General features: G+C 43.3%; 6 protein-coding genes, 1 non-coding gene and 2 pseudogenes across 53 annotated transcripts; 6 read left to right on the forward strand and 3 right to left on the reverse strand.

Moving 5' to 3' along the window:
• The first annotated feature begins 6,030 nt into the window (after nucleotides 1–6,030).
• Nucleotides 6,031–86,210, forward strand: Adipor2 (adiponectin receptor 2). 5 transcript variants are annotated; one of them, XM_058584154.1, is made up of 9 exons: nucleotides 6,035–6,210; nucleotides 27,563–27,682; nucleotides 50,520–50,777; nucleotides 70,262–70,381; nucleotides 74,469–74,640; nucleotides 77,813–77,999; nucleotides 78,230–78,417; nucleotides 81,314–81,507; nucleotides 83,452–86,210. In XM_058584154.1, exons 3-9 carry the CDS (start codon nucleotides 50,607–50,609, stop codon nucleotides 83,578–83,580), a joined length of 1,161 nt encoding a protein of 386 aa, XP_058440137.1. In that variant the 5' UTR covers nucleotides 6,035–6,210; nucleotides 27,563–27,682; nucleotides 50,520–50,606; the 3' UTR covers nucleotides 83,581–86,210. The 5 variants fall into 5 exon arrangements, with proteins under 5 accessions (XP_046315783.1, XP_058440137.1, XP_046315779.1 ...); XM_046459823.2 differs by lacking the exon at nucleotides 27,563–27,682 and having other exon boundaries at nucleotides 6,036–6,277; XM_046459824.2 differs by lacking the exon at nucleotides 27,563–27,682 and having other exon boundaries at nucleotides 6,036–6,210.
• Nucleotides 13,900–14,054, reverse strand: LOC124103288 (small ribosomal subunit protein uS14-like; annotated as a pseudogene).
• A 4,671-nt stretch (nucleotides 86,211–90,881) lies between the features above and the next one.
• On the reverse strand, nucleotides 90,882–199,311 carry Cacna2d4 (calcium voltage-gated channel auxiliary subunit alpha2delta 4). Its single transcript, XM_046459834.2, has 38 exons — nucleotides 199,027–199,311; nucleotides 195,681–195,762; nucleotides 194,007–194,123; nucleotides 193,431–193,490; nucleotides 192,076–192,238; nucleotides 190,992–191,123; nucleotides 179,000–179,060; nucleotides 178,310–178,460; nucleotides 176,666–176,740; nucleotides 175,753–175,842; nucleotides 175,526–175,639; nucleotides 174,848–174,926; nucleotides 173,673–173,806; nucleotides 173,183–173,260; nucleotides 172,396–172,476; nucleotides 171,240–171,314; nucleotides 167,098–167,184; nucleotides 166,539–166,610; nucleotides 157,305–157,366; nucleotides 156,197–156,264; nucleotides 154,233–154,278; nucleotides 154,061–154,158; nucleotides 152,476–152,569; nucleotides 142,906–143,001; nucleotides 140,682–140,809; nucleotides 136,886–136,966; nucleotides 109,100–109,161; nucleotides 106,505–106,549; nucleotides 106,206–106,268; nucleotides 98,381–98,451; nucleotides 97,870–97,945; nucleotides 97,300–97,352; nucleotides 97,007–97,059; nucleotides 96,679–96,699; nucleotides 94,107–94,224; nucleotides 92,568–92,680; nucleotides 92,302–92,384; nucleotides 90,882–91,528 (listed from the first exon to the last, which is right to left on the reverse strand). Exons 1-38 carry the CDS (start codon nucleotides 199,254–199,256, stop codon nucleotides 91,424–91,426), a joined length of 3,417 nt encoding a protein of 1,138 aa, XP_046315790.2. The 5' UTR covers nucleotides 199,257–199,311; the 3' UTR covers nucleotides 90,882–91,423.
• Lrtm2 (leucine rich repeats and transmembrane domains 2) lies at nucleotides 116,510–133,282 on the forward strand. 5 transcript variants are annotated; one of them, XM_046459850.2, is made up of 6 exons: nucleotides 116,740–117,191; nucleotides 123,582–123,851; nucleotides 123,962–124,074; nucleotides 124,393–124,533; nucleotides 127,132–127,722; nucleotides 130,721–133,282. In XM_046459850.2, exons 4-6 carry the CDS (start codon nucleotides 124,467–124,469, stop codon nucleotides 131,173–131,175), a joined length of 1,113 nt encoding a protein of 370 aa, XP_046315806.1. In that variant the 5' UTR covers nucleotides 116,740–117,191; nucleotides 123,582–123,851; nucleotides 123,962–124,074; nucleotides 124,393–124,466; the 3' UTR covers nucleotides 131,176–133,282. The 5 variants fall into 5 exon arrangements, with proteins under 5 accessions (XP_046315802.1, XP_046315806.1, XP_058440138.1 ...); XM_046459846.2 differs by lacking the exons at nucleotides 116,740–117,191; nucleotides 123,962–124,074 and adding an exon at nucleotides 116,510–116,698 and having other exon boundaries at nucleotides 124,374–124,533; XM_058584155.1 differs by lacking the exon at nucleotides 123,962–124,074 and having other exon boundaries at nucleotides 124,374–124,533.
• Nucleotides 199,312–209,744: 10,433 nt separating the features above from the next.
• Dcp1b (decapping mRNA 1B) lies at nucleotides 209,745–276,649 on the reverse strand. Of its 5 annotated transcripts, none has more exons than XR_009228277.1 (13): nucleotides 271,302–275,927; nucleotides 270,584–270,624; nucleotides 266,023–266,150; nucleotides 244,806–244,872; nucleotides 242,382–242,517; nucleotides 234,424–234,552; nucleotides 231,616–232,503; nucleotides 229,183–229,434; nucleotides 227,275–227,372; nucleotides 226,246–226,432; nucleotides 222,141–222,302; nucleotides 221,542–221,662; nucleotides 209,745–210,646 (listed from the first exon to the last, which is right to left on the reverse strand). XR_009228277.1 is itself a non-coding variant. In XM_058584183.1 (10 exons), coding segments are annotated over exons 1-10 (1,890 nt in total). In that variant the 5' UTR covers nucleotides 276,609–276,649; the 3' UTR covers nucleotides 226,207–226,431. The 5 variants fall into 5 exon arrangements, 2 of the variants coding, with proteins under 2 accessions (XP_058440166.1, XP_046315822.1); XR_009228276.1 differs by lacking the exon at nucleotides 271,302–275,927 and adding an exon at nucleotides 276,459–276,649 and having other exon boundaries at nucleotides 209,749–210,646; XR_006855164.2 differs by lacking the exons at nucleotides 227,275–227,372; nucleotides 271,302–275,927 and adding an exon at nucleotides 276,459–276,646 and having other exon boundaries at nucleotides 209,763–210,646.
• Nucleotides 248,784–948,737, forward strand: Cacna1c (calcium voltage-gated channel subunit alpha1 C). Of its 35 annotated transcripts, XM_058584176.1 has the most exons (49): nucleotides 327,936–328,549; nucleotides 387,832–388,147; nucleotides 392,355–392,460; nucleotides 713,758–713,897; nucleotides 722,162–722,301; nucleotides 751,179–751,337; nucleotides 758,035–758,231; nucleotides 769,477–769,580; nucleotides 777,411–777,583; nucleotides 808,614–808,704; nucleotides 816,041–816,067; nucleotides 824,434–824,594; nucleotides 825,530–825,755; nucleotides 840,469–840,676; nucleotides 841,743–841,863; nucleotides 843,762–843,876; nucleotides 844,631–844,751; nucleotides 845,078–845,147; nucleotides 854,084–854,216; nucleotides 857,105–857,234; nucleotides 858,353–858,412; nucleotides 858,560–858,619; nucleotides 862,841–862,947; nucleotides 865,255–865,342; nucleotides 865,908–866,015; nucleotides 866,813–866,865; nucleotides 867,165–867,311; nucleotides 868,729–868,930; nucleotides 870,517–870,675; nucleotides 871,290–871,400; nucleotides 890,942–891,025; nucleotides 891,627–891,710; nucleotides 905,261–905,293; nucleotides 908,482–908,610; nucleotides 910,850–910,915; nucleotides 911,949–912,040; nucleotides 921,795–921,960; nucleotides 922,525–922,652; nucleotides 923,367–923,463; nucleotides 925,650–925,752; nucleotides 930,268–930,369; nucleotides 932,301–932,428; nucleotides 932,892–933,026; nucleotides 934,039–934,391; nucleotides 936,459–936,587; nucleotides 939,035–939,141; nucleotides 940,050–940,153; nucleotides 941,984–942,319; nucleotides 943,000–948,737. In XM_058584176.1, the coding sequence occupies exons 1-49, from the start codon at nucleotides 328,501–328,503 to the stop codon at nucleotides 943,300–943,302; spliced, it is 6,561 nt and encodes a 2,186-aa protein (XP_058440159.1). In that variant the 5' UTR covers nucleotides 327,936–328,500; the 3' UTR covers nucleotides 943,303–948,737. The 35 variants fall into 35 exon arrangements, with proteins under 35 accessions (XP_058440140.1, XP_058440143.1, XP_058440142.1 ...); XM_058584157.1 differs by lacking the exons at nucleotides 327,936–328,549; nucleotides 858,560–858,619; nucleotides 890,942–891,025 and adding exons at nucleotides 248,784–249,401; nucleotides 806,281–806,355 and having other exon boundaries at nucleotides 905,189–905,293; XM_058584160.1 differs by lacking the exons at nucleotides 327,936–328,549; nucleotides 858,560–858,619; nucleotides 890,942–891,025 and adding exons at nucleotides 248,785–249,401; nucleotides 806,281–806,355.
• Trnat-agu (transfer RNA threonine (anticodon AGU)) lies at nucleotides 294,100–294,171 on the forward strand. The gene has a single exon. It is a non-coding gene; the product is annotated as a tRNA-Thr (tRNA).
• A 71,224-nt stretch (nucleotides 948,738–1,019,961) lies between the features above and the next one.
• LOC124103298 (interleukin-17 receptor A-like) lies at nucleotides 1,019,962–1,042,244 on the forward strand. Its single transcript, XM_058584185.1, is given in 15 exon segments — nucleotides 1,019,962–1,020,446; nucleotides 1,027,215–1,027,239; nucleotides 1,028,165–1,028,311; nucleotides 1,029,064–1,029,173; nucleotides 1,031,313–1,031,439; nucleotides 1,033,555–1,033,602; nucleotides 1,033,712–1,033,875; nucleotides 1,034,708–1,034,791; nucleotides 1,035,309–1,035,393; nucleotides 1,035,771–1,035,989; nucleotides 1,036,139–1,036,150; nucleotides 1,036,343–1,036,438; nucleotides 1,036,524–1,036,569; nucleotides 1,040,215–1,040,419; nucleotides 1,040,422–1,042,244. Coding segments are annotated over 15 exon segments (2,706 nt in total). The 5' UTR covers nucleotides 1,019,962–1,020,299; the 3' UTR covers nucleotides 1,041,613–1,042,244.
• Nucleotides 1,042,245–1,075,665: 33,421 nt separating this feature from the next.
• Nucleotides 1,075,666–1,077,047, forward strand: LOC124103261 (chorion-specific transcription factor GCMa-like; annotated as a pseudogene).
• The last annotated feature ends 76,386 nt before the right edge of the window (nucleotides 1,077,048–1,153,433 follow it).

The raw sequence follows: 1,153,433 nt of genomic DNA on the forward strand, positions 1-1,153,433 counted from the left end.
GGCTGGGGATGTGGCTCAAGCGGTAGCGCGCTCGCCTGGCATGCGTGCGGCCCGGGTTCGATCCTCAGCACCACATACAAACAAAGATGTTGTGTCCGCCGAAAACTAAGAAATAAATAAATATTAAAAATTCAAAAAAAAAAAAAAAAAAAAAAAAGTAACATCTACTTTTCTAGACTTATTTTCCACCCTTTTCCCACAGGCAAATTCATTCATAAAGTTTGTGTATCTTTTTTGTTTACTAAACATTCTTTTTTTTTCTAAACATCTATTTCTTTCTTTCCTTTTTCTTCTTTTAATTTTTGTAGTTGTAGACGGACAGAATGGCATTATTTTGTTTGTTTATTTTTATGTGGTGGTAAGGGTCCAACCTAGTGTCTCACACATACTAAGCAAGCGTTCTGCTGCTGAGTTACAGCCTCAGCCCTAAAACATGCATTCTTAAGAATACATAACAATGAATCCCACTATTATGTATAATTATAATACACCAATAAAATTTTTTAAAAAACTGCATTTGGCTGGGGGTTTAGCTCAGTGTTAGAGTGTTTTCCCAGTATATATGAGGTCATGAGTGTAATCCCTAGTATGGCAAAAAAACAAACAAACAAACAAACAAAAAAACCAACAACCATGTATTCAGAGACATCTTAATTTTATTTGACAAGGATATCAAAGCTTAACAAGAGCAAATGCACAGGACATAGTTAAACAATGAGTCAGTTGGCAGCATAGCTAGTAATGATGTTCTGACTTCTGCTCCTTCCCCAGGGCTATGTTACCCAACTTGTGTTTGAGGAGTTGCTAATGTAATTTATGTAATTATGAGGGTGTTTATATTGCTCTTTATTCTCAGTTTTAAACATGACTGCAATTTGGCACAAATGGGAACTTAGTGTGTTATGAAGTTTCTACAAGAGCTTAGAACTCCCTGCTTGTAAATTTTTTTTTTTTTTTTTTTTTTGGCATCAGGGATTGCACTCAGGGGCATTCGACCACTGAACCACATCCCCAGCCCTATTTTGCATTTTATTTAGAGATAGTATCTCACTGAGTTACTTAGTGCCTCACTTTTGCTGAGACTGGCTTGAACTTGGGATCCTCCTGCTTCAGCCTCCCAAGCCACTGGGATTACAGGCGTGCACTACCGCACCCAGCCCTGCTTGTAAACTTTCAAATCTAAGATTAATGTGATTTTAAACAATAGAACTCTTTGATATCAGTGATATCTTTAATTATAATTAAGATGGAATATATATATATTTATATATTTCCTTCTAATTTTGCCATATAGATTACTATTTTCAAGGTAGCTAACACCATGGAAGCCAAATTAGCTGACTGGATTTATATATATTTTTATATATATATATATGTATATATATATACACACACACACACACACACATATATATGTATGTATATATACACACATACATACATATATACACACATATATGCATGTTTTTCATTTTCTATATATGTACATGTATGCGTATAAAATATATACACACGTGTATATGTATGTATATGTTTGACAATCACAGGAAATGATCTGACATTCCTTATTCTTTTGGTTTGTTATGTTTTATTGTCCATTTTCTATATTATTCACATTTTTTCTTCAGTTCTAATGTTTTTACACACACACACACACACACACACCACACAATTTTTTTTTTTTTTTTCCTGGTGCTAGGGATCAATCCTAGGGCCTGGAGCATGATAAGCAAACACTCTACCTGTTAGCACAAAAAGACTGGACAGGAAGCAAACTTCACAGATCAGCTCAGCTCTTTTATTCAGGAACAAAATTTCATGCAGGAATGAGGTAAGCAGGAACAGTGTGACAGGTCTCTGAGGGCCCCACTTTCCTGGTGGAAAATGAGCCACTGGCTAAAGGAGGAGTTTGGGCTTATATAGGTTATACTAAGGTGTTTCAGTGAGCATGTCAGTTTGGAATTTGGGTTTTTGGGTTGGGGGTTGTTGGTCAGCACCTGGAGAGGATTTATCTTGGAAAAGATCAATGTTTCCCAGATATTATCATTTTAGATTTGATGAAACACTTTGTCCCCACCTGTGGCCAGTATCTGAAAAGGATTTATCTTTAAAGAGATGAAAGCTATCAATGTATGACTTTCTTTTTCACTCCCTTTTTCTAGGTCTATCTTGGGGTTTTTCATTTTCTATAGCTAATACTACCATTAAGCTACATCCCCAGCCTAATGTTTACATCTTGAAAGCTGATAGATATTGGAGGAAAAACTAAGAGTTTAGGTTAGTTTTAAGTGTTTTTGTAATGATGAAACTGTTCATTTCCCTTTAAAAAATTTTTAAAAACTCAAAGATAGGTCTTTCAAATTTTGGTTTTCACTAGCAGAATAATATATTTTTCCTCAAAACAGTAATTGTTTCTGAATGGGAAAAATACAATTATTTCTCTTTTTTTACAGGAGAAGCAACAAAATCCAATTATAAAATCAAATTTAAATTCACAATGATATGTAGACTGTTTTGATTTGAAAACTGCATTTTTTTTTTGGTCGCTTTAGATACATCTCAAATTCTCATTGGCTATTGCTTTGCATATCATAATGGAGGTTAAGTCTTGTATCATGTCAGTAACACTGTAGTGTCACTGAGGCCACACTGGATTATGAATGTTACTCACCCAAATGTATCCTTCATGTCAACATCTGGTAATTGCTGAGATGACTGCATCAGACAAGCTGTGCCACAAGGAACTGTTGCCTCACTGGTGACTAGCATGGGGGAAGGGTGGAAAGACATGTCTTTTTGGTGCTGCAGAAGATGGACACCACTTTCCTATTCAGAAGTCTGACACCATAAAAAAATGGAGAGAATAGTAGTTCTTAAGATCCCTTGATTTTCGGACAGCTAATTAGAAGACCATGTATAAAGACTGGTAACTGAAGTATGGTCAGGGAGGGAGGCCTGAAAAATCTGCTTTGGAATGCTGACATCTAGGTAAGAGAGAAATGTGAAGTCATCCATGGACATGGGACTTAGGGGAGTGTCCCTCAGCTCAGGGAGGGTGGCAATATCCTTGTTAGCTAAGAAGGTGTGAGTGTTTTGAAGAAATAATGTGGTTTGTTTCATCATTATAGGAGCATTAGGAATTGCCAGTAGTAACTTGGGAATGGGATCAAAGTGACAGAGAACAAGATGAGGTGTAAGAAAATAAGATTCTTTTAAAGCTGTTTCAGCACCGGGGACTTTTTCCTTTATAGACTAAAACAGACTCATAAAGAGGAAGGAATGTAGGAAAGCTTTTAGATTTTTTTTTTCTTTCTTTCTTGGGGTGCTGGGAATTGAACCCTGGGCCTTGCACATAAGAGGCAAGCACTCTACCAACTGAGGTATATCCCCAGCCCAAACTTTGAGATCTTGAAGAATCTGTTTTGTGTGTCTTTTTTTTTTTTCCTATAGCTCTTTCACTTTTAGTAGACCCTTCTTAAGCCTGAAATCTTGTTCTTCTTTGATCTATGTGAGTTGGAATAATGGGTCAAATTTATAATCCTCAAATGCCTGCATTTTGTTTCTGATGGGTTGTGGAAGTGTGAAATTGTTTTCCTTGATTTAATCTTGAAGCTTTGTCTTTACCTGGAACAGGGAAATCATTATTGCTATGTCTTTCACAAATTATGTAAACTTAAAAAAAGATAACTTAATTTCCAATGTAAACTATTCTTTAAAGAGAATTAGTTCCCTTAAATTTAGTTCCTTTAATTTTATTTCTACTAATTTTACCTCTTCAAGCTTAAGCAAGTGGGCCTTAGATGGCATTAAGGCCATCTTAGTCATGCTTTGTGATTTTAGTAACTAGTTAAATTACTTAAAATTTACATTCTAGGCTGAAGAGTTCTCTATTTTTTTTTTCTTTCCTTATATATCAGACTCCAGCTTATTGGATGTGAGTCCCATAAAACTATTTCCAGCATCCTTTATTTTCCCTTATTGTGGTCCAATAGGAAGGACAATAAGCTGTGGGCATTGGCTTGCTCTAAAGCTCATGGATTTCCTTCAACCAATATCATGAGTTTTTAATAGTTAGACATTTATTTATCCTAAAGAGAGTGAAAATTCCTCCTACGACTGAATGTGAAGGAACTGTTTTTCATCTGCAAATCAACTCTTGTACTTCATTTTCTTACAGAATAGGTACCTATACCACTTCCTGATTTCAAAGAAGTTGAGCAGAATTTAAAGCTCACTTGTGGGAGGCAGAGGCAGGAGAATATAAGTTCAAGGTCAGTCTCAAAAACTTAGCAAGGCCCTAAGCAACTTAGTGAGACTCTGTTTCAAAAATTAAAAAGGACTGGGAAACAGCTTATATAGCTTATCTGGGTTCAATCCCCAGTATAAAACAAAAACTCACTTGTAGAAAATCACTTGTCATGAGTATGCTGTCATTAATGTAGAGGAAACACGTTTGTGTTTTTCTACTGTCTTTCTACCATTCATCGAATAACAATAAATTCACAGGTTACACCATTTTCATTAGTGGCAGTTCACTGAGTACTTGTGGGTCACCTTATTGTCATAAGCTGGAAAATCACAGATTCTTTTATTCCAATCTTAATTTCTAATATCTATAACACTCAAATCATACATCCTTCACAATGATATATAAACAGGACACAGAAAGGGTTAAAGCAGCTGCAGGTTTAAAGGATGCTGTGCCAAGAGCACAGGAAGACAGATATGAATGCAGAGTCAAAGGGTCACTGTAGGTGGTCAGATGAGGATATTAATGAACTAACCAGAGCAGAGTTGTGATAGCAGAGGGGCCAGAAGGACAGCAGTTTCAGTTTCAGAATGTCAGCTTGGAGAGGGCCACGCATGGTCATCATAGGCAGGAGAACCCATACTTTGCTAAATAAAGCATAATGGACCTTCATCGCTGTGGCGATTTACCTGGGCAAGACCCTTGATGAGAAACCAGGTGATGGGGGTCAAGGTGCTTCGATATCCAGTCTTGGGGGTGGGGTGAGGAGTGCTCTCTTTTACTGGGTCTTGAGTGTGGAGTTCTCACCTGGAGAGGTTGAAAAGCTCCTGTGTCTGGGTGCTCCACATATGATGTGGGATGTCTGCATGTCCAGATACTCCTTAATTTAGTTTGGTAAGTTGGTACATTTATTTATGAATTTGTGCCTTATGATGGTGCCCAGCAGAGGATAGTTGTTTACTTGTACAAATAAGGTGTGGAGTCATTCTACCTTGACACCTGTACTCAAACTGGAGTAACTTATGGCAAACTAGTGCTTTACAAAATGGAGTATCTCAAGGTTAGGCACATCCTAAAAACTGATGTTCTATACATCAAAGAGTAATTCAGAGCAGGACACGGCCTGCTCTCCACATCAAATGGCCACAGACCATACTGCTTGAGCAGTTTCTGATTGACCATTACATAAAAAAACATTAAAAAAATCATTCTATGAATTTTAAGTACTAGTGGGTTCATAAATATATACTTAATAAGTACTAGGGCAAAAATCATTATATGTTAATAAAGTAATGAAAGGTAAACGCTACTGTTTGGGGCAAGAGTTGACTAACGCTTTCGGAATTCGGAAACCTTCACAAGCCGACGCCTAGGCTTACACTGCCCACTGGCACAACACACGCTCCAGCCTAAATCCCTAAGTTGTGGCTTCTGCCCAAGAGGTGTATCCCGTAACCACAGTGACCGGGAAAAGCGTTTGATAGCCGGGGTGGCCTCTTGCTCCTTACTCTCAACTGCTTCCCTTTTCCGTGACAGGAAAAAATGAAGAGTTGTGTATACGCTGGCGGAGCGCTCTTCCTCGGTCCCTTGACGCCCAACACTGTTTACGTTGAGTTCCTGACTGAACCACAACTCCCAAGATGCACTGAGGTTTTAGAGCAGTCAGAGGGGCAGCTTCCGGTTTGGCCCAGCGCGGCTGCGCACGGAATATAGCCTTATTGGCTCGAACTTCCTCGTGCGATTCGCGTCACGGCGACGTGCGGCCGTGGGGGCGGAGAGACGCGGCTGCGGCGGTCGCGGCGGCGCAAGCACGATCTCAGACACGGTATCGCGGCGGCGGCAGTGGCGGTGGCCACACCGGGTCGGGCCCCCTCCCTCCTCTGTTCCCCCCTCCTTCCCCTTCCCCTCAGCGGTGGTTTGCGAGGAGTCCAAGACGTGCGGCGTGGCGGCGACGACCTCCGGTGAGGCTCTCTGGAGTGCGAGTGCCGTTTCCCCGGCGCAGAGGGGGAGCTCCGTGTCTGGGAGGAGGTGAGGGCTGAGGGGGCAAGTGTGCCCGGAGCGGGCTGGAGGGTGCGCGCTGCTTCCCAGCCTTCAACTTGGACCCCGTAGTTGTGACCTCTGCCCTACACAGCGTGCGATAGCTGGAGGGGCGACCGTGAGGGGCCTGGGTCTGCTCTCCTTGCAACTACTGTCACAGTTGCCCGGCGCCCACCTCCGGCTCGCCCCTCTGGGCAAAGGGTCATAAATCCCTTGCCCCCCTGAGCTGTCGTCGCCTTTGGATGCAGTTGCTCTTCTATACTGCCCGCTGAGAGAATCTGCTTGCTCTTCCTTCTTTTATCACTTCTAGGAATTTCTTTGGTGGCGGGCTTTGCGTGGGTTCTGCTCCGCATTACTTTTACCACGACTGGAATAGGAAGATTTTCCTTACCTTTTCTTAGATGGCGCTTCAGATCGCCTGCTTGGGATAGTACCTCGGATCCTGTTCTCTCAAACTCCCTTTGGTTTATCTGTCAATGAAATTGAAATTGCTGATAACAGGATTACTAGTTAGTTTTTAGGGTCCTATTGAAAAAGTTTGAGTTGGAAACGGATATATATATTTTTTCTTCTTTCGGCTTTTAACCTTGATTTAAACTTTGAACTCCGGAGCTTGACAACTTCATGAGATAGTCCAACGGCGAATTTTGGTAAAAACATTACATGACCAACTGGGATTTTGTAGGGTACAGTGCTTCTTTGCAGGTTGTTGGGTCTGTCTTTTTTTAGTAGAATGATCTCTTGGTCTTTAAGTTTTTGGACTTTGGCTTTCTCAGCCTATTATCCCCACTATAATCTTCCAAAAACGGACCTCCCCCGCCCCCTTCCTGAAGAAACCATTGAAGACGCCAAGAAATCTCTCATAACATTTAAAATTATTTGATCAGAAGAATTTCCTTAGTGAAATGTTAAAATAAATAACTTCAACTTAAAAACTTTATTGAAAATATAGGGATTGAACTCAGGACCCTTGCACATGATAAGAAAGTGTGCTCTACTTACCCGAGCAGCACCTATAGCTATATTTTTTATTTTAAAAAAATTTTTTTTTGTAGTTGTAGATGGACAGAATGCTTTTATATATTTTTATGTGGTGCTAAGGATCGAACTTGTGCCTCACACATGCTAGCCAAGGGTTCTGCCACTGAGCTACAGCCTCAACCCTCTATTTTTTATTTTGAGACCAAGAGTTTTGCAAAGTTTCTCTGGTTGGCCTGGGACTTGTGATCCTTCAGCCTCAGACTCCCAAATAGCTAGGATCCTCGGCAGGGGTCACTGCCCCTGCTCCAAGCTTCATTTTTTTTTTTTTTTTTTTTTAATTTTAATATTTATTTTTTAGTTTTTGGCGGACACAACATCTTCGTTTGTATGTGGTGCTGAGGATCGAACCTGGGCCGCACGCATGCCAGGCGAGCGCGCTACCGCTTGAGCCACATCCCCAGCCCCAAGCTTCATTTTTTTTGAGGGGAGATTTTAAACCTTGTCATTTCTGAAGTTCTAAATGTCCTTTTGTATCTAAGGCCACCTTAATTTGTCCTTTCACCACTCTTTGACTCTCACACTCAGAAGATAATTCCTGGATGTTTTCATTCTTTTTTACAAATTTGTCAGAGTGATGTTCTGTAAAGTCAAATTATTTTATCAGGAGTTGAGACTTTCATAGTGGTGGCAACTGGTGGAAATTTGAAAAAAATTTCAAAGTAAATATGAAAGGTGTCTTTATTTTAGTTTCTACTTGTTACTGCTCAACCACAAGTATATAGTTCTAGCTAGACTTTTGGCTACTTAGTAGCAGATTTCATTTTCTTCCTGGGTGCTAGGAATGAGAGTAGGATTTCCAGAACTTAAAGAGATTTTCAGGCCCTAGGCTCATTGTATGAATTAATACATTAATTCCATTAATAGTATTGAACCCAGGGGCACTCTACCATTGAGTGACATCCCCAGCCCTTTTTATTTTTTTATTTTAAGACAAGTCTTGCTCAGTTGCCAAGAGTGGTCTCTGTGATCCTCATACTTCAGTCTCCCAAGTTGCTGGGAATATTTTATTTATTTCAGAGGAAGGTCAGTTTTATATCTTGCAAGCTAATTCCTTTGTGCTGTCTTTTGTTGTAAATAAGTTTTTGGTTTTTTTCCCCCAAAGAACTAACCCATATCTAGTAGTTTTAGATATTTTTGTGGTTGTGGTAGTAATCAATATGGCCTATAAGACCCAAAATTCTTACTATCTAGCCTTTAGTAGAAAAAATTTGTCAAACTGTGAAAATGATGCTTATTCAGCACAGAAAATTAAAATAAGCCAGGAGTATAAAGGAGGAAGTAAAAATTATTCAGAGGATTTTTGGTGAGTGTGATTATCTTTACAGAATCTCTTGTGATTTTTATGTAAATGGGCTCATATTGTTAAATGTTGGTTTGTAATATGCTTTCTTAAAAAAGATAACTTAAGATTATTTATATTTGGCTTTTGATTGCTTTTATATTTTCAGCACTGAAGATTTTGCTAGAAAGGATCTTCATGAATCAAATTTTCCTCATCTGTTTTACCAATCAGGATATAAAAAGACTACTCAGGGATAATAATGCTTGCTCCTGATGATAATGATTAACATTTGTTGAGCACTTATTACGTACCAGTTTTCTACCATTTTGCATGTACTGTCATTTAATTTCCCCAAAAGCTTGTGAGGACATACTATTATTCCTATTATACAGGCTAGGAAACTGAGGCAATGAAGAATTTGAGTAAGTGTCAAAGTTTATTAGCTAGGTAAATCATGGAGCTGAAATTTGAGTCCATGTAGTCTGATTCAGAATCCAAGCTGCTAAATATGCTGCAGTGCTTCTCTTTATATTAATGTTCAATGTAGAAAGTTGAGTCAGTGCTGAGGGATGTGTTCTTTTCAGTATCATTCTTTGTAGGTGACCACTGGAAGCATATGTAGATTTTTCTAGCTTTTTGTCTGCTATATAGTAGTTAACTTGCAAATCTGTCTCCATATGGGGAATTTAAAGGAATTTACATATTTTATTTTTTAGATTTACAGGAATTTGAGCTGATAGTATGGAAATTCCTATATTCCCCATCCTATTTCCTGTATTCTTTACATTTTACATTACTGCGGCATATATATAGCTCAGTTGAATACCAATACCAATCTATTGTTATTAATTAGTCCACAGTTAATATCATGACTCACTTTGTGTTGCAGAATTTTTTTTTTTAATGGGATTAAACTGGTCATTGCTCAGCAGTGTGAGCTTTTTTTCTTCAAAATATAGTGTTTCCAGACTATTATTATTATCATTATTTTAAGGTACAGAGGATTGAACCCAGAACCTTGCATATGCCAGTCAAGCTCTCTACCACTGAGCTACATCACCAGCCCTTTATTTTATTTGAGACAAGGTCTTGCCAAGTTATGAAGGCTGCCTTCTTCCTCAGTTTCTATGTAACTGGGATTGTAGATGTGTGCCATTGTACGTGGCTACTCCTGGGGGATGGATGGAGATATATATATATATATATATTTATTTATTTTGGTACTGAGGTTTGAACCCAGAAGGTCTTCACCACTGAACTACATCCTCATCCCTTTTTATTTTGAGACATGATCTCCCTGAGTTGCTCAGTTGCTGAGGCTGGCTTTGAATTTGTGATCCTCCTGCTTCAGCTTCCCAAGTTGCTGGGATTATAGACCACCATGCCCAGCTTCCTCCTGGATTTTATTTCTTTTGTTTTTTTTTGGTGTGTGTGGGGGTACTGGGAACTGAAGTCAGGGACACTACACCATTGAGCCACATCCCCAGCCCTATTTTGTATTATATTTAGAGACAGGGTCTCATTGAGTTGCTTAGTGCCTCGGTGTTGCTGAGGCTGGCTCTGAAAAATGTCATAGTGCCAGCTGTTTTTCTTCAAAGGAATGTGCTTTTTTTGTACTGGGAATTAAACCCAGGGGCTCTTAACCACTGAGTCATATCCCCAGCCCTTTTAATTTTTTAATGTTTAAGATTTTTCGGGGGGGGGGGCAGTATTGGGGACTGAACTCAGGGGAACTCGCCCGCTGAGCCACATCCCCAGCCTTATTTTGTATTTTAATTGTTGCTTAGTGCCTCACTTTTGCTGAGGCTGGCTTTGAACTAGCAATCCCCTCCTGCCTCAGCCTCCTGAGCCACTGAGATTATAGGTGTGGGTTACTGTGCCTGGCATGTTTAAAAATTAAAAAAATTTTTTTAATTGTAGTTGGACAGAATACCTTAATTTATGTATGTATGTAAGTATGTATGTGTGGTGCTGAGGATCGAACCCAGGGCCTCACACATGCTAGGCGAGCACTCTGCTGCTGAGCCACAACCTCAGCCCATGTTTTAAAATTTTGAGACAGGGTCTCACTAGGTTGCTGGGGAGGGCCTTGAAGTTGCAATCCCCCTGCCTTAGCCTTGCAAGTCACTCGGGATTAAAAGTGTGTGCCACCATGCCCAGCGGGATACTTATCTTTTGACCAAACATCTTGGCGATTCTATATCATCATTAAGGAACCTGTTTTTTTTGGGGGGGTGGGGAGGAGGAAAGGGCGCTATTTTCTGAATTTGGAAAATGGATTCATTTGGTATTCTTACTCAAATTCTTTTTGATTCATCATTCCAGCCATTTTATTTGCTAGTCTTTATCATACCTTTATTTTGTTTTTATTTTTTTTAATGTGGTGCCAGGGATTAAACCCAATGTGTCATGCATGCTAGGCAAGTGCTCTACCACTGAGTCACAACCCCGGTCTTACCTAGTCTTTAATTTTTTGTCAGACTTTGGCTTTAAAGAAATCATTTTTTTGAGACAGGGTCTTAATATGTTGCTCAGACTGACTTCAAACTTCTGGGATCAATTAACCCTTCTGCCTCAGCTTCCCAAGTAGCTTGAATTACAGGTGTGTGCCCCAGATTTTGGCTTTATTATGATGACTGTAGGTTCCAAAAAGTAATTTGGTCTTCATCATTATCTTTTCAATATATTTCCATTTTTGGACTTTGCCTGGGGTCAGCAGTGAATTTTTTCCTTAGTTGGGCCATGTAGATTTTCTGAAAGTCATCCTGCAGCTTTGATGCTCTGCTTATGGACACGCTGTTCAACTTCTTGGAGATTTCTTGCTGTTCTTCATTGAAACAGTGGTGCACATTAACTCATTTACTGTCAGCATCTTCTTCCCTGAGGCTAGTGTTTCCCCATCCATCCTTATTATTTTTGGCATTCTCCTCTTTCACAACTTTCATTCATGGAATGTAATCTTTAGCATCTAATTCTCCATATTCTTGCACTTTTGATTTTATTGAGGCCTCTGTGGGTTTACCCTGAAATTTCTTTGCAACATCTGAGGATTTGGAAGAATGGAATCAAAGTTCCATCAGATATCATCACTTTCTTATCTTTGTGTTTTTATTGGACAAGGTCATAAGGAAGCTCTTCGAGTCATGGCTAGAGGACACTGAGTTATCTTTTTTACAGCATTGGTTCTTTTTTTTTTTTTTTTTTTTTTTTTTAAGAGAGAGTGAGAGAGATAGAGGTAGAGAGAGAGAGAATTTTTTAATATTTATTTTTTTAGTATTTGGCGGACACAACATCTTTGTATGTGGTGCTGAGGATCGAACCCGGGCCGCACGCATGCCAGGCGAGCGCGCTACCGCTTGAGCCACATCCCAGCCCCCAGCATTGGTTCTTACTGTTATGACCTCCCCAGAATGGTTGGTTATAGTCATAAGCAATGACTGAAGGATCTCTGAGACTACTGGGTGATAAGATTCTTGTTCAGCAAACAGAAAGATTCTTCTTATTATTTTTTTTGGTGTGCTTGCAGAAACTTTTGCCCAAAGGCATAAAAGCCAGAAAACTCATGAATTTCTACCAACTTGGAGATAAGATTCTCAAGCATTGTCTTCATTTCCTATTTTGCCAGGTTTGGCGCATGCCTGTAATCCCAGCCACTCCAAGGCTGAGACGGGGATCTCGAGTTCAAAGCCAGCCTCAGCAACAGGGAAGTGCTAAGCAACTCAGTGAGACCCTGTCTCTAAATAAAATATAATATAGGGCTGGGGATGTGGCTCAGTGGTCAAGTTTCCCTGAGTTCAATCCCTAGTACCCCCCCCCCCCCACAAAAAAAATCCTATTTCTCGCTGCTTCAATGTCTTGTGTAAAACGTTGGGGAACATGAATCAAGCAAATAGCTGAAAGTTTTCAAGTGAACAGGAGAAAGTTAACACCTGGGTTTTTTTTTTTTTTTTTTTTTAAATATTTTTCAGTGTTGATGGACCTTTATTTTATTCATTTTTTTATATGTGGTGCTGAGAATTGAACCCAGTGCCTCACACATGTGAGGCAAGCGCTCCACCACTGAGCCACAACCCCAGCCCCTATACCTGGGTTTTAATCTTTTGTTTCTTTGACATTTTCTTCTTCTTTGGTATTGGGGATTGAACCCTGGGATACTTTACTACTGAGCTACTTCTGCAGCCTTTTAATTTTCATTTTGAGACAAGGTTTTGCTAAGTTGAGAGGCTGGCCTCGAACTTGTGATCCTCCTGACTTAGCCTCCCAAGTTCCTGGGATTAAAGGTGTATACCACCATGCCTGGCTTTTTTTGGGGGGGGGGTGACTGGGAATTGAACTCAGGGGCATTCGACCACTAAGCCGTATTCCCAGCCCAGCCCTATTTTGTATTTTATTTAGAGACAGGGTCTCACTGAGTTGCTTAATGCCTCGCTGTTGCTCAGGCTGGCTTTGAATTCGCGATCCTCCTGCTGGGATTACAGGTGTGCCCCACTCATGCCTGGCTTTTAAAGGGTTTTTATTTTTGATTTTTGGTATGGGGGATTGAAGTCAGGGGTACTCTACAAGGCTGGGGGCTCTGGGAAACTGAGGCAGGGCGAAGGCTCCTCTTTAAACCCAGATTAAAAAAAAATTTTAAATTTATTCTTTTTAGTTATATATGACAGTAGAATTATTTTTATTTTATTTTAAGTTGGACACAATACCTTTATTCTATTTATTTTTATGTGGTGCTGGGGATCGAACATAGTGCTTCCCACTTGCTAGGCGAGTGCTCTACCGCTGAGCCACAATGCCAGCCCCAGTAGAATATATATATATACACATATATATATATGTAAATTCTTTTAGATGTTGATGGACCTTTATTTTATTCATTTATTTATAAGCGGTGCTGAGAATCGAATCCAGTGCCTCGCACATGCTAGGCAAGTGCTCTGCCACTGAATCACAGCCCCAGCCCCCCAGTAGAATATATTTTGACATACATACCAAACCCTGATTCTTGTTGAGTCAAAAAAATTTCAGACACGCTGTTCAAGAGTTATAGGCATGAGTTTATTAGAAGGAATAAGGAAGGAGAAAGGGGACACTTTTAAGGGAGAGAGTGTCCTCTTGGAGAGGAGAGACAATGCACACTCTCCTGCCTCCAGTTTTATTGGAGGGTTCCAGAGTCTTGCTCAGGTCCATCTGTTAACTTTTTTTTTTTTTTTTTGGAAATTTTTTAGAACTTTATTTTATGTTCAAAGAATTAGCATGTTCTCCTTCACTGGGTAATCCATTCGAGGAAGATCACTTAGTCCAACTTAATGAAGCCTATATCCTTCGAGTTCTGACGGAAATACTGCCGGCACACGTTAAGGCCATATTTCCGTTTGAACACACGCAGCAAGAGCAAGAACCCTTGCCAGATTTTTGCAGGTGGCTCCAGTAGAACTGTTGGTGATCCATCTTTCTTTCAAGGGTGCTGCCTTTTTTTTTTTTAATAAGCTTTGGGGGTACTTTATTTATTGGTAGAGGGGATTGAACCCAGGGGTACTTTACCACTGAGCTACATTCCCAGTGTTTTTATTTTTTATTTTGAGACAGGGTCTTGGTAAGTGCTGAGCTGGTTTTGAACTTGGCATCCTCCTTTCTCAGTCTTTGGAGTGCTGGGATTGTAGGTGTGCACCACTGTGCCCAGCTCACCTTTTGACTTTTGACTGGCAGCAGGATGACATCAGTCTTTCAAGTCCACTCTGCCATGACCACTTTGGCCTATGCTGACCTGTTATAATTGGAACCTGTTCTTTCAGACTTTATGGTTGAGGGTAATTATCATTGTCTCACTGAGTTCTGAGATTTGGTCTTTGTAAAGGTCACAAAGCCCTGGTCCTTCAAGTGGCTTATGTTCTTATCAGCATTTCCAGCCTGCATTTCTCCTGCAGATAACAGGTATTTTTCTGAAGAATGCAACATATTCTGTCTACTTAAGCAAAGTGGGGTTGCAGGTAAATCACTTTTTAAAAGTGAAAGCATGTGGGGATCAGCACATTGGGATCAATTTATAGATTTATTCCTTTAATGTCATGTTTCCACCACTCATGTCTGTCTGTCCCTATTACTACTTCTGAGTAGTAGCCCATCCCTTTTTATTTAAAAATTTTTTGAGATAGGGTCTCACTGAGTTGCCCATTCAAGGATGACTTTGAATTTGCGATTTTCCTACCTCAGTCATAGAGTCACTGGGATTACAGGTGTATGCCACCACACACCCAGTTCTTTGGCAGTTTTATACCTTTTCACAGTCTTTTGTGTTTGGCACCTCTCTTCTGCATGGTATATTGGCCTAGTAGTTCTCTTCCTGTTGTTAGCCTTTATCTTCAGATTATTATTATTTTTTTCTCCCAGTACTGGACATTAAATCCAGGGGCATTCTAACATCCCCAGGCCTTTTTATGTGACAGTGTCTTGTTAAGTTGCCCAGGCTGGCCTTGAACTTGTGATCCTCCTGCTTCAACCTTCCCAGTGGCTAGGGTTACAGGGATGTGCCACAAAGTCCAGCTCCTCAGATTCTGAGCTTGTGTTCTGTTTGTTTCTTTTTCATTTTATCCTAGGAAGAATATCAAGGCACAACCAAAATCTTGGTGACCTTATTGAAACATGCAGTTGTGGTAACATAAGACAGTTTTGGCATATCCCAGATGTGTCTTCTGTAGAGGTCAGATATCTCATATCTTAGTTGCACAGTTGCATTATTGTCTCTTGACATGATGTACATGAAATCATGATATTTTATGATATCTTCTTTGTTCTTGTGTTTTGCACTTATATATTTTCCCCTTATCTTGGGGATCTGATATATTCTTAGTGATGATATGAGCATGTAAAGTGTCAGAAACTTATGGCAAGAGAAGTTCAAAGAGGAGCTCTTGCAAGCTTGATGCATTGATGGGATTCTCATTTCTCCGTGAGATCATAGCTTTGCAAAATATTATTAGAAGGTCTAGATTCCAGGCATGCCAATTGTAGGAGAGTAGATACTTCAGCTCTTGAGGAAAGTTATCTAAATGTTCTGGGCAGCAGTGACCAATCTGGGCTATCAGTATCATCAGTTCTTTCAATTCTTTCCTGGGTTTATTTGATTGTAATTTGAAAATCTTCATATTGGATTTGTAGTGAATATTATATGCTGTAGAAACACTTTAGGCCAGCAAATCTACTTTTATTAGACTCTAACTGCTGAAGGTGGCAGGGTGGCTAGTTTTTGTTTCTGCTGGACATGTTGGTTGCCAACTGGCTGCTGGAAGTTGCTGGGTGGCTAGTTTTAGTTTTTGCTGGACTTGTTGGTTGCCAGCTGAATCTGCAGAGAGAGAACACTTCTCAAGAAAACTCACACCTCTGACACTTGCCAACACTTTTCAGTTATGGCATGAGCTGTGCTTCTGGATGTGACCAGAAACAGTACTGGGGAGCTTGGCAGGTGGTCTCATCTTGGCTCATAGTAGTTGTGTTTTTAAAAATCAATATTCATGGGTAACTTTCCAGTTAGTAAATCTGCATAGATTCTTCTTTTCTTTTGTGTGTGTATGTATTTTCTTTTGGTGGTACTGAGAATGGAATAATTCAGGGCCTTGTGTGTGCTAAGCATGTACTTTACCACTGAGCTACATCCCCAGCCCTTACTCTTATAGTTGGATTTTGTTGAATGGATGTGTTGTAATTTACTAGTGTTCTTATTGGATATCTAGATTGTTTAAATGTGTCATATATTGTCCTTATTCATTATAGATACAATTATTGCATGCTAATTTCCTCTTTATGGTCATTTTCTAATAGGCTAATTACTGGATCAAAATACACGTTCATCTTATATTACCAGATGGCCACCCAGAAAGGTGATAGCTGTGTACACTCTTAATAGAAATGTGGGTGATATCTAGTTTTTCCATGCCATTTCTAGTTTTTTTTTTCTTTTAAAATCTGATAGGCAGTGAAAATTTGTATCATACTCTAACTGGGAGATAGACCTTTTTCTTTTTTGTGATATTGGGGGTTGGACCCAAAGGGCATTCTCCCCCTGAGCTATATCCTCAGCCCTTTTTTAAACTTTCGTTTTGAGACACATCTTGTTAAATTGCCCAGGCTGACCTCCAACTTGGATTTTCCTGCCTTAGCCTCAGTAGTGGCTGTAATTACAGGGGTGCACCATCATACCTGGCTTCCCCCCTCCACTCCAAATATAAGGGTTTGAACTCAGGGGTGCTTTACTGCTGAGCTATACCCCCAGCCTTATTTTTTGAGATAGGATCTTGCTGAGTTGCTTGGGTCCTCACTAAGTTGTTCAGGCTGACCTTGAACTTGTGATTCTCCTACCTGAGCCTCCTGAATTTCTGGGATTTCAGGCATGTGCCACCAACTGAAGGACTTTTAGATGAAGCTACTCCACCTTTTTGTGTTCACTTGGCTCTTGAAAGCACGTAATGCCACCCCTGATAAAAAAGAATTTGGGTGTCTGCCTACTAGACTAAACAGTCACATGCTACTAAATGATAGAGATGTGTTCTGAGATATGTGTCTTGAGGTGATTCGTTGTCTGAACATCATAGAGTATACTCACAAACCAAATGGTACAGGTCAATCACTTGACATGGCCTCTTGATGTAGTTAAGTGATTCAGTAAATACAAACTATATGAGGCTGCTGCTGGTGTAATATGGTATATTGTTTTACAGTAAAAATAAGTAGGAATATATTCTAAAATGAGAAAAAGAACAGTAAATACATTAATGCAAGACCTCATGAGTACTAGGCAAACATTCTACCACTGAACTACACCCCCCCAGCCCTGTGCTTTAAACTGCATGTTGTGATTCAGGGGGTTGTGAAATCATTTTAGGGATTAAAATAGAAAAGATAAGTATCAGATTTATTGCAGACAATAAAGATAAATTGTGAAATTTTTATTAACAGTACCTGCATTTATCTGTGCTTATTAAGTTTGAAATCAAATTCTCTAGAGTAAATTACCTGGAAGTGCAGTTATTGATTAGGCTGAAGGTTTTGGCAACTGTGGGAATTTTTAACTGTGTTGGTGGGGACAAGTGCGTGGAGTACTGCATACATGGCATACGTTACGGGCGTCTGAGTGGCAGACCACTCCACAGTACTCCATGCACTTGTCCCTGCAGTGTTGGATATTGTTAGATTGCTTTCCAAATTCATATTATTTTGCATTTAAAAAATGCACCAGAATATGAGGTTTTCCAGAACCTTGTGATTCATGGCATGGTCAAATTTTTTTTAAATGTTTAAATCAGATGAGAATGAATTGGTATTACATTGTCTTAATTTTTATTTTTCTTGATTAATTATGAGATTGAGCAGTTTTCAGATGTGTGACTATTCAGTTTTTTGTTTTTTCAAATTGGATGCTCTTTTCATAGCCAGTTGGATTGTCCTTTTAAATTGATTTTAATTTATTACATATTCTGATAATATCTGTTAATTGAATTGCAGATATCTTCTTTTGTCTGTGGCTTATTAACTTTTTATGTGTGATTTACTTTGTTGAATAGAAATGATCATCAGATTTCTCACTTTTTCCTTATTGGTTTGTATCCTTTGTGTTTTATTTATTTATTTTTTGGTCCCGGCATTGAACCCCCAGGGGTGCTTAACTACTGAGCTGCATACCCCGCCCTTTTTTATTTTTTATTTTTTATTTTGAGACAGTAAGTTGCTGAGACTGGCTTTGAATTTGGCAATCCTTTCTCTCTCAGCCTCCCAGGTTGCTGAGATTACAGGTGTGTTTTATGTTTTGAGATCTTTTTCGTATTCCATTGTCACTGTTTCTGGCATATTTTTAAAAACATTTTTTATAGTTGTAGATGGACATCATACCTTTATTTTGTTTATTTATGTTATGTGGTGCTAAGGATCGAACCAGTGCTTCACACATGCAAGGCAAGCACACTACCACGGAGCTGTGACCCCAGCCCCTTTCCCATATATATATATATATTTTTTTTTTTTTTAAAGAGAGAGAGAGAAAGAGAGAATTTTTATTTATTTAGTTTTCGGCGGACACAACATCTTTGTTTGTATGTGGTGCTGAGGATCTAACCCTGGCCTCACACAGACAGGCGAGCGAGCTACTGCTTGAGCTACGTCCCCATCCCCCCTTTCCCATATTTTTTAAAAGAAGTTTTAGAAATTTGTTTTTTATATTTAGGTCTTAAGTCTGCTTGAAAAAATTACCTTTGATATATAATGTGAGATAGGGATCTAATCTGAATTTTTTAAAAGAATATTTTATTAATTGTTGATGGACCTTTATTTATTTATATGTGGTGCTGAGAATTGAACCCAGTGCCTCACACATGCTAGGCAAGTGCTCTACCACTCAGCCCCAGCCCCAGCCCCTCTAATCTGATTTTTTTGTGCATATCCAATTAGCCACAACATGTTAACAGAGTGTTTTAAATATTTGAATTGTAATTCTTTTAAGCAGGACATGGTTTTTGTTCAGTACAATTAATAGCTTTTTTTGTTTTTTTTTACCAGGCTGCTTCTTGTGTTCAAGTTTGACCTTTGGGTTAGAAAATGTGATTGGTAGATTACTTAATCCAGAAGTAGAACCTAGAGGAATAAATAAATATAGAGCATGTTTTGTATATCTCCTCCAAATGTCATTTCTCTTAACTACTTTTTTTAAAAAAAGAAATTGGTTTGCTAATAGTTTTGATGAGGAAACAAGATTGCTTGGTCATTGGTATTACTAGTTACTATTCATAGACCTTGGGAACTGGGTAAGCAGTTGGTCAGTTTATATCTTGATCTAACACTTGCATATATTTAGTCACTCAGTGCTGTTATCACATGTATATTATGAAGTTTGTGGCTTTAAATTTTTACTTTAGGTTAATTATTTGAGTTATTTTTCTGAGGTATCTGATAGGAAGCACTATAAATCAGTTTGGGGCTGGAGGTATAGCTCAGTGATAAAGCATTTGTCTAGCATATGCAAGGTTCCCAGTACCATGCAAACACACAAAAATAAATAAAAAAATGTAAATAACTTAGTTTCAGAGTGAACTTTTTAAAAATATTTTTAAACTATTCTTTAGTTGTAGACAGACACAATAACTTTATTTTACTTATTTATTTTTTATGCGGTGCTGAGAATTGAACCTGAGTAGTGTTCACTATGGTATGTCTATACCATAGTTTGTATTTACCTGATGTTTGGATTTCCTGGTGCTTTAGCTATTATAATTAAAGCTGCTGTCAGCATTCATGTACAAATCTTTCTGTGGATTTTGGTTTTTAATTCTCCTGGTTAAATACTGAGGAGTAGGATAACTGAGTTATGTCATATGTTTTTCAGTTTCTTAAAAAATTAAACAATTTTTCAAAATGGCTGTACTCTTTTATCTTCCCATCATAAAAGTACTAGTTTTCATTTAGTGTTTGGTGTTGCATTTTTTTTTTTTTTAGTTATTTTTTTCAGAGTGAAGTGCTATCTCATTGTGGTTTTAATTTGCAGTTTTCTGTTGGCTAATGATGTTTAACATCTGTGTGCTTACTGCACATTTGTATACCTCCCCTTTTTTGGGGGGTACTAGGGATTGAACTCAGGGGCACTCAACCACTGAGCCACATCTCCAGACCTATTTTGTATTTGAGACAGGGTCTCATTGAGTTGCTTAGCACTTCACTGTTGCTGAGGCTGGCTTTGAACTCTCAGTCCTCCTGCCTCAGCCTCCCTGGTCGCTGAGATTATAGGCGTGTACCATTGCACCTGGCTTTGTATACCCTTTTATTAGGTGAAGTCTGTCCAGTTTTCACATCCATTTTAAAAATTAAGTTGTTTTCTTATTATTGAATTGCAAAACTTCATAAATTCTGAATACAAGTACTTTGTTAGACATGAATTTTGAATGTATTCTTTTATGGGTTATCTTGCCTTTTAGGTGGTTTGTCTGTTTAGTGATTTGCCTTTCACCTTAAGAGTTATAACAGACATTTCTTAATTTTGTTAAGGCCAATTTATGTTTTTTCCTGTGTTTTGTGTTTATTGCTTTTTGTTTTCTAAGAAGTACCTAAGGATCCAAGGTGGTGAAGACTTTTACTTTGTATTTATTTTGAAAATCCTATACTTTTCTTTCTTTTTTTTTTTTTTTTAATATTTATTTTTCAATTCTCGGCGGACACAACATCTTTGTTGGTATGTGGTGCTGAGGATCGAACCCGGGCCGCACGCATGCCGGGCGAGCGCACTACGGCTTGAGCCACATCCCCAGCCCAAAAAAAATCCTATACTTTTTCAATGCATTCAGTTCTGTGATCTATTTCAAGTTCATTTTTGGGTTAAATGTAAGTTAAAAGTTGAGATTCGGGCTGGGATTGGGGCTCAGCAGAAGAATGCTCGCCTGGCATGGGCGGGACCCAGGTTCGATCCTCAGCACCACATAAAAATAAAGGCATTGTGTTGTGTCTGTCTACACCTAAAAAATAAATATTTAAATAAAAAAGAAGGAAAGAAAAAAAGTTCAGATTCTCCCCAACCTCCCCAATTCCATGTGGATATCCATGTGGATATATTATTAAGCTCTTTTTGGTAAAAAGACCATCCTCCTCATTGAATTTCTTTGCATCTTTGTCAGTAATCAATTTCTTATATATGAATGGATTCTTTTCTGGACTCTGTTATATTGCATTGACCTATATATACTTATGTCAGTATTATCCTTCTGGATTACTGTAGCTTTGATAGTAAATTTTGGGTATTCTATGTCCTTTACATTTCCATAAATTTTAGTCTTTGTGTTAATTTCTACCACAAAGCCTGCCAGAAGTTCATTTGGGATTGTATTGACTATATAGATAGATTGGGGGATAATTGCCATCTTAACAATATTGAGCCTTCTGGTTTTTAAATACTGTATATCTTTCTATTTTCTAGGTTCTTTAGTCTCTCTCAGTGGTTTGTAATTTTCTGGGTAGTAGCATTGGACATCTTATAGATTTATTCCTAATTATTTTAGATATTGTAGTAAGTGGGAATTAAAAAAAAATTTTTAGTTATTTGTTTCTCGAATGTAGATTATAATTGATTGATGGTCTATCTAGCATGCAGAAATCCTTTAATGTGTAGTCAGATAAATTTATTCTCATCTAACTCTTGGGCTCTTGGAAAAAGAACCATATAAAATAACAAACAATTACTTCTGAATTTTAATGGGTTTCAATTAATCTACATGACTTACTAAATTTCCTTAAATTTGAAACATAAAAGTATGTTTGGACTTTATGGAAAAATGTGTAGTAATGGATATGAATGGAGACTATGGAGATCTTTCAACAATTTGAGAGAATGTAGTTGCAGAAAAACAAAGTTGAAAAATTTTAATTAACGTGTATTTATTTATTTATACATGCCTTACATATATACATACATACCAGGGATTGAACCCCCGGGGTGCTTTACCACTTTGAGTCACATCCCCAGCCCTTTTTATTTTGAGACAGGGTCTTACAAAGTTGCTTAGGGTCTCGCAAAGTTGCTGAGGCTGGCTTTGAACTTGGAATCCTCCTGCCTCATCCTCCCATGATGCTGGGATTACAGGAGTGGGCCATCACATCCAGCTGAAATTTTAAAATGGTAAAATAATATTCATTATTTATACTAAATGTAATAACTTTTTAATATTTTGAAAAATACTTGATTAATATAATTTTAAAAGGAACCTTGAGCCAGGTGTTGGTGGTACATGCTTATAGTTCCAGCTACTGGAGAGACTGAGGTAGGAGGATTGTAAGTTCAAGGACAGCCTCGGCAAATAATGAGACCCTCTCTTCATATAAAAATAAGAAGGACTGGAAATAGAGCTCAGTGATAGAGTGCTTCCCTAGCATGCTCAAGGCCCTGAGTTCAATCCCCAGTAGAGTTAAAGAAAAGGTGTGTGTGTGTGTGACTTGTTTTGACTTTTCAGTATGTCTATTACTGATTTAACTATTTTACTTTGTGTGTACAATTAGATGATGTGCCATTTCCCAGCCCAGCCTGGTATATGGGCCTAATATAGGTATCTTGTCTCTTTCAAGCTATACCCTTGGTACTGTTTGTATTTAGTCTGCCCAGAAGATTGTTGGTGTTTTCACACAGTTTATGATAGTTGGTGCCAAAACATGGTATAATCGTAAGGGACTACTGTCTTCTAGACTTTGGAGATTTGACTATGGTGTAATTCTGATGATACTTACAGGCATTTGTCTATTAAGAAATGGGATGAAGTTGAAACTTGGCTTAATGCCTTTTTGCATCATCATTTAGATTAAAACTGAAGACAAACCTTAAGAATGTTTATAGTTGTTAATGTGACTGGAGACTGGAACTGTTTCAGTTTGACCTGGGAGAGAATGATACTTCTCTTAGACTTTATGTAGGAGATGTTTGAATTTAAACTTTGAGCCTTTGTAGTGTGTCATTCCTAACTTTTCTGATTGAAAGGGTAAATAAAATATATTAGCACTCGCAATTACATTAAAGAAATGATGAAATTTCAACTTTAGAAAATCATAAATTTTAGAAAATTGCCCTGCTCTAACTTTTTTCCCCCAATACCTTCAGTACTTGAGTGACACATTTAGAAGATGCATCTGGGTTGGCTAAACGTTGTACTGCACTTGAATTATGTTACCAGTATTTATGAAGTAATTTCCTAAAGATTAATTTTCTTTAATCTCAGTAATTTTTTCTTCAAACCTTTCCCAGGTTACCATTATTTGCATATTTGATTTTTATGACAAACCATATCCAATAAACTTAAGTCTTTCTTTACCAGAGGATATGTTGAAAAGTACTTTAATTGATGCTTGACCAAACTCAGCAAGTAAACCTTAAGCAGGTGACAAAAGTTAAGGTGGTAATATTCTCACTTTGTATGCAAACATTCAAATATAAGCTCTGCTGTTGGAGAGAAAGAAATAAAATTAGTTTTAAGTTGAAATGAGTCAACTTGTTAATCATCTGCCTAGTCTGCTGTGGTAGATCAATAAGTTGTATTTCTAAAGAGGGCATAATATTTGGAATAAGGAATTTTAAAATTTAAAAATCCCAAAAATCTCAAGAGAAATTACAACATCTTTTCTATAAACCCTTAAAACAAAACAACCTCCAACAACTTTAGAATTGTCTTTTGGTGATGTGATGAAACAAATTCAGATTTTTTTTTTTAAACTGAGGATTTAAAAACAATTGTGATGTTTATGGTATTCTCTTTTTAAAAGAGCCAGGTTTATTGAGGTATAGTTTGTACTTAGTAAGACCCACCCTTTTTAGATGAATAGTTCCATGAATTTTGACAAACATGGCTAAAGTGAACTGCTCTCTAATGGGAAATCCTAAAGTAGCGCAGTAAATAATTCTGTTGTGTTGTTGTTCTTTTTTAATATTTTTTAATTTTAGATGGACATAATATCTTTATTTATTTTTATGTGGTGCTGAGGATCAAACCCAGTGCTTCACACAGGTGTTAGGCAAGCACTGTAGCACCAAGCCACAACCCCAGCTCAGTAAATAATTCTTATTGCTTTGTTTTCATTTTGGATTTGCAGTGCTGGGAATCAAACTCAGGGCTTCATGTAACAAGCACTCTACCACTGAGGTCTATCTCCAACCACTTTGGAAATCCTTACAGGAAGATTCTTATTGGGTATTTTCTTGTAGATACATTGAGAGAATGGCAGCATGGTAGACTTTCAGTGTCTTTTCCTCCAATTTTACTTAACCTAATGACAAGATTTGCCTGTTTTCTTTTCAGGAAATTTTGCCAGTAGGTTAGGGTAGTAGGCCAGAACAGGTTCCCCAATTTTGTTTGATAGGTTGTTCTACTTAATCCTAGGGGAAATAAAGTAAAATAAATGATGTGAAGTGTTGCTGATCTGTATATCTTCAAAACAGTCTTTTAAAGAAAACCATGAAACTGCTGTTGATTTGAAATGTTTATTTATAGCAGTTAAGATTTTATGAACACCAGGGCTATGAGATGCCTGTCTTCAAAGTTTAGGTGCCAGCATTGGATGTATAGCTTAGTGGTGAAGTACTTGTCTAGCATGTGCAAGGTTCTAGGCTTGATTTCTCACTGCAAAGGCCAAGGTGCTCCTCAGTTTTCAGCTCTTTTTTTTAAGGACCAGATTAGTGGTATATGTTGGGAACTCTCCCCATTTTATTAGTTAGGTTTTTTTTTTTTTCCTTTATTTCAGTTAACAAGCTGTGTGTTACGGGCATTTCTCAGAAATGTTCTAAGTACTTGGGAAGAACTCCAGTTTCAATTGATCTTTTAACTGTTTCTGGTATATAACAAGCTTCATGTCCTTCTCAGTTCTTGACTTGAATATTGTTGTAATATGTTAACCTTAACTCATGTTTGGGGCATTTGAGAATAGCTTATGGCTCATTCATACAGAGGATTGTGAATAAGAGCATTGACTTAGGCCTCAGGCCTAATAGATTGAATCCTCACTCTGGCACTTATTAACTGTATGAACCTCAGATGTGTTAATTATAACCTCTCTAGCTATTTTGCCATCTGCCAAATGGGGAAAATAATCATATCCTATCTCCCAGGATTATTGTAAGGTCTAAAGAGATAATCCATGGGAAATGTTTTTTGTATGTCAAGCACTGTATGGTAGCTGCTCCAATCATTGTCATTGTTGTCGTCGTCATCATCATCTTCATCATCATCCAGCAAATATTTTTGAGCTCCTATTTTGCATCTCAAACCATGCTTGGTGTGGTAGATACAAAAATGTATTCTGAGGAAGGCTAAGGATTTCCACAGTTCAAAAGGGGAAGACAGGAATGTAAACAGATAAATGCAATTAATTGTGAACAGGTATAATGACAAGTGAAAAAAATAAGGGACTTAGTGTCATAAGCCTGGGAAGATCAGGGAAATAAATTTCTAATTCTTGAATTTATTCTTAAAGTGGAGTAGTAATTTCCTACTCATGTATTTGGCAAATGTTTACAGAATAGACCAACTGTGTGCCAGTTGCTAATTTAGATGCTAGAAATATAAATGTAGAGAAGGCACATAGTGTCTCTGTTCCTCAGTTAGTTTCAGTTTCATGGGAAAAGATCAGTGGTAAAAAAGAAATAAAAATACCAGACAGGTGCTATTAAAAGGTGGTATAATAAAAAGTGACACTGTGGTTGCTTTAGATGGTGTGGCCAGGAAAGAGTTAAATAATCTTTAGGTTAAAATCTTCATGTCAGAAAGGAGCTGGGAGCCATGGGTAGGGTAGGGGATGAGCATTCCAGGCATGGAGAGCTAGGTTATACAAAGCTCTTTGAACTTTTGGAGTATTTGAGAAATATATATAAGGCCATTGTGGATAGAAAGGTAAAGGTAAGGGGGAGGTTGGTACAAAAAGAGATGAGAGATAGGGTCAAAGTCATTTAAGGCTTTGTAAGCCAGGGTAAGTTGTTTATAGCTGTATGAGAAAGCATTTTATAAGCCAGGTGTGGTGGTGCATACCTGTAATTCCAGTGGCTTTGGAGGTTGAGGCAGGAGGATCGAAAGTTCAAAGCCAGCCTCAGCCACTTCATGAGGCCCTAAGCAACTTAGTGTGATCCTGTCTCAAATTTAAAAATAAAAAGGATTGGGTATGTGGCTCAGTGGTTAAGCGCCCCCGAGTTCAATCTCTGGTAACAACAAGAACAGCATTTTATAAGCTGTATAAGAAAGCCATTGGAGGACTGTAAGTAAGGATGTGCCTTTTGAAAAAGAGTAGTCACTGCTTTGTAAGGAATGGATTCTGAGGGTTTGGTAACAGGGTTAGAGCCTAGGAGACCTTTTGGAGGCTGTTATGTTAGTAAAGATGAGAGATGGTGAATAAATGGCAGAGAAAAATGGGTAAGTTTGGGCTGTACTGAATCAGCAGGACTTGGTGACTGCATAAGACCCAAGCCAAATCTTAGAACTTGAGCAGTTAGATTGGTAATGCCACTTATTGAACTGGACAAGGGGTGAGAAGCTATTTTGTGAGATAATATTTTATATATATATATATATATGTGTGTGTGTGTGTGTGTGTGTGTGTAATTTGGGGGGGTACTAGGAATTGAACCCTGGAGTACTTCAACACTGAGCTACATCCCCAGCCTTTTTATTTTTTATTTTGAGATAGGGTCTTGCTAAGTTGCCTAAGGCCTTGCTAAGTTGCTGAAACTGGCTTTGAACTCATGATCCTCCTGCCTCGGCCTCCTCTGAGTTGCTAGGATTACAAGTGTGCACCACTGCACCTGGGATGAGATAACTAATTTTGGAGTATGAGTTAGACATCTGTATGAAGAATTTACATTTGGTAGAAGGTTTTAATAGTACTTTGGTATTCATTAAGAGGTTAGGACCAGGGGGAAATATTTGGGAGTAATCGACATGTATCTGTTAGATTTGGTAATGAGGAGTCTTGGGGTCTTGTCAAGTCTGGTCTCAGTGGGGATATAAGCTAGACTGTAGAGAAAGATTGGGTGAGAAATTAATGAGAATGTGAGGTGGGTTTTGGATACTCTTGGGAAATTTTTTTGGGTGTGTTTAAAAAGGGAAATAGAAAAATAGTTGTGTCTACAAGTGAGACCTAGATTTGAGTAATATCTTTACATTTGCTTGAGTGCAGGTCTTGAGTGTATATGAAAGTTTAAGGTATTTATTTGCCTCATACAATCCTATACTACATTGAGGTAGATGGTGTTTTTTCTTCAGTATACATAAGAAAGTTTAGAAAGTCAAATGACAGTCCAAGGTCATTAGAACTTACAGTCAATAGAACCTGTACTTTTACTCAGTTTGGTACCAGATAGTACCTTTCACTATAGCAAAATGCCCCTTAGATCTTTTATGACCTTGAAAAAGACAAGTTCCATTTACTTCAGAGCTTTTTACTTTTTCTTTCATTTTTTGAGACAGATCTTGCTGTGTGCCCAGGCTGGCCTCAAATCTCGATCCTCCTGCCTCAGCCTCCTGCCTCAACCTTCTGAATAGCCGGAATTACAGGTGTACATCACCATGCTTTTGAAAGGATTAAAAGTGAGAGATGTAAAAAAAAATTTGTAAGCTGTAAATTGTCACAGAGATATAGAAATTTCTTACTTTAAAATGCTATATTTTAGGCATTTTAGGACAGAGTAGGCAATGGCCTTTAAGTTCATTTTTGAGTCTTAGTCTTTATCAGTAGTGCTTTGAAAATGTAAGGAGATTGTTAAAACCTAGAACCTGTCAAAGATATTTATAGCTTATGATTTGAACCTGGACATCCTTACTATGGTTTGATGATCTTGTCTTCTGTGCATGTTCTGCAAGGTCTCATTAATTCTCCCCAAAGGAGCTTTTTCCTGAAAGAATTCTTTCTAAAGCATGGAGATTTACCAGCTCGTTTTCTCTTCTCCCTTTTAATATTCATTCATTCATTTGACAGATATTGATTGAACATTTCTTATGTTATTAGATATTAGCTATCATGACATGTTTGAGTATGTCATTGTTCTGCCAGAAAAAAGGCCTAGTTTTGGTTTTTACTTGGAATTGTGAAACTTTGTCATGAAGTTTAGCTATAGCTAAAAATTCAGGTGGAAAGCATTATTAGCATTTAAAGTCTTATCAATTATTTTGTGAATCTTCTCCAGCAAAGAGTTACAGATGAAGGGGCCATCTGACGGACAGATGGTACCAGCTTTGCCTGGAGCAGGACTTACTGCTTTGCTTTTGTGGCCTCAGAAACTAGTAAGCCAATCAGTAAAGGTCATTCTGAAGCTGTGTGTGGTAGTGTTTACCTGTAATCCCAGCTACTTGGGAGGCTAAGGCAGGAAGATGGCCACAAAAAAGTCATCTAGAGCATTTGTGGGAATTTTAGGGGAGAAAAGTATGCAAATGGTACAGAAGAGAGCTGGGCATTTGTAAGTAGTCTCTTTTTAAAAACTTCAAACTTAGTATTTTACTTAAAGATGCAAATATCAATATATTAAATACACTTAATAACTTAGGTTCTTTTTTTTGGTTCTTATCAATGTTTATGAATGATGTTTAATTTTATATCTTAACATAAATGAAAAAATTTGACTTACATGTTTTCACCTTTACAAGTACATTTCAGCTAATTTGAAGCTTGAAAAAGAAATGTCTTAGATGGTCTGTTTTATTTTGAATAAAGTTTAGTACTATGAATTATAAACCTTGACCTGATCATCAAAATCACCTGGACAGTTTAAAAAAACAGATTCCCAATTTTCCATTCATCTCTAAAAGAATAAACAAACCCAAAAATCTTAAGTGGATCAGACTTTTTGAGGATGAGATTTGGGAATTTGTATTTTTTTTAAAAGATCCTTGGATAATTGTCGATTGTTGCAGCTTCCCGAGTTGCTGGGATTACAGGCATGTGCCACCACATCTGGCATCACTTTCAGTTCTAAATTTGGATTACTTAATGGTGGAGAATAGGCTGCAAAATATGTATTGTGGTTTTGTTGGCCTGTCATAACTAAGATGAAAGGAGCTGATTTCAAAGTGACTTAAAAGGTGTATCCTGGAATCCTTACCTATCATTCTGTAATAAGTATATGTAAGACTATACTTTCAGGGATCATTTCTATAGTTCGTTACAAGTATATGTTTAAGATTTCTAGTATCAAGTAGATGGTTTGATTTGATTGGGAACCCAAATGGTATAAATTGTTGTGCATGGAAGTATCAGTATGTTGTATCTCTCATTACCTCTTCATTCAGACTTCAGTGAATTAAAATATAGTGGAGACAAATCTGAATCTACTAATTAATGGAATGAGATTATTTTTTAGAATGGAATTATTTACTTGAGCAATAGGAAGAGTAATTATGTTAGTCAGTTTTTTATCATAGTGACCAAAATACCTGAGGAGGATAAGTTTGTTTTGGACTCAACCGTTTCAGAGGTTCAGTCCATGGTTGGCGCTCCACTGTACTGGGCCTGAGGGGAGGCAGAACACCACAGCAGAAGGGCATTCTGAGGAAAGGTGCTTAGCTCATGGCAGGCAGGAAGTGCAGAGAGAGTGAGGAGCCAGGGAGAAGATACGATCCCCAAGGGCATGCCCTCAACAATTTACTTCCTCCAGCTCTACCCCACTTACAGTTATCACCCTGTAGTCCATTCAGATTTTTAATTCATTGGGTTAATCTATTGATGAAGTCGCTGCTCTAATCTAATCTTTTCATTCTGAACATGGTTGCATTGTCTAACAAATGAGTTCTTTGGGGGACTTATTTATTTATTTATTTGGAAATACTGGGAATTAATGGAACCCAAGGGTGCTTTACTACTGAGCTACACCCACAGACCTTTTTATTTTATTTTGAGACAGTGTCTTGCTAAGTTGCCTAGGCTGGCCTCAAACTTGGGTTCCTTCTGCCTCAATTTCCTGAATTGCTGGGGTAACAGGTGTGTGGGGGACATATTTAGATTCAAACTGTAGCAGATAGGAAAGGTATCATATTTTCTATTGAAAGACACACCCCCCACCCCACCCCTCCACCCCCCGCTTTTTTAGGTGATGCTGGGGATTGAACCCAGGGCCTTGTGCATGCTAGATAAGCACTCTACCAACTGAGCTATATCCCCAGCCCCACACAGATCATTCTTTTTTTTTTTTTTAATTAAGGCATTTTTCTTTTCTTTCTTTTTTTTTTTTTTAAGAGAGAGAGGAGAGAGAGAGAGAATTTTAATATTTATTTTTTAGTTTTTTTTGGCAGACACAACATCTTTCTTTGTATGTGGTGCCAGGCAAGCGCGCTACCGCTTGAGCCACATCCCCAGCCCCAGATCATTCCTTTTTTAACAACTGAATAATATTCCATTTTATGTTTATACTACATTTTGTTAGTTTATTCATTCACTTATGTACAGTTATTTCTACCTTTTGGCTATTTTGAATAATGAGGCTATGCACATTGCCTTACAAGTATCTGTTTTAGTCCTTGCTTTTAGTTTTTTGAATATATACCTAGGAGTGGAATTACTGAGTCATATGGTAGTTCTGTTTAACTTTAAAAAAATTTTTTAAAGATGTTGATGGACTTTTATTTTATTCATTTATTTCTTTGTGGTGCTGGGAATCGAACCCAGTGCCTCATATATGCTAGGCAAGCTACTACTGAGCCACAACCCCAGCTCCTGTGTGTTTAATTTTTTTTTTTTTGAGGCAGGGGAATACCGAGGATTGAATTCTGGGGCATTCGGCCGCTGAGCCATATCCCCTGCCCTATTTTGTGTTTTATTTCAAGACAGGGTCTCACTGAGTTGCTTAGTGCCTCACTGTTGCTGGGGCTGCCTTTGAACTTGTGATCCTCCTCCTGTCTCAAGTCTCCCGAGTCACTGGGATTATAGGTGTGTACCACCATGCCCAGCTATGTTTAACTTTTTGAGAAATCTATCTATTACTGTATTTTTTATCATCATTTGGTGAAATGAAGTTTTGTGCAAATTGGTTTTGGTATCCAGTTGCCCTTAGCATTTATGTTATGTTTGTTTTACTGGTAAATTATGTGCATGATTTTCTACTTCTTGCATTGAAATTTCTAGTGTGGAGTATTGTATGTAATACTGTGGACTGGTCATTCCTGCCCCCCTTTTTTTAATATTTATTTTTTAGTTGTAGTTGGACACAATACCTTTATTTATTTTTATGTGGTGCTAAGGATTGAAGCCAGAGCCTCAACACATGCTAGACGAGTACTCTACCACAACCCCAGTCCTCTTTTTTTTAATAAAACCTTAAATTTGAGGTAATTGTTGATTCATGCAAATGTAATAAATAATACAGGGATACCCCATTTCCTTTGGCACATTTTCCTAATGGTAAAATTTGGAAAAATGTAGTTAATATTACTACTGTGATACTGATGTTGATGCAGTCAAGATAAGACTATTTCTATCACTCCAAGGATCCCTCATGACAATTACACCCAGTTCCCTCATGCATCTATCCCATCTGTACCTCCTTAAACTACCCTTTCTATAATTCTGTGATTTCTAGAATACCATATAATCCATAGTGTATTTGGCAGCTTTCCATTGCTGTGACAAAATAACTGAGGAAAAATACTTGAAAAACATTCTTTTTTTCTCATGGTTTCTATCTGTGTTCAGCTTGCTCCATTATTTCTGGACCAGGGGTGAGACAGAAAGTACATCATGATAGAAGGGTGTAGTAGAGCATAGTTGCTCACCTCATGGAGGTTGTGAAGGAGAGAGAAAAATAAGCGTGCACATGCATGTGGTACACATCAGGATACGGGAACAAAATATACCCTTTGAAGGCACACTCCAGTGACCCACCTCATCCAATTAGCTTCGTCTTCTGAGATTTCCACCTCTAAATACTGCCACCAACTGAGAACCAAGTCTTTTACACATAAGCCTTTAGGAGATATTCCAGATCTAAACTATTATGTTCTGCCCCAGCTCCCAAAGAATAATACTCATCTCACAATGCAAAAAACATTCAATCCATTTCCAAGAATTATCATAGCCTTAAGAATTCCAGCTTTATTCAAGAGTCCAAGTCCAAAGTCTTCTATAAGATTCAAGACAGATATTTAGCTGTGAGCCCCTATAAAATAAAAAAACAGAATATATACTTCCAACACACAGGGTAAACAGTCCCATTCCAAAGTGGAGCAGTGGCGGAAGGGGGGGGGGGGCACAGAAAGGAGAGATAAGACCTAAGCAGGACTGAAACCTAGCAGTGCAAATAACATTTTTAGCCCTGTGTCCAGCATGTGAAGCACCTGGTGGGATATGGACCCCAAAGGGGTTAGGCAGCCCAGCCCCTGTGATCTTGCCAGCTGCAGTCCACATGGCCACTCTCTTGGCCTAGCTGTGCTCACTGTCTGCAGCTTTCCTTGGCAGAATTCCACATTCCTGGCATTTCTGTGTTCTTGGGGTCTCCACTAAACCTTCAGCTTTACTCTCACAGCTTCATGCATAGCCCTCGCAGGGGCTGCCTGTAGGAATTCTGAACCTAACCGCGTACTACTGATTGGACTCTCAGGCTTTTCTTTAGAATCTGGGTGGAAACCTTGGGGAACCTCTAGCATTTTTTTTTTTTTTTGGTGGGAGGGGGTACCAGGGATTAAACTCAGGAGCACTCCGCTACTGAGACACATCCCCAGCCCTATTTTGTATTTTATTTAGAGAAAGAGGCGCACTAAGTTGCTTAGCGTCTTGCCATTGCTGAGGCTGGCTTTGAACTCATGATCTTCCTGTCTCAGCCTTCCTTCCAAACCACTGGGATCACAGGCATGTGCCACTGCGCCTGGCGCCTCTAGTATTCTTTTTTTTTTTTTAAAGAAAGAGTGAGAGAGAGAGAGAGAGAGTTTTTTAATATTTATTTTCTAGTTTTCAGCGGACACAACATCTTTGTATGTGGTGCTGAGGATCGAACCTGGGCTGCACGCGTGCCAGGCAAGCGCGCTACCGCTTGAGCCACATCCCCAGCCCTCTAGCATTCTTTATACCTTCAAAACCAACATAAATGGATGATGCTAATGTCTGCTGCTTGTGGGAGCAATACCTGGGGATGCTTGCATCATGGGTTGAATGACTTCTGAGTGCCTGAGTGGCAGAATATGATAAAATGATTCCTAGGGAAGTAATTTCCTAGTCAGCTCAGTAGGAGCAGGGCACCCTGGTTCTCTCTTCTCAAAACAAAGCCTTTTCAAAGGAGTTTGTCCTTAAGCTTGCTATGGATGGGGGTCTGGCTAATTTCTGACATGCCTTCAAAACATCTTTCCTATTGTCCCTATGCAAAGTACTTGACTTTTTAAAAAGTGTCACTCTTCAGTAAGCATATCTTCCTTAGTCCCAATTTTTACACATGCTTCTTTCCCGGCCAAACTGCAGGTTTTTCACATTTTTCTGCTCTGCTCTTTTCTCTCATTTCTCACAGTAAACCTGGTTTAAAGCAGCCAGCAATACTCATGCCACATGAATGCTCTTCTGTCTTGAAATTTCCTCCACCAGATAAAGTAGTATATTATTTTTTTACTCAACCTCATACAGAATCTTAAGGCATGGCCCAGTGTAACTGAGTTTTTTGCCAGAATATAACATGAATGGCCTCTCTTTAATCCAATTCCCAATGGATTCTTCATTCCCACCTGAAACCTCGAGCACAGTGTTCAGTGTTTTCATTCCTGTCAGCATCCTGGTCTACTAAGCTCCCAACATTATTGTCCATTAAATTCTGTTTAAAACATTCTAGGACTTCTTTACCCTCTGTCTCCAAATCTTTCTAAGCTCCTCCTTAAGCCCACTCTCAACCTTCTGACCTATGTGGTCCCTAGTACCCCCCCTAAATTGAGGACTCCAAACTATTCCTTTCCTTTGTGGGAGACATTTGTGCAAGACACACATACACATTGCTACCATATTCAAAATTAAAAAAAATTAAAGATAATAAATTTGTTACATATTAATACAAATAGCATTTTAGAAAAAGTAACTATTTTCCAAAATAAAAAAATTAGAAAGTTTTGCAGATTTTTCTAACATTTGGGTTAATTGAAGGTAACTGCATTCTCATATCTATTTCTGCATTAAAACTTGAGTTATTACGTATCACATAATCTCTGGGTAACTCCATTGTTCACTTGTGAAAGAATAGAGGCAATAAAGTTAATGTCAGTATTACTAATTTTGACCTGTTAAGACTTCCTAAAAGGTCTTTAAAGATCTTGGAGGTCTTTAAACCCCACTTTGAAAATCAGTGTCTGGGCTGGGGATGTGGCTCAAGCGGTAGCGCACTCGCCTGGCATGTGTGCGGCCGGGTTCGATCCTCAGCACCACATACAAACAAAAGATGTTGTGTCTGCCGATAACTAAAAAAAAATAAATATTAAAATTCTCTCTCTCTCTCTCTCACTCTCTCTTAAAAAAAAAAAAAAAGAAAATCAGTGTCTTAGCCAGTGACTAATCAGCTTTCTTAAATTTTGCTCTTTAAACCTAGCATCGATACGTGAACTCGTCCATTACTTTATATCTGTCTTTATTGTGATTGTTAGCGTGTGTGTGTGTGTGTTTGCTTGTTTGTTTGTTTATTTATTTATTTTTTTTTTCCCACTAGAGAAGACCATACATAGACAGTGGGAATAAGAAAAACACAGTTGTTATTAACATGTTGCCTCATTAAGTTGGTGTTTAGATAGTTTTTTAGATTGGACTCAGGTTATACAATGATTTGAAGAGGGAAGGTAATATAAAGAAATAATAACTTTTAACAGAGAATTTGGATAAGGAGGAGTTGCCTAGAAAGAAACAAAAAGAATGTTAATGAGTATAGGAATAGTAGCAGTTACAGGGATAACCACTATCCTTAAGTTTGGGATGAGTACTTAAGGAAGAGAGCCTTCCACTGTTACCCTTGCCTGAAATCTAGATCTTGGAGAGGGCATGACTACGGTTCAGAAAACAGTGGAGACGTTTGTTGTGGTCCTGAGCTAACAGGACTTGATGGAGAGAATACCCTCTGGAATTTGCTGGAAATTTACTCTTCACTAGAAAACAAAGCCCTATTCTGTGTATCTTTGTTGGCAGTTCCCTCTACTGATAAAATTTAACATCATGCCATCTGGCAAAGGAAAAATATTTGAAGGTACCAGGTGATTTTCCTAGTGCAGACAAAAAATGTGAATTCGAAATGGAGATACAAAGTTGGTAACAGGCATAATCCACCCCTTTCATAGTCCAGCTTCTATTAAACTCATGTACAGAAGTCAAAAGGTAATTAAGAAGGACATACATATTTGTCATTTTTTCCAAAGATGGGAACCTTAAAAAGCCAGTATATTGGGAGGCATATTATTAACAATATGATGTCATTTCAATTTTTGTTTGTGGGTATTATTTATATGTAACTTGATAGATTGGAGATCCCTTTCCAGACTATAAACTTGGAACAGATTTTGCAAAGTATTTCTGTATTGGTTTACTTGAGGAATCTTGTATTTTTCAAATTCCTTTTCAGTTGGCAGCAAAAATTCACAGCTAAGGATAATTTTTTCATGTCTTTAGGTTCTAGATTTTTGTTAGGAAGTAAGATGAAGCAGACTTTGAAAAAAATTATACTGCGTAGTTACCAAGTGAATTAGAAAAATATTTTTAGTTCAACTTCAAGGTTTGTTTATATACTCATTTCCTGTTTGCTATAGTAACATATCACCACAAATTTTAGAGACTTAAAATAATGCTTTATCTTGCAGTTCTGTAGCTAAAAGATCTGACAGAATTTCATTGGCTGAAGCCAAAGTGTCATTAGGGCTGAGTCCTGTTGTAGAGGTTTTGCAGGGAAATCTCTCCCTGTGCTTTTTCCAGATTTTAGAGACTTCGTTCCTTTAGCGGTATTGCAGTTCTCTTTTCTTTTTGGAGTCATGTCTTTCTGACTCTAAACTCTTCAGTTTATCTCCTCCACTTTTAAAGACCCTGATGATTATAGTAGGCCCACTGGATAATCCAGTATATTTTCCCTGTTCACCTGATTCGCAAGATTAATTACGCCTCCATTCCTGGTTCTTCTTTGTTTCGTAACCTAACATATTTGTAAGACATTCACAAGTTCTAGGGATTAGCATGCGAACCATTTTTGGTGGACCATTATTTGACATGTTACAATTTACTTACTTTACAGTTCTTCTAAAAGGTGGGAACATTTAGATATTATGTTCCAGGTGTGATTTTGCTTAGGGGGAAAAACAAACTGAGCAGCTATTTTTTACTTCCAGGTAGAAAATTTTGTTGTGTAAAATACCCTTAAAGTTTTAAAAAGGATCTACTTTAAGTCTCATACCCATATGTCAATGACTACTCACTGGAGGATGATTCTTCAAAATGTCTTTCGTATTAGTCTTTTACCTTAGTTTGAGAATGGGCAAAAAAGAGAAATACCCACACACACATACATACACACACACACATACATATACACAGAGATAGATTTTTTAAAGAATTAAGATAAGTTGGGCATGGTGGCACACACTTGTAATCCTGCCTCCCAAAGGATCATGGCTGTTTTACAGTGCAAAAATGCATGGTGGCACACACTTATAATCCCAGGAGCTAAGGAAGCTGAGGCAGGAGGTTTGCAAGTTCAAGGCTAGCCTCAGCAACTTTGCACAACACTGTCTCAGAATAAAAAATAAGAAGGGCTGGAGGTGTGGCTGAGTGGTAGAGCACTCCTGAATTCAGTTCCCAGTACTGGAGGGGGGGGGGGAAGGTTTTACTGGAATGTAAGCACAGTGTTTAGATATCACTCAGCTCATGGCAGCCAGGAAGGGGCAAGAGAGAAGGGTGAGTGGGGTGGGAGTGGGGAGAAACAAGAAATGAGCTTTTAGTACGCATCATCTGACCTCCAACCATGCCCCAACACCTACAGTTTCTACTACCTTCTATTAATCTAGTGAGCTATCAATAGATTAATGTACTGATGAGGTCAGGAGTCCTTTTTGCCCAATAGTCCAGCCTCTGAACATTGTGCACTGGGAACCAGGTCTTCAACATATGAGACTTTGGGAGACATTCCATATCCAAACTGTAAAATTAGCTCCTGCCTCCCAAAGGATCATGGCTGTTTTACAGTGCAAAATGCATTCATTTCATCTCTGCAAATCCCCATAGTCGTGAATTCCAGTGTTTCTCAAAAGTCTGTGTCTCTTAAGAGATCAAAGGCAAACTCTTAGCTTTGAGTCCCTATAAAAATAAAAAAGCAAGATACATACCACCAACAGAGAGTGGTGCAGAATAAATGTTTCTATTCCAAAAGTGAGGAATAGGAAAGATGAGGGGTGGCTGTGGCTCAGTGGTAGCGCACTTGCCTGGCATGTGTGAGACACTGGGTTTGATTTTTAGTAAAGAATAAATCCAAGTGGACAGCTTTTTGTTTCACTATTTACATAGATTTGTAGGCAGAGGTATATACTTGCATTCTAGATATTGGGATGCTACATTAATTATTGCTATGTAGGGAAACCTCAAAATTTCTTTCTCTGATATGGCAGTGATAAAGTTGTTGCTATAACTCTGGGTTGGCAAACTGTAGCCAACCCTAGTGTCCTGCCTGAGTTTTGAATGAGCTGATTGCTTTTTTACATTTAAAAAGTAGTTTTAAAAATAATGCTTTGTGATATTGGAATGAAAATTAAATGAATTGTGAATTTTAGTGCTCATAAATAAGGTTTTATTGGAATATAAGCACAGTTGTTATTTACATGTTGTCTCTGGCTACTTGTGTGTTCCAGTGGCAGAATTGTGTAGTTTGCAGAAGAGACCTTTTGTGGCTTACACAACCTAAAATATTTACTATTTGGTCTTTTTTCCTTTTTTAAATATAATGTTATTGTATTTTTTATACCTTTATTTTGTTTATTTATTTTTATGTGGTGCTGAGGATAGAACCTGGTGTCTTACACATGCTAGGCAAGCACTCTATTTGGCCTTTTTAACAAGAAGTTTGTTGACCTTGCTTTAGAGTGTTATGAGCACTGTTATTATCTTGCTCACACATGCTCTTGAAGTAGCTTCTTCAAATTGCTTATTAGATGATTAAAATGTAAGGGTAACCCTACATAAAGGGTTATGATGATGTTTTTTACTGGTAGAAAATGTTGAGAAGTTACTGTGTGTTTTTTTTTAAATTTCTGTAGAAAAATGTTAAAACAGGGCTGGGGTTGTGGCTCAGTGGTAGAGTGCTTGTCTCAAATATGTGAGGCGCTGGGTTTGATTCTCAGCACTGCATAATAAATAAAAAAATAAAGGCCCAGTGACAAGTAAAATAAATAAATGTTAAAATGGCGTGTAGTTCTGTCAAAAGCTAAATATGTTATTTGTTAGGGCTGCCCATGAAGTACCATAGACTGGTTTTAACAACAAACTTATTTTCTCACAGTTTTGGAGGCTAGACTTCTAAGAATAAGCTATTAATAGGTTTGCTTTCTCCTAAAGCCTCTATTTGAATTGCAGGGTTTTTTAGTCCTGGTATGCGTTCCTGGTGTTTATTTTTTCTCTTACAGGGCCATTATTCATATTGGTTTTTCTCCTACAGGGCCATTATTCATATTGGTTAGGGCCCCATCTTTATAACTTCATTTAATTATCTCTTTAAAGTTCCTGTCTCCAAATATAATTGCAGTCTGAGGTACTAGGGGCTAGGGCTTTAACATATGAATTTTGGAGGGATCAAGTTCATTCCACACCACCAATAAATTTCTTTTGGAAATTTTCATTTATTCATTAAGCATATCTTGAGGATGACAGTGTTCAAGATATAGATGGTGAACAAAACAGGTCTGACATTTAAGGAGCTTATGGTTTAGTGGGGGAAGACAGAAAATAAAAAGGAAAACAATTTCAGAGAGTGGTACGGGCTACAAAGGAAATTAAACAATATTATGAGTAACTAGTATAGTGGGGTAATGTTAGGGTTGCCTCAAAAACGTGACTTTCACCTGAGAAGTAAATAATGAGGAATAGCTAACTAGTTAAGTACCCAGACCTGTTTCTGGGTTCTGATACTGTTCAACATTGGCGTGGAAAAGGATCAAATGGATAGTGAAAAGATTTAAATTTTATAAGTTGTGATTTGAAAGGTAGGCAGGGTTGAAGTCAGGAATGATTTTTTGGACATTATTGTAAGGATTTTGGTTATCCTCTGCACAAAGAAAATCTGGAGGGATTTTAATAGGGGAGTGACATGATTTTTCTGTTTGAAAGACTATTTGGCTGTTGAATAAATAAAGGAGACTGCAGGTACAAAAGTGGAAGATAGGGAGATCACTTAGGGAACCCATATATTCTAGGATGGAAGTATTTTGGCCTGTGGTAGTTCCAGGGAGGAGGAAAAGAAATGGAAAGAATTTGAGAGTGATTTTGGAGGTCAAATCCATAGTATTTACTAATGGATTGTGTGTGGGAATTTGGGAAAAGAGAAAAATATCTTTGACAATAATGTTATAGAATACTGTCCTCTGTGGCAGGTAAACCCTATAGTGTTAAAAGATTAGGTTATTCCTATAGCAGCAAGTTGCAGAATATAATTGGAAAGGTAAAGCTTTCAGTTATGAAATAGGCAAACATAAGGCAAGCACACAGGCTATAATTTAATTCAGTGTCCTAATGACAGGCTTATAACTTCTAGAAAGCCTGTAGGGAATTCATAGTTTGTCAGAAAGTATGCCTTTGGGAATAATAACCTGTTTGGAACCAAAAAGACCCAGAGAATATTATAGTGAATGTCAGGTTTGATGGCATGGCTATGCATGCAATTAAGTGATTTTCTTTCTAGAGTTCTTTACTCCAAGATAAATGTTTTTAAAGAGAACCAGCCTTTTGGTGAAAGTGGACAGGATATATGAATTAATGGTAGATAAAAATGAATGAAATAGGTCAAGGCTTTCTTCCTCAAAATTTGAACTTTCTCTGTCAAGAAGAATTTTAAGGTTGTTAAACTGTTAGTGTGAACCCAGAGAGTTGTGAGACTTGGGTCTTATTTTGACACCCCTAGTTCTGAATCTTAGGGTCCTCATCCATAAGACAGGTCTCTTTGAGATGGGTGATTTTAGAAGGGAAAAAGTATGTATTATTCCAGATTTCTGAACGGAACATACAGAAGTAAGACAATTGATAGTAACCTTCATTTCAGAATTACCAGGTGTCGGCCCCTATTTTGTTTTTTTCTTCTGAAGAAACAGGGATTGATGAGTTTAGTCATGTTACTTTTATTAAGGGAGAAGATAGCAATCCTTATAGTGTTTGCAAAATATACCTCTTTGAGAAGCATATTTAAAAATTTCCTTATGTAGGGATTTTTTAAAAATATTTTTTAGTTGTAGTTGGATACGACACCTTTATTTCACTTGTTTATTTTTGTATGTGGTGCTGAGGATCGAACCCAGGGTTTTGCATGTGTGAGGTGAGCGCTATACCGCTGAGTCACAACCCCAGCCCTTATGTAGAAATTTTATGATAGTACTAAATTGTATGGAGTGGTTTTGGCAGACAGTGATTCAAACTCTGTAAAACATGTAACTCAGATTTCCAGGAACTAGTTTTAATGACTTTTTCTCAAACTTAGAATGGAACTGTATGTGATGAATAGGCTTTTATATGCTACATACAAGAGTAAGACTGTGAGGGTTGTCATTTCCTGGTCAGCCTTTATTTTTCCTTGTTTTTCAGACTACCATTACAGGTGTGTGCTCCACCCAAGGAATTCTATCACTAGTTGTTTTTAAGCTGTTAATGATGATAGAGGTTATGAAAATAGTCTATATCTAACTGCAGAAAACAGCTCTTACTTTACTGTTAATTTTTAAAAATATATTTATTTTTTAGTTGTAGGTGGACACAATACCTTTATTTATTTATTTTTTAAAATTTTTATGTGGTGCTGAGGATCGAACCCAGTGAGTGCCTCATACATGGTAGGTGAGCGCTGTACACACTCTGAGCCTCAACCCCAGCCCCTACTGTTAAATTTTATATGAAATAAAGTGCTGAAAAATTCTTAAAAGATACTTATAATTAATGTTTGTAGAATTATGAACACTATTTTTGGTGCTCAAAGCTATTTTCATTATTCACTTAATTAAAATATAATTATTAGAATAAATATATGCAGTATAAAATTCAAAAGCTACTAAGTGATATACAACAAAATATTCTTTTTCCTATATTTTCACTTATCCACTTTCCTTTCTCAACTTCCTAAGATTTTATACAAACACACTAACTTGCCTTTTTTGCATAAAAATATTGGAAATATTTATGTAAAAGGGTGTTTTAAAATCGTTCTTACACATAAAAGATTAAGCCCTTTAGTAAATTATAGATTATTTCTAATTGTTAAATATACCATGAGAAAATAATTTATTTCAAAATAGTTGAATTTATGAGTCTTCTTTTTAATATTTATTTTTTGGTTGTAGTTGGACCCAATACCTTTATTTATTTATTTTTATGTGGTGCTGAGGATCAAACCTAGGGCCCCTGCATGTGCTAGGAGAGCGCTCTGCCACTGAGCTACTGAGCCCCTTATGAGTCTTACATGTTCTGGGTTTTGTCTCTTAAAAAGTACTTTGAATCTTGGGAAAAAAATCTTTCTATGGTTTGTTTTAGTTCTTAGATGTCTCATTCATTCATTTATTCATTCATTCATTCATATGTTTATTTAGCCTGGACCTTATTGTGTTTTACAGGCCAGCCTCAAACTTGAATTCTTTTTTCTTAGCCTCCTTGAGATCACAAATATGTACCATCATAGGTAGATTTATTTATTTTTATTTTTTGGTATTTGAGATTGAACCCAGAGGTACTTAACCACTGAGCCATATCCTCAGCTGTTTTTATTTTTTATTTAGAGACAGGGTCTCACTGAGTGGCTTAGGGCCTCACTAAATTGCTGAGGCTGGCTTTGAACTTGTGATCCTCCTGCCTCAGTTTCCTGAGCCACTGGGATTTTAGGCACGCACCACCATGCCTGACTATATTTCTTTATTTTATTTTATTTATTTATTTTTTTTTAGAGAGAGAGAGAGAGAGAGAGAATTTTTTTATTATTTATTTTTTAGTTTTCGGCGGACACAACATCTTTGTTTGTATGTGGTGCTGAGGATTGAACCCGGGCCGCACGCATGCCAGTCGAGCGCGCTACCGCTTGAGCCACATCCCCAGCCCTATTTCTTTATTTTTAAGGTTTATATCTTTGAGTGATTTGTACTTTATTTTGGCATAGAGTTTGAATTAGGAATCCAATTTTATTCTTTCCTGGATGATTATCCAGTTAGTTCTATGCCACAATTAAGCCATCTTTTTTTTTTAACATTAAATATATATATATGTATGTATTTTTGGTCTATTTTCAGACCACTAGTTGATTCATTGATTTGTTTGCTAGTACACACTTTTTTGTACTTTTATTTAAACATTTATTTATTTATTTTGCAGTTGTAGATGGACAGCATATCTTTGGTGCTAAGGATCGAACCCAGTGCCTCATGTGTGTCAGGCAAGCGCTCTACCACTGAGCTGTAGCCCCAGCCTAGTACATGCTTTTAATTGTTATCGCTTTAAAATGTCTTTATATCTAGCAGGAAAGTTTCTTAATCCTTACCCCTCAATTAGTGTCCCTTTTTTTCAGAAAAATTTTGGCTTTATATTTGTTACTTTTTCCATTTAGCTTTTAAGTCCCTTTGTTAAGGATATAAAAATAGCAAATTCGGAAGCTCCAGGCTTTCGTTGATTCAAGGAGACATAATCACATCACCCCTAAAACAAAAACCACTACAGAAGAAATATCCTGGAGACTGGCTGAAATGATTTCCATAACCTCTGGAAAACAGTGAAAGGTATATAGCAACTTAGTATGAATACTCAACCAAGAAAAGGTCACATTTTAAATGGTAGAAAATTTGGACATGTTTTTGTTTGTTCTTGTTCCACTTTTCCCAGTGTAGTAGTCGTCTGGGTGTAAAGGAGTCTGAGATCCCATTTCCTTCCTTCAAACCAGAGGATCAGAGTAGATCTTATTGAAAAATTCCTTTGCCAGGGTATTGCCTGCAGAAGTGGTCCCTGCTTTGTGTAGTTTGGAGCTGAGGTAGGGAAAGGCAACACAGTTTGACTCTCAGAATGGGACAAAAGGCAGAAACCTACAAATGCCTGGGTGGAGGTGCAAGAGATTTGAGGTGGTTGCATATAGTGGATCATGTAAGCCATAAGAGGAATTAAGGTGAGGCTTTTTCAGAATAAGACATTCAAATGCAATGTCAGTATGGGGATTCATAAACCTACCTACAGACCCAAGCAAGACATATTCTCAAAAAAAGACCTCAGAAGGTCTTCAAGCCTTCACCTTCATCTGAGGGCTCAAAACATGTCCTTTTGATAAGTAGAGGACTGCCCTATCACAGAGCTAGACTTCAAAGCTGAAAAGGGTGGCTGGTTTTTTGAATTTTGGTTCTGGGGATTGACAGTAGGCCCTTTCACACATGCTAGGCAAACACTCTACTACTGAGCTACACCTTTAGCCCTGTTTGTTTTTTCAAATGCCAAATTTTCAACAGAAAATCTCACAAGGTGTATAATGAAACAGGAAACCCTGATTCAAAGGAACAATAAATTTCCAGAAACTGCCCCAGAAGAAATACTGATCTGGACTTAACTAGACAAAAAGATTTTAAAATTACTGTCTTAAATTTGGTTAAATTGCTGAATGAAGGAATACACAGAGAAAGAATTAAAGGGAATTATGGAAGAGATTCATAAACAACCTGATTTTTAATTTTGGTGGGGAGGCACTACTGAAATTGAACTTGGGGATGCTCTTTTACTGGGTTACACTCCCAACTCTTTTAAGACATGGTCTTAACTACGTTGCTGAGCTTGACCTTGACTTTGGACCCAGCTACAAGATATTTTTGGCAAAGAAAGATTAAAAAAGGAGGGGCTGGGATTGTGGCTCAGTGGTAGAGCACTTGCCTATCACGGGCGGTACCCGGTTCGATCCTCAGCACCACATAAAAATAAAAGCATTGTGTTGTGTCCATCTACACCTAAAAAATAAATATTTTTTTTTTTAAAAAGGAAACAGATTCTGAGGTTGAACAATATAAAAATTGAAAATTCATTAGAAGAGTTTAAAAGCAGGTTTGAACAGATAGAAGAATCAGTGAGTCTGGGAACAAAGAAGACAAAAATGGAGAATAGTCAATAGAGCCTAAAGAACTTAAGAAACACCATCAAGCAACCCAATATATAAGTTATGTTAGTTCCAGAAGAAAGAGATAAAGAAAAGAGCAGATATTATTTTAATAACTAATAGCCAAAAATATCCTTTTTTTTTTTTTTTTTGAGGAGGAGAGTGTATTGGGGATTGTTTTCAGGGGCACTTGATCACTGAGCCATATCCCCAGCCCTGTTTTGTATTTTATTGAAAGAGTCTCACTGAGTTGCTTAGCACTTTGCTTTTGCTGAGACTGGCTTTGAATTCTTGATCTGCATGCCTCAGCCTCCTGAGCTGCTGGAATTACAGACAAAAACATCCTTCCTAAATTTGACAAAAAACCTGAATCTAGAAATCCAGGAAGCTCAATGAGTTCTAAGTTACATGAATTCAAGGAGTTCATACCAAGACACATTATAACCAAACTTGAAATCAAAAGGAGTCTTAAGCAGCAAGAGGAGGATGACTTGTTACACACACAGTGTCACCAGTAAAATTATCAGCAGATTACTCAACAGAAACCTGGGAGGCCAGAATGTAATGGGATATAGTATATTTAAACTTCTGTGAGGGGGGCCAGGGGAGCTAGCCATGAATTCTGTATCCAGCAAAATTGTCCATCAAAAATTGGAGAGAAGTAAAGGCATTCCCAGGTAAACAAATGCTAAGGGAGTTGGTTATTAGTAGAACTGCTCTATAAGAAATGTAAAGGGAGTTCAAGTTGAAATGATAGTTACTAGAATGTTAACTTTGTACCACATAAAAAGATATTAAGGAACTCTGTGAAAGGTAAATAGATGAGTATGTTAAATCAAGCATTATAGAAATCTATACATTATAGAAATGTTATAAGTCAACATTTCTATGGGTTTTACAGGGCAAATGAGTAAAAAAAGAGTACATTTGTGTTAATGCATGTACAGCATATAAAAATAATTTATGACTTGTATTCAAAAGTAAAGTGAGGTGAGCTATATGGGAGTAATGTTTCTTCTCTGCAGTTATTGCTTTTATTTGTTTTGAGCTGTTGTAACAAAATACCTCCAAGTAAGTAATTTTGCAAAGAATAGAATTTATTTTCTCATGGTTCTAGTCAAGGCACTGACAGCTTTGGCATCTGGTGAGGGCTACTCTCTGCAGATAGCACCTTATGGGTGCGTTCTCTGGAAAGTGTGTGCATACACCTAGTGTATGGACTATACTTTTCTATTTCTTTATATGCCTTTTAGTTTTTTTGTTTGTTTTGTTGTTTTTGTTAACTGGGCATGTTAGATATCATATTTTAGCAGTTCTTGGTACTAATTCCCCCTTCCTTCAGGTCTTGACATTGTTACTTGGTTATTTGATTAGTAGCTGAGTGGTTTATTTTAGTGAAGTATGTTTCCCTTCTTAGTGTTCAGCCTCTGATAACTGTTCCTCGGGGGGTATAGTTTTTGATATGCTCTTAGTCACCCTGAGATCTTAGTACTTTTTTGGGGGAGGATATAGAGGATTGAATTCAGAGGTACTCAACCGCTGAGCCACATCCCTAGCCCTATTTTGTATTTTATTTAGAGACAGGACTCACTGAGTTGTTTAGCACCTCGCTTTTGCTGAGGCTGACTTTGAACCCGCCATCCTCCTAACTCAGCCACCTGGGCTACTGGGGTTACAGGTGTGTGCCACCATTTCTGCCTATAATGCTTTATTTTATTTATTCTTATTGTATTTGTAAATTTAGAAAACATTGTTGGTAGGAATGCATATTGATTTCAGGGCTTTCCTGGAAATTGATTTTCTTTTTTTTTTTTTTTTGTCTCTTACTTTAATTTTATATATATAAATAATATGTTATATATCTAATTTGTTATGTATGACAGCATAATGCAATTCAGTTTATATTACACATATAGAGCACAGTTTTTCATGTCTCTGGTTGTACACAAAGTAGATTCACACCATTTGTTTTCATACATTACTTAGGGTAATGATGTTCATCTCATTCCACCATCTTTCCTACCCCTGTGCCCCCCCTCTTCCCCTTCCTCTCCTTTAACCTATCTAAAGTCCATTTCTCCCATGTCCCCACCCCATCCTCATTATGAGTCAGCATCCTCATGTCAGAGAAAACATTTGAAATTTGGTTTTTTGGGATTGGCTAACTTAGTGTAGTTCTCCAACTCCATCCAGGTACCTGCAAATGCCATAATTTTGTTTTCTTTTAATGCTGAGTAATATTTCATTGTGTATATATATATGCCACATTTTCCCTATCCATTCATCTACTTAATAGCCTTTGGGTTGGTTCCACAATAGCTATTGTGAATTGTGCTGCTATAAACATTGATGTGGCTATGTCCCTATAGTGTGCTTTTTTTTTTTTTTTTTTTGTATAAACCAAAGAGTGGGATAGCTGGGTCAAATGGTGGTTCCATTTCTAGTTTTCCAAGGAATCTCCATACTGCTTTCCAGATTGGCTGCACCAATTTGCAGTCCTACCAGCAATATAAGAGTGTGCCTTTTCCCCCATATCCTCCCCCAAATTATTGTTGTTTGTATTCTTAATGGCTGCCTTTCTGGAGTGAGATGAAATCTTTGTAGTTTTGATTTGCATTTCTCTATTTGTTTGAGATGTTGAACTTTTTTTATATATATTTGTTGATCGACTATCCTCTTAGAAGTGGCTGTTCAGTTCCTTGGCCTATTTATTGATTTTTTTTTTGGTGTGTGTGTGTGTGTAAGTGTATGTGAAGATTTTTGAGTGCTTTATATATCCTAGAGATTAATGCTCTATCTGATGTGCATGTGGTAAAAATTTGCTCCCATTCTGTAGGATCTATTCACCTCACTGATTGTTTCTTTTGCTGAGAAGAAGCTTTTTAGTTTAAATCCATCCCTGGAAATTTATTTTCTTATTTATTTATTTAGAATTCTTAAATTCTTTGGGAAAACATTTCATTTGCTTTCTTTTTTTTAGATCAAGGGCTACAAAATGATTATAATTAAGTGTGTTATTCTGTTTACATTTTTACAAGTGAGCAGCACTTTTCTATATAGCTCCTGCTATGAGAAATTTGTGGTTTTATTTCAAGGATACTTTTAAGAAACTTAATTCTACTTGCTACAATTTAAGAATGAAGATTCTGATTCTGTAGTTTACTTGTGTTATAAACCATCTAACCTTAGGGTTCAGGTTCTTATCTTGAGTCCTCTGCCTAAATCTTAATTTTGTTGACCAGTAGAAAGTACATGAGCTTCGTGAAGTTTCAAAAATGGCTTAGAATAAATCCTGGTGGTTCTTTTTTGTATCCTAACAACCTTGAATAAGTTACTTAACCTTCCATTCTCAGTTTCCACATTTATTAATTAGGCAATAATAATATTTCAGAGGACTATATTTAGGAATTAGATGAGATAGTATCACTGGAAACCTAGGCCAGAGACTGATTTTGGGGGTTTCCAACAAATCAGGTACAGCTACTTGCCCCCAAAACCAAGTGGAAAAAGTAAGTAGTGGTGCAAAGTAGAAAAGAAGCTTTCATTTGTAGCTAGCTGGGAAATCAAGGGGACCTACATTCTTAGCGCTGTCTTTGGGGCTACTGACAGGAGCTTCCAGATTATATAGACAAGGGAGACCAGAAATATGCATAGTCAAGCAGTCTTGGGCAAACTGTTTTGGTTGATCAGTTAAGATTGGTGGTGGTGGGGTGCTTATTTTAGATAGCTGCAGCTTCCTGGGGGTATTCTTTGGATTCATCACAATATATTATATATGAGACACCATGTTCTTGGAATCCAAGGTGACTGAGAGAAAAGGAGACCAGATGCAAATTGTAGGCACAGGTGCCAGTTTTTGTTTTTTTTTTTTTTATCCTTTTAGTTCCCTGTTGCATGCTCAAATGAAGAATCTTAGATTCTTGTCACAATACAACATATACATTCTCTGGTACAGTGTTTATCCTAGTTAATAAATGTTAGCTGTCTTTTCCCTTAAAATGGTAGCCCTGAAATAACTTTGTAAGCTATAACCAATTAAATAAGTATATACCATTAGCATTGTTTCTGTGAGGAAAGATGTGAATGAAAGAACTAAAGAGAGGAGAGGCTGCTCAACAGTAACACAGGTTTATTTGGGACAAATATGAGGTGGGGGCCCACTGGTGACTGAGACCTGTGTTCCATTTACAGGTAGATACAGGGGAGTGATGAATGGAGAGATTTTTGCAGTTGTTAGGGGATTGTGAAGAAAAATTTCTTGTTAGGGAGAGGGTCCTTGTGCTGTCACCTTCCTAAGGAACCTGGTGTTCTTCCAGATTTCAGTCCTAGATAACAGTTTCCTTTCTTACGATTATAGAGTATTATTTGAGATTTCTTTGCATAATGGAGTACTGTCTTCTGTCTCTGGTTTAGGTCAGGCTGAGCCAGAGTGACCTTGAGGCGACTCTTATTCTAAGATGGTAGGATATGTTTCAAAATGGCATTGCCTATGTCAGATTCCTCCTAACAATTTCCTCTTCAAAAATGGTCATTAATAGCCTGGTTATAAACTTCTTAGGCTTGCTTAAGCCCCTAAGTAATAGATGCATGCTCAACTTTGGTGATCCTTATAGATTTGTGTTTGTTCTTACCATAAACTTTTTAGAAAGCCCATAAAGAAATGCTGCAGTAAACTCAAGTGACTTATAAAACTGACTGTTGGCTAATTTTTAATATAATTTCAGTTTTTTTTTTAAGTTTTTTAGTTGTTGACAGACCTTTATTTTATTCATTTATTTATATGCGGTGCTGAGATTCAAAACCCAATGCCTCACATATGCAAGGCAAGTGTTCTACCACTGAGTGAGCCACAACTCCAGCTCCATTTAGAAAGAACTTTTGAATCGCATGGGATTTATAAGTTTGGCATGTATGCTGAGCTCATCTTGTTTTGGTATTTTTAATTGGATTGGCTGTGGTAGTCTCCTAATTTGGATATTTAACAAATTGTCCAAAATAAGCTTGTGTACTGAGTGCCAAGGACTTGAAAAAAGACTTGAACCTCTAAGAAACTAAATTACTGCAGTCCAGTTTAGAGAGAGATTGATTATTTCTGAAAGTGTCTTTGCCACTCAAGAACATTGAAATGTCATCTAGATCAAATATTCATTAAACATTTATATACATAGCACTTTCTGGGAACTAAGATGGAATAAAAGGAGTGTGTTCTGGTTCTTTCTTTCTTTCTTCCAAGGTAGTCTACTCAGAGGTCAGAACAACTAAAAATTGTTGAAATGTCAAACATGAAGCATTTTGAATGTTAAACATTACCAGTAAAAACCAGGTATGTTGGTATACAGCCAATATCCCAGGAGGCTGAGTGAGGTAGGAGGATTGCAAGTTCAAAGCCAGCCTGGGCCTTGACTAGTTAGTGAGACCCTGTCTCAAAAATAAAATAAAGAGAGCTAGGGATATCGCTCAGTGGTAGAAGAATTTTTTAGCATATGCCAGGCCTTGGGTTTAGTCCCCAGCGTTGCATTCATAAATGAATGAATGAATGACTGATATTCAGTTCCCAGCAAATATATAAATAAATACTACATAAATTCAAAGTCCCTGAACTTTGTCTTATTTATTTCATGCAAAATTTGGTGAAGTAGAAATAAAAACACCTTATACTAGTATCATTCTGATGTTTTGAGATTGGATATGTAAAACTCAGCTGTAATGTAAAAGCCTACATCTATTCTTTGAACAGTTAGGTATGTTTTTATTTGGAAAAATAAATGACACATGGTAGGAAGAAAATCAGGCACAGCAAGGTGAAAAGTCTTCTCACTCTATAGACTTCACATGTACTTCTTTGCCAAGAACATAGTTTTGAATGCTTTCTAGTCATTCTGTGTATAGGTATACTTTATATAGCTAGACATTTTGGTAACATGTAAGTGGGAACACATTAAATAAACATTTTGCATTGTGTCTTGTTTTTTATTTTTTAAAAAGGTCTTGGTAATCTTTCCTATCAGCAAATACAGATTTTTATACATTCTTTTATTGTTCTTAATGATTGCTGAATTTTTTGTTTCAATGTGTAATATAACTGATATGTTCCACTCAGCATTCACATGTTTATTTTAAAAAATACTTAAGCAAAATTTTTCTCTTTTTAGGATCAACTCCCTATCCTGAAAAAGCCATTCTCCCAAGAAGAAGGGATCGAAAGAAAGACTACTTTGTAAGAAAGGATTGGGTATCCCATGAACGAGCCAGCAGAAAAACGATTGGGGTGCAACAGGACTCCAGAGCCAGATTTAAGGCTCAGAAAAGGGCACCAACTTGATGATACAAGGGGAGGCGATAATGACATCCACCAAGGAGATTTGGAACCCATTTTAGAGGCGTCTGTTTGTTCTTCCCATCATAAAACGGTAAGTAAAAGTTGAAATTACATGAACAAAGCAAAAATTTATGGGGGTGTAGTGGGGAGGGGGAGGGAGGATACTTTAAAAAAAAATAGACACAGTGCTATTGCTGGAAAGAGGGAGAGGGAGGAGTATTGACTTGTATTTTTTAATTCACAATAACTTGAAATCTTTTAAATTTAACTCTGGTATTTGATTTTATATTTTACTCTTCCACTGACACTTAAAATAATGTTTAATCTGCTTTCTCTTGTTTAAGGGAGAAGAAATGCTCTTTTGTATTACCATATAACCTTTCTTATTTGACCCATGTTTCGTTATGATGTTATCAGTGATGTTTTTGGAGAAATTCTAATTGTATGCTGAAACAGCTTCTCCAGAAACTGTTTATCTTCAGTTTATACCTTGGGGGTTGGTAGAATTTTGAAAACAGAAGGTAGATTTTAATTTTTCCTTTCACTTCTCAAAGGAAAGACCAGTCTTTTAATTAGCAGCTGCCCTGAGAGAGCAGAGGTATAAATTTTTGTGAAGAACAACATTAGAAAGTCATTACAGACATTTTGCTATGGGTTTTGGAAATGTTGCATTATGTAGTATATGTTTAATGTTGCAGCACTAGGTAGTACACTGTTTCTAGACTGTAATGTGTGCTCGTTAGTAGCTTGTGAATTAATGTTAGTATTACATTAGTATTTAAAAGTAGGGGCTGGGCCTGTAGCTCAGTGGTAAAGCACTTGCCTTGCATGTGTGAGGCACTGGGTTTAATCCTTAGCGCCACATAAAAATAAATAGAGATACCGTGTGTTCATCTACAACTTAAAAAAAAAGTAGAACACAGACTCTGGGGATGTAGCTCGGTGGGTGAAGCACAGCATATGGGAGGACCTGGGACCCCAGCACTACAAATAACAAAATTGAACAATAAAAAGTAGGATGAAAATGCTGAGTGCATATGTAGTAAGTAATGTACATTTAAACTACATGAAAACTACATTAAATTTGATGAAAATTTTTAGTTTTTGTAGTTGGATATATGTGTATAAATATGATTGACATGAAATACATTTCTCACTGAGTTTTGGTAATGAAAATGTTTTGAAATCTTTGGTTGGAATAGCAGTTTCACCATCCTAAAATATATGCTTATTGGTAGCAGTGTTATTGGGTTGAACTACAGAGTCTTGTCCTTTCAAATCTTTTATAATAGTGAAATTTGTTGTTCCTGGTAACACTTTATAAGACCAACTTTATAATTTTGGCTAGATTTTTTTTAGAATAAAAGATTATATATGTGCATATTTGTGTGCTTACATACGTATCAACAGATAGTCTGATTTTTTTTCCCCCCACTCCTCTTTGTTGGTATTGGAGGTTGAACCAGGGCCTTGCAAACCCTGTACCTCTGAGCTATGCCCCTCCTTCCCCAGTTTTTCCTTTTGGACGTTATTTATTTAATTCTTAATTTTAACTGGATTCAGATTAGAAGCAAAAGCTTTTGTAGAGGACAGACTGTGTCTCTTGGCAATCTGTTCTAGCATTTCTCTGTTTCTTCTTTGATTCTCTTGGCCAAAAGTTTAGCATATTCTGCAGTCATTTCGTTAATCTTTGTAGACTTTTTCTCCAGAACAATATGCCCATGTTGATGTGGCGTAATGAGACACTAATCTTGGTGCTTTGGTTCTGGGTTTTTTATCTTCCTTTTTTAAGGGTTTTCTGACAATGTATTTGTGAGATTGAAAAGTTTGCGTGTTTTGCCAGCTCTTTTGGGCCCCAGGTGATGAGGCACAGTAGTATTTGTAAGTCCAGGAATATCTTTTTTTTTTTTTTTTTTAAACAATAACCAAGTTGAGAATGCTCAGGTTGTCATCCATACTTGATGCAGTTGATTGCCTACAAGGCACTGTGAAAAGAGAACTCCAGCCCTTTAAAAAAAAGAGACAGGGTCTTTCTAACTTGTGTAGCAGACTAGCCTTGGACTTGTGATCCTTCTGCTTCATCCTCCCAGTAACTGTAATTAACAGGTGTGTGCCATTGTGCCTAGCCAGTTTATGGGATTTTAAAAGAAGGTTAAGAGTATGTATAGTATGGGGTTGGGATTGTGGCTCAGCGACAGAGTGCTCGCCTAGCACATGCGAGGCACTGGGTTCGATCCTCAGCACCACATAAAATAAATTAAATAAAGGCATTATGTCCAACTACAGCTTAAAAAAAAAAAGAATATGTATAGTAAATATGGCCTTTAAACCAACGTTATTTGTTTAAAAAGAAGTTTGACAGATACTGGTGGTAAGAGTTTTCTTCTATATTTGAGACTTTATTTCATGTTACTGTTTTTAGTGTAGCATATTAGCAGTTTAAACTTCCCTAATTAGGCTGAGCAACTTAAGTTTTCCTGAGTTGCTGTGAGGCCTAAGTACTTAGGCCTAAGTAGTTACTCTTTAATAAGAGCTATTACTAGGTGTGGGTGAGTAACTGGGATTTATCATTTTTGTTGTTTTTTCTTTTAATTGTAATTTAAAAGACCACGTAACATGACATGTACCTTTAACAGTTTTTAAATATATTATACAGTATTGTTAGTTAGCTATATATACAGTGCTAAACAGAGGACCTCTAGAACTTTTTTTTATCTTGCATTATGGAAATTATGTACACCCCCATTGAACAGCAATTTCCCATTTCCCCTCCCCCATGATGACAATCATTTTACTTTGTTTTTATGAATTTTACTATTTTAAATACTTCAGATAGATAAAATCATGCAGTATTTTTCCTTCTGTCATTGGTTTACTACTTAATTTAGCGTATAACGTCCTCAGGTTTCATTTATGAAGCATAGCATCAGGATTTTCTTCTCTTTTTTTCTCTCTCTATTTATTTTGGTACCAGGTATTGAACCCAGAGGTGCTTGATTTCTGAGCCACATCCTAGCCCTTTTTATTTGTAATTTTGAGTACAGGGTCTTTGTAATTTGCTTAGAGCCTTGCTAAGTTGCTAAGGCTGGCTTTGAACCTGCAATCCTCCTGCCTCAGTCTCCCACACTGCTGAGATTCTAGGCATGCACCACTGTGCCCGCTGATTTCCTTCTTTTTTAAGGCTGAATAATATTCATTGTATCTATATGCCACATTTTCTTTATGTATTCACCCACTGATAGACGTTTAGGTTGTTTTCATCTCTTTGCTAGCATAAGTAATGGAACAGGGAGCATAGGAGTGCATATCTCTCTAAGATGCTGTTTTCAATATTTTGGAAAAATAAAAGGGAGATCGTTGAATCACAGTCATTACATTTTAAAGTTTTAGAGAAACTGCCATACTGATTTCCTTAGCATTTGTATCATATTATCTTGCATAGCTGTTATGCCATTTTATATTCCCACTAGCAGTACAAAAGTTTCTGTTTTTTTTCACATCCTGGTGATCATGGCCATCCTAACAGATATGAGGCCATACTAATATAGAGTAGCTCATGATGGTTTTCATATATAGTATAAGAGTCAAGTTTCATTTTTTTTCATGTGGTTGTACAGTTTCCCCAATATGTATATGTATTTTTGAAGTCACATTCCTTTTCCTGTTGTGTAGTCTTGGCATCCTTGGCAGAGATTATTTGATTCTATATGCGTATGCTTATTTCTGGGCTGTCTAGTCTGTCTGTACTATTGGTCTATATGTCTGTCTTTATGCCAGAACCATAACTGTTTTGATGACTGTAACTTTATAATATGTTAAAGCTAGGACATAGAAGGCTTCCACCTTATTTCTTTGCAAAGTTATTGTGGCTGTTTGGGTTTCAAAGTTACTGTGGCTTTGTGGTTACATGTGAATTTTAGAATTTTTTTCCTATAACTGGGATTATCTTAAAGGAAGTTAAAATGTAATAATAATCAGAATAGAGGGTTGACCAAAATATTAAACACAGATTAGAAGACTTAAAATTTGCTTAAAAACAGAACAGGCAAATTATTTGATCTCTCTATTTTTTGTTACATCTAATATGGGAACAATAGATGATCTCTGTATTCCTAACTACAGTAGGATTCTATAATTTTATTAACAATATTAAGAAGTCGTCAAGTTTGGGGAGCCGCTCTGAATGACCACACCTTCCAGTCCTGATGTATGAGGTATATTTCTTAGTGACTTGGGAGTTGTCCCAGCTTTAATAGCAAGCCGTGGTTCTAGAAGTTAAGTGTCACCTGGTGGGGTAGAGTTGCACTCTCCAATTCCTTTGTAATCCTACCCCTTGCCTCATTCGAATGGCTTCTCCCCAATAAAAGGGTTTAGCATGTGCTCCTCGCTCCTCTTTCCATGGACCCCTGAGGTCAGAGGAGCCTTCACAGGACCCAAAGTAAAAGGTATTTCTATGTCTCTATGTGATTATTTCGTGCTAGCCCAGTTCACCTGGATTGACCTTAAGTGTTTTGAATGTGCACTTTGAACTATTGTGAAATATGCTTATATTGAACTTAAAAATACCAGTGTTGATGAAGAAAATAATTCCTCTGGTAACTTCTAGAGATACTGAATAGTAAAGGATGTAAGTGGGCTAAGAGGAAAGGAGGGAATTTATGTAGGGCCTTTCAAGCAACAGGAACAATGTGTGCAAAGTCCTGAGTCTAAAATGAGTTTGCTATTCTTGAGGACTGTTGGGAAAGGAGAGAGGGAGTGTAGTATTAGTCAATAAAAAAAAAAAAAAGAATAGGAAAGAACTCTTGTAGGTGATAATATGGAAAAATGGTGTTGGAAGCTATTGGAAAGTTTTAAGCAAGGAAACGGTGACAACTTATGTAGATTTTGAAAAGGTCACTCTTTAGCTCCTGTGTAGAAAACTTAGAAGTGAGTTAAGCGATTACTATAGAAATTTATGGAAAAAAAAAAAAACTTGATAGCTTATTTGGGGTCTGATGATAGTGGAGTTGTCAAGAAGTAGATAAATTTGAGCTATGGTTTGGAGGTTGAGTTGAAAGGATTTGCTGTTAGATGGGATGAAATAGATTTAAGGAGGAGACCTGGTGTAATGTGAATAACTGAATTGATGGGGATATGATACCGTATTCTGAAAGTGAAAAAACTAGAGGATGAGTTTGGAATTGAAGGTTTAGGTTGGTGGATCAAGAGTTTGCTTTTGGCTATGTTAAATATGATCCATCTTAGTGGATTTGTTATGGTTAGTTGAGTATGAGTTTGGAATTCCCTAGGGGTTTGTGTTGGAGATAATATTGAGGAAGTAGCAGTATATAAATAATATTTAAAATTATTAACATAGTTTAGGTTGCTCAAAAGGAAGAGAGTGAAGATAGGAAAAGATGAGGGCTCCTAGGACCCAGCCTGAAGAATACCACTTAACATTTGAGGTGGTAAGACAGTGCAGTCAGTGAGAAGAGGAAAGTATAAAATGAAAAAAACCAAGAGAGTGTTTCTAGAAGGAGAGGAGGCAGGAATGAGTCGGTTATTGTTAGTCCTGCTAGAGAGATCAAGGATGACTACAATAGAAAAGTTAGCATTGGAGGGCTGGGGTTTTGGCTCAGCGGTAGAGCGCTTGCCTTGCATGTTCAAGATCCTGGGTTTGATTCTCAGCATCACATAAAAATAAATAAGTGAAATAAAAGTATTGTGTCCAACTACAACTTAAATAAATATTTTTTAAAAAGTTAGCATTGGTTCTGGCAACATGGTGTTCATTGTGAACTTGAGAAACCGTTTTAGTGGAGAAGTGGGAACATAAGGCACACTTTGGAATAGGCCTTTATTTTTGGCTTATTTTCTTCTTAAATAAATACATTTTCCAGTTCACATTTGATAGCAAGTGTGTAGATGTAGGTATTGTTTTTTAAGATATTTTTTGGACCATAAAAGGAATGTTCTTTAAGACTTTTTTTATTTTTTAGCCAAGATGTTGTGGCACATGCCTGTAATGTGAGTGATTCAAGAGGTTGAGAAAGGAGGATTGCAAGTTGGAGGCCAGTCTCAGCAACTTAGCAAGACTGTGTCTCCAAAAAAAAAAAAAAAGATAAATAAATAAATGAAAAGGGCTGGGGATATAACTTGAGGCAGTGTACCTCTGGGTTCAATCTCTAGTAAGGGGAGAGCAGGTGGGCTGGGAGAGAAGTGGAAGATATCAAGGTGTTCTACATTCTAACACTCTGTTTCAGATGTTTCCTGGATTCTGTCAACTTGTATTTGTAATCCATGCTATTCTTACTTTGTACTTGGTATTTTAAATATCACAATGTGGATTATGAATTGTAAAACAACTCTTCAGTGAAAATACTGAGGATAGTAATTTTTTTATTCTAACAATGTTTGTAATTGCATATTCATGTTGAATGGAAAAAAGCAGAGGAAAATATTTTACATGCTTGCAATTTATAAATTCATATACCCTGAAATTTAGAGTTACATAAACATTTAATGTCAGTGTGCCAGAAAAACTTATTTATTCCTATATTAGTCAGCTTTTGCTGCAGAAACTAAACACTCAGAGGCTAGTGATTTAGAGCAGTAAGTACACATTTTATGAAGGCTACTGTCAAGTATGACTGTTCTAGATTGCTAGTCTGCTGAGGTCAGCTCCACATTTTCTCATGTGAGACATGGTAGATTGCAAATTCCCATAGACCAAGTCAGATCACCCATTTGCGTTTAAAGTTTCTGCTCATATGTGGTATATGTTTATCTATTAATATTCTATTGGACAAAGCAGTTATGTGGCCAGGTTCAAAGATGGGGCATATTCCTCTGTGGAGAGAAGTATATTACATTGCTACAGTACTTCTATTACTAAAAAAGTTTAAGAATTCTAGATATACAACGTGCTCTCTATATATTCCTCATGCTATATGTGAGAACCATAATATGTGAGGACCATATTATAAAATCTGTCACAGTTTTCCATTCCAGGATCTTTATACAGGTTAGGTTATTGTACTTAGAGTATTAATTAATTCTCAGTGATGAATCTGATAGATTGTTTTTTCTTTTTTAAATATTTTTTTAGTTATACATGGACACAATATCTTTATTTTGTTTATTTTTATGTGGTGCTGAGGATCGAACCCAGGGTCTCTCACTTGCGAGGCGAGCGCTCTGTCACTGAGCCACAACCCCAGCCCCAGATTGTTTTTTCTTATATCACAAAACTGGGCTGAAAGATGGAAGATCTTCTGTTTATCAAGTTTCAGATTATTACTTTATAAAGCTACATTAGTTTCTCTGCAAAAGAGTAAAAATGCTATGTAATATCTTATATATGGATATTTTAATGTGAGGATTTATTTTCATTTTTGTTAGATTATGCTTATGGTTGTTTATATTGATTGACTAGAATTTTAATAATGAGCATTGGGTTATAAAACAAAAGCAGTTATATATCCAATGGTTTCTTCAGATTATAAAATACTGTGTCTAGTTAAAATGACTATACTGTGGTATGTTAAACCCTGTGTGTTAGAGATGAGAAAAAAAGAAAAAGTTTAAGGGACCTAGAGCCCATTAATAAATAAAGCAACTGAGATATAGATATTATGACTGTATTTATTGTTATTTTCAACATATTCCAGTGTTGGATAATTTGGAGCAGTTGTCATACACAGAAGACATTTGGCAGGGTCTGGAGACATTTTGATTGTTATAACAATGGGATTGTGCTACTTTTATCTAGTGAGTAGAGGTCTCAGGAGTGCTGCTAAATATTCTACAGTACATAGCTCCCACAACAAAGAATTATCTAGCTAATAATACCAGTAGTGCTGAGATTGATAAGCCTGATGTATTCTGCCTCAGGAGCATGTTATATATCTAGAATTCTTAAACATTTTAGTAATAGAAGTATTGTAGTAATGTAATTTTCAGGCCCAGGCTGAAATTTGTCAACAAATTGTAATCTGTGTAAACAGCCCATCTTAAAATTGTGCTGTGTGTGGCCTACAAGGTGAAACCACATGGCCCTTTTGATCTACTCTGGATCAGGTACCTTTGTAATTGCTAGGTATATAGTGATTCTTGGTGCATGGCTAAAGTGCAGAAGTGGAAAATACACAATCTGTAAATCCCTTAAAGAATAAATAAGATAATTACTGTCAGTGATAAGTCCTTTAATTTACATATAAGAAGTTTTTTTTAAACATTTTTTTCTAGTCAATTTGTGTGAAGTACTGGCTATTGCTGCCAGTTTCAGGTTCAGTTGTATAGTAAACATGGGAGCAAGAAAAGAAGGAGTAGTTAACAGAATATTGTTTAATTTTGAGACTGAGATTAAGGCAAAATATTGACTTAATATCTCCAAGTGATTTGAAGAGTTCCATATATTGATATTTGTTTTTGGAGAAAAATTCATTTCTCGTTATTTTCACTTTCGAAGTTGAAGTATCTAAACCATTAGCAGTAGTGTGTGTATCTTTCTTGATAATTCTAATAATGCCCTTAATTTGTAGATAGTACTTTTTACAGACATTCTGAAATAGGAAGAACAAATAAAATCTCTTTTTGAAAAAGTATAAAAGTAAGATTCAGGAAGGTTTGAGTCATTTGCTGAAGGTCCCATGCTTAAATGAGAGCCTGTGCCAAGTCTTCTGACTTCTCTTTCTGCTAAACAAAGCTGCCTTTATGAAAATTGACACCAGATTAACTTAATGTTTCTGAATTCCAAACCCTGCCCCTGAGTTGATCCCAGAGGTTAGATTCAGAACTTGATTTTTTTTTTCTGGCAGAATTGTTTCATGTGTGTTTTCTGTTAGACCAATATAATTTTGCTTCTCAGGTGTGTTCTTTTTAACGAGTTTTCTCTTTATTTTGAAAATAAATTGATATGTACCATAGTGCAGTATTTCACGTTTAGAACAATTTTGCCTCATTTTCTTTTTGAAAAATTTTTTTGCATCATTTTTGAGCATTTTTTTTTCTGCTCTGTTTTAAAATGTAGAAGCTAAGTAGATTATTTAGACTTCTTTCAAAAGAGCCCTCAGGCTCACTGTGTCAAATACCAATCATGTATTTGACAAGGATAAAACCGTAATTGCAAGGCAATAAGGGTGTCTTTTTTCTTTAGGAAGTTAAGTGAAATTCTGAATTAATAAAATAAGATTTAGGATAGTCATAAACATTGCAGAATGATGTATCTTCTTATGTAGTGTTTATTTATCACTAGGTTTAAATCAGTGAATTTATTAAGACTGCTCATTTGAAAAGAAAATAAATGCAAATTGCCACAATATTATTCCAGACCTACTGAATAGAGGGGTTGGGGAGAGACACAGACACAGACAGAGAGATAAGTAACAAAGATGCTTATGCTTACTAATATTTAAAAGTTAGTACCAATTTTATTTCTGTGTCCTGCATTTGCTTTACATTAAAATGAGATGTTGAACTAGGTAATAGGTACCTAAGATTTTCTCATTCTCAATTTCTGTGGTCTTTTTCACAATAGTTTTAATACTTCTTTCTTTCCTTCCTTTTTTTTTTTTTTGGTTAGAGGATAGAAGATGAGATTTCCCCCCAGAAATCAGTCTTATTAGGTATCTTTGCTTAAGCAGTCCTATTTAATGGGTTCTTTCATACTTTTTATTGAGTTTTGTTTAGTGAAACCATTTCTGTATACCAGTAGATAAATCTCAAAGCGGGGGAAAAAAGCAAGGTTCAGTCTTCAGAGTCCTGAATTTGAATCCCTGATTGCTTTTACAGTATTGTTAACCCAGCCTTTTTGATTAAGAGAACCCTTTAAAGGAAAAACAACAAAAACCTTATAGAAGTGCAATAAATAAAGTTAATAAAGTTTGAGACATTTTTTATAAACTGGACACAAGTGTGTAAATCTGTACTCCTAGAAATCCCCTTAATAATGACTGTATTTCCTTCCTCCAGAGGTAACTATAATGTCATAGATTAATTTTCTTGTTTTTGTACTTTATATCACTGTAATCATTCCAGGTATGTATGTCTAGTTTCTTTTTCTTAGAATCATGTTTTCAATATTTATCTTGTGTTTTCTGGGTGTAGTTGTAGGTTGTTGCATTTTATTGCTTCATGGTATTTCATTGTGTTACTATACAACATTTTATTTACTTATACTATTGTTGAAGGCAGTCTGTGTTGTTTCCAGTTTGGGGCTATTATAAATAAAATTGCTATGAACATTCTATTTTTTGTTTATTTGATATATATGCATTTCTGTTAGCTACATACCCAGGAGTGGAATTATTGAGTCAGGATTATGATCCCATGTCCCCTTTAAATACTAAAAACAATAACAGACCTCTTTATAATAGTCACATTTTAAAAGTTTGAATAACCATTTGATAGAAATTGTCTTTGAATTTGAAATGTTCATTTCAAAAGTCAGTTTGTATTTTGTAAATCACTATAGTACCTACTTGTATGTGAAAAATAATAGTATCTACTACTGTATTATGAGATATTCAGTTCAAACACAGTATTTAATGAGCCTAATAGACTTGTATAGTTATTGAAGTGATTGTTCAAGATAATGTCATTAGATGGAGATTCAAGGTACTACTTAGAGCTGTGTAACTTCTCTTAGCTTCTGTTTCTTTATTTACCATGCTCGACCTAGACTTCCGTATTACAAAATGGAAATGGAAATACTCAGAAAATTATTGTGAGGATTTAATTTGCAAAAATGCACCTATCAGAGTGTCTGGCATGTAGTTAGTGAACAATAAATAATTGTTGTCCTGTTCTTCCTTTGTAAGGGTACTCCGCTGATAAAATTGGTAAACACATCCTGCACATATAGCCTGATCCACCCCCAACAGTTCTTCCATAAAGGTGATTTGTAAGTCAATTGGACTTTTCATCTTGGACTTTTCACTGTTTTAGATTGAGCTAATTTAACTTAACTTCTCCCCCACCAGCCTTTTCTTCTGATGTCTTAATGTTTATTAAATAGTATTGGCTTGCTTTCAAGTACCCACTGATTCCTAGAGTGTCAGAATGGGAAGGAGCCCAGAAGAAATTGGGCATGTGTGCCTTTAATTGTTTTTCAGATGTTTTTAGTTTCTCTACCATGTGACGGCACTTTGGGCATACAAAGATAAGACATGATTTCTGCCCATAAGTAGCTTACAATATAGTTGGAGAGAAAGATAAATACATTTGTGGTGAGTGCATTGTGACTGCATGCATAGGATACTATGGTAGCAACTCCAGCTGCAGGTGGGGATCAGAAGAGATGAAACATGAGTTTCAGAGGTAGCTAGGAAAAAGGACTGAAGGGCATTCTAGGCAGAGAGAAGAATAGTGGATGCAAAGGCTGAAATGCAAGAAATAGTATGATGCTTTTAGGGAATAGTATTGAGAGCTAACATTTATTGAGTATATACTGGTGCATATATACTGGCATTTTTCTGATTCTGAAAAGAATTCGGTGTCCCTGGAATGAAGAGTCAATGTTATACAGTGGAGGATACAGTAAGTTTAATCACCTAGGGTATACAATCTAGATCTTTTGGTTTCTGGTCCTGTATTCTTTCATCTTCTAAAATTGTTTTTGAAATGTATAATGTTGTATATTGGTTGAAGTGAGTAGGCCAGTGTCTCTGGGCCTTGACCCTAAAGCCTATACTCTTTTAACTATGTTTGTTTAAGTTATAGAAGCATTTTGTGAGCATTGAGACAGGAATACAAGAGAAATTTCAAACTAGGTTGCCTTGATCTATAATTTTATGGCTTTTCCCCCATATCTTTGAATTTTCAAGGTATTAGGTTGAATAAAGAGATCAGCTTTTATGGTTGTCCTACTTTTCCTCTGTTCCAGATTCTTCTTCATAAATTGGGATATTAGGAACTACTTTTTATTTATTTAGCCTAGAATTTATTCCATTAAACTGGTTTACTTTAATCAAAATAAGGAGTACCACTGTATTTTAGTTTATTAAGGGAAAGCTAACTTATAAATAGACTCTTTTCTGTTGGTCACATAATTTTGTTTTCATGAAGAAATCTACTTAGACCTTGATTTATTTGATAAGTAACAAGATTTGCCCAGTTGAACAATTTATTGTCCTAATGATCTGGTTGAGCAGTTTATTATTCAGTTAAATGAATTTTTAAGATATTCCTTAAGCTAATTGTGAAGTTATTTACAGGTTTGCACCTTTACTTTCTGAAGTAAGAATCTTCTGAAACAAATAATAAAGTTACACTAACATAGGGACCTTGATTTTAGTCCTCATAACATAGAGGGTCTCAGTTCTCAGTAATGTCTATAAAGGAAGACAAATTTTAATCAAAGATGTGCTTTCCCTAGTCCTGTGTATTTTATTTCATGACCCTTTTCTTTTAATTGTGGGTGATGGATGGTAGTATGGTTGTGACACTTTGTGTACTAACTTCAGCTAGTGTTTTGGTATATCATTTATGTTTCGCTGTTCCTCCCATTGCATCTGAAGCTTCTTTCTCAAGTGGTACTTTTGCTTTTTCTGTCTTTGAACTAGCTATGTCTTATTTCTCTGATAGCCATTTACATAGCTAATTCAGCCTGTTTTTAGAATGAGCCCCATGGAAGGTAAAGGCTACATTTTATCCCCCCCTCCCCTTTTTTGGAGACAGAGTTTCTTTAAATTGCCCAGGTTAATGTTGAACTTGTGGTCCTCCTGCCTAAGCCTCCCAAGTTGCTAAGATTACAGGTGTGCACAACCACACCTGGCTATTCATCTAATATTTGTTAAACTGAGTTGGGCTCAAACAGATAAATGCTCAATAGGTTTGTAAGTACCTATTGAGCATTTATCTGCTTGATATTTTTATCAATAAATGTTATCAATGATTATATCTCTAGTGGTCCAATGTATGAAATAAAACAATATAAAACTGGTGATCAGACATAAACGTTTCAATAAAGACAAAGTTTCACACATTCCAACATGTCAGCAAAATTTCAGAATTTTTATAAGAGAATATTTCTTTTTTGGGGGCAGGGGGATACCAGAAATTGAACTCCAGGGGCACTCAACCACTGAGCCACATCCCCAGCCCAGCTTGAAGACCTTTCTTCTTTATCAGTATGGTTCTCTGTATGATTTTTTTTTTTAATTGGACAGTTCCATCAAACTTTGGTAGTAATCATACTCTAGAAAATTATTAAAGTTGTATGAATCATCAGAGTCAGATCTTTTCACAGATGGACTTCATTGAATGTAGGAGGGGAAGTATTAAATATTAAAATGTCTTTATATGGTAAGTCAGCATTGACTTCCTCAAGATGCCCATTGGGAGGCTGAGTCAGGAAGATTGAGAGTCCAAAGCAAAAGTGAGGCACTAAGCAACTCAGTAAGACCCTGTCTCTAAATAAAATCAAAATAGGGCTGGGGATGTGGCTCAGAGGTTGAGTGCCCCTTGAGTTCAATTTCTGGTATCCCCTGCCCCCCAAAAAGAAACATTCTCTTATAAAAATTCTGAAATTTTGTTGACATGTGGAATGTGTGAAACTTTGTCTTTATTGAAACGTTTGTGTCTGATCACCAGTTTTATTTCATACATAGGACCACTAGAGATATAATCATTGATAACATTTATTGATAAAAATACTGATAAGCATAGTTACAGCTTAGAAATATAATTCATGGGTAAATTCTTATTCTTGACACAGATTGGCATTCTGTTGAATTCAGATTAGCTTTTGTAGAAGTATGATTAGGAATAGAAAGTTGCAGTTGTAATAGATGAAAGAAGAACATGCATGCATATAGGCAGCCCATGCTTTGCAAAGTTTTAATATGCATGAGTTTCTGTTATGGTTTGGCTCGTCAGCATGGTTCAACTTTCAGTTATCATGGTATATTTAATATGAATAGCTGCATAAAATACAAAACTTTTCAGTTGGCTTTTCAATCTGCAGGTTGCTATGCAGGTAATAGGTACACATCCTGATCAGGTACCAATCATGTCACTTCTTTCCAAGTTTGTCATTGACTGGTTATTGCATATCTGAAAATGCAGTTACTGCACAGATAACAAAGTATATTATTGTATTGCTTCCTTGTCTCTCAATAATAAACTCAAATGGCTTCATAAACAAAAATGAATAGTAAAAGGAGGGAATTGGCCCACAAATGTAAAAGTGAAGTACAGAAGTCAAAGTGATAATACTGAGAAGGAAGCTAAATCAAACATAATGGAGCTACAGAACATCTAGGGGCCTGTGGGAATGTTGACTTGGCTGTCATTTAAGAAATCTAGATAAGCAGACAGAAGAATTTAATGAAGGCAAGCTTGCCAACATAAATGAGTAAAATGTTTGCTGGCAAAAACAAGTCACATTAAAGAAATCTCTAAAGATATTTTGTGCCTTGAAAGTGCAAATAGTAAAATTACCTAAACCTAGAAAGGAGTGTAACAGTTTGCCAAGGGGTAGAAAAGATGTTCACTTAAAATCATAGATTATATGAGAAGGCAAGCATTGTTCAAACTATTCCTGATAATTTTTTTTAAGAGAGAGAAGAAAGAATTTTTTAATATTTATTTTTCTGTTTTTGGTGGACACAGCATCTTTTTTATTTTATTTTATGGTGCTGAGGATCGAACCCAGCGCCCCGCGTATGTCAGGCAAGTGCGTTATCACTTAAGCCACATCCCCAGCCCATTCCTGATAATTTTTATAGAACCCCCATAAATAGTTTTACTGTTTTTTTTTTCCCATTACCTTGTAGATTTGAAACTGACAGTTTTTCAAGTTCTGGCAAAACTTTTAAGGTCATGAGATAGTAGTTTTTCATTGATTATTAAGAGTGCTTTGCATGTTTTTTGTTTTTTCCCCTCACGATTGATTAATTTTACTATCCTACACTAAAATACCAAGCAAGCAAGGCCTGCCTATGTGTGTTGGTCAAATATTAGTTACCCTCTGGCCATCCAATTGGGCAGTTTCATAGCTAGGAAATGGTGCGAAAACTGGAATTGCATATATGGACATGAATTTAAACATAAAATTCTGTTATTTTCTAAGTGTCTGACTTTAAACAGATCATTTAACCTCAGGGTCATTTTATCTTTAACACAGTACCTGCTTAATGAATACTTTCTAAATATGTTGAACAAATGCAATACTTTTTTTTTTTCTGATGTGAACACATAATGTTGTGCTGTGGCATATATAATTCATGGTATATAGAACTCTCTTTCAGATTAGGGATTCTCAACTACTGTTGACTTTTTGACCGGATAGTTTTTTACTGCACGGAGCTCTCCATCCTGTACATTGTAGGATGTTTATCAGTGTCCTGGACTTTACCCACTAGATGCTTGCCAGCCAGCCATCCTTCCTGTTTAACCCAGGGATGCTTTGTCACTGAGCTACATCCTCAGCCCTTTTTCTTTTTTCTTTTTAGATGGGTTCTTGCTTAGTTGTTGAGACTGGCCTTGAAACTGCGATCCTCTTTCTTCAGTCTCCCAAGTTGCTAGGATTACAGACTGGGCTAAATTCACTCTTAATCCATTATTGCAAGTCATTTTATGCTTTTTGGCGGGGGATTACTGGGAATTAAACCCAGAGGCACTTAACCACGAGCTACATCCTCAATCTCTTTTTATTTTAAGACAGGTTCTCTGTAAATTGCTTTTTGCTTTGCTAAGTGGCTGAGGCTGGCCGCAAACTTGTGATCCTCCTACTTCAGCTTCTGGGGCCACTGGAATTACAGGCAAGTGCCATTATGCCTGGCTAAAACTTTCTTTTTTTTTTTTTTTAAAGAGAGAGTGAGAGGGAAAGAATTTTTTTTTTTAATATTTATTTTTTTTTTAGTTTTCGGCAGACACAACATCTTTGCTTGTATGTGGGGCTGAGGATCGAACCCGGGCCGCATGCATGCCAGGCGAGCGAGCGCGCTACCGCTCGAGCCACATCCCCAGCCCCTAAACTTTCTTAATAAACAGTGTTCATCCCAGATAATACATCCTGCATTCTTAATATAATTTTATTTACTTTCAACAAAAATTTATTAGCACCACTAAGGACACAAAAGTTGTTTCTTCCTTAGTAGTAATGTCATGATTCCTCTTCTCTTCCTATCACTTTGGTTGATCTATTAATCAATCTCTCTTTGTAGAGAGTACTGTTTAAAAAGGTGCTCATAACAGCCCAGAGTGATGTGCACACCTGTAATCCCAGAGGCTCAGGAGGCTGAGAGAGGAGGATTGTGAGTTCAAAGCCAGCCTCAGCAAAAAGTGAGGCACCAAGCAACTCAGTGAGACCTTGTCAAAAATAGGCCTTGGGGGGGGGGGAAATAGGCCTGGGGATGTGGCTCAGTGGTCGAGTGCCCCTGAGTTCAGTTTTGGTTCCTTCTGCCCCCAAGTGCCCAATCTGCAAGTTTTCTTCATCCAAGTCTGTAAGGGAAGATTGTGTGTGTGAATTGTTCTTTCTCTTGCCAGTGAGGCTAGTTTATTTTTTCCTATCAGTAATCCTCTGTTGATCCAATTGCACATATCCTGATCTCAGAATTACTAAGTTTAAGCAGTGCCACTGACATTTAAGACTCTTTGCAGTCTCACCAGATTTTACAAATAAGGGAAACATTGAACTATGATTGTATCTTATGTGCTCATTTATAGTTTAGTTTTGTTTTGGTACTGTAAATTGAACCCAGGGGTACTCTACAACTGACCTACATCCTCAGTCCTTTTTTAAATTTCAAGATAAGGTCTCACTAAATTGCTGAGGTTAGCCTCGAATTTGCAATCCTCTTGTCTCACACACTCCAGTAGCTGGGATTACAGGAACACCAAATTGTGCCTGGTTTATTTATGGCTTTGAAACTGCTGACACAATTTATTTGCATGGCAATAAAAATCGAATCCTTGTTTGTTATACATGTTGAGTACACATACATATTTGAGCTATTTTATATATTATATAATTTTATATTTTAGAATTAATCTGATTATTTCAGGCTGTTGCCTATTTTCGTATAATTCATGTTTTAATGGAACTTCATCATTTTACATTTAATTAGGCACATTCTTTAAAGCATTCATTAATTAAACCACCATATATGGGGAAGAAGATAAGCAGACACCTAGACCTAATTTTGGTCTAAAAAAGTAAAATCTTATCCAATGTTAAATAAAATAGTAGAAGTTAACAACAACAAAAAAAAGAGTCTAATTAGATAGATACTCATTAATTGGCCAGTGAAAGACACAGACTTATACGTGCTGAGGAAATTTAGAAGAGGAGACAGTTCCTATGGGTTAGGTAGGGTGTGCATTGTCTGAAAATTGGTCCTTGGTCCGAGGAAGAGTGAAAAACTATTAAATATTACAAGGAATTTAGTCCTCCACAGGACTACCATGTACAGATAAGTGTTTGTGTTTAAAGTGTCATGGGAATAGGATAGGGGGGAAAATCTAAAAATGTTCCTGGGGTGGGGGAAGTGGTAATGAAAGAAAGGTTGAGAAATACCAGGTGAAAGGAAGTTAGGGAAGCATTTAAAACAGGAAGTATAAAGGATAGTTGGGCACATTTTAGGTAATCAAAGACAGTGTGTGTTTTATTAGAGAATATACTCTTTTCCTAAAGTCAAAGTTTGGGCGTGTAAATCTAACATGCTATGTAATAGCCTCAAGCTTATATTTTACAAAGTGAAGAAAGGAATAAAATATTAAAAAAAAAAATAGGTTCAAATTCAAGTGCTGTGGTAGATTCCCTATTGCTTCTGTGTGTTTATTCTTAATAGTTTTCTGATCAGGGATAGAAGATAATTTTCTTAATTGCCAATGGACCTTTATATGTGTGTGTGTGTGTGTGTGTGTGTGTGTATAAATAAACTTATGTGGCGGTGAGAATTGAACCCAGTGCCTCACACATACTAGGCAAGTACTCTACCACTGAACTACAACCCAGGTGCACCCCCCACCCCAACTTTCTTCATGTAATCATGTTAGCAGCACTGTTTATCTAGCAGAGTCTTTGGTTAGATATGGAATTCCAGTTCTTACACTATCATTATTCATTGAATTATAATATCAGAATTTGAGAGATGTAGGAGGCTATATAAGTGAGAAACTTGAGGCTTAGAAAGTTTGAGTGACTTCTAATAAAAATCCTTCATGTTTGTGGTTAGAAGTTGCCTGGCTTTTTGTCCATTTCCCTTTTTATTGTTCTATCTAAACTATAAGCTTGGTCTAGAAACAGAAATCTTCATTTTAGTGATTTAAATCGTTATTAGATTGTTACTTTTTGCTCCATGTTCCTGGACAAAATTTTCTTTAGAATGTGGAAAGACACTGGGGTTTTGGATTTTTTTTTTTTTTTTAACTTTTCTACTTGACTAGCTTTAACCTTGGACAACTTATTTAACCTCTTTCTCTAAAGTTCTTATGCATGGTTTGTGTTTTGGAGGGGAGGAGAGGTACTGTGGATTGAACCCTGGGGCTCTTTACCTTTGAGCTAAATCCTCAGCCCTTTTATCTTGAGACAGGATCTCCCTAAATTACTTATGTCCTTCCTAAATTGCTGAGGCTGGCTTTGAATTCATGATCCTCATACCTGAGCCCCCTGAGTCTCTCAGATTACAGGTGTATGCCACTGTGCCTGACTAAGGTTATATGTTAAATGGGGATAAGAATACTTAAGTAATAAAAAGATGGTTATGAGAATTAAGTTTGATGACCTTTATGGAGCCCTTTCTTCTGTTTTGGGCATTTATTTGGCATTTGGGATTGTAGCTGAGTGGTAGAGTGCCTACTACTTATTTTAGATGTACCAGGTGGGAGTCTTGATTTTCTTCTTAGTATAATATTATGTGGTCTGTGAAAATCTTAAAACCAAAAAAGAATCCAGTAAATCTCCTCCAAGAATTTGATACTGAAACAAACAGGGATGATGATGTAGTAGATAAGTTCACTTATCTGTCAGAAAATTTGATACTGTTCTTTTTTTTAATATATATTTTTTTAGTTGTACATGGACAAATACCTTCATTTTATTTATTTTTAAATATTTATTTATTTATTTATTTTAATATTTATTTTTTAGTTTTCGGCGGACACAACATCTTTCTTTGTATGTGGTGCTGAGGATCGAACCCGGGCCGCACTCATGCCAGGCGAGCGCGCTACCGCTTGAGCCACATCCCCAGCCCTTTTAAATATTTTTTAATACTTATTTTTTAGTTGTAGTTGGACATAGAACTTTCATTTGTTTTTATATGGTGCTGGGGATCAAACCGAGGGCCTCGAACATGCTAGGCGAGCGTTCTACCACTGAGCCACAACCCCATCCCATTATTTATTTATTTTCATGTGGTGCTTAGAATTGAACCTAGTGCCTCATTCGTTCGAGGCAAGTGCTCTGCCACTGAGCCACAGTCCTAGCCCGGATACTGTTTATTTTTAGTACTGATGATGCTATAATAAACTGACTTTACTTACTGTTCTTAAATTTTTTTAAAATCTTAATTTGAAAAGCAAACTGTGTTGTGCCATTTGGCTCTTAAGTCTCTTGTTTACTTTTTTTTCCCTGTGATTGCCTTGCAGAGCTCTGAGGAACAAGAGTGCAATGATGACACTTCTCAGGAGGATGAAGGGTTTATGGGCATGTCCCCTCTTTTGCAAGCCCATCATGCTATGGAAAGAATGGAAGAGTTTGTTTGTAAGGTAAGATTGTGGTTTCTTATCATTTTCTATGCTCTTTATCACCACCCCCCCCCCCAAAAAAAAAAAAAAACCCAAAGGGGGTAGTACTTTGACCTTTGGTTTACTTTGGAAAAAATCTCTGGTAAGATAAGGATTGGAGGCTGTCTCTTAACTTTAACCCTGTTCAAGGCACAATGCATTTGTTTGCCAATAGCAGCCTTGATAAAAGTTCTGATAAAACTAGAATATCCATTTGGGAAACAAACTTTTCCTGATAAGAGTTTAGCAAAGTAAAGGTCTTGTTGATTAGATAAGATTAAACCAAGTTGAAAGTGGTAGATATTCAAATGCTGTATTAAAATAAATGTACTCTGCTGTTAGGATAGGAAACCTATTTTTCTTTCTAGGGATTTGATGGGCAATCAGACTACTTTTGAGATGGAAATTTTCCAGTTTTCAGCTGGCATATTTTCTGTCTCTGTGGCCTCTTTCAATCCATTGGCTGACTCTGTTAGGAATAATTTGTTTTGTTTTGTTTCCCTAAAATGGTAACTAGAATTGCGGTTGCTTCCTTAGAGAAATAGGGACACTGGTGAATGAATAGGTACTTGATTAATCAGTAAGGGCCTTGGCAGGTGTATGGGTATGTATGTATAAATCCACTTATTAAACATTTAAAGATAACTTTTAATTATTCAGAGAGAAAATTTTATGAAGTGTAACTTTTCATGGGTTTTATGAACCACAACTTTTTTTCTTTTATTAGTGCATTATAATTGTATATAATAATAGTTGGGTTCATTTTGACAAAGTCATGGAATTTAATTTACTCCATTTCAATCCCTGGCTCCCCTATTTTCCCTTCCCTGAAACCATAACTTTTTTTGGGGTTGGAGGAAGACACTGGGGATTGAACCCAGGGATGCTTTACCAATGAGCCACATCCCAGCCCTTTAAAAATTTTTTATATTGAGACAAGGTCTCACTAAGTTGCTTAGGGCCTTGCTAAATTGCTGAGGCTGGCTTTGAGTTTATGACCCTCCTGTCCTGGCCTCCTGAGCCACTGGGATTACAGGCAGATTAGATTAGATTCTGAAAACTAAATTTAGATTTTCCTGCATTCACAGTGATGCTGAAAATAATTGAGACCCGGTTGACTTAGAATACTATATATTGGGCTAGGGATAAGAAGAGAATGTTATGATTTTAACATAGATAACCCTTCCAGATTAAGTGCTGGGGGCGGGGCGTTGAGGGTAAATATAAACATTTGTAGGTTTCATAGAACCCTGCACATTTTAGTCAGTGTTTAAAAACTGATGACAGAAAAAGCCAAGCAAAACAATAAATTCATTGTGATCACTGTCTCAGGATAATTAACACAAAGAATAAAATAGGTACATTTTGTTTTTCAAAAGATGATTCTGATGTGAAGAAATCTCTTCAAGTCATATAGTTAGTGTCTTAGCCATTGGGGAGTTTTAATATTTATAGACTAGTTGGGATACCTGACTGCCATTTGTTCTCTTTCTGAACTGAACAAAGGATAAAGCAAATAAAACTTAAAAATTTAATAGTTAATGGGAGAATAGATAGGATGGGCATTTGCATGCTACATATGAGTTACTGAAGAAAAATGTTTGGGTATAAAAACTTTTTCCATTCCCTTATCTTCTACCAATCTGTTTGTGAGAACAGTCAGGAGGCATCCTGTTACATGGTGTTCCAGTGTCACTGTACCTTGCTGTGGCAGGGCAACTGACCAGGCTTGAAAACTGGCCATGTCTACCGACAGTAAGATTCTGTTTCTTGAACTGGAAGCAAGTAAACAGAGACAGTTTAAAATGAGGTGTGCTTTGGCTTTGCTGGTGTTACCTTCCCTTTTGGGGGAAGTAAGTAATTTTGTCTTTAAAGTTTCCAAGTTTGATCCGATCTCTTTTTGCAGACTTTGATTTTTGCTATTTTACCAGCATAGCCGGGTTTGTGTGGGAATAGGAGGTGTGCCATAGGTAGTGGAAAAAAATTGGTGTATATATGCATGTATGTTTTAGGGTCAAGTATAAACCCAGTGGACCATTGCTGAGATGTTTGATAGAGGCAGTATCTTGTCAAGCTTATAGATAAATCTTTTGTCTATTGTTTTGTTTCAGGGAGTAAAGGTTGCCTATTTGTGTTGGCAGTATATGATTTTAAGTTGAGAGTGAGGGTACATAGTATCTGTTAAATATGTCACCAAATAAAATATAATTAAGGAAGTAGTATTGCTCTTTGGCTCAGTGTTTAGACCACTAGAATATTAGAAACAATGGGACAAATCACTCTGGCATTAAATGCATATGTGACTAATAAACAATATAAAATAAAATTTGCTGAAACTAAAATAAGGAGCAAAATTTTATAAGGTTAATGTTTACAATAATTATTTTTCCCAAGTTCAGAATAGGTATTAAAAATTCATTGTCTTGATCTTTGTCTCTTCCTGTGGAAGATCTCATAATACAGCCACTTTTACAAGTGGTAGTGCAACCAACCCTCTTTATCCATGGGTTTCATGTCCATGGATTCAACCAGCTGTGGATTGAAAATATCTAGGGGAGAGCAAAGTGTGGTGGTGCCTGTCATCTCAGCTTCTTGGGAGGCCAAGTCGGGAAGATCACTTGAGCCTGTGAATTTGAAATAGACATTTATTTATTTATTTGTGGTACTAAGAATTGAACCCAACTAAAGTGTGTGTGTGTGTGTGTGTGTGTGTGTATTTAAAAAGAAAAAGGAGGGTCATATTTGTTCTTAAGTTGGCAGTTCTCATTTTCTTTGGAGTCAGAGGAGGTGTTGCATAGTCAGTTCTTTTGTAGATCTTAATAAGGTAAGAGCAAAGAACAGGAAACAGCTGTGGGCACAGCGGCTGGGTGGCAATCTTTCTGCATAGTAGAGAGAAGGAAAGCCAACTTTCTGTGGCTTGGCTATGTTGTTTTGTACAAGACCCCCAGAGATAAGAAGTGGTAGTCTTTGGAGGTGAGCTCTGCTCATTTGTAGTCTGGATTATTGCTTTAAGGTAGTAATCTGGAAGCACTGCTGAGCCCACATTAACTGTAAGGTAAACCACATGCCTGGCATTTTCATTACATCTTTCTGGCTAGCAGAAGCAACTTAGTTCTGGATAAGTGATCGTTGTGATATGAGCTCTGTGACCTGAGAGACAATGTAAAGAAACAACTACAGAAATTGATAGACATTCTAAGGAGGAATGACTCCATCCCTCTGTCTGTCAGGGAGAGGGACAACAGGAAAAGGAAGAAAAGGGGGGCTGTGGGAATTGAAGGGCCGTTAAAGTGGAGCTTCTTTGCTGTCTCTCTAGCAGGAGCAAGGGGGACTAGTCACTAATTCTTAAACAGGTAATAGCTTCTGGGGATAATTAAGGACTAGGGATTGCTAATTTATTTATGAAGTTTTTGTATCATTTTTGTTTGATCCTCATGATTTCCTTCTTATGTGGTGAAACACTGTTTTCCTCAATATATAAATGAGGAAAATGAAGTTTGGAGATTTTATATTTGATTAAAGCTCATATAGTTTAGTTAATACTCGAGACCCAAGATTTTCTGACCCCTGTGCTCTGTTTCTTTTCTACTTCATCATATTTGATATGGTGGAGAGAGAAGAAAGAGTAAAGGGAAGTGGGGGCCAGGGGAGAGTTTAGCAAAAGGCACAAAAGCATAATTCTATGCAATTCTTTTTTTCCCAACAGATAAATATAAAAAGTCATATTTAATGTCACAGGAATTTTTCAGAAGTCTGTTATGGGGGATGAAGGAAGGTCTTTATGGGTGGAACTTTAGACTCCTCATCCGTTCTTCACTCGGACTGAAGTAAAGCTGTTTTAGGGCATGTTGTATAATTTTTTTTTACTCCTTCCTTTTCCTAAGGAAAAAAAAAATTTGTCAGTCTTAAGAATTCAGGATATGACATTATACATTTCGCATATATTTGCCTTTTTAAAAATTTTTTTTTTCCATCGTACAACAATGCGGTAAAAGAGACAGTTGTTTGGGATTGTTGTTGCTAGTAGGACAACTAAAATCACAAAGATGTTCAATAACTCTTCTTCCAGGTATGGGAAGGTCGATGGCGAGTAATCCCTCATGATGTGCTTCCAGACTGGCTCAAGGATAATGACTTCCTTTTACATGGACATCGGCCTCCTATGCCTTCTTTTCGGGCCTGTTTTAAGAGCATTTTCAGAATACACACTGAGACAGGCAACATCTGGACACATCTCTTAGGTATGAAATATCAGTGGTAGATGAATTAGTGATTCACTTGATTATCTTGTATTTGAGGGTAAGGATAGAACTTAAAAATGTATTGTCACTGAGGATTGAACTATGTCCAGAGGCATACTGTGATTTTATTACAACTAAGTCACATTATTCTCTCCTAGATCTTTAGAACATTATCAATATTTTTCAATAAGTAGAGATGAAGGTGATTTTTCAGTCATTACTTATTCACTATTAAATTTAATTTGGCTTAAAATAGAAAATGAAATATTTTTTCATTTTTTCATGTTTTCCCTGTCATGATTGTATATTAAATGCAAGGGCGGGGAGGAGGGAGAAGAATAGTCCTAAACAGATGTTGCTAGGATAGCTAAATAGCCATGTATAAAATAAGTTGGACCCTAACCTCACACCATAAATAAAAATGAACAAAGACCTAAACACAGAGCTAAAACTATAAAACTTGGGGAAAAACATAGACATAAATCTTTGTGACCTTGGATTAGACAAATTTCTTAGCATTGACAAAGCACAGAGAAAGAAAAAAACAGATAATTTAAACTTCATCAAAATAAAAAAATTGGTTTATGTCAAAGAACATGATTGAGAAGTTGGACCTGGTTACATATAACTGTTAATCCCGATCAATTGGGAGGCTGAAGCAGAAGGATTCAAGCTTAAGGTCAGCCTTGGTAATTTAGAAAGACCCTTTCTTAAAAACAACAACAACAAAACAGTTATGGAGATATAATTCAGGGGCATAGTGCCTCTGGGCATAGTTCAGTCCCCAGTTTGGAGAGGAAAAAGTAAAAAGACAACCCTCAGAGTGGGAGAGAATATTTGCAGATCATGTCTGGTAAGAGTCTAGTAAAGAACTGTTAAAGAACAGTCAGTTTGTCTTTATTGGTAAAACTCAAGAGAGACATCATTTTTATAAAGACATACAAATCAGATGTATTGAGAAATGTGTTGAGGGACTGGTTCACTCCTACCAGGATAGCTGTAATTGAGAAAAAGAAAAATAATCCCAGTGGCTTCGGAGGCTGAGGCAGGAGGATAAAAAAGGGCTAGCGATGTAGCTGAGTGGTTAAGCACCCTTGAGTTCAATCCCTGGTTTAAAAAAAAAGAAGAAATGCAATAAAAGTTTGATGGGGAATATGGAGAGATTGGAATATTTGTATATTGCCAGTAAGATGTAAAATGGGGCAGCCCTATGGAAAATAGTTTGTTGGTTCTTCAAAAAGTTAAAGACAGTTACCAGACATTGCACTCCTAGGTATTAAAATCACATTGACAGAAAAACATGTGCATGAAGTTGATAGCATCATGATTCATGACAGCTAAAAAGTAGAAGCAACTCAGATATCTACCAGCTGATGACTGGATAAACAAAATGTGGTATATAATACAGTGGAATATTTTTTTTGAACTTAAAAAAGGGATGAGACACAGATTATATTACAAGAGTGAGCCTTGTAAACATTTGCTAAGTAAATGAAACCAGCCACCAAAGGCCACATAATTTTATGATTCCATGTACATGAAATGTCCAGAGCGGGCAAATCCATAGAAGCAGAAAGTAGATTAATGGTTATCTAGGGTAGGGTTGAGGGAGACTAGAGAGTAGGGAATGACAGCAGGTACAGGCCTTCTGTTTTGGAATATATATAACAAGTGTTTTTTAAATACATATAGTAATAACATTTTATTTTTCTTTTTAGTTATACATGATAGCAGAATCTGTTTTGATATATAAACATGGAATATATCTTATCTAATTAGGATCCTAGTCTTGTGGATGTACACAATGTTGTGATTCACTGTACTTAGGAAAGTTACATCAGATTCTTTCCACTGTCTTTTCTATCCTCCCTCCCTTGCCTTTATTCCTCTTTGTCTAATCCAATGAACTTCTGTTCTCCCCACCCCCCACCAGTTGTTGTGGGTTAGCTGCCACCTATCAGAGAAAACATTTGGGGGACTGGCTTATTTCGCTTAGCATAATAGTCTCCAAGTCCATCCATTGAATGTCACGAAGTCATTATTCTTTAAGGCTGAGTAATGTTCTTTTGTGTATATATACCACAATACCTTTATCCATTCATCTGTTGAAAGGCACCTAGGTTGGTTCCACAGCTTAGCTACTCTGAATTGAGCTGCTATAAACATTGATGTGGCTGCATCACCGTAGTATGCTGATTTTAAGTCCTTTGGATATATATATCAAGGTATGGTATAACTGACTCAAATGGTGGTTCCATTCCTAGTGTTTTGAGAATCTTCATACTGCTTAACAGAATGGTTGCACCAGTTTGCTGTCCCACCAACAATGTATGAGTGTATCCTTTTCCCATCTGTTTTGGAATTAATGATGGTAGTTATAGATTATCATTAATGTAATAATATAGTTTCTGGCTTTACTCCATTTGACTTGTATTTCTTATCACACATTTGATTTCTTCTGTGCCTCTGAGTTCTTGCCTGCAAGAATAGTGAAAGTAAACTAGAGAAAAAATCCAATTAAATCTGTTGGACATATCTAAGTCAGAAGTAATTTTTAGGTTAAAATGATAAAACAGGATCACTTAGTAAATGTTTGACTTCTAAATATCTGACCTTCTTTGTGGTAAGTGGTCTAAGCAGTAAGAACATGGTATCTTGCTGTGGAGAACAGTTCAAGAACTGGTTATGAAATGCCCTGAGTAGGTACTTTGCTGTCCCTACTGGACCATGCTGTAAGGACCAGAGAAGCAGCATGGTGCTTCTTGACAGCTATTGGTATAGGAAAGCTATTATTTTCTGTCAGGATTTGGAGGTGTTGGAATTCAAAGTGAAAACAAAAAGGGCCTTTCATAGCTGGGCTGTATGTATATACCAAAAATTTCATAAATGAAATTTCATGCCAGTTCTAAGAAGTAACAGCATTATCTGATTTCCTTTTGGATTATGCTGTTAGATTAAGTTATTATGTTCTGTAATGCCCAATTTGTGAAGCTAAATTTTATATGATATCAACAGTATTTAAAGTAAATTTTGGATGAACTTGGAAAAAAAAATTATGGAACTTTTGATACAGGTATCATTGCTGCTGAGAACGATTATAAGCAGAATTAATGTAGAACACTGTCTCTTCAGAAGAATAATATTTTCTTCGTCTCCTTCACTCTTTTCCTAGGTTGTGTATTCTTCCTGTGCCTGGGGATCTTTTATATGTTTCGCCCAAATATCTCCTTTGTAGCCCCTCTGCAAGAGAAGGTGGTCTTTGGGTTATTTTTCTTGGGAGCCATTCTCTGCCTTTCGTTTTCATGGCTCTTCCACACAGTGTACTGCCACTCAGAAGGGGTCTCCCGGCTCTTCTCTAAGTAAGTATCTGTACGGTCCATAGTTTGATCAGTGATTTAGAGTCAGTGTAAGGTTAGGAGAAGATATCCGTTTTTGATACCATCTGATGAGAACTTTTTTTTTTTTTTTTTTTAATTAAAGCAAGCAACTTGCCTTCAGTTGTAGATAGCTCATGTTATGGGGGATTAATTGGGACCTATAACAGGCAGTAATTTTTAGCATTAAATAATTTTTTTTTTTTTAATTCTAGACTGGATTATTCTGGTATTGCTCTTCTAATTATGGGAAGTTTTGTTCCTTGGCTTTATTATTCTTTCTACTGTAACCCACAACCTTGCTTCATCTACTTGATTGTCATCTGTGTGCTGGGCATTGCAGCCATCATTGTTTCCCAGTGGGACATGTTTGCCACCCCTCAGTATCGGGGAGTAAGAGCAGGTAAGTCCATGTGGAGGTTTTACATTGGACATTCATTCACCAGTCATTGATTAAAGCTCTGCCTTTAGCCAGGTGTGGTAGCACACGCCTGTAATCCCAGTGGCTCAGGAGGCTGGGAGTTCAGAGGAGGATCATGAGTTCACAGCCAGCCCCAGCGACGGCAACTCAATGAAACCCTGTCTCTAATTAAAATACAAAATAGGGCTGGGGATGTGGCTCAGTGGTTCAGTGCTCCTGAGTTCAATCCCTGGTACATCCCCCACCCCCCTGAAAAAAACCATCACACACAAAACTCTGCCATTACACACAAAACTCTGCCATTACACGAGCCTTATACTTTGTTTATGATGAAAGAAGAATAAATATTAGTTCCTGTTGTTGAAGAACTTTTAATATAGTAGTCATGGTTGTTTTCAGGGTCACTGGTTTTCTTAAGGCACAGGGTAGAGGGCAGTGGTGAGCTGGGTGAGGTCCTCTGTTTCAGGCGTTGTTTACTTGAGGCCAAACACTTTTCATAAGGTGGTTTGAAGGCTCTGCAGCCTTTATGAAGTAATGATTTCTTTTATTCTTTCAATTTAGTGTACTTTTTAAGTGACTAATTGTTATTGTGTTTTTCGTTTTTTGTTTTGTTGTATATTTTTATTTTAAAATATTTTGTAAGCTATTGAGATAAATCAGGTTTCACCTATACAGCTCATGTTATTGTGAAAGTAAGCACCACCCATCTCTTCTGATATGGATAAAGGAGCTTTTAATATTTAGGATAATGCCTGTTTAATTGGCATCAGATGAAGTTCAAAAGCCTCTTAGCATCTTGATTGCTAACTCCATACTCCAACAAGAAGATTCAGAGAGGTTTTTGTTTCCCATTGAACTGGGCCTCCTTGTAGCCATGGATGTGTCTTCAATTTTGTAAAACCCAGTGCCTCTTGAGTTTGAATGAACAGTATTATTACAAGCAGTATTTTTTCTTTCAATCTTTCCTTTTTTTTCTTTTCTTTTAACCATTTAGTAATAAAATTCAAGCTCTGGTAGATGCCTTAAGATAGTAGAATAGAAATCAACCTCATATTAATGACCATTGTCACCACACTTTGCCTTTTTTTTTTTTCTCCTTAAAGCGAGTGCTTCTATGAGCAGATAAACAGTGGTCAGGGTTGGCCTTCAGTAGCCCTTCAGTAGTTCTGCAGTGTTAAGCCTGCTGAGCACATAAGATAAGAACTTCTTTGCTGAGTAGAGCTGAGCATTCTGCTATTTATATACGTCAAAAGAACCAAGTTCCTTTGGCTTTGCCTCAAAGAATGAAAGGTCATTAGCAGCCTGTGCTTAGTATGTAGAGAAAGAACTGGATCATGGTACTGTTTCTATATAAGAATAGTAGAGGTAGGAAATAGTTTTAATTTAGGTCTCTTTGGTTCCTGTATTTTGTGAGATCAGCATTATTATTTTCCTCCTCACTTAGATGCCCATTTTATTTATGCGTATGCATCCTATATATACACCTACATGTATTATTGTACCTCAGCAGTTTATTTGGTAACATCCAAATTAAGTAATGGGCTTCTTGTCTGTTGAAAGCTTACCAATGACAGCTTATGTTGTAAAGGTCATTCTTAAGTCTGCCTGTCAAAATGTAGGAGCAGTTGCTGCCGGAGTGACTGTTGCTTTTGTTGACACACAGGTTTCAGACTGGTTTTAGATGAGTAGAATTGAAACTTTTTTTGATCATGACATTTTCTGTTACAACCCTAAATGTGTATATATGTATGTATTTGTGTGTGTGTGTGTACTTACTTGATCTTAGGACTTAGGTCATACCTAGAAGTTTGAAAAGTGCTACTTTATATTATTATTATTATTTTTAAAAAATATTTATTTTTTAATTGTAGTTGGACACAATACCTTTATTTTAATGTGGTGCTGATGATGAAACTCAGGGCCTCACACGTGCTAGGTGAATGCTCTACCACTGAGCCACAAAACCAGCCCCCAAAAGTGCTACTTTTGATAAATGATTTTGAAGCTAGTAGGCTGTGCTGAGTAATTCTGACAAAAGTGTATGGGAGTGAACCCAGGGCCTTGCACATGCTAGGGAAGTATGATACTGAACCACACCCTAGCCATTCTGACAGAGTGATGTACTTGTTTGGGAGCTTGGGAGCTCTCAGAAGTATATATCTTTCTTTCTTTAATCTGTCATCTTACTTGTTAACATATTAGACCATTTGTTCAGGGCATTTTAAAAAATGTTAAATACCTATTTTTAGATTGTAAATTTAGATTACTAATACAAGTATTTTAGCTTTATGATATCACCTCACCAGGTTATTTGATCATTCATTGCCTCCCCACCCTAAAAATGTGTGTTATTTGTTGCTTCTGCTCCTCCTCCTCTTTTTTTTTTTTTTTTTTTGTGTGTGTGTGAGATATACACACACACACTGGGGTTGAACCCAGTGCTAGGTAAGCACTTTCAACACAGAGCTACATCCCCAGTCCCAGAATGTCTGTTGCTTCTAAGAGAAAATAATGCTCTATATTTAAGCTGTGTTTATAAAATGGCAGCATTTAGAGAAATTTAAACAAACTCTCAGAGCTATCCCTTTCTAAAGCACATAGTAACGTGATTCTAAACCCTTGTTCTCTGCTCACTTACTAAGCTAAACCTCACTTAGCAGGAGGCTACTTACATTTGTAAGTATATCTTTAGCACATAGCTATGTTATCTGTGTGATGGTGTTCCAGAGTTTGAAGAACCTTCCTTTTCCTTTAAAATAGGAAGCTAATGTTGCATTCTACCTTGGAATTTTCAGTTTTACAGATGGTACTGTGCTGAAATATTGACTCTTCCTTCTTATCTCCCCCCACCCCCCCGCCCCCTTCTCATGATTCCTAGGAGTGTTTTTGGGCTTAGGCTTGAGTGGAATCATTCCCACCTTACACTATGTCATCTCAGAAGGATTCCTGAGGGCTGCCACCATAGGGCAGATAGGCTGGCTAATGCTCATGGCCAGCCTCTACATTACAGGAGCTGCCCTCTATGCTGCCCGGATCCCTGAACGCTTCTTTCCAGGCAAATGTGACATCTGGGTAAGTGTAATCAGGGGTAATCAAGCATGTGTACCTCTTAGTGGATCGTTGGCAGACTGGGAAGTGATAAAATCAAAAAAGTTTCAGACTCAAAATTGAGACTTTTATTCTGGTCCTAACTCTGTCCCTCATTAGTTGTTTCTCTGGAGAGCAAAAGTAACAACAATTCCTATTTATTTCGTGTCCAGTACTGTACTAAGTACTGTGTTTGGGTTACTTATTTAATACATTAGCTCTATAACTGTTATTTATAGTTTCATTTTGCAGATTAGGAAATTAAGACTTATCTAAGGCATATGGCTGTTAAGTGGTAGAATTAGGCTAGTTCTAATCAATCCTGTTAACTACTCTGTAATGAAAAATCATTTAACCATTTTTTAATCTCATTTTCCTCATTAGTGAAACAAGGTTATGGACCAGATTTTTGCCAAAGACTTTTTTGGGGACCAGATGTACTAACTAAGGTCCTTTTTAATATCAAAGGCCGGTGATTTGTAAGAGGAGATTGTGTGTATGAATTGTTGGAGGAAGAGGAAGAGTTAGTTATTTGGACTGTTGTTAGTAAGATAGTAGAAAAGAGGAGAAAAGAAAATATATAAGGGACTGGTATTGATGGGAAATTAACAGAAGAGGGCCTGCAACATTTCAAATGTGGAATTGGAGTGTTGTTTAATATGAAATCTGACCTTTAGAATTCTGTGGCTTAGCTGTTGTTGATTTTTATAGACTAAGCTGATTAAACTGTAAAGTTTAGTTTAGCTGTCTATAAAATGAAGGTGATCCTGAACACAAGCAGTCTTTTGACCTTCAAATTAGCTCATTTATCCCTTTTGTCTCATTATGATTTTGAGATTGATATGGAATAATTTTTATTTCTTCCTGCCTTTTTGGGAAAATTAATCTTCTTTGGTTTCTAGGAAACATCTCTTGGGATATGACTTTTTTAAAGTTTATATATATATATATATATATATATATATATTTATTTCTCAAATCAGTGTCTTTCCCTTCGTAAATACTGCCTTACCACTGGGCTTTTTCATTTTGAGACTATAATGAGAGAATAGTATAGGTTTTGAAGTGATGCTTATCGAGCACATGGAGCTTGAGATGTGAAATAGCATTCAACAGAACAGGTAAAATTTAAATAGTATCACGTGTTTATAGACCAGCTTCTGACTTGATAGGAAAGTAAGAGGCTCTCTTTACTTAGTCTTTTTTTGGGCGGGAGGGGGCAGGGGTAGCAGGGATTGAACTCGGGGGGCACTCAACCACAGCCACATCCCCAGCCCTATTTTGTAGAGACAGGGTCTCACTGAGTTGCACCTCATTTTTACTAAGGCTGGCTTTGAACTTGTGATCCTCCTGTCTTGGCCTCCTGAGCCACTGGGATTACAGGTATATGCCACCATACCCAGCTTACCCAATCTTTTGATATATATGTTGTTTGTATAGTTCTAGAATCTTACTACTGAAGTAATAAACTCTAGGGACTTTTTTTTTTTTTTTTTTTTTTTACTTTTCTACTAGATCCTGGTAGTTTTCTTTAGTTTCTCTAACAGAGAGCATTTAAATGACCACAGCTCTAATATTCTTGTCCATGAACAAAAGTATTTGGTCATATTCTGCTGCTGGATATCAAAGAATCCTTAGGAACCTTGTGGTCTTATTGCAAGACATTCTGTATGTTGTTTGCTCCCAAGTTCACCAGTACTCTAACATGCAGATTTTCATGTCTAGAGCTTAGTGGAAGAACCTGAATTTCTTTGGGGAGAGCTGGCTTTCAACTCAGCAGAATGTGATATACCTAATGGTATATCAGGATCTGTGGACTCCTTGAATTTGAGCTCAGTCATGTCCATTCCCTATCTTCTGCTTAGCATAAGCCAGGATTAAATGATCCTAAGAATTTTTTACCACTCCTCTTTTTTTTTCTCTCTCCAGTTTCACTCTCATCAACTCTTTCACATCTTTGTGGTTGCCGGAGCTTTTGTTCACTTCCATGGCGTCTCAAACCTGCAAGAATTCCGGTTCATGATCGGCGGAGGCTGTACTGAAGAGGAGGAACTGTGATAACCTACCAGTAGCCAGGGACTGTTACCCTGAACCCAGGCCTGCAGCATCTGCAGGCCTCCCTACTGGCCATTTATGCCAGTACCAGAGGAGCCCCAAAACCTTGATAGCCTCATGGGCTTTGTGACGGCCCAAGGGCTCTGCGTGGTACACGACTGAGAAGAGAAAAACAAAAATAAATCATACCTCAAAGGATGGAGTGCATCAATTTGGAGAAAAGGAGGAATGGCCCATACCCTGACTTATTCTTGGGATCTACGGATTGAGGGCTTTGCAAGACCCTTGGCAAACTGGCTTCTGATCCGTATCATAATTTATTTGTAGAAGATGGGGAAACAGTTTAGCTGGTGATTCTCTCTTTTCCCTTTCTCTTTAAAACAATAGTACAGTCCAATTTAGGTGAACATTTATATCCAATTAAGGGGTGGGAGTGTGATTTTAGATGCTCTTTTGGGAGAACAAAGACATTAATGTAAATAAGATTTCTAACTTACTGTTTAAAGAATTTATATAAATGTTTAAAACATAAGGGTTAGGGAGGGAGGGAGAATTTTTGTATAGAACGAAACATGCAAGTACCACACACTGTTTCAATTTTGCACAAAGTGAGGGAAGATCAGGTGGTAGCCCCAGAATGTGCAGCAGTCTTGGTGCACCAGGGTGCCTTCTAAAGGCCAACATGCACACCTTGGACCCTAGCAGGGCAGAGATATTAGCCAAGCCCAGTGATCACTTGATCACTCTCAATTCCAATAGCCTTTGGGCATCCTGAATTAGAGATAGGAGGAAGTGGTGTGTGTTTCTTCAGTGGAAGCAGCACATAAGTGACTGACAAGATGTGTTTAGGTAAAAGGCAGTCATTTGAAAAGCTGTCTTGTAGGCCGATAGTGACCCTTTCTAAAGAGAAGAGCCAGCTAGTCCTGCTCTTGATACTGGTGGAGACAGTGGAGGAACCCTGGGAACGTTAGCACAGGGGCTCATCTGATCACTTACTGGCATCCCGTTCAACTTGGTGGTAGTTTTGGTCTGACTTGAGAGCTGTGGCAGTTGCTATTGGAGCTCTGAACCACCCTGTAAATTTCTATTAAAAATCATTCTATTAAAAATCCTGCAAATAAAAATTGCCTATTCCCTGGCATCATAGTTCTGGTGTGGAGCCAGCCACAGATGAGATTCTGATTTGTGTAGAAAAAGAAACCTGTCTTTAGACCAGAAAAAAGTTGAGTTTTGCCTCTGGTGTGTGGTCTTGGTAAACCTGGTGTGACGGACACCGTGGTTGTCTTTGAAGAAAGCCTGCAGAAGCCTCCAGCGCCCACTGTGGCATTTTCAGCTTCACTGAGCCCCATGTTGCTGGGGGACATGTTTAGAAGGCAATGGCATGTTATTGCTAGTGAGTCTGGTAGAATCCTTAAGTCCGTGTTTTTGAATTGCTACTAGAAGTGAAAAACTATTGCTCCCAGGGCTGCCTTGTTATGGTGTCAGGAGAGTGGTGGCAGGGAAGGATCCGGTTCTTAGACAAGATGTGTTCTGATCTTGGCTCACAGGTGAACCTCTAAAATAGCACTCAAGTCTCGGGTTACTGCCATCCAGGACTTCAAGAGGGTGTGTTACATCCTGGGGGTGGTAGGTATTAGAACTGCCACTTAGGTCCTAAGGCAGAGGGGCTGGCATTGTCAAAGGGGTGTCTAGAAGTATGAGAAGGACATCTGGTTTGTTCAGTAGGGTTTTGTTATTGTCCCCACCCTGTCTTCCTTTCCCTGTGAATCTCCAGCTACAGCTGGGTTCCAGGAAGAAAGAATCAGTGCAGAAACTTGGGAAGAACATAGGAGTGTTTTGGTTCTGGATAAGGTCACTGCCCTAGGTGGCCCAAGCAAAAGACTCAGTGGATGAAGGGCCTGACAGAACAAACAGTATTTGTTTCTTTAGAAAATAGTCCAACAGGACAGTGGCCAACTGGAAGGAAGCTCACTTAGTTTCCTGGGAGCAACAGCACATATCAGAAGCCAGACTTGCTCTTTGGTCATGCACTTTGGGGTATGGGGGTATGAGATGCAGCCCTGTAACAACACCCAGAGAAGTAGCAGTCTTTGGGCCCAGTCACCCCACACCCCAAAGCAGGAAGATTCTGGTTCAACATAGCACAAACCCTTAGGGAACATGAAACCAACACCACCAATGTGTAATCCAGTCAACTCTCCCTCTTTTGGGTGTGTATGTGTGTGGGTATGTGTATGCCCACGTGTGTGTGTGTGTGTCCACGTGCAGCTCACTACCAATAGCCTCTATGTGCACTTGACCTACAGTGCCCGCTGAGAACTCACCAGGTTGGCGCCTGAATGCCTTACTCTCAGCAGTCAGAGGCTGGCTTGTTCTGTGCAGATTTTTAATTTTCTTTTTTGGCCCTGGGCTGTTTAGGACCTCTACAGCTTCATTCTTTCACCATTAAATAGTGGCCTTTTTCAGTATTTTCCCCTCCCCTTACAAATCGCTGAAGCCACAAAGCACATTTTTGGGGATCATAGAAGGTTGGGGTTCCAGAAAGGTATCTGTGATGGTTCCACTCACCATGGGATTTCCCTACTTGCTGTATTCTCAATTTCTCTAATAAAAAGAGCCAAATGGAAAATGAACTTTTGTTGTATTTTTGTTGCTATTTTTTCATCTTATTTCCTTTAGCTCTTGGCATATCCTTGAAGCCTTAATTCAGACACTGAAGTTTCGGAAGTTTTAGAAACTTCCCATCGTAAATACACAAATGAGTGTGCTTGTGCCCTGCTTGCTTTTCCTGACTTTCATCTAACTCGGACCAGGTTTAGAACAGAGAGGAAGGCTAACTCTAAGAAGCAGTTCTTAATTTATTGTTGGAAGTTTATAAAAACAATACCCTAGGGGCTTGGGATGTAATTCAGTCATGGACCATGTTAACTAGCATGAATGTGGCCCTGGGTTTGAACTACAGCACTACCCAAGATAAAAGCAACAAGAACCTAATATAATGAACACTAGGCCATGAGTTGTGTTAAAGAACTTTCTCATAATCTCAACCTGTATCTCATCCTATAACTGTCAGCTTTTGGTTGCTGTGACAAAATATCTGAGAAAGTCAAAGGAAAAAAAGATTTATTTTGGCTCACTGAGAGGTTTCAATTTGTGGTCTCTTGGCTCTGTTGTCTCTTGGTCTGTGGTGAGGCAGAGCATCCTGGTGGGGAGGTGTAGTGAAACAAAGCAGAGAGGGACAGAATATACCCTTCAGAGACGCACCTCTTCCAACTAGGCCCCATTTTTATTTTCTACCATCCCTGGAGACCAAGTCTAGCAATCGACCTTTGGGGGCCCTTTTCAATCTAAACCCTCTAACAACCCTATGGGCTAGTCATGCTCATTTTATACTTGAGGAACCTGAAACCTACGAAGTTTTTCTGACTGATGCCAGAAGTGTTCACCAGAGAAAAAGTGAAGGAAAATTTTAAGGAGAAAATTGTCTCTTGTCTGCAGTTGAATCTGTTATATCAGACAAACTGTTAAAACAGGTATATTGAAGGTTTGGGGGTTGGTTAACCTGATCTCATTTAAGGTTAGGAAATCTCAACCTTCTTGCCTTAGGTAAATTAGTATTTGTTGGAGAATTTCCAGTACTTGGTTATTTTCATGTTGAATTCTCACTTATAGAGTCTAGTTACAACTTAAGGTTTTCCCGTGTGTTATCCAGATGTAGGTCGGGACTGTGTTCGATTCCTGACAAAAACTAAACAGGCCCACAGAAAGCCTGCTTTGGTTTTTCCTGGTCTCTGGCTGTCTGTGTGCTTTCCATTTCTCAGGTGATGTCCTGTGCATTTGTAGATAGATGAGGACAAATCTGAATTTTGATTTGATGGAGTGCCAGGGCTCTGAGTGCCCGAGAGAAGCCCGTGGGCAATGTTCCTTCAAACTTACCCTGGAAACATCCTTTTCTTAAATACTTTGCACCGTTTTATGCAGTATATTGCATTTCCTTATTCCCACATGGGGCACAAGGGGCATAGGCTGTTCACTCACCACTTCCATGCCTTCAACTGTTTTTTTCTATTTTTTATTGGTGCATCATGATTGTACATAATGATGGCATTCATTGTTACACTCCGTACATGCAGACATAGCGCTAGAATTTAGCCAATATTGTTACCTGATATTTCCCCTTTACAAGCCCTTATCCTTCCCTGGTCCCTTTCTTCTACTGATATCTGTTCAATTTTCATGAGAAACTTTTTCGCCACACCCCTGCCCCCTTCTTTTTCTTTGCCCTAACTTATGCGTGAGCAAAATCATGTTAGCACTTGATCTTCTGAGCTTTCTGCCCTTAACTGTTTGGCTTGAAAACAAGGCTAGTGTGGTTCATTCTTTGCTGCTGCTTGGCATGGTCTGGATCTGGGAGTGGGAATCATGGGGCTGGGAATTAGACTGCATGCTCAAGTAGCTTTGGACTGTACCCTGCCATTGCCCCATCATGCTAGCCTAGGGATGAACAGTGGCAGGCTTAGTCCCTGTTCTGCCATTTGCCATGTCTCGTGGGCAAGAAGTCTTTACTTCCCTAGCCTCTGTTTTCTCACCTTTCAAGAGAACTGATGATGTATCCTTTGCATCCTTCACTGAGATGCTGCTGCTCTTAGTGATAACATTCATTCCCCACGGTGATTCTGCCAAACCCTTGCTCCAATCCTTCCTTTTGTGGTCTTTGAGCCCCAGCCACCCCCATACTTATATGTCCGTACATGCATACACAGTGCTAGAATTTTCTTGACCTAAAGATATGCCACTCCCTTAACCTTCCCGAATCAAAACTTCACTTGGCATCCCAAAGTGGTTGTTGAAGTGTTTTATTGAAAGCCCTGTTATTAAAACACACACACACACACACACACACACTTGTTAGGTGGATTTAGTAGTCAGTGTATTTGTGGTACTGAGGAAGGGGAGTCTGACAGCAGCCTTGAGCTCTTCTCAGCCGAACAAAGGTGTACAGCACTGACAAGAGATGCCAAGATTTTGTACCCCTGTTTACTAAATGACTGAGGTGCCAACTTTGCTCCTCTGAAGTCAAGTTGATGGTTCTGCTGTGTGAGCCAGACTGCCACCTGCTGTCCCTTCATGGTTCTGTTAAATGTGGAAAGAGGAAGAATAGCCCTGACCTTCAGAGGCGTCTATAGAAGAGCAGTGCTGGTTAATCAGAAATGATTTCACGGGTTCGGAGAGGGTTCCAGATCTCACAGGCCACCCTTGGCTGTATAGAGACGAGGGACCCCGAGGAAGGCCAGCACTCCTTCTGCTTGCGTTTTTCACTCTGTTGCCAAGATAGTTGATAAATTTGCCTGAAAATACTTTCCCTGGTTGGGTGGGAAGACAAGCCCTTCTGAAGACAGCACTGGACAACACTGTCCTGGAGAGAGGCTGGAGGCGGTGTCTGTGGTCATGGGCCACAGCAGGGAGTGGCTGGCACAGAAGTCAGGAGATGCTCATCCTGCCACGCCTGCCACAGTTAGGTCTTCATGATGTAGGGAGGCACTCAGCTATGGCATCGCCATGGTGGGGGAGAGGGCTCCCTGCTGTTCCTAGCCCACATGGGCCAGGTGGGCACCTATGACCTTTGGCCATTATTCCTGGTTTCCAGGATGTAATTTCTTTGTCCCCACCTCCAAGAAAAACGTAGTTGATAATCATAGTTAACTGCCTAGGCAATTTTAGGCAAATTACATGAGTGTATTACATTTGATCTTCCAATAATTTGGAGCCAGTTTTCAGCTCTCTAAACCCCAGTTCCTCGTCTATAAGATGGGGTAAACATATTACCGACTTCAAAGGGTTGCTGCAAGGAGTATATGAGTAAATGCATGTTATTTTCCTGGTACATGTAAATTGTAACCATTGCTAATACTTTCCTGCCACTTAAACTGTCTTCTGCAAACGTCAGTGTCTTTAGCTATAAATGGGAAATTGATCCCTTCCTCACAGGATTGGTGTGACTTAAATGGCAGAGTAACACTGTGACAGTCTATAATGTAAGGCACTTTCAAATGTTCTAATGAACACATGGAGTTGGCCTGCCTTAGAGGGAAATTGGAGCTGTTTGCTGGTGGGAAACTGGGCCAGCAGAGGGTTGTGTAGGATAGAGAAGAAGTGACCTCTGAGTTCCTGTGTGTAAGCCACACCAATTCTTGTGGGGCTGGGCCGGGCCTTCTCATCTGAGATTGTTTTAACTTCAAGGATCTGAGGCACCCCAGAATTTCTACATGGGTTCTGCTCATATTATTGCTCCTATAACAAAGTCTGCTGCCTTGGGCTGGGGTTGTGGCTCAGCAGCAGAGCACTTGCCTCACACGTACGGGGCACTGGGTTCAATCCTCAGCACCACATAAAAGTAAATAAATAAAATAAAAGTGTTGTGTCCATTTACAACTAAAAAATATTAAAACAACAACAACAACAAAGTCTGCTGCCTCTTGGGATTCAGATTTGGAGTAGAGGAAGCTCCAAGATGTCGGGACCCTGGGGAGATGTGTGTATAACTGTGTGTGAGGGGTGTTTCCAGATGCAGCTGCCTTACCAGTGGACTCTGCTTTGTACACTGAAATGTTCCCCAAAGTTCCACCTTCAAGGATTTGGGACAAAATCAAGTAATTTTTTTTTTTTTTTGTAGATCCCTGGCCAGCAGATGCCCATGACCAGGACCTGGACCTCTTGGGGAGTCTGGAGTTGATGCTCAGGAGATATCTCACCATGCCTCTGTGAAGGTCTGTGGGTCACACTGAGACCTCAGTTTGGTGGCCCCAATTCCTGCCTCCACACCTGCAAGTACATAATTGTCCCATGCAGCAGCTGCAGAGCTCAGCCTGTTTTATTTTACTTTATTTGTACCTGGAATTGAATACAGGGGCACTTTACCACAGAATCACATCCCCAACCCCTTTTTAAATGTTTTATTTTGAGGCAGAGTCTCTCTGAGTCTTTAGGGCCTTGCTAAGTTGCTGAGTTTGGTCTCGAGTTTGCAATCCTCCTGCCTCATCCTCCCAAGCTGCTAGGATTACAGGCATGTGGCTCTGCGTCCAGCCTGACTTTTTATTAGATGCAAAATTTCCTTTAGCTAGGAATTTTTAAAAAGAAACAAACAAGCAAACAAATTTTTCAGAAGTTCTTCAGCAGCAACAGTCTGAAGACATCACACACAGGCATGTTGATAGTTTCCTAAAAGGGTTTGATACATATTCCTATCCTGTTCTTGGTCTTTCTTTTTACTATTTCTCTCTCTCTCTCTCTCTCTCTCTCTCTCTCTCTCTCTCTCTCTCTCTCTCTCCCTCCCTCACACACACACACACACACACACACACACACACACACACACCCTAGCAGCATCTAGGAAATGCTCCATCCTCCTGTTTCAGCCAGGCATGCTCTTGCCTCAGTCTCCTCCCTGCCCTTGGCCTTACTCGGCTCCTCCTGCTCAGCACCTGTAGGTCCGTGGGTTCTGAAGATCAGCCTGCTTCATTAGAAACAGGTCTGATCTGCAGAATAGGTGGAACTAACTCTTTTGTCTTGGTCTAAGTCTGGCTCATGCTGGACTCCTGAAGAGAAGAGACGAAGCATAGCAGGATGTCCACAGAGCCTGGGTGAACGGTACCAGGCACCCTGGAGGGTCTTTGGAAAATGGCATCTGGGGCTTTGTTCTCTTGTTCTTCCAGCAATCTCTGGAAGCAGGGACCATTAGCCCAGGATGAGCACAGGCCCCGGAGGTAATCCATCTGTAGTGAACTGCATCCCACACCAGAGGCTAACTTCTTAGAATGTCTCTGGAAGGTTCCCCTTGCAGTGAGTGTCACCGCAGAAGCTGAAGTGGCAGCACCCAGGCACCCAGAGGCAGCAGGAGCAGGGGGAGCCAGGCTGACGTGTCCGAGGCGCCGCCACAGTCCTGAGCGTTCTCCTGTGAACCCAGAGCAGAGGTGAAAGGGCGGTATCTACAGCAGAGGCACCTTCCCATCCAGAGGGGCAAGGGTGGGCAGGGGTCTCTGGGACGAAAGGGACTCAAATCCTGAGAGAGAAGGAAGTTTCAGAAAGTAAAGCCGCCATCTTTCTTAGACCTTTCAGGGGAAAAGTAGAGGCTGCACACTCACTGGAAGCTGAGATCAGGTCTCCCGACCCTGTTGCTTAGGGGTTTCATGGTGGGTTCCTTATGTAGCATAATCGATGAAGTCATTGGCCACTGGTGGCAACTCCATCTCCAATCCCCATCCCTTGCCCAGAAGTCAGGGGATGCGGCTGAAGTCCCAACTCTCTAATATGCCTTGGTCTTTCTGGTGACCAGGCCCCATGCAGGACCTACGGGTCCCAGACACCAGTCATCTCATTAGAACACAAATCACTCTTATTCCAAAGGTCTTAGAAGCATTGTGTCAGGAACCCAGGGACTTAGGCCAAGTGTGGTAACAAAAGATGTCCTTCTCACTCATGTCACCCAGGAAGTTACAGGGGTTTTAGGAGTTCTGTGCCAGGAACTGTACAAAGACCCCTTGTTGTGTCCCCATTTCACATGATATAAATATGAATGCACAGGTATGAACACTTCCCAGTGAGATGCACGTGTACGGTTGTATTCATCAGTGTCCAGATATGCTGGCATCTACAAGAGCACACACACTTGGCAGAGAATGTGGGACAAAGACCAAAACCCATGCCACAGCCCACCCAGCCTCGCACCTCTGGATGAAAGGCATGGCAGGAATCTGGTCTCCGGCGGGGCTTCTGAGAGCGCATCCTGTTACACTTGACAGAGGCATTATGTATAGAACTCACAAGGTCAAGGTCAACCACTCTGAACCCCTAGAAAAACCTGCCCCTGGTGGGCCCAGCTTCCAAGGATAGGGGAGGAAGGAAGGCTGGCCTCAGCCCTCAAAATCTGAGCCCTCAGTGACATCTGAGCCCACCCTCCCCATCCCACGTATCCTGGAGAATGGGAAGGATATATTTGACTTCTGTGGCCTTCTGCAGGACTGGTGGGAAGACACTGCAGTCACAGGTGGGATCTGTCACCAGCAGGAGCAGGTTGGTCTTGGGAATCTGCTGCATCACAAATATCCTGCAGCAAAGAGGGGGCGGAGGTCAAGGGCTTCCCCAGGCAGGCACGGCAGCCACCATGAGAAGGTCTCTGAGGAGAGAACTGGAGGCTCGGAGTGTGAAAGTAGGGGCACAGGGGAAGGGGCAGAAACGCATGTTGGATCCTGGGCGGAATAGCCCGGGACCAATGACCCAGCCCTACTGACTTACTTTACCATAGCTTTCAAAGTTACATCTGTCCTTTCCTAGAAGATGGAGAAGGTGAGGAAGGAGTTGTTAATGTTTGCAGGGACACTAGGATGCTCCTGAACAGATTGGGCTGTAGGGCTACTCTTGCTTGGGGTATATGGGGAAGTGCAGTGCAAGGATGGGCCACTAGGTGGCACAATGCCACCGCACAGCTCAGGAGGTCTGAGGACAGAGGGGAATGACTGGGAAAGCCAGGTAGGCACAAGGTCCCAGGGCGTTACATAACAAGGACAACTGCCATTCACTGAGCGTTTCCTAGGGGCCGGTGATGTCATACAGACACATCTGTATGCGTATATACACATATGTATACGCTTAGCCTTCACAGCACTCTGTGAGGTTTATATGGCCCTGTGTGGTAGAGGACAAAATGGAGCCTAGGAGAAGTGATTTTCCCAAGGTTTCACAGCGAGGGTGTAGCAGAGCCAGTTTTTAAACTCAAGTCTGTCTACTGGAAAGCACTTGCTTTACATATCCCCATCGACTCTGTCCCTACAGCAAAGCTTTGAGATAAATGCACAAAACAGAAATTGTTCCAAGAAAACTGCTTTGTGTGGTCAAAATCTTGCCTAACATTACGTAGTAGGAAGAGATGGAAACTGAAGTTGTCAGAGGCCAACATACGAGGCTTTACACTACAATAGTTAGCTTGGGTCTGGCTGTCTAAGGGACAGCTGGGCGGTCCCTGGGGAACAGGAAGTCTAGCTTTCACAGCCTGGAGGAGGCCATTCCTCTGGCCCAGGGCAGAAATCCCTGGGGGTGTGTGGGGGTGTCCTCTGAGGTTTGGGAACAGAAAACCCACCCTCTGGTGGCCTCCCTGCCTTCTTGGGCCAGGGCTGGTGGGATCTAGGGGTCTTGACCCTGGAGCAAGACTGAGGGGCTCCTGCCCGGAGGCTCTGGCCTGGGGGTAGGACACACCACAGACAGGGACAGCAGTGGGAAGGCCGGTCTAGGACCCTCTTCTCTGCAAAGACATATTCTAGGGCAGACCTAGGTTTATTTGTGTTGCTTCTTTTTTCAGATCTGTGGCGTTGAGTGCATGGCCCCGCTGTGGGCTGACCTGTGCCTCAGCGTAAGGGATGAAGATTGCAGAGGTCACTGAGGGAGGCTGTGGAATCCTGGCTGTGGGGCCTCAGGCTGGGGGCTATCTTGCCAGGAGTGGGAGCTGGGGACAGGTCAAGCTGCCCAGGGGGTCTTACTTCTGGCAGGCCCCACACTGGATGATGCCGTTGGTCTCCTGGATGGCTGTCTGGTGCACAAACACGGGGTACTCTGTGTCGCAGGGATGCAGCAGCTCCTGCTTCTTATGCTTGTGGGCTGCAGTGGACAGAGGTGCCTCTGTGAGGAAGGGCCCCACAGCCTCCTGAGGGCCTTAACACCTCATGGGTGGCTGCAGAGGCCTCAACACTTCAACCACGGTGAGCCCCTACTCCTGGTCCATTGCAGATGCTCTCTTGATAGAAAGGTCTTGGGACTGTGCAGGACGGGGAGGTGGGGAGAACGGAGAATAATTGAAGCAGCCTGGGTGTCGGGGACCGTGGAACTCGGGTATGAGTGTCACACTAGCTCCTGACCTTGAGGAAGCCATATTCTCTCTTTGGAGGCCTACATCCTCATCATAAGCTGGGGGTGAGAAGTGCCCCATCTCAAAGGTTCCTGAGAGGGACCTGGTGCACCCCTGTTTTGCATCCTCTCCCCTCCAGGCACCGTCCCTCGTCCCTGCTGGAGGGCCCTGGGTGAGCAGAGGTCCTGCTAGGAGCAGCCTTAGTGAGGGGATGCCATACACACCCGGGGCCCACCCTCCTTCACGAGGCGAGGTGAAGCAGGAGGGGTGGCTTGGTGGGTGGATTGTGGTCCCTTCATTCTGAGACCTGACCCCTCCCTTGTGGACACACCTGTGTCCAACTCTCAGGTAGCTAAAACGCCATGCAAGGACAGCCCCTAGACAGGCCAGGCCCTGCCGGCCCACCCCTGCTACCAGGCCCCAGCTCCTGCTACTGAGCAGTAAAGGGAGGGACAGATCTCTGCACCCAAGGCCACCTGAGCCTGGAGGCCCAGCTCCTGGATATTGGGGCTCCTTGGTGGATATCAGTTGAGTGTGAAGCCCCTTAGTTCACTAAGACAAGACAGGGGCCCTGGAGACTAGGCAGCTCCTGCAGAGGAGGGGAGAGCACAGCAGGCCTGCGCAGGCCCAGAGCTGGAAGCAGCACTCCTATTTCTCTGTCACAGGCATTTCCTTTGCTTCTCAGACTAGGGGTGAAATAGGTGGGGCAGGTGGGTGGACACAGGTGGAGCTGGGACAGGGGCTCCTACTAAGGGTTAGCAGGAGGGCCGTTGGTCTCCCTAACTCCTGGACCCAGAAGTTTCCTCCAGACTTTGAAGCCAGTCGGCAAGGAGAAGAGTCCTCAGGGACCGGAAACATCCGCTCAGGCTCCTTTCTGAGCTGAACCTCCAAGGAGGGAGCTGGGTGGCCCTGGAAGTCTCTGGACCTGACTCTTCTCCTCCTGTGGGGTACTGACTCAGCGCTGGGCCTGTCTGCCTGTCACCTGAGCCACTTTGGTGGGTGAAGCGTGTCAGTGATAACACTGCTCACAGCCACAACAATAATAGGACGGGGCGGCTTCCCCAAGGTCACATTACTCCGGGCTGGGGCCTTAGGTTCCAGGAAAAGCTGTCCTGAAGAAGTGAAGCTCTGAGCAAGCAAAGGAAGGGACCGTCCTCAGCTTGCCAGATGACAGAGGTTGCATCCCCACCCCATAATGAGGTCCTCTGTTCTTGGCAGAGAGAAGAGGGAGCCGTTTCTAAATGGGCTGTGATACATGGTTCCTGGCTCCTGTCACCAATGTCAAGTGACTGTCCCCAGAGCAGTCCTGTTATGAGTGTGCCTGAGGCCTCCTAAAGCGGCCTGGAAACATGGCAGGGAACGTGGAAATGTGACCCCAGGTCAGAGGTCATCTCCTGGGCCAGAGGCAGCCAGCCCCAGCGGGCAGCAGGAAAGGGAGAGGGAGGAGCAAACCAGAGAGGACAGCCACGGACACTGTTCCTTATCACGAAGCTTAACGTTGAGAAACAGACGGGGCCGGGCTGAGGAGCTGCCCAGGCAACAGGGAAGTTCCAGAGCCCCCTGGAAAAGGTCCTTTTAACATGGACAAGTGGAGCGAATCCTGCTAACAGGAGGTGGCCTTGTGTGGTCGGGGGAGCTCTGAGCCCCCCGAGGGACAGCACATCTGTCTGCTCTCACATTCAAGCTGGGCTCCTCCTCTCCTGGGCCGTGGTGAGCGAGCCTCACACCAGGTGAGAGAAGCTCTTCCTCACTCTGTCAGGACCCTCTCACCATGCCACTGCCTCTGGGGGACTCTGTCCTCAGACACAAGGTCATGGGAAGGGTGTCATCCTCAGGGCCTCCTGGTGACCACTCTCTGGAACCCAGAGCACTGCTGAGGCTGATGGACCCTGGGCTGGAGTGCCTGGGGAGACCTGGTGGCCACCCAGCTGCACTTGGTCAGGGCCACTGGACCACACCCTCTTCTCCTCCTGGAGTCTCTTATGTTCCCTGCAGCAGGACCATGCTCTGTGGGATGAGATCTGGGTCCCCAGGAATGGTGCCTGAAACTGGATAAGGGACTTGGGGTCCCCGAGTCAGGGGTGTCCCAGGATGAAGAGCACTCAGCCCTTCTTGGGATGGTTCCTGGGGTGTAGGGTTGAGGGCAGGCCCTTCTCCGCTCCCCAGCCCAAGTGGCCGCCAGGATCTGCCCAGATGATGCTACTTACAGTGATGGAAGACAGTTTTGGCTGTCCAGGGTATGGGCCCGGCACAGGGTGGACATGGCACAGCACATGGCATGACGTCACACGAGGGCAGGATATCACAGGGTGGTGTGATGTCACATGGAGGGGTGGTGTCCCAAGATGATGTGGTGTCCCACAGAGAGGTGAGGGACCCAGGAGTGAGGGGAGACGATGAGAGAAGGCCAGGCAAGATGAAATGATGAATGACGAATGCCTTAGAGCCGCGCCGCCCTCTCACCCACCCACGGCCAAAGGCGTCCAATGAGCTGACCAAAACCCACCTGCTACGCCGTCCTGTCCCGGTACTCACCCTCTGCCACTCTGTCATGCCAGGAGCCCCAGGCACTCCACTCCAGCAGGAGCCTGCCAGACACAAAACTGAGTCTTGGGGACCTACCCACCCTCCCCTCCTGGTCCCTAAGAGGGCTGGAGCTCTCTGGGTGAACAGAGGTCCTGCTAGGAGCAGCCTTAGTGAGGGGATGCCATACACACCCGGGGCCCCGCCCTCCTTCACCTCCTCAGCAGCCTCTTGCTCAAAGGATTCCCACATGAGCTACACGCACATGAAGGCCTCTCCCAGCCCCCACCTCAAGCCCCACTCACAGCAAGAGCTCACTCATCAGCCACTTGGTTGCCATCAGCAGGGCAGAGATTGGCTGGAGTCGGGGAGAGAAAGGACACACCTTTTGCAGCAGGTCCAAGGGGAGAGCACTTGCTCCTCTCAGCTGCCCTTGGACCAGATCGGCGGCTGCCTCAGCACCCTCCTGACCGACACCCCCTCCCCTCCTTGCAGAGGAAGCATCACAAAGCTGACTTAGGTGGGCATTGCCTTTGTGGGTCAGACATCTCTGGCAGGGTTAGAAGTGGCTTTCCATAAGGCTGGTCAAGTCTCACCCTGATGGGCTTGTTCACCAAGGATCCCTGAAGATTTTTGTGGAGCACTGGGCATTGAGGTGGGGGACAGACACTGTCTCTAAATAAAATATATAAAAAAGGCTGGGGACGTAGCTCAGTGGGTAAGGACCCTTGGGTCCAATCCCTGGTAGCAAAAGGGGGAAAAATAAAGAGTTAGCCCTGGGGCCTGATGGCTTGCAGCTGGGTGGGAAGTGTCCAGGTGACCTCTTTGGAGGACAAGGCAGAGGATGTACATGTGGGGGAGAGAAGGTCACTCACGCTGACCAGGGGCTGGGCTGCGCTGTGGTGGTGATCCGGAAGCTTGCACATGGCCTGGTAGTCATACATAGTCACCCTGAAAATCAGAACCAAGGTGGACTGAGGCCAAGAACCCCTGCCACGCCCTGCCCCTGCTGGGGGTGGGGTGGGATGGGCATCGTCGTAGAAGAGCTTGCGTTCACCAGGATCCATGACGGTGCCTGAGTTAGGACAGCAGACATGGACTGGGCATGTTCTGAAACGCTGCCTTTGCACTTTAAATGGCTGCAAGAAAAGAGCAGCCCGTGGCTTGCTCCTTTAGCTGGATGGCTTTCCCTCTAGTGCTGAGCTGGGGATGGAGGGTCCCTCCTAGGAATGTCCACGTGGCCATATCCCCCTCTCTGCCTCATGTTGAGCCCCTGGATCCTGAAAAATTCCTTCTGGGACTCTTTGGAGCTGTCACTGAGGGTTTTGGAGTTCAGGTGCCGAGATCTGGCTGGTTTGCTGAATATCGGCTCTGTGCCCCACTTACTGGTTGAACACCCCCATGTTGAGCAGCTGGGTCATGACAGCGCCGTCCACCTCCCCCAGAAATCTTCCCGTCTGTGAGGGAGAGAGAGAGAGAGAGAGAGAGAGAGAGGAGAGAAAGAGAGCAAGCAGATGAGCAAGCCCACTGAGCCACATCCCCAGCCCTAGTTTGTATTTTATTTATTTAGAGACAGGGCCTCACTGAATTGCCTAGTGCATCGCTGTTGCTGAGGCTGGCTTTGAACTCAGGATCCTCCTGCCTCAGCCTCCCAAGCTGCTGGGATTACAGGAATCTGCCACCGGACCCAGCTTGTCATTCATTTCTGGACTCCATAGACACAGCCTACCCTGACCCTGGTCCTCTCAGAGCTGCCCCCTTTACCCTGACTGTGCCCTCTCCCAGTCCCCAGTGTGCTGCCAGAACAGTCTCCTCAGACACAACCTGGGTTTTGTCACACTCTCCATTATCTAGGAAGGAAAGAAGGGAGGGAGGGATCCTCCCCTCTCCTCTCCCTCTCTCCTTTCAAATCAACCGTGTCTGGGGGGCACCCATGATGGTGGCCCCGCAGCACCCCCCAGGGCAGCAAAGCCCCGGGGCTTTAGTTGAGAAGCCAGGCTTGCCCCTGACCTCCAAACCCACCCCCAGTGCCTGGCTCCAGCCTTCTCTGGCCTCTGGATTCTGCTCTTCTCAGCATGGCAGGGTGGAAAGAGCTTGGTGGCTGGCCTTGGATTTGATTGGAATTCAGGTTTAGACTGGGAATAATGTGTGCCATACGGTGGCTCACAGTGAGTGGCAGCTGTCATTACATGAACGTGGGTGTGCCCAATGGGCCGTTCGTTGTCTCTGCCTCAATTACCCTTTCTCAGTCCTCTTATCAAGGAATTTTCCTTCTCTTCCTCCTCTGAGAAGCACTTCAGCAACATGTGGCTGCATGTCCTAGTTCTGTTGTCACCCTGCCTGGGGTATATCCGGTCGTCTTAGGCCTCCATTGCATGGAAAACTGTTCGGGGTCAGGGTCCATGTCTCTCAGTTCCCCACGGTGCCTGGTACCTGGGCACAGTGTGGAACTTGGGCAGGGAAGGGAGGTGGGAGCCTGAGCCCATGGCCACATCAGGTTCTTGGCAGAGTGCTTTCTTGGCTCATGGGCCTGGCTGGCCTTCCCAGGCCTTTGTGAGGGGAGCACTTCCATGGGGTCACACTTTGGCTGGAGGTGACAGGAGATGGCTTGGAGGAGAAAACTGGGTCAACTGAAGGAGGGGCGAGAAGTGAGGAGGAGAGCAGGCCAGGCCGTGGCAGGACCCCCTTCACACCTAGAGTCCCTGCTTCTGTGGAATTTCCTCCATAGCCAGCACACTCTATGAAACACCTAGAACAGTGACAGGTGTTATGGCTTCCGATACCAGGAAACTCCACCCTGGCACAGATGGAGGGGCTCGGGCCTGGCTGACCTCAAGGAGAGCCAGTACTGTCCAGGAACCCAGGCAGGGCCTGCGCTGCATAGCTGGGGAGCCTCCGGTAACCCTTCTTAAGGAACAAGATTAATTGGAAACAAAGGTCAGTGGGAATGCAGGGCTCCTGTGCACCAGCTCAGCAGAGAAATTCTCTTCCAAATAAGAGTTGCTGCTGCCATATTGGATGACAACCTCAGGGATGCTCCCTTAATGTTTAGCCTGCAAATGGGCCCACTTTGAAAACTGGGATAAGGTCAGGGAATGTCATTTTGTAAATTGGAAATAAATAAGAAAATATAGCCCTTGCATCCTACAGCCAGCCAGCCTGCTTGCCTGCCTTTCTTCCTTCCTTCCCTCCTTCCTTCCTTTCTTCTTCCCCTCTTTTTCTTTATTCTCTTTATTTTCTTTCTTTTTCTTTTTTTGGTACTGGGTATTGAAGCCAGGGTGCTCTCCCACTGAGCTACTGTTCCAGCCATTTAATTTTTTTTTTTTTTAAATTTTGGGACAGGGTCTCATTAAGTTACCCTGGCTGGTCTTGAACTTGCAATCCTCCTGCCTCAGCCTCCCAAATTGGGGAGACTACAGGTATGTGCTGCCATACCCAGTTTCTATGGTATTCTTTGTTTGGAAATAACTCACTTATAAAATTAACATGTAATGATACAAGCCACTAAAAATGAATGCCAAAATCATGATCTCAGAAACTGACAGGTTAATGACAGAAGCAAACAGGAGAAAAACTAGAGCTGGAGGCAAAGACTTGCCTGAGCTCTGCTGTCTCTTGGCCTGAATGCCTGACCACCTTTCAGTCACAAGATGCTTACTCATTAGGAGGGTACAATGCAAAAATGAAAGAAATGGACAATAACCAAGAGCACAGACCAGTTTGGACAGACAAGGGCACATTCGCTGTCATAGAGTACAGCTGATGACCAGTGCCTCTGGTGGTGGTATAAACAAGTGAGTGTCCTTTTGTTCAGATTAGGAAGCCTGACGGGGACAGGCATCACTGAAGAGGAAGTGGATAAAGCAGGGGACAGCAGAGAGGAATCAAGGGAGTTCCAGGCCAGGGACAAACACATGGGAAGGCAAGAGGCATCCAAATCCTGCTGCTCTTCAAGATCCAGCAGTAAGGCCAGCTGAAGTTCTTCCTGATCCCTCCAGCTTGAGTGTCCTCTCAGCTGGGTTTGCTCTTTTCTACTCTAGTTATTGTGTATGCATCGAACCTCCATCACTGGACAGCAAGATCCTAGGGGCAGAGACCCACCTCTGACCTCCCTCCCCAGCCTGCAGGGGCTTTATGTTTATTATCCATATTTGCTGAAGGAATGAGAGGGAATGAATGAATGACCTGAGTCTCCTGCTTCCTGGGACAGGGTAGTGGGGTGGAGACCAGGCTCCTGATGAGGCTGGCCAAAATTACTACAAGCCTATCTTAGTCTCTTTCCTAATTCTAGCCTTATTCATCAGTAACCAGTTGTTCAAACATTTTTTTCTGAGAAGCCAGGTCTCTGACCAATGTATCCTGGACATTGGAAAAAATGTATCCACCTCTGCAAATAAACAATTCTGTTTCCCAGAATATGTCATTCAGCAGAAGGTGTCCATTTTCTTCTCCTTATTTAGTAAGGTAGCCTGACTTTCAATGCTAGCTATGTGCTCAGCTAAAAGAACTACATTTCCCAGAAGCCCCTGCACTGAGGTCTGGCCAATGGAACATGAGCAGTCACAAGAAGGACTTCCGGAATCCACTTAAAGGGAGAGGACTCCGCAGAGAGGCACCGCCCCCCCACTGACCCAACCCCCCAGTTATACTCCCCTTTGTCTGGGAAATGGACTAGAAGACAGTACCTTCCCTAGCAATGTTGTCCTCTTGAGGGTGGGGACAGCTGGGGACTCCAGGAAGCCATGCTAGGAGCTTCATTGAGTCTTCTGAGAAGAATCAACCAGTGCTTTGCCTAAGCCACTGCAGTGGGGACGCTATTCTTGACTGCGGAACACACTTCCTAACTGGTGGTCTCTTTTCATTTTTGTTGGAGTGAATTAGTGCCACTTCAACTTTGGGTACCTTGCAATTCAGGACTTTGGGTGGAATATGGAGCTGCACCCACAGCACAACCCTGTAGAGGGGTCTGGCTGCCCAGTGGTGTCTCTTTCCCGGGGGGTAACACATGCATAAGTCATAGTCCACGGGCTGATGCATCTAAAGGGCCTGGGGCTCCCTGAGTTTAAGTCTGCAGTGAGTCTGGGAGGGAGGCTGGGAGGGAGGTGAGGTCCTTTGAGGTACCACCCAGGAACCTGGAGCAGGAAGCAGATGGACTCTAGGCAGCAAAGAAGCAGAACTAATTAGATTCCTGCTGGTTGGGTGGTTGCCCCTGGACCTGGGCTAATCTCCCTGTCGTGTGAGGCTGTTGCTCATATGTCCCCTGTCCCCAGGGAGAAAGGGTAGTCTCAACTCTAGTGATAGAATGGAAAAAATGCCACATGTCCTCCTTATACCCAGGACAGCCTCAGTTTCTTCTTCAAAAATGGGGACAAGTATCCTCTTAAGGGGTGTGAGGGTCAGATGTGTCACCGCATGTGAAACTACTGTGCCTGGCTTCCACAGGGATTATTGTCCTTCACTCCCTTCCTCACCTGGCAGCTGAGCTGAGCTTTAGAGTCCCTTGATAACTGCCTTGGGTCACCAGAGAGCCTGCCTCTGCCTAGTCGGGAGGTTGCAGGGTTTTACTTCTGAAGCACTCAGTGGGGCAGGGCCATTTGGGAAGCTGGGGGTAGGGGGGCGTGTGGGGGCTGGTGCTGAGTACAGGGGAGCCCCAAAGACTCAGAGGCGGTGGGGGGGGACTGTGGAACAGGGAAGGAGAGGGGGAGCCCAGGCCCAGGACAGGCACATCTGTGGTGGCAGAAGGTGCCAGGGAGGGAAGGAGGACAGCACAGTGCCTCTGAGAATTCAGGTCCCTCAGAGGAAGGTGCTGGAATGAAGCATCCCATTGTCTAGACTTTGTTGCCCTGTGAGGACCATTTTGAAAGCTCTGTGGATGAGTGTTGTTCGCAAACAAATGATAGGAATCTGAGTCTCCAGGCCCCGGTGACAGATCGCTGGAAGCATCATGATGCTTCACAGAGCCCCTGGCACTCCCCTGGCCCAGTCATGTGCCTCTGTCTCTAGACTCCAAATTGAGGGCTATAATCCTGTCAGTCCTGGTCCTTTAAAAAAAGAATGAGCCCTGAGCCTGGAGAGGCCTACTGATAGCTGGCCTGGAACTCCACCAGGAACAGGAGAGAGCCTCAAGTCACTCCCCTGGGCTGGTCGGCAGACTGCAGATGGCTGCCCTGGGATAGGAGCACCCAGGATGAGGAAGGGCTAGGCAGGACTTTAGGAAGGACTTTTGCGCCTAACGCAGCAACAGGCTTAGCTCCCCAAGCCCTTGATGCACCTTGGCAGGGACAAGGAGCAGCCTGAAACTCCTGGCACATTACCCAGCCAGGAAGGCAGGAGCAGCCAGCCGAAAAGCCCCAGCCACAGCAGCTCGCAGCTGCCTGGGCACTGCTTCTGAAATCTAATCCCGCTCCGAATCACTCCCTGGTGAGCTCCTTAAAGCACAGATTGCCTGAACAAGTCCCTGGGTCTGGGGTGGGGCCCTCAGGCAAGCTCCCAGCCACTGATGCACTGTCTTCCAACCGTGCTCAGAGTTCCAGGGATAAGCGGGGAGGAATGGGGAGGAGGGGGTGAATTGAGGAGGGGCTTGTTTGTGTTTGGGGGTAGGGGCAGGTTTGGTAGGGGGTAGGAGTCTGTGGTGGAAGATTCTGAAATGGTTCACAGTGACCCCAGCTTCCTGGTAGTCGCGCCTGTACATGAGGTTCAGTGTACCCTGGACTTAGCAACTGACTTCTAGCTAATGGAAGATGGGAAAGTGATGAGATGTCATCTCTGAGATCATGTTTCAAAGGCCAGTGGCTCCTCTGTTGCAACCCCCCCCCCCCATCAGGCTCATCCACTCGCTGCTCTGAATAAAGGGGCTGCTCTGTGGTGTAAGCTGCCCTGTGGAGGGACTTGCATGGCCCGGAGCTGAGAGGGCTTCAGGCTAACAACCTTGGGGGAACAGCAGCTGTGCAAGTGAGCTGAGGTGTCTCTGCCCCTGCCAGCGTCTCTTGAGGTGGGCCCCAGGGTTGGGCAGTGTCCTCTTCAGAGCCGAGCTGGGAGGTCCCTGCAGCCTTTAGATCCGGGGTTGGCCTATGAGGGCCCAAGGGGCAAACTTGGCTCACTGCTGGCTTATGTGGGTCCTTGATCTAAGAATGGTTTATTTTCAATGGTTCTTAAAAAATCAAAAGATTAATAACATTTCATGACACATGGAAATTATGTGAAATTTGAATTTCAGTGTCTAGGATAAGATTTTATTGGAACAACGCCACATTCATTTGTTACGTGCCGCCTGTGGCTGCTGTCTCCCTGCACAAGCGGAGCTAAGTGGTCCCCAAACGTGAACGATCTGTCCCTTTACAGAGAACATCGCTGGTCGAGCACAGTCTCTGTGACGTGGCCCTCCTCTCCTTGCCACCCTTCCATCCCAATGTCCCAGCTTGGCTTCACCCTCTGAAACTCTTTAGGCCCAGGCTTGATCCTCGGGCCCTCGAAAGCCAGTACCACAGAACCTACACGGCCGCTCTGGATTGCCCAGGCAGCAGGGAGCAGAACATGAATGACTGAGGGCATCAGATGGTCCCAAGCCTTGTTCTAACCACTTGGTTTCGACTTCTGTCACCACCCATTTTTCTGTCAGAGCAAGTGGGAAATACTAAGATGGACTGGTGCTCAGGCTAGGGAAGAGCCCCGTGGCCAAAAAGAGGCATGAAAAAGAAAAGGGGAAAGAAGGGCAGGCAGAGGGGTGGCCAGGGGACCTCAGTGGCTAATGAGCAGCAGGGGTCCTGCGAAGCATCCCTATCATGGGCCCAGCCCCACCCCAGCCAGGGGAAAGCCAAGGAAACCACATTTCTCTCTACTACTCTTGCTGCTGAAGGCCATTTAAAAACTATCCTTAAGGAATCAGATTCCACGACCCTTGGGCTTCTCCTCTTCCTCAGTTGCCACTTTTCTCAGTCTCCTTCGGATGTTCTGGCTCTGGTTCCTGCCATATCCTGACACCTTCTTTGGGCTTAAGCCCCCTTCCAGTGGGGCCAGACCGCTGCCTCGAGGGGCAGAGAGATGGCCTCAGCCCTAACCCGGGTCAGCAACATCTCCAATTCCTGCAGCTCTGCCAGTACCCAGCACCCAGAGTCAGGCTCAAGAGGACCATAGTCATTACCCTGATTTTTCTGAGGGGGAAACTGAGGCACAGATAATGGAAGTTGCTTGCCCAAATCATGTTTTGAATAAGTGGCAAACCCCGTGCTGAACCAAACACCATATCCCTTCCACTGAGGTTCAGTTAGAGGCCATTTGGATACTTCTGGGCTTGGTACAAGGAAATACTTCAGGTGAATATATTCAGATTTGGTTCAGGTTTGAATAGGCTTCTTTTTCAGTTTGATTCCTGAATAAATAAATATTTAATATGGGGACCCAATTTGGGGCTCAGCAAATATGCCTTTGTGAACGCATGCAGGGTCCAGGGAGTGGTCCACGGCCACAGGGAGGATTGAGGGGTGCAAGACAGGCTGTTGGGCAAGAAAAGATCACGCCCATTTCCTTGCTTCCCCTGTAACAAATTAAGGGTCGGTTTGATGTCTAGAATAGAATTTTCTAGAAAGGAAGTCCAGAAAGGAGAAGAATGCAGGGTGGGGAGGCCCAGTCCTTCTGGGGCCATGGTGGTGGAAAGGGTGGAGGAGGGATGGGGGATTGAGATGGTGAGCAGAGGGCTGCTTAGAACTGTGGATGGATGACCCTCAGAAAACACGGTGCATGGGCTGGGGTGTGGGTCCGTGGTCGAGCGCTCACCTAGCACGTGTGAGGCCCTGGGTTTGATCCTCATCGCCTCATAAAAAATAAACAAATAAAATAAAGATACTGTGTCCATCTACAACTAAAAAAAGAAAACATGGTGCAGTGCCGCCCGGCAGGCCCCGAGGGGTTTATTTATGAGCTGTCTCATCCCTGTGTGGTGGCAACACTTTCCCTCCTAACCAATGGAGGCCAGGTAAGCTACAGATGAAATAAAGAAGTAATATTTGCTCTGACCACCTGAGTGGGAAGTGTTCCAAGGGTTGTAATCTCACTGTGTTGACTCTGGGCTCAGGAGAACCGTGCCCTTCAGACCCTACACCCCAGTTCCCTCAGAGGCAGGGTCCATAGCCCTCTCTTGGGCTGAGGCGACTACTCGTGGTCTTGATTCTTCCTCCTGCCCTTTCTCCCCAGGTCTAGCTCCCCAGCAACCCACCTCCTGCGACCTCTCCGAGATCAGAATGAAGCCATTGTTGTCCACGACGAAGCAGTCCAGGTCCTGGGGGCAGTCCGGAAGGGAGGTCATGGCCGACCCTGCCACAGACCTCCTCCTCCTGCCCGTCCTTCGGGTTTGGGAAGGCTGGCTTTGGTGTTGGATGAAAAGATTACCCCTTTGAAGCCCAGCACTGCCGGGAAGGAAGGAGGGCACTCGGGACCGAGGGAAGCCAGCCCATGGAGGGCACCTGGGGAGGGCCACAGCTCCCACCCCACCCTCTTCACCTGGGAAGAACTTACACTGTCCCTGCAGCTCTTTGGGCATGGCTCACCCATAGCACTGCACTGGAAGGAAGAAGAGAAACTGCGAGTGGCAAACAGCTGTGTGTGTGTGTGTGTGTGTGTGTGTGTGTTGTACATATGTGGTGGGTGTGCGTGTGTGTGTGCATGGTAGGTATGTTTGTGAATATTGTATATGGTTCATTTGTGGTGTGTGGCTATATGGGGAGAGGTAGAAGTGTCTAAAGGATACTTGTGTGTGTGTGCATGTGTGTGTGCATGTCTATGTATGGTGTTTATTGTGAGGTGTGTGTATACAGTACGTGTGTTATGTGGAGGGTCTACGTGTGTGTGTGTATATGAGCATGCTGTGTGTGGTATACGTGTGCTATGTATGCATCGTATGTGTGTCTGTACAATACCGTGTGTGTGTGTGTGGCATGTGTGTTGTATATGGAGGGTGTACGTTTGGCATGTGTGGGGTGTGTGAGAGCATGCATGTGTGGTATACATGTGGTGCATGCTGTGTGTGGTGTGTTTATTGCATGTAGAGGGTCTACGAGTGGTGTGTGTGTGGTGCGTAGGACGGTGTGTGTGTGGTAAGTGTGTGTGTGGTAGGTGTGTGTGAGGTAGGTGTGTGTGTGTGGTAGGTGTGTGTGTGTGGTGCGTAGGATGGTGTGTGTGTGGTAGGTGTGTGTGTGTGGTAGGTGTGTGTGTGTGGTTGGTGTGTGTGTGGTAGGTGTGTGTGGTAGGTGTGTGTGTGTGGTCGGTGTGTGTGTGGTAGGTGTGTGTGTGTGGTAGGTGTGTGTGTGTTTGGTAGGTGTGTGTGCGTTGTAGGTGTGTGTGTGGTAGGTGTGTGTGTGGTAGGTGTGTGTGTGTGGTAGGTGTGTGTGTGTTTGGTAGGTGTGTGTGCGTGGTAGGTGTGTGTGTGGTAGGTGTGTGTGAGGTAGGTGTGTGTGTGTGGTAGGTGTGTGTGGTAGGTGTGTGTGTGTGGTAGGTGTGTGTGTGTGGTCGGTGTGTGTGTGGTAGGTGTGTGTGTGTGGTAGGTGTGTGTGTGTGGTAGGTGTGTGTGTGTGGTCGGTGTGTGTGTGGTAGGTGTGTGTGTGTAGTAGGTGTGTGTGTGTTTGGTAGGTGTGTGTGCGTTGTAGGTGTGTGTGTGGTAGGTGTGTGTGTGGTAGGTGTGTGTGTGTGGTAGGTGTGTGTGTGTTTGGTAGGTGTGTGTGCGTGGTAGGTGTGTGTGTGGTAGGTGTGTGTGAGGTAGGTGTGTGTGTGTGGTAGGTGTGTGTGTGTGGTGCGTAGGATGGTGTGTGTGTGGTAGGTGTGTGTGTGTGGTAGGTGTGTGTGTGTGGTCGGTGTGTGTGTGGTAGGTGTGTGTGTGTGGTAGGTGTGTGTGTGTTTGGTAGGTGTGTGTGCGTGGTAGGTGTGTGTGTGGTAGGTGTGTGTGTGGTAGGTGCGTGTGTGTGGTAGGTGTGTGTGTGTTTGGTAGGTATGTGTGTGTGGTAGGTGTGTGTGTGGTAGGTGTGTGTGTGTGTGGTGGTGTGTGTGGTGGTGTGTGCGTGGTAGGTGTGTGTGTGGTAGGTGTGTGTGTGGTAGGTGTGTGTGTGTGGTAGGTGTGTGTGTGTGGTAGGTGTGTGTGTGTTTGGTAGGTGTGTGTGCGTGGTAGGTGTGTGTGTGGTAGGTGTGTGTGCGTGGTAGGTGTGTGTGTGGTAGGTGTGTGTGTGGTAGGTGTGTGTGTGGTAGGTGTGTGTGTGTGGTAGGTGTGTGTGTGTTTGGTAGGTGTGTGTGTGGTAGGTGTGTGTGTGTGGTAGGTGTGTGTGTGTTTGGTAGGTGTGTGTGCGTGGTAGGTGTGTGTGTGGTAGGTGTGTGTGTGGTAGGTGTGTGTGTGTGGTAGGTGTGTGTGTGTTTGGTAGGTGTGTGTGTGTGGTAGGTGTGTGTGTGGTAGGTGTGTGGCACTGAGAAGCAGACCCTTGCTGGCTGGCAGCTGCCCAGGCCAGCGGGCAGGCTCTTCTAAGGTGGCCTTGGCCCCTGCAGCCCACAGGCCTCCTGTGCTTGGTGAGGGGAGAGGGTTGGTGGCATTGCTGGAAGCCTCCTGGGATGGCTCCATGTGGCCCTGGGTCCCTGGGTGGCTCTCCCCAAACTTGCCCAAGGTGGGCCACAGTAGCCAGTAAGTGGGGAGAAGAGGAGCCTCACACAGGAGGAATGGGTAAAGGCCGACTGGGGAGCCCAGAGAGGCTGAGGCCAGGTGCTCTGTGGGGCAGAGGGGAGGGCAGGTGGAGAGCAAGGCCAGCAGGCATCTGGCTTCTCAGGGGCCTAGACAGCAGTGGTTCTGGGCCTTGGAAGGGAGGAGGACAGCGCAGGGTGGGCAGGGCTGTGAGGCTCTGGGGCAGCAGAGGTGCCATGGTCTGCACTGGGAGAGAGCACTGGGGTGAGGAGGGACCAGAGGTGGAGGCCTGGCCTGCACATGGGGGAGCCACAGGGAGCAGAGAAGGAAGTATCCAGGAGACACCCCATGGTGGCTGAGGAAGGGTCCAGGTGGCAGGTGAGAAGCAGAGCCCTGCCTCACGGGAAAGCTTGTTGTGTCTTCTGTCCCTGACCTGGCCAGGAGCGGTCACCTACCTGCTCTGTGGCTGCCCAGAACTGGCGCTGGAGGAATTCCACCTTCATTTGGATTCCCACCGCTGCAGGGAGGCAGGAAGAAGGAGGGCAAGGCCAGGGGGTTGTTTTTGGGGAGGGGGTGTTGGGAGGGAAGAGAGAGTGAGAGAAAAAAATAGAATCAAGTTAGAGAAGACGCATCAGCAGGAACTGAGGGGGGGGGGGGATAGCACCCGGGCAGGCAGGGAACGGATGGAGGGCTGAGTCAGACGGCAGAGTGTGAATCTGAGGCTCTTGGGGAGTGGGAGGGGTGGGGGGAGAAAAGAAGACAGGCTGGCAGTGTCTATCTTCCCATGGGAAGAACAATACCAGAATATGTCCCAAGAGGAGAGAGACGAGGCTCCAAGAGACCAGAGAACAGTAGGGACAGACTTGTCCTCACGTCCCTGGGAACTTTACCCCCCCCTTCTCACAGATGGAACAACGGAGGCCAGAGAGACCAAGCCCATTGTGCAAGATCAGGAGACCCAATGCGGCAAAGTGAGACTAGAATTCACGTCCATTCTATGTTGGGCACCTGACAAGGTTACTTAGATCTTACTCCTGGTTTGACAACCTCTTACATCTAATTCCTGCTCAGAATTTTCACCATATTGGATAAAAACTCTCCTTGCAGAAAATCCTGATCAGATTTACCCAGATCTGCAGGCAGTTCCCAGGAAACCAGAGATGCTGTCAGTGCACAAATATTACTCCTTTGATGACACCTTGTACTGGGGCCACCCCTGTCTCTTTGATTCCCAAGCAGGCTTGGAGAACCCAAGCAGCTGCTCACACAGTCAGAGAAATCCAGGACAAAGAGCTCCAGGAAAACTTGGGGCCAAAGAATAGACAGAAAAGTCAGGTTCTACTGAACAGAAAAAGAATTTAAAAAGTAGGACAACTTCTTGGTGTCTGGCATAACAATATAAAAATGACTTGGGTGCTTAGGATGCGTCAGACACTTTACAGGCATAAGCTTCTTTAATCCCTCCAGCAGACCTGGACTGTTACTCTGACTTTCCAAGCAGAGGAAACAGAGGTTTTTGCAGCAGTTATATCACTTGCCTGGGTCACCCAGCTAGAAAAGGACAGAACCAGGGCTCTAACCTGGGTCTGTCTCTAAGTTGGTTTTTTTTTTTTTTTTTTTTGATATCAGGGATTGAACCCAGGGACACTTAACTACTGAGTCATATCCCCAGCCTTTTAAAAATATTTTATTTAGAGACAGGGTCTCACTAAATTGCTTAGGGCCTTGCTCAGTTGCTGAGGCTGGCCTCAAACTCACAATCAGCCTCCCAAGCTGCTGGAATTACAGGCGGGCACCACCGTGCCCAGCTGTCCCTCGGGTTCTTGACCTCCCTACTCTCAGCACCTGGATTCCAGTCCTGAAGACCGGGCTGCAGAGAACAGGCAAGCCTCTCTTCCACTCTGAGCTTTGTATTTCTCCTTTGTAAAGTGCACACGGATCTGGGTTCTCAACCATTATGCCACAAGCATGAGAAATTCTCAAGTGAACCCGGTGGCCATGGGAGAGATTTTCCATCACCATCACCCTGAGTTCCTCAGTACCCAGGTGGCTCTTCCACAATGCACTAGAGTTCCAGTACTGCACAAGGTGCAGAGTTGCCTCAGTTTGATCTTCAGTCTGGAAAGAGTCCAGAGGAATATGATGATGGGGTGGGGGAGAGGCCAGGGAAAGGTCAAGGGGCCAGAGTTCTAGGCTGAATTTTCCAGGCTTGTGATCTCTGGATTTGTTTCTCCAGGTGTAAAATGAGTCATGATTATTGTTACCCTAGAAAAGCAGAATGAGATCAAGAGAGATGATGGGTGAGTCCTCTATTCCAGACTGGAGCCTCGTTCTTCAAACTTCAGTGTGCATCAGAATCACCTGGAAGGTTTGCCATGCCCCATCTCAGAGTTGTCATTTGGGAGGTCTGGGGTCAGGGGGCGCTTGAGAATTTGCATTTCTAGAGTGTTCCCAGGTGATGCGGCACTGCAGCTCCTGCGACTATATTTTGGGAACTATATTTTGTTCAGAAGCATCCTTGTGTAATGGGGCTTTCTAAGATGATGGAGGTGCTGTCCCAAACGGGAGACAAGCTGCATTCCTAAGAACTTGAAATGTGTCTAGTGAGACCGAGGACGTGAATTTTTAAAATGTTATTTAATTTTAATTTATGTCTATGTAAGAAGCCACATGAAGTTGATGGCCATCTTGTTGGACAATGTGGTGCCAGAGCTAATCTGAATTTGCAGATGAAGAAACCAATGTCCCGAGAGGCCCCTCTGCTCCCTTGAATCCCAGGCAGTCTTGTGGCCGCTCCTGGCTAGCCAACTTGGACGGGTCCTGTGATGTGGGAGCATCTGAGTTCTTTAGGGACTTCTTTGTTGCTTCAAGGTCCAGGTGGCTGACAGGACTGGGCATGAAGGGATGGGGGACCCACTTGTTGGCTCATGGCAATGACAAAGGACGCAGATGGGGTACACCCCAGCAGGTGAGGGATGCTTGGGCCCTCCTGCCACTCACATGTCTCCCTAAGGCTGCAGCCCTCCCTCTCCTCTTGATGTTCGTTTGCACAGATTTCTTTCTCCTGTAGAAACAGGCTGAGTGAAAGATGATGACCCTTCCACACGTTGTCAGAGGGGAATTGTACCAATGCTTAAAACAAGGAAGCATATTTGACCCCATCCTTGACTCCGTGGTCAAAGAGGTCGCGGATTATTCCTGGAATGAGACTCTGCCTTTATCCCCAGGTGGCTCAGGGCCAAGTCTTGCGGAATCACGAGGTTTCTGAGCTGAAAGAAGTTGTATGACTTTAACACAAGGAGCCTGGAGAAGGTGGGGGCCAATTCTTCCCAAATGAAGGTCAGGTTTTGAGGGTTCATGGGCAGAAATGTGGGGAATGGAGCACAGAGCAGGTTCTCCCCACCAGGTTCCATCTCCTGAGCCGGACCATCAGCTCCAAAGCAAGCTCTGTGTCCTTGGCACCTGGGAAACCTTCACAAAATTCAGGACATTCCAACTGCCTCCTGACATGTTGTCTCCCCCCGGGTCACCCATGGGCATTTCAACCTTGACATGCTCAGAAACAAACTCCGGGCTTTCCTTCCAAGCCCTGGTCCTCCTTGGGACTTTGCCATTTCAAAACACATTCTCAACCTAATCGTTTTCCCTCAGTTTACCCAAGTTCAGCTGACTGTGGTTCCAGAACCCTGTGTCCACCTCTCCCTACCTCCACTGTTACCACTGTTGGCCAAGCCAATCTCTCTCCTGCTTGGATTAATGCAATAGGCTTTTAAGAAGTCTCCCTGCTTCCCACTCTGGCCTCTCCATGATCCACTCTCCACCTAGCCATGAGAGTGATCTTTCTGAAGATCAAATTGCACCACTCCTTTGCTTAAATGGCTTCCGTTGTCCCTAAAACAAATCTAAACTACTGTGTAATGTGGTCTACAAGATCCTACATGCGCCAGCCTTGCCAGGGGGTGGGGGGTGTCTCTGATTTCAGCCTGAATCACTTTCTTCCTCAAACATGTTGACATTATTCCCACGCCAGGGCATTTGCATCAGCTCTTCCTTTTCCTTGGAATGCCATTCCCCTTGAACTCTACATGGCTGGCTTCTTATCATCAGATCTGAGCTCAAACGTCATCTCCCGGCATAGCCCTCCCTGACCTCAGATAGAGCAGTACTTCCCTTCACCATTCATCCTCTGTCTTGTCATTCTTTTTATTTCTCAATGGCATAATTTATCTGTTTTTGTCTGTCTCACCTCCCATTGGAATGGAGCACACAGCAGGCAAAAAGGATCGAGTTCCTTCTGAGCACCTAGTATAACACCTGTCACATAGTGGGGATCCATATATATTTCTTGGGCTAAATACATAAATCAAATTGAGTCACCTGCTTGACTGGAAGCAAAATTCTACTAGACTCACTGTCCCTTATCTCTGAGGTTCAGGACCTCCTTCCTCCCTGCTGAGCCCTGCCCTGTTGCTGATAATGGACTTGTCATCTTGAAGATTTAGCTGTGCTCAGAATTTCTTCTTGGAGGCAATCCACTATGAAATGGGAGATTTAAGTGAGACATGAAGAACAACTTCCTCCTGGTAAGAACTATAAGATGCTGAAAACAGGACTTGGTATAGAGGAGAGAAGATAGGGAAGATAATGATTAGGGAACATGGAAATCTCTTTGGCAATGGATCAGCTCTGCCATGCCTACGGGCGTGCACGCCTTCCCTTTAATGATTTCAAATTCTTCTTCTTTTTTTTTGTACTAGAGATTGAATCCAAGGGCACTTAACCATCTACACCTCTTTTAACTTTTTGTCTTGAGGTAGGTTCTTGCTAAATTGCTTAGGGCCTTAAATTGCAGGAGCTGACCTCAAACCTTCCATCCTCCTGCCTCAGCCTCTAGTCATTTCAAATCCTTCTGTTCCAACCCTGCTTCACACCACATGGTGCTTTTCCTTCCCAGGCCCAGAGAGAGCTCAGTCCTCTGTCCTTGCTGAAGCCTCACCCGGGAAGAAGACCACCCTAGGAGCCTCCCGCTAGCCTGCAGGAGTTGGGCTGTTCCTGTGTTTGCAGAGGAGTGCAGAACTCTTGGTGAGGGAAAACAGGGAGTTCTAGACCTTTCCAGGTGGCTTCCCCCAGGGTGGTAGGAAGAGACCTTCTCTGAGCCTGTGCCTGGTGGCTCCTGTTTTAGACCTTGACCTTGACCTTGGTTCTCAGGGAATTGGCCATAGCCTGATAGAGGACAGATCCCAGCCTCCTGCCCCAGTCTGCCTGGATCCCCTCCCCGCCCAGCCTCCTGCCTTCCCTCTCTTGCTGTCTCTCCACGGTGCTGCTCTTGAACCTCAGCCCTGCTTGCAACCTAGCAAATCACCTCAATAAGGCCATCGGCGGCAGACGACCTGTCAAGCTGTGCGTCTTTGCTCCACGTCCTGGCTGGCACTCAGTGCTTCTTCATCATGAGGACAGGAGAACAAAACAGCCCTACCCACACATGGGCATGACCCACACATGACCACACACGTGTATGCAGACATGACCACACACTGGTGCATACATGGTTCACGCGTGCAGAATGACCCTTGTGGAGGGCCATGGTCTCCAAAAGTCAGAGACTTGCCCTCTTCCCTCCTGGCTCTTGCATCTGCTCTGAGCTTCATCCTCTTAACCCAGCCTGTGGGGTCAACTAGACCTGGGTGGTGGGGTGGGAGGGGCTCGCCTTCTATAACCCTGAGCCAGCAGGTGCACAGTGAATACCTGTGTCACAGAGTGCAGGGGCAGGGGCAGACCGAAGACCTCAGTCCACCTGCTCATTCCATAGGACAGGAATGAGAAGACCCAGGGCTGCGGAGCCAATCACCTAGTCAACAGCTACTGGACATTAAGAGCAGTTGATAAGGAGGTGCTGGCATGGACATGGACTGGGGGAGGCAGGGTCCCTCTTCTGGAACAGGACACAATACAGGAAGGAGAAGAAACCACCCACAGAAAGCCACCTCACAACTTCCTCTCGATAACGTGGAAGCGGACCACAGTAAGGGGGGGAGAGGGGAAGAGAGATGTTCAGTAGGTTGGACAAAGGGAAATGAAGGGAAGGGAGGGGAGAGAGGGAAATGGAAGGCAGGGGGATGAATGTGAAGGTATTTTCTTGTGACTTATATGAATACACCATAGTGACTCCCACCATCACATATATCCACAAAAATGGGGTCCTAATTAGAATAAGATGTATTCCATGCTTGGATAATTATATCAGAGTGAATTCTACTGCATGTATAACTAAAAAGAACCCCAAAGAAAAAGAACAAAAGAGAAGGGTGGCCCGGAGAAAATGCCATAGATGAGAGAAGAAGGTTGAGACCTGTGAAATCAGCAGGGACACTTGGTAGCAGAGGTGACATTCTGGTTGAGGTTTTAAGAAAGGAGCTGCCCCTGGGCAGGAAGAGCACTGTAGCTCAGTGCTTTCCTGAGGTGGGGAGTTGGGGGCTGTTTGGGGGAGATGGGAGCCTGCCTTGCTTGAAAGGCAGGATGCCTGGGACACCTGTGCAGGGTGAGAGGCAGGGACTTCCCAGGAAGTGAAGGAGGTTCTCCACTCCTCCAGGGATAGTAGCCCTGCCTCTGCTTCCTGGAGTTACCTGGCAGAGGGGACAGAAAAAAAGGTGTAGGAGCATTGTGTGCGGCATCCTGAGTTAAGGAGGGTCTTTGACCCATAGCCCCAGTCCTAATGGTGAAACAAAAGAAGAGTATGGGGATACTCATATGCCCCATGCTGAGCCATCTGCTGGCCAGAAGGCTCTCAGAGAACTGGCAAGGTGTCACATGGGGGGTCCATGCTCCAGCTGGGAAGTAGGTCTTGGCTCCTCTTCTGGTTTAGTCCCTGCCTTACTTTGCCTTTAGATCAGCCGCCTTCCTCTTCTTGGAATATCAGTTTCTCTGACTTGCTTTGTCCTGATTGGTTAGGAGAGAGGCCTCTGAGCTCTTGAATTACCATCTATTCCCTTTGCAGGCCTCCCCCTTTTTGGATAAGAGCAAGAACTAGCTTCCACATATTGGAGAAAACATTCCACCGTTGGCTTTTTGAGTCTGGCTTAGTCCACTTAGCATGAAGCTAGCCCAAAATAAGGAGGAGAAAGAGAGAGAGAGAGAGGTTGGGGCGGGGGGAGAGAAAGGGTAAAGGGCAGGGGTGGGGGTTTCATCAAAAAAGAAGGAAGACCAGTGGACTAGATGAAGGGGACTGAGATTGGATAAGGAAAGAACAGAGGAATGAATCTCACTAACTTTCCTATGCACATACATGAATACACCACAGTGAATCTCACCATCATGTATATCCACAAGACACCAACCAAAAAGAAATAAATAAATCTAAAAGTAAATAGCAGAAAGATCAGTGGGAAAGGAACAGGGTAAGGAGGAGGGAGAGGAAAGGGGAAATACTGGGGACTGAATTTGGTCAAATTATATTCCATGCTTTTTAAATTCTGTCAAAATGAATCTGATTGTTAGGTATAGCCAGAAAGAAACAATAAAAAATATTAAAGAAATAAAGAGCAAGGACCCTTGAGGAGCAAGGTAAAAGGCCAGGGACTAAACTTGCCTCTGGTTCCCTGAATGCTCTGTCCAGCCAGTCCCCAAGGTCCCCAGCCTGCCTGCTCTGGTGTAGTCCTGGCCTGGGTGGGCAGAGCTTTGAAACTCTCTGACCTCTGTGTGGTCATATGACCTCTGGCTTTGTGGGGCTCAGCAGCCCACTGTGGAAGGCCCTCTGGTGCCTCAGAATCCCGGGGTACCCTCAGTGGTCCTCGCAGAATGAATCAGTCTTTGAGCGAAGGGGTGGGTTTTTCCTTCTCCCACAGGCAGATGGGAGACACTGCCCTGTTTGACTTTGAAACAGGAGACAGAACCAGCTTCGTAGGAGGCCTCAGGGACCAAAGTCAATCCACTGGTTCTGTCGTCTGGGTCTTGCCCCTCTTTCGCCAAATCAAAGGGGAAAGAGGAGGGACAGACAGAAGAAAGGAGCATCCAGGGACGAGGGACAGCCAGGAGGAGCCCTGGGAAGGAAAATGGAGGTACATGATAAAACAGCTTTCCTCCTCCCGGGAGTTGGAAACGATTAATCCACAGGCGCTTTTTTTTCCACTGAAATGTGAGCATTGCAAGGGTGAGCGCTGCCCTCGCGGCCGTGAGCGCCTGGGCGCGCGCGCCTGTGTGTGCCTCTGCCGCTGTCATCACAGATGTACCCCCAGCTGTCACTCCATTGCTCCGGCTCTCTGCTCTGCGCACACGCGCGCGCTCTCCTCCCTCTCCCCTCACTTCCCCCTCTCTTATCTGTCTTCCTCCGTCCCTCCGTCTTTCCTTCTCAGTTTGTTATTGACCCAACAGCCCCATCCCCTCTCAACGCAGTGCGACCGGCACTCCGCCGCCGGTGCTGGGTGCTGCGTGCCAGCTTCTGGCTCCCGGACTCCGGGACTCTGCATCCGGAGCCCACCAGGCTCTGCTTGGCGCTCGTGTCTGGATTTAGAGCTACCTGATCTAAGGGGCTTAGGGTCCCAGTGAGGAAAGGTGAGTGGTGGGAAGGAATGGGGGTCATGGGGGGTGCATGTTGGTTGGGCATGCGAACTGGGGACCACCTTTGCTGGGTCTCTTGGCTCTGCACAATTAGCAGCGGGTGCCTCCTGCCTGGGGCACTTGCTGGGGCTGGGGAAGCTGCTCAGAACCAGACACCTAGGCATCCCAAAGGTACAGAACACTGGGAACTCTGACCCCACAGTGTTGGGGACTTGAGCTGTGCATTCTTCCAGAAAAGGGGGCAGGGGGGAAGGGAAAGGGGGAGGAGGGCAGTGCTAGTGCCAGATGACAACCCTGGGTGGCATAGAAACCGGTCCCTGCAGCACGAGGAGCAGCAGCCAAGAGCCTTGTGCTGTCTGCATGCCCGGTTCCTTACCGGCAGCCCCAAGGAACTTGAGTGCTATGGGAAGAGGGGTGGGACGGCAGTTAGGTGCTGGTGGCAGGCTGGTAGAGGAAGTGGAGGGTAGCAGGGTGGAGGGCCACTCTGAGTGAGGCATGGGAATAGACCGCAGGACCAGTGCCCCTTTACAGGTTGCCTTGAGCCTTGGGTTTCTGGCCTTCAGGTGGCTGTCCTTGGACAAGGGTGCAAAGGGGGACTTCCCCAACTGGACACTAGTCCACGTAGGCATGGGTGAGGCCTCGCTGGTGGGGGTGTGGCTGGAAGTGGACAAGGGGGAGTGATCTTACAGCCCTTCCTTGCAAGCTTGGGTACTGCCTCTATCTCACCTGAGCGTCAGACAGGGAGCTGGGCTGTGAGAACCCACCTGGAGTCCCATGGCTGCACGCCTGCCTTTTGTTGCAGAAAGATCAGGTGCCTTAGGAGGACTGTGTGCAGTCAGGCTGTGTCTACCTGGCTGCCTGGTTCTCAGAGGCATGGACACTCAGACTTGGAGCAGGACAGCGGTTCTCAGTACCCCTGAGGCCCATTTCAATACTGCTGGCTTCTGACCAGAAATCCGCAGTTCAAATCCCCGCACGGCAGATCTGGGGTTGGGTTCCAATTGGCTGCTCTGCCCCTCACCCCCAGCTGTCTGCATTTCTAGGGGTGGCAGTGGTGATGTTGGCACCAGGCTGTCAGGGCTTGTTGGGCATTGCCTCGTGTGACTCAGATTGACAGGGCTGCAGCTTAGATAACTACAGCAGGTGGGGGAGGGGAGGGAGCGGAACACGTGGTGAGGGGCGGGGGAAGTCCAGCTGGTAGGGAAACCCAACAGCAGCTTAGGTGCCGCCAAGAAGAGCCCAGCTCTTCCCACCCCCACCTCTCCACTGGCAGAAAGTCTCTGGCACCGCCAAAAGAGGGAGCCCAGGAAAGCCAGGCCTGGGGGCGGCAAGAGAAGGAGGGAGGTTTCTTAAGCAACCGATCTGGTTTCTTTGGGGTTTGGCTGGAAGCAGGGTCTGGGGCCCAGGGCAAGCCAACCCTGTTCCCATTTCCCAGGCACCAGGGCCAAGAGGCCACATGGGGGGCGGTGCTGTGGAGGAAGGGGTGGAGGAGAGGTGTTTATGCAATGACTGGGGGTGTTGGGGAGCTCTGTGGGTGGGGAGAGGAGGGGTCTGGTCAGAGGCAGTGTGTCCCCTCTATGGGTCTCCCTCCTTCTAACCCCAGGTCATATTTCCCCTGCCCCCTGCTTGGGGCCGCAGGCAGCCAATGGCAGGAGCTGGCTCTAGGGCTTCAATAGACTCCAGCTCATTCATCAGAGAGGAGAGGGGTGACTCAGGGGGCTTCCCGTTCCACTCCCCAGGGTGCCCTTTTGGGATAGAGAATTTTGACAAGGAAATGCTGGTGCAGGAAGCTGGGAGTGAGAAGGGGGCAGGTGTTCTGAAATGAACTAGGAAGGTTTGTATCTGTTCCAACTACAAATATAGAGATTGTTTTAGAACCAGCTTCCTTGCTGCCTGGGCAGTGTGTGTTAGGGGGTGATGGGCATGGAAGAGATCTGGAATGTTTCCTAGAAGGGCCTGATGGCCGGACAGGTGGCAGCAGCCTAAATGACACTTGCAGCTTCCCTACTGTCCCAACCATAGAGAAACACATGCCATCTCTGCACAGGGCTCAAGCCTGCTGCTCAGGCTCCCTTGCAGCCCTCTGGGGGATGGGCAGGACTGCCCTTACAGGCTCATGGCCCTCTGCCTCTCACGAGCTCTGGAACCTCTGCCTCTGCAGAACAAAGGGTGTGGTGGAGGAGACTCTGAAGACCCTTTTTGCTCCTGAGTTCAGTGGGTCCCTTATTCTGAGGGGGTGCATAGGTCTTGTCCCAAGTCTTTGACATTTGACCCCTGATCTAGTGGCGATATCAGGGGAGGGAGGACACAGCAAGGCCCACACACTTCCCACTTCCCAAGAGACCCGAGGGATGATGACAGAGATGCTCAGAGAAAGGGCAAGGACACAAGGCCTGGGGTGAGTTGGTTGGTTTCTAGCTGTCTGAGCCAACCCCACCTGGAGGGTTACTTTTCATGTGTAGGAGAAATGAAAGGGGCTGGTGCACCCCTGCCACCCTAACCCTGTCCCTCTGCAGTGAATGAGTGCTGGCAGACTGCTCCAAGCTGGGGGAGGGGCAGTGGTGGTGGCTGAGGCAGGTGCTCCAGGGGGAAGCAGCTCCCGCCCTCCAAGTCTCCGGGATGCAGCAGCCCACTCAATCGGCTGGAGCACGTGGAGCCTTCTGCTTCTCCTGCTGCCTCACTACCTCCCCCAGCGCTGGCGTCCCCCGAGCTTCCAGCCCACCCCCCACCCCCCACCTCAGCACCCAACCCTGGCCAGAAAGATCTTGGGCTCCCAGGACTTGTCACCACACCTGTGTCACTACTGAAAGAGGGGAGGTTGGCAGAGGAGATGCGGCTTGCTTCTCAGTCCAGCAAGTCACAGAGCTTGTTTCTCCATGGAGAGGATGGGGACCCATTCAGCTCCACTGAGACAGAGGATAAGGAAATGCCAGGTAAACGGTAAAGTTCTGCACACATTTCCCTGTTCCTGTCTCTACCTTTCTCCACCAGAAGCCTCCACATGTGAGAGGTTGAAGAACAGGATGAACGTAGGAGCTTATAAGGGCAACTGAGTCAGTAACTTTGTCACCAGATGGCTCAGGCACGGAGCGGTATTCTCCCATTTACCTAAGCTTAGGTAAATGTTTCCTCACACCTATCATGGGCTCAAGTCCACTTAATTTCCTGTGCCTCACTTTTCCCTATCTACAAAATGGTGTTAATGATAATAACCAGAGTTGTAAGAGCATTAAGAACTCTAGGTAGGTGTTTGACTGTGGCCACTGTCTCTCTCTGGGCAAAGGCTTCTTGGAAGAGATACAAAAGTAAGAGCCCTGGCCCTGGCCCAGGCCTGGTGGGTCCTCCAAGCTCACTAAGGCCCATGCTATTCCTGGCTGGTATCTGGCCCCAGTGACAGATCAGCATTATTTCCCAGGTGGCTGTTTGTCCCTGTCTGGGAGGTACCAGCCTAATACTCCTCAAACTTAAATATGCATACAAATTGCCTGGGATCTTGTTAAAATGCAGATTCTCATTCCATCTGCCTGGGTGGGATCTGAGATTCTGTATTTCTAGACTTCCAGGCTAGACTAATGCTGTAGATCCATGGAGCACACATTGAGTAGCAAGAGGTTAGAGCCAAAGCCCCATGTTTCTTGGGGGATTTTGGGGTTTTCAGCCCCATATTCTCAAATCAGGAGCCTAGTGAGGGAGTCCCAGGGACCCTCCTGGGTCCCAGCCCCTTCCTTCTGGTCTGTCCCTGAGACAAAACCCAGGCGAGCAGTCAGAACAGGTCTAGTGAAACTGAAAGAAGGGGTCTTTCTGGCAGGACCCTAGTGCTTTTCTGTCCTCCATTCCCCACCCCAGGTTGGGACTCCCCTCAAAGGATGTTAATTTATTCCAGCAGTCGGCCAGCACCTCCTGCTACAGCTGTTCTCCAGCCTTGCAATGTAGGTCACCCCTTTCCCGAGGAGACTCTGATCTTCTGGGGGCAGAAAGGGGTTCTTTGCTTGGAGGTGTGTGGGTGGGCAGAGGATTAAGGGTCTAGGAAATGCTAGTTCCCCCCATATTTCCCTGTGGGTTAGGAAGGCTCTGAAGCCCAGAAAAAAAGCTCAGGGACCCCAAAAGCAGGATCGACTACCTGGAGAGCACAGTGTGTGTCCTCATAGATCAGGGAGCTTGTTTAGATCACATTTCTCCAAAGCACACAGAGTGTCCTGCCACCTTGCCAGGCAGTGACAAGGGTCTGTGTTGTGAGACTTGCTTACCCTGGTTTGTGCATGGGCAACTGTTCAAGGCTGGGGATGGGGCATCAGACCCTGTACTTAAGGGCCCTTCTCCACTGAATGCCTCTTTGCAGGTCAACCCCAGGGCTCATTGGTTGGGGTGACCCTAAGTGGAGTCAGGTGGGGAAGAGGAGCCTGCTGGGGGAGGGCAGGAGCCTCAGGCAGAATCAGGACTGAGTGTATCGGGAGACTTTTCTCCACAGCCTGTTTCCCTCAGGAAATCAGAAGAAGGGGGACAGAAGCTGGACTGGGTCTCCAGCCCCCCATAAGGGGCTGTGCATGGAGAATGTCCTGGGTTAGGAACTGTCCTGGGCGGGGGAGGGGGTCTCTCCAGATCTTGCTTCCAGGCTGGCAGTGTCCCTGTACATCTGCCTGCTGAGGGCACTCAGGGAGGCATCTTGCTCTGCTGCCCAAGTGTTGGCATGAGGAGATGTGCTGGAACAGTGCCAGCCAGGCCTGCATATGTGTATGTGCGTGCACCTGTGCAGGCATGCGTGTTAACACATGCCCAACCTCACTCTCTGTGTGTGTTTGCACCACGTGCTGTGGACGGAGCCTCAAACACGTGTCTGAGAGGCCTGTGGGTGCGCGGCCCACTCTGTGCACACATAAGCATCTCCCCGTGAGGGCCATTGCTGGGTGACAGTCACCAGGGAGTGGTTGAGCAGCCTGACTCAGAAGCCTGCAATCCAGTTCCTGACATACTATGTGACCTTGGGCAAGTTGGTCATCATGTCTGTACCTCAAGTGGCCACTGACCTGCCTACTATTTCACAGATGCTGCAAGGTTCTGCAAGGTTGAGTAGCAACCTTGAGGTGTTCTGAAGGGCAGGGCTTGAGGGACACAGTGGGGATGGGTGCTGCCACCTGTGAAGGCAGGTCTGTGGTGTGAGCCTGCCACACATTCAGCATCACGTGACAGCGCACAGCCCCAGGACAAGCTCAGGCGCCCCATGCTTAGGAATAAGAAATAACTCAGAGTGTGAGGTTACTGGGACCAGGGAAGAGAGGTGTCCTGTGGACCTGCTGCTGACCCCTCCCAAAGAGGAAGTCATGTTTCCTCACACCCATCATGGCTCCAGTCCAAGGTGTTGTGTACTTAGTGTGTGTTAACTCTTAAATTCTACCCACTAAGTGTCATGGTCGTGGCTTTTAGAGTTAAGGAAACAGAGATGTGTAGAGTGTAAGCAGTTTGTTTGAGGGAGTAGCCAGACGGGATTCACAGAGCCTCGGCACTTGTGCAACTGAGCCAGGAGCCTACAGGCACCTGCCCTGAGAGAGAGCAGCTGGAGAATGACAACCTGGCTGCTCTGCCTGTTGAGTGCACAGGACCCACCCAAAGAGCAGTGTGAGGACGAGCTGTCCCCACAGCCCACAGCAAGCTATAGGTGAGCCACTCTGCCAGCCTCTGCCCAGCCCTTCACAAACTGGTCCTCACTATATGGAGGAAGTGGGGGCAAAGACAAAGCCCAGACTGACACGAGGGCTGCTAATTCCTGAGAAGCTGCCACGCCGCCAGGCCACACAAGCCACAGGCTATTCCGGAGGCCTCCTGAGGACCACCAGAGGGGGAAAGAGAGTTAGGGGACAGGGTGGGGGGCAGGGAAAGGCAATAGGAGCCTCAGTGAGATCCTAATGCCTGAGGGGAACCCTCAGCATGCTTCCAAGTTGAGCACGGCAAGCCAGCATCCTGACGGCTCCTTCCACCTCCTCAGCTATCATCTCCTCTGCCATTGGTTCTCAGGCTCCCAGAATTAACCCAGCCTACGGGAGGCGGGAGGGGGAGGCTGCAAACAGGAATTACCAAAGACGCTGAATTTGGCAAACAAGGAAGGTCAAACTTTGGGAGCCTGACACAACTGTGCCCTTTGGGCACCCAGAGGGGACTGGGGTGTTGGCACAGTCTTCACAGCCAAGCCCCATCCTGGTCCCTACCACTAGTTGGGAGATGTTCCTTCTGATGGGGCTAGCAGGGTGGAGGCTCTGGCCTCCCTTGTAACAGCTCTTGGCCACATCCAGAAGGAAGTGGGAATGCAGAGGAGGCCTGTGTTCCATTTAGGAGACACAGGGTTGGGGCAGACCCTAGAAAGGGTGACTGAGTGCCTCCTTTTCCCCCTAGAAGAGCAAGCTGCTCTCTGCACACCTGGCCTCTTCCCAGCCCTTGGTGATCTCACCCTCTCCTCCGTGGCCCTGTCTCTCCTGCGCCAGCAGCTGTTGCAGCATGAACCCCTGAGCTGATGAGTCTTATTATAGACTGGCTGGCAGAAGAGGGAGCATTGCAATTCCCCCTAAGGCGACTGTGGAAGCGGAAACAGGGCCACCCAACGGCTCTCACCTGACCTGCCAGCAGACACTGCAAAGGATCTGGCCTCTATCTCCCTGAGCCATGGTAAGTAGAGGTGGGGTGGGGTGGGGGCACTGGTGAGACCCGGACTGGGGGGAGGGAAGCAAGCAGCGTAGGTGGGCACTGTACCCTGAAACCTCACTCTGCTCACCTAGGAGAGATGGGCCTCAGTTTCCCTACCTGTGATGTGGGAAAGCCCAGACAGAGGAGACCATATTGTAATGAAAACATCTTAGAGGTCACCATTCCAGAGAGGCATCAAGAAGAGGCAAGGAGAAGCTGGGTGGGGACATTGGGGAGGGAGTTCAGGTGGCAATTTCTGCATCCTGCAACCTGGAGCCAGGTCTGAGGGCTCTTAGGCAAGCCTAAGGCTGCCCTGCCCATCCCCCCAGGGAGTCGAACATTTCCTGCCTTCTCTCTTTCTGCTCCCCCTGTTCCTCTTCTTCCCCGCACCCAGGGAATCATAGCTAAGGGAACAGGAGAGGGAATGAGGAATGTAAAGAGACACCTGGGCCCTCTTCCTAACCTCTGGGTTGGAACGGGGCCTCAAACACCTGCCCCGCCCAGCTCTCTTTCTTTCTCTCAGGACTGACAGGCAGAGCACCCCGAGGGCTCCTCTCTCCCCAGAGCTGCAGGGCCTGGAGAGCCGTGGGGTTCACCATGCTGGCACCGGGTAATGGCTCTGAGCAGAGGACCAGGCTTGCCCTGCAGTGGAGGCAGGTCTCCTGTGAGTATGCCCCTGGCCACAGGGTGAGGGAACAATTGGGGCCGGGTGGGGGCTCAGCACAGCATGGAGGGAGACTTCTCAGGCTGCAGGGAGGTTGTAGACATACTTTCCCATGATGTCCAAGGCTCTGCACTGGGAAACCAGGCTCAGGCCTGTGATAATGGCATCTGGGGAAGTCAAGAAAAGAGCCACTCTGAGAGCTTTTGTGGCTGGACTAGGAGCTGGAGGCCATAACAGTTGGTCTTGTCTCCCTAGTTAGGTCTGTTGAATCCTTCCCAATGCTTTGGGTTCTCTGAGAGTAAATAAGAAAAGAGCTCTGTTGGAGAATGGTCAGGCTTTCTGAATTTTAAATAGCATGGATGGTGCCTGAGTGTGTCCAGACTGTGCCTGGAGTGGGAGTCTGCCCTAGCCCACCCCGAAGTCCCAACTCAGGCTGGGTCGTGATGTTTAATGGGGAACTGCTCTCCATAGTCACCAGCTGGATGGAGCTGGGGACACCTCTTAGGCTCTTTATGCCTCACTCAGTCCTTCCAACTCTAAATAGAGCAACTCCTGGGCTCTTGGGGTATGGTGTTGGAGGGGACCTTGGGGACTGGATCCATTATCCTGCACATAGGCACATTGAGGTGTAAATGTTAATGACAGCAATGCTCACAGGTTGTCAGGGGAAAAGAAAACCTGAGCATTTCTCTTCATCTGAGGGAAAGGGACAAGGTCAACAAGGCCTGGTTTGCCCCAGGCTACATGGTAAGAGGTAAGAAATGTCCCTGAGTGACATTATTCTGCCTGGCTTCTCCCTGCCTCAGTCAGCCTGTGATCCAGCTGCCCCACGACATGAGCAACCTGAATTATTCACCAGGCGAGAGTGGCTGATCCCTGAGCAACTCAGATCCCTTTTCAGCCTCGCTCTAGGGTCACTCAGCACCTCGCAATACAGGATTATGTTTTCTTGACATTAGAGCTTCTATGAGTTTCTGGGGTGGGGGTGGGGAAGGAAAGGAGCCGCTCTTTTCGAAACATTCCCACCTCGTCCTCCTGGTCCCTTCTCCGGGAGGGGGATCCTTATGTTCATCCGTCTGAGAGGGGAGCTTGAGGGGTTGAATATTTTTCCTCTGGGGAAACTAAAGTCTGAAGAGCGCTGATGTTCAAATGACATGGAGGGGGTGGGGTGCCGCAGGCTGACCTGGCCGCAGATGGGTTCAGAGAGGTGACAGGTGGGCAGTGACCTCATGTAGCTGACAGAGGTCTTCAGTTGGCTTCTGTGACCAAGCCAGGGCCCATTTCTCATCAAGAACAAAGAGGCTCAGGTGTCAGTCTTACAGAACGTCTCTGGGCTGTCACTGATCCTCAGTGGGGGACAGGCACATCCTGTTCCTTCAAGCTCTGCCCTTTGGGACACTGGGTGACCTACCAGACAGAGACTCAAGACTGTCCCACCCAGGCACCCAGCTTGTGTGGCTGTTAGCTGTCTGGGTGGCACTGACCAGGCTACACACTAGGCCTGCACCTTGCCAGTTCTCTAGCTGGGGTCTTTCCTCTGGGCTCGGTGGAGCTGACCTCATGCAGCTGAACTATTTTGAGCTCATCCTTTTTTCCCTTCACTGTGAGCATATTTCTCTGATATTCAGGAGGACAGCTGGGGAGGTTTCAAGGTCACTGTTAGAAAGGACCGGCTCCACAATGGAATGGGATGTTCTGTTGGATTGTTCTCTGAGGATTGTTTCTCCCTGCTCTTCCACAAACCAGACCCCATACTTGCTACTCAAAGGCATCTTGGGCAAAAGATGGGATCATGAAAGGAATTCTGTCAATTGATCCATCATGCAGAAATGCTGCCCTGAGGCTGCTTGGAACAGAAACCCAGGCTAAGAGCATGGGTGGCTCTAGTATAAAAATAAGTCGTGGAACCTGTCCTGGGTCCCATGACTTGTCAATGTTGCAGGGGGGTTGCACATCTTATCCTTGCCATTCCCACAATGCTCTCCAGAACAGGGACCTAGGTGGGCCTGGGTTCTAATCCTCCTACTGGCCCCATCTTGGTGTGTGATTCTGATAAATGGGAGAGCATTTGGGAAGTTGTAGGGGGCAGAGTTAGGAGTGCCCTCTTATTACCTGCCTTTCCATGCACAGAATATCTTAGCCTCCCTCATGCATTTCCAGGTTGGGGTGAAGTGCAGAGGAAAATGACCCAGCATGACTCTTGTCTTTTGGAAAGAGGGGAACAAAGGAGCAGGCTTCTCTGATATCCTCATATCTCTGCTCCCAAGGAAGTCAATCACTGTGGACCAGCATGGCTTGTCCTCTGGGCTCAGGCCTGTGAGTCGGCAGCATCACACTCCACTGAAGTGGCTTTTGTCTGATGTGCGGTGAGGCAAAGACCTGCTGGCACGGTGTGATGTCCATTAGCATACAAGTGTCTCTGGATTTGTTAATTAGCTTTTTGTGTGGTTAATAAATGTTTGCGCTTTGGTTTTGGTTTGTGCCAAGGGAGATACAGCCAAGAGGCCATTATGATATGAACCAGGAAGGAGGGAACAGGAGCTGGAATCAACTCCTAGCCTGTTGCTTTTTCCCACCTGTCTGTTCTCCTCCCCAAAGGGATCACCTGCTGGATCGCCCTATATGCTGTGGAGGCCCTCCCCACCTGCCCTTTCTCCTGTAAGTGTGACAGCCGTAGCTTGGAGGTGGATTGCAGCGGCCTGGGTCTCACTGCTGTGCCTCCGGATGTGCCCGCTGCCACCCGAACCCTCCTGCTCTTGAACAATAAGCTGAGCGCCCTGCCAAGCTGGGCTTTTGCCAACCTGTCCAGCCTGCAGCGGTTGGACCTGTCCAACAACTTCCTGGACCAGCTGCCCCGCTCCATTTTTGAAGACCTGACGAATCTGACCGAGCTGCAGCTGCGCAATAACAGCATCAGGACCCTGGACAGGGATCTGCTGCAGCATTCCCCACTGCTGCGCCACCTGGACCTGTCCATCAACGGCCTGGCCCAGCTGCCCCCGGGGCTTTTTGATGGACTCCCGGCTCTGCGCTCCCTCTCCCTCCGCTCCAACCGCCTGCAGAACTTGGACCGACTGACGTTTGAGCCCCTGGCGAACCTGCAACTGCTGCAGGTTGGGGACAACCCCTGGGAGTGTGACTGTAACCTTCGAGAATTCAAACACTGGATGGAATGGTTCTCTTACCGAGGTGAGTGCAGCCCTCCCTGCTTGGGCAGGAGAGGCTCAAGGAAATCACCCCTGGCAGAGAGTCTTTCCTGGTGGCTGGGACGAGGTCTGGGGAAAGAACAGAGTGACCCTACCTCTCTGCCAGATAGGCTAGTCACAAGCATCACCTCCCATGTGCAAAGCCATTCCTCTCCCTACTGGTAAGTACGGGCTGCTGATCCCCCTCCCCCACTGCACCCCTTTCTTCTCTATGTCCCTCTGTGCTTCTGACCTTCATTTTTTTTTCTCACCATAATTGATCTCACTTTTGTAGGGTTAGTAAGGAAACTTTAAGACACAGGACACTTTCTGGGGGGCTCTATATCCCACCAGGTACGCGTCTGGGTTTCCTGGATGTGCTAAAAGGAACACAAAAACCTGCCCTTCTTTCCAATAACACCACTGCCTCTGCAGTATCCACCTTTTACAGAAAGGTGAAATGTAACAAGCCTACAGACACAGCCAAATTGTCCTCTGGATGATGATGCAAGCTTCCTCTCCCATGAAATTTTGTTATCAAAACTGTTAATAAGAAGCCAAGTGGGAGCTCGGGTGTAGCTCAGTATAGAGCACCTGCCGAGCATGTGTGAGGCTCTGGGTTCCATCCCTAGCATGCGGGAAAAAGCCGCATGGTTTTACTTTTTTTCCCTTCCACCTTTCTTTCTTTCTTCTCTTTGGAGGGGGTGGAGTACTGGGGATTGAACTCAGGGGCACTTGACCACTGAGCCACATCCCCAGCCCTATTTTTATTTTATTTAGAGACAGGGTCTCATTGAGTTGTTGAGCACCTCGCCATTGCGAGGCTGGCTTTGAACCCACAAATCTCCTGTCTCAACCTCTGGAGCCACTAGGATCACAGGCATGCGCCAGCGTGCCCAGCCCTTCCGTCTTTCTTTAATCTGGGAAAATTTTGCAATGACCTACGAAATGATCAAATGAAATAATAAAATAAAAGGGAAAGGGGGGGGGGGCAAATAAGTAAGCACAATGGTTAAAGTGCCAGGCCTGGGTTTGAATTTTGACCCTGTCACCACGACCTGTGTGACCTTGAGAAAGTTGATTAATATCTCTGTGGCAGTGTATCATCTGTAACATGAGGAGAAAAGCAGTACCTATTTTATGGAATCATTGTGAAAAATTTAAAAAAGCAATGCATACAAAATGTCTTTAAAAGTGCCCAGCATACTCTCATTTATTTGCTCATTTGCTACTAGTACTGGTAAGATGCAATTTGGTACCCAGCTCAAAGTAGATGCTCAATGAATGTTTGCTGAATGAATCAACATTGAATTGTGTGAAAAGAATGCTAATGCTTTTCACCAGCCTTACTATTTGTATTTCCTATCCAGCCACTAACTCAATTATTCCTAAGCAGTTCTGACATGTTGGTTAATTAAAAACATTTTACAAACTATGGAGTGCAGTGAAATGTTAGTCACTATGATAATTTCTCCTGTTTTCATTAGTGGAGAAATAATGATTAATACTGTTGTATAGTTTCCAGTTTACAAATGTTTTTTTCATGTCCCTTATCTATCTTAATCTCTCTAGCAGCTTGAGATGGGTTCTTATTTTATAGCTAAGAAAATGAAAACTCAGATGTAATTAAGTTAAGCAATTTTCACAAGATGCAGCCAAGTTCCAACCTCAGGTCTCCTGAGCAGGAGAAAGAGGTGGCTCTACTCTTAGTCATCAGTTCATGTGCAGAGGTAGCACTCTATGCACATTCACTGGACTTGAGTGACCCAGGGGATTGGTGGCACGAAGGAGCTAGGTATCTGCACATCCAGACCAAGGTGCCATCCTTAGGAAATGTCCTTGCCCTTTCACAAAGAAATCAGGAAGGGAATTCTCTGCACAAAAGGGCCTGGAATAGGAATGCACATTTTTCAGAATTTTTCAATAATTGAATTGTTTTCAACCTTGCACTCCTTCAAAAAATAAAAATAAATAAAGTAAAAATCCTGGGAAGTTTTCATCAGGGTCCTGGGGTAAGACTGATGTCTACGGAATAAGGAGACTTGTGGTGGTTGGGCTAGGAGAGGGAGCTGGCAGTGAGGGAGTGGCTGGAGCCCAAGCCCATTCAGCAGTCAGCAGGGTGTCTATTGCCTGCATCTAGATTTCACTGGAAGCTGAAAAGAGGCCAAAATCCAAGTTTCACTTCCCAGGGGACATCCAGGCAGCTTCATCTCCTTAGCTACTGTCCCTCGCATCTCACCCCGGCTCTGCGTTTACATTCCCTGTGGTCCTCTCTGCCTTCACTGCCCATCACCACCCACACAGCCTCATCAGCACCAGTCTCCCATCCCTGGGATTCCCTCCCAAGATGCTCTTGCACCAGAGTCACCGTGGGGGAACACTGGACTGTTCCTAACAAGGAACAGGGAAAACTTTCTTGCTCCCCATTTTTCTCCCTGCTCTCAGGAGGTAGTCTCCTGCATAGAGAATCAGGGGCTAAGGCTTTTGATTCTTGTCCCTTTTGTGAGAGGGAGGAACCCCCTGGAGGGATAAGATACTGTGTTGTGGGTTCCCAGATAGGCATGAGCAGGCAGATTCAGGGCTAGAGAAAGCAGAGCTGGGGTCTGGCTGGGACACTGACTCTCTTTCACTGACACTTCTTTCCTGAGCATCTTCCCCAGTGGGCACTTTCTCCTATGGGTCAGGTTGACCCAGGAGAGGGCAGGCTTGAGGGAACTGGCTGTGAGCTTCTCTATAAAATGGGAATAATGATAATATCCATTTCCTGTGGCTTCTGCGGGGATGAGATGGCATGATATCTCTAACTCATCCACCGTGCTGCCTGGCTTGGTCAATGCTGATTTCTCTCCTCGCCTTCCTCTTCTATAGACAGTGATTCCAGGATTGACTGCTTTGCCTGAACTATAATCTGGGCCTTCCATATTGGGGTCCTGGGGATGGAGAGAGGGAGCCCAGGTTCCTAATATCTACTCAGACCTTCCTTTCTTCTCCACTGGATGCAGGGGGGCGCCTGGACCAGCTGGCCTGCACCCTACCCAAGGAACTGAGGGGGAAGGACATGCGTATGGTCCCCATGGAGATGTTCAACTACTGCTCCCAGCTGGAGGACGAGAACAGCTCAGCTGGGCTGGATGTTCCTGGGCCACCCTGCACTAAGGCCAGCCCAGAACCCGCTAAGCCCAAGCCTGGGGCTGAGCCTGAGCCAGAACCCAGTACAGCCTGCCCCCAGAAGCAGAGGTACCGGCCAGTGAGTGTGAGGCGAGCCATCGGCACAGTGATCATAGCGGGAGTCGTCTGCGGCATCGTCTGCATCATGATGGTGGTGGCTGCTGCCTATGGCTGCATCTACGCCTCCCTCATGGCCAAGTACCACCGGGAGCTCAAGAAGCGCCAGCCCCTGATGGGGGACCCTGAGGGCGAGCACGAAGACCAGAAGCAGATCTCTTCTGTGGCCTGAGAGCCCCCCACCTAGCCCAGGTAGGAAGGGCACGGAGAGCTCACCGGAGATGGCTCTGGAAAGGGCTGGCTCTTCCTCCCATCACAGTCCCTGCCTTGGCCTGACAATGGCCACTGCTTCCCCAGTGATATTCTCCTCTCCAGCCCTCCAGCAGCGCAGCCATGGGGTGGCCATCTCCATGATCTTCCAGGTCTCCTGGAAGCTGACATTGTGCTGAAGTCTCCTGTGCGTGCTCCTCTTAAGGCCACCGAATCTTTGGAATACTTGGGGGTGCTCCTTAAGCTTCTGGCCACGGGAAGAAAGAACATGTGTGCAAGAGGAGCCTTCTGGACTGAGCACGCCCGTCGCCCCTCCTGCCCTGGGGGTGGTCGCAGCTGGGTGACTCTCCTATCTCTTGCTCACTCCCACATCATCTGCACTTAGCGGGCAGGGAGGGAGTGATTTGGGAGCTAGGGGTAGATTTCTGTGACTCTTTTCTAATCCAGAAAGGTATTCTTAGCCCCTCTACAGTGTGAAAGCTGAGTCCTGCCTTCAGTGGCTAGTACTAACGTGCCGAGACACCAACCCTGTGATCTGGACACATCACTTAAACACATAACGCTGTGATTACAGCATCCTGCCCCAGCAGATGCCAATCTGTCCCTGTATCTGCTACAGATCACTCTGACCACCCTGCTCCAGGATTCACTGAAATTCCCTCACACACATTCACAGCATCACCAGCACAGTCTCGTGTATTGAAATCACACACACACACACACACACACACACACAGTCACATGAAGACAGAGGCCATACCAGCTCAGGTGGCAGAGATAGGCTTCCCCCTCGGGTCTCTAACCCTGGGACCACAGAACTGCTGCTGGCCGCAGTCTTCTCAAATCAACGGGAGTGGGGGGAGGAACCCAAACCAATGACACAGGATTCCTTTGAGATCCCCTAAAGTGGGCCAAAGTGGTGCTGCTGAAGGAGCCTGCCGTCACCATGGTAACCTGCTCACACCTCTCCTGCTGGGTTTTCCAGGGACAAGGCCGAGAGGCCTGGAAGCTGCTGCATGTATGGACGGCAGCCTCCTGAGAGCCCAGCCACACACTGGGTGTTCCCTCACGAACTGTGAGTGCAGCCTCACTGCCAGGCCGGTGGGGACACCCACCAGTTCCATGCCTGCAGCCTCAGCACTGCTACTCCGCACCTCCCACCTGCTCCATCTCCAGCATCTTCCACCTGTGACCATGGGGCTGGGACTGGGCTGTGTTCTAGGATTGGTGGCCCCCCCTTAGGGAAAGCAGGTGGCAGGTAGACGGCACACAGACGGCATACTGGTCCTCTCTGAGGCTTGGCGACTGCCAACACCTCCCTGTAAGACTCCAGGACAAGGGACAGAATAGCCCTATTCTGTTCGGATCCCTCAAAGCGGGCTTCCTGTCTCAGGGGTTTGTCTATTCAGTCTGGCTCCTCAGAGCTTCGGATTGCCCCTAGACTAGGGTCTGAACTAGAGAGTGTGCCCGGGGTCCTGTCTGGGACAGACACACCTATTTCTGGGGCTGTGCAGGTTTTCAGGGTCTTTGTCCCCTGTTTGAGGCTTCCCTGTCCTTGGGAGGCTGGTGTGTGGTGAGTACCTAGGTCTCCCTCTACTGGACTCTGGCTTCCTCTTGCTCAAAGAGGACCAAGAAATGCCACGCTGGCTCCCGGCTCTACGATGGGGGTCCTGGTGTTGGCACTGGGGGAGGACAGCCCTGAAGGAAGGGTCCATGGAGGGTATCAGGGCAGGCCCAGCTTGCCTCCCGTTCCTCCTTACTCTAAGAGTGGGTGGGGGGTGTGGAGAGCCTTCGAGAAGGTCGTTCTCCAGCAGGTGGACAGAGAACACCTCAGCACGGGCATGGGCTGCTTATCAGATCACATGCCCACCCTGGCTGGGGGCACAGTCTTCCTTCCTCTCTTGACTTGCAGACTGACACCAGAGCTGGGGATTTTCTAAGGGAATGGGGGAGGGGAGGGCATTGTCAGTGGTGGTATCTTTAGCCTGAGACAGAAGATTTTTAAAGGCAAAATTATATTTCTGGTTTGTTGTTTCAGAAGACCAATAAAGACTGTATTTTCCTATGTACTTCCTGGTTTCATTGGGTGGGAAGGGGAGATGGGTGCTGGGAGACTTGCACCCTGCCCCCTCACCTCCCCAGGCAGTGGAACACAATGTTGAAGGACATCACCCTGATGCACAGGGCTCTAGGTGACAGATGGGTACCTCCCGCCCAGGGCCCAGGGCCCGGGGCCTCACGGCTTCACTGGGAGTCAAGCGGAGGCAGCATCTTGGGTTAGGAGGCGGCTGAGGGCGGCTAGCTCCCGGCAAGGCTGAGCTGGGATTTTAAGTCCGACCCCGCTCTGGCCTGAAGATCTGGCCGCAAGAGCCTCGGGGTAGCTTCACCGGGCAGCACCACAGCTTGTGGAGTGAAGAAGGTAAGCTGGAGACCCTGCAGTGGCTCTGTGCCCTGTGGGTGCTCATCCACCCTGGCTTGATGGAATTCGTCCTGGCAGTCAAGGTCAGATGGGCCTGTGTGGCAAGAGGCTTGTTTTTGCCCAGAGGATCCCGCTGTGTACCAGGAGGTGGGGAGGGCTCCTTTCAGGGACTTCTCTGCTGACTGGGTTTTATTTATTTTTATTTTTTTTGGTATCAGGGATTGAACCCAGGGGCGCTTACCACTGAGCCACATCCCCATCCCTTTTTTATATTTTATTTAGAGACAGGGTCTCGCTGAGTTGCTTAGGGACTCAGTAAGTTGCTGAGGCTGGCTTTGAACTCATGATCCTCCTACCTCAGCCTCTCGAGTTGCTGGCATTACAGGCATGAGCAACTGCGCCTGGCTGGATGATGGGGTTTTGTTAACTCACTGAGATTGACAGGATTTGCAGAAGCCCTGCTTAACCTGTTACCACCGTCTTGGCTTTCTAGGAGTGAATTAAGCACTTATCAGATCACATGCCCACCCTGGCTGGGGGCACATCACACTCCAGACTTACAAGCATGGATCCTCCAGGGGACACAGCAGGTGGGGGTCAGAATTAGGCCTGGAAGGTTAGAGGCAGGGGACTGAGGAGAGGGCAAGAGTGGAAGAACAAGGCCTCTGGGATTGTTACTTGGCCAGTCAACTTCCTGGCTGCACTGGCCTCTGGCTGAGTGGGTCTGGGCTATATGGCACATCGGTCTTCAAAGACTAAGAGGGAATTTCCTCCTTCTGGGAACTTTCCTTGGATGGCAAGCCAGCAAGCTAGGAGCAAACCCCAGACAGAAGTGAACCATCAGGATCCCCTTCCCCGAAGTTCAGCTCTACTCTATGGCAGAACCGGGTGGCCCACCTTCCCTAGGAAGTGGTCAATGTGGGATGTTGCCCTCATCTAGCCCTAATCATTGTAGTGGACCTGAGACAGGTCTTCCCCTGTCCCGAGGAGAGGGCAAGGCTCCCAGGAGCCTTGCACATGTCTTTGTGATGCATGTTATTAAAATGTTGGAGTTTCCGGGGGTCTGAAGGCTAAGTCCATACTGAGGCCAAAGGACCCCTAAGGAAGGAGACATTGTGCATCTCCAGATAGCAGGAAAGGCCTCTGCACAGTATGTCTTGCAGGACACATTGGAAACCCAGCAGCAAGAAAAACACATTCTATATATCATGGCACCACTGTTGCTGTTATGACGCTTGACCATGTTCCTCAACTGGGGCTTCGAGGATGGGGGAGTGGAAAATGGAGACTTACCGAAAGCTGTCTTTTTAGAAATTTTGTATGAGCTGCAGATAAATCACTTGCTTAGGGATACAAGGACCCCCTTCATCCACCTGCCCTCCTGTATAGGCCCATGGCTTCATGAACGCCTTTCTCCTGTCTTCTCCCCCTGCTCAGTGCACAGATACCACAACGCAGCCCCCATTGCAGACACTGTGGTCACCCACTCCTGGAGTTCACATGCACTCAGGGCCACCAGCTTCTAGGGACAATGAATAAACCCTCTACCCCTCCTTGAGCAACAGGAACCAGCTGGCCCCGGGATCAGGGAGGCTGAGCCACACAGGTCAGGAGAGGAAATTACAAAATGAAATTTAAAAATATATATAACAAAACAAAACAAAAAAACCTGCAGTGTCAGTTCACCAGTGCCTCAGCCTTTCCCCATCACATCCGTGCAACCCAGAGCGTCAGAGCGATTGTCTGCAGCGAGTTAAACTAGAGGCACTGGGACACGGTTTCTATGGCAACCCCTCACGGCTCTAATTCAGCCCTGAGTTAAAAATGATATCAAATAATTGGAGAATGCAGGAAAGCACAGCCAGCAGCCAGGCCCCATGCCCTTTCTCCTTTCTAGGTCATTAGGGGTGGAGGAGCTGAGAAGGCCACATGTGTGGGGGAGTGCAGACACAAGCCCTGCTGGGGCCACAGGATGGTCTTTAGGGAGAAAAGTTTAGGTTTAACATTTGGTCTGGAAGTGGGTCTGGGACTTGTGTACCAGGGGCTACAGAAAGAAAGGTGCTGGACTGTCCTGAGTCCCTTCTGAGAGCCACAGTCAGGGACATGTCACAGACTACCAGTGATGCATGAATTTCCTTGTGACAACATGGAGCAATGTCAGAGTGAGCCTTTCTCTCCCTACCTCCTAGTCCAGAGTGGCAAGCAGCCTAGGACCTGACTCAGGACAGCCTTGCACCCTATGTGAGGCAGGAGGATGGATCCCAGTCTGCCCCTTGTGCTTTCTGCCCTGAACTCAGCCTGAGGACCAAATACACCAGCCCTACCTGCCCAGCCCCAGCCCCAGCCCCAGCGCTACCACAGGGGGCCTCCCACCTGGCCAGGTCAGACACTCAGCATCCAGGCTGATGGAGCCTTGGTCGTCAATGCCAAAAGCACCGAGTGACCAATGGATCACACAACTTTTCAGAATACAGCTGAGTCAGGGACATGGGAGCTGAAACCATGGTCAGGAGGGTTTCATCACAGAGGCCAGATAATTCTAGATGAGGCAGAGACACCAAAGACTGTTTTAAACACCGGAAACAGCAGAGTCAGGAGAAGCTTGTCAAAGTCATTGGGTGCTCTCGTTCTATAAGTTGGGACAAATTCAGCATCACATAGTGATCTTGATCTTTAAAGACAGGCAGTCTGAGTTCAGATTCTAGCTTCATTAATTCTTAGCTGTGGGACTTTGGGCAAATAACTTTCTGTATCTCAGTTTCCTCATCTGTAAAATGGAGCCAAAAACATTGCTGTCATGAAGTCATCCTGAGGACTAAATGAGAAAGTGCTTGGGAGGAGGTTTCCATGGTGTCTGGTACGGATTGAGCATAACATTGAGCTTTGGGGATCTATTTCAAAAGCCCAGTCTTGGAACCCAAGGCATTGGAAGAGGGAAGCAACCTGTGAAATGTGAGAAGGAGGTCAGTGTTGCAGTCTCTGTGCTGTGTGACCTTCAGCACATCTCTTCACCTCTCTGGGCTTCATTTTACTTGCTTCATGAATTCTTTGAGGTCTCGTTTTATGGTTTTATAAACAAATGACTTAGGAAGATTCCATTTTCATCTTTCTCACATTTCACCTGGAAAAACTTACAGCTGGAGCCTGGTGCCCCGGCAGATCACACACAGGGTCTTCCTGCCATCACTGTGTAAATATTTCTTGCATTGTCACACAAATTTCTGGCCTCAGTGGCACCAAGGGCAGCTCTTACCTGCTGCAATGGCTGTCTTCTTGTCCACCGTCACAGTTACAGCGGTGCTGGCCGTAACTGCCACTGGTTCACCGGGGCCCTCTGGGGAAATGAAAATCAGCGAGTCATTTTCTTGGCACTCAGGGAGGAGCAGTGGGGTAGGCTGATCCCTTACCCTGACTTGGGTAGAAGAAAAATATACACACTCTGCTAGGACATTGCGTGAATAATGGAGGCGGGGGTAGGGGGTGGGGGGTGGAGGGCTCCTGTGGTCTCTTGCTGTGACGGGAGATTGCCATTCACCACCTGTCTCTGCAGGGTACCTCCAAGGGTCACCTGTGAGCAGATCTGAACTTGCCAGATCAACATGTGGCCTCTGGCTGCCTGAATGATGGCATGCTATTGGTGTCACTATGACACAGTGGTATTTGCTCTGTCTCTGGCTGCTCGCTGCCCTCCTAAGCTCTGGGTAGCACCTGCTTAGGAACCCTGCCATGGCCCCTCCTCTCAGCACGTGTCCTCCTTGGAAGGCTTGACTTGCATCCAATGCTCCTTCTGAGTGAAGGGACAGGCTGTATTCTGGGACTGAGTGCTTGGTGATCCTGGGTTGTCCCTATGAGTCACCATGAGTCAGAGGTGATGCTGACAGTCCCGTTCAGGAGGCACAGTGCCTGGGATGAGCGACACAGATGGCGTCTGGCACGTGTGAGGTGCTCTGTAAATCTTGGTTAGTGGTGACCAAGCTGCCACAACCATTCCCTGTCTTGTTACTGCATTTCTGGAACATTCTGCCAGTCTCTTGAAGGCAAGAGAGCTTTCCCTGTGTTGCTTTACCCACTTCTTTTAGAAGGCCACCACAGGTGTGGAATTTAGAGAGCAGCACCAGTTCTATATTAAAATAGAGCTTTCTGGCTCTGGGATGGGGGCAGCCACTATATGACTTTGGGCTTCTTAATTTTATCTGTCCACAACTCTGGACTGGCTTTCCAAAGCACTCTTTTTCTACAGGTTAAATTGCATTATTAAGAGTTCCAAGAACAGGCAAAATTTTATCACATGCTATCCTATTTTGTCAGAATGTCTTGGTAGCAAACACTGCCTCAAACAAACAGCTCCTGGGAGCCTCGGTGGAGGCTGTTACTGCAGCAGCGTCAGTTGTAATGGGACTTAACCACTGGTTTCTCGTATCTGCTATATTGTTACAATTACCCATCACACCTCTCTGTCACCAAATATCTCACAGAAATCTAAAATTATACTCTAATTCTAGGAACTTACAATACGCAAAGCTGTTCCTGATTCTGGAAATTGGCCATAACACAGTCAGAAGGATCCCAATAGACACAGAAGCCGCCTTCCTCATCTTGCTTCTAGAAACATCTAGAAGACGCCAATATGCCTGACCCCCTACAGTATTCCCTGGGCTCTGCAGCTGGTTTTCTAGGAGAGAGTTTCTATTGAAATACACTCTAGCCAGTATATGCTTGTAGGAAACACCCAGGTATGGGTGTGGTGGCCCTCACGACCCAGTCTCTGGGGACATCAGGAATATCATTGCCTGGGTCACAGTGGCTACCTGGTCTGTGCCTGGGTGAATAAGCAGGGTACCAAGTGCGGTGGGGTACCTGAGGCTGGCTCAGGGAGAGGTGGAACGTGGAAAGGGGGAGTACCAGGCCTGAGCTACCTGGGCACTGGTGGGACTGCTGGGGCCGGCAGCTTCTGCAGGCACTGGCTGCCAAAGGCAGCTCAATGTGGGCAGAGCTTAGCCCACCAGGCCCTGGGCAAAGAGTACCAGTGCCATCCTGGAGAGACAGGGAGCCTCTACTGCCCCTAAGCCAGCTCTTTCCTTCTCCTCTGCCTCCTCAGGGTTTCCCAACCCCGTTAGAATGAAATTGTTTTCTTTCTTTTGAGGGTGGATGGGCATGTGCAGAGGTGTCCGTGTGCATGAGCCTGGCAAGTACACAAGGGTGTGAAGAGGGAGGGAGCTCCTCCTCACCTGTCAGCAGTCTCCCTTTTTGGGTTGCCAGCTTCCCTCTTCTTATGGCTCAGCTCCCCACCCACCCACCCACCCACCCTCCTACCTCACCAACACATAAAGTTCCCTGATCAGCCAGCAGTCATAGTCACCTGGTGACAATGCAGGCAGGAGGGAGCCAGTCACCATGGCTAGGGGCAGGGCTCAGGGCCTCAATGAGAACCTCTCCTAGGGGAGCCCTTTGTGCAGGGCAGGGAGCTTTTCTCTGCTTTGGGGTGGGCACTGTGGAAAGGGGAACTTCACCTTGGCTTTGAGAACCTCCCTTAGGGGCTTGCACTGGGAAAAAAAAAAATTCCATGCCCTCTCTGCTCCCTGCCTTATATTCATTATGGTTAAAAGGCCTGGACTTTAGAGAGGCAGACCTGGGTTCTAGTCTGCTCTGTGGCTTCCTTGCTGTGTAATCTGGGGGTGATCACAGGGACCAGATTCTTTCCAAGTAAGACAAGGGATAATAGCAGCTCTTATTTCAAGGAGTTATACAGTTTGGATGAGTTGTGTGGGAAAGTGTTTTGTAAAGCACATTAGTTGCTGGTACATGGGTAGAGACAGCAGGCACAGGATGGAGAGGCAGGCACAGTGCAGGGTGAGGAGGCCTTCCGCACAGAGGCAGACTCCTTACTGGCCCCCTTCCCAATCTGCATCCCCCAGGAGAAGCCCCTGGGAACTTGGGCCTCCCTAGCCCTCAGCCCCAGGGCAGCTCTCATCATGAGGCCTGAGGATGGTTTTGGCAGGAGGGTGGTTGGAAGACCTTTGGTAAAAGGGTATCCTTGAGGGGAGATATGACACAGCTTTCTGAGGTGACTCCCAGTCCATCATCTCTTTCCATCTCCCTCTGCCTCCTACTCACCCCATCAGCACTGTGGAGAATTGCAGGCCCCTGGCTCCACTGTGCTGGGCTCAGCTTCTTAGCTGAACCAGGTGGAGAGCTTCTTCTGCCACAAACATGTAGGCTCCTGGACAAGCCCTTCAATCCCTTCCCCTCACTCCAGCCACACAATTTCTTCAAGTGACAATCAAAAGACTAAGGCAAGGCAGACTGTAAGGTCCTTCTTGGTTCTAAATATTTTGTGATTTTCTTAGTGTTTTGTGAAAGTCACTTAATTTTTCTCTTCTTGACCATTTTCCACAGGGGGCAGGGATGAGAGTTGGATATCAGCAGCTCTTAGACTCCACTTGGTCCTTGTAGAGACTTGTGACTTACTCTGTGAAGACCTGTCCTGGCTATTTTCCTTACATCCTGGGCACCTGCCTTGCTGCTCCTGGGTGATCCCAAGGGATAGACATCCAGTTGCTTCTTGTTTGTTTAGAAGGAGTTATGGTGGCCCTGTAGACTTGCTAAGTACAGCTGCTCTCCAACGAGACAAAGGCTGGCACTTTCATTTGAGTAGTCTGAGGAACTTTCAAAGGCACTCAGATTTTTAGAAATAGAAGAATCTTAGTGATCAACCCTTTTGATCTCATATTTGGAATTTGGGTTAGAATCCAACTCTCTTGACTTTTGGGTTAAATCTTTTTCTTTATTCCATGCTGGAGTTTTAAATGACCACTTTGACTCCTAGCCTGGGAATGACCAGCCCTACATTCTACACAGGGACCAAAGCAAGGGAAGACTCAGAGAGTTTTCTCAAGTTGTTAATGTGGGTCAGGAGGGAAGGTAGGAAGGAAACCCTGGTGATCTGGATGTTCTGTCCCATATTTCATTCCCATTTTCCACTAAGGGCACAGCAGAAGAAAAACATCCCCATCTTGGTCACAGCTCCAAAGCACACGGGTGTGGATTACCTGGTCCCTCTGCCCAGCGCAGATTGAAGACAAAGCTACCAGCAGGCTGCTCGGAGGCCTGGCGATACCACAGAGGGAAGTTGTTCATCGTGAACACACTGGTCTCATCATCAGGCATCAGGAACATCCTGTAAAGAGGAAGATTTGGCACTTCCTCCAAATCTGGGAATATATTTATCCCTCTTTCCTTTTTCCATACAAGGTCATCTTGGCTGAGCCAAGATAGCAATTCCTCTCTGTTTTGGCAGAGTTGCAGGTAGACGGAGTGCAGTAGCCCCTAAATTGTATTGCTCCAGATACTATTCCCCAGCAAACCTGTCAGGAAGTAAAAACAATATCACATCTGATGGTCCATCAGTAACTAGAAGAAGCATGGGTTCTGTCCTAGGAGGACATATGCAGACTGTTTTGCCTGCAGGGTTTATTTCTTTTGAATACAGCTTAACTTCTTTTTCACTAACATGGCTGTACTGTCAACCATACAGTCAGTTCTATCACAGCACTAATAAGAGGGGCATACGTTACCCAAAAATGGTTACTTCAAAAGTTATTGCCTCTAGGTTTTTCAGAATGCTTTGGTTTCCTTTTTCTGAGCAGCTTTACCTTGCTAATTATGGCTTTGCATTCCCTGGACGCTCAGCAGCCTACAGAAGGGAGTGTTGGTCTAGAGCAGACTGGGAGGCTGGGAGAGGCTGGGTGGGGGTGGGAGATTCAAGTGGTTCTGGCTGATCCACAAGGTGGGGTATTGATATTTGATTTTGAGAATGACGGCTTTGTATATTCCAGAAGCAGATCTGCTTGGTTGCACGGTTCCTGGGCTGCCAATCACACCACGGTCTAGGTCTAAGTGAAGGGAGTCCTTTAGGGATCGTGCAGTGCACCTGCAGCCCTTCGTGGTGATTGTGTCTGCAGGAGGCAAAGGTATTCTGCCACCTGGGGAAATCCTGTCTGTATTGAGAGCTCCTTTTTCCATTCTTAGATGCCCTTTAGAGGGGTGCCGGGAGTCATTGAGACAGCCAGCCGTTTTCCTCTTTCCAACTCGCTCAGAATGAGGGGAGTGGGAAGAGAAGGAAGGAGGAATGGAGAGGGAAGAGCAACTTAATTTGTTTTCCTAGAAAGCTTCAGCTTTGCTTAGCAAGTGTGGATTTGTCACAGAGTCCTGGAAGAAGCTCAAAGATGGCGCTTGGTGCCTGAGTATGCTTGGAATTAGCAGGAGGAGCAGGGAGTGGGTGGGAAGCCGGATGAGGAGGTCAGGTTTCTGCGGTTCTCCGGGTACCTGGTGGCCCTCACCTGTCTGAGTCTCCTGGTTTGCAGAGCAGTAGGTGGCGCTGCTCCTTCACCTCCACTCCCACCCCTGCTCTGGGCTCCCACCCTCCTGGCGGTACCTGGGCCCCTGCAGACAAGGTTCTCCCAGAATCTGTCTTTTTTAGAGCAGAGTTTCTCAACCTTGGCACAGCTGACATTGGGAACCAGATAATTGTTGTAGGGGCCATCCTGTGCATTGCAGAATAATTAGCAGCATTTCTGGCTTCTACCTGGTAGGTGCTAGTAGCAAAATCCCTACCTCTCCCAGTTATGACAACCAAAAATATCTCCAGACATTGCTGAATGCCCCCTGCAGTGGGGGCAAAATCACACCCCCCAGCCCCCTATTGAAAATTACTGGCTTAGAATCTTAGCCTTCCATGACCCCCAGGGGTTCCATCTGGAAGTCCATCAGATTAGAGTTAGAATCTAATGATTTACTAAAAAAGTGGGCGGGGGGCATAGATTGTTCAGAAAAGTGCCATAGTGAAGCACCATACATACTGGGCCCCAGGAACAGCCCCTCTCCCCTTAGGTGGGAAAAATGTTTACAAAGGAGGGGACACAGCCAGTGACTGTGTCCATCACACAGAGACTGGTCCTAGAGAGGAAAACAATTTTGGGTTTCCCTCTGAGTGAAATCTCTGTTCAACTTTCCCAAGTTCAAGGGCATGGCTGCTTTCCTCCCTGACTGGACCACTTCTGTCCTCCAGGTGTGTCCAAGCTGGGGTAGAATAGTAACTCTTCATATTTTCTCAATGTGTAAATCTAACCCTCCTGCCCTTCCTGGACTCCCAGCTCCCAGCATATCGAAACCAAGTCTCTCCTCTGTCCAGCCATGTGCCATGGAACACCCTTGAATGTTGTCCTTTCCCACCCTGCAGGGATCATGTTCACTGGGGTGGCCAGCAGGACTCACCTGTCGGAGACCTTTTCGGAACCCACGAATAAGCTGCTTCTGAGGAGGCCAGCCCGGGTGCCCAGGAAGGCCACGTCCACTCCTTGCTCTGACTCACTGTGAGGCAAGCAAAGCAAGAGGAATGACCATGTAGATGCTGCTATAGTAGGTCCCCAAGAAGGTCACAGAGAGCTCAGGGAAGACCTTCAGGACTTTCTGGGCCTCTCCTAGCTTGTGCCCTGCTTGGCTTAGGGGGAACTTTGTAGGAAGGCTAAGTTCTTGGGGAGTTGCATGAGATGCCCTCGACCCTTGTCCCCCTGTTATATCAGGTCCCCCAGCTTCTAGGCAGCGTTGTTCCTCTTTCGGTATTCCTTCTGAGCCTATCTCGGCTCTGCCAAATCTGGCTCCTCTAGCTTTAGGAGAGTTGGGCCTGGAAAGCAGAGGAACCCGAAAGACAGATTTCATCTTGGGACCTATGGAATGGTAACTTCTCATGAGCAGCACATCCATAGCTTCTCTCAATTGAAAAGCCATTTCCACTTATTACCCATGAGATTGGAATATGAGGGAAGGAGGAGCAGGCACTGTCTCTATCTGCAAGAAGTCCCAGTAGACTTTCTAACGTGGCAATAGAATATTAAGCCACAAAGAAAAATGAAATCATGGCAATGGCTGGTAAATAGGTAGAACTGGAGACTATATGCTAAGTAAAATAAGCCTATGTCAAAAAACCAAAGGTCCAATGTTCTCTGTGATATGTGGATGCTAACACACAATAAGATGGGGGAGGGGAGGGAAGAATAGAAGTTCACTGGATTAGACAAAGGAGAATGAAGGGAAGGGAGGAGAAATGGGAAAAGGAGAGACAGTGGAACGAATCAGACATAACTTTCCTATATTCACATATGAACACACCAACCAGTGAAACTCCACAACATGTACAACTACATGCATGGGAAGTTGTACTCCATGTATATATAATATGTCAAAATGCATTCTACTGTAATGTGTAACTAAAAAGAACAAATAAAAAAAAATCAAGGAAGAAAAGATTGGAAAAAAGAATGATCCATAAGGTGGCTCAATGGGATTGTTTTCACAGTCTCAACACCATCAGGCAAAGAATGACAGCAGGAGCTTGAAAGGGAATGACCCAGGGTGGAGGCCATCACTTCTGACTTGGTCAATATTCTTGTTCTAAGCCCAACTTCTGGGCAGTGGTGACCCCATTTCTCTCTGGTGCCTGGATCTGTGGACTTCCTGAGCATCAAGGTGAACAATGCCAAAGCATCGCCAAGGGCAGCACTTTTCCTCGAGGCTAGGAGGTCGTGGGAAGAGGTGGCACCATGCAGTGTCCATGGATGGTAGGTATTTAGAACTGGATGGTCTCAAGTGTGGAAAGTCACTGAGTAGAAGGGTCTGGAAACTCCTCTCCCCGACCTCAGCGCTGCAGAGAAGGGCTCCTGCAGGTTTTTCCTGGGCATTTTGTGGGTCTTAAGCATCACAGATACCAGTGTCTGGCAATAGACCCACTGAGTCAGGCCCTTGGGGTGTCTCCAGAAAGCATCCGGATGGCAGTCTCTATTCAAAAGTCTAATGAGCTCTTCACCCACAATTCAGTCTCAACAGTAATCAAGCCACGTTTCTTGTTTCATCTATAGCCCCTCCAACTGATGACATTATTTTGAGGAAAATCCCAGATATTTCATCAGTATTTTAATTTCTATCATTAAAATAAAAGACATTTTGAAAAAAACCTTCAATGTCATTATCATACCTTTTAAAAAATCCTATAATTTCTTTTCTTTTCTTTCTTCTTCTTCTTTTTTTTTTCTGGTAATGGGAATTGAACCCAGGGGCACTTCCCCACTGAGTCACATCCCCAGCCATTTTTGTTTTATTTACAGACAGGGTCTTGCTAAGTTGCTTAGGGCTTCACTAAGTTGCTGAGGTGACCTTGAATTTGCAATTCTCCTGCCTCAGCCTCCCAAGCCACTGAGATTACAAATGTGGGCCACCATGCCTGGCTCTGTAGCTTCTCAATATCATCAGATAATCCAATTGAAGTTTGGTTGAACCAGATTCTGACTATTGGTTGATCTCTCTCTTTAGTCATCAGTCTGTCTTTATTGAGATCTAATTCACATACCATACAATTTACCTAGTTCAAGTGTACAATTGAGTGCTTATGAAACCATTGCTGCTGTGAATTTTACAACATTTTCATCACCCCAAAAAGAAACTCCACACCCATTAGCAGTCCTCACTGTCTTTTAACCTGATTCCCTTTCTCTCTCCTTTCTCATTCTCTGCTTCTCTTTTCCTTGCAATTTCTTTTCTGAACAAACAAGGTCATTGTCTTGTGGAGTTTCTCACACTGTGGATTTGGCTGTGATGCTTTGGTGTTATTTAGCATGCTCTTCTGAACCTTGTACATCTTATAAGCTGGCACTTAGACTTGGGGTCCTGCTTAGATTCAGGTTTGAGCTTTTACAAGTTGCTATGGTTTGGAGAATGACCCTCAAAGGTCAAGATATTAAAGCCTTGATGCCCAGGGTGGCACTACTGGGAGGTTCTGTGGACCTTTAGGAGGTGGGATCTAGTGGGAGGACAGTTAGTCATTGGGGGTGTGTCTTTGAGGGGATTGGGGGGACCCTGTGTCTCTCTCTTTCTGCTTTCTGGCTCATTATATAAGAAGTTTGCTCTGCTATGATGTGCTGCCCTCACCAGAGGCCTAAAGCAATGGAGCTGCCTGATGAACTGGAACCCACCAAACCAAGAGCTAAATAAACCTTTTCTCTTTTAAATTAATTGGCTTGGGCATTTAATTATGGTAAGGGGAAGCGGATTCATACAAGTGGTGCACTCCCCATCCAGAGACACATATTATCTGATTGATAAAGGGTTGTATAATAGGTATACATCTTTATTTTTTCTATATTTTAGAAAAACTTCCCCTCATCAATGTTTGGTTGTCCTGCAGTACAATTTGTGTAGAGGCATAATAAATAATTGCTACTTTTTGTTTATTTACCAGTTTTTAAATGAGTTGTTTTCCTAACATCTTTCAAAGCTGACCTATGAGGTTCCTTTTCTTTCCCAGTATGATTATGAACACAAGGATCTGAACATATTCAATGTGTTTTAACCTACTATGGTTGCTCCTTTTGCTGCTCTCACTATCCCAATCTTAGCCTGTGAGGCCTCTTCACGTTGGCTCTGAGATCTTTTGGGGACAATCTCATTAGTCTTTGGTAATGGTTTACTTCTTAGCATGACAAGATGTTCTGGGTTCATTTATCTACTTAACTTCCCCTGTCCTGGAATCAGACATTTCTCCAAGGACTCATCTTTTTTTTTTTTTTTAAATGTTTTTTATTCCAAAACGCTCAGTTTTTAATCTTTGCAGAAGGAACTTCACTTTTATTTATTTTTTAAAGTTTCTTTTTAAAATTTGTTTTAATTAGTTATATATGACAGTAGAGTGCACTTTTATACTTTGATGTATCAATCATAGATGGGATATAATTTCTCATTTTTCTGAGTATACATATTGTAGTATATCACATTGGTCATACAGTCACATACATACATACAGTAATAATGTCTGTTTCATTCTACTATTTTTCTTATCTCCACATCCCCTGCCTTCTCTCCAAGACTCATCTTAATGAGGTTCATCTTAATGAGGATTAGTGTTGAATCTAGTTTGGGGTTGGGGGCATTCACTGAGGCTAGTCCTTTCAGTGGAGAGACCTTTAGCAAGCATTTCAGGTAAAAGACAGAGATATTCTTTCTAATTCTCTAAGAGAAAACATGTCATGGGTTCAAATTGATATTTCCAATTCATATTTAACATTATATAAAACTTCTTTAATTTTAAAAATTTGCATCTCTTAAAGATAGCCTCTTCAACAAATGGTATTGGGAGAACTGGAAATCCATGTGCAGCAAAATGAAACTAAACCTGTCTCTCACCATGCACAAAACTCAAAGCAAAGTGGATCAAGGACCTAAGAATTAGACCAGAGTCCCTGCGCCTATTAGAGGAAAAAGTAGGCCCAAATCTTCATCACGTAGGATTAGGCCTCAACTTCCTCAACAAGACTCCTAAAGCACAAGAAATAAAATCAAGAATTAATAAATGGGATGGATTAAAACTAAAAAGCTTCTTCTCAGCAAAAGAAACAATTGATGAGATGAAGAGAGAGCCTACAGAGTGGGAGCAAATTTTTGCCACATGCACATCAGAGAGCGCACTAATCTCCTGGACATATAAGGAACTCAAAAACCTTAACACCAAAAAAACAAACAACCCAATCAATAAATGACTAAGGAGCTGAACAGATACTCTCAGAAGAAGATATTCAATCGATCAACAAATATATGAAAAAATGTTCAACATCTCTAGTAATTAGAGAAATGCAAATCAAGAATGGCAGTTATCAAGAATACAACAACAATAAGTGTTGGCGAGGATGTGGGGGAAAAGGCACACTGGTACATTGCTGATGGGACTACAAATTGGTGCAACCAATCTGGAAAGAGTATGGAGAAAACTTGAAATGGAACCACCATTTGACCCAGCTATCCTACGCCTCAGTCTATACCCAAAGGACTTAAAATCAGCATACTATAGTAATGCAGCCACATCAATGTTCATAGCAGCTCAATTCCACAATAGCTAAACTATGGAAGCAACCTAGATGCCCTTCAATAGATGAATAATGAAACTGTTGTGTGTGTGTGTGTGTGTGTGTGTATATATATATATATATATATATATATATATATACACACACACAATGGAATGTGTATATATATATATACTATCGAATATTATTCAGCATTGAAAGAGAATAAAATTATGGCATTTGCAGGTAAATGGTTGGAGTTGGAGAATATCATGTTAAGTGAAGTAAGCCAATCCTCCAAAACCAAAGACCCAATGTTCTCTCTGATAAGTGGATGCTGATCCATAATGGGGGCTGGGGCATGGGAAAAATGGAGGAACTTTGAGCAAAGGGAAGGGAGGGGAAGGGAGGGGGTATAGGGGCAGGAAAGATGGTGGAATGAGATGGATATTATTCCCCTAGGTACATGTAAGACTGCACATATGGTGCGATGCTACATCAAGTACAACCAAAGGAAAAAAACTTGTGCTGCAATTGTGTACGATGAATGAAAATGCATTCTGCTATCATGTATAACTAATTAAAATTAATTAATTAATTTAAAATTTGCATATCTTTTTTATTTTGCTGAAATTTTTCTAATGACAGCAATATAATAAAATTTGTCATACCCCCTATTTTGAATAACAATGCCAATACAATTTCTAACAATGTAATTACTTAACATAGTTTAAGATTTCATTTATTTAGTGTTTATAGTTCTAATGCCCCTTGAAAGACTTTCCCTGTGTAGTTATTTCATGAGCTTGATACATAATTAGGTTTATTAGTTTTATTTGATTTTTATTTTTTAGATTATTTTTTAAAATACTTTTTGTTGTTGACAGACTTTTATTTTATTTATTTACATGTGGTGCTGAGAATTGAACCTAGTGCCTCACACACACCAGGTGAGCACTCTACCGCTGAGGCACAGCCTCAACCCCTAGATTAATTTTTAAATTTTAATGTTTTATAATTATATAAAGCTTTGCAGGGTTCCAAAGTCCAGATTAAAAATAAGACATATGCAGAGAAAATGTTCTATATATCTGTCCCCATGTTCTTTCACTCTTCCTATAGTAACATCTTGGTTGTTGTTGTTTTTTTTTTTTTTTTTTTTTGGTACCAGGGATTGAACCCAGGGGTACTTAACCACTGATCACATTTCCAGCCCTTTTTCAAATTTTATTAAAGACAGGGTCTCACTGAGTTGCTTAAGGCCTCACTATGTTGCTGAGGCTGGCTTTGAACTTACAATCCTCCTGCCCCAGCCTCCTGAGTCGCTGGGATTACACCACTGCACCCGACTTTCTACTTGGTTTTCCATTTCATTAAAAAATATGTTTGTGAAGAGTAGAGTGGTGGTTACCAAAGCCAGGGAGAGTTGTGGGGAAAGATGGGGAGAGGTTGGTCAGTGGGTATGAAGTTATAGTTAAGAGCACAAAGTTTTGGTGTACAATGGAGCAGTGGAGTGGCTACAGAAAACAGCAATGTGCTGTCCATTTCAAAAGTTAGAAGAAATGATTTTGAATATTTTAACCATAAGGCAAAGATAAGTATTTGAAGCAATGGATATTCAAACATTATGCAATGTATGTGTTTCAAAACATCACATGTTATTCCATAAATCTACAGTTTTTCTGTGTCAGTTCAAAAATAAATTTATCTGTGTGTGGTGGTGCGCACCTGTAATCCCAGTGATGTGGGAGACTGAACTAAAGAATCACAAGTTCAAGGCCAGCCTTAGCACCTTCGTGAAGCACTAAGCAAATTAGCAAGCAAGACCCTATCTCAAAATCAAAAATAAATAGGTCTGAGGATGTAGCTCAGTGGTAAAATGCCTCAGGGTTCAATCCCTAGTACAAAAAAATTAAATTTAAAAGTTTGAAAAAACAAATAAAACACAAACAAAAAATGAATATGTATATACCTACATGTCTATGTATACCTGTGTAGGTAATTCTGAAAAAATATTTTTATTTTTTCTCTTTAGATAAATGTTGGGGGGGATTAAGCACACCTTTTTCCTATCGCTAGAAATAATTCCATACAGCATATGGACAAATGTATCATTTCTTATAGTTGCATAGTAAGTATTCCATTGTGTGGATCTACCATAGTTTATTTAACTAGTGTTAAATAAACTGGTGTGCATTTAGGTTGTTTCCAATCTCTTATTCTATAAGTGGTACTTATGTGTACAACTTCTCATCTCTTTCAGTGTATTTTTGAGATAACTTCCTGTGTCTTTGGGATTGCTGGGTTATAAGCTAAATGTATACATAATTTTGCTAATTATCTCACACACAGTACATGCTGACAATCTTAGATGGTTATCTATTTAATGGATGAGAAGTACCACCTTGGTACAGGTTGAGTATTGTTCATTTATGTAAGGAATAAGTGCATTTTTTCTCTATGAACCATTCGTATGTCTTGACCACTTTTCCTATGCAATAGTTGGTCTTTCACTTCTCTATTTTTGAAGTTCTTTATTTATCATGAATATATAACATAACCAACACGTTATCTGTTTCATAATTGTAAATATTTTCCAGTTTGTCATTTCTCTTTTTACCTTGCTTATGTTTTTATTTTTGCCATACAAACATTTTTATGTTGTTAAATTTATTAGTCATTCCTTTATTGCTTCTGAATTTTGAGTCATTGATGGGAAAGATTTCCCCACTCCTAGGTTTTAGAGCAACTAGTTCATGTTTTCTTTTAGTACTTATATAGTTTCATTTTTTTATTTTTTACATTTAAATCTCTGAGTCACTTGGACTTCATCCAGGTGTATGGTACAAGAAAAGAACACAATTTTATCATTCTCCATATGGCTTTCAAACCAGTTATGAAAAAAAACCCCATCTTCCCCTCACTGATTTGACGTGATGCTTTGTCATAGACTAAATTTCCACATGCATGCAGACGAATTTCTGAATTTTCTATTCTGTCCCCTGGGTCTGCCTGACGTTTTGCATGCCAGTACCACACTTCATACCCGTAGAGGCTTTGTAATATGTCTTAGTACCTTGGCAGGGCTGTTCTGGCTTCATTGCTTTATATTTTCCAGAGATTTTTTGCCTATTCTTGACCATTCTTCTAAATGAACTTTATAATCCATTTATCTGGATGCAGAAAAATATTGATGGCATTTCTATTGGGATTGCATTAAGTTTATAAATTAACTTGGGAGGATTAACATCTTTCTAATGTTGTGTCCTCCTATTCAAAAACACCGTATGTCTTTCCATGTGTTCAAGTCTACTTTTGTGTCTTTCAGGAGTGTTTCATAATTTTCTTTATATAGGTTTTTGGACAGTTCTTATAGTATATGCCTTATATATTCTTATACTCTTATAAATTTATTACATTTTATTTCTTGCTCTTTTAAATAAATTTGTCTTTGCACATTATGTCTTCTTTCATTTTTGAATGTTGATATTATAACCTGCTACTTTACTAAATTCTTTTGTTGGCCATGGTAGTTTTCCTGTTAACCCTTTTGGAGTTTCCAAGTGTATGATTTTGTTATCTTTATTGATTTTGCAGTGATGGGGACAGAACCCAGGGACCCGTGCATATTAAGTAAGCACTCTACCACTGAGCTACATCTCCAGTCCTAATCGTATCATCTTTAAATAGAGATGATTCTACCTCTTCCTTTCTAGCCCTCATTGCCTCTAAGTGCTTTCTCTTGTCTGATGGCACCTTCTGACCTTGTGGCTCGGGGTGGGGGAAGGCCTCCTTTCTCTTGTTTTCCTCTTCAGTGAGAGAGCCTCAAGCCCTATTAACATTCTGACTTTAATCGTAGGCCCACTTTGTTTTTATCAAGTATTTTTTGAAACCATGAATGGATACTATTACTTGTTCAAATCCCTTTCCTGCATCTACAGAGGCAGTTGTATCATCTTTCTCCTTAGCTTTATATTATTTTATATTCATTTCCCAGGTCATCTTTCCTAACGCACAACCTGGCTAAGAACATTTGCTCCTCAATGTTTCTCAATGTTAAAAAATATCTGTGATTCATCTCTGAACTTGGAAAGAGGAAGATCATGCTCCTCCTCTCCAAACGTAGGGGTCCAGCCTTTTGCAGAAGGGCCTGGTTGCTGGATTCCCGCTGGGTTGTTTATGAGGTGTAATACCCTGGGTAAGCTGCTCAGTATGACCATGCCTGTGAAATGAGAGTAATGATAGCAGCTATATCACAGGCTTGCTGTGAGGAGCAAATGGATTCATAAACAGGAAGTTCTTAGTGCTTGGGCTACTGAATTCTTTTTCTTTATCTATTTCAGGTTTAATTTTGTATAGAACTTATATCTACATGATTCAAAATTATACCCAAAAAGTTATAGAGTCACAAGTGCTCTTTCCAACCATGTTTTACTTACCTATTTGTAATCAGACACCGAAGGATCTAGGAAACACTGAGGTCAAGTTCATGGATGCTGTGACCTTACTTACTGGAAACAAAGCTCCGACCCATTTGAACTGCTCTTACCAGGGCACTTTAGCTAATGAGGTCTGATGGCTAGACTCCAATCTAGAGAGAGGGGTTCTTGGAATGGGGGCTGTCCTGGGGTAGGGATACCAATCTGTGCCTCGAGGGACCTGAACTCAGTGTTTTTTCAAAGTTAGGAGCAGGCAGCAGCGTGGGCTGTGCGTGGAAGCTGTGCCGAGCCCCTGCCTTCCTGAGGCTGTGCGAAGGTCGTTCTCACCCCACACCCCTCCCCACATGTCCCTGTCCTCATCATCGTTCATGTTCATCTTGGGCCAGAGGGTGTGGGTGCTCCTGAGCTGCCAGCCAGGTGGTAGGAGGGGCCCTGACTCAGCCAAGGGAAAGATGGGGGCCTGCAACAGGCCTGGCTGTGTTTCCTCCTGCGAACTGTCAGCCTCTCCTGGTACCTACTCAGAGATGTTGAGAGCCAACGCTGTCCAGTAGGCTTCCATGGGGGCTGTCACCACCGCGTCAAACAGCACCTCCCGCACCAGCTCTTCATCACCTGGGGGCAAAGCCAAAGGAAACCAAGCCACTTGAGGCCCCCTGATTACGACCTCAGCTCACATGCCCTTCTAAAGTTCAGGGAGCAAGATGTACCTCGTGAACACGCATCTGGGATGCATGAGTTTGAGGAAGTGAAATCACCTCTTTCAGCTTTCTAGTCTTCAACTCCAAAACAGATGTTAGCAGAACAGAATAATGTCGAAGGTTCTTTCTAATATGGACATTCTATGAAGTTAGGAGACTCTCTCAATGACATCAGGTTGGTATCTGACCCCTGTCCCCTCCCATCCCCCATCCTCCATCTGCTCCTTGACTGGAAGGACACCTTGGCCTTTTATCAGTCTGTGAACTTGACCTTGCCAAGCTCTTTCCTGTCTAAGCACCTCTGTATATTCTGTTCCCTTGGCCTGACTCTGCATGGGCTGCTCTTTCTTTTCCTCTCTTTTAAAATGTTATTTTTATTGACATGAAATTCACATAGTGCAAAACTAACCAATTGATAGTGTGTGATCCAGTGGTGTTCAGTACATCCACAATGTTGTACAACCACCATCTCTATCTAGTTCCATATATTTTTGTCACCCCCAAAGGAACTCCTACTAAGATACTCAGGGGCTCTTTTTCATTCTTAGCCTAAGTGACACTGCCTGACAAGGTGGTCTGCCTTGCCTGTCCATTTAAACAGGCCCTGTTTCTCTCCATGCAATACCCTATTCAAGGTGCTTATCATGATTCTAACAACTTAAATTCTACATACGTGTGCCTAGTAGTTTAATGTCTGGTTTTGCCACTAGATTAAGCTCTGTGACAGCAGTGGCCTTGCCTGGGTTGTCTCTGTAACTTTAACACCTCCCTCGGAGCCTGACACAAGGTGCAGGCTCCATTCAGATTTCTTTAATGGAATGAGTGAATGAGCAAATAAAGAAACTGGTGGGCTGGCTTGAGAGGCAGATGGGGAGACACCTAGGTAGCAGAATGACCAGGCAAGAGGACGGAGGAGCCTGCTGAAAGTGTGGCCCAGTGAGCTCTCCAGCTGCCTTTGTGCAGGGGAACTTCAGGTTGGTCCTCAGACTTAGAGGCTCAGAAAACGCCTGTGGGCCATGGGCTTTATGCACCCACCATCTGGCCAAATGTTCTTCTCTACAGAGCTGAGGACTTCACTTGCTGGGGCGCACTGTTAGGTGGCAGTGGGGACAGATCTGTCAGGTGGGGGGTGCCCTTAACAATGTTCAGTTGATAGAGGCTTAAAAGGATCCCAGCCCATGACATGGGGATACCCTGAGGTCACCACAGTCCCCAGAGCTTGGCCCTATGGTTAAGATGGTTGTGCCCCTTTCTTTGGGAGTCTCCCTAAGTCCTCCATGTGCTCAGGAATAGGGCCGAGTGGCAGCCTCCTCTCCCCCTTCACTCCTTCCCTTCCCTTCAGCCCTGAGCTGTGGGATCCCAGAGGCCTAGCTGACCTCCATGGGCACGGGCAGGCCCTACTCACACTCCAGGTCTGGATCCTCCCCCGTCAAGAAGCGGACCATGGCCTCCAGCTGGCTGAGCTTCCGGTGGTCTGGGTCAATATCTGTGATGCAGTAGATCCTGGAACCCCAGAGAGTCTGTTACCTCAATATAAAATCTCCCCTCTTCCCTCCCATCCTCTACTCCCTGCTTACCAGTCGTTGGCCACGGTCAGATCTGGGTGAAGCAGGTCGTGCAGGCCTGAAACCAGAGTGCACGTTCAGGATGATGCTGCTGTACAGGCTGTGCACACGGAGTGTGTGGAAGGGACTGGCCCATGTGCTTCTGAAGGCAGGACTGGGCTCTGGTCTTTCTCATTCTTAGCCCAGAGGAGGGGCTCACTCAGGGGAACAGGCTGGGTCTGCACAGGCATGCCTTTGCCCATGTGGGCCCAGCTCCCTGGAAAGCTTTTTCTACCCATGGCCTCACGTCTGAATCCTACCTATTTTTCAACGTTCAAGATGAATATCACGTCTTCATGAGCCACCCGGCCAGCCAGAGGCCACCTTTTCCTTCTCCTTCAGCTTTTACATCACTCTGCCCTTTCCAGGTGGAATCTTAGTTATTTTAGACAAGTCCTAATGCTTCCCCTAGACAGCAGCTCCTTGAGGAGGCCATATCTATCTCTCTTAGCATCTCCCTCCAAGGCGCTAATATTTTGAAACCAGTGATTTGGCCTTCATTGGCTCCATTGGAATTGACCAAGCTCAGTGGCCAGCAGACAGGAGCCCAGAAGTGGGCCATGTCTGTCTTGTGTGCTCCCAGGAGCCTCTTGCCTAGCTCAGCACCTGAGCTCAGTCCATGCTTTTGAATGAACAAATGAGCAAATGCCCTCCTGACACCTGCCAGTGCTTGGTCATAAATAGGTGCTCAATAAGGATTTTTAAAAAATTTTATTTTAGGAAAGGAATATAGAAAGGCCAATAGGGCGTGTGGGAGACCTTTGAAGGGGTACTGAACAGACACAGACCACAAACAGCTGCAAATATTTAAAGAGGGGAACTCCTTCACCCACAGAGGCCCAACTGACTCCAGGGCTCTAAGCCCCTGGACCAGAAGTGGGTGAGGGACGGCTCTCTGTCTCCTGGAGCAATGTAACCTGGGAGTATCTAGGTAGAGGAAAATGAGCATAGGGAAGAAGAAGGCACAGTGAAGGCTGGGGACCTTGATGGCTGGGGGGACTGTGGAATACAGACAAGGAGGGCTTTCCAACATCACAGAGCTCCAGGTAAGCACAGAGCGGAAACCTCACCCAGGCTGGGGGAGGGGCAGGGTAGCACCCAGAAAAGTGTCATCTGAAGTGAGCTGGGGGTAAAGAGTGGGGTCAGAGAGGAGAGGCTTCCAGGGGAAAGCCAGCACACAGGAAGAACTAGGAGCTTGGTGAAGGGGGAGTGAGAATTCAGAGGTGGTTAGAAGGGACGCTGTCAGATTTGGTATTTCTAGAAAGATCCCTTGGGAAGAAGTTCAGAGAAAGAAAGAGGCAGGAAGACCAGTTAGAGGCTGCTGTGGTTGTCCAGGGGAGAGCGGACAATGACTGGGGTGGTGGTAGAATGATGAAGCGATGGATGCATTAAAGGGCTCAGCAGGAAGAAAGTACAGAATGTGGGTGCTAAACAGCATCATGCCCACGCCTTCCCAGGACTCCCTGAGACCCTGCTCCAGGATATAGGTTTTGTTTTCTCAAGGGGCCCAGGCAGCTGCAGGTCATGGGCAGGTTGAGTTCCTCCAGTCTCAGCCTCCCTGGTAGCTGGGGGCACAGGTGAGCACCACCACACTCAGCTTGCTCCCACATTCTTCCCAGCCTCCTTTGCCACCCGCTGCTCAGCCCTTCTGATGGGTAAAATGCATTCCCTGGGCGGCCCCTCCTCCTCCTCTGGTCCAGCAAGGCCTCCCTGACCTGACCATGCACAGGTGGTAAGCCTGGCTTTGACCGTTTGACAGCTGACTGGCAGATCCTGTGTGTCCTGGGCATCAGGGACACACATGTCCTCCCTACCTGGTGGCACTACCCCTAGGGGCTGCTCTCAAGCAGGAGGATGGGGAAGTGGTCAAACTGGCTCCACCCTGGGAGAGTCCATTTTTCCCACTTTCCTGTCCGTTGGTCCTTGACCTGACCCACCTTCTTCCACAGATGTGTTCCCCAGGAGGACATATTCCCCATGGCCCTGAGACAGCACCACTCCCAAGCTGCAGACAGAAGAGAAGACACACAGAAGCATGTGCCCGACAATATCCCACTGCACCCACTGGTTCTTAGCTCAGGTTAGGAGCTTTTGGCCCCAACAAGGAGCATGCAAGTCAAACCCCCTTCTTCAGCCTTGGCCTCACAAGTTGTCCCCTCTAGAACTGAGACAGCACCACTACTTTTAAATTGGGCTTTCCTCCTGAGAAAGCCCTGGAAGTTTCAGACCAGGAGCCCCTCAGATCCCATTTTAAGCCAGGCACATTGTGAACCTCACAGTCCCCCCCACCCCTGACCCAGAAATGTGGAAAGGTTTGTATGTCTCACTAGAAGATTCCTTTCCCACCTGGTGAGTCCTACCATGCCCACCTCTCCTGGTAGAAGTCAGATCTGAATCTTGGGAGCTTTAAAAGACATAATGACTTTTAAAGAGGCTTGAGCATTGGCCATTTTGCAAAATTCCTTGGGTATTCTAATATTCTAAAATTCTGCAGTCAGGGCATGGTGACAGGAATTTATTGGGAAAGGAAGCAATTCAGAGATAAGGATCATTTGTTTACCAATTTGTATAATGCTTGGAGTCAAATATTTGTACAGTGGGAGGGAACCTAGGAGATATTTCAAATAGATCCTTTCATCTTACAAGAAGTTACTGCTTTGATCTTCTAAGTAGATCATGTCATTTCATCCTCACAACACTGCCAAGAAGTAGCTATTATTATTACCCTCATGTCACAGATGAGCAATCTAAGACACAGAGAGGTTAAATAAGATGATTAAGGTCACACAGCTTATAAGTGATAGAGTTGGGATTCAAACCAAGAATTTGAGTGCAGAACCAGCACATTTGGCTACAAGGGCAAAGCAGGTCTAGACCTTTCCCTGAATGCTGACCTGGGTCTTTTGCTGTTACCACAAAACTGCCAACTCAATATGAGAAAACCCATCCCTCAGTTCTGGAAGTTCTACCCTGAGCTGTTGGTATTTGTGTTCCACCCTGCCCACCCCACCTCCACCCCTGCTAATAAGGCGTGGGGTCCCTCACCTGAAAGGCGTGTCACTGATGTCTGTGAAGAAGTAGTCATTGGTCAGGAAAAGAACTCGCTTCTGAAAAGAGCAGAAAGGAGAAGGTGCTTGCTGGAGAGGAGAGTGGCCTCTGGGACCACTTAGCCCCTTGCCTGACACCCTTGGGTTTGAGTCACCTCTGTACACTCCCCTCATTCCCCATACTGCTTCCCTGACAACCACCACACGCCCCATCATGTTGACATCCATAGGAAAAATCATCTCAGGGTCCAGCAGTTTGTGCCTCTTGGGGTGGACCTGGACCTACCCCGTCCATCACAGCTGCCTGTGGCTATGGAGCGCTTGAAATGTGCAACTGTCGAATGGAATACTCCAATTTTAGTTAACCTTAATTAACACAGGTTTAAATTTAGAAGTCCAGTCTGGCTATTGGCTGCCATATTGGGCAATGCAGACAGATGGTGACTCTGGGGTTCCTACGGGATCAGAGAGGAGCTGGCTGTCCACGCAGAAAACTTCTGGAGCTCATAAATAGACAGTCCGCTTACGACCCTCCTTCTCTCTCCATATAACCATGGAAGAAAGAAGAGGGACACCCACCCCTCCCCACTGTGCCCCCGGTCCCCGGCCACATCACCCTCTTCCAACTTCTCTTTCCTGCTAAGCTGCTGTGTTCTAAGTTGCAGTTTAATTTGTACCATTAGGTTGTGTGCATACAGTGGCCAAGGGCACGGGCTGGGCTGAAACAAATCTGGATTTGAGCCCAGCTTGGCCAAGCTGTGTGTTCCTGGGAAAATCACTTCACTGCTCAAAGCATCAGTGTTCTCATTTATAAATCATGACTCATGTTCATATCTCTTGCGTGAGATTGCTGTGAAGTTGCCTGCTGGGCTCTGGAGCTCTGTGGATTGTCCTGCCCATGGACAGAGGTTTATGTCGGGAAAGCTGCATTCTGAAGATGGCTCAGGATTTGTTCTATTCCTTTCACTCCTGACTTTTCTTCTTTCACTTTGGAAATTGGAGTGAGATGTTGGAAGGAATGTAGAGGAAGACGGACACCAAAAAAAAAAAAAACAAAAAAGGTTTGCTTTGGTAGGAAACTGGCTTTATACCAAACCAGAGGAGTGGTTCTCTAGCCCTGGACTCACTGACCAGAGAGTCTCTCTGCCTCCTCTGTATCAGAGTGCTCCTCCCTTAGGGTCCCTTCAACAGAGCAGTCATGGGGATGTCCTGGGGAATCAGGAACCAGCACAGGTGATGATGGGCTCAGGAGCTCTGTGCTCCGAGGTGGGCTGACTTGAGTGTTGGAATTGGAGATCACTTTTTAAATTTTTCCTTCTTTTTTGCAGGGAGAGTAGGGTGGGTAGCGGGGATTGAACTCAGGGTCACTCAACCACTGAGCCACATCCCCAGCCCTATTTTATATTTTATTTAGCCACAGGGTCTCACTGAGTTGCTTAGCACCTTGCAGTTGCTGAAGATGGCTTTGAACTCATGATCCTCCTGCCTCAGCCTCCTGAGCTGCAGGGATTACAGACGTGTGCCACCACACCTGGGATCCTTCTTTTTCATTTTTAAAAAAATTTAGCCATTATGGAGGGTACGAAATAGAATCTCGAAGTTTTAATTAGCATTTCTCTGATGGCTTATAATGTTAAGCAGCTTTTTAAGTGATTATTGGCCATGTGTATATCTTCCTTTTTGATGTGTCTACTCAATTACTTTGACAATTTTTTTTTTTTTTTTTTTTTACTGCATTGTGAGTCTTCTTGTTATTGCTTGGTAGGAATTATTTACATATTGTGGATACGATCTTTGCTTGTTTTTGAATTTCTTGTGTTTGTCTTTTTTTTAATATTTGTCTTTTAGTTGTAGGTGGACACAATAACCTTTATTTTATTTTTATGTGGTGCCGAGGATGGAATCCAGTGTCTCATGTGCACTAGGCGAGTTCTCTACCACTGAGCTACAACCCCAGGCCCCTTATGATTGTCTTTTGATGAGCAGAACTTTTTGCTTTGATGAAGTGCAGTTTCTCAAATTTGATTTTCTAGTATTTTTGCCTAAGAAATCTGCATACTATCATGTTGAGAAGACCTTTTTAAAAAAACATTTTCTTGTTAAAAACTTTATAGTCTTAGCTTTGACATTGAGGACTAGACTTCATCTTAAATTAATTTTTGTGTGAGGTCTGAGATATAGCTTAGTAAACTATATCTCAGACCTCACACAAAAATTATCCCATTTATTCAGTTGTAGTAGCAACATTTGTTGAAAAGACATTCCTTTCTCTACTGATTTGCCAAAGTATTTTTATTGAAAATTAATTTACAGTATGTGTGTGGCACTATTTCTGGATTCTCCATTGATCCATTCATCCATTCTTTTGTCAATACTACCCTGTTTGGCAACTGTAGCATCAGAAATTTATAGTAATTTCTGAAGCTAGGTTGTAGGAATCATTCAAATTTGTTGTTTTATCTCAAGATAGTTTGGCTATTCTAGATCTTTTGCATTTTATCACATCAATTTTAGAATCACCTTGTCTATTTCTAGAAGTCTGGTAAAATTTTGATTGGGATTATGTTGAATCTGTAGGCCAATTTGGGAAAAACAAACATCTGTCTTAACAATTTTGATCTTACAACTCATAAACAAGGTTATAGTTTTCTATTTATCTAATTTTTATTTGATATTCTTTCAGCAATGTTTGGTAGTTTTCAGTGTAGAGGTAGGACATTATAAACTTTTTTTTTTACATTTATCCCCAAGTATTTTATAATATTTGATGCTACTAGAACTTAAAAATAATTTAATTTTCCAAGTATTTACTGCTAACTATAAAATAAAATAGATTTTTATAATGTTGGCCTTGTGCCCTGTAAACATCCTAAAGTTATCTACCCGTTGTAGAAGTCATTTTGTAGATTATTGAGATTTTCTAGGTACACAATAATCTTGTCTGTTAATGAGGATAATTTTACTTTTTTTCTAGTGTTTGCATTTATTTTGTTTTCTTGCTCATTTCACAGGCTTGGATCTATGGGACAATGTTGAATGGAAGAGGCAAGCAGATATCCTTGCTGGGCTCTCAGTTTTAGGGAGAAGGTATTCAGCATTTCATCATTAAAATTAGCTTTAGGTTTTTCATAGGTGCTTTTTTGTCAGATTGAGGAAATTTCTTTTTGTTCCCAATTGAATTTTGTTAAGTGCTCTTTTGTTATCTCTTGAGATGATCATATGACTTTTCTCCTTTATTCCGTCAATGTGATGAGTGACATTGCTTGGTTAGTTTTTTCTATGTCAGATTAACCTTACTTTGTTGGGATTACCACACTATGTACATTTCCATGTGTATTATTCCATTATTTGCTTTTAATAGTCAATTGGCTTTTTGAGAAATTAAGAGAATAAATAACAGATAGCCTCATATTAAGCTACATTATTTGCTCTTTCCAGTGTGGTTCATTCTCTTCTGTAGGTCTCAGTTTACATTTGGTTTCATTTTTCTTCAGCCTGAGGAATATCCTTAGGGATTTCTTGTAGTACAGGTCTCATAGTGATGAAGCCTCTGTTTCCTTTATCTGAAAAGTTCTTTATTTCACCTTATTTTTGGAGGTTCTATTCTCTACATATAGAAATTTGGATTGGCAGAATATTTTCCCTTCCAGCACTTTAAAGGTGTATTTCATTGTTTCTGAATGAGAAGTTGGCATCATTATTTTTGTTTCTTCTATAGGATGCATCTTTTTTTTTCCTTGTAGCTTCTTTGAAAATTGTCTCTTAGCTTTGATTTTCCATAGCTGGACTATGATGTGCCCACATATAGTTTTCCTTTTCTCCTGCATAGGGTTTGTGGATACTATTGGATCCATAGGTTGATATTTTCACCAAATTTAGGACATTTTTGGGTATTTGTTTTTCAAGTTCTGTTTTCTGCTCCATCTGTCTCTTTTCCTTCTGGGACAACAGGAACATATATCACTTTTATTGTCCCATGGCCACTAAGTGTCTTCCCTCATTTCCTTTCTTCTTTTCTTTCAATTTCCCTCCTGTTCTTCAAACTGAGGAATTTCAATTAATCCATATCCAAGTTGACTGTCCTTTCCCTCCCACTCTGCTGGTAAGCCCATTTAGTAAAATTTCATTTTGGTGATTGTATTTTGTGATTTCAAAACTTCCATCTGGAAGCACAAGCCACAAAAGCAAACATAAACAAGTGGTACTACATCAAACTAAAAGGCTTCTGCACATCCAAGGAAACCATCAACAAATAAAGAGGTAACCCACAGCTTAGAGAGAGTGTTTGCAAGCCAGATATTTGATAAGGGGGAAATATGTAAAGAATTCACACAATTCAATAACAAAAGGCCAAACAACCCAGTTTAAAAATAGGCCAAGGACCTGAATAGACATTTATCAAAAGAAGACATGAAAATGCCAATATGCATAGGAAAAGGTGCTCACCATCACTAATCATCAGGGAAATGCAAATGAAAATGACAGTGAGCTGTCATCTCACACTTATTGGGATGAGTTTTGTGGGGTGGGTACTGAGGATTGAATTCAGGGGCACTCGACCACTGAGCCACATCCCTACCCCTATTTTTTATTTTATTTAGAGACAGGGTCTCGCTGAGTTGCTTAGTGCTCGCCATTGCTGAGGCTGGCTTTGAATTCTCCATCCTCCTGCCTCAGCCCCCAAGCTGCTGGGATTATAGGCATGTGCCACTGTGCCTGGCTGGAATATCAAAGAAGACAAGAGATGACAAGTATTGGTGAGGATGTGGAAAAAAGGAACCTTTGAGCACTTTTGGTAGGAATGTAGACTGGTGCAGTCACTGTGGAAAACAGCATGGAGGTTCCTAAAAGAATAAAAAATAGAACTACCGTATGACCTTGCAAACCCTCTGCTGTATATATTTTCAGAAGAAATCAGCACCTTGCAAAATTATCTGAAAACTCATGTTCACTGCTCTATTATTCACCATAGCCAAGATATGGAAACAACCAAAGTGCCTGTTGATGGATGAATAGATAAAGAAATTGTGAGAATGTGTATTCTTACATATACAATGGAATATTATTCAGCCTTTAAAAAGGATATCCTGCCATTTGCAATGACATGGAAGAAACTAGAGGGTATTATGCTGAGTGAAATAAGCTGGACACAGAAAGACAAATACTGCATGATCTCAATGGAATCATGTGGAATCCTATAACAAAAGGTCAGATACACAGAAACAGAGTAAAAGAGTGGTTACTAGCAGCTGAGGGATGGGTGGGTAGAAAATAAGGAGATGTAGGTCAAAAGCTACAAAGTGGCGCATGCCTGTAATCCCAGTGGCTTGGGAGGCTGAAGTAGGAGGACCACAAGTTCAAAGCCAGCCTCAACAATTTAGTGAGGCCCTAAGCAACTCAGTGAGACCCTGTCTCTAAATAAAATATAAAAAAGGGCTGGGAATGTGGCTCAGTAGTTAAGTGCCCTTGAGTTCAATCTCTGGTACCAAAAAAAAAAAAAAAAAAAAAAAGCCACAAAGTACAAGTTTGGAAGGATGAATAAGTCTAGAGATCTATAGTTAATATTATACTTATTATGGTTTGGATGTGAGGTATCCCCCAAAAGATCATGTATGAGACAATGAATGCAAGAAGGTTTAGAGGAAGAGATGATTGGGTCATGAGAAATGTTAATCCCGATGGAATTAACTGAGCGGTAACTGAAGGTGGGTAGGGTGTGGCAGGAGGAGGTGGGTCATTGGAGGCGTGGCTTTGGGGTATACCTTTTGTATCTGGCCAGTGGAGGTCTCTGCTCCCTGATCATTATGTGAGCTGCTTCCCTCTGCCACACTCTTTTTCCATGATGACCTGCCTCACCTGGAGCCCCCAAGGGGTGGAGCTGGCTGTCTCTAGAGTGAGACCTCTGAAACCTTGTGCCTCCAGATAAACTTTTCCTCCTTTACTATTATTCTGGTCCAATCTTTTAGTCACAGCAGTGAAAAAGCTGACTGAAACAATACTGTACCCCAGTGATTATCCAGGAGAGTAGAGTTCCATAGGAAAAGCTGATAAAAAGGAAAGGTAGCTGTATATGAGATGATGGGCACAGTCATCATGCTTGACTGTAGTAATCTCTTTGCTACGCATGTGTATTAAGGCATTATATGTACATCTTAAATATACAAACAATAGGTCTAATGTTAAAAGAAAAAGTTTCCATTTGGTTCTTGTAGAGAATTTGTACTGTGTCAAATAGCTGAGCTGGAACTACATTTCCCCAAACTAAATTCCCTGCATGGCTCAAAGTTTGGGGTTGGCCAAAGTGAAGTCTGCATGAGACTTGGGGACAGAGGCCAAGTGGCAGCTGTTGCACACACTGATGGCAGGTACAGTCCACCAGCACTGTGCAGTTTGCTCTGATCTGGAAGCGCCTGCTGCTGCCTTGTTATGTGTGTGGGCACCCAGGTCAACAGGGTCAAGAATTTGGAAGAACCCAAGAGCTAGCTTATGCCTGCCTCTCTCCTTCCCTCATTGCTAATTGTTTGTTCCAAATGATCGACACTGTGAAATGACTAAAAGGCTCCTAGGTTACGTGCACTAGGTTAGATACGCTTGGATACTTTTGCTTTTCTGGATTATTCTTTTAAACATGTCTAAGGATACCTGGCCAGGATGCTGCTGATAGGTCAAAGGTACGACACCTGTTATTGGTCTACATTTTGGAGAAAAAGGCATACAGGCTGAAGCTGGACCCTCACAAGTTTGATATCCTGGATCTTGTCCCAGGCTGTGCTTTTAACATTTTTGGAATTAGCTAGACATATTTCAAATTCCATTTTTGACTATGTCCTTTAGACAGCACGTATCTCTCCAGTTTGCCCTAGCCCCAGCACCCCAGCCCTGAAACCTCTGTGCTTCTCTCATTCACATTTCTTAACCTGACCTATTTGGCCCTGCAGGTTTTTAAGTTTGCAAGTCCTGCTCTTGATCACGCTGTGGTTTCTACTACTGTTCTTGGGGATGCCACCATGGCTGCACATCTGCAGATGGGGAAAGGTCTGAATTGATCTGTGGGATGTAAGGATGTTTATAAAGTCTGAAGGAGAAAACAACAGAGCCAGTGACCACGTGCCAGGACGTGGCTTGAGTCATAATAGATATTCCCCCAATGCTTTAAGAAAGCTTTCCTTGGCTGAGACCTGGACCTGAAGATTGTTTCTATGGAGGAACAATCTTGTAAATTGAGACACACCACGGAGCTGGGAGAGAGGGCTGGGATTGACTAGCAGCAAGAAAATAATGACACTGTCTGCTGACTGTTAGAGAAGACGTGGGGGAGACAAAGCAGTTGGTGGTGAACACAATGTAGCAATACCCGGGAAAAGTGGCATCATAATAGATCAGAGTAGTCAAAGGCTGGCTGCCACTGTGCTGGCCGCATACCAGCAAAATGTCCCCCACAGTGTAGGCTCGGGAGTTTCCGGGGGTGAAGTGAAGAGAGAAAATGTTAAAGAGAACTGAGTGAGATCTGATGGGGCAGAGGGAGACGGGACAGTGAATTGTCTTGCTTCAGCATTGAGAATTGACCCTGGACTCTCACACAGCAGGCGAGTGCTCTTCCACTGAGTCACAGCCCAGCCCCTAGGACAGTGGATTTTAAAGATGGAATAAAAATGCTAATTCCAAAGAGGCTATGGGGAAACCTTTAAGGCTGGAGAGTTGAGAACTCAGGCCAGTCCTTCAGGAAGGCCCTCTGCAGCAGTGGTTTGGGGGTGCGTTCTAGAATTTTCAATTTATCATGTAGGTGACCCAGGCAAGTTTTTGGCCTTCTAGGATAGTATTAAATGAGTGCTCAGTCCAGTTCCTAATAAATGTGGTTTACCATTAGTAGTCACAGTAGTAGAGTAGCAAGACACGCACGTCTACGTGCTATGAAATATCCATCGTCGTCCTTGTCGTCGCAGTCATCCTACTTTATGTCAAAGTATCCATATGTCATGAAGATGGTTAAATTGCAAATATGTAGCCTGGATGGTTTATTAGCAGCAATGAACAAATTTCAAAGGGATGGAGCAGTGGTTTCAGGAGAAGTTTGGGCTGCTGGGTCTGGTTAGGCCTCTGCCTTGGTGTCTTGGAGAAGTGTTTGGCAGCTCTACACCCATTGCAGAAATCGCTGTACGCTGGGTATAGCATAACCAGACTCAAGTCTCTCTCTAAGTTGCCTTGTGCCATGTGCATATTGAAATTTTCATTATTGGTGAGATACTCTGACAGGCTTGAGTTAAGTGAGAGCCTGGGTGTGTGTGAGGGGGAGTCTGTTTGGGATAAGGATGAGGGTGCATGAAATAAACCTCAATGTCTAGGGGGACAGCTCTCACAGGTAGCCTGACATCAGGGTTACTGCCTTGTCTGCTGGAAGGAGGCCCTTCTCAGCTCAGAGTTTATAAAAATCCAGACAGATGTCACAGAAATTAAATAGTCCCAGTGAAAATCAGTGCATGACCTAAAAGGGACACTTGAATTGCTTGCCCTTCCAATGCTTTCTTGTTTGGCCTCCACAGAGGTCTGCATTTGTGGAAGAACTTGGGTCTAATTGTTGCAGACAGATGCTGTGTTCTCTCAGCTGAGGCAGATGGGCAGCAGGAGGAGGAGGTGGGGGTGGCTGTGTGGGAGGAGGTGACATTTGTAAATATGTCAAGGGACAATGAGAATTCAGTGGATGCTTCGGAACCTTCTACGTGAGAAAATGAAATGGTCTTTTCTAGATGATGTGCAGTCTGTAAAAACGGTAATGGTACCAATGAAGGTATCGGTCCTTGATTCTCTGTGGTGAGAGTCGATGGAAATCAGCTACAAGAAGTAGCGATGGTTTTCAACCTCTTCCCACAAAATGTGTTGTAGCAGAGCTGCTGACAATTTGCAAAATGGACTGTCACATTTCCCTTTCTGTCATAAACAACCAAGGGGCCCAATAGCAGGCAGCCTGCGGAGGAAGAAGAGCTGCGACTGGGGCTAACCCACCCAACTCGGCAGCTTCCAAAGAGCCAAGCGTGGGTGCCAGCAGCAGTGCAGGCCTTGGCCAGGCATGTGCCCCTGGGGCTGCGGGCCTTGGATGGGCCCCTAAGCAAGTCCTCCAGGCTGCAGAGAGCACCCACTTCCCAAGATCTAATTAAGCTAAGTCCAAGGCAAACCTCAGTGAAATGCCAAGAAGCCACCCTCCTTGCCCATCCTGGCTCCGTCTCCAGCTCCTTACCCCTTTGTCCAGCGGAGCCTTCACGTCCATAGTGAAAGAACCTGTCTCCCTATTGATCATGGCTGTTCTCAGCTTGGAGAGGAAAGACAGTGGCATTAGTTCCTTGGCACACAGTGGGGTGATCAGACAACAGGGGATCCCCTGGGACACTGGCTTCTTCCAGGTGTCCTCTGAACAGAATACCAGTGGGGAGACCCGATTCTGGGAGTCCTTAAGCTTGTCACTTTGAGTGGGCACCAAGGCTCGAAGCAGATGGAGGCATCGGGGGACACTGGTGTCATGCTGCTGAGACATAATTTCCTCTGGGATGAGACCAAAAGCCAGGCTAAAACAAACTCGGTCGCTGATAGATATGCTTTTGCTCCACCTCCCTAATCCGTGTTACTCAGGAAGACAGTGTTATGTTTTCATAGTCGTTCAAGGAAGTGCCCCTTATGGGAATTGCCTCCGGCTTGGTCTTGGAAAGGCTCTGGGACCCAACTGCTCTGTGTGCACGGAACACTGACCCCCAAACTCATAGCCTCTCACAAGTTTCTCCTTCCCCAGTGTTCCCACTCACGATTTCAGCCTTGTCTTCCCACTCCACTTCAGACAGATCCACGCTATTGTAGTTGGGTTTGGGTTTCAATTTCTTCCCCTCTCTGTACTGGAGTAGGCCGGTCAGGAAGGAAAGCACGAGGTTAGCTCAACAAATCCAAGAATCTCAGCGATTTCTTAAGTTTTATTTCTACTTCTACCCAGGGTAGAGCTACCCCTGCTGACATTTGCCACAGATGGGCTCATGGCCTCTGGGTGAATATGTCCCAGGATGAGGCCTTCCCTACTTCGTGAGCCGGCTTGGACAGCTCTAATTGTTAGAAGGTTCTTCCTCCTGAGGAGCTGAAATCTGTCTCCCTGCAACTTTTACCCATTGATCTCAGTTCTCTCCCCTGGAGCCACACAGATGTGTTCCTCCTGGCAACCCTTGAGATTTTATAAGCACTCGTCACTCCCGAGATGTCTCCAAGCTGAACATTCCCAGTTGGCAGACGAGTTAGCTGCCTCTGAATAGGCTTTACTGTCAGTGTCACTCCCATAGTGGAACCCCAAGACAAAAGTCATTATTCCACCTAGGATCTGGCCAATGCGGTGGGGTGTGGTCTGAACTAGCACAAGGCTGCTCTGACCCCCTGCCTAGGATTCTGCTGGGCTTCCTGACAGCAACGCCACCTTGGCAGCTCAGAGGGCGACTTCAGTCAGTCAAACCTTGTTGGGCTTCCCTATGTGATATACTATTAACTTACACCTTCACGGCCTTTTTTTTTTTTAATATTTTATTAGTTGTTGTTGGACCTTTATTTATTTTTATGCAGTGCTGAGAATCGAACCCAGTGCCTCACACATGCTAGGCAAGTGCTCTACCACTGAGCCACAACCCTGGTCAACGTTCTTCTTTTTTTTATTTTTCTTTTTTTGAAACCAGGGGCACTTAACTGAGCCCCATCCCCAGTCCTTTTTTATTATTATTTTTTCTTTTGAGACAGGGTCTCACTAAATTGCTGAGGCTAGCCTTGAACTCTCCATCCTCCTGTTTCAGCCTCCTGAGTTGCTGGGATTACAGGTGTGGGCCGCCACACCCAGTACCTTTATGGTCTTTCACAGAGCTTTCCTTTGCATCCCTAATATATTTAATCTCATGACTTTCAGCCCTTTGTTTGAGAAGAATGCCTTCTGAGTACTGATTTTCTCACTTACTGTATTAGCCAGACCTTCCAGATTTGATGGCATCTGCCTCCTGCATTTTCATCTTGTTGATAGGATTTTGAATGCTACAGAGATCTGCAGTGCTTAATAACGACCTCTCTCCAACTTGACATCATGCCATTAATCAACACTCTGAGTGTCATTATTTTCTAGCATCGACACCTCTGTCTCCCTCTCTGTCAAGACAGATATTGTCAAGTTTTCTGCAATTAGGTCTGTAACGCTTCCCCGGTTTAGTTTAGTAATCCCATCAAATAAAGGAGAGAGGCTAGTTTGTCATCAGGGTAAATTAAAAAATAGAGTGTCTACTTCAGTAGGATGAGGCCCCCAGCAGATGCTTGGGTGGCTGAAGTCCTTGTCATTGTGTATCTTGCTTCTGCCAAACTTTTTTTTTTTTTTTTTTTTTTAATCATTCACTCAGTTTCTTCAGGAAATCATCATTCTTATTTCTTGTCTCTCTGGTAGGTCTGTGGTCTCACTGTCACAGTGGTGTCCCCCTTCCATTCTCCTTTTCTCCTCACCCTGTCCTGCACAATGCTCCTGTTCTTGGCTTCGTTGATGTCCAAACTCATTAAACTGCACTGTCCCCACATCTCCTCCAAGGGATCTCTTTCTTTGGCAATAGTCCACTGCCATTTCCTAAATCCTGATGGCACCTGAAAGATTGCCTTCAATCCTTTATTTTAAAACCATGATTCCACTTTCTTAGGGGCACTGATATAGAATGATTTCAGGTCCACAGAATGGCTTTTGACTTCCTTGACTGTGGGAGACCAACCTTGAATGTGACTGAGTCACACTCCCCCGCTGGGTGCTGAGGTGCTCAGTCACAGAAATGTGGCAGAGCTTTCCCCACCCTTCTTGGGTTCAAAGATCAGTGTCTGTGCATGGGTGTGTCCTGCTACAGCCCCATGGGTGAAGCTATGCTCACCTGTTCCTTTGTAATATAACCCTTTGCCCTGTTTAGGATAGAATCTTCCATGGAAGTGCCTTGTGTGTGTCCCCTTCTCTTATTGTGCCCTTGGGTGTGGCCTCCCAGATGTCAATCAACCTTCTGACAGTGGACATCATGAACGTAGACTCAGCCCCCTGAAACCTGACCCCTTGCCTCATTTGAATAGCTTCTCCTCAATAAAAGGGGTCAGCACGTGCTCTCACTCTCTCTCTTCCTGCGGACCCTTAAGGTGAGAGGAGCTGTCACAACGACCCCAAAGAAAAAGGTATTTGTGTCTCTTGTGTGGTTATTTTGCACAGCCCAGTTAGCCCAGTTCAACTGGAGTAACCCCTGAGCCTTTTAGTTGTGAACAGAAACCTGGCACTTGACTACATTACTAGCCATATCCTTCATGACTTTCCTGAGAGTGTCTTCCAAGAGATCTCAAGACACTGGCTTCACCATATACATCTTTTGTTGTGTAATTGAGTCCCATGTGCTATCATCCTCTATTTGTTTCATTATGCACATCTTATTTCCTTAATTGGATATACATTTCTGGTTCTAGAATTCTTCAAAGCATCATAAGGCCAGACACACAGTAGGCCCACAGTATGAACTGATTGGTGGAAGACTGATATTCATCTTGATTCCATAGGTGGTGATAGGTGGGTTTCTCATCAGGGCCCCTTAATTCTACAAGTCAGTGCCAGGATCAACATATGTGTCCCCCACCCCCAATAATTCATTTGCTAGCACTTGGGATTGTCCCCTGCAGAACTTACTGGTCCAAGATGGCGACATGCCATGGGTTCAGATGCTTGCCCCTCAGAACTGAATTGTGAAGACAGAGGGGACATGGTGGTCTCCAGTGTGTCCTGATGTCTCTCTACCTAAACCCTTAAGTATCTGGTCAGTCACCTCATGGACACTCAGAATCCATTTGAACCAAATGGAATGGAGCATGGCTTAGAGAGGTCTCTCCAAATGACACCGGGGCAGAGGAGCCCCTTGGTAGGTTCTCCTGCTGTTGGTTGCCCCGAGATGCAGCCCCTCCTCCGTAGAAGACTGGAAGGGGGCGAGGCTAAGATTTCCTTAGGACTTTGACTCTCCTACCCACAACCACTGCACCGAGAGGTGTGGCCATCATTGCTGTGGCTTGTGCCCAGTGCCATGACCAGAGGCAGCAGGGAGCCCTTGTCCCTGGAGGTAGAGATTTCAGATACAGCCATGCAGCTTTCTCTCTCAGCCACCAGTTGCTCAGTTGAACCCATGTGAGAACTCCCTCAGCTTCTTTATCAGGGTGAGGAGAACTAGGAAGAGGACGGGGTACTCAGGAATAGCCTGAGAAAAACTTAGGGGGACCTGCAACCTCCCCCGGTTCACTCCCCATTTGGTGGGGCCCTGGTGCTCTGCTCATGTGTCTGTCACACTGCAAGACACTGCGGCAGTGAGGGGACCATGGACTTAACAGGCCCACGTGGTAAAGGCTTGGTCCAGGTATGGCACTGGCTGGGAGGGGGTGGAGCCTTTAGAGGTGGAGGTTCCTGGGGGTGTGTTCTCAAAGGGAATTTATGGAACCCTGGATTCTTCTCTCTGTCTCTTCCTTCACAACCATGAAGTGAACCGGTTTGGTCCACCATGATGTGCTGCCCTCATTCACCAGAGGCCTAACCTCCAAAACCAAGGAAAAATAAATCTTTCCTCTTTATAATTTCATTATCTCAGGAATTTTGTTATAGTAATGAAAAGCTGATGTCCTACAGGACTCGTTGCCCTCAGAACTGCAGCCTTCATCACATGCTCTTTGGACCACACATCACCACTTCACATATTTTTGCCTTGTCTCTCTTGCTAGATTGCAAACACTTTGAAAGCAAAGACAAAAATGTCTATATATTTTCTCTCCTATGACCCTCTAGGATCTTAAGTGGAGCCCAATATACATGCATTGTTCTACATTTATAAACTATCCACAAATCCCATATCATTAGGATCCCAAGGCAAATAAGATCTGTACCTACCAGGGGTCGGAGGTCAGGATGTGAGAGGATGTAGCCATTGTTAGTGTTCATAAAGGCATATCCGTGTACCCCAAGCTGCCAAAGTCAGGGAAGAAAGGGCATGAGACTGCTGCTGTGTTGGACAAGTACAGGGGTTGGATCTGCAGGATGGCTGGGATGGCCGCTCACAGGAGTTTTTCAAATAGGAACAGCAATGTACCAATAGCATGCTGACCACTGGTCATGACGTCCCTTCCAGCTTCTGCTGTTTGCAACAACCATGATAACGCACATATCTCCTGACTCTTCCACCACGGCCTCTAGGTGCTTTTTTTTTTTTTTTAAATATTTATTTTTTAGTTGTAGTTGGACATAATACCCTTATTTTATTAATTTATTTTTATGTGGTGCTGAGGATCAAACCCAGGGCCTCACACATTTGAGGCGAGCGCTCTACCCATGAGCCACAACCGCAGCCCGTTCTAGGTGCTTTGATGACGTCTCTCATTCATTCTCATAGCAGGACTGTGTGGCATGGAGGAGCAGATTGGGAAAACCAGGGAGGGAAAGAACTTGCTGAAGGCCATAGAATAAGTCGTAGCTAGTGGTGACAAAGGGCTCCTGAGGACAAGCTGCTGTCACCATGCTCAATGCCTGTACCTGTCTGGGGATTAAGTAGGGGGGCCCATCCTACTCTAGGCTTGGCTGCCATGGCCTGGACAGAGGCTCTTGGGCCTGGGTGGGGCAGCTCCAGGGGAACCTGTACCTGCCCCATTACAGTTGGATCTTAAATGTCTCACAAAGGCCCATCTGTTGAAGGGTTTTGTTGCTAGCCTGTGGCAATTTTAGGAAGTTAGTGGAACATTCAGGAGATGGAGCCTAGTGGGAGGGAGTTAGGTTATTGGGGTGTGCCCTCAAAGGGGATATTGGGACCGTGGTCACTTCTAGTCTTTCTTTTCTTCCCAGCTACCATGAAGTAAACATTTTTTATCCGCCATGCACTTCCACCATGATGTACAACCTTGGCAAAGCAATAAGGCCAAATGACCATAGACTAACACTTTTGAAACCATAAACCTAGATAGACCTTTCCTCCTTATAAGTTGATTTTCTCAGGTAATTTGTCACAGCAATGGAAATTTAACACATTCCCCTCAGAGACTTGATCCATGCTCACCTTGTACCTGGGTGCCAGCTTCATCAGCTCTCTCAGGGTTACATCAGAGCCCACCACACCCAGGAGAATGCCATGGGATCTCTAGAAGGAAAAACAGGAGGATTAAGGAGACTTCTCATAAATGAGGCCAGACCAGACCCTAGGCTTCTCCAGAGCTCCAGAGAGGAAGCCATTTAGGCCTTAAATGAATCTTCCTCTGCAGTTAGATTTTAGACTGAGCTCTTTGGAATAAAAATTTAGAATCCATCAGAAAAAGCCCCAGGAGTAATCTTAGCTGCTGTGAAGATTAATGCCCAGTATTAATATTTAAGTGGTAATATTTAGATGAAATCCAAAGTTGAATGAAATATTAATCTTCACAGAAGAGGCTGAAGTACTGGGATCCTGGGGACCATAACTTACAGGTGCTCTGAGCACAGGGGACCTGTAAGAAAGTATTTCCTGGCCAGACAGAGAAGGGAAGTCTCCAGAAATCCCCCCACCCCGAGACTTAAACACAAGTCAGAGTTTTTCCAACATGGTAGGATGTGTGTTTTTGCTGGAAGGCTTGCAGAAGACCCCTCTAACTTTGTATCCCCAATGCAGGGGGTCCTCAGGGCAGAGAGGGAGCTTTGAGAAGGACAGACTCCGGGCCCCACTCTGACCAAGAGGCCTGGGCGTAGCCACTCTTGGACAAAGCATGGGAATCTGCATTTGAACGCTCCCAGCGTGAGTGACCCTCGTGGACCCGCTGGTCTAAAGGTGCCAGGTTCTGATCCCAGCTGCCTCACGGGGAGATGCCACTCACTGTTTCGTTCTTTTTGCTGAAGACAGGCATGGCCACGGTAGTGAGGAGCATCAGGCTCTGTGACTTCGAGGTAAAGAGCTGCCGGGGGAAAGATAGAGGTCAGTGGGGAGGCTGGGGACCCACTGGTTTGCACCACTGAAAGCAAGTGGGGAATCACAGTCGTGGAGGCCAACAACTCAGAATCACCTTCCAACAGGAAGCGAGAGACCTTAGGTGAGGTGTCCCCTCTGTGCAAAAAGGGGAGCTGGCAGGAATACTGGGCGAGCGGTGGCTGGAGAGGAGGACTAGGCCCGTGTCCTGAGCCCCCAGCCTAGCTCCCGCGCGTGTTCACTAAGCTGTCTCATCCCGGCCAGGCCAAGGATGAGCATGAACACGGGAAACAGGCCAGGAGCAAAGAATCTTGGGATAGCATGAGTTTTCCCAGAAACCTCTGATATGAACTTGAGGTTGCTACAAACCATAGCCTTGCTCTCCTCTCCTCAGGACCCACCTTGCTGTCCATGTAGGCCTCCGTCCAGATGATGTCATGGTCATGGTTAATGACCATGGGGCGGCTCAGCACATGCAGATATTCCATCACGTTCTCCTGGGCGTCGGCCAGCGTGGAGATCTGCGTGTAGTAGCCTGGTGGCGGGCGGGGGGGAGCGGGGGGAGGTTCCATGGTTGCAGAATGAGGAATGACATTCCCCAATGTCATTCAGAGTTTCTGGGCAGGGCCCACAGGACCTCCTGGCTCACAGCTGGGCCCCTTTTGGGACAGCCCAGGCCATGGGAAACTGTTTCTCCAAGGTTATACCCTGTCCACCAGGGGCAGCTGGAGGCCAGAGGGAGACAAAGGCCCACACTGCCTCCACTGGGGACATCTCAGAGGGGTCTCCAAGCTCCACAGGAGTAGCAGGGGCCTTGGTTTCAATGACAGTACTCTCCATTAAATATTCTATCTTGTCACTCCATTGTAGGGTGTATTTTCAGGGCCACAATCAAAGCCAGTGATTCTTGTCTTCCTCTACTACACAGCCTCTTAGTTTCCTGGATCACCATCCTTTCTCAGGTCTCTGGGGTTACAGGGTGAGTTCCTATAGCCTCTTCTCTGTAGCAACCATAGTGTGATATTTAAAAGAGCACATGGCTCATAAGGCTACAAATGGTTTAGTGCATGTTTACCTCTCTGGTCTCATTGCTCATTACTTTGCACAAAACATTCATTCTTCATGCCAATAAAAAGGAACAGCTCTTAGGTCCCAGTATGCCTCTTGTCTCAGACCCTGTGAGCATGCTATTCCCTCCATCTGGAATACCTTTCCTTTCCATCTCCCAAACCTGGGGAAGTGTCTCTTCCTTTGCACCCGTAGAACAGACCAGCCAGTCTGTGCCCTTCCACCATTACAGCACATTTTAGATTATATCAGATTCTAAATCTATTCTAATCACTCCTGATTCCCTAGCACCTGGAAACAGTATTGGGTACACAGTAGATGCTCAATGAATTTTTGTTAAATTAACAGAGCTTAAGGTGACACCGAAAAACCCAGGTCTTGGGTTCTGGTCAGAGATACAGAACTGCTTGCACACAAAACATTATCCCCAAGAAAACGGTGACCCTCTGTTTTTTCCTTTAGAGTTAATGGCTTAATTTGCATGTATGAAGCAAGGCGCTTTGCTCACCTTTATTGTTGCAGGCGATCCACTTCAAGCGGTCAGCAAAGGACACTTCTCTCCCAATAAGGTAAGTGAAAACTCGGACCTAATCCATAAGACAGGATGGGCTCAGCAGACACAAATAGTGTTATCTTCACTTTTGTGAGGCTTAGATGTTGGGGCAAGCCACTCTCAATTTGGGGTTCTCCAGTCACACCCACTTTTGGTCAGAGAAGATCCTGAGGCCAAGGCAGCAAAGTGGCTTTCCCTGGGCCACGGTGAATATGGAGTAGGTTCAAGGGCAAACAGTTTGGCTGTTCTTATGTCTCAAAACCGTGTTCTGGGGCGGGGTTGTGGCTCAATGGTAGAGTGCTTGCCTCACATGTGTGAGGCACTGGGTTTGATTCTTAGCACCACATATAAATAAATGAATAAAATAAGGTCCATCAACAACTAAAAAATAATTTTTTTAAAATTAAAAAAAAAAAAACCCACGAAAACATATTTTGGTCTCTGAAGTCCTTACACCAGTCCTTGGGGCCCAGAGTGACCCTATTTTGGAACTTCCAATTAGGACATACCTGAATTTATGAATGAATCTAATGGGAAAGAACACTGAACTTGAGGCTCTTCTGCCATTGTCCTCTCCATGGAGGTAGTGGGACAAGCACCCTCCTTCCCCATGACCTCCCACAGAACAATCACCTTGCGGTCCGGCCAGTTATACTTCTTGAATATTGGCTCATAGCCCTCCACGGCCCCATCAGTGATCAACATGATGGCTTGGTTGCAGACACTTCCTTGCCGGGCCTCTTGGAACTGTGTAGGGCAGGAGGAGTTCAGTCACCAAGTAGGCAATAGGACTATCCCACCTCTGTCTCCAAGCTCCCTCCTAATCCCCTGGCTCTCCAGGCCTCACAGCCTGCAGGTACCTTCTTCAGGATCTGGAAGGCCTCATTCAGGGCCTGGTCCACGACCCCCACACCTTTGACCACCAGCTCTTCCACCAGCTGTTTGAAATGCTGTCAGGGTAAACAGTAGAGGGGGTTCAGTGGATTGAGCATTCTAGGGAACCTTCGTCTCTGGTCTGAATTGAGGAGGCTACTTGGAACTATTGCCAGAAGGGCATGGTTGCGGGGTCCTAGCTGGATGATATGGCTAATCACATGGGGGGGACCCCTACAACAGACGTTTCTCAAATGCCCCCAAGATAATGAGAATGAATGGCATGGCACAGATCCATCCTCCCACTGGAAGGAAGTGCAAACACGAGGCCAACCAGATGGAGGAGGATAGTCCAGGGCTGGAGGCAATGAATGACCTCAGCATCAAGCCCTTGACTCAGTCACAAGCACGTCACAGGAAGACTGTGGGGGTGCCAGGGACTGAGGCCAAGATTCGAGAGGACACTAAACCCAGACTCCCTGCAGACGGACATGAAAATGCTCCCTTTTAAAAATTGTTGCCATGTCCTCTTATCTTTTTCCTTTTATCAGAGGAAATGACTCAACCCTATGCATTGGAATTTGTCCTCCCTTCAGGGAAACTGTCATGGAGACTGACATGGAGAAAGGCCCACACAGGAAGTGAAGGGGGAAACTGAGCCCTGGATCCTCACAGAGAGAGACTCACTTCCCCAAGGAAGGGAGACCCTTTGGACGTGAGGTCTGCTTGCTCACACTTTGATCTGATTAGCAGCAACACATCGATCAGGGTGATTTCCGGGGTGTCTATGAACAGGGTCTGCCATCCTGCTTTCCAAGTAGGCAAAAGGAGCCACAAAGCAGTCTTCACAGACCCTGGTTCTGTCCTGACAAGGGCACAGGGCCACGCGTGGACACTCACCTCCCGGTTGTCTCGATCCGCCTGGACCAGGATCCCTTTAAAACAGGGCTCAATATAATGGACGTAGTCATTGTACTGCAGTCGAGGTGAGGAGGGAGGAGAGAACAGACGGGTCAGGGTGGGAGTCAGGGCCCAGCAACAAGGCTCAGGAAGTCCCAGCTGCTCAGGAGTAGGGTTCACGTGGGCACCTGCGTAGTGTCTCAGGGTGCTCTGTGCTTTTTGCGGTTTGTCTGACCAGAGTAACAACAGAGCCTTTGCTTTAAACATTCTCCCTCAAACCTGGCCCTGGTACGCTTCCTCAGTTGGCTGCCTCAGTGACACCTTCCTGAGCCTACAGAGAGACCCTGAAGTTACCAAAAGAATCTCTTTGTTCTCTGCCTCCAAAACCAAATGAGGTGCTGGTCTTGCACCAGAATCCCACATGTGGGTCCCTCCTTAAGGGGCCTGAGTAGGAGATTAAAAGATGTGCTGTTTTATCTTTGCCCTGCCCTGCATTTATGCAGAGGGTCCTTTAACTATCAGCAGTGGGAGGAGTAAGGAGAAAAATGAATCATCACTGCTCCCCTTTTCTTAATTACCCCACTCCTCACAATTGGAATACAAAATTTCAAGGTGTCCCTAATCCACCTTCTGCTTAAGTAAGGGACTGTGATGACATCACAGCAGAGCTGCATGGGTTCTGGGGACTCTGGGGTGATGCTTCCCTCTTTAGTTACTTCATGGCAGCTGGGGAAGCAGGACAGGAGGTGGGAGAAAAGGACTGGGCAGGCTGTGAGAGACGAGGGTGCTGTCCCTCTCCTGTGGAATGTGGAACCTATATTCTGTGGTCCTCCTGTCACTGCTACAGGTCTGGGGTCAGGGAGGAGAGAAGGGGGCTAGGAGTGATGCAGGTGGGTAAGCTGAGGCCTCGGGGAGCAACTCAGGGACTGGGGGGCATCCTCACACCCCAACATGGTCATTGAGAAGTTAGACAACTTTTTCTTGACATTTCTTTACTAAGTCAACTCTAGTAAAGAAGAGAAATGCCAGTAATGTGGTAGACTGGCAGAGGAGGTTTTTGGATCATGTAGCCCTCAAAAGAATACCCCACGGTGGACAGTCTACTGTGCGTCTGTTGAAGGCTGAGCTGGCCAACCCCTTTCATTGGATTTTTAAATCATTTGCCTCACTTATGTCTCTCCTCTTCTTTTCCCCACTGTGTCTGGATTTGGTGGGATAAAGGAAGTGGGAGAACTGGAATTGTCAAAGAGGAAGAACCAGGGATCATTTGTCCTCCAGCAGCATGGGAGGCTGTTCAGGGACAGGCATTATTCAAGAGCACGTGGATGTGAATAAAGTAGGTCTAACTTGGCCAGTGCTTCTTAACCAGTATTGGATCTAGAGTCCTCTGAAAAACTAACAAAAGATATGGACTCAGAAAACCAGATGTGTACATTTTACATAAGATTTTAGAAACTTCCCGGACTTCCTGAAGCCCATCCTTAGGCGAACCATGCACCTTATGTTGGGGGCCCCAGTTACAGAGGAAATAATTTTTGCCTGATAAGAGGCATCCACTGGCTGTAAGTTAAAGTCCTGACACAGATGGAGGAAAGTTTTCCTAGAGCAAGTGAGAGCTACCCCAGCACAGGGAGGCACATTTACCGCAATGATATTAACAAAGTCATTCTCTCCCAGGGTGTCCAAGATGGTGATGATGGTGTGCTTGGCAATAGCCATCCTCAGCCCCTTCATGCTGCCGCTTATGTCCACCAAGATCACTATGTCCTTGGGAGAAGTAGCAGCTTGTATGTACCTTTAGCAGAAAGAAAGGGACAGGTCAGAAAAAACACTTGACCAAGGGCCTATTTAGATTCTGCCCCAAGGTCAGTCCATGTCCCCTCAGTGACAGGTTTTATCATGCCCCATAATCACTGGACTCTGAAGCCATTCAGGGAAGTGAAATGTGTCCACTTGATGGGACTGGCCAAGTCCCTCATCCTTTTTGACTTAGACCAGCGAGGACCCCTGAGAGGCTGGCAGCAGGAAAGGGAGAAGTAGATTCCAGCCTGGGGTAGGTTACAGATCTGCCGGAAAGAGGGTGTTGAGAGAGAGGAGAACGTAACACAGGGTAGAGTTGGGACAGCCCAGTGTCCTGGAAGGGGGTCTGGTTTGGAGAGACACTACAATCCATGCTGGAGCACACATGGCTGTGGACGGAGGAGTCCAGCTACCCTAACTCTTCCTGCTCTTGTGTGGAATTAGGCTTCTACATACCCAAGGCCTTGGGTGGTGCTGGGGAGGGTGGGGACCATGAGTGGAGCAAAACCAAAGCACTTCCCTGTGAGCTCTTACCAACCACGGTTTCGACAGTCGAAGGTAATGACTCCATTCTCATCCGGTGTCCATTTTATACCTGGGGAAATCAAGGCTGGTTCTTTCACTAGCTCAATGAGGTCACCCCAGAGCCCCTGGCTGCGTGCTAAGTCCCAGGACAGTTAGGATTCCCAGGGAAGGACCTGCTTTGGACATGGGCAGGAGGACAAGGAGCACCTGACCACATCCTACAAACTGAGGCAGCTGGAAAGGAGATACCACCCAAAATTCAAAGGGCCAAAATTGGGAATAAGTTCACAGACAGAAAGGACCCCTATATGTGGGGCCTTGGGATTTTTGTGAGGCTCAGTGTCCTATCAAATAGTGGAAGGGGAAGCTCTGGAATGGTGTGATTTTAACATCCATTACCATCTAGCAAAGTATGGACAAAGAGAAGAAAGAGCCAGGCGCTTTGGCTTCTGCTCTGTATTCAGGTTAAGCTCATTAGCACTCCTCCCTGGACTGGGAGAAATGATGTGACTGCACGATTATAAGCTACTTGAAGTCAGGGATTCCTGGACCAAGCAGAGTTCATAATGTCTGTCACCTGAATGAAAGAATGAATGGATGGCCAGCCATCAAAGACGTTGCTTTGACCACTAGTAGAGAACCTGGGATGAATTTGTTCTATTCATCTAACCCAACATTTAGATAAAGACACACAAAGCACAGAAAACACTAATGTGATCCACAATAAAAATCTCTCTTTGGAGTGACTTTCACAATTTGGAACACAGGGTTCAAAATAAGATTTAAAAATTATAATTATTGAAATTGTAATATATTGTGCTTGCACTAGAAAAGAAAATGTGGTGGTATCATGACTATCTAGAAGCTTCAAGGGATCTTCTAATTTCACAGTAGTTTTACTTTAGATATGATGTGCCCTTTCAGACACTGCTGGATTACAAGGGAAGAAAGAGGATTCACGGCCCTTTGAGTGAGAGGCAGCAAAACTACGAGCCCAGGAATTACAGAAGTCGAAACCACCAAATACAAAATAAAGGATAGGTGTGTTTGAGAAATCACAAAGAATGTTCAATAAGAGAAGATCAGTAATGAAGAAATAGTCTTAAAAATATAGAACTTTGAGAAATGAAGAAAATATTTAGGTAAAAAAAAATTAAGTGGCTAGCGAATTATTCATAGGTAAAGAGAAAATTCACTCAGTTAAAGGAGTTATCCAGAATTGTATACAGGGTAGAATGAAAAGGTCTAATACATGTCTGATTGGAGACACAGAAAGAGGAAAGTTTGAGAAGGATAACTTTAAAGAAATTATGTTGGCAAATGTTCTAGAGCTGATAAAACACAACTCCTCAGACCAGGGACCACAAAAGATCCCAAGCAGGATGAATAAAAAGACAATATTACTCAGCCATAAAGTATGAAATGAAATTATGGCATTTGCCAGAAAATGGATGGAACTGGAGACTATCATGTTAAGTGGAATAAGCCAAATGTTCTCTCTGATATGTGGCCAAATGTTCTCTCTGATATGGGATGCTAACACACAATAAGAGAGGAGAGGGAAGAATAGAAGTTCATTAGACAAAAGGGAACGAAGGGAAGGAAGTGGGGATGGGAATGAGAAAGACAGAAGAATGAATCGGACATAACTTTTCTATGCTCATATATGAATACACGACCAGCATAACTCCATATCATGTAACCACAAAAATGTGAAGTTATATTCCATGTTCGTATGCCATGTCAAAATACGTCCTACTGTCATGTACAACTAGAAAGAAGAAATAAATAATCTAGTTAATAAAAAACAAACAAGACACTCACACACACTTAGTGAAACTGCAGAACTTCAAAAGCAAATAAATACATATCTTGAAAAAAGCCACAAAGACCAAAACACTAAAAAACAAATGCCAAATGTCTTCTTTGATATAAGGAGAGTAACTAAGAACAGAGTAGGGACGAAGAGCAGGAGAAGAAGATTAACATTAAATAGGGATGAGAGGTGGGAGGGAAAGGGAGAGAGAAGGGAAATTGCATGGAAATGGAAGGAGACCCTCAGGGTTATACAAAAGTACATACAAGAGGAAGTGAGGGGAAAGGGAAAAATAATACAAGGGGGAGAAATGAATGACAGTAGAGGGGGTAGAGAGAGAAGAGGGGAGGGGAGGGGAGGGGAGGGGGGATAGTAGAGGATAGGAAAGGCAGCGGAGCACAACAGACACTAGTATGGCAATATGTAAATCAATGGATGTGTAACTGATGTGATTCTGCAATCTGTATATGGGGTAAAAATGGGAGTTCAAAACCCACTTGAACCAAAGTGTGAAATATGATATATCAAGAAATTTGTAATGTTTTGAACAACCAACAATAAAAAAATTAAAAAAAAAAAAGACCAAAACACTCAACCCTGGTGGAAGCCACAAGCCAGAAGCAAACAAACAAAAAAACCAAACAAATAAAAAAGAAACCCATCACCACCACCCCAAACAACAAAAGCCAGTCTTAAATGTTGAGAGAAAAGAAGTTAATTTAGAATTGCACTCCCAGCAAAAACATCATTCAAGAATGAGGACGAGGGTCTGGGGCTGGGGCTCAGAGGTAGAGGGCTCACCTTGCACGTGGGAGGTGCTGAGTTCGATCCTCAGCACCACATAAAAATAAATAAATAAAATAAAGGTACTGTGTCCAACTACAACTAAAAATATATTTTAAAAAGAATGAGGAGAAAAAAAGCATCCGTAGGTAAACACAATGGGCAGAGCATGCTGGGTCAGCTCTGTGAACATCAGACAAAGGAGATTTACAATGAAACGTGTCACAAGTGCTAATGAGATGAAGCAGACCAAAAAATGAACAGAGACAGAAAATTTAGTCAGTACTATTTCAGTCGGTGACCAAAATACCCAACCAGAACAACTTAGAAAAGTTGATTTCGACTCCTGGTTTCAGAAATTCAGTCCATGGTTGGCTGACTGCTGTGCTCTGAGCCTGAAGTAAGGCAGAACATTATCACAGAGCAGAGTGGGGAGGGGGATCGAGGCACCAGAAACGAAATATAAACCCCAAAGGAATGTCTCCAGAGGCTCACTTCCTCTAGTCATACCCTACTTGCCACTCAGTACAGAAGACCAAAGTGGAGTGACAGTTGCCAGAGGCTGAGGGGAAGAAATAACAGAGAGTCAAGATTCAATAAGAACTAAAGCTTTGCAGAATGAAAAGGGTTCTGGAGATGGATGGTGTTGATGGTTGTACAGTGACAGCACACTCAACCCCAGTATGTGCTTAAAAATGTACTCAAAGATGAAAGATATAGAACATTTTATGTTATGTATATTTTTCCTCAATTTAAAAATTAAAAAAATCACAAACTCTATACCGATCAAAACTTGTGAAAGCAGCAAAAGTAGAGCTTCGGGTGGTGGGGTACAACCTTAATACTTATTTTAGAAACACAGAAAGGCCAAAAATTTAACTAGGTGTCCATTTAAGAGGTTAGGAGGAAGAACAGCTGAATAAATCCAAAGAAAGGGAAAGCAGAAAAAAATTTAGATCAGAAAGTTAGAGCCAAAATAGATCAAATATGAAACAAAGAACTAATAGAGAACAACCAACAAAAACAAAAGATGATTCCTGAAAAGACTAACAAATAGAGAAACCAATGGAAAATTATGAAAAATACATATAATTATACAAAAAAGATACACAATAATAGATATAGCAGAGATTTAAAAGAGAATAATAGATTCATATGAATAAATCTGAAAACTCAGATGAAATGAATGGATTCTGAATAAAAGTATTTCATTAAATTTTAGGAAGAAATAGAAAGTCATATTAATGTTTCAAGCATTAACTAAATTGAAGTGATAATTTTATATCCCCATATAGAAAACTTCAGGCCAATGTGGTTTTATAGATAACTTCTATGAAACTTTCAAGGAAGAGATCTTATTCAAATTCTTCCCAAAGCCAGAAAAAAGAGAGAATGCACTCCAATTTATTTTACAAAGCTAGTATAACTTTGAAAATCCAACATGTACAGAAAGAAAAATTAGAAGACCATTTCACTTGTAAATATAGACACAAAAATCCTCTCCTTTTTTTTTTTTTTTTTAATGAAGCTGGGAATTGAAGCCAGGGTCTTGTGCATGACGGACAAGTGCTCTACCATTGAGCTATGCCCCCAGCCCTAGATGCAAAAAACCTAAACAAAATATTAATAAACTGCCAGGCACTGAGGCACACGCCTGTAATTCCAGTGGCCTGGGAGGCTGAGGCAGGAGTATCATGAGTTCAAAGCCAGCCTCAGCAAAAGTGAGGCACTAAGCAACTCAGTGAGACCCTGTCTCTAAATAAAATACAAAATAGGGCTGGGGTTGTGGCTCAGTGGTTGAATGCCCCTGAGTTCAGTCCCTGGGACCTAATAATAATAATAATAATAATAATAATAATAACAACAACAACAACAATAATAAACACAACCAATGTATAAAAGGATTTACTATAATCAAGTTAGGGTAGTCATAGGAAGGCAAGGATAGATTCACATGAGAAAATTCAATAGTTAAGTGGGCAAAATATAATATGTATTTCACAGAAGAGGAAGAACAAGGAGCTAATAACATAAAATGGTGCTCTACTTCATGAGTGACCAGGGAAATGCAAAGTCAAACCACAGTGAAATGCCATTTTTTTTTTGACTAAAAATTCATCAACAAAAATTTTAAAATTTAATGATATCCAGAATTAAAGAAGATGTGGATCTCTTAGTCATTGCTTATTGGAATGTAATTGGTACAAGTTTCTGAAACACAATTTGAAATTTTTTGTCAAAGGTGAACATTCATATATCTTAAAACTTAGCAAGGAGCTGGGGTTGTGGCTCAGTGGTAGGGCGTTTGCCTAGCATGTGTGAGGCACTGGGTTTGGTTCTCATCCCCACATATAAACAAATTAATTAAATAAAGGTCCATTAATAAAAAAAACTTAGCAATTTTATTCCTAGGTATAAAACTAAGGGAAACTCTTATATCTCAGGATATAATATACCTCAGGAGACAAGAGTCTTTATAACAATATTGCTTATAAAAATGAAAAACAAAGATGGGAAGCAATTCATATAGGATCAAAAGGATGGATAAACTGTGACAAAGAAGATGTGACAATACAGATGAAGAAGCAAGCTCCAAATATCCATATACTAAACTAGTTTTATGTATTTCAAAGAACAAGCAAAGCAGAAAGAGGATTCTGGAAGATGGCAGAGTAGGCAGCACCAGAAATCCATCTCCCTATCTAGGGAAGAATCTGTGCTGGTAGAATCTGTCGTAACTATTTTGGAACTTTGGTGTCTATTAAAGGCTTGCAACTTGTAGGGGAAGTCTTTGATAGTATATTGCAGTTAATTTCTCTCAATTTTAGCTCCTAGCATAATAGCAGCTATCCACCCCCAACAACCCATCTCCTGGCTCTGTGGCAGGCAGCTGTGCATGTGTTCTCAGGGCAGCTTGTACACAGCTTGCAGGAGCCACCATGGGCAAAAATGGACCCTGTTGTATATGGACCCTGCATATATGAAGTTCCTCCTTATCAGCAAATACTTTAAATATATGCATATATGAAGAAAATTATTCCTGACCATGCCTGCCCAGGAAAATGCTCAGAAGAGACTGAGAAGACCTTAAATTTACACCCCAGGCTGATCTTCATCCCAGAGAACCTACCAAAAAATGAACAAACAACAAGCACACAATCAAACAAGCCAAAAACCATCACTAAAACAATAGTAAAACCCTGGATAAGGGAGAGAGTCTAGTTTTCAGGATTATCACACTGTTAGATTTAAATGTTCATTTTTCAATTAAAAAAAAATCACTGGGTATACAAAGAAATAAGAAAGTGTGGCTCAGTCAAGGGGAAAAAACTGTCTGAAAAATATCCAATGCAAATCTATTAGACAAAGACTTTACAACTATCTTCAAGATGCTCAAAGAACTAAAAGAAGATGGGGAGAAAGTCAAGAGACAATATATAAACAAAATGGAAGTATCGGTAAAGAGAGAGAAAATCTAAAGAAAAATTTAAAAAAAGAAATTCTAGAACTGAGACTGTAATAACTGAAATGAAAAATTCGCTAGAAGGATTTAAAGGAAATTTTGAGCAGGAAGAAAATAAAACTAGTGAAATTAAGATGGGACAATGAAAATCATTGAGCCTAAGGGACAGATAGAAAAAAAGGTTGAATAAAAATGAACAGAGTCTCAGGACTCTGTTCAAGTTGGGACTCCATCAAGTTGACCAACATCACTGGGGAGTATCCCAAAAGTAGAAGAGTAAGAGAGCAGGTAAAAGAGAGTACTTGAAGAAACAACAGTTGAACACTTTCCAAATTGGATGAAAGACATGAATATAAACATCCAGGAAGTTCAACAAACTAAGTAAGATGAATTCAAAGAGATCTATATTAAGACACGTTATAATCTAGTTTTCAAAAAGCAAAGAAAAAGAGAGAATCTTAAAAGCAGCAGAGAAATTAAGACATTCCCATAACTGAGGGAGCTGGTCATTACTAGACATCCCCTGCAAGAAATGCTCCATGGAGTCCTGCAAAGTGAAATGAAAGGGCACTAGACAGGACTTGCAGCCATTTGGATAAAGACCTCAATAAAAGTAAAGACAAAGGCAACCATAAAACTAGTACTTAACACTAGTTTGAACTCTACTCTTTGTTTTCTGCATGATTTAAAAGCCCAATAAAATTTTAAAAAAATTATTAGTCTAAAACAAGTATTATTATGACTTTGGCAATTCCACATTGGGTTTTCTACATAATTTAAGAGACTAATTCCTTTAAAAGAATTATTGATTTATTTTGAGGCACATGATGTATAAAGATGTAATTTTGTGGCATCACCCACCAAAGGGGTGGAAAGGGAGCTATAAATGATCAGGGTTTTGTATGTTATTGAAGTTCATCTGGTATAAATTTAAATTGGAATATTATAAACTTGGGGTGTTAACTGTAATCCCACTTGTAACCACCAACAAAATGGTTATAGAATATGTACAAAAGAAAATGAAAACAGAATTTAAAAGATCAACTAAACATAAAACAAGACAGTAATGCAGGAAATGAGGACAAAAAATTATAAGGGATATAGAAAACAAATAGAAAAAAGATAAGGATATAGCAAAATGATAAAATTTCCTCCTTATTAGCAAATATTTAAATGTAAATGGATTAAACTCACCAACCAAAAGATGGAGGTTAACAGCTTGGATAAAAACATGATCCAACTATTTGCTGCCTATAAGAGACTTCAGATCCAAAGACACAAATAGGTGAAAGTGAAAGAATGAAAAGAGAGTCACAAAAATAGTATCCAAAAATGATCAAGATTGGTATATAGTATTAAACAAAAATAATTTAAACTAAAAAGTTTATGAGACAGAGAATAATAATATATATTAATAAAAGGTTTAGTACAGCAAGAAGATACAACAGTTGTAAATATGCACCTAATAGATCATTAAAGCACATGAAGCAGACACTGACAGAATTGAAGGGAGACGTAGACAGCTCAACAGAGACTTCAATACTCAACCACACAGAAGGTAAAAGGAAAATAGAGGACTTACACAACATAATAACTCAGCTGAGTCTAACACACATATACAGAACATTCTACCACCAACATACTCTTCTCAAGTGCACCTGGGACACTTTCTAAGATAGACTATATGTTGTTAGGTCATAAGTTTAGTCTCAGTAGATTTTAAAAAATAGCTAATATACAAGGTATTTTTTTTAACCACAATGGAATGAAGTTAGAAATCAATAACAAAAATTAACTAGAAAAATCACAAGTTTGTGGAAATGAAATAATACACTCTTAAAGAACAAATGGGTCAAAAAATTAGAATAAAACAAAAGAATGAAAATGAAAACAGCAATTAGAGCTTATGGGTTAAAGTGAAGGCAATGCTAAATGGGAAATTTATAGCTATTAGGAAATAAGTGAACTAAAAAGTGGATTCTTTGTAAGATCAACAAAACTGACAAAGCTTTATTTAATGAGAGGACTAAGAAAAAGAAGACTCAAGATATTAAAATTAGAAATGAAAGTGGGGATTTTATTACCAATTCTATAGAAATAAAATGATTGTAAGAGGAGGTTATGCACAATTGTTTACCAACAAATTGGATAGCTTAGATGAAATGGACAAATTCCTAGAAACAGAAAACCGACTAAGACTAAATTATGAAGAAGTGTGAAATATGACCCAACCTATAACTAATAAGGGGATTTAATAAAAAATTAAAAATCTCCCCACAAAGTAAAGCTCTGGACCTGATGGCTTCACTGGTAAATACAGCCACATGCAAAAAACCCATACCAATACACAAAAAAACTTTGAAAAATTGAAAAGAAGAAAATACTTTTTAACTTTTCTGTAAGGCCAAAATTACCTTAATCCAAAGTCAGAAAAGATATCATGAGAAAAGAAATCTACAGAGCAATATTCTTTAACATTGATGTAAAACTCATCAATAAAATACTAGGAAAGAACCAAATAAACAACAAAACAAAACAAATTCAGCAGCACATTAAGAGTTTGTGCCAAGGATTCATTTCTGAGATGCAAAGATTTTTCAACATACAATAATTGACCACTGTAATATACCACATTAACAGAATGAAGAAAAAAAATCCACAAGATCATCTCAATTAATGCAGAGAAAGCGTTTGACAAAACCCAACACCCTTTTATCATAAGAAAGACTCAGTAACTAGCAATAGAAGGAAACTACTTCAACATAATAAAAGCCATATATGAAAAAAGCCACACAGTCAACAGCACACTTGGTGAAAAATTGAAAGCTTTTTCTCTAAGATCAGATATAAAACAAATAATTCTGATTTTTCCATTTCTGTTCAACACAGTACTGGAAGCTCTAACCAAAATAAGTAGGCAAGAAAAAGAAGCAAAAAAAAAAAAAAACATACAAGGCAGAAAAATAAAATTATCTCTTTTCACAGACTGTATGATCGTATATGTAGAAAGCCCTAAAGGTTCCCTCTCTCTCTCTCTCTCTCTCTCTCTCTCTCTCACACACACACACACACACACACAGTTAGACTGAATAAATAAATTCGGAAAATTGCGGGATACAAAGTCAGTTGAATTTCTATTAATTAATAATGAACAATCTGGAAAGAAAGTTACCAAAATGTTTATATTTACAATAGCATCAAAAAGAATAAAATAGGAATTAACCAATAAGGTGAAAGATTCATTTTGTACAATGAAAACTGCAAATATTTCTGAAATAAATTAAAGACAGGGATGGGAATAGGAAAGACAGAATGAATTGGACATAACTTTCCCATATTTATATATGAATACATGACCAATGAAACTCCATATCATGTACCACCACAAGAATTGGATCCTAATTAGAATAAGTTATATACTCCATGTATGTATAATATGTCAAAACATACTATACTGTCATGTATATCTAAAAAGAACAAATATTTTAAAACTCAAAAAAAATTTTTAAAAAGAAATTAAAGACAGAGATAAATGGAAACACACGCCCTCTTCATGGACTGGAATATTAAGATGTCAACACTACCCAATCTCCTGATTCAGTGCAGTCTCCCTCAAAATCTCAATGACATTTTTTTTGCAGAAATTGAAAAACCCAATTTAAAATCAGCATACTATAGTGTTGCAGCCACATCAATGTGGCTAAATTCACAATAGCCAAACTATGGAACCAACATAGATGTCCTTCAACAGATGAATGGATAAAGAAAATGTGGCATATATTCACAGTGGAATATTACTTAGCCTTAAAGAAGAGTGAAATGATGGCATTTGCAGGTAAATGGATGGAGCTGGAGAATATCATGCTAAGTGAAATAAGCCAATCCAAAAAACCAAAGACTGAATTTTTTCTCTGATATATGGATGTTAATTCACACTAATTGGGGGTGGCTAGGGAAAAATAGAGGTACTTTGGATTAGGTAGAGAGGAGTGAAGGGAGGGGAGGGGACATGGGGGTAGCAAGGATGGTAGAATGAAACATACATTATTATCCTATGTGCATATATGACTATAGACTGGTGTGATTCAACGTCATGTACAAGCAGAAGAATGAGAAGTTACACTCCATTTATGTATGATGTATCAAAATGTATTCTATGGTCATGTATAACTAATTAGAACAAATTAAAAAATCTAAAAAAAATCCCATCCTAAAATTCATAAGGAATCTCAAGGGATTTCAAATAACTGAAATAATCTTGAAGAACAAACTGAAAGAGTCACATTTCCTGGTTTTTGAAACTTCCTACAAGGTCACAGTAATCAAAACTGCATGTTATTGGCAAACAGCTATGAAATGGAATAGAAAGCCCAGAAATAAACCCTTTTCGTATGATTAAATCATTTTGATCAAGGCACTAAGACCATGCAATGAGGGAAGGGCATTCTTTTCAACAAATGGTTTGGGCAAACTGTATATCCACATGCAGAGGAATGAAGCTGGACCCTTATCCAACATCATCAACACAAATTATTTCTAAATGGGTAAAACACTTAAGTATAAACCTACAACTATAAAATTCTCAGTGTGGGGGCTGGGGATGTGGCTCAAGTGGTAACACGCTTGCCTGGCATGTGTAGGGCACTGGGTTCCATCCTCAGCACCACATAAAAATAAAATAAAGATGTTGTGTCCTCCAAAAACTAAAAAATAAACATTAAAAAATTCTCTCTCTCTCTCTCTCTTTAAAAAAAATTTCTCAGTGTGGCTTTGTTGTGCCTTGGTAATTTCTTTCTATTGTTTTCTATTGCTTGGTAGAAAACAGAGGAAAATCTTCATTACATTGGCCTCAGCAATGATATTTTGGGTATGACACCAAAGGCGAGACAAAAAGAAAAAAACAGACAAATTGGACTTTGTGAAAGATTTTTAAATTTGTCCATCAAAAGACTCTCTCAACAGGTTAGAAAGCAACCCACAAAATGAGGGAGAATGTTTGCAAACCACATGTCTGATCAGGGATTAGTATTTCAAATGTATAGAGAACCCCTAAAACTCAACAACAACAGCAAACAATCCAATTGAAAAATGGATAAAGCATTTGAATAGACATTTATCTAAAGGAAGAAGATATACAAATGACTAATAAGCACATTAAAAATGCTTGAAATCATTAATCATTAAGGAACTGCAAATCAAAACCACAATGAGATACCATATCACGTCTATTACCCCTGCCATCCTGATACAGGTGACAAATGTTAGCATGAAGGTGGAGAAATGACCACCCTGTCACTCTCGATGGGAATGGAAAACAGTACAGCCTTATAGAAAAAGTATGATGGTTCCTCAAAAAATTTAAAAAAGAATTACCATATGACCCAGCAATTTCACTTCTGGAGCTACATCCCCAGTCCTTTCTGTTTGAGTTTATACCCCAAAGAATCGAAATTAGCATCTCAAAGAGATATCTGTACACCACTTTCTTATCAGCATTAGTCACATAGCCGGAAGGTGGAAGGAGCCCAAGTGTGCATTGAAGGATGAATGGATACACAAATATATCACATATGGACAATGGAAAGTTATTCAGCTTTAAAAAGGAAAGGAATTCTGACACATACTACAACACAGATAAATCTTAGGGGCATTAGGCTGAGCAAAGTAAGTCAAGCATGAAAAGACAAATGCTATGTGATTTCATTTCTGTGAGGCACCTAGAGTAGTCCAAATCATACAGAGAGACTGTAGAGTGATGGTAGCCGGTGGCTGGGGTGCAAAGGGGAGAATGAGGAGTTACTGGTATTGGGAGTACAGTTTCTGTTTATAAGATGGAGAGAGCTGGTGATGGCTGCACAACCCAATTTACTGAGGGGCTAAGCCCCAGGGTTCCAGAGAACAAGCCCAGAAGATCATGGAAATGCCACCAATGTCCTCACCTGGATAGATCCTGAAGAATCCAGTTGCGCTGCCAAAATACTGCCAGGTCAATGTAGGGTCTCTCTGAAAATTCTCCACAAAAACAGGGTTCAGGGCTTCAGACATGTAGACTCCATTTAAAATATCTGGATCTGAAGGGCAAGATGATAGAAAGAACTTCAGGGGTGACTAAGGTGCAAGCAGAAGTAGCCAAATCCTCACATGCTAAATGGACATGCGCATGCACACACACACACACACACACACACACACCCTCTAGTCCAGAGACTGAGTTCTTTCCCTACTATGGTACTATGGTTTGGATGTATTTGAGGGTGTCCTCAAAGGTTCATATGCTACAAGTTTGGCCTCCAATGCAGCAATTTGAGAGGTGGTGGAGTTTGGTGGGAAGCAATTGAGTTACTGAGGGCACTGCCTTGGGAAGGAATTTTTGTAGTTCTTATATGGCCCTGGTTGGTTCTTAAAGGGGATTTTTATAAAAGAACAAGATTGGCTCCTCCCTACTCTTTTTTTTTTTGGTACTGGGATGCTCTACCACTGAGATACACCCCCAGGTCTTTTTATTTTTTATTTTGAGACAGGGTCTTGCTAAGTTGCTTAGGGCTTCACTAAGTTGCTGAGACTGGTCTTAAACTTGTGATCCTCCCAAGTCTCTGGGATTACAGGCAAGCACCACCATGACCAGCTCCTCCCCACTCTTTGACTTCCAGTCTCATGGGCACTTCCACCATGATGCCATCCACCATGATATGACACACTCTGGCCCCCCGCCCAGTGCCAGTACTATGTTGTTTGGACTTTTAGCTTTCAAAAATGTGAGCTAAGTAAACTTCTTTTCTTTATAAGTTACTCGGTCTCAGATATCTTGTTCTACCAATGAAAACAGACCAATACACCATACTGTGTAGAATAATTTCTTTACTCATCCTTAGTTAAGGAGATTGGAGAGACAATTTATAGCCTGCAGTGCTACTCAGGCAAAGGAGGCAAATTCGTTGATAACACCAGTATCACCACCCCCACCCTCACAACTACCAAAATAGTTCCAAGAGAGTGATAGCCCATGGGAGCTGTGGTGGCAACCTTTGTTGTACACGTTGGTGGGCAGCTGCACATTGCTGATGGAGGTGTTCACACGCAGATTGCTGAAGTGTGCGTTGGACTCCAGGACAAACTCGGCTCCCAGCTCCACATAGTTGCCATTCTCATCCTTCTCATTGATCAAGACTGAGTTGTAGTAGTCAAACTAGGGACAGAGGGGCATCAACCCAAGAGAAACAGAAGACACGGGGGACACTGAGTCAGAGAGAAGGAAATGACTAAGTCAGAAGGATGTGAAAGAGAACTGGACAAACTGGTGGCCAAGTTCAGGGTGATGTGGGGACGACACATGTCCAGATAACTGGAGCTGAGGACACTTCAGAGTAGTTTTTGGTGTAACTTGTCCTGATTATTGCCAGGTTGTCTGCTTGGTTTAGTGTGGGTCAGAGACAGAGTCAGAGGCAGGCAGATAGAGATTCAAGGAGAGACAGAGACAAAGAGCCTCATCAACACCATTAGTTTTCTTCAGGGTGGGAAGGGTGCTGGAGACCAGAATGGTGCCCAGGTGGCCCTGTGCCCTCAGCCTGTGGTTCCCATGTACCTCTCTGAGGGACAGTGGTCTTATTTCTGTCTCTTCCACAAAGTGTGGGAGGGTCCACTTGGATTAGTACCCATAGATCCATAACCAGCCTGGCCTCCCATTTCCTCCATACTACAGGGTCACACCCCTGTGGGGTGTGCAACACCCCACACCCCTCCAAGCTCCAGCTCCCAACGCTGCAGCCAGCATTAACTTTCTAAAGCCCATGTCCAGTCATGTCTCCCCTAGCTCCCTCCCTCCAGGCTTACCATTCCTTGCAGAAGGAAAACCAGATCCTGAGCCTGGCATTCAAGGTTCCTACCATATCTCCCATCACCTCTCCAAGGCCATGTTCTGAGTCGCCTTTCTCTGGACACAAAGCGGGCTACCCACTGCTTCCTTTCTGTCTTCTCTTTTCCCTTAGCCTAACAACTCTCCTCCAGGCCTTGCCTGCCCAAATCCACACAACCTGTGGCCCAGGCCTTGTGCAGCTGCCTGCAGGAGTTTCTGGTGGCCCTCCCTCATCTAGTCCTCATTCTCCTATTGCCTGGTTGACCTATCCTTGTGGACTGGTCACATGCCTTCCATGAGGGCAATGTGAACTATGAGCTTCCTGAGGTCAAGACTATGCCCACTCTTGAGCTCAGGGCTTGGCTTTGCCCATGGGGGCGTACAGTATGTTTTACAAAATGAGTGGATCACCACTGTATACTCCACCCTTGTATCCAGTATCAGGCAGCTGGATCTAGTCACCCTTGGTGGCCACTGGGCGTGTGGTTGTTAAACCCTCCAGCGCCAGTTCTGGCAGAGGACTTACCACCAGAGATGCGTTGAACTCATGGTTCAGGTCTGCCTCCTCAGCAGCCTCCACCAGACTCTAAGGGACGGGAAGGCAAAGGGGACAGAGAATGGGTAAAGGGGGTCATGGGTCCCTAATAGGTTAACCATAGGATCACCATGTACCCCAACAATTCCATTCCTAGCTGCTACCTGAAGCCAAGCACCCTTGCTCTCCTCCTCTCCTCTCTCATTCCTTTGGCCATGAGGAACCACTTTCATGGTCCCCAAGTGATCTGGGGAGCAGAGGTACTTATACTGATGGGCCCTGTGCTAAGGAGACTTTGTCACCAGAATTCCACCAAGCTTAGCCGGGCCAGGTAGGAACAGAATGTCTCCAACCCTGGCATGAAGTGTCCACTTAAGGAATCCTGGTTGGTGTGAACCAACAGATACAGCAGAGCTTGAGAGGCACAGGCCCACACTCCTCTGCGCAGGAATCAGACCATCCCAAACCAGTGCGGTCTCTGAAAGGACTGATAAGACCAGCCACATCCTCTGGGAAGCCCTGAGAACAAAGAGAGAAGAAATGGGGCTGGGAGGTGGGCTGGCAAACCTTGACAGCTTCGACCTTCCTGCGTAGCATGTTCTCCATGTCCTCCGAGAACTTCCTCACCAGCTCCAGGCCATCCACCTCCTCGATCTGCAGACTGGACTCCACATCCTTGTATTTCTGTTCAGGGCAAAGTGGGAGCAATGGGCACACTTTGTTCTGTATGGGGATGCTTGTGCCTGACTACATGTGGCCTCCACCCTCTAGGCAAGTGTATTCCACATGCAAAGCCTGGTTCACTCAGCTGGAGGGAAGGTCAGGACCTCTCTTCTTTGCATAATAGCACCAATAATAATAATAGCTGCCTCTTTTCAAATGCCCTCGGTCAATGAACTTGACCAAGGTCAATAGCCATTGAGCAGGGCAGCCTGGATGGGACCAAGGCTCCCAGAATTCCATGCCCACTGGAATGGGCATTGAGGATCACTGCCTGACAAACTGTCAGTGAGCCCAGGAGAGCCTGGAGAACTGGGTTCAAATTCACTTTCTGGGCCCAGGAGAGACCATTTCCCACTGAGTATTCATGAATGCCTGTTTAACTAGCTCTTCAGTCTGTTGGCCCTGTGACTTTAGGCAAATCACTCAGTTTCCTCGCCTGTAAGACTGATGTTTCCATGCCTTAGAGAAGGCTCTAGAACGTGGAGACTCTAAAAAATGTTTTTACCTAAAACTGCCACACAATTACTGCTCTGTCTTCCTCACCTGGGGCTGGAGGGTGCAAATGAGAAAATCAAATGAGTTGGTGTTTGCCACATAGGTATTATGAGGGGAAGCTGGGGTCTTAGCTGTCATTGTGGGGGTGGCAAGTGGTGGGGGGTCCAAGGACTGTAGGGAAGGGGAGATAAGAGAGCGAGGACTGCAGTGTGGACACGGGCAGGCATGGAAGCTGCGATTCGGCCTCACTTATGAGATGTGAAGATGCCTCATGGAACTGTGGTGAGAAATCCATTGTGAACATAAAGCTCTGACTGCATGGGAATGATAGAGAAGGTGAGCTATTATTAAAACTGCTCTGGGAGTTTTAACTCCTAGAGAAAATGAAGTTTCTTATTATCTGGCACAAGGACAGGCTAGCCATACATCTGCACAAAAAGAACTGAACAGATAAAGGATGGAGGTGCTGCAGCCCTGTCTCCTCCACGAGGGCTTTCTGCCTGTGGGCTCAGACCACTGCTAGGGCACCACGTGGGCACTCCAGCTCCTGGACATGGCTGTGGGCCTGAGGGCAGGAGGTAAGGACCACTCTTTCTGCCCACCCACTTCTACCTAGGGCCCTTGCACTGTCCTTTGAGGCTCCGCTGCCCCCTCCTCCTGCCTGCCTCCCTCTATCATGTGTTAGACCTGCACCCAAGTCTGCCCACACACTGCTCCCCTTAGTTTTGAGCAGCCTTTCTGCCCACCCAATGAGGCTCTTGCGGGTCTAGTTCCATGTTGACATCAGCTTCCCAAGGAGCTAACTGACCATGCCACCATACTGTCCCCGTTGACTGGCTCTGGAGTTGAGCAAATTATTCACCTCCCTGGGCCTTGGTTTCCTTATCTGAAAATGAGGAATTTGGACTAGATGGTCTCCAAGACCCTTCAAAGTACTGACATTTGAGGACTCTGCTTCTCTACCAGGGAGGAGACCTGACTGACTGCCCTCTGACCTTGACCACCCCATGATCAGTTACTGACCTTCTGCAGCAAGAGGGAGCCGGAGTATCTGGTCACGGTGTCATACAGGCCCCGGCCAAAGGTTTCTGCCCACAGCTTCACTCTGCCAGGGATGAAAGTCAGTGTGTGTACGCGCACACAGAGACACAGGCCTCCAGGTGCACGCATGTGCAAAGCAAGTGTCTCACACAGACACACACGGGCACAAGCACACAGAAATACACATGATACACACAGAAATCCATGCACAGGTATGGGTATACACACACACACACACTAACACACACTCAGAAACACACACACACAGAGAGCTCTTGTCCCTCTTCCTGGCCCTGAAGCTGTAGCCCTGGCCAAGGCAGAAGACTGGAGAACCCATCAGGGCCAGCAGCTGCACCAGGGTTCAGTGACTCCCGCTGCCTGGCTGGTTCTCCTGTTGAAGATCACAGGACAAATGAGTCTACAACCAAGTTTGACCCCAAGGCCTCTGGAGCTGGTTTTTTTTTTTTTGAGTAGAAAAAGGGGAGGAGAGGAAGGGAAGAGGTGATGCACAGGTTCAGGCAGGGTGGGGAAGACCCCAAGAACAAAACTGGAACTTCCTGGGCACAGCTGCGAGTCTCGATGAGCCATTTATACTTGTGTTTACTTACTCAAGGTCACTGGGGACCACTGAGCCTTCCTCAGAGATAGCATGAGGAGAGGGGCCAGGGGGAAAGGCTCCAAGTGGCTTTCCTGAGGCCCAGGGCAGGGCAGGCTGGAAGGGTGAAAGGAGGCCACACCTAGGTCTTGGGTAGGCTGCTGGTAGGGAAATCCTGACCTCTTCTCCACTCCCCAGAAGTACACTGAGATCCTGATATCTGGGAAGGTCCAGGGGTCCTGAGGTTCTCCAGATGGAGCAAATGGGATTGGTCTGTGTGATCATTCCAAGATCAGCATTTAATCAGTGACTCAACCAAAATTTATCGAGGTCTTATTATGTGCACAGCCTAGGGTGACACCACAGTGCAAAACCTTCACTCGGGAAACAGCCCTTCCCATATAGATAGCATAATATAAATCTGAAGGGGGTCCCATGGAGCTGGGGGAGTGGCAGTTATGGTAAGGGAAGATTTCCTGCGGGGGGGGGGGTATCTGAGGTCAGCGTTATGAGCTTTGGTAAAGCTTAGCCTGGCAAAGAGATTTGGAAGAGGATTCTAGGTAGAGAGTACAGAAGAGCTTGGAAGAATAAAAGGTGATTCCAAGTTTCCAGCTTGGGTTGTTGAGCTCATAGTGGTATCACCAAATAAAAATAAAAAACATCAGGAAGATCAGGAGCACGTTGGGAAGGCGGATGGTGTGACTTGGGTTACAGGGCTGTGGAGCGCCAATGGGTAAATTGTGCACTGCCCAACTCCAGACAGCACCAATCCCGTTGTATATTGAAAGACATGAACTTGAGGTTTAAAACCTCACGTGATATTCAGAAAGAGATGTGCACAGGCATTGGAAATGTGAGTTTCAAGAGACAGGATTGTGAGCCAGTCAGTACATGAGCAGAAATTGCATTCTGAGGGTAGAGGAGTTTTCGCAAGGAGAATGTATAGCATAAGAAGATCCGTGAAAGACGCCAAATGTTGGGGAGTGCCAACAATTTCAGGGGCATGAAGAAGGAAAGGGGCACTTTAAGAAGACAACAAGTAACTCAGAAGCCCCCAGGAAACCAGGAGAGTGTGACAATATGGAAGTTGGGACTTTGGGGTTCAATAAAAGTGGGTAGCATCTAAAGCAACGGGGTCCTGGCAAAACTTAGATTTGGGAGGGCGGGCGGTGAAGACTGGAGGCTGAGCGGAGCTTGACATGAGCGGGGTGAAGGGTCTTTGGGGTGGGAAAGACTGAAAAGAAGAACTCAGCAGGAGAGAGAGGGAAGACACAGGGGGAGAGGAGGGTGGGGAGAAGGCTGGGAGGAGGATGTTTGCAGGCTGCCATCTCAGCCTGCTGTTGAGTTTCCTACATAGACTGCCTGCCCTTGGGTTCTCCTCTGCAGAGAACTGGATTCCGGCCATCTGGACTTGGCCCTCAGCCTGTTCCTGGAGTTTGCCTTCTACTATTAATTGGTGTGCATTCTGGGGATGTAAAGTATTAACAGCTCCCCCAGCAACATCAAAGTATTAACATCTTCCTCAGCAACGCGCACCGTTGTAGAGCCGGCAGTGGGTGTCATGGTAAAAAGCAAACCCAGGCTGAGTTCAAATTCTGGCACTTGCATTTACTGGACTTGCAAACTTACAAGAGTATCTAACCTCTCTGAGCCTCTGTACCCTCAAAAGCAAACTAGAAATTATATCACTCATCTCACTGAATTGCGGAAAGGGTTACAGGAGTCATGGGTGAAGCACCTAGCACAGTGCTGGGCCGAGAACAAGGAGGGGGATACCACTTGAGGGAAACCAAATCCACTGCTACTCAAGATCAAGTACAAACTCTGTGCATTGTTTGGGCTCCCCCATCCCCACCTCTGTTCAGGCATGTATTTGGTAACTGGATGTACTGATAGCCTGGCTGTCATGCTGGGCTCAGGTGGCTGGACTTAGATGTGGACTGGGAAGTCAACACGTTTAGTCTAGAATGTTCTACTCCCCACATGTAGTGGGAATTCCTAGGACTAAAAAATAAACACTCCAGGGATATCACACAGTAATTTATACCAAGGTATGAATGACTGACACTAGAGTCTTACCTGGAGCTGGTCTTAATGGTGGGGTATAGAATTAAGGCCTGGAAGGAAGCAAAAAGTCATAGAAAGGGAAGAAGGAGGCCACAGGGACAGGAGTGTGAGTCAGCACACGAACATAAATTGACATTCTGAAGGCAGAGGGACTCTCTCAAGGAGAATGTCTAGCATAAAAAGATCTTTGAGAGATGCCTGATCCTGAACACGCCACCTTCTGTTCGCATGAGCCATTCTGTCAGTTTAGAACTGCCTTCCCCTTTCAGGATGTCACATTACAAGTTTCCCAACAAATCCTCTGGGCAGCCATGACCATCTCTTTAAGGGTCTACACAACACCCCTCCGCGCAGCCTCGTTAGGCAGCCATCCTGGAAAGGGCATCAGCCCTGCAGGGGCTGGACCTGCAACTTGCCATGCTAACAAGGTCAGAGCGGGAAGATCAGTTCTACTTAAAGCCATCAGACAGACTCTGGGGACTCCAAAATCAGCAGAGATTTGGGGAGGAGAGGAGGGCAGGGAAGAAAAGGCCTTGAGAGCAAGACAGTGGGCAGGAGCAGCCCCCAGGAGAGTGGAGAGGGAAGGGAGTAGAGGATGGAGGGGTGCTGTGGGAAGGAAGGGAAGCATAAGGGGTTTTCTGGGGGGAGGCTGAACTTCATGCTTACGTTTCCAGAGGAATCTTGGTCTGACCCCATGTGGGGGCCAGAGAAGTGCTGGACAGCAGCAGCCACAGGATGACTGTGGTCTTCTGCAGGAAGGCCCAGGCTCCTGGCTGCTGATGGCAGGGGGCCCAGTTGTATGTGAAGCCAGGGTTTGGGTAGAACCTGGGTAGCCCAGGCATGGTGATCCTGCTGGGGTCAGGATAGGGGGAGAGGAAAGAGCAGCCCCAGCCCATCAGCTCTCTGGCCTGCCTCCCAGATCCCTGGGAGGTCCAGAGCCTTCGGACTGCAGGACCCTGCAAGCCTAGAGGGCTCAGCCTCTCAGCTGGATCCTGGTAGGGGAGGTCTGCCCCACGGCTGCAGAGGAGCACACCTGACCAGCAGGCCTCCTGGAGAGGTTGTGACAAAATGGGCCTCTCTAATCCTCTGGCCTCTCCTCTAATCCCTGTCTGACAGCAGAGAGGGGGGTGAGCAGAAGGTGTGGGCAGTGACCTCAGCAGGATTACCCTGATCTCAGCTCATTCCATTAGGGGCTGCAGCATATCCTTCTGCTTTAAAGAGGCAGACCTGTACCAACAGAAGAGCTTCTGGACCCAAGAGGACCAGGATGCTATGAACCCAGCTAGGGGACAAAGGAAGGGCAGCTGGGTTTGTACAGTGGTCTGATTGACCAAGACTGTAGCAAACCTTCTCTTTGACTTCAGAGCAATCCTAGGAGGACAGAAGCATCAGCCCTGCTTGGCTGGGCCTCCAGAGGCTCTGGGAGCCTGAGATAGGGGTCGGCTCATGTTTCCAAGCCTGCTCCCTTTGGGCTAGGTCACATATAAGGTAATCTATGGGCCCCCACGCCCCACACCTTACTTGCTCATGGCTCTGGGAAAGGGACAGGTTTACTGTGAAGTTGATAGTGTTTTAGGTCCTCCCTCTTGCATGGACTCCTCCCTTTCCAGGGAGTTCCTACAGTCAAGTGTTTTTGTAAAATTTACAAAAGTCAGATAGTTTAATCACAATGAGTGAAGTCCCCTGTCTCTGCTTGCTGACTTCTTTGATTGTCCTTTAGTTGGGTTATGTTTGTTTGAATGACTGTGGGCATTTGCACTATCCAGCTCCGTGAAAGTTGAGTTGAGGAAACACTTAATTTGGGCTTAGTGGAATGTAGTTCGGTCACTCACAGTCACTTCCTTGAATAGACAAGTCATCTGCAATCACCCAGGACCATGCCCCCACCCCCAGGTCAAGTTGTATTGCCATGTGAATATGTACTACAGCGCCTACTGCTGGCTATATGTGGTAGGTCAGGGGAAAATAAGGCTCCAGGCCCAGAGCAGAAGCTCATCCAAAGAATCTGGTTCTCCTATAGGCCTAACCAAAACAAGAATTCTCTCCCATTAGGAAAAAGGTTGAGATTGATGGACATAATTGCAATCACACCGTACATTGATTTCTTTTCTGATGGCAATTATGTAAAACAGAATTGATCAACATTTTCATGTTTGTGAAATTGGTGGTGGTACAGTGTGAAGTGAAGCCACACACTATGCATCCCATGTGCTGGACTGCAGCTTCTTCTTAGAGTGACTGATTTGTCTTTCTTGAGGAAATCTGGTGGTTCCAGCAAAATGGTACGCAAAATTGCCACCAACGCAGTAAAATGCTTGAAGAAGCAAGTGTTCTAGTGACAAAACTCCTACACATATTCATCAATAAGTCAATGTTGTAGTATCAGAGGAATCTGGTTACACAGTTATGTGGCTCAATACAATGTGGCAGTGATTTTAAAAATGCATTTGAATTGTTCCTATGAACGCCTTCATTTCAGATTAATGTTGTATAACATTAACATGTCTCAGGACTACAAATCATACATATTTAGTATAAATACTACAGAGGTGTGTTGGGCGGTTTGTACATAAAAGAATATGTACTGTTTCTAGGCTTTGTGAGTTTTGTGGACTTCTTCAGCTTCTCAAAATTTGTAATTGGGAATGATTTTTTTAATTATAAATAAATTTTCACCCTTTCAATTTATTTTTTATGACAAAATTATATAACATAAAATTTGTAATTATTAATCATTATAAGGGTGTAACACAGTATTATTAAACACATTCACATTAGTGTGCAACAATCACCACCATCCATTTCCAAACTCTTTCATCTTATAGAACTGAAACTATGTGTCTGCATGTATACATATTGTGTGTGTGTGTCTGTGTGTGTGTCTGGTACTAGGGATTGAACCCAGGGGCAATTTACCACTGAGCTACATCCCAGCCCTTTTTATGGTTTTGAGACAGTGTCTCATTCAGTTGCTTAGGGCCTTAATAAGTTTCTGAGGCTGGCCTTGAACTTGCATCCTCTTTCCTCAACCTCCCAAGATTTTTGGATTACAAATGTACACCACCAGGCCCAGCTATATCTTTTTTTTTTTTTAAGAGACAGGGTCTTTCTCTGTTGCCCATTCTGGAGTACAGGGACTTTGCAGGCTATTCTCACTACTGATCTGTATATGAATTTTGACCTGCTCCATATGGAACTGCAACACTATACCTCTAAATAAGAGCTCCTTATACCCTGCTAGCCCCTGGAAATCACCAAATCACATTCTATTTTTGTGTGTGTGTGTGTGTGTGTATGTGTGTGGGTACCAGGGATTGAACCCAGGGCCACTTAACCACTGAGACATATCCCCAGCCTTTTCCAATATTTTATTTATAGACAGGTTCTCACTGAGTTGCTTAGGGCCTCACTAAATCACTGAGGCTGGCTTTGAAATCACCATCCTCCTGCCTTAGCCTCCTGAGCCACTGGGATTACAGGAGTGTGCCACCATACCTGACACATCATTCTACTTTCTGTCTCTATGATTCTGACTACTCAATCTCATATAATAAGTGAAATCAGGCTGGGCACACTGGCACACGCCCAAGTGGGGACATGCTAAACATAAGGGGTAACTTTTTCTTCTAACAACCCACTCTTAGGTAATCCAGTCCTGTAAGAATGAGATCTCCCACCTGAGAACTGGCAGAACCCATTCCCCTGACCCAAGCACCTCCCACAGGCTCTACCTCCCAAACCTGGCCTCAACTTGAGTTTTGATAGGGACAAAACCATGGCTGAATCACTGCAAGAAGAGATGGCAAACTTGTATAGGGTAACTTGTTAGGAGTTTAAAAGAACGACTATTTACTATTTACTAAATCCTAGTGACTCAGGAGGCTGAGTCAGGAGGATCACAAGTTCAAGACCAGCCTCTACAACTTATCGAGATGCTAAGCAACTTAGTGAGCCCCTGTCTCTAAATAAAAAATAAAAAGGGCTGGGGATGTGGTTCAGTGGTTAAGTGCCCATGGGTTCGATCCCCAGTCCCCCTCTCCCTGCAAAATACTACTGAACTATACACATAAATCTTACATTATATGAATTTTGTGCTGTATGCATTTTACCTCAACTTTTGAAAAGAAGCAGGGAGTGGGGGTGGAGGTACAGCTGCCCAGTCTGGACCCCTGCTTTGTCTTCCAAAGCCTGCTTCCCATTTTTCAAACATCGATCACAACAAAACCCTAGCTCTGTCTGTATTCTAGCACAGCTTTTGAAAGGGAAAGCACATTTTCAGATTCCTAATGCCTTTAAATCATGACTCAGCCAATTTTTACTATTAACAAAGGAGGAAGCAGGAGCAAATAAGGCCATTAAGCAAAACACTGCGGTCTAGCTTGAACACGGGCCTCCTGCGCGCGTGCCTCCCAACCGATCACAAAGGAGCACAGCCTGGATTCAGGTGATAAACAAGCACATCAGCCTGGCATCAACCTAGATTTGCAGATGCAGGGGGCTGCAGTGCAGCGGGCGGTGGGACATAAGCCTCCTTCTGCCTGGAGAGTCTGGGGCACATCAAAGTCCTGGGAGCAGAGGGCAGGGGGTTAATTAGAGGTGGGCCAGGCAGGCAGCAGCTGCGCGCACAGACTGTCTGCCTAGGAGAGGCTTCCCGGGGGACCTGCCGGATCTATAAATACACGGAAGTAACCCCTCAGAGCAAGAGGGGCGCGCATGCGCTCATGGGAAGGAATATCAGAGGAAAGACTGAGGCCGGAAGCCACTCAAAGAGGGGGATGCTGAGGGGATGTAGGTTGTAGGGGAGGACCTGGAGGTGCAAAGGAGCTGGTGAATTTCCACAGCTCTCTGCATGTCTTCCACTTCCCAGCCCAGCAGTAGCGCAGGGAGAATTCCTGAAGAGGCTTCCAGGAGCAGGCTTTGAGGGCGAAGACCAGAGATGCCAAGGGGTACTGGCCACAAACCAGTAGCTCCCTATTTGACCCACAAGTGAGCCCTGACCCAACTCCAGGTCCTGACCTGCTGTGGGTGGGCCTGTGCAGACAGGGAGTGGAGGCCATGTGGCAACGTGACAATGTCCATATCAGAGACAGACCCGCAGCTCCACTGTGGGACACTGTGAGGACTGGGAAGGCTGGGACCCAAGCCCAGGTCCCAAGGCCAGTCTGACCCAGTGGGCTTGGAGTTGTAGCACAGGGAAGACAGAGCCCTCGCCTTGGGAAGCTGCTGCTCCCTTAATTCTAGTGTGCCTTTGGGCAGAGTGCAGCCCTCCCTGGGCCTCAGTTTCCTGATCTGTAGGTTGGAGGGGCTTGTGTGCTTGAGTCCTCCACAGGTGGCCTTGACCTCCCTGCCCTGCTACACATGGCCCTGTATCTGAGGAAGGTTTACATTTGCTCAGTTCTGGTGAGTCACAAACCTTCTCAGGAAGGGCTATCCAAGTGATGGTGGCCAGAGAGAGGTCACCAGCAGTACTGAGAGCGAGGGCCACTGTGCTTAATATAATATGAAGATGAGATTCATCTGTTATTAATTAGCCTTTTAACTAGGATAAACATTCTCCTTGAAGTCTTATTCATATTTATTATTTGCTTCACAAACTATGGAAAACACGGGAACTTGGGGGCTCTGGCTTCAGGGGATCTGGTTTGAACACCAGCACTGTTCTTTCCTAACTCTGTCATTGAAGACATCTCATTTTTCTTACTTGTAAAACAGAGATGGTTCAACCTGTCTGCATTAGGCATCAATGTATTCCGCTTCAAATAACAGAAAACCCAACTAACTTACAGGGATTTGTTAAAACTAAGCAAGAAATCTGAATAGGCAGTTCCAGCACAGCTCATTTGGTTCAGCTGCTCTGGGATGCGTGCAGACCTTCTTTCTACCTTTCCTTCATTTGTGTTCTGACTTTCATCCTCATGTTTGCCACCTCATTATCACAAAATGGATGCTGCTATTCTAACCATTACATTCAAGTTCTCCGTGGGAGGCAGAAGAGCCATGCCTCACCCGCTGCACCAGCATATGTATGTTTCTGAGCCACTGGCCAGAAGTGGGCTATATGGTCACCATGAGCTGCAAGGTAGGCTGGAAAGACAGGAATGGGTTTACCCTAACTGCTTGGGGTCGGGTATTGTTATCAAGGAAGAACAGAGTGATGGATATTATGTTGCCAACTATGTCTACCTCACTCTCAAAGCTCTTAGCACTGGGTCTGGCATTAATGCATTCCCTATTATCATTCACATTTAAGTTCTCGTCCTATATAAGGACTAATGGGCAAACCTTTATTCCAAGGGCACTTTAAAGGGAGCTGGTAAAGGGTATCCCCCTCTTTTCAGAGAAAAAATCAAAGTTATGCAAGAAAGGGCAGAGACCAGGGCAACGACTCTGCTGCAGAGTGCAGGGGCCTACTGGAGCCAGGACTTGCATGGCCTTTTTGGTTTGTTGCCATGGAAGACCTGATTGCTAGTCCACACTGTGATACTAACCACCTGTGTGACTTTGGCCTTTCATCTCTTAATCTTGTCATCTATGTACAAGAAATGGTCGAGAGGATGGTCTGAGTGGTAGATGTGAGCTCCAGTGCTCTATGAAAATCAGGACATTTGAGTCTCAGGAAACAGAGTGGGCTTAGTGACTGGGAGTAGGCAGTAAGCGAGTACACACAACAGATACACATGGGCACACCCATGCACACACACCACACGGTGCCACTTCAGACACGTGTATGCAACACACAGAGGTAGATGCAAATTCCATGCATGTTAAGCCGTCTGCCAAGAAGGGCCCCAGTGACACAGCATAAGAAGCTTGTCGAAGGAGAGAGAAGGATGAAGGACAGGCTGGGGCTGAGATCTGCTGGCCTTGGTGGCACCTGTCACATCAGGCCGACAGGCAGAGTTCCCAGGGTCCTCCCTGCATATGGTACAGAAAAGTGTGACTACATCCATGCTCCTTGGAAACTACCTTCTAGGTCACGTCACTGGAAAGTCCAAGCTACTTGCACTTGCTGTATTTCCATTCCAGATGGAGGTCAGATGGCCCAGAGGAGGAAAAGCAGAGAGGCTTGGGAAGCCCTCTGGGAGAGACCCCTGGGCACCCCAGCAGGGGGGGAGGGGGAAGGAATCCCAGGAGTGTCGCTTCAAAATCAGAGTCCCGCCAGCCTCGCCTTCACTCCCTACCTTCTCTTGAACTTGCACTTCTGTAGCCACAAATGATCAGAGCCCTGAAGAGGTGGGGGCACCCTGCAGGTGACAGTGCACATCAAGGACGTTGCAATGAGTACTTGGCCAGGTGGACAAGAATGCAGTGGAAATAAATCCCGCAGGCCACCCCACTACCTGGGCGGAAAAATGGCATGAACTTAAATTTAGAATCACTAAGTATCCTGGCAGTGCAATTCTCAAAATCGCACTGTTGTTCAAAATGTTGGGGCCCCAGGGCTGGGGTTGTGGGTCAGCGGTAGAGCGCTCGATCCTCAGCACTACATAAACAACAAACGAACAAATAAATAAATAAAGGGTGTTGTGTCCACTACAACTTAAGAAAAAAAAATGCTGGGGCCTGTGCCAGTGAGAGCAAGGCTCTGGAAACAGGTGCTGAACATGGTGGTGACAGGCCACAGAGGCCGGAGGGTAGAACCAGAAGCGATTGCTTGTGGAGAGGGGCTGGCTCTGGCAAGGAGCAGGCATTTTCCCTGTAGACCCAGCCAGGTCCTGTGAAGGAAGCCTGGTCCAGGCGGCTGCTTGCACAGAAGTTGCTGTTCTGAGCTTCCCAAGGACAGCATCCCTGAAAGGCCAAAATGGGCACTTGTCTAATTGTGGGAAATGTCCAGGGTTAGCATCATCCAGGGCCAACAAATTAAGACAAGCTGGGAGCCCAGGGATGCCGTCTGGGTTTTTCTTAAAGCAACTTTGTCTTAAAAACAGTAAGACAGAGGTTGAAAGAAATCCTGTGGCCTTTAGGAAGGGTTCATCTTCTTCATCCAGAAGGGAGAATGTTCCAGAATATTGTAGAGGTTTTCCAGTAAAGAAATTGCCTGTAATCCCAGTAGCTCAGGAGGCCGAGACAGGAGGATCGCAAGTTCAAAACCAGCCTCAGCAAAAGCGAGGCCCTAAGCAACTCACTGAGATCCTGTCTTTAAGTAAATAAAATAAAAAATAGGGCTGAGGATGTGGCTCAGGGGTCGAGTGCCTCCGAGTTCAATCCCTGGTACCTCCCCACCAAAAACTTGCATTAAAGGAAGTCAACATTTTGTCATAGTATTGTCTTCAAGTGACCTTGTGTACACTGGCCTGCCCTCCCCGGTGGAACAGCCCTGTGGCATGCCTTGGTTGGGCTCAATGTTCCCGTTCAGAGAACCCTTGGCCGTACCATGGAGGACTGGTAAAGAAGCTCCTGGCTTGCCTCAGGAACACAGTGGCAGAAGGAGAAGCAGCAAATGGGAGTTGGAGCCTCTGATGATCATGCGCAATGGGGCTTCTGGGGACTTCTGAGTCCAGCCTTCTTTTTTTTTTTTCCTGAAACATCACTGGAACCGGGAGAGAAGGGGCTTCCTCTGTGTTGTGCCTAAGATGTGCCCTGTTTCAGGGAGTGTGGAGGGAACAAGATGGGCATGCTCATAACTGTGGATCTGTTCTGGTCACCTGTCTGTGACCAGTGGCCTCTGGGTCCCTTGAGCCTCCACCCCTCTGTTTTATATCTCCTTGTCTTCCTTCATGGGGACTCCATTGGTGCCCCAAGGAAGGCACACTCCACACTTCTCTGTAAAGCGCCCTCTGGAATCCACTCCTCATGCTCTCCTCTTTCCCATCTCTAACTGTGGTCACTTTGCTTTGAAAATAGCCCTTGCTGTCCTGCCACGGCAACTCATTTTTAAGTGGACATGTTTCTTTCTCTTCCTCTCTCCCTGCTCCTCCCTAATCTCTCCCCTCCCTAATCTCAGGGGAAACAGGATTGCCTTTCCTATTCATTTAGGCAGATTTATCTGTCCTTGAGCATACAGCCACCCGAGGAAGGAAGTAATCCAGACTTTGGGGATGATACCAGAAGACCTCAGAGAGGATTGTCTCCCAAATTAACAAGTGAATTTCAACTCCAACAGAGAACAGAGAATGTAGCCTTTGAATCACCTCCTTAAAAGCCCCCTGTTCCTTCTGATGAGCAGAATCACAGTCTTTGGGACAGGAGTCCCCCGTGTTTCTCCTTTGCTAGCAAAGCAATAAACCTTTTTCCTTTTTCTCAACACCATCTCCTCGTTATCTGGTTGGCATGGGGATACGGACTGAGCTTCTGTGACACGTTCACTTCCCTTCCTCCCCTTCCTCTCTGGTTTCTCTGCAGCCCACACCCCACCAACCTTTGTTTGGTGCCCACTGTGTACCTGGAACCGCGAAGGGTCATACAGACTCAGTGGAGGACACTAAGGAGCTCACAGGCTACTGAGAAGACAGACACAGGGACACTCCTATCCAAAAGGCCAGAGGGGGAGCAGCTCCCTCTCTGGATCTTCACAAAACTTGCCTGTGCTCCTGTAGAGGCGGGTTAAGTCTGATAGTAAGCCCAAGTACATTGCAGGGCCCACCAAGTCTTAAGAATAGTGTAGACTCTGGGGAACCATCCCAAGAATTTCCCAAACACATCAAGCATGTGAGGTCAGGCTCTGGCTGAAAGTAACAGAAAACCCTACTCAATTGATTTAAAAATAAGAACAATTTAGCTGGGCATGATGGGAGGCTGAGACTGGAGGATCACAAAAGTGAAGCCAGTCTCAGCAATTTGGTGAGGTCCTCAGCAGCTTTGTGAGACCCTGCTTCAAAAAATAAAAAGGACTGGCGATGTAGCTCAGAGGTAAATGCAACATTGGGGTAAATTCTCAGTACAAATAATAGTAATAATAATAATAATTTAATATCTCATAAGAGAGCTAGAGGTAGGTGATCCTAGAGTTAGTTAATGCAGCAAAAGATGTCACTGAAGATTCAAGTTCCTTCCATTTTTCTTTCCTGACATACTCAGTATTTTGGACTGTCCTCAAGCCAGCTCCCTTCCTGGTCACAGGATGGCTGCCACTGTTTCAGACATTACATCTAGACATAATATCATCTTGATGGGGAAGAGAGATTGATTTTTTCTATATCTCTCTCATTTTATCTGTGAAAAGCATCTGTTGCAGAAGCCTCCCAGCAGACTTCCTTTTACTTATCAATGACCACGCCTAACGGAGGCGAGGCGGAGGCATGTGAATGGGGACAGTCATAACTAGCTCAAACCAACTGTGACTCTCTTTCAGGCTGGGACTGGGGCCTACATCCCCAAATAAATGTGGTCACGCCAAATAAATGTGGTCACGCAAAGGACACCTGAAAACCCAAGGGCTGATGGAATGGAGGAAGGGGAGTGGTGGGTGGTTGTGGAATGCCCTGGGTTGGGGGGTGCCTGTAACACGTGCATGGAGGCCTGTCTCCAGTCAGTGGGTTCTGCCTGCACAGCAGGCGGGGGGGGGGGGGGGCGTGTATTTGGGGATTTTTTTTCCAGAGCCAGCGATGCCCATGCAAGGATAGAGGAAGGGAAAGCAGCAGCCTCCTCTGCCTGGAATGCCCTTCCCACATACTCACAGGGCCCCTCCTGAAGCCCCTTCAGCTCTTTTTCACTTGTTCCCTTCCCAGGGAGACCTTCCCCTGGACCCTGTCCAACCTGCCATCTGTGCTGGGCACCTCCTTTCCCTCCCTGCTCATTCCCCTCCTTGGCATTTTCTTCTCTAGCTTCCCACATATTTTGTCCCTCTTTTTCTTTTTTTTTTTTTTTTTTTGGTATCGGGGGATGAACTCGGGCCCTCAACGACTGAGCCACATCCCCAGCCCTATATTGTATTTTATTTAGAGATAGGGCCTCACTGAGTTGCTTAGGGTCTCACTTTTGCTGAGGCTGGCTTTGAACTCGTGATCCTCCTGCCTCAGCCTCCTGAGCCGCTGGGATTACAGGCATGCTCCCCTGCACCTGGTGATTTCGTCCCTCTTGCTTAGTGTCCAAGTTCTTCTTCTCAGGGCTGGAGTACTTGCTTTGTTCACTGCATTTCCAGTGCCTAGATCCGTTCTTGGCATGGTGTAAGAGCTCAGCGCTTACTAAATAAATGAAACCTGGTTGTTCACAAACTGTAATAAGAAATATATATTTGGGGAGATGGGGTTGTGGCTCAGTGCTGACCTAGCACATGTGAGGCCCTGGGTTCGATCCTCAGCACCATATAAAAATAAGTAAATAAAATAAAGATATTTTAAAAATTATATCTAAAAAAAAAAAAAAGAAATGTATTTGGAGTCCATCCCCAGCTCCTGGCTCTGAGCTCCTAAAACCCTGGGACTTTCCTAGAGATGCAGCTCTAAGAGCATCATTTGTTCTGATGTTGCCTCTGACCTCAGGTCCTGCCACAGATCTCACAGATGCCTTGGAATTCCCTGGGAGCATCTTCTGTGGCAATAAGGCAACTGTTAGTGGGGTCCTGGAAAGTCACAGGAAGACCAAGCCAGGAGTGGGAGCTTGAAACGTCCAGCCCCATCCCCCATCCTCAGGGAGCAAAGAGGGAGGGGCTGAAGATTGAGTTCATGATCCATTATGCCCATGGGATGAAGTTTCCATAAAAATTCCTAAGTACAAGGTTCGAAGAGCTTCTAGGTTAGTGAATACATCCATGTGCCCAGGAGGGTGGTGGGCCCCGATCCCATGCAGATAAAAGCTCCTAAGTTTGGGACCCTCCCAAATTTCACTCTATGTACCTCTGTGTTAAGTGTCCATCTACGTCCTTTCTCATAGCACATGTGTTTTCCTGAGTTCCAGAAGGTGTCGTGGAAAATTATGGAACCCAAAGAAATGGTCATAGGAATCTCTGATTTGTAGCCAGGTCAGACAGAAGTGTGGAAGTGTAGGTAACCTGAGGGCCCACTGCTTATGATTGGCATCTGAGGTGGGGCAGTCTCTGTAGGACTGGGTCTGCGTCACTCCAGATAGTCGGCGTCATAATTAAATAGCAGCGTGCTCTCTGTTGGTGTCCCGAAAGTAGAAATGATGGGTGTGGAAAACCACCCACATCTGGTGTCAGAAGCGAGGTGTTCTGAAAATACTGAAAGTAATATGAGTGTCCTGGGGAAGGGTTGCCTTTTCCCATACACCTACCTGGGGAGTTTGTGGAAGCTCACATCCCTAGGCCTTGGCCCCAGGTCTTCTCGGGTGACCCTGGTCCTGGCTCCCTGTGCAGATACAAGAATGTTCTGCCTTGAATCAGAGACACCTAGGAGAAGCAAAAAGAAGGGGTGAAAGCTGCCACATCCAGGAGCTAGCAACCGTGGGTGACTGTATAAACCGTCAATTGGGATATGATCCAATGTGAGGACAAAGCTTTTTTAAAGTTCATGGGTTTGTTGGATTGTGCATTTTCCCACCCCCAGGGCAACACAGGGTGACACAGGGTGACACAGGGAGAGAGTGTAGCAAAAGGACAGTCACTGTGGAGGCAGGCAGGGCCAGGAAGGGAATTCGTGTGCCTGTCCTGAGAGGAGCAGGTCGATGCAGCGTGGAGTATTACACAGGGATGAGAAATGGCTGGCTAGATATCTGCATGGCAACCAGGATGAAAAGTAACAGTGCAGCATTTGGTGAAGGAAAAAACAGAATCAGATTCCTAACACAATATCATTAACATAACTGTAAAATGCATGCTTGAGGCTAGGCAATGATGTCTTAAAATGCAAAAATTACTAATAATAAGAGAAAAAATAACTGCATTAAAACGAAGAACACTTGGGATGGTGTCAGAAGAGACCATTAAGAGAGTGAAAAGGCCGACAATATACAGGAAGTATTTATCCCTGTATCCAACAGATGATTCATAGGAGAACACAAAAATAACTAAGACAAATCGACATAGAAAAGCAAATAGCTCAGTATAAAAATGGGCCAAAAAACTTGATTGAACGTCTCACAGAAGACCAGATACAAATAAGTCACATATACATGGACAGGCTGTGTGCTCAGCACCATAGTTATCTGGGAAATGCAGGCTAAAGACTTAACAGGAAACCACACTCCTGCCAGCAGAATGGTTGAAAACTAAGACTGACAGTGTCTCACTTAGGCTACGTATGTTGCTGGAGGAAGTGTCAAAGGGCGCTGAGGAGGCATGATAGGGAGGGGAAGTATCTGCTTCTCTATGACCCATGGTGCTTCCCCTGTACATACCCCAGGGAGATAAGCTCCATGGCCACCACAGACATGCACCAGAAAATGTTCATCGACACTTCATTCATCAGAGTTGAAGGATATGGAATAACAACCCCCGGGGAGAAAGAAGGCAAATGATGGGTTTTGGTCTCTAGACTTTCATCCCAGTCTCAATGGGTTTCCAACTCTTGCAACTGTTTCCCTGATTTACACTTTGAACCTGCACAACTAGTTTCCTCATGGCTCAACTGGCGCATCCTACGTCTCTAATACTTAAGTCACACTAAACATTCTGCTATCGTTAATTCTCCTTAAGACCTATAAAAAACAGACCCCACTGGGCGCGGTGGCACATGCCTGTAATCCCAGCAGCTCAGGAGGATCGTGAGTTCAAAGCCAGCCTCAGCAACAGCAAGGTGCGATGCAATTCAGTGAGACCCTGTCTCTAAATAAAATACAAAATAGGGCTCAGCGGTCGAGTGCCCCTGAGTTCAATCCCTGATACCCAACCCCTCAAAAAAAACAGACCCCTCTTGTAATCAGTAGCCATTTTCTCCCCTGAAAATGTGCCATTTCACTGCTACTTAACAAAAACAGCTTGCTGATCGGAGGTCTGCTCCCGTTCTCAGTTATCTTTGCCTACAAGAGTCAAAAGCTGGGAGCTGGGGTTCTGGCTCATTGGTAGAGTGCTTGCCTAGCATGCGTGAGGCACTGGGTTCAATCCCCAGCACCACATTAAAAAAAAAAAAAACTGAATAAACAAAAGAAAGGTATTGTGTCCATCTATAACCAAAAAAAAGAAAAGTCAAACACTTGGAAAAATCCAACAATTCAAAGTTAATAAAACTTTGAATACTGCACAGCAATAAAAAAGACATAATGATTAGTGAAAGAGAAGACTATGTAACTCCATTATGTGAACTTCAAGAAAGTCCCATCTGTCTAGATGGTAAGAATTGGAATAGTGATATCTGGGGATTGGCTTTGACCAGGAAGGATCAGAATGGACCTACCAGAAGGCTGGAGGTATTCTATATGTTCATCTGAGTGATGAGTTAACATAGGTACCCCGACATTCGTACCCAGCTACTAATAAAATTCATTGAATTGTACACTGTTATGGTTTGGATGTGAGTTGTGCCCCAGAAGCTCATGTGTGAGACAATGTAAGAAGGATCAGAGGAGAAATGATTGGGTTGTGAGAGTTTTAACCCAATCAGTGAGTTAATCGTAACTGAAGGCAGGTAGGGTGTGGCTGGAGGAGGTGGGCATTGGGGGCGTGGCTTTGGGTATATATTTGTATCTGGTGACTGGGGACCTCTTTCTCTACTTTCTGATCATCTTGTGAGCTGCTTCCCTCTGCCACACTCTTCTGCCATGATGCTCTACTTCACCTCGAGTCCTGAGGAATGGAACCAGCCTTTTGAGACCATGAAACTATGAGTCCTCAATAAACCTTTCCTCCTCTACAGTTGTTCTGGTTGAGTCATTTAGTCACAGCAGTGAAAAAAAGCTGACTAAAACATACATTTAGGATTATGTATACTTTACTGTGTATGTGTTTTACCTCCATTAAAATTGAAACAAATTCTTGCATAGAAATCAATATGCATTTTGTAAGAATACCTGGAAATAGGAAGGAATACAATGAACAGATGAGCAATCATGGGAGTTTGTTGGGGATTGGGAGGGGATAGACCTAACAGCGAAGACATGAAGAAATGCAAAAAGGAGCCTTGTCCAAAATAATGATGAAAGTTTGTATAAACTAAGGAGTGTGATTAATTCAATTTTCTGTGAACTCAAGGTACAAAAGCAATAGCAGCAGAATAGGGGAAGTAGAAGTTAAGGCAGAAAGCACAGGGCTTTAGAAACTTGAGCTGAACGAACACTAAGAGAACTGTGGGATCGTTGTAATCCAGTGTCTCTTCTTCCCTTGCTCATGTATTAGTCAGTTTTACATCATTATAACAAAATGCCTGACATGGGCTACTTATAAAGTAAAGAGGTTTATTTTGGCTATGGTTCTGGAGCTTCAGGTCCAAGATTGGATGGCCCCATTGGTTTGGATCTCTGGCCAGGGTGGCATGCCCTGTCAAGAGCACATGTCAGAGCAAATTCTTACATCAGGAGCCAGGAAGCAGAGACTGAGAGCTCAGGGCCCCATGGTCCCCTTTGAGGCACACCACTAGACCTTTGGACTTCCCATGAGATACTACCTTTTTTCTTTTTTTTAATACTTTATTTTTTAGTTATAGTTGGACATGATACCTTTATTTTAAATATCTATTTTTATGTGGTGCTGAGGATTGAACCCAGGGCCTCACACATGCTAGGTGAGTGCTCTACTGCTGAGCCCCAGCCCCAGCCCAAAGAGATCCCACCTCTTAAAGGTCCAAAGTGTCTCCCACTACTGCCACCTTGGGCCCAAGATTTTACAAATAAACCTTTGAGGACACCCATATAAACTATAGCAGCCCATTATCAAGAGCAGCCCACCCTGGTCTGCTCAGTGTCATGATGGGATCCAAGACAGTGACAAACCTAAACAAGACAAAGTTCTTGAGTTGGATCATTCAGGGCCAAAGCTTCCCACGTTGGTGACAACCTGGCACTTAAGCCAGACTACACCTGTGTCCGTCCACATGTTTATCAGTTGGTACACCACCTTGTCAAGCCCAGTTTGGAGGAAACTCACCCATAGCAAACTTTGAGTAAGGTTTAGGTTCTCCTGCTAAGAAACCATCACCCTGGTTCATAGGCCATAATCCTGGTGTCTCATTGGAAACATTTTTGTGTGACACCAGTGACAGCTGCTGGTGGGACAACCATTGGATCAAGAAGAATCCCCACTTTAAAGAATTTCAGTAACAATATTGTTTTGAGTTGAATTCTTATGTCCCTCCCAAATTCCTATGTTGAAGTCTTAACCTCTAGTACCCCAGCCCGTGACCTTGTTTGGAAATGGGTTATTATATGTTATTACTAAGCAGAGCAGGCCCCTAATCCAACAAGACTGGTGTTCTTACAGAAAGGGAAACTTGAACACAGAGGGAGAGCAACATGTGGTGATGAAGGTGGAGATCAAAAGTGAAGCTTTGTCAGGCCAAGGAACACCAAAAATTGCCAGCAAACCACCAGCAGCGGGGAGAGAGACCTGGAACAAATTCTTCCTCATTGGCCTCAAATGGACCCAACCCTGCTGACACCCTGGATTTCCGGCCTCTAGAACTATGAAGTGCTGTTTAAGGCCCCCTGCCAGTGGCCCTTTGTTAACAGCCCTAGGAAATGGAGGCTGTGGTCTGAAGCAGATCCTGAACTGCCTTCCTCCTTGTTCCCAGCCCTCTCTTAGGAGTCCCTCTCCACTCTAACAAGAGAAAAAAGGATTTCTTCTCTGCAGCATGGAAATGACTTCCAGTGAACATTCAGAACATTTGAGATTGTTTTTAGAGGTGGAGAGGAGTGCATGGGGGTGAGGGTCATGTGAGGTGTCATGAAGAGGTCCTGCAGAGCAGCCACTGGGCACTGCTGGTGAGAGCCAAACCTCAGGGGATCAGGCTCAGAGATGCTCAGGATGGAGTTGGCAGAGGTTTGTTGTGGAGGATGTGAGAAGACTGCTGGGAACAGCTGGGGAGTGTGTGTTTGTGTGTTGTTAGTGCATGCATACGCAGGTGCATGTGTGAGTACATGCATGAGTTTATGTGTGCAAATGTGCCTGAATTTGTGTGTGCATGTATGTATTTGTGCTCTAAATAGATTGAGAAATTAAAGTACAAATCAGTGGAGGCACCCAGCAGGAGTAACTGGTCCTTTAATGAATCCCCCCAAACTCCTCCTTCTTTCCCTCCTGGGCTTGCTATGAACCTTCCTTAATTAATGCCTGCAGAAGGCTTTCAGATGCTAGAAGCAGCAGCAGCAGCAGCAGCTTTATAAATAAACACAGACTTCTAAAGGTTGACTAATGCCTTTACCCCTTAGGAGGGAGACAAGAGCTGTGCTGTGTTGGGGGCAGGGGCCTCCAAGTCAAAGGAGGCAAAGACAGTGGCAGCAACAAGGTTTGGAGCCCAGTTCCACCATTAAATAGTTGCTTCTCCTTGGGAAGGTTACACCCCTCCCTGGGCTTGGTGAGCTGCAAGTGTTGGACTGTGACCTCACCAGATCCTTTCTCATGCTCACATTTTATATAGTGCTTTTGGCCAAGGCCACAGAGTTGTGTCAAGCTGAGTACAAAAGGGTATTCAAGAGAAGCAGGGAGGGGCCATGTGGCTGCTCCTTGCCAGATGGGCTTCCCTGGCCTGGAATCACCCACACAGTGACCTGTTTACGGAAGACCAGTACTAGGCTCTCTCAGGGAGGCTTAGGAAGGGTACCTAACTAAAATCTGGCTGATGGCAGCCACAGAGGGACTGCAAAGTCATTCTCCTATGCTGTGAGTGAGGCACCCTGCCCTGGCCCTGGAGGGGCCTGTCTCCTGGTGATGGAGACAAAGAAAGTCGTGACCATTTTCTACTTGAGGCTGATGGCTACCTTTGACAGTGGCCTCCCCTGATCTTACATCCTAACTCAAAAGGAAAGACCCCAAAAGATAAAGGGGGCTGAATGTTGAGATGGAAAATAACCACATCTGGTTCATCCTTTCATTTGGCAGAGGAAGCTGTGGCTTTGAATGTTCATATGAGGGGGGTTTTGTCACATGCAGCAATGACAGAGGTTAACCCAGAATGCAGGCTCCTGCCTCTAGGGTAGCTACTTGTCTGCGGCCTGATTTCTTTTAGGTGTTTATTCTAAGCTGGTACATTAATTGGACAGCTGAACAAAGGGGATCCCTGGGGTCGGATGTTTGGCTAGCCATCTACAGTGATATATATGGTGACCATTTGGCCCATTTTCCAATGACAGTCTAAGTTTATGCCTATTGTCTGGTGGAATTATTAATAGTTCACATTCAGAAGTATCCTATTTAGGATGAATTATGTGGTCATCCTACTGATAAACAACAGGATGACACCAAATAAGAAAGAGGACTTAAATCCCCAGTATCTTTGACTTATAGAACAGAAAAGAGGTACAAAATCCCTCCAAAATTGTTCTGCAGTTTTCAGCTTAAGTTGTGTAATGGAAAATCATTCTGTATTTTCCTCCATTAGGTGGTGTGATGGAAAGTATTTGAGCTGGAAAATATTCCCCAAGATCTTCAAATTAGGGCCACCCCCACTGGACCAGTAGCTGTCTAAGGTTGTCACACATGAAATGCCAAGTAGTTCCCAATTCCAGGGTCACTGAGTCTGAAGTTATAATGAGACTTTATTTAAAAAAAATTTTTTTTTAGTTGTAGATAGACACAATACCTTTACTTTGTTTGTTTATGTGGTGCTGAGGATAGAACCCAGTGCTAGGCAAGCTCTAGCTCACACATGCTAGGCAAGCGCTCTACCACTGAACTACAACCCCAGGCTTGAGACTTTATTTTTATTATCAAGTTCTACCACCTTTTTCTATAAATAGAGGAACTGACATCCAGAGAGAGGAGAATGGGGAGGAGGGGAGATCATATAACAGATCATTGGGTCTTGCTCTTTCTTCTGCAGGAGACTGACTCCATGTGTCTGGCTGTTTACATGCAGAAAGGGGAGAAGAGGGGAGCAATCCCTGGCTCTCAGTACTTCCCCTCCCTGTCCTGTGTCCCTCCAGTTAGCCAAGAGAACACCTGCAGATCCCCCTGCAAAGGAGAACAGAGCATGAGATCTGGAGCAGGTGGAGGGGTTGAGGGCTCTTGGGGTAACTATCTGGAAAACATGGGCAGACACACAGCCCCACCCACCCAAGGAGACAGAGAGAGTCTAGGAGAGGTTTTGCTGAGAGCCACAGGCCATCGGGGAGCTGTGGGACCCTTAGTTGACGCCTTGTGTTCAGTGTTGGATCAGACAGTGTAATGTTGTACCTGGGCCCATGGGACCCAGACCCCCTCATTCCTGTGATGGACCCTGTCCTGTTATCATCAGCTCCAGGTGAGGATTTGGGTTTTGGGAAGTACTTGATGTAGGTTCTTCTTTTCTAAGTCTATGTGAGCCTGCAACCTTGGCCATTCTGCCTCTTGTTTCCCCTCCCAGGGTGCAACACAGGTCAGTAGAAGCAAACTCTACAGGCACTGAGTGAAATGGTGAAATTAAGAAATCGACTTCTGGCTGGGTGTGGTGGTGCATGCTTGTAATCCCAGCAACTCAGGGGCTGAGGCAGGAGGATTACAAGTTTGAGGCCAGGCTTGGCAACTTAGTAAGGCCCCAAGCAACGTAGAGAGAAGGGCTGGGAATGTAGCTCAGTGGTAAAGCATCCCTAGGTTCAATTCCCAGTACAAGACAGAAAGAAAGAAAGAAAGAAAATAGACTTTTTTTTGAATTTCAGATCACTCAGCTATAAAATGAGAGAAATAAAATATGCCTTGCAGGGTTTTAGTAAGGGACAAAGGAAAGAATAAAGTCTGATAATAGGGTGTCTGTACAAATGATTGATAGGTATATCTGTTATAATTATTGTTATTGCTGCTATTATTATTATTATTATCTCTAGTCTGCATGTTCTTATTTAATCTTATCATCATGAACCTAGTCAACCAGGCAAAAAAACATGGTGATCACCCTTGACTTTTCCCTTACCATGCACAGATGATTCATAATGAAATCTTACCAATTTTGATTACTAAACCTTTTTAAAAATCTGGACCTTTTTTTGTTTGGTTTGGTTTGGTTTTGTAATCACCCTTGGATCAGGCCATCATCCTTCCTGACCACGGGCCCAGACCCCAGTGGTGTCTCTGTTGCTGTTATAGCTTGGATCTTGACTATCTCCCAAAGGCCCTGTGTTGAGGTGTGGTTTCCAGCCTGCACACAAATGGGAGGTGGTGGAACCTTTAAGAGGTGGGCCCAATAGAAGAAAGTTAGGACACTGGAGGTGTGCCCTTAAAGGGGACACGGGGATCCCAGCCCCTTCCTGTTCCTCTCTTTGCTTCCTGGCTGCCATGAGGTGAAGAGTTTCTTCCGCCACATGCTCCCGCCATGATGCACTGCCTTACCACAGGCCTAGAGACAAAGAGCCAACTGACTATGGACTGAAACCTCTGAAATCATGAACCAATGGGAACCTTTCCATGATAAGTTGATTTTATCAGGTGTTTTGTGGTGATGACAGAAAGCCAACACAACTGCCCATCCTCTCTTATATTCCCCCCCTTTACTGAGCTGCCAGAGACCTATAAAAAAAAAGAAGATCTGACTATATCCCTTTGATTAAATCCATTAATGATTCCCCTGTGACTACCAGGTCTAGATTATGCTTTTTCCAGCTACATCTCCACCAGTCTCTTAATTCCAGCACAATGAATGGCTTATATTCTGGTCTAATTTCCATACAGTTTCTCCCCACCTATTCCACACACACCAAGGCTCACTGTTTCTTGTCTTTCTATCTTTGCTTATGCTATTTTCCCCCCCTTGAACACATGCCTCCCCCATTTTGTCATAGGTTCTCAGTCATCGCTCCATTTTGGAAGACTTCTCTGGGCCCTGTAATATTCTAAGCCTATCAATTATCACCCTATAATGTTGTCTTATGATCAATCTACCTCCGAGCTGGACTGTAAGATTCTAGGGGCAGGGACCAGTTCTTATTCATGTTGGTGGCTCCAGTGCCATCCATGTCCTACGTACACAGGGCTTAATGCATGTTTACTCAATCAATGAATGAAGTGACTCCAAACTTAGCATGTGGTAAAGAGCTTGGGGAAAGGTAACTCATTTCCAATGAATGGAAAATATAGACACACTTTTTGGACATATGAAATTGAACAAAGCATGCTTCTCTGACATCTTCAGAATGAAGGATGGCAAAGAGGGTTGGGAAAAGCACTGAGGAGGATAAAAAGCTTCCAGGAACCCAAAGCTAGGGGTAGCTCCCTCTCAGCTCACATTACTGAGTTTGACCTAGGTAAGGCCCCAGCATCTGACAGGATATGGACATTGGCACAGATGGCACATTTTGCTGCAGAGCAGAGTCCCTCATCCTTCTGGGGGTTCATTCTTGATGGAATGTCTGTCGTCACAATTTCTTAGCCTCTGGAAATACAGGGGGAACTACTGTTTCCACAGTGCATAATCAAACTTAAGGAACTCATGACCCTGGAAAAGCGGCATGAGCAGAAAACATGGAAGCATCAAAAGTTATTCCAGACAAAATGTGACAGAGCAATAAAGAAAAGCTGGAGCCAGGTATGGTGGCACACACCTGTAATCCCAGTGACTTGAGAGGCTGAGGCAGGAGGATCACTAGTTTAAAGTGCCTTAGAGAGGCCCTGAACAACTTAGCAAGACCCTGTCTCAAAATTTAAAAACAATGTTTTAGTCGTTTTTTTGTTTGTTTGTTTTGTTTTTTCACTGCTGTGACTAAATAATCTTACTGGAACAACTGTAAGGGGGAAAAGTTTATTTGAGGGCTCACAGTTTCAGATGTCTTCTTTTGAAGGCCAGCTCCATTCCTTGGGGCTTGAGGTGAGGCTGAACATCATGGCCAGAGAGTGTGGCAGAGGGAAGCAGCTCACATCAGGAAGCAGAGCAGGAGACTCCACTCTCCAGATATAAATATATACACCAAAGCCTCGCCCCAATTCCCACCTCCGTTAGCCACACTCTACCACCTTAGTTAATCCCATCTGCATTGTCTCACATGTGAGCTTTAGGGGGACACCATATCTAAAACATAACAAATAATAATAATAAAAGGGTTGGGGATGTGGCTTACTGGTTTAGTGCCCCTGGGTTCAATCCCCAGTACCTAATCATCATCATCATCATCATCATCATCATCAAAAGAAAGAGGAAAAGAAAAGCTGGTTACAGCTACTCTTTGAGGCTGAGTACTGCACATTCCACTGGACAGCTGTCCATAGAGAAACACCACTGGGAGCATGTCTGGTTCTGAGCCAAGTGACAATTTCTAAGCTCCTATGAAAAACACTACAGAGAAAAAAAATTCCTTTGATTCATGGTAGAGAAAGAGACAGGAGAGGGTGGGATTAGAATCCAGATCTTTGTAACTATACTTAAGGACAGTGTTCTTTGTACTTCTGCACATGGGATAAGGAGCTCATGGCAGCCTACATCCTGGGACTGCTGTCTTGGTCTTCTGAGCCCTTAAATGATGTAGGTACTAGATGTGTTGTAAACAGACAAGCCTACTACTACCTGTCAGACAGCTGGTGGGAAGTGGGAGTGAATCTCTGGGAGGAGCTAAGTTTGGACAGGTCTGGCAGGTTCCATCTTGAGACCCACTGAGAATGTCTAGATTGCGGTTGGTTGGCATCTCTAAAGCACCCATTTCAGAGCCAGCCCACCTCAGTGGGATGTTCTACCTTGACTTTTCTCCAGGTACTTGGTGCCTTTCTTCAGTCTGAAAGTTCTCAGACTTCCAGGGAGATTTGTAAGTTTGGGCTCACAACTCTAGGGTCTCCCACACTTTCTTTTGTCTGTTTTGAACATCTTCTGCTTCCTATTGTGTCCTCAGTTAACCTTTCATGGTTTGGATTTCTTGCATTTCCCTTCTTCAGCAATTCTGGGGGCTTGGTCCAAGCCGTGTGGATTGCTGGCTCAGAGCCTCTGAGCTTTCTGCAGCACCCAGCCCTGGAGAATATTAGCTACCAACAGTGATCTGCTTTTCACCACCCCTCTGATGTTTTAAGACTGCAGTCTGCACACGCAGTTTTTATTTGTGTACTTTTCTCAAAGCTCTTAGCTGTTGGGAGGCATTACTCATAATTCAATTTGGTGAAAATCTATCTGGATACCCAAGTTTGAGTTAAATATACCAAGGATTTGTATCTGCCTCCCTCACTCCCCTAATTGTAAGAGGGAGTAGGGAGCATAGCATTTGGAATCTGAAAATCAAGTATTCAGCAAAACACTGGGGAGGGAGGCTCACCAATATGTGCAGCCAGCCAACTTGACATGACGAAGCGTTGCTACAACCTGCTGGCTGCAAATGATAAATTTAACCTTAAAGATGACTTGACGTTCCAAAGCTGGGAAGCAAGCTGATTTCTCTGAAAAGACAGAAAGAGGCAATATCTGGGTAGAGCAGGTATTGTTTGCAAAAAGGATTCCTCCCTCTAAGAAGGAGTGAGCAGCCACTTTGTCTATAGGATCTGGAGAACTAATTCCTAAAACTCTCTCCTATACCTCTACCCCTGCCTGTCCCACCCCTACAAACAAAGAACTGTCATTACAATTCTGAGCTCTTCACCTTCTCCGCATCTGCACTGACATATGGTTGAACCCAAGCAAAGACTGGTGGTCAGAGCACTCTTTTATTTTTTTACAGTCTATTTTTACACACACACACAACACATTTCTTTTTCTTTTTAATCTCTGTTTTTTATTTCTTTTTTTATGTGGTGCTGAGGATCGAACTCAGTGCCTCACACATGCAAGACAAGCACTCAACCACTGAGCCACAACCCCATCCCAGAGCACTCATTTTTGATGTGACACCCAACCCCCCATCCTCAGTATCACACTCACCAGGGAAATAGGATTTCATGGTTAGGAACTGTTGGTTTTCTCTGTAACACCCAAGAGAATGGAAGAGAGCTGGTGTATTCAATAGCTGGGATTTCTTTAGGGGGATTTCTTTCTTCTCTGATTTGCATCTTTATCATTCAAGAGAAGAAAGCAGAATCCTGTCTGGTATGTGAGATGAAAAAAAAAGGATTTGAAGTTTGAAGAAACTTACCAGATGCCAACAATCTGTGCCTTCATGGGGGATCCTTTGGTCTGATAATATTTTATCCTAGGCCTACCTTTTGAAAGATCTGGAAGAAGCCAGTTGTAGGTGGTTTTATACCAATAGGCTGGGTATACACACCAGGAAGTTCTTGCAGATGCTAACAAAGGTTTCTCACACTGAAATTATTACCATGCTTGGCCTGCTAAATGCAGAGACTAAGCAGTGTCAGTGTGTCTTCAGATTATTGTTATTGAATAACATTGCCTTCTTTGGCTTTGCAAGTAAACCACTGCTTGGTAGAGTTTAGATCTTAAGTGTCCCCAAAGGCCCATGTGCTAAAGGCTGGATCCCCAGCCTGTGGTGGGGATCCAGCTGGTGGAACCTTTAGGAGGTGGGGCCTAGTGGAAGGAAGTTAGGTCTTGGGGGTGTGCCCTTGAAGGGATAGTGGGACACCAGCCCCTTTCTGTCTCTTTCTTTACTTTCTACCACCACGAGGTGAGCAGCTTTGCTCCACCATGTATTCCCACCACTGTGTACTGTGATGCAACAGGGCTAAGTGATCATGGATTGAGACCTCCCAAATCAAGAGCCAAAATAAACATTTCCTCTTTTAGGGTGATTTATCTCAGGTATTTTGTTACAGCAATAGAAACTTAACTGAGCTTTACCCATAAATGCATGGGCAGTAACCAGCAATCCTATCTTGGGTTATGCTGACAACTTTGTCTTAAAAGAGCTCATGACATTTCCTTTGTTGGGAAGGGACAAGTGTTACTGTTTTCTTTTTATTGATGAAGGGGAAAAGATAGTGTGTTAGTTAGCTTTCTGTTGCTGTGACAAAATACCTGAGGAAAACAGCTTAAAAGGTTTTGGCTACGGTTTCAGAGATTTCAGTCCATGGTTGATTGACTCCAATTGTTTCTGGGCCTGTGGGAAGGCAAAACATCATGCCAGAAGGGCATGGTGGAGCAAAGCTGCTCAACTCATGATAGCTGGGAAGCAGAGAGAGAGAGAGTATACAAGATAAACCCTTCTGAGGCATGCCCCCAGTGACCCACTTCCTCCTACTAGGTCTCAACTTCCTAAAGTTTCTACCATCTCCCAGTAGTCTCTTCAATTATGAACCCTCAATGGATTAACCAGCTAATGAGATCAGGATACTCATGAGCTAATCACTTCCCCAAAGCCCTGTCTCTGAACACTGTTGCAGCTGGGACCAAGTTTTCAACACATGAGCCTTTGGGAAACATTCCAGATCCAAACTGTAACAATGATATAGCAAAGTGGCCCCGGATATATAAGTGCCAACATCATACTGAACACTCAGGTCATGGTAGATGTTAAAGTGCCTCTCGCAGGGGGAGCCCACAGCTCCAGAGTGCCTGGTATGGAGGACCTGTTTGACATATATTGCTCCTATTTAGTCTTACAGACCCTGTGAGGGTCTTATGTTTCATAAACAAGAAACAACGTCTCAGGATGTCCACTTGTCCAGGAACTGAAGGCAGATCTGGGACTTCAAGTTTAAGTGCTCTGACCTTTACTCTAGACAGCTTGACTTTTGCAACTGCAGGGTGGACATCACTGCACTGGACAATGCTACCTTTACGGACAAGTATCTCAGGGCTCCACCTGAAACTGAGTTAGGTTAAAACTGATGCTTGGGAGCCAGAGACACCTAGGAGTAGCATCCAGGAGGGTCTCTGAATTCGGGATGGGAGTGGGAAGAAAAGTTAATTTAGATATGAAATCTAATTTTGGGTGCCTCAGATAACCCTTTTGATCTATTTTCTTGAACTCTATAGAGAAAGCTCTTTGTACAAAGACTCTCTCATCTGCTTTGTGGTATAGAAGAAATAAGCATTCCATCCCCAAATGCCCTTTAAAAGGGTGACTTAGTCTTTGGTCTAGATGAATTGGGGCTGTCACTTTTAAAGTGATTCATTCCAGTCAAGGATGGAGAACGTTTTATTTTTCAAAACAGACCACTGTGGTGTTGACCTAAAAAGGCCCAAGTGAAGCCTGCATGTGTCTGAGCACACTGGGCTTGGGCTCATTCCTCTCTCACATCAGCACATGGGCGCTGTTTCACAAGAGATGCTGCAACTGCTATTTCTTTTTATTTTATTCAGTGCCGAAGTAGAAGAAATATTTCATGAAATTTGCCATTCTCCACTGCAAATATATTAGAAACCTTGAGAATGAAATTAATCTCTTTCTACCTAGAGAAGTTATTTTAAACATGTCATTGCCATCAAAAAGAATTTTTAAAAATTTTTATTACTTTTATTTTTATTTCATTAACTTATTTTTCCAGTATTGGGGATGGAACCCAGAACCTCATGCATGCTAAGCAGGCACTCTACCATTGAGCTACATACTCAGTCCTCAAACAAATTATTTTTAAAGATTGGCCAGCAGGTAAGCATATCATTGATTTTGTTCCAATTTCAGTAGATATGTTGCCAAAGCAACACTGTTAGCATTGATTTTGGGATAATTGATCAATATATGCCTCTATCCTTGCCTTAGTCTCCTATGAGAATATTATATAAATGCAATTATTAATTTCAAGTATTTTAAGAGAGCTTCACATGGATTTATCACTATGTCAGACAATGTAAGAGACATCAAAGAAACAAAGAACCCATCTCTTCCTGATGCTGGAAGGTAACACAGTAGACTCCTCAAAGCACAGTGTGGAACAAGGGTTCAGTAAAAGTCAACTCCTTCTCCACCCACCTTTTCTCCTTAGAAGAAAAGTTCTCTCATGCAGGAGAGTGGGGGAGGTGTTGTTCTAATATAACTTTTGCCTAATGTTTGGCAGAACAAAGGTCTAAAGCTTCAAGTTCAAATAGGTATCAGAACCTGCAAGGAAACCTATTTTCTTCCTAGGCCTCTATTTATGATCTACAAAATGAGAATAAAACCTGTCTGCTGAGCAGTAATCTAAAGATCTTTTATGATCCAAGAATAAAAAGGACTATAGAAATGCAAAGCTTTATTTATTGCTAATACTCAGCAGGGACTAATTCCCATGTGGACCCTATTGGGCCTGAACAGCTTGGCAAGGGCTCTTCTGCCTCCTTCCAAGATTAAGCTCCTTGTCTCTGTGAACACAGAAATCAATCTGCTGCAGAGCTTGAAGAATCCTTATAGTTATGCCCCTGTACATTTACCACCTATTCTTCAAGGCTAAGAAAGGCTTTGCAATCTTCCATGACCTCTCCATCAGCATTTTTTTGCTGAAAATGATAGAATGTTTCTTTGGAAGCACAGGCAGGCATATCCTGCTGCTTGGGCCCCCAAGAAACAACATGAGCTGGGTTAAATGAAGTGTTGCTGGGAATCTGGGCCATTTGTTGTCTCCTAGAACAGCCATCCTCTAGAAACTAGCTATAAATACCTTCAGAAATAATTTCCCTTTAAAGTCCTGGGTAACACATGCTAACTGGATTTCTGCAAATGAAAGGGGACTTTGGTAAAAGAAAACAATCATTACTTCCAAAGGCTCATGAACAGCTTTGTAGGTTAACTTGTGGGAGGATACTGCCACCTGGTGGTCAGCAGTATTACTTTTATTTTTATAAAATAATGTTGAGCAAAAAGAGCTCAACATTAGGAAATGGCGCTCTGAATAACCAGACCTGTTAATAACAAAGAAACAGCCCAGCGAACAGCCCTTCCCAAACAGAGCCAGATTCTTAAAATGGCCCCATAAATGTAAGGAAAAAGAAAAGGCTTGGCATTTTCTGTGTGATCTGAACGAAGACATTTTCTATCCACTCAATTCTTAGTACCAGGTATACTGAAGGATGTGATTCTTAAAAAAAAAAAAAAAAAAGCAAAATGAAAACACACTTAACTATACAAAAACATTTTACTTCATATTACACGTACTTTTTAAAAAAGGCAGAAACATTTTAGTTTATACCACTTCACACAAAAGAACCTTGTGCTGGAATTCTAGAAGGACCTTGGAAATCAGTTTTAAAATGATTTGCTTTCACATAGTCTTTTTCAGGGCTGCTTGTGTCATGCTGAAGAGATAGGCTTCATAGATTATATTTAAGAAGTTGTCGTCATTCTGAAAAACAAAATCAAAAGGCACAGGAAATGTAATTGGGTGGCAGAAACCAAGGCTACCTATCTTGGAGCAGAACTGGCATCAGATACTAAGATGCTCACCTCTGCTTGTTCACTTGAACAGCGGGCAGGGTTTAACCGTAAGTGAGGCCGTCAAATGAAGCTGAAGGCAAGGCGGGGATGGGGCTGCTGGCTTTCAACTCAGTGTCTGAGGTAGCAAGTGCTCTTGGGCAACAGAGCCACATGGCATCATGGAACAAGGTTTACTCATGAAAAGCCAGAGTCTGCTGCATGAAAAGATGCATTTCAGCCAGACTGGTAGCATTTGCCTGTAATCTCAACTACTCAAGAGGCTGAGGCAGGAAGATTGCAAATTCAAAGGCTCTCCTGGGCTAATGAGACCCTGTCTCATTTTTTTTCTTTTCTTAAAGAACTGGAAGTATAGCTAGTGGTAAGTGCTTGCCTAGCATGTTGAGGTCCTGGGTTCACTACCCAATAAACCTCCCCAGACCCCCCCCCCCCCAAAAAAAAAAAACAGGTCTCCAATGGATGAGTTGAAAGGAAATGATTTAGGTTACTTAGCCACATCCCCAGTCCTTTTTATTTTTTATTTTGAGACAGGGTCTCACTAAGTTGCTTAGGGCATTGCTAAGTTGCTGAGGCTGGCTTTGAACATAGGATCCTCCTGCCTTAGCCTCCCGAGTTGCTGGGATTACTGGTGTGTACCACCACTCCCAGCTGCAGATAGTCCTTAAAGGTTCTCCAAGTTGCCCACAATATGTATGCTTTGTTTTGGGGCAATAATTAGCATGTTATCTGCAATATGCTTCATTGGTCTCTTACCAAAGCCAAAATAAATCTTCCCATGAGTGGTGGAAAACTTCTGGCCTTGGCAAGTGGGCAGCAGTTAGACTGATAAGTCTCTGGATTCTTTTGCCAGGCTACAGGGTGAGAGAGAACCACAGGTCTAATTGGTGGTTTTCTTGATTTTTAATGCTAGAAACATCTCCCTCCCACTCAAACCCTTTAAAGCTTTAGCAACTCACACACATTTCATATCTTCCCTCTACCCCCTGCTCCCACCACACACATAGACAGCATTATTCTCATGAAATGAAGGCAGTAATGTTATTCCTGTTTTTCCTTCAAAAATAAAGTCCTATGTATGAGATTGTGTCCTAATAAATGAGACTAAAACCACAATGCCTGAGTGACTTCTAGCGGTGCATCAGGAAGGTGATATCTAGAACACAGAAAGAAGTGAAATAGGCCTGGGGTTGTGGCTCAATGGTAGCGTGCTTGTCTAGCATGTATGAGGCACTGGGTTCAATTCTCAGCACCACATTTAAGTAAATGAATAAAATAAAGGAGGAAGGAACAGGAACAGAATTTCTAAGTAGCAATGTATAGAGTCTTGGGACAATGTGATATAATGAAATGAGCCAGAAAAGTACAGATCTTTAAAATTCAAACTTAAATTTATTTTTCTTTATTGTTCACAGTAAAGAAGTTTATTCTCTCTAAACTCTCATGAACTTGTCATGGATAGTTTAAAAACATGGAAAATATTCTTATTCTGATATTTATGAATTAGCAAGCCTCAATCATTTGTTATTGATCTTATTTTATATCAGTTTGCTATTAGGTTTTTGCACTCAGATGCTGATTTCTAGCCCCATTCTTTTCATTCTTTCTAAAATGTGTTCTTTTTAAAAAATGCTTTTACTAATAAGAGACTCTTGTCTCTTTAAGTAGAATGAGACAACTGCAAAAGCCCTAGCCTACTCTTTTGAAAAGACATCTGGTGCTTAAACAAAGTACCACAAACATTTTTCTTAAAGACCATTCAACACAAAGATACCTAAGTACATTAAAGACATGAATTGAAATGTCTGAAGACTGTCTGGATGAAAGCATACCCCCCTTTCCAAGTCCTATCCTTTACTCTGTGTGTGCTTTGCTAGGTAGGGCACTAAATGCTCTTCTAGAGACTGGTCCCTTACAACACTTGTGTTATTAACATGCCCATGACATAACACAGGGGCATGGGGCACTAGGAGACAGATAAGGTATAATCCCAGTTCTGCTTATTTACTGTCTATGTGACCTCAGGCCAGTCACTTACCTCAATTTTCTTGTTTGTAAAATTGGGACAAATAATAAGGTTTTGTATAGGATTAAATGAATTTATATATGTAAACAGTGCCCTGCACAAAGCTGTATATGAGTTTCAACTATTATTCTTATTGTGAGACAAGGAGTCCCATCATACCACCCTGTCCTAATTAGCAGGTCTCAAAGCCATTTGTAAAATGTGCCTGAAGCAGTCACAGCCAGTACTTGCTTCCCTGCCTGTTCCTTACATGTTTGATAGTCTGCTGGACTCAAGACTACGACTTCCAAGATGGGCCTTACGTCTGTTTCCCACAGTGAACTCTCTGGGCACCCTGCAGTGCCCAGAGTCCCCTCAGTGTTGGCCTTCTTTTCTGACAGGTGACAGCTTGGAGGCCTTAAGTCAATTCTCCAAGTCACAAATCCCTTGAAGGGTACAGACATCCAATGCTACAATTAGTATTCTAAACATTGTCCAGCTAGCTGAGTTCAGAAGCCGTTGGGGTGCACGCTGAGTTGTTACAGGCTCCCTTCTTGTTCTTGGGAGGACTAAATAGGCATCCGCTTATATCTCATGGCCACAACCAGTAGGTCCACAGGTTGGGTAAGGAGGGAAGGGAGATGACAGGGCCCTCTTACCTGAACCAGATATAGCAGTGCTTCTTGGAGCTGCAGCCTGGTGAGTGGGCTGCCAGCTACCACAGAGGGCTCCGGGTTCTGCAGGGGCAGGAGGAGGCTGGTAGGGGCAGCAGGCGATTTCTGGCCTCCCAGGAATAAGAGCCCATTATCCCTCTCCCTCGGTGGGGTGCCGGAGGAGGCTTTTGTGAACACCATGGGGGACATGAGCAGAGAAGGAGCCACTGTAGCAGGAGTGCGCTGAGGTGAGATGACCTGCTCACAACAAAGACATACACACAGGCAGGATTAAGGAGGAGCCCACTGAAACTCAAGATGCAGAGGCCCCTTGTGTACAATGGTGGATATCAGTGAATCTCAGTATTAATTGTTCACAGCTCCACCAGGTGGGAAAAACTTATGAGATAACTGATGTCTGCTCAATTCTTTAAGTGTTTTCCTTTGGCATCACTAAGCAGCTCTGGAACAGTCACTCTGCCAGCTGTTGTATTCCCACTGCATATAAAGCTTGGCTTTTGGATAATATGCATTTAGGAATGCTGGTCTTCCTCAAGGATGCTGTCCATTGCCCCAACCTAAAAATCCAAGCAACCATGCGAGTTGCTGCATGTATTTATTTGGGGCACTTCTCCTGCTCCTCTGCTGCCTCACTCATTTGTTACAAGGAGGGACCATGATTTGTGGGGTTTACTCTCGGGTCCCTTCCTGATAGGACCTGCCTGCTTGTGGAGTGTTTTCTGTTTCTCCAGGCTGACATGCTGGCAGCACTGCTGGTGACCTGTCTGTCTGGGTAAGTGTGTCTAACTCACTTGGCTATAGACCTAAAACCAAGTTCCAAGTTTCCCAATGGCTTTTCCAGTTATGCAAGTGACATTCTGATCCCTGTCTGACTAACTCCTACAGTTATCATGTGTTTTTAACTCAGGTAAGAAAAAGGGATGTTATTTCTCAGCTTCCAAATACCCTCAAAGAGGTCATGAGAAGAGGTAGAGAAGCCATCGATATAGAAATTGCTGTAATTTTATAATCATTCCCTTGGCATCTTTTTTTAGCAGAAACTGGCCTAGAGGAAGATGGGCTGTTTGTTTCTTTTAACTTGTCCCTATTTGATATTTTGAGGAGAGGTGCTGAGAACTGATGCTCCCCAGGGGAGGAGTCGCAGCATTAGGAAGAGCACAGCGTGGGTTGCCAGAATGTACACTTTCCTTACTTGGCTCTTGACATTTGTGAGTACTGAAGAGAGAATTATATATGCAGAAATCTAAATCAGACTATTAATCCCACTTTTCTAATTCTAAGTCATCAAAGAGAAAAAAAAAAGACATTTTAAAAGGGGGACAATATCATGCTGAAATGAGGGTGAAGGTGAGTTATAAACGTCATTCTACAGTTAGAAGGCACTCAGATTTGGGATTTTAATTTAAAAAAAAAGGGAAAAGATTTGGACACAGTATTTCATGTACACAGAGTTATGGCACACAGCCAACATCTTTGTTTTCAAAAAAGCAAAAGCTTTCTGAGGAACTGTTTTAAGTTACATTACACAACATGTCAAAAAGACCAGTGGTAATATGTGTAATGAGTAGGGGGAACTTTTGATTTTTAAACCACTATATTTTCAGTGATTTTGTGGCCATCCAAAGAGAACATTATCCCAAGCCAGATCTCCAGATATCACCACAGGCAGATGAACCAGCAGCTTCTGGTTTTCTCACAATTCCCAGTTATTGATGGATATACAGAACCATCTCCCCAGAAGGTTAGAATATTTCTAAAAATTCTAAGATTCTTCCCTCTGTGGCAGCTTGTGTATGGAGAGCAGAGGTAGGTGGCACACTTAACCCTTCCCTGATCTTCATTAAGCTATGATGATTTAGAGGTGGATAAAATAGGTTGTTACTTTTATGAGGTGTTTTCTGCTTACTTAAGGAACTACATGACTGTGGGCTCTGTAGGGGTAGGAAGTTAGCTCTCTCCTGTTGTAGAGCACAATGCCCAACATGAAGGAAGTGCTCAAAATCATTTACTAAATCGATGGACAAGCAATAACTGTAGAGAGAAAAACAAGAAGTCAGATGTTTGATATTTCAGAGTGATTTTAAACCAGGCCATTTGAAGTTTCCATAGGTAAAGATATGTTCTTTTCTATGTCTGTGCTGGTCTTTAGACCTTATAGCTTTATGAGGATTTGACTTTACAAATAAACAAGTGCTAAAGTGTGGGGGTTGGGGGAGCTTCCACACTGCTAAGCAAAGGAAAGTTTCTCCTTCCAGGCAGAGAGGTAAGGCCAACAAGATGCATAGGGGTGGCTTTAAACAGAAATGTGTATGATACCTGGCTCCTACGGCAGGAGAAGATTGCAAATTTCACTGCATCATAGTGATAAGATATCTGGTAGCGGGTGGTGGTGGTGGTGGGGTGGCAGTCGATACTTACCTGCAAAAGAGGAGCATGCTTCTCTGTGCTGGATGTCCTGTTGATCCATGGCTCCAAGGGTTTGCCTGTCCTAGAACTCTGGGTCACCACAGGGAACTTGGCTGCCAAGGCTGGACGGTGAGAGGTCTGTAGCTGCTGCTCCTGTTGTACAACCTGGAGCTTTCTCAGTAACTCCTTGGGGGAGATCACTCCAGGGCTGCTCGTCTGACTGTCAGAGACAGGGAGCATTTGTCTTGGCAGGGTGGACTGTCCCTTTCCATGAGCCTGATGTCCTAGCATCTGAGGTGGAAGGGAGCCATTGAAATACACCATTTGTGGCTGGGCCAGATCCTTGGCTGGAGTCACAGGAGTGGCAGCAGAGAAGGTTCTGCTGCTGTTGGGGGCAGCTGGGCTCACAGGGCCTGGTGTACTAAGGTCATACGTGTTCACTGCCCCTGGGGTACTCTGGAGCTTCTCTAACAGGTTGTGCGTTCTGGAAGTGCTGTGCCCAGCATGTGAAGTCCTGACGTTATGGGGAGACCCTGGCTGGAGAGGTCCAGGAATAATTTCCCTGGCAGAATAGGAGCTTCCATTCTCACAGGGCCTCTGTTCAGGCAGCTCTGACAGTGGGTGCAGGTCCGTGTTTCTGATCATGAGTTTTTGAATGGCTGGACAAAGCTGCTTCTCCATGAGAGGTGACTGCCTTCTGGGCTCCTCATAGGACAGGGAGCGTACAACTCCCTGCCTAACTGGAAATTTCTCTTGCTGCTGCTGCTGCTGTTGCTGCTGCTGCTGCTGCTGTTGTTGCTGGGGAGTTTGGGGGAGTGCTACAGTTTCTGGACAGATAGCTTTGTCCTGCTTCCCAAACAGAGCTGTCAAGGATAAGTGTTGGGGTTCAGGGTCTAAGGTCTGGAAAAAATAAAGATATCTGAAAATGGGTTCACACACAATTTGGTTATGGAAGAGGGCTACAAAACATAACTTACCTAACTGATGATTTATTCTATTTAAAAGGATCAATTAGAGAGAATGAAAAAATTATAAACTTGAAAATTTTGAGACTTTCTTTTTAATGTCAAATACTTTCATACCCTCTTACCCCTAAGATAGTCATTATATTTTCATGTCTGCTGATTGAAAAAGTAGACATGAGATCCTCGAGGGGCCTGGGGTTGGAAACTACTATGGGGCAAAATTACATATACTAACAGATAAACACTCTCTACAACAGGAAGTCCACCTAAGCCTGTAGAGTACAAAGGTATTGAGAATACACAGAAATAGGAGGAGTTTAGGTTCCTGATAGCTTTTCACAGAATTACAGAAATCTAGAGCTGGAAAGAAACATAAGTCATTTACTACAACTTGATCTTTTCAACTATATCCCAGTGGCTTTTTAAAGAACAGTTATCAGATATGTACACTGTGTCTAGGCCAGCCAGCTAGAGAGCTCCTCTCTTCCTCTCTGGATCAACTCCACCTCTTTTGGCCACCTTCTGCACTGTTGCATTAAGAAAACATGAGCTCCATTCTAAAGTCAATATATTCTGGTTTCTCTATTAAAATACAATAAAAATTTCCATGGAAAGCAATAAAAAGAAAGCTAAAAGAAATGAGAAAAGACTTCTTAGTCTTCATCTTTGGCTCCCTGTTCATTTTCAGAATTTTGATTTAAACTAATTCCTTGAAGAAAAACCTTTAATCAGGAATAACCATAATTAAATGACAGACACTATATTTGCAATAAATGAGACTTTCAGATTAGCAAGTTTTGTTATTGCTGTACTATTCTGAAATATATGTATATATATACACATACACACACATATATATAATACATAAACATACATTGACAAAAAATCTGCTATTTTTTATGTTTTAAATTGCATATAAAGCTGCCACATTTATGTTTTAAATTGCAAATACAGTGACAAGTCATCAGGTCTACAGGGGATTTTTATTTTAAAATTTTTTATTGGTGCATTGTAATTATATATAATGTTGGGATTCATTATACCATATTCATACATGCACATAACTTTATCATCTCACTCCTTTTTCATTTCCTCCCTTTTCCCTCCCCTCCTCCCTCTACAGGAGGTTTTTAAATCACTCCTTTAAACACTGAGCTCATCGAGAACAAATACCCCATTCTCTTCACATAGTTCCTACCTAGCCCTATGCTTGGCATAAGGAAGTGCTCAGAAATATTAACTTCACTGCCGGGTATGGTGGTGCACACCTGTAATCCTAGCGGCTTGGGAGGCTGAGGCAAGAGGATTGCAAGTTCAAAGCCAGCCTCAGCAAAAAAGCGAGGCTGTAAGCAACTTGGTGAGACCCTGTCTCTAAATAAAATAAAAAAATAGGGCTGGGGATATGGCTTAGTGGCCGAGCACCCCTGAGTTCAATCCCTCACACCCCCTCCAAAAAAAGAAATATTAAATTCAGTTTTGTAGCTTTGGTGGTTGTTCTTTCAGTGACCTTGGAAACCACCTACCCCAGAAAGAATATAGAACCAGTGGGAAATGTTTCTGTTGCCTCAGACAACATGTTATTGGTCATCTGATGATGGTTTTTAAAACAAGTATCTTCTAAGGCATTCAAGTCCACAAGACATGAGCACAGAAGGTGGTAAATACACAAAGTAAAAACTTTAACCTCTGTCTAGGAAAAATAAATCATTAATAATAAAAAATTTTAACTTGAAATTTTTCCTAGATTGACCTTCAGCATTCTTCAATGGCACCAGGCCCTCCGCTGATACACTCTGGGTAAAAGTTCTGTAAGAATTCCACAGAGAGGCTGAGATTAAAGAAGCAGAGAACTTACCTGGCTGGGCTGAGGTATGAGCTGCTGCTGGTTGTCACTGGGTTTTACTGGGATTGGTTTGATGAGATTAGGGTTATCATAGATGGCAGATGAACTCCTTATCTGTTTTGGCTCAGAACAGGTTTTATACTGAAATGGAAAAAACAAACACCTCAATCTTTGGTGTAAAAGATTGCCTTAGTGTTTTTTTTTTTTTTTTTTAAACACCTTCTGTTTCTTATTTAATTGGTAGGTGATTTTTTTTTCCCCCCTTTTATAGGTCTCATGCACAAGGGATAATTTCTTAAATTTCTGTGGTTTGAGCTATATTTGGGTATAAATCAAATTTTAATTTTAATTTTTCTTAGTTGTACAATTCAGTGCCCTAAACTATTGCCAACAACATCAGCCTGAGGGTCTAGAGTTCTCAAATCCTTGTATAATTGAAAGGCTATCTATTTGTTTAAGTAGTAGTCTTAAAAGATATGCTCTAATGCTTTTCAATGATAAACAGTTACAGAAACTATTCCTTAAATAACATGTCTGGAATAGAATAGAGGATTTTCCCTCCATTTGTGGGAGAGTTACTGAATATATTACATCAAAGCAACTAAACCTTTTTGGTCTACAAACCAAGAATAAGAGCTGACTCAAACCACTGATTTAAAAATTACTAATATCATCTTTATCTAATAAATAGCTTCTTGCATAAACACAATAATTCAAATCTGAGTGTTCTGAGCCACTCACTACAAATTAGATTTTCATAGAGAAAGAGACAAGAGACAAGCCTTATCATTTCAAATGCTGACTCATTAACATCCATTAATCTAACCAACCATGCAATTGCTAACACAGTGGGATTCATAACAAAAGGAGAACAGCAATGATGTTGGTGTCTACTTTGCTAAAGCATCAAATAAAACACTATAAAAACACTACCTTCTGTACTATAGATTCTCTACAGCATCATTAGTTTCAACTGTATAGTCCAGGCCTCAGGCTACAAGACATTTCACACTGTACCTGATATAGAACGAGCTATAAACACAATCTTATCCCTCAGGAACCCAAGGTTCCCAATGTGTTTTCCAGTTATTGGGGTACATTTTTAAATTCAAGGATATGGGAGCATGGGATATATTACTACTGAGTGTACTTAAGATTTATAAGGTTAACCATACAACATTCTATATTCTTTCAAGAATTCTGTCAATCATTTGGGTGTGTGGCCCTAGTATTAAATGGGATGCTAAATCACTTTATGAGTCATAAAAGTGTTATTTCTTATTCTTAGGTGAATGATGATGGTGATGGTATGGCTGATGGCCAGCTGCCCTAACTATCCTACGACATGGATAACCAACAAGGCAAGACAAGAATACTACTGAGATATCGTCACTTAAAAGATTTTCGTGTGAAATACCTTTCATTTTTGCTTTCTATTTGCAATAAAGTAGATATTTACTTTCACTAATTTTCTATGAACTAAATTTCAAGCAAAGAAAACATATTTTTCCCACCTTCCCCATGCTGATATCCAGATGGGCCAAAAGGCTGTTTGCCTCTCTTTATGCTCCTAGGTAGCTTTTTCCACTTACTGTGTCTCTAGAAACTATCTTCTATGTTACTACAACTGTCTATTTCTCTGAGAGGCATTGCTTTATAAAAATTGCTCCCTATCAAATTGCTCAGAATTAAACATTATTCACCTCAGTACTTTGTAGCTAATTTTCCAGTTGTTTAATTTTCTAGGCTTCCTTTAATCCAAATAATTTTAAAATACTTGGGAAAAAACACAGCTTTTGAAAACATATGTAATGGATTCTTCATGGAGAACCTGAAGCATTTCTTTAAAACCTAAAAAACTATGTCCCATTTTATCAATCACACATACACAAATATGTGTCTGGGCCAAGAGAAATGTCTGAAAAAAATAAAATAAAAGTGCCAAAAGCAGACATTTTGGGTTATGGATTATAGGTGCTTTCTCTTTTATTAACTAAAAATTTAAAAGTTGATACATAACAATTATGCATACCTATGAGGTACAATGTAATGCTTCTATACAATATATATTGTTTAATGATCAAATCAGGTTTATTAGTACATCTATCCCTCATAGATTTACCATTTCCTTGTGTCAATAACATACAAAAACCTCCCTTCTAGCTATTTCAAAATGTTCATTATTGTTCACTACAGTCACCTCACTGTATCACAGGACCCTAGAACTGATTTCTCTGAACCGTAACACCGTACCCATTGACCAATCTCTTCCCATCCTCAACCTCCCTCTCCTCCTCAGTCTCTGATAACCACTATTATATTTTCTGAGGTTACCTTTAGATTCCAAATGAGATCATGTAGTATTTGTTTTTCTGTGTCTGGCTTATTTCACTTAATGTAATATCTTTCAGATCCATCCACAAAAGGATGTCATCTAAATTTATGGCTGAATAGTATTCCATTATGTATATGTATCTTTTCCTTTTATTTTTCACATTTTAGAATTTCCTCATTGAACATCAAAAGAGACAATTAAATAAATCACAATTCTATCTAAAAATGAGGGACTCTTGTCTTAAGTCAACAAAAACAGTCCACTACTAAATATCCAGAACCTCACTGTGCAACCCACACATCACTGCTGAAGCTGGTTCTTTTTCTTACTGAACTTTTTAAACGTTATTTTACTATTTGCTTTAATTTCAACTACAAGTTAAATAAGGAAGAGGTAAAGGGAGATGGCACACAAATTAATATTGTCCTTTAAAGCAGATTCATAGAAAGTTGTTTCTAAAGAAGCATAAAATATTAGCAAAAATTAAATGTTTATATTGTTTTATTAGCTTTCTGTAAAAAGTTGTGTTACTAGGCTTTAGTTTACCAATATCATATACCTAAATATAGCTCAAAACTTTTCCTCTTTTACTTCTTGGGATTTTCATGAGGAATTCTACAGAGACTTAAGTTTAAAACTTAAAACTGCAAAAATACTAGAAAAAAATATATGGAAAAAGGTTTACGACATCAGTCTGGGCAATTATTTATTTATTTGTTTGTTTATTTATTTATTTATTCTTTTTGGCTATGACCCCAAAGGACAGGCAACAAAACCAAAAATAGACAAATGGGATTATATAAAATTATAAAGCTTCTGTACAGCAATGAAACAACAGAGTAAAGACATAACCTATGGAATGGAAGAAAATATTCTGCAAACTATACATGTGCTAAGGGCTTAATATACAAAATACGTTAGGAACTCAAACAACTCAAAAGTAAGAAAACATAACCTGATTTTAAAAAATGGGCAAAGGACCCGAAGGAACATTTTTCAAAAGAAGATATACAAATGGCCAACAAGCATATTTTAAAAATGCTCAGGTTGGGGTGTAGCTCAGTGGTAAAACTTTGCCCAGCATAGGTGGAAATGCAAATCAAAACCACAATATCATCTCACTCCAGTTAAAATGGCTGTTATAAAAAAAAAAACAAAATATAACAAGTGTTGGTAAAGATGTGAAGAAAAGGGAACCCTTACATTGTTGGTTGGAATGTAAATTAGTACAACTATTATGGAAAACAATATGGAGGTTCCTCAAAAAATTAAATATAGAACTACCATAAGATCCAGCTATCCCACTTCTGGGTATATATCCAGAGAATACGAAATCAATATGTGAAAGAGATAACTTCACTCCCAAGTTCATCGCAGCGTTATTCACAATACCAAGATAAGGAATCAACCTAAGTGTCCATCAACAGACAAATAGAGAAAATGTGGTATATATTCATAATGAGATATTATTCAGCCTTTTAAAGAAAGGAAATCCTGTCATTTGTGAAAACATGAATGAATCCTGAGATCTTATATCAAAGGAAATCAACCAGGCAAGAGAGACAAAGGCCACATGATCTCACTTTTATGTGGCATTTAAAAAAATAAAACTCACAGAAGCAGAGAGTAGAATGGTGGCTATCAGAGGCTGATGGTGGGGGGCCTGGGGAGATGTTGGTTAAAGGATACAAAATCAGAAAGGAGGAAATAAACTTAAGAGATCTAGTGTGATTCATGGTGACTATAATTAATAACAATATATTGTATACTTGAAAGTTGCAAAAAGAGTAGCTTTTAAGTGTTCACAAAAAATATTACATATATGGGGTAATGCATGTTAATTAAGCTTGATTAACCATTCCATAATGTATACATGTATAAAATCATGAGATATACAATAACATATGTAATTTTACTTTTCAAAAAATAAAAAATAATTTAAAAAATAAAACTGACCAAAAAAATTCTAGAATTGAAAAGGATCTCAGAAGTCTTAGTTTAACAGTTTCCTAGAAAAGTGAAATTCTTTTATAACATTCCCAATAGATAATCTTTCCATCTCTTCTTAGACACTTCCAATAATGGGGACTCACTTCTCCACAAGAATTCTGAGGAAAATCTTATTTTCTTTCTCTCTTTACCCTCTTTCCATTTCCCACCTTTCTTTATACCTATTTATGATCTTATTTTCCTGAAATGCTGTGTGTGGTAGAGGGGACAACCAGATGGAAGAACGGTTACCTCGACATTGGAAGTTAATAGGGGACACACACCTCTAGTTGTTTAGGTCAGGTTAAATGACAGAGAAAGAACACTTGAAATGGGCCTTGAAATGTTGATCGTATGTGACTGGGTGAAGAAAGGGAGGGGACAGCATGAGAAAAGACAAGAAGGCACTTCCAGAAAGCAAAATTGCTATTCTGCTTGGCAGGAGTTTCAAATATTTGTAGAAGATAGTGGGGTTAAGAATAACCCGAGGCCATGTTGTCAAAGGCCTAAAGAGCCAAGGGTTCATTCACCACCCAGTGAAAAACTAAGCATTTAGACCCCTACATGATTATGCAGGTGCTTCTAGAAAGTTACATTGTATCATATGGCTGCTAATGGAGAAAGGAATAATTTCTTCTATTATTTGTCTCATAGTGGGAGCAACTGACATTATGTATTTGATTTATTGATTTATTGATTTATATTTCTTACATACATGACAATAGTGTATTTGATTTTTATAGAAAAACAGTCTGTACTCTAATTAAACATCTGCATTTCATGTCAACATTTTATAACAACAAAACTATGGGGACATAAAGATAAATATAATGTTATTTTGATCTCAATGAATTGATAGTGTTGTGGGAGAAGTTGACTTAAATGTAATAAATGAGAAAAAACAAAATAAGTTCTACAGAGACGTAGACTGTGTGGGGGAGAGAGAACAACACAGATGGAAGAAAGGTTTACCGGGAAGGTAATTTGTAGAAATGTGGAAAAATTCCATGTAAAAAGTGGCCTGGAAGGATATGTGGATTCTGAAAGGCAAATAAAATGAGGGAGAAAATAGTCCAAACCACAGGTATAATATAAAGTGATTTGTGGCTTTACTATCCCAGACCTGCAATTTGAAATTTCTCCAAAGACCCCAGATACCTTTTAGGGGAAAATAATACTTAGAAATAACAATCTGGATGATAGAAGTGTTTAGTGCTCTATCTAGAGTTCATTTAGGGGTATGGTGGAATGAGATGGTCATCATCACCCTAAGTACATGTATGAAGACACGAATGGTGTGACTTTACTTTGTGTACAACCAGAGATATGAAAATTTATGTTCTATATGTATAATATGAATTGTAATGCATTCTGCTGCCATACATAACAAATTAGAATTTTAAAAAAAATCATGTGAGTAAAAGCATTGGAAACTATTTAAAAAAAAAAAAAAAGGACAATCTATTACAGAATCTCCTCTAAGGAAGAATCCTGAGAAGTTGTTCTCCTGGATTATCACAAATCCTTGCCAGATTCTACGTAGACTAACACATTTCTCTCATTGCATTTTCTGTATTGTTATTAAGGTATGATTATTGTCCCACTCAACTGTAAAGTTCTGAAAGGCAGGAGGTTGTGTCATCCGCTCCTGGATTCCCAGCTCTAGCACTCCTTACATCTGTGGGCATCCAACATGCTGTCAAGTGAGTCCAAGAGTAAGGGCAGATACTGAGTTTCTTTGCTCCTTAGATACTTAATCACGGGTATGACATAGATATGAATTGTTGAATAAGATATTTTAATGATAAAAACTCTCTAAGATAAAAATGAAACCAAATTTTCACTGTGGGACAAAAAATACTTATTGCTACTGAGTTGTCATGTATTTCTAGATCTTTTCAGGGGATTCAGTATTCTTTGTTTCTATACTTAAGAAACAAAATGTGAACTAATAATATTTAACATTATACAGTTTTAACTTAATTTATTTGATTTCTTTTTTTTTCACTCTTACACTGAGGATTTGGCTCCAGACACATTAATGTAATTTCTTATTTATTATATCCATGACAATTGAGAAATTATAATTCTAATATTCCTACTAACAATAAAACCACTTAAGTTCATAATTTCTTTGTAATTCTTTTTCCCTTAAAATATAACCCACTAACACTATTTTGAAGTTATTCTTATTTTTCCAAGTAATTATGTTATAATATGATATTGATATTCAGTTACATATACTTATTTTAGCTACTTTAATAAAAATTCTAAGATTTTTCTTTTCTTTCTTCTTAATTTTATTTTTGTCCATTTTTCTAGAGAGGGTTAATCTTTTACTTCTCAATTTTTGGTAGCTCTTTATAAAATAGGGAAATTAGCCCACTTCCTATTTTTTAGGTGCAAATTTTTTTTTCTCTGTTGTTTTTATAATTTTTCACTTTGCTTCTTTTTTAAAACTTTGAAAAAATATTCACTGTTTATTTTTATGTAGTTGAAATTAATTGCTTTTAAGGCACAGTTAGGAAGATTTCTCTATTCCTAGATTGCAAAGAAATCCTTATAAGTTTTCTTTTGTTATATGAATTTCTAATACATTTGAAATGTACCCCAGCATATGGTATAAAGTATAGATTCAATTTTGTACTCTTCTAAATAATACAAGTTGCCTAAACAACTTGTTTATTTAAAAATCCATTTAAGTAACTGAAATAGTTACCTTTATTAGATCCTAAATTTCTCATATACTTGGGTCTAATTCTGGACCTTCTCATCTATTCCATTGGTCCATCTGGCTGTTTGTGTATCAATACCATCAATTCATATTGTTTTAAAAGTTTAGAACTCAATTTTTAATATCAAATTTTAATATCGGGTAGAGCTTGTTCTGCCCCTGCCTCCCACCCCTATCCCTTTATGTCCCTTTATCCCCACCCTTGCCAATATTGTTGTTCTTTGCTAGGGATTTTCCAGTTATTATTCCCTGTATATTTCTTTACATGAACCTTATGGTCAACTTGTCTAGCTCTACAAGGAGGAGGAAAAAAAGGAGGAGGAGGAAGAGGAGAAAAGAAACCAGTGGTACTTGCTTAGGGGTTACTTCAAATTTATGGACTTAAGGAGAACTTTATGTTGAATTTTCTCATCTGAAAACAGGGCATATAATTATATTTGTTCAAGTCTATTTTTATGCTTTCCAAAAATTATTAAGTTTTTCTCTTCAGGTTTTGTCCATTTTTTGGATGAATTTTATTACAAAGGATTTTATGCAATTTGTCACTACTATTTAAAAAAATTTTTTTAGTTGTTGATAGACCTTTATTTTATTTATTTATATGTGGTGCTGAGAATCAAACCCAGTGCCTCACACATGCCAGGCAAGTGCCCACAGCCCCTTGTTACCCTATTATTGGTGTCTTCTTTCCTAGTGCATCTTCTAACTGGATGCTGTTTTTTTATATAAAGACTATTGATTTCTCAAGCTACCTTTTAATTCACTTAAAAGCAGTTTCCATTAACCTCCTAAAAGCAAATAAACATTTTGTTTTCCATGCAATTTTACTTGGAATAGTGACCCGTCTTTCTTAATGATAATATTCCCATAATGGAATTGAAGTATGTATCACAAGAAAGGGTAAAAGCTCACCTTTGTGTATTCATCTTTGGCTTTGGTAAGCATTCGTAAGATATCTACTTCTTTGCCCTCTCCAGAATTGGGCATCACTGGGGAAATTCCTGCTGCAGCTTCCTGATGGGCTTTCAACTGTTCATACTGAGTTAGGCTAGAAAAACAGAGGGAAAGAGCCACATAAGGAAAACTGATTTAACACAAATGGCTTTAAAAACCATCCCAGTTCTTACCCAGTTGTTTTCATCCTCTTACAACCATATTAGAAATAACACTTCAGGAATTCAAAGAAGAAAAACGAGAGGTGAGGTCTTAATTGACTACATTATGAATATTGAGTAGGGGTCAGCAAACTATAACCAGCAGGTCAAATTCAGTGCCCCACCCATTTTTGTAAAGAAAGTTAGAAACACAGCCCTGCTCATTTGTTTCTGCATTGTGTAAGGCTGCTTTCCTAGTACTGTAGCAGAGCTGAGTAGCTGCAACAGAGATCATATGGCCTGAAAAGCTTAAAATATTCACTATCTGCTCTCTTTCAGAAGTTAGTTTGCCAGCTCCTAGTTTAGAGCACTTGAAAGGACTCTGTCATTCACTGCTAAGAAAGCCCTATTTAGAGTTTTCAAGTAGTGAGGAAACTGCACAACAAAGAGAATTTTTTTTCCCCTTTCTTGTCCCAGAGTGCCTTGAAGCCAAAGCAAGTTTGAGTGTAGCGGCTCAAATCCTATACTTCCTTGGCAGTAGAGACACAGTGCAGAATCCATCCCAATTTTGAAAAGAGGAGCATTTTAAAAGGCGCTTACGGCAATGAAATGAAGAGTGTATTTTGTTGCCCTGAAAACAACACAGAGGGAGACCAGATTGCTCCTACATGTTGCAAGGTAATGTTGAGAAAAATGCCTTTCACTTTGTGTGCTTTGACTTTCAGCTCAAATTCTTTTATTATTGTCATGAAGTTTACAGTAAAAAGAGATCTGAGAATTTATTGAGAGATTTAATTCTAACTGGGACAGGGGTCTGTTCCCACAAGTTGGCTGCTTATTGCTAGTAAATAATCAATTTCCTGACCGAGCTGTTAAGCAATTACTGCAGAATGCTGACAATTTTACCATGGCCTCTTGGCTGAGTTACAGGGTATTTTTTAATCTATATGAAAAATCCTGCTATTATTATCCACTGCACGATTTACAATAACATGAATGTTCTAGGAACTCATTGTTATGGTGTTAAATACCAGTTTGAACACACTTAATCACCATCTGCAACTTGAGCTAGTTATCTAAAATTAGCTCTTGCAAGCTAGATTTTCAGGAATCAATTTTTTTATTAAAAAAGTGTTCCCCATTTTTCATTTTCTTGGGGTCACTTTTTAATAATTTTCTGCCTCAGGATTTTAAAATGGAAATTGGTTCTTTTGCAGACAAAGCTGCAGCATCACATGCACGTGGGCAGCAGCTGTCCTATGTGCTTGACTTAGTCCAGTCCCAGGCTGAGAGCCAGCACTGTAGGAAACAATATTTCATTCTGAGTCTCTTACCCATCCTCATAAATATCAGGGAAATAACTGCCTCACAATGAGCAGCCCTAGGGCTCAGGAACTGATCAAAGTAAACTAATCAGAGCAGACAGCATGCTTACTTGGGCTCTCCTTTCTTTCTTTTTTTAAAATTATACTGGGAATCTAACCCAAGAACACTTTACCACTGAGCTACATCCCAGCCCTTTTTTATTTGTTTATTTTGAGACAGGGTCTCACTGAGTTGCTGAGGGTCTCACTAAGTGGCTGGAGCTGGCCTCGAACTTGGAATCTCAGCCTTCCAAATTGCTGGGATTACAGGTCTACACCACCGTGCCCAGCTACCTGGGCTTTCCTTTCAATGCAATCAGGGAAGCTAAGAGTGGGAAGACAGGCAGTAATGTAAACCGTTTTCCAGAGATAGAACAGGAAGACTATCTTAAGTACTTGGTGTTTGACACTTGAGACATGGGAGGATATTCAGAGCTCCTACAAACATGGACATATAGTTAAAGCAAGTATTTAGGAAAGAAAGGAAATGGAAAATGTTAGAGGATCTGGAGCAGCCTTTTAGGATGGCTCTGAATGTTCTTTTTACTGATAACTTTTCAAAGCAAAAAAAAAAAATGCAAATTTACAAATGAAAATATTAAGGAAAACTGCCATCTGGAACAACTTATATTTCATGTATTTCACATAGGCAGAACAAAATGAGTTGAGTCACTCTAGATGATAAATCTAGTGAAATGTAGCAAATCATTTCCTATGTCTACTTTTCATTCATTAAGTAGTAATAAATGTTTTCTTGATCACTGTGAAATGATTGCTATAAGAGATGCATCCTGTTAAGATTATGGCACAGTTATAGACACTTAGAAATACAACAAAAGCATTAGGTCCTGAAAAATATTTAGCTTTTCAACACTTACTTTTTCATAAGCTCTGCAATTCTTTGGCATTCTTCCTTATCGTAAAACCAAATTCCATAAATGGACACTGCAAAAAACACATTGAACAAAGTATGAGCATCCTCAAAACCACAAAATAGAAAAAAAATTTCCTTTTCATCTTAAAATACCTAATAATTTATGTATTAAATTAATTTATTCAATAATTATGAAATAAATGAAGCCAATATTGGAGTGAAGCTTAAAAATCTAGCACTAGAAGTCATCACAATACCTGACTACAAATGATACTATAGAGCTACAGTAACAAAAAATGCATAATACTGGCATAAAAACAGACACATAGACCAATGGAACAGAATAGAAGACAGAGACAAATCTACACATCTACAGTCATCAGATCCTTGACAAAGGTGCCAAAAACATACATTGAAGAAAACACAGACTGTTTAAAAAATGGTGCTGGAAAAACTGGTTATCCTTATGTAGAAGAATGAAACTAGACCCTATTTCTCACCCTGCACAAAAACCAACTCAAAATGGAACAAACCTTGGAATTAGATCAGAAACTACAAAGCTCCTAGAAGAAAATCTAGGGTCAACATTAGGACATAGGCACAGTCAACAACTTTCTCAATAGGATCCCTAAAGCTCGGGAAATAATGCCAAAAATTAGTAAGTGGGACGACATCAAATTAAAAACCTTCTGCACAGCAAAGGAAACAATTAGGAATGTGAAGAAAGAGCCTACAGAATGGGAGAACAATCTTTGCTAGCTACTTTTCTGACATAGGATTAATATCTAGAATATATAAAGAGTTCAAAAAACTATACCAAAAATAACCCAATTAATAAATGGGCAAATGAACTAAACAGACACTTCTCAAAAGAAAATGGCCAATAAATATATGAAAAACTGTGCAACATTTTTAGAAAGTAGGGAAATGCAAATCAAAACTACACTGGGATTTCATTTCATATATCAGTCAGAATGGCCGTCATCAAGAATACAAACAATAATAAATGCTGGAGAGGAAGTGGAGAAAAAGAAACATTTTTACATTGTTGGTGGGATGGTAAATTAGTATAACCACTTGCAAATCAGTATGGAGGTTTCTCAAAAAGACAAGGCATGGAATCACCATAAAACCTAGCTATATCACTCCTTGGTATTTATCCTAAAGAATTAAAGTCATCATAACATAGGGACATATGCGTACCCAAGTTTCTAGCAGCACAATTCACAATAGCCAAACTATGGAACCAGCCTAGGTGTCCATCAATAGATGAAAGGATAAAGAAAATGTGTTATATGTGCACAACAGAATTTTATTCAGCCATAAATAAAATGTAATCATGTCATTTGCAGGAAAATGAATGGAACTTGAGACCATTAAGTTAAGCAAGATAAGCCAAACTCAGAAGGTCAAGGTTTGTATGTTTTCTTTCATATGTAGAAGAAGCTAGAGAAGAAAAAGTAAAAGAAAGGTGCAGAGATCAGGGGAAATCTCATGAAAGTCAAAGGGAAATCACTAGAGGGATTTATTTTGTTTATTGGAATTCTTTAAGTCCATACAGCCATGTGTAGTAGTCCTGTTCCTGCGCGCACGCGCACACACACACACACACACACACATACACAGTCTAAATAAAGTTATTTCCTTGAAAATATAGCACCTTAACACAATAGGCATTTGGTAAATGCTTCTTACACAAATGAATATAGATTGAAAATGAAATTAGGATTTCTAAACTTCCTGGCTTCAAGACATCATTGTTTCTGTCCTCCATTTGCATATTTCATAAACACATTTCATTTTTATTTTTAAATATTCAGAAACCTGATGCTCAGATTATGCCTAGAAACTTCCCTCCCTTCCCCTTCTCCCAGAAATATGTTAACTAAAAAACTGGCTTTATGAGCTTTAGGATAGGGCACTTGAAAAAATAAAACTTAATAACAAATCTAAAATGTCTGTACAGTAAATTTAAAATTGTTGAAAGATTAGATATGACTATAATTTAATCATTTAGTACTGAAAGAATGTATAATATAGTCACTAGACTCCTTCAATAATTTTTCAAAATGAGTTATACAGTAAATTTAGTATATGCCTATCTCCATCATCTTTATAGTAAAGGTTAAAACAGTTCCAAAATACATTTATAAATATCTAGTTGAGAATCTGGTGGTATTAATCATGTATTAACTATACATGCATTTTTGAAATCTTCATTGAAAACAGAAACAATATTATGATAGAACAATAAAGGCCAACAAAATAAAAATTTTAAAGGAAAACATTTTTAAAATAAAAAAATTCAAAACATTTATTTATATTAATATTATTTTGTCATTAAAACAGCTGGGATATTTTAACTCTACCGTTTCCCCCCCTCCTTTCCTGGTCAATGCCAAGGTATGAAACTTCTGCTTCTTGACAGTAAAAACTCAGAGAGCAAAAGTTATGAAAATGTTTTGTGAGTGCTATTTTAAGCAGGGATCTTAAAGAGGAACCTTACGAATCTGAATTATTAACTTGCCAAGAGTTGGCAATGAGGTTTTAAACTTTGTGTAATTCTCAGTGTATGAGGAATCTTTATTTTATCCACCTATATTTGAAGGGGATAAAAGTGGACACAAAATCCCAGCTTTTTCTTGATGCATGTTAACCTTTTAGATAAAAATCAGACTAAAATTAAAGCCACCAAAACACAAAACTAATTCCAACTTATTAAGTGGTTGAACATCAATGTGTTCCTCCTTAGGACACTGACAATCTTTTAAGGAAAACAAGAACATCTGAGTTCTGAAGTTGCTGTGTTCCCTTCCCCCACCCCCCTTTGGTACTGGGAATTGAACCCAGGGGTGCTTAAGTGAGCTATATTCTCAGCCCTTCTATATTTTATTTAGAGACAGGGTCTCGCTGAATTGCTGAGTCTCACTTTGAACTTATGATCCTCCTGCCTCAGCCTCCTGAGCCACTGGGATTATAGGTATGTGCCACAATGTGATGTGTTCTTTATGATAGTTTTTGTATCAAGATAAAATTCTTTCATCTTAGGATCTTTAAATGCGTATCTGGAAACTTCACATTCAAAGTTGTTTCCAGTCCACAGCACTCATTCCCTACAAAGATTCCTACACACCAACCTTCCTACTCTCCTATTCTTGTAGGTAAAAGCAGATTGGATTATTGATGTTCAACCACTAAATAAATTGGAATTAGTTTATGTGTTTTGGTGGCTTTAATTTTAGTTACAATCCTAGAAGCCTGCTCTGTTCTTTTTTTGGCTCCAGGGAAAACATTCTTTCCTTGGATACTGAGTTTCCCAAAACTATCAAAGGACAAAGGTGATAGAAAGGGAGAAAAACACAGTATAAAACAAGAAACAGAAGGCCCAATGGCAGAGGAAAAGCCAGCTATCGGTGTTGTTAACTCCATTAGTAGAAACATTTTGGGTGTCATTCTTCTCAATATTAGACACTTATGGCATTAGACATAAGGAACTAGATTTTCACAAGGGTAGGATGCCAAGGAAACTGTTGATACAACAGAAAAGCAGCTTGACTTGACATTGACACTACCATGAGATAACTGGAATACAGATTTATGGAGAGAAAATGCTAGAAAAACATCTTTCAAATGTCAACTCAGAGTGAAAAAAAGAATGGGTTTGTAGTAATTATTTAAGACACCAGGGAGACTGCTTTAGGGCCTGAACATTTATCTTTAAAGCAACATGGTTTTAAAATGGGATCATTTTGAAATAATTTTCTCATCCCAGTTAGGATTTAGTTCGAACATAAAGTTTAAATAGCTCGTGTGCGTGTCGGTGGGGTGGGGTGGATTGAAAAATAGGTTTATCAACTGTCCTGGCCACTGAAAGGTGGCACCAAGATAAAATTTAGAACTGGTTCTAAATTTTTTTTTCCTACCTAAAATAGTTTTGCAACTTGAGAGGCATTCCACTGGGAAAGGGGCTGTGAATTCCATTAAAGTGCACATTCCAACTGAAGTTTTCTGCCCAAGGTCTACCAACCTCTGTACAAACCTATCACTCTTCTACACAAGAGGGCATATCAGAACAGCTCGTGGTGATATACAAAAACCAGAGTTCATCATGCCTTCTGGAGGTGATGAACTGACAGGCTGACAGAAACCATTAACTTCACATTTCAATCCAAGGTTTCCTGTAAAGCCACTGGGTGAGAGGCCTGTCCAGACACTGGCAGTGAGCACAGCAGGGAAGGTAGGAAAAGACAAGAAACAAGAAAGGTGTGCTTTTAGAATTCTAAAACTTAAAAGTAGTCTAAATTTGCAGCCATTGTATGGACCCTGTAAACTTTTGTGATTCCAAAATGTCCCTTCAGGAATAGTTTCTGAGTTTTAAAAAATTACAAGGAGAAAAGATCAAAAGCAGGATATTTGTTTAGTTTTAAAATTAACCTATTAGTACACATCTGGAAATTTGCAATGCTCCGAGCATTTGTTCAGCCCTCTACACCTGCATATCAGCCGCTTTCCAGTCACCTGTCTGCCGAAACAGAGGTAAAGTTCAAGGGTACATTGGTGCATGAAGCTCAACTCAACTGTTTCTACATCTCTCCTGGAGGTAAGAAACCAAAAGTGAAGTGAAGAATAGGAAGAACATGTTTACAAATTTACTCTTTACAGCCTAATGATACCTAGTCACATTCTGATGGCTTTCCACTCTAAGGACTCATCTCTTCAGCAGTCCTCTTTTATTTAATGGGGACTTTAGCAGCACAGTTGTGAAATTTTGCCTAAAATTGCACAATCCTGGTTAATGCTATTCTTTGAAAATTTTCAACTGAAAAGATGATATATCAGGTAACAAGGAATGCAACACTGCCTTTATATAGTAAAACATCTATCTTCTACTTTCCTTTTAATTCTGTGAGAAAGATCAGGGAGAAGAAAATTTCTATGTTAGATTTCATGTCTGAACTTTGTGTGTACACACAGATAAGACAGAGAGCAAGCTGATTATATTCAATAAAGGAATTTTCTTCTTTTAAGTTTCTTTAGTGGAAAAATAGCAAGCTAATCAAATTTTAAGAGGAGAGTTAGAGGTCATTACAGCCAACATCAAATATCACTTAAATGCACATTTTCATTTGGAACCCTTTGATTCTCATTAGCATGGTGCATTAGTTCATTTCAGATTTACCCCATTCTGTCTATGTTTCTAACAAATATTTCTATTCAATCTGCCCAAGATATTTAGCATTTGTTTTATATTTTACCCCAAATACCTTTCCACTCCAAATCATAAATGGTAGCTTGTAATCATTTAACAAGGATTCGGGCTAATATTTGTGTAAATTTTAAAAAGAAGGCATGTTATCGTTAGTTTAAATGATGCCTGGTAAAGTTTAAATAGTCAGGCTGTCTGCTTTGGTGGGGCTTGGGCTCACTGTTTCTCTCCGTTCTTGCTTCCTTCCCTCCCTTCACTTATTCCTGTCAAAAGGAAAGGGAAATGTGTTTTTCTTGGAAGGCTGACAGGTCCTCTCTTTTACTAGCAAAAGCCATGGAAACATGGTAGTGACGAGTTACACAAATCTCTTTTGGGCATTTTGGAATAGAGCAAAATTCTAAGAAAATTTCTTCAGACTCCATTCTTTTCAAGAAGTCTTTCTCAAATGACTAGAATAATAATCTCAATGTAAAGATGAAGGCATCTAATCATATATTTGGTATGAATGCCTGTTTTAGAAACTTTGTTTAAATACAGTATTTCTTGATTAACTGCACCATTTATTTTGTTCAAGCTTTTACAAGTTGGACGATACTGATGACTAGGACTTGGTGGTAAGCAGCAGGCACATGCAGTCTCACCCTTTGGAAGACTGAAAGATACTTTAACAGTTAGGAAGCTATAACCGTGAAATTTCAGACCTACAAGTCAACTAAGAAGTGTGCAGTTCAGTAACCTATTTTGCTAAGGAAGAACCTGTGATCTAACAAGGCTCGAAGGGTTAGCCAGTCATTTTCTTGATTCTGTTTTCTCTAAAATATGTGCCCCTTCCAGCCTCCCAGGAGAAAGAAATGAAGTAGTAAAAAAAAATCATTTTAATATTTGATTGATTTCTAGGTTTGGCTATAAGATTGGAAAAGTCTTCTTTAGACCAAGGTTCATGTGGACTCTCAAAAGGAAAAAAGGAAGGATAGAAGAAAGGAAATGAATGAGGAAAGAAAAAGATGGGAGAAGAAGGAAGGAAAAAGAAAAAGCAGGGGAATGGAGGTTTCTAGTAGGGGCAGTATTTTTACAGCAGTAAGTGTCGGAACAGCAATTTCGTTGCCTATGTAACTGGCATCCATAGATGGGAAACAGGCCATGCTTGGCTGGCTCTGGGCTGATTCTGTGCTTCTACCCAGTTTGGAATGTCTGCGCTAAAAAAATGCTTTCCTTTGGTGTGTTCTTTAATGCCTTTAAAGTAATGTTCTTTCATTCACCTTCTGCTTTGGCTTTACTAACCAAACACGGACACATCTTGTAAAACAAAATCTTCACCGGCCACGGAGAGTCTACATAGCACTGTTATCTTTGGTTCTGGGTCTGGTTCTTTTCATGTGACATAGTTTTACTGCACCTCACAAATCAGGGATCCCATGATGTTGGGATATTGGAAGGTTCACAGCAGATGAGAAGCAGTTTCTATTTTATGGGTGACTAATACTCATGAGCATTAGGGGGGAAACAGTAGAAAACCTGAACAGTAAAAACAACCCTCCCCTTTCTAAATAAACTTCATTAGAAAGTTAAGACCATTAAAAACAAACAGGTAAACAAAAAACCTGTAACTAAAGTATTATGCTAATGTGGATTAAATTAATATGTACTAGTACACTATAAGTATACTAGTAAAAGATGGATTTATCTTTCAGAAAGTTTTCCTTTATAACAAATGCATGCTAGGTCATTAGATCTTCTAATCCACGCAGAAGCCATACCCTCCCCAATTGAGAATGTTGACTTTTGCTATTACCTTCAGGGTCACAAAAAGTCAGGTGGAATCTTCTACCCTGTGTACTGATTCCTAATTTTATTTCAGGGGAAATCTCTAAGAGATTTAAGAGAGTCAAGAAACTTCTGAAAAAATTAGGAAGTAGGAAAACCCACACTTAATAATAAATAGAAATATCAACAACTTAATCTGCTTTTTTGGCCACATAAATTTATATTTTCACTTTGTTTATAACCTTGATGGTTAATTTCAAAATTTCCTAGGCCACAAATTCCAAACAGGGATTTCCTTAAACATCTTCCTTTCTTTGAACCCCTATTCATCCTTGAAGACCCAGTATTTTCACTCTTCTAACTCCCAATTTTTACTCTGTTCCCATAGCTTCTTTTGTACATTTGTGTGCTTTTGTGTGTGTGTGTGTGTGTGTGTGTATATATGTATTTATATATCTGTTCCCTTCACTAGGCTATAAACTCCTGAAGGGTAGGGCTATGTTAATGTATCCAGCACAGCAACTAGTGTGGAACAGAGTTATTTGTTCAAATAACTGCTGAGTTAAACTGAAAGTGAAGACTTAAAGCTCAAATCATGGGCAATCCTTGCTAATATCAATTCTGGCTTCATTAAGCATTGTGGCCTACATGTGTTAGACACCTCTACCATTCAATGACACCTTCTACCAGAGATTACAGAATGAGGATTCAACTAATAATGTCCCTTCTATTTTCCTTGTAACTTCACTATGGGTTTCTTTTGCCTCAAATACTTCACATCTGTAGGCATAAGTAATGTTGATGGGATTTTGCCATTAGGATATGAGTGCAGACACTAATATACTCATTGTATGTGTGTTTATTATTACAACAATTCTAACACATATCATTCTTCTGAACTACTTGTCAGGCACTAGCAAGGAAGAGCTCAAAGTATACAACAAATCTGCAAAGTCAAACACATTTCTCTTCATTATGGAAGAACACAGAACAAAGTAACCAACAGTAACTTGGTCTAGAAGAAAACTACTATATTTATATTCCAGTCATGTCAGATAATAGTAATCTCAAGTTTACATTACAAGTACCTAAATTATCTTACAAATATAAGATTTATATGCAATGTCAATTATTCCAGCAACACACTGAAAATTCTTTAAGTGAATCTTAATGTAGGGAAATAAATCCAGTTTTACATAATTGTAGTTTGTCAGAAAAGTATGTTTAAACTAAATATAAAACAGAGAGTATTTCTACAGGTAAAAGATATATTACAATGAAGAACAGACGTCCTCATATTTGAATCAGATGATTTAATCGAGTGTTTAACAATGACAGAAACAGCTTTGCTGAAAATAGCCTAACTATAAAACACATGGTCACTGAAAAATTTCTAAGATTTTACATAGCACTGGTTTAATCAGAAGACTTTATTGCTACTTTCTAATACAAGAAAAGTGACTCAAGAGTTTCTGTACTTTTAAAATTTTGACTTTAATCCATGAGTATGGATATAGGACATACCACTTTTCCAAGTCTTTTTAGTTGTAAGCAGTTAAGTCATGTTTTGGTTCTACTCTGAAATAAAAGCCCTTAGGTTGTATATAGAATAATTCTAACATCAGTTCTTGGTCAAAATAGCTTTTCTTCCTCCAAAACTGATAAGAATGTGGAACAATTATAAATTTTCCTTCTGTGGGTTTAAGAAGTAAATTAAACTTGATTCCTGAATTAGATTATTCGAAACCATTTTCTAAATAAGTTCTGGACAAAACCCAGTAACAAAAAACAGAATGTAAAAGAATACACATGAACAACTCAATACAGCCATAATGACCACTTACAATATGCAAAGTACTGTGTTAGGGCACACAGACTAAAGATGCTTCACTCACTAAGCATTGAAGAAATGTTTTGGAATTCAAACTGTCTCTGCCAAGATTTAAACTTCTTCTAGGCCTCAAACTGGGCTTTCTCAAACAAAAATATAAAATATCATACAACTCTAAGCCTCAACTGCAGTGTATGAATCCAAATAGCATTACTACATGGATGGTTCCTTGGTAAAGCCAAGAATCTTAAATATTCATGGTTCAGGGACTCTACTTTGATTATATTCTCACATAGTAGCTATATGTCACTTATATAATTTTGCCACATGGGTTCTTCTTCATCAAAGCATGCCAGGTTGTTAAGTTAAATAAGTGTGTGTGTGTGTGTGTGTGTGTGTGTATGTATATATATATATATATATATATATATATATATATATATATATATATATTTTTTTTTTTTTTTTTTCCCACTAAGGTGACTGTCCTATATGTGAGTCCCTACTCGTTTATGATGGAAGTGTAGAAGTTGTAGAAGTTGTGTGGTCTGGATGAAAAGAAGTATGGTTTACCCATTATCATACACATGCTTGTGTGTGTGTGTTTCAAGGAGTTATCAGATATCACCACTCAACACATGGAAAAACAAACTATGAAATCCAGATACCAAGGCTCAAAAGTGAAATTTTACTTGAAGTCTTTAAGAGCATTTTTTTTGGGGGGGGGCAGGTACTGGGGATTGAACCCAAGGGTATTTTACCACTGAGCTATATCCCAGGCCCTTTTTTTTTTTTTTAAATATATTTATTTTTTAGTTGTAGTTGGACACAATACCTTTATTTATTTATATATTTATTATTTTTTATGTGGTGCTGAAGATAGAACCCAGGGCCCCTCATGTGCTAGACGAGCACTCTACGGCTGAGCCAAAACCCCAGCCCTATTTTTTTGGAGACAGGGTTTTGCTAAGTTGCTGAGGCTGGTCTCAAACTTGTTATCCTCCTGCCTGAGCCCCCAAGTCACTGGGATTTACAGGGATGTGTCACTATGCCCAACAGAGACTTCTTTAATTGACAGAATGGCAGTTCTTTAGATAAATTGTCTCCTTCAGAGTTTAGATCCCTTCTTTTCAGCATGAGTGGAGTACTGACAGAGAAGAAAAAGTTAATTCTGGATTTAAGGTCAGAGTGACAAGTTCCATCACTCAAGTCATAGTAGATGTGTAACCCTTAATCATATATTAAAACACACTAGCTCTCTATGCAATGGGGCATAATAAATAGGTCAATTTTTCAGTTAGAATGGTAAAGGAAGATTAAAGACACAAAGTGAATTCAGTGATCACATTATAATTTTTAAATTTCAGTGGCTTTCTTTTCTTTCTCATTAAGAAGTACAGACTTAAAGTTCTTGAAGGTTACCTGGGGCAACCAACAACTCCTCTCACATGCAGTAAAAAAACTTCAAGATTGTATAGGTTGTCTAGTCTGGATATGACGTAGCAAATTCCTTGTCTCCCATTCCACATTATTCATAATTTGAATGAGTTTACTTTGAAGATCTATATTGCTGGGTAATCCTAAAAAGAAAGGCATTCTATTGTTATTCCTGCAAATACTAAGTTTCTGCCTGGCAAGAATGTCAAGTATTTTTAGCTGTAAATTATATTTAAGATGTTTCTTGACCCTAGAGCATTTCAGAAGTTCAATAATATCCCTAAAATTATCTGTTAAATGGTATGTATATATGCAAATAGGTATTTCAGAGGATGGAGAGGTACAAAGCATAGGCCTCCTGGAACAATATCTGGTACATGGTAGGCTATTAAAAAATATTTGAGGAAGGGAAGACAAGAAGGAGAGAGGGAGGAAGGAAAAAAAGAAGGGAGGGGGGCTGGGGATGTGGCTCAAGCAGTAGCGAGCTTGCCTGGCATGCGTGTGGCCCGGGTTTGATCCTCAGCACCACATACAAACAAAGATGTTGTGTCCGCCGATAACTAAAAAATAAATATTAAAATTCTGTCTCTCTCTCTCTTTAAAAAAAAAAAGAAGGGAGGGAGGGAGGGAGGGAGGGGAGGAAAAAAAGAGGTGGGAAGGAAGGGGGAGAGAGGAAAAAAATTTATCAGATTCTCAAAGGCTTTTATGACCTAATGAAGATTAAGAACTATTTGAGGCTATCAATATATGATAAATATCTTCAAATGGAAAAATAAACTATCAATTATTTATGGGCAGATCATGTGGCTTTCATTTTCTTAGTAATAAATTTACACATGGTTCACTATTAACCTTACAAATTGCTTCTGTAATAACTGTTTAAATTGATTCCAAGATTAAGAAAAGAGTGATAAAATCTCAGAGTCTTAGAATTTGTTAAATTGGAAGATTTTTTTTTTCTCCCATGTAGCCTGAAATCTAGAAGACTTAAAAAGCATGGATTTGTCAGTATCCTCAGCCACAGAAAGGGCAAAGTACACAGTTCAGTTTTAATTACTGCTTGGTAATAGTTTAAGAAATGGTATTTTCAATCTCTACCATTAAGTGGGGAATAGGAAGGAATTTTTGAAAGCTGGGCAAATGTTTAGCTCTTTTGAATCAATCACTCCAAGCAGAATATTTTCAAAGCTTTATCTTAAGCATACTGATGCTTCAAAATGCTAGACAAAATCATCAGTCATATATACATAAGTAACATTTCTAGAATTAATGTAAATGATTTGTGAATTACCTTAAGTCCATTGTACATGTCTCTCTCATATCCAGATCTATTTGTTTTCTGTGTTCATTTGGTATCAGAGAATATAAATAAAATATAAGCTATGGTCTCAGTCCATAGGGGCCTATAATTTATTAATCATGCTTACATAATCAGTAACCAATTAATTAATGATATATAATGGCAGAGAAAAGATTTCATAAAATGCATTCTAAGTACAGTGAACAATGTTGCTTCCCAATTATGACCTATCATTGCAAATTTGACTCTCTCATTGGTATTATTTATTAAGGGTGTATACAGGTACATTTTAACTGGAGCTGTGGAAGAAATTAATGTTTACACTTTATAACTTATTTAAAATTAATTTATGATTGTCAAGAAAATACCTACAATTACATTTTAAAAGTTTATTAATCATTTGTTATACATTTGCTTTAGGGAAAGGATTGAAATCTAGATGCTACAAATCTGACTTTTTGAAAAACTGACTCTTAAGACCAAAATAGAAGATCAATTCCTTCTATTCAGGAAAAAGTTTAAGTTGTATTGGTTTTCATATTTTCTACAAACAGAAGACTTTTTTTTTCTCTGACCCTGTGAAGACAGAAGATGTCTCAAGCTAAGGCCAGGGGGTATATATTAAGTGATCTGGAAATGAGAAATGCAAACTAAACTATGTCTATTACCCCACATTAGCTCAAACTTTCAGTTGAGGTCAAGCTACATCAAAGGCTTTTGGTATCATACTGGTTGAAAGTACTGTGGATATGTTTTAGAACAAGGATTGCTATATTCCCAGGTTGAGGAAGCCAAGATGCAACTCCAGGAAAGTTAGTGTAATATCCTAATCAACCTATGAGAGATCAGGGTTAGATGAAATAGTGGTTAACGAATGTCAGGATAAAAAAAGAAAGGCAAGGGCTGGGGGTGTAGTTCTTGCCTATCACGTAGGAGGCCCTGGGTTCCATCTCCCCATGGCAAAAGGAAAAGAAAGATAACAAGCTATACTTGAGTATTCGTTTCTTTAAAATCTCATTTTATAAGGTTCAATTATTTCTACTTTTTAAAACTGGGAAATAATTTATATACAATAAAATATAGATTCTAAAATGTTCTCTGTTCAGTGAGTTTTGAGAATAGCACACTCTCATGTAACTACAACCCAAAACAAGATCTAAAACATTCTTATCATCCTTTTCCAGTCAACACCTACAACCCTCACTTCTGCTACCAACCCCAGAGGGAACCATTTTCTGACTTTTATCACCACAGATTAGTTTTGCCTATTCTTAGACTTCATATAAATGGAATCATGTAGTATATACTTCTTTGAAGATGGCTTCTTTTGTTCAACATGTTTTTGAAATTCATCTGTGTTGTTGAATACATCAATAGTTCAATTATTTTTATTGCTGAGTAGTATTCCATTATATTAGTGCACCACAATTTGTTTATCCACTTATTGATAGCCATCTGGGTTACTCCCTTTCGCTATTATGGACAAAACTGCCATGAACATTTGTGTAGGAGTCTGTGGATATAGTTTTCATTTCATTTCTCTTCAGTAAATACCTATGAGTGGCAGTTGGCTGGATCACATGGTAATTATATGCTTAAATATATAAGAAATTGATGACTCCAAAGTGGTTGTAGCATTTTACTCTCTCTCCAGTGATGTGTGAGTTTCACTTGCTCTTCATCCCCATTAACACATAGCAATATCAGTCTTTTAAATTTTAGATATTCAGGAGGTATTCCTGAATAGCTTTAATCTTTAATCTACAATCCAGCTTTAATCTGCATATCCAAATTTAGTATTTGATATTACTACCTGTTTATAATAAAAAGTTATATATTTAATTGTTTTTATAATGTCCAAGAAGCATAAAAGAAATGCTCAACATGATCAGTTATGTAAAAATGCAAAATAAAACCATAATAAGCTATCATGCCAGAATTCCCAAGAAAGCTAAATTAAAAGAACCAATAATATCAAGTTTTAAAAGGATATGGAACAACTAGAACTCTTACACATTGTTGGTGAGAATATAAGTAGGCACACAACTTTAGAAAACCATTTGGCACTATCTGCTAAAGATAAACAAATCCCTACACTATGACTCCACCAATTCCACTCCTAGGTAGAAACCCAAGAGATATCAGCACCTAAAAAACATAAACAAGAATGTTCATGGAAATTTTATTCAAAACAGCTCAATATAAGTGCTATGTAAGCTGTATGCATTCCCAATACTTTTTCCCAGTCTGTGTTTTACCTTTTCATTTTTTAAAAAGGTGTACTGAGAAGAATAGAAGTTTTTAATTTCATGAAATTGTTACTTTTGATAAGGTACCATTTATTTTTTCTTTTATAATAAATGCTCACAAGATTCTATTTAAACTGAGTGTTTGCTAATATTACCTCTTTTTAAATAAAGAGCTACATATTTGGTTGTTTCTATAAGAAACAAAAAATTATCTTATTTCATTTGCAGATAAAATATCTTTAACATAAGCCTTACTATTTGAACTTCATTGCCATGGTTTAACAGAGCCATGGGAATACAAGGATATGACTTGTTTTCATGTATGATAATTAAAATATCAAGTTTGTAGTGAATAAACGTCTTAAATCATAATATTTCAATGAGAGTCTAATAATTTTAAGGCTACATCCCTAGAGATTTTAGAACCTAAATAAAATTTCATAAAGAACACATATTACATATATATGATATATATATATATATATATACACACACACACACATATATATGCATTGTGCATTATTTTATTCACACAGATGAATCAAACATTTTCCCACCTTATATTTCATCCTAGAACTATCAGATATCTCACATCTATCTAATAGGATAGATGGCATTCTCATAACTCACAATTATTTCCAGCAACTTTTGGCTGTTACTACTATCTATGTGAAATTAACCTTAAGGAGCAGATTAGTTCCTGTGTAAAGTGCTAAAATTATTTAGTGCTTTGAGTTTCTATACAGGAACCACACAGGATTTTTTAAAAATTTATATATGACAGAGGAATGCATATTCTTAATAGACATAGAGAGCACAATTTTTCATATCTCTGGTTGTATACAAAGTATATTCATACCAATTCCTGTCTTCATACATGTATTTTGGATAATAATGACCATCACATCCCACCAACATTTCTAAGCCCATTCTTCCTCCTTTCCCCTTCCAACCCTCTTCCCTATCTAGAATTTGTCTATTCCTCCCATATTCCCCTTCCACCCACTATGAATCAGCCTCCTTAAATCAGAGAAAACATGTGGCATTTGGCTAACTTCACTTAGCATTATCTTCTCTAACTCCATCCATTTACCTGCAAATGCCATGATTTTATTCTCTTTTATTGCTGAGTAATATTTCATTGCCACACAGGATTTTAAGGTTGCTTAATGCCTGCTGATAATGTCCGATAAGAAAAAGACTACAGAAATAGTTGTGAAATTTTTGGTTAAGATTTATTAGTTGTCTTGATAAAGAAATCCAATAAAAACAACTCAGCACTAATTGCCAGTATTTAATTATGCACACTTAATGCAAGAAATTAAGTGCTAGAGGTGAATACAGAGATATCTGGTCCTGAAGGTGTTTGTACTCTTAATAAAAAAAAAAACTAGGACTAATGTTATATATAAGGTAAAATAGAAGTACAACTAGTAAGTACCTTTTATTTATTTCTGGGTAAGCATTTAAAATGTTATTTGAAACACTTATGTTTATATGCCTGTCTTTTGTGTGAGGATGCTAAACTTGGAGGAAGGGACTTATCTTATTCATTCTTGAACTTCCAGGCTCTGGCATAGAATCAGTACCAATAGGCAAGTGTAGAATAAATGCTTGGGAAAGTTAAGAGATGTACAGTACAAGGATGAAGGTAGAGCTCATTGGTAGAGCTCTTGTCTGGCACACACAGGTCCTGGGGTCAATCCCCAGTACTGCAAAATATATAAATAATAAATAACAATGTGGGGGATCGGGGCAGGGGGTAGAGAGAGAAGGTATATGTTGTAAAGAGATAACCCAGTTAGATAACCAGATAGTGAAATTACAAAAACATTCAGGAGAGGGAAAATTTAGTTAGATTCTGAAATGTAAGTCCAATTTATCTGGTAAAGATTGGTCAGGAGGAAGGGGAGAATTCAAGGAAGAAAAAAGAAGACATGTAAAAGCATGGAGAGAAAAGCATTCTGGAAAGCCTCAGTTGTGCTAGAGCATCACACAAATATGCAAGAGGGGTAGTAGACTTGGTCAGAAAAGTAAACTGTGACCCAACTATAGCAAGCTTTGAGTGTCAGGTGAAAAAGTTTACTTGGTAGATTGAAGATTTTCAGAAGGAAAATGACTTGATTAGGTATGTGCTTTAAAAAAGTAAATCTAGTGGTGATTTTGTATGGAGGAGCTAAATTATAGCAAATTATAAGGTCCATAATATATCCTCTTTATGAGGTACTGGATTCAGCGTACTGGTACAGGACCTGCAGGTAATCCTTTCATTTTTGATGCTGTTTATCTGCAGAATCCTCTCTCTCTCTGTCTCTCTCTCTCTCTCCCCCCCATTTTTCCTTGAGCAAACTTGCCAGGGGCTTATTGCATTGGTTTTATTGGCTACTTTCAAAGAAATCAAGCATCTAAAAACTTCATCTTTATCTGAAATGCTTGGGACCAGAAGTGTTTCAGATTTTGGAACTTTTTTGAATTGGGAATATTTGCATAAACTTCACCAGTTGCATATCTCTGACCTAAAAATCTAAATCTAAAATACTCCGAAATTTGAAACAGTGTCACAGTAGTGCTTAAAAAGTTTTGGATTTCAGGGTATTGTAGATTTTGGGATTAGGAATGCTCTATCTGTTCTTTTTCCTATTTTATTGTGGTAAAATATTTAAAAACATAAAATTTACTGTTTTAAAGTGTACCAGTTCAGTGACTAAGTGCATTCACAATAGCTGGAATTACACGTGTGCCACCATGCCCACATTCCTTCACAAAACTTATTCCTCATCCAAACTAAAATTCTATACCCATTAAATGAGGACTTCCCATTCTCCCCTTCTTCATAACCCTCATAACCACCCGTTCTACTTTTGACTCCTATGAATTTGAATACTCTAAGTGTCTAATAAAAGTGAAGTCATACAATACTTTTTGTACCTTATTTACTTTTATTTACTTAATTATTTATTAAATATTTTTTTTAGCTGTAGATGGACACAATATCTTTATTTTTATTTATTTATTTTTCTGTGGTGCTGAGGATTGAACCCAGTACTTCACGCGTGTGAGGCAAGAACTCTACCACTGAACTACAACCCTAGCCCCTGGCTTATTTCACTTCACTGTTCATCCAATGTTGTAGCATTATAATTTTGTTTCTTCTTAAGGTCAAATACATTATTTGAATGTATCACATTTTTTTTTACATTGATAGACATTGGGTATTTCCCACCATTTGGCTATACTGAATGCCACTGTTACAAACATTGTTTTGCTCACATTGTGTTGAGTATATTTGTATTTATATTCAAAGGGGATATTAGTCCATAATTTTCTTTTCTTGTAATGTCTTCATCTTGTTTTGATAGCATGGTAATGCTACCCTTATGAAATGAACTGGGAACCATTCCCTTCTCTTCTATTTTCTGAATGAGATTGTTCAGAATTGGTATTATTCCTTCCTTGAAGGATTGGTAGAATTCACCAATGAAAGTATCTGAGTCTAGAATTTTCTTTTTCACAAGTTTTTTTTTTTTCTTCACAAATTCAGGTTCCTTAATAGATATAGAACTGTTCATGTTGACTAATTCTGAGTGAATTTTATGATTTTTATCTTGCAATCATAAATCAGTTCATCTAAGTTGCTGAATCTATGTGCACAGAATAGTTCATAGCACTTCCTTATTATCCTTTGACAGATAATCCTTTCATTCCTGCTGTTAATTCGCAGAGTCCTCTCTCTCTTTCTCCCTTTTTTCCTTGATAAGTCTCACCAGGGGCTTATTAATTTTATTGACTACTTACTTTCAAAGAATCAGCTTTTGGTTTCACTAATTTTCTTTATTATTTTTCTGTTTATTTCATTGACTTCTGCTCTTATTTTTATTTCATTTCTTCTGCTCCTTTGGGGTTTAATTTTTTTTATCTTTCTATTTTCTTAAGGTAGAAGCTTGTATTAGTGGTTAGAGAACTTTCTTCTTTCTAATAAGAATTTGATGTTATAATGTTATAACATATTCTTCGGCTGCATCTTAAATATTCTATTTATGTCAACTATTTCTAATTTCCTTTCCTAATTTGAAATCTGTCATTTCTCTCCACAAGTAGTTCAATATATTTGACAAAATATACCTCTAAAATATATATCCACATATTATAATTTTATTTAATTGTGAAAAGGAAAACACAGTAAATACTTATGCTAGGAGAATAATATAAAAGACATGGTCAAATTCAGCTTTGTTAAATTATTTTTTATTTGAGAGTCTCCTCAGGCATAAGGGTCTTTTTTTTTTTTTTTTTTGAGAAAGGGTCCCATGTTGCCTAATCTGACCTTGAACTCATGATGGTCCTGCCTCAGCCTCCCAAGTAGCTGGGATTACACATGTATGCCACGATGCCCAGCTGAGCCCGGGATCTTGAAGTTGATTTTTCCCCATTCAAATGATGTTTCCATCTCAAAATATCATGGGTCATGGTATACTACCTAATCTCTTTAACCTCATTATCCTTAGTTATAAAACAGGAATAACACTATTTCCAAGAAAAAGTTATGAGAATTAAATGAGTTAAACCCATATAATGTAATATAATACCTGGCAGACAGTAAAAGGTTCAGTAAATGTTTGTTGAATGAGTGAATGAAAGTTCATCCTAACTTTAATGAATTTTCACCCTATTTCTTTTACTCTTCCTCTGTTTAGTTCAAATCTCATTACAGTAAAGTTTAAAGACTTTTTCCTAAAATAAAATAATCTACTTTGTGTTTGATCAAAACTCAAAATTTCTTTACTCATCAAATATTTATTGTTTTGTCTAATTAAATGAGGAGAATTTGGGATTTTTGAAACCTTCTTTATTTTGCTTTTCTAAATTCATCCAATTCAAGAGGATAGCCATAGCTTTAGACACTGATTTATTTTCCCATCTAAAAAACTGAGAAAACTCACTATGAACCTGTTATCAACTTCACTACTGTTTACCTGAAATGCCTAAATATGGTCTATGATATACACAGAACAAAGTGAAATGCCAGGACACCAACGTGAGATTCTTGACTATACAGAGCTTGAGGGGATAGAGTCTTCTTGAAAGACCAAGAGAGCCATGTACCATGAAGCTTTCCTATAATCCCACCTACTAAGGAGGGTGAGGTAGGAGGATCACAAATCCAAGCCCAGCCTGGGTAACTTAGCAAGACCCTGTCTTTAAAAAAAGAAAAGAATATGTCATCAGAGAATATGAAAACTATATGCAATTTATGCAATTATTATATAAAATATTTGAATTATAAAAACATCTAAGAGGCATCTGAGACCTTGACAGCACCTGTGGATACCTTTCTGTGTACCTGTGATGCCAGAGACTGAAAAGACTTTTACAAATAAATAAAAACTAAAACCAAATGACTATAGATACAAAGGCAATCACTATTGGCTATTAAGTGTCGGGGGGTGGGGGGGAAATGAACACAGAAGATTAAGTAGATCCATTCCCTTCTATTCTGTGTTCAACTGATTTCAATTCTTTTATATAAAAATTATTAGAAACAATTAAATCCCAAAAGCTGCCTTCAATTTGCATTCATGTTTAATAGTAGAGGGAGCAGTACAGGGGGTATAGAAAAAGCAAAGAAAAGGAAATCAGAATTTGTAGGTTTGTATATGGGTCTGTCACTTCATTAAGTCTCAGTTTTCCCAACTATAAAATGGCAGTGAAAATGTCTACCCTATAAAGTTGTGATTATTAATCTGAAAAAATAAATGAAAATATGAAAAAATGAATAAATGGAAATAAAACAGTACTATTTGATAGAAATGTAAGGTGAACCACAAATGCGAGCCACAAATGTAATCTTAAATTAAAAAATACAAAGAAGCAGGTGAAAGTAAGTTTAACAATATATTTTATTTAACCCAATATATCCAAAATATTATCATTTCAACATGTTGATCAATATAAAATTAATGAGATTTTGTTACATTCCTTTTTTTTGTGCCAAATCTCTGAAAAATGATGTATATTTTACATGCACAGCACAGCTCAATAATATTAGGCACATATCAAGAGCTCAACAGCTACAGACTACTATAGCAGATAGCAAATATTTAGAACCAAGGTGAGGCTTAATATATGTTTATTAGATTCAAATAGTATTTCCTATCAGATAATCCCTGTGGGACTAATGAAAATTATTTTAAAAATTGATATATTAAAGAGATTTTGTATTTTTATATTTTTGGTATAGTATGTGATATGCTATAAAATAAGAATTTAAAATATGATCTATAATGACTAGACCAAGTATTTATACAAAATAAAAGAACAAAATGATTTTGATAGGTCACTAGTATTTATAATTCTATAATTTTGTGTTTTTTTTAAGGATTTGAATCATACATTAATTTGACACAAAATCTAATAATGTCAAAAAAGAAAACCTGACATAACCGTAAGCACATAAACAATTCAAACTATATGCTATGATTAATAAAGTATACCAGCTGACAAAGAAACAGCAACAGAAAATATAATATTTCAGAATGTTTCTCTATAGTGCAAAACTTTTCACTCTATAGGACCTTTCATTGGTAGGCCATATCAACAGTATTTTTTCAATCATAAATTACATTGAATAGTACATAGTAGGCAGATTTTTATATAATAAACTTAAAGCAGGATGGAAAACATATAGAAGACATTTCTTAACTTCAAGACCTTTTTGAAAGCTATCTACAAAGCCCAAGTGCATGTGTGTATACATACTCACACCCATATATATTTATATACTGAGTAGTATGTTCTTGTTTTCTAAGTAAGGAGATGCCCCTGAAATTGATATAGTTCCATCAATCTTTCTCTGGCCCAACACAAGTGGTCAGATAAGACGTAAGAGTAAAATGAGGATACAATATTAGACAGATGATTGCTACCTCATTTCAAATCTGACAAGGACGTTTTGATTACCTAGTATAATTTCAACATAACAGGATTATGAAATTCTTAAGAACTGAACTCTTTGGACTTCAATTTTTCACTTACTATTTATTAAAGACAGCCCTTCTAGAATACAGGCCCTCTCCCTTAAACATTTTATCAGTGTGCTCAGTTAGAGGTAATACATGAGGAGATTAAGTACCACTGGCTGAACTGTTAATTCTATGTTTGGTGGCTCCTACTATGTGTCACTCTGCAGTCTTCTGACTAAGCATTCATCTCCCCTAGCCCGGCTTAGCCTTAAGATCAGTAATAAGTTCACATTACAAACAAGACAGGGTTGACAGACTCATTATTTAAACTTCTCCCAGGAAAAATGTGGCACCCGTTCCCTTCTAACCCCTAGAGTCACTGATACTAAACAAAAACACAAAGGATACTTTGTACAATTTTAAACATTTGGCCAAACTTCAGAAGTAAAACTACCCAATGTATTAAGAAACTCACATCTGGCATTTCTGTAGAGGAGGAAAGGGTCCTGGAGTTGGAAATCCAGGTCTTTAGTAATGGGTTCTGTTCTATTTTCCATGCTCAGCCTATTCATAATGGTGAATCCATGCTTTGGAGAAGCAGACCTGAAAATCACAAAGAGTGTGTGTGTAGAGGGGAGCCAAAACACAAGTTTCTTAGCATATTACACTTGTGGTGTAACTACATTCTGATGTCTCTTTGTATATACACATAAACAAAAGATTATGAAATTCTTAAGAACTGAAACTCTTTGGACTTTAATTTTTCACTTACTATGTATTCAAAAGACAGCCCTTCTAGAATATAGGCCCTCCTCCCTTAAACACTTTATCAGTGTGCTCAAAGGTAATACACGAGGAGATAAAGTACCTCTGGCTGAATATATATACACAAGCAGACTGTATCCATACAAAGTAACACTTCTTTATAATTGGCATCATTATGTATTAATTCATATGTAAGACATCACAACTGTCACAATCAGTTCTTGGTAAAATAATTGTTCTGTGTGTGTGTGTGTGTGTGTGTGTGTGTGTATCTTGCCTGTCGATATATATATCTTGTCCCTGACCTATGTTGTAATTCCTTTAAGACACAGATGATAACTTTTAAAACCTTATAGACAGATGCTTTGAAAGGATCTTAGTAGTTCATATAGAGTATACCTCACAAGTACATAAAGAAATTTTTCATAGAAAATATTAGTGTTGGTCTGAAATTGAGAGCTGCAAAATCTGTTAGAGAAATGAAGCAACTCTGGTCAATGAACTTGTGAGGAGATGTAGTACCAACTAAAAATTTATGTACTGTTCTAAAGGGTAGATATTTTGTTTTCTTCCACCTAAAGCAAACAGTTTCATGGATAAACTACAAGTTTTTCTCAATAAAAATGTGGCATTTAGTGACTTGTTATTTTTCATTTCATTCAATAAATCTTGAATGCCTACTTTATCGGGCAGAACTCAAATTATACAGAGTATAAACACTAACAACTACATGTGCAATTGTTTACCCTTGGGTGACAGCCATATAGTAATTCAACTGTGCAACTTCTGGTGACAAATGAAATGCCACATACTTACACAATGAAACGGAAGCAAGCAGAATTCATTTATTTACTTTAAACTACAGTTCTAGGGTTGTTATTAACAAACCCACAGAAACGTTATGAGCAACAGGAAGAAAAAAATGTTTATATCTTAGCTTCATTTCACTTCCAATCATTTGATGCTGATAAAGAAATAAAACACAGCTATGTTACCACTTTCAGGATTTTCTTTAAAACCTCCAATTTAAAAATTGATGGAAGGCAATCTTTTCCCAGCTTATTTTAAAAAGAGGTAAAGTGGTGGTAAGTATATACTCAATACCAGAAATAATCATGATAATCATTTAGACTTAGATTCAGAAGGATGAAAATGTACTTCTTAAGAATTATGACTGAGGATCATCTAGAAAGTTAACTCCAGAAATCACCAGTGGGTCTCTATGAACTGTTATTACAGGTAGGAAGACATGAGAGGACATGAAGAAATCATTCTTCAACGGAGATTAGGAGTTTCTATAGAAGAATTAGAATTTGATTTTTCATGTATTTCATTATTACAGAAAGGATCTCATATCTTTAGCAGTATGGGTACTACACCATCTCACAGTTTATAAAATAAGCTCAGGGATACAGAAGCCAGTTGCTCTAAAGAAAACTTGGAAAAGAAGTGAAAGTATATTACTTAGAAGCTCTACTACTTGCAACCTAAACTCCCTTTGAATTTTTCTGTCATTTTCTGCAAAGGAAAGTCCTCAACATACCAGAATCGAGGAGCAGAGAGATTATAGGAGGGGGCCATGTTGGGTGTGTGGAGATTGCAGGGACCTATTCTTGAGGAGTTTGATTTGGGGAAGAGATTAAGTAACAGATTTTTTTCCCCTCAATTTAATAGTGTGTTTAATTACAGCTCCATTAAAGACTTGGAGTATATTAAGAGGTACTTGAAAATACAAAGCTACATTTGGTCTAGCTTCAGGAGAAAATATCTGAATAATTTGTTACTCTTCCATGCTTAAAAAAAAGCCCACTAATAATCCCTAAAATCAATCATTAACAAATCTTACTTTCTTAATAACACTTGTGAAAAATGAAAGAGAACACATACTGTGTGTTGGCACACATCAGAGTTCAATCATTTGGTTTTCTCTTTACATTTCAAAATTTCTCAGGAGAAGTCACACTGTACTGAATAAATTCACTTGGTGATATGCTCTGGTGCTTCTGGGATGTTTTGGAACATAATGTAGCCTAATATGCCAATGATTCTTACACCCTTCTGCCACTTTTCTGAGACAATCTGACCTCCATATTGTCCTGGCCATCCATTCCTTCCTTCCAACTGTTCCTGCTGTCACCATTCAAACTGCTTTCTTGCTGCTTACCCACTGCTTACTTGTCCCCACCCCCAGAGACCACCACTGTTCTTGCTCTGTGCCCATAACTGGTCTCTCCATTCTGTTCTTGTTCTGCTTGTTATGCCTGATTCTTCTGTGTCCTTCCTGGCCCTAAAACCCAACCATTAGTCCTTATCAATTTCCTCTTTACACTCACTTCTTCTCTCATAATTTCAACTACCAAATTATTTCACACAACTCTAAATATTCCACCTCTAGCCATCATCCTATCAGAAGGGGCTGAATACCTCCATTTGAATGTCCTGCTACCATTCCAAAAGCATTACCTCAAAAAACTGAAGACTAAGGACTGAGTGGTAGCTCAGCTGTAGAGCATGTGCTTGGAATGCATAAGGCTCTAGGCTCCATCCCCAGCACAATAAACAAACGAAAAACTTACCTTCAAACCAGATTCTTGACCTCTGGTCTTTGTATTCTGACAATGACTTTGTCTTTGTATTCCATATTCAAAAATATTTATGTTAATATTAATTTTACCATTCCCTCTATTCATACAATCCTTCAATGTCCTTTCCATTTCAATTTTGGTCATTCTAGTCTCAACTCTCATCATATCTACTCCATGGCAATAATCCTAACCTAATCCTAATCCTAGTCCTCCCTAATTCCAATGCCTCATACAATGTTAATACATTTGCATTCCCCTTATTTCCTCTGATACTCTTGTTTATAAACCTTCAGTGATTCCCTACTGCTAGGAAAACAAACTGCAAAATCCTCAGTGCCATTCCATGCCAGAAAATCTCTTTACTTGTCCTAATAAAAACCCGTTGCAATAGATTCATTTTCCTGCCAGGCATGGTGGCACATGCCTGTAATCCGGGAAGCTCAGGAGGTTGAGGCAGGAGAATCATGAATTCAAAGCCAGCATCAGCAACTTAATAAGGCCCTAAGCAACTCAGCAAGACTCTGTCTCAAACTAAAAAATTTTTTAAAAGGGCTGGGGATGTGGCTCAATGGTTAAGTGCCCCTAGCTTCAATCTCCAGTACCCCACCCCAAATAATGAAATAAGAATAATTTTCCTTACTGTCCCTTTCATACATTAGGTTCTATGCCTGGCTTTGGCCATTCTTCCTATTGAGACTGCCTGTCCCTTTCCCCTACACAAGTTTAGTTCTACCTCATTCCTACCAATTCTATAAAACTTATCATGAAAGCATCCCATTCATTGCTTATAACCTATTAAATGGAACTCACGATAGTCTATTCTGTTTTTATGTTTTGTGTGTGTATGTGGTGCTGAAGATGGAACTCAGGGCCTCACACATGCTAGGCAAGCACTCTACCTGAGCTATACCCTCAGATTCTTGGTTCATCTTAAATGTGAATATATGTGTAAAGAAAATATACTTGTATTTCCTTTTTCCCCAGTGAAATTGCTACCCCAAGAAGGGTTTGCATTTCATATTTTATCTTTGCATTCCCTCACTGAAGGTGGATGGAATTTAGCAAAGACATTTTATATGAATGTTTATGTGAATAAAACTTTTAGCTATTAAGACAATATACATACTGTAAGTCCCTGTGTATGTGAGTGATGGTCAACAATATCTAAGAAAAAAGAATGACTAAAAGCATGAGTTTATTAAATCTATCCTGATGCATATCACTAACTACACAATGGAGGAAAGACATCTTCAATTTTTGACCATAATTTTTTAAACAGTCAAGGGTTGGGAAAGGTGATCAATAAGCCCTTTTCCAAATATTGATTAAATAATCTTAACATTCCTAAAAGTGCACTTCTAGTTCTTTGCCAATGCATCATATTAAAAAACTCTGTACCATTCATTTGAGTCAAAGGATAATTATTTAATACTATTCTAAACAGAAAAAGATTTAAGTTCAGCTATACTGAAGTTTTAATTATATCCTAAAATTAGTATTCCCTAGAATATACCAGCTAACATTATGCAGTATTCCCTTTCTCCTGTCAACTTATAATTTCAAACTAAGATTCTGTTGTTTCACTTCTTTTTGAAATAAAACTGCACTTGAAGAAGAGTGACATAATTGAACAAAAATATTATTTTGAAGATTGGCAGTTTCTTTTTAAAAGTAAAATACTCTTACCTTGTGTACACAAATAAGGTTCCTTCCACATCAGTCTTCTCCTAAAAGATAAAAACCACAATGTGTGCAAGTTCTCTTCTTTCACAGAGGCAGAAAAAACATTAAATTCTTATAGAATACTATAGGAATGACATTTCATTTCAAATTGGTGGATGTAACCCCTGGAGCTATTCTTAGGAAAAGGAATGAAAAAATCCTCTGCCCTAACTGTGACTCTGTTAAGCAGCAAGAAGTGCTCAATCTTTTAACATTATCTGACTTTCCCAACCACAGGGTTAACAACACATCACTATCCAAAACAATAAAAAAGTTAAGTGTGCTCCATGGACTTCATTAAAAAAAAAAAAGATGATAACAAGTGTGCTGCCTTTTCCTCCACCCACAAAAGTGGGTATATAGCAAGCTGCACAAATCACTGTGTCTGCATTTCATTATCCTTCACTTCATTTTTTGGGTTCATCTTCCTTTGCCTTATCTGTCATGTAGGAGAGCAGATGATCTGCTGATAAGTGCTTTGACTGCTAGAAGAAGAGGGCAAGGATGCTGTAGTTTTCAGATGAATAAATCACCTACTTGGTGTGCAATATTTAGAGGCAAGTTCGGATCCAAGACCTTTAAAACAGAGTTAGAAGTATTACCAAGTTAGGACTCAACAACTGCCTGAGAAACTCTGGGGGAGGTGGTAAAGTTGAAATGATAGTTTAGTTAGTTAACTTACATTTCTTTTCAATTTCTCCAAATGCAAGAACCAGGCCCCTGAGAATAATGGTTATGAATAAAATGCACGTAAGTTTCTTTTGTTTAACTAGTAATCAGACTATTTTAATTCTGAACTTAAAAATGTACTTTTGTTACTTATGTGGCTTAATTTCAGAATTCTATTTAAACCCCCAATATTTTTTGTGTTTTGTTTTGTTTTTGGTGGTGCTGGGGATTGAACCCAGGGCCTTGTACATGGTAGGTAAGCACTCTACCAACTGATCTATATCCCCAGACCCCCAATATTTTATTTTTAATATCCATTTCCATAATCACTAAAAATTAAGTACTGTTTAATTTTGGTTTAACATGCACTCATTAAAGAAAAAAGGTTGTTAACAAATTCTTAAGTCATACAAAAACTGAAAACTTGATCCTTTCACATGCTAAGGTAATTGCAGCAATTTTCATAGTCCCTTTAGTTCAGTGAGTCTCTAAGTATGATTCACAGCTCAGCAGCAGCAGCAGCACCACCTGGAAACTTGTTAGAAATGCACATTCATGGGCTCCTGACCAAACCCACTGAATCAAAATCTTAGGGTAGCACCCAGCAATCTGCTTTTTATTAAGCTGTCCAGGTGATTCTAAGGCACGGTAGTTTGCAAATAACTGCCTAAGTTCAATAACATATTCTCTGCCCATAGAACACTGTGCTTTGAAAAATACCTTTAGTTGAAATGAAAAATATTAATATACAGAAATATTATTTTTCTTTATAAACAAATGTGGTTAATTTCTGTCGAGAAATCTACATTCTAAGTGCACTCTAAGCACTAAGAATTAAATTAAAACTTAAACCACAATAGTGCAAATCACTAAGAAAAGGTCACTAGAGTACAATGTTACCCCTCCTAAGAATTTGTGAGTGTCCTTAAAATTTAATAGTTGGTATTTACTAGTTCACATGCCTTTAAAAATAAGTTTGCAAAACCTGAGAATTTGTTATTATTCATTACACTGAGAGGAAACTGAAGCTAAGAGTGAAAGACTGTGTAAAAAAAGAGTGATAGAGCCAGGAATGTGAGGAACCTATGTGCAATGCCAGGAACCCTTGCCACAGGCCAAAACACTTCACTGTCTTGGGGGCCTGGGACTGTTTTAACCTTAGAGATGCAAACTGGAGTTTCATATGTTTCAGCACACATAAGCTAACAGCTACCAACTTCTTTTATGTCACTTCAGCTTTGAAAAATCTAAAATCAGAAAAGGCATGTTTCTTCTGGAATTACTAACTCATAACAAGCTTTTTTATTGGTACCAGAGATTGAACTCAGGGGCTCTCGATCACTAAGCCACACCCCCAGCCCCATTTTGTATTTTATTTAGAAGACACCTGGCTTTTCCTGAGGCTGGCTTTGAACTGGAAATCCTCCTACCTCAGTCTCCTGAGCAACTGGGATTACATGCATGGGCCACCCGTGCCCAGTTACAAGCAATTCTAAAACCTAGAATTGTTCTACAAGTTTGTTCATGGAAAGGAATTGTTTCAACAATTACAATATGGAGTGTTGCTCTTGCCAGATCAGACTAGGCTAATTAGTTTATTGTTCTAGTTTCAGTTCTTCCATTGGAAAAGAGATAACCAGCCTACACCTCTCAGAGCTTTTACTGAAAAAAAAAAAAAAAAAAAGAGAGAGAGAGAGAGAGAGAGACGTTTTAAGAACTCTGTGATACCTGGATAAAAGAGGTTCTGGAAATGTAAATTTCTGTTCTATTATGGCTGAGCCAACTCAAATTCATGCATTTTCCTGATCCCTCCACCATTATTCAAGGACAACCAGGTTTTTTTTTTTTTTCCTTCTTTTTTCTTTCTGAGCAAAGTCTAACACTAGGAGTTAAAACAGAATTTTATTAGATCTTCCTTAGATCCTCCAAGTAAGGAGGACTTTCATGTTAAAGTATTAGCTCATAGTCCTGGGATATTTTAACGTAAATTTGAAGGGTACAATTTAATGATGTAATACTATATTATGAAATCTAAGTGCTAAAAAATAAGCAGTTGGAATTTCAAAACAAAAAATAACAGTGGAATATATAGTAACGCTGTTATAAACTATTGGGACTCAGCATATGCATGACACTTTTCAAACAACTCAAAGCAATCTCTATTTTACTCATTATTCTAAGTTAAAATATTGAAAATGCAGGCCTCCATTTATCTTTCCAAATCTGTCTCTCTCCATCATGCATGTAGCACCTGAGTCTCCTTTGAAGCTTTCAACAGTATCAAATGACTGGGCCTCATTTTATCCAGACGTTCTGATTTTGTGGGTTGTACTTCTAAAAACTCCATGTTATTCTGATACATATAAACTTAGAAAACCATTAGCCAGAAACACAAGACACTAGTCACTCTAAAATCGTTTCTTAGCGCTTTTGAGGTTTTGGACCAGTTTTTTGTTGTTGTTGTGGGGTGCACAATAATGCCTGTACATTGCAGAATGTTTAGCAGCCTTCTTGTCTCTCAGTGTGACAACAAAGTCTCTTCACATTGCCAGATGTCACCTGGGGGCAAAATCAACTCCAGCTAAGAACCACTGCTCCAAAGACTGAGATTATAAAAAAACAACAGGGTTATAGCCTTAAAGTTTCACAAATGTATTTTGGGAGAGCAGTCCTTCTTGGCAATGGGGGCGGTCTATCTCAAAAATTCCTAGTCATGACATCTTTCTTAAACCTCTTTTTTTTTTTTTTTGGTGCTGGGGATCAAACCCTGGGCCTTGGGCATGCTAAGCACATAATCTACCACTGAGTTCCATCCCCCAGCCTCTTGGTCCTTTTTAAAGGCAGTTCATTCTTTCTCCACCCTTCATTTTCAATTTCTCCTCCTCTGAATGCCTGCTGTCATTCCTCATCTATTTCCAGTGTAATAAGAATACCCCTCCTTTATATCTCACCAGTCTTCTTCCACACACTTTCTCTTCCATTCTCAAGAATGTTCTTTATACTTTTATTAGGTTTGCATTCAGAAGGCTCCCACCCAGAGACTTGAGTGATGCCATCTGGAGAGAGTAGTGACAATTTACTTGCCCCCAGTCACTGTTTTGCAGCTGAATCTAGGTCTCTCTCTTTTGCCTGGCTACCACAGCCTTGAAGATTAGTACTTTGAAAGAATGACCTTTTACTGAATGAATTATGCCCTGTCTGAAGGCAACAAGTCCAGGAAGCAGGAAAACATAACTCCTGTAAATAATGCATTGTGACACTTCTGCCTTTTGATGAGGCTTTTGTTGATGGGCTTCACTGGATATCTAGTAAATCTCTACAAGGATTTTAAAAGATCTCTATCACACAGATAACTGTCAAGGGCCTTTAGGCAACTACTGTTATTCAAAAGAAATGCTCTACTATATGTTAACAATTTCTAGGGATTCTCAACTCAAAGCCTAATGTCAAATCAGCTAACTGTCCTTATCAACTACAGAGTAACTGTTACCAAATTACCATATTATACCTTCAGCATTTTTTTTATAGAGCAGTAAAATAGCCACATGTAACTATACATTTTTAATAATTACCATAGAGAAAATTATTTGCTATATTGCTCAATCCTTTTTATATAAAGACCCAAGTGATAAATTCTCCTGGGAATTAGGGGGAAATGGTCCCTCTCCTGAGCAAGTGGAACACTTCCTATTACAGAATAATAATTATAGTGGTCTCCATATTTTAGTTTTGGATTTGGCTACTAGTACAGCAGATCTTAATTCTTTGCCTCATTTAAGAACTTAGTGCAAAACTCTCAAGAATTTTGTTATGAACTTAGGGCAACGGGCTGAGGATGTAGTTCAGTGGTCAAGTGCTGGCCTGACACTGATGAGGCCCTAGGCTGGAGGCTCAGTACAGCGCACACACGCACGCACACACACACACACACACACACAAACACCTTGGGGCAAAACTGTCCTCTTTCTCCAATTTTTGATCCTTTATTTACATATTTAATTTTGTGGAGCTGGGGATTGAATCTAGGGCCATGCACATGGTGGGCAAGCCTAATTTCCTGCTAGCCTTTCAGTGTCTTTTTATGTTAATCATTTCCAGGTGTTTTTATTACAGGCCACTGAAGATCCACACTGGAAACAATGTAGGCTAATGAATGTGTTTAAAAAAAAAAACACATAATATTTGCTCAATATGGATGTTTTCTTTGCTCCAATTTTGATGTTTCTCACTTTGAGGACACATCAAAAAATTCATCAGAAATCCTTTCAAGATAAGTTCTTTATACCGTTTTGTAACTTTTAAAAAATGACGGATGGTTATATAATGGATAGATGAATATTATTTGGTAGGAAAATCACCGTGAGGAAGCAGAAAAGTACTGTCTACAGTCAAAGGACGGGGTGTAAAACTACACGAGGCGATTCCAAAGGGGGGGGGAACCCTCCTCAAAATGTCTTGCACTCCTATGCCATTCTAGTTTTGAGGAAAATTAAATTGCACTGCATTACTATTTACTGGGGTTCAGCTTTGAGAAGAGCACTAAAATAATTCGGCCCCCAAATGGATCAAAGGCTATGCAACATTAAATCTTTCTGAGAACCGTCAGCCTCCTTCTAAGTATCTGACCCAAAAGCATTTTGTATTTTATTCCCCCCCCCCCTCTTTGCTTCGTGTTGCCCCTGCGTTTGTAACTTCAGATTCTCCCCTTCCGTCAGGGTTGGTTTCTCTTGGCCCCCTCTAGGACTGAGGCTCCAGAACTCTTTTCCCATTCGTCTCCTATCCTGCCTCCTCTACCGCCACCGTTTCACAGTAACAGTTGCATTTTCTCGGAGCACATCAGTCTTCCGGCCTCAAGGCATCAGGTGCTCTCCATCAGCTCTCAGGGTCCCCCGATCGCTCTGGTCTCCCAACGTGGGGTACTTCCGATATTTAAGTCTTTCCCCCAACTCCAGGGGGATCCGCGGGTCGGCATCCCTTCCCCCAAAACCCAGGGGTCCAATCTCCACAATTTGGGCCGCAGGACCCAGATCTACCACCGGCCACCTCCAGTGCGTCAGCGTCTCCTCCCCTCACCCGGCTCCACGAGCCTGGAGTCGGACCCCCCTCCCGCCCCCGCGCCCCGGTCCCGCCCCAGCCGTGGTCTGCACCACCCCATCGCGTCCGCACGCACCCACTCGTTGGCCCGATGGCCGAAAGAGTACAGGGCCACCTGGCTAGCCACGTCCACGATGCGGTTGATATAGGGGTCGTGGCGCTGCAGGGCTGCTAGGCTGATGTCGCGCCCCTTCCCCACCAGGCCGCCCGCCGCCACAGCCGCCATCTTCCCTCCCTCCCCGACAGCTACAGGGGCTCTGTGAAGCCACTCTCAATAGATCGCGGAACGAGAGAGCGGCCTCGCAACTAAAAACCCCTGGCGACCACAAGTCCCGGGGAGGCCTTCCGCCCTAGCCGCCCGCCGCCCGCCGCAAGGCATTACTAATCGATGGCCGCCCCCCCCCCACACCCGATCGTTGCCACTGGCAACGACAAGCCGAGATGTGACTCTGGATCCATCTGTGTGATTTTGTTGTTGTTGCTGTTGTTTCCCCCCCCTAAGCTATTTTCTTCCTACTTGAGCCTTTCAATTGTGTGTGCGGTAGGGTTTCCCTCCTGGATATGTTCGACGACTTGTCATGTCTCTTTTTTGGCGCTTAGACATCAGACCTAGAACAAATAAATAAGCTTCAAGCATTAATAATTCAGAAAATTAAGAGAACTGTGGTTCTGAATGTGCTACACGCAGTGGTTTCTCTTACTGAGTTCTCCAAGCCCCTTTGTGGGAGTGGGGACGGTCTTTGAAACCCTTCCAGGCGTTCTGCAAGGTCAAAACAATGTTCAGGACTATGCTAAGACTTACTTGATTCGTTCACTGTGATGACATTTGCACGAATAGTGCAAAAACTGTTGATTTGTAAAAGTGCTGGTAGCTCAGTTTGGACCAAGGCAGGGCCACCAAAGTACAGTCTCCGGTGAATATATTCTTCACTGCTGTTTATTCTCAGTTAAAAAGAAAGGGGAAAAAATTAGGAAGAAGATTGAGTCAAATGTCCCTTGATAAAGAAGTAAAATATATTAATTTTGTTAAAGTTCAATCCTCGGGTTTACTTCTTAATATTCTGTGTGAAAAAATAGTAAGCATGCCTAAAGCAGATCTCCTGAATACCAAAGTGCCCTGTTTGTCTCCAGGAAAATTCTCCCATGCTTGAGCTGTGAGCTGAATTAGTGTTGTTGTTGTTGTTTTTTTTTCCCCCAGCCTTTTTACTTTTTATTTTTATTTTTTGCCATTATATATGAGTTCTTTTTTTGCATTATAATTCTTAATATGCCTTTATACCACCATTTATTACATCTCTGTTTGTATATAAGGTATGTTGATACCAAATTCACATCTTCATACATGAATTTTGTACAATGATGACCCTCTCCTTCCACTATCCTTGCTATTCCCCTTCTTTCCCTCCAACCCCTGTTCCCTATCTAGAGGTAATTTTCCACCCATGCTCTCCTTCCCTACCCCACTTTGAGTCACCCCCTTATATCAGAGAAAACATTCGGCATTTGTTTTTGGGGGATTGGCTAACTTCACTTAACATAATCTCCTCTAATGCCATCCATTTCCCTGCAAATGCCATGATCTTATTCTTTTTTTAGTGCTGAGTAATATTCCATTGTGTATAAATGCCACATTTATTTTTATCCATTCATCCACTGAAGGGCATCTAGGTTGGCTCCACCATCTAGCTATTGTGAATTGCGCTGCTATAAACATTGATGTGGCTGTGTCCCTGTAGTATGCTGTTTTTAGGTCCTTTGGGTATAGTCTGAGAAGAGGAATAGCTGGGTCAAATTCCTTTCCAAGAAATCTCCATACTGCTTGCCATATTGGCTGCACTAATTTGCAGTCCCACTAGCAGTGTATGAGTGTACCTTTTTCCCCCATCCTCACCAACACTTGTTGTTGTTTGTCTTCATAATGGCTGTCATTCTTACTGGGGTGAGATGTATCTTAGAGTCGTTTTGATTTGCATTTCTCTGATTGCTAGAGATGATGAGCATTTTTTCGTATATTTGTTGATTGATTGTATATCCTCTCCTGAGAAGTGTCTGTTCAGGTCCTTGGCCCATTTATTGATTGGATTATTTGGTTTTTTTGGTGCTTATCTTGTTGAACTTTTTATATACCCTAGAGATTAGAGCTCTATCTAATGTGTGAGGGGTAAAAATTTGTTCCCAAAATGTGGGCTCTCTTTTTTTTTTTTTAATATTTATTTCTTTTAGTTTTCGGCGGACAAAACATCTTTGTTTGTATGTGGTGCTGAGGATCGAACCTGGGCCGCCCGCATGCCAGGTGAGCGCGCTACCGCTTGAGCCACATCGCCAGCCCCATAAAAAATGTGGGCTCTCTATACACCTCACAGATTATTTCTTTTGCTGAGAAGAAACTTTATAGTTTGAATCACCCCATTTGTTGATTCTTGGTTTTAATTCTTGTGCTATAGGAGTCTTATTAAGGAAGTTGGTGCCTAATCCCACATGATGAAGATTAGGGCCTACTTTTTCTTCTATTAGATGCAGAGTCTCTGGTCTAATTCCTAGGTCCTTGATCCATGAATTAGTGTTTTAATTTTTACTTTCATGGAGCATTATTTTTACTTGAAAGATGGGTCAGCTATAGTTATTCAGGCAGGTGTTTAACCGACATTTTTCAGAAGTAAAGTTCACCCATTACTTCCAGGAAAACAAAGGACAATTATTGTTGCCAATGATAATTTTTGAGCCTTCAAGTGGGAATTAACATATGTATCTACTGCCATGAGCTTGACAGCTTCTCAATAATGAAGACTTTTCCAATGAGGTGATATTGAGTGTAATTTTTACTAATATTACATAACGAAAAGTGTCAGCATTTGAAAGATCTCCTTAACTCAGTGACCTAATATTTCCTAAATGACCAAATATCTCATGTTACATAATCATGCATAGGTAAAAGCTACATTTAAGGACAAGGTGGACTCATAGATTTTAATGTACCAGAATATAAAAAATTATTAGATAGGAGGATTCCAGATAGCACATTGCAACCAACCTTTGAGAAATATCCACATGCCAAGTTTTTCTGTACTATCAAAGAAGGATATCCACAATTTTTTGAAAAGACTATTAAAATAATCTTTCTTTTTTCAACTACATTATCCATGTGAGGCTAGAGTTTCTTCATATACTTCAACCAGAACAGTGATAGAATACAAGTAGAAATACAAGTGACAGATTATAAGCAGAAACAGGTATGGGAATCTAGTTGTCTTCTATTAAGCCAGGAATTAAAAATATTTGCAAAAAATGTAAAATGTAAAAGAGGATAAAGATGGCTTGAGACTAAAAATGTTGAGAACCATCGATGTAAGCCTTAGCACTAAGAAATCTTTACTCACATTCATGAACTCAACCTATTTGATACAGATAGGGTACATATGGCTTCTCAATAAATTGTAATATAATCTTTTTAGTGACAATATAAATTTTATTGAAATTCTTGGTTAAGCTCCATTTTGGATCTTGTGTCCTATCTACATCAATCCTGACTTCCCAGTGGTGAAGAATGCTATAGGGATGTCCAAATATTTTTTTTTGACTGGGGCTGGGGCTCAGTTTTAATCTGACCTACATCATGCATTTATGTCTGATATTAACTGAAAAAAAGTTTCATGAAATAATTCTAAGTGATATAGATAAATGTATATATATTTCATTTTTAAAGTACTGTTTTTGACTCTTTAAATAGATTTTTTGGTTACCTAATGCATTGTAACTTGAAGTTGAAAACCATAGGACTATAGCAACTGAGAAACCCTAAAAATATGACTAGAAAACTTCCCGTGATAGTCAGCTGGCTTGTTTGCAGTATCAGTGAGATTTCTTTGCCCTTGATCACATACTTCTAAAAGGGAGCTTAATTTGTCATATGGGCAATGGGGAATTTTCTGATTAACTCTTGGACTAATCTGACACTCTCACACTATTAGCTCTTCTAATTTTGATTATTCACTATGAACCCACAGCTTCTACTTTGCATTTTTCTCACCATACAATGGGGTATTGCTTTCTCTTTCCTCAGCTTCTGCCCCTTAGGTTTCATGATCCTTATGCAGATAATTTTCTTTTTAAATTTTCAGTCTTTCCATCTTTAAAGAGTAAAGTACAAATTCTGCCCCCAAAGAACCAACTGCTTTGGGCTCAGTAGAGAAAGTAGGTAATACTGAGGGCCATTATAGTATCTTAAAATTTCATTTAAAAATGCCCTACAGTCACACAGCACTTACTGAGAGCCCACTGGATGAAATCCATTCATTCATTCTCCATGATTTATCATTGCTTGCTGTGTCTGTGCTAAAATCACAGGGTGATAGCCTTTCCAGACCCTCATCTCACAAGTGAGTATGATGTACATCCTGCTACCTTGCTTATCGGTAGGTTTACATCTGTGAGCACCACACCAACCTGATTCTTATTAAACAAAGTTGATTTTTGTTCTGCTTAGAATTAGTGAAGGAAATGAACCTGTCTCCTGCTTCTGTCTTCTTGTCTCCGAACTCTTTTCTCCCAAGGATCTTACACATTGTCATCCTAGTTCCTTTGTCCATTTGTCCCCTTACCCTAGAATGAACTTTTCCCAGAAAACTTACCTGCTGCCTCTTTATCTCATACAGTCTTTTTTTTTCTTTGACTTCCAGTGCATTCTTGTTGCTATTGCTGTTTTTTGTGGGGAGGGTATTTAACTTTCTTTATCTGAAATGACAGGATTTATTTAATTATTTAGTATGCTGCATATATTTTCCCCAATTCTAAAAAGGAAAAAATAAGAGTCACCAATCAGAGGGTGAAAGGAGGGGAGGGAAGGGAGAAGTGCTGGGGAGTGATACTGGTCAAATTCCGTTGTTACATTGTGTGCATGTACAAATATGTAACAACAGTTCCCATCATTATGTACAACTTTAATGCACCAACAACAATTTTTGAAAAAAAAATGAGTCACCATAATAACAAAATAATTGTTTGCTTTTCTTGACAGATAAACAGAAAGGGGGCAAATAGTAAGTTTCATATAGCAATTTTAAATTTTTATGTGCTTGTTTATTTTTTATGCCCTTGCAGTTTCCCAAGCACTTAGTGCAATGCTTTGTGCATAATAGAGAGTCAATACATGCTTGTTCTATTGAACTAAACCAGGAATCAGTTGACTTAACCAATTAAATATCAGCCTTTATTATTTTTTTCCTTAAAGAGCTCTTGATTTATAGAATGCTGAAATGCAAACTGGGATAAAAGAACACACGATAGTAAATTCTGGCCTTTTTGTGTTTATATTCTAAGGGAGATAGAAATAGAAAAGTCTTTATTTTGTTATTTTTGCCTTTAAATATCATTTATAAAGACTTAAAAGACTAAAAGTCATACTTGGAAAAGATAAATAATGTTGCAGCGACTTTAGCATAGCCATATTATTTGTGTCCCTGGCCCACAGAGCTTCATTATTTTTCTTTTCATTCTCTTTTTTCCCTCCCAAATGCCCAAAGCTCTGACCTTCTAGGATGACGCCAGACTTCTGCCTACTTTCTACTTGAATAATCTTTGTTTGTAGAACCAATTCATCACCATGTATCCAAATAGACTACGTTGCAAGCTTGACATTAGTAAAAGACCATTTCAAATAGGCAAATTCTTCTCTAATCCACATCACTTCCATTTCTATTGGCTTCTGCGGGACTGGCATCCTTCCACTGTGTTTCCATAAGCCTCATCATGATACCTTGGACAAACATTGGTGCCTTCGGGTTTCATGATTACTTTATAATTGTCATTATGAGATTAAATATGTGCTAGCACCTGTTTTTGTAAAGTTGAATACTGCAATTTTAAATGAGTTTCTGATATGATAAAAAATCATTACTGGATCTTGGATTTTTATACCATTGCAATGATTAAGGCAAAATTCATCACCTAACTAATCGAGATAACATAAGAAGATAAGACGTTGAATTATTTGAAAACAGGGATAAGACTTAAAAATGTTTGGTTTTATAGCTGTGTATGAATGTTTGTATGTAAATATAGATCAACTGTTTATGTGATAATAATTTTAAAATACAAGTGCAAAGCCTGTTTTATTAGTACTCTTTTCTTTGTTGTGTAATTAACCTCTAAGGTTTGCATTTGTCCTATAGTAGGATGTGTTAGAATAGAGAGGAGAAGAAGAGCTTCCAGGATGCCCCTGAGAGTTTGTGATTCTAAAGTGACTTCAACAGCTTCTGAGGCTCTGCTTGTGCCATCTGTCTGAGTTGCCCTTTTTGCCAGGAATTTTATTCCAAAGGATGATGGAAGTGAAGAATTAACTCCCTCTCCCAGTGGAGAGAAACAGTTTGATGCAGTGTTATCAGGTTTTCAATGCACGGTTCATTTATTTTTAAGCATCAGAGCATGGTAGAAAAGGCACCCCATAGAAAAGGAATGTAGTTTACCCTCTTTCTATCTACATGATTTTCAACAAATGACCTCACCTGGGCCTTGGTAGTCATAATATGGGCCCTACCAATTTCAGGGTATAAATATGATCAAGTGAGAAAATGTTCCTGAAAAAGCTTTGCCATCTGTAAACTGTTCTGCAAGTGAAAAAAAACCACTATTATTATTACTACTAGTAGCTTCACCACATCATCATTATTATTAGTTTCATCATCATTATTACTTCTTAAAAGCAGCTTTATTGATATATAACTCATATATTATTATTATTATTATTATTATTATTATTATTATTATTTCTAATAGAAGCCCAGAAGGGATACTTCTAGTCTCATTACTCAGCCAATGCTCAAATCATCTCAACAAAGTTCTGCATAATGACAAGGAACACATTAATCCCAGAGCAGCTCATTCCCAATAATTTTATAAGATGTAGGACATGGGCTACAATTATCAGAAACTTCACTAAAGAAGAAATAAGATAGGAGACATAGTTCTGTGTTTCAGGAGGTTGTACAAATGGGTTAAGATTGAAATAATCACTTGGGCGATGGAGCAGAATGAGAAGGTGCAGATGTAGGGTGAAAGCTGGGGACCATGAGGAAGGAAGAGACCTGCTGGGTGGGCTTTGCCAGGGTAGGAGGTGAGCTGTGGAAAGTCAGAACTTCTCCAATCTGAGCCCAGCCCCTCCCTGGACTTGACCTCTGTTAACCTGACTTGGAGAAGGGCTGGGCTAATCAGAGCTTTTTGCAGCACAGAGACCAGACACACACATTCTTTTCATCTCTCTTTGCTTCTCTTCACCAGTCCCACAAAGTGTTTAATTTTGCTGTCATTGTCAAGGGTCAGTCAGATAAAGCCTTCATGGGCCTAGAGGTCTCTATATTAACACCTTTTTAGTTGCTTCCTCAATGCCCCCACACTCCAAGACATGAGGAAGTATCTTTAAGTCCACATGAAGTGCTAATTGGCTTCAACTACAGAGACCTGATGTCCATGAGTCTTAGTCAAAGTAATCAGTTACTTAATTACTGAGAGGAAGGAAAGATGTGGAAAGGACAAGTCGAGACAGCAGAAGACAAATCACACTGTTTAATTTTCAGTGCACCAAGGAAGGGACATGGAAGGTGAGTGGAGGTCACCTGCCATGGCTCTCCACACCTTGGGAAGATTTTACTTAGTGTGAGTGATTTCACCTGAAGGAGTCTTGTTCTGGGATGGGGATGTGTTGGGGTCCTTACTGAATCCCCTCTCCTATAACTAGGTGTGTGCTATCTAGTCCATCATCATAGTATGATTATCATAAAGGAATGGGCTGTGTAATTACCTGATTTGAGCAAATAATCCACAATTGTGGGGCATGTCACTACACTTCTCTGTGGAATAAAGGGATTGAATTAGAAGGATGCTTCTCAGCTCCAAATTCTGTGATTCTGTATTAAACCATTTCTGTTCATATTGAATGCATATCAAATCTTTACAAACATGTAGATGAGCCCAGAGACAATGCTGAACAATCTGTTCAAAGAAGCATCCTGCAAAGAAATTAGGTCAGGGTGGCAGCCCATTAAAGACTTTAATGTGCTATCAAAACTGAGGTCTAAATGCTTTGATCAAGAAGAAATAGTTTTTCCTCTTTCATTTGTTGTGCTCCCTCATTGTATAAGGAAAGTAGTTTCTCTTGGGAGGAAGAAATATTTACTCTTGCAATGCTTTGGGTGGCTTTCTGCCAGGGGTGATTGGTCCTCTTCATGGGTTTTTAATACAGGTGAGACCATATTTCAAATTGCCTGTGATGATTTATACAGCAATCTATAAGAAGCAGTCAAAAAGAATGTCGGAGACTTGGGTAGAACGTTTTTGAAGAATTTTCTAATTACTGATTGTTGTTAAAACCTACTACGTTAGCTTTTTTACTTTGTGATCGATTATTCTCCTTTTGAACTGATACATGAGGCCCCAGAGTAAACTGAACTGCAAAATACTGTGCTGAACCAAAGTTTAAGTCTAAGGGGACAGGCGTTGGAAAAATATTTGGTCAGAAAAATGGCTTGGTCAGAAGCTAGGACTCTGGCAGTGGGAACTGGGAACTGAGGGATAAAGGGAGGCACAGTATCTGCCTGCTTATAATGCCTGGTCCTTTGAGCCTTTCATAAGTAGTCTGTACTGGCTTGCTCAACTATAGCCTATAAGGCCAAATCTGGCCCTCCTTCTGTTTTGTAAATAAAGTATTATTGGAACAAGCTATTCTCTTTGTATTGTCTGTTTTCTCCTAATAGTAATAGAGTTTAGTAGTTGCAACAGAAGCCATCACTTGCAAAACCTAAAATATTTACTATCTTGCTCTTTACAGAAAAAATTGCTGATTCATATTATTTAAACAAATTAATAAAGTTGTCAAGGATGTGGGGAAAAAGGTACACTCATACGCTGCTGGTGGGACTGCAAATTGGTGTAGCCAATATGGAGAGCAGTATGGAGATTCCTTGGAAAACTGGGAATGGAACCACCATTTGACCCAGCTATCCCTCTCCTTGGTCTATACCCAAAGGACTTAAAAACAGGGACACAGCCACATCAATATTTATAGCAGCACAGTTCACATAGATAAACTGTGAACCAAACTAGATGCCCTTCAGTAGATGAATGGATAAAAAAAAGTGGCATATATACACAATGGAATATTATTCAGAAATAAAAGAGAATAAAATCATGGCATTTGCAGGTAAATGGATGGAGTTGGAGAAGATAATGCTAAGTGAAGTTAGCCAATTCCAAAAAAACAAATGCTGAATGTTTTCTCTGATTTAAGGAGGCTGATTGATAGTGGGGTAGGGAGGGGGAGCATGGGAGGAACAGACGAACTCTAGAAAGGGAAGAGGGGTGGGAAGGGAAAGGAGGGGGCATGGGGTTAGAAATGATGATGGAAATCATCCAAAGTACATGTATGAAGACACGAATTGGTGTGAATATACTTTGTACACAACTAGAGATATGAAAAATTATGCTCTATATGTGTAATATCAAATGTAATGCCTTCCACTGTGATATATAAATTAAAAAATTGATTAAAAATACAAAAAAGAGAGAGTACATCAAAAGCAGGGGAAAAATAATAAATGAGTTATACAAGAACCTTCATACTCAGTAGGCATCCAGTTTGTGCACAATGTAAACACATAATAGGTTGGAAAGGGTGACAAATGTAAAGCCCAGTCTCTATTCTTAAGGACCTTAAAATCAAGTTGAGGATACAAAAACTAGCATACATGAAAAAATGTAGTGAACAATAAATGGTAATATGTAATCAAGAATTAAATTGCAATAAGCAAGCAAGTACAGAATTCAGAGAAAAGAAAGAAGGATCAACGAGGCCACTAGTAGTTGGTAGTAGACAACATTTAATATAATAAAGTTCCAGGACACAATAAGAGCTTGGATTCTCCCTTGAGATCCACTGTAATTGGATTTGACCTGTATTTCTACTCCAGTGTCATTTAAGTCACTGATAATATTTCTGGCCTTGTGCTTAGGGGATACCTTAATGACCAGAAATATTTCTGAGTAATTTTAGCCAACTGATTTTTCTGGGATTTGGGATTCCTTCAATCTCCCTAAACTACACAGAATTTGATCTATCATAATGTCTTTCTTTTGTGGAGATAATATAGCATAATGATTAAGAGCATGAACTTTGGACTCAAAGGGACTCAGGGCCACATCTTGGCTTCACTTCCTCCTACCTATGTAACCTGGGTGAGGCAGGAGGTGTCTGCAAAACACTAGGCCTCATTTTCTTTACTTATAAAATTGAGACAATAATGGTTTCAACCTCTTAGGATTGTTATGAGAACTAAATAATATAAAGTCTGTGAAGTGTTTAGAATAGAAAGTGCCTGGCACACAGATAGGTCTCCATGAATATTTATTCATTGACCATTGCTCCCAATAATAGCAAGATACATATCCTGCACAAGAGGGTCATGCTTACTTCCAGAACTAAAATTAGTAGTTTATTTGTATAGTAACAAAATATGCTAATGTAAAGTACAGAATTATTGTCCCCTACCTTTTAGTTTACTAATGGTTGTAATTTTTATTTTTCCACATTATTGCCATTGCCAGACTGACTTTCATTTCTGTGATGTCCTTGGACAACTTGGGGCAGAGTGCTGTACATAAAAAGCACAAATACAGCCTGTCATGGTGGTGTATACCTATAATTCCAAACAATTGGGAGACCAAGGCAGAAAGAGCACAAGTTCAAGGCCAGTCTGGGCAACTGAGAGAGACCCCGTCTGTGGGGAGCCACATTGAGTTACCACACCTTCCAGTCCTGATGCACCATGGGGATCTGAAAGATCACTGTACTCTGGCACAGTAGAGCCATGACTTGTGACTCGGTCTTTTCCTCTGCTGGGACAGCAAGGCCATACCCCTGGGATTGAGCTACACTCACCTATTCTTTTGTAATTCTACCCCTTTGCCCTGTTTGGGATAGAATGTTTGTGTGTGCCCTTCTCTTGCTCTGCCTTTGGGTATGGCCTTCCTAGATGTCAGTCAACCTGCTGACAGCAGACATTACGAAGCTAGACTCACCCCCCTCCCAAACCTTACCCCTTGCCTCATTTGAATGGCTTCTCCCCAATAAAAGGGTTTAGCATGTGCTCTCTTGCTCTCTCTTTCCACGGACCCCTTGCCGGGTTTCTGTTCACGACTAAAAGACTCAGGGATCACTCCAGGTAATCTGGGCTAACTGGGCTGCACAAAATAACCACACAAGAGACACAAATATCTTTTTCTTTGGGGTCGCTGTGACAGCTCCTCTGACCTTAAGGTTCCACAGGAAGAGAGAGAGAGAGAGAGAGAGAGAGAGAGAGAGAACACACACACACACACACACACACACACACAAGCTGACCCCTTTTATTGAGGAGAAGCTATTCAAATGAGGCAAGGGGTCAGGTTTCAGGGGGCTGAGTCTATCTTCACGATGTCCACTGTCAGCAGGTTGACTGACACCTGGGTAGGCCACACCTAAGGACACAGTAAGAGAAGGGGACACACACAAGGCACTTCCATGGAAGATTCTACCCTAAACAGGGCAAAGGGTTATATTACAAAGGAACAGGTGAGCATAGCTTCACCCATGGGTCTGTAGCAAGACACACCCATGCAGGAGACACTGGCCCTTGAACTCAAGAAGGGTGGGGAAAGCTCTGCCACATTTCTGTGACTGAGCGCCTCAGCACCCAGCCGGGGAGTGTGACTCAGTCACGTGTGAGGTTGGTCTCCCACAAGCCATCACAGGACCCAAAGAAAAAGATATATCTGTCACTTATGTGATTATTTCATGCAGCCCAGTTCACCTGAAGTGACCCTGAGTGTTTTAGGCATGAGAAACACGACACCTGTCTTGAAATAAAAAATAATAAGGGTAGGGATGTAGCTCAGTGGTAATGTACTACTGGGTTCAATCCCCAGTAACAGAAGGAAAAAAAAGTCCAAATAGAGACCTATATTTGAAGTTGCTGCAGGAATCAGGCTTTTTCAGTGACTGTCTTTGGAGGGTAGGCTGTTGGCAGTGGCCTTAGCCTTCGGGTTGGGAGGCAGGCTCTGTAGCTCATCCCCCATCTCTGTGGTTATGGAAGAAATCATGAATAAACCAGACCAGTTCTCCTAATCTGTAATAAGGAGATAATAACATTTATTTTTGTGACTGTTGTGAGTATTGCTGAAAGAGCTCTTTGAAACACTTTAAGTGTTTTGATATAATCATAAAATATGAGGCTTTAAAAGCAGGATCTGAGAGTCCAGAGAAGGCTCTGCTTTCTCTGTGGATAATGTCTAATGTTAGCATTGTTTTCTGTTTTCCTTGAGGTAATTTGAAGATTAAAGGGCAGGGTGTTTTCCACATTTCCTGGTGCTAATAAAGGGCCCTTCCCCAATGCTTTGACCTTCACCGCTGTCATGGAGACTCCTAGGAGCAATGACCATGATTCTGGCCAGCAGGGCTCCCACTGCTAAAAGGGTTGCTCCCTCTCAGGGCCTTTAGCCAATATATCAAGAACCCCCAATACAGAAACCATTGTTTGGTTTTGCTCACTCTTATTAAAAATAACATGGACTTAAAAAAATAAAATAAGAAACTGTCAGAAAAACAGACATCCCTTTTTAACCCAATAAGTCACACTTATTCTACATGGAAATAGCTCTTATGATACACAAAGCAACTCACAGCTCACCACTTCCCCTCGAAGAGGGTAGCAAATATCGCTGTATTCATTTGTCAATCACCTTTACACACAGTCATTTGTTCACCAGATGCCCATTTATTAAGCTCTTACAGTGGCACAGGCAAGACATTGAGCAAGATAGGCATATTCCCTGCCCTCCTTGAGCTTAAAGTCTCCCTGTGAAAACTGACATATGGACAGGCAATTGCAATAACGTGGTGTGAGTGCTATGTGAAAAGTTTGGCATGATCTGGGAGAAGAGCAGAGACACAAACAGAGGCTTCAATTTCTTTACTGGAATTACCAAGGATAACAAAATGAAGACACTGTGTATCCTGTCTTTGTGGCCAGACCAGGGTAGAATGGTCCTAAGGGTGTAGGGCTAGTCATGGTTATTCTTGGATATCAGACTTTTCTTGGATGGCTTGGGCTTTAGGTCTTACAGAAGAGCTAGAGACTTATCTGAGTCAGAGGTGTCATCCTAAAGCCACTTTGGTCTCCACTGGCATTGAAGCAAATCAAACTAAGTAAGATCCTCCCAAGAGCACACGGAATAGAGTCTTGGCTCAAGTATTCACCTATGTGAAGCATATATACCTGAACCACTAGCAGCTTTTACCTGCTCAACCTTCTATCAGTCTCCTTGGAATCTCCTTTCCTAAGAAAAAAACTAAACTGGATTCCCTCCTTCTTCATACCTGTCATTCGGAAGCAGGTAGAAGACCAGGTCAGCCTATGAAAGGGCTTGTTTGCCAGTCAGAGAGTTCTCCTGTGCTCTCTAACCCCTTTCCCAGAGCTGAAAGCTCATCTTCAAGCATGACTGGCAAGGTTTATCCACTGAGCTATATTTTTTGGGAGGGGGCGTGGGGAGGGTACTTGGGATTGAACTCAGGGGCACTCAACTATTGAGCCACATCCCCAACCCTATTTTGTATTTTATTTAGAGTCAAGGTCTCACTGAGTTGCTTAGCACCTTGCTTTTCCAGAGGCTAGCTTTGAACACAAATCCTCCCAAGCCACTGGAATTACCGGCATTACTTCTTGTATTTCCAAAGGAGCTATACATCGTGTTTCCTTTACTGTTTCTCACAAAATAAGATAGTGCTAGTCTATCATAGCCCCCAAGTTCTTTTTAGTAGAGGCTGAAAAAAATCCAGGGGGAAGGCTGGTTGGAGCCACATATGGAGATTCCAGGAGCCCCCTCTTTTCCTGGGCCTGAGGCTGGGGGTGGAGGAGGAACAGAGATAATTCCTAGTGTTCAAGTCAGAATTGTGGTCAAGATAAGTGATCTTGTTTACCTCTTTGTACAGAAGAAAGAAGCCCAGAGAAATGAATTTTGGGTAGCCACATCAGCTTATGGTACAGAACACCTACCCACACACACACTACCCTGGCCACATACTAGAATTGCTGGAAAGCATTTTAAAAGGAGAACTTAGTGATCAGGGCTTATGCAGATGAGTCAATCAAATTCTGAAGTTAGACCAGGGTAAATCTCATCAAGTTGATTCCAACTGAATCCAGGATGTAGAACCAGTAGACAGGATTCTTGGCAGCCTGTTTGTCAAAAGCAAGCTTCTTGGGTTTGAATCTGGCTCAGCTGATGTGGAAACTTGGGCAATTCACATCTCTATGCAAACTTTTATTTCCTTCTCTACCAAATGAGGATGCTAATAAGGCCTGCTTTATAACAGGCCTTATAGGACTATAATCCTATAATCCTTTATAGGATTGTTGTTGAGGATTAAATAATAAAATGCAATTAAACACACCGGATGTATCAAGTAATGACTCTGTTATTTGGTAATGACAGGCAGGGCTGAACTTTAGGCCTCCCATTTCCAGGCAAGGCTCTTTCGACCCTGATTATTCATCAGGCTCTCTGAGATGAATTCAGTGAGCATGGGGTGCTCCAAGCTTCTCTTTATAAAAACAGACATGAATGACTTTGTTTCTTAAATAAGGAAGACTATTTCCTGTTAAGGCCCCTTACCTTTTATTCCTATTCAATGTCTCCTGTTTAATATCATTCATTTATTTATATGTTCATTTATTTGTTGAGTGTCCATTAGGTTCCTAGTACTATCTAAATATCATCAGTACAACAAAAATACAGATCCTGTCTTCCAGGATCTTAAGTTGAATGAGGAAGGTTTGGGGATTTAGATCGGGGCAGAGTGCTTGCCTAGAGTGTGCAAAACCCTGGGTTCGATCCCAGCATTGCAAAAAAAAAATAAATAAATAAATGGAGAAGAAAGACTAAAGCTATTGCACAATATGCTTACTATGACAATAGGTTTTTTTCCTTTCCTTTTCTTTTTTTTTTCTTTTTTTGTAGTGCTAGGGATTGAACCTGGAGCCTTGTGCATATAAGGCAAGTACTCTATCCACTGAGCTACATTCCCAGCCTGACAATAGGTTTCTTAAAAAAAAAAATGTCTAAGAATACTCTCTAATCTTCCAGCAATCTGGCTGACCAAAACACTATTACAGTTTTGGTATCTCCTAAGATGCCAAGTGCTGCTTCACCCCCAGATAATCTGATTTATTTTATATGTGATATGAGTTGGACATGAAGGTTTTTTTTTAAGCTCCCTAATAATTATAATGTACATCAAAGTTTAGAATCACAGACTTAGAAGTTTCTTGTTCATTAAGAATATAACTAACTCTGAAGTTGAGTAGTTAAGTGTCTTCTGGGATCTGACTTGAGCTTTGGGAATTTGCAGCTTTTTCTCTAGGAAAAAGAAAGTGCAAAGAAAAGGTTTTAAAAGAGGGATGTGACATTTAAGTTTCAGAAAGATAATTCTGGCTGCAATGTAGAAAATGGGTAAGACTGGAGACAGGGTAATCCATAGGGGGAAAGCAAAGACATCCAGGTCCTAACTTAGATGGCATGGGGGACTCCAATGCCAGGTATCAGTGGGGTACCTGGCACACAGGAGAAAAAGGGAATAAGGACAAGTAAAATGTTTTGCTTCTGCTGGTTTTTCAGCTTTGAAATTTAATTGTTGCCTTCTTGGTAAACATCCAAAGAATTCCGATGATTCTTATGAGATTGGCCTTAAATGAGGACAGCCCCTTCAAGACTCCCGATCATTTATGAGTTTCAGAATGACACAGGGATGAATTATAGCCTTTTTTTAAAAAAAGTAATAGTTAGATTTTATAATTACTCAGTTAATTTTGGCAATGTAGATCATTAAACACCAACATAGACTTTTCACAGAGAAGGGTGGAGAAGGGGTGGTCTATCTACTTACATTGATCCAATTACCTGGATAATTGCCAGCGATCCACTTAACTTTGTGATATGAAGATGGTTTCAGTAATTTATTTTTTTCTGTCCCCCCCCCACTTTATTTAATGTTTCTTCTAATCAAAACATTTTTACTGTTATTGGTTCTGTGGTGCTCATGTGACTCTGGTGGTGAGACGATTGGATTCCATTTGCCGTGTGTTCCATTAAATTCAGTTGTCAGTGCAGTTCTAACACCAGGCTTATCATCATCAGTAAGGAGGTACAAGAAGGCAAGAAGAACCCAGCAGGAGGCTCACAGTTTGGCTCAAAGGCATAGCACAATAAATTAGAGAAATCTTTTGCCTTCTAAACTCACTGAGCACAATATAATGTTCTCTACAAAAGTGAGGTTCAGAATATTATTTTTTGCAACCCTTTGAAACACAAAAACCATTCCTAGCTATAGAGACATACAAAAAACAGCCCATTGGTCAAAATTGGCAGACCCCAGGTCTAATCAATGAATACAATAATGAAGTAAGCCCCGGTGTGTACTATTTGCTGACCTCTCTGTTGTAAATAGTCTGTGACTTGGTCTCAAAACACCAACATGAAAAGCCAGCCTCAGCAACTTAGTGAGACCCTGTCTTGAAATAAAAAAAATTTAAAAAGAGCTGGGAATGTGGCTCAGTGGTTAAGTGCTCCTGGGTTCAATCCCTGGAACAAAAAAAAAAAAAAAAAAAAAGGAAGGAAGAAAGAAAAGAAAAAACCAACATGAATGTTACTGAATGTGAAGTTAGGAAGAGAAGTTCAGAAGCAAACCATCATATAATATTTCCACCCTATGGATACCGGAAGATGTAAACAACTCTGAGAACAAAGATAATGGTAAAATAATTAGAAAGTGATGAGTTTTTGAGGAGTTCTTCCCTTTGTTTCTAATAGAATTCATTTAATTGTAAGTTTACATAATTTGGTTTTCATATTGGCTGTGTTTAACAATTGGCTCACAACATTTGTGAAAATTTAACAATCTTCTCTCACAAGCTAGTACGAATTGGTGCCAGAATGCTACTGCAAGGAGAAGGGAAGTTGGAATGTGCAGAGGCAGCTGGGATCAAAGCAAAGGAGAGAGGAAAGATGAAGTTCATGGCTGTGGACAAACACGTGGTCCATCCCTTGAGACGCAGCCAAGCGTGGTCTTGCCAAAGACAGTCACTGATGGCACAGAGCTAGTTTGGGCCTTCTATCTTGAAAAGCACAAATCAATTGATCTCAGCTCCATTTGACCAGTATCTGGCAGAGAGGAGGATGTGACTTAATACATGGTAAATCTGATTTTAAAAATATAACACTCAAAATTTACATTTGAATAGAACTATGGGAGGTAAAGCAAAAGATAGAGGTTTTTCCTTTACAGTAATGTTGGGGTTTCTTTCCTAATCTAGTTCCTACCAAAGTGCAAATAAATGAAACCATTTAAAGAAGTAGTCCCTAGTCCTTAATTTTTACGAAGCTGAACTCTCTCTTAAACATTGTCTGACAAAGGAGTGAAATGTATCACTTTCCATTTGACAGATGGGATTCTTATGGATGTTATTGAAGAGGGAAAAAAGTAGAAGCTGAACGAGGCACTTAATAGGCTTTACTTTGAGTTTCAACTCTGTATGTCAAGTGCCCCTGGGTGGTGTGGATGGAATGGTTTGATAAATAGGCAGGGACAAAGGGGAAAGCAAAGGTGAGATGGCTGAGCTTCATAAATAGAATTCCCAGCTAGCAGTGTAGCTCAGTGGTAGAGCACTTGCCTAGTATGCATGAGGCACTGGGTTCAATCCCCCGTACTGCTAAAAAATTAAAAAATAGGGCTGGGGTTGTGGCTCTATGGTAGACCACTTGCCTAGCATGCATGAGGCACTGCGTTTGATCTTCAGCACCACATAAAACTAAAATAAAGGTATTGTGTTTACCTACAACTAAAAAAAAATTAAAAAAATACAGAAAGGAATGGCCTCTAACATAATATCATATTTTTGTAAGGAAATACTCTTAACTATGGTGGTCATTTGAATTGCTCACAGATTGATTTAATGTATAGTACCCATGGTATGTTAAATATATTTGACATGAAATATGCATCTACATGTGTTTAATACTTACCATTTAATTGTATCCTTAAGATATCAATGGTAGAATGGTTTCATGTTTCTTATGTTCTTAAAACTTTCTGTTGGGAGAAATCGTTTATTAAACGTCTTTTTGTGTTATTTGCTATGTATGCAGAATGGTTCCATGAGCATGGAGGACAATCTTTAAAATTGTGTTGTTGATAAACATAAAAAGACATATAACTCTTTCAGAGAGCTTTCTCTACTTTTCTCCCTATCTCTCACATGCATATTTGCACACACATACACTTTTTAGAAGCTGAACAAAAAGCAGGAACAGGATCATCTTAACAACTGTCTTTTGGTGAAGCTCAATAATGATAATTGCTAGCACCCATTGAGGACTACCTACATGCTAAACACTTTACTGCATTAAAATTTGAACTTCAGAATAACCCTATAAAGTAGGTACTAATATTATTCAGATTTTTCAGATAAACTAATGGGAGTGAGGTAGATTGAATAAGTTGCCCAGGCTCATACCCCATAGGCTGGAGGACTTGTGAAGGTACTTAGGTACAGGCGGGAGGGTTGGTACAGGTCTTCAGGCCCGTGCTCTGCTCCTTTTGTGCTCTAGCACCTCCTTTCTCAAATCTCCTAATAAGGGTAGATTTCCTAAAGTGGGAATATAGGAGACAACATAAGAAGGAAGGAAAGAAAATAGAAAGACTAGGGAATGGGCAAAGGTGGGCTGCTTACGGCAACAGAGGGTTTGGTGGGAAGGAAAATAAGGGCTCTGGATGGAGTTTCCTGAGTCTATAAGTGCACTTGGCTACAGAAAAATGGTTAAACAGGAAAGAAGGGAAGACAGAAGGGCTGATTTGGTGGAGGGCCATGGAAGGAATAAAATTAGACATTGTAGCTGCAGAATAGAAGCACTGAAACTACACTGAATCTATAGAATCTCGGGGATGGAAGAGAACTTGAATGCCATCTGCCTAATACATAAATTTACTCTGCATCTTGACGAGGTGGTGGTTCAGCCTCCTTGGATGTCCTTGGAAATGGAGAACTCATTAGATCCTCTCCACATATGGCATAATAGAAAATTCTTCTCTTTGTGGAACCCAAATTTGCCTACCAGTGACTTCTATTCAGTAGCCAGGAACTGGCTTCATGGGATGATACACAAGTATTTTACAGAATCATTTCCAGGGTAAATATGGAATTACCCACACATTTGACTATTCTTCCTCAGCAGTAATATTATTCCTAAATATTAAGTTTTCCAGTGATTCCTAATCGCTGACTATCATTCAATGCATTTCTTAACCGACTGCCTTCCTGCTAGTTATTAAAAATAGCTGATAACAGCCAATTTTGTTTACTCTATACCAGTAGCTTTGTAAATGTTGTTTTCTATATTGTCATTTTTGTTTTACATTTGAGGAATCTGAGGCTCAGAGAGCATAAATAACTTGCTCAGGACCACCCAGGCTCTAAGCAAAGGGATGGGATTTGCATCAGACAGCTTGGATATTGAGGTGGAGTGGTGTCTTGATCTGTTTTGTGCTGCTATCACAATTTTTAGACTAATTTACAAAGAACAGAAAAAATATTTTTTTCCTTCTCAAGGTTTTGGAGGATGCAAAGTCTAAGATCAAGGCACCAGTATCAGGTGTGGGTCTTCTTAGTGGCAGAAGGTGGAAGAGCAAGAGAGCAAACCTGCTCCTGCAAGCTCTTATAGAGTGACATTAATTCATTCAGAAGGGTTCTGCCCTCATGATCTAGACCCCCCAAATATCTTACCACTCAACACTGTGGAATGGAGTTAATGGATTTGGGGAAACACATTCAGACCATAGTAAATACCTGACAATAAACTATCCATTCTACCTGGTATAAAAAAGAATGTTGCTGGATGTGATGGCACACACCTGTAATCCCAGTAGCTGGGAAGGCTAAGGCAGGAGGATCACAAGTTCAAAGCCATCCTCAGCAATTTAATGAGGCCCTAACCAACTTAAGTGGGATACTGTCTCAAAATAAAAAGTAAAAAAGCTGGGGATGTGGACTCGGTGGTAGATCGCTAGCCTTGCATGCATGAGGCACTGCGTTCAATTCTCGGCATCACATAAAATAAATAAATAAAGATATTGTGTCCATATCAACTTAAAAAAAATTAAAAGAGAGAGAGAGAGAGAGAGAGAGAGAGAGAGAGAGAGAGAGAGAGAGACTGTGCGCTGGGATGTGGCTCAGTGGTTGAGTACCCCTGTTCAATCCCTGGTATATTAAAAAAAAAAAAGTGTTACAGAGAGTAGAGTCTACCCAGCACTGGTTTATATGAATATGCAATTTACACAGTCCCCCTGGAAAAAGGACTTGGTTTAGTGTCCTTCTATCAAAATCTTGAAATCTTAAAATTTTAAACAGGGAGCCCTGCTTTTCATTTTGTACTGAGTGATTGAATTGCTCTGGGTCTACTATGAAAAACAAAAGGAAGAAAACAACCAAGCAGGCAAATCAACCGCCTTTTTGGTAGCATGGTGCATGCAGTGTTTGTAGTCTTACAGGTTAATCTGTTTCTGAGTAATCTTTAGAATCTACTCTCCACTTGGCAGCTCCTGTTCTTACCATGGAGAAAAGTCCCAGGGGCAGCTGTACAAACTGGGGTGCGAGGGGTGGGGGTGGCTCCTTTTTTGTATCTTTAATGTCATGCATGGAGGCTGGACTGAGTTCTGGCAGGAATGCTTTTATATTTTTGGGTTTTGTCACTTTCTACTCCTTTGACACCATGTTTCCTGTCAAATGCAATTTATAGGCACATGATAGTGGTTGACAGGAACAGCGAGCCTCCAGGATTTCCCTGGGAGAAGCTTTCACCTGTTCCATGAGTGCTTCCTCCTCTTAGCTAATGTGGAAGCTCTCTCACTCTCATTACTTTCCCAGCCTGCTGGAAATGCCAGGAATGCCGACTTCACACAAAGTAGGCGTAGGTGTGGTGTGGAACTGCAGCTGGACCTTGTAGTAACTGTTCCAGGAAAGTCAGCTGGGACAGGTCATTGACAGTACTCCTTAGATGTCTGTTTCCAGTCATCTCAGTAACTCCAGCTTAACAAAAATGTGTCTTTCTCGTTAATTATGGTTCAGTCCCCAAGAACACATATCCACCTAACACTCTTCTTATTCTTTTTTTTTTGTACTGGAAATTGAACCCAGGGCACTTAACCACTGAGCCACATCACCAGCCCTTTTTCATATTTTTATTTAGAAACAGTTGCTTATGGCCTTGCTAAGTTGCTGAGTCTGGCTTTGAACTCTCAATCCTCCCGACTCAGCCTTCCAAGCCACTGGGATTACAGGCATGTGCCACCACACCTGGCATCAACACCTTTCTTTATAACATCAGTTCCTTATACCCTGTTTTACTGCTTAATAAGCTTCAGTTAGATTATGAATACCTTCCAAGTGGCTGTAAGGTATCATCTGCGAAAGAGCAGTGGACGGAATTTGGGAACCTGGATTTCTGTCCAGTTTAATCTTCCCAGTAGGCAATGACCCACTCCTGCACTTAGTATCCAGCTTAGAAATTATTTATGAGAGGCTTTGTGTTTTGGGAATGGACAGATGTTGAGCTTGGGTTCCCTTTCTCTTGGCTCAAAATGAATAGGCTTTCAATCGATCAGGAGATATTTACCAAGGTCTTTTCATTTACTGCACTGTGAGCACTGTGTCAGAGTGATATGCAGCCTGCCCTGGCACACTAGAGGCTCATTATGAGAAAATTGCATAAAGGGCTGGTTTTTCTGACTTCTATTTAAGGCCATGGAGTCTTGGCTTTGATCATCAAGCAAGATCTACCTGGATCAGGTGGTTGTATATGACATACTTAGATGGGGGTACAGATTCAGCTGCTATAATAAGGTATTAGGCAGCTTTGTGTTTATAACAAATACCTAAGATAACCAACTTGTAACTTATTTTGGCTCACATTGGGTGGTTCCATTCATTATCAATTGGCCCCACCATTTTTGGGCCTGTGGCAAGGTAGTGCCTCATGGCAGAGAGCTTATGGTGGAGCTGTCGTTCACCTCATGGCCAAGAAGTAAAAGAGAGAAAGAAAAAGGCTACACCTCTGATGACCTGAAGAACTCCCACTGTGTCCTACCTCTAAAAGTTTCCACCACCCCCAAAAGCACCCAGCGAGGGCTAAGCCTTTAACAGATGGGCCATTGGAGGACATGTCAGATCCAGACTATAGCATCTAACCTGCAATTTCTGCAAAGTCTTTTTGGGATTCTGTGGCTGTAGTAAAAGGAAGGGGCTCTTTTTTGGGGAAGACCTACTTTCTACTTTGAGTCAGAAAGGAAAAATGACCAGAAACAAGTTCTATGGTTCCATGTTCCATGCAACTGCTCAATGAGCTGATCAAGACAGAGCTGTCTCAGCACAACTGGGGCAGCGCTCTCTGATCCCTCCATAGCCAACAGCTGGTAGGTGAGTGACCATGGGTATTGTTTGGTTGGAGGCTCTAGAAGTGAGTGTGGTGGTAAAGTTTTCTCATCCTAACTGTACTCTGCAGAATGGAGGGGCAGGCATTTTCTTGTTGAGGACCAGTTTATGGTAAGCCTCCAAGATTGTTTGTGTTTGGCCTCCAAAACTCAGTGTGAGCCTTCCTACATTCTTCTCTCTAGAATGCTGTCCCCTCTTCTGTCTTCTTATTCAAATCCTCTTTATCCTTTGTAGATTCAAATACCTCTGACTGGAGAAGATTGCCTCCCAAATACCAGCCTCTGACTATGCATGACACGTGTTGGTTCTCCCTTGTATTTCTTTTATAGGTCAAATCAAACTATTACTTATCTCTATTGTTAAACATTCAGCTTCACAAATTTTTTCTTTTTTTTCCCCTTGGATTGTAAACTCCTTTTCCCCCTGATACATTTATCAGTCTTTTCCTGGGGCTGTTCTGCACTGGATACTGTCCCAGGCACAGGGCACACAAAGACAAATACATCCCCTCTCTGCCACCTCCTGAGGGAAACTGAGGGAAGGCCGCTATGGGCAACAAGAACAGAATATACTATGGCTTTTCTAGTAGATGTATATGCAAAATGCTTTCAAAAACCAGAGTCAAGCCAGCTGCCTGGGGATGTGGTAGAATTCTGTGGAGGAGCTAGCATATTCATTGGTCTAGAGGATTGTAGAGAAGGGTGGGAACAGTTGCTGGCTGAGGGGGCATGAGTGTAAATATTCAATAGCCTGAGGGAAGTGAGAATCAGAGGTCTAGGTGTTGGGGTGAGGGAAGGAGAAATGGAAGAGGAGAGTGAATAGGAGACAAATCTGAAAAGGTGAATGGGGCACAACGCGGAGTTACTTATAGGTTCTGCTAAAGCTTTAGATTATCCTGTAGGTAACAGGGAGCCTGGAAAGTTTGAGGGGGAGTGGCATAGTCAGATGTGGGTTTTAGAATGATGATGATTGGACTTGGGGTAAAATATAGATTGATGGGGGTTGGGGAATTAGTCTAGACAGATGGATCAGTTAGATACAAATTCTTGACCGACAATGGCAAAGATAGAGAGGAGGAGGGGATCTGAATGATTAGCCTTGGATAGGAACGAAGGAAGCAGCACATTAGAGAGATCCTGAAGGTGACTAATTAGATGCAGAGGAAGTGGCAGCTGCCAGAAGTCTTTGTTCCTCTGCAGAAGATCATGTCTTTGATAAACATTCAATAAACATCAGCAGGATTTAAACCTTATATACAAAAGTGTATATTTTTGAACATTTAATTTTTGATGTTAACTCCTCTGAGTTAAGCACCACATGGATGGGGGCTGGGGTTATAGCTCAGTGGTTGAGCACTTGCCTAGCACATGTGAAGCATGGGTTTGATCCTCAGCACCACATTAAAAAAGTAAATAAATAGAATAAAAGTATTGTGTCCATCTACAACTAATAAATAAATAAATTTAAAAAGAACCACATGGATATTCTTTTTTTTTTCCTTTTAGGTTGGTTATTCAGATTTTATGTTAGAGTTTGCTGTGTGAGTACAAGAATCTGCAGTACTGATTATAAGCCCAGTTGGTGGTCAGAGTATTTTCTTATTAATACTTGGGACATTTTGGGGAGTGCACAGATTATGTTCTGGGAGCACACAATCAGAATTTATACCTGCCATGTTTTAAAAGAAGAACTTGGGGTGCAAAATGATGCTTTTTCCTTTAGGTTTTGTGGGTTTAAAAAAATCAGCAAAGAGTAGCTTTCTAATTTCTTCTGGTCATTCTGCAAACAAAGGTACTGTGATATTTTACTAAATTCAACCAGTGTTATCTTTGTTGCTTTCTGCTGTCAGCCCAGCAATCCAAACAAGGATTGATGTGGGGGCAATAAAGGAAAGGAAAATGCTTCTTGGTATAATATCTGAAAAATATTTTGCCCTTTGGGTAGTATATGCCACCCAATGGCAGCACAAGGGGTTTAGGGGAACATCTTTTCCTTTTTGCCTGGTGTTGCCCATAACTGCATAATGGTTTTTTTAGTTAATTGGTTCAGATGCTACATTGTTTCCAAAGGAGACCAATCTTTCTTCTCTCCTCCCTCCCTCTGCCTTTTTCCTCCCCCTGTTTGTTCCTCTCTTTCACTTTAATGCTTAAATGCTTAATGGTCTATCTGCAGATCTTCTCAGTTCCCAGATACTGAAAATAAATTATCTTTATGTTATGGCTGCTATTAATATATTCCTGTTTGTCTTGGCCTCCGTGTTCTGGGTAGCCGTCTGCCTAGGGCATTGCATCAGAAGAATTGTATAACCTCTCCTAGCACTGCAGCAAACTTCAATCTGTAAATGCCTGTGGAATGAGAAGAGAGCAGGGTTGAACTGATTATGGACATTGAAAACACACATTCCCTTCCCTGGAGGTCTCTGTCAGTGCATCTTTCTAGAACATCCCTTCCCTGGAGGTCTCTGTCAGTGGATTTTTTCTAGAACATCCCTTCCCTGGAGGTCTCTGTCAGTGGATCTTTCTAGAACAAACCCAAGAAACTCATACTTTCTCTGACACTTCTCGTCCAGTTATTTGTTGACTAAGTTTTAATTATGGGGACTGGGTGAGATATCAGTATTACATTTTATGAAGAATGAAATGGTACTACCTTGATGGATGTAAACCTCAAAGAAATGATCTGGCTTAATAATTTTTAAGAGTTTTTTTTAGAGAAAACACACACTCAGAATTGAACAGCTTCCCCAGAGGGGTCCATTGGGTTGGTGACATTTAGCAGTTTGTTAAGAGGGATCCTGAGCCCCTGGGGAGTTTCAGGCTTTGACCAGCCTTCTGTGTCCTCAGGGGGATCCCCTTGCTTGTCTTACCTGAAACCTTTACCTCCTTGGCACAAAGTCATCAGTCTAAACAAATGTCTCTGGGCAAAGTGATTAGAATAGGATAAGTTTTCCCACAGCGTTTAAGAATACCTCAGGATGCAGTATTTGAATTTAAGGTTTTTGGGTTTTATTTGTAAAAGAACCCTCAGAGTATATAGTTAAGTGCTTTTCAAACTGTGTTCCCCAGAGTCACAGAGGTTGCAGGATAGCATCTCAGAAACTGCTCTGAATAGGAGGGAGGTCCTGGATCTTCCCTCCTCCACTTTGAGCCAGAAAAACTCCACATTTGATCTGTTTTAGAAAAGGGATTTCTAAGTAAGATTGAGTTCAAAGAATGAATTCTGCTGCTTAAGTAACTGGAAAACTATTGGTATAATCCAACTTCTCATTTAATAGATGATACTGAGGGTCAAAAATGTTCTACAATACATAATACTTGTCACCAAGATGGACCTGGAGCATTGGTCTTCTGTCTCCCAGTCCAGTACTCTTAACATATCCCATGAACTACTGGATTTCTTGGTTTAGCTAGGACCAATAAGGGCCTATCTGCATCAATCTCAGAACTAAAATAAAATGGGTCCTGTCTTTGGAGAGGCTGTGGAGCACAAGGTTGAGCACGTGGGCTCTGAACTTGGACTTTCTGTGCTCATCACTATGACTTTTTCTTTCCTTCTTCTCTTTTTCTTTTCTTCTTCTTCTTTTTTTTTTTTTTTTTTTGGCAAGAGGGATTGAATCCAGGGTGCTTAACCACTGAACCATATACCCAGTCCTTTTTATTTTTTATTTTGAGACAGGGTCTCACTAAGTTGATGAGGCTGGCTTTGAACTTGCAATTCTCCTGCCTCAGCCTCCTGAGCCTTAGGGATTACAGCCATGCGCCACTGCACCAGCATTAGCTGTTGGACTTTGCATAAGTTACTGAAACTTTCAATATCTTTTTTTTTGTCTGCAAATGACTGTTATCATAAAATAAGTCAATGCACATACAGTGCTGAGAGCAGTGTGTTGCAAGTAGTAAATATTAGCTTTTATTTAAAAGTTTGTATCATGAGATTTTTGGGATCCTGGGCTTTCTGTAACTTTTCCTTAGATGCATTGTAGACTGTTGATCTTTCCACATTTTGTCTTTGGTGCTGTGAATGACCAGGTCCCTCTTGTCTGTTGAAACTTTTATCACCAGGATGGGAGAAATAATAGGATCACAGAGTTTAAACTGGAAGTTTGCTCTATGTTACACATAACTGACAAGAACTGAAGCCCCCTGATTGGAAATGACTTGCTCAGTCTTATGGAGCTTTCCAGATGGAAGGCAGGGAAGAACAAACAAAGCAACCCTGAGGAGCCTCATTCTACCAAAAACCATTTCTCATTCATTGGTCCAATATGTTTATGTTGCATTAAAGGTTTTTTTGAAGTAAATTTCACTTAATATAAAACTAACTAGTTTACAGTACAAAACTCAAGACACCTTCATAACGTTGGCCAACTATCACTATTTTCAAAACTTTTTAATCAACCCTAAAGTAAACCCATACCCATTGTGAACTCACTCTGCAGTCCCCTCCAGCCTCTGTCAACCATTGCTCTGCTCTCTGTCTCTGTGGATTTACCTGTTCTGAATTTTTCGTAATAAATGGAATCATACAATATGTGAACTTTTGTGTCTGGCTTCTTTCACTTAGCTTAGTGTTTTCAAGGTTCATCCACATTGTGGCATACATCAATGCTTCATTCTTTTTTATGACTTTTATGTTGCATTTTGGTTAAAGAATTTCATTCTCATCTTTTGTCTCCCACCACCTCCTAAGATGAGGCTGACTTTAATACAGTTACATTGTTTCTTTCTCTCCTTCCACACCAAATTTCAGTCATAGATGAGGAAATAATACTGTGACTCCTCCATTGCTTTTTACCTTTTTATTTCTTTTCTTTTTTCCCCAAGTACTGGGAGTCAAACCCAGAGCCTTGCATATGCTAAGCAAGTGCTCTACAACTGAGGTACATCTCCATTCTGTGTTTTTTTTTTTTTTAACAGAGATGCTTAACCACTGAGTCACATTCCCAGCGACCCCCTCTTTTTTAGTTATAGATGGACACAACACCTTTATTTTATTATTTATTTTTATGTGGTGCTGAGGATCAAACCCAGTGTCTCACACATGCTAGGCAAGTGCTCTGCCACTGAGCCACAACCTCATAAAAAGTCCCCCTTTTTTATTTTTTATTTTGAGGCAGGTTCTCACTAAGTTGCTTAGGGCCTCACTAAGTTTCTGAGGCTGACCTTGAACTTATGATCCTCCTGCTTCAGACTCCTGTGTAACTGGGATTACAGACATGTGCCATCATGATCAGCTTTGGAACTCCATTTCTTTTCTTTCTTTCTTTCTTTCTTTCTTTTTTTTAGAGAGAGAGAGAGAGAGAGAATTTTAATATTTATTTTTTAGTTTTCGGTGGACCCAACATCTTTATTTGTATGTGGTGCTGAGGATCGAACCTGGGCCGCACGCATGCTAGGCTAGCGCGCTACCTCTTGAGCCACATCCCCAGCCCGGAACTCCATTTCTTATGGCAAACCTGTCCCTTTTCTTTCAGGAAAGCCACCTCTATTCTTGTGTAGTCTACTTCATTAGGCCCCACTGTCTGTTATTTAGACAAATGCTTGTGCCCAGGCACTTGTGACTACAGTGTAAAGAGGGGGCTGGATGACTGAATTTTGTGCAGAACCCATGTGGTAGCAGAGTGGCTCTCCAGCAGTTGATGCCACCTCTAGCAGTAGTCGACATGCACAGCCTGAAAAGGGAGTCCTGAGGATACATGGGCCCATTGGGTCCAATGCAATGTCACAATGCATATCACCAGAGCAATATGTCACAGTGTCACTTTAAGATGTTGAGGTATTCCATTTGTTAATGGGGTGAATCCTTGTCTGTAAAGATGAACATCTGAACTGCAGAGAAGACATTAAAAAAAAAAGAAGAAGAAGAAGAAGGTCTGGGGTTGTGGCTCAGTGGTAGAGCGCTCGCCTCACACGTGCAAGACCGTGGGTTCGATCCTCAGCACCACATACAAAAATAAACAAGTGAAATAAAGGTGTTGTGTCAAACTACAACTAAAAAATAAATATTAAAAAAAAGAAAAAGAAAAAACACTGCACAAATCAGGTCTAATAATTCCTCTTTTAAGCTTGGATCTAATACTGAGGAATCCCTGGCATCCTTCCTTAGAATCAATTACAGTCAATTTTTTCACATTTTACATCATTTAGAGGAATATTGTCAAGATAAAATCTTGCCCGACATGGATTTTTTTTTTGTTTTAATTTCCTTACTCTCATAAATGCAAAACTTAATAGATTATTTTGCCCCAAACACACTTTGCAAGCCAAATTGATGAGCTGTCTCTATTTGGGCTCTAGTGATCTTGATCCCTCACTGGGAAGTTGTGCTGCTTGGATCCCTTCTATGGTTCCCAGATGTGCCCTCAAGGCTGCACTTTGTCCAAATGCAGGGGACCATGTCCTGGTGCCTTGAGTGCTTGTGAAATGATGTCTGTCTTGCTAATGGGATTATTTGTGCTCATCTTTCTAAAGCATGGGTACACAGCAGGGCAGAATCACCTGGGAGGGGTCAGGGCTTATAGCAAGAGATCTGACAGGCAGCCAAGGCCAGGCAGGCATAAGACCCATTCTACGGGTCTGAAGAATTAGGTGGTACCAGACATTTGACCTCAAGGAACTTAATAAAAAGGATGAAATGGGTACCAGAAGTGAGGTAGGTGAAAACTGGAGCGCCAGACAGGTTGGGGACATTGCCCATGAGTATAGGTTATGAGTCAGAAGTGAACTTTGTCGCTGACTTCTTGGACCTTCTCTTTTGTTCTGGTGTTAAGCAAGAATCCACAGATGTGCGTTTGTGCTTAAAGGCAAGCCAGGTCTCTACAGGTATAATTTGTCTCTGATTAAGGATGGGCAGTAACCTAGACCTTCTCAGAGGTCACCTGATGTGAATTACTAGCAAGAGATTTTGTTCTTTTATAACAAAGGGGTACAGAGACCTGCTGCTCAGTTGCCCATGGTCATTCTTGGTCCTTTGCTGCCAGGCAGACCCTCTCCTCCTCCTCCTCACATTTGCAGCATCTAGTTGTGCTCTAAAGAACCATTCTGGAGTTAGTCCTTCTCAGCATTATGGTCTCAGTATGAGGAAACCAAGATTCATGCCACATAGGCCTTGTCCATGCCTCCCTTCTCTGAGCCCTTTGTAAGATGTGAGTGTACAACAGCTAATTGGTGGGTCTGATTCCTCCACAGGAAGGTAGGCAGCATGATCCAGGCACCTGAGCTTGACCTCAGGGAATGGAACCCTTCCAGGCACCCACTTCCTAAACACAGTTCTTTTCCTGTCTCCTCTCCTTCCTTCCTTGCCCCATGTATTTGGTTTGAACAAAAGAGGATTAAAGAATGTGTTTCATTTTCATTTTCACCCTTATTTCATTTGGAAGTAAAGCTTTAAAATCATTGAACTCTGTCCCCCATCTCTCTACGTCTCCTGCCTCCCGTGACCCTAGAGCAAAGTTTCTGAATGCAAAATAGAATTGCTGGGGGAGATTTTAAAATCCTGATGACTAGGCTATACCCCAAATCCAATTAATCATTAGATTTTTTTTTATATAGTAAGGAATGCTTTGGTGCCATTTTGAATATAGATGGGTCAGTGGCTTTCTTGGGGGAGGCGCCTTTTTGTTTTCTAAGTTTCCTTGTAGAGTCCTTCAAATTCTGTACAATCCTTCCTGAGATGCCCTGAGAATAATGGCCTCCCAAACAAAAGCAGATTGGCATGGAGAGAAGGTGGCAGTAGGCAGTTTCTATTTAGTCTTACCATTAATATGTAATAGTCATGTTTGTTATTTCTCCATCCTGGGATAGATAGGTTGCTCATTCTGTGTGTGGGGGGGGAGGGGAGCATAGGGTGAGAGTGGTGTAATCACAAGCTCCCATCTGGAGTTTGATGTTGCAAGTCTGTGGAGGGTTGACACAGATGTACCTGGTGGGCACTGCCTGCTGGAGTCCCATTAGCTGGAGATGAGGGACATGTTCTGGGACACAGTCTGTGCCCCCAAATACCCATCCATTTCTACTTGAGTTCTTTGCCTTTTAGGCTTCACATACATGTTTCTATCATTATGACTCACATTGGCCTTAGTATCATGAGTGATCCCTAAAATGAATGCCAGTCACAGTTTCCCAGCATTTTAGGTGTACCCTCAGTACATTTAGTACATTGGCTTGAAGCCTCATGCCCCTGTTTGTGAGTGGTACATATTGAAAATGGCCTCTGCTGCTCTTGAAAAATAGATTTTAAAAAAGAGAGACATTCTTATTTTTTCTTTCTTTCTAACTGAACCTACCAAAAGCATCTTTAGCTGAAGTCAAAGTGAAGACAGTTGATGCTTCAGAATAACTGACAAGCATAAGAACTTGCTGGAAACGGGAATGTTATTAGGTGGCTCTGTTTGAAGATGTTCAGATGTGAATTAGACCAATCCATTACACTTGCTTAGTGTTTGTTGGGGCTGCAATATTTTTATGCAGAACCCATGAATGGAGACACAGTTCAGTGGTGTTTATTAGTGACCTTGTCTTGTCCTCTGAATTATGGACAGGAGACTCAGAACATTGGGGGCTGGAGTGAACAACTGTGCAGTGTTTTCTTCGTATTCCACATCTCTGAGATGCTGCTGCCATCTCGGGCTTGGATTTTGAAATAGAGGATGTGAATGTGGCTTTTCAAATCTGAAATATTTATAGAACTAGGTCTGATTGAACCATCGATGTAAAGCCCTTGTTCTGGAAATAATAACACAAGTCAGGAGGGGGTTGGGGGGGGAGAGAGAGAGAGAGAGAGAGAGAGAGAGAGAGAGAGAGAGAGTCCTGTCCTATAAAATATCCCCACCCAGTGGTTTTCTTGGTTTGGGGGTACCTTCTTTGTGAAGAATCAAGGATTTGATCAGATTGTCAATCTAATCAAACTGGTTTCAAACTGCAGATGGGGACAATGGAGGAGAATGCCAAGCGAACGCTATGGCTTAAACGAGGCGCATTGGCTTGCCATGGTTACTCTGTTAAACCATCCTTGGGAGTTCTGCTGACCTGGTATGGTTGGGCTTCCTGATCCTTGACTTACAGAGAACTCTGAGGACTGTGTGGGCAGAACCTCCCATAATGAGTGGAGCTCAGTCTGTGTCCAGCTGGGTCCTCTTCCTGATTCCTGGCATAGGAGCTTGCATGATGGTACTCTTGATGTCTTCAGCCCCCTTCCTATGCATAGCTACTGCCTGGGCTGTAGCCTGTCCTGGAATGCTGAGCAGGGGGTCAGCATCTGACACTCTTAGACCCAGAATATTGATCCCTTTTCCCCTTCACACCCAAGGTACTTTATACTTTCAAAACAGGAAAGCCCAACTATAACTCTTTCTTGGAAATTGAGCTTCACGGTCCTTCCTCCATGCTAAAAATCTCCCAGGGTCTCACATTGTCCTGTGGGTGCAGGACATTATCTTTAAGGCTTTAACTATGACTCATGCTATAATCCAAAGGACAGAGTTTTTCCGGTCATCTCATGCTAAAACAGACAAGAAAAACAACCAGAACAAAATTCCAGCTCCCCCTCATTTTGAATCACCCTCTTCCAGGTCAAACTTCCAGCAATGGTCCCATGAGAGAAATGAGAGCAACATGGTCTAAATGCCCTGTAACCTCAAGAGAAGCAGCTGCAATAAAACTAAAGTCACCATAGGCACCATTAATACAAGCATAAGAGTCCAAAGCAAGAGTGGTGATAAAATGTTTACATCACCCTGGTCACACAACCCAGGAAGCCATGCTTGACTCTGGTGGCATATTTTGAGAAAAACACCAATAAAGAATGAGAGATGAGGATGGTAGAGGATGTGAAATTATCTCATGTTTTGGCCCAAAGAAGAAACAATTCATGGTGAGGGGAGGAAGATATATTAACTGTATTAAAACACTAATTAATAACAGCAATCACATTTTGAGTATCTACTATGCCTTAGACCTTTGGAACATATTTACTCATGTTAGTGGGACTCATACCAGTCCCACTGGGTATTTTTGTTCCCACTGTATAGATGATAATGCTGAGACTTGGAGAGCTTCTCCATAATTTGCCCAAATTCACATACCTGGTAAGTGGCAAAATTAAGATTCATGGCCAAATCCTTTGAGATCCAAAGGCCATTTATTCTGTCTCCCCAGTGAGTGGAAGAGAGAGTGCACTTTCTATGAGTGATGCCCCAGAGCTGAATTAGAACTTCAGGGAATGCTGCAGAGGAACAGACCCTCAGATCATTCTAGGGAAGAGCTTTCTCATGGACTTGTCAGGAGATGGAATGAGGACCCCAACCGGAGCTGAGCTGCCCGTCCCTCCAGGATCTTCAGGCAGGGGCTGAGAGACTAAAAGGGAGGTGAACCAGGGTTATTTTGATCTTATAAGAGAGGGTTACTAGATCACCCCTAGTGATCCACCCTTTTTAAGATTACTCTAGAGTAAAACCTCCAAACACAAAAGCTCAAAGAAAAGGTCAGTGTAAAATGCTGGGCCACTCACTCATTCATTCAACAAATATTTTCTTAGTGTCTTCTGTGTGTTAGGTTCTAGAGATACAGTGGTGAATAACACATAGTCCCTGGTCCACAAGGAATCTATGGATTGGAAGGGCAGAGAGATATACAAACAGGTAATTTTAATTCTGTTGTAAATACAATTAGGAAAGTACTGGATGCTATGGATACCTAATGCAACTTTGTGGGAAAGGGGAAGAAGATTTGGGAATTAGTGAGGTTCAGGATGAAGTTAAAGCAATTAAGCAATTAAAAGCACTAAAGGCATAACAAGGCTCAGATCAGAAATTTTAAGTGACAGGGGTGTCCACTTCAGGAGTGAGCGCCCCCTGCTGGTGCACAAGGACCTGACCACCCTGGAGGGCAAGGCCTTCCCACTGATACAGGAGCCTCAAACAAACAAACCAAACAACAACAAATGCAGGTGGCTATTCTAAGGCAATGTCTCTTGTTGCTCCAAAACGTCCAGTGTCAATGTCCTGAAAGGGGCCAGCTTCCCTGAAGTTTTCACTTGGCCAGAGTCATTCCGTAATTTTTTTTTTTTTAGAAATGGGAAAACTTTGTTGCTCTTATTGGGTGTTTTGCTTTGTCACTGGAAACCTAGTAGGGTGTTTGTGGCTTTGTGTTTGTTGGAGTCCCTTGGTTCTGCCTACATCAGCTGCAGTCCATTGTCACATGTTAGGGCATGGGTAGGGTGGTGTTGCAAGGGGCCCATGAGGTGGTGGGGGCCTGGGAAACAGACCTCTCCGTTTCTCCCAACTCCGTTTCTTCCACCTGAAGATGTCTGCCACACAGGCACCTTCCCACCTTATCCAAACAGAGCCCTGTGGCTTCCCACCCTCTCCATAACAGACTCATCCGAATCCCAGTGGAGCACACAACCCAGATTCACACAACCCATAACACATGCACCTTCATCCAGGTATGAGAGTAGAACCCCAAAACACGACAGGTGAGGGGAATCATCTCATTATTTTCCTACCTCCAAGGCAGGACTGTACTTAAACCATCTCAGACAGATGGTTAACTGTCCTGTTTTAAAAGATCTCTAGGGAAGACGATTTCACAATTCCCCGTGGCTGTCTGTTCCAGTATTTAATCATCTTCATTACCAGTGAGTTCTTCTTCATGCCAAATCTAAATCTCTTTGGTTGTGATTTAAGTATTTTTTCCTTGAGGGTAGACACCATGGATCTTGTGATTCTGGGGAGGGGAGGATTCTGGTCCTAATTTTGCTGCCTTGGGAATCATTTATTTTAACACCCTTTGGAGTTTATTTCCTTTATTGCTAAACAGGGGAATGGAGTTAGGGATGGTTCTCAAGGAGTCTTCTAGCTCCAATATCTATGACTTTTCAAAGTAAAAGTGCTGCATAGCTATGCTGTGCTATTCAATGTTTCATGGAAATAATAATGCCTGGTTGCATGAAAAGCTTGTAGCTGAAATTTGAAATGATATCACATAAACCTTGTCCAGAAAACCAGGTTTCTCTTAGTGACATGGAATGGGACTAGGAAGGAATGAACAGCTGGAAACTGGGGGAGGAACCCACTCTCAGTTGAACCTTACGGAAATCACTGTAAGGAGGTCCTCTGGTCATTTATTGAACAGAAAAGGGATACCATATTTTGAGAGTGCTTTTCCAGCCTCTAACTCCAGAGAGTTCAGAAAAGGAAGACCCAGAGGAGGGTGCTTTTATAGTAGGTTATATTTTCACCCTCTCTACTTTCCTATCTTTAAAAAGCAACTGCCTAGGACAGGGGATACCTTAAACCATTATCAGGTACCCCTCTGGCAATCAGTTAACTCTTTACCAGGAGGAAGAAAACAGGCCACAGAGGAGGTGACTGATGTACAGACAGGAGGGGTTAGCACAGCAGAATTCAGGGTGCCCCTGCAAGACAGGTTTGTCAAGGACCAATACACAAAGGGTCCACACAAAGAAACAAGAAGATGCAGAAGTTAATTTATCCTTTCCCCACCTTTTTTTCCCAAAATGTTCTCATTTGCTACCTATGGTATGTGTGTCCTGAGGAACCATTCTTATTCCAGGCAGCATTTGGTTACCTCACTTTATGGGAGAGTTGCCTAGTTCATCCTAGGCAAAGTTCCACCAGCCAGAGCTCCCCAAGCCTCCGTCCTCATCTGTACATAGGAGTAAATACAGCTTCTGCCAATGACTGGATCACATCATGAGACAGATGAATCTGCCAGTCATTTGTATACTCTTACCTCCTCAAGCTCTTTAAAAGAGGAGAGAAAAAAAAGACTTCATTGTTGGTCAGGCTTGTGAGGAATTTTAATCTTCTGCACATGGCAATGTGAAGTGGTAGAATTTCTCTTGCCTTTATTAGTGGTATCTTCAAGCAGTGCACAGGGCTCCCTGTCTGCCAACAACAATTCTTGTATTGTTATTTCAGAGTGAGCTGGGAGTTAAAGGGTAACTAGGATTAAACTCAGTCTTGAAATTGTTTGTTAAATGGCATTGAGAACACCAAAAATGACCTTGGGCTTTTGGAGGGAAGATGGGGGGATGGGATGGTCCCAACCTAGACATGACTTTCCTGGGAAGGGACAGTGCTCTCTACTTTGTAAAGATGAGACAATGCACTGCTGAATGGGTTCTCATCATTGTACCAGCCAGGAAAGGATTTACTTTGACTCAAGATTCTCATTATGCCCCTACTGGATGAATAGTAAAAATTTTGAAGGTACTTGGGACTCCTATGTAGCCCTCCATTTTTCAAAATATGGTTTGGGGAGCAGCATCCATCTCACCTGAGAGTTGGTAAGAAGTCGAGATCTCAGCATCCAGATCTGCTGAGTCTGATTCTGTGTTTTAAGGCTGGGAATGCAGCTTAGTATTAGAGCACTTGTCTAGCTTACATGAGGCCCTAAATTCCATCCCCAGCATCAAAAACAAAACAAAACAAACAAACAAAACAACCCCCCCCCCCAAATCTGTAGTTTAACAATCCCCAGTGGATTCCTATATACATTAAAATCTGAGGCTGTCTGGGTCAATCCACTGGCAAATAGAATCCTTTGAATCTGTGTGCATGGTCCTAGGCAAAATTGTGAATGTTCTCTTTGAGGCTCTGACTCTAATTTCTGATATTCTTTTCTTATGATAGTGTTCTTTTCCCTCCATTCCCATTCCCTCTCCCTACAAAATAAAAATAAAAAAGACAAATAGGAACTAAGGCTGTGTTCTCAGTATGGCCCAGGCTCCCTACATAGTGGGGAGAAGAGTCATGATGAGACCATTCACACTGACTTGTTAGTGACTTAGAAAGCCAAAGGGTTCTTTCTCATGGGGATATTACACTCTAAAATAGGATACTTAATGAATCACTGTTTAACTTAAAGATTCTATTTCCATTCATGGAATTTGAGTGACTGTGGCACTCTGTGGAGATTGTTGATATCTGAGGGATCGGAAGACTTTTTTACTATGCGTATGACAATGTACGAGTGACCTCTTAAATCCAACTACATAACAGTCTGCCCCTTACTGAAAGGGTGACCCCCCAAACTTTTTAGTTTAGTAAGTCCTCCTTATTGTTCATGGACATTAAATTCTTACAGCTGCTTCTCAGATATTCTTTCTTATCTTTATTATTTTGATATGCTTGACCACTTAAGATACAAAGTCCCATTTTCAAAATAAGCAATGTATTTTAGGAGAGTTTTTGATAAGCCTAAGCAACATGAAAGAAGAGAATTGTGGAGATATGATTCAAGAACTACTTCTGGAGATAGCTGGACCCAGATTTAACAGTGTGCTAGGATTTGCTGGGCAGCTTTGACACATGATGAGTGTTAATACAGAGTCAAGTGTCCATTTTATTGCCAGGTATTGTAAGGACAGATCCAGCTTGCATGGTATTTCTCCTTTTTATTGCTTGATCTGATTTTTTTTCTCATCTAAGTCACTTCCTAAAGATCCAATCCACCATCACAGCAATACCCTCATATTCCCAGGTTAGGTGTTTTCAAAGGGAAGATCCCTTGACATGAATTTTGTCAGTAGGAGCTTGTAAAAGACAGATGCAAGAGAATGAAATGGATAAATCCAGGTGTTACAGATGGGACATTGGCAAATGCAAGGATTGCAAGTGTTATATAAATAAACACACCTTTTATAGATGGGAAATTGCAAAAGACAGATGCTGTGAAAGATGGTCTATGGGGCCAATAGTCAGCCCCTTGCACATAACATGGGCCTCTTAATGGAAAAATATAAACGAAAACTTTCATGCAGAGTCCCAGCCCCCTAGTAGAGGATCTGTTTGGTTAAGTAACTCACTAAACAATGATGAGAGGACAAGTGAGTTAACCTCCCTTTGAACTATTCTCTTTGGGGAACCTACCAGGGAGATTTTCCAGGAACATTAGCTACCAGCTGAAGCCCAGCCTTTCATGTAGATACTTTTGTGAAATGATTGAGGGAAGTAGGGCAGGTCTCTTTGTACCAAAATTTATCCTCTACCAATATTCTTACAATCACACCATTAGCAATATATTCCTTTGAATTAATTCCCAACTATCTCCAAAGATTAATAGGCATCCATGATATTAAGCGCTTCTTACGAGCCAAATACTATTCTTGGTAAAGAAAATTCAAAGGTAAGTAGAACATGATTCTTTACTTTGAGATGCTCAAAGTCTAGTTGGGGATTCAGGGTAAACACATTACTGTAACAATATAACTTGTGCTTTGATTAAAGTAACTCTAAGTCTTTTTGAAAGCCAGAAGAAGAGGATTCAGATCCATGACTAGATCCTAAAGAATGAGTAGGAGCCTGCTGGACAGATGCAAAAGACAATAGATGGCAATTTGGGTGTGGGCAGGAGGGACAATTTTGGACCATGAGGCCCCATGGGTAGGGGGCAAGCATCTCTGTGCCTGGGCTAGGGATTATAGCTCTTGGGTTCCCATGGAATATCATGTAGGATTGGATGTGCAGAGTGTTCTGAAGATGGGAGCAGGGTTTATGAAAAGGGAAGCCAGAGAATGTCTACTTGGACACTGTAGAAAGCATGGCAGTACCAGGTTTTTCTTTCAAGTTGTCACCTCTTTATTCAGCTTGCTTGGTCATCTAGATGGTTTCCCACATCTTGTCTGCTCACTCAATGACTTTGGCAGTAAAAGAGTTAACCAGCAGAATTTTGAGGTTGGATAGCAAATCTGAGTTTTTGTTCTTTTTTGTTTTTAACATTCATGATTTGGGCATTCAAAGAAGTATTGAAGATGGCTTAAGTGAGTTTGTGTGTGTGTGTGTGTGTGTGTGTGTGTGTGTGTGTGTGTGTGTGATGGAAAATATTTTTAGCCCCATGTTTCTCAAACTTCTGTACCATTGATCCAGCTCCAGGAAATGAAACTTGTTGCTTGGCTCTCTGCATAACATCTGTCTTGGAGGGCCTTAGCTAAATGCATAGATATAAAAGCAAATAGTAGTTAACTTAACTGATATCACTATAGGATTTGTTTTCAGAGTTTTAAAAGAAAATTTTGACCATCAAAATGGTTACTTGGATGAAACTGTTGAAATTCTATTTGACTTTTATGAGAAATTTGGCAGAATTTGGTTATCAAAGTCTAAGTGGTAGACTGGGCAATGTGGAGGTGTTGAATACCTTTGTCTTCCACTTCCTTTTAAAAATTTTTTATTTTTAGGTTCCAGAGATTGAACCCGGGGATGCTTTATCAATGAGTCATATCCCCAGCCCTTTTTTTATATTTTATTTAGAGACAGGGTCTTGCTGAGTTGCTTAGGGCCTCACTAAGATGCTGAGGCTGACTTTGAACTCGAGATCCTCCTGCCTCAGCCTCCGGAGCTGTTGGAATTGTATATATGTGCCACCATGCTTGGTCTTCCACTTCTTCTTTTCTTTTCTTTTTCTTTTTTTTTTTTTTTTTGAGAGAGAGAGAGAGAGAGAGAGAGAGAATTTTTTTTTTAACATTTATTTTTTAGTTTTCGGTGGACACAACATCTTTGTTTTTGTATGTGGTGCTGAGGATCAGACCAGGGCCGCACGCATGCCAGGTGAGCATGCTATCCCTTGAGCCACATCCCCAGCCCCTCTTTTTTTTTAATATTTATTTTTTAGTTGTAGGTGAACACAATGTCTTTATTTTTTTACTTTATGTGGTGTTGAGGATCAAATCCAGTGCCTCATGCATGCTAGGTGAGTGCTCTACCTCTGAGCCACAACCCCAGCCCCTCCAATTCTTAAGAATTGGTTTCAAATACCTTCTCTGCAAATGTAGTGGGTTCTTAAATAAGAAATAGTGACCGACTGTGCTCTTTCCAAAAGGGCCACAAAGACAAAATGACCATGGTTGGAATTTTGTTTAGTGATACTCAGTTGGAATCAGAAGAGGTTATTGGATACTATGACAGGATTTCAAAGAGGATGGAAAATTCTGTCTTCCAGATAATAAATACCCTGCTGTCTGTATACTTTCACTTACCAAGTATTTTTCTGCTAGTATTTTATTTTGCACCCCAAAACTTGCCTTTAGGAGTTCACCAGTTTATGGTTTATGGAACTGATATTCAAAAGGACATAAGCCAGGCAGTAATAGATACAAGCTTGAACCCAGAGTTCATTCTAATACCTAGCCCTTTGCCTTCTCCACTGTAAATAAAAATGTAGCACCTTCAGATCTGTCCAATAAATCCTGATGGAAGAACAGAACTGAAATAATTTCTCTGAGATTGAGAAAATTCAATCTCAGACTATTTGAAAAGGTAAATAGTGAAGCCCCAGTGTCTGCTTTATTTGGCCTTTCTGAATTAAGTCAGAATGATTATGTCATAGATTAAAATACAAATAATCTGGGGTTAAAAAAACCTGCTCAGGATTGTGATACTCTGGGGATGTTCTCTATGTCTTTTGGGATAATATGACCACATGATGTCTCATGTTTCTTCCTACAAGAATTTCAAAAAGATTACAAGCCTTAAGAAGGGAGGAAAATTGTTCAAAATCATGTTGGGGATGGAAGACATGAAAAAGCAGAGGTGTTCATTTGTTTCACAAACATTTAGTCATATGCCAAGGTCTGTAACTCTGACCTTCCTTATTCAGAACAGCAACGTGGACAATGCTCAGAGGCAGCACTGGCCATAAATCAGGCTCTTGAGATTGGGCCTTCCAGGGCCTCAGCTTGGGCTGAACCAGGGTCCTCCACATTGTTTTGCTCGCATATCTTGCATTTTAAAAGAGTTTTGGAAAAGTGCATGACTCCTCATACATTTTCAAGTTGACATCCCCAAATTTTCATGATAAGTTTAAATGGCTGCAAATGATGCAATTTCTGGTGCTTTGTAAATCTTGACAGTTTAAAATAAAATTGTTGCATCATTCTTTAACAAGTTTCCAATGAAATATAAACACCATAGCTATTTGATACCTTCTATTATCTTTTCAAAAATGTATAAAAGCCATGTTTTTAGCAAAGATTTTGCGTCATTTCTTTTTCTCCTGGGAAACATATTTACATTCTATTTCCTTCTTAAAGTTTTACCCTAATACAATGAATTTTATGCTTGAAGGTCTTTCATTGATCACCCTATTATATGGTTTTGGAACAAAAAGTGGTATGTAAATGGAAATATAAGTTAAAATTTTTTTCTGTAACCTTAAGGCTTTGTGTTACATTTTTTTGACAAAAGCCTTTATAATGTTTTCCATTTAAAATATTTTGATTTTTAATTGACATATCATGTTTGTACATATGCACGGGGTACAGTATGACAGATGCATATATGTTATGTGTAATGATCAAATCAGGATAATTAGCATTCCCAGCTCATCAAAAATTTTTTATATCTATATGTTGAGAATCTCTGAACTCCTCTTTTCCAATTATTTTGGATTATATCATAACTTGTTTTAGAATAACCCTGCTGTGTTATATAATACTAGAAATAATTGCTTCTATCTAATGATATTTTGATTTTGATACCCGTTTTCTTTTTTAAAAATTATTTGTAGATGGACACAATACCTTTATTTATTTATTTTTATGTGTGGTGAGGATTGAACCCAGTGCCTCACATGTGCTAGGCAAGTGCTGTACCACTAAGCTATCACCCCAGCCCTTGATACCCATTTTCTAACCTGCCTTTATTCTCTCTTTTCCTTCCTAGTCTCTTGTGACCACTATTTCATTACAAATACAATTAATGTATAATTGAGCAAAACAAAGTAATTATATTATGAATTTCACAAAGTGATTATTAATATAAAATTAAGATAGTATTGGAAATATATCTTTTAAAAAGACAGATGATTAGAGGGGTGTTATGTATGTCTGATTAAAGAAGTTTTCTGGAGACAAGTCTTTCAAATATTTCCTTGGTTAGTGCCTAGAGTTATCTATATAGGCTTATGCATGATGAAAGCAAGTGGGGTGAGTGACAGGTGCGCTTCTCTTCTGCAGAGTAGGAGATGGATATCTGTGAGAGAAAGGAGAAGCAGTAAGTGGGCTCTGACCTCTTCCTCAGGTTGTCTTTCACCCAGGGTTAAGATTGAGTATATCTGAAAGCTGGGGATTTGGAAATGGAGTCTATTAGACTAGCCAAGTCCCAAGAGGATTACTTGTACACCAGTTTGAAGATGCCCTAAACTACTCCAAACACTTTCCAAGTCCACTTGGGAAATTGTTAACATGCTCTTGATTCATCCACATAGGAATAGTTTGCATAAGCTATTCAACATAAATAGAGGCATAAATATGCTTAAAATTTCAGCAGATTTTCAGCAGAGGGAGATGCATTTTGGGGTAATTCATCTGTAGAATCAGTTGCAATGGATACGCTCACTGATTTATCTAGAACAAATAAAAAGTATTATATGCTACATAAATTATAAATGCTGTCAATATTATTCCATCACCAGATCATTATGGTTATAACCTACCCTCTTACAAATTAGAAACATTGACTGATGTTATGCTGTTTGGAACAGAAGTCAATTCAGCTAATCAGAACTTGGCAAATCCCACGTCGCTCATGGGTCACACACACAGAGTTGTTGATTTATAGCAGTCTGTTAGGATACAAAACCTTGTGCTATGGCAATGACTTCCAAATTCTTGGGGCTTGATACAATAAAAGTTCTTTCTTTATCACACTATATGTCCAGAGCCAGGATCAGTGGGAGTTTTTGCTTCACAAAGTCACTCAGAGATCTAGGCTGATGGATGCCTCTCCATCTTGTAGCTGCATCATATGGATTAGATGGAAGAAGAGAAAGATAGAATTGTAACAGGTTTTTCATCACCACAACTGGAAGTGATACATATAATTTCTACATACATTTCATTAGTTAGATGTTGTCCAAATACTTGTGTCCAAATGCAGAGTGATTGAGAAGTATACTTTTCCATGGGCCTAACAGATGAGAAAAGGAGAATATTCTTGTTAATTAAACTACATTAGAACTTGATATAGGTGGCACTTTATACATGGCATTGGTCTATTTGAAAAATGATAATCAAGGATTAGTGATAAATAATAAAATAATGAAGTGATGTTCATTTCAAAAATGATTACATAAACAGTACTAAACATGAGAAGTACAGACAATTGGAATCGTCTATAAAAAAAAAGCAAAAATAATAAGCTTTGGAAGAATAAAATGTGCATTCAAGTATGACTGACCTCAGATCTCTTTAGCAGTAGAGTTACTTCTTCAGGGTGATACCAAGTGATGGTTGGAAGTGTCCTGCTATACTTGAAAACTCAGTGAAGTTCTTGGTTCCACCATGCACCACCTGGCCACTGATTGGAAGTCTTTTGGCAAGTTACTGATAGTCACCACTAAGAAGACATCTCTTTGGTTAGCCATGTGAGACCTTTGACTTTGCTTTGTCTATTTTTTTTTCTAGATATATTATGGAGCATAGACCCGACTCTGAGGCTGGTGATGATTAGCTGTAAATTCCCCACCTACCATGGAGTTGAAAAATGGCCTAATCAGAAACTAGTTCATAGTACCAAATGTTAATTAGTTATTGGTCATTCATTTGTGTTCATGTTCTGAGAATGCAACTATTTGGAATTATTCCATCAGTGTAGCCCACTTCTTTTAGATTTGATACAAGGACAAAACTATTGCAGTTTGACCTTTGTATCCCTATTAAAGATTCTTGGAATCAAGAATCATAACAGAGGGGCATCCTTTAAAAAGAGGTCTTAGGGAACAAATATGCTTTTTTTTTTATCTAATAAGGTGGCCTGATTCTAAATGTTATATCAGGCAAAGGGCTATCTGACCTATGTCAGACTAGGAACCAGAAATTTTCAAGGTTGCAGAACTTTGACCTAACATGATTTCCAGTACTATAGGAAAGGAAGCTAGAAATAAATGTTATGAAATTCTAGGAGGGGTCCATGCAAAATGGCCAGTTATGAAAGAATCATCCCAAGTACAAATATGATCTGAGCCATCATGTATTATTCATCCTTGGGTCATAAAGAGAAGAACTGAGGGTCAGAAACAGAAGACATAGATTGAATGCCCCCTGAAATATTGAAGGAAAGCTGAAATTAGTATGAGCTATATTAACAAGAGGGCTGTGAATGGAACAAAAGAATTGATGGCTGACTTCTGATGACCAGAGAAATGCATTTGCTCTCAGGGCTGCATTTTGAAGATGACAGAGAACTTAGATGCATTCAAAGAAGGGCAGAAGGAGAGGAGAGAATGTTGATAAAGTTGGTTAGTAAAGGAAGGTTCTCGAAGGCCTATCAAAGAGAATATTTTTCTGCTTCCTTTGAGAAAACATTTTCTGTCTAGCTCCAGTGAAGACCTTTTGAACTGGACTGGAACAGTTACAAAGACAAAGGAAGACCATGGAGCAGAATAGCTGTGGGGTTTAAAGTTGGGTTCACTCCTACCTAGTTGAATTGGTTTGGCCAAGTCACTTCAGTTCTCCAAGCTTTTCATTTCTCCAATTAAAAAACTGATGCTAATGTTTAACCAAAAAAGTTACTGTATTTGTGAGATAGAATATTAAGAGAAAAGATTACCTTCCTTTAGTCTAGTAATTATGCTGTACTTATTTACTCCTCACTTAAATCTTGGCATATGATCTTTTACTATTTCATTATTGAAGGAATTGAACATTAGAAAGAGTCAGGGTTTCAGGAACCACTACATGTTTGATTTGAGATTCAAACGAAAGTGAGTGAAGAAATGTTAGTGCAGATTAAAGTAGTGCAGTGAGTTGTATGATGGTCCCCCAAACATGTACGTCCATGTCTGAATCCCCAGAATGTGTGAATGCTAGCTTATTTGGATAAAAGATATTTGCAAATGTAATTAATTTAAGGATCATGAGATTAAGAAATCTGCTCAGTGAACCCTAAATCCAATGCCAAGTGTCCTTGTAACAGTGAAGCAGAAGGAGATTTGACATCCAAGAGAGGAGAAGGCAATGTGACCACAGAGAGGGTGACTGGGGTGATGTGCCCCAAGTCAAGAATGCTGCCAAGAAAGCTGGAAGAAGCAAAGAACAGATTCTTTCCCAAAGCCTGTGAAGGGAGCAAGACCCTACCTGATTTTGAACTTCTAGCCTCTAAAGATGTGAAAAAATAAATTTTTGTTGTTTAAACCATTCTGTTACAGCAGACCTAGGAGACAATAGCTTCCACTTTGTGATGGCCCTTGGGCACCTCAAAAAGTAAACATAATACTGGACTGGATCTGAATGCTGATTGGAAGAGTTCTTTTTGGAGGTCAGCAGAATACCCATATACCTATATGAAACAATCTTTTTAAGGGCCTACACATGCAATTAGAATATAATTTTCATGATTTAGCTCTTCCCTTGGTATCAGTTCCCCTTTGCAAAGAATCACAGGAGATGAAGCTACATGTTCCAATTTTTCGGGTGAGAAAACAGGATATAGGCTAGTTATCTGGTAAGTCTGGACCATGAAATTGCTGAGGTAGAAAGAGAGCACCCTAATTTGAATTCACACATGGTGTATGGATTCTCCCAGCAGGAGAGCCAGTCCCCAGGAGCAGGCCAGAAGCTGTCCTGCTGCTTTCTGTCTTTGGGGGTTAAGTATGACTGAAAATCACTAGGGTAGTCATGTAACCACAGTGCAGTTATCCAGCAATTTAAACTGCTATAGAACGAGGATTGAATTCTTCTCACACTCCAAACACTCTGGCTTTCCCTTGGGACTTAAATTGGGGCTAAGCTGCAAGAAGAAATTGGGGCTGAGCTGCATTTCCTTAAATGCAGTATATAAAGATGGCCTGGTGGTTAGCAGGATTTAGCTTCCAGGTGAAAGGACCAGAAGGCAAGATTTAGATGTGATAAATGGGAGAATTTGGCCAGTCAAGATTCTTAAACCATTGACGTGGTTTGTGAAGGCATTGCTGTTATGCTGAATCTTTCAAAAGAAGAAGGGATGGTTATTCTGCACCTTCTGTTCTCTGAACTGTCAGTTGGGGGAAGATGGGGGACTTTCCCCCAATCCTTTCTCTCCCTTCCACTTCAGTTTTAGAATCTGAAATGGCTTGTGTAGTAGTGGACTATGCCTGACTTCTGGATTTGTATAGACTTGAATTCAAATCCTAAGTTTATCATTCGGTAAGCAAGCAATCTTGTGTAAAAAAGTTAATCTCTTAAACACCATTCTGAACCTGTAAAATGGGGGTGGTCATTCTTATTGACAGGTCTGTGTTGAGTTCTAGGCTCATAGTAGGTGCTCAACAAATCTTTCTTGTGAGAATAAAGGAAGGTAACAGCTAATATTAAAAGAATACATTGCATGTGCCACACGTTTTACCTGGATGATTTCATTTAATTCTTAAACCACCTTATGGGACTGAAGCTATAGCTCAGTGGCAGAGCATTTGCCTAGTATGTGTGAGGTACTGGTTTGATCCTCAGCACCATATAAAAATAAACAAAATAAAGGTATGCTGTCCATTTACAAGTATAAAACAAAAAATTAAAACCATCTATGGAGGTTGGTTCCATGATGAGCTCCATTTTGCAGGAACTGAGTGTTAGAAAGTAAAGTTAGGGGTCCAGGTTCTCATAGCTCATAGAGGGAGAGCTTGGCTCTATCCGTGGCATGACTCCAAAGACCAGGCTGTTAGCTGCATTGAAAATGCTCATCATAGTATCTGATATTTACTAGGTTCTATTAATTGGTATGGATTTAACAAGCATATGTTGAGAACTATGTGCCAGGCACTAACTACTCATAAGAACATCTAAGCGGGTAGCCTGGTAAAAGGAGGGAACACTATGCTGCTGACATGAAGTTAGGTTTGATCAAGGAAGCAGTCCCACCAGGAGTGACAAGGAATAAGGTGTTGAAAACAGGGATTATCCTTTGCCTGATTGCTTGGGGGCTAGTGAAAAATCTATGGAATGCTGTTGCCTCTACCTCCAATGATGAGTCTAAAGTTGCTGTAGATCAACAGGACCAGAAAGTGAGAACAAATACCAGAGAATGTGTGAGAAGGGAGGCCAAAGTAGATTCCACAAGGACAAACAGAATCCCCAATAGTCTCTCACCATTTCAGACCTTGACAATGAAACATAAAGCTGTAATGCTTTACTGCAGAACTGGCCTGTGCTTTTCTCAGGACTCAGAGTAGCTGAAGGTGATCTGGTGGGAGCTAGAGAAGCTGTGGGCAGCCCAATGGGATAAGCCAGCAGATGGGTGACAAATGTATGCATGCTGATCTTCACAGGATGAAGGCAGCTGTTTTACTTCTGCCTTTCAAATACTCCCCAAATCCTTCTTGTGAATAACCCCGACCCAGGGCCACAAAAGGAAGGCAATTCTAGAAAATATGACTCCCATTCAGTTAAGTTGAACCATCACAAAACCACTGCAGTAATGTTCGAGTCTCTGGCTTCTGAGAAGGAATGGTCCTGTGGGGCCTTAGGAAGAGATAAAGAAGGAGGCCTGCAGGAAAGCACAATTAAGCTGAACCTTCTGGTTCATCACTTCCTATTCTTGTTTGCCAACCACTTTTATCTGCTTCAAAATGCTTACCTTATGTGTGGGCAATCCTATGGGTTAGGAATTAAAGAATGAAATGTGTTCCCAGAAGGACAGTGTTAAAATTTAGTTGGTGCCACTAACTCTCTGCCATCAGCACAGAGTGACTGACACTTTAACCATGCACATTGGAATGCAATGAGGAAAATGTAGTGCATTTGGACTTGAGACACTGGACAGGTAATTTTTATAGGTGGGTGGAAGCATTTAGTGCTGAGTGGCTGCCAGGGAGGAGAGGCAGATGGAAAGAAAAGACTGGGACACCTTGGGGCTTTGATGGGAAAGCTAATCCAGGGACATTTGTTAGAGGTATCATCCTTGGCTAGGAGGTGGAATGAGCTCTCTGCACTGAAAGTACAGGTGCCTATGGAAGAGAAGGAGCCTGCTTTGTAACCTGCTTTTTAAGTCTTTGGCTGGACAAGGAAACAAAAGAAAAAAAATCAACCCCTTACCTCTCAGAGAAAACTCCTATAAACACTTTGGTGTGACCCTTTGTATTTTTTTTTTTTAGTTCAAATATACATCTGTTCTTATGAAAAATGGAATCATACCTTATATAATATTTTGTAACCTATTTTTCTTTTTGAAGTAGTCTTTTCCCTTGTCAGTTAACATTATTTACATCTGTGCTAGATTTCCTTGTATGAATGCACCTTAGTTTATCTATGTAGTGGCAAAGAGAATAGATTTTGAAGCCAGGCTGCTGGGGTAAGTTCTAGGTCTTCCAACACCTTCTGGCTGTGCAAATGGGAGCAAGTGAATAGATCTTTCTGTGCTTTAGTTTACTCAGCTGTAAAATGGGGATAATAATACTTTCTTCATAGGGTTGTTCAGAGGAGCAAATGACTTCATATATGTGAGGTACTTGGAACATTCTTTCAAAGTTATCATTTAACCAATATTTTTGTTGACTGTTTAGTTTCCAAGTTTTTCACTCTTACAAGTACACTGTAATTAACAAATTCAGTGTACTCTTAATTACTTCCAAAGGAAATATTTGTGGTCACAGTAAGAAATCTTTTAAAGAATAAGTAAATCATGCACTAAGAGACATTGAATGGTCATACACAAAGCATCATGTTATGTACAAGGAGGATTGAGCATGCTTCTCTTTCTTAAGACATTAAAACTGTGAGTCGGGGGGAGAAGAGACACATACACATACAATCTAACATCAGGTAGAAAGAGGGGCATGAATGAAGGAATGTGTGATGGAGAGGAGAAGGGAGAGTATCTATAGCTGGGAAATCAAATCCTTCAATAAAAGAGAGAGACAGACTCCCTCCTCTGCTCTCACCACCTCCAAAATCCCCAAATCAGATTTCCAAATGGTCTCTGTTTGGCACGCCAAGAATTTGTTACCTTGAAAGAGAACACCCAGGGCTGAGTTCCAAAGTTAGAAGCAGGGATATGGGCGTTCATTGCAAGACCAAATATTTAGGAAATACCTTTTTCTGGAAAGGAAAGAACACATTTCACAGCTGAAAAGGGAAGTAAAAAATGAAACTAAAGAAGCATGAAGGTAATATTTACTTGCTGGATTTATATAGTGCCTACCTTTAGAAAAGCTGGGCTATAAATCCATCCTGTGACCCCCTAACACATATACAATCTATTCCCAGTTTCATGGCTCTCTGTGAAGCACATTAGCAATCATTTTGCTGCCATTATAAACTTCCATCTCCCTGCAGCCTACCTCTGCCAGCTCACCTTCAGCCATCCCCTCAGAAGAGGGAGCTGGATAATAGAAGTGTGAGTTTCATATCAGATTATCCTGGGCTAAGTTCCAAGCTCTACATTTACTAGCTGGGTGACTCTGGACATGAATCTTAAGTTTCTAAGCCTCAATTTCCACATCTGTGAAATGGGGATAATAATATTAAGCTTTATGGTGCTGCAATGTGGATCAAATGAGATAATACATATGAAACACCCATCAGGGCAACGGGCACAGACCACTTGCACATGTTAGCTATTATTATTCCTGTACTACAGTATGTAAAGGAATGCAAATCACCTTTACTATTGGTTTAATGAAATAACCACATATCAATCTCAGAAACAAGGACCTAGGATGTTTCCTAAAGCAAATAGGGAATATTAGATTTGCATCATTTTAAATTTTGTCTATGAGGCTAAAAGTTGAGTATGAACACCCCTCAATGCCAAAGAGGTCAGATTTCTCTTGTAATTAATAAAATATAGACTGCTACTCATATTAGAATGAAGATGATTGACAAACCTTAATACCTCTCCCAGAGGACCTTGCATTTTAATCTGGAGCCAAAACCACTGCCCAAAAGAAAGAGGCAGGAATGGTGAGGTTTCAGGTATCAACCAGAGGACAGAAGGAGGCACTTTGATTCAATACAGTGCATTGAAGCATTCCTGTTAGTATCTTGGGCACTTATTCATTCATTCAATACATGTTTATTACATACTCACTATCTGCCAGACATTGCTGTGTGCCCTGGTAAACAAAATGGACAAGCTGCCTACCTTCAGGTTGTTTACATTTTAGTGGGGGTTACCAACAATAATCAGTAAAATTAAAGAATAAGCTATGTAAATAAGCTATGTAAATATGTTAGCCAGGGATTAGACACCACATAAAAGTCAAGGGAAAGTGCTGTGGGGGTGGGCTGTTGGCAGTGCTAACTCAGAGTGAGGCCTAGATGAGCCTCATTGAGAAGGTAGGATTAGAGCAAGGTCCCCCCAAAAGGCGAAGAAGTTTGCTAAGTGGATGTTTGGAAAAGATGTTCTGGGTATATGCCCCTGGATTGTGTGTGTATGTGCCTCGCACCCAAGAGGAGACAATCATTCCTGGAATGTTTAGGGAATGTCAAGGAGGCTAGGGAAGCAATAGAGAAACAATAGGAGATGAAGTAATGAAGTTTATCATGACCATTTCTTTTAAGGACCTTAAGCTCTGACTGTAGTACTGAGAAAACATCCAAGAAGGTGACGGGGAAGGTAGACCAGCATAACAGTTACTGCAGAAACCCAAGGAAAGGCTGTGCAAGGAGCAGGTTTGTATACACTGGGTTTGAGATGCTCAAGGAACAGTTTTGGACATACTAGGTTTGGCTGGAGTCTGGAATTTAGAAGAAAGGACTAGACAGGATGTTAAAAGTAAAAACAAAAACAAAAAACTAACAATGTATAGTTCATTTATTTTTAATATTTTCACAATTAACACATATTAATTTACAAATTTTACGGGTTTCACGGTGACATCTACATTAACGTATATATTGTGCATTAACCATGTCCCCCTACCCTTCTACATTTGGTAAAGATAGTTGTTTAAAGACATGGAATGGTTAAGATCACCCAGGGAATGAGAGTGGATGGGGAGGCGAGTCCGTCTAAGGGCAGGTTGGTTGAGGTTTTCCTGGAGAGGGAGTTGTAGGGCTCCAGAACAGGCTCAGTAAACCCCACAGTAAGGGAGCCCGGGCCTGCAGGGGGTGCCGTGGAACTTGCTGTATCTTCCAGTGATGAAAAGAAGCATTTGCTTCTCTAGGAAGGAGAGGTGTTCCACAGATTCCTGCCAGAGTGGCAGAAATAATTAAGAGAAGTAGCTAAGGATATCCTAGTAGAACACGTGCTCTGCTGCCTCCAAGGAATCAGAAAACCTGGGTCTATTAATCTGTTCAGACATCTGGGCACCACTGCCTTGCCCACAGGCTCCGCCTCTCGGGCTCCTCTTCTCATCCCCCTCCCCTCTTCCCACCCTCGCCTCTATATGTCACTTCTACAACCGCTCTGATTATAATTGATCAAACAGAATCACGGAATCACGGCTCATTTTGCCGTTTTGTTCAGTAGCCCGATATGAAAAGAGACTGGTGGTTGGGCAAATTGTATTCCCTCTTCTTGGAATTCTGCTCACAGAGGCCTTCCCGGCGTGGCGGGCCCCGCAGGGACACGCCACTGCTGCCGAGGATAACGAGGGCTGGGGGCTTTGGGCCGGCGCGGGGATGAGCGACACCAGCGCCGGGGCGCCAGGGGGTGTGTCCGCGCCGCGGCCACCACGGCCCGTGTCCGGCCCCCCGCGCGTACCAGCCTCCCCAAGGGCTTCCCACGTGGCCCCTCCCGCAGACCCTTTCGCGGCCTGGGCTCGCTTCCCTTGACGTCATGTGGGTAGAGGGCTTTCTCCCGCAGCGCGGCCGACGGTACTCAACTTCGGGTTCAAGTCCGCCGCCGTGCGCCCTGCGCGGTGCGCCCGCTCCCTGCGCGCCGCCGCCGCCACATCTGGAAGCGTTCAGCGCGTCTGCCTCCAGCGCGCCGGGCGGGCGGGCGCGGGCAGGGGAGGGCGCGGGCGCGGCGGGGCTTGGCTGGGAGGGAGTGAGCGCGGCGCTCTCTCGCGCGCCCGGTGTCTCCCTCTCTCTGCCTCTGCAGAAACAGCTCCCTGCCAGAACGGCGCTCGGCGCGGCGCGGCGCGGCCCGGAGCGGCGACGGCGGCTCTTCCTGCCTCCTCGCCCTCAGGAGTTGGTGGCTCTTTTTGACAGAAAAAAACCGGGAAGGGGCCTTGGGGAAGACTCGCCAAGAGTGGGCAGAGACATCTCAGCCCCCTGGTGGCCCGGGCGGACCCCCTTCGCCCCCCGTCTTGGGGTCCATTGCTCTCGCTTGCCCCTCCTTTCCGCCTCTTCTTGCTCTGCCTCTCTCGATTTATTTTTTCAAATGGTGTAGCCGCCAGAGGTGCGGTGCTAAATTCTTGGAAGGGGCCCGGATGTACTGAGGATGCATTACAATCTCACTAAAGGAGGCAGTAGTGGAAAGGAGCAGTTTTTGGTGTTCGATGCAATAATGGGAATCAGGTAATCATCAGAAGGGAAGAAGAAATACTGCGGATCCACGGCTTCCTTGAATTGTGCACGAAAGCCGCCGACCTCGGAGGAGGGATTAATCCAGACCCGCTTGGGGTGTTTTCACATTTCTTCCTCTTTGTGGCTTCTTCTCCTTTTTCAAACAATTTTTGGTCAATGGTCAATGAAAATACGAGGATGTACATTCCAGAGGAAAACCACCAAGGTAAGGCTGGACTCTGCCTGGGCTCCAGCCCAGGCTCCCCGCCTTCTCCACCCCGTTCCTGCTCTCCCCGCGAGCTCCCCGCGGCTCCGGGGCTGGTCCCTGCGGAGTGGCCCGGGGCTGCGTCCGCGAGGGGCGCCTCTACCGCGTCGGAGCGCGCGAGAGCCCGGCGGGACCTGGGGCCCGAACCGCCGAGCGAGACGGAGCGGAAAATTCCCGCCCCTCCCCCTCCCCTCCCCTCCCCGGCCCCGGCTTCTCCAGAGCATGTGTTTCCTATGAAATTCCAGGCGAGGGGGGAAAAGTTCCCCAAGTGTCTGCTGCTGCCTCGCTTTCTTGCGTTTGCCTTGAAAGCCCAACTGCCTGGCCGGCCGCGCCTGGGGGAGGGGGCGCCGGCGCCGCCGAGCCCCGCGGCCCAAGAGCTCCGCGGCCTGGGGTCCCTCGCCCTGCCACCGCGCGGCGGGGAGCGCGTGCGCACACCCCACACCAGGCCGGCCCCGCGCCCTCGGGCTGCCGGGTGTCCACTCTCTTCCTGGCGTCCCTTCCCTGGGCAGCGCGCTCCAGGTGGCGGGTGGGAGCGGGGGATGCAGATGTGAATCTCAGCGCGCCTCCCTCCCTCCATCTCTTCCCTCTCCTTCCCTCCTCCTCGGCTCACCTACACCCACCCACCTCTCCACTGCCATTGACCCCGAGCGCGCCCACGCCTCCTGTGTTCAGATTCTCACCCCGGTGTGGGCTAGCACCTGAGGATGCAAGCGGTTAGAATCCAGGCGTTGTGTGGGCTTTGCTTTTTCTTGTTTTAAGGAAATAATGAAAGGGTGTGACTAGCTCACGCGGCTCCATACTATTGCCCAGTGTTTTCTGAGCATCTCCATCCTGGGCATCAAGTGTTACCAGCTCTCCTTGTGATGGTGAAAGGCATTCAGGTAACTCCCCACTTCCTGGAAACTTTCTCCCTAACCCCCCATATTAACAAGTTATTATTTTTGGCATTCCTCAACAATTAAGGCTATGATGGGGTGTAGTTGGAGGGGTCCTGCTGGAGTGTCCAGCATCCTCCAGGTACCTCTCTTTAGCTGTCTCTTGGGTGTAGTCTCCTTTTTTTCTCCTGCTACCCAGCCTCCATCTATCTCTTTTTCCTCTCTGCTCCTTCCTCTGAATGCCTGACGCTGTTGGTCTCTGTTCCTTCCAGGGTTCTTCAAGTTACCCTCCAAAGATAGACCTGGGGAAAGGAGTAGTCTCCATGTCTTTTAGGTCCGTCCTCTTCTCTCCTTTTGCCCCCATCTCCACCATCTGGGGACAGGGCCATTGCCCTTTCCAGGCCGGAGCTGCCCTCCAGCCTGCCTAACTGGTCTTCCTCCATCCTGAGGCTGACGTTGGATCCTGCTGTCTCTCTGCTTTCCAGCTTGGGTTTCAGGGTGGGGATTTTGGCCTCCTTTTGGGAAGAAAGTCAAAGATCATGAGTTACAGGATGAGACAGGGCTTTGGGGTCACAAGGACAGCTTCTATCTCCCTACCCAGTGCTTCAACCCCTCATCTGTCCCCCTATCCCTTTCCTAGCCAATGGAGTCATAGGTAGATTAGGAGGGAGGGAATAAGACAAAAAAGAAAGAGTGATATTTTTGAAGAGTGGGGATGGATTACTTCCCCCCCCCCAGATTATACCCACATCCTCAATCTAAGCAACCTTGCAGAGGAAAGCTCAGTAGTATTGTCCCAACTATTACTACCAATGGCAGTATACTGCGGTAATAATAGTTATTATTCACATAACGATCATCTTAAATAGTTTACAAGGTCTCTGTTCTAGTGTAGGATAAACCCCTTCTTAGCCATTTCCTTACTCTGATTCTTTTCTTTTGCCCCTCTGCTCCTCAATACCCCCTACCCGCTGTGCAAGAGGCAGGCATTAAAAGTAGGAGCACCAACCTCTGAGCTTCCCAGGAAGGATGGAGAGGAAGGGAGCAAGTGAGCGGGTGGCCCAGAGGTCTACCTTTCCAGCAACATGCCAGCAAACACTATAGCAACCTGAAATCCAGTTCTCTCCCTTGAAGCTGCAGTGGTTATATAATTCATAGGAGCAAATTTGCCTCCATTCCTAGATGCAGTTCTCAGGTGAAAGAGCACCAGGATCCTTGTCCCCCCTCTGCTTTCCATCCCCTCTTCCTTGATTGGTTGGTATCACTTAGGTTTCTTTTTTTTTGAGGGGCGGTTGGGGGAAAGTGGCAGAGGTGAGGAGGACAGACTTGGAAGAGCATACATATTTATAAGAAAGAGGTGGCTTGCTTAATAACCCATGGGGTGATGAAACATAATTGGATGTTTAGAGTTTCAGGAGACAGAGAAGGGGAGCCAAGTGACTACCTCAGGTCAGTAATGGTGGTGATGAACTAGAGAGGAGGTTCAAAAAAGTTGCCAGGTGACTGGGGCTGTGATTTCTTCTCTTCCCAACACTTGAAAACACTGCATGCACCAGATCCCCCACACCCAGCTTTTCTGTGGGATATGTTTTGAGGGTTAGGCCATGGAGGCCAGAGGCCAGTAACTTGGAACAGCCTGGAAGTTCACAGAAAGACTGGCTTCTGACCCTGGGTTTCCGGCTGGGGGGTGGCACATGCAAAACGTGCCTCACCTCTGGGGCCCTATCTGCTCTGGTACCATGCCAGCCTCCCACTTTTCTGGGATGATTTTCCATTGCAGGTTCCAGCTAGCAAATGAGTTTCTTAATAGTCAACCATTTAACAAATAAAACATCAGAATGTCCTTTATTTTCTGGAGACAAGGAAGAGGGGAGAAACATGTGTTCTGGGAGTGGAAGACACACTGTGCTTTTCTTTTAACTACTTAGCCATTCAGCAGACTAGTAATCATCATAATAAAGTAATGATCACAGTTAACTCTCTTTACAAATGGTCAGAACAATGTTCCTTGCGCCTCAGCTTGTGCAGGTTAAAGAAGGCTTAACACTAGCTTCCCTTTCTCTGGATGCTGCATGGAGAGAATGGAGAATAAGGGTACTGAGGTTTAAAATGTTGTTTCTAGTATTGCCCAGGTACTTTTCAGTATATCAGAATATGATATAATAGAATATATTTAAAGGAATTATTAAATATTTCCATAGAATACATGCATTTAAATGCATGCCTGTACACACACGCACATGAGTGTGCACACACAAACTAAGAAAAAGCTATTTTAAGAGGATTACACAGAACCTCATGCATCTCACTGACCTGGTGTTTTGCAGAGGAATATTGACAATGCAGTCACTTAAGATGCTTTGGACATTTCTACAGTTTTGGACATTTCGTGATAAGTAGAGGCTTGTTTTGGCAGGTAGAGGCTACTGGTATAGATAGTACTTATAAATGCAGTAGTGAGCCATTATTCCCCTGGAGCTGTTTCTTAGTCTTGGTGATGACTTTAGTTAGACACCTTCAATTTTCTTTTCCACTTAAAACTGCTTAAGGTGTTTTACTTTTTTATTCTTTGAATAAGACCTACCAAAGGATTTCAAGGAACACCTTAGTACAGTTCTTGCCTCATGCTAGGGGCTGGACACATGATTGAATGCCTGCAATGAACAAATGAATGAATGCAGACCCTGTAAGACCAACAGTGGATGTGGCTTCTGCCTCTTCCAGTAGGTGGCGCTACAGGGCTTAGGAGTCAGTTGAGGGTCTCCAGGGCCAGTCAGGTGAGGAAAGATGTGGAGGGGAGCTTGGAGGCAATTTCCTGTTGGTGATGTTATCAGTTTCACGAGGCCCACACCTGCCTGACCAGAGTTTATTTCCATGGCATCCCACACACCAGCATGAGGGAGGCACCCCAGTCCCTCAGTGATCTTTTCACCTCTTGGTCATGATAACCCACTTTGGATTTCTCCTGTTGTATCTCAGACTTGTGTTTACCTTTAGCACGGACAGCATCCTGAAGGGCATCAAGGATGCCTTTGAGCCAAGTTTTAGCTGAATTTGTCATGGCCACATATTGATTTTCTCCCTGATTTACCATGGATGGTTTAGAAACCTGAGGGTCCAGTGGTTCCCAAGCCTGGTCTAGCCTAAGCGGAACTGAAGTTTGGGATCTGGAAATGTTAACCTGTGGGGTTACAAAGCTCATCGGCTCAAAGATGAGACATTTCCCTAATTCTATTAGGGAGAAAAACTCCACAAAAACAGTGGCATATATTTCAGCTGATTTCTGTTTTTAAGTCTGCCTGGGTCTCCTGCTGGGTAATAGCACAAAAACTCCGGAGACCTAGGTTAGGGAACCACTGAGATTTGTTCTAATTTTTAGCGATGTTTTCCAACTCCTGTCCTTTCCTTTCCTATCCCTGTTTTCCTTGGTTTTCTGAGTTGTTGTGGTGAGTTCTATGAGGTCTGGAAGTCCTACCACTGTGTTCAGAAAGGGCGAATGGCTGGCTGCACTTTCTTCCTTTTACAGTAATCCTTCCTGCCTGATGTTGCAGCTGTCAGTGATGCAGGAGTTCCAGGTCAGCCTGCCTCATGCCAGCTCCTCCTGCCCGGTTTCTGAGATCAGTGGTCAGTGTCCAAATTCAGGAGACAATTTTGTTTTCCAGTGTGGACTAAAGAAAGCCCATAGGTGATTTGGGAAACACCTGGGGACTTACCAAGACTGATTAGCAAAATAATCATACTGATTTAATCTATTTCTAGATTTTGTCCTCATTGTCGCCTAGATTAATGTTGGGCACTGCGGAGAAGAGTGGAAGAGTGATTAAAAATTTAAAAAAAAGGCATGGGGAATTGTTTTGCAAAAATATCAGGTGCTAAATATTTAGCGACATAAGTGCTAAATGTTCTGATAATGAAACAGCACTCCGAGTCATGGCTGTCAGTATTAAACTAATTTAGTAAACACCTGTTTACATGTACCTCAGGGTTAGATACTGTATAAAACAAGTAACAGTGACAGGCTCTTTCGGGGAAAATGGAATATTTTTCATTGCGATTTCAAATCCAGATACTTGGACTTCAACTGAATCCATTATGGACAAAGCATCCCGGAGGGGTCAAATGATTAATGATGTGATTGGAACGCAAGTCCTGGGTACTACAGAAGAAGTCTCCTGTGTGTTTTAATATCTAGATGTGGTACTGTACTTTTCTGACTCAGTGTGGACACAGGCCAGGAGTGCTTCAGCAGACCCTAGTTGCTTCTGCAGTTTGGGAGCTCTTGGAGACAAGTGCTTCTAACAGCAAGAGGAGTGGAGCAGTTCTCGTGTTGTCCCCTGTTTCTGCTGAATTCAGGCTGGAGCCCTGGGACCCTCAAGAGCTTTGTTTCAGTTGTAGCCACATGTTCTGTGGGGTGTGGGAGCCCCACTGGGAGACCTGGAGCCCAGGTTGACTTCACAGAGAGGTGCAGTTGTGAAATGGCTGGGGCTTCGGAGAGCTGGTGTCTCAGAAAGTGAGGGAAGGTCGTAAGAGGCCCAGCCAATTGGGCTGTCTGGTGGAGGCAGCTTGGGGAACAAGGTCACAGGGGTACTCACTTCTCATGGACTCGAACTCAATTTAAGTAGGGATTTGAGGAGGGAAGTTCGGGCTTGCAGCTCAGTCAAAGAAAGTTGAAAATAGGCTCTTGCTTTCCCAGAGACGGAGGGAATAGTTTGCTTAGTTTTGAATAGAGGACAAAAGAAAGGGATGTTAACTGGCCTGAGACCCAAACACTTATCTCCACTTCTGAAAGTCCCACAAAATAGCACTCTCCATGATGTGTTCCCTTGGAGATGGGCTTCTGGTGTTGTATTTGGGTGGGGGAGTTCTGGACTCTGTACTGAGGTGTATGTGTGTTGGGTAGGGGTTCTACACTCGTGTTCTTGAAAGGCTTATCAAACAGAATAAATGTAATGTCTCTTTGTGAATTTACTTTCCAGGATCAGAACATTTTATGGGTAAAGGAACCTTAGGGACACATTCCATTTCTAGATGAGAAAATGGAAGCTCTGAAAGTGTCTTTCAAGCATGGAAGTGACTAGAAATACTGTCTTTGGTCTCTTTATCCTCCCACTTTTTCTTGACCACCCTCCATGTAGGTTAGGCCCCCTGAGAGAGCATCCCTTAATATTTCTGGTTAAATTTTGCTTAATAAACTTATATACAACTCTCTATTTTCCTTCCTCCTGCCCCTACCTTTGTACTGCCTTAAACTAATTTCTGAGATGTTAGATTTAGGAACAGAGTTAATGGGTGAGGGCTAGGGGAATCTGTCATTGGAAAGGTTTAAAAATAATTGCTTAAACTACAGAATGAAAGTTCATAAATGTCTGCAAGAAATTCCTACCAAATTCACCTCACTATTTTGTCTGCAAACAGATCTACCTCTAGGCCTTTTTTATTTGCCTACTTTCTTCTGGTCCCAATCTCAGTTCTTTTCAGCCCCTTCAGGGGAGTAGGGTGGAGATGAGAAGCCAGGCTGGGATGTAGGACTCCCCCTGGTGAACTGTTAGGGGTTCTTTGTGGATTGGCTAGCTTAGATATTGGCCAGGCATGGATACAAGATTAGCTCCAGGGTAGAAACCATGGGGACGTTTAAGTGGCAGCTGGCCAGAGCTCAGGCTGCCATGGATTCTACTTCAAAGGCTTCCTTCTGCTTCCTTGTCAGGGTTGGTCTCCTAGAATCCCCTAACTATTCCCATGAGACATTCCTTGGAGAGGGGGTTTAGATCCAGTGCATACAAGAGATTTACCTAAGACCTGTCTCTGATGTTCCCATCATCCTTGAAGTGTTCATTGGCATCTCCGAGAAACTGGAAGGTTTTGAGGCTGATTTGGTTTAACTTTAAGACAGAAGCATGAGCCAAACTCATGCTTGGAGATGTGGCCTTTGAGATCCCTGGAGGAAGCCACCATTTCAGAACATAGCGTTGCGATAATTTCATGAAATATTCAAGCTGCCAATTTGCCAACAGGGGTTTCTTTTAATACACTTGGCTACCCTTGGTGCTACCCGCTTGAACCTATCTAAAAGGAAAATAAAATAATCTTGTCTCCTGTCCTTTGGAGAACCAAGCCAAAATCCAGACAGTAAATGAATGTTCTTCCCCGTATTGCCTGTGGGCAGAAATGTTGACTTGATTACTCAATTAAGCTCTATTTACTTTATAACCATTGTGTCATGTTCAGTCATTTATATTGTTTTTCCCCCCCTTCCAAAATAATCCGTGTTGGGCTGAAACCTTTCAAAGACATTAGTTAGCTAAAGTAACAAAATAAATAACTAAATAGAAATAAATAAGGCCATAGCTGGAGAGACAACTTGGGGCATATTCTTTGACTTGATCTTTTTCTCTGTTTTGAAAGAATCAGGTCTCATTTTTTTTTTCATCCATAAAATGGAGATGATAATTCTTAGCCAATCGACTTCAGGGGTAACCATGGCACTTCACAAGAGAGGATGAGTGGAGGTCACTTTGCAAGGAACATCGATTGTTATCCCCCACCCAGGGAGCCAAGCATCAGAGTTTGAAAAGATGACACCATGGGACAACTTTCACAGCATTTCAGACAACTTTGTAGGTGTCGTGGGAGGGACGATGTTATTCAAAATCTAAAGATGAAAATGTAAAAACAAACAGGAGAGTCTGAGATGAGCTGTCTGAAATCAGAATAATTAAGGGAGAATTGAAAAATCAGTCAAGCTCTCTTGAGAATCCAGTTGAGCCTGGGGTTTTGGCGTATAGAATGTCTAGTGGTTTTCTTGACAGCTGTTAACCACCCTGTGGCCAGTAGGAGCCCAGGACTGTTGATTCCAACCTGAGGGGCAGGACCTGGGATGCAGGTTTCCGTATGCCTCCTGCAGTGTTGCATCATCTCTGCCATGGGCCAAGGCTCCTTCAGATCCAGAGCCAAACTGGCCAGCAGCCCTTTGATGGACAGAATATCTGCGCATTTGATATTTGGGCCATCGAGAACAAAAAGGACACCACCTGGGCAAATGAACACCGTCTTTCTTTTCAATGTGAATTTTCCAAACCTTGACACAGCTTCCCAGTATGAGAGGACAGACTGCCTGGAAAAGACAACTTGTCTTCAAAAATAAACCTTGGCTTTGGAAAATAAACTAATTTTTTTTTTAATAGCAAACGTGATGGAAGTTTGTAGATAAAGAGAAGGAATAGCTCCGTAGGGCTTCTTGAGACACTTATCAAAAGAGGAAAGGACTTTGATATCCCATTGTAAGTTGTGGGATTAGTCTTTGATTTCTCCAAGCAAAAATGATCTCAATCATTAAAAAGTACCCTGGGACACTTGTGCATTTCACTTAGCATCTTGCCCTCCTCCCAGCTGCTAGTTCCTATAATCTGTAGAGCCATCCATATTTGAATTTTTATTTAAGGGAGGAAAACCCCTATTCTGAATTATAACATCTATGTTTTTATATTTTTAGAATGGGCCAGGAGTAATATCTACCATGTGTTAATGTCTAACATTTCTCAGTCAATGTTCTTGGTGCTTCATGTGCATAATATAATTTCATCTTTACACTAATCCTATAAGTTGAGTGTTAACAATATTTTTCAGATGAGGAAACTGAAGACTAAAGATATTAAGAAATGTGTCAAACATCTTCCGATAATAGTGGAGGGCTAGGAATTCAATTCAGGTCTGTTGAATTTTTAAAAAATATTTGCTCTATTATTTCTCCATATGTTAGTCAGCTTTCTGTTGCTGTAACAGAAAACCCAAGATAATCAGCTTATAAGGAGGAAAGATTTATTTTGACTTATGGTTTCAGAGATTTCAGTCCATGGTCTGTTGGCTCCATTCCTTTTGAGCCTGTAGCAAGGCAGAACATCATGGGGAGTGTGTGGAGGGGCAAAGCTGTCACTTGATAGTGGTGGGGAAGCAAAGAGAGGAAGAGACTGGGGTTCCAATATCCCCTTCAAGGGCACAACCCCAATTACCTAATCTCTTCTATCAGGCCACACCTCCTAAACGTTCCACCACCTCTCAGTAGCACCACAGGCTGGACACCAAGCCAGTAAGCACGTGGGCCTTTGGGGGACATTGCAGAATCAAACCATAGCTCTCCATTTGAGAAAGAATAGAAAGAGGATCCCACTACCCTTCTATCTTGGAAAACTAGCTAATCTTAGCCTCATGGAACCTTGCTTAATTTGTTTTGTGGCAACTTCTGCTGTTGCTGGGAAGGTGTTGTGGATAAAGAGTGAAATGATTTTCTTACTTGACGGCTGCTGTGCCGTCATTCTACTCAGCCTCCATACCTAGTCCAAATTCTAGTTCTTAATGTATTCCCATGGTGTCGACAGGGCTCTCTGGTTCCTCAGATCATTAAGCCTGGTCATGGTGTCACCTTGCTCTACGACCCATTCCTGGAAAGTCTTCTGAGTAACTCCCTCCTGGAATATAGGCACTTTCCATACTCCAGCAAGGTTCTGATGAGTTCAGGGGAGCATTCTTGGCCAGCTGAGCTTCCCAGACTTCATGCATTATTTATTGATTGATTTATTTTTAAATAGCAGCTTTGATGAGATATAATTCAAATGCCATAACATCCACCATTTTAAAGTGTACGATTCAGTGGTTTTCAGTATTGTAAAATAATCAACACTATCTTGTTCCTAAACATCCTTATCACCCCCAAAAGAAACCCTGTACCCAGTGGCAGTCAAGTTTTGTTCCCTCCTCTCTCCAGTCCTTGGCAGCCAAGAATTTACTTTTGTCTCTATGGATTTTCATGCATAATTGACAGCAACAATAATTCTACAATTGGAGTTTGCCTTGTAGTCTGTTTGCAACACATCTCATGAATTTTAGACCCAGGTATGTCGTGACAGTCTACATAGAGTTAAAAGGAAGCATGTGAAATTAGTTAAGGACCTGGGTGTCATTTAGAGGTGGGATTAAGAACTTTGAATTACACAAAAAATGGTTTAAAGATTTATTTTCTAAGTATCTCAGTAAAGCTTGGTCTGAAAGTCAGATCTCCTGTGATTGTTGAAGAAGACATGAATTGTGATCTTTTAAACTTTTTTTTTCATTGTGGCAAAATTATATAACATAAAATGTGTATTCTATTTTAAATGTATAATTCAGTGGCATTAACTATATTCACAATGTTATACAACCATTAGTACTATTTCTAAAACTTCCTAAACAAAAACTCTGTAACCATTAAACAATAACTCCTCAACTCCTTCCTCCAGTAACATCCAACCTACTTTCTGTCTGTATGAATTTGCCTATTCTAGATACTTCATGTAAATGATTGAATGTCCAACTCACTTAGCATGTTTTCTAGGTTCTTTCATATTACAGCATGTGTCAGAACTTTGTTCCTTTTTACATCTGAATAATATTCCTTTGTAAGTACATATTACATTTCATCCATTCATCTGTTGGTGGACATTGGGTTGTTCCCACCTTTGACTCTTGTGATAATGCTTCAATGAATATTGGAATACAGGGATATGTTTGAGTCTCTGTTCTCAGTTCTTTTAGGTATCTACCTAGAAGTGGAATTGCTGGGTCTGAAATATGACTTTTTGTTCTAAGAGTCCACTTCCTATGGTGGCTCCCCAAGTTAGAATCTCATGCAGATGAGAATACAGCCTTTGGAAATCCTGTTGTGTCAGTAGTGAGGGTCTCAGATTTTTCTCTGAGCTCCTAGTTCCTCTGTCAGAGATTTGACTTTAATTGGGTGTTTAACAGCCTGGCAGCTGCCTTTTGATGAGGAGTGACTGATCCTGCCCCTGTTCCAGAAATAATGAAAGTCTCTACATCCAGTTCGGCTTTCACCTCCATGCCGACTGGGTTTTGTAACTCGACAGGAAATGGGTGTTTGGCAAGACACAGCTATTTAGTCTGTCTCTGTCTCCCTCTGCCTGTTTAGTCCAGAAGCACCCAGGCCTGTGGACAGAGAGATCCAGCCTGACAAGCACCTGGATTATGGGAGAGGATGGCTTCCTGATACGTGGTTGGGGGGAGTTCTCAGTGGACTGTGTGTCCACTCAGCTGAGAGGCAAAGCATGGCCAAATTCATAGGGGGTCTCTGCTTTCAGGCTTAATGCAGCCTTTGGGGGAAAACAGCACCCGAGGCCGCCTGATCCTCATGTGATGAAGGACTAGATAAGGAAGGCAGAAAATGGGAGGAAGAAAGTAAACAGAAGGTGAAGAAAATCAGAAAAAAGGGAGGAGAAAAAGAAGAGAGCAGGGCTGAAGAAGTAAGGCCCTTTGCCATAGGTGACTCAGAGAAATGACTCTGGACACCCATCTCCCAACTTGAGATGGCTATTTTCAGTAATCATTTTCCCTAAAATTATTAATTATTGTGTCTATCTAAGCATGCTGAACTCTGTAATCTGAGGCAGAAGTAAACACAGATTGCTGCCTCAGCTGAACCTACATGTCTGATGAGACCTGGGTATGGATGAGAAGCTGACTTCAGACCCTGAAGGCTAGTGTACTTCATTTAATCCAACTACTAGTAAATTCCTCTTATGTGGGCTCTGCCTTCACATCCACTCCCTGATCCTGCTTGCAGGTGCTTCTTGGCCACCGTCCAAAACTAGAATGTAGCTCGGGGTATTTGCAAGGTGGATGCTTCCGACACCATTTCTGGCTGCAGGAGACATCCTGAGGATCTGAGCTCGACATCCAAGTGGATTATGGTGACTCAGATCTCATATTTGGTCTGCAGTGGATAGGATCTAGTACTTTTGTTTTTCGGTTATTTAAAAGGCAAAAATTTTGACCTATGCCCAGCTGTCTGAAAGACTAAGAGATAAGAAGGCTTTTCAGGATAAATTGACTGTGAAATGTTTCTGAAAATGAGGTATCTCATGCCAATGGCGATGACAGCAATCCTAAATAACTCTCCTCCTTCCACTGCCCCCCACCCCAAGTAAGAATGGTTAGTCACTACAAAAAGTTATTGAGCATCTGCTTTCTGTAAGGCAGTTTGTTCAGAGGATCTCTGGATTCAAGGGGACCTTCAAGGTTGCAGACCTTTAATTATCCTTTCCTTTAAGAGTGTATAGTCTAGCAGAGGTAAGATATATACCCACACACACTCACAGCTAGCATAGATGGCAGATTATCCTTGATATTTTTTTTTTTTTTTATACTGGGGATTGAACTCATGGCTGTAACCACTGAGCAACATCCCCAGCCCTTTTTTGTATTTTGTTTAGAGACAAGGTCTCATTGAATTGCTCAGGGCCTTGTTAAATTGTTGAGGCTGGCTTTGATCCTCCTTTCTCAGCCTCCTGAGCCACTTTGATTACAGGTGTGCACCACCGTGCTCAGCTCCTTGATTTTATAAAGATAAAGGATTCACAGACTGGTATAGTGGTGCATGCCTGTAATTCCAGCTACCTGAGAGGCTAAGACAGGAGGATTGCAAGTTTAAGGCCAGCCTCAGCAACTTAGCAAGACCCTGTCTCAAAATAAAAATAAATAAATAAAAGGGCTGGGGATGTAACTCAGTAATAAAGTGCCCCTGGATTCAATTCCTAGGAACCCTCAAATAAATAAATAAACAAACAAATAAATAAATAAATACATACCTCCCAGATTTAGACGGGAGGGTGATGTGGTCAGATGGAATAAATAAAATGCACAAAACATATACAAAGGTGGTGGTGGTGGGTAAACCTTGAAGTGAGGACAGAAACGTAATGGTAGTGGTGGGGTAGACATTTCCAGCAGAAAAAATGGGTTACCAATAATGTGTTGATGGCACAAGCCTTGATTTTAGAGCAACAGTGAGTTGGTTTGGCTGGAGCATAGGTTATGTATGTGGGAGAAGCAGGAGAGAAAGTTGGGGTGACAGGAAGGGGATAACATGTAGAATGCCCTCCTATGGGGCCGAAGAGTTTGCGCCCATGTGGGGGTGACGGAGGGCCATTTAAACATTTGAGCAAGAGATTGGTGTGATCAGAGGGTGGAGGCAGGGGAGCTAAGACTGCAAGAGGGGGACAGTTTTGAGGCTTTTGCGATTGTCCAGGCAAGAGAGGGAAGGAGTGGTTTTTCTAATACAAAGCCAGAAGGCAAGGGACTCTTGATATTCTCTAGCTGGGGAGAGTGGAGAGACTATTTGGAGGACAAATAAAAGATACCTGGCGTATATGCAGAGCAGAGTTCTGCTCACGAAGGTGACATCTGAAACCATGGAAATGATGGAATGATGGGTGGGAGATGAGAGATGAGATGTCAGGGGTCTCAGGAGAGGGTGCTTGGTCCTGAGGGAGAAGGGGCAGCTTGAATGGAGTCTAAGTCCAAGGAGGCAAGGTGAGGTAACTGTCACAGGGGCTTCTGTGGGACATTCTAGAGTGAGTCCAGCTGAAGTCAGGAAGCAGGAGTTAGGGGCCAGCAATGATCAGTATTTCCCGAGGAAGTCTTCCTGGAACTGACTTTGGGCAAGTGGTGCAGGCTAACCAGGTCAGGGGGAGGGGGGTAAAGGACTCTGTCTCTGTATGGAGACCAACAAAGCTAGGGTTGGTGTGGGACAGTCACAGTTGCCTGAGCTAAACGAGTGAGTGATAGTTATGGAGATCCCAGGACACATCGATTGGGTAGAGTCAGGGGATCTGAATCTTCCAGCCTACTTAGGTTTCCACGTCATTCATTAGAAGAGTTGGTTGACTTCTAGAGCTCTAAGTGGTTGTGTAAAGGGGCAGAGAGCATGGGAAGAGAAGATAACAAGCTAGGCTGGTGGGCTGGTGCAGTTTAAGGAGGATAGTACTATATATAGTTTGCAGACCTCCAGTGGTCCATGGGCTGCAGGTTTGTCCCCCAGGTGATGCTCTTGGGAAGTGTTGGGCCTAGTAGGAGGCCTTGGTCACTGGGAGTATGTCCTCCAAGGGGACAGTTGGACTCTGGTTCCTTCTTTTTTACTCCTTGGTCATGAATTGGGCAGATTTACTCTGCCACATGCTTTTGCCTCAGACCCCAAATAATGGACTGACTGACCATGGACTGAAACTTTCAAACCTGTGAAACAAAATAAACCTTTTCTCTTTGTAAGTTGATTTTCTCAGCTGTTTGTTATGGTGATGGAAAACTGACTGACACATGTAGGCTTTGGGTAGTGGAGAAGGAGGTGTGTGTGTGTAGGTATGAAAGGGTGGGCACTTGAAGACAAACTGCTGGCTTCACAATTTGGCCTCCTAAGAGTCATTTGGGTGCTGATGCTGAAGCAGAGAACCCATGGCCCAGAGACCTGAAGTCATATTCAAGACATGGATGGAAGGAAGCAGGTGACATGCGGAGGGTTGGGGTGGGTGGGGTGGAGTGGGTGGAAGTAGATTCCTGACATCAAGCTTTTCATAGACTGCCTTGAGCATCATGGACAACTTGCACTGCTAGCCTCAGTCATGGCAGGACAGCAGAGAGGAGTGAACTGAGCAATGCAGAGCGGAAGTACCAACCTTTGGGCCCTGCCTCCATGATCCCTGCCCCATTCTCTCCATACCCTCTGTCCACACCATCCAAGCTTCCCAGAGAATGGGTTATCCTGTGGAGTGTTGAGCCCAGTCATTTTATGTCCTTATATCAGAATATCAAATTCCTGAGAACCAAACATTTTATTTTTTCTTTATTCCCTATCCCCTTATAACCCAACAGCCAAAATGTTACAAACCACTGGTAAATCTCAGGTTAGATATCCTTTGAGCTTTGCAATGCTCAATCAAGAAAAATATGATATTTTGATTCCTGTAATCAAGAAAAATATGGTATCTTGGATGTTTTGTGAAAGACTTGAGTTTTGGGTGCCAAGGACAACATCAGTTTGAATGTCATGGAAATATGCACTGCTGGATGGCTCCAAGCTAACTCTTGGTGCAGGAAGGAGTTAATAACCAGGAAGCTCCCCCAGACCCTACCCTAGTCCCTATCACGTGTGCAAGGAGATCTGGTTGAGGGGTCTGGCCAGTGGTATTAGTGAACTGGAGGCCTTTCCCAGAGGCAGCGGGAGGGACAATGGCTGCCAAGGTCTGGTGTCTCTGAGCTGAGGAGGCTGGCTCCTGCACTTGCATCAAGTTCCCTGCATTGGCCAGGGCCTCTGGATCAAATAGAGGCCAGTGCCATTCTTATATGTTGGCATTGTTCTAAAGAGAAGCCCAGTTGTTGATTTCTCAGCACAGAAGCCAATTTGCACGTGGTTTGGAGTGGAGTGTTAGCCCATCATGGTGAAATGTTCAGACAGCCCAGTAGCCTCAGGTCCTTGCTTTTTTTCCTGCCTTCTTGGCTAGGGAAGTAGCCCCAGTCATCTGTCTGCCTTGCCCGGAAGCTGAGTGTTATGACAGCCCTTGTGGGAGTTGGCATGGCCGACCCAGTGGCCATCGCTTCACCCTATCTGGCCTCATCTGGAATTTTACTTTCAGAATTTGGCCTTATTCTGATGAACTTCATGGACAGGAGTGACCCCAACTCGATCCCTAGCTGGGCCTGGGCAACAAAAAGTGTTGGGATTTTTCCTTTCTTTCCACTCCAGTGAAACGGGCAGAATGAAATGTTTTCCTCTGAGGGTATCAATTGTGGAATGAACTCAGGGTCCAGAAGGACAGGTTTCCTCCATTCCAGCTGCTTTTATCCTCCAGAAAACTGGTCCTTGGTATTTCTTCAGAGTTTGGCTTGGATTTCATAAAACAAAGAAAAAAAATCCTGAAGAAGAAAATGACCCTTGCAAAAGTGCTTGGGTTAGGTGAAGCAGAGGGGGATGGGATGGTAACCCTGGGAGTAGGCACAGCTCTCCTAGAGACCTGTGGGTGTCACAGGCTGTGGCCATGTTCAAGGTCTGGTGTCTCTAAACTGTGCACTGGCACTGTGCAGTGCTTTCTAAGTGATTATGCTTAGGTGATGGTCAGTTTAGAAGGAAGAGGAGGATACAAAGGCATTAAAGGTCAGAGATAAATGAACAGAAATTCTAAATCCAAGACCCTTAGGGACGGGTTTCTCTAATACTTGGGGGCCAAAAATCCACAGGTTCTTGGATTTGCCTGTGTGATGTGTATGTGTGTGAGGGTGGGCATGTGCAGTCCTGGGTGTGAGTTTAGCAGAGTGTATGTGAGAGAGAAGCAGAGAGGAGAGAGCAACATGACTTAGCTCTAAACCCCAGGAAGACTGTGTTGTCACATCTGGGAACAAGGACATCTGGTAAAAAGGACATCTATGTCTAGATGTCTTTACCTCTTGCTTTTTTTAGTTGAATTATTTCACTTTAGGGTTCTGCATCTGCCTTACACATGCTCCATTAAAAATCTGTTTATTCTTTTAACTCTATTAATAAATGATTATTATTTGAGAATTGCAAAGGGATGGATTGAAATATACCAAGAGAAAACTTTGTGTTTGGATGTTTTTGCTATGTCAGCTACATTGGGAAATTATAGCAATGGCTCAAATGCTGAAAGAGTAGTTCTGAGCTAAGTTTACATTGAGAAAGAATGTCTTGGGGGTGGATTAAGAAGACTGTAAAACAACCCTCTCCATGACTGAAAAATAGTACTAGAGAAAAGAATTTAGGTTTTTAAAGGTGTGGGGATGTCTCATGCTTTTATGGCTTTGTGTATGAAACTACTGAGGGGGTGTTGGATTGGGGTTACTTTGTCTTTATGCAGTACATGTAAATAAGAAATCACATTCACTTCTAAGATAGTCTTTGGCGGGGATGATGCTTTATTGCATTTTGCATGTTTTCCCTTCCTTCTGGGTTTCTTCCTATAATATCGAAATATATGTTTTGATATTTTGTAGTTCTTTTAGCAATGATCCATGAATGGTAAGCTTCCTCAGTCTTTATCTGAAATTGTCCCCCCCATCTTCACTCTTGAGTGATGGTTTAGTTGGCTACAGAATTCTGTGTTAGCAATTATTTTTCTTCAGCAATTTAAAGATATTCTATTATCTCCTGGGCCCTATTGTTGCTCTTGAGAAGTCTACTGTCAGTCCTAATGAATAATCACTATTCTGATGTTTTGAAAGATATTCTATGTGTTCTTAGTGTTATGCAGCTTTTTAATGCTCTGTTAAATGTAGATTTTTTTTTTCTTAAAAAAGTCTTGCTTGGACTTGATGAGATACTTTAGTCTAAGAATTCATATTGTTCATCAGTTCTGGAACATTTTCAGTCATTATCTCTTTTTATAATTACATTTATTTTTAACTGTTACATAAAAATATAAAGTTAGGGCTGGGGCTGTAGCTCAGTGGCAGAACACTTGCCTAGCATGTATGAGGCACTGGGTTTGATCTTTAGCACTGCATAAAAAACTAAACAAATAAAATAAAGACATGCTGTTTATCTACAACTATAAAAAAATAAAAAACATAAAATTGTATATTTTAATGGATTAGCATGACATTTCAATATCTATATACCCTGTGCAGTGTTTAAATCACATTCAGTCATATCCTTTCAAATACTACCTCTCCTCCAGTCTCTGTTTTATTTTTCTGGAACTCTATGATTAAAAAAAATATTGATCTTCTTTACTTTACCCTTTCTTTTAAAATGATCTTTCCTGTTATATATTTTATTATTGCTCTTGGTGATAATAAAACACACTCACACACATACACACCACACATGCAAATCCAAGAACCTGTGAATGTTTGGCCCTCAAATATTAGAGAAACTTGTTTCTAAGGGTCTTAGATTTAGAATTTCTGTTCATTTATTTCTGACCTTTATGGCCTTTTTTATCCTCCTCTTCAGGTAATTCTTGTATCTTCCAATTCACTATTTTTCTTCTTGTTTGTATCGAATCTGCTATTTAAACTTTAAACACATTTTTATTTTCAATGATTTTCTAGTCTTAAAAGTTCTATTTTGTTCCTTTTCACATATTTTGTTTTTCTTGTAGTATTTTCCCATTTATGATCTTTATTCCATATTTCAGATTGTTAATTATTTAAAACATATATATTTATGGTGTATTTCAGTTTTATTCCCGATTCTGTCTCTTGGTGAATTATTATCCTGTTGATTGTGGTCACAGACTGTCACTGATGGTGGGCCACTTCCTTCTGTGGCTTGTAAGTTTTGAGTGTGACCCCATCTTTCCTGTGACTTTTTTGCCCTGTGAAGTTCTCAGCACCCTGCCTTGTGGAGGTACTGTTATACTGCTGTTTTGCATCGGCCTCCAGTGGACAATGTTGCTGGTTTTGCTGGTCTGGAAGCAGTTTTTAATGTTTGCTTCTTGACTTGGAGTGCTTATAGCATACTGATGCCTTAATTTATCGGGAGAAAATGTTTTCACATCCAGAATCTCAGTCAGAGACAAGTGGAACATGTATATGGAATGCACTGAATTCATTGTACATCAGAAAACATTTCAATTGTCTGTCGCTGTTGTGTTCACACCCACTCTGATGGACTTCCCTTCCCCATTCTCTGCTGTGATCTCAGGCCTGTCTTAGCTTTCCACTCACATCCAGTTATTAGAACAGTCTCATTTCAATAATTAGGACTCATTTTACAGATATTAAAAAAGTTCAGTCTAGTCTGCTAGAAGCTCTAATTTCATATTCAGTAGACTACTTCAGGCCTTACCCATGACTTTCAGATTTGGACAGGGGAAGAAGGTCAGGGCCTATTTTCTTTCTTCTCCTATATTTTCCCCTCCTCCATTTTAATCAGCTTTTGTGTCACTTTGACCAAAATGCCTGATGAGAACAAATATAAAGGAGGAAAAGTTTATTTTGGCTCATGGTTTCAGAGGTTTCAGCTCATAGGCTGCAGACTCCATTGCTCTGGGCCCAAAGTGAGGCAGGACATGATGACAGAAGGGTAGGACAGAGGAAAGTAGCTCAGGACATGGCAATCAGGAAGCAGAGACCTCTACTTACCAGGAGCAAAATGTAAACCCCAAAGGCATGTCCCTAGTGACCCCTTCTCCTCCAGCCACATCCTACCCGCCTACAGTTACTGTTCAGTTAATCCATATTGGTGGATTAATGAATGCACTGATTAAGTTAAAGCTCTCATAACCCAATCATTTCACCTCTAAATTTTCTTGCATTTTTTAAAACATGAGCTTTGTGGGGGTACCTGGACTACAATGCTTTCCTTTCTTCTGAATTTTCCAGGATTAGGGAAGAGGAGAGGAACCTAGAGACTTCAGGGCTAAAGTCTTTCTCCGTGGTGCTACTTTTGCCTGACATGGCTGGCCACCATGCTATCTGTGATGGTAGGGATTCCATAACTGGTTCTTTCCTAGAGCACCTTTATGGGTTCTTTGATGGAGTTTCTGGGTCTTTCATACTGTTCAGACCCTGTCATGGGTGATGTAGTCCCTGCCAGACCTCGTGAACTTCACAGCCTCTTTCTGCTAAAGCAGCCTTCTTGGGTGGAGCACTTTTATAGTGACTTGAATCCATTTACCTTACAGATCATCAACTCAGCTTGATAGAGGTGACCATATTTAGTTAGAAGTTACAGTTACAGAAGTTACCCCTTGTCACCCATTCTCCTTGTCGGGTCAACACAGCTGCTCCAATTAGCCCCCTGACTGGAGAATTTCCCAGGCAGGAAGCAGGTGCCATTGCTTGGTTTGTTTGTACCCTCTAGACTTGGCCAGACAGGTCAGGACTTTCCCAAGAAGATGGTTCTTCTCTGGGACATTGAGGGTGTGTTCATCACTGCCACTTAGTAGGCATCAGACAGGAGGTGAGAGGCTGGTCTTTTTTTACTATAGGCCTTCCTCCCTCCCCCTAAAGATGCTCCTCTTGGGATCAACCTTCCATGACTTGGGAGAATGAGGGAAGCACTGTCTCCCTGAGCCCACACAGGATTCCTGTGTTTCTAGTGGGTGGGGTGGTTGAGGGAGGTTCAAGGACCATCTTGGCTCATCCAGTCCTGCAGCAAAGTACCTATCCAGTGCCTCTGTTGTCTGAGGGGTATGCCATTGATTGTTCTCGGGTTTGGGGCCTCACCTGGAATTCTGACCAACAGGAACATTCTCAATTAACATTTTTTTTAACCTAAATTTCCTTCTCTCTTCCTTAGTAGGTGGGCAGAGGTTTTAAACCCTTTTTACTGGGGCCTAGCAGTTGTTTTAGGTTCTTGGTTTTATGCCAGAGTCTCAGGTCTAGCTTCTGCTTTGTGGTGTCTCATGATGATGTCTCTGACCCTTTGTACATCTTTCAGCCTAGTCCTGGCCCTTGGGCCCATGGCTAGCTCCTCATCCAACTTTATCACCTGATGCTTAAAGTTTATATTTTCTTTTCCTTTCTGGGACTGAGAATTCCCTCTGCTTTTTATTTAGCTCATATAGTGCAGCATTGTTATTCATTAAAAGAATGAATTTTCCTAAGTATGGCCTGCCATATTGTCAGAACCAGGAAATTTGCCTCTTTGTTTTATAGACCACTATTAACACTTCTGCTTCCATCACAAGAGGGTTGCAAAGACAAGTGAGATAATGGATGTGGACATGCTTTGAAAGCATTGATACATTTATAAGGAAGGGAGTATGATGAATATACCACTACTTGGTTTGTTAATTATTCTCACTTGAACTGGACATTTGGTAGAACTATATTTATAGGAGGAAATTCTCAGAAACCAATGGGCCAAGAGGACCTTTTATAGCTTACCTCCTTAACTACTGCCTTCCCTTCATGGCACCAGGTGAGTTCTAGACTGTCTGATAGAACTTACTCATTTACGTAAATTTTAAATCTTCAGAGTGTTCATCCATTGTTAATTTTAAAAAATATCATTTGGTGTAAAAGACATACATTAGGTTTACATTATAATATACATTTGATAGATCCAGAGTGTTAACTTTCTGTTACTGTAACAAATACCTAAGACAATCAACTTACAAAGAGAAAAAATAAAACTATTTTGGGTCACAGTGTCCCCTTCCAGGGCATATCCCTAATGACCTAAGACCTCTCACTGGGCCCCACCTCTTAAAGTTTCCACCCTCTTTCCCACTTTGGGAACCAAGCCTTCAACACATCTGAACGTTCCAGATCCAAACTGGACACTTAAGCCTTTATTAAGTAAATTAAGTATATCAGACATATACCAGGTATGTCAGGCTGACTTATTCTGCTGTCTTCACTTAGGGAACCCCAGATAGACAGACTATCAGTCATCAGTCAGTCAATCAATCCAATCAATCAATGTTAAATGAGTGCTTACTGTGAGTCTGACACTGTAATAGCCCCTTGGCAGAGGGCATAAACAAGCATAACTAGTTTTGACAGCCATGTATTAAGTGCCTACCAGTTACCAGACAGACACAGTGATGAATTAAACAGATGGGCATCTGCCACCCTAAAGTGTACAGTGGAGCCCCTGGCTGAAACTGCATTAGACTTTCTCAGTGGTATCAATTATTACTGCCATACTTATTTGGGAAGTGAGAAAGTCCTCCAGATTCACAAAACCTTGCTGGATTTGGAGTTCACTCCAAGCACCAAATATATATATATGTAAAACATCTCCCTAGGCCAGCAGTTCAACAGCTTTGGGAATGGGGGGCAGCCGTCAAACACTGTATGAAAGATGATTTCTTATGAGGTCGAGTTGCAATCTCTGTGCCATTGTGGTTCACCTTTGTTTGTAACTTTCCCATTCTGTGCCTTTCCTATTTCTGTGGAAAGGGCTCTTCCCTTTTCTCTCTCCTTTCCCCTGTCAAACATGTCCACAGAAAAAAGTCCCCTGTGATTCTGTTCTTGCTCATCCTGACAATCCTTGGCGTGCCTTGGATGAGCACTGCTCTCCCTGGAGGCCAACTTGATCAAAGGAGAGTTCAGGGTGGGAGGAGAAGGGTCCTTTAAAGGGTGCAGTTAAGAGCTTCTCCAGGAGGGGCGGAGCCTTCCAAGGGAGGCTGGAATCATATTTACATTTTTGTATAAATTTAAGTCATTTTACCTTCTTTCTGAGGTATTTGCACGTTCAGCCTTTTCTCAAATAGTGAAATGAAAGATTTTGTATCTTCTCCAGGAATTTCAGGGATCAGCAAATAAGTTCAGGAAGAATTAGAAAGACTAGTGATCAGTCCATGGATGATTTTACTGAGCCTGTGGTTCCAAATTAAATTAGGCTAAGGATACATCTAATATGACAAATAGATTTCAGATTCTGGGGGGATTCAAGACTGGTTGTGGATGCCTGGAACAGGGTTCAGAACTGTTGTTTACATTCAGGGGAAAGTGTTCAGTGATTGATTACTGATGTCTGCCACAGACAGGATGGAGGTAAGGAAAGGCGATTGGCATACCTACTATTTTGGCCATTCCTCATAGTTAGAGAGATTCTTAAGCTGTATTTTACACAACTGGTTGGTTCAATCAGGTCTCTCAAACAAAGAGGCAAGTCAATGAAAAAGTAAAATTCAGTTGAAATATGTTTGGTACAAGTTGTAAAAAACCTATCCATTTAAAAAATTATCTATTTCATCTTTTATTCAACTAGGTGGGTGAATCATAGAGGTATTTTTACAGGCGAATTAAATCTAAGAGCTTTTAATTTCTGGTCTAACTTTCCTGAAGGAGTCACTAGATAGTATTTTATCATTTTATTGCATTTTCTTTCTCAGTATTTTTCAAAACATCTCACACATATTGCCTCATTTTATTCTCACTTGATCCCTGTGACAGATTTGTTTCTAGTGTAGGTGGGGAAACTGATGCTCAGAGATGATCTGACTCGCGAGAGGTAGCACAGCAAGTCACAGCTGCTGTCCTTTGCACCATGAACTCTCTGTGACTCCTCTGGGGTCTCCTTGAAGGAGTAGAAATTTCCATGCAGTTGGTGATTGTTGATGTACTCTCTCAGGGCAAGAGACTGTATGTTGGTGCAGTGACTCAAAATAGCTGTCTATTCCCTGCTTAAGGCTTTGTCCTTTCAGTGGCAATCCAATGAATTAGACCCCACTGCTTCGATAAAATACTTTGGAGTTTATAGGATGGAAAATTTTGTTGGGAATGAAAATAGCCCGTAGCCATTCATACCCTAAAGTTGTCAGCTAATGGCGTCTGAGTCACCTCCTCCTCATCTTCTGGCACCCGTAGGGGGCCTCCCTGTGGTCCACCTAGAGTGGTCCGAGCTTGGCCATATTTGGCTTTCTAGAGCGCGTTTGCTTTGGAAGTGCCTTTCAACCTGCCAACACCCAAGCCGGGACCCAGAGCAAGCCATGCATTTAAATGGCCAGGCTGTGGAGAGAGCTCAAGTGGAGACGGCCAAGGGATGTGGGGCCATTTACTTAACATAAATCAGCTCTCGGCATGCGAGTGCCTTAATGCATTCCTTCAATTATAAACAATTTAGAGTTATGACAGCCAGCATCTTCTCACCCCCTCTCTCTCTAGCCCAGGCCTCCATTTGGATTTGTTTCTATAATCAGGGACTTTGATGATTGAAAGGATGGTGAGGAGACCATCGGATGAAGAATCAGATCTTGTTTATGGAGCCCTTACTCCTGGAGCAGGACCTGCTCCACAGGTACAGTCAGAGCATGAGCCCTGCTTGTTCCTCCTGGGGGGCGTTTGGCCCAGAGTATCACATCACTATCTCATCTAATCCTCACTTCTCATTTATGAAGGGGAGACGATGTAATAGATTATGTAACAGATTATAATGCTATTATCCCCATTTTCCATAAAAAAAAAAATCAAGGTCCCAAGAGTTTAAGTAATTTGCCTAAGGTCACTCAGCCAATAGACAGCAGAGCTGGGATTTGAACCAAGACACCCTCTTCTCTGAGCCCTTGCTCACCAAAAGCCCTGTCATAATTATGTCGTTTCTCTTCTAATGTGGGTAGTTTCTTGCTGGGCTGTTGACATTCTCCTCAGTTGCTTAAATAGCAGCCCGTATACTGGCAGAACAAGCCTGTGGACACTGTGCAGACTGTCCCCCAGCCACGGGAAACTTAGGGTTAGGAATGTGGGTTGTCATGGAAGTTAGTGTCATTGTGATGGACTTGTCCTTGTCCCAACCCCAGATTTAGAGCAGTGAAAGTTGGGGTCCCCGAGTCTTGGTTCTTGCTTTGGCCCCAGGTCCCGCCTGGGAGTGAGTGTGCCAGGGTTTGGGCTTGGGCTTCTGCTTGCACCATGGAGCACCAACAGCCAAGGGAATCCATTTTGGTATAAACAGAGGTAGGTATATTTAGAAATAATCTCTAGAGACTGTCATATGTGTTTATCTGCATGCTCAGAGATAAAAGTCAGGGAGGTGGGTCAGGAAGAAAATGCTTGCGTTGACATCCAGTTGACACATGGCTCTTTCCCAGGGACACAGGGCAGCCTGATACACAGGGTCTATTTTAGGGTCTTTCTTTATCAGTTTGGAATTGTCACTGTCTGCACTGCAGTAAAAGACTAGCCTGGATCTGCCTCTGCTGACTTGGAAAAAAAAAAAAAAAGATCATCGCACTGGCTCCCCTGGGAGTCGCAGTCTTTCCCCAACACGCTCACATGTTGTAGGGCTCTTTATTTTCTTTCCCCAACCCACCCGCAGATGTAACCTTCTGATTCACTGTCTAATTTAGGGCAGAAACTTGCAGAGCAATGTCAAGAGGGTCTGTTTTCACTTCTGGATGTTACACATGCTTAATGTTCTTGCTTTGAATGCATTCCAAGAGGATACAATAAATAAAGGGGCATGCACATTTCCATTGCTGTGGCTGCATGGCTCGTGTGGACTCTGTTGCTCAGGGGACAAACCACATTTCTTTTTCTCCCTTCCCATTTCCTTCTTCCTCCCCTTCTCCCCCTCCCAGCCTCTCCAGTCTCTCCTTCCTTTTTGCCTCCCTTTCTCCCTCCCAACCTTCTCTCCCCCTCCCTCCCTTACTTCCATCCGCTCCTTCTTCCTTCCTTCTCTTGTTAAACTAAATAGATTTCTCATTCATTAGACAAACCAGTTTTCCAAGGGATGGGAGAGGGCACTCTACACCGTGTATTTTGCACTCATACAGTTATTTGCCTCTGGCTTTTCTTCCAAGTTGATTCTCAGGTATCCTAGACTCTTGAACTGGGACCATTGCTGTTTTCTTCAGGATGACCCAATGACTCTTATTTGATGGAATGGGACTTCTTAAGTGGCTTACCCTGTTTGGAAGGCCTTGGATACCTCCTGCTTTTTGTATACATAAAGCTGTGTTTGAAGGACCTTGAGTTCTGCTCCACAGGACTTTGCACTGCAAGGGAAATTGAGAAGGGCCTCATGGGCCAAGTACCCATAGAATCTAGGAGAGGGTCAGAATCACTGGCTGGGACAAGACAAACTGTCATAATCTGAAACAGATGCTCAGCTGGGTTTATGTGTTATGAATAACTGGCTGTAACTTAATGCTTAGCAGTGAGGTTGACCAATATTCAGTACAAGATGTTGCCCACTTGAAGGAAGAATGGACATTTGATTTAGGATGTGCATCTTTTATGATCAGTTGGGAAATTTAATTTAGGAGCAATGAATAGCTGTGTGAGTTTGCGTGTGTCGGGTTGGTGAGAATTTTAAGCATTGCCTTTAGATTTGAATATCAGTTAACCTTCTAGGCAGATGTTTCACATTGGAGAACCTCATGTATAAAAATGATACGGGCATTCAGATTTTGCAGTCCCTTGTAGCACTTTAAAAAAATTTTTTCCTCTCCTATCTTTTTTAAGGGAAAGGAGAGACTTTAATGTATGCATAGTTAGTCCAAGGAACATAATATTTTATACTGCAGTTTTTAATTTTTATTAACTTTTTAAGAGGAAAGGGAGTGTTTTGGTTAGACTGGGCTGAGTTGGGATTTGGAAATAAAAATAGCCTCACTTCACTGTATATGGTGTATGCCAGGCCTTAAATTAGGAATTTCATATGAGTGTTATGAAATTCTCGTAAGAGTGCTGTGTATAGAGGTGAGTGTTTTAAGTGAATAGAGAATATGTGAAAAATAGCTAATACCATGGTGGCCCCTAGAAGTTTGAATCTGGATATCATCGTATAGGTTTTGGGGTTTGGGAATGGGGAAAGGTTATAATAGCCTCAGGCCTCTGAGAATGTGGGGAGCTGGAATGGAGCCCTTGCACAAAGCCCAGAACCTCAAGAGTTTCCTGTTTATGAAAGGGAGATGGGAAAACCATTTATTCCTCTGGAGTAAACATCAAGGAAGCTTACTGTCTCAATTGGGCTTACAGAATCACTTACAAGAAAGAAATACTAGGCCCCAGCACTCACAGGCGTGGAGTGTGAATTTATGGCCATGTGCTGCATAGCATTTGGTCAAGGGTGAACCACATATAATGGGGTCCCTCCAGATTATATGGCCTAATGATATTGTAGCCTCAGTCTGTGTAGGTACACTATGATGTTTGCACAGGATGAAATCACTTTCTGATAGCATTCTCAGAACATATTCCCATCGTCAAGTGAAATATGACTGGACTTACACATTACAGGAAATTCAGGATAAAAGCTAACATGACAAATAAGTCTAGGATACTGATGGATCAATAATGAAAATCTGGTGTAGACATACTTCTATAGGCTAAATTATGTCCCCTCAAATTTATATATTAAAGTCCTAATTCTCAATGCAATGGTATTTTGAGATGGGGACCTTTGGGAATATTAGGTTTCCATAAGGGTCATGAGGGTGAAGCCCTGAGGCTGAGATTAGTGCCGTTATAAGAAGAGATGCCAGAGAGATTGCTCTAACTCTTTCTCCTTGCCATGTGACAAAGTAGTGAGAAGATGGTTGTCTACAAGCCAGAAGGAGAGCTATTACCAGAAACCAACCATGCAGGTATCCTGACCTTGGACTTCCATCTCCAGAATTGTGAGAAAATACATTTCTTCTTCTTAAGCCACCCAGACTATGGTGTTTCGTTATGACAGAGACACATACACTGGCATATTATTCAGCCTTTAAAACGAAGAAAAATGAACCTTGATAACCTTATGCTAAGTGAGGACAAGAAAATAAATATACTATGATTCCACTTGTATTAGGTATCTAATGTAGTCAAACTCTTATAAAGTAGAATAGAGTCTCTAGGGGCTGGGAAGAGGGATAAAGGGCAATAGATCTGTTCATGACAATGTGTGTGTAGTTTACACTAGTTTACTGTTCATTTTGAAATGGTTAAGATGGCTGTCTTGGTTACTTTGGCTTCTATAATAAATTATAGCTTGGGTGGCTTAAAAACAAATACTTCACACTTGGGGGTTAGGATTTTGACATGATTTTTTTGGGGGAATAAACATTTTGTTTATAGAATGGCAATTTTTTTCCAAACAAAACAAAACAAAACAACAACAACAATAACAAAAACACACAAAAAAACTAGATCTAGGATAACTTATACCCATAGGGCCTTTCAAAAGTGAGCACAAAAAACTGACTCATGCCTCTATAACTCAAGGGCCTTCAGCCTTTCATAAAATAAGCAATCCTGGCTGCAAATGAGATAACAATTAAAAAAAACATCAAAATAAATAACGCACGAGGAAGACTCAGCAAGTACAACAAGCAGAATTACTATACCAAAAACTCAAGTAACAGCACAAATTGAAGACGGTCTAAAAATAAACTTGTTTAAAATAATTAATGAGATAGAAAAAGAAATATAGAACATAATAAAATACTAGCATTATATAAAAAAAGAAGATTGGAAAGATTGTACTTCTAGAACTCAAAAACACATTGAAATGAATAATTTTATGTCTGGGTTAAACATCAGGTTAAATATAGCATAAGATAAAATCAGCAGGTTGGAAGGTAGAGCTAAAGAAATAGCCCAGAATGCAGCATGGAGATACAAAATACTGCATAATGAAAGAACAGTTGAAAGAACTGGAGGAAAGAATGAAAAGATTCATTATATGTTTTAATAGAGTTTGTGGAGACAGTGAAGAGAATGATGAGAAGGCATTACTCTAAAAGATAATGCCAAGAATATTTCAAAATTTAAGAAAGATATTGATTTTTACATGGTAATAGCACACTGAGTATTGAATAAGGTAATTAAAACCACATCCACCTCTAGATACTCAATGTAGAAAACTACTTAAATGTCAAAAAAATGAGAAAATCTTAAAAGCAAGCAGGGAGGAAAGACAGATTATCTCTCTACAAACAGCAGACTCCATCAACCACAGTAGAGGTCAGAAGATAGTGAAATAACATCTTCCAAGTGCTCAGTGAATATCAAACTCAAATTCCATATAAAGCTAGATTATCATTTAAGAGTTAGGATGAAGAGACATTTTTCATATAAATGAAGACTGGTAGTATATACCTCTCTACTGATGCTCTCTGAAAGAGCCACAAGGGACATGTTTTATAAAGAAGCGTTAATTATCTTTTAAAGAAGACTAAGATGTGGGATGATTCAAAATTAAGGTGCTTTTCAACATGAAGCAACAATAAGGTAGAGGGCCAGGGACAGATGGGTTGGGGCAAAGTTCAGAATTTAATGTATTATGAAATTTTGCTATTTTTCAGAGGGCTAATGAGTTACTATTTAAAATATGTCATAATTCAAAAGAAAAAAGAGAAATATCCAGACATTGACCTTTGGCCATGATCATCATTAGCAGAACAGCAGCTGACCTATCCTGAGTTCTTACTGTGTACCAGTGTCTTTCATTTAGTCACCCAGTAACTATATGGAAAAGGGAATGTTCCCACTTTGGGAGGTAAGGTAACTGGGGCATGTTTGCCTTCATATTCTCATCACTTAGAATGACATAAAGCAGTAGTATATGGTCTGTAAAAATGTGGGCAACCAGAACCACACTGAGGTTAAAATACAGTGAACTTGCCCATGATAACACCATTGTTCTCACTCAAGTCTGCCTAACCTCAAAGTCCCTGCTCTTTTCTCTGGAGTGCTGTGCCCCTCACTGTTCCCTTCTCTGGCTAAATGCCTTTCTGGAAGAGTCAGAAATTGGCTTTGCACTCCTGTGCCTGGATGTCCCATTTTTTCTCTCTCACACATTCTTTGGCTGGTGGGACTTTTCCCATTCAGACCTGATGCCCTGGCTGTGTTGTTACCATGTGTCACATGGACCAGCTGAGTCTCCTCAATCCTTGTTTTGATTTCAACAAGCCTGGGCTCGCTATCTGTCCCCAGTTTCCATGTGGTACTCAGACAACATCACCAGCACGGGGTTGCTAGGAAATGCAATCGTGATCATAGCATGTGGAGCACGTGTCCTCTCTCCTCCCTCCCGTACACACCTGTCTTTACCATCTGTTCAGGATGCTTCTGGCACCTTGACCCTGCCATACTGAGATGCTCCACTGCATTCTGGACTGCAGATTGTAGAGCTTGGATTTCTTTAATTATCAGTGAGAAAACCAGTTCCTGGGGTTGCTAAGCTACACTGGACCCTGTTCTAGTCACACACTGAAGAAGAGGTGCCAAGAATGAGATGTCCCATGTCCAGGGAATTTTCATTCGGTTTCTTTTGAACAAAAAGACTTATTCTGCTCAAGTTTACTTTGTAACCTTCATGCATGTGGACACATATTTATGTGCATACACACATATGCACACACACGTGTGTGTGTGTGTGTGTACTTTCACGTATATACACATGCACATGTAGAATTAACTAATTAAGTCTATGAAAAAACATATATGTTATCTGTTGTTTGCCTTTTGGCCCTCTGGCTTGTTTAATCCTGGGCCATGCTGTTTGGTTTCCTGAATTGCCAGTTAATTTCAGGACCAAACAGTGAATCAGCTAACCCACATGACCTGGCTTTAACACAGAATAAAAGCAGAGCTCTGGATGTATTTAGGTTCTTGTTATTGACAATCGCATACAGTGTCATCATTCTTCTGAGAATTTTTCTTGGTGCATTTGGGCAGACCTGAGATCAAATTCATACCAGAAGCATTCCTGATTTAAATAACCAGCATTAGCAGGCCTGGTGGACAGATGGTGTCTTAAAGGCAAACAAAGGCTCTTGGCTTGATGCTGATGGAAGCCATGGGCTCCTCCAAGCCCTCTGCTTTCCTCCAAATGCTGTAGATACCAGCATTGCCAGGACAGTCCTGTTACTGAGGCCTGTGTCCTGTGGTATTGTGGCTAAGAAAGAGCATTTCATCTTCTCTATGTAAGTGCCAGAGGATCAAGTATACCATTCCTAGGGACAGTTGAGGTGGATGGAAATGGCATTCAACTTGGAGTTGTAAGAGCTGGGTTTATATTCAGACTCAACCAGTCATCTCAGGTGTGGTTTTGGTAAAGCCTTTGAACTCAAGTTTCTTTAGCTGGGAATTTATGGTATTTCTCTTCATATTGTAAAAAGAATTGAGTGAGATGATGCAGGAGGAAAAGCTTTGTAAATCTTAAAACACAATACAAATATGAGGCATTGTTACTCTCAGTGCTTGGAGGACGTATTGTGGGAAGTTAATGGCCCTTGCTGTACCATATTTCAGTGCCAGGAACGTTGAGAGCTGTCAATAAATATTGATTAATGATGAGGTGTGGAACCCAGTGCTTTATAAATTAAATGCATGCATTCATTGAGCAAATATTTATTGAGTAGCTACTAAATGCCAGGCACTGGGAATATATCAGTGAATAAAACAAGTAGAATTGTAATTAACATTTCCTTTGGCCTTCACAGAATTAGAAGAATTACGTGTATTATTTTCATAAAGTTAATTTTATTCAATAAAGAATTGGTCTTTACACTATATCTGTCCCGCTTTTGGTGTTAAAATGTCTTTTCTTTGGGGCAGTGATGGTGATAGCAGATGGTAGTTGATTTTTTGAAAAATCTCTTATGTAGTAAAAATAAGAAAAGGTGTTACCGGTCCTTGAAATTCAAAAGCCTAGGAGCCACTCACCCGGCCCAGTCTCCCACCCTATGCAGACTTGGCATTCTTCCCAGGTGTCATCTAGTTGGTGTGTGGATAATTCTGGAGAAGGGGACCTCACTATCTTCAAAAGGCAGCCCTTCCAGTTTTAAATAGCCTTTATCTTTTGAATATCCTTTTTAAATATTAAGTTGAAATCTGTCGTCCAATAATGTCTTCTCAGCAATCTTCTTCCATCTGGAGCCACAAAATCCACTGACTTCATTTCCTTTAGCTCTTCAGATTTATAAAGCAGGTTACCATGTTCCTTGTAATCATATTTTCTGGGATGTTAGTCCCCACTTTCTCTTCTCAACTTCTTTTGGCCTCATTCCTCCCTCTTCGCCCTCTCCTTCCACCTCTTCTGGCCACCTTCCACTCTGCCAGGAATCTGCTGCCCAGCAGGGACCCAGGGCTTAGCTGTGGGCTGATTTGTGCTGAGTGCTCAGCCTGCTCCTTCCCCTGTCCTGGGCTTTGAATGCACATGAAGGAAGTCAAGACTGCCTTTGCCTTTTTGGCAGCTCTGCTGTCCTGTTGACTCATTTTATGTTGAAGTCTCCTACCCGCCCCCAGCGGTCCCCCTCCCCGAGTTAGCCCCTTGTCATATAAATTGCTGATAAGTCAGAGTTCCTCCTACCCTGTGTTTAGGCAGTGCAACTTTTTCTTCATCTAAGTGCAGTCCTTTATAGTTCATGCCTATTATATTTCATCTTGTCACTTTGGACTGTGGTTTCAGCATGTTGAGGTCCTCTGAATCCTGATTCAACCTTCCAACTTACTAGCTATTTCTCCCAGATTTGTGTCAGCAGCATATTTGACAAATTTGTCTTCATCCAAAATTTTAATTCAGTGTTAAAAGAGTGAGAGTCAAAGACAGAGCTCTGGGTCACATCAGAAGAGACATCCCAAGTTTAAATGCATCTGTAACTCAGTGCCTGAGGCATCTGTGCAGAGAATCAGTGCATCTGTGAGTGCACACATCAATCCTCAGTGTGTCTTTACTAACTACAGACCACCTAAGTGTTATCTGCGCTGTTGCTATGTCAACTCTATTTCTAATTATTTTGCATATGTATATTTTGATACCAGGGATTGAACCCAGGGTTGCTCAACCTCTGAGCCACATCCCCAGCTCTTTTTGTATTTTTATTTAGAGTCGGGGTCTCGCTAATTTGCTGAGGCTGCCTTTGAACTTATGATCCTCCTGTCTCAGCCTGTGGAGCTGCTGGGGTGTGCCACCAAGCCTGGCTGTTTATCATCTTAGGGTGATGTCAACCATGCCTGTTATTGAGCCATCATTGGTATGATTATGACTTTCAAGTTTACTTTTTCTGCTCAAATATGTCTCAGGTTCACAGTTTTAATTTTTTTTTTTTTTTACTGGACATATCTAGAATGTTTCAAGTTTTTAAAAAAATCCGTTCTTTATCTTCCTGCCCTTTAAAGCCTTCTTCTCCCTGTGTGATCACTGTTATTTCGGTGATAGTGCCACTGGGTTGGTCAATCCAGATTCCTGGGAGCTATTCTCAGTACCTTTGTTTCTCTTCACACTCCACAGCTAATCCAATCAGTTGGTCTGAAATTCTTCTTCCTTAATGCTGCATAATCCACCCCTCAGACTCTGATCTGCCTGTCCTATACAATTGTAACAGCCTTCTGGCTAGATTCCCCATTCCTGGTCTTACTCCTAGCTCATCACTGACTATGTCATCAGAAAGCAGAAGCACAAATTGTATTTTTTCACTGGCTCCCTGTCCACTGTAGATGGTGGCTGATTCTTCATTGTCCAGACTTTATCTTACCAACCTAATCACTGTCCCTTCTACTGATTCTGCACTGTAGAGGTACTGTCTACTGCTGGTTCCTAAGTGCAGAATGTTAACTTGCACTTTGCACATGCTGTTCTCTTTACTTTGAATGCTTTTCCACGCTTTCTAGTCAACTTACCTGTACTCTTGGACTCTGGCCAGGCATTCCCTCCTTTGGAACTCTTTTCAAAGCTTCAGACTGAGTTTGGCATCTCCTTTTCTGAGCTGCCATAAGCATACCCATTAGACAACTTGTCACATGGTAGAATAACTGCTTGTCTGCCCTTCCTACTTGGTCAGGGCCCTTCTAGGGCAATGACTGTGTCTGCTTATCATTGTAGCCACAATTCCTAGCACATAGTAGGCACTAAGAATTTATTGAGCAAACTGGTGAATGAATGGCCTGAAAAATCATTTCCAATTTAACTGGGACCAAGTGACCATTCATTTCCCTTAGCAATACTCTGATTCTGTGTCTGTGGCATCCTTTGATTTACTGGCCTTGTAATTCTATTACAAAAGGAAAAAAGGTAATTTGACGTTGATTAGGTCTTCTTTTTTTTTCCATAGGTGTTTCATCTGATTTCTAATTCACTCTAGGATTTTAAACTCTGCTTTTTCTGCTTAGTTACGTGTTTGTTTCTTTGACCCTGTATTAGTCAGCAAAGGCAACTAATCATAACAAACAGCCCCAAATCTCCTTGTCTTGGCACAGTAAGTTTATTTTTTTCAGTGGTGCCACAGTCCAGGGCAGGTATTCCTTGTCAGGTGGCCTTGTCATGGTGACTCAATGACCCAGTTTGTTTTCTTCTTATAGCTCTGCCCTGTTCCTGTCTTTGGAGTCCTCCCCATGATGTATGGGAAGAGAAAAAGGAGTGTGCATGTGAGAGAGATGTGTGGGAGGGTCTCACAGGCCTGGCCTGCAGGTTGCGCACCTTCACTTCTGCTTTCATTTCATGGCCATATGCAACTCTGGGGAGACTGGAAGGTGTAGGCTGGCTGTGACCCTAGCAAGAAAGAGGGGATGCAGGTATGAGTGAGCATGAACAGTCTCTGCCATTGCACCTGTTCTTAGGTTCTGGGCTCAGGTTTTCAGGCTGCATTCCAGGGTCCTTCTTGTCCAGGGCTCTGTGCTGCGAGCCCTTGGATTTTTGGTCTTTGCTCTTTGCCTTCTGTTCTCTCAAACCCTCTTATCAGGTGGAACTTCTCTTTGCTTGCTGACTTGTCTGGATTCCACTCCTCCTCTCTCCAGTTTCCTAGAACCTCCTCTTTGCTTTGCTCATGTGTCTGTGTCTGGATCGTCAGATTTCTGGTACCTGTCAGGTGTGTTTCTGGGGGGACAGCTCACCCTGATCCAAGTCCCAGCATGATAGAGGTGAGTCCTTTCTCTTTGTCCAGTGCTGAGAGTCTTGGATCTGGATTCAAACTCTATTTTAAGAGACAGGGAGCTTGGAATTGCAGTCAAAGAGCCACTAGAAAAAAAATCCAGCCTTTAGGAAGCCAGATGAGTTAGTGCTGGATGTCTTAAAGAAGACAAGCCTCACATTTTATTGTGGTCTTTAGGTAAGAGATAAAGGCAAAATTCTCAATTTCCAGAACTTGGGGATATTGTTATGGGTTCCTGAGAAAGGGTAAAGAATGTGCTTTCCTGGAAAAACTGAGTGGGAGATCCCATCTCAGGTGCTCTGGAAGTAATCCACTGGTGTGTGTGTGTGTGTGTGTGTGTGTGTGTATGTGTGCGCGCGCGCACACGCGTGCAGGAAACAGATGAGCAATCTTAAAATCTTTCTCATTCTGTGATGCTTTAAAAAAGAGGTGGGTATTATGCTTTTGACTCATACCTCTTTTGAGAGATGCTCAGATTTATTACTAAATGATTTCATAAACAGAAGGGGTATTGTCTTATAAGGTTTCAGGAACAATAATGCCTGAAATTCTATGCTTTACACTCTCATCAACTCACTCTTCAGGTTACACACTGGAACAAGCCACTTTCCTCTTCTTTTGATGGTCTGTTAAGTGGTGATGGGAACAACATGATCTTTCAGGTTTCAGTGAGAAGTAATTCATGTTTCTAACATGCTTTAGAATATGTGAGTACAACATGCCTATGGGAATTCAAAATACAATTGTACTTTTGTTAGGTGCCTGTCTCTGTATCTTGGTTCTTTGCTTCTTGCCTTGAAATATGCAGGGTTTTTTTTTTTTTCAAATACTGTTGCTGTTGTTGTTATTATTATTATTTCTGTGCTGGGGATGGAACCCAGGCCAAGTGCATGCTAATCAAGGGCTCTATTGTTGAGCTATAGCCCTAGCCCACAAATAGCACTTCTAAGAAGTAGTTCCTTAAATTTGTGTTCCTCTCCTGTTGAGGACTGAAATGGAACCCTCTGCTGGGTTGGGAGCTAAGGAGGAGGGGGAGGAGGCAGAGGAGGCTGGAAGCCAACACATTCAAGCCAGGGACCTCACTACGAATAAAGGCCATGAGCAAGGTAGTTAAAGCACATGCTTTGATGCCAGGCTGCTTGGTTTGAACTGGTGGCTGTGGGCAAATTAGTTATCCCTCGTGCCTCATTTGTCTCATTTGTGAAATGGGCATAATCATGATGCCTAACTTATGATGATGTTATGAGGATTAAATTATTAATATACATAAAATCACAAGAACAGGGTGTGGCCCATGGGAAATAGTCTGTAAATATTAACTATTATTTTTAGCAAAAATTTCAGGCAGGGGCTAAGGCCATGAGCAAGGTGGTTAAAGACTGTGGATCAGTGGTAGAGTACTCGCCTGGCATGTATGAGGCACTGGGTTTGATCCTCAGCACCACATAAAAATAAATAAAATAAAGGTATTTTGTCCACTTACAATTAAAAAATTAAAAATAAAAAAAAGAATTTCAGACAGGTACCAGATACCTGTCTCAGATGCCTTCTCCTTTGTTACTTGTTGAATAAATAGCCTCCTCTTAGGTATTTCGAGGGACCCAGGGCTGACTTCATTCTTACATACCCAAGAAGGATTCCCACTGTCCTCAGGCTAGCTTGGGTTATGTGAGGAGAGGACCATCAATGCACGGAGAGGCCAATTTTTGAGTTTATAGGGTTTAGTTGAAGTGGTTATTATATGTAATCGCAGCATTGAGGGAGCCTCAGAGGGCTCTGCTGTGCCAGGCAGGCCGGGAGCGTGTGCTCTGTTGGTATTCTAAAATGAGTCAAGACAGTGCTAACGTGTAGGGAGGGCTGTTTCCAGACCCGTGTTATTACTTCTGGGAGAATCTCTGGGGCTCTGAGACTTTGTACTTCTCAGTCTAACCAAATTGAAGCTGTCCCCCTTTCCTGGTGAGTCGTTCTACTTTAACCTCTGATTCAGTGTTCTCGAGGGACTTAACCTGTTTAATGCACAATGAGGAAGGTCAGGCAGGGGCTAGAGAAGTGGTGTGATATGAGCAGATAGATAATAACTGTATGGTGTCACTTGCAGTCTGGGCCTTTTCCACATGCCCTTATTTCCCCTCCCTGTCTCCTGACCCTGGGGTAAGCCATGCGTGAGGACGGAGGATTAAGCACCACTTTGTAAGAATAGGATTCATCAGTAGGGGTCAAAGGTCATTCTTTTCTGAAAAATTAAATCCAAACAGATGTTCATTGGGGGTGCCTCCCATTGGTAGAGCACAATACCGGGGTTTATGGGAGATGGTTGGAGTAGTAAGACCTGACTCCTGTCTTCAGGGAGCTCACCATCTCCTGGGGGAGACAGACACATGAGTGAAAGAGGTGGCGGAGAGTGTGGGTCATGAAGGTGTGAGAATGGAGCTGTCACACATGCTCCACTGTAAGAGTTCTGAGGGTCCCGCTGTGCTTACCTGGTGCATGTTAAGTATCCAGAGACTTTTACATTGAAAATAATTTTTTTCTGTTGTTAATAACACATAGCATAAGCTACCATCCATAATATAAAACGACCATAACATAAACTACCGTTTTGAAGTGTGCAGTTAACTAGTGTTAACTATATTCACATTGTTATGAAACAGATCTCCATAAAATTTTCATGTTAACAAACTGAAACTCTGGGTGCCCATCAAATTTCTCTTTTCTTCCCTTCATCCCCTGATAACCACTGTTTTACTGTTTCTGAGTGTGATAACTGTAGATCCCTCATGTAAGTCGTATCGTGCAGTATTTGTCATCTTAAGACTGGCTTATTTCACTTATATAATGCCCTCTACGTTCATACACGCTTTTTTTTTAGTTGTAGCTAGACACAATACCTTTTATTTTATTTATTTATTTTTATGTGGTGCTAAGGATCGAATCCAGTGCCTCACACATGCTAGGTGAGTGCTCTACCAGCCCCCAGTAATTCATTTTTAAGGCTGCATAATATTCCATTTTATGTACATACCACTGCTTATCCTTTGACTGATAGGCATTCAGATTGTTTTCACCCATTACTTACTGTAAATGATGATACTATGAACATGGGTGTGCAAATATCTTTTTGAGACTCTGCTTCCAGCACTTTTAGATTTGTATCCAGAAGTGGGATTCCTGGATCATAGTAGTTCTACTTTTGGGGGGGGATAGGGGTACCAGGGATTGAACTCAGGGGCACTCCACCACTGAGCCACATCCCCAGCCCTATTTTGTATTTTATTTAGAGACAGAGTCTCACTGAGTTGCTTAGCGCCTCGCCACTGCTGAGGCTGGCTTTGGATGTGTGATCCTCCTGCCTCAGCCTCCTGAGCTGCTGAGATTACAGGCATATGCCATCATACTGGCTGGTAGTTCTATTTTTAACTTTTTGAGGAACCACCACGTTTTCCATAGCACTGTGCCATTTCACTTCCAACCAACAGTGCGCGATGGCTCCAACTCTCCATACCCTCTCCAACACTTACTTTCTTTTTTTTTTTTTTTGATGCTTTTTGGTCCTAAAGTGTGAGATAAAGCTCACTGTAGTTTTGATTTTTATTTTGCAGATGATTAGTGATGCCGACCACTTTTATATCACCTTTGGAGAAATGTTTATTCATTTAAAAAAATTTCTCTTTGTACTGGGGATTGAACCCAGGTCTCTGCATATGCTGAGTGCATGCTGTACTACTGAGCTGTATCCTCAGCCCCTTTTCCCATTTAAAATAAAAACTCAAGCTTTATTTATGTCTGTCCATACCTCTTAATCACTTGGGATTGGCCTGTTTCTGCAGCAGTGGTCAATCCAGTCCTGCACTAACAGAAACAGTAGCAGGTGCTTCCCCTTCAAGAAGTCCTAAAATATGGGTTACTTATTCTCATTGGCCAAATAACCAGGATCCTCTGGAAACACTTCGCTCTGCCCCTATCCTGCTGCTTTCAGTCTGATGATTTTATACAGATGAGATGCTGGGTGTGTAAGTTTCCTATCGCTGCTGTAACAAATAGAATGACTTAAAACAACACAAACTTATTATCTTGTACTTCTGGAGGTCGCAGGTCTAATGGGCTCACTGGGCTGTATTCCTTCCAGATGTTTTAGGTGAAGAATCTTTCCTTCCTTTCCCCGCATCCCTTGACTCCAGGCCCCTTCCTCAATCTGCAAAGCCAGAAGGGAAGCATCTTCTCTCTGCTTTCCTGTCTCCATGATAAGGACTCTGCTGATTTTACCAGACCCACCTGGATAATCCAGATAATTTCCCCTTCTCAAGGTGCTTAATTTATTTGTAGCTGCAGAGTTTCTTTTACTGTGGCAGGCAGCCTATTTATAGGAACCAGGGATTATCTCCAGACAACTTTGGGAACTGGTGGTCATTATTCAGCCTGTGACACTGGGCCTCTGCTATCTGACAAGCAGTGGTTAGAGCAGTATTTGTCTGGAGGGTTCTTATTCCGACCTTCCAGCTTTGGACTTCACCCTGGGTTAAAGAATCATCATTCCAGGAATTTGGAAGCTCGGACCTGAGTCTGGCTTGACGTTGGCCTGCCTGGAACCGAGGTGAGAAACTGGCTTGCTCTGCTCCAGGACCCTTGCTCTAAAGGAAGGAAGCGGGTGAGTTTTCAGGTCCTCCCGCTCTGCCTCTGCTGAGTCTGCTCTCCTTCCCCACCCAGCTCTCATTTCTCATTTGGTTTCTTCACAAGGCTTTCTCCCCTCAGCTCAGGGGGAGATAGAAGCTGCCCTAAAGGGGTAGAGGAGGAAAGGTATGGGAGGCTTTGGGAAAAGGGCTCCTAGGCACCAGTTAGTCAACAGGGAGGCAGCCATAGGAGAAATGAAGGTCACCAAGGCACTGCTTTATTACCTGTCCCCTTTCTCCAGCCCCTACATAAAGTTCCTTGGAACAAACAAATGAAACTATTACACGCCCCATAAGCCTAATTGGACTATATATAACTTGTACACTGGCTTCAAATGAAACTTCAATTCTCCTTCTTTTCCAATTTATTCCTGATAAGGTGAACTATTTGTAAACCGCTGGTCAGATGGAAAATGTGTCTCCCTGTGGCTTGGATGTCCTGTAACCCAATTGGTGTGGTGACTGGGACGGGCACTTCTGCATTTAGGGAACAGAAAGAGATTTGCAACTATGGATGTGGCATGGGGGAGGAGGCATCCCTAGGTTGTTTGTTCTGTTTGGGACAGGAGGTCCACCTCTGCTCTGCTGTAGGCTGGGAGAGGTGACCCAAGGACAGCTGGTATCCCTCAGTGGCTAGGGAAGCGGGGCATGCCTGCTTGTATCTCTCTTTGCCACTTCAAGAGAATGATGACTTGAAATAGTTAAACTTCAGTAGGCATGCATTAGCATTCTATTTGAGAATTATATTACATTGTTCCCATTTTACTGATAAGAATGCTGAGGATCAAAGAGGTTAATTTAGCGAAGATCACATAGCTAGAGTTAGGATTTAAACCGAGATGAATCTAGTGACTAATTAGATGTTTAATTCCAAAACACATCTTCTTTCTACTGATGGCATCTTTTATCTCCTGACTTGTTGCCTTCATTTGGAACCAGCGCCCTTGGGATGGAGAGTGGGAGCCACGGGTGAAGGGGCACTGGGGTCTGTCAGTTACTGAGGCAGTCTGGACAGGAGGACAGCCCCAAGCTGCGAGCTCTGGCAGAGGCCAGCCGAGCACTTCAGAAAGCCAAACTGCCTAGGGCTAATCTCTGGGCCAGTCCCGTGTTGGCCTCTTTTAGGTTAAAATTTAGTTACAGATTCTGAAAGAGCAAGGGTCTGGCTGGGCAGAGTTACCCGAGAGCACGCGCGGGTGTGTGTTGTGTGTGTGTCTGCATAGATAAATGTGCAATTGTGGCCTTCCTTCCCAATCTGTGCCAATCTGTGACTGGTGGCTTGCTGAGGCGGGGGAGTGTCTTGCACAGCCGTGTCTCCCACAGCTCAGCACCATTGGGGCCCCTGGTAGGCACACATCTTATTAGGGTTTGCATCTGGAATATCTCCTTAAAGCTCATGTGTTTTAGGCTTGGTCCCCAATGCAGCAAATGTTCAGAGGTGGGGTGTTGGATCATGAGGGCTCTGACCTCCTCAGTGGATTAATCCTCAGTTGGTGGGTGAATGGAGTGCAGGGAGGTGGTGGAAAGGTAGGCAGGTGGGGCATGGTTGGAGGAAGTAGGTCACTGTGAGTGTGCCCTGGGGGACTATTTCTTGTCCTTGTTTCCTTCTTCTTTTTCTCTCACTGCTTATTGGCTGCCATGAGCAGCTTTCCTCCACCACACCCTTCTGTCATGATGTGCTACCTCACGTCAGCTCCAAAACAAAGCTGCTGCTGACCATGGACTGAAAGATCTGAAACCATGAGCCAAAATAAGCCTTTTATCTTTTAAATTATGTCAGGTGTTTTGGTCACAGCAATGAAAAGTTGACTAGTACCCAGACATTTCTTGAAAACTCACCCTGTACCAGGAACTGTAGGGGCTACAGATTAGAATGAGAAAGGACTCTGATCTCAGGTTATGCTTGAGCAGGGAGCAGAAGCCACATGCATACTAACGTGGATATAAGAAAAGCATCGTTGGTGATGCTCGGTGCCTCCACGTCCCACATTGCTGACATATGTGTTTGTAAGGGGTCATATGAGGAACTCTTTACCTGATGCTTGGGGTCAGTGGGTGGTGCCTTTATAACTCCTTGGCTTAACCGGAAAGTTGGGTCAGGCATTTGCCCTCCTGAGCGTGAGCCCTGAGAACACAGTTTTATAAAGCAAACTGCCTTTTGGTTATGGTGCTAGCAACCAGGGTCTGCAGTTTCAGGCTGCCAGGGGACCATCCGGTGCTTAAGTCCATCTGTGCTTTGTGCTGAAGTGACATTTTCCTTTAGCAATGTACTGGGTGCATAGAGCAGAACAAAGCCAATGCCCTGTTCCTCCCAATAATCTTCCCTCTGCAAGTGAAAACTGGGGAGCTCTTGACTTTAGGAAGATGCTTCCAAGTCACTCCAAAGCCTCTGCATCTACACTCTTGTCCCCCGACCCCAGGTGCCCTCATAGATGGAGACAGCTTGTTATTAGCACCATTTCACAGGTTGGGGAAACCAAAGGCAGGAAGAATGCAGAAGGAACTTTTTTGTTTAAGGAAGTCACTGAGCAGGCTGTTGAGATTTCCACAGATCCTACTGCAGAATCCCAAGTGCATTAGAGAGGGTGGGGAACAGTTGAATAACGCAGAGGATACTTCAGAAGCTAGGCACTGTGGGAGTACAAGCCTTGCGTGTCCCACTCTGAGGGAGTTGTGGAGATCCTGCCCACGAATCATGCTCCATGATACTCGGGAAACGGCTCTAGGAAGTGACTGCCTGACTCAGCAGACATTTTGCAAGTTTAAGTATTTGTCAGCATTAAAGGTGGGAATTCAGGGATGGGGGTGGGTGAGTAGGGGGCCTGAGGATCCATCTGGAAAGCCAATTTCTTTTGACAGCATGTTCCAAACAATAAATCCTTCCTCCTCCTCCTCCTCCACCACCACTACCCACTTGTGAATTCCAGAATCTATGAATGCCAAAAAAGTGTGCAGGACATGGAGATCATTTGGTGAACTTCCTCATCTTACAAACACAGAAGGGGAGATGAACTTGTCCAGGTCACACAGCTACTTAGGGAGGGAGGAGGAGACCCTGGCATCCATCCCTTCTCAATATACTGACTCAAGAGGGAGTACTGCCCAGGAAATGGAAATAGCAGGAACTATCTGCTTCAGTGGAAATATGGAGGGCCAAACACTCGGGACAGAGTTCATGTTGGGATGCCTACAAAGGCCTTTCAAAGGTGCTCAGGCCTCACTTAAACCTCTCCTTCATTCCTGCAGGCCCCTGGACTCAGCCCCCTTTAGCAATAACAAAACAATGCCAATTAATGACGACTGCTCATGGAGGTCTGGGTAGATGGCGGCACTGTGCTAAGTGCTATACAATTTTTTAAAAACCCTTGCAAATAATGTGCCCAGGCTGAAGGGCCAGTAAGTGGTAGTACAGAACAGGAACTGTGCTTTCAACTACTAGGTTAGGCTACTTTCTTTGTTTAGAGGTGGCTGCTGTTTTTTTATTTTTTATGTGTTGTTTTTCGTTATACATGACAGTAGAGTGTGTTTTGACATATCAAGCATACATGGAGTATAACTGCCCATTTCTGTGGTTGTACATGATGTGGAGTTACACTGGTGGTATATTTATATATGAACATAGGAAAGTTATTTCTCATTAATTCTACTGTCTTTCTTATTCTCATTCCCCCTCCCTTCCCTTCATTCCCTTTTGTCTAATCCAGTGAACTTTTATTCTCCACCCTCCCGCCTTATTGTGTGTTAGAATCCATGTATCAGAGAGAACATTTGGCCTTTGGATTTTTGGGATTGGCTTATTTCGCTTAGTATGATACTCTTTCATTCCTTTCATTGATTGGCAAATAGGTGGCTGCTATTATTCATTAATTCCCTTGTAGTTTGGTCCCCTAAAACTCAGTATTTGGGGCTGGAGTTGTGGCTCAGTGGTGAAGCGCTTGCCTAGCATGTAAGAGGCACTGGGTGTGATCCTCAGCACCACATAAAAATAAATAAAATAAAGGTATTGTGTCCATCTACAATTAAAAAAAAATTAAAAAAAAAACTCAGTAGTTCTAGATCCCACACTCTATACACCTACTTTTTTCTTTGCTGTTGACCTAGACCAAAACGAGGACCAATTTGTCCTAAAGGTTATAACCTTCCTTGTTACTATGGGAACATAGTCGGAAGTGAGGAACATACACAGGGTGACAGAGTTACAGAGATACTAGAGTCCCGCGGCATGTTTACAGCCCGGGTTTCTGCACTGTGGATCCTAACTGCATTGCAAGATGAAAAATGGCAATGCTATTGACCTCTGCCTTCTCCTTTTGGGCTCTTGAAGATGGACTTCCTCATGTGTCCCCTCTTGCTCCCTTTTGGCTCAGGCTTTCTAAGTGGTTGAGGCTGAGAAAGAGTCCAGGCAGCAGTGAAATGCCTGGACTTGGCCTAAACTAGATTTCCAAGTACCCTTGACCTCAATGGTGTCCATCCCTCTGCTCCTCTGCCCCAGCCAAGGATGACCCCAACAGATGTTTCCTCGGTCCTCCAAGGGGAAGAGATGTTGGAGTAGAGGGGCCAAGAGGGACAGATAGGCTGAATCTAGAAAGTGTCAGAAAAACCTGAGCAGAAAGAAGCGAAAGGGCAGCTCAGGGCACAAGAAGGATAGGAAACATGTCATTGTGGAGGAGGTGAGCTCTGGAGATTCTGAACACACGAGGATCTGGGGAAAGAGCAAGGATTGCCAGAGAAATTGAAGTGGGGTGGGGGCAGCTGATAAGGTGGCCCCAGCCTGGGCTCACTGGCTAGGGCCCTGTGCTTCTTTGTCTAGGTTTTATCTCCAGCAATGGGAATACGGTTGTTTGTTTCCTCACTTAACATAGGATGCTGAGTTGAAATCAGCATGCCTCGGCAAAACCCTTCTTTTTGTACCCAATAGGGGCCAGCTCCAGGCTGGTGCCAGAGCTGCAGAGATGAATATGTTAGGGTCTGCCCTGCAGGAGCTCCAGGTGCCTGGAGCAGGGCTTTTGGGCACTTTGGAAAGGTGCAGGGCTGACCTGGCTTCCCACTGTCTGTCTCTCCCAGCCAAGGGTCTGATGCCTGATATTTCATGGCACTTGAGAACACTAGATGCATTTGGACACGAGTCTGGTTTTACCCTATTGTGAAGGCATGTTTGTGCATGCGCGTGTGATTTATTTGATATTTGAAAACAATTTATGACCAAAATTCTTTGCCTCCTTCTCTGGTACTGTCACGTGCGGAAGGCTCTGGAGAAGAGCTCGTGTGGGGCAGGGCCCTGTCTTGCCACTGCCTCCCCTCCTCAGAGGCCTGAATTCACTCCTGTCATCCCCTTCCTGAAGGTCAGCCTGAGTAGCTCACATTCCAAGACTTTACCCCCTAGTTTCCTGCTCCTGAGAAGAACAGCCTCCCTTCCCACATCTCCTTCCTCTTAGGATATTCTTCTAAGGGTTCTGAGTCCAACACTGAGCCCTCTTTGACTTTTTGAAAAAAAGGATATAATTTTTTGTTATGGTGAAATATATGGAACATAAAACTTGCCATTTTTACCATTTTTAATTGTGCAATTTTGTGACATTAAGTAATTTACCCTTTCATATATTCATTATCATTATTCGTCTCCAGAACATTTTCATTTATTCCAAACCAGAATTCTGTACCCATTGATTCCCCATTTCCTCTCCCGTCAGGCCCTGGCAATCTCTATTCTGCTTTTGGTCTCTGTGACTATTCCAGGCACCTCATAAGTGAAATAATACTATATTTGTCTGTTATATCTGGTTTCACTTAGTGTAATGTGTTCAAGTTCCATCTGTGTTGTACGTGTGTCAGAATTTCTTTCCTTTTTGAGGCTGAATAATATTCCCTTGTATGTTTATGCCACATTTTGTTCATCCATTTGTTTTAGTCAGCCTTTTTATTGACCAAAAGACCTGACAAGAATGATTAGAGGAGTAAAAGTTTATTTGGCTCACAATTTCAGAGGTCTCAATTTATAGACGGGGCCAACGCCTTACCTTTGGGCCCAAGGTGAGGTAGAACATCATGGTGGAAGGATCTAGTGGAGAAAAGTAGCTACAAGGAAGCAGAGAGAGCTTTGCTTACCAGGGACAAATATGAACCCCAAAGGCATGCCCCCAGTGACTTCTCTTCTCTAGCCACATCTTGCCTGCCTTCGGTTTTCCCACACAGCTAATCCACATCAGTGGATTGATGTACTGATTAGGTTAGGACTCTCATAATTCAGTCATTTCACCTCTGAAAATTCACACATGAGCTTTTGGGGGACAGCTAATATCTAAACCATAACACCATTTGTTCATTGACGAATGCTTAGTTGATTTGTATCTTTTGACTATTGTGAATAATGCTGTTTATGAACAATAGCATATATACATCTGTTGGAGCCCTTGCCTTTAATTCTTTTGGGTATATATCCACAAGTGAAATCGCCGGATCGTAATAATTCAGTGTTTAGTTTTTTTGGGAAACGTCTATCCTATTTTCCCAGCCAGCAGTGCGTGAGGTTCCGATTTCTCTCCATCCTCACCAACACCTGTTATTTTCTGATGTTAATAGAAACCCTAATGGGTATGAAGAGCCCTTTTGGCTTTGAGGACCATGGTGAGCCCCCATGAGTCCTGGGGCAAACCCTGAGATGGTCAATTAGAAGACAAATGCAGGCCCCAGGGGTGTTTTCCTGTGCCGTCCTTCCTACCTGAGAGGCCCCTTTGGTTGCACTTGGCCCAAGAGTACAAGCACAGTGGAGGCGGCCACTTGGGACAGCTGAGTACTCTCAGGCCTCTTCTCTCCTGGAGAGAGCCCCACCCACGAGCATAAGGAGGGGATGTTGAACTGCACTTTCTGGGGCTCTCCCCTTGGAGGTCAATGGGCGTGAGCTCCAGGCACCGAGGAGTCAGTGGGAAGCAGTGAGATGCTGGGACCAGAGAGTTCTGGAACCTGAGAATATGAGCTGGGAGGACCTCTTCTCTTGTCTGGTAGAACTGCCTCATTCTAAAGAAGAGGAAAGAGAGCCGAGAAGAAAAGGGATGGAGGGGCTGGGGATGTGGCTCAAGCGGTAGCGCGCTCGCCTGGCATGCGTGCGGCCCGGGTTCGATCCTCAGCACCACATACAAAACAAAGATGTTGTGTCCGCCGAAAACTAAAAAATAAATATTAAAAATTCTCTCTCTCTCTCCCTCCCTCCCTCCCTCTCTCACTCTATCTTTAAAAAAAAAAAAGAAAAGGGATGGAGGTGATGGAGTTGGGATTGGAATTCGGATCTCAACTTCTGGACTTGTTCTTTTCCCACCAAATTTGGGAAAGTGTCAAGATAGCCTCATCTCTATACCAAGCAGCAGCAGGGGAGGCTTGCAGATATTTTTGTTGCCTTCCATCTTTTTGTCTGCCTGCTGTCTGGCAGAGGTTTTGTGGGGATTAATGAGATAAATAGCTTTGACTTTTCTAAATGAAAGAAGCATTATACTTTGCACAAAGCATAGCTATTAAATGGCCTGTGAGTGTTTAGGAATAAGCGTATGCTGTTTTTTTTTTTTTTTTCCTCACCTTAATGAGAATTAGAGACACCCAGGAGGAGGGTGGATTGGACTTCATGGGTGTATTTGCCTGTGTTATGTTTTTAGTGTGCACACACGTGCGGGCTGATGGCCCTCCCCGCGGTGGAAGAATGTTCAAGTCCTTTGCTACAGAGGATCCTTGGGAAGTGGAGCCGAGTTTTCCAGGATCTCCAGCACTCTCTGTTTTCTGAATTCTCTGGGTAGATTTATTTTTTTCACGAACTAAGAATGAAATTTTTCACAAACGAACGGTGCAATATAGCAATTTTAAAAAGGTGGTTGTTTAACCTGGAGCATGTGCTTTAGGGAAAGAGGCTTTTTTTTTTTTTTTAAACAGCTTTCATGTTTTATTTCACTTTATTGTGCTCTTCCCTGGTGCCCCGAGGCCCTATGTGTGGGTACCTCTGGAATGATTCATAGTAAATAATACTATACCTTTGGGTAGTATTTCCACAGACACAAATTCATTTGGTCTTTATGATTGTCCTGTGAGGAATGTATTATTGTTTCTATCCTACAGAGGAGTAAATTGAGGCCTGGAGAAGGGTCCATCACTGCGTAGTTGGCAGTGTTGCTAGTAGTGTGAAGGGTGGTTACAGAATCAGGGGCCTGCATCTTCAGATTGTGTGGCTGTGTTGCTTGGAGAAAGCAACTCACCCTTTCTGATGTCCAGTTCTGATTAACTTCCAAGGGTGTATGGTTAGATGAATGGCTTCTCTCAGACCTGGGTTTGGGCCCCAGGTCTCCTGATTTGGAGTCCTGGTGTTTCAGGGAAGGTGCATATTCCTGTTTGTCCTTCATGGAGGCGTGTTGATAGGAGAAGGAACTTTTTAAAACCAGGATGAGAAGAAAAAAGAAATATCTGGCTTGTTTTCACCCATTTTGAATCACCCATTTTACTTTTCCTTAAACTTGGATACTTCTGTTTACAGAGTACGTGGCTGGAAACCTAGGGCTGCCAATCACCCTCTGTCAGAGCTCAGGTGCAGTTGGCAGAAGGCTGTCAGGATGTGTGTGGAGTTTGTGTGCCACTCACTCCTCGCTTCTTTCCCTGCAGCTGTAGGCAGACTTTGCAGAGTGGGACTCAGCAGCAGGTCATGAGGCTGGCCCTGGTGTGGCCACAGTAATATTAGAGGTATAAATAACAAAAACCAGAGCATTCCTCCCTTTCTAAGCAAAGAATCGCTTAATGTATAGAATTTGGAAACTAGAATAATAAATACAGCTAATACTCAGGAGGCTTTTATCCTCAGGCATTTTTCTGAGAGTTGAATATCATTGGCTTGGCACCATGACGCTCTGAGACAGGTGCGATCACTATTTCCATTTCACAAAAGAGGAGCTCAGGAACAGGGAGGTTGTGTGACTTTTAAACTCACACAGCCAGTGACTGTCAGAGCTGGACTTTGGATCCGATCTGCCTGGTTTCCAGTTCCTGCCCTAAGTTCTGCCTTTCTGCAAATAACTGTCACTCACTCCCTGTGTTAGTCAGCTTTTCACCGCAGTTACAAAATGCCTGAACTGAGAAACTTACAAAGAGGAAAGGCTCATTTGAGTTCACAGTTTCAGAGATTTTGATCCATGGTTACTTGGCCCCATTGCTTTGGACCTGTGGCGACATAGTCCATCCTGGAGAGAGAGAGTGTGGCAGAAGAGGCTGCTCATCTCATGGTGGCCAGGAAGCAAAGAGAGGAAGAGGGACCAGAGTTCCAATATCACCTTAAAGGGTGTGTCTCCAGTGACCAAACTTTCTGCATCTGGGCCCCACCTCTTAAAAGTTCCATCATCTCAGCTCATAACCCACTTGAATCAAATTGTGAAATATGATATATCAAGAACTATGTAATGTTTTGAATAGCCAACAATAAAAAATTTAAAAAAAAAAAGTTCCATCATCTCCCAATAGCACTACAGGTTGGGGAAAAGCCTTCAACAGAGGACCTGTGGGTGTTACTTATCCAAACCGTAGCCCAACCTAAAAATAACACTAGTAATATTTTCATGTTTCCTTCTAGTCTTTCTTTTTAGAAAAAAAATCTTTTGTAAAAAGCATGGTTCATTGTATACCATTTCAGACCCCATTTCTGTGCTTAATATTATGATGTGAACAATTTTTCTCATAATATTTTTCAGAATGTTATTTTTATGGCTTCCTAAAATTCCATCGTATGGATATGCATTGCCTGGATCTCATTTGTCTCACCAGGCCCCCACAATGGACTTTTAAGTCATTTCCAGTTTGGCATTAGCATAATTCACACTTCAGTGAATGCCCAGATGCATGACTTTGCCTGGGTCTTGGATTGGTCCTGAGAAGGATAGGAGACTGTAGCCATTTCTGAATGACTCTGACTACTGACTGCTAACTGCTTCCTTGACAGGGTGTATCAGCTCATGCTTGCCTCTGTCCAGGTGAGAGAAAACGGTAGCTCGGGGCTCAGCCTCCCCGTTTCAGCAGGGCTGGAGGAGCTGCAGGCACAGCTCAGTCATGCTCATAGCACAGAACAGAAAAGCTCCCTGCCATCCCAGGGTGACTGGTTCTGAGAGATCTGTGAGCTCTGAACCCCAGATCAGGAGTAGGACCACACCTCTGTTGCAGGGACCATGATGCATCCTGTTGAGTGGCCCTGGGGCTGCAAGGCAGAACATTCAGAGGTACTGCACACACTCTAAGACTGCAGTAAAATGGGCCAGAGCAACTGACCCCCACAACATAGAGACAGACGTTTAAGCAGTTAATATAGGAAAAAAAATCTTAGAACAATTACATTTCAAGAGACTCACTCATTTGTTCACCAGGTTTTTATCACACACATATCACACTCCTGGCTGATCTGGGCTCTGGGGAATACAGAATTGAACAAAATAGACCAGGATTTCTGTTTCTTGGGGCTTCCCTTCTATTGGGGGATGAGAAATATTCATTTAACATAGTAATAGACAAACTTAGCAAATGGCAAACATACGAACTGAAAATACTCAAATAGTAGCATCCCTGTAAACTTCTGCGCAGATCTATTGTTTTACTACAAAGTGTGTTCTGCTGTTGCACTTAAAAAAGCCAAAAATGCTGATTATGAATACACTCGAATTAATCCTCCGCTAGGGCCTATAATTTAGGTGTGCTTTCACCTTTGGAGGTGAGGAGCTTCAATGCAAATAACAAGAGGTCAAGAATCTCAAGATCTCCCTCCTCTCCATGCTTGGAAATGAGTGGAAGAAGTATTATGATTACTGCAATTTGTCCTCTTTGGTTGAAGATTGTGGTTCAGCTGTATACATCTATCAGTTAGTTTTTTTCCTTATGGTCTCTGATGTCAGTATGAGAGTTCTTGAGTACCAAGGGGGAAGTGGCATTATGATTAGGGTCCTCTGGGCAAGGTAATATTGGCCTTTTGGTCATATGCATATGGTTTGCCTCCAGTGAGACTTTCTATTAGGATTCTTTTTTTTTTAACCTTGTTTTTACTAGTAAAAGGCAGAGAAGAGGTTTTGTTTGCTGCATCAGTCAGAAGGTATGAATGCCAGTAGCTTTACCACTTTTCCTGCTGACTTGAGCCTCTGAAATGCTCCAGGTTCTCTGCCTTCCCTTCTACTTTGCCCTGGTCATCAGATGCAGGTGGTATGTAGAGTAAAAATGAGACAGTTTTATTTTAGGCAGCATCTGATCGATTGAGTCAGGGAGATAGCCACAGATGTCCTTGGTCCCTCACTGTCTCTTTGTTGTGGAGCAGGTTTGACTACTGTGGTCATGGGGACTGTTCTGAGCATCCCCATTTCTTATGACTGTGTTTGTAGCAGAGTGAGAGAAGAGGAAGACAGAGAGAGTAGGAATCTGCTCAAACAGTGGGAAGTAGCTCAGGTCAGAGGAAAAAGGGATCAGAAGATAACATATGCTTGGCACCTTCAGAATACCCCTTGAGTCCTCACTCTGGCGAGAGGGTTTCCATCTAAGCTGGGATGTCATGGGGCTCTTCCTTACTTAGTGTGGGGGGCATTGTTAGGTTTTCCATCTGCCCAATGGGAAAAATTACTTCCTCATTTATTTGTCAAAAATGTGAGATACTGGACTCGGGGTGTAGCTCAGTGGTAGAGAACTTGCCTACCATGTGCAATGCCCTGGGTTTGATTCTCAACACAGGGGAACAAAAAAAAAGTTAGGTACTGAAAAAGGCTATGACTTCTCTATTTTTTGTGTAGCTTAGAATCTCTTATGCTTTGAAAATATGTCTTTTTGCATAGGGTGGTTATTTCATGATCAAAAAAATCTACCCACCCATCAACATCTGGATCAGTTCTTGATTGCATTTTTAAAAAGTTTTTTTTTCCCCACAGTTTAGAATCAAGTGCTTATTCTTTGCTTTTTCCTACTATTTACAATTATTCTTTATCGTATTTTTCCCATTGTGCCTTCCTTTTAATACAGACCTGTGTAGTCCAATATGTAGCCTCCAGCCAAATATGGCTACTTAGATGTAAATTAATTGAAATTAAATGAAATTTAAATTGTATTTCCTCATTTGTTGTAGGTACTCAAGGACTCAGCAATCATACTGTCCACAGCAGGTGTCTATTTAGAGGAAGGCAAATGGATAGCCCAGAATGATAGAACATTCCATTACTGTAAGTTGTATTGGGTAGTATATTGCTATAGACTGGTGTGCTCAGCCAAAGTTCAGATCTATAACAGACACTCAGGAGGACAGATATTAATACAGGAATTTAAGGACTTATAAAATTGGAAGGGTTGGGAGAGAAACCAGCTCCGGGCTGGGCCTGCAGGAGTGACTCCCAGAGCAGCATCGCAGAGCAGGCCAAGGGATCTGCGACTGTGGTACTGTTAGGAAGCTGGGAAGTGTGAAGCCCCAGTGCCAGGAGTTGGCTCCAAGAGCACACCACCTTGTCCGTGGTCCAGGAAGCCACTGCAAGGCCCCCGTCAGCTCTATACTAGCTAAATAGATGTCCTCCCCACCTGACTTACTCAGTTCTTGGTTGGCCAATCCCAAAGTTGCATCAGGAATTTTAATTATAAGAGAGATTTGGAATTGTTTTTAGCTCTCTGGCAATCTAGGAAGGCATAGTAGAAAGAAGTTGGAGGAACTGTTGAGCTAGCCAACCCACTGGTCACCCACCTGTCACATGGTGGCTCTTTCTAAGGCATACTGGATCCTTCTGATAGTACCACTCACCTTGAGAAGGACAGAGCCTTGAATTATCTTCTAAGACCAAGGGACAGTATCCTTCCTGTTCACGTTTGCCAGCTATCTCTTCCTTCCTTCCTTCCTTCCTTCCTTCCTTCCTTCCTTCCTTCCTTCCTTCCTTCCTTCCTTCCTTCCTTTCTCTTTCTTTTTGGGGCGAGTGGGGACCCGAGATTGAACTAAGGGGCACTCAGCCACTGAGCCACGTATTTTGTATTTTCTTTAGAGACAGGGTCTGAGTTGCTTAGTGCTTTGCTTTAGCTGAGGCTGGCTTTGAATTCACAATCCTCCTGCCTCAGCCTCCTGAGCCTCTGGGATTACAGGTGTGCATCACTGCACCTGGCTGCCAGCTGTCTTCATAATGCAATAGATAGGGAAGATTAACGGCCTTCTGCTTTGTGATCATTGGACCACTAATGGCTAGAGAAATATAGTTTTTCTTTCAGGTTGGCTGTTCTGCTCATAAAGGGTATGTAGGCCTCTTGCCACAATGTTGAGATGACAGAGAGCAAGAGCCAGATGGACTTTCACAAACATCTTGAGTGACACGCTGGCCTGAGAGAGAGCACATTTTTACACTTCAGGGATGGATAAATGGCCAGGACTTTAGGAGGAAATTCATTTGCAGTTCTCTCCTTCCTAGGTGTGAACTGCTCTTCTGGCTCCCTGTAAGTTAATCTTGGGTACAAAGGTGCTTCATTAGGAATGCCCTTCCTTTGTGCATAGCAGAAGGCACTAAGGCAAGAGCAGGAGGCCCTGCTGTCAAAGCAGGCCAGAAGCTCCATTCTGTTTTCTACCCCTGTGTCTAACTGGTGTTCTTTATATGGTGCCAAGAGGGCTTGGGTGGCATGAAGGAAGGGAGGTGGGGAGAATACTGGAAACTTGTATTTGAGTTCTGCTTATTTGGATTGAGAGTTTAAGGAGGAATCATTTATGCTCAAACTTGAAGAGTGAGAAGAAATCAACAAGCGAAGAGCAGAAGGAAGAACATTCTTAGAACATGCAAAGGCACTGTGGTAGACAAGAGCTGTGCATATCTGAAGCATGAAATGAGACCAGTATGTTGGGAGTGCATAAGACCAGGCCTAGAGAGGAATGCGTAAACTCAGAGAAGTGGGCCTGGGCCAGTTTACACTGGCTTCATCATAAGTCATGGCACAGAGTTTGGATTTTGAAGGGACTTAACTAGGGGAATGACAGGGCCTCATTTATGATTCATGTTTCTAAAAGGTCACTTTGGCTGCTGCATGGAGATCAGATTAGGGATGGGCAAACCCAGGAATGAGAGAAATGCTAGGGGGCTACTGCAGCATTCTGGGCAAGAAATGGATGGTGGCCTGGACTAGGGTGGTGGCACATGAGATGGAAATCATTACTCATGACTCTTTCCTCAGTTCTTCTCTGCCACTTCCACATCCAAGATGTAAGTGAAAGAGTCTGATGCTTGAGAATAACTCTGTTTTTTAGGGCATAGATGGACAGATTCTAACAGTGTTTTTTCTAACATTTATCTATAGTCCACTGTGTGTTGGTCTCCTTTCTTTCACTGTAATAAAATACCTGAAACAATCAATTTATAAGGAGTAAAGGTTTATTTTGATTCCCAATTTCAAAGGTTTCAGTCCATGGTCAGTTGGCTGCATTGCCTTGGGCCTGTGGTGAGGCAGAACATCAGGACTGGAGGATGTGGCTCTGTAAAGGGTTCACTTCATGGTGGCTGGGAGGTGAAAGACAGATACAGGAAGTGGGCGGAGTTCCAATTTTCCCTCCAAGGTCATGCACCCAATAACCTAAATTCCTCCCACCAGGTTCCACCTTCCAAAGATTCCACCAGTGCTGTGGCCTGGGGACCAAGCCTTTACCGCGTGGGACACTTTGAGGGACACTTAAGATCCAAACTACAGCAACCTTCATTTTTATCATGACACCATAGCAGATAGATGTGGAGCATTTTTTAGCATATGGCCCTGCATCACGTGGCTGGACTGAGATGGATTAAAGACACACACACACACAAAGTCAATTGTTCTATCAGCAGACACCTTCCACCTTTCTGTTTTCTACACCTGTGGAAAGCAGGTGTACTCCTGATTTGGACTCCTCAGGCAGACCCCTGGAGAGCAGAATGGCATGATCCTGACCAGTTCTTTTGGGGGTCTTGTCCTTGTCCTGGTCTCTCTGAGAAGCAGCAGCACCTGTATGCAGGAGGGGGGAGCTGCTGCTGTCTTTTTAGGGGTGTCAAGCCAATGACAGGCGGGAGTCATTTTCTAATGTTTGGAAAAAAGATCACTGCTGTGTGGCACCTACCTGTGTATATGTGACCTGATCTACTAAGTCGCCCGTTGGGCTCGTTTGGGGATGAGAGCATCAGTGGAAATAGCCTACGAAGGCAGGAGCCAGAGCAGACTTAAATGGTGGCATTTTTTCAGCTGGCAGCCAGGAGACAAAGCTTTGAATCAGCTTTATAATTTGAAAATTGGTCTCTTTGCATTGGGTGGTGATTTCGTGCTAACAAGAGCTATCAGGGACACAATGCTGTCTGCCCTACCTTCACAGTGCTACTCGGGATTCAAAACCCTTGTGCCAGAGATGGAGGTTCCCCACTGCTGGGATTCTTGGATGGTTATGCCACTTGTTGTGGGTGATCTGGAGATACTCCTAGGGCCTCAGGTCTCGTTGGGGAATCATCATGGTGGGTGGGAAAATGACTTGGAGGAGGGAAGGCCAAGCTGAGCTTGGAGTTCAGCCTTCACAGAGGCTAGCCCTGACAGGCCAGACCTGTCTCACCTGTGTATGGTTCTGAGTTTACTGTGGCAGTGCCCTTAATCATGTCACAGGGCTGTAGCTGTGCTCTGGACTGCCTGGACCAAAATACTGGTTGTTTTTTTGTCCTCTGGCTAGGGAGAAGTTGACATTCCACTTTTCCCCATGGGCCTATTCATATGTGCTTTCTCCAGATGGTATGCTCCAGAGAGATCCTTGTGTTCTGGGAACAGTTCACAATATAAATAAGGTCCCCCATGGAGTGCAGGCTGGGGGTGCTCAGAAGTCAGCTTACCAAGACCTGGTGTTCAGAACTGCCTCCTGGCTCTGTGGAGGCAGCCACCATCTTGCTCATGGACGCCTCTGTCTCACGGTAAGGGATCAGGGTGAAGGATGCACCCACATACAGCCTTAACAGGGCAATAGATGTGTTCTCAGGCCTGTTGCCTCCAGCCCTTTTCTCAAGTGTTGTCCTGACGTTCCTGGGATTGCTTGGTGTTTGGAACTGGCAGCTGAGATGAGAGGGAGATAAAGACAAGCCAGGGAAGGGCCAAGGTGAGGGTTGGAGGACACTCACCTCAGGGGAAGTGTGAGGTCTTGTCATATGTAGAGAAGTGGGGTCTGGTAGGCTGAAAGCAGGGGACAGGGCTGCTTTTATATGTGTGAGGGAAGAAGAGTTAGTCCAGGAACCAAAATAGACTCTATTAAATTTTGTCATTGCCAAAGAGAGTCCAGGAAGGAAAAATGATTTACCACAGATTGAATGGAGCAAAACTAGAGTTCCAGCCCTCTCTGGGGAACCACAGAAGATGGAAGATTGGGCTACTTTGGACTTGGTCACTCTGATGCATAAGCAGGACACTTTCTACTGTCATTCACCCTGGAGGTTCCTATAATCACCCCAGAGGGTTCCCAAGGAGGCTGATGGTGTAGTGGACACTGTCCTATGAAGATCCTTTTAAGTTTAAGGATGTTTTTAGGAATGCAGCCTGTTCCATCCCAAAGCCCACAAAACCCAGAAGAGGTGTGTGCTCTGTTTGTCACCGTGCATGTGAGCACACACGTGTGTATGCATGTGGAGTGTGTGTGTGTGTCTGTGTGACAGAGAGATCTGAGGAGGCGGGAGTATAGTCTGGCAGCTCACTGAGTCCTGTGTGCTGCAGAAATCTTCCATTGTCTCATTTTGTGACCTTTAGTGAGTCATATGCTCCTTTGTTTTCTTATGTGTTAAGTGGAGATACTCATCTTGCTGCTTATTAAAGCGGTTCTTGTGCTTCAGGTGCCTTTATTAATTCAAATCGACTCTTTGAATTTTTTCCCTCTGGGGTCTTATAAGAAAGGTAAGCTTTCTTGAGGCCTTCCTCACATTAGGCTAGGGATCCATACAGTGAGCACGGGGAAGACTGGGACAAGCTATGTGGTCAAGGAGACTTCTCAGCACACAGAAGTGCTGCGCTCTCCATGAGCCTGATATTCTGGTTAATATACTTTACCCCTAGGATGCAGCAGCTGCTTGGAGCCAGTGGGGCAGAAAAAAGGAGGAGGGCAAAGGGAATCAGTGGTGAGGTGGGAATCCGTGTCACATTGAGAATGCGGCCATGACTTCGGTTCAGTAAGGAGGCAGTTTTCTAGGCCCTGGAAAGGGGGGTGGGGCTCTAATGCAACAGAATGGACGACAGTAGTATAGCTGATGAGCTGGTACCCAGGGAGACCTGATGTGCTCATCTTGGGGTCAAGCTGGGGTGGTAAGTACGTGGCACCTGTGTATTTACCATTCCCTACCCCTTGTGCCATGATAGGCATCACTGATCTATCATGATGTGATTTCTTGTCTTGCTCAGGAAAGTCTCAGAATCCTGTAAGTACAGCATTTGGACAATGATGTCAGTCAATTGGCGTAAGTGTTGAAGCTCATTGTCTCTCCCTCTTATGATGGAGAGGACATAGACTATGGAATCTCTCAGAAATGACAGCTCAGTTGGGTACACGTTTTGGGCACTGAGTAAGCATATTAGGTCTTTCTTGGTTGCATGAGGCAGAAACCCAACATAGATGAGTTCCTAAATAACTTAATTATCACAGTGAGTGTGGGGAAATGACTTAAAATAAGAGTGGCTATGCCGACCTTGAGTGTAGCTTTGGTGGAAGCCAGCTTCCAGAGTCACACCTGTTTCACCTCCTGTCCCTCAAAGTAGGGCTAACTTCTGGCATGGCTGGATGCAAGAATCCCATGATCCTGAGTTCTCTCTCTGGGATGGACTCTGTAGGGTGAAAATATTCTGTCTGTTGTATTAGGGCTCTCCAGAGGAACAGAACAAATAGAATGTACATGCAATTATTAGAGGGGATTTTTTTTTTAGTGTGGCTTACATAATCAGTCTGGCCATGTGCAGATTGGAGAAATGGAGAAACCAGTAGTTGCTCAGTCTAAAAGGTGGACGTGCAGAACAAGGGGGACCAGATAAGGAAGGCCCCAGTCCCAGGCTGAAGGTTTGGAATGCCCCTGGAGATTTGCTGGTGCAAGTTCACAGTGAGAGGGTGAAGAACTTGGAGTTTGATGTCTATGTTAATGGCAGCAGCAGTAAACCTACTGCTCAAGAAAAGCTGAGTGTGCATGTGCATGCACTTGCCCCTTCTTGTCTGTTTTTTGTTCCATCTGGGCCTATTGGATGGTGCTGCCATTCAGGGCAGGTCTTCCCCCTCAGTTGGCTGACCTTTATGCCAAGTGTCTCTGGAAACACCTTCACAGACTCACCTAGAAGTGTGCTTTTTTAATTTCTAGGCCCTTCTCAATCTAGAAGTTTAACCAAAACACTGGCCAAGCTGGGCCAAGTGCCCTTAACAGGCTCCTGTGGGAGTCAAGAGTAGTCGTGGTGATGGTAGGTTCTAGGAAGCAGGTCACCCTGGGAGCAAAGTTATCTTGGAGTCCAAACATAGAAGGACCAGCACAAGCCAAGAGCTGGGGAGATGATTGGGAGAGGCTCTACGTTTCCACCTGTATACTGAGGAGCCCCAGGTGAGGAGAGGGAAGGGGTTCAACAATGTAGTTCATTCTGTGCCCAGCAGCTGCCTTGGGAGGACCTGTGTACACTGAGCAGAGAAGGTCACTGTGGGAGGACTCAATTGATGTATGTGAAATTGGTCTGGCTGCTCCGCCACTGTCTCCAAGCAATTGAAGTGGTATCCACATGCCAGATTCACCTTTCATGGTAGCATTCCATTCTCTGAGGCTTTTGTTGATCTCACTGCACTAGGTCAGCTCACCGGCATTACAAATATCAAGGTCGAACATCTGTTCTGGGAGGCACACGTTTGGGTCCAGGGTGAGCTGATTATTTGGCAAACCTTACAGATTCTAGGGTAAGGCATCTTTCCTAACAGACTAGAGAGTGTCATGCGTATGTGGTGTCTTAGGGACTTTCTTGAAGGCTTTGGTACCTTTAAACCAGAGCAGTGTAGCCATCTCTTCTTAGGTAGGGCCCTCTGGATTTTGCTGGCTCCTATCAAGAGTTTCTCCTGGACAGTACTCTCTACTCCATCCTGTTGACCATGCCACATAGCTCCCCTCCTCAGATGTCATATGCTATATAATAAATCACCCCAAAGCAAAGTGGCTTACAATAGCAAGCATCTTGTTATCTCTCAGTTGTTATGGGTCAGAAATTCAGGAAGTTCCTCATTTGGCACTGTTCTGGCTTGGGGTCTCTCTTGAAGTGCAGTTGGTGACTACAGCAGCTGTAGGCTTATCTGGACTCTCTCTTTCCACATGGTCTCTCCATGCAGCTAGTAGGCTTCCTCACAGTATGGTGGCTTTTGCTTTCCTTCAGCTATCCATCCTGAGAAACTCAGGTCTAGGCAACTTGGCCGTTTTGAGCTTGGAAATCCCATAGTGTCTCTTCTGCTGTACTTTATTAGTGGAAAAAGTCAGAAAAGGGCAACTCATTTCAAGAGGAGAGGTCCTAGACCTTCTTTCTCTGTGAGAGATGTCAGATGTCAAGGGATTTGCCTATAATTTAAACCATCAAGCTCCCCTCCCTCTCCCACCTGTGCCAAACTTAAGTCAGATGCTTTGGGGGCCTGGATTTGCAATTTCCATCTCTGTGACAGATACCTGATATAATCATCTTATGGAGAGAAGAGATTTGTTTGGGCTCATGGGTTTGGAGGCTTCAGTTAACAATAAATTGGTCCTGTTGCTTTGGGCCTATGGTGAGGCAGCACATCAGGGCAGGAACATGTGGCAGAGCAAAACTACTCATCCCACCGAGGAATCAAAAGGGAAGAGGAAGAGACTAGGGTCCCAGAGTCCCCTTCAAGGGCATGCCCCCAGTGACCCAAAGACCTCCTGTTAGGCCCTACCTCAAAGGATCCACAACCCCCAGTAACATCTCCCTGAAGGCCAAGCCTTTAACACAGAGGTCTTTGGGGGGGGACATTTAAGATCTAAGCTGTAGCACTGGATGTGAACTTAACTTGAGTTCAGTCCCCTCGTTTTATTGTATTTAGTTTTGGTTCTGGAACTCAGGTGCAGAGAGCTAAGTGAATTACATTCTTCAATGCATATTTGTTATGAATTTATATGATGCTCACTCACTCATGCATTCATTCTTTATTCCTTCTTATCCCCACATCTTACTCTGATTTTCTTCCTCACCCCCCTTAAACAACCATTCTGTTCTGTTTGAAGAATATCCTTTTGTTTGTGAGTTGTTCTTACAAATGTGTTGGAATTTATGCATTGCATTGTGTTCTATCTTCCAATGCACCCTCCTTTCCTAACTAGTACAGTGCTGCTGAGGTTCATGAATTCTGAGGTAGGCACGTCTCTTGTCTGCCTCAAATGAGGCGGTGAGATCAGGGAAGGGAGCCACCTGTTCAAGGTCACCCAACTGAACTAGACCAAACTTAGCCTAGAACCAATTTCCTGGTTGTTTCTTAGCACATCACACTAGTGTTTTCATGTGTCACCTCCCAATTTCATGCAATAGCTTGAAATGAAATTTTTAAAAAAATGTGAATCTGTGTCCCAGGTGCACCTATTTTCCCTCTAGTGACTGTTGTCCTCTTTCCTCTTTTGCTGCAGGTTCCAACTATGGGAGCCCGCGCTCAGCCAACATGAATGCCAACGCAGCTGCGGGGCTTGCCCCTGAGCACATCCCTACCCCAGGGGCAGCCCTGTCTTGGCAAGCAGCCATTGATGCAGCCCGGCAGGCCAAGCTGATGGGCAGTGCTGGCAATGCGACCATCTCCACAGTCAGCTCCACGCAGCGGAAACGGCAGCAGTATGGGAAACCCAAAAAACAGGGTGGCACAACTGCCACGCGGCCACCCCGTGCCCTGCTCTGTCTGACCCTGAAGAACCCCATCCGGAGAGCATGTATAAGCATCGTCGAATGGAAATATCCTTTGTGCTTTGGCCCGGGAAGGGTGCTTGTGGGACTTGTGTCCTAGAGGCCAGCCCTCTGGGGCTTACCAGGCAGCAGCCTCTGTAGATGGTGCTGTGCCTACAGCTGGTTTGTGGGTCTGCATCAGTGAGGCCTGTGAAAACACAGTTAGAGGCCCTGTCCTAGACTCAATGAATCAGGATCCTGGGGACAGGGCTCACGATGCCTAGGTTTTAATTTTTCCCCCCACATATGGCTCTAACGTCCCTAATCCAAAATCTGAAATCTGAATTGCTCCAAAATCTGAAACACGATGCCACAAGTAGAAGCTTCCACATCTTCTTCATATGATGGATAGTAGTTCAATACAGGCTCAGTAAAAACACTGTATAAAATTACCTTCACACTATGTGTATGAGATACATGTGAATCATAGATGAATTTTGTGTTTAGACTTGGATCCCCTTCCCATACTTTCTCATTATGTGAATGCAAATATTCCCAAATCCAAAAAATCCCATATCTGAAGCACTTACATGGCTCAGCTTGCCTGGGGATCCACTCAGGTGATTGTGTTAATAGTCATCATGGGCTACTTCACAACCTTTGTTCCCTCCTTTGTTACTGTACTAGGATAGTTTCATGACCTCACCTCTCTCAAGGATGAAGCAGCCCAGGAGATATAAGAATGTAGCCATCAACAGCCCGGTTTCTTGGCTCCAGGGCCTGGGAGCAGTGGCTCTCAGCCTTGGTAGCATGTTAGAATTCTGTAGAAAGTTTTAGCAAACTTTAGATGCCTGAGCTCTACCCAGGCATTCTTAAAAAAAATTCTCCAGGTGATTCTAAAGTAGTTACAGTTGGGAACACTGGTCTGGAGTTTAAAACACAGAGCCCTTCTGTACACATAGAAACCAATGAATGGGTTCTTCAGAGAACATAACTCCAAGGCATGTCACCATAGAATTGCAAGGCCCCTAATATCGAAGTGTCATAGAGTCATGGAGATTAGAAAAAAATCTTAAAGATTTATAGGTCTACCCCTGATTTTCCCTAGTGATGAAATGAATCCCATGTGAAAGATTCTCCAGGGCCATATGCTTAGTATCAGATGGGATTTGAACCCTGGTCTTTTTTTCCCCCCCTGGTGGCATGCTGGGTCTTAATATTTGGCATTTTTGCAGTAAGAATTTGTTTGGATAGGACTACCATATTTCTCAATGCCCAGGATAGGGGTGTTAGGTTTCATTAGTAAGTTTTTAGGGAAAGATTTAAAAATCTTGGGTAATGGTCAGAAGTTAGAAGAAGGTGATCTGGGGATAAAAGAAAGTTCTTTAGAGTAAGCAGTATTCATTCTATGCATGCTTAAGCCTCTCAAGTAAAAAGTAACTTCAAGAGAATTTAAATGAAGGGGCTGCTGAAGAATTGCCAGGTCAGACCTGAGCGATGTAGTATGATGAGTGAATGGGAGGTGGGTGTGGTCAGCCATAGGCTGCTTCCAAAGCTGCTTGAGGCAGAACCATGGAGTGGAAGAAATGAGGGCCCCTGCAGGTCAGGCACAGGTGGGGACTAGATGAGTACCTGGGTGGATGTTCAGGGGGTGCAGTCCAGCTCTGTTGGGACATAGCGGGACCTCCGACAGCAGCCTGAACATTCACTGTGTGGCAGTCACCCTCCCTGGGGAATGTGCTTCCCACCTGGAGGAGGCGATGTGGGCCTTTCTGCTTCATGGGTGGCGTTCCTAGACTGCCAAGGAAGGATAGCTGGACAGATAAGGAGCTAGGAAAAGGTGGAATCTGATACTGTCATTAAGAATGCAGTTTAAAAAATGACCTGGTCCTCCCAGGGTGACATGCAGTGTATCCAGGGCTTACCTGGGTTCTCCTCTGCTTTTCGGCTGATGGCTCTTCTTATCTTCCTGATTGGTTTCTTTACACAGCCTCATTTCCGACATTAGCCAATGCTCTTAGCATAACACGATGGATGGATAGCCTGAGCAGGGGCAGGAGGTAGAACTGGTAGCACTCGAAACATCCCAAGCTCAGGTATCCCCACGGGGGTGGAGGCAGCCAGTTACATTAGATGAATGGAGGCACAGGAAGTCTGGCTCAGCTGACTTCTTGAGCTCATGTCCTGGAGGGAAGAGCACAGGGTAGCAGATGATGAGAATGAAACTGACCAGCCCCTAGGGCAAGTGTCACTCTCCTAAGCAGGTGGGAAAGGGTTTGGGCAGGAAGAGGTGCTGCAGTAGGAGAGCTGGAGGAACTGACGTCATGAAAATGCTCTAGGGTAACACAGGCGAGATCAGTGTAGAGGAGCCCTCACAAATTCAGACTCTAGAGCCAGACTAGATCCCATTCTACCACCAGCTCTGTGACTTTGGACAAGTTAACATGTACCTTTCTGTGCCTCCGTTTCCTCCCTTAACAATGGGAGTGATAGCTGTACTTTCTATGCTGGATGTTTGTGTGGTGCATTTAGACCAGTGCCTAGCATGGAGTAGGCTCTCGATAAATGTTAGCTCCTGTTCTCACTGTCACCATACCCACCCTGGCATCTGCACCCCCAATATCACCACTGAGTCCTTGGTCAACTCAAGGGCAGCATGAGGTAAGAGATTAGTGAGTGGGTCTGGGTTCTGGCCCTGGCTCTGTTCATTGCCAGGTTGGAATCTCGAACAGTTGTTTTACTGTCCGCATCTGTAAAGTGGGGAAGTTGGACAGGTCTACTGCATGCCACCTTTTAATATCAAGGCACACATGCAAAAAAAAAAAAATAGGCACCTTGAAGGAGGCATGCTGGCTAAATGGACCCTGAGCTCTCCTTTGGGGCTGAGGGGTTCTGCCACCAGATAATCACTGAGATTCCTCCCACTTCCAGCATTCTGTGACCCTGGTCCAGTGCTGCCTGGGTACACAGTCAGAAGGCTGTGTGTGTCGGGGGTGAGTACTGCACTGGTGGGCAGGAAATATGGGTTCTAGTCCTGCCTGGTCATTAATCTGTTAGGGAACCTTGGGAAAGTTTCTTGGGCTCTCTGGGCCTCAGAGGTTTGGATCAGATCATTTCTAAGGTCTTTTCCTACTTCAAAATTTGTTACCTTTGTGAGTAGAGATTTCCCTGGGAGAATTAAACTGGTTCTTTCACCCAACGATTTCCATCCCCTTCTCTTTCTCCTGTTAGACTCTGAATGAGGCTGAAAGTTGGCAGAAGGGACCGGGCTGGTAGGAGTGGAGATAGAAGAGCACAAGTTGGGCCCTTCCTGTGGAGCTTCCTTTTCTGGCCTTGGGTTGGGTGTGGTGGGGTGGGCTCATTGGACGGGTATTATCCCATTAGCTCATTTGTCTCTAGAGGGTGTACCCTGTCCTGTGTTTTGATGAAGAAGTCAGGGACTGGGAACCTCAGTGTGTTCTGTTACTGGTGAGTGAACTCTGGGTTGTCCCTCTAGAGACCAGCACCATCGATGGAGAAGTTGGGAGGACCAGCAACTGGAGCCTTGCTTACCGGAGGCAGGACCTCTGCAGAACCAGGGGTGTCCCTAAAGGAGAGATGGCTGCCCTTCTTTAAACACGCAGCACACATCCTGCCACACTCTGTGGGGTCCTGAGCCCCTCACCCCAGATGGGCTTTAGGTTCTCTGGAATCTGTCAGAAAATGAAAGAGGAGAAGAAGGAGAAGGAGGGGGAGGGGGAGAGGGGAGGAAGAAAACCACTTTTCACTTTCAAAGATTAAAAAATAAATTCTCCAGATTTTAATGAAAACCATGAAATGTCACTTTGTCTTAAAATCCCACTCCACTGCTGTCGTTCCCAGGTGCGATTGGGTCTCCTGGTGGCAGCGCAGAAGCCACGTGGAAACGGGGATCCAGGGAGCCCTGCCTGGGGCAGGTACAGCCTGTAAAAGCCACTCCAAGTCCACATGAGGGAAAATGAAGTCAAATGCAATCTAAATAAATAAAAGAAGGGGAAAAAAGTTTTTAGAAATCTGTGTTTACTCTGGCACGCGACTGGCCTCCACTGCTTTTGACATATTAGGAAAAATTTTGGCGGGGCCCCACTAGAAGCACTTAAAAAGGCATATGTTTCTTTTCAGAATACAAGGGGCTTGGAATGCATTGTTTAAACAAAATTCTTACCAATCTTTGATTCATTTAAAAAAAAATAGAGAGATGTATATTTGTTTCACTTGGGCTCGCTGCAGCGTTAACTTCCTTAACTCCCTTCCTCAGACCATTTGAAATAATTATTTTACTGACTATTTTTGCCAATTGTGTGGCCTTAGCAATCTATATTCCCTTTCCAGAAGATGATTCCAATGCCACCAATTCCAACCTGGTAAGTCCTCAAGTCGTTTCTTACTACTCTGTGGAGAACTGAAGTTGGATCACATGGATTCGAGTTGGAATGTGCGAGAGGAGTGAGATGTGCGTTTGACATGTACCAAAGCGCTGCCGAGCTCAGATCTGGAATGCCATTTTGCTCTTTATTCAAATCAGCACCTGTCTTATCACAGCCTGTTTTCAGAAAGAATATTCCAATTAGGAGGCAGCGAACTCTGTGTGTGTGTGTGTGTGTGTGTGTGTATGTGTGTGGCGGATCCTGTGTGAGTTATAAAATGTGCTGCCTAAGTTGCAAGTGCAGGTGTGCTGGAGTGAGCATTTATTCCTGGATCATTTGTCCTATGTATTTTGAGTGCCTTTGTCCTATTGGTAGGATTTGCTCAGGCGATCTGCAGCCTGGCTGCGTGATTGCATGATAAATAATTTCTAGGAAGCTTTCAGGAAAGTTTGCTTTTGCAGCCAAGATGTATTATTGAGTTAAAAAGGTTTTATTTTCTTGGGAAAGGAGGCTTTCCATTTGGATTGTGGAGAGGCCAGTGCTGGCAATTTGGGGTTAGGATTTGTCCATGGAAAAAGTGGAGAGTGTGTTTACTTTTGGCTGAGCACGAAGTCATTACAAAGGCCTTTTCTCCGTCTGGGCATGTGAGGAAAAGCGCTCTGGAATGTGGTTGGTGAAACTGGGCCACTTTGGGATGCCTCTGTGATGGGCATGTAGAACAATATTGTCTCTCTCCCCTTGCAAAGACAGCATAACTTTTCATATGAGTCCCCCAAAGCAGTGTTTGGTCACCAAAGCCACCATCTTTCCCCTGTTGCCAGCACCTTCCTCAAGTGACTGAGACTGGACTGTCGGATGCGATTGCTTTCAGAAGAATCAGGAGGGTTATAGAGTCTCCTTTCCATCGTTACTGTCTGCTGATGCTATCCGGGGGATGGTTCTTAGAACCTTTGACATATCCCTTGGCCCCTTTGGAAAGTAAATTTGATGCATGCTTTTGCAGCTAGTTGCAGACCCATATGGGTTAGGGCATTCAGTGTGTGGGGGGCTGCCGGGCTTCTGGATGGGTGTGGGGTTGCGTGGTAAGGACACGTTCCAAAGGTTCCTGAGCTGGGCAGTGAGTGCCGAGTGATGACATGACAGACCATCAGTGGCAGTCCGTGCAGCCATCTGAGGCATGACCTTGTCTCTTAACAGGCAAGAAATTGTCCCCATGTCAAAATAAGAACAAGCTGAACAGTCTCCCCAAAGCAGGAGCTCCTTCTGTTTGTTCTGTTTCTTCTCTGTGTCCACCTCCCTCCCCTCCCATGGTCCTTCCAGAATCCCTCTGCAGCATAACACTTAATCTGCAATTTCAAAAAGAGGCCTGGTTACAAATAGAATCCAGGTCTTGTTTTTATGCCAGTGAAGTTTTGGGGTACTTTGTGGGCAGAGGAGTTTGGTTTATCTTAGGTCTCAGAGATGGTCATGTAATGGCCCCCTCATCCCACAGCTCCCAGGAGGATTAGTAGGACCACTTGGGAGGTTGCCCAGAGAGAAGCCCTGGGCTGACCGAGACCTGTCAACCTTGTGCCTCCAGGAGGTGGAGGGGCTGTGGGAGGGAACCAGGGGTCAAGGTTGGACTTATTCTGGAGGTGGCTGGGCATAGAAGATGCTGGACATATTATAGTTTCTCTTAAATCCTACCAGTGAGCAATGGACGTGTTCTAAAACTAGAACTTCGCACAAAATCATTGAATCAGTGACTTAGGATGGGGGTTTTTATGTGAATGACATCTCAATAAAACTGTGGATTTGACTCATCACTCTCTGAATTCCATGGGGTCATACCTTCTCTGGGGTCGCCAGTGCCATGGACTGCATGGTGGGGTGAGGCAGTAGCCAAGCAGGATTCAGAAATCCACCCAGAAAACCAACAAAAAAGAAAAAGTCCACATCAGCTCTGGACCAGGGCTGAGCACTGGGCACTGTGAGTGTGGGTCTTATTACTGCTGTCATCTTCACTGTCCTCATCCCAACCCAAACCTGATTCACCTTTTGCCTGGACCTTCATGACTGCCTGAGATTCTCCCTTCAGTCTCTTCCTCTGCTGCTCTACCATATGCTTGTGCAGTCACTTGGCAAGCATTCACACCTGGAGCTGGGTACTGGATTTGGAATATGTCCAGATGTAGACCCTGTCTGTGACTGATAGGAAAGATAAACATAAGAAAATGTTTGCAAATAGTGAAAGGTCTTACAAGAGGTGATTTCCAGGCCCAAAGAGATGTTTTTGGGCTGGAGTATGCACATGTGCAAAGGACCTGTGGTCATACTCTGAATGATGGGGTGCTGATTTTGAATGAAGGAGAAGAGCCAGGTGATGGCGGCTTCATAGTCCATGCCAACAGCTGGATTTAACTTCCAATGATGAGGAGCCCCTGAAGAGCAGGAGAGAACTCTTATAGCAAGAAGGGCTGAGCAGCTCAGTTGGAGCCTCAATGTGAAGAAAAAAGGAAACTTTGCCAAAGTTCAGATGTTAGTGACAATAGGGACGGAGAGGGTGGTGGATTTAGAAGGTGAACTTGCCTGCACTTGGGACCAGCCCAGTATTGTGGGCAAAGGAGAGGGCTGAGTCCCAGCATGGTGACATGGGTGGCCAGGTGGCATTATCAAGGAGAAGGACTTCAGGGGAAGGTCACATTTAAGAGTCAAGGCATTATGGATATGACTGGGGATTTGTTAGGTGAGGAGCCCCTGGTGTGTATGATGGTGATGTCCAACAGGTAGTTGGCAGGCGTGGAGCTCGGGAGACAGTTTTGGATGAGGTTGTAGACTAGCGGGTAATGAGAGAATGGGGAGAGGGAGAGGCCGTGGGCATGGACCAGAGCACCTGCCATAGGGCTGAGGGCAGGGGGAGCTGAAGGCCAAGCTGGGCCCTGGAGAGCAGTGTTTACAGAGAGGGTGGAGAAGAAAGACCCAAGAAAGGATATGGGGACAATTTGGCCTGAGAAGTAGGAGGGGGAATTTCAGAGAGTGAAGTCTTGGAAGCTAAGGAAACAATTTAAAAATATGAAAGAGGGGACCAGTCAGTAGGTCAAAATCTGGACTTGATGGCAACTCAAGGCTGACAATCTGACTTTGAGGAGTGTGCTGAGCTTTGAAGAGGCTGTTGATCTGACTGTGTAGCCTTTCCTGGGCTAGGAAATCATAGGTACATAATGACTGTGTGCTGATGCCTGAAATATTCCACTAGTCATCCCGGACTGACTCCTTAAATGATCTAGTACTTCCAAAATGAAACTTGAGAATTTCCCCGTTAGTGTCATACCTTTTTCTTCTTAATTTTTTTTTAGTTGTAGATGGACATATACCTTTATTTTATTTGTTTATTTATTTTTATGTGGTGTCAGGGATCGAACCCAGTGCCTCAAGCATGCTAGGCAAGAGCTCTACCATAGAGCCACAACACTGGCCCTTCTTTTTTCTTATTTTAATAAAGAATTAATAGAGTCCTGCTCTGAGCAATAACAAAAGAGAGACAGTGATGCACCTGTATCAGTGGTTCTCAGACTCTGAGGCATGAAAATCCTGTGGTGAACTGGGTCACATGCATGTTCCCAGTCCTGACCCAGAGAGTCTGATGCCATGAATCTGGAGTAGGTCCCGGTGTTTGGCACAAGCTCCCCTGGTGGTTCAGATGCAGGGGCCTATGCACTGCTGTTTGAAAGCAGTGATCTAGAATGTTCTCCATAGTCTGAGTGGATCCACCTTCAGCTCTCTCCACAGTCTGCTCTATCTACCCACAAGCTCTTTCTAGGATCCAAACAGAAAGATGACATACGTCAACTGCCAAGAGGTTTCCCACTCTATTGGGTTGAAGAGCAGTCTATTTAGCAAAGCACGCTTGCCCGTCACAGGATTTGCAAATGCACATCTATGCTTGCTCCTGCTCTCAGTTTCTCTCACAAATCCGTCAGTTCCCTTCCATTCTTTCCTGGACTCTTTGCTTTCTCCCACCCTCTGCATTTAATCCCTACTTCATTTTTCTAACGCTTTGCTTTCTTTCCTTTTCAAGAGTTGAAAAGTATTCCAGAATAGAGTTTTATTTTTAAGATCTTTCTCTCATTATTTAAATAAAAGTCTTATGCACCATCTAATACATACTTCTGCTCCCAAATCCATTATCTTCGTTATCTTTTCATCAAGCTAGTGAAGCATACTGAAACCTGAGCTGGTCTGTGACATGAAGTTCTCTTCTGGATTATTCACAGACCTAGCACTGGCAATGCCAGCTACTCCATAAGCCATCATTTACAATATGGCAACGGTAAACTTGTTCTGTCAATAGCTGTTGCTTGGTAGGTAAATTGTATGTGCCTGTTGAATAGCCTCTGCCAGCAGAGAGAACCTATCGTGCATGGAAAACACCCAGTTCTCTGCAAATCCTGAAGTCCACAAAGACTTGGCTTGCGTTGGAATATTAAGAGAATATATCTGGCATTTGACCTTATGCAAAGAACAATGTTATGTACTTTATGTAGCAAGAGCCAGGCTTTTGGTGGAGGCGGGGAGAAGGGAAGAGGCCAGAAAAGCAATGGTTTGGGGGCTGTGAGAGGAGAGTTGTCTTGCCCAGGGGCTGGAGCTAGACTGGGAAGAAACTTGGGACGTCAGACATACTAATGTATCACTGTGAAATTGAGGCAAGATAGCACCATAACCTGGTTGTGAAGATTAATATGTGAAATGTGTAGAGCTGTGCCTGGCACAGGCAAATGCATGCTGTCCCTTAGAACTCAGAACAGAGTCTGAAAGCCACTCTCCTCCTGGGGTCCCTGTAGGTACATCAGGATCAATGTCTTTCAGGATAGCTTTTGTCTCACAAGGGTGCAAGAGGACACCAAATCTCTGTTTCCTGGCAACTCAAATCCAGCAGGATTGGTGTGTGTCTGTGGGTGGCTCATCTTTATTTTCTGGGGGGCCTGTGTGGACTGCATTCTTCACAGGGCTTTTTTTTTTTTTGCCTTCTAACCAGTTAGCTCAGGGATCCAGGGCATGCCAGAGGCACTGTAAAGCCAAGGTCACCTCCCTTCCTCTCAATTCCTAGGCAATGCTGGGTTGAAGACATGTGGGGTCCCTCATTTGAACCCTCAAGTTCTGACATGAATCGAGTCCTCCCTCCCAAGCTCTGAGAGGGGCATGCTCTGAGAAGTGACTAAAAAAACTGCCCCTTTGACTTTCACTCCTCTTTGTGCAGTGAGCTGTGATTTCTTTTATTGTCGCATTTGCCTGCGAGTGAGAAGTCTTTGTGGGGCTTTCATGCATCAACAATAATGATCATAACAAAAATGGGGTTTATTATTGCTATCTTGTGTGTGTCATCTTAATGCACCAGACACACACTTTGCAGATACACTAGGGTTATGAAACATATTAATAGATGATCGCGGGAAATAAGCCACGTAGTTCCTGAATCATGTACAAACAACCTCTCCTGCGCTGAGCAATGAGGGGGCCACAGGGTGCTGAAGACAGAAACAGAGAGACTGTTTTTGGGTGAGAGAATTAGCTTGGACCAGTGCATTGAGAAAGGGCCTCTACTGAGTGAGGTCTCCCCTTAGGAATTCCAAATAATCTGGTCTGAGTGGAACCAGGACTAGCGTGTGTCTTAAAGCTGCGCTGGAGCCAGGATTGCAGGCATTGACCTAGGAAGAGAGACCTGAACTGTGTGGCCCTGGTCAGTCACTTAACCTTCTGTTTCATCTCCTCTGGCCAGTGAGAATAGTAATACCTGCTTAATCATAATATACCTTCACTGAGTCTCATTAGGTGCCAGGGCTTTGTATATACTATTTTAAATACCCCTCTCCAAATAAACTATACTATATTTATTTGTTTCCTGGAGGGTGGAGAATTTATCCATCTTATTCATGGCAGTATCTCCAGTGTTTTGACCAGTATCAGGCACCTGTCCAGCTCTTGATAAATATCTGTTGAGTGAATGACTAGGTGAATGAATGCAGGCTGCTAGGCATTGTCCTTTTATTTCAGATGAGGAAATGAAATCTCCAAGAAGTAAAGTGACTTGGTGAGTGAGTGAGTGGCACAGCTGGACTTTGAACTCAGGCCTGTGTGAAACCCCAGCTTGGGCTCTTTTCTCTATTTTCTGGAGTGTGTAGGGTTGCTGTGAGAACCTGATGAGGCAGATGTGAACATGTTTCAAAGATGAAACATTCTGTAGCAATGTTAGCCGGTATTTTCAAACAAACAAATAAAAAAATGGTTCTGTTGCAAAATAAACTCAGTAAATTCTGAGTTGACCGAAGTAAAGTTATTATAAGACTTCTCTAAGCCTCCTTTATATTTTTGTGGTGCTGGGGATGGAAACCAGGGACTTGGGCATGTTAGGCAGGTGCTCTACTGCTCAGTCCCAGCCTCAACCCCATCTCCAGGTTTTTAACACAGTAGCAACAGGCATAGTTGATGAGTCTGCAACACCTATAGTTGAGTTCCTAAAAGCGTTGTGCATTAATGCTTTTAAACATCACAATAATGTTGTGAAATGAATATAATTGTTTCCCATTTTCTAGATGAGAATGTGAAACTCAGATAATGGAAATGTTTTGCCCTGTGAGAGGTAGCCATGATGTGAGGACAGCGTGTGTGGATGGATTGTGGTTTCCACAGCTGTGTTCTTAACCTAGGCTGCAGCTTCCTCCCTGGGTGTTTAAAGTGCACCGTGACTCCCTAGGTCAGGCAGAGGGGGTAGGAGTGGGTTCCTCAGAACACCTCTTGACGAATGGCTGCTGTGTAGAATGCAGAGGTTCAAAATCACAGACAAAACTCTTGTCCCCAGCACCTGCACCAGCACCATCATTAGAAAGGACAGAGCACATTGCCAGGCCAGAGCAGGAAAGGAGGCCAGCCAGGATCACGGCTCTGCCTCATCAGGAACATGACATTTCAAATCGGATGGCAAGCTCCTGGATAGACTTGTGCCTAATCTAATGGTCATAAACCCTCAGGGTGCCTGGGGCAATTGTTTGACTCAGTGTTTATCCACTAAATATTTCAGAGAGAGGAGGAGGCATTGTCTGCTCTGTGTTTGCTGATGGATGGGAGAAGAGGTGATGCTTTGAAGTCTAAATATGGTGACACCTCTTGCTCCATTTTTACCCATCTTTATTCATTCTGGGGGGAAAAATGCTCCATATAAAATTCACTTCTTATGTAATGGAACCCTTTCATATACCAAACTCCTCGGCACATAAATATATTTGAAGAAATTCTTTCTAGAATATAAAATAGAAATCCCTGGATCCTTAGAAAAAAAAAATACTAAGCATATATCATCCTTTTCTGAGAAGTGCACAATCATTAGGATTCAATTATTGGACTGGCAATAATACCACCCAGCTATCAGGAGACAAGGGAACCCCCAAAGGGTCCCAGAATGCTAGGATCTAAGAAAGGTTTTAGACATTGTTTTCATACCCCACCCTGTTGGGCTGTCTACCTGCTCCAGCACCCACTCTTTTAACTTGCTGCTCCTCTCTCCAGTGGGCTAGGAGAGTAGATAACCTGGTCTGTTCTGGTTATGTGCAAAGTAAGAGTAAATCAATTCTGATCAAGGGACTCATGTATGAATAAAGTGCATTAGCTTTACTTTGTGGATTTTATAACATTGATTTGGGCTTCTTGGAAGCCCTTTTCTCCTCTTTATTTCCTTCTTCTCACTGGTTTCCATATGATGGAAGTTGTTGGATTCATGCCTTCTAACTAATAATAATAGCAACAGTAATGTCAACACATTGCTGGCACTGTTCTAAGTACATTACAGGGTGTTAAGTCATTTAGTCTTTTCAACAACTCCACAGGACCTCTACTATAATTTTAACCAGACTTTTATTTAGTTAGTTACATTTTAATTGATATATAATAATTGTGCATATTTATTATAGTCATTCGATTTTAAAGATGAGAAAGAGGCACAGGGAAGTGAACTTACTCAAGGTCACTCAGCTATGAAGCAGCAGAGCTGAGAAGGGCCCAGGTGTGAGATTCTCTGCTCTTCACTGCTGTGCTGTGTGGCCTCCCTGGGGTCTAGGACAGAGGGGTGCACTTTAGTTTTTAAGTCCTCAGCTGGAGTGTATGCCCTTTATGTGGTTGTTTCTCTACCAAGGAGTGCAAAGGAGGAGCAGCAGTTATAGTCATCTTTAAAGCATCTTAGGGGCATGACTGTGGAGCCCTTCCTTTCCCACCCAGGAAACATGGGGGTTAAACAAGGAGGACGTATTTTTTATCCACTGCTACAGAAAGGTGAACTTGACTTTGAGGCCCTGTTTTCCTAGAGACCAATGATTCGTATTAGCTGAGTTCCTCAACTCCATGGAGCCCTAGGAATTCTCCTAAGTAGTTGAGAATCTCTGGTTGGGGTGAGTGGGACCCAGAATCAGCCCAATTTCCTGGGGCAAGGTGAGGACCAGAATGACCCTTCTTGTGGACAGAGTCACTGGAAGCAGTTCCTAAGAGCTATGTGGGCCTGCATGTGAATTAGGAGCCTTCTTGGGACTCCAGTCAACACCTGTCTGGTGGCAGGGCCAGGAGCTTCAGATGTGGCAGACTACAGTGGCACCCAACAATAACCACTATGGAGTGAGCCATAATCAACCGGGCCTGTGAAGGACAGCAAGAAAGCATTGAGCTGGGTATCTCAGTCTTGGGGTCTAGTTCTAGTTCTGCCACTGACTAGCATTAAGGCCTCGTCACTTTACTTTCCTGGATTTTATATTACTCAGCTATGAAATAAAGATAGTAATAAAGAAAATAACTCAGTGAATCACAGCAGGTTCAAATGAGAGTATGTATAGAAATGATAGAAATGCTCTGAAAGCAGAAAGGGCCATTTATATGTTTATAAATTTATGTTTATACATAAAGGTGTTATCATGATAACTGATTACCAATATAATTAAAAGTAGACAGATGTATTCTGCTTCTGAAATATTTACTCTATTCTTCTGGTACATTCCTTTGTGAACCTTTTCCCTCAGCCTCCAGATAACGTAGAGATGTAAAAGAACTAAAAGCCAAGTTCCAAATTTAGTTTCTGACCTTTCCAAGATGGATGGTGAGCGGTGTGGTTATAACCTGCTGGCTGCTGAGAGCTGGAGCCTGGCTGGGCAGTTGAGGCCTGGGAAATGAGGCTGGAGGGATGCTTGACTTTGCGCATGGCCTGGAGCCAGCCCATCCCTTCACACAGGTAGCCCCCTGCTGAGAGTTCATTCAGGAACTTCTGGTTTTCTCACTGGGTCTGGTTTAACTGTTGCATGGCTGAGTGTAGCTGTTGGCTAGTTCCTTTAGCACTGCTCTACAACTTGTAAAGCCTTCCTCAAATACACAGCAGAAATGATGCGAAGACACTGGGGCTTCTCTTTCTTGGCTTTGGGTACACAGTCAGAAACATGACCAGGGAAAGACCCTCTCCTCAGCATCTTTAAATTCTCAGGAACACAGTCATATATCAAGAATAAGGAAGATTGGGAGTGTGTCCAGGAGGGGACCTCTTGGGCTATACCAGGCCTTCTATAGATCTGACCAGAGGTGCTCTGGTGCTCAAGGCTGGGCAAGACTTATCAGGACCAGAGAGCACACACCTTAATGTAGTCTGTGCCAGAATATTCTGGTTCGGTAGGGGAATGCAGGTGGCTGATGGGAGAATTTGTGCTTGAAGGCTGGGCTATGTACACAGTTCAAAGTGCATTTGAGCCGCAGAAATTGAACAGGGTGGATGGGGATGGGTTTTGCAAGGGAAGGTGTTGAAGGTCCAAGACCTGGCTCCAAGCACCACCTCTGCCAGACTGACAAGAGTGAGTGGGTGAGAGAGACCTCAGCAGGCTGGGATGGCTTCCACTTTCCCTGCCCATCAGAGGAGCATTTCAAGTATTAGCCCAGAGAGGGATACACCTCAGTACAGCTTCTGTGCCCTTTCATTGCTACTGTCTTCTGCATAGTCTTCTGCATAGCCACATGTGACAACATAATAGGCAGAATTTCCTGCAGGTCTGTACTGAGCATGTCTGAATTGGGCTTGCTTTTCAAAGGGGTGATATCAGAGGGGTATCCACTATTTTCCTTCATCCACCTTCATCTGAGGAGTGTTGCTGTTTTGGCAGAGGACTCAGGTATAGGACAGACAGTACCAAATGGGGACAGTACCAAATGGTCTAGTCCAGGGTCTGCTGCCACCTGGCTGTGTGTCCTTGGTGAGGATGCCTAAGGTTCATAAATGCTGCTAAAGCCGCAGCTCTGTGCCCTTCATGTGTCACCTCATTTAATCCTCCCAACAACCACGTGAGGTCGACGAATGTTCTAACCCTTTGACAGAATGAAACAGGCGAGAAAAGCCAGCAACTTGCCTGGGATGCAAGGGGCTGTGGTTACACCTGGACAGCAAAACCCAAGTCCACACTCTAGGACTCTCCTTTATGTCTTTGGCAAATGGCTTCTGCTGCCTGGACCTCTGTTTCCTGTCTCTGATTTGGGATTGTGAGATTGATCTCTAAAGTCTTTTCTTATGCTCATGTCATGAATTCCAATAAGGCAGCAGACTACAAGCCATTGACAGCACCACCATCACATTCCAAAGGGAAGAAAGGAGGCCATACTCTGTGCACAAAATTATCATTATTCATTATCTTTGGTACTGGGGATACAACCCAGGGGTGATTTACCACTGAGCCACGTCCCCAGCCCTTTTTATTTTCTATTTTGAGACAGGGTCTCGATGAGTTACTTAGGGCTTCACTAAGTTCTGAGATTGGCTTTGAACTCGTGATCCTCCTGCCTCAGCTTCCAGAGCCACTGGGTTTAAAGGCATGTGCCACTGTGCCTGGCTACAGATATTATTTTTAAGAATTAATTTAAAAAGAGGACAAATTAAAAACAGTTGTTGTCATCCACCAGCCCATGCCTTCCTGAACTGTACATTAAAAAAAATTTTTTTTTAGTTGTAGATGGACACAATATCTCTATTTATTTACTTTTATGTGGTGCTGAGGATCAAACCCAGTGCCTCACATGGCAAGGCAGGTGCTCTACCAGTGATCTACAGCCTCAGCCCCCTGAACTGTACATTTAAGGGACATGTTGACATGACCTTTAATGTGGGAATCTCCTGGTTTTTGTTGGGTTGTGGGACCTTGCCCAAGCCTTGCACTGACCACGCTCACCCCAGTGCCCACCCTTTTGATTTGGCTTTTTATCTCTTCATCCACATCCTAACTCCTGGTGCTATTTATATGCTGTAAGTTGTATCTTTAGTTTATTTTTAAGTTCCCTAAAGACATTTGACTTTACGTGTATAATCACTGGTTATTAGCAGTGTCTGAAAAAAATACCTATGGTAGGCTAGTTAGGGGTCCATCCAGAGATGAAGTGAGCCCGCTCTGTCGCTGCATCAGCACCCTGTGAGAAGGTAAGGAGAGTCATCGCCCCTGTGTAAACATGGAGAAAGCAGAACTAAGACATGCAAAGCTCAGGGCTAATCTTAGGGCTGTGAATATTCGACGGCCCAGAAGGAAGTGATGAGCATGAGCTGGAGTGGTTTTCCTGGCAGAAATATGGCTTGAGTGAGATCCTTGAAGATGTGGAGGAATTGGCTGGACCAAGAATAAAGATACTCCAGGTGAAGAAAAGAAGAGATACAAATTCCATGCAGTTTTTATGAATTTTTTGACTTAGAAACAAAATTTTAACAAATTCAGTCGAACAATGTTCTTGGGGTGGTCTGCATTCTTTCATTCAATAGATAAGGCACCGCAGTGCTCACCACTTGGGCAGTTCCCCCCTTGGAGGGTGTCCTATCTAAGGAAGACAGATAGTCAGCGTCTAATTAAGTGGGTTATTTATTCAATGATAACTGGTCTCTAAAATATTTGTGTTTTGGGTATGACTATATTTATTTAAAATCAATATTTTACTTATGATACTGAACAAGCAAACCCCAAACTGCTGATCACTTTTATAGCACAGTGGGGTGGGGTTATGGGGCCTGTCTCTTGAAGATGATGTTGCTCTTCATTTATGATCGGAAAAAGTACCGAAGGTTGTGTGGCGTTCTTTTCACCTTGCTAAGGTGATCCCTGGATGAGAAAAACCTGAGATTTGCTGAAAAATGAAGAGAAAAAGAGGGAGGAAGAAGTTTAAATCTTACAGGGGCGTGGGACGGGGGAGATGGTGACTGCTGGAAGTCAGGTCCCACCTATCTTTAGGGACCAGGAGAGGATGCTAGGAGCAGAGAAAATGTGCCCTAGTAGGAAAGAACCGAGCAGATTTTCAACACTCTGCCACTCTAAAGGCAGACAGGACAGCGGAGTACTGTTAGAGAGATGGTTCAACAGAAAACTCAACTACTAAGCAAAAAAGCTCATGCCTTTGAAGGAGGTTTTAATGGTCAGGAAGATGCTGAGCCCCTAAGGGTGCCTGCTATCAGGAAGATTTGAAATTCTGAGTTATTTTCCTCCCTACCTCTAATAGTAAGCTGTTTCTAGTAAAGCTTGTTTATTTGTATAATTTTTGTTGTTGTTGTTATAGTCAGTTTATGCTTTGGGAATCAGGAGAGTTTTCTGCCTGGATAATTTTTTTTCCTATTTCATTTTCTACAATGTAGAATTCTTGATTTAGGGCTTTTGTAACTAAATAATAAATAATATTTGTTTATTCTGTGGGCCTTTGCTTGTGTTAGAGCAGTTTGATCTCAAACATTTGTAAGTATAGAAATTGAAATCAGCTTTTCTTCACTTATGGATTCCTTTAGATTTAAAATCTACTCTAGGTTAGTTTATAGTTGCAATACACCTCTTATTGTAGGTCTATTCATTTGTTTTTTCTTTCATTTATTTTTTCATTATTCACTCATTCAACTACCATTATTGAGTATCTATTATGTTTCGGGTGCTGAGCAAGGTTCGTTCAGTTGCAAAAGACCTTGTACCATGTGGCCACAAGCTTGTGAGGACAACACTGGATTGGTCTCAATGACTGTAGATGTCAAGTATTGCCAAGTGTGCGATTTGGTGGAAGGCGTGGAATTTCCTGGCATTTCTCTTTCTTGCCTCAATCCACCTAATAGCTCAGGCTAACGATGCTGCTTCCTAGAGCTTGGACACGTCCCACAGGGCAGAGGAAAGTGCTGATCTCAGACCAGAAATGCTAACCTGGCTCTCTGCCCTTGGGCAAGTCACTTAACCTTTTTGAGCCTCAGTTTCCATCTGTTACTTAGAGCTAATTACACCTACTTAACTACAGGCTTTTTGTGAGGAGCATTATCTCAATAGAGATAATGTTTTTAAAAGCTCTTTGAAAAATTGTGCAACATTATTCAAATGGCAAGTATTGTTATGTTTATTATCAAGTGCTTACTAATTCAACACCAGGGGTGGTGACACAAGAAGAGAGGCCCCCTTATCGCACTCTGTTCCCTCACTGGCTTGGCACTGGGGGTGTGTTTGGATGGGTGGGACCATGCCGGACAAGCCAGGGTTTTAAGGAATTTATGATCAGATTGGGGAGACAAGAACCAATCCGGGAACCGTGTAGTTGTAGTTGAGAGAATCTCAGGGCCTTTCTTTCTCCAGAATTTTACAGCTGTAGTCAGGAGAGGCTTCACTTGGGAAGAGGCACTTGAACTTGGCTGTCACTCGCATGAGAATCAGAATTATCTTTGTACTCTCATCATTAATCAATGAGTAACAGTGTGTGACAAGGGACATACAAATACATTTTGGTTGGGAAGATGGGAAACTTGCAGTGGTACAAAATTCCCTCCTTCCAGGACCAGAGGGAGGAAATGCAAGGAGCAGTGCTGGTGGGACCCAGAGGAGGGGGCCATGCAGGCATGAAGTGTGTGGGAAAGGCACTGGAGGGACAGTGCCCAGGCCTAAGGAAGGCAGGATGCAGACACAGGCAGAGCTGTTTGGAAAGGGATTCTGCTTATTGATAGCTTTTAATTACCACTTTCCTATTAAACTGAAAAAGATTGCATTCTATTCTTGTTTTGCTTCTGGTGGATGGAACATTGTGCACCCAAACTCATACAGCCCTCTTTCCCATTTTTTCCCTTTTTTTGCAGAAGAGGTTTTATAGTGATGTGACTGATTGATTGCTCAAGGTGAATGTCTCAGGGTTAATGGGATCCAAGCCCAGGCTGAGTATAGGATAAGGAGGGCAAACAGAGGTCTCAGGGTTAATGTGATTCAAGCCCAGGCTGAGTATAGGATAAGGAGGGCAAACAGAGGGAGACCAAGAAGACGGCAGGATGAGAGCCTGTGTCCATCCAGTTATGGTGAATCAGAGAGAGGAGACAGGCGAGTCCTCCCTGAGAACTCTGAACCCCTTCCCATTATCAAAGGAAATTAATCTCACTGAAAGTCACATCTCTATCCTAGCACTATCCCTATTCCTATCCCATCTTTATTTCTTCATCTGTTAAATTCAGGACTTGAAGGATGAGGATGGCATCCTGGGAAATTACAGCCACCAGAGAGGGTGGCAACCTCCAAAATGCTATGATCCCACTTGTTTAGTGTTTCAGAAGCTTCCAAAGGATCCAGCAAACTAGATTGAATTTCAAGAAGTGGGGCTGACCAAAGAGAGAGGAAAGTTCAAAGCATTGCATTGCAGAGGTTGAAGGTGGAAATAAATTCTGCTGTGCTGGCCAGGCCAGGCTGCCTTCCAGACAGCCTGTTTCTCTGTGACGTTAATACAGTGGGAACATTATTGACAACTTCCTTAGGCAGCTTTTGGGAATGAAATGCCAAATATAGGCAAAACAGACTCTTGGCTTTATTGGTATGGAGGAAGCACCAAAAACGTTCTGTTATTCAATACTTTCTAGGCACCTGTTGCCTTTTTATGACGAGTGTTAATTTCCATCAACTCAGTGATTGATAGAGAAGGCAGAAAGGTGAGACAGTGGGGAGAGGAAAGATCAAGCAAGGCTCAGCATTAAGGAGTAGGGAAGAGAAAGAGAGAAATGGAGAGGAAGCGTATGTCCTCAGATAATAAAATATAAAGGGGAATCATTGAAAACACCATGAGCAGATCGGAAGAAGACCAAATATGAGTTATGGTGTGAAAGGATCCCTGTTTTATGATCTCAAACATTTTGGGGGAACTTTAAAAAAAAATTAAATAGGAAACATGTTTTCTCCCAGGTGAATCATTTTGAAAAATTCACCCCTTAACACTTGGGTTTTTATGTTCTTGATTCTTAATCCTGAGGATTACCCACTGCCAGATGTGCAAAATCCCAGTAGAATGCAACATGCTATGGGTACATCTGGTAATTGTTAGGGGATGCTTGGAATGGGAACATATTTATGTGACTCCTTGGACCTCTTTTATTGTTTATATGTTCATGTGCATATATACACATACATGCATACTTCTATAAAACTTGTAAGGTCTTTAAAATTTTTTTTGGAAAAATTAGCATTATAAAGTCATAAAGAAATTTCTGCAGGGACTTTAGAGATAGAAGTGTGTGTGTGGGGGGAACACCTAAATACATCACTCTTCAGCAAACCAATCATCCACACAACTGCAGAAATTTCTGATAACTCTCTTGCGAACTGAATTCCTGCCTGACAGTTCTTGGAAATGTTGCCTCTGCCTTTCATATTAAAATATTGCATTGAAAGACCTGCCATAGAGATATTGATCTCACTTATGGGCAAGGAGGCATCTGAACTTACAGCCACTGCTCAAAATTGTGCATGTTTCCATGTGTGTATTTAACTGTCACCCCTCTCCACAGCCAGACCAGGCTATAGATTTTGGGGAGTACATTAGGGTCCAGGGTTCTGTGCCCCATCTTCCATTTAGCTGCTAGCACCTTTAATCATACTAATAATGACGGCTACTGTAATGCTACAGCATGTATTATATGCCAGGAACTTTGAGTTTGGAATCTTTAATCTTCATAACAGCTCTGTAAAGGAAGTGTTTTCAGCTCTAATTTGCAAGCAAGGAAGGAGATTCAGAGGCAAGGTAGCCTAGCTAGGATCACACAGCTAAGAGTTGGAGGAACCAGGAATTGAGACAAGTTCTTTGATTCAAATCATACAAGCCCTTATTCTTCCTATTGTACAAAAAGTTCTGCCTCCATGTCTACTCCAGAAACAGCATAAAAGGGGTTTGAGAAAGATGGAGAGATTTGGTGTCTGAGATCTTAGGAATGAGTAAGTAAAGCCTTCTCTTTCTGGGCGTTGCAGGATGTGCCTTGATACTAATGCTTCCTTGGCTCCGTGTACAACTAAAAGCAGTCCAGTGGGCAGGTCAGTGGATGTCTCTGGGACTCATTGCTTTGCATCTTGTCTGGATCAGCCCTAAAATTTATTTTTGACCTTTCCAGTGGAGATTTTATATAGAATTTGATTTTTCTTAGGTCCATCTGTACAGACTTGGGAAGCAATGTCTTGTATCTGGAAAGATGAGGTCCTGGGGGTTACCTGAGCAGCAAAACAAACCTTGCAAGATGACATTTGGGTCAGTGCAGAATTAACTATGAAACTGATGAGTTTGCTTGGTCTGAGGTCTCACAAAGGGCATTTAGATGTTTGAGGCTGAGGGAGAAAGGACAGCTCTAACCCATCTTGAGATCTTGTGCATTGTTCTTTTGACCCTGTGGAAATGCTCAGATGAACACACACGTTCAGACCCATGCCAGGCCAGTGTGAAGAATCAAGCTGAGTATGCATGCATTCTAGGCTCAAATCCAAAAGAAAAAGAGAGAGAGGCCTGGCAAAAATATCATGGGAAATGTCATCGTCCCTTTTCCTGGACTCAAAAAGTCCAAGACCCATTTAATATTTAGATTGCAAGACTTATTTCTATTGATAGCACTTTGGAAAGCTGGAATGTAGGAAAATCCTGGCTATGGGGATTCTCATTGTAGCAGAGAGCAAGCTACTGACTTTTGAGGGTTTCAGCTGTCCATAGTTTGAACTTTTAGCATCCCCGAAAGGCCTCTGTGTGTTCAAGGCTTGGTTTCCAGGGTGGTGATTTGGGAGGTGGTGAAACCTTTAAGAGGTGGAGCCTAGAGAGAGAAATTTAGGTCTTTGGGAGTGTGCCCTTAAAGGAAATAGTGGGACCCTGGCCACCTCTCGGCTCTCTTTCTCTCTTTGGCTCATAAGGAGAGTGGTTTCACACTTCCCTGTGCTCTTGTCATGATGTGCTACCTTACCCTAGGTCCAAAGCAATGGATAAACAAATCAAGGACTAAAACCTTCAAAATTGTGAGTCAAAATAAACCTTTCCTCTTTTTAAGTTGGTTAGCTCAGGTATTTGCTATAGTGATGAGAAACTAACACAAGCAGTGTCTTCATTTTCCTGACCATTTATTAACTGTCTGCCACACCAGAGTGTCTTAGATCAGGACAGTGCTTAAGTGAACACACAGTGGCCTGAATCATAGGAAGAGAGAGGTTTCTTTGAGCTGAGGGCAGGAAGTGGGATCTGGACTTAAAACAGTCAATGCCACGTAAGAAGAGCCAACTTTGTATGGGCATTTCTGGGGTACAGTCTGGGAGAAACCCCAAATCAGGGCTGCTGGTGAAGCTGGGAGTCCAAACTTAGGGTACAGCCTACTAGGAAGAAGGTCAGCATATACAGAGGTCAAGAATCTGCATAGCAGGCAGAGTTTTAAAGAACCAAACTGGCTCCATGAGCCAAGATTAGGCAACAGGCAGGAAGCAAGATAAGGATATAGGTTATGATACTAGAAATTGGGTATCCAGGCACAGAGACCTCATAGTAAGGAGTTAGGGATTCAGCAAGGAGAGTGGGCAACAGAGCTATAATATGCTTATGGGATCTGTGAGAATAGCAGTTCCAGAAAGGGGCTGGCGATCCTTTTTATCAGTTCAGGAACTTTCCATGTTGGTGATGAGCTGGGACTCAGTCCCGGTTTGGGCAGGACTGGAGCTTGCACGTCGAGGAAGTCAGGGTCTGGCTGGAGTGTAAAGTGAAGTGGCAGAATGAGAGGTCTTGGCTTTGTCTCTAAAAGGACTGTTGCTGTATGGAAAAAAGAGTTAGAAGACAAGTGTCCCCATCAATCTGTTGATCCACTGAACCCAAGAGGAATGAGTGTCCCCTCCACCCCCAATCACCCACCATTCCCTGGGGCACCACAGCGAGGATGCAGCAGAAGAAGCAGAGGCATTCCAAGGTGAGTTCATGCACCCAGAATATGGGGTGCTCACAAAGAGGAACACAATCCCTTTCACATCATGATTCTCTTTCCTCTTCATTTCCAAAGAAGGCCACAAAAAAGGTTTGATAACAGCAATACCTTTCCTCCCCTTTAGAAAATTAGGTGGCTTGAAAATAGGTAAGGCTAATTTTATTCTCTCCATGAGTTCTGATGGAAATGGCATTTGGTGAAAAAATGTGTGTGGCCTGGTGTGCAACGGATAGTTATTTCTATGGGTGTTTTAGAGACAACGACACAATCAAACTTCATGTATGGAGTTTAAGTGTTCAGTTTCCCTCTGGGTCTCTCTTTTTTAGAGAAATATGGCAAACTGCCTCTGCCTTTCTTATTTTCTTGATCTAATAGCAATACCTTATAACAGTATTTGTAGAGTTCCGTGTAACGGACAAAGCAATTGGGGTATGCCTTTGGGGAATATGACATGTAAAACTCAGTGGTAAATGTTACCTCTGGGCAGGATCAAGGGCCTGGGACAAACCTGCAGCTTTGTGTTCTGATTGCTTTCCTTTGTGTTGGTTGATTCTTCTGGATGATTCACTCACTGTTGTTCCATCTTTTACAATTATGAAGAAGCATGAGAAATAGTCACAGATTTCACAAGGTTTACTGAACTCCTCTACTTTGCTCACAACAGACTCTAAGAGTGAAGTGTGATGCCTTGGTCACAACCAGCTGTGGTAGAAGTCAAGGTTTAGGGATCATTGGAACTAAAATGAATCCTAAAAGTTCTTTTAGTCTAATTTCCTGACTTTATAGGACAAGGAACTGAGGCTGAGATAGATTTTGCTTAGGTCTCAATAAAATGGAAACCACCTTTACCATGGGGTTGTGCTTTGTGTGTCCTGTAACTGCCTGGGGGAAGCTGGAAAATGGAGTTTGAGATGGCTGGATGTCTGGCCGAGGAGCCATTTTTATAGGGTTTAAAGCTGCATTCCTCACGTGTAAGATGTTTGTATAGGTTTGGAGTAGCAGAACCAAAAATAGGCTTTCCCTTTTCAGGAGCAACTCTGCATAAAAGACTCGCAGGCTTTGGACTCTGTCCCTATCATATCCATTTCAGTAGCCAGGCTAAGGGATCTGGCCAGGAGGCTGGGTATGTCCCAGCCAGAGAACAAGTGCTTGTCAGAATGAGTCGTGAAGCTGGGCAGAGAGCCAGGTTTGCAGAAATGGCATCATATTGCTAAAGAAGGGAGATTTATACCTTGTCTTGACCTCCATCATGATGAGACTGCTACAGAAAAGTAGAGATGACACCAGGCCACTCTGGGAAACACATTAAGCTTGTCTTCTTCCATCCCAAATACGCAGGCCAGTGAACTCTCTGGAATCCATTCTGCTACATGGGAGGGATGAGCCGAAGCTTGGCAGATGCCCATTTCAGTTGCTTATTACCTGCCAGGTATATCCTGAACCTGTACTGCTCTGTGAATATAGCACACCTCAGAGAGACCTCACCCAAGCAATGACGTGGCAACTACTGGAATGACTATCAATCAGCCACTGAAATTGGCCCATATGGGAAGATTTTAAATCCTCGTGTTCTTAGTGCCCTGATCCATGTGAGAAGTTTGGAACTTAGTCTCTCATTTTTATTTGTGGTCATGGCTCTTGAGTCTGAGGACAATACCAGACATGCAGTTCTGTACATAGCCACATCACAATTAGGAAATGCATGTCATGGTGGGGGTTGTTCATACGAAAGAGGTCAAGACTCCATCAACCCCAGAGTCTGGTTTCTGCATCTTTCATAGTTAAAGAAATTTCAGCTGAGTATGTGATTGCTTGGAATAAAGAACTACAGTTACCACCTTCCCTGTGAGATTGTGTAACCAAGTTCTAGCTAGTGGAATGTCAGTAGAAATGCTGCATGCAGTTTCCAGGCTGTGTCCTTGTAGGAACAAGTATGCTCGCCCCTTTCTTCCTTCCTGGTGGCATGAGTGCAGCATGGTGATGAGCCATGCTGGACCATGCAGACTAAAGCAACACCCCAAGAGTGACCCATGAACAACACAGAAGGCACCTGGGCCACTGATGCCTGTTGAAGGATTTTCATGTGAGAGCCAATAAATGACTTGAGTTTAAGTCCCTGTTATTTTGTCTGCCAAGCACAGCTCAATTTATAACCTAAGTTATGCTCTATTTATTTGGAACTTTAAGAAAAAGAAAATATAATAATAAAACAAAAGATTGCATTTGGATAAGATGACCAAGTTAACATGACACAAAAAAGGAGACCAGAGAATGGAAGCACATTGTTTCTATACCTTCTCTTCCTGGTCCCATCTTATACATAAGACTGGTTTGCTTGTAGGAAAGATGGGTAGATCTCACTGTTACTGAGTGTCCTGCAGCCGTTTGTCGGATAGCACTAGGATTACTTCCTTCTAGAGATTGAAGAGTGGTGAAAGACAAATTCGAATTGGGAGGTTAAGGATTTAGTTAGTATCAGCAAAAACCCAAACCAACATACTTGTAATCCCAGTGGCTTGGGAGGCTGAGGGGGAGGATTGCAAATTCAAGGCCAGTCTTAGCAATTTAGTGAGGCCCTAGGCAACTTAGCAAGACCCTGTCTCAAAAATAAAAAATAATAATTTAACAAAAAGGGATGGAGTGTAGCTTAGTGGTTAAGCATCCCTGAGTTCAATCCCCAGTACCAACAAAAACAACAAAACAAAAACAACAACCAAACCAGCGATGGGCATCTAGTTGCCCCCCGGTTGTTTGGTAAGTGTGGTGCAGACTAGTAGAATGCAGCTCTAGGAGACACTTTCAGATCTGACCTAACTTTAGTCATTAGTTTTAGTGTCTAGTGAGATAATGCAGCAGTCGATCCATCTTTTAATCTTACCAGTGTCTCATGTTTCTAAAAGAGCTTGTTGTAACTTACCTGAAGAACTGGCCTGTCATGGTTTGGATGTGAGATGTCCTCCCAAAACTCATGTGAGACAATGCAAGAAGGTTCAGAGGGGAGATGATTGGGTTGTGAGAACCTTAACCCAACTAGTGAATTATTTCCTGATGGGATTAATTGAGTAGTAACTGGAGGCAGGTGGGGTGTGGCTGGAGCAGGAGGGAATTGGGGGCGTGGGCTCTGGGATATATATATTTGTATTTGGCAAATGGAGGTCTCTCTGTTTACTTCCTGATCATCGCATGAGCTGCTTCTCTCTGCCACACTCTTCTGCCTCTTCTGCCATGATGTCAGCTTTACCTCAAGGCCCAAGGAATGGAGCCGGCCTTCTATGGACTAAAACCTCTGAAACCATGAGCCCTCAAAGAAACTTTTCCTCCTCTACAATTGTTCTGGTTGGGTCTTTTAGTCACAGCAGCAAGAAAGCTGCTAACACATGGCCCTTGTCCTTTAAAATTATGAAAGGCGGCAGCTCTCATTTCATAGAAGCATATTACTTATATAACTCTTTGTGCTTTTTATTATTGTGGTATTAAATATAAATATAAATATAGAATTTGCTGTTTTCACCATGTTGAAGTATACAGTGTAGGGGCATTCAGTACACTCGTATTGGTGTACACCTTACCACCATGCAGCTCCAGAACTGGTTTTCATCTTGTAAAACAAAACTCTGGACCCATTAACAACTCCCCATTCCTTTCCCTCTAGTCTCTGGCAACCACCATTCTGCTTTCTGTTCCTGTGAATTTGTCTGACTATTCCTGTCACCTCACATAAGTGAAATCATGCAGTAATTGTCCTTTAGGGACTGACTGCAGGCTACTTTTGACAAAGTAGGGGAGGGGTGGGTGAATTCTTAATTAGTAGGAAGGAGCCAGGGTCTGTGTGGATTGGGAATGTAAGGACCGCAAACTGTAGTTCTACTTCTTCCTCCAGTGTAGGGTGTGGCAGCCTTATGCTAAAATGCCTGCTACCATTTTATCTTTTAATTTTTCCTTACTGGGAAGACAATGTGGCCTGTCTTCTTCATTTGGAGGCACACAGGCATAGATCATGAGTTAAATAGTTAGGATGTAATGGGAAAAATATTAAGTATTGGGCTGGGGGTGTGGTCCACTGTTAGAGCACTTGCCTAGCATATACGAGACCCTGGGTTCTATCCCCAGTACAGGAAAAAATATTAACTATCTCAGTAAAGCTATATGCTAATAATAATGATAATGATAATAATGATAATGATAGTAGATTCCTCCAAACTCCACAACATTAATTGCACATTTGGCCATCCTTGGACATTTCTCTTTTTTTCTTGCTCCAATCCTGTTCCCCATCTCCTGAATTCCCAGGTAAAAGTTTGTTTAAAATCAAGAAAAAAAGTAAGGCTTCACCTTTTTCCCTAAGGACATTCCTGAGGCCTCTTTGACTAGAGATTTCCTCTGTAAAATTCAACAACAGGCTCTCCCAGTGGATTTTTTTGCATTTAAAAATCTTTCTGACAAAAGGAGGCTTAGTCATCTCCCCTCAATGACAGGCCCTACTTAAAAAACAAATAACTAAAAAATTCTGCATCCCATGTGCTGTGGAGACTGGCCAGGGAGTGAGCACAGGATGATGCACCCTGAGAGAGGCGATCCCAAGGCTCTGGATTAAAAGAACATGCCTCAAAAGAGCTCCTTGAATTTGGGATCCTCCTGCCTCAGCCTCCTGAATTACTGGGATTATAGGCACGTGCCACCACACCCAGCCAGGTTATCTCTTCTGTGTGCTGACTTCACCTCTGGATCCTAGAGTCTTCCCACTCCTTGCCCCATTTGTTGTGGTCATTTCAGCTCTGTGGCATCCTGGTGCCCACTTAAGCAGCAGGGATGGTGAGGTGTTGAGAAGGGAGACTCCTCACTCAGGCCAGTGTGGGTCAGTGAAGACCCCATGACTGGGATTCACATTCTGGAGCCCTATGTTTGCAACTGCAGCTCCAACATCTTGGGACTTGCTTGGTGGAGAATCCTAAGCTCCTGGGAAGAAGCCACTGAAGGTTCACCAGGCCCTTTTGTAGATGAGAGTTTGCCCAGAACGACTCCTGATCTGATGACTGTACCCAAGCTGCCTCCTGCCTTCTCTCCGAGCTCAGCTACCTACTGTTTTCTAGCAGTTTTCTGTACCCACCCTGTCTTGCGCATGAGACAGAGCTCCCCACAGGACGGGGGCGGGAGTGTGCCTCACCACTGCCCTATTGATGTTGACAAAGCTTTCCAAAGTGGGCTGTCCCTCTGGCTTGTTTCCTGAGGCGCCTCTGTGTTCTTTAAGGAATCATCTTGCTTTCCTGGGTGTAGGGGCTGTTGCTCCCTGCTTATTGAGTTATCAGGAGAGGAGAGATTTTTCACTCGGTGGCACTATGGGAAGACTCTCCTAATGCAGGCGTGACTCTCTGCCTGCAATCATGTGGGCACATACACACACAGTTCTACCCTAATGGATATGGACCTCGTTTTGGGTTGAGAATGTGGAATACGAAGACACATTTTCTGTGACAGCTGTTCCCGTGGTGTGGGATCGATTTACCTGTAGTCAACAGGAGGTGGGATGTTAGTGTTCTTCAAGCACAGTGATCATGAAGTATAGCATCTTCCCTCTGCAGATGAGGAACCTATAACCTAGAGCACTTAAAAGGCCAATTAACTTTGTGACTTAGACACTTTTTTTTTGTTGCTGTTTTTTGCAAAGCTTAGGTTGGAACTCAGGTCTTGCACATGCTAGGCAAGTGCTCTACTACTGAGCTACACTCAAGCCCTAGACAAACAATTTTGCTGCACTTAGGCTTCAAATATATATATATATATATATATATATATATATATATATATATATATATATATATATATATATGATTTCCCTAACACACCTCTAAGGACTCTTTCGGAATTCTATTTCAATGAGTTTTTATAACCATTTTCTCACCATCTGATGGCCTTGTAGAATGGACCAGAATAACGGGATTGTTTGTGAAGGAATTTCTGACCTCAACCCACTTTCTTCATATAAAGAATTAATCAGTTTTAGAGATTCGTGTCCCTGGGGGCTATGGCTCACTTAAAAGTGCTGTAAGAAATAAATGTTGATGAGGATGTGGAGAAAGAGGAACTCTTATACACTGGTGGGAATGTAAATTAGTACAGCCACTATGGAAAACAGTATGGAGGTTCCTAAGAAAACTAAAATAGAACCACCATATGATCCAGCTATATCAGTCTTGGGTATGTATCCAAAGGAAGTGAAGTCAGCATACAAAAGAGATAACCTGGCTGGGTGTGGTGGCACAAGGCTGTAATCTCAGTGACTCAGAACACTGAGGCAGGAGGGTACCAAGTTCAAGACCAGCCTCAGCAACTTAGTGAGACCCTGTTTCAGAATAAAAAATAAAAGGGGGGCTGGGGATGTGGCTCAAGCGGTAGCGCACTTGTCTGGCGTGCGTGCGGCCTGGGTTCGATTCCCAGCACCACATACAAACAAAGATGTTGTGTCCGCCGAAAACTAAAAATAAAAAATAAATATTAAAAAATTCTCTCTCTCTCTCTCTCTCTCTCTCTCTCTCTCTCTCTCTCTCTCTCTAAAAAATAAAATAAAATAAAATAAAAAAATAAAAGGGCTGGGGATGTAGCTTGTTGGTAAAGTATCCCTGGGTTCAGCCCTTAGTACCAAAAAATGAGGTGGGCTGAATAAAGAGTAAGCTGTATGCCCAAAGTGTTTACTGTGGCACTGTAATCAAGATATGGAATCAGCACAGGTTCACATCAACAAATGAATGGACAAAGAAATATGGTGTGTATATATATATATATATATATATATATATATATATATGCAATTGAGCATTATTCAGCTATAAAGTAGAATGAAATCCTGTCATTTGTAGGAAAGTGGACAGAACTGGAGGACATCATGTTAAATTAAATAAGCTGGGTACAGAAAGAAAAGTGTTGTATGTTCTTTCTCGTATGTGGGAACTGAAAAGAAAAAGAAAAGATGACCTGAAAGTAAGAGAAGAGGAATTACAGGGAATAGGAAGGGAGCCAGGGGAAGGGAGAAGGGAAAAGGAGGGTAGAAGAAAGATAGATGGACATGATTAACTATGTGTGTATGTATGGAAATATCACAGTGAACCCCCATTAATTTGTATAATTAATGTGTGTTAATTATACTAATAAAGGAGTACTATAATAATGCATGGGATTACTGAGAGAAGGAACTGACCACTTCTTGGAAGACATCACCAATTCAAAGTCTGAATGGCCCCTTTCCTAGAGACATGGGCATGTAGACTAGTGTAGACCCTGGGTGGGAAGGTGAGCCAGGCATCCCATTGTGGAGGTGCTTTTCTCTTGCTTTGAAATGTGTAATTATGTTTATACTTAAGAGAGAAATATTTTTTAATCTGAGTATTTTCTCTCTTTAACTTCGAGCAAATAAATTCTCTTTGTTTACATGCCACCTCCATAGCTCCCCAGTGCCTCTCACTTTGGCTCATTTAAAATGTTTTTCCTTGAAAAGGTAAAGATGCAAAAAACCCCCAAAAACAAAACAACAAAACAAACGAACAAAAAACCCACCACAATAGTAATGGCTCAGATAAAACAATAAGAATGAATGAGAGGAACATAAAGTTTGGTGAAATAAATCAAAAAGAATGTTCAATAGGATTCCATTCATAGAAAGCTAAAAAACAAGCAAAACTAAGCCGTCTTTTAAGGTACATATACATAAATACTAAAGCCATAAGGAAAAGTCAGGAAATGATTATAGCAAAGGGTAGTAGCCTTGACTGGGAGGACGGATGGTGTCATGATGAGGAGGGACTTACAGGAAAGGGCTGCTGTGGGCTGGCAGTGTTGTTTCTGGATCTGGATGGTGGTTATATGACGGTTTGCTTTGTCATTATTCATTAAACTGTAAAAATATGTTTTATGTACTTTCCTCAATGTATGCTATATTTTACAGAAATAGCATAAAATGGTATGGAAATTAGTTAAAAAAAAAACCAGTAGCTTAAGAATTATAGATAAATATGGCAGATTGAATGCTCTCTTCCAAAATCACACTAAAATGATGGTAGGGAATCTTTTAAAAATGCATAAACTACAAAGACAAAATGAATGGGAAGGAAGACATCAGCAATCAGATATGCACGCACGTACACACGCGCACACTCTTTCATTTTTTTTTTTTGAGGGCTTGGTCTTTATTCATTTTTTGTGTCTGAAATATACTTTGATGACATGTTTGGCCTGAGATTCTCTGCCATGGTCTTTAACATCTACACAACTGCAACTACTTACGATATAGGGATTTGTTTTTCTGCTGACTTTTCCAGGGTTTTCAAATTTTCTTTTTATGGCGAGTCTCAATTAAGTTGATCTGGTTTTCAACACACAGTTCTATTACCATATTTTCCTACATAGACTTATGACAGTTGGATGCAAGTATGCACGAATTTCCGAAGCTAGACCATTGTTGATAAGGGTGATCTCCAGCACTTCATTTAAAGCACTTCTAATGTCCATTTCATCCCAGCAGCAATATCTTCCTTGCCATGATGGTAGGTCAATTTTGGAATTGAATTTTGAACTCTCCAGAGAGGTTCTGCCTTTAAATAACCCAGCAATGGTAGCTAGAAAAGACAAACAGTATTTTGAAAGCTGGAAAGTAGATGAATAAGTAGTAACTGACTGCACAGGTCAGATAGCTGGATCCTAAGCTGCAAAGGGGGAAATTGAGACAATTAAACTTGAAGTTCATAATCCCCAAAACGTTTGGTTTTTATAACATTAGGCATTTTTTGGAAGTGGTGGTGAAAGGGGCTAAAAACTACAGAATTTGTTTAAAGTCTGTTTAAGAAATAAGACCCCAGATTCCTGCTCTCATTCTTCACTACCCTTCCCTGATTGAGCTGAAGACAGAAGGGTTGTTGTCTAATGAGGATGAAGCAGAAGCCCGCTGGACTGGGACATTGCTGGCACAAGTGAGGGCAGGATAGGAGGGGTGTAAGTAGTGCTGGGTCCTCTGACCTGTCTCTCCACTTCACTCTCACAGTGCCAACTTGTAGGCCTTGTACACGCTCAGGAGGGATTTGAACATCCTTCTCTGGCAGAGTAGCTCAGCTTATAGAAGAAGGCACTGAAGATTCATCAGGGTGTACCCAAAAGATCAAGTCAACATGAATCCCACATAGCATTCAGAATATCTTCTTTGTTTTTTTTTTATTGGTTGTTCAAAACATTATAAAGCTCTTGACATATCATATTTCATACATTAGATTCAAGTGGGTTATGAACTCCCTCTTCTTTGTTTTTTGATGTTTCATATTTAATATGTTCAACAAAAGATTCTTAAATAGCTGAGGAAGGCTTTTAAAATGAAAATATAAACCAAAGCAAATAAACAAAGGCCGCCTATTCATTTTATTTTATTTTTTTGGTACTGGGGATTGAATCTAGGGCCACTAAATTCAAACCACTGAGCTATACCCCTAACCCTTATTATTTTTTATTTTGAGACAAGGTCTCACTAAGTGGCTTAAGGCCTTGCTAAGTTGCCCAGGTTATCCTTGAACTTGTGATCTTCCTGCTTCAGTCTCCCAAGTGGCTGGGATTACAAGTGTGTGCCACCATGCTCAGCAAAGAACACTTCTTTAAAATAGAATATGCAAGAAGAAAACTTATGGGCTGGGATTGTGGCTCAGTGGTAGAGTGCTCACCTTGCATGTGTGAAGTACTGGGTTCTATCTTCAGCACCATATAAAAATTAAATAAAGGTATTATGTCCATCTACTACTAAAAAATATTTTAAAAAAAGAAGAAAACTTAAAAACAATATTTTCCTCTTGTATTAGAAAAGATCAGAGAAGATTACTTTCCTGAAACAGAAGCTGATTGCTATGTAAAAAGAACATTCAGAATACAAAAAGGAGCTCTGGGAAATTAAAGATGTCATCACTGAGGGTTCTGAATGGGTAGAACCAAAATTGAAGAATCTCCAGGAAAGTAGGGCCAAAATTAGAGATGGAAATTAAGAGGGAAAAAATATGACAATTAGATAATCAGTTTAAGAGGTCCAATATCTAGATATTAGGAATTTCAGAAAGAGATAAGTAAAAAAAATAAAACAGGGGAAAAAATCATCAGTGCAATTACTCTAGCACATTTTCTGAAACAAAAAGGCATTAGTTTCCAGAATGAAAGGTCTTTGTTAATTGCACATACAAATGGATGGAGTAGGTTTATACCAAGGGTGCTCCATTGTGAAATTCAGAAAAATAGGGACAAGTGGATGATCTTACAAGTTTCTAGAAAGAGAGAAAAAAAAAAGGTATTACAAATGATTAGGAATCAGACTAAATTCCTAAAGACAATGCCCTTAAAATTCTGAAGGAAACCATTGAGAATTTTATATCCAACCAAACTATCACTCGGGGTTACCCAGAAAAGCAGAGAGGCAAATTGGAAATGTGAAAGGAGATCTTTCCTAGTCATGATAATGTAGACACAAACTGTTGATAAAATCACACATGGTATAACTATTGGGGAAGAAGAGGTGAACAAGCTGAATTCTTATCTTCCATAGTGGGTAGAAAGACTAAAAAAAAATTAAGAAGCATATTACATGGAAATATGCCATTAAATACCAAAATAAACAGCTGAGGGGGAAATGAGAGTAAAAAAAGAGAACTGGAATTTTTTTTTTCTTTTTCTTCCCTTCCTTTCTTTCTCCCTCTCTCTTTTTGATGAGCCTTGCAGAACTTACTGATTTTTTGTGTATGTCTAACAGATAAACATAAAAACTGGAAAAAAGTAATAGTTTATTGCTGTAACTGGCATCCCCTTTGGTATTATTTCACATAAATCAATGTTGTCCTTTCATTTATTAAAAAATCTTTTTAATATTACGATAGATATTCAGACAGTATCTTTTATCGGTTGCCTCCTCTTTTCATTGCTTCTGTTCTGGACCATCCTACTGGGACCCTAAGTTTAGGGAGAGGTGACTATCCATCCCATACTCCTCTTTCTCAATTTTTGCTGGGCTTGGCTGTAGCTTTAATGTGTTGTCAGGAAGTTTCAGCTGTGCCTCTTTTACATTTTCTGGTGGTAGTTAGGGATGGTACATTTTGCTTTCTATTTTAAATGGAGAGAAGCATGCCCCACCCATGAATTTCTAAAGGTCACAGTGTATGATTTATTTGCTTAGCATAGTGCCTAACACATAGTGCCTAACACTCCATGGATGAATGAACATGGTAGTGTGATGTGTGTTTACTCATCATTTGCTGCTTCTCATCGTCAAAGTGGATGTATTCATCCTCCTACATCCCCAAAGTGGCTCTTAGCTCAGGAAGGAGACCCTTTAGGGAGACCCTAATAGACTTCCCAAACCCCGAGATATTTATACTTTTGCTACCTGAGATCTAATTATTTGAGGTTCAATACTCAAAGGATACTTGAAGGATATTTGGAATTTAAGGAAAGTGCAAATGTTCACAAGAGGGAAAAAAAGTACTATGAATTGTTATCACAGTGATTGCCACACCCCAACATCTCATAAAGAGCATAATGCCGTTAGAGAGCTCTTTTTATTATTTCAGTGCACCTATTGGAATTCCCCCTTTATTTGAGTTAAGGCAACAATGCCAAGTTTCTTGACATTCTGCTGAAGGAATATCTCATCCATTGACTTGTTTGGGTAGTTCTGGGTATTCCATGATGATAAGATGCTCTGGTTGGTAGCCATCTATCTTTGATAAACATGAGATTTCATTTGGTCAGCAGCATCTTGTCGACGACGATGCTGTGGACGATGAAGGGGACCTTTGTGAGTAAAGATATGCAGCGCTCTTACTGTTCACTTATCCCTGGGATTTGTTGGGCCCCAGACAGAGTGGTGCAGAGAGCTCTGTGAGGGTGCCAAAGATTAACTTTGTTGACCTCCTTTGTCATTTTGCTAAGGCCTGGCCTGAGGTGCCAGTGTTGCTGTGCAAGGCACCCAACCTGTCGCCTCTCTGTGTAATCCAGAACCCTTCATGCAGCCTCCTGGCAGCAGAGATAAATGCTCCAACAAGGCAAATGAACCCAGAGGGAATAGAAGCCTCAAACCGTGAAAAATGATGGAGACTATGGCCTACTTTCTTGCTTTGTAAAAGTCATTTGCACTTTTCTGGGACACAGCTCAACTCTTGGGCACTGTAGAACAGAGATGTGCGAGAATGCCACTCTGCAAGCAAAGGGCGTTCTCTGGCCTCCAGTGGTCCAGACTTTTGAGCTCCAGTGGAGGCAAGCCAAGCTGGAGACTGTATATAAAACTTTGCTAGCCCATTTGCCTCTTGGGTGACTCAGGGGGCAGGAATGGTTGTTGGGGATTTTTGTTTTTGTTTTGTTTTGTTTTGAAGGAGTGATGTTTGGAAGCAGAAGCATTCAATAAACACATCCTGACCTTGAAACCGATACCGCAGGGTTTGGCGCTTGATTGTTCTCGGTTTGTTTTGATATATTCTAATTTTGTGTTTCCAACCACATTGTGAGGTCACTAGCAGCAATTTATTTACAAGCAAGCCTCAGTTTTCTCATCTGTAAAATGAAGATAACAATGACTATTTTGCAGGTTTGCTGTATTAGAGGCTTGGGGGATAGGTTTGGTTCTAAATCCCACCATCCACCCTGATTCTCTTCCAGGGCTCTTGTAGAAGAGACTTTACTTCCAAAGAACAATATCTAAACAGGAAAGAGATTATTCTTTTCAAAAACAGTTCAGCAAGCACTTGATACCTGCCCCATCCACTTTAGGTCTCCCCATTTCCTCCCAGTGAGTCTAAGCCAGCAGGCTCTGAGGGGTGCAGTCAACCCCATCTGTCCAGCCTGGATGCGGAGGTTGATTTTATCTCTGTGGGGAGAAAAGCTTCACCCAGTTTACTTTCCACATGGAGGTTGAGAGTACAAGAGAGAGTTGAGAAAATGAGCAGGGAATGTTCAGAGGGAAATGGTCCATTCTTATTGTCCACACATACAAAATACAAATAAATAAAATAAATGGAGGTGGACATGTCTTGGAGGTGTGGCAGTTCTGCCCATTGAATACCCCTAGGTGTAACTAATTGTACTAGAGAGGGGGTGGAGAAAGGAATGGAGGTGCACCCCATTAATAGCAGAGGGTCAAACAAGATGACCACAGAGAAACTTCCTTCCTAGCAAGGAGAGTTAGAGATGATGAACGTGAGACCCTGGAAGACAGTCTTGCCTCCCAAGATGGTGAAAGGGCTTCACAAAGGGTAATTTATTAGTAGCAGTGGCTTTGTCATGGCTTTGTCATTTCCAGAGTGGATGTCCATGGTTCGATAACCATCGAACTTTGCTCAACTGAATTTTTCTTGTTAGTGTGCTTTTGTGGACCACTTCACTGAGAAACAACACAAAGCAATGTCCTTCCTGAACATACGTCTTTATTAAAACTGGAATAATTGCCACTCTTCATTTGCGCTTGTGTCTGTAAAACCAGTGGATATGCTTTTCCTATTTAAAAATAGGATCACTGAAGTTTGTATAATGCCTTAAAATATAATGAGTTTCCTTGTATGTCACTCTAATGTCATAAGAACCATGTGAAGTTGGTGGGGTTAGCAGACATGCTATGAAGGTAAGGAAATGGATGTTGGAGTGGTGAGGGCACTGTGCCGAGCTCATAAAGTAAATGAGGCAGAATGCAAGTCCTTGAACTCCTCGTCCAGTGTTCCTTTATTGCAATCTGTAATGCCCCTTCTGCTCTGCTGTTGATAGTCTGGAAGCAAGATTTGTTATTTTTCTTATTACTCCTTGATAGGAGACATTGTGTGCATCATTTTTTTTTTGTACCAGGGATTGAACCCAGGGGCATTTAATTACTAAGTGCCCCATTTTAAATTTTGAGGCAGGTTTTCACTAAGTTGCTTAGGGTCTCACTAAGTTGCTGAAGGTGGTTTTGAACTTGCGATCCTCCTGCCTCAGCCTCCTGAGCCATTAGGATGACAGGCATGCACACTGTGACCGGCCATTTTTTATTTTCTAAGGCGGGTAAGGAAAATGGCTTTCAGTTTGTGGTGAAGGTTCACAGAAAAGAAAAAGGGGAGGGGGATCCACGACTGTCTTTAAGCCTGGTCCAGATGCCAGAAGAGTTTGGCAAGTGAGTTTAGCATTGGTGAGTCAGGCCCTTCCTCCCCCGCTCCCTGGCTTTTGGATGGATTTTGCAAGGACTCTGGCGGCTCTGTGTTATTTCCCTTGGCCTCTGAGGCATTCCAGGGATGATGACGGCTTGTCAGGGTCATGGCCCCAGTACAAAGCAAGGGCTATTTGTGGCTGATCTGAAACATAACTGGAGCCACCTGCGTCTGAGGCTGGCTTCTCTGGCTCTGGGGCCTGTGACCCAGCTGAGGTAAAATGTTCACATCACTCTGTGTGGTAGATAGCAAGAGCAATGTTTTTTTTCTTTAGGGTTACCTGAGTAATTGGAAAATGAAGCTGTCTACTACCTTGCCATGTTTAATCAAGTGTCATTCCATTCCTAGGGCCTTGGGATGTCTCTTCTCTTTCTTTGTCTGTCTTCATTCGACTTGCCTGAAAGCTCCTGCTTCTTCCATGAAGTCTCCAATCCCTGAATGCACCTGAACTTCATGATTGTCACTCAAGTTGGTGCTTTTAATACCCGCCCTGCACTGTTTTATGATTATTGCCTGGACAATGATCTTGACTTGCATACTTTGGGGCCAGACACTGGGCCTGTGTTCTTTCCTCTCTCAAAGTGCCTGGATATGCTGGGTACAAGGAAATGATTACAAAATTGTTTGCTGGGAACCCAGAGATCTGGTTTTGTTACCTAAAGCAAACCCCTTCAATATTTTGGGTTCTCAGTTCTTATTTGTAAATTGAAAGAGTTGAACTGGGTGAGCCTTAGGCTCTTTTCCAATTCTAAATCCTAGGGCTAATTGTAGATTAGTCAAGAGACTTCACTGTCTTAACTGTCTATAACTGCCATCCCCACATTGCAACCTGTTAAGCTGTCTTTGACTTGTCACCTGCACCTATGATTTGGCTGTATGTAACTTAAAAAAAATACCTTCATATTCTCAGAGGAAGGTCACAGAAGAGAATGAGACAGAATTGAGGAGTGTTTAGAAACAGAGTCTTGGGAGTCAGACAAACCTGGGTTTAAGTTCTATCCCCATCACTTACTAGTTGTATCATCTTGTAAGTGTATCTTGTAACTCGTTATCATCTTGATACTAGTTGTATCAAATTCCTTCATTATCACAAAGTTAATGCCAATATCACAAGGCAATTGATAGATAAGAGATAACAGGTGTCTGGCGCATATACAGTATAAGTGCTCAAACATTAGTGTGACAATCACAATTGTTACAACTGTGGAAAAGGGCAGGAGGCAAAGAGGTGTGTTTTCCAGTCCTTCAGTGAACACTTCCTGATTTGTACACTCTGGGTTGTATTTTAAGACAATGCCTTTATCATTTTAATAAGCAGTGTAATGATTTGAGGAAAACCATTTCAGTTCTAATAAGAACACTAGCAGTACTAATTATGCACATGATAGCATTTTAATAGAGTTCCATAATTTATGGAATTGGGAGAGACTTAGGAAAACACGGATTGACTCTCTGGAGTCTCAGATTTCTGGTGAGTGATTCAAACAGTTACTCTTGCTTCCTGCCAGTGGAAATAAATCAAATGTAAACCTTTGTTTCTTCACCAAATTGTGAAAAATGGAACAAATTCAATGATAAGAAACTGTTTTAATGAGGCACTTCATTCTTGAGGTGATTTGCTAAGGAGAGAGTCTCCAGTTTGTCCCTGAACAACCAAAAGCAACAGACCCATTATTGTACTTGCTTTGCCTTTCCCAGAAGCTCTGAGCTTAAGTAACTGAAGCCTTCTCAAGTGTTAAAGTTGGAGGATGGCTGAGTGATCTAAGCAATTAAAACTAAAGAAAGACTTAGAGTCTGAATCACGATTTTCCCTGCTCTGGGATGCTGGGAATGTAACTGACTAACCTTGGATGCCTCAGTATATCAAATGAAAAAAAAATACATTGATGCAGTATCAACATAAGACTTTAGAGAGTGAGACCTGGATGAACGTAACCTGATTTGTGGGGAAACAAAACTTAAAAACTTATGGTGATCATTTATTATTTAAGTGAAAAAAATATATGTTCAGCGAATGTTAACTTTCCGATAACTTCAGGACAGACTCCAGGGGTATGTGTGTGTGTGTTAAACTGGAATCCAAGTGCTTGTGAAGGGTTCCAGCACATAGTGCCTTCAAGAAACAAAGGGAATAGTCTGATCAAAATTATGACTTTTCATCAGTAGTAGATGAGCTAGACTTAGGCCTTCCAGATTTCCCATATCTTATCTTGGCAATTTATGTTTAACTGAGTTTTACACTGACTCTTTGAGTCTGAAAGAATGATGTAAGATAAAGGGGAAACAGAAAGGCAAACTTTAATAAATACTCAGCAAAAATAATTAATGGAAGTAGCATACACGCTGAGGGCCTGTAGCTAGTAAGGAAATTGATAAAGATAAAACAGAACAGTCTGAGACTTCAAGAAGTGTCTTCTACTCATTAATCCCATTAGTTCTCTAATGATTTATCAAGAGATTGAGGATCTCTGGGGACATTCCTCCAAGTTTTCCAGTCCCATTAAGCCCAGCAAACATTCTCTACAACTTGGGGTGATGGGCGTTTGTACCATGTTTACCCATCTTCCTCTAGTTTGTCCCCCTCCTTATGATCCTCAGTGAAGTGCAGAGAGATACTTCTACCCTTGGTATTGAATCTTGGGGATTCTCACACTGCTTTGGAAGGCAAGAGAAACTAATGAGCAGGCAACATGTCCTTGGCTTCTCTTAAGGCTGACTGACCAATTCTTCATATGGCTTTGGTATTTATTTAGGATTTTCATGGTGGGTACACAGACTGTTCGCATTTCAAATGCCTCATTAAATTACAAGTGCAATGCCTAAGAAGTGTCAAAAATGAGAGTAAAAAAAGACTACTTTTATAGTCCCTTTCTTGATCTAGTATGGTGGGCAAAGGGGTTTGCCAATTACTACTAGTCTTACAGATAATAACCTTCTCAACAGTCTTCAGTTTGTCCTGTATAAAATGACAGTGATAATAAAGCATCCCTTAGAGGCTGTTAGGAGCATTAAGTGGGTTAAAATTTGTTAAATGCTTGGCACAAGGCCTGCCTGATGCTAAAGAAGGCATGTTAGGGGCTGGGGATGTGGCTCAAGCGGTAGCGCGCTTGCCTGGCATGCGTGCGGCCTGGGTTCGATCCTCAGCACCACATACAAAGATGTTGTGTCCATCGAAAACTAAAAAATAAATATTAAAATTCTCTCTCTCTCTCTCTCTCTCTCTTTAAAAAATATTAAAATTTCTCTCTCTCTCTTTAAAAAAAAGGCATGTTGGAGCTGATATTAAGAATAAGATTCATTTTGGGAAAACAGGATCAGGAAGAAGACTAGTCAAGAGATTTCTAATTGGGAGAATAATAGGATGTGAGCAGACCTCTGTCCTTAAGTGTCTGTATGTGCCTACCACAGAAATAACAGTATATCAGACACAGTGAGGGAAAAAGACCCATGCATCTTCAAGACTGTGAGCACAGTACAAAGATGCTAACTAACCATGTGTCAGTAATGCTCAAAATTTTAATATTCTTTTCAGTTACTTCATTTATTTAACCTGTGTTTACTATCAATCTGTGTTATACATTGATGTTATAGATAAAAATGATTCATTTAAGTAACCAAATCATTAGACCACAAGTTCCTGGGTGATTAGGAAAAATGGATTGTACTGGGAAGACTTCCTAAAGAGTTGATGTCTGAGATTAGATGAGTAAGAGTTATCTAGTAAAGGGATAAGGGTGTTCCAGGTAAAGATTGCTGCATTTGCAAAGGTATGGATGACAGATCACTGCATGTGACAAATCCTTGTCTGTTAATTCTAACATCTAAGTTGTCTTAGGTTTTGTCTCCATTGATTGTCAATTCTTTCAAATATAGGCTGTTTTTTTATATGTCTAGTAATTTTGAATTGTATTCTGGACATTGTTAATGATATATAGTAGAGTTATGAATTCTGTTATATTCCTCTAAAGAGTGGTGATTTTTTTTTTTAAATCTTAGTAGGCATTTGACTGAACTCAAACAGAAAACTTTGCTTTTTCCTGTGATAGGCAAATGTTAAAAATTCTGATCAGTTCTGGTAATCTTAGCTGAGTTGCTTAGAATGTGCCTCACGCATTTGTAGCTCCAGAGTCAGCCAGAGATCTTGATGGATTTATATGCAGAATTTGGAGCTCTCCTTTTGAGGCTCTCTCCTTTTTGGTATGTCTTCTGTTTTCTGGATCTCCAAAACTTCATCTTTTGATTCTGAGGGTTTTTATCTAGTTTTAGCCATTCATTCTAGTTTTAGGCCTAGTGCTGATTCTGGCCTGTTCTTGAGGAAAAAAAGATTCAGACCCCTGAAAACTTATCCTCTTCTCTCCATTTTTACCTGCATTTGGTTGCTCTCTAGTGCATACACATAGTTATCATTTAGTGATAGCTATTTGCAAAAGATAGGTTCAATATAAGCTACTTTGAGATATTAGAAGCTGAACTCCCACAAAGAATATTTCAAGAATATGGTTGGAGGGGAGTATGTGTGTTGCAGGGGACTGGAAGGACACCCAGCTTAAAGGAGGGTAGAATCCAGATCATCAAGAACCTCACGTGTTATGCCAAGCAACTTGAACTTTATTCTGAGTGCTATGGTAGAAGAATAAAATGATCAGAACTGTGTCTCAGAAACATTGCTTTGCCTCCGTGTGAAAGATAAGCTGAAGGGGTGGAAAATAGTTGGGAGACTGAAGGAAGGGTAAGACACAGTTCAGCTCTCTTCTCTGTAAGATGAGGGGCTGAACTAGTTGATCATTAGTATCTTTTTGTGCCTTGAATATTTTGGTCTTCCCATTAATGCTGTTATTTGGCCTTACTGGAGCTGGTTGTTCTGTAAGGCTGTTTTGTTCAGCATAATACACACACCTTTAAATGATGCCATTAGTGAAACCACGCTTGGCGGTGTTCTGGGGCTTATGAATAGATTGAGGTAATGGTGTCACAAAGCAACACATGTGAACACACCATAGGTGGTTAACAGCCTTCGAATTTCTGCAGCTACTGCTTCAGACTTCCTCTATCATAACATGTATTTGGTAATTTTATGGCTACTGTTAATCTGGTTTTGATTTTTTTCAGTCCTCAGAGAGAAGGAGATGGGCCGTGTAGGAATTCAGTGGTAGAGACCTCTTAAACTTGGGGCACTGAAATTGGAAAGGATAGGAATATGTTCTACCCCAATCCCCTGAGAACTTCAAGAGATGCTGATGGTGAAGGGCGTGTTGATTCCATCCCTTCCTGGTTCTGATCTAGCAGGAAAGGGAGCTCCCTGTGCCTCAGGATGCCCTGCCCCTTCTGAGGCTTCCTGCTCTGCCCTGCTATGGGTCAGAAAGACTGTGACAATACACTGAAAAGCAACACCATCCTTGCTGAGGATGGGGAGTCCAGGGTCCAGTAGCTCACCTTCAGCATGACACACTTTTATGTGCCTTGCCTCAGTAGGAGTTCAGGTCTTTTAGAGCTTAAAGGAAGCGGAGTGCACTGCCTTGGTAAATTGATCCTACATTTCAGTTCATAAAATGTCAAGTTTTGGGAGTTGGAGAGGCAGCCACACAATTAACAACAATGCTGTTGTTTGCAAACAATTGGAAACTAAGGGTTTCCTCTTAGGATTACAAGGCCTGGCATGGTGACTGGTGAATTACCTTCTTAGATTTTTATTTCAGTTTATGTCATTTTACTCAGAATTGATTATCTTATATTGTTCTAAAATTTGTCTTGGATCTGTGCCTAGTGTGGTGTGTGTGAGTATGATCAGTTCAGCTATTTGCTAGGCATCTGGGCTTGGCCTGAGGATATTGACATGGTTAAGACAGCATCCTTATCCTCAGGGAAGCCCTACTCTGAGTACCTGCTTGTGCCTTTCTTTGGCTGCTGGCTTTCTGCTTTGCACATTGAACTTGTAAACATGGTGTGCCTTTCCATAGTGGTTCCGTCTCCTATCACCTTGTGGTCACTGAATTGGATTTGGTGAAAATACCAAGAAGTGGGAGAATGTGCTTGTGCCATGTGATGTTCAGGTTAGATCACAGTTGACATTTGCCAGCTTCTGTTTTATTGGCTCTGGTGGAACCAGCTTAGGCTTGGACTGCTCTGTTATTTGAGTTGCTCTAAGACCTGTTCCAAGTTTGTCTCCTACTTCCTTGCCTCTCTGCCTGAAATTTCTGTCCTTGGTGTAGCTGATATGGGCTTAGCTGCTGCCCCCAGAATCCTCCTACTTATGAATACCATTGTAGTGGAAGATGTTGATTAAGGAATCACAGTAACTTATTTGTGCCACTCTATTTGAGAACTGTGGACGACAGAAGTGGGAGATGGGGGTGAGTTTCAGGGGAGGGGGCAGAGAAGAGAGAGAGAGATACAAAAGAGCATAGCAGGGGTAGGAAACAGGAAGTCTCCTCTGTTTTGGCAGGCTCTGTTCCTGTCCACCTGCCCGCCCCCCACTCCTTTATCCCCAGAACTTAGCCTAGTGTTTGGCACATAGTAGATGCTCAGGAAATGAAAACCCCAGGTCCAGCTATGGCTGGCAGTTAGCTCTGTGAATTTCAGCCCTGACTTTAGTCTGGCTAGGGATGAATCATTAAAGGATTCTTTGCGTTTTTGAATAGTGGAATTTTTGCTCAGTCTTGTTCTTTTCAATGTGGCTTTGACATGACCAGGAATATGAGAAACGAGGTATCTTTCCCAATAAGGGGACAAGCCCTCTGCTCTGATTCACCATTTGTGATGCAGATCAAGCACCTGTTTTAAGGGGGAAAATTCATTTTGGAACAAGAGAAAGAGTTGCTGAAGCATGACCTAAAAGAAAGGAGCGGAGCCTGCCCGTCCTGGTGCTTCATGTTTGGTTGACTAAGCCAAGTTTGCTACAGGACTGGGTCTTGGCCCAGGGTGGAGAGTATCCACTAATGAGGCAAGTGACTTCAAGAAGATCAAAATAATTAGTCAGTCTTCATTGCTAATGTGAGTCACCATCTTAAAGACATTATGTTCCAACTGGAGAGTTAGGGAGCTGAGGTAGGAGACTCCTGTTCTTACTCCCTGGGGGATGCCAAGTGTTTCTGAGAAGCCTGAGAGCTGGTGGAGAATGGAAGGGGGCCTGGGTTCCATCCTCATGCCTTCCTAGTTGCTCCTTCTCCTCCCATGTCCAGTGGGAAGGAAGCTGAGGGGCATGGTGCACCATTAGAGCTGGAGGTGGGTTGAAATGGACTGCTTGGAAGCAGATGGGGGGTCCAGCAGAAGGGATACAGCTTGCACTGCTTGCCTGGCCTTAGATTCTGAGAAGAGCTTGTCAGGCCTACGGAGGCTTCTGAGAAGTGTTTGGTACACCGGACTTTCTAGATGGGAGTGGCTCCCATCTCCACATGGAGGCAGGGAGAGAGGCTGGATGATCTCTGTGTCTTGGACTCACCCGTTGGTGTGACTCACAAGGGCTGCAGAGTACCCTGTGGCAGGGAGAGATGGACTCAGACTCTGTGGTTAGTTTTCAACATATAGCTTTTAAAGAGCTGGGCTTGATGACTGAGAACATCTTTTCCCTGGGGTATCCTTGAGTAGGTGAGCTGCATACAGGTCTGGCAAGCTGGTTGACATCTTCTCTGAAGGCCGGTGCAGGAGCAGGATGACCTGACAGGGTAATAAGTTCTGTAGGTGTCTGGCCAGAGTTGGAGGTGTGTCTGATGGAACAGAACTTGTTTGGAATTGAGCACGTTGGCTCTGGGGAGACACAGCCCTTAACTTTTGTTCTCATGAATTCCCCTACTCCAGCCAACTTGCAAATGAGAGGCTGGAGCTGAGAGGGGGTTGCAGCTGACCACAGCCATCACCCCCAAGGAAGAGCAAGCCCAGATGCACATCCTGCACTCACATCTTTTGCCTGTGGAGCCTGGAGAGATGAGCAGCCCCTGTGAGAAGTCTGTCAGAATGAGCCAGGAGTGGAAAAGCTCACCCATAGTGAGGGGGCTCCTTGCTTAAACTCTTTGACCTTCTTTCACTTCTCTCTCTTCTCCCTTTCCCCATAAATAAATAAATATGTGTATATATATGTATATATATGTGTATGTATAATATATTTTTTTAATTATGGAAACATTTGCTTATTTATTTATTTATTTAATGTGGTGCTGAGGATCAAACCCAGTGCCTCATATGTGTGAGGCAAGTGCTCTGCCACTGAGTCACTACCCCAGCCCTCCCCATAAATATTTTTTGAGTACCCTTCAGGAGGTTCTAAGTGCTGGAAATGAGGTGGCGAATCATGAGGTGGTAGGTAAGGTTGATGTTTTAGTAGGAAGAAAATTAGAAAGATAAGAGACAAACAACTAAGTATTTCAAATCCTAGTAAGTGCTGTGAAGAAAATAAGATAGTGAGGTGGACAGGGTCTGGGTGCCTGGCTATCTTAGATGGGGCAGGAGGGAGGGTCCACCTGGGAAATTCCATGTGGGCCATGACCCTGAGGTAAAGAGGTGCTTGATGGAGGTCTTCGAGGAAGGGCATTATATACAGAGGGAACAGCAAAGATGATGGCCCGAGGTGGCAAGACCAGAGTACAGGTGGCCATGGTGCCCTGAGGGAGAGCAGAGCCTGGTCTGAATCATCGTGTGGAAGAATGCTGATCCAGAATTGTTTATGCTTTGGATTATGAGCAAGACATAAACTCCTATTGTGTTAAGCCACCTAAATATTGGTGTTTATTTGTTATAGCACTTAGTGCGACCCTAACTAATACAGTATGAATCATTGTATGTAGCAGTTAAGAAAATCTAAAGCAAATGTGGAAATTTGAGCAGAGGCCAATTATCACCTCGGCAACAGCAGGAGTCCACGGAAGAGCCAACGGGATGCTCGCCTCCCCCTGTGGCTTGCTGTTCCAGCTAGTCTGAGCCAGAGGCTCTGTCCCGCTATAATGTCAACTCAGAAGGCAGCGTTTCCAGACTCTTGTCACATCACCAGGAGCTCTTGGTCCTCTAATTAAGCAATAATGTGCTTGTCCAATAAGTACCATATGGTTGCAATGAATCAAGACCAAATTATCTTAGCTCTAAAAATTAATATTAGTGATGATGACAATAAAATCTCACAATTTTATGTCTGCTTTTCTTCAGAAGAGCTCAAAAAGCAAGTATTAAAATAAATGTCCAAATATCCTACCAACCGTACCTTAGGAAGAAATGCAGACCCACAGAGAAGTTGGGGAAATGGCTTCAGATTTTAAGAGGGTTCAAATCTTCCTCTTGTTTTTACTTTGATCTCATAAAGATAGCTAATCTTTTTCTAGCAAAAAAACCAGAATAGCTATAGGATTAGGGAAATGGGATTATCTTCATGTCACAATAAAGGGATGAAGCACAAATAAGGGACTGAAATTAATTAGATATTACAAACTGCCAAGATTGATTGGAGAGAGCCAGAGTAGACTTACCCTGATGAACTGTGTCTCTGGGGAGAGGATATGGGTGGGGACAGGGAGGGGGGTGAGGAAATGGGCATCATTGATGGATGAGGTTAAGGAGTGGGGGAGGGAATGGAGAGCCAGGGTCAGGGCTTTGCTAGGCTAGGAGTGGCAGGTGACACAGAGGTGATGAGGAGAGGAATTCATCAGGGTGTATTGAATTCTGAGTGAAGGGATGGTTAAGGACAGGTCACTAGCTTCTGTCCAAGAGAGCCAGGGCTTTACAGGAGCAAGGTAAGGACAGGATAAGAATGTGCCCAGGTAAGGGGCGGAATGAGTGTGCCCAGGTAAAGGGTAGGATGAGAGTTTGTCCAGGTGAGGGGTGGGAGGAGAGAGTGCCCAGGTGAGGGGTGGCATGAGTGTATACGAGTCTCTTATTTAGGAGTGACAACAGAAATGTGCAAGACTCTCCCTGTGGCCCTAACCCAGGTCCACTTCTTCCTTGACTGGAGATGCCATAGGGTGCCCTGGGGAGGCGAGGAGAGTGGGTTTTTACATCTGAGGGGAAAATTGGAGAAGTTATGAGTCATAGAGTTTTAAAAAGTTGCCAAGGAGACTGTGGAGACGTTATTTGGTCAGTTCTCCATTTCCAGGAAGTCTGTTACTATAAAATTTTTTTCATTAACTTTTACTCAATAGGTGTTAATGAATTGGCTACTGTGTGCTTTTCTTACCCTGATTATTAAGCTGATCATATAATTTATCATCCAAACCAGGCCGCAATTGAGAAAGAAAGGAGGCACCATTAAAAATAATATGGGGATTTAAGCCCTATCTCCTACCTACCCCACTCCCACTTTAGCCTCTGACTAGGTTTGTGATTTAACCTTTCTGTGCCTCCACATCCTGATCCAGGGAGTTGGGAATCTAATACCAGTATCCTTCTTGCAGTGGTGGTGGTGGTGGGGAAGTGGGTGAATCTGGATTGACATGCCACACAGAGCCTGATGCAACATAAGCACTCCACGTGTACTGGCTATTACTGTGATTAACTTAGTGCTCTGGTAACTTACCCAAGGGCTTTGGGCTTTAGTTTCCTCATCTGGGAAACAGAGACAATAACACCTGCCTTTTAAGGGCCTGGAATTCAATAAAAGTTACTCCCCCGCCCCGCTTAGAATCAGCAGCAGACATCAGAGAATGAGTTTCGATACTTTCCACGTAAGTTCACAGATTTATTACACAACATATTTAGATGTGGTTAAAGATCTCCCTGAAGTGACAGAGGAGCTGCCCAAGGAGAAGGAAGTAGAGAGAGGGATGTGTGGCCTTACATGGAAGAGACAAGCAGGAACCCAGATAAATAGAGGGCCAGTCTTCCTGGTGCCCTCGGGCAAGAGAGAAACCTCAGAAACAGCAGAGGATCTGGCCTTTGTCTCAGGTTAAAATCCAGAGGGACTTTCTCTAAATTAGGGAGATGAGGCACTTGGGTACATGTACAGTCATAAAAGAGACCAATTCTTTCACTTTTAGTATTTGACCTCCAGCCAGAAGCCATGGGTTCACAGAACTATTTTAGGTACTTTGAATTTTATTTTTACTTCATTAAGTTCATCTATAAAACAGGAAGTTATATTTTTAAAAAATGTTTTTTATAATGGAAAATTTCAAATATGATCAAAGTAAAGAGACTCATATGGTAAGTTTCTCTGTGTCCGTCTCTCAGATTCAGATTCTTCAATAATACTTGCCAATTTGGTTTTATCTATCTCCCTTCAGATTATTTTTATTTATTTATTTATTTTGAAAATTTGAAAGCAAATTCCAGCCATTATTTAATTTCATCTGTAAGTACTTTAGTCTGCATCATTAGTAGGCAAGTACTATTTATATGTCTATGTCATCCCAGACAACAACAACAACAAAACCCAGGAGATCCTTAACATCATCTAATACTCAGCTCATATTTAAATTTCCCCTATTAGCTCAAAACATCTTTCAACAGTTGGTTAGTTTGAATCAGGATCCTAAAAGCATCTAAGCGTGACGCTTGCTTACATGTCTTGTGACTCTCTCTTGATCTCTAATAGTCTCTCCCTCCCATTTGGAATCTCATTTGTTTGTTGAAGAAACTGGGTCAGTTGTCCTGTAGAATGGCCCACATTTTTATTTGGTTGATTACTTCCTCATTTTGTCATTTAATTTGTTCTTCTGTATTTTTTGCTACTTAGAAGTTAGATTTGGCTCCTGCTCGTTTGGAAGGGAAGGTCAAGGCTATTCTGGTTGGGGTTATGCTCTTCCCGTATCACACTTTTAGTGGTGTTGAGACTGGTGAGTAGGCTCAGGGATTGTCAACCTCATCCCTCGTCCATCAGAGAGTTCCCCATCAACCTTTCCCCTAACAGTTCTAGCATCCATGGACAATTGCTGCCCAGAGCCATTATTTCTTTAAGGGCTGGTGAAATGATCATTTTCGGATTCCTTCATTCCTTTTGTAGTTGGTAGTTGAGAATGCGCCCTCAACTCTTGGGTTATCCTGAATTACAGTTTGACAGACAAAGCAGGACAAGTGCTTTCTCATCATTGACCACTTTTCAGAGCAATGAGTTAGTGCCCTAGAAAAGGAAGATAGATCTTTAATGAATTCATTAGACAAATACTTATTGAGTTCAGAATATATGCTGGACATTAATCTAAATCCTGATGACTTAGCAGTGAACAAAACAGCACAAATCCCTGCTTTCTCATAACTTATGTTCTAGTGGGGGAAGACAGACAATAAAAAAGCAAGCACATATATTATTAGGTTGTGACAAGAGCTACAGAGAGAAATGAAGCCGGACACAGGTATAAGGATTGCTTGGGGGAGTGCAGGATTTGGGCTTGCAATTTTAAATAGGATCATAAAGGCTCAGGAGAAGGCTAACACCTGAAGAAGGTAAAAAAAAAAATGTTGGCGAGGAACATGCCAGCAGACCTTAAGGAGTGAGTGTGCATGGGCTGGGTAGGAATCAATGACAAGGCCAAAGTGACTGGTATGGAGAGAGGGAAGGGACAGTTGGTGGCAGGGGCCAGTGAGGTGGAAGCAGAGGCAGATCATGTAGGGTCTTGTAGACCATATAAGAACTTTGGTTTTTCTCTCTTGAGTGAGATGCATAACTGCTGAAGGATTTTCAAGAGAGGTCTGACATGAGCTAACTTATTTTTTAAAAGATCCCTCTAGCTGCTTCGGGAGGAGGATATAGACAGGTAAGAGTGGAACAGAGTTTAGATTAGAAATAGAATGTTTTCAGCCCCAAACGGTCCCTCCTTCTCAGGTGGTGCCTGGCAAGGGGGAGGAAGGGCATTTTGTGCACAGGGAGTCTGCATCTGGCCAGAAGCTGGACTAGAGAAAATACTTCCCTGTTAATTTCATCCATTGAAATTCCTAGGTGTAGCATTGTCCTTGGCACATGGAGTGCTTTATGACATTAAACCCCAGGGCAGAATCCTCCCTTTCTCCCCAGATGCTAACAGAATGACTTTGTTTCCATTACCCCAGAGGAGTGAAATACTAAAATTTTAATGCATGGGGAAATTGCCACCACTTGACCCATTTCCTTTTATGGAAGGTACATATCTGTTGGAACATGTTCACCGTCACTGACAAATTGGTGTTGGCTAATCAGGTACATCCATTGGAAATTTCTTTTTCAGAGCTGGGTCTGCATTTGCCAGGGAACATGCCATTCATCTATCTTGGGTAACCACCTTAATCATGGTGAGGGTTGGCTTACCTAAGAGGTGCCTGCCTGATGCCAGAAGGTGCAGGTCAGCCATCTGCTTTCCATTTGAACTTTCTAGTGGGCTTGGGGCACACCTTCTCTGGATGCTGCCTTCTCAGCATCCAGAGAGCCTTTTTGTGGATGAGCATCACTTTGCTTGGAATTCCAGCCTGTCATAGGCTGCTTGTGAATCTCTGGGTGCTTGGCAACCAGGAGAGGGTACTCTATAAGTAGCTTCCATCCTTGTCAGGTAGCTGTTCCCCCTTGCTCATCCTCTCCTCTCCTCTCCTCAGGGTTCATATATGCAATGAATAAGCAACTAGAGACACATTTAACCTCAACTAAACAGTGACTGGTTTTTTTTTTTTAATTTCTTAGTTGTAGATGGACACAATACCTTTATTTTGTTTATTTATTTTTATGTGGTGCTGAAGATTGAACCCAGTTCAAGGGTTCAATGGGAGGCAAACACTCTACTACTGAGCCACAACCCCAGCCCCAAATAGTGATTTTTTTAAATAAAAAATTTATCTGAATCTAATTCGAGTAGATCTTGCCTCAAAGAAGGGTTGCAAGCATCCCTTCTCATCCCTGCCATCATTTCTGGTGTTTCTCTGCAACCTTCTGAGATTCTTTCCTATAAGCCTAGCATCAAGATGAGGCCCATTAAGGAGAGGTGGTGGTGGGGCAGGGGGCAAGAGGCCAAGCTGCATGTTTTTTCTCAAACTGCAAATTCTGTGACAAAAAGGAAGTTGCTTGTTGGGGGAGTGGCAAGAGTGTTCAATGGCTACCAGAAACATGAATTAAGCAGAAGGGAAATGAAGTCCTTGTGCTGGGAGGTGTTTGGAACCAGGTGCTGCTGGGAAGGGAAGGGAATTATCATTCACTGGGTGTTTGCCTGGTCCGTGTACTGTTAGCTGTTTTTCTCAAAAAGACCCATAGGAGGCATGAACTAGACTTTGTGTGTGTGTGTGTGTGTGTGTGTTTTGCATGGGATGAACCTATCAACTATGGGATGAGTTGATGCTGTGTGTAGGATTATGTACTTCAGACAACCCAGGGATGCACCAACAGCTTGCCAAAGGATCTGAATTGTTTTGTTTTTCCAATGCTGCAGTGGAACCCAGCATGCTAGGCAAGCACCCTAACACTGTGCTACACCCGTAGCCCAAAGAACCTACGCTGGAAGCCAAGCAGTTGTATGGACACATCTGTGTCTAGGAAACTGGACACTGGGACCTGGAGTCTGGCCCTTTATGGGGCTGTCACACAAGTCCTGTGAGCATCTCTGCTCTTGGAAAATGCCTTCCTTTCCATGCCCCTGGGAAGGCTCTGTGGTTTCTTTCAGGACCCGGGGCTCATTTAGGACCAAAATCTTAAGAGGGTGTATGGATTGTCCTCTTTTTTTCCCAGATGAATTCCACAGGCCCTGAGAGAAATGAAGAGATAGAAGCTATGGGGATATTTTCTATTGGTTAGAGTAACCTAACATAGATGCTCTTCTGCATAAGTGGTTTGACTTACAATTTTTTTTAACTCTACAATGCTGTGAAAATGATATGCATTCAAGAAAAATTTTATTCGCTATTTCGAATCTTGATCTTTTCCCAGGGTAGCAATATGCACTATGATCCTCTCTCGGTGCTGGGCAGTGGCAGTGGTCTGGAGCTCCCTGCCAGCCCCGTGATCATAAGGGCGAATAACCTATACTCTACGTGTGCTGTGTTGGTGGCATTTTTTCAGATACAAGTATTCAATAAATTACATGATATAGTCAACTCTTAAAATAAGCTTTTATGTTAGATGATTTTGTCCAATTGTGAGATAATATAAGTGTTCCAGGCACATTTAAGGTAGGCTGGGCTAAGTAAGCTCTGATGTTTGGCAGGTTTGGTGTATTAAATACGTTTTTGACTTGTGATTTTTTCAGCTTACTGTGAGTTTATCAGGATGTAACCCCATTGTAAGTTGAAGAGCATCTGTACTGATTTAATGGGATAAACAAGCATTAAAACGAATGCTTGATGACTAGGAATTCAAAGTCTTTTATAAAAATCGGAGTGCTTTTCTGTAACGCCAAGCAATCATGGTCATTATAGACATCCTGCCTGCTGGAGCTGGGGCACAGCACAGAAGCAGGGGTGGTGCCTTGCTAACGAGTTATGGAACATTCCATGGGGCTACAGTTAGTGAACTGATATTCTTAGCCAGGTTCCTGCTCAGGTGAGTTGTCCAGCAACAGAAAAAAAAAAAATCAAACATTAGTGAGTTCAGCACCCTAAACCACGGACATCCTTAGATTCAAGTTTGTTTTCTTTGCTTTTGAGATAGGGTCTTTCTTGCAGTGTTGGCCAGACTGGTCTCCAATTCCTGGGCTTAGGTAATCCTCCTTCCTCAGCCTCCCCAGTGGCTGGGACCACAGGCATGTACCAATATGCCCAGTGACCTATTGGCTCCTTAAGGTTGGAAGGACCTTGGAGGTCATCTAGCTATTGCCCCATCTGATGCTTGATTAGTAATTGCTGCAAACACTCTGGGCTCTGCATACTGAATGTTGACCCAGATCCCTATTGTTGTTAGAGAATATTATTATAATTACTGGAAGGCTGCTAGAATGTTGGCTTCAGACCTGAACTCACAAACTGGAAGAGATTCAGCAAGAAGGACATCCAGAGGAAGGAACAGACGTGATTGAAGTGAGAAAGTGAGAGGATGACCAGTGAGCCAGTCTGAGGGTGAAAAGGAACAACCAAAGCTTCGTGATAATGTCCACTGGGGAGTAAGTCAGAAGGGTGCTTCCTCTGTACTCACTGGATGCCAGCTGTGGCCTTCCTGCCTTTGGCTTATTTGCCCTCCCAACCTCTGTGCACCTTCTGGCCTGACTGCCCAAGAGCTGGCTCCTACCACGTTCCCTGTGTGCTTTGAATGAAACTTCCATAGTTTCTCTTTGTTTCACGGAAGAAAGGGCAAACTTTCTTAGCTTGGTTTATAAGGCCTCATCCTTCCGTCTCCACTCTTCAGTACCAGATGTTGTTTTGATCAGTTAGGTCCACCCACTGCCCCCCAAGTGGGCTTGCTTTCAGTCTTTGCTCATGCTTGCTAGAATGGGGAGCACATCCTCCAGTTCCCTGCAACCTCCATTAGTATCTAGCAGAAGGCTGAACACATGGTGGATGAATGAATGAATGAAGCCTTCTTCCTGAATAAACAAACATACAGGTATAAACACACACCTACATGCAGAAACCACATACTCCTGAGTGCAGATGGAGAGAAGGAACCCCTTCCCACTCTGGTGTCTACCAAGGGTGAGGGGCCTGGAGCAGAATAAGCATCCACCTGGGGTACAGTGGGAGGGAAAAGCATTAGGGTAGAAGCTTTGGTTCTTGTTTCTCCTTGGAACCAGCATCTGTTAGGAAGCCCAGCAAGGCCTGAGCACTGGCAAGCCTGGCATGGAGCCCTTCTGCTCACAGAGGAAGCGAAATGTCCCAGCAGGATGAGTCAGTGGGAGAATGGAACCAGGGAGTGAGTCACTTCATGGGGAGAGACTATAGGATCTTCTCTGCCCAGAGATATTTTAGGTCTTGGTAGGCTTTTCCCACTTGTCTGATTTAGATAGAAGTTTGGGGCACACGACTGCAGGGGATAAGTTCTCAGACGGAATGCAAAAAGCTTCCCTCCAACTGTCCGAGTGCTGTGTTCTAGGACATCTTTGCCAATAGGGAGGAAGTAAAGTGAGGGATTAAGAGGACTGGCTTTGGATCCAGGCAGACTGAGTTCCAATCACAGTGCCTCCCAGAACCAGCTAGGGACCTCAATTGAGTTGTTTAATCTCTGGAAGATTCATCTTTTAACACTTTCAAAATGAGGGCTGTCTGGAGTGAGATCATGCGTTTGTTGACTCAACAGGGATCCACTGAGTGCCACTGTGGGCCTGGCACAGTGCTGGGTGCAGAGCACAGGGTGGTGAATGTAGCATGCAGTCCCTATCCACTCAGAGGATTACCATTTGGGGGATCTCTGTGTAAAGCATGTAGCATCGCGTCCTGTGAATGGGAAGGGCTCAGAACATGACAGCAGTTACAACGATTATGATGACCTTCATGATTCCCTGTAAGCCCACAAATATCTTTGCACCTCTGTTTCTTTTTTTTTTTTAATAAAATATGGAGGTGAAATGAAATCCTGTCAAAGGGGAAGTCTCTGAGCCTCTGGTCTTTGAGCTCATGTCCTGTGATAAGCAGATAGCCAGAAGTTGTACCATCCAGGCGTTTAGTGTGGACACAGAGGTAACATGATTGTGACAGACCAATGTCCTGAGCTGAAACACACAGGAGAGCACTTGAGCCTAACATTTAGATCCCAGAACTCCCTTGCCAAACACACGATGCCGGGGAATAGGCTTGAGGATAGCTCACGTGCAAAACAACCTCATCATCATCAACAACAACAATAGGTATTTTAATTTATTCTATTGTGATCAAGGCTGCTAAAATAACATACAATACTAGGTTGCATTCACAGATGAATAGTGAATGGTGTGTAGACAAGGGGAAGAAAAATAAGAGTAACAATAGATAATATTTTGGAGTTATTATAGGCCCAGAGACCTACACACATATCATTTAATTACAGATTTTTATTTAATCCCTACACCAACCCCATGGGGTGGCTGTAATTATTGATGCCATTTTATAGGTGAGAGCACTGGAGCTTAGAGAGTTTAAGTAATGGGATTGCAAGGGATACTTTGCCTGTGACCTATAATAAACAGCAGAAGACCCAGGCAAAAAGATGTACTTTAAAAGAGTCCTGGAGAGAGGGGATTAGCTGGTTCTGGGTTACTTGTTGGTGAAGAATTCAGACCAGAGCTTCAGTAAAGGAGCTGTTCAGAAATGGAGCATGTGGAGGGGCCACCAGGGAGTGCCTTATCCCTGAAAGCATTCCAGCAGAGGTTGGGTGACCGACCATCTCAGAGATTGGAAAGGAAATTTTGACCTTGGGAGGGAACTGACCAGACAATGTGTGAGTTTTGGTCTGCTAAAAAAGGACTTATCTGCCATATGATCTTCTTTAATGATGTCCCTAACAAGAGCCACCACCAGATGACACAAATGAGGTAACACTGGGGAAAGCAGATCCCAAGCACCGTGTTCTCCAGCGAGCACAACCTGGGCATTTTTATGGGGATAGGTTCATGCACCCTGGGTGGTCAGCTGATGGGTGTCTTTAGCTTCTACTTCTGCTGGGCCCCTCTCCTCATGCATGGCCCAACTCTTTCTCCTTGCTGGGATATTTTGTCCTCCTATACCATCTTATGTTGAAATCTGCTCACATGTGTGGAGATGTCATAGTCTCTTTGCATATTGGTGAGCCTCAGGGGTATCTTATAATACTGAGTTCACAAAATCTAAAATCATCCATGAAAAATGGCTTCTCTACAGAAATTTTTATAGGGAGAAATGGTTAGTTTAACCATACACACTCTCCCGTCCTTTGTCTAATTTATCCAGGAAATATTTGTCTAGTGCCCACTGTGGACCAGAGCTGTGCCAGGGACTGGAGATTCTCAGGTGACTACAATGTGTCTTTGTGTACCCCCAGGTCTAAGGGGACACAGTACCTTAGTCTTGTGATAAAGGCACACATAGCCCTGTGACATGCAGGAGGGGTGCTTGTCCAGAGGCCACCTGGCCAGGGTTTTGATAGTTCTGTCCTAGAGAAGGAAAGATGTTGGAATCTTCCCTTGGAACCAATCTTGGTTCCATCCTCAGTCCACCACATGCTGGGTAATCTTAGGCAAGTTCCTTAGCCTTTCTGAGCCTCTGCTATTCACTTATTAAATGGGGATAATACTAATACTTCCTTTAGGTGATTTCTGTGAAAATCAAGTTAAATGAGTTAATGTGGGGAAACCACTTAGCATAATCCCTGGCTCAAGAAAGGAAAGTTCCTTTCCCTTTCCTGTTTTAAGGGTAACAGATATAATTTGAGGTCCAGGAGTCTTTACAGCAGATTTTGGAAACACCCAGCTCATCAGGAATAGTTTCTAAACTACAAAATTCAGGGCACCTCCTCTTCAGATTCTGTTTTAATGAGTATGGGAAGGGGCTTCACAGGAATCTGAAAAGTTCCCTGAGGCCTTCTGATGCATGGTTAAGTTTGGAGATCTGCTGAGACATATACGAGTGCCTCTCAACTTCAGATGGACTTACATCATGATCAGTCCATTGTAAGTAAATATTGTAAATAAAAATGCATTAAATATACCAACCCTATGAATAGCCTTGCTCAAGGACACAGCTTACTTTAGGGTGTCAGTTTTTTTGTTTTTTCAATCTCTTGATCTTGGGGATGACTGAGAGCTATAGCTTGCTGCTACTGCCCAGTGTCTTCAGAGGCACCAGAATGAATGTCATTAGCCTAGGAAAGGATCAAAATTAAAAATCTGAAATGTGATTTCTACTGAATGCATATGCTTTCACACTATCATAAAGTTGAAAAAAATCTCACATTGAATCATTTTAAGTTGGGGACAATCTGTATACAAAAAAGTGTGTGTATATGTGTGTGCATTTTTCTGGAGGGGGCTCTCTAATTTTCATCCGAGTCTCAAAGTGCTTCATGACCCCACAAACATTAGGAAGCGCTCTTGGGTGTTGTGTGCATTGAGCAGGGGACAGTGGTTTGAAGAGTCTGGGTTTAGGGTGTGAAGTAGCTCCCAGTGCTAGCCTTGTTGGGTCCTGGTCCCTGCCCCTCACTCTAGGAGATTCCCAAGGAAACATGAACAGGTGGTTGGTTGTAGGACTCTCCAGCCGGATAGATAAATAATTGGGGAAATGAGTATCTTATCAGCTCTGTCTCTAGGGGTTCTTAGGATACTCAGTTGCAGCCAGCCTGAAAAGTTGACATGGAAAATGTTTCAGCTTGCTTCCAGTGAATGTAAAATCTGTTATGAATTACATCCATCCGAGTGAAAGAGGGAGGCAGAGAGAGATTTGGTGAGTGTGCACAAGATCTGGCCTGTGCATGGTAGGTCTGAAAGCTTTTTCAGTTTTTCCTAATTGGCCCAATTCTTTGCTGTAAGAAATCTCTTTGCATTCCATCCCCCACTGCCTGGAGCTTCTGACTTCTGGGCAAGGCAAACACACAGCAGAGCAGGATGTGTTTCTCTGAAGGATTTTCAGTTGTGCATACAAAAAGCAGACAGGAAGGGACATTTCTCCCGTTTAGCTGCTGAAAGGACTTGTTTTCGCCATGTGTTCTGAGGCTGGGACACTTGGACTTTTGTTTTCTTTATTCTCGGTACATCTCCTAAAATGCCCCGTGATGTGGGAAGAATTCTGCCCTGCCCTGCCCTGTCCTGCCCTGCCCTGCCCTGCCACGCCTTTACTTGATCTCTAATGGCACACGGAGTCACTATGATTGATCTGGTCGCCTGATAACTCAAGATAAGTTTGGGTTAGTTCCTAGTCTTGGTTCCTTCATTGTTTTGAGTCAGAGCTAAGCATATCAACTTGAGGATGTGATTTGCCTCCACCATGAGGCTACGTCAGCAAATGTCTCGAGTGTCTTTCTATATAGTGTGCTCATCTGCACACTCATTTGTTCAGCAGATATTTCCTGCTTGTCTCCCATGTACCAGGCATAGTTGTAGACTCTGGAAGTGCAGTGGGGATCAAGGCTAAGTCCTGCCCCTGTGGAGCTTATGTTCTAGTGAGAAGACAGGCAAATACGGCAGCCTGATGCAGCAGAATCTCCTTTGCTAAGCCTGCCTCCTTCTCCCGAGGTTCAGTGTCTTCCTTTTCCCACTTCCTCTATCCCCAAATGTCCTAATTAACACTAGAATCTAAATGACTCATGATAAATTGAAATGCTACCCTCCCATGAGTGTTTGCTTTTTAACTGGGGTTAGAATTTTTCAGGGATGTGGAGCTAACTTTTTGTAGGGGGGTGGGCCCCACTGGAAGGCATGGAATCTCACAGTGAAGGGCTCATTGCTCCCTAGCTGTCTGTATTTACAACCTGATGCCTATTGCCAAGCAACCGGAAAGCTCAAATATCACCGGTTGTCTCCACCCAAGTTTTCTCTCTCTGGTTTCTCTCTCTCTTTTGTGACTTCCACTTTACCAGTGGCCCCCATCCTCTCTATTTTAATGGGAGGCAGGCAGGCAAGAGAGACAGGGAAGGAGGGTCCTGCAGCCGGGAAGGTGGCCTTCCCTCCTCTGGCCTGGTGCACCTTCCCTGTGCCTGCACCCTGCACTCTCTGTCCACTCTCTGCCATGTCTTCAGGGCCTCACCCTGACCCCACAAAGCTTGTTGGCCTGATGGTACCTGTCTCTTGACCAACTCCTCTGGTTGAGTTGTGTGTGTTCCTCCGAAATTACTATGTTGAAGTCCTAACCCCTGATGATGGAGTGTGACTGTATTTGGAGATACAGTTTTAAATGAGGCAAAAACGTTAAAATGAGATGTTAGGGAAGGCTCTAATCCAGGACCAGAGTCATACATAGGGAAGACCATATGAAGACACAGGGAGAAGATGACCATCACCAAGCCAAGCAGAGATCTCAGGAGAAGCCACCCCTGCCCACACCTTGATCTCAGACTTCCACTGAACATGAGGAGGTCAGTTTCTGTTGTTGAAGCCACTCTTCCTCACGGAAGCCCTAGAACACTACCACAGGCCCTGTGTGGCCTGGGCAGAGCCGCCCTGAATCTGGGCTCATCTTTTCTCCTGTGCTTGGCCCTCTTTGTCCTACTGGGTTCCAGTGGGCTCTCTGAGAGTTGCCTAGACTTCCTGCAGCATCTCAGACTCTTTCTGGCCCTTGCATGACAAGTGCCTAACAATTGCTCATGGCCTGATGGATTGGTTTTCTCAACCAGGCCACCAATTGTTTCCCTGACCACAGTCTGGCTCCTCGTTCCCAGCACCTCACCCAGTCCCCCACTTGGAGGAGGCAGTGGCCAGATTCACGTCAGCAGCTGCTCCCTCTGTGGGCTGCGGTTTTTGATGAGCTGCACTTCAGACCTCTCATCCTTATGGGAAACCTGCCCAGCCCAGGACTGATTAGAACTGGGCTGGTCGCAGTGACGATTTCCTTACTCTACATTGTGCTGTGCCTATGACCTTGCACTGGCTTCCTTTGGGGCTTCTGGGCACAGCCCTCAGCTGTGTGGTGGGTCTGCACCACTTCTTTATGGACAGGATGGGAGATCTGGGGAGTTGGGTGAGGTTAGCCACCCACTTCCCCCCTTGGGAGAGATGGTTAGTGTATAGTGGGTTCCTGAGGTGGCAGCAGGCCACAGGGAGACCCCATTGATGGGGTGAGAGCATCTGTCTGTGAGGAATGTGCCTTCTACTCAAGGGAAGTTGGATTTAAGTTTTTCCCTTTTTCATAGTGCTGGGGATGGAGTCAGAGCATTGTACATGCCGGAGTGGTGCTCTGCCAATGGGCTATGACCTCAGCCCCTAATTTTTACTTGAAAGAATTAAAGGTGGTGGTGGGGGGGGAGAGAGTAAGAGATTTCTAGAGGTCGGGGTCTGAGAGAGAGCTGAGATGGAGACAGAAAATAAGAAGTACACAGAGGTGCAGGAAGAGAGTGAGAGATCCCCAGAGATCCACAAAGGAAGAAAGATGACCCAATAAAGATGGCTAGAGAGAAGTACTAGGTGAGAGGAAAGGCAGGGAAGGGGAGAGACAAAGAAGCCCGGAAGATGCAGCGGTGACACGGTTTGTGGATTTATTAATCTCAGCTTGTTCATAGCGTGTGTCTAAGATCTAGTACTTACAAGTTTTCAGAGTATAGTTTTAATGTGAATATCAATTTAATAATGATACGATTTCTTAAAGGACTACTATAAGCTAGCTACTATGTGTGCCAAGACATTTATAAACATGACTTCCTTTAATCCTGTGACAATCCTCAGGGGGCTATTAGCCCCACTCTACAGCAGAGGTGAGTGAGGCTCTGAGCAGGTCACATGGCCAGCCAGGAAGACTTGGGACTTGGTACTCAGGTCCATCCGACCCCAAAGTTTATCATTTTGAATATAGGTGATACTCCCCCCCACCCCCCGCTTTTAGTGCTACATCATCTGTTTTGTTCTCTGAGGTCTCCTTTACCCCACACTCTCTCTGAGTGCATCCCATTCCTTGCCCACACTTCTCCTCGCCATCACTTTGCTTTTCTTGTTGCCAGAAGAGCCAAGCAAGCAGACTTCATGATAAAATTTTATCTTACATTGGTCTACCATTTTATGTTTTGAGTCTTTCCTGGGTAGTATCTGATATACTTCTCACCATCCCTCTGAGAGTGGATATTATTTTCTACATTTTATAGATAGGCAAACTGAAACTCAGAGAGATTAAATGATTGCCTCTGGTTGTATGGCCCAGCTTCTATGTGGTGGAGCAAAGGACACAATCCAGTGCCAGAGATTCAAATCCAGCATTCTTTGTCCCTGTTACCTCTCTGAGAAGCCATCTTTTCTATAGCAGGCATTCTGTATGGAGCCAGGGGAATGGCCAGGAAGCAGTTTGCATTGAGACTTGAGATGACACTGGTGGTGAAGCAGCAAAGGGCAGAGTAGGCCTATGGAAACTTCCCTCTGGAAGTCGAAGCCTGTTCCCCAGGCTGAGTATCAGAGCAGTGGCTCAGTTTGTTCATTCTATGTGTTCCTAAAAAGTCTTTCCTCTCACAAAGTAAGAATGTGTGTCTTCTAGGTAAGTGTGAGGAATTTCACCTTCCTCAAGGTGTGTCAGTGATTGACAGATCAGAGGACAGGGCAAGGTAGAATATGTAGGCACCATGGAGAGGAATGGCAAAGGAAGCGGGGGCAGGATCCACAGTGGGTGAGGATGTGGCTTGTGGTGTTCATTTCTCTCCTTTAAAGAAAAAATAAGAAGCAAAAGCAGATTTTTCTTTGGTGACCCCTGCTGGTGTTGCATTCCTTGTACCTGCAATGGAGGAGGCTCCAGGGTCCCTGGCATGTTGTTCTGAACTTGGAGCCAAATCTGTTGACCACCTGCAGAAGTGGTAGATGCCCACTGCCTCTCCTTCAGTCCTGGCTTAGTTCTATGGAAAGAGCTGCTGTTAGAGAAGCAAGTGCCCAAACAGAACAAAGGAACTGCAAGGGAGTCTTTTCACTCAGAATTAAAACAAAACAAAAACCCCTTTTATTATGAACATGATTCCCTAGGGCCACACACACTAATCAGCTACCTTCCCCTGGGTTGCTTTAAGTCTGTGAAGGCCCAAGGCCATCTAATATTTGGTAACTCCATTCTCAGCACATCACACATCTTAAAGTGGACCTGTATTCCTCAGCAAATAGAATGTTTGCTGCAATGAAATTGGAGAGAATGGTTGTATTTTTTATAATGTTGAGTTTTATTAAGAATAAATTATTCATTTTGGTCTTGCAGTGTAAACTCTGTTACACTGATGGATAACTCTCTGAGTAGAGCTACATTTGACTAGTAAATATAATGTTGAGTTTTGTAGACGTTGAGTAAAATATTCATTTTGATCTTACAGTTTTGTATTTTGGACCCAATCTAATTTTGTTTTTGTCTTTGATTTTCAAGTGTTTTTGTAGGACCATGAAAAGCTTGTATAGGTAGGCATTGAATTTAGGGCATTTGATGGATTGAAGCTCTTCTATCCCTCTCCAACCCAGAGAAAGAGACTGTTGCAGTGAATTGATACTTGATTACTAGACCTAAATTATATTAGGTTCTCAGGTCCTCTAATCTCTTCTTTGGTGGTGTTTTTGTAACTATCAGATAGAAGAAGATTTTATGGTAATGTCCCTAAAGGCTCATGTGTGCTATCGGGAAGTGGTGGGAAGTGGCGTCTAGAGGGAGGAAATTAGGTCATGAGGGATGTGTTCTGGAAGGGGATGTTGGGACCTGCCCCCTTCCTGTCTCTCCACTTCCATGATGTGAGTAGATTTGCTCTTCCACTTGCTTCTGCCACTACATGCAGCCTTAATGCAGGTCCAAAGTGATGGGACCAACTGACCATGGACAAAAATTTCTGAAACCATGTGACAAAAGAAAACTTTCCTTCTTTTAAGTTATTTGTCTTGGATATTTTTGTCATAGCAGTGTTTTCATTGATGACTAATTTACAGATATGTTCTCTAAGAAATGTGAAAATTGTTAACTATCTCAAAGAGATAATACTGAATTAGTTGCCTCAAATCTTTTTGGAAGAAGGGAGAATATAAATTCTAAATGTGAATGTTATAGCTCAGGTTTTCAGAAGAGGAGGCTAAATAAGTGCTGATAGGAGAGAGGGTATGGTTCTCATAGAGACTTGGATTGCTACCTTTATGTGGATCCAGCATGACACAGATCAGGATTTTGACCCATGTCCCTATAAGAGAACCTTGCAATGGATACAGTGAGGACAAACACTTTCAGGCTGGTTGCACAAATACTGAATACCAAATGGTGACCAGAACAGGGTAAAGAACTCACTTGGGATAAGAGTTGGGTATGTACAAGTAGAGAAGGCTGGACAGAGCTCTCCAGGCCAAGGAACTGGCTCACCCAGATGTGTGGGAAGGGTCCATTCCATGGAAAGAGGGAGTCTCTACCATATGGGGACATTGGCTTTCTATTTCAAGATCAAAGCTGGGCTCTGGCTGTACTGCCCAATACAAGGGGACCAGGTTCAGCTTCCAAAGGGCCACTTCAAGGTAGAGTGCTGCTAACCATCTGGAAAACTATCAAGAGTGTGGTACCAGTGGGGGAGAGGAAAAGGAAGGGACATTTGACTATCTTCAACCACAGTGATTTGCCTGACAGAAGAAAAACTAACATAAAACAGCTTGGAATTGTTAGAGCCTCCATTAAAGTGATATACTCATTAAAGGTTCCAATAACGAGTGATATTTAAAGAAGATGACGTGTAAGAAGAAAGTCTTCACAAGAATAACTGAGGTGATTTATAACAGGAAAAGAAAAAAGATCTTTTGAGAGCACTAACAGAAGAGAACAAAGGAGGTCCTGAAAGTAACTGTCGCTGATCAAGGTGAGAGCTGGACTCTTCAAGGTTGGGCACCAGTCCTTCTTAAACCAGGTGACACATCTTTTAGGTCATGCCTGTGCTTCTCCATTAAGGGAATTGCTTACCCTACTAGAACGTGCTCTTTGTTAATGGAATGGAATCCCCTTTCTGCACTAAAAATGAGATGATGTGAAACTCTGTAAAATTTATTTGAAAGTAGGAGGGCTTTTTTTTGTGTGTGCATGATACATTACCATAAAGTGACACTGTCTTACTCCTTATTGCCTAATTAGTAATATTGTACTTCTATGTGAAATGGTGTGTTTAAACATTGCCAATTGATTGAAACAAAAGATTTCAAAATACTGTAGGAAGGAGCACTGGGAAAAATTCCTGCCAGCAAGCATTCTCCTAGGTAAGGTTTTTGTCATTGACGGTGTGCCTGTTCAACGGGAACCTGGCAGGGGAGAGAAGGCTTTCCTCATCCCACGCTCCCCAACCCTGCCGTGTTTTCTAAACCCCTTCATTCCCTCCATCTAGGGCTTAGCTAGTCTTATATCTAGCTTTTTGCTGTTGCTTGTTTCAATTAATTTTTTAGGGTATTATAGGATATATGTTGGGCTCAGCTAGGATCTGTCATTCATTCATTTGTTGATTCATTGTGCAATTAGTGAAGACATAAACTATGTGTTCTAGGTACTAAGGAAATGGAAATGAGCTTAACATGATTCCTTTCCTAGAGGAGGTCGATCCAGTGGGAAAACAGGCTTTTCTGTGGGAAACTGAAATACTACCTGGTAAGGCAAGGAGGATGGTTGAGAGATGAAAAAATTATTATGGGAGCCTCAAGAAAGAGTATATTTGTCACCATCTATCTGCTGTAATGAATGACCCCCCTCCTCAACTTTTGGTGGCTTAACATTTGTTCCTGGCTCATATCACAGCCCAACCTGGATTGGGGGAGTAGCAGTAAGGGGTATTCAGGGTCCTAGCCTCCTTCCATTTCAAGGCTATGCCATCCCCTTGGCCTTGACATCTTTCCCTGGATTCCATGAAACTAGCTGACAGATGAGTGACAAGACCGAGGGTGTGGAACGTTGTACCCAAAATTTAGAGTCCAGGCCTGGAAGTGGGGCTCATCACTTCCTCAATGTCCTCTTGGTTTGAACTCAGTCTATGACCCTACCTCCTATAGAGAGGTGGGAAAGTGTGTTTAGCTGTGTGTCCGGGATGAAGAGAAGAGGAATTGGTGAACATGAGTGGTGTCTGCACTACCGGGAGCCACGTGCCCACCCTGGGGAAGTCAGCAGTGGCTTCATCAGAGGTGAGCGCTGAAGGCTGAGTGGAACTTGCCAGGTGAAAAAGAACGGTGCTGAGTGAGGGGTGTGGGGAGAGCAGTCCAAGCATAGGAAGTGGAATAGGCCAACTGGGCTTCAGATTGAATTGGATTTAAGTGCTGGTGCACAGTTCTCCGAGCCATTACCTTGTCTGGTGCTTAGGTGTCCCGGGTTTCAGCCTCAGCCCTTCATCCCATGCTCTTTCAGATTTGGACAATCCCTGGAGACTTGCCTTCTGTTTTAGTCAACTGTTTTGTTGCTGTGACCAAAAGACCTGAGAAGAACAACTTTAGAGGAGAGAGTTTATTTGAGGCTCATAGGTTCAGAGGTCTCAGTCCATAGATAGTTAGTTCCACTGGTCTTGGCCTGAGATGAGACAGAACATCATAATGGAAGAATGTGGCACAGGAGAGCATTTCAGAACTTGACAATCAGGAAGCAGAGAGACTAAGCTTGGCTTACCAGGGAGCCAAATATATATTCCAAAAGCAGGCCTCCAGCAACCTACCTCTTCCAGCCACATCCTTCCTGCCTATAATTATCACTCAGATGATCCAGTCAAGTGGATTAATGCACTGATTAGTTTAAGGCCCTCCCAACCCACTCATTTCATCTCCAAGCTTTCTTGCATTGTCTCACATATGAGCTTTTGGGGGACACCTCATATCAAAACCTTAACACCTCCATGGTCTCCACTGGATCCAGTTCTATCAGAAGTCATCTTTAGCTGTGTCCTCCTTTCTGGCCTGGATTAACCCTGACATGTACCTGCTCCTTTCTTTCATTTATGCACACATACACACCACTCCCACACAAGGCTTTCATTTCAGTCTAGACTCAAGTTTAGGGAAGAGGAGGGAATCTACATCATGGTAATGTGAAAAGTGAATGTTTGAAATTTCTGTGCTTAAGAAGTCCCTCAAGCGTTTTTGCCAACTTAGTCTTTGGTGTTTTTGAAATATATTTCTTGCCCTTTTCACCTCCTTTAAGAAATTCGAACACCCCTCTCCCATTTTATTATACAGAGAAGCTCAGCTGCAATCCCTACCCCTCACTCAGCACCCTCTGTGTATCCACTGCCACAGCTTCCTGCCCAGTGGCCCACCTGATGTGGGTCTGACCTGGCCACCTTCAATACAGGAGAGGGGGCCATTGGGACATTTGTTTTCCTATTCCTTTGAATTATATAACTCAAACTTTCTTAGAAGACAAAAAAGGTGGTATCAATTATTTTTCTTTCTACATTTAATTTAGTGAAATTGAGCATTTGGCTCTGTAAAATGGGAATGTTGCTACTAAGATGGAAGGTGTCATGAGACTTAAAATAAGGAAAGCATTAACATGGAACATAGTAGATCCTAATTATGCAGATCTCACCTCTCTCTCTCTCTCTCATACACCATATAAACACAGAGCCTCTGCAGGTCACCCAGTGGTGGAGGCCCTTCCCCAGCAGTAGCCTCCCACAAGTCTTTGAGGCCATCCAGCTTCTGCTTGACCCTTCCTGGCACACCACATCCCTCAGGACATAACTGTAATTGTGAGGAAGGATTCCCCTGGAGCTACCTACCTTAGTCTTCTGTCTGTTTCCTCTGGCTCTCTTCCTTGCCTTGGGAGTGGAGCAAGGGTTCTCTTACCGCCATGACATCCTTCTTGGTATTGAAGACAACATTGACGTGCCTCTTGCTCAGTGTCCTTTAGTTTAACCATCTTTGTCTCTGCACCCTCATCTTGGTCGCCCTCATCTGAATTCAGGTGTTGTCCTTGATCACTTATCTCAACCCCAGCTGGACCTCAGGGAGAAGAGTTGATGCTTCCCGTTAGGGGTAGCTCATTCCCATGGGTACAGCCCAAGATTACATGCCACCGTCTTCTCCTCTCCTTCCTTCTCCTCTTCTTCTAGCAGCCATATTGCACAGCTTGCTCATGTTGAACTTGAGTGCTGATAAGCTTTGTCTTTTTCTGTTCTTGAGTTGTTCCTTCTCTTAGATATTTTCTACTAGATGTTTTTCATTGACAGTTTTTCACTGACATGATTTCATCTCTGGGTCCCCTTGAGGGTCTTCCTTCCCTCCCTCTTCCTGCTGTGATATTCTTGTGAACTTTCTCTGAAGTTGGTTCAGTGTTTAGTGACTGGAGGAGTTGATTGAGCTTCTATCCTGCCATCACATGTGTTCCCTCTGGCTCTCTTCCATTGTCCCTTGCAGGAACATTTGTTCCAGAGTCCTGACTCTGCCATGGAACACCTGAAGGGGAGAAACCCAGGGTTTCTTGCCCATGTAGGAGCACAGTGCTCTTTGGACATTACCCTGCATCCTATACTGGAGTATCTGAAAATTCCATCACTGTAGAAAATAGGAATGTTTTCCAAACTAAGGTCTTTTGAGGATACTGGGGACACTTTATTCCTAACAGCAAACATTGACTGGGATATCTTTTTGGCTATGATGGGATCTGGGAGAAAGTCTCAAGTTACTAAAATAGAGGATGTGTTCAAAGTTGTTTCAAAAAAGGACCAAATATACTTCCAAAAGGAAGTAGAGATGTCTATGCATGTGCATGTGTGTGTGTGTGTGTGTGTGTGTGTTTATAGTCACTGATAACAGCAGTGAGGACAGTGACATTAGTCATTATGTGCTTGGCACTGTGCCAAGAGCTCTGTACACCTTTGTCATTTAGTTCGTGTGGCAAGTTGTAAGGAGTAGGTCTTAGTGTCCCAGAGCCTCAGTGAGGTCCCAAAACATTCCCTATCACATGACTGTAGGCAGTGGCTGGGTGAGACCAAAGACCTCACCATATGCCTCCTGGAGGAACTAGCAGTGCATAGTTAGGACTCTGTGTTTTCCCATAGACACAGGACAAGAACAGGAAGCCTGTGGGCTCGTGGTTGGGCCACTACTGCTGCCATGGGACGAGTCTCTGGGCCTTAATTTCTCCTGAGATGAAATGTTGGGATTGGATTGGATATTCCTAAGAGCATTCCAGGTATACACATCTATGATTTGATGTCTCTGTGACTTTAGAGATTAGGTTCTTTGGAAAACATTATTGTCATAAGGAAAAAATGCCTTCTATCAAAATGTCTTCTGGTCTTGAACAAATTGAATGAGGTGAGGTTACTGATGTTTAGGAAACTACTTCTACAGGAAGCCAGAGGAGGGATGAGGGACAGATGGACTCGCATCTTAAAAAAACAAGAGAAATAATTTTAGAACTGATTGTTCAGGAAGCCACAAGATCATGTATTTGTGATTCTGTACCCTGCAATTCAAGCCTGTTCAGAATATGGCATATCCAAACTGATAATAGTCTTCTAATCCACCCCAAACTCAGAATTGTTTTCCAGATCTGGAAAGGGACCCCAGAGACCATTTAGTCCACTCCTTCATTTTGTATTTGCATCAGTGAAGGCCTTAGCCCTTGGAAGAAAGAGACTTCTAGGCCATATGTTCCAAGCTTCTCAGGGATCACTGACAGTGATCACATGGTTCTGATCAGATCACATGGTTCTGATCAGATCACACCTAACAAGTCCACCATCCCTGTTAAGTGTATCTTTGGGAGCAGATCCTGGTAGAGTAGGGTTTACTTTAGGAATGTAACACTATTAAGAATCTTTCAGACTCTCTTCTGCTAACTTATACTTTAGAGGTTATGATGTAATTGATGAAAATTATCCAAAGGCTGAATATTTTCTTTGATAAGTGGATGCTGATCCATAATGGGGGGGAGGGGCATGGGATGAATGAAGGAAATTTGGATTGGGCAAAGGGGAGGAAGGAGAGGGGAGGGGGCATAGGCATATAAAAGATGGTGGAATGAGATACTCATCATTATTACCCTAGGTATATGTATGATTTCACTAATGGTGTGACTGTACTTTGTGTACAACCAGAGAAATGAAAAATTATGCTCCATTTGTGTACAATGAGTGGAAGTGCATTCTGCTGTCATGTATAACTAATTAGAGCAAATAAAAAACTTTAAAAAAGGAAATTACATGAGAACAGAACACACACACACACAAAATTATCTTGAGACTTACTTTTGTACTTAAAACCGGTGGGACAGGGTGTTTCGGAAAGAATGCCTGGACAAAGAGCATGGGATCCTTCTGTTGGTTTAGGAAGCTCCTCTTGTATGTCTAACCTGACCTGCAATTTGTCAGCTCATTCTAACAGTTAAGTACCTTCTTGGTGGGAATTAATGAAGCTGGGACTCCTTGCTACTTCTCCAGTGATACACTGAAATGAAGGATTCCCCTAGCTTCTTTGTAACAAGAGCCTGAGTGAATTCTGATTGCTAAAATATTTTGAGTTTTTCCCCACAAAAGTACTTTATAGATAATCCCCAACTTTTTTTTTTAATTTAATCCCCAACTTTTGAACCACTATTTTATTCATTCTTAAGTTGGTGTTTCAAACTTAGAAAACTGCAACTGGCATTTTGTTTTTCAGCCTGGCCTATCCTATAAGTCAGCAGAAACATAAAGTTGACATGAATCACAATGGAAGATAATATTTTTTGCAAATGAATGACTGAGAACTGCACCTAGAGGCTCCCTCTATCTTGAACACTTTTGGAAGAAAAGGCCTTCCATAGTCTAGATGGAACATAAGCACATTTACAGCACAGGGTAAAAGAAGGATGTCCCATTAATCTTTCATCCGATAGGAGGGGTGAGAGGAAGGAGCAGGAGGCCTCTGTGTGTCTGCAGAGTAGCGGGTTTAGCGTTTGTTCTGAGGGCACCTTGCTGTCTGCTGTATGCACCCTTAGGGTCTCCTGTAAAGTTTGCTTCTTGACTTTTTCTGAAATCACACAGACCTACAGGTGCAGGGCTGTTAGGAGCAAGGAGGGTGATAGGAAACAAAAGCCCTTAGGGTTGAGCAGGACAGAACCTGTTAGCAGCTTGTCTTTTGCTCAATGCATGGACGAGACCTGCCTAGCAAAGTATGTTCTGACCCTTCTAGATCAGCAATCTCACACCCGCACTACCTCCAGAGCCCTGCTTTCTGCTAGGTACAGGCTGGCCTCCCAAGCCCCTGACTTTCTGGGGGAACCATCCTGATTTAAGGTCGGGAGTCAAAGCTGTGAGAACCGGAACGGTGGTCCTGTCCATCGCACAGTCTCACAGTAAGCCCCTGAAAAAATCTAAACCCAACCACTCTTTCTGTGGCTTCTATCAAAGCTTATCAACTGAGAGTCCACACTTGGGCACTCATTTATTCCTCCCTGGTAAGCTGCTTCTTCCCCACCCCTCCCCACCAGCCGCCCTGCACCTTGCATCCATGGGAGCCTCTCACTGACCATCGAGAATGCCCAATTAAATCCTGAGTGCTGTGCAACTTAAATTCAAATTATACCCCAGGAAATCTGACACAGTCTGTGTTTCTCATTGATTTAAAAAATTAAGACCCAGTGATATAATGTAATTCATTATTATGTAATAAAAGCCTATTATGGATAGCAATTTTTCAGTGACTAACTTAATTTTACTTATTAGTGTTCATTTAAATCTCAGCTTATAATATGTTCAATACAAGTATTAAAACCATGCTTTTCCCCCCTAAAATCGGCAATTTGGAATTTTTTTTTCACCAATTTAGTCAAGATTTCCCTCCTTCCTCCCTCCTCCAAAAATGTTTAGATAAATGAAGTTTTTCACATTTAAGTCAGTGATTGAATAGAACTAAACAGGGGGGATAATTAATTTTTGATCCAGAAACACCAAACTGGAAAGAAACTTAATTTCAAAATCTGACAGTTTTGAGACTCCTTTAAAAGAACCAGAGTGTCTTTCATTAAACATACGCTGAGACAGTGTAGAAATGAATCCATACCTTCAACTGCAATATTAAGTTCTTTTCCACGTCCCATCACGAGTTCATGATTTACATCTTTCTGGGTTTAGTAAGTTCAATGTGAATTTATTCCCTCCTAAGTGGATTTTGACTACCTGAAGGCCCTCCTTTGGTGGGAGCCTTCTATCATTATGGGGCTGGCTGCCCCAGAGGGTGGGATGGCCTAGAAGTTAGAGGCTGGCCTTGGCCATGGAGTGGATTGGTGGATTACTCTCCAGAGCTGAGAGCTGGAGAGTTCTCTCAGGAAAGAGAGTGCTCCTGTGTGTACCTTTGTCCTTTGGGACTAAATATCCAGATCTGGCAGCCCCTCCCCCTGGCAGTGGGGGCTCATTACCTGGAGAGCGGCCCATGTTACTTCCTCCCTACAGGGCCCCTCTCCCACCCCTGCCTCCCTCTGAGGAGGCTGCTGTTGTTTGTGGCCAAGAGAATTCCTTGTCTTGGTGGAACCAGAGGCCTCCCCTCTGAGGCTGTTTAAATGTGTTCCTTGGGCCTAAGGATGACTCACCGTTTAACAATTAATTACAGGTCCGTATATTGTAGGCACCGCACGTACGTGGGGGTATAATCTCAGTGTTGCACAATGTTAATGAGCTTCTCCACATTACCAAATTGCGAAGACCTGAGGTTTAAAAAAACAGAAATTGAACCAGGTTGGGAGGAAAAGGCAAATTCATACAGTGTCTTTGATATAGAAATCTTTTGATTTTCTACCCTGTGGCTTGTAGGTTCCACCAGGGTAAAGCAGGCAGAGGAGGGAGGAGGGCAGGGGCAGATGGGGGTCCTGGCTTAAGGGAAAAGGGCCAGGAAGTTTAAGTGCCCACAAAGTATTTTTACCCAGTTGTTGCTGTGGCCAGCATTCATTTCCCAGGGCCACCAAGAGGGGACATGCAGGGGTATAAGAAAAGGGAGTTTATCTTACGTGATTATTATTATTATTTTTTGGATGACTTTTAATGTTTTCTAATTTGTCTTAATTATGTATTATGGTCTGTTACCCACAAATCTTTTAAAAACTTGTCCCAAAGTAAATATTTTAGCTTTTATAAGTGTCAGTTGCATGAACTCATCTTTCCTATTTGTTGCAAGTTTGTCCTTTTTGAGCTGCAGCGAGTGGCTTTGAGGCATTGTGTTAGTTAGTCATATCCACTGTGTCCTGATAGGCTGTTAGGCCTCCTCCTCCTCCTCATCTCTCTCTGCCTGCCCCATCCCCTCCCCTCCCAGCCCTAGCTACGCTTTAGCTTCTTGTTGATTTTGGTACCAGCATCAGGCTGAGCTTGTTCTGGCCTCAGGGACTTTACACTTGCTGTTTTCTCTGCTTGGATTGCTCCTTCCACAGAAGACACCTGCCCCCCAACTTCTACTCTGCAATCAAGTCTCAGTATACATGCCACCACCACCAGAGGCCTTCTCCAGCCACCATTATCCCCTTTGCTTCTTACTCACAGGAGTCGCTTGGTGTTCAATTGTTCTGTCTCTTGTTTTTTTTTGCGGCATTTATTCCTACTTAAGATGACCTTGTTGATGGATTGGTTGATGTCTGCTTTCTCTCGGAATGGACCTCCGCTCACTGCTTTATCTCTAGCACTGAGTGCAGTGGCTGCATGTGATGAAGGCCCAATAAAAACTTAGTATGAGGAGGCATGAATGGATACAGGATCCCTCCCCCCTTCTGTGGTGCTGAGGATCAGAATTCATCTCGTACATGCTAGGCAAGCGTTTACACTGAGCCTGTTTGTTAGTTTTTTTTTAATTTAAGCAACATTTCAGAGTTTTACTTTATCAGTAGATCTACTCAAAAGGTATTGGTAATGTGTTTATGAAAAAAATAAAAAACCTCCCTGTGAATATAATCTGTTTTTATCTGTGCATTCTGATTCTCGGATCCAAGCTGGAGAGCTGCCCATGTTATTTGAAAAAAAAATTGCATCTGTATTAGCACTTACAGACATTTTTCTTGTCATTATTTCCTAAGTAATACAGTATAACTATGAACATTTACATGATAGTAGGTATTATAAGTAATCTAGAGATGATTTAAAATATATGTGAGGATGTGTGTAGGTTATTTGCAAATACTATGACATGTTATACAAGGGACTTGAGCATCCTTGGATTTTGATATTGAGGGATCCTGTAACCAACCCCTCTTAGATATTGAAGGGTGGCTATACTTTCATCCAATCCTTTTACGGTACTTACCCCAGTTTGTAAGGAGATGAATCCTTCAATGGTTATTTTTGGTGTTATAAATGTCTTAACACTATCATGCACTGTTTGGGGCAGTGATTCTAGTAGGGGATAATTTTTCACCCTCTCCCCCAGGGGTCAGTAGTTTTGGTTTATATGGCTGAGCAGCAGGTGTGCTACCCATCAGGATGCTGCTACAATGTACAGGATGTGGCCAGAATGAATCTGGTGCAAAGTGTCCATGTTTGAGGCTGAGAAGGTCTGGTGTCCAGGGACGTGGTGGAGAAGGGTGAAGCTTCTGTTCCATTGGGGGAACTGGGATTGATCAGCATTAAGCAATTGAGATCATTTCTAATCACAACAAGGGCTAAGACAGAAACAAAATAGGGTATTGTGATTGTAGGTTCAGGAGCTACTTGGCCTAAGTGGTCAGGGAGCTTTCTGAGAGGGGATGGTGCATGGACTGGGACCCAAGAGACTCCCTTAGGTCAACTGGGGAGATGTGATGGACCCCACCAGGAGAAGATGGTAAGTGCTAATGGGGGAGGGAACAGGGAATAGGGTATGGCTTTCCAAAGGCTCTGAGGTTTAGGTAGGCTTAAAAGAGGGGCTGTGTCCCACTGAAGCATAAATTGCATTTTAATCTAGTCAAGGTAACCTAGATAGCTGTATGAAAAACCACAAGATTATTATTTTAGTTTTTGCAATATCTTGTTCCTTGGAAAGAGCCAAGCTTCCTTGATTTTTTTTTTTCCAGACTTCAATAAAGTTCTTTAAAGTTAAGAGCTTTGCTATCAGGTTGATCTCCTCTTCCCCCTTTTCAACACTGGGATGCTTACATTTTTCATTTCGTTACTCAGTGCACAGAGACTCACACACGTAGTTGTAGGATAGAATTTTTTAATCAATAAAGATGTGGGGACACAGAAAAGGTACAATACTTTGCCTGGAACACATGGCGGTGTTTGGATTTTCAACATTTGAGCCTGAGAGATAATTTTTATTTCCTTAGTAATAAGTTGGTATTCTTCAAAAGTGTCATGTAATTCAATACCAGTGCAAGTCCACAAATACTGTGACATGTTATACAAGGGCATATTCAATGCCCAGTTTTACTGTTCTTCTTAGGAGTACCCTGTTGATAGTTTAGAGTCCCCGAAAATTATCCTCCTTCTCCACGTTTTCCAAGACTGAACAGAAAACTGTAAATTGTCTTTGTTGCCAATCTTGGAAATGTCAAAGATATTAGGTTTTCTTTTTATACTCTGAGTATGTATTTATCTTTGGTATAAATGTAGTAGTTTTTACTACTTGTGTTTCAGCGATGTTGCACTTGGCTTCAAGTGTCCTATCATCCTTACCAATAAGTTCTTGTCTCAAGAAGTTCTTTGGGAAGGGATTCCAGGGCTGGATAAATCAGGAGCGCAGTTATACCAGCCAGATCCAGTTTTTGGGCTTCTCTGTCTTCAGTGGGAGAGCTTCCCTTGAAATTACAGACAGCCATTTCAGTTTCAGGCATCACTGTGGAAGCAGCAGAGTTGAAGGGATAGGAGAAGATCTCTTCTTTGAGTGTCCCTTAAGAGTGAGGAGACCCTGCTATGTGTCCTGCAGCAGACTCCGCCATGTTGCGTTGACTGTGTCTCTGTGGCAAAGAGAATGAGGTTGTCTTGACTGGTTCCCTGAATTAGAGAGAGGAGTGGGCACCAGAACAACGCCTGGGCCTTCCCAGCAGCGAAGAAAGAGGAATTTCTTCAGGGGAGGTCATGATTCTAATTTTATCACTTCCTGGCAAAGACTCTGAGATTACTGCCATTATATATTTTTTAGTCCTTCATCATGTGCACAAATACGGGTTCTTTTCTTTTTAAGGTGTAATGATTAGAGAGACAATAATGATGCAGATCTCAGGCCTTTGCTTCCTCTTGCCTGAGCTGGACCTTTGCAATACGCAGACATTGATATGGATAAATTGGATTGACTTATAGAGTTTTAGAGTTGGAAGGCCTTAATAAGCATCCAGTTTAATCTTCTCCTTTTACACATGGGGACACTGAGGCACAAGCTGCTGAGTGCCCCGCTTAGGGTCTTACACCTTGCAGAGCTGAAGTGTGGGTACCTGTGGTGCTCAAGGCCCTCATTTGGTATCTTTTTGCTACTTCCATGATGGTTGGTTCTTTTTCTCTCCAGGTAACCAGTGCTGTTGATTAAAAACTTTTTAATCTCAGTTTAAACCTGCCCAATAACCAAAGAACTACAGAGCTGTCATTTATAGCTCAGCATGAATATTAGATGAATATTAGATGTTTCATATTTTAAAGATGTTTTTTTCTTAGTTGTGTATGGACAGCATGCCTTTATTTTGTTTATTTTTATGTGGTGCTGAGGATCCAACCCAGTTCCTCACACATGCTAGGCAAGCGCTCTGCCACTGACCTACAGCTCCAGCCTGATGTTTCACATTTAAAATCATCATTTGAAACATAAAAAAAACATTTCAGGCATTTATTGACAGGTATGGGGATTATTTGGGGTTAGGGGAACTCCAGTTCTCTTCCTGGCTCTTCAAAATCACACCATCCAGTGGTGCCTCTTCAACATCTTGCTCCTCTAAGGCAAGTCCTGCCATAGCATCAGCAGGAGAAGAGAAATGAACCTCCTGTGGGGAAAATATCCCACCTGACTTGATCCTGGAAACCTTTGTTTACTTTAAAACAGTTTTGCAATGAATTCCAAGCTCTATTGTCTTCTCTCCTATGAGAAGTGTGAGATGAGGCTCAGGGGTAAAGGGCCCTGGCCCTTGAGAATGTTTCAAGCCCCAAGGACAAAGGTATCTATCTGCCTGTCAAAGGTCCCCCTGTACCCCCAATTCCAAGACAGACTGTCTTTGCTAAGAAAAGATGATTTGCCTCTGGAGCTCCAAATGCTTGGTAACAGAGACCTGGGAAGTGGCTGTTGTTCTCCAAAGGCTTTCTTTTCTTTCTCTCTCTTCCTTCCTTTCTTTTCTTCTTCCTTCCTCCCTTCCTCCCTTCCTCCCTTCCTCCCTTCCTCCCTTCCTCCCTTCCTCCCTTCCTTCCTTCCTTCCTTCCTTCCTTCCTTCCTTCCTTCCTTCCTTTCTCTCTCTCTCTCTCCTCCCTCCCTCCTTCCTTTCCCTCCTTCCCTCCCTCCCTCCTTCCTTCCTTTCCTATACAAAATGGAAATCATCATGGGGATCCTATGAAAGTTCCCTGGAGTATTTGAAAAGTGATTTAATTTCCACATTGAGGGTTACGGCCACACATACCTTGTTTGAAGTGAAACAGGCGGTCTTTCCCATGAAGGGAAGTGCCTCCCAGCTGGTTGGACCACTAGTCACAGAAGCAACAGGGAATACCAGTAGGATGGTGTAGGACATTGTGTCCACCTGTCCTTGTGCTGTCCTCCCTCAGTGCCCCATAGACAGCAGGCATAGACATTTGTCTTCTTACCTCTCAGTTGGGGTACAGTATCTATCAGCTGGGGAGTTTTGTGGGATCATTCTTCATTAGGGCCTGTCCTGTCCCTTGAAGGATGTTTAGAATCTTTGGCTTTCTCTCTTACTCAATTCCCCACCCCAGGTTCTGTGACAATCAGAATTGGCTGTACCAGCTTCCCATCACTTGGTAGGTGGACATACTGCTTGAGTCAGGAACCTCTGGTGGACTCAACACTAATTGTGGCAGAATTCTGGAAGCTGGCTTTGTCATATGTCTAAGCCTGTCCATTAACTTCCACCGATCCTCTGTTTTGGGGGCAGTTTGGTGAATCTTGAGGATGTGCATGTTGCAAAACACTTCTTACATTCACCTTGTTGCCAGCACATTATGGCTTCACCTAGCAAATTGGTGAAATGAACCTTAACTAACCTTCCTCCTCACTCCCCTCCTCCCCTCACAGCACGGTCTTTTTGCACATGCAATTGGGAAACATTTTCACACCAGAGAGCTTGCTAAACAGAGCCTAAGGGGACAGAAATGGGGTGCTGTGACCTAAATAATCTGCTTCTTGCCAAATCTCAGGGCCAGAGCCCCAGGCTCATTTCTTCAGTGCACAGGCTGCTTATGACGTCCACAAACCACCACTTCAAAGTGGGAAGCAGGGTTAGGGAGGCTGGGCAGTTTCTTGGACATCAAACAATGCTTGCAAAATAATAATTTAGTGAGTTATGAATGAATTAGAAACAGACAAGCTACACATCTCTCAGAATGCATATTTAAAACTCCTTGTACACACACACACACACACACACACACGTTTAAACTCTCACACTACCCCAGAGAACGTTCATCCCTTCCTTGGGGGGTGGGCCTTGGCTATATGTGTCGTAGGACTCGGGAAGCCAGTGTGTTTTCTCAACCCACAAAGCACCCGTGTTCTCTTCCCTTCCCTGTTTCTGGCTGCCATTCTTCCTAGAAGGAGCACATCCACTGGGGCCCTTTTAAAGGGCTGGGTGAAACCATACGTCAGGATACTGCCCATTAAGCTGGAAAAACTGTATGTGGCAGTGCAGTGTACTGTCCCCTTCCTCCTGAGAGGTTAGATTTTCACATTTCCAACAAGGGAACTAGGCTGCTGAGGCAGGGTTAGGAAATTTCAGGTAGCCCAGATACAGGAAGAAGACGGACCACCCTAAGATGTTTACTCTCAGTTGATCTTTTCACATCTCATTAAATACCACCTCATTTGAAAAGGCTTCTCTAAACTCCTATTCTGAATCATCTTCCCCTCTTATGCTCTTGTGTCCTAGAACACTTACAATTTGTTACTGCATATTTATTTGTATGATCATGTGTGTTCCCCAGTAGATGGTAAAAAAAAAAGTGAAGATCCTTGTCTACAGTCATTCCCATGTCCCCACTACTTAGTGTAGTGCTGAATGTAAGAAATAGCTGCTGGATGAGTAACCAGTGATGCTCAGGTCTTCCTGGGTCCATGTTCTGGAATAGGAAGGAGGCGGCCACCTTGGTGCTGTTCATCTGTGTGGGCCTCTGTGATAGAACACCACAGCCTGGGTGCTGTTAAGCAGCAGAAATTTATTGTGCTCAGTTCTAGATCTTTGGAAGTTCAAGATCAAGGTGCCAGCAGATTCTGTGTCTGGTGCAGGTCTGCTTCCTGATTCACAGATGGCTGTCTTCTCGCTGTGTTCTCCCATGAATGTTAAATGAGATGCCTTTCTGCATACCACAGTCATACTTCTCAGGAAGTGTCCCAGCAGTGAGAGTTCCTCTTTTTTTCCCCCTCTCTCAAACGGCCAGTTTAAAATACCTTCTACTCTCCCACTGAGTCTAATTGATTCTGCCAGCCATCTAATGTACTAATTGCTGAGTCTACAGGTACATATTGCAGGCTGTGCATATGTAAGGTGCCCTTCCTTCTGTTAAGGGTGGTATAGTTTATCCTGTAAACAGATTTATCCCATGAACATTCTCCTGAGTTAACATATTCCTCGGGAGAATACATCTTAGTTTTTAATACTCCTGCTTCATATTTCATTTACAGCTTTGAATAAAATGATTTTAAGCTGATGTTTTTGTAGGAAAAATTTAAATTTACAGCCACCAAACTCAATATAGCACAAGAAAGAATAGTCTTGAGTTACATTTTAAATACATTGGTAGAACATGAGAATCACTTGTGTGTTTTTTGAAACCCACTAAGTGTCAATAAGGAGACCATGCTTTGGGGATGTTTCTGGGCCGTGTGAGCACATCTGAGGAATATCGGTTGCTTCCTAAGGTGAGGAGTTTTGGCCACATGTGTTGGAGGATTTATGAAACCAGCATGCCTTCCCATCCCATAGCACACCAAGTTCTTCTGCCTTCCTTTCCCAGCCTGCCATTCTTCCTGGCAGGAGGTCATCCATTTGGGCCCTTTCAAAGAGCTGGATGAAACCAGCCGACAGGATTCTCCACATTAAAGGGAGAGATCAGGAAATATTCTTTTAAGTACTTTATACCCAATGTGATCATTTATGTGATAATTACATGATACAATAGGCATTATCCTGTATTTTGTCGCATTTTAGGAAACACATTATGTTGTATTTTGGTGACATTTTAGGAAATTGGTTTGTGGTTGACATGTAATGCATTATAATTTTTACTATTTAAAATAATGGGAAATGGGTTGGCATTTCCTACAGGACATCAGAAAGAGATTATGAGCATCCATCATGACCCCTATCTTCAGACAATGAATTGGTTTGGTTGGGATGACAGGTCAAGCAGTAAGAATTGCACTTTCACATAGAAGCCTAACAACACAAGGTGGTATATAGGTGTTGAAATTCATGGTCACTCTGTTGCTACCATGGACGAAGGAGAAGGAGAAGGAGAAGGAGAAGGAGAAGGAAGAAGAAAGAAGAAGAACGAATTACTGTGAGGAGGGAAAGCTGAGAGAGGCTTCATGGAATAGACCATCTCCGGCTGGACCTTTGACAGCAGGGCCTGGACAATATGGAAACAACTTTGTAGGCCAAGGCTATTTGAATTTCAGGCTTTGGAAATTTCTTCCAATGAACATTCCTTAAATACCTATAATGCACCAGGTTCTGTGCTAAGTATAAAGTGATAAGCAAAGAAACAAAAACATAGCAGGATGCCTGCCCTGATTTCCTTTCAAAGGAAAGAGAAGACATTGGATCATGTGCATCTCCCCACCCCATGATTCAAGGTAGACAAGTTATAGGCTACTGAAAAAGAGGGAGAGCTAGATAAAGCATGGCTTAGAAGAGAGTTATGACGTCAGGTTTAGAAGAGATTGCGTGTGTATCTGAAAGGTTGCCGTGGCTCTGGCTAGGACGGGTAGGTTATCTGAGATGGTCTTAAGCAAGATATTGAGGAAGGCTGTGCACTTATCAGAGTGGACACCCCAGCCAGGAGAGCTGCCCTGCCAGGCACTAGCCTTCTGCTTACTAGAGGGAGGGAGGAGCTAGGGGGTCTGGGAAGGGTGCCCAGGTGGTGAGGGACTTTGGGAGACACAGGGCAATGGCTATTTACAAACAATACAGAAGAATTTTAGCATTTAATGACTTTGTTAGGCCCTTATCATATATATTAGCTGAAGATTAGCTCACATTGGAACCCCAGAGATGGGTTAACTAATGAAGCCGTCTTCCTTCACTGCACCCTTGAATACATCTTGTTTTTCTCTGAGGTTTTCCCACCTGGCTTGACCTAAAGACCTTAGGACCCCACATAGAAGTAATGGAGAAACCCGTTACTTGACCATTCTGTCAAGTAACGTCTTCCAGGTGTCCCCCTTACCACCCTGTCCTGCCCCAGACTCCTGAACCCTCCCTCACCCAGCAAACAGCTCCTGAGCCTTGTGTCTATTCTCTTTGGTGACAACATATTCTGATGATGAATATTAAATATTCTCACCTTTTGCTTCTCAGACCTTCCTTTTCCTCTAATAAGCAATATCATATAATACCACACTGAAGTCTTGGTTTTGGGTGAGGCACACAACTGTTAGAATTTGTTTTCATAAATACAATAACCAGATACTTAAAAAAAAATTACAAGTATCTACTCTATAAATCAGTGTGATTTTAAAGCAAGCCAAAGGGAAATAAAAACCAATAATCTTTGTGAACAATAGATTTGGTGGTAGTATGTTTGAAGGTTGTAGTAATAAGAAATTCACTAGGAGGAGTCATCCTGTGTCTGAAATTTGATGACTCTCAGAAGATAAATCATTCCATGTGTGTGTGTGTGTGTGTGTGTGTGTGTGTGTGAGAGAGAGAGAGAGAGAGAGAGAGAGAGAGAGAGAGAGAGAGAGAAAAGCATGTCTGTCAGGGCTGCCGTGTGGATCGGTGTTGGTTCCGAAGATGGTTACTGGCTCCTACCATCATATACGCGGTGCTCTGTTAGCAGTTGTTTGGCCAAGAATAAAGACTCCCTAATTATATTTTAGAAATACAATTTAAGGAACTGAAGTCTAAAATAACTGTCTTGAGCTTCACAAGATTCATCTCTGGAAACCATCCATGGAGGGGTATTATTTGGACTTCCCAAGGGGGAACTGATGGGGTAAAAAAGCAAGTCAGATCTTTTAGTCAGTGGCCTCTTTAAAGGTTATTCACACATTTCTTTAAAAATGCCATTGCTTTGTTTTCTCAAGAGCCAAGATCTATCCAGTCCCCCAAATCAAATTCTCAACTATAATCAGAAGCTTTAAAATCCAGTTATTTTAAGTGCTGCATACTTTTAAAAATGTGTATGTCTGGTTATGTTGTGTATATAAGTGGCTCATATCAGAGATGCAGCAAGTCAAGCTATATAAAATTCAGTAACACATGCCAGGGGAGGGGGGGGAGAGAGAGAGAGTGAGGGGGAAAGAGAGAACACTGAGGGAGATCTCCTAGGAGTCTTAAATTTTACTTTCAACCCTTTTCTAAAAATGGTAGATGCAAAGTAAGAAAACAAATTTCTCTGTTGTAGGAAGGAAGGGCAGGGAAGGAGTCTAATCTTCAGCTTGGTGTGATACATTTCTGAGTGTCTTTGTGATGGACTATCAGAGGGGCTGATGCAGAGTTGAGATCTGCCTGTGTTTCGGCACTTCTCTAGGGCCACAGAGCTATCTTTCACATAGTCTGCGGGGGAGCATAGAAGCCCTTCACATTGTTCAGAGTTGAGGAAGGGATGGACTGACATGGTGGCCTATGAAATAGTGAATGCTATCATTTGGGAAGATGATGGCTGTGCCAATTACAACATCTTTGGGACTTATGTCATCTTTCTTTGTGTAACCCTGGATTGATGGTGGCACCTCTTAAGAGATCAGATGCCAGGTTCATATGGTCCTGTGTTGATGTTGACTTTTTTTTTTCTTTTAGCAATGCTGGGGATCAAGCCCTGGGCTGTACACTTGCTAGACTAGTGCTGGACCACTGATCCACATCCCCAGCCCTGATGTTACCATTTTATGTCATATGATCTGCAAGTCAGTAACAAGGCAAATGTTATCAATGTTAACTGGTGGGGTCTTAGAGAAACTGGACCAGGTTTAAAAGTTGGGAAAACTTCATTGATCAAAGTATATTAGAGAAAAAGCATCAACTTAACTTTTTCACCCGTCCATCTGGTGTCCATTCATCCCTCCATGCATCCATCTATCCACCCAACCATTCGCTGAACATGTATTTCTTGATCACCTGTTAGGTGTCAGCACATTGCTGGGGTGATATTTGGAGTAGATTGAAGATGGCTCCATTGTCATCTCTCTAGTAATTCCTTTCCATTTGAATTGCAGCTCTGACTGGCATTTCATGTTGTAGAAAAGGAAGAAGGTAAACAGGCAGGCACTGCTAACAAGCTAGGGTTTTAATGTATCAAGATGATGGTAACACATTGGAAAGACTGTTTCTTGGGGTACATTTTACCAGAAAATCACATAAACCATTCAGAAGAGTTGTATTCTCTAGTTAATGTCAGAACCCACTTTTCGATTTGTTCTATGGTCAAGGGAATGCCCTGCTGAGAACGCAGGAGTCAAGATGGGTTTTGGCACTAAGGTGCCCAGTGCCTCTGCACTGACAGCAATCAGTCAGGCAGATCTCACTGGGTTAGAAATCCTCCCAGGGTGTAGTAACCATGCTCTAGCTGCATTCTCACATTGGTCCAGGTTGTTCCTGGCCATGAGAACATCAGGTTTTGTGAACAGGTGGCCTCTTTGGCAGAGGTCTGGTATATCTCACTTTGGTAGGGATGGAATATGTCCATGAACCCTAACTTCTTTAGAGACAAAGCTAAAAGCAGACTGCCTTGTTTTTAGCAATGACTATTGCTGCTATATTTTTGTAAAAATACAAACCTCTACGGAGGATTCTAAACTAGAGCAGTCTTGCACATCTTCATAACTTACTCAGTAGGACCTCACTCCCTGATTCTTATTCTCCCAAGAGTGTCAGTTGACTTGCAGCTTGGATGTTGGAGTTTGGGGGAGAGGGTGACAATGAACAGGGCTTGTTCTCAAGTCCCCAGTGGCTCAGCTCCTCCTTTCATGTCATTCTGTATATACCATTAAGTAGTATAAACTTGGGGGACGGGACGCAGGTCCTGGGATTTGGGTTAACAACTGGGATAATCCAGAAGTGTCAAAGAACCAAGAAATTATCTATTTTTTGCTTTGGTTTTTATACTTTCATGGGGAGATGGTGAGAGAAACAATGGATTTGGTTTTCTAAGTCTGCACGTATTATATTAAGTTGAGCTACTGCTAGCATTTTCTGAGCACATATCAGCCAGGGGTTGGGAGAAAGAACTCAGAAGTAAGTGTGTTTGCAGGAGGTGAAGCCAGAAATCCAGTTGTTGCTGTGAGTTTCCCTCAAAGTACAGGTTCAAATTAGTACCTGATATCTGAGGACATTTCTTTTTATGTATTTATTTTGTAGTTGTAGATGGACAGCATACCTTTATTTTTTTTATTTGTTTATTTTTATGTGGTGCTGAGGATCGAACCCAGTGCCTCACACATGCAAGGTAAGTGCTCTGCCACTGAGCTACAGCCCAGCCCCAGTACCTGATATCTGAGTTAAGCAAAAGATACTTGAGAGAAACTAAGCAGGTTTGATATTTGAGGAAATCTTATTAAGATTGCTTATAATGGAATCATTGCCACCAAAATTCTGGATATTAGTTATCTGCTCTCTTAAAACATGGCACAGCTGTACACATGAACTCACTTTTTTAAGAATAGAGACTGGATAGGAAATTGAATTTGGTTCTTAGAATGCGGAGCTTAGAATTTTAGAAAGAAATATTTCGTATAAGCCAGATATTATTACTGATAATGGCTTTGCTCTTTATTCAGAATCTCTGCATCAGTTGCTCCTTCCCTTTTTGCCTGTTTTTTTTAGTGTTTATTAGGCTCCAATCATTGTTTGGGAAGAGCAGATGCTGAGGTTAGACATGATTTCTGCCTTCATGGAGCTTAGAGTCTGGTGGGAGGGACAGACAAAGGAAGTTGCGTACTTTGCACCTTTTCCTTTGATATCAAAACTAAACTGGGAGACTCTGAAAATAATTCTGTGGCAGATCTCTCTGAGATATTTACAAATAGCTTTATCATTAAAATATCTTGCTTTTTGGAATTATTATGACATGGCTTCTGGTTGGTAGTATAGTTGAATGAGAAGCCATCAGCTGCTCATGCTACTTAATCTAGGCTCCTGAACTCTGCAGATGTCTCTGGGGTTTGGACCCAGTTAATTTTCCTAGGGAAAGTAGTTGGTCAGAGAGAGCATCTACCATTTCCTATCTCTCAGAGCCAAGGAGTTAGGTGACAGCCTGGAGCAGTTTCCTGTTTCGTGCTAGAGTTGAGGTTAATGCTCAAGGTCAACAACTTCCTAAGGGAAGGAAAAATCCCTCTCGGGTTCTGCTCTGAGTTTTTTTCCTGTGTTGCTGGTTATAGTGGCCTTCATATTTGAGGCGGGCATTACCTGCCACCTTCCTACTTCAGAGAGGTGATCTTGGGCCTTCTGTGCTGCACGCTGACTCATGTGGGCTTCCAGGGTCAGGGCCAGCAGAGGGGGCTGGCTGGGGAGAAGGGCTGGAGTGAGGAGGAGGAGGCGAGATTATTGCCTGTTACACATGGACATCTAGACGGGGGAAGAAACATAACAGCTTTATTTTTAGGCTTTGCTAATTCTCACTCTTCTCCTAGTTCGCTGCTACCTGGCAACAGCTTATTGTCATGGCAACACCAATGTTAATGAGTGAAGCTCTCAGTGTCTCTGTTCTACCCGGTGCTCCGTGGCAGACACTCGGTGCGGAGCTATCTTTCTGGCCATCACAGGCTCAAAGCTAGACTTCCTTCCTCTCCACAGGCCTCCCAGGCCCTGTCCACAAAGGAAAAGAATGGAGTCAGTGTTGACAAGGGATTTATGCTTCTGTGTACGCATTCCCAACTTATTCTCTATTTATGGATGGGCCTGCTGGCTTCACACACTGCCCCTCCTCCCAGCAATCCATTCCCTTCGTGTTTTTAAGTGACAGCCGTAGGTTGTTGAACAAGAACCTGTTTTCTCATGCTTGGAGCACCTCTGGATTTGAGCAGATTTTTATGGCACCTTTTCTGCAGTTGGTCAGCAGGGCCCTGAATCCTGTCCAGAGAGAGAGAGATTTGTTGCTGGTCTGGGAGGAAGCTGGCCTGCACCCCTAACCCTTGGGTGGAGAGTCAGTCATTCCACTGAACTTTTTTATCTTGCTTTCTCTGACCTCTGTTGCCATTTGTGCCAGGCAGCAGCACGTGAGAGTGCAGGCACCGGCTCCAGCCTCCTAGTGCCTCTGTTTCCCGTTTGAAGCAGCACTGATCTGAAATCCCAGTGGTCCTTACTGACAGTGCTATTGAGGGTGTGTGTGTGTGAGGTGCTCTGGGCTCCTGATCCCCAGTTCATGGTGTGGGTGATGTGCTGGAACTCTCTTCGACTCCATTTCCTCACTTATTTAAAGAAGACAATAGTGTCTACCTTTGAGCCTTCTTGTAGGCCTTCAACCAGATCATCATGTATCCAGGGCTTGTAATGTCTAGCATAAAATCATGGCTCAATAAATATTCTTTTTTATTTTGTCTGGCTGTTATGTAATCTCCATGCTATTCTTGGGAACTAAAGATATAATTTTTCTAAAATTGTGTGGAAGGAAACTGAGGCATGGAAAGGTTGAGCACCTGCCCACAGTCACTAGGAGTGACAGACTGGACAAGAAGTAGAATCTAGGTGTGCCCTAAGACACCACACTGCATGGGGAGCCTGGGGGGCTTTCCCTCCACATCCCTCCTGAAGCTGCACCCTTCTTTGGGGCCTTGGAGTGTGTCTGAATAAAAGGTGCAACGTAAACAGAGAGTGTTGCCATCATTGCCAAGGGTTGCCTCCTGAGAGGTGGCTCTCAGCTGTCATGGCTCATTTTGCTGTTGGTGCTATGAAGTTCTGTAATGAGCAGTGGAGTCAAAACTCCACGGGGCCACCTCTCTGTGGTCCCAGATGATTTCTCAGGACATGGGGTCATTGGCAACCACCTCTTAGTTGGACTAGGAAACAACGTTGCCACTGAGGTACTTCTGCTGTTCCTCCAGTTTTTCAGCAACATGTGACAGATTTTCTTTTCTTTCATTCAGAGTAATAGTTCTTTTAAATTTTCTATGTATTATTTTTAAAGGTATAACATTCACATGGTACAAAATAAAAAATGCACAAAGGGTATATGATAAAAAAAATTTCCCCTTTTTCTTTGCTCCCAGCCCCCCAGGGCCTTTCCCCTGGAGGGAGACCCATTTATTAGTTGACCTATCTATCAGTGAATACACGTGTGTGTGTGTGTGTGTGTGTGTGTGTGTGTTTGTTTTGCTTACCAATGTACTTGGGTTCCATGTCAATACATGATCAACAATTCATTCATTTTTAATAGACAACTCAAAAATTTTATTGAAGATGAGGTCAAGTATGCAAATCATTGTAAAATAAGCTTAAGAAGACTAATGACTAGGAATAAGTTATTAATAATAGTGAGCAATTACTGAATATCACCACAATCATAACATCAGGATTCTGTTTTATCCCTGGAACAGTTTTTTATCTCTTGTTTTAAAATCTGAAATCTTAAGTCATAGAACTAAAAATGTCCCTGAGCTGTAGTTTGAACCCAGGTGTATCTGAGTTCACCTCCCCCTATCCTTTCAGCCGCACCATGTTCCTTCTCATGCATAAATATGCTTGAAACTGGATTGCAACCAGGCATGGGCTGAAGGACTCTTCCCTGGATGTCACCATGGTATTTTAATTTGGCGGTGGCATCACACCCAGCTCTCTTGCTGGCTTCTCTGTAGGCCCAGTGTTAATCCATGAGCATGCACTTCTGGTTAGCAAACATAGTTTATTGGTGTTTGAGGTTCATTCGTACTCCATATCTTCTATGCTTCTGTTTCTTTACCTAGGAAATGTGCAGAAATGTTTCACCCCCACCAAAAGGGCACTGAAGAAGAGATAGAAATCAATCCAGCGTCTCATCCCTGCCTCTCCCTTCCTCTCCCCCTGGGATGTGGCAGAGGGGCTCTGCCTGGTTTGAACTTAAGCCCTTGTGGTTGGAAGTCAGGGGAAAGGTGGCATGAGAGCTGGGGAGTAAGGCTGTGAAGTAGCTGTGTGGTAAAGCTCTTTCCTAGCATATGTGAGGCCCTGGGTTCCACCCCCAGCACCACAGAAGACAAAACAAAACAAAAAGTGGGGGCAGTTTAGACCTGCGTAATTGCTGGTGGGCAGTAGGTGCTCAACAAATGTTGGCTACACAAGGTGGAGAAACAGATCCACGTTCAGCTGCGTGTTTTGCCTTCCCTGCTCAGAGCTATGGCAGAGATGTGTGGGTCTGACTTCTTCGCATGAGTCAGGGCTGATCCTTCACACCTCCTCTCCCTTCCCTTGCCATACGAGCTCGTCCACTTCCTAGGACAGATTCTGGTCAGCAGTCATTTGTTGGGTGCCCTGTTAACCTGATAACTCACCAGCTTTGTGGGGCTGAGAATGCCCGAGAGGGCAGCAGAAGAGTTGGGGGTGCCCTTGCTCAAGCCCAGCCACATTTAGGCAGGTCCTGTCTCAGTGGGTGGTGGATGCTCTCCCTTCCTCCTAGGCTTGACTCTGTCACATCCGTCACCTGTCACCTCTCCCTTCCAAGGGGCCAGCCCAAGTGCTGTCTCTCTCTGTGGCCTGCCTGACTATAGTTCACATTGTGTATATCCTCTGAACTCCCATAGAAAACCCTGTTCCTCAGTTCAGCGGGATGCCCTATTACATTAGCATTCACACAGACACACAGGGGCCCTGGAGCTGTCTCCTGCAGCAGAGTTGCCCTCCCTGCTGCAGGAGACAAGGATGACCCAGCCCCTCAGATGCCAGCTCGAGTGTAGACTTGGCAGAGGGAAGGACCATACTCTCTTGTCCCAAATGTGTCAGTTATTGGGAGCTTGGAGCTGTTGCTGTTGGGGAGGACTCTTCAAAGAGGCAGAGGAGCCCCCAGGTGCGTGAAAGGGCCTTGGAGCCTCAGACCCACCACACCTGTGGTTGGTTGATAATGAATCAGTGTCCCAGAATGTGCCCTGCAGCTGCCAACATCACATTCATCTGTGGTTGTAAAGTTTCTGATACAGGTGTCTAGAATTCATCCTGCTCCTGAAATCATAGTGCTCCCCTTTTGTTGACACTTCCACTATCCAGAGCTCACATGCCACACAGAGATGAGTTCTAGGGTGTCAAATTAGGGGAACTGGACCTAGAGGGAAAATGAGCAGATGAAGAACTGGGCAAAACTCCACCAATGTCCCCCAGAAAGTAGTTGGGAGTGCCAGGTAAAAGTTAGCGGGGGCTGGGTTGGGGTGCTGTAGGTAGAGGAGGAAGACTGTGATGGCAGCCCAGGACTCCTTTGCACCTCAAGCCACCAGGGAAGGGCCTTTTGGGCCACTTCAGAGCCTCAGCTGGACACTAGGGCAGATTGGGCCACCTGTCCTCTCACTGTCCCTGCTGCTGCCTTAAAAGGACTGAATTACAATTACCTGAAAGACTGAGTAGGCCTCGAAATTCTCCCTACCTGCTTACTCATATCCACATTCCTTCTAAGAAAGAGGCAGGCTCTCATTGCACAATTAGAGTTAAAAGGCTTAAGCTGGAGGAGGTAATGCTGTGGAGCGCCTTTCGCAGTTGAAATGCAATCAGTCAAACAACTAGGATAATTGACTGGTTATCAAACCCTTCTGGGTTTTGATGGGAGGAAAGAAGGGAAATTATTCACGGGCCAGAGGTTTCTTAAATCAAGAAAAGAACCCCCAGGAGAAGTTTTAAAACAGTGGTCCTCACTGCTGTCTGTACATCAGAATAATCTGGGCAGCTTTTTACAAATACCAAACTTCTCTGCCTCCACCCAGAGGGATTCTGATTCAGACATTGTGCTGCTGGGACATCGGTATTTTTAAAAAGCACCTCAAGGTCATTCTAACATATAGTCAGGGTTAAGAAATTTAGAGACAGAAGTGATTTAGAGACAGGAGGCAAAATATGCAGCCCTCCCCACCCCCCAGCATAAAAATTGCTACTTTCCAGGCTGGGACCATTAGAAGACACAGCCCCTGATTTTAGTCTACAATGTTGCATTCTGGAAATATACTTTAGGCTTTAAAAAGTTGAGGTGCTTTAAAATATTTGTATACCTGTGTTCATATCTATATTATTCATAATAGTCAAAAAGTAGATGCAACCTAAGTGTCCATCCAGGGATAAATGGATAAGCAAAATGTGGTGCATTCATATAATGGAAGGAAATTCTGACACATGCTGTCACCTGGATGAACCTTGAGGACATAATGCAGAGTGAAATAAGCCAGTTACAAAAGGAGAAATGATTTCACTTACATGAAGTCCTGGAAGAGGCAAATTCATGTAAACAGACGGTAGAATGGTGGTTGACAGGGACAGGGAGAAGGGGGGAAATGAGGAGTTTGGGTTTAATGGCAGAGTTTCTGCTTTGCAGGAGGAAGTGCCCTGGAAGTAGTTGATGGTGATGGTTAACAGCAGTCTGAATGTACTCAGTGCTCCTGAATCGAGTACTGAGAGTGGTTAGGATGGTGGGTTTTTACATTACTTGTATTTTAACACAATTGAAATGTCAGTTTCAGATTAATAAAAATCATCTGCTTATTTTAGTATTCTGGAAAAGCAGAAATTTAAAAAAGGAGAAAATTTTAAAAATCACATCTTGGTATTTAGATGTGTTCTTTTTTCTGCATATGTTTAAACATACAAATTATACATGCATGCGCACACACACACACACACAGGTCTTGTTTTGTACAATGCTTTGCAACCTAGGTTTCCACGAAGACTTGCTTTGGTTTAATACTTGTGTTTTACAGAAGTGGCTGTATTTCAGGAGAGGGTTGAGTAGGGTCATGTTAGCTATCTGACATAGTCCAGTTTGAAGTCAGACAAAACCAGGGTCAGATTGTAGCCAAGACATTTATGGTCTGTGTGACCTTGAGCTTGACTTTGCACCCGAGTTCCCTCAGTTTGGAATTGTTTTGGAAATTGAAGATAACTTGGGTGCCAGTTGCCTACTCAGGCCCTCAGGACACAGTAATTCTGAGGAATCACACAGATTTCCACTGATGGCTTAGCATCCTTGTTGCAGGTATTTGCTCTTTTTCTTGTCTCCTTTGTATAAACTTTTAAAGAGAAAAGCCCTGATCTGTGATGGAAGAAATCATCATGGCTGCCACCTGGTCCTATAACCTTGGAAACACCATCTCCCTTGTGGGTCTCAGTATTTGTATCTGTGAAGTTATTGCACTTTAGGGCGTCCAGACTCCTCCCACCCCACCCACCCTAACAGCTTTTGTGTCTGCATAAACTTTCTCTCCCTGGGATGATGCAGAGCCCTCAGTACATGTCCAGTAAACTGATATTGACATTGAGATTCCTGGTCTGCTTAGCTGTGCCAGGGTCTTGTTAGGTTAATCATCAAGAGCATCCAAAATATGCACCATGATCTCCGTAGAGAGAAAGCTGCTCCATGACAAACCCAGTTACTCTTTTTTGTTTTGGGAAGTTAGTTGGTAACGGTGCAGGACCATGTTCTGTGGGAGCTTGGAGAACTGTGCTGGAAGGAAAATGGTGTTTTCCCCTGAAGACGTTACACAGGGAAGTCATTATACAGGGGCAACGGAGCAGACTTCCCTGTGTGACTCCTCTAGTGCTTGAACTGGGGCAGAGGAAGCAGATGGATCAAGAGCGTGGAAAGAAGTCCTAAGTCTAGCCCAGAGCTGAGCGCATCTTTCAGCTGCCAAACGGAAGGTCTCTCTGTGGCAGTGCTGGAAAGGAAAATCGAGTTAGGCTAGCTTGTTCCAAATAAAATGCTATATTTAATTTCACTCTGGGAAACATTTGATGTCCGGGCTACTGAAATACATGAAATATATTTTAAAAGATATGTTTTGTTAGAACAACAGGGAAAAAAACAAAACAAAACCAAACAATGGGAAGGGAGGTCCTCACGTCTGCTGCAAGTTGTACACAGGAATCGGATCATTTCAGTTTGTATTTTTAATCATCTGACAGCTGCTGACCAAGGGTTGACCGATCCATGTCTAGTACCCGGGACGTCCTGTGCACATTGTGTATGTCTCCGTAGTTCAGTCTGTGAAATGCCTTTTGCGTAAAACAGGATGCTCGCTGCGGCAGTGGGGAGCTGTCAGTTTTAAGATTCGTGATGTGCATTTGTGTGCTTGACATGTGGGAGGGAAGGATCGAGTCTCAACCTATGCTGAGTTAGATGCAGCAAATCTGTGTCAGCCTTGTGGAGCCTGGCTTTTTAGAATTTCTGTCTCCTCTATGATCATCATGAGCACCGTGGCTGTTGGAAGTGACTTCTCCTCGCTGAGGCTGGCCTGGTGTGTTTTGGAGCCATGGGCCATGCAGGGATTTGGGGAAGGAGCCCATAGAGTGGCTTCACTTTCACACCGTTCCTGTCCCTTCTGACTTCCATGTCTGCTTCCTGACCCCACTGTCATGTCAGACAGAGCTCTTTCCGTTCTCTGCCTTTGTTTCACTGTTCAGAGATCTCAAAGAAGCAGAGACCTACAAACAGGGCTCTGACTCCATCCTGGAAACTCCCCTTTCTTGTTTTACCTGGCCAACTCTCAAACTCTCAATCAAGCAGTTCATTTTAATTTTTTTGTCCATTTATTTAAAAAAATACAGAACTATGTATTTTTGAGGATAGTGCCACTTTCTTTGGCTGTAAATAGAAATGGTCGTATCTATCTATACTGTGTGGGGCTTGTCAGAGGGACAGTACCAGCCTGCTGCCCCACAGCACCTGGCTTTATTTCTTGGTGATTATGCAAATCAGAGAGAGGGAGACTAATGTTTTAATGACTATGAAGGTTTCTTCTTGGAGCATCTGAAACCCTGGAAACATTTTCTTTCCCCCACACTGGGGGCTTCATTATATGTGAACAGGATTTTCAGCGACTGGGTCTTAGGAGAGGTCCTGGGAGAGGGAGGGCATACAAGACACCTGTGGCCTGGGGCCAGGGGCCTCTTGACCCAGTGAAGGGGAACCAAGGTGGGTGTCTTTGAAGAGCACGCTCTGACCTTGGATGAGCTCATGGACACTGTGGTTGCCATGAGAATCCTTAGGAAGAAAGCTGTTCTCCATGGTAGAAAGAATTTTCAGCTTCTTAGAGACAGAGGGCAGTGCTTCTTTGTATCTTGCAGTCAGAATAGTACAAGATGGTGGAAGCGATTGGGGATTCCATGGAATTTGGTCACCCCTGTTCTCAAAATAGCAGTGCTGGGGGCTCCCTGGGTCACTGTGCTAAAAAAAAAAAAAAAGGCATAGAATGTGTTGGAATACTTGCTCTGTGAATTCATAGTCTCTTTGTTTTAATCAGCCTTTTCCCTGCTGTGGCTAAAAGATCTGAACAGAACTGTTGTAGACGAGGAAGAGTATATTTGGGGTCTCATGGTTTTAGAGGTCTCAATCCATGGACAGCAGACTCCATTCCTCAGGGCTCGAGGTGAGGCATAGAGTATGGAGGAGGGAAGTGGCTCATGTGATCAAAAAGCAGAGAGAGAGAGAGAGAGAGAGAGAGAGAGAGAGACTGACTCTACTTACCAGCTATAAAACATATGACCCAAAGACATGCCCCCTCAGGGACCTATCTTCTCCAGTCACCCCCTAGCCACCTTTAGTCACCCCTCAATTAATCACATCAAGGAATTAATTCATTTGGGTTAATACTCTCCAACCCAATCATTTCTCCTCTAAACCTTCTTGTGTTGTCTCACATGTGAGCTCTGGGGACACCTCACAGCCAAACCACAACACTCCCTGATCCTCGGTTTTCTTGTCTGTCAAGGGGGATGATGGTACTGCAGAAAGTGGGGGGAATCATATGTGATATTCATGTTGATAGTACATGACATGTGTGCATTGTCACATGGTATCAGGGAGCCAGTACTTCACCTGGTAAGGAAGCATTAGTAGGTAACTGGTAGAAGCCCTGCCTCTGCCCTCCTGCCGGGCAGCACAGGTGTGAAGGGTGCTGACACGCTTGAAAGTGCTACACAGGCATCCACTATTATTCTTGTAGCCTGGAGATCTGACATAGACGTGTTTTACATTTTTGTCTTTGTTAATACAGTGGATCTTGAAATCCGAAGACACAGTTCTAATGCCCTGTTCATAGCTTATGCAACTAGGCAGTCAAAACACCTTTAAAACCTGAACAGAAACTCAGTTGTTTTCAAATATGTTTTAATTTTTTACAGTAAAATTTTCTTTTCTTCTTGAGGTGACTTTGCCAAGGACACAGCTTTGTTAGTCTGCTAAAAGGATTTTATTTTCTGGTGTAAAAGGATTGCAGTGTGACACTTGGTGAGATCCGACTACATCAGTCCAATGAAGGAGGGGCATCTGCAGCCTGACCTTTGGGGTGTCTGTAGTTCCCAGTCAGTCTCAGACTACTGTTTTTTAGGGTGTCCCTTGTCTTTTTCCATTGTTTCTGGAAAGCAGTTGGTGTTGTGTTTTCCGTTAGACTTTGCTTTGATTTTGTGCTTGGTTAGGGCAATACTGAAATTAGTTTCTCATTCTAGTGCATTCATCTATTCAACATGTACTTATTGAGAGCATACTGTGTGCTGGGCTCTTCGACAGGCACAGATGGTGCAGCAATGAGCAAGAGATTACATTCTCTGTGCATCTGCAGGTCAGGAGAGGGAAGGAAGGAAAAAGGCAGAAGCAAGTAAGTCAGAGATCTTGATATTATGGTAGGTGCTATGAGAAAGCTCAAAGGGAAACAAAGCAGAGTGATTGGATAGCTGATTATAGGGAGGGGGTAACTTTAATTCACTAGCCAAGAAAGGACCCAGGGGACCTAGAAGACAAGAAGGAGCTATATTTGCAAAGAACAGAGCATTTTGGGTGAGAGAACAGCAAAGTGCAAAGGCCCTGAGGCAGAACAGAAAAGCAAGGTCAGGGGTGCAGTGGCTAGGAAGAATATCCTAATGTTGCATAGCACAGTAGGGTAACCGTGGTGGACAACAATTAGTTGAATATTTCAAAATAGCTAGGAGAGAGAATTTTGAATGTTACTAAACACAAAGAAATAATAAATGTCTTCAGAGAAAGATCTGTCAATTCCCCTCATCTGATCACTGCACAATGTCTGCATGTTTTTGGTTGCCATACTGGACCCATAAATATGTGCCATTACCATGTGTCAATCAAAAATTTAAAAATGTATAAAAAAGATAAGACTGGTACACAGGGAAGGATTGGGAGGGTGGCAGGTGAGGCAGTTGGGGGTAGGTAAGGGATAGACAGATCATGCCAGGTGGGTAGAGTATTTTTCCTTTTTAAAAGATCCGTCTGCATGTGGATTAGGATGGTCTTGGGAGGAGGTGAGAAACCAGATGAGAGGCTGGTCAGGAAGCAGGTGGAGAGGCTGGACCAGGTGCTCACCGTGGACTGAGATGAGTGGACCTGCCTCGTCCACTGGGATGGCTGTTGTCTGCTCTGGGAGCCAGGCCTGCTGGGCTGCCCGGACAGGGGGCCCCCCAGGGATGCCAGGCAAAGGGGGTAGTTGATGATGAGAGTGTTGATGAGGGAATGAGAAGCTGATGGTGGGGTAAATAGTTAGCATTCACATTGGCGGGTAATTTGGCAAAATGTACCAAAGCCTTAAAAGTGTTCATTCCTTTTGGTCCCATGATTCCATAGGATTTTGTCCTATGAAAATAATCAGCAATGCATAGAAAGACGACTTCAGGCACAATGGTTGTCGTCTTATTTATAATGAAGCTCAAACTTGGAATATTTAACTTCTTTTCTTTATTTTTTCGGCACTAAGAGATTAAGTCAGTTAGGATGCATCCAAGTGATGGGACACCATGTAGCCTTCAAATGATGATAAGGAAGGACAATTAATGGCTTAGCAAGATAGTCAACTGGATTGCCAGTTGAAAAAAATATGTTATAGGATATTATATACCATGATCTTAATTTTATAAAATATTTAAACTCTATCTCACACAAGGTGTATATAGGCTATATTATATCTTAGGAAGTCCAGTAGGGTGTACACTAGAGTGTTAAGAGTAAGCTGATTAGCAGAAAGATCAGTGGAGTTGAGGGTGGGGATGGGGGAGGGAGGAGGGAAGGGAAGGAGACATACTGGGGACTGAATTAGAGCAAATTACATTCCATGCTTTTATAATTTTGTCAAAATGAATCCTAATGGTATGTATAACTAAAAAGAACCAATAAAAAGAAAAAGAAACATAATTAAGCTAATTCAGGAAGAAAAAGCACAAATTCTTTTCATTCTCTATTTGTGATTTTTTTTCAAATTTTCTACAATGAACATTTGAGATAAAAATTTTTAAAAGTATTAATTTTAAAAACCAGTTATGATTTTTAAACCAGTTCTTACTATGCCTGAGCGTAAATCTGAGTGGTGACTAGATGGGTGAGCTGGTGGCCCTTTGTAATATGCATCCATATGTAGAGCAGCCATTCATATTTGGAAAGTTCATGCTGAGAAAAGCATTGGATTTGGAGTTAAAATCCCAGCTCAGCCACTTCCTAGCTCTGTGATCTTGGACTTTGGGCTTGAACCCTAATGTGTAGACCCTTCGCTTCTTCATTTTGCAAGTGGGAATGAATGATGGAAATAGTAAAGGCAGTCGTGATGTTTCCCTGGAGTTGTGAAGGTTTAGTGGCCGGGAATGAGGAAGTGTGCTGTAGGAGAAGCACCATGTAAATATGAATACTTTAAGGCACGAGTCTTCACACACAGATTTGGCACAAATAAATTTGGGGTGGATCATTTGTGGTGTACTGTAGTGCCCTCCATGAGCATCTCAGCAACTAAGTGGCATACTTGGACCCAGTGTTAGGCCAGCTCTCTCTGATCCATGCCCTGAATTAAGCAAATAATCTGAATGTAAGTACAATCAGCTTGTCCTGAGCAGTGGGTAGCTCTCAAATGAGGAGTGCTTTCTCCTTCCCTGGAAAGCTGCAAATGAAATGCCATCTCAGCAGCAGCCACACCCGGGGCCCCTTTCCTGTGTTGCTCAGCTGTGCTGTTTACATAAAGCCTTTGGAAATGAACCTGCAAAAGAGTGGAGCTGAGAGGAACCAACTGGAAGGAAGGAGACGGGGAAATGCACCATCTCCCGGTTTAAAGGAAACATTTACTTTTGAACGGACCCTGGTCACTGACCTCTGAAATGTCATGGTCTTTACATATTGCAATAGACATACACAGAAATGCTGATGGACAGCTCAGCAGGCACTTACATTTTAGTACCTTGAACTTCTGGAGGCTTAGGACAGCCTGCTTGGCTCTAGGAGACTCACAGTGGACCTGTGGCCTTGTCCACAGTAGATGCTCTAGGGGGTGTCAGCCCTCCATAAAGGAGTCACATAGAGAGTGAGTTCAGTGAACATCATTAAGATGGGACTCCTGTGTTCAGCTGGAGATCCCTAGGTAAAGGAAGATGAAGTAGTCAAGCCTGGCCAACCTTTGAGGTTTATTTCTCCAGGGACTCCCATCTTCATTGAAATGTGGACAGTGCATCACACACCAGTTATCAACAATAAATGCCACTGAGTGGATCTGCCTTCCCTGTTGGAAGGAATACTACTGGTCAGCCGTGTCTTCTGATTCTGAGAAACCACCTTGCCATTTTAAACAAGTGCCCTAGTAGCTGCCGATTAGATGTGTCCATGGTGAAGTTCCTTGTGAGGTGTTCCTGTAATAGAGGACCCTACTGGTCCACTTGTTGATAAGATATACAAGAAGGGTAATGACAACATAATAGCTGCTTTTAGTGGGCATTTCCTCTATCGTGAACACAGTCCCAGGGATGGTGCACACATCATCTCTTTGAATTGTCAATAAACTCTAGGAGGTAAATCTTGCTGTCCCCACTTCACAGATTAGAAACTGTGTTTAAACAACTTGCCTAAAGTTTAAAGTTTAAAACTTCCTAACCTGGGATTTGAACCTGGATCTCTCTAGCCCTCGGGTTCCTCCTCTGAACTCCCCCACCTCTCCCTATCTTATTTTCCCAGCTCTATTCATTTTGGAATCTAATTGGATCCTTCATATATTAAGGAGGAATTACTCTGTACCAGGTGCTGCTCAGGGTAGAAGATGAATAAGCCATGCTTCCTTCCCTCAAGGAACACATATACATCATCATTTTTATAAATTTAAAGTCTATAGCAAGAGGCCAATAATAACTTTTTATAATTAGTAATTTAATTTAAGTATAATAAATATTTTTTTAGTAAACAATAATATACAAATACATTTTAGTTTATTTTACAGATCTCTCTGACTCCAGATTATGATGCATCTCATAAAAGATGCACATGAAATCATTTGGAATTTAAAGAAGGGTGAGAATAACTCTGGAGAAATCAGAAAAGAATTAAACTGGGTGTATCATTTGCAATGGGACTCAGAGAGTGGTGGGGCCTTTGACAGGTAAAGATGGTAAGAATTGTTTCTCAGCTGACGTTGCCTTTGGATTATAAGTGGAACCTGCTGTTTGCTGATTGATTTTTGCAACTGACTCTGTGTACCCCTGGTTTGTTTCTTGGTAATGATACTTGTTCATGATGTTCACATCTGAGAGCTCGGAAATAGAGTTTTTATTGTAATAAACAAGGTGGTCACAAGAGACCTACATCAAAAGTGGGATTTCCAGGCTCTTCTCCACTACCACTTATGTGTGAATGAGTCAAACATCTGTATCTTTATTCTAGAACTCTCTCTCTTGAACTTCCACTCTACTGGCAGAACATCTAAATTTAATTAATCTAGTATTCTTTTCAATTTAAGCCCAAACTAGAGTGCATTACCTCCCCATTCTCCCTTCTATACGAGCCCCCAACTTCCCAACACCTGTTCTACTTGACACCTCATGGTGGTATGAGGAATGGTCATCTCCACTGTGTGTCAACATAAAGGGAGAATGGAGTGGTTGGCCTGGAGTCCTGTTTGGAAAGGTGACTTTAGAGATCAAGTTCTTCTGTTGGCTCACTTTGGGATCTTGGGAACTAGCATAATTTTCCATCAATTTTCTGATGAAGAAAATACAACTTGGCTTTCTTCCTATAAGCAAGCAGATCAGTGTTGGAGATAATTAAATTATAAAGCACCTTGGGGTCCAAAGATAGCAGGTCTCATGTAAACATCACTGTGCCATTGCCAATGTTGTCACCAGGGGATGATAATGTAATATTTTTTTATTACAAAGTGGTTTTTCTGATGTTTGGTTGAAAGAGATTGTATGTATTGAGCCAACTGTTAGAGCTATTTTTCTTCTAATACAACTTATAAAGTGCTTTTTGTTACACCCAAATTTTGGAGGACTGGAGAACTCGGATGTTTAAGGTTGTAGCTTTTTAGAATGGATGAATAAACATTAGCACTCCAAAGTGAAGCACGTGAAGCCTGTCAAGGCTCCATCTCTGATTTGCTTTCTGATCTCATGCAAGTCACTTCACCTCTCTGCTTTTTTGTTTCCCCATCTGTGAGACATTGCTCACTTTGCCAGGATATCTTCAATATGAATAAGATAATGTGCGGAACCCTCTCAGCTGCTGCATCATTAAAAAGCATTTATTCAGCACTTATGTAGTGTTGCACAAAGAGAATTATAAAGACTAGATCCCTGCCTTGCCTGCTGGATTATATTCTAATATCTTTCAAAGCAAAAAGCAGAAACTAGGCAACTAAGGTGAGAAAGCACTCAGATGTTATCTTTTATGTCATACAAAAACCAGCAGCGTAATTAACAAGAACTGATACTAAATGGAGTCAGTTTTCAAGAAGGGTCTCACATAGAAAAGATACAGATAAAATGATTAGGAAGCTTTCATCTATCGAGAACTAAGACAGGGACCTTGTTTTATATAAATGAAATTTCTGAACATTGCTCACAGGGACCTAAGCAAGAAGACCCCAGTGGGGAAGAGGCAAGGGGAAAGTTCTTTGGAGAGTCTTGCTTGGGATTCTGATATTTTTAGGTTGCTGTCTCTCTTTCCCACTGTCTCTTCTGAGTCATTGAAGACTCAGACATTAGGGCTTCAGATTCAGTAAGGACAGATGTCTGTGCTTTAGAGAGGCCATTGTAGGGCAGTGGGCAACCATCTTGCAGTTTCTGAATATTGTAGTCATTGCACTGTTTTTTTGTTTTTTTTTTTTTAAATTGTGGGCCTTCAGCAGAATGAGATCAGAACCAAGCTGGACTCAAATGAGGCCCTGGAGAGCAAGGCAGCCATACAAATGCCATAACTAAGCTGTCTGAAGGACTTCCCATCACTTAAATTCTTTGAAAGGTGAGCCCCAGAGAGAAGAACATCATTTGCTTCCTCAGTGCCAGGAGAAAGAGGCGATGATACCCAGGTCACTTACTAAATTATCCCTCAAGTTTTCTTGAAAAGCTTGACCTGTAAGTTTTACTGATCACACACACACACACACACACACACACACACACAGAGCTTTCTTCAAACTGAGGTAGTGAAAACTGTCAGGAAAATAATCAAATTAACTATTATTTATATTTCTTTATAGTTTATAGCATCTTTTCACTGGTGTGATTCATTTGGTATAATACTAGTTTTCAAGGTAAGTGCGTGTGTCAGTCAGCTGTTACTGTAACAAAATACCTAAGGTAATCAACTTAAAAAGAAGAAAGCTTTATTTTACTGCACAGTTTGAAATTTCAAAACTCATGGTCCATGGTTGGTTGGCTCTGTTGCTTTTGGGCCTGTGGCGATGTAACACATCATGGTGGGAGCTTGTGGAGAAGGAAGCTGTTCACCTCGTGGCCAGGAACCAAAGATAGGAAGAGACCATTGTCCCACAGTCCCCTTTGAGGATATGCCTCAGTGACCTCACACCTTCCAGTAGGCTCCACCTCTTCAGGTTTCCATCATTTCTCAATTAAACCAAGCTAAGGGCCAAGACTTTAACACATGGGCTTTGAGGGGATGTTTCATCCTAAATCAGTGAGACTAAAAATCACTCCTCTTGTCCATACAAGGACATCAAAACTGGTTAAATGACTAGGATAAGGTCATACAACTAGTATAAATTTAAGAGTGCCTGTTCTTTGAACTCTAATATCCTGCCTTTCTCCCTGGATAAACATCAGCATATCTAGATAGCTGGATTTCTTCTTAATATGCTATGTTTTAAAATCATTATTTGTTGTCACCACAGCACACAGTATGGTTAAAACCAGACTCGCTGCTATTAATGATTGCATAGTGTCATTGCTTTCTCCAAGGAGATACAAAGCGGAAGTGGCAACTTGTCCTTCACTGTACTTGGGTCTTAAATGGCTATTAAATACATGGAGCTTGACTCCCGTCTTCCTCTAGGTCTGAAGCTCTTTCCCTTTTGATTTTCAAGTATTCTGTGGACATGAGGAGGGCTCTTGAAAAATGGCCCATTGCAGTTCTGACTCTATTCTAATGAATGCACTGTGCACGCAGTAAATCTGAAGGAGCTGCATCTGCATGCTGTCCAGGTGGAAGGTGCTAAAGTGACCAAAGCTTAAAATATGTCTGTCCTGGGCCAAACTGCAGACACCGCCACTCTTGCTGCTGATGCTGTGGCCTGTGCATAGGGGAGGAGCCCTAGCTAAGAGTTCACTCCAAACAGCTGGGGGTGGGGGACACCATGCTTCTGTGCTCTGGCCTCCTTTTCTTCACCCTCCTCTCTGAAATTCTCTCTTCCCAGCTTTAGTGCAGGACCTTCCTCCAGTTCCCCTCCTTCCTCTCACCAAGACCAACTTTCTGGAAAAATGATTCTTACACATCAGTGTTAATTTTTCCCAAGAACATTAGCATTTCAATCTTTTAGTGCTAATTGTGGGGAGGGAGTTTATCCAGTTACAGAGATTTCTCAGATAAGTAGTGTAGTCCAGTGATTCAGTTATAGACTTTGTGATCAGAGAGAACAGAGTTTGAATTCTAATTACACCTTTCCTAACTTTTGGTGAGTTACTTGACCTTGCTGCTATTAATAATTGCATAGTGTCATTGATGTTGTCTTGTTGTAAGGATTGAAGTACCTGGGTATGCTCAGCTTGTAGAGAGTCACTATGTTTCAGCTCCATTTTTCTTTTTCCCCCTGAAGAACTCACAAAGCTTCTTTTTACACAATTTTCCATTGGAGATCACTGGATGATGTGCTGACTAAGTGGGAGAAACTAAAGGTTCCTTTACCATCAGTTATGATTCCTACCTGACAATACACATCAGGTGTCAATTTATTTTGGGTTTTGATGTGCAATTTATTTTGGGTTTTATTCATCCCCAAATCCAAAATCCAAAATGCTCCAAAATATGAAACTTTCCAAGTGTTGACATGAAGTCACAAGCAGAAAATTCCAGTCCTGATGTTTCGTGACACAGGTTATGGCCAAAACAAAGGCACACTAAAAAGTGTGTGTAGAATTACCTTTATGTGTATATGAAACAGATGATTTCATATTTTGACTTAGAGTACATTCCCAAGATATTTCTTATCTCTTTCTCCCTCCCTCTCTCTCTCTCTAAAATCTGAAAAAAATGTGAAACACTTCTGGTTCCAAGCATTCTAGAGAAGGAAGATTCAATCTGTGCTATGTTTTATTGTTTCTGTTGACTCTAAGACTTGCATTCCCCCTACATTTTAATTTGTCTAAAATTGATATGTGTTTTCCAATAGATGGTATGTTGCAGTTAGTTTATAGCATTTGTTTTATTTCTCAATGATACATAAAATAGGGGGTATGTCTTATAATCAATGACTTCTTTGATTTGCTCAAAGTACAGTAGTTATTTTGTAAAATCTGACATTTCCTGAACTCAAGTGGCAAATAGTTGCTTTGGTCTGGTGATTCTTGATCCCTTCACCGGCTCCTTGTTTGGAATCATCTGTCCAGTGTCCAGGTGGGGCATTGCCATGTCGATGAAGGAATAGCAGGAGGAAGAGTTTCTGGGACACATGTGAAGAGGGAATAAAAGACCCGTAGGATCATGTCAGAGCTTAGGTGACTTGCAGAAGCTCTGCCTCCTTGGCCTCAGAGTGTCTTTCCAATATCTTACACAGGAATATCAGGTCATATTCATGCTGGGCCTTTTGATAAATATTAATTGAATGCTTACTGTGTCTAGGCACTGTGTTAAGCACTTGACAAAAATAAACTCTTTTAATTGATACCATAGTTCCATAAAATAGATACATTTGTATCTTTACCTTACTGATGAGGAAACTGAAGCTCAGAAATTAATTTATGTGCCCAGGTCTTGAACTCACATCTGTTGTACCCCAAAGCCCACAATTCGAACCTCTCTGCCCTATTGCCTCTTTCCCAGCCTGACTTGGCAAAGTGGGCTTTGCTTCTTCTCCACTCTCCTTTGCTAGTGGCAATGATGAACAACACAGGAGTGAAGTCTAATTTTTAGTCTACAGAGAATCCAGCTGACAAGCCGTGTGCTGAAGATGTAAGAGCTAAGTTATGGATTTTGGCAGAAGGAGAGAATGGAAGGAGGTAACTCCACACCAGATTTTGAACCTTTCCAAGTGAGTTTTGAGTTTGCAGGTTCTGTCCTCGAGCTGCACTCATTCCATCTTTCTACCTCTGGCATTGTCTGCATGGGCTGGGGTGACTCTGGCTGCCTGGCATAAACAATACCCACTCTGCCGTCTGTGATTTTTCTCTCCCTTCTGTCTTGAATCAGATATGCCCCAGTTGCCAGGGAAAGAAGAGTGAGTGCTTGATGGTTTATCAACTCAGGTGGAAGGGAAATTAGCATTTCCAACAGTGAGTGAAGGAAATTGACTATATGCCAGGAAACTACTGTGTGTGTGTGTGTGTGTGTGTGTACAATAGTCACCCTTTAGCCACAGTTTTGCTTTCTGTGGTTTCAACTACCTGTAGTCAAACACAGTGCAAAAATATTAAATGGAAAACTCCAGAAATAAACAATGCATAAGTTCTAAATTTCATGTTGTTCTGGGTAGCTTGATAAAATTTTGTGCTGTCCCTCACCATCCTACTCCCATGAAGCCTCCTTTTGTTGAGCAGCTCCACACTGTGTACACCACCTGCCAGTTACTCAGTAACTGTCTTGGTTATCAGAGCAACTGTTGCAGTGTTGTGGTGCTTGTGTTCAGTAACCTTATTTTGCTTAAATGGCTACAAAGTACCGGGATAACGATGTTGACCGTTATATTTCAATATGTTGTATAATTTTGCTATTTTATTATTATTAATCTTTTGCCATGCCTAATTTGTAAACCTTCTAAGTGTGCATATAGAGGAAGAAATATGGTGCATGTAGAGTATGGCACCATCCAAGGTTTCAGGCATCCTCTGAAGGTCTTGGAATGTATACTCAAGAACAAGTGAGGATTACTGTGTGTATATATGTAATATGTGTCTATATATCTATGCATCTTTCTATAGGTATAGATTTGTATCTATGAATATGAGTATGTAAAGATACAGATATATCTATTTGTATCTACATCTTGATTAATGATATATCTTTTGGAGAAACAGAGGCAAGGAAGGCACCACCGTGGCCTCAGGAGTGCCAAGTGTGGTAGAGAAGACAGCAGATGACCAGGCTCGTCACCATTAGGGTGGCAAGCTGTGAGGGGCATGAGAACTGAGAGACCGTTGACTGGTGTGAAGAGTACAAGATTTGGGGTATCCATGGGCATATCCAGGCTTTTCCATGCTGACTCACTTGCGAAACTTTCCTAAACTCTAAGCTTTTAATCTTTAACCTCTTCATCCTTACAACGTGAGGAAGTATGTTTTTCTCATAGCCTCATCGAAAGGATTAGTTACATATCTGTGTCAAGTGCAGTGCTTAACACAGGCTCATCCAGTGCCTGGCATGTTGTTGGATGTTGTGAGTCTTAATGTGCCTGTACAGGCATATATACACATGTGTTTGCATATGTGGATTTAGATGTTAAAATTCCTCCCTTCATCAGATGTTTAGTGAGTACCATTTTAGGTGCCAAGAACTTAGTGGTAAATAAAACAGCCCCAAATCCTTGCACACAGGATGCTTATATTCTAATAGGGAGAGACAGTAAATAAGACAGACAAGTAAATGTTTGTTGGATGGTGATCAGTGCTGTGGAGAAAGCAAGCAGGAGAATGCGGGGTGTGAGTGGAAATACACATTTTAAATAATATGACTAGGGAGGGCCATCCAAAAAGATGTTTGAGTATGGACAGAATCCTGTGGGAATGAAGGCACCAGAAAGGCGGATATTGGGGGAAAGGCATCCCAGGCAGAGGAAGTTGCAAGAGAAATGTCCTCAGTTAAGAGCAAGTCTGAGCAAGTCTGGCATGCTCAGGGAAAACCAGGGAGGCCAGCATTTATAGAATGGTGTGAGCAGGGGGCTATTAGTCGGCGGTGAGGCCAGATGAAGCAGGGCCTGGTAGGCCGTGGTGAGGGTGAAAGCTTCTACTTAGGGTGAGACAGGAGCCATTGAAAAGTTTGAGCTGAGAAGTGGCATGGTCTGCCATATATTCTAAGAGAGTAACTGGTTGCTATGTGGAGAAGTCACATGGGGGTGCTGTGTGTGTGTATCTTGGCAACAGTTTGGAGAACTCTGATGTAAGCTAAGGATGTGATCACCTTTGGTCAGAAGGCCAAATACAAATGGACAGTAGTGGAGGAGGAAGAGGCTGGAGAAATATGGTTTGCATTGTGGATTTGGCCCTTCTTTTGTCTCTGTTCTGAATGGTTTCCCATTGCTGTGGGCTTGGAATGCTGCACAGGAAGTGAGGGGCTGTTGGCCTGCTCTACCAGCCTGGGGTCATACATCCAGATTGTGGTTGGCTGCGCCCAGGAAAGGCACAGTGCACTGGTGTGTGTGTGTCAGAAACAAGAGTGGAGGCCCTGGGCTGAGCCTTGAGTGCACTTCTCACCCTGGCTTTATCATGGTGCCATCACAAGGAGCAGTGGACGTTCTCACGAGTGGTGGGCAATACCAGGGCCTGGGAGCGTGGCTGCCCATGGTGAGACATTAAAAGCATATGAATCTGGATCAACCCAGCCCCTCAAGAAGTCTGAGAACATGAAAGCTGAGAGCATAACCTTGTGTCCAAAAGGCTCAGAAAAGAACAGATGGGACTAGTGAATGAAATTACACACCCCACCCTGATAATCAGCAGCTCCCAGGGCTGATTTCAGTCCATGTACTGCTGACTTAGCCTTTTCTCCTGGTGACCAGAGGGGAGCTGGCCCTTTCTGGAGTAAAGAGACCTTTGCCACTAGACTTTTCTATTATTTGTGTGGGTCCCCCCCATCAATCATAAAGCTTTATATAATTTACCAAAAACAAGAAAATAAAATAACTAATTCTGACAGAGTTCATTTTGTGCAATCTTGAGTACTTAATTTGTTTTAACTTCCTTAGCCTTTGCAACAACCTATGAGGTAAGTAGATTACTATCCCCATTTTGCAAAGGAAGAAACTGAGGTTAAGACTCTTGTCCAAAGATCCATTGCTTGTAAGTGTGTTGGGGCCATTATCCAGATTCATGCTTCTGACTCCAGAGCCTTATCTCTTTTCTCTTTATCAGCCTTGTAATTATTTCTTATTCACCATGTGGAATTTTGTGCAGGAGTTTTTGGAAATAATTTGTACAAATATGCAGAAAGGAACTGTGTGGTCAGAACGAGAAAAAGCAACTGGCTTTAGTCCTTTTTCTTCCCCGTATCCATGTGGGATACCTGCCAGGCGGCTGGCAGCTGGCAATTTCTACTTCCTGTTTTATGTTGTAATTTATTGACGTATATGCCATTCTCCTTCCAAAGGCTGCAGACTCATTGTAGCCCGGTACATGTTGATTCAATTTTAATATTTGCCATAGTATCTAGGCCAGTTCCTTGAACATGGTAGATGCCCAGTCAGTATGAAATAATTCTAAAGTGGAATGGGGGCAGTTGGTAACCAGTTCTTAAGCCATTCAGTTCTGAAAACAATGAATTGAGAACATTAAAATACACGAATCATAAGACAGTTACAGTTGAATAATGCTTTTATTATTTTCAAAACCCTTCCACACAGTTCATCTCATTTATCCTCCTGCCACCCCTTGTGAGGGTGTTGGGTACACGTCTTAATTATGAGAAAGCCAAGGTCAGAGACAAAAAAAAGAGCTACCTAAGAGCACAAATGTTTGTTTTTTTAAAATTTTTATAGTAAAGTCAGAGTTAGATATTGGAACTGTCATCTCCTGATTTCCCATTTTGTGAGTGATGTCAATATGCACACCTATTGGGTACAGAGCTTGAACACAGGACCTAATGATACTCATCCTTTCTGGCAACTTGCTAACAGCCAAGCACAGTGTTGCTTAATATATGATCCCCTGCTGCTTACAATAGGGCATACTATGTCCATAAACACACTACTTAGGTGGCCTGGCTTTCTTTTTTGTTTGTTTGTTTTATTTTGAAATAATTTTAAGCTTACATAAAAGTTGTAAAATGGTACAGAGTTCCAAGCTTCCTCTAATGTCTTGCATAGCCATAACACAACAATTAAAACTGAGAAATTAACATTATTCATTTAAACTTGAGACCTCATTGGGATTTCATCAGTTTTCCCACTTATGTCCTTTTCCTGGTCCAGTATCCAATCCAGGATGCCACATTGCATGTAGTCATCATGTCTCCCTAGTCCTTCTTAGTCTCCTCCCATCTAGGCTACAGCTCAGCCTTCCCTTGTTTTTTATGACTGACTCAAAGAGTTCAGGTTGATTACCCTTAATTTGAGTTTATCTGATATGGGTTTGTTTCCTCACCATTAGAGAAAAGGTTTGTATTTTTTGCATACTGAAATCCTCCTTCTGAGTATTACAGAAGTGATGTGCCCTTCACAATGTGTCCTGTCAGTAGGAAAGTGATGCTGATGACTTGCTCCTGGTACTGTTAACCTTCTTCAATTGAAGGTGAAGGTGGCATCAGCTGTTTTCCCATTTCTAACGCATATCCTACGGGAGATAGTTTGAGACTGTTCAAACATCCTGTTTCTTGTCAAAATTTTGCTCATCATCGTGGCCTTTGTCAGTGGACCTTGCCTGCAACAGTTACAATTACTCTAATGTTGGCCTGATGCTGGTTCCTCTGTTGTGTTCTTTCATTCTACATTTATCAACCAGAATTCTTCTGTTAAGAAGAGCTGTTCCTCCTGTATTTTTCTTTATTTAGTTAATTACTGATTTATATCAATGTTGTGTCTATGTATTTTATTCTGTGGGTGACAATCCAATTCCACTGTTACTGATTTCGTTGCTCAGGTTCTTCTAGCCTTGGCCACTGGGAGCTCTTTCAGGCACCCTCTGACACACCTGCATCTTTCTCAAGTATTTTCTTGCTCTTGGACTACAAGGTTCTTGAGGCTCATCACATATCTGTCCTGCCCCAACCCTGCAATCAATGGCTTCTCAAGGAGTCTTGTCTCCTTTTATTTGAGAGTAGTATTTGAAAACCAGTATTTGGGCACTGGGTGTGCTTGCTGCTCTTAACTTCCTTTTCTACGCCAAGACTTGTGGCTGGAAGCAGTGCGGTGACCACATTTGGGTGCCAGCTCTTTGTCTTGTCATGGACCGGTAACAGTTTGAGACTCCCTGACTTTGAGTCATAGTAAACTTTACGATCTGCTTTGTCACCATGTATATGTGGTCCGTTTGTTCCACTGAAGTCTTGAGTCAGCTTTATTCTTTCACTTGTGAGTTGCTTAGCTCCGTGTTGAGCGCATACTACATGCTGGCCTTGTGATAGGCACTGGGTTTTTATATTGGTGAGTAAAATCCAGCCTTTGATGAATTTAAAATACAGGGTCTTTTATGAAATCTAGGAGACATTGCTTCTTTTCATGATCACTGTATATTATGAGAACTCATTTCAGGTCATTCAGCATTCTTGAACCTTGTAAATTCAGCCTGAGGGATTTTAAATTTTGATTTCACTTTCAGTTTTTAGAATGTGAAGGGGCCATTGCCTAGCATAGCATTGGTGCCATGAAAACCCTTTTGCCCACGACTTGATCCTGACACTTAGTTGGTTGACTTATGCAAGGAGGCTGAAAATATGTACATTGACTTGACCAGACCTTTGGTGTCTTATGGTTCATTCTCATCAACATGTAAAAGAGAGGCTGCAGGCAGAATAGGGCTCCCTCACTGGTGCCACCTTCTCCCCCCATCCCGCCCCCCTGCTATGGAATGGGGTAAGAGTACTTCTCCTCAAACACTCTTAGACCCTAAGCCAACTCTCTAGCAAAAGTGCATTTTCAAAGATTCTGTTGCTTGATTTTAATCTACTCTACCTCCATATCAAGTTGGATCTGGGTTCAGATTGAAGGAGATTAAAACTGATGTCCCTTAAGGTCACTTGGACGAGCATTATCCTCACTCCTACCTCTTACGCTTCCCATCTGATTTGATTTAATTCATCTGGCATTATTCCAGTGCTTTTCCCTTGGAATAGTTACTAGCATTTTCTTCAAATTTCTGAGCATAAATGGATTAAGAATTACTTTTACAGCCCAGAAAGGTGTGGCTGGTAAAGAGCATTCTACTGGCCAGACAACTCGATGCTTTCAAACAAGTTGGTTGGCTGGAAGCCTCTATTGTCTCCTTTATTTTGAAAAAGATGGGAATGGCAAAAACTCATGCTAAGGCTTGTTCTTTCTTCCCATTCGTTCCTTTCTGGCATCTGTTAAATTATGTCTTTTGTGTCACTGAACAAATGTGTGTTCTCAGCATGCAAAGTAGACACATGATGGTTGACCCGCTGCCTGTTCTGGGAAGGAAAGGGAACAGTCAAGCTGTGGTCAGGTTGATTGCCATGCACCCTGTGGTCGGAAACGTGAGGACAATTGGGATCACCTGCATTTGCCTTGAAACGCAATGAAGGGTCCAGGCATCTGAGAATCTGTTTGCCAGATGTGTCAAGGATGTTGCCAGAGACGGGCAACTAGATGCATGTTCCTCAGCAGTGTAGAGCCATGCCCCTAAGGTGGCTTGATGCTCTAGCTCTGAGCCTGGTAGATGTCCAGGGGCCAGATTATGGAAATGAATCTTCACTCTCTGTTTTTAGTTGATGCTTTTCACAAAAAATTCTCTGTGTGTGTGCATTTTAATACATGAAATTTGGTTTACAGACAGCCTTGTAGGTCCCATCCTGCTTGTAATGCAGTGGTCTGCCCTTGAGAATTTTAAATTAGCTGACCTACATAGCTTAACTATTTCAATTAAAAGTAACAGTGTGGATTGGCAAGAGGAAGAGGACAGGGTAGGGGGAGGACAGAAAACCCCTTCCAGAAGCTTTGACTCAGGCAAAATAATAGAAGTGACAAGGGATTCTGGGAAGGAATCGTCATGGATAGTTGTCATGGAAGCTTTGACACCGTGGCTGAAGTTCTTGGGAAGGTGGCCTCTTGATATCACCTTGCTACGGACCTGTTATGCCAGGAAGACTCTTTGGGGGAAGACTATGGCAACATTATTCCTTTCCCCTCCAAATATCCAATTTTCTACTTCCGGCTGTCTCTACACTGGATTCTCTGAACGCTGCTTCTGGGGAAATACATGGCAAGGAGATGCTGTTCATGGAACAGGGTAGCCATTCTTGCTTTCTCATTTTCCATTTTTTTTCCCTCAGAATCAGAATTCTGATTCCACAGAAATTGCTAATTAACTCAGTTGCTCTCACAATGACAAGCGAACATCTGGAGCTACTAAGTCAGGGAAGCCATCGGCCTGGGTCCAGCATGGATTTTCTCCCCTTCGCACCCAGCTCAGCAGCTGGGCACTGCACCAACCCCGGCATTGTAGGATGGGGATGCCAACGGCTGGAGCAACTCAGGGCTAATTGATTCACCCAGAAAATCATGGGTTAGTTATTTTTAAATTGCAGGCTTATGTTGAAGCTTTTTGTTTTTCTGGTAGGAGATGGGGAGATCAATTAATCACTAGAGAGGAGATCTTGTTCACACGCTGCCGGTACCGTGCTCCTATACCTAGACCATCTAATGGCGACACGGGTTTACTTAGGGCTCTGATGGGATGAAACATAGTATTCCTTAGGTTATATCTGTGTGGCTGTTTGGGAATGTGGTGCAAAGCATGACCCTGTCAGATGGAGGGATAAAGAGATGAATGATTAAAAAAGGACTTACCTGTCAGGCTGCATAGAGGTCCTTGGGTGTGCAGAAGCTGTACAAAACACTTCCAGGTTCCATTCTTCAGTTCCCATTCACATCCATCCTACCAACTGTCTGCTTAGTAGGTATACAGTTGGCCTCCCATATCCACAGGTTCCAGAGCTCAGATTCAAATAACCATGGATAGAACATATTTGAAGAAACTTGTGTCTGTACTAAACATTTGTCTGAACTTTGTTTCTTCCCATTAGTCTCTGAACAATACAGCCTAACACCTATTTACATGGCATTTACATTGTATTAGTTATTATAAGTACTCTAGAGATGATTTAAAATATGAGAAGATGCATATAGCCTATATGCAAATACCATGCCATTTTACATAAAGGACTTAGGCATACACAGATTTTGGTATCCTTGTAAATTCTGGAACCAATCCCTCTCAGATACCGAGGTCTGATTCTAGTGCTTACAACATATATGGCTGGTGATATTCTAAGTGCTTTACACATATGAACTCACTGACTGCTCACAGGACCCTATGAGGTGAATGTTAGTATTGTCCCTGTTTTACAAACATGAATACTGAATCATTGAAGGGTTATAATTTTTCTTATTAACATTTACTTCTGGAGTTAGACCAGGCAGTTTGGCGTCAGAGTCATATTATCAATGATATAGATCCCATTCTAGTCCAGTTCCAAGGATTTTCAGAGAAGCAGTCACAATTATCTCTCAGGACACTCAACTTCAGTTTGTGTATGAATCATTTGGGGATTATGGTAAAATGCAGATTCTGATTCAGCAGGTTTGGGCCCTGAGATGCTCATTTCCAACAGGTTTCCAGGTGATGTCAATATGGTTGGATTGGAAGACCCTACCTTGAGCAGTAAAGCATTAGTAGACCATTAAGTTATGGTTTTCATTGTCAGATTGTACTTAACTCTGTATTTGAATAGAGGGTTCTTTCAGCAATAGAATAATACCAAGAAGAATTTAATACGTGATCTCCTAGAGAAGAAAAGAACTCTAGTATCAGAGTAATCAATTTTTGTTTGAGGACTAATTTTCTGGTAATTTTAATAGAAAATGGGAAAAGTGGGTTCCCCTTTGCATATTTTAGCCAGTGATGTTTTGTTTTGTTGTTGTGCTTGGGTTTAACTTGGCACTTCTGGGCTATTTTCAGTCCCCACTTTTTTTCTGAGTTACCCTTATACACAATTTGCTCCAACACAGTTCTTCCCAGTAAGGTACAAGGGATCAGACACAAAGTTAGATTCCATCACAAAAGCAGAATTACCATGGCAACTGTTATTTTTTGAGTGTGCCCAGCAACGTGAGCAGAACTGATGGGTGAAGTGAACTCATATGTTCTCCAGAAGATGAGGGATGGGGGGGGCCCTGGCCACACTAGCCCACTCTATCTCCAGCCCTACAGCAGGGGGCTTCCACTGACCCTGAAGACTCCACACACCCCAAATCCCCTTACCTCCATGGAATCCTGAAGTTAGTGTCCAGAGTGTTTCTGATTCTCAGCTTCCGACACCATGAGAATACTTCAGAGCCTTGGGATACTCTCGATCTTCTGGCTGGAGTTTTGGTGGATGACCACTTCTGAGTCTTGCTGTGTTTATGTGTCAATCTTTTGGTTTATTCGCTTACTGGTGGTGTGGAGCCTATGGCAAGTCTAGTAGTGAATGGGCTAGGGCAGAACAGACCCTACCACATGGTGACCTCCTGGGGAATGTCAATACCAATGTGTGGAACCAGTGAAAGTGTGGTTTTCTGGATTTGTTAAAGCAAAAAAAAAAAAAAAAAAAAAAATCTGTCTTCTATCATTTAGAACCATCTCCTCTCTTCTTTCTGCCTTTCTGTCTGGAAGCCTCACTTGCTTAGGGCAGGATAGTGTGGGTTCACTTTGTCCATCTTGGTTGGATGACCTCATCAGAGAAGCACTCTGTACCTCTCCTGTGAGACCTGTGAGATGACCTAATTTTTGATGGAACTGAGAAAGAAAGATCCAATGGAACCAATGACCCAAGGGAACATAAATGCTGATTTCTGTTGCTATCATTCAATAGAAAGCAAACAATGAACTAAGTGCATTAGGTTGGCCATGCGATGTTTTGGCAGGCACCTTTCAGATATGGAAGTACTTCAGAGGATGGTATTGAATCTCTAAGATAACACTGAGCACTCAACTCTCAGTGGTCCACAATTGATCTCTTTTGAGACATTACCAATCGGAAGGAAAGGAAGCTTCTCTTGCCTCTTATGGAATCTTAATTTAATGATGTACCCTAAAAAGTCATGACCTGAGAAAGAACCACCGGGTACAGCGATTTTGTTCTGACTCACTTTACTCTTGAATTTTATATCCAAGTTTTAAGAAACCAGTGTTAGTCAACAGCACTGTTTTTACTGCTAAGCAAAACTTCAGGAAAGAGCATCCTTTGTTAGAACACTAATTAACAAATTTTCTGTCAGTCTGAATTAAGGCCTGCACGGCTTCCCTCTGTTCTCCCAATCTCTGCTCTTGTATACTTACCCCAAAACATTTCAAGTGGTACAAAAGTTAACAATGATAGGTTTCAATATTGAAAACCTAAAACTAATAAATGCAGTTTTGATTGCTGTACCTGTGTGTTCCTTTATGTAGGGTTATTTTAAAAGCCAAATAATATGGCTGTTTCCAGAGACTCTTTGATCTAGTTATCATCAGAGCAGACAGAATCAGGTTTTGGGGCAAAGATCATGCATTGAAAACTAGGAAACTATTATGCAGAAAGATCCACACCCCCAATATAGATAGCCAACTTAATGTGTATGTAAACCCAGAAGTATTTCCTGTGAAGAGGTAACTTGGTAACTAGTTGACTTTGACATGGTCTTCCCACAGAGCACTGGACCATATGTAGGCAAAGATAAATTTTACTGAATTTAGAAAGAACTGGAGCATGGCCAGAGGCATATCTCTTCACCCTTGCCTTAAATATGTTTCCTGAGCTGCGGATTCAGAAATTGCTCATATTCCGTTACTTGTTGGTTATGGTGCTGATGGGTAAAACATTTGGGAAGAATTCCACTGAAATCACAATGACTCTTATAAGACTTTGGAAGAATGGTCAGTCTAACTCCATCATAAGCAGAGCCAATGGGTAGTTCTGAAGGGTCTCAAAGAGTTAATAATTCAAATGGGCTTTGGCCCTGCATGAGGAAGGGATTGACCTTTCTGTGGGAGTGGAGGGAATCTGTATTACTTGGCCTTTGGGGTAGTTGGCCACTTACATTCAAGGACAGTCTTCCTGAAAAAGTATTCCCCACTGAGAAGCAGAATATGAGGACTGCACTAACAGGAAGTAGAGAGAAAGAAGTGAAGTTAGGAGAAAATCTCCCTGACTCTGGCTAAAATACGGGAATTAGTGACCCAGAGAGATTCTGGAACCCCTAATTCTGGTCTTAGGGATTTTCATTTTGATTAGTTTAGTTCCTTGGCTTATTTAATAACCGAATTGCTTTACCACCTTAGGCCTTAGTTTTCTCATCTTTAAAATGGGAATAATACTTATTCCAGAAGGTCATTGAGAGGATTAAATGAAGTAATATATGAGAACTATTTAGCTAGTGTCATGCCTGTCATAGAGCTCCTTGAAATTTTGGAAATTATTTTTTCTTATTCTGTGACGGATCATGACTAGGAGAATATAAATGGGTAAGGAGAAGAAGCTCTAGAGGAAGGCATTAGAGTTGGTATCAAAATAGCAGAACTGCTCAGGGGCAGTGGCCTCCAGAGCACCCATCTGATTCGATCCACCAGGGCCCACTGCCATTGTGGTGCATTAGTCATCTGAGTGACAACAAAAATTGGGCAACTCTAGCTATTCCAGCCCCTGAGACTTATCTTCCACACATTTTCCCTGAGTGTGTATTTCATCCTGGAAGGGTCTGGAAGGTGGAACCTAGCTGAGACACTCTGGAAGTTCTGGGTTACCATGGAGCCTGCAGACAGGTTGGTTGACACATACCTCAAGGCCCTTCTGCTCAACCCCTGGTGTCCTAAAGGTATCTCATTCATCCCCAGGTGCCTCTCCCCAGCACAAGGGTGCTAACTTCCTTCCCGGGAAGCCTGGTTTTTGCCTGTGAGAGATTTTAATCCCACAGTCCGTTTTAGTTCCTGTGCCTGTTTTGGACTGCCCCTCTTCCCTCCCACCAACCTCCCACCCTGCCCCCTTGCATGCTCTTCCTCGTTTCCAATTTTAGCAGTGTTACCAGGGCAGGTTTGCAGAAAGCTTGCTTCAGTGGCTCTCGCCTGGGCCGTTTCCACAGAGGCTGTGTGCCCGGGTACCATTCACTGAAGCTCAGCAATTGTGCCCATCTGTTCCTCTGGCTGAAGCCACCAAGCATCTGCAGGGGGTGGCGAAGGCTGCAGAGGCTCAGACAAGGGGCAGGGAGGACCTGGCCAACGTGATGCCTGGCGAAGCATGACACCATTGGAGTCTCCACATAAAGGGTCCTTGTGACCTCTGTGGGTGGGGGGAAAAATGGAAAATGGGAACAAAGTTAAAATCAAAATGTTCAAAAAAGTGATTTACAAAGAATTAAGTTTCTTTTAAACTGCGTTTTACTCATAGGAATTATATCAATCAACAGTGAGCACTAAATTGCTGGATCAGTCAGAAAATATTGTTGCTGCTGAAGAATCAATGCTAATTGAATCATTAGGGCATTATTACATGAAACACAAATAGCTCAGGATGATAACTCTTTGCTCAGCCTGCTCTGTAGTCTTCAAAGAAGCAGTGGAGCTGCGGTTGCATTGCGCGGTCTGTTGACACACGGAGTTTCCCTCCATTGCTGGCTTTCTCAGTGGAGTTAAAGGAGGATGGTAGTTGCAGAAATTTTCCACCATTTTTTTTAAAGACATAATGTGATCCTCCTTGAAGTCAGTGATACCGAACAATCTGCAAAAGTAGGGATGTTAAAGAATTTGAATTATATGTTAGAAATCTTCTGGTAAAGTCCATAATGTGCAAAGTATCTGCCAAATTATTTTATGTGCATTTATGGATATGCCATAATGAATCCCACTCTTATATGTAATCATTATGCACCAATAAAAAATGAGAAAAAGAAGTGTCTGTTACTTCCCTAAGGTAGGCAAAATCCAAACAAAAGCCATTAACCTGGCTCAGGATACGAGGCAGGGCCCGTCATGGGGGTGATGGGTACAGCCTGGACATTCAGGTATAAGCCCCCACACTGGCTAGAATGCTCCTGAAGGGGCAAGACATTTTTTAAGATCTGTAAGACCAGGGCCAGAGTTGTATCCACTATCCCCCAAGTGCCTCCTGTTGATTGCTGTGTGGATTTTGATCAAAGGTATGATCCCTTTGATCAATATTCACATAGCCTTCTTCCCCCTGGTCTGGTCCTTACCAAATGGTAAGAGGGCCATGTTTGGCTTCTCACTTCCTCCTCTTATACCGTTCTTTTGGCCGTTTTTCTTTCCTTCTCTACCCTCTGATCTCTGGCAGCCAAGCCCCCATCAGCAGCACCAAGCCTTCTGCCTCAGGTGCCTGGATTTCCAGGGTGAGATCCCCTTACCAGGCTATCTTCCTGGGTGCTTGATCAATGTGGGATCCCGCTAGGACTCTGTTTGTATTTTGATTGTTTACTGTGCATCTTAACCCCTGAGGGGTGTGTGTAGAGTATTTCTTAAATAATGCCAAAGAGAAGCGTAGTGTACATAAGCTGCCTCTGCTGTGTCCCTCTGAACCATATGAGGCCTTGAAGGTGAGAAGAGGGGAGGATTTCCCCGAAAGGCCTCCAGCAGCTTTATTTCTGACTTGCAAGCAGTTTCAGAAGCCTAACTCCTCCATATGTTGGGGAGCACAGCGCCCCGTGACAAGGACATCATTTAACTGCAAACCCACTGTGTCTCAGAGGCCACCTGGCTGTGTGTTTTCATTTAGATTATGTCATTTAACTCTCATAAAATCCTCCCAGGTAAATATTAGTACCCTTCATTTTTAAATATGTGAAAACAGAGGCTTAGAATTAATTTGCCCAAGGTCATGCGGAAGAGCTAAAATTCAAGTTGTTCCGGATTTTTCCATCTGATAACATTCTTTATTTTTGCCCCTCCCCTTGCCCATCACCCACCACACACAAATACTCCAGAGGGCGAGCAAGCAGAAAAGAGCACTTGTGTGTGGGAATGTGTATGTGATCAATCACAAAGCATGAACAGCCTGGAAAAATAGGTCAGAGGAATGAGAGGACCCACTGCATCTGCTCAAATTCTAAAGTTCGTCTATTGTCTTCCCAAGATTAATGAGTGGGGTTTGTGGTTGCTTCGAAGGCCTAGCAGTGACAGGTGATCATTTTTTTTTAACCCCTCCTCCTTTCCTTCCTCTCTATTAAAATCAACTCTGCCCCTTGTCTTCCTTAGCTTAAAAACACCTTAACCATCACCACCTGTCCTTAATCATAACAGGGGGGCTTTGTGGAAAGATCCCTCCTGATTGGCGATATACACTGGGAAAGTAGGATTTTTTGCTGTATTCCCTGTGGAACGCCTGGTACGTGGTGGGTGCAGAAGCATTTTCTCGTGGATGAATTAGTTTGCAAAGTGTTTCTCCTGGTTCTTAACCATCAGTGTCTCCTCCCCCAGGTAGTATCACCATACAGTGCTTCCCCTGCCCCAGCTCCCCACTGTCACCTTTAGAGCTCAAGCTTCTCCCTTGGAGCCGCCATTCTCCATCCCAGCTTCTTTGCAGGCGTCTCTCCTCTCCTTCCAGTCAGCCTGCTTCCCACACCCCAGGCTCAGTTTTCCCAGCCACACTTTGCTCTTGCTGTGGTCCTGCCACTGGCCTCTCCTGATTCTCTTTGTTCTTTAGGTCAGAGAATGCCAACTCCGATGCCTCCTGGAGCCAGGCGAGCGAGGTACATAAATTCAAAGAGAGTGTTCAGTTTTCCCTAGGCATATGCCTGTTTTCCTTGTCACATAAAGACAGCAGTCATGGTAAATAGCTTGGCCTCCGTGTTGGGGACCTACTAGGGTAAGAGGGGGGCCATGACAAACAAAAGGTCACCTTTTCCCTAAAGGTGGCAGCCATAACAGATTGTAGCCATGGGGGTATGTGTACCCATTGTTATGGTCTCTTCTGAGTTTTAAGATGGGAAGTCCAGGCTGAATTCCAGTTTAATAGGAAATCTACTGTTTCTTAAATGTTGACCCCAAACAAAATTTTAAAAAAGAATTATTTTTAAATGAAACAGCCAAATAAAACATACTTATGGGTCATATTGGCCTGCTGGCTTCTCATGGATCACTTCTATTTCCCAGATCACGAGGCTCAACTGGATCTCCCCCTTTGCAGCTGCTCCTAGGGAGTGGCATAATATATCAGTAAGACCACCAGCCAAAGAATCTGAGGAGCCAGCTTTAGACCTGCTCTTCTGCTGGCCTCAGTTTTCTGCAATAATATTTGACGGGTCCAGTAAATACATTTGTTTGGTTTATGATTTGAGAGTGCTTTTGCATGTATTGTTTCATTTGAGCCTCAAAAGAACACTCTGTATGGAAAGCATTGTTATTCTTGACTTAAGAGGAAAGAACTTGAAGTTCAGGGAGGTGGAGTGACTTACTCGGGATCATATAGTTTGTGAGTGGTAGAGCTGGCCTCAGTGTTTGGATCTTTGGTCTGCTGTGTGGTTTGGTGTATTGTTTTAGAGTTGCCTAGAATGGGGTCCTCTGTCTTCTTAAGTTCGATGTGGGTATTTAAGGAGTAAAGGAGCTCATTGTTACAGGGCTATTACCAATGTTCCATGCCAGACATGTGTTCATAGTTGAACATTAGTCTATACACCAGGCTCTCATTATTTGATGTGTGATGATTCTCCGTCTCTAACCAGATTGTGAGTGCCTGGAGGCAGGGATGAAATTTGATGCAGAGATGCTGATGGGGGCATCCCTTAAGCAATTGCTGATAAAGCCAATCAAAGGAAAGTGGGGATGCCGCCTGAGAGAGAACCCTACCTCGAAGTCAAAGCAGGATTATGCCTGAGGGGTTGTTGAGTGCTTGTCTGGTGGCTCAGCAAACCCAATCCTTCAGATCTTAGTCTGCAAGTAGCCAGTGTGTGTGACAGCCATCACCTGAGAGGGAATGGAATGACATGGTGGTAATGGTATCTTGAAGTCAGAGCTGAACTGACCTGTTGCTGGCTGTCAGCAGTTGCTCCACTGAGCCTTAGTTACGATGAGGATAATAATACCTCCCTCCTGTGTGTTGAGCAGAGTGCCTGGCAGAGACGGGGCGCTCAAGTGCAGTGTGCAGCAAAGTCAGGGGCTGCTTTGCGGAGCAGTACTCACCAGGGCCTGGGTCCTGCATTCCTCACTGCGGTGGTCTAGCAAGACTCACTCCATCCAAATGCTCCTTTCTGACGGTACCTGGGGGACATGCTAGACTTGAGATTATAGGAAATCAGTAAAGCCAAGTGGAGAATGACAAGATCTGAGTTACAGAAGAAGAGCTGTTGTTTTCCATGTACTTAAACTTAGGGCCAGCTGTGTACAATTGTGGATATTCAACGGTGTTAGGGTGTGAAGTTCCAGGTCCTCTTCACTAAGGAACTTCTTTCTGAAGTTAAAACCTGCCTGGGAGAGAATGGCCTCTGGAAGGCTCTCTGACACTCTGCACCCCATTGTTCCTCACACTCTGCACCCCATTGTTGTTTGCTAGGATCTGCTTTTCGGTTCCAGGGTCTTTCCCCTCCTCAGGCTGCTCCAGGATTCCTTTAGTTTCAGCCTTTGTCACTTCCTCTGTCAGGGGCCTTGGGCTCCCAGTAACTCTGACTGTGAGCTGCCTGCTCTACTCATCAGCACTGGCCGGGGAAGTGGCTGACGGCTCCTGAACACAGGCACGTGGTCCCTTGCCTGTCCACGTCCTTCAGAGGACAAGGAGGGGTGTTTCCCAAGAGGAGGCCCCAGGTAAAAACGGACCTCATCCTTCCATCCTTCAGCAGAGGTGCTCTGCCCCGACACACCTATGGAAAACCGCTGAACACACTGCCTGCTGGAGCTGTCCCCAAGTCCCAGCAGTGTTTTAGGATTTTCCTGTTAACCACTTTGTGCCCACTGTCATCTAGGCAGTGCACATGCCCCACTGGTTTAGGAGTAGGTAGAAGGGCATGCAGGGCCACAAGGTAGGCCCTGAGTAGGTCCTGATAGCCCCTCTCCTCACAGCAGAGCCAGCACTTGCTTATGTGTGTGTGAGGCTCTGGGTGAGCCATTCAGAGCCTGATGTTGATCTCTCTCTGCAAGAATGTTTTAGGATTATTGGTTAATGCCGGCAAATCACTTGTGCTATAAATGTCAAGTTTAATGTTAATAAACAGGGGGATTAGGTTCATTTATGCAAAAGGGAACTCTTCCTAATGGGCATCAGGGGAAGACTTCTATCAACAAAAACCAGAGTCAATTGTGCACCGTATTGGAGTCCGAGGCCTGTGTCTTGTCTTTCTACCCAGTGTTCCCGCTGGATTTCTCTCATGGACTGTAAACTCCATTCCATTGCTGCGACGACTGCCTGTTTGTGCTTGTGCCTTTGATGTCTTAGGGAAGTGTTGAAAGAAGAGCAAACAAGGCAGAGATTGCTTGGCCAAGTGAAGAGCTCCCTGTCATTCGTGATGTCAGATGGAATGTGTAGCAGGGCTTGCCATCTTGCATAGGGAAGAAGAGGGTTCAATTGGTGGTATTCTGTTCTCATTTCAAAGACAGCAAAACTGAAGCAAAAGCATCCTAGAGTGAGTCCTTCTCAGCTCTGTTTTTCTTAGAGAACCTTTCAGCACTCAGCTACCCAATGTTTAAATCTTCACTGGCCAAAAATTCAAGAGAAGGAACAGCACACACAGAATCTTTGACCAGGAGCTTCTAGGTTGGCCTTCTCAGGTGTGTGCTATCCCATTTCACAGATGAGGCAGCTGAGACTCTGAGGGGTATCACATGCCCAGGCTTGTACTCTCTTCATTGTGCCTCCTGAATTCAGCTGTTAGATTATCTATTTCCTTTACGAAATTTGTGTTTTCATGTCCTGAGAGCACCTACCACAGAGCACTACCACTCCATAATGCTTTCTCTGTAATTCTGAAGCTCAAAAGTCTCCTAAAAGTAGAAGTTCACTGATTATCTCTTTGACAACAAAAATTGACCTGTCTCAAGCTCACCTGCAGGCCCAGTGGATTGGAACTGACACGAGGGTAGGTACAGTCTGACTCAACGTGCTCCGAGCGAATGTTCGTGTGATTGACTGCAGAAGCATAGTCATATTTTGCCAGCTTCACGTCAGTCATTGATGGAATGCATCTGTAACGGTGGTCCCCAAAGGTCCTGTCACCTGGTAGTGCAAGACATTGCTCATGGTATGGTGATGCTGGTGTGATAGCATACAGTTGCATACAGTGCATAATACTTGATAATGCTAGCAAATCACTGTGTTCCCACTATGTTCATGTAATTATCAGAGTGCGTTCCTGTTGTTTCTATATAACAACATTCACTGTGAACAGTATGCCCTGTGACCCTGGCAGCAGCCTCAGACACCTCATGTGTACCGTGTCCCTTGGCTGTTTCAGAGCCACATCCAGTGATTGACCCATACCATCTGGATTTTTAAGTGCACTCTAGGATGTCTGTGCAATGGTGAAAATGTCTAAGGATGCGTTTCACAGAACATATTAAGTGACACGTGACTATATACTGGCTTATGAGGCCCTTCACCCTGCTGTGGTGTTACATACAATATATACACAAATTACTTTTCTAAAAACCTGAAAGGATTCCAAAATGCATTTGGCCCTCAGAGTTTCTGATAGGGGTTTGAGGACTTCTGTAAAGCTGTGCACATAGTGAGCACTATCTGCATGCTGTTGCTTTGTAGTGTGAAACCTTGGTACCTTAACTTTTCTATGTTATGCACTGGTGTGTGCTATCCCATTTCACAGATGAGGCAGCTGAGGCTCTGAGGGGTATCACAGATACTTAGGTGGTCACAGAATCAGGCACCTGTTCAGAGTCTTTACTAAGCACCTATCATTAGGGTGAGGAGAGGAAAGGCGAGCCAACAAAGGGAAGCCATATGGTGCTGCCACGAACAGTACAGGGCAGTTTGTGGGTGACGGCTAGGGTAACAAGCACCTGTGATAGGTGCTAAGGAGGACAAGAGTGGGGGCTCGTTGGTCAGATATGGGCTACAAAGGACAGATTCTGCAGGCCTTGACTGCCCAACAGAGGAGTGTGGACCCAGTTCTCTAGATGGGAGGCTGACACAGAATTCTAAGAAAAATAGTTTACTTTGATGAGGCCTTTTGGATGGTGGCTCCCAAAATGGATTAGCTCCAAAGTCCCAGGCTTCCTTCCAGCTCTCAGCCATGCTTCCTTTCTCAAAACAGTTTTGAGAAATGACAGTTTTTAGCCACTGTGCTTTATCTGTTGAAACCATGGTAACTTATGAGATAGATACTGCCGTGATCCCTATTTTATAGATGAAAAAACTGAGGCACAGAGAGACTGGGTTATTGGGTGCCATGAGCATTACTGTAAGGGTTATAATGAGAATCCATACAGCGTGACCCTAGTTTCTGTGCTTGTAACTGCTGCCCTCTGTCTTCATCCACTCTCCCCTCATCCCAGAAATGAAGCTTTGTTCTAGTTAATATGGGCTGCTGAGAATGAAGGAACCCATTCACTCAGGGGACTTAGTGAGTACTCCATTCTTCCCCTGGAAAGTTTGATGGTGGCAGAAGCGGGTCAGGTGGAACACAAAGATGACCAAGGCGATCGACTTAAAAAAAAAGAAAGGTTTATTTGGGCTCATGGTTTCAGAGGTTTTAGTTCATGGTTGCTTGGCACCGTTGCACCGTGCCTAATGGTGGCAAAGCACATCTTGGTGAGAGTATGTGGCAGAGGAGGCCTGTTCACCTGATGGTGGCTGAGAAGGAAAGGAAGGAGAAAGAGCAGGAGAGGCTGGGTTCAAACATTCCCTTCAGGGGAATGTCCCCAGGGACCTAACTTCCTTCCATAGGCCCCACCTTCTAAAGGTCCCACCTCCTCCCATTAGGGCCATGGACTGGGAACCAAGCCTTCAACACCTTGTGGTCCCGGGGCCTTGGGGGACATTCAAGCTCCAAACTACAGCAATGACCCAACCAATAAGAAATGTAATTTGATAACTTTAAGGTCATCAACTCCTTTGACTGCCTTCCTGCTTCTCCAGCTTCTGCCCTCTCCCAGGCCCTGCTTGCCCCGTGCCCACATGTCTATGTATTATGTGCCCTGCAGTAGCTTCCTGAGAGGTAGAATTAAAATTCCAAAAACTTTAAGAAAAGCTAAGACAATAAAGTAAGAGACTACATCAGTTTCCTTCTTTCAGTCTTTTGACTGCTGCAAATCTGTATCTTCTCTCAATTCATTCTGAGTTTGTGTTTTCTAGTTTTCAGCTTGAATATTCCAGAAATGAATCTTAATCTTGTTTTAAAACTATCTGGGACATTTTCCTTAGGTAGTGGGGATGGCCTTTTTATTTTTATTTTTTGGTACCGAGAATTGAACTCAAGGGCACTCAACCACTGAGTCCAGCCCTATTTTGTATTTTATTTAGAGACAGGGTCTCACTGAGTTGCTTAGTGCCTTGCTAAGTTGCTGAGGCTGGCTTTGAATTCATGATCCTCCTGTCTCAGCCCCCCAAGCTGCTGGGATTATAGGTGTGTGCTACCACACCTCTCTAGGATGGTCTTTTTAAAACTCGCTTTCTCTATGTGGCCATGGTGCATTTTGGGGGGTTTGGGAGCACCCTTGCATTTTTTCAGGAGGACACTCTTTGTCCTGTCAACACTCCTGTCAACACTGCAGGGTCGGTTTCTCCTGGATGTCTGATGTTCTTTTCCTTGAACTCCATCTTTCAGGTGGGCTTTAATTAGCTGAATTAGCATGTGCCCAAATGAAGTCTAACTTTTGTAGGGAAATTCCTTACAGATTTCTGGGTTAGAAGCAGGCACAACTGTGCCATGTTGTGATGGAGTGTCCCCGTTTACCATGGCAATGTGACTTCAGGTTTTATCCTCCTGGCAGGCATTTTATCCCATGGCTGAATTCCAGACTTCCTGACCTTCCTGTTGTTCCCGGTTCTTCTTCAGTTCCCCATGGGCTGGAGGGTAAGATTTCACAAAGGGACAAAAGGAAGTCTTGGCTGAAACTTTTTAGGTCTTTAACCATGTGTTGTTTTTTTTTTCCTTCTACAATTCTGGACTCTTGGGGAGGCTTTTCGCCCTTTCTCTTTTACTTCTCTTTCATCTCCATTTACCCTCTTACTTGCTGTTCTTTCTCTTTGTTCTCCAAGGAAGATGACTTGGATTTCAGGGACAAAGTGAGAAACAAGACAAGGAAAGACGGGAAGGAGCCATGGCCACTGCAGAGGGCCACAGAAGGTTCTCAGATTGTTGAGAACCTTTGTAGACCAGAAAGAATTCTTGTTTCCTCTCCCATTATCGAGTTACTTATTTCTAAAACTGAGCTGGACTATGGATATCTTTTTCCATAGACAGGGTCTGAGTTGCTGAGGGCCTCATGTTGCTGAGGCTGGCTTAGAATCAATACTTTTTTGATTCAAAAGTTCTGTGTGTGTGTTTTCTTTATTGAGGAAATAGTACCACCACAACAGCTTAGGTCACCTGGAGATGTTTAGTTCAAACATCCATCACAAAGTAATGGATAAGCACTTCTCAGCTCTGTTTATGCTGTGCATTCCCATAATTGCCGCTTCCTGGCTGCTGAGTTCTTTACGAATATGACCTATGAGCGTCGTGTCCTCCCTGCTCAATGCCTGACCAGCTAAGGAGAAGAGTGGATGAGCGCAGGAGTGGAATGCTGGGAATCTCCATGATGTCCTTCCAAGGAACATTTCTCTGAAGCTGGGCCAAAGACCTAAGGGAACGTGGTTTCCCATTGTGAAGGAGCTGGCCCCCATCCCTGTGTGCCATTTTCCCATATTTCTAGTTGGCAGCTGCAAATGAAATGGTAAGCCCATGCTGCCATAGAACTTGACAGGTGATGTGTTGCTAAGGGACATCCTGGACAAGCAAGAGAGAATGCTGGAGATTATGTGGCTGCAGCTCAGGGACAAACATGAGCCTTCCTTTCCTTCTAGGGGTTGGTTTGGCAGTGAGTACCTCTAAGGCAGTAGGTGCAGAGGTGCTCCTGATCTGAAGCCTAAATGCTTAGAGACTCTGTTGTTTTTTTTTTTTCTCTATATGTGTGTGTGTGTTATAGTTTTGAGACAGGGTCTTACCAGTTGCTCAGTGCCTCCCTATGTTGCTGAGGCTGGCATTGAACTCATAATCCTCCTGCCTCAGCCTCCTGAGCCACGGGGATGTGTATGAGCTCTTGAAGAGCACATTGTCCAGCTCCACTTTGGAAAGAAGTAAACTACAGATGGGAACAAATGTAGGCACCTGGCCGTCATGCCTTATGGTATGGTGTATAGAGGAAACGGGCTGACCCTAGGGACAAACAGACTTGGGTTCAGTTGTGACTCTGATGTTTACCACCTCTTGGACTTTGAGCAAGTGACTTTGATCCTCAACTTTAGTTTCTCCTTCTGTGAAATGAGCATTGTAATTGTACTGTTTTCATGGGACTGCTGGAAGGATGGTATATGGTAAGCACCTGGCTCAGTGCCTGGCGTGTAGTAAATGTCTGCTATAATTGTAATTGCATTTTTTTTTTTTTTTACTGGGGATTGAAGTCGGGAACATTTAACCACTGAGCCACATCCCTAGCCCTTTTTTGTATTTTATTTAGAGTGTCACTGAGTTGCTTAGTGCCTCGATGTTGCTGAGGCTGGCTTTGAACTCACGATTGTCCTGCTTCAGCCTTCTGAGCTGCTAGGATTATAGGCATACATTTGATTGACACCTTGGTTTTATTTAGTGGTTACTTTATTTCATTTCTAGTGCATTGAACAGACAGGTGAAAACTACAACCAGACTGCCTTTATTCAGAGCCCAGCTCTATCATGTACCAGTTGTGTGATTTTGAGCAAGGTAATTTCCATATCTGGGCCTCACTTTTCTCACCTGTAAAGTGATTGTGAACTGACACATACTTCATAGTGTTATGGTGAGTGGAAAGTATGCATGGGTGGTAAACTCTGACCAACAGGCCCAATCTGGCCCACCACCTGTTTTTGCAAATAAACTTTTATCAGAACTCAGCTGCACTCGTTTGTTTATGGATCGTCTGTGGCTGCTTCGCTGCTAAACAGCAGAGATAGCTGTGGCAGACGCCATCTGGCCTGCAAATCCTACAATATTTACTATCTGACCCTTTATAGAAAAAGTTTGCTGACCTCTGATTAAGAGGTTTCGGTAGCGCCTGGCACAGTGCTAATGCGCCATTCCTGCTTGCTCTCATTACTGCTGGTGTTTCTGTAGAGTTTGTGGCCCCATGAGTCCCCATGTTAGTCTGCTGAAGCAGTTGTGCACATACCTTTGTAGATAAAGCATCAGGGATTCAGAGGATTCAAGTGATATGCCCAGGGTGGGCTAGGGACTCACATCAGGTCCAGGGCTCTCTCTGCTAGTGGCCCTGCATCCATGACTTTATGGATTCCTAGAGGAATCCACCCTTTCCCCAGAGGCTGGCCTCAGTGTCTCTGGATTCATTGGTTACCAGGCCTGGCCAGCTCCCAGCCCTGAGCACCCTATGAAGAGACATTTTCGACTCTGGGTGTTCACTCCTTAGCTGCTGGGATTGGGAGAGCTTGGCTCACTGCAAGGCACAAGCTCCCTGCTTACACACAGCATCAAGCCCTGGAACGTATGACCCAGACCCTCTCTTCAACCCCATGCTTTTGTCAAGAGCATGAGTGTGGCTGATGACAACTAGCCTGTGGGTGACGTTTTGTGTCTGCTGAACTCTTTCATACTCAAGGTCTCATTTGATCCTTTCAGCACCACTCAGGGAGGATGAGGTGGGTGGTGGTGTGGCCAGCAGCTGAAAATGAGACAGACAGACAGCCTCCTCAAGGCCACGTAGCAAATAAGTGGCAGAACCAACGAAGCCCTTGTTCCCACCTTGAGTTTAGCCATTCTTTCTGTCCCTAACCTGCCCTCCCAGCTTGAGCGTTGTGGCGATGCCACCACTATGTCCCTCTTGCATTGACTGCTGACCCTCACTGTGTAATATTTCTTTTGGGCCATAATGAAAGTCCTGTGTGCTTTAGGAGTTTGTTTTCTGGTTGAAGATGAAGGGCAACTACACAGAAAAATGGCTTCTGTTTTAATCTTTGGCTTTAAAGTGTCCTCTCCCTAACCAATCCAGGCTGGCTTTTCTGTTTTCGTTGGTCTTCTGGGAAGAGCCCACCCTATCCTCCATCAGGACATCTACTGTATCCTGCACTTAACAGCTTACAGAGTGAGGCAGAAGGGGGGACAGTTTATGCTGAGTCGGCTCAGCTCATCTGTGAAGGACCAACTTGGGAAAGGCCAGAGAGTGACAGGTGTGTGTGTGTGTGTGTGTGTGTGTGTGCACACGTGTGTGTGCGTGAGCTTATTCCCCTCTCATTGAATTCCTAACTCAGTGCTATCCAGGGAGTGGAGAATCATTCCTGAAAGCTATTGGGGAGCGTGGGAGAACATGGAGCAGACATGGAACACTTTTATGGTCATCATAAGATCACGGGGGTGAAGGGCAAAGGGAAGTGGAGTTCCTGGTGGAGAAGGGGTTTCATCATGATGGTTGTTGAGAGTGGGCAGATAGCCAGTGACTAGGCAGAGCCACATCCAGCTTCCCAGTGAGGCAGGATAAAAGGACACAACTGAACTTTGTTGAAACTCCTCTGTATTATGAAAACTGGGTACTAAAAGGGGAAGAATTTGCAGCAGAGGTGTTCAAACCAGTGGGGGGGATGAGGTAGTCCAGTAAAGCCACCAGGAAGTAGCCAGGTGCCCTGGTTTTTGTCCAAGTGACACTGCCACAGCCCCAAATGATCCTATCATTTACCTTCCTGATTCAGTAGTGTCCTTCTGGATATGGGACCAGGGTGGTGTAACCAAGCCCAGCTCTGGTCCCATGCAAATGAATACACACAGCTTCTGGTGGGTAGAAAAATCAATTGCTTTATAACCAAAATGCCCTCTTGGTTATGTGTCTCTGTTGGAAAAATAATCAGAAACAGCTGCCCTGAGTTTCTCCAGAGAATGGAATCTTCCTAGGCTCCAAAAAAATGAAAACACTTTGGAAATCAGAAGCAATGTGGGGCTGGGGTGAGGGGCGTGGCTAAGAATGAAGTCCTGGCACCACCTCTGATTGATCCTAAATCACTTCCTTTCTCTGGCCTTCGGTTTCTACATCTGTTAAACAGGGCTAATGAAACCTGTTTCTTCCTGCAACTCCACACCAGGAAAATTTATTCTCTCATCTGCAGCAGGCTGAGGCAAAGTGGCCAGCCACATAAAACAGCTTGAATCCTTGAGCAGGGTGGATGGAGGTTGTTTAATGAGTGAAGCTGTGTAGCCTACTCCACGTCTGTCCCACCATTAAAATTTTTATTGTTATTTGTGAAGTACCCACTGGAGTTCAGAAAGAGCCTGCACACTACTAAATCGAGTCGGCTCAGCTCCTGCCGCAGTTAAAACAAGTGCTGTAACCCCAATTAATAACGATTTTTTTTCCACCAGGGCCGACTGCTTGCATGAGTGTACTATCTGCCAGGGAGCACCAGTGGGCTCGCTCCCAGTGTGTAAATATTCCGTCCGACTGAAACAGAAAGTCCAAAAAAGGACTGGTTTATACTGAGTGGCCTCTGTGATCTGGCCACAGTTGAGGGCCTCTTCAAATCATCAGCTCTGATGTTATACACAAACCTTTGGGTCTCCAGGATCTTCTGGAAAGAGGACAAGAGAGGGAGGTGGAAGGGGTCCCGGGGAAAAGGAAAACACAAACAGGAGAGAGTTTGGGAGGCAGCAGAGCAGGGCCGCCAGCTTCTGCATGATTCATGGCTTGTTCTATGCTCGGCCTCTCCTATCTATCAAGACGCAGGGACAAGGGTGATGTACTTTGAATGCCAAGGTTGTCTCTGTAGGTGGTGGAGGCCTGGTTTGTCCCAGGGGATTATCAAGTCCTACTTAGAGCAAATGCCAGATGAGATCAAGGCATTTGTACAGGGACAGCTGTATCATTTATATGACAGCCCCAGTAAGTCAAGCCCCTTCTTTCTTTTTTCTAAGCTCCAACTCTTCCCCATTTACTTTTTTTTTTTTTTTTAGTGTAGGAAGCCTTCTTAGGTCCCTCCAAGGCCTCATGTGTCCCTTCTTAACAGACATACATTTGCCTGGTCTATGGATTAGACTTCTTTACCCTCCTTGTGCATTCAAGATAGCTTGGAAACTTTGATGACCACCTTCCACCCCAGAGAGGAGTCCCACTCATTCCCTACTCCTTGTGTCACCATGGACGGGGGCAAGAGGGAATTTCCACCTTACATCCCTAGAAGGGAAAGTCTAGGAGGCACACATCCATTTCTCCCTGCCTCCTTATGCCCTTGCCCCCTGGGGGAGGAGACATGACTCATCTGATTGGAGAGTTTGGCTTAATCCCTTCTGAGACTCTCTTTTGGATCCATTTATCCCCCCCCCTCCCAAAGAAGGGCCCACCAAGTTACAGAGGCTTGCTCTGACCTGTAGGGAAACTCTACCATGGTCCCACCTGACTGGATGAGTAGTTTTAATTCTGGGTAAAAGATTAGGAAGCCCATTGAAGTCCATCTAAACCACTTTCTTCATTTTAGAGTTTATTCATAATAAAGCTTTTAGTTTGACTTCAATCTCTGTGATTCCTCTATCTTATTCCTTAATTGGTTCTGAACTTGAAAAGGGCAGAAAGGACTGTTTTTTATTGGCCACTGCCCAGAGCCCCAGACACCTTCCTGTTAGGCAAGTATCATTATTTATGAGAAGAAGAAAGAGGAAAATATTGATGTTTCTTTAGCCCTTTCTTCTCAGAAGTGATACCTCCTGGATAGGAGACTGTGGCGTGGTCTATGAAGTAGCGCACACCACACCCACAAGCAGTCTGTAAAGGTCAGTGTGTGCCCTCCATCCCTCCGTTGCCTGTGCGGTAGTTAGTAGCACTTGTCAGAAAGTTTGTTCTGAAACCTAAGACATGTCTTTCTTATTGCCATCGGAGACCATTTTTTTAACCTTGTTGGGAGTAGGTCATAAGCTTAATATGTGGTTGGACAATCTCCTTTCTCATATACCTGATTTATAGGATTGTTGAGAGAGAAAACTTCAAAACCTATGAAGAGAAATGAGAGATGTGTAGAGTGGGAGAAGATCCAGGGCAGGAGAAAATCAGGAGGAGTTCCATCATTAATAGTAAATGCATAGTTTTGAGCTTTGAGGCAACCATTGGTGGACACCATCTGGGCACTCCTGAGTTGGCTGTGCCTTACTTACCATGTGGATAGACAAGGTCCAAAAGTCATCCACAGAGATATCCTATGTGAATGTATGGTCTTCTCTTCCTCCACTCATAATGCAAAAGTGGTTCGTTTTCTGGAACTTTCCTGTGCATGTCCAGAACTATGTTCACCACTGTGGAACCTCCAGATGGTAACCACACTCTAGTATCCCTCAGAAGGAACAGCTGCCCTCCTCCCAGGTAGGAGTATGTCAAGACAGAAGAGAGACCGAAAGAGACATGGAACTCTGTCCATCGGTAAACTTCTTGAGGACCCAGGCTGAGTCTTAAAATTCATTTTGTGAGCTCTGATCATCTACAGAGGCCCTTTCACTTCATTTCTTTATTACACGTGTATTTCATTTATTGTATTTGTGTTTTGGGCTCCGATTATGAATTCTGTCTCTAACCATATATTTTCTAATTATCTCTCTTTTTTAAAAAAATATGTTTTTAGTTGTAGATGGATACAATATCTTTATTTTATTTATTTATTTTTATGTGGTGTTGAGGAACGAACCCAGCACCTCACACATGTGAGGCAAGTACTCAGCCACTGAGCTACAGCCCCAGCCCCTAATTATCTCTTAGTATAGTTCCAGGGTCATCCTAGGGTATGAAAGCTTGGGGTCTTAGAAAGCCAGCTTGAACCAGTTTCTGGCTCCCCATTGCTGTGTCCTCTGCTTATTTTTCCTCCAAGCTATGGTGAATTGACAGACACACAGCACTTCTGCAATTGCTTGTCCAGGGTTTCTCCTCCTTCCCACCACCCACTTTCTGTCCCCTTTGCTGTAACACCTATCCCAGAGGATAATGGGAAAGGAAAAATCCACTCAAGGGATGCATTTTGTGATTTGTTATGGACTCAGGTTGAAGTCAGGCTGGTTGACTCATCAGCGTCTCTGGGGAGGGAGAGGATAGATGTGGACAAAGTTCCCTGGTATTCTAATGTGCTCCACCCAACCTTGAGAGTACAGGTTCATTTACATGATCAAGAAGAAGATTATCTCTTCACCTTGGATGGCAATTGAGGGATGGTCTTTCTGAAAGAGATTCCTTCCAAAGGTCTTCCCAGTGAAGTGAGGTGAAGCTTAGCTTGGCATTTCTTTTCTGAAGAGCATATGCTTCCAATGTGAAACAGAGGAGCAACAGCCTTAAATTAAAGCAGTCTCTCTCCACATAAGCATAAAGGTACTTTGGCTGTGGCAAAGCAGTGGCTTTGGATGCACAGAGCTTGGATGCCCTTCTGGCTGACTTGCTGTGTGACCTTGGGCAAGTCATGCTTCCTCTCTGTTTGCCATCTGTAAAATGTGGATGAAGGCATTTGCTACCTACCAATTTTACTGATGTACCGTGAGAACCAATGAGAACATGGGAAGGCGTGCTAAGCATTCTGTTACAAAAGCAAACCCTGTCGAGGAGTAAACCATTCCCTGGGAGAGGGGATGCTGAGACTCTGCTCAGGGTTTGCCGGCAGTTCCAGGGTCATTCTACGGTATGAAAGTCAGGCTCTCACTCTTGGGTCTGGGCTTATTTGCCAGTGCCCTTGCCTGTCTGCACTGCAAACAGGAAGGGATGTCTGAGCTGTTAGGAGGTGTGGGTACAGATGGTCTCTTGCAGAATGAGAGGGAAGTGCCAATCAAAGGAGGTTGGCCTCTTCAATTAGAACTCTGAACAGATGGGTCTGAGGCATCCAAGAGGGGCACTTCCCAGTTTACCAAGTGTGTGTGACAGTGATCTGGTGGCTTCAGAGAGCCAGAGGGTCACCTAGTTCATTTCCTTTCTTCAAGGAAGGATAGTATTTAAGGCAAGTCAGACAGGTAAGTGACCTTCTTTTTAAGAGAGTCAGCGCTATGAGGCTGGGTAGTATGCTCAGCTCAGTAGATGTGATATTAAACAAAATAGGCCAGATATGACCTCACCTATGTTATAGTCACACCCACTGTTTCTTTCCACTTTCATATGAATTGAGGGTGAGGAAGGAAGGAGAATGTCCCACAAGCAGATTCTTGTGCCCTACCTTACAACTATCTGTTAGGTTACCTGGGATTGAACTTGGGAACCTACATTTTTTAATAAGGTCTACAGTTCATCCTTGTGTGTGTTAAAGTCTGAGAACTAGTCACTTCACCAAAACAAAGGGTGATCAGTCACCTCCTTGAGCTCACTGTTTCCTTAAAAATGAATTACCTGCACACCTGTGATCCCAGTGGCTCCAGAGGCTGAGGCGGGAGGATCCCCAGTTCAAAACCATCCTCAGCAACTTAGTGAGGCTCTAAGCAACTTAGAGAGACCTGTTTCAACATAAAAAAAAGGCTGGGGATATGTTTCAGTGATTAAGCACCCCTGGGTTCAATCCCTGTTACCAAAAAAAAAAAAAAAGAAAGAATTACCCAAAGGAAATTGTTTCACTAGGTCTAGCCTTCCATATCTAGGTTGCTAGAAAAGCTGTTTTTTATTCTTATTCTGATGATATGGAAAATAACTACTTGAATCAGATGAATTAAAGTGTTGATTGAGCTTTTATTACCTGCCTGGCTTCATGCTGTTCAGGAAAGAAACATAAAAGCTGTAACCTAGGCCCCTGAGGAGCCTACAGGGCTCTTGAATTGATAAAATGCACTAGTTAACCAGTTAGAGGTGAGGAGAGGATGTGTAAAATTAAGGGCCACCATTGAGAAGAGTTTTCAGGAGCACAGAAACGAAGGCCTTCTGGAGGCTGGGAGCTGCAGCCACATTTTCTGCAGCCCTTCTCTGAGTCCAGTCTGATGACCAGAGTCATAACCTACTGAAGAACTTAAAAAATTATCCTGGGAAAATTCAGGAGCTCCAGGGTGGGGCAGAAATCTGTCCTGATGAAGTAACTGTCCAGGTGTTTCTGGTATATCACCAGTTTGGGGAACTTGCACATTGTCTTTCTAAAGAGTGGTCAGTGTTCTTTCCCACACAGTTCTCTCTTTTTGGGGGGCACAGGAACATTTATTGTTTTATCCACTGCTCTATTACATTAGCTTTGTAACAGTTGAGTTCTGAAATCACAGTGGTTTTCCACAAACAGAAGCATATTTATCATTCACGCAACAAATGGGGTATGGAGCAGGCTCTGCTCCATATTTATTTTCCTTTTAAAGCTTCACCATCTTTGACAAATGACTTTTGGGTGTTGACATCTTGCAGCCAGCCAGAAAGTAATAGCACAGAGCATCATAAGGTGGCTTTCCTGGGTCAGGCCTGGAAGTGGGGACTATCGCTTCCCCTGACATTCCATTGGTCAAAAGCTGGGCTTGTGGCCGGGCCTGGCTACAGAGGAAGCTGGGAGATGTCACCAAACTGAGTACCCAGGGGGAAAGGGAACAGGATATGGTGACAGCTGGCTCTTCTCCAACACAGTCCCTAAGCAGTTCCCTTCTTCTACAACTCTGTAATCATTCTCATTGATTTCTCCTTCCTCCAGGTTCTCCCAGGTTTTCAAAAATTGAGGTTTATAACTAGTTTTGAGTTTCTGGCTTTTATAATTTTATAATGACCAGAATTGCAAAGACAGCCTTGAAATTGTATATTCTTTATACTTGTTTCCTCCTTCCCACTTATTTCTCCTCTTTCTCTGCTTCACTTGGCTTTCCTGTTAGACCAAACCATATGACTTTGCTAATATTTGATTGTTCTGGGCAACACAAAAATGACATTTTAATGCAAGTGAAACTACAATGTCAACTTTCTCTGAGAGCACCCTAGCTTTGCCTTCAGCAAATGCACTGTCAGTCTGCAGTAGGCAGATTCCTTTGAGAATCAAGCTGAAGGAAGGAGAGAAGAGGGGTAGGTAGAGTTTCTTTGCATTAAGTCCTCTTACTGGATGTGTTTGGGGCTGCCTGTCTTACCATGGGAGTAAGCTCATATCCCACCTTTTCCTTGAACCTTAATAGTGGCATCTTATTTCTGATTATTTACCAAAAGTTTTCACCTGCATTATCTCATTTTATTGCTTCAAGGAATCCATTTGTTTATGCCTCTAGATTAATGAGATAATGACCATTATGTAATAATTTCCTTCTTCAACTTAACTGTCAGGAAACTCAGACCAGCATTTGTAATTTATCAGAATAATTGAACTCTGCTTTGAGTGTATTTTTTTGAAAAAATATATTTTATTGTTATTTTTATTTGAGATGCTGTGGATCAAATCCAGGCAAGTGCTCTACTGCTGAGCTACATCCTCAGCCCCATTTACTTATTAATTTTCATTAACTGACACTTTTTTTTTGCAAGGTTAAAAAACTCAAGTCCTTTTAAAAAGTATGGGGAATAAAACAAATAAATTTAATTATATCATAATCTTTAGAGAATGCTATTATCTTCATCTTACATACATGGAACCTGAGGTCCATACAAATTAAGGAATTTTTTCAAGTAATACCAGTATGTCCTGGAGACATCCACACTTGCATATTTATTGCAGCACTATAGGCAATAGCTAAAATACAATATCAACCTAGATGTCCACCAACAGATGATTAGATAAGGAGAATGTGGTTTATCTGCCCAATGGAATATTATTTAGCCATTAAAATAATGAAATTTTGTCATTTGCAGTGACATGGGGTGAACTGGAGGAGATTATATTAAGTGAAATGTCAGGCACAGAAAGACTAACACCATATGTTCTCACTTAGAAGTGGTAGCTAAAGTTAATCCTAAAGAGATACAGAATTGCTAAGCACAGTGGCACCCACCTATATTCCCACCAGCTCTGGAGGCTGAGGCAGGAGGATTGCAAGTTCAAAGCCAGCCTCAGCAACTTATTGAAGCCCTAAGCAATTCAGTGAGACACTGTCTCTAAATAAAATATAAAAAAGGGCTGGGGATGTTACTCAGTGGTTAAGTGCCCTGAGTCCAATCCCTGGTGTGGGGGGTGGGGGGAGAAAGAAAGAGGTAGAGAATAGAATGGTGGTTACCAGAGCCAAGGAAGCGAGTGAGGCAGGGTGGATAGAGAATGGGTTAATGAGGATGCGGTTAGATAGGAGGAATAACTCCTCAACTGTTCTGTAGCACAGTTGGATAACTATTGTTGATAGCAATTAACTGAATATTTCAAACTTGCTAATAGGATTTTGAATGTTCCCAACACAAAGAAATGATGTCGGTCTAAGGAGTAGATACACCAATTGCCCTGATCTAAGCGTCACATATTGGATACATGTATTAAAATGCCACACAGGACCTCATCAATATGTATAATTACTATATATTAATTAAAAATTAACAGAAATATAAACAAATAATTTTTTCAAAAAGGGATTTTTCTGAGCATTTAAGGTTACTCTGTGGTAACCGGGACTGGGTGTCAGGTTGCTCTGATTTGGATCTTAAATAGCCCATTTATTGAAGCTTGGTCCCCAGCTCACAGCACTGGGAGGTGGTGGAACCTTTAAGTGGGGCTTGTGGGAGGAACCTGAGTCTCTGGGGTGTGCCCTTAAAGGCAGTGTTTGGACCCAGCCCCTTTCTCTCTGTTTGCTTTCTGGCCACTGGCTCTTCCTTGCATTACTGCCCCAATACTCTGCCTCATCACAGCTCAAAGCAATGGAGCCATGTGACTATGACCTCCAACCTTTGAAACCATGAGTCAATCTTCCCTCTTTATAAGGTGATTATCTCTGGTATTTTATCACAGCAAGAGAAAACCAGACTATCACATGGGTCCAGATCAAATCTGGTGCTCCTTTTACTATGTAAAGGATCCCTTTTCCAAACTGCCTGCTTTAATCGCTCTCCTCTCAATTTCATATAACTCATATTTTAAGAGACTTGAATATTTTCTCTCTTATTATTATAGATGCATGAGCACTAGCTCCTTAAAGTCACTGAATATTTCTAATTAGAAATATTTAAGCTTTCAGAAGAGAGGGAAGAAAGAGGACAAAACGTCCTTTTGAAAAGTAATCCATTTTCTAGATGGAGTAATAAAGTAATGTTACGAATTCAGTATAAATTACCTTGTATACCTTTTCAAATTCCAGACATCAGTGGGGGAGGTAGAATTACACTAGTGAGTTAAACATGATTACTAACCAGGCATTCTACTAAGTGGAAGTGGTTTACCTGGGACAGGCAGTAAATCAGAGAGCTCAGTATTTCCTTTACTTTTCCATCCGGAGGAAGAAAAACATAATTCAGGGGCCACAAAGATGACAGGAAAGGTAGACTAGAATCTGGCCCTGAACCAACAGCATCAAATTCACCTGGGATGAGCTGGGGGTGTAGCCCAGTGGTAGAACACTTGACTAGGGTTCAGCCCTCTTACACACACACACACACACACACACACTACCTGGGAGCCTATTAGTAGTGAAAATTCTATAGAAGAGGGAACCCTCCACCACCAGACCCAACATCTGTGTTTTATCCAACAACCTCTGAGATCAGCTGGAAGCCACTTCTTCACTTGGATAGTAACTAGGTAGTTAAAATATCTGAGTGAAGAGCTCAAAGGTTCCCAACACACAGAAATGATAAATGTTTGAGGAGATGGAAGTACTAATTACCCTACGATTTATGCATGTATTTAATTATCATACTGTACCCCATAAATATGTACATATATTATATGTCAATTAAAAATAAGAAATACATAAAAAATACAAATCTAGAAGTGACATGCTTTGAAAAAAATCCTTAATAACTCTGACTATTTGGAAAAGAATACATGCCTTTTACAATGTTTTCAAAATAAAACATTGATTGCATGTATTTTAAAAAGTGAATTAAAATGTAAAATTAATGCCTTTGTCTTAAAACCAACCAGCAACCAATCAATCAACCTATCCCTCATTAGTTAATGGTCAAAGACCAGAAATAAGCCGCCTTTCATCTTTAAGGGAACAGAACTGCTCTGGAGTGTTGAAGTGGAGCGCGGAGGGCTGACAGCATTGCCAGGGGTTGACAGGAGGCAGCAGTCGGGAAGACATGGCCATGACCCCGAGGGAGCTGTCAGTGCTGGATTAAGCATTGTGTCAGACCCACGTGTGTAGCTCACTTTGTATAATTTAGAGCAAGAGTTGTGATTTCTTTTTTTTCCACTTTATCATTAAAAAGTAGTCACTTGTGCTTTAAAAATGTTTCTTTTCAGTAGACAAAGCATCAGGAAGAGCATCATAAGCTAAGTTGCTGTGTCCTAGGTGTTCTGCTGTCACTCCCTGAGAACTCTCCTTCCCCTGCTGGCACCCGCCAGATTGCACACTGGTGTCCAGGAGAAAGTTGCACCCCAGAAGCAGCGTGTCCAGCAGCCCCCAGCAGCCAAAGGAAAGCAGCTAGACCTCCTGGCCCTTGATGGCATTGTTAGGTGTGGACTCTGATGGGCACATTTTGGCCTGAGGAAGGTACTTGGCAGACCGAGCTGGTGAAGCAAAGAGGAGTGCAGGTCGCCCAGCCCTGAGGAGGCAAGTCCCATCTCTGCTTGTGAGGCTGTGGACCACCTTGTAGTCTCTGGGGTGCAGTGGTTAAGAGCAAGGGCCTGGGAGCCACGCAGCCTCAGCCCAGGGCATGTTTGACCTCTTGTTCTCCATGTGATCTTGGATGGACGGTTGTCTCCTTTGGCCTCAGTGTTTTCAGTCCTCCGCTGCGGATCATTCCTATACTTTATAGGACTGTTTTGAGAAATAAGTACATTAACACAGCTGTTCTCAGCCCTTTCTGTCTCAGGGATCCCTATACACTCGACAACTCTGGAAGGCCCCAGAGAGTTTTTAGGTATGTGGGGGATAGCTCTCCATGTATATTGTATTATTAATCAAGACTTAATTCATTTAAAAAGTCACAAACCCGTTACATGTTAACATCAGTAACATTTTTAAATGAAAATGACTTTTCTAAAATAAAAATAACATGTAGTGAAAGAAGAGCGATGTGGCTTCACGTTTTTGTAAGTTTTCTTGAAAGTCCGCTTGATAGAAAACAGTTGGAGTCTCGTATCTGCTGTCACTCAATATATTGCTGTGTTGTGTTTGATGCAGTCTCTGCAAAACTCCATTGTGTATTCAGGAGGGCATCGGAGTGAAAAAGGCAAGTGATGTCTTTGAATCAATGACAATAGTTTTGTCCTGCCAGACATGCTGGAAGGGTCTCACAGACTCTTCTGGCATTCCTTGGAACACACTTTGAGAACAACTGAGTTAAGAAACATTACAGGTGCTTATTGTAAAGCCTTGCCCATGGTGATCACTGAAGAAAAAATCATTATAAGCACCAGAATTACATGGACCCAGGGCATCAGAAGAGGTTTCCTACAGCAATAGGGGGCCGGTTTCTAGAAAGGTCCCTTAACATCACACACAGGCAGCAGCCTCCTGCTGCAGCCAAGGATGTGTGCACGTACTGATATGCAGATGGTGTTAAGTGGACATCACCAGGTGGCCTTTCCTCCTAGGAGGCAAAGCTCTCACCTTTCCATCATTGCAATTGTCTCTTCAGTGTACCCGTGGGGGAGGGACTTGGTCTGCTCTCTCAGTGAGTCAGTGCCAGGTCCAGGGCTTGAGCCTGAGTTTCCTGTCCTAGAGCAGAGTCAGGAAAAAGAGGGCCTGCGGGGACCAGCAGGTTTTTGGGGATAGCAGAGGCTTGCCAAGGGGCCCAGCAGAGTCCCTTCAGGACTCACGGTTGCCAGGGAGGGTTGGATGCTGGAAATTGGACCTGTCAGCTCAATCCAGTAGAGGTTCAGAGTCACCCTGGAGATATGGGCCAGAGTCCATGACTTTGTCCTCCCATCAGGAGACTTGCAGACCACGTGACGATCAGCTGGCACTCCCAACCAGCCAGCCCTCCCTTGGCCTTTTTTGGAGTCCAGAAACCATAATGCAAGCAGTGGGCTGGAAGCTGTAGCAAGCTGCTGTGTTGGCATGTTCTTTGGAAACCCTTTTCTCTGTGCCATCTATTAAACACCTGGTGTGTTTCGAGTCCCCAATCTGTTTCCTCCTTCATCTCCCACCAAGAGAAAAAATAGAGAGTGACCAATGAGAGCAAGAGTTCTGTTTCGCAGTAGTCCGGCTTGCTGGTAGGCAAGACTGTGTCTCTGGCATGGCAGCTGGTCTGTGCAGACCTAGGTTGAGGAGGAAGGGCAGGGAGTGGGGACCAGTGGCTGTAGTCTTAGCAGACTAGCATCTATGCATGGTGGAGTCAGAGTTAAGCCAGAGGCTGGCAATGGAGGAGGCCAGGAGGCTGCCAGGAGCCGTGATGCTTCATGGGGCTGGGGTAGGGGTGGGGGTGTCTAAAATGTGGGATGAATGCTAATAGTCCTGAAAGTTAGCAGGAGCAAGAAAGGGTGAGAGCAAGCAAGTGTTAGATCTGGAAGGGGACTTCTCACTCTTGCTTTTTAAATGTTCTCTAAGTGCCTACAGGTGGGAGTAGCTACCAGTCACTCAACAAATATTTATCAAGTGCCTACAACATACCAGACATTGTAGACGCATCAGTGGTTACATCAGTGAACAGAACAGACAAAAATCCCTGACCTCAAGGAGCTTGGACTTTCATAGGAGGAAGACAACAAAGGAAAGTAGAAGGTCAGAGAAGGTCTTATTCAGATGGTATTTGAGCAAAGACCAGTAGGAGGTGAAGAAGTGATTTCTGTAGCTATTTGGGGGAAGTGCATTTAAGAGTAGAGGGAACAGCAGGTACAAAGGTCCTGGGGGCAGAAATGTGCTCAGTATGTATGGAGAATAGGGAGGAGGCAGGTGTGACTGAAGCATAGGGTCTTTTGAGATGAGCAAAAGAGGAAGAGCAAAGGAGGAAGAGCAGTTGGGGGCCTTATAAGTCATTGTGATGGGTTTTCCTCAGTGTGAAGTGGGAAGCTAACAGAGGATTGTGGGCAAAGGAGTGACATGATTTGATGATATATTTCAAAGACAGGAGTTGGGGGAAGCTTCTAGAGATGGTAGAAATATGAAGATGATCAGTAATCCATGAGCAGCTGCTAATAGCATGGGCCATGTGGTAAAGGTGGAAGTGGGCAGAGGCTGCTAGAACCTTAGTCTGTGTTGGAATAAGCTGAAATGATTGGCTGGCATAGTGTAAATTATGTGTGAAAGAAAGAAGACTCAAGAGTGACTCTAAACTTCTTGGCTTGAGCAACTAGAAGGCTGGAGAGTAGCCATCATCCAAGATGGGCAGGAGCTCATGGGGGAAGGGGGGGTTCAGGAGTTGGGGTTAAATTAGAGATGTCCCCATGGAGACTGCAGCAGGAGGAAGACCTGGGAAGTGCCAAGGACAGGGGGTCCAGCGGTCATGACTCTTGTGAAGCTGCTCTTGTCTGTTTTCCCAGCCCTGAGATCAAGCACACAAGGAAAGGCAAGCTCAGAGCCCACCTCGAACCCTGGTCCTAACCCCAGAGAGCAGCAGAGTAGCCAAGGGGTACCACTCCTTCCTCCTCCTGTTGGGACTTCAGAATCCTTCTGCCATAGTGGGTGTGGCATTCAAAGCCTTACTCCAAACAGGAACGACTCCAAGGTGCAGGGTGCGAGTGCTGCTGGAATGGGAATGGAGATTCTGCTAGGGTTCCAGGGGAGCTGGACTCTGCTTGTCCCCAACTAGCTCTCTGGCTCTGTTCTCTTGGCCTATGTTCAGGTGATCACAGTTGTCAAGGGAGATGGACCTGGCAGATTGGTAGCCCTTGATGAGACCTGCAGAATGTCTGAACTAACAAGGACCATAGAGGACACCCTGTCCACCCATCTCTTCTTACAGACAGGGACCTGAAGTCCAGAGAGATGAGTAAGTTTTCTAAGTCAGAAGCTGCACCACCTCGGGCAGATCTGTGCCAGGCACACAACACTTTCTCAAACGCGCTGGCTTGGAGATGGCCACGTGCTCCTTGTCCTCCTGATTCTTCCTGACCCTTCTCTACACAGGCGTTTTGCTGCCAGATTGGGGTTTAGGGAATGATTGGCAGTGCTGAGGTCACCTAGCCCTTTTGGCAATCTAGCTACCCCATTGCATGAGGCATTCCTTTGGCAGCCAGTACAGCCAGTACTTCCTCAAGAAAGGTCTTGCTCGACAGGATGGCCCTCTTTGGCTTTGCACTCCCTTGGGGCAGTTAGCTCTGTACCAAGCTCATTTTCTCCATCTTCCAGAGTCCACCTCCAGAGCCTTTCCCTCTGGCCTGTCCAATCCCATATCGGCCCCTTTGGCTCCTTGCAAATCCCTCTGCCCTTCCAATTATCTGAGCTGCCTTTTTCTTGACTACTTTTTAAGCCTCTGGATTTCTCCTTAAATCTCAGCTCCAAGATGCCTGCCTGATGAGCTGAGGTCATTCCTACCCTCAAGTGACCTGGTGAATTAAGCAACAATACCAGGGATTCCAGGACAGTGAGCTTAAAGATCAGCATCAGGCTTCAGGAGGGAACTGTGAATGGCCATGAATGTCTGGCTCTCTAAGTGAAGAGCTCCACCCTCTACCCCCGACCAATAGTTCTGAGTCCTGCAGGGCTGGAACCAGAGCACTGGGGCATTTGTTCCACTCCTGTTTCAAGCAAAAAATCTTAGACCTGGTCCTCATTCCCAGGCCAGGTGGGGAAATGCCCTCTCTGTCTGGCATCGTGTCCCCCTCTGCTTCCACCTCACTGGGCAGTGGGGGAAGTGAAATGTTAGCAGGGAGTCCTGGACCCTGTCTCATTCTCCTCCCACACCTCTGTCCCTTCTTTCCAGGTAATCAGACCCTTTCCATTCTCTGGTTGCTGAATAGTGTCTCCCAGGAGAACATCTTGCCTGCAAATACAGAGGAACTTGCACAGTGGCTTTGCTGCTGTTGTCTTTTTTTCTGTTGGAGATGCCACAGCATAAAACAAGGGAGCAGTGGAACGAGCCAGGAAGTGAGAAGGATGTCACCCGGGGCTCAGGGTGCCCTGCCCTTCCCTCTCTGTGCCACTGAGTTCCCTCACTCTTCTCAGGCCTCGGTCTTATACTCAAAAGGAGGGCTGGGTGGGCTCAGGCATCCTGTAGTTTTCTGAAGGCTTCTCGTTCCCAGTGTCTTTTTAAGGGATGCTGCGTTATTTATCTCTGTATCTCGGCTTCTCTCCGCTGCACACTGCTTCCCTGTGGTAATGGCATCAAAACACCCACACTGTATCTCAACAATCTGATGAGATAAATGCCTCATCCCTGGGCTCTGTGGACACAGAGTAGCAATTCTCCTGTTCTGCTATCAAAGCGCTCCCAAAACACAGGCCGCCATGTGAGCCGACTTGTGCATGTCATTAGGCTAAAGCACGTTGTCCCTGCCCCCAAACCTCAGTTTCCCCCCAGACTGCCCCACTTGTCCCCTTCCTCTATCTCCAGAATAAGATCTCAGAGCTTGTTGGCTTTTGAGAATGTGCTGGGCGGGCTGACACTGGGAGCATATGGCCTCGTTATCCTGCATACAGCACCGAGTTGGATGCACCAGTAACTGGCCAGGACTTGAAGTAATTAAGCTGAGCATATTGATCCAGGGGCCTTGGGCATGCTCCAACCTCTGACACCTGCTCTTGTGCTTCTTCTGCAGTGTCTCCCCACCGCCCCCATGCTCCAGGCACACCTGTTAGCCAGAACGTGGGACTCTCAAGGTTGGCACAGCCAGGCATGACACGGTGTGTTTGTGCCCCAGCTCCCTTTATGAACTCAGAGCCTGGAAGGTGCATTGAATTTCAGGAGAAGCAGGAACCAGCATGGTCTTGTAGTAAAAATGAACCTGGCTCTGGGGTGCTGGGTGAGAGACCTTGGGCCTCAGTTTCCCTTTAAGCAGAAACCAGATAAAACAAGGTCCTTCTACTTCAAGGAGTGTTATCTGTTTCTAGTAACATAATGTAAAATTCTTAGTAAAGCTTAGAGGGGGTTTACATATCAAATTCAGAGGCCATGGGGCAAAGGGAAGGTCAGGGACTCCAGAGCTGGGTAGGCCTGGGCCTGGATCCTGGTTCTTCCCTTTAGGCTATGTGGCCTCAGAAATATGCTTAACTGTTCTGAACTTCTCTACTTATCTTTAAACTGGGGAACAACAAAGCTACAAGAACCAGTTAGTGATAATAATAACAAGAGCATCTATTATTTATTGGATACTTATTAGATGCCAGGATCCTCATCCTGTTTCTTCTTAAAACCTCTGTAAAATGTAACAGAATCTGCAGTCATGCATGACTGGTACTGATCTCTTGATGGCTCCATATGAGCATGGGCTCCGCTAGGAGTTGTCCACCATTGCATTCCCAAAGCCAAGCCCAGTTCTGGCCCCAAATTAGTGTTCAAGAGATGATGTCAAGAGCTTTGTAATGTTTTGAACAACCAATTAAAAAATAAATAAATAAACAAAATAAAGACCTTAAAAAAAAAGAGATGCTCACAGGGGAAGGGAGCCTAAGGGCCTTACACGCTCTGCTCATCCCTACAAGAAGCCCATTAGGTACAGACTGAGCATCCCTTATCTGAAATTCCGAGGTATTTCAGAATTTGGTTTTTGGGTTTTGGATTTGGGGATATTTACATATATACTATGAGATATCTCGGGAATGGAACCCAAGCCCTGATATGAAATGCATTTATGTTTCATATATGCTTATACACATAGCCTGAAGGTGATTTTTTTCGGGAGGTGGTACCAGGGATTGAACTCAGGAGCACTCGACCACTGAGCCACAAATTTAGCCCTATTTTGTATTTTTTATTAGAGACAGGGTCTCACTGACTTGCTTAGTGCCTCGATAAATTCCTGAGGCTGGCTTTGAACTTGCCATCCTCCTGCCTCCGTCTCCCGAGCTGCCTGGGATTACAGGCGTGCACCACTGGGCCTGGCTCTGAAGGTGATTTTATGCAATATTTTTTGTGCACCCCCATTTCATCTGCAACCCATTACATGAAGTCAGGTGTGGAATTTTCCATTTGTGGTGTCCTGCCAGTGCTCAAAATTTTTTGGATTTTGGAGCATTTGGGATTTTCAGTTTGGGGATGCTAAACCTGTATATACAATTGTTATCCCCATTTCAAATGTAAGTAAAATGAGGCCAAGAGAGATTAAGGGTCACTGAGGAATTGGATTTGCTGTACAGTGAGTGTTCGTTTCCTTGCAAGTTTGGGTGTGGTCAGACCAGGCACCTGTTAGATGCACCATACACCACCCACAAAGATAAGGGGTATCATTTGCCACTCATGACAGCCTATAAAATTGGTGTTGCAGTGTCCATTTACAGATGAAAAACTGAGGCTCAGAGAGAGAGAAGGGGCCTAGGGGAATACTCTGCTCCAGCCTGGAAGTGTTCAGGTGGGGGAACTGAAATGGTAAGAAAGGAAAAACCCTTTGTCCTGAGATTCTCTCATCTCAGAATAAGATTCTCTCTCTGTCTGCCTCTGAGGAGGAAGAAGCGGGGCTGGAATGTCTTAACTGCTGAGGGCAGTAAGGAAGGAGCCACAGGAATTCCTTCCGTGGGGCACATCTGGGAGTGGGTATTCCCCCCTCTGAGATTCTTGGGAAATCCTGCCTTCTGGCTGGTGTCACTAGTCCTGTATCTCCGACTTCCTTTGGTCTCAGAGCACCCGCCAAACATCTGACACCATTCAGGATCAATTGCACATAAAACGAAGAGCTGGCATTTAAAAACAGGGTTTTTGTTTTGCTGGGTTCCCCCTCCCTGATGTTGTCCTCTAAGGAGCAGGTTTGCAGGTTCTTTGATTCTCTCCCAGAAACACAACCATATGGGGTCTCCACTTCTCACTTCTGGACCTGTGCCTTTTGCAAGGGACCAGTTGGTTTTCATTTGTCATTGAACCTTTGCTTGCCCTGAAATCTGGAATCAGGTGGTTTCTAAGAGAGGGAGACACTAAAGGGGGAAATAATGGTCTCTCTGAAGAGTTTAACCTTCAAGGGTATGGCAGGAGTGGGCTAAGACCCACCAAGGTGAGACTTTGAGAAGCGGATGTGGGCCAGCAGGATCTGGTGAGATCCATGTTCAGCAGCTGGAACAAAGAGCACTTTGAACCAGGCAGGGCTCTGGCATGTTTGTGGATCGACTTATCTAGGGCCCAGGCCAGCTGCTTTTGTTCTAGAGGATTTCATGGATTAACTCTCCCCAGGCCTTGGAAAAACTTGTTTCTTTTTAAGAAAGGGAAGTTTTGAGGTGGGCTTCAAAGGAAATGCTGCTGGGCAGGCTTGGGGGCTGAGGAGATCATTGGAAGGAGTGAGGTCACCTAGTCACTGGTGGGGTGGCTGGGGGCTCCCAGGAGGGACGGTCAGACTCATGGTGTCCATAGCCTGGTGAGGGCTCCCCTGAGGGCCTCTTCTTGTAAGTGGCTTGTGTATTGTGGACAGAGGAGCATGGACACCTGAGCTCATGCAGGAGTGTTGTGGGCATGGAGGCCAGGCCGCCGCCAGGACTCCCCAGGGCTGGAGGTTGCTAGGCACTGGGGAGGTTTCCCAGGGAGACCGTGGCTAGAAACACCATCTGCCAAAGATGATTTAGTTCCGGAAGAGGCAAGGGAAAGAACGAGATGGTCCTTTCTGTCCTACTTACTTTTGGTGCTATTTACTGGGGGGCTGTGCATTCCTCTCCTGGAGGGGAAGTGGAGGCAAATTTGGTCCTGAGTGTCTTATAAAAGGGGAACATCTCACCTCCTCGGGTTCACCTGTTCTGGGGCCTGGGCATCTCGGGAGCTTGCCTGCCCTCTGCCCACTGTGCTGCCCTGGTGGCAGTTACCTGCAAGCCTGTGTGTTGGGGGTGGGGACGTATGATTAAATCCTCACACTTTGCAATACTGACAGTTACGAAATGCCTCCGCTTCTACCCAGGGAAGGGTGAGCAATGAGCAAAATGACTTCAATATGCAAAAGACATTCCGTGGAGGCCAGAAGGGAATGCTAATCCTAGAGCCAGGAGGGAGTAACAGGGATTAGTGTTTGATTTATAGACTGGCTGAAAGGAACCAGCTAGGCCAGGCCTGCCTGCATTCGGCTGTCCGCATGTGTGCTCAAGGAGATGCTCTCAGTGAGGTTTGAAATCTGTCTCCTCTGGTGGATGGAGGGGTAGTTACATACCTGAGCAAGCCTACAGGGGAGGAATTCTGAGCCCCTGGGTTTTGGATTCAAAAGCATACATGGCCCTCCTAACAGGGCCATGTGTTGTCATGTGGAGAATCTGAAAAATGAGAATGGTAGTTGTCTAGTTAGGACAGGTGTGGATACCACCCTTCCGGAAGCAAGGAATCAACTAACTATGGATGCTTTGTGTTTTCTGTGTAAACCTTTCTTGACTAAATATGAAGAATGGGTATGAAGTGCTCAATTGGCTTTATAATAGGAAATAGAACTCTATACAGATGGTTCTGTTGAAGAGAATTTTTTAAAGGGCATATTTACAGAGGGATAAGGACTAGCAGAAGATTTCAATATCAAGGTGCCCAGAGCTAGAGGTAGAGGGGAATCCTCTCCACCCTGAAGACTGAAGGGGCAAGGGCAGGTAATAGTGTTATTGGGGTTTAGCAGAAGCTGGGGGTGGGGAGCAGGGACTGTGAGATAGAAACTCTGGTCATAGAAGGATGTAGTCACTGCTGTGGCACCAAATTAGGGGGTATGCGAAAGAAAACACCCTGACTTTTCTTTCCTCTTCCTCTCCAGGGTGTCCTGTTGGTGCTTCTCATTGACCAGTCTGCTCTGTAGCCAGAGGGCAGGGGCCTGGCAGATGAAGTCCACAGGCATCTGCCTCACAGAGCACAGACCAGGGGATGAAAGGGTGGGGAGAGGATCCTGGGTGGTCCTGAGGGAGCAAGAGCTGCTAGGTGTATTAGGTTAGTTCAGCCAACTCTAGAAAGCCTGTCCTGAGAAGGACCGTTTATAAAGAGGTTACCCACTTTCAAATTATTCTGCCCTCAGAACTAGGATGTCTACTTTGCAAAACACATTGAACAAACTTAAAATGAAACTTCTAAATGTCTCTTCTCTGAAATATCAGCTCTCTAAGGACAAGGACTGTATCTTTTATTACCCATTGTTTTGACTAACTTTAACCTCCCTCTTCACACATACCTGTGTACAGGGCACGCAACTTTTAAAAACATAGCAGCTCAGTGAACCTCCATACCAACACTTTGAGGTTGCCATTGGCAACAAGGGTGACCTTCTTGCCAAGTAGCCCCAAGTTCTCTGGTGAGAAGAAATGAGTAAGCGTGACTGAGCATGGACACAAGATTTCCATAGAGGATAACAAAGTCCTCCAGGGTAGAAGACCAAGTTGTGCTCCCCAGCAGGGGTCTGTGGTCAAGGAGGGCAGGAACATGGAGGCAGAAGTGGGAAGACTTCTTCTCTGGCCTAAGACTGGCCGTGAGTCTGTCAAGTAGCGCTCTTGGTCTTTAGTGTCTCTTCCATCCTGGTGGACATATTGCCATTATGCAGATGGCTTTCATGAGTAAAGTTTTAGTCCACCCAAGGGAAGAGCTGATAGAGACATTAGCATGTGTGGGTGGATTCAATGACAACTTCCCATCCTGGCCAGGTAAAGAGACTGGGCCAGCCAGGGTCAGCGGTCCCTGGTGGCGGGTACGTGTGGAAGTGAGAACTGTACTGGTAGCCTGAGGCTCTCTCTCCAGGGTACTGTGGACCTGCTTGGGGTAGTTGCAGACACCATTCTTTCTGGTATAGCTGCCTCTTCTGTCTTGAATCTCACTGAGCACTTTGCCTCCATGGGGCCCTGGGGTGGGCAGGCTTTGTCATCCTCAGCCCTCAGAGGCAGCTGGCTGCCCTACTCAGCCTGCCTGGAAGGGCCAGGGAGGGGCTAGATGTGGAATCTAGTTCATGCTTTCCAATGCCAAACTGAGTGAAATGCAGGTTTTCCTCCACTATTTCTCTTTCCCAGTTTTATCCTAAATGGAAAAATGTATTCTGTAGATTTAAGACTGAGGTGCAGTCTTGGAGCAGGTATTTCACCCCCCCCCCCTTTTTTTTTGGTACCAAGGATTGAACCCAGGGACACTTAACTACTGAACAACATCTCCAGCCCTTTTTATTCTTTATTCTGAAATTGAATCTCGCTAAGTTGCTAAAGGCCTTGCTAAATTGGTAAGTCTGGCTTTGAACTCATGATCCTCCTTCCTCAGCCTCCAAAGCTGCTGGGATTGCAGGCTTGTGCCACAGCACCCAGCAGGTATTTTCAGTTTTGTAACAAAGCAGAGAGTGTAGATTGCCTTGATTATAGATTTCCAAATCTATAAAATGGGAGGCAGTTAATGAAAAGTATCTACAGCAGGGAATTGATGAGAGGATTAAATGATGTGAAGAGTGTCAACTGCAGGGAACAGTACTTAATGCTTAAATATGCCATCTAAACACTTGCTTTTGGGGGGGTGGGGTGGGAAGTTGAACCCAGGGTCCACTGAGCCACATCCCCAACCCTTTTTTATTTAGAGGCAAGGTTTTGCTGAATTGCTTAAGGGCTCTCTGAGTTTCTGAGGCTATCTTTGAACTTGCGATCCTCCTGCCTCAGCCTCCCCAGCTGCTGGGATTACAGGCGTGCACCACCTGACAATACTTGCTCTGTTTAATACAAGACTCCTCTGGGAAAAGCATCCTCACAGAACTCTGAAGAAATGCTGGGGCCACCAAGGGGGCAAACATCCCTCAAGTATATCTTTCCTGAAGTCATCTTCTTGCTCACAAACCTTCGATGAGTTGTGTTTGCAGATGTGGACCGAATCCTCTCTACCAGCAGGCTTCCAGACTTACCCACTCCTTCCTACAAGTCCTCTGTTTGACCTGAGAAAACCTGATCACAGGCCCCATATTCCTATTTGCTTGTACCTCCGTCTTACCCTGCTTGCAACTCTCTCTGTTACCTCCACAGACTTCAGATTCCAGCTTGAATTCCAGGTCTCCACTGAAGTCTTGCCCATTCCTCTGGCTACCCTGTCCTGCATCCCTTCCTGCAGCCCCTGAGCTAGCATCTGAATTACCCTTGCCTATCTCATCAGTTATCTCTAAATAAGTCTATCGCTTCCTGTTCTCACAGTGCCTTGAGCAGGAATCCAGATAGCAGATATTATTAAACTGAAAACCTATGCATTCACCTCTACATTTTAACAGTTTCTTAAGAAAACAAGAAAGGGGCTGGGGATGTGGCTCAAGCGGTAGGGCGCTCACCTGGCATGCATGCGGCCCGGGTTCGATCCTCAGCACCACATACAAACAAAGATGTTGTGTCCGCCAAGAACTGAAAAATAAATATTAAAAAAAAAAAAAAGAAAACAAGAAAGGAGCTACTTCCTGGAAGTTGTTGCTAGGGCAGGGTGATATGGGGATTTGCAAGGGTGGCTTTCTAGGGGACATCTGCTCTAAGGCAGGGACCTTGCTTTTTTGTTGCTCTGGGACATCATCATCAAGATGTAGACATGCCTCTGCAGTTTAGATGCCTGTGCGATGAGAGCAGAAGTCTCTGCAGCGCTGCCTCTGTGTTCTTCTGAAACAGGGACGTGTTATACACCTAGTGCTGCAAATCTGTTTTATTAAACATGTGTTCATAGGCCCTGGACCCAAATGACACAGTCCACAGCTGAAAGAAATCCACTTACAGGCAAATAAGACTGATGTTGGCCCTTCCTGAGAAATGGCTTATGTTGTGTCTTCCACTCTAATTTTGTCTCTATTGGAAACAGAAGGTCTTGGTGATATCTTTGTTCATGGCCCGAAGCTCAGTTGTGAACCATATTTGTCCAGATGCCTTTCTTGATCACCTCCAGTCTAAATGTGAGCAATTCAAAGTGGGGAGTCAGGGCCCAGGCACACGTCATTGGGGGAGGAGGTGGAGCTGGTGGGGAAGAAATGGGGCCCTGAGAGCTGACTTTGTGTATCCTGGAAACTTGGTTGTGACTTAGCACAGCCCGCACTAGGGAGACATGATGTTTATTTTAAAGGTGGGAGAGGGCCTTGACATTTGGGGAATAAAATCAGAGTGAACTGAGAAGAAGAATCTAGACTTCTTGGGGGTAATATGGTAAAGAAAGTCCATACAGACTTGGGGATGTTCAGGGAACTCTGGGAGATTTCCTGTGGTCTAAGAGAAGACACTTTTAAATCTGAAAGGGCCCCATACTAGGTGCTCCTGCAGAGAGAGGGGAGGGCATCTCCCCTTTGCAGCCCCTGGGCTTGATTAGGGGTGGAGATTGGGAGTGGGTCTAGAAGGTGCTCTGTTTCTCTCAATACCAATGCCTGGAGAGCACTTGTGTGCAGGTTCTTTCCTTGACCCTGGTGGGCCCTTGATGCATAGCTGTTGATTTTACATGCCAGCAGGTAGGGCTTGTTCATCGGAGTTCTACATAGCACGCAGAAGGAATTATCTTGGTCTTAGTGTTGAAAGGTTGTTTCAAGAAGTGACATTTTGATCACATTCAGGCACATGGTGATGATGGTGGTGGTGATCTAAGATCATGTGCAGCTGCCTACCTGGCTTCCTGCTTCAAGCCTACAGGTCATCATGCTATAGCCCCATAGCCACCTCAAAAAGCTCTCCAGAAGATATGGAAATTCCTGAGAAGTGTTAGTAAGAAAAGCCCCTGTGTGCTTTGTTCAGAGGTATCTATTGGTACACCTGAGCTGTGAGTGTTTCCCTGGGTAATAGATGGAAGCTTGATCTGGAAAAGGGATCGTGTCCCTTTGCCCCACAGAAGAAGTCCTGGGATATTCCCCACAACCAGGGAGCCTCCCAAGAAGTCACTGGGTTGCAGTGAAAGGATTTGGCAGTTTGTAACTGCTTGGTTCAGACTTGGGAACAATAACAATAATGATTGACAGAGTGACCCTTAGCACAGCAGCCTTACATGTGTGCTTTCTGATTTGCACAAGAACTTCATAAGGCAGACATTTGTATATGCATCTTCAAATGGGGAAACTGAGGCCAATAGAACTCAAGTATCTTGTCCAAGGCCACCTAACTAGGAGTAAGTGGAGCTGGCATTTCAATCCAGACCTAATTCCAAAGCTATGCTCTTTTTCTAGAGTGTGGAGCAAGGGTGCTTTGCAGAGCAAGAGGCAATGGGGTTTGCTTTGAAGGAGTACCGGTGGGCCTGGCTGGTACAGCTCCTGGCAGGGATGGGATGCCCACCCTCACAGCTCTAATCCTCAAGTTTCAGGAATGGGACAAATGTCCCTGTCAGTGGACAGGGTCCTCAGGCAGCCAGGCAGGCTGGCAGTACTCCTGGCCCGGCATGCACTACACATCCCTTCCGTGCACTGCCTCTTGACGGAGTGACAGCTGTGATTCAAAGCCTGTACCCGTGGCAGCAGACATGCGGGTAGAACAGGGGGAAAAGACTGTAATTACCTCTTAACACGTTTCCACATTTCTCTGCTGTCAGGATGGTTTTGTTTTCTGATTTATTTTGATCTGCTTGAAAATTAGTTGCTGCAGTGCATTGGGTATGTAATCTTTGTCCTGCTAGCCAGCAGTCATTGGCAGCAACGTCAGCTGAACGAACGTGATTTTTCTCTCCTTTTCCCAATTTGTGACAAGTTCTCCATGTGCTGAGAGATGGCTGTGTCTGTCTGCCTATCTGCCCTACCTCCTCACTGTGATCTAAGAGGGGACAGTCTTTGGGGATCCTTGAGGCACATGCTCTGGGTACCTGTGAACCTACCACCTGGAATACAGTGCTCTTGGCTCTTCTGACCTAGCTCTGTCCCCATCCTTCCAGGCCAGCCTTCTTCATCTCCCACGTAGGCACACAGCCTTCCCTCCCAAGCACTTCCCATCCTACATGCAGCTCCCCATCCATCCGATTCCAGCTCACAGCCCCAGTCCCACCCTGGAACCTGCTACCTGTGTCTGTACCCACTTGTGGAGCCTGTATCCTTAGAGCAGAGTTGAGCCTGACCCCTGTCAGCCCACAGCACCACCAATCTCTGCCCTGCTCTGTGGGAAGGTGGCTGGTCTTGGTCAAATTGCACTGGGCCTTTTCTTTCATGGCTGAGCCTCCCTGTTGCCATGGAGGCTGGGGTCGGGGAAAAGGGAGCCAGCATGGTAAGATGGTGAGGGGCCTGGTGCTTCCAGGCATGGATGTTGATAGGCCCACTCCGAGAGGAGTCATCCACAACAAATCCTCAAGAAACAAGAACTTTAGAGCCAGAGAGAACTCAAAAATCACCAAGTCCAGTGACTTCATTACTCAGGGAGAAAACTGAGGCCTGTGCTTAGGACACATAGCTGGTTAGCAGGAAGTCTGGGATAGAACCAGGAGCTCAACTGCATCCTGTCCAGAAGTGGGTTTGTCCAGTTTCCTGATTGGAGAAGACTGTGTATGTAGTGGGATCTGAGGGCTCTGCTGTTTCTTCCTAGGATTCCTACCTTTAGCATTATCTTGGAGAAGGTCAAGGATTAACAAACACTTTGTAACCAAAGAACCCTGTCTTCTAATAAAACCTTACACAGAACGGTAATGCTTTTATTCAAGTGCATGAAGAGGAATAGGAGGAATAGATGATCCAGAGCCAAATGGTTGAGCTTCTCCTCATTCCCCAAGAGAGCCCCTTAGGCATCTGTCTACAACATTCTGAGCTCCTCGGAATATGGTGAGAAAACCTTAGGGCGTAGGGCCTAGAGAATAACCAGGGAGGGTGAATTGAAGGAGACATTCATGGCTTCTATACCATCATATGGTGTCAACTCTCTAGCAGGGTGATTGAAGAGACCAGGAGTATAGAAGATGGGGGTCCCAACAGGTTAGTTTTTGATGGAGGAAATATTTGCAGAGGGAAGAAGATATTTGCAGCATAGGAAGGGTCAAGTTCTGCTGCAGTGGATTGAGAGTGGGTGGGCTCCAGGGCATCCTGGAAGCCCGGTGCCTGCATAAGGGACCTGACAGGTTCTCACCATAAATCCTGCTATTCAATGAAATTACCTGGAGTATGCAAACATTGACATGGCCTAACTTTTCAGCACATCCCAAGTCACTGAAAAAATTATAGCAGCGAGCTTTCCTCTCAGGGACTCTGCCCTCAACTAATATTGATAGCTAACATTTGCATAGCACTTCACACTAACTATAACATTCTCATATGTTAGCTGATTTTCTTAGTACCACCTGAGGTGGCTTTTGTTCTTCTTATCCCCATTTTACTGGTGTGGAAACACAGGATCCTGGCCCCAGTGAGCCATTGCTCAGAAGCATCATTGTTAACAGATACTCTTGATAGTTATATCTATCATCTCATGTCCTGGAAACATTTAGCTTAATTTATTTTTCTTCCTAGTAGACAGGCCAATAGACAGACACACAGACACATATGCAGGTGTACCACACACACGCAGTGCTCTGAGGATTGAAGGAAGGCTCTACTCCTTGAAGTTTCTCTATTTTTTTTTTTTTTTTTTTTGCTTTGTAACATAAAACTCTCTTTAGAAGTTCCAGCTCTGCTCAGAAATCCCAGGAGGCTTATGCAGCAACAGTGGGACCCACTAACCCTGCTATGGATTCCAAGAAGGTCTTCAAGAGGAGGCCTCCCAACACTGTCCCTCTTAGGGGACTACGTGGTGTGGCTTGAGTCCTTTAACTCCAGATCTTGACCAGGCAACATCTCAAGAAGCTGAGGGAGCCCTTTTTCTCTTGCCTTCTCTACCTAACGAGAGGGTGGCTCCTATCCTTTCCATCTTTCTCCCACTCTACTTCTTAGAACAAATGGATTTGTTTTTTTTCTGGTGTTTCTTTATTGCATTATTCATTATTGGGCTTGATCCTATTACACTCGCACAGAGAGAGCAGAGTGGAGGGTCCTGTAGATATTACATTAGGTGCAGAAACGACCTTTCATCTGATCACACCAATCAGAGTAACATAGCATCACCGCCAAAAGTGTGGACAGGGGCCGATCCAGGATCCAGAGCACCGATGCCTGAGAGGCTTCAAGAACTTCTCTTACCAAGGGGATGAATTTCAGGAACTTTATTCTGACTTCTGGTGTCATCACACAGGGAACAGAACTGTATCTAATTTAAAATTCTATAGGAACAGACCAATGGATGGTATCACCAAATATCCAGATGTTTTCTCTTGGCTTTTATATCTGTCATTTATTTTAAAATATATTTTTATTGACTGAGATATAATTTTCATACATACAGTAAAATTTGCCCATTTTTAGGTCTATGGATCTGTGAAATTTTAAAAACAATTTTAATGAGGTATAATTGACATAGAACAAGCTGCACATATTTCAGATACGTACTTTGCAAAGTTTTAAATTGTCTACATGGCTTTGAAACCATTGCCATGGTAAGGAAAAGAGCATATCCCCCCACTCAATTTCCTCTTGTCCCGTTGTAACCCTCTAGCAATCCACTAATCCCTCTCTAAGCTCCCTACCTCTCTTTTGTCACCATAAAACGGTGTGTTTTCTATAATTTTATATACATATCACATATATCACACAGCAGATACTCCTTTTTTGACTGATCCATTCAGCATAATTATTTTGAGGACCATACATGTGGTTGGATGTATTGCTAGTTCACTTCTGTTTATTGCTGAGTAGTGTTTTACTGTGTGGATGCATTACAGTTCATTAATCCATTCAACTATTGAGAGACAGTTGGGTTGTTTCTGGTGTTAGGTTGTTTAAAGAAAGATGCTATGAACATTTATGTATAAACCTATGTAGGGACATCTTTTCTCTTTGTATTTACCCAGGAGTGCAACAGTTACATCATGATGTTGTATAATTAACTTTTATGTGTATGTGTGTGTGTGTGTGTTTGGTGCTTGCAATCAAACCCAGGGTCTTGCTCATGCTAGGCAAGCACTCTACCTCTGAGCTATTTTCCCAGTCAATGATTTAACTTTTTAAGAAGTTGCCAAACTGTTTTCCAAACCGGTTGTGCCATTTTAAGTTCCTATGAGCTCAGAAATTCAAGAAACTCACATAGGTAAACTCCCATGAAAGCTGATTCCTCTCTATCCTCAGTAACATCTGATATGATCATAATCATTTCATCCATTATAATATGTAGGCAGTGGTATCTTGTGTTTTCAATTTGCATTTTCTTAATGACTAACATTATCACACAGCTTCCGTGAGCTCATCTGCCATTCATGTATCTGTGTGTTCATTCACTGTTATACTTGGATTACTTTATTATTATTACATTCTAAGAGTACTCTGGCTGGCTATGTTTTGCTTTTTGGGGGTTCAGAGAGCTACATTGTAGTATTTTATCTTAGTCTGCAAACTGTCTTTTCTCTTTTTCTGTGTTGGAAATCATTGTTGGTATGTGTGTGGGTCATCTCTGGATCATTAATTCTGTTCCATCGATCCATTTGTCTGTCTTTACACCAATACCACACAGTTTTGATTATTACAGTTTTATGATAAATCCTGAACTAAAGTAGTATAGTTGCCCCTTCAACCTTGTTCTTTTTCAAGTTTGTTTCATTCTTTTGTATTTCCCATATGAATTTTAGAATCAGTTTGCCTATTTCTACAAAGAAACATTTTTGCTTTGTGTATTTAGAAGTACTGTTAATCGGTGCGTAAATATTTAGGATCAAGTTCCTCAAAGAATTGACACCTGTATATCTTAGCTTTCTGTCACCTGAGGCAGTTAACTTACAAAGAGAAAAGATTTCTTTAGCTCACAGTGTTTGGAGGGTCAAAGGCCAAGATTGGGTGGGGGTGGGGTGGGATTCCATTGGTTTGGCCTCTGGTAAGGACAGTGAATGACAGTGCATCATGGCAGGAATACCTGTAAGAGGGAGCAGTCCCTTCTCAAGCAGAAACAGAGAGAAAGAATTCTAATGGGGCCAGTCTTTCTCCTTTAACAACAGCCCTCTCATGAAAATAACCAAAGGGGTTAAGAAATGGCTCACTTCCCAGTGACCTGAGGACCTCCCATTAGGCCCCACCTCCTGAAGCTCCCACTGCTTCCCATAAGCACCATCCAGCTATTGGACCAAGCCTCAATTGCAGGACCCCTTGGGGACACTTGGCCCACACCCAAAAGGTGGCCACCCCTTTGATGTCATGAAGACTTTCTTGATGCCTGGCAATGTTCTTTCTCTGAAATCTCCTTTGCCTGATACCATCATGGCCATGGCAGTTTTGTTTTGATTCATGTTAGTATTGTGTATCTTTTCCCTTCCTTTTACCTTTGACCTATTTGTGTCTTTATATTTAAAGTGGACTTCTGTTTAGCAGCATATAGTCTTGATCTGTTTTTGTATCTGAAAATCTCTGGCTTTTAATTAGGCTGTTCAGACCCCTTGCATTGAATGCGATTATTAATACGTGGCTGGGTTCAGGTTTAGAATCTGCTCCTGTTTTCTGTTAGTCCTGGTTGTTCCTTGTTCCCCTTTCCTTCTTTTTCTGCCTCCTTTTGAGTTAGCGAGGTGTTTTTGTTTTGGGTTTTTTTTTTCATTCTTCTCTCCCTTGTTGACTTATTAGCTAAAATTCTTTGTTCTGTTATTTTAACAGTTGCTTTCAGGTTCATAGTATGCATCCTTAATCATCTCAATTGACTTTCAATTGTTACTATACCACTTCACATATAGTATAGGAACTTTAAAATAGCATGCTTCAATTTCTCCCTTCCTGGCTTTTCTGCTATTGTTGCCATACATCCTACTTACACAATTGTTATAGACCTCACAGTGCATTGATATTATTTTTGTTTCTGTAGTCAATTATTTTTAGTGGGAAATGGCATATACACCCCTGTGGTTACCATTTCTGATATTCTTTGTTCTTCCATGAGATCCACGCTTTTACCTTGCATTATTTTCCTTCTGTTTTAAGGGCTTCCTTTAACATTTATTTTAGAGTAGATCTGTTTTTCATGAAAACATTTAGGTTTTGTAAGTCTGAAGAGGATTGTGCATTTTTGAAAGATGTTTTTAGTTAGCCTAAGATTCAAAGGTGACAGTTTTTTCTTTCAGCAACTTAACCGGTTGTTCTACTGTCTTTGGGCTTATGTGGCTTCCAACAAGAATACACAAAGGTATCTTTTTGCTCTGGCTACTTTTAAAATCTTCTCTTTATCACTGTTTTTGGGCAATTTGATTATGATGTACCTTGGTGTAATTTTTTTTCCCATAGTCCTTGTGCTTGGCCTTCATTGAGCTTCTTGAACCTGTGGGTTTTATTTCTAAAATTAAATGTGATTAATTTCTGTTATTTATGCTACTTTCCCCTGTCCTTTCCATTCCTGTGGGAAGTTCAGATGCACAAGCATGAGGCTGCTTAAGACTGGCCAATAGCTTGCTGATGCTCTAATATCTTATTTACCCACCCCCCACTTCATTCTTCATTGTGGATTAGGTTCTATTACTGTGTCTTAAGGTTTACTAATATTTTAATTTTTTGCCATTCATAATTTCCCTCCCTTCCTTCCTTCCTTCCTTCCTTCCTTCCAATTTCATAATGATTATTATTTTAAAACCAATCCAGAGCTCCCTCCCCAAAGCTAGACTGTTGGTTGGAGGTCCTGGAGGGAGGAAATTGGGATACTTCCACTTTCTCTTTCCTCCCTATCCTTCTTTCCTATCCCCAAAGCTAGGACAGTTCTGTGAGCCAAAAGGCATCACACAGTCCCTGAACACATTCCTGGCAGAGAACATATACATGGATTTGCTTTCCTGCTTGGAAGTCTGGGGAGTCTTTCTGAGAAATAAGGTAGTTTCAGCAGCCCCTGGGAATGTGAGCTCCCTAGGTGCCCCTATAATCCTGCAAATCCCTGCCTGTGACAGTGACTTCAGGAGCTCACCATGACCTCTTCTTCTTCCCTGCTGTGTCAGAGGTGGGAGTGCAGGAGTCTGGGAGGAGGAGGAACAGGAATGTCTCATAGTCACTCACAAGTGTGCTCATAGTCAGAGCCAGCTGTGCCCTAAACGTGCTGTCACCTGCCTTGTGCCCGAGAGAGGAGGGAAACTGGCAGTCTGGTCATGGCAGTTCTTAGCTTTTTTCAGCCTTGGTCTGCTTCTTCAAGGCCCTATGCTAAAGGACTTGAGTACACATTAGTTAGGCATGTTTTCAGCTTCAGGTAACAGGATAGGTAAGAGGTCTGGAAGTAGCTTTAGGATTGGTCCAGCAACTCTGGATGCCACTGAGAACAAATGCTCCTTCTCCTTTTCCTCTTCCTTATTCCAACCTATTGACTTTTCATACTTTCTCATGGTTGCTAGAAGGAGGATGCAACTCTGGGTATCCCCCGCTCACATAAGGAAGAAAGAATGAGGAGGGAGTGGTGTCAATGGTACTCTGTCCCTTTTCACAGAAAACTGAGGCTTTCCCAGGAACTCCCCAGGATGATACTTCTTGAACTACAATGTGCTGAATTATCCCCTGGGAGAATAATTGTTAAAATACAGGTTTGAATACAATATATATTGGGTGGAGCTTGAAGTTGTACATTTTTACCAAGTTCCCAGGGCATGGCTGTGCCCCAAACTGCATTCTGAGGCACACAGCACAAAGCATAAAGATGTCAGGTGCAGTGGTATACATTTCTCAGTGACTCAAGAGGCTGAGGCAAGAGAATTTCAAGTTCAAGGCCAACCTTAGCAACTTAGTGAGACCCTGTCTCAAAAATAAACAATTTTTAAAAGTTCTGAGGATATAACTAAGTGGTAGAGCATCCCTGGGTGAGATCCCCAGTATCACCACCAATATCAACTAAACAAGGGAAGGCTACTTCTCCTTCATTTGCAGCCAGAATTTAGTCACAACTAGCTGCAAAGTATCTTTTTTCCCCCCAACCTTTATAGTGAAAGGAACAAAAGAGAAGAGAATAGGAGGAGGGAGTTCAGGGAGCAAACCCACATCAGTCAGGGTTCTTTCTGCTGAAAATGCAGATGAGAAAAGTATCTGAAGTCCCAAGGTTGGGTTGGGATGAGTTAGATCTTTTACCCCCGCAAGGGAAGACCATGGACTCCTTAGACTATATCTAAATCCAGTACAGAAGGTCATGAGCCAGTCTATCCTGTGTGTTCACTGGAGCTAGGATTCCATGTAGGGAATTTATTAATTTATTGCCTCTATACCAAGCATAGTGTCTGCACACAGCAGGTACCTGGTAAATGTATGTTAAATAGAGATCTTACCAGCACAAGGCCTGAAGATAGTGCCTCTCACTTTAATGAGCATATACTTTGCTCTGGGAGTCTTGTTAATATGAACAGTCCTGAATCAGGAGATCCAGGATGGGGAGGCAAGATGGAGACCCAGTATGCTGCATTTGGAGCAAAGCTCCCAGCCAAGGCCACTGCCACTGATCCTGGACCCCAGAAAAGGGCTTAGGACCAAGTCCTGACTTTGAGAAAGCCACTTATTCATTCACAAGAGCAAGAGGCCATTTGTAAGGATGCTCACAGACCTGTGGGGCAGTGGGAAGGGAGTAAGACTGGGCTTGCTTCCAAAGAAGAGGGGCCTGGAGGCCTGGGGATCTCACCCCTGCCTGCTGGAAACAAAATCAGGCAGTATAGCTGGTCAAGGAGAAAGACCAGCCAAGCACATCTTTCCTCAGCTCTCAAGGTGTTTGGCTCCAACCACAGACAGGAACAGGCCCTCCTGGGCTCTGGTCTGCAGGAAGTACTGAGGGCTGCTGGGCTGCGTGAGGGACCCAGAGGGACCCGATGCATTTCAGATGTTTGAGCTCCGGCAGGGGAGAGTGGAGGCAAGCTGGGGATGGGAGCAAAAATGCATTTTTTTTTTCTGTGAACATTTGTGCCCACGGGAAAAAGCTGAATTCTCTAGAGCAGAACTCTGGATTTTTTTTTTTTTAAGTAGCGGGAACTGAGTTACTGGAATTTCTTCTGAATTAGAAGCCAAACAAAAAGTTTCTTGCGGTTTCAATTACACAAGAGGCTGCTGCCAAGATGGAATGAATGAGAAGAGCTGCTGAAAGGCAGAGACAGTGAGGGGGCTGGGGGAGGAGCGCCGGGCAGAACAGGACCCCAGGGCGAGGAATGGTTGTCCAGGTTGGGCACACTGCCTTCTTGTACGCTGTCAACTTTTAAGGGAAAGAACTGACTGCACCCGTCTTCCTCCCAGGATCAAAAAGAAAAAATAATAAATAAGTAAAAAAGATCTAACGACACAAGGTGCACACTGTCAGACATGCACACATGCAAACGATTATCATTGCTTTGTGATTTACCATAATTCAGGGCCCTGCACATTATGGGGTGCTGCTTTATTTGCTTGCCTGACTGACTGGCAGTGGGGACAGACGGCTTTGCCCCTGAGCGACAGGCAGCCCTCACTCAGTTCAGCCTTGCTCAAGTGTGAGTCTGCAGCCAGCGCCTGCTGCTCCAAGGGGTGGTGGGGATAATTAACTTCTACTGGTAATCCCCCAACTTTGTTTTTCTGGTGCCCTGAGCCTCCTCTCGGGTACCTTCCTGGTAGCCACAGATGGCTGGGTGGAGTCAGGCCGCCTCCGCTTCTCCAGCCTGCCCTCTGGTGGGAGCCCTCATGGAGTGACTGGGTGCCTGGGGAAGGGCAGGTCTGTATGAGACTGCGTTGGCCTCCCTTGGGGCCTGGCTTCTCTCTGGCTCCCTGGGGGAAGTGACCAGCCACTCAGTCCTGGCTGAAGCTTATCTCTCAGACCTGTTCCTTTTCTCTCCATTCCACCCTGTCTCCTGGTCCCATTGCCTATTTTTAAAGGACTGTGGTCTCCTGTGACCGCTAGAGTTATTAGAACCAATGGTCACCAAGAGCTCAATATTTATCAGCTGCATCTGGTCATTTCTGTTTTTTACTTGTCCTTTTTTTTTTTTTTTTTTTTGTAGCAAAGAGCTTTGAAACTAGACTAGTCTGTTTGACTTTCCATTTAGAGTTGATGCCAAAGCTCAGTGAGGCCTGAGAAACAGGTCTGGTTGTTTGCATGAAAAGGGAACAGGAAACAAGACTCTTGATTTTCCCAGGTTCTGGTTTATTCTTTGATAAAGGAACTGGACGGACTGTCTTGCACGCTAGTATTTCTAGAACTGAATTCTTTGAGGTGGAATGAGCAGAGGAAAATATGCCTGAGGCAGGACTCCAGATAGGAAGGGCTCATGTCTGCAGGTTCTGCATGCAGAGGCCAGCGGGAGGCACCTGGGGAGGATATCCCAGGTAATATGGGGCTGATGACCCAGTAGTCAGCTGGTTTGCAGGAGCTCTGGCCCGGTGAGGTCCATTTCCCAGCTCCTCTTGTGTGGATTATATGCCAGGCATAGGACTGAAGTAATAGAAATGAGGATGATACGGTCTCTGCCCTGGAGAGACCGGGGGTGAGGGACAGTCAAGAAACTGCTAACCATGTCACCTGGGCCTTAGAGCTCCCATGAGCAGCTCTCCTCTAGAGAGGGGAAATGTGATCAGGGCACCCTTCTTACTACTTGGTTAGGTAAGCAAGCATAAAGGATTTCTGCACTGTCCCAAAAGAATGGGCCTCAGGTGCTGACCTTGGCCCCAAACAAAAATTGGTAGTAGTCCTTCTGCCCCAAGTACATTGGAATCCTAGCAGAATTTTAAGCAGATTTTTATTCTAGTTTTCTGGGGATAAAAAGCCAAAGTTTAGAGGGGGTGGGTGTGGTAAATTTGGATGCTGTGTGTCTTGTCTGGTTGGTGAGTCTCTATTACCCCTTCCATAGTCAGGGCCCCAGGGCACAGACATGGAAGGTCCCATTGGGGCTACCACAGTGAACACAGGCTTCCTTCAGACCCCTCTGGGTATCTCTGTTCTGCTGTTCCCCCCATAGTTTCTTGGTACTTTTCTTTTTCTTTTTTCTTTTTTTTTTGAGTCTGGATCTTACTCTGTTGCCCAGCCCAGCCTTGAACTCCTGGGTTCAAATGACCCTCCTCCCTTAGCCTCCCGCATAGTTGAACAATAGGCACTCTACCTCTGTAGCAGGCTTAGTTTCTGAGTGATTTTAACCCCTTCTCTCTTTTCTTCCCAAGAAGTGTTCTAGAAAAGAGAGGTTCTGGGAATAGGTAGACTTCTCCCTTGACTTTCTTGAGGGAGAGACAAGAGCAAGCTTTGAGTCACTCCTGCTCATCCTGACCGTGATCCCTACACGTGTGCCCTAAGCGGAGTGTCAATGGGTAAATGACCAATGTCCTTTGAGGTGGTGCTAGGCACAGTGCAGTTCCAGAGAAACAAAGGAAAGAAAATGTGGCTCATCTGTTCTATCGTGTTGGGAAGATGGAGTGCACAGAGAGTAGCACCTCGAAGAGCGGTTTCAGCCGGAATGGTCTACGCGCTTTCTTGTCTGATGACAAGACATCCCAGTTCTATGGTTCTGGGTGCAGGAGGTCATGGACCACTGGGAGTTATTCTGTGATTCTCTATTAATTATCATTATGGCCACACATTGGAACCACTTGGACTCTTTGAACAAAATGCCTAGATCTTACAGTTTACTCTAGACCACTGGTTCTCAAACTTTATTCTTTATCAGATTCCTGAACTCAGAAGCTCTGAGGTGGGCCTGAGGATCTGCATTTCTGATCAGCTTAAGCATGATGCTGAGCTGCCATTCTGAGACTATGCTTAGAGAATCACAGCTATAGACAGGTGGATCTGAATCCCTGCAAATGTGACCTCAGCCTCAGAATACTTTCAAATTCCCTTGTGATTCTAGTGAACACCTATAGCTGAAAACGATTTCAGATCATCGGTTGATTGCCTCATCTGATAACTATTCACTGGTCCAATTGTGCACCAAGCTCTGTGTTTGAGTTCCAGGGGTCAATGACCCGTCAAAGGGAACAGACAGAGATGGGGCTATAGCTCATGGTGGAGCACTGGCCTAGCATGCACAAGGCCCTGTGTCCCATCCCAGCACCATGGTGAGGGGAAGAGAGCAGTTATCCTTGTCTATCTGAGAAGGGAAGTTAACCTCCCACTCCACCCAGTATTCTTTAGCATGAGTGCATCGATATGCCAATAGCAATGGCATTTACTCCAAGCCTCCTTACCCTCTTCTGCCGTCTCCTCTCTGAGGTCTGATGATTTCTTGATAAAGACATGATGATGGCCTCTTTCTCTCACTCAGGAGTTTGGAGACTCTTGTGCAGATTCTGCCTAGGCAGTTTAGGAACCAATCAACTTGCCAGCCCTGGGCACCTGGAAAGTGTAATCATTTGCTTGGAATAGGTTGATGGCACCCCCAAAATGCCCTTTCCACTCCTCCCTCATCAAGGGGGTTTTTGATTACGTTTTCCTTTTTGAGGCAACTAGTCTGTTACTGGATGTGTGTTTCTTGATGGGGTCTCTGTTTTCCAAGGCCTTCAGGAGTGTTTTCTTTCTGCCCAGTTTAGATTTGGGACTGAGCATCTGCCCTTGTGTCCTGTGTATGTCCTTGGCAGATCTATGCCTCCCTTCTGTCTGATCTCCCTCAGGACCACTCACTGCCCCCCAAGCTTGTGTCTACAACAAATGTGAGGAAGAACTTACCCATGAATCACCACGCGGCAGGGCGCCTCCGACCCAGGGCCCTGGCTGCCTGGGTTGATGGATTCTTTTATGCAGCCTTCGTTGGTAGGGCAGCGATTGCTGGCAGCCGAAAGGCAGCACTAATATGCACGTGTGACCTAAAAATTACAATGTAAACGGCAGGGCAACACATGTATAAGAAGGCAAATTTAAATTAAAATTCTGTTTTCCAATTCAGGCTGCCCGTAAGGATGCAGAAATGCCAGCCTGTCGGGTGGTCAGATCGAGGGGGTTCCCTCACGCCACGTGGGCCAAGTTGGAAGAACTAAGGCTTCACTGAAATTGGACATCTTGGTTAATTATGCACTAAATACACCCCACATGGGGGAAACACACCCCAAGTGGTGAACAGCTGGCAGGAGCCAAAGCTTCCTGAGGAAATGCTGGGTCTCCCCTCTGTCATGGCAGGGGTACAGACAGCATGGAGGGAGAGTGTGAGAATTGGAGCTTTTGTGTTCAAATAAGGATCAGGTGGGAAAGGAGAGATCACGGCTCATCAGCAATCTATAAGTCTTCAAGAGGATGGCACTGTCAAGGCACTGTACCCAATGGTCATCCTCAGTTTGCTTGATTGCTCAAGGAGGGAACAGATGGAGAGAGAAACCAGCCACCTCCAGAGGCTACCTTGGTGGACAAAGTTCACTATGGAATGCTCACAAACACAATTTCCTATGAAAATCTATAGTGAAGGGAAGGATAGAAAAGAGCTATAGAGTCCATTAAATGTGTGATTTCTTATCTGGTCCCTGATATATTCAGGAAATCAGACCTGTACAATGGAAATTCATTCATGTGACAAATACTGATCAAGTACTTACCTGTGCTGGCTTAGTGCTGGGCACAGTGAATGAGATGAACAAGGTCCCTGCCCTCAGTGAGATGGCTGTGCCCTTGGAAGGTATGACATGAACAGTTTATTACATGATAAATGTATCAGGGCCATACATGCAGTGGCCTAACATGCACACACTGGGGGCACCTAGTTCTGAGATGACGTTTTGAGATTGTAAGTGGTCAAACCCAGACATTCTATTTTTTCTGTTTATTTAAAAAAAACAAATCTTGGGCTGGGGATGTGGCTCAAGCGGTAGAGTGCTTGCCTGGCATGCGCGGGGCGTTGGGTTCAATCCTCAAGACCACATAAAAATAAAAAATAAAGACATGTGTCCACTTAAAACTAAAATAAATAAATAAATATTAAACACACACACACACACACACACACAAACCCAAATCTTTCCTATGTTGGCATTTATATGCTCACATCCAGCTCAAGTTACTCTTTACTGATAAAAGGATATTTATGTCATCACATAGAATCTCAGAATATTTTTTATTTGTAGAATCACATGGTCCAGCCTTTCTACTTTGAACACGAGGACACCAAAACCAGAGAAGTTAAGGAATTGGTCCACATTTGTGCAGATAGTTAGCAATAAAGTTTAATGGAAATCTACTCTCCTGACCACCCTGCCCCCACTACTATTACTATTACTTATTGTCGTCATCATCATCATTTTGTACCAGGGATTGAACCCAGGAGCACACACTGAGCCACATACTCAGTCCTTTTTATTTTTATTTTGAGACAGCCCTAAGTGGCTTAGGTCCTCACTAAGTTGCTGAGGCTGGCTTTGAACTAGCGATCCTCCTACCTCAGCCTCCTGAGCCTCGGGTATTACAGGTGTGTGCCACCATGCCCAGCACCACTTGATATTTCTTTGACTTTCCCTCACCTTTGGAAAAACTAAGCCAATTCAGGGAAAGTTCTTGGGCTCTTATGCCAGTTGCCCTCACACTGAAGAGTTAATGTTTTAATTGGCCAGCAGAGCTGGAGTCTGCAGGTGGGTAAGTGTGGACAGGTGGAGAAGCAGCATCAGAAGAAGCCTTCTGGCCAGCAACTGTCTCCTTCAGCAGATGTCATGGCAATTGGGAACGGGTTGGGGGTGTGACAAAAGGGAAGGGACAATGCTGGGGCACTGACTTCCAACCTCCTTGGGCTCATCAGGGCAGGTGCATGTTTCAAAGAGGGACTGGGTTGACTCCTTCCGGGAAACCCTGTGGGGTGGCAGACCCCTGGTGAAATTTTGGGGCAGATGTCTTGGGAAGGATTAGTGTAAGAAAGAGCTGGTTGTAGGCAGAGAAAATGCCCCCTTTGGAAGGAAGAAATGCTCTGTATCAATGAATTTCCTTTCCCGACCATGCAGACTTGGGAAGAAGACCACAAGGCAGGGTGGGAAGGCTGCAGTGGGAGCATGATTAATTAGACAGTTGATGAAAAGCGACCAGAGGAGTTTGCGCGTTGGCTTTATTAGGCAATATGCTCACGGCTTTTCCCCCGGGATCTCTCCTGCTGGGCCCAGAGCTGTTCCACTCAGTGGTCATTCTCAGTGAGGATGAAGAGTCAAGGGCTCATACCAGGGTGAAGTGCTCATTTCTTCTGGAGAGACTGATCATTCATAAGGGTAGGGGGGTCCCAGGATTGAGTTTCCAGTAGTATCAGCAGCGGTTACACAATCTTTGGGATGTAGGAATGCCTTCCTGACTGTTCTAAGGTAGTACTTCCTTGGCTTCCTCAAATGTGTTGTCAAAATCTGCCAAGGGCTCTCCAGGAAAAATGGGGGCTGCCTCACAGCATGGGTGTTGGGGTTCTATAGATTGGATTTAAATCCCCACTTTGACCAGTTGCCCACCATGTGGGCAAGACACTTAAATTTGCCAAGTCCTAGTTCCTTTGTAATAGGAGGTAGTAATAAATATATCATCGGGTTCTTGCGCAAGCTTAAAAGTACATAAAGTACCTAATAGTGTGTCTGGTACATGGGAGGCAATTAAATGGTAGCCCTTATTAAAATAAAACAATAAAAAGTTCCTCCTTTGAAGCAAGAAAAAAAGTTGTTTGGAAACATTGCAACCTTTTATGAGGGGCCCTCAAAACCCAGAAACACCAGCTAAAACAATCGAAATGGAACCCAGACGGATATTTATTTAGCATGCCCTTTGCTTACCTGCTCTGCAGTCCTGCCCCCAGCCCTTGTGTAGAATTTGCCTGCACCACCTACTGGTCGTCTGCTGAAACTACAAGCTCTTTCTGGATTTGGTTCCTCGTTGAGGAGGACCCAGGGAGAGTGGGGAGGGAAGGAAGGTAGGTAACTAGTGGTTTTGCAACTGTTTTGATTACTTCAAATTGAGATGTTTGTAAATAACATGTTAGAGTCTGGAGATTTTGTTTGGTCTTGTGTTTGACATAAATATAGTTTCATTAAAACTTGTCACAGAAGCATCCTGCAGTGGAGAACATGGGATTTGTCTGTGACAGAAACTACAGGCGATTTCTGATGGCAGCGTTTGGAAGTGCTTTCTCTGCAGAACACACCCAGACCACTTTTGGTTTGCCTTTGCCCTTTCAAAAAACAAAACAAAATAAAAACAAAAACAAGAGAGGTGAAGGTAACCAGCCCCTTTAGTTGATTCATCCACCATTGATGTCACCACTGGTTACTTTGTGGGAAAAGAGATTTACGTGCAGGAAGAAGACCTTTTCTAGAACTCTTCTGTGAGCCAGGAGAAGGGAGAGATCCAAATTAGGGAGTGTCCCGTTTCATTTTGAGATTTTGTTTGGCAGCATTTTTCCAACTGAGGAGTCAGGAACAGAATGGGCCATCTTGGCTTCTGGCTATTCTGTTGGGGTTGCCCTGATCCTCACTGTCAGTGAGACCAGCAGGAGGGCATCTCTGGGGTTGGAAATGGGGGAGGTCAATTGACAAGACATCCATTAAGCACTACCAAGTGTCAGGCCTTGTGCTAGTTCTTGGGGAGGCAAAGCAGCACAGGACTTGACTTTGTCTTTAAGAAGATGAGAATTCAGGAGACGAGACAGGCTTATGTTAAATAAGAATGCAAACCTGAAGCAAATGATGAGTCCCATCGGACAGATCCGTCCTTTTGTGGAATATTGGCGAAGGAAGGAAGCAAGCATGCATTTAGTCAAATGTGGCTTCTGACCTCTAAGAGGATGATTCAGTTCCACGCACATTTCTTGTGTCCTATCTGCATGTAAAGAGAACATGTTTGCGGATGCTCTCAAGGGTTTGGAGGAGGCTAAGGCCGGGCACCCTTTCTCACCCCTCTCACATTGTATAGCACAGAGGTAAGGTGCCTGGTTACAGGAATCAGCCCATGTTTGAAACCCCCAGCACTTACTAGCTGTGTGACCTTGACCAAGCTATTGAACCTGTCTGCAGCCTCATGTATTCATTCAACAAATACTGAGTATTTACAGTGCAGACACTGGGGTATTATACCGGCCAAAGCAGGTAGTTTAGGTGGACTAAGGGGGCCTGGAGGCTCAAAGGATGTGCGGAAGCAGGTGAGCAGGATGGGAAGGGCAGGTAGTGAGCATATCTAAACAGAAGTGGTCTGGGAGTCTCCCGTCCTCAGCCCACCCCTTGCCCCACATGGGCAGATCCTGGGTAAAGGTCCACGTGGGAAAGTGTTCTCAGTGTGTCTTTTCGTTCCATTCCATCTGAGCCCTGGGACTCAGGGCTTGTGTCCTTGTGGGGGCTCTCATGCCTGGTTAAAGGGTGCTGCCAAAGAATTTTTTATGCTTTCTTCCTTTCCTCGATTTCCTGGTGTATTTATGAGTTTCAAAAGCCCCTTGGCCGCCCGGCAGATTCACTTCCCTCTGCAGCTCATCTGTACTTCCTTCCTGTGCCCAGGAAGTGTGTATTATTATTATTTGGTTGTTCATGGGGGCTTTTGTAACATCAGAGGCCCTGGGGGGTGCACCTCAGGCTTGGGGGTGGGAGGGAGAGCAGTGGAAAGGGAGACGGGGAGGCCGTGTCCGGACACCGAGGGTGCCGCTGCCTGACAGTCTTGCTTCTCCTCCGTGTCTGAGCATTGGTCCCCTGAGTGTGGTCTGGAGGACCAGCAGTGTGGAAATGATGGTCTTCTTGCCTCTGAAGCCCTCTTGCAAGGAATCAGTAATCACTTTTAAATCCCTTTTAAGACCAAAAGGGAAACAAATGGGCTCCTACTGTAGCATATGTGGCCCAGAAGTGTGCTAGAGCTGACAGGGCCCCAATTTGCCTGGTAGAGGTAAAATGGCTCTTTTGCTTGTTAACAATAAGCTTTCATAAATATGAGTGGGTTCTATCTGACTGTGACATGATGTGTGGTCATATCTCCAGGCAGGGGAATGCACTAAATGTCTAGAATGTTTAATTAGTGTTGGCATAATTAAAATTTTTCAAGCCACTGGCTCCACGAGTATCTCTCACACCTGGAGTTTTTCACAACTTGACCTTTAGAACAGCTTTCTTTGGCTATTAGTTCGGGTGTTTGTGTATACTGGCTTTATTTTTCAAGTTGGATTATATGCTTCTCATTTTTATTTAGAACTTATGAGAGCCTATAATAGTACCTGAATGTAGTAAGCAGTAAGTGTTTGATGAATGACTGATAGATTACCATAGCTTTCAGATTCTACCAGTGCTTAGACTGAGTTATAATTATAATTATCATTTTTTTTTCTTGAGTTGACAGGGAACTCTTGTAGTAATTCCAATAGCAAGTCTTGTTTTGTATTAATATGTTAATGTAACCATTCATTAACTGTCTAATAATATGAGCCAGCCATTGTCAGATGCTAGCAATTCAAGATCATATCAGCCCTTCACAGGAGGTGGTCACCATCCACCTGGGGACACAGAAATTCACACTCATATCAAGACAGTCTTTACATAATTTAAAATGAAACCTCAATTGATAAAATATTAATGAAGACTAGATAATAACTTAAAACAGAGGGAGTGTTACCTGGTCTAAAAAGGTAATGCTGGACAGAGGATTTATTTGAGCTGGGTCTTAAAGATAAGTAGGGATTAGCCAGGAAAAAAATTGGTGGTGGTGATGGGTCCTGGGAGAAAGAAGAACTTTCTAGGCAGAAGGAAGATCATGGCCCAGACATGAGGCAGGAATATGGCTGTGGTCGAGGACAGACACTAGAGAGGGAGACTGTTGTGGTCTGGGTATGCGGTGTCCCCCCTGGAAGCTCCTGTGTGACACTATAGGCACGTTCAGAGGTGAAATGATCAGATTGCGAGAGCTGTGACCTGGTCCATGGATTACTCCCCTTGATGGGCTGATGATTTGTAAGGAGAGCTTATTTGACATTTGTCTCCCATCCCAACCTGCCTTCCTCCTTCCTCTTCCACCGTGTCTTGTGGGGCCTGGATTGTTGCCTCCTCCATGCTTTGCATAAGCCTCCCGCTAGCTAGCTGGCCCTCGCTCATGCCCCCGCAGGGGCTTTCTTCCTAGACCCCCTGTGCTCTTTAATCCCACTTTTTAAAAAGCTTCTTGGGTTCTATGAAGCCAAGGCAATAAACACTTTAATCCGGCAGGTGGCCCCTAGCAACCTCTCCAAACCTATCCTCCAAGATGACCGAGTTATTAATTCCTCATTCTTTATTCACGTCATGCCCCTTCTCGCTGTCAGTCCCATCTACAAGGCCTCTTCCTCCTCTGTCAAGGTTTCATTCACATGCGACCTTCGGAAGCCTTCCGCAGCCACTCCTCACTGCAGCTCCCTTCCTCTGAAATCTCTCACCCCTTCCTGGACATGCCACAACTTTGGCACATGGCAAGCGTGCCCTGCACCTTTATTTCTCTTTCCAAGAGGGAATTTTCTTGTATTTCTTCATATTCCAAATACCTAAAAATAATAGCCATTCAGTGGATGATTCTGGCTCAGATGGGGCTACCAAAGAGATACCAAATGGTATAAAGAACACTAAAGCTTAAAAATAGTAACCATTCCTCCACATACTCATTACAGAGGGTCAGGCATGGTGCTGGACCCATTGCGATCACGTGTGACTTAATATAACCATGGAGTGGTATTACCTCCATGTAGAAGATGAGTCTGAGAAGGGACACACCTTGCCCCATGTCACACGGCTGCTAAATCTTAAATCTGGATGTGGGACAGTGGTTTGATTCTTAGCTTTTGACCTCTCAACATTCGTCCTGGGTCAGATTGCACTGGGTGTTTTCACTGTTTTGTTTTGGGGCCCGTGTTGCTTTCTTATCCCCGTGATGGGGTTTTGTCCTCATCTTTAATATGGGAGCAGCCTTGGTAAGAAGCAAGGAGAATGAAAGGGATGTCACATGCCAGAGTGGTCAGAAAAATGAGGTTGCTCAGCAGGTGTCATAAAAATGGATGACTTGTGCCCTGTGCCTTAGAGTAAAGATGGGAAAATGAAAAGGGAGTGGGGAAAAGAGCGACGGTGACAGATGATGAGTGAGCACAAATGTTTATTCATGCTAATGGAGTGGGGACGTGATAGCCACTCTGCTCTAATGGTTACGAGGAGCAATCTCCCGGCTGCAAAATGCAGAAGCACAGAGGAACCTAAAACCCCTGGCCACGAACAATGACTGAAACGTTTCTATAGGAGACCAGCCTCACGGGTCCAAAAGACCGTGAGGGAAACAAATGGGAAACAACCTCTGGGTTGAGGCCCTCTGAGCTAAGGCAACAAAGGTATTTGACACGTAGGGAAAACAGCTTTGATAATTGTTTAGGTTCAGGCGCTTCCTCCTCTGGATCCTCAGGAAGTACATATCACCCTGTATGGCATGGCCCTGGGACAGGTCGGAGGCTGGAGAAAAATTACTGGAGTTGAAAGAGTGTAGGCTCAGTTTTCTTTGCCTTCCAAGGTCAACCCAAAGAGCTACTTTCAAAATGTCCTCTGAGACCACCCCTACCCACCACCACCCCTCCTGGACCCTCTGTCCCCAGCCTCCTGCCTTGGGGTGTGTGCTGTCTGAATTCTCTAACATGGAGCCATGGAGAGGGGAAAGGGGAAGGGAAGCCAGGGTTATAAGGGGCACAGAGTAATGTAAACTTCCCAGGTGGTCTGGGGTCCAACAATATGGAAACATTCATCTGCATGGGTTGGAAATTTCTCTCCCTTGTAAATGCCCACAACATGGAATTCCACCATTATAGCTTCACTCTGCTTCCATTATTCTGTGACCCTCCAGAGAAAGAAAATTTTAGCTCACTAACACCTTCATCAGAATCACTTCACCACAGATCAAATAAATCCACAGAAATGACTGAGGAAATGGAGAATGGCTTAGGAAGCCAACTTTGTCTCCATCACCATTTGGCCAGGGTCCTGCCCTGGAGATGCATCCCTCAGTTTGTGGGAGACAGATATCCATGATAAAAAGAAAGATGTTGGGTATAGGAGAGAGAGGCAAACGGCTCAATCAGGAACCCGGCTCCAGCTGTGCCACAGGCTCTGGAGTGTTATCTTCTCAGCCTCCTCCCCAAATTCTGTTGTTTACCCTCTGGAGATGGGGCACAGGACAGGAGCAGCCTGATTGACAGCAGCATGGACCAGAGGCATTTAAAGACTAATCATTGAATCCATAGTGTTGTCTGGGCTTTGAAAGAGAAGTCTCACCTGCACTGGGAGGATATTGACAGATAAATAACCATAAGCAGAATCACAAAGTTGTTATTAGTGGACAAGTATATGGCTTGATTCACTAGTACTGTTAGTATGTTTTTTCTTTTAATTCTTCAAGAGACAAAGGCATGTCTAGAAAATGGGCTTTTGTCCTTGCCTCCTGAAAGGAAAGGCAAAGGGGAGAGAGATGCTAAGGGGTCATTTCTGTAGCATGCAAACACCAAGTGTCTGTTGTCCCCGTCATTGCTCAGCCTCACTGCATGCTTGTGAATTTTATGAGTGATGGCGTGAATCAAAATCATTCAGGTTGCATCTTTGGAAATCTTGGATCCTATTCTCTGCTTTTTATAAATATAAATATTTGTATGTGCAGATACACACATACACACACACACACACACCATATATATGAATATTTCTCTTTACCTCTTGCATATATGTATGCGTATAAGTGTGTATACCTGTATCTATTTTTAACCATTAGATATATACACATGTGTTTCAGTGCTCTAACCTTTGCCGAAAAACACACTCACACATGTGCACACACATACACACACAGATAAGAAGAAAAAAAGGAAACTGCCTGAAGGAGGCCACCCTTTCTGTTTTAGGGGCCCTGAGCAGTTCTTTTCAGAATATGCCTCTCTCCTTGCTCATCCGTGTCTAAAGAGGAGGGTAATACTGTGCAGTGGTTACACGCAGGGCGTTTGGAGACAGACATTTGGTTCAAGTACTCAGGTGTGCTGTTGTAATCTGGTCTAGGAACTTAACTTCTCAAAGCCTCAGTTTCCCCATTGGGTTGTTGGAATGCTTAAATCAAAGAGAAAATTCATGTAAAGAACATAGCATCCTGCCTACCATGTATAAGTGCCCAGCAAGGGTTGGCGGTTTCTTTAACAAGGAAGAAAATCACTCATCCTGTGATGAGAGGTAGACTTTAAAATGCTAGTGCTCCTCAGGGGATGGTGTCTTAATTCACTTTTGCCCTGGATTTTGGAAAGTGACAAGGGGAGCTGGGAAACCCCTTGCACCATTGCAGCGGGGCCATGGTGCTGTCTGCAGCCATAGAGTTGGGTTCAGGTCCTGCCTGTAGTCCTCTGTGACCCTAGTCTGGTCTGCTCTCCTCTTTGAACCACAGGTGATCAATGGACTCTCGAGTCCTCCCAGGCTGGCCCTCTGTGCCTGGTCACTACCATTTCACAGCACTGTGTGCCCAGTGATGCTGTTTCAGGGACTTGACTTCCTAAGTTTGGGATGTGTGTGTGTGTGTGGGGGGGGAGAACCTCCTATTTTATTTACTCTTCCTAATGAGGCTGAACAGAGCTAGTGAGGGCATTAAAACATTTTAGTGTTATTAGTTTTAAAATTAGCTGGAACTGCTAAGGAGAGTCCCTGCTCACTTTCTTTATGTGTGGCAGGAGCTTTCAAAGGCCAAGGTTGAATGGCCAGAGTCTTTCATCCTAAAAAAGACAAGTTTATGAGCTACTCATTACACTCACCAGGGAACTTTTAAAATATAGACGTTGAGGCCCTGGGCCCCACCTTTTCCTTTGCTCTGCTTACCTTTCTTTGGACATCAGGTTTGTTGTTGCTGTTTTTCAAAAGGTTCTCCAGGTGATTCTAACGTGCAGCCAGGGTTGAGGCCCTCTGAGCTAAACTACATTTCCCAGTGTATATGGGGAGGGGAGGAGAGAGGGAGGGTTGGTGTACCAGCCAGCTGTTCCCCATTTACCACTGGGTAAATGTGCGCCAAGTGCTGGCTGAACATCTTCTACCTGGGGCCGGGCATGGTCTCATTCTAGTGCATGGGCAGAAGGCACAACCCGAGTGCTTCTCAATCCTGAATGACCACCACAATCACCTAGTGATCTTTGGGAAACTACAGATTCCCAAGCCCCACCCAGCTTTGCTGAAACAGAATCCCTGGGGATAGGAATATGGAGTCTTCATTATCACCATTACCATCACTATTTCTATGATTATGCTGAAGCTTCCCAGAAATGTTTCTGTTAATCAGCCAGATTCAGAAACACAGGGAGGGGAAGACAGAGTCCTCATTTTCCATGGAGAAGATTTTATATCTTTTGTTTTGGTCATCTGATGGCTCTGAACTCCACCAGGTAGACCACTGGTGAGCAGTGGGACCTGGACTCTCTAAGAGTCATTTTCACCATTTGTAAAATGTGAATCATAAAGATCCCTGCTTCTGAAAGTGGTTTGAGGATTGAATGAGCTCATGCACGGAAAGTGTTTGGCATCTCTAGATATTCAGTGTGCTGACCGTCATCAGGACCGTCATCAGTGTCATCATATTTTAACCTAAATAGAAGTTACATACTACAAGAGAAATTTATAAGATTTAAAGAGTATGAAGTAGCTGGGCATGATGGCGCACTCCTGTAATCTCAGTAGCTCAGGAGGCTGAGGCAGGAGGATCCCAAGTTCAAAGCCAATGTCAGTAATATAGTGAGGCCCTAAGCAACTCAGCGAGACCGTATCTCAAAATAAAATATAAAAAAGGGCTGGGGATGTGGCTCAGTGGTTAAGCACCCTTGGGTTCAATCCCTGTACCAAGAAAAAAAAAGTATAAAGTAAATAATTCTGGTCCTGAAGCCTGAGGCAAATCTAAAGGCTAGAGGAGGTAAATTAGTTTTGAACTTGAATGTGAACCGAAAACTTCTCTGGGGAGAATTGGAGTAAGATTATGTGTGTCATGCTCAAGACATATTTGTTATGAATAAAGGCCCTTCTTGGAAAAACAGTGAGGTCCTGATTATTATTCAAAATGAATTAATTACCATTCATTTGTTGAGTGCCTACTGTTTGCTCATCTTTGTGCTCCAGGGCATCACATATAAGCAGGCAGCTTTGCCTTCCTTTAGGGCAGTCGAAGTCTGGTCTGGGGAGTACAATTAGCACCCTTCCAAGAAAGGAGCGGATGAGAGGCTGTGTAATTAAGTGCTAAATTGTGTCATTGGGACTTTCCCAGGCCAAAGGACTCAAGGACTGGAACTCAATGAGCCCTGAAGATGGCCAGAGAAGTCCTCTGGAGAGATGGGGAGAGGGACCTTAGTCAGGAAACTGCGGGCAAATACAAAGACAAGCGATGTCCAAGGAGAGGCCATGGGGCAGCATCCGGGAACCAGAATGACAGAGTAGATGGGGGATGATGAGCAGCTGGACTTCCTGGGACAGACAGCATGGGTTCCTGTCATCTCAGGATTGCATGGCCACTTCTGATCAGGGTCATCTCAGTCGGTGGCCCCCCGGCAGCTGCCATGGTCTGCTGGCATGCACCTCACTTCCTGTCATGAGTAGGTCCTCAGGACTGGATCTGCTCAGGAAGCTGTGGGTGCCTGGCATGTCCTAAGAACACTGTCTGGGCCGGGCTTGGTAGTGCATGCCTGTAATCCCAGCAACTCGGGAGCCTGAGGCAGGAGGATTGAGAGTTCAAAACCAGCCTCAGCAATTTAGTGAGTTCATAAGCAACATGGCAAAAACCCTGTCCCAAAATAAAATATAAAAAAGGGCTGAGGATGTGGCTCAGTGGCTAAGCATCTTTGGGTTCAACCCCTGGTACAAAAAAAAAAAATACTGCCTGGGGGGAGGCACTTAGCTCTAGGACTGATTTGACCAAGAGCGGAAGATCAGGTGGCCTTTTTCCTCTGTGTGGCCCCTAAGAGGGCATTAATTGAACCTCTCACCCCAGAAGAACAACCCCAATATCCTGCTCTCTTATCTTTTGGTCTTCAACGCTTTCTGATCTTGTAAAATTAGATTTATAAAAAAAAATCGTTAGATTTCATACCTTAGGTTCTGTTATCAGGCAAGATCTTAATTTAGGATCAGCAATTAAGCACAGATCAGAGTGGAATTTCTTGTAGAAGACCCTTGATCCCAATTTGCTTGGGGGTGGCAGGGAGAATGAGCAGGGTTCTCACAGTTCATAAGAAAAACTGGAGCCAAGTGCCCCTCCTGAAGATTTTAGCTCATTTTACAAAAAAAGGAGTACAATCCAATGGATTTATTAGGAAAATAATTTGTAAACTTTTGTCTATTTACAGGAAGTGATGTTTGGGTTTCTGAAAAAGATGCTGCTTTTGAAACTAGATGATTTTCATGTCAGACTATGACTATGAGCTAAAATCAGGAACATGTTCATTGGCAGTTTAAAGGTCCAGAGAAGCAGGGTGTGGTGGCGCACACCTGTAATCACAGTGGCTCAGGAGGCTGAGGCAGGAGGACCACGAATTTAAAGCCAGCCTCAGCAAAAGCGAAACATTAAGCAACTCAGTGAGACCCTGTCTCTAAATAAAATTCAAAATAGGGCTGGGGATGTGGCTCAGTGGCCTAATGGCCCTGAGTTCAATCCCTGGTTACCACCTCCTCCCCACAAAAAAAAGGTTCAGAGAAGCCCTGCAGGAATGAGCCCCTGTGTCGCTTCCAAGCTTTCTAAATCATAGCACCTGTTCATGTTCTCAGAAACTGGAGTAATAGGAGCCTGCAAAGCAGAGCCCGAGGGATTCTCATGAGAATCATTTACTCTTGCTTTCCCAGGATGCAGGCCCTGGACACCAAAGAGAGGTTCCTAGACTCCTTATCCAAGGATGAGCCCTGGGTCCTGGGCCTGGTTTGATATTTTTTTTAGTGTTAACCAGTTGGAAATCAGAATGAGTAGAGACTCACAGACAGACTCTGAAATCGAATACATTATCCACATGGATGGGAAGTTATTTTGAAGACATTTTAGATTTGTGTCTGGTTCAGTAATTTTACAAAAGGAGTACAATCCAATGGGTCTATTAGGAAAAAGAATTTGTTAAGCTTTGTCTATTTACAGGAAGTGATGTTTGGGTTTCTGAAAAAGATACTGCTTTTGAAACTGGATGATTTTCATGACAGACTATGATTATGAGCTAAAATTCGGCCACCTCTGCCATTCATTGAGCGCACAGTGAATTCCTACGCTGAGACCTCATTCCTGGCTGCTTAACCTGTGCATCATCCTTGTCCCCCAGCTGGACATGGGACTCTTCTGCTCCTGGGGACTTAAGATGAAAAATCTTGGCCTATATCTCACTTTAAGATGGTCGAGCAATGCCATAATTGCTGGGTCCTCCCTCCTCCTCCCACCTACTATGCCAGGCTACCCAAATGGTAAGAAACAAATGCCAAGGCCACCCTCCCATAGGAGGCAGAGGGCAGCTGTATATTATTTCACCTCAAACATACTCTCTATTCCCTTCCAAAGTTACCAATTCCTGGAAGTTCCTCCCTTGAGGCTCTGGCCCGCTGCAAGCCTGAGGACCCTTCTGCTTTGCTGGGTGGGTGCTGTTCTTCCTGTGTCTGGGGCCTCTGTCTTTTGAGTTTCCCCTAGTGATCCAGTGGTGGGGGTGGGGATGGTGTGCAGATAAGTAATAGCCACTTGCCTTCTCTGGCTATCTGTTCTTTCTTTAGAAGGGTTAAATACATCAATAGCTTATTCACCAAAATGTATCCAGACCTATTTTTAGTGCTTTGAACATGTTGACTCTTACATAAGATTCATTCAGTATATATAAACTATTCAGTAAATATTCCCTCATGAGAAGAATGGTATTTTGGTATGTTTTGTTTCTCTGCCCTTCACGTTCTAATTTAGGGCCAGCCAGCACATCAGTTCCATCCTGGCGTTGGTTGCTGTAGGACTGAGCACTTGGGCTGGATCTCACTGCCTTCACAGTGGTAAGGGGCTTGTGTGGTCCCTGGGGGCTTCACAAATGTAGAAGGTGCATTGCAAAGAGGGGAAGCTGAGAGCAAGACACGGAGCTGGCTTTTCATGCCAAGGGAACCATGGTCCTGCTTCTGGGAGCAAAGCCATGGGGGACCATCACTAGGGATCCTTGTCCTGGTTTCTGACCTGTTTCCATCCTCACCTCCTCCTCCATCTCCATCATTTAGCCCAAGGTGGAAGCAGGTATCAGGCATTGGGACTTCAGGCATTAACAGGTGGGCACCATAGTTTCTGCCTCAGAGGGGACATAGTTGAGTGTTGGAGCCAATGTGCTATGGGTGCATTAATGTGGCTTTCGGTACTGAAAGTGTTTTGTGGGTTGGAAATGAGTGAAGGAATTTGTATTAGTTGGCCAGGGCTGCTGTGACAAAGTACTACAGACTGGGGACTTAACAGAAATTGATTTTCCCACAGTTCTGGAGGCTGCAAGTTTGAGATAAAGTGTCAACAGGGTTGATTTCTTCTGAGGCTTCTCTTGGTTTATAGATGGCCAAACTTCTAACTGTGTCTTCAAATCCTCTTCCCTTGATGTATCTTTCTGTGCCAAATGTCCCCTGGTTGTGGCTCAGTGGTAGAGTGCTCGCCTAGCACGTGCAAGGCCCTGGGTTCGATCCTCAGCACTACATTAAAATAAAGGTATTGTGTCCAACTACAACTAAAAAATAGACATTAAAAAAAAAGGACACCAGTATTTTTGGATAGGCCCAACCCTAATGACCTAATTTTAACTTAATTATTTCTATATAAATCCTATTAGTACAGTTAAATCCTGAGGTGCTGAGATTTAGGACTTGAGCATATAAAGTTTGGCAAGGTTTACATTCTGCCTGTGTTATTCGTCTTTCTGTTGCTGTGACAAAATACCTGAGAAAATCAACTTAACAGAGGAAAGATTGATTTGGCTCATGGTTTTAGAGGATTCAGTCTATGGTTGCTTGGCCCAATTGCTATAAGCCTGTGTGAGACAGCACCTCATGGCAGAAGGTCATGGCAGGGCAAAGCTGCTTACCTCATGGCAGTCAGGAAGGGAAGAGAGAGAGAGAGGGAGGCTGGGGACAGGATATACCCTTCAAGGACATGCCCCCAGTAACCTACTTCCTCCACCTGAGCTCCACCTCCTAGATTTCCCCCCACTTCCCAGTAATGCCATCAATTATGGACCTATCACTGGATGAATTCACTGATGAGTTTAGAGCACTCATGATTCTGTCACTTCCTAAAAGCCCCACCTCTGAACACTGCTGCAGTGGGGACCAAGCCTTCAGCACATTAGCCTTTGGGGGCATTCCCGGATCCGAACCAGACCATAGCCCATTACAGAACCTAGCAATGCTTTTGTCTGCATGGGCAAGGCTGCCATGCAGGGTAGACAGAGGGCAAGATGGGCAGAAATCCAGAGGAAGGAGCAGCTTTGTCGAATTCCCACTGAGGCTCTGTGTGAACTGGTGGCAGCCCTGCAAACCAGGTGTGTCCCACAGGTTTGAGGAAAGGAGCTGCTCTGAGGTCAAGACAGGGCCTGTCTGACTTCTTGTCCCAATTCCTACTTGCATGAGTGAGTGCTGTTGAGTGGACCAACGGGGACAGAGATAGTGGAAGGACCTCTTGCAGAGGGCCCTATTCTTTCCTGGTCAGATATGGTCTTCTCCTAAGAAAGAGCTGCAGGGTGTGCTTGGGTACATAGTCCAGTCTCCATCACCTGTGGGAGCATGGGAGAGAGTGAGTAGTTTTGTCACTTCTCCTGTCAGAGCTCTTAGAGTTCAGACAAGGACAGAGGAGAGGTGTCTGTCAAGAGCTCTGAACTCTGGTGGAAAGTGAAAAGTCATAAAAGGTGAGTTCTAGTGAGCTGTCAGCCAGAGTACGTGTGTGTGTGTGTGTGTGTGTGTGTGTGTAGGGATGGATGAGGGATTGATAAGGTACAAGGCCCTAGAAGGAATCTGGAGAATGGGGACCCATTGGAACTGCAGATTCTTTCCTTCCTTCCAAGCCAGCCCTTACCAGGCAATCAGATGGTCCTTTTTTTAAAATGCAGCAATAATATAACAAAACCCAAATTCAATGTACTAGCCCAGCACTACAGGAAGAACTCTAGTACCAGGCTCTCAGAACATGTGAGGTCACCTGTGTTGAGATGTGGTTTGTCCCCTGTGTTGTCATTATTCTACCCCATGAGCAGGGCTCACAGAACCTCAAGAGTCTGCCAGCTCCTAGGACCAAGGGTTCAGATAAGGTGGCTCCTGTTTTCCAGGCCCCTCTGCACTTGTCTAGGTCTCCTTATGAAGATGCCATTCACAATGCACAGAGATCCACTTATGCTAGGACAGCCTAATTGTATGTTGATTCAAAAGACATTCTTTGCTCACAAATGCAGAGCAAAGATGGGGTTTTTAAGGCACCAGCATCTGGGCAGCAAACAGGGGTCTTGAGTGAATAGAGGAGCAGGACAGGATGAGAAAAGCATCTGTACCCAGGGACCTTGAGTTTTTATAGAGATTTAGACTAGGACATGAAATTCTTCCCTTGTGGATCACAGCTCTTGGTAACCGCATGGCCACTGTGCAAGAGTATTTTCAGGATGACTACTTTAGCGTCAGCACCATCCTGAGCCACTCAGACAACCGCTGGGCAGAGACTCCTCGGCAGGGGCTGAGGGAGGCATCTGCACATCCATCTTCCCCACCTCCCATCTTGCACACAGATGCACGCGCTGCAGGGCTTTCTCTCTACTCAATCTGCCTTTTTCTGTCATACCCAGCCCTCCCTGTACCCAGTACCTGGACCTAGGAACCTAGGAGGGACTCTGAGATCGCTTACCTCAACCTCATCATCTTACTTGGAAGATGATGAGGCTCAGAGAGGTTAGGAGACTTGTCTCTAGACAGGAAGCATAACTTCACCAATGTGATAACACATCTCGTATATCCTGTTGGTTTGTGGTATTCTGGATGCTCTCCCCATCACTGGGCCTCTCTTCCAACAGTGCATATTTGTAGAGGTTCAAACACAACTCAGGCTGGATAGTCTCATCCCCATTCCTACAGAAACAGGTTGTTAGGGAGGCACAGTTGTGGGGTAACATTAATAAGACAGATACCTTTCTGGTGCTCCATATGTGCCACACTTTTTGAAGCCTACTGCTCATGTTTTCTCACTTATTTTATCTTGTCTTTCCCAGTCTTACAGTTGGAAAAGATCAAGGCACCAAGAGGTTAAGGAACTTTCTGGAAATTATGTAGCTCTGGGTGGTGGAGTCAAGATTTGAGGCCGGGCAGTCTTGTTCTTGGTCAGTGTTCTTGATTGTGTATGTCCTTCTGTAAAGGAAGACCCACTGTGCAGCTCATCCTGTCAAGTGACAAGTGTCCAGGGTGTGAAAGGCACTTACAGCTATAGCTAGGCTGTGCAAAAGGTTGTTTCTCAGGCTGTGGTCCAGGTGAGGACCAGACAGGACCAGACAGGATCCACCTTCAGCCTGCCCATCCTGTGATCTGACACCCTCAGGGGCCAGCCAGAAGACTGCCTTAAAGAGAGAGTGACAGACAGGACCAAGGGACCCCACGGGTCCTCTGTCTTCCTTGAGTTCCTGTCAGAGACAGCAGATAAACTTGGGGGACCCTGGAGACTCCTCACAGATAACTAGTTTGAATCCTCAGACTTAAGAAGTCAGAAAGTTAAATCCTGGTGGTCTTTTATCCTGTGGAATATAAAATTAAAGGGGAAAAGCCCTAAAGATAATTATTCTTCTGCTTCTCCCCACCTCTAAATCCTTAAAATGTCAATCTTTTCCCAGAACCCACACTTGTCAAGCACTTGTGAAACTATACCTCTGTATATCACAAGTTTTCTTTCAGGGAATGGTTGATACATTTTACTTGTAAAAAGGGTCTGTTGGTCCAAGATGTTTTAAAAGTTGGAGGTGTGCTGACTTAAAACCATGCTAAGCAAGTTGATCTGCCACTGGACTTACCGGGGCCTTTGGTATACACATGCACTCTGGAGGGAGGGCAAATCCACTGCTTGTTCAAGGGGACCCTTTCTCCTCCATCTCACATGCAAATGAGAAACTTAAAAAAATTTTTACTTGTTTTAATTATTTATACATGACAGTAAAACGCACTTTGATACATCATATATAATAGAGTATAATTTCTCATTCTTCTGGTTGTACATGATATAGAATCACACTGGTTGTATAGTTATATATGTACATAGGGGAATAATGTCTAATTCATTCTACTACCCCCATACCCCTCCCTCCCTTCACTCCCATCTACCTAAAGTAACTCTGTTCTTGCCTAGTGCCCCACCCCCATTGTGAATTAGCATCTGCATATCAGAGAGGCAAAGGAAAAACAAGGCCAACTTGTACTGCCAATGGCAGTGATAGGAGAATGGATAGTGTCCATTGCCCACGACCTAGTTTTAGAGGCAGTCTGGACCCCTCTGGCGAGACCACCGTCAGTTCACTCAGAGCCCTCTCCTAGCCCTCACCTGCCACACACTCAACTGAGCCAACCTTCTGCTGGGCGGCCCTTTATATCTCCCTCCCATCTACTCCTTGGGATGTGCGTAACTGCAAGTCTGACCTTGACTGAGGTTATTGGCCCAGAGGATGTTCTGTCATTCTTGGTCCCTCAGAAGATCCTCAGGGACTGCTGCTGGAGTTGTTGCTTCTCCACTTTAATTTGTTTTCTGTACGCAGCTTCCGGGTATGTTCTTTGGCAAAAAACATTTTTATTGCTAGAAGAAAATCTGGAAGCTGCTGATTTAGTTTAATCCCCTTATTATTTAATAGTTGAGGCAAATTAAGGCTTCAAGATGCTCAGGGACCTATGCAGAATCCCACTGCCTCTTTAAGGCTGCAGAGCCAGGATGGAACATAGATCCCTGCTTCTTAGGGCTTGTGGGGCTTCTCACTGCATAGCTCTGCCTCTCTGCAAATAGTGCTGGGGCAGAAATGCATGGCTTCAAACTGTGGTTTTTAGACTTCACCATGCAGCAGAGCCACCCAGGGCCATTTCTAAAAATTACAAAACCATTCATCTTCAAAGATCAGGACCATGTGGGAGGAACCCGGGGACATTGCTTGGGAAAGATGCTTCACCTTTTGCAGGCTCCAGGTAGAACATCTTTTTTCTGTGCCTCCTGGTTTTACTTCACATAGTTGTCCACAGTTTTGCTTTCCATAGTTTCCATGGTCCAAAGATATTAAATAATAGAATATTCCAGAAGTAGACAATTGGTAAGTTTTATATTTTATGCCATTCAGTAACGTAATGCAGTCTCCCTCTGTCCTGCCTAGGATGGGAATTGCTTCTTTGTCCAGGGTATCCCACACTATATATGCTACTTGCCTGTTAGTCTCAGTCAGTCTGGAGCACTGAGGCAAAAGCACTGGTGCATTTAAATTTGCACAGTCTCTTTAATAGGGCAGGAGATACAGATTTCTCTTGGCTAAGCCCACTTATATAATGAACTGGCCACACCTTTAATTCTGAAAGACTAACATGACTGCCCACTGTGGTAGACTCTGCAAAGTAAGTGTAGAAATAGAAGCTTGTGAAAGCCACAGAGGCCGCTTCGGGTGGGTTGACTTAAGGGAAGATCCATAACTTTTCCCAGAATTTATGATTCAGGAGGTCTGAGTGGAGGCCAGGAATCTGCATTTATAACTAGCACACCCTTTCCCCACCCCCACCCATGTGGTTTTGATGTAGCTCATCTGTGGACTATGCTAGGAGAAATGCTGACCATACACATTGAATAAACAAGACTGTGAAATTATAGGGATCAACTTAAATAACCACATGCCAGGTTATTAAGGTAGGAACTCATATCCAAGTGGGTTAGAGAAAGAGCTAGGGTATTTTAATTTTTAATGTGGATGACATGACCCAATGACATAATCCTGATGATTATTTTTTAAAAATATTTATGGGGCTGGGTTGTGGCTCAGTGGTAGAGCCCTTATCTTGCACATGTGAGGTACTGGGTTCGATCCTGAGCACCACATAAAAATAAGCAAATAAAGATATTGTGTCCATCTACAATTAAAAAAAATATTTAAAAAAAAATTTTTTTTTTCCTATTGAGTTAAGTTTCTTATACACTTTGGATATTAATCCCTTATAGAGACATAATCTGCAAATGTGTTCTCCTATTCCGTAGTTTGCCTTTTCATTTTTTTTTTTGAATATTTGCTATGCAGAAGTTTTTTCAGTTTGGTACAGTACCATTTGTTTGTTTGTTTTTTTTTTTTATTTCTGTTGCCAGTGCTTTTATAGTCATATTCAAAAAGTCATTGCTAAGACCAATGCCAAGGATCTTTTTCTTTATGTTTTCTTCTAGCATTTTTGTGATTTCAGGTCTTACATTTAAGTCTTTAATCAATTTCAAGTTAACATTTGTGTACAGTGGGAGGTAAGGGTTCTATTTTGTTCTCTTATATTTGGATATATACTTTACCTAGCCCCATTTATTGAAGAGGCTATCATCTCCCCATTGTGTATTGTTGGTGTTATTGGTAAAGATTAGTTACTTATGTGCATGATTTTATTTGGGGGCAATTTTGTTCCATTGTTCTGTGTATCTGTTATTATGTCAGTGACATACTGTTTTGATTACTGTAGCTTTGTAACATAGCTTAAATCAGGAAGTGTGATGCCGCCAACTTTGTTCTTTTTCAAGAGCATTTTGACTACTCAGGCAAATAATCTGATTTCAAAATGGACAAAGGGCCTGAATAGGTACTTAAATAAAAATACATATAAATGGCCAAGAGGTAAATGAAAAGGTGTTCAATATCAGTAATCTTCAGGGAAGTGCAACTCAGAATCACAATGAGATATTACTCATACCTGTTAGAGTGGCTGTTATCAAAAAAAAGCAAGCTAGGGCTGGGGTTGTGGCTCAGTGGTGGAGCACTTGCCTAGCACATGTGAGGCACTGGGTTCAATCTCAGCAACACATAAAAAATTAAATAAATAAAATAAAGGCATTGTATTCATCTACAATTAAAAATATTTTTTTAAAAAAGCTATAAGAAATGCTAGGGAAGATATGGAAAAAGTGGAACCCGTATACATTGTCAGTGGGAATATAAATCAATCATTATGGAAAACACTATGGAAATTCCTCAAAAAATTAAAAATAGAGCTACCATATGATACAGCATTTCTATTTCTGGGTATATATCCAAAGGAAATGAAATCAAGATCTCCACGAGATGTCTGCACTCCCAGGTCCATTGCAACTCTATTCACAGTAACCAAGATATGGAAACAACCTGAATGTCTGTCAAGAGATGAATGGATAAAGACAGTGTGATTTTTAAATATACTATCTATGCTGGCTTCCCATCATTGTATGTTATAGTTGTGAACCTCTTACTATGCCTAATTTATAAATTAAGCTTTATTGTAGGAATGCAAGTATAGGAAAAACAAACATAGTGTACATAGGGTTTGGTACCATCTGCAATTTCAAGTGTCCCCTGGTGCACTTGGAACATATCCCCTGCAGATGAGGGTGAAACTACTGTATATGCAACTTTTATTCATTAGTTGTATCTCAGTAAAGCTGAGGGGGGAATCAAAACTGTAAAAATAAATAAGCAAAATGTATTTATTAAGCATCACTTTGCAGACAGCACTGCAAGCACTAAACTGCACACAGTGCTTTCCACAGATAAGGTCTGTGCTATGGTCCAGGACAGAAGGAATGAGGACATGGAGCAGGACTGTGGAGGGTTGATAGCAGATGCATGTGCAGGGGACAACTGAGACCTTATCCATCCAAAGAGCTTTATGAACTTCTGAGGTTTCTTCAAGGTCTGTTTGGCATTTCTTTTTAGAGTTTTCAGCAGTCTGGGTACACCCCTATAAGCTAGGTCTACATCCAAATCTTGCTGCATGGTCCCCAGAACTACTCAGCCCACTGTATGGCTACTATGTGGTGAGCACCTGTTATACAAAACCCTTCATAACGATTACTTACTTCATTGAACCCTTTCACAACCCCATTTTACATCTGAATAAACAGGCTTGGAGAAGATCAAGTCAGGAGTCTCAACCCAGGTCTGTTCGAGTACAGGGCCTATATTCTCTTGCTTCAGTTCCCTTAACTGGAAAAGTGGGGCAACAACCTTTGCCCTGCACCCTCACCCCTAGTTTAAAATGTGACAATGTAGAATTCTTGACATACCTCACCAACACAGGTAACTTGGCTTTTGAATGAGGAGGAAGCAAAATGACATTGACAAATAATATGATTTACATGTAGTTTTGATTTATCTGGAAACCCTTTGGCATTGTTGACTCATTTGGAAATTTGACTTCCAAAGGAGCAAATGCAAAGTATTCCTTCATACCCCAGCTCTCCTTCCTGAGATCTGAAGAGGGAAATCATGTGGCAGGTAGTGGGAAGTGTGGAGTGGTTTATATTTAGCTGTGTCTCAAGGCAGCAGGGTGGACTGCATGACATCTGCAGAGCCTTTCTAGTCACCGTATTCTTTCACTCAGCAGGTTCCAGTTCTCAATGTGTAAGAAGTGCCAAGGATCCAGTGTGTTTGGGAGACATCATGTGACCAACTGTTGCTTCCCAACAACCTTCTTCATGCAGATGGAGTTTCTTGGGGCTCCTGGGGGGTGTGCTTGGGCAGGAGGTAGATAAGGGCTGGGCAAAGGAAGACAGCCCCGTCTTCAGCAGAACTGAGGACTGGTGTCTGTAAAAACATAAAACAATTCCAGAAATCTAATCATGATGGTAGGTGCAACTTCTCTTCTCCATGCCCTTGTCCTAGGCTTCCTTTCATGCTGATGGCCACTGGTTTGGTCAGCTCTTTTGCTGCTGTGATGAAAAAAATCTGACCAGAACAACTGTAGAGGAAGAAAAGTTTATTTGGGGGCTCAGGTTTCAGAGGTCTCAGTCCACAGACAGCTGTCTCCATTGGGGCGAGGTGAGGCTGAACATAGTGGAGGAGGAGTGTGGTGGAGGGAAGCAGTTCACATGATGATCAGGAAGCAGAGAGAGAGAGACTCCACTCACCAGATGCAAAATATAGACCCCAAAGACACACCCCCAATGCCACCTGCTACAGCTACAGTCATAACTTGGTTAATCCTATCAGGGGAATTAATTTACTGATTGTAAATTAAGGCTCTCATAACTGAATCGTCTTCCCTCTGAGCTCTCTCACATTGTCTCACATGTGAACTTTTGGGGGACACTTCACATCCAAACCATAATAGCAACACACAGTGAGACTTTCCTCTGCTCAAAATCCACAGTCATCATCCTTATTCTGAAGCCAGCTTGGTTCTCTCCTTAAGTCATCAGCTTTGGGGGAAGCCAGTGTCACCTCATCTCTGTCTTGGAGCATATCTAACTTTCCCAAATAGCAAACTCTGGCTCTTTTAGTAAATGACTTCCAGATGTTGGAAGCAGTGGGCAGTGGAATTTTATTGCCCCCAAACTGTTGTTCTGGGCTGCATACTTCTGACTTGAAGGTAATTTGGAATGTAAACATTGCAAAGCCTGTATTGGAATTAATTAAAGCTACACTGCATTCTACAAGGCCTGCAAACCTGCAGTTAACTGTTTACATTAACAGTTAAGCCAGGCAGATCAGGAGTGTGCACGGACCTTTGATATCACTTTCTTCCTGTACCTTGAGAACCAAGTGCAGTGGGACCCACACTGACCCATGCTGACCCGTTTCACCAGGGGTGATCATCAACCCCAGCCTAAGAAGAGACTGCTAAGCTGTCCTCTCCACCAAAGCAAACAGAGACAGGCAATGTTTGGGAAGCATAGCTGGGCATCACATGTTCACGTGGAACCAATGACAGGTGTGAATCTCTTTATGAAATACGTCAGGCGTCAGGAGCCTGTTTAACCAGGAATACAAGTGCACATGTAGATAGGACAGGCATGTCCCCGGTGGGCCTATGGAGAAAACCAAGGCATCTAGTACTTGGCTGATAAAACAAGAAATAACCTTTGGAAATAATTTTTTAAACTTCATGATGGCATTTAAAAGTAACATGAGAGCTTTGGAGATGGATGGTGGTGATGGTTGCATAACAGTGTGAGTGTACTTAATGTCACTGAACTGTAAACTTAAAAATGGCTAAAATGGTAGATTTTATGTATATTTCGCCTCCTAAATAAAAAGCCAGGACATTCAGGCAGTAAAGGTTCTTTGGGATTATGTAAACCATGAGAACCCCTGGAATATTCTTTTCTTCCTCCTATGCAATATAGGAGGGTGACATTGTGGCTCCCTGTGAACAGTTTTAAACAATGACAGGGTGTTTCAGGGAGCCACACCCTTTGTTCTGACCAATCCCACATTCCTCTGCCCCCATATCTTCAGAGGGGTGACTCTCAGGACAAGGAGCATTAAGAAATGCTAAACAAATGGCGACATTCATTAGATTAGCTTTCTGTCACTGTAATTAAGTACCTGAGGCAATTAGCTTATGAATAACAAAGGTTTATTTTGACTCACATTTGTGGAGGTTCCAGTCTGTGATCGAGTGGCCCCATTGCTATGGGCCTCTGACAAGGCAGCACATCAAAGCAGGAGCTCATGGCAGAGCAAACCACTGCTCTTATAAACCAGGAAGTCAAGAGAAAAAGGAAGAGACTTTCCCCTTCAAGGGCACACCCCCCATGACCTAACCTCCTTCCAGTAGGCCCCTCCTCCAGGATCCACCCCCTACCCCAACAGCACCACATTGGGGACTAAGCCTTCCACACAAGGCCTTTAGGGGACATTTAAGCCCCAAACTATGGTATTCACTATTGACTGTAACCAATACTGAAAAGGTCATCTAGGTTAGCTTGGCTGCTGAAGGAGGAGCAGGACTTCAAATTCTTCAACATGGTAGTGGGCGCAGGTGTGTGGACATGCGCACAAGTGCTAACTGTTCTGTTGTTGAAACTAACTGTTGGAAATTCCTCCTTATTAAGCAAAACAACAAAACACAGTAATAGGGAGTGAAATTCAATGAATTATGTTCCGTGCGTGCTTGAGTATGTCACAATGAATCCCACTATTATGTGTAATTATAATGCACCAATAAAATTAATTAAAATTAAATAGCTCTGTAATATATCCATTGACAGTTATTCTACCCTCTAATATTTCACAGAATAAAGTGCCAATTCCTGTCCTAATAGTTCTTTTAAAGTATTTGAAATCGATCTTTTGGTTACTGCCAGAATCTCCTCTGATTGTCCTCATTTCCTGCAGATGTTGTTCATGTGGCTTGGTGTCTGGACCCCTTACCATCTGAACATTCTCTCTGGCCTTATAGTTTTTTTAGGGCAGTGTCCAGTACTAAATGCCATAGTGATGGAGGCCTTCTTAGAGAGGGGTGTGGGGATTTGATCACTTTGACTTTGTTTATCCAGCAATGCAGCCCAGGGTCGAAATTCAACCATCACATTACTCTTACCTTTAAAAAAGCTTGAGATCACCTTAAACCCCCATATGGTTTTTACATGTATGATTGTTGAACATGGGATTCCTGATTCTTTATTTTTATTTATTTATTTATTTTTGGTACCAGGGATTGAACCCAGGGGCACTTAACCACTGAGCCACATCTCCAGCCCTTTTTTATTTAGAGACAGGATCTCACTGACTTGCTTAGGGCCTCACTAAATTGCTGAGGCTGGCTTTGAACTTATGATCCTCCTTTCTCAGTCTCCAGAGCTGCTGGGATGATAGGAGTTCGCCTATCATTCTGAAGTTAGATAAATTTATTTAACCCAAACCCACTATCATGTCAACCTCACTATCATGAATTATGTTAAAACAGGGCATTTGCTGGTGAGACACTGCATTCAGATCCCCTGTCCCACGCTCCTTCCCTAGCGTTGGGCATGCCTGTTTCTTTGTCCGAGTTATAATTCTGTATATCACAGTTCAATAGCAATGCTGTGCAACATCAGCCCAGGGCATGGACACCACCCTTTCTTTTCACCATGTCAAGACTCCGTGGGTACAGAAGGCAGATCTGAAGCCATTTAGCAGTATCACCCAGCTAGTATTTCCCCACTGCGTTCTCAAGGATTGATAGAAACTCCACCCAGGAAATATCAGAACAGCCTGAAAGGACAGCATTGGTATATGACATGTGGCAGGTGTCCAGCACATTCTTGGGCTGAATTAATGAAAACACTGGTCATCCCTAAATCTCATTGTAGGTGACCATTCGAACTTAACTTCCTGTCGGCCCAAGGAGTTTCCTCAAATCTGCTCACAAAAAAAAGTGGGGCTTTGAGTTTAATTTCTCCTGGTGTCCTGCAGGGAGAGAACAATCAGCAGGAAGCTAACTTGGAGGTCTTCGGAAAGAGAAATCACCTAAGATGAAGGGCTTAGAAAATTCCTCCCCTCTCCCCAAAGAAAGGTCACCCCTGTAATCAGGGTAGATCAGCCAAATGACAGTTTGGGGCAGCGTTTGGTTCTGTTGGTTCATTTAGAGCAATGATTTGGAAATTCAGGCAGTGGAATTTTCTGGCTTTAAAGAAGTAGAGGTCTTTTGTCTTCGATGTAAACAGGCTTGCTCCAGCCTCCCTCAGGAGAGGAGGCTGTCAGAAAAGGGCTAAGAGGGCACCCTTGTCTTTCCTGGGGAAGCGGTATTAGCAGGTTTGTGGGGACAGAGGCAGACAGGGCTGGGGAAATCAGGCTTTCAGCTGAGAAGGCTTTTATTGCTTTTTATCTATTGACACTTTTTCAATTAAGGAGCCTCCCTTGAGATGATCTATTGCCTCCCTGTCTGAGCAGGAAGTAATTACCATGAAAGCAACTCCATCACAGGCTACTTGTCTTTCCCCTGGCCAGAGAGGCTGGGCGAAGTCAGCAGCCTCCTGCCTGCAGTGGCTCTGTGAGCACAGGGCACACAGCCCTGGGTACCCTCCCTCTGGGGGACTCGGCCCTCCCATCTTTCTTCTTTTTCCTCCCTCTTCTTGCTCTCTTTGAGACTAGGAACAATGCTTATGCTTTTGTACCCTGTTGCTCTAAGGAAATCTAGCTGTTATCTTATCCCCTGGCTCCTGCTCTTTCCAAAGAGCCTGTGGTCTTTCCAGGCTGGGAGCCCCTCTTCCTCTTGTCCTGGGGACCAGCAGTGCTGCTCCTGGGTTCAGATGCTCAGCAGCACGACCCCATTGGGGCGACCTCTGGATAATGTTTTTATATTACTGAGGTTTTTTTGGAGAGTTCAAAATCACCTATGTCCGTGATCTGAGATTTTAAAATAAACACTTTAAGTATACATTCTATTGACACAGAACCTGGACATGGTCAAATGCAAACTTCAGGTGTTCAGCTTGATGGCTTCCCACCCAGTGTACACTGCTGTGCCTCCAGCACACAGATCAGAAAATCATGGTGTTCACACTCCTGTGCCCCCTTCGTGACCTTACTCCCCTGACTTCAAATTGCATGGAATGATGTTGTCTATGTGTTTATTTATTTATTTATTTTGTACCAGGGATTGAACCCAGGGGTACTTAAACCACTGAGCCACATCCCCAGCACTTTCTTTGTTTTATTTTGAGACAGGATCTCACTAAGTTGCTTAAGGTCTCGTTAAGTTGCTGAAGCTGGCTTTGAACTTGAAATCCTCCTGCCTCAGGTGTCCAAGCTGCTGGGATTGTATTTGTATTTTATATAAGTAAAGTCACAAAACATGTATTTTTGTTTTCCTAAATGTCTTCACTCAGAATTATTTTGGTGAGCTTCATCCATGTTGTTGCCTGTAACTGTTTGCTCATTTATGCCTTGATATATAATGTTCCACCATATAAATATAACACAGAGTTTTGACTCATTCTGCTCTTGATGGATATTGTGTTAATCAGCTTTCCATTCCTATAACTGAACATCTGAGGTAACTTGAGAAAAGGTTTATTTTGGCTCACAGTTTTGGAGGGTTCTGTGTATGGTTGGTTGATCCCATTGCTTTGGACGTGTGACAAGGCAGCATGTCACATCTGGTGGAGCAAAACTACTCACCTCATGGCCAGAACTGAGAGGAAGAGGAGGCTGGGATCCCACTGTTCCCTTCAAGGTCACACCTCCAGTCACCAGAAGACCTCCCACCTCTGAAAGTTTCCACCACCTCCCAGCAGCAGCGCCTCTCTGAGGACTAAGCCTTTAACACAAGCCTTCAGGGGAGACATTCATAATCCAGACTATAGCCATATTTGTTGATGTTGTCTTACTGACTTACATATGCATGCACTTTAGTTAAGTGTAATACCTAGGAGTGGAGTTACTGGGTCACACCAGTGCTGAGTCTTGTTATTGAGAGTTTTACAAAGTGGTTGGTACAACTGTGAAGTCTTTTCCACATTGAAAAATATAAGAAGGGTCACCCTACCCCCAGCTGCCACTCATCCTGCTTTTAGAAAAGGAAATGCAGAGGTCATAACTTGAGCAAAGTCAAGGTTCTGTTCTTTTGACCCCTCACCTAGTTATATCCCCATTAGCCCATAAAGATGCTTTCTTTTGAAGGATGGGAGAGAAAAGGACGCACCCTTCATCTCTCTCTCAAATGCTCCTCCAACCCATTCTTTTGCACAGATGATCTGACACAAAGCACCTTCTTTGAACTCCAAACATTTAAGCACTGTAGGAGTGGCTTTTGCCTCTTTATCCAGAGGATATGGGGGACATGCCTCCCTGACACTCCCTTGCTGGATATCATCTGCAGCTGTTTGTTTTTCTTTTGTGTCAATAATCTGGAAATAAGAGAGAAATGAATGTTTGCTTAAGATTGAATTTATGGCCACATGGGGCCAGCCTCCATCAGCCAGAATGATGGATGCCTGGGTGGACATGGCCCACATTTGTGGAATTTTTCCCCCTTCCAGTGACCTACCTTTCTTGGTTAAGAAGCCATGTTGTCAATGTGCCTGACTTACGAGGGAAAAGGAATGGACTTGCAGCCCAGCCGGCCAGGGGTAGTTCTCATTAAGGAAAGAAAATGAAGGTAGATGCTTGTGCACCCACACCTGGCATGGAGCCCCGAAGCTGCAGGTATCTTCAGACCACCCATCCACCCTCCTTCAAAGGGTGTGAGGGAAGGCGCTTGAAAGGGAAGAAAAATTTGTTAATCGCGCAAAGATTAAGTCCCTGGTATTATTTTAGGAGTTGCAGTTACAGTTGACTGAGCAAATAAATGAATGAATGATTAGTTTTAAAATACAATTAAAAGAGCTTTGCTTGCATTTCAGAACAGAAATCTTTAAAGATTTTTACTGCATTGCTCCTAGGAGAAAGGATGCTCTAAGAAGGCATGGGTCTTTGGCTAAAGGCTCTTTAATGTCACCAAATCCTAGAATCCTGTCCTTGTCAGGCAAAAGGACAAAGAAAAAAAGATTGGTGTTATAGTTGGTTGTGTATAAAGATTCCCCTGGCCCTTCTAACACCAACTCTCAGGGCGGGGATGACCACAAGCCACAATCCGAGGGCAGGCTTTTTGTAGATAGAGATTAGGAGCCCTGGGCTCCATCAGAAGAGGCTACCAACTAGCTCCTACAGAACAGGCTCCGAGCCTGCTCAGCTTCTGCTGGAGTTGGACAGTCCCCAAAGCTGGGCATATCCAGGGAGGTGGCAGGCAGAGCAATGAAGAGTCAAATTCCATCTTTGTTGCATCCTAGCTATGTGGCCTTGGGAAAGTGCCTGTGTTTCTCTGAGACCTGTTTCCTCATCTGTAAAAGGGAGATAATCATACCTATCCTGCTGGACCATTTTAAGGATTAAATCAGTCCGTATGTATAGTGTGCAGGTCAGGTGGAACATTCTGCTACTGCTGTGCTTACAGAAAATATTTGTCAGGCGCCTACTGTGTGTAGACATGGGCGCTGTCAGGATGTGCCTTCAGGGTATCTGCTCCGTGCACAGCTGAGATGGTACTGACTGATAGTGTCCAGTTAGGGTTAGTCATTGCTTTTGAATTTGCTTTAGCAGTAAAGAAAGCCCTTCATAGAGATAAGGAGAAGGATGTAGATGTTGGGAGCTGGGGAATAGAGAATGGCAAGTTGATATTTAATGGGGACAGTTTCTGTTTTTCAGGGTGAAAGGGAGATTAGTTGCACCGTGTATTTAACACACTACTGAGCTCATAAACATGGATAGGATGATACATTTTATGGTAAGGTGCATTTTAGTGCAATTTTAAAAATATAAACTTTTAAAAAACATACAAGGAACTCAGTATAATATTTGCAGAATCTGAATTTGGCTGAACAGGAGAAAGTCTTCGAGGGGGTATTAGTCTGTTTTGCATTGCTATAACAAAATATCTGAGGCTGGATAATGCATAAAGAAGAGAAGCTTATTTAGCTCACTATTTTGGAGGTTGAAAGTCTGAACAGCATGGTGCTAGCTCTGTAGGGGTCTTTACCATAGGTAGCATCTTATTAATGGAGCTTGAACAGGAGGGAAAGATCACATGGTGAGAAAGGAGAGGCTTGCTCTTCTGTGCTCTGGAAGAACTAATCAGGCAGCACCCTCAATGACCGAATTCCCCTCCACACTAGGCTCCACCTCTTAAAGTTCCCACCACTTCTCAACATTGCCACATTGGGGACCAAGCCTCCAACACATGAAACTCTGGGGGACAAACCAAACCTTAACAGAGGCATGAGCACTGTGTCCAGGGAATTCGGGGAAGGGTGTAGCCAGAGATGGGCTCTGGGGAGCCAGGGAGGAGAGAAGCCAGGCAAGCAGGCTGCCTCCCCAGATCCCTTGTGCTCTCAGTGAAGGTGGAGAGGAGATTTCAGGAATGAAAGGGATGCTTCCCTCTCATCTCAAGCTGAAGCCAGCCCTGGAGAGGCGATAACACAGTGACTTAAACTCATCCTGAGGAATAAATAACAGGCATCATGTTTTATTTAGTGGAGAGAAGTTTAGGAGGCTGGGGCTTGAGGAAATGTGTGCTCCTACTCCTGCTATATAGGTAGGAAATAGAGAGCAGGGAGGCAGAGGCTCAGGATGTGTTTGAGAGGTGCCTGGGACTGGAAGTGCTGTCCATGGGTAGAAGTAGCTTGGAATAACTGGCCAGTGGTCATGAAGGGGCAGAGTTGTTTTAGCCCAATTGACCTTCCTTCCGCCCCAATCTGGAGCTGCTTGTTTCTGTCTTCCTCTTGCTGTAGCCCACAATGAGAAAAGATTTTGTTAGAACTGTGAAGTATAATTTCAGACCTGACAGGTGACAGCAAGTCAGGGGAAACATCTTACTCTGCAGCACTTAAATAATGATTTTAAGCAAGGTGACAGTGGACAAACGTGTGGAAGTCAGCCCGGTTGAGCCTCGACCAGTGGCACCAAATCGTCAGATGCCTTACTTCTTAGGAGAAGATTGAAGGTAGACAGATCCAGTGACATTGGGATGCTTTGGCCTTTATCCTTGGGGTGCAAGCCAGGGCAAAGAGAGGCCCCATCCATCCGGGTCCTTCCACCAGCCACCCACTTCTTTAGGGGCCAGCCCTGTGTCAGGCATGGTGCTGGGCGTGGGGCTGTACACCCAGAAGCACAAGGCTCCTGACTTCAGTGACACATAGTCCAGAGGAGGCTTTGCAGGGGTCTCAGCAAACAGAGGAGTCAGGGAGCTGCCTGAATGAGGGTGGGATCGACAGCTTGGGTGAGTATATAGATGCCCCGCCCCAGGCTGGTAGGGACTCTGGCAGCACTCTGTACCTGGCACAAAGTAAGTGCTAAAGAAAGAAATGAAGAAAGGGAGGAGAAAGGGAGGGAGAGAGAAGGAAAGAAGGAGGAGGGAGGGAAGGAGGAGGGAGGGAAGGAGGGACAGAGAGAGGAAAGGTAGGGAGGGAGGGAGGAAGGGAGGCTGGTGGCCTAGGCTTCAAGTCTCACTCTCAGGAAGAAGACAGAGAAGTTCGGAATTGAGCCCCTTTTCTTTCAACAGCGATGCTTCCTGGGAACAGTCCTCAGGCTCCAGGGGGATGCTGTGTCTTCACCAGCTCTTTCTGGAAACTTTAAGGCCACACACTCCCCTCCTTGTCTCACAGGTGGTATGTCAGTAGCTCTGTGTAACAGTGACACCTCACGGACTCCCATGCCTTCAGGTCCAGCAGCTTATGTGACATGAGCTGCCCTGGATCATGCGGAAGGGCCCACATCTCCATGCCGTGTGGGTAGAGGACGCCCCTGGCTCCCGAGCTGCTCCAGCTCCTTGCTTCCAGTCCAGGTCCTGTGCCAGCCCCAGCACCCTGTGCACTGGACACCGTCAGGGGATGTGCAGGGGAGGGGGCCTGGCAGCACTGGTTGCCTAGAGGCTAGGGGTCCACACAGGGTGCTGCTGGGTGAGCCTGGAGTGGGCGGATGGCTGCTGCTCCCACGGTGTCCAACACACCCCTCCAAGCAGATTCGTCTGCTCCGGCTGTAAATTCTAATTTGATCCAGAGTTGTCTACAGATGTTGGGGACTCACAGGGAGCGCGCTGGCCTGGGGAGGGCTGAGTGTGCCCTGAGAAAGAAGGCTGTGGGAGCACCCTGAGGGAGGCTCCCAGCCGGAGCCGACTCAGCAGAGGTCCAGCGGCAGGGTCTGGCTGGACCCTTACATTCATTCCTCATGCCTGAGTCATTTTGACATTTCAGGAAAAATACAAATTGCTTCCCAGGGCTGAGGAAGCCCCATGAGCTATTCTGGTCTCCACACCAGCTCCCTGCCCCTTTAAAGTGTTGGTCCCCTGGGGGTTTTGCTATAGGATGTCTCTCAACTCTGCCCTTACAGATCTCCTTTCCCTTCTCAGGAAGCCATATCCTCCCTCTTCCCCCGTGGGATGCTACTTCTAACTGGCCCAGTATATCCCTTGCCTGAGGATAAGCCACATTGCTACTGACCCCCGGGCCCCTGGCTCCAAATTGAGCATAAAAATTGGCTTCCCAGTGGTTAGCCAGTGCTTGTGCTCAAGTCCTGGACACCAGGTCCTGTGGGATCTGGCTCCCTCCTCCCTGTCTCCCTTCCTGGACTTTACCCAGGCAGCCAGAACAGCCTAGGATTTTTGCCCTTGATGACTGTCCCGTTGGCCTCATTTATTCCTCCTGTACTGGTTGAATACATAGATACATATATATCTACATGAATACATACACATACACATATATATGTGTGTATGTGTGTATTTTAGAGGAAAAGGAAAAAGAAAACAGCAACCAAATACTGACGTGCCCTCGTCTATCAGGCGCTGCATATGCGCTCACAGTCTGAGAAATATACACAAATCATTAAATAGCAATTATTGTAATTAGCAAAATGAACACGTGATTAATCACCCTTCTGCCCGACTCGCCGCCGTTTACCTTGCCTGTGGCACTAATGGATACTGTAAGGAGCTGCACGGCCGGCTTGTGGTTCGAGGAAGGAGAAAGGGGTGCTGGATTCTCTGGGGCTTCTTCTTCCTGTGGGTGTGTGGTTCCTTCTCTTTCTTTGTCACTCTCGAGTACCTCTGAGGCTGCCTCGTCTCCCCAGAACATAGGTTCCCTGGAGGAAAGTACTGTGTTCAATGAGCAACCTGAAGATTGACAGCTGGCTCAGGCCTGCGGCTGAGGCTCCCAGCGGTGGGAACACAAGAGGAGAAGGACATGGTGATGTGCTTGAAAACTGCGGTCGGTCCACCGTGCCCTCCCTGCCACTCCATGCACTAATGGCTGGAGGACAGTCACAGGTCCTGGGTGAGAGCCAGATCTGCGAACTCCTCTGTAGCCCTGGGCTCAGAGGAGGGACTTCAGTGGCCAGGATCACTGTGGCAGCAGCTGGTTGAGGCCACGGATGACTGAGGCAGCAGCCTGTGAGCACATGTTTACAATGGCTGTGTGGTTTGAAGACTAAAGGTGTTCGAGGCATTGCCTCCTCCTCCTCCGGCCACAGGGCTCAGCGCAGGCTGTCGGCATCATCCACATCCCGAAGCAGCCAGCTGCTGCAGCCTCACCGGCTCCTCAAGTTCCCATTTTGCCTGTGGAAGAGCCTCTTTCTGGCCTCCAGGGATGTGGTGGGGGAGGGCGAGGGGCCAGGACTAATGTTGGCACCTCCTTTGTCCTCTGGGTACAACAGGGTGGATTCTGCCTTTTGTCCCTTGTTAAGGCAGTGTAGCCTCAAAATCCCAGTTCTAGCAAGTTGCATTAGCTTGGGCCAGTTTCTCATCAGTAAAATGGGGACTATACCCATCTCACAGGCTGATGGGACCATTAAAGGCAGTACTATGTAGCCCTGTGTTGACATGAGTGAATGAGTTAGTTCTGGTAATTCATTAAATATTGAGCACCTACTGTGTGTCCAACCTGAGCTATTTTAGTCTCCATTTAGTGGCATGTGTAAGATTGTGTGTGGTGTGGGTGGGGGAACGGATAATAAGTGATTAAACAAGTATATAAATAAGGAAATTTGAGGTGGCCCCATGTGTTATGAAGGAAGTAAAATATTTTAGGGTGGGAAGACAAGGGCTCTCTGGGAAGATATTTGAATTGAGAATTGAAGGAGGCTAAAGAACCAGCCTTCTCTAGATCCAGAGGAAGGGCTTTCTGGGTAGAAACAATAGCCAATGCAAAGGCCCTGAGCAGGAATGAGCAGAGTCTGTTGGTGGTGTGAGGGGAACTGTTTCCTGCCTCACAGAAAAAGTGCAGATCAAGTTTGCATTAAATCTGGAGGTGACCCAGGAAGTGTATGTCTGCAGACTCTCCCAACCCCGCTGAGTACCCTGAGAGGTACCCCAGATTTTCCATATCTGTCAGAACTAGATGCAGCTGCTGAGGCTCATTATTTTGTTCAAAAACCAAAACTACTTTCTTTTTTTTAAATATTTTTTTAGTTGTAGATGGACAACCTTTATTTATTTTTATGTGGTGCTGAGGATTGAACCCAGTGCCCCCCACATGTGCAAAGCACACGCTCTACCACTGAACCACAATCCCTAAAACTACTTTCTTTATAGGTTATTATTAAGAAATCATTTTAACCTGTACTTTTGTTTAATGGTGTTGCTTTCAACTCTGGGTGCTCATTGTCATAAGTTGTTTACGGTGCAAATGTACCTGCTCTGGTGACAAACAGGGAGTGGTGCCTGAGAATCTAAGAAGGACACAAGGTGAATTTTATTCACAAGGTGAATCCCTGAAGCCACCCCCAGATTAAGGCACCATTTTAAATTAAAGTCCTAATAGTTTTCCTGACTTCAGGAGCAAAACTGGCTCAGGGCTGGGAAGTACAGTACTGACTGCAGGGATTATGTATCCTATATTTCTTCCACCTTGAGAAGGTTCCCCGATGGTCACTGATGGTCCTGGTGCCCCGGGTGTGTGTGGAGCTGTACAGACACGGGTCACTTCCAACTGTATGATCTCATTAAGCTCAGGCCAGTCCCGTAGGAAAGCAAGAGAGGAATCATCATCTCCATTGAAAAGGTGAGAGGAGAGAGGCTCAGAAACTTGAGTTGGCTAAGGTAGCCAGGGGACCCCGTGTTCGGGTGTTCCTCCCTTCCTGCACCTTTTCTCCTCTTCTTTTAGGGAGCACATTTAACCATGGAGGGCCGCCTGGTAGTTAAGAGTGTGGCATTGGGGCCAACCAGCCTACCTGGCCTCCAGTCTCAGCTCTATCACTTAGCCAGGTGTCTGAGCACCTACCTATCCTCTAAGGCTATCATGGAAATCAAGTGGGCTGATACACGCAAAGTGCTTGGAGAAGTGCTTGGTCCATAGCAAGTGCTCGCTAAATGGAAGTCGTTTGTTTGTGTGGCTATGCTCTGGGCTCCTCTGCCTGCTGCACCATGTTGTCATTTATATAGTCTGTCCCGATGTCGTCATCCCTGTGCCCACTAACTAGGTCCAGCTCTGCTCTCTTGAGTCTTTATCCCTGTTTATCTCCATTTCAGCCCCATCCCCAGATCCTCTGAGGTAAACTGAGGTTAGAGTGAGTCACTTTTAAGCCTCAGAGTTGGAACTTGACTTCTCAAGAAGAGGGCTTTTTTCTCCCTCTTTTTGCCACTTCTCTCTCTCCCCTCCCACTCTCTTGCCTTTGGTTGTGCACACCATACACACACACACACACACACACACACACACCTGTACACATGCAGCAGCCTGCAGACAGATGTTTACAGCTGCAGCTCTTTTTCAGCAGACTTTCTCCCTCCGTCTCAGTCTGGTAAATCACATCTCCCAGTAAACTTGAAGTTTAGGAGGTGTTCTGTGAGCTCATGATCTAGGAAATTAAAGGAACAAAATTTATGCAGCTTTAACTGGTAACAAAATTTGGTGGCCATGGTGTCCCCTGGGCCACAAAGCTTCTCTTTGTGGAATAGGAAAGTAATGATAGAATCAGGCCAGAGGGAGGGGGATGTGATAGGGTGATCTGGGTGACCTCTGAGCAGGTATCACACAGGATATGCCCCATTTTTGCCCAGGATCATTCTGTGAATTCCTGAGAAACATAGAACAGGACTGGATAGAACCCAGACTAGAGGCATGATCTCAGCTGGCCCAGCCACTCCTAACACCCCTCCCAACAGGCCACACACACACACTCATTCTGCCTTGGACCTATCTCCTTACAACCTTTGAAAGAGCAGAGCTGGTTCTGCCTGTACCTTTCAAAGTAAAGACCAGCTCACCTGGTTATTAGCACTTGTGTGCGTGTGGTGGGGTGGGTGCTGGGAACTCAGAGCCTCACACATGCTAGCACTCTTCCATTGAGCTAAATCTCTGGCCCCATGATTTTTTTAATGGATCATTCTGGGTCCCTTCCCTAGTTTGCATCTGAGCATTTTAACTGGGGCTTTGGGGAAACTGCGTTCGCTCAAATGGTGGTCACAGAGGGCACTATGAAAGGTCAGTTTTGGGCAAGTTTCTGGAGTCACCCTTTGGACTCTCTGAAGCAAGGGGTGGCCCTTCTGACTCTATCTGAGATCAGAATCTCTCCCCCATTCCCAGCGGAGCCTGAGCAGCTTGCAGTAGGGCGGTGGTGGTGAGGGAAGGGCACAGAGCACATGAAATCTGAGACGCTCCCTCCTGGCCGGTGGCTTTTCCATTTCTCTGGTGAGTCTGGGTTATGGAGTCAGTCTGGATGTTTCCTTCTGAGAACAAGCCAGTTGGTGCTATATACAACCCAAATGTACAGAGAATTGGCCATCATTTCCTCAAGTCTAGAAACTGAGTCAAGTTCCAACCCTGAGACTTAAAAGTGACTCACTCTAACCTCAGTTTACCCCAGAGGACCCGGGGATGGGACTGACACCCCAGTGCTTCCATGGAGCTTGCCAGGGTGTGAAAACCCCTGCAGGGCAACAGAAACTTAGAGGGCCTGACAAGCATTTGTGTCTTTATTCCTTTTGCTTTTTGGAGGTGTTGAGATTGCTCATTTCTCTGGGCCTAGGAGGGACTCAGGGCAGAAGCTTTATCTCCTGGCATCTGAGTGGGTACCCAAATGACCCAGTGGTTCACCTCATTTTTGGTGCAGGATCCTTCCATGTGGGCCTGAGAAACACACAGCCACTCCCTCCCCATCCTGCCTCTCAGACTTGCTCAGGCCCTGCCCGCCCAGGAGAAAATGTCCCCTCCAGCCTGCACCTGTCAGAGGAGCAGCATTGCCAGGACCCCGGTGCTTTCAGGCTGCCTTTCTACTCTGCGATTCTGTCTGAAGTGGGAAATAGGGCAGACTTGCTGTTAGACTCCAAAGGTCATCAAAAATAGGAAAAGGAAACCAACAGGCTTCCATAAATCAGCTCCTTGGCAGGCCTGTGTGGACAGGGCTGAGGGAGGTGACAGCACGGGGCCCGGGAGCTGAGCTGGGTGTCTCTACTGGGTCCTACTCTCCATCTGATGGAACTCAGATAGGAAAATGCTCTAGGGTACCTACTATGTGCCAAGCACTGTGCTGGGGTCTTTTCTATTAGTCATTGAATCTTCAGCACCACCCTGTGAGGAGGGAATTGTCATCTCTATTTTTAGAGATGAGGAAACTGAGGGTCAGGGAGGTTTAGCGATTGACCCAAGAGGTTAAATCACATGGATGCAAACCAGAGCTCCAGAGCTCTGTGCCTGGATGCGGACTTTCTTTCCCAAGGTCTTTGCCAGCTGAGCCCTTCGCAGTTCTATGAAGTGGGCTAGTGCACTTCCCTGCTCCAGCCCCTACCTTCTCTCCTTTTTGTGCCACCTGGTATCCAGAGGCACTGACCTCACCACAAACCATTCCTGAGTAACGTCTGCCCACCACCAATATTGTCTGGTGTCAAGACCCATTTCTGTGAAGCTACTCTTACGTTTGGATATTATCCCAAAACTCCCTGATACTTAAGACTGCTTAGTCCCAGAATGGTAGATTAGCTCACTAATGGGGCACCTTGTTAGGTGACATTTGTAATGGACGACTCCTAGAGCCAATCTAAGAGGCAAATATCCAGTGGTTGAAGTTTTTTTCTTTTTCAGCACAAGGAATATGGTTTATTGCAAGGAAGAGAGGGCCTGAAGCCAGACAGATATCAAATCTCAACCCTTGCTTCCTAGTTTTGTGAACTCTGACAAATTACCCATAGTCTCTAGGCTCTCACTGTACTATTTGTAACATAAGGAAGCACACAACACAGAGACTGGCACCCAGAGGGACCCTCAAAAAGTCAGTTTCTTTCTTTTCTTTCTTTTTTTTTATTGTTTCAAGTCATATAATAGCTGCCAACTCCACCTATGTGTCAGACCAGTCCCAGCCAGGAGGAAGGGTGGTGGTGCCTTGACCTTTCACCTAGGGGTACATTCAAGCTGCTGGCTCTTTGAATGGCAGAAGGCTTTCTCTAGGGCAGTGAGGAAAGGGTGCTGCACATTGGAAGGGCCCCCCAAAGGCCAATGTGGTGAAGGCTCATTTGCAGCTGCTGGTGCTGTTGGGAAGTAGTAGAGCCTTTAGGAGGTGGGGCCTAGTAGAAGGAAGTTAGGCCATTGCTGTTGTGTCTCTGAAGGGGATATTGGGACCCCAGCCTCTCAAAACACCACTTGCTATGAGTCCAGCAGCCTTTTCCACCACTTGCTCCCTGCTGTGATGTATTGTGCTGCCGCAGGCCCCAAAGTAACGAGCCAACCAACTACAGACTGAAACCTCCAGAACTGTGAGCCAAAACAAACCCTTCCTTCTTTTAAGTTGATTATCTCAGATATTTTGTCACAGTAGCAGAAAGCTGGTAGACACAGAGGGGGCCTGAAGTAAACCCCTTTTAGACCATGGTACAGGCCAGGGTGACTGCTTTTCTCAAAGGGCTCCACATCTCCATTCACACAGAGTGCAGCCTGCTTCACCCCCCTGTGGATCACCAAGAGGAAGACCCCATGAGGACATGCAGAGGCGCTGGGGCACTGAATGGACCTCACCACATTTCAAGGGGAACATTTTTTTCTTCGTTACCATTTTTTTTTTCCAGAAAATTTTCAGAAGGGATTTTGAGGGAAGGACCAAGTGAGGCAGGAAGAGAGAAAAAGATGGATAACGAGAGAGGGGAGAGCAAAAGTGAATAGAAATGGCAGCAGGGGAACTGGTTTAGAGGATAAAGGTAGTATAGCCCATGAGCTGCCCTGCCTTCAGAGGGAGCACACCAAGCTCTGGTCATCTAACATCACCTGGAACTTTCTAAACCTGCAAGGTAGAAAACATATGCAGATTACAGGACTTTAATCAAATAAGTCCGAATTAGGGCTCAGGAATATGCATTTTATTACTCTTTAGCAATTTTGATGTAGGTGTTTGAGGACCACATGTTGAGAAGCCCTGAACCTTCAGTGGACCCTTGAAATGCTAGATTCTCAAAACCCCAGACTCTTGTCCCTGGGGAAACATAATTGTCATCTCAGAGCAGGTGGCTGGTTACCCAGCTCTGTAGACTCTGTAGACTCCAGGAACTGTCTCCACAAATGCAATCAGGCACAACCCTACCTTTGCTCTCCTTACACCACCTCCTAATAAATCCCCTCTGAAATTCTTAGCATTCTTTTTGGCCTTTGAGGGCCCAGCCTGTATTTCACCCACTTCTCAAGGCTTAACTGCATTGATCAACTCATTGGATTTACTGCCCCAAACAAAGCTTGGCGTGATACTTCATTGATCTCTCCTTTTTTCTCATCACTCAGAAGGGCTCATGGCTGGAAGCTACTGAAGAGATAATTTAGTCTAATTGTCTTTAACCAGGATGTGTATCAGCAAGCCTCAGGAAGCTTTCTAAAAATGTGCATGAGGAACATTCTCTGTATAGTGCTGTGACGGATATATTCATTTTCTCTAGTATCCATTCTTGCTTTCTTCTCCCTCTGCCAGGAATGTGAATGTGATGGCGGAAACTCTGGCTGCCATCTTGAACCATGAGTAGCACTAATGAGTTAATGAGCTGGAAACGTTCAGTCTCTATAAACTGCATAGAACAGACTGTTTCCCTCCATAGTTTTGCATACAAGAGAAGAAATATATTTCTATTTTGTTTGATTCACAAAAACGGAAGCCCAGACCTACCTCTCGAGATTCAGGCCCTGGATGTTGGATGCCCGCTTCTTTTACTTTTTCAATAGCTTTTTAAGTTCTTTACAGTAGCAATCCCTATGCTGAAACTTCCTTTGGAAATCTTATAAAGAGAAAGAAACTATCAATTACATAAGTTAATTAGTAAATACTCAGTTTATTGAGTGATTGATTAGTTTGTCTATATTCCCGTTTCTCATTGTTGGTGGCAGGAATTCCAGGATTCAATTGTGATTGTGTCAGTAACTAGCACAGCAGGCCACTGTGCAGGGACAGTTTCTGAATGGATGGTCTCCACACTGCATCCATTTCTAACATGCTCTGAGGCTGACTGCAGTTCTGAAGGGTATTTGTGTGGTGCATGTGTGAGTTTAGAATGTATGAACCATTGGGATCAACTCACTTTATGGTGCTGCTGGTTAAAGTGTGAGTAGGTAATGGGTGGAGTTGGGGATGATGTAACAGTTGAATTGGAAGAAAAGCAGTGAACTTGGAAAGTTATTTTGTCAAAACAAGATGAAAACCCAGTTCCCTCATTATAAGTACTCATAAAGAAAAAAACCATGACTAGACCTGGTGGTTTCAAAGCACTGGGTAGTGACGTTCCCGAAGTCTGGCACGCTGGTGGAAAATCCTTGGATGGTTTCTTTCACCTTCCTTCATCCTTCACTGATGGCCCGTCATCCCGGATATCCAGTTCAAAAGATGAGACCATGTGGTAAAAGACACATCTTCCAGATGCCCTTCCTAGGGGACCAGTTCTTTGAAGAGGGACATTTTGATAGAATTTCAGCCAAAAGATTGTCTTGTTAGATCTGTCAGAAAGGCAGGCTGCTTGCTACTCTTCTCTCTGGGCACCTAGAGGGCACTGGCTGCGATCTCTCTGTCCACTCCCAACCCTAGTAATCCCTGAGCTTTGCAGAGTCTTAAGCAAACTTAAGTCTTTCTATTCTTTCCTGTTGGTGCCTGAGCAGCAGAACCTCCCTGAGGTTACTCAGCTCCCCTTGTTGGACTGTTTCTGCCCAATGGGGTTTTGTGCCTAGGTTAACAGTAATTCTGAGGATGTTACCACAGCGCTTAAGTCACTGTGATTCTTGCATTTTGCTCCCTTCTTTTAACTTGTCCAAGGTGGTCACCTAGTTCTGACCCACTGATGGTGGAGCGAACAGATTAGTCAAACTGAGCTGCAAATCTGAGCAGATGTGTGCTCTTCTTAATTCCTCCAGGAAGGAATTTAGGAATAACCCCAAAGCAAACATCGAATTATCACTCTTTAAACCAATGTGAATAACTTTGGTCTGGAAACATGGATAGGCATGTTGCTTAACAGATTTGTATTACAAAATTTGGGGATGGAACCGATGAAGGTCACTTGGTCTGTTCTTGGGCCATTTATTTGCCTTCTCAGTGCAATTAGACCTTGATGACTAGTGGGGGCTTTTACTGTGTAAGCTCCAATTAGAAAGTCATTTATAGTTATTTTTAAATCATCATCTCTGTTGTGCCATTGATCAACTGCAACATACGCTTTGACATTGTGGGTAGGCAAGGCCACTAAATGAAGTGCCACAGAATGACTAAAGAGCCATGCAGTGTCTCATCGGGGACCAAGTGGAATTTGTCTGCGTACCAGTCAGGTAAAATTAAGTACTGCTTCTTGTCACCCGGGTTCTATTTTTACCTCTCAGATTGATTTGTTCAGAAGCAAGAACAGTACTGTATGAGCGGTAACAAAGTTTGCCATGAGCACCTCCTGCTTCTGTGACAGAGAACCAAAGATAGCACCCCGAATAGCAGTGTCGGTGTGCCCTGGCTCCTGGTCCTTTGGTCACCGAGTGAATGGGCAAACACCACAGCCCTTGATAGCTGCTACTGACCTAATGACTGCACTTCAGTCTCTGCCCATTTTCAGGTCCTTTTCCTGCATGTAATTTTGGAATGTTTTTGATCAGTGGAATAACAAGAACAGTGTCTACTGCTTTAATTATTATAATTTTTCAAACACATGCAACTCCGTAATACATTAGCCAGAATTAGGTGCTCTGCCTTAAGATAATAATGACTGTATGCCATACTCCAGCCCAAGGAAACTTGCTCAGAAGGAAGGGCTCCCTCCCGCTGCGGTCTAAGTGTCCCTTCCAGTGTGGTACACCACTCATCGAAGCAGTGAGTCACCAGTGCGTGCCCTCATGAATAAACACGGCCCCTGTTCGCCTCCCTTCAAGCAAGCCCGTCCTATCCTGAACATGCCACGTCATCTATCCTGACTTGTCACTTTAGGCTTTTCAAATCTAAATGATAATGATTGTTTATGATCATTATTGGCCAAATTATAATATTTATAATCATTATTATTAGCCAAATAATAATAATCCTTGATTTTAGTGTTTTGGCAAGAGAAAAATATTTTTGTGGACCCGCTGTGGCTGCTGGTAGTCATGTGCTGAAGGGCATACGGTGAAGTGTTTTAAGCAAGTGAAAGATGTGATCCCAAATGCACTTCATGAAGTTTACACTGGAGGAGAACAGAATCAGAAAGGGGGGCAAGACCAAAACAAAACCTGAAGGAGTCCCGTTAGGTGGCTATGACATTACTGTTATGGTCTTTAAAGTGAGTACAAATTCCCCTAAAAATCCAGTAGGAAAGTGCGAGGCTGCAGAACGGTATTCCACTTCCCGTGAAGGCCACTGCAGCTGGTTTCTGCTCCTAAGGATTAGAAGTCTGTAGCTGAGTCTCTTGAGACCCAGATGTAAGCACATGAATTGGTTTGCATTTGGGGGCCAGGTGGTTGAACACTGGAAACCCACCCGCTGTGTGTGGTGAGAAGCTGTCACCTTCTCTTACTTCTGCCATGTTCTCACAGGAATTAAGAAAGACTGGGTGGGCAGCTGTTGGGGTCTCCCCATGCACACAGGGAGCACTTAGACCTGGTGTAAGGATGGATAGCACCTCCCACACTGTTTGAATCACATCCTCTCCTCCCTCTCTGTGAGTGGAATCCACTGAGTTAAAAGTGTAGGTGATAGGGCTTGACCTGAGCAGGAGTCGTGCCAGCACGGGAGGCCTGGGATGTATGAACTTGAGAAAATCATGTTTCTGAGCCTCAGTTTCCCATCTGAGAAATAAAGGCATTAACATAAAAAACTACAAAGCAATTCTAAAAATAATTAGGGCTAAAATTTGTTGAGCTCTTCCATGTGCTCCGTATTATTTTGAACACTTTAAAATCTGTCTCCTTGAATCCTCCTGATAACCTATGAGGTAGGTACTATTATTGTCCCCATTTTAGAGATAGAAAAGCTGTGGACCTTGGATTTGAATCCAGGCAGCTGGGTTGCAGCCCAAAGGCCAAAGTGGTGAGCTAGTATATGGTTTTTGCAAGGTTCTAAATTATGCAAGATTAGGAGAGAAAACCAGTTTTACCCTGCAACCTTTATAAAAACCACTTGGCCAGATGGAGATACAAAAAGCAATTTCTAAAAACAACAATGATAAATCGGTGATGAAAGGAAGGATTATATAATAAATGGTGCTAGGACAATTGGTTAGCTACTTGGAAAAAATATCAAAGCAATTTAGATCCTCATCTCATACAGTTTGCCACAATATATTCCAAGTTGATCAAATAGATTAATGGGAGAAAAGAAGAAGAAAATGAGAGTAAGTATTAAATCTCTGTCTGGGGGAGGACTTTAAATAGCTCAAAACAATGGAAGAAATTCCAAATGTTGGTGATAACTTTGGCTTCAAAAAATTAGAAATCTCTACATCAGAAATAAAAAAAGCAAACAGCACATCTGGGAAAATGCTTACCACAAATGTGATATTTTTTAAATAACTGTATTTAAAAATATGTCTTAGGCAATAAGAAAAGCAAAGATAAATGAGCAAAGGATTCAATAGTACCCTAATACACATGTGGAAACATGTTCACTCTCAGTAATAATTTTTAAAATTCTAATTTGAAAAGAAAAGTCATATTAGTATGATTATATTTGTGCATGCATATTATACATACGCATATGTATGTGATTATACATCCATCCTTGTATTTCCTGTATAGCTGATGGAAGGATTTAGAAGTTGTGACACCCCTGTAGGAATAAGCACATGTAGCCTCCAGACATTAGTTGCTAAATATTGTTCTTCACCAAAAAGGAATCAAAGACAAAGTTAGCACAAGAGGGCTTCTTGCAACATCTGGTGCCACCAAGTAGCACTTTACAGAAGGACTGGGAGGTGTCAAAGAACTGAAGTCAATTCCAAGGGACTCCCATTGGCTATGTCTGAGATAATTAGAGCATCAAGATAAATAATGACATTAACAGATTAAGTAAGAATCCATGAGTCTATATTGATGAAAGGAGTTAATGAATAAATGAATGGCGGAGAATGAGGAAAACATTACCTTAGGACATAATGCCAACTAGCAAATGTGAACAGAGGAATGGAGTTAGAATGTCACCACTCCACCACCATCCCATTACTTCAAAAGAATTGTCAGTACATGCTAAAACTAGCAGATGAATCTTGAATGAGGGAGAGAATATCTGCATGGCTTACTTACTAATTAAATAGTAACCTTTCAGGGGAAACCTGGACACCACTTGGAGTGATCAAGATCAAATTTAAAATTTAAGTGGCCAAATAACGAAAATTAACCTCACCACTAGTGGGACATGCCAACATCATGTAGCTCCCGACACAAGAACACTGCTGGGGTGTTCCTGCTACCAGGTGCAGCCTTCATCTAATCAGGAGGAAATATCACAGAGATCCAAACTGAGGGGCATTCTACAAATACCCTGGTTTGTCCTTTTCCAAAATGCCATGGTCAGGAAAGATAAAGACTGAGGAAACTGTTTCATATTAAAGAAGACTAAAGGGATATAACAGCTTGATCTTGGATTGAATCCTGGACTGGGTTTTAATTTTTTCCCTATAAAGGATATGGGGTGAAATTTAAAACCTACGGAATAGATACAGTGTTGCCTCAATGTTAGTTTTCTGATTTTGCCAATTGTGCTTTGTGAGAATGTGTTTGTTTTTATGAAATCCAGGCATAAAGGGGCATCACCATCTTCTAGTAGAACCAAGCTGGAGACCAAACATCTAACACACAGATCTTTGGGGGAAAACTTAGTCTCAGATGATTCTGAAAATAGAGACCTACTTATGTATGTTTGAGTATGTTCCTTGTGTTATGTCTCTATCCATCTATCCAGAAAATAATGAGGCAAATGTAGCAAAATGTTAATGTTAACCATTGGACAGTCTGGGTGAAGGGTATATGGTAATATCTTTCACTATTTTTGCAGCTTTTCTGTAAGTTTGAAATTATTTCAAAATAAAAAAAAAAAAGCTGAAGGAAACCAGCAAGTGCTCTATTTTACCTCTTGAGTTAACAAGGACATGAAATGAGAGGAGCAGGATGCAAAGGTGAAACTGGAGTCCCCAGCCTTGTCTTTAGAAAGAATGTGGCCAGATTTTTCTAGAATGCAACATGGCAATTTACATTGAGTACTTTAAAAGTAGTCATAACTTTTAGGCCTAGCTCTACTCAAACAAAACATACAGAGATGCAAAAATGTATTCCAGTCCCAACTTTTGAGAAAGAGAGAAAACTGTGGGAGAAAAAGATGAGTTGCTGATATCACAGTGGTGGTGTAGAGTGTGGCCTTTGATGGGCCATAGTAGGCTGTGTGGGAAGCACTATAAGATCTCATTTAATCCCCAGCAGATAAACTGAGGACTGGAGAGATTAATTGATGTGTCCAAGCTCAACTTCTTAAAAAGCTGAGCCTGGAATTCAAAGTGAGTTTGGATGATTGTGTTAGCTTTCTGTGACTGTAATGAATACCCGAGATGATTTTCAACTTTTAAAGAAGAAAGGTGAATTTTAGTTCACTGTTTCAGAGGTTTTAGTCCATGAGCAGGCAGACTCCTTGCTTTGAGCCTCTGGTGGGGGTGCTGGGTGGCAACAGTGGTGAATATGTAGTGGATCAAAATTGCTTACCTCATGGCCATGAAGATAAAGTGGGGGCTGGGACCCTACAATCCCCTTTAAGTGTATATACTTGGATGACCTGAAGACTACCCACTAGGCCCCACTTTTTAAAGATTCTACCACCTTCTAGTAGCCCCAAGCTGGAATCCAAACCTCTGATACACAAGCTTTGTGGGGGAAAACTCAAGATCCAAACCATAGCAAGGATGCTAAAACCTGTGCTCTTCATTCCAGCCCTGAGTGGCCTCCTGGGTCAGGTCAGCAGTGCGTGGACTCAGGTGTTCTCTTACGTTCCAGTCCTGACTGATCAGCTTGTGTGGATTCTCTTCCTTAATCGGCTCAAGCTGATTATTAAATACCAAACACCATTCTTTGTCTTCCTTTTCTGGATTTCTTTACCTGAGGGGAAGGCAGAATGTTTGCTGAAGTAAACATTAACATATCATCCAGTCTACTTCCAAAGGTAATTTACTGAGCTTTCAAACAGCAGTGGATCCCAGGTTGTTAAAATGGTGCTGACCGCTGGTCCTCCCTCAGCTCAGAAGGCTCAGTCCCAGAGGAACCCCACGGAGAGAGATACAGGGCATTCAGAAGCCTTCCTGACACTAAGAGTGAATAAACACAGAAATAAATTACACAAAGACACTGTTCGTTTCCTCCCCAGAGGGCCTTGAGAGGAACCGCCTCATGTTTGTGTAGCTCTTCCCGGAGTTCAAAGGTACAAGCCGCCTCATTATGCTCCCAGGAGAATGTCCTGAGAAAGATGAGACAGGAATTACTGCCCTTAAGAAAGGAAATCGAGGCTCAGAGAAATTAAGACATTTGCCTCCAATTATTGGCGTCCAGGTCAGTTTTATGACTTCTAGGTCCTCATTCCTACTAGAAACAGTGCCACGCTGGGCACTGAGGAAGATCCTTTGTTGTCCCACCTAAGGGCAAGAGTTGAGCTAGATCTTTCCTCAGCCAACCTCCTGCCTTGAAAGATAAACTTACTTCTAATAGGTGGGTTCCCCAAGGTTATAAGCTTTTCTCCATCAGCTTACCCCCACCTGGTGGAAAAGACTTATACAAGGCACAGAGTGGATAGAAGCCCCCATTTGGCCACCCCTCATACGTCCTATTCCACCCTAAAATGAAGGTGCCACTGCATTGCTGCGATTTGACAGGCACTTAGCAGCACATACTAATGATGCTGCTGCAATCCAGAGAGCTAAAAGCAAAGCTAGCCTGGGGTCAAGTTCAAAGAACCCATTCCAGGCTCAAAAGGACCGCCTCGTTGGGGCATTATGTTGGCTCCACTTCCATCTGGGGGACTGGGCAGATGTTCCAGAGAGGAATGGTGCTGTGGTGAGGCCACAGTGGGCTTTGACAGCTGGCAGATCATGAATCCAGGGTTGACTTCACTTCTTGGTTATGCGACTCCTAGTAAATTCTTTAACTGTTACCTTTATTATTACAGATAATTATAAACAATCTAATGAAATGATTGTTGTGTTCAAATCCAAGGACAAATACCAAAGGCTTGCCACACCCAACTCTAGACAATTTTATTCCCCTCCTAAATTAAATGGAAATGGCCTGCTTTGGGGTTTCCATTGCATTTTTGAGAAAGACAAGCCCCTAATTCCTTTCTTAAATATCCTGAGCTGTTTCTCCAGGACCTCTTTCATGCCGTTCCTCCACAGAGCTATACAAATGTCCCAAAGTCAAGGCATACACAAGTGGCTGCCAAGCGACATTGAACTCAGGGGCCTTACACATGTTTCCAAGCAAGGGTGGCCCCTCAGGAGTCCCAGCCTCATCCAGAAGAACTAGGCATTGGTAGTCTAGTAGGTCAGCCACATATCATATCATTTTCCTTTGCTCCAAGTGGCCACAGTGTGACTGTGACCCCTGTCATCACCCTCACTCACCCGATAGCTTTGCCTGGGCTGCTGGAGTTTCAGGCTGACTTCCTTAAGTGGCCCCCATGATTTATGTCTCTGAACCCAGCGGTCAGTGCCCACAGGCCTGCAGCCTCCCACCTGCCGGAAGTCATTGGGAATTAAAAACACCAGGGAAAATAAAGAGCTGCCATCTATTATGTCAATAGCTGTTTCCTTCCTCCTAAAGACAGCCTCCAGAGACGAGTTTTATTTAGGTCATCTACTCTTCAGTTGAGCAGATCAGCTAAAAATCATCTGAAATATGGAAAGATGTTCAGGTATAGAAGACAGGCTTTTTTGTGTGTGAGTAGCAGTTTATCAGACAAAACTGGGGATCCACACCTTGGCTGCCTTTTACGTCAGCCCTGTTCTCTTCTTTCAGATACATCTCCTCGTGGCCTTTCCACATGTGTGACAGGGCGAGGAGTCAGAAATCCTGGGTGAGGGCCTGCTTGGGACCTTTTAGCTCCTTGTGGGGTCATGAGGCATCACAAGTAAAAATCTCCTGGTAAATTCTATAGTAGAGATTCAGAATGAAGTGAGATCTCACAGTTTTTACCAAAAAGAATACTTGGCATTCAGGGAGATATTTTTACCCCCCAAAAAAGGAAGGCTGGAAAAAAAAATCAAGGCTGATCCTAAGACTTCTCAAATAGAAATAGTTTATAAGTAGTGGAAAAGGGTTCCAAACTTAATATAAGAAGACCTCAAAAGCTTTGAAAGGAAATATAAAACCACTCCAACAAAACAAAACAAAAACACAAGAATCCCTTAAGCATTCTCTTTGTTTTTCAGTGACAATTTCCCAAACTAGTCTAATCCACACCGATTCTCAAGGGAGAAACCAGTACCAAAGCATGGATGGAGATGTTTCATTTCTCTACCACTGCTGTGAAAATACTCTTATGCTAATTTAAAGCTATAGGATTTTCTAATAAAAACAACCGGAATGTGTTAGGCATGATTATTCCGACTCTGTCTTTCTTTCTGTTGCATCTGTCCATCTACCTTGCCAATTTCCAAAGGATTAGAGATGGCTTAACTAAGGGGAAGACAATGTGAATGAAGACAACGACGGCCCCTGTTTGATTTTTGTGTGATAGATAGGGCAATGGTTCTATTAAAGAGCCATGTTTGTCTCTGTTCTATTTTGGGGCCCAGGTACATGACTCCTATTTTTAGCAGCTTTGTGGTATTGTGAATCTGAGATTTCAACCCCCAGTGAGTCAGAAGGTCTGGCTGCCCAGAGATATGTGACTCAGATGGGCAGGAATAGTCTGTTCACTGGGAGATGAGGGTTTAAAGGGGAGCTTTTGTGCTTAGTTAAAACGTAAATGAAAACAAATGTTTAAATAGAAATCTATTGCCCTTCCGGGAAGGTTCTTTCCTCTCTTCCCTGAAAGTTTTCATCCCGTGCCCAGGGAGGAACTGGTACTGCTGGCATGGGAACGGGCCCAATTCATTAGCCATTTCCTCCTCTTTAGGAGCTGTCCGAGGCATCCTGCAGGAGAGGTTTCTGGGTTGCATCATGCTTAAGAAACAGAACAGCCCCCTGATGGGCAGAAATGGTGGGTCAGAGAAGTCAGTGGAGAGCATGTGCTGGGAAAGGTGAGGGATACAAGGAGGAGGTTTTACTTCTTTAGGTGTAAGAAACTAGAAGGAAAGGTGGCTTCCTCTGAAAGCAGGGCAGCAACAAGTTGGTATTTTCTTGATAAGAGATTGGATCAGAAATGTTCCATCCATTCACCATCCAGCCATCCACCAACCCACCCACTCACCCATCCCTACACCCATCCATATATCCATCTATCCATTCACCTGCCCAACCACCCACCCACCCACCTTCCCACCCCTCCCTCCCTCCCCCTATCCATCCAAACATCCAATATATGTAAGAAGTCTGACTATGCTCAAGGTCTTTTGCTAGGTACTAAGGGAACAGTACCCACTCCCAAGAAGCCTATAGACGGGTAGGAGGGAGGTAGATAGGTAGAGAGACAGTCTTGCTACAAGATCCCTTCCAAGGTTAAGGTCTTGTGATTGCAATGAGCCAGGTACTTCTGCACAGTAGTCTCTGAGAGGCTCTGCTCCTGTGGAGGTAAATGAGCATTCTGAGTAAACCAAAAGAAACGACACCTGAAGCCAGGTTGTTGTTTTGGCCATGTGAGGACCCTCCTCTTCTTTTGCTGTTCCCCCTACACCTGGACTTCTTTTGCAGTCAAGTCCTCCTGGCATGTGGGCCTTAGGGTCCCAGTGATTGTTAGCTCCCCAGCCCCACCAGAGTGAAGATGCTTATCATGGAAGCTCTGAGAGTTGTGTTTTTAGCTGCTGTTTAGATTTTTCCAGTGTTCCATGAAAGCTCCTGAATCTCTTCCCTAAATAACAAAGTCCTGTTTGGTATTTGGTGAAATGTTTGGAGCACAGTGTTCAACTGAGCAGAACTAAGCTGCTGACAAAATACTGTCTCTCCCATTTAATAATAATAGCTAACATTTGTATAGCACTCTACAGTTTAACAAAGCACTTTTAATGCACCCAGCCTCATGGGCTCTTGGCAGCAGCCCTTTGAGATCTGAGGACAGGGTTATCATGGCCATGTCACCCAGAAACAATAGGCTCCCTAGAGGAGCTAAGCCACTTTCTCCAGGACCCACAGCAGGTAAGGAAGACCAGCTGCAATGCTTTTGATTCCAGGACCAGAAGAGTTTATTTTTGGCCAACTTCTCTGAAAGCTTCAATGGCTACACCTCCTCCTTTGACCCCAAGTTTGATCTCTGCCTCTGGTCTCAGCTTCCCATAGTATGTCCCACCAGCGAAATCTCCTTAATTATGCCACTCTTCCAATTCAGCACCTAGAGTGACTCCCCCAGGGTTAAGTCCCAGGCTGTCAGTACCGCAGTTCCTTCTGCACAGCCTGGTCCTCTCACCATCCCAGACCTCCCTTCAGTAACACCAACACACATTCTCTTCTCTATAGCCAGGCTGGACTTGGTCCAAGCATTCCACAGTCGACTTTAGGTCCCAGGGTTAGTTGGCCAGAAGGAAAGCAGGAAAGGGTCAACTCTTTTTTTTTTTTCCCTCTTTCCTTTCTATTGTAGCCTCTTGGATATCTCTCGAGGGACCTGCTAAATGGAGCAACCCCCTTCTGAATCTGAAAGTCAGGGTCTGTAAATGAGGGAAGTGGGTATCAGTGTGAACATTGCCATGAAGCCAAAAGCAAGAAGAGGCTCAGCATGAATACCTTGTAGGCTAGGCACAGCCTAAAGTAGAGGAAAAGAGATGTCTGTGAGCGGGTCCTGACTGTGATGCTCAGGATACATTGAGCCCGATGTGGCCTGTGTCCAGACATGCCCTATTGCAGCCCATGGGAGCTGGTACAGCAGGAGCATGGTCACTCTTCTACCATTCTCCTCAGTGACCACAGAAGGCTGCTTTTAGCTGTTCTCCTGGCACATGCCTTTCTTTTATCCCCAGAGACTGGGTGAGGCCTGAGGCTTAGGGTTTGGTCTTGGAAGGGGAGCTTAAAATAAGTAGCTTTGGAGAGAGAGTGATGTGGAGCACCTACAGGGGGCCAGGGTCAGGGAAGCGTGAGAGTGTCAGAAGCCTTGGAGGGGTGCCTTGGGAAGTGGAAGAGGGGTGTTGAGGGCTCATCCTAGGCCCAAAGACACCACAGGGACCACTCTTGCCTTGTCTCTTCCCTTCCTCCAACACGCCTCCAAACAGAGCTAGCACACTGATCACTCTGAACTCTTTAACAGGTTTTATGGGCTAACCTGATCATCTGACTATGAGTTATAAATCATTTTATGAAAAAAAAATATGCTTTCTTCCGTTGTTTCTTCCCTGGATATGAGTAATCAGCTTTTGCTTTAATTTAAAGAATAATTTTGAAATCATAATTACACAAATCACACATAATCATTATAGAAAAATTAAAAGGCACATTTTCAAAAGCAAAAAAGAAAAAAGAAATAAATCATTTACAATCTCAGATGTCAGGTATACTATGTCTTTTGTGTGTATATTCTTCCAGTCTTTACTCATGCAAATATAGAAATATATACTTTTTTTAAAAAAAGAATCTTACTACACATACTACTATGTAATCTGTTTTTTCTTTAATTATATACCACGAATATCCTTCTGTGGCATTAAATATGAATATATAGTATCATTTTAATACTTACTGAGTATTGAATTATATGAAGGCACCATCATCAATTCCCTATTTTGAGTGCATTGAGGTTGTGTTCACTGTTATTCAATAACACTGTGAAGAATGACTTTATTCTTCTACATATACCCTTGTAGCATATGTAACAATATGTATAATAAACACTTTTATTCTTTTGGAAATATTATTCCTGAGGATGAATTCTGGTTGTGAGATTTATAGATGAAATTCATGCTTTTTGCTACATTTTGCCAAAAGCCACTTAGAATCCAGATTCTCAACAGCAGAATATGAGAGCTCTTGGTCCCTTACACACATGCCAACTGGCTGAGCATTACCTTTATGCATCTGAAAGGAAAGAAACACACAAGATGTAGTATTGGAAAATGTTTTCTTTAAAATGTTTTCATTCTTTAAAAGCATGACCCAAAAGCTGCCTGTGAAATCTCTAACAAAATATGGCCAGACTGAACCCTGTATCTGTCTACCTGTAGTTAAGACAAACTCAAGTCTGAAGCAACAGAGGAATTTGGAGAATTCCTGGCAACCAGTGAGAGGGGGTTGATTTGATCCATATCTGGGATTTTCTTGAAGAGAGATCACAATAAAAGCGTAATAGTTTAATTTATATTTTGGGGACTTTTAATGAAACACCACTTTAGGAACCCTCAGGACGGTATCAGGAGAAGTATATGTGAAGTGGGAAGCACCCTGGACTCAGTCAGAACGCCAGGCTAGGCGGGGATGTGCCACTCCTTCCCTTTGTTACCCTGGCACTCTCCCAGCAGGTGGTGGTTTCCAGCATCTGGAAGGAGCTTGGGCACTGGTTGGCCAGTCCTGAGTCCCTCCTCCAGACCACTTGTGCAACTTTGAGCAAGTGATCTGCAAGGTGCTTATGCTACCTCCCCCCAGGAATTATTGTGAGGATTAGATAACACGTTAGGAGGTTTGTGCACAGTCACCACAGTCACGGTTTTTCCTTTTGCCCTTCCCCTTTTTCATCTGTTCAAATGAGGGACTCATTTATTCGATCTCTGAGAACCCTTTTGGATCAATTTCCTACCATTCCAACTCAGCACCGGCAAAGACCTGCCTTTGGAAATGTCACTTTCTGAGGAGCTGTAGAATCCTTGCTCAGGGAGGCATGCTTTTCTGGCTTTGCACTTCCCATCTTTGCAAAGGTAGTGTTTTAGTCAGGTTTTTCATTGCTGTGACCAGAGGACCTGATAAAAACAATTTTAGAGGAGGAAAAGTTTATCTGGGGACTCATGGTTTCAGAAGTCTCAGTCTATAGAAGGCTGGCTCCCATTCCTCAGGGTTCTAGGTGAGGCAGAACATCATGGCAGAAGAGTGTGGCAGAGGGAAGCAGATTACATGATGATCAGAAAGCAGAGAGAGAAACTCCACTTGCTAGATACAAAATATATACCCCAAAGGCAACCCCCCAGGGACCCACCTCCTCCAGCCACACTCTACCCATCTCAGTTGCCACCCAGTTAATCCAATCATAGGATTAATTCATTGATTGGGCTCTCATAACCCAATCATTTCATCCCTAAACCGTCTTGCATTGTCTCACCCATGAGCTTTTGGGGAACACCTAATATCTAAACTATAACAGGTAGACACTTGAGGTTCCCAGGGAGATGATTTCCTACACAGCTTGCTCTACTGTGACATCATCCACATATTTCTTTGGCAGATGTTTGAGTCATCTCCTTGCCTTGGTGGGTTTTGTCCTACAGTTTAGAAAATGAATTTCCTAAGGGCAAGACCATGTCCATCATGATGATCAGGAAGCAGAGAAGAGAATGTCATATGACATTCCCCTGCCCTGACTAACTTTTCAACCTTAAGTTGGAAAGTGTACCTGGGTGTGATGGACCCACCTGCAGGGGTACCTAATAGGTTGAGAAGGAGTTTGACTGACAGGGACTGTCCCAGTGGGCCAGCCTTACTGATCCTGGCTGTGATTTTGCAGGTTGACAGTTGCTTTATTGCAATCCATCTGTACAACCCCTCACATCCCTATCCCCTCATAGTTGCATTTAACTCTCTCTGATACCCTGGGGTAGAGGGGGAAGGATCACAACACACTGCTCAGGCAGGTTTCTACCCACTTTCACACAGTGAAAGTGAGGAGGCCCAGCCATTCGTTAGGGGAGAAAAAAAACCAAACAGATTATTTCCAAATATTAGAGAAGTAGGATGAGTCATTAAATATTAACCGCTTAAAATTATATTTAGGAATGATAATTTTATTGCTTGTTCCATCAAGCAGTAACATCTGATGTATTACAGTAGGCCTGTAATTGCTGAGTCGTAATTCCAGCCACATTAGCTACCTCTTAACTCATGCCCCTTGGCGAGGGAGCAGCCAGTGTTCTTTCTGAGTTTCCATTTTGTGTGCACACTGGCACCTTTTCTTTTTCCAGCTCTGTGCTGTCACTTATAAAGGGAGTTAATCTGGGCCCAGGAATATCCTGAGTTCTTTTTGTGTTTCTAGCACTTTGTAATTTTACTACAGGAGAATTGCTCATCCACTTCCTCATCCAATCAACAAATATTTATCAGCAGGACAATAGCCAGTGGCTTTGAAGAGAGAATCTCTCTCTAAGCTCATGAATGTGAAAATGTCTAGCAAGGTGCTTGGCACATTGGAGGTACTGAATGCATTCTTCAAAAGCAACTCTAAGGGTCCTTTACCCCAAATACTGAAGCCCCAGGGTCTCGATAGATTTGCCCGGATGGAGCACGTTGCTGCCTTCTTAAACAGAATACATTGTGAATTAATCTTTTCCTGGTACCTCAGTGCTGTCATTTTGAACATCTGGGCTGTATTGGGGTGAAGTGACATCTCTGTTTTATCGACATATCCAGAGTTCTTTGCTCTTACATGAAATAAGACCAGAGTGTTGTCTTTATAAGTTCTTCTGTTTGATTTTTAATAGTTTGTCTCCATCCTAGCAGTGAAACAAAGGCTGCTTATTTCTTATTCTGTCTGTAGGTCTTGGTGATAACAAACATAACTATTTAGTGCTTTCCATATGCATGGTTTTGTTGAATCTTTATGTTACCTCAGCAAGGTAGATAGGATCATCTCCATTTTGTTGATTAAAAGAGGGGGGGGGACACCCAAGAAGTTGCAAGAGCTAAGCAATATGCCATAGGCCACAAGGCTAGACAGGGGACAGTGGGCCCCAGAGCCAGGTTTTCTGATTCTAAGCCAGGACTCTTTCTGTGCCACTCTTTCTTCCCTTTAGAAATTCTTTACTTTCTCTCTAGTTTTGTGCTGATGATCCGCCACAAAACTTGTTAAAATTGGGTAGAGGTCTAAAAGGCTTTCCTTTGGAGAGTGTTTGAGATTTAGCACGTGAGCTTTGCCACCTCTCTAGTTGTCTGTTCACAGACCTTTTCCTTCTTTCTCCAACGTGTAAGTGAGGAAGGTGGATAGCAGATAGGATTGCCAAAGTCAGCAACAAAACAGAGAATCAACCAAACCAAACACAAGATGCCCAGTTAAATATGAATTTCAGAGAAATAAATAATTTTGGTATCATTATATCCCATTGATATTTGGAACATGGTTATAAAAAGTATTTGTTATCTTTCTGAAAGAAGATGTCCTTTGTTTTATTTGTACTCTTAATAGCAGTACTCTGGCTGGATAAATGGTCCAGAATTTCTTGAAATCTGCTGATGACCACACTGAGAGTGGGGGATGGGTTATACATTGGTTTGTAGAATCTATGGTGCTAATTAGATTGTGCTTCCTGGAAAAGATGGATTTTGAGCTGCTATTTATACAGCAGTAGGAAGCTGGTTGGAGTCACTAACTACTGGAGAAGGAGCTACTAATACAGCCACAGTGGAGAATGGTATATTGCTTTCTCAAAAAACTAAAAATAGACTTCCCATAAGACCCAGCTATCCAACTCCTGGGCATACCAGAGAAATACCTGCACACACATGTTTACTGTGGCACTATTCACAATAGATAAGATATGGAATCAGCCTAAGTGCCCATCAACAGATGAATGGATAAAAAAAGAATGTGGTATTTACAAACATGGAGTATTTTTCAATCATAAAGAAGAATGAAATCCTGTCATTTTCAGGAAAATGCTAGAGAACGTTATGTTAAGTGAAATAAGCCAGACACAGAAAGACAAATACAGCTTATTCTTTCTCATATGTTGAAGCTAAGAAAAAAAAGTTGACCTGAAAGTAGAATAGTGATTGCTAGGGATTGAGAAGTGTGTAGAGATGAGGTGGGAAAAGAGATTGGATTTGATCAATGCACACCAGTATGCATGTATGGAAATATCATGCTGAACCTCAATAATGTGTACAATTAACATATTAATAAAAATAATATTGTGTAAAATAAGGAGCTATTCTTATGAAAAAAATAGTAAAATGAATAAAGGCTGGGACTCAGAGACACCTGCACAAACCAAACATTTACTGAAAGTACCCGCTTTTTGAATAGAGCAAGGTTTCATTGCCTGCTTCACGTAATAATCAGTTTGGTTACTGTACTGGAAATGGAGAGAACCATGCCACTTTCCCCACGTACTCAAGTTGATCTGACAGCGAATGTTTGAAAATATTCAGTTCCCTCAGGCAATAAATTTAAAGAGCATCCCTGCCTTGAACACAGAATTAGGTTACTAAAGACATCTGCTAGGCAATCCAGAATTTCTTGAAATCTAAGTTATCATTTCCCCCTAGAACGTCTTTGTGAGATCTCACGCGTCATGTTTTTAAGGCTGATTGCTACCTGCTTGTAGGGAATGTACCTGTGATGGTCCCTGGTGGAGGAAGTTTGTGGGATAAATTGAAAATTGCCAGCTTGTGAAATGAAATGATGTGGCAAAGAAAGGGCATCCTTTCTGAGCACCTCCTCAGGTGTCCAAGTTTTCACACTCCAGGTTTTCACTCTCTGGGTCCTCTTTACCCCCAGGGAAGTAGGGATGTGCCCTCTGCCCTTGTCTGAGTATCTTCCCTGTCTCTCTACTTTTTTGGATTGCATTTACATCCAAAATTCACAGACCAAGCAACGCCCTCTTAAAGTTTATATTTGACTAATTTTTCTTGCATATACCAGGTACATGAGAAGGCGCACAGTCCAGATACCCTTCCTCAACTGGTTTTTGAATGCAGGCTTAGCACCCTCTCCTGAGAGGGGCTTTCATCTTCCTTCATTCCTCCAACACAATGCACTCAACAATGGGGCTTCAGAGGCTTGCCTGATGCCCTACCGCTAATAGCAGCAGGGTTGAGATTCAAGCTCACATCTTTTGACTTAAATGCCCTGTTTTCTTCCTACCCCACCAAAACAAGGGATTACCCAACAGGGGAGAGCAGATGGTGTGTAGTAGTGGGGGGATTAGGTGGATTTAATTCTTGTTTCTTTAAGAAATATTTACTTTGATGAGCATGTGCTGGGTCTCCAAGGACTACTGGTCTTGGGGTTTTCCTAGCTTCACAGAAGTGTGGACATTGATTTCAGTTTTCCCAAACATCTCTGACCTAGAAATGAAGCTGGGAATCATACAAGGTCAAGTTCTCTGGCTGTGAGCCCACGTGTCTCTGAGTTTGAATAATCTGCAGAGGAATCGCATGCTCAATCAGAACTAGGAGAAAGCCAAGCAGGTCCCCTTCTCAGTGAACTGTGAGCACCTCTGACATTCAGTGGAAGGCTCCATCCACTGGGGACAGGGTTGCTGAAAGTGCTTCGGAGTGTACTGAGGAATTTATGAGAGTCTACAGGGCAGAGGTGACATCACACATGGGACAGTGCTGTGGCCCAGGTTTCAGTACAGGCTCAGGCAAGCTCCACCTGCCCGCCAGGTATTAATACCTGAATAGCTGGATCATGGAGAGGTCCTGGGACCCCCAGAGGCAGAACCAAAGGGGTGAGAGATTCTTGAGGGCCTCGGGCAATGGCTAGTAACCATCTGGTTCCAAAATATTTTGATAGTTTAAGTACTTAGTTATAGGTAAATGTTTTATTACATATATTAACCCACTAACCAGCCTTCACAAATACTTCTAGAAGTTAGACTCTGCATTCCAAGGTGTAGAAAAGGAGGCACAAAGAATCATTGAGTAACTTCCCTAAGATCCCAGCTAGAAAGTGCCAGGCTGGGCTGGAGCTGTCAGCTTAATTTTGAAGACTGTGCTCTTAATTACAAGGTGACTTTTGTCTCCTTATGCAAATTGCCTGCTACTCTCCCTGAAGGTTGATCTAGGCTGGCCACCAGAAATAGTTCATTTCAAAACAATGACACAGAGGATATTGTGCCGTTTGGGTCATATTGTGCCCCGTGATTATCCTTGAGGCCCTAAAGGAACAAAGTATGATGTTGATGTGTTTGAATTTCATCTTCCCTGGGCCAAATTCCAAGCTCTAGGGCCTATATGGAGGAAAGAAGAAACCCATATATCCCTTTGATATCCTTCCCAGCTACCTGCTACCCCCATCAATCACCTCTGATACCTGGATTTAGTCTGTAAAGGACCTTAGCCATTGGGAGGCCATCAGAGGAGATTGTAAGATGCTTGACCTGCCTCTGTTTTCCATCAGACTCACCAAAGTGGCCTCAAGGGTCACTGAGGGAGCCCTAGGCTCATTGCAAAACCTTCCCAAAGCCCGGCTCCCCTGCAAGGTGATAGCCAGGATCTGGTTATCCGAACGTGGAGCTGAGGAAGGATGGGGTGCACATATGTCTCTGTGTGTGTGTGTGTGTGTGTGTGTGTCTGTATAGACCTATCTGTGCTCCCTAGGCCTGGGCCAAGCTAACATCTCAGATCCTAGGGGAAATGTTTCCACTGTCTGGGCTTTGGAACACTGAGTTTATTATTATTATTTTTTAAATTTGTGGTTCCAGGAAGAGATGTTGATTCTGTGTCAGGTGGCTAGGGCTCTGCCAAATGCTTCCTTAGTCTTCTAAAGATGCCACAGCATGCACCTTGGAGCATAGTCACTGACCCCCAAACCTTGAGAGTGACTCCTTGCATGTAACAACATAACAAAGTGCAGTTTGGGCTGGGGCTTAGCAGGAAGTGATTGGAAGGCCTTCAAAGGTAACATCTAGAATCCAGGAGTCAAAATGTGATGTGGACAATAAACCTTGATTTTGTATTTACCTTATGGCAAGATCATATAGGTATATTCTCAAATATACACTAAACAGTGTGTGTGACAGCCATTTTGGATTCTCACTCACTCTCAAGGATTGCAGGGGGTGTCCATGATTAACCAGCTCATCTCCAGACACCATTCTCAGAATTCTAGTCCCTAGGCTCATTGCAAAACCTTTTACCAGCTTGTACCACAAACCTCACAGGACTCAGAGACACCTGATGCCATCCATGTTAGATGAGTGGCCACCCCTGTTTGTGAAGGATCATGCCCCTGCCTTAGCCAGTCTCCCACCTGTGATCCTTGGCTCCCCTGCACTTCCCAGGGCACTGACCAGGCCTTGCTCCTTGTGCTTTCTCCAGGGGTCTAAGAGCTTGCCGGGGGTTTACAGTTAGTATCAGAGTGAATGAAAGGACAAATTATTGAAAGAGTGCACCCTTTATCACCTTCCCACATGTATTAGTGAGGAGTGAATGAAGTGAGATTTACAAGTACCCACATAACCCATCTTCCAGATTATTTTATTTTCATTTGCATTTCAGCCAGCATCTAAGTGCTATGTGCCAGGCACAGGAACAGAATTCATTGTTTTGTTTCATCTTGAAAACAGCCATCATCCAGCTTACACTCTCTGGAGATGGATGAGGACAGAAAGTTATGTCCCACATGTTTACCAGCAGGTCATGCAGAGCCTCAAGAGAGGTCAGGAGTACAGCCAGCTCAGGTCACAGAAGTCAGCAGGCTATGGGCTTGATGCTCATGTGCTGCTCTCCCAGGGATTCCTCTGATCCAGTAGGGTCCTAAGACAAGAGATTTCAGAAGACCCTGGACCAGCCTTCTATTGCTCATACCTTTGGAATTCCAGGGAGTATTTGCCTTCTGGCATCCCATTCCCTAGTCCTCATGCACATGGTCAGTCCCCATTATCTCCTTGTCTGATTCATGCCTGAGCTTTGGACCCTGGGACAGATCTCGCCAGCAATGTCCCTGAATAGTGTCTGCTGCAGGAAAAGTTCCCACCTTGGAAGCAGGTTCTAGACCCCTATCCTACCTCTCCACCTGCTCCAGGGGACTAAGTACATGAAGGGATGGGGCAGGGTCTCAGGCCTCATTCCAGATTCAAAAGAGAGGGCTGGACCCCAAAAGAAGGGGCCTGGAGTAAGAGGATTTTGCCCTAGGGCTATTGGAAACAGCTTTTGGTACCCTTTGAAAGATCCAGTGGGAACTCAGTGAGGTTTCATGAACAAAAGAATGTTCTAGAAACTGCAGTGAGTTGACTCCCCACTGTGAATGAGCCCTATATTCTCCTTTTCCTGTCCCAAAGGTAGGGAAGTGCCAGGCTGGCTGTCAGGGTGTGATGACCTCAGGTGGAGAGGGGCATAGACTGCCCAGGTAAAGCCTCAGCTCTCTCTCCTCAGCAGGAATGCAGGCCTGCAGACCCACCTCTCTGCCAGGGCCAGCTAGCCACCCTGAGTGCTGGCCATAAGGATTCAGACCCCTTCAGATCCAGAGTGTGGGGGACTTCCCAGTGGTTTGCAACCCATGACTCACTCATGCAGCTTCTCAACAACTTAGTCAGACAATCCAAACATGGAGGTGATTGGCATATTTAAGAACTCCCTTCCTGTTGGCGGGTATGGTGTCTTCTCACTGAGGCACGACACCTGGTTTAGGGCTACAAATAGTCTCCCCACGGGAATGGGGCTGAGGAGCCGAGTGAGCAAGGATTTCAAGCGAGTAGTCGGCACAAGAAGAGGCACTATATTAAGGCCTGGTTATGTTTAGAAGTCATCCAGAGAATGTTTGGCATGCTGAATATAAACTCATGCTTCCGTCTGCCTGCCACACTTGAAGATTTCTCCCAGAGGGACACAGAACGTGGGGCGCCCTGGAGAAGATCTGGGAGTGTCTCAGGGAGAAGGCTCCTTTCTCAGGAACTGGGTAACAGTGGGGAATAGCTCCCAAGCTTGTTGCTGCCTGGAATGCTCAAGATAGGGTGGGCCAGGGGGTGAAGCTCAGTGGTAAAGCACTTGCCTAGCATGTGCGAGGCCCTGGGTTCCATCCCTAGCACCACAAAAAGAAAAAAAGGTGGGGATGCGGATAAATGTGACCCAGTAACGTCAGCATTCAGATTCCAGCAGAAAAGGCTTCCTTTGAAGTCGACCCAGTTCCTAAATGCCTCAATAATGGAATTCCTTTTAGAGACAGGCGTTAACTGCCAGCATTATGCTTTAGAGTTCAGTTAGCTTGGAAGAGTGATGAAAATGATTGTCCCTCAGCCCACACTGAATTGAAGGATGGTGGTCCCAGAAAAGACTGTGAGTTATCTTATGTGGTCCCTTCATCTGTCAGCTTGGGAAACTGAGACCCAGAGAGAGGAGGTGACCCATCCAAGGTCACACTGCCATTCAGTACCAGGGCCAAGGCTCTAGAGTGCTGAATTGGTTTACTCTAACAGTGTGTTCCCAGGGACTGGGAAAACATGGCTAAGGTAAAATGAAAATGCCTTTGGGATGGAAGTGCAACCAAACGAAGCTCCACTGTCTGTGAGGTCTGCGGCTTGGCTTGGGATGCGGCTTTTAGCAGGTTTGGGAAATGGAAACAGTTTGGGTTGAGTTTTAACTGTATACAAGCTTTCAATTGGCTATCAGGGAGATACCCCAGGACTGTGTCAATTGGAATCTTCTCCACCTGCCCCTTTAGTTAAGGAGAAGAATGGAAAGACTGACATGGAGTAAATTTTTGGCGATAAAATGCTTGATTCTGCCAGGCTGGGAGCATAGTAGGGGTACATCATGCAAGGAGAAGATGGGCTCCCACACCTCTATGCTGCCCTCCTCTACTCGGCAGCCATAGCTCTGTGCTTAGCATTGCCATGGAAGGGAAAGGCGGGGCTGGGTGTATCAGAAGGGTCCTGGGGAGGGCTAGGAAGAGCTGGGGAGCAACACACAGACCTGGCTTTATATCTCAGCTCTGCTTCGGTTGCTTTGGAGTCTTGAGCCACTCTGGTTCTCTGGGCCTCTATTTCCTCATCCAGAGGATGGGAATAGGATGGTTGAATGAGGGTAATGGTCTTGCACAGTTCCTGGCATACATACCCTTTGTAAAGGGCTCTGTCTACAGTAGTGCTCCGAAGATATTGCCATTCTGACTAGGATTCTAGACATTCGTGATTCATTTTGTCTTAGGGAGAAAAGAAGATAATTTCCCCTGAATTGATATGAGTAGATGTGCTGGTTTCAGAGAGGACCAGAGGAAGAAACAGCAAGGAAAGAGGGGTAGCCCCAGCATTTTTGAGTTTCCAGGATTCCTTTTTGGGTCTCTGGCTAGGACAATCATCCTGGGAATTGTGTTTGCTCACTCAGTGGCTTGTCTGGGAAACTCTAGTGAGAAGTTGACCCTTTTCTTCTAGTAACATCCTGTTGTAGTGGCCTATGAGAAAATCTTTCCCTTGCTATATATGCTTTCTCTCACATGAGTCCAGAGACCCCATGGCACTTCCATCTGTTAAGCGTCCAAAGTTCAGAGAAGTCCCTGACTGGACCCTCCCCAGGGCTAGGCTGTGACAGTATTAATACCAGTCAACATTGATTGAGTGCACATCACATGCCAGATTCAGTGCTGAATGCTTCATTACAACCTTGGCAGGGAGGACACTCTTATCATCCCATTTTATAGATGAGAAAGTTAAGGTACTGGTGAGCTCCTGTAACTTGCCCAAACTCACATGAATAGTCCATAGCCATGCTGGTATTTGGACCAGGCATTCTGTGCCCCTAATTCCTATGCAGTACCACCTTTCAAGTAGGAGAAAGAGCAAGATCAAGGGGTTAGAAAGGGACCAAACATCCCACAAGGACAGTGAGCAGCAGAGGAAGTAGGCTGGGTTGGGTCACCAGTTCTTCCAGTGAACTGAAAAACCCAAACGCCCAAATGTTGGATGGCTGGACACCTCTCTAAATGATTAACACATCTCCCTGCGGCTTGCTCTTGTTGGTGTGAGTCATTTAGTCTCCCTTTTCTCTCATCCCTTCTCCACTGAGCAGTTGCTGAGCATGGCTCCCTTTAGCAGGTACCCTCCACATCTGTCTTTCCTCCCCCAGCTCCATAGCCTTCTGATTATTGGATACTGGAGTCTTCTGGGTTGGAAAGGACTGTGCACGTCACCTATGCATTCTTCTGCCTGACTCAGGAGTCCCTTTGTGGTCTTCATGGAAGGATTTTTCAAAAAATTATTCAAGGATGATGGAGGCTCCTTTTTGTGCCCATCTAATTGTTAGGAGCCTCCTGTTTAAAAACTCTAGTCAAGTGCAGCCTCATAGAGGCTCCAGCCATTGGTTCCAGCCTCTGTCCCTTTAGGGCCATTTCAAGGCAGTTGCTGAATAAACTATTTCAGATATCATAACTCAATAACTCTCAACCTTGGCCCTGTTGACATTTTGGGATGGATAATTCTCTTGCCAGGGGCTGTCCTGTGTGTCGTAGGATGGTTAGCAGCATCCCTGTCTTCTACCCATGAGATGACGTGGCAGCCTTCCCTCCCCAGTTGTGACAACTGAAAAAGTCTCCAGATACTGCCAAATGTCCCCTGGGAACAGGGGGGTCAAAATGTTGCCTGACTGAGAGTCACGGCTCTAATCCTGCCTTGTCATTGCTTATCTGGAATTCGGAAGATCGATCACCCCCACCCCCAGACTCCAATGGCCAACTACTGAAGAAAAGACCCCTCTGTCCACCTTGTCTTTGCTGAAGTGGCCAAAGTCAATAAGCCAGGCATCTTTGTGGCCATCTCCTGGCCCCAGAGGCAGGTTGGTTACCTTGGTGGCCTCGTCAGGAATGGCTCTGCTTCTCTGTTCCTCCTTGGGGTAGGCTGATGCAAACGTGGGGTAAAGAGGGTGTGGCAACACTGGTGATTTCCAAAGCCTTCTTTCCCATTTATCCTTGCTGGAGAGCTTGCTCTCATTTTGTTGGGTGAATGCAGAATGGACACAGCATGTGCGTTTTTGACTGTGCTTATTGTCCAGAGGCATGTTTCCTTCCATGTAGGATCTGCAGTTCTATGTTCCCTTGGACAATCCCTCTCCCCACTGGTACCCCAAATACATGCCTACCACTTCTCCCACACACCCAGGGTCCAGAAATTATCCATCAAAGAAAGTGGAGCAAGGAAGACAATCCACAGTCTTCCGAAAGGTCTGGAATCAGAAGCCAGGACTCCCGTCTCATCAGGTTTTCTGTCTGCACAGTGCAGCAGGCCTGAGTAACCTGCTGTGTTCTCTGGGACCTGACTCTGAAATGTATTGGCTGAAATGTGTCTGGCTTTCACCCCAGATGCAACATGGTCTCCCATGTCCCCAGGGCCACAAACTTCCCCTTCTGGGGTTCTGATTTACTCTGCAACAGTGTAGTGAGAAAGTGGACAGTGTGGGGTGTCATCATTGTAGCTGCTCACCTGATGTCCCTGGACCCGCACTGTGGGTCTTTGGCAAGAGGCCCTACTGGAAAACACCACCCCGTATAGCTCTGCAGTCTGCTCCCCCTTCCTTGCTCAGTTAATGAGGTCGCTTAGTCTGCTGAAGGTTGTCAGAAGGTCTAAACTGTGAGACCTCAATTGACAGGCCCTCTGGAAATTCAGTTACCCTGTAATTAAATTCTTATGTTAAAAAAAAGTCTTCATCAATCATACAAAACAAGCTGCCTGCATTTGAAGTGTGTGGGTTGCAGGAAGATTTGGTGCCATGTGGTAGTGTTTGAAGACCTTCCCAAGATGTGCCAGGTGGATTCTGCCTTGCTGTTGTTATCCTGGCCTTTGCCAGTAACAGCTTCTACTCCTTATCTTGGAGGGGAGATGTTTGTTACCCCTGAGGACCATGGGATAAGCAATGGTCAATTTATTGGGGAAAGTCTATTCTGAGGACAGGTGAGTGTCAGGGGATGAGAACAGACTGAGGATTAATCCTGACCTACTTTAGGGTTGTGATACAGGCTCTGAAAAGGCAATTAGCCTCTCTGAACTTCACTGTTGCCAGTCTGTAAAATTGGATAATGATGTTCATGCTAACTTTGTCAGAGCAGAAGTGAGGGTCAGATTAGACTTTGCAATACAAATGCTTATAAACATACACAAAAGGATAGACAGATTGCTATTGGGGAAGAGAGCACAGAGAGAGCACCCACCATGTGCAAGGCTGGTTGCTGTGGGGAGGTCAGCATTGAGGTTAGGAATATGGGTGGGAGTTTAGAGGAGGACCTAGTCGCTCCAGTAGGGATGCTGAGGGCTTTTGTGTTAGCAAATGTGGCTGAGATGATGGACCCTGCAGAGAGGTACTCAGCTACCCCACAGGTCTCTGATTCAGACTGGAGAGCTGGGAAGTTCCAAAGCCCCTAGTCCCCTGTGGGGACCTGTGACTCTGTGGCTCTCCTTTTGGACTCCCTACCTGTTCTTTGCCAAGAATGCTTCTTCACTGCTGCCTTTGATTACTTTGTTGGGCACATGGCCCTTCCATGCTTAGCACTAGGACTGGGAGCAGCCGGGAAGACCTGTGTTCAATTCTCAGGTGGCTTCAGCCTTCCCCAAAGAAGAGGTGGAATGGAGAAAACTTCGAGGGTTTGCTTTAATCAAGTCACAGCCCAAAGAATCTGTGGAGATGGTGGGTCAGGAGCCTGTCTTGGATTAGATTCCCCCTGGTGGTGTTAGGGTCGGGGAGAGTACTTTGGTGTGGAGAGCTTCCTGGAGGAGGTGAAGCATGAATTATGCCTCAGCTATGACAGGACAGAAGGGGAGAACATCCAGGGATGGGAGGGAAAGCAGAGGCTAAGACCTGGGTCGGACCTGTGATGGGGATCAGATTAGATGTGCCTGGCTAAGGGAGAAGTGAGTGGAGGGAAGAGGGAACAGTGAGGCTGGGATGGTGGAGGAGCCACACCTCTGGCTCCCGAAAGCCAGGTTATGTTTTTCCAACATTATGTTGTAGCACTGGGTCTCTGTGTATGTGGCCAGAAAGGTTGTGCTATGAAATGCTAGTCAGGATTTGGCGTCTCTGCTATGGCAGCCGTGTTCACTGGAGTTAGAGGAAAGACTCTGGACATAGAGACCCAACAGGCCACCATTGCAGTAGTCCAGGAGCTATGGAAAGTTGGCAGAATTAGGAAATTGCTTCCAAAATGTGATGAGGATGACGTTGGGGGTTATTGGGAAGGACTGAATGGAATCTGTTTTCCGGAAGCTCCTAACCCAGTGCAAGCCCTGCCTTCCACATCTGCGCTGCACAGTCAGGCTGCCAGCACCCCTCTCTCCCCCAGCACCTCAGATCCCCGCTGTTCTGCCCATGCCTGTCCCAGCAGCCCCATGCAAGGCAGGAACTGGAGTGCAGAAGGCCAGGCAAACAGGCTTTGTCCTTACTCCAGTGTCTTGGGGTCCTTTTCCAGCCACCTGCTCTAAGTTGTGATAAACAAAATCTCTCCAGAAGAGCAGCTTACCAGCGACCAGGGACCCACTGAGTTGCAGTCATGATGGAAATACTGGTGGGGTTGGGAGATGGATTTGATGCATCTAGTCAGCAGCCAGCCTGCATTCTGTCTTTGAGAACCAGAGAACCAAGAGAGGGGAATGTCTGCCTGAACTTGAGCTTCCCTAGCTGTGCGTAGGGCTGTGAGAAGCTTCTCATTACAGTAACCTACAATGTAGAAGAGACCAGAAATTGGGGTCCATTCCTTTGTCTTGGTCAGCAGAGAGAGATCTGGCACTCCTGCCCACAAGGTAGATAATAATTTGATTTTCTCTGAGTGCAGCAAGAGAATCCTGCATGCCTGGCTCCTGCTTTTGCTTCCCCCAGGCACAGAAAGGCTGACCTTGACTTCCGGTTATAGCCACATCCCCCTGGGTTATTCTCCACCTCTTTACTCTCAACCTGAATAATCATTTCAGAGCTGAGGGATTCCCCCCAGTGTTAAGTTTTGTTTTGGTGGGGAAATCTGTACAACCCAGGTGTGCACTTAGACCCAAGGACTTGAGAGAAATGAAACCAAATCATGGAGGCCTGGGGCTGGAGAACTGAGCAGGGGCTGTAACTTTCCATAAAGGAGGGTGCTAGGCTGCTACACCTGCAGTGGCCAAGCAGCCCTGCTCCCCTGACCCCGCAGTATTTATCATATTTACCTTCTCTTGGTTATGCAATTAGCATGAGCCTTCAGACTGGAAGGGGTTTCAACTTTGGTCAGAGCTGTTTCCAGCCTTCCTTTAAGATCAAGAGTGGAGGAAGCTTTGGGAATCTGCCCTCCTGCAGAGGGGAAGGGCAGCCTCGCATTGGGCTGACATACAGCAACAAGGACATCTCAGTTGTGAAAATGTTGGAAAATATCAGCTTCCCTGAGCCCCCCATGTGCCTCTGCCCCTGCTAAGACCCTCCCCGCTGAAAGGTTAATTCTAGCACAGGACTCTACTCCCATCTGCTCCAAAGGCTCTTTTCTACTGGTGAGTTTCACACTGGTTGTTAAATATTTTGAGAACCTTCCTGTAGTTTGTAGTTTATGCCATGTCTCTTCACATTGGGTCTCAGTATTTTATGCTGCTTTGTTTTTGCCTTATTAAGATAGAAGTAGTACTTGTCAAAACCCCACTCACTGTCTCAAGCCCTGCTCAAATGTCACTTTGTCTATGAAGCCTGTCCTGGTCAGAATGAGTCACCTGCCTCTTTGCCCACACAACATTTGATGTACCCTCTTTTATAGAATCAATGAAATTTAACCTCCTATTTTAGCAGTGGCTTACAAAAGGGGCAATTTTGCCACCCAGGGGACATTTGGAATATGTAGCTTTGGTTGTCACAAGAGAAAGGGGTGCTACTGGCATCTAGTGGGTAGAGGCCAAGGATGCAGTTAACCATCCTACATACAAGGGCAGCTCCCTCACACCAAAAAGTTACTGAGCCAGACTCATCAAGAGTGCTGAGGTCGAGAGGCCCTGTTTGGGGTAGTCTGGTGTGTCTCCATGTCCATCCAGCTCCTTCCATGGTGAGCTCCTAGAGGGCAGGACATTGCTACTTGTGTCTTTCCCCAGCCCATTCCTCCTTGCCAACACCCCAAGGAGCCAAGGCGAGACATTGCATTTAGATGGACACTCAATAAATGGGGCTGAATTGAATTCATTTAGTTAAATTGAATCAAATTGAATCGAATCTAAGCTGCCCTGCAAATCATTAGGCAAATGCACCAATTATTTTGGGCAGTAGCTCAATCTTTCCTTTGCTTCACAATCAGGAAATATACAGGGTCCAGCCCCAGCTGACCTTGTTGGCCTAGACCAGCGTCCTGAGAAAGTGAATGCAAGGGCTTAGGGACAAGTGTGACAATTGTACAGATTAGTAAATTGTGACCATGAGGAGTTTTAGCTTCTTATTTGCCATGCGTCTCAGTGACAGAGCAGTTTTCTGATTTTCTCATCCTCCACCCCCCCAAAAAAAAGACAGCACTAAAAACTGAACTACCACAGCCCCAACTCTTTTCAGTGAGTTGCAAAAGTATAGAACTGTCCAAAATCTGTCCCAAGAGGCAGTGTGGTTTAGAGCAGGACTTCCCAGCCTTCTCACCTCGGAACTCGCAAAGTGTCACGTTCTAACTGCATTCTAGGGAAAGGTGTGAGGCAGGCAATCAGCCTGGTACTTCAATTGGCCCAGGCCCTGCCCTTCTGCCCCAAGGCTGGCAGGGGTAGACGCTCCTCACACTGGTAGCGCCTTAGGGGCACCCCACTTTGGCGTGCTCTGATGAGACAGAAAGACATGGCAGAAAGAGTCAGATTACTTGTGTTACGGTCAACTCCTTCCACACCAGGACCAATGGTCTGACCCTGACCTGGGAACTTAGTTCCCTCATTTGTAAATGAGAATGAAAAATCCATACCTGCTTTCAAAAAGAGGCTGGACATGGTCATCTTGCACGCCTCCCCTTAAGCATACGAGGTGTTCTGCATGCATCACTTCATTTCTCCTTTATCGGCATTCCCATTCTGCAGCCGAGAACACCGAGTTGCAGAAAGATTGTGTAGCTTGCCCAGGGTCACACAGCTCGCATGCGGTAGATGCTGGATTCTAGATCCCATCCTGGGCCTTGCCTATTCCAGAAAGCAGCTTCATTCTTTTCTTTGATGTCTCAAAAGTGCCACAGCTGCCCTGCCTAGCATCCTCTCCATGAGGTTTTGAAAACACAAAGGCTGCTTCGCCTGGTGGTTTTAAGCTATGCTCAGGATATACAAGTGATCTCTAGGCTTTTTATGTTACACTTGGACAAGATTAGAATCGGGCTTTCCTTTTCTTCAAGATTAGATTTTCTGTTCCATCCAGAACAACCTGCTGTTCCCCAGCTATACTGCCTGGTTTCAAGCACATCTAAAATTACAAGAGAATTACCTCGCTTCTGGTATTTCTGTTTCCCCAGGAAAGTAGATACTAGAGAGACAACTACCCAGAAACCAGGGGGCGGCATGTTGGCCATACGGAGACAAATAAAGCTGTTTTCTTTCTTGGCCCTCTGAAGGATGCGTCTAATTTGGGGCATGTTTTGTTTGGTTCATCTTGTATCTGGAGAGGTTCTTCGTTTCTCCCTAAGTGACATCTCTCCGGGGCACACAATTCCCTCTCTTCAAGGTGAGTAATCCACTCTCCAGCTGTTCATAATGACTAATTAGTGAACAAAGAGGCTAATAAACAAAATTAGCTATCGGGCCATGGTTTGGGAATGAACCAAAGGGAGGAGAAAGGTCTCTGTCTACTTGCTGTTTATTTTTCCTTAAAAAAAAGGAACCACAACAAGACATGCCACACATCCCCACTGGTGATTTGTCAGTCACATCTGAAATGTTCATGTCCAGTATATTCCCTCCATTTGAGAATAGATTGAGGTGGTTCCAGGAGAAGTGGTAGTCTATTTTTTTTTCTCTCTTGCTCTCCCCTCTCTCCATTCTTCTGTCTCTCTCTTTTCAATATATCCAGAAAGATATCTAGGCATTCTTATTTAACCAACATTTGTGGGCATGGAACTACATCATTGCATCTCAATCTTATTACAGCTCTTTCCGTCTATTGGACCAAGAGACTTCCACATGTCCTCAGGGGCACACCTAGTAGGGGTTAGTACTGGGAATTAACTGTGGTCTCCAAATCCAGTGCCTATCATCTTAGGCATTTACAACTAATATATGCCTATTTTGTTGGGAAGACCAAAATAGGCTAAAAAGAAGAGATTTGAAAAGAGAGAAGTGCTAAGTTGTGAGCTACCAAGTACACTGGGCTTTTTGGAAGCTGCAGAGTCCGGCTTAGCCATAAAGCAGTGGGCAGTTTGTGGGTGGAGAACAGTGCGCTCACCCACAGGGCTGTTCTGTGAGATCACCTCTCAGGAAATATTTAGAATCTGATGCCCACTTGCTTTACCTCCCAGCAAACCCTACAGTCCCTCCGCACAAAGTGGTGCGGGAACTGTTCTTCTGGGCCCCTCGGGGCTGTGCAGGCAAATTCTTTCTCCATTTCCCTGCCCCTTCCACTGCCCTTTCTTCCCTCTGCTGTCTTCCCCTTTTCTTCCCACTCTTCAGAGAAAATAAGTCTGTGGCAACCACTGGACTTTGTCCCTCTTGGTATTCTGTCTGTCTCGCGGCCTTTCTTTCTCCTTCTCCCCGCCTGGCTGATTTTTCATATCTTTCTCTGGAGAAGGCTTTTGTACCTCTTAAAAGTCTCCTTCTGTTTTAGTCAGATTTTTCGCTGCTTCGACTAAAAGACGGGACCAGAACGATCGAGGAGGAAGTTTATTTGGGGGCTCGTTTCAGGTGACCAATTTCAGAGACAGCTGGCTCCGTTCCTTGGGGCTCCAGGTGAGGCAGAAACATCATGGCAGAAGAGTGTGGTGGAAGGAAGCAGCTCATATGATGATCAGGAAGCAGAGAGACTCCACTCACCAGATACAAAATATAGGCACACCCCCCAATGAACCACCTTCTCCAGCCACATTCTACCTGCCTTCAGTTACCACTGAGCTAATTCCACCAGGGTTAAGATTCTCATAACTCAAGCATTTCTCCTCCAAACCTTCTTGCATTGTCTTATATATGAGCTTGTGGGGGATAACTCACATCCAAACCACAACATCTGCAAAGTGAATTCCTGTTTGAGATTAACTGATGTGCTCTCACAGGGCTACTGATGGCCCACCTGTCTTCAATCCATCTTCCCTTCAGGTTTGGCTCACATATTCCATTTGGTTTCCGCCTCCTTGGTTGGGTAGTCCCAGCCTGCCCTCCTGAACTTTCCTACTGGAATCAACTGGAAAGCTCAGTAGTCCTTTCCTGGCTGTCTGAGGAAACCTGAGGTAGATCTTCATGGCTAGAATCACCTTGATGCTTGAGCAAGCACCTAGGGAATTTTGGGGGGGGGTGCATTGTCATGGTGACAATGGAGTATTTATTGTAGTACCTTCCTCAGACTTTCTTATGCAACCTGCCCTCTTTCCTGGATTGCTGGGATGCCGCAGGGAGGTTTCTTAAATTAATCCTGTCAAAATAGCCTTTGAATCCTTTTGGAGCAGGACTTTTTTTTTTTTTTTTTTTTTTATCTCACAAAACACAAACTGTTCAAGAGAAGAATTAGGAACAAAGACAACTCAGGACTGGAGAGAACTTGGAGAACATTTAGAGAAAAGCGTGGAAATGATTGATGGGTTGGAAAATAGGACCTTGGATGAGAGGTGAGAGGGATGGGGATTATTTAACTGGGAGAAGAGAGGCTGACAGGTGACCTAGTAAGAGCCTTCAAGTTTGTGAAGGGTTAGGATATGGAGGCTGGCGATTAGCTGGCTTCCCATTACCACTGGAGAAAGAAAGACACTTAAAGTGGGAGGTGGGAAGTTAGAGCTGCAGTGAGAACTTCTCAACATTGGCTTGATAAATCGAGAAAAGCAGGGTGGGCAACAGACCTTCCACCATGCCATCTTCCTGGACAAGATCAACTCTAGGATGGTGATGGTACAAGAAAGCCAATGTCCATCCATCATCTGGAACAGAGATTCCTAATCACTTCCCCTCAGGTAGTACCTGCATGGCATTGCCACCATCTCCTGGGGCACATGGCAAAAATTCAGTTTCCTGGGCCCTACCCAGACCTCCTGGTTTAGAATTCCTGGGAGAGAAGTATAGGAGTCTGCTTTATTTGGTTTTGCTTTTTCCCAAAGGAAACTTGTACCTAACTCATTGAGAAGTCCTATAATTCAGATCTCAAGGGTCCCTTAATGGTCCTGTGTTAAAGGCATAGTCCCCAGTGTGGTGGTATTGGGAAGGAGTGGGACCTTAGATGTGGAATCCAACGGAAGGTTTTTAGGTCATCAGGTGTGCCCTTGGTGGGGATTGTGGGACCCTGGTCTCTTTCTCTTTCTCCATTTCCCGCCATGAGCTGAGTGGTTTTGCTCCACCATAGGCTCCCCCTAGGAGTGCTGCCTCACCACAGGCTCAAAGCAATGAACCAACCAGCCATGGCCTAGAACCTCCAAAACTGTGAGCCAACAGTGCACCTCTCCTCTGTTTAAGTTGATTATTTCAGGCATTCATTTTAGTGGTCAAAAGATGTCAAACACATGAACCAAGGAGCTAGTTGGGTAAAGAAAGAGAAGATACCTCCCAAATGTCTCTTGCTGTCCCAAGTACGTCTTGTATCCAGTGAGTTGTTGGTCATGCATGAGCTGTTCCAGAGGAATGGACCTCCACTGGAATGGACCTCCACTGGAATGGACACTGTGTGTGTCAATGCTGTCCTTGGGCTCTGCAGAGCTCTGTACTCTCCTTGCTGAGTGCTACCTAAAGAGCTCATCCTCACGTTTGTCCTGGCAGCAGCTTATGGCTTAGCAGCAGCTTGGTGGAGTTTCCAGTACAAAGAAGTTGTAAGGGTCCAAAGGGGCTGAAATGGAAAGGTCCTGGGGGTCAAGGGCTGCTATCCCTGTGACCTTGAGCAGGGGATCTGACCTCTCCTACTCATAGATTCTCTCTCTGGAAAAGGAGGCAGCTGGACTAAGCAATCTCCTAAGTGCCGCCAGTTCTCCCTTTCTGTCTCTACTGTTGGAAGGACTACTGTTGGAAGACTCAGTGACCATGCAGCTGGAGTATATTTTTAAGAACAGAAAGTCTTAGGTCTAGTGTAATATTTAAGGGTGAAAATATTAAACTCCAAGGTGTTTTTTCTTTTTACATAATTTGCCTGGTAGGAAGCTGGATAGATAAGGAGGAGAATAGTAGTCTACTAGCACACTCATCTCCAGTTAACTCAGCTTATTATGAGGCTGCTGTTTACCACAGGCAGCTATAGACAAGCTTTTCTGCCACTTGGTGACAGCATGCCAACTACAGATTCTGTTCTTTGACCTTGAAATAGTTTCTGGTATATTTTAAATGTGAGACTGTAATCAAAGAGTTCTACTATTCATGGGAATACTAGGAATGCTGGGGGAAGGGGCTGGGAAAATGATTTCATAGCCTTGTTTGCTGTTTCCTTGTTGGGTTCCAGATTACTGTGGTATTAAGTAAAAAAGGAAGTTCCAATGGTGATTTGTAACTTTGCTTTTGAGCTGTTGGGGACCAGCCACACCCTGATACTTGAAAAGAAATATGATCTTGGTATAAGAAAAATTTCTGGTTGCCTGTGTACCCTAACCTTCCTCTTTAGTAATAGTATCTGCTTGGGGAACATTTGCTACCTAAACTGAAACACCAGATTTTTCAGTCTCCAGCCAGCCAAGGTGAGATATAAGTTGAAGCACTTACACTCTATTCTATAATGTAAGGAAATACACTTAAAACAGAAAAGATAAACCTTTTTCCTTCTCTTCCCTTTCCTTCCATTTCTCTCTCCCTCCCTCCCTCCCTCCCTCCCTCCCTCCCTCCCTTCCTTCCATCCTTCCTTCCATCCTTCCTTCCTTCCTTCCCTCTCTCCCTTCCTCCCTCCTTCTCTTTCCTGCTTTCTGGAATGCAGTTGTAATGGTTGGAGTTCCAGCAACCACTTTAGACTTAAGGTGAAAGGCAAGCATTAACCATGGCAAAACAGAAAGACAAGAGCCTGAGACTCAGTGACCATGCAGCTGCCATCCCACCCTAAGACTATCTCCCTTTGGGCAGCTTTTCCTCAAGAGAAAATAGAAGCAATTTTATTTTTTGTTTGTTAATTTCATTTATGCAGCAGAACCAAATCCTAATATATATATATATTAGGTTCCAAGCAAGCTGACTTAACAGTGAGAACCAGGACAAAGTAAAGAGCTACCTTGATAAGCAGATGCTCCAGCTGAATTGTGCAGAGCAGTAGATTTCTGCTCTAACATAGCATCGGAAAGGACAGATTCTGAGTCAGACAGGTGTGACATACAACTCAGACTCAGATTAACCATGACCTTGATTGAATAATCCTCTTGGGTCGCAATTTTTGAATTTGTAAATTAGAATAATAGTCTCTACCTCCCAGGCTATTCATAAGTATTACATATAATTTACAAGGTGTCTTGTTTAGTAGGCAGCACACAGTAGGTGTTTAACAGTGTGTGTCAGTGTGTGCATGCATGAGTATGTTCATTTCGCACCAGGCTATACATCCACCGTACTATGTTCATGGGATGTATAGATAAATACTGCGTAGCCCCTGCTCTCCAAGGGCTCGCAGACTGGCTTGGTGTCCGAAGACGGGACCCAAGCATAAAGCACAAGGGTGTCTATGTGCTGTGATGTGGTCTTGGGGGCACATGACAGATATAAAGTCAGAGCCTGAAGGATGCTCTCCTAAGAGCAGGGCTTCTTGGGCCTGGTGCTTGGATGCCTCCTCTCTCCTCCACTCTTCTGAATACTACTATTTCTTTTGTCCCCATTGAGGCCCTTCCTCTTCCATAGAGCCACCCAAGTTGTTCCAGCCAGTCCCTGGCCTTTCCCTACACTTATTTCAAGATTTCCCAGCCCTGGGCTGGGCTTGTTCCCCTGCTGGAGTGTGCATGTCTGTGTGGCCTCTCCATCTGGACTGTGCGCTCCTGGAAAGCAGAGAACAGGTCTGTCGTGCTTCTTAGGTGGAAGATAAGGTGGGGACTCAGTGTTGTTAGGGAGAAAGCAGAGCTGGACAAGCTAAGAATCTTTTTATTTGAGATCCAGGAACAGGCTGATGGGCCTTCCCTCCCTCCTGTGGCTGCAGATGGTGCAGTGAGGCAGAAGGGGAAAGAGAGAGCCAACCAGGGACAACTGGGCTTGGAGGTGCTCACTGACTGGGCCAGGCTCTGGGCCGTATGGCAGTGGCTCTGCTCACAGGCACAGGGAACCCAACTCCTCCCCAGGTGTGAACAGGATGGTGAGAGGTGGTTTCTCACCCTAAGGAAACCTCCACACAAAAGAGGCTTCCTCCCCACAGAGCTCCCAGCCAGTTCCAGGCTGTTAGTCAGATGTGATAATGGCCCAGGGTGTGTGGGTGGCAGGCAGGAGGGATGAACATCTCCTTCATCAGGAGGGAGCTCTTGGAGTCCCACATGTTCATCGCCCAGCTCTTCAGAAGAACCATTGCCTCACCCTGAATCCTCTTGCCCAGGACACAGGCCAGGAGAGACAGGTGGCTTGTCTCTCCCTAGAAATCCTCCTGATCTAATCTGGTAATAAACAGAGGAGACTCATGGGAATCACTAGAATGATACTTTCCCCCTCTGTATCCATATTTTTATAACATAGTGAGGGAGATCTTGGAAATCATTAGAAGGATACATTTTCCCCCTAAGTATCATTTCTATCTTCCTTCCTTTCTTTCTTCCCCCCTCCCTCCCTCCCTTTCTTCCTTCTCCCCCTCCCCCTCCCTCCCTCCCTTCCTTCTCCCCCCTCCCCCCCTCCCTCCTTCCCTTCTTTCCTTCTCATTACATGGTACTGGGGAATGAATCCAGGGGTGCTTTATCACTGGCCTACATCCCCACTTCTTTTTATTTTTCATTTTGAGACAGAGTGTCACTAAGTTTCCATGGCTGGCTTTGAATTTGCAGTCCTCCTACCTCAGTCTCCCGAACTGGTGGAATTTTAGGCATGTCTCCCTGCTCCCAGCCTCCTATTTTTATAGTTCTCTATATTCCTCATTTTATAATTTTATGGCTCACCTAACACTATGGTCTCTACCAAATAACTACTAAAGTGTACTAACAAACCTAGTTTTAGATGTCAGAGGAGAGGTAGGTTACCTGTGCCTGTTTGCAGACACCCCTTGTTTGGGAATTTCCCCCCTAGTCTGTTCAGGCTCTCCATGAAGAGTACTTACATACTGCCTACCTGATGCCCAGCATTGGAATCCTCTCTTCATCCTCTCCATCTTCCAGAATTTTTGAGAATTTCCCTCCTCTGGATGTGGTCTGTGTATAGGATTAAACAACATTACATATGCTTGTTGAGGATGTAGATGGGCAGATCTCTTCCAGAGAGGCTTATTTTTCTTGAGTCTTGTGGTGATAGTGACTGTGTGTCCTAAGGTTCTGGGTGAAGAAGGCCCCTGCACCTCGTGTGAACTTCTAGTGAGGTACCAGCTTGGAAGGGAGAGGGTTGACGATGTTCAACTATTTGTCAGTACCCACCTCCCTCCTCGGGGACAGCTGCAAGTGTGGTTCAGGTCTGGAAGCCAGGAGGCCAGTGGCTTTACCTCCTATGCCTGGTCACAACCCCTCAGAGCCTTGAGTGCTATATATGAAGAGTGTAGGTGTATCCTGGTCCACTTTCCAGGTCAGCTTTCACTCATCAGTTAGCTGTTCTAGCCCCATCCTTGGGTTCCACTGCTTCCAGTGTGAGTCCTCAACCCCAAATGAGAGGTGAGATCAGGGTGAAGGCCAACCCTCCTCCCCGCCCTAAAGCACTTTCTCTCTTTCACTGTTGGTGTGATTGTGAAGGCCTCTAGGGAGAATGCCTACAAGGACAAGGGAAATACATTAGAAAAGTCTGTGCAAAAGGGAAAGTGTAATTTTTCACAGGCATCTCTGAGAGTGGGCATGTGGTTCAAGACTCCGCAATGGCAATGGCGCAGCTCATCTTGCCTGAAAGGTGCAGCTCCAGAGTCGAGGCTGGGAGTGAGAGCTTGTGTTAGCCAGGTCTATGTGGTTATATAAATGAACAAACCTGAGTGTAGCGTCCTGGTGCAGAGACTGTGAGGATAAAAAGACAGAGGAACTTGAGTTATGTTGTGGAAATGTACCACAAACGGCCTGGATAAACAAAGATGTGAATAATGATTTCTTAATACAGTTCATAAAATAGGTGCAGAGTCAAAATAGTCTTGTCTTCTGCTAGAAGTCTCATCTGCCTAAAAGCAGAGCATCTAAATATATTCTCACAAGTGGACTGCTGCACATCCCAGCTCACAGGAAAGGGAGCAGCAATAGAGTCCACCATGCTGGGCTCAACTCTGAGCAAAGAAGAGGCTTGGGGTGAGGAATACTTGGAGAATAGTCGGTCATTTGGGGGTTCTGCTTGCTCACAAAAATAGAAACTGTTATACGTAATATAACCCCTGGAAGACAGTGGGAAAGGAGGTTGCAGAAAGTGCAGAGCAGAGAGCAGTCTTATGATTCCGTGAGACCCTCAATTCCAGAGGACACGTTCTCTACAAGCAGACACGTGTAGAGAATACTAAGGGCACCACATGGGCGTGTGCAGTGAATTCAGGGGAATCAGAATGAGGGAGCCACTGACCATGACCATAAGAGTGGCCTGTCGACTACAAAAGAATTGAACAAGTGCATTCACCCTATCTACCTGCCTTAAAGGGTTCCAGTCAGTCTTGATTGATTTTATCTTAAATGGTGGAAGAAAGTGATATTTTCTTAGAGCTTCTGACAGTCATCTTTGTGAAATTATGGAATGTGTGTAAGAACCAGGGAAGGCAAACATTTTGATTTTCTAGCGTCCACAGGCTCTAGAAGGCTTACTCTGTTGTTAATCCCTAGCAGATTCTTAGGATGTATTCCTTAAAAGATGCCATGTGCTGAAAGAAGTCAGTAATTTTGGCAACATGTCAGATTAACTAGATTTTCTTTCATTATAGGCTTAGATCAAAAAAATAGTAAAGACAGTGTTGATTTTGGAAGGCATTTAGGAACATCTATTATGATTTTTTTCTTGAAAAACATGGATAAATAGATTTGAAATTGATCAGCCAACACTGACCAAAGAATGTGGACAAGCAGGGTGATAAACTGGAGAAAGGACTCCAATGTCATGGGGCCCCAGCCTACCAATATGTCTAATGTCAACGTTCTTGGAATTGCAAAAAATGAAACCCACTCAGACTTGTTGAGGACACAGAGTTTGGAGAAATAACTAATGCCATAAATAGAAAAAATATTTACAAAATCCATACTGGTTTTCTACTTAATATGACTGGAAACCAAACATGCTTGATATGCTTCCTAAGAACTTCCAAAAAAAAGTACCATAAATATACCAAGAAATTTAAAAATGGCAATCACATGATAAATTAAGGAGCAGTGAAGAACATACGTCAAAGAGGAAATGGATTTCCTACCAGTGGGAATGGATGGATTGAGAGGCACGTTCCTGGCCCACACTCTGCATGACTACCCGTTGACAGCCCCAGAGAACTGTATTGTTAAATAAGATGTAACTCAGATAGAAAACGTCATAAAGACATATTAAGATATGCAAGGTCTCAGCAAATAAACCACTCATGTCTTCCTCGTGAGACAATGAATCAATTAGTTCTTAATGTTCTAGGTGACTGAGATGAATCAGAATCGAGGACCCTAAGATTAGAATAAAATAGATCAGTGGTGAACTTGAAACCAATTAAATAGAGCAAGGGCTTAATGATTAAGAGAACAGGCTCTGAGATAAGAAATACTTGCACATGAATCCTACCTCTGCCACTTAAGGATTGTGGGACTGCATAAGAGTTATTTAACCTTTCTAAACCTCACTGAAAATGTATGATTTCTATATGAGGGACAGAAAATGTACGTCAAGTACCCAGTAAATTATAACTTGTACAAACTCTATTAATATTATTAATACAAAAACTATACTCACTGTGGCTACAAAATAGAAATTAAAATTAATTTTTAAAAGATTTTGAGAAATAATTATATCAGAAACTGTATATATAAAATGCAAGATTAATTAATATTAGCAAGTAATATTAGGTGTGGGCCAAAATTAGGTATTACATGTATTTTTAAAATTACTTTTCTTATTGAGATGAGCCATGAGTTTCGCTTTGAACTTTGTAAACTATAGAAGTTGGGTTGTAAATGTAAGAGAAATGTAATATGTAATATGCAACCTAAATAAATATTATGTTTTATTAAATATAAAGGTTAAAAACCAGGGTCTCAACTTTGAAAAACATAAAAAGGCTAAAATAAAATGCACTCAATGAAATAAACAAACAAAAATACTCCCACACAAAAATATCTAGACACATGGAACAAAATGGCAAAGTAAGGTCGAACATATTAACTATGATTTAATACTGTTAAAAGTCTAAGACTTGGTCTGGGGTTGTGGCTCAGTGGTAGAACACTCACCTACCTAGCACGATCAGCCTAGGTTCGATCCTCAGCACCACATAAAAATAAATAAGTGAAATAAAGGTGTTTTGTCCCACTACAACTAAAATATAAACATTAAAAAAAAAAAAGTCTAAGACTTGAAGTTTTAATAAAACAAAACCCAACCATACTCTCTACAAAAGACATACTAAAAACAAAGTGATACAGAAAATCTAAAACAAAATAAAATAAGTTAATTAGAAAACAGTGTAAGATTAGATTTGATACATATGTCAAGGAGCTAGAACGATGAAATAAAAAATATGTGACTTCTGGGCTGGGGTTGTGGCTAGTGGTACAGTGCTTGCCTAGTGTGTGTGAGGCACTGGGTTCGATCCTCAGCACCACTAAAATAAATAAATAAACAAAAGAATTATGTACATCTACAACTAAAAAAAATTTTTAAATTTGACTTCTTCAAAGTCTAGACTCAAAATGAGTAAGGTAACATGATAATATACACAAAGGAGATTTTAAGACTAAGAGAATGAAAGCTATTCATAGTTGTATACTAAGAAGTTTAAAAATCACAATGGCAACCTTCTTGAAATATGTAAATTTCAACTTTAGGTTATTTGTTCCAAAACACAGAAAAAAATACTAAAGTTAAAATCTTATTTGGTAAAACTAGTATTACCCTCACAGATCTCTCTCTCTCTCTGTCTCTCTCTCTCTCTCTCACACACACACACACACACACACACATCATATATGCACACAGAATTTTAGAACAATTTTATGTATTACACAGATGAAAAATAGAAAAAGCAACAAAATAAAATTAAATCTAATGGATTCACAAATAAACTCAAGGTCTATTTGATTCTGGGAAATTATTTATTACTCTAATTAGTTCCATCAGTAAGTCAACTAAGAAAATGCAGTATACAATAAAAGAGGGTACCCATTTTAGATAAAACTTTTAGTATGCTAGAAATAATGACACCTAATATGATAATGAGTATCTATCTCAAGCCAACAGCAAACATTTAGTAATGAAGTCCCAAGGCATTCCCTTTACAAATTAAGAACAACAACAACAAAAAAAGGTCTGGTTCTTAGAACCATTGCTAATTGTCCTTTTAAAAAGGTCTGGAGAATGCAATGAAGCAGGGAGTGGAAAGGGAGAGACAAAATTGTCAATATTCGCAAAAAATTTTATTGTAGTTCTAGAAAATATAAAAATGTTTAGGATTAATAAAAGCACTCAGAAGAGTGGCTGGATATGACATAAATATTTAAAAAGTTAATAGCTTTTTTATGTATCAAAAATGACCATTTAGATAATAGAATGGAAAATAATTCCTATCTACAATAATTACAAAATTGTAAAAATATGCTGATGGGAAATATTTCTGAAATTCTGGGGACTGTATGACCTAATTAAATCTGAAAGATAAATAGTTCGAATGAAGAGAAACATCGTATTTCTATAGGAAAGACTGAGTATTGTGAAGATGCTAAATCTTCCCAAATTAATTTCAGCGGGAAGCACTGGGGATTGAACTGAGGGGCACTTAATCACTGAGCCACATCCCCAGCCCTTTCTGTATTTTATTTAGAGACAATTTCGGATCTTCTAAATTACTTAGGCCCTCTCTAAGTTGCTGAGGCTGGCTTTGAACTCATGATCCTCCTGCCTCAGCCTCTTGAGCTGCTGGGATTACAGGTGTGTGCCACTGTGCCTGGCCCAAATTAATTTTTAACTTTACAAAATCCCAATCAATATCCCAGGTATTTTGTTTGTTTGGTGTTTTGTTTTGTTTGTTCTGATTTAGTGGGGAGTGGGAGAAGGAGGTCACTTGGCAAAAATAGTTGTTTGTTTGTTTTTTTTTTTAATTTATCTGGAAGAATAAACAGGCAGAATTTACCAAGCAAAACAACTGAAGAACATACTGCAGAAAGGATCTGCTCCTCTCTGAGACCATGTTCCTACAGTGGAACAGATGGGTCCAGGTAGAGGAATCCACAGACAGAGCAGTGAAAAATCCAGCCAGGAAACGGGCTTCAGTAACAATAATTGCTGGTGTAGAGAATAAAATATTTGAAAAGAAATGTGTCCAAAATAACCTCGCATGTAATAATAGCACCATTTTAAAAGTGGAAAGCTGAAGCCATGAAATAATAATCTGTTCAAAATCAGCAGAAAATTTGCATCATTCTGTGCATCTTCAATGTAGCATATACTGTGTACTAGAAAATAGAACCTAGCAGGGCATCTTGGAGCACACCTGTCATCCAAAAGCTTAGGTGACTGAGGCAGGAGGATCACAAGTTTGAGGCCAGCTTGGGCAACTTAGTAAGACCCTGCCTCAAAATAAAACATAAAAAGAACCAGGGATGTAGCCCATGGTAATGCCCCTGAATTCAATCCCAACGACCAAAAAATAAAAATAAAAAATAAGAAAACAAAATCTATTTTCCCTTATGGAATCAAATTTAAAGTACCTTCAACCCATATATGGGGGGAGAAATTTTATTTATTTATTTATGTGACTAATTAGAACTTTCTGTAATGATCAGAGAAACCCAGTACAATAGAAGATGGGTGAGATAAGGGTGCTGTATTATTAAGAATTTGGAAAGAAGATAACTTTACATATTTACCTTATGCATTGAGTCCAAACAAATTACAAACAGATTAAGAGTTAAATGTAAAATAACACATTGGGAAAATGAATATTTAACTGTTCTCAGGATTGGAGGATTTTTGTTGTTGTTGTTGTTGTTGTTTGTTTGTTTGTTTGTTTTTGGTTTGAACCCAGAGCACTTACCACTGAGCTACATCTCCAGACCCCCAGCTCTTTATTTTGAAACAGAGGCTCACTAAGTCATTGAGACTGGCAACTTGAACTTGTGATCCTCCTGCCTCAGTCTCTTGAGCTGCTGGGATTATTATTTAAACACAAAAATTAGGGAAGAAGGCACAAAGAGAAAGATGAAAAGATACAATTATCAACATATGAAATTTTTACATGCAATAGAATTACAGAAATTTGAGGAGGGCAAACACAAACTGGGTAAATATTCTTTTATAGGCATAGGGTCAGTATTGCTGTTGTGTAAGGAGATCCTAAAAGTCAATAGGAGGAACACTCATACCCCATTAGGAAATGTGACGAAGGATGTGAAGAGATTTATTCACAAAATGTATTCCATACATTGGTCAATACATTTCTTTTTAAAATCAACCTCACAGGTAAAAGAGAAATATAAATTAAGATGAAATTTTCACTTATTCAATTGACTAATATTTAAAAAATATAACACACTAGCAAAAAGTGTGGTAAATGGGCTCTCATATACTCTGGTCAAAATAGAAAAAAAAAGTTGTAACCTTCTAGAAATGACTTATTAAGATCTTTGATATATCCATAAACTTTTGCCAGTAATTTTCCTTATAGGTATGATCTGAGAAAATAATTTAAAAACATTTATTTACCTTTACATACAATGATGTTCATTGCAGCATTATGTTTAAACAGAAAAAAAACTGAAAAGAATCTAATGTCGAAAGAGAATGTTTAACTAAATCATGTTATAATTCATGATGAGCTAATAAAAGTTATGGTTTTTGAAGCTCACAAGTTGAAATGCTCATTTTTTCATTAATAATAGAATATAAAACATATGGCCAGCACAATAACAAAAGTTTAAAAGGGAAATAGGTATGCATAATATCACATTTTTATACAGTAGAAAAATAAATTCAACTGCATATGAATAAAAATTCTAGGCCAGAACTAATGAGATACATTTATTATTAGAAATGTAAAATTATGTGCTCAAAAAGCAGAAATGGAAGCAGACTTAACTATTGCATTTGTGAAGACCAGAGGGATTTTGTTCTCCAGGCCAGGTGACATGATACCTGGTTTGCCTTGATGGCAACCTGGGGTGTCCAGGTTGGGAAAGCGGCAGTCCGCTGTGCTCTTTGTAGGTCGTGTGCTCCTGGGGCATTGTTCTCCATGTTTGCAGAGGTTCAGGGAGATTCCTCATCTCATGTTTGTCACATGCAGTGAGGGAGGCCAAGGAAGCCCTCTGGAAATTGTTTTATATAAGGAACCCTAGAGGGATCTAGAGATATTTAATTTGGAGAGGGGAAAATGAAGGGGCACTGTGTTGGCTGGTTTCAAATACATGCAGGGCTGTCACGAGGTAGAAAAATTAGACTGATCCTGAGCGACTTATGGAAATGGGACTTGGGTAAGAGTTAAAGGGAAAGATGCAGTCAAGGGTTCCTTGTACAAAATGCTGAGCTCATGAGGACAAAAAGCATCCTTAAGCAGCAACAACGAGAGGCTTCACCAGGCAGAAATTGGACTAGTAGACACCCAAAGCCCCTTCCACCTGTAAGGTTCTACAGTCCCATCTGACTGCCTAGAGACCAAGGTGGGCGGAACAATCATTGAATGTTGCAGTCTCTTTAGGCCAGGGATTCTGAGTCTTTCCTTTGCAACAGAATCACCTAACAAGCTTGTTAAATCAGGCTGCTGGGCCCCACCCCCAGAATTTCTGATTCAGCAGGGCTGGGGTGGGGGCCTGAGAATGTGCATTTTAATAAGTTTCCAGGTGCTGCTTCTGCTGCTGTCCCAGGAAACTAACTTTGAGATACTACTGCTTTAGGTCAATAATAACAAATAAGGAGATTTTCTTAATCCTGCAGTGTGATTTAGTGGTATAGAAAACTCAGCAATGATACATGGCATGTGGGAGACATTGCTAAGAGATAAGTTCCATTCTTATCCCAAACTCTTGGGTGATAGTATTGCAGTTTGTGGAATTACATTGCAGGCTGTTAGGGGGCCCATTCTTTCCAGACTCACGTTTCTGCCCTGACCATAGAACAGCCTTATTCACCAGGCCAAACAAATTGATACTGATCATTTAAAGTTGATAAGGGGAACAGGTGTTGACAGTTTTCTTCTGTCTTCCTTCAGTTGCTCTTAGGTGGTGGGGAAGTCTGCTGTCCCTTAGAAAATTGTGAAGGAAATGGCATCCTGGTCTTGCACGTCAGAATAACTTATAACTAGCTATTTTGGATTTTGTTTTCTTGGTGATTGGTTTGTTGTTTTACTTGACCCTGGAAGCCTTTCTTAGTTAAGCACCTTGCTATGTTACAGCCCGTGGTTTATGATACATGAAGCCACACATGGTACCCAGAAGTTTGATGGTGTCCTCAGTGTCTCAGAGTAATTCTAATGAAGATGCCCAGCCCCTGTGATCAACTCCATTCAAAGTGAACCTCGTGTGTTTGAGATTTTAGACAATTGGTTTAGGAAAATAGCTATGTGTGGACACCCCCCTCCCCACCTCCTGCTGCTCTCTTCCCCAGCTTATGGAGTGGAGTGTGAGCAGACTGTGAGCTTCACACACTTTGGAGTCTGTTGCCATGGTGCTGGGGAAGAATCTGGTTCCCATAGCAACGTCAGGTTGACTTGTTGTACCTTATACCACAGGCAGAGCTTGAGCAGTGGCTTATGTGATCCCTAGTTAATCCAGGACTGATGGGCATATGTAGTACTAAAAAATGTTCCATTTTCAACAACCCAGCCCATACTTCCTGCCTGCCTTCCACTCCTTGATATTACCAAAATAATCACAGTAATAATAATAACAAATACACCCTCTCTTTCTTTGGCAACCCCCCAAAATAAAGTATTACTTTAGTGTCTTCAGCAGATTAAGATTTTGTTTTGAGGGCCAATCCCTATCTCTCCTCTTTTCAAGACCAGTGTACTCATCAGCATGCTGTCTGTCCCTAAGGCTCAGCCAGCTTCTGGAAAAGTCCTGTCAGTTGCAGAGGCCCAAAGTTACACCATTGGTGGCAGCTCTCTGAGCAGTCCTGATAGGGCCTGACTTTTCTGCACGAGGCTTCATTTTGGGGGCTCGTTGGCAACATGAACACACTGATGTTGGAGCAGCCCCAGCAGAGGCCAGGAAGCCCAGTTTGTAGAACCATCTTGACTTGTCATCCAAAGAAATTAAGGGTGTCAGCCCATCTGTTGTTTTAAGTGGGGTGCTGACTGGTGGTTTGGGGGCACAGTCATAGTCTGGATTTCTGGTAAAGGAAGGAAAATAGGTATCTTTAGATCATTCTTAATGTGAAACTATCTTGCTGGTCTTTGGGGATCTTCAGTGAAGGGCAATCCATGATGCCCCCCAACTCTTCATTGGAATGTTTACAGCTTTCCTTGTGGAAAACACCCATATGTTACCTAGGGAAATTACTTACACATCACCATTCACTTGTTCAACAGATATTTACTGAGCTTCCCCATGTGCCAGCCCAAACACCGATGAGCACAAACAGGGTTTCTTCTCTCCTGTCACCTACATTCCAGTGGGGGAAACAGACAATTAAAAGAAAGGGAAATATCAGGAACATCAACGTGAAGACTTGACGGAGAGGTATAGGGGTGGGTGCAAGCTCTGTGGTCCCAGAGGGGACATGGGGTCTGATTGTAAAAAGTAGCCTGCCATCGATGATTGGAAGCCACAGCATCCTAGGCAGAAAGTAAAGACGAGAGTTCGAGCTCTCTGTTCTGGGGAGGCAAGTGGGGAGGAGGCTGGGGAGGATCCAGGACCTCATCTGTAGGGCTTATCTGCAATGAGGAGAAATTGGATTTTAAGTGATTGATAGGGGAGCCATTGGAAGTATTTTAGAAGGGAAGCAACACAACTGGATTCCTATTTTTAAAATCATCCCAGCTTCCTGTTAACACTCTTTAAGCCATTTTCCTTTTGTCCTTCCACTGGTGGCTTGTTTTCTATAACTGTAACTGAATGTCTCAGACTTGGTAATTTATAAAGATTAGAGGTTTACTTACCTTATGATTCTGGAGCTTGGAAGCATGACTTCAGCTTCTGCTTAGCATCTGATGTGGGCCTGCTTGCTGCATTATGACATGGCAGTTATATATAGTCATACAGTGTGACAGAGTGCTATAGGGTCAATCTTGAATGTCCCCCAAAGGCACATGTGTTATAGGCTTGGTCCATAGTCAGTGGCAGGTAGTGGAACCTTTAAAAGTTGGGGCCTAGCGGGAGGAAGTTAGGTCATGGGTGGGGGAGTACTGTTACAGGGAATATTGGGACCCTGGCCTCTCTTTTTTCTTTCCCTTTACTTCCTGGTCTCCATGCAGTGAGCAGCTCTGCTTCACCACATGCTCTCACCATGATGTGCTGCCTCACCATAAGCAGAAAATAACAGGGCCAACTGAATATGGACTAAAACCTCTGAAACTATGAGCCAAAATGAACCTTTCCTCCTTATAAATTGTTTATTTCAGGTATTTTGTTACAGCAGTGGAAATCTTACTTACAAACAGAGCAAGCATGTATCAGTTCAGGTTTCTCTTCCTCTTCTTATAAAGCCACCAGTCCCATAATGGGACTTCACTCTTGTTACCTCATTGAATCCTAATTACTTCCCAAAGGCCCAGCCTCCAAATACCATTGACATATGAATTCAGGGCTTAAGTATCAACATGAGTTTTGGAGGAGACATTCAAATCATGGTGGTGGCAATTAAGAAAAGACATTTGCTGCCCTTTGTAATCACACCTCATCGTTTTTTCCAGGTTCAGTGAATTTCTCTTGTGCATTGTGCACTTTGTTATGCCATCTCTCAGAGGATTTCCCAATTGCCTAGTTTTATAACATCCTAGAGACAATAGGACTTTGTTGTGAAGGGAACACTTTTCAAAAAATTTTTTTTTCTTCCAGAAGAGAGAGCTCAGTTGCTCAAGTGGTAAAATGATCTGGCCAGCATCATAGAACTAGTTAGGAGCTGGGCCTCTGGTACTGGTATCAATGTCCACCCCCGCCCCTCCCCAGTCTAGTCATCGTTCCACGTGCCCTTTAACTTACCGGTAGTTGTTTTCATCTTCTCTTCCCTTTCTGGTTAACCTTCCCTGTCTTCCTCTGGATCCTGCCTATCTTCCTTTGTACGCTAGGATTTTCTGCTATTGGAATGTTGGTAACACTACGTGGGAAATATGGCCATAACTTTTGATTATACTGACGTTTTTATTGTGGTAGCAATTGTGGTCTTTACCCTTTTCTGCTTTTGTGGTATTTGTGGCTCCATAGGGGACTTCCTGCAATCTCCATGCCTTCTAAAGCCCTGCTGATTTCCCAGGCCTGGGATCTGGGTGTCAGTGTTTACTCATTGGTCACTCTATGTGCCAGGCTGATGTGGGGGAGGTAGTCAGGACGTGGCCGTCAAGACCAACAACCCTCTGCCTCTCATCATAGCATATCATGGCCCATACTGCACTGCCCTTCTATGGGCCAGGCTGTTGGGTGGGAATTTAGCCCAGGTGAATTTCCCACTCCTGGGTCTTGACAATGTGGTTGGGACTCCCCCCTGGCTCACACCCACGTAGAGGTCCCCACCTCCACTGGGTCTCCTCTTCCCTCCTCCGTCCACTTAGTCATTCATTTAGCCATCAGAGAATTTAATAGTAGGTAATAACCACAGCTGCAGGAATGACACATTAGCATTAGGTGACAAATAAAATATCTCCCATCAGTGTGAGTCCTGCCACATCTACCCAGCACAGTCAGAAAAGCATCAAGAAGTTTGAAACTCATTTCTTCCATCTTGAAGTCATGTGTCCACTAGAAGCTGGTTTCTTGGGAAAGCTGGGCAGCTCTACATCAGGATCCATGGCAGGAGGGCCTCATTTAGTGCTGCTCTCTGGGGACCTAGCAGTGACAATAATAGAGTCCCTTCAGTGACAGTCTGTGGCTATCACACACTTTTAGAGATGAGATTATCACTCCCGTTTTCATATGGGAACACAAGTGAGAGAGAAAAAGTGACTCATCCAAGGTCAGCAGATAGGAGTCAGCGTGGGAACATGAACTCAGGTCCCAGGCTCACTTCTTACCTGCCATGCTTCAATCTGGACAGCACCATGCCTGTGCTGAGTGGCCACCAAAGAAGCAGCATGGCTGAGACACTGCAGAAGAAGGGTCAGTGTCTTCCCTGTGCTCCTCAGCGGGGCCGGGCAGACTGAGCATGCAGGGTGTGGCAGTGCCCAGCGCAGCCGAGCAGGCCTGGCACGGGGTGCAGGAGATGTGTGTTCTGGTCTGGCCTTGCCTCCAGCTCCCATGGGACCACAAGCAAGTCTTGCCGTATGCAAGCCAAGCCTTGGCTTTCTTACTGCAGGGCGAAGGAGTTGGACTACAGTCTTCAAGGTCACATTCACTGATGTCAATCTAAGAATTACAAAACATTAGTTCCCTTTTTGAAGCATGTTCAACTTCCCATTTATAGTTAATATGGAATTGTCACCTGTCATTTTTCTGGCCCTTGCTATCTCTCCTTTCTGTATATCATACCCTAAGGATGTATTTTATTATTGTCTTTGTTATTAGCTGTTGTTAAACCAAGTTTGCATGTTGGGGTGTGTGTGTGTGTGTGTGTGTAATATATATTTTGTTATTAATATATTAAGCTAGGGACACAGACTTTCTGATAGTGATGATATAATGAGCAAGAGTCATAAGCCCCCTGTACTGCCCAGAGTTCATTGGTAACTCAGGGTGTGATATGTGTCTGAGGCCACTGGATTGAGAACTGTCTTCTCCCTGAGGGATGGAATTAGCAAGGGCCTTCTCACTTGGAAGGATTGTATATAATTAAATCAACCTAGAAGACAACTAAGCCAGAAAATTAGAAGGGGTTGGGAAAGTAGACCAAGCAGGGCCACGTGTGGTTCACCCTGTCTGGGCCTACTGCTAGCAGGCATCTGATAAACATCTCTGGGATCGCCACACTATCTTAGGTGAGAGCAGCAGTTGAGCTCAAGTTCAGAGCTGCCCCTTACATCCCAGCTGTTGCCATCCCATCTTTGTGCCATCAGGAAGCATGATGCCATAGAGAGCATGCTGGACCAAACATCCAGGCTATATGGAGTCCCAGCCCTGTGGCCTACTGTGCAATTTGGGGCAAGTCATCCAACTCTGAGCCTCAGAGGACAAGCACTCCTACATTTTAGACTTGTGGAAAACTCCTTATAAAATGCATATGGATGGTGCTTCTGTGAGCATCCGTGCTTGGGGAGGGAGGGAGAGAGAGAGCAGGGCAAGGTCTTCCCCAACACACGTCCCCAACATGCTGATAGGGCTGGCATGTATGAGATTCTCAACAAAAACTAGGTAGATGGTTGGATAGATGAATAACTGGGGAGACAGATGGACAATACATATATCAGGGATGTTCTGGTGGCTGCTGAAGATTAACTTGATGCCCTTTGAACCGGTCGTTCTGCACTTTTGCAGTGGGCCAGGGGGCTGTGTCCTGCCGGATATTTCTGCCCCAAGAAGCCCACTCCCTGGGAGAGGCATGTGGGGGGCTAGATCACCCCAGGAGCACAAAGTTAAACCAGACCAGTAGGTAGTGGTCTGGGTTAAACAACCCTGCTCTTTGGCTAAAGAGTGGGTCCTGGGCACACCCTTTACACAGAAAACCACAGCTCCACCTGCTCCCATCCATAGAAAGGGAAAGGCAGAGTCACAGAGGCCGCCCAGCACCCTGCCTGCCTGCCTGGAGATGGATGACAGTAATCACAGAGCCCGTGATCTGGCCTTTTCTGCTGGGCCCACCTGCTGCTGCCGTTGTTGCGTTCTGTGCTCTGCTGCCATCCTCCGCGGTGGTGGAGCCTGCATCTTGGCAGCCCAGGGGTAATAATTAGGGGTGGGGCAGCTCCCCAGCTGGTGTGACATTTGAGGAGGGGCCTGGAGGAGAAGGGAAGGCTGGGACCCTGCCAACAAAAGGAGGAATTAAATGGGCTGTCCTGGGAACCCAAAGTTAGTATTTAAACTCCAGAGAGAGCTGTGGATTTCACCCAAGAAGCAGGGCTTTCGTGAGGTTTCAGCACCCTCCCTCTCCCGGGCCCCCTGCTGTTTGTGAGTGCCATTTATTCTGGGGAGGTTGGAAGGACTCTCTCAGCAGAGCCACTGAGTTGCGATGCTATCGTGCCCCAACTCAGAAAGCCAGGCCCAGGGCTTTCATGCAGTGTGAGGACACACATGGTGACAGAAAGCAAATGAGGCTGACTCTACCAGCAAGGCCATGGCCCTGATCCACTCAGAGCCAGTGGATAGAGGCCCAGCCCTTAGGGAATTTACCATCTGGATGGCTTTGCGGTGTGCCCTCCATTGCATTCCACAGGCTACCCACTTGTGCATCAAACCCCTAATGCATAGGGACACAGGTTTTGTTTCATTGATGGTTAGCATTGTTTAGACTTCCCTACTGGTTGTGGGGAGACAGCCAGGAAATACAGAAAAAATGCCCCGCCACCTCCTTCTCCACAGCCACAGACACTGTGCATTCAGCGCATGCTATGTTCTTTATCTCATGCATCCACACTGCACACTTAAGAGTAGAGCAGATTAGCCCCATTTTGCAGCGGAGTAAAGTGAGGTTCACTAGCATTTCACGACTGGCCCAAGTTTACGCGCTATTGAGGAAGAGAAAGGATGTGCAGCCAAGTGCCTCTGGCTCCTAGCATTCTTTCTGTTTCTATTTGCCATTCTGAAAGCAGGGAACAAGTTCTCCCTGACATAAGGGAGCGTTTCACCATCTCTCCTGATGAGAAAAATGAGGTGAAAGATGATCCTGAGACCTCTAGATGAACTTTTGAGCATATAAAAGTAAGATGGAAGTGATCTGGTGGTCCAAATTCTGGTGGTCTTGAACAGAGAAGAGGTAGAAGTGGGCGTCAGCTGCAGAGTGCCCTTCTTGGGACTTCTGTGTCTTCCAGTAATGATGAGAATAATAGCAACAAATAGTACAATTAATAATCATGACTGAGTTTACAACACTTGGGAATGAATGACACACGAGTTCTTTTATTTATTTTCTTTTTTGTACCAGGGATTGAACTCAGGGGCACTTGAACACTGAGCCACATCCCCAGCCCTATTTTGTATTTTATTTAGCAACAGGGTCTCACTGGGTTGCTTAGTGCCTCACTTTTGCTAAGGCTGGCTTTGAACTCGCTATCCTCCTGCCTCAGCCTCCAGAGCTACTCTGCTGGCTACACACTAGTTCTTGTGTGTGGATTCCCAAAGTAGAAATGGCCTCCTGAACTCAAGCTGAGAAAAGAGAAGCTTCCAAGAGGGTTCTGGGTGTTTTGTGGGACTTTAAGGCCGTTTTTACTTGGGTTGGTTTGAATGTTTTAGTGGATGGACAGAATCGGTCACCTCTCTCTTCTATGGCTCCTCCAACCTACAGTTAAAAAAAACAATTTTTTTTTCCCAATAGAACATCACAAGGCTGGGTTAATACCTTTCATGAAGTCCCCACCCCCATACCCAAGGTCCCTAACACATTTATGCTGACCAATGTACATTCAGTGGCGTACCAAGGACAGACCAGTGGGAGCCATCTGCCCTGTGCAGGAAATGGGGGGACATATTTTCTATGGAGAATTTTAAAAATAATAATAAAACTGACAGAAAGTGGATCTTCTGTTTAATGTCACCATGCCCTGTCAATTCTAAATAACGTGATAAAATATTTCTCCTCAACTTCTTCTACCACTTGGCCCCCCGCCAAATCTACATTTCCCTGGTCAGTTGTGTGCTTGATGGGTGTGTTTGTGTGTTTTAAGCTAACAGGCCACCACAGTCCATTCCATGTGTCTTCCTGGTCAATCCCCTGTTGACTACACAAATTCAGTTTTCTTTTCTGTGGTTGTATTTAGGAAACTACCTAAAGAATGGTGAGAAACCACAGGAGGGATGGAGAACAAGGGAGAAAAATACTGTTTTCCTCTTTTCATTGTTTCCTTATAAATGTCACAGAAATATTTCTTTTCATTTTGTGTTTTAGTAAAGTGCTTTTTTTAACCAAGGCCTAAATTGGGGCCTATCTTGGCAATGTCCCTTTAACAGAGTCGAGGGGGGACAGCATGGCAGGGACACGTGGAGCTGCAGAGGCTCTCGTACTGTACAATTTTCTGGGTCCTGACTGATAAATTATTGTGCGTCTTCCGTGCGCTCTGACATGCAATACAATTTGTCCATGTAACAGTGATGATAGGCTGTCCTGGCTAATAATCAGGAACCCTTTATTTAGCTCCTTCAGCCTTTTAGAGAAATCTTAAGTAACCGTTCACATCCCTTTATTGGTTTTCTCTTCCACATTTTTGCATAAGTGGAAAAAGCTTTTAACCTTGAGAACTTTACTCACCCAGAGCTGAGGACGAGAAAGAAGCCGTGTTGTTAAACGTGTGAAGGAAGTAGGAAGATCCTCACGGACCCAGCCAGGATGGCTTTGTCTTGGCCTGCCTCCCAGGAGGTGAGATGGTCTGCATCATCCATTGCAGCCTTCGCACCAGGGGTGAGAAAAACTAACCCCAACAGATGGAGGGAACTTGCTCGTGGTCGTGTGGCACATCCATGGCAGTGACATCAAGCTACTCTTGCCCGCCACAGAGAGCCCTCCGTATGCCAGGATGCTCTCCTTGGGCATTGGACCCCGATCCCCACTCTGCAATTGTTCAGTTTAAACACGTTTGACACTCTTCCCAGTGGTCGGGGGTCCCTGGCAAAACCTTCCTATGTCAGAGTTGCTGCTGGTTCAGCGTGTACTCTTGAAGACACATGCTGTTCACGTGTGAACAGCTCCATGTAGTGTCTGTGTGGTCTAACCCTACCTTGTGCAGAATACACTTTGGTGCTTAGGTGTCACTTTTGGCCTTGGTTTTGTGAACCTGCCTGTTTCTTTACAGCAGCAATGCTTGTGATTTGAGTAACCGAAAAGCCATCACTAGACAATGGTCTTGTGATACAAAAATGGCTTCCAAAAGATTGGAACATCAAGGGGGAGGACATGCAAGCATTTAATCTGTGAGTCTTGGTGGTAAGGTGATGATGAGTGTTTGTTCATTGTTATCTGTTTATCTCAAAGGATTTCTTCCATCCCTTTTCTGATAACCTGGGTTCTTAACAGATTGGTGAGATCCCACATGCCCCCGCTTCATCCCTGGGGAAAAATAACCAAGCCATTAGGGGCAGCTTCCAACATATGAACCTATCATCCTATTCCAATGAGATGCCTGGAGTGTTCAGATGCACAGCACCTTGATCATTTTAACTGGGAACTGAGCACCCTGGGGAACTTCCAAACCAAGGAACTCTCCCCTGGCAGCCTTGCCTGCCAGACTTCAGTCCCAAGGAAAGACACTCCCCCTTTTCAGCATAAGAGAAGCCCTTGCTGCAAAGGGATTTGTCCCAGTGGGTGTCACAAAGGTTTGTTCTGGGCTGAGAGCTGGCACAAAAAGGCTCTGCCAGTGAGCAACATTAGAATTAAAGACCTAATGATACTAATTAACTTTCTCAGGCCCATGCTCCCTGCATTTATTATTTGTAGAGAGATAAAGCATTAAATAATAGGGCCAGCCTCTTTGGGAGCCCCACTTGGGGTGAAGGGAATGTCCTCATTATGGCAAGCAAGATGATGGTGTTCTGAGACTGGGGCATATCCCTAAGTATGACCTATAGAAGGTATAGCCTCCTTCCAAACCAGACCATGTGCCTTCTCCTGGCACAGTGTGGGATGGGGAGGTGGACTAAGGTAGGTGGAAGAAAAGAAGCAATTTCCACCAGCTTAGCCCCTTGCAAGGTCCAAGTCCTCAGCCACCTGCTTCCCTGGGCCTGCAGTGAAACCCTGTGGCAGCAATGATCAACTTGCTGCCTGTGATTTATAGGGAGAGTCCCTTGCCTCTCTGACCTCAGTTTTTTCATTTTGTGAATAAAGGTTCAAGAGGTTACATCAAACAAAATTTAATCTGGATAGACTTCCTTGAAGTTCCCAGAATGATATGCAGAATATCAGGTGTGCTTCTCAGTAATTTTCAGGGGCTAAAAGTCCATTGCTTGCCTCTGATTTTCAAAGAAGTCTCTGAACCAAAGCATAGAGTCTTGGATGAGATGCTCCCCAAGTGTCCATCTTGCTCTTCCAGTTGATGACTTCAGAGCTGCCAAACCTGGTGCATTTGTCAGCTCAGTCAATCTCAGCATTGGGGTTTCAAAGACAGATGATGGACACTTGGGTCAGAAATTCCCTATACATTAACCGTTTTAACAGGATTGACCAAGTAGCCTCAGTTACATTCCCCAACAGACCCCCACTCACCATCTCTTGATCCATGTCCTAGAGCTGACACTCAAAGACAATGACCCACTGTGCAATCATTAGCATTTCTCATTCTCAATTTTACAAATGAATTATCAGTAATAATGAGTTTGACTATTGGGGATGCTTGAGAAACTCCCCTGGAGTACTTGGAAGCATCTTGGGAGAAAATAAAAACAATTCTATTTGAGGATTGGAGCATCCGGGAGGATTCTGGGAGACTGATTCCCAGGGGGTCAGAGGGCCCTCTTCCAAGTATGTACTGCCTCCAGCCAGGTGCAGATAGTCTCCCCTCTGTTTTGTTTTTGTTTTTGTTCTCCCAAACATTCCTTTGCTCTAATCACTAGTTTTTTTTTTTTTTTTTTTTTTTTTTTTAAAGAGAGAGTGAGAGAGATAGAGGTAGAGAGAGAGAGAATTTTTTTTTTTTTTTAATATTTATTTTTTAGTATTTGGCGGACACAACATCTTTGTTTGTATGTGGTGCTGAGGATCGAACCCGGGCCGCACGCATGCCAGGCGAGCGCGCTACCGCTTGAGCCACATCCCAGCCCCTAATCACTAGTTTTTAACCAAGGTGCAAGAGGTCTGCAGATAGAATTCCAGAGGGTCTAAGAACTTGGGTGGGAAATAATTAGATCTTTACTTTCATAGACTTCTAACTGAAATTTATCATGTTATTTCTTTGTGAATAGAGGCAGAAACCACAATGGTATTTGTAGTTTCTATGAGTTTGTCCACTGTTCAAAACTATGAATATTTTCATACACATTAGGATGGTATAAATGTCTCAAAAGTACTGTTTTTCTTCATCACTACTGTGGAATGCTGGTGGTCCACTAGATTTTGTTATTTAACACCTTGACAAAGAAGCATGTGCATTTTTATATTACAAATTTGCCTTATAAATATTTTGATAACTGTATTTCAATATAATTTGTTTTATTTGCAATCCTTTATTTCCATTTAAGAACATTATTCTGGGAAGGGATCCACAGGCATCACCAGAACTGCCAAAGGCATCCAAAGCCCAAAAAACTTACAAACTCTTACTCTAAATTGATAATTTGCCTCTTCAATTCTGTGTTGCTTATCCAAATCATATTATGTGTGGAACTCCAGGCTCAAACAAGTGTCAGGCTGTGGGAGACTTCTTAGAACTCCGAGAGATGTGTGAGCCAAACTCGTGTGTTAAAATTTGAAAGCAATCATATGCCCTACAAGGAACAGTTCCTAACTTGGCAAATTCCAGGTAGTACTTTGCTCTGGGTACTCTTTTACCTGCTCATTAAATAAGAGTATAACCCATGAGCATTAAAAAGGAACTCGCAAAGAACAGCATACATCAGAAATCTTGAGATCCGTTTATTTATTTAGACCCCTTACAGCTGTTCTTTCAGGTCCCATGGGAGGGAGCCTTTGCTATTTATCATCAGGATCAGGAATAGGAGGCCACTTAGTCCTGGGCTACTAGTAGGTGAGAGGGGCAGTATACACTAGTGGTTAGGATCATGCATTCTAGAATCAGCTAGAACTAGTTTGCACTCCTGGATTCGGGTCCCAGCACTATCATTAACTCATTGTGTGTGATACAGGCAGGTTGTTCAATCAGCTTCTCAAGGGGTGCTGTGCCATTAGGCATATCCTGGTTCCCATTAGCATTAAACAATTATAGCTACTGCTCTTGCCCTATGCAAATAGCCCCTGTACCATTTGGAAGACTTGGGAAAAGAGAGGTGGTAGGAATAGGGTGTGTTAGTTTTCTACGTCTGTAATGAATACCCAAGATGATCAGCTAAGGAGGAGGCAAGGAGTATTTTTGTTCATGGTTTCAGAGGCTTCAGTCTGTGGTTGATCAGCCCTTTGGCTTTGGACCCTTGGCAGCACAGTACATCATGGTGAAAGCAAGCGGCAGAGGAGACTTGTGTACCTCATGAAAGCAAAGAATGAAACAGAAAGGGACCGGGGTCCCAATATCCCACTCAAGGGCACACTCCCAATGACCTAACTTTCTTTGGCTAGGCCCCACCTCCTAAAGCTTCAACCATCTTCCAATAGCACCACCGAGCTTTTAACACATGGGCTTTTGGGGGATGTTGAGGATCCAAACTATAGCAAAAGGTGAATGGGCATCAGTGGGGACTGGAGCAGGGAATTTTATGGCAACAGTTAATTGATAAGCCTGAAGTTCCCTTTTTACCTGGTGTTCCTGTCATCTACATAATCAATATCTCCTGGTTGACAAGAGATCAGCATCATGGGACAGTTCTTTGGGTGGTAAAAATGTGCCCTGTGTCCTTGGTTTCTAAGTAATGGTGTCTTTGCGTTCAGTTGAGTGAGGGTCAGCTGTGCCTCTGGGATAAACCTGTGCGGTTATAAATAGAAGAGGCTACATTCCCAGACAGAAGAGAGGCAAAGCCGGTGACACAGCACAGTAAGTTGGGATTTTCACTTCCTCATCTGTAATGATAAAGTTAATAGCAATAACAATCATCCTAAGAAAGGATTTTGTATCCGAGCCAGAGCAGGGGAAAGAGCCTTTTTCCCATGCCTTCCTGGGGACAGCTAGATACTCAAACCACGTCAAAACAGAAGGAACCAAAAATATAGCAAAGTGCCCTTTGCCCTACGGCCTTCACAGAGAACCCAGTGTGAGACAACCCACTGCAGAATGGGCCAAGAGGGCAGAGGAAGAGGCAGGAGTCCAGTCCCAAATTTATCTATTGGTTTCAACTTCCTCCTTTAATCACTTCAGAAGAGCTGTTAATGAGCAGGCTATCCAATTGATTAGCATTTCACCCCCTGGCTTCCCTTTCTACCAAAGGTGCTAATGAGCAGGGAAATCATAGATCCTTCAAGTGCAAGACTCTTAAGAGGTCAGAAGATTGCCACCTCTACCTGGAGGACCTCATCAGAACCTCAGAAAACTGTTAAGGACCTCTCTGATTTTTCAGACCCTCTAGGTGAGCTAATTTTTTTTCTACCCCTATTGATCACCAACCACACAAGTTAGCAACCCAAGAGCTCTCTGATGGTTCCTCCATGGGCAATTGCTAGTTACTCTTTTTCTGTAAGAGTTCCTTATATTTTCAAAGATGTTCTAATTTTTTCTTCATCATCTTTCTACTGCCTGTTCTTCTCCAGGCTGCACAGTTGTGTTTCATTCATCCTGAACAAGTTGTTCTTTCTGACCATTTTGTGTTGAATTTTCTCCAGGTTCTCCTGCTTCTTTGCTTGTAGATCCCGGAACTGGGTGTAGAATCCAGGAAAGGCTTTAGCAATAGTGGAGTAGAATTAGAGGAGGTCTTCTAGCCGCCTGCTGTGCCCTCTTTATTTCTTCCTAACAAAAGCTGGTGATTATCCTCTGCAGTGCACAGAGATTTTTCCACCCAATTCTCTCTCCTTTGGGGTGCATGTACTCTTTTTCTTTTCTTGGTGGACAGTTCTGCATTTTCCCCTTTCTGAGCAGTGTGAAAGGTAAGGGAAGCTGAAGCAGAATAAGCAGCAAGGACAAAACCGAGTCCCTAGCCTCTTGAAGCTTTAATCTTTCCTTTGGCATTTGTGTAGTGCCAATGAGGGGCATTGCAAGGATAGATAAACCCCATAGCAGGAGCATTTCAGAGGCCTTCAGAGAAACTCTTTGCAATCTGAAAGTCCACTTCTCAGCTTAGCAAATATGATTACCCTAAAGGTATGTCTGTGTCCCATTTGACATTAATGGAACGTGTTAGACACCCTCTGGAAAGGGTCTTGGAATGGTCAGCTCTGGAAATGTGGAGCCAGCCAATTGCAAAAAGAGTGAAACAGAGGAACAACTAAGAGCTCCTTCCTCAAGGATAGAAGTTGCTTTTATAAGATGAAGACACACAAAGATGAAGTCTGGATTCCCAGAGCAAATGAGTCTTTTCAGCCATAACAGGTTGTACTGTGAGTCAGAGGCAGTTAAGAAAGAGAAAACATGAGCAAATGCCAGTGGGATAGAATCATAGTCTCCAGGCTGGAAAAGACTTTGGAAGGATCTGCTGTGACTCCCTCATTTTATAAAAGGGAAGCCTGGCCTGCCTAAGCTTCTCGCTAATTATACATGCCAGGGACAGAACTGCTATCCTCAAGTCCTCTGCCCTACTCCCTGCCTCCTTCTCTAAGCAAACGAAATAGGTGTATTTTAGATAGGGGGAAAATCAGGCTCTGAGAAAACAATTTCAACTTTCTCAGTCTTCACCCAGAAATAAATTGGTTCCTGAATTTACCCTCACCCTGTCCACGTGGTGCCTCTATAGTCCCTGGGCCTGGCTGCTGTCTCCCATGGCTTCCCTCCCCCTCCCCCTTCCCTCCCCAGCCTTGGTCAAGTCTCTTCTGTCCTTTGCTTGAACAACTGCAACTGGCATGACTAGTCTCCCTGCCTCCCTCCAGTCTTAATCCAACTGTCACTCCGAAGCTAGGTTATCTTGCTAAAATACATTTTTTGGTAGAATCACCTCTGTTTAAAAAATTTTTAAATCCTTCAGTGGCCCGAACTGCCCTAGGATAACTATCAAATTCCTTAACAGGTTTTACACATCAGTGTTTCTCACCCCTGGATGCACATTAGGAACACCTGGGGATCTTTAAAAAACATCACCAGTGCCTGGGTCTTACCCCTGGCGATTTTATATAAGCCGTCTGGGGTGAAGCTGGTGGTGTGCTACACACAGCTGGAGTGTGACTTGATCAACTCAGAAAAGCTAGTGATTAAATTTTCAGAATTCTTGCAAATGGGTTGTTAGCTATTGTTTAAAATTGTATAAACTTGTAGTCATTAATAAGTGACATTAAAAACAAAGGTAGGGACTGGAGTTGTAGCTCAGTGGTAGAGCGCTTGCCTAGAATGTACAAGGAACTGGGTTCCATCCTCAGCACCACATAAAAATAAATAAATAAAAATAAAGCCTGGGCATGTGGTGGCACACACCTGTAATCCCAGCAGCTCAGGAGACTGAGGCAGGAGGATCGTGAGTTCAAAGTCAGCCTCAGCAAAAGCGAGGAGCTAAGCAATTCAGTGAGACCCTGTCTCTAAATAAAATACAAAATAGGGCTGGGGATGTGTCTCAGCGGGTGAGTGCCCCTGAGTTCAATCCCTAGTACCTATAAATAAATAAATAAATAAGCATACAAGCAAATAAATAAAGGTATTGTGTCCATTTACAACTAAAAACATAAAAAAATAAACAAACCAAAGAGGTCCAGAAGTCCTCAAATTTTTTGTTCCCTAATGTTTTTACTATATTTTGTTACTAATTATGGCCTTAAGGTTATTTATATCAATTGAATCTCTACTACTGTTCATCTCTTTCCAACCTTACATTCAGTGACATGTCTCATGGGTAGCTTCACATTGGTCATGGTGGGAAATTTTACACCACAGAAACTGGCAAATTGGCCATGTCCTGTCTATTGCACTAGGCTCAGTACTAGCATAGTAGATGCTCAGTACATGTTCAGTGGATAAATGAATGTATGGTGTCTTGACTCCCAGTGCTGTGTTCTTCCATCCCCCACACCACCTGACCTAGCCTTTCTAAATTCCCAATGAGTTGAAAGCTTCCATACATGTGACGATTATGCTCCGTGATTATTATTGTTGCACATGGTATGAAGATGGTTCCCATGGTTCTTTTAATAATAAGCCTTTTGATTGACTTAAGTTTTGTTTTTCCAGGTTTAGAATTCTCTCCATTTATTATCCATCCAATAATGCCAACATTATTCTAGGCCTAGGGATGCCATGGAGGACGAGGCAGGTGAGGGACCTATCCTCACAGAGCTCTCAGCTAGTGGGTGGCTCGGAGGGGTAAACCGGCAATAGCCATGAAGTGTGTTCAGGGCTTTGGAATGGAAAGCACCTGACTCAGGGAGACTGCCTAATCTGTGGAGTTTCTTGAAAGCTTCCCAGAGTTGGTAAAGTCTGGGGCTGACACTTGAGGCAAAGAGGAAGGTGGAAAGGTGTTCCATGCAACTGGAAGGTCCTTTGTGAAGAATGGAGAGACATCTCAGGAGGTTTAAGAAACTTCAAGAAGTTGGTTCATAGCATGTGAGGGGTGAGTAGTGGCAGCTGAGGCTGGAAAATTAGCAGCTGGGACAAGAAGGTCTTGGGAGTCATCTCTAGGAGTCTGACTTGTATCCTAGGAGTGGTGGGACACCACTGAGGCAGAAAGCAGGGTGACTCCCCTCTCAGGTCTGTGTTAAGAGAACTTACTCATAGCAGAGGTCCAGGAGAGACAGCAGGAGGAGGAGACCATGCCTTGAGGAGAGAGGAGGCTGTTGGGATGGATAGAAGGGAATGGGTCCAGGAAGCAGAATCATATCTCACTTTCATGTAAAATCTGAAGAAGTCAAGCTCAGAAATAGAGAGTAGAAAGGTAGTTGCAGGGGTTGCGGGGGTGGATAAGGCTGGAGGGGTCAAAGTGTACAAACTTTGAATTATGTGATGAATGAGTTCCAGAGAAAACATATATAGCATGGTAACTATAGTTAATAGAAGTATATATTTGAAATTTATTGAGTAGATCATAGAGTTATCACCACACATACAAAGGGAACTGTATGAGGTGAAGGATATGTTAATTATCTTGACTGTGCTAATTACCTCACCATGGATGTTAATATCAAAACACCATATTGTACACCTCAATTATATATAATTTTTATTTGTCAATTAAACCTTCATAACGTTGGGGTAAAAATAAGCAGCAGAATCGTGGAACATGATCACTGGATTTGGTGGTGTCCCAGAGGGAGGCCTGAAGAACCTGGGAGAGAGCTGATCTATTCAAGTTCATATTGGGGTTCACAGCGTTGGCAGTGTCTGCAACATAGCACAGTTGTAGAGGATGAAGTTAGATTTCTGGGTCTCAAAGTTGAAGGAGAGATATAGGAGAGAAATATAGTTTGGAGATCATGAGTTCATGGGCAGAAACCAAAACTGCAAGAGCAGATGCCGCTCGTTGTCCAAGAGGATTGACTAGAGTAAGAGAGCTGGGGGCCTCTTAGGACATCAGGGATAATAAATGGCTGCAGCAGGAAGAGCCATGAGACGGAGTAGGCAGAGAGGTGGAGAGGAAGTCAGGAGCATGTGGGGTCATGGAGGCTGAGGAAGGCAGTGTGGGGGAGTGTGTGGTGAACAGACCTTCCCAGGCCCTTGTGCAGAGGTGAGGCCAAGTGTGCTGAGCACGGTGTGGCCATTGCATTCACAGACACGTCAGGCACCTCAGGCACCGTGAGCATGGCCAGGGGAGGGAAGAGTCCTGGACACACCGTGCTGAGTCAGGAGGCAAGATCATGTCATGTGGACAAGTATCTCAGCTCCTGGGCTGGGAAGGAGACTTGAGAGAGAAAGCATTTTGGGGATCAAAGGCTTTTTTTGTTGTTTTTGTTGATGTTTGTTTTCAAACAGGAGCTGGCTATGTTTGGAGTAAAACAGATGATTGTTATCCTGTCCTCTGTGAATGAAGGAGAACAACCTTTTAAAGGGATCAGTGCCATGTGTCATTTCTTAACCCCTGTGTCTAACCTGATGGACATTTAGAATCATCTGAGGTGTTCCCCTGCTTAGCCTCGCTGCATTGATAACTACTTCTGCAGATTGTCCACGCTGTGGGCCTTCATTTTTCTTTTCCTTGATAGATTTCGTAAGCCTCCTGTCACCAGCTTTTGGAGGCGTTGTTAAGTCCTTGTGTAGGAGTTCTGTTGGGGCTCTGGCTCTACCCAAGCCCACTTGCTCATTCTCTTTAACCCCTCCATCCCGAGTCACTCTGTACCTTCCCTCTCTCTTTACTAGACAAGTTCCAACTAGTTACAACATGCTTATTTCGTTCCTTCTCTCTTATTTCTCATTTATCAGAGTTTACAGAAAACTGCCTATGGTGCCTCCTCTTCCCAGGCTGAGGAAATTAAAGTGGCTGAATTTTTTATTATAGCTTCTCTCAAGAATAATTCTAGAAATCAGACTCCTAGAAGTTTATTACTGGTGGAGTAATGGAGAGGTCATCTCCACTTCATCTCCGTTTCTTTACTTCTAGGCAGCTCAATTTCTAAGCTCTTTATAAATGGATCTTCTTTAAGAATTCTTCATAAAAGACCCCAGGAGCCCAGGTCTTATGACTAGGGCAATGGTATAATTTAGCATTTAAATAGGGATACTTGTAAGATTGAAAGGGGGGGGGCACTAATCAACTAGGACACCAGGACAAATGAAGTAAATGGGGACTATCCTGGGATAGTCAGGATATATAGTCACCCTCCATAGGATGAGTGTAATGGACAGAACCAGAAATAATTTTTTTTGACTGGGATTTCACATTAAGGGATGATCATTGAGCATTTCCTGTAGGATAGGCATTGTTCCACCCACAGGAACTAAAGATGGATGAGGTAAAATCCTTGCCTTAAAAATCTGTTGAGGGGCTGGGACTGTGGCTTAGCAGTAGCATACTTGCCTGGCATGAATGAGGCACTGGGTTCGATTCTCAGCATCACATATAAACACATACATACATACATACATAAATGTCTATCAACAACTTAAAAAAATATTTTAAAAAATCTGTTGAGGAAGAGACACAAAAAATTCTCCATTATTCAATTTGATAAGTTTTGATTTCAGTTTTGATAGGTAATAGCTTTATGAACAAAGTGCTTTGTGAAAAGAGTAGAAAAGTGATTAGGTTGGAGGACTTTGGGAATCAGAGGAAGTAACACAAGAACTAGGCTTTGAATAATGCTATGGTTGGAAAGCATGTTAAAGATTTGGTCATCAATCCATGGAACTATTAGAAGGTGATAGAACCTTTAAGTGGTGGGACCTCCTGGAAGGAAGTTAAATCATTGGGGACATACCCTTGGAGGGGATTGTAGGATCCCAGCCCTTCTCTCACCCCCTCCCTACCCCACCTCCTTCCTGGCCACCATGATGTGAAAAGATCTCCTCCACCACATGCTCCCACCATGTTGTACTGTGCCATCACAGGCCAAAAAAAAAAAAAAAAAAAAAACAGAACCAAGCAACTGTGGATTTAAACCTCTGCAACCATGAACCAAAATAAACCTTTTCTCCTTTTAAGTTGATTTGCTTCAGTATTTGTCACAGTAATTGAAAGTGGACCAACACAAAGAATGGTCAAGATGACCCAGCATTGATCTTTGGGAAACATCTAATCCCCCCAAAAGGGCAACAAACCCGGAGGCTTTTTAATAGGAACAGTCAGAAGCGGGGGAGAAGGACCAAGGGGAAAACTGCCAGGGAAGCCAGAAGAGAAGAAAGGTCAAGGGGAGAAAGCTCAATGCCATCATGGATAACCACAAAGAGGGCACTGGAACTCAGCACGTAGTAGTCACTTGGGGGTTTTAGTCAAGTGACCAAATAAGATCCATAACTAGAGCAGGGTGGGAGAGTGGAACATAGGAAACAGCGATGGATATAGGTTATTCCTTTTAAACATTTGAAGTGAAAGCAAAAGGGAACGAAATGAAGTTTAATGAAATAATTTCCTTTTCAGGTTAATGAAGTCTTAAGAAAGTCTCTTTCTACAGTAAGTTCTTAAAAAATACCCACTCTGGGTGTTAATGTAAAAAATACTTCATTCTTGGCCCACTAGACCAGTGTTTTTCGATAGATTAACCACTGGCCAAGTGTGGCTATTTAAATTAAAATTAATTAAGATTAGATAAAATTTAAAGTTCAGTTCCTCACTTGCTCTGGCCACATACCAAGTGATCCCTGGCCACCTGGCTAGTCGCTGCCATGTTGCATAGCACAGATCAGGGGCATTTCCATCCCTCCAGGGGCTGTGGTAGAAGCCTTGTTCTAGGCTCCACTGCATTTCACCATCTACCCAATTCTTAAGTGAAGAAAGCCAGCTGGTATTTCCATCAGATAAGCTGAAGAACTCTGACAATTTTAAAGTCAACATTTCACCTAGACCTTGACCTATAATAAATTGTTCCATGATACTAAACAAAAGAGAGAGAAATGTAGCTATGTGGATTAATTCTGTTGAGCTATCTATGTGCAGTCTTTTCATAGTTATTATTATAACTATTTCCATCTGATGATTAGCCTTGTGCATCCACAGGAACTTGATATGTCTAATTTTCTTAAAGTTATGTGATCTTTAGGAAAACCTGATCACATAGCCTCTTCCTTCCAGGAAGCTTCAGGGACTCCTGTCCAGGCACCTCAACCAGACCTCAATCAGTTGGTAGGAATAAAAAGCACCCAATTTGCCAGCTCCTTGGTTGGATCCATCAGGTGGTGGGGAATTTCTGAGAAGTCATTGTGTGGGGGCAAAGGCCCAGAACACATTTTTTATTTCTCCCTAAGTTACTTTCCCCTTCATCCTCAGTGGGAATTTGTCTTTGGATGATTTTCTGTAACCAAGAGACTTACGTTTAAAAAGGACTTTGCACTGTTCTGAGTGCAGCAAGACTTGAACTCAGGCTAGAGAAATGTAGCTGGTGACCAGGGAGGAGGCGAGAGACTGTACCTGAGCATCGCCCCAGTGCCCTTTATCTGTGAGGTGTAGAGCACATTGACTCTATGTCCTCTGCTTGGTTCCACCTTACATGGGTATGTTCATAGACACATTCAGCAGAATATGGCCACTAGAGAGCTTTTCTTAATGGACATCTGGCCTTTGCTATGTTGCTTAAATACCCAGGACAGTCCTAACTTTCATCATTAAGAATCTGTGGCATTCGTAGACCAGTGGCTAGAGTTAACCCTGTAGTGTTAGTACAGCAAAGTTCTGCCTGCTTTCCAGGCTCCTGGACAGACATTTCCTCTTCAGGCAGAGCTCACCCTGTTAGCTGCTCCTGCAAGTCACTGCTTTGCCTAATAGCCTGAAGCTAAGGATGTAACTTCACCTTCACTGAAATCTGGGCTCACTAGGAGAGGCAAGGCCCCCAGGCACTGTCTCACAATAGAAACTGCTTGACTAACTGAGTAGAAAATACAACCTGGGTGGAGGAGACCTCTTTCAATGACCACTGGCTGAGCAGAGGAGGGAGCAGGTCTAGCCACGGATAACTGACCTGTCCCTAGCTGGCCTTGTCCCCCAAAATCTCCTCCTCCCAGGGGAGGCCCAGCATCCAGAGGTGGGACCCAAGTACAAGGTGCTGACTACTGGATTCCTGCTCATTTTCTGGCTTTACAATCAGCCATCTATGTAACCTTGGGCAACTGGTGAGTGCCAAGAGATTTGGAGTCTGACAGTCCAAATTTCCTTTACCTCTTGCTAACTATGTTTTGAGTCAAACTACTAAACTTCTCTGAGCCTCTGATTTGTTAAAGAATTTGGTAAGAATACTTACTTTGTGGTAATGTTATAAAGATTAAATGATGTCTGTCAAAATCCTAAAACAAATGCTCTGCAGATGTTCCTTTATTCTCTTGGGTTTAAATCCTTGTTGGGTCTTAATTTTCTTGCCTACCCAAAGTTCTTTATATAGGTTATAAGATCCAAAGCTTTTTCATCTGAACAACCCTTTAGGATAGGGCACACATGTCAAAATTAGACTTAAAAATGAGGCTTGGAGAGAAGTTACACAATTTTCCAAAGTTCCAGGGTAAGCCATTGGTGGGCCAGGTTCGAAGCCAATCCCCTGCAATTCAATAAGGTCCTCTTCCCACTCCTTATGTGGCTCCTCTCTGGTGTGAACACAGGACCAGACCCCATCTCACAGGATAAATTGGGGCATGACCATGATAAATACAGGTGTCAGAATCTAAGGGCTGAGAAAAAATAAATGGGACTAATAAAATCAAAATGTCTCTATACCTTGATGCTTGATTTTCAAGGCAAGAGATTGAATAAATCTGAGGCCCTCCAAGTAGACCTTTAAAAAAATATTGAACCTTTTATGTAATTATAAAATGGTAAAATCTCCTGCTGCCTGAAGAGAATGGTCATCTTCTCTCATTGGTGGAAATGAAGTCATCCCACTTACTATATATGTAAAAGTGAAGCACTTTCAGCAGCGTAAAACCCTGAATGGCACTCTGAAAGGGCTCTCTCCTGGGCCCACCGGAGGCAGTCTCCAGAGATGCCCTGGGGAGGTGGGTGGAGCTGAGCAGGAAGGGCTACAGGAGTGGAGAATGCAAGAAGCAGAAGCGGTTGGTACCAACCAGGTCTGTCTCAGAGTAAAACAATTTTTTTTCTACCAGAAAAAAATTTTAATTGGTGCATTATAATTAAACCTAACAATGGGATTCATTGTTACATACTCGTACATGCACACAATATAACAGTATAATTTGGTCAATTTCATTCCCCAGTACCTCCCCCTTTCTCTCCCTCTTCTCCCTTTTCCTCTACAGCCCTCCCTTCTATTTTCATGAATTTCCCCATCCCACACCCCCCACACCACACACACCTTTTTCCTCTCTAGCTTCCACAAATAAGGAAAAACTCTTGACTTTCTCGGTTTGGTTATTTCACTTAACCAAACTCCCAAGTTCCACCCATATTCCTGCCAATGACATAATTTCATTCTTCTTTATGGCTGAATAAAACTCCATTGTGTATATATACTGCATTTTCTTTGTGTTGGCTGGTTCCATAGTTTGGCTATTGTGAATTCTACTGCTATAAACATGGGTACGCATGTATCACTATAGTGTGCTGCCTTGAATGGTTTTGGATAAATATTGAGAGTGTCAGTGGTAGAGCTGGGTCATGTGGTGGTTCCATTTCTAGACTTTTGAGGAAACTATACTGATTTCCATAGTGGCTATGCTAAAACATCCTTAAGACAGAGGGACTCAGTGCTCCCCTAGTGGCCAGAGGTTGTAGTTACAAAGAAAGCAAATCCAGTAGCTCTGTGGCCCTAGAAAAGCAAGAGCTGCTGGAACCTTCCTGGAGAAAGCAGATTTTTCAAGAGCTATTTCTTTTTTTCTTTTTTTTTTTTCCTTTCTGAGATTTCCCAAATATTACTTTTATGTCGGAACTTCCTGGCATATCTCTGAGTTCTATGACGTGAGACAAGTTAGTGAACAGGGAGCTGACTTCGCTTTTCTCTATTGCATTTACATTTTCACAGACCTGAGCAACATTACCTAGCTATACTAATATCTGCTCTCCCAACCTTTTTTATTTTTTTTTGGTGGTGGTGCTGCTGTGGTTTGAACCCAGGGCCGCATGCATGCCAGGCAAGTGCTCTACCAAGCCACATGCCCAGCCCCAAATATCTGCCTTTTACTTAGAATTTAGACACTCCTCATCTTACTGAATTCCTACAAGCTGGGATTCAGTATTAGGCTTCCCAGTTCTCAGAGACCAATTTGTCAAGATTGCAAAATGATAGATAGTGGTTTGGCTCACTGGCGCCCAGGTGCCCATCCCTATAATATGTTGTCTTGATTGACATTGAACTTCAGCAGTGGATGGTCCTATCTAGTTGGTGGGGTTTAGTTGACATGGGAAGTATATGTGAATGGTATCTTTTGTACAGGTTTGGTATTGTGTCCAACACCCTAGTTGAATATTCAGAGCTTCTAGGATATAGGGTGCTTTCCAGGGTGCCAGGCTATATGCTGGAGTTCTGCCTGCACTGAGTTGTATGTTTCAGTGAGATGCATCTGTTTTCCAAGACTTCTGAGATGAGGAATAAGTGAAGAGAGGCATCACACTGAGAATTACAGAAATATTTGCAACTTGATTGTCTCTGCATTTATCACCAGCAAATCTGTCTTTACCCCATTTACTAGTCTGAGGATACAGTGGTCTGCACAAGAAAAGGAGGGATTATTTTTCTCTTTCTGTGGTGGAAGGGAAGAAAGGCAGTCCAGCTGAACCAGTGGCTTGGGACAGGCCTAATGGGGTCTGTGGCCTGGGGAATGTGCTGAGCTTAGAGGCAACTGAGCAGTGGCTTGCTGCCCAGGCCTTGTGGTCCTCCAAGACACAGCTGAGAATCCTGTAACCTAGGGCCCCTGTGGACAGGGTAAGTTGTTGTCACCAAGACTAGCCTTGTCACCACCTATTAAATTTTCTGGGGACCCAGCAGCCCCAGGCCTGTGGCCATACAGCAGCCTCTTCCTGGCCCAGAGCTCTGGCACAAAGCTAGGCCTCTCTGACTATTTAGTGTTTCATTAGTGGTTTTCCAAAGGCATAGATCCAGCTTGGCTGAACCACTTCATTCGGAAGTACGTGAACACTTAATAAAACCAAACTGTTGAAGGATCCCAAACTCAGGAATCTGGTCATTTGGAAGTCCATCTGGAGGCCCAGGGAAGGCTGCTGCATTGTCTCAACCCTTTTCTGTCTGGTAGCTTTTGTGCCATATATCTGTCTCTCTCCAGCTTGGTGGTAGTAGTTCTTAACTATGGCCTTCACAAAGCTCATTTTCATATCTGATGAAAGCTTTGGACTCTCCCCAGAAGAAACAGCTATGCAGGTACATACAATATTTTGCTTAGAGTTGCAAGGTGTTCACAAGCCACCTTCTAGAGTTCAATAGATCCTGGTTAAAGATCCATGTGCTAAACCAAATTGCTTCTGGGACTAGACATGGGACCTATGGAGTGTTATCTCAAAAAGAATAATAAACAGGTTTTGTGTGTTTTCCAGTTTTTGTTTGGTTGGGTTGGGAAATTCCAGAAGCCCATGAGTTATAAAATGGGAATAGATCATTAGAATTACTTCAGAATTCACTGGCATTCATGGGAGCTCATTTGAATGACAGGCCCATCATTGTCACTCAATGACAATTATGCAGAGCTCATAAGACCTTTTGGGGCTCTAGGGACAAGCAGGGGACCAGGAGTGGTTTCCAGCTGATGCTAATGTAGCAGCCAGGTAAGGAGGAAAAGACAGAAGCTTTGGAGGCCACACACCTACATTCAAGTACTCATAGCTATGGGTTATGTGGCCCTGGGAAAATCCAGAGGCTACTGCTCTATAAAAGGTAATAAAGTATGTGGTTGCCAGGGAGTTCAGGTGTAAAGGGTGTGGCACAAAGTAAGAGCTCAATAAACTAAACAGTGGTTGATGTTAGAGATGGTGGGAGTTGTAAAACCAGTGAGGATTGAAACACACCCTGTAACAGGTGAGTAGGGTTAGTGTCTGCAGGGGACTTCCTGCTGCGTCCTCAAGCTCTGAGACTTTGGAGAATTTTCATGGCCTGCTTTGGTGCTTTGGGGAGGGAAGACAGGGACAATGGGGAGAATGCACAGTTAGGTGTTTGGTGGCTGGCTTTGACCGCATGCTTTGTGCCTCAGGTAAGCTGCAACCAGTGCCCTAGATGAGGGAGATAGTGTGGGTGAACCTGTGGCTGCCACTCCTAACTCTCTACCATTGGCCCAAGGGCAGGCTCAGGGTTAGATGAACTCAGGCCAGGGCTGGGGAGGAAGTGAAGAGGAAGAGAGATACTTGGCCTCTTCCCTAGAGTGGAGGGAGGACTTCTCCCTTTTATTCTCAAAAAAATTGTTTTGGAGTCATTATTTGCCTCTTCCCAGTTGCATTGCCCTTGGGCAGACCTTCTTAACCCAGTCTACTTAGAGTTCTGAGGAGCACCTACATATGTCTCCTCCCCAGGAAAACTTACTTTGCAGAAGTTTGTTTGGTATCAAAGCAAGAGGACTTTTCTTTTTATAAGTAAATCAACATTATCACAATGAATAAGCTTTTACATACTATATGTCCTACATCAAATGTGGGCCCCTTAAGTACCTTGCTCCTTCCCCTTGAGCATGCTAAGGTGTTTTGATAATGAAGAATTCACCCGGGAAGGAAGGGGCAGAAATGGCTGGAGCTGAAGGAGTGACTGTGGGTACCTGCTTGTGTTCAGCATAGCACAACCTTTCATTTCAGCCCCACCCTGACCCCCATCGAAGTCCCAGCTGAGCAGGAACAACCCACAGCTGATCTACCACTGTCTGTAGGAGCAATGTGGTTGCTTTTGCCAGCCTCCTCTGACCATCCGATGCTTAAAAAAATCTATTGTGGTTTTTTAAACACATAATCTTGGCCACTGTGAAAGGACAATGTGGCTGGGTGGCATTCAGTGAGACAGAGCTCTGACATGCAAATCTGGAGAGACCTGCCACTCAGGGGCCAGATATCTTCTATGAGCCCAGTCTCCTGACCTGCAGATTGGGCAGTGTGCGCCTTCCATCCTCCCCTCCTTCGGCAGCTATTTTACAGCCATTCAAGACCACTGCCACTTTTCCTTGGGGATCAGTGCTCTTCCCTATGTCCTGGCTTCTGTACAGGAGAATAGACAGCGCCTCCCAGCAGGATCCGCAGTTGTCCACCAGCACTGTGCCTGGCTTGCCATAGTGCCGAGGAAATACAGATAAACCAGTGGCCAGCTGACTCTGTTTTGTATGTTTTTTTTCTCACCTGAGATCTGATGCTCAGTGCTGGCTTCCACAACCCATGTCTGTCCCCAAACCTCTACACTTCTATAACCACACAGCCGCTTCTTCAGTGAACACCTAGGAGCTTCAGTGTCTAAGTGGGTGGGTAGGCCAAGACCTGCAGCCTGACCCCTTGGACACTGTACTCAGTGTCCTGGCTTGTCAAGAGGGCCCAGCAGCACACATCTGGAGGCCAAGCAGAGTGCATGGTGCAGGGATGCTGGAAGATAAGGCTCACAAAGCTGCGCCTCTGCCTTTGGCTGAAGGTTCTCCCAAGATGGTGGGGGAGAATAAGAGTGCATCCCACACTGGGACAAAACCTCTCCTTGTCTCAGCATCCTGCATGTCATTCTCACCCAGACTCACTGCTGGATCTCTGTCCTGGTAAACAGTTACCTGGCCCTATTCCTGATTGCCTGCACCCTCTCGCATTCACACCTGCTGATGTGCTCAGGAGAGGGAGAGAAGGGAGGGCGGACTGGAAGGAGCTCCCCATCAGGACCTGAGGCCTTGCCTCCCTTCCAGCAAAGCTTAAAGGATCAGAACTGGGCTGGAAGAGCAGGAGGAACTTGTGCAGAGCATCTGGGCAGACAGGATGAGCAAAGGGAGCCAAAGAGAAGAGCGATTTGGCTCTGGGATCTGTCAAAGAACAGAACGTTAAAATAAGAGAAGCAGACAAGGGACAAGCTGCACGCGAAGGAAAGTGTCTCAGGGAAGCGGGAGAACAGAGGTGTGTTCAGCCACTTTTGTCGCACTAAGCAGGATTGTTATTAGTAATATTGAATACATTATCCCAGCACCCTGAGGGAGGCGAGCAGTGTCATTGTTGAAACTGATTAGATTGGGGATTTATCATGCAGTTGGCAATGGCCCTGACAGACAGGCTGGAGCAGCGTGGTGGACAGAGGGCCTGCAGCCCTGCAGGGGGAGAGGTGCCTTTGTGCCGAGAGGGGCCATCACACCAAAGAATGGAAGCTGGGCTGCTTCTCCAGGCAGAGCCAGGCCTGCTGCCATGGGAAGGCAGACAGCCCCTCACCCTGGAGCCCAGTGTGAGCCCACAGATCTAAGCGTGCACTGCTGTTTGACCTTGAACAAGTCCCTTGGCCTTTCTAACCTGAAAGAATCTTTTTATTGAGGAGGAAATGGGAGATTGGAGGGATTGTGGTGAGATGAGGAGAAGTGCTCTGTGAAGGAAACCCGAGTCCTTGAAGAGAGCTGGGGGGCTGCCTGCAGGGTTTGTTATGAGGAGCTCTCATCCTACCCCCTGAGGGCTCCTTCCTGATGGGACAGAGTCAACAGCAAAGTCCTCATCAGGAGAGGATTCATTCCTTTCTATCTTAAAAGTATCCCAGTCCCCAGAGCTTTCCATTAATTTCAGATTCAGTCTATAATGAACCAGCATCTCCAAAGCAGGGGCATCTCCAGAAAGGAGAGCAGCTTGGGAGGCTGAGGCAGGAGGATGGCAAGCTCAAACCCAGCCTCAGCAACTTGCTGAGGCCCTAAGCAACTCAGCAAGGCCCTGTCTCTAAATAAAATAAATAAAAAGGTCTGGGATGTGGTTCAGTGGTTAAGCACCCCTGGGTTCAATCCCTCCCCACCACACACACACAAAAAAAGTGGAGAGCAGTATCCAGAGACAGGTAGGGGGCTGCCCCAGCTCAGCCCGTCCAGTTTCTCCTAAGACCATGCAGCTATGGGGCTTCCAGGCTTCACTCTGAACTCTCCTGGCACCTCCTTGCCACCAGGGCACACTTTATTGGTCATTTTACCTAGAATTTCTTGATTTAGCTCATTTAATCCTTAGTACAGTTGGAGACAAGAATAAAGGAATTGAGTGGGCAGCCTGGGTACAGAGGAATCTGGTGGTTTTTAGGCTCCTGGATGGATCAGTCATGACTGAGATGCTATCTCAGTACCCTGGCTACTGTCCTTGCCACAGACCCCAGAAAAAGGGAGCTTTCTGTACCATTTGACCCTCTCCCCACGCACTTTACCATCCATTTTATTAAAGAGTCACTCACAGTACCCTCAGATCATTAATTACTTGGAATAAACTCATTGTGTAGTCTGAACCCTGGCTTTTCTGTCTCTTGGTTTCTTGGAAATTTAATGTCAGAGTGTCTGTTTTTAAGCACCAGGGGTTTGATTCCCCCTTGCAAGAGATTTAGGAGATTTAGACAATGAGTCTTATAACAGTCGTGGCCCAATTTTCAAAAATCTCACCTCCTAGAGGTGAATGCAAAGGCAGAGGTGGGGTGGTCCTGAGACTGCGTGGTGGAGCCTGGGTAAAGTGACTGTGTTCTGTGAGATTTCGCTGAATGTTATCCACCTCAACGATGCTGTGGGGTGGTTAACATTGAACCCATTCCACAGAAGGGAGAACTGAGGCTGAGGAATCTAATAATTTGCCCAATGATAGATCATGTGGACTGGGATTCAAACACAGCCCCCTGGTGGTATGTTTTCTCTTATATGTGGAAGCTAGAGAGGAAAAAGGACAAGAAAGATCCAGCTGGCTTGTATGGGGCAGGTGCTGTGTGGCCCATAAAGGACCATCCACCCTCACTCAATTAAAAGCACACAATTTGAAGGCTGAGGGACCTGGATTTGAGGGCCCATTCCTGCATTTGCATGCTGTGTGTGCGCTTGGCCTCATAGAACCTCAGTGTCCTCATCTGTAACCTGATAACCACATAGATCTGCCAGGAACACTCAATTCAACAAGGAACACTGTCTTCTCTGACCACTTCAGATTAGTTTAGAGTCCCCCTACAGCCCTCTGCTCTCACTTAAGGCAATCTTCCCTGCAGTGTATCTGCTACCCACTGGGTTCCCTAAGGTCCGGGGCCCCCAGCTGACCTGCTCAATACTGAGTCCCAAGCCCCAACCCAAGGCTGCATTTGAATCCTCATTTAGGTGACCCGTTGGGTGGGCAGTTCTCACCTTTGTGAAGTGGGTTGAATGTGACCACCTCATGGTGGTGTAGGGAGAAATAAATGAGATCATGCAGACTACTGGGCACATAGTGCAAGCCAACAGCCTGCTGGCACCTGGTCAGAGGTTGATACATCTTTGATGGTGGACTTGCTGGCTAGTAAATGACAGAGACGTAGTAGCTACAATTTTTACTGTTGTAGTTTCCTTCTGGAAATTACCAACTACACTGGCCACCTCAGTCAATACCTTCCCTCCTGCCCCACCCTCCTGAACCCAGGCACCTCCTTCCTCCAGGCCTGGCCTTGCCATTGACCTCCTCCTCATTGCTCTCCAGCTCCCTCACTCTGTGGACTATCTCTCTGTCCAGAACCTGTTCAGGGATCTCATCCTTCCTTAATTCTCTCCCTGCCACTTCCCCCGCCATGTCCCATCCCTTCTCGTAATAATGGGGCTGCTACTGGTGACACCTCAGGGTTCGGTACAGGACAAGATTATTCTCGCACTACTGTATGCATGCTTTTGAGTTTTCAGCCGCTGTGGGTATGTCAGGGTGCTGACAGGCGGGGAGACCTGTAATCCCTGCCTCCAGCCAGCACATGGAGTGCAAGGCTAAGCAGAGACGGCTGGAGGGATGGTCTATTTGATGGTCGCAGGAGCTCACAGTTAAGTGTTCAGGGACATTACGTGGGTATGTGGTCTGAACTTTGGGCTTCTTTATTCTCACCATAGTCTTTGGTTTTGATCCTGCTTGATGATCAAGTAGAGGCTTTAGGATGAAGGTTGTAGTTAGCATAGGGGGCAGAAGATGTTAATTGATTTTTGAAGAAAGGGCTAAAGTTTGCCTTTTTATTTTTTGTGTTCCATCCATCCATGCATCTCAAAATATTCATTGGCTTTTTTATGCACATGGTCTTCTGTAGGCACAGAATCAAACGAAATTAACAGATCAGTTTTCTAGCTTCACAGTTTGAAGATATAAAACCCAACCCACCAATGAGGACTAAAGCTGTGTTCTTAAAAATTTATAATATAAATGGATGGAGCTGGAGAATATCATGCTAAGCAAAATAATCCTGTCCCAAAGAAAAGGCTAAATGTTTTCTCTGGTATGCGGATGCTAGTTCACAGTAAGAGAGAGGAGAGAATAGAGGTACTTTGAACTAGAGAGAGGGGAGTGAAGGGGGAGGGGGGTATGGGGGTAGGAAGGACAGTGGAATGAATCAGACATTGCTACCCTATGGGAATATATGATTACATGGCTGGTGTAATTCTTTGTCATGTACAACCAGAAGAATGAGAAGTTACACTCCATTTATGTATGATGTGTTAGAATGCATTCTACTCTTATGTTTAACTCGTTAGAATAAAAAAAAGAAAAAAAGTTTCTTACACTCGTATTCGTATCACACAGTTGCCATAAAGGACATGTCTGTGACCTCATTTGATCATCCTTTGAGGTGGATAGGTAGGATGGGTCTGCCCTTGAGTATGTGGGAAAACTGTGGCATAGAGTGCAAGGGTGACAGACAGGAGAGCAGCTGCAGATCCTCTAGTGTGCGGGGCTCTCAAGCACAACCCTGAGAGAGAGCCAGATGGCCCGGGTGTGAGTCCACTGTTCCACATTTTTTTTAGAAGCTGTTTCTCCTTAATCTTCTTATGCATCAGTTTTGCCATCTTTTAAATGGGTACAATATTGTTTCATAGAACCAGGAAGAGAATTTATCGAGTTATTATCTGCAAAGTAAGTATCGACTTATAATATGATTGGCACATGGTAAGCACTGAATGTTTGCTAAATAAAGACACAAACTTAGGAGTGCATATGGAATTCTTTACACTCTGCCCTCTCCTTTTGTATGCTTCTGGACATCTCTGCAATAAGAAGGAAGGGATGAAGGAAGGAAGGAAAGGGTTGCCTATTTTTCTGCTACTTAAAAGGATCCAGATACATAGTGAGCCTCGGGAAGATGGAATGAGGACCCCATTGTTTAAAACCCATTGCCTAAAACCTCATGGATTTGCTTTATGCATGAGTGTTGCATGTCTCTCAGCAAAGAAGAGGAATGCCCGCTCAGTTACAGTGTTCCTTGCAAGGGCTGGAGCATCCTGCCTGAGAAGACCTTGATTTCCAATCTGGCTCTCAGACTCCATCAAAGCTAGATGATTATCCAAGCAGCACCTGCCCTCTTCGATTATTTATCTTATTGGCTGGCAGCGCTCCAGGCTTCTCATGTTAAGCCTCTCCTGGAGGCTCGAAGGATGATCATGAAGTGGGAGTAGAGTGTGGTGTGCAGCATGTGGTGTGCAGCGTGTGGCTGGCCAGGAGCCTCCTCCCAGGAGCACAGCTTGAAGGGGCAACTCCACATACTTCTAGAGAACCAGAGGCGACAGCCAGAGAGGAAGGCGGGAGGCAGAGTGAAAGTGGAAAACGGAGGGCTTGCTGCCCCATGCCTCACTCTGCCACTTACTACTGTGTGATTCCAATCAAGGCACTTGACTCTCTGAGTCTCAGTGGTCCTATCTGTGAAATGGAAGTTTGAATACTGGATCTGATCACTTCCCATGTAAAATGGATCTGTAAATCTCAAGGTTCTGCTGGTGCTCTGATCTGGAGATAGCAGCGGTGCATCAGCGCTGATTGCACCACCGTCAGCAAATCATATTCAGCTTGCCTGCTGTTGCACTCAGAACCATCCTGGTGGACCCCAGGGTCTGCGGGAGCCTCGGTGGTCCTGTCTCAGGGAAACAGTAAGGTTCTGAGGTACTAACACCTCTGGAAAATCACTTCCTTCAAAATTTATTCTTGGGTTTATGATTTAAGCCATGATCAATTGTAATACCTATGAAGAATAGGTTTGCTAGATGTTCTTCCACCCATTTGATCAACTGCTAAGAACAAAGTTTTGTTTTGTTTTTTGGTGGGATGATAATGTTGATGATGATGATGACGATGATTGGGGGGGTATCAGTGATTGAACCCAGAAGCACTTAACTACTGAGCTACATCCCCATCGCTTTTATTTTTTTACTTTTAATTTTGAGACAGGGTCTCCCTAAGTTTCTTAGGGCCTCACTAACTGCTGAGGCTGGCTTTGAACTTGCAATCCTCCTCCCTCAACCTCCTAAGCAGCTAGGATGATAGGCGTGCCCCGCTGAGCCCAGCTTGTTTTTGTTCTCAATAGGAATGGGAGTTGAAAGGGACAGCCAGATCATGAGATCTTGGAGATACAGGGATTTAAGAATGGCACTGTAGGGGAAGGGGAGAGGGAGCTAGGGTTATAAGTCATAGCTCACAGACACACAAGGCCAAGACACAGGACTGGAGTGACAAAGGGCAAATGATAGTCTTCCCCAAATTTCCTAGAGGTCAATCTGCTTTTAACACCCTTAATTCCCTCTGACCAATATCTCATCTCCTCAAAAGTCAAGGTGAAGTAGATTCAAACCGCAGGCTGAAGACGCGACTCGCCTTTGGGGCTGTGGGTCTTGGTCATGCTGACCAGCGGGCTGTGTCCATGGTTGCGTTCTGGGTGGGCTGCAGGAGGCAGGGCCGAGCATGGGGCTGGGAGGAGGCGGAGGAGGTGGGGGTTGGCGAGCCGAGCGGGGCAAGGGGCTGCAGGCACACGACTCCCACACTGGCAACGGCTCTCAGCCGACTCTGCACAGCCTGGGCTGCCATCCCAAGGCTGTTTTCCTTTTTCTTTCCCTTTAATTAATTTAGACTTTTTTTGATTAAGTGACAGCTCTCATCACTCCTGGCAGCTGCTGAGAGACAAGATAATTTATAGATGCATTGACACTATATGATTAGGACAAGTGTGGTAAATAGCAGACGAGAAGATTGCTCTCCCAACCTGCAGGGCCCCTCCTACCCCCGAGTGAGTCCCAGGTAGGCATCTCCAGGCCACGTGGAGCATTTGCCTTTCCCCGCCACCAGACAATGAGGATGATGGTGTGTAGGTACTGGCACTGTCATGTGGGCCATCGCAGTGCCCTGCTGCCCCAGGGACTTTCTCAGAGCTATCCATTTCACCTGGGGGAAATGCTTAATTCTCAGGCTCAAAAGATTCTGGAAGCCCACAGGTCAGAATTCCCTGGCTGGCGTTCCAGAGCATACTCTGGGGCTTCATGCAGCCAGGCAGGGCCTGGGACACGGGCTCCCTGGGCTGGTCACTCCTGGGCAGCCATGAGCTCCTTGTCCATTTCCCTTTGAATGTCAGGAAAATGCCATCACTTTCTCTGTGTGGTGTGTTGTGGGAAAGGTCGAGAATTCCCACTAGTCCACTCCCGTGCCTGCAGCCAGGGTAGTAATTAAGCTACCCCAGGAAATATGGACTCCGTTCTTCAAACTTGTCAGTCCCAAGCTTCTGAAGAAGGTCCTTATCACTCCTTCCTCATATTAACCAGCAGTGTTCACAGGGGTCATCTCACACCCTCTTTCTGGTTAAGGACATTTTCCATGTTCCGATATTCTGTATGAGCCTTTCCTTGGGGCTGCTGTCTTCTCGGGAGCACTCCACTGAAGTCCCAAGGGGTCACTCAGGAGGCATTTTGCATGGGGTGGGGGTATACCCTGTGTATCTATTATCAGTATTTTCAACCTTGTACGTCTTCCACAGTTAATCTACTTGTGAGATGAAGGCTTGTGTCCTTACAGAGCTCTGGCTTCCTGGACACACCCCTCTCAACGTGGACCCTTCCCTTGTAACTGAGGAGTAAGGCCTGAAACACCCCCCCCCCACACACACACACCTGATAAATGATGTACTCTGGTTCCAGAAGATGGAGTGGACAAATACACGTTAGGATACATGATCTATCTTGTCAGCTTCCGGGAATTGCTTGTTAACGTGGGAAGAAATGAAGCAGTTGAGGTTTCCCCTGGAAGGTTACACTTCATGGCTGGTGTTTTTGTGGCTTTTCTTTGTGACGAGCCAGGCACGAATGACTGAGAGAGAACCCAGGCAAAAGAAGAGCCCTTGGATTTTTAAGGAGGGATCCATGTGGTGCATATTCCCCGTTTTCCCTCAATTTGCTTGGCACAGATGTTCCCATAAATACACTGAATTAAACAACTGTTAGCTCATTTTGTGGAGGGAACTCCCTACCTCTCTGTTGCCCCACCTGACCACCAAGGCTTTCTGGTGTGGATCTCTTGGAGGAGAACTGAGCAACTTACTGAGAGACATCAGGAACACTTGGGGAGGGAGTATGATATGCTCTACTGATCCAAGTCACTTTGGTTTTTAAAAGTTTCTATGTTAAAACAATTGTGGATTCATAGGAAGTTTCAAAGACGGTGCAGAGTCCCCTGTGCCCTTCACCCTGTTTCCCCCAGCGGTTACATCTCATTTAAATGTGGCATACAATCATCAGCAGGAAACTGACCCTGGTATGTGCATGTATGGTACTGTCACTTTGTCACATGTAGATTTACATGCCATGGACATACTCCAGATAGAGAACCCTTATGCTACCTCCTCAGTATCACCTGCCACCTCCCTTCTACCCATGACCCTTGGTAAAAACTAATTGGTGTTCCATCTCTATAATTTTGTCCTTTCAAGAATGTTACATAAATGGCTTTTCTTGCCTTGCTGTGGATTACTTGAACATTTTTCAGAACTCCATTTTTATTTATCTCCAGGGTTTTCGAGTGTGCCTATGTGTATAACTCTTTTTGTGGTTGCTCTAAATATTACATTATATATACATAATTTATCAGTCTACTGGTATTACTTTTTCCCAGTTCAAATGAGGTGTAGATATTTTATCTCCTTGTACCCTCCCCCAATTATAATATAATTTCCTTAGATATTCTCCACATGCATGAGAAACACATCAGAGTCATGAATTTTACTTTGACCTTCAAACATAATTTTTAAAACTCAAGAGGAGATAGAAAATATATTGTATTTTTTGTAAAATAATTTCCTTTCTGCTTAGAGAACCTCCTTTAGCCATTCTTTTAGGGTAAATCTGTGGGCAACAAATTCCCTTAGTTTTTCTTCGTCTCTGTAAATGCCTTTATTTTTCTTCATTCATGAAGAATATTTCCGCTGGATATAGAATCTGAGCTGATGGTTCTTTTCATTCAGCACCTGAAAAACATTAAGCCACTGTCCTGATATCCGTGGTTTCTGATGAGAAATCAAGTGTTGTTCAAATTGGTTTCCCCTCTAAGTAGGTGTCACTTCTCTCACTTTCCTTTCGAGATTTTTTTTGTTTGACTTTTAGTTTTCAGGGGTTTGACTAATGATGTATCTTAGTATTGATTTGTTTGGGTTTATCCTCTTTGGGGTTCACTCAGCTTCTTGAATCTGTAGGTCGCTGTCTTGCTTCAGCCACTGTTTCTTTGAGTACTTTTTAGCTCCCTCCTCATTCTCCTCTCCTTCTGGGGCTCTGAAGTTGTGATTGTTAGATTTTTTTGTTATAATCCCGCAAGTCTCTGGGACTCAGCTCACTTCTTAAAGACTATTTTCTTTCTGTTGTTCTCACTCAGTAATTTCTATTGTTCTCTTTCCATGTTTAGTGATTCCTTCTTTTCTTGTCTCCACTCCACTATTGAGTCCATCCACTGAGTTTTATAATTTTCTTTAATGTATTTTGCAGTTATAAATTTCCATTTAATCTCCTTAATATCCCTCCTTTCTTTTTTCCCTCCTTCCCTCCTTCTTTCCTTCCTTCCTTTCTTAGTACTGGGTATTGCATCCAGGGGTTTTGCTACTGAGATCCATCCCGACTGTTTCATTTTGTTATTTTGAGGGAATAGGATTTTGCTAAATTGCACAGAGTTGAACTTGCAATCCTTCTGGCTCAGCTTTCGGAGTAGCTGGGATTACAGGCATGCACCACTACTCCAGGTGTAGTGGTGTATATCTCCTATTTCTTTGCTTAAAGTGTCCTTATAATAACTTGTTGCATCATTTTTATGATAGTGCTTTAAAATGGTTGTCAGATAATTTTAACAACTGGGTCATCTTAGTGTTGGTGTCTGTCAATTGCCTTTCCTCATTTTCCTGATTCTTGGTATGATGACTTATTTTCCATTGAAACCTGAATATTCTGAGTATTATGTTATAGGATTCTGGATATTATTTAAAGTCTGCTGATTTTCTTTGCATTTGACCCAGCAGAAAGAGGACTGCATTGCTTTGTTACTGCTCAGTGAGGGTGGAAATCCAGGTCCCTACTCGGCATCTGCTGACACTCAGTAAGGCACGGCCCTTCATTGTGGCTGATCTTCAGGGTCCCTGCTAGCCTTCTACTGATACTGCCCTGGCTGGGAAGGAGAGGGGGGCCTCATTACTGCTTCCCTGACTCCACAGTGAGTGAGAGTCCTTATTACCACTGGACAGTGGTGACAGTCCTGACTCTCCACTAGTTCACTCACGAGGCCTCCACTGAGTCCGTGGAGATTCCGGGGAGCCTCATTACCACCCAGTGGGGAAGATGTCCTGGCTCCCCACTTGTCCTGAAACCACCCTGCAGAGGGATAGGGTGCTGAGTGAACTCTAGCTTGTTAAAGATAAAAGTCTAGACTCCCCGCTCAGCCTGAGCTGGAGGAGGTGAGGGTGGATGGAGTCACAGTTTCTCCTGTGGAATGTGACTGAAACAGGATGACTAATATTTTCCATTTTCACTTAAAAATAGGAAAAGGGACAGGTGTGTAGCTCAGTGGTGGACTTCATGCCTAGCACATGCAAAGCCCTGGGTTCCATCCCTAGTACTGCTGAGAAAAATAAGATAATGAATGAATGAATAAACAAATGTAAATAAAAATAGGTAAATGACTTAAGAGATACTTATCCAAAGAAGATATACAAATGGCTGAAAAGCACATGCAAAGATGCTTAATATTATAAGTCATTAAAGAAATGTAAATAAAAACAAAACTGACTGAGATAATACTTCATACCTGTTAGGATGACTGATACCAAAGAACAGAAAAGAGTCAGTGCTGGAAAGGATGCACAGGAATCAGAACCCTTGTGCATTGCTGGCAGGAATATAAAACAGTGCAGCCTCTATGGAAAAACAGTATGGCCGATCCTCAGAAAATTAAACAGCGTTACCTTATAATTCTACTTCTAGGTGTATATGCAAAAGAATTGAAAGCAGAGAGTTGAACTATTGGTACAACCATGTCCAGGGCAGCATTATTTATTATATCTATAAAGCAGGCACAACCCAAATGTCCATCAGTTTTATTGATGAGTGATGGAAAAACAAAATGTGACAATGGACTATTATTTAGCCTTTAAAGGAAGGAGATTCTGACATATGCTGCATCATGGATAAATCTTGAAAATATTCTGCTAAGTGAAATAAGCCAGACACAAAATGACAAATACTGTCAGATTCCATTTATGTGAGGTATTAAGAATAATTAAATGCATAGAGCCTGAGAATATAATAGTGGTTATTAGGGGCTGGAGAAGAGAAGGTAAACAGGAGTTATTATTTAATGGGTACAAAGTTTCAGTTTGGGATGATAAAAAGCCTTAGGAGATGGATAGTGATGATGGTTGTACAATAGAGTGAATGTACTTACTGTCATAACTATGCACTTAAAAATGGCTAATGGTAAATGTGTTGGTTAGCTTTATGTTACTGTGACAAAATGCCAGCGATAAGCAGCTTACAAGAGGGAAAGGTTTATTTTGGCTCCCAGATTTCAGACCATGGTCACTTGACCTTGTTGCTTTGGACCTGTGGCAGCACAATACATCATGGTGGGAGCACAGGGTGGTAGAGGCCTGTGCACCTTGTAATGTACAGAAATCAGAGAGAGAGGGAGAGAGAAGAAAGGGGCTAGAGTCCCATGTCCTCTTCATGGGCACACCCCCAATAATTTAACTTCTTCCTACAAGGCCCCACTTCCTGAAGGTTCCACCACCTCCCCATAGCTCCATGGGCTCCAAGCCTTCAAGACAAGGGCATTTGGGAGACATTCAAGATCAAACTATAGCAGTACATTTTGTTATGCACATTTTACCATAATTTTCATAAAAAGTTTCTGTCTTAATAGATTTTCTCTTTTCTGGCCCTTTGACTAAAGAGGATACATTAATTGGGCTTCATTTTTTCTCTGTGTACCCTCTAGTGTGTCTGGGTTGCTCAGGCGCTGAGGGAACATAACACTATGTCCTTCCTCAGCTTCTGAGGTTCCTAGCCAACCAATCATCTTCCTTCTGTCCATTTGTAGAGTTTTTAAAATATTTTTTTGTTATTTTGCATTGCTGGGGATCGAACCAGGGACCTTGCACATGCTAAACACTTTAAGTGCTCTACCACTGAGCTACACCCCTAGCCATTTGTGTTTATTTTTTAATCTAGTGTTCAGGAGTTTTAGTTGCACTTAGTGGGAGGAATAGCGGGAAATATGTCTGCTTCACAGTTCCAGAAGCATGTCTCCAAGCTGCTTTATTTTCTATGAAGAATTCTGTTTGTGTTTCATTTCATTTTGCTAGCAGAGTCTCATTCTTTCCAATTTAGCACATACAACTCATACCTGAAAAAAAATTTACAGTTTTCATAGACAAAGGCTCCTACTTCTAAAATCTTATGTTAACATTTCCAAACATTTCCAGGGCAACAGTTACAGCATCAAATAAGTAGCATATTGCCATCCACCTAAACACTTCATTCCTGGACATCTCTTGTGCCCACGTTTCAATCACGAGCATTCCAGGTACATTTGACTTGTGCCCATCCACAATCATAAAATTAGTTTCTTCTACTTGTGCTGACACTTCTGTTCTCGTCCTAATCATTGGTTTCTTCAACTCGCCCCTTTTCTACTCTTATTATTGTATGTGATTGAATGTTGGATCTGTCCTCTGCACCTCTTGGTTATTGCTGATTGTTAAAACACCCCCTGGATGACACATTCTATATGGCAGTAAAAGCAACGGGCTGTGAGGTAGGATATTTGGGTTCTAGCCCTAGTTTTTCCATTTCACTTCATTTCATTCCCTCAGATTCCTCATCATTAAAATGGGAGAAGTAGAACCAGCTCATCCCTTGGGACCCTTCCTGTTTCAACCGTCTTTATGTTCTCATCCAGTGAAGTCAACAACACAATCAGACAAGGAGAGGGAAGACACACCGTGGTCTAATTTCCTTGATGACCATCTGCTAGTGGATATGAGCCAGCAGTGGCGGACAGTATGCGTAGAATCATCATCGAGATTTCTATGAATTGTCATTGAGACTTTTAGCTATACCTGTTGTTTTTAATTCTCATTGAGTGTTGTGCTTGGAGCAATACCCAAGTCATCAGTGATTTTTTGTATGATTTCCCCTTGAAGTTAGGTGACTTCATTGCAGGTCCTCTTTTTGTCTTTTGCCTCTTTCTGTCAGGATCCCTGCAGACCCCTTCTGCTCTTCCCTTCCTGAGGTAGAAGTGCTCACCTGTGCTCTCTCCATCCCTCCTTGGGCTTTCATGCCGAATTCAAGAAAGAGGAGCGAATGCAGGGCCTGCCGTCCAAGAAGGGAGGCAGGCTCCATGCACAGAATCCCTGTCAGGGCAGGGGAGCGGGAGAGCAAGGCTACAGAGAAAACAGGGCAGGAAGAGCACAAGGGAGAACTAGTGGAATGGAGAGATGGATGAGCAGGATGGCGCAGGGAGACAGGAATGCAAACAGAGGAGAATTTTCTATTGGGGTGGGGATGAATCATCCTCACCTGTCAGCCGCCGGGCCTCAGCAAGCTGGCAGCTTCTTCCTCTCACAGACTCTGGGTTGTTTTTAGCTGCCAGCCTAGGATGGTGGGATTGTGCATCCCGCTCTTATTAAAATCTGCTAGAGGGACAGGGTCATTCTCTGGGGCAGCATGGCTTGGCCAGTCATCCTGCCCCTTGGTGATTGATTGCAAACCTAACTCATTGTGCGGTCTAACATAGCTGCTCCACCACCCATTTCTTGAAAAAAGACCCTGACCTCCCATCATCCACAGCATCGTAGGGCATTATGAACCTGGCCTACCATGTCCCATGCCTTCTCTTTGCCTTAAGAGTTTTTCAAGAAAACCTGCTAGGAACTTGATGCAGGATATAGTTTTTGATTTCCAAAGGGTGATGATTTCTATGGATCCCTTTGTGCAAAGCAAGCCAAAGCCAAATGTTTAAAGTGAGTGAGAAAAATACGCCTGGAGTAAAAAAACATCTGGACTCTGTTGTGTGCGTGTGTGTGTGTGTGTGTGTGTGTGTTCCAGGAGGTGGCTCTAATTATGTTGTTCCCCTGTCCTTTGTTTCTTCTTGCTACCTTCTACTAAGACATGGATTTTTTGCCAGCTCCTTCTATAAGACTGGCAGGCTCTGTCACTCTCCACAGTCCTGTTCTGTCCTACTGGGAAGGATCTGGTCAGCATAAGTCCTACCATCATGATACCCCCCAGACTTCCCTAGCTGTGTGCATTGGGTGCTTCCAACTTTCCTCAACAAAGCTCACCTCTTCCCAACCTCCAAAACTATGGGATGTCAGGAATGTCCATTCACTTGGGATGAGGAGAAGAAGGAATAGACTCCCCATCCCCAGTACCAGCTCCTCACCCCTGGAGAACTGTTAGCAAGATGGGCATGAAAGAAGACCTTTCTCTGGATTATTTTGCAAAGAAAGGACTCACAAGTCACAGGCAAGTCCAAGCACCTGGGACCTTAGGGGACAAGGCACTTGTGAGGACTGTTTAGGGTCAGGAAATGTGGGACTGGAGACCCCGGTATAATGGTATCCCAGCATCTTATGTTATTATTTTTGCTGGATACAAATGGTAGATAATGACTGCAGAAGCCCTGTTCCTTCTGAGGGCTAGAAGATCTTGGCAAGCTGTGTGATCAGAACCATTGAGAGCCTTGAGGAACAGAGCAGTGGGGGATGCTCCTTCCCAGGCCTAAACTTCTGGCCCTGGGGCTTGCAGGAGTCCCTGAAGGCAGCCAGGAGCCCCCAGCAGGGGCCTTCCAGCTGCTTCAGAAGCCAGCAGTGCCTTTCACCTTTCAAGCCAATGGCCCCAGAGGTCCTGAGCTGGCTGAGAGGAATTCCAATGAGAATGAGGTTGCAGAGCCCCTGACTGTGGGGCAGAGGGCACTCACCAAGCAGCCGCTGGTCCACCCTGCTGCAGCTCCCTCCCGTACTCCCTTCCCTTGTGCCTCAGTGAGGAGAGTGGGGCAGACAGAGGCACAGCTGCCTTCTGAAGCCACCTGAAGGAACTGGGGTGTCTGGGTTTTTTTTATCTGGGGAGTCTGCAGAAGGCATGGGGGCCAGGAGAGGGGAAGATCCTTTAGTGTCCTTTGGAGTTTTCATTGGGCGTCAGAAAAGCCTTTGGGTGGGGGGCAGAGCCATCTTGCCCCAGGCCCTCCATGCCCACCTGCTCATCCTCCATGTTCCCTCAGCTGCATGGCCTCCCAGGCTGTCTGCTGCCGTGGCAGACTCTGCAGGTCTTGCAGGAAGAGCAGCTTCACAGGCAGGGATCCCCCACCTCTGCTCATCGCCCTCCTCCTCCTCTTCTCTGCAGGTCTCCCTGAGCCTCTGTGGGAAAGTGGGCCCACTGAGAGTTAGTTCCCTAAGAACTCAGCTTAAGGGGCAAATACTAAAGCCTCCCCTGTGCAGCCAGCGGGGACTGCCCCTCTAAGCAGGGCCCCGGGGGTTGGGGTGTTTGGGTGGCCTGGCCCAGCCCCGCCCAGCCCATGTCTGCTTCAGCCATTAGCAAGGAATCTGAGCAAGCGCCTACTGCAGGAGGCGGCCCGCCCGACCTGGCAGACAAGCCGTACATTGTAGATGTAGGTTGGAGAGAAGAAAGAGCCAGGAGTCAGAGAACCTGAGCTCTCTTCCTCCTTCTGAGTGTCCTTGTCCTTATTACAAAAACTTTTTGTGTCTTTTTTCTCCATCTGGAGTAACAGTGACCACCGTGCATTAAAGGCTTGTTAGATTCAATGTCATACACTGCTTATTGTAATTAATTATTTTTATGATTATATACATTCAACATCCATTCAATATTTCATACATTCATTATTTTACACATAATAAAATATATAACAAGTTTGAAATGCTTGCTAACCAGTCAGAACAGACAACAGATGAATAAGCTGTATACTCACCCTGGGGTGTCCCAGATGAATCCAGCCTGGCAAAGATGGTCTCCTTTAAACTCCACAGAACTGTGAAATGTAGTTATCACTATGGTCTTATTGTGATTTTTATTCTATTTCACAAATTCAGAAACCAAGGCTCAGAGAGGTTAAGTAACTTGCCCCAGATCCCACAGCTGGCAGAGATATCAGGAAAGGTGATAGTAAAGAGGGGATGCCCAGTGGAATGATGACTACCTTCCCTGATGGACAGCTAGGGAACCCCAGCCCCAGGTTGGAGCTCTTTGTCTCAGGATATGCTCAGAGCCTAGGTGTTTAACAGCTGCCCCATCCTAATACCAGCTCTTTCCCGGGGCCATCTCCACATAGGCCAGCTCTGCAGCAGGGCAGGCTTTGCAGGCAAGATGAGCCCGGAGCCTGGGTGGGGTATGTCAAACCAGCTATGACAGCCAGGTGCTGTCATTGCCCCAGCATCACTGTGCCCTATTCTCCAGTCTAATCCAGCCCAGGAGAACCCAGGGATCCTTCCATGTTGTTCTCAGGGGCTGGGCCAGAAGGCAAAGAAGGCTCTGTGGCTTCTACACCAACCTCCATCAGAGCCCGGCATCCTGGAGACAGACACACACCAGCATTTCCTGGCATTTATCTTTAGATGTTTAAATGGCATTTCCTCCCTAAAGTATGCTTCATTGCCCCCAGAGACATCAGGGGACAAGGTTCTGCTGCCCTAGTTCTTGGTTGTGGCATTGGGAAAAACAGCTTGGAAGCGGAGCCCCTGCAAGGGCTGGGAAGCAGGCCTCTGAGCAGGCGTGATGCGTGGTGGCAGCAGCACACACTCCAGGGGGCCACCTCTACTTGGTGTTGTCACCTCTCAGCAGGTTTCTTAGAGAAACTGGTGTCTAGCAGTGAGGTTTGTGGTGATGTACTGCATTTAAGTGCTGTATCTTCTAGGATCCTGGGGACAAGAGGCAGTGTCCAGCAGATGTGGCTGCTTCAGCCTGGGCCTCTGGGAACAAGACACACACGTACACACCCAGGGCACAGCTGTGGGTCAAGCACGCTACCTGCAGCCCTGGGGTCCTGGGCAGCTCTGCTGTACATTTCATTCAGAGCCTGGAGGAAAGAGCACTGAGCTGCATGTAAGGGGACTTGAATTCTGATCCCATCTCTGCTTGATTCAGCCATCTCCAGCCAATAGTAAAGGCTCTATAAATCATTTTACCTTTTCTTGAATCAATATGCAAACAAATAGATATTTAGCAGAGGTCTATACAATGGGTTTAATGAATTTTCAACCTATTGCATTGGAGGAAAATCCAGCATCTGAATCTAGTTTTATTGATCTGTTGAGTACATACCAATGGATCTGTCCTACAGGACAGTATTGTGGGACACCTAAGAAGAGACAGCTGAGAAAAGACTCTGAAACACATGGTTCTGTCCAAATCTAACAACTTAAAATCCAGGTGACATTTAGAGTGTAAACAAACAGGCCAGTAAAAAGATAATTCAGAAACCAGTGAGCTCTTGGGCCCCCCTGATGTTTTTGACGAATGAATGAATGAATGAAAACAATTTGATGAATTGTGAATGACTCTCCTAGCCTACCCCATCCCCTTGCCCTCCCTGCACCATTCCACTTTGCCGTATGAATTGCCATGTGAATTTATTGCTCCTGCCAAATGAAGTCAGCTAAGATGGAAATGTTAATTTATTGGACCAGACATGTGTCAACACAGCTCTGATAAAATGCAGCTACATGCCATTCTAAAGCCCACTGTCTCGAAACCACTTACCATACTCCTGAAAAACTGCTGTGTTGGAGGTTTCACAGCTGCTTCCGGCTAGAGCCTCCTCCCAGCCATCTCTGTCAAGTCTCACTTCACGCCCCTCTATCACCTGCAAAGGAGCCCCTGTAGTCCCTGAAGCCACTTCCCTTTCCCACCTCTGGGTCTTTGCTTGCAATGCTCCTTCCATCCACAAGACCCCCCCATTGCCACTTGGGCCACAGAAATCCTTCTGTCCTTTAAGTCCCAGCACAAATGCAGGCCCTCCACGCAGCCTTCCCCTGCCCTGAGCTAGACTCCCCTCCTCCCTCTTTCCTTTTTTCTTTGTTCTGTCATTAATTGAATACACTGATTTCCTCTCTTGCTGGACCATAAATACCTTAAAAGCGAAAACTGATGAATTTTTAAACCATGTCCCCGGCAGTCTCTTCATTCAGAGCAGGGCCTAGCGTAAAGGAGATGCAGCAGGAAGTCGTACAAGAGAATGAGATTCAATGTAGTGCCAGCCCAAGTGCAGATCCTAGCTTCCTCATTTGCCAGGTGAGGGACCTAAAAAGTTAAGTTGCTTAACTTCCCTGGGCTTTGGTTTTCTTATCTGTGAGGTAAGGTGGGTAATCACACCTGTGTTATGAGAATGACTTAAGCTTGCTTCTCCACTTGGCCATTAGTCGAGGTAGTTGCCTCTGTCTTTTCTTTCTCCTTGCTTTACCAGGGCCCAACATCTTCAGTGTTTCTTCTAAAAGGACCAATACCTATGCAACATGACCTTCTGGTTCTTTTTTGCGTCAGAGCTTGGCAGTAGGAGTTTTACTGAGATGGGTAGAAGGTTAAGTCACATATAAGCCACGGGAAGGATCTCACAGATGACCAAATTTTAATTACCTGTGTTTGGTGGGTAACTTGATGAGTACAGATAGCTGAAGGGAAGGAAGGACCTTGGGAGGTTTGCATAGTGACCAAGTTCAGCTGGTGTCCTTATGTGTAGATTAGGCTTCCTACCCACTGGCCTCAAAGCCAGTGTCCTTGAGATGTGAATAGTTGTTCTGAGATTAAAAAAAAAAAAAAAAAACCTAAAAGCATTCTGTGGTTCCAGTGTGCGCCCCCTGCAGCCCATTCCTGTGTCACAGGGCATGCTAGCTTATGCAAGGCTCTGAGAAGCCCTGAAACAAAGAAACCTTGTAACTTTGCTTAAGCAAATAAACTTTGTTTCTTACTGAGTATAGGCAGCCCTGAGCCACAGGTGTGAGTTCCATCCAAAGGGCAGTCGAATGTCTGCCAGGAACCCCGGCTTCTGTTGGGCAGAGAAGCTGGGATCCTCAGCTTGCTGTATCCAAAGAAGGTATCCAAGGGCCAACTCTTTTCCCAGAGAAACCAAAACAGCACTCACCACTTCCAGTTCCAAGGGGAGGTGGGCCCTAGAGTCAGCTGTTACGGAGGGACAGAGGGACCTGATGAATTCAACCCGCACACCAGGCCCTTTCCTCCAAGGCATCCAGGGAACTGGGGTTCATTTGACATCAGGGTGTGTGTGTACTGAGGGAGCTGTGAACATGGGGACTCTAACCCTGAGCGTCCCTTCACGAGACTCAGACTGATGTTGCACTTTTCTTTCTTGCTCTTATATATTTTCCCTTCCTGGCTGTTTTGCCTTTTGATCCTCTTTTTGTGTTTTTCAGGTTTTCCTCTTTGGTAATTTTGACTTGACTTTTTAACTTTTGTCTTACTTCTTCCTCTGTGAGGCTCCTCCTCCACTCTCCTGTTGCTCTAGAGTCACCTCCATGCCTACCCATATGTCCAGTGTCAGACCCTGGCAGACTCCCTGAGGTTGAAGCCATCAGTCCCCCTACAGAACCCCCTCAAGGCCCGCTGTCGTCCTGAGTTACAGTTGTTACAATGAAATATTCAGCCTTTCTTCTGAGTGGAAACACTTTACAGTATTTGCTCCAAGCCTGGAAAAATGAATATAAAAACTACAGCAGCATCAGGGTCACAAGGAGAAGTGAAATCCCAAGGAGAAGCAGTCGAAGCCAGGGAGACTGGACTCCAGCGTGGAGTGTCCAAGGTGCCTGCCTCAGGCAGCTGCTCACCTGTGATTTCATCCCAGGGGGCAGCTGGGGAGGTGCAGGCTTCACAGATGGTGGCTGTTAGAAGCCCAGGCAGAGCCCCGGATGTTCAGGGGCCCTCCCTTGCCCTCATACCGCCCAAGCTAAGAGTGTTGGGTCTCTCCAGGGCACAGTGGGCTTGATTAAGGGTTCTCTTTGTCGCCCTCCCCTCATGTGTTTCTGTGCTCCTCTCTGGGCCTGCCTGGTTCCCTTGAAGGGTTGCTCAGCTTGCTTCTTTCCTGGTGTCTTCCCTTCTTGGAAGGAAAAAAGGAAGGGATAATTTATATCTACAAATTTTAACCAGTGAAGTCCACATGCCAGCCCCATGGGGTAGCTACTATTATCTCCATGTTACAGATGTGAAAACGAAGCCACGGTGTTTAATTAACCTGCCCCAGGTCTCGGGCTTGGTAAGTGGCCAGGCAGTGTCTCTCCAGGGACTGGGTTCTCAACCACCATGCTCTAGGCCTGGACTGGTACCAGCTGGAGGCCTGTTGGAGGCAATTGGGACCCACAGCACTGTACACCAGGGGATGTCTCCATGAGGAGAAAGAGAGAAGCTACTGTTCACTTGGCATCTAATGTGGAAGTCACCGTCACATCCATGATTTCATCTCATCTTCATCAAGACCCTCTGACAAAGGTGTCCCCATCACCACCCTTTACCAATGAGGTCTTGGAGGATCAGAGAGCCTGAGGGCCAGAATTTCCCTACTAGGAAGGGCAGAAGGTGGACTCAAGGACTTGTTACCTCAGATTCAGTATTTTTCACATTTCCCATGCTCCTAATAAAGACACTCCTTTTGAGCTTGCTAGTCTCTCCCCCTGTTTGAAAATTCACACATTCACACATCATAAACACGTGTTTATCATTGCTAAGTGTGGGGTTGAGGTCATTTCTATGTAATATTCTAATGATGGTGAAATCAGATGCAGCCAAAGCCATTTGGACATAGATTACCTCTTCCAGAGAAGGGGACCTCCCCTGGGAAGGGTCTCCTATACCCAATACTCTGCCATGCATATCCCATCTGGCATTCATGCCCAGTGTTTTTCTGGGAAAATCAGCTTCAAAACACTGTGACCTGCTCATCATTCCTCACCTTAACCTCAAGGTCCCTAAATGATGATACTTCAGATTCCCATAGTTGGTATAGAAGATCTCAGTTCTGGCTGGCATTGGAGTCCTGTTGGGTTCTTTTCAGAATGCTGACGTCCAGGTCCCAGGTGATCTCATCTCTGGGGATGGAGTTCCAACACTTTGTTTGAGGTTCTTGAGGAGGTAAATGCTGGTGGCCTCTGGCCAGCCTTTCAGAGTGAGGAGTCCTGGGTTTGTCTTCTGGTGGCGTGTGCCTTGGCTGCAAGGTGGTCCAGGGAGATGAGAGGAAAGAGTAATGATGTTGTTAATCAGACACTAATCTGTGCTAACGTATCGTCCCTCCCAGGTAGCAGAACATTCTAATTCAGTTTAAAAAAAATCTCATCTCCTTGAAAAGGCCCTTGAGAAGTGAGTGATGTGAATGTCGAGAATTTCAGGGACCCGACTGGAGAGTTATTTTGGGCAGGAGACTTTTTACTGTGCCCTGATTCCCCTATAAGTGGCTACCTCTCCTGCCTGCAACAAAGGTTGCCATAAGAATGTCAAGGGAGGTTTTCCAGGGGGTGTCGGAGGAGACCTTCCTCCTGTCATAACAGAGAAGGGCCAGCCATGTGCAGGCTGAGCTCGCTCCTGGGGCTTCAGTGGTGACCAAAACTAGATGTGGCTGTCTGCCCACACAAGGCTCACATATGGTGAGGAAAATGATATTGCTGAGGTAATTGTCTCCACAGATATAGAATGAAGGTGCTCCTCTTTTCTGAGTCTGGGTCCCTGCTTTAACCCTAGGAGTGTGTAAACCTACTTGGCTAACTGAGACACAGTGCCCCATCCTCAATGCTGGTTTTGCATGGGTTAGATTTGGCCTTTGATTTTGGAGCCTCCATGAGGCCCCCAAAGTGCTCCACCTGCCCACCACATGATGCCTGCCATTCTTTTGCCTTTGTCTGGGGCCTTCTACATTTCAGATGGATACAAACACAAAAATCTGCAACTTCCATTACTCCAAGGAGAAAGACTTCCAGGATTGAATTGTACAATAAGATGTAAATGCCTAAAGTCATGGGAGTAGGTTTTGATAGATGGAGAGAGTCTGACAGAAGTAGGGACTGGAGGAGGACAAGGGAAGAGCCCATGCAAACAAATTCTGCCCACATCACGTTTCTGCTCAGATAGGCCAGAGCCGAGTGGAGGAGGCCAGGATTTCAGCAATGGGATTGAGAGAAGAGGAGGCAGGCAGGAAGAGAAGAGAAGACTCCTGGGTTATGGTCCGGGTTCACATCCTAAGGACAGGACTGTCCCAGGAGGGGCTCAGGGGCCTTCCTCCAGCAAGTAAAATGAGCTTCAAAGATCACCCAGAAGCTTGATCTATGGAACTGACTTTTCCCTGGAGGTAACTGACACCCCTGGAACAGATGGCTGGCTGAGCCACCAGGGCAGGGCTGCTAATCAGTTCCAGTCTTGGACGTTGCCTGTGCTGACCCCAGAGGGAACGAGCTGGTCACTCTAGTTCTACCAACCACAGAGGGGACTCAGCACCTAACTGAAGGATTCTTCACGTCCTGGGGCCAAGAGCCCACTATGGTCTGTTGCAAGCTCCAGAGCCCTGTGGAAACACCCACAAACACGCACAGGAAACTCTAGTGATTTTATACCATAGAACCGATGTTAGATGAGGGTGAAGGGATAGAGGTGTTCATTTTACAGATTAGAAAACTGGGGCCCAGAGGCCTCTGCACCCACTCCAGTGCCTTTTCTTTCTTTGTAGAGCATCCCACATCTACCATGAGTCACCTATCACATTCACCTAGACTCTCAAGGGCATGAGCAGGGGTCACACAGCCTAGAATTTTCCAAGGGAGTTCAGGTGCCTCATGTTCTGCTTCCATAAATACAGACTTGCCAGTCTATGTGTACTGGTTCAGGGGTCCAGAAAGGGGCATAAACCCACCCTGCAGACACACATTGAGGGCTCAATTAATAGTGGTTGCAATGTTGTTGAAGAGACTAGAATCTCAAGGGTAGATAAGCATCTCCTCTTGAGAGATCTTGACTCTGTAGTCCAACTTCAGCCACAATGGAGAGAATACAGTCAATGCTGGGCTGAACTGGGACTTCACAGAGGTGTCAATTGTAGGTACCAGGGCCCAAAGCCTGCCCTGTGCAAGGGTCACTTCCACACTGTCCCTGTGTAGTCCACAGGCTCCAATTTGGCCCACACTGAACTCATTCAGCCTTATTCTGCCCACTGCCAAGCTTTTCCCAATGGGGTCACTTTGGCCATGGCCCCATGCATCTCTGTACCAGGATAATACAGCTTGATATGGGAGCCAGTTCCAGCAAAACTCTGTGTGTGTGTGTGTGTGTGTGTGTGTGTGTGAGAGAGAGAGAGAGAGAGAGAGAGAGCATTTAATAGGGAGGGTGAATATGAGGGGATAAAGAGCTACAGAGCCTGAAAGGGACAGGGAGCCACTCCCACTAATTATCCCTCCCTCCTCTTTCCCCCACCACCCCTCTGCCCTCCACCTGGGAAGTTCCTTTCCTCTAAGCTGCCACTATTAATTTATGTGAGAGATTAGACCAGGGAGATGCCACCCGTCCCTCGTCCAGGCTGTAATGACTGAGGCGGTGGGAGGGATGGTAGGGTTGATTGGGGCCATCTTCATTAGATGGAGCTGGTGTTGGGATAAAGGGGATGCTTCTCATCACTGTGCTGTGTCCTCTGGTGACTTCTCTCATGCTGTGATTGGTTGTCTCAGTCATGGAACAGGTGTATTGGGCCAGGGTGGGAGGAGAGTGTCACCACTGAGACCCAAATTATCCACAACCCTTTGAGTGTATCCTCTGCATGAAGAAGAAAAGTGATTTTTCTCTTGTCTACAGGAGTCTCTCTGAGTAGAGCTTCTGGAACATCTGTATGCATTTTGAAACCCTGGAGTGTGGAGTAGGGGTGGGCAGGCAGAACCTGATAAACATGAAAGAGTTGCCTGGGGTGCTGGGTAAAACCAGGACTGAGGAGTATAGCTGGGTTCTAGTCCTGACCCTAACCTACAGTGATTTCTTGGGCAAGTGACTTAACTTCTCTGAGACTGGTTTCTGTATTTGGAGAAGATATATCCCTTACCTATAGCTGTTGTGCAGATTAAATGGCATTTTATATTTGAAGCTCTTTGCACGGTTCTGGAGCTGAGGATGTCCTGGTGGGTACACTAAAATTTTGGTCCCTGCCTCTCACCTAATTGCATGAAATGTACTCTTACGGAAGTCAGATCCTGTGGATCAAATTAAAAATGGCCACATAGTTAAGAAGACCATCTATTAGTGGTTAGCAGAATTGAAGTCCACATCAGCAGTAGGAAGACAGTTCTACTTGCGATTAAACAAAATTCTCAAATGGTTTTTCTCATACTCCCACCCCAGAGGATTATAAAATTTAAAGCTAAGTGAAAAACATTATAGGAAACTTATATTGTATTTATAAAACCTGCTATAACTGTAATATTTTTGGTCTTAATTGGCTTCATAACCATTTTGGGGACAGTCTGCCCCCATTGACCCCCAAATTAGATAACGTTTTAAAACCTTATTTCATAAAAGAGAAAATGAAAGGGCAAAAAACCAGAAGAGATATGTATGATTAGTGTTAAAAAGCAAATTAGTAGGGGGGCTGGGGTTGTGGCTCAGTGGTAGAGTGCTTGCCTAGCATGTGTGTGAGGCACTGGGTTTGATCCTCAGCACTGCATAAAAAAACAACATAAATAAACAAAATAAAATAAAAGGTATTTTGTCCATTTACAACTAAAAAATAAATTCTTAAAAAATAAAGCAAATTAGTAGGACCAGAATATAACTCAGTGGTAGAGCACTTGCCTAGTACGCAAGAGGCCCTGAGTTTAATCCCCAGCAACACACACACACACACACACACACACACACACATATACCAAATTAGAAACTGCCGGTTAGAACTTTTTGTACTTGAAGTTTCAGTTTGTTCATCAAATCTCTTTGTTACAAATCATTTTTGAGGGAAAAATGGGATTTATCATGGGAAATAGATTTGAGAAGGAAGAAGACAACATAGCCAGTCTAGTGGTGTCCAGCAATTGAGTTCCATCTTGCTAAAAAATAGGCTTTCTGTCCCTGGAGCCTCATGACTTCCTTTCCTCCCTCCTAGCTGATCTTCAACATGATTATAATTATCTACTCCTTTGTTACAACCAGGCTAAGACCTGGTGAACCTGGCAATGAATGAACCATCTTTCTCTGTTCCTCTGCTCAGGAAAATCCATCAATAATTAGACCTTGATTTTTAAATTTTGCCATCTAGAAACAAAAACTGTCTATAATCTTCCAAAACAGAAATCAAATGCAGCCCATTTAATTATCAACAAGTAAACAAAGTGATTCTTCCTCCGTAAGATGCCCGAACACATTCATAATTGGCTAATTAAACAACCATAGAAACAATTGTTCAACATAAAGAGGAGGAAAGAGAAGAGGGAAGGAGAGAGCATTAGCAGACATACATCGCTGTTGGCTGGGAAGGTAATGAGCTGTTCCAGGCCAGTGAAATTCAGGGAAAGTAATGAAAGAATGGAAAATAACCCTGGGATGGTGGAGCTGCTTCTGCAGACAAGTCTATGAGCCGGAGTTGCCGTCATGCTTTCCTACCAGGAGATTATCTTCTCTTTCCCATGGCCGCCTCCCACTATGCCTTAGGAAGATAATCCCAACAAGCCTTCCTTCAAGTTAGTTTTGTAGCATTTCTGTCCCACAATGACTTAGGGCACCTTGGGTACCTCCAGCGGCTCACCAAGTATCATTAGGATAACCATAGTTTCCAGTTCACCTGAGATAATCCTGGTTTGCACTTGTATTCCCATGTAATCATTAATAGTACTCTTTTTTTCCCCTCTCAAAAGGACCCTTATTTGAATGATAAAGTATACAGCAGTCCCTGTCTCATGGAGGAAGAGTAAAAAAGTGTCACTTTATAAGTCAGTGCTGATGGGATGATAGGTAGCTGCCTGGAATGATGTGTTGAGAAGGATTCTGGAGCCATGTTGAGGCTCAGCAAGTAAAGGCATGGTGATAAGTTAGCAGCATCTGCCCTTGGGGTCAGTCAGGAGCAGGAGGCACACTGTCATGAGATCAGGGCTGGAGGAAGGTCGGAGGATTTGGCTTTCAGACCCAATTCTGCTCCTATCTCCGATGTCACCTTGGGTGGATCATTTCCCCTGACGTTGGACCAAGTCACGTGTAAGGTCACTTTCAATCCCATGATTCCAGTCTAATCTTGCATGGAATGGGGAATAAATGACATCTGAGCTCCCTGCCAACGCTAACATTATGTGATCCCATGATAATTTTATGTGAAGTTCCTCTTTGCCCCAAAGAGAAACTGTACTTTGGGACAGATGCCAACTGGCATTTCCATAGTGCCCTTTACATTTCACAGAGCACTTTTATGTGTATAACCACAATCCCATGACTTAGGCTTTATTTTCATTTTTTGGATGAAGAAATCAAACCTAAGAAATGTTGAGCCAGGAGACTCTGGGCTCTGACTGCCTGAGTGCAGACCCTTGCCATGGCACCTATGATCTATGTAGTTTGAGCAAGTTAACTACTTAACTCTTCCAATGCTTCACTGTCTACACCTGTAGGGTAGGGATAATATATTTACATCAATGCCATTGTGAGGATTAAGTGAAGTAATTCATGCAAGGTGCTTAGGTTACTAGCTGGAATAAATGGGCTGATAAAAGTGGTAGAGGTGGTGGTCATAATAGTATGGTAGTTCTTATACCCAACAGATAAAGAGACTAACCAGACTGTTCTCAGATGTTATGACCTCAGAATTCATTGCACCTTGTCTACCTTAGAATTTATACATATGAGCCAAAAATAGCAGGTTAATGAGAAAAAGAAAAACAACAGTGAAGGAGATAGTTTACCCATTTGGCATAGTTATAGTTTGCAAGTTGAGTGTCCCCTCCCCCCCAAAATCCATGTTGGTCCCTAGGGTAGAGCTATCAGGAGGCTGTGGAACCTTTAAGAGGTAGGACCTTGTAGAGATCTTTAGGTGTTCTGGAAGGGGACTGTGGGACCCTTCCTCTTTTTTTAAATATCTTTATTTTATTTTATCTATTTATTTTTATGTGGTACTGAGGATCGAACCCAGGGCCTCCCACGTGCTAGGCGAGCGCTCTACTACTGAGCCACAATCCCAGCCCTCCTCTTCCTCTTTTGTTTCTGGTTATAAGGTAAACAGTTTGCTCTGCCACACATTTCCTACAATAGCCATTCAGCATCCCCATCCAGTGAGGCCCAAAGCAACAAGTCTGTCTGGTTATGCACTGGAACCCTCAAAACTGTGAGCCAAAATAAATCTTTTCTCTTTATAAGTTGATTATTTCCAGTGTTTTATTATAATTTCAGAAACCTGACTATCACAAATACTGAGAATATTAACTAAGGAGCTCAGATGCTTCCCTCCTCTATTTCTGACCATGCCAGTGAAGTTAGTGGCAGGGTGAAGATGGCTATTTTGGTTATTGTTCTTGCATGCACACAGCCGTTGAGTGAGTAGGCCAAGCTCATGCTTGCACTCTATTCTCTCTCCCCTTCTCTCGGGTAATGCTGCATCAGATGTCAGTGTTCCTCTAGTGACCCATCCTCATTATGTGGCTCCATCTGGGTCAGGAAATTTTCCCTCAATCCGTACATAGCAGGGTCTCATGTTCCGTTAATGGCATCAGTAACCCAGGCTGATGCTCGCGACTCTGAGTCCTTCCATTTTCATTGGAAGAAAATTACAAATTTTAAGCAATTTACAAGAAATATCTCAATTAGCTGAGCTCCTGTGTGACCCAATGAATGCCGAATGTGGACATCTGCACATCCCTCAGATATAAATGAGAAAATCTGACACAGCCAAAGAAGAAAACAGGAGAAACGGTGGGGAAAAGAAAAAACAGGTTAAAAGGGGAGAGGTAGAAGAAAGAAGAGAGGAGAAGAGATGGGGAAGGAGACAGAAACCAAAGGGTCTAGAAGTGCAGACATGAGGATGGAGTTATTTTCACCCAACATGAGATAGAATCACTTCTTTCTTGAAAATTTGGTGTTTCTGCTAAAAATATGTCACCTTAATGGTGTCTTGGGAACAGAAAGATCCAGAGCAGCATGATGCTTTGCAGAGAGGCCAGGCATGGAACTGCGCTCACATGTGGGTGGGGGTGCATTCTTTGCTGTGCTGAGAGTGGAGCCCAGAGCATTGACATCACAAAAACTCATTTCTCCAAGAAGTATCAGGACTCCAGGGTCCCTCTGCCTGCCTTCCACTTTTGGCTGCATTGTTGGGTCACAAGGTCCATTTGGGCACTTCTGTTCTGGGGCAAGAGGAAGAGGAAGTGAGGGAAACTTCTCCCCAAGAACGTGACCTGGCAGAGGCAGTGAGCCTGGAGGCTCAAGCTGATGGGGGCGGGGGGGGGGGTCCTCACACTCATAGGGCCAGGTCCCACCTCAGCAGTATTGTACAGTAGTGTCCCTCTAGAGGCTACCAGTAGCTACTGTGTTCTTTAAGGAGGAGTCAGGGACCTCTGACTCTCTGGTTAACTCTGCCCCTAAGAAAGGAAGAGTCAGGGGCTAGGGTCAGGGAAGGCAACACAGAGCCACCCTAGGGTGAAGCAGCCACTGGCTATCGACTTCCCCTGACAGAAACAGGACCAGATCCGTCACCAGGTGGAGTGGAAACCTCAGCACCAAAAGCAAGGAACTAGCTAAATTATAGTACACCTATCCATGCTACTCAAATGCTGTAAAGTTATTGAAAGTGATATTGTAGATAAAACTGAATAATGTATAAGATGTTGAAAAGCTATTGTTAAGCACAAAGACAGGAGACTGTAAAATAATATGAACAGTATGATCACAATTTTGGAAATGTACCACACACACACATACACACCACACACACACACACACACACACACACCACAGGAAACATTAATCACACATACCAAAATGGTACCAAGGCTAACCTCAAGGAAGGACAATGCTGTTTATCTTTATCTTTCCTCACTTTTCTTTCTTTTTCTCTCCCTCCCTTCCTTCCTTCCTTCTTATCTTAGAGTTCTCTTAAATTACTAACATGAAATTTGTTATCTTTGCTATTAGAAAATGCCATGATCAAGACTGCAAGAGGGAAAAATGGGCTCAGTTGAAGGAATGAGTGGGGGTACAGGGTGCAGCTCAGGCAGGCAGGATCTAGAGGGAGGGAGACAAAACTCTAAAATGCTTGTCAATGACTTATTACCAGCCATTTAAGAAAAGTGAACCAAAGGATTAAAAGGCAAAAGCAGAACCCCCTGGCCTTTACCTTTGCAGTTTAACCTTTAGCAGCCTGGGCACTCCTGCTTTAAATACCTTCACCTCTTTTCCAGCCTGGGCTTAATGCTTTCCTCATTTGCAATGCTAAGCTTTTTTATCACTTCCTCCTCAAAGCTTTGTAGTTCACTTGAAAGACCTCAGTGAAGACTGAAAGGCCCAGGAAGCCCGGATTATCCAATGCCAGTGTCTGGGACAAATGAAAGGTCATGGGAATGAGAAGGGAATGTTTCCAGGGGGTTCAAGAAATCCCCAAGACTTGAGAAGTCAAGGAATCATTTGACAAATGTGGTCTTCCTTGCTATGGATTGGGGGTGCCTCTCTGATGCTACAAACCATTCACGTAGGGAGGACAGCAACCAATTTCTCTGTACGCAAAGCCTCTGTGGTGGGACTGGGGAATAAGATGAACCCCATGGGAAAGCCCAGGGAACTAGACTCGTCTCAGGTTGGAGTGGAAAGTGCACTGGTGAGAACTGACCAGAAGAGCTATTTTCAAATACTCAAAGGATTTCCAAGTCTCATCAATCAATGAGCAAAAAATATCCCTATCCTGTGCAAAATTCTGGGTTAAAAGCTGTGGAGTCTAAATATAAGACAAGGCTTCGCCCATGAAGGACTGACAGTTTGAGAAGTCAAGATGTAATAGACCTACATAAAATTAACATTATCAGAAATAAATTACAGCAGCAAGCAAGAAATGCCACAAAGTCATTATTATGTGATTAAGGGGCAAGGGAACAGCATAGACCAGAAGCACTGAGTCTTTAAGAATGGCTAAAGTCTAAGGATAGAAGAAGCAGACATTATAGGCCTAGGGTAGGGGCAGGGAGAACTCTGGTAAATTCTTTAGTATAGGAAAATCTAACTTGTATTTGAAAGGCAGAAGGGTAGAGAAAGTCCATACAGATTATGGCAGGAAAGGTGGTGTATGTGCAGGTTTCTGCAACATAGAAAGGTAACCTGATACACAGGGGCTTTTGACATACCTTGTTTAGCTCACATTTCTATCCGTTGGTCATTGGGATTAAGCTTAGCTGGGTAGTTCTTCTGGACCTCAGAAGCCATGGCTGGTCCTAGCTGGGCTTCTCAAGTGTCTGATGGTGGATTGCTATGGTCTGCTTGCTTGTGGCCATCATTCTGTAACAGGGTCCCTTGGGTTTGTTTGTGTGGTGGAAGAAAGATTCCCCATGTGGAAAGTCCAAGAGACCTGGACTTAGGTGTTGCACAAGGTCACTTCCACAGTATTCTGTTGGCCAAACAAGTGACAAAGTCAGCTGTAGTTTAAGAGGTAAGGAAATAGACACTGATTCTTGATGAACTGAAAAACACCATGGCCATCTTCTACAAATGGGTTGATTGGATTGTGTGTCAGACCAAAGCCACCTTAGTCAGAAGGAAACAGAAGTATGTAATGAGCTAGAGTGGGTCAGCCTGCTGACGGTGCCAGTCTGCAGCAGGTGTATCAGTCTGCAGCATATGTGCAAATGATGGCCATGGGGTGGTACTGGCAGTCACCCCCTATTCTGTATTCTGGGATTATTTCTTCTTCCTTTTATGCAATGAAAGAAATAATAAATGCCATTGTTATTTATGTCTACTTGGCGGAATAAAAAGTAGACAACCCTATGTCTGTCCCTAATGTTTCTTGTGCTGTTTAACTGATCCATGAAATCAAGAAAAGAGCCTGGGAATCATTGGCTTGTTAAATTCAACAATTTCCAGAAGGGAAGAGGGATGACTCACCACTGACCTGGACAATCCAGGTAGGCTTCTCAGTGGAGGAGTAATCCCAACTGGGCTAAGAATGGCTAGCATTTTGCGGGGCATATTTTTATTTATTTGGGGGTGGGTACCAGGGATTGAACTCAGGGACACTCAACCACTGAGCCACATCCCTAGGCCATTTTTGTATTTTATTTCGAGTCAGGGTCTCACTGAGTTGCTTAGCACCTCACTGGTGCTAAGGCTGGCTTTGAACTTGAAATCCTCCTGCCTCAGTCTCCTGAGCCACTGGGATTACAGGTGTGTGCCACTGCACCTGACTACAAGGCATATTTTTAAAGTGTCCACTTAGGAATGTTTATGCTCTATTAGCAACACCTTGTCAGATCAGGTACTTGGCCCCATAACTTCAGAGCATTTAAGTCGAGAAACACCTTCAAAGGAAAAGTTATCTTGTATGATTTGCTTTACAAATTAAAAATCTGTTTTAATTTTACCAGAATCTAATCTAATTCATGAGATTGACTTATGCATTGTTGGCCCAACATTGCCTACAGAATAAAGCCCAAATTCCTTCCAGACATTGGAAGCCCTTCCAGATCAGACCCTCAGCCTCTGTACTCGCCCTTCCCTATGAACTCCCACTTTATCCAGGTCTAATATAATTGTGCTTGCATGAACCTGACCTCTTCTGACCTTGAGTTTCCCCTGCCCCTTCCCCAGTGTTCAGCTCCACTGCCCACTGCCTTCTCCAGGAAGCCTGTACTGCCTGATTTAGCCAGTGGTGGCTTGGCTGACTGTGCCACTCACTTAGTGTCTAGTTCTATTTTTGAGGGGTAGTAATTTTACCCATTGAGGCTGTCACTTCCTTGGTGGTGAAGTTCTTGTCTTCCAAGTCTCTGTGTTCCTTGCAGCATGTAGCACCTTGAAGACACTGGTGTGAGGTTTAAGAGCCAGTTAGTAGCTGGTGAGGTAGGCATGGGGTGCTCAGGGTGGTAAAGCAACAGAGCTGGCTCAGAGGGGACTTTTGCTCCGTCTGACAGGGACCAACACGGTGATCAGCTGTGTGTATCTACACTGCCTACTTCTTGGGGCTGATAGTGGATCCCACTGTACTCATGACCCAATGGGTTGTCCCCTGACCCCAGGTAGCTGAGCATTTTATTAAAGGTCTGAGAGAAGAAAGAGAGCTTATGAAAATCAGACATGCTTTCTGCTTGCCCTGAGTGGGAACTTTGCAGTGGAGGTGAGGTTGACAAGAATGAGGTTTAATGTGTGCGCCTCGTCACGCTGATTCTTCACAAAGAGGAGCTGGGAGCGTCACAGGTAATGGCCTTGTATTGGTTTCCTAGGGAAGCAATGTCAAAGTACCAAGAGTAGGGTGGCTCAAAGCAGCAATACTTCTGTTCTCTCATAGTCCTAGAGGCCAGCAGTTTGAAATCCAGGTGGGGGTAGGGCCATTCTGCAGTGGATAATCTGTTCTGTGCTTTTTATTTTTCTTCTTCAGCTATTGCCAGCCACCCTTGGCATTCCTTGTAGCTCATCAACCACTCAGATCTGCCTCTGACTTCACAAGTCTTCTCCATTTGTGTGTCTCTGTTTTCCAGAGAAAAGCACACCAGCATGTTGAATTAGGGGACCCCCTGTTCCAATATAACCTTATCTTAAATAATTGCATTTGCAATGACCCTATTTCCATATAAGATCACATTTTGAGGTTCTGGGAAGGACATGGAAGGGGGACACTCTTCAACTCAGTTCAGGCCTGAGCTCTGTGACAAACTGGCTGGGAAGGAGTCTATGTCCTCCTCAGCTAATAGAGTAAATTCTGGGACTCAGTATTTGTGCACCACCAGTGAGTACACACCAGGTTGATTTAGGGGGAAAGCACTAGGTTTGGAGTTAGGGAATTTAGGTATAAACCTTCTCTCTACCATTTACCAGCTGGCTCTGCTTAGGTTTCCTCATCTTTCACATGGGAAAGAAGACTCTTTCCTTCCTGCTAGGATTGAGGTGAAGAAAATCTGCTAATACACACAAAACCTCTTCATAACGCATGAGCAGCATGCACATGATGAACGATTGTGTGTCTTGTCCAGGAAGTGTCAAGTATGGAAATTAGCAAGAGGCACTGGGAACTATTTAATAGATCCCAGGCACATTGCTCACTTTCAAGAACTTCATGGTATTCCACGCACCAAGAGATCAGCCCATCTTAGGTAGTAGGGAAGAGTGGCTTCCATAGCCTGAGTGTTCTGGTCAAGTGTGGTGAGGGAGGAACCTTGCAGAGTCTAGCAGGAGGCTGTTCCTGAGATGAGGCTGTTCCTGTGAAGGCCTTAGATTTGAGTGGCATCTTAGGCCATTGAGTCTTGTGTAACAAAATACCATAGGGGGTAGGTTATAAGCCACAAAAATTTATTTCCCACAGTTATGAAAACTGGGAAGTCCAAGATTAAGGTGCTGGCAGACTCAGTGTCTGATGAGGATCTGCTTCCTAGATGGCTGTCTTTTCACTGTAACCTTACATGATGGACAAGGGTCAGCCAGCTCTCTGGGGTCTCTTTAATAAGACCACTAATCCCATCATGAGGACTCCCCTCCTCTGACCTAATCACTTCCCAAAGACCCAATTGCTTAATGCCACTAACTTGGGAGGTTAATATATCCACATATGAATTTTGGGTGTACACAAACATTCAGTTCCATAGGTCTGCTATATAAAATTTCAACCTATGCATTATCAGGAAAATATCTAATTTTTGCCATATTTTTATTGGTGCATTAAAGTCAATCACAATGGTGGGATTCATTGTTTCATATTCACTCACGTACACAATGTAATCTGGTTAATATCATTCCCCAGTAATTTCCCTTTCCCTCCTCTGCTCCCTACCCCGGTCCCTTTCCTCTATTATTTCTAACTGGGACCCAAAGACACTAAATGTCTCACCTGACTATCTGCAATTAGACAATGGAAAACCAATGCAGATGCCTTGATGCATGGTCCAAACTAGTTCCTGGAACTATTTGTAGGAAACTATAGATCTATGCACCCTTATCCTTGCCTTAGGTTTGATTTTCCTACTGGGAATATTCTCCCTGTCTGCCTATCCCAGGATAATAGGCAGGTATGAGATCCTTGCTTGCACATAGTAAGTGCTTAGTAAACATCATCCCCACCCCGCCTTTTAATTTGAGCATCCCTGATCTCTGTTGTTCAGTTGCCAATTGCTAAATACTCTCTGGGTCTTTTAGCAATCTGGCTGTACAGGTCTCATTTCCCCAGGAATATAGAAAGTTTTTCCCATGTGTTCCCTACACCCTTCAACACAAAGCAGAGAACATAGGGCACAGTCACCATCCGTGACTTTATACTTACCCAGCTTTGCACTTACCCAGCTCTCCCTTTGTTCTTGAGCTTCCCACCCTGGACACATCCACTGCTATTTCCATGTCACCATGCTCCAGATGCACATCACTCCTCTGTGGGCACCTTCAGCAAAGTTTTTGCCTCCCCCCAACACATACACACACACACACACACACACACAAACACACACACACACACTGACTGTCAGGCATGGTAAGTCCAAGTTGTTCTCCCACAGAGCACCTTTCAGAGGCAGAAGGGGATTCCTTCCTTGGAGAGGTTCCCATGAGTCCAGGAGGGTGGGGATATACTTGAGAATCAGAGAATCTTGTAGGTGGAAGGAACCAAGGAGAGCATTTAGATCTGTAGTACCCAGACCTGGGTGCTCTTCAAGCTAGGAAGCTTTCTAGAAATACAGATCCCTTTTTCCTCACCAGAAGATTCTGATTCATCACACTGGGATGGGGTCCCACAAGACTATTTTTAACCAATGGCCCAGGACATTTCTAGATAGTTGTCAGAGAACTCAAGTTTGGGATCCACTAGTACAATCATTTTGTGGATAAGGAAAAATTGATTCATAGAGGCTATTGGGTGACCCTAGGTCAATAGCTTGATACTGATGAGACCCAGATTTCTGAGGATGATGCTTTTACTACTACAGCTTGCTCACTGCCCTTGTTATGTTTCCAGAGGGAAAATAACGTTAAGTGGCAATGTGGAACCCAGCAATCCAAATGTGTTGCTATATGCTGCAAGGTCAGTGTAACATGATGGGTAGGACACCGATGTGGTGCCAGGCAGACCTCAGTTCCTGTAAATTGAGAATAATGGTTGTACCCACCTCCTAGAGATTGAGATAATGTATGTAAAGCACTGAGCTCAGGACCTGGCATGCAGCAAGAACTGGAGCCAAGAGCTTGGCCAGTTTGAGATGCCTTTAGGTCTAATGACTCCACTCACCCACCATCACTGCGGTGGAGGAGTCACACAGCAGGTTACTGTATACAATGGCCATTACACCTCTTTTCAGGAAAAAGTCTCTATTTAGGAATCATCAAATGGGGTCAATGCAGGGACCCTATGGCTACATGGCCTCTGGTCTGCCATATCCCAAGATCCCCATCCCCCTCTTACCTACCACAAAATTCATTTTCATCTGAGAAAGACAACTCAAGGCTCAGCCCACCCCTGCTGAGATCCCCAAAGGAAAAACCATGAATCACTTTTGCCAAAGTCCCCTTTTTAGGGCATGTCCCCAGTTTTTACTGCTCTCTGTTTTATATCATTATAATTGAACTGATCAGCAAGAAGAACAGGCCCATTTTTACAAGGGAAAGGAGACACCCACAAAAACCAAAATTATTACTGTTTACAGCTCACAGGAAACACTTTTTAAATTAGATCTGCCTTCAGTATAGGCGTCAGCCAGTTTCCGAGAAGAGCTCATGCCTGAGGAGCAGAGTCTGTATGAAGGGGAGGGGAGTTCGCCCTTTTTACGTGGAGATAGTCAGTGAGCAGGCCAGGAGCAGCTGCTGACCTGCTAGAATGAGAAGCGGAGGGAGGCTTGTTCAGAGCAGAGACTGTATCTGTGCATCATTAGCACCCTGGTACCCAAAAGGGTGCCACGTGAACCTTTAATGTCTAAGTAGCTTACCCACCATCTGGATGGCCGTCCTTGAAGACCTGTTCACAATGGTTTTTTTGTTTGTTTGTTTTATTGATTTTATTTTTTTAAATACACGACAGCTGAATGCATTACAATTCTTATTACACATTCAGAGTACGATTTTTCATATCTTTGTATATAGAGTATGTTTACTCCAATTCATGCCTTTATACATGTACTTGTTTTGGCATTACTATTTTTTTACACATATGTACCACAATTTTTCATATCTCTGTTTTTACATAAAGTATGTTGACACCCAATTCAAGTCCTCATACATGTACTTTAGATAATGATGTCCATCAAATTCCACCACCCTTGCTAATCACAGTGGTTTGAGAAAAGTGGCCCAAATGTTTTGGGGTTTAGTTTCTTCTGCTCCAGGATCCTAATTTTCCACCCTTTGCCTCTACTCTGATAACATCTTTGGGGATATGTGTCTATGGTCAACATCAGACTGAGACCAGAGCAGACAGGTATGGATCCCACTCTAGATGTCTCTGCCATCTTTTTTGACCTTAGGGAAGTCATTTCTCTTCTGCATGTTTCAGTCTTGACTGAGAAATCAGTACTTCTCACCTCTTGTTTCACATGTTTGAAATATTTCCCCCTTTCCCTTATTTGTATAGTGATAATTCATATTTATATAGCATTTTTGACTATTAAAAAGGGCCTCAACAAATATTATTTAAAGTCTTTATGTAAAAAAGTAATCTTTATGTAAAATCCATCACATCCTTATGACATAGGTTTTATCATCTCTATTTCACAGATATGGAAACCAAGGCTCCTAAAGCTAAGGTGATATGTCCAGCAGCCATTGGTAACAGCAGTAGATCAGGTCATTAGGACTCTATGTTGGATATTCTGTCACTTTTCTGGGTGTGCTGATACATAGGAGAAGTTCATGCCCTGCCCTCTACAAGGCATAATCTAATATATGCTCATAATAACATAATAAACTCCAGAACTGTTATGGTTTGGATGTAGGTGTTCCCCAAAAGCTCACATGTGAGACAATGCAAAAAGGTTCAGAGGAGAAGTGATTGGGTTGTGAAAGTCTTAATTAAGGATTAATTAAGCGAATTAATCCTTTGATAGGGATTAACTGAGTGGTAACTGAAGTGTTAGGGTGTGGCTGGAGGAGGTCGAATTAGGGGCGTGGCTTTGGGGTATATATTGGTATTTGGCAATGAGCCACTTCCCTCTGCCACACTCTTCTGCTATCATGTTCTGCCTCGGTCCCTGAGGAATGGAGCCTGCTGTCTATGAATTGAGTCGGAAATGTGAGCCCTCAAACTTTCTCTCTCTACAGTTGTTCTGATAGGGTCCTTTAGTCACAGCAGCAAAAAAAGCTGACTAAAACGAGCACACACAGAATATTATTCCAAACAGGTTCCTCCCAATACCTATCCCATCAGGAAAAGAAGTTAAGAGTTTAGCTAGAGGAGCTGTCACATATTCTGGATGGTAGATCAGAAAAGGCATATATGCAACCTTTTTTTTTTTTTTTGACACAATGATCTTTATTTTATTTTTATGTGGTGGTGCTGAGGATCAAACCCAGGGCCTTGTACATGCTAGGTGAGCACTCTACTGCTGAGCCACAATCCTAGCCCCGTAACCTTCTTTTTTAAAAAACAGTATGTACAAGAGGAAGTGAGGGGAAGGGGAAAAATAATATAAGGGGGACAAACGAATGTCAGTAGAGGGAGCAGAGAGAGAAGAGGGGAGGGGAGGGGAGGGGAGGGGAGGGGAGGGGGGATAGTAGAGGATAGGAAAGGCAGCAGAATACAACAGACACTTGTATGGCAATATGTAAATCAATGGATGTGTAACTGATGTGATTCTGCAATCTGTATATGGGGTAAAAATGGGAGCTCATAACCCACTTGAATCAAATTGTGAAATATGATATATCAAGAACTATGTAATGTTTTGAACAGCCAACAATAAAAAATTAAAAAAATAAAATAAAATAAAATAAAAATAAAAAACAGTATGTAAATAAGCATCACCACCATGTCACTTATATTATGCAAGTCCTTCCCCATCCTTGTGCCTTACTGTCCTCATCTAGGAACCTAAGGCATTGGACCCCATGGACTTCCAGGTTCTTACCAGCTCTGGCCTCGTACCCAGATTCCTGTGACCCACAAAGCCTGTGTTTTGTAGCCTTCTGGGTAAAATATCAGGGAAGAACTGGGACATTAGGAGGACAAATAAAATGGACACAGAGGCTGGGGACAGGAGGTGTGTTCCTTTAGAGCATTCCCTGCCCCTGAGTCAACTGCACTAGAGGACCCTTGCTGCCTGAAACAAGGCTCTTGCTTGACTGAATGTGACGTACACACTAATGTCTCTGTGCCATATGGGTAGTGTGTCCAGGCTGCTATTGGTGGACATTTCATTTCTTTGCCTGTTGTTTCTAAGGAACCTGGATAGATGGTGCCACTGTGCCTGTCAGTATGGGAGACAGGCTGAGGAGCTGGGGTGAAAGACATTCAGAAGCTGAAGAGGTTCTGGCCTGGCATCCCCCTGTGTACAGAGTTGGAGGTACCCCTGCACAGGGGTGTAACTTCTTGTGGGGGGCCTCCCAAACCAGGAGCAAATTTAGGCCTGGGAAATCCCAGGAGGCTAGGGGAGGGGAGGATTGATCAAGATACCAGAAGCCCTGCCCTGCCCTGCCCTGGATCCTGGCCTGCCTTGATAAATAGCCCCTTTTCACCTCCATCCATTCATTCATCCATTCATTTGTTTCACTCTCATTCACAAATGTGAGGATACCTCATGACATCATGAGACCTTGGAGGAAACTACCGGAGGCTTCAGCCCCTAAACCAACACCTGCAGGTGACTCAGCAGTCTCCACCTCCCTCCCCTGTGCTCAGGGCCACAGCCTTCAGACTCAGCCCTTCCAATTGTTGGAGGACTCCAACTCCAGACAGTTCCCCCTTTGAGACACAATCGGCTTCTCTCTAATTTCCACTGATCAGTCCTACTTCTTTCTTGCTGCCTCCTGGACCCGCACAGATTAAGTCTGATCCTTTCAAAAGACAACTCTTGAGTCCACTGTTTCCCCTGTGACATGTGTGACATTTTCAGGTAATGGACAGATAAATATTTTTAATAGCTATATTTTACTTTCACCTTTATCACAGAAAGCCATTGATGTGGTGCTTCTGATGAAAAGTTTCTTTTCTAATGTTTATGTAAGATAAGTGAGTTGATATAAAAGGAATTAAGTAAACAACACTACACACAATGGGCATGGCAAAAATTATTGGTCTTGAGAGATGCTGTATTGGGCACCTTCCCACCAGTGTCCTCTTCCTGGGCCCTTTTCCTCTTTTCCCATCACTGCACTCTTATTTGGCCATGGATGTCACATAATCATCACTGCTTCATCTGTACAGACTGTTTCTCAAACCCTGACCTTCAGCCCTGTCCTGCCATCATCTCTAATCACCTGCATTCATTTCCTTTTGGGTATTATTGCTTTTCTTCTCATGTGCTGTCTCCATCATGTCCAGAACGAACATCTCAGATTCCATGAAATTCTAGAACCACTGGAGGTGAGGAAGGAGACATTTCTTTGGTATTTGCTGCATACATTTCCCCCTCTGTCCTTAAAGATTCTCTGTAGAAAGTCGATGGTATTTCCATTTTATGTCCAAAAAATTGGAGGTATACAAACTTTAAAAACGTGTCCAAAGTGCAGTAGTTGTAGATCTAAAATTGAGAACTCATGATTGCCTCCTGGTACCATGTAGTTACCACCACACAGTTTTTTTAGCTGGATGCAGGAAGGACAGTGGAGGTTTCTGCTTAAACTTCCAATTTGGTGGATAAAGGAACCGAGTCCAGTGAGCTGGTGAGACATGTGCCCAGCAGGCTGAGGCCCACTCGCCAGCTCCTACCATGGATCGTTGCTGTGTACAGAGTGCCCATTCTTCCAGCCATTCAGAATGAAGTCCTAATACCATGTTCCACAGTCCCCACTTGCCCCACCTCGAGTCATAACATTTTCTGACTCTGTCATTGTCTATTTTCTCCTCCTCTCTGGTCCAAATATCATTGCCTCATTCCTGGACCACTGGGGTGGTCTCTCTATTTAAAGGTTGCTTCTCATATTTATCTTTCTGAAACACAGCTTGGCATCTATCACTCTCTGATCACAAACCGTCATCAGTCCAAGTCACCCTGGCTCTTAAATCCTAGGTGCAACATCCTAGGATGAAATATGGACTCTTTATCCTGTCACTCAAGACTTGCTTTAATTTAAACCTTACCTGTCCATCCAGCTTTACCTCTGGCAGTGTAAACTCTGGTTGAAATGTTCTACTCCTCATTTCTCCTAGGAAACCTTATTTTCCATATGGAGATTCCCTCACCTGGCCAAGGTGCAGGAAGGCAGTCTCCCTGCCCCCCACCCCCAATCACCGGCCCCTGGCAGTTGCCCTGTCTCCAAATCCTTTGACTTTTTGGCATCTGCAGCACTTATTGTCGAGGAGCACATGGGACCCTGGGCTGTAATTTCTTTGCATGATGCACATCCACCCTGCCCACTTGCCTGTACTGTGAGACCCTGGAGAGTAGAGGCATCATCTTATACCCTTTAGGGTTTTTAAATTGACACATAATATCTGTATGTATTTATGGGGTATAATACCATATTTTGATACATTTATATAGTATATAATGATTAAATCAAGTAATTAGCATTTCTATCTCCTGAAGGTTGATAACCTTCAAACTCTTCTACTTATTTTGAAGTATATCAGATTGTTGAAAACCATAGTTGACTGTGCTGTAGAACACAAGAAATAATTTCTGATCTGGCTGTATGTTGGTACCCATTATCCGACCTTCCTTGTTCCCCTCCCGCTTCCTAGTCTTTCATGACTCTTCTAGCCTCTTCCATGAGATCATCTTTCTTAACCTCCATGTATGAGTGAGACATGCAGTGTCTGTGACCACAGTTCATTTCAGTGCCCTTTTTGTGTGTGTGTGTGGGGGGCTCCTTCAGTACATGTTCTCCATGCTGATGATGCCACAATGTCCCAGTGGGTGCTCCTGGTCTTAATTTTCAGGGTGGGGGCATTGGTAAGAGTGCTGATGAAGGACACTGTGCCCTGGAGTCACACACCTGTGTGACACAGCCTGGCAAACGAAAGCACATTGTCCACCATAAAGAGCTGTGGGCGCACGAAAGAGGCCAAGGCCTGGAAATCAACCTTGGTGACTCTCAGTATCCTGCCAATGACACACTGGAGGATCCTGTGAGTCCCTGGCACTGAGCCAGTCACCTGGGAACAGATTAAAATTGCAACATCGTTTCTGCCCTCAGTGTATGCAGATTCCTGGAGGACGAGGGGTCTGGGACAAGAGCTACACTTGGAGAACTTATCAAACATGCCATAGTGCCACCTTATCCTTCGGCTCCTCGGTCCTGTGCTGTAAGGAGAGGCTAAGCATAGAATTACGTGGGCTAGCCTCTGATAGGGATTTGGGCTGATCTCTCTAGATCCAGTCTGAGACCATAATCTGAAATAAGCATCTCATGCCCGGGCTGCAAGCTAACTGGGAGACAGAGAGGCATTTGTCTTCCAGTGTTTACAAGCTCTTGCCTTTTCCGGCTGGGTGAGACTGAGCTTAGTTTAATGTGCCCCAATAGCTGATAAGGGGTGGCGGCCCTAAACAGCTGTGGGATAAAGATGTGAAAGGAGGAGTGGCACACGAAGATAGCAAGTGGAGCCCGTTGATAAGGATGCTTCCTGATGCCAGCGCTAGAAAACTCAACTTGAAATGGTTTTGACAATAAGGACATTGTGTCTCAAAGATAGAAGGAAGGAAGCCCCAAATTAAGGTGGCATCAACCCAATTAATTTACTGGTTTAACAACTTTACTCAGATCCAAGGTCTCTCCACATTTTCTCTTTGCCACCGTTAGCTTGTAGCTCGTGTCCTCAGCTCGTAGTCCTCATGGTCTCAGGTGTCACCGTACCAGATTTCATACACAGAATGAGTGTGTCAAACTGAAGAAGGGCTTGGAGTACCTTCCTGCTTGTATGCCTCTCTCTCTCTGTTTTGGAATCAATGAGGAAATTTCCCTTCATGCTGTATCAGTAGGCTTGGGTCACATGCCACTTCTGAAGCCAGTGGATGGTTGTGAGGAAGGGGAATACCTTCTAGTAGGTTAGAAGAGTGGGTGGTTTACAGCCAGCCATGCCCTGCACAGGGTGGTGACCAGGTTTGGTCAGCAGTGGGCAGAGTCTGTGGGTTCCATACAGCAGTCAGCACATGAATCCTACAGCCACATGTCCAAATGTACAGATTCAGAGTGCCCCAGGCCAGGTCGGGCTCTGAGGGTCAAAGACTTGCTACACTTAGAGAACTTACCAAACTCAGCTAATAATACTGAGCTTCACATAAAAACCAGGCATTTGGTGTAGCCCCAACAAAGCCCCAGAAAGGTGAACTAGCAGAGTCTAGATTTTTCTATAACCACAAAAAATGGAAAAGACATTAAATGGGGAGTGTGAGCTGTACCGTTTTCTAGCTGGATGGCTTTGTAGAAGACTTCATAATCTCTTTGATAGATTTGCTCATGTTCTTACATAATGAGATAATATTTTGTAAACATCATGCAACTACTGTTAGGATTAAAACTTATGTGCAGGCTCAGACTGTTGTTAATGGCAGCTAGGATGGAGGGGGTGGTGGTGATGATTGTGGCTATGATGGTGGTGGTGGTGATGGTAGTGGAAATAGTGATGGTGATGGAAGTGGTGGTGGGGATGGGGATGGAGATGGTGTGATGGTGGTGGTGATGGTGTAGTGATAGGGATGTGGTCATAGTTATGGTGGTGATAGTGATTGTGAGGAAGAAATGGAAGGAAGACGAGTTAAAGGAGGAGAAAAGTACTGGCCTTTCCTTCTTCACAGTGGGTCATAAGGATGGGTCATAGGTCATAATGGATGAAAGAAAGACCTTATAAACTGTAAAGTTCAGCCATACGAGTTAGCACTGTGGTGATTATCATGTCATTTAGCAAACCTCCTAAGCACACTGCCCATTTCCCTTCACCCTCATTCTCCATAGCTGAAATAAGTCACCTCAAGAGACATTGGTTTGGCACAGATCCAGGGAAAGTATGTGTCACTGTAGGGCCAGGGGCTTCTGAAGCCACAACAGAACCTATTCCTGTAGATCAAAGGGCTAAGGAGGGAGCTGGACATGACTGTCCAGCAGACAGGATACAGGGAGAGTTTTTGTTTTGTTTTTAAGTGGCTTTGATAATAGAAAGCAGATGTGGGGCCTTAAGTCTCTGGTTTTTGCTGAAGTGAAGAGGATCCAAAGAAGACAGTGAATGTGCCACTGATGTGAGGACAGCTGATGTGGCCAGGGAGGGAGAGGACACAGAGAGAGGCAACTGGGCCAGTGCTGCTGGCCACTCAGCTGTCCAGCAGGGACCCTGTGGGAGCAGGCAGAGCTGGGACCTGGGAGGAGGACACAAAGCCCCAGGGGTGAAAGAATGTGTCCACTCCACAAAGGTGTGTTGCACACCTAGTGTGCGCAGCTCCTATAGGTACAGATGCCAGGGCTGTAGCAATGACAGCAGCTGCTGTTTGAGTGACAGCTCTGTGACTTTAATTCTCAAAATGACCCAAGGTAGGCATAACTGTTCCCAGTTCACTGGTGAAGAAACCAAAGTTTAGAAAGATTATGTAGCTTGTCATAGGAAAAGTCTGATCCCAGATGTGTGTGACTCCAGAGCCCTTTTTTCCTCAACAATTTGCCTTTCATTTAAAGATACCGTTTAGCCAAAGGTGATAAAGACACCTGCTTCTGCCCTGCAGGTGCTCTGTCCCTGTATGGGGGAGGAACATGGGAGCCACGCATACCATAATGCATGCTATAATGGTAACATGAACAAGGGCACTAAGACCATGAAGAGGGACTGATTCCATTCCTTCAGGGTCCAGGGAGGCAGGTAGGGGTTGAGAGGTCCACCTTGGGCTGCATCTTGGGATGAGACGGAGTTTGCCAGGTGGAGGACAGAGCAGGGATGGCAGGGGCAGGGAGAAGGGCATGGTGAGACTTTGGTATGGCTGGAGTGTGGACTGGTGGCCAAAGGTGCAGCTGGGGGTCATGTCATGACAGATCTTGGCACCATGCTAAGGAGGCTAGATTTTGTTTTAAGGGCAGAGGGGAGCCATAGAAGGCTTTGGAGCAGTAGATCCCCCTGGGTGTCCAGGAAGCAGTTGGTAAGCTGCTTGAACACCCAGACAACCCATGATGGTGCCAGATTGGGAATGGACAGTGGGATGAGGCAGAAAGATGGTTATGTTTCCCTGGGCCAGGTGTTAATTGGGCTCCTTAAAAGAACTCAAGCAGTTAGTAGAGAGTTTGAGGCCACTGCTGTACCTTCCTCTCATTTGGGAAATTACCTACTAGCCCACAGGTCACTAAGCATATGCCCATTGTCCCCAGGAGTAATTCCGCCCTGATTGGTAATATCTCTCACCCTCTCCACTCCATTACCCCCAAAGAAAATGTAATATCTTTTTTTTTAACCTCAGAGAGGAAGGCATGGTGGCCATTCTGTGAAAATCAGAGCTCCCCAATGACAGATAGGCAGCTCATAAAGACATGACGGACCTGAGATAGAGGAGGTCAAGGGGAGAAGGGAGGAGGCTGGCCTGTGTGACATTCAGGCTTCCTTTCATCTCGGGCTGCAGTTTGGTGGAGGTTGATTGTTCAAATGCTGGCTTCAAGCAGAGGAATGAAACAGGCTGTGTCTGCCCTCTAGGGTTTATAGTTACACAAACACAGGCTCAGAGGAGGCCGTGGGGGTGTGTGGAGCAGTGACCTCGTCTCCAGGAGCTGCCTGCGGGAGGTCAGCACAGGCCAGGGTGGAGGACCGTGAAGGCCTAAGGGGAGCAAGCTGGGCTGACACCCTGAGGTCTGGTGTCAGTCTGTCCAGAGCACCTGTGCCACCTGCCATGCTGGGGCAGCTGAGGCAAGGCCGGCCTCTAGGGAAGAAAACATAAATGCAGGAAACTGATAAATGAGGAAGTCACTTCAACTTAGCATCACGGGCAAGCACAGAGAAATAGACCGTGGTTTTGTTTTTCACGGAGCGACTGTAAAGCCAGTGACTCCAGCTTGCTTTTCAACTCACCCAACTGCAATTGCTACTTGCCCTCATTAAATAGGTGAATTGTTCTTTTTGAGGCTGCTTTGCTCTTGGGCCATTAAATGGTTTTCCGTGTCCCTTCATCCTTTGCAAAAATGTCCTGAATAGAAAGCCAGAGCATTTGAACCACCAGTCCCCTTCTAAATAAAGCTTCTGTTTGAGGCCTTCGGGATGGACCTGCCTCCCATCTCCCACCTCCCTGCTCAGCTCCCATCTTCCCAATGCTGGTGCCCAGGCATCTGTCCCGGTCCTCCTACCAAAGACTGCACTGTTCAACTTTCTGATGAATTAGCCTTGTTTTAGCTGATCCAGGTTGGAACTTGACCCGCTAGGGGCTAGAAAACCTTTAAGACCCCCAAGAATGCTTTTTAAAAAAATTGTGATAGAGTATAAATAACATAAAATTTGCAATTCTAGCCATTTTTAGGGGATAATTCAGTAGTGTTAGTTACAGTCACAATTTTGTACAGCCATCACCTCTGTCCCCATCCCAAACTAAAATTCTGTATACCCATTAAGCAGTGTCTTCCCATTCCTCCTTCCTCCTAGCTCCTAGTGACCTCTTTTCTACTTTCTGTCTCTTTGAATTTATGTATTCTAGGTATTTTATACAAGGGGAGTCATACAGTATTTGTTCTTTTGCGACTGACTTCTTCCACTTAGCATGATGTTTCCATGGTTCCTTTATGCCATAGCATGTGTGGGAAAGTCATTCCTTTTTAAGGTTAAATAATATTCCTTTGTGTGTATATTCCCTATTTAGTTTATCCATTGCTTGGTAGATGGAAGTCTGCTTCCTGGCTGAGTCTCAAGTACCAGTGGAGACCCCAAGGGTGGGATGCCCTATCTAGTGATGTCTATTGAAAACCTTAACCCAGAGCTTCCTCAGTCCATAGACAGGGACAGCTGCACTGTAGCAAAAGACACACCAGATCTGTCATTAAGAAACCTAGGTGCCCATGCCCTGAGCAAGAGGTGCAGCCCCTATCTTCTGCACAATGAGGAGGTGGGGTTGTGTGTCTCTGATTTTACAGCTTTGAACATTCTACACATCTGTCAGTCTCCTGAGAGAGCACTGCTGCAATGTGGCCTGGGGCTGAGCAGACTCTCAGGAAGTATTTGTGATGCAGGATGAATGCACGAGAGGACCGGAGAGCGAGGAGCTAAGGTCTCTTAGCTGGAGAAGAGACTGGAGACTGTAGTTAGAGGTCAGGTTGAACAGTACTTACGTTATGAAGCAATCTGGAAAACAATGTGCTGTGTGAAGTATTGTTATTGTGTCTATTGTCTTTTCCCTTGTACCTCGATAAAATCGTGTAAATGAGCTTCTCATCAATTCTGTTTGATGCAGAATTCTTGGTAGCCTCAATAAATACATAAATTCAAGTAGGTACACAGGCTCTCTGGGTATGAATTCTCACACCTTGGCTCTTTCCCAGCGCAAGCCTAAAGCCTTGTAGTGCTCAGCACAGGAAGATGGGCATTTCACAGCTTTACAGTATTTGTAGCTGTGCTGCCGAAACGCACCCATATGGAGAGACACATCAGTCCCTCCCTGGTTGTCTTTGTCCTAAAAGATCTAGCCTAACCTAACTTCTGCTCATAAGGAATTTGTGTTCCCCTAAAGCACCATTATTAATAATTTTTAGATGATGGGTATTTTTATTATAATGTTTATTTGCACTTATGGTGAGTCCCAGAACAAGAGGGAGAGAAAGTGAGAAAGAGCTCTTAGCTCCATTCCATGTCCTGGGATCTAGCTGTACCTTTGCCACATCTGCACACAGGCTGGTGAGCAGCATCCTCACTTGCCAAAGCATTTCAGAGGTGTTTCAGAAGTCATCTATAAGTTGGATCACTTTGTTGTTCCAAGTTATCAGAAAAACTACAAAAGCAGTGATCCCTCTTCTCGAGTAAAATTGTATGCAGAATCCAGCAGGTAAAGTTAACAAAAGTCTTCCAGAGTGGTTGGTAAAGGCAGCCACTGCTTGTGTGTGTGTGTGTGTGTCTGTGTGTCTGTGTGTGTGTATTCTATGTTCATATTCCATCATATTAGCTCTCTGGACTCTATTCAGCTGGTTAGGACTCCTGGACAACTCAACCCAATGTGGGTTAACGTGGCAATGCTCTGGCTCAAGAAGGGATGAGGCGTCAAAGCCCTATTTTTTCAGCCTTCTCCTCACCTGTTCCAAAAACATGCTAGGAGCCTAGGTCTGTGAGTGTTCGCGCGCACGCGTGTGTGTGTGTACACACAGATATGTAATTTTAAAAATTTTGTGTACATATGAGGAAACAGACCCAGAGAAATAAAATGACTTGGCCTAAGCCACACATACCAGTTGGTGGTGAATTAAGATTATTGAGTATTACCATCAAAACATTGTCCATCAAAATCTCTGTCCCCTAGGAGCTTGTAAACAGTTGACCAGGTGGGACATGTGTGCATGGGAGGATAAATGGAAAGCTAAGACAGTGCATGCTCATCCATGTCGAGCTCCATGAGCCTTTGGAAGGCATTGTCTTCCTGGACTGAGGCTCCTCTCCACCCAGTTTCTGAGCTCTTTATCTCAGCTCTCCAGCACCCAGCAACATACATAAGCACATTTGTGAATGTTTGAGTGAATTTTTGATTGAGTGATTCACTGATGTGTGGGGTGGATCCTTCTGGATCGCTATGTGTTATTTACCAGGGTGTGGAACAGATGTCACATGGCATGGATTAAGGAACAGTCTTCATTGGGAAAACTTATGTAGGCCAAAGTTAATTAAGAGAAGTCACATATCCCCCAATCCCCTTATCTCACAAAGTTATGTGGCAGGTCCAGGATGCTGCTGAGTCTGCATCCCAGTGGAGGGTCCCCTCCTCCCCTACGGTGCTGTCTTTTTAAAGGACACATAAGCAAGGGAAAGTAGTCTTGTCAATGAGGGAATAAACAGAATGCTTGGTGCCGGGCAGTCTGGATTGGGGGTGCCTGCTGTTTATAGGAAGTTGTCTGGGAATGCCAGCTTCCTAGCATGTAGGGCCCTTGGAGTCTTTGGAATATTGGTGTTCTCCTGGAGGGGGAGGAAGGACTCTGAGCTTGGGTGCTGTCTCTCCCAAAAAGTTCATTTCTAGGCCACCCAAAGAGAACTCCATGTCACTTTCTGACAATTCACTTAGTTGTTCCATCCTGGTCTTGAATAACGGAGTAGATGGATGGATGAGTGGATTGGTGAATGATTAGATGGATGGATGAATGGGTGGGTGGGTGGGTGAATGGGTAGGTGGATGGGTGGATGGGTGGACAGCACAGGGAGTCGGCTCGCTCATGGGGGTGGGGGCAAGACGACTGGGGCTGAGTGGCTGTTTGATAGCTCCTCCCTCTCTCGCCTTCTACAAGTATCCTCAGCTTGCAGCCGCCCTTCTGTAAGATGTCTTCCCTGTTAACATGGCCTAATGTATGCTCTAACACAGTATCACCTAATTTGAAAAGGCTGATGCTTCCACACATCATAGATTGTTCCTGGGTCACAACCACCAAGGCAGCTACATCCGCAGACCTACTGTAGGGTACTAAAAGGGGAGGAGTAAAAGATGAGTCTTCTAGATGATGACTGAATCTGAACCCTCCGCTCCTTTCCTGATACTGCCTGATGGAGGCCTTTGTCAGCACCTGTGCTGGTGGCTTCCCTCAGATTTTGAGTTGCCTCAGAAACACCTGGAATCATCTATAATACATATTGCTATGCTTCATGGCCAGGAGATCTATTTACTAGGTCTGAATGGGGCCCAGAAGTCTGCAGTTTTTAGTGTAGTGTCTTCAAATTGCATCATTCAGAGCTGGGCACAGTGAGGCCAGAGCTCATTAAATGTCTAGGAGATGAGAAAGAGTGACTGGGGCAGAGGGTACCTGTCCCTGCAGAATTACCCATCAGACTCCCAAGTGCCCCAGATTTAGAGCACCCTGCCAGCCAGCTTGGCAGGAGAGGTGGGCCTTTGTAGGCAATGCCCCTTTCCAGAATGTGCATGGACCTGGATGTCTTTAGTGAGGTCCCTCTGACCTGGCAGAAGAGGGGGGCCTGGTGATTCCGAGTTTAGTGTCTCCTGGGGACAGTGGATGGGCAAGCCCTGCTTTGGAAAACCTGCACCTGAATGCACATGGACAAGTATTTGGTGGCTCCAGTGAGATTGGGGCTGAAGCTCTTGCAGAGAAGAGCAGTGGAGCATGAAGGCATCCAGGCAGCCTTTACCTGGTGGGGGCCATTAAGGCTCTGTGCTGGGGGCTGAGGAGAAGGGAGCAATTAATGGTGAGGGAAGTGAGGGAATCAGCACAGGGAGTCGGCTCGCTCTAATTGAGTCAATGAGTTTGCCCTGTGGACTGTGGCGCCCAGGGATAGGAACTGCATCCTTAAATGCAAAGCCCTTCTTCAGGGTAGCAGGGAGAGAAAAGATAACCCTCTGCTCCTTGAGAAAAGAACTGGCCTTTTCTATTCATCACCCACCCTGGTGACTGCTTCCACTCTCAGATGGCTGGTTTCTTCTGCAGACCTGGTCTGTGTCTCTGGACAGAGTCTCATCTGCTCACAGAAGAGATCTCAAATTTCTGTATCCATGTATATGAACAGGTTGTCTTCTGGCTGCTGTGACGAGACCTTCAGTGTCTTGATTTCTTTGTGGCTGGCTGTATTGCGGCTGTTATGGAGGGTACTCAGCTGGTACCCTCCCAGAACCGTGTCTGTGACCTTCACTATTTTTTACTGCAGAATTGAGGCATTTGAAAATCATGGGGTTCTGCTCCAGCCCTTTTCTCAGCATCCTTCTCCTCTCTCTTGGTGTTTTTTCCCTTTAGATCAAGACATTTTGACTTTTCTTCAAAGAGGGTACAATAAAATGTTAATTGGTTTAATACAATGTTTAGAAAACAATGTGAATTTGTATACCACCCTAATATTTATGATTTAACAGAGAACTTTGAACACACACACATACACACACACACACACACGCCCTTTAATCCGTAGTGGATTGGAGCTCTTATGGTTGAAGAAGTTGTGGGTTTCCTAATTTGGCTTGGAGGTCCACTCCTTAGTATTCCTTATGTCTACCACAGAGGAGGAAGCCTTCTCTTCCATCTGCCATCATGTGTTCTTTGTTTGTTTGTTTGTTTGTTTGTTTATAATTGGAGCTGGACTGCATGCCTTTATTCTATGTGTTAATTTTTTTACGTGGCGATAAGGATGAAACCCAGTGCCTTGCATGTGCTAGGCAAATGATCTGCCACTGAGCCACAGCCCTTGTTGTGTGTTCTTAACAATGGGATTACATTCTGAGAAATGTGACATTAGGTGATTTCAGTGACATCATGGAGTGTACTTACACAAACTAAGATAGCTATGATGTCACTAAGTGATAAAGTCTTGTGGAATTTCCATTGTATTTGCAGTCTGTGGATGACTGACGTGCCATCATGTGGTACTTGACCCTACGTGTGAAATCTGCTGGTTCAGAACTTTCCACATCCCTAATCTAATGATTTATTTTTTCTCTTTTTTTCTGTTTTTGTTTCCTAGGAACGAGTGGAATATCTCTTTCTCATAATTTTTACTGTGGAAGCATTTTTAAAAGTAATCGCCTATGGTCTTCTCTTTCACCCCAACGCTTACCTCCGCAACGGTTGGAATTTACTAGATTTTATAATTGTGGTTGTAGGGTAAGTACATCTGTCTTTCTCCTTTCCTTGCCTTACCCATGCACACCTCTTTCTCCCTCTCCTCGTATCTCTTTTTGATTTAGTCAAAACTGTACTAGACTTCAGGCAATGAAAGGATGTTAACAATCACTTTGAGTTCAGACTTTTTCTGAAGGGAGAAGAGCTATTACCTAACAGCACCACTCCCACATGCATCAGCATGCACACACACACACACACACACACAGGCAGATATATACACATATGCACACATGCATGCACACAGATATGTACACAAACACACACATACGCACACTTGAATTTGTGTGCTCTTAATGGCACCAGGCTCCTCTGTGCAGATGAAGCAGTTCCTCTGCTTAACGACTTTTCTCTCCCCCTCCAACCACATCTGAGCCAGCAGTTCTTCTGACCAGCTTTCCCACTGTATCACTGAGCAGATTTAGTCAGGTTGCCTGGGAGTATCCAGCCCACCCGTGTGGCATGATGTGGGGACGCCTGCCGAGGCTATGCCTTTGGTCCACAGATTGCTCATGTATACCATCCTGTCCCCAGCTCCACAGGCCCTGCTCTGTGGCCCCAAGAAACCAGATTGCTTGAGACAACCGAGTGAGAAAGAAACAGAACTCTGAAAGGCCGAGGTGGTGGGTAACTCCACCCGGCCTGAGCTGAGGTACCTTCCTCCAGATACTGTTCCATGTTAGGATGAGGCACAATTGATAGTGGCTTAAAAAAAAAAAAAATCCCATTTTGTCCCATTTTGGAAGTGACATTTTCCTTATCAAGAAATTTCCTTTCAAGATTCTCGATGACGTATTTGTTCCTCACAGGCCTGCGTGCACTGTATGAAATGGAGTACCTTAGGACACAGTAGATGAAGTTCCAATGACTCCTGTGTTTTGTTGATAACGGGGGCCACCTGTCCAGCAGCTTCTCTTCAACAACAAGCTCGCAATTCCAAGCTAACCTTGTGTTACTTGGCACCTGGCAAATGCTTCCATGGTGGCCACCCTGCATGATTCCGGGTCCCCACAGGATTCAGTATGAAGAGCAGGATGTCAGGAGGCTGTTATACCAGGAGGCTATTTTTGGTGACTCCCTTTGTGCTATCCCAGCACACACCTGAGCCACTGCGGGCTTCAACAGAGCACTCGCCATTCATTATCTCGGGGGAGCGCCTGGTCTTTATGGCAGGAAATAACACAGGAGCAAATCAAGATTATTTACAAGTTATTTCCTTGTCCTTGGCCATCTGGCTGGCTCATAATAGTTGTTTGGAACGTGTTAGGCTTTTTCCTGTGTTGTCTCATGTTGCCTGGCCAATGAATGACGCATTTTGGCCACATGAACATCAGGGGTATTTGGGTGTCACGAGGAGTACAAAAGTTATTAGCCATTAATAGGTCTGGCTGCAGGGACCCGGGGTAAGGACACAGTTACATGAGAGGTTTTGCCACTGCCGTTCATGCCAGAATAAACAGAGTGGCTAAAGAAAAGTCTTGAATGAACTCAGCAAATAAACCCTAGCAAAAGTCCTAAAGGTGGGTTGTTCCCTGAACCCCTAAATCCTTTTTAAATTCAGCCTGTTTCTCAAGGCCTCAGTCTCCTGGTAACCTGTGACACATGCAAAGACAGAAGCCTCAGGAATGAGAGTTGACGCTTCTGGGACCAGTGGAGAGATGGGTTGACTTGCAGGACAAGTTTTTAGGCAGAGATGCTCCGTGTTTATGAAAAGGGCTGAATTTGACTAGATATACCCTGCCCCATTCATGACCTTACTTACCTGAAGCTTGAGAAAAGGAGACCAAAAAAAAGGGGAGACCTCAAATAGGAGTCCTGGAAAGGCAGGACCATGCCTTCCCGCTCAGGAGAACATGCATGGCTGGCCTACACTGCATGTTTGCAGTTTTATTTGGCCCTTTCTTCATCCCTTAGACTGTTGGTCCTCCCCACCTTGACAGGAGGCACACTTTTCATTGGACTGGTCCAGAGACTAGTCACTTCTCCCTGGGGTTTTGGCCATGAGGCTGATGGAGAGAGGGAGGCATCCAGATTTGGCTCTCTTCTGAAAGATGCCTGTGTTTAATGTTTTAAACCACAGAGGTTATGAGGCCAACACTTGCTCAGCTTGTAGTTCACCATGACCTTTGGGGTGTTTTCTCCCTTCATCTCACACTTGGCCATATTTAGCAACTAGTTTATCTTTTCCAGGAGCCTTGGTCCTAGGTGCTCTCCACCCAGTCTAAATCTCAGCTCATCCTTCCAACTAGAGAAATGATCCTCCATCCCCAGAGGGTGTAGCTCACCCCTTCTCTCCAGATGTGACTTTTTTCCTGCCCCCTTTACAGTATTAAATGAACCCCCCTCTGCTTTCCTGAGTCTCTTGGGAAATCTCTGCTCTCCTGGGCCCCCTCCCTCTGTAGCTAGTTAACCGAAGGTTTCTTCTAGCCTCCTATAAATCAGAGAAGAGTTCAGGGCTGTCAGTCTGCCTTGGGGTATATCCCTCTTGTCTCTACGTTCCCATTCTGGGGGCATGTCACAGGAGTCATTTCCTGCCCAGAGCCAGGGAGTCTCCTTGGTGCAGTGGGGAGATGGGACCAATGAGTGAATGTGGAGGGGACTTAGAGGGCCTCTGTAATCTACCTGCCCTGAACTCAAGAACCAAGGACTCCTCAGTAGGTCCCTCACTCAGGAGATCCTACCCCACCACAAAGCCTTTAGTTACATCCCTGTCTCCCTCACAGCATGGCCTTGCCTTTCTGATTCTTTGGGTCCTATGGAGCCTCCTTGTCCTCCTCTCTTAAAGTTCCAGCAGCTGGTTGCAGAACTGCCCATCACCTCCCGAGAAACCCCCAGCCAAGCATCCACATCAGGACCCACCCCAGGTCCAGCAGGCACAAAGCAGTGGTTTTGCCCTTACAACATCTAACTGAGGAGAAGCTCACCCAGCAGTCCCCACCAAAACACTTCCTGTACCCATTTCTAAATTATCTATCCTTCAAAATTAAAAGACAACACTTAATGAAAGAGTTTCAAGCTCGGGTAGGGGTTAATAGAGAAGAAAGCTGTCTCATTTCTGCTTCCTTCACTGAATAATATTTTGTGAACATCTTGTATTCCAATAAGCATATTGCTTTCTTCCAGGAAATACTGGGAACAAAATCTGGTTTGGATTTGGAATGTTGTTTGACCAGCTTGCAAGCTGGTCTCCATTTCCTCAGGTTTTAGTGATCTAGATTTCAGTGGAAAGAACACTTCCCTTGTAGAGAAAGGAATCCACTCCCCTGATCCTTGGCAACTTCTGCCTGGAACTCAAGACATAGGAATCCAACTAACATAGGAAACCATCACATTGCCAAACTAAGTCACAGAATCAAAGAGTTAAGAGACTTGAGAGCTGGGTGTGGTGGTGCATGCTTATAATTCCAGCAGCTCAGGAGGCTGAGATAGGAGGATCGCAAGTTCAAAGTCAGCCTCAGCAATGGCGAGGTGCTAAAGCACCTCAGTGAGACCCTGTCTCTAAATAAAATACAAAATAGGGCTGGGGATGTGGCTCAGTGGTTGAGTGCCTCTGAGTTCAATCCCTGGTACCAAAAAGAAAAAGAAAAAACAGAGAGAGAGAGAGAGAGAGAGAGAGAGACACTTCAGATGTGGTCTGGCTATGATTTTCGTAACTTTATTTTTCTCAGTGCTGGGGATTGCACTCAGGGCTTTCCATATGCTAGACAAGTGCTCTACCACCGATCTACATCCCCAGCCTGTATTTCCCCTTCTCTCTGGTGATGCTGGGGATTGAACTCAGAGCCTGTGCATGCTAGGCAAAACTTCTTTTAGGTGCAAAACACATTGTTCAAAGTTTCACTCAGGCCAAGTACATAAAACAGATAAAAGGGGGCTAGGGACACAGCCCAGTGGCAGAGTCCTTCTCTAATAAGCTCAAGGCCCTGGTTTGATTCCTAGCACTGGGGGGGGGGGTGGGGCGGGAAACAGAAAGGAAGCCACTGTTAAGTCTGGGATAGTGGTACTAGAACCCCGGACATTCAATTCTGACCTCACTGCCCAAGAAGTCCCTTAAAGCCGTACTCTAAACCACCCCAGCATTGCCTGGCAGTGCCTGGCTCTGACTTCTGCCAGTCCAGCCTTCAGCTGCACCTGGACCCTGTTCATAGGCCCAGTTTCCTGGAGCAGGAGCTCAAGAAGCAAAGTTGCCCCAGGCCGTTGTTCAGATGTGCTATGGCGGGCCCTGTTCTAAGACTTGGGCTTCCTTGTTGGCCACAGGTCCCCCTAATGCAGAAACAACCCAGGACACATTCTGACAATGACTTATTGAGTCATTTCTAGGCATAAAGGACAGAAATCGCTGATGCTGCCCTTTTCCCTATTTTTCTTGGTTACCACCCAAAGCCCAGAATGCCCGGGTCATCCTTCGTCACATTGAGTCCCTTTGCCATCTGATTATGTGAACCTGGGGTCTAACCTTCCCTCTCGCCACCTCACTCCTGAACCCTTTGCAGTGTGCCCTCTGGTCCCCATAGTCATCATCTATTCAGGGCAGCTTGTCTGTAAAGGGCCAGATGCTGTCTTCAGCTTTGTGACCCATGCAGCCCCTGGTCAAGAGTCTGTGGCTGTAGAGGAAAAGAGCAATATGGAAATGAGTGGGTGTAACTGAAGCCCAGTGAAACTTTGCGGGCAGGTGGCCACACTCCTGCCCTACATCCTCAGCTGTGTTTCTGGTCACTACCTTCCCTTTCTGGCTCTCCCCCAAGCATGCTGCTTCCCTGCACCCTCTCAGGGGGTAGCGCCACTCTCTTCCAGATGCCTCATTCCAGTGGAGGTGGAGAGTGGGAGGGGCCCTGCCTTCTCTTCCTTTCTGTTTTCAGACCTCCCCCGTTCCCCCTTCCTGAAACCCTCCAGTGTGGCTATTCTGTCATCAGACCCTGTGCTTCCTACTCCTTATTGCATACCTTTGAGTCACTCTTCCATGCACCTGGAGGACGTTCACTCTGGGCTCACTCCAGCTCTCTCCAACACTCACTACTCTGCCATCTTGCCCTCTTGTTCCTTGCTGCCTTCTCTGGGGATTCTGACCTCCATCCTGTCTCAGCTGCCCATTCCCAGGGTTATAGCCAGTCCCCCTGCCATAACTGATAACTGCACCCTCCCCATTAGCTCAAATCCAGCATCCTGCTCTCACCAGCACCGCCTACTTTGTCAGCATGCTCTCTTACACCCCGACTCCGTCAATCCACTCTCTGTTCCCCTCCCTCTCTTGTCCTTTCCACCAGTGTAGATGCCACACTCCATTGTTAACAACCACCCACTGGCATTTACACTCGGTTTTTTGCTCCCCTGGAAAAACACCAGCCCTAATCAAGTCCAATGAGATGGAGATCTACATGGTACCTGGAAAGGGCTGAGAAAAGTCAGCTAAGTCTTGCTTCCCTCTCATGACCAGCAACCTCAAGCCAGCCCCTGGTGACACCCAGCAACCCAACCACATGTCCCTACCTTACCCCCTTTTCTGCTCTCCTGATTATTTCCCATCTTTGCCTCTCTCTTCAAACTCCCAGTACCCCCGCCCCTTTCACATTTTCAGCTGATGACTTTAGTACCTCCTTCCCTAAGAATACAGAAACAAGCAGGAGAAAACTTTCTTATGTTCCCACAGTCACATCTGTCCTCTTCCAATGTGCCTTCCTACCTGGCCCATGATCAACCGCTCTTCCCCATCCATAGATTTCCTTCTGACTCTTGAAGGACATGAATCCTTCCAGTAATCATTCCTCTCACTTCTGTACCATCAACTTTCCTCATGGTGTATAAAAATGCTGTGGTGTCTCCCATCAAAACCTCTTGACTCCACAGCCACTTGTGGTGACCACCTTTTATATTCTGTCCACTTTTATAGCAAAAATGCTAAAAAGAGTTGTCTATATACCACATTTTCTTTATCCATTCATTGGTTGAAGTTCATTTACGTTGGTTCCATTGCTGTAAACATTCATGTGGTTGTATCACTGTAGTATGCTGATTTTAAGTCCTTTGGTTATAGACCCAAGAGTAGGATACTAGATCAAATGGTGGTTCCATTCCAAGTTTTCTGAGGAATCTCCATACTGTTTTCCAGAGTGGTTGCACCAATTTGCAGTCCCACCAGCAATGTATGAGTGTACCTTTTCCCCACATCCTCACCAATATTCATTGTTATTTGTATTCTTGATAATTATACATACACAAGGAATGTTACTCAGCCATAAAGAAGAATGAAATTATGGCATTTGCTGATAAATGGATGGAGCTAGAGACTATCATGCTAAATGAAATAAGCCAATCCCCCAAACACAAAGGCCACACAATGATGGGGTGGGGAGAGTAGAAGTTCCCAGGATTAGACAAAGGAAAATGAAGGGAAGGGAGAGGGGATGGGATTAGGAAAGACAGTAAAATGAATTGAACATAGCTATCCTATTTCATATATGAATACATTACCAGTGTAATTCAACATCACAAGAATGGCATCCTAATTAGGATAAATTATACTCCATGCACATACAACATGTCAAAATACACTCTGCTGTCATGTATATCTAAAAGAACAAATGTGAAACTTTTTTTTTTAAAAAAAGAATTGTCTGTATGGTAGCCACACGTGGCCTTTCTGCACTTGAGATGTGGCTAATTTGATATGAAATATTCTTTAAGTATAAAACATACAGCATATTTCAAATATTTAGTACAAAACAACGAATAGCAAATATTTACAGAATGATATGTTTATTTATTACATTTTTACATGATAATATTGGGCCAGATAAATTATACTGTCACGGTTCATTTCACCTGTTTTTTTGCTTTTTTTAATGTGGCTATTAGAACAGCTAAATTAAACACAGGCTCCCATTTGTGGCTTGCATTATATTTCTATTAGATGGGGCTCTCTCTTCTCACTGTTTCCACCTTCCCCCATTTGCTCATGGACTTACCTATTAACCTTTTACCCCATCACTCTGCTAAAACAGATGTTTCTAGATGTCCGAGGTCCTCATTTCGCTAACCCAGTGGCCAGTTGCTCATGGTGGTATCTGCAGCACTAAGGCAGGTACTCATCACCTTCTCACTACCACTTCCTTTGTGGGCACCATTCTCTCCACTCTCCTATCCCGCAAGCCACTCCCATCAGTCTCTTTTGTTGGTTTCTCCTGTTTTGACCTTTCAGTCTTGAAGGACCCCACAGCTCAGTCCTTTTACACTTTCGCCTCTGCGCTAGCCTCCTAGGTGATCATATGATTTGACTTTAAATACAATGCATATATCTACCAAATTTTTTCTTCAGCCTGGACCTTCAGACACATTAACCCAAGTCACAGTACTCATTCAGATGTCCAATCAATGGCTCAAGCATCAGCAAGTTAGCAGTAGAATCCTGGATATCCATTCTGCCATATCTAATCCTTCCTGCTCAAGACAAAAATATTGGAGTCATCTTTCATTCCTCTCTTTCCTCACACCTCACAGCCAATCCCATTACTTGATCTTAAAATGAACATAGAACTCAACTCCTTCTCATTGCCTCTGACACCACTGCCAGGTCTAAGCCCCCAACGTGTCCCACCTGGGCTATTGCAACAGAATGGTGCCTGTCACATAGTAGTTGTTCATATTTATTGGAGGAATAACTGTAAAGGACAGACACACAGCGTTAGAAAGGAATTCTCTGTGTCTCCATTATGTGTGGATTGTTCCCACTTGAAATTTTTCATTTAACCATTCAGGTATCCATTCGATCAACATATATCTCCTGAGCAACCATTATGTGCCAGTACAAAATAGATTCCTATGGAATTATTTATTTGTACCCAGAAATAAATCAAAGAGAGGGGGTTTCCAGGAGCTAGGGGGTGGGAAGGGAAGGTATGTGGCTGTTGGCACTCATGGGAGGTGGAACTAGGATGTCGTAGAGGGGGCAGAGGGCATCCCAGAAGAGACAGCCAGTGTCACCGGCCTTACACATCTGTCCAGCACTCCCAGCTTGAACAAAGCCAGATGTGTTCTCAAGGCAAACTTTCTGTCCCTCACCTTGTTACGCCCTCTCTAGGCTGTGGTGACACTCTTGGAGAGAATGCCAACTTCCAGCCATCCATGGGCCTTCCCATGAACACACCTAGCTGTGTGCACGGCCTGCTAGTCCCAGCTTGTTCAGAGATTGGAACCCCAGCAGGTCAATGAAACCTGGTCCTGACAGCTCTGCTCTCTTTCCTCTCCTCTAGGCTTTTTAGTGCAATTTTAGAACAAGCAACCAAAGCAGATGGGGCCAATGCTCTCGGAGGGAAAGGGGCTGGATTTGACGTGAAGGCGCTGCGGGCTTTCCGTGTGCTGCGTCCCCTGAGGCTGGTGTCTGGAGTCCCAAGTAAGTAAAGCCGTTATTCCTGTTCACTGTGTTACCTTGTACCCAGCTTCCACTTCCTTTTGCTGCACTGCCAGGAGCACTCCACAAAGGAACCTGATTTCCTATAAATGGAGGATGTTCTTACAAAGGAGTCCCTTGTTTTAAAGAATCCAAGTTCTGATGCAAGTACCTCCATATGCATGTGGTCCCAGCTCCTATAAACACCTGGGAAAAAGTTCACAATGGACACATAGCCAAAGGAAGACTGCTGACACAGAGCACAACCCCACGGTCATCTGAGCAGACCCCACAAGGCCCTGAGCTGGGAATTTAAATATATTGGCTGCAGAGGAGCCAGGAGAGGGGTATTTATTGCAGCCAATGAGATCATCTGTACTTTCTGTATTTTTCCAGAGAACCTCAGGAGAGCATTGCTGGGTGTTCTAAAAGCTCTCTCTTGCCATTTCTCCCAGCACTGTCTTCCCCTCCTTCTTTCATGTCAAATCGGGAATACCAGGCTTCAGGAGCCTGCTGTCATTGTGGATCCTATCATTGTAAGAACTAATTTTTCCCAAGAAGAGTATTCAGCTTCTTAAAATACTGTCCACCAAGAGGTTGGCCACATTGACAAGTTCCCTTCTATCCCCTATGGATGTACCCCAAAGTGCAACTTTGGGGACCTGAATCAGCTCCAGTATACCCCAGCCCCTGTGCTCCCGGGAAGTATTCTGGGCTTATTTTCTGAGACTTTACACTTTCATGTCAGCACCTTCAGGCCATGACTCATGACACAGGAGACACCTAAGCTTGGGCTGGAACCAGACCAGCTTGGAGATGGGGGCAAGAAACAGGAAAGCAAAGAGGTCCCCTGAAGGAACCACCTTTCCTCCCTGTGCCACACACTGAGCACCTGTGACATGTGTGCTGCTTGATGATATCTCATAGTTGTAGAAATTTCACCACAGAAATGTGAAGGACCCTTTATCAACCTGTCCATTCCTTTTTGTACATTCTTAGAATAGTGAAAAAATCTTACCATAACTTTAAGTAGCAGCTGAGCCAGGACAAGACCACGTCTCCTGACTTCTAGTCCCAACTCATTTTCCTATCATACTTCAGTACCTTCTGTGAAGGATGACAGGGTATGCAATCCTTGATTGTCTTCATTTTACACATACCTTCTGTCTCTTCAATTATACTAAAGGCCCCTTGAAGCCCAGGATTATGCCTTAAATTGTCTCTGATTGCTGCAGTCTTGCCTAGATAGGTCTCTAGGCAAGGTAGGGAAATTTACTGAATAATTAAAGCAGGAGGCTGACTGTTTTCATTGCAGAACTCCCTGGGTAAAGACTGTGGATCATCTTAAGTTCAAAAGCAACATAGAGATAAGCCTCACAAGAACAATCATAGTAGATTTTCTCTACTTGGATATGACCATCTTAGGAACAGAAACAATATATATGAACATATATATGATGGCCAACACCCAACTTTACTTTCTTGAAGTCTAAGTGATTGGATTTCTTGGTCAATCATCCATAACTCAGTAGACTGACATCAGGATGTGCAAGGGGAGGGTGAGAGTGACTTGGAGCATAACTTTAAGGAGCTTATGATGATACGCCAATGTGTCAGCAATAGGAACTATGAATTAATCCCAAACTTCAGACAATGGAGCTATCGTGGACATAATAAATCTTATCTTATTATGCAAGTGCTTATTAGGGGCCTTCAGCTTCACAGCCTCGTGTTGGGTGTTGGGGCATCCCATAAAGACACCTGTGGACTTGCATCTGAGGAATTTGAGAGTCTAATAAGAGAACACCAGTCAGCTGTTGCTGCGGGAACAAATGATCTCAAACTCTCGGTGACCTGCAACCAGACATTCATACCTGGCTCATGGTACACAAGGATGTTGTTCAGCTGCAGTTCTTTTGAATTCAGCTGGGCTCTGGGCTGGACCAGGTTCTGCATGTCATCTAATTCCAGAATACAGAGAATGGTGGCCAGAGAAGCCACCATGTAACTCATGTTGTCCTCAGGACAGAGACAGATGCTCACTACAGGAGGCATAGAGCAACACCACACAAAGAATTTCAGACTCATGCTCACATGTGGCTGATATCACAGCTGCTCACACTGCATTGGCTAAAGCAGGTCATATTATCCCCAATATAATGGAACTAAGAAGTATAGTCAGCTCTCCACATCCACCATCCCATACCTAAGGATACAACCAACCGTTGATCAAAAATACCTTAAAAAATGTGTCTATCCTGAATATGTGCAGACTTGTTGTCTTGTCATTATTCCCTTAACAATAAACATTAGTGTAACAACTATTTGTGGAACAATTACATTCTATTTGGTATTATAAGTAATCTATGATATGATTTAAAGTATACAGGAGGATGCATAGATTATATACGAACATTGTGCCATATATATATATTTTTAAATATATATATATTTTAAACCCTGAGTATCCTGGGATTTTGGTATTTACAAGAGGTTCCAGAACCAATTCTCCCTGGATATTGAGGAACAATTGTATACTGTCCCTATAAAGAAGCATGGACAAATAATTGTGAACAAATAGTACAATCTGCCACAAAGAAATTGAAGGGATTATTATCAACAGAAATAGTTACAGTAATTACTGTAGTACAGAGATTCTTAATTAGAGATGCACATGGTTGAGAGCTACTCAGTGCATTAGAAGGGAGGGTTAGATTAGTTTGGGTAGCTAAGGTTCCACTACAGAAGAAACTTCCTAAAGAAAGTGCCTTGACTTCATCCTCACTTAAATAATGGTAGAACTATATTATAGTCAGTAAGTGGTAACATTCCTCAGAATTCTCATGGAGAAGATATAGACATAACAGAGAACCTCAAATAGAGAGGCTAATCTTATTTGCTAATGCAGTTCAAGATGATATTTTCATCCTTAAACTGAGATGGTTTTGCAGCAGTGGGGAGCCTAGCTGGTAGCTCCATGCTTATGCATGAGACCAAACACTTTGTCTTGATTTTATGGATCACCAATAAAAAGATAACGGCTCTTCTTTGAGCACTTTTTTGATACCAGAGATTGAACTCGGGCACTTGACCACTGAGCCACATCCCCAGCCCTATTTTGCATTTTATTTAGAAACAGGGTCTCACTGAGTTGCTAAGCGCCTCACCATTGCTGAGGCTGGCTGTGAACTCGTGATCCTCCTGCCTCAGCCTCCTGAGCTGCTGGTATTACAGGCATGTGCCACCACAACTGGCTTTTATCCAGCTTTTTCCCTTTCTCATGGGAATGACATCTATGCAGCTTTTTGCAAGAGTGAAGGGTGCAGATTGAGGTGGCGAAGGGGACTGAACCAGTTAGGTGGATATCACCTACAGAAATGTCAGGAGTATCTCCTACAAATATGAACCTAGATGAACACCTTCTTCTTCTATTTCTCCTAGGCTGAGGTTATTTCCTTTTTGAGGAGTTTTAGCAAACTCCCGCAAAAGAGTCGCCTCTCCCTGTTGTCCCCAGTACTTGTCCTGTCATTCTCTCTTGAATGTTCTCCAGTCAGGCTTTCGCTCCCACTGCTGCACCAAAGCACCCCTTGTCAAGACCACCCGTGATCTCCACGTTACTGCACCCAGTGGCCAGTTCTCCAGTGCCATTGCATTCGATCTGTCTGTAGCATGAATCTAGCTGCTGAAGTCAACTGTCCCTTGTTGGTAAACCACTATCATCACTTGGCTTCTGCGACACTATTCGTGTTTAGCTCTGTCCTTAATTCACTTGGTGAATTCCACTTCTTGGAATCCTTGCTGAGTCTCCTCTTCATCTTCTCACCTTCTTAACACTGGAGAGCTCAGGGATAGATCCTTGCACTCTTTTTTATCTACACTCATTTCCTAGCTATCATGTCTCATTCAGCCTCACGGCATTAAATATCACCTGTTTATCTTCCAACAATGACCAACTGTATGTTGCCATCCCAGACCTCTCCCCTAAACTCAAGACTTGTATATCAATAGTTTGCTCCATTCCTTTTATCAAATATCTAAGAAGTATCTTGACCTAAGCATCCCCATATTGGTACTTTCCATCTTCCCAAATTCTTTCCCATGTCAGTAAATGTTAACTCACCCTTCCAGCTTCTCAGGCCAAACATCTATGACTGGTTTCTTTTTCTCACTTCCTGCATTCAATCCATTAGAAAATGATATCAGCTTTACCTTCAAATTATGTCATTAATCTGATGGTTTCTTCCCACCCCCACATTCACTCCATTGACAGTCGCCATCATCTCTCGCCTGGGTTATTACTGTAGCCTCTTAACAGGATTCTCTCCTTCCACCCCTTCCCTGTCACAACCCAAGCTTCACACAGCAACAAAAATGAACCTTTTAAAATCCAAGTCGCATCATGTCAGTGCCCTGCTCAGAACCCTCCCAGGCTTCCCTGAATCCCTGAATGAAAGCCAAAATCCCACAGGCCCTGGATCTCATCTCTCTCCTCTCTGACCTCACATCCTTCCACTCTTCCCTTCTCTCCCTCTTCCTCAGCCCCAGTGAACTCTTTACTGTTCCTCCAACACTCTAGCCCCGTCTTTGAAGGACCTTTGCACATGCTGCTCCTTCCTTCTGGAATCCCTTTACACGGCCATTCAATTGTGTGCCTGCTCACCTCCTCAGTCTCTGCTGGGATATCAGCTCCCTCCTCGGGTACCATCACCACCTTATTCCAGTCACCCCCTTCCCATTTCCTATGCCTCTTCTCTGCTCTGTTTTACCCATCTCACTTGTCATCATGCGTCATACTCTGCATTTTCTGGTTCATTTGTTTATTACTTCTTGCCTAACTAAAATGTAACCTCCATGGGGAAGCAGTTCAGGGTTGCTTGTTCACAGCTGTGTCTCTGGTATCTACAATGGAAGAAAAATATTTGTCGAATGAATGGACATCATCACATGAGCACTCAAAGCTGTGGGGCATCACTACCCACAGCGTTACTGAGAGCTACCCAGCTCACCAAAATGGTGCTAATGCTAAAGACTGTTTATGTTTATGTGCTTTCTTTAGCCTTTCCAAAGCCTTTACTTCTTTTAAATTTGATCTTCATGACAATTGTGTGCTGTGTAGAACTAAACATAAGTGATATATAGATATGCATGGTGTTACTTCTAGTAACAAAGGTTAATTGAGCGGTTTTTGAGATTCACAACTCTGAACCAAGTGTGTTAGGGGCCCACAAAGCTCCTGCTATTTTTAAATATCCATATATGTCTAAAAGCCACTGGAGTCTACAATCACAGGTTATGCAGGGAGAGTTGACAGTGAGAGTACAGATCCATGACTCACTCATCAATTTGTTCAACAAGATCTACTGAGCACCTAGCTGGTTTAAGGGTTGGCTAGCCATCATCCATTATCTCAGGTACAGAAGTGAGTCAGAGGCTAACTGTTTTCAAAAAGCTTGAAATGAAGTCGGGAAAATATTTATAAAAATGATATATAGAATAAAAATTTGCGATGCCAAAACAATGTTTAGGTATGATGTGAAGAGTTCTGCAAAGTTTGGAGATGCCATACTTTGGGGAGAAGGGATAGGGAATCAGGAAAGCCTTCCTGAAGAAGGTGGCATTTGGAATGGATCAGGTGCATCTCAAAGGATAAGCAAGAAGAGACATTCCAGAAGATTCTGAAATGAAAGGACAATGGATGTGGCCCTGGAAACATATACAGTAAGATCATAGGTTGAGGGGTTGATTACACTATGGATCAAACAGTCTCTGCAACGAAATTGTGTCATTGAAAGATGTGGTCATTGTGGTTCATAGAGATGCCTCCATAATCAAGGAAACCAGTTCCCCACTGCTTCCTGAGGCATCCACTTCCCCACATCAGAAGTGCTGTGAAGCATGCATATTGTATCCAAGGATAAGCCATATGGAACAATAAGCGTTACACAACAAACATGAACAATAAATATGGAAAGTTGTGATTAAATGTTTGCAATGTATGTGCAAGGAGCACACTTGTTTGCAGAACAATAAGCAAAGGGTCATTTCCTCCTTTCCATATAATCCCATATGTCCTCCCAGAGAAGACCTTTCAAGGGAGGATTGCATAAAAGGAACAGACAGAGGGAATCGAGACAATCTCTGTTAGATTTCTGAGGCCTTTAACAAAGACCCAGAGTAGATCAGGCTTGATCTGCTGGGGAAGGGGATTGAATAGCCACCTCTATGCTAAACCAGCACTGCCCCCCACCTTTCACCAAGAATGTTTATTGAACACTTTCTGTGAGCAAAGCACTAAGCTAGGCACTGGGACACAGAGGTGGATGGACACACTGCCCATCTGTCCTGATGCATGAATACTTTAAAGACTTTTCATGGGAGACATTTTTCCTAATATGTGAATTTTTCTAAGATTAGCTTTTCAGGATGAAATTTACTTCTAGAAGTGTGCAGAATAGAAAACAGCTTGTTAAACACAGGTGAGATGAAGCATGAAGACCATGTGAAGAGGGGTCAGATTCTCCCTGTTTTCCTTGCTTACTTTAGATAGGTTTCCTGGAGATAAATCAGCACCAATTAGTCCACAAGTTTCTGTGGAGTGGATTCCATATAGATCCATGAGGAACACTTAAGACACAGTCTTTTGAAATGAGCTCTTGAATCAGACTGCCTGGCTTTGGCCACTTACTCAAACTGTGACTTTGAGGAGCTTACTAAACCTCTCTGTGCCTTAGTCTCCTCATCTGTAAAACAGAAATAATAATATAACCTATTTCATATGGTGTTGAAAAGACCAATGAGTTAATGCCTACAAAGTACTTGAACAGGGCCTTGCTTATAGGAAGTGCTCTGCAAAATTGTAGCTTTTATGATATATATATATATATAATATATACAATTAGAAATACATGATAAGATTACCTTCAAGAGAAAAAAAATATATTTAAAAAAATAAGGAATATTCAATAGTTAAAGAGCAACCTGAGGCCAAAAAATGGCAGAGACTTGTGTATGATTACTTGACTTGCATACTGTAGATAATAAAGAGGATCCTAGGGGAGAGTTTACCAGGAACTGTGACAAGCTGAGTAAGTTTTATGAAGAGGAAAGGACCCTGCGGGGTCAAGGAGGCCAGCCCGGCCAGCCCAGGGGTCTGTGCATGGACCAGTCCTACCACCAGAAAGGAAGCAGTGAGAAGCTGGTGAGAAAGTGAGCAGGAGCAGACAGAGGAGGGTGCTGGGTGCCACAGGCAGTTCTCCAGAGAGTGCCGCTGTAGAAACATTCAAAAGACTGCACTGCAGAGAGAAGCTCAACGAGTCGGAAATCTACCAGGGTGTCAGAGCTGACAACGGATCCTGAATTCACAAAGGTTCATGAGCCCATGCTGGACTCAGCTGTCTGCGGTCAGAGCTGGGATCACGGCCATACCATGCTCCATGCCCCCAACTCCACCCCACCAGCATGGTCTCCATCCCAGAGGCCACATCTGGGGCATCCTGTGCTCTGCTGAGAGCTCTCCCAGATGATCTTATACTGCATGACACTAAGAATTCTTTTCTTACTATTGTTGATTGAATGAGTCTCTTATAGTTTGGATCTTAAATATTCCCCAAAGGCCCCTATGTTGAAGGCTTGGTTCCTAGCCGGTGGCACTGTTGGGAGGAGATCAGACCTTTAGGAGGTGGTGCCTAGTGGGAGGAAGTTAGGTCATCGGGGGGCATGCCCTTAAAGGGGACATTGGGATCCCCTGTCCCTTCCTCTCTGTTTTTCCTGGACCATACCCTCTGTCATGATGTTCTACCTCACCACAGGCCCCAAAGCAATGGTGCCAAGTAGCCACGGACTGAAACCTCCAGAAGTGTGAACCAAAACTTAATCTTTCCTCCTTTAAGTTGATTATCTCAGGCAGTTTGTCACAGCAATGGAAACCCAACTAACAAAATCCTTGGCCTAAAGATGCCTGCTACAAAAGTTAAAAACTTACCTGCATGCCCAAATTCCCAGGTAAGCCACACTTATCCTGAGGTACGTTTCCAGTTTTCCACCCAAAATGGGTTCTTCCCTTCTGGGAATTAGTAACTGTGAAACTAGCCACCCTGATTAGCAAACGTTACCAGTTAATCAGACCCATATTAGAGCTACTAAAAACAACTTTGCTGTTTCCACACTTTGATGGTTCAGAGGCAGCCATGCCATCCTGCCTGGCATTTGCTCTTTGTCAGTTGAGCCACAGTGGATCTGCAATCACCATTGCTGCTCCCAGCCAGGGGAATGGTGCACCCACTCTCCTAGTGAGGAGGAAGGCCCAGCCTGGACGTGATCCTGACAAAAAGCAGGTGCATTTATATTTAAAGACACCTTAGTTCTGCAGATTTTATGAGGGAACGTCATGAAGTTCAGCCCCTGAAATTGACATATTGCAGGAAAACAAGTTCCACAGAAGATTCCCGAGTTAGAGCAGAGGCTCAAATCCACGTTGCTTTACCTGCCATCCCTTGTCCTTTCCACTGCCTCTGTCATCGCCTGGGACTTCGCTTTAATCCCAGTTAATGTGATAGAATCCCACAAGTGCCAACACAATACAGGTGGTGCCTTCAAGCATGGGCAGTGGACAGAGAATCTGCACTCTCTCACCCAGCTAGCTCTGTGCCTCAGGCAGGTTGATTCTCCCTCTGGACCTCCATCCTGCATCTGCAACTGGAAGAACTTGGACTGGCCTATGGGTCTCCTTCCTCCTCCCATGAGACAGGTCTGCACCATCCCATCTCCTCTGCCCCTGCAGGACTCCCTGCCTCCCTACCCTCTGTTCCCCCCACCACTTTCACACGGGCACTTGGGCAGGCGGGTGGGTTTCTAGCTTTTGTAGCAGGATCTTTAGGCCAAGGATTCTGTTAGCCAGGTTTCCATTGCTATGGTGAAAGTGGGACTAGACCCTAATTTTCCTCTCACTTTCTATTTTGCATCCTCTGGCTTTTTGTTCTCTTTGTCCTAAAAGTGTCCTACATATCATAGGGCCTTAAACCAAAATGACAGGGGGACACTTAACAAAGCTACTTGCAAGGGCAAGTGTGTGTATGGAGCGCCACCCATCAGTGGCTCCTCATTCTGCTTCTCAGACAACCAGAGTCCCCCTCGTCCCTCTGCCTACCCTACTCAGAAATCCTTTCTGTACCATCTTCCTGTCCACTTTCTCTACCACTTCTTTCCTGGAACAGAAAGTAACAGAAACTTGTCCCTGGCATTCATCTCAAAGTCCTCCCCCTGAGTTAGAATTCTGAGCAACAAGTAACTGTAGACATTTAGTCCAACCAAGTGCCCATTGTACAGGTGAGAACACAGCAGCCAGTGAGCAGGCAGACAGGACTCTCGGTGCAGCAGAGGAGGATTCTGCCAGTGATCACAGCGGGTCCCCCAGTTTTGAACAGTCTTTGGAGATCATGGAGCCCCTGACCCACTTGGTGAACAGCCCCCCAGGAGTAAAGCAAACACAGGAAATGTCACAGTTCCCTCCTACCTTGCCCCTTGAGCCAGACACAACTGGTGTTCCCAAGGCAGGTCAGAGCCCTCTGGAGGACAGTTGTAAGCAGTGTGCCCTCTTAACACTCCAAATGGGCTGGCTTCCCAGAGGATGCAAAACAGAAAACTGATGTGCCCAGCTGGCTGGCCTGCTTTGCTGTGAGGAGTCTGACGTCGTCTCCCTGATGTTGGCCTGGCTTGCCTATCAAAACAGAGCAGAATTTGGAATAGGGTCCCACACACGAAAGCCCCAGTACCCCAGGCGGCTTGGAGTGGATGCTCACCCATTCTTTACTATATCACCTGGCATTCACCAGACAGTGGCTTCTGGTCTTTCACTGCAGATAGCTCTGACAAGGCAGCTGCTCTTCCTGTCCCTTGCAAGGCTCCCCTGCAGCAGGACTGCTGCACTAGGAGTTCAGGGGTACAGCTATGGTCCCAGCCCTGCTGTCAACTTGTCTGTTTCCCTGCTTCCTGTCTTGCCTCAGTTTCTCTTTCTACAAAGTGGGATCAATAATCTCACCATGGATAAAGGCGAGAGTTTTACTTGTAAAGTCCCTTGGCCTTCTAACAACAAAGACTCTTAAATCCACCTCTTGAAGGAGACTAGGGATTCTGATGAGCCACGCATCAGGTAGTAAAAATAGAAAGATGACCCAAAGGCAGCCAAGTAAGTTAATTTGCACAAGATGCATATTTCAAAAGTTCCAGTCTCTGTTGTCATGGAGTTTTACTGAGAAGTAAATCAATAACAGTATGTGACCGAACTGGGAAAATCTCTATTATCTGGTGCTCTAGATACATAGGGTAAAAAATAACAATAACAAAGAATGCATCCCATCTTAGAGTAAGGTCTCCTATTTACTAACGTGCACAGACATTCCCCTAGTGATGAAATTGTCCCTTTTTGATTTGAGAACAAAATGTAGGTGGTGATAAACATTAGGGCTTCCGCCAACGGGAAGCAATATACGGTACCCGGGCAAAGTGTTCAGACTCCAAGAGCCTGATTAGCTGATTAACCAGCCCAGTGGTGCGGGAAGACAGGGACATTATCCTTAATTTATACACAGGCAAGTACAGCCCCAAGTGCTTCTCCCAAAGCAATGCACAGAGATGAATTCAGACTATTCCCCAGTGAGGAAGAACTCAGTTCAGGACTTGGGTCTCATGAAGGGAGCACAGCTTCCCCAGGAGAAAAGAATCATGTTGTTGCCTGTGTCACAGGATACCCTGTCTGTCTTTAGAGGCTGGGGGGACTTGGTAGTTGGGGCCTTGCTTTCTTTGTGTTTCAAGGGTTTGTGGGCCTCTTTTGTGGTAGAGGTTGATGAGAAATGGCATTATCACCACCTTGAGATTTGTGATGACGTGGAGGCATTGCTGGTCTGCAGGTGAGGACAGCAAGTATGTCTGACCTGCTCTGTGACCTTGTTGTTTAGCCTCTGACCTTCAGTTTTCTTTCCTGTGAAATGAGAGTGTTGAACTGCATTAGCCCTAAACCTCTGGAGCATTCTGTGCTTCAGGGATGATCGAGAACAGCAGTAAACTGAGAATTTCTTTTTTAGTTACTAAGTCCAGACCTGGAGTATTCATTGCCAGGGTGTGAACTTGGGCCAATCCTTTCAGTCTCTCTATTCAGTGGCAATCTGACAGTCCAGAGGTGGGAGAATGTCATAGGATGAGTCAGCAGACATTTATTAAGTACTGACCATGAGCCGAGGACCAGGGCAGGTGGTGTAAAATCACAAAGCCAGGCGAGCTTCTTAAACTCAGAAAGCTCCATGATTGATTCTCTTTTGTGCCCAGCCCTTTCCTGGAGATCCTCAAACATGAAAGAAAAGCCAATAGCATGGTGACAATAACCTAATTAAAAATAATGGTCATAATAAAGGACACTTAGGCTTGTAAGTGCTTTCTAAATGCTAGAAAGAAAAATGAGGGGAGAATGAAATAAAGATACAGTGAGGTCAGTGTTCCATGAAGTGATCAATGCATGGAACATGAGCCCTATGAACCTGTTCTTCTTGGTGTATTCTCTTATGACAGAGTTAGTGGTTTAGAACATAGATGGTGGAGTACCAATGCCTAGGTTTGGGTTCCCAGAGGCACCCTGATTAGCTGTGTGACTCAGTTTCCTGATGTAGGGGTTAAAATTGCAGTAAATATTGGTAAAGGGTTTAGAGTTGTACTCAACACATAGGAAGCATTCAGCAAATATTAGCTATTAGTATTCTTATGGTCTGGTTTCCTGTCTGCATACCTCAGACTCTAACTTACCAAAGGAGACATAGGATTTTCTATGCTTCACTTCTAAAATAACTTTTGTGTTAGCTTTCCATTCATGTACAAATACCTAAGATAATCAACTTATAAAGAGTGGAGGTTTATTTCTGCTCATGGTTTCAGAGATTCCAGTCTATTCCCGTAGGCCTGGTGCCTTTGGGCCTATGGTAAAGCAGCACATCATGGTGCGAAGTACATGGTGGAGCAGAACTGGTCATCTCATGGTCAGAAACAGAGTGGAAACAGACTGCAGTCCCATAATCCCCTTCAATAACTCCCCCAATGACCTGAAGACCTCCCACGAGGCCCCTCCTCTAAAGCTTCCATCTTTAGATCTCTCAGCACCAAGGTGGGGACAAAGCTTTTAACACATGGACCTTTGGAGGGCATTCAAGATCTAGGCCAAAGAAACTGTATTGAAGTATAATTTATATTCAATAAAATTCACACATTTTAAATGTATATTTGCAAATGTAATACCTGACACTCTCATAATAGTTTCATTTCATTAATCAACTCCTGTCCTCATGATTCTTACACATCTTTTACTTATAAAAGTAAAAAACCACAAACCCTACCCTATAATATTATCATATTCACTTTAAACAATCAATTGTCTTTTCAGTAAATTATGAGAAATAAAGAAAATCTAGTCTTCTACATGTGCCTATTTATTTACCATGTTTGGTTCATTCCTTTCTGTAAATACAAGCTCCTGTTGATATCATTTCCATTCCTGCTAAAGAATATCCTATAACATTTTTATAATGCAGGCTGACGAATTATCTCCTTTTATTTATCTAGAAATGTCTTTATCTTGTCCTCTTTCTGAAGATTTGCTGAATGTGGAATTCTTGGTTGACAGGGCTCTTTTCCCAGTAACTTTAAATATGTTGTCCTATTTGCCCCTGACCCCAATCATCTCTGATGAGAAGTTATTGATATTCTTTCCAATGAACATTTTTCCCCTCTGACTCCTTTTAAGATATTCTATCTTTGGTTTTTAGAAGCTTGACTCTAATGTGCTTCATTGTGGTTTTCATTGTATTGTCCTGCTTTGAGTTTGCTGAGCATCTCAGATTCTCCCATAAATTGGGGTTTTCATCAGGTTTAGAAAGTTTTTAGCCATTATTTCTTCAAAAAAATTTCTTCTGTTCAAATCTCCCTTTTCTCCTTATGGGATTCTGGTGGCCCCTCTGTTTGGTCATTTGATATCATCTCATTGGTCCATGAGGCTTTGTTTGGTTTTCTCCAGTCTTTTCTTTTGTATTCCACAGATTGGATCATTTCTGTTGTTTGCTCATTTTTTCCTCTGCCATCTCTATCTTTGTTGAACCTATTTGGTGAAGTTTTCATTTCAGTTACTTTTCAATTATAGAATTGCCATTTGGTTCTCTATTATAGTTTCTGTTTATCTGTGGAATTCCCCTGTTCCCTCTTTAAAAACATCTACTCATTTATTTCATAGGACATGTTTTCCTTTAATTTAAACACACACACATGCACACACACACACACACACACACACACACATAGAGCAGCTGTTTTAAAATCTTTGTTAAGTCCAATGTCTGAATGATCCTATTTTCTATTTCCTATTGATTGCTTTTTTATTGAATATGTATCAAACTTTCCCATTTATTTATATATCTAGTAATTTTTTGTGAATATTAGAATCTAGAGACTCTGGATTCTATATCATCTTCCTAAGAGTGTTAATTCTTCAGCAGGCATTAAAATGGCTGGATGATCACCATGAATTTGTGTGGGCTTGGTTGTTTGCTTGTTGGTGCTGACCAGTTGAAAGACCAAACTGTTTAATCTCCAAATTTCCTTTCCCCTTCAGATCTTGTCAGGAATTGGTTTTAGGCTTTGCCGGGACTAGAGTACGTCTCACTACAAGATAAAGTTCTTACTCCTAAGGCATGCCCTTTATGGGACCTGAGTTGGTTGCTCAAGTTGTTAATGAGATATTAACTATCTAGCCTTATCAACAGGAGACAGGTAGGTCACTCTGCAGACAGCTGGTCTCTAGAAACTTCACTCCAAGAAACTCTATGTCCAGGATCTGACCCTAAAAAGTTTTTACTAGCAGAGATTTACAACCCTTTAGAATATGTCTATGTATTAAAAGACCCAGTCCTCTAGTTCTGGGGGTGAAGGTGGTAAGAAAAACTACAATGAAGGACTTCCCTATGTGGATCTCTCTACTATGTCAGGGCCAGAACTCCAACCTCCTGACACTCCTTTTTCCCCAGCACTGAACAACCTAAAGTCTCTCTTTGCTACTCTGAATCCCATAATATCTGCTGTCTGACACACTTCAGTGTGTAGACATGTACTACCTAGTCCTAAGCCATGGATACTCAAGTGACACTACAAAAATTTCTTAGGACCCTTATCTACCTAGCCATTTCTCTCTGATGTCCCACCACACTACATCAGCTGTCAAATTCTGATCTAAAGTCTTCTCACATGAGTGGGACTGCAGGGGTCTGTTTGGACTATCTATTGCTCTGTGTGTGGCAGTCAGGAAATTGTTTCCTGTCAGAGAACCAGAAAGATTATTGTGCTCACCCCATGAGTTTCAATTCTCTTAGGGATTACAGTCCTGTGCTGCTTTGTGTTCACTTTACAAAAACAGTTGCCTCTTCTATTTTTGTCCAGTTTTTAAAATGCTTATGGTGAAAGGGCTTGTCTGGTAACTCTTACTCCAAAATGGCTGGAAGTTGAAGTATACTTGATTTTTAAATCAGCAGATGTAAGTTAATTCCCATACATTATATAAGTTATATATTATATATTACATAACATGGTATATTATACATATATTGTATAATATTACATGATTTATTATATAAGATATATTAATTTATTTGTCACACATTTACTGAGGACTTTCTGTGTGTAAAAGAACAGAAGTAGTTGGAGGAAGGAAAGGTATTAGAATCTTAAGATATTTGGGAAAATAATCACCCAGAAAACTTTAGAGCTAGAGTAATCTTTCTCATACAATGTTCTCATTTTAAAACTATTGAAGCCTAGAACCAAACGGTGATGTGATTTGTCAGGGTCACACAGATATTAGTAAAAGAAGAGGAAATGGCTTGGCATTTTTCCTACTAAATTTAAAATATAATTTTTTTTCAAACCAAACATAATGTTTGAGGATTTCCTCCTCTTTAGCAACTTTAATCAGGGCCAAAGTCCTTATTGATGTATTGGTGACTTGTGAAAGAATGAGGAAATAAGTAAGTTTGAGATCCTATGATCATTTTATTTGGGTTGTACAGGAAGATTAACTCTTGGTGTAGAGTGACCATAAGTTGGCAGCAATGAGCAAGCTTGGTTCCTTCTTACATTAGTCCTGAGGACATCCAGAGAAGAGAAATCTGTGAGTTGCCTGGGGATAAAGGTATTTACTGGAAACCTAGAGATAACAGGGCTATCCTAGTAACTCAACTTGTTACCTCTGTAGTGAATCAATTTCATTTGTTACCAAAACTGTAGAGAAATTTTGTACTTTTTCTAAAAACTGTACCTTTTATGCATTCTTGAAAAAAGAAGTAAGAATCCATGATGAATAACACAACCCAGCCATCAGGTCCTTTTATATAACTTTATCAATAGGAGACGGGTAGGTCATTCTGCAGACAGCTGGTCTCTAGAAACTTCACTCCAAGAAGCTCTATGTCCAGGGTCTAACCCTGAGAGAATTTTACTGGCGGAGATTTACAACCCTGTAGAATATGTCTGTGTATTAAAAGACCCAGTCCTCTAGTTCTGGGGGTGAAGGTGGTAAGAAAAACTACAATGAGGGGACTTGCCTATGTGGTTTCTCTCCTAAGAAGTGTAGGATACTTTGCTTTCAAAAACATCAGATGAGGTAATTTGGATCAACCATCCTGCTGAGGACAATTAGAAATGCTGGGAAAATATGTTCTAAATCTTCTTTTTTGAAATGTGGAAGAGATGCCTGACAGAAATATTAATCCTCCCTGGAGAAAGATAACATCATCAAAGTTGTCAAATTATTTTGAAAAACAGTTTTGTGAAAATAAGGTTTCACTTGTTATACAAAAATAACTGGGCACATAAGGAGGCAAAATAAATGAATGGAAATGGACAGAAACTATAGACAATAGAAACAGATCCACAGGGGACCCAGATACTGGAATTAATCAGATATGGACTAAATAAATAACTATTTTTTTTTGTATTTAAAGAGATCAAAGACAAGGTTGAATTTTCTAGAGAAAGAGAAGAAGACATGGAAAGGAACCAAATATAAATTTTAGAAATGAGGACTCCAATGGCTAAAATGAAAAATGCAGTGAAAGAATTTAAAAGAAGACAGCACAGCTGAAAACAAAATTATTGAACTGTAGAGAGGCCAGGGGAAAAAAAACACTAGGATTCAAGCACAGAGATTCAAAAGAAAGGGAAATATATAAAAGACTGTGAAAGATTGGGGGAATAAATGGATACTGAATTTTATGAAATGATTTTTCTATAATTATGGATAGATTCATGATTTTTTATTAATGTGCTAAATTACATTTTGACTTGTTATGTAAGTATGAATGGGGCTTCTATAGAGCTAGTGATGGTCTATATCTTGCCCTGAATGATAGTTACTTGGCTATTTGTTTTGTGATAAATCAAGACTGTAACACGTGCATCTTATGCAATGCTCTGTATGTATGTTATATTTCACAAATTTTTTTTCCCAAAAGACCCAGGCATCTACATCATTGGCATGTGTCAAAAGAGATCAGCTTCTATTATTCCTGTAGCTGAAAGACACAGAGTTTGTCAATAATAGGGAAGCAGCATAAAGGGATAGACAATCATGGTTCAGTTACTTCCAATGAATTAAAGTTGTCCCAAGAGATAAATGTTGAGGATTGTGCGGCCCCATTTTGGGACCAGAGAAACAACGGCCATGATCAATAGCAACATCTTCCCTGTTACAGAGTCAAGAGGCAGGGGCATAGGTTTGGTGTATGCCGTTTTTGTCTGTATAGTTGTTAAGAAGTGGAAGTTTGCTTTTAAAGTCTTGGCTTCAGTTCCACCGTTTGCTAGTTGTATAGTCTCAGACAAGTTATCTGTTTTGCCTAAGTCTAAATTCAGGTATATGTATAAAGAATTCAATGAAATGGTGTATGTTAACATGCTTAATTAGCACAGTGCCCCACATGTGCCGAGTCCTTGAGAAGTGGTACCTAACTTTATCATTGTTGTTTACTTCAAGTCAGTTTAATTCTGCCACATTTAATTTTCTTCTAACATCAGATTTTTATGCTTTTTCTCTGAGCCTCTCTTTCCAACCCATATTGCTAATACTGAACAAAAAAATAATTCAACCTGAAGGTGGATACTTTAATTTACTCTTAATTTTTAAAATTTATTAGGCAGCTGAGTATCCACCATCCATTCCTTAGGACAACAACTCGCCTTTAGTGTTCATCAAACTACTTGTGGGTTGCAAAAATGTATTAATATGGAAGATTTATATTAAAAATAAATGAAATTCTCTAATGAATAAGGAATTCAAATAAGAACATGCAAAAATCATAAAACTTGAGACTGCAGAAGGCAAGAATCTTTCCCCTTTTAATAGGAGGACTCTTTTTTATTTAAACAAAAAATGTGTCAGGCATCCCAAAGCTCACTGTGACAAGCTTACTTCTTAGCCCGAGGGAGAGCTGCCTCCCTTCTTAGTTTTAGACCTATTTTCTTTCAATAACCATTAGGCTTGTGAGACCATTAAAAGTGCCTATTGCTCCATTATCCAAATGAAGCCACAGAATGTAATCTGTGAGATTCATCATGTCTCCTTTTTCTAGCTAGTGCAAACTGGTTCAAGTAGGTCAGAAGTAAGGGTAGGCCAATAGTTGCAGCCTGATGATGATGATGGTGGTGGTGATGATGATGATTGTTACAACCACAAATGCTGATAGGAGCGTTGACTTTCATACTCAGTCAGGTAAGCCCTTGGGAGGTGAGGACCTAGACTTGGCTAGTGAGTTAGAGTCAGGGTATTTATCTGTTCACCCTCCTTGGAGGAGACCTGTTGGTTCACAAAGTTTAGAATCCCTCCCAATAGGGTAACGTTTCCTGGCTCATTAGGATGATACTGGTGGTGGTGGCATATAGAAGCCAAAGATATGCACTCAAGCTCATTGTCCTGTCTGCCAGGTGGCTTGAGTTTGCCCACCTGGTGGGCTCTCCACCCTTCCCCACCAATCTGCTTTCTAGCTGGGGGAGCTTGCCCTATGGACTATGTCAAAAGGCTGCCTTGCCCTCCAGCTTTTAAATGGGTTCAGTTGGTGGAGAGCCCATGAGGAGCTCCCCAGGAGGGAGGTGGGGGAGGACAGGGATGTTGGGTACCCAGATCCTTCCCTGCTGTTGTCTTGTGTTGGTATCCTCACAATCTCTCCAGAAGGTCCTCTCATCCCTTCTCCTGCATGGTGAGAGATCACTCTTATTGACACCTCTAGGACATTATACTCTTGCTCCTTTATGGTTCTTCTTACCCCCATTCCTTCATATAAACCACCAAGTACCTTGAATGTCTTAATTTTAGTATATTGCTGGTTTCTTGATGGAACCTACTATTGTGATGATATTAGAAAACTGCTTTCATTCTTTCTGCAAGTAAATTTTGACTATCTGCCATGTGAAGATCATGTATAAGGGGATTTTTGAGTCTACTCTCTATGAAGACAACTACTGCAGGTTCTTATCTCTGCAGTGTGATGAAAGCAGCATTTAAGGATGAGCAATGGGGTAATGGTGCAGAAGGGTGGGAGACAAGGGAATAGAACACAAGACACCCCACCTGCTCACCAGGCAGGAGAGGTAAGGACCACAATAGCTGCAGGGGATGCAGCTGATAATGATGGATGGCAATGCTTGCATTTGTTGAAGAAGCAAGCAAGAGGGATTACAAGTTTTCATTCTTATGGGGATTGGTTTTAGGGAGAAGGAGATGGGTTGAAGTTGAAATTTCTTGCATATGATGAGATGGTGGAACTACCTGATTGAAATATCAAGTAGGCTCATGGAGGAGTATGGCTTGAACTTAGAAGAGAGGGCAAAGAAAATGTTAGTGCAGATTTGGAGTTGTCCACTGGTAGTAATGATTGAACTTTTAGGAGGGAGTGAAGTGAATGAATTTCCTGAGAGAGAGCGAGTGAGAGAGAGTGCACTGATTTGGAGAGTAGCACAAGAGGTGGAAGACTAACCAAATAAAAAGAGAAATTACCCCTATGGACACAACTCACATGTCCATTCCTCAGGGACCTGTTGTTTTGTTTTCCCAGGATAAATTAACTTCTCTCTCCTTTATGCTTCTGCAGTTCTTTGGGCATAATTCTCAGGAATATAATTCCCTGATTTTGTGATTAGCTGTTTACACATCTGCCTCCCGTCTCGCTGAAAGTTTTTCATGGGTAGGGACTGCATCTTTTTTGTCTCTGTAGTATTCCCCTGACTAATAGAGGTCCAGAAGGGAGGGAAGAAAGAAGGAGGAAAGAATTAATTATGAGGGTGAAAGAGAACTAAAATTGTACATTGTCACAGAGACAAGAAGAGAGTTTCAAAAAGAAAGAGAGTAATCAAGAACGTCAAATAGGTCAAGAAAAAGGATGGCGGAGGCAAAGGCATGGATTGGCCAGTGAGAGGTCATAAGTAACCTTGAGGATGCAAGCTTGCTAAGTGTGGTAATGATGGAGGCCACACTGTCAAAGAGAAAATTCATGCTTAGCTGCTCATACCTATAAAGCTAGCTGCAGCATTGGATCCCTGTTGTCAGTCTCCTCCATAACTCTGCTGAATAGCTTTTATTGCTGCTGGAAGGAGCAACACCATTATACATCACTTATGCTCGCTGGTGGTGCAGCATAGGTATATGTCTCCCTGCCTTGTCCTCTGCAGTGATCATATGTTCATAAAAATTAATACATAAATAAATAAATTGGAAAATAACCCTATAGTACAGTCGTGCCAGTTAGCATGTGGCATTTTTCTGCATCCAACTTTGGCCTCACATTCTTTACTGATTAGAAATATCTGAGTGACATGACCAGGATCATACCATGACCATGAAAATCCAGTAACTGCTTAAGAGTGGCTGGGATCCAAGCAAGGTTGACTAGGTTCTCTGGGGGTCTTGCTTCTCAAAGTGGTGGGTGGATCAGCAGCATTGTATCATCTGGGACCTGGTTAGAAATACAGACTCACATCCTGCCCCAGATGAATTGAATTAGTCTTCATTTTAACAGGATCCTGGGTGATCAGTGTGCATATTTACCTTAAGGGTTCCAACTGAGATTCTGGACATACTTGTGACAATAATAGCCATCACCCACATGTAATTTACTATGGGTCAGACTTTATATGAATGAACATGTGGAAATCTCATAGTAATTTTATGCAGCAGGTACTGTTATCGTCCCTATGTTTTAAGATGAGGTCAAATAACTTGTCCAAGGACACATGGCCAAAAAGTGTAGAGCTGGGACTCAATGATATACAATGGGGTCATTTGGCTTCAGGGGTCTTCTTCTTTAACTACTGCTCTGCCCTTTCTCTCTCACCTCTCAGAGCAATTGGCAGGGTGCTTCATAGGTGCTCATTGTGCTCACAGGTGGGGACAGCAGAGCTGTCTATGGAAACCTGGAGAAAGGCAACCCTGACACTAGGGAGGAGTTTCTGCAGTGAAGAGCTACCTGTTTTTTTCCATTAAGGAAGAGAGTTCTCCTCCAATAGTATTTTCTGAGAAAGGATGCAACTGATGATGGAAAGTCTTATTTGAGACTCCTCTTCTGGGAGAGGTTGGTGTTTTACCTACACTTCCTTGAAGTCTAGATCCCAAGTCCAAGGTGACTAAGGTCCAGGGACAGTGTGGGTTTGATGGACATGGTAAAGACAGCACCTTTTACCTGAGCCTCTGTTTTAAGGAAGATCTGTTCCTTCTGGATGACATACAATACTGAGCTTAAGGACACATAAGAATTTGCTCACTACCTAATGACTCTCATTTTGTTTGAGTTTGGTTAAAATTTTGTTGGAAAATATGGAAGGCATAACTTGCTTTGGTGGGGACAACCTCTCACCAGTCATCATTCAGCTAATCAGAGCTCTGATTAAAGAGTATGGTTTTCTGTTCCATTCTATGAGGGTCTGATAGCCACTTATATCAAGGAGATGTTTTCTAAAAGTCCAGGGAAAACCCTAGGGTAGGACAGGTCCTGGCTCATCCCCTAGTCCTAGACACGGGGATGTGTCATCTTCATGCTGGCCCTGAGCCACAGAAGGGTCCTGAGTTAGCAGCTTCCCTGGACACTCCTGACTTTGTCTTGATGGGGTTACCACATTTAGAAGAATGTTCTTTGCATTCAGGGTTCACTGGACATTTCTTTTCACTTGGGCTTTCTATACTGGGTATATCTACATGGTGCCACAATGCTGTTTTTAGTTGGATTTAGTTTGCCGGAAGCTTGTGGTAAAGGTTGCCCTAAAAATGCCAGCAGAGAAGTGGCGGACTTTTAGCCTCTCTGTTTTTCTTCCTATGCTCCCTCTGTGGCCCAAAACAGGAATTACTTTCTCTATTTTAAAATGAGGATGTTGTTGGGAGGACCTTTGTCATGTGCTTCCTGAATTGGTTCCCTGAAAGTGCAAGTGATTTCTGTTTCCTCTGACTTCAAACAGAAACACTGACCTGCTCTTCCAAGTCTCCACCCAGTAATTCCCTTTAAGAGCAGAAACACAAGGCTGAGTGATGCCTTCCCCAGCCATCCAGGTAGCCTTGCTCACCTGGGATTCCCAGACACCTATGCAGGAACCCATCCACTTGCATTTACCTGACCTCTTCTTCATTTATCCTTCTGTTAAAGTTTCACTTCCTGAAAGAGACTTCCTCTACCACTCTGCAAAAGGAAAACCTTCATGATACCCTATTCTGTTCTTTAAAGACTCCTACACAGTTTGTAATTATATATTGATTGTGTGATTATTCAATTAATGTTTGGCTTCAATTATGAGCTCTATGAGGGGAAGGGCTATGAGTCTCCTATTCACCAGTGTCCCCTGTCCCTAGCACTCTGGGTGGCCCATAGAATGTAGCTCAGTAAATACTCTTTGTATGAGTGAAAATTATGACATTGATGGTGATCCCAAAGTCTTCTTCCTCTTCTGACCAGCATTGTGTCTATCCATGAGAAAACTTGAACCTACCACCACTCTAAATATCAGATTTCTCTTTCTTAGTTTAGTAATTCTCAGCATTGTTTCCTGTGGATTCCATCACCAAGCCTCCTTGAACATTTGGTTTCCTAAGGCTGGGCTGGAACTATCAAGTCTGAATACTTAGGGATAGGAAATATTCGTTCCTACCACCAAACGAAACAGTCATGAGTCAACATGGAGTCCAGGCAATGAATTCAAGCAACATTGGCAGAGATCTTTTATGTGGGGGTCTTCCATTATTTCTCCCTTTCCCCCCTCCCATTTGATCTCAGGGTGACTTGAAATATGAATTCAAAAGAGGGAAGTGTGGGTGTAGAGTTTACATGGAAAGGACATGTAAGCCAGCTCTTGCATCTAGTTCTGGAGCAAGTGGCACCTGTGCACATTACCTCTCAACTCCTGTTTGTTTTCGTTTTTCCTCTTTTCTCGACTCTTGCTTTTAAAGTCATTTTCAAACTTCTTGATATGGCCCCAGGAGCCTTGAGCAGAACAATTTATCACCAAGGCAAGGCTTAGTAATAGATTCTCTATTACAAAACAAAAGAGCATGTGATCTGTCCTCAGCCTTGTATGCATCAGTGAACTGTACAGACTGTTAGAGTCTATAGCAGGTTGTGGAGGCACCAACTCTAGCCAACCTGAACATCTGCAGGCTAACCTCAGCACCACTTTAATGAAAGGTTTCAGTTTTCTCTTTTATAGTTGATGGTTTCTCTTGATCTCTTAAGGAAAGATCATATATACACAGATATATAAGCAGATAATTTCAACCTTTCCTAATGTGGAATTTTCATGTTGGACTCCAGAGAGAATGTAGGCATCTCTCTGTCCAGAGCTTCATAGTTACATAAGAGGAAGACAAAGAAAAGCCACTTATGCTAGCTAAATCCATCACTGTCCTCTTCCTAATCCCAGCATTTAATGGTTTCATTTTCCAAAGCCCTGTCTCTCTGAAAAGTCTTCCTTGCATCCAGGTATTTGGGGACTCTTTCTATCCACAGAGAATAGGTCACCTGACATGAACTGCATATTAAACATTGGATTTCTAGATCATATGTTGTTTGATCTTGTGTGGATCTGTATTTGCTAATTTTTCCAGTAATGATTTTCATATTAAGTATTCTATCCTGTTGTCCCCATGAGTACACATATATTTGTCAGATCTTAGATCCTGATTTAGGGCTAGGAAAATAGACTAATCCTACACGTGGTCCAATGATGATCTTGTGTTCAGGGGTATTTTATAGCAGTTGCTGCACCAAGTTACCTAGGGCCCATGTTCTTCCACCAGCATGAGCAGCCAGTCCAAAAGAAGGGCTCAGCAGTTGCTTATCAGCCATGAGCATGGGCTATCTGGGAAGAACACCTTGGTTGAGAAGTGTCACTGTGATTTCCAAATTAGAATATGAGCTGGGGAGCTGTTTCTGAGACGGCTGTGAGCCAGTCCTGAGAAGAAGCTAGTAAACATCCAGTCCCTGAGAGCCAAACTCTTAAGAAGGAATGGAAAGAAGGGATTTTGGCTCCATGCTTTCATGCAACAGCCTGGCTTCTGCCATCCCAGGAGAAGGCAAGCAGAATCTAGGAATGCTTTCTGGACCAGGCTTGGAAACTTCTGGGCTCTCTGGAAAGCAGGGACTTCACACTACTCTCCCTCATCTTCCCAGTAGATGCTAGAAGCACACGTTACTGCTTTATGGACAGAGATACTGAAGGGGCACAGGGAGGTAGCACAGTAGTGAAGCCTACAGGCTCCAGAGCCAGGTCACTTGACACTGAGGCCCATGCCACCACTCATGAGCTGTGACCCGTGGGCAGGTCATTTCTTCTCTCTGGACTCATTTTTCTCACCTTTCAACTGTGGTTAATAACAGCACCTACACCATACAGTTGTTGCCAAGAAGAAATGGAGCAATCTAAGTAGAGCATCAAGAACTGCACCTGCCCATGGTGAGTCTTCAGAACACAAAAGCTAACAAGGTTATAGGACTTCACTGTCCCATAGCCATCCTCTACCCAATGCCTGAATCCCCACTATGGCCCTTCCCCAGGAGCTCTCCAGTCAGGGTACGAATACCCCTGAAGATGAGGAACCCACTACCTCAGGCTTCCTTCAGGTAGGTTTGTTTCTTGGACAGCATTTATTTGTGTTGATTTAAATCATTCCTGGATAGTTTCTAGTTGATTCTAGTTCCATTTCTGTGGTTGTGGAGAAATCAGTGAAACCACCCCTTTCTCAATAAAGCAGTTTAAAATCATATGAAAATTTTGTTGGCAACACCCTCTCTGCTGATATCCTCTTCCTTTCCATGAGTCTTAACCTTTTCCTAACAAAACACCTTCAGTTTCTTCTAATGATCATGGAATGACATGGCCTGCAACTCCTTCATCATTGTGGTTTCTGTCTTCCAAAAGCATCCATGTTTACTGGTGTGACTTAGCTTCATGTGCATTGGGTCCCTGCTGTGTGCCTGAGATCAGAGATGAGGAGACACGACAAGACTCAAGGAGCTCTCAGGCAGGCAGGGCACAGCATTCCAGGCAGGCAGGAGAGCATGCACCAAGGTACGGAGGCTGGAAGCCAGAGACCTCCAGATGGTCGAGCGCATTGCTGGAGTGTAAGGTGGAAACTGGGACTGGTAGGAGATCAAATCTGGGAAGGAGGAGGTGAGTTTGACCTGTAGGTGATGAGGAATCACTGGAACACTTTCAAAAGTGACACTTTCCAAATTGTTTCTTTTAGGAAAAGCACTCTAACTCCAGCATGAAGACAGGGCAAACATGAAAATAGGGAGGCTGTTTAACTGAATGACAAGCACCAAGAGGATGGGGGGGGGGCGGGGAAGGGGAGGGAGTCATGGGCCCAAAGTATATACCAAAAGGCTCACAGTGGTGGGACAGTGCGTGACTGCTTCTTCCCCACTGTGTTTTCTAATTTCTCCTTAGTAAGTATTTTCTATTTCTATATAATTAGCATGCATTATTTATGTAGTAAAAAAATAATTTATGCATGTCTAAAGATAGTACAAAATCAAACTCGCAGAATTTGGTAACTGACTGGAGGGAGGGATCTGAGGAATTTGTTTTCTGGCCTGTTGCTCAGGTAGTTGGTGTAGCCACCAACCCAGATGGAGACTTAAGGAACAGAACACTGTGTAGGAACTCGGTGGCATCAATGATAGCTGTAATGAAGCCCACAGCTGCTTTGAATCCCATTTGGCCTGTTTGAAGGCTGCTCAAAGCCTCTGTCCTCCTCTGCAGGCTCAACACTCACCTGTCCACTCTACACTAACCTGTAAAGCAGAACTTCATTGCGGCAAAGCCCACTCATGCTCCATAGTAGCAATAGCGTTTATTTGAATAAGTTTTGTCACTTCTTCAGTAAATATTCACTGAGTGCTCTGCACCCAGCCACCTTAATGATAAAACCATGAGAAGAGCAGGCACAGTCATCATCTTCACGAAACTCAGCCTCATGTGAGAGATAAGATATAAATGTTTTAAATTCACTTTAATAAACATACCATTTCAAACCAAGGCGAGTGCTCCAAAGAAATGGAAATGAGTCCAAGAAGACACAGAACAAACTCCTATCTGGTCTGGGAGTTTAAGGAAGGATCCCTGGGGAAGGAGGTGGTTGGACTGAGAGCTGAAGGATGTAGAAGAAGGAATAGGCCAAGGTGTCCCAGGCAGAGGGAACAGCGTGTGTGGTGGCCTTGTGCAGGGAGTACACATTGACATCACTTCACCAGGAGGTGGCATTCTGAGAAATGTGACCTTAGGCAATTTCTTCTACATGTGAACGTCCTAGAGTGCACTTACACAAACCTAGATGGCACGGGTTGGTCAGTGGATGTAGCCTCTCAGCTACTGCCAGGATCACACAGCATACTATTTACAGTGAACTTTCTTTATAAATAGGAGTAGACCCTAAAATAACAATAAAAAGTATAGTTAAGTACATACATAAACCAGACATGTAGCCATTTATCATTATCAGGTATTATGTACTGCACATAATTGTATGTGCTTTAGCTTTACGTGACTCCAATCACCACAGACACATGAGTAATGGCTTGTGCTACAATGTTACGACAGCCACAGTGTCATTAGGCAAGAGGAATTTCTCAGCTCCATTTTAATCCTTTGGGACCACCATTGTATATGAGGCCCATCATTATCTAAAATATCATTCTGTGGCTATAGAGACACAAAATGACTGTAGAGCATATTTGCAGCTAAAACAAAAATAAAAAACAAAAAACAAAAATCAACGCTGTTTTACTGGAACCCAGAGAGAGGAGCAGGGACTGGGAATGTAGAAAGGTGGGTGGGGAGGTGGGTGGGGCCAGGGCCCTATAGGACCTTGTGGGGCACAAGAGAACCCTGATCTTCATCCTAAGAGCAAAGGAAGACATTAGAGATTTCGGAAGCCTGAGGTGGCCATTGGACCAAAGCCTCTGGCTGCAGCCTGGAGGGGACCTCCTTGCCCACGGCGACTTTGTCTACTACTTTGCCTACCATTTCTTGCCCTTTCAGGCTTAGCACGTGTGTTAATCAATTTCTGTCACAAAAATGCATGAGATAAATGACTTAAAAGGGGGAAAGGTTTATTTTTGCTCAGTTTCAGTCCATGGTCAGTTGGCTCCATTGTTGTGGGCTTTTGGTGAGGGACAGCATCATGGTGGGGGCAGGTGTAGTGGAGCAAAGCTACTCACCTCATGGCAGCCAGGAGCAGAGAAGCAGAGAGGCCAAGGACAAGATATACCCTTCCAGGAGACACCCCCAGTGACCCACTTCCTCCAACTAAATTCCATCTCCTAGTGTTTCCACCACCTACCAATAAAGCCATCAGCTACTGATAAGGTCAGACCCCTCATGATCCAATCACTTCACAAGGGCCCCACCTCTGAATATTGTTGCACTGCGGACCAAGCCTTTGGGGGACATTCGAGATCCAATCCATAATAGCACTGAAGCCCAGATAAAACACTTCCCTCGTGGCCTGGGCTTCAGGATGTGGGGGTTTCCCTCCCCCTGCTGTGAGTAGCGTTTAGAAGTCTCTACCCCCAGCAGCCACCTCTCAAAGTTGCTTTGCAGCTCAACTTTCTTCATGGCTTCGCATACTTTAACACTAATGTGTGTACAACTTGCTAATTAATGGAATCATTTGGATCCGAAAACATCTTGTTCTAATGGGAGGCTGCAAAGCACTCTCATTAATTCACAGGTAAAATTATTCCAGCTTTTCTCTTTTTATTTTTTTCCCCTCTCCCCAGCTTGGCTTAATAGCTAGGGAGAATTCTTCTAATTAGCTTTGAGAAAACCACTCCACCAGAGCTCAAAGCACTAGTGACTGCCTCAGGGTCAGAGGGAGGGTGACACAGACTTGGTTTACCCAGTGAAGAGGGCAGTGGGTGGAATCGCCAGACCCTGAGAAGTGGAGTAATACCTCCATGGCTGGCATGAGAGAACACTGGGGAGGTAAGGACACTAAAGTGACTCCTGTTTGGGATTCAGAGGTGTGCATACTCTTGTACGTGTGTCAGAGGAGACTCACAAGGTGACTTTCTGTACAACTGGCCTATGGAAGGAAGGGGAAGCTGCCTTCTCCACCCTTCTCCTTGGGTCTTGAAGATTTGGTGCAGTTGCTGTGGGCATAAAGCTCTTGAGTGACTATGTTTGGGTGTAATCTGGGGTGACCTCCTGGTAACCACCTCCCCACCATTGGCAAATGAAGCTTGCAGCACCCCCTTTAAATGATTAGCACTACAAATGATCAAGCCTGTAAGTAAGGGGGTCCTCCTTCCCCCTAGACCAAAGAACAAACCTACAGACCTTGAGGACACTGATAAGACCCAGATGTTCTATGGGGTTTTTTGTGTGTTTCCCACTCTCCCAGATTCTGGATAGTTTTTAGATTTTTTTTAAAACTATGGTAGTAAGTAATAACAAAGTTTATCATCTTAACTATTTTTAATTGCACAGGTTCAGTGGCACTAAATCTGTTCACACTGTTGTGCAACCACCATTTTCAACCATTTCCAGAACTTTTTTTTTATTCTCCCAAACTAAAACTCTATGCCTTTCTAAATAAGAAGTCCTTTCTGTGGGTCATTCGAAAGGAAAGTATAATGTTCTGCTAGCTCCCTCTGAGAACTCAGCCTGTTAGGATATCCTAGTGGAGAGTGGTTTGTCAACTCACTCAGTTCAGAGAAGGTACCTTCCAAGCTGTTTCCCCAGTCCTGTCTCAGAGGTCTCACCATCCCGATGTACCCTGGTGGTGAGTCACTTTCAGCAATGGAAGCCCTACCCTCCTGGATACCTGTCAACCAGGCTGATCTGTGGTTTATAGCAGATGGGTCACCCATAGGCTCTGGTAATCCCATCATGAAGAAACCTTGAGAGATAAATAAGTCCTTCATGGCCAAAGTGAGTCCTCACTGTACTGAACTCTGCTCTGAGAGAGAAAGGTGCTAGGTTGTCTCTAAGATGGGATATAGCAGATTTGATAGTTATGGATGAAAATAATGTGTTCTTCCCCTTGGAGGTACAGCCTCTGCCAGTCCTTTTATTTGGACATGCCTCCAAGACACATTTGGAGTTAGGCCAACCTGGATTTAGATCCCCATTCTGTGGCTCATTGACTATATGACCTTGAGCCTCTGTTTCCTCATCTAAAAAAAAAAATAGGGCTCACGATACCCCACTCTCCAAGCTGCTAAGAAGATTGCGTGAGATCTTGCCTGTGTGGCATCCGAGGGAGCACCAGGCTCCGTCAGTGGAGGCCGGCACACTCAGGGTTGTCACAGTGGATGATCCTGCCGTTACAGGTCTGCAGGTGGTCCTGAACTCCATCATCAAGGCCATGGTGCCCTTGCTGCACATTGCCCTGCTCGTGCTGTTTGTCATCATCATCTACGCCATCATCGGCCTGGAGCTCTTCATGGGGAAGATGCATAAGACGTGCTATAACCAGGAGGGCATAGCAGGTAAGAGCAGGGTGCCAGGTGACAGGTTCCTAAGAGGCTGTTGGTTTTCTCTTAGCTGTTTACTGTGTGGTTGGAAGCACTGCTGTCACCTGTCGAGCCAAGCTGCCGGAGGTTCCTTCATTCAAAGGCCCATGTCCCAGCCATGCTAAGAGAGAAGCAGTGATCCTTATTCTTTTCCTCTTATGTTCAATTTCTGTTTTCACTGAAAGAGATCTGTTAAAACAGCCAAATGCAAGCTTTGTCCAGCACATGTTTGAATGACTATTCAATTTGAGAAACACAGACTTAAGAACTTAGCATTGGTCAATTTTTCACTTTTGAAGCTGATTCTGAATAATTTAAGAATCAGTATTAACCTCTGTGTCTCTGCTGCATCTACATGTCAGTGTGACTCCTCATCAAAGGCCTTTCTTGGAAGCCAGTAACACCCTCAGCCAACACACTCACCCTTCACAGCCCTGAGGTCTTTTCACCCTCTTAGGGCTGATCCTGGCTTTTCTGCAATTAATGTTTCCTTCTCCTTTTATGGGCAAAAGCCCCTGAGCCCCACACCAGGGTGAATGAGAGGGCAGGCATAGAATCACACTCCCTTACCAGCAGCCAAATTTCTATTCCTCAAGGAGGAAGTTTAGCTCTACCTCTTGGCTATCAATCCTTTCCTTCCAGAGACTCCTCTCTTTGTATTCCTTCCATAAATCAAATATATTTAACAAGCAATGCTGGTTCATTAAGCACTTCCCTGAGTGGCACCAAAGTTTTGGCTCATGGGATATGCTACAAACTTCTATCTTACGTTTCTAACATCTCAGCTTGACCTTTTAAACAATATTTAAACAGAAATTGACAAGGCTTTAAACAGACATATAAAGCAGTTTAACACAAAGACCTTGTTGAAAAAAATATTCCCCACCCCAAAGTGGTGAGCAGTACTAAGTTGATATGAGTTTTTTCAAGCAATAAGATATGTCATCTTAGTGTTTGGCATCTTGGTGGAGAGAGGAGGGCATCTGTCTGGATTATTAAGGGATACCTCCTTCCTCTGTACCTAAGCTGCTTCTCATTCCCTTTTAGCCCAGGCATTAAATTAAATTTTGCCTCTCTTGCATTGGGGAGTGAGGTTGGATAGCATATATACAACCAACAGTGAAATGGATAAATCATGATTCAGAATCCAAGATAGGTTACTTGGCATGAATGATCTGGTTCGATTGGATGGATATTTGCAATGACCTAGGTCATTATCACATGGTCACAGTGCCCCCCTAAAACAAACAAACAAAAACCCTACTATAAATCTACAGTCACATAATCACTCAATTGCTTGTACTTTTTTAATGGAGAATCTGTTTAAGAGGAGGCTATTCACTCCTGAGATAATTTCCAAATTACTTGGGTCATCATTGTGTAAAATAAATTATCATGATTTAAAATATGTAATTTTTTAAAATTGGAAAAAAGACAGCTCTTGCCTCTCTTGCCTCTAGCTAAAATTCTGAGACTTTCAGCCTTGCTTAGAGAAATACAAAGCATAATGGATAATATTTCCCCTTTAATTCTAATTTTTCCTTTTATTCAGCTTAATCTATAGCTAGCCCTGAACCAATAAATTTATATTAATGGTGTGGCTTTGTTAGAGCTCCATTCTCAACCTCCTTAAGAGCTGATTGAAGTATGTCTAGAGTTTATGCAGTTGTATTGAAATGATCCATGACCTGTTTGACCCAAACTCCTCAGGCAGTCACAGAGATGTGGAGTCTCAAAGACTCCTCATCGGTTTGGCAGTGACTAGCAGTGGGGCTTTCACCAAATGAAATGGGGAAACATGAATGGCGAAATTCTGCCGAAGAGCCCAAGATGGTAACGATGCCATGCCATCAAATGTCTGTTCACCAGTAAGCCAAGAAGAACTGCTCCAAAATCTGCCCATCATTTCTGTCATCCTAATGGGAAAATTGCAAAAGCATGTTTTCTACTGGTGGCAAGGATCTTGCAAGGGCCTCTTAGAATCGGCAGCCTGAATTATGGTTGGAAGCCATCAGGCTTTGTTATCAGGCCCCAGCAGCAAAAGCAAGAAAATGGTGGGTATTACAGACAAAGAGCACACAGGATGGGCACCTCTCCCCTAGGACACAGCCACAGGGTCCACTGAAAAGGCCACCTGAAGTGCTGAAAGCATTAATGGCCTCCTGTGGTCTTAAGATGAAGACAGACCTGGCTTTACCAATTGGACTGGCCAATTTAGGATCATATTGTTCTTGATAGTAAACAGAACCAGATAAAGTACCTGAGAAGTTTCCTGCTTCCTACCATAAGACTCATCAGATTATTCATGTGGGTAGGTTTTATCAAGTTCAGAAGAGAAGTGGGCTTCCATTGTGTGAACATGGGCCAGTGCATGACAACAAGAGAAGTCCTCGAAGGAGAGGCACCACGTGGGGCTCCACCAGAAGGTGACCTCACTCCTCTGTGTGGAGCCAGACTCCCTGCTGGGAAAGGGGTCAAGGGCACTCAGCTGCAGAAGCCTGTTCTTCCACATTCTCTGCAGTCATCTCACCCACCTCCTCCTTCCAATACTTGCCATCTGATGACACTCCAGGGACCCACTTCATTGCTCCCAACAGGACATGATACCGCTGCTGTTAGGGCCTCATGTACCCAGACAGCAACTAATCCCATTGAGGAGGAAAAAAAATGATACAGAAATCTGGACATACTCAACACAGCCATGGAGTAGAAGACCTTAAACTTGCAATCTTTGAAACCAATCCGAATGGGTTTTGGAGAGTTTTGAAAACCTTTAGAACTAGTGGTCTTTCCCATCCCACCTCCACTTTTTATTTTGGACTTTCAATTGAGTCGCCATATTTTCTGTATATTTAGATTTTACAAAAGTTCTATGTGAATCCTTGTTCTAATTTTTAATGGAATTTCCATCAAATCCTTTTTTTTACACTTTGATATTATTTCACAGACTGTGAAATTTATGTAGTTCTAGATTTTAGAATGCTTTGTACTTTGAGCCATACTATGAAATCCATACAAGAGAGATCTGGAGCCATCCAGGTGAACCACTGTTCTGCCTCTTGGCTGCCTGTCCGTGGACAGCCTCCAGTGGAGATGGTCTCAGAAGAGGCAGTTTTCCCCTAATCCCTGCGGCATCTGCAAGGCGCCTTCTTGGTTCCTCAACAGATACAGCACCATATGCCAATACCTTTTGTTTCTGGTTGTTCCATCTGTCTGATGGTTCTCAGAGCCAGGTCACTCTGAATAGCTCTCCCAAGCACAGTAATTACCCCCGGGACTGGCAACAGAATTGGTTGGCTAAAACCTAGCAATGAAATCACCTTCATTCTATTCACTCCGTAAAGTCAGGACCTCAAAAAAAGTAATTGTTTTTGTCTTTGGTGAATTCTCCATGGAACCCTTAACTGGAGCTCTCCTAGGATTTCAGTTCTTGTTGGTGTTACCTGCATTTCTAAAATTTCTCCTAGTCCTTGTCTCCATTATTTAAAAAAAAAAAAAAAAAAAAAAAAACACTTAATTTGGAGTTTCTAGAATGACCTTGCCTTTCTTCATTTGTTTTGAAACAGAGCTGGACTTGCTTTGTCTGCATCCCCCTCCCCCCACTCATGTTCCCACTTTTGCAACACGTTTCCCATTTAAGCTCCTTTCCCCTCACCCTGGAGTACATGTTGCAGGACCTGCTGATTTATGTGTGTTCACATTTTTCGAGTGTTCCCTTTAGTGCTTTTTATAAATTCCTATTTTTACCGGATCATCATTGCTTCTTAATTGTTCTCCAATCTTTTTTATTGTTGTTCAAGACAGATTTAAAATAGCGGAGAGGCACTTGAGCCTGTGGATGATAATATTTCTGAGTCTCATCCCTTTCTCTTTTATTAATGAGATCACTCTCCCTTGATGCCATTTTCTTTGTAACATGTATCTGTAAAAATCCCCAAACATGTTTTCCTTCCTTGAGGACACTCGGAGCTCGCTTTGGCAGCCTCCCCTTTTGCCTTATTTCTGCTGTTTTAGGAAGGGAGGTTACAGGGAAAGCTGTCAGATCAGCCGTCACAATGTGAAGATCAACAGCATCTTCACGCCCCAAAAAAGCAAAACAGAGGAAAAGAGATGCAGGTTTTCCCTTTATTTTTTTCACCCTCTTTTTTTTTTTTTTTTTTGGTCCCATCTCTCATATCATTCCAGCACTTTACCACGTGGCTGAACACATCATTCTAGAAAGCTATTTCTAGAATGAGTGAGAACCAAACAGAATTTATGATATGTTTGGTTCTTGGTCTTCCAGTCTCTCAACTCTGAATTTTTTTAGGTGCTCTGCTATTTTTAATGTATTATTTAGGTTTGGGATTCACTTTTTAGTTTCTCTCCTGCCCCAATCTCTATAAAGATTTCACAGTATCAAAATTCATACAAAAAAAAATTGTAGCTAAAGGGGAGTTCAGTTCAGCTCCCTTAATATTTGGAGCCCTCCTGGGAGCCAGACCCTGGAATAAGGGAATGGTGTGGATGCCGATCTCAAACAGCTCAGAGATCCTTATTGCAGACCCATCACCTTGGTCATTGAACAAAGGACCCACATGCAAGTTTGGGCACCAGGCCACAAATAAGCCAGGAAGCAGCATTACTCAGAATGGCCCAAACCTGGAATGAATCCAAATGTCCGCCAAATGAATCCAAATGTCCGCCAACCGGTGAATGGATCAACGTACAGTAAAACACACTGCTCAGCAATAAAGAGGAACATACTACACTGAACGAGGCAACGAGAGGGACGAACCCAAAAATATGATGCTGAGCGAAAAAGAGGAGCACAAAAAGCCACATAATGTATGGTTTTATTTATGTGAAATTTCGAGAAGACACAAAGCTTTGGAGACAGAAAGCAGATGAGGTTGTTAGAGGCTGGGGTCAGGCAAGGCCTGACTGTGACAGTGCACTGGGGAGGGGTGATGGAGCTGTTAAAATGGATTGTGGTGTTGGTTGCAAAATCATGAAGATGCACTAAAAATAATTGTGATGTACATTTACATTGATGAATTCCAAGGCATGTAAATTATACTTCAGTAAAGCTCTGTGTGGTTGTGCGTGGCGTAGAAGAGGTGAGGACTGGGAGAAGGAAGAGGAAACCGAGCACCCAGGACAGCCACCAGGGAGACACCAGACATATATTTTCAACCATCACACTCAACTCCATTCTCCTAAGAATTATTCCCGAAGGATTACTATTTCTGACTTCCTCTTGAAAGTGAACAGTTTCAAATTAGAAGCCACAAACAGAAATAGCGAGCCAACCAATCATCTTCCAAGCAGAGCCTGTGTCCCACAGGCAAATTAATCACGCTTGCCATTGTTTTGATCCTTACAAAAAAAGAAAAGATCCTGGGTGACCTCTTGTCTCTAAATGAAGAACTACAAGCAAATTTTCTCTCTGTGGTTGTATTTTCACTGCTGTGAATTCTTTGTAAGAACTGAGGTCGCTTCTCTTTGACATTGTCATCACTTTCCACAGGTACAAGAGCCTCGATTTCACAAACTGCTGGGAATTTCCCACTCTCACCTTTCACAGGGGTCAAGGCTACCTTAGTATTTTACTGTAATTTAGACCCATCAAGTCTTAAAGTTACCAGTGATTTGCACACTGAAATTATAAATTGCATCTTAACTCATGAATTTGCTAGTAGCTCTTCCCAGCACTGTCTTTCTCCACAGATGACATGTCATATTTTGTCCTGGAAAAGTCCTGTCCACACCTAGGAAGTCTTTTTTTTTTTTTTTTAGAGAGAGAGAGAGAGAGAATTTCTTTTTAATATTTATTTTTTAGTTCTCGGCGGACACAACATCTTTGTTTGTATGTGGTGCTGAGGATCGAACCCGGGCCGCACGCATACCAGGCGAGCACGCTACCGCTTGAGCCACATCCCCAGCCCCCTAAGAAGTCTTCATCCTGTCACCCACCACCACTCTGTCTTTATTAGGGATCAGGAAATGATTCACCTCTTCTGAAAGGTGTTAATGCTGGAGAGAAAAGGACAGCACTGCAATGTCCCACCTGACATGCACAAGACACAGTCAGCAGTGGGTGCCTCCCCCCTACCATCAGCCCACGTTTCGTCCGTCCTCAGCAGGCTTCCCGCTGAAGTAACTTGAATCCTGGTGATGCACCATGTCATATGAAATGGACTAGTGTAATCACAAAGCATTACTGGCTGGGATCCGTTAACTCACCATGTGAAGGAACCTTCTAGCCTTGACTTGGAAGGAAGGAAGGGAAAGGGGGAAGAAGAGAGACGTTCTGTCATTTTTCAGAACAATTTCCACTTCAAATGGTTGCATCATCATTACCTTTTTGTCTGCCACTTGACTATGGTGCCAAGTCATTACAACAGAATGGGCAATAGTCCTACTATCCTTGAAATCAATTGCCAAGGTTAAAATACCGTTTTTCCAACACTTAGTTGAAAGTACTGACCTTCTAAGTTGGTGGCAGACTCAAATGAATACCTAGATCTTTATGTTTGATTCATATATGAGGCAGGGGGCTCATTCAGACTGGTTCTGCATGATCCAGTGGTTATCCCCTCAACCTTGTCCTTTCACTTTTCTCTCTAATGCCTTTGCTTCTTTCTCTGCCCACTTCTTTCCCTCCCTTCACTCTTTTCCCCTGACCTTGGAGATGTTCCAGCAGAAGAGGATCCTTCCCCCTGTGCTTTGGAGACAGGCCATGGGCGGCAGTGTCAGAATGGCACTGTGTGCAAGCCCGGGTGGGATGGTCCCAAGCATGGCATCACCAACTTCGACAATTTCGCCTTCGCCATGTTGACAGTGTTCCAGTGCATCACCATGGAGGGCTGGACAGACGTGCTGTATTGGGTACGTACCTGGAAGTGGGCACTCAGGGCAGGGAGTACAGAGGTGTGGGCCTGATCTCCACATCTCCCTTTCTCTCCTCCCTGTGATACTAGGGTCATGCACTCATCTTGAGGGAATGGTTGGTGAGTATCCTTGAGTTCTTCCAGGTCTTACCTGAGAAACGAAGCATGAAATGCCAATCTAAATAGTCTCCTATCCCTGCCCATCAGCCTTAGAGAAACACCATCTTTAGTTTATCTAGTTGTATTGTAGAACACTGATGTGTAGTGGATGCTCTGTGAATGAGCTGGCCATGCCTGGCACAGAGATTCTGTCTAATTCCTCTTCCCATTGTGGAGTCCCTTCTTCTATTATTCTTTTTCCCCCCTCCTTCTCTAAAAGAGAGCAACAGGGCACAATGACGAATTCTTAGGGAGAAAATGACGGCCCTTTTTTCTCTTTAGGAGAAAAATCGGCCCTGATCTTCCAAAAAAGAAATCCTATAAAGAAGCCATTTCTACTGAATTGGGTAGCATTATGGCATTATTTCTCATTAGTAGCATTATTTCTCATTAGTCTTACCTTAACATGTTAGGATAGTTCATTAGAAAAATAAACTGTCACTGTTTTCACAGTTAACAGAGCACTCTACTGGTTGTGTGCTGCATATTTAGAAATCCCACTTCTTGAGTGCCAACCAATCCATAATATATTTTCTTTTACTTTAAATATGCTCCTCTTATTATCCAGCAGCTGTCACTACTTTGCCAACGTTCAAGCCCTTGAAGTGCCAGATTTGTATATAGTCTATCCAATCGGCAAATACATACACTGTATTTGAGCTGTCTCCATTCTGGCAGAGTCAAGTCCATTATTTGTAAAACCTCCAGAAAATATATTCTTTGTAGTGTCTCCTGCTTCAGCATGAGAAATGATTTGCCAGGATCCAGTGTTGTTCTCCAGAATTTTGGGCGAATAAAGCGGTTGCCAGTCTTGAAAATATCATCTCTCCCAGAGTTTCGCAAATAGTCAAATCTATTTGGCCATCGTGAAAACAATCTAAGAGGCTGCGTAGGGAACAGTGTCTACAAACTAAAGCAGAGAAGAGTGAGAGGGAAGCAAATGCCTTCCCCATCAGCAGAGCTGCCAGATAGAAAGGAAATAATGCCAAGAGAGGTGTTGACTTCTTACAGAATCAGAAGGAAGAGTTGTATAACAGTACAGAGATGTGATGCACAGTATCACATCTTCTAAAGTTTTTTTTTTATAAGCACCGTGTCCTATTGATTCAAAACCTCTCTTCCTGAGTTTTTACATTATAGTCAACATGCCAAAGCCCAGTGTTGCTATGAAATTTGTACCTCTCTGTCAATGACTACTGGAAACTTGCCTGAGTCCCTTGTTCCCAGCAAACATTTATTGAATGTCCTTACATGCCAGCGATGCTCCTAGGTAGTGAAGATTCAGTCATAAATATGATCCAGTTGTCTAAAAAACAGACTAAATTCTAAACTGAATAATGGTGCACAGAAGGAGAATGTACCATGGCAAAGTGGTTGCTTTGTGATACTTTGAACAGAAGACAGTGGTGGTATTGCCTCTGCTTCAAACTAAAATTAAACCCGGAAAATATTTTTCAGGTTGATGTTCAATGAGAACTTGGGTTTGTACGATTTGGAAGATAAAGAATTTGAACTTATTACACTTAGGCAAATTTATTATACTTAGCAAAGCAGATCAAATTCCCAAGTGGCTCTAACCGGTCCTTCTACCCTGGGTGAGTCCCTCGGGCAACCCAGGGATGAAAGATCCTCCTGCACATAGGGAATTTCCACATATGGGCCGTGGACTATATGACTGCGTGGGCTTTGGCGCCTCCTCCCATGAGCTTCAAACCCATGCCTTCAGTTGCTATGGAAAAGCCTCTCATGGCACCAAATTGAGGACAGGGTGGCAGGGGGTGGGTGGGTGCTGGGTGGGGGGAATAGGTATAATTTACTTGGCTGATGGCCCTGACGTATTTTCGTGATCTTCCCTCTCCCCCATCACAAGTCATTGATACCCCACCAACCAGATGTGACCCAAAGAAATACTGTCACAGTGACAGCCAGAGAGGGGAATAGGAAGAGGCACACAACCGCAACTACCAATTTTCGGCAGCTGTGTTGTGCTTTCTCCCCTGGGGTGTGTGTGATAGAGCTCAGGCTGGGAATGGAAAAAGTGTTCGAGGTGAAAGAATGATCCCCGGGCTCATGGGACATGCCTCGCTCTGATTTTCCCAGCTCCTTTACAAAGTTGCCATATTATGTGTGTGTATCTGTACACAAACACACACACCCCTGAAGCTGAAGCAGAGTCCCTACTTGATTATTCATGATGGAGGCACCTCCCAGCCCAATGCTCCTGCTGTCAGACAACTTCTCTAATTGCTTTGACCTTTCTGTGGCTATTTCTTCTCCCCACAACCTTTCTTTCTCTTCTGCATTCCTTCTCCTTGCCTCTATGCCATATCTTTAACTTGCAATCTCTCAATCTCAGTATATTTTAACACCAAATATAGAGCTTTCTTAATATACAAATACCAGAACTACCTCCAAGCCATTGAATTAGAAGTTCCTAAGTTAGGACCCCAGTATCTGCATTCTGGGAAAAAAAAACTCTCCAGGCCATTCGGATGCCTGAGCTGGAGTTGAAACTCCTAGAAATCTCCCTTATTAAATGTACATATGGCTGCTTTGAAGCCACTGGATTTGAACCAGTCTAGGGACATATAGTTTTCATGGAGAATGGGGAAATAGTCTTCCCTTGTAAAGAATGTACAAGTCTAGAGAACATGGAAAGGAGTACTCAAGATTTCAAGTACAGCAGTAAATGGGAACCCTGGTAGTGGGTTCATTCTAAACTAACCAACAGCCGGATAGATATTTCTGGGGAAAAGAAAAAGTCATTAAAGCATTAAAGAAGTAATTAAGCCAGGTGCAGTGGTGCACATCCGTAATCCCACCTACTGGGAATGCAGAGGCAAGAGGATCACAAGTTCAAGACCAGCCTGGGAAACTTAGTAAGATTTTGTCTGAAAACAGAAAGTCAAAAGGGCTGGGAACACAAGTTAGTGGTTGAGTGCTTTTCTACTGTGCGTGAGGCCCTGGGTTCAACCTCCATTCTGCCCTCTTAAGGAGGAAGAAGAAGGAAGAGAAGCAGCAGCAGCAGCAATTGATTGAGTCACCATATGTAGCCTCTTATAGAGGGGACCTTGAACATCTCCAGTAACACATGACAGACACCTGCCTCCTATTGTGGATGATACTGAGTCTGTAGCTCTTTTCCACTGACACTAATTATTGTATTGTATTCTCATGATTTTGAAGAGTCGGTGGACCAAAAATAGCATCAAAGTTGGTCACATAATACTTAAACATCTCCTCATCTATGAAAGCCGGTGGCCATTGGGTTGAGACCTGACAAGCTGAACAATTGGCTTACATCATTTCTTTTACCTAGTGTCCTATTCTCTCTCTACAGATGACAGGGAAAGGACAGGGCATAGGATTTAGAAACTAGACCAAAACTTAGATTTGGGTGGAGTTTTCTTGGGAAACGACCTCTTAAGCCAAGACCCCTCCATTTACTCTCAGAATTTCCAAGTCTCTCAAAAACTAGGACCTGGGTAGGAGGAGGAGGGGATGTGCTCAGATTAAAAACACCACCTTTCTTCTGAAGGAGAAATGAAGCTCCAAGAGAGAAAATATAATAATAGAATAAGATTACCATTGGTTTCCATTTCTACTTTCAGGTTTTTTTTTTTAAACTAAACATCCCTATCTATCTGCATATAATTCAAGACTGTTTGTCTTATATGGTTTAGGCAGGTGCTTTCCAAAAGATATCAGAGGCTACTGAGTCAAACTGATCTGCCAGACTCTCTGTAGGATTCTCAAATATGGTCTGATAAATAGCATCAGTCTGAAACTCTGAGCATTATCTCTCTCAAATTGTAGCCAGATCATAACCAAGTAGCATAACATCAATCAATCAATCAAATATCTTTATGCCCAACACTTGATACAGCCCCATGCTCCTGGAAATAGAAAACAATGGTCACCAACCTGGAGTTTGCAACTCCCAGTGAAGGTGGCATGTGAAACTCAGGGAAAAGGGAGGCAGCTGTGAAAGCAGGCGTCACATGAGGTGCATGTCTCCACTCTGCAGGAATCTAGATGCCTGAATATTCATCAAGAGAATTCCGTACGCTTCCGCTCACCCACCTTCTGATCTAGGGACACCAAGAATATTGTGCAGCCCTGTAGACACCTTTGGTCTGTGCCTTCCTAGACTCACACCCCTTTCTGCTCTGTGGGTCACCCTCTTCCTGACACCACCCATTGTTTCCTCAGTGACTTCTCCATAATCAGTTCTTCCACTAATCTTTTAAAAATGAAAAGTTGAGCTTTAAAATAAGTTTAGAAAGAATTCTTATTGAGAAGCTGTAGAAAGGAAAGATTTTTTTTAGAATCACAAAATAATGTCTTTGATAGCCCCAGATTGGGGTTCATTTTGATTTGGCCATCCAGAAACCTTGAGAAACAAACTCTAATGATTTAATTTTTTATAAATCGAGTTTTCTTCTCCCACGTAAATGAGGCTTCTACGTGTGCTCAGAGACAGGAATTTTCAGTGAACAACAATAAAAAGGAACAGGGGTAGAAGCAAACCTGATGAAACCTGTTTTCCCAGTCAGTTGTCAATTCCACACTTCATTTTGCCGTCCCCTTTACATGTCTAGACATGCAGAGAACATACTCCTTCGAAGTTCACACACACACACACACACACAGCCACTAATTCCCTTAATTATGACAAAAGTCTTTTTCATCTAAGCAGGTTGAATTTGGGTGTTTTATCCTATTTATTCCACTCCACCTTGCTTTAAAAAGTCCACCATCTTTCACTGTAGAATATAGAACACGCGTCTAAAGATGTCACAAAAGCTTAAGGGGCAGAGCTGAATTCTGCTGATGAGCCAATAGCCATTCTACGGGAATTACTGAGAGAAAATCCTCAGCTCTTGGGCTCCTCATGGGAGTGGAAGAAGAGACTCTGTAGTCTTCAACTTTTAATCTCAGAGTATCACCCATTTAGTACCTGTGCTGATTTAAACAGAGAATCCACTAGCTCAACAATAAATTGATGATTCATAAACACATAAAGAAAGAGAATTAGCACCTCTTTTATTTTTTAATTAATTCATTCATTTATTGAGTATATTTCACTCATTTCATTGGTTTTAGATGAATAAGCTTCAATATTCAATAATTCAATTTAGCAACATTATTGAGCATTTACTATATTCCCAGGGCTGAGTGAGCATAAGGCAAAGTGTGGTATGCAGAAGAATACGGCCTGCCTTCCAGGAGTTTGGGATCTAACTGAAGCGGTACAGAACACGTGAAGGAGTGGGGCTTAGTGATAAGAAGTGCAGAGAGCTGTGCAGGGACACAGAATGCTCTGGGGGGAGTGGGATTCTACTGATCCCGAGGCTGTATGAGGAATGAGAGCAGGTGCCTATGGCTAGGGGAAGGAAGCCTTCACAGTTTGGGGCACTAAAGTAACCTGTGCTTTAGATTCTCATCAGACCCAAGAAACGGCTGGGCCACCCCAAAGTGTTCTCAACCATGACGTCTGCAGGCTGCTGAGGTGCAGCTGGAGGTATCAGCCTGGGCCCCTCGGCCTGCTGTAAGCATCTCTGGCTGTGAGCCAGCTATGCCTTGGACAGGTGCTCAGACCAAGGCCACCATGCTCCCTGGCTCCTGACCTCCCTCACAGCATCACTGCATGAGCCCATCTGATTTCAGGGATTTTTTTTTTTAAATACACGGAGGAATTTGATTTGTTGGCTTGCCTTGGTGTTAGAAGTCTGTTGTTTTCTTAAGAAGCCCACATAAGTGAGGCTTCTACTTGTGCTCAGAGACAGGAATTTTCTGAACAACAATAAAAAGGTACAGGGGTAGAAGGGAGTGAGATGAAACCTGTTTTCCCACTTACTGCTCACTCAGTGACCCACCGGGTAGACACTCACATTCCAGTGACACGGATCATGAAGAGTCACCGACATAGGGAGCATTGCCCTGGGCTGACTGGCCTTCACTGTCAGCAAATCGTGTCCTCTAATGACACTCCGTGGAAAGCACTGTGACTTTTATGGGCTTGTACCTCCTGCCTTTTGACAGAAAATGGCCTCTCTTGGCACTTGCTGCAACTATTTAGTCTTTTTGGATCTATGATGCCTGTACCAAGAACATTATAGGAGAAGGAACAAATGACATGGAGACCCACGGAGATCAGCTAGGATCAGGAAAGGTCCCAAGGGAACAAGCCAGAGAGGTGCTATTCCTCGTGTTTTTATTTTTTGGGGGAAAATAAATGATAGATTAAAAGATTTAAGGTTGTGGACTCCTACGAGGAATTAGGTACTGGTTTCAGAAGGGTTTTTGGTATTTTTCATTCAGCATTCCCTTTATTCTTTCCATAGACTGAGAATAGCAGGGCCATGTGTTTTAGCAAAAGCAGGGGTCATCCTGTTAGTTCTTGGACCTGGGGCCCCCGAACTGCAGATGGTGGACATCAAGATGCCTCCCTGTGGTGCCTCCTTGGGGAAATCACACGGCTCCTTTGTTAGAGACCTAAGAAACATCCAGCTTAATGGTTTGAGAAGACCTATCTGTTTTCACTTCTAAATAAGGGTGTCAGCAATCTGGGTCGTTTTTTAAAATATGACTTTCTTTATTCTCCCCCTTCTTAATAGTGCATTCCAGCTGATTTAAGACATGAGTCTTATCACTCCAGGCATCGTCCTACTTCAAAGCCACCCAGCACTGTGTGCTCTCTACCCAGCCTGCCCCCCAAAAGTAGGTGGCCCAGAATAAGGAGGAGAAAGAAAAAAGGGAGCACTCTCCCCTCACACTGGAGCACCAGAGATACGCCTTCTGGGCAGCCAAGTGTTGCTCATCCAGGGAGCGGTGGGGTTCTTAGGACCACCTTGGAAGCTCCTCCATCTCTCTACTGTCCCCCTCTCAGCCCTCACCTGCTAGTCCCCACCTTGAACCTCTAAAGTAACTATCCCACAGCCAAAGAAGGCATGTAGGACTACAGGGAAGGTGGAGAGCATGGGTTTCCTCCTTACAGCCCTGGCCATCTGTGGGATGACAAACTTCAGGTCCAGAGTTCCATCTACTGGAGGTCCATAATGACACTGCAGCCTTGTGTGTGACACATAGGAAAGGATGCCCATAGTAATCAAGGGCCCAAGACAATCTCCAAGCCTTGTGGGTTTGTGTGGCCTGGGGGCTGTTTTTGGTGAAGTAAAATGTTCACCAAGTTTAGGGGGGTATGAGGCACCAGTGAGGAGAGATTTCATTCTGGGGAGGCTGGGGGATTGCCAACCAGTCCTCCCTCCCACTCACCATCTGCCCAGGCTCTGGAGGCAGCTCTGGGAGGGTGAACTGTGATGAGCACACCATCTCCTCCTGGGACTGGCTGCTCCCGCCTGTCCTGTGCCAGCAGGTGGGGGATAGGGGGCGTGTGATCCAGGGATAGGGAAAGGGAACCTGTTCAAAACAGACCTCTGCCACCATGGACTCCGTGGCTCACACGAAGAGAAAGCTTTCCTTTGGAGTTCGGATGAAATAAGCCCATTGATCATTAGAGCAAGTCAGTAACATGGGGCGCAGGCATGGGCCTCAGGGGCTCAGTGCCTCTTGAGACTATGTGCAGAAAGCTGCATGGATGGGCACATTTTTTGGTGACAGTTCATAGTTTTCATCAGTGTTTCCTGACCTCCTACTTTCCCCCAAATTAAAGAAGCACTAATTTAGAGGAAAGGTAAGAACTGCTTTGACCTTTATTAGCAGGATATAACAACCTGAGAAAGGAAAAGCCACAAGGACACTCCTGACTTGAGAAGTCCTTCTTTGGCCGATGCCTGGGATCCCATCTCGGGCCATCTTCAAATCTGTAGCAGAACCCACACCTTACACGTTGTAGTCACTCAGTGACTTGGTGAACAAACATGGATTTGAATGTGACTGCTCCTGAGAGTAGGCAAAGGGTCTGCTCACGTTGCCATAGTAGAGAGACGTGCATACTCCAGTATTGCAAGACCACCGTGGCGGCGTCTTGTAGCTCCCACACCTTTCTCTCCCTATTCTCACTTCACCCATCCTTCCTCAGCTTGTGTTGTGTGATGTTGTTTTTCTTCTGCTCAGGTCTGGTTTCCTTTGCATTCTTGGTTCAGACATGCCTTCTGGCCAAAGGAAGGCTCCCAGGCTCCCTGTGACGGGACAGAGTCCCCCTACACACACACACACACCCAGCCCCACCAAAGACCTTCTGCCCTGCTTCTCCAACAGCTGCTGTTTTGCTGGATATTTTAGTAGTGCAGCCACTGAGAAAATCCTCCATCCCACAGCCAGGAAGGCTTTACAGCTGCACGCTCTATTTTTAACAGTGGCCAAGTTCCTAGGAAACCCCCATTCCCGTCAGAGGATCACATGGACTCCGGGCTTCCTTCCTGCTCCTTCACTCCACTTGCCTTTAGTGACTCCACAGTACGAAGTTCACACAGCCCTGCCTGGTCTGGCTCTCGCCAGCTCAGCCTCATCCAGCCAGTCTTCCCTACTTCCTCCTACAATTGGCATTTACCACCCCTGTCATTGTAATTACTTTTTACTTAAGTTTCCCTGCTAAGAAGGCTTCCCATTTACAGCACACCACCTAGCACATCTTAAATTCATGTATTCACTCAACAAACATTTACTGAGTACCTACCATATGCAAGGCACTGTTCCAGCACATGGGATTCACCAGTGCACAAAGCTTGCGTAGTTTACAATCTAGCATGGAAGACAATAAATAATAACTGTCATAAATAAATAAATTGCACAGTTGTAAAGTGATAAGTCCTATGGAAACAACAGAGCAGGGTAGGTGGAAATGGGAATGCTCAATAAATTGGTTAAATTGAATTTAATTGTGATATGGTTATATGGACATAGGTTGGGAACTCTTCTCTTCCTCATTAATTCAGTTCAAACCAATGATCCACAGATACAATTTTTGCATTAAATGCTATGACTATATTTGGTGAATTTCTCCATGCAAAAAAAAATAAGTATTAATGGATTCATAAAGAACATATTGGGATGTAATACTTCAAACCTATGAGACTAGGTAGATCTCTCAATACTTCTCAATCTTCTTTATTCACAGCACACGGAGTACATAATATTTACCAGCATACTTCAGTTCCTGGATAGGTTTTGAGAGTCTAAGAAGCCCTGAGGGATGAGAACCTTAATATACCACGACTCACTAAGGCATGTGGAGTGGAAATAGCAGCATTGGTTACCAAACTTAAGCATACCTTAGAACCACTTGGGCTGATTACAATGTAGATTTATGAGCCATACTGAGCTCTTGGGACTGGGAACAGGACCAAGAACCTGCTTTGTCAGTTTTCCCAGATGATCCTGGTGCTGGTGGTCTTGGGAACCACACTTTGAGCAATGCTGCTGCTGTACAACATAATGGAGAAATGGGGAAAATCACAATTTCTATTATGCTGTTATAGATGAGGTTGGGAACTATGGAGAGAATGGTAGGTCAGTGGTCTCAAACTTCATTAGCATGCATCAGAATTACCTAGGGGCTTGTAAAAACATGGGTTTTGGGGCCCAACCTCAGTTTCAGAGTGGGGACCAAACAAGGTCCCCATGATGCAGGATGCTGCTATTATTTTGGATCATGCTTTAAGATGACTTCCACTGATGGAAGTCATTCAGGAAGCTTGGAACTTAGGAATTTGGGGTTTATAAACTAATTTCACGTAGAAAATGTTGGGTTCATGTTTAGGACAGTAGGATTAGACCTGTTTAGTACACTCATAAAGCATCAGAATAAGTAGATTTGAGGAACAATCAAAATGAATTTCTTCTTTGATAAAAACATTGATCTGTGATCTCTCTTCATGTCCACCCTCCAGCTTCAAGGGACAGGAAGTTGAGGTAGCTGTCCATTTCTGTGGTGTAAATACTTCCACCATGGTCATTGTCAAGCTGCCAAGGTGAAGTCACTGAACACAGAGCTGGGAAGAGATACACACTGAATTCTCCACAGCCATAAGAGTTAGCTCTGGCATACCTCTGGCTATACACACCACCTTTATCTCGGCTGTGGTGACAGGCACAGGGACCCTTCTCTGAATGCTTATACCAAACTGGCTGCCTTTCCTGGCCCATGGCCTGTACAGCTTATGGAGCACTGAGATTCAGCTTTAGATTCTGGGCATAGCCCAGGGTCCAGGTGGCAAGCCTTTAGGAAGATCTCTTTCCTCATACATCCTGGAAGGCATCAGTTCTCCAGCTTTGTCAGTAAAAGCTGACATGCTTCACACTCCAAGGTCAGGATGCCTCAAGGTACAACAGAAGATTTGATGGCCACATAAACCCAACTGAGGTAAATCTATCCCACAGCTTAGAAATTATATTTTGAGGTGACCTACCTTGTTAGGCCAGTGAATAGAAAACATTGGATAAATTTTTCTTTTCCAGAAAATAAAACAACAGAGAGAGGAAGGCAAGATTCCTCTTAAGAGAGAGAGCCTGCAAAGTCCCTTCACAGTTCAGATCAGGGTCACGGGCAAGTATTCTGAATAGAGATGAAGCCAAGGGTAATGATGGATCCTGATCCACAAGTTCGGTCCCATTGTCTCCTCCAGATATGTTTCACACACCTTTCTACCTGCCTCTTTGCTTTAACTCAGTTCTGCTTTCTTTTTCCTAACTTTCCTTCATCTTTCCAGATGCAGGACGCTATGGGCTATGAGTTACCCTGGGTGTATTTTGTCAGTCTGGTCATCTTTGGATCCTTTTTCGTTCTAAATCTGGTTCTCGGTGTGTTGAGCGGGTAAGCTGACCATTTTTATGTCCTCTTTACAATGCAGCCGAGCAAGGTCCCAGGTTCCACTATGACCATTGCCAGGATCCTCAGGAATAGGACCTTAATGGGCCCAGGAAAACCAGAATAAAAAAAGTCTCCATTCAACCACAAATTCTGATCCGTTGGCCAGGCAGGCTGTTTGGCCTCTGAGTTGCACCTAGAGGATCCTCGGGTCCCTGCGCTGCTCGGGTCAGCGTCTGGGGAGCTGGTGGCTGGCACTTGGCCATGCTCGGTTGCTATGTGTGCCTCACTAACTATCATTCCATTCTTCCAGGTCAATGATGCCGTAGGAAGGGACTGGCCCTGGATCTATTTTGTTACACTAATCATCATAGGGTCATTTTTTGTACTTAACTTGGTTCTCGGTGTTCTTAGCGGGTAAGCAGGACCAAGGAAAAAGGTCTTGATTTTTCCATTTATTTTTATTCATTCTTTCCGCTATTCTTGGCTCTTTCCTTTTCTGGCTCTGATGAACTTGGGATAAGGGGTTACCTTGGGAGCCTTGAAGTGAATGTCCTTGGCCTGGCTGGTAAAGGGTCAAATGCACAAGAAGGAGTCCACTGGTTTAAGTGATAGATGATGGAGAAGAGATGCCTAGTCCTGCCTCTCTCCTCATCAAATCCCCTTCCTGTTAAGACAGGCAGGATGCTTCTCCTTGTGTATCAGTAACCTCAGCCTCCAGAGCAGCATGAGGAGACCCTTGAGTAGAAAGGGCTTGCAGCAGGAATTTGAGGGAGGACTCATACAGGAAGTGCTTTCAGCATACATAGCAGTCTTGCAGATAAGTAGCCTTATCTCTTGGGCCAGTTACTATTTGCAGGCTAATATTGGGAATTTCAGATCACTTTTACTCAGTGGTGAACAGACCAGGGTAATAATAATTTGGTTTAAAATATAAGTAGGGCTGACAGTGTAGCTCAGTGGTAGAGCACTTGTCTAGCATGCAAGTTTTATTTGATCCATATATACACACACATATCCATATAAACACACACACAAACACACACACACACACATATATGGTAAACAAACACAGACCAAAAATCTAATTATCTTCAGTTTTAATTCATAGACTGTTCAATTTATTACTGATGTTTCCCTTTCTGAATGGAAAGGACACTTAATTAGTTAAAGTCATAGGTTATTTGACAGTAGAGGAGATGGAATTTACTTTCCTTTAAATTTACCTAGTTGGCTACAATATAAAATCTACCTGATCTCAGCCCTTGCTCATATAAAGCTAAAAGTGACAGGTTGAGTGTTGTCGCACAGGCCTATAGCCCCAACAACTCAGGAGGCTGAGGCAGGAGGATCACAAGTTTGAGGCCAGTCTGGACAACTTAGTAAGACCCTGTCTCAAAATAAAAAATAAAAAGGGCTGGGGATGTATCTTAATGGTCAAGCACCCCTGGGTTTAATCTTCAGTAACCCCCTCTGGAAAAAAAAAGTAAAAGTGACAGAGACAGCACATGGTTTGGGGGGCGTCACGTGGCCCTGAGGACAGCCATGTTTTCACCGGGAGGCTTGGGATGTTTCTTCAGCTCACTCTCTTCTTCACCAGTCCACACCAGCCATGCCAAGGCCTGCCACCTAAATGCTCCTGGTGACCACTCATGGGCAACCTACTCTGCTGCCTTTGCTCCTTGGGGGGTGGGATTAATCTATTCCTGCTCTGCTTGAACAAGCCAGCTGCTTTGATAGTCTTCCCTGGAGGTACAGGGACATGAACACGGGGGCTGGTGAGAGTTCAGGCTTGAGGGGAGAGGTTCTGTCCATTCTCAGTATAGAAGCAGGGCAGAGCTGTTCCCAACTAGAGCAGTTGAATATGATGCAGGGACACGGGGTTCATTCTTGGGAACTGGGTGAAGGAAAGGATCTCACCCCACCCATTTCCATGGCAGATGGCCTATAAGGGCCCTTGATGGCATTATACCTTTTGCTAAGGGCAGGCTACATGGGAGACAAGTGTTTTCCAACAGGGTGAGAAACAATGAGCAGGGCAGGGGTGCAGCTCAGTGGTAGAGCACTTGCCTAGCATGTGTGAGGCCCTGGGTTCCATCCCCATCACCACACACACCGAGCACACACACGCACACACAAACAAAAAAATAAAAGTGATGAGTAGAATAATGGAATCCCCTGATTAGTTAGTTGCCTGGAGGGTAAAAAGGTTTTTATTTTTAGTTTTAATTTTTTTTTTTGTTCCAACACAAGAAAATGCCCTGGATTTATACGTGAATGTCTAGGGAAAACCCTCATTATACCCATTCAGGACAGAAATTTGGGTACCCAGCTCTGCACCTAATGTTGGGCAACTTCACTTTTTTAAACCTCAGTTTTCCCATATGAAAAAAAATGAAGATGATAACAACCAGTTCATAATCAGTCATGATGTTAGCATGAAATCCTTCATGTAAGATGCAGCAGAGTGACCGCTGTATAGTAAGTACTGAGTAACGGTGGTGTCACGGTGATGAATATTATCTACCTGGTACCTGTCATAACTGGAATTACTGAACAGAATCATCACAGTTCCAAAAACTTTTAACCTTTACTTTTAAAGGTGAGAATGTGAGCCCAGAGATGTTAAGTGGCTTGGACAATGTCCCTTCACTGGTAAATGGCAGGATGGGACCAGCACTCAGGCAGGGCCTGACTTCCATCTTCACTGGTGAATCGCTAGATGTCCATTAAGGGACTCTGGACCATAATGCAGGCCAAAGCTCTAACCCTTTAAGAGAATGTAGTTCCCCTTTCTTCTCTTGGAGATTAGGAACCGAACCCAGCAGGTAAAATTCCTCCAGGCATCTGAAGTGGAGAATGAGCCCCTCCTGCAGGAGACTAACTGTCCCCTCCCACAGGAATGATTTTCCACGTGTTGTCAAATCAGGGAAATCAAATGACGGCAGCTGTTGATGACAGAGAAAAGGTCATTCTGAAGCCATGTCTGTTCTCCCTCAGTCCAAGTGAGAAAAGGTGTGTAAAAACATCTCACCTGAAACCTGGTGCTTAGTGATACTCACAGAGAACAAGAACATGAAAGCTCTTTGACTTCGGAAACTGTGAGTCTTTGAGTTCATACATTGGTCTTTTCCCAGCACCTGCCACCTGGCCACTCCCAGAGCTGCAGTCTGCTCCTGGCAGCTCTAGAATCACAGATTGGCTCTTTGCCCAGGCAGAGAGATGTCTGAGGGAGAACACCTCCCCTTTCTGGTTCAGGGAGGCCTCTCCTAAGGCCACTCTGGTGACAGCCCACGCAGTGACAAAAACTAGAAGCAGGCTTCTGTTGGCTGACCACAAAGTAGTGATGTCTGGAGTCAAGCATTTTGATTACCCAGGATGATATAATAGTCACCACAATATTGTGGCAAAACACCAACTTATTCATCACTTATAAAATTCTGATTATAAACCAAACCTTTCATAAGCACTCAAAAAAGTCTCAGAGCCATGCGACATTCACTAGGACAGCATGGGCAGTTGCCACCATTCTGCATCAGGCTCTACATTTGGTACTTCTGGTGCATTAGCTCACTTATTGCTCCCAACAACTCTATGAGTTAGGTGCTATTCATATTTCCATTCTACAAAGAAGAAGAGTGAGGTTTCAAAGAGGAAACTCAATAGGTAAAAAATAGAGGATCCAGGACTGAGCCCAAGCAATGTGCATCCATAGCCTCTATCTCTAACCTGTGGTATATCTTCCCCAAGTCCATTTGACCCATGAGTCCAATGTCTGTAAACTACATTCAGGTCACGGGAAGGTGAAGAGCAGAAGCCATGGTTAGAAGGGCAAACAGAAAGGCAGGCAGCAGAATCAATCTACAGTCTGGGTCCTGGACACAACCAGGGGAGCAGAAACAGTCCCAGAAAGAAGCTACAGAGACCACCTAGAAGGCAGGAGTGCTAAGCATGGGGGCTGCATCCCTGCAAATGGGACTTGACAGAGCAGGGATCCCAACTCAATAGTACTGCAGTCTTCTGGACTGGGGACAGAGGGTATGGAACCCTACATCTACCAATTAAGGAAGATACTATTTTACAGCCCAGCACAGTAATCATCCTGAAAAATTATGTCCTTCATCCAGCCAAGAAAGATTAAATTGTGCTCGGTATATTCTGCTCATGAAGAGAAAGAATGGCATTCTTAAAGTTTCCATTAGAAAGGAAGAAATTTAAATATTTTGAACATTGAGGGTTAGATATTCTTTATCTGGAACATTCTCTCCAGAACACTTTATTTATGATGAGGCTAGTTAGAGTCAAGTCTGAAGAATATACATCTCTTGGGATATTTTTCAAAATCCTTCTTTCATGTTATTATCTACTGACCTTCACATAAACCCAATGCAAGTCATAAAACTGGCAGTGGTATAGATGATAAATCGGATTATAATTACTTTCCCTTCCAAAAATCTCAATCTCTAGCATGTTAGAATTAAGATGACAACAGTGACAATGAGATTCTTGAAACTGCACTTGAAGCTATAACCAGATGCAAGTCTGCACTCTGGAATCAGTTACCTTTCGCTTTAAGTGATGGCAAACAGGCCTTCAGATACGTACTTTTAGTTTGCAAAAGGCCCAGGATCTCTTACATGCGTAATCATCCCATCTTTTTACTCACTTGAAATGGACACATCTCTTGCTCCGAAAAGCAGAGGACCTGAGAGGTAGGCATTTTACAAACTGAAAGTATAACTGGACCATGGCACCAGTCAAGACAAAATATCCAGGCCAAGAAGAAAACAATTAAAGGCCAGACACACATGCCCTGTGGTGGGGACAGAAGAGCTGGCCACACATACATTAAATTCTCATTATTCGCAGTAGTTGTGTTCTATGATGTAGCCATGAACACTGAATTAGTGAATACTGAACCATCAATCTTAGGGGAAATACAGGGTCAGAGTCCTGTGAGCCTCTGGTCACAGCATTTTGTCCACCACTCAGTATATACCCACCCTTGTCCATGTGTGTTTCTGTGTAAAGATACCTTATTTAGTATCAATCATTGATTCATTAACATTGAACTCCCAGCCAACAACATTTCAACTCATGCCTGAACGAAGCTTACCTAACACACATATTTCTCCATAAGGCACATCACAGCCTTCTTGTACTTAGGAACACTAGACAGCTCTTCATAACTATGCTTGGGCCATTTTAAACAGCAAAACCACCAACAAAAAGCATAAAAATGCCACAAAACAAGACAAAAATCCATGGCACTAAATAGACTATAAAAAGGACATTCATTTACATTACGAGAAATGGATCAAGAAAAAAAGCAGAGCGTACCTTGTTTGGCCTCAGCTGAGAACACATGAAGTGAACATATGAAGTTGTCATTCTGGGCATGTTCATAAATGACCATGAACGTGCCCTGAGTATTGATTTGGGGGTTTACAAATAAATTTACTGAATAGGAGAATTCGTAAATATGAGACCCACAAATAATGATGATCGACTGTATTGATTATCAACGGGCCTAGAGCCCCAGTGGTCGGTATTGATTGGATTTTCCACAGTTATTTTCTGCCACATGTTTTACCTGACTGAGCACCAGCACCCTGGCCCTCCACTCCACCCCTCATTTTTCATATTGGCCATTTCTGGCAAGAAATGCACTCCTGCCTTATGACAAATCCCACAGCGGTGACTGATTGTCTCGTCGGCTCCAGTCCCTGGACCCAGTGCAGCCCGTCAGGCTGGGGCTTCATGTCTTCATTAGCTCAGTCCCCAGAGCAGGCGCATGGCTGGCATCCAGGCAAAGAGATAAAGAGAGCCAGGCACTGCCATCCAGCACGTTCCTTACCACAGGGGCCTGGCGAGGGAAACATGGCTCACCTTCCACCCTGCCAAAGCCTGGCTATGCCCACACTCCATGGGATCCAACAGGAGCCTCATTCTGTTCCATTTCTTCAGGCCCCATCCAGCTACCTCCAGCCCCCAAATGCATCCTTCTTCTATAAGAGAAAATGTCTTCAGATCAGTAAGAACCACACAGATCTTGCTTTTCTCTTCTCCCTGCAGATGTTTATTTTAGTTCCCCAGAAGTTTGAGGTCTAAATGATGAGCTTTCACTCCATGGGGCAAATGCTCTAAAACTGGGTCATTTATCCTTACTCCAGTTGGATCCAGGTCCTATTCTCCTAACTCCAAATGAAGGATAATAGATGTTTGGCAACCAAACCTTGAACCCTCTGCAAAATCATCCAAAATAGCTCAAGTGAGCCCTTAACAGTTCAGTCCCTTAAGACCTCAAACCCACTCCAGGGGAAAGAAGCAGAGAATGGAAATAGGGAGAGGCCACCTTGAAGTACAGATTTTTGTAGTTCATCTACACAGGAAGGAAAATACATTCTGAAGTTTCTCTCTCCAGAGAGCAAGACCAAGGCCACAAGAGGCTCAGAGAGGTGTGGAGGAAGGAGCTGTTGCCCACCCCCAATGGCAAAAGCAGGACAGAAGCAAAGCAAGGCAAAGCCCCCATCTTTATTGTGAGCTGTAGATCTGGTCCCTTGTCCCTGGCATGAATTCCCTGGGAAGGAAATGAAGGTACCCTTTAGTTGGCAGGTAGCCCAAGAAATAGCAAGTGCAATTCAATTAGAATTGGATTCAATCAAATTTAAGAAGAAAATTCAATCCAAACCAGAGCGTCATTGAGGCAGCAGTTGACCAAAGCTCATTAGTTTGAGAGACCCCACAATCTCCCAATTAAAAACTTCCCCAGACCCCTTCCAGCCCCTACTCCATTTTACCATAAAAATGGGGAGAACTAAAATCTGTGCTCTCCAAGGCAAATTCAAACACTGGAAAGTTAGTGGTGATAGAATAGCTCCTACATGACAAATTAGGAGCTAAGTCTTTTGTCCCTCTAAGGTTTGTTGGTGCCGTCCTTCCTTCCAAGGTGCCTTTCCTGTAGAGTGTTTGACGTGTGCAAGAAACTCCATTGCACTGGTTTCAGCAGCCTCTTGCCTTGAATCAGATCTTTGCTGATGAAAGAAGGAAGAAAGTGTCCTGCCTCCCAGAGATCAACCAAGACAGGGCATGCACGCACACGCACGCACACGCACGCACACTCCACCAAGGGCCCTATTTCCCCCAAACAACTTATTAATATAAAATGAAATCCTCCATTTACCAATTTTGAAAGGAAAGGCACCAACTTGCTTTGAGATTTGAGAACTAGCCCAGTTCTGCTGCCAGACCCATCTTTGCTCAGAAAGTAAGGAGAAAACAAGGACCAAATCATGTAAAAAAAAAAAAAATCCAATGTCTGAGAACTTTTCCAAATAGACCTTTTTTTCAGCAACTCCCAATCTAATTCTGTTTGCTACACATTATTAAATTGAATATATCATTTAACTTTGATTATCAACTAGATTTTGTGTATTTTTTTTATTCCCATTTTTTTGTTTTGTTTTCGTTTAACCAAAAGGGAAGCCCCCAGGACATTTTCTTGTGTTTGGAATCCATATTGGCTCCATAGGGGAACGAACCTTCCCTAAATTAGAAATCCTTCCAGGCATGCCGACAGTGGCAGGGTGAACTCTAGCAGTGAGAGCAGAGATGGAGGCAATTATATCTGTGATCCATGTCAGTAGAGTACTGGTAAATAGTTAACAATTGGCTCTCTGGGGAGAAATCCCTGGTCTTTAGCATCTGCCAAATTCCATGGTGTAAATATTCCCAACATGGGTGATTCTCAAGCTACCAAAAAATCATCACTGAAGCCAGAGATGGGAAGAAACATACACAACTGGCTCTCAGGACCCAGTGTGGGTGAGTGGGCTCTGGCACCTCACTGGTTCAAATACCTTGAATCCCCTAAAGACCATTCTCAGATATATGTTTTTTTAATTTGCCACATAATACTGGGTTGATGAATACTGAAAATGCATATTCCATAACTATTGGAGAGTTTTTAGTTACTGTTTGGGAGGGGTTTTCAGGTCTTTGGAGACCAATTGTTATAAAAAGGCAAAGTCTGTGATCATGTTGTAGGGAAATGGACTTCACCCATTCCTTTAGACTCAGGCATGTCAGTGTCTCTTCTATCTATGAAGACAACCTGGGCTGACTAGAGAAGGCTGTCTGTGGAAAGCAGGGGCACGCAGGCAGGGTTCTTAGAGCGACGCCACCTCTCCTTCCATGCCTGACCCTTCTCTGTGCTCTCCGCCCTGCCCACCCTCCTTCTTTCACCAGAGAGTTTTCCAAAGAGAGGGAGAAGGCCAAGGCTCGGGGAGACTTCCAGAAGCTAAGAGAGAAACAGCAGCTGGAAGAAGATCTCAAAGGCTACCTGGACTGGATCACTCAGGCAGAAGACATCGACCCTGAGAACGAGGACGAAGGCATGGATGAGGAGAAGCCCCGAAACAGTGAGCAACCATCTTCTGTCTTGGGGCTAGGTTCTAGGAGAGAGAGGAGACAGCAGCAGGTCAACCAAAATATGTTTACCACAAACCTTTCTTTACAGCCCCTACTTGGTCTTCCAGGAGCAACATTTATCTCATTGATTGCAATCATTTGCTGCTCATAGGAATTAGTCACAGATGGGAAATAATTGCCATCAGTCTATAAAACCTCACATTCCTTTTAGAATCTTTGATCTGATAAAACAGAGTTTGCTAAGGCAATTCTCAATTCTCTTTAAAAAGTCTTTTTTTTTTTTTTAACCTCCTCCTGACTCCATCTCTTTAGGCAGGGGAGCAGGCTTCCTGCTCTTGGTTTGTTCAAAAAGAACAGTTTCCCCCAAGCAGCTCCCTGGTAAGCTTTATACCTGCATAGTATTCTCTCCAAACTTGCCATAGACTTCCAAGCACCATTGAGGTTTCTCATAGGAAAAGGAGTCAAAAGATTCTTTTAAGTAGGTTAGATTCAAGGAGCTGGGGAAGTGCTAACTGGGAAGATTGGAGGAATCCCAGAGGAATGTGACAGAATACAATTAGATTACAGAAATGGAGCCAAATCCCTTCCTTCGGGGTTTCACATGGCAGGTTGTTGGATAGGCTATAGCTAGGATAGAAATGAAAGTGATAGATGTATTAACTTGCAAGTAGATTCAAGATGATGAATCATGGAAATTCAGCCCCTTATCAAAGTAGCCCAGTGGCTCTCAAAGTGTGGTCCCTGGACCAAGCAGCAGCAACAGCACTTAGGAACTTGTTAGAAATGCAAACTCTTGGGCCCCTTCCCAAACTCACTAACTGGGAAATTGCAGGGTGGAAGCCCAGTAGCTATCTGCTGGTTAACACCTCCTCCAGGTGATTGTGATGGGCAGTAAGTCTGAGAACCATTGGGTTAGCTCTAAGGGTTCTGTGTATCTCCTTTGACCTTGAACTCAGTGACTCTAACTAACATTCTTTCCTACTCTTTGTGTGTGCAGTTTCTTTTGTTTTACATGTTTAAACAGGTACATTTCTGTACTCTACAGCAACCCAAACAGTTCCTAAACACAGGGCATTTAGAATAGTCAAGGAATCAAGCAGATTAAAAAGACAACCAGGATATTTGATGGACCCATGCAAGTAAGGGTAGGAAGCCAGAAATTTTTCTTTAGCTGGGAGAGAGATGAGGAGAGCCAGCAGAAGGAAAAGGAAGAGAAAGAGGATTGCCAGGGATGTTAACAGAACAGAATCTCTGCTCCCTCATTTCAAAGATTGACTTAATAAATCTATCAACTACTCCCTTTCTGATAACTCTGCTCAAGGTACAAATACAAAATTAAAACACATAAATAACAAGGGACTGGTTACAGCATAATTTAATAACTTAAGGAAGCCTTCATGCTCGACTAAGTAGTTTTGCAAGTTGGAAGATGGGGCCTTTGATGGATTATAACAATGAGCAATGATGCCACTGAGGGTCTTTCTGGAAAAATGCCTGACAGCTTCTATTACATTGTTGATGGAACTGCAGGGTAGTTGATTAGTTTGTGGCACTGAGTGGTATGGTAAATAAATAAATCGGCCTGTGGGCCACAGAGAGGCTTACCTCTCCAATACAGGAATTGCTGTTTCAGCTCCTCACTTTACTCACATTCAAAGTGGAAACCCTAGCTTGTGATTACTTTTCTTAACAGTTGTTATTAAAAACACACAATACCCATGACTTGCTTAGCAGCCAGTTGCCATCCACAGAGACATGGTTATTCTGTTCTCTGCCTAAAGCCAGAGCTTCCACAGGGATGTGTGCTGCTTCTCCATTTTGCCCACTAGAAGAACGAATTCCAAGGAGAGCTTCTAGCATGCAGTATTCCTTGCTGCAGCAACAGATCATACCGACAAGGTCCATCTACCCAAATTTCTGGCCTGGCTCTGAGAACAGCATAATGAACAATTTACCCCAATAGACAGAGTCTCTGCCAAGATTTTCGTAAATATGGATAGATCAGACTTTGGAGGCTGTTGTTCCTCTCCCATGCTTCCTTATGGCTGGAGGACCTTTCGGGTCTGCTTCTTGTCCTCAGCCAGCCTTGTCTTTGGAGGACTGGAATGGGAGCCTGGCTCCTTCATGAGTGGAAATGCTGTTGGGACAGTTCCAGGGGGAGGGACAAGGGAATGAAGTTCCAAACAAACTAGGTTATGGAAAGTAGACATGAAGAAATGGAACATGAGACTTAGGAATAAGTCCAGGAAAAGAGTCCAAACGATGGTGTCTATTGGGGAAGTCCAATTAAAAGTAGAGTCAATCCGATTTCATTATTAAGGAATCAGAAGCCTAAGAGACTTACAGAAAAGGCAAGAGTATGGCTTGGAAATGATATTCTTAGCCTCAGAACTTCATATTCTGCCCTTTGAAATAAATACAAGAGGAGAAATTCTGCTACAAACTAGATGTATGTTTTAATTAGTGTAGTATCTTAGCCTTTGAAATCACTGAAAGATTACAGGATGGTATATTTGTCAGTTCTTTTCAGCTCAAAAATGAAGTAGTCTTTTAAGACAAAAAGGTATCATCACCTCATTGTGGCTCTGGTGACTACTTTTGGCCCCGGGAGTGTCCCTGTCCACATGTACCAGATGTCTCTGATATAAGGCCCTGGGAAGCAGAGCTGGCTACAGTGGAGGGACAGCCCAATGACACATCACTGCATGGTGGCTGAGCACACCTACGCATAGCCCAAGTATTCAGCTTTCCTAGGAAAAGCTAAAGGAACTAATAAGGAAGTAGAAGAAACAGGAGTTGGAAGACAATAGAGACAAAGCATTAAAAGTTGGGAGGCATTTCTCTAAATGAGTAAAAGAAGGGGCCAATAACTATGTATAATTTCTAGTTCATCCATCCACCTACCCTTGAAAGGTCTGCTCTTTGCCAGACACTTCTCTAGGCACTTGTGATATAGCAATAAAACCCAGCGGTCAAAAATCCCTGCCATACCCTGGGGAGACAGACAATACATTAAATAGTATATCAGAGAGCGAAGAGTACCATGGAGAACGATGGAAGTGTGGATGGGCCTAGCGGTGCCAAGAGGTTATATAATGTTAGATGGGGGCAACCAGGGAAGATCTCACTGAGAAGGTGGCATTTGAATAAAATTTGAAGGCAGTAAGGAAAGGAACCACACAGATATTTGCAAAAATAATGTTCCAGGCAGAGGGAAGGCCAATGAAAAGACTTTGAGGCAGAAGCATGGATGGGGCATCCGTGAACAGAAAGAGGCTAATGAGACTGAAAAGGAGGGAAAGAGGCAGAGTGACGGGCAACAAGGTCCAGGGGAACCCAGGAGGATTTGGTGTAACTTGTGAGAACATGGATGTTAGCTAGAAGAAAGCCAAGTAGCCTTTGGAGGTTTTGAGCAGAAAAGTCACATGATCTGAGGTGCATTTGACAGGGACCCCTGGCTGCCACATGCTGAAGTGTTGAGTAGAATGGAGGTGGCAAGGGCGGGTCTGCTCAGGAGGCTGCCACCTTGAAAGATGATGGTGCCTTGTCTCAGCCAACGTGGAGGTAATAAGATCAGAATTCGGGTGGCATCATTCACTGAGATATTGGGTTTGGGATGTGAGAAAGAGAGAAATCAGGCATTTTCCAAGGTGATGTAAGAATGGAATTATTGCTTGGCATAGGGAAAATATAAGTAGAGTAGGTGTCAGTATAGGAATAGGGGGAAAGGCATCTCGGACCTTTAAGTTTAAATGCCTATGAGACTTCCAAGTGGAGATGTTGAGTGGGTGATTGAGACTAAACCTATGTCCTTGGTTAACATCTGGGACTGGATTATACTTTGGGGGCATTGACAACACACACAAGATGTTTAAACCCATATGTCTGCATGAAATCACCAGGGAGCAAATGAGATGAGGTCTAAGAACCGACAGCAGGGCCCCACCAATGTTTGGGATTTGGGGTCATGGGCAAGAATCAACAAGAAAGAGTCCAGAGAGGCAGGAAGGAAAACAGAGGAAGGAGTGTCAATACTGCCAAGAGATCAAGTAGGATGAGGACTAGAAACTGTTGAACTTAGCCATGTGGGGATCCATAGGCCCTTGACAAGAGCTGGTTGGTGGGCTGTTGGGGCGAAAGCTTCATAGCAAGTCAGTGTCTCACATCACAAGTCTCTTGATTTGCATCTTCCTAGGATGGCATTAAGCATTGCTCTGCAGCCTTCCTGTTTGGTTGGCACGACCTTGCTGCCCGCCATCTGAGGAGTCAGGCCCTCTGGAGAAAGGAAGCAAGCTAAACTCATATGATCCATCCAGCATGCCAGTGGCCCTGGGAAGGCAGTGGGTTGGAGCCCAGCCCTTCAATGTGTCCCTATCTACAACTGTATCCGCATTGGGCCTTTCTACTGCAACTGGTCATAGAAACCACCCCCCCCCACCAAATAAAAAGTAAAAACATGATACTCAAGAGACATTTCAGGATCAAAAAGACAGAAGAACAGCTAGAGAAGGGCATGTCACTGTTGCCCTCCATGCAGCTTCCAATGTGGGGCAGCCCCTGGGTTTTGGTCTCCAAGCCCCGTTTTTTGTCTGGGTAAACACTAGAACGGTGTGGAGTCTCAACTCTGTAGTGGCTGCCACTCTCCTCCCTCCCAGCTGCTAGGAGCATCCCTTTTGAAGGCATCAATTGCAAAACTATCACTGTGGCACAGGGTTCAATATCATCAATAGAGAGCACTACTCCAAGGGACAGGGTCCATTTTCTGGTTCCAATATTGAATCTGATAAAAGGCCAGGCATTAGAGGGAGAAACTGGAAAGAAAGAGAATTTCTTCTTTCTTTTTCCTCCTCAAGATCAAAAAATGCATGTATTAAATCTATCCATATGGGATTCTCTCTCTCTCTCTTTCTCTCTCATGTCATTTAGACAATTTAAATGCAGCCCCAGCCTTCCAAAGCTTGCAATATAAGACAGACATTTATGTGAATGAGCATATAAAAGACAGACAGACGGTAGAACCAAAACATTGAATTTCCACATAGATAAGCAATATTAAATATTTATACTGGTGGTGTTCAGTCACGTGACTTGGGAGCCACTTTGGCAATCATCATTAACCAACAGAGCCACATGACTGCTGCATGCCCTGCAGAGTCTAGGATAATGTATTATAGAAAAACAGAAATTTGAGGGCTTATGAGAGCTGCAGGTTGCCCACAAAAAGGCCCCATGTGGCTTGCAAGTAGGAATCTGAATATCACTGATTTACATTATATGTGTGTCAAGGGCATGTGCATAGTTATTTGATCTTTTTTTAAATTAATGAGTACAGTCAGTATTCCTCTGGATACCTTCCCTCCTGGCCAGGGATAGCCACATGTTCAGGTATCTAAGACATAACCTTAGGAATCATCCAGCTCAGAATGCGTGAGAAGAAACACTAACATTCATTTTTCCCCTTGATTCTCTTCTTCCTAGCGGTATTAAGTGATAGTGCTTTACAGGGCCAAACTGACCCCATGCCACTCAGTGAGGGCAGATACCCTTGTGCAGATCCAAGATATAGCTCCTGTAACTTCCCATAACTCTCAGCTGGTCCTAATCAGAGCCCTATGCCTCTGGAAAGTTGCCTTCGGGATCAGGTGAGAAAACTGGAGCAAAGATGGAAAACAATCACCCGTTCCTCCCATGCTCTCCTCCCTACCTCACTGTGAATCAGAGAAAACATTCGGCATTTGTTTTTTGGGGATTGACTAACTTGGGAAGAGAGGGGACAGGGGGTTAGCAAGGATGGTGGAATGTGATGGACATCATTATCCAAAGTACATGTATGAAGACACAAATTGGTATAAACATACTTTATATACAACCAGAGATATGAACAATTGTGTTCTATATGTGGAATAAGAATTGTAATGCATTACACTGTCATTTATTTTTAAAAAATCAACTAAAAATTTTAAAAAAAGAAAAGAACCACCTGAGCTAATTATTATAAAAGTCAGCACTCTAGCCCAGGTCTTCTCATTCCCCATCCAGGACTGCCCACCGCACCTTGCTGCACCTCAAACAAGCCTTCTCAGACACCCACAGGCACTCTCCCTTTGTGCTATACCCTGAAAATGGCAGTGATTAATGAGTGGGGTTAGCTATCACTGGGGTTCTGCAGTGAAACTATTTCATGGATTCTTCTGGTAGTAATTAATACCCATGGGCAGGCTCCTGTGGACTTAGTATTTTGTTCCATACCTCACTGAGGGGTCATGCATGACAAGGATCTTGGAGGTTTTTATTTTTTTTTTTTCATGAGTAGCACATCTGCCTTTGGAGCACTGTCTGGCTGATGTGCTCTCTGGCGCCAGAGAGTGGCAGAAGAGCTACCTGAAAGGCCATGTTGAGTGTGCAGTAAGAAGAAGGCACACCAACCCAGTCTCAGTGGACTGCTGTACGTTTTCTAAAGCAAAATCCACCAGCCTTGGGCAAGGCTTCCTAATTTGAAGCTGTCAGGAAACCATGATGATCTTCTCGTTGAATGACAGCTGTATGCTTCTGGAGAAGTGGGAGATGAAAGCCACACAGCAGTTTGACAGGAAATTTTTATGGCCTGCCTGCCACCAGCATTAGGTTAGAATAACGGTACCTGACTGTTCCACCAAGTCCTCAGTTAACAAAGGCTCTGTATCCTTCAAGAAGATACCTGCTGGGTTGGGGTTGTGGCTCAGGGGTAGAGCGCTTGCCTAGCACGTGCAAGGTGCTGGGTTCGATTCTCAGCACCACATAAAAATAAAGGTATTGTGTCCAATTACAACTAAAAAAATATTTTTAAAAAATAAAAAGGAAGACACCTGCTCTCAAGACAGAGGGAAGCTCTGCATCTGTACAGAGCCCAGGGCCACATGATGAGGACCCAGTGAGAAAAGAGAGGCAGTCTGGACACTGATATCAATGCTCACAGGACTGTGTCTTTAGGGACGTGTCCCAAGTCAAAAAAATAATCCGCCCAACAAACTCCAGAATATAAATGGTTATATTTATGGTGAAGAACATGGTCAACACCAGCTGCAAAAGGTACCAGAATAAGGATTCTCACACCCTTTTTGGATATCTCACTGTTGTTGTCTAGTGTCTGCGGTGAGCATGGAGCCAGCATGGAGGGGGCCATGGAGCAGCAGGGTCTAACCTGGTGCTATGCAGATAACATTGTGGTTTCTGAGGGACACAAGCTTACAAGGGAGCCACCAGGACCTCTGCTGTGGTTTAAGGGGGAGAGTGGGCAGCTGTGTTCCTGGGGTTACTGGCCAGCCAACCACCGATCAGGCGACAGAACAAGCAGGCTGTGGGTTCTTGAAGAGCCAAGTGTATGATGCAAGTCCTTGACAGGAAGCAGAGCTTGGAAGGCCTGTCTTCTCCTGTGTCTGGAGGGGCCTTCTGGCTAGGATCTCTGCGCAAACCAGCATCTCCCCAGCTCACTTCTCTCTCCAATGGCTTCCCAGTTACCCAGGCTGCAGCTCCTTCTCTCCCTCCCCTGTTTCTTCCTTCCTCCCGCTTCTGTGATGCCCCCATAGTTAAACAACTCCTATAGTCCATCCGTCACCAAGTCTTACCAGTCCACTTGTCCACTTGAATCATCCCTCTCATCCATTCCCTCCCCTCCTCTCTACTTCTCTTCCCCTGAGCTGATAGTTACCTCACTAGAGCCTTGCCCTCCAGCCACCTCCCACACAACCTGTGTGGTGTAGTCCAATTAATATTTCCAGAGCTGACCACGTTGTTCTTGCTTAGAAACTATGAATGTCTCTCCGTGGCTATAGAATAAAGTTGGAACATGTTCCTTCAGTATCCCAAGCATCTCTGGTCTGTCCCAGCCAATAACTTGGACCGTGTCACTCACTTCTTCCCTGCAATCAAACCAGTCTGCTTCCTGCTTTGCAAACCTGCCAGCTACTTTCTTGTTTCTGGGCCTTTGTTCATTTTTCCTCCCTCTGTTTGGAACACCCTTTTTCTCCTTGCTTCACCTCACTTGCTTCTTCCACACTCCCAGCCCCTCCCTCTTAGGACAGGCACTACCAGAGCCTGGGAAACCTTCTGCCCACCTAGCCAGTGCGATGAGGATGTCCCAGCCTTCTTGTCATATAGAAAGCTCTTAGGGGCAGAGAACATGCTCACTCACTTCTTATTCGCTGTTCTAGTCTGTCTCCAGGATGCTGATTTTTATTTAACAGACTTTCCTCCCCAAATCATACTGGATTGAAATGAATCCTCTTTGGAGCCAGAAAATTGGGGTTTTTATAGCCTTGCATCTGGTTGGCCTTTGTCTCAGCCATACCATCATGCCTCTCAGAGAGGGTATTGTAGTTGACAGTGTGGGTGGAAATGACTTCAGGTTGAGAAAGTGGGTCTAGAGGAATGGTGGGAAGGTATTAGAATAATGGATCCATTAGAAGAGAAAACTGGGTGGTCAATGAAGTAAGGGGAAGAATCTTTCTCATCCCTGCATCTTCTCCGCAAGGAGCCATCATGGTTTTATAACTTGTGTGGAGTCAGTGTTAGGTTCTGAGGTTCGATGGCAGACACAGAGCAGGCTTCTGTGGGCTCTCAGGCTAGAGGGCAGAAGCAGGATGGGCAGGGGCAAGAGAGGAGATGCATCTCTTACTTTCAATGGAAGGAGGGAAAGTCATAGGTTATTTCATTTAAACTTTCTCAAGATCATGTCATGTGGGTTCTTTTAGCCCTACTTTGTAAATGAGAAAACTAAGAAAGCTAACTTGTTTATGTTACATATAAACAGTTGCATTTAGGTAGGCCTAGGCCTTAAGCTCAGTACTTCTAACTCCATATCCCCTCCTGGGACCCCCAAATGCTAAGATTCCTAAGTGACCAGAGGCTCAGAGGTGATTCCTTTGTAGCATTCCACAATCCTGAATTTTCAGAGATAGACTCTATCACATTCCTGGTGGTATACTTGCCATGGTAGGATCTTGGGTGGTCAGGGGCCTGGAACACCCATTCCTGGAGTAATTGGATTCATCAATACACTCCTCTACTGAAACCCAAAAGGAGAAACCATATAATTGATAAATCTTCTTCCAAAAAAAGACAATCTCCTAAACAAATGGCTCTTGAGCTCAGTGAACATTTTTTTTTTTTTTTTTTTGCCTTGAGCAAGATACCATCACCTCCTTTCTTGCTTCAAACATAGTTCTTTCTTTGGTGCTAAGGATTGAACCCAGCACCTTGCACATTCTAGGCACACCCTGTACCACTGAGCTCCATCCCTGAGCCCCTCATCTTTTATTTAAATCAGATTCATGCCCCATTATATTATAATTTAAGATGAGTTTTCCCTACTGCCTTCTCCCTTACTCTATTTTCCTCCTTTTCTTCATCCATCCTGATTTGCATATTGGACTAAGCAAGGGGCTGATATATGGAGTCCCTGGAGAAGTCTTTGACAAATGAGTCTGCCCATGCCCTCTTTGACTTGCCCAGGGTAGGGACCCAATGAAATGCTGAATTGATTTTAATTTGGTGCTTTTCAAACAGATCCACACACCCGGGGGCTGAAAGTAGCTCAGCAGAGGACTTGAAGGGGAGATGAATCAGCCTAAATTTCCCTTTGATCCATTTTCTCCCATAACCAGTGCTCAGCCCCAAAACAGAGCCACCCACAACACAGTTACCCTTAGCTCCCACCCACCCCACCCTCCCTTTCACACAAACACTAGGGGATAAAAAGCCCATGCTACATCAAGATGCATGATCTGTCAGAAGGCCGTTAGCGGAGGAGAGTGACAGCTCCCATCTTTCTCATTGCTTGCTGATGTGGAAAATCGTCATCTGGTAATGGAGAGAAATCAGCCACATACAGTATTTCCATCATCCAGGCACATGGCATGGGAAGCTGATTCAGAATCCATGGAACTCTGGAGCCAGTGGAAAGAGCACAAAAACAGGAATGATTGGCCTCAGAGTAGTAGATAGTGTTTGGAGAACCTCCTGGAATTATATATATTCCCAATTGTCCCATTTCCTGGAGAAGGACATGGGTACATTCATTCACCATGTATTTAAGTACCAGCCAGGCACACAGAATACCAAGATAAATAAACACAATCCCTGTCCCAAGAGAATTCACAGCCTAGGTAAGGAGACAGATGCCTGACAAGACACTTTAAAACAAAGCATTGAAGGTATGAACAAGGAACTGGAGAGCAGCAGAGGAGAGAGGACAGAGTTTGCAGGAGGGAGGGACTGCCAGCCCAAAGGATGACTCTGGGTGGTGCCATATGGATCAGGATGGGCAACCTATTTTAATAGGCACCCCCCAAATCAAATCTCGGTCCCTTAATACCCCATAGTTCAATGTCAGTTGGGCATTGGTGGGAGGGAAGCTAAGCTCCACATAGTCTTCAGGGACCATGGCTGCTTCTTTCTCATGGCTCTATCACCCTGAGCCTCACTGCACCCTCTCTATCCAGCCAGTAGAAGAGGGAATATGGAGGGTACTGGAGGATTTAGAAACCAGGCCTGTGAGTGTGGGCATCCCTCCTGTCCATACTCCACTGCCCGGGACAGTTACCAGTTCCATCTAACTCCCAGGGAGACTGGGAAACTAAGTGTCCATGAAGCAAGAGACGTTCTAAACTGAAGGGGCTGCATACCAAAGCTGTAGAAGCAACGTAAGTTTATAAAGAGGAAGAAAAATGGAAATGCACATGTTCAGTTTAGGGTGCTCAGAGATAAGCCAAAGTTCAGGTCAGAAGGGAAGATTGACATGGGGTCCCAACGGCCTCAGATTTGGACTTTACACTGTGGATAAGTAGATCTACCAAAGAGATTTAAGCAGAGGAAGGGAAGATTCACTGTCAGAAGGTCACTGTGTGGCTAAGAGTGGACAATGGGTTGGAAGGAGAGAGAAGCTGGAGGCAGGGAACTCAATCTAGAGGATGATAAGACTGAATGAGAGTCCACAGACAAGAAGTGGGTTGGAAAGGTGCCCTACACCCCCTAGGACAGAGTCTCTGAAATGAATAGCTCCTACTTTTTCAGCAGCGATGGCCCCTCTGAAGGACTCTTCCTGAGAGTTGGTTTGTCCTGTCTGCTTACTGGGGGGAGTCTGTCCTGGCCCTTTGCCTCTAGCTATTCAAAGGCCTGTTTTCTATCCATGACTACAAACATACTAATACTTACCCTAAAGGTGCACATGAAGAATCCCAAATGATTCTACCTCACTTAATCCCTGCTGTCAAGATTAAGTGGCCTTAAAAAAATTGAGAAAAACCTCAAACTTGGGAGTTGATAGCACCATCCTTCAGGATCACATCATCAAAAAGAAATATGCATGCCTCTGGTAAAAGTCTTCATGTCTCCAGAGAAGATTTATGCTCCCATATAATAGGAAAGATTTTGTCCTCTTAAATAACTATAATACCTGCTATAAGCACAAGACTATTCATCATTGTGACCACTCTCTATTGAAGCCACACAGTTAGAAGGCCTGAAGCCTGGTCAGAAACAACAAAATCTGCATAAAGGAGTTGCTGCATAAAAGAGGTGGCCCCTTGAGGGATGTATGGAATGCTTCAAAACAGAGGGCAAGTGGTTGTGCTAGCGGGGGTGACAGTGGGGAGAGGAGGAGCAGCTGCAGAGAGGAGGACTGGCACATTGACATATTATTATCTCTCTCTACCCTGTGCCAGTCCCTGAATTCCTTCTTCAGCCACATAGATGGCTCCATCACAATTTGAAAATCCCAGATCCTAAACCCCTAGGAGACAAAGGTTTCCCCAGGTCACTGATTCTGTCCCTCAACCTCCAGTCAAACCAGATGGCCTCCATCCATGCCTTACCTGTGTCAGGGCTGTTGTAGTTAAGCTAGGTGTCTGAGGTATTGTGCCAGGGCCCCATCTGCCATCAGACTGGATTGATCTCCCAGCCGACAATGTTCCAAATTCTGTTTCTCATGGAGATATGTGCAGATTGCAATACTGTCCCTGGAAAAATCCAGGGACATGCTCAAAGAAGCATAAATGGGAGCTTGGCAAGGGCCTCCACAGGAGAATGGGCAGTTTTGCTCATTTCCAAACAAACACCTGACTTGAACCTAAACTTGGATTTCAATTAAAAGGTCAATAATGTGTCCCTTCTTGCTCCTGGTTTGCATTCACTAGCTGGACCCACACCTCTAGTGATAGTCAGAACTGCTCTTTCTAAAGGAAAAGATGAGCAGGAAAAAACATGAGAGACCCTGAGTCTAAAAATTCCATCCATGAATGAATGGTCTCTATCGAGGTCATCATGAACAGAGCCAAAGAGTAGGGTGTCCTATTCTACAGGGTATCTCCAGATCCCTAAGAGAAGAAAAAAGTGTCAGCCTTTTACTTAATCCTAAAAGTGTACATAAATTGTAACTTAATTTCTATTAATTCTTCTAGACGTCTAAGAATTAGGCTTACATTATATTCATTCATCAGACTGACCAAGAATCTTCCCATCAAAAATCTTCAGAAGTCATCTGCTAGACAGATAAGTTTTGATAACAGAAATTTAAAGGTTTGTCCTCCCCCCCCCCCAACATATATATTTGAATTCTATAAGGTTCTTCAGAGTTTTGCCTTATTTTACCAAGAAAGTAAGAACATTATGACATTTTTTAGTATTCTTAAGTATCTAGACAGATGAGCTCTTGCTGCTCCCTAAGTCATGCTCTAAAAATTATTTACCAAGCCTGAGGTGGTTTTGACCCACAAACCCTAGATCTTATTCTGAGGACTTTCATGTGCAGGAATGCAGCACACCAAGGTCAGAGTCAAGTGCAAACAAAAACACAGGCCAAAACCATTGAATTCTTGTTGTTGCACTGGGCCTGGCCTATGCCTTTTGCTTGGGAGTGAGAGAATAGATCTGTCCTCCATGACTCGCTGACCAGGTAAAGAGCCTTAATTATATGCTTGGCAGTCTGGCTTTCAGGGGACAAGCCTTTGTTTACCTTCTCGTTTCCAAGCTTCAAAGCAGTTGATCCATCCATTATCTCCTGGCAATAACTTGAGAGATGATAACGGTATCTAATGTCAGATCAGTTATTATGTTAACAGAATCCTAACAAACACAGAATACACGCACACACACAGACATGCACTCCCCTTGCACATACACCAAACACAGGGGCAAGGAGAAACGAAGGGCCTCTTTCATGTCAGAAATGTTCAGAGTTAGAGTCTTATATTTATTAGTATCTGCTAAAGTCAGCTGGGTCTGGCTAGAGTGGAAGATTGGTGTAGAATTTGCTCTGCTCAAAGGAGGCAGGAAAAAAAAAAGACACCTGCAACCCCCTGACGGAGGGCATCTGGTTGGCATGAAAAGTGGAGTCAGTGGTAGAAGGTCCTACCCTGCTTGACCCACGACTCCTTCTGCCCCTCTGCATTGATGAGAAAGTTAAGAGGTCGGTTGCCAAAAATCAGGCACTGACCCTAGTTTTCCATCAAAAAGATGTCAAGCTTTAACAAAAACTACAGCGCTTCTTTTTAAAATTAATTATTCTAAAGATATATATGACAGTAGAGTGTATTTCGGCATATTATGCATACATAGAGTATAACTTCCTATTTTGTGGTTGTACATGATATGGAGTTTCACTGGTCATGTATTCATATATGAACATAGGAAATCATTCTCCTGTCTTTCCTATTCCCATCTCCCACTTCCCTTCATTCCCCTTTGTCTACTCCTCTAAACTTCTATTCTTCCCTCCCCCCCACCCCTTACTGTGTGTTAGCTTCTGCATATCAGTTCAGCCTTTGGTTTTTTGGGATTGGCTTATTTCACTTACTATAATAGTCTCCAGATCCATCCATTTACCAGCAAAACTAACATCATTCTTTTTTATGACTGAATAATAGTGCATTGTGTATATATACCCATTTTCTTTATCCATACATCTGTTTCTTAAACCTGGTAGAAGGAATAAAATCATTTCTCTTAACTATAATTTCCATAATTCCTTAGTTGTCTTTTAATCCATTAAGTCATACCCCTTGATGGATTGAGCTGAGAGTACAGAAATGTGAGGTGAAAGACCCTCATCTTTATCTCCTAATAAGATGCTAGGGCTTGGGGTTTGAGCAGCCCTCCTGGGTTGCAGTGGAACTGATAGGAGTCTGAGAAACCCAGGCAGCCGACCTTCCAGGCTCCACTCAATGACCAGTCTGCAATTTGCCTCTCCCAGTTTCCCTGTTTGTGGAATAAAGATGTCATATCAGACAACTGCAAAATCCTTCCAGCTCTGGGTTTTGTTTCTACAGCTCTAAATTTATATACATTAGCTTTATCCCTAGGAGTCTGAATCAAGCCTGGATCATTCTAGTCTATCAGACCCGAGAAATTCAACCGATTCTATGATCCTGACATCCTCAGACTCTTGGAATTGTACTGGGTCTCAAGCAGGATGGCCTGCATCCTGAAAGCCAGCTTGTTTTTCCAAAGATCATGTGCACACCTATACATACACTGATCTCTCTGCACGGAAAGCCCAACCCTACCATCTGCCTTATGAACTGCTGCCCGCCTTCCAAACTCACCCTGGGCACCCCTCATCTTCTGCCTTCTCTACTCCTCCTGCCCAGCAGTGTTTCATTCCTTCGTTAGTCCTCCCAGAACACCTATCCAATACCTGCAAACGAACACGTATTGCAGTGACCTATTGTATCTATTTATTGATTTATCTCATACCATCTGCTGTGTTGTGTAGGGATTTTTGTTTTCTCAGCACCAACCCAGAGCCTGGGGCATAGGCAGTTAGTGAATACTGGTTGCAAAAGGGGTGGGAAATTGGAAGGTAAGAATGAGGTCTTGGCTTGGAAGCCCTCAGAATCTCGCTGCTTGGAACAGATGATTTGGGCTTGCCTTGTCACTATGTTAGATCTAAAACCAGATTGGGCCAGTTCTAGTCCAGCAGAGGCTATCTAATGAAGCAGACCTGTAAATTAAATTTCCATCTTCTATTCCTTGTCAACGTTTCTTTTCACTTCTAGGGTGGGACGGGACTCTTCAACCATGTTTTTCTTTGTGCACTCTTCTCTACTCCCCTTTCTTCAAATATGTTTGGGGAAGTGTTGGAAATGCTCTTCATTTTGTTCTATCTCACTAAAGCCAGCTAGCCAGCTAAGAAGAGCTGTCAGGAAACAGTTAAGAGAACACCAAGAATAAATTCCTAGTTGGTTCTTTAGGACTGGAAAGCTGAATACATTTAAGCCTTGAAAAGGTCAGTTCCCTTCAAAGGGGGCAGAGGTTTGATTTCATCCATTATGTGGTCTTCGCATAGTGCTCATTTCATTCACTGGCTGCGATGGAGACTTATGGAGTAAATGTTATCACAAGCTGAGACTTAATGAGATCTCAACTGTATCTCCTGGATGTAGTGGAAAGCAACCATTTTGGTAATAAATAGAGAACAGCATCTAATTTGTAAATTCCTCTTTCCGTTGCTAAGTTTAATCAGATCAGTGAAACTGAAGGGAATTGTTGATAACCAAAAATTATTTTCCATGTCTTAATCTGGCCAGGAAATATTACTCCTAATGGAAATGGCATGTTGCTCTGGCAGTGGTCCGGGATGACATTTGTCATTAGACTAACCCAATTGTTGCATATTGAAAAATATGTTCAGACCATAATCTATTAAAAACCAAACTGGAACTGAGGCCTCATATTACTTTGTTACTGGTGTCCCTTGTTCATAGAAGCAAAAACTTTCCAGTTAAAATATACAGCCGTGGCCAGCCTATGTTTCAGCTTGACCCCAGTGAATCATCAAAGCAAGGCCAGGTGGGCCACCATGGAGCACAGATTATGGTCATAAATAACTTTTGCTGACATGGCAGAGGGCTGATTAAGAGAACCCACACTATCCCCGGGGGTCCTTGGTTTAGGTTAAGGTTAAAAGAAGAATTCAAGAGGCACAATAGGGAGGTTAATGCAGCTGTCTTTTTTTTTTTTTTTCTGGTTCTGCTACATATTTTTTCATGATCAACCAAAGTGAAAGATTTTTTTACAAATTATCTTCTCACAGCTATTAAAGCATTTCCAGGACAAGGACTATGTCATGGGTAAGTTGCTGTTAGCACACAGTAGGGACAGCATGAATAGTTCACTTTGAGAAAGCCAACAGTGATGAACACATCTGGGAAGCCAGTGGCCCCAAAGGGAACATCACTAACTGTGGCATCATTAGAGGTTGGCCCTGAGACACATTTGTCATCACCAGTAAGTTTTCAGACTCCCACTGACCTTTGAGATACAAAGCAGGTGATCCTGAGCTGCTCCTCTTTGACCCACATTTTGCTTTTATGTTGTCCAATAAATATACTGTGTCCAGGCATTGCACACACATGCACGCACACACACACATGCATGCACACACACATATGCACGTACACATACACACTGAGCATTGTTGTTGAAGATTATGCACAACAGCAACAATTAATTAAGCACCTCATTTTAGGAATACTGTCTTTACTCCTCACTTAACCTTCTCAGATTGGTACCATTATTTCCATTTTTAGATTACAAAAGCACAGCACAGTGACTCCCAACATCAAGTCTATCCACAAGACACTAATTTTAAAAAACCTATAAATAAATTGCAGAAAGATCAGTAGAGGGAGGGGTAAAGGGGGAGGGAGGGAGAAGGAGAAGTGCTCAGGACTCAATTAGAGCAAATTATATTCCACACTTTTGTGATTATGCTAAAATGTATCTTAATGTTATGTATAACTAGAAAGAATCCATAAAAAAAGAAGGAAGAAAGAAAGAAAGGAAAGGTTTAGGTCATTTATCCAAGGCCAGATGACTAATAGAGGCTTCCACAAGCTCGCCTGGAGGCACACCAAGTCTGCCTCCAGAATCTACCCTCAGTCTCTTTTCAGGTGGGAAAGAGGACAAGGTCACCCTGCAGAATGAGGAGGCTTGTGGTGGGAAGAGGAAGAGTGAAAAGAAGCTCTAGAAAGGAAGTCAGGGGGTCTGGTTCCTAGTCCCAGTTAAGAACACAAACTAGCTCTTGACCTCAGACAACCCTTCACTGACCTGTAAAAATAACACCTAAAGAATCTCTAATTTTCTATAAATTTTTAACCTTATCTTGGAGTTTCATCTAGGGAGAGGATGGCCTCATTTTTTTTTAAAGCATTAGTTTTTTTTTGTTTATTTGTTTGTTTTGTCTTGTTTTTAGTTGTAGATGGACACAATAGCTTTATTTTATTTATTGTTATGTGGTGCTGAGGTTTGCACCCAGTGCCCTCACATGCTAGGCATGCACTCTGCCACTGAGCTGCAGCCCCAGCCCCAGCCCCAGATGTCCTCATTTTGTAGACAGTAGCTCCTCCCCCCTCCTTGATAGAGCAGTAGATGGCTGCAAAAGGGGAAATGGCTGCTGCTTAGAAGCTTAGGACAGCTGCCCCCAGCACACAGCAGCTGACTTCTATCTTGGAGGCTCCTCCTCTTCTGCTCTTTTCTGAGAGCGAATATCCTGATCACTGTTGTCTCTGCCTTGAAAGTGTCAAAAGGAAGTTATCTCAGTGCTGAAATGCCCCAGAGGTTTCCTCTGCCTCTCCCACACCCCCTGTAAGCATCAGACTCCTCAACAACCTCTGCAGTATGGAGTCTCGCTCCACCCTCTTGTCAGACACCCTCCATGGTAGACACATGCCTTGCCATTTCACAAGAAACCCCTTTCATCTTGACATTTCTTCACTTTTTGGAAAAGACTTTGTCCTCGGGATCTGACACCTGCAGCTATTTAACTTCAGCACACGGGTCTAAAATGTCCATGGGTGCATTGGCATCCTCCCAGTGGCGCTGTTAATTATCCTTGCATGGTTAATTACTCACGCTAATTGCTTTGCTGTCTCGGCTCTCCCTCCTGCCTCATGTTTCCATTGGAGGTGGTGCTTTTCAAAGCTTTTCCCACCTCTTCTTCCTGGGTCCTCCCAGTAACCCTAGGAGCTGTAAAACAGCGCATCTTCCTAAACAGTGGGCGTGTCCTGAGGAGAAGACCAACTCTGCACTCCTGGCTCTGGAGTGAGGTACTAGCAGACCTCTTTGCTTGCCTCTCTTCTTGCCTGCCTCTCTTCTTCTCTGCCTTTCCACCCCCGGTCCCTGCAGCACCTCTCTCCTCTGCATGGCTGACAACCATACTTGGTCACTCCCATCCACCAGGGGGGTCCATTCTCCCCTACTCACACACACAGTGTAATTGAGATCAGATAAAAAAAAAAAAAAAACAGACATAGTGGTGTGCTCCTGTTGTCCCAGCTAGTCAGGAGAATGAAGCAGGAGGATCACTTGAGCCCAGGAATTAGAGACCAGCCTGGGCAACACAGCAAGACCCTGTCTCTTTAAGGGAAAAAAAAAAGTCTCCTTTCTGCTTGCTCCAAACAAATAAGGCCAGTTTCCATTTTCGCCAAATATCCAGGTAGTTATCACCACTGCAATGCAGAAGGCAAAGGCAGAAGACTTGCTTGAGTCCACCCAGGGTACCCAGGCTCCGGCTGTAGAGCCAGCCGCACCTGCACGTTGTACTGACCACACAGCCGGCCTTTATGAATCCCAAGGCACCTCAGCCAGCATCTCTGGGTCTTTTCCTTCATGCTGGGGTTCCTGGACCCTGAACCTGCAGCACCAATCCTTATCTAAGTCTCAGAGGAAGAATAGCCAGGTTGGGCCTGCCCTTCAAAGGCATTTTTTGGATCATTAGCATTCCCACACCCTGCTGTGCCTTCAGGCCTTTTGCCTGTTGAAGACACTGGTCCCTGTTCTCAGGGTTTCAAACACCATTTCTGTCTTCTAAGGGAAGAACAATTGGCCCCTCCAGCAAGTTCAGCTCCCCAGGGAAATCACAGGAGATTAGGGCAAAAAGGAAAAAGGATGAAGGGTGAGTGAGGCCTTTGATTCAGATTCAGCCTTTAGCAGAAGAATCCAGAGGGAGAGTCTGGGCCAAAGAACCACAAGAGTAGCTCTGAGCAGCCTGAAAACCCATCTCTCCTTCCATGTCATGGGGTCAGTTTTCCCTTCTCTGTGTTTGGCTGAGCTGCTGCGGGCTTGGACAGCCGCTGCCCACCAGTAGCCACATCTCCACTCTTACCTGAAATAGCAGAGGAGGCAGGAAGGAGCTCGCACACCTAGTCCCAGCTCTGAAGGAACAGTGAATGAATGAACAGTGCTGCCCTGGCCCTGTCTCAGACACACTCCTGTGTACCCCTCTCCAAGAGTGAAGAAGGGAAAACAGGACAGCTGAATTTGGTGTGTGTGCACTGTGGTACTAGCCAATGTAGTGCCCTGGCTCCTGGGCCTCCAGCCGAAGTTACAGGTCACACTCCCAGCCTGGACCATTTCCTACTGAGCCAACCAGGAACTCAGCCTATGGCAGCCACTCGAAGCCCGTGCTCTATGAAATTTCAAATGGAAAGAGCAGAGGAGAGGAGACCAGGCCAGGTGGAGTCATCGAGGCGGGGCTTGGGTAGCCTTGACCTTGGGGAGTGAGTGTCAAAGGTGCAGTGCAGTTGGCTCAGGAAACACCAAGGAGCAAAGAACAGAGAGGGTCTATGCAAGTCTATGCAAGTCCCTGCCCAGTTTGGCTTATCCAAAGCCTCAGTTTCCCCATCTCCTGTTGTGGATGAATACACCATCCCTGTATCCTCAGGTTATCGTGAGCACCAAATGAAGCAATATCATGCCATTACTTCAATGCCACATGCTTCTGTATTTGTTTTATAATGAGCAGAAAAAGAACTGTGTGTCTCCCAGAGCCCTAATGGGCATGGCACAAATAGTGAATGTCTTAGGAGAAAGTAAATCCCGTGATGCTGTGTGAGTCAGGAAGGCTTCCTGAAGGCCGCAGGGCTGGGTGGGAAAGAAGGGTCTTGTGAATGTGCAGGAGCAGAAGGGGTTTCAAGAGCGTGCAGAGGGCAAAGACTCCTAGGAGGTGCACAGCCCCTAGCAAGCACGCTACAGGTGTTTGGCTGTCCATCAAACGGTGTCAGAGCAGGCTGAGCTGCACATGGCATAGTCTGCAAGCCGAGAGTACAGGGCCCGGTGCCTGGATCAGAAGGCAAATGCTGAAAGATGGAAAAATGAAACTAGATGGATAGAGTGAGGCCACATGACAAAGAGCCTTGGGAGGCAGCCTGAAGATTCTTCATGGCAAGTGACAATGAAGTGATTGATGAAGTCGCTTTTCTCTCTGTGCCCATCGCTCCATCTCCGCTTCCCCTCAAATAATCAACAACTTGGTGTTTCAACGAAGCATGGCGCACCTTTCTTGTAAGGCTCAATTTATTTTTTCTCAGGCAAAAGAAATCTTAGGAATCTCCCCTTCGAGCCCCCCAGCAGATGCGGATCCAGGCTTTGCTGGAAAAACCTCAATAATGAGCACTACCTCACTTCTTCTGGCAGCAGGGCCATGTGGGAAATTTTACTGTCATTAGGGCAAAATCTTCCCCCAGGTCTCCTTCCTGGTGCATTTGCCTTGTGGCAGGCGCTGTCTTCCTCCCGTGGGAGAAGACTTCAGATAGTGGAAGAGGGTGATGAGGCCTCCTAGCATAGCTTTTCTAAATTCAACCTGTCAGCTTTCTTCCCCTGTTCTCTGTAAGTCATAGAACATGGTCCTTCACAATCCGAGATCTCCCTTTGGCTGCTGCCCACCTTTAAGTGTGGTCCTGAGCCCTGAGCCTCTGTCTTAATTAATCCTGACTGGTCCAGAGGAGAGAGAAACTTGGCCTCCCTGGTTCTTTGTCCAACACAAAGAACTGCTGCTTGATGAATGATGTGGGCAATTACAGTAGCCAGACAGACCAAGGCCACCATCCACAGCCCCGCAAGGAGGACAAAACAACCGCAGAAGTCCAGCAAGTTGGGAGATTAATTAAAGGATTTACCCAGAAGGGGGCAGGCTGATTGATACTCTGACAGCTGCCCTTAAACTCATTCATGAAATTATGGAGCTGAAGAGGCACCATGGGGTTGGGATGGGAACTAAAATGACTCATTTCACATAAATGCCATTAATGGAGGCAGCCTAGAAATTTAAGGCAGCAATTTACTTGCTTGCTGAACGGAAAGACAAGACTCAGACCCTTCTGGAGAAGTATTGCTCCTTGCTCAAGATGGCTCACCCTCTGTGGGTCCCTGCATCCTTCAGGCTAGTGCTGGGCCCCTGTGGCAACTCCTTGCAGGAAATCTGACCTGGATCAAAATTATCCTGAGTAGCAGAAAGCAGTGAAGGGGGAGACAGAGCCAAGAGAAGAGAAACTGAGAGTGAATCATGAGCTCTATAAAACTGTCGTAAACAAAGAAAGGATACAAAGTTCAGAGCTTATCCACAATGGAACTTTTGGATTCCAGACAAAGGAGGAAGCATAGGGTCTGTGCTGGGCTATAATGCCTTTCTGACCAAGATGGGCTTTCTGTGACGTGAGTCATTGGCACATGAAAAGGGGAGGCAGCACTGGATGGCAGGAAGAGGTTGTCTACCCGTGTCTCTGGGCAATTCACTAACCCTCTCTGGGCTTTAACATTCTTACCTATAAAACGAAAGGCTGGCCTACCATCTTACAGACCTCTTCTGAGCCTGTGCTACAGATCTGATTAAGAGCTCCACTTTTTATTGGGGAAACTGAGACACAGAGGTAAGAAGTATCAAGACTACATAGCTCCAAAATGGAAGAGACAGGATTCAAACTCAGACCACCTAGCTCAGAATCCATGCTCCTAAGTATGCTGCTCTGCTTCCTGCTCTCCCTGTCTTCCCAGGATTGTTAGCAGGGAGGCGGGGGGCAGGAGGGTTAAATAAGGACATCTTTCCAGGACTGCCACCTCCACTCTCTGCCCTTCTCCTCTTAGTGACCCAAGCACATTCTCAGATCTCTTTCATTCTCTTCCTCTCTTGTGTGATTAGGAAAGGGCTTTATAAATTTATATAATATGTACAGGGACTGAGAGGATAGACTTGGCATCAGGTCTACCTGGGTTCAAATCCTGGATCTTGTTAGCTGCTTGTTTTGAATAAGTGACTGAATTCTCTAAGCCTCAATTTCATCATCATAAAATTGACACATATAATATGTCCCTCATGGGGTTAAGTCAGTTAATGTATGTAAATTACATGAAAGATAGCTGATACATGTAGTAAATGATCAAAAACAAAACTACTATTAATATTAATAATATTATTATTAAGGTAGAAATGACTGATAATGCTGTTGTAATACTCTGAGGAGACAAGATTTTAAAATGACTGGGCTAGACTGGAGAGGGATTAGGGACACACATCATCCTGTGGGTGACCATCTGCTAAACCTTGGGAGCTAGAATAATATCCCCTCTCCAGTCTAAAAGTGGTAATATGCCTAAAGAATTGGGCTTCTAAAGGAGTTCTGAACAGAGAGGCCACCACAGCCTGTGACCATAAGATCCCTGTCTCGTCCCCAATGGTTGCATGTGAGGTGTGCTTTCCCTTTGGGCTGTCTAACTCCCCCATGCGATCAGACGTCCTGAGCGCCTGCACGTGTTCCATGCTGCCCTGTCACCCCTAGTGAAGATGGGTAGGGAAAAGAAGGTGAGGGATGTGCCAGAGTCCAGAAGTCTGTTGGATGCTGCCCAACTCGTCCCTGGCTCTTCTCACCTCTCCTGGCTTTCCCTCAGCCCCCTGGATTAACGGAAGTGGCCTGACCCCATGGGACCATAATGGTGGAGAGAAATTTTCTGCTTGGGAGCACTGGATGTTTATGGCCTGCTGAGTTCACAACGACCCTTGTTTTCTTCTTTGGATTATGGCTGCAGATCAAGGGCAGGCATTTATGCCTCCTCCCAGTTTATAGCAGTAATAATGATTATTACACTGGCACATCATGCTTATATTGTGCCTTTTTAATAAGGCCACTTTGTTTGGCTTCTTAATATTTAATCCTTTTTTATATTTACTTTCTGATGGCTTAAAATCAACCCAGTTTTAATTGCTTATGTGGAGGAGGCCAAGCTGGGCTGGGCTGACAGGAAGTTGTTGAGAAGGTTCTGGAAGCAGGTGGTACCTTTCTCTGTGACCTTTCCACTCAGGCAGACTTTTGTGCCTGGGTACCCCTTTGTTCTCTCTCTTCTTTTTCTCTCTCACTGTCTCTTTCCTATTTTTCTACAATCTAGTTTTCTTCTCTCTCTCTCTCTCTTACGTTCCCTCAGAAGAGACCTTCCTTATCTAGCTTGGTTCAGCCAGGCAAGAGAAAAAAAATGAGACCCCAAATTATGCTATTCGTCAAAGCTTAGGAGCTATTGAGAGTCAGAGGCAAGAAAAGAACCATTGTGGTACTTCCTTGACTCACAGCACCAGGGAGATTCCTGAGATTTCTAAGATTCTGGGGTGGTCAAAACCTGTGAAGGGCTCCTTCACTGTCACTGTCACTGTCACTGTGGCCATCTGTTTGATCAATCACACTGAAGAAAAATAGCAAGGAATAATTTCCCATGTTGTTTTTTTCTGCAAGGGAAAAGTAAATCAGAAGGAACATGCCTTAGGTCCTCCCAAAAGAGCAGTAACTACAATTGGAATGTCTGATTCCACCTGCCATGGGGTAAGGCAGCCCTGTTGTAGTACCTGCGTCACCAGTTCTTGCCAATCTTGCCCCTGGGACATGGACTTGAGCAAAGCTATTCCAGAGGTTGCCTAACATGGCCAGGAGAGCCCTGGACCCAGAATTAGATATTCTCTACCACATACTAGATCTAACCTTAAGCACCTAACTTCAAGTTGGTGGTGAATGAGAATAATGACATATGCCTTCCTGCTCCAGAAGGACCATTCTGTCAGGGTCCTCACGAGAACAGAGGGTACTGTTAAACTGGATGAGTTAGGAGGATTAGATAAAGTTGCAGGCAGGGTTTGAGGAAGTCAGCGAGGAACAGTGCAGCACCCTGTTGTAGCAACTATGGGAGCTGTTACCACCACAGGCCTGAAGGTCCAAAGAGAGGGAGCATTTTTCAGAGTCAGAAGGCAGCTTTGGGAGAGGGCCATGTGACCGGACTCATGGCCTTTGGCAGCAAGATGCAGCCAATCTATGCCAACCCTACATGCAGGAGCCAGGGGTGAGTGCCCAGCATCCCTTTCTCAGGCCCACCCATTGGCCAACCCAGCAGGAGACCCAGTGAAGGAGAATTCCTTGATGCAGTTTACAGAGGTCAAATCCAGGGTACAGGGCATGGTTTGGAAGGATGGAGAACAATACAAGATATATAGGGAACATATTAAAATTCCATGGAGATGTAAGGTGTTGTGACTATAGTTTCTCAGGATCAGAAAAGGAGTCCACAGAATTCTAAGGTAGTCTGTGGCCTTGGAAAATTAAAGTTCAGTCAGGGAGACAAATCTAATTCTGTGAAATAAAACAAACTTTAAGAAAAAAAGTTTAAATTTAGTTTTAATATTAGCAAATGTTTATATACTAGCCATTTTACAAATTTATTTTTACAAATATTATTTCACTTAACCCTTACCCAAAGCTCTTGGAGTAAATAATATCATTGTCTCCTTTTTATAGATGAGAGAACTTGGGTTCAGAAAGATTAAGTCACTTACCCAGTCACTTGGCTGGGAGAGACTGGATCTAAAACTTGATTCCAGGTTTTGGCTTAAACTTCTCAGATGCCCAAGAATGGGTCCTAATTAGAATAAGATATATCCCATGCTTATGTAATTTTATCAAAATGGCTTCTACTGTCACGTGTAACTAAAAAAAAAAAAAGTAAATAAAACCATAAAAATTCCCAGATCCCAGTGTTTCAGGAGATCAGAAGAGGTGACGTAGTGGGCAATGGAGGGTTCTGGAAGCTGCTACAGACTAGAACTAGGGCCTCCTGGAACGGATGAGATTTGAATAGATCAGGGATTAGCCAACTCTTTCTATGAAGGGTCAGGCAGTAAACATTTTTAGGCTTTTCAGTACCCACAGTTTTGTTCTTTCCTGCAGCTCTGCAGCTCTGGTCTGTAGAATGGAAGTTTGCTGACTCCTGCTAGGTGAGAGGAGGGGGTCAGGCACTCCAGGGAGAAGACACGGTATATGACACCATGTGAACAAAAGCCCAGAGTTGGAATAAAGATGGTACAGTCAAGGGACAATGAGGAGTGCAGCCTGACTTGGCTGGAGAGTTTCTGCAGGAAGCAACAGGAAATGCGGGTGGAGAGAACACTTTAATCCCCTGGGGCTGCCTAATACAGTGCCACAGACTTCAGCAACAGACAACGATTTTCTCACAGTCCTAGAGCCAGAAGTCTGAGATCAAGGTGCAAGTGAGGTTGGTTCCTCATGAGCCGTGAGGCAAGGATCAGTTCTAGGCCTGTGCTCTTGGCTTAAAGATGGCTGTCTTCTCCCGAGTCTTCATGAGGTCTTCCCTAGGTATGTGTCTGTGTCCAAATTTCTTCTTATAAGGATGCCAATTATATTAGATTGGAGCCCACCCTTGTGACCTCAGTGTAGTTTAATTACTTCTTTAAGACCCTATCTCCAAATACAGTCACATTACGAGGTACAGGGCTTTAGGATGTGTGAATTCTGGGAGACATAATTCAACCCATAACAGATAGGATGGCCAAACTATAGGGAGTTTTGGATTCCAGATTACAGTGAGTGAGGCAGGAAATTGGATTTCTTTTGCTTGATTATAATTCTGATTAGTACTTTGAGAAAACAAACACTAGTTATATACTCATATCATAAAAGGGGCATCTGCCCAAGTAAACAGGCCAGGTTCCATCAGAAGAGCATGGGAGCCTCGGCAATAGGGTCCCAGAAGGCTGGCTGTCCCAGGACTCAGCCTTGGCTCCTTATAGCATCCACCACACACCACGGATGTTCAGGTTGGGTGAGAAACGCCTTCAGCTCCTTCAGCTTCCACTCCAGCTGCTGCTAGGGGTGCCTGGTCCTGATGCCTCAACCCCCTCCCAACAGGGGAGCTAAAAGGTGGACAGTAGTGGATGTTCTCTGAGCTTGGGTAACAGGCTACCCGCTGTTGTGCATAATGAAAACTGGGCATTTCTCTTAGCAAGTATCCAGCTATTCCTACCAGCTGCCACATAAGGTCTTCCCAATGCCCCATCCCTGGGACAAAGCCAGAGCTGTTTTGGGTAACCAGAGTTTTCAGAACGAGGCAGATTTCACCACCTCTCCTCAAATTCATCCCTCCTTTTCCCACATGGAATTTTGCTGTGATGCCTCTCCAGGAGCCAGGATCCAGAAAGACAGGGCAGGCGCATATTTCAGATGCAGATGGTTCTCCACATATCTCCCCCCAGCTTCCAGGACGGGAAGGAAGGGAGAAAGGGAGAGAAAAGGGAGGATTGCCTAGAAGATTTTGTTTGCTATTTCCTTTGTGGTTTATTGCCAGGTAACCTTAGTGACTTTTTTCTTCTTTATCAAAACACAAATTGCTCTCTCAAAACGCTTACTAAAACCCCTTCCAGAGTCATTTTTTATTCACATGGATGGGTTTGGTCATTTTGGACACACACCTTATGTCATGTGGTCATCGTGGGAGCTAAGTGAGACCTGATTCCTTTTTAAGGAAAATATAGGGGTTGATGTCCTGGCCCAGCCTGGAGCAGAGCCACCACGAGGAGATTTATTTTAGGTAATTGAAGGAGTTGTCCAGAGTCAGTCATTAGTTTTACAGAGAGTTCAGTTCCTACAGGGGAAAATAACGATGGTGTGTTGTGAGCCTCTTTATCTGGTGACCACAGCTGCAGACAGCCAGGCCAACTGGCTGCCTAAACGTCACCTGGTGTTTCATAGGAGATTCCCTCAATCAGGTGTATAAACCCTCGGGAGTTACAAACCCAGACATACCAAGGAATGCCAAACCTGACCGTGCCTAGAGCTAATGCTCCTTCCCCAAATCACAGGTTGATCTGTGTGGTTTCTAGTGTCAGGGGATCAGTATGCACACAACTGTTTTCCAAGCAGACCAGGGAGAGACGATAGCTGTGCACCCCTATTTCTATACAAATAGCCTTACTAAGTACCACTTAAGCAGGAGTGGCCACCAAAAGTAGATGTTTCGGGAGAGGGAGGGAATGATTAATTCAAGGATGTAATTGATTTTGGGCAAGATGGAGTTTCTGCTGGGCATGGTTGCTCCCTGCAACTAGAAAAGCTGAGGCAGGAGGATCCCTTGAGTCCAGGAGTTTGGGGTCAGCCTGGGCAACATAGAAAAACCTTATTTGTTAAATGAAAAGGAAAGAAAGAAAAAGAAAAAAGATGGAGTCTATACATCTCTTTTAACCATTGATGATATTACTAAAAATGCAGTGTTGAGAAGCCAAGGGACAGGACAGCCCAGAAACCCACATTTGGTCCATAGTACCTGGTACCAGTGAAATAAGAAAGTCGGAAACAATCTTCCTCTCTGCTTTTCTTTCTTGCAGCCAAAGAACTTCACAACAAAAACTGAGTTATGCATAAACATGCTAACACCAAGCATTATAAGTTTTTGACAAAATAATTTTGACCATAATTATATAATTTTCTCTTTTAAAGCCCAGTATTAAGATGTAAAAAAATGAAAATCATTCTTCTCTTAGGAAAAGTTCCATTAATATTGTAAATGTCTTCAAATATTAGTTACTAATAGACAGAATAAATAAAATACTGCATTACCCTATGGCAGACTTTTAAAAGTAAATAAAAGTAGACACAAAAGGTAATTTAGCTACTCTATATTAAAGTAGACTCTCAGATTAACTCCCTTTAAAAGAAAACAAAAAACGAAATGCACTGCTCATTCAAAAGGAGTGTAAAATGGGGCCGGGACGTAGCTCAGTAGCAAAGCATTTGCCTCACATTCACAAGCTTTGGGTTCGATCCCCAGTTCCAAAAAAAAAAAAAAGAAAGAAATGCATAAAATGAATATATATTGCTCAAAGAACAATAAAAATAAAATTTGTGAAAAGAAATATAAACAAATACATATATGTTTTTGGATGTGATCGGAGTAAGTCAATTGATGATCTTCACTGAAGAGAACACAATGACTTAACTGGATGAAGGGGAAAGTAAGTCAACAGGTCATTTTTCCACCTGTAAGTGGCACATCCAGCTGTGGGTGGTTAGGGAGCCCTGGAGTGCACTACAGGTGGGAGTTTCATGACATGGTCCCACGTGGAGGAGAATACAGAAGACTGGCCAGTGGGTGTGGGTGAAGGTGGAGGCCAGTGCTTCAGTTTGCTGTTAACGGTTTCCCTACTTGAGCCTGTGAGAGGGGCACCCCCCCTAAGCAGGCAGCAGGGATGATTTGCAGTCCCCTCCCGGGAAGTCCTCACATCGGGGTCACTCATTAGATGTACCCATGCAGACTGAAGCTAAAGTAGATATGAAGGATAGCATTGGTTTTACTCATAGCTCACCATTTGTTTTGTGTTGTTAATTTATGTGATTTGGGGTTTTGGTTCTATTTTGCCATATTTTCTTATATGTTTTGGTCTATTACTTTTATTTATATATGTGTTTATTTATTTTTGGTTAATTTTTGGAGATGAAAATGGATGCTCTATGTGGAAGCTGAGTTCCTGTTTCTTTCTTTTGCCCATGGCTGACTGCATGTTCTCTATTGATGTCTTGTTCCTGGTTCTTGACACTGACCATCTTGTCTGTGAAAGGAGGCACTCCAGCGGGCTTGCTTGATCAGAAGAAAGGGAAGTTTGCTTGGTTTAGTCACTCCACAGAAACCCATGGTAATGTGCCCCTGTGCTCTTTGTGTGTGTATGTGTTGGTCCACACCAGACAGGATGGGAGGGTGTTTCTCTTGATGGCTTGTGATGTGGTAGTCGTGTATGTGTGCACATGTGTATATGTATTTGTGTGTATGTGTTTGTACATACGTATGTTTTTGTGAGGGGATGAGAACTTGTTCATCTCAAAGCCACTGGCTCATCACCTCTTCCTGTGTCTAAAGTCAGCAGACACCCAGCAGCAGCTACTCCTGGGTGGAGCCAGCCCTTCCTTTGGATAGTGTCAGCCAAGATCAAGGCCACTGCAAATGCAAAACTGATACTGGTGCAGGCAGTGCCTTGATTTGGAAGATGATATACTTACTCCTAAGACCCAGGACTGCCTACTACTATTGTTGTCTTTCCAAGCCTCGCACCACCATTGTCACACTCCACATGTACATAAGGGCTTCTCTGGGAGTCAGGTGCCCCACAGTCAGGTGTCTTTCCACACACAGCTTAGTCCTCCCAACAATGATGCCTGGAGTGTTAAAGGAGCCTGTGGTTAGAGATGGATGGACATAAATGCATAGAAAGACTCGAGGTTCCTCAATTTTATGACTTCTTCCTTAGCATGGACCAAGCAAGGACTTTAGAAAGCTCTGAAGGTCTGTCTTCCAAGCTCCCAGTGGTAAAACCAGACTCAAGGTCTGCTTCCACCAGCTCCCTCTGATCTGGAGCTATAAAGTGAATGTAAATGCTTTACAACTCAGCACTACTGTGGTGCCATTCCCTGCTGTAGGATGTAGAGCAGAGGGTTGGTCAACACCAGGAAAATCAAGATGAGCATGATATGGGGGCCTGACACCTGTGCTCTGGTCCCAGTCCTGTCCCAAACACACCATGTGACCCTGGACATCACATTCCTCCTCTAGGCCTCATGTGCCTTTCCTGTTAAATGAGGGGATGTATTAGAGCTAAAAACACAACCTGGATTTCTTTTTACCCAACTTTATTGAAAGGGAGTCCTAGGTTGGAGATGTCTTTTCTACCTGACAGTCAAGCATATGGCAAGTCATGGACTTTATGTTTGTATCTTCCAATGTTCTTGAAATGAGTCTCTTCTCACCCACTTGGCTTGTCTTCATCCAAAAGAAAAGAAACCGAGGAAAGTCAAGGCCTGACAGTATTATCTATATAACCACCAGAAGTCATTTCCTGATCTGTGGCAGCCCTGTGGAGACTTGTCACCCAATGTCACACCCTCACTAATTGCAGATTCTGTGGCTGATGAGGGCTAGTGATTTTCTCACCAGATGAGAAAATCTGGAAGAGCTGAACCAGCTATCCTAAAGAACTAGCATTGCCTAAATTAAGAATCTTATGTCATATTAAAAAGGTGACAGAAGATGACAGAATTCTTTGAGTCAAACTTTAATGTAGAATAATAAACAACAATAAAAGAAATGGCTTCTTCTAAGTTGCCAAGGTTGGCTCTTGTGGAATTAGATGGTTTAACCTGTTGGAATGGGGATGTCAGGATTACTGGAAGCAGGGTTGGGGGTTGGTATCCCTGCAGATTGTCCTCAGGCCATACTTAAACTTAATTCTGTGGGTTTCACACTCCAGCACCTCCATTCCTAATGTCTACGATGCTAGTGTGAGTCTCAGTACATGACTCTGGTAGTGCCCATCCACTTACAGTTTGCCATTTCAGGTACCATCCTGAGTGTCATGGACTCAGGATCAGCGTGCACTGCCAGAATAAGGAAGTCCTCAGATCTATCTGGTAGTTCCTGCAGCATCAAAAATGTCCTTTCTACAAATAAAAGCTGGACCCCGATCTTGAGAATGGAGCCCCTTAGAATTGATGGGTGGAAAGGAGGGAGGAAAAAGTCTTTTCATGAAAACTCCTCTTTATGGCGAATATCAGATGCAAATGGAAAGCTTCCACAGCTATTCTGGGGCCGCAGGTTTGAGGGTAGAGAAAAGATTCAGTGGCTGACCAGATGTGTCTTCTAGGGTAAAATGATCTGTTTGCCAGATTCCCTCCCACATTCCCACTAGTTAACTGTGTCCTCGGCAGCAAGATATTCCCTAGACAAGCAGCAGGTAATCAGTCAAGGAAACTCCTGAAGCTGGCCTGGATCCCACAGAGGGGCCAGCAGATGGCTCAGGTGCCTTCCTCCCAGCCAGGATTGTGTGTCACACACTAATGCTCTTCTGTTCCCTTTTCTTTTCCCACCCCCAATGCCTTGCCCTGTGTCCTTTGGCTCTTGCAGTGAGCATGCCCACAAGTGAGACTGAGTCTGTCAACACCGAAAATGTGGCTGGAGGTGACATCGAAGGAGAAAACTGCGGGGCCAGGCTGGCGTGAGTAGGCACGGCGAACCCAGGCACTTGGGGATTTTCCTGGGGTGCGGGCAGGAAGACGGCTCCTGAAGTCAGGATGGGTAGGCTCATCACTGGAGGGGCAGAGACTAGAACATGAACCTCAGGTGACAGCCTGTGTGGAGAGAAGAGGGCCCTGGGGTGGAGTATAGCCCCAGACGTGGATGGGAATGAGTCCAAAAATTGAAGTCTTCAGCTCAGCTCTTCTGTGAGGGGTTGACTCTCAGATTTTGAGCCCAACTCATCTTTTCAGAGAAATACAGAATAGGGAGGGAGCAAACAGACTTTGCTTCTCTCCATTTCCTCTCATAACCTTACACACAAGAGATGGTAGTTTAGGTTCCCTGGGACCCACGCTTTCTATTCTGATAAATGTGGCCTGGAAGAAATACAAACAAGGAAGAAACTATCCCACTACATGATATATTTTGGGTCCTCATGGACAATGCTAAGTTATCCTTCTAATGAAGGGAATCAAGTGCCTGAAGCACCATCTTGAATAAGTAAGAGCTCACTTGTGTTCAGCCTTATGTTGGCCCTCTCCAACAAAAGTCAGTGCTTAGATGTTTCCCTACCTGCTTTCTGAGTCAAATACCAATCGCTGGCTTCTGGGAGCTGACTTTGACCCAGAACTGGGCCAGGTGTGATGGAGCAGCTCTAGGGGCATTGCTCATTTCTGGATTATCATAATCTTAAAAGTAGAAACCAGTCATTCATGTTCAATGTCCTCCCCAACCAAAAAAAAGGGGGGGGGGAATGGTTTAATTGCTAAAAACAAGCAAACAAAAACCTCCTTTGTTTTAATTACCAGTACCTCAGAAGTCCAAGTGAAAATTGAAAACATGTCATCAGGTAGTCATATTGACCTTGAGCATGAGGCCTCTGAGACCATTTAGGCATCCCCCTCTTTGGGAGATAGAGACTGTTCTTCTTGTTACCTTGTAATATAAGAGCTGTAAACTCATGGTGGTCAATGGAAAGAACTGCAAACAGAAGGCTCTGAGAAGGACCAGTCCCAAATAAGATGTCTTTCTAAATTGCTGCATCAGCAGAATAGCACCTTCCTCTCTGGCCTGACTCAGTAGCTGGGACAAACCCTAGTCCTTTTTAAAAGGTGAGCTGCAGGTGACCCTGATCACAACAACTCAGTCTTGGGAATGGCCTTCAAGCCAAAGATAGAGAAGAGAAAATGAGGTTGAGGACCAGACCAGCTCTACAGCCTGTTTTCAGGGTGCATGGAGCTTTGGTAACGCTCATCTGACAGTGGCACCGGGGAGTCTGCATTGCAGATTTCTCAGCATTGTTGGGAAGCAATTATTGTCAAAATGTTGTTAAAATACGATGCTAATTACATTTTTAAAGCAGCAGTCCAAGCCTTTTTCCTCTTCTCTTCATTTGGAATCATACAAAATGAGCACTTGAGTTTTTGGAAGTGGGCCCCAGACAGCAACACTGGAGAAAGGCTTTGAATCCATAAATTCCAGACCTTTCTGTTATCTGGACACCAAGAGAAGGATTGGAGAGAATATTATCTAGGACCCTGCAACTCTGGCATTTGGGCATGGCCTGTTGCAGACCAGGAGGAACCAGGAACCTGTCACTGGGAAGTCACTTACAGTTCATTTTAGGAGCATGTGAGGCTCTGTTGGAAGGAGAACATGATTTATCCCCCGTAAAAGGAGGCTGGCAATCTCTAATCTATCTGTCATATCTTTGGAGAATACACTCAGCAGTCTTCAAGAGTTCTATAGAAATGGTTGCTGCTATTCCTGTGCATGTCCACATTGAGGCATCTACTCTGTGCATACACAGTACCCAAGCACAGTGCCAGAATTATAATATGCACTTAATAGATTATGGTCTTTCCTCATCTCTCTGCCTCCCCACCCCACCCCACCACAGTCAATGTTGGGGTAAGACTCTGCCAATGTTTCTTATGGGAGAAATAATATGAGAACAGTAGGAGCCTGAAGAGACAGCAAGGGCCCAGCATTTTTAAAGCTAAGTCTCTTATAATAAGATGAGGTAAGGATGAGGATTTCTACGTGGCAAGAAGGCCTGGGTAAAGGTGGTTCCTATGGGGGCCAGAAGGCCGGAGAGAATCTGATACTTTGTTGGGGAGGGGCCAGTTGAACAGAGGAGATGATGAAGAGAATGGGGCCATCAAAGTTTGAAAAGAAAAATGGATCTGTTGGTATCACATAGACAGTAGGATAAGGAGATCCACAGCTCAGCTCTGAGCAGAGCTAGAGGCACACATCTGAAGTTATCAGTGTAGAACTAGCAGTGAGGTAACAGCATAAGGGTTCACAAAAGAATAGAAAGCAGGAGGCCAAGGGCTGAATCTTGGGGAACACAGAATAGGAAGAAGAAAACAAAATGGACATTTCTGTGGTAGAACAGACAACAGCATTGGCCTGGGAACTGAGGGAAGAGGAATTTGAGGACCCATTTGGATTTGAGCTATTTGAATCTCTATCTGACAGTGTACCCAGCCTACTGCTGGGCAATGGTGATCTGTAACCATAGAAAAAACTGAAGCCACCTCAGTGGAGCTGACAATCTAGTGTATAAAGGATACTCAATAAATAAATGAGTGATTCTAAATTGGGATAGACATGAAGAAGGAAAAGTAAAAGTAATGCAGGTTCAATAACAAAGGGTCCTGATTTAGAGTAGAGAGTTAGGAAAAATTTTTTGAATAATTAAAATTTAAACTGAGACTGGAAGGGTGAACATAAAGAGTAGGGTCTAGTAGTATTTCAATCAGGCATGTTCCCAGGTCCTTGGGCATAGTGATTGCATATGTGGGAGGACAGAAGACGATAAGGCACGAGATAGGGCAGGGGAGAATAGGACCCTTAATGAGTTTGGTCATTGCCACAAAAGTGTGAGAAGTCATTGAAAGGTTTTAGGAATGTGAAGCTGGGTAAGGAGGTTAATTTGGTTGGCTCTGTATTCTTGACATTTCACTTCAGTGTTAGGAAAAGAATAGGAGGAATCGACATGTGAGTGAAGTGGTCATGATGTCTACACAGGTGCCAGCATATGGTGGCTCGGGCCAGATGTGGAGATGCAAACAGAGGTGGATGGTCAGGGTGGTCAGCATGTCCTAGAGCTCTGCTCTCTGGGGTTTGAGGGTGCACTGATGGTAGGAGTTGGTCTTGGGGAAAGAGGGGTAGAAATGTGCCAGCATGGAGCACCCACTCAAGAAGTGAGACCACCGAAGGGGGAGAGGAGGCTGCGATGGAAAGTGGAGGGCTGACTTTGTCATTGTTGGGGCCATCTTTGAGACAAAGAAGAAGCCACTGGAAAGGAAAAGACTAAAGAAGCTGGAGAGGAAATGAGCACTTATAGAAGAAATTTCTTAAGAAGAGGGGAGGGTTGACTTCAAGATGCAGGTGGAGATGCTGAATGCGCACAGAGGGAGGTACCCTACCTGGCATCTGGAGTCCTGGCATCTAGTCCCCATCAGCCACTAGAGAGCAGCCTTATTGCCTTAGCTAAAGTGCTCTGCTCTGAGTCTCAGCACCTTCTTCTAGAAACAGAGGGCTGGATGGACCATTACTCTCAGCAAAGCCAGAAGGGGCTGACACCACATACAGGGGCCACTTTCATTTCTTTGACAAATTGGGGTCCTCCGTCAAATCTCACATGAGTAAATTTACACAGATAAGAAATCACACGCCAAAGGTCCGCGTGATACCAGAGATTCCTTCCAGCTCTCAAAGCCTAAGGTTCTATGAAGAATATAGAATCAGAAGCAGGCTGTGATGAAGAGGGTTGGTGAGGGGGCACTACACCAAATATCTCCATCATCTCATCACAGAGTGATGTGTTGTAGGACCTTGAAGGACAGTGCAGGAGGTTCAAACTTGTGAATCATCGAGGGATGACTAAGAGATTACTGAGTGACGCCAAAGCTCTGGTGAAGACCAACATCATCAATATGGAGTCAGCTTCACAGAACAATTCCACTATTTTTTGGCAAATGGGGTAGCCTCCTAATGCTAGAGACAGAAAGAGGTGGAGTTTAGCCACACAGCCCCAACCAAAGGCTAGGTGGTATGGACTCAGCCTTGTATTTGGGGTGACATAGACATGAAGCCAAGCACAAGAAGTCAAGTCTGGTATCAGTCTGGGAGTCTCGGAGGAAGGTTGAGCAATTGGGCGAAGATTGGTTGCTATGAAAGGGAGGAGGCTCAGGCCTGAGATGTGGTGATACTGAATTCATGTGCTGGTGACAAAGTTTTGGAGTTAAGGAGGCTGAGTCAGAGTTCTGTCCAAGTGGAGATGACTGCGTGCCATCTGACTTATGTTAAAGGCAAATTGGGCACAATTCAGGGAAATAGTATTTCACACAGCAGGTAGTAAACATATGGTGCTCATTACTCAAAGAAAGGGAGAGAGGCTGGAAATATAAATAGCTCCTGAGAAGTTCAAATATTTGTCAAATAATGACAAATGCAAATTGAATAACTACGCCCAGAGGGGAGTGGAGAGAAAATGTTTTGGATTTGAACCTCAACATCAGAGAAGAAAATCATGATCTCCTAGAAGGTTTGTTCTGGAGGCCTGAACAGAGCAAGTGTCTTGGCTTGAATGAACTTTGGTTTCTATCCAGTGAAGTACCGCTTTCATGTGTAAGTTACTGACTTTCTCTGCCTCCTTGTTCTTCTTCACAAGCCCACTGAAAACGTGAGAAGGGAGATGCACCTCGCTAGATTATTAATGATGGAGAAACCAAGAAGACTTCTTAGCATGTCACACATGACCCATTGGAGCTTGGGGAAGCTGGAGTCTTCTACTCTTCTAAGGACTGTTTGGAACCTGGGGAGACAGTAGGAGACAGCATTTGTCACAGGCTACCCAGCCCAGGATGGGGAGTGGTGGCACCCACGACCCCTTAGCTCAGTTACTCACACAAAGGAAGCAGCTGTTCAAACATCCAGCCCTTGGCTACTACCCAGGAGGCAGAAGACTGCCAAGCAATGGTGTCCCTCTATTTTCGTGAACTGAGGTTCCATGTTCAACTGCCCTCTGTACAGAGGGAGTACAGAGTAATCAAGGCCCTTAGACTTTCAAAGAGTTCTAATCCAGCTCTCTAAGAGAGAGAGCTGAAGTTTTTCTTGTCTCCAGACAAATGCCCCTTGAGCAGTACCCGCCCCTTCTTCAGCACAGGTGCCTAAGTAACCTGGGGCTGAGTGTTTCTACTGATCAATTATAAAATGTGCCAATATTTAAAAAGGGTGAATATTTCAGATTCACAGAACCTAAAATTATGCTCACAACCCCCCTCAAAACAACAAGAAGAAAGCCAGTCTTCAAGTTGGTGTCCAAGCTTCTACATCAAGATTTGGAATTAAGCAGGCAAGAAAGTCCTATTCCGTTCCTGCTTGTTCGTGGTACACCAGGAAGCCAGGAAAGGACCCATAGTCAGTGATGGTGCATGAACTGGGACCTCATTATAAAGAGTCACCCCAGCCCTGATCCTTCCCTGAGTCCATGTCCCGGAGTCATTTCCTCGAGGGAGGTGGACATTCAGATGTAGGTTTCCCCATATGACAGCTCTTAAGAACTCCCTTTTGCTTGTGACTCATTTGGAGTAAAAGTGAGGAGAAAACTTAAAGGGAGGGCAAGTGGTCATCGTTGTCACACACACCAGAGAAACAGAGTCTTAAGGCTGAAGGCCATAGCTACCCACTTTGACTTTTATTTAATAGCAAGGAGAGGCAGATACCCCAAAAGCAAGCCTGGGAAAGATGTTGAAGGTCCCAAGCTCAGCGTGGCACTGCTGGAGACGACAGTGCCCTGGGTTCCCCATCACCCTATTAGCAGCTGGAAAACATTTGTTTCCCCCATTAAACGTGGCTCTAAATGAAAATGCTGCCCTTGGCTCCTGGTCCCCCTCCCATACATTTGTTAACGTGTGATTAAACCCTCCAGTCCTAGCAGGCAGTCTTTGGGGTGGGAAAAGGTCATTAGCTAACGGTTCTGAGCAGTAAAGGCACTTGGCTCTGATTCTCAGTGCCCCAGAGATATCATTATCTCATGCACGATGGCTTTGCCACCTGTCACATCTTCTGGTTTAATTTTTTTTAAATAAAAAAAATAACGAGAGGGGTTGGTTTTTTCCTGCTGTGTGACACAGCTTGCTTTGTGCTCTGCTGGGACAGCACCAACTTGCAGCAATAGCCTCCCAGACTCCCCTCGCCTGTTTTCTCCCCACATGGCTCCTTGTCCCTTACCACTGTCTCCATCTCTTCATCTTTCGTTTGCACAGTCTTTCCGCTTGTCCATCTGAGTGTCAGTCCACCTGCAGTCTGGCCTGTGTTCACTTCCTTCTCTTAGCATTAAGCTAAGAGTCAAGCTCTCCCCTCCCTCTCCCTCCCTCCCCCAACCTCTTTTAATTTATAAAAGTATAATTTGTAAATTTTAAACAAACTCTGACAAAACCTCTCTCTCTCTCTTTTTTCTCTCTCTCTTCTCTCCCCCTCTCCCTCTGCCTCTCCCACTCCTCTCTTCCATGCTTCTCATTTATTACCTCTCTCTTGCCTTCTTCTCCCTTCCTCCTGTCCCCTCCCAGTGTCCCCTGGACTCCTTATCTATGTGATCTCCTTGAAGGTCCCACTTTTCCATAAAACCCCCCACCCATATAATGAATGACCCTTTGAGGCATCCATCACAGCAGACCTACTCTGTGCTTCTGGCCAAAGTCCCCCAGTCTTCAGGGCTGCACATGACTATTAGCATTCTGGATTTCTCCTCAGAAGATGTGGCTCTTTCTTTAACATCTGTCCTTACAGCTCTTGAACAGGTTCCTAGCAGCCTGTCCACCCCAAGCTGGCTCGTTTTGCTGGTCTCACTTCCTAACCCAGCTTTGGCAGGTCTTCTGGCAAACAGCAGTGAGGTCCGTGCTGATGTGTCCTGCCTGTGATTTTTCTGCAGTGGGGTTCTCCCATGTGCAGGAGAGGCCTTCCTGTCCTCTGAGGCTTTTCTCAAGAGGCAGCTCTTCCCAACCTTTCCTCATGGAACTTACTGTTCTCATGTTGATCTGAGGACAGGGGACTCTCATTTTTCAGGGAGGATCACCTGTACTTAGAAGACATTAGTGTCATCTGGGCCAACCCTTATCTCCACATTCAAATACCCAAAATAGTGTTCTTTCTGTCCAACTTCTCATTCACACCGGCACATCCTTCCAGTGCCCATGTAGAGTTACCTGAGGACACCAAACTCCTCTGGGATTGTTGAATATCCTCTACATGGAGAAAAGTGAGTGTATGTCCTTTGGTAATGTTTCCTTTTTCTCTTTCAGCCACCGGATCTCCAAATCGAAGTTCAGGTGAGTGAGATACATACTGCTATTCCTTCCTTCTGCCCACCAGCTTAGTCCTCAGCTACCATTTTGGGTGGCCCAGGATAACCACTGCTAGTTGGCAGGTAGAGAAAGAGGTGTTCTTCTAAGGGGTGATGGCTTTCTTTTTTGTAAGGTTCTGAAGAAGAGGCTCATGGATCAAATGGGGAAAATAATTCAGGATTGAGATTTGTTGAATTCTTTGGGACTTTTGAGCAGTGCTATCCCTGGGAGGTTGAGACCAAATGTCTCTCTCCCTTATAAGAAACAGAGTCCAATTAAAATAAACATATGAGCACTTGCTAGTCTCTTGACCTACTTTATGCTTATGGAACATGGTGAGATATGAACTTTGAGGACTGTGGAAAGCAAGGAGGATTATGACTCTGTTCTGAGTCACTATTCTGAGACAACATCAGAACCTTCCAGAGGGCACATGGTCTTCAGGCTGTGATCTGTCTTTTGCTTTACCCTCTGTATTCCCCGGTAAATACCCTTTGTTCCAATTACATACAACTTCTTGCAGTTATCCAAGTGTTCTCTGTCCTCTTATATATTAAGACCTTTGCACAAAGTTTCCCTCACCTAAATCACCTGTCCCTGTCCTCATCTGGAAAACTCACACTATGGTTAAGAACCACAAAAGTTACTGCATCTGTGACACACTCCCAGAGGAGACTGACTCACCTACCCCCATTCCCACAGTGCTTTGCAGATGTCTCTAGCACTGCATTTACCAATTACTGGCTCAAAGACCTAGGCCCTGTCTGCATGCCTCAGAGCTATTATTCCCTAAGAGTCTAACTCAGCGCTGGTGCAGCTCTAGGCTGCCCCCTAAGTGTGTGTTGAATGGATGGATGTGTGGAGTGAGAATATAAACTGACTCCTGCAAATCTTACATGTACCAAAAATATTCATCTTCATTTTTCACCACCGAGTCTTGCTTCCCTAGCATCACTTACTATGCTAAATTAAAGGCCAGCTGGGTAAATGTAGCCCAGTCCCCTGAGATCACCTCTGTAGTCACTTAGATTTCCTTTGGTTCAGCTTCTCTCTAGAGCCAATATAGATGCATGGGGAGAAGAGGATTCCAGATCCTAGAGACAGGTCTTGGTGAGGACTCCTCAGGAGTCCTCTGGGTTCTTGCTTGCTCTGCTTCATAAGGCTAGTCTGAGCTGCTCTAAGCTGGCACCCGCTGAGGTTCAGCAGGTCCATCTGGTTTGGGCATCCACCTGTAGAGGCCACGCCCCATCCCCTTGCATCCAGTCTTAAAGTCTCCACATCTGCTCTTTGATGCCTGACTCGATTGGTCCACTGACTTTAAGCACCTTCACACCTCATCTGAGCACATGGATACTTCCAGGTCACTCACACTCCATGAATGTCCTATGGGGAGCCAGGAGCACTAAAGCAGGTCCTCCACACACCTGAGTCCCAGTCAGATAGAGCTCTGAGTCAAAGGCTGACATTCTCCCTGAAGAGCCTACCCACCAGCCCCAGTGACCCTGGGCCTCCCTGATGGCTTTCTAGTGTTTCTAAAGCAAGTCTCTTTAACTCTCTGGGGCTCAGTGCCCAAGGGCTAAGATTTAATGAGGACTCTGGTGTCAGACTCTCTCTCCCCTTTCTGATACCTTGTTTCTCCCATATGCTACTGAGACTGGGAAATGCAGGTTTTCCTTCTCTCCCTCTTTCTCTAAAAACTCCTTTATGTAGAAATCTAAGGTCAGCTCTATTGGATCTGGCTCTTATTACATGAAGGAGAGCTCTAAAACATTTTTGAAATATCCTTTCTCAATAATGCATGAATTTTTCTCGCTTTATCTCCAGCATGAGGAGAAATTTCTGATACATAATAAGGACCTAATAAATCTATGCTGAGTGAATAAATGAATTATGCCTAAGTAAGACAAGAGACTGGACACACTTTCAAACAAAATATCTAATTTGACAGCCAAAGCTGAGAAGCATGTTTTGCTCTTAACAGTTCCAAAGCCCCCACACAATAAAGTAAAGGGCTATAAAATATTTCCAAAATTTCATTCTTATTACATGTAAATGAATGAATGAGTGGATAATGAATGAATGAATGTGCTCTGGAGGATAAGAGAAAGTTATATACTTCAGTTACATCCTCAGTGGACACTCTGGGAACCATTTTGTTAATCCAATGATTTATCATGTAATATATGCTTTTTTAAAAAAGGGAATCTCTACTCCACTTTGAGGCTTTTCTCAATCTGCTTTCTACAAGCCAGTGGGCCCTGATCCCTGAAGGATTTCTCCCTCTGTAACCACACTCTCAACACAATGAAGTGCAGAGAAAGGACTCCATATTCCCAACTGGCCTATTACTGATAGTTTGGTACAGTCATTAAACCTACCTGCAGATAAGGACCCTGAAGCTTAGAGGGGCCCAGGGTCACACAGCTCACATATAGCCACATGAGTTCTGAGTCAGGAGCCCTGCTGCTAGTCTCTGTGCCATCCTGCTCATCAAGTCTGCCCAATAATACTAAACCCTGTCCCCATGCACCTTATTGTACCCTGGGCATAAAGTGGATTGTGCTAGGGGAGTGATAAGGCAAGGCACATAGGAGATTTAAAAATGTTTTTGTAGTAGCCATGTTTAAAAGTATGAAGAAACAGGAGGAATTAGTCTTAATACCTTTTATTTAAACCAGTGGTGTATCTAAAACATTATTTCAACATGTAATTAGTACGACACATTTTTAGTAAGAAAGTTTACATTTCTTTTTTTTTATGCTAAGCCTTTGAAATCCAGTGTGTATTTTACATTTACTACACTTCTCTGTTTGTATTGGCCACATTTCAAGTACACAAAAGCCACATGTTGCTAGAAGCTGCTGCCCCCGACAATGTGACCCTGGAAGTTCTGAGTAGATATCAAAGGGAAACCATCTAATTCAGGTTCTGAAGCCTCTTGTTGGTGGTGCCTGGTTGGGGAATATCAGAGGCCGGCAATAGATTGGAAGTGCCTCCAAGATTATCAGTGTCCCAAGTTGTTCCCTCAGTTAGGTGGGGCAGTTTAACAGTAACATAAATCTTAAACCTCAAACTGGCCTGTTTCATGTGCAAGACTGAATGATACAAAGTCTAACAAAGTCACAGTTTATTTAAAAGAATTATTAGAACTGGGCTTTTAGGGGGAAATTGGCAAATTAGCAGACTTATGGTATTAAAACAATTCTAGGGTATTGCTTTGGTAATCCAGGTTTCCACTGAAAGGAATTAGATAAAATAAAAAATGAGCAACATGTGGGGCCAAGAGTTCAGCATAGGATGCAAACAGACCTGGGACGTACGATTCAGAGAGTCTTTTGCAACCTGGGGGTGTGCATCAGATGACCTGTTGGAGTTTTTGGACCTCAACTATGCAGAATTTTGAAGTGAATCTCATGGGTTTTTAACATTGGAGGACTGTGTTGCCTTGTCCCCAGAGTTCCCTGTACTTCTTGTCATGCCATAACCAACAAGGCACAAACCCATATTTGCCCCAATCTTTGTCCATTTTTAAGTTATTTGCTCATAAAAGAATTCAAATTAATGATTTCCTCTGCTATCCATTCTTCATTCTGATTTAAAAAAAAAAAAAAAAGATGGAAACTTACTCTGGCCACTTGAGAGAGCCTGACATACTCATTATTTTCCTGTCATCTGCTCTTCTAGATGCCTGTCAGCAGTTACAGGCTGAGAAACTCTCCTCACCCCACCCTGTTTCCTGGGTCACAGGGGCTCAGGGATCTTAAGCCTTATCCTCCTCGGGGAGTTAGTAGATCTATGTTGTTTGTCTCTGTAGCTCATGCAGTCTGTCAGCTGAATGTCCCTCTATGTGGGACAGATTGTGCTAAGTACTGTGTGTCTGTAACAAAGTATAAGGCACAGTCCCTTCCCCTTATGGGTCTTATAATCTCATTGGATAGGCAAGAACCATACAAATAAAAACTAACTGACGATACAAATTCATGACAAGTTATTTCCTCTGGAAAACTTCTCCTGGATCCTCCATGGCTGGCTAAGATGTGTTTTATGTGCTCTGGTGGCATGTTTGCAGAGTTCCCAGCATGTGTAGCATGCTGTGTTGCTCCTCACTCCTCTGTCCCCTGCATGGGCTTCATGCAGATGAGGACTATGTTATTGTATTAACTATTGATTATTCACTAATCCTTAGTAAGTGTTTAATAAATGTTTCTTGGCCAAAGTGAGGCAGACAAGTGATACAGGGGTGGCCAGGCTGGGAAGACTAGGAAAGTTCATCATGGAGAAGCTAAGTCTCAAGTTGAACCTTACAGGATGGGCAGGACCTAGAGGATGGAGATAGCCCGTGGAGGCCCTAGTCATTAGGAGAGTGTTCTATGTAGTTGGAGAGGCAGGAGCGAGGCCCAGTACTGGGAGAAGGCAAGGTAAGCCAGGGGCAAGGGAGCAGAGTGCAGCGATACAGATGTCTAGAGAAGTAGATTCAACATGTTCTCATCCATCCTTTTCTCCTGTGTCTACATATGGAAGCTTCTATTTCTAGACTAAATGACTTCAAGTTAATGCAAAAGGAACATGAATAGCAGGCAAATTTCTCCTCCCTGTTTTATCATTTAATTTATATATCCTCCATGCATATGTAAACACACAAATAAATTTACACATTCTAATAAACCATTACATTTATTAGACAGTAAGAAGTGTTGCCAGGAAACCAGTTGTCAAGCAAAGCTATATTTTGAAGAGTGGGAGGTGTATAATTGTCTTTAAATACTTTCTCTGGATAGTAATTACCCCCACCCCCACCCCAGCCCCAACCCACGTGACTCTCCTGAACAGCTCTGCGCAGGAGCAGCCTGATTTAGTGGGACTGGGGGCAAAGTAGTTCCAGATCCACGTGACAAGTCTGACCTTATAACACCCCACAGCTGCTACCCACAAGCTGGAGAAAAGAGGGGTTTGGTCAAGTTCCTGGTATTAAACTGACTCCAAGTCAGTTTCTACATACTATAAAAGAAAGCAACCTTGATTGGTTTGGATTCTGAATAACAATTATCTCTGAGTTCTGTATTATGAGAGTGTGTCTATTTAAAACATATCTTTGCAAATATAATGTAAGCTATTTAAGATCAAATACGACTTTGTCCCCCAAACTTATTTTATAAGAAAAATATATTATCAACTTTATTTATAATAAGTACAAATGCAAAAAGAAGCAGAACTTTGCCCTGGCATGATAGGACTTCTCAGTATCAAAATCTGGCAGAAGCTGGACGCAGTGGTACACACCTGTAATTCCAGTGGCTCAAGAGGCTGAGGCAGGAGGATCATGAGTTCAAAGCCAGCCTCAGCAAAAGCGAGCTGCTAAGCAACTCAGTGAGACCCTGTCTCTAAATGAAATACAAAATAGGGCTGGGGATGTGGCTCAGTGCTTGAGTGCCCCTGAGGTCAATCTCCAGTATCCCCCCCCCAAAAAAAATCTGGCAAATAACAGTGAAACTCACCCTTCTCTAAGACTATCTGGAACTCATTGTCCCATACCTTTGTCCCTCTCTATCCTAACTCGTATCCAAGGTGGTTGGTCTGGAGGTTGCAATCATCCCAAAATGCACTAGAAGCTAATTTTCTCAAGGTATTGCATTTCTCTAGTGTAGCAGGTAAGTGCCCCCTTACCTGCCAGCCTGCATGCTCACTGGAGATGGCGTTCAACCACCCTGGTTAATTCTTCCCTCCCTCCCCTGGGCCCAAACTATATTCATCTAATCTGTAACAAATTTTAGCAAAAGCTTGGTAACAGGATTTTCTGCAGATAGTAGGTAGACAAATGACAGAGTTAGAAACATAGATGAAGACAAGCAATCCCCAAAGGGAGTTTAAGGTATGAATGGAAGGATCTATTAGAACAGACGTCAATATCCCCAGAGCCTCTGAATGTGAGTTGTCTCTGACATCCTGGAGTTGGGCAAGGTTTGAAGGGGCTTACATCCTAAAGCTGGAAGGGCACAACATGTAGCACACATAACAGTCCCTTGCCCACTTCAGGCACACTTGCACATGATGCTGCATGACCCAGGGGGCTGCTATGAGACATGCCATTTGCAGGGTAGCTTTTTCACACAAATGACCTGTGATGCTCCATCATAACAACTCCATGGAGAAAATGACTCTGAGATGCTTAATCATCTCTGTCCAGACTGGTGATATGGACTCATGCTGTGGACTCTGATTTAGAATACAAGACTGTAATTCAGTTTTATTAAGGTGAGTTTTTATAGCCTGTCCCTGTAACACACACACACACACACACTCTCTCTCTCTCTCTCTCTCTCTCTCTCTCTCTCTCTCTCTCTCTCTCACACACACACACACACACACACACAAACTGAAAGTTTTATTTAAACTTTTTCCTTACTGTTTATTTTAAAATTTTCTTATGATATGGTATGTATCAGAATATTTTCTATTTGGTTCCTTTTCTCAGTGCCAGTCATGACCAACTAGATAACTTTCATGGCTCAATAATGGCCTTCAGTATGAGATTTGAAAATCTCTGCTCCATGGCATGTTTATTTAGAGGAATGTCAGCCTAGACCAGGGACACTAGAAAATGAAAGTTATTTTTATAGATATTCAATGGGTAGACTCCAAAATTATGCTTTTTTGAGTTCCAAAGCAGAAGCTCTCAACCTGCCTGGTGGCCTGTCTACATACATGCCCAGCAAACACCAAGCCCATGTCCCTAGCTGAGCACTCCACCCTTCTCATAGCTGACCTCCTGGCCCAGAGCACTCCTCCTCCTCTGGCCCTCTATTGGATCAGGGCGCCACTCACCCATGTCATCCCAGCTAAAAGTTTCATCATCCCTTTCTCCCACCTTGAACTCCAGTCATCTCCAAGTCCTGTTGATACTACTCTCAATGCTACTGTCAGCTCAGTGTCTTTTCCTTAATAAAGCTTCTACATCCATCACCTCCAACCCAGACAATTAAAAGAGCATCCCTCACACCATCCCTGAAGAAGTTAACAGTGTGGTTGTGTCTGTCAGACGTTTGGTTTTCTGAAATCAAACCCAAGCATGCTGTTCCCTGAAGCCCTCCGAGTGGCTCTCTGCAGTCTCCCTCCTAACACCTCTTCAGCATCCCCTGCCTTCTCTCCTGGGTCAGTGTAGGTATTTATTAACTGTATCACCTACTGTGTTAGCCATGTAGCTATGTTTTCACTGCATGAAGAGGTTGAAACTAAAAACAGGTTGTCACAGAATCATAAATGTGAATGTGTTTTCGGGATCATCCAACTTCATGCTTCTCAATCATATTACATGTTAGAACCAGCTGGAGAACATGTAAAAATACCAGTGGAATTTGGGGGCTATTTTAAAATACCTAGCCCCCAGAAAATCAGATTGAATTTTTTGTTGTTGTTGTTGGGGTCAGGGGGAAGGGTTTCAGGTAGTTTTTAAAGCTTCCCAAGGTAACCCTGGGTATAGCCAGGTTTGAGAATCACTGACAAAGTTCCCTAATCAAGAGACTAGGAATACTGTGTGGACAAGGGTATCTGTGTACTGCATGAACTTTTATGTAAATGTGTGTTCCTGTGCGGTGTGCCCAATTTTGCAAACAGAGGATCTAAATATTCATCAGATTCTCACAAAATTCCCTGACTCCATAAAAGCAAAGATCCTCTGATGCAGATTAAACCTTGTTCTGAATGATAAGGCTACATAAAGTAAGGGGCATGAGATCAGGCTGGAGGGAGGCCAAGCCTGGCTCTTGCTCCTAGAACACTGGTCAAGCTGCTTAACTCCCATGGCCCATAGTTTTCTCTTCTACAATAGAAGAATAATGCCTGCTCTGCAGAGTTATTTAAAGAATTGCAGAGAAGTCTTGAGAAGTACTAAGACAGTACTAGGCATATCAGAGGTTTCATTACTGGTAACCATTATTAGTCCTATCACTATCACCACCATTATTACTAATTCTTCTTGATATTTGCAATACTATTTCTAATAATGCCATTATTAGAAAACAAAGACACTTTGATTTATGGAGCACCTCAGCTTTGTGCCAGATGCCTTACGTGGCATTTTTATCCATCCCCACACAGCACTGTGAGGTTGGCTCTGTTCCCATCTCACAGATGAGAAACCAAGACTCAGAGAAGTTCAGGGGCATACTCAAGGTCTCACAACTAAGCAGTGAGCCCAGTGAACTTGATGGAGATCTTGTCTCCTTGCCACCAGGCTGCTGTGCTCTAGTAAGACCCCGTCAGCTAAGAGTGAACAGAAGCCATGTGGCATGCTTCACGGGGGCAGAAATCTGCATTTTACAGCCAGCCCCATCCTCTCCCTGCCCCCTTTCCAGCCGCTACTGGCGCAGATGGAATCGGTTCTGCAGAAGAAAGTGCCGTGCCGCAGTCAAGTCTAATATCTTCTATTGGCTCGTGATCTTCCTGGTGTTCCTCAACACGCTCACCATCGCCTCGGAACATTACAACCAGCCCCACTGGCTCACCGAAGTGCAAGGTGAGCAACAACCCCTGGCTCTGTCCCCATCAACTCTTGCTATCTCAGCCCTGGGTCCTGAGGTAATCACAGGCAAGCTGCCAATGGATGTGGCTCTTGGCAGGTGCCCTGCTGGAGACACCAAGGCCTGGCAGCTCACATGCCACACGGTCAAAGGCACAACCTGTTTATAAACAGACATAGCTTACCTGACTGGGGGCATACCATCTGCCTGCCCCCGCAGTCACTGCTGGGCTTGGGTGATAAAAATGCTCTGAGACCCTGGGCTGCCAACTTCCCAGAGTGAGTTTTGATTCAACAGGCCTTACTAAAACCTCTAGGTGGCCTTACCCTGAATACATCAGGATGAGATGAGCCAAGAAAAAACTGGATGAGAAAAATAGTACCTGAACCCAAGGAACTATCCCCAAAGACTGGTTAAGACCCATCACCCTGTTTTGGACCACTAGAAGGGAGTCCACCAGGCAGCATCAATCCCAGGGAGGGGGCTGCATTCCAGAATCCTGCAGGCAATTAGTCTAGTGGTTCAAAGATCAGACTCAGACAGCCTGGTTTCAACTTTTGCCTGGTTGACTTGGGCAGATTACTGGTCTCTGAACCTTTTTTCCTCATCTTTAGAAAATGGGCTCGACTATAATAATTCCAAACCTCACAGAATTTTTGTGAAGGGTAAACAGGATAATGCATGCAAAGCCTTTGATGCATGGTAGATGCCCAATAAATGTTTATTATGATTTAATTAGATATCCCTTTCCTGTTGGATTGGCCCTAATTATTTGTTCTGGAAGGAGTGGATGGAAGAAGTGTCATGGGAGGGAGGGATGCTGGGCCTTTTTTCTCCAGATGTGATAATTACTGTTTTCTTTCTCCTCTTCCCTCTCTACTCCCCTCTCACCTACTTGCTTGGACCCCACTTCTCTCCTGGAAACTGCCAGACACAGCCAATAAGGCCCTACTGGCCCTTTTCACCGCAGAGATGCTCCTGAAGATGTACAGCCTGGGCCTGCAGGCCTACTTCGTGTCCCTCTTCAATCGCTTTGACTGCTTCATCGTGTGTGGGGGCATCCTGGAGACCATCCTAGTGGAGACCAAGATCATGTCTCCCTTGGGCATCTCTGTGCTGAGATGCGTCCGGCTACTGAGGATATTTAAAATCACAAGGTACGTGACACTTCAATTCCCTATGGAAATAGGGCTTGGGGAGAAGTCTCCCAGAAGGCAGGGGATGGGGGAGGCCTGGGTGGGAGAATAGCTGCTATTTCTGGAAGGGCCTAGCCTCAGCTCCTAATCCAACAGAGAAGAGCTTTGGGTCATTTGGGTGGCATGTTGTTTAGAAGTTTTGTCAGTTGCTAATCCCAGAGGCTCAGCTTAGTGGCTCAAGCAAATCAGGGATTCAGCCCAAAAGTGAGCCAAAAAGGTGACTGGGACCAAGTTTCCTCTGACCTTTCCTTCACCTGCCTTGTGCCAATTCCACCCCAGATGGCTTCTAGGGACTAAGATATCATGTTCAAATTCAAGGCAGGAAGTAAAAAAAATAAATAAGGGCAAAAGGGAAAAACAACCACTGAGTCACTTCCTCACACCCAAGAATCTCTCCCTGACACACCTGTTGGGATGGATACTGTTTAAAAAATAAAATAACAGGCACTGAGGAGGATATGGAGAATCTGGAACCCCTGTGCACTGTCAGAGGGTATGTGAAATTGTGCAGCCACTCTACGGCAGTTCCTCAAAAACTTAAAAACAGAATTACCATATGATCCAGTAATTCCACTTTGGGGTATATATCCAAAAGGATTGAAAGCAGGAGCTAGAAGAGATATTTGTACATATATATTCATAACAAAATTAGTCACAAGAGCTAAAAGGTTTGAGCACCTCAAGTATCCATCAACATTTGGATAAACCAAATGTGGGAGATGCATACAATGGACTATTACTCAACCTTAAAGAGGAAGGAAATTCTGCCATGTGAATGAACCCTGAGAACATCATACTAAGTGAAATAAGTCAGAAAAAATACTGCATGACTCCACTTAGTTCATGTACTTGGAGTAGTCAAAACCATAGAGGCAGCCAGTGGAAGACTGTGTGTGAGGGCTGGGGAGAGAGGAAAGGAAAGTTATTATTTAATGGGTACAAAGTTTCATATTTGCAAGATGAAAAGTTCTGGTGATGGTCCTGGTGTTGGTACAATATTATAAGTGTATTTAATACCCTTGAACTGTACACTTAAAAATGGTTAAGATGATCGCTTTTTATATTATATATGTTTTAGCACAATTCTTAAAGTTAGAGGTAAAAATCTCTCCCAGAAACCTCACCAGGGGTTTCTGTTCTCATTGGCCCTGAAACTGTTAGGAAGGCTGAGAAATGGAGTGTCTTAGCCAGGCCTGGGCTGCTGAAAATGCAATGGAGATTCGTTAACTGTGGAACAAGATGATGGGTATGGTGGCACAGGTGGCTTTCACCTCTCTCCCACACGCTCAGCCCCCTCCATCTGTCTGTCTACCCTCCCCCAGAGACTGCAGTCTCCCTCAATTTCCAGGCAGGTGTGATTCTCATGAAGAGGTCAGGACAGGGGCGCAGGAGGGGACAGCTTGCTCCAAAACAGTTTTCAGCTGTGCTGTGGTCCATCTGGGGTGGTGAAACCAGTTCATTGGATCACAACCATCATTTTCAACAACTGTACTGAGATACAATTCTTATGCCATATATTCATTCACCCTTTGGAATGTATCATTCAAAGGGTTTTGGTCTATTACAGAGTTTGCAGCCATCGCCACATTCTGGTTTTAGGACATTTTCATCACTCCCTAGTTCTTTCAACTTCCCTCCCAGCCCTAGACACGAATGCTTTAGGTCTCTAAAGATTTGCCTATTGTGAAGTACTCATATAAATGAGATCATACATTGTGTGGTCTTCCATGACTGACTTCTTTCACTTAGTGTAATATTATCAGGACTTATTCAGGTTATAGCATATATACGTTTTTATTGCTAAATAATATTCCATTGTATGGATATATCACATTGTGCTTATTTTGTTTGTCAGTTATGAGATTCAGTTGTTAGCATTTTTGGCTACTATGAATAATGTTGCTATGAACATTCATATTCAAGTTTTTGTATAGATTATATGTTTTCATGTCTCTTGGCTGTATATAACTAGGAATGAAATTTCTATGGCATTGGCTAACTCTGTAATTAAGATCTTGAAACAGTTTTTGGTGATAATCGTGGTGCTGGCACAAAATTATGAGCGTACTTAATGTCCTTGAACTGTCAAGCTGTTTTCTAGAGACTGGACCATTTTATGTTCCCACAAACAGTATACAGTATCAGGGCTCCAATTTCTCCACATTCTCACAATGATAATTTATATTTATTTGCCTTGTTTTTAGTTTTGTAATATTTTTATTTTTAATTGGCACTTAGTAATCGTGTGGATTTGGGGAGTACAGTATGGCATTTCAATGCACGTAGACTCTGTATAATGATTAGGCCCAGCTCCTTGGTACATCCATCACCTAGACATTTACTGCTTCTTTGTGTTGGGGACATTCAGTATCCTCTCTATAAGCTATTTGAAACCATCAATTAATTGTTGTCAACCATAGTTATCCTGCTGTGCTACAGAACATTAGAAATCATTCTTCCTATCTAACTGCCCCCTTTACCTGCTAACCATCCACTTCCCATCCCCTTTGCCTCCACACCCTTTCCTGCCTCTGGTAACTATTCTATTCTATTCTCTACTTCTTTGAGATCATTTTTTTTTTTTGGCTTCCACACATCAATAAGATCATGCAGTACTTGCCTTTCTGTGCCTGACTTACTTCAGTTAACATAATGTCCTCCAGTTCCACTCATGTTGCTATAAATGACAGAATTCCATTTTTCTTGTCACAACCATCATTTTTAATTAAAGAATGAAATAGAATGGAAAAACATCAGTGGGCCTCCTTGGCCAAAACATGTGGATTGCTACAGAAAACCCCTTGAGATGTGTATGTGATATATGTATATGCTTTCTTAATGTGGGTTATGGTCTACTTAAAAGGACATATCAAAAACACCAGGAGGAAGCTTTCAAACTGCCCCCCCACAAGGCAGAAGCCCTTTTCCTTAAGAATCTCTTTTGAGACACTACCCCCACCTACCCACGTAAACACAAATCTTTGCTCTGGGAAACTTTGATAATAGGAGTATTAAAGCCACTAACTGGATTGTGTTGAAGAAAGCAATGGAGGTTGGTATCTCCACTTCAAGGACAAAACTCATCAGAGCTGTCTCAAGGTATTCCAAACTTGACTGAGTCACCAGGGCCATGCAAAGCATCCCTGAGTTTCCCTGCTCTCTTCACAATTCTCTCAGCAACCATTCAAATGCACAGGTTCCTGAGCACCAGCAAGACAAGGCCTTTAAATGTTGAGTTCAGTGCCAGGCACAGGAAGCATTCACTCAATAACCAGAGATTTTATCATTAGTTCAGCAAGTCTCATTGCTATTATCAGGAGAAGGAAGAAGGACAAAAGGGCTAAGAGTAATGTAACATACACATTCTCACACTCACTTATGTATCCACCGTATATACAGCCCTTTGTCACTTTGTGATAGAGGTATGTTCTGAAACTGCATTTTGCAGTTTCACCATTGTGTGCACATCATAGAGAGAACCCACACAGACTAGAAGGGCTGTGGTGTCACAAGAGATGTTATCTTAGGGGACCACCGCACCATCATAAATACAGTCCCTTGACTTAAATGTCATTATGTGGCTCATGAGTACAGTGTGTTGAATTCTGAGAGGTTAAAAAAAAAAAAAAAGATGGTGTGAAGTGAACCCAGGATAAATTTATAGTCTGGTTGTGAGGTGAAGATTGTGCATATGAAAAGATTAAGGAAACTCTAAGACAGGATATAACAAGCTGACAAAGTATGTGTGGGGGAAATAGCTGCTATGGGAACTTGGGAACAGGAGCGAGAAGGTTTAATATCAGGTAAAGGACTTCAAGGGCATGAAGAATTTAAATCCACACATTTAACATTCTAGTACAACAACCTCCTTCCCTCTCTTCCCCCAGAAAAGCTCTTCTTGACCTTCCTGAATATATTGACATTAAAGAAAATTCCTGGTTTATAATAAAAGTAGTAGAAAAACCAATAGTAATAATCATTAGTGCACATCAGGGCTCACTATGTACCAGAAAGGGTGATATGAAAGTTGTCATCCAGTAGCTCCAATAACCCTGACAACCACGTCTAAGAGGATGAGTGTGGGGTACTATAATTATTGGTATTCCCACTTTGCAGATGAGGAAACTGAGACTTAAGAGTGTTAAGTTACTTGCCTGAGATCACACAACTGCTCATGGGTAACACTGGGAGTAAAAAGCAGGTCCTCTTGCAGACTGCCTGTGCTTCTGACCCCACTGTGATGCACTGAACTACTTTGTTTTTTGTGTCCTGAGATAGGACCTCAAGAATTTTTTGCATATGGATTCTTATTAGATAAGTGCTGATTCAACTTGCTGCTCCTGGAGTCTGGTAAAATCTAATTTTTGCTTGGACTTTTCAGTGCCTTTTAAATAATACTCAAAAGTCCATATCTTGAGATTCTGTTTGTTTGTTTGTTTTCCCTATAGAAAAAAAAAATCTTGCTGCTAGATATTGTTAGAGCATCTTTAAGAGACTGAGCATTCATTCTATTTGGATCACCAATTTATCTATACCTAATGCAAAAACATGGCCAAGGAACTATTTTTCAAAATCTGTCTTTAATTTTTTTGTTTTAATTAGTTATGCATGACAGTAGAACATATTTATGCACTCTGATGTATCATACATAGGTGGGATATAATTTCTCATTTTTCTGAGTGTACATGTTGCAGAATCATGTTGGTCATGTAGTCACATATATACATAAAGTAATAATGTCTGTTTAATTCTACCTCTTTCCTATTCCCACATCACCTCCCCTCCTCTCCCTTCACTTCCCTCTACCTAACATTCTAGTAACATTCTAGTAATTCTAAGGTAACACTCTTCTTCTCTATCAAAATCTGTCTTGATCAGAGAGCTTTTCATAGCCCTTTCACAAGAAGGATTAGTAGTATTTTCAGATCTCTAGAAAGATTGTAAACAGGATAATTCCATTATTTAATTGGAAATTATTTGGGCAAAGGCCGTCATCTTCCTCTTTTGAAGTCTCCAAACTCTCTGGAGACTGCTGGGAAACAACAAACATATTGGTTGTGTTGGGAATTCTGTGCTTCCTCTGAACCTTGTCCCCCAACCCAGACTTGTAAGCAAAAATCACCATAGTCACCCAGAAACTGCCCACAATGTGGGCCATGAGTGGACACTATGGTTCATTAAACAGCCTTGACATGGGTCACCTTTGTGGTCATGGCATCAAACAGGTGTGTTTCTCCCCTCCTTTTGAAACCGCCTTGAGAATACTTTGCAATTTCTCTTTACAATTTGTATGTTGAAGATGCATTTTTTAACAGTGTAGTTTAAACCAGCAACTGACTCTCAAACTTGGTGGAAACCCTTAGGGAGCTTGCTGAAGACTTCACCTCAACGGATTGGTCAGCAACTCCTGGAGAGCCCTATGTTGATGGTCCAGTGACTTTACTTTGAGAACCAATGGCTTAATTTCCCACTGCTATCCTTTGTCCATTCTTTTGCCTTAAAACGTAGCCCTCCATATGCGATCAAAAACCTTGATCCTTACCTCTCCTCTGTCTTCTCTGTCCTGTACTCCCTAACTGTGTCAAGATTATATAACTGAATGCAAAATGTTTTTAGCCCTTGCTGAGTGCAAAGCCAATAAGCACAACCATGAGATGAAAGAGTAAAGGAAGGTTTATAATTTGCAGCAAGTAGAGAGTACACTAGGGATGTTTCTCAAAGCACAGGGTCTTCCCAAACAAAAGCAGCAAGGGGATTTTATTGGGGAGACACATGCCTCTTCATATTGTAGACTTACCATCACAGGTGGGGCCTAACATATTTCTGCACATGTGGGCTTAAGATCATGTGTCTCATACATTGCATGTTTGTTTGGAAATGGTGAGTGGGAACACATCATGGGTGGAGAATTTAGCATCATAATGAGATTACAATGAACAAGATCACCCAGAAGAGTGATTTGGGGCAATTTGGCTGGCTTAAACTGGTTCCTTGTTTCAGATAAAGTTCTCCTGAGGGCTTTATCTGAAACAAACAAACAAACAAATAACTAGAAGGGATATAGCCCTTGTCTCTTCTTCCCCTGATTTGGGAATCAGGCACAGGTAATGGTAAGAGTTACTAAGAATTCGGCAAAGCTTTTAAATTAATTTGATTTTTATGAATTCTTGCACATCTGTATGCATTTGAAATATGCATTATAGTACTCAAATCAGCCTAGAGTACTATAATGTTAGATGTGATTATGGATTCATGGATCCCTTCTTATAATTTCATTGCCATTCTCCCTGCTCTTAATGTTTATGGTCCAAGAGTTGAGAACTACTGATCTAGATCAGTGATTCTCTACCATGGTGTCATGACACCTTGCCATGTTCAGAGCAGTTGAACAATGTATAGCAAGCAATCTGATATTGCTTGCAATGTGTATAGTAATATGAAAGCTAAAGTGCCAAAGTTTATGAATGGTGTCTCTAAAAAATAAAAAAAATAACCTTGTCTTATAGCACCAGCACTCTGTGACTTGCATTCCCAAATGCTTTTATGAATGGGCAAGACCAGGATGGACTGAGTCTAGCCATGTTGCCTAAAGGAGCAGGAGTCTCAAGAATATCATTATGAACATGAATTATTATTAGTGTGCTTACATATGGGGGTTTTTATCAAAATCTAAAATCTGAGAACATCTTCAGGAGTATACAATGCCTGTGAATATCATCCATCCATATGTCTCATGAAGAAAAAAAAAAGACTGGGAACCCTGTGCTAGACTGTAAGTCAATTGATTACTGAATGTTCATAGTGCTGTGAGTGAGAAATCACATAAAAAGAAAGAATAGGAAGACAAGATTTCTACCTCAGAACAATGAGGCATGCACATGGCCAAAATATTTATCATCTGAGGGTAAATTACCCATAACAGCCGGCCTTCTAGCCACAGGATGAATTGGGTTCTTTTTCCTGCTTTGGGGCTTTATGGGGCTCTAACTGTTGCCAGGAGTCAATATCTAGTGCATCTACTCTTTGTCCTTATCTTTCTGTGCTGAGGATAAAGGGCTTCCCATAGATTAGATCCAGATGTGAGTTCAGTTTACTAATTACATCTCATTTTTATGCAATTGGCTTTTAAATGCACCAAGATTCCTGTAGCACTTGCTGATTTCCTTCCCCTTAAACCTTCAATCACTCTCTCTTTCTCCTCCCCTGCAGTACCCTCCAGGCCCTGCAATGCCCTCCAGGCCTGGAAATCTGAGATTAGGCTGACTCAGCACAGCCACAATTACACATGAATCATGGGCACCAATGGAGCCAAGCCATTCACAAATCCTCCAGGCTCTAAAGGTCCCCCAAGTCCCTGCCAGATTCTGGAAGTGAACACCAGTCTCACCCCCATGTCTCCCCACCTGACCCCACCACCTTCTTGCCCTCACTCTCCTCAAGGACCCATGGAGCCTCTGAGCTCATTAAGGGCCTTTATTTTTTAAAAAAATCTGACATTTGCCCAGTTCCCAGGCAAGGGTCTAAAATGAAGATGGCAACTCAAACTCAAGAGCCTGCATGCTAACTAACACAGGAAGGGTAGCTATTCTCTAGGACAGTAACTGTTACTTGCTGGGGATTAAGGGAACACTGGTGAGGAAGAATGTGCTCCCTTCCTAAGCCTGACTCATCTAGCTCACACTCCAGAACCTTCCCAAAGTCCTGCACCACACAGGAGCCAACTAGGTAACCCTGAGTAGCTGCACAGTCCAGAGGCACACCCACCCAAGGCCATCCTAAAGACAAGGCCAGACTGCCTTACCATCCTGGACAGGTTTGTTCCCCATGCAGGTTCCTTCTTCAAGGTGACCAAGACCTCTGATGCAAATAGGGAAGACAAGCCCTCTGAACTTATTAGCCAAGTGGAAAACATAAAATGGGCTTCCCAACCTTGCTAGGATGGAGTGGGCAGGGGCAAGTACCAGCAGGAACTGAACCAGTAGAGGAAGCCTTGGGCTTGAGGCTGTACCAGACCTTGACCGAGATAGTCTAGAATTCTCTGTGGTTCCTCCTCCTGACTCAGGATACACCCCTTCATCCTCCTGTCACTCTGATGACTCCAGACCCCACGGTTTCTTCAAAGACCAGAGTTCGACTTCACTGCATCTCTGATTCAAGGACACGTATCTCTTGCATCTCTGTAGCTGGTCCAGGGAATGGAGAGGGCCAGGCTGAGCCTACTCACTGACTGAACTACCTGCTTCTCCAGGCTCTTACCTAGCTCTCACTCCAGAACATTCCCAAAGCCCTGCACCACACAAGTTTATCACATGAAATTTGCTTTATAAATGCATTTCCAATAATAGATCACTTGACACCAAAACTAAGAGGATTTTTTTTTTACCCCTTAAGATGAAAATGGTTGGGACAGGTATAAATTTAGTCATGACCCTCTCTGGAACAGAGAGAGATAATGTGGGGCATTTGCAAAGCATCCAAAGCAATGGCACTATTGTTTTGAAGTTCTTTTATTTATAGCAAGTTCAAGGCTCGTGTTATACCAGAATAAAGAAAGGTAAAGAGCCCAGCCCTGATCTTTTTAAAGTAAAAGGTTTGATAGATGAAAGTTCCAGTTCAAGGAAGGTCAGGTTACTCTATTATAGAAGAGGAAGAAGAATTCCACAGAGCCCCAAACCCAAAGACAGACTCCCAAAGGGAAATAGATGGTGATCAAAGTGTCCCTGAACAGAGGGTGGTAACTTAAACCAGGAGACATGGAGGGATAAGGTAACCATAGGAATGAATAAATGGATAATCAGCAAGCAAGAAGTCTTCAAGAAGGCTGGGGAGGAGGAGAGGAAGGGAAAGGAGAAAACTTAGGTAGCAGACCACTTAAGCAGGTCAAAAGCCTTCAAATGCACCATAGTTTATAGAGAAAACAGCAAGTTGGGTTGGATGGGGAACAGGGTAGGCAAAGACGCACACTTTGGAGAAGGTGACACAGAGTGGCCAGAGAACAGAAAAGGAGAGTTGATGCCAGGGATGGTGGTGCCAGTGTGTGTCTGGGGAGGGGGCCGGAGGCTCCAAGCTGGCCATGGGCCTCTGGGCGCTGCATGTGAGCCACTGCGGTCAGGGGCCTGCATGTGTCTTGTTCTGAAAAGAGATTCTCAGGTGTCCTCAAGTTCCCTACAAAGTCTTTTGGCCAGAAACACCAAGTATTTTTTTCTGATTCTTCTCACTTTTCTTCAGAGCTCTTCCTTTTTTGGTGTGTGAGTGTGTACATTTCATATTTTTGATCAATTAGGATAAAAGCCTATGTTGATTGTTAATACACCATTAACCCTACTCATTTACCACCAGCTACTCTTTCTAAAAAGGAGGGTGATTCTGGGACATGAGGCCATCATCCCATCTTTAGGCCATGGCAGTAATGGCCACGGAGAGTCAGATTGGCAACAAGGAGGAGAGAGTTTGCAGACCATAAGGCTGCCAGCCATTTCGTCTAAATGGTCTTTCTTCACCCTCTCCACTGCCAAGCTGCCACCTGAGCACCTACAGGTCTCATCTATATCAATTAAAATGAAGCTCTGGATCCAGTTAGTGTTCTTTGCCACAATAGCATTTAGGCAATGCTTTGCTCTGTCTCGTGGAGAGTGCTTTTCTACGTGCTTAGAGATGGACAGTTCACCAAACTAGGTACCCCTCAGAATGCCAGGCCACTGGCTCCAGCTTGTCTCTTTTACTTCTTTTCCAAAGGGACAAAAAGTACAGGTGGCAGGCCAACCTTCGGGCATCTTGCCCTGTTGAAGCAACTGCCCATGGAAGAAAAGCAGCATATGCAGCCATGATGTCCTTTTGTCTTAACCATGGCTTACCCACATGACTGGTCAAAGTGCAGTATCTTTTGAGCCCAGGTGTCCCTCATGTGGTGGGCATGATGGTCCCTGTGTACCTGGGTGCAGTCATCTCCTAATCAGAGCCGGCACATGCACACCAGGATGGGCGTTCTCCCATTCACAGTGCTCTTCCAGGGATGCTACCCAAGGATCTCAAAACCATGGCAATCTGTTTTCTTTAGGAAAACTGATCCATATTAATTTGATACGTGGTCTTGGGATGGAACAGTTAGGAATATCAGAAACTCCCTATCCATGGGTTTTGGGAAACTAAAAGAATAGGAATGACATGTGAGAAGCTATCGATAGCCATTCCTCATGGTTGGGCTCATTGCATTTTCGACTTAGGTATATACATGAGAGGTCACACCACCCACCCCTGCTACCACCTCACAATGCACACACAAACACACGCTGGGGTGTCTGTGACTCTAGGGCCTCTTTTATTTCCCTTCAGTCAAGTCAGATGTGCCACACTTACCGTAAAGTTCATTCATTCATTCATTCCTTCAACAGAATACTAGTGTAGCACCTTTATGAGGACAAGCCCTGATGAAAGAGCTAGGGATATAAACAAAACAAATGAATTCCTTTTCCCTTGGACCTTACATTCTAGAGAAGGAAGGGAGACACTAGACAAAGAACTAAGTATCTGTCAGGTGGTGATAAATGATAATTTTTAAAGCAGGATATGGTGTTAGCCTGGAGGTCCGGGAAAGCTTCACTGGGAGGTTAGAGGACTCCAGGATCCCAAGGGTTGTTGAAGAGCCCTGCAGACAGCAGAAATAGCAAGGACCATGAAGGTGGGGCATTTGGAATTTGTGGGAACAGAGGATGCTGGTGTGACTGGAGTTACCAAGGGAGGAAGAGCGTAGCAAGTTGCTGAGGCAGTGGGAGCCAGAACTCACAGGTCTGTGGGACTTCATGAGAACTCAGGGGCTTTTACACCAAGGAGCAAAAGAAGTAGCTAGAGGGCCGAAGTGTGGTCGAGGCTTGATGTGGCTCATGCTGCGAGAGCATGCTGTGATGCTGCTGTGGTATGGAAAATTGCTACAGGCAGCTGGGGTCGAGGCAGGCCCACCAGGTAAGAGGCTAACGCACAAATCAGATGAAGGAGGCTGGCAGCCTGGACAAGGTGATAGGGGTGATGGGAGCTGGCCAAATCAGGATCTGCTTTGAAGATGGAGTTTGCCAACATGGGCTGAGAGAGGCATAATAGATTGCCCTCCAGTTCTCATGTTCTGAAATGAGGAAGGGCCTGCGGGGTGAGGTAGGACTTTGGGCATACCATAGTGGTGTTATGCACCACCATCCATTCACCATGTGACCCCCAGACTTTTCTAGGGTAGTCCCTGGGGTGAGGAAGGTGGGGGGGGGTTGTGGGGTAGCACAGGACAGGTTTCTCTTTTAACCTTTTAAACAGTTTAAACCAGTGTTTGCCTCAAGGTCTGCCATTCTTTTTTTTTTTTCTTTTTTTGAGAGAGAGAGAATCTTATTTTTTTGTAGATGGACACAACACAATGCCTTTTATTTTTATGTGGTGCTGAGAATCGAACTCGGGTCCCGCCCGTGCTAGGTGAGCGCTCTACCGCTGAGCCACAATCCCAGCCCCCTGGTCTGCCATTCTTGACCATGACCACTCTTAATGCCAACTCCACTGCCAGCCCCGCCCCCCAGGGTACTCACCAGTGGCCATTCTCATGCCCAGGCACTCCCGACGGGTTTTTCTCTCCTGATGACTCAGTTTGCTTCAGCCTCCTCTTCCCTGGAGCCCCGGGCACTCCAAGGGGCCCCAGGTCAGGAAATGTTCCTCCTACCCCACCTTCCTCTCTGCCTCCTAGTCTGGTCTATTCTGCGAAGCTTAAACCCATATATGGTGACTTTCTCTCCAAAGACAGGGGCCTTCTCTTCTGGCTCCCTCTAGGGGTCTCATGGATGTCAGATGTAGCTGAACAAGACTAAAGTGAATTATTTCCCATGTGTCTGTGTACCTCATGGTAATTAAGGCTCCAGTCTTCCATGGATATTGAGACTTTTCTAGAATATTCCATGGCAGTTGAGCACACAGAGGACTTCTCAGGGACCTATGACCTCAATCCACATGCAGATACCCACCCCTCTGTTCAGCTGGAAATTTTCATTATCAATATGCTCTGAAGTTACTAGTTCCCAATACCAGTTTATTGACAAGTACTGGACCAGCTTGCATAAGAAGCATGCTGCTCTTGCTGCCACCCAGGATCATACTTCCATCCGTAAGTCCCCCAGTAAATCGCACTCTGTGCAGACTAAGCCTCAGCACCATGGTTCTAGGTGAGACTTGGGAATCAGCATTTGGGAAATGATAAAGCACTCAGTGGGTTTTTCTCTCCAGGTAAGTTTGGAAAATAACTGTAAATATAAGTGGGGAGGGTGTTCTACCCCTAAAGAGGTTCCATTATGTCTTGCTTTAAGCAGATCACCACAACATCCCAGCAACCTATCAATTTTGTTGGGTGTTTCAGAGCAATCCAGCCTTGAAATACGAGGACCAGCCCCAGGGTGCCTTGAGACCCAAGACAGAGCAGCAAATAGATCTAGGTCTGCACAGAGTGCAGTTTATTGGGGGACTTACAGTTTGAAGCATGGTCCTGAGTGGCAGCAAGACCAGTAGGACCCCTGCAATTTGGGTCAGAAAGAGGGGTGTATTTACGGGTTAGGACAAAGGTGGCTTTATCCTGCCTGGAATGTACCTGGCTTATCTCAAGATAACATGGAAGAGTCAGGTACATCCCTGAAGTCAGGGTCTTGTATACCCCACATATGACCGATGGTTTTGTCTATTGATAGTTTGCTAGAAAGCTATGCAGGAAAAACCGACTAGGGCTGCTCTGGGGAATCATGGTAGTTATGACTCAAGATGGCTGTGGTCATGTCAAGCTGAATCCATACACTGGGTCATGCAGAAGTTATATAAAGTTCCCCAAAGATGGGGGACATGGAGGAGAAACAAACAAGCAAGCAAGCAAGCAAGCAAACAAACAAACAAAATAACTCTTTGATCTCTGCCCTCCAAAACTATTTTAAGGGTCTATTTTGGTGAGATAAGACTGCCAAAAATTAAAAAAACTTGTAAGAGCATTTATAGAACAGATATAAATACAGATACAAATAAATGTATGTGAATGCTCTGCAAACATGGGAGCTGGAGGGGTCAGTCTTCATGTCTCTCTCACATTCCATCAGCAAATCCTGTGGGTCCGTCTTCAAACCAATCCTGAATTTGGCCACTGTGACTGGCAGGCAAAAGAAAGATGGAAACAGGCTGATTTTGCAAAGGAGAAAGCAACATTAAAGACCTAGGTTGGAAGGAAGTTCATGTTTACATCCAAACTGTTGGCCCATCTTCTTCTTTCCCTTACTTAGTATGGAACCATTCTCTGGAGAGAAATGCCCGGGCTGGGGTGCAGCTGTGGGGCAGCCGCAGGTTGGTTCACAGGTCATGTGCTGAAGTAGCAGAAGCAGTTCCCTGAAGGCGTTGATGATGAGCAGGGAATCTCTTAAGAGGAGGGAATCAGAATAGTGTTCTGGAAGGCAGGCAGGCCAGAGGCAGAGCAGTGGGGGAAGGCACAACCCCATTTGGAGCTGTGTCCCTATTGCTACTGGGTATTTCCTGATCCTGAACTAACCATTGCACAAGTGCCCAAGCCACATCCAGGAGCCATTGGTAGGTTCCCTCCGCTCACTTTTCCAAGAGAATGGGGTTCTCTGGGGCCATGAGGGGCCTCTGTACAAATAGTGGAGGGGCTCAGTGACCCTAAGGAGTGGGACTTCTTCTCCAGGTATCCCACCCACCACCCCCCTGCTCACAGAGGACACTTGCTCTGAGCTGTCCCCAGTGGGTATGATAGGAATGTTATGATAAGTGTTTCCCCAAACTTATCTGCTGTCAGTGTCTTGTGGGATGCTTTTTAAAAATACAGATATCTGAGCCCCCAACTACAGCTACTGAACTAGAATTTCCAAAAGAATGGCTTTATAAAACCCAATCCTTAGGACAGGGTAAATGTGGGAAACTATGCTAAACCTTGCTCTCTCTCTCTCTCTCTCTCTCTCTCTCTCTCTCTCTCTCTCTCTCTCTCTCTCCATATATATATATATATAAAATGTTGTAGATGGACATAATACCTTTATTTTATTTTTACGTGGTGCTGGGGATCGAACCTAGTGCCTCACGTGTACTAGGCAAGTGTACACTGAGCCACAACCCCAGCCCCCTTGCACCCTCTCTTACTCACAGATAATTTAATTCATACTTCTTAATCCATACCTAAAGACTAACAGTGAACAGTGATAATAACAATAAATACTAACTTTTATCAACTGCATGCCAGGCACTATACTATGGACCTTTGGGGGTGAGGGGGATTATCTCATGCAAATCCCAATTATCTGTTGAAGTACATGCTACTGTTATCTCCATTTTTTCAGATGGGGAGGCAGAAAATAGGGAAACTAAGTGGCTTGTCCAAAGGGACATGCCGCCAGCAGCTGGCCCTGCTGGGTGGGAACTCAGGCTTCTGACCCCAGCACCCCATCTCTTCATCATTACACATTACTGATGTTGGAACCTGAACTTAGTAGCTCTGTACTCTAATTGTGAGTCCAGTTCACACCACCACCTCCACCCCTGCCCCAGGAAAGAGAAAAAGAGCAGGTGGTAGAGACTCATCTGAGAACTTTCAATGGGCTCCTAGATGAGGATTGATGGGAAGGAAGGCGGAGGGAAAACAGGCTGACCTGCCTCGTCTGGTCCTCAGGTACTGGAACTCCTTAAGCAACCTGGTGGCCTCCTTACTGAACTCTGTGCGGTCCATCGCCTCCCTGCTTCTGCTTCTCTTCCTCTTTATCATCATCTTCTCCCTCCTGGGGATGCAGCTCTTTGGAGGAAAGTTCAACTTTGATGAGATGCAGACTCGGAGGAGCACATTTGATAACTTCCCCCAGTCCCTCCTCACTGTGTTTCAGGTATGGACTCTTCTCTGCTGGGATTCTGAGGGTGGTTCGGTGGTGGAGGAGGTGGGTGGGGAGGAAGAAGGAGCCTTGAAAAAGGTGGTGGAAAGTGTCACCCTTTCAATGTGAACAAGGCCAGCCTAGATCAGGCCTGAGGGTCCCTGGTGTCTCCAGCTCTTTTTGTAGTTTCCCCTCATCCAACTCCATTGGAATTCCTCTGGTGGGCAAACCATTGGAAGGAAAAACCTAATCGTTTAAAAATGCTCCCCTAGGGGCTGGGGATGTGGCTCAAGCGGTAGCGCGCTCGCCTGGTATGCGTGCGGCCCGGGTTCGATCCTCAGCACCACATACAAACAAAGATGTTGTGTCCGCTGAAAACTAAAAAAATAAATAAATATTAAAAAAAAAATAAAAATGCTCCCCTAGCCATGTAACCCTTTAGTCAAATTAAATCTACATGAAAGCCCAAACAGAAAAAAGAAAAACAGTCTGCTTATTTTGGGGAATGGAGAGTGATAGGGTTCTGTTTTTGCTTGCCCCTGGGAAAAGACCTAAGTAACTCAGAGAGTTGTGATTTCATAGCTATTTCGGCTTACAGCAGGGCTAAAGTAGCACTATTTAAGTCTAAAAGTAGATTGACTCCTAGAGAAAAATAAATAATATGTGCGGGTTGCCAGGATCTAAGGATGATGCCCATTGTCTGATGTTTGGGACAATTGGCTTTAGCACAGCACTGGCACCATGAACACAGTAAAGGGGCACTGACCCCCTCCCCAGAGGAAGGGCTAACGGTGATCATCTCATGCACTGGATATAAATAGTAGGAGAGATTTTGACCACAATGCCTTTTCAGTCCCTCCCCAAGTAATATTTGCCAGTGGCCGTGCATCTTGTCTAAGGATAGAGTCAAACTTGCCCAGCTCAATAGCCTAGTAACCCTGGGGAGGAGAATTGGGGGTTAGAAGAAGAGATAAAAATGGAAAAGAGATTTGTGTTCGCATACTGGGGCAGGGCAGGGGAGTTTTGGGGTTTGCTGTTGGTCTAACGCTGTGTCCCTTATTGGTGGGAATGTGTCATTCAGATCCTGACCGGGGAGGACTGGAATTCGGTGATGTATGATGGGATCATGGCTTATGGCGGCCCCTCTTTTCCAGGGATGTTAGTCTGTATTTACTTCATCATCCTCTTCATCTGTGGAAATTGTATCCTTTGTTGCTGCCCCCAACCCCTGCTGCCCCCACCCTCAGCCTGCAGCACAATGCCACCTGGGTGTCATCTGCAGGCCCTGGCTCTGGCTGAACACTGGTTGCCATCCACAGGGACCCCAGGCGAGCTGGGGAAGGCTGCCCTGGGAAGAAAACATGGCCCAGCTTAGAATCACTTTAGCATGGAGGCGGGTCTGGGTGGAAGCCCACAGCTTTGGCATGGGAGAGAATGTACACTGATGTTCCTGAATCTGTTCAGGCTGCAGCGTCGCTCAACTCCAGGAGGCACGTCCTGATTGTAAGCTAGGTGGATGGCGCCCCCTGACCTTCTGGCCAGTGCAGCCACTCACACAGACTTATGATACTAAGGACCCTAGGGATGGGGCCCCTGACAGCCCTGGGGCTGTCACACCTGCTTAGTGAAGGAGGACCGAGCCATCATCCTTGAAATGACCTTCATCTCTCCTCCCTGCTTTTGGTCAGACTCCTCTCTCTGAACTTGTTCTCCAGGACTTTAGTCACAGGCAGACCCAACAGATCCTTCCTGGTCCCAGCTAAGATCATGTCCCAGGATCTCAAACCCAGGTCCTTCTTTTCTTCCCCTGGTTGGAACCCCATGGGAGTTGTGTCCAGAACCTGGGTGGTAAATAGAAACAGCTTTGGCCCAAGTCTCAGGGGTCAAACCCCAGCTTCAGCTAATGCAGAAAACACAAACACTAAAACTACAGACAAAGCTTCACATTGTACCAGCTCAAGACCTCCAGCAAATTAAAGGCTCTGTACCTTGGTATCTGCAAATGCTCTATAGGTTGAACACCCAGAAGCCAAAAATCCAAAATTCAGAACTTTCTGATCAACATGTCACCATAAGTGGGAAACTCCACATCATAAATCTCATGCACAAAATTATTTAAGATACTACATAAAATTGCCATCAGGTGCATGTACAAGGTATATGTGAATAATGTATTTCATGTTTTGACTTGGGTCCCATTACCAAAAAATTTCATTATTTATATGTGAATATTATAAAATCTTAAAAAATTTGAAGTCCCAAGCATTTCAAATAAGGGATACTCCGCCTATAATAGAATAATAGTAATTGCTACTTAAGGGGTCATTGTGAGTTTGAACAGGATGATGCATGCAAAGCCCCTACTATGTTCCAGGGCCCAAGGGTGAGGGGTTCAGTAACCTCCTTGGACAAGCCCTTGACCTGCTTGGGCTTCGGTTTCCCTGTCCTAGAAATGGTGTGAATTTCTGGGTGCTCAGGGGTGAAGGTCAATTTAACTAACTTTAAGACCCTTTAAGCTCTATCTCTTTTGCAGTTTTCTGATCCACAGTGTTTGTGTTGGTAAGAAGTGGGGAGGCAGGGTGGGGAGAAACAGACAAATGACTGCTTCAGTTAGGAATTCCCAAGCTTTTGGCCAGCTCCAACCAAACCCTCCAAGGGTCTTTGTATGTACAGGCTCACATTAAGAGTTGGCAGAGGTACAGGCCACCTCCTCAGCTCCCAGTTATAATGAACTGCTCTTAAGAGCATTCTGCATTCTGCTAGAGACAATACTGCTTATAATGTCAATTACAGCCAGTCATCTCAGTGGGGAAACCAATAATGAAACCCAGCAATTAAAGAGCAAGGCAGGGCCTGCTGCCTCACTCACAGCCCCACTCCAGCCTGCAAGCTATCCTGATCTCAGCCACCTAGAGAACTCCTGATAGTGAGCAGGGTCATGGGGAAGGAAGAGATGAAGAGACACTGTTGGGCTCTGAACCCCTCGAAGTGAGCCTTGCTGGGGAACTCCACTTCTGCATGTCCTGCACCCTCCCTGCTCCCTATGCCCATCAAACACCCCAAGGCCAAGGTCATTTTCTTTAAGAATGGACACAAACAGATATCCTACTGAATGTATTCTTGGCCATTGCTGTGGACAACCTGGCTGATGCCGAGAGTCTCACCTCTGCCCAAAAGGAAGAGGAAGAAGAGAAAGAGAGAAAGAAGCTGGCCAGGTAACCCTCTAAGCTCACCCAGCCCAGTTCAGGAATGCCATTCTCACTGGTGGGAGAGGGGCATGACACCAACCGCTAGGCGCGATCCTTCTGAAAGGGACTGGGTCCGGGGCTTCCTGCAGTAAGTTGGTCCTCTCCCTTAATGCCTAGGCATTGCTCAGAAACAAGGACCATCGTGAATGATAGTCTCTACAAAGGTGCTGCCTTTCCTTACCTGTCTAGAAAGTCAGGGGGTTGCTTTTGAGATTTGAAGCCATGGGAGGAGAGGGGAGGAAGGCAGCTTTCAGAGGGGAAATAGCTCCAGCTTAAGGAGCAGTGCTTCCTCACTATTTTGTACCATCTGCAGTGTTGGGAAGGCAAAAGACCCAGTGTTGGGTCCCGCATTGTGCTCCATTGCTATCTAGATAGGACTGTCCTTGGCCATGCCTCTGCTGGGTATCAAGTAGAGTTCCTCCCAGAACCAATCCTAAACAAGACTCAGAACAGTTCCCTGATTTAGGGACTGAAGCCACTGAGTAGCTACAAGATGCCACCAAAATGCCAGACAGAGCCAGAGATGGCTCAGTCCAGTGGCACTTGGGATTAAGCCATGTTTGCAGCATACCCTGGGAAAAGATCAATGAATGTAGATCCAGGGGTTCTGCGCCCAATGACCCTACCAAACACAAGGTAGTTCCTGTCTACACTGCCTCCTGTCACTCCAGTAAACATTTATTTCTGTTTTTTTTTTTTTTTCTTCCTGCTGACCGGCCAGGACTGCCAGCCCAGAGAAGAAACAAGAGGCAGTGGAGAAGCCAGCAGTGGAGGAAACCAAGGAGGAGAAAATTGAGCTGAAATCCATTACTGCTGATGGAGAGTCTCCCCCCACCACCAAGGTGAGTAGCTGCCTCCTTCCAGGAGCTGTGGGGGCTGTCATTGAGAAAGGAAGGCCAGTCACCCAAGAAATGGAGAAAGAAGGAAGCTACCCAAAGGAGACAGAGAAGCCATGGGGCTGGAACAGGAGGGTTCAGTAGATGATGAGAAGGCATGGTGGGTTGAACCCAGCCTTCTGCTAATGTCCTCAAGAGGGTGTGCACACTGACAAGTATAAATATTTGAGTTCAGTCACTTAATATAATGCAATTTCAAGTCTATTTTGAGCCCTGAAAACTGTGGCACTTATCTGACTTAATTCTTCTTTCTTATCTCCTCTACTGCCTAGATAAACATGGACGACCTCCAACCCAATGAGAATGAGGATAAAAGTTCCTACCCAAACCCAGAGGCTGCAGGTACCTGTCACACTGACTCTGAGATCAGGAAGCTGGGGCTAGCCATGCAGGATGGCTGTGCACTGGGGACCTATGGTCCCACTTTCCCTCCCCAAGTACCTTGCACTGCTGAACATCTTGGCTGTATATTGAAGCATTATCATTACCATCTTGGGGAAAACTTTGATTCTGGTTTCCTTGTAATAGTAATATCTGAATGCATTTGAGAACTCATTTGAGTGGCGTTTTTAAAAAATTTGTAATTACTTTTACTTATTTTAAGTCATTATTTCAATTGTACAAATGCATAGGGTACCAAGTAATAATTCAATATGTGCCTACAGTACGTAATGATCAATTCAGAATAATTAACATCTCTATCTCCTTAAATGTCTTTAACCTTTTTATTAACATGTAAATAATTTTGCATACTTATGGGGATCAATGTGATTATTTTGATATTTGTATAAAATATATAGTGATCAAGTCAGGGCAATTAACATTTCCACTTCCTTAGCATTACTTTGAGTTTGCAGCGTTGGAGCTAATCTATTCTAGTTCTTCATAAAATATATAACATGTTAGGATCCATAGTTCTCCCATCCCCTATGTAGAATGTTAGTACTTCTTCCTTCTATCTAAGTGTGTTGGAGTATCCATTATCCAATCTCCATCTGTACTCCTCTTTTTGTCCTTTGGAAGCTGGATTCTATGAGCAATTAAGGTTTTATTATATCATGTGCTATATGATCATTATTAATTCATGTAATTTATTGGTATAGCATATGTTGCAGCATTATGCTTGCCTAATAATAATAGGCAATTCCAAATCTGCCCTTGCTCAGGAGATATTACTGAGTACCAAGACAGCTGCCACCACAGATGTCCTACTTGTTGCTCAGTAAGATGCTTTCAGGTCTCTTATTATAAAAAGAGCTCTTGCTGACACCATCTTCTTGTGCATCTATCAGATGTGTGAACTGGCAGGCGGTCTCCTTTAGAAAGGTTTTAATGTCAGAATCCTACCTTATCTCTCTCTGCTTCCTGTAGCTGAGTCCCCAGGACAATCTTAGGGCTTGCCTTCCTCTAACCTAGATGATTATCACCAACTTCAAGCTGGAAGTCAACACATACCACCACAGTGGCTTTCACTGACCCTTCTCTGTGTAGGTTAGGCTGTGCTGGGATTGGTAACCAAGTTGGGTAGCTGAAAACCTTCTGTGATTCTGAGTAAAGATAGTTTTTCCTTGTCGCTTTCCCTCTACCTGTTCTCTACCTGAGCTGCAAAGACAGTGGAGGTGTTTTCTATTAATCCTGGAAGCAGGCTGCTCACCAGGCCACCACTCTGCTCTCCCTTCAGGGAAGTAAGAATTTGGTATCTTGGACTTAGACACAAAGGAGAGTAGAATGTTTCCTGTTGGGACACTGAGCCTATTGAAGTCCTAAAACCCTTCTGGGGAGATGAAGAGAGCTATCTATCACAGAATTTCAGGAACTTGCTAGAAGTATTAATAAATGCAATGGAAAGATCTTTTTTGAATCCTGAAAAAGCAACTTAAATTTTAAAAGGAGATTTTTTTTTAGATTATTAGGGGGAATTGAATATGGACTGGGAACTAAATGATTTTGAGTAGATTTTGTTAATCACATTGGTATAATATTATGATAGTTCTGTTTTTAAAACACTTAAGTGTTTATGTCTGAAATATTTAGAAATTAATTTTTAAATGCCCCTCCAAAAGGGGGAGTAGAAGAGGTAAGTGAAACAAAATCAGTGAAATGGCAGTACATGTTGAAACTGGGCATAGGGAGGTTCACTATGAAGTCTCTACTCCTGTAGGGTTTTACTTGTTTTGTTTTGCTTTGTTTCTTTTCTTTTTAAGAGTAAATGGAGCATGATTTATTTAAGTGAGAAGAGATAGAACTCACACCATGCAGAAGAGGGCCTGATAGCAGAAAAACCAATTTGGGTGTGCTAGCTTAGGAGGATATATATGGTTCTGGGCAGAGCATGGAGAAAAATCTACATAAAACAGGCAAATCTACTATTGTATTTTAAAAGTTTAAAATGAAAGACAGTGATAGGGGCTGAGGGTGAAACTCAGTGGTAGAGCACTTGCCTAACATGCATAAGGCCCTGGGTTCTATCCCCATCACTGTAAAAAAGAAAAGAGAAAGAGAGAGAGAGAATAATAGAACAAATCCCTCTGGGCCCCAATAAGATCCCATCCCAAGCTTGCCTGGCCTCTAAGACCCAGCCTCCCTGTACAAAACTTGAGGGTCTTTACACACACACACACACACACACACACACACACATACAACCCACACACGCACGCACATACACACATCTAGATATAGTCAGGCCCAGACCTGTCCATTCCACACAGCTGTAGGATAACACACCTCTTGCATCTGTGACAACAACCTCAAATTCTGTTGTTCTAAGTAGACTACTGGCTTTTCTCTTTTCTGTTGCTGTAATGAAATAGAAGAGGAAACATCAATGAGAAAAAGGACTAATGAGGACACTGTCACTAAGTGGGCTCTCATAGAAATGTCTCTCTGCTGACCCAGCATGACACTGTCTGGGGTGGCTTTGTGGATTCTTGGGATGCTTGTGCTTTGGAACAGGGCCATGCTCTGCTGATTCTTCAGATTCTTTAGACTTTTTGGACTGATCATGGGGCCACTCTTCTCTAATCTCCCGCAGACCTTCGTCTTCATTTCTCTTGGTTCCATCTATCACTTTACCTTTGCTGTTGGTCAGTTTTCCACTGCTATAATAAAATATCTGAAATAATCAACTTAAGGGGAGGAAAGGTTTATTTGGCTCAGTATTTCAGAAGTTTCAGTACAGGCACTGTTGCTTTGGGTCTGTGGTGAGGCAGCACATTATAGGGGGAGCACATAGCAGGAAGCGGCTCACCTTGTGGTGGCAAAGAAGTGAAAAACAGACAGGAAGGGCCAGGTTCCCAATATCCCCTTCGAGGGCACCCCTCCAGTGACCTAATGTACTTTTACTAGGCCCCACCTCCTAAAGGTTCCACCATCTCCGAAAAGTGCCAGGCTGAGGACCAAACCTTCATGGGCCTTTGAGGGACATTCAAGATACAAATTATAGCACCCTAAGTTTGAGACCTCGGGGCCATAGACAATTGAGGCTGCCCTCACCCCACTACCACTTCCTTTTGGGTGGTTAACCCAGTTCCCAGGCCCCTTGTTTTTTCTCCATCCCTGGTTTTCATTTTCTTGCTCCCGGAGGCCCAAAAGCAGCATGTTCCTAAAGTCGGTGGCTCCACACATTACCTGGCCCCTTGAAGGCCAAGTAGCTGTGTCTCCCAGCTCTACCTCCGTGATGACCACACCTCTGCAGGTCATCTCCTGGGTCATTTTGTGCCAAGTGCAGCAGAAGTTCCCCGAGATGCTTCTGAAGGTTCATTTGCCTGATGTCTCTGGTCTTGTCAGTCTCTCTTTCCCATTGCTTTTCTGGAATGATGAAAGGCAAAGATCCTGACCTACCATTGGTCCCTGACCATGGCCCCTCCTGCTTTTGCAGCCTGTGGGCAGCTGGTCGTTGTTGTACCTAGTCATGCAGATACCCCCCAGAAGGGAGCCTCAGCCCAACTCTTAGACGGGAAGGGCCAGTACTAGAGCACTTCCACACTGTCCTTTGTTTCCTTTTCCCTGCTCCCCTCACTCACCCTCTCACCAGGTCCGCTGCATTTACATGTCCAGCTGTACCAAAGCATGCAACATGGTGGCTGAATGGGAGCTGGAATCCAGCCCTCAGTGGACTAGTCATACCCAGAAGGACTGTTTCTAAATTACGCAGAGGGGCCATGCAGCCCTGCAGTGACCCTAGGGTCCTCCCCACTCTGTTCAGTCTCAAAAATGTTATCCATTGGTTTTCATCTCAAGATTATCCCATAGTGCTACAGGTTGATTATCCTTTATCTGAAATGCCAGGGACAAGGAATGCTTCAGATTTTCGAGTATTTTGGATTTCAGAATGTTTGCATGAACTTGACCATTTGACCACTCCTAATTTGAAAATCTGAAATCTGAAATGCTCCAAAATTCAAATTCAGGATTCAGATTTTAGATTTTCAGATTAGGGATATTCAATTTATAGTAGATAGATGCATCCATCATGCACAAAGAAAACCTTTATGCAAAGAAAAATTATCATTCTGTGTTTTAGTCAGCTTTTGTGTTGCTGAGACCAAAAGACCTGAAAAGAACAACTTAAAGGAGGAAAAGTTTATTTTGAGTTACAGTTTCAGAAGTTCAGTCCATGGTCAGCCAATTCCATAACTCTGGGCCTGAGGTGAGATGGAGCATCATGGCGGATAGGCATGAAGCACTCAAAACAGTACAGCACAGAGATAGCTCTTCTCATCAAGGGCAAATATAAACCACAAGGTCACACCCACATTGACAACTTCCTCTAACCGTACCCTACCTGCCTGCAGTTACTGCCCAGTTTATCCTGAATATCAGAAGATCAATCTACTAGTTGGTTAAACCTCTCACAATCTAATCATTTCACCTCTGAAAACTCATGCATTGTTTCACCCATGAGCTTTTGGGGGACATCTCATATCTAAACCACAACATTCTGCTTTTAATTTATTAATTTATTTGAATGAAAATAGAGGTGTTCCTAAGAACCTCTAAGAACTTGAAATGAACGAGTACAAATTTGCTTTTTTAAAAAAGCAGGTGACACCAGAAATTGTGTCGTATGGCATCAGAGGTTCTGGGGGATGCTCTGATCATTTTAAGGGGTCCAAGCACAAAAAGAGCAGTGAGATGTGGTCAAGTCAGCAGGAGGGACTTCATGGGAAAGGGGGGTCTTGACTGGGAGGGTGGGGGAGTTGGAAAGGTTAAAGAAGTTGTATCAGAGCTATACTCTTGTCATAGACACTGAGAGTTGGAAGGAACCTTGGAGATAATGTGTCATTTGATAACTACTTATCAAGCACCTACTGTAAGCCAAGCACTGTGCAGACCCCAGGGATACGTGTCTAGGCAAGACAGGGAAGGGCCCTGCCCTCCTGAAGTTTACATTTCAATGGAGAAACATACAAGAAAACAAACCAGAGCTGCTTTAATTGTGTGGTCAGTAAAGGCTTTTTTGAGGATGTGACATTTGGGCTAAAATGTGAATAGCCTGAAGAACTTGAACATGGAAGTCAGAGGGATGAGCACTCCGGGTGGAGGGAAGAGTGGGTGCATGATCTCTTAGGTGGTATGTACTTGGCCACAGAGGACTCCAAGTGGGCTAGTGCACCTCAACTTGCACCTCCAAGTTGAGCCAGTATAGAGCAGATATCTGGTACAGAAATGTTCAAGTCCTTCAGGCTATTCAGATTTTAGACCAAATGTCACATCCTCAAAAAAACCCTTTACTGACCACACAAATACAGAGGGAGAGCACTGGGAGATGAGATGGGACACCAGGAAGGCCTCAAACCACAACATTCTGCTTTTAATTTATTAATTTATTTGAATAAATTAAATAAATCAAAGACCATGCACCTGGACAGTCACCAAAATTCCTTATCCTTTCAAGGACTCACTTCACTCTGGGTGCCATGTGAGGAAGGGGGCAGTTGATGGTTAAGGGCAGAACCTGGACTTGGAATTCATTTTGCAGATAGAGCCATCTGGATTTATCAATGGCTTAGAGGTTGGAGGGAGAGAAAGAAGAATGAAGCATAGCAGGTTTTTTAGTTGAGCCAGTATAGAGCAGATATCTGGTACAGAAACTGCATCCTCAGACTTCTCTTCCTATACTTTCAGGCAGAGCTCTGCCCTGGATGTTTGGTCCTTGCTAATCATGCATTACCCTTGGGTTGCTAGCAGGCTCGCATGCTGAGAAATGTAAGCTCCATGAGGACAAGAACCATGGCTTTGTGTTCTCAGCCTTGGGTTCAGTGCTCTGTAGGCACTAGGCAAATAATGTTTTTATTCCAGTTGGCCTTAAGCAAAATTGCAGAGACAAACATTGAGTATCAAATGAGGAGGAGGCAAGGGATGCCAAAGACTAAGATGGGGTATTCAGCTGTCCAGTGCTTCCTATTTGCTCACTTGTTCGGTTTGTGTGTTCAGTTCTGGGATGAACCCAGGGCTCTGACACTGAGCCATATTTCCAGCCCCTGCTTTCACTTTTAAATACTCTAAACTGCCATTCAGAAAAGCAGCAGCATTACCTGACTCATCACACTTTTTTCCAAACCCCCAAGAACAGAAAAGAGAAAATAAAGACCCTGAAGGAATTTTACTGGCATTTAGGAGTCAGGGTCCAGGTGGTTCAGCTGCCAGCCCAAAAATGAACTTCATCTGACCTTTCCTGATCTGTCAGCCTCCCTCTTTATCCATGATACCTGCTGGCATCGCATGCTGTCAAATTTCTGTCCTTTTACAAATTTGAGTTTGTCCTTCAGAAATCATGTCCTCTAAGAATGATGCCTGCAGTTCAGCAGGTGTATCTGATGGAGCAACTGCCTTGCTTACCCCAGGAATGGAAGTCAGGGTAGAGCTTCCTAAGCAGCAAGACAGTCTATGCCGATGCAAGAGTGTGCAGAACCATTCCTTAGGACGTTACATTGGCACAACGCTAATAAATATGGTTTTCTATAAATATACTTGATTCAAATAAGCATTAAGTGACCTGTTATCAAATTGTCATGAATACAAAAATGTTGGCCCATTTAGAGCAAAACTGAAAAGAATACAAACACCTGGGCAGAAATTTTAAATCTTTCCTTATTAAATTTTACCTGTGAATATGATTTGGACCAATTCTGGTTTTACTTATTCTACTTTCTTTTACACAGCAAGGTTCAGGAATCAGAAAGCTTCAATTCTTTGCTTTCACACAATTTTTTTAATCTTGCAGCTCTCCTCTGAAAATATTAATTGCCTTGCTGGTCAGCTCTAATGACCCTAGGGATAGGATCTGATTTATGGATATATTCTGCTGGTTCTCCAAAAAAGCCTTGGTGCCTAAATGCTTCTTGCTTGATAAAGAATTACTTTTGTGCCAGGAATTTTTGTCTCTGCACTACCTGGCTTCCCGCCCCCCCCCCCCCACCAAGTGCTGAGGATGGAACCCAGTGCCTCCCAGGTGCTAGGCAAGTGCTCTACCACTGAGCTTCCCCCCCCCCCACCCCCCAGCTTCATTTTAACCAGAAGAAGAGAGAGCATGCAAGGCATGGCTGGGTTCCTAAGATGCTCTTCCCATGACAGATGAGTCTCCACCTGCCCCTTTTCTTTTGAAGTTGTGGAAGTTTAATCATCATCAAAATCAGGGTGTGGTTCTTCCTTCTAGAATTTTCAGCACATAGAAAGACGGGACAGACCCATTTAAAGCCAGGTATCTGAGGCTTTGTGTTCTCAGTGCCTTATAAATGTGAGAGGTCCAAGGTGTCACAGAGGAAGATGGTTCCCCAGAGCCCCGGTACTCAGGAGAGCCAGATAAAGGAAACTGTCTGAAGTGGGAGTCCTTACTAATTCTGCAGAGAAGGAGATGAAGGGCAACTTAAACTGGTCTCAGAGTTCTAAAGCTTAAAGTCTGACATCAAGGTGACAACAGGGCCGTGCTCCTTCTGGAAGGCTCTGTGGAAGAATTCTGTCTCCCTTCTTCCCAACTTCTTGTGGTTGCCAGCAATCCTGGGCTTGTAGATGCACCACTCCAATCTCTGGCTCTGTCTTCATGTGGCCTTTTCCCCTGTGTGTGCCTTTGTGTCTCTGAATGTTTATTACAAGGGAAAACCAATAGTAGATTTAGGGCCTGCCCTAGTCCAACATGACTTCAACGTAGCTAATTACATCCACAAAGACCATATTTCTAAATAAGGGCATATTCTGGAGGTTCTGCTTAGGCATGAATGTGGGGGTACACTAGCCAATCTCAGTGGGTGGGAGTAGACAATTTGATAGAGCATAGCAGCAGTTACAGATCAGACTGAGAAAGATGTTGAGCACTAATTCTCAAGCTTAGATTCTGTCCTGTGGATGGAGAGGGCAAATACAGCAGTAAATAAAGTAAATACAGCAGTCACCATGTGCCAGACACCATTCTAGGTGCCTATATGCTGTTATTGTTCTAACTTAGATGAAGAAATGAAGCATAAGGAGGTTAAATAAAACATTCATAGACAGAAAGAAACAGAGTCACAATGTGCAAGAGGCACTTGGCTGGAGAGCTTGTGTTCTTAAGTCACGCTGTTTCTTCTCCCGTGCCGGACATGTCTGAGTGCATTTCACAGTATGCAGTGGTTCTTCCCATGGGCAATGGGCTGCAAGCAAAGGAGCAAGCTTTTTGACTTCAGTCTACATTAATGAGGCCACTGGCTAGGAGCACAAAGGACTGGAGTCAGTATCTAAACCTTCTAATGAAGGGGCCTTTACAGTCAGCATTGTTGTCTGGGTACCCCTAGAGCACATGATTTCTGTTAGAGTTTCATAAATGGGAAAGTGTTGGTTTTAAATTCCTGGAACTTTCAAGAATGGAGTTGTTTGTAAGGGATTGACAAACTAAGCAATTCCCTTTCCTCATGGCAGCCAAAATGGCAATGCCTGGTTTTATCTAGTCCCCTTTCCAATGCCTTTCAACCAGGATGACCAAAATGCCCATTAGCCCAAGACTGGGTGGTGTCTTGGACTATGGAAATTTCAGTTTTAAAACCAGGCAGTTGAAGTAAACTAGGACAAGTTTTCCACTCTACTTACAACCCCTCTTATTAAGTACTGCCAGGGAAGTCTGTCCCTCTCAGACATAAACTCCAGTAGTCCCCAGAATATCTGTCTTGATTGATCCTCTACATGTTCAGGGATACAAATGATGTCTTGATTCCTACCAATAGGAAAGTCTCAGGAAAAAGGTGCACAATGGTAAGAATCAGTGGAAGTGGTAGTTATTTAAAATGGTGGTTTTTCTCTTACAGGAGAAGAGGATGAGGAGGAGCCCGAGATGCCTGTTGGGCCCCGCCCACGACCACTGTCTGAGCTGCACCTTAAGGAAAAGGCAGTACCCATGCCAGAAGCAAGTGCATTTTTCATCTTCAGCCCCAACAACAGGTGTGTGTGAATGGTGAGGAGGGTGGACTCCGCTGCCTCTGTGATACAGACCCAGCCCATGCCTATGTCTTACCTGTACCTGTGCAAGGAACCTGGGACTCTCTCAACTCCCTCAACTTATGTAAACAGCCTCTGAGTCAAGGAAGAGAGTCCTGGACTCTGAATCAGATGATCTGCATTTATTTACATATATTTGCTTATTTATACTAATGTTATTTTATTTATTTACTTGCTTGTGCTGGAGATTGAACTCAGAGCCTTGTACATGCTAACCACGTGCTATATTATTGAGCTACACTCCAAGCCCCTGCTTTTATTTTTTTCTTCCCCAGGTTTTGTGTGTTTGTTTGTTTCTGGTTTTGTTTTTGTTTGGGTACTGGGGATTTAACCCAGGGGTGCTTTACTGCTGAGCTACATCCCTACCCTTTTTTATTTTATGTCAAGACAGAATCTCACTAAGTTTCTTAAGGTCTCACTAAATTACTAAGGTTGGCCTCAAACTTGCTATCCTCCTGCCTCAGTCTCCCAAATCTCCAGGCTTACAGGTGTGCACCACCATGCAGAGCTCTCTCCAGGTTTTGAAATGTATAAACTATTACTATTCTTTGGGTGGTTACCTTTGATACTTTATTAAGTTTATTTAACTTAACAAAATGAAAAGCTAACCAATATCTTAAGCCTCCTTCTGTACAATAGGAGTTTAGAGTATTTTAACTCACAAATTTCCTCCCAATTTACATATTATTGCTTAGTCCTGAACTTTATTTAGAACCCAACAAGTTAGACATGATGACGATGATGATGATGATGATGATGATGATGATGATGATGATGATGATTTAGGCAGAGTATATTTAGATTTACATATAACTTACCATTTCATTTGTTGACCATTTTTATGCATGCCAGTCTCTTCTGCAAACATTTTCTTCCTTTTAAAGCACATTCTATAGAAGTTTTTTAGTTCCTTTATGGTCCACTTGGCCTGTATTCATCTGTAATTGTTTTCGTTTCTTATTCTTAAAAGGTAATTTAGCTATGGGTATAATTTGGGACTAACAGTTTTGGTCCATCAAAGTGTTATTCCACTGTGAAGTTAGCTGGCTTTCTAATTATTATTCCTTTGTAAATAACTAACCCTTTACTACCTTGTGTTGAGGCATAGGTTTCTCTTGTGTTGCTTAGCATATGTTATACTTCCTCACTCTGTATTTGTATTCTGGATTTGTGTTCTTCTGCAGTTCTTAAAAATTGGCAGCCATAATCATTAACTTTTGCCTCTTCTCAATTCTCTGTTCCTTCACCCTGCACTCCAATTAGACACGGGTTAGACCTTCTCATTCTGTCCGTCCCTCTCTTCCCTCTCTCTTAAGGTGCCTTCCATGTCTTTCATCTCCTTGCCTCTCTTTCAGTTGTCTGGATGATTTCTTCTGATTTATTTTCCTGTTTGTTAATTCTCTTCTTAATTTTATATTGCTGTTTAAATCAATTTTTTTTTACATTGACTATTCTTGCATTCTGGTTAGTTCCATATGTTGTTGTTGTTGTTTTTTTTTTTAGATCCATCTGTCTATATCTTATAGTTTCTGTTGATTCATCACATTTGTGATTGAGTCTTTTATTCCATTAAGTATTTCAAATATAGTTATTCTGCATTTTATACTGATATGCACAATGCCTGGTCTTTTGGAGTCCAAATCAGTTATTTATTGTTATTTCTAGTTTCCCTAATGGTAGTTTTGTCTTTTTGTGTGTTCCATGATCTTTTCATTGGTGAGAATCCTAAAGTATATATAAATTGGGACTGGGGAAGCTTGCTTTCTTCCAGTGTCCCTTGAGGGCTCAGCCTCAAAGTTCCAGGCTCACCTCAAGACTGCCTTGAAATTCAGTTTCCTGGCAGCAATGCTGTTATGGGCATCTCCCCTTAGGCAGTTCTGCCCTTCCATGATGCCCATGCGCAAACCTCAGCTCAGTGGGTGGGTTGATCAGTTGGTTAGTTGGTTGATTTTTGGCCAACTGACTGGTTGATTATTTGGTTGGTTGACTGGTGGGTTGTTAGCTTGCTGATTTGAATGAAATGATCCTTGTAGACCGCTCCTAAGTCTCATGAAACCAGCATTGTCTCAGAATTTGTCCTTCCCAGGTCTTGGTTCTTCTACAGCAGGTGAGTCTCTTAGAGGATTGAGTCAACCATTATGGCATCAGTAGAAGTCTGAAGGCCTGGGACCAAGCCCTGACTCCCCAACAGTATAGGCTATGTTTGAGGGCAAGCCTCTCTTTCCTGGGTTTCAGTATTGTTATCTGTGAAATGAAGGTGGTTCTGTGCTATTGTTAAGATGAGATAGTGTGCAACACACTCTAGGTATACATGGTACTATCCATGAATGTCCAGAGGTCCCAATGGGTAGTTCTTTGTAATTGTGCTGAGATGTGGAATCAAGTTGCACACTTGAAGCTATTACACAGGGCAAATCCCCTAGCCAGATAGCTATATTATTCCCTGTGCATAAAAATATGACATAGATCTTATAAAGTGATTTTTTTTTCCAAATGATGAGGAAAACAACTCTCAAGCAAAGGCCAGTTGTTAATGTCACAGCAATATTTGAAAATCCAGAAATTCCCGAATATCTCATATGTAACCCTCTAAAATGTCAAAGGTTTCTGCCTGTGAAGGTGCCTCAGAACTAAATTGTTTAGAGATATACATCATGGGGGCTTGTCATTACCCAGCAACAGTAAGACTTCAGGCTGAAGACCACTCCACAAATCAATAAGCACCTTTTGTAAGCTGGTGGAAGGAATTGAGGGGAGCTGCTCCTGAAACCCAAGGAGTTGTGTCTACATCTTTCCTGACACATCTCTCTCCTTTCCTCCTTCCCACTCAGGTTTCGCCTTCAGTGTCACCGCATTGTCAATGACACGATCTTCACCAATCTGATCCTCTTCTTCATTCTGCTCAGCAGCATTTCCCTGGCTGCTGAGGACCCCGTCCAGCACACCTCCTTCAGGAACCATGTATGTACTCCCTTTTGTTCTCTGCACCCCTTCCTCTGGGAGTGTGACTGGGCCCGCAGCTTCTGTTGCTGACTTCATTGTTAATCAGGAGCTCAGTTCTAAACCTCATAATCAGATGCACAACAAACAGTTCTTTAAGAGATTAGGGCTTTGAGAAAAACCCATCTTGGGACCACAAGCAAGTAAAAGAGCATGTGCCCAATGTCTCAGGTTGGTTTGATAATTGGCAAAGGTCAGGCCTTTGATTGCCTGTGGATGTTCCCCAGGAAACTCTAATAACCTGTAAACTTAGTAAAATGTGGCCACTGACTTCCTACCCTGCTCTCAGTATATCCTGAGAAGTGTTGGTAGATAGGTGCCCATAAGTGCCAATGTAGTAGAGAACCTCCATGATCTTCTGCAGAGCTGATCTAAATATGAAGACCCACCCAAGGCTCTGGTGAACACCAACCAGATGGGCATGAAGAAAACAGCCCATGATCTGAAGCCATACATATGTTAAAACACTCACAGGTCCTGGAGCCCACTTGGTCCAGGCTCTTCCTGTGGTTGACTGGTATTGACCCTACCTCTGATCTATCCCTTGAGATGTAATAAAGCATGACACCCTATAGCCTGTCCTTGGGTAGACCTGGGAGATGCCCTCCCATACCCCAAAGGGTTGATACTCATATAGATTTCCACTAATGTAGGAAGCTCGCGGGTTCAGTCACACCAAAGAGAGTTAAGCATTTAAATTCCCCTTAAAAAAAATTCTCTCTGCTTTTTTGACAAACATCCCATTGGTTGGATTTGGGTTTGTAAATAAGTTGGGTTAATGAGAAAAACGTTCAGCCAGATGCTGCCTAAACCAGCTGAGGCCTTTCCCTGAAGCTCCCCTCACCTGTCTGGGGTCTCCACCCTGAGCTACCTATGCCAGCCCCACGTTGAGATCCAGTGTTAACTATGTGCCACTCGTTCCCCAAGTCTTTCCATCTGTCCCTGTGTAAAAAGGTTCAATGTGTGCACCTCCTTTTGAAGTGCGGTTCTTTTTCTGGTGAACATCCACTGACCTGGCCTCCCATCCTGCTTTTCTCCCACCCCCTCCCCATCCCTCCTTGTTTCTTTTTGTTTTACAGATTCTGTTTTATTTTGATATTGTTTTTACTACCATTTTCACCATTGAAATCGCTCTGAAGGTAAAGGCCCGCGGCCCTCTCTCCTCCTCTTCCTCCCTCCCTTGCGCCTATCTTTGTTCTCTGCTGCTGTCTGTCGCTAACACACATGCTCCTGTTGGTGTTGGGTTCACTCTCGGAGCCACTAATCCAATTATGCTTATTTTTCAGATCCTAGGCAATGCAGACTATGTCTTCACTAGTATCTTTACATTAGAAATTATCCTTAAGGTAATGCACCCTGAGCAATGCACTCTGTCCATCTCTTTCCTTGTCTGTATCTGCTCTGGCTGACTCTTTTCTTTTTTCTATTTCCTTCACTCTCCCTTTTGACTCTCATGCCTGCAGTGAAGAATCAGTGCCCCTCACTTTGTGCCATGCACTTTACCCAGGTTCGGAAACCAGAAGTCCCCCATCCACCCATCATGGCCAGGCTCCCTCTCTCTGACCACCAGTAAGCAGTTTTGGCTGTGTCACCATCGATACGGTCCCCTCACTGGTTGGCACTGTGGCCATCAGCAGTGCCCCTACACATGCTCATATGTGCCATCTCCAATCAGTTGGTATCTGAGATCTGCTTAGAATTCTCCCATCTTCCTCCTGCCTAGCAGAGATGCCAACACAAACTCCACAAGTGGAAAAGCTCTGGGGCATGAAGGAGTCACTCTGGCTGCTCTCCGTGGATGTCTGTCATCAAGAACTTCCTCAGTACTTACAGCAGACATCAGGGCCAAGCTGGAGTGGGGCCACGTAGAATAATCAAGATTTGGAGCCAGTCTCCCAGCCAAGGCCTTTCAGCAGACAGCTGTAGATCACTTCTGACCCTCCAGTGACTCACTGAAAAGTTTTTGTTACAATGTCCTTGCCCCAAGCCCAGGGGAGGGAGAGTTGTCTTGCAGAGCAAAGTACAGGGAGTGAACCAATGTTGGAAGGAGCCTGAGCACCCAGGCCCCATCCCTGCCTGCTGTTGCCAGCTCAGATCTGTAGAGTTGCTCCAACATGGTTATCCCAAAAACATATAGCGCCCATGTCTGAACAGCACTGTGATGCGCAAGGTGGTTTCTAAGTTTTCCCAGTATACTTCTGAGCCTTTAAACCAATGCCTTAAGCCAGTCCACCTGGGATGCAGGATGTGAGTTCTGAGACCTTGGGTAAGGTGTGCTGCTCTCTGAGCAAGGGGTCAGTTTTACCCTCACCCTAAACAAAAGGGCTATAGACTCTGAGCTTCAGCTAAAGCATCTTTTCTCTGGGACATTCACCTGGGGTGCCCGCTCCCAAGGAGCTCAGGCCCCCTTCCCATCCATCATTGCAGCTGACCCAACTGGTGTCCACCCCAGCATTGTGCCTCTGACGGCTGCAGACCCTTCTTTTTCTAATAAAATTCCATCCTGGCAAAACCCTTTGAGAAGCATGACATTTCATCACATCGTGATACCATTCAAGTGGGGTGGTTTCTGAGTGCCAGCCATGATGCCCTTGTCCCCAGTGGCGCAGTTTTGCCACTTCTGTTGCTCACCCAAAGTGTTGCTCAGAATTTTCTTTTCGTGCTCTGGGAGAGTAGATCTGGCCAGGCTTCAGTTCCTGGAGTCAGGGAGTGGGAATCAGGAGTCGCAGGGCAGCACTGAGACTGCTGGGAGCCACTTTTCCATGGAGAGGTGCTTTTTTCCTGGACTTCAGACACAAAGAGGCACACAGACACACAAAGTTCTTTCCCAGGACAAGAAAAACCCCAAGGCCCCCATTCTCATGGATGCCCCCCAACCCCCGCCACAGAGCTCCCTCGTGGATTTCAATGGTGCCATCGCTCCTTCAAGGTTGCCATACAAGCGGAAGTGAAAGTCTCTCTGCAAGCATTGTCATGGCAAGGCCCTTCTCTCCCCTTCCTCTCTCTTCCTCTTCTGGTCTCTCTTACGCTCACTGCTTCTGAGTATTTACCCCATGACCAGTGCACTTCCTGCACTTCCCTTTCACTGGGTCCCTCTGCCCAGCCTGAAGGTCCAGCATTGCACCAACCCGAAGGCTATGATGGCCATCCACTAGACTCATTTACCCTAAGGAACTATGGGAGGATCTAGGGTGATTTGGCCTTGAAAAGAAAGCACATGTCGGACCATCCACCTTAATAATGCAAAGGACTGACACAGAGAAGAAAAAGTAGAATCAGAACCAAAGCATGGAAATGAGAAGAGTGGAGATACATGTGGTCGGAAGGGCTGCCTAGACTATTGCCTGTGACTGAGGAGGGAATTGCTGCCCTTCCAGCTCAGAGTTAGTGACTTTACAGCCTGTCCCTTTTCCCTCCTCAGAGTGGCAATAGACCTTTCCTGGTTAATGACTTAGAACTTTTAGAAGTAAGGGACTAGGAGGGAGCAATCAGTAAAGGAGGGTAGAAAGACAGCTTGCACTGAGTTCCCTGAACCTGGCTTTTTCTGGTGCTCTGAATGCCACACATGGCTTTCAGATAAATGTCCCCTTTCTCTAGCACCCACTTGTCTTTTATCCCACAGCCACTCTCCTTCTGGCTCCCAACCCACATGCACATGCACAGTTTCCAAACAGCTGGTCTCCTTCTAAGGGTCCTCTGACCAAGCAGAAGCAAAGGACAGAAGGTGGCACTCTGATCCCTACTGCCTACCTATCTAAGGAATGCTTTTTCCCATATACAGAGGGCTCTACAAGAACCAGAACAAGAAGGGACCAGACACAACACCTAAGCCTAAAAGTGAGGTTGCTGGGGAAGGTGCTCAGCCTTCTGCAGGCACAGGGGGCTCTTTGGTGAGCATGAACCACAAGAGTCACCTGAGCCCAATCTCTGGGGTCCCAGGTCATCACCAAGACAAAGAAAGTGTGCCTTCCAGATGGAAGGCCTTCAGGAGAGATGGGCAACTATATTTCCCTGCAACCTTTTATGTAACCTCCCCACTTCTAAAAACTATTGCAGAACACAGGTGCCTGAATCCCCTGTGATCCCCTGCTTCGGGAGATAAATAGAAAGAATTAGGTTGCAAGAGCTATTTTTGCCAATTTCCCCCTGTGTTTGCTTTTGAATTGCTCTGCAGACACACCACCCTGGGCATGCTCTGATTCCAAAGAGATAAACTGGACCCCAGATGACCGGGGAGCTGTTCTCAGCCTCATGGCCATCAGCTCCAAATTTTTCCCTTTAGCTGATGCTTCATGGCCCATGGCCTTTCACAGCCCTTATCCCGGATATCCACAGGCCATTCATTCATGTCACAAAATGGTAAAAGCTATTGGTTGAGCACCTACAGTGAACAGCTTTCTTCTAGCTCTGAGGGAGGTAATCATAGCCAGATCCTGCAACGATAATCATTATCTCATGTGTTCTGTTTTTTCAAAGTCCTGCCTTGTTTTCCTGTAGGAACCTCACAAAGACAAGGGAATCATATCCCCACTTTATAGATGAGGAAACTCAACTTCCTTTATACAGGAAGAATCCAGAATTCAAATCCAAGATACAGTGACAGGTGACACATACGGAGCATAGTATCTGCAGAAGAGTGTCCCGAGTATCTTTTATATATTTACTCAGTTGATGTTAACATCCCAGTGGAGTAGATATTATCATCATCCTCATTTTTAGATGAGGAAAATAAGGCACAGAGAAGTTAAGAACCTTGTTCAGGGCCACACAAATAAAATTCAGGAGGGTTGGGATTCAGATCAGGTGGTCTGGCTCCAGAACTTGCATTCCTCACCTTTGTCTCACATTACCCTCTCTAAACACATGGTTCATGCCCTTCCTTAAAGAGCTCCAGATTCTGTCTAGAAGGGAAATAGCTTAGAACATTTGACATAGATCCCAAGCACTATTGAAAGCCAAAGAGGAGAGGGATGCTAATTGCCACAGTTATTGGTAGAACTTTTCTCTGGACACCAGGGTGACCAACCATCCCAGTTTGTATAGGATGCAGGACGTTTTAGTGATATGAGCAAGTCCCAGGCAAACCAGGACAGTTGGTCGCCCTTCTGGACATGCTCTCTCCATCTCCCAGATAACGAGTGTTTCAGTTGGCTGTGAAGTTCAGAGGGTGGAAAATGTGCATACAGGGTAAACTGGCCTAAAGAACATTAGTCAAGGGCCCTAACATACTGGAGCCATCATAGACTTGTGATGAGGAAGAGAAAAATCAGAGAGGGGTGGTGGGCCATTTGAAAGGGCTTTGAGCACAATCATGAAGAGACTGCTGTTGGGTAGGAGTAGGAGCCCTTATACATCCTGAGCTGGGGAATTCTTTGGTGGTTGAGTGAATGTTTGAAGAACCTTTTCTGGCCACCAAATCTCCTTCCTCAGTCCTTCCTGTTCCCCTTGGGCAGTGCTTGGGACCTGCCCAAGGGACGCTGTGGGAGGAAAGGGTGATGAGCGTGTGGGTGGTTTGTGGAACTTGGGCTGGGGTCACTTACACCCTGTTTCTCTGTCCCTTCCTGCAGATGACTGCTTACGGGGCTTTCCTACACAAGGGCTCTTTCTGCCGGAACTACTTCAACATCTTAGACCTGCTGGTGGTCAGCGTGTCCCTCATCTCCTTTGGCATTCAGTGAGTAGGGCTCCCTTAGCCCAAGATGAGGTCATCAGCTAGGAATGGGTGTCAGAGAAGACACCAAGCTCTAGAGAGCCTTCCTGCAGGGCCACCACAATGGGACTATGATAGCATAGGGCCTCTGAGGTTGCACTACATAGTGGCTTTCGTTTCTTGTGTTCATATCCTCAATGGTGTGATACATGAGGGTATGCGATCCTCAGAAATACATTTAAATGTCTAGATTTTGCCACAGGAAAAAGGGCCAGGCTCCATTATAAAGAAACAGGTGTCCCCAGTACCTTCTTACCTCCTCTACCATGTGCTCTTCAGCTGCCAAGGTCCTGCCTTTGCCCTGACCTGTCCCTGACCTTCTGAGCCATCCCTACTCTCCCTTTCTCTTACTTCTCTTTTTAGTCAAAACACCTGTTGTGTGTATGGTGAAAAGAGACAGAGAGAGATAAATTACTTATTCTCAATCTTGGCTGCACAAAGGAATCACCTGGGAAACTTAAAATAATGACATTTGCCTGGATCCCACCCTCAGAATTTTTTATTTTTTATTTTTTGGATTGGGGTACAGTCTGGTGCTACAGTTATGAAAGCTCTCCAGGTGATTTCCCTGTACTGTCTAGCTTTCAAACCTTTCTTAGGTCTGAAAGAATCTGATTACTGGTTTCTACCACATTCTAAGGCTGAGCATGTCGATTCTGCACTGGAACTTTCAAAGCACTTTCACATACACATTTTTCCATGATCCTCTCAAAAAAAAAATTCTATGAAGTAGGCAGTGCAAGGTGCAGTTATCAGCTCAAAGAATAGGAAATATGACCTTCAGGACATCAGGAGACTTGCTAAAGGTCATGCCAATGGCAGAAATAGGTGTAAGTCTCAGAGGTCCTGAGTCTCCCATCCCAAGGTTGTTTAATGGTCAGCCTCTAGGATGAGATGGGGGCCATGGAAGTGAGACTCTGCTCTATGGATATCAATTATATTTCTCAAAATTTTCTGCCTGGGAGTTTACAGATCTAGATTCTAACCCCAACACTACCATTAAATCAACTAAGAATTTCTCTTTTCAGTCTGTTTTTTCCCTATCTGACCTTTAAATCCTTTCCATTGTGATTCAATACAAACTGACTCCCTCTCAGAGACACTGGGGGAAAAGATGCAGTGATAGATAGGAATGCCCTTTGAATCTTTGGGAATAAAAGGCCCATGAACCAGAGAAATTGGATCTTTCTATAGATCGTGTGCACATCATTCTGAACTATGAAGAATAAAACTGGCACTTCCAATGTGTCATATGCTTTTTAGTGTCCAAGACAGATTGTGAGGCCTCCTCTCCTAATGCTCAAGAAAATATCTCAATCACAGAGTTAGTAAGGGAGGGTTGGGACATCCTTCAGAGTTGCTCAGCAACTGGTGTTGTTCATAACCTCTCCCTGGATTGGATGGACAACTGAAAACCATCCAGGCATCTTGCCACGGGTCTGTGTGTGTGGGGGGGTGCTGCCCCCCTTCCTCCTTCCCACCAGATCATGGCAGCAGCCTAATGCTCCTGGAATCTTTAACTTGGCCTTGGCATCCCAGACATGTGGAAGCCATTCTTTCTTGGAGTCATGCTAGGAACCAGAAAAGGATATATATATATATATATATATATATATATATATATATGGTTTTTGACTACCTGGGTTCTGTGTTTAGAGATCTACACTCAAAAATCCCTCTCCACCCCCATCACCTCTAACCAGAAGGCATGAAGTTCCAGCATTATTGTCTTTCTTTATGTACAGTGATGTCTTCAGCAGGCATAGTAATAAAAGCCACCATTTATTTGGATCATAAGTGCCAAGCACATTGCTGGATAATGCACATAAAATTCTCATTTAATCCCTGCAGCATCCTTATGAGCTAATCGCTGCCCCATTTTTCAGATGAGAAACTAGGTCTCAACAAAGTTAGGAAATGTGACTTCAGGTGACTTGGCTCGCAATGGACAGCACTAGTGCACAGGATGCCCCCCTGTGTAGCACATTATATTGCTAACGATTGATGTCAAATGCTTTCTGTGGTTGTCGCCATGCTAGGGATGAAACCCAGGACTATATCCCCAAACCTAGTTTCTCTATTCTCTCATCAACAGGAAAATCACAAAGTTATAGCAAGCCCCAGGTTCTTAGAGGTAAAAATTAGAAGTAAAAAGTACCCCAGACAGACTCCATATGTCAAGTTTGCCTGGGATCAGCCTGTCAGGACATCACCTCCCCTCATCATTTCAGAAGCAGGGGAAACTTACCACCTGCCCTTTTTTCCTTCCAGGTCTAGTGCAATCAATGTTGTGAAGATCTTGCGAGTCCTGCGAGTACTTAGGCCCCTGAGGGCCATCAACAGGGCTAAGGGGCTAAAGGTGAGATGATGGATCTGGGTGGGAAGCCTTCAACCTAAGAAACATTGATGGGTCTGCTAGTTGGTAGACTGTCAGCTGAGGTGATGGTTGGGCTTGAGGGAGGAGAGAGTGATCAAGCCAAGAGTCTGCCATGTTGGTGCCTATACACTGGTCCTACTCAAATCCTGTTTCCATGAGGAGTGGAATGGTTACAGGAAACCATTTTAAAACCTGAGTTCCTATGTAAAATTTTGCAAAGGGGAACACAAACCCAGAATCTCTGGGTGGTGATGAGGTCCCTGTACGCCTACCACTATCCAACAAGAGTTCACAGGGCTTGTGCCCCTGTAGGGATTCCCTGGAAAAGGAACCCCCAAGGGGGACTTTGTGTTCCTTTGGATTCCATCACTCACCCTGTGACACTGGGAAGGCTGCTTTACCTCTTTGAGCCTGCTTTCTCCCACTTGCGGCTGAGGGGCAGCTTCTGCTACCTCCCAGGAGGTCTCATGGCTTGACTGAAGGAAGCTCAGGCTGCAGGAATTTCCTGAAACTGTGTTCCCTTACCTCTTCCTTCTTCCCACCATAGCATGTGGTCCAGTGTGTGTTTGTCGCCATCCGGACCATTGGGAACATTGTCATTGTCACCACACTGCTGCAGTTCATGTTTGCCTGCATCGGGGTCCAGCTCTTCAAGGTAAGGTCTTGGTTCTGATCTGTCCACCATCCCTCCCTCCCCATCAGCATCCCCAAGAAGGGGAACTGGTGGATACAACAGGAGGAGGACAGCAGCCCCAGTCACACGGGGGTGAATGTGATCTCCAACCACAGCCCCACTCAAGCTTCCCAGACCAGAGGAGAGAGGAACCAGAAGGAGGCTCCACCAGACTAAAGGCCTCCTGCCCTCTCAGCTTTGCCGACCCTTTAGTTCACTGCCCTTCTTTCCAGCCAGAGCAGGAGGGGGACTTTCACTGTCTGGAAGAGAGTGTCACTTGCATGAGACCCTACAGCAATTACTTACTGTCAGTAGCATCACATCCATCCTTCCCCCAGCTCGAGGCCAGGGTCCTCCACGGTTTCTTGTCTTTTCAGCCTTCATCTCTTTTTCATCTCTATTTCCTCACACACAACATTCTTCCCCTGCCCTCCCCTACCTGCCACATATACTTCACTGATTTCCTCCCATCTTACTCCCTCTTCCCACCCCAGCTCCACTTCTTCCTTCCTCTCAAGACCTTCCTAGAGAGTTCAGCTTTCTTGGATTGGAGCTCCCTGTTTTTGAATTCCATGGGTACTTGCAGCAGTGAGTGTCTTTATTCTCTGGCTGCTGTGTGTATGTGAGTCACGTTGCCCCATCTGGATTCTGTTCACCTTGCACTTTTTATCCCACAGCCCCTAGCTCAGCGCTAGGCTTCAGAGACGCTCATTAACCATTTTGTGATGGATTCATTGATTAAGGAACATCTCTAATCACTTTGTCCTTTTGCCTTTTAGGGAAAGCTCTATACCTGCTCAGATAGTTCCAAACAGACTGAGGCAGAATGCAAGTAAGTATAGGCTGGAGCATTGGGTGCCCAGGCCTAACTCAAGGAGATTGGGGACTTGGTCTCAGAGGAGGGACAGCAGGGCTATTATCCACATGTAATCTGATTCTGATGTGACAAATGATCTATCTATTCCTGAAAGTTCTACCCACTGAAGTTCTTCCCAATAGCTGGAACTGTGTGGTTTCATTCTAGATAGTTCCATCCCACCCAGCATGCCAGGAGTTATTTGGAAACAGGTCAAGTTTGAAATGTGAAGGGAGATGGAGAAGCCAGAATTACCTTTTCTCCTCTTCTCTCAGGGGTAACTATATCACATACAAAGATGGAGAGGTTGACCACCCCATCATCCAGCCCCGCAGCTGGGAGAACAGCAAGTTTGACTTCGACAATGTTCTGGCAGCCATGATGGCTCTCTTCACTGTCTCAACCTTTGAGGGGTGGCCAGAGTGAGTACGCAAACCAAGGTCCATCCGCCCTGATACTGGAGGCCCCAAACACTGGCTATCCACCCATTGCCCAAGTTTCGTTAATGTCCTTCATTCCTTCCCAGAGATCACACTTGTGTCCTCCTCCTGAAATAAGGGTATGTTTCTAGAATAATCTGTAGGCCATAGTCACTGCTGAAACATAGGCTCTTCTAGAAAATATCAATATTTTAATTTCTTTATTTCATGGTTCTGGGGGTTAATCCCAGGACCTTGTACGTGCTCAGTAAGCACTCTACCAGTGAGCTACAGCCCCAGACGAGAAGTCAAAATTTTAGAAACTCTAACCCAAAATGAGTGCTTTTATAGCCCCCTTTCCCAACCTCAGCATGAACCACAAGGTCAGGAGTCTCTGTCATTACCCTCATGTCATCTGGGAATGAGGTGTGGGGGGAGTTTGATCACCAAGGAGTTCCACATTACTACTCCCAGTGTGGGTAAATATAGCTGAGATGTCTCTGTTTTGTTAGGCTTTACCCCTGTCTCCTTTAGAAAAAGTCTTGTTGACATTTACAGTGGAAAGTAAGAAAGAGATAAAAGCCTGTGCCCTTGTTCCTCTACAGAGGCAGTTCTTTCACATGTAGACCAACCTGCTGGCCTTTTATTCTGCATCACCTGTGGCAGGCAGCTTATCTGTCAGGTGCTCCATGTATCTTTGTCTAGATGCCTGCAACCCCCACCCTGTGGTGCATGGGTCTTAGATGAAAGTCACCATTATTATATGGCAAAATGTAGGCGAGACCTAGGGAAGAGCTAAGTACTCACAGGGTTACAAAGGAAGGGAAGGAGATAATCCCTGTCCACGAAGAGTAGCAAGCTTAATGGGGCATGTAGCCCAGGTCCAAATGAATGGTGTACAGGTGTAAACCACTTAAGTATAAAATCAAACCATTCTGGATGATCTGAAGCATGGGTCGTGTTAGTATTTTTTTCTAAATGGATTATTTTTCTCTCCGATTTATTTTATGTTCACTCTAACCTCCTTTGAGTCCATGCCAGTTTGCAAAGCTGTTTCAATATTTACCAATATTTCTGAATTTGAAATCAATGTCCATGAATCATGTTACATTTAAATAGTTCTTGACAGTTTCAAAACACCTTCATGTACATTATGTCAATTGCCCCACAAGTTAGGAAAGTTGGGAATTATTGTCTCCATTTTACAGATGAAGAATCTGAGTCTCAAGAGATTAAGTGATTTACTCAAGGCCACATGGCCAGGAAGTGGCAGAACTGAGACTTGAATCCAGACCCTCTGGTTCCCAGCCCAGAGCCATTTCCCTTGATCCCAGGGATTTCTAGGAGTCCTGGTTCCATCATTCCACAGAGGTGACACTGCTTCTCCAGTTCCCTCTGTGGGGCCTGTCTCCTCCTGCAGGCTGCTGTACCGCTCCATCGACTCCCACACGGAAGACAAGGGCCCCATCTACAACTACCGCGTGGAGATCTCCATCTTTTTCATCATCTACATCATCATCATTGCCTTCTTCATGATGAACATCTTCGTGGGTTTCGTCATCGTCACCTTCCAGGAGCAGGGAGAGCAAGAGTACAAGAACTGTGAGCTGGACAAAAACCAGGTAGCTTTCTAGGAAGGAAAGGAGGAAGGCAAGGAGGGCAGCATGTGAGGAATGGCAGTATTGGTAACCAGAGTTCAGGAATAGATCTATGTGGATACCAACGTCCTCCATCCTCTCCTCAAGCCAAACAGGGTTCTTGCAAAAGAAATGCAGATCCCTGCAAATTCCAGATCTGGAAAAAGTATTCAGCCAACAGGAACAGGGCTTTCCATCTTGAGGGGGTCTATGCAAAGGGAATGCAAATCCCCGCCCAACTCAGATATAATATAACAGATTTATGCAGCCAACAAATGTATGGTAAGCTCTGTGGGGGGAAAATGTCTTATACCCTGAAAAGTTAGAATGTACCCAAGTGGGTTGGCCCCAATGATAAGAAAAGAGAGAAACTAAAACAGTGAAGGAGTGAGAGCTCTTGAGGTGGGCAAGAGAACAGTTTTAGGAAACCACTCTTATATGGTTTCTTAAGCGAAACACAGAGGGCTATGCAGGAGGTGGGGACAGGAAATAGGCTTACGTGGGAGTGAGACAGTGATGCCAAGTACTGAGACGTGTTCTGTTAGCCGGTGAGAAAGAGCTGGCAGCTCTGTTGGTGAGTAATGAGGCTGTTAAGGTAGGAAGTAGGTAAATCCACCAGGTCAGTTCCCCATTGTTCTCAGTGGGAACAGAAGTGTGAAATACATCCCTATCTTTGCTTATAGGAAGGAGCCTTGCAAGCACAGTGTGATCAGCTCTACCCAGATTAGGAGAGCTAGACCCCTCATAGGTTTTGATGTCTACTACGTAGGCTTAAACTCATCATTCTGGTGGCTATGTGGACTTCAGATTGAAAGGAGGACAGGAAAGAGGGAGGCCAATTATAAAATGTAGATAAGAGATGCTTAGAGCCTGACTTGGTATTAGGTTAATGATAGCAGCGATGGGAAGAGTAGGAGGAGGTAAAGTCATAAGGTGGAGGGACTGGACATGGCAGCTGAGGGTTAAAGAGGTTGGAGTGACTTCCTGGTTCCTGGTTTGGGAATCTGTTAGAGGAGTGCACTGATCTTTACTGGAATCCCAAGAATCTAGGTAGGCCAGAATCTCTTCCCCTTCAGTGAACTATGTCTTCTGATCCTTGGATATTAAAAAATAAGGAAGATGGATCGAGGATAGGAAAGAAAAATGGAAGTCAGAACCTCCCCAAGGAGACCCTGTGGTGTGGGAAATAATTAAGAAGACCAAAGAATGAGTCAATCAGTGTTTATCAGGTGCCAGCCACCTGCTAAGCAGTATACCAGCCATTACCAGGTTGAAAATCAAGGACACGCATGCTCCTTGCTTGTAATCTCAATAGATTTGACAAGAAGGGACTCTCTCGTTGATTAGGGACGTGACAGAAAATCAAAACATTCCCCAAATTACATCTGAAATCTGTACGTGAGCTAGAGTAATAGATTATTTCCCTGACTTCCAGAGAACCCCCACTCCAGCCCCAGCACATGTAGTTTCATGTACATCCCACCCTCTCTGCCCTCAACTTCACATCATCCAGGTAACTAACTCCACTCTCTCCCTACTCCCATCCCACTCCTTCCTGTGCCCCCTCCCAGCGACAGTGTGTGGAATACGCCCTCAAGGCCCGGCCCCTGCGGAGGTACATCCCCAAGAACCAGCACCAATACAAAGTGTGGTACGTGGTCAACTCCACCTACTTTGAGTACCTGATGTTCGTCCTCATCCTGCTCAACACCATCTGCTTGGCCATGCAGGTCAGTCCAAAGGGGAACCTGGTCCTGCCCAGGGAGAATGGTATGAGAGGATGTCAAAGAGCTGCAGACCTTCTCATTGCTCACCTTCCTGGTGTCCAAGGGAAGCAGAAAGAGCAAAAGAGCTCTTCTCTTCTCCCATCTGGAAATAGAAAAGTGTCCTTTCCCAAGAAAAAGTTCCCCTCAGGGACCTTATGAAATAATCCATGGGGTCCTAGGTTTATAAAATGAAGAGGGTAAAGGAAATGAAGAACCAAGAGAGTGAGCTTGAAGCAGTCATTGGTATCAGGAAGGCATGGGTGTGCACTTGTCTGCAAGGAGGTCAGCTTGTACCAGGGCTCTTGAGTGCCAGAAGCCCCCACAAAGTTATCACATCCAATCAGAATGAGCAAAGAACTCTGTCAACCCCTATTTTCAGAGATGGTAGAGAAGAGAAGAATTTATAGGCTCTCCTGAGTTCACCTGGCTGCCTAAGGAAAGGTGGATGGCCTTCTGGGGGTTACTTCAAGGAAGATCTCTGATGAGATGAGGGTTTCCAGGAAGTCTGGGCAAAGGTAGTGAGGAGGCCGTGGATCCTTGCCTCGTGCTCATAGTTCCTTTCGTCTTCCTTCACTCAGCACTATGGCCAGAGCTGCCTGTTCAAAATCGCCATGAACATCCTCAACATGCTCTTCACTGGCCTCTTCACTGTGGAGATGATCCTGAAGCTCATCGCCTTCAAACCCAAGGTAGGCCTCTGACAAAAGGCTGGTTGACAGGCATCAGGGAGAGGGTAAAAAAGAATGTGGGAGTGCATATGCTTAAAGAAGAAGAGTGAGGGGCAGAAATTATCAGCGAAGAACCATCCCTTCTCCAATGATAAGTGCCCCAACTCCTACACCTGCCAAGAGTTGAAGTAGGCCAACTCCTTGAAACAGGAATCAGCTCTTGACTGGGACTCAGAGGAAGCAGATTCCTTCATGAACTGAGCCATTGCCCTTCTCCCTTTCTCAGACTGGCAAACCAAACCTCTGAGCTCAGTCCCCCAGATCTTCTCAGACTTTTGTTCTACCCTCCTCCCATTTAATTGGCCATACAAACCAACCTCATGTGAAAAATTCAACCAGGGCTGCATTTGTTCAGGGCTCTGGGCTCCAGCCTACAGGCACCTCCTGTTCCCTCCCTCAGAGGCTGTGTCATTGCTCACTTATACCTTTCAGCACAGAAAGAGTAGTTACCTGTAAATTCCTCTGTATTGCTCTTGTAGGCAGCTCTTTAAAAGGAAGATTAGAACCACTGTGAATGGACATGGTAGGGAAGGTTGGATGACCTGCCATTTTGGATTATCTGTGCTCTTCTTAGCCAGCACCACCTGCATTTTCCTGAAAGGTACAGGAGCAGGTTGGTGTAAGCAGTGACTTCCATCCTTGGCCTCTGTAGATAGGACAGAATTACAGGCATTCAGGGGCCTTGGATCACAACTCAGGCAGCTACTTCTGAGGGAGGCTGTAACAGCAGCTCAGGGACCCCCATGGCCACCACAACATCCTTTGGAGAGTGATGAAAAGGAAAGGTTGGAGAATTGCACAATTAAAGACTGAGAAAATCTTTCCAGCTTTCTGAGCCTTCTCTTTCCCTCTTCCCTAATTTTCCCAGTTGTAGCACAGATCAACAGGAAGCAAAAAGAATGAGTCTCTGGCCATACCTTCTATGTTTATTCAAATTTTTACTTGTTCCAGGATTAACTCTAGATGGGGACCCTTCTTTGCTACTATATCTATGTTCATTAACAAGATATCCATGACCTTCTTTGAATTAATAGTCACCTAACAGGTTTTATAATGCCCCATGTGCTATGTACGCATCATTGTATGTAGTCCTTAAAACATTCCCCATAAGATAGGTATTAACACCCCCAACACAGGGAGGAGGGAAGCAATGTGCCCAATATCAATTACACTACTTGCAAGGGGTAGAACTGTTATTGGAATCTAGCACCTCTGACTTTATAGTTGGTGTTTTCTACCACACTAAGCTGTTAGCAAGCATTTTTTTCATGTCAAGTATTCTGCTGGATACTTTTCAGAAAGAAGGAAACAGTCTTTGAGACATTTAAAAAAAATAAGACAGACAATATTCTTAGAGTGATGATTCTTCCTCTCACTCAAAGAATGCCCAGGGATCTTAGCTAATCTTCAGCAAACAAGACTCCTAATGAGCATTATTTGGTAATAGTAATGGTGTTTCCCTACCTCGTTCAGAGAAGTAACTATATTCTTTTTCACTTTGACTTCCAAGTTCAGTCCCATTTAGGGGATACATTATATCCTAACCTATAAATAACCAGCAAATTTCCCTGGCTATCTTCTGTGGGGCCCACAGTATCTCTGCCCACATGTGACCCTATTCCAAGCCTTGTGTCCCAGGAGTACTAACAGGTTCACCAACACAGCAGCATGACCCAGTAAGGCTGGGATACAGGATCGCTGCCAAGCTGAGCTTCAGTCTCAGATGACAACCTCTCAGTAGGGAAACTGGCATCATTTTCATCTGGTGTCATGAGACATATGGTTTAAATATTTCAAAGCCTTGAGTCATCCCACAGTTGACTCAGATGTGTTCCTGATGAAGTCTGAGGCAGTCTGCAGAGCCCTACAATGGATTTTCTGAATCATGTCTCACGAGCAAGGTGATGGATTGGGTAACCTGCCCTAGGAAGCACATGAAATTGACACCTTCGGGGGTCTCAGCCTGAAAGACACTCTACCTAAGTCCTGCAGATCAAGGAACAAGCCAGGTTTCTAGAAGTAACCAGTTGGGGCAACCTAAATTATAAAGTGCCTCTGAGTTTCCTCAGCCCCTGGTTTTCTATCATGAAAAGACATAGTAAAATATGAGAGATTATTCCCAGAGAAGGAAGAGAGCATCTTTGAGCCATTTGCATTTCACACCTGACAAGATCAATTGTGATATAGAGAGAAAGGAGCCTGAAACAACTATATACACCTGTAATCCCAGCTATTTGGGAGCCTGAGGCAGAAGGATCACAAGTTTGAGGCCAACCTAGGCAACTTAGCAAGGTCCTATCTCAATATAAAATTTAAAAAGGCTACAGATGTAGCTTGGTGCTTACCTAGCATGTGTGAGGCTCTGGATTTAATCTCCAATATAGGAAGAAAGGAAGAAGAATGGATCTTTTCTCTAAATTCCCCTAAAGAGACTTGTGACAATAGAGGGACAAAGGCCACTAGCTCTAGCTATGTAGAGAAGGTTGACCAGTTGGGAGGGGGAAAGGAGTGTTAGGTCCCTGGATCCTCACTGTACTATGTTCTTCATTAAGGAATATATTCCAGGAAAAGTATCCTCATTTTTTTATGAGGAAAACCAAAACAGAAACCCCTCAAAACTCTGATAGAAATATCTGGCTGGATATTGCATAAGAACAGGTGGCGTCTAATAGTGTACCTGTAATTCATAATAACTTTCATGTCCCACCATTAAGTAAAATTCTCTTCTGAATTTTATATTTCACATGGCATGATTGTTGATATATCATAAAAATGAGTTTATACTTTCAAATATTTACTGTAAAAGGATAATTAAGCAGTAAGAATATGGAAAACTTAGTGTTAATCAGCTTTTTAATACTACTACAAACTACCTGAAGCAACTAATTTATAAAGAGAAAAGGGGTTATTGATAGTTTTGGAAGTATAGGCAGGGTGACAACATCTGGTGAGAGTAATAGCCACCTGCATATCATGGCAGGAGGACATATAGGAGCATAACAGTCCCATCTGCTGCCAAAATGTAATGAGAGGACAGACTAGGCTCCCATAGTCCCTTTCAAGGGTACAACCCTGTGACCCAACGGCTTCCCACTAAATCCAACGATTCTACTAACCCCCAGTAGTGCCACTCTGGGGACTAAGCATTAAACATGTGAACCTTTAGGGGACATTCAATACCCAAAGTGTCATAGTTGACATTAATTATAGTCAGTAAATTGTCTGAGGGCTGAATGCTTGGGTTTTCTTCTCTGTCCTTTCTCTCTCTCTGACTGCTTGGTGGGTTGATCTATCAGTAGAGCAGTTTGTACTCTTGCTTCCTTCTTTTATCGTCTTCGCGGTGATTGATGTTCCCAATTTCTTCATTTCTACATGTTCTCTTCACTACTCCATGGAAAATGAATTTACTCAAGTAAATCCCTGCCCTGAATCCAACTGCCCAGCTCCTGAAATTCATATTGTGTTCATGCTAAACAAATTTTTTTTCACAAAAAACTAGAGAACATAAACTAGTTTAGAAAAATTCAGCCCCCCCACAGATGTTAGGAATCTGTGGGGATGGTCTGAAGAAAGTAGAATGAAAGTGGTATTGATTTGAATAACTAATAGCAAGCAAGAAGAAATTCCTTCCCTAGGAGTAAAAGATAACTAGCTGGAGATACCTGGATGGTACCTGGGCCCTACATGATTATCAAGACCAAGCTGGTCAGCATGGGAAAAAGTTGGGCTGGAATGATTGGACATGCTAGATCGTCATCCTGTCATGAGCTGACATTTACCAACAAAGATAGGGAAAAAAAATTAAGATACTTTTTTATGATAAGCACTGAAAAATGTCCAGTGCTGAGGAATAAATCTAACAAAAAGTGACTGAGATCTCTACAGAGAAAACCATACAATTTTATAGACAAATGAAGAAAGACTGAAATGGAGAGATGTGTTCATGAATTGGAAAACGCAGTATTGTTAAGATTTCATTTCCCCTCAAACTAATCCATAGATTCAGTACAATCCCAGTTAAAATTCCCAAATCGACCTTTCCCAGAGGACAAGGGGAGGAGAAAAGGGAGCCACACAGCAGATACTCTAGGCCAATAAGATGAGCCTGCATAGTCCCAAGGTTTTTGGCAGCTCTGACGTTACCATGGAGGGAGAGTGCAAGAACCTGGTAGAGGAAGTAGAGTTAGCCACAGATACTCCACTCTCAGCTCATGGGTTTGGGTACCAGAAGGCAAGATGATGTCACTTAGTTGCCTAGAATTTAATGTTGACAGTGACTTAGCAAAGACAACAAAGAGAGGAAGAGTGGAGTTGATGATGAACTAGTGGTAGGGCTGTCTCCATGCTTCTCCCCTTAGCAGAAGTTGGCCTTCCCTGGAAGGCAGGAGCTCACTACAGATGGGACATTCCTAATTATTCCCCTTCCTGTAGGCTCCCATGTGGGTCATGGAGGGGTGGAGAAGCAAGGGTTTCTATTTCTGGACTAATCTCGTCTCCCTTGGCTGGAGGCATCCTATTGGGCTGTTGCCTGCACAGGGAGTAGCCAGTGCCCATTGCCTCTCACTAACTCCCCAGTGGGAGCACTCCAGAGGAGATCTGTCCCTGGCAACTCTCCATGATCAAAGCTTTGGCCTCCCTTTCAGCTTTCTCCTAGCCTGAGAAGAGTCCAGAGAGGCCAATGGAACCAAAGTGGGCACACTTATTGGCCCTCCTGGCTCCAGCTTTCTTGAATAAAAGCCACTCAAGCCTTGGAGTTCACTTTCATGCTCCAAAACAAATTAGGGCCCAAAGGCATTTCAAACCAAAAGGATGAAATGAAACCTCTAGAGCAGCACTATCTCATAGGACGTTCTGCGACAATAGAGATGTTCTATACGTACCATGTATGATATAGCCACTAACCTCCTGTGGCTGTTGAAACTTGACATGTGGCTACTGTACTGAAGAATTCATTTTTAAATTTTATTCATTTGGATGAATTTGCATTTATATTTGTGGAGCCACAGGTGGCCAGCTGCCGTGCTGGGTAGCCAAGCTTCTTTCCCGTGACATCCCAGGTTCTGCTCTCCTCTAACTATCTGTCCTGACTTCGTCAGCCCAGCTGCTCCAGCTTCATGAAGCCAGATGGTCTAGCTCATCCTCCCCACTCTCTTTCCATCTGGCTGTTTGCTGCCAGAAATTGACTCAGAAGTAGCGGAAACCCCTGTGACCGGGTAAGGCCATGTCTTTCCCTGGGATCCTCCAGCATGGCTGTTCTCTTGACTCCGTCAGTTCACCCAGTCATCCCTAGATTTCCCCAGCCCTTGACAGCTGCAAGTGCTAAGGCCCCTGCCCTGTAGATTTTGTCCCACCCAGATCCTAGACTGGTCCTAATGAAAGCAGAGAGTGCTTTAGGAGCCCTACACTTGCCACTATGGTCTGAAATTTTTCTTGCTTTTGTAGGCCAGTACAGGGTTTGTCTCTGGTGATCACACAGCTACTCTTTTTCCCAGTCCATGGGACTTATAAGTAGGTTTCCCAATTAGCATTTTAGCACCCTAGTGACACTAAAATCTGAGAACCCTAATCTCATACCTGGTTCTTACTGACCCTTTCCCCTGGGTACAGACCTTGTTCTTGTCCATCCCAGTTGTTGGCCAGACACTTGCTGCCAAATGACCGTGATGCCACTTCTGGAGTGGAGGGAGCTTCTTACCATGTGGTATCCCAAGCCTGGCTGCACCTAGCATCCTCACCCTGGCCAGGGTTTCTGAGGCTGGGCCCCAGCTTGCCTTGCAGAAGGCTCTCTAAATTGGAACTGTGACTCCTGCCTCCCCCAACACAGAGGACTTGGCTGACATTTACAGAGTATCTATCAGCTAATTGTGCAGCAGTAATTCAGCTGCTACTATATATTCTCTGCTTTGGGGGCTTATTTGAAACCCCAGTTATCTTTTAGGAAAGAAGAAAAGATGGTAATGAAACTTTGCAGCTTCTCATAGGGCAGAAAGAGCTAAGGTTGGCAGCAATGGAGGACACTGACAAAGAAGAGAGCTCCTCCTGTCTGTTGTCCTGAGGAGTCCAACAGTGGGCTTCTGCTGGTTGGGAGTGAGATGAGTCATAGCCAAAAGGAGGTCTGGCTACCGGAATCAGAGCTACTCAGGACTGTGGAACTCAAGCGCCCTGTCTGCTGAGGCCTCTCCCCATAGCATAGTGCTGGACACAGCATTGCTCTGGTCTCACCCACATGACCAACAGCTGAGCCAAGAGAGGAAAGAGCCAGAAGACTCTTGAATGGTCTTCCTAATGATCACCAGTATGGAATTCTCAAGGCCAATCTGCTCTTGAAAGTGTCTGAGCCTGAGAGAAAGTGTTGATGACCTTGGACTTTCTGTACACAAAGGCAGCCTTCCTCTTCTATCCAAGCATCCATCCATGCCTGTGTGGTGCAAGGAGGTTCCAAAGCTTCTAATGGCTTCCAGAGCATCTTTCCTCTGTATACTCCCTTGTTCTTTGGAATAGTTTTGCTCCAGAGATTGATTGTTGACACTGACATGAGGGGATACACATGTCAAGAGGAGTGTTTGTGGATACCCTGAGGGTGTGGTCAAGATGAAAAGAGTTCCCACAATCTGACTTCTTCTTTTCATGGGCTTGGGTCAAAAGGGACAAATGAGGGCTGGTTGGGGCCCTGAGTTCACCAGAGGGAGCGGCCATGGAAGGCAGTTGCTTGGCAAGAACACTCAGCAACTCAATTTCTCTATCTACTCTGTCAGATTGATACCGCCGGTTACCGGTGAAGAGTTCTGCTTCCTCACATGTTGAAGTCTGAACATTAGAGAAGCACGATGAGGAAGCATATAAAGTGGGGTTTCTTTTAAAAGGGGTAACATAGACTTCTCCTGGGAGGGTGAAGGGAGCCATAGCTGGTATCCCTGTATCCCAAGAAGTGAAGTGTTCTTCCCTTTTTATATTTCCTACCGGAATCAGAGCTACTCAGGACTGTGGAGGTCAAGTGCCCTGTCTGCTGTGGCCACTCCCCATAGCACAGTGCTGGACACAGCTCTGCAACAGGGTAGTTTTTCAGTCCATGGTCTAATGACCCTATTGCTTTGGGCCTCTGTTAGTTAGCTTTTCATTTCTGTGATCAAATACCTGAAAAAAAAAAAAAAACGGGAGGAGAAATAGTTAATTTTGGGGTCACAGATTTATAAGGCTCAGTCCATGGTCAGCCAACTCCATTGCTCTAGGCCTGAGGTGAGGCAGAACATCATGGTGGAAGGGCATGGCAGAGAGATGTGGCTCTGTTCATGGCATCTAGGAAGCAGAGAGAGAGGGAAGGGGATGAACCCTTCCAGGGCACACCTCCAGTGACCCCCCCCTTCTATAGTCACACCCCACCTGCCTACATTGCCACCCAGTCAGTCATTCAAACTAGGATGGATTGATCAAAGAACAGCTCTCAGGATCTCATTAAGCTCAGGTACTAACACAGCTTTTGTGGGACACCTCACATCTAAACTATAACAGGGCCTGTAATGAGGCAGTGCATCATGGCAGGAGCATGGAACAGAGAGTTCTGCTTACCTGGTGGCAACTGGGAAGAAAAAGAAAAAAAGAGAAGGGACTAATAGCCCCTTCAGAAGCACACCTTCAGTGACCTTACTTCTTCTCACTAGGCCCCACCTGCTAAATAGTGCCACTGGCTGAGGGCCAAGCCTTCAACACATGCTTCTTTAAGAAACACCAGAGGTTCAAACTACAGCACAGCATAATGTAATTTTGGGGTTCATTTTAATGCATCTGTGAAGTTGGATTGTGTAAGACATGGCATCAACCATACTGAGACCATCTGAAATGATCACCACCTTTTCCTGGAGGCTAATGCAACTCATCACTGGGCTTCACCATATTTCAGCTCAGTTTTTCACCATTTCTTTTCTTTCTCTGTCTCCTATGCCTTATCAATCTTCATATTGCTTATTTCCAGAAACCTTTACCTATATGATATTTGGCTTATGTTTTGCTGCAGGCCCAAATTATCCAAAACCTAGCAAATGTTTATTGAGCACCCACCATACTAGGCAGTGTGCTTGACACAAGGAGCTCAAGAGTGAACGCAAGGCAGGCCAGTGAGCCCAGACTCGCTCAGATTGACTTTGAAAGAATAGACATTTCTGACTTTGGTCCACTCTTGGATCTTGTAGACTCTCTAGTTCACCATGACATACATGGCTAGAAAATTTACTGTCCCACCTGGCATTCATACTCCAGCTTAAGGGGAGCATTAATAAACACATTGGCTGATTTTGTGTCAGTTTCTATGCCTGAGGTTAAATAGTATTTGGAAGCTAAGGAAGGAAGTAATATATTCTAAGTGTCAATGAAGAACCAGACATTGAGCTAGGTGTTTTACTTTCCTTATCTCGGTGCATCCACAAGACAAGTATGATGGTCTCCCATTTTATGTCTGAGGAAATAAAAGGCTATGTAACATGCCCAAGATTGCAGGGTAGTTTTTTGGTTACTGTTTGTCTCTAATAAACCACACCTCTAAACACCTTAACAAATATTAATTTAATCTTCACAAAAATTCTAAGACTTTAATGCAGGCATAAGAGACTCAAGACAAGTGCTTTCCACTACCCTTCCATTGAAGCCAAAAATGTGGCCAGCCTGGGTTGTTGCTTTGCACTCTGAGGGTCCTCACCAAATGTTAGTTTTCTTTCTTATAAGGAAGTAAGAGGCATGAAAGCAAGCCATGATTAAATGACAACTCTATGAAATTTAATGTGTACCTTTCCACCTCTCAGAGGCCCCTTAACACCCCTTTCCCTCTTGTTTCATAGTTCTACCTTCGGCCCCTGTTTCACTAGATCAGCACAGACCTTCTGGCTTCCCTTTCCAAATCTGCACTGGCAGGTATTTCAGGAGACAGGGCAATCACCTGATAGTGGACTCCAGAAAATGAGGTGGTAACCTAACACAGACTCATTCGTGTGTGTGCGTGCACATGCCTGCACGCACACATACAAACATTTACGATGGAATACTTGCAAGTCATGGAGACAAAGATCAAATTGCTGAGTTCCTTGAAGGCAGAAAATTTTCTGTATTCATTTTGTGTCCTGTAAGAGGCATTCAGTGAAAGTTTAATGCATGCATAAATGAATGAAAGAATGAGAACGAGAGAACTAAAAAGCAATGAAAAGATTCAGAATACTATTGTCAAAAATCACTAAGATCATTGATCTTTCATCAATGCAGAAATCCCTACACAAAATCCTGTTTCCTGTCATAAGAGACTCCCTATTTCCAGAGGCAGCTCCGCTGGGAATCTTTCTTTATACAGAGCTGACATGTGCCCCTCTGCACTTCTACTTATCCATTCTTCTCTTTTCATCTTTTTCTTTCTATAAATTACTTCTGAGCATCTCAGTGATGATGTTGAGATGTGGCACCATCTTTACAGGGCTCACAGTACCAGAGTACCAGGTAGAGGAGATATGACAAAGAGATTATAGATGGGGTGAGTGCTCTGATGGGGAAACAGGATAACCCAGAAGAATAATGGGGACCAGGCACCTGTTTTTAGATCAGGTGGTGGGGAAGGCACCAGTTTGAGCCCTGAACATTGGGAAGGAACCAGAAAAAGAGCATTTCAGTCAGAAGAAAGAACAAAGGCCCTGAGGTAGAAACCACCTCTGCTTTCTCTGGAAATTGAGAGCAAAGAGTGAGGAGGGGGAGTGGGCAGAGGCCCTGCAGGATCAAAGGAAGGTTTGTGGATTGGCTCTGACTGCCCTTGGAAGCTGCAGGGGACTAGGCATTGAGTGGGGCACTTATATAGTCTTATTTGCATTTTGAAGAAACATGTTGGCTGCTTAGTGTAGGGGGCCATGTTGTGGGGAAAGGGGATGAGCTGGTAGGAGCCTGCTGGACAAACAGAGGAGCAGTGGAGATGAAGAGAGGGTGGCCTTGTGATGGCATTATTTGATGGTGAATCAGATACAAAGATGGAGAAGGACAGCAAGGATGGCTCAGAGGCTCCTAGCTTGTCCCCAGGTGGCTGGACTGGTGCTGCAATTTGCTGAAATTGAGGAGACTAGGGAGAAGCCAGCCTAAAGGAGAAACTTGGAGATCTATTTGGTTTTTAAAGCCACATAGCCTGTTAAAATATGGAGTTCAGATGGGAAGTCTGGGCTGGAAATCTATTTAAGGAGTCCAACTCTGAGAGTGCTGTCCAGAAGCCTGCTTGTCCTAAGAGAGAAGTCGGAAAATGGGCAGGATAGACAGGAAACTGGAGGAGAAGGGAAGAAGAAAAAGGAAGTGTTCTGGAGGTTGACAACCAGAGAAGCCAAAATGAATAAGTGGTGTTTCTTAGGATGAAAGTCTGGGTGAGCAAATCCAGCTGTGGAAAAGAAACAGGAAGGACAGAGAGAGGCCAGAATGCTACCCTGCCATCCAGGGAAGGAGGAGGGTTCTGAAATGTGTGGTTTCCCCTCATCCACATCCTCCCTGGATGAGTGGTACAGAGGATTTGTATTTCCTCACTGACCTGGAAAACTCAGCTTCAGAAACCTCAGGAGCAAGCACAATTATTTCCTTTTGAAAACTATATGCAAGGCTGGACATCTTTAACACTAGAGGTCTTCAACCCTTCCTGGACCCAAAGTCCCTCTTTTTATACAAATACTTTATAATACATCCTTAATTTTCTTGACATAAAATTCACATCCATACCCATAATGTCAATGTATATATATAATTTCTTAACTCGAATGCAATTGGAAAATTTAGTAGGAGTAAGACCTCAAAGTAGATGAAAATGGAAGAGCAAAGATAGGAGACCTTAGAATAAAAACTGAAAGTTATAACTGGTGAGGCTTATTTGCATTTGGCACCTTACATAAATGTCTTGCAAAAGTCACACACACACACACACACACACACACACAGCTGCCCCATACATTGCAGGACGTACATTGTTCCCACCCACTAAACACTAAATACTAGTTTTGCCTCCAGGATTCACTATGATACTCCTATCAGCTCCAAGACGCCCCCTGGAGGCCAGTGCTCTCCCCACACTGGGACCCACTGTCTTAGTGGGACTTCCATTCAGCCTCTTGTAGAATCATTTGAAACATGCTTTGCTGAACCATTAAGAAACCAATGTGTCTCCCACCATCAACGAAACCCCTGGGCCCAGAAACTCACCACATGTGTCACTCAAAAGGAGCAGCAAAGAAGGAGGGTGGTGTCTGGGCATGGACCACAGCTACTCCTTCCACCCTTCAGGGACTCCAGCATCAGCACAGAACCAGGAGACCCATGCTGTGTGGGCACAGCCCCTGCCATTCTTAGGGCCTAATGGGAGAGTTGGCATTGCCCTCATGATTATTTGTGGAATGCCTGCAGGGTACAGGACACACACAGTGCACAGCAGACAGGCACAAATGGGCTTGTTGGGGACAGTCCTCCCCACCACAGCTCTTACACCCAGAGATTTGCATATTGTTACAACATTGTGACAGGTTTCTTTCCTGCCTGGTGCTTGAGCACTTTAGAGTTACCATGAATGATAAAAAATAATTATATGACTTGCATAAAACCTTCGTGTGGGAAGGGTAGTATTAGCTATTACATTTAATTATTTAATGTGGAAAATTATTCACTCTGTGTAAAAAAGCCTGGTGGGAAAGTACACTGTGGTTCCCTGACTATGTCCCTGCCATTGAAAAAGAAACTGGAACACACGGGGTCCAGCAGAGAAAAGAGGGATTCCCATGTCCCTAGGATGCTATGGCATTAACCCATTCAAACGAGAGGCATTGCCAGGACACCCTGCCACTGCACTGGATCTGCCTGTTTAGGGGCAGGAAGTGCCTTTGTAGTGTTAGGGGCTGCCAGGCAGTGAAGGAAGGCAGCCAGCAAAGCCAGGACCAGGTGGCTACCCAGGGATGGCTCATACATCCATAGTGATGGTAACAATGGCAGAGGGCAGAAGGTACTGAGCCCTTCCACAGTGCCAGAATGTGCAGGTGCTTTTCACATATGAACTCACTGATCCTCACACCCCCGAGGGCATTTTGCAGGTAACTTGCCTGTGCTACTCAAGGTTCATCCCTTGAAGTGAGAGCAGTTACTCATTTCATTCACAACTTATTCATGGAAGTGGTGTAGATCACTGGCTCTAATGACTTCAGTTGGGTCATACTTACCCTTTGCAAAGGGGCAGGTGGTGATGTCAGGGAGGACATGGGGTCAGGAACAAGGGAATGAAAAGTACAGGTAGTGGGAGCTATTGGCAAGTGTCAAGCAGGAAGGGACCTGTCTGATCTGGTTTGGAATGCTCCCTACAGGGCCTAGTAGAGGGCTGCCACAGGCCCAAACTCATTCCCATAATGAAGGAGTGTATCTACTCCTTCTGTTCTCTGCTTTCCATTCTTCAAAGAGCACATGGTGATGTGCTTTTGAACTTGAAGTTGCCTGATTACATGGCAACATGTCTGCCCTGCTCCAGGGATACATCCATTCAATACCCTACTCCAGGAGGAGTCCTTTGCAGAAATTAGCTCATTTATTATGGCATGACTAACCAGAAGCAGCTACTGAGATCCCCCAATCTTCCAGCTACACTGAGGCAGAGAAAGAGCTTCCTAAGGCTCCCAAAAGGAGCTTGGCTCATGCTCCTCAGGTTTCATCCGCTCCAATGGACAGGCCTCCAGGGTCCAGGGGGTTTGATTCAGGTCCCTGTACCCTAGCTTTGCACGGTCTCAGGATTCTTGTGTTGGTGAGCTAAATAAATGAATGGGTGAATAAATAATTTAAGTCTTTCAAATTGTCCCAGAGCAAGAAAAAGCTTATTTCCAAAGAAAAACAGGAGCAGAAAAGTGTCCAGTTAATAGTGTGCAAGGGTGGGGGCATGGCTCAGTGTTAGAGCACTTTGCTAGGATGCACAAGGATCTAGGTTCCATCCCAGCATCTACACACACACACACACACACACACACACATATACACACACAAGTGCATTCCTCTAACAGTCATGAAAGAACCTACTGCCTGGGGCCTCATCTCACCAGGACAAGGGCCCAGCCCCTGCCTGCGTCAGCTCTTTGTCCCAGTCCCTAGCTCTCTGTGAAGGTGCTCCTCCAGGCACTAGGAATTATTAAGGCAGTGCAGGATGGGCTGAGAGAAGAAGGCAGAAGTCTGCCCTGCCTCCCAGGCTGGGCTGCAAACAGCTCTGCACTCCTGTTATGCCTTCCCCATTAGAAGCCACTAATTTCCATGATTGCTGTTCTGTCCAAATGGCTTCCTAACATCATGCAATTGATATTATCTATGCTTGGTGTCAGTCACCCTTGTGTTCGTGGTGTTCCGTGGAATCAGCTCTTCACACACACACACTGAGGCTTCGTCACTGCTGCTGCCTCCGCCAACAGACTCAATGCCTCTCTCCGCTCATTCAGCCCCCACCTCTGACTCCACAGCCTGGAAGGTCAGGAAAGATCAGGACTCCCACACCTCCTCACCACCACGACCGTCTATGCTCAGCACCAGACTCACAAACCTACTCTCAGATGCATGTCATTCAAGCCAGGGGATGGCTCTCTTTCAGGGACTCTTGCCCTAGGAGGAGCACAAGCCATGTTCTGTGCCCTCTCACCTAGGGCCTGCCTGCACCAGGAGGCCATGGTCACTTCCTGTCATTCCATGTTGACTGATGTTTCTTCTTCCTGTCTGTGTTGCAGGGTCACTTTAGAGGCCTGGGACCCAACTCTGGGGAGTTGAGATCCCTTCCCTACTCCCAGCCTCTTTCCTGCTCTTCCTCCTCTCTTTCTCTCCCCCACCTTTCTCTTCCCCTCTCTATTTCTCCCCACTTTTGCCCTCTCCTCCTCCACCTCCTCTTCTCCTGCCATCTACATTAAGCAGCCTCCTTTCTCACCAATTCCCTTCCCCATCTCCTGCCTCTCTCAACTACTGAAATTCCATCTCTGCCATCTCCACTTCTTGGGAGCTGGGTCTTCTTCCCTCTCATAGGCTCAGCCTTCCCTTGCCCTTCTCTCTGCTTTCCCCCTCTCTGTCTCAATATGAGCAGCTCCACATCTAATCTCAGCTCAGAACCCCCTCAACTCTCTGATGCTCTGTGTAGACTGGGAAGAGAAGAACCCAGGTCAGGTGCCCTGGACTGTCAGAAGGTTAAGTCGGCTTCCCCATCAGGGGTCAGGAAATATGTCCTGGTGTCCTCTGTGCTTCTTTCCTTTCCTTTCTCTTTGCCAGAACCATCTGATAGATAATGAAGGTGGACAGGAAGGAACAGAGAAGAAAAAAACCAAAACGGAAAAACAGAAACAGATAATGGCAGGGAAATAACTTTTCGCCTTGGAGTTCTTAAAGGTAACCACACAGTTCGAGGCCGTAAATGAAACTGTGTGCAGATGTTTTTTCAGCCAAGCTGCTGTAAGGCTCCTGTTGCTTCTGAGACCATCTCAGAGGAAGCCTGTGCTCTGGGCAGAGAAGGAGCTAAGAATCAAAAATTCCAGGACAAATGCCTATGCCCATAACCGCTCCCACAGCAGTCCTGCTCCCTGGCATCAGAGTTGGAGACAAGCCCACCTGACAGCCCACCCTCTTCTCAGGGAGAGTAACTCGTGTTTTCCCTGGTCCAATAGCAGTTTATAAGAACCCAGCACTTAACCACCTATATGAACTGAAATCTAACAGAATTTACCCATGACAGCCTGCATATCATCATCCACCTCTAAGAGCACCAACCAGAATTCATTTAAGAGTGTCTTAATGCTAGTGACCCAGAGAATGGGCAGAAAAGGTCGTAGAAATGGACTAAAGGGGAGTTCAAGATTCCAAAACCTAAAATCCCTTCCCGCCTTCTTCTACCCACCTGGTTTTGCTTTTCCCTCTGCTTAATCCCATACCCCAGACTGAAACTGTGAATCTTACTTAACTAGGAGGGAGGCAGATCAACACTAGTTAATAATAACCATAGCTAGTACTTAATGTAAAGCTTATTTCAGATGAGGCCCAGTTCTAAATGCTCTGCGTATATGGCCTTATGTAATCCTTACCTTAACCCTATCGTTGACCCCATTTTCTATCTGGGAAAACAGAGGCACAGGCAGGTTAAGTTATTTGCTCAAAGTGACTACTATAATTTGGATCTTGAATATTCTCCAAAGTCCCATGTGTTGAAGGTTCAATCACCAACCCATGGTGTTACTGGGAGGTGGTGAAATTTTTAAGAAGTGGGGGCCTAGTGGAAGGAAGGGAACACTAGGACTCCAGTCTTACCCTTCCCTGTCACTTCCCAGCTTGCCATGAGGTGAATAGGCCTCCTCCACCATGATCAATGTGACACCACAGACCCAAAGCAACATAGCTAAGCAACCATGGACTGCAAAACCTCTAAAACTATGAACCAAAATAAATCTTTTTCCTTATTAAGTTTATTATCTCAGGTATTTTGTCATAGTCACAGAAGGCTAACAGTTACCCAGCTAGTGAGTGGCAGAGCAGGACTTGAACCAATCTACCTCCAAAGATAATACTCTGAACCACTATACTGCCTCTTTCAACTTGATGTACTTCCAATGACAGAGCCGAATCCAGGCACAAATTACAAGAAGAAGAAGAAAATCCAAAATTCATGTGCATGTGAAATACATCATAAGATGCTTTTGCAGCCATTTTTTTCCTAATAATGATTTGGTGAAATTAATATCAATTGGGTCTACATTTTCTCAGCCCACACCAGTCAGTGAGTAGAAGTTCAGCTCTAATCAGAGACTGGATTCTGCCCTGGGTGGTGGCTGCTTGTCAGCTGGGTGAATGTGACCTTCCCTAGCATGGCCAGAGGCTGGGGATTGAAAGGGAAATCCACTCAATCAGTAGGATTGGCGATGGCCAGGGGAAGGCTTCCAGCTGTGATAGACCATCCCTTCTGACTGAGCCACCCTGCTTGGCTTGTGGAGTTCTGAGGAGTTGGACAGGAGGAGGTTTGGTTTGCCACTTCAAGGAAAGTCAGGAAAACCTGTTTCCGACCATTCCTGACTTCCCAACTGTTTGGTACCCAGTCACCAGAGGAAACTGATCTTATAAAAGGAAGTCTTATGGTTTTTCCCACCCCCCTTCTCTATTACACCCCCAAGCCCCAATTACCAATGCTTTCCAGCAAATGAGAGGGTGGGCCAATGCAGGTGAGAGTGTGTGTGTGTGTGTGCACATGCGTGTGTGTGTGTATGTGACAGAGATAGAAAGAGACAGGCATCAAGCTCTCACACTCCAGAGTGTAGGGAAAAAATATCCCTCCGAGGCCCCAGGGAGTTGGCCGCGTGTTGCCCCTGGACAACCTGTTGGGCGAAATGGCAGATATGGGCTTTGTTTCTGGAACTGGGTGTGGAAGACGTTGGAAGAAGGTGATGTTGAAATGGTGGGAGGAAGAGGGTGACAAAGGGAACAGAGACTTAAAAAACTGGATCTGAAACCATCTTCAAGGTCCATCTTGGAGGACTGATGGGCTGTGGGATGAGGGACGGGAATGTGGGTGGATGGGTCCAGGTGGAAAGCTGCCTCTCAAAGGGACTCTGTTCACCCTCCTAGACATGTGCCCCACCCCTTCATTTCAGCTGTGTGACTCTCCAAAGGGCTGTGTCCCTGAGGAACCCTTAGCAATGAGGGAACTGACTAGTTTCTGCTGCCAGTGGCAAATCACCAGTAGCTCTCCACAGGACAGAGAAGTCAACCAAAATCCCTAGCAGTACAGCCTGAGGAGGACAAGGGTGACCATGAAACACTGATCCCAACAGATTCCAGCAGATTCAGTGGAGTCTGGCATGGGGCCATGGTTGGGAGAGGGTGGAGATCAGGAAGAAGTTGACTGACTGGTTTCCTTCTGTCTGCACATGTACAAAGAAATCCAAGGGGTGCACAGCCTGGAGGTTGACAGGGTCCCTTTAAATCTTGGCCCCTTCCCCTGGTGTGCACCAGCAGATTAACTACGTGTGTGTGTGTGTCTGGTTTTCAACGTGCAGCTTTTGCTGTGATCTCTGCCTTTCTTCCCTCCCCTCTCTCCTCTCTCAGAGATGTTGCAGACCACGGCCAACTTACCCATTTTGTTTCAGGTCTCTCTGGTGAATGAAAAGTCTCCAACTCATCCTCCTTCCTTGCGCACTGAGATTTCTACCCTCCTATCTCTCCTCCGGCCCCTGCACCTCAATAACTTTTGGTTACCACGTTTTCTAGGTTGGTGCTGAGCATCTCTGGATCTGCTCTTGTTCCTGTCCTTCTCCCTTCTCTTTCCTGACCTCTCTCCTCTCTCTTCTGAAACATCTCTATTCACAAAGATGGTATTCACATCTAGAGATAGCCCCCAGAGTTTTCCAAAGTCTAACTGTAAAACACACACAGGTATCTAGTTCATTTGGGGTCTTTATTCTCAACTTCCCTCCCTGACAAATTCAGTGTTCCCCTTTTGCCCTGTGAATGACAGTTGAGAACTGGGAGGGACTTGGTTGCTTCCATCTCCTAGCATAGGACTTCTCTGGGAGAAAGAAGTCCTTGCTGCCTCAAAGACCCCAGGATATTCAGAAAATACTCTGGAAAGCCAACAAGAAAACCCTGGCTTCAAGCCAAACTTCCCTTGACCCAGCCCTGGCCACCCTCTGCTTCCTGGGTCTAGCTGTCCAAAGTCTCGGAGGTGGCGTTTATTTTCTTTTGGCAGAAAAGCCTGGGAACCAAGAGGCCACTTTCCCTATGACCTGACCTCCCACTTGAAGAATTACAGCCCTAGGACAGCATGCCTTGCTGTCCCTCTGGATAAAGGGCATGGTGGGAAGTGGAAAAGTTAAGGGAACTGGATAGAGTCAGGAGGAAACGGAAGAACACAGAGGCTTGGCTCTTGTGTGAGAAAAAATAAAATGGGAGAGTTGACAGCCTTCAAGAGAGCTGGGGCAAGATCTGGGAACCTTTCAGAGGACACTTCCTGCTTTCATACCCTCTCACCAGCTGAACTCCAGATTGCTATCTCCTGGAAGCCAGAGAACAGGGAAATGCTGGCCCTGCTGAGAAAAAAAAAAAAAATGGGGCCAGCCATGCCTTTTCCTTTTTCAATACATTTCCCAAAATACTAAAGGAGCAAATGTCCCTTCTTAAAGAAGGCTCTTTACACTCCACCCATGGGGCACAGGACTGTCCCATTACCAGAGTTTCCTGAACTGTGGCTGTATGCCCCATGAAGTAACAAATCATGCATTGCTCTCTAGGTCCCCAGAGAGGTAAAGGGTACAGACCCAAGAACCTCATCTGCTCTTTTTAAAGTGCTTACCCATCCGTATGAGCCTCTAGGGCATCTGGAACAACCTATTGGTTGACCAGTTGTCCAAGTAGTCTTTCATGAATATTCATTATTTTCCTTCCCCAAATTTGGTAAGAAAGAAATAAACAAAAATCCTGTCAACAGGGTGAAGCGATAAAGCTGGGACATTGATCTTCCCCTTCTGTGCCAGTATTTCCCCTCCATGGCTTTACTGCCTTGGTTCCCTTTCTAAGAAGCCAGTGTCCCCATATTTGCTACCCAGCCCACCCCGTCAAACCTGTTCCAAGGGTTTGGTAACTTCACTCACTGTGGGTGGCACTTGCATTTTGGTGGGACCTTACATCAGAGCATGCTAATGTTGGGAAAGGAACCTGGGGAGGTCCTTAGGAGGCACCCCTGACAGTGCCGTCTAGAGCCCTGTGAGACATTACTGGACTGTAGACTGACCTCAGCGTTGTCTCCTTTCAATTAGTTAAGCCTTTGCCAGGGCAGAACTGCCCCTGGAGACCGTGGGCAGGTCTGACGTAGGAGCAAGGGTTAGCCCACTTGATGCCATAGAGGCCAGCCTACTATAGATACTATAGATTCTGTTTCCAGGATTTGTTCTTGAGCTTTACATGAGTCACCTCTTAGCCCAGATAACCTGGTCACCCCTCTGGCCATGCTGATCGCTAAGGTTTTGGGGCCTTTTTCATGGCCATTATCACCTAAGATAATGATAGGGCCATTCCCCTGTAAAGAGGCACACACCTGTGTCCCCTCCTTCCCACAGGTCCTTCTAATACAAAGAGCCAGAGGTGTAGGAGAGGCTGAAACAGGGACTGAAAAGAGTGTGGCCATGTCACTGCACCACTGTGGCTTGCAGGGCCCTGCTGTCCACACCCACACCCACTCCTGCCCCTGCTGGGATGTGGAATGGGCCTCTGTGAAAAGGGCTGAGAGGTGGGATAACTGTTAGGATGAGAACTGTGTGACCAAGGGAAGGCGGGGCAGGAAGGCTGGACCCCATGTCTCCTTTCTGCTCCTCCCCTCCTGGGCTCCAGCCCTCCTGGCCAGACTGAGGGTATTCAGAACCTGCAGCAGCGACACTGAGGTGCCTGGACAATGATTCTGATGGTGATGTTGCTCTGTTCTTGTCTGTCTAATACTCCTTTTTAATCCCCATCCTGCCTGCCCCTCCCTCATGTAGGGTTACTTTAGTGATCCCTGGAATGTTTTTGACTTCCTCATCGTGATTGGGAGCATAATTGATGTCATTCTCAGTGAAACTAATGTGAGTATTACTCTGCCCTCCCCAGGAAACCTCTTCCTTCCACCTCTTCCGCCTCCTCTGTTCCTCTCTCTTTCTCTCTCTCTACCTCCTTTTATGTTTTTTTTTTTTTTTAATTTCCTGTTTTACCCGCCTCCAGTCATGCTTTTTATTGAACCTGCCGTCGTCCTGTGGGGGAAAAAAAGTGGGAGTTTGTCCTCCTTTTTTTCCACTTATCCCAGCTCTGCCTGGCGGTGCTGGGCCCAAGAGCTCCAGCGGAGGGAGCAGGGGGTGTGGCCCAAGGCACCTCCCAGCTCCCCTCCCAGGTGGCCCCAGCCTGCGTCACCTTGGAACTAACCCTGCTTTGTCAGGCCTCTCCACCCGCGAAAACCAGGTTGCCCAGGTTGGATCGGCCAGAACTATAGAGTGGTAAGAGAGTATTTAATATGCCCACGTAACCTCTTTCTTTTCTCATTTTTTTTCTCTTCTCTCCTTTCTTTCATACCTTTTTTTTTTTTTTTCATTTTCCCTCTTCCCTTTTTGTTTTGTTTTTCTCCTTTGTTGTTGGTTTGTTTTTTTCCCCCCCTCCTCTCTCTCTTTTCCTCGGCTTCTCTGCCCCATGCAGCACTATTTCTGTGATGCATGGAATACATTTGACGCCTTGATTGTTGTGGGTAGCATTGTTGATATAGCAATCACCGAGGTAAACGTAAGTACATGGCGTCTGTGACCTAACTGTCCGTGCCTGCTCTAACACTCATTTGTCTCTCCCTGGTTTGTTTTTGTCCATCATTTTTATTTTCTCCTCCCCACCTCCTTATTTTTATTTCATTTTTATTGATTTGAATTGGTTTAAAGAATTTTTTTCTTGTTGCTTTGTTTTGAGATTTTTTTTTCATTCTTTTTTGTTTGTTTGTTTTAACTTTTGGAACGCATTAGGACTTCCCTTTTCCTTTTAAGTGTTGATTGCTGCATCTTTTTCTCTCTTCCTTTCCAATCAGCCTGGCATGACTCACACTGTATAGAAGGATGCAGCTCTGTTGAATTGTGGAGTGAGAAAATGAAGGGTTGTTTATGACTTCTGGGTAGCTTCTCAGGCCAGGACCCAAACCTCTTCTAACCCCCATCTTCACCTCCAGACCACTACCTCCCCCCTCTGCCTTTCCATCCACATAGCATCTTGGAAAGGAGCTCTCACAAAGTGGAGCATGCTGAGTTGAGGCTATGACTCTGCCTGCATTGTCAGCCATAGCCTGCCTTCTCCCAAGACCACCTGCTTATCTTCATGTTGAATGGAATCTGTTTCAGTTTAACATGAGCAGCCCATGAAGCCGGTCCCTTCTAGGCTCATTTGGGAGAAGAAAACCAATCACATTCCAAAGCTTGCTATTACCCACTTCTCTGGAAAAACTAAGGAGCCATGTGGTTGGGTGATCCACTGACAGCCCTTCTGGGTAGACTTTTTTTCTGGGTTGCAGTGGATGCAGGCTCCATGTGGGCACCTCACTCCAACATGAACCTACACAGAGAACTGAATGGTGCACCTGCCTGGTTTTTCCTCCTCCAAACCATCCTCTTCTTATAACCTTCCCTGGCTCCTTGGCCTCAGACTGAACCCCAGCCTCTGCACTCTAAGGCCTCCTGCCTCCTTCTCCTCCCAAGAGTTGCCTCCTCCTATACAGTTCCTACCAGTTCCTGCACATGTCTTTTTGTTACTTGGCATGTTTAAATCTTCTCTCTTTATCTATAGGCAAGCCCTCTTGCAGTCAGTCTTTAACATGTGTTGTTTAATTTTTTGTCATTATTTTTCCTTAATTAAGAGACTTGATAATGTTTGCATAAAACTTTGATGCATTGAACCATTGAATAATAGCACAGAGCAGACACTTTAGAGTTTTAATGTAAGATGTTTGAAACTCTATCCCCCCAGTCCCCCATCCCCTGTGCATCCTTACCCTCTCCCAAAAAGTTGAATTGATGTGTCATTTTATTGGTTTGATTCTCCCAGATTAGAAGTCTCTGTCTGCTCCCTTCCAGCCAGACTTGGAAGGAGGCTGTTACCCTTCCATACATCCTCTCCCATATCCCCTGGCCCCTGCCCTGCTCACCCTATTGCTCCAGATTTGAATGCCCCTTTATCTCCAAGAACTGTAGACTGTCTTTATCATGCGTGTGAGCATGTGTGTGTGCACGAGTGCACGTGTTTGTGTACACTTTACCTTGACTTCTTCTGGTAACTCTTCAGATCATTAAAAAAAAAAAAAAAAAAAAAAAAAAAAACAGGCTTCCTGCAAATGCCGCTAGCCTCCTCCCTTCCTGAGTGGACTCCCAGTTTTGCAGGCTTGATGAGCCCTGAGGTGTTTCCCTGATGCTGTTCCAGACCATGAGCTTAAAGGCCAAAGCTTGTGCCATGCAGTACTTGGCACTGGGGGCACCACGGGAATGGTAACAGGAAAGAAAGTCTATGCATAGGGGCTCAGAACCCCATGACAGAAAATTACAAGAAGGACAGCAAGCTGCTTCCCACAATGGCAAAGAGGACCCGTTGTGGTCCCAGGGGCTCCTTTGTGGAGTAAAATACTGATAAAATATATAGCATCAACCTGCCATGCTATCTCAAAATATTCATGCTTTCAAAAGAAAAACAAAAGGTAAATGTGTGTGTGTGTGTGTACATATATGTGTCCTAGGATATCAAATTTCTGTAGGAAAAGTGGCTATACTGGGGGAGTAGGGAGGTAGGGGCAGGAAAAGGGAGGAGCCTGAAACCATCAAGCAGATTCTTCCATTTGTACAGTGGTTTTCTATTTACAATTCACTTTTGCTTTTATCTCATTTAATTCTTAACTCTCCTGTGAATGTATCAGGCAAAAACAAAGACAAAAACAAAACAAAACAAAAAAAAACCACCTCATCCCCAAGTTGCTGGTGCTAAAGGTCACGATGGAGAGATTTAGTCTCTTTACTGTCCCAGAGCTGGAATCTAGGCCTCCTGTGTGTGACCAGTTCACCTTGGCCTAGGCCAGAGTCCCTCTATCTCTTAACTCATGGTATCTTTTTATAAACATACAAATCTCACACGTCCCTCCTGGAGTCCTCACACCTGCCAGAACTTATTCAAATTTTACTTTCTGTAATTTATAATTTAAATAACCACAAAGATTTTTTTTCTAAATAAGAAATAACTTCTTAGCTGCCTTGTGCACCTCTCTCTGCTCCCAGCCTCCCTCCATCCCACAGTGTCATGCTCTGCTCTCTCCCCTGTTGAGGACCTTGGGTGTTTATAAAGTCACACTGAAGGATCGTCTATGAGGAGATGGCAGCAGTGTCCGTGACAGAGAGCCAGAGAGGGTGTCCAAAACACAACACTTATTTCTGGGCTACTTTCTCCCTTCTCCCACACAAATAATATCTTTGAACAGAAAGAACAAATATAACATCACCCAAGGGTGGTTGGGAAAAGTAAGGGCTGGGCTTGAAGTCAGAAAACTGGCAATTTTTTGAGTCTAGCTTCTTTGGTTACCAAAATGCCCTAAGACTTAACTTCCTCATCTGTCAAAAGAATATGACATTTACAGCAGTGGCTTTTGAAGCTCATATAAGAGCATCTATTTAAAAGCTCTATGTAAAAGTGCTGTGAAAGGTTAGACAAATGTGGCACTCAAGCCAATGACATTCTCTCTAAAACCCCTGCTGGGATAACTTGGAGGACCTGGTCTCTATCCAAGACCATCTCCCTAGTCTAATTGTAACTTATAGCCCACAGACATTGTCAGTGCACTCCTTCCCCAGATATGATTAGACTCACGGCAACAACCAATAGGAACAACCCAATGACAGCAAGCACAGGCTTCAATAGGCCTATGCCAGAAGCACAGTTCTGGTGTAACCCTGCACTCAGATGACAATCAGCATTGACGGCAAGTTATGTGAACAATAGTTCTTGGTCTTGGAGGTAGCTCCCTCCACCCACATCCTTCTGCTCCAGATTGCTAATGGATAGCTCTAAGATCTTCTTCCCAGTCCCACAGGATTCTTTAGAAATTCCTGCATCCATGGGTTCTGCTCCAGGCCTTCCCAGATTTTTCTAGACATACAGTCATCACAAGACATGGATTATCAGGCTTGTGTTCTATTTGCAGGTAATCCACACTTGAATTTCAGGGGAATCCATGAGAGTTTTTCACCTGTGACCCATCATCTCTAATTCCTTTAAGCCTCAGGAATCCATTCTCATTTCCCTCACCAGATGCCTCATTTATCCCAATATCCCTCCAAATATTTCCTACATTGGAACCCATCTCTTTTTTCTTCCTTGCCTTTGCCAGGCTATGGTGCCCCCTCCCACTCAGAAAATGGATTTCCCACCACTTCTGAGAACCATCAATCAGTCATTCATTCCACAGCATTTATAGTCCCACTTTCCACGTGTCATGCACTGTATTAAGCACCTGGGATGCATGGGTGGCCAAAACAAAAAGCCCTCGGGCTTTCTAGAGAGGACTAAATAGACAAGGAACAGTAAGTACAGAAAATGAGGAAGTCAACAGTATATTTGAAGATGTTGGAGTGCTTTGGGGGGGGGGGAGCACAGCACCAGGTAAGGGGGCCAGGGGTGTTAGGGAGCAGTGGAGGCAAGTGATACTTTAAATAAGATGGGCTTTCTTAAGGAGGTGGCATCTGAGCAAAGCAAAGATGGGAAGGATGTGAGGAGTTATCCATATCTGGGAGAAGAGCTTCCATGCAGGAGGGGTCCTGCAAGCCAGTGTGGGGGAGGGAGGAGTGGGGTCCATAGAGGTGAGAGGGGCCAGGTAAGCCAATGTGGGGGGGGGAGGAGTGGGGTCCATAGAGGTGAGAGGGGCCAGGTCTGAGCTGTTACTCAGAGCAAGAAGGGCACATCCTGGTGGCTGCGAGCAGAGGTATCATATGATCTGACTCCGTTATTTAAAGAACTATCCAGCTATCTATAAGAGTCAAGGTGGAAGTCAGAAGAGCATTTAGAAGGTAAATACAGTCAGTAATCCAGGTGGGGGATTGGGACCATGAGGCAGCAATGAAGCACTATGAAACATGGTCAGACTCTGGATCTGTTTTGGAAGTAGAACTAACAGTGTTTCCTGACACACTGGATGTGGGTGTAGGAGGACAAGCACTCAGGATGACTGTGTGGTTTTGGCGGAGCAGCAGAAGGATGGAGTTGGTTTGAGCTGGGGAGGACTGGAGGTGGAGCACATTTGGATCAGGCAGAGCAGAGCTCAGCTTGGGCGTGTCTGCCAGAGTGAGACATCAGGAACACAGCTAGACACACCAATCTGAGGTCCCAGCATAGAATCATTCACAAATAGATGGCATCATGCCATGGCACTGGAGGAGGGTGCCAAGGGATGGAGGAAAGACAGAGAGAGGCACAAGGAGAGCTGAACCAGGGGCCTCCAGCCTGGAGAGATACGGACCCTCTGAGGGTGAAGTGCTCAGAGCCACTTCATGATTAAATTTCTATTCACTCTGAAAATTCCGAGTTAGATCCTCTAAACGATGGCTGGATGTCACCAGAGCACCCCCCCTAAGTGGCCCCCTCATCTAGTTAGACTAAATTGTACTTTAGTGCCTAAGACCCGGGCCACTGCCCTTCTCTCAGATGCATCGCCTTGTTCTAAATCTGAGCTGCTCTTCCTCTCTGAATCCTGAGGTCCAGGGCAATTTCACACCACTCTAATGAAGCCTCTGCTCTTCTTGATTTCTTGGGTCTGAAATCATATATTCCAGAAGGAAAACCCATAGCTATTTCTCATGGACTTGGAGCATCAAAAACTGCTCCCATGTATCCCAGATTGCAATCAGATTGGGGGCTTGGGCCAGCAGCCTTTCCGAACACTCTTCATTCTGCCTTTTAAAGCACTTTATACAATAGAAAGTGCTAAGAATACTGGATTCTTGCCTTATGGATATAGCAAAATATTCTCAAATTGAAAATCAAGACACCCTGTTTTGTGTCCAGGCTGGGCTCTGTGAAGCCAGGTGACAGGGTAATTTACCCCATTCTCTGGGCTTTGTTTTCCTTGAACATGGCGAATTGGGGGGTTGGGGAAGGTGAGAGCCTCTTGCAACTCCAACCCTCTAGTCTAAGTACTTGAGGTGGATATCTCCTTTATCCTTTCCTAGAGCTCCAGCACCTTTAGGGACCTAGCTCCCTTGGCTTTGGTATGGCTCATGTGGGGGTTGTAGAGAGAAGGACAGGAAAGAACTATGAGGAGTGCAGCAGGCAGAGAGAGACGGTGTGAGGGGAAGGAACACTGCCTCTGGGGAGCTTCTGGGAAAATCCAAAAGAGGAAACCCTGAAGGATTTACTTAAGTGCAAGGTGTTGGGCCATGAACAGGAAAATAAAGCTTAATAATTATGGTATTGTGACTTCAGCTGATTAGAAGGAAGAGGAGAAGGGAAACCTGAGAACTAGTCTCTGATCAGAGAGCTCAGATCAGGCATCATGCCAAGGACATTACACACGAGATGGGATTAAATCCTCAGAGGACTGACTGACCCTCTGCACAAGGAATCAAGGCACAGACAGGGTGAGCTATCTGCCCCAAATCATACAGCTAATGGGTGACAAAGCCATTAGCTAATGGGGTTCAAAGCCGTTTCTGTCAGAGAATTGACTCTTGCGTCTCCACGGAGCCCATTGACTGAATCCCTGAGCCAACTCGCTGGCCTAAGCATGGCATTACCAAGGGGTAGGCGTCATTGGCTCCTGCTACTCAGAGGTTGTCATCGATGTCCTCCAACAATTTGACTTAGGCAGAGCTGCTTGTCTTAACTTCTCTGTGCCTGTTGATGCTGCTGATACTGAACTAAGGAAGATCGATGCCCTTGGAAGGCTCAAACAGAAAGCACTCTGACCCCAGCACCCATGTGCCTGACCAATAGGGCCCAGGAGACAAGGGCAGAGGAAGCATGGACTCCCCTTGCCTGGTTGATACCTTAAGCTTGGGAATGACAATGGGAAGAGGGAGAATGTGGAGGGGACAGTAACGAGGCAGGGGCACACTGGGCTCTGCTGCAGGAAATGTCCAGGGATAGATATGTCAGGTGCTGGCCCCAAATCTCCCTTCCCCTCATTCCTGACCCCTTTCCACCTTGGCATCTTCTACCATGCACCAGCAGGCACAATTAATTGTCCTAACTGGCTCCCCATAAAAATCATAGAGCAAGTTGGCTCCTGCCCTGGTTTTAAGTCCTGCAATGATGGAGAAAAGCAGTGGCTCTGAGTCAGAATTGCCTCCAGCTGCACGTCCACCCCCTCAGGACTGAGTCAGGAGACTCAGTCTTCACGACTCCAGCCTCTCACCCATCCTCCAATCCTCCAACCCCCATGCACCTGGCCCTCCTAACTCTGAGCCTGCCTGTGGCCCAAATCACCCCTCCCTATTCCTGTCAGAGCAGAGAAGGGGCCAGAACAGGCATGAGGAAGTCAAGGCTGAGCAGTGCTCCCTAGACCTGTCACGAGGACCAAAGGTGGCAAAGATTGTCAGAAAGTGGACTCATCCTAATGTGGGGTGGAAGCAACTTTGGAGGCCTAGATCTAGACCAAACCATACCCACTCATGTATTCCTCAACTGTGCTTTGAAAGCCTACTGTGTGCTAGAGCCTGGGAAATATTTTATAGATAAGCGTGCAAAACTAGAAGCAGGAAATAACTTGCTTGTCTTCATAGCAAGGCCAGCCTAGAACCTGAACCTGACTCCTAATTCTGTGTTTAGTAGAAGGCTCAGATGGTGCTGTTGCCAGACATTGTCTAGATGGCTGTGGCTGGTGTGGTCTGAGCTAGTTCTGGATGAAGTATAAATTAGTGATCTCAGGACAGCTGGGTAGGGTGACCCATCTCTCTCTATCTCCTTGTCCTGTATCCCTCCTTCTGTTGCCCTCAAGGCTCCCTTCCAACTTCCTGCCACTTTCAGCACCACCCATGGCCCCTCCAACAGACAAATGCCACCAAAGTGTTTTGCTTTAAAAGGAAGTGATTCCAGTGCACTAATTCATACTAAGGTGGTACTTAATTCAACTGAGGTGGTAGTGACTTGATAAGCCATGCTTCCAAAAATAATTTTACCTTTAAAGAGATGAAAATCCTGCTTGACCTGTAGATTTGAGTAGTTAGCACATCTAAGGAAGATGAGACCAGCAACACGACACTAGAGTGGGTAGGATATTTTTGTTTGAGTATTTCTCCATCCTCCACCCTTCTGGGGGTTCCATAAAGGCAGTTTTCTATTCTTCATAGAAAGAGAGCTGGCCCTTAATGGATCTAGCAGAGCTACACTGTGGGCTAGAAATGAGACAGTACATGTCACCATCAGTGGTCCGGTTGGAAATGGAAAACCAAAAGCCCCTAAGTCTCAAGGTCAGACACAATAGGAAGACAGAGGCGGCCCTGATAAAGTGGCCTGGTACAGGAAGTTTTCCCTAAAGCTGTTGTTTTGAGAAGTATCCTGCAGGCTTGACCTGAAAGGTTCCTGGGACCCTGTTTTTTTTATGGACATCCTGATGAGGTTCTTATTTCAACTGTGTTAGGTGGCCTGAGTGTCCGGACACAGGCATGACTTGCCCATTGCTCCCTTTGCCCTCTGCCTTCTGCTCAAGACCCCTTCACTTTTTATTCCATTCTAATTTCCTTTCCTTCCCTATTCTCTATACTCTCCTTTCCACAAAAATAAAAGAGTGGAGGAAGCTGTCACACACACACCCTTGGTGGGGCCAGGCAGCCGTCTTGCCTCACCAATGCCTGTCATTTAGTTCTTACAGGCTCAGCACACTATTGCTGGTGCATTTGCCAGAACACTCTAAAGCAAGAGGACCTAGAAGACTCCATGAGCTAGTAGTGAGGAGAGCTGCACCATGGACAGGCTCAGAAAGGTGCCCACAGCACCTTCGAAAGTGTAGCCACTTCTGTGGACACCCTAATCTACCCTCATAGTTAATGTTCCAAACCTGACAATCACCTGTCCTTATTGATTCTGTGTCTCCCTGCCTTCCTGCTGTACTTCTATTTCTCTCCCTTCCTTCTCTATCCTTCTGATCTCTCTCCTTCCCTGCTACTTTCTCCTTCTTCTTCCTCTCCCCCTACTCCCCCTTCTCCTCCTCCTCCTCCTCCTCCTCCTCTCTCTCTCTCTCTCTCTCTCTCTCTCTCTCTCTCTCTCTCTCTCTCTCTCTCTTCCTCCCTCTCTCTCTCATTCTTTGACACTGGTAACACTGCTGACAGCTGATTCCATTCATTCATTCTTCTTGGGACTGTTTGTTTGAATGACTGGATATTGGCTGTCCTTCTCAGGGCAAGACTAAACCACCTTGGCCATTTTGTAATCCTTTTTGTTTGGTGTGTGTTTCTAGCAGGTCCTAGCACCCGGAGAGCCATCAGGTTGCAGATGAATAACAGAGTGATTCCTGGTTTAAGCCACCTCCAGCCACCTAAACTGGCCACTGTACAGCTAATAGCACAAGCTAGTCAAACTGTCCCCCTTCCTTAGTTCAGCATGAAAAGACAGGGAGAACCTAGAACCAGCAATCCCCATGCTCTGTACCTGAAGGACTATTGCAGCTGCATGCAGTCACCACAAAAACACAAGAAGGGCCCTTCTCACTGAAATTCCACTCTGAAGGGCCCATTCAGGTGGCTTGGAGAGAGAGGTGGAAGCCAGTGGGTTTCATGGACTGGCCATGGGAGCAGGGTGGGGGCTGCTCTTCCACTCCCCTCTCTCCCCTCTAGGCTTTGTCCTTACTTGCTCTCTGCCCTTTCCCACCAGTCCTTTTCCCTCATATTCCTCTGCCCAGCACTCCTCTTCCACATATCCATTTCCATCTCTCCATTCACACCAGAACAAAACAGGAATTCTGCAGCAAAATTGCTTTCAGGTAGCCATATTTCCTTCATTTGTTCTTAAATCTGAAAACCATTGACACCTACCCTCAGCTTCTGTACATCCCAGTTGACTTGTGCTTACTGAAACTTGCATCTCTCATGACAAGTAACCTCTTCTTTCATCTTTATGAGGCTCACTTTGACCTCCTTAGAATTTCTTTCTCCTTTGCCATCTCCAGTGCCTTTAAGATTCAGCATCTCATGACTCCTCCACAGCTAGCAGGCCACACTTCAGTTATGTGCAGGTCTCCTGGTGGGAAAGGAGACAAAAAGATACTAAGAAGCCCACCTACTCTTGACCTGCACATCCTGGCTCCTGGCCATGAACTTGGTGTCTATTGTCTCTAGAAACTCATGACTCCTGCCATTCTCAGTTCTCTGTGTACAGCATGCCCTAGGTGACCTCCAGTTCTCAGCAACAAAACACCAATCCCTCAGTCTTTGGCCACACCATGACACTGTCCCGACAGAACCAACTGTCCTGTCTTACAGTCAGACAGAGAAGCAGAGCTTGAGCGGGGACAGGGGGCTGTCAGTTGGACCCAGAACTTCAGGTGGCTTGGAGTGGAATTTATATCAGAGATTTGAAAATAAATAAATAAAGCAAGCGTTCCTGTGGCAGAGCAGCCAGTAAAAGATTCATGTATCCCCATGACATTGCACTGACCCTGTTTCAGTGTGACATGGAATCGCAATGACCCTGGTATCATGGCCATTGCTTCTCAATGGCAGCCCTTCGGATGGGGCATCCTCTACAAGGCCAAGAGCCAATCTTTCCTAGAGGGCATCAGAGGATTGTCTGCCCCTTTTCAAAGTCAACACAACAAAGGCAGCATAGCCATGACCCATGACCCCTTCAAAATGCTCTCTAGCCCCTGATCTCAAGAGGATGTCCTGGAAGACAACTTGGTTGGATATTCTAGCCTACCTACCTGCTGCCCCACCCTGAATTCCTAGTAATCCTTACCGCCTGGCTATGCTTTAAAAATATTTTTAAAACTTTTTTATATGATGAAAAGCTACTTTTCAACTACCTTTTAACTCTCCAGAGGGTGTGATGTGACAACTGGGAAACAATTCCATGGATCTTCACACCATCCTCCTGGGAAAATCCCCTCCACCTAGGAGAATATGTCTCCCTGGCCTCTGGCATTCCCCGGGCTTTATCCCTCAGCCTCCATGGTGAGGTCTAGAGCTTGTGCCCAATGACAAGGAACAGTGGAAAATTCCAGAAACAAAGACTTCATCTACTGAGGTGATGCTTCTAATATGACCCTGAACTCAATTCAGAAAAGTTTTTCCAGGGAAGATCTCCCGTGAGCAACCCAGGGCCATTCCATCACCACTGCCAGTTACACCAAACCAAGGCAGTTGGCATGAGGATATTAAAATGTGGTAATGGCTTTTGCTTTCTGTTTGCCCTGAGCCTGGAACCACTCATGGGGACTCTGAAAATGCCCCACTATGAAAGAATTATCTCATTCCATTTATACAGATTGCATGAACAGATTAAATTAATTGCCCCAATATCTTGAAATCCTAAATTACCAGATCATTGGAAAACAAAGCTGAACAAATTGGCTGCTCAGAACTTTATTGCTTGCCTTCCATTAGTGGAGACAGTGCCATATTAAAATCAGCCAGAATGTTTAGGCTGGGAAAACAGTTCTGTTGGCTCCTGGTAGAAAGGGGATGCTGGAAGGGTCTGCAAGCATATGAGGCAAGTATTTGGGAATCTTACCACCCCTTTCTTCCCTAGGAAGACCACTGACAGAGAAACTATAAACTGACTCATAAGAATGGAGAGGAAATCTGGGAGGGGATTAGAGACTGATGCACAAGAATTCCAGGCTGTAGAGTGAGGTGAAAGTAGATTCCAAAGCAGAACTCCTGCTAGGTAGCTTCTCAGAGCACATACCAGGTACTCACGAAGACAGTGGCAAACAGTTCAAACATGTCTCTGGGCTAAGCTTGGGACACACAAATGCCCAGGGCCAGTGAGTCCAAGGTCCCCTTCAGTTCATCAAGGAACTCCACTTGCAGCTGGGCAGTCACCAAAGATTCAAATGACTGTAGGATCATCTAGGAAGTGTCCTGCCTGTCTGCCTGGGTATGAGCAGCTGAGAGTTCTCGGAGGACAAGGGCTATCTTAGGCTTCTTCACTGTTCCCACATAGAACTCACTCAGTGATTGCTTTCTGAGTGACTACGAATGGCTCTTTATTTTTGAGACCATGGATCTTGTAAAAAGTTTGTGTGAGATGTTAAAGGCAACACAGCTCCAGCAAGTCAAAAGTCCTCTGAAGGGCCTGGCTTTAATGTTAATCCATGAGTTTCTAGACTCTTCCAAAGTGAGGCTCTTTGGAAAGTTGTCATTACTTAGGCTGCAGAAGCTAACAGAGAGGTCTTCAAGAGCCTTCCTCTCAGCTACCCAAAGCTCCTCCCGACTCTTCTTATCTGCTATTACAGAGACACTCATAAGGATTATCAAACTAGTACTTATGAATATAATAGACTATAACCAAGGTGATTACACCTAAAGTTTAAATCTTGAAATAAAACGATTAAAATATATGAGATCTTAATTGGAACCAGAAAGTCCTAAATAAAAAGCAATAGGAGAAAAAAATGGCAAGATGAAAGTTTAAAAAAAAAGAATTCTGAATGTTTAAGAGGTTAAAGAAAGTTTTGTTTTGTGTTGTGTTTTAGTGGCTCATTGGGCCAGGTGAAGCAGTAGGGTTATGAATTGTCTTGGGCAGTAATGGGCAGCTGTGTTGGTTTTCAGGTGGATCTAAGAGGAAGCAAGAGCCCACACCTCCTGAGAACTCTGCCTTATCCCCTGGCATTATAGGTAGGGCAGAATCCCTCCCTCTGCCCTCCCAGTTCCCATCCCACTGGATCCCAGAAACATAGAACTCCTCAGCCATCAACACAGGGAACACTCAGTAGACCAGCCTGGGGCTCAGGAAGATGCCAGAAGATACCTAGATCTGAACATCATCTGTCACACACCTAAGGAAAAGGGAGTTGGGTGCTTTGCAAGAAATTTCTATTGTATGAGTGCATATGTATGTGTGTGTGTCTGTCTGCCCATCTGTCACCATGTCCAATATCAGCCCTCTAGCCAAATCCTAGTGACTCCACTCCTTCCAGGTATGAGGACTGACCCAGCAGCTGGTAATCCTCACAAAACAGAAGCCGAGGTTTAGAATGTGTTCTATAAATGACTAGAGAAGTGTCCCTTGCCTCCTCTTCCCTAACCTCACCTTATATCACCACCATTCCTTACAAAAGGACATCTTACCAACTTTCTATGAGAAATTTTTTAAAAAAGAATTTGCTGAGAAATCTGTTACCAAGGAAGTATTTTCAGGCTGCAGGCAAATGTCTACTTATGCACATTTCTATCCTTCAAAAATTCTGTTATACATTTTCCTCATTTATACCTTTAAAACAGAAATACAAGGGAAACCAACTGAGAGTGGGGGATGGAGAGCAGACTGAAGATTTTGTAGAAAGAGTTAGAGCTCAGACGGTTATGATCAGAAGAGGCTGAGCTCTATGTGCTGGATCCAAAAAGCAGGGTCATCTTCCCAGAGACAGGCGCCTGAGTTTCTGCCCAATGCGGAAGCAGTCAGACCCAAGAGCCCAGCTTCCTGGGGTGTTAATAATAATGTCCTAAATTATGTGCAGGTCTTCCAAGGTGAACAAGCAAGTCTACACTTATTATTTCATGCCAGTGGCCAAGGTTCTCCACACCTATGGACCTACAGCCATGCAAGGCTGGGTCCTGCCTGAGCCGCTGCCTTGAGAACCAGCCCCTGCTGGGGAGAGGGCTGAGGGTCACCTCCTGGATCTTCCTTCATGATAACTAGAATCCAGTCTTCCCCTGAGGCTAAGAGCCCCTTTGCTTACCTGGGGTGGGCAGGACAGGCACAGGGTACGAGCAGGTCCTGCCTTCACTGCCTGGCGGGAGCTGAAGTGCAGAGAGGCAGGTGGAAGTCGTTGGAGGTGGTCTTAGAGTACCAGGCTGACCTAAAACAAAACCAACCTCCATTCTCAAAGTCCAGAAGACCGATCTGCTCATCATGGGTGTGAGTTACTCAGTTCATGGCCAGAAACGAAAGCCTTGTGGGGCCCTGTTAGACATGAGGCCCAGCGATGCACAGACACATGCATGGTGGTGTCCCCGAGCCTGCCAGGCCCACGCTTTTGTATTTCTTTCACTTGTTTCCTTGTGCCCTCTCCTGCCACTGTGTCTCTCCTGTGTTAGCCAAGACCTAGAATACCGGGCATCTTCGTTGGAGACTCATTACAGCTTATCTCTGTCTGCCTTTCTTTAAAGCCAGCTGAACATACCCAATGCTCTCCCTCTATGGTAAGACCGACCCTCCAGACCACATGCCCAGCTTCTGTGAACCCTCTAGCACCCCCACTCTTACCCACTCCAACCTCCAGAGTCTCAGGAGCCCAGCCTGGCTCCCTTGCATGTAACCACGTGTCTGTCGTGTGCCTTGCTCTGCCTGTGCTCGTGTGAACTGTGAAAAGGCTGCACGCGTAACGGTGTTCTGCCTCCCCCAGCTCCTTTTGGTGGTAATTCCCTGTGATCTTGTCTATCTAATGAGCCACTGGGAGAGAATTGGACCCATGGGCCATTTCCTGTTAAACATCCCGAGGACTGAGACTAAGCTTAATCTGACATGGGAAATTTGCAGAGACCACCTGCGAGAGCCGCCATAGGATTCCAGGAAGAGGAGAAGAGAGGGGGTCTAGCCAAGAAGCTGAGAGGAGGAGGATGAGTTCCTGCTATCCATGTCCGTGACTACCAGCCTCCCTCGGCTCTGAGTGGAAGGCCGCTGCAGAAGCTTTATGCTGGCATTTGTTCCTAAGAGGGCAGTTGAACTTCTAGTCACTCCAACCATGGTGCCCCTCTCATCTTTCTAAATTCCTGCCGTTCGTTTCATTTGGGCTAAACCCACTTTTCTGCAGCAAAGTGGATGCAGAAAAACAAACTCTGTCAACTGGACCATTCCTAATGTAGGAGTCCATGATCCCCTTTGGCTAAAGTGGTAGAGATGCCTCTCAATGTGACCTTGAAGTGTCCCTGTACAACCTCCCCCCGGCCCTGTAAAAGGTGCCATCACACATTTCAAACGGAGCTAAGTGTGAGATTTTAGAAAGACCAGTGGGTTGATTCCTCAAATCCCGAAAGTCAGCAGACCGGAGGCGAGGTTGGGTGGATTGGTGGTGACCCCTCTGTAGCCTATGACGACCTGGCCAAAGGCTGCCAGGGAAAGGCTGAGCCATGGACATCCTTCCCTGCTTCATGGGGCTTCAGCACTTGGATTGCCTTCTCATGGCATTGTCATTCCCTTTACTACGGGAAATTGTCCTGCCCCCTGGCAATGTGCTTATTCTTCTAGAGCAGCATTGGGAAGCTGCAGCTCGGGTGGGCTCTGAACGCCACAGTGGAATCCAAACAGCGAGCTTGGGTTTGGGGTCTGCGTGGCTTTGTTTTAATTCATCAGATCCAACTGTCCCAGTGGCACCAACTTCTCAGATTCTTGACACCCACAGCTGAAGTTCCCCCACTTAAGCTTGTTCTTTCTTCTTTTTCTCCTTTCTGGAACACAGTGGAACTGACAGCTGGGTTATAAAACCCTAAGCCTCCTCTGTGAGCTCCTCTGGGGGAACAAACCTCTTGCTAAGGGGAGAAAATAGAATTTCAAGTATATACACAGGTGATAGAAATAGAGGAGGAGGCCATCAAAGACCTCAAAATAAACAGGCAAGGGCAGGCCCAGGGACAGCACAAGGACTGCTGCCTGCAGGTCCCTCTCCAGGCCCTCAGGGAGCCCATGTGACAGGCCCCCAATACCACAGTCTGCCCCCTGCCTTATAGGGAGCAGGAGCCCTAGGAGGAGCTGAGGCAGCTCTGATTTTGAAACCTAAGAAATATGTTGACTCTTCTCCTGTCTGGAGGGTCCAAAAGCCAGGAGAGACCCTCTGGCTTGGTTTCTATGCAGAACCTCCAAGGTGGAAATGGGCATGCTGTAAAATCTACCTCTGAATTTCCCTGCTCCCTCAGGGGTCTCCTGATCTGAGTAAGAGACGAGTGGTCCCTGAAGCCATCCCACCAGGTCAGGAGTGGACGGGCCTGAGGAGCTTTCAAGGGCTAGTGGGGTGTTCAGGGAGTGGAAACAGGCTTGGGCCATGTCGGGGGAAGAGGAAAGGGGGTGGAGTGGGCCGCCAGAGACCCCTCCTTCCTTGAGGGGAACCTGGAACGGGAACAGTAACAGGAAACTCAAGGGCCGGTTCTCTCCTGGTGCTGGCAGGGCCGGGTGAGCTGCACTGGCTCTGGGAGGCGGGAAGTGGCTCTCTTGAGGGTGGCCAGGTGCCAGCTCCCCAGGCTCTGCAGCACAGCCTGCTGCTCCTGTGGGCAGGGGGCTTAAGACGGGAGGTCAGTTCTTGTAGTTCTTGGGTCTGGAGGCAGAAGGGGGCAGGGCGGTCTGTCCTGTCTTTGGAACCCTGGCCAGGCATGTGCCCACACTCTCCGGCTCCTCCAGGTCCCATTGCTGAAGGTGAGCCTCAGCCAGCAGAGCCCCCTGCAACCCAAGAGTCATAAACCCACTCCAGCTTGCCTTGGCCTCGATGCCGACCCTCTTCTTCCCCTTCCCTCCAGGACTCCAGGGAGGGAGATGATCCATCCTAAATAGATCCCTTGGTCCTCAGAGAGCAAGACCCAGACTTTCCAGGGATCACTGCAAGTGACACCTCCCTACCTCCCCTCTGTGCCCTCACCCCTTCCAGGGTCTTCCACAGCCTGGACAGGGTGGAGCCTCCTAGAAGCCCCAGGGAAGAGGGGAGTTAGAAGTTCACCAGCTTCCTTCCTGCGAGGAAGGCAAGTGCTGCAAGCCAGACCCTCACCCAGCACCAGCAGCACCCTACTCCCCAGCCCTTTCCCCTGTAGCCACTAGGGGCAAGGGCTGTGGGAAGCAGGGGGAGGTGACACAAGAGAACTGCTGGAGTCCAGAGCAGCCAGGGCTTGAGACCCCTTCAGTGGGCAGCCCACTCCACCCGTCAGAACCCCTGAATGCAGTCATAAGGGACAGCTGCCACCCAGCCTCCTCACAGAGTGCCAGGTCCCACTCAGGGTGTAGGACCCTCAGCTGAGCCAGTCCGAGGAGAGCCAGGAACTCCAAGGGCAGCCAGCTCTAGGCCTAGTTTCCAAAGTATATGGGAGCTCCTTCTGGAGCTTTCTGTTGCTCCATGCAGGGCATCACAAACTAGGAATGAAGGGGAAGAGAGAGGGATGGGATATCAGGACCACAGTCTCAGGGCCTAGGCACAGCCTGGCTCTGCGAGACCACATGACTGACTATTGACCTAGAAAGCTGGACACTGGCCTCCCACCCATGACCAGGGAGCAAGGACCTGAGGGAAGAGTCCAGTGCAGCTGACCCACCCCAGCCTGCCTCCCCTCAGCCAAAGACTGTTCTCAGAGAGCCCCTCCTGTACCACCTCTCTCTTGCTGTGTTAACTGCACCTATTGCCAATGGCTTCCAGAATGCAGAGGAGAACTCCCGCATCTCCATCACCTTCTTCCGCCTCTTCCGGGTCATGCGCTTGGTCAAGCTGCTGAGCCGTGGGGAGGGTATCCGGACCCTGCTGTGGACCTTCATCAAATCCTTCCAGGTAACCAGGCCACCTTCCCAATGCAGTGGGAGACAACCTTTGGGATCCTGGGGTGAGCTGGGGCTCCCCTGCCCCCACCCCTGGAGCTCCCTGGACCTGAGCTGTCACAGAAAGCAAGGGGCCTGGGGCTGGCCCTTCCTCTGCTGCTCAGCATGTGTGTGAGGGCAACTTCCCACCAGGCACCTTGCTTTCCTCATTTCTGAGATGAGAGGATGAAACTAGATCTGTGGTTTTTCAAAAGTCAACTCCCAGAGCCCCACATTTCCCCGAAGGCAGGGTACAGAGGGTGGGAGGAGAGGGGAGGCTGAGGTGGTTCTCTCTCTCCTCTCATTTATGTATTTCTCCTCAAGAATTTACTGGACAAAGGGATTATGTGGGATAGAACATATCAGAAAAACATGGGTCTAGCTCATCTGAAACCACTCTGGCCCCCTCAAATTCCTGCAGTTTGGGAATCTCCCAGCCAAGTCTGCTGACCCTACCTGGTTGTGGTCCTAGCCAAACTCTAAGGGACCCTGGAGTCACTCCACTCCAGGAAAGCAGACCCCCCATAGGGCCCCAGGATTGCCTGACTACTGCATAATTAATTTCCTTTTCTCAGCCATCGTTTTCCACCTGTAAAAACAGGCTCACAGTCACCTCTGGCAGCTCTGAGGAGTGTTATGTAAGTGTGAAGTTAAAGAGAAGCAAAGCAGTTAGGTCCCTGGGATTCCTTGGAGATGACGGCAGCAGCCCCTACTGCTCCCCTGGCCCCGCGCAGAAGGCAGGCCTCTCTCCTCCTGTGGAAGTGCCACTCTCAGAGTCCCCAGGATGGAGAATCATCATCTCTAAAGAACAATCTCCATGTCCCCTGCCCTGGCCAGTCCAGGCCTCAGATAGGGCATAGAGTTGGTCTCTGGTCCAGGTGTGTCTCCTGCTGTGGTTGGAGCCAGAGCTGTCACAGGAAGTAAGGGGCCTGGGGCTGGCCAGAGGATAGATACTCTAGGGCCCCTGCTTCCCTGCTCTGGAGGCCCCTCCCAAAGGCAGTCCCCTCCAGGCAGGGACAGAAACCATCTGCTGGTCCAGCAGTCAAGGCCTCAGCCTGGTCACACTCTGGGAGCCAGTGCTCCTCCAGCCCCAGCCCAAGCTGACTCCCCACCTAACAAGGAGCTGCAGCTCCCCACACGGCCCTGCTCAGCCCCCAGGTGGGGGAGGGGCGGCTCTCTGGGGATTTGAATCCTCAGCCCTCATGGAAGCAGGACTGGGGGCTGACCTGGTTACTGATCCCTAGGGTCAAAAGCTGTGGTGGCCGTATAGCCCCAACCCCAACGTTTCCCTGGGCTGGAAAGAGACAACAGGCTGGGGTGACCATGAGGAATGGCACTCTGAGAAGCCCAGTGCAGCTGGATGAGAAAAGCATTGAGTGAGCTCGCAGCGCCATCTAGTGTTGTGTGGCCGATGGCGACGCATTTCCTTCGGAGCAAGCATGTGGGCTCTTGGATCCCACAAAAGTAACTGGTGTGGAGGCCCAAAGTGCTTTCCCCAGCTGAGGCTCTGGAAAATTAAGTTGTCAGATAATATGTTGAGTGAATAAAACCTTTGGCATGTGACTCTGCGAGGTAGTGCACTAAGCACTCAGTAAGCCTCAAGTCATTTAAACGCCACAAACCCCCAGAGGCCATTGTTGTTCCCACGCTCAGATGAGGAAACTGCAGCTCAGAGAGGTTCGGTAACTTGCCCAAGCTCTGGTATCTGGAAAGTATTTTCACAACAGTAAATCCTGCTCCCACAACTAGTGGAGCAAAAGTCAGCTGAATAAAGAGGGGCACAGCCCACCTCCTCCACCTCTCCCCAGGTGTCAATGGCCAGCGGGGAGCACATCCTCCACCACTCTCTCCTTCCTCATGCTAATATTCCTGCGCAATTGAAGGAGGTTCAGCTCCCCCTGACTCTGCTCACTGCAGTAGTGCGGCACAGCATCCATCGTGCTGCAGCCTGCCGGGGTGGATCTCTGTGCTATAGCGTCACCTGCCTGGGTTCCATCCCCAGCACCACAAAAAGCAAATAAAAAACTAAAATGAGAAGTCAATGCTCATTTCTCAGGCTCTTCTAGGTGCCCAGTTCTTCTGTAGGGCTCTTGGAAGTGCCCCCTGCCCAAAGTCAGGCAGCAGCTGATGGCTGCAGAGAAGGGGACACAGTGCTCCCTGGGAAGGGATCTTGTCCCCTGGGCCTAATTGGTGTCCTCTATGATTCCTTCCAGGCCCTGCCCTATGTGGCCCTTCTGATAGTGATGCTGTTCTTCATCTATGCAGTCATTGGGATGCAGGTAGGAAGAGCTCCCCACCCTCACTCCCTGACCAGGGCCCCAGGCCTGGGTTCTGTAACTGGTAAGGAAAAACTCAGAATTATGCAGTTGGCCTCAGAAAAAAACAACCCCTTCTTAGAAACAGCAAGAAGACTCTGATCTGCACCCCCCTGCTTTGCCCATGTCTGATGGGCCTGAGAATTCCCCTCCAACCAGTGGCATTCAGAAACTAAGGACTGAGAGGGAAGAAGACAGAGGGAAAGGAGAACAGGAGGAAGGTAGTGCCTCCTCAAACATGCAGCAGTTCCTGGGGCCTCCCCTTCCCAGATGCCCACTACTCCTTCTCCTTCCCCAAACCAGAGTTCTTCAGCCTCCTCAGGGCTCCGGCTGAGTTCCCCAAGTCAGACTGGGACAGCCCTTCCCCTCCCCAGCACTGCACACTGGCCAGGAGCTTAAGCAAGCTCCCCACTTGCTCAGTGCAGAAAGACCTGAAGGTTGGTAGTCCAAACCTTTGTGATGAAAAACCCTCCCTTGACACCTGATAAAAGGGACCGGTTTCCAGGATAAGCATAGTTTTAAAGGGGCAGGAAAAAATAAAATAAAAAAGAAGAAACCTCTGATTTCAGGGATGAATTAAATTTGTCCAAGCCCCAGATCACCCATTCAATATCACTCCAAATCCAATAACCTAAATTGGGAGTGTTTGGACATAGGAGCTAAAATGGCAAACAAAGGAAGGCAGTGGACCCTGCGTCCCCACCCAGCAGGTCCTGATCACGGCCTCCACTCCTCTCAGCCCCAGCTCCTGCTGGCTGTGGGGACCTTGGCTGAGGGCCAAGGGCACAATTCTTCTTACATATGTCCACGGATAATTGGGACCAAGACTTGGGGGGGGTGCTGCAGGTGCTGTCCGGGTCACATCAGGAGACTCTGGGGTATAGTTTGGACAATCTTTGAGTTACTTTGTCCCCTAAAGAGACTATTGAAAAACAGTGTTGGAAATTAGGGTCCTCTTCTCACAGGTCACTGAATTTCTCTTCCTTTCCTCTGCTAGGTATTTGGAAAAATTGCCCTGAATGACACCACAGAGATCAACCGGAACAACAATTTTCAGACCTTCCCCCAAGCTGTGCTGCTGCTCTTCAGGTGGGTGTCCAAGGACACAGGTGCACACATACACATCTGCATGATGACCTGTGGCCAGGTGTAAAGAAGAGTGAAGTGAGTTCGGAGGGTGAGAAAGAATGGAGTGGGTGCTCCCCTCACTACCCCTCCCCTTTCATTGTGATTTGTATTAACGTTCCATGAGCACTGAGTAGTCCATGAGTACTGGACTACTGGACACTGAAACCTGCTGGTAACCATCTAAAGCCGTTATAGGACCAAAGTCAAATATTGAAAGCACCCTGGCTTGGGATCTGAACAGGTTCAAAGCCAAGTTTGCAGCATGCTGGCTTTGTGACCTTGAGTAGGACATCTACTTTCTCTGAGCCTCAGTTTCCCCATAAAACAAATATAGGTGTTGATCACTATGCCAGTGTGTGTGCCATCTGCTGTGTTAGGTGGTTACGTCCACCTGCACTGACTTTTATATGCACTGAAGTCAGCCTTGAGCCTCTACATTTCCTGGAAGACCACCACCTCTGGAATGCTGGGGAGGGAGTGTTTCCCACAGTGTCCCTGATTGACTCTGTTCTGCAGCCCGCTTCTTCTCATCCAGGTCATGATAATCCCTGGACCAGATGACTTCTAAAGTCTATGCTAGCTCATCTATTCTATATGTGGCACTAGGAGAGGTAGTGAGCCCTGGAGTCCCCTTCCCAAGGGTCTCAGATAACCCACCTTTACCATGTCTCACAGGACCCATTCCCTAAACCCAAGTATCATAATTGCTCAAAAATGCATTATATCAGACTAGTGGACTCCCTAAGTAGCAGTCTGACATCACCACCTCCCTTAGATTATAAACTATCAGAACACAGGTCAACTGCCACTCCACAGCAGCCTTAAAAGCCCGTGCCACATTTAAATATGGAGTTGGACACAGATTTCAGAATGATCACCTGGGCCCATCTCCCCTCCTTTCCTTGATGACAGAAGACATTTCTTTAGAGAATAAATTTGTAACAGTGCTAAGGATAGGGGGAAAAAAACTGGCATGTAAGAGTGCCTTAGGTGAACCAGAAATGTTGAGGGATTCCTAAATGGAGAAAGCAGGTTGGATTCAACTGTCAAAGGAACAAGAGCCAAGGAGCACACACCTCCAGACAGGGTGAGACTATGGGGAAGTGAGAGCAGCCCAGGGAGTCTCTAGGCTCAGGGTCAACAGATGCAAGGCACAGGAAAGACCTGGGGCTATGGTCCCGGAGCCCTGGTTCCTTAGGGACTTATTCTATTGGGGATCATTTGCTAATTCTTGCAAGCTGGAAGCACCATCACGTGACATTTCATCCCTGGACTTTGGAGTTTGGAGAGACAGAGCATCCTCCTCCCCTAAGGGAACCCACACTCAAAAAGAAGCCACCTGCCCAGTCTACCTGCAACATATCTTGTCTCCCTTTCATGATCCCCAGGAAGGATCCTGGGAGGAGGACTTCATCCAGAGAGCTATGAACTGAGTTCTCCATCCCAAAGAGAAATCAACAATAATCCCAAAGTACTTGGGAGAAACTAACATCAAGAAAGAGAGGCCTCACACTTGATTCACAGATGAATGAGGAATAAATATAATTATCTTAAATATAATGTAAATATAATAAATATAACTAATATCTTTAGAGAGACTAGAGAACATCACCCATCTGTTAATTAGAAGAAGTGCAGCAGCAGCAACAACAACAACAACCCTTATTAAAAAGAGCAAAGTGAGCTGGGCACAGTGGTGAATGCCTATGATCCCAGTGACTTGGGATGCTGAAGCAGGAAGATCACAAGTTCAAAGACAATCTCATCAATTTAGTGAGGTCCTAAACAAGTTAATGAGATCCTGTCTCAAAAAAAATTAAAAATAAAATAAAAAGGACTGGGGATATAGTTCACAGGTAAAGTAACCCCTGGGATAAATCTCCAGGAAGAGGGGGGAGGGGACTAAAGTATGTACTAAAAAGAGAAAAATACAGTGGTTGAAATATTTTTTTTAAAAGTAGGATGTAGAGCAGAGGGGACACAGCAGAAGAATGAATTGATGCACTGAAAGATTAACCAGGGAATTCTCCTTAGATAGCTAAAGGACAAAAAGAAAATATGAAATGAAAAATCCTGTCTCTGAAATATAAATTCCAGACCAAAAAACCCAGAAGGAATGGAGAGAGTAAAATAAAGGAATGTGATCAATTAAAACTTTAAATAATAAAAGTGTGAACTTTCAGTTTGAAATTGCCTTCTAAGTGCAGAATAGACACATTATGATTACCTTTTAGAATATCAACAATAAAGAAAATATCTTAAAATCTTAAAAAGTGGGAAAACATCAACAAATTGAAGTTTCACAAGGCCTGATATCAAAGTGAGAAAAAGATGCTGCAAGAAACCAAAACTACAAGTCAATACTCCTGGTGAGCATCGATGCAAAAATCCTCAACAAAATACTAGCAACTGAATTAAACCGTACATTAAAAATATGATTCCCCATGATCAAGTGGGATTTAAACCTGGAATGCAGGGGTGGTTTAACATATGCTGATCAATAATGTGATACAGCACATTAACAAAATGAAGGATGGAAACTATATGATCCTCTCAATAGATGCAGAAAAAGCATTTGACAAAATTCATCCTCCTTCCATATTAAAACCTTTCAATCAATCAGGCATAGAAGCAAGGTACCTCAATACAATAAATACCATGTATGTAAAGTCCACAGTTAACATTATGCTCAATACTCAGAAACAAGGAAAGGGTGCCCACTCTCAGACATCCAAGTAGGAAAGGAAGAAGTGAAATTATCCCTTTGCTGATAACATGATCTTGTACAGAAAACCCTAAAGATTCCACACCAAAAAGAAAGAAAACAAAAACAAAACTGTGGCCTGGAGTTGTGGCTCAGCAGTAGAGTGCTTGCCTAGCACGTACAAGGCCCTGGGTTCAATCCTCAGCACCACATAAAAATAAATAAATAAAATAAAGATATTGTGTCCAACTACAACTAAAAAATGAACATTAAAAAAACTGTTAGAACTGATAAATAAATTCAGTAAAATTTCAGGCTACAAAATCAGCACACAAAAATCATTAGTGCATTTCTTTGCACTAGCAGCACACTATCTGTAAAAAAAATTAAGAAACCAATGCCATTCACTATAGCATGTAGAAATAAAAATAAACTTAACCAAGAAGATGAAAGATCTGTATACTGAAAACTATAAAACACTGATGAAAAAAATAGTTGGCAACACAAATTAATGGAAAGGTATCCCATGTGCATGGATTAAAAGATTTAATATTGTTAAAATGTTCATACTGCCCAATGCAATCTATAAATTCAGTGCAATCCCTACCAAATTGCCAATGTCATTTTTCACAGAAATAGAAACAAAATGTTTATGAAACCACCAATGACCCTGAATAGCCACAGCAATCTGGAGGGAAACACACACACACACACACACTCACACACACACACACACACACACACCTGGAGGTATCACACTATCTGACTTCAAATCCATTAAAAAACCTATAGTAATCAAAACAGCCTGATAGTTTAAAAACATACACATAAAAACAGATGCATAGAAACAGACAAATGGAAAATTGACAAATGGAACAGGACAGAGATCCCAGAAATAAACCCAACGTTTATGGTCAATTGATTTTTGACAAAGGTGCCAAGATCACACAATGGAGAAAAAACAGTCTCTCCAGTGAATGGTGTTGCTGAAGAAGAAAAAGATTGATTTGCAAAGCATCAACTGGCCTTGGACTTCTCTTCAACAAAGGTGCACACTCAAAGCTAATGGAATAATGTGTTCAAAATTACAAGGAAAATGTACTTAGTTAGACTCCTATATTCAATCTCATCAGTATTCAAGTAGCAACTCAAAATAAACATTTCCAAAAATACAAGAACCTCAAAAGTTTACTCTCTCACATAACCCTGCCTCATTGTAATTATACAGTTATATACTTCCACAGAATGAAGAAGGAATCTAAAAAGAGAATGAGCAACATCAAGAGTGAAGAAACTGTTGTAATACTTATTGTTATGACTTAGAAAAATAGAGACTGTAAAATTTATATGAAGATTTTTGCAGTACTGGAGATCAAGCCAAAATAATTGTTAAGAGGAAAAATCTTAATAACAATTTGGAAGTAGAATCCCATATTATCTCAACAAGTTTGGAAGTGAGATAATAGTAAATTGAGAAACATGAAATTATGCCAAGATTCTTCTCTTGTACCAAGAGAAGAAGTGGATACTGTGTCACTCTTTATGCAACCAAGGGGAAAATGTGTACAAATACATACATTAAATATTGAAAGGTCAACTAGAAAAATGGAAATGGAATGTGTACATTCCAAGCCACAAAATAGAAAAAAATGGACAAAAAAACCTTAGCAATTTATGAAAATGAAGGAAGGGCTACTTTTGTAGCAAAATAAAATTGGAAAAATTAGAAGACAGAACAAAGATAATAAGAACAAAGATACTAATGATTACTAAAAATTAAATGAGTTAAGTTTCTCCATTAAAAGATCAATAATCCAGGGCTGGGGATGTGGCTCAGTGGTTAAGTGACCATGGGTTCAATCCCCAGTACCAAAAAAAAAAAAAAAATTCTAGCCATAGCCTATTTCTGAGAGAGGATGAAAATAAAGGGCTAGAGAAGGCATGCAAAGCAGTGCTTGAGGTGTCGATGTGACAACTGCAGTACCAGGGGAAAGGCATCATATAAGACAAAGGGGGCATTTGGCACTGGTAAAGGAAAAGTCCACCAAGATCATTCCACCATATGACAATCATAAAACTACAGGAGCCTAACCATACACTTTGGAAGTGGATCTGATAGATGGGGATAGAACTCTAAGGAGAAAATACACACACACACACACACACACTCACACACTCACACACACACACGGGGAGTTGAATGCAGGTCACAAAAAATGACAGATCAGACAGATCAAAGTAGAAGAAATGGTAAAGCAAAGCCAAATAACACAGTTAACAGATTAATAAATTACTGTTCATTAATGGCAAAAGACACATCCTTTATAAGCACCTAGAAACATTCACAAAAATTAGCCATAACTTATCTCACAAAGCAGAATTTAATAAATCCTAAAACTTCTCTGACCTCAATATAGCAAAATTAGAAACTAACCATAAAAACAGTTGCCCTGCTCAGAAATTAGTGATAGTGTTGTATCTGACATACATGAGATGACCCATCAATACCAAAGGAAAATTCAGAATGTAAAATTTATTCATTTTTAAAATTATAATAAGTAAACTAATAGATGGTTAAAAAATAGCAAAAAAACCCCACCAAAATGTGAAGAAATGCATTCGTAAAAAATAAAAGCATAAATCAGCCAAATATAAAACAAAAGTAGATTTTATCAATAAATGCTAAAGCTGATTAAAAAAAAACAATAAATAAGACTTTTATCAAATCCAGATTTTTTTAAAAGGCACAACAATATTAGGCATACAAAAAGCAACATAATTATGGATGTAGAAGTGATTTTTAGAATTATAAGATAATTGTATGCTTTTTTAATGGCACCTCAGGTGATCAGCTACTTGAAGATGCTGAACATCTTTCCAGCCACTCACTGTTAGAAACTCATTAAAGTAGACCATGAACGTAAACTTGGTACCGTTCATGAGAAGTGAATGGCCATAGACATTGCTTCTGGCCCCCTGAGGAAAGGGCGGAAGGGTTATGTGGTTTGAATCAGTGGCTGGAACGACAAACTGAGGTTTCCCTGTGAAGCACAGCTGTGTGCACCTGCAACTGAGTAAGGGCTATTCCTGTTATAAACCAAGGCGAACTGGAGAAAAACACGTGCAGATCTATTCAGGGTTGCATTGTGTTGAATGTTCTCCATGTGGTTATTGTGAAAAAGAATACTTCTGGTTGGACTAATACTACTGTGCTTCATCACCTAGGACCCCAAAGAGCTAGCAAACCCCACAGATTTTCTAATAGCTCTAAATATCCACCAATTGTGTGTATGTGTGTGTGTGTGTGTGTTTATAAAAACCTGTGTTAGTTAGATTTCTATCACTGTGCCAAAATGCCTGAGAAAATTCACTAAATAAGGAGAAAAAGGGCTTGGGGTTGTAGCTTGGTGGTAGAGCATGGGTGAGGCCCTGGGTTCTATCCTTAGCATCACACAAAAATAAATAAATTAAATAAAGGTTTACAAAAAGGAGAAAAGGTTTGTTTTTGCTCAAGGTTTCAGGGATTTCAGTCTATGGTTATTTAACTTCACTTCTTTGGGCCTGTGGTGAGACAGAACATCTGATAGAAAGCTCATGGTGGACCAGAGCTGCCCACCTCATGGAGACCAAGAAGCAAAGAAAGTAAGGAAAGGGACAGGTTTCCTATATCTTCTTCCAGTGTATGACCCCAGTGACTTCACTCCCTCCCCTAGGCCCCACCTCCTCAAGGTTCCACAGCCTCCAAACAGAGCCACAGACTAGGGACCAAACCTTCAACCATGTGCCTTCAGGGGACATCCCAGATCTAGACTACAGCAAAGCCCTAAACAAAGAATGTAAGAAACCTAGAACACAAGTGTGCACAGTTTAGCCTCATGTTCCTCCACCTGTGCTGCAACACAGCCACCACCATGTTGTCTTGAAGAAACAGGATACTAAGAAAAATAAGCAAGAGGCCAAAGAATACTCAAGACGTTGGGCCAAGAAAATGAAGGAGGTCAAAGAAAAATGTCAGGAACAGACTGCCCAATGATAGAGGCTGTACTCTCTGAGACCGTCTACCTCTAGGTTTGAGTCCAGTCAAAACCAAGATTTTCTAAATGTAACAAATAAGATTAGACCTTAAAAGGGGGATGAGGATATTATGAGCAAATTTATGTCAATATATTTAAAAATATAAAGTCAATGATGTTATATAGGGAAATACAAAGAAAAATTTTAAAACATTAACTGATAAAAGCAATAATCAATGGAAAAAATGCAAGCTTAGAAGACATTTAAAAGGTTTTCCACAAATAAAACAGTAAACAGTTTTCTGGCTTGTCACAGATTCAATATAGATTTGATGTAAGTATAGGCATCTCATATAAGATGTAGGTTGGTACCACTGTAACATTGGAATGCTCTAAATAAATAAATAGCATTAACTATGATAAAAATTGAAAAAATCGTCAAAATTTTAGCCTTCAAAAAGGCCCAAGCCTTAATATTTTTATTTGTGAGTTCTAACAAACTATAAAAGAATAGACCATTCCTATATTATAAAAATTTTCAGGATTAGAAAGAGGTGGCAAACCTCTACACTCATCCCATAATATGAACATAAACCTAATATTAATAAGGGAAGGAGAAAAAAAACAAGTTATAAAAATGAAAATATGAATGGGATTGGGGATGTAGCTCAGCAATAGAGTACTTGCCCAGTATGAGTGCTTCGCTGGGTTCAATCCTCAGAATAGGAAGAGGAGAGGAGAAGAGAGGAGAAGAGAGGAGAAGAGAGGAGAAGAGAAAATGTGTTGACATAATTGTCAATGTTTGAAAACGACAAAAAAAAAAAAAGCCCAATCCAAGTAGAAAATCCAAGCAAAATAATTACAAATCTCTGTAATAATGAATAGGATCAGTAAGGTGGGGAATTAACAAAGAGGAAGAATCATTATATTGTACTTGAAATAGCTAATTAGAAAACATAATGGATAAGATCCTATACTATCACTCTTTCTGCCTGTCAAATCAGAATCTGATCTGGAATATTATATTGCAAGTTTTGTCCAAAGCAATATAATATAAACATTATATTGGTTATTTAACTTCATTTCTTTGCAAGTTTTGTCCACTGCAATAAGAAAAATAAATTGAAAGTTAAGAATCAGATAAGAAACAAAAAAGCAAAAAAAAAAAAAAAAATTGCCAGTTCAGAATGTACAAGAGAAACTACAGATAAACTGTTGAAACCAGGAAGAAAGTTCTGCAAATCTGTATATAAAATCAGTTATTCTACACTATAACAAACTAATATAATTTAAAACTGCATCTTTTTGTTTGTTTGTTTGAGCTGGGTCTCACTATGTTGCCCAAGCTAGCATCAAAATCCTAGGCTTAAGGGATCATCCTGCTTCACTCCCAAGTAACTGGGACTATTGGTTTATAGGACCATGCCTGGCAAACTGCACCATTTTAAATATGCAACAAAATAAAGAAGGTACTTAAAAATAATGTAACAAAGGATGTATATGGGGAAATCATAAAATTTTACTGAAGACATTAAGTAAGGACTACATAAATGGATGCCATGTTCATGGCTGAAAGACCTTGTATCCTAAAGTTGTCAAGATTCCTTAATCTAAATTTTAATGCAATTCCACAAGACTCTCAATAGAACTATTCATAGAACTTGATGAACTGATTCTAATGTGTCTAAGGAATAGAAAAAGAAAGTGAACAATCAAGACAAATGAAAAACAAGAAACTGGAATTCATGCCCTATGAGAGAACAAGGTTCACTATAAACTATAATAATTAAGACAACATGGTACCAATGCTCCTTGGCAAGTAAACCTATGGAATAGAATGAAAAGACTAGCACAAGATTCACACGTCTATGGAAATAGAATTTATATCAGAAGAGCTATTTCAAATCAGTAGGCAAATCATATGAAGAAAAGTGTTATCTATGCAGAAAAAGATGAAAGCATATTCCTACCTCATATCAAAATAAAATTCAGGTTAATGTGTTATTGTGAAAAATGAAACTTTGGAAGCTTGAGGAGAATATCTTAATGTCCTCAAACAGGAAAGGACTTATTAAATGAGAGGCAAAGAGCACAAAACATAGTGCAAAAAATTATAAATTTGACCTCATTAAAATAAAAAACTTAGATTTATCAAAATATACCTTAAAAAAAAAACCTAGAGAGACAGACCAGTCACAGGCTGGAGGAAGATACTTGAAATGCATATGAATAACAAAGGATGGTGGTAAAAACCACCTAAAGGACCCAACAAATGAAGAGGAAGACAACTCATGAATCAACAAGCAAAAACAGCAACATGCAATTCAACAGAAGGTGAAATTAAATTTCTCAACCCACTGGGGGTGTTAAAACTAAACAAAAACAGCAATGAAGTATCATTTCACACCATCGTGTGAGCAACACACTTTAAAATCCACTGAGAGCTGATGGGTCTGTGGAGAATGGCATTTCTCCTACCCTGTGAAAGGGGTCTGCACTGGAGAATATGCACCACCTAGTAAATATGAAAACACATGTGTCTTCATCTGGCAATCCCACCCCTGGGCAGATGCCCGAGATGTGGACATGCCTGGTCTTCACAGTGTTAATTATAATAGAAAAAAATTTTAATTGAAAAACCTAGATGTCTCTCAACAGGAGGGTGATTTTTGATTTAATGGCATGGTCATTAAATGTACTCCTGTATTGCAATTAAAATAAACTAGAACTAAAATGTATCCAAATGGTTAAATCTCAAAAACTTTGCATGGATTACAAAAACAGCAAATTTGCAGAAAGGGTACAATTTGTTACTCTCTTGTATAAAGCTTTAGAACATTCAGAATGATGCTGAATGTTTTCATATTTGGTGAGCATATCTGAGTGCTCAGGGAGTGATAAATACCACATTTGTTTCCTGGGAAGGATGCCAAAAGAGTTTCAATTATATGTATAAGATTGACTACATGGGTGCTGGGGCCTCTTGTCTCTCCTCCAGGTGTGCCACGGGGGAGGCCTGGCAGGACATCATGCTGGCCTGCATGCCAGGCAAGAAGTGTGCCCCAGAATCCGAGCCCAGTAACAGCACAGAGGGAGAGACGCCCTGTGGCAGCAGCTTCGCCGTCTTCTACTTCATCAGCTTCTACATGCTCTGTGCCTTTCTGGTAAGTTGGGGGGACTTGCTAGCCCCAGGAAACTAGGACAGTCTCAGGGCAGCCCCTTGACTCTGCAGCTTACTGTCAGGGCAATACATAGAAGATGGCTTGGGGACACTAAGTCAGTTGTAATGTCCAGCCACACTGGGAGAAGATCAGGAAGAGTGGGCCAGGCAAACTCGGCCATCCTCTTTTTTGTTCACATTCCCAGAGGACAAAGGGGATGTGTTGAGGCTCAGCAGAAACTTACACATTTTGGCACCTTGATGAGGAGTGAGAGAAAGGTGGCAGATAAAGCCACCCTCTGGCCTTGGCAGCCCTTCATGGCACCATGTTATAAGGGAGGCTGTCCAGCCCACAGGTAGGGGTCACCCCACACAATGCTCAGGGCAGTGAGTCATGCTCATGTCCATGAGACCCAAGTTCTCGGGCCTGGTATTTTAAATGTTGACATATTGCTGGTATTTAGAAATGTTGGCTTCTGCCACGCCTGAGCTGGCAAGGTGGGTTCAAGTGGCAAGTGTGTAAGAAAGTCCTTGTGGAGCCCCTCATGGTACCTACGGTTCCCTGCAGATCATCAACCTCTTTGTAGCTGTCATCATGGACAACTTTGACTACCTGACAAGGGACTGGTCAATCCTTGGTCCCCACCACCTGGATGAATTTAAGAGGATCTGGGCAGAGTATGACCCTGAGGCCAAGTAAGTTCCCTGAGGGAAATCCTGTGGAAGACGTCCATGATGGGTCAGCATGGGGTGGATCAGTGGGAAACACTGAGCTGTCAAAAGCCTGCAAGAGGCCAAGACCCTTTGACTAAGTTGAGAACATGTCAGTTGATGGAAGGGCAGGAGAGACTAGCATCAGGAATAACTAGTAAGTACTCACTTCAGGATATTTAGGGCTAGGAAGATCTTGACTCTATTCCTGACCTCAGGTCTAAGGATACCCTCATCTGTTGATCATCTTTGAATGACATCCCATAAATTCCTTTTTTTTTTTTTTTTTTTTTTTGGTACTGGGGATCGAATTCAGGGCCTTGTGCATGCAAGGCAAGCACTCTACCAACTGAGCTATATCCCCAGCCCCCATAAATTCCTTTTGGTTAGATGGTTAGTGTGCCGAAGCAATGAGTTCATACTGAGGAATTTAATTGCACGACTCAAATCCCTTCCACCTGGCACATAGCATAGACAGAAAATTGTCCATTAAAATCTTAACATATGCACATTGATTTTTGTATTGTTTTGGGGATTTTATGATGCAATTCTGCAGTCTGCCCTATTTAACCAGAAAGGCCACAGTATGGAGAGTACCCCTCTGTAGGTAGACCCCCACCTCCCTGATACATGAATCCTGGGCTGCAAACAGAATCCATGACCCTGACCATTCTTCCCCTCCTCTCCTTCCTCTTGCAGGGGTCGCATCAAACACCTAGATGTGGTGACCCTCCTCCGGCGTATCCAGCCCCCCCTGGGGTTTGGGAAGCTGTGTCCTCATCGTGTGGCCTGCAAAGTAAGAAGCAACCTGTGTTCTGGGGGTTGGGAGAAAGAGAAAATATGGGAGGCGAGATGAGATGCTTGTTTTACCTTGTGACCTTGGTCAGACCAGAGATCCTTAAGGGAATAAAGATAATAATGTATGTGTCTGAAGAAATGAGCCTGGGCAGGTTGTATTGTAAGGATCCCTCTAGATCTAAGTTCTCAGATGCAGTAAAGGAACTACAGGCTGAATGCCTCATGTCCCAGTGAGCCCTGTGTCCTGTCTGAATTAAGGACTTGGTCTGCCCAGCAAGCTGTAGCACCCTGGCCTCCTGCAGGACCTCCAGCTTGGAGTGATGGGTGCGGAGGAGCCGGAGGGCCAATAGAGAGGCCATGCCTTGACTTCAGGGATCTGCAAAGCACTAATATTTTATGAAAAATCACTCAAACACTCAAAATTTTGCCAAAGAGAGATTCTGCCACTGGTAAAAGTGGCAGTGTCACCAAGTCTATGCAATCAGTGAGTCTAAGAAATAAGTTAAGATAAAAATACCGGGGCTGGGATTGTGGCTCAGCGGTGGAGCGCTCGCCTAGCACGGGAGGGACCCAGGTTCGATCCTCAGCACCACATAAAAATAAAGGCATTGTGTGTGTCCATTTACACCTAAAAAATAAATATTAAAAAAAGATAAAAATACTAAGTTCTGTTAGACACACCTCTGCCTGACCCTGAGATTGAGCATCATTCTCAGCCCCTGACCCCTCTCTTGCCTCATTGTAGCTCCAATCATGCAGCCCAGTAATTGCTGAGGAATGTCACTCCCACTCCTGCCCCTCTTCTTTCACCTCCCATGCCACCTCCTTTCTCACCACTTTGTACTCCCTGTTGGAATAATAATGAGCTGAGAAAGAGCTGGGGGGAAATGAGGCCAAAGAGCTGCATCGGGGAAAAACCCAAATGGTGGAAGGATTCAGGTCTGTGGATAATCCACTCATAGAAAATGGAGAAGAGAGAGATTATGGAGCCTTCTGCTTTGCTTAGTTTTATTCAAGTTATAGAAAATATGAGAGATAAAGAGCACTCTGTTAGCTTTCCATCACTGTGACAAAATAACTGAGAAAAGATTTATTATAAAGCCAATTTATTATTGGCTCACAGTTTCAGTCCATGGTCCCTTGGCCTTGATGATCTGGGCCTGTGGTGGCCCAGTACACCATGACAGGAGTCCATGGTGGAGGAAAACTATTCACCCCATGGTGGTCAGGAAGCAAAGAGACAGAAGGGGCTGGGGTCCCAATAGCCCCTTCAAGAGCATGCCCTCAATGACCTAACTTCTTTCCATGAAGTCCCACCTCCTAAAAGTTCCACCACCTCCCAAAAGTGTCACAGACTGATGACCTGTCCTTCAGCACATGGGCCTTTGGGAGCATTTGAGATCCAAATCATAACAAGCACAAATCAATGTAAAGTAGAGGCACGATGGGAAAAGGACGTGCCTAGCAGCTGAAATGTACCCATGGAAGCCTCCAGACAGGACTAGGAGGTCTGAATATGGGGCTTTAAGCTTTCCAACTCACACTGCCCGTGAGACTCAAAAACACCCAGTGTCTCAGGAAAGGACAGCACTTCCTGGCACAAGGTCTACAGGAGGACCCCATGTGGTCTGAGAAGCAGCCTCCTTGACCACACCCTGGTGTGGACGCCATGATGAGCATCACGCTGCTCTTTGTCACGATGACCTCGTGTGCACTGACAGCCCCTCACAGAGCACAGGGATCTGTGGAATGGAGGTGGGAAAGAGGGAAGAGGCATACCACCCTACCTGGAGTCAGCAAGCCTCTGACGCGGCTTGATGTAGCAGTGCCTGGTGCACAGCTGCCCTTCATTGCCAGCAGAAGCACACCCCAAGGCTGAGCCACACTGGGCGGGACAGCAGGGAGGGTGGGCTTAACATCCCTTTGTGGAAGCGAAGGTCCAAGGACACATTCCATCCGTCCCCTACTCTGTGGAGAAGGGCAAGAGTTCTCACAGCAAAGCCCAGATTCTCCCCAGAGAAGGTTTTGAGTACATTGCGGCAACCCACGCTTCACACCCACCCACTCCCAGCAGCACCCACACAAGTCACCAGGCACCCTCCCAGCATTTCCACCATGGTGGTTATGTAGGGCCTTTGAGAACCATCTTCTGTAATCTCTGGCTTTGCCTCCTCTCTCCTCCAGCGTCTGGTCTCCATGAACATGCCTCTGAACAGCGATGGGACAGTCATGTTCAATGCCACCCTGTTTGCCCTGGTCAGGACAGCCCTAAGGATCAAAACAGAAGGTAAGGACCATCCATGGACCACTGGAAGAGCCACTTGGAAGGTCCAGTCAACCAACCAGAGAGGAGCTCAGCAGCCTGCGAAGTGCTCGCAGGCTGGGTGCTTCCCACCCAGTACCGCACAGAGCAGCGAGACATGATAACCTGCTTTCTGAGTTGCTGTGATTAAAAAACCCGACCACAACAATTGTAAAGGAGGAAAAGTTTATTTGGGGGCTCCTAGTTTCAGAGGTCTCAGTCCATAGGCAGCTGGCTGCATTCCTCAGGGCTCCAGGTGAGGCTGAGCAACATGACAGAAGAGTGTGGTGGAGGGAAGCTCCTTACATGATGATCAGAGAGAAGAGAGAGAGATCTCCACTCACCACATACAAAGGCATACACCCCCATGACCCACCTTCTCCAGCCACACCCTACCTGCCTCAGTCACCACCCAGCTAATCCCACCAGGTGGATTAATTCACTGATTGGGTTAAGGCTCTCCTAACCCAGTCATTTGTCCTCTGAACCTTCTTGCACTGTCTCACATCCAGATCACAACACTGGGTCTTAAGGAGGCCCTGCCTGCTCATGTTTTCTTTGTTTCTCAATGACCTCTTGGCCTCTGGTTTATTTATCTTGAGCTCTCCTTCTCCATTAAAGTCTAGAAATTATTCTGGTGTTGACTTGATGTCTAGGGTATAGTTCAAAATACAAAAGGGGATGATTGTTACCTGAAGCAGGACTGAGCCCTCGAGGGATATGCACTGGCTACAGGTGGGTTTCTCAAATGCTCAACTCTCTTTTGAAATTAAAAGGACTCATGTTGGGAAGGGGACATAACGACAGGTGGTAACTATGGTGGAGTCGCATACCATTATGCATGCTGTCCCTGGCACAAGGCGATCAGCCCCTTGACAGGTAGGGGTTAAGGTCCTACCTGTGCTACACTACTTATGCTACACTACTCAGCCTATGGTCCACACACACACAAGCCACTTCCAGTGAGTCCCTTCTAGTTTGCACAGAGGCACCCTGTGGGCTAGCAGTGACCCTGGTTTAGGTCATCTGCTGTCTATCTCTGAACCACTCTGCAAAAGTCTGTATAAAATGTGTCTCAAAACATGCCCTTGTTCTCCAAGAGCCTGTAGCCATTCAGTGCTTCTTAGAGTGTGGTCGAAAGACCATGAGCCACAGGATTAGCTCTTGGGACTTGGTCAAAGCTGAGTTCCGGTACCAGCTCGGATTTACCAAACCTGAGTGTCTGTGACTAGGGCCAGCAATCTGCACTGTGGACCAGCTGCGTGGATGATTTGTGTGTGAGCTGGAGTCTGACACCCACTGGTGCAGTAATAGGAGAAGATACACACGAGGCGAGCAGCGTGTTTTCTTCCCCTTCTTACACTTCACCCAGGAGCCCGGGCTGCCAGCCAGTGTTTTCCTTTGGTTCCACAGAAGGGGCAGTAAGAGGGAGATGGGAGGTTTGTGTCTGCGTCTCAGCTCTCTCACCAACATGCATGTGATTCTTTATTCTGTCTTCATTTGTAAAATAGATAAAGGTGATGACATCTGAGAATTTAGTTCAGTGCATCACCAGGAGAGGTGCCTTCTTTCAGTTAAATCTTTCCAGAGAATAGCAGAAACCTCTGAAAGGAAGGGAAATGAGAACCTGTCTAGCAACATGCCTGTCAAAATTATGAGCTAATTTTTAAAATTAAACACAAGTCAAATTTTGCTGAAAAAAAGAAAGCAAAGGCTAAAAAGTATGCCATTGGTATCAATGCAATAACTCAATCCAAAATGGCTATCAATGGGCTTACTTCTGGCTAAAAAGAATTAGGTAGACATGTAGTACACAAGTGTGTGCACAACAGAAGAAAATCAGAAGGAAAGTTGTTAATACATTAATATGGAATATCACTGAGTGGCAGAATCTTCTTCCTTTAATTCTATTCTTTCCAAATTTTCTACCATGTCTATTATTTCATTTATGTTCAGGGAAAGGGTTTATCTTCCAATAAAGGAAGACACTGACTACTGGAAGGAATATGCAGTATTACTAGAAACTTGGGATAAACTAAGGCTGAAAGTTTGGGTTCCATAGAGAAACAAAAATTACTGATTGAGCAGTGTTGAAGCTGCACTGTCTGCAAACCAGGTCCCAACAAAGTGCCACCAGCAGTAGCACCAAGTTTGCTGTAACCAGACTTATCCAGAGACAAGAGGAGAAGCCAGCCTCTGGGAACTTTAGCCAAGTCCAGAATTCAAGAAAATCTTTGAAACAGACATCTCAGAATAGCCACCAACACACCTGTACATACATTTGAGGGTGATCCTCCAGGCTCTCCACAGACTTGTTAAAATCAAGACTTGGAGACAAAGGAAAGAAAGGTGAGAAAACATAAATTTGTGAGGAGAAGACTTAGAGCGGCCTTGGCCCTTCAGGCTTTTGTGAGTGGAAGGAAGTGAGAGAAGTTCACACTGACTTTGGAGAACCAGCGCTCTTTCCAGTAGCAAGCCTTAAAAATACTTTGATGATATAAAGCAACGGGCAGTGACTGCACAGCACATAGATCATTATGACACTAAACGAAAACCTGGAGAAAAACATGAAAGAGCCTTTGGAAGATGTATTTGTTTCCTGGGTCTTCTATAACAAATGATCAGAAACCAGGTGGCTTAAAACAAGAGAACTTACTCCCTCACAATTCAGGGAACCAGAAATCTTTTAAAAGTAAGGTATAGGCAGGTGGGTCCCAGCTAAAGACTAGGAGGAGCTGTGCCTGCTTCTCTTGAAGCTTCTGGTGGTGGCTAGTGACACTGGCTCTCCTGGGCTCACAGCTGTGTCACTGCATCTTTACCTCCCTCTTCACATGACCTTCCCCGTGTGTCCCTGTGTGCCTCTCTGCTTTGTGTAAGGATACTGGGCATATTGGACGTAGAGCCCACCCTTATCCTATATGACCTCATCTTAACTAGTTACATCTCTGAGGACTCTTTTTCCAGCTAAGTCCACATTCCAAGGAGCCAGGTAGACATGAATTTTGGGAGGATGCCCTTCAACCCAGTCCAGAAGTTTATTTGAGCATTGTTTTAATTGGGACTCAGATTGTGTATGTTAGAAACCTCTGACTTCCTTCATCGATGGCCTCAATGGGAAGCCCAGAAGTTGTCCTCTGGCTTCAGCTACTGTTTGAATCTGACCTTCTGAGGAAGAACTGAGCAGCCCTCACTCCCTCTCCATGGCCACATCTGCTTGCTCTCCTGGGTGGCTTTAGACCTGGGTTTGAATGCAGGCAGTCTGACCCCAGAGCTCTCCTTGATGCCCTACAGCATTTCCATGTAATAGCAGTATCCATCACCTGTACTGCTTTCCTAACCCTGGATAATAAATTACCACACACTTAAAAAAAAAAAAAAACACCCAGTTATTAGCTCACAGTTCTGTAAGTCAGAAGTCCAGCATGGAGTAGCTAGGTTCTCTGCTCAGGGTCTTGGGAGACCAAAATCAATATTAACCAGGCTGTGCGCCCTTCTGGAGGCTCTGAAGAAGATACCACCTCTGAGTTCATTCACATTGTTGAAAATTTTCAGTTCCTGCCATTATGGATGTGTAATCCTCATTCGCCTGCTTGCTGTCAGCTGGGAACCACTCTCAGTTCATTCCATAGCATGGGTATCTGTGCTCTTCTAGTCCAGCCAGGGTCCATCCCTCTCATTTTCTCTCTGCTCCCAGCTGGTGAGAACCCTGGATTTTTAAAGGGCTCATGTGATTAGGTCAGGCCCACAGAGATCTTCTCCCTGGCTGACAGTCATAGGTGCCCTATGACGTAATCTAATTGCAAGAGTAAAATCCATTTTATCCTCAGGCCCAGGGATTATGCATCATGTGTATGGTGGTGGGGTGGGGCAGGTATCTTGCATAGCATCTAGAATCCTGCCTAGCACCTCACTCTAATGGGTACAGGTCTCAGCTTTCCTTTTCCACCACTGTCAAGCCTGTGTCCTGTGGCTTATTCCTGTAATCTCAGGCACCTAGGAGGCTGGGGCAGGAAGATGATAAGTTTGAGGCCTACCTTGGCAACTTAGCAAGGTCCTAAGCAACTTAATGAGAGTCTGTCTCATATTAAAGGGGAGAAAGGAGGCTGGGGATATATGTTTGCCTAGGCTGTCAGGGGTTGGGGGGTTGGGGGGCTGCAGCTCAGTTCAGGCTCTTCATCTCCGAGTGCCCCCACAGGCTGGCCTGAGTGACAGGTGGGGAGGAAGGGAAAAGGAATGGCACTAGACAGGGCTCAGAAGGAAAGAAAGAAAGAAGGAAAACACGGAGAAAGGGAAATGGAAAAAGGAAGGACATAGAAATGGAAATGGGAAGACTGGGGAGAAAAGCAGCATTGAGAAAGAAAGAGAAGCTGATGAGTCAGGGCTATGTATGGGGCCAAGGCCTCTAGCAGTGGCTTCCCTCCTTATTCAGAGACCCGTCTCCTGGGAGGGTGCCACAAGGGGCCAATGATCATTTTCAGCCTCCCATACCCTCTTCTTCAGGGAACCTGGAGCAAGCCAATGAGGAGCTGCGGGCCATCATCAAGAAGATCTGGAAAAGGACCAGCATGAAGCTACTGGACCAAGTGGTGCCTCCTGCAGGTGGTAAGTGCCCTGGATGCCCACATCTCAGCCACCTGCCCAGCCCACATGATTTCTCTGCCTTCCTCTACTCCAGCTCTGGCACCATTAGAAACATGGCAGCAGCCTGAGACTTACGTCTTGAGGCCACTGGGCTCGCCGGAGCTTCCTTTCTCCAAACCCTTCTCCCAGAGACTGGAGTGCAATGCCCTGCACAAACTCAGATATAGACTGTCAGGTTGGAAATCTGCTGCAATCTGCATTTTGCATTATGGGGACAGGCATAGATGTGATGCTTAGAGATTTGGTTGAACCTCCAAGGGAACCCCGAAACCTGTAGGTTTCCCTGTAAGCCACTGAGTTGATTGTTCTAGATTATTCTAGAACCCTGGAAGAAAATGCCCTGAGATCCCTCCTCTCTTTGAAATTTATTTCATTCATCCTAGGACAGTTCTCCTCATCTCTACCAAGCAAAAGTCCCTGTTTATAACAGATAATTTAGATTGCCCCTACTATGATCTCAAATAAAAATTGTTGATAACATAACCTTCCTACATGTGTTAATAAGGGCTTTAACTCCAATATAAAGTATATTAAAAGAAAATGTTTTTAATGCATAAATGCTCAGGCACAACTTTGCAAGAAGTTAAAATCAATTATGAAATTTGCTCTCATGCACCCACACATTTCCAAAGCTTCCTGAAGAAGTGAAATCCCTGTTGAAAACCACTTCCCAAAGGGAAAGCAAGACTGGGGCTAAGAATCCTGAATAGGCCAAATGCCATCTGATATCTTACATGACTTAATTATTTAATGTTTATAACATTTCTGTGAAGTTTGCTCGAGGAACTAACATTCTAAGCTAATTACCTAGCCAAGGTTGCATGGTGCATCCAGAGCAGATGCAGGAGCCCGGGACGGAGGGAGCCTAGGACCTCACACCGGCTTCTGACTTCCCTAGACAGAGATCACCAAGGTTCCCTTCCCCTGTGGATATGAGGCCCTGCCAGAAGGAGGCCCATCAGTATCATGGAGTTGGCCCTTCTCAAGGACAGCTAGGAGCAGGTGTGCCACCACAAGACCAGAGACTTAACCCAATCACAAAACACAGGAGATAGGGCAACTGGTGACTTTCTGGGCATTAAACATTTCCCTTCAGGACTTACGGCTTCCCTACCATCTGGCTCATGCCCAAGACAGACACTGATTTAATCCTGTGTGATCTCAGGTACCCAGCCCAGCAGGGACACATGGTATGATAACCCAATCTTTCTGGTTTGAAGAAGAACCCAAACTTCAACAAGAGGAAGGTGTTGCTCACAACAACCCCTCCCTCCAATCTTGAAGCAGAACTGTTTGTGTTTAGGAGATGCCATTCAACCATAGGTAGAATCAAATAAGGGTTAGTAATGTCAAATCAAGGGGAAAAATAAAAGCAAGGTAGGAAGTGATTTTGACAATCACAAGTAGTATAGGCTACTTTTCTGTTAAAAAAAAAAAAGGTTGTAGTATGTAGCACCCAGGTGTGGTGGTATGCATCGGTAGTCCCAGCTACTCAGGAGGCTGAGGCAGAAAGATTGTTTCAGCCCAGAATTTCAATCAAGATCAGCCTGGTCTTAATGTAGTGAGAACTTGTCTCCAAAAAAAGAAAGAGAGAGAGAGAGAGGATAATATTAAGTAAGAATAAGAATATATTTGCTTATTTGCATGAAGAATTTCTATAAAAATATTTAAGAAGCTAATAAAAATGGTTAGCTACTAGAAGGAAATAACTAAGCTGATGGGGATGTGGTAAGAGAGAGACTTTTCACCATATTCCTTTCTATTTGTTTTTACTCTTTTTAAGCCAAAAAAAATAAATTGAAAAAGTAAAAGTTTGGATGCTAAAAAGTAAATTAACGAAGTTTAACTGAATCTCCATTTCCCCACAATTCTCCTCTCTCCGTGTGTCTCAGATGATGAGGTTACAGTTGGCAAATTTTATGCCACTTTCTTGATCCAAGAATACTTCCGGAAATTCAAGAAGCGTAAAGAGCAAGGGCTTGTGGGAAAGCCCTCCCAGAGGAACGCCCTGTCACTGCAGGTAAGGGTCTGGCAGGAAGGATCCACACCCCAAAGATGGTCCTGGTTGCCCTCCTCAGGCCCTGGCCAGGGCCCAGATCTCTCACCAGGAGGCTGAGCAGAAAACTTCCTGAAAGCACTAATCCTTTCTGAAGGCAGATATGAGGGGGGTGACAAACCCCTTTCCCTCCCACTGCCCTCCACCCTTCTGCCTATTTTCCGGGCAACCCCAGAATTCCCATGCACTCTGCTGAACTCAGACAGCCCCTGATCACTGGTGGCCTTCTGAGCATGACTTCACTCCTCCCAGATGGATGAATGGAATCTTCCACCCCAGGGTGACAATAGGGGTCCCTGGGAAGCCCATCTGGTTCAGAAGCCCCCTGCTGGGTAGAGTGGCTGGGTGGAGGAGCACTAGGGTCATGGCTGACTGCAAAGCTGGGTAGAGAAGGACCAGGGTCCTCACATGTCCCTCTGGGTTCCAGGCTGGCTTGCGTACACTGCATGACATCGGGCCTGAGATCCGAAGGGCCATCTCTGGAGATCTGACTGCCGAGGAAGAGCTGGACAAGGCCATGAAGGAGGCTGTGTCTGCTGCCTCCGAAGATGACATCTTTAGGGTAGGTGCTGAGAGTCACACTTTCTTTACCAAGTTCATCTTGAAGCAAAAGATGGGTGGGCTGGGGTTCTGCTAAGAAAAACCAGAAAGAAAGGCTTAACTCTGTGGTGACTCCAAGCCCTTCCGCTCAGCTGTCTCCTCATTCTGCAGAGGATGGCCTCTTCAAATCCGACTCCTTGTCACATCAGTCCTCTCAGGATGGCAGCTCTGAGCGTCATTGGCTCTCAGAGAACTGGGGAGGAGATATGTTCCTAAGGGCAATGTTTCCTGGGAGGAACTTCTACAGTAGGAGTTGCAGAGTGGTAGCCCGTGGGCCACCTCTAATCTGCTGACCTCTTTTGTTTGCTGATACTTGAACATCTGGCATATCCAAGTAAAAATTTGGACTTCTATCTTTTCGTGGAAAAAGTCAGAAGACCTGGCCATATTGTGCTTATGTTCCCACATGGTGGCAGAGGCCAGGACAGTGGTGGCTACTCTGTGGAGATGGGCATGTGCTATCTGGGTCACTGAGGTCCCCTCCAGGCCTCCCTCTCCTCTCCTAGAGACCAAGGCTGACCCATCAGTGGCAATTAAACCTGGCTGGGCCAGAAGACCACAACTCTTGCATTGGGCTCTCGTCACTCATTTGAGCTACCTGCCTCATCCCAAAGGAGTTTGGCTAAAATTTCTTCTATAGCGAGGGGGAAGCTACCAACCATGGTGGAACAGGGCCCTGTTGCACTTGTCCCCCAGCCCCGTGCCCAGCTCCTGGGCTGTAGAGCTAAAATCAGCCCATCCCATCTATGATTTCCTCCTGTCATCTTCATTCTCATTATATACCAAATGGCATCAGGGACATCAGGTGCCATGTTAACCACCCCACCAAGACCCTGGAAACTTGACCCTATAGTGGACAGACAAGGTTCCCACGGACTGTGCTTCTCTGCCCCGCCTGCCCAAGGTTTCTCCCTCAAAGAAGGAGAGGCAGTCAGGGGTCTTTTCCTCCACCCACTCTCCTGTCTTGCCTACAGAGGGCCGGGGGCCTGCTTGTCAACCATGTCAACTACTACCAAAGTGACAGCCGGGGCACCTTCCCACAGACCTTCACCACCCAGCGCCCACTGCACATCAACAAGGCGGGTAACAACCAAGGCGACACTGAATCGCCCTCCCACGAGAAACTAGTGGACTCCACTTTCACCCCCAGCAGCTACTCATCCACCGGCTCCAACGCCAACATCAACAATGCCAACAACACCGCCCTAGGCCGCTTCCCCCACCCCAGTGGCTACCCCAGCACAGTCAGCACCGTGGAGGGCCATGGGCCCCCCTTGTCTCCTGCCATCCGGGTGCAGGAGACTGCCTGGAAGCTCAACTCTAGGAGGTAAGCAGGAGGGTGGGCACCCTGCACCCTAGCCTAGGCCACACCAGGGTGGAGAACAATTTGGCCCTCAGGCCACCACCCAACCTTCAAGCCTCAGTTAGAGGCTGCTGCCCCAGAACCCAGCAAGAGACGTAGGGGCCAGGCTGCCACCCAAATCGAGCTCTTGGTTCAACATGGCAGCCACACACAGGATAAGCCAGCGTCATCCCATGGGCCAGCTGTTTCCTGAGGTGCCAGGCCTCTGACAGAGCCCCTCTCCCCTCAACCTTCCTGAGTGAATGCATACTGGGCTGTGATCCTCTGAGACATGTGAATCCGGGCTATGTGACAGAAACCATCCCCTCTACCCTTTCCCAAACCTCTGCCCAAACCTGGCCTTTCACTCACTTGGACAGGAAGGGTGTCTTTTCTTCAAAACCCCTCATCAGCCCCATCTTGCTTTCTGGTGGCAGGTGGCCCTTTTCTGTAGCACTGACCTATCTGCCCCAGAGTAGGATCATTCCTGGAGGTCTTAAGGGCGACTCCCACCTCCTGACTTGCTCTTTTCTCCCCACCTGGCCCTGTGCTGTAGGACACACTGCTATGAGATACTGGGACGGTAGGTGCCTCTTCTGTGCTCTGGGCCCCAGAAGTACAGCCTGGGCTGCCTGCTCCCCTCTGCAGCTCCAGGCTCCCCGAGGCCAAGGTGGGAGAGGACACTCCTCTGCTTCTTGCCACATCATCCTTGATTGCGCTGCTCTTCCAGAGTAGTATAGTGAGGCCCTAGGAGGCTGGACAGATCCCCAGCATACCAGGTTTTTGGGCAAATCACCTTTTTTCCTGCCCTCCAGCTCACATAGTAATCAAGAAATGTGAGTTTCTTGCTAAACCTCTGGACATGTGTCCTGAAGCTGCTTCCACCCAAGGAGCAGCATACTTGCCCACTAGTTTTCCTGTCCCTTCATAACACCCATCTCCAAGTGGCCATGCAGCCAGGTTCAAGGTCAGCCTCAGCAACTTAGCAAGGCTTTAAGCAACTCATTGAGACCCTGTCTCAATTTAAAAAATAAAAAGGCTGGGGATGTGTCTCAGTGGTAAAGTGCACCTAGGTTTGATCCCCAATACAAAAAAAGGTCACGTGGCCCCATCATGTGGGCACTTACCAGTATCTGATGCCAAGCAAGTTGCATTGGCCATCCATCCAATCTACTGTATGCTCTGGAAGACTGGCTGCTTTAACCACCCAACAGCAGTGTTGGGCGAGTCCTGAGTCTCAGGAGACACATACTGACCCCTTCTATGCTCAGGGCAATGTGCCCAGCACTAGATCTGTGTGCTGATCTGAAAAGCTGGCTTTGCATAGAAGATCAAGTTTAAGTGGCCTCCTAAGCCTGACTTGATGGCCCTTTCCCTTTTCTGCATCCCAGCTCCTCCTCCACAATCTTCAAGGACTCAATCAGAGTACCACATTCTCCCCTGTGCACCTTGTCTTCCTGAAGAAGGCTCTTTTTGTCCATCATTGGAATCCCAGTGTAAATTTAATTACCTCCCTTGAAGAGTATTTTCATATTAAATTTTGATCTATATTAAACAAGAGGAGACCTTTAGAGAGGAGCTGTGGAGCAGACATCAGGGGATTTTCTTCTCCCCCAGATGTATCTATCAGTGAAGTTTAACACACACACAGTGCCTACCTAGCACAGGGTAAGTGCTCATAAACTTCAGTTGCCTCTCTTCCCATGACAGTTGATAAAAACTGCAGGTGTTAAGCCTTAACCAGGTGAAGAGTAAACCCAGCCAGAGTTCCAGCTCTGGGCCTTGTCCTTTATGTCTCAGCTCAAGACTAAGGGCAGCTACAGTTCTGGCATTGCTTTTGCTAAGAATCAGAGACATGCTATCTACAGTGGCCTTCCTGCCCTCTATAGTATAGCCCAGGGCCTTCTTTAAAAGCCTTCATCAGCAGGTGCAGGAAGCAGAGGCCACAGTGGTTATGTCTCTGCATGCATGTGCATGGGTGACACCTCGCTTGCTGGGGCAGAGGAGGACAGCGGCAGTTCCTGATACTTTGGTCCCTTCTGGACACTATAGGTGCTCCTCCCGGGAGAGCCAGATAGCCATGGTGTGTCAGGAGGACATGTCTCGAGACGAGACCTACGACGTGAAGATGAGTGAAGAGGCTGAGTACTGCAGCGAACCCAGCCTCCTCTCCACAGAGATGTGAGCCCTGCGTCTCCTGCCCAGGCCACCCCGGGTGGAGGGAAGGATCTGGGAACACAGGGCAGGTCGTCAAAATCTCTCTCGTGGGCATGACTTGGGGAGGGGAGGAGATTGCACATCACTAAACCGTCTGTCATCTCAGTAGAGGAATGGGAAGCCCCGCATACCCCTCTCTCTCTCTCTCTCTCTCTCTCACACACACACACACACACACACACACACACACACTCACACACACACACAATCCCCTTTATCTTGGCCTTTCCTCATCATAAAATACTTCCAGGATAACTTCTCAACATTGTTTCTTAAACTTTTTAGCTGCAACCAGCAGCCATAACTATATTTTCTAGTGAGACTCAGAACACACATACATATATTAACATTTAAACAAATGTTTCATGAAACTGCTTATAATAAAGCTACCCAGAAGAGGGCACTGTTGGCAAAGCTAAGGCTGCTGGGTTGCCCTTGCTGGATGTATGGAGCAGGGCTTTAAAAATGCAGATCTAGATCCATTAGAAGGTTGCAATGTCCGTCCCTTTTAGAATAGACTAAATATACACTTATGAATAACTAAAAGAGAGGAACTTGAAGGCTCCAGACAGAGTAATGTTAAGGAGATGGAAAAGTTAATTATCCTGATTTGACCAGCACATCTGTACACATGTACTGAAATATCACACCAGGCCCCACAAATATGCGCAAGAAAAAAGTTTTAAATGTTTGAGAAGGAAATGTTAATGACCTGATTTGATCATTACACATTCTATATGTGTGTCAAAATCATCACATAAATATATGCTCTGTAAATATGTGCAAATTAAAATAATAATTAACAAAAATAAATAAGGACATGCTGTGCGGCATCCTGGGCCCCAGGACTTGCCCAGGGAATGGTGTTGAACAGTAGCAAGATCTCTCCCTTTTCCCTGGTTAATAGAAGGACATAAGGAGTGCAGAGAACATCGAAGTAGTGGTCAAGACAGTGACTTGCCTAATCAGATGACCTCCCCACACCTTCATGTCCCCCCCAGCAAATGTGGGGTGGGGAGTGAGATGCCTTTGTGACTCAATGGCAAAGGGTATAAAACCTAAAAAAATATCCAGAAACTCCTTGAGAGGTCTCATTCTCTAAACTGACTTTTAGAGAATGCCAATGGATACATGACCAATTATCCCAGAGATCAGGAAGATAATTTCTCTAATCCATTATGGCTCCTACTAAGTGCTTGGTACATCGGGCTGCTCTACTTGCCATGAAAAATAGCTTGGAACTCAAGACTATCTTACCAACTAGTTAGGAAGCTCAGAGGATCTCACAAGAGGGAAATAATATGGAGATTTTGTAACTAACTGCCCACAGAGTAGTACAAATGCTGAGAGGTACAGGCATTCAGAGAAGGTCAGGGGCTGGGTGACCACAGTATGTACCACATAAGTCAGACAGAGCTCTGTCTGCAAGAGTGGGATGACTTGGATAGGAAGAACATGTGAGGAGGAGGACTTACCTAGCTGAGAATGAGAGAAAGGTCTGGAGCCCTAAAACCGTGAGGTTTTCCTTCAGCAAATTTCCCTGTACTTCTACGAGGGCTCCCAGTCACTCACAGGAGCTGGGTGGAGTCAAAGAAAACAAAGGCTTTGCCCTCAAGAAGTGAGAGGTGCTGGAGGCTCAGTGGGACCCAACACATAGAAGGTCCTGGTTCATGTCTCCAGCACCACAAAACTCACAACGAAGTAAATCAATTCTTTTTTTAAAAGATTTGAGGGATAGCACCAGGGACAGAGGAAGGGACCTCATCTGACTGCAAGCTGACCCACTAGGGATTGTGAAATCACTTCGGTGGGTTGCAGTCAGCATTAGGAAAAAAAGAAAACAGACCAAAGTAGATGAAAAGTTGCCAGGACTGGGAGGAAGTGGGGAATGAGGGAGAAGTTTAGGCTAACAATGAGCATAGCCAAGGTCAATAGCATGAGCATATGTAAAGACTGGAGCCTAGACCTCTCCTGAGGAAACCTGTGAGCCTAGAATTTTTTCTAGCTTTCTCAACACCTTTGACCAAACAGTGATTCCAGTGCCTCAAATCAGACATGCAAGACTCAGAGCTGGGGGCAGGAAGCTCAGTGCTAGAGCACGGGCCGAGCACATGCCAGGTGTTGGCTTTGATCCCCAGCACCACACACATAACAAAGGCAAGGCTCATCAGACAGACAGCTGTGCGTAAAGAGCTAGGACTTCCAGCAAGCAGGCCTGTGATGCCAGAGAGCAGGGCAGAATTTCTTGGGGTGGCAAGTCCCTGATGCTCCTTCCCTAAACCTGTGTGGAAGCACAAGGGTGCAGTTGTTCCTTCACTAGGAAAAATGCAAACTGCTTTGTGGGGTGGCAGCTGTCTCCCTGGGTGGCGGTGCTCAGCCTCCAGGAACAAGCCCCAAGAGTTCTATTCCAGGCTCTCCTACCAGGATGATGAAAATCGACAGTTGACGCCTCCAGAGGAGGACAAGAGGGACGTCCGGCAATCTCCAAAGAGGGGTTTCCTCCGCTCTGCCTCACTAGGTAAAGACATACCTTGCTCTCCAGATGTGGCCAGTGGTCACCCCCAAGATGACATTGTCAGGTACCCAGGGATGATTGAGAAACTGCTCTGGCCTGGTCTAGGCAATCTCCATGCAGTGAGCTGGGAAGATTTCCAAAGCCATAAGACAGAATTCCAAAGGCAGAGCATGCTGGGATGGAATTTAAACATGTGCTACTCCATGTGTCTCAGAGATAAAGCAAGGGGTGAAGAGGAGTGTATCCAGGGCCACTGACACTACTCCTTGCAGCTACCTGGGCATGATTCTGTGTTGGTCAGCTTTCTCTTTGTGCAAAAAAATACCTGAGACAATCAAATTAATAGCTGGGCACAGCGGTGCATGCTTATATTCCCAGTGGTTCAGGAGGTTGAAGGAGGAGGATCATGATTCAAAGCTAGACTCAGCAAAAGCAAGGCACTAAGCAAAAATGAGGCCCTGTCTCTAAATAAAATACAAAATGGGGCTGGGGATGTGGCTCAGTGGTCAAGTGCCCCTGAGTTCAATCACTGGTACCAAAAAAGAAGAAGAAAAATTTATTTTGGCTCACAGTTTTAGAGGATACATGGACAGTTGGCCCCATTGCTTTTGGGTTTGGAGTAAGGCCATACATTATGGTGGAAACTCATGGCAAAACCATTCGCCTCCTGCCTGGGAAAGGAAAGAGAGAAAGAAAAAGAGACAGGCATCCTATAATCCCCTTCAGGACATACCACCAACAACATAAAACCTCTCACTAGGCCCCACCTCTTAAAGTTTCTACCTGATCCCAATACTGCCTTCATCAGGTGGGCCTTTGGGAGACATTCAAGATCCAAACAAGAGCAGAGTTGTCCCAGGCCAATGTACCCTTCTGCTGCCCTGATCCTGGTTCTTTGACTGCCCTTGCAGGTCGAAGGGCCTCCTTCCACCTGGAGTGTCTGAAGCGACAGAAGAATCAAGGGGGAGACATCTCTCAGAAGACAGTCCTACCCTTGCATCTGGTCCATCATCAGGTACCCACACTTTTGGACAGGCCACTGGCCACCACTTTGCAGGACAGATAGTCCCTAGAAGGATGGGAAAATCCTCAAGATACACATCAACCTTCCCTGTCTCAGACCACTGGTGGATCCTACCCCAGGCCCTAACAACTCCCAAGTAGGGCCACCCACTCCTCTGCAGGCAAAGGAGCCTCAGCAAGGTCTTTCATGCCTGAGTTAAGAGACCCAGAAATCCTAGTAAATAGGAACGCCCCACATAATCACAGATCCACAGGAGCTGCCGGATCCCTCCTGAGCTTTTTCCTTATGGTGCCACTAGTGTTCCCACCTTCAGACACTGGCTTACACAACATGCACTCAGGCAGATGTTGTCATACCTAGGATTTGAATACACCTGTAAGGTGGACTGCACAAAAATACATCCAATGATAGTAGTCAAAGCACCTGCCAACAGCACAGTCAAGAGTAGGAATGGTATCCAAGAAGAACAGAGCCAGGGAGATTCACTAGATAAAATGACTCTTGGCATGGCTGGCTTGAACTGAGATGGCACAATCCAGGGCACCAGTATCAAGTATATTCCCAGTTATAAAAATTTTGAAGAGCTATCAAGGCCAGTCCATCACCTCCAGGGAAAGTGGGATCTAAACCTGTTTACCTTTTTAATTCTAGACTCCCTTACCTTGGACCTATGCTCTAAATGACCTTTGTGTACCCAAAGGCATTCAACTGTCAATCAGAGCGTATAATCAACATACAATGACAGATGTGGCTCAGCTGAGTTATTCAATTCAAAGCAGTAGTTTTGCTTAGCCTTGGCATTACCTTAAAAGGATGGTTTCCACTGGGCATTCTGTAATATAGTGCCTCATACTTCCCTCAGGTCTCCAGGGACCCAGAAGTCCTAGGCTGGGAACCATGTGAGCTGGGGAAGGGAGGGTGGCAGGATGTGGGGACCCTGTGTGTGCTATTTTAAATGATTTCTAGAACTTGATTTCATCTGTCTGCCTTCATCATGCTGGTAGGCAGGTTTTTTTTCTTTATTTGTAGACTCCTCTTTGTGCCTTTCTGTCACCTCCCACCCTATGTTCTCATCTTCTCTGCTTCTCAGAACTGGACTTTCCCACCACCACCACCGAGTGTCATGCTCTCCCATGAACACATCACATCCAAGCAACTGACAATGCCGAGCAAGCCATGGTCCCTGACCTAGGGATGCTTGTGAACACTGGGGACAGAGGATGCAAACACACCAATCACTCAGTTACAACAGAGTATAAGATTTAAACAGTAATTCAAAGAGAGCCTGAGCTAGACAGTGGGAGGGCATTGTTAGCGACCTGAGTCATGGTAAAAATTGAAGCAACAACTACTGGTTTTGTATAGCTCTTTAAGATGGACATTGTACTTCTCGGTCCTTAATTCACTTAAATTTCTCACTGACCCCACAGGTAGATGAATGGAGATGATGCAAGATGGTAGAATCATCATTATTCTCTACTCTACTGATGAGAAAACCAAGAGCAAGAGAATTCAAAGCTAAAGGGTGTCAGGAACAGCCTAAATAGCAGACCATCTTGATTCAACACAATTGCAGCTTTCCAAAGCTACAAAAAAGCCATCACTTCAGATTGAGATGCTCATAAAATATATCTTGAAATTGTTGAAACTTATGCCAGGTCTCAGAGAGATAGAATTCAGTGGGTAAAGATAGTGGCAGTGTGGATTCCAACATGTGGAACACATTGGAAATTAACAGTTGCAAAGCTGCTTAGAAGGCAGAGGCCTCTCTTGCTTAGGGCCTGACCATTCCCAATAACTCTGCTCTTTGTGTGTCCACAGGCATTGGCAGTGGCGGGCCTGAGCCCCCTCCTCCAGAGAAGCCATTCCCCCACCACGTTCCCCAGGCCATGTGCCACACCCCCTGCCACACCTGGTACCCAAGCCTGGCCCCCACAGCCCATCCCAACCCTAAGGCTGGAAGGAGCCGAGTCCATCGAAAAACTCAACAGCAGCTTCCCGTCCATCCACTGTAGTTCCTGGTCTGAGGAGACCACCTCCTGTGGTGGGGGCAGCAACACCATCAGGAGAGCCCGGCCGGTCTCCCTCACGGTGCCCACTCAGGCTGCGGCCCCAGGGAGGCAGTTCCATGGCAGCGCCAGCAGCCTGGTAGAAGCGGTAAGTGAATCCAAGTGGCACCACCAACAGGGGGAGGGAGAAGCCAAGGGCAGCAAAGGGTCTTGGCATGGAGAAACACCAGGTTCTTTCCTGGATCATTGGATGTCAGGTCTCTGAATAGAAAGACCTTCCTTCTCAGGACCTGCAAAAGGGTCCAGAGTGCAGATCATTATGGGATGCCGCTGGCTTTGTTGAGGCTTGGCGATGCAGAGGGAGAAAGAGACCAATAAGTGATGGGTCCTGTTACAGGCAGTGAACCCTGAAAAGCCCAACCATGTGCTGTGACTACTCACAACACATACATGAGCTCCGGCTGCTTTTGTGCATAGAGGGTCAAGATCTTTGGTTCTCTGCCCTGACTGCTCAGGAGGGTCACTGACAAAGCTCTGGAAACCTATGACAAACAGATTTTTCCAAAGCTCTTTAATAATTCTAATATACAACCAGGATTGGGAGTCACTGTTTTAGCACGAGAATCTCAATTCCACTCTCCTCTGCCTGGCACCACATTTTAGGGGAGCTTTGACATACTGGAACAAAATCAAAGGAGACCAGGAAGACCAGCTTGCTAAAAAAAAAAACCTCTTCATAGGAAGAGCGCCTAAGGGAATGAGAGAAATAAATCCGGAGGAAGCCATTGAAGAGGCTGTGACATTGTTCTCTCCATCTCTCCCCCACAGGTCTTGATTTCAGAAGGACTGGGGCAGTTTGCTCAAGACCCCAAGTTCATCGAGGTCACGACCCAGGAGCTGGCGGACGCCTGCGACATGACAATAGAGGAGATGGAGAACGCGGCCGACAGCATCCTCAGTGGGGGCGCGCAGCAGAGCCCCAATGGCACCCTACTACCTTTTGTGAACTGCAGGGACCCGGGGCAGGACAGGGCGGGCGGCGAGGAGGACGGGAGCTGTGCGCGCGCCCTGGGGCGAGGCCGGAGCGAGGAGGAGCTCCAGGACAGCAGGGTCTACGTCAGCAGCCTGTAGTCGCAGGGCTGGGAGACGCCGGGTTTTTTATTTGTTTCAATGTTCCTAATGGGTTCGTTTCAGAAGTGCCTCACTGTTCTCGTGACCTGGAGTTAACCGGAACAGCGTCTTCATTCATTTCTGTTGGGACAAGACGCAGAGCTGGGTGGTGTGAGAGCCCGCTTTTCAGGGGGAAGAGAAGCCGCGAGGCAGTGTGTGTCCACCGAGCGACAGGCGAGAAGCGGGCAGAAGAATCTCGGCGGCGAGCAAGGCCCACGCGCCGCCCTGCGCTGTCAACCCTGCGCCGGGTCCGGCGTCGCCTCCGGGGCCCGAGAGGACCTACACTCCCTGCGGCGGCTCGCTCAGAAAGGACCCTCGAGCAAACGGGTGTCTTTCAACTTCGCTTGTAAAAAATCATTTGCACACATTCTGTATGAGCCTCACTGTCCCCATAGAGCCAGGCCCTGTGCATTTGGAGAAGGAGAGGGGTGTGACTTCCAGCAAGAGCCCAGCCTACTGGAGAGGGTAGAGCGGAGGAGACAGCAGCGCTGGGGGACAGGCGCGCAGGGCCCGGGACGCGGGCATAGTGGCGGCTTCACCCCGAGTCCCGCGGCTGCAGCCCCGGCCACCTCCGCTCGCCGCGACAGGATCCTTTTGCCTGCACAAGCCACGCGAGCTGCAGACCAGAGCCCGGCCAGCGTCAGCGCGAGCCAGGACAGGACCGAGCTGGCGCTGCCCGGGGATGGGGCCGCCAGCTCTCACCGAAGGAGGTGGTGCTGAGCTTCCCTTGAGCGCTCTTTTGTTTTGTGGTTTGACATTTTTCTTGACAGCATGTTGCAGTTTTTCTTTTTTCTTTTTTTTTTTTTTTCTGGTTTTTATTTTTGTTTTCCCGGGGGGGGGGCGGGGGGAAGGAAGAGGAGCGTTTACAAGTTTTGTAGCCACCCACCTTACCGTTTTCACTTTTGCATCTGTAAACCAGGTTTGGTTTTACTGTATTCGTTAAACAGTTGCAGATTTCCTTTTTCCATTGAGGGAGGGTTCAATAGCCACTGTAGGAGAGTTTTACCAGCCATCGTGTATGCCCTATAATTTGTTATAATTTCCTTAGGTAGTAACAATTTTTCTTTCTGGTTTGGTTTGGTTTTATAATTTAAAGGTAATTGGCAATGCACTTGATAGGTCTTGCACAAACGGGCGATTGGGGTTGGTTTCCTTACGCTGGGTGTGTTAGTGGGTGCAGGAGAGAGGAAGTATGAGAGAGTGTGTGTTGGGCGTGTGTGTGTGTAGTGGGTTGTCTGTGTGCATGTGTCTATGTTGTACGTGTGTATATGCACCCACTCAGTGTGCCCATGCACACAGGTGAGTGCAGAGTTTCCCCTTTCTGGCTTAACTGTGGGGAGATCTGAATCTAGGGCCATTTGAAAGCAAAAACAAACCACTGTCTCTGCTTCTGAAACGGGAATCAGTAACTCTTTGCATTTTCTGTCCCACAAGATATGCAAAAACAATGCAATAATATTCATTTTAAAAATACAATTGTGAGTCGTGTTGGCATTAGAACTGTATTTAAAAAAAAACACAGAAATTTAAGAAAAAAAAACTCAAGAAGGCATTTTGCTTCGATATATTCCGTGTAATGTTTTATTGCATTGATAATGTTTCTGTTGAAGAAACCGTTATACTTGAATTCAGGTCAGTTTCAGTATTTTTCAAATATTTTTTTAAAACTGAATTGCAATTGTGCCAAGCGAATATAATGAATTAAGTTTGTTTTTGAATCACTTCTTGTATATTTTGCTGCATGTAAAGTAAATCATTTTGTATTTGGAGTGTGACAAGCTTTACCTTTGAACTCAAGTGCTTTTCTATGTGTGGTTGGGGGAAAGGGAAGGATTTTTCTTTTCACTAGTACAATGCACAAAGGTATCCCCGGCATAAGTCATTACTCTGCTATCCACAAACAGGTTCAGACATGACTGTTTTGCATATCTTGTGTTCACTTCCATTTCCATCCATTCTTCCAAACTCCTATGATAGCTATATGTGTACCACGTCTTGCTTTAGGAGACCAGGACATCCTCTCATTCAGGTCTTTACTCTCTCCTCCCTGCTGTGGTTCTCTGACTCAGTACTTGTCCAAGAGCAGCTTCCCCATGATGTGCAGTGAGGCTTCAGCATCCCCCTAGGAAGAGGTGGCTGGCTTTTCTGGTCACTCCCACAGCACAAAGGTTTGGATTCCTTAGTAACTCCCACACTGACAGAGGATGAAATTAAGGTCAGGCTAGTGGGTGGGGAGGGGTAGCCTCCCTTCAGACAACTGGTCTACCCAATTGTAGCTAGCCCTACTAGAAAGAGGAAATTGGGTGAATTCTTGATCCTTACAGAAGTCACTTCCTGTCAGACTCACTTCATCCTTTCCTCACTCTAGAGCAGGATTCCCTCCAGACCCACTCTAACTATGTGGCAGTGAAGGGGGGACCCCAACAAGGGAGAGAGCATCAGGAATTCACAGTGGAGGAGGAAATAGATTTTGTGGGGGCACCTCTTATGCTCTTTGGCACTTACCTGGAGCATCACCCTGTTAGTGCTGTGTCCTTCAATTACACCAAGGATAGTTGAAAAGTGATAGTTGACTGTTTGGGAGAAAATAGACCAACAGTTAACTCAGAATTTACCCGCTGGTTAGAAATTGCAGGAAGGGGGCAGCACATTCCTTGGTGAAGATGAGTTGTATTCTCACGAACTGATTCATGAAAACATGGAAAAATACACCCAATACTCTTGAGTTAACCAGAGTCTAGAAACATTGCTTCTTCATGGCTTTCCACACCCAGCCCACCCAGACACTCATGGTTCCTTTCAGTACTGACAAGGTCTTCTAGAAATTAAGATCAGGTGTCATTCTTTATCCAGTTTCCCAAAATTTCTGAGATTGTGGTTATGATGGAGAGGGGAGCCCTTTTCAATTGATATCTGGTTCTTGCTTACATTTGGCCCCTAGATAGAAATTCAGAGTTTTGATTGATCCTACACAGGTATGCACCTACATGCACACTCAACCTTTTCCTTTTGCCTCTCTATTCCTTTTGAATTTCCAGCCTTTGTCACCAAGTGTCATTGTGCAATGGCATGGGCTGCAGGCTGGGCTCCTGACAGCTCCTTGTGTCCTACCCAATGTGGTTCCACAGTCTTGCATGCACAAGGCTCTGGGTTCAATCCCCAGCAACACACACACACACACACACACCAGTGAGGTTCCCCTGTCCTTCACCCTCACCTCCATGGTCTGCCTTCTCCATAGCCAACACAGGGAGGAAGACTAGAATGATCTTCTCCCTGCACCTGACAAGAATGGCATCAGCAGAGATAGGCATGGTGGCACAGGCCTGTAATCCTAGCAACTCAGGAAGCTGAGGCAGGAAGATCACAGGTTAGAGTCCAGCCTCCATAAATCAGTTCGTGAGATCTGGTCTCAAAATAAACACTAAAAAGGGCAGGGGCTGGGGGTTGTAGCTCAGTGATAGAGCATCCATTGGTTCAGTCCCCAGTACTACCAAAATATAAAAATAAAATAAAGAGTGGCATCATCGGGAACATGTCATCCTTGCCCTTTGGTGCCAGGAAGGAAAGGGGTGCAAATGAGCACTCCCTCTCCAGGGCAATGAGTGTTTCTTAGCTTGGCTTAGTGTAAGACTGGCACTTGGTGCTTGTCACCAAGATGGACTGGTGCAAGAAGTACTTATGATGGAGAGGGGACCCCTTTGAAACCAGTGAGCCACATCCACAACGGATTGAGTATGTCTACTCTCCACATGTCATTCTTCTGACATCCCCTGAGAGCCAAGAGAAAAGCATCCAGTGACTGAGGACCCAAGGGACTTGAAGGAGTGCAGTTACATTCTGAAATTTGGCAAGCTTCATTTTTCTTCTGACTAGTCCTGTCTCTTCTATTTCCACACCTTGATCTTCAATAGTTTTTCACTATGTGAAAACTATTGCATAGACACATTAAGCAGAAAGAATTCCAGCTGTCTCCTTTCTGCCTGATTCTAGACAGTTCTTTGGGTCTTGAGAAGAGGGAGAATTTTTTCTGGGTTTCTGCCTGATTCGTGAACTTTCCCCTGTTTTGGTTCAGCAGCTCTTAGGCATATCCCTCTTCCCACTTCCTAACCTCAGGCTTTCCTTTAACTAGAATAATCAAGGTCAGGTGCAAGTTTGTGTCATTTACCTTCCTCTTTTTCCCTGGCTCCAAATTCTGTGTGCCTATCACTTCCTCATAGCCCTTCTCCATCCAGGACTGACCAGCTGAAGGCAGGAGGGCACCTGCTGGAGTGTGCCTTCCTGTGGCAAAGTCATGTCCTTGTGAGGATTAGAACACCCTGAGGAGGAAACTGGAAGTCAGCAGGGGATGGTGGCTGTTCTACAGGGACAGTTGATCCACCCCACCACTCCCAGAGACAGAGAAATAGAGGATTTAGGTTAGGTGTGTGTGTGGAACCCTGGTGGTCAGGGTTTTAGCCTCATGAACCCATATTGGAAATGTTGCCAAAGGAGGACAATGTCACCTCTGACCTTGGGGACCTAGAATAATTGAAATCTCATTGTCTAGGATTTAGAAACTCTTTAGCAAAGAAGCTAAGAAAGGGTTCTCTGACCTCCAGAAGAGCTGCTCAAAACCCAGGGAGTCAAAACTTGCTATTAGAGTCCAGGCCAATTCTGCTTTTTAAAGACCTGGCTCTGAGAGAAACGTCCCAGCATGGATAACCAGAAGTCGAGGCAAGAGAAGGGCAGGTGTTGACTCCCCAGGAGTCTGTTCCCATTTTATGGAAAGAAATGCTCAGTTTAGCCACCCATAATGACCAGTACCATAGAGAGGCTGGTGCCTCAAGGATCTACTTCAGAAAATGAGAAAAATACAATTCCAACTCAGTGTTGTCTTCCCTGCCAAGCCAGGTCACCTGGCAGACGCCCCTCCCCTGCATTAGCCAGTGATTGCCTGAAACAGGCTCCTGTCAAGGGACAGAGAAGCCTGATATCAGCCACCCAAGGCCGGGTTCTCCAGCAGCTGCTTGTTGAGGTGATATAAAGGAAGGCTGTGAAGGGGGGGTAACCTACGAGTGTCAGGGATGAGGGACGGTGCACCTTTGCCCCTTCCTAAGAAGTCCTCTGTCCTCCCCGCCTCCCCAACTTCCCGCTGTCCTCCTCCCTTCAGCCTAGTGAGAGACAGAGTTGAAAAGAGTCCCTGTGCATTTTTACACTGTTTTCTGTTTTAACTTATGTATTATTTATTAATTATTTTTCAAACCAACGAAACATTGTTTTGTGGCACCAGATACCAACACAAAAAGTCAACAGGTTTCTACCAGATTCCCAGTGTTGGGGAGACACTTGAATCCCTCTCTCTCTCTCTCTCTCTCTCTCTCTCTCACACACACACACACACACACACACACACCCCATAAGGCACCAGCACTGGGGTTGAGCTCCTGTGATTAGTGACTTTTCCACAGAAGGCTAAGGACCCTGTAGAGGGGACCCAGAGAGAACCAGAGCAACTTCCTTGGGTGACACAGTGCCATCCAAACCTATTATCATCATGGAATAAATATCAATTATCTGCCCTGAGGAAATACTACCACTCCTAAAATCGACACTTTCTCCTACAATGACTCCAGGAGTTTGACCCACAGCACATGAGCTGGGAAAGACCTGGACTCTGGTGTATCAGAAAGCCTTTTAATCCATCTCTGAAGGGAAGTGGAGATGGCAGCTGGATGTGCCCAGCATGGTGGAGTAGTGCAACCCCGAGAGGAGACAGAGCTGGGGTTTCTCAGGAAAATTCTCTAAAGTCCCTAACAAAAACAGAACACAGGACAAAGGCCAGGTAATTAGAGAAAAGTTTCATATTCCTGTCACCAGAGCCAAATCCTCTCCCTTCAGATTAGGTACTGGCTCCTGTAGGGGTACCCCACTTTGTGGAGCATCCCATGCACCCCAATGCTCAGAATCTAAATAATTTGGCTTGTGTGAACCTTCCAGAGTGGGTAACATGACATTCATGTCAACTTTCCAACTAAAATATCACTCATGGACTTCCTCAAGGTCAGAGAAGGCTCTGGTGGGAGAGGGTGTAGGTTTTAAGAGAAGGTAATTTCTATGTGAAGAAATGCAGAAATGGACCAAATGGTTCTTGTCGCTCCATGGGCCTGGAGAATTCCTGCCTGGTATTCTTAGAGCCCTCAAGTTTATATGCAGGAGGTTAAGGAAGAGGAGGGTGAGCAGGCACCAGGTAAGCAGGGGTTCGCTTGCCACAGCATCTGAGGGTGCAGGTTTCAGACCCCCTTGAAGCAGTGTCTCCTGAACTGTCAGGAGAGGAGAAGGGAGCCATCCTCTTTCTGTAGAGCATAAAAGGGGCAAAAGAGGATGGGTCACCAGATGCTGTACCAAGCCCTCCCCCGAGGCTTCCCAACATGGAGAAACTACACAAGTTGGGCAGGGGACTTGAGAACCAAGGACAGATGGTCTGTAAATTAACAGAGCTGTGCAAAGGGCTCCCTCAGAAGGCCTCTTAGAGGTCAAAAGCTATGGGCACTTCCTGCTTCCACACACCACCCCACCCTGCATCAGCTCATCCCACCACCCCAACTTGGAATCCATTTCTCAGCTTCCCTACCCGACCATGTGCCATCTGCATCCCGCCCCTCCCAGAACACATGCTGTTCTCCTATTACATACAGGGACAGAGGTTCTGCACTGAGACAGGCCATGAGTGATGAAGGAATAACCAGGTTTGGACATATCTGTGATGGTCACCACCTGGAACAACCTGTAAAACACACAAGATAGAGGGTGACAGATCCCCAGTGGGTGACGCACTGGAATGACTATTACTTTCAAAACATTGCTGTTTTATTTCAACATGCTAGAGCTACCAAGCAAAACTTCCCTCCATGTGAGAGAGTCCAGATGAAGCCTGTCTATCCTGTCCTCATGTCCTCCTGCTTGGACCACCTTCATGCCCCCAACCCAATCTGTATCATACCTGTTCTCAGAGGGGTGCCGAGAGGTGGACAGTGCCCCCTGTCACATCCCACACCTGCACACCCCCACTCCTGCCCCTCCAGGCTCCACGACCTCACAGTCTGCCTGTTGTAAATACTGCTGTACAGTTTGTAATCAGACCATCCCGTTGTGAAAGGTCTCGCCTGCTAAGCCTTCTCGCCCTTGAGCAAGGCCAGGGATCTAGAAGGGGAAACCTTTCCAGAAGAGCTTCAGGGTCATCTCTGTGTGAGAAGCTATTGTATATTCCTGTAAGATTGCATTTTTATCTACGGAATGATGTTATTTAAAAAACAAACAAAAAAAAAACACAAAAAATAAGAATTGCAAATAAATTTCTTAACAATGTCTATCTTGGTTTAATTGTTTCCTTCCCTCTCCTGTATCCCTTCTTTATTCCTGTTTCTTAGAGTTCACAAAAATATACTAAATCTCAGTTAATCTCACTTGTCTCAGATCCTCCAAAGGGAAGGAAGACTGGAGCAAACTTGGTCACCTGAATCCAAGCATTACACCTCACTTCATGTCAGCAATTAATCTCTCTGTTCACTTCCTCCCTGCAGTGAAAAGGTTAATGGAAAAATGGCCAAAGACTGAAAAGTAGGCAGGCCAGGAGGAATGAAGTGGATAATTCATGGAATGGGAGAGCTGGGAAAACTAAAATGGCTTGAAGGGAGGAAGGAAAGAAGGGTGGAGGCCAGGAATACAGGGGGAAGAAAGGAGGAGGGAGATAAGAGAGTGCATGAAGGGCTTTGAAGGCTACAAAGTGCAGGGTATTTTTGTTGTTGTTGTTCTTATAACTTGAACTGGCTCAAAGTTTCCAGAAGAGTTCTCTGTGAGAAAACACTTTGTTCCAGAGGATTCTGGGAAGACGGGAAAGTAGGCAGTCCCAGGAATCTGTCTTCCCATGTGTCATCCTTGAAAGAAAAGAGGACAGTAAAACGCAATGTCCCTGAAACACCCCCTTTCCATTCCCAAGAACCTTGGCAAGAACCTTGGAGCAATGAGAGGGGCCCAGACTGGGACGTCCAGACAAGTGTTGCCTTAAGCTCTCCCCCACCCCCTCTCCTTCTCATTTTGTTTCTTTTATTTATATTTTCCTCCTCCTTCTATAGCCCTCACTTGCTGCATCTCTTCTTCTTTATCTCTGCTCACATCTTGAACATTCTTTTATTTGCTACCCCATTTCCTTCTCTCTTAATGAACCATATTTTCACCATCTTTTAGAACTATTCAGTTCTGAAACTAAACCATTCACATTGCGGTTATTAGTACTGTGGGTGGCATAGCCGACACCTGCTGTGACATACTTTACCACATCTAGTTCACAGCTATTTATTATTGTGGTTGCTATTGGCAGGCCTTTCCATTCCTGTTTTGGTGGTGGTGTTGTCGACGACCCAGGAGACACCCGTTGTTTGTTTTAATGCTGGATATTGTTGACTGCTCTTGCTGCTATTGTTTGTTTTCCCCTTTACTGTGAGGTACTGGGAATCCACTGGGTTATTGTGAGTTCAGAGGGTAGAGACCCAACCAATGAGCTCTACCCACAACTCCACACACTAACTACACTCAAACTTCAATTATACTTTAATAAAAAGAATAGGGTAGGAAAAAAGCTACTCTGAAAACCAGGCCACAAGTAGGAATGGCTGGTGTGTGGCGGGGGATACTCAGGTCCCACTCATTGACACTGCTTCATAACAAAATGAAGAGAAATAACACAAAGAATATGGACTGCACACCTATGAGAGGTCTCACTCTAGGTCACTTTCTTATGCCTCCAGTTCAGTGCCATAACAGAGTTCTTTAGTCTATAAGATCAATCACAGAAGATTTATCCCACATACTCTGCTGAATACAGCACAATTGCCTGATCTACAAAAATGACCCCACTCTGTTGAGACCTATAGGGGAATTGTAATCCTCAAGCTCTGACACCATACACACTGTATCAAAATATTCCTAATCATCACAAAAGAACCAACAGGGAAACCATACTACAAAACCTACTTGAAAATATGTTGAAGAAAATCATGGTAACCTCATGTCCCAGAACACTTTACCAAGAGAATTCTATGCCCTCAAAAGGCCCACATAAAAGAGAAATTCATCCCAACAGATGCACAAATCTCAAAACTAATATAAGAAATAAAAAAACAAGGTAACATGAAACCTCCTAAAGTTTATAATTCACTAGCAACTGACTCCAAAGACACTGAAGTGGATGAAATACCACATAAAGAATTCAAAAGAATGACTATTTTTAAAAATCAATTAATTTCAAGAGAACACAGAAAAACAACTGAATGAACTTAGGAATAGGATATGAATAAGATATTCAATAACAAGACAGAGAAATTGAAGAAGAACCAACAAGAATCTTGAAAGTAAAAGGCTCAGTAAATCAAATAAAATGTTCAGTTCTACTCTCTAATAGAGTAGAACATGCAGAAGATGAATCTCAGAGCTGGAAGACAAAGTGGACAGGTTTGAATATTCAGACAGCATTAAAGAGAAAAAAAAAAAAACAAGTAACCATGACCAGAATATACACGAATTAAGGGGATAACATTACTAGACCAAATTTAAGAATCACTGGAATTGAAGAGGGTTATAAAATGCAGGATAAATTGCATGCATAAACTCTTTAGGGAAATAATACACCCCCTCCCCCCAAAATTCCAAATCTTGAGAATGAGATGGACATCCAGATATAGGAGTCATTCAGAACTACAAACAAACAAGATTAAAAATGTATCCCTCCAGAACACATTATAATTAAAATGCCTAACATACAGAATTTTAAAATGCTCAGGAGAAAAAAAAAATCAGGTCACATTTAGAGGTAAGCCAATAAGAATTACTTCTGACTTTTCGGTATGATCTCTATACTCTAGGAAGTCCTGGAATGATGTATCCTGACCCTGAAAGAAGAGAGCTACAACCAAGACTGCTATATTGAGCAAAGCTATCCTTCAGAATTAAAGAAGAAATTAATACAATCAAAGATAAGAAGAAACTGAAATAACTCGTTAAAACCAGTTCATGCCTATTATCCCAGTGATTCAGGAGGCTAAAACAGGAGGCAAAGAAAGCCTCAGCAACTAAGTGAAGCCCTAAACAACTCATCAAGACCCTGTCTCATATATTTTTTTTAATTTTGAGACAGGGTCTTGATGAGTTGTGTAGGGCTTCTCTTTAAAAAATAAAAAGGGCTGGGGATGTGACTCGGTGGTTAAGCACCCCTGGGTTCAATCCTTGGCTGCTGCTAATAATAATAATAATATGCCAGCACTACAGAAAATACTTAAACCCTACACACAGAAGTAAAAAACAAAATCCAGAGCATCCAAAACAAACCACATTTAAAGAGTAGCTAAGCAAATGGGAATAAAACACAAAAATATATCAAAATGGCAGGAATTAATTTTAAAAATCTCTATAATAATGCAGATGGTTTCAATTCTCAAATTAAAACACATAGGCTGCCATGTGCAGTGGTACATGCCTATAATCCCAGTGGTTTGGGAGGCTGAGGCAGGAAGAGTTCAAAGCCAGCCTCAGCAAAAGCAAGGAACTAAGCAACTGAGTGAGACCCTGTTTCTAAATAAAATACAACATAGGGCCAGGGATGTGGCTCAGTGGCCGAGTGCCCCTAAGTTCAATTCCTGTACCCAAACAAACAAAAAAACATACATAGGCTGCCAGGTGTGGTGGCACATGCCTGTAATGAATGACAGCAGCTGGGAGGCTGAGGCAGGAAGATTGCAAGTTCAAAGCCAGACTCAGCAACTTGAAGAGGACCTAAGCAACTTTATTGAGACTTTGTCTCAAAATAAAAAATATAAAGGACTGGGGATGTGACTCAGAGGTTAAATGCTCCCTGGGTTCAATCCCTGGTATGAAACACACACACACACACACACACACACAAACACTGGGAGGCCACCAGAATGGATTAAAACACAAGACCCCTGTTACATTGTTTGCAAAAGACTTACCTTACAGTCAGAAACAGCCAGGGACTGAAAGACAAAAGATGGAAAATTATATTTCATGCCAATTAAGCCTAAAAACAAGCAGCAGTGGGTATTCTCATATCCAACAAAGCCAACTTCAAGTCAAAATTAATCAGAAGACAAAAAGACCACTTTTTACTGGTAAAGGGAAGAAATCAACAAGAAGGTGTAATGATAGTAAATATTCATGCCCCAGATGTCATTGTACCTAATTACATAAAGCAAACACTATTTGAATTAAATACACAGATAGATCCCAGTACAATAAAACAGGGTGATTATAACACACCTCTCTTACCAACAGACAGATCACTCAGACATAAACTGAGCAAAGACTCCGTGAGACATAGAAAATATTATAAATCAAATGGACTTAACAAACATCTAGAGACTATTTCATCCAACAAAAGCAAAAGTCATTTTTTTTTCAGCTATTCATGGAACCTTCTCCAAAGTAGTTCATATTTTATTCCACAAAGCATTCTGAGCAAATAAAAAAAACTCAGAATAATACCTTGCATTTTATCAGATTATAATGAAACAAAATGAAAAATCAACACCAAGAAAAACTACAGAAATTATGTAAATATATGGAGATTGAACACTGCGCTTATTTTTTATTTGTTCTTTTTTAGTTATACATGACAGTAGTATGTATTTTGATGTATCATATATACATGGAGTATAATTTCCCATTCTTGTGTTGTACATGATGTGGGGTTAACAATGGTCATTTATTCATATATGAACATAGAAAATTATGTCAGATTCATTCTACTGCCTTTCCCAAACCCATCCCACTTCCCTTCCCCCCACTTCTCCCTGTCCAATGTAGTGAGCCTCCACTCCTCACTCTCCACTACCTATTGTGAGTCAGCATCTAATTATCAGAGAGAACATTCAGCCTTTGGTTTTTTTGGATTGGCTTATTTCACTTATCATAATAGTCTCCAGTTCCATCAATTTACCAGCAAATGCCATAATTTCATTCTTCTTTATGGCTGAATGATATTACATCGTGTATATGTACCATATTTTCTTTAACCATTCATCTGTTGAACCAACCTAGGTTGGTTCCATAGCTTAGCTATTGTGAATTGAAATGTATGAACATTGATGTGGCTAGGTCACTAAATATGCTGATTTTAAGTCCTTTGGGTATATGCCAAGGAGTAGGGTGACTGGGTCAAATGACAGTTCCATTGCAAGTTTTCTGAGGAATCTCCATGCTGGTGTCCAGAGTGGTTGCACCAATGTGGAGTGCCACCAGCAATGCATGAGTGTGCCTTTCCCCCACATCTCGGCAACATTTATTATTACTTGAAATCTTGAAAATTACCATTCTGATTGGAGTAAGATGAAATATGACTGTAGTTTTAATTTGCATTTCTCTAATTGCTAGTAATGGTTGAACATTTTTCCATATATTTGTTGACCATTCATATTTCTTCTTCTGTGAAGTGTCTTTTCAGTTCTTTTGCCCATTTATTCATTGGATATTTTTTTTTGGTGTTAAGTTTTTTGAGTTCTTTATATATATCCTGGAGATTAGTGTTCTCATCACGTTTGATTGTTTCCTTTGCTGAGAAGAAGCTTTTTAGTTTGGATCGTTCCCATTTTTTTGATTCTTGATTTTACTCCTTGCACTTTTGGAGTCTTGTTGAGGAATTCAGTTCCTAATCTGACATGATGGAGATTTGGGCCTACTTTTTCATCTAGAGGTACAGAGTCCCTAGTCTAATGCCTAGGTCCTTGATCCACTTTGAGATTTTTATCCAGGGTGAGAGACAGGGCCTAATTTCATCTTGTTACATATGGATTTCCAGTTTTCCCAGCACCATTTGTTGAAGAGGCTATCTTTTCTCCAATGTATGTTTATGGCATCTTTGTCTAGTATGAGATGACTGTATTTATGTGGGTTTGTCTCTGAGTCTTCTATTCTGTACCATTGGTCTTCATGTCTGTTTTGGTGCCAATACCATGTCATTTCTGTTACTGTAGCTCTGTAGTAAAATTTAAGGTCTGGTATTGTGATATCTCCTGCTTTGTTTTTCTCACTAAGGATTGCTTTGGCTATTCTGGATCTCCAATCTTTCCAAATAAATTTCATGACTGCTTTTTCTATTTCAGTGAAGAACATCATTGAAACCTTAATAGGAATCCATTAAATCTGTATAGCACTTTTGGTAGTGTGGCCATTTTTACAATATTAATTCTGCCTATCCAAGAACATAAGAGATCTTTCCAGCTTTTAAAGTCTCCTTCAATTTCTTTCTTTAGTGTTGTGTAGTTTTCATTTTAGAGGTCTTTCACTCTTTTGTTAGATTTATTCCTAAGGTGTTTTTTTTTTTCAAGGCTATTGTGAATGGGATAGTTTTCCTAATTTCTCTTTCAGTTGATTCATCACTAATGTACAGGAAGGCAATTGATTTATAGGTGTTAATTTTATATCCTGCTATGTTGCTTAATTCATTTATGAGTTCTAGAAGTTTTCTGGTGGAATTTTTGGGGGTCTTCTAAATATAGAATCATCTCATCAGCAAATGGAGATAGTTTGAGTTCTTCTTTTCCTATTTGTATCCCTTTAATTGCTTTTTTTGGTCTAATTCCTCTGTATAGAGTTTCCAGGACTATGTGGAATAGAAGTGGTGTCTTGTTCCAGTTTTTAGAAGGGAATGCTTTCAGTTTTTCTCCATTTAGAATGATGTTGGCCTTGAGTTTAGCTTTTACAATGTTGAGGTCTGTTCCTACTATCCCTAGTTTTTCCTAGTGTTTTGAACATAAATGGATGCTGTATTTTGCCAAATGCTTTTATTGATCGGTTGATATAATCATGTGATTCTTATCTTTAAGTCTATTGATGTGATGAATTATATTTATTGATTTCCAAATGTTGAGCCAAACTTATATCCCTTGGATGAACTCCACTTGATCATGGTGCATTATCTTATTAATATGTTTTTGTATGCAGTTTGCCAGTATTTTGTTGAGAATTTTTGCATCTATATTCATCAGGAATATTGGTCTGAATTTTCTTGATATGTCTTTGTCTGGTTTGGGCATCAGGATGATACTAGCTTCATAGAATGAGTTTGGAAGGGTTCCCTCCTTTTCTATTTCATAGAATAATTTGAGGAAGATTGGTGTTTTTCTTTGAAGGTCTGGTAGAACTCAGCTGAGAATCTGTCTGGTCCTGGGCTTTTCATGATTGGTAGGCTTTTGATGGCGTCTTCAATTTGATTGCTTGAAACTGATCTGTTTAAATATTTTATGTCCTACTGATTCAATTTGGGTAGCTCGTATGTCTCTAGAAATTTTTTGGTATCTTCAATATTTTCTATTTTATAGAGTATATTCTATTCTTTTAAGATAGTTTCTGGTTATCATCTGTATCTCCTAGTGTCCATTGTAATATTTCCTTTTTCATTGTGAATTTTAGTAATTTGAATTTTCTTTCTCTTTCTCTTTGCTAGCTTGTCTAAAAGTTTATCAATTTTATTTATTTTTTCAAAGAACCAACTTTTTGTTTTGTCAATTTTTTGAATTTTTTCTTTTGTTTCAATTTCATTGATTTCAGCTCTGATTTAAAAAAAATTGTTATACATGGACACAGTATCTTTATTATTTTTTTTAAGGTAGTGCTTGTGTGAGGCAAGCACTCTGCCACTGAGCCACAACCCCAGCCCTGAGCTCTGATTTTAATTATTCCTATCTTCTACTGCTTTTAATGTTGCTTTGTTCTTCTTTTTCTAGGACTTTGGGATGAAATGTTAGTTTTTTTTTTAATTTGTTGGCTTTCTGTTCTTTTAATGAATGAGCTCAATGTAATGAACTTTCCTCTTATCACTGCCTTCATAGTGTTCCAACACAATATTATGTCTTCTTGATGTATAATTCCCTTAAGTAGTATGAAATATCCTTCTTTGTCCCTTCTGATTAAGTTTGGCTCAAAGCCCATTTTATCTGAAGATAGAAACCCCTGCTTGTTTACAAGATCCATGTGAGTGATGATTTTTCCCATCATTTTACGTCTTTGCCTAGATGTCTTTGCCTATGAAGTGAGCCTCTTGGAGACAGCATATTGTTGATATACAGTACACTTATGAATGATAAATGGGTGACAGAAAAAATCAGGGGAGAAATTAAAATATTCTTAGAAACAAATAGGATATGATACAACATACCAGAACCTGGGACACTACAAAGGCCATTCTAAGAGGTAAGTTTATAGCCATGAGTTCCTACATAATAGAAATATAAGGATTCCAAATAAATAATCTATTGATACATCTCAAGGCCTTAGAAAAACAAGAACAAATCAATTACAAAACCAGTAAAGGTAAGGAAATTATTAAGATCAGAGACAAAATTAATAAAATAGAGAATTTTAAAAATACAAAAGATCCATGAAATAAAGAATGAATTCTTTGAAAATATTAAAAAAGAGTGATAAACCTTTAGGCAACCTAACTCTGAGAGAAGACCTAAATTATTTAAATTAGAAATGAAAAAGGGAAATATCACCGCAGACATCACAGAATTCCAGAGGGTCATATGGGACTATTTTGAAAAATTATACTCCAATTAATTGGAAAACCATCTACAAATGGGCACACATGACCTGTCAGAAATTAACCAAGAGGATATAGAAAACCCAACATGTCAAGATCAATCAATGAGATTGAAGTATTAATAAAAAGCCATGTAACAAAATTAAGTCCAGGACCAGGTGGAGTCTTAGTCAAATCCATCTACCATATCTTTAAAAAAGAACTAACACCAATGATTCCAAATATTCCATAAAATAGAAAGGAAAGGAACACTCCCAAATTCATTCTGTGAAGCCAGTATCACCCTGATACTGATAAATAGACAAGAACACATCAAGGAAAGAAAACTACAGACCAATATCCTGTATGAACACACATGCAAAGATCCTTAATAAAATATTTAGCATATCATGTTCATCAACATATTGAGAAGATTAAACACCATAATCAAGTTGATTTTATTTCAAAGATGCAAGAATGGTTTAACATGTACAAATCAATAAATGTGATTCACCACATAAATAGACTTAAAAACAAAAATCACAGTCATCTCAATATATGTAGAGATGCCCTTTGACAAAATTCAGCACCCATTAATAATTAAAAAAAAACTGAAAAAATTAAGGGTAGAAAGAACCTTCCTCAACATCAAAAAGCTTATGTAAGACAAACCCAAAACCAGCATCACACTGAATGAGGGGAAACTAACATCATTTCCTCTAAAATCAGGAACAAGACAAGGACATCCACTTTCACTACTCCTATGCAATTTAGTACTAGAAATTCTAACTAGAGAAACTAGGCAAGAGAAGGAAATAGAAGGAATACAAATATGAAAGAAAGAAGTCAAATTTTCACTGTTTGCAGATGATACAATCCTTTATCTAGAAGACACAAAAAGCTCCACCAGAAGATTGCTAGAGCCTAATAAACAAATTTAGCAAAGTAACAGAATACAAGATAAATGTACAAAAATCAATAGCTTCCCTATACACTAAAAATGAGTCTGCTGACAAACAAATCAGGAAAACAATTCCAGTCACAATAACTTCCCAAAAACAAAACAAAACAAAAATTGAATGATAAATTTAATCAAGGAATTGGTTAAAATTATAGGACACTAAAGAATGAAAATGAAGAAGACCTCAGAAGAAAGATGGAAAGACCTTCCATGATCACAGGTAGAATTAATATTGTTTAAATTCTTATATATATACATAGATATATGATTATATATAAATATACATAAATATATAATTATATATTGATATTAATATATCTCTCTCCAAAAGCAATCTACAAATTTAATTTAATTTCCATTAAATTCAATGACATTCTTCACAGAAATAGAAATAAAAAAAGTCCTAAAATTCATTTAGAAGAATAAAATATCTAGAATAACCAAAGTCATTCTAAGCCAAAAAAAGCAATGCTGAAAGACATCGCCATACCTGACTTTAAAATATACCACAGAGAAAGAGTAACAAAACTGCATGGTACTGGCAAAAAAGTAGACACATAACCCAAGAGAACAGAATAGAAGACAGAACATCTACAGTCATCAGATCTCTGATAAAGGTGCCAAAAATACATGTTGGAGAAAGGTTAACCTTTTTCACAAGAGGGGCAAGGAAAACTGATTATTCGTATGTAGAAGAAGGGGAATAGACTTCTCTCACCCTGCACAAAAAGGCAATTCAAAATGGATCAAAGAACTAGGAATTTGGCCAGGAACTATGCAACTCCTAGAAGAAAATGTAGGGTCAAAACTTCAGCACACAGGCCTAGGCAACAACTTTCTCTGTAGGACTCCTAAAGCTCAGAAAATAATACCAAAAATTAATAAATGGGATGGCATCAAATTTGTAAGCTTCTGCACAGAAAAGGAAACTATTAAAAATGTGAAGAAGGAACTTACTGAATGAGAGAAAATCTTTTCTAGCTTCTCTTCAAACAAAGGATTAATATCCAGATTATAAAACTAATGTACTTAACAAAAAGATAAAACAACCCAATCAATAATTGAGCAAATAACTGAGCAAATGACCTAAACAAACACTTTTCAAAAGAAGAAGTGCAATAGTCAACATATATATGCAAAAGTTGAAGGATATGGAAAATAACATCTCCCAAGAAAAGGGGGAATGGCAGCCCCCAGGGAGAAAAGGAGGGCAGTGTGGTCAGGAGGGGAGGAGGGAAGGCAAACAGTGGGCCTGGGCCCTGGGCTTTCCTCCTTTCCCAGCAACAGTGAGTCCTGGTGAGAGAAGGCAAAGCAGGGGCTCTGGAATCTGGACTTTCATGCCAGTATCAGTGGGTTTCAAGCTTTTACAGCTGTTTCCTGATTTAGGCTTTGAATCTGCACAACTAGTTTCCTGAGTGCTCACCAGCATATCCTAAATCTCTAATGATTAAGTCACACTAGCCATCCTGCTATGATTAACTCTCATTAAGACCTATAAAACACAGACCCCTCTGTAACCAGTTGTCGTTTTCTGCCCTGGAAATGTGCCATTCCACTGCTACTTAACAAAGACAGCTTGCTGATCCAAGGTCTGCGCTTGTTCTCGGTTATTTTTGCTTACAAAAGTGTTTGACATTTTTAGAAATTAGAGGAATGCAAAGAAGAGCTTCCATGAGATTTCATCTCATACCAGTTAGAATGGAAATCATCCAGAATACAAACAACAATAAATGCTGGGGAGGATGTGGGGGGAAAGGAATGATTTTATACTTTAGTGGGATTTTAAATTAGTGCAACCACCATAGAAATCAATATCCAGTTTCCTCAAAACACTAGAAATAGAACCACCATATGATTCAGTCATCATATTATACAAAGCATGCGTTCCTGTGTTTATAGCAGGACAATTCACAATAGCTAAATTGTGAAACACACACACACACATACTCATACAAAAACATGGAAATTTATTTTACCATAGAAAGAATAAAACTATAACATTTGCATGAAAATGAAAGAAACTTGAGAACAATATGTTAAGCAAAATAAGCCAAAATCAAAGTCAAGAGTTATGTGTTTTCTCTCCTATGTGGAAGTTAGAGAGGAAAAAAGGAAAAACAAACCAAAACAAAAAAAAAGTGGTGGCAGAGAATCTCATGAAAATAGAAGGAAGACCATCAGAATAGATGGAAGGGACCAGGGAGGAGAGAGGAGAAGAAGGATCTGGGAAATACAGGGGAATGATATCAACTAAATTATATCCTTACATGTGTATGTATGAATATGGAACAACAAACCCACTATTATGTATAATTATAATGCACCGATTTTTTGAAAGAATCAAACTGCACCCCTTCTCTACACTGTTCCTTGTGCTCCCATCACACTTGGATCTATCATGCGCTGAGTGACCTGACCCTGTCTACCTCTCAGCCTCTCAGACTTCATTTCCGACATTGTCCCACATTGTCCATTCCTTACTGCAGCTACAGTGGACTTCTTATCATCCATTCAATTGACACATTTATTCACTCATGATAGTTATCAATTTATTGCTTTTCAATTCTAAACCCTTGCTTTCCATTGCTTTGGGATACCAGAGTTTGACCCTATGAATCTTTCTCCTTTACCAGTTCATTGTGAACAGAACTTTGTCAACAGAGAGTATAGAAGGGACACTGCAAGACCATTGCAGATTTTTTTTTCTGTAGCCATTTTCTTTTATTTTTTTTTATTGGTTGTTCAAAACATTACAAAGCTCATGACATATCATCTTTCATACATTTGATTCAAGTGAGTTATGAACTCCCATTTTTACCCCAAATACAAATTGCAGAATCACATCAGTTACACATTCACAATTTTTACATAATGCCATATTAGTGACTGTTGTATTCTGCTGCCTTTCCTATCCCCTACTATCCCCCCTCCCCAAATGACTTCCTCTCCAAGGTAGGTGCATTATTTTTAGGCAGGTAGCAGAGGAGTGGTGTGTGAAAGTGCTGGTCATGCTCATCTCAGGAGCCCCTGGAGACCAGCTCCAGCCTGCAGTGCCTTCCAACACCTTTCTCTTCCACCCACTGGGCCACTCCTGTCACCACCTCTGACAAGTTTCTTTACCAATTCAGGTTGCGTGATCCTATGGCAGCCACATGTCTTCAGGAAGGTCCAAATTTGCCTTGAGAAGGGTGGTAGGAAGAGCTCTTCTAAGTTCTCAGTCTCGTTCTAAGTTACTCTCCCTCAGCCCCAGAGTTAGTAGCTGGTTTTTGCATTTGCTACTTTTGGTTTGATAATTAATCACATTTTATGAGTTAACAACCATTTATGTTAAATTTTTCCTCTTCAAATGACTGGCGGTCGTGTTTTCCGTTTCCAGACTGGATCCTAATACAGAATTGGTACTAGGAGTGATCATAGAGACAGACTCTCAGATATGGGATTTGGGAATGGGTTTGGTCATGTGTTTGTGTTTGAGGGTAGTGTCAAGTTCCTTGTCAATGAGAAACCAGATGCTAATTATTCATGACACACAATGACATTCCAATCAATTAAACTGCCTTCAGTGGTTGATCATGATAAAGCACTAACTAAAGTAAATGCCTTGGCAAGTACAAATGGCTGCTGAACTTTGTTATGGCAGTATGATGGTAACAGGGACAGTGGTGTCCAATCAACTTTTCTGAGTACGTTGCAGCACTTCTAAAAAGGAAAAGACAAGCTCAAGCTCACAATCTGAGAAACAGACGCTTTCAGTGTCAGCCCTAATGTAATCTCATTTCTTATAACCACCAGGAAACTACTGCTGGAAATTAAACACATAATCTGACTCTACAAGTGACTGTATTAAAACAGCAGCCAAATTCACAGGCTTTACAAGTTTTTTATATGAATGTCAGGGAGGGATTGAGAAACAATGAGACCCTGAAACTGGAAATTGGGAAATCTGGTAGGCTTCAGATAAAATTGAAAAATCCCAAGTGACCAACTGTGAGCACCCCTTGATGGTGGAAGTCAGGCATGACTAGCCTTTCTTTGCTTGAAAGTCCTGTGATGACTTCATCTGGGCAAATTTCTGGAAAGAGATGCTCATTCTCCTCAAGACCCACCATGCACTAGACCCGAAACATAGGTCAAATCTCAGTATCTCACAAATATAGTGTGACTCAGGAATACATAGCTGATTCACTAAAATCATTTCAAGACTTTTCCAATTCAGATGGGGGCAGAAAACTTTGGAAATGTGGAATTAGACTAAGGAGAGTGCAATATAACCATGTCAGACCAGATTCATTCATATGGGTGAACTGAAGACAGATTCCACATGCCATATTATACTTTGTGCAGTTGGAAGTGGTTCTAAGATCTCAGTTGGCTCATTGGCTGAAATTTGGACTCAGCAACATCCTTCATTTAACAGGGATGAGATGACAGGTTTCCATGGTGTGGTGTGGAGGAAGAAATCCAAAGGCTTAGGCAGACAGAAATCCTGCTGTGTCAAATGCATACCTATCTCCCAACCACATTCTGAGAAGGATCAGAAGGCCCTCCTTCATTAAGATGTTGAAAATAGAGAAGGAACACCTGCATACTTCAAAACTCTATGGCTACTCTCTTTTAGCAAGTAGGTATGACCTTTGGGACACTATTGTGATTGCAGTAGGGTTAATGGAATCCTAGAGTAACAGTGGCTAAAAAGCAGCCAAGATAGAGTGTCCTGAGAAAAACGTGTTTACCTTCAAGATCAGCAGAAACATGTGGATAATTGGATTGCTTGGCCCACGTGGATATCACATAGTGGTTAACTGATCATGAAGTAATTAAATAAATTGGGAGCCTACTAAAACATTTCTGGGTCTGTATAAGGAGTCAAAAACTATGACCCACATGCAGCCCTCTGCTTATTTTGTAAATGAAATTTTACTGGAAAACAGCCATACCCATTTATTTACAGATTGTCTACAGCTACTTTCCTATGACAACAGGAAAGTTGAGAAATTGCAACAGAGACCATCTGGTGTGCAAAGCTTAAAATATTAACTACCTGCCCCTTTTCAGGAAAGGTTTGCCAAACTGATTTATGTAACCGGAAAATGTACAGGTCTGGTGGATCAAAACCTGATTTGAGTTACTGCAATGAAGACTTATGGCCTCTCCCCAGCAGCCAGACCTAAGCCAGTTTACAGACTCAGAGTCCCTTGGTTGAAGGGGCAGAACTATGCAGTATTGCCAAATTATATAAAATAAATATTCCTCTAAGACTTCCCTGAAGAGATCTGTAGTCATTACTAAAGTGTTCAAGTACTGAAAAAAAAAAAAAAAAGAAGAAGAAGTACTTGGACTACTAAAATATTACTAGATCCTGGCTTTGAATTAATGCTAATTCTTAAGAATCCAAGACCCCACAGATTCCCACCAAAGCAGGGGGCTTACTGGGCTTATGGAGTCAGTACCAGTATCTTAGAGAATGACTGGAGGCTATTATAAACTTCATCAGTTGGTAATTTGATTGTAGCTGCCATCCCAGATGTGGTATCTTTACTGGAGCAAATCAACAGACTTAGCCAATGCTTTTTTTTTTTCTTCTCTCTCTCTGTGCACAAATTTGTAAAAGATATCTAGAAGTACATTGCTTTTACCTAGAAGAGCCACTGGTATACTTTCACAGCCTTGTCTCAGGACTCCATCAACTCTCCTGCTCTCTACCATAATATAGCCCAGAAAAATTCCACTCATGTTGACAATTCACAAACTATCACAATGGTCTACTATATTTATAACATTTTGCTGGTTGAATATGATAAGAAGGAAGTAACAAATAATTTAGATGTCTTAATAAGGCATGTGAGACCCAGGTGGTGAAAAATAAGTACCACAAAAATAAGGAGCCCCACTGGCTTGGTAAAATTTCTGATGTCTAATGGTCTGGACAATATTGAGATATTCCCTTCATGGTTAAAGTCATTTTGCAACATTTAACACACACACACACACACACACACAAAGAGGCTTAATCGTTGTTAACCTGCTTTTGTATTTTGGAGGCGATATGTGTCTTGACTTTTATCCAAGTTGCCCATAAAACTGACATTATAATTTTTTTGTTTTGGGAGTAGATTCCAGGTGGTTCCAGATTTTTAAACTTCTACTTTAGACTCTGATAGACACTGACCACATTTTTTTCCTTTAAAATTTTTATTCTAAAATTTACATGTGGTCAAATCAATGCCTTTTGGTATTCAGTTCAGTGCATTTTGTCAAATGTCATGGAACAACCATTGAGACCAAAATATATTCCATTTCCCTCCTTTTTTTTCTCTACACTCTTTCAATTTTGTCCCTTTGAAGTAAATTCTTCCTCCACCCTTCACCCTGGAAACCAGTGATCTGCTCTCTCACCCTGCAGTTTTACCTTTTCAAGGATGTCTATGTCTAAATGGAATAATATGGGATGCTGTTTTTGGAATCTGGCTCATTCAGCTTAGTATAATACATTTGAGATTCAGCAATAGTTCATTTCTTTTTGTTGTTAAGTAGGATTCTATTATATGGATCTACTATGATTTGTTTGAATATACCAGCTAAAGGATATTTGGTTGTTTATAGTTTTGGGCAATTATGAATAAACTTTCATGTAAAGATTTTTGTGTGACCATAAACATTCATTTCTCTAAATTAAATACCTAAGAGCAAGACTGATGAACAAGTAAATGTTGTTTGATTTTATAAATAAATGCCAAACTTTGTTTTCCAAAAGAAAAATACCTGACATTATTGAATTGAGTAGGATTAGAGTAAGGGAGAGCCCTGTAGCAAATCCAGGCTGCGATACAAGCTACTCTTCCACTTATTTTCCTACTGATACTATGATTTCCTAAGTTCCTATGGAAAATAATAAAATGCTTGGAGTCTGTCAATCACCATAGAATAATCACCATGTAACCCTCTCAGATTTTCACAAATACACATTCATATCCTTTCCTGCAGATGGTTATTCTCCTTTTGAGAACACTTTCTGGCTTGCTACAGGCTCTTGCAAGAGATTAAACATCCAGTCAAAGGATGTCAGGTGGCCACGCAGGCTGAGCTTCCCTCATGAACTCTGTCATCTTATGTTCGTCATCAGATTGGATGTGCCCTGTGGCAATCTGTCGATAAAATCTGAGCTCAAGGAGCTCTGCGATACACGTGATTATGTGAGCCAATCATTGATTCCTTGGACACTGACATTTCCTACATTAAGTCTTCTCCTTCAGTTGAGGTCTAAGGCTTCATGGGGAATTCCTCAAGACCAGTTTCCTAAGGAATGAAGAACTAGAGGCAGATAGGGTGGCATGATATACTCACCACACAAAAGTAGGCACCTGTAGCATAAGAGGCTCACTCAGGGATGACCCTCTGGGTGGAGAGGGAAGGGATAAAACAAAAACCTCAAGTGGGCAGGATTTTAACCCATATATTTGTTCACTTAACTGGACTGAGAGATGATCCAAAGAAAAGATTAAATGTCTCACCAGCAGTTGTTGACAGCCTGGATGGACTATCAGGGATTTGGAAGGAGCAGGATATGGAGGCCCCTCTCAGAACTGGCACAGGCATTGTCCCACATGCATGCTCAAGTGGACAAAATGACACACTCTGTGCAAGTCACCTTCTTTTCCCAGGCATCCCAGTAATTGCTCAGTGGACCCAGGAACAAAGTGGCCATGGTGGCGGGGATGGAGGCTACTCAGGGGCCCCACAATATGGGCCTCCCCACTGAACTTGCAGCTGCTCTCATTGAGTGCCTCATCAGCCAACAGAAGATTCCAACACTGAGGCCCACATGAGCCTTTCCCCCAGGAAACCAGCCAGCCAGCTGATGGCAAGTGATTTTATTGGACCTTTTCTACCATTGAGAAAACAGATTTGTCCTCACTAGAGCAGATGCATTCTCTGAAGGTAAACAGCCTATGATGCTTCTACCAGCACCATCAGTGGACTCTGAACTGTCCCATTCACCATCCTGGTTCTCTCCTAGAATCATGTTTAATCAAGGAAAAAACTCACAGCAAAGAAAGTGTGGCAGTAGCTCATGCCCATGGAATCTCACCACAGTCCCCCTAGCCCAGAAGCCAGTGGCGGCTGGCTTACTGAATGCGCTGTCACAGTGTCAACGGTGAGACAGCACCTGGGAAGAGTGGAGTCTGTCTTATGGCTGCAGCATGTGCTCCAAATCAGTGACCGCTATATGGTGCTGAATATATTTTTATTATAGTCAGAATATATTTTTCTGGGAATAAAAGGGTGAAAGAGAGAGAAGCTCCTCTCAGTATTATACCTAATAAAACATTAGCAGATTTTTTTCTTTCTATTCAGCAACCTTAAACTCCTCTGGTTGGGAGTCACAGTTCCCAGGGAGAATTGAAGGATACAACAATGGTTCTATAGATATGGAAGCTGAGACCATCACTTGGCCACTAGGGGCTCCTATGCCATCAAATCAGCAGGCAGAAGGGGGTTACTCCACTGGCAGCAGTGACTGATCTACAACTGATCCCTGTGTTACACCACAGTGGGGGACAAGGAGAACTCTATCTGGAACCCCATGTGCTTTCCATGCACAATAGTAAAGGCTAATTGAAAACTACAGCAAATAAACCAAAGAAAAAATCAAGACTTGAGGATTTGGGCCCTTCACAATGATGGCTTGAATCACACCACCAGAATGAGAATTCCATCTAGTTAAACTTCAGACTGAGGCAGAGAAGAGATCAACTACGACCTTATGTCCTCATCACTAATTACAAGGATTGTGGGAGCTCTGCATGATTTGTGTTTATACACATGTAGTTTATATAGTAACTATTTTCTTCCTTTATTATTTTATTGATAAATTGTTGAAGACGGACTTTGCAATAGTTACTAGCTAACAAAGATTTCAATAGGAATGGCTAAACTTGAAAGACTGATTATAGCCACCAATGGACATAATGTCTTTGGGGACTAGGTTATCACCTTTTGGGGAGAATAAGAGGGTTTTGTCATGTGTACTAAGTACACCTGCAGCATGTTTCATTGTTTTGGAAGCTCAAATATGTTTACAAGGATTTGTATAAAAGCTGAGTAGCCAAAAAGGTAGGCTATCAATTATCAATTTATTGGTTCTCAGCTCTAAATCTGCCCTTTCTCCACCTGTGCTGGAGAATGGAGCTGGGTCCAGTAGACATTTCTCCTTTGCCAGAAGACTTGATGTCGGGATTTGTCAACAGATTATCCTACAAGCATGTGGTGCTACTCCTTGCACCCCAAAAGTATTCATTGAGCCCAAGTTATTGCCAGCAACTCTTTGTAGGCCCTGAGTATACAGCAACACTTGGCTATGATTCACCCCAAAACACCCTTCAGATCTGAGAGGTAACCCCTCTTCCTCATAACTCCAGAAGTGCACTGGGTCCCACAGCATGCTGGCCTTCCTGCAAATTTGACTGAGTTTCAAAAGGGGGGCTCATAGGGTCCTGCACACAGTTATGCAGATGACTTGGTTCTTGAAGAGGCTCTTCACAGCATGAGCATTAAAGGTGGCATCATGAGGTTCCAACTGCTGAGCCTTGTGCCTGGTGAGGCTGGTGAATCTAGCAGATAACTTGTTTGTATGGTGCTGGGACCTCAGGTCTCCCTTGCTGACCCCAAATGCAGAGCAGGCTGGTTCTATTCGGGATGGTCAATATTGTCCCGGGACTGGTCTACACAGGAGCATTCTAACCCGGGGAAGGGGCTGGAGCAGCAGTGGTCTCAGTCTCTGGCACTCACTGCTAAGACTTGCTCAGGCCTCCTATAGTGTGGCCAGGTCAGCTGCCAGAGAAGGCAAAGGAGAATTGTTGGGATGAAAGAAAAGCCTCTCCACAGATGCTTAATGTCCAGACCACCAGTTTCCCTTGGTTCCTGGACCATCTGGGGGTCCCGGAGTCAATGTGTTAGTTTTCTATTGCTGTACAAGAAGTTTTCACAAACTTAGAAGCTTAAAACAACATGTATTTATCATGTCATAGTTTAAATGGGTCAAGAACCCAAGCATGGATCCTCTGCCTATGGTCTCACTAAGTTAAACCAAGTCCTAAGTGGGCATGTTCTCATCCAGAGGACTGACAATGCACTTCAAAGAATTCACTTCAAAGTTTTTGTCAGAAGCCTGTTCCTTTGCAGTTGTGTGACCAAGGTCCCCATTTTCCTACTGGCTGTCAGTGGTGGTGGTGGGCAGAGCTCTTAGCCTACAGGGCCTGCCATTCCATGCCATGTGACTCCCTCCATAGGCTCTCAGAACCTGGCAGATTATTTTTTCAGTCATCAACGGAGAAACTGCTACCTAATAATCACAGGAGTGACATCTTCATCACATTCTTTGTGATGAAGCAAGTCATAGCCAGTGGTGGCTGGCTTACTGAAAGCCCTGTCATAGTGTCAACGGTGAGACAGCACCTGGGAAGAATGGAGTCTGTCTTATGGCTGGGCTTAAAGGGGACTGCACATAGACAAAGATACCAGGAGGCATCTTGGGGACCATCTTGGGGTTGGCATGCCAAAGTCAGCCTTCAGGACCATGACCACACCAGAGGAGAATCCCAACCACCTTCAACTAGGTGACATGGGAATACCACATGTGTCACTTGCGTAACCAGCAAGGCCAGTTCTTGGAACTGCTCCACGTCTCACACTCAGCCTCTGGGGAACCCAAGTCTCAGGCAAAGAAAGGTCATCAAATTTTGGGGGTGATTCACTTATCACAGGATGAGGTGACTAACCAGACCTACACAGCAGAGTCCTCACTCTGGTCCCCATCTTTGCCCTCCCCCAAATAAGAAGCTTTAGCTGCATCTGGTCAAACCCCCTGTGCTTGCAAACAGGAGCCCCTGTAGATGGTTAATAGAGCCCTTGTGGGCTGAGCTGGTGTGTCTCCAGATAGACGAGCCAGATCTGAGAGGAAGGCACAATTGTGGTACACTGATACCACTTTGGCCACACCTGTCCTCCTTCCCACAGAAATCAACCAAACTTATTATTAAGTTTTTGCTGGAGACCAGTGTAAGGTGGCTGGACTGAGCCCTCACTAGGAGCTTGGGGGACCTCAGCATGGACTCATCCTGCAAGTCCACCTAAGAATTTTCCTTTAGAGAAGAGACAATACTGGAGAGGCCAGAGTACCAATAAATAAAGCTAACACCATTAGAAGATGAAGAATGAAGTCCCAAGTTCACTGTCAGGCTTTGGGTGAGAGCCAATCAGATAACAAACACTAAAGATCTCAGCGATGTTATCAATTGCATACCACCCACCCACCCCATAGTTAGCCTCAGCCTGGATGTACAGAGAGGAAATAAGAACAGCAAATGTTTATTATTTACAAGAGAAAAAAACAAGAAATGTAGCAGGAGGGGCCCCTGGCTCAAATGTAAAATTTAGAGGAGGGAGGAATAGCTTTGCATGAAAGGGTACTATTTCTCAAATGTTAATCAATCCAAAGCTTATTAATGGAAAGGCCCTTCAGCAGGTAATGGTGAATGCTGTACACAAAGAAACCTAAGCAAAGAAAGATGATCGCCAAGGACAAAGTGAGCAGGGTGTAGATGGACATCTGCTTGTCTGAGATGTCCCTGATCAGACAGAGATAGGGGCCAGGGCATTCATCCGAGCCACAGTATATGATGCTATTCATCACCATGGGCAGGTGTCGGTACATGAGAAAATATAAAAACACACACTGGACACCCATCTGCAGGAGAAAGTGAAGGAGGTATAACAGCAATAGCATCTTCTCCTGGTGGAAGTCCACAGTGGATTTCTTTGAACAGGTGACCTCCTCCTGGATTCCCATCAGAGATCCCTCCTCTACTTCTGTAGCTGACACCACAGACTTCACCCTGGAGTGCTTATGACGGATCTGAACCAAAAAGATTTCCATAAGGAAAAAGAGGGTTAGGAAAATGAAATAAAACAAGTACCAAGTCCCCACTACAGCTTCACTAAAACTCGTTTCAAAACACTCAATCACACATGAATAGGTGATGTTGCCATGGCACCAGAAATCTTTCCGAATGTGGGTCCAGGGCAGGTTGACCACATACACCACCACACCATACATGGCCATTAGGCCAAACCAGAGCTGCCACCCAATGTAGTAGCCAGATTTGTCAGCAGCCACAGAGTATAACACTGGGATCAGTCCAGCCACCACTGCTGCAGCCATGTCCTCAGACTCTCAGGGCATCGATGGAATCTGAGACCAGAACTCTGACAGCATCCTAGGGAGGAAAGCAAAGCAAGGAGAAGACAGGGTCAGAAGGTGAGAACAGTTGCCAGGGATTCTAAGCCCTGCTCAAGTTATAGATCCCTCCCCAGCTCTCAGGTTCAAGTCTACAACTACCCTGGACAAGCAGCAGGTGCAGGCCCATGATGTGGTTCTTCCTGCCTCTCTGTGGCAGCCTACGGTAAAGTCTGTGCACCTCTGGCCACCACACAGCCCAACTTGTTAAAATCACAAGTGCAGACCTCACCTCTTCTTATGAGACAAGCTTCAGAGTCTGGAATTAAACTTTCTTCACACTTGCAAATCCACATTAGCCTGCCCAGAGAACTGCATTGAGTAAGAACCTAATTATATGTGACAAATAAAGGAGGAAAGGAACAAACAAATAAATTTCAAAATTCTCCCTGTGTCTGGCTGTCCTAGGTGTCCTATGGCAGTCTATACTTCACATCTTTACCAGGAAATTTCCTAATGGTAAAGAGGATGCTAAGAGCCAAGTATATGATGCATGGCATTTTTGGTCGAAAGGTGACGCCAGCTAACCATTGAGATGATATGATTATGTTAAGATTTGCATTCATATGGATATTGGACTCCTGCTGTTCACCTAGGCCGGCTACAGGACTCCTGGAGAGTTCCCATTGGTTGGGGAAGTACAGTAGGAGGGAATTCCGGGGGGGGGGGGGAGCTCTCTCTGCGGGTCCGGGAGGAGGCCGCGTGAGTGGAAAAAATCTTCCCCGGGTGGTACCGGACATTGGCGGCAGTTTCAAAAAATAAACTTTGTTCCTGCTTGAGTGGCTCGTGATTTTGTGCCCAGCCAGACTGCGGCAGAGGAAAGAGGTGGAACATCCCCTCATCTTTCTTTATGGTGCACACGACTTCTGACTGCAGCTCTTCAGAGTGGACCTATGACCATTCTTCATCTACAGTAATAACAACGTTGGCCATTATGCACTGCCTGGATATGGCAAGTCTGTGCTGGTGGATTAGATAGACCATCTCTACAGAAGGGGAAGAAGCCTTTGCAATGTTCTCATTAGCTTAACTTGGGTAACTGTCCTCTCTTACACATATTCTTACATCTGACAGGACCCAGTCATTAAAGGCGAGGCTTAGAGTACTTTAAATAGGTGCTTTTTTAAAAATTGTGGTAAAATGTTAAGTGTAAAATTTATCATTTGAACCATTTTTCAAGTGTACAGTTTTGTGGCATTAAATATGTAATCATCTCCACCATCTATCTCTAGAACTTTTTCATCTTCTCAAATAAAAACTATCTCCATTACATACCAACCCTTCATCCCCCACCCCACCTTTCTCAGTCCCTACAAAGCACCATTCTGTTTCTATTAAACTATTCTAGTATATCATGTAGTGAAATTATACAGTATTTGTTCTTTTGTGACTAGCTATTCACTTGGCATATCTTCAAGGTTCATTCACATTAGAGCATATGTTAGAATTACCTTTAAGAGTTGAATAACATTCCCCTGCATACACAGATGGCGTTCTCTTCGTCCATTCATCTGCTGCTGGACACTTGAGTTTTTCTCACCTTTTGCCTAATGTGAATATAGCTGCTATGAACATGAGTGTACAAACATCTGTTCAAGTCCCTGTTTTTGTTTGGAGTATATAACCAGAAATGAAATTTCTGCATAAAAGAGTAATCCACATCTAATTTCTTGAGGAATTTCCATACCTTTACCATAGAAGCTGCATCATTTTCACATTCCCATTAACCATGTACCGGGTTCCTATTTCTCCACAACCTTGTCAACATCTTATGTTTTCTGATTGTGTTATGGATTTTTTATGTTGTTTTTATTGAACAAAAGATCACAATTAGGGCTAAAGAGTTTCTTAGGTACATTCTCTCAGCAATATTTAAAAATTACCCCTTAAGGATCATTCATATGTTAGCAGATCATGCACAGGAACCATGAGTGGCAGCCTTCAGAATGAGCTGGTGGGTGAAGGGCTATCCACCTGCCAAGGAGGGTGGAGAAGCACAGAAAAGTGCCAGAGAAGTAAATGGGCACAGGGCAGGCACAATACATTTATTGGGCATTTACTATGTGCCAGGCACTTTTCTATAAACTGATAATTAGGAGCTCATTATCACATCCAGTCCTTAGTTAACCTTAATTATTCTTATTTTACAGATGAGTGGAAATTTACAATGGTCAAGTAACTCAATTGAGTTCACTCAGTCATGTAGTTGCGTGAACACAGGTGCCAAGCTTATAAACCAGAATTGTCGAACTCAGCAGCCTGAATGTGGGACCTCTCCTGCTTTACATGGTTATGGCTCTCCTCCCTGGCGCAACAGGGAAGAAGGGGTAACAGCCGCCATGGATCCTTCCACCCTCACCTGCCCGCTCTCGTGGACAATGAAATCGTTGGCGTTCCAACAATTTTTGTTTTCTTTTTTCAGCAACAGTTTTGTGGCTGAAAACGCCAGTTAGGTCGCTGTACAGAGTCAAAAGTCCCAATACCATGTGTTAAACTCACCATGAGTACAAACCTGGGATTTCACTCCGAGGCCCAACTTCTCGGGGACTGGATCCCGCCAAACCACCCTCCCACGCCTTTCCTAAGCGAGGCCTCGCCCTCAACTGGAAAGCTCTGCCTTTCGCACCAACTGCTCCCTGCCTTGGAATCTCTCAGTGGCCTGCCCCATTGGCTGTGCCACCTGTCAGTCTGTGGGCTCTAGGAATCGCCAAGCTCAGACAGCAGCGGGAGGAGAATCTGCAGATCCAGCCTCCTCTAGTTTACTTAAGGGGATTTTCCTGAAGTTTAGGAGCATGCTCTAGAGGAGCGAGGTCAGGGAGTGACCCTGGTGACTTTTCCACCTGGATTTACCCTATATTTCCTTCTTGCACTCCTGGATCCAGATGTCGCAACAGTCTGAATCTGGAATAGACAGCAGATTCAATAAGCAGAATCTGTAACTTTTCTACCACTTCAAACCTCCAGTCCCGCTCTCCCATACTTTCAGACTTCAAACAGTTTTTTTGGGGGGTGGGGTGGGGTGGAGGGGGTACCAGGGATTGAACTCAGTGGCACTTGACACTGAGCCACATCCCCATCCCTATTTTGTATTTTATTTAGAGACAGGGTCTCACTGAGTCGCTAAGTGCCTCACTGTTGCTGAGGCTGGCTTTGAATTCGCCATCCTCCTACCTCAGCCTTCCTAGACGCTGGGATTAAAGTGTGTGCCAACACGTCCAATTCAGACTTCAAACTGAAAAACAAAACAAAACAAAACAAAACAAAAACAGAATTGCCATCAAGAACACCCTCCTTTTTCTCCCAAACCCACAAACCTATTTTCATTCTTTGTGGGGCAGGCACTGTGAAGAGCTAACCAGTACCCTAAACTTAAGACCATGTCAGTCCTCCCCTAAGAATGATGCCCACCCAGCCTCAGAAATGCTCTGTAGGATCATCTCACCTGGTGGACTTGGGGGTTACAAGGAATCAGGACACTGAAGGCACGTCCCCATGCTCTGGGGATGAGGCAGCAGCAGCACCATGACACATTCTGGATGCACCAGCCAATGAGGCCCAGTGACTTTCATCTGAGCCCTGGTAACATGTGGGCCTCACAGGTGTATATTAGGTGTGAGCAATAATATGCCAGAACCAACTGGTGTGCATGCAAACAGCACACCATAACCCAGAGAGAAACTTTTCATGTCACAGTGTCACGGTCTTATTTGAATGGGTACTGTGGCTACAATCATCAGGGTCCTTGCAACCACTGTCTTGGCATGTGGAAAACTGCAGCTACTGCTTCCATCAAGGAACTCAAGCCCCCCTCCTTGAAGTGCAGGTTGGCGCCTCTCAGGACACAATCTGGACTTCCTCCCCCATAAGAAGGGAGAGGAAGGAGGCAGCAGGAGTAAATGGAAGATGGACTACTTCCAGAGAAGCAAACCCGCAGCACCAGCCCACCTAAGCCAGGAGACACACATTCTACCTAAAGCAGGAGGAGCCGCTCGACAAGAGCCATGAGGAGGTAAAAGGGCAGCGTCAATTCAGCCTCACTTCAGTGCCCGTACAGGAGGGGCCGGATGTGGCCGTTGCTCCATGCGGTTCTTTTTCCATCATTCCGCAGCAGTGACTGTGGAATCTGGGAAGCCGGGGCTCTGTGTCCCGCCTGAGGCACAGAGGGTGGACTCTGGACAGTCTTAGGCATCCCATAATCTCAAAGTCACCTTCCCTCTGGAAGGGTTTGGGGAAATCTTGTAATCCAGCCCCACCCAGGAAAGGATGGTGGGAGGTGTCAAAAGGAACAAAGCTGGGCCCTAAACTGATAAGGACAGATTTTAACCAGCGAGACACCATTGCAACAGGGAAGAGTCCAGCACGAACTGAACCTACCTTTGACCTGCACGGAGGTGTCTGGAGGCTGTGAAGAGAGAATGAGGGAGAGGGAGGGATTGAGCAGGGGTTCACTAGAGTCCTGCCCAGGTCATCCTAGGGACGTGGCCTTGAGCTCTTAGAACTATGTTAGTGCTCATTCAAGTCCTCATAGACCAAGGCTGAGGCCTAGAGGGGAAGGGGCTCAGGGGGCCTGGCTAGAGGTCAGTCAAGGAGAATCTTTGTGGGAAGAGAAGCATCCAGACTGTCAGGGGGAGGTCGAAGTGTTGTTTTGCAACGAGGGGAGACTATGAATCCTGTGGAAGGGGAGCTCGGCCCCACACCATGGAAATGGCCCATGGCAGAGATGGCCTTTCTGCCTTTTCTGGAATCATTAGCTGGGCACATGGTTGCCCTGAATAAGGCCACTTCCACAGCCTCTACAGAAGCTGCAGCATTCTGGTCAATGGAATGTGAGCAGATGTGACATGTGTACCCTCTAGGTCACAGTCATAAAGTACTCTCCCCTTATCTGAGGGTATATATTCCAAGAACCCCAGTGAATGCCTGAAATCTCAGATGGTACTGACCCTGTGTGTGCCATGTGTTTTCCTGGACATATGTACCTATGAGGGAGTTTAAAATTAGGCAGAATAAGCCGGGTGTGGTGGTACATTCCTATTATCCCAGGGACTTAAGAGGCTGAGACGGAAAGATAACAAGTTCGAGGCCAGCCTCAGCAAATTAACAAGATCTTGTCTCAAAATAAATGATGAAACAGAGTAGGGATGTGGCTTAGAGTAGAATGCCCCTGGGTTCAAGCTCTATTGCTGCAAAATAGGCAGAGCAAGAGATTAACAATAACTTCTGGAGAAGGAAGATGGCGGCGAGGGGAGTGCATTGCCCCCGTGTGCTGCTTCACTGTGTGGGAGTATGACAAGTCAGGACAGCTAAAGGATATCTTGTTAGGAATTTCCAGCAATAGTGGGGTGCTCCGGAACCTGGAGGAAGGATTTCCATCGCACGAGGATCGGCTACGGGGACTCAAACGCGAGAGGTTTGTCGCACGGAGGGTAACACTGCTTATTCAGCAAATCGCCCCGCGGCTAGAGTCTGCAGCGCGCGCTGGGAAACGAGGAGATAGCGACGCAGGGATACAGCGCTGCAGTTTCTGCCAGCCGTACAAGCACCGTACTCAGGGCTGAATTCTGGGTTCGAGACGGGGGAAGGAAGCGGTCCATCTCGGTTCTCCACACCGGTCAGACCACAGAGGAGGCCAGCAACCACCATGTTGGAAAGCTGACATCACCATACCTGTTTTCGACTGACCGCAGCTCATTCAGCCATAGAACAGGTAATTTCAGGCTGCAATTCGCCTGCGGCTTGCAGACAGATTGCTAGGGTTCAGTGCCTGGGTGCTTCTTAGAACCTGATCTTATCGGAGCGAACACCGAGCGCGGGGCGGCCGAGTTCCGGCTCCCGGAACCATCCCGGAACCGCCCTGGCCCAGGGCTGCGGAGCCTGCGGAGGCTGCTTCTTGGACCCTGCTCCTATCAGAGCATACACCAAGCACTAAGCGGCCGAATTCCGGCTCCCGGAACTGAGCCTGCGGGGACTGCTTCTTGGAGCCTACACTTATAGGAGCTTAGACCGAGCACGGAGCGGCCAAGTTACGGCTCCCGGAACTGCCCTGGCCCGGGGCTAGGAGCCCGGAAACTGCTTCTCGGTCCGGGTCCTGCTGAGGGCCGGTCAGGACTCACCCGTTGTTTTGGTTGTCCGGCAAGGGGAACGAAATGCTGCCATTCGCATAGGACACCAACATGGCAGAGATCTGATGTCATCAGAAAGCGGCGGAGGAGAGAACTTCATCAATACCAGCGGCAACATAAACAGTTGGTCTCCTGGTAGGGGGGGTGAGGCACAGACACCCGAGTCTCCTCAATTTGTCGTCGAGCCAGAGGGGAGGAGCCGGGCCGCCGCCAGCACCCGGAGCAGGCCCAGCGGCTCACCAGCGTGGTGACCGCATGACCCCAATTGGAGAGGGGGCGGAGCAGAGCCGCCACCCGCTCCCGCAAGGTGGGCAGACCCGCGACCCAGTGGTACATGGGCGTGGTAGGAGGGGCAGGGCAGAGCCTCCGTTCGCGCTTGCAAGGTAAACAGACCTGTGACTGCCTGGCGGGTCAGGCCCAGTGGCCTGCCAGTGTGGTACACACGTCACCCCAACTTGAGTAGGGGCAGAGCAGATCCTTCTCCCACGCCCGGATCAGGCCCTGCCGGTGTGGTGGTCACGTGACCCCAATTGGAGTGGGGGCAGAGCGGAACCGCCACCCGTGCCCGCAGGGTGAGCAGACCTGTGACCAACCTGCAGATCAGGCCCAGGGGTCCGCAGGCGTGGTAGGAGGGACAGGGCAGATCCGCCGCCCCCGCCTCCAAGGTAGGCAGACCTGCAACAGACCGGCGGATCAGGCCCAGGAGCCTGCCGGCGTGGTACACACACCACCCTAATTGGAGTAGGGGCAGAGCAGAGTCGCCGCCCGTGCCAGGAACAGGCCCAGCGTCCTGCAGGCGGGGTAGTCACGACACCCCAATTGGAGTAGGGGCAGAGCAGAGCCTCCACCTATGCCCGAAAGGTGGGCAGATCTGCGACCGACCAGCGGGACAGGCCCAGTAGCCTGCCGGTACGACAGACACGTCACCCTATTTGGAGTAGGGGCAGAACAGAGCCGCCGCCAGCACCCAGAACAGGCCCAGTGACCTGCCGGCGTGGTAGCCACGACACCCCAATTGGAATAAGGAGAGAGCAGAGCCGCCACCCGCGCCTGCAGGAAAGATACGCAAGCAGTATGAAAAGACAAGGAAAGAAAGGACCACAAGCAATGCAGGTCAACACAACTTTAGAAGAGGTAACAGCTGCAGCAGATGGAATGTCAGATAAAGAATTCAGGATATACATGCTTCAGATGATCTGGAGTATCAAGGAAGACTTTAAACAGCAAAATCAGACAATGAAAGATCACTTCGACAATGAATTACGCAAACAAATCCAGGAAGCAAAAGATCAACTATACAGGGAGATAGAGGTTATAAAAAACAAGCAATCAGAAATCCTAGAAATGCAGGAAGCAATAAACCAACTTAAAAACTCAATGGAGAATACTACCAGCAGAGTAGAACACTTAGAAGATAGAACATCAGACAATGAAGACAAAGTATTTCAACTGGAAAAGAACATAGACAGCTCAGCAAGACTGTTAAGAAACCATGAGCAGAACATCCAAGAAATATGGGATAACATTAAGAGACCAAACTTAAGAGTCATTGGGATACAGGAAGGTACAGAGCTCCAAACCAAAGGAATGAGCAGTCTATTCAATGAAATAATACGAGAAAACTTCCCAGACTTGAAGAATGAGACAGAATCCCAAATCCTAGAAGCCTACAGGACGCCGAATGTGCAAAATCATAAGAGATCCACACCTAGACACATTATAATGAAGATGCCCAACATACAGAATAAGGAGAGAATTTTAAAAGCTACAAGAGAAAGGAAGCAGATTACATTTAGGGGTAAGCCAATCAGGATAACAGCTGATCTTTCAACACAGACTCTGAAAGCTAGAAGATCCTGGAATAACATATTTCAAACACTGAAAGAAAATGGGTTCCAACCAAGAATTGTGTATCCAGCGAAATTAAGCTTCAGGATGGAAGATGAAATTAAAACCTTCCACGATAAACAAAAGTTTAAAGAATTGGCAGCTAGAAAACCATCTCTTCAAAACATCCTCGCCAAAGCATTACAGGAAGAGGAAATGGAAAATAACAATGAAAACCAACAGTGGGAGGTAGGACAGTAAAGGGGGGGGGAAATAATCAAAGAGGAAAACAAACCATGTTTAGTAACAGAAATAAACAAATATGGCTGGAAGAACAACCCATATCTCAATAATAACCCTAAATGTTAATGGCTTAAACTCACCAATTAAGAGACACAGGCTAGTAGAATGGATCACAAAACAAGACCCAACAATATGCTGCCTACAGGAGACGCATTTGATAGGAAAAGACATACATAGGCTGAAGGTGAAAGGTTGGGAAAAATCATATCACTCATATGGACTTCGGAAACAAGCAGGAGTGTCCATACTCATATCAAATAAAATAGATTTCAAGCCAAAGTTAATCAAAAGGGATAAAGAGGGACACTACATACTGCTTAAGGGAACCATACACCAACAAGACATAACAATCATAAATATTTATGCCCCAAACAATGGTGCAGCTATGTTCGTCAAACAAACTCTTCTCAAGTTCAAGAGTCTAATAGACCACCACACCATAATCATGGGAGACTTCAACACACCTCTCTCGCCACTGGACAGATCTTCCAAACAAAAGTTGAATAAGGAAACTATAGAACTCAATAACACTATTAATAACCTAGACCTAATTGACATATATAGAGTATACCACCCAACATCAAGCAGTTACACTTTTTTCTCAGCAGCACATGGATCCTTCTCAAAAATAGATCATATATTATGTCACAGGGCAACTCTTAGACAATATAAAGGAGTAGAGATAATACCATGCATCTTATCTGATCATAATGGAATGAAACTGAAAATCAACGATAAAAGAAGGAAGGAAAAAGCATACATCACTTGGAGAATGAACAATAGGTTACTGAATGATCAATGGGTTATAGAAGACATCAAGGAGGAAATTAAAAAATTCTTAGAGATAAATGAAAACACAGACACAACATATCGGAATCTATGGGACACATTGAAAGCAGTTCTAAGAGGAAAATTCATTGCTTGGAGTTCATTCCTTAAAAAAAGAAAAAACCAACAAATAAATGATCTCATACTTCATCTCAAAATCCTTGAAAAAGAAGAGCAAAACAACAGCAAAAGAAGTAGAAGGCAAGAAATAATTAAAATCAGAGCTGAAATTAATGAAATCGAAACAAAAGAAACAATTGAAAAAATTGACAAAACTAAAAGTTGGTTCTTTGAAAAAATAAACAAAATCGACAGACCCTTAGCCATGCTAGCGAAGAGAAGAAGAGAGAGAACTCAAATTACTAGCATACGGGATGAAAAAGGCAATATCACAACAGACACTTCAGAAATACAGAAGATAATCAAAAACTATTTTGAATCCTTATACTCCAATAAATTAGAAGATAGTGAAGGCATAGATAAATTTCTTAAGTCATATGATCTGCCCAGATTGAGTCAGGAGGATATAGAAAACCTAAACAGACCAATATCAATTGAGGAAATAGAAGAAACCATAAAAAGACTACCAACTAAGAAAAGCCCAGGTCCGGATGGGTATACAGCAGAATTTTACAAAACCTTTAAAGAAGAACTAATACCAATACTTTTCAAGCTACTTCAGGAAATAGAAAAGGAGGGAGAACTTCCAAATTCATTCTATGAGGCCAACATCACCCTGATACCTAAACCAGACAAAGACACTTCAAAGAAAGAAAACTACAGACCAATATCTCTAATGAACCTAGATGCAAAAATCCTCAATAAAATTCTGGCGAATCGGATACAAAAACATATCAAAAAAATTGTACACCATGATCAAGTAGGATTCATCCCTGGGATGCAAGGCTGGTTCAATATACGGAAATCAATAAATGTTATTCACCACATCAATAGACTTAAAAATAAGAACCATATGATCATCTCGATAGATGCGGAAAAAGCATTCGACAAAGTACAGCATCCCTTTATGTTCAAAACTCTAGAAAAACTAGGGATAACAGGAACATACCTCAATATTGTAAAAGCAATCTATGCTAAGCCTCAGGCTAGCATCATTCTGAATGGAGAAAAACTGAAGGCATTCCCTCTAAAATCTGGAACAAGACAGGGATGCCCTCTCTCTCCACTTCTCTTCAACATAGTTCTCGAAACACTGGCCAGAGCAATTAGACAGACGAAAGAAATTAAAGGCATAAAAATAGGAAAAGAAGAACTTAAATTATCACTATTTGCAGATGATATGATTCTATATCTAGCAGACCCAAAAGGCTCTACAAAGAAACTATTAGAGCTAATAAATGAATTCAGCAAAGTGGCAGGATTTAAAATCAACACGCATAAATCAAAGGCATTCCTGTATATCAGCGACAAATCCTCTGAAATGGAAATGAGGACAACCACTCCATTCAAAATATCTTCAAAAAAAATAAAATACTTGGGAATCAACCTAACAAAAGAGGTGAAAGACTTATACAATGAAAACTACAGAACCCTAAAGAGAGAAATAGAAGAAGATCTTAGAAGATGGAAAAATATACCCTGTTCATGGATAGGCAGAACTAACATCATCAAAATGGCGATATTACCAAAAGTTCTCTATAGGTTTAATGCAATGCCAATCAAAATCCCAATGGCATTTCTTGTAGAAATAGAGAAAGCAATCATGAAATTCATATGGAAAAATAAAAGACCCAGAATAGCAAAAACAATGCTAAGCAAGAAGTGTGAATCAGGCGGTATAGCGATACCAGACTTCAAACTATACTACAGAGCAATAGTAACAAAAACAGCATGGTACTGGTACCAAAACAGGCGGGTGGACCAATGGTACAGAATAGAGGACACAGAAACCAATCCACAAAACTACAACTATCTTATATTTGATAAAGGGGCTAAAAGCATGCAATGGAGGAAGGATAGCATCTTCAACAAATGGTGCTGGGAAAACTGGAAATCCATATGCAACAAAATGAAACTGAATCCCTTTCTCTCGCCATGCACAAAAGTGAATTCAAAATGGATCAAGGAGCTTGATATCAAATCAGAGACGCGCCGTCTGATAGAAGAAAAAGTTGGCTACGATCTACAGTCGGTGGGGTCGGGCTCCAAATTCCTCAATAGGACACCCATAGCACAAAAGTTAATAACTAGAATCAACAAATGGGACTTACTCAAACTAAGAAGTTTTTTCTCAGCAAAAGAAACAATAAGAGAGGTAAATAGGGAGCCTACATCCTGGGAACAAATCTTTACTCCTCACACTTCAGATAGAGCCCTAATATCCAGAGTATACAAAGAACTCAAAAAATTAGACAATAAGAGAACAAACAACCCAATCAACAAATGGGCCAAGGACCTGAACAGACACTTCTCAGAGGAGGACATACAGTCAATCAACAAGTACATGAAAAAATGCTCAACATCTCTAGCTGTCAGAGAAATGCAAATCAAAACCACCCTAAGATACCATCTCACTCCAGTAAGATTGGCAGCCATTAGGAAGTCAAACAACAACAAGTGCTGGCGAGGATGTGGGGAAAAGGGTACACTTGTACATTGCTGGTGGGACTGCAGATTGGTGCAGCCAATTTGGAAAGCAGTATGGAGATTTCTTGGAAAGCTGGGAATGGAGCCACCATTTGACCCAGCTATTCACCTTCTTGGTCTATTCCCTAAAAACCTAAAAAGAGCATGCTACAGGGACACTGCTACATCGATGTTCATAGCAGCACAATTCACAATAGCAAGACTGTGGAACCAACCTAGATGCCCTTCAACAGACGAATGGATAAAAAAAAATGTGGCATTTATACACAATGGAGTATTACTCTGCATTAAAAAATGACAAAATCATAGAATTTACAGGGAAATGGATGGCATTAGAGCAGATTATGCTAAGTGAAGCTAGCCAATCCCTAAAACACAAATGCCAAATGTCTTCTTTGATATAAGGAGAGTAACTAAGATCAGAGTAGGGACGAAGAGCAGGAGAAGAAGATTAACATTTAACAGGGATGAGAGGTGGGAGGGAAAGGGAGAGAGAAGGGAAATTGCATGGTAATGAAAGGAGACCCTCAGGGTTATACAGTGGAGGGAGTAGAGAGAGAGGAGGGGAGGGGAGGGGAGAGGTGGGGAGGGGGGAGGGTGGAGGATGGGAAAGGCAGCGGAGCACAACAGACACTAGTATGGCAGTATGTAAATCAATGGATGTGTAACTGATGTGGTTCTGCAATCTGTGTATGGGGTGAAGGTGGGAGTTCATAACCCACTTGAATCAAAGTGTGGAATATGATATGTCAAGAAATTTGTAATGTTTTGAACAACCCACAATAAAAAAAAAGGAAAGAAAAATAAGTTAAAAAAAAAACAATAACTTCTAATAAAATTAAACAATTATAATAATATATTTTATTAAATTTTTTTTTAAACTGACAAACTGTTTATTTCTGGGGATTTTCCATGTAGTATTTTTGGCCCTTAGTTGACCACAGATAACTGAAACCTGGAAGAATGAAATTGCAGATAAGGGAGATGACTGTACCCTTAAATGGCAAGGGCTTGCCTTTCACTTTCCCTTTCCTCCCTCTTCCGGCTGAAATGCCATCCCCAGGTGCCAACAGGACACTAGCCCAGGGATGGTAGACTAAAAAGACAGGAGTCTGGCCTGCTGATGTCCTTGTGGAGCACAGCCTCATACGGATTTGAACTTGTACAAAGAAACCAAGTCTCCTGTTTTAAGCCCACATTAATTTGGTCTCTTTTGCCTCCTGCCAAATATATGTCCAGCTAATACGTGACCCAAGGCTGGGCAGCCAGGCAGAGTAGGTAATTCCAGAGAATCCAGAGAACGTAGAGGGGTGGCAGAGAAAGTCCAAGGACAATGCACATTTCAATCCAATGGTGAAATTGCTGCAAGGGGAGCAGAATGCAATCCCTCAGCCACCGCCATCAAACATCACCCTGAGGACCAAGTGTCAGGGAGAGAGAGAAGGCTCACCCTGGCATCCCGGTGCCATGCTACTCCTGGTGATAGTCCTGCTGTGACAGTGTCCTGAGATGAGTAATGTCTTCCACAGGTAGCTCAGAAGCCCTAAGAGCATGAACTGGGAGCCCCACTCAGTGGGGGTTGGCTAGGAACACTCAGTGAACTGCCTGGGATTGGAAGAAATGATGCCAACGGGCACTTGGAGGAAACCCTCAGACAACCACAAAGGTAGGCTAGGAAGCCATCGCCTGGTTCACAGAGGCTTTTACTGTGAATACCCACACGTCCCCGGGGTCTGGAGAGTGGCCCCAGGGTCTAGACAGGGGAAGGGAGGCTTACACCAGGCTGGATGTGGCTTAGTTGCATCAGCGCTGACTGAGCAGCATACTCTCTAGAGAGCTGCGCAAAATGGAAGGTTCTGGGTTCCTGGCCTTTATCAGCCTAAACAGTATAAAAGCAGTAGACATTGGTTTCTGGGTACCCTGGCCTGGAAGATTTCTCACTCTGGGCAGGAAAAGAATAATGAACTTCAGGTATGCTTCCAGAAGGACCAGAATGTACCAGAGAGCCAGGTCTAATCACAGTGACTACAACCTTGATCTCAAGAGTGGATTCTCAAGAGAAGGAAGGACAGGAAGAAGGAAGAGAAGTAGAGAAGAAAGAAGGGAGAAGGGGAGGAAGGAAGCTCAACTCAACCTCACACGCAGGAGCTTGTCCCGGGTGCTGCACAACACCAGCAGATGGCCATATGGATGGCATTTCCTGGAATCATGCACTGTGGAGGTCCAGACCTCAAGGGCATCCAAGGGGTCATTATCACAGCCCAGAACCCAGGTCAGCAGAAATGGTATGGCTGATTGAATGCTGGTGTGACTGGTTGGACATGGAAAGGAGGACAAAAAGTGCTGTAAGATTGAGGGGGAAAAAATGAGGGTTCAAGGGATCAGAGAAGTCCAAGAATAGGGTCATGAAGGTGTGGGGGAGCAGGAAGAACTTGGCTGTCTTTGTCAAAACTGATATTTGGACTTAATTCTCATGTACACAAAATCTCTGCTATGTGACTATTTTAGTCAGTTTTGTTTTGGTTTGATTTTTGCTGCTGTGTCCAAAAGGCTTGGCAAGAACAATTTTAGAGGAGGAAAAGTTTACTTGGTGCTCACAGTTTCAAAAGTCTCTGTCCACAGACAGCTGACTCCATAGCTCTGGGCCAGAGGAGAGAGGTAGAACACCATTTCATAAGGGTGTGATGGTAGAAAGCAGTTCAGGACATGGCACTAGGAAGCAGAGAGAAAGCTCTGCACAACAAGGACAAAATATAAGCCCCAAAGGGATGCCCTTCCCACAAAGATTCACCTCCTCCAGCCACATCCTACCTCCTGCAGTTGCCATCCTGTTAATTCATTAAAGTAGATTAAAGCACCGATTAGGTTAAGGCTCTCATAACCCAATCATTTCGCTTCTGAATGTTCATGCATTGTCTCACACATGAGCTTTTGGGCGACACCTCATAGCTAAACCCAACAGTGACCTTGGGTAAATTACCTAATCTCTTCAGCCTTAATTACTTTTCTATAAAATACCCACCTCACCAGGTGGTTGTAAGGATTAAACAAGATAACCTGGTAAGCCTGTGCCAGGTCCTGCTTTGGTGGGTGCTCAGCTTCCTCCCTCCCCTCTCACCTGGCATCCAGATTTCCTGTGCTTATCTGCAAGGCTGTTCAAAACACAGAGCTGCAGCCTCAGGAGCTGGGGGAGAAGAGCAGGTCGGGAAGAGAAAAACAAGACATGGTATATGGAAGGCAGAGGAAAGGAGTCAAGGCTGCCCAGGGTTCCCCTCAGAATTGCAAGGAGGTCACTCTGCTCCCCCTGCAGACCCTAACCCAGACCTTGCTTTAAGACTACAAAAGCCAGTCAATTGTGTGGTAGCTCCACAGTCCAACACCCACTTTCTCCTTGGACACTGACTTGATGACCACAACCCCACCACAGCTGCACTCTCAAAGGTCCCATGGAACTCTCCACCCATCTAGTGGCCTCTCTGAGTTTAGGGCTCTATGCCAGGCTTGGCTCACAGGGTTCAATTAATCTTTGTGAAATTAGAATGTCTCTCTTCTCTGGTGGTCACCACCTTTACTGGGTGATGAGACTCAGCCTCAGCAACAGTTGGATAGACCATGCTGGTAGTTATACAACCCTGTGGATGAAGAAAAAGAAAAACCATAGAACCGTATACTGTATATGGGTGAGTTGCACAATGTGTGAATTATTTCTCAATAAAGCTATTTAAAATTAAATTAAATAAATAATAGTGGGAACAATCTGACCTTAGAGGCCTCCTCACGTGATATCATCCCATATACATCAACTGGGAGGTGTTCTTGCCATAGAATGCTTAACTGCTAATCAAGATAAAGTACGAGGGGTAAGCAAACACAATGCTAAGAAGCACTGCAAAGACACTGTCAGACCAAAAAAAAAATGTGGAATATTCAACGTCATTTTTTAAAAAGTTGAGTCAACTGTTCTAGATTAAAAGATCCTTACCCAGAGGCATATAGCTGAGTGGCAGAGTTCTTGCCTAGCATTCCTGAGGCCCTGGATTCATCCCCAGGACCACAAGAAGGAAGGAAGGAAGAAGGAAAGAAGTCATATTTACTGTCTTTTTTATATTAAGGAATTCTTTATGTAATCTAGATGACAGTTCTTTGTCAAATATATCTTACAAAATACTTTTCCCTGTCTCTTGTCTTTTTTCCTTTAAAAAATATGTTCAATGAATAGAAGTTTTTAGTTTACATGAAGTTTAATTTAAAATTTATTGATTTCTTTGTCCAAGAAACCTTTATGTGCCTGAGTCACAAAGATATTCTCCTATGTTTTCTCCTAGAGGTTTTATTGTTTTAGCTTTTATGTTCATGTCTATGATCCTTCTTGAATGAGTTTTTGTGTAAGGTGTGAGGTATGGGTAGAGAGTCATTCTTTTCTATATTGATACCCAGTCATTCCAGCCCTGTTTCTCATTTATTTATTTTTTAAAGCTCTGGGGATTGAACCCAAGGCCTCACACATGCTAAGCACATACTCTGCTAATGATCCACCCCTCCAGGCCCCAACACACTTCTTAAAAAGATCTTCCTTTCTCTATTGGATTGCTGTTATGGGAAGATTGATTCTCGTTGCTTCACCAATAATGAAGACAAAGTTTTAAGAAAAAGGAAAAAGAATTTTTATTGTTTTGCTAGCAAAAGAGAAACACAGGGAATTCCATCCCAGAGTTTATGATTCTGCCAATCAGGGGTACAAGGGGTTTTTAAAGAGGTGATTTAGATGAATCCCTTTCCCAAGATCAGGGAGGAGAAGTTCGGAAGGGAAAACATGTCAGAGCAGGAAAGAATAGATTCACAGCATAAAGTGAACCACTGTTACATTGCTTTGTCACGTTGTCAAGAACCAAACAGCCAGTGCCCTGACTATTCCAGGACTTGCTTGTCTATTCCATTAATTTGTTTGTTGATCCTTATGCTAGTGCTGTCAAGGAAGAAGAGATGTCTCCAGTGAAGCACTGAGAACTTTTCAGAAGAAAGAAGGAACTCACTCAGGACCAGCAGGGTTCTTGGCGTATGTGACAGAACATTCTTGAGAAGAACTGTCAATTTCTAGCTTCCATTTCTACAGAAAAATGGGCTATGACATTTCCAACCTGCTTCCTGCTGAAAGGGGCAATGAGGGGGTCTTTAGAGTGGAAGATTTTTACTTCTTGTTGCCATTCTCTCTTCTGGGTTTTTGTTGCCTACTTGCAAAGGGAGGAAAAGCAACAGAGAAGTAAACAGAAAGACAGATTCAAAAGGGCGATGATGAGCAGGGTAGTCAGACTGAGGTAGAGAAGACCTATAAAATAGACTTAATCCCTCCTGGTACCCAGAAGAAGAGGCTAGAGAACCAGTTAGGTTTATCCCCATATCCGAAAGGGATGTGTGATGATCAAGGGTCTGTTGTAGCAGGTTGCTCATTGCCTGATTTTTTCAATACTGGTCTCCACTTGTGAGAAGGTGTTAATATAAATGCAGCAAGATGTATCTGCTATAGCACAAACTTCCCTTGCCAGGCTAACAGATAGCCTAAAGTCATGCAGTTATCTAGAGCTACTTTGGTCAAGGAGTCCAGAGAAATTTGTAAATCTGAGAGGGACAAGGATGTCTCATTGGTCACAGTGATTAAAGTTTTAGACTTTTGGGGATACAATGGTGTGTCCCAACTCCCCACCATGGCAATAAGGTTTAACCAAAAAATATTCACTGCCATCAGGAATTCCACCTGGGAGGTCCCTAGCCAGTCAGGTACAAAGCTTTAGGAAGCTAAATCAGTGAGCTGGTTCATTTAAGGAATGAATTGAAAATGGTGTCACTAAATTTTCCAGAAAATATTGGGTGGGAGTTGTGAAGTTCCTGAGGCATTCCGTAGCCCACAGATAATCATCAATCTTACAGACAAACACATGAAGACCAATGTTTCTTTACAGAAATCCAGTAGGATTATTACCCAATGAGGAAATAAGCCCCAATTTTAGATCCTATGTTCTCCATCCAAGAATGATCTGGGAAGGAATAATCAGTTACTGCTATAATTTTCTCCACAGGAAACTGGACAATACTTTGTACACTCAGAGGTAGTTGTTCTGGCTCAGGAGAGGGTCTCATTTCGAGATATTCTGGAATTCTTTGTAAGTGGTATTAGATGCTGTAAGAGGAAGAGTGAAACAAGGAACATTGAAGACTGTCTCGGGTGGGTAATGCATTACTCAAACCTAATACATAATGGTGAGGGCTCTGAGGTCCCATGTTGACATCCAGTCTCCATCTGGGAGCTCAGTAAAGCTCATAACTGAATGTACAAAGAGGTCACCCTGGTTCACAGAGGATCGGGCTCTTGGAAGGCACATCCAGAAATCAACTGCTTGAATCAAGGTAGACAAACTGTTGTCCTGGAGGGAATAGGAATAAACAACAAAGTTAGTAAAATCATTATATCTCTCATTATGTTTTCTTAAACAAGTATTTTAGGTACCCTTAAGGTTCTGATGTCCATGTGGGGGAGGCGGCTTCCTGCAAATCTTTTGGACACTTTTTCACTCTAGTATGATGAACCCAGGGTTTTATTCCAGCAAGTTTCAGGGATGTGTGGGTCATCAGAAGCATGTCATAAGGTCCTCTTTACTTCTCTCCCAGTTGTTTCTCTGGTCCCTGTTCTTTCCAAGTTTTAAGTAGCACCGTGTTCCCAGACTGGAAGGGATGGAGAGGTGATTCCAAACTTGGAGGGGACATGAAAGGAAGCATATTCATGCACAATGGTTAATATTTGACTGATTTGTTGTACACACTGTCTTAGTCAAGTTTCTCCTACTGTAGCTGTATCTTCCCTTCTCCCCCAGGATGCCAGGAAGGGTCTACCACACGCTATTTCAAAGGGGCTCAATTTAAGCCTACTTCTGGGGGCCACCTGTATTTGGAGAAGAGCAATTGGCAACACCTTATCCCACTGAAAGTGGGTGTCTTGGCATGATTTAGCCATTTTTTTCTTAAGGTGTAGTTGATTTGTTCTGTTTTTTCCTGTAGATTGGGGTCTCCAGGATGCATGTAGCTTCTACCAGATATCCAACACTTTGCTTACTTGTGTCACTTTAGCAATGAAAGATGGTTCGTTGTCACTTTGTATGGAGGAGGGGAGCCTATATTTCAGGATCAACTCTTTCAAGAGAAGTCTAGTTATTTCTGTAGACTTTTCTGTTCTGGTAGGATATGCCTCTACCCATCTGGAGAAGGAGTCTCCCAGTACAGGAAAATATCTGAAGTTTCCTGTGGTGTGAGATATTTGGGCAAATTTATTTGCCAGTCATCAAAAAGCTGTGTTCCCACATGTTGTGTTCCTCTTACAGTAGGCTGCCTTTCATTCTTGGATAATTACGGTCTCATAAGACACAGTTCTGAGTCACCTGCTACATGGTTTTTTTGGCGGTGTGGTCCTAGCAAATGTGGTTGATGAAATTCACCAACACATCCCTCCCACAGTGTGTACTCTCATGTAGGGGCCTCACCAAGGGCCAGACCAGTCGTCAGGCAGGAGGATGAGTCCATGGGAGTTTCACCTCCGTCTGGGAGTACTATCCCAGGAGTCAAAACCCAATTCTTTAGCCCACGTTTTATCCTCCTCAGTATAAAAGGGCTTGTCTTGGTCCAGTTCAAGCTGAGGTGTCACAGCCCCAATAAATGGCTTACTTTTTGCAGCCCTTTGGCTGTCTTGTTGGCAGCTTGATTTCCCCTGGCCATATCGGTGTCTATCTTCTGGTGACTGGACAGTGCACGATTGCCACCTGCTTTGGTTTGACTGCTTTGCCACTGCTGTATTAATGCCAGTATTTCAAAAGCATGTTTAATGTCCTTGTTTTCAGTAGTGAGGTGCCCTGTTTATTTCTAGATAGTCCCATGTTCCTGTACTATTGAAAAGTCTATTTAGAGTGGGTATAAATGTTTACCTTCTCTCCTTTTGACAGCCCGAGAGCTCTTGTCAGGGCAGTTAGCTCTGCTTTCTGGCCTGATGTTCCTGGTGGTAAAGCCTTAGCTTCCAGTACCTGTTGTTCTGTGACCACAACATATCCAGCTACTTGCTGGTCATTGTCCATGAAGCTGCTCCCATCTGTGAAGAGGCCCAGCTCTGTGATAGACTGATCAGACAAGTCCAATCTGCTAGAGTAGACAATTTCTAAGATTTCCAGGCAGTTATGTTGTATGGTCCAATTATCATCTAATGGCAACTGTGTTGCTGGATTTAATGTGGACATGACTTTAAGGTTGACATTGGGATTGTCTAGTAGGAAGGCCTAGTGTCTCCCCATCCTCCCAGCAGTCAACCCATAAACCACCCTTTTGTTCTAGTAGGATGAAGACTTGGTGAGGGACAAACAGTGATGGGTTGTCCTAGAGTGAAATTTTCAGCCTCTTACAGTAAATCACAAGTGGCAGCTACTGCCTGCAGGCAGGGGGCCACCCTTTGGCTGTGTGGTCAAACTGTTTGACAAATAGACCACTGGTTGTGGTATATCTCCTAGCATCTGTAAGAGAACTTCCAGGGCTATACCTTGTTTCTCAAGTACATGATCTGAATTCCTTTTTGTAAATCAGGAAGGCCCAGGACAGGGGCTGTCATGAGGCTATTTTAACTTCTCAAAAACAGCTTAGCATTCTGGAATCCAAATCTGTCCCTTATAATGCCACATACAAGGGTTTTGCAATTATTCCAAATTTAGGGATACAGATATGGGAGAATCCTACCATTCCCAAAAACCCACGTAACTGCCTCTGGTTCCTGGGTTCCCTACGGCCCAAAATTGTCTGCTTTCTGACATTAGACTTTGGGTTCCTTGGATAATCTTAAATCCCAGATCAGTGACTTGCTTGCAAATCTGAGCCTGTTTAGTGAATACCTTATATCCACATGAGGCTAGGTGATTCAGGGCAGTAATAGTATTTGAAAGACAATGTTCATAGTCAGGGCGATCTATAAGCAAGCCATCCACATATTGTAAGAGGATTCCCTGATCCAGCTGAAACCATCACAAATATTTTGGTAAACACTCATTAAACAGAATAGGAGAGTTTTTAAATCCCTGAGGTAGGACAATCCAAAAATACTTGATAGTTACTTTGGTATTTGGGACCTGCCATTCAAAAGCAAATAGTAATTGGGACTCCCTTTCCAGAAGGATACAAAAAAAAATGTACCCTTTAAATCCAGCAGGGTGATATCATAGTCAACAGGGTGTATGGATTAGGTCCTGTGGGGTAAATGTCCTCAACAATATTATTTAAAGCTCTCAAGTCTTACACAAATCAGTATTCATCAGTGTGAGGTTTTGTAACAGGTAGGATAGGTGTATTTTAAAACCTTATCTAGAAGTGGCTGAATTCCTATTAGTGCCTCTCTCCTAAGGGGGTATTGGTTTTTCTTGAGGCAAGATCTTTTTTTTTAAAAAAAATTAGTTATAGATGGACACAATACCTTTATTTTATTTATTTATTTTTATGTGGCACTGAGGTCCAGCCTAGTGCCTCACACATGCTAGGCCACTGAGCCACAACCCTAGCCCCTAAGGAAGATCTTGATGAGAGTAACATTGATGGCCCTTCCTGGGGTCCCACCATTCCATGCAGTTTTATTCACTTTTTTGTTGACTTCCAGTAGAATGGATTCATTTTCCTTTCCTGGTTAGCATGCAAAAGCTGGAACCAGAGTATATTTGGGGGTGGGGGCGGGGGATTTACAAATGAAGTTGTTGCTTTTTTGGGTGAGAATGTTATCTGTGCATCCCATCCTGGGAACAACAAATCCCATCCTGGGAAAGGGGTTGGACATTCTGGCATATAAAAAAAAAAAAAAAAAAACTGTGCCTTAATTTTTTTCTTCTACCAGTTTTCATTCAAGGGGTTTGAGCAGCGGGTGATGCTGAGCTTGGCCTCTCACTCCAACTACTGCCAGGGTGCTATTGCTTAAAGAGATTAATTTAGAATTTAAAATGGAATAACTGGCACCAATGTCAACCAGGAAGTCAATCAGTCCCCACTGTCAATTGTATCTGTGGCTCCTCTGGGGTTATTGGTATGCAGGCCTCCACAAGGCCTTGAGTCCCAGGTCCCATCATTCATTGCCTGAATCCTGAATTCAAGAGATCATTTCTTTTTCAGGGGAGTGATGTGGTCCTGGGGACCTTTGCTACCTTGGGCAATTCTTTTTCCGAAGTCCTTCCTCCTTACAGTAGGCACAGTGATTTTCCTTTAAAGGAGGGTACCCATTTCTATCCCTTCCTTTTGATTTCCTTAAGGTTTCTTTTGCAAGTGTTGCCAATAAAACACATTCTGCCTTTTGTTTCTGTTCCTTTCTGGAACTGTATACCTTAAAGGCAATATCAACCAGCTGTGAGGGTTTCATAACAATGGCCCCTTCCACCCGCCCAAGTTTCCTCCTTATGTCTGGGGCACTTTGCTTAATGAAAGTCATTGACCATGCGAAGGTTTGCAGGGGCTTCTGCATCTGTGTATTTCCTATATGCCTGATAAACTCTTACTAAAAATTCCAAGGGGTCCTCACTGATGTTTTTGTTTAACTCCTGAATGTTATTTAAATGTTCTCACTCGGGTACTCCCCCCCTGAGTCCCACCAAATACACTTCTGATATGATTAATCATTGTGCTATCTCCTACCACATTTAGGTCCCAGATGGGCTCCCTCATAGGAACGGCTTCTTCTGGGGCAGGGCTTGATTGGGATCCTCATCTTGGGCCTCTGAGCGTCTTCCCTTGCCTTATCTATCACTAGTCAGGGCTCATCAGCCGTGGATAACATGTTAAGCAGAGTCTGTGTATCCACCCAGGTGAGGCTGCGAGTGGCCAAAATGGTAGTAAATAACTCAGCCATCGTCTGTGGATTCAGATTGTTCCAATTCATCAAGTCGGAGGTTGAGAAGCGACTAAGCCCAGTAATGCCCCCGGTTGCCCCTGTGCGTTCATGCCGGGGGAGTATTGCTTTAGGGGAATTGACCTGCTCTGACAATGGGTGCTCCCTGGCCAAAAGGAGGGCCTTGTGCATTTTAGAAGTGGAGACCATCCCTGGCCCCGTGTTACAGCCCTGTGATGCCAACAGTGGGAACCTCTTCCCCCCCACCTTCCCTTCAGCTGAAAGGCTCCCTATGCCACTAAGAAAGCTAATGGGAGCCAGAGGTGGTGCCAGACCAGCCGGCTGGTTAGGAATAAGGTCGGAATTAGGAATCACTATATTTCAGTTTATCAAATCCTCCTCAACTATCTGCTATCGTCACACACTAGACGCTAAGCCTTCTCTGCACCATCAACCTAGTCCCTAGTCATTCAAACTCCTTATTGTGTAGCTTCATAAAAGCCTGCACAGATGGGATTTCTTCCCATTTTCCTGACCTCTGGAAGAACAGCTCCAACAGCAAGCTTTTATGGTATTTCAGAGTATCAGACAGTGGCCACCTCTCTTCCCCTTCCAGAACATACATCAGCCAGACTGTTACAGTGAAACACCATCTTTTGCTTAGTCTTGGGCTTACAGCTATGCATGGCCCAGTCAGCCAAGTTCTTTCCCAAGGGGCCATTGGTGGCAAATGATACAGTATCGCCCATGTCTTAAAGGGGCCAGTAACAGAACAATCACAAAACAAAAAACAAAACAGAGAGAGAGAAAAAAAACAAGGGAGAATGCCTTAACCCAAGGTCAACAAACAAATGAGAACCTAGAGCAGACGAGAAAGGAGTAAAGTCCCTAGTGTCCCAAGTCCTATTTAACCATCAATCCTATGCCAGCAGCACCACAGATGTCCCCACAAAGAGGGACCAGAAGTTCCCACAGAGAGGAATCAGATATGTGGGATTGAGGGGTCTCTGATGCACACCAGGGAATTTACCAGCTAGCAAGGGTATCATGATTTTACTCGTTCAGTTTTCTTTTTCTCAAAATAGAGCCACCAAAGAGCAACTTGTGAAGTTCAGGGAGAGAAGGCAGGAGCTCTCTGCAGCAAAAGGAGCTTCAGGAGCTGCTGGTACAGTCCCCCAGTCCCTCCCTTTACTCAAGAAACAGCTCCTCTGGTTTGACCTGAGGCAAACTCACATCATCTCCCAATTTCTCCAGCAGCTGGCACAAACTCACCAGCCACTTTGTGTCCTCAGCATGGAAGTGGGGGTTGCTTGGTGTGCCGGACCTGCCCAAGAAAACTGCAGTGGGAGCTGCTCTCGGGTCCTGCCACAGTTGCCAATTCCTTACCGAAAGCTCAGTCCTCGTCCCTGATGCCAATCCAATAACCAGGACACGGTTCTGAGAAAAAGGATAAAGAAGTTTTATTACTTTGCTAGCAAAGGAGAAACATAGAGGCCTCCTGTCCCAGAGTCTGTGATTCTGCCCATCAAGGGAAATGGAGATTTTAAAGAGTGATTTAGAGGGATCCTGTGGAATCCTCCTAGGAAGGAGAGATTAGGAAAGAGGATCATGGAAGACATCAGGCAGGAGAAGGTCAGGGAGGAGAAGGTAGGAAAAAAACATGTCAGTTTTAGAGCAGGAAGGGATATATTCAAAGCATAAAGTGAACCACTGTTACATTGCTTTGTCACATTGTCAAGAACAAAACAGCCAATGCTGTGCCTCTATTCTGGGGCTCTCTTTCTAGTCCATTAATTTATTTGTTGATCCTCATGTCGGTACTGTCATGGGAGAAGAAGTGTCTCCAGAGAAGGATCCAAGGCATTCTCAGAAGAGAGGGGGTACTCCACTCAGGACCAGTGGGGTTGTTGGAATACGTGATAGAGAAGAATTTCAGCATGAGCCAGACAAAGGCATAGACAGGCTTCTTTAGAAAGGTAGTTGAACATTCAAGGGAGAATGCTGGCTGTCTCAAGAGGGAGAAGCAGCCCTAACTTGGGCTTGGGGTCCCGTATTTATAGAATGGCTGTATTAGGGGCCAGACTGGAGGTGGATCCAGGGTGGAGCTACACAAGTTTGTGCCAGTTGTCCCAGCGATTGTGTTTTCCCCTCATTTTATAAGGGCCCATCCAAGGGCATGTTGCTGAAGATTTATAATTGTGCTTCCTACATATCAATGACTTGTGGGTGTTTTAAGATTTAGTTATTTCTCTCTCTTTATCCTAAATCCCTGTCTCAAGACACCCAGAACAGTTTTTAATCCTATAGTTTCAGAATAAGTATTAAAGTCCAATAATTTCTCCAACTTTGTTTCTTCTTTTCCAAGAAGACTTTGGATATTTTAGATCCTTTAAAGTTTCCATATACTTTTTTTAAAAAAAAAAATTGTACCTCAATTTCTAAAAATTTAATAAGAAAACACATTATTCAATTTTTAAAATGAGTTAAATATTTGGAACATAGACTTAATCAAAAAATTGCACAGATGGCAAGCAATCACATGAAAAGATGCTTACCATCATTAGGAAAATGAAGACTAAAAATAATGTTCACACCCCATTTTTTAAACCCAAATTCAAGTCCCAAATTTGTCTGAAATTGATTGAAGGATGCCAGGTGAGGTGACCCAAGTCTCCAGGGACACTCCATATGCTTTATTCCCTTCAGGCCTTAACAGGACCCTAGCATATAGAAGCTTTTTGACAGTCAAGCATTGACCCTATATTTCGCTTTTGCCATCAGGTGCTGAACCAACATCGCCATCCCCTGGGTTCAGCTTCATGATGAGGAGCAACGTTCCCACTGCAGCTTCTCATTTATCCATTTTTATTTTGACTGAAGGTTTACTCTTGGATTCTCAGTTTCAAATGTCTCTTGTCTTCCAGTTGTTGGTTATCTGTGGTGCTGCTGGTCCTTGTAAATCCTGGCACCATCTTCTCCATCTTGCCAATGCTCATCTCAGCCAATCCATCACCAATTCTTATCCATAATCAGCTTTCCACTTCTCTCCAACTCCATGACCACTGGCCTTCCTAGAACATAGCTGGCCATGTTGGGCATGCAGACTTGGCTTCCTGAGGCCATGTCACATCAGGACCAGAGAGCACGATGGGAAGTTACGTTCGTCCACCTGCGTCAGGACCTCAGACTCCACATACTTACTCCATATGCTTTTAGAATCAGCTGGTCAAGTCCTGTGAAAAGCCTGGTGGGTGGGGGTCAGTGGGAGAGTGCTGGACCAGCAGCCTGAAGCCCTGGGTTCCATCCCTAGCAGTGAAGGACGGGGTGGGAGGGGGTGGGGGAAGCCTCAGGGGATCTTGACTGGGAGATATTCTGCAATTTTGTTTAAATTTTTATTTGTTCTTTTTAGATTTACATGACAATAGAGTTTTGACATGTATACACGGAGTCTTCAAAAGTTTGTATACTTTTCTTCTTTCTCATGACCACCATTCTCTAGCATGTCCACAGCACTTTCACACAGTTGGATTCCCCTCGCCATGTTGTTCTTTCTCCCTCCCGCAAACAGAAGGGCTTCTAAAGCCTCTGAGTCCCTTATCACATCTTGCTCCAACTTCCCCAAAGTTATTTCTATCTCTACATCCATCTCCTCTCTTCCTTAAAAAAAAAAGATAAACACACACACATAATCATTATTCCTGGATGCAGTGATTCCCTGTCCTGGTTCATGTAACAGGAAGTTCCCCAGCCTAAGAATTAGGAGCTTCTCCTTCTTGACCAAGCACACCACCCGGCTTGCTTACTCTCTGCTCTGGGCCCTGTCTCTGAGTAACTGTGAATTCAGGCAAGTAGTTTGCTCTATCGGTGACTGGTTTACTTACCAGAAAGTGAAAAGGGTAGAGTAAGTCAGTATTGTGGTTATGTCACATGGTGATGGTGGTGGCTTTGTTTTGCTTCATTAATGACAAAACTCCTTCAAGAAGTTGATGAAATTTTTGAACTCTCTTTCCAGAAGGAATCACATCCACACAAACATTTTGAAAATTATATCCAAGTGTTTACAAAGATCCGAGAGCCTGTCTAAGGGCTTTGGCTTAACAAGCCACTTTTTATTTTTCTTTTAGTCATTGATGGATCTTTATTTTATTATTCATTTATTTATTTATATGCAGTGCTGAGGATGGAATCCAGGATCTCACACATGCTAGGCAAGTGCTCTACCACTGAGCCACAACCCCAGCCCCTCCATCACCTTTTTAAATAGCTCTCCCTGGCTTTAATTCCTCTTAGAAATTAAAAAAAAAAGTAGTAATTTCTATACCTGGTAAGAATATACCTTTGAGAAAAATGGTGCTGATGTCCCTCAGCCACATTTCTGATGGTTAGAATTCTGGAATGTTCCTGTGCTACAGCAAGTGGTTTAAGCAAGAAATCCCCATATATCTGTTTATTTGCCTCCCCCAAATCAAAGCTTGTGAGAAGCTGCTCTGAATGACCATGCCTTCCAGTCCTGAAGCAGGAGGCTCTGACCAATCACTACATTTCATAGTGACTTGGGGCGTTGTCCCAGCTCGGAAAGCCAGGCGCATCTTCAGGGGTAGGTGTCACCCGCAAAAGTTGAGCTACACTCATCTATTTCTTTGTAATCCTACCCCTTGCCTCATTTGAATGACTTCTCCCCAATAAAAGGGTTCAGCACGACCTCCTCCTCGCTCTTTTTCCAAGGACCCTTAAGGTCACTGAGCCGTCTCCGGATTATTGAAAAAGTAATTCTGTGTGGTTGCATGCTTTCTTTGTCATTTTTTCGAGTTATTGGAGTAGTCAGATTTTGTGAACCCAGAATTAGGTTGCCAGCAAGGATGATTGGCGCCAAAAGCTAATCAATTACAGAATGTGGCAGCAGCCTCACCATAGGGGAGACTAAAAATATGACTGTTACATCAAAGGTGACTATATGTTTGGCACCACGGAGCTCTTGCTTCTACTAAATTGCATTGAGAATGTTGTATTGGATTTAAATAGGTATGTTATGAAGAAAATACTTTAAAAATATTTGCATATGAGAGCAATGACTAAGGATTGGATGAAGTGAAACTGTGTTAGAAACTCATTGAGAACTTTTATCTTTTAAAAGTATAACTTTTGATGGGTATGGTGGCACATACCTGTAATACCAGCAAATAGGGAGACTGAGGTAGGAGGTTCCCAAGTTCAAGATCAATCTGGGCAACTTAGTAAGACCCTGTCTCAAAATAAAAATGGCTGGGGATATATCTCAGTGGTTAAGTCCCCCTAGGTTCAACATCAGTACTGAAAAAAAAATGGCTTTTTTATGTGAAGGCCACTCCATGCTGCTGACCTTTAGAAACATTTCAAACAACTCCTTTGTCCTGAGTGGTGAAGGGCAGGAAAGTGGAAGTAGAGGCAGATCTAAATGGAAGTTGCAGCAAAGTTCAAACTCAATGACTATAAAGGACATGGTCCCTAGCAATGACCAACCACAAAATCTTCTCTAAATACTTCCTCTTGAACCAACAAGACCTTACCCCCACCCTTGTGCTAAAAAAAAAGATTAGAAATCACTTTTCTTCAGATTTGCTGAAGACAAATAGAGAGAGTTACTTGGACCTTTTCTGAATCCAATATTTATGTCATTCCACCAATCAGTATAGGGACAGATCAAGCCCAAGAAAACCCCCATTGGCCAGAACAATTTCAATGTCCAAGCCCAGAGTAAATGTGAGAGAGGATTACTGAAGCAAGTGTGATCAAATTGGTGGCCATTATTTCAATAAACAATTGCAGTTTGTAATTGAACTATAGATTTTCAAGTATTGTTTAAATGCTTAGAAATATATATCCCATCTGATTCTAATGTATGATATATCAAAGTCAATGTATTGTCATGTATAACTAATTAAAACAAATAAAAAAATCTACTCTAAGATTTTATCTCATGCCAGTTAGAATAACAGTTATCAAGAATACAAACAACAATAAGTGTTGTTGAGGATGTGGGGGAAAAGGCACACTACACCTTGCTGGTGGGACTGAAAATTGGTACAATCACTCTGGAAAGCAGTATGGAGATTCCTCAGAAAACTTGGAATGGAACCACCATTTGACCCAGCTACTTTACTCCTAGGTCTATACCCAAAGGACTTAACACAGCATACTATAGTAACACAGCCACATCAGTGTAATAGCTCAATTCATAATAGCTAAACTGTGGAACCAATCTATATGCCCTTTGAAAGATTAATGAATAAAGAAACTGTGGTACATATACACAATGGAATATTACTCAGCATTAAAATAGAATAAAATTATGGCATTTTCAGGTAAAAAAAAGGAAAATATATTTCTTTCTTTCTTTTTCTTTTTGGTACTGGTGATTGAACCCAGTGGCACTTAGCCACTGAGCTACAAACCCAGCCCTTTTAAAAAATATTTTATTTAAGGACAGGGTTTTGTTAAGTTGCTTAAGGTCTTACTAAGTTGTAAGTATGCCTTTGAACTCACCATCCTCCTGCCTCAGCCTCCCAAGCTGCTGGGATTACAAGTGTGCACCACTGTGCCCGGCACTTAGAAATATCTCACTTATTAAATTTTTAAATCTACCTGTCAACATTTGAAATTTTTTAAAAAGAAGCACACAAATAAAATTGATGATGTTTTTTGAAATGTCTGAGGAAGTTAAGTCAATTTTTAAGTACTGTTAAATATTTAAAGAGGATTTAGGGCTGCTGATGTCTCTCAGTGGTAAAGTGCTTGCCTAGCATGAGCAAACCACTGGGTTCCATCCCCAGCACTGCAAAGTAACATGAATTTAATCTGTTACATCTATGAAGTTCACAGCACATGAATCAAAGAACAAATAAAAATTACTGTTCTCGGGTTATATAAATATTATTAGATTAATAAATTAACTAGGGAGCTTTATAAGTTGAACTTAAAGGTTTATGAGAAACTAAGGTTTAAATTTTGCAACTCAAGCAAATAATAACACCAGTTATTATAAGAAATATTTCCACATGCAAAACCCCTCTTGAGCTTTAGTAAGTCTCAGGTGACACATTTATTCAATAGTTTACTTAAAACATATTGATCATTTGCTATGAGACAGGTGCTTTTTCAGGAACTGGGAATATGATAGAAAGGGACTCCTTCATAATCTCCTTTGTTAAGATTATACACACAGAGGACTTGAGGAACAGATCAAAAACATGACGTGATTTCAGGTAATGGAGAGATGAATGTAATCAATCATACACTAATTCCTAGTTTGGTTTGATAGACCCAGCCTGATTTTCTCTTAAAATTGGGAGCCATCTCACCACAAAGACATGAACAGATAATTTAGGATTTACTATAAATTACTGCAAATTCTGAACTTGCTTGGAATGCCTGCCCGTGCCTTGAACTCACCCATGCCTGGCTCTCTCTGACCAGATAGCAGCCCTCTCTGAAACTTTAGTGATGCCTCATTAATCTTGGCCTTCCCTGGCCAGATAACAACCCTCTCTGAGGCTCTAATAACCTTCATAAATTCTGATGTCAGGGCCAGCAAAAATGTAAACTAGCCACTGTGTTTTGCTCCTCAGAGTTTTGTTATCTGTAACCCCACTTTGTGTAACTTTCTGGGCTATAAAGCTGGGCTGCAAGAAAGCTGCAGGGCTGTCTTGTTCCCGTGGTTTTTGGTGGGAGAGGCAGCCCGGCCGGTTGAAATAATAAGCTTGCTTTAATTTGATTTTAATTGGAGTCAGTGGTCTTTCTTGCATCCTGGTCTAACATTTTGGAGGCCCCACCGAGATGACCTTGCCAGACCAGACCACAAGACCAGACTGCTAGAAATTCTAAAGCCGGCCTTTGCTCCAGGGCTCTGGGCTGGAGAGCCACTCTAAGGGGTGCACACCTTGAGACGTTCCAAGGCCTTGAGTGAGCTTTCAATCCCCAGAGTACTGCAGTGAACTGCCACTCTAAAACTATGAGCAAACATCTGGTGGAGGAGGCCTCCATAGGTAAGTGGAGCCTTTATAACACCTGGTATCCGGTTAAGAGAGATCTCTTCTGAAGACAGAGAGGTGGCCTGGCGAGGCTCACATATACTCCTGTCCAGGACAGTAATGAGATATCATTCTGTCCTCTGTTCTGTTCTGTAGGGAATTCCTCTGGAAGGGAAGAGAGGTGCCGATGGGCACATACGCGCTCCTGACCCGGGAGCTTTAGCAAGACATTGCATTGCTCCTCTGTTTTTCAGTTTTGGTGCCGTGTTTCTGTTTTTTTGTGTGTTTTGTTCTGTGTTCTATATGTTTTTTCCCCCTGCCTTTTGTTGTGTGACTTCTATGGTAAAAACTTAAGAAATTTGGACATGAAAATGGGTAAATAAAGCAAGTAAGCCTGACACCCCTTTGAATTGTGTTTTAAGAAACTGGGATGAACTTTACCCCCCTTTGTTAAGCAGAATGAGAGAAACCCCTAGCTGGCTGCCTGGAGCACACCCACTGCAGAGGGCAATGCCTGCTGGGGATCTAAGAACTGAGTATCTCCCAGATCACAAGTGAAATTCCTTTAAAACCCCTTGTCCCTCCAGATCTAGAGAGTCACAACCTTTGGGGCGGAGTCCCATGTGTTTCTCCTTTGTTAGCAAAGCAAGAAACCTCCCTTTTTCTTTTTCTCAAAACCCTGTCCCAAGGGCTGGGGATGTGGCTCAAGCGGTAGCACGCTTGCTTGGCATGCGTGCGGCCCGGGTTCGATCCTCAGCACCACATACAAACAAAGATGTTGTGTCCGCTGAAAAAAACTAAAAAATAAATAAATATTAAAATTCTCTCTCTTCTCTCTCTCTCTATCTCTCTCTCTCTCTCTTTTAAAAAAAAAAAACTCCTGTCCTCATTATTAAATTGGCATTAATTAGCTTCAAGGTCAGGAACTGAACTTTCAGTTACAAATTTTGACACTTCAAGGGAAACTCTAAAGGAGCCCCTGAGAACTTTTTGAGAGTTGACTACTGAAATGTTAGGAGATATGGAGCATGCCTGGGGTGAAACTGAACCAGAAGAGCTAATCCTGTAAGTAAAAGGAGGGACTGAGGGACTCCCAGCAGCTACTGAAGCCCTTTTGCTTTGGGGAACTCCCACCTTCCTTCCCTGCCTGCACTGTAAGGATTATGCCACTTCTGTCTACTTAAAAAAGAGAAAAAGAAAAAGGGGACACTAAATGCAGTAAAGTCACCACCAAGACCCTTGATTTTACATTTCGGGTTACCCCTCTGTGAAAATATCTGGTCCACTCGTGGGGACATCTATGGTGCCACTGGTGTAGGAGTTGAAAGGGAGTTAGAAACTTGGGGAGTTTTTCTTTTATCTGCTCTGTTTTAAAGGTTCCTGCCTGTCAGCCATAGTTTGGAGCTCCTTTCTGTCTGTTGTTGTATTTCTTTTTATTAAATTGAACTTTTTATTAAATCTTTGTTTATATCTGTTTCTGGTCCTTTAAGACATGGGCAATAATGTGTTGATATTATAGATTGTTTCTTGGGGGTGATCTTGGCTGAATATATGTCTAAAAGATGGTGGTTTATTATAATAATCTGGTATCTGAATGGGTTTTTGAAGCATTGCACAATCTTGCAGTTAAAAGTTGGGTTTAGGTAATTATTTAGTTTATGATTTCAGATAATTCATGACACAGAACTTAAATACTTAGGATGGAAAACTAAAGAACTTTACTTCCAAGTTGGCAAGTAACTCCCAATCATTCAGTTTTTTCACCAATTTTTGAATTGGGTAGCCTGAGAAAATGTCACTATATGTATCAGTGCATTAATTTGGACAAGAATAGTAAATCATAGTATGATATCTGTTCCCCTCAGTGTGTAGGGCTTGGGGAAAGAAAAGCGTTGGATTGGGGGTTGGTCTGGCTTATTAAAATGAAGTTGAATAGCAACAGTCTTGGAAATTTTAAAGCTTAATTTTGGATATAGATGGTAGTGCGTGGTTCTCTTTTGAAAATTTTTTAGGTGATTTAATGTAACTTAATACTACTTTACGATCTTCAGAACAAAGGAAGTGGCCTAATGATCCTGAAGGGATTTCTTCTGATGATAGCTTTTATATTATCAAGTAAGATCTTATTTTCAGTTGTGTGAGAGCAAGCTTTTCTAGCGTAGGAAATTTTTTTATTTGAGAGAGAGAGAGAGAGAGAGAGAGAGAGAGAGAATGAATTTTAATATTTTACTTTTTTAGTTTTCGGCGGACACAACATCTTTGTTTGTATGTGGTGCTGAGGATCAAACCCGGGCCGCATGCATGCCAGGTGAGCGCACTACCGCTTGAGCCATATCCCCAGCCCCAAGAAAAATTTTTTCCTTTGGCAAAACAAGATTTAAAGATATGAAATTTTGTAAATTGTATCTTAAACTTGTATCATAATTTTCAACATCCAAACCTGAAAATTATGATTTATGGTTAAAATGACTTTGACATGAGGTTTCTGTTCAGAATAGCATTTTTCCCTGCTCCTTTCTGACCTCAGCCAGGACTTACTTGAAATGCAGACAGAAGAAGCCTGTGAGCTCAGTAGGAGACTGATCGGAAGCCTAAGAAAAAAAAAGGGTAAAGGTGTCTTTTACCTGAACTCAAACTAGACTAAACCAAAAAGTAAATTATATGGTATTTACTAATTACTGGCCGGTCATTTTTTCCTAGGACTCTTGCTTTTTCTTAGATTCTATATTTTTTTGAGCTCATGATTTTGATCCTACAGACCTAGGTTAATGTTTTTCTGATCAGTTCTATTTTTGATCAACTGTGGAGTTTTTAAAACATTGAAATGGAGATTTCACCTGCGAAAGCTACAAGGCCTTTACTATTGTGTTATGTGTGCATACTTGTGTTATGTGTTGTATGTCTATATGTGCATATGTCCATATATCATATCTATGATATATAAATTAACAGATATAAGGAGTGCTCATAGAATTTAAAAAAATGGATCCAAAGATCTTTAATTCACATGATTTAAATGGTTCAATTTAAATTGGATAAACAGATAAAAATAAATGTCTTTAAATTTAAGCTTACAAGTTTTTCTAGGTGTTCAAAAAAACTAATAAAATATTAATGTCTATAAAATGTCTAATATGCTTTGGTTCTAGGACTTTCCTTCAACAAGGAAAAAATTTGCTAACACTGTTCAATACACTTGTCTAATATTTTGATAAAGTAAGTAAAGTAAATTTGATATGGGATTACTCATTCATGAATACTTTTGTTAGATATCTGATTGATATACTAAGGTCTGTATAAGTTTTTTTTAACAATCAATCATATGTTAAAAAGACAAAGATTTCTTAAAACATAAGTTTACCCATAACATTGTGTTTATTAAGTTTTATTTCTTTTTTTCTAGAGCAAGTAACCATAAAAATTAAACAACTGGTTAAATAAGAACTGTTATTTTAGAGCATTGTACTGTCATTTCTTTAAAAGCTAAACTTGGTTAATATAAAAACATAAATGTAATTGTGATGGTATTAATGTGCTCATATCTTCCAGGTATACAAGTGTGTAAGGGAGAAGCTTTAAAAGAACATTATATCAAGCTGGTGTTCTAAAGTTGTATGGTAATTTTAAGCTTTAAAAAACATATTGGGAATTTATTTACCTGTTATCAATAAGATATGTAAAGTTTTATGTTACTTTTTACATTGGGGAACAATTTAAATGTATTTTTAAGTTAATAAGAGTCTAATCTATGTAAAGGTTAATATTATAAAGCACAAAGTATTTTGCTCCTTTCCACAAAAAGTTAAAAACTTTCAGCCTTTCTTTAATTTATGTTTTAAATGTGATATCATATGGTGTTAGCTAATATTCATGTGACCTCAAACAATTTATGTAAACTTTGTAAAATGATATTTAAAAGACAAAGATCAGCTTTAGAACTAGAACACTTAAGATTTATGAAGAGCCCTGCCTCACCTGAGAATAGGCTCTGTGTCCCATCTTACTACATGTGAGAATGACTACGAAAGCAGAAGGCCAGATTTTAGTTCATTTAAAGTTATGTTCAAAGTTGTTTTTTTTTTCTGTCAAGATTACTAGGATCTCAAACAGGGGATCTAATGTATAACTCAGCCAAAATTCAGAGTAGCTATTATATGAACTAAATATGTTTTTACTCTTGTTAATTTTATTTTTTAATTTCCTTATAAATGATCTAAAGATTCCCTGTTAGTGTTTTGCAGAGGTGTTGCTCTAAGAACACAACCTGGGTTAATTTAGGATAATAAGCCATCACCTATAAGACAGATAGGAAAATACAGACCCCAATTAATAAAAAATAAATAAATAATTGTAAAGTTTTAGACATTAAAGCCCAGTACTCTTAATATAAGGCTGTTAAAATTTATTTGATGGATGTTTAAGTTTTAAAATTAAAGTTAAATTAAAAGAACAACAACAACAACAACAAAAAACAATATTTGGCTCTTGCCCTCTGAGTCAGTCTGAATCCAGGGAACAGGGGACTTCTCTAAAGAGCTTTGCAACTCTGGGCCACATAACCTCCTGATCAGGGAGATTAATGAGACCACTGGAGAACAAAAAGCCAATCAGTGCATTTGCTATGAAGAGGGGGGTCATCGGAGAAGGGAGACATCCCTGATGCTTCCAAGGGAAACCACATGGTCAAGCAAGACCTGGAATCATCCTAGCGCAAATGGCACTAGCAGAACTGAGAAGTTGCTCTCAAGTTTCCCCAGGAATGACTCCCATAAAAACTCTGCTGACTATTAACAATAGATAAAAACAAAAGTCAGTTTGACTGCTTCATCTTAAACACTTAGCAAAGACAGATAAAACCAAAACACAGCCATTCCTGGGCATTTTAAATAATAATAAAAATTTAAGATATATACCTTATGTTAGCCCCCCAAAATAAGTAAGACTGGAGGCTACAAAGAAGGATTCTCAGACAGAAATGCCTGATAACTATAAAAATAAACTATCAAGAGGAACTGCCAGAGTAGTTTTTTAGTTGAAGGCCTACAGATATTCCTAACCTACCCAGGTAGGCTTGGTGTTTGCTAGCATGATTATCCAGCCCTGAGTAACAGAATTAAAGGTTTCTCTATCAGACACAGAGGTCATACTAGTAAAAGGATTTTCAAGATTAGATGACATTAAATTATTAAACTGGATACACCAAGCATGGAGCGGCCAGGCTAAAGAACCCGTGGAAACTGCTTCTCGGTCCAGGTCCTGCTGAATACTGTGGAGGTAAATACCAACCGAGCCTTCATAGGCAGTGGCAACAGGACTGAGACGGGGCTTGTGAGGGCCGGTCAGGACTCACCCGTTGCTTTGGTCACCCGGCAAAGGGAACGAAATGCTGCCATTCACATGGGATACCAACATGGCAGAGATCTGATGTCATCAGAAAGCGGAGGAGGAGAGAACTTCATTGATACCAGCGATGACAGAAACAGTTGGTCTCCTGGTAAAGAAAGTGAGTCACAAACACCCGAGTCTCTCTCACTTTGTCATCAAGCCAGAGGGGCAGAGCAGAGCCGCCGCCCGCGCCCGGAACAGGCCCAGCGGCCCGCCGGCGTGGTAGTCACGTAACCCCAATTGGAGTAGGGGCAGAGCAGAGCCGCCACCCACGCCCGCAAGGTAGGCAGACCTGTGACCGACCAACAGGACAGGCCCAGGGGTCTGCCGGCGCGACAGACACATCACCCCATTTGGAGTAGGGGCAGAGCAGAGCCACCGCCCATGCCCGCAAGGTAGGCAGACCTGCGACCGATTGGTGGAACAGGCCCAGCAGCCGGCCGGGATGGTAGGCACGTCACCCCAATTGGAGTAGGAGCAGAGCAGAGCCTTCACCCGTGCCCGGAACAGGCCCAGCGGTCCGCGGGTGTGGTCGACAAGTCACACCAATTGGAGGAGGGGCAGAGCAGAGCCGCCGCCCGTGCCTGCAAGGTAGGCAGAACTGCAACCGACCGGCGGATCAGGCCCGGTGGCCTGCCGGCGTGGTACACACGTCACCCCAATTGGAGTAGGGGCAGAGCAGAGCTTTTGCCCGTGCCCGGGACAGGCCCAGCGGCCCGCCGGCGCGGTAGTCACGTGACCCCAATTGTAGTAAGGGCAGAGCAGAGCCGCCTCCCGCGACTGCAGGTAGGCGGACCTGCGACCGACCGGCAGAACAGGCCCAGGGGTCCGCGGGCGTGGTAGACACGTCACACCAATTGGAGGAGGGGCAGAGCAGAGCCGCCACCCACGCTTGCAAGGTAGGCAGACCGCCGCCCGACCCTAGAAGAGAGACTTTTCAATTATACAAGAGCAATATAAATATATAGGGGGAAAAATTTTCAAAAACACAACAGTTTCACCAAGCAGAAAGAAACGCAAGCAGTATGAAAAGACAAGGAAAGAAAGGACCACAAGCAATGCAGGTCAACTCAACTGTAGAAGAGGTAACAGCTGCAGCAGATGGAATGTCAGATAAAGAATTCAGGATATACATGCTTCAGATGATCTGGAGTCTCAAGGAAGACATTAGACAGCAAAATTAGACAATGAAAGATCACTTCGACAATGAATTACGCAAACAAATCCAGGAAGCAAAAGATCAACTATACAGGGAGATAGAGGTTATAAAAAACAAACAAACAGAAATCCTAGAAATGAAGGAAGCAATAAACCAACTTAAAAACTCAATGGAGAATACTACCAGCAGAGTAGAACACTTAGAAGATAGAACATCAGACAATGAAGACAAAGTATTTCAACTTGAAAAGAACATAGACAGCTCAGCAAGACTGTTAAGAAACCATGAGCAGAACATCCAAGAAATATAGGATAACATAAAGAGACCAAACTTAAGAGTCATTGGGATACAGGAAGGTATAGAGGTCCAAACTAAAGGAATGAGCAATGAATAGTCAATGAAATAATACGAGAAAACTTCCCAGACTTGAAGAATGAGACAGAATCCCAAATCCTAGAAGCCTACAGGACGCTGAATGTGCAAAATCATAAGAGATCCACACCTAGACACATTATAATGAAGATGCCCAACATACAGAATAAGGAGAGAATTTTAAAAGCTACAAGAGAAAGGAAGCAGATCACATTTAGGGGTAAGCCAATCAGGATAACAGCTGATCTTTCAACACAGACTCTGAAAGCTAGAAGATCCTGGAATAACATATTTCAAACACTGAAAGAAAATGGGTTCCAACCAAGAATTGTGTATCCAGCAAAATTAAGCTTCAGGATGGAAGATGAAATTAAATCCTTCCACGATAAACAAAAGTTTAAAGAATTTGCAGCTAGAAAACCATCTCTTCAAAACATCCTCACCAAAACATTACAGGAAGAGGAAATGGAAAATAACAATGAAAACCAACAGTGGGAGGTAGGACAGTAAAGGGGGGAAAAATAATCAAAGAGGAAAACAAACCATGTTTAGTAACATAAATACACAAATATGGCTGGAAGAACAACCCATATCTCAATAATAACCCTAAATGTTAATGACTTAAACTCACCAATTAAGAGACACAGGCTAGTAGAATGGATCACAAAACAAGACCCAACAATATGCTGCCTACAGGAGACGCATTTGATAGGAAAAGACATACATAGGCTGAAGGTGAAAGGTTGAGAAAAATCATATCACTCATATGGACTTCGGAAACAAGCAGGAGTGTCCATACTCATATCAAATAAAATAGATTTCAAGCCAAAGTTAATCAAAAGGGATAAAAAGGGACACTACGTACTGCTCAAGGGAACCATACACAAACAAGACACAACAATCATAAATATATATGCCCCAAACAATGGTGCAGCTATGTTCATCAAACAAATTCTTCTCAAGTTCAAGAGTCTAATAGACCACCATACAATAATCATGGGAGACTTCAACACACCTCTCTCACCACTGGACAGATCTTCCAAACAAAAGTTGGAAACTATAGAACTCAATAACACAATTAATAACCTAGACTTAATTGACATATATAGAATATACCACCCAACATCAAGCAGTTACACTTTTTTCTCAGCAGCACATGGATCCTTTTCAAAATTAGATCATATATTATGTCACAGGGCAACTCTTAGACAATATAAAGGAGTAGAGATAATACCATGCATCTTATCTGATCATAATGGAATGAAACTGAGAATCAGCGATAAAAGAAGGAATGAAAAATCATGCATCACTTGGAGAATGAACAATAGGTTACTGAATGATCAATGGGTTATAGAAGACATCAAGGAGGAAATTAAAAAATTCTTAGAGATAAATGAAAACACAGACATAACATATCGGAATCTATGGGACACATTGAAAGCAGTTCTAAGAGGAAAATTCATTGCTTGGAGTTCATTCCTTAAAAAAAGAAAAAACCAACAAATAAATGATCTCATACTTCATCTCAAAATCCTAGAAAAAGAAGAGCAAAACAACAGCAAAAGAAGTAGAAGGCAAGAAATAATTAAAATCAGAGCTGAAATTAATGAAATCGAAACAAAAGAAACAATTGAAAAAATTGACAAAACTAAAAGTTGGTTCTTTGAAAAAATAAATAAAATCGACAGACCCTTAGCCGTGCTAACGAAGAGAAGAAGAGAGAGAACTCAAATTACTAGCATACGGGATGAAAAAGGCAATATCACAACAGACACTTCAGAAATACAGAAGATAATCAGAAATTATTTCTGAATCCTTATACTCCAATAAATTAGAAGATAGTGAAGGCATCGATAAATTTCTGAAGTCATATGATCTGCCCAGATTGAGTCAGGAGGATATAGACAACCTAAACAGACCAATATCAATTGAGGAAATAGAAGAAACCATAAAAAGACTACCAACTAAGAAAAGCCCAGGACCGGATGGGTATACAGCAGAGTTTTACAAAACCTTTAAAGAGGAACTAATACCAATACTTTTCAAGCTACTTCAGGAAATAGAAAAAGAGGGAGAACTTCCAAATTCATTCTACGAGGCCAACATCACCCTGATTCCTAAACCAGACAAAGACACTTCAAAGAAAGAAAACTACAGACCAATATCTCTAATGAACCTAGATGCAAAAATCCTCAATAAAATTCTGGCGAATCGGATACAAAAACATATCAAAAAAATTGTGCACCATGATCAAGTAGGATTCATCCCTGGGATGCAAGGCTGGTTCAATATACGGAAATCAATAAATGTTATTCACCACATCAATAGACTTAAAAATAAGAACCATATGATCATCTCGATGGATGCGGAAAAGCATTCAACAAAGTACAGCATCACTTTATGTTCAAAACTCTAGAAAAACTAGGGATAACAGGAACATACCTCAATATTGTAAAAGCAATCTATGCTAAGCCTCAGGCTAGCATCATTCTGAATGGAGAAAAATTGAAGGCATTCCCTCTAAAATCTGGAACAAGACGGGGATGCCCTCTCTCACCACTTCTGTTCAACATAGTTCTCGAAACACTGGCCAGAGCAATTAGACAGACGAAAGAAATTAAAGGCATAAAAATAGGAAAAGAAGAACTTAAATTATCACTATTTGCAGGTGACATGACCCAAAAGGCTCTACAAAGAAACTATTAGAGCTAATAAATGAATTCAGCAAAGTGGCAGGATATAAAATCAACACGCATAAATCAAAGGCATTCCTGTATATCAGCGACAAATCCCCTGAAATGGAAATGAGGACAACCACTCCATTCACAATATCCTCAAAAAAAAAAAAAATACTTGGGAATCAACCTAACAAAAGAGGTGAAAGACTTATACAATGAAAACTACAGAACCCTAAAGAGAGAAATAGAAGAAGATCTTAGAAGATGGAAAAATATACCCTGTTCATGGATAGGCAGAACTAACATCATCAAAATGGCGATATTACCAAAAGTTCTCTATAGGTTTAATGCAATGCCAATCAAAATCCCAACGGCATTTCTTGTAGAAAGAGAGAAAGCAATCATGAAATTCATATGGAAAAATAAAAGACCCAGAATAGCAAAAACAACTCTAAGCAGGAAGTGTGAATCAGGCGGTATAGCAATACCAGACTTCAAACTATACTACAGAGCAATAGTAACAAAAGCAGCATGGTACTGGTACCAAAACAGGCGGGTGGACCAATGGTACAGAATAGAGGACACAGAAACCAATCCACAAAACTACAACTATCTTATATTTGATAAAGGGGCTAAAAGCATGCAATGGAGGAAGGATAGCATCTTCAACAAATGGTGCTGGGAAAACTGGAAATCCATGTGCAACAAAATGAAACTGAATCCCTTTCTCTCGCCATGCACAAAAGTTAATTCAAAATGGATCAAGGAGCTTGATATCAAATCAGAGACACGGCGTCTGGTAGAAGAAAAAGTTGGTTATGATCTACATTCGGTGGGGTCGGGCTCCAAATTCCTCAATAGGACACCCATAGCACAAAAGTTAATAACTAGAATCAACAAATGGGACTTACTCAAACTAAAAAGTTTTTTCTCAGCAAAAGAAACAATAAGAGAGGTAAATAGGGAGCCTACACCCTGGGAACAAATCTTTACTCCTCACACTTCAGATAGAGCCCTAATATCCAGAGTATACAAAGAACTCAAAAAATTAGACAGTAAGAGAACAAACAACCCAATCAACAAATGGGCCAAGGACCTGAACAGACACTTCTCAGAGGAGGACATACAGTCAATCAACAAGTACATGAAAAAATGCTCACCTTCTGTAACAGTCAGAGAAATGCAAATCAAAACCACCCTAAGATACCATCTCACTCCAGTAAGATTGGCAGCCATTATGAAGTCAAACAACAACAAGTGCTGGCGAGGATGTGGGGAAAAGGGTACACTTGTACATTGCTGGTGGGACTGCAAATTGGTGCAGCCAATTTGGAAAGCAGTATGGAGATTTCTTGGAAAGCTGGGAATGGAACCACCATTTGACCCAGCTATTCCCCTTCTCGGTCTATTCCCTAAAGACCTAAAAAGAGCATGCTACAGGGACACTGCTACATCGATGTTCATAGCAGCACAATTCACAATAGCAAGACTGTGGAACCAACCTAGATGCCCTTTAATAGACGAATGGATAAAAAAAAAATATGGCATTTATACACAATGGAGTATTACTCTGCATTAAAAAATGACAAAATCATAGAATTTGCAGGGAAATGGATGGCATTAGAGCAGATTATGCTAAGTGAAGCTAGCCAATCCCTAAAACACAAATGCCAAATGTCTTCTTTGATATAAGGAGAGTAACTAAGAACAGAGTAGGGACGAAGAGCATGAGAAGAAGATTAACATTAAACTGGGATGAGAGGTGGGAGGGAAAGGGAGAGAGAAGGGAAATTGCATGGAAATGGAAGGAGACCCTCAGGGTTATACAAAATTACATACAAGAGGAAGTGAGAGGAAAGGGGAAAATAATACAAGGGGGAGAAATGAATGACAGTAGAGGGGGTAGAGAGAGAAGAGGGGAGGGGAGGGGAGGGGAGGGGGGATAGTAGAGGATAGGAAAGGCAGCAGAATACAACAGACACTAGTATGGCAATATGTAAATCAATGGATGTGTAACTGATGTGATTCTGCAATCTGTATACGGGGTAAAAATGGGAGTTCATAACCCACTTGAATCAAAGTGTGAAATATGATATATCAAGAACTATGTAATGTTTTGAACAACCAACAATAAAAAATTTTTTAAAAAATTATTAAACTGTATCTTATGGGGAAGGACATCTGTAACACTAAAAGTTAAATGTTGTGTTTACATTCCTGATAACTTTAAAAATGTTAAAGATTTACATTTCTATATAAAGGCTTTGTCCACTCTGTCCTTATTATGGAGTCAGCTTCTCCTGGTAAATATATATACATATATATTAACTTCTCAGCCCTCACACCTCCTGGTGAGAGGATTTCTATTATACAGTGACAAGTTCTAGCTGCTGCAACATTTATTCAGTACTCATGGATTTTGTTTCTCTCATAGAAGCACCCATCCCCAGATGACTTTACAACCTGTTCTTCCCCAACCAGACTTCAAACCGAACTGACTTCTAAAAGGGAACTCATGTCCCTCACCCCCTCTCAGCTCAGAAGAAGCCAAAACAAACAACCCCCCTCTTCTTACAATAATGGAGCCAAAAATAAATAGACAGTCAATATAAATAATTAATTAAGTCAGGTCAAATCAGGGAGACCAGATTTGGGTGACTTCAAAAAAAGTTGGAGACTGTTACCTGAGGGATTAAAATTCCCTCAGTGCTCTTCCCCTACCCTATCAAAGATTTGAAAGGGACACATAAGAAAAGGGGGGTATGATAGACCCAACCTGATTGTCTCTTAAAATTGGGAGCCATCTCACCACAAAGCCATGAACAGATAATTTTGGTTTTACTATAAATTACTGCAAATTCTGAACCTTCTTGGAATGCCTGCCCGTGCCTTGAACTCACCCATGCCTGGCTCTCTGACCAGATAGCAGCCCTCTCTGAAACTTTAGTGATGCCTCATCAATCTTGGCCTTCCCTGGCCAGATAATGACCCTCTCTGAGGCTCTAATGACCTTCATAAATTCTGATGTCAGGGCCAGCAGAAACGTAAACTAGCCACTGTGTTTTGCTCCTCAGAGTTTTGTTATCTGTAACCCCACTTTGTGTAACTTTCTGGGCTATAAAGCTGGGCTGCAAGAAAGCTGCAGGGCTGTCTTGTTCCCGTGGTTTTTGGTGGGAGAGGCAGCCCGGCCGGTCGAAATAATCAGCTTGCTTTAATTTGATTTTATTTGGAGCCAGTGGTCTTTTCTTGCGTCCTGGTCTAACAGGTTTTCCTCATGGAGATAGATGTCCCATCACTCTTGCTGCCCAGCAACGGGATCTGTGGTCATTTCTCACTTCCCAGAGCCAAAGATACCACCAAATTCTCCAATTCTTATCTGACTGACTCCTGATACTTGTCTACTAGTCAATGAATCTACAAAAAAAGAAAGAAAGAAAATCATTTTTTCCTCTTTCTGTCTTTTTTTTAGTATCTATCCTCATGATGAGGCTCTTTGTCAGGGAAAAGAATCCAGAGAACATGCAATAAACTCAGTTGCCTGTCAATACACAGTTGGCTGAGAGGAGCACAGAGCTGAGGAAGCCAGAACCCAGCCCATTGGAGGGGATCCATCTTGTAGGCAAGTTTCTATTTCATCCAGTCAGAAACATATTTTAGACTTTAAAATCTCTGAAATTGGACTTTATCTTACAACAATGAGGTCTTCTACTGGATACAACACAGTAGCCACATCACAAAGCAGCACTATGACCTGTGAACAGTGCGGCACTTATGGCAATCAGGACAGTGGTCCAAAATCAGGCTGTGATTAGAATCACCTGGGAAACCACTTAAAAATACTTAGACCATCTGAGCCAAGGGTGGAGTGGGTGTGGTATTTTGCGAATCACCCCAGGTGACTCCAGCATGCAGCCAAGGTCAAGAGCCTCAGTGGCAATTTCACACTAGAGTACACCTTCCCCAGAGCACCAGGAGGCTCTCCTGGGGGCATGCCTATATGGATGCTTTAGGGCAGGGGTCAGCAACCTAGTGCCTCTGTTCTGCTCCCCCACCACTCAGGAAGCTAAGATGACTTTCACACTTTCAAGTAGTTGGGGGAAGCAATAAAAATGGGAATAAAAATTGGGGACAGGTGAAAATTATATAAATTCAGATTTAAGATTTTGGGAACATGGCTACACTCCTTTGTCTGTGGCTGCTACAAGGGCAGAGTTAAGTAGCTGGGGCATTTGAATCTGAAACATTTATGATCTTATCCCTTACAGAAAAAGTGCACTGATCCTGTCTTGGAGGGAAAGGGTTTCCAGAATCTCAGCATCCCTGTGTCCTCTCAGGAATTTACCTGCTTGGGAAGCTACCAGCTGTCCATGTGGCAGGTGTAGATGGAGACTCCCTCCTTTCCTAGCCTGTTTTTATTCTTATCCTTCTCCTGCTTTCAGAAGGAAAGTAGGCCTCTCACCAGTCTGGAGTATGAAAAATACCCCAGACATGAGATAAAGGAATAATCTCCAATAGTGGTGTCTAACAGGACTCTGATTGTCAGGTAAGTAGTTAGATAAATGGATACTTTCTTTTTGCAAGTCAAATGTGTTCCAATTATTGCCTTTCCAAAAACAGAAGGACCCAATCAAGTTTTCAGCAGCCAAATCATTAAAAATACTTATTGAGGGGCTGCAGATATAGTCAGTGGTATAATGCTTGCCTCCCATAAAGGAGGCCCAGCGTTCAATCCCCATCCTGGCAACAAACAAATAGAAAACAAAAATAACCTACAGATGGCTATGTGATTTTTCTAAAGGTGCTCAAAGAATTGAGAAACATGGTCATATCAAAACCAAGTCATAATCATTTAGGCAAGCAAGTTTTTTAAGGCTTACATCTAAAATATTACTAAATGCTGAATGTTGTCTCATTCTATTAATAAGCAATATTCATCCATAGATACATGAACAATTAAGTGTTAGATCGGTGGCAGCGACTTGGTGGCGACTTAGTGGCAACTTAGAACAAAGCAGCCCACGCTGCTTTGAACTTCAATCAGATGCCGGCGGAAACGCCTGTCAATCAGCCAGATCTCCTGACTAACGCCTGTCAATCAGCAGGACCCCCTGGCCAATCCTGGAGTTCAGCCAACACCCCTGACCAACTCCAAGGGGGCAAGGGACCCTAGAGACACCTTTTCCTGTCCCAAGCCCTTCCCTTCCTGCTGTAAGCCCCATAAAAGTCCAGTCCGGTCGAGCTTCCACTCGGTTTCTCCTCAGACCCTTCCCCTGTCCCCTCTGTGGGTCTGATCGAGTTCCGCCCGGGAGTGATATCTCAATAAAGCCTGTTCAGCGGCCCTTTTAAATCTGCCAACTTTGGTTGCTGCCTGCCCAGCCTGATCTGACATTAAGGAAGAAAAAATCCATTCATCTCATTAAGAGTGAATTTCAAATAACTTTATTTTTATGTTTAACAGTTATTTATCAATTTGGGCACAGCAGAACATGGGTGTCTAGAATCCCAGTTACTAGGAAAGAGGATAGAGAGCACTTGAGCCCAGGAGTCAGAAGGCTAACCTGGGCAACCTAGAGAGACCTGTCAAAATAATAATAACTTGTCAACATGCATTTTCTACATATCATATTAGGCTTGATTATGTACTAATTGTAATTAGTTAATGAGGGGTTCAACTCCCCACTGGCTGCGGCCAGAGGCTCTCTTAATTCCCACTACTTGAGTGTCTCCCAGTCTGGCTTGCCTGGGAGAAAGAGGCCGAGCAACACAAAATCATGGTGTTTCTGTAACCTAATTTTTTTAAGTGACAGTGCCTTATCCTACTTATATTCTATTGTTGGAACCAAATCATTATGATCTGTTACCCCCCAAGGGGAGAGCAATTACAAAAGGGGGTGAATATAGGGAGGTAGAACTTTCAGGAGCCATCTAGGATGCTGCCTACCACAAATGTCAAGTTTTTCATAACACTTCCTCAACATCTGATTACACTTAGGGTGATTTTTTTTTCTGTCCTATTAAAAATGTATAAAAGGATGCAGTTTTTCAAAATTCTTTCAGAGGGACTGGGGATGTGGCTCAATGGTACAGTGCCTGCCTACCAAAATTCTTTTAGAAATAAGCAAAATATATTAAGGCCAATGACTGGCTGAACTGTTCAATCAGTGGGTCCTGTCCTGCAGGCAGAGCTCACTGGGATCCTGGCAAGGGGTCTACCAGCAGCCAGGAAAGGGTGAGGATGCTTTGGACAGTGAGAAAAGCCACCGCCCCAGACATGGAAGCTCCTATCCAGGTAGGTAGAAAATGCAGGGAAAAGTTAAATGAGTCTAGATTCTGTGGGCATCAAAGGCCAGACAGTGGCGTTCAGACTTGGTAAGTGTTGGGAAAACTATAAACGGCAGCCATACCCCAGAGAAAAAACCCCAACATGGCGCCTAAGCACCTCTTCTTCCTACCTTCTTCTTTTCTGCAGTGGCGCGAAAAGTTCCCGCCTGTGTGAACTCTCCCACCGGCGCCAATTTCAAACCTCGCTGGCGGGGAACCTTAGCCCCAATAAGAACTAATTCCTGGGCTCCGGAGCTGATATCTGAAAGAACTTGCCAATAAACGGGTTGCCTGCCATTTATCTAAACCCTACCATCTTCCCCTTAGTTCTATATAAGCACACTGCTTTTTGCAATAAAATTGGAATTCTCCCGGCGAAGTGTCTTTGCGTGGGGAATTCTTTCAGTAAGGAAGGAAATGAGGACACTGGTGGGACTTGGATAGAGGAAAAGGATAAAAAGTGCAGTTGTGTGAGGACAAGTGTGACCAGAGCATGGAGGCTGAAACAGGAGAGGATTAGGCAGGAAGTAAGAAGGACTTGAGGGAGTGGCAGGAACCAAGGGGAGGGAAAAACAGTGGCCTGCTGGGAGGGTCTTAAAGGGTCCAGAGGAGACGATGCAATGATACACGTGGTGGGGAATGGATGGTGAGAAATGGACACTAATTACAGATGGGTTGTCATTTAGGATGGTGTGACTCATAGCTTATGGTTTTTCACCTTTAGAATGGTTCAAAAGCTATTTGCATTCAGTGGAAACTGTATTTTGGATTTTGAGTTTTGACCTTTGCCACAGGCTAGTGGTATGTGATTGGAAATCCCATGCTGAGCAACCAGCAGGCCAGCTCCCCTGTCAGGCACCTGATTTCAAAGGTGAACAGTGAGTGAACAACCAAGACGTTCGGTAGGCTAGGTGTATTAAATGCATTTCGTTTAGCACGTTTTCAATTTATGGTGTATTTATTGGGACAGATCCCTTCTTCTGCAGAGTAGCCCCTGTAGATGTAATTAGCTGACTGGACAGTCCTGATTGACAATATGCAGCACACTTGACCGCTGTGAGGGCACAGTGGTAGGAGATTAGGAACTGGACTTCCAGCAGGCTAGGAAAAGACTGCTCCCTCCTCCTTCCCCATCCTAGAGTTGTTCCTCCCAGACTTTTGAAAGAGAAAGAAAAACTTGATACTGTAGAGTGAGAAAATAGAGTGGGGAGGGGAAGGATGAAAAGGAACTGGTGTTAACAAAACGGACTTCCCTGAGTCCCGAGTTGGGAAGTCTGGACCGGAGCGACAGCAGAGGGGTAGCGGGAGGATTAAAATCCACTTTGAACACTTGACAGAGATTACTTTTGGGAGCCAGCCAAGGCTGGAGAGCCAACGACCGCTCCCTTGCTTGCTCTGCTGACTTGGCACTGCAGGCGGGGCAGCGGGGCTCTCGCTGCAAGTGGGTGCGGTGGACTCGGATGGGGTGCACCTGGGAGACGCGGGAAGGCGGAGCCAAGGGAGAGACTGCTCCGCAACAACCCCGGGACCTTGCTGGAAGCCGGAAGCTGGCGGAGTACCAAGGACTCAGGCCGCTCCGTGGCAGGGAGAGGAGCCGTTCCCCACTTGTGGCCTCGGATCCCCGGCCACTGTGCCAGGGCCATGGGCGATCCGCTTCGCCGGCCGCGCGTCGTTCCGGGGTCCTGGCTGGAGCTGCTGCTGCTCCTACTCCAGCTCCTGAGCGCTCCAGCTCCGCGTCGCGCCTACCTGAGGCTCTTGGATTACCCGGTCCCCATCTGCTGGCAGCAGGTGAGGTCCGAATGCGTCCCAGAGTCCCCGCCACAGTGAGGTGGCTACGGGGGCAAAGGCCAGGCGAGGCCGGCAGCCTGGGACTAGGGCCAACAGGGTTGGGAATCTGAAAGTCTGCGCTGGAATCTCAGAGGGGGTTGGAAACCTGGCACAAAGATCGCTGCGCTCCGAAGTTCACTGGGAGCGACGGGTGTTGCAGTGTGGCCCCAGAAGAGGGATTCGAAGGGGAAAAGTCTCCCGTCACACTAGGCATCGCTAGGCAATGGGAGTTTCTTAGCTCCATTATAATCTTAGGCACCATTGTCATATCCGTGGTGCTCAGTGACCAAAGTGTCATTATAAAGTTCATGACCACGATTACTTTAAAAGAATGTGGTCAAGATTAAATGACGTCAGTGAATATTAGCTGCTATCAAAAATCATCCAGAATTAAATTGTATGTGAACTGTACTTCCATACAACAAATTATCTTTAAAAAATTGATTTTAATTATTCAAAAAGAAATTCATTAACTTTGTTAGCTATGGTGGATGTTGTGATTATCTTAATATTTATTCATACATACTTAAGTATTTACATACATACATACATACTTAAGTATTTGCAGATAGATTACATGATATCTGGGATTCACTTTAAAATACTTGAATATAAAGAGCTGTTAGAGATAAAACAAAAATTGTTGAAGTTAGGTGATGGACAGTGTCTTTTATACATTTGCTCTGTTTTTGTGAAAGCTTATTTTTTTCCAAAATATGAAGTTTTTAAATAGCCATTTAATATTTTTGTCAAAAAGATTAGAGTTTCGGGGCTGGGGCTGGGGCTCAGAGCAGTCGCCTTGCACTTGTGAGGCACTGGGTTCGATCCTCAGCACCACATAAAATAAATAAAATAAAGGTATTGTGTCCATCTAAAACTAGAAAAATGTTTTTTTAAAAAAGATTAGAGTTCCAAATTGATAATTTTTATTATAATGAGTAGCTGTAAGAGAAAATTTCTTAGCAAATACTTTTGAGAAACAATACTTGCTTCAGTATAAGGATATTTTAACAATGAGTGGCAAACTTGAACTATGGAGAGAACATTCAGACTGTTTGGAAATAATCACTGTTACATGATTTTGTATATAGAAATGTTATGGCTCCCTATAAAATTCTCATATCTGAATGATTTTTTTTTTAAACATGATCATCTGCATTGTCATGAACATACTCCTCTGGTTTCTGAAAGGTACTTAACATAAAGCCATTCACAGCAGGTAGCTGATAAATAATGTTCTTGTCTTCCGTTTTTGTTTTTGTTTTGTTTTGGTTTTTTGTGGGGTATTTTTCCTTTTTTTTTTTTTTTTGGTACCAGGGATTGAACCCAGGGGCGATACTCCTGCCTCAGCATGCCAAGCACCTGGGATTACAGGCCTGTGCCACACACCCACCTTGTCTTGCTATTTTTGAAGAATGGGACTTGATTTTTTTTCCATAGTTGCCTTTCATCCTTTCTCCTCCTCCTCCTCCTCCTCCTTTTCCTTCTTTTTCTATTCCTGGGGTCAAACCCAAGGCCTAATGCATTTCAAGCACATATTTTACCATTAAACTATATCCCCAGCCCCCCAAATGGGAAGTTTAATGTAAAGAGATTAGGGATGACTATTGGGGAGGAATTTCTTGGACACAAGGAGATCTGCCTTATTATACAAAGACAATCCTTAGTGCATTTTTTTTTTACATTATTCTGTATAGAAATTAAATAATGAGGGAATTGTTTGTTTAGTGAATACACTATTTCCACCCCCCCCAATTGCTTTCATTTGTTTATGTAATTTTTCAACTATTTTTATTTGTTTGGGGCAATATCATAGATAAACCTCTATGGCACAACTCTCATCCCAGATGTCTGTCATGTTCAAATCCACCAGGTCCTGGTGAAGCCAGATTTAAAGATAGGTAGTTAGTGTAGATAGGTAAATCGGGTCTAATATCAAGTCCAATAAAGAAAATGGAGTTTGATCTGAGCCCAGGAAACCAGAAGGACACCTGGGAAATTCGGTCCTAAAGAACTGTTAATAAAGCAGCTCCCAGCAAAACAGGGAGATGTTAATCAAACCACCCTAGGCCCTTCCTGCCCAGATCACTCCTCCCTGCCCCATAGGTCCACCTGTTTCCCACCTTTTGGCCTTCCCACCTTCATCCCCCATCACACGGAGGACAGAGGGAAATAAAGGACAGGAATGTGGGAGAAAACCTTAGCTATAAAAGAGGAAAGACCTCCTCTGGAAAGGATTCCACCTTTCAGGTCCCCTTCTTCCTAGGGGGTTGGGGGTGTCCTTTCTGCTGTCCTTTAATAAAGCCCCCCACTTTCCACTCTTCACTTGCCCTAGTGTGCTTCCCTGGCATTATACTTCAGCATTGGGGGAAGCAAGGACTCCGCCGTTACACTGGACCCTGTGTCTTTCTCCTTGGGGGATACTCTCTCATCTCCTGGAGCACATGCCCCTGCAATTTCCTAAGTATATGAGCAATATAGATATATAATATGGGATATAGATGAGATACGTATTTTTAAGTCTTTGCATGTCTGAAAATATCTTTAGTGTACCCTTCATCTTTTTTGGGGGGGCTAATGTGGCTAGAAATTTTAAAAATCTAAGTTAAGAATTCTGTTCCTTCAGAATTGCTTTGTTGCCTTCAGCAAACAATAGAGATCTAAGATATCCTATTCTGTTTCCTGGCTCTTCATATCACACCTAGCCCTTTTTCTTTTTCCTCTGGAAACTTTAGGATCCTCTTTTTATTTCTGCTCTTTCAATGGCTTCATGATATTGATAATTTCTTTAATTTTATTATTTTTACCTGTAACTGAGAAACTGATGTGACTCCATTTTTGGAAATAAATAAATAACAGCAGCTTCTATCTCAAGGCCTGTCCTAAGGAAGGAGGCGTGACCCTTGTCCTTGGAAAAACCCACAGAGCCTTTCTAGGCACATACCCACCCTGCTGAGTTGTTTGTCTGCAAATAACAGGAGAGATCTGCAGTGCCAGGTGTCCCTGACTCAGTTAGGTTAGGTGAGGACCCATAGCAACCACCAATCAGCATGAGACAGGGAAAATACCTGGGATGCCTGTAGTTTATGGTGGTTGATACCATGTCGGGAAACCATGTCGTTTAGCACGTACACCCCTCATGGTTTAAACCAATCAGTTCAAAGGAATCCCCCTCTTGTACTAACCAATCACTCCTACCCAACTTGTATCAGCCAGTGAATGTGCTAATCAATGTTAAGAGTTGTTGTTTTGTAAGGGTAAAAGAAATTGAAGTTAAAGTGTAAAAGTTAAAGTATAAAAGACCGGGCATTGTAAAGTTTCTAAGCTCCAAGGCCTGAGTTAAAATGTAAAGGACCAGGTATTGTTAAGTTCCTAGGCTACATGTAAAACCTGAAATTCCTGTAGCTGTTAAGACAATACTCGAACTGCCCAGTAAATATTCCCCCTGACCATCTGGTTGTTTAACAACCCAGGACCCTGTGCGATCTTGCATGTAGGCATCGCAGGGCCTGAACCAATCAGTTTGAATGTGTACCCCGCTTTAGAACTGACCTATCACCCCAGCCTGACCTATTCCCGCCAATGAATGAACTAATCATGTCTCAGAATTATTGTTTGATTTTCCCGTGGTGTATGATGATTTGTTAAAGGAGACTGTGATGTATGTAAAATCCCCGCCCTCCCCAAAAAAGTGTACTTAAGCAGTGCTCAGCCCCTGCTCGGGGCTCTGGGCTGCTTTCTCTTCTTGAGTGGGCACGGAGCCCCAACATGCTGGATCAATAAATTCCCTTCTGCCAATTGCATGAGTGGTCTCTTGGTGGTCTCTCCCTCTGACGCTTCGCCTGTGCCCTACAGTTTGACTTTCCCGTGGTGTGAAATGATTTGCTGTGTGATGTTGTGACACATAGAGTATCCCCCCAAAACCTATAAAATCTCACTGAACAAAGGACCCAGACTCACTCCCTGTGACCGCTGTGTCGGAAACTGTTGTGAGTCCAGGCTCAAGCTTGCAATAAAGACTCTTGTGTGATTGCATCGGATTTGACTCCTGGAGGTCTATTAGGGTCCCACGAATCTGGTATTACATAACCTCTTTTGGGAAATCCAGTTAATCATATTTTGTATTTCCTAAATTGATTCTCTGATCTTCATGTTTATCTTCTATTTCTATCTGCATTTGCTCTGCTGAAGCCAGAATTAGACAGGCAGTCAGTATAGAGTCAGGCCCATTTTGAGTGAGTTTTGGAGACTGGCCTGCAGGACTGAAATGTTAATTCCTTCAGAGCCCTTCCTCCACCCTTATCAAGAACCTGCCCCTGCTCCAACGTGTTGCTAAGATAACCTGTCCCAGGAATTGCCCCTCCCTACAGGGAGCTATAAAGTTGTTAATGTGTTCTGGGCTGCACCATCCTGCCCTTCCCCCTTCAGCCCACCTGTTTCCCACCTTTTGGCCATCCCACTTTCCTGGCCATCCTAGTCACATTGTAGGAAGGAGAAAGATGAGAGGAAGAGGGAAAGAAAACAAAGGAAGCCTAGGGCATATAAAAAGGGTGGAACACCTCACTTCTTGGAATACCAGGATATCAGCCATGTCCCCCTACTCCCTCCCAAGAGAAGTCTATGTTACCCCTTTTTAAATAAACCCTCCTTTATATGCTTGCCTCAGCGTGCTTCAAACTTCAACATTTGAGGGAGCAGAACTTGTCACCCGTAACCAGCGGTATCACTACCTTCAAAGAAATCTCTCTAATTTTATAGCCCAACACTCCTTGTGATTTTTTTTTTCAGTGCTGGAGGTGGAAGCCAGAGCCTCACACATGCTAGACAAGTGCTCTACACTGAGCCGCAGCCCCTGAATTTTTTTTGTTTTCCAGGATCATTTTCATTCTCTGATTATTCATCTTGTCTTTGTCTTATGAACGCAGTGTCTTCTCCTTTCATTTGTTTGTTTTCATTTTATTCTGTTCCAAGCATTATCTTCTTTCCTCCAGGAGCATTTTTTAAAATAAAATTTTTTTTAGTTGTAGTTGGACACAATATCTTCATTTTATTTATTTATTTGCTTACTTATTTATTTACTTATGTGGTGCTGAGGATCGAATCCAGCGCCTTGCACATGCTAGGCAAGAGCTCTACCACTGAGCCACAGCCACAACCCCTCCAGGAGCATTTTTTAAATTCTGTTTTGATCTATTTTTCATTCAGGAAACCCATCTCAATTATTGGGTCCTCCTTGAGAATATTTTAAGAAGAAACACTAAAAAGCTTGTGGAGTGCTCCTGTGCACTTGGGGTTAAGGACAGGGGACATCATTGTGTGGGAGGTCAGGCTGATGATGGGCCTGGCCTGTTGGATGGCTGTCATGTGTTGGAATCTGGAGGTGTTTCCTCTGGGCCTGACTGCCAGCAGTCTGAGCTCAGGATGTAACTGTTTACGTGACGTGACGTGACGAGTCCTCGCTTCCCTGAATGCTGAAGTATAACACCAGAGAAGCAGGCCTGGGCAAGTGTGGAGTGGAAAGTGAAAGGCTTTATTAAAGGATAGCAGAAAAGACAACCACCCCCCAACCCCCCACCCCGCCTGCCCCCCAAGAAGGGGAAGGATAGGCAGAATCCTGAAAGAGAAGGTCTTCTCCCTTTTATACCTAACGTCTTCTTTTGTCTTCCCACATTCCTGACCTTTATTTCCCTCTCTCCTCTGTGTGATGGGGGATGTAGGTGGGAAGGCTAAAAGGTGGGAAACTGGTGGACCTTTGGGGAGGGAAGGAATGATCTGAGCAGGAAGGGCCTAGGGTGGTTTGATTAGCATCTCTCTGTTTTGCTGGGAGCTGCTCTATTAACAGGCCTTGGGGACATTAATATTTCAGTTTCCCACGTGTTGTTCTGGTTTTCCCGGGGCTCACATCCTGACTTCATTTTCTTTATTGGACTCCATATTAGATCCGAGTTACCTATCTACGCTACCTACCTATCTTTAAATCTGGCTTCAAGGACAGGTTCCTACATTCCCCAGGGGGACCTGCACTCCATTCTGCAGCCTTCAGACATGAGTTCCTCTGTTGCCCAAGCTATTTACCCCCTTCTCCTTCTGTTTTGACTTTTAAAATTGTTCACATCTTTTGCCCACTGAGGTTGCCTCTTTGTCCTTCAGAATTTGGAAAAATTTTCCCTTTCCTATAATTTTTATATGGTGGGAGGAAAAGGAAAAGAAAATATTCAACCTAGTCCGTGACCTTTAATGGAACACGTGGAGGTCACTCCTCAGGAGAATGGTTTCATTTACTGAGCCCTGGGTTGGATCCCAAGCCCCCCACATTTCTAGTAAGTTTATAGGGACTTAGAGGATTTCCCATAACTGATCTGCTTCAGGACTCATGATTTGGCTTTTACCGCTCCCAAAGTTTGGAAGCTTCCAGAGATTTGGGGACTTTTTCACTAGGGTGCCCCAAGGCAAACCTCTCAGTGTCTTTTAAAGTTGTAAAGTTCCCAGCTTCTAACAGTTACTCATAAAATCTCCACTTTCATTTTGCCATCTATCATGCCCCTTCCCCTTGGTTGGCCAGGATGAAAGAAAGGTGGGAAAAAGACCCCCCAGAGAGATCCCCAAATGTGGAAAGGGAGAGCTGTGTAAGTTTTATCCCCAAAAATGAGCTTGGGAAGGTGTCTGGAGTCTAGCAGTGCATAGGTTAAGTTCTTTCTGCTGTAATTACCACCTTCTTTCTTTCCACAGGGGCTAAACTGCAGAGTCAAGAACAGTAAGTCCTCTTTTTTTGTCCTCTTGTTACTTTGTTAATACTGTGATTGGCTTGTGCTATTTCTGGCGGCAGATCTGCAGCCCCTCTACAAGTTCAGGCTGTGGTGGTCTCAGGCCACGCCCCAGGTGTGGGCACCTGTGCTTCCTATGGAGAACATTCACATGCAGAAGTTGGGCGTGAGAAACCCTGCTGTCATCTGGATTTTGAAAGTATTCTCTGATGTGCTGCCCTAGGGTACCTTTAAGACAATTTGGTCTGCCATGACTTTCACTGTAAATAAAGTAAGATGGCTGTGGTCTATGGTGTTAGTTGATTTGGTTTGGTTTTGGTTTTTGGTACTGGGAATTGGACCCAGGGGCATTTACCATTGAGCTACATCCCAGTACAGTTTTTTTTTTTTTTTTTTTGAGATAGGGTCTTACTAAGTTGTTATGCTTGGCCTGGAACTAGTGATCCTCCTGTTTCAGACTCCTGAGTTGCTGGGATTAGAGGAGTGCACCATGATGCCTGGTTTTGTTTTGTTTTTTTGGTGCTGGGCATGGAACCCAAGGCCTCACATAAGCTGGTCAAGCCCTCTACCACTGAGCCACATCCCCAGCTGCTTGGCTTGGTTTCATTCAAGGAAGAGGCACATACTTCTTGTGTCTGTGCTGATTAGGGACCCCGACATGTAAAAATCAGCTCTAACCACTGCCTATGATCCTGTGCCCCATTTCCAACTCCTGCTTCTACTCAAAACCTATCTTCCCAAATTGCCCTTTAGACTCAGAGCTTTGTGGTTACCCCAGATCAGAAAGAGTAGGACCCCAGGGGGGGTCGCAAGCTGGAAGGTCACAGGCCCTGAACCATTCAGGAACTAGCTCTCTGGGCCTCCTGGGGATAGGAAGGGTGCCATCTCTGATTGTTGCTTCTCCCTGGCTACCAGGTACCTGCCTGGATGACAGCTGGATCCATCCTCAGAACCTAACTCCAAACTATCCAAAACATGTCCAGATCCAACTGCGCCTTGCCAGAACCCAGCAGGGAGACCTGGTCCCTGTGGTGCACATCGAATGGACACTGCAGACAGATGGTGAGTGGGCATGTCAGCCAGGCCCTGGGGTCCCACCACGTCCAAGTGAATCCACAGCTAGACATCACCTCCCATTCAGACTCAGAATTAGGCTCTGGTCCTGTGCTCAGACATGAAGGCTGCAATTCAGTGCTGGAAGGACCCATCAATCGTTCTGCCAATACCTTTTCACTGTCTTAGAGGTAAGCCCACAGCAAAATCACACTATCCTTCATGGAAGACTTTACTTTGCCTAAAATTTTATTACCCTGAAAGAAAATAAAGGCAAGTAGTTAATTTCATGAACAATTCCAGATGTTTACAATTGGAATATTTATATCTGGAAAAATGATAGCACATTTGCCCGTGTTTTTTCCCTTAACTTAGAGGCCAACACAGATTTGGGAAGCTATTAACAAGCCAGCCCAGAGTGAACAGGCACCAGATTGGTTCCCTCTGAGTCCCCAGCCCACAGGCTCGCTGCTCCTTCTCTGCAAGAATTGTGGAGATGGCTGCTGTGAGACGCAAGTTTGCACAGCTCCTGCTGCTGGTCTGGTGTAAAGTGCCACTTGTCCTCACCTAGCTGGGTGGCAGCTGTCTGAAAGGTGGTAGGCTGAGGCAGAGAGTGAGCTGCAAGGAACAGGAAGTGGGGGGTTAGGCGAGATGGGCAGGTTTTCCTTTAGGAGTGAGCAAGCCTAGCAGATAGGGAAGTGGCACACCCAGTGGTTTATGCAGCTGCATCTGTTTGTCTCCTCTCCTCCCTCCGACTTCAGCTGGCCTCTTCTCCCCCAAGGGTGCAAAGTTGTCTGTCCTGCAGCTAAACACCAATGAACATTTGTGTGTCGAGTTTGAGTTTCTGTCCAAACTTAAACGTTACAAGCAGGTAAGAAGACAGCTCCTGAGTGGATTGCGTTCTTCTGAGGTACCAGTACAGATTTGTCCCCAGATTTGGATGAGACGGTGCTAACAGGATGGGGGTGGGGGTCTGAGGAATTCAAGATGGCTGCCTCCAGGGGGGATGTGGTATCTGCTGTGAGCCATACTAGGAGACAGATCCTGATGTGCCCATCCCTGCTTTTTTTCTCCAACTTTACCCAGTTATTCATTGTTTTTATTTGTTTGATTCTATTTTATTTTGATTTTGGGGTCAGAACCCAGGGCCTTATGCATCCTAAGCACACTCCCTACCACTGAGCTGCCCCAGCCCCTTAGCTATTCATTCCTAAAGGAAGTTGAATTAGAAGACCACTTCTACAGTCCTACTGTTCCTGGAAGCTTGGTCCTTGACCCTAATGCCAATTCATGTCAATTTAATAATGAAGACATGGTTTTGAGAAAAGGAAAGAGAAGGTTTATTGCTTTGCTAGCAAAGGAGAAACACAGGAGACTCATTCTGGGTTCTGCCCGAGGGGAAAACAGAGGGCTTTGGAAGAAGCTTTTCAAAGACTGCATTTCAGATGTGCCTGGCAGGATCTCCCAGGTGTTCCCTGAGGTGTGTTGAAATTCACTTGTTAATTTGGGACATAGTCACTTCCTAGATCTTCCAGTGACATCTCCTTCCTGTGGAGGACTGATAACTCAAGGTAACCTTTCCTTTGCAGGTAGGTTAGGGAAGGGGAGAGGGGAAAAGAGGAAAAGAAAAACATGTCCCTTTTAAAATAAGCAGCAAGGGCTATATTTAAAAGGTGAAGTGGGCTTTTGTTACACCATCTCCTGGGTCTGTAACTTGAACTGATCCTGGGCCTGCCTCCAAGAGGAAAAACTACCTGGACCAAAGACCTGCTGTGGGTGGGGTGCAAGCAGATGAGTCTTAACAGTTTGGTCTGGTTTTGCTTTTCACAGCTGGAGGATAAAATGTTGGTCTTGTGTAGTTAGTTGAAAGCAGTGACTCCCAAAGCTGTTCCCTGGACCATCAGCAACCCTTGGGAACTTGTTAGAAATGCGTGTTCTCTGGCCCCATCCCAGACTTCCTGAACAAAAATCTCTGAGGGTGAGGCCCAGCTGTTGGTGTTTAAGGACCCTCTGTATGACCTGATATAGGTGCTAGTTTGAAAAACTACTGGTTTAAATTTGCAGATGATTGCTTTAAAACAAATTAGATCTGCCAAAGACATAAGCACTGAAGGCAGAGCCCCCCTCAATGTTAAGTGAGGACCCCAAACTTGGCTGCTATGTAGAGGGCAAGGACCTGGTGCCTTGATCTACTTAGAAGCAAAGGACCCCCCAGCCCCCTCCACCAGGTCATTAGAATGGGGTTTACTCTGGAGGCTGAGGTGGAGCATCACCTAGGCCGGGAGTGTGAGGGCAACCTGGGCAATGCAGCAAGGCCCTATCTCTCAAAATTTTTTTTAAAAAAGGAGTTGGATTCTATATCTGTACTATCTGGAAGGTAGCTCAGTACAAATGTATCTCACTGCAGACCCAGGGTGAGAGGGATCTCTAGCTCTCCCTCTGCTCTTATGTGCTTCAGAACATTCTCCACAGAGACCCCCCACTATGCCTTGTAAGAGGAAGAGTCAGTGAACAGTATATAGCTGCCTCTTGTGTTCCAGGTCCAATAGCCTCAAGCCCTCCAGCTCAGGTCACTTACGCCCATTGTTCGGGAATTCCAGAGAGCTGATGGGAGGGGGAGGGCTGCTTCCACTGTCCACCAGATGTTCTGCAGGGGCTTTTGTTTTGTTCTGTTTTGTTTGGGTGCCAGGGGTGGAACCCAGGGCTTTGTGCTTGCTGAGCTCTGAGCTCCTGCTCTACCACTGAGCCACACCCCAGCCTCTGCCCTCCTCCTCTGCATTTGACAATGCTCTCTACTGATGAGGCCAGCCGAGGTTTCTTAAAACAGGCAGGAAAGACCAGAGAAAAACAGAGGAAGACACTGTGCCTCCAGTTTCAGATTCTGCTGTGGTGGTTGTTTTATTCCTACTTCTGACTGGTTTGGGGAGAAGGTAGGGATGGGATCCTGTGGGCCCAGATGGACGACAGGTGTGTGTGACCCACCCAACCTCCCCTCCTCCCTTCTCTTCAGTGGCGTTTCGCCTTCAGCCACTTTGTGGTAGAACCCGGCCAGGAGTACGAGGTGACTGTTCACCACCTGCCCAAGCCCATCCCTGACGGGGACCCAAACCACCTGTCCAAGAAGCTCCTTGTGCCAGGTAAGAGCCTCCTCCTAAGCCATTTCCTCCATCATTCAACTCTGGGATGAGAAGCTGGCAGCAGGGGCAGACAGCAGCCTCCCTGCTGAGTTCAACCAGGGCTTATCGCCAGCATGTGGTACCCACAGAAAGAATAGGCGCCCGGGTCTGGGAGCTCCTCAGCGTGAGGCTCAGCCTCCACCCCTTGAAGGCAGCCCCTTCTTAATTGGCCAACACTGGATATGGGCCCAGGATCCCAGGAGTGTGATGGGAATAAGAGCCCTTCCCTCTATCCAGAGAACTAGCTCGAGCCCAGAAAATGTCAGGAAGATAAGTCACGCTGGGAAGAGCGGTGGATCCTGCTCTCAGCCTAGTTCCAGTCACATTCTTCATTCCCGCCCCCCCCCCAACACACACCCTGTCTGCATTTGTCCCACCCATCTCCATTATCCCACTTTCTTCTCTCCCCTCACTGACCCATCCTGCCTGGGATCACTGCCAAGTCTATCTTCTAAAGCATACTGGACACCTTCTATCTATGTCACCTTCTATACCTCTGTCCTCCCCTGAATCTCAGCCATTTCCTACATTTCTTGTTCAAAGCCAGGTACATCTAGAACCTCAGCCCGCTGAGGACAAGGTCTGAGTCTTCCACACTTCTGTACTGTCCAGAACCTCATAAATTGCCTGGTCAGGAAATGCTTGGGTTTTTTTAATGCTAAGGATCTAAGCCAGGGCCCTGGGTGTGCTAGGCAAGCACAGCCCACCGCACTCCTCCCCCAGCCCAGAAAATGCTTGAAAGTGGTGATGACCCTCTTTTTACAAACACACACACATACCCCAGTGAATCAATGATAGTCACTGTTTTCTGACATTGTTCTCATACATGCTCTTGGTTTGCTCTTAGTGGGCTTTTCTTCTTCAGTGTCATCTCCAGAGGGCAGGGACTTTGTCTTACCTACCACAGTGTGTATGTTCAGTGCCCAGTGCCCAGGATAGTGCAGGGCTTGTAGTAGACGCAATAGGTCTTTGTTGAATGAGTAAATCTCCCCACCCCGCCTCCTGTTCCTAAAGTAGACTGACTCATCCTGTCCCTCTAAGGTAGTTCAAACTTGCCACGTGTCTTTTTAAGCCAAAGTAAAAGCATTACAATCAAGGAGATTGGAGAAGACGATGCTTTAGTCAGCTTTTTTGCTGCTATAGGACCTGACAAGAATAATTTAGAGGAAGAAAATTTTATTTTTGGACTCACAGTTTCAGTGTACTGTCCATAGGTGACTGCCTGTTCCTCAGGGCCTGAGATAAAGCAGGACATCATGGCAGAAGAGTGTGGCAAAATAAAGCAGCTAAACACACAGTGCCCAGGAAGCAGAGCTCTTCTCATGACAAAATATAAACTGCAAAGGCACGTCCTCAGCGCCCCATGTTCCCAGTGCTCCACCTCCTCCAGCCACAACCTGCTTTTGCTTCCCACCCAGTTAATCCCTTTGGGGGGGATTGATTCACTGATTGGGTTAAGGCTCTCATAGCCCAACAGTTTACCTCTAAATCTTCTTGCATTGTCTCACACATGACTTTTAGAGGACACCTCATATCTAAACCATAACAAGGGACCAAGAATATCACTGTTGGGCAGTGATCCTCAGTGTGATCTATGGACCAGCAGCATCAACAGATTGTCTGGGAACTTGTTAGAAATGCAGATTCTCGGCACCCACACAGATCTGCTGAATGAGGAACTAGTGATGATGATAGCCACAAAAGCTTGAGAATCTTCTGTGGGGACCAAAGTACTTCTTAGCCTATAAAAAGGCAGAGGCATCTGTGGGCCAGGAAGCTCCGGGTGGGGAGAGAAAGAACTAGAAGGAGCAAGACTGTGGCTACCCAAAGTGAGCTCAGGAGGCATATACTAGAATCAGGAAGGTTCTCTGAGAGAGAAGGGCTGAGATGGACAGGTCACTGCCAATACACTGGATCTTTGGCCAGTGGCAGCAGTCCAGTCCTGGAGCTTGCTATAAAGGGACCGTCTTTGAACAGTCTTCCCAAGGAACATGATTTTGGCTGCTGTTGCCCAGAGTCTGGAAGAGAAGACTTCCTGAGGCAGAGGCTTAATTGTTTCTCTTTCTGGGTTGGCAGATTGTGAGGACTTCAGGATGAAGATAACCACACCATGTGTGAGCTCAGGTAACTGGCTGGCCTGGGAGAACTGTACCCAATGCAGACACATGCACGTGCACACACATGGGCGTGCACACCCCTTCTCACTCCCAGCCCACATCTGCGCCCCTGACAGGCAGCCTGTGGGACCCCAACATCACCGTGGAAACCCTGGAGGCCCACCAGCTGCGGGTGAGCTTCACGCTGTGGAACGAATCCTCCCATTACCAGATCCTGCTCAACAGTTTTCCACACATGGAGGACCACAGCTGCTTCGAGCACATACAGCAGATACCTGCGGTAATGGTCACCCCTCTGACATAGCTCCAGAGCCCAACACTGCCAAGTCAGGAGTGGCCTGGGCGCCCAGCGAGCTGTAGAGTTGGTCTTTCTTTCCATCTTTTAGCTGATGAAATAGAGTCAATTCTGCCCTGCCCACCACCCCCTGTCCTTTTTGTTCTTCTTTCCCCCATTCTCCCCTTATTCTCTATTTTGCTGTTTTTATTCTATTTGATTCCAAAAAGGATTTATGTGTGTGTGTGTGTGTACACTGGGGATTAAACCCAGAGGCATTTCACCACTGAGCCACATCCCCAGCCCTTTTTGATTTTGAGACAGGGTCTTGCTAAGTTGCTTAGGTCCTTGCTAAGTTGTTGAGGCTGGCCCCGAACTTGAAGACCTCCTGCTTCCTGTGTTGCTGGGACTACCTCAGTGGCTGGGTGTGAGCCACTGAGCCTGACTCCAAAAAGGATTGAAGATTAAAAAAGAAGAAGAAATGTGGGGATTAAGACAAAGGGGTCCTACAGATAAGAAATAAGATGAAGCCAGGTTAGTGCAGAAAAGATGTGCTGTGTGGTCTGTCCCCCTCTGGGTGTGAACACAGATGTGTCCTATAGTCCCCAGCAGCCACGCGGGGGGGAAATACGAGTTACTACTGTGTTTATCAGTTGACAGCAAACCACTCGCCCTGCAGAATGGTCGATTTTTCTGGAATAGAAATCTGAAAAGCGTTTCCCCCTCTGGCCTTCCTGAGAAGTGCATTTGGTCCATGAGGGTGATGTCCCCAAGCTTCTTGGGGATGTGATGCAACAAGTTCATATCCAACTGGCCTTTTCCGTCCTCCTCTCTGCAGCCCAAACAAGAGGAATTCCACCAGCGAGCCAACCTCACTCTCCCGCTACACAGCTCTAACTGGTGCTGTCGCCACCGAGTACAGGTGGGTGGGCATGATGCACACAGGTGTGGGAGAGTGTGCACAGGTGGGCCTTCCTGCCAGGGGGCGAGGTAAGCAAGGGCAGCTGTGGGCCTGCGCTGCATCGGGCCCCAGCACCGTTCTGCCTGTAATGCCCTGGCAGGGAAGGCACCAGCCTGCCTTTCAGCTGCCCTGTTCTCCCAACCCCACCTGGGCAGGGGACCTTTGACCCATTGCACAGATAGGAGATCTGGTTCAGCAGCCCCTGGAAAGATCTTTGGGTTTCTTGATAGAGTGTTTTAACGTTGCCTAGGCTGGACTCAAAGTCCTGGGCTCAGATGATCCTCCTGCCTCAGACTCCTGAGTAGCTGGGGCTACACACAAGCGCCAACACGCCCAGCTCAACAGCCACATGGAGATCTGGCCTAGCCACCCAGGGTCCATTACTTGCAAATGGCCCGTGCTGTTGAGAAAGCATGGGGATGGGTGTATGTTGCCACCTCTCAGAGGCCCTCTTCCAGTTCTTCCTCTTCTCTCCCAGGTCCAGCCCTTCTTCAACAGCTGCCTTAATGACTGCCTTAGACACACCATGACCATCCCCTGCCCAGACGTTCCAGAGACTTCAGGTAGGAGGGACACCTCTGCCCTGGGTTGTGTCTGTCTGGGGTGAGTTTGGGTGAAGGTCATCCCCTGGAGCTGAGTCCTGACCTGGTCCTAGGTGTGGCGGAGAGGTGGGGAGGGTGACTTAATTTGAGGACACTCTCCTGAGCTTCACTCCCCACAGCCCTTCATAAGCTGTGTGGCCTTGGGCAGAGTTTGTGGCTTCCTTGTCCTTAACTTCCTTGACTGGAAGATGGGGTTGTTACTAGCACACAGTTACAGTTAGGCACCAATAAAATGGAAGTGCTTTACTTCTTACAAATTGCAAGTCACAGTATGGTGAAGTTGAGACTCCCCACCCCAGGCTCACAGATGAGGAAACTGAGGCAGAGATGTTAAATAGCTTGTTCCAGATCACATGCTAAGGTGGTGGAGAGCCCCAGCTTCCTACCTGAGCCAGTTGCCTACTTCTCCTTCAGAAGCCATGGGTCCCCAACTCCCACAAAGCCATCACCACATGCCAACTGCACAACAGCAGACATGGCACAGGCTGGAAGAGACCTGGCCTCCCGGGTGGGAGGTGAGGCACCTCTTCTTAGACCAACAACTGAGGGTGCTTCGTGTAGGTGGCTGCATTAAGTTTGACCCATATCCAAAGTACTGGGTATAGGGTTAGGGTTAGGCCCTCCGTGGACATGAGTGATGGGTTTTATAATTACTGCTAATAATTAAGAACACTCTTTTCTCTTTTTTCTTTTGTTCTAATTGCAGTCACAATTGCAGGTAAGCTCAGACCCTTTCCCACATTCCCCAGGGGTCAGAGGAGTTCCTGACTGAGCCTTGTACCCAGCCAGGCAGACAAGGCTGAACCTGAGGCTCAATGTGTCCTGGTGCAGGCCAGAGAGGACAGAGCCAGGGACTGGGGAATGGCGCTGGGACCCCTGCCTGTCACTCACGCTGTTCTGCTCACCACAGATTATAAATCCCTGTGGGTGTTTGGCTGCATCTCTGTTGTGCTGGTGGGCTTCGTCTTCTTCCTGAAGACCAAATGCACAACTTGGAGGCAACATGGTAAGTGTCAGAGACTCTGGGACTGGCGGGGGGGGCTTCCCCTTTGATCCTCACTTCTCCCCTCTGTCCTTCCTTCTCCTTCCAGCATCAGCCTTACCCCTAGACCTTCTCTGTAAGTCTGTGCTCACAGGGTGCCCTTCAATCCAGCTCTGTAATCTCAGTCTCAGTAACTATAGTTGCCTCTCTTAAACCACAGTGGTCAGGAACCTAGAATGAGGTGTCTGGCTGAACCTGGACGCAAAGACCAGCTTCACCACTATCTGGGAAGATCACTTAATTCTCTGTGCCTCAGGTTCCTCTTTTATAAAATGACAATGATAATGATACCCACATCATCAGGCTATTAAAAGGACTAAGTGGAATAATGCACACAAATTCTTAGCCCAGAACCTGGCACATGATATTTGCTTAAGAGCTATTAGCCAGTTATATCATTATTAAAAATAGTATTATTGAAAAATCAATGGGTTTGAAGAAACTAGAGAAAATTCCCCTGCATCAGGATTGATCCACCAGGCAGATGGAACAGCTGAACAACCCCATCCTGTGGCCCTCAGACTTGTGTGTACATGGTCAGGGAGAATAACACGGCACGGCAGCATGTGATAGAGAAATCTCAGTCTCTGGACCCTGAACCCACAACTGTAGACCCTGCTGTACTCACCAGCTTTGCAGTTATAGGCAAGTTACTTAACACATTTTTGGTTCCATTTTCTTTTCTATAGAATGAGATAGTAATGCCTCTCCCAGGGCTTTGTTGGGATTAAATGAGATACCAAGAAAGGTACCTGCTGGTGGGCATCAGTACATAGCAGTTCCTTCTCCCTGTGCACTCCTCTGTTGGTCAAATGCCAGTCAAGGAGAACATGTGTCACAGGTTAGGAGACTCAGTTTTTCCCTGCCCCACTGTGACTCTAGGCTGTTTCTTCTGTCATTTGGGAAGTTGTTTCACACTTGTGAGGCAAGCTCCCTACCACTGAGCTACACCCCAGCCCCTTGGTTTGGTTTTAATTTAAGGAGGAGACACATACTTCTGAACTATACCACCAGCTGCTATGGCATTTGTGACTTTCCTGAATTGCCGTCTATCCCAGGAAAATCCTCAGTAGTTATCAGAGTGTCTTCTGGTAGTTCTGAGGTGAATCCCTAAGAGTGAGGATTAAAATTAAAGTCTAAATTTCTAGCTTGGGAACTGAAGTGTAGCTCAATGGTAGAGTGCTTTCCTAGCTATGCAAGGCTAGGAAAAATAAATAAATAAATAAACAAACTCTGATAGATGCATGGGTTACATCAGATGTACGCTGTGGTTTCTGAGTCCCTTCAAGAGACCCACATTTTGGACCCATCTTCCACCACTCCACATAGAGGGCTTTTCAGGCCACCCAAAAAGAAAGTTCTGGTATACCGTGTTTTCAATCAGACAAGGAAAGGATGTTGAATCTATTGCATTATGTGAAAAAAAAAAAAAAGGTCCTTCCCTGAGCAGACACCTCTATTCCATAGCCAAGTCTTTGTGCCCCTTTTTTCCAATTAAAATGTTTAAAGGATCAACTTAAGGGCAGATAGGATTGTGAGAGAGAGAGACACCAAGCTGATTTTTTTCAGGCATCCCAAATAAGCAACATTTGGCTTATCCCCAATGGCTTATCCTCAATGGCCTAAGAAATGGTTGCATTTATTAGGCTAGGGAGTCAATCTCTGCACTGGGTCCAGGTCCTTCACAGACTGGCCAGCAGGGTCTCCACCTGGAGCCTGGGTGTGAGGATCAAGCATGTGGCCTTGCTTCTCTTGTTTTCCCTAGATGTCGCTGCCGATGAACTGACCCTCCCAATCCCTGATCCCTGGGAAAGTCTGGCGCATCTGAGGAGCTCACCATCCACTCTACGTGACCGTGCTCCTAAAGGTCACCGTTTCTACTAGCTCCCCTAGCCCACTTGACCCTCCTGGCTCACCCAGCTCACTACCTGGCCCACCACTTCAAATCTTCAGCTTAATTTTGCTGGACATACTATTTTTGGTTCACATCCATTTTCTTCCAGAGCTTGGTATGTATTACTTCAGGACCTCCTAGCTTTTAGGATCAATGTCCCTGAACTTGGATGAAAAATCAGTCAAGATCCAGATTGGTTTACCTCTAAATGGTACACTGGTTTACCTCTAAATTGGTTTACCTCTAAATTTATATCTAAATGCCACCTGCACCTCAGGGCATTATTTTCCAGGATATGCAAAAAAAAAATATGCAAAAAAATTGTTTTGCTCTATTCATGGTCTTTTTATATCTTTTCTCCATGGTCAACCTTGTTTTCTACATTACATATTTTGTCTTCATTTTCTGAAACTCTGTCTTCCAAGTGATGTAGCCTGTTTTTGATGCTTTCCAACAAATTTTTAATTTGGTTTATTGGTTCCTTCATTTAAAGGATTTCTGATTGATTCTTCTTCAGAATCTCTATCTCCGTATTGAAATGATCTTTCACTTCTTGTATTTTCTCTCTATTTTCATTTCTTACATCATCTTTTACCTCAGAGATCAGTTTAACCATGAACTTTCTAAGTTTCATCTCCAACATTTCCTCCACTGTGGTGTCAATGGGGTGTGTTGTTGAGGTTCAACATATTGGCTTAGGAACTGACTTCCTTAACAAAACTCCTAAATCACAAGAAATAAAATTTAAAAATCATCCCTGGCATCAAACAAAAAAGCTTCTTCCCAGCAAAGGAAACAAGAGTGTAATAAGAGAGCCTATGGAATGGGAGAAAATCTGCCACCTGTACCTCCGGGCATTATTTTCTAGGATATGCAAAAAAAAAAAAAAAAAACATCAAGAAATTTAACACCAAAAAACAAAAAAACTCCATCAAGAAATGGACAAAGGAACTAAACAGACACTTCACAATGACCTGTGAAATATGAATGATCAACAAATATATGAAAAAGTGTTCATCTCTAGCAATTAGAGAAATGCAAATTAAAATGGAAGTGATTTCATCCCACTCCAGTCAGAATGGCCATTATCAAGAATACAAGCAACAATAAATGTTGACAAGGATGTGGAAGAAAAAGGATACACTCATACATTGTTGATGGGACTGCAACTTAGTACAACCACCCTGGAAAGTGGTATAGAGATTCCTCAAAAACTAGAAATGGAACCACCATATAACCCAGCTATCCCAATCCTCAGTATATATTTCAATGGATTTAAAATAAGCACACTACAGTGTTGCAGCCATATCAATATTTATAGCAGCACAATTCACAATAGCTAAGCTATAGAACCAACCTAGGTGCACTTCAACAGAAGAATGGATAAAGACATTTTGGCCTATATACACAAATGAAATATTACTCAGCCATAAAGAATGGCTTTATGACATTTGCCAGTTAACAGATGGATCTGGAGACTATCATGCTAAATGAAATAAGCCAGTTCCTAAAAACCACAGGTCAAATGTTTTCACTAATATGTGGAAGCTAAACCACAATAAAGGGGTGGGGGAAGAAGAGAAGTTCAGTAGATTAAACAAAGGGGAAATGAAGGAAAAGGAGTGGGGATAGGAATAGGAAAAACAGAATGTATCTAACATAATTTTCCTATATATACATATGAAAATATCTAAGTGAATCCCACCATTATGCCCATCCGCAAGAATGAGGTCCTAATTAGAATAAGATATATTCCATGCTTATATAATTTTATCAAAATGGAGTCTACTGTCATGTATAACTGAAAAGAACCAATAAAAAATGCTGAGAAAACAAATTAATAAAGTTCTCTGTTTCTGATCAGCCCCTGTGGTGCTGAAATGTCCCTCAACCTCCTGGAAAAACAGGTCATCTCAGAAGTAGGGGTCATGACCTTGGTGGGCAACCAGAAGCAGGAAGTGGTAAACAACTCCAAGTCATCATCCTGCCTGACATTGGTGATGCATGCTTATAATCCCAGCTACTCAGGAGGCTGAGGGAGGATGAACCCACCACCCAGCTGTGGTGTGACCGTTGGAAGCCCGCTGGGGACCTTTTCACAGCGGCCATGAACATGATCCTGCCAGACTTCAAGAAGCCAGCCTGCTTTGGCACCTACATCATCTGCTACTTCACTGGCATCAGCAGTGAGAACGATGTCCCTGACCTCTTCAACATCACCTCCAGGTACCCTCTTATGGACAAGCTAGAGGAGGTTTACTTCCAGATCCAGGACCTGGAGATGTTTGAACCTGGCCGGATGCACCGCCTCCAGGAGCTCACAGGGGAAAATTACCTGCAGAGCCCCAGTGGCTGGCAGCTCAAGGAGGCCGTGGATAAGTTCCGGGAATGGCAGACCCAGTGCCCTGACTGGTTTGAACGTGAGAACCTTTGCTTCACTGATGACCAGAACCTCCCATCCCTGGACGAAGAAGTGTTTGAGGAGCCACTGCTGCCGCCAGGGAGCGGGATTGTCAGGCAGAAGCCCCTGGTGCGGGAACCTGCCTCCGAGGGCTGCCTGATGGTAGATTTATGCATGGGTGAGGAAGGAAGGGGAATGTCGAGGGTGGTACCCCAATTGCAGCCCCAGGGGGAGGCCATCCAAACTGTGGTGCTCCCCAGAGAGCAGGTCCCTGCTGCTTGTGCAGTGGAGCTGGTTCCTCTTGCTGACAGCAGCAAGGCCAGCCGGCTGACCTTGGTGGAGGAGGGCGAGGCCTGCCCCCTGCTGGAGGATCGTGGCCTCCAGAGAAAGAACATCCTCTTCCTCCCCATGGACCCTGAGGACTCGCCTCTCTGCAGCACTCCAGTGGCTTCACCTGGCCACCTCCCCAATGGTGTGAGGGAGCAGCTGGAGGGCTTGATGCTCTCACTTCTGCAGCAGAGTCTGAATAGCCAGGCCCAGGGTGCATGGGAAGATGCTGCCCTGGTCCTCAAGGACCCCTCCATACCCTGTGAGGAGGAGCAGCGGCAGTCCGTGCAGTCGGACCAAGGCTACATCTCCAGGAGCTCCCCACAGCCCCCTGATGGGCTTGGGGAAATGGAGGAGGAGGAGGAGGAAGAAAAGGACCTAGGGAAGTCAGCTGAGCAGCTGCCTCCTGAGCTTCTGCAGGACCTGAGGAGCCTCCAGCAGCAGCTTTTCTTCCAAGATCTCCAAAAGAACTCTGGCTGGGACAGTGTGGAGTCAGAGAGGTCTGCTACAGAATAGCAGGCCGCTTCCTAGGGCCTCCCATGTCCTCCCATGCCTTGAGAGGGTATGCGTGTGCATGTGGGTGTTTATGTATGTGTGTGTGTGTGTGTGTGTGTGTGTGTGTGAAGCATCTGCCTTTAAAATGTAGGTGTCTTATCAAGCATGGTGGCATGTCCCTGTGGTCCTAACTACTTGGGAGGCTGAGATGGGAGGATCAGTTGAGCCTAGAAATTCAGGATCAACCTGTGTAACAGCAAGATCCTGTCTCAAAAATAAATTAAGGAGAATAAAATGTAGACATCCTGATTCTGATCCCAGTACCCCTCCTTAACTTTTCTTTATGTGACCATCTTGTGTCCCCATAAGAAGTCACAACCCATTCCCAGGAACTTGTGGATGAGTCATTCATTGATTCATTCAGCATTTATTTGGCACCTACTGTGTGCCAGGCATTTGGGATACAAAAGTATATTGCACATGCCGCGGCCTTGGCCACCAAGGAGCTTAACATCTAGTGAGAACCAAAAATTAGCAAGCGTGGAATGGGGATGAAGGAACAAGGTATAAAGACTGAAGAGAGGCCTGGCAGGGCCCTGGCCCAGGGAGAAGCTGGTTTGGGGGAATGTCACAGTCCCAGGGAAGGGAGCAGCCTGGGGGGTGAGTGCTGGTGGGGGGGGGCAGGAGAGATGTGGATGGGGAGGAAGCCAGAGCTCGGGGTGGAGAGAACCTTGTAGGCCAGGCTGGGAGCTGGGACAGCAGCCCAGAGGCCTGCTGGGGACGCCTTTCATGAAAGGTGAGCTGGTGCCCTGCAGGGGAGGGGACTGTGTGCCAGACATGCCTGGAAGTCACCTCAGATCAGTTTTAAAAGCAGACAGGATAGAGCGTGTGATGTGAAACCTAACAGCATTCAGCAGGGAGAAGAGTCTGGAATCCTGAGCTCACTGACTGGCCACCTGTCAGTGGGAGGGCTGTGGCCCAGCATTCCTCAGGGCTGCCTGCCTGGACCCTGGGCTGAAGCCCTGAGCTCAGGAAGCACTGGGCAGGGGGGTGCAGAGTGAGGTGCGGTGTGGGGCGGGGAGGGAAGGCAGTGGAGATCTAGGCAGGCCCTTTGGGGACAGGGAACGTGTGCTGCTGTGTACCTGAAGGTCTGAGGTTCAAGACAGCATTTGAGGAGAGATTCAGGCCCCAGTTTGAAGGCAGTTTTCCTCAAGCGCCTTCTTGGGGTAGACGGGAGCTGAAGAACACACAGGGATGCCTCCGATCCTGGCCTCGAGTGCTGTCCACTCTGGGCATCAGACCTTCATGTCTTCCCAGCTTCAGCACGGAGAGGACTCTGATAGGACAAGAAGCCAACATCACAAGGCATATGTGCCTGGGCCTGTGTGTGCATGAAAGAGATTCAATAAAATGTTAACTCTGCCAAGAATTCCCACTAGTTATTTTGAGTCACATGTTATTATAGGCCTAGAAATTCCTAGTTGAACTGTTCTTTCTTGCAAATAGAGTTTGCCTAGCAGCAGCACAATGAATTCCAAAGTATGCCCCATACTCAGTTCAACGGCCTCAAAGGACCAGGTGAAGGAGATGAGCCCCTTCCAGCCACCAGCCTTTCAGGCTCCACCTCTCCTCTCTAGCAATCCTGGTAGTGAGCATTATTGCGCCCAGAGGCCAATTAACTTTCCTGTGACATTTCCCCATTTTCCGATAAATACAAACTAGATGTCTAGAGTGCAGGACACCATAGCGACTTTGCTCTTAAAAAGGCTTTGTTCAGTCACTTAAACATCATCTGGCAGTCTGAAACCAGGGCTCTGCCTGACAGCAAATTGGCCCAAAGCTACTTCATTGCTGGTTCCCTGAAGCAAACTTTCCATCTTGATCGTAAACCTTGAAGTTCTAGCTGTTCTCAGAAGCCATGTCAATTAATGTCCTCAGTTGTCATTGTCCCATGCATACCCTTTATCTCCATGGTGACTGATTTTTTTTTCTCTGACACTTTTTAAATACAAATTCTTTTAATAAAATGTATCAATGACAACTTCATGTTCAAATATAATGTTAAAAATTATGCAAGAGCATTTTATTATAATTACCAAGAAAAATTTGAGACTGCCAGTCTCTCTGCAGAAATGCTACGCACAGCTGCAAAATGATTGAAGGCTGGTATAATTATGAATCTTAGGTAAGTAGAAAAGCCATCTTGAGCCACAATTTCTTTATTTTCAAACAGCTTCCCTGTGTGTACAACATTATCTTCAATCCACTGCTCAAAATCAACTGGCTCGTTATATGTGCTCTTTTCAATCTTCAAGGTCCACACTAAGTAACTTTGGATTATAAACTTTTCAATCTTTATGTATTTGTAAAACAGAAAACTGGGAAAATCCTGTGATGGTCCAATATGTTTCTGGATTCCGAAATAATAATATTTTCCATCATTTGATGTAGCCCCTTCAGAGCTCCAACAGAGATCAATTTTCTCATCTTCAAGTGTTTAGCCTCCCCTCTTCTGGCCAACTGCCCTGCCAACCTACTCGCCTGGGCCTGGGTAGCTCCAGGCACATGGGCCATCCTGCTCTTTCCCCAATATCTTTATCGAGCTATAATTCACATATCACACAAGTTACAATTGACCCTTCACAACTCAGTGACTTTTAGTATATTAAGAGTTTGGCCACCATCAGCACAATCAATTTTAGAAGATTTTTATTACCCAAAATAAAACCCAGCATCCCTGGGTTTTGGAGTGATGCTGGAACCCAAGGTCTCCATTCATGCCAGGCCAATGCTCTACCACTCAATGACATCCTCAGCCCTAGGTCTTAAAAAGGCTTTGTTCAGTCACTTAAACATCATCTGGCAGTCTGAGCTGAGATCCCTGGAAGCAAATATAACAAATTTTTCTTGGTTTCTGCTTAATTTTTAAATAGGGCACAAGAGTGAAGATGATGTAGTTAGGATGCAGTGGGTGGTTTTGATTCTGTAGTGTGTAGACGTTGAAGTTGGGGTCTTCCCATCCTAAGTAAATCAGGAGACTTTGAGGCCCTGTCCTGCCCTAGTACTTCCTGAGATGGCCTGCCAGCTGAGGGCCACCAGACACATGAGCTCTAAGCTAGGTAGGAGATCTAGAGTCCAAGAGAACTGCAGGCCAGGCTCTTGAGTCTAGGTGTGCTGGGAGGTGGCAGTTACCACAGTCTGTTGCTCTTCAGCTGAGTGACCAATTAGGCCATCTTCCTCAGGCCTAGGTCACTCATCTCTAAGTTGGGCATGGTAGGAGTTCCCACCTCACCAGGTCTTGTGAGGAGTCTATGAAATCCACGAGAGGCTCTGAGGTGTCCCACACCCAGGAAGCACCCAATCCATGTTAGCCACTGCCTCTGCAGGAAGCCAAATGGCTCCTGGGTTCTCTGAACCCTGACCTGATCCTGAGGCAGAGCAGCTTGTGACTTGGGGTGCTGATTGGCTGCTTCTCCTGCTGTTATTTATTGCTTCTTCCCTCTAGTGTTTGCTTTTCCAAATTATAAAAGTAATCTATGCTCCAATTCTTGGTATATGTTAGGTGCTCAATAAATGTGTGAACTGAGTGAATATGTGCATGTGGGAAAACAGCAACAACACAGAGCCTATAGATTATATTACAGAAGAATATAAAGCACCTACCTCCAACCCCACATGTGCGCCCCCACTTCCCCCATCACGTCACTCCCAATGGCTCCCAGGGTCATCTTGCTTTAGGCCACTCCCCAGCTCTCCATGCCTGGTGGCCTCCCCTGGTCCTGGCACTGGACCTCACTCTTGTCTATTTAGGGCGGTAAACACAGGTGGTCACCCAGTAGAGCCAGCCTTGTCCATTCATGGAACAGGAGACCCCCTGTCGTGATGTGAAGGGTGACAAGAAGTCGTGTCCAACATGCTCCCAATCTGCCCTGGTACCTAGATTCCTTTCGGAGGAGGAGCAGCCCCTCGGGTTGTGAACACTGCAGTAGGAACTAGCTTACTGGATCCTTCCAGATGTAATTGTGACCCAAGAGGAGGAGGGGAGGCAAGCTGCCACTGGCCAGCCCCTGCCCTGAGCCCTCGCCCTAACAGGGTGTCCCACTGGTTGGCTTTGCTCTCCTCTTCCATGGGACTCACATAGAAACTGAAAAACAGCCCTGCTTTTTAGCCAGTACTGAGCTTCAGTGGAGGGAAAGGTGAACTGGAGGCTCCCAAGGTGCTGCAGATTCTGGAGGTGACAGACCTGGCTTCCCTTGCTGCTGCAGTGTGGCATTCACAAGCCTCCTCATTTTCCCAGGTTGGTGGTAGTGGGGTTGGAGGCCCAAAACTTCCTCAGACCTCCTCATTGCAAGGGCCACAAAGTAGACACAAGGAAACAATATATCCTCCCCATCCCTGTCTCCTTCCCTCCCTCCATCTTCATCTGGAATAGACACATGAGGGGAAGAGTGGATTTGGGGTCAGTGGCCACTAACAACAGCCTAAAAGAGCCTGGTAAAGGCCCAAGGCACAGCACCCGCCCCCCTACCTGGATAACCCCTTTCCTCCATTCTCTGCCACAATGGATAGGAATTTGAGTGAGGCGGGGAAAGCAGGAAGCATAGTCACCCAGTCCCGTGGAGGTCAGTATTGGGGTAGGATATGGAGAAGGAAGCACAGGGTAAGTGGCTCCACCTCCTCCTCAAAATGAGACCAAAAGCCCTATTGCACTGGGGCCTCTTGATCAATCCCTTCACTCATTCTCTCTTCCTAAGCAGAATGCCACACTTGCAGGTACCATTGTTCTGGGACCAGGCCCCAGGCCCCAGCAGCTGCAGCCGCCTTCTGAGCCCAGTGGACTTGCCCTTCCTGGCCCTTCACTGCCTCCTGGTGGTGAGCAGCCCCTCTCCATCTTCATGCTCAGGAAGGAACCTCTTCTTTCTTGGATACCAAGACTTGGGGGCCTTGGAGAACTGTCAGGGTGTGTGGGGCCAGAAGTGGCTATGGTGCTCCGCCCTCCACCTTCCTGCTGTCTTGGCCATCTCAGGAAGGCTCTCAGCTGGGCCCTGTGCCTAGGAGAAAGAGAAGGTGCCCCATGGCTATGTCAACTGTCTGGCTCTATGGCCTCCCGAATTGAGGGGGCAAAGCACAGGGGGCCTTGCTTTTGGGTTGAGAGTTTCCAGTCCCCTTGGCCTTCTGACCTCCCCTCAACTGCCCTGCATTTTCATCAGGCTGTGTTAGGAAGGGGAAACTTTTACTAGGGCTGAAGCCAAGTGCATCCTTCTGCACTCCTTGGGTAAAAACTCCTTGGAGGGAGATAGCAGTAAACCGTGAGGAAGCCACTGGCGAGGCAAGGGCGAGGATGTTGACAGAGAAAAGCAAGTAAGTAGGTGCGCAGGCAGCGGCACGGCAGCCTTCCAGCATCAGCTTCACCAAGGGGAAGCTGTCAGTATGTCTAGACACGTGCCCAGGAAGTAGCCAGCAGCTGTGGTGCTATTGGGATCCCAGCAGCAGGGGTCCGGCCCTGCAAGGAGGTGCATTCTCCCTGATGGCTGGCACCATGCTGTAGAGCAGGGGCATCAACAGCAACTTGGTAAGGCAGAAGCCGGTGGTGTTGACAGGCACAAGCATCACGAGGAGGTCTATGATGGATGTGCCCAGGATAAGCATTACTGTAGGCATGAAGGCGATGGAGTAGATGAGCCAAGCCAGGTAGGCGAAGGCAAATTTGCCCACTGTCAAGGTCGCCCCAATGGCGGCCAGAGTCCCTGAGTTAGCCGCACATCTTGGCCTTGGTCCCGCCCCCAGAAACTGAGGAGACAGTGAGCAGATGCAGAGGTGGCTGAGGGATCTGTGGCACCACCAGGTCGGTGGTGGTCCAGGATCATCAGGACAGGTGGGTGAAGGTGATAAGGTCTAGGTCCAGCCAACTGCTCTGCGCCAGCACCACTACCATGGACAGCACCGCGTAGCCCTGCTGCTGTCATGCTTCAGAAGGAGGTGAAGGAGGAGACCACGACGCAGGTGGTCAGCACAGGGCGGCCGGCCTGGACATCTCCCTGAGCCTGGGGCCCCAGGAGCTCGGTGGTGGTGGCAAGCATCAGCAGCTTGCTGATACTGATGCTCTGATCATCGTCCTCTCGCTCTGAGTCTGTGTTGCTGCTCAGGGTAGTGGAGATCAGAGGAGGCTTTTCCCCCACCTCCACTACCACTAAGTCGCCACCTAACCCTGCAGCTGGTGCTGGTGCTGGTGCTGCTGTCACCCGAGACTCTGGCCTGGGATGGATCCCCCCACCAACCTAAGGAATAGGGGCTGCAGCCACACGGCGGTGGGTAAGAAGGACCAGGGTGAAGACCGGACCCAGCGAGGCTTGTGGAGCACAGGATGTACTGTGCTCTGAGGGACTCTGGGAGCTGCCCAGATCTCCCTCCAGACCAAACTTGGCTGGTGCTGGTGAGGAGGTAGGGGGAGGCACAGGGAGATGCTGACTAAAGCCTCCAGACTGGGCGAGTTGTGCCCTGGGTGGCTGACAGCTGGGTAGGCAAGGAGCTGGGTCCACTGTGGTGCTGGGGAGCTAGCTCAGTCGACAGAAAATGGAGATGGAGGGGAAACCAGGGCTGGATTCAAAGTGGAAAGGAGGAGAGACCAGAAGGGAAGAAAGCCTGGATACCTGGATCAGCAGGAAGAAAAGGAGGAGGGGAGCTCTGAGGCATCAGAGTGGGTGTGGAGAGTCTGTGGGCCTGTAGGATGGGAAGGAAGGAGCAGGTAGCTGCCAGAATGAGGAGGGATGGAACCAGGTGGGGGAGGGGGCACCAGGAGGACATAAGGGAGAACCTCATTCCTAAAGAAGTCCTTCTGGAGTTCTACGACTTGAATCTCTGGAACATCAGTGGCTAGATGCCCTTATTTTCATTATAGATGGAGTTTCCAATCACCAGGCTTAGGCCACAGATTCAGCCTTCTGCACCTGGTCAGCAGTAGCTCCCATTGCAGTCAGCAGCAAGACAGCTTCCTCCCATACTCCATCCAGTGCCCCTCCCACTTGGCCATCCTGCCTCTCCCTAAGGCACTCAAAAACAAATGCAAGAGTCAGGCAGTGCAGAATTTTAAAACACAGCCCCAGACATACGTTCAATATATTCATGCACCCAGCATTGGATTCTGAGTCAACCTCAGGGAAGTTCCAATTTCCAGTTGATCAGGAAGTAACCTGAATATAACTGCTTGGAAAGAGAATGAGGGATTGATCAAGAGGTCCCAGTGAAGTAGGTCTTTCGGTATCTGTTCTCAAAGGCTTTGAATGGGGTTAGAAGTAAAGCAAAGATATTCTAGCAGAGAGGAAAACAAAGGGCCTTAAGACGCACAGGCACCTGGATAAAAACCAAAGATCAAAGAGGAAGCCAGGGAAAGATACAATCTGCCAAAGCAGACAGAAGGAACAGTGAATGGACTATGTCATCCACCCCGTACCAACAAGCTCAGGAGTTCATACCGACTCGACTCACCCATATGGGCCTCAGTCCATGGCAGGGGCTGGATATCCAGGCAGCAACTCCAGAAGGAAGAAGGTAGGGCTGCCTTTAAGTGTTAGGAGGAAAGGAAATGACAAAAACATTTGGGTCTCAAGGAAGATCTGGGACTCCTATACAAGCCCCATCGAAACTAGACAAGAAGCTTGCCTGCGCCTTCCTCCTTCTCCACATCCCTCAGACATTCCTTACCCTGATTTCATTATTTTAAAGCTGTGGCCACTGGACTCATCTTGGTAACACTACTTAGCAGGAGAGAGGTGACACAGTAAGAACACAGTGCTACTTGCCCAGCTTCTGCCTCTTGAATAAGGGATAGTCTCAGCCAAATCTGCTTTCTCTGGCCACTTGGAGGTCAGTCTACACAACTAATCCATAGTAGAATTGGGATTTAGACCTCATGACCTACAATGTTTACCTTTCTCTTTGGTGCAGGCAACCACTGAAAAGTTCTATGTCCAATCACACAAGGCAGAGCAGGTGGAAGGATGATCACAGGTAGATTGGAGATGGTGCCCCAACACTGCCACTTAACAGTTTGAGTGATGTCATCCCAGTTATTAGACCCGAGCCTCAGTTTAAAACTTACCCTAAATGGGTTGTTGTATTGATAAATCATGTGTGTAAAGGGTATGGTTCAGAGTATATACTCAGTTAAATATAGCTGGTGGTATCAAAATTCTGCTCAGTTCACATCTTAGCCTTCCAGGGAGCATTTACCCAGACCAGGGCCACGAATGGCTGCTATCTGGGCTGGATTCCTTCCTGAGGCCATATTCATAGTTCTGCTCCCTCATAGCTTTGTACTTCCATCAGTACAAATTTGCTGTCACTAGGAGCACTGGTTCTTGAAGCTGGTCTTCACAGACCTCATGGTGTGAGATTCAGCCATGCCAGCTGGTGCCAACTGGTGGATGAGTGAGTAGGACATGTAAGTGCACAGTAATCTACATGGGGCAAAGTTAGGAACAAGAACTTAGCAGACACAGCTTCTAATTGTGGGTGCACACCATGGTAGCTCTGGAAGACAACAATTTGGGAATTCCAACTATTTGGAAAGTTGAAGCAAGAAGATGGCAAGTTTAAGGCCAGCCTGGGCAAATTAGCAAGACTATCTCAAACATAAACCAACTGATTGGGGAGATGCCAGCTACCACCTATATCTGAATCTCCCCTAGGGAAACAGGCCAGTAGCTAACATGGAAGCTGGCCCAAGCCTCCCACTCAAGTCAAGGAAGCAACTGAAGAAGTCAAAGCAGCTGATGAAGCAAAGAACTTGGACTCCTGAGAGAACACAGAGAAGATCCTGTCCCTACCTTCCCCCAAGCCCACCCCTGTCTCAGCCCACTCACACACATTCCCCTCCTCTCGGATTCATCTGTTAGTCCTGTGAAGTTATTCTATGCATTTCTAGGAAGTATACTGTCAATCAGGCAGATTAATTTTCTATAAGGGATTATTTACCCAACTTCCTTCAAGTTATAGACCCTGAAGGCAAGAACAATAATCAGGATGAGAAGTCAGAGTACACTCTATGAAATAAATTGGTGACTGGAGTAATGGTGGAAGCTTCTCTTTACACTGGGCTGTTTCCAACCTTCTGTAAACATTCACACACATGCCGCCCCCATTGAGCACAGGCAGCTGAACTAAGGTCACTAGTGTGAAAACACAGTTACAACTTACCTTTACACAAGCTTCAGGAAAGCTTCCCCAGCTCTCAGCCTCAGGATCCCCAAAATGGAGAGCAAGAGAAAGTCATGAGAGGTTGACGAGAGAAAGAACATGTTCAAAAGTCAGCTTTTATTGGGGGGACACTGTTCTTAGAAAGTTCTATCTATCAAAGGCAGAAGGGTTAGGATTTCAAGGGAACTGTACAGTGTAACTCAACCATAGGGGTACGCCCACAAAGAAAACCGCCTTGCTATCCAGGTGGGGTCAATGCCCAAGCTACAGTGAATGCAGTGGTTGGTCAGAGTCTGGTGCATCAGAATGGTTCCCCCCCAAATTCCCCCTTCTTCCTTTGAAAAAGAAGATGATGAGTCACTATCTCAAGTCCCAAAATTTTTGTTCTGAAAGCACAACATCCTATGATTACAAAGCAAGAAAGAATTAGTAGCAAGAACAATACAAGCATTTACCATGCAGAGTGTTTAAGAATGTTTCCAGGGTTAAAGCCATTTAACTCTCTAAGTATTTGATCAGCTAGAGAAATAGGATCCAAAAAAATCATTCTTACTTTTTTGTATATCTTGAATATGATGATGTAACTCCAAAAGACCCAAGCTGTTATTATTATTCTGCCAAATACCTAACAAATGGTTTTTAACCTTCTCCTAATCCCATTGGGAAGCATTGTATTTGGCAGCTGTAACACACATATAGTCATTGTGACATTTGAGTCTTTCCTTGAATTTCAAAGCTAAGAGCTCATTACCAATATTTATGATAGCAGCTTCTAAGGCATTTAGCTTAGTCTGAATCCTTTCATCAATATTTATTTGATTATGAAGAGCTTTGGAAGTGTTCTGACCCAAATTATTAAGAAAATTTGCATGCTGAATGTAGCCACCAAAGCTGTGACTGTGGAGGAAATAAAAGAAACTAAGGCAACTACTCCAAATACTATGAGTCCAAAAGCATGTTTAGGTCTCACTAGCTGGGCATGTATTTGTTGTAAGACTTGAAAACCAGCATCAGTGTACCATGGCTCTGAAATATTAGCTGGCAATAAAACAAAAAGAGGACTGATGAAGTACTAGTGTTCCTTTCCCTCTATGATATCTGATGATACAATTAGTTAAATTACACTATTACATCTACAAGATATCTATTGTCTTTTCTTTTAACTTTAACATTTCCAGTAATTAAAACATAAGGAAATTGAACACAGGCCCGTAGGCCATAACAGGAACCCTCCTTACAATTTTTGCCTACAAAGTCTTGTAAAGGCTTATCAGTAAAATGTAAGAATTTTGCACCAGCAATTAAGCACCAGACATCTTTGGGAATGCCACCTTCACTGAAGGTCAAGATGTTACTAACAAATCCTCCAGGGGTCATGGTAGCACCCTTGCATAATTGCTTTTTGTCAATTCTAGAAGATCAGTCTAAAATGTATCCACTATTTCTAGATACCTTATGCTGTACTGAGAAAGTATTTACACAATCCATCCACTTAGGAAAGGTGCCAATTTATATCATAGAATAGTTAGGACAGTAAGGTATTAGTGGATGTTCAGCTGAAATGACTAGTTTGTTATGAGAAAGTCCTGTTATAATAATGATCTGATATGAGGCTTTGAGTCTTTGAGGACAGTATGATTAGCATGTCTAGGTCCCCCAACTGCTGTCTTTTCCTCAAAGGACACTTTTAGACAGCCAGCATGTTTATTGCAGGATCAACACATAGGTAATTGAGCACTATAGCCAGAATAATTAAATCCAGTCACATGGATGGGAGTAATATGGGTGTCTGTAAGTCCTTCCATCATACATGAGTCATTAGTAAATACTGGGATGGATTCTCTAGTACACACTACTGCGTGTACTAAAGGTGGATCTGGAAAATACTCTCCCTGAGTCCCATTTACCTGACAGTTCAATAGAGCTAGTACTGTGGCAAACATCACCATTGGAGACTTAGTTTTTCCTTGCTGCTGAATCATTTGTTCAGCCTGCAGTGTCAGATTTTTCAGGTGCTTCCATGAGGGTAGCTTCACCATTGGGTCTCTCTGAGCCATTTTCTTTCCCCCTCTTTCTTCGAGAGTTCCCCTTGATGGTGAGAGTCAGGTCTGATGTCTCTGAATCAGTCCTCAGTCATTTGAATCTTGGTTCTAGGTCCTCCATGCCTGATGGTTCATTCAGGTACCCAAATAGGATGAAAAGCACCTTCTGGAAAAATACAAGCATGACCTCTACCCCACGTTATTACCAGATCTGGTCTTCTCCATTGCTAGTCTGCAAATCCTTCCACCAAACTTGGCTTAAAGGGCCTGCTGCTGTGAAAGACACGTGTGGCTTAGCTGCAGTGCCGCCTTTTGAGTCACAGTTTAAAAAATTTAAAATGAACAGAGCATGATTGAGGTTATTTTTTTTGGGGGGGATGGTCCTAGTCCTATCTCCCCCTTTCAGTTTTTGTAATTGTAGCTTAATAGATAAATGAGCTTGTTTGACAATAGCTTGACCTTGAGGGTTATAAGGAATACCTGTTTCATGGTCAATATGAAACTCTTGGAAAAATTGTTGAAAAGAAGAGCTAATATAAGCCAGTGCACTATCAGTTTTAATCTGTAAAGGACATCCTAATACTGCAAAAGCAGCTAGGCAGTGAGAAATAACATGTTGAGTTGTTGAGGGTTTTTTTTTGTTTGTTTGTTTGTTTTTGTTTTTTTGCACAGGCTGTGGCAAAGATAAACTAGAATAAGTATCCTCAATTACATGTACATAACATTGTTTACCAAATTGAGAAATGTGAGTTACATCCATCTTTCATAGTTGATTTGGTCTTAATCCACAGGGATTTACCCCAGATGGAATGCATATAACACATAGTTGGAATGTATATAACACACTGGGGGCAGTGATGTACAATTTGATGAGCTTGTTTTCTAGTAATATTAAACTTTTTATGTAAACTAGAAGCATTTTGATGATGCAAGTGCACAGTCATACAAAGACATTTACTCACAAGCAGCAACCAATTTATCAATCTTATCATTACCTGACATTAAAGGCCCTGGAAGATTAGTGTGGGCCCATATGTGGCCTATAAAACATCTCTAATTTTACTTTTCACACATTTCTATGGTATGATGATGATTATAACTTTTACATAAATTTAATATACTCCATGTCTGTCATAAATGATGTAAATAAATCAATGTGAAAAAACGTGGGTGTTGGTGCATTTGTATTTTCTTTTGTAAGGTATGAAACAAATTAAATAACTCTTGTGATGGCTTATACTCAATAGTTGAAGTTTCAATATTTTTTTATAACTCCAACTGTATATGAGCTGTCAGAATAAATATTAATGAGCTCATTTCTAAAATGACTTAAAGCACAAATGAGAGCTTGAAGTTCTGTTCATTGGGCAGAAGTATATGAGGTTTGTATAACCTCTGTATGAGTGTGACTATAAAAGCTTGAGCTTGCTTTACTTGAGCTTGAGCCATCAATACCGTTAGTGCTCCATCTATTGGTTGTGCACACACAATCTTTGGCAAAATAAATGCAGTTACTAAGGCAAATTGAACAATTTTATCAAGAGGATGATGATTTTCTATCTGACCAGGAAAATTAGCAAAAGCTAGTTTCCAAGTATTAGAATTTTGGAAAAGCCAATCATTCTGTTGAGCAGAAAATGGAATGATTGTATTATTAGGTTTTGATCCAAGCAGCTGTAAAACTTGCATTCTGCCCTTTAATAACCAATTGAGCAACAAAATCATGAGAAAGAATTTAATGACTTTTGAGGAGAGTGAGATAAATGGATCCATTTAATAACTCCCAATGGTTGCCATATCAAGCATGAGCAGTTGGAAATATTAACAAATATATAGGCTCTTGTGGGTCAATTCTAGTAAGCTGAGCATTTTTAATAGCAATTTAAACCTTTCTTAAAGATGTTCTCACTTCTGCTGTGAGCTGATGAGAAGAAGTTGGAGAAGAATCTCCCTGTAATATTTGAAATAAAGGACTTAAATTTGCAGTAGTTAGTTTTAAAGATGGCCTCAGCCAATTAATGTTACCTAATAGTTTTTGAAAATCATTAAGTGTGTGCAATTCCTTGGCTCTTATTTGTAAATTTTGAGGATGGATTGTGTGTCCTTCAATTATATGACCTAGATATTGAAAAGGAGAGGTCCTTTGTACCTTTTTAGGTGCAATGTACAAACCCATTCCAGTGAGTGAAGTTTCTAATTGATCAAAGACTTTTAAAAGTACATATGGGTTAGCATGAGCTAAAAGTATGTCATCCATAAAATGAATAATGTATGCATCAGAGAATTCCTCCCTCACAGGCATGATGGATTGCACCACAAAATTTTGACAGAGTAGGGTTATTACACATTTTCTGAGGCAACACTTTCCAGCAATATCTTTTAACTGGTTCTTTAAAATTTATTGCTGGAATGCTGAAGGCAAACTTTTATAGTTGTCAGGGTGAAAATGTATAGAAAAGAAACAATATTTTAAATCTATTACTATTAAATGATAATTTAAAGGGATGGCTACTGGGGAAGGAAGCCCTGATTGTAAGGCTCCCATGGGCTCAATAACATGATTAATTGCCCTGAGATCTTGTAATAATCCCCAATTGCCAGATTTTTTTCTTAAATATAAAGATGGGTGTGTTCCAAGGACTGAGCATAGGTTCTAAATGGCCAGCCTAAAGTTGTTTCTGGACCACATGTGGGCTATTTTAAGTTTCTTCCCTGTTAAGGGTCACTGAATAACCCAGACTGGCTCTTCTGTGAGCCAATTAATTTTTTTCTGCTGTTCTCTGGGTCAGGGATAATGTCAGGGGCCCTGCCAAAAATTTTGACTGGGAGAATTAATTAATCTCTGTTGGGAAGACTGGATTATAGGTAAATACACTTCTTGTAAATTTTCTTCAATTTCTCTAGAAATAAATTTTTGATTAAGTCAGGTGACATGATAGAATTTGGAGTTATTAATAACAAACCGAGGCTGTTTAGAATATCTTGGCCCCACAAGTTTACTAGCAAGGTGTCTAAGACATAAGGCTTAAAAATTCCAAAGTTACCATCTTTATCTTCCCAACAAAGATACTGCACTTTGTGCAGGCTGAGAGATCTGACCAATCCCTCTAAGGGGCAGGTGCAATATGTAAAGACCAATCCCTGGGCCAGTACCTGCTAGATAGGACATATCTATCAGCTCAAGGCTCCACAATGCCCTGAAATATTTTATGATTGAATTTAAGATCCAGTAGGGGTCGCTCCTGAATAACTAACTGAGCCATATATGCACAGTCCAGGGACAGAGATGTTGAGCTTTCATCTGGGCCATTTGCAGAATGACAAGGCAAAAATATTAACTGCACTAATACATCTCTTGAAGAGAGCTGAATAGTGCAATCTGACTGTACAGTAATTTCAATCTCTCCTTTAAAATTTGGGTCAATCACTTCTGGCAGTACCTGGATTCCCTTTTGTAAATTGTTCCACCCCCAAATTAGGCCTATGGTACGTAGTGGCAGTAGCCCATGAATACCAGTAGGGATTCACCATGGCCTCATTTCAGGAGTCAGGATTGTTCCCATGGCTGGTCACAGCTCCAAGCTCCTGGCTGAGCCAGAAGTGTTTCTGACCGGTAATAAAAATGGGTTGGCATGACTGACCCTGATAACATCTGAGCCTGTGACTCCTCTTCCATTGTAGTCTGTAATGTATGTCCCTGCTGTTTGGAGGGGCCAGGGCAGGCCCAGCTCCCAGTTTCCCGGTGGTGAAGAAGAAGGAAGTGAGGTTAAAATGATGGCAGGCCACCTCCGCCATGTCTGCCAGAGTTCCCCCACGCCACGTGGTCATTTCTTCAATAGCAGCATTGGCATAAACCAGGTGAGGTTTCTGCCTGATTGCATGGAGACCCATATGGCCAGTTTTACCACAGTTAAAACGTTGCCCATGAGAATGGCATCTCCTAGAGTGAGGTTGTAACACTTGCTTTAAAGTAGCAGGGAGTTTTAAACCCTGCAAGTGTGTGGGACCCACATCCACAAAGGCAAATAAATTTGGAAAAAATTCCCCTTTTCCAATGGGTTGGAAGATCTTCTGACAAACTTTGTTGGCATTTTCAAATGTTAATTGTTTGAACGAAAACTCAGAGGCATTCGAGTCTCCTATGGCCTGGTTCGCTGCCTGGAAAAGAAGTGTTATAAAGTCCGAAAACTGTTCATCTGTTCCCTGCTGAATCTGGCTAAAATCCAGTATCTGTTCACCTTTATTAGTCAATTCTTTCCAAGCCTTTTTGGCACAAACAGTAATCTGATTATAATCTGGCAGATTTAGCTGCCTTTCCAATTTGGCAAAATCTCCAGTTCCAGTTAAAATCTCTAGAGGGGCTTCAAAGCCTTGCATGAAGTTTTTCTCACCCTGTTCGGCACAATTATTGGTTCAGTTGGATGACAACAATAGATAATTGCCCCCTGATAGGCATGCCTTAGCCAGCATAATCCAGTCATACAGGGGCAGAGGTTCACTGCCTAAAGATTTAAGCAGCCTTTGAACAGATGCTGAATTTGGACCATAGTACAGCAAGCATTTTTAAGCTCCTTTAGAGTTTTAAAAGGAACCACAGTATGCACTCAGACACATTGATTTTGCTCATAAAACTGGGAAAAGCTGAAAACCTATAATGTCCTCCCCCACCTCCATCACTGTCCTAAGGCCATGTTGGAGTGGCATAAGCATGGCTACAGCCAGTTTAGAGTAGTTATTGAACTTTGTTCTCCCAGAGGTGAGTGGCCAGATCCAAATGGTGGACTCAGGGCCAGCCAAATGTAATCTACCAAAGCTCTCCTGCAGCTCATTCTCACCCTCTGTCTGGGAATCCTCAGACTGTAGTGGCTCAGTTTCATTAGGATCTTCCTGTCCATCTTCCTCCCCTCCATCTTGAATCGGCCTTGCAGAAACCCAATCAGTGCTGGTTTCCTCTCTAGCATATGCCCCTACCAACAAGTTGCATTGGTATGCTTGTAGATCACTGTTTCTGTCTGAATCAGCTGTGACTGAATGTGTGGTTTTAGGTCTTGCCCTGATGTCCTCTGTCTGCAGTTTTCAAGCTACAGACTGGGTGAGAATTAACTCCTCCTCAGTCTGGCTACAGATAGAGAAAACTGCCTGAAAGCCACCACAGACTATTTTTCTTGCTTCAACCCCCTAATTGTTTTTTTGGAGCCCTTTCAACAAGTCTTCTGAATACAATTGCTCCTTGTCTCAGTCATCAAAAAGACACATTTCTAGAGCAGTCCAGGCTTTTTGAATATTTTCTATTGTGCCTCTAGATAGTTTAGCAGAGAGGCAGCCTTTAGACAATTGTATACCTAGCCTCTCCCAAGTACACAATCTTCCTCACAAAACCAAGGGCATACATCACTAACTGTTTTCAGGAATTTAGCCAGTTGGGTCCTTTTGACCTGTTTCCCTCTCTGGTTTATTAAAGTCTCCAGGATGAACAGATTAATCTCTTTCTAAAGATGTGGAATTGCCCATGTTAGTTCTTTAATGTCCCTGGATCTCAGTCTGCCTGCTTCTTTCACACACCCCCAAAAAACACAATTCTCTGAATTTCTAAAGTGCACTCACCCAAGTCTACCTACAAATTCACACCAAGCAGTCCCTTTGTTCGGGCGCCACCTGCCACCCTCGACCAGCGAGGGCAGCTGAATTAAGGTTGCTCATGTGAATTTGTAGGGACACAAAATAAAAGACAGAACTTTACACAAGCTTTAGACAAGCTTCAGTATGGCTTCCCTGGCTCTCAGCCTCAGGCTCCCCAAAAGGGAGAGCAAGATAAAGTAAAGAGAGGTTGACGAGAGAGAGAGAGAGAGAGAGAGAGAGAGAGAGAGAGAGAGAGAGAGAGAGAACCAGAGAACGTTCATAAGTCAGCTTTTATTGGGGGAACACTATTATTACAAAGTTCTATCCATCAGAGGCAGAAGAGTTAGGATTTCAAGGTTAGTGTAACTCAACCCTAGGGGTACGCCCACAAAGAAGACTGCCTTGCTATCCAGGCAGGGTCAATGCCCAAGCCACAATAAATACAGTGGTTGGTCAGAGCCTGGTGCATCAGGACTAGAAGGTGTGGTCATTCAGAGTGGCTCCCCCACCAACACACACACATAAACACACACCCTTTGCTTCAGCCTGGAAAGGGCTTGACAAAGATGTACAAGGATATGACAGAGATAGCTTGGCATGCTGGCATACACCTATAATCCCAACCACTTAGAGTTTGAAGCAGAGGATTTGAAATTCAATTCCAGCCTGGGCACCTTAGCAATATCATTCCAAAACAAACAAACAAACAAACAAACAAAAACCAACTGAGTATGTAAGCTCAGTATTATTGAACCCAGAGATCCCCTGGGTTCAATCCCAAATACTTGGGAGAAAAAAAAAGAGCTGGGTGCAGTGACAGGTTCCTGTAATCCCAGCAACTTGGAAGGCTGAGAAAGGAGGATTATAAATTCAAGGCCAAACTGGGCAACTTTGCAAGACCTTGTCTCTAATATATATATCCCAGTGATAGAATGGCCCTGGGTTTAATCTCCAGTCACACACACACACACACACACACACACACACACACACAAAGGTGTGACAGAGATAAGAGGCAGGAAGACAAAAAGTCATTCTTATACATAAAGTAAATATAAATATCCCACAAGGATCTAGAAAGGGAAAGAAATAGTCCCTGAGCATCTTGTAAACAGTCCCTGAGCATCTTGTAAACACCTAGTGCCTATGCTAAATGGCATACCTGGAAACCTAGAGTCAGAGAGGTAAAGCAACTCACTCTAAGTCACACAGCTAGTTAAGGGCAGAGTTAGGCTTAGATGCAGACTTGTGACTCAACTCAGTGCTTTCATCAGCTATAACTCTCCTTCTCACAAACCCAAATGGCAGCAGCTCATAGGCATCCAGGGGACAGGAACAAACTAAACAGGTATCAATCCAAAACCATTTCCCTAAAGATCTGTTAAGTGTTGGGCACTAGACAGGGCTTCTTTAGTCACACAATATTCTTGTCCTCCTAGAAGTACAAGGTCAGTGGCTCACCACTTTCCTGAAGCAGAAACAGACAGACCAGGAGGGAGGAGAGGTGTCCTGGCCAGCTCAACAGTACAGAAGAATCAGGGAACAGAGCCTTTCCTAGGACTAAGCCATGGTCCCTTCCTTTCTAATCCATTCTCTGGTCATCGTCAATGCCTCTCACCCTCAGAACAAGAGGAAAGGACAGGACCAAAGGGGACCATCCAAGGGTGTGTGGAGCCCACAGATGCTCCCTGAGTGAACATAAGAGGAGAAAAGACACAAGCTGAGTTCTCTGGCTTAGAGTCACACAATCACCATACACTGTGGCTCAGGAAGAGGGAACCCAGTGGGGGACGAGATGAAGAAGAAGGAGTCTGCGAAGCTTCAGCGTCTGAGGAACTTGAAGTCTCAAAAATACTGAGTGAGTTCTGAAAATAGGCACCACGTCTCTCCAATTCAGAGCTCTCTGGTATGCCCTGAGCTACTCCCTGGATGACTCACAGTGATGCCACCACCCACAGGGACAAAGGAGAAGCCTCTGCCTCAGTGGCTCCACGTGTCAGCCCCTGAGCTAGGTGCTAGGGTTCCAGAGTCTTAAAAAGAAAAGTTAAAGGCAAGTTTTTCCTAAGAGGGAAACAGATAAGCAATAACACACAATAAAGTATTCTGACATGACCAAGTTGTACACGGGGTCTGGAAATAGGAGGGTGTCAGTAAAGCCTTTGCTGGTGAGAGGTGTGCTGAAAAACAAGAATACATTGAAGTTCATACAGCAGGTAGGGATGGGGGGAGCATTCTAGAAGACAGATGAAGAAGGTTAGGTGTTGGGTAGCAGGCCTTCGTGCTGGGATTTGAAGGAAAAGGAGAACACACAATGAAAGGCTGAGGAATGGGGAGGGCCATGTCACAGTGGACCATGTCTGGCAGGCTGAGTTTGGGCTGCATTTGGAGGGAATAAGGAACTTTTGAGAATAGAAATATAATATGATCAGATCTGCATTTTAGTAAAACTGCTTTGCAGGTGACAAGATGACTTGGAAGGAGAGAAAATGGAGGCACAGAAACTACACTGTAGTTCAGGTGATACTGTGAAATATATAAAAGCACCCTGCTTGCCACAAAATATGTGTGTATTGTGTGTGTGTGTGTGTTCATAATCATTTCAAATGCATAATAGTAATCTCATAAGAAGTTAGGGGAATTTTTTTCTTGCAGTGCTAGGAATCAAACCCAGGACCTCATGCATGCTAAGCAAGCACTACACCACTGAGCTACATTCCCAACACTAAGATAAATTCTTGAAGTCATTAAATGTAAAGGGAACTAAAAACCAGAATGTTAAGTGATGGGAGGATGTTGTGTATGCCTTCAGATATGCAGTTGGTCTCAGGAAGCCACACTAATAAAGTGGGGACCAGACACATGTGGCCACCTAAACTTAAACTAATTTAGTGTTAGTTAAAATTTAAATGCAATTCCTGTTTTTGCTTAGCCATATTTCAAGTGCTCAATAGCCCCATGTAATTAATGGTTACCATGTGAGACATTGGAGATATAGAACATGCCCATCACTATGGCAAGATCTACTAGACAAGGCTGATGACAAGATCTACTGTATAATAGCCAAGCAGAGACAGGAGACATGGCATTAGATCCAACTGAGGCAGGAAGTCTGAGCTGAGTTCCCTGCATAAAACCATCAAAGTCAATGAAAGGGTGGACAGAAAAACAAATCTACCACCAAAACAGGAGACGATGTGGAAATGAGTGAGTTTGGCCTAGGCTTAAAGTGAAATGAGAATTTTTCCTGGGAATTCATAACCTTGGGCTTGTGGCACATATAGGTTTGGGATTTTAAAGATGTCATAGTGAGAAATTAATAATTGCTGGTCATAGGCTGGCAATAAACATGAGTTCCTTAGTAAGCCCAAGTATAAATGAGTGCTGAAGAGATATATCTTCAACTTCAGTTTTCTAGGATTCCCATAGATGAAATACCAGTAAAAGCAAACTCACAATCCCAAATTACAAACCACACAAGAAACCAACCCATCATGAAGTAAAGTCAGCAGATGAAACAGACAGATTCAAACTCCAAGAAGTTCAGAAGATGAAAGCTGTAATAGTAATAGGTTTGCCATGATCACATAATTAAGTATAGAAGAGGAATAAATGCTATGAAAAAAAGAGTAGTATAGTAAAAGGCTTCCAGAAAGGTAGTATATGTATGGATCTCTGAATTTTTGCCCCAGCAAAACAACCATCACTGGTAGAAACTATAGAAAAAAGCAAATTTTTGAAAATTAGAAATCCAAGGTTGGTGGAACACATCTGTAGTCTCAGTTCCACAGGAGGCTGAGGCAGGAGAATCACTGGAGCTCAGGAGTTCAAGACTAAACTAGGAAACAGTGACACCCTGTCTGAAAATGAATTTAAGAATCCAAAGATTATTCTAGGGCACACAACAAACAGGAAAGTATTTTAAAAAAAACACTAATTTTCAATAAGAATAGTAAAAATTTATGCCACGTGAGCTAGAACCTACTCCTTCCATTCCCTCAGCTCAACATGACAGAAAGTTTATTTTAGAAGATGTGCGAAGAAGAAGAAGAAGAAGAAGAAGAAGAAGAAGCTCACTCTCCCACGTGCTCCCAGTCTAGAATACCAGTTTCCTGCCATGAGGGATTGGCTACTAGTATTTCTCATTCTGCATGCCTATTTTTGTGTTGCAGAGACTCCATTCCAAGCAGACACAGCAGAGAGGTCCACACTTGAGTTGATGGGATGCAGGCATAAAAATGTCTTGAGGAGTTCACCCCAAACTCCTTTTCTTTGTAGAGTTTCAGGGAAGAAAAAAACACTTAGAAACAAGAGAAGCAATCAGGAGGCAAGAAAAAAAAAATAAGGGGATAAAAGGAAGAAACTTAGAACAAAACCACAGAGAGGTAGACCTGAAGTTTAGACATTTCTCTTTTATTTCAACCTGTTTAACATGTTCTCCAAAATGTCCTCAAACATCTCTTCTGCCATTTGTTCTACCACTCCTGGGAGGCAAGTTGGGCCATCACTCTGTTAAGACCCCACTGCAGGAAGGATCCAAGTGGTGGAATAGAGGAGGCCGTGTTCCTGGCTGCTCCATGGTGTGAAACCAAGAAAGCAGGCAGACTGCTTCTCCACAAGGTGAGTAACTAAATAAAGGGGTTTTGGCTTTACTGGAATTTAAAACTGGACATTCAAAGCAGACCTGGAACACAAGAGGTTGAATATAATAAAATAAGGAAAAGATTGCCAGTGACATAGCTGCTGCCATGGCTGGGTCAAAAGCACCAGAAGAGCAACCCCTCCATGAGCATAGTAGGGGGATAAGAGAATGAAAGGAACCCACATTTTTGGAGGCCCTAGGTGTGTCTGAGTACAGATTATTTAGAGAACAGGAACATTGCCCAACAAACCTGAAAGATGAGCTGCATGATATCCATATGCAGGGAAAGAAGCCCCATCTCACCAGGTGGCATGCTGAGGACAAAGGAAGGAACCATTTTGCAGCCATGGTCTAGGGGCTGGAAGCTGAAGAAGTTAATTCCTGGCAAACCCGATTTTGGCCCCAAATACAGGCCAACTAAATACACACTGCATGACATAGAGTGTACTTAAGTGACCAGGAGAAAAATCAAACATGGAGAGAGGTTTACACAGGGGACAACTGGTCATGGAAACCCACCCAGCTCTACCTCTCCCCCTCCAATCAGACTGCTGGCAGGACCTGCTGGGAGAGAAGCACCTGACCAGGGACATGGAAGGATGGGGGCAGAAAGATGGTTTAGAGACTGAAACAAAGACCAGGAAACATGGGGTCTGCAAGTGACAAAGAGGACTAGGAACTGGCTCCCCCACCACATGAGTGGAACCCAGGGGAGACCCCTGGGGTAAAGTGTTCCAGTGTGGACTAGCAAGTACTAGACTCTAAAGATGTGCTGATTTTAAATCTCCAGACCAATTGGCATTCAGCAAAGAGCATAGAGCACAACTAAAACCTGCCTCCAGGAATTCTGCCTATGGGATTATTTCTCTCACCCCAGCAATCCAGAGGGTGGAGCCTCACTCTCCAGAAGACCCCACCTTAAACTGATGAGGAAAGAAGTTGAGAATATTTTGAACTCCAATGGAAAGAATTTTTTTAACTTTTCATCAAGATCTTTTTTTTTTTAATTCTTTTTCTCTGTTTAATTGTGACCTTGATGGTACAAGAACATTGATACATTTTCATATTTGTTTTTGTTCTCAATTCTAGTATTTTTGAAGTGAGTTATTTTTCATGGATTAGTTTTTTGTGAACTAGGATGTTTGATTACTGCATTTTTGTTTTGTTTTATATTCTTTTTTTATTTTTAATTTTTAGAAAAATTTTACTTTATTTTCTCCTACCTATTTCCCTTGATTCTCTCTTTTCTTCTGCTAACAGCCAATCTCTATTGTTCTCCCTTACACTCTTTCTTTAATCTCTTACTTCTGTCTTCTCTCCTCCTCCCTCATAATCTTCACATACTATATCACTACTATTCTCTCCCTGTCCACCATTTGAAATTGTAAACCCTTTTGCAAACTTGCTATTTTGGGCAATAACTGATTATATAATTTCTGTTTATTGTGACAATTCTGTTTATTGTGACAATTATAGATGTCATAGTAGAAACTACTTGGTTTAATGCTTATACTGCTTGCTTTGGTTGTTATTATTTGTCTCCCCCTAAACAGGGAGGTATTGGAAAACTTTCAGGGACACTATAAGTCCACAGGATAGAAATTCAACTGCCTCAGATCCATACTGTTAGATGAGTAGACACACAAACAACATGAAAAAGCAAGGGAACAAATTGCCCCAAGCAAATCAAGATACTTCAATAACAGAATCCCTCAATACCATGGTGGAAGAAAGGTCAGAGAAGGAGTTTAGAATGTACATAGTTAAACTGATCTGTGAAGTAAAGGATGGGATAAGGAATGAAATCAGAGAGAAAATACAGTAAATAAAAGATCACTTCAATAAACAGACAGAAATTCTGAAGGAAAAAAAGCAAAATCCTCAAAATGAAGGAACAATAAACCAAATTAAAAATTCAATAGAAAGCTTCACCAGCAGACTAGACCATTAGGAAGACAAAAACCTCAGGCAATGAAGACAAAATACATAATTTTGAAAATAGAGTTGACCACAGAGAGAATATGTTAAGAAACCATGAACAGAACCTCCAAGAATTATGAAATGCATGGAAAGCCCAAATTTAAGATTTATCAGGACAGATGACAGAGGGAGATACAAACCAAAGGAATGCATCTTTTCAATGAAATAATATCAGAAAATTTTCCCAAAATAAAGAATGAAATGTAAAATCAAATACAAGAGGCTTACAGAACCCCAAATGTACAAAATTATAACAGACCCACACGAAGGCACATTATAATAAAAATGCCTAGCATACAGAATGAGGATAGAATTTTAAAGACAGTGAGAGAAAAATAAATATAAGGGGGAAACCAATTCAGATCTCAGCTGATCTTTCAACCCAGATGCTCAAAGGTAGAAAGTCCTGGAATAACATACACCATGCTCTGAAAGAAAATAGATGCCACAAAGAATCCTATAGCCAGAAAAATTAAGCTTCATACTTGAAGATTAAATAAAAACTTCCATGAAAAACAAAAGTTAAAGGAATTTGCAACTAGAAAGTCTGTACTATAGAATATTCTCAACAAAATACTCCATGAAGATTAAATGAAAAAAAAAAAAAAAAAAAGAAAACCAGCTAAGGGAGGAACTACACTAAAAGAATAGTCAATCAAAAGAGAAACTAATGCAAATTAAAAACCAAAAATAAACCAAATATCAGGAATACAAATCATAACTTAATAATAATGTTGAACATTAATAGCCTAAACTCATCAATCAAAAGTCAGACTGGCAGTTGAATTCAAAAACAAGACCCCACAATATGCTGTCTCCGAGACTCACCCCATAGGCAAAGATGTCCACAGACTGAAGGTAATAGAATGGGAAAAAAAAATATGACTCACATGGATCACATAAACAAGCAGAGGTTTCTATCCTCATATGACATAAAGTGGACATTAAGCCAAAGTTAGTCAGAAGGGACAAAGAAGGACAATTCATACTGCTTAAGAGAATTATACATCAACAAGACATAACAATCATAAATATTTATGCCCCAAGAAATGGAGCATCTACATACATCAAACAAACCCTTCTCAATTTCAAGAACCAAATAGAACACAACACAATATTTTATTGGGTGACTTTAACACACACTTCTCACTACTGAATGGAACCTCCAAGCAAAAACTAAAAAAGAAACTATGGAACTAAATAATACAATAAATAATTTAGACTTAATAGACATATATAGAATATTTCATCCATCAATGAGTGAATACACTTTCTTCTCAGAAGCACATGGATACCTCTCTAAAATAGACCATATCTTATGTTGCAAAGCAATTCTTAGCACATACAAAAATTAGAGATAATGCCATTTCAGACCATAATGGAATGAAATTAGAAATCAATGATAAAAAAACTTGGAATGGAACTACCATTTGACCCAGTCATCTTATTCCTAGGTCTATACCCAAAGGACTTAAAATCAACATACTACAGTGACACAGCCACATTAATGTTTATAGCAGCTCTATTCACAATAGCTAAACTATGGGAACAACTTATGTGCTCTTTAACAGATGAATGGATAAAGAAATTGTGGTATATATAAACAATGGAATATTTCTCAGCCTTAAAGAAGAATGAGCCAGGCACATTGTTGCACACTTGTAATCCCAGCAGCTCAAGAGGCTTAGGCAGGAGGATTGTGAGTTCAAAGCCAGCCTCAGCAAAAAAGAGATGCTAAGCAACTCAGTGAGACCATGTCTTTAAATAAAATACAAAATAAGGCTGGGGATGTGGCTCAGTGGTCGAGGTCAAATGCCCCTGAGTTTGATCCCCAGTACCCACCCACCCCCCCCAAAAAAAAGAAGGATGAAATTATGGCATTTGCCCCAGTAAATGGATGGAACTAGAGAATATTATGCTAAGCAAAATAAACCAATCACAAAGAACCAAATGTTTTCTCTGATATGTGAATGTAATTCACAATACAAGGGTGGGGCTAGGCAAGAATAGAAGTACTTTGGACTAGACAGAGGGGAGTGAAAGGGGAGGTGGCATAGGGGTAGGCATCATAGTAGAATGAATCAGACATATTACCCTATGTGCATATGTGATTACATGACCTGTGTAATGCTACATCATGTACAAAAAGAAGAGAGAGAAGTTATATTTCATTTATTTTTTTTTCTTCTTATTTTATTTTTATTTTTTTTTAATTTTTTATTGTGGGTTGTTCAAAACATTACAAATTTCTTGACATATCATACTCCACACTTCGATTCAAGTGGGTTATGAACTCCCACCTTCACCCCATACACAGATTGCAGATTCACATCAGTTACACATCCATTGATTTACAAATTGCCATACTAGTGTCTGTTGTGCTCCGCTGCCTTTCCCATCCTCCACCCTCCCCACCTCTCCCCTCCCCTCCCCTCCTCTCTCTCTACTCCCTCCACTGTATAACCCTGAGGGTATCCTTCCATTACCGTGCAATTTCCCTTCTCTCTCCCTTTCCCTCCCACCTCTCATCCCTGTTAAATGTTAATCTTCTTCTCCTGCTCTTCGTCCCTACTCTGTTCTTAGTTACTTTCCTTATATCAAAGAAGACATTTGGCATTTGTTTTTTAGGGATTGGCTAGCTTCACTTAGCATAATCTGCTCTAATGCCATCCATTTCCCTGTAAATTTTATGATTTTGTCATTTTTTAATGCAGAGTAATACTCCATTGTGTATAAATGCCACATTTTTTTTATCCATTCGTCTATTGAAGGGCATCTAGGTTGGTTCCACAGTCTTGCTATTGTGAACTGTGCTGCTATGAACATCGATGTAGCAGTGTCCCTATAGCATGCTCTTTTTAGGTCTTTAGGGAATAGACCAAGAAGGGGAATAGCTGGGTCAAATGGTGGCTCCATTCCCAGCTTTCCAAGAAATCTCCATACTGCTTTCCAAATTGGCTGCACCAATCTGCAGTCCCACCAGCAATGTACAAGTGTACCCTTTTCCCCACATCCTCGCCAGCACTTGTTGTTGTTTGACTTCCTAATGGCTGCCAATCTTACTGGAGTGAGATGGTATCTTAGGGTGGTTTTGATTTGCATTTCTCTGACAGCTAGAGATGGTGAGCATTTTTTCATGTACTTGTTGATTGACTGTATGTCCTCCTCTGAGAAGTGTCTGTTCAGGTCCTTGGCCCATTTGTTGATTGGGTTGTTTGTTCTCTTACTGTCTAATTTTTTGAGTTCTTTGTATACTCTGGATATTAGGGCTCTATCTGAAGTGTGAGGAGTAAAGATTTGTTCCCAGGGTGTAGGCTCCCTATTTACCTCTCTTATTGTTTCTTTTGCTGAGAAAAAACTTTTTAGTTTGAGTAAGTCCCATTTGTTGATTCTAGTTATTAACTTTTGTGCTATGGGTGTCCTATTGAGGAATTTGGAGCCCGACCCCACCGACTGTAGATCGTAGCCAACTTTTTCTTCTATCAGATGGCGCGTCTCTGATTTGATATCAAGCTCCTTGATCCATTTTGAATTCACTTTTGTGCATGGCGAGAGAAAGGGATTCAGTTTCATTTTGTTGCATATGGATTTCCAGTTTTCCCAGCACCATTTGTTGAAGATGCTATCCTTCCTCCATTGCATGCTTTTAGCCCCTTTATCAAATATAAGATAGTTGTAGTTTTGTGGATTGGTTTCTGTGTCCTCTATTCTGTACCATTGGCCCACCCGCCTGTTTTGGTACCAGTACCATGCTGTTTTTGTTACTATTGCTCTGTAGTATAGTTTGAAGTCTGGTATCGCTATACCGCCTGATTCACACTTCCTGCTTAGCATTGTTTTTGCTATTCTGGGTCTTTTATTTTTCCATATGAATTTCATGATTGCTTTCTCTATTTCTACAAGAAATGCCGTTGGGATTTTGATTGGCATTGCATTAAACCTATAGAGAACTTTTGGTAATATCGCCATTTTGATGATGTTAGTTCTGCCTATCCATGAACAGGGTATATTTTTCCATCTTCTAAGATCTTCTTCTATTTCTCTCTTTAGGGTTCTGTAGTTTTCATTGTATAAGTCTTTCACCTCTTTTGTTAGGTTGATTCCCAAGTATTTTATTTTTTTTGAAGATATTTTGAATGGAGTGGTTGTCCTCATTTCCATTTCAGAGGATTTGTCGCTGATATACAGGAATGCCTTTGATTTATGCGTGTTGATTTTAAATCCTGCCACTTTGCTGAATTCATTTATTAGCTCTAATAGTTTCTTTGTAGAGCCTTTTGGGTCTGCTAGGTATAGAATCATATCATCTGCAAATAGTGATAATTTAAGTTCTTCTTTTCCTATTTTTATGCCTTTAATTTCTTTCGTCTGTCTAATTGCTCTGGCCAGTGTTTCGAGAACTATGTTGAACAGAAGTGGAGAGAGAGGGCATCCCTGTCTTGTTCCAGATTTTAGAGGGAATGCCTTCAGTTTTTCTCCATTCAGAATGATGCTAGCCTGAGGCTTAGCATAGATTGCTTTTACAATATTGAGGTATGTTCCTGTTATACCTAGTTTTTCTAGAGTTTTGAACATAAAGGGATGCTGTACTTTGTCGAATGCTTTTTCCGCATCTATCGAGATGATCATATGGTTCTTATTTTTAAGTCTATTGATGTGGTGAATAACATTTATTGATTTCCGTATATTGAACCAGCCTTGCATCCCAGGGATGAATCCTACTTGATCATGGTGTACAATTTTTTTGATATGTTTTTGTATCCGATTCGCCAGAATTTTATTGAGGATTTTTGCATCTAGGTTCATTAGAGATATTGGTCTGTAGTTTTCTTTCTTTGAAGTGTCTTTGTCTGGTTTAGGTATCAGGGTGATGTTGGCCTCATAGAATGAATTTGGAAGTTCTCCCTCCTCTTCTATTTCCTGAAGTAGCTTGAAAAGTATTGGTATTAGTTCTTCTTTAAAGGTTTTGTAAAATTCTGCTGTATACCCATCCGGACCTGGGCTTTTCTTAGTTGGTAGTCTTTTTATGGTTTCTTCTATTTCCTCAATTGATATTGGTCTGTTTAGGTTTTCTATATCCTCCTGACTCAATCTGGGCAGATCATATGACTTAAGAAATTTATCGATGCCTTCACTATCTTCTAATTTATTGGAGTATAAGGATTCAAAATAGTTTTTGATTATCTTCTGTATTTCTGAAGTGTCTGTTGTGGTATTGCCTTTTTCATCCCGTATGCTAGTAATTTGAGTTCTCTCTCTTCTTCTCTTCGCTAGCATCGCTAAGGGTCTGTCGATTTTGTTTATTTTTTCAAAGAACCAACTTTTAGTTTTGTCAGTTTTTTCAATTGTTTCTTTTGTTTCGATTTCATTAATTTCAGCTCTGATTTTAATTATTTCTTGCCTTCTACTTCTTTTGCTGTTGTTTTGCTCTTCTTTTTCTAGGATTTTGAGATGAAGTATGAGATCATTTATTTGTTGGTTTTTTCTTTTTTTAAGGAATGAACTCCAAGCAATGAATTTTCCTCTTAGAACTGCTTTCAATGTGTCCCATAGATTCCGATATGTTGTGTCTGTGTTTTCATTTATCTCTAAGAATTTTTTAATTTCCTCCTTGATGTCTTCTATAACCCATTGATCATTCAGTAACCTATTGTTCATTCTCCAATTGATGTATGCTTTTTCCTTCCTTCTTTTATCGTTGATTTTCAGTTTCATTCCATTATGATCAGATAAGATGCATGGTATTATCTCTACTCCTTTATATTGTCTAAGAGTTGCCCTGTGACATAATATATGATCTATTTTTGAGAAGGATCCATGTGCTGCTGAGAAAAAAGTGTAACTGCTTGATGTTGGGTGGTATACTCTATATATGTCAATTAGGTCTAGGTTATTAATAGTGTTATTGAGTTCTATAGTTTCCTTATTCAACTTTTGTTTGGAAGATCTGTCCAGTGGCGAGAGAGGTGTGTTGAAGTCTCCCATGATTATGGTGTGGTGGTCTATTAGACTCTTGAACTTGAGAAGAGTTTGTTTGACGAACATAGCTGCACCATTGTTTGGGGCATAAATATTTATGATTGTTATGTCTTGTTGGTGTATGGTTCCCTTAAGCAGTATGTAGTGTCCCTCTTTATCTCTTTTGATTAACTTTGGCTTGAAATCTATTTTATTTGATATGAGTATGGACACGCCTGCTTGTTTCCGAAGTCCATATGAGTGATATGATTTTTCCCAACCTTTCACCTTCAGCCTATGTATGTCTTTTCCTATCAAATGCGTCTCCTGTAGGCAGCATATTGTTGGGTCTTGTTTTGTGATCCATTCTACTAGCCTGTGTCTCTTAATTGGTGAGTTTAAGCCATTAACATTTAGGGTTATTATTGAGATATGGGTTGTTCTTCCAGCCATATTTGTTTATTTCTGTTACTAAACATGGTTTGTTTTCCTCTTTGATTATTTCCCCCCCCCTTTACTGTCCTACCTCCCACTGTTGGTTTTCATTGTTATTTTCCATTTCCTCTTCCTGTAATGCTTTGGGGAGGATGTTTTGAAGAGATGGTTTTCTAGCTGCCAATTCTTTAAACTTTTGTTTATCGTGGAAGGTTTTAATTTCATCTTCCATCCTGAAGCTTAATTTCGCTGGATACACAATTCTTGGTTGGAACCCATTTTCTTTCAGTGTTTGAAATATGTTATTCCAGGATCTTCTAGCTTTCAGAGTCTGTGTTGAAAGATCAGCTGTTATCCTGATTGGCTTACCCCTAAATGTAATCTGCTTCCTTTCTCTTGTAGCTTTTAAAATTCTCTCCTTATTCTGTATGTTGGGCATCTTCATTATAATGTGTCTAGGTGTGGATCTCTTATGATTTTGCACATTCGGCGTCCTGTAGGCTTCTAGGATTTGGGATTCTGTCTCATTCTTCAAGTCTGGGAAGTTTTCTCGTATAATTTCATTGACTATTCATTGCTCATTCCTTTAGTTTGGACCTCTATACCTTCCTGTATCCCAATGACTCTTAAGTTTGGTCTCTTAATGTTATCCCATATTTCTTGGATGTTCTGCTCATGGTTTCTTAACAGTCTTGCTGAGCTGTCTATGTTCTTTTCAAGTTGAAATACTTTGTCTTCATTGTCTGATGTTCTATCTTCTAAGTGTTCTACTCTGCTGGTAGTATTCTCCATTGAGTTTTTAAGTTGGTTTATTGCTTCCTGCATTTCTAGGATTTCTGTTTGTTTGTTTTTTATAACCTCTATCTCCCTGTATAGTTGATCCTTTGCTTCCTGGATTTGTTTGCGTAATTCGTTGTCGAAGTGATCTTTCATTGTCTGATTTTGCTGTTTAATGTCTTCCTTGATACTCCAGATCATCTGAAGCATGTACATCCTGAATTCTTTATCTGACATTCCATCTGCTGCAGCTGTTACCTCTTCTAAAGTTGCATTGACCTGCATTGCTTGTGGTCCTTTCTTTCCTTGTCTTTTCATACTGCTTGCGTATCTTTCCTGCAGGTGCGGGCGGCGGCTCTGCTCTCTCCTTATTCCAATTGGGGTGTTGTGGCTACCACGCCGGCAGGTCACTGGGCCTGTTCTGGGAGCTGGTGGCGGCTCTGTTCTGCCCCTACTCCAATTGGGGTGACGAGTGTACCACGCTGGCAGGCCACCGGGCCTGATCCGCCGGTCGGTTGCAGGTTTGCCTACCCTGCAGGCGCGGGCAGCAGCTCTACTCTGCCCCTACTCCAAATGGGGTGACATGTCTGTCGTACCGGCAGGCCACTGGGCCTGTCCCGCTGGTCGGTCGCAGATCTGCCCACCTTTCGGGCACGGGTGGTGGCTCTGCTCTGCCCCTACTCCAATTGGGGTGTCGTGACTACCCCGCCTGCAGGACGCTGGGCCTGTTCCTGGCAAGGGAGGTGACTCTGCTCTGTCACTACTCCAATTAGGGTGGTGTTTGTACCACGCCGGCAGGCTCCTGGGCCTGATCCGCCGGTCTGTTGTAGGTCTGCCTACCTTGAAGGCGCGGGCAGCGGATCTGCCCTGCCCCTCCTACCACGCCTGCGGACCCCTGGGCCTGATCTGCAGGTTGATCACTGGTCTGCTCACCCTGCGGGCACGGGTGGCGGTTCCGCTCCACCCCCACTCCAATTGGGGTCACGTGACCACCACACCGGCAGGGCCTGATCCGGGCGTGGGAGAAGGATCTGCTCTGCCCCTACTCCAGTTGGGGTGACGTGTGTACCACACTGGCAGTCCACTGGGCCTGACCCGCCAGGCTGTCACAGGTCTGTTTACCTTGCAAGCGCGAAGGGCGGCTCTGCCCTGCCCCTCCTACCACGCCCATGTACTACTGGGTCATGGGTCTCCCCACCTGGCGGGTGTGGGTGGCGGCTCCGCTCCGCCCCCTCTCCAATTGGGGTCACGCGGTCACCACGCTGGCGAGCCGCTGGGCCTGCTCCGGGGGCTGCCGGCGGCCCGGCTCCTTCCCTCTGGCTCGAGGACAAATTGAGGAGACTCGGGTGACTGAGCCTCACCCCCCTTACCAGGAGACCAACTGCTTATGTCACCGCTGGTATTGATGAAGATCTCTCCTCCACCGCTTTCTGCTGACATCAGATCTCTGCCATGTTGGTATCCTATGCGAATGGCAGCATTTCGTTCCCCTTGCAGGGCAACCCAAGCAACGGGTGAGTCCTGACCGGCCCTCAGCAGGACCCGGACCGAGACGCAGTTTCCGCGGGCTCCTAGCCCCGGTCCAGGGAAGTTCCCGGAGCCGGAACTCGTCCGCTCCGTGCTCGGTGTAAGCTCCTATAAGTGTAAGCTCCAAGAAGCAGTCCCCGCGGGCTCAGTTCCGGGAGCCGGAATTCGGCTGCTTAGTGCTTGGTGTTTGCTCTGATAGGAGCAGGGTCCAAGAAGCAGCCTCCGCAGGCTCCGCAGCCCTGAGCCAGGGCGGTTCCGGGACGGTTCCGGGAGCCGGAACTCGGCCGCCCCGCGCTCGGTGTTCACTCCGATAAGATCAGATTTTAAGAAGCACCCAGGCGCTGAACCCTAGCAATCTGTCTGCAAGCCGCAGGCGAATTGCAGCCTGAAATTACCTGTTCTATGGCTGAATGAGCTGCGGTCAGTCGAAAACAGGGAAGGTGACGTCAGTTTACCAACATGGTGGCTGCTGGCCTCCTCTGTGGTCTGACCGGTGTGGAGAACCGAGATGGACCGCTTCCTTCCCCCGTCTCAAACCCAGAATTCAGCCCTGAGTGCGGTGCTTGCGCGGCTGGCAGAAACTGCAGCACTGTAACCCTGCGTCTCTATCCCAGTGCGCGTTGCAGACTCTAGCCGCGGGGCGATTTGCTGAATAAGCAGTTTTACCCTCCGTGCGACAAACCTCTCGCGTTTGAGTCCCCGTAGCCGATCCTCGTGCGATGGAAATCCTTCCTCCAGGTTCCGGCGCACCCCACTATTGCTGGAAATTCCTAACAAGATATCCTTTAGCCGTCCTGACTTGTCATACTCCCACACAGTGAAGCAGCACACGGGGGTAATGCACTCCCCTCGCCGCCATCTTCCTTCCTACAATTTTTTTTCTATATTTCATTTATGTATGATGTGTCACAATGCAGTCTACTATCATGTATAACTAATTAGAACAAATTCAAAAAATTAAAAAGGAAAAACCCAACAATAAAATAAAAAGTAGAAACTACTCTAATACCTTGAGACTAAATAATACACTATTGAAAGATAAATGGATTGTAGAAGAAATCAGGGATGAAATAAAAAATACTTAGAGGCAAATGAGAATACAACATATCAAAATCTCTGGGACACTATGAAGGCAGTGCTTAGATAAAAGTTCTTGCATTGACTTAATTCATTAAAAGAATAGAAAGTCAATGCATAGATTGTTGGGCCTCCTCCCATAGCTCTCCGACACCATTCTGCTGCTCCAGAATGAAGGCCTATTCATCACACTGCACCAAGCCTTCGGCAATTTGGGCAAACGAAGAGGAGACAGGGTCTCACTAAATTGCTGAGGCTGGTAGTCCTCCTACCTCAACCTGCTGAGTCACTGGGATTACAGAGCCTAGTGGACCACCTGGAACATAGCAGATGAACTGAACTTACACAGCTGGTATTGAGGCAACACTCAAGGAAGAACTGCACTGAGGACATCTTGAGAAGAAAGATTTGCTGGATAAATGATAAGAGAATGAAGATCTACAGTGATTGAATCTGTTTGGGCTTACCCTATGAAACAAGAAGGAAGACATCTGTACTTCTTCACAAGGTTCTTCTCAATGTCCATTTCAGTTACAAGGTCCTCAACATAAAGAAGGGGAAAGTTCAGAAGCACACCATAGAATATTCATTACATTGTTGGCTGCTGAGAAGAAACAGGCTGCTTTTACCTATCCTGAGCTGAGAGCATCTAGATTTTGATTGGATTGTTGCCAGAGCTCATTAGCATAGTGTACCCTGACCTGGAATAGGGAACAGGAAAATGACCAGAACTTACTGGGACCTGAACGGCAGATGAGTTCTTGACAATATTGTCTACATCTGGATAAGAAGTTAGAAGGCTGATCCACCTATATCAAAAACCTTTGAGAGCAAATTCTCAAGTTCAAATTGAAGAAAATTGAATAGAGGAAAACGTGTGGGTGACCTGACTTTATCATGGAACCTGAAGACTTTGATTCTGAAGACAAAGAGGTATTAAACTGGGACATTAATGACATGAAACTGCCACAGAATGTGAAAAAGACTGACTGGTTCCAAGAGTGGCCAGATTCCTATGTGAAGCACATCTACAGCTCAGAAGACAGGAATGCACAGTGGCACCTGAGCAGCTGGGCCATGCGCAACACTAACAACCACAACTCTCGAATCCTCAAGAAGTCCTGTCTGGGTGTGGTGGTGTGCGGCCACAACTGCTCTACCAAGGAGGGGCGCAAGGTCTACCTGAGACCTGCGATCTGTGACAAAGCCCGGCAGAAGCAGCAGAAGAAAAGTTGTCCCAACTGTAATGGGCCTTTGAAGCTGATTCCTTGCCGAGGCCATGGGGGCTTCCCCGTCACCAACTTCTGGAGACACGATGGACACTTCATATTCTTCCAGTCAAAGGGAGAGCATGATCATCCAAAGCCAGAAACCAAGTTAGAAGCTGAGGCAAGAAGAGCAATGAAGAAAGTGCATGGGGCACCTGCCTCTGTCTCCCTAAAGCTGAAGGGGAACCCAGGATCCAAGTCTCTTCCAGGTGAAACACAAAGTCAGGGAAGTTTACCTTTAACTTGGTCATTCCAGGAAGGTGTCCAATTGCCTGGCAGTTACAGTGGACATTTAATAGCTAACACTCCCCAGCTGAATTCACTGAATGATTGCTTATCCTTCTCCAAGAGTTATGGTTCAGGGGGAACCACTGATCTGGCAGACCCGACTTCCACCTTAGACCCCACTAAGCTGTATGAAAAATGCAGATTTTCCAGTAATAGGATCTACAATAGTGGAGACCTGTTTCAGCCTTCTGCCTCTGGAGTCTACTCAGATTATGACAATCTGCAAGCATGGAATAAAAACACTGCTTTGGGGAGAGGCCCTCTCAATGACAACTATTGTCCCAATTATCCTTTTCCTCTGACCAGCTGGCCTTGTGACTTCTTTCCTTCCCAGAATTCTTTGGAGAACTTTCCCCAGCAGATTCCCCTGGAACCACCTGCTGCCAAAACTAGCTGCCACCCATATGTCCAAATCCAGGGGGCGAGCTTTATGAAGAGAAAGTGCCTGTGGATTTCAACAGCTACGGTCCTTCTCTCGCTTACCATCCACCACAGGAAGACCCCTTTCTGTTCACCTACACCCCCCATCCTCACCAGCAATGCTCCCTGCCAGGCAAGAGCATCAAGTGGGATTTTGAGGAAGAAATGACATATATGGGTTTGGATCATTGCAACAATGAAATGCTTCTAAACCTTTGTCCTTTAAGATGACTTAAATTTTTCGACAATCCCTTCCCTCCTGCAAAAAAAAGAAAAAACCCCAAAAAAACAAAAAAACAAAAACAAAACAAACAAACAAAAAAAAAACTACTTTGAGAAATGGCTGGAAGAATTTCCTTAGGAAGCAGCTTTTAAAACATAACTACAGATAAATGGGAATCACAACAAGTGGTAGGCAAAACATTTTTCATGCAAATAATCTTTTTGCCTCCTCCACCCTAATGCTTCCATCCTCAGTAAGGACTAGAAACTTACCCAGCCTGCTGTGTGAAATGCCCTCTGATATCCCCACACCACACTCATTGTTTGGGGCTTTTAGCACCTCTGCTACCTATTGGGTTTCATTGTCACAGACACATATCAAATGGAGCAAAGATGTGAAGAGTCCACCTGCTTAGGATCTCCTCCATGCCTTCTTTTTCATAACAAAAAATGACAGAACCCAGAAACAGGGTAGAAAGAGCTGCAGAAGTATATAAAGATAAATAGTCTAGAATTGATATATTTAATACTTTGTTTAGTAATCAAACTCATTTATAAAATATATATTTTCTAGTTGATTTCTAAGACTTGTCAAGACAAGAAGCATGAACTAACTCCATAAAGGACAGCAAAACTAAATGGACACATGAAGAGAATTCCAGTGTTCTCCTACATTACTCACGTCCTTCTCCCTCCTCCTCGCTGACTACACCTTTTAAAGGGATTCGATTCTGTCCTATTTATGTTTATTCTTTATGGCACCTAGCTCAGTGCCAAGTTCATAATATGTAAGAACTGTTTGCTTAGAAAAGTATCTTTGGGGACTGGGCATGTTGCTCAATGCTGAGGTGTATTTAGAACGCACAAGTCCTTGGGTTCAATCCTCAGCACCGAAGAATAAGAAAGAAAAGTCTGTACAATTAACATGGTCATGATTAGCTAGCCATATTTGAATGCCAGTTCCTCCTCTTTGCTGAAGTGTGTTAATGCAAACAAATAAGTATTTTTAAAAATAGATGATTTTTTTTTATTTGTAACAAACGCACATGATATAAAATTAAAAAGTAAAAAAGAAAAAAAAAAGAAAGTCAATGCATAAATGACCTAACATTACATCTCAAAGCCCTAGAAAAAGAAGAACAAATCAATACCAAAAACAGGAAATAATTAAAATCAGAATTGAAATCAAATGAAATTGAAACAAAAGAAACAATTCAAAAAATTGACAAAACAAAAAGTTGGTTCTTTGAAAAAATATATAAAATTGATAAACCCTTAGCAATTCTAACAAAGGGAAAGAGAGAGAAAACTCAAATTACTAAAATTCATGATGAAAAATGATATATCACAATGGACACTATTGAAATACAGATGATAACCAGAAACTATTTTGAAAATTTATACTCCAATAAAATATAAAATCTTAAAGACATCAAGAAATTTCTTGAGACATATGACCTACCAAAATTGAATCAGAAGAACATAGAAAATTTAAACACATTAATTTCAAGCAATGAAATAGAATATGGCATCAAAAGCCTACCAACCAAGAAAAGCCCAGGACAAGATGGATTCTCAACCAAGTTCTACCAGACCTTCAAAGAAGAATTAATGCCAATGCTTCTCAAATTATTCCATGAAATAAAAAAGGAGGGAATCCTTCCAAACTCATTCTATGAAGCTAGTGTCACATATATATGGTGGTGTTGTGGCTCAGAGGTAGAATGCTTGCCTAGCATGTGTGAGGCACCAGGTTCAATTCTCAGCACTGCATATAAATAAATAAATTAAATAAAGGTTGATCAACATCTCAAAAAAATTTTTAAATGCTTGCAAATTGCATATGAAAACATTAAAAAATAGTTATCTGTGATCAAGTGGGTTTCATTCCAAGGATGCAAGTTTAGTTCAACATTTGGAAATCAATAAACATAATTTATCACATCAATAGACAAGAATCAAGCTGGGTGTGATGGCAAACACCTTTAATCCCAGAAGCTTGGGAGGCTGAGGCGGGAGGATCACAAGTTCAAAGCCAGCCTCCGCAACAGCAAAGTGCTAAGCAACTCAGTGAGACCCTGTCTCTGAATAAAATACAAAATAGGGCTGGGGATATGACTCAGCGGTCAGGTGCCCCTGAGTTCAATCCCCAGTATCAAAAAATATATGTATATGATTATCTCAATAGATGCAGAAAAAGAATTTGACAAAACACAGAATCCAATAATGTTCAAAAAACTATCTATGCTAACCCAAGGCCAACATCATTCTAAATGGAGAAAAATTGAAAGCATTCCCTCTAAAAACTGGAACAAGACAGGAATCCCTCTTTCACCACTTTTATTGTCCTGGAATAATCCTGGAAACTCTAGCCAGAGGAATTAAACAGAAGTAAGAAATTAAAGGTACAGTAAGGAAAGAAGAACTCAAACTATTCCCATTTGCTGGTGCATGATTATATACTTAGAAGACCCAAAAGTTCACAAGAAAACTTCTAGAACTCATAAATGAATTCAGCAAAGTAGTAGGATATAAAATTAACACCTATAAATCAATTGCCTTCCTACATCAATGATGAATCAACTGAAAGAGAAATTAGGAAAACTATCCCATTCACAAAAGCCTCAAAAAATACAATATTTGGGAATCAATCTAACTAAAGAAGTGAAAGAACTCTACAATGAAAACTACAGAACAGTAAATGGGGTAGAGAGAGAAGATGGGAGGGGAGGGGAGGGGGGATAGTAGGGGATAGGAAAGGTAGCAGAATACAACAGTTACTAATATGGCATTATGTAAAAATGTGGATGTGTAACCGATGTGATTCTGCAATCTGTATTTGGGGTAAAAATGGGAGTTCATAACCCACTTGAATCTAATGTATGAAATATGATATGTCAAGAGCTTTGTAATGTTTTGAACAACAAATAAAAAAAAGAAAGAAATTGAAGAAGACATTAAAAGATAGAAACATCTCCCATGCTCTTGGATAGGCAGAATTAACATTGTCAAAATGGCCATACTATAAAAGTGTTATACAGATTTTTTTTCTGAGAGAGAGAGAGAGAGAGAGAGAGAGAGAGAGAGAGAGAGAGAATTTTATTTATTTTTTAGTTTTTTTGGCGGACACAACATCTTTGTTTGTATGTGGTGCTGAGGATCGAACCTGGCTGCACGCATGTCAGGGGAGCACGCTACCGCTTGAGCCACATCCCCAGACCGTTTTATACAGATTTAATGCCATTCTCATAAAATCTCAATGACATTCTTCATGGAAATAGAAAAGGCAATTATAAAATTTATTTGGTAAAATAAGAAACCAAGAATACTCATAGCAATCCTTAGCAAAAAAAAAAAAAAAAAAAAAAAAAAGTGAAGCAGTAAGCATCCTAATACCATATCTTAAATTACTACAGAGTTACTGGAACAAAAGCAGCATGATATTGGCACCAAAGCAGATATGTAGACCAATGGTACAGAATAGAAGACGCAGCCACAAACGTACATAAATACAGTCATCTTGTACTAGACAAAGGCACCAAAAACATACATTGGAGAAAAGATAGCCTCTTCAACAAATGGTGCTGGGAAAACTGGAAATCCATATGTAGCAAAACGGAATTAAACCCCTATCTCTCACCATGTATAAAAATCAACTACAAGTGGATCAAGGACTTAGGCAGTAGAACAGAGACCCTATACCTACTAGAAGAAAAAGTGGCCCAAATCTCTACCATGTTGGCTTAGGAACCGAATTCTTTAACATGACATCAAAAGTGCAAGAAGTAAAATCAAGAATCAATAAATGGGATGGATTCAAAATAAAAAGCTTCTTCACAGCAAAGGAAACAATAACATGAAGAGAGAGCCTACAGAATGGGAGAAAATCTTTGCCACCTGCACCTCAGATAGAGGATATATTAAAAAAAATCAAAAAGCTTAGCAACAAAAACAAAAAAACAAATAACACAATCAATAAATGGGATAAGTAACTGAATAGGCACAGAAGAAGAAATACATCAACAAATATATGAAAAAATGTTCAACATCTCTAGCAATTAGAGAAATGCAAATCAAAACTACACTGAGATTCCATCTCACTCCAGTCAGAATGGCAATTATCAAGAATACAAGCAACAATAAATGTTGGCAAGGATGTGGGGGAAAAGGTACACGCATACATTGCTGGTGGGACTGCAAATTCATGTAATCACTATGGAAAGCAATATGGAGATTCCTCAGAAAACTTAGAATGGAACCACCATTTGACCCAGGTATCCCATGCCTCAGTTTATACCAAAGAACTTAAAATCAGCATATTATAGTGACACAACCTCATCAATATTTATAGTAGCACAATTCACAATAGCCAAGTATTGGAACCAACCTATGTGACCTTCAATAGATGAATGCAGAAAAAAAAACTGTGATATATATATATATATATATATATATATATATATATATATATACACAGCCTTAAAGAAGAATTAAATTATACATTTGCCAGTAAATGGATGGAACTGGAGAATATTATGCTAAGTGAAATAAGCCAATACCAAAGAACCAAAAGCTGAATGTTTTCTCTGATATAAGGATGCTAATTCACAATAGGGTGCAGGATTAGACAGGGGAAAAGGGATATGGGGATAGAAATAAATGAATTGGACATTATTATCCTATGTGCCTATATGATCACATGACTAGTGTAATCCTACAACAGGTAAAACCAGAAGAATAAGAGGTTATACTCCATTTATATATGATATGTCAAAATGCATTCTAGTATCATATATAACTAATTAAAGCAGATAAAATATAAAAAATTTAAGAACCCACTGCATCTTGTACCCTCACCACACTGAACTATTGTAGCTAGTCTATTCCTATGATTGTTCCCCTTTACAACTGTGAACTCCTCAAGGGCAGATCCCTCCAAGTTTTCATTTTTGTCATAGTGGGGTGCAAATAGAGAAATAAGACATACTTGCTGAGAAAGACATTCAGAAAGGCATGGGGATTTGTGGATCATAAGGGGCCAAGAGGTCTCAGGCTGCTGCCCTGACCCTCTGCTTTCTTACTCATGCCTGGGCCAAGTCCCCATTGGCAGTCTTACCCACATCATAGTTCTGCACCCCTCCCTCCTCCACCTGACACCCCTTCAGGGTCTCAGCTGCCTCCCACTCCCACACGAGGCCTGTCCCAGCCTGGATGCTCACAGATGCCACATGTCCAGAGGCTGCCCCTCCCCTGTACTCATGCATGAGGTGGAAGCTGCTGAGGTAGGGGACCTGGCCCAGGGTCCGTGCCTTCAGAGCTATCTCTGTGGCTGCCTTACTCAAAGTCACAAAGGCCAAGATGTTGCTGGGATGACACACCAAGGTGATCAGTATGGGCAAGGTCACCTGGCAAGGGATGTGCCCAGAGCTTCAACACCAAGGGCAAGGCAGCCCCAATCATGAGTTCTTCAACCACTTGTATTCTTTTCTCACCTTCCTAAAGAGACATTTGAGGTCTGTATACCTAGCATTCCTTCCCATTGATTTCATATTCTCTCCCTCTCACCATCTTTTTCCTCCCTAGATCCTTCTGTCCCTCGCTTCTTCTCCCTTCCAGCCCATATTAGTAAAATGTAATTAAGGTCCCTATTAAAATAATTGACTAGATAGAGGGGTTTTGTGAAATCTGGAACTGTGAAACTTTCAATCACCTTCATGGATAAACATTCCAGACACACACAAAAAATACATGAAGATCAGGAGACAGCTTCTTGAGAGGGAGAAGGACTACAAATCCAGGGAGGAGCATAAATCACAGCTGTTTTCCCGTCTGGCCCTTCTTCTCAGCTCTGATACATGAATCAGCTCCCAAGAGCAGCCATGAATCTTTGGAGGTTCTGTGAGCATGCAGGGCATATGATCTCTCTTTTTATTACAGAAGGAGAAAGTGTGGTCCAGAAAGCAGTTTGCTCAAGAGTAAATTCAAGTAGAATCTGGCAGTGGGACTCAGACCCAGGTTTCCAGTCTTGCTGTCCAATGTCCTCCTTGTACTCTGCCAAGCTGCTTCTCAGAGGGATCCCGGCATCTGAGTGGGAACAGATGAGAGACAGAACCAGGAATAAAATGGAGGGGGAGTGGAAGATGTAGTAGTGATCTAGGAGCCAGTGGAAGAAGAAACAAAGAGGGCTTTTTGGCCCCCACTGGCTGTACCATCAGTAGGATTTTGAGACACATTATTTGGTTGTTCTCTTCATTCGGAAATGAGAAAAGGAAAAATTAAAATCTGACATCACTGCTAGCTAATCTTCTGGCCCAAGACCTCTCCAAGCCCAGAGTACTAGTCCTCCTCATCATACCAGCCACCCCTTTGTCTTCTTGCCCTGCTATACCCACATCCAAGATGAGCAGCAAAGATCAGCATCATCCTGGCCCTGAAGAAGTATCCATCTAATCTGTCCAGAGTAAACTAGCCAACACTGCTTCTCATCCTGTGCCACCTTGTCAGCAGGGAAACAGCCATTTCAACCAGCTTTGGTCTCAAGCCACTCCATCTGGTAGCCTGACAAGCAACATAAAAGATAGCCTTTACTCTCTCTGAGGGGTCCATGACCCAAGAAGACATGGAAAGAAGTATAATTAGTGAATATTTACTCTTGTCCAATTTTAATTATCTTAGCAGAGACAATAAGTATTTTGATTTTTATCAAGACTTTTTAAATTTGCTGATATATATATTTTTTCTCCTCATTTTCATTTTTCATCTTTTATTATCTTTTTTAAAAAATATTCATTTTTTAGTTGTAGTTGGACACAATATCTTTATTTTTATTTATTTTTATGTGGTGCTGAGGATAGAACCCAGGGCCTCGAACATGCCAGGTGAGCGCTCTACCGCTGAGCCCCAGCCCCAGCCTTTTATTATCTTTTTAATAATCTCTTTCCCTTGAGAATTCATAAATGTACATTAGCATACTTACAAGAATAAAAAATGTGCATCTCAGATGCTAACTTTGAGGAGTATAACCGACCAGCATGTCTAGCTGCCATGCTCTAAAATTGACCACTTTATTAAAACAGAACCAATGCTCAGGTTCACTCAGGCAAGCTGTGCCTTCAAGTCATGGGACTTCTCTGATGGTGACTTAAGTTTGATAACTCCTAACTAGGAGTTATCATTCTGAAATGAGAAAAGGCCTTACAGTTGGCTTCTTAGAATTATAAGCTAAGACCTTCCTCCCTTCTTCCCCTTATCAAGATTCAGCCCTGCATCAGAGTCTGATGGCTCTTCCAGCCTCTCTGACTTCTTTCTTTGCCCTCACAAATTTTCCTCCAATATAGTCTCTTGCACTTCTTCTTTTTTTATTTGTTCTAATCAGTTTATACATGACAGCAGAATGCTCTTTGATTCAGTGTGTGGGTTCTCTCTCGTCCAGCAAGGAAGTCCATGGAACAGGACAGAGAATGTGGCTGTGGGAGTTGCTATTCAAGACCTCCAGAGTCCAAGCAGAAATCAGGTCTGATTTTATTGTGCAACCAATTATATATACTTGGCAGTAAGTAGCTAGGCAGATTACAGGCAGCCACCAATACAATTCCTTGCAAACTGTCCTCACAGTGACCAATCGAGGAGCGGGCTGTGGAGCAAGTGCAGGGACTGCAAAATATGGCCCACACTCAGGGCTGTGCCTACAGGGTATGCAGTCTGCCACTCATGTCCTAGCATGAGGAGAGTGGCATTTCACTCAGACGCCCTTAATATATGCCACGTATGCAGTACTCCATGCACTTGTCCCCATTCTCCCCCCTCTGACTGTGCTGCAAGAACTTCAGCCAGCATTGTTGTTTTTTGTTTGGTGGCCTTTATATGATTACATAAGCATCTCAAAACACAAGAAAAAATTATCACTATCATAAACAGTTGGGCCAGGGTAATAGCATTATAAGGATTAGTTAATTTAGCTATCATGTCTTTCCAATATTCAGTCAGTCCCTGGAAGAAAGAGGAGGTTGTTAAGATAGACATCTTAGTCTCATTGATTTTGACAATTGCCTTAGTAAGGTTATGTATAATCATAACATAGTTAGCATCCCAAGTACCATTAATATACTGAGAAAAACTGGAGAAATGTAATGTTACATTTTCAGATACAGCATATTGGGTGACAAAAATACTATGAATTGCAAGGTCACATGCGGCCTTTGCAACATAAACAGAATATCTGATTTTTCCTGGTGGAGGTCTAGTTCTTGCTGAATGATTAAAGTAGCAGCTCAGGACAGTTTATTTAGGTCATCTTGAATGCAAGGGCTTCTGCCATAGCAGTAGACAAATTGTTTACAGTCTGAGAAGTCTGGATACTTGATGAGTGAGTGAAGCAGTGGCAGTGGCTGTGGTAGTGATGGTGGTTACCAGGGCAATAATCCCAGCAATGATGAGGCTAATTGCATGCCTTGTCCAGTGTAGGATCTCATTCAGAAGATTCTTCATTTCCATGTCCCATGGACTCCTCCACTCTCTTATCAAGTTCAATGGAAGCCAGATTTCTGGGGGCACTCTGAGGATAAATATATGTTTAGCTTTCACATCAGTGGTAGACAATTTGTGAACCAGCAGGATGTATTGACTGCACAAGGGATCTCTGTATGAGTGACATTTATGACATCGGTATCATTCATTATCATCATGGCAAAGAAAAATAATCATTAATTATTATCATAGCATAACACAAGCTTGTGCATAGTGGGTATGGGTATAATTTGGCATAAAGGAAAATACATGGTCAGGGTCTGGACCCAATATTGACCCTTTCATCCAGCTGGCTGCTGCCCATTTGATGGGTCTAGCAGCAAGCAATATTGGCATGATATCCATCATGTCATACTGATTTCCTGCATAATGATTGGTAATGGCTTGTCCTGTGTAGCAGTTACTGCAGCAACCCATATGGTGTTTGGCATATCAGTTACATTCCAGAATGCTGCACCCACCCAGGTGCATAGATGTTGTTCTTCTCCAGAGAAATTCCTCTTATCAAGGAGATAAGGCATGACAGTGACACACTGTTTCCATGGAATGCTAACATTATCTGAGGGGGGCTTTCCAAAAAGTATTTTTGGGGCATTTTGGCAGCAAAGGTTTCTTGCATTTGCCATGGGAAGTCTATGGCTATAGGTAGTATTAACTATTACTCTAAGGTCAGTGAGACATCTTCCCTTCTACTGCCTTGTTTACTCTGTCACTAAACTGTGGCAAGTCCTCAGTGGCTTTCTGCCTTAAGCCCTGTATAGAAACTGTAAATCCCCCAGCTGGTAACTTCCTCCAGGCTCTTAGAGCACAGAGTCTCACCTGATGAAAATAATTTGATGAGGAGAGTGTGGCTGCAGAGTCGCTAATCAAGACCTCTGGAGACCAAGCAGGAAGCAGGTCTGATTTTATTGCACAGTTACCATATCCCCATCTTTTCCCCTTGTCTGTCTCCCGCAGCCTCATCTTCCCTCAGGGGAACTGTAGATTCCTTCTTTCTGCAAGCATTCAGCTGGGAGGTTAACATTTGTGTTGTGGTTGTGACTCCCCTGCTGTGCACATTCATCATAGAAAAATGCCTTCCACTTCAAAAATGTGGGCTCAAGAGCAGCTCTGGCTAGGTCTTTCCAGTCTTGAGGGCGATTAAGTTCAAGACTGAGTGATGAGAGTATTTGCTCTGTGAATGGCCCATCCTCTTTTACTGTCTTGACTTCAATTCTTTTCGGGTACCCAATGTGTGTGGATACCAAGTAGCAGGGTGCTGTGGTGTGGGGGCCATGTTGACTGGGAAGGCTTGTATTCCCTTACCCAATTTTTCATCTCTCATCTTACATAGATCTTCAAAAGGATCTCTGGCCTCTTGGAATGGGTTTCTGGGAGACCATGGCTTGGGCTTGTCTGGCGGCCTGGTCGTTTCTAAGCTGCCATAGTCCCTTGCTGGCTTTGGCATTGCCTCATAAGGAGGCAGTTGCCATTGACTTAGGGAAGAATATAGTCTTTGCCTGTCAGTAGAAGGTGCACTTGCACCATTAGCAGTCACTTCTTCCTGCACCATGAAGGCTAGAAGTACCATTTCCTGTCTCTGTCCCTCCTGCACCTGTTGTGGTTGATTGCTTTGAGGTAGATTTTTGCCCCCACCTTTTTCCCTTGTCTGTCTCCTGCAGCCTCATCTTCCCTCAGGACCATCTTTATATGACAAGGGTCTGTTGTAGAGCCCCCTAAACTTTGCTGAATGGCTATCACAATAGTGGAAAAAAATGTAGTGGTAAAGTATACTCCTGCCTCACTTCAGTTTGCCACACATTTGCCATTATCTTGTCCCAGATTGTAGGATCAAATACATCAGTGGCACTAATCCATGGGCTAGTGTCTGTTATTACATCCCAAAACCTCTGGGCTTCTCTCTTACTCAGGTACTTAGGTAACCTCTAGTACCTAAGAGAGTGTGCAGCACTTGCAGCTGCAAGTCGTTGGTGGAACTCGGTAGGTTCCCCACTTCCCCTTCCTCACCACACTGTGAGGGACAACACCCTGTCTTGTCTTATAGGCTTACCTCAGGTCCTTGTTTGGGCACCAGCTGTGTGGTCTCTCTCTCGTCCAGTGAGGAGGTCACGGAACAGGGTAGAGGAGAGTGTGGCTGTGGAGTCACTAATCAAGACCTCCAGAGACCAAGCAGGAAGCATGTCTGATTTTATTGCACAGTTACCATATATATATTCTTGGGCAGTAGTTAGGCAGATTATAGGCAGCCACCAATACAATTTCTTGTTTTTATTTGTTTTAATTACTTATTCACGACAGTAGAGTGGCATTTATGCACTTTGATATATCATACATAGATGGGATATAATTTCTCATTTTTCTCAGTGTACATGTTGCAGAATCACATTGGTCATGCAGTCACATATATACATACAGTAATAATGTCTTGTTTTATTCTACTATCTTTTCTATCCCCACATCCCCTCCCTTCCCTAGTGTCCCCCACCTTATTGTGAATTAGTATTCACATATTAGATAAAACATTTAGCCTTTGGTTTTATGGGATTTGCTTATTTCACTTAGCATGATGTTCTCCAACTCCAACCATTTATAGGCAAATGCCATAATTTTACTCTTCTTTAAAGCTGAGTAATATTCCATTGAGTATATATACCACATTTTCTTTATCCATTCATATATTGAGAGACATCATAGTCTAGTTATTGTGAATTGATCTACTATAAATATTGATGTGGCTGCATCACTATAGTATGCTGATTTTACATCCTTTGGGTATAAACCAAGGAGTGGGATAGCTGGGTCAAATGGTGGTTCCATTCCCAATTTTCTGCTTTCCGTAGTGGTTACACCGATTTGCAGTCCCACCAGCAATATATGAGTGTACATTTTCCCCCACATCCTTGCCAACATTTACTGTTGCCTCTATTCTTGATGATTGTCATTCTGACAGGAGTGAGATAAAATCTTAGAGTAGTTTTGATTTGCATTTCTCTAATTGCTAGAGATGTTGAACACTTTTTCATATACTTATCGATCAATTGTATTTCTTCTTCTGTGAAGTATCTGTTCAGTTCCTTAGTCCATTCATTGATTGGGTTATTTGGGGTTTTTTGGTGTTGTTTTTTGAGTTCTTTATATATTGTAGAGATTAATGCTTTATCGGAAGCGCAAGTGGTAAAGAGTTTCTCCCAATCTGTAGGCTATCTACTCACTTTATTGTTTCCTTTGCCGAGAAGAAGTTTTTTTATTTTGAATCCATCCCATTTATTAATTCTTAATTTTACTTCTTGTGATTTAGGAGTCTTGTTAAGGAAGTCAGATTCTAGGCTGATGTGGTGAAGATTTGGGTCTATTTTTTTTTTCTATTAGGCACAGGGTCTCTGTTCTAGTGCCTAAATCTTTGATCCACTTTGAGTTAATTTTTGTGCAGGGAGAAAGATAGAGGTTTAATTTCATTTTGCAACATATGGATTTCCAGTTTTGCCAACCATTTGTTGAATAGGCTATCTTTTCTCCAGTAAATGTTTTTAGTATCTTTGACATAACCATATCTATGTGGGTTTGTCTCTGTGTCTTCTATTCTGTACCATTGGTCTACAAGTCTAATACCATGCTGTTTTTATTACTATAGCTCTGTAGTAATCTATACTAGATTAAGGTCTAGTATAGTTTAAGGTCTGGTAAAGTGAAGCCTCCTGCTTCACTTTTCTTGCTAATGATTGCTTTAGCTATTCTGAGTCTCTTATTTTTCTAAATAAATTTCATGATTGCTTTTTCTGTTTCTATAAAGAATGTCATTGGGATTTTAATAGGAATTGCATTAACTCTGTATAATGCTTTTGATAGTATGGCCATTTTGACAATATTAATTCTGCCTATCCAGGAGCATGGGAGATCTTTCAATCTTCTGAGGTTTTCTTCAATTTCTTTCTTTGTAGAGGTCTTTCACCTCTTTTGTTAGATAGATTTTCAAGTATTTTATTTATTTATTTTTAGGCTATTGTGAATGGAGTAGTTTCCTAATTTCTCTTTCAGTGGATTCATCACTGATGTATAGGAATACATTCAATTTATGGGTGTTGATTTTATATCCTGCTACTTTGCTGAATTCATTTATTAGTTCTAGAAGTTTTCTGGTGGAAGTTTTTGGATCTTCTAAATATGGAATCATGTCATCAGCAATAGTGATAGTTTGATTTCTTCTTTACCTATTTGTATCTCTTTAATTTCTTTTTTTCTAATTGCTCTGGCTAGAGTTTTAAGGATGATGTTGAACAGAAGTGGTTTTCCAGTTTCTTATCTTGTCTTATTCCAGTTTTTAATGGGAATGCTTTCAATTTTTCTCCATTTAGAATGATGCTGGCCTTGGGTTTAGCATATAGAGCTTTTATGTATGTTCCTACTATCCCAGTTTTTCTAGTGTTTTGAACATGAAGGTGTGCTGTATTTTGTCAAATGCTTTTTCTGCATCTATTGAACTGATCATATGATTCTTGCTTTTAAGTCTATTAATATGATGTATTATGTTTATTGATTTCTGTATGTTAAACCAACCCTGCATCCCTGGGATGAATCCCACTTGATTGTGGTGCACTATCTTTTTAATATGTTTTTGTATATGATTGGCCAAAATTTTGTTGAGAATTTTTGCATCTATGTTCATCAGAAATATTGGTCTGAAGTTTTCTTTCTTTGATGTGTCTTGGTCTGGTTTTGGTATCAGGGTGATATTAGCCTCATAGAATGAGTTTGGAAAGATTCCCTCCTTTTCAAGGAATACTTTGAGGAGTATTGCTGTTAATTCTTCTTTGAAAGTCTTGTAGAACTCAACTGAGAATCCATCTGGTCCTGGGCTTTCCTTAGTTTGTAGGCTTCTGATGGCTTTTTCTATTTCATTATTTGAAATTGATCTATTTAAATCATGTAGGACCTTGTCATCCAGTTTGGGTAGGTCATATGTCTCTAGAAATTAATTTTCAAAATAGTTTCTAATTATCTTCTGTATTTCGGATGTGTTCATTGTGATATTTCCTTCTTCATCTTGTATTTTAGTAATTTGAGTTTTCTCTCTTTTTCTCTTCATTAGCATGGCCAGGGGTTTACCTATTTTATTTATTTTTTTCAAAGAACCAACTTTTTGTTTTGTCATTTTGCAATCATTTCTTTTGTATCAATTTCATTAATTTCAGCTCTGATTTTAATTATTTACTGTCTTCTACTGCTTTTGGTGTTGGTTTGTTCTTCTTTTTCTAGGGCTTTGAGAATGTAGTGTTAGGTCATTTATTTGTTGTCTTTCTATTCTTTAATGAGTGCACTCAATGCAGTCAACTTTCCTCTTAGTACTGCATTTATAGTGTCCCAGAGATTTTGATATGTTGTATCAGTGTTTTCATTTACCTCTAAGATTTGTTTTTATTTCATCCTTGATTTCTTCTACTATCCATTCATCACTCAACTGGGTATTATTTAGTCTCCATTTGTTACAGTAACTTCTATTTTTTATTTTATCATTGATTTCTAATTTCATTTCATTGTGGTCTGATAGAATGCAGGATATTATCTCCAGTTTTTGGATTTACTAAGAGTTGCTTTGTGGCATAAGATATGGTCTATTTTAGAGAAGGAGCCATGTGCTGCTGAGAAGAAAGTATATTTGCTTGTTGATGGCTGAAATATTTTATATATGTCTGTTAAGCCTAAATTAGTGATTGTATTATTTTGTTCTATAGTTTCCTTAGTTTTTGTTTGGAAGATCTATCCAGTAGTGAGAAAGGTGTGTTAAAGTCACCCAGTATTATTATTGTATTGTGGTCTATTTGACTCTTGAAACTGAGACGGGTTTATTTGATGTACATATATGCTCCATTTTGGGGGGCAGAAATATTCATAATTGTTATGTGTGTGTGTGTGTGTGTGTGTGTGTATATATATATATATATATTTCCTTTAAGAAGTATGAAATGTTTTTCTTTGTCTCTTCTGATTAACTTTGGTTTGAAATCTACTTTATCTAAAATGAGAATGGAAACCTCTGCTTGTTTACACAATGCAGTGATAAGTTTTTGCCATCCTTTCACCTTCAGCCTGTGGATGTCTTTGCCCATGAAGTGAGTCTCTTGAAGGCAGCATATTTGGGGGTCTTAATTTTTAATCCAATTGTCCAGTATGTCTTTTGATTGATGAGTTTAGGCTATTAACATTCAAAGTTTGTATTCCCTATCATTTTGATTTATTTCAGAATGATTTATTATTTTAGATTCATCTTAGTTTCTCATTTGGTTGAATGTCACTTTAGATCCTCCCTTTGCTAGTTTTCACTTTTTATTTTTCACTTCATTTTCATAGAATATTTTGTTGAGAATGCTCTGTAGTGTAGGCTTTCTAGTTGTGAATTCTTTTAATTTTTGTTTATCATAAAATGTTTTAATTTTGTCTTCAAATTGAAACCTAATTTTTCTGGATATAAAATTCTTGGTTGGCATCTGTTTTCTTTCAGAGCTTGAAATATATTTTTCCAGGACCTCCTAGCTTTGAGGGTCTAGACTGAGAAATCAGTTGAGATCTGAATTGGTTTCCCCCTATATGTAATTTGATTTTTTTTTTCTCTCACAGCCTTTAAGATTTTATCTTTATTCTCTGTGTTAGTCACTTTCATTATAATGTGTCTTGATGTGGGTCTGCCGTAATTTTGTACTTTGGGGATTCTGTAAGCCTCTTGCATTTGATTTTCCATTCCATTCTTTAGGTTTGGGAAATCTTCTATTATTATATCATTGAAAAGATTTTGCATTCCTTTGGTTTGTATCTCTGCTCCTTCATCTATTCTAATTCACAGGAAGACTAGAAGAGTAGCCGACAGAGATTGGCTGTTGGTTGGAGAAAAGTTGGAAAGAAAATAGACAAGAGGGGAAGAATACAAACAAAGAAAAAAAATAAAGACAGAAGAATACAACAAAAAATGTGAAATACCAATCATATATCATTGTCCTCCACACACTGATGCATAAAAGACATCCTGTTCCAAATATGTAGAGAGATTAGTGAATCAAAAAAGAAAAGAAAAGAAGTTTTGCTGGAAAGTTGAACTGTCTCTGTTAATGTTCAACACTTTCTCAACCCTTTCTCTGACATCCCTTGGGATCACCAAACCCAGATGGGCCCTCATAAACCCAGTCTCTATCCCACCAATCTGGGCTTCAGATACCTCAAGATCAGCCACGCTGCAGTCCCAAGATCTCAATGCTGCTCCTACTTGCAGAGAGACACTCATACAAAGGAGCAACCCTGAAGTGCAGAAGTAAGAAGATGCCAACCAGCACTCTCAGCAGGAAGACCCCAGGCTCCTCCAAACCTGCAGTCACCCCTACACTGGACCTGCAGGTCCCAGCTGGAGTCTCCAGACAGAGGCTCTTGCAATGGTAAACCTGGTGGCACCCAGGCCCCTGGCCCTGGCTAGTGTCCCAAAATGGATGCAGCCACGTGCAACCAAACCTGGAGTCTCCCCCGAAGCAGTCCTCTAGGCTATGATAGCGGCAGCAGTGGTGGTGGTTGTTGGCAGCAGGCAGTGGGTCTGCCGTAGCGGTGGCTGCAGTTGTGGGAGCACAGTCTCCAGGCGATCTCCAGGGGTCAGCAGCAGCATTGGCTTCAGTTGCATCCAGGGAAGTGGTTTCTTCTGTGGCAGTTGCACCAGAAAGAAGACCTCCAGGTGATCTCAAGCTGGCAGAAGTGGAATCAGGCAGTGGTTGATTCATCAATACAATTTCTTGCCAAATGTCTTTGCAGTGATCAATCAGGGAGCAAGCTGTGGAACAAGCGCCGGGACTGCAACACATGGCCTCACGCCCAGGGCTGTGCCTATGGGGTAAGTGGTCTGCCGCTCACATGTCTAGCAGGAGGGAAGTGGCCTGCCACTCAGATGTCCTTATGCAGTACTCCATGCACTTGTCCCCACATCAAAGTACACAAATGGAGCAGAATTTTTCACTTCTCTGGTTGTACCCAAAGTAGGGTCACACCATTCATGCAATCATACATTTCTTGGGTAATGATAATCATCTCATTTCCCATCTTTCCTACCCCATTTCCCCTGCCACCTCCCCTTTGCCCCATCCAAAGTTCCTACAGCAATGAACCCCTATTATGAATTAGCAAGCACTTATCAGAGTAAACATTCAGTCTTTGGTTTTGTGGGATTGGCTTACTTCACTTAGCACGATATTCTTTAACTCCATCCATTTACCTGCGAATGCCATATTTTATTCTTTTATTGCTGAGTAATATTCCATTGTGTATATATACCACAGTTTCTTTATCCATTCATCTATTGAAGGGCATCTAGGTTGTGAACTGTGCTGCTATGAACATTGATGTGGCTGTGTCCCTGTAGTATGCTGTTTTTAAGTCCTTTGAGTATAAACCAAGGAATGGGATAGCTGAGTCAAATGGTGGTTCTATTCCAAGTTTTCTAAGGAATCTCTATACTACTTTCCAGATTGATGCACCAATTTGCAGTCCCATTAGCAATGTGTGAGTATGCCTTTTCCCCCACATCCTCACCAATACTTATTGTTGCTTGTATTCTTGATAACTGCCATTCTGCAGGAGATAGAGTAGTTTTGATTTGCATTTCTCTAAGTACTAGAGATGTTGAAATTTTTTTCATATATTTGTTGATCAATTGTGTATCTTCTTCTGAGAAGTGTCTGTTCAGCTCCTTAGCCCACTTATTGATTGGTTTATTTGGTTTTTTGGTGTTAAATTTTTTGAGTTCTTTATATAGCCTCGAGATTAGTGCTCTGACTTGTGTAGTCTCTTGCACTTCTAATCCCATGTTAGTATCTGCTCCTTGGAGGACCAAACTCACCCATACAATAAAGGTGCTGAAAAGTTCTATAGTTATGAAATTTAGATTTAACACAATTTCCCACCCATTTAGAAAATAACACACCTCTTTTTTGTGGAATATATATTAAAAGTTTTTTTTCAATTTTGCCATTGAAATGGGAGGTTTGAAACAACTGTTAGAAAATTTGGGCTCTAGGTTCTGGATCCTCTGCTAATAAAAATAACTAATAGTAGCATGACATTTCCATGACAGAATTTTGAGATGGCCCAGAAAATTCCAGGTCCCTTATAACCACACACTTTCAGTTAGTTATTCAATCAAGCAGTAATCTAGGCATTGATATGGAGGAATTTTGAAGATGTAGTAAGGTCCCAAATCAGTTGACCTTGAAGTAGGGAGATTCTCCCAGTACACCTGTCCTAATCCCAGAAACCCTTTGCATCTGGGTCTACAGGTCAGATGTAGAAGTAAGAGAGTTTCAAAGCATGAGAGAATCAATAAGAAAAGTGACTGATTTCTTTGAAGATGGTGTATGAGGGCTACACTTGGTGCTTTGAACATAAATGAACATAAACCAAGGAATGGGATAGCTGAGTCAAATGGTGGTTCTAGTCCAAGTTTTCTAAGGAATCTCTATATTACTTGCTGCTCTGCCACAGTGGCTTACTTTAAAACTGACATTTTTTTTCTTTCTATTCTTCCTCTCCATTCTCCCTAACCTTGGAGGAAGTAAGATTACCCTCTTCCCATCCTAGGGTGAGTTATCTGTCTTTAAACACATGTACTATGGTAATGAAGTCTTGTAGAACTTCAGGGATGGTGCCAGAAGATGTAAGAAACAGCCATCTTTCAAAGATACAAGTGAATTTGATCCCTGAAGTGTAGCCTTTGAACCGTTTCTCTAAAAGGTGGGTAGTCTCTAGGTGCTAAGACTGACTGATAGCCAGCAAAGAAATAGGGAACTCAATTCTACAACCAACGGGGATAAAATCTGCGGTAGTTTGTGTACAACAGAAGAAAATTAACTGGCCTTCCCACTGTGCTTTTATAGGCATCACCTTGAGCCCCATCCTGATCTGGTGAGGCAGGTGGTTTTCTCCATTTTACAGATTAGAAAAATGAGACTCAGGAAAGATGGGTAATTGGTTCAAAGCCTTTCAGTTGACTAGTATCCTTTGAGACTTGAGTGCCAGGGTCCTCAACAGGCTCTTCTCTTTCCAGCACACAAAGTTGGTGGAGAACGCATAGGATGCATCCTGTCTTCTGGGGCTGCTGGAGGTATATAGAAGCAAAGTGCCAAGGGACTGTGTACAGGCAAAGGGCCCATTATTTCTAGTCAAGACTGTGAGTGCTCTTAAGCAAATGCCCTTCTGGGTCTCAGTAATCTCCTCTAGCACACTGCTGAGCTGTCCTAGGGGGATTCATGAGTTTTTTTTGGGTCTCACCATAGTCTAGTTATACTTAACTAGGTTAAGAAACCTAAATTACTTGTCCATCAAAAAACAGGGCACTTCCTACAGAGAATGCCTAGAAATTCCCTCTACATATACTGGCTTTTTGAGGAGGAGGCAGGGCCAGATTCTTCCTGATCAGCCTAGAGCCTTGAGCCAACAAATCAAGTTCACAAAAGGTCTCCTGGGTCATACTGCTCCTTTTGACTGTACTTTCTCTCTTCCAGAACTCTTTCTCACACCCAAGTTCTACTTTCCTGCAGAAATCTACTGCTCTTTTCACTATCCTGGATCAACATGGTTCTTAGATCCCTCTTTCTAAGGCTTGCTTAATGCAGGAATCTTTCACTGATTTTGAATTGTTTATTTTTGGTGATGGAGATTGAACCTAGGGCCTATTTATTTATTTGTTTTGTTATCGATATGAGGTCGTTCACTTTTGCTCAGGCTGCCCCAATTTCTGGGCTCAAGTGATCCTCCTGCATCAGCCTCCAAGTAGGTGAGACTTCAGAAGTGAACCACCACCACACCTAGTCTGAGCAAGATCTTGGTTGTGGCTTGGATATGAAGTGTCCCCCTCAAATATCCTGTGTTAATGTAGGAATGTTCAGAGTAAAAAAAAATTATGAGAGCTGTAACCTAATTAGTGGATTAATTCACTTGATGAATTAATAATTTGAAAGGATTACTGTTCTGGGTGGTAACTATAGGCAAGTGGTGTACAGTTGGGGGGTTGGGTCACTGGGACATGCCATTGGGTATTTATATTTTATCCCCCTAGCTCTTGTTCTTCACCCCTCCTCCTATGTGCGTCCTCTCTCTCTGCTTCCTGGTTGCCTGAACTGAGAGGTTTTCCTCCACTATGCCCTTCTGCCACGATATTCTGCCTCATCTTGGTCCCAGAGAAATGGATCTGGCTGACCACAGACTAAACCTCTGAAACATATGAGTCCAAAATAAATTGTGCTTGTCAGATATTTTGGTCACAGAATGAAAAGCTAACACAATTCTCTTGATCTAGGGACCAGGGATGAGATTCAGAGGGTCTGTATGAGAAATTCTGTGCAAATGTGTATTTCATCAGACCTAAAAGGGATCTGAGTCACCAGATTGAGAATTGCTTCCCCAAAGCCCATAAAACCTAGGCTGTTCAGCATTTTTAGGTGTTTTGTGAAATATTCATATCCCAGTCCCTGGACAAGAGTCCTTTCAGGCTCTGTAGGAACTGATTACAGCAAGTCTGAGAAATATAAGGATGTTTCATTTAAGGGAGCATTTCCCAGGCACAAGAAGGACTTTTCTATGGACTGTGATCTCATGCCATGGGAGCAAGCATCTTCTCATCTATCTCAAATGTTATCTAGCAATTGGCCCAGAAAAGAATTCTATGCTCAAACGGTCCTTTGAATCCCCTCTCCTGCTTTCTGGTAAATGTCTGCATTACTCTTTTTTTATGACAAGTAGAAAATATATATGTTTATGATGTCTGACATAATGTTTTGAAAAATGTTTGTTGTGGAATGACTAAACTGAGATAATTAACATGCATGATCTCACATGCTTGTTTTTGTGGTGAGAACAGAATCTACTCTCAGCCATTTCAGGAATACAATACATTGTTACTAACTATAATTAGCAAGTTACACAGTAGATCCCTTTGAACCCATTCCTACTAACTAAAGTTTTGTCTCCTGTGACCAACATCTCCTAGATTCCCTGATAACCTCTATTCTTCTCTGTATCTACCAGTTCAACTTCAGATTCCACATATAAGTGATATCATGTGGTATATTTCTGTGCCTAGTTTAGTTCATGTTTTAGTCAGCTTTTTCACTACTGTAACTAAAAGATCTTACCAGGACAATTTTAAGAGAAAAAGTTTATTTGGGGACTTATGGTTGTTTATTTAATGAAATGTCTTCCTGGTTTATTCACATTGTCAGGATTGAAGCTTTTCTTTTTCAAGGCTGAAAAATGTCCTATTGTGTGTGTGTGTATATATATATGTATATATATGTATATATATATATATATATATATATATATATATATATATATATATATATAACATTTTCTTCACCCATCCATCTGCTCATGGACAATTAGATTGATTCCATATCTTGACTTTTGTCAATAAATACTTCAATGATCATGGGAGAGTAAGTATCTTAGAGGGAAGGCTTTAAACTTTTCACCATTTTGTATGATAGTATATGTCCTTTATTGCACTAATGTATATTCATTCTGGACTTTTTTTTTATAACAAAATGATGTCACATACTTTCTCTGCTTCTACTCAGATAATCATGTGGGTTTTGTCCTTTATTCTGTTAGTGTGCTATATCTTTTGTGTGTGTGTGTGCGCGTGCACACGCGTGCATTATTAAGATGATCATTTATAAGGGTATAACTTGGCACTGACATTCATTTATTCAGCCATATTTTTTAAAATTTTATTTATTCTTTTTAGATATACATGACAGTAGAATGTATTTTGGCATATTATACATACCTGGAATATAACAGTCTAATTATGATTCTATTCTTGTAGTTGTACATGATGCAGAGTTACCCTGGTCGTGAATTCAAATACAAGAATAGGAAAATTATGTTCTATTAATTCTATTCTCTTTCCTGTTCTCCTCCCCCTCCCTTCCATTTGTTTCCCTTTGTGTATTCCAATGAACCTCTATTCTTTCCCTCTCCACACACTGGAAAGAATATTTGGTCTTTGGTTTGGGGGCGGGGGGGACTGGCTTATTTCACTTAGCATCATATTCTCCATTTCCATCCATTTACTGGCAAATCCCATGATTTCATTCTTCTTTATGGATAATATTTCACTGAGTATATATACCATGTTTTCTTTATGTAGTCATTTCTTGAAGGACACCATAGCTTGGCTATTGTAAATTGAGCTACTATAACATTGATGTGGCTGTGTCACTGTATTATCCTGATTTTAAGTCCTTTGGGTATATGTGAAGGAGTGGGATAACTGGGTAAAATGGTGGTTCCATTCCAAGTTTTCTCAGGAAACTCCATTCTGCTTTCTAGAGCAGTTGTACCAACTTGCAATCCCACCAGCAATATATGAGTGTACCTTTTCCCCCACATCCTTGCCAACATTTAATGTTACTTGTATTCTTGATAATTGCCATTCTGACTGGAGTGAGATGGAATCTCAGTGTAGCTTTAATTTGCTTTTCTTTAATTGCTAGAGATGTTGAACCTTTTTTCATATATATATATATATATATATATATATATATATATATATATATATAAATTACCATATTTCTTTTGTGAAACATCTGTTAAGTTCCTTTGCACATTTATTAATTTTTGAGTTCTTTGTATATCCTGGAGATTAATGCTCTATCTGAGGTGCAAGATGGTAGATTTTATTGCATTCTGAAGGCTCTGTCTTCATGTTCTTGGGTTTGTTTTTCTGTTTTGTGCTTTAGGAGTCTTGTTAAGGAAGTAACTTCATAAGCCTAATTTTTTTCTATTAGGTACAGGATCTTTGTTTTAGTGTCTGTCCTTCCACTTTGTGTTGAGTTTTGTGCAGGGTGAGAGATAGGGGTTCAATTTCATTCTACATATGGATTTACAGTTTCCCCAGCACCATCTGTTGAAGAGTCAGTCTTTTCTCCAATGTATGTTTATGGGTACCTGGGTCTAATGTGAGATACATTATTTATGTGGGTATGTCTGTGTGTCTTCTATTCTGTTCCATTGGTCTTCATGTCTGCTTTGGTGCCAATACCATGCTGTTTTTGCTACTATAGCTCTGTAGTATAATTTAAGTTCTGGTATTATGATGCCTCCTGCATCACTTTTCTCACTAAGAATTGCTTTGACTATTCTGGGCCTCTTGTTTTTCCAAATGAATTTCATGACTGCTTTTTTAAAAATATTTTTTTAGTTGTAGATAGACACAATACCTTTATTTATTTTTGTTGTGCTTAGAATTGAACCCAGTGCCACGCATGTGCTAGGCAAACGCTTTACCACTGAGTCAAAAACTCAGCCCCATGAATGCTTTTTCTATTTGTATTAAGAACATCATTGGGGTTTTAATGGCCGTTTTGACAATATTAATTCATGGAGATCTTTCCATTATCTGAGGTCTTCTTCAATTTCTTACAGTGTTCTGTAGTTTTCATTGTAGAAGTCTTTTGCCTCTCCTGTTATATTGATTCCCAAGTATTTTATTTTCCTTGAGGCTATTCTGAATGGGATAGGTTTTTTTTTAGTTTTTTTTAATGGCTGTTGATTTTGTATCCTGCTAGTTTACTGAATTCATTTATGAGTTCTAGAAGCTTTCTGGTAGAGTTTTTGTGTCTTCTGAATATAGAATTATGTTGTCAGCAAAAAGGGATAATTTGAGCTCTTCTTTTCCTACTCATAGCCCTTTCTTTTGTCTAATTGCTCTAGCTAGGGTTTCAAGGACTATGTTGAAAAGGAGTGGTGAAAGAGGAAATCCCTGTCTTGTTCCAGTTTTTAGAGAAAATTCTTCCAATTTTTCTCATTTAGAATGATGTTGGCCTTGTATTTATCACATATAGCTTTTATAATATTGAGGTATGCTCCTATTATCCCTAGTTTTTCTAGTGTTTTGTGCATGAATGGATGCTGAATTTTGTCAAACGCTTTTTCTGCATCTATTGAGATAATCCTGTGATTCTTGTCTTTTTATTTTTAAGTTTGTTCTAATTAATCATATATGACAGTAGAATGCATTTTGAAATATATTTATATATATATATATAAAATAACTTCTCATTCTCTGGTTGTACGTGATGTAGAATCACACCAGTTGATTCATGTCTTTAAGTCTACTGAAGTAGTGAATTATGCTTATTGATTTCTATATTTTGAACAAAACTTGCATCCCTGGGATCCCCATCATGATGCACTATGTTTTTAATGTTTTTTTATACAATTTGCCAGGATTTTATTGAGAATTTTGCATCTATGCTCATCAGGGATATTGGTCTAATGTTTTCTTTCCTTGATGTGTCTTTTTTTAAATTTTGGTATTGGGATGATACTATCTTAATAGAATGAGTCTGTATGTTCCCTCCTTTTCTATTTCATTGAATAATTTGAGGAGGATTGGTGTTAATTCTTCTTTGAAGGTCTGGTAGAACGAAGTTTAGAATCCATCTGGTCCTCAGTTTTTATTTGTGCATAGGCTTTTTATGGTGTCCAATTTCATTGCTTGAAATTGATCTGTTTAAATTTTCTGTGTCCAATTGATTCAATTTGGATAGGTCATATGTCTCTAAAAATTTGCCACTGTCTTCAAGATTTTCTATTTTATTTGTACTCCAAATAGTACAGCCTGTGTTCAGAGTATATGTTTTCAAAATAACTCCTCATTATCATCTGTATTTCAATGTCATTCTTGGTAATATTTCCTTTTTCATCATAAATTTTAGTAATTTGAGTTTTCTTTTTCTCCATTAGCTTGGCTAAGTGTTAATCAACTTTTTTTCTTTCATCAATTGTTTCAATTTTATTAAGTTTGGCTCTGATTTTTATTATTTCCTGTCTTCTACTGCTTTGGTGTTGATTTGTTATTCTTCTTCTAGGGCTTTGAGATGTAAATTTCAATTATTTGTTTGTTGACTTTCTAGTCTTTGAATGAATGAGCAATGTAAAGTTCATTTACTCTTAGAACTTCTTTCATTATATCCCAGAGAGTTTGATACATTTTGTTGCTATTCTCATTTAGCTGTATTTTTATTTCATCCTGATTTCTTCAGCTATTCACTGGTCATTAAATGTTGTATTATTTGATCTCCAGGGAGTAGCTTCTATTTTTTGTTTTATCAGTAATTTACAATTTTATTCCATTATATGATAAAATTCAAGGTATTATCTCTCTATTTTTGTATTTACTAAGAGTTGCTTTGTGGCCTAAGATATGGTCTATTTTAGAGAACAATCCATGTGATGCTGAGAAGAAAGTGTATTCAGTCATTGATGGATGAAATATTCTCTATATGTCTGTCAAGTCTAAATTATTAATTTTATTTTTTAGTTCTATGGCTTCTTTAGTTTTTGTTTTGAAGATGTTATCAATTGGTTAGAGATGCATGTTGAAGTCACCCAGTATTATTGAATTGTGATCTATTTGATTGAGAAGGGTTTTGTGTTGTACGTAGATGCTCCACTGTTTAGGGCATAATTGTTTAAGAGAATTACTAATAATTCTCTTAAGCAGTATGAAATGTCCTTCTTTGCCCTTCTGATTAAACTTTTAAATTCGAAGTCTACTTTATCTGATATGAAGATAGAAACCTCTGCTTGTTTAAGGGACCCATGTGAATGGGAAGTTTTTTCCCTTCCTTTTGCCTTCAGTCTGTGGATATCTTTGTGTCACAAGTGAGTCTCTTGGGGACAACATATTGTTGGATCTTGTTTCTGAATCCAATCTGCCAGTCTATGTCTTTTGGCTGATGAGTTTAGGCCATTTATATTCAATGTTATTACTGAGAAGTGATTTGTATTCCCTGTCATTTTGAATTATTTCTGGTTTTTAACTCAAATTAGCTTCTCTTTTGCTTGACTATTCTTCTAGTGTGTTTCCTTCCTTTGCTTGTTTTCATTTCTTAAATAAATATTTTGTTGTGAATTCTTTTAACTTTGACCATTGGGCCCTGGGTTCAATTCTCAGCACAAAATAAGGAAGAAGAAGAGGAAGAGGAAGAGAAAGGAAAGATAGCATAACAGATAAACATGGAAGGTTTTTATTTCATCTTCAAATCTGAACCTTAGTTTTGCAGGGTATAGTATTCTTGGTTGGCATCCATTATCTTTCAGAATTTGGTATATATTATTCCAAGACCTCTTAGCTTTAAGTGTTTGGGTTGAAAAATCATCTGAGATACAAATTGGTTTCCCTCTAAATATGACTTGTCACACTTTTCTTTAATACCTACAAATGAACAGCAGAGTGACAGCTAGTTTGGCAAGGGCAACAAGAAATGTCAAAAGGAGAAAAGGAAATACCTGGATTATGTCATACTCTACAGTAATGACTAAAGAAGCATGAAGAAATATAAAACTAGCAAAACAATAAAGGGGATTCTCCTTTACTGGAATTTTTTAAAAACAACTCAGTTGGAAGTAAAAAAAAAAAAAAGGAGAAAAGAGAGAAATTGGGGACATGGAAAATGTGCCATACTTAGCAAGTGCTTTGAAAAGATGATAGATGTAAGTCCAAATAGTACAGCCTGTGTTCAGTGTAAATTTATTATATGTCATGTTCTGATTAAAAGAAAAATATGTTGTTAGAGTGATTTTTAAAAAAACTGGGCTGGGAATGTAGTTCAGTGGTACAGCACTTCCATAGCATGCATGAGGCCCTGGAATAGCATGCCAATCCCCTAGGTTGGATCCTCAGAACTACAGAAGGGGAGGGGGGGAGAGGGGGGGAGAAGAAGGAGGAGGAGGAGGAGGAGGAGGAAAACCAACCATATGCTGTTTATAAGAAGACATATCTCAAATACAGATGGATTAAGATAAAAGAAAGAGCAAAGATATGCAAACATTAATCAAAAGAAAGCTATCATAGATTTGGGAATGTAGTTCAGTGGCAGAACATTTGCCTAACATATAAGCGGCCCTGGGTTCAATTCTCAGCACAAAATAAGGAGGAAGAGGAGAAAGAGAAGGAGGAGAAGGAGGAGAAAGGAAAGCTAGCATAACCAGATAAACAACAGAGAAAAGAGCCTTACTAAGGAGAACACTTCACATAAATAAAAGATTTAATTCACCAGGAATGTATGCTAATTCATTCTCTCTCTCTCTCTCTCTCTCTCTCTCTCTCTCTCTCTCTCTCTCTCCTATACTGGGGATCAAATCCAGGGTCTCAGGTATGCAAAACACATCCTTTACTACTCAGCTACATTTCTGGTTAAGATATAAAGTCAATAGTAATACATATTTGAAAAATATGACTTGCAAAATTGATATAACAGACTTGTATAGAACACTACATTCAATAACTACAGAGTGTATTCTCCTCTAGCACACAAACCAACATATAAAAATAGATGATATGCTGAGTGCTAAAGTCGGTTTCCACTGATTTCAACAATTAAATTCATATAGATCATGTTTTCTTCCCATAATGTAATTAGGCTTGAAATAACGGAACAATAACTTTTGAAACATTATACATTTGAAAATTCAGAAACACATTTCTTAAACAATTAGAAAATATTTCAACTGAAGGATAAAAAATATTACATATCAAAATTGCTGAGATGCAACATATACAGTGCTTACAGAGGAATTTATAGCATTCAATACGGCTACTGTTTGAGTGTTTAATGTCCCTCCAGAATTCATATTGAAACTTAATTTACAGTATAATAGTATTGAATGGTGTGGCCTTTAGTAGATAAATGTTCTGTCCTCATAAATAAATTAGTGTCTTACAAAAGAGCTGGAGAGAACTAGATAGGCCTATTTTGCCTTCCTGCCTTCAGGATGTGAGGACACGGCAACAATCTGCCTTCTTAGGAGCAGAGACTAGGCTCTTACCAGACACCAAAACTGACAGAGCCTTGATCTTGGGCTTCCCAGCCTCCAGAACTGTGAAAAATAAATTTCTATTATTTTAAACTATCCAGGATTTAATATAGCAACATGAATGAACTAAGACAAATAAGAGAATTCATTTGGAGTAAAATAAATGTTTTGGGGTTTTTTTGTAATTAAAAGTTACTGTTGTATGCTTGTAATCCCAGCTACTCAGGAGAATGAGTCAGGATGATCACAAGTTCAAGGACAACCTGGGAAAATTAGCAAAACCCCTATCTCATAATAAAAGATTATATTAAGGCCTGGATTGATGCTTAGTGGAAGAGCACTTACATAGCATGAGTGAAGCCCTGGGTTCAATACCTAGGGTTTTTTTTGGGGGGTGGGGGGGGGGAACAAGAAAGATAACAAGCCCTAAAAAAGTGAAAAACAGCAGGCAAATAAACCTCACTATGTTGATTGTGAAAACAGAAAGAAATTATTTCAGATGACTTTTAAATACAATATTTTGATTGTACAATTCTGATGATATACCTTCTAAGGACTTAAAGAAAAAAACTCAAGAATACCTTAAGCTATATTCAGCAATCTTACAAATATTGGCATATCATGCTGAAAATATCTATCTATATACATGTATCTATATAAATAATCTATATTTATACAGCTACATGTATATATAGCCAGATATATCTATAGATATAGCCATATAGATATAGAGATTATTTTTATCCTAAAGAAAAAAGGAGAGATTGAAACTCAAAGAAGGTGCTGGCATGGTGGTGTGCATTTATAGTCCTGACTACTCAAGAGATTGAGGAAGGGAGATCTCTTAAGCCCAAGAGTTCAAGACAAGCTCGGGTAACAGAGAAAGACCCCATCTCTAAAAATTAAAGATATAACCCTGTTTCTCATCTATCAATTCACTGAATCTCTGCTCCAAATCTCCCCTTAAACTCTTCATTTAATAATACTGTAGGAACTGCACCTTGGAACATTTCTTCTTTGTCAGCTGACATAATGTTAAGCTTCAGTAGTATAGAGGGAAAAATAGAATGAAAAGGCTTTATTCTTCCTGTTTTCACCTACTCTGGAGCATATGTATAGCATATGTATATACAAATGCATGGAGCATGCGTAGGACCCCTGAGGTGCTCATTGTCCCACACACTTTGCTGCCAGTCTCAGTCCATGGTTTCTTGATCACTGTCCTTGAACTGAGTGCAACCCAGAAAAACAAGTGTGTGTAGCAGCTTCATCTGTTATAGTCAAAAGCTAAGCCACCAAAATGCCCTAAAATAGGCTAAACAAATTGTAGTACATCCATACCATGGAATACTATTCGGCAATTAAAAAGTAACAAACTTGGGTTTCAGCTAGTTTTCTCACTGCTGTGACTAAAGCAAGCTGTTCTAGTTGTCTTTTTCACTGTTGAAACTAAAAGACCCAATAAGAACAATTTTAAAGGAGAAAAAATTTGTTTTGGTGCTCACAATTTCAGAGGTCTCAGTTCATAGATGGCTGGCTCCATTACTCTAGGCCCAAGATGTGGCAGAACATGGCTGAACAGTGTGGTGGAGAAAAGTAGCTTAGGGCATGGCCATCAGGAAGCAGAGAGCAAGTTCTGATCAATAAAGATAAAATATATACATATCCCAAAGGCATGCCTAATACCTATCTCCTCCAGCCACACCCTACCTGCCTACAGTTACCACCCAGTTAATCCCTATCAGAGAATTAATGCACTAACTAGGTTAAGGCTATCATAACCCAATCATTTCACCTCTAAACTTTTCTTCATTGTTACATGAACTTTTGGGGGACACCTCATATATAAATCATGTATACAGAGAATTTCACCTGTAGGTATATGTAGAAAGTACCAAAGTTAAATATATTGTTGAAAGAGAAATGATGCAATGATGACAGCAGTATATACTATGTAAATCAACTATGCTGTTAAATTAATAAAAGCAGGAACTCAGATACCAAATAAACAAACAAACAAGCAAAATGAAGATCAGTAGAGAAAAGAGAATAGGAGGAGGGAGGGGGGTAGGGAAAGTGGGAAACAGGGATTTAAATTCTATGTATGTATAATTTGGTCACAATGAATCCTAATACTATGTGTAACTGTGATGCTCTATATAAAAAAAAAGAGAGAGAGAGATGGCTTGAGGGCAATTCAGGAATTTGCAAGACCATACCTACTGCAGAGCTCAAGAGTCTGGAAGGGAAAATGCCTTTGAAAAGAGATTATGGGTCACCCTGCTTGTGGAGGGTGGCCTAGAAGTTGTTTCATCATACTCAGCTGCCTAAACACTCAGATGCCATGGAAACCATGAATCCAGAGGGTTCAGCTAAAGCACAAGCTAGCAGAAGATCTTGGCATCATCCATGTAGTGCTGATTCTGCATAAATTCAGAATGCTAGAGTTGGAGGGTCATGGAGGCTTCCAACTCAATTTCAAATGAAGTTCTGGGAGGCCATACAAAATTACCAGAGTCAAAGTCCTTGCAGGCTGCCCTAAGAGGGTGATGTGTGAAGCTGAAACCAAGATGGACTGTCAGCTGAAAAAAACTGCTGTCTACAGATATGACCAAGCTAAAAAAGAGCCCATGCACACTGTTAACTAGCAAAGCAAAAGAGGCAGTGTTCCCCCAGATCTTTGGAAATACTATCTCACCTCAATATAGCCTATATGCTGTATGCCAAGTTATAGGACCTGCTTGCCTAGCCAGGAGAATTGGTACTGAAAAGTGAATAACTTGATCATATGGTTCAGAAGCTTTTGGAGTTTTTTGGAGTCTGTAGGAGAAATTTTGAGAATTTTAGAGATGAAGGCTAGAAAAGATTTAGATTATTGTAAGTGGAGCGCAATGGGTAACTCTAGTGGGAATTCAAAAATCCAGAATGCTGATAGGACTGTGGATAGTAAAGACTGGGCTCATGAGGTTTCAGAGGGAAAGGAAGACTCTATGGGAAATTTGGTCCTGTTTTGGTCCCATCTGTTCTTTCTATGCTCAGATGTTGCTGCAGCCACTGTCTAAGAAGTCCTGGCTTTTGCTCAAGCTAGCAAAAGACCTTGGCATTGTCCATGTAGTTTTGGTTCTGCAGTAAAGATGCTGAACTTAAGGGATTATTGTGGCTTCCACCTCAATTTAGAAGGCCTAGATGCCAGACAGTGTATGAGAGTTGGGATCCCTGTGGGCAGCCCCTGAGAGTACAATGTGTGAAGCTGCAAAAGAGACCCCGGGATCAAAAGTTGTCAGAAAAGGTGTCAGAAATTATGCCAGTTATGGGAATGTTTGCCAAGAAAAACTGCCAGCTCTGGGTAGAGCCAGCCTAAAAGAGAAATCATGTGGACTGTAACTGGCAAGGTCATCAGGGTGGAGCTGCCCAAATTCTTTGGTGATCACATCTCACCAGCATTTGCCTTGGATGCTGGTTGTGGAACTACAAGGCCTGTTTGCCCAGCTGGATTTCACTCTTGTTATGGTTCCATCTCTCATTCTATACCCCTATTCCTGTATTTTTAGGCATGTTTACTTTGTGCTCCTATATATTGGCTATAGGTCACTTGCTTTTAATCTTTTTAGGAACTTACAGTAAAGAGTGTGCCTTAAGCCTCAAATGAGCTTTTGTGCTTGGATTTCTGAGGAATGATGACACTGTTAAAGACTATGGGGATACTTGGGAGATTGCGTAAATGCATTTTGTATTGTGAAATGGACTTGAGATTTTGGGATTGGGGCAAAATGTCATGGTTTAGATATGAGGTTTCTCCCAATATCTCCTAATAAATAGATTAATTCATCAAATGAATTAATAATTTGAATGGATTGCTGGTATATGAAAGCATGGCTGGAGGAAGTGAAATCACTCAAACTTTTATAGTTTGCATATAAGATGTCCCACAAAAGCTCATGTGTGAGACAGTGCAGGGACATTCAGATGAAATGGTTAGAGTATGAGAGCTTTAACCTAATCACTGGATTAATTCTGATATGAAATAACTAAATGATAATAGGTTGGGGATGACTAGAGGAGATCTATAGATGTGCCTTTGGGGTTTACCTAAGCTGCTTTCTTCCACCACCACATTTCTTCATGGTGGAAGAAAACAGCTTAGGTAAACCCCAAATATGAGCCCAAATAAACTTTTCCACCTATAATTTTTCTTGCCAGGTATTTTAGTCACAGTGACCAAAAAAACTAACTAAAACTGAAAGCGACTAACCTAACCATGTGGTTCAGAAGCTTTTGGACTTTTTTGGAGTCTGTGGGAAGAATTGTGAGAATTTTAGAGATTAAGGCTAGAAAAGATTTAAATTGTTGAAAGCAGAGTTTAATGGGTGACTCTAGTGGGAGTTCAAAAGACCAGAATGCTGATAGGACTGTGGACAGTAAAGACTGGGCTCATGAGGTTTCAGAGGGAAAGGAAGACTCTATTTGACTTTGGACTAGAGGTCATTCATGTTATCCTCTGACAAAGAAATGTGTACATTTAGTCCATGTCCTGAGACTTTTTTGTGAGGTTAGTTTTAAAGGTGATGTACTAATTAATTCATCTGGTAGAGGTAATTTTAAGGCAGTACAGCATTCAGGCAGTGGCATGTGTATTGCTAGAAGCTATTAACCAAATTTACTGTGATAATCAGGAGCAGAAAGCAGAAAATAAAGATTTGGAAAGCTTGCAGTTTAGTCATAAAAGAGCAAGTACATCAGAGTAAAGATGTGGTTGTTGTAGATGTTATAGCCACTAAAGAAATACTAACTATCCCAGCACAGTGGTGAAAGGCTGTAATCCCAGTGGTTTGAGAGGCTGAGGCAGGAGGAGCACAAGCTCAAAGCATCAGCAACTTAGCAAGATCCTAAGCAATTTAGTGAGACCCTGTCTTAAAATAAAAAACTAAGAAGAGTTGGGGATATGGCTCAGTGGTTTAGCATCCCTTGGTTCAATCCTTGGGACAAAAAAAAAAAATACTTTCTATCCAGAAACAATGGGACAGATGGCAATGGACTGGCAAGACCACACCTATCTCAGGCTCAAGAGTGTAAAAATAAAAATTCCTTAAGAAGAGACCATGGGAACACCCTGCTTGCATGGGGCAAGGAGGGCCTAGAATGTTATTTAACCTTGTACAGGCACTCAGGTACTTGGAGGGTGCTATAGACAAGTACTAGGAGGCTTGAATATTGCTCCAGATAATGGCAGACCTTGGTGGCAACAACATGGAGCTGGTTCTGAAGGAATGAAGGATGTCAGAATTAGGGAGTTTTCACTGAAATTTCAAAGGGAGGCCTGGGAGACCAGGCAAAGTGTAACAGGATCAGAGTCACTATGGGGCTGTCTCTGACAGGGTGATGCATGAAGAAGTGAGAAGAAAGTGAAGGCTGCAGTGGAAACCCCCACCCCAATTACAAATGGCAGTACAGTGGAATGTCTGTTGCAGGAATTGAGCAGAGCTAAGCCAAGAGAGAGGCCATGTGAGATGCAACCAGACAGACCACAGAAACAGAGATACACAAGCCCTTTGGAGAGAACATCATGATTCCATGTTCCCCAGATGCTGGAAACAGTTACACGACTTATTTGCCCAGCTGGATTTTTGTCTTGCTTTGATCTCATCCTTTTTCTTTTTTTTAATTTTTTTTTAGTTGTAAATGGACACAATACCTTTATTTTGTTTGTTCAGTTTTTTTTAATGTGGTGCTGAGAATCAAACCCAGTGCCTCACACGTTAGGCAAGCGCTCTACCGCTGAGCCACAACCCCAGCCCCAATCCCATCCTTCTTTCTATGTCTCTATTTATCCCTTATGGAATAGAAATGTTTACTCTGTGCCATTATACATTGGATAAATTTAACTTTACAGGGGAAAAGAGATGAAAGTTTGCCTTCAATCTCAGAAGAGATTTTAGACTTGAACTTTTGGGCAATTCTGGGGACTCTTGGAAATGGACTAAATATATTTTGAATTGTGAGATGTGTATGAAAACTTGGGGTTCAGGGTGGAATGTTATGGTTTGGATATTAGGTTTTCACATGTACACTCAGAAAAATGAGAAATTATGTCCCATTGATGTATGATATATCAAAGTGCATGAATGTATTCTACTGTCATGTAAACTAATTAAAACAAATTTAAAATGTTTTTTTTAACTCTAAATATAGGGATGTTTACCTTAGATGGTTTGATTATGAGAGCTTTAATCACTATATTGATCCACTGATATGGATTAACTAGGTAGTAACTATAGGCAGGTAGGGTGTGGCTAGAGGAGATAGGCATAACTTTTGGGTTAATATTTTGTCCCTGGTGAGCACAACTCTCTGCTGGCTATATCCTATGTTCTTCTCCTCTACTATGCCCTTCTGCCATGACTTTTGCCTTACCTTAGGCCTAGAGTTATGGAGTCAGCCATCTATGGACTGAGACCTCTGACATCATGAGCCAAAATAAATTTTTTCACCTCTAATTTTTCTTGTCAGGTCACAGCAATAAAAAAGTTAACTAAACAGGGTGCATGTATTGGGGATTCTATATTTTGTCTCTCTCTCCAATTCCTTGCAGCCTTGGGCTGAGCTTTCTTCCTCCACACCTTATACTAAGATGTTCTGCTTCAACTCAGGCCCAGAGCATTCAGGTTGGCTGACCTGAATGAACTGAACCTCTGAAACTGTGAGCCCAAATAAACTTTCAAGGTGTTCTTGTAAGATATTTTGGTCACAACCATAAAAAGCTAACAGGGGATTTACATCTAGTATGTGGATGTACAGGAAAAAATTGAAAACTAAGTTTCATGATGTTTGCTACCCTGTGTCTTTTTTCATGGGTAACATTTCCCAAATGGTGAAGGACATACTTTCCAAAGTTGTTCTAGTCACTCATGCTTGCCTTTGCATCCCAGGAATTTGGAAGAAAGCCAGCTAGCCTTGGGATGAGAAAATGTTTGCCTGACAAATGTATCTGCCCATAACCAACAATTCCCTAGGAAGATAAAGGACAAGAAGCATAATGTATCTTCCATGGTCAAAATGGCACAACCCATTGGACAAAAGCACTGATATGTCCACAAACAAATGGAAAAAGTATTGGTTCCCAGCTTTAAATATTCTCAGTGATTCCTATGCAGCTGCATTTTAGATAGGCTCAACTTGTTTAATTGGATGTTTAGACATTGGTACTAAAATCTCTGCTGACCTTCCATCTGAATTGCTGTTTGAGAAGGAATTCAGAAACTTGGAACCAACTTGAGATTTTGTTTTAATGATTCTCATCAATATCTATTTCCCGTTTGACAGTCCTAAACAGGTGCTTCTTTCTCTTTCTGGTTTTGATGCCAAAACCTCTGAGGAAGTTACTGCTGATTTGGCTCAGCCTGGAAGCATAGGAACCCTGGATCTTCACATCTTCATCTATTTTTTTCAGGATAGCATTGGCTATCACCTTGATAGCATCTCTGGGATCATTCTTCACACATTCAAGAGCTGAAACCAGAAGGAGGTCAACTCAGACTCTGGATCCCTGAAGATTGTCTACCTAGCCCCACTTAGGGCCTACCCAAATGATAGGCCATTATCGTGCAACTCCACTTAGAATCATTCTTGGATTGTAAAAAAGTAATGCTGGTTTCATTATAGAAAACATATTAAAGAATGTTTTTTAAAAATGGAAAGGATAGCTGGATAGAATACTGAGTTCCTGTTGCCTCAGCTATTTATCAGATTGAGGCAGAAGGATTGCTTAAGCCCAGGAGTTCCTGGTCAGCCTGGGCAACATAACAAGACCCCATTTAAAAAAAATGTGGGGAGAAGGAAGAGGAATCAAGAACCCTGTGAAAAAATACTGCTAATATTTTGGTACCTATCCTTGCAGGGCTTTTTTTATATTAAAGATAGAACTTTACAAAAAATAACATTTTTTCTTCCCATAAGATTTACCTGTTTACAGTATAAGATCAAATCACAGGATTGTCATTTTTATGAACCCTCATTACTGGATAATTAAACTGTCTCTAATTTTTCACTGCTATACATAAGAATCATTAATTCATTTGTCAACTATTATTGAGTTCTTCCTATCACCAGGCACTGCTAGGTGCGGTGCATACAGTAGTAAACAAGAAAGATAGATTTCCCACCCTGGCCAAAATCTCTCTACAGATTTAATTCAACTCCTATTCAAGGTTCTGATGACATTAAAAAGTTATGAAATTCATATGGAAAAATAAGAAGCCCAGAATAGCCAAAGAAATCTTTAGCAAGAAAAGTGAAATAGGAAGCATTACAATACCAGACCTTAAATTAATACTACAGAGCTATAGTAATAAAAAATAGCATGGTTCTGACACCAAAACAAACATGAAGACCAATAGAATAGAAGACAAACCCACATAAATACAGTTACCTCATAATAAACAAAGGTGCCATAAACATACATCAGAGAAAAGATAGTCTCTTCAACAAGTAGTGCTGGGAAAACTGGAAACCCATATGTAACAAAATCCAATTAGCCCCCTGTCACCCTTGCACAAGGACCTGTGCATTAGACCAGAGACTCTACACCTACTAGAAGGAAAAGTAGGCTCAAGTCTCCATCATGTCAGCTTAGGAACTGAATTCCTCAACAAGACTCCTAAAGCACAAGAAGTAAAATAAATAATCAATAAATGACATGGAATCAAACTAAAATGCTTCTTCACAACAAATAAAACAATCAATAACATGAAGAGAGAATGGGACAAATCTTTGCCACCTGCACCTCAGGTAGAGCTTTAATCTCCAGGATATATATAAAAAAACTCAAAAAAAAAAAATAATACCAAAAAAACAAATAACCCAATGAATAAATAGGCAAAGGAACCGAACAGATACTTCACAGAAGAAGAAATATGAATAGTCAATAAATATATTAAAAAATGTTCAACTTCACACAATTAGAGAAAAGCAAATTAGAACTATGCACACCATGATTCCATCTCACTCCAGTCAAAATGGCAATTATAAAAAATCCAAGTAACATTAAATGTTGGCAAGGATTTAGGAGAAAAGGCACATTCATACATTGCTGGTGGGATGCAAATTGGTGCAATCACTCTGGAACGCAATATAGAGTTTCCTCAGAAAACTTGGAATGGAACCACAATTTTATCCAGTTTTCCCACTCCTCAGCATATACCCAAAGGACTTAAAATCAGCATACTATAGTGACACAGCCACATAAATGTTCATGGGGTCAATTCACAATAGCCAAGCTATCAAACCAACCTAGGTGCCCTTCAATAGATTAATGGATAAAGAAAATGTAATATATAAACACAATGGAATATTACTCAGCCATAAAGAAGAATGCATTATGGCATTTGCCAGTAAATGGATGGAACTAGAGACTGTTATGCTAAGTTAATCCCCAAAAATAAGCCAGTTCCTCAAAACTCATACTGGTTTTTTCAGTAATTAACTTCTGTGCCCTGGGAGAAATGATTCAGATCTGCATTTAGGAGAGTTGTAAATTAAGGCTAGTAAATGCTTCTCTGAAGTGTTTCTAACTATAGAGACATTAGAAAATAAACTGGTAGCCTCAGAGGTTTGGATGAAATGCCTCAAACCAGTTCCCAATTCTTGGATAGTTTGTATTCTACTCCATTATACTTTTTTTCATGTTTTGTTTTTTAAAAGAATCATTTAGAAACATGTACTATTTATAGATGGGATAATATGAAGTCTTGGATTTAATTCAAAATAACCCTGCCAGGGACAGGGTATAGGTGGGAAAAAAATAAAAAAAAAAAAAAAACAAGGTTGACCACGAGTTGATACCTGCTGTATCTGGGGTACAGGTACAGGGAGTTGATGATAATATTCTCTGTATTTCTGTCAATGTAAAGATAAGCTACAAAGAACAAAAATTAGAATGGCCTCAGGCTTCTCAAACATAACAAAGCAAGCCAGAAAACACTAGTATAATATCTCCAAAGTGTTGAGAGAAAGTAATTGTTGATCTAGAATTGTGTCAAATTGTCTTATTCCTTTGAGAATCCTTACATTAAAAAAAACATCTACCAAGAGTCTGAATATTAAATATTAGCATCCCAGAAATTTCTTGGGGCTGGGGCTGTAGCTCAGTGGTAGAGTACTTGTCTAGCATGTGTGAGGCACTGAGTTCAATCTTCAGCACCATATAAAAATAAATAAATAAAATAAAGGTCCATCTACAACTAAAATTTTTTTTAAAAAAAGGAATTTCTACAAGATCTACTCCAGGATAAATAAAAATGTTCCCTAAAAGATGGTCAGAGAAACAAAAAGGAATGGTGAAGAATACCTAAAACAGTCCATGCAAAATAATAATAACAATCATAGTATCTAAATTCTGGGTTAAAAATAGAACAAAAATATTTGCTAACTAAAGCATAGAAATTAGATTCTATAGTATTAAATGTCCCCAAAAGGCCCATGTATTGGAGGGTGGGCCTTCCACCTGCAGAGCTATTGGTAAGTGGTGGAACCTTTTAGGAAGTGGACCCAGTAGAAGGAAGGTGTACCTTAGAAGTGGGTATTGGGACCCCAACCCTTTTCTAGCTCTCTTTGCTTCCCTAACATAGAACTATTGGGAGGAGGTGCAACCTATAGGAGGAAAGAGGGGACTAGTCTTAGGACATTGAATGTGCCCTCCAAGGGGGTTGTATAACCACAGCCTCTTCCTCTTTCTCTCTCTTTGATTCCTGGTGACCATGAAGTGAATAGTTTCTCTAGTATGTGCTCCCCACCTTGATCTGCTATCTGGCCATAGATCTAAGGCCATAGGTCTAAAGCAATGGAGATAATCAGTCATGAACTCAAAACTTCAAAACCATGAGCCAAATAAACTTTCCCCCTTATTAACTTGATTTTTGTCACATATTTATTATAGTTACATAAAGCTGACTAACACAATATATGTTATATATACTGTATATATACATATGTATACAAGTTGTATGTATATATATATGTGTGTGTGTATATATATACAATAATCCATGTATATGTATATATATGATGTATGAATACACACACACACACACGTGTGTATCTATTACACAGAAAAATAATACAAGACAACACAGCACACAGGAGGAGAGAAGACTAGATTGGACACAGAGTACATGGAACTTTACCCTTATTGATAATGCTTCCATTTCTCTGCAAAGAGAATATATTCATGTGTTTCTTCTAAATATAAATAACACTAAAATATTTTAATGCCATATAAAAGAAAAAACACTGCAAGTTCTTTAAGGGCAGGGACAATCTTGTCTTCAACACTACTGCAGTGAAAGCACCTACACCACATAATGTTCAATGACTGCAAGGATATATCACCAAAATATGAGCATTGTTTCTATCTTACTAGGAAAACAGCAAATAATTTGTTTCTCTCTTCCATTTTCTCCATTCTGTACTATTTTATATTACACTTAGATGATAAAGATAGATTTCAAAAGAATGACACATGTCCTTAAGACATGTCCTCCATCCTGCACTGGATCTTACCCCACCCCTAGTGGAACTCAGAACCCAGGTACAAGGTCCAGACTCACCATGCCGTATCAGCTGTACATCATCATCATGTATGCAATTCATGTTTATGCTCTTGGTTGTTAATCCTAAAGGCAGAACAGATAGAAAAATCTTTCTATAATTCCTGGGCCTTTGGGCTGACTTTTTTCCCAGGATCAGTGGTGGGAAAAAAAAAAAAGGATATTTACAACCAGTGGTAGCAAAGACTATTTCGTTTTTTATTATTTGTTCTAATTAGTTATACATGACAGCAGAATGCATTTTGATTCATTGTACACAAATGAGGCACATTTTTTAATTTCTCTAGTTGTACATGATGTGGTGTCACACTATATGTGAAGTCATTCATGTACCTAGGATAATCATGTCCATCTCATTCCACCATCTTTAGTAAAGAATATTTCTAAGAGAAGATTTGCATCCTGGATATGTCTTAGTAAAAGAAAAATTCTAGGTTACAGGAGGGACTGTGACCCAAAAGTTATCATCCATAGGTGACAAGCAGAGCATTAGATGAAGGTGTTGAACTTTATGGGATTCCTACACCAACAGAAAGATGCACAAGGGGCACAAGGCAACAAATTTGCCAAGATGAAATATGCATTGCCAATCAACATAGAAAAAAATTTAACTTGGATGCCGATAAAGACATAATTAATCAAAAACAACACAACACACAGGAGTAGAGAAGAACACTAGACTGAACAGAGAGTACATGGAACTTTACCCTTATTGATAATGCTCCCATTTCTCTGCAAAGAGAACATATATATGTATTTCTTCTAAATATAAATAACACTAAAATATTTTTTCACTTATTAAATTAATGATTTAAAAAATAATACTCAGGGTTGGCAAATGTCTGTAGAAATGAATACTCACGTATACTATTGCTGAAAATTACTTGAGCTTTTCAGAGAGCATTTTAGCAATAAACATCAAAATTCTGCAAACTCTTTGGCCTAGTATTTGTACTTTAAATTTTGTACTTTAAATCCATGATGGCTTGCAGAGATTTTGCCACTGCATACCTGCTTAAAAATATTTTTAAATATACAGTCTCAATATTCAAAAGTATGGACTGATTAAATTTTTCCATAAATCCATGAAACAGAATTAATATTATACAACTATAAAAATACTGTTGAAGCTATATAAATACTATGCATTTGTGATATAGCAAGGGAAAAAACAATATAACAAACTGTCTTTTAAAAGTATTTGTTGTGGGAAGGGATATGGATATGTAGCACATTCTTAGGGAATAGTCTCTAGAATCAGTAGTGACTAAATCCAAATGGTGAAATTTTTGGCATTATTTACATCAATCTTTTTGCCAATATAAATTGCATACGTTTTTTTACTTAAACACATGCAGCTAATTGTAGTTTGAAGCAAAAATATTTTGGAAAATCCATGGGGTCTTAATGGAAGCAATTGTTTTTCTCCTCTTTCAAATGACACTTCTCTTGTCCACAAGGCTGACTCCAGATGGTGTAGTGGAACCCACACAGAGCTGGGGTACAGGAGCATAGTCTCCTCTTCTTCCTCTGGACCTTTCTAAAGCAGAATTTGGGGCTGGATCACATGTCAACCTATCCAATCAGGTCAAGACTAGGAAAGGAGGTCATCTGCTCTGTCACACCATGGTTCTGACCTAGCCCTTTGGCAGAAGATGCTCCCCTGCCAAAGAGGGGAGAGAGGAGTTGCCAGGTGCCACTGCCTTACCTATGAAATTGACTGCAGCTGCCCTTAGGAAGGGCTGTGGTCGCTTCAGGAAGCCAAAGCTCTGGAATAGTAAGTCCCCAAGTTGATGATATTTGTGCTGGCCCACCTGTGGAGCCACAGATGGGTGGTACTGAGCAGGAGAGGGCAGGTCTGGGATTACTGCAGATCTCTTCATAGCAGCACCTGCTCACCCTTGTCCACGGAACCTGCAGACTCCATCATCCCAACCCCTCCCACCCCAGCAGACTCAACGGAAAGTTCATAAAGAGAAACCTGCTCCATGAAAGAGAAGAGAATAAGGACAAAGAACTAATGTGGAGCTAAAGACACAGTTGTTCATTACTACCCAAATTGCTAAGCCCTTAATTATTTATTTTCAGAGAGCATTTTAGCAATAAACATCAAAATTCTGCAAAATCTGCGTAGACTCTGATTCCTAATCTCTGGCTTGTCCTTGATTTCTTAAGAGCCACAGACCCTAAACATGATGACTACCAACCTAAAATCCTGCCCACATCTCTTTCACCCACTTTAACCAGAATATCTCTATCCTATCACAATCCAGTAATCTGGCAGGATCTTTCAGCCTCTAAGGAAAAGATTGTGATTCTGGGAAGATCAATTACAGACACCAGGACATTATCATCCTAAATGTGGATTCTCAGAATTGATTGGTGAAAAAGAACAGGGCTAAGGAACAGAAGAAAGCTGCCTTCTGTCAGCCTTCCCTGTTTTGTCCTCCTAACACATGGCCAATATGAACATTTTCTTAAAAATTTGTTTAGTTGTTGATAAGCCTTTATTTATTTGCAGTGCTGCGAATCGAACCCAGTGCCTCACACATGCCAGCAAGTGCTCTACCACTGAGTTACACCCCATCCCCCAGTACGAACATTTTAACTGAGCTTTCTCAAGGACTCTCACTTACCAGGAATTTGCAAGTTTCTCCTACTACCTGGATGTGATCACTGAGTGTGGTATGCCGGAACGTCTCTGTGAGTGATGACCAGCCAAGCACGTGAGTCCACTCAGTCAGGGTCCCGCCACAGGCCTATGTGATAGAGAGAAGGGAATCCCCAAAACCCCACTACAATGATTCCCCAGGTCCAAGGGCTGAGTGGAAGACTGGAGCAGATCCAAGTGCCCAGATCCAGCCCAGAGGGTGAGGTCCAAGAGGTGGGGATGGACTGGACAGCCAAAGTTGGACTCATGACAAAGGAGACAAAGGGAAGAGCAAAGGTGGTATGCTATAGCAGAAAAGGGGAATGAGTCAGGCTTGGGGTTGGCAGAACAGAGGTGACTGGTACCTTAACCACCTCAATATTGTTGTCCTGAATGCTGAGCAGCAATGGGACTAGAAAAGTGAAGACCTCTTTGCGAACAAAGGACCCAGGCTTCAATTTGAAAATTCGGCGTAACATGTAACTTAGGGCAGAGATGGCTGAGATCCTCACTTGGTCCCTCTCCTGCCATGATGCACAAAATAGAGAAGAGATGGCAGTAGTTTCCTGGCCCTGTCTGGCCTGGCTTCGTTCCTCCCATATCTCACTGTCCATGTCCACAGCACACCCACTGCCTTGTGTTACATTATGTCAAGGTAACATGAGTTGAGTGTTTGAATAATTTTCTTTAGATCCCTACAGCTAGTAAATCAGGGAAGCTAGGTCTTCCTCTCAGTTCTGCCATGGACTATAAATCTACAGCTTCTAACTTTGTCCCCTTCTAAGGGTATAACTCAAGAAGGCCAAATTTTTAAACATAGAGTTATCCTACTTACACTATAAATAAAAGTGCTCAAACATACATTAGCTTGTGTCCATTTACAATGACCACAAGAATCTGAGTTTTGTACATTTTCAGGATTATATTAATTGAACAAATCTTTACTGAGTACCTATCATGAACTAGGCCCAATGTCAAATAATAGAGACATAGTGAAATAAGACAAGACAGTACCTGAACCAACAAAACAAAACAAAAGAAACATTGCAACAGTTGAATGTATACATTTTAGCATAATGGCAAAAAATAAATAAATAAAACAGAAAAAACGTCACATGTAGAGTAGCTCAAGATGAGTGAAGTCATCTCTTCCTACACCAAATCCCTGCAAGAAATAGTACATATCTATTTTTAAGTTTATAATGGATGTGGACTACTAAACAGGATCCCTCCCCAGGAGGATGCATGATTTCTTGGAAAGACAAGCAGCTGAAAGAACTAGAATTCAAGTAGACATCATAGGTCAGAGCTGCTACAGAAGGAGGCAGTAGGTCTGGAAATACTCTGAGCTGGGGTGCTGTGAATATAAGAATTTCAGGAAACTCTAGGGAACCAATAGAGAGATTGAACAGTTCCCAGCTATCCAATAACATCCAGGAAGATCAGGAAGACTGCTACTGATTGCCTGTCCAACTATCCATGTACCACTGGATGTTCCCCCAGCAATAGCCATAATAATGATAGATTAATAGGTACCACTTTCAACAAAATCTCTCATATGAAAATGCCAGAACTCACTATTAAGATTCAGCACACATCTAGGAAAACTAATGCTACAAAACAAAGGAATCACATTTTATAAACAACAGAAGAATCTAGCATTTAAGGACACAGTTAATAATATAACTGAACAAAAATTAGGAGTATAATTGAATCTTCAGAAAGGTTTTCTAAAAAAGAGTTCATTTTTATAGTGCTTAGAAATACAAGTTTTGACATTACAATTAATACTGAAAAAGGAAAGGCAGTATCCTTATAAGATAAAGGCAATATTCCCAAAAGTAATATAATAGCTGTTGATATAATATAGCTCATCAACTAGAAGAGATCACCTATCTCATTAAAAAATAATAATAATTAATTCAGTTGATGGATTGAATAGCAGAAAAACCACAGCTAAAACGGTTAATTTGTAAGAAGAAAAGAGTCAGCTCAGGAATTCTTCCAAAGGAAAAAAAGAGAGATGGAAAATACAAAGAAAAAGAATTAAGAAACAAGGAGATTTCAAAGAATTAGAAAGAAGAGAAAGGCACACATGCTAAACAAAAGAAGAAAATTTTATGGATGATAAAACTAGAAAGCTTTGCCTTAGTAATTCACCTCAGTTCAAATGGCTTAACACAAAGTCGGCCACTTACATCTTAAGGGTCCGGCACCCTGATCTTTCCATGCTGCCAGACTGCCCCTGTGCAAATGGCCACTTACTGCTTCTTGGCTAGGCTATAAATTCAATATAAAACATAACAACGTTCCTGTTATAAGTACCTTTAAGTACTAGATAATATATACGAAAAGTATTTTAAAATGGGTAGATGAGATGTGAAAAAGGCAGAAATCCTCAGGGGCCAAAATGGAAGCAGTTGTTCCTGAAGAAGGAGAGCATTACTGGTCTCAATAACTCTGGGACCTAGGAAATGCAGCCAGTGACAATGGGCCACAGATAGAGCTCCACAAGAATCCCTACAGTGAATGCCAAAGGAGACAACAAGGGAACAAAATATTCTCAAAGAAAGTGGAGAAATCCTGGATTTCTTTTCTTTCCTGGCCCCCTTGCAGTAGGCTCCCAATGAGAGCCTGTAGGAGCCAAAACTCTGAAGGAGAGACATTTATTTTTCACTGGGAGGAACTGTGTCCCCAGGGGGAAGAGAAAAACCCCAGGAAAATCTCAATTCACATGTAAAGAGCCAATGTATATGCCAAGTCAAGAGGAAACAGGGGTTGGAATTATCTGATAAAAATTTTTGAAAGCAAGAATCAGTAAACTTCTTTAAGTTCAGATCAACAAAAATCATACGCTCTGAACTGAGAAAAAATTTTCAAAGTAAAAAGAATGTTGTGACTATACAAAAGACAGTAACAAAAGGTCTCACAATTGTGTCAACAGAGCCTTAGAAGAACAGGATAAACATTTTGGAGCTGATTTTTTTTTTTTAGAAATAATAATTAAGCCAGACATGGTGGCACATGCCTGTAATCCCAGTGGCTCAGGAGACTGAGGCAGGAGGATTGAAAGTTTGCAGCTAGCCTCAGCAACTTAGCAAGACTCTATCTCAAAATAAAACATATAAAGACCTGGGGTTGTGACTCACTGTTTAAATACCTTTGGGTTCAATCCCCAATACAAAGAAAGAAAGAAAGAAAATAAATAAATAAATACTAAAGGGACAAAGATGTCATAGGAGACAAATGCTGCAACTTCCAGTTGCTCTGTAGTTCAAAACTGAAAGATGGTGATACTGCTTCTTAGCAGGGAATTTACTGAAATTCAATAATGGACAGTTACAGACTCAGAGAGACCCATAAATTCCGGTGTTTAGAATAGAAGACAAGAAGAGTATACTAGAGCACAACTGTGGCAGCAATAGTGCTACAGAGGAAAAAGGTTCCACAGAGGAAAAGAATGAGAACCATGGTGGACAAGTTGGCACAGGAACACATGTAGAATAGCAAGGCAATCGGAACTTAACTAAGCTCAGAGGTTCCAAAGGAAGGTGGTGTTTTAAAAGTAGTCATGTTTCTCAACTTACGAGTGGAGACCTGAGGCAGGGAGCCATCACGTGGCAATCATGCTTGAGATTGCTGCATAGGAACCTAGGAAGTCATTGCAAACACTGCCTCCGTGTCCCAACTGGCACCTATTGTGTGGCCTACAGTACCCCTGGCAGAACACGATTGAAACAGGCACAGAGAAGATTGGATCCAAGAAGATTCCGGCCAGAGATATGACTGGGAGTACAACTTGCTGACCCTGTGAGTCTGGTGACTCATGTGACCAGTTGAAGAGGATCAGAAAACTGTTAAGCATGATTGGATTCAGGGACTGAGCGTTTGAAGGCCATATTTGTGGATGGTGCAGTGTACGAGACTGGCTACACCACTTCTACCCAACATAGTTGGCTGCTCTACTCTATTAGAATTCTGAGGAGGCCTCCAAGATCCAGACACCCAGTGGGAATTGGCCTCTTTCCAGCCATAGAAGTGTGTTGATCTAATCTCCCCAGACTAGATATACCCAACAAAGTACCAAATTTTTATTATCATAGCTAGACCCTAAGCATAGGACCTTCTGTTTTAGAACTCATATCAGGCCTGCCCTGTGAATGTGCACTGATTTAGTCTGTGTAGACAAAACTCCAAGTGAAAGTACCTCCTTTTCCATTGTACCTGATGAACAGGAAAGCTGAGAGCCATTTTGTGTTGCTTGCCAAGCCTCCTTCTCTTTGGCCTTCATTTGTAATATCTCTCTTTTTACCTTTTGAATATTCTAAACTCTCTTTTGTATTCCTAACCCATTTTATTTTAATGAACTGTGATTCACCATCTTTTAAAACTATTTAGTTTATATAATTTTTGCCCCCAACATTCATTAATGTTGTTGCAGTTATGAGTGTGGTAGATGTCACAGTTGACACCTGGTGTTTTCTTTAATGCTATATCTCATTCATAGATGTTTGTTATTGTTGCTGTTGTTAATTTCTTACACCACCATTACTGCTTTTGTGATTATTAGTGTTGTAAATATCATAGTAAGCACTTAGTATTTATGTTAATGCTGCTTATTATAGGCTGCTTTTGTTATTTATTTCCCTCATTTCTGTGAGGTGCTGGAAATCCAGTGTGAAGTTCCAAGGTCACTGGGTAGACACTACACTGCTGAGCTACACCCCCAATTCAGCTAAGAAATAACAAACCTTGCTCCACACACAATTTAATCCACTTCAAATTTCTATAATACTTTAACAGAAAGAATGGAGAGAGAAAAACCCCAAACCAACAACCAGACCTCAAGTAGAAATGACTAGTGAGGGTTTCAGGTCCCACTTATATAGCAAGAGCAAAGAGAAGGAAACACAAAAAATGTAAACACCACATTTGTGAGGGGCCTCAATACAGATCACTCCTAGAGACAACATGAAAAAATAAGGGAGGAAAGTGCCTCAAACAAACCAGGATACTATAGTAATAGAACCCATGAACAGCAAAGTTGATGAAATGTCTGAAAAGGAGTTCAGAAGGTTCATAATTAAAATGATCTGTGAATTAAAGAATGACCTAAATGAGCAAATACAAGCAAAAACTGATCACTCCAACAATGAGATAAGAGAGCAAATACAGGCAGCAAAAGATTACTTCGAGAGAGATAGAGACTCTGAAAAAAAAATAGTCAGAAATACTTGAAATAAAGGATACAATAAATCAAATAAAAAAACTCAATAGAAACCAACAAACTAGATCACTTGGAAGAAAGAACGTCAGATAATGAAAACAAAGTATACAATCTGGAAAATAAAGTTGATCACACAGTGAAGAAAGTTAGAAACCATGAACAGAACATCTAAGAATTAAGGGACAGCATAGAAAGACCAAATCTAAGAGTTATTGGGATGGAGGAAGACACAGAGTTTCAAACAAAAGGAATGCACAATCTCTTCAATGAGATAATATCAGAAAATTTCCCAAGCATAAAGAGCGAATTGGAAATACAAGAGGCTCACAGGACACCAAATGTACAAAATTACAACAGATCTACACCAAGGCACATTATAATGAAAATGCCTAGCATACAGAATAAGGATAGAATCTTAAAAGCCGCAGGAGAGAGGAATGAGATCACATATAAGGGGAGACCAATTTGTATCTCAGCATATTTTTCAACCCAGACTCTCAAACCCAGGAGATTGTGGAACAACATATACCAAGCTCTGAAAGAAAATGGATGCCAACCAAGAATTTTATATCCAGCAAAACTAAGATTTAGATAAACAGAAGTTAAAAGAATTTACAACTAGAAAGCCTGCACTAAAGAACATCCTCAACAAAATATTCCAAGAAGAGGAAATGGAAATCAGCAGAGGGAGGGATTACACTAAAGGAAACCATGTCACGATAAATACCAAAAATAAACAAAAGTGGCTGGGAATATAAATCATGTCTCAATAATAACCCTGAATGATAATGGCATAAACTCACCAATCTAAAGACATAGACTAGCAGATTGGATCAAAAAAAAAAAAAGACTCAACAATATGCTGCCTACAAGAGACTAATCTCATAGAAAAAAACATTCATAGACTGAAGGTGAAGGGTTGGGAAAAATCGTATCACTCACATGGACTACGGAAGAAAGCAGGGGTTTTCATCATCATATCAAATGAAGTAGACTTCAAACTAAAGTCAATCAAAAAGAATAAAGAAGGACACTACATACTCAAGGGAACCATATACCAACAAGACTTAACAATTATAAATATATATGCCCCAAACAATGGAGCAGTTATCTTCATCAAACAAACTCTTCTCAAGTTCGAGAGTCAAATAGACCACAACACAATAATTTTGGGTGACTTTAACACACCTCTTTCATCACTAGATAGATCTTCCAAACAAAAGCTAAACAAAGAAACTATAGAATTCAATAATACAATCAATAACTTAGACTTAACTGATATATATAGAATATTTCATCCTTCAATGAGAGAACATACTTTCTTCTCAGCAGCACATGGATCCTTCTCTAAAATAGACCATATACTATGCCACAAAGCAACTTTTAGCAAATATAAAAAACAGAGACACCACTCTGTATTCTATCAGATCATAATGGAATTAAATTAGAAATCAATGATAAAATAAGAAATAAAATCCACTCCAACACCTGGAGACTACATAATATGCTACTGAATGAACAATGGGTTAGAGAAGACATCAAGGAGGAGATTAAAAACTTTTTAGAGGTGAATGAGAACACAGATACAACATATCAAAATCTCTGGGACACTATGAAAGCAGTTTTAAGAGGAAAGTTCATTGCATTGGAGTTCATTCCTTAAAAGAATAAAAAGTCAACAAATAAATGACTTTACACTACATCTCAAAGCCCTAGAAAAAGAACAAATCAACACCAAAAGCAGCAGAAGACAGGAAATAATTAAAATCAGAGCTGAAATCAATGAAATTGAAATAAAAGAAACAATTTTTAAAAATTGACGAATAAAAAGTTAGTTTTTTGAAAAAATAAGTAAAATCGACAGACCCTTAGCCATGCTGATTAAGGAGAGAGAAAACTCAAATCACTAAAATACATGATGAAAAAGAAAATATCACAACAGACACTACAGAAATACAGAGGATAATCAGAAATTATTTTGAAAACTTGTACTCCAATAAAATAGAAAATATCAAAGGCATTGACAAATTTTTAGAGTCATATAATTTTCCCAAATTGAATCAGGATGATATACACAATTTAAACAGATCAATTTCAAGCGATGAAATAGCAGACACCATATCAAAAGTCTTCTAACCAAGAAAAGCCCAGAACTGGACAGATACAGAGCCGAGTTCTACAAGACCTTTAAAGAAGAACTAATACCGATACTCTCCAATTTATTTCAGGAAATAGAAAAAGAGGCAGCACTTCCAAACTCATTCTATGAGGTCAATGTCACTCTGATTCCAAAACCAGGCAAAGACACATCAAAAAAAAGAAAACTTCAGACCAATATCTCTAATAAACATAGATGCAAAAATTCTCAATAAAATTCTGGCAAATTGAATACAAAAACATATCAAAAAGATTGTGCACCATGATCGAGTGGGATTCATCCCGGGGATGTAAGGTTGTTTCAACATATGGAAATCAATAAATGTAATATATCACATCAATATACTTAAAGATAAAATCATATGATCATCTTGATAGATGCAGAAAAAGAATTTGACAAAATACAGCACCCCCTTTATGTTCAAAACACTAGAAAAACTAGGGATAACAGGAACGTGTCTTAACATAGTTAACATGCTATTTTGCATAAAAACAACAATAATTGTAGCAAGGATGGGGGAGAAAGATTCACTCATATACTGCTGGTGCGAAGGCAAATTGGTGCAGCCAATATGGAAAACATTATGGAGATTTCTTGGAAAATTGGAAATGGTACCACCATTTGACCCACCTATCCCTCTCCTCAGTCTATACACAAAGGACCTAAAAACAGCATACTACAGAGACACAACCACATTAATGTTTATAGCAGCACAATTCACAATAGCTAAACTGTGGAAACAACCTAGATGCCCTTTAATAGATGAATGGATTTAAAAATATGGCATATATACACAATGGAATATTTCTCACCAATAAAAGAGAATTAAATCGTGGTATTTGCAGTTAAATGAATGGAGTTGGAGAAGATAATGCTAAGTGAAGTTAGCCAATCCCAAAAAACCAAATGCCGAATGTTTTCTTTGATATAAGGAGGCTGATTCATAGTAGGATAGGGAGCAAGAGCAGGGAAGGAACAGACAAATTCCAGATAAGGCAGAGGGGTTGGAGGGGAAGGGAGGGGGGCCTGGGTATTAATGATGTGGAATGTGATGATCATTATTATCCAAAGTACAGGAATAAAGACATGAATTGGAATGAATATACTGTGTATACAACCAGAGATATGAAAATTGTGCTCTATATGTGTAATAAGAATTGTAATGCATTCCACTGTCACTTATAAATAATAAAAATAAAATCTTAACACCAAAAAAAAAACCCAATCAATAAATGGGCCAAGGAACTGAACAGACCCTTCTAAGAGGATATATAGTCAATCAACAAATATATGAAAAAAATGTTCAACATCTCTTGCAATTAAAGAAATGCAAATCAAAAGTACTGTAAGATTTCATCTCACTTCAGTCAGAATGGCAGCTATTAAGAATACAACAACAACAAATGCCGGTGTGGGAGAAAGGCACACTCATACATTGCTGGTGGGACTGCAAATTGGTGCAACCAATATAAAAAGCAGTATGGAGATTCCTTGGAAAACTGGGAATGGAACCACCATTTGGGTCTAGCTATCCCACTCCTTGGTTTATACCCAAAGGACTTAAAAACAGCATACTATAATGACACAGCCACATCAATGTTTATAGCAGCACAATTCACAGTAGCTAAGATAGAGGAACCAACCGCTTTTAACCAGGCCACTGAAGTAGCAGATAAATGGATAAAGAAACTGTGGTATACATACACAATGGAATATAACTCAGCATTAAAAGAGAATAAAATGATGGCATTTGCAGGTAATGAATGGAGTTGGAGACTATTATGTTAAGTGAAGTAAGCCAATCCCTAAAATGAAATCCTGAATGTTTTCTCTGATATGAGGATATTGATCCATAATGGGGATGGCAGGGGGAGCATGTGAGGAATGGAGAAACTTTAGATAGGGCAAAGGGGAGGGAGGGGAAGGGTGAGGGCAGGGGGGTAGGAAAGATGGTGGAATGAGATGGACATCATTACCCTAATACATGTATGAAGTCACAAATCATGTAACTCTACTTCGTGTACAACCAAAGACATGAAAAATTGTGTTCTATATGTGTACTTTGAATTGCAATGCATTCTGCTGTCATATATAACAAATTAGAATAAATAAATTTTAAAAGTTTTACTGGGTTATCAAAGAGAAATAAATAATATTTGTATTTCTGCATAAAAAATGGCCATATTATCAAAAGCAGTCTACAAATTCAATGAAATCCCCATCAAGATACTAATTACATTCTTCATAGAAAAAGAAAAACCCAAAAAATTCATATGGAGGAATAAAAGACGCTCAAGACCAAAACAATACTGAATACAAATAGCAATACTGGAGGTATTCTATTTGAAATATTCTATTTCAAAGCATACAGAATTATAGTGATAAAAACAGCATGGAACTTACATGAAAACAGACACATAGACCAATGGAATAGACTAGAAGATACAGAAAACAAACACACCCAGATAGAGTCATCTGATCCTTGTCAAAGATGCCAGGAACCTATGTTAGAGAAAAGACAGACTTTTTAACAAATGTTTTGGGAAAATTGGGCATCTATATATAGAAGAATGAAACTAATTCTCCATCTGACACCCTGCTTGAAAGTCATCTTGAAATGGATCAAAGACCCTGCAACTGCTGAAAAACAAAAATATAGGATCAACATTCTAACATAAAGGCAGAACCAATGACTTTATCAGTAGAACTCCTAACACTCAGGGAACAATGTCAAGAATTAATATATGGGATGGTCCCAAATTAAAAGCTTCTGCGCAGCAAACAAAATAATTAAGAGTGTGAATAGAGTCTACAGAGTGGGAGGAAATCTTTGCCAGGTACTCTTCTGACAGAGGATTAATATCCAGAATAAAGAACTCAAAAAACTTACCACCAAAAAAAAATAATAACCCAATCAATAAACAGGAAAATCAACCAAACATTTCTCAAAAGAAAAACAAATTCACTAACAAATATAGGGGAAATGTTCAACATCTTAACAATCAGGGAAATGCAAAACAATACTAAACTGAGATTTCATCACACTCTACTTCAATGGCAATATCAAAATTACAAATAATAATAAATGTTGGTAAAAATGTGGGGGAAAAGGAAAACTTATACCCTGTTGCTGGTATCGTAAATACAAATAGCAATACTATAACCACTATGGGGATCAGTACAGAGTTTCCTCAAAGGATCGGAATGCAACCACCAGATGATCCAGTTATACCACTCTATATTATCTGTCATATCCATATTTATAGCATGATTCAAAATAGCCAAGTTATATAAGGAACCAACCTTAGGTATCCATAAACAAATTAATGGATAAAGAAAATGTGGTATAAATACATAATGGAGTATTGTTTTGCCACAAAGAAGAATGAATATATGTCATTTGCAAGAAAATGGATACAACTTGAGAACATAATGATAAGCAAAATAAGTCAGCCTCAGAAAGTTAAGGGTCATATGTTTCCTCTCATATGTGGAATATAGATAGAAAAAAAGAAAAAGGAGGAAAAAAATCACATGAAAATAGGATAACCAGTAGAGCAGAGGAAGGGGACGAGGAATAGGGAAGAAGGGAAGAGAAAGTAGTAGTATTGGGGAAGTAGTATTGGGGAATGAAATGGACCAAATTATGTGATGTGCTTGACTTAACATGTGAAAATAAATATATTGCATGTAATTTAAATGCAATACAAACACCAAAAAAAACTAAAAATTTTCCAAGTTTAGTGGAAGATATAGATTGGTGAACCCTAAACAGGCTAAAAAGAATCAAATGTATGCCTAGACGTATTATAACCCACTGAATCCTGAAGAAAACTAGGCAAATTGAAGACATTGTCATATGAAAACTGAAAGCATTATAATTATAAAATCATTTATGAGTCTCAAACTTCTTTTGCCACAAGAACCCAAGCATTCTAAGGACCTTGTATTATTTGGGAGGAGAGTAGGGTCATTATCTTCTCTCCACCCTTCATGTCATGAATGGAATCTGCAGGAGACACTGGGACTCAGAACCAACGTATCATTATGCTACATTTGTATTGTTGGATCAGCGGCTCCTTTGGGGAACATATGGTGAGAGTAAATGGACAGTTGTGTGTGGTAGGGATATATTTGGGGTACATCCTGCCAAATCTCCTTTTCTCTGCCCCTCAGTTAGCTCAGTGTTCCACCATCATCCCTAAACTCCAACTCAATATCCCTAGTTCAGCTTCTGAGGTTCATATTCAGTCCCAGCCCACACTGTTCCCAACTAATCCAGGAACTTAGACCCATACATCATTGATGAGCGGACGCAGTTGCCTGGAGATGTTACAAAAGACCACCTTGGTGTCCTCCCCTTGCCCGTGGTAGATGATATTCCGCAGGGTCTTCACTGCTTGCACTGCTACTCGCACCTCGTTATTCAGTAAGTCTCGCAAAAGTGGAACCAGGCTCTGAAGTATCTCTGACTATTTGGAAGAAGGCAGAGATCACTCATCACTCTGGGGATTAAACAACATTCTGGGAACCAGGTTTTGAGAAAGCAGATGGTGCATAAGGCAAACCACCTGGGAAATCAAAGGTGATTTTCAAGGAATGGAAAGGGAAGGCTGGATGGTATTGGAGCGATTTTAGGACAAATGGATGGAGGTCTAAAAACTAAATGTTGTGATGCCCTGGGGTGAGGGAGTGAGAAATTCATAAATTCCTGTACTGCTGAGAGACCCACGGAAGGTGAATCAAAGGCTCAAGGACTAGCATTGGATCCTTTGGGTCCTACTGGCTCACATTTCCTGGGTGTAGTGCCAGGTTACTGATTCCTCGAAGACCAATTTCCTTCATGATGAGGTTGGGCTCCTTGATCCATCTGATTAGATCACCCACAAAGTCTTGCCCTATTATCTTTGCTACTGACGAGTGCCAGAGGAGCTGTGGGGACAAGGAAATTATGGATGGAAAAAAGTTTATGAGTACTCAGAACTCATCTAGTGCATCCTCAGGTGCCATGCTCATGTCAGGAGTATGTCCAGTTGAGAGCAGTACAGATTTGTACATAGGGGTGAAGAGATTAAGGGTGAGAATTTAGCCTCATGATAGAGATGAGGCTGGAATTTTTAATCTGATGCTCAGATTCATGATTATTCTAGATCTGATAACCTCCTCTCCAGTTTTTCATGCCTCTTTTAACCAGGCCACTGAAGCAGCAGGGAAGGGAACCCATTTTTAATGGCTTGAATCTATTCTTTTGTCCTTTCTGGGGCAAATTACTTAACACTCTGTTACATAATCCTCAACTGCAGCAAATTAATGGCTGGAGTTGGTAACCTCTCCCCTCACCTGCACATAGAAGGTCCTGGCCATGACCTTCTGATGATCATCCGAGCTATAGAGTAGGTTCCTGACATGGCTCACAATTCGGTGCAGGATAAAAGGTTCACAATTCTTCACGATGCCACTGGGAAGGAACATATGAAACCAGAAGTTGCTGGAAGTGGAGAGGAGTAACCAGGACCAGAATGCACAGGACAGGGAAGATATGAGGGTTGTGAGATCAGAAGACCAGAGGGCTTGGAGACGGGGAAGGTAGAGTCAAAGAGATCTGGGAGACTGGAGTCAGAGTCTGGAGTTTTCAGGGGTGCTGGGGAAATGGTCCCACCTTGTCAAGTCCATGATACCTATGTAGTAAGATTTGGGGCTGGACAGGAGTTCCCAGCATTGATGTTCACTGGCATAGACTACCACTTCATCATACGCAGCCGCCTTGAACACCAATTTGACTACCTCCAAGGCACAACTGAAGGCCACCGCAATTGAGTTTATGAAAAAGAAGGGACCAGAGGGATATATAAGGTGTTGTGTCCTGGTTTGCAAACCCTCTGTTGGCAAGCTAGGTTATAGTTCTTGGCTCTGGTTGCTATGTTTGGCTTTCCTGCCAACAAAATTCACAGCTCCACGGAACCCAACTCCAATTGCTCATCCACTCTCCCCTCCAAGTGTGATCCTCCACAGAGTTTTGTGAAAGAGACTATAATAGATAGTACAGAGAGTTCTCAAGTTCTGTTCTCTTAAGAAACAGAAGCAGGGTTAGGATCTCTCTTTACCTCCACATCCACCTATTCAGAATGTCTCTGCTTTATTTGCAGTAATTTGTTTTCACTTCCATGTGATAAAATAATATATTTGGGTATCCAAACCCCATTTCACAGATGAGTAAACTGAGTTTTAGTGATGACTTGTACAAGATGACACAGCTGGTGCACAAAGCCAAGACTGATTGAAATGGCCCAACTCACCTGAAGAAAATGACAGTCTTATCCCATCACTTGCCATCTAAACTGAATCTTTTCATGTGCAGTGACTGGTTCATGGGCATGAACTGTTGTGTGAGTCAGTACAAGAGTGCATGCTCCAGCACCCACACCCATGGTCTATCTCCCCCCTCTACTGCTCTCGTCCTCTCAAAGGGATTAGCAGGGCTCTCAGAAACTGGTTAGTTTCGGTGCTCCATCACTTGGAGATTGGGCTTACCCAGTGGGGTCAAAAGGCTTGCTCTTGCCACCTGGGGACCCCTCCTTGGTGTAAACCACCATCTTCTGTGGAGAACGTTGCTCAATCACCCAGTAGAGGTGGCACAGCACAGACAGCAATAGTCGTGGGTATAGCTCCTGAACAGCCTCCTGGCATATGGTCTCTGAGAGCATCTCACACAAGGCACATGCTACCTGGGAAGGGGAAGGCAAATGGCCAAGCCTGGGCCACAACCACTCAGACTCTTCACTTGGAAAGCCCAGGCTGCAACCCTGCCCTACCCCACAGCCATACTGCACTCTGGAAACTCAGTCTGGAAACCAATACTCCTCCCTAGAGAAATGAGGGGACAATACATATGCAATCTACTTTCTTTTCTGTTCATCTGACACTAGAAAATGAAAGGTAATAAGGTACACCTATAGTCCCAGCTAACTGGGAAGCTGAGGCAGGAATATTGCTTGAGCCCAGGATTTTAGGGTAAGACACGGCAACATAGCAAGACCCCATATCTTCATAAAAGAACGAAAAGAGGAAAAGAGGGAGGGAGACAGGGAAGAAGAAACACAGTAAGGGAAAATGAGAGGTAATCCATTCAGCAGAAGATAAATTAGGGCAAACTCTGTCTACCCCGATTTATGACTAAATGACTATCTTCCATTCCCCGGTGCCCACATTAGGCCTTCATCAAAATGATCCCAGCATAGAATCAGGGTACAAAAAAAGCTGTTTAACCTTGCATGTCAATTTCCTTGTCCTGCCTTTCTGCAGTCCTTGGTATAAATATACAAAAAGGAGGCCGAAGTGCATCAATGATTCCAATGTTAACACTCTTCTCTTTGCTCCTCCCCAAAGCCTGCTTGGCCACTCAGGCCAAGCCCTTGGGTCTTCAGCTCTGCCCACAGGTTCCTAGAACACTAAGTCCAGGACCCCCTCCCTTCCTTTGTACTGACCGCCACAGGCTGGAAGGACATCTCCTTCCGTTCTTCTCTGGTGTAGGTCTTCTCCAAGATGCCCATAAGCAGCTGCAGAACATTTATTGTCGTTTCTCGCTGGGTGCCAAATGCCTTCCACAGGGCCAGTTGGGTTCTGTAGGACCCAGGGAAAGCTATGTCACAGGCCCTGGTGATCATGCTCCTAGGACTAGTTTATTATCAGGCCCATGAAAAACCACCAGTTCTCAGGGGCTGGAGGGAGTGAGACCCAAGTAGACAGGCCAAAGAACATGACTGGGACAAAACAGAAAGGAGGGAGACAGAAAGCACCCTAGAGGGGTGATTTTTGCTGTATTTGAGGTGGATGGGGAGAAGATCTACTGAGCAGAAGACGATGAAGAGGTACCTATCCCAAGGCAGGGGTTTGTTGAGCAGCATGGGCACCACGGTGTGGGTGTTGCTGCCTGCTAGTGAGCTCATGGCCTGTAGGGTTTCTTCCTTTGTGCTGGGCTCCAGCTGAGAGTTGAGCCGTTCAAGAATGCACTCCACAATCTCCTCGATCTGCAGGGAGAACCAAAAGTCTCCCTAACTCCTTCCTTTCAGCTTTTGTCCCCTACCAATTTAAGTTTCCCCAAATTCAAGGGGTCCTTTGTTGTAATCTTGCCAGTGCCCTGCCAGGGGCCATACCAGCAGGCGCCACAGAATGAAGTTCAGAAGTACCAATCCAGATGCCTGCCCACAACCCCAAAGCCTACAGAGGAGGTTCCTTGGTTACTCAGGAGGGACCAGATCCTCTAGGGGAAAGGCAAAAGCCCTAGGGACACTTCAGTGTTCCTATCCGGGTTTTGACCCCCAAAATTGCAGCAATGGTTGGCATCGGCAGTAGTAGGACCACAGGCTCTACCCTGTTCCTCAGGTCCCTAATACATGGCCTCTGGAAAACCCTTTTAGTATAGTCCATGCATCCCTATAAAGTTTATATAAAAGGAACAGTGACCCAGGTGACCTCATTTTAAAGTCCTTTTCAATAAAGAAGGAAACAGATTTATATGCAAAACCTTCCCATTTGTACATGATAGCCTAAAAAAATAATTCAAATGTCAGAATCATTCCACAAACTTGCTATTTTGCAGTCTATTACTACAGGGAACCAAGGTAAATGCTCCCAACAGTGTTTCTTTCTACTGTTGAGTCCTCCATATGCCTACACCTGTATACATCTCTGTTGTTAACTGTGGAGCCAGAAGCCACCTGTCCAAGAGAGGAAGCAGAGCTCACAGGAACCAGAGGGAAAATCCAGTCCAAGGATACAAGTTGTAGGTGAGTGAACTAAGCCAAAAAAAAAAGGGGGGGGGGAGGGAGGACTTGCGTGAGGCCCTTTAGCTAGTTAATAACAGAGTCAGGAAAGAAGCCAGGGTTCCTGTTTTCAGGAGCCTGCCACAGCTCCACACTACCTTTAGCATGTCTCTTACCCGTTCTTTCATAACTGCACTCATTAGCTGGGCTGCAGCCAGAGACACCTTGGACTCGCTGTCAGTTAGGTCATTCACGGCTGTCAGCACAAGGTTGGTGAGCTGGATCTGGGTGAAGTACTCTGCAAATGCCTGAAACAAGGACATCAGTCTGGGCAGGTCTCCTGCCTGTTAGGTCTTGGGATGTCCTTCCTGGTCATGGAACAAGGAAGAACCCTGCTTGGGAGCAAGATGCACTTTTATCCTTGGCCTGTCTTACTTGCCCAGCTCCTAGAGGACACTTAAACTGGAAACAGAGTCTTTGGGGATCTGAAGGAGAAAACAGTGAACTCCAGGCAATGTGGGACTCAGAGGTAGAGGCTGCAGAGTCTCAGCAGTGGCAGAGAGAGGCTGGAGGTCACATCATTAGTGACATCTGTTCCATGTTTGCATTGGGCCTACACATTGTTCACAAAGTATCAAAATAAATGTTTCTGGGATATGAGCAATCAAGAAGAATTAGTATCCATGATGCTCCAAGGAAAGCATGTTGTTGCTCCCAGAACTGTGCCTTACACTGCATGGGCAATTTCCCCCAAATAAAACATTTACATCCAGTAATTGAGAAAGAAGGTAAGTGGGATGAGAGTCCTACCCAAGGGGTTTGTAGTACAATGTAAGTGAGAGCCACAGCTCTTCTGATTTGTCTCTGCTCCCCTGCTTACCTTGGCAATTCTATAGGTGTTGTTATAGAATACATTGGCACTATAGACCTCATTTTTGTCCTCTTCTTCCCATAAGCCTTGTTTTTTCCTTGTTACCTCTGAAACAAAGAAACCCAATTCCACCTCTCAGATACCAAGAAGTTTTCTTAAGCTCCCCTTTCCCACCTTTCAGGGATCCCAGTCTAACCCCAAACACTGAATTAAACAGCCATCTTTGAGAGATGCATGTCCCATGGGGCTGGGAAAGAGGAATGGACATTAAAACAAGGAATGCTAAGAACTAAGGTCAAAGAAATCCCCACTTTGCCTGTGTCAGACAGACACAGAATTGGGTAGAAACTGGTGGAAAAGAACTGTTTCCCAAGCAGTTACTTTATCCAAAGAGGGGAAAAATATCTGCAAATATTGGAGCAGGTTTTTCAGTCAGGAACTCAGGTGAATTCTTGGCTTTCTCTCTTCAGGAACAGAGCATGTGGGGATGGCTAGGCCTAAGTGGGAGGCCGGAGCAGGAGTGGGGAGAGAAGGCTCCCCATATGCTTTTGCTGCTGGAGGATACAGTAGAGGTTGTAGACAGCCTGGGCAGACAAGAAGCAGATGTTGTCCACTGGGTCCTGACAACGTATGGCCAGCAGCCTTACCAGGCACCCCAGCCAGGTAAACTGAATTTCTACCTAGGTAGGAGAGTTGAAAGTCACAGTTAACCCAGCCATTCCTTTAGTCTGGGTTATCCCAGGAAAATGACTAGGAGGAAGAGATCCATATGCCAGAGACTAGGTGAAATGGACATGAATTGAAGGTATAACTCAGTGGTAGAGTGTTTGTTTAGCATGACAAGGTCCTGGGTTCCATTTCCAGCATATATATGAAAAATATGAGACACACATATATGTGTGTATATATGTATACATATATATATATACACACATACATATTCACATACATATATGTGTGTTTGGATTATGTACACACACATACATATGACATAAATGAAATTGACAGGTGAATTGGGGCTATAACGCTATACAAGGTCACAGTTTTGGAATAATGTTAGATTCTTCCCTATTGTTTGCCTCTTGACATCCCACTCATTTTTCATGCCTGGCTCAAATGCTTCCTCTTCTATAAAACCTACCCTAATTCCTCTCAATCATTTGTGTTTTGGTATTTTTTCCCCCACCACATTTGACTTATGTACCCATCATCACCTTCTATTTCAGTCTGTTCTATGCACACCTCTCTCTTTCAGTGGACTGTAATATTCAAGAGGACAGAGAACTGCCCTAGACATCCACTGGAACACCTAGGCATGGTGCCTGACATCCAGGTAAGCATTCAGTGATTGCTTGTTGAAAGATGCAGAGTGAACCGGGTAGAATGGAAATGAATTGGTGGAGGAAGAAAAAACAACAGATGCTGGTGAGGAAAGGAAACAGGGAGAAAGGAGAAAACAAGACGGTGCTCTACAGAAAGTACAATAAGGAGTCAGGAGACAGGAGGTAAGGCTGGTGACACTGAGGCCAGATGCTACGATGAAATTTAGCATAGGGGTGATCAGAGGAAGCACCACAGCCCAGGATCCAGGGCAGGTACCCACTCACTTCAAAGTTATTCATTTTCGCAGTGAAGCCAAGAATACGGGCAGCACACCACATGGCCCGTTCCCGTTCACTGTCCTTCAGGGAGTTAAGCCACGTGTTTAGTACCTACAGGGAGAAAAGAATGGAAGGAGAGGTCTGATTAGCTACATTCCAGAACCCAGAAAGGCAACTTGGGGTCTGGTTTCCACAAAGTATCACAGCCGTACTTCTGAGAGCCAGACTTCTTTTCCAGAAGCAGACCTATATGTGAGTCTGGCAACAGAGACCTTCATTTTCTCAGACCCCAATATTTTCCCAATCTAGATGCTGGAAATCTCCCCACTGTAGATTCAGGAAGATGGCAGAAGTGAGGTAGGTAGCAACTCCAAATCTCCTCAAAACACAGAAAGGAGGCAGCAACTAAAAGCAAAATTGAGAACTGGGTGACAAAATAAATGCTCTAAGACTTGATACTTCATAGACTGAGACCTGGAAAGACTGCAAGATAGGTTACCAGAATAGGAAACAGAACTCAGGGTGCCCTAACCCTGTCCTGTGGATAAGGGAAGAGGGGCAATAAAGAGAAAAAGACAGGGCAGGAGAGTAGATATTCTCTTAAGCTCACCCACTTAAAAACTGTTGTAAAGACAGACAAAATTTGAAGTGCATAAGACTGCTTAAAACAGCACAAACAACTTAAAACCAAATTGGAAAAGAAAGCCTTCAGAGGGCAGCCATATTATGGAGCCCAACAGCAAACAAGTCACTCTCTTCAATCACAATGGCATCTTTCCACACCCAGACAGCACTAAATTAAACTAGAAGGAATCCCCCCTGCAGTGGCCCTCTTAAAAATCCAACCAGAAAGAACTTCTAGAAGGACCACTACTAGTCATAAATCTCAGAAACCCCATTCCCATGCCCCTCACTACAAACAAGGGGAACAGATTGGGGTGGAGGAGACCTGGGCCAAGGGAAGTCAGCCCAGAGAAGACTATTCCAAATAAATCTTCATTTGAAAGTCGTGAAATCTTTTAATTATATAAATCTTTAATTTACATAATTTATTATATAAATCTTTACATAATCAAAATCTTCAATTATATAATAAAGAAACCCTGAAGTTTAAAACAAATAAATCAAAATTCTGTCAATTTGACACTATAAACACAGAGAAATAATTACCTCAAACTTTTAACAAAATATTATGACAATACCCCTTAGTTTCTATATTCTGACAACAAAAAGAACCTAAGCTTCATAGGAGAATGGGGAATAGAATATTCAAAAGAAGGCCAAAGTATCACATTGATATTAACATCAAGTAAGTCATATCAATAAAAAAGACAAACAATCAAATTCAAAAATAGATAAATTACTTGAACTCGCACTTCATTCCTTTGAGCCAAAACATGGTCTCACTTGGTTACCAAAATGACTTGTATAGTTTTCATCTCAGAGAAAACAGAGGTCAAGACAAATAACTCTCCAAGGCCACATATCTAACAACAGGACCAGAATCTGGAACTGCAATATATGAAAGCCAGAGCCCCGTACTTCTAACCTTTATATGAAGGAGCAGAGAGCAGCTGGTAGAGAAGATGGTTCTGGTAGTGGGTAAAAGGGAGGAAGGAAGCTTCTCCTCCACAGGGCAGACTAACATCATTTGGACCCTAGCCCTGATCCCTGCCTTCCCTCAACACTCTACACCCAACCTCCTTCCTCCTTGGTTCTACCTCTTATACTGCCCCAACCCCCGGCCATTCTGTTCCCAACTCAAATGGCTTGACAAAATTCATATCCACCTAGACCTCAGACTGTGACCTTTATCTGGTCATAGGGTATTTGCAAATGTGATCAAGTTGAAGTGATTGCTGTCCTTATTAAAAGAACATACATGCACAAGCGTACATACACAAACACACACACACACACACACACAACACACAGAGTGAGAGAGAGAGAGAGAGAGAGAGAGAACCTGGTCTGCGAATGAAGGTTAGAGGCAGAGATTAGAAAGATATGTGTTCAAAATCAAGGGATACCTAGGATTGCCAGGAAACACAGAAGCCAGGAGAGAGACATGAAACAGATTCTTTATTGGCACCTCCAGTAGAGGCCAACCTTGCCAGCACCTTGATTTGGAGTTTTTAGCCCTTTGAAGCCAGACAGTTAAGGTACATTATAAGGTACCCCTAGGAACAAATACATCAACATTCAAGGGTTCCTTCCCACTGACCTGCAAGCAGATGTGGATCTGAGTGGCCTTCTCAGTGACGAGTGCTTCCATTACTCTTCGAAGAGATTGCAAGGTCTCCCTGAATAGTTCCTGAGGAGGGAAGAGGGACTCAGAGCATTGCTGAGCTATCAGCTCCTCTAACTTCCAGTTGACACTCTTTTTCCTCAGGAAGCTTTATTGCTCAGTTCTGCCACACAAGTTTACCCACATTTCCAAGTGCCACTTCCTGCAACTTGGATAATTCCTTTGTCATATTCACAAGAGCACACATCAGCCTGGTATGCAGTTACTCCCAGTGGGCTGGAAGTTCTCTGATATCACAGCCTACCCTGGAATTCCTCCATTCCCTGTCCTCCATGCTAAGCTCCTTCTGGGCCTCTGCTGGCAGGGGGTGCTACCTCATTCTCAGGGTCCAGGAGGCCAGCTGGCTCCAGGGGAAAGAGAGCCAGACTACCCGTCTGCAGGGTAACTGATTCACAAAAACTGGGACAGTGGATTACTCCTTCTTGCTCTGCAGTGAACTAAGTGGCTCTGACCAGAAATACTAATTCTGCTTCTAAGCCAAAATTTGTGAAGAAAGTAGGTTATCAACCTCCAAAGGCTTCTTACAAGATAGTTGTATACCTCCAAGAGGGGAAATGAGAAGGAAAGGCAGCTCTCTGTGTAATGAAGTATTGAAAAGAAATCTACCTCCAGATTAAAGCCATTCCTACTGGGCATCTGGGATTCCTAGTCAGTCTTGAGCAGGTAAGCCTAGTCAAAATGCCCTCCCCACCCTAACCAGAAGTACATGAGGAAAGCCTTATGGGAACATCACTTGGGGAAGTCCATGGCACATCTCATATATACCAGTTATTCCTTGAGATCTAAAGGAAATATGAACTAAGAAGGATCCTTGAACATTTGATGAGAAGACTTGTAAATTTATACAATTAAAACATTAATTCAAAAAATGAAGGTAAATTATTTCTATCTAAAATAATTTACAAACCAGAATCTTTATACCCTGCCAAAATAAACATGAGAAAAGGATATTATTTTCAGATGTCTAAAGGCTCATTAATGTTAACTCTCATGTACTATTTAATTTTAGAAGTTATCTAAATATATACTCCAGATATTCTCTTCCTTGAAAAAAAAACAAGTAAGAACTCATGGGATTTGGTCTCGGGGGACATATAGGAGAGAGGCAGAGAGAGTTTAAAAAAAAAAAAAGGCTAACATAAACAAACAGACCAACTGATCCTAAAGGAAACCACTATAATTCAGGAAAACTTTATTTTGAAAAAAATTCTCATCAGTCGGGTGCAGTGATGCACGCCTGTAATACCAGTGGCTCAGGAGCTGAGGCAGGTGGATTTTGAGTTCAAAGCCTGCCTCAGCAATGGCAAGGCCCTAGGCAACTCAGCAAGACCCTAGCCCTAAATAAAATATTATAAAGGGTTGAAATGTGGCTCAGTGGTAAGGTGCCCCTAGGTTCAATCCCTGGTACCAAAAAAAAAAAAAAAATTGACTAGGCATGTAGCTTTGTAGGAGAGTGCTTGCCTAGCATGTGTGAAGCCCTCGTTTCCATTCTTAGCACTGAAAAAAAAAAAAAAAACCACATTCTTACTATCATTCCAAAATTCAAGAGACCATGGCATCAATAAAATAAGAATAGCCAGTCAAGATGAAAGAATAATCAAAGAATACAATAGAGTTCCTAAGAGTGGAACAAAAATGCAAATTTAAATACTGAGCCCTTTCCTCCCTCAAAAGCCCTATAGGAAATGAACTCAGATCTCTTATTACTGAGATTCCCAGGAACTTATTTATCTAAGGGTTTTTAGTAAATCATATGTGAACCATCCAGCCTGGTTTCGATCATATGACAGTTATAAAGGAAAGAACCAAGCAAGTATTCACCTTTAGGCCTTTTAATAAAAGGTGAGTAATGAGTGCCCCAAAATAGGAAGTAAATCTCATGGGTAGAGTTCAGACTGCCTAACCTCTAATCTCTTCTTCATAAGAGGTCTTCTTTTCAGTAATTTTGTTTTATTAAAGGCAGATTTTTCATAAAATGCCAAAGTCTATACTCTCACCCTTTTGAAAATAAAAAAGAAAGAACAACCAACAAAAAGTTAATTACCACATTGGCCTGGCCCTCCTTGGGACTAGATGCTTCTTTCCGTATGACGCTGGAGGATGGCAGGGAGAGCACACTCTTGAAGCATGTTTGAAGCACCTCTACTGTGTTTTCTGGTTCTAAGAGAGGCTTGAAATTCCTAAGATCCAGGATGAAGCAAAGATGCAACCACTGAATGTCAGGAATAACAGCTGAAGGAGAAAAGATGTAATAATACAGAGAGAGATGGTAGAAACAGGGTCAGGCAGGAGAAGGAATCAAGAGATACCAGAAGAAGAGGTAACTGGAAGAGGAAAAGGGAAGAAATGATAAGGTAAAGAGGATCAGGAAGTGGAAAGTGAAACATAGACAGCAAGCATGCCTGACAGAGGCAAGGGCACCTGATGATTTGGGATAACAACACTTTTTTTGTCCCCCAGATGTTCTGAGGGAACTGAAAGGTCAGGAATAGACCTAGAAGTGTTTAGTTAGGGACAGCCCAGAAAGCAAAAGGAAGTCTGGGGCAGAAATGACAGCAAGTACCTGCAGGAAAGGAAGAAGCACTCTCTGCCAGATGCTCAGAAAATCCCTCCCCAAAAAATCCTAGCAAAAGAAAATGACATTGTCTGGTAGATGTCTACTACTGCCAGGGGACCCCTATACTGGAAGCCAACACAGAAAATGAGAGAGAGGTAGGGAGGGTTAAAGAGTTGAAATCAAGTCAAGAAAGAGTCAAGGAATCAAAAAATAAAGAAAGGATGGAATACTGTTACCTGAAGTCAGTGATGATGTTCATGGCCGTCCGCCTAATGGAGCTGGAGACACAGTTCACTGGCTCCTCCCTGATTAGCTCCCGTGACAACCACCCCCCACCCACAGAGACCAAAAGGATCATGAGTACTTTTTCTTACCATTCTCTTCCTCCTCCATCCTGGGCCATACTCACAAGAGGGTTGGACCTAGAACCCTCAGGGATTTCCAACAACCAGATTCTGATGAACAGCACCTCTCCCTATTTCCCAGCCTTCCCACAGTACTCACCCCTACTTGGAGGACAAGAAAGGTTAAGATGAAAGTAGGAGAAAGAAACTGGGCTACTATCTTCCAGGTCTAGTGGTTTCCTGGGGACCCATACACCTTCCTCTCTGGCCTCTACCCCCATTTTCCTTGAGTGCTACTTACCACCATGAAGGATATAATTTCTATTTTTTGGGGAATGTCATGTTGCAAGGTGATGGACAGGTTGCTCAGGATGACTGTCACACGGGATAGAGCATTCAAGAAATCCACCTTCACACTGTTATCCTGAAAAAAGCAGCATGCAAACAGACCACCCCCAATAACGACAGGAATTGTCCTGAGCCCTGGGAAACCCATCTGCAATCTGGGCATAAGGAGCTAAGCATTCATAGCTTCCCCTAGACTGAGTCCCTGCATGTTCTCTTGAGTGCAGCTGAGAAGAGGCAAAGCCTGTGACAACCCCATAGAAGGAAAAGGCCACCCTCACACCAGCCCCCTGAAACAGCTCCCTCTTCATAAAACTCTTAAATTTTTCAATAGCATAGTATTCTTCTCTCTCAAGGGAATATCTTTCCACTGAATATTGTCTTCAATATTCAGGTTGTCCAGCTGGATGGTAGATGGACAGGGAATGGGAAGTGCTTGTCTCTAGCCTAGAGACACACACTCTAGACAAACAACAAAGGCAGGAACCCCACTAAATGCTTCTTTCCATGAATGTGTTGGCAAATTAGGCATTATTCTTCCCTTCAAAGGAAAGGGCAGGGAGAAGCCCACAGGCATGCCACACAGCATGTCAGTGGGGAAGGAGAAAGTTTGCAACCGTCCTAAAATGACTACACTCTCCTCCAGTCAGTAGTTTCTTAGTGGCAGGATAAAGGAATATGAAATGATTGAAATGGAAACAAAACAGCAATAAGAGCCCCAACCACTGAGTAACACTGTAAGCCAAGCAAAGGTTCCTTGCGGGGGAAGAGAAAAGAAAGGAAGGGATAGGATGTGGGTGAAGGACAGGAAACAAGAAGTACCTTTTCCACAATGCAGTTGTGGTAGTGCTGTAGGACTGAGGCCAGGATAGTATCCAAATGATGGAAGATGGCTCCCTTGCTCTCTGAGATAATCTTGCCATAGCTTAAGTAGATGGTGCTGCAGACCAGCCCCCACTCCCTTTGCTGATATTCCTGTAGGGGAAAAGGGAAACTTGCCTTCTCTTCACCTTGTCCTCTTGCTTCATGTGGAAACTGAGGCCAAGAGACGAAAAGATTGTGCAGAGGGCCCCAAAGGGAAGACAGAGCTATAGAAGGGTCAACTTGGTTGAGTGGGGGGATGAGTGGTGATAGCAGATCCTGAGACATGGACATAAGAGAGCAAGGAAAAGGACAGGGAAGATAAAACTGCCCTAAGGTTAAATACAGGCTTTATAGTTGAATCACAAGGCATGGTAGAAGTAGAGAAATTGTGGTGATGCGGGATGCTGGTAGAGCCCATGGGAATGTCATCACCTTCATCAATTTGAGGATGGATGATGTGTCTTGGTCCATGAGTGTCGTACTATATTCCTTCAGCTCATCCAGAGTTATCTTCAGATGTCCCAAGGACACAATGCCAAGAGCCACAGCAATGCCCTAAAGCAGGGACATGCCACAATTTACCATGTGCTGAGCACCTCTACTGTGCTTCTCTAGAATCAGAGATTTAGAGAGAGGGAACAGGAGAAGGAAGGAAAATGTGGTCCTTTGGACTTGCACTGTTCAAAATCCAGATAGAGAGCCAAACATTGTAGCAAGAAGTAATTTAAAAAGCAATTAGAGCCAGACAGGTGCACACCTGTAATCCCAGTGGCTCAGGAGGCTGAGGCAGGAGGATCGCAAGTTCAAAGCCAGCCTCAGCAATGGCAAGGCACTAAGCAACTCAGTGAGGACCTGTCTCTAAATAAAATACAAAAACATGCTGGGGATATCGCTCAGTAGTTAAGCACCCCTGGGTTCAATCCCTGGTACCAAAAGGAAGAAAAGCAACTGGAGAGGAAACTTCTATGCACTAGTAAGTCAGAGAAGGGTTGGTTTAAGGTGGGAATAGAGGAGAAGTACAAACTCGAGGTACATTATCAACAGGATTAGTAGCTAATTAGAGAAAATGGAAGTGGGAAACCTTATAGACAATGCTTTCAGAGAATGCCAGACTCGTGTAGGAGTGTACAAAACAGCAGTTACTCCAATCAGAAAGGGCAGAGGGAAAAGAAGAGAGGAGAAAGTGGATTCTGGATGCTTTGTATGTAATACAGTGGTAAGACAAATAAGAGGAAATAGTGTAGCTGGAAGCATTTATCTGGGAACTGACCACGTAACTCAGAACCAGAAATTTGAAGGAAAGACTGGGAAGTCTGTGCCAGGAACTGTATATATGTACATATTTATTTATTAGTACTGGGAATTGAATCTAGAGGTGCTTTGCCACTGAACTATATCCCCAGTTCTTTTAATTTTGAGACAGGAGGTTTAGCTAAGTTGCTGAGGGTCTTACTAGGCTGCTGAGGCTGGCCCTGAACTTGTTATCCTTCTTCCTCAGTCTCCTGCATCACTTGGATTTTAGGGTATGCCACCATATATATGACATTATGATTCATCTTGACATAATTATAAAAGCATGGAATATAATTTGCTCTAATTCAGTCCCAAAAAGTTTCCTTTTCCCTCTTCTCCCTACCCTGTTCCCTTTCCTCTATTCTACTGATCTTTCTGCTATTTACTTATAGCTTTTTATTAATATCTTATGGATATACCTCATGGTGAGATTCACTGTGGTACATTCCTATATGTACATAGGAAAATCAGGTCAGATTCATTCTACTGTACTTCCCTTATCCCATCTCTCCTCCCTCCCCCCCTCAATCCTTTTCATCTACTCTATTTATCTTTCTTTTATTTTGATGGAATCCTCCCCTTTTTCCTTTACCTTTTTTTCCCTTATTTTAGACTAGTTTCTGAATATCACAGAAAACATTCTACCTTTGACTTTTTGAGTCTGGCTTATTTCACTGAGCACGATAGTTTTCTGAGCACGATAGTTTTCAGTTACATCCATTTACCAGCAAATGCCATAATGTCATTCTTCCGCATTGCTGAGTAATACTCCATTGTGTGTGTGTGTGTGTATGTGTGTGTGAGAGAGAGAGAGAGAGAGAGATTTTCTTTATCCATTCATCTGTTGAAAGGCACCTAGATTGCTTTCAAAGCTTGACTATTGTGAATTGTGCTGTTATAAACATCGATGTGGCTGCATCATTATACTATGCTGATTTAAGATCTTTTGGATATATACCAAGGAGTAGGATAGCTAGATCAGATGGTGGTTCCATTCCTAATTTTTAAGGAATCTCCATACTGCTTTCCAAAAAAGTTGCACTAATAATGTGAGTTCTCACCAACAATGTATGAGTGTACTTTTCTCCCTACATCCTCACCAACACTTAATAGCATTTGTATTCTTTATAATTGCCTGGAGTTTTAATTGGCATTTTTCTAATTGCTAGAGATATTGAACATTTTTTCCTATATTTATCAACCATTTGTATTTATTCTTTTGAGAAGTGTCTGTTTAGTTCTTTTGTTCATTTATTAATTGGGTTATTTGGGAGTTTTTGGTATTTTTTTATTTCTTTATATGTTCTTGATATTAATGCCCTATCTAATGAGCAGGTAATGAAGATCTCCCATTCTGTAGGCTCTCTCTTCATTGTTTCCTTTGCTGTGCAGAAGCTTTTTAATTTGGGCCTACATTTTCTTCTAGCAGTTGTAGAGTTCCTAGTTTAATTTCCAGGTCTTTGATCTACTTTGAGTTGACTTTTGTGCAGAGATCAAGTTTCATTCTTCTGCATATGGATTTCCTGTTTTCCAAGCACCATCTGTTGAAAGGTTATCTTTTCTCCAATATGTTTTTGGTACCTTTGTCTAATATCAAATAACTATTTATATGGGTTTGTCTCTGTGTCCCCTGTTCTATTTCATTGGTCTTCATGTCTGTTTTGGTGCCAGTACCATGCTGCTTTTACTGTTACCGCTCTGTAGTATATTTTGAGGTCTTACATTGTGATGCCTCCAGCATTGCTCTTTTTGCTTAGGATTGCTTTGGCTATTTGGGGTTTCTTGTTTTAAAGTTGCTTTTTCTAGTGCAGGGAAGATGTAATTGATATTTTGGTGGAGACTGCATTGCATTTGTATGATACCTTTGGTAATATGGCCATTTTGACAATATCAGTTTGCCTATCCAAGAACGCAGGAGTTCTTTCCATCTTCTAAGGTCTTCAATTTCTTTCTCCAGTGTTCTATAATTTTCATTGTAGAGGTCCTTCACCTCCTTAGATTTTTTTTAAGTTATTGTAAATAGGATTATTTTCCTGATTTCTTTTTCAGCAGACTCATATAGAGTATAGGAAAGTGATTGGTTTATGTATGATCTTGTATCCTGTTACTTTACTAAATTTATCACCTCTAGACATCTTCTGGTAGTGTTTTTTGGGTCTTCTAAATATAAGATGTCATCAGCAAACAATTTGAGCTCTTCTTTTCCTATTTATATGCTCTTAATTCCTTTCAAGGACTATGTTGAATAGGAGTGGTGAGAGTGTCTTTTTTCTGTTTTTGGAGAAAATGCTTTCAGTTTTCTCCATTCAGTATGTTGTTGGTTTGGGGGTTTGTTGTCTATAGCCCTTACAATGTTAAATTCCTTCCATATCTAATTTCTCTATAGTTTTAAATATGAATTGGTAATGTACTTTCAAATCTTTTTTCTGCATTTATTGAGATAATCAGGTAATTCTTGTCCTTAAGTCTATTTATGTGGTGGATTTATTGATTTGCATTTATTTATTTGCATACATTGAATCAATCTTGCATCCTGGGATGAAACCTACTTGATCATGGTGCACTATCTTTTAAATGTTTTGTTGTTGTTGTTGTTGTTGTTGTTTGTATGTGGTTGCATCTATGTTCATCAAGGATATTGGTTTGAAATTTTCTTTCCTTGATGTGTCTTTGTCTGGTATTGGTATCAGGGAGTTAATGGCTTCATAGAATGAATTTGGAAGTGTTCCCTCCTTTTCCATTTCATAATAATTTGAGGAGGATTAGTATTAGTTCTTCTTTAAAGGTCTAGTAGAACTGAGAACCTGCCCATTACTGAGCTTTTCTTTGTTTTAAGGCTTTTGATAGATGCTTCAATTTTGTTATTTGATATTGATCTGTTTTCTGTATCCTCCCAGGTCAATTTGGGTAGGTCATGGAATTTGTCCAGATCTTCAAGATTTTCTAGCTTATTGGAGTAAAAATTTCAAAATTGTCTCTGATGATCCTTTGGATTTCAATAGAGTCCTTCTTCATCTCTAATTTTGTTGATTAGTTTGGGTTTTAACGATTTTTTAAATATTTTTATGTTTTATTTTTTAGTTGTAGTTGGACACCATACCTTTATTTATTTATTTATTTTTATGTGGTGGTGAGAATTGAACTCAGGGCCTTGCACATGCTAGGCAAGTGCTCTACCACTGAGCCACAACCCCAGCCCATGGGTGTTTATCAATCTTGTTTATCCTTTCAAAAAAACAACTCTGTATTTTTTATTCTCAATTTTATTGATTTGGGTGTTTGTTTTTTCTTCTTTTTCTAGGGTTTTGAAGTGTAATGTTAGATTATTTATTTGGCATCTATTTTTTTAATGTATGAACTCAATGCTATGAACTTTCCACTTAGAACTGCCTTCATTGTGCCATTTTAATATGTTGTATAACTATTCTCAATTTTTAAAATTTCTCTCCTGATTTCTTCTGCTACCCATTCATCATTCAAAAGTGTATTATTTAACCTCCTATTGTTACAGTGATTTCTGTTTTTCATCTTGTCATTGATTTCTAATTTCATTCCATTATGATCGGATAGGATGCAAGGAATTATCTCTACTTTTCTGTATTTGCTAAGATTTGCTTTGTGACCTAAATTCTGGTCTATTTTAGAAAATATTTCATGCCCTGCTGAAAATAAGTTTAGTCATTGATGAATGAAATGTTTTATAGATGTCTGTTAGGTCCATTTGATTAGTAGGATTTTTTTTAGTTCTGAAGAATCTTGGTTTATGTTTGGATGATCTGTTTAGTAATGAGAGGTGTGTTGAAGGGTTTGTTTTATGTATGTAGATGCTCTACTGTTTGAGGCATAAATATTTACAATTATTATACCTATTGTTGGACGATTCTCTTAACCAGTATGAAGTGACCTCTTGTCTCTTCTGATTAATTTTGGCTTGAAGTCCACTTTGTTTGATGTGAAAGTAGCTACCCCTACTTTCTTTCAGCTACCATTTGCATGGTGTCTTTTCCCATCTTTCACCTTCAGTCTTTGTCAGTGAGTCTCCTGCAAACAACATATTGTTGGGTCTTTTTTTAATTTTAATCCAACCTGCTAATCTATGTCTTTTGATTAGAGTTTAGATCATTTACATTCAATGTTATAGATATGATTTTTATTTCCTGCCATTTTTATTTATTTCTAATATTTAATTTATATTTGATTTCCTTTGATGATTCTTCAAGTATAATTTATTCCTATATTGGTCTTCATTTTTATTTTTCATTTTTTCTTCATTGAAATATTTAATCAAGTAGGGTTTGTACTACAGACTTTATAGTTATGAATTGTTTTTAGTCTCTGTGGGAGGTTTTATTTCATAATTTTGTTGGGTACAGAAATCTTGGTTGGGCTGGGCATGGTGGCACATGCCTGTAATCCCAGTGGCTCAGGAGGCTGAGACAGGAGGATCATGAGTTCAAAGCCAGCCTCAGCAATGGTGAGGTGCTAAGCAACTCAGTGAGACCCTGTCTCTAAATAAAATAGAAAATAGAGCTGGGATGCAGCTCTGTGGTTGAGTGCCCCTGACTTCAGTCCCCAGTACCAAAAAAAGAGACACTTGCAATCTTTATCCCTAAGATCATTCAGAAACAATAAAATATAAATAAATAAATATAAAAAAATGATTATATGCTTTGTCTCCAAGACTTTGAAAATATATTTTCAAAATGGTCTGATCTATTCTTGGAAATCTGGGAATGGAACCACCATTTGACCCAGCTATCCCTTTCCTCAGACTATACCCAAAGGACTTAAAAACAGCATACTGTAGGTACACAGCCACATCAATGTTTATAGCAGCACAATTCACAATAGCTAAACTGTGGAGCTAACCTAGATGCCTTCAGTGGATGAATGGATTAAAAAAATGTAGCATATATACACAATGGAATTTTACTCAGCATTAAAAGATAATAAAATCATGGCATTTGCAGGTAAATGGATGGCGTTGAAGAAGATAATGCTAAGTGAAGTTAGCCAATCCCAAAAAAACAAATGCCGAATGTTTTTCTCTGATATAAGGAGGCTAATTCATAGTGGGGTAGGGAGGGAGAGCATGGGAGGAATAGATGAATTCTAGATAGGGGAGAGGGGTGGGAAGGAAAGGGAGGGGCAGGGGATAGGCAAGGATGGTGGAATGTGATGGACATAATTATCAAAAGTACATGTATGAAGACACGAATTGGGTGTCAACATACTTTATATACAAACAGAGATATGAAAAATTGTGGTATATATGTGTAATTGTATGAATTGTAATGCATTCATACAATTACACATTTTTCAATTTAAAAATGGTCTGATCTATTAGTGATGCTTTCCATTGAATTTTCTATTTGGTTCTGTTTCAGAATCTCTATTAAAGTGATCTTTCACTTCCTATATTTTCTAATTTTACCTCTTATGTCTTCTTTTAGCTCTCTGAACAATTTAACTGTGAAATTTGTAAATTCTTTCTCTGACATTTCTCCACTGTGGTGTCAACAAAGTCAATAGTGTGTCATGTTGTGGGCTGTTTGGGACAGTTTTTACCCTTGCTTTTTCATATTGCTTGCCCATCTATTGGGATGGTTATAACTTCTTCTTTTAAACAAGGGACCCCTTTGTGAGCTTTTTTTCTCTAGAGTTCAAAGCCAGCCTCAGCAATGGTGAGGCATTAAGCAATTCAGTGAGACCCTGTCTCTAAATAAAATACAAAATAGGGCTGGAGATGTGGCTCAGTGGTTGAGTGCCCCCGAATTCTATCCCCAGTAACTCCCTCCCCACCAAAAAAAAAAGTTAAGAAAATTCTTTTTGAATCTGGCTTTGGATTTCATTAGGATTTGGCACATTTAGAAGACATCTGTCAGTCTTTGGCGTTGGATCCCTCCACAGGTTCTGGGACACAGGGGCCATTCTCATAGTTGCTATGGACCTCCCACCAGCTAGTTCTGGTTTGTCAGCTCAGGGACCTATGGCTTGCTACTCAGAGGGTCCAGTGTCTGTTGATTATTTCTATTGTGTACAGTAGTTCAGGATGCAGGGTTCTTGGCTGTCCTGATTACTGTGGGTCACTATGTACCCATTCCTCTCTCAAAGGATACTTTTCGTGGTAGAGACTGTTGGCTATCTATAAGCATAGGTCCTGCAGTTGTGGATTCTGTACAGGTGATCTGTGGTGTAGACACATTCTTCTTGGCCAACATAGCTCACTGAGATACTGTCTTTAGTACTGAGTAAAGATATTCAACTGGTTCACCTGGGTTCCAACTTCTACTGCCCCATATTGTGAATGGTAAGTGTTGATTCCCTCTGCTGAATGACTGAGGCATGGTCCAGCCAGTGTCCCAAATAGTGCCCTAACACTCACCAGTTGCCACCATGGGTCAGGCTGGGAGCCCAGTCAAGCAAGAAGCCATCACTCTCTGCTGCCTTGGACCCAGGCAAATTTCTGCTTTGACTGACCTTCTACTGGCTATGGTAATGATCTGGGCACCCTTCCTTTAAGCTTCCTAGGTACTCAGGCAACTTCTCATCATGGCCTTCTACAGGCTGCTGCCACAATCTGGAAACCATCCCTCTATGCCACTAGATATCAAGGAAGCTTCCCTCCAAGACAGGGCCCATGCAGACTGCAACCACAATCAGAGGAACAGTCCCTCTAGGCTTCTAGGCACAGGCAACTTCTCACCATTCCTCCCAACAACCTCCAGCAATCCTGACTGCTCTCCTTTCCTCTACTAACACCAAAACTGCTTTGCCACTTGGGTTTGAGATCTCACTTCTCACAAATTGCAAGCATTCTCTGCTCAGTCTCTGTGCAGCTCCCTGGCTCCTGCAGAAGCTATGCAGAGTGATGGGCTGAGTAAGCACTTCTGGGGCCAGGCTGTTCCATCCCACTTCCCTTGTTGGCAGTACGGAGAAGGAGTTTTAACAACTTTCAACTAGGACTGACCCCTCTACAAGTTATTTCTAGATGGATTCTTAAGAGATCCCACTGCATGGGTACTTAGTCCCTCTCATTTAATTTGTTGCTATCTAGAGGTTGGAAGAGGCCACACTGATTTAATGGGGTGACTGGTCAGTTGTGGGGTCACAATCTAATTCAAATCCCTCTGTCTCATGGCAGACTCTTTTGATTTAAGTGTTTGTCTTTCCCTAGATCTCACTCACAAGGATCACTACCAATATAGAGATACAGATGCCAACTATTTACCAACCAGCTAGTTATTTTGCTTTTACTATAGGTGGAGCCACCATTAAGAGGAGGCAGAATGGGAAACAGAGATCAGGAACCCTTGCCCCAGAAAAGAATTATTGAGATGTATAGACCATTGACCTCCAAACAGATAAAGGAAAATTTTTTCCTAGTTATAAAACAAGGACTACTTGAGCATATTGAAAGGGTTCTCTTCAGTCTCTCTTCTCAGGTCCTCCCTTAGCTATCAGCTTCTACTCATCATGGTCATTGTCATCCATGCTCATTTGCCCATATCTGTACTTAAGTTTGTGCCAGCCTTACCCATGTTATCTCACTGATCCTCACACTAAGGCTTTGATATACACATTATCATCCCCATCTTACACACAGGGAAGTATAATGGCTCCCAAATCCATATGTCCAGCCCAGATCAGAGATCCATATCTCCTTGGCTACTAGACCCTCCTATCTGGCTATACCATGGGGACCCCAACACCTCCTGTCAAAAGTCAACTACATCAGTTTGCTCCCTCATTTTCTCCTGAATTCCTCACTCCCACCAAAAATACTATGAATCTCCCGACTTGGGACACCAGAAACCCAGGAACCATCTGAGGCATTCACCTTGCTCTTATCTTTATTCCCTGCATCCATTCTGTTCCCAAATATTGGCAGAGGATAACTTTCACTTCCCTGTCAAAGAACTCTGCATTCCAGTGCAACCAGAAAACGACTGCTCTCCAGACATGCCCCAAAGTTCTTATTCTTCTCTCCACTCTCAGCTTGGGGAAAATTATCCTGTGGGAAGACCTGCTTCCCTCCAACTACACTATCCCCACCAGCCCAAGCAGCAGTAGTCTCAACCACCACCATGCAGCCCTTATTAAGGTTACTCTGTGAAGCAACTGGGGAGGCTGAGGCAGGAGAATCACAAGGACATCCTCAGTATTTTAGGGAGACCCCTTCCCCAAAAAAAGAAAGAAAGGAAAAAAATAATATTGGTAGAACAATTGGAAATTTTTGAACTGGGTCTAAAAATTAGATAATGATACTATAGCAATGTTAATTTCCTGATTTTGATTTTTCACTGTGACTATATCTGAGAAAAATTTTGTTTGTAGGTAATATACACTGAAGTATTTAGAGGTAAATGAGCATCACACAATTCCCTGAAATGATTCATAAAATAATAAATATGTATGTTTATGAATACATATATATGAGGAA

This window comes from Marmota monax, unplaced genomic scaffold (genome assembly GCF_021218885.2).
Source record: "Marmota monax isolate L192 unplaced genomic scaffold, Marmota_monax_Labrador192_F-V1.1 WCK01_AAM20220418_F8-fsc00163, whole genome shotgun sequence".
In the NCBI taxonomy this organism is placed as follows: Eukaryota; Metazoa; Chordata; class Mammalia; order Rodentia; family Sciuridae; genus Marmota; species Marmota monax.

Coding starts and splice junctions, on each gene's coding strand:
- Cacna2d4 (XM_046459834.2), bottom strand. CDS start 199,256: ATGGGCTGGGGCTGCTCTTTCCTCTCCCCCTATCCTGACCCCAGCAGG. Junction 179,061..190,991: donor ATTCTTCAGGATCTATCCAG/GTGAGGACATTG, acceptor TGATTTCCCCAG/GTATAAAATGGACACCGGAT. Junction 143,002..152,475: donor TTGGCTCTCAACATCTCTGA/GTAGGTACCAGG, acceptor CTTGCCTCACAG/TGAGTCAGAGCAAGGAGTGG.
- Lrtm2 (XM_046459846.2), top strand. Junction 124,534..127,131: donor GCAGTGGAGGCAGGTCTCCT/GTGAGTATGCCC, acceptor TCCTCCCCAAAG/GGATCACCTGCTGGATCGCC. Junction 127,723..130,720: donor GGAATGGTTCTCTTACCGAG/GTGAGTGCAGCC, acceptor CACTGGATGCAG/GGGGGCGCCTGGACCAGCTG.
- Cacna1c (XM_058584157.1), top strand. CDS start 249,263: ATGCTCCGAGCATTTGTTCAGCCCTCTACACCTGCATATCAGCCGCTT. Junction 769,581..777,410: donor GTTCTCGGTGTTCTTAGCGG/GTAAGCAGGACC, acceptor TTCTTTCACCAG/AGAGTTTTCCAAAGAGAGGG. Junction 939,142..940,049: donor CCTCCGCTCTGCCTCACTAG/GTAAAGACATAC, acceptor CTGCCCTTGCAG/GTCGAAGGGCCTCCTTCCAC.
- Dcp1b (XM_058584183.1), bottom strand. CDS start 276,608: ATGGCGGCTGTGGCGGCGGGCGGCCTGGTGGGGAAGGGGCGCGACATC. Junction 244,873..266,022: donor CCTCTACAGAAATGCCAGAT/GTGAGTTTCTTA, acceptor TGTTTTTTGCAG/TGTCCATTTATGGAATTTGG. Junction 227,373..229,182: donor CACTGCTATATCTGGTTCAG/GTAAGAGGGCCC, acceptor CTCACCCTGTAG/CCTGGCAAAAGAATCCAGAG.
- Adipor2 (XM_058584154.1), top strand. CDS start 50,607: ATGAACGAGCCAGCAGAAAAACGATTGGGGTGCAACAGGACTCCAGAG. Junction 70,382..74,468: donor TGGAAGAGTTTGTTTGTAAG/GTAAGATTGTGG, acceptor CTCTTCTTCCAG/GTATGGGAAGGTCGATGGCG. Junction 74,641..77,812: donor CATCTGGACACATCTCTTAG/GTATGAAATATC, acceptor CTCTTTTCCTAG/GTTGTGTATTCTTCCTGTGC.